Consider the following 1119709-nt stretch of genomic DNA (forward strand, 5'->3'; position numbering starts at 1 on the left):
TTCCAGGTCGACACTTTATCCACTGCGCCACCACAGATCACTAGAGCATTTTCTTAATCACTTCATATTTTGCTTCCCAGCAATTGTCATCAGTTTGGCTCAAATAAACTCATAAAAATTTACTGTGGGTTCATTTATGGGTTTTGTTGTATTAAACTTCTTATTTATCATTTCTGGTTCTCTTTATTTATTGTTGTATATTCAAGTTTCCATCTCTTGTCATTTCTTTGCTCTAATACACTTTTGAACTATATTTCTCCTTTGTGATTTTATTGTCAAATGTTACATTTCTATATATAATATGCCCAATGATACAATTACTTATAAATCATTTTATATAATTACTCTTTAATTAAGTTAAGAGAAAAAAGTAGAATATGCAAGTACACTGTATTTTATAATTACCTAAATACTTCTAATGGTGTACATATGTGTGTATGTGTGTTTGTGTATGCATATATGATACAAAGTATTCTCTGAGGTTATTTGCTTTCAGCCAGAGCTTCCTTTTTTATTTCTTGTAAGACAAATCTGAGAGCAATAAATTTTCTCAGTTTTTATTTACCTTGGAATATCTTTTATTATCTTAATTTCTCAAAAAAAAAATTTTGTCACCTGATCACGTGGTGATGCAGTGGATAGAGCGTCGGACTGGGATGCGGAGGACCCAGGTTCAAGACCCTGAGATTGCCACCTTGAGTGCAGGTTAATCTGGTTTGAGCAAAGCTCACCAGCTTGGACCCAAGGTCGCTGGCCTGAGCAAGGGGTTACTCAGACTGCTGAAGGCGCGTGGTCAAGGCACATATGAGAAAGCAATCAATGAAAAACTAAGGTGTCTCAATGAAAACTAATGATTGATGCTTCTCATCTCTCTCTGTTCCTGTCTGTCTGTCCCTATCTATCCCTCTCTCTGAGTCTCTCTCTGTCTCTGTAAAAAAAAAAAAAAGTCAAATACAGTATTTTTTAAAATTGATGTCATTATATATATATATATATATATATATATATATATATATATATTTTTTTTTTTTTTTTACTTAGAATCTATCTTTCCATTGCCTTTTGGTTCAATTTTGTTTTTTTGTTGAGAAGTCAGTTTTAACTTTATTAGTATTTATTAGTATTACCTTGTATGTAAAGATTTTTCTCTTTTTTTTTTTTTTTTTTTGCATTTTTCTGAAGCTGGAAACGGGGAGAGACAGACGGACTCCCGCATGCTCCTGACCCGGCACGCCCACCAGGGGCGATGCTCTGCCCACCAGGGAGCGATGCTCTGCCCCTCTGGGGTGTCGCTCTGCCGCGACCAGAGCCACTCTAGCGCCTGGGGTAGAGGCCAAGGAGCCATCCCCAGCGCCCGGTCCATCTTTGCTCCAATGGAGCCTTGGCTGCGGGAGGGGAAGAGAGAGACAGAGAGGAAGGAGGGGGGGGTGGAGAAGCAAATGGACGCTTCTCCTATGTGCCCTGGCCGGGAATCGAACCCTGGCCCCCCGCACGCCAGGCCAACGCTCTACCGCTGAGCCAACCGGCCAGGGCAAGATTTTTATCTTTTTACTTTAAAGATTATCTGTTTATCTTTCAACATTTTTACTATATGTCTGGATGTGGATCTTTTTCAATTTACCCTACATAGATCACTTGAGCTTCTGAAATGATAAATTGTTTTCTGTGAAACTGGGGTAATTCTCAGCCATTATTTTTAAAAATATTTTTTTTGCTACTTTCTCCTTTCTTCCCCTCTTGTACTTTCATTATGCATATGTTGGTGTTCTTAATAGTGTCACACATTCCTCTAATTCTGTGTTCATTTTACTTCATTCTTTCTCACTGTTTTTTAGATTGTGTAATCTTTGTAGATCTACATTTAAGTTCACAGGTTTATTTAAAAAAATTTTTTAAAGTTATCATATTACTATGGTTTCAAGTGTTCCACTCAATATAACACCTTCAGCCCCCACACTGTGCCCCGTGCCCCATGCAAAGTCTTTCTCCATTCCCTTCTGGCCCCTTTGCTACTCCTCTTCCTACGTACACTCCCCTTTGCCCTCTGGGACTTGCTGTCCTGTTATCTGTATGTAGTGTGTATAAATAATTTGGTTAATCCTTTCATCTTCTTTGATCCTATCCCCTCATCTCCTTTCCCTCTTAGAGCTGTCCATCTGCTCCTTTTAACCATGCCTCTGTTTCTATTTTGTTCCTCAGTTTATTGTGTTCATTAGATTCCACATATAAGTGAGATCATATAATTTTTGTCTTCCTCCGCTTGGTGTATTTCACTTAGCATAATAATCTCCAGGTCCATCCATGCTATAGCAAAAGGCAGAATTTCCTTTTTTTTCTTTTTTTTTTTTTTACACATAGTATTCCATTGTGTTTACGTACCACAGTTTTTTGTTTTGTTTTGTTTTTTATCTCTAGTCCATTGCCAGACACTTCAGCTGTTTCCAGATATTGTCTATTGTAAACAATGGTGCAATAAACATGGGGGTGCATATCTTCTTTTGAATTAGTGTTTTGGGATTTATAGGTTATATTCTTAAAAGAGGAATGGCTGGGTCACAAGGTAGTTCCATTTTTAATTACTTTAGGAAATGTCATACTGTTTTCCACAGTGGCTGCACAAGTCTGCTTTCTGACCAGCAGTGGAGAAAGTTCCGTTTTGTCCACACTTTCACCAGTGCTTGTTTGTTAATTTGTTAATGAAAGTCATTCTGACAGGTGTGAGGTAGTATCTCACTGTCACTTTAATTTGCATTTCTCTGATGATTAGTGATGTTGAGCAATTTTTCATATGACTATTGGCCATCTATATGTCTTCTTTTAAGAAGTGTCTATTCAGTTCCTTTGCCCATTTCTTAACTGGATTGTTCACCTTTCTTGTGTTAATTTTTAGAAGTTCTTCATAAATTTTGGTTATTAACCCCTTATCAGACATATCAGCAGATATGTTTCCCCATTGAGTGGGTTGCTTTTATATTTTGTTAATGGTGTGTTTTGCAGTAAAAAACCTTTTTAATTTGATATAGTCCCATTTGTTTATTATTTCCTTTATTTGCCCACAGAGATATATTGGCAAAAAATATTGCTATGAGGTATATTGGAGAGTTTACTGCCTACGTTTTCTTGTAGAATTTTTATGGGTTTGCAACTTTCATTTAAGTCTTTTATCCATTTTGAGTTTATTTTTGTGAATGATGTAAATTGGTGGTTAATTTTTATTTTTTTTTGCATATACTTGTCCAATTTTCCCAACACCATTTATTAAAGAAACTGTCTTTACTCCATTGTATATTCTTATCTTCCTTGTCAAATATCAATTGGTCATAAAGATGTGGGTTTATTTCTGGCTTCTCTGTTCTGTTCCACTGATCTATATGCTTGTTCTTATGCCAGTACCAAGCTCTTTTAAATATAATGCTCTTGTAGTATAATTTGATATCAGGAAGTTCAATACTTCCCACTTTGTTCTTCATTTTCAAGACTGCTGATGTTATTCAGGTTCTTATTTGGTTTCATATAAATTTTTGGAATATTTGTTCTAGATCTGTAAATTCACAGATTTCTTATTCTGAGAGCTTTGTTTACTGTTGAGAACCTTAAGTGAATATTTCATTTTGGTTATTAAATTGTTCAACTCCAGAATTTTTATTTTGTTCCTTTTAAAAATACAATTTCTACCTCTTTATAAATAGTCTCTATTTAATGTAATACTGTCAACATATCTTTTTTCTTTAAGTATGCTTATTTTTTATTTTCAAAAACCATATTTGAACTACTTTAAAATCTTTATCTGTTAAGTCCAACATCTGAACCTTTCCAATGGCAGCTTCCACTGCCAATTTTTTTTTCTTATGTAATGGTCACATTTTCCTGTTTATTTGTATGTCTCATAAATTTAAATTAAAAACTGGATATTTTAGATAATTTAATGCATGTAGTTTCTTATAGCTGCTATTATGGGTAAAATTGTGTTCCCTCTACCCCAATTTATATGTTGATGTGCTAACCCCTGTCTTAGATTATAACCTGATTTGGAAATATTGTCATTGCAAATGCAATTTATTTTTTAAACATTATATTTATTCATTTTAGAGAGAGGAAAAAGAATGAAAGAAAAAGTCAAGGGGGAATGAGCAGGAAGCATCAACTCATGGTTGCTTCTTGTATGTACTTGGGCAAGCTGGGCGCCTCTAACTGGAAACCTCAGTATTCCAAGTTGATGCTTTGTTCATTGTGTCACCACAGTTCAGGCCAAATGCAATTTATTATGTTAAGATTACATCATTAAGATGGGCCCTAATCCAATATGACTCAGTCCTTACAAAAAGAGAATATTTGGACAGAGAAACAGACATATAAGGAGAACAACATCATGTGAAGATGAAGGAAGAGAATGAAGGGATGCTTCTACCAGCCAAGGAACACAAAAATTTTGACCAAACAATGAGAAGCTGAGAAAGAGGAATGGAACAGCTCTCAGAAAAGATCAATGTTGCTAACATCTTAATCTTGGACATCTTGTATTAAGAATTGTGAGACAATACATTTCTCTTATTTCAGCTTCCTAATTTTTAATACTTTGTTATAGCAACTATAGCAAATGAATAAAGCTGTTCTAATCAATTATCATAAACTTGGTCACTTAACACAAATTTATTCTTTTATGGTTCTGTCACTGGTTTTGCAGTATTGTTCTGAAGTCCTTCAGATCTTTTATTGAGAGAATGAAGTCAGATGAGAGACATGAGAAGCAAAGCAGGTAGCAGTTTATTTAGCAAAGTATAATCATGCCTGAAAGGTTTTCAAACAGGTGACTCAGACAGATCTGAATGCTTCTCTTAGTTACAAGTCAGGCTTTTATGTTTGTACAAGAACCTCCCCTGCCCCCTGGGTCCTCCTCCCCACCTGGTTTATTCCTACCCATTATATGCACACACCTCTGCCCGTAGGGGGCAGTTGTAAGTTGTAAGCCCACACTCTCTGTATTTTGATGCTCTTTTCTATCATTTTCTCCTTCACATCTAGCATCCTTAGTGGAAGGTCATGTATCAGTCATTGCCTTGCTTTTTAGTTCCACTGCATAGCTTCCCATGGGTGTGTGACTGCCTTGCAGCTGGTTTTCAGCTGATGGTTATGCTTAAGGTTGATGTATTTTTCCCTCTCTATTCTTCTACTGGCTTATGTCTGATTAGCTACCTACTCCAACAGTTCTACATATAAGAAGTCTGAAATTATCTTCATTGGTTATAGTCAAAGTCTTGTCAAGGTTTATTACTTCTAGAGCATTTAGGGGAGAATCCATTTCCTTGCCTTTTATAGCTTCTGAAGACCCCTGGATTCCTTGGCTTATGATTCCCTCCTTAAATCATTTCAACAAAAGATGACTATATCAAGCAGTGGAAAAATGTAGAACAATTTTCTAATTTAGAATCTGCCCTGGCTGGTTGGCTCAACAGTAGAATGTCGGCCTGGTTTGTGGAAGTCCTGAGTTTGATTCTTGGCCAGAGCACACAGGAGAAGTGCCCATCTGCTTCTCCACCCTTCCCCCTCTCTTTTCTCTCTATCTCTCTTTTCCCCTCCCACACCCAAGGCTCTATGGGAGCAAAAGTTGGCCCAGGCGCTGAGGATGGCTCCATGGCCTCTGCCTCAGGTGCTAGATTGGCTCTAGTTGCAGTGGAGCAATGTCCCAGATGGGCCAAGCATCACCCCCTGGTGGACATGCTGGGTGGAACCCAGTCAGGCACATGTGGGAGTTTGTCTGTCTGATGCCCCCCACTTCTCACTTCAGAAAAATACAAAAAAAAAAAAGAATCTGTTTATGCATATATTCAGTCTGAAGGGTTCACCATGGTTTGATGCTGACATTATGGGAGGAAGAACAGCCAGCCCTATGCAATGACTCAGCGTCAGGGCCCATTTCTACCTCTAAAGGGAACCTATGGCAAGTGAGATGCTACTAAAAATATTTTAGAAGACTTATTCTCTCTTAGTATGTCCAGATGCCAACCAAGGCCTCCAGATCTGCCTAAGACATATCTCAGCAAACAGCAGCAAAGATTTTCTCAGGGACCTCAAAAAAAATCTCCTTCTATCTGAAGAAATCATTGGCTCAAGAAGACTTTTCTACACATTGTGTTGTTATTGACACAATGGTTGTTGCTGAACACACTTTTAAGAAGCTGTAGAAATTGTTCAGTGTAATTTCCCTGAATGGCCACAAAGGGGCAATGCTGCTTCAGAGAAGATTAATATTTGTGTATATACATATTCATCAAGTAGATAGAAATTCTTTTTTAAGAAATCTAGTAAATTATTACTTAATTCTTTGCTTCAATTTATATTAATCATATATATAGGTATATATATATGTGTGTGTGTGTGTGTGTGTGTATGTGTGTGTATATATACACACCTATCTACCTAAATAACATCTGTATTTATTCTAGTCTAATTGGTTTCAAACACAAGATTTTGGAAACCAACACTTCTTTGAGTAATATATATTGTGCTTCTAGGTCAGAGTTACATTTGCTTTCCTAATACAGATTTCTAATATTTTTACTCATACACAGCCACACTAAGTAATCAGTAATCCTCTTATCTCATTCTTTCTTCTTAAAAATCTAATTGTGGAATAGACTAAGTCCCAGCGGAAGCATCTCCTGCATCAGAACCCTTCTCTAACTCAGCCCAGAATTATAGTCCATTACTCTTTTTGTCACATCATATAGACACACAGTTCTCTTTGGTAGGTATTATCTGACTGGGACAAGGTTGTTTAAAGATTGGGTCTGTGTCTCTTTCATGAAGGAGACACAAGTATTATACATTTAAGCATTTATTAAGTATTCAGTAAATATATACTAAATATGTGTATTAATGAATGAATAAATTAAAAAGAAAAAGTACATGAAAATTTAACAAACAATGCAAAATGCACCTGAGAGTACTGAAGTTAAAGGAAGTAGATTACAGATTGAAGAATAAGGACTTTTACCATTATCTCCTGTTAAGCTGTGATGGCATTTTTCTTTGATTAAATCTAAGATATCAAATACAAATAACAAAATTATCTCTGTGCTTCTTATTTCTTTTAATTTTCATTATTTATAATGCCAATCAATCTTACTTTTAGGGCTGTTTTGGAATTTATCTTCAACTTATGTCTGTATACCCTGCTGTGTTAACATGAAAAGCCAAATTAATGTTTTTATATTTTACCCATGAGGATAAAGTATGAAGAAAATATTTAATTTTTGTTTAAACTCACAATAAGATTTACCAAAAATGCTGCATTACTAGATGGTCATGGCCCCATATCTTCTGATGTCTGCAGAACTTTTTATGCTCTTTCATCTATCTGGAGATAAAAGCTTTTCCATAGTAGATCAGATCATTCTTGTTCTTGCCAATTTCTTATTCCCAGATATATTCTTAGAAAGATTTAAGTTACCTGACTTATAGTTTATAAGATATACAAAGAATTAAAAATTATTTAATTATCTTCTGTCATTTATTAGAGTTATGTAAAATATAAACACATCTGAAAGATTGTAATATGTTTCTTGAGGGTAAAGAGATCATATATTATCTACTTTCTTGATCTATGGCTTTAGCTTATAATGGGATATTATACCACTTTAAATAAAAAAATGTTTCTGTGTATCCTTATCTTCTGGATTCATAAAAATCCCTCCCCTCCCCACTCTAAAACAATGTAATCTCCATTGACATGCCAGTTTGTCCTAGCATACAATTTTTAATACGTATGGAAGTATGAGGAAAAGGAAGAGGAGGATTGGGAGAGATAAATTCTGAACTGATTCTTATCTTTCAGTAGGGAATTTTTTTCATCACTAATGAAAATATTTTCAACAATTCTATGATAGAGCAAAATGAAGAAATGCTCACTTTGACAGAAATAGCTTTATATGAAAGTACTTGTAAAAGGGTGGGGCCTGTTAAAAGAATTAAAGCAGGTGTGACTTTAAAGTCAGAGCTCCATCTGGCTGAGAAGATCATAAGACCATTTGAGTTGTCACTGGCCTTTGGTGCCAGAAAATGGATAAGATCCTGGGAGCATCATTTTTCATTTTATGGCTTCAACTAAGCTGTGAGTTGTAGAGAAAAAACTTAAGGATATATCATTAATTTGGTCAAATGAAAAAATTGGGGTATGGACAAACTCATGCAAGTAGAAACTTTAAGAATAAAATATAATTTGCAGACTCTAATAACTTTTGGTTATCTTTTTAAGCAGGGGTGAATGGCCAACAGAAGGAAAAAAGTGACCAGCAGCAGGTGAAACAGAGCCCTCAATCTTTGGTATTCCAGGAAGGAGAAACTTCAATTCTGAACTGTACTTATGAGAACAGCTTATTTGACTACTTTCCGTGGTACCGGCAATACCCTGGTAAAGGCCTTGAATTACTGATAGCCATAAGTTCAGCTGTACCTAAAAAGGAAGATGGAAGATTTACAGTTTTGTTCAACAAAAGTAATAAACACTTCTCATTGCACATCATGGCCTCCCAGCCTGGAGACTCAGCCACCTACTTCTGTGCAGCAAGGGCACAGTGCTCTCCAGGCACCTGCAGCCCACACCCTATCCTGCAGCTGGGGCTCCAGCTAACCCTGCTATGTAGAGAAATACTGACACATACACAGAAATATCTGGCCACAAAAATGTTTTAATAAATTTAAAGAACTAAAATTTTATAGAATTTATTCTTTGACCAAATAGAATTGGTTTAAAAATTAATGTAGAAAATCTATTGCAGAAATATGTCTAAAGATTTTCAAATATTAGGAATTTAAGCACTAAAGTTTAAAATAACCCATAGGTCAAAGAAGCAATTATAATAATCATTAGAAAATATTTTAGAAAAAAAATATAATGAAAACATATGTATATATATATATGATGTGACTAAAATAGTACATAGATATAAATTTATTATTTAAAATATCTGTTTTACTAAAGGAAAAAGGTTCAAATACAATGATCAAAGCTTTCAACAAAAAATGATAGAAAAATAAGAATAAATTAAACCCAATGTAAGCTAAAAGAAAGAAATAATTACAAAGTCAAATTGATGAAGTACAAAACAACAATAGAGTTAATAAATTAAATGTTAAAATTTGGCCCTGGTTGGTTTTCTCAGTGGTAGAGATTTGGCCCAGCATGTAGATGTCCTGGGTTCAATTCTCAGTTAGGGCACACAAAAGAAGCAACCATCTCCTTCTCCACCCCTCCTCCTCCCCTTCTCTCTCTTGCTTCCCCTTCCAAAGCCATGGCTCAATTTGTTTTGAGTGAGTTTGCTCCAGGCACTAAGGATGTCTCTGGAGCCTCACCTCAGGTGCTAAAAATAGCTCAATTGCCAAGCAACAACCCTATATGTGCAGATTATTACCTGGAGAGTGTTTGTTGGGTAGATCTCAGTGAGGATATGCATATGGGATTCTCTTTCTCTGTCTCCCCTCCTCTCACTTGAAAAAGAAAAAAACAAAAAATATAAATCTTTTGGAAGAAAAACTAAGAGAAAACCTTCCTGAATAGAATTAGGTGAAGAGATTTTGGACATTACACCAAAAACTATAATCCATAATAAAATAACTTAGAGTTAATTAAAATTAAAGTTTTTTTCTGTAAAAGAGAATAAAAAAGACTAACCCCATAAACTATCAAGAAATATTTGCAAAATACATTTCCATCAAAAGACTAGTATTCAGAATATAAAGAACTGTCTAAACTGAACAGAAAGATTTTTTAAAGGAACAAAAGATTCACAGAGACTTTCACCAAAGAGAATATGCAATAGGGAAATAAGTGTATAAATCAGCATATAAACAGATGCTCAGTATCATTAATCATTAGAGAAATATCAATCAAAACCACAATGAGATACCACTCTACATCTACCAAAAATGGCTAAAATAAAAAAATATTGACAATACCAAGTTCTGGCTAAGATGCAGAGAAATTGAATCACTTTACATGTTGGTGTGTGAGTGATACAGTCACTCTGGAAAACAGTTCAGCAGGTTCATATAAGGTTAAATTTTCACTTACCTCACAACTCAGCAATCACACTCCTGAGTTGTATGCTAGAAAAATAAAAAATTTATGTTCACATAAAAATCTGTATATAAATTTTCACAGTAGGAATTTTTGTGGTGGCCAAAAACTGAAGTGGTATATTAATATAATGGAATACTATTTGGTAATAAAAATGAATGGAATATTGATACATGCAACAACTTGGATGAATCTCAAGGGCATTCTGCTGACACAAAAGTCAATTTTGAAAGGTTACATACATTTCACTTATTAGATTATTGTAATTCCATATATGATATATGATTCCACATATACACCATTCTCTAAAGGACAAATTATAGGAATGGAAAAGTACCAGTGGTTGCCACAGGTTATCAGGGGTTGCGGGAATGGAAAAATTGAGCAAAGTGAGTTTCTTTAGAGTGATTGAACAGTTTTATATATATGTTAATAATAGTGGTGGTGATACAAGCCTATACATGTAATTAAATTTCTTAGCGGTAAGCATGAAGAAAAGTGCATATAAAAACTGATGAATTAGTACTGACTCTAGTTTAATAGTATTTTATCAATTTCTTGATTTTGTTTATTCTACTATGATTGGATCATTGATGTTATCATTGGAGAACATTGGGTGAACTGTACAAGAGAATTCTGCAATATTTTTGCAACATCTATATGAGTCTTAAATTATTTCAAATAAAAAGTAAGCATGTGAGACAACGCAAATTAGAAACACTGCTGATTAGAGTGTAAATGGGCAACCACTTCAGCAGTTTGTCATAAAATTGAACATGCATTAACTACATACCAACGATTCTACTTTTAAGCTTTTATCCAAAGGAAATAAAAACATATGTTCACCAAAACACTAGTAGAAAATGGTCTCAAAAGCTTTCAGTAAATTGTTTTTGACATATAAAGTGGAATTATCAATCAGCTGTAAAATGAACTGAACTACCAATACCTATAACAACATGGATAAGCCTCAATAACATAATGACTAACAAGATTCCAGATACAAAAAATATGTTCGATTCTATTTTATGTGAAATTCTAAAATAGGCAAACTAATCCATAGTGAAATAATGCAGAACAATAGTTACCAATGTGAGCTGGGCATTTCGAGTGTGGCACAAAGGATCTTGATAAAGCGAAGGAAATATTCTATAGCTTGCTAGGGGTTGGTCTTTAACTCTGCAATTTTCAAAACCACTAATTGTATACTTTAGACACATTTATCACACATTGTAGTTAAACTCTTTAAAATGTAGTCATTGATTTTAAAGAGATAGTGGAATGGAGAAAGACAGAGAAAAACATTAATTTGTTGCTCTACCTATTATAACCAGAAAAATGACCCACAGGTCCAGCAGGTCTAGCTGCTAGGTGCCAATGAAAGCTAAACTCATGACACAGGTGCTGATGAGGTTTATTCAAGAGCCAACAGCCTGAGAAGATTGGGGAACTTTTGTCCTCAAATATCCACCTTACCTTTTTGGTGCAAACAGGTTTTGTTTGTTTGTTTATTTATTTATTTTTAAGGAGGGAGTAGGAGGAGAAAATAAACAAAAAAATATAACAAAGTAATTGAAAGGAGGGGATTGAGAGTTCGTTGCTGATTGGGGCTATGTGCAAGCAAGCTAGGCCCATATGTTCATATAACTCATTGAGGATTAGTACGTCTCATAGAGCTGGCACATCTGGAGGTCAGAGTCCATTGGTTGATTGTTACAGGAAATAAAGCTAGCAGGTAACTTATTGTAAGGCCAGTATCCACGGCCACCATCACAGCCACCTGGCCCATGCAGGTTTGCATTAGATTCGGACAGATGGTAATGAAATAACAGAGCCACCAACTGGTGGGCCATTACCTTCAATTCTAGCTTGCACCCGGTGGGTAAGTAAAAACACACACTGGGCTCCAAAACCCACTCATTCAGTGCTCACAAAGCTACTGACTTATCCGAGTTTCCTAGAATCAAAGGTGTCTACCTCACCAGCCTCATTCTCCTTTGTCCCCCATCTTCTTCTTTCTGCACAAACTCTGCACTAACTGGCTTCTCCTTTAGCACTCCACCATCTTGGCTACCTCTCCTCTCCTCCATGTGGCCTTTCTCTGCTCTCTGCTCTAGTGATAATCTCAGGAACCAAGAGAGAGCAAGCTCCCAGTCTACCCCACTTTATAGTACAGAAATCAAAACCCCTTTAATCCAATATACAAAATAGGGAAGTCTCTGATACAAAGTCCACCCCACATCAAAAAGGGTGGGAAAGGCTTAGTCCTAAAACCAAGCTCCAGGCTACAAAAATTCTGCCTGCCCACAGCCTGCCCCCAACACACATTAATATCACCTGGGCGACAAACTTCCATGTGGGCAGTGCCATCTTTAACAAAATGAGCATAATATATTTTATCTGCCCAACATTTATAAATTAGAATTTTTGTTCTAGGTAACAGGTTCCCGTAGTCAGGTTGTCTTCTTGGCCTTGAGCAACAAACAGAACTGTAAGTCTCAGCATAGTGGGAATGAGGGGAAGGGAGAGGTGTTTGAAGTACATATAGCTCCTGCTTAGGCTTATTCTTCCTATTCAGATGTTAACCCTTAATGTGTATCCCTGAAGAGAAACAAGGCCTTTTAACTATAATGAGAGTTTTATCAGAAATGAAAGTATGGGATTGATTTTATACTTTTGTTACAGAATACCTAAATTTGGCCACTATATTAATCATATTAAATCATGATTATAAAAGCAATAAACTAAATTTAACATTTTACAGAAATCCTTTTATCAGCTTACTTTGTTAGTACATTCTTATTTAGCTCTATTTATTAATTAGACTAATATCAGTTATATAGCATATTTATTTCTATTTACACTTTTTATTCATTAATTGTTTGTGCCCTGACTAGAGATAGAACTCATAATCTTGGTATGTCAGGACAATGTTCTAATTAACAACTACTCAACCAGGGTTACTTATACATTAATAAAAATAAATAAAGTACAAAAATTAATCAAACAAGCATAAAACAAACAAATAAATGGGGGAAATCCAATGTTGAATATTTTTGATGAGCTAAAATAGACCAATATTTGATAACATGTATAATAGAAAAATTAGACAATACTTAATATAGTAGGCTGAATAATGACCTTCAAAGATGTCCATGTCCTAATCTCTGGAATATGTGAATATATTAGTTCATATGGTGTGATGCTGGTGGTCTAGGCCAGGCAAGTTTACATTGAATTTGGGCAGATGGTAGAGGAACTGCAGAACCAGAAATCAGTGGGCCATTACTTTTTAATACAGTCTCACAATGGAGGATGAGCACACAGGCAGGGAAAAACCACTTCTCACAGCAGCAATCAAATGAACAGCAAAATGGCCCCTCGCAATGATGGGCAGGAAACCTGCAATCTGCCCTGAATGAAAGTATCTGTAGCCTTACATTGACTAAACACACATGGCTCTGGCATGTGCTCATGCACTAGTCATGCAAAGTACAAGTCAACAAGCCTAACACAGCTGTTTTCTGTACATTCCACCCCTTTAGGGTTGCTTGCCTCACACTCTACATGGCAAGTGTTTTCTGGGATGGTTCCTGTACAATGAGTGATGTACATTACATCACAGAAATAGTACAGACTACAGCAACAGAATTACAAATGCATAAGCTATACAAAAAATGACAATAATTACAAAGGTGTCCTTCACAATGTCTCCCTAAGCCTTTTACCCAGGGAGTTAACTGAAGGCTCAATCTAGCCCCTATCCCACAGTGCCAACAATGCCACCTGTCATAGGTGGGGAACCTGTACAGTCCAGGGCCATGTCTATTTAATAAAATGTCCTTGGTGCATCTTTGCAACTAGATGGGAGTGGCTTCCTGGTACAGTAAGTCTTCCACACATGCCACGGCCCCCCTATCAGGTTCTCTCATACTGTCTACAAGCAGCATATCCATCCAGCAAGGGAGCTGAAACCCCTTCTTTTGTTGCAGTTCATGCTTCAAGAGTCCATTATATTGCAGTCTATGATTGACAGACCAGCTGCCTGTGGAAATCACCAAAAGTGAAGGTCCATTACAGGCAACTAGTCACACAGTTTTTTACCAATAGACCTCAGTGCCTTTCCATAAAGACTCTTTTTATTGTCACAAGCCCCATCCAAACCCCCCAGAAGTCCAAGCACACAGGGCTTGAGGGGTCAAACACATTTGTGGCTTATGCCACACTGACAGTTCTCTTAGCTACAAAAAAAAAAAAAAAAAAAAAAGAAAGAAAGAAAAAAAAAAAAGAAAGCACCTATTATCTTCTAAGGCCAACACCTGCTGTATATTAGAAGGGGACAAATGGATGCCCAATTCCAAATGGGGCCTCTGACTCCTGCTCATCCCTGTAAGTTAGGTCCCTCAGCCTTCCCATATTCAAACTTGGACAACAGGACTTGGAGATCATCCTCTCCCTCAGCTGTTTCCATCATATAAACCTGTAATCATGAAATCCAAATGCCAGATATTTCCTTGGCAGTTGCTGTGGTCTCCCACTTCCCTTGATTTTTCAGTGGCTGGAAACACTGTTCTGACTTATGCTGCCAAAGCTCTAGAAGGACTCTGTTAGACCTGCCAACAATTTCTTTCTATTTTCCCTGGCCACAATCAAATCTACCCACATATGTGTTTGGGTAACCTTTACAGACCTGTTTCTCTTGTTAGTCATTTGGACAGCATGGGCAGCAGCCCACACAGCCTTTTGGTTTTGTGCTGCCTCCACCTCTCCCAAATCTTCCACTGTCTGTGTAACAGTTTTGATGGTCTGCCCTTAATAGGGGCTCAAGATAGCTGCAAGTAACCCAAAAAGTGTTAATGGGGAAATACAGAGAATAAGGTTCCTCATCCCTGCTGTAAATACTTCCTCATCTGGCCCATGAGTCCTCAGGTTGAAAGTGGCATTCTTTCTACCTTGTTCCTAGAGGACCCCCTACAGCTCAGTATGAGACTGCCACTGACTCAGAGCCCCCAGTATGTCTCCAGTATTCTGCCAGACTATACAAATGGCAGCCATCACCCATTCTAATAGGCTATGGTTTACTGGGCTGTTATGGTAGTTCTAAAGACACTGCTTCAAGGAGGAGTGCATGGTAATGGCTACTAATTTCTCTATCTCTGTTCCAGAGGGCATGATGCCACCCACTCCTATTTCTCACAACCACAGCAGCCAAGCTTCCAGGGACTTGGTGGTTTTCTGCCTGAATTTTTATCCTAACTCCCTCAACTCTGTCTGGGTGTAAGGCTGGACTGCAGAGTACTCCACTACTTGTGGAGGGTGTTCTGCCTGCCCCTGAGGCACTTTTGGCTGCTAGATTTTATCTTCTGGGTGACCTCAGATGCTCTGAGTCTACAGATAGCAGTTTCAGCCCAAATCTCCTCTTCCTCAGAAGAGAAGGAGTTGAAAATGCCTGATACCGCTGACTCCGAGCCACTCCACTGACACAAATGCAGCTCCTTCTTCAGTGACCACAGCTCTTGTGGCTGCTGGCTCTTGACCTGAAGGTGAAACTCAAGCCCTTGAACCCACAGTTGTTTCTCTTATAACTCTCATTGCCAGCATTCAGCTTCTAGGGCAAACTGTATCTCTCAAACCCTTATTTTCTTCTCCAGCAACCCTTCCAGTTCCAGATGCTGGTTGGTGTTCAGCCTGCATTTTACACTGGAGTTCTTGAAAGAGGTCAGTCTCCCTTTCCAGCAACTGTTGCAATTTCTGACTATGTTGGAATTCAGTCTGCAGCTTTCTTGGAGTTGTTGACCTTGCACAGCCTCTCATACAGACTTTCAGTTTCTTCTTTCAGAGCTGTAAAACACACCCAGCCCAGTGGGGTAGCCACAGGGAAGAGCTACTCCTCTATTCCACCCTTTAAGGGTGTCAGCAACTCCATACTGATCTGATCTTAATCCTCCACTACACAAGATGTAATGCTAGTGGCTGAAGCCACGCAAATTCATATTGGATTCAGGTGGATGGTAGAGGAACCGTGGAGCTGGAAAATGGTGGGTCATTATTATTTAACTAAGCCTCACAACAACAGACGAGCAAACAGGCAGGAGAAACCTCTACCCATGGCAGCAGGCAAATAAACAGCAAACTGGCCCCTTGCAGTGGTGGACAGGCAACTCATAATTCACCCTGAATGAAAGCATCATAATCTTATATAGGCTATACACACATGGCTGAGCCACATGCTCATGCCCTAATCATGCAAAGTGCAAGTGAGCAAGCATAATACAGCTGTTTTCCCTATACTTAGTAAGAAAAAATTTAATAGAAAAAAATATATTAACAAAGGTAACTCAACAAGAAATAGAAAAACTAAATAGATGTATAATCATTAAAACAATTTGATAATTAGGCCTGACCAGGCGGTGACACAGTGGATAGAGCATCGAACAGGAGCGCAAAGGACCCAGGTTTGAAACTATGAGATCGCCAGCTTGAGTGCAGGCTTGTCTGGTTTGAGCAAAGCTCATCAGCTTAAGCAAGGTCACTAGCTTGAGCAAGGGGTCACTCAGTCTGCTGTAGCCCCCCGGTCAAGGTACATATGAGAAAGCAATCAATGAACAATTAAAGTGCCACAACAAAGAATGGATGCTTCTCATTTCTCTCTCTTCCTGTCTGTCTCTAGCTGTCCCTCTTTCTGTCTCTGTCAAAAAAAATCTAAAGAAAACCCCTACAATATGATAATTAGAAATAAAAATTTCTAGAAGTTAGTAATACAAAAGGAATTTTTAACCTGCATGTGTGCCCCACTATAAAATTAAAGTAAAATTTATAGTACAATATATTGGTGAAACATATAACCAAAAAATGGGAGAAAATATTTGCAAATCATATATCTGATAAGAGGTTAATATTAAAGATATATGGAGAACACAGAACACAATAGAAGAAAATTTAATTTAAAAATTAACAGGGGGTTCTGGCTGGTTGGCTCAGTGGTAGAGCATTAGCCTGGAGTGTGAATGTCCCAGGTTCAGTTCCCAGTCAAAGTGCACAGGAGAAGCGCCCATTGGCTTCTCTACCCCTCCTTCTTTTGCTTTTTTCTCTCTCTCTTCTCCTCCTGCAGCCATGTCTCAAGTGGAGTGAGTTGGCCCTGGCGCTGAGGTTGGCCCCATGGCCTCCACCTCAGGTGCTAGAAAGAGCTCAGTTGCCGAGCAAAGGAGCAATGCCCCAGATGGGCAGAACATTGCCCCCTAGTGAGCTTACCAGGTGGACCCCGGTTGGAGTGCGTGTAGGAGTCAGTCTCTGCCTCCCCGCCTCTCACTGAATAAAATAAAAAAGAGAAAGAAACCCTATTTCCTGTTTGGGGAAGTAGCGTCAGACCCCAGGGACTATGTATACACATTCTGCAGGCACTCAGAGCCACCAAACTCTCAGCTTGAGGCAGAACTAGACACATCAGTGCAGAGAATCCGTGCCACATGCCACTCTCCAGCCTGCTGTGGGTATTCGTGGCCTTCGCCTTCTCTGGTAGGGATGGTTCCCAACATGGGTAGGATTGTTCAGGGTGACAGGACGGCACACGGGTGTGTGCTACTTCACATGGACTTGAGAGGAAGGAAGGACTGGGGCACAGCAAGCAGGTTATGATTTCAATTTGGTTTCTCTTTGAGTGTTTAATTAGTCTAATTTTTACAGTACTTTATTTACTCTATTAGTTCTGTTTTCTGATTTTTCCTACAGAATCCAGTATGGCCCAGGAAGTTACTCAAGACCAGCCAGACACATTCATGCAAGAGGGGGTACCGGTCACTCTGAACTGTCAGTATAAAATCAGTCAGAGGTCATTCTCTATTTTTTGGTACAAACAGCTTACAAGTGGAGAGATCATTTTCCTCATTGAACAGATTTCTTATAATGAGAATGCAAAGAATGGCCGCTATTCTGTGAACCTCCAGCAAGAATCAAACTCCATCAGTTTCACCATTTCAAACTTACAGCTGGATGATTCAGCAAAATACTTCTGTGCCCTCAGAAACACACAGTGTTTAAAGTAATAGCAAAAGCTAGACAAAAACCCCAGAGTTTAGTGAGAGTCCCCCAGCTGCAGAAGCCAAGCTGAAATGCACACCTGTAGATCCCAGACACTAAATGGCAGTGACTATGGTTGCTTAATCTGTGGTCTGGATCAGAAGATTTAATTCTAGGTAAAATCTCTTTCTGTGTCATTTGGAAACAGGTGCCCAGTGTAACTTTCTTCTAATATATTCTCAGTCTTAAAAAGACACTCACATCACATATCTGGGTCTTGTTATCTGAAATCATCCTGAGAATCATTTTTTTAGCCTTTGACTCTTAGGTGTGGTGTCAGGATATAATCAGAGAAGCAGAACCACCACAAGTGATGTAGAATTTTAAAAAATATTATAAGGATTAAAACCCATGCAATTGTTGGAGCTGGTGTAGGAGTATATACAAGCTAATGCTTTGCATCTGGTAGTGAGCCTGAATTTAGTATAAGTCAGCTAGCAGCGGTTCTCAACCTGTGGGTTGCGACCCCAGCGGGGTCGCCTAAAGCCATCGGAAAATACATAATGCATATCAGGTATTTACATTCCGAATCATAACTGTAGCAAAATTACAGTTATGAAGTAGCCACCAAAATTATTTTTTGGTTTGGAATCACAGCAACATGAGGAACTGTATTGCGGGGTCACGGCATTAGAAAGGTTGAGAACCACTGAGCTAGAGTAACATTTATGAAGAAAAGTTGAATGGACAAAAGCATGGACCAACTATGATTTGTAAGGATATGCTAGAACACAGGAGTACAATTCTCACACACAAAGAGAAACTAAAATTTGTCTGTCTCTTGCCTCCTTTTTTCTCATAGTGGTGGATGACAATCAGAAAAAGTATGTGTCATTTTCCATCATGCTACCTACATACTTGTCCCAAGAAGACAGAAGCTGAAGGAGAAGATCTGGTTGGAAGGGTAGGAGTTGTGAGTCAACCAGAAGATGAGCAGCACATCAGCAGCAACACGTGTGAGTTGCCACAGAGCCTGGAGCTCTACACCAACCCACAGTATATAAAAATAAGATGGCTGTATCAGTACAGCCTTTGAAATCCTGCACAAGTCCTTGGCATGGTCAATCCTAATCCAGGGCATCACAGGAGAGCAGCTTCTTAAAAATATATTTTCAGATGTTTATGTTGACATGGTACAAAACAATCATAGCTCCTTATGAAAAGTAAGTTAAACCTTTCCTATAAAGAGAACACTAAGTTTATTTATCCATCCTTGAGTGATGTATTTTTCTTGTGTAGCTGAATTACACTCTCCCATTGATATCCTATAGTTTAACTACTGAGATATAAAGAGATACTGTATGAGATTAACTTTTATTAACACACCTTAAGCAAACAGGAAAGTAAGAAATAGTTAATAAATGTATAAATATACTTATATCAAAATAAAAAAGGAAATTTTATAACTATTCTAGTCGTTGGATTACATGATTGTAGCTGGTATTTATAACAACCTCTTCTGTTATCCGTTCCAAAATCTCTTTGCTCAAACCGATATCTTCACTCACTACTATAATTGATTTTCTATAAAGCAAGCTTTTTATTCAGAGACAATGCTTGGAATGTCAAAAGTTGAATAAGGAATTCTGCAAGACCACCACTGTGGTTTTAGTAGGAGCATTGCAAATATCAAGGCAAATCCATATTCAGGATGTCTGTTTAAATGGGGAAAAATCCTGCCAATACTCATACACATGAAAATAGATCTGATGTTGTTGTGGGATCCCAAAGATACCACAAGGAGAATCAGATGGAGTGGACATAGCTTTTATTATTTATATACAAGGGCTACACTGATGCCAGCCAGTAAGTAAGAGTTCCCTACCCTGCTGGGTGATGTTGCAGTTTAAATAGCTAAGGCTTGGGTGGTTACGCATGCAAAACTTTTTTGTCTATGTGCAAGCAAGTAGGCTTGCAGGGGTTAGGGGGCAGGGTATGTGCTATTTTGTATTGTCTGTCCTTGAGACATATCTGGAGACTCAGTTCCATTGTTCTTAGTGAAACCTTAGATACAGTTTTACTACCCTTCATCTCATGACTGATGGTCAGGACCCATGATCACAGTGTAGTGTGGCTGGGGAGGGGGAAAAGCCATGTCCAGCACTGATCTTACAGTCCACCCCAACATTGCTCTTCCATGTCACAATCTATGCATGATCTTCTGCCAGTACACCTATGTGGTTAGGGCATTAGTCACACATTGCATCAAGATATCACAAGTACATTATAAGTTCTAAGCACAGAAAAGGAAAAGGAGAAGGTGGATCAGCAGCATCGCACTGACAAAGCCAGGACCACTCAGTGCAGTAGGCAGAGTGGCTCTGCCAGGGCAGGTCATCAGCAGTAGACATGGGGAATTCAGAACATACCCAGCAAGTACTTCAATTCCGGATGTCTGTAAAATGACAAGCCTACTGCAGAAAGAATAAACAGGCACCTAGACTAAGGGTGGTATGAAATATGAGAGAAAATAACAATGGATGGAAGGTCTTTGCCATCTGGCAAGACGCACACTGTTATGTGGCTCTGTCAAAGGGTTGCACTCTGTTGGACCTGGCCAGACTTACTGTACCAGGTCTATGTTTTCCCACTCCATCTTGTTTCCTGACAGAGAGAAAGAGGGGAGGTGTTTTGATTTATCATACAGAGGCAATGTAAGTGCCCGTCGGTATTACGTCTAAGCTAGGATTATGACACTGAATCATAGTGGGCCATGTCTCCGAAACAGCAGCCTATAATTGCAGGTATTGCACTAAACCCTTCAGCCAAGGGGAGAGGAGACATAACCACTTGGGGCTAATCTGCACTGCACAATTCCAAGTCAGTGCAGACCACCCTGGGGAAATATCCTAAGGGATAGGTAGGAGTATGTTGTTCTGTTGCCCAGGTGCTGGTTTGAGGCCTGGGCTGGCACAGATCTGAATGCAAATGAGCACTGCCCATGGGTGGGTTAGCAGCATTAGTGGGTCTGTCCTGTCACTCCTTGCCATGGCCATTCATTTAGCACTTGAACAGCATCTGCCAGTGGCATTGTTCAACCCTGGAAGGAGGGTCAATCTGTAAGACATTCTTTAAGAGGCCATTTTATCATTCTTTAAGTCCAGACCTGCTGGGTTGTATGTCAATGTGGAGAGCTTCGGCCCATTCTCGTACTAAGTGTCCAGTGAAGTGAGAGCCTTGATCACTCTCAATTGCTTCTGGGGTTCCATATGAGGTACACAATTGCTCAATCCTCTAATGGTTACTCTTTCATTATCTTTTTCACCCAGGTGGACCTGTAGAATACCTGTGGTGGTATCCACACAGGTTAAGGCAAACTGGGATCCTTCGCTGCATGGCAAAGGTCTAATGTAGTCCACCTGCCACTGGGTCAGGGTGTCTCACTTCTGTGTATATTCCCACTGTCCTGGGAGCAGAGATGTGGTTGTCTTTCAGCACACACTGGGCATTGCTGACATGTAGTCACTAACGTTATGTATCGCAATGGGAAGCCCCAGGCCTTAACAGTTTTACACATGGCTTTTTGACCTTTATGGCATAGTTTCTAATGTAGCCATTTAGCAGTGTCTGTTGCTGGAGCACCTTTGACCCAGCAGGCTCACACCAAAGCATCTGCTCTGTCGTTTCCCAGACTCTGCAAGGGTTGGTGACCTCTTATGTGGAATGCAGTCACAGTCTTTTTGTGGCACATGCACGACCACTTGGCCCACAGAGCCTCCCCTCAAAGGGATTTCTTATGTACTGTCCACCCTGCACATTCCCAGGAAGAAAGCCATGGCAGGTTGCTATGCAACAGTGTGCCACCAGTGTAGGGTACCTCAGCAAGAGAGGTCCAAGTACCATTCTCCTTCAGGAATGAGTGGCTTCACCTCATGGACGTATAATGTTAACAGCATCTTTGTCTCAGGCTTTCATTGTCCTGATACATTATCAGCATAGAATGGTCTGCAATTCTTTGCTTAAAGGACTAGTGGAAAGGTGTCTTCTCTTTTGGAGATATGCACTCCACTTGTCAGAATTAATGTCTGTGCCACCGTATGCCTGGGCTGTTGCATGACTGAGTGCACCCAGCTGGAAATGGGGTAGGTGGTAAAAACTAACTGGGGACAGTCCTATTATGACTTCTGTCCTTAACAGGGTTGGTATGCTGCATTAACTTATTGTTAAATGGGAATATATTGGCCCTTGGCTCCACACCATAGTTGGGACCAGAACATTAGTGGTATCTTCACTCTGTCTTGATGCTGCCATAACCCCCAGCCATACCCCTCAGGTGTTATGTGAACATCTAGTTCACATGGTGGGCCCTAGTCAACTATGCCCAGAGCCTGGACAGTGGCTATGGACAGCTTCATTGCTTAAAAAGCGGCCTCATCGTGCTCCATCCAATTCCAAGTAGTCCCTTTTTGCAGTAGTACATTAAAGCGCCACACCAGGTGAGTCAAACAGGGAACAAAGGCTCTCCAATAGTCTAACAAACCTGAAAACTCCTGCAACTGCTTGGCCTGCTGTGGTCATGGATAGGTTTATATTTTTTCTATGACAGCAATTGGCATCACCTTTTGTTACCTGATTAGGTAACCTCCAATAATTTGACAGATAAACCAGGGCCTTGCACTTGGCACTTATTGGCTTCCTATCCTCACTGTTAGAGGTGATTTAACAAAGAGGGAGCTTACTTTCTCTAAGGTGGGAAGAGAGTCAGAGGTTAGCATGATATCATCAATATAATGATACAATAGCATGTCTGCCGGCCTGGACCAGGCCAACAAATCAGTTGCCACTAACCTATGGCAAAGAGTAAGGCTGTGCAGATACCCCATTGGCAACACAGTGAAGGTCAATTGTCACCCCTTCCAAATAACATAAATTGGTCTTGACTATATTTAGTAATAGCTAAAGAAAAGAAGTCAATAGCTAGGTTGAGAACATAGTGATATGTTCTGAGCTGGTGACTCAAAGCAGCTAGCAGTCTGTAATATTAGGAACTGCTGCATGGAACAGGGAAACTATTTAAATCTCTATAGCCCACAGTCATATGTCAGGTGCCATCTGGTCTGTCAACAGGCCACATAGGCACATTTTAGGAACTAGGAGCTGGACAAATGATATTTACTTTGGCCAACTTCTACATGCTTGCTGTTATTTCAGCATGCCCCCTTGGTAGGGGATACTGGCAGACCCACTCACTTACCACCCACTGAGGAAACTGTAGCTGCATGGAGGCATGTTGAGCATGTCCTTGTAAGACAGCTTTTACTGTCTTCACTCTTGAGGAAAATTCCCCAATGGTAGTTTGCAGGTGCATGCCCACCAGTACACCAATTCTAAGAATATACTCAGGAATGGGGCAGATATACACTCAGAAAAGATGGTGGGGAAGCCATCCCACCCCAAAGGAGAGAATAATAGCTTGCACATGAGTGGCAAATACCCCATTGTTGTCAATGATGGATAAAGACTCCTTTTAGTGTTCAGGACTGCATTATATAAATAAGAACTCACCCCCAACTGTCCACAAAGGCCAATACTAGGCAGATGTTTTGTGGGGACCAATAGATGGCTAGTCCTACATGTGACCTCTGGGGTCCAGTGCTTCCCTATGTTTTGGTCCCTTGGATTGTTTCTTTAGAGAGCAGAAAGACCCTCTCCAAGGGTCATACTTGAGGTGTACAGGAGGTTACTGGACCTGGGAGTCCTTGATGTCTGACAGTGGTGGGGCTGACAGAGTAGCAGCCATGAATGCAGTCCACTCCATAAAATGCACACTTGTCTTTGGCAGGAGCTTAGCCTTTTGCTCTTTTGTTAATTGCTGCCAATGAGTGAGAAAGACCCTAATAGGCTAGCCATCAGTCTTGGCAGTGTCTAACCCCACTTTTACAAGGTCTATCCACAGCTGCTTGCAGGAAACCTTGACAGACCCACTCTTACCAGTGGCAGCATCTCTCTTCTTCTTGCCCTTTTTCTGCTTTCCTCTCTACTTGTCTCACACTCTTTTTTTGCCTCTCTACTTCTTCCAAATCAGTGATTGTTTGAGCTACAACCTGTATAGGCTGCTCCACATGGGTGGAAATAATGGAAATGAGAGTGACAAAATACACGGGAGGTGCTGTCTATACCACTCAGTCCTTCATGCCATCCTTAAAGGTCTCCATATCTGATTCCTGCTTATTAAGGTTGTAAATAGCCTGACACATGCCTAACTCTCAGATAAATTGCTAAAATTCCACAAGGGTTGTCCACTGACCCAAAGAGGAAGAGAGATTCCTCTCATTAGGTGTTACCATGCTGCACCTTACCGTCAACCAAATCCATAGGGACATAGTCTACACAGTCTGACAACTGGTGCCATGCAGCCACTGGCATAGGGATGGGTGAGGTGTGAGAGAAGACATTCAGAATACCTCCTCCCCCATTAGAGAAATACCATGAGCACTCATGTCTCACAGCCATAAAAGACTGCAGCTATGCTCTCAGCACCTTTCTGATGGAATTCAGTCACCAGTTCAACCAGTTCAGCCTGAGTATAAGGCCTTGCTTTGATGTGGAGTGTGGATGACCTGCTGGGTGGGGGAGTCTGTGCCCCTCCTGTCACCCTTGGTTGCTGAGGCTTAATCTTCTGTACCACCACAGGGCAAGCTGCCAGGCAGCACCTCTGACTGCTCCTCATCAGTAACTCTTATTCTACTTTCACCATTGGTGTCAGTCACTCTCAGTGGTTGGATTCCATTTCCCTGGGTTCCACCCACTTTGAGAGATCACCACTCTGACCTGTGCCTTAGCCAAGGGACAGCCCCAACTGCGAGCAAAGCAGCAGGCTAATTCTGTTAACTGCCCACTAGTCTGTTCTAGCTGTTTTCCCAAAGCCTCCTAATTATCAGCTTGCATAACCCACATGTCTCTTTCTAGCTTAAGTTTGTCTTACACTTTTGATTTGTACACTTCTCTGTACTTTAGATTTGGTGGCTGTTTATGTGTAATGGTGCATAATACACTCAGGAGGGGCCACGCAAGTGCCACCCCAGCTCTCCTTAAGTCTTTCTTCTTACTCAACTCCAAATGGTCCCCCACTATCTTCAGGGTGGCTAAGACACTAGTGTGACTTTCAGGGTCATACCCCCAGTTGTCGGTGGACCCCAAAAGTCCACCATTCTGGCAACGCTATGCCACATGCAGCTAGCTGGCCAGCACAGGATTATTTCTTCTGGCATTCCCCAACTGAGCATGTTGCTCGGGATTGGCTTAATTTGGGGGTTTTATGAGCTTGTGCAATCCTGCCATCTATGCCAATTGTAGAATGGGAAGTCCAGACCCAGAAAATAGATCTGGTGTTATTGCAGGTATCCCAAAGATACCACAAGGGGGACCAGTTGACCGGAGATTGTCTTTATTACTTACATACAGGGGCAGCACTGATGGCAACTGGTCAGTTAAAGCTCCATGCTCTGCTGGGTAGGGTTGTGGTTTAAATAACTAAGTTCTGGGTTGTTACTCAAACAAAACTTTTTGTTTACATGGAGGCAAGCAGGGGTAGGAGGGCAGTGTATTCTGTATTGTTCCTCCTTGAGATATATCTGGTGACTCAGTTCCATTGTTCTTAGTAAAACCTTGGTTACAGTTTTATTACCCTTCCTCTCATGGCCTGCAGTCAGGATCTGTGCCCATGGCACCATGTAGCTGGGGAGGAAGAAGGGCCATGTCCAGCATTGATCCCACATACCCAGAAAAAATGACATGTATTCTATGAAACAGCACTAAGAATGATACCTGACTTCAGAAGCAATAGATATTATTCCTTAAGTGTATTACCATATCAACACCTTTTTCCCTTGCCTTTTCCCTCTCTGCCTGTAGTGCTACGCACCCAAATATCTGCATAGTGAACACTAAACTTCCTTTATGTCTTTACTGAAATGTCACCACTTTGTGAAGCCTTTATCTAAATCTGTTTTTCTTCTTTGAAAAGCAGACTCTAGCATACTTCAAGTATCAAGAAAGAAGTTCTTTCCTGACTTTCTTCCATAATGGTTGTACTACTTTACATTCCCACCAACAGTGTATGAGGGTTCCTTTTTCTCCACAGCTCAAAAAACTGAAAATAGAACTACCTTATGACCCAGCAATCCCTCTACTGGTTATATACCCCCAAAACTCAGAAACATTGATACGTAAAGACACATGCAGCCCCATGTTTATTGCAGCATTGTTCACAGTGGCCAGGACATGGAAACAACCAAAAAGCCCATCAGGACATGGAAACAACCAAAAAGCCCATCAATAGATGACTGGATAAAGAAGATGTGGCACATATACACTATGGAATACTACTCAGCCATAAGAAATGATGACATCGGAACATTTACAGCAAAATGGTGGGATCTTGATAACATGATACGAAGCGAAATAAGTAAATCAGAATAAGCCAGGAACTGCATTATTCCATACGTAGTTGGGACATAAAAGTGAAACTAAGAGACATTGATAAGAGTGTGGTGGTTACGGGGGGGGGGAGGGAGGAATGGGAGAGGGAAAGGGGAGGGGGAGGGGCACAAAGAAAACAAGATAGAAGGTGACAGAGGACAATCTGACTTTGGGTGATGGGTATGCAACATAATTGAACGACAAGATAACATGGACTTGTTATCTTTGAATATATGTATCCTGATTTATTGATGTCACCCCATTAAAAAAATAAAATTATTAAAAAAAAAAAAATAAGTTCTTTCCTGAAGCACTGCTACTTATATACTGCTAAAATATTTTGTGATGCTTATGCTGGCTCCCCTGCTGCCCTCCATTGGCCATGGGTTAACTATGGTGAAGCCTAATCACATTAGGAACTGCCATTGCTGAACCATAGTCAGTAACCTTCCCATTGCAGTAGTCACATAAGAGAGGATTTAGAAGCAAAAATTAGTTTTTGATTGTTTGCCCTTCCAGATGTGAAAGTCATTGACTTCAAAATGACTAATATAATACATGAATGATTTAGGCTGTAGAATAATAGATGTCTTGGAAATAAATCTTTGTATTTTGCATGAACTAGAAGTTTTTCCACTGTTAACTGAAATTGTCTTTATTGCTCTGTTCTTTATTGTAGTATAGAAATACTCCTATCCTAAGAACTGAGAGCAAGAGGCAATGATGGGGTAAAAAAACAAACCACTGTAGGGAAAAATGCTTATTAGAATATAAACCCAATTTTCAATACAACTTTCCAATAATCTAGTTTTTCATTAGTGGTAAGAAACATGATTGATCATGGATACCTAGGGTAATAAATAAAATATGCTACATAATTACAAAATGTACCTTTGAAAAAAATTGCTGTTTTATCAGGAAAGCAACTCACATCTTGTTAAACAGGATAAGACCATTTTGAGCTGCTTCTGTAGTTACAAAGTCAATTTTTTTTTTCTTTTCATTTTTCTGAAGCTGGAAACAGGGAGAGACAGTCAGACAGACTCCCGCATGCGCCCGACCGGGATCCACCCGGCACGCCCACCAGGGGCGAGGCTCGGCCCACCAGGGGGCGATGCTCTGCCCATCCTGGGCGTCGCCATGTTGCGACCAGAGCCACTTTAGCGCCTGAGGCAGAGGCCACAGAGCCATCCCTAGCGCCCGGGCCATCTTTGCTCCAATGGAGCCTTGGCTGCGGGAGGGGAAGAGAGAGACAGGGAGGAAAGCGCGGCGGAGGGGTGGAGAAGCAAATGGGCGCTTCTCCTGTGTGCCCTGGCCGGGAATCGAACCCGGGTCCTCCGCATGCTAGGTACAAAGTCAATTAATGCTATCAATTTCTAAGAAGTTAAATTTATCTCCTAAACAACCTTAATTAATGTTATTTTGCACTGTTAAAATTTCCCTGGACATATCTTATTTATCCAACTATATTTTGAGCTCAAAGAGAATAAAGAATGCCTCTTTTACAATTTTCAGAGCTCCAGGAAATTCTAGACACAAAACCACTGTTTAAACAAACCATGTGTATGTTAAATAGAACTATATTATACCTGGACTGTGACACAGGTGGAACAAACCATAATTCTTATTTATTTTCAAACAATTTTATTGATGTATATTTTACATTTCATAAAGTTTATCCATTTTGAATTTACAGTGCAATAATTTTTAGTGAATTAACCGAGTTATGATCCAGAGTTAACATTTTTATCACCCCTGAAAGATCTTTCATGCTCAGTTACTTTATTTTAAGCCCTGACCCCAAGTGGTCACTATTCCACTTTATATCCTTATAAGGTTTTTTCTGAATATTTCATATAAAGGAATCATTCAATGTGTAATCTCTTGTGACTGACTTTTTTCCCTTAACATAATGTTTTTGAGACTCATGAATACTGTAGCATTTATTAGTACTTAACTCCTTTTTATTACCAAATAGTTGTCCACTGATGGATAGACCCCATTTTGTTTACTCATTCACCAGGTGATGTATATTTGGATTTGTTCCCTTGTTTTTACTATTAGGAAGTACAATATAACTACAAAATAAACTCTTATTCTTTTTAAAATATATCTTCTCTAACATTCAAACTTTTACTGAGCATCACAAACGTAAGTGGCATGGCAGATTCCAAACATCAGACTCAAGAGCCAGAGGGATATATGCCACCAACCAGATAGTTGACCTCAAATTAATCACTTAATCTTATTGAGCTTTAGTTTTCTTATAAATGCATGATTCTGTATAAGAATAATGTACATAAAGCAAAAGATGGTTTAGCACATAGTATGTGTGCACATTTACAACCTGGGGGGATTTAAAAGTTTAAAAAAACCTTATTGCAAATTTATATGAAAGATTCCTAATCACAGTGCTTTCTTTACTACAGATTGCTATTCCATCTGCTAAACTTAACAACAGTCCATGACTAGACAGTGTACTTCTGAAAAGTTGTCAACCCTCTTTGTTTGTTGTGAACTCATGAGGGATTTCTTCAATGTTTATGAAGATGATCTCACGAAAGCAGCGTTTGATCCTTCCTTTGAACCACAAGAAACTGAATTTAGGGCAGAATTAGCTGGTGTGTTTCTAGGACATTTACAGGAGCTTGTCTCTGATTGACTAGGCAACCAGATGCTGAATCTTGTTTTCTAAATCAGAACACTCCACAGATCAAGGCTGCAGAACATTACTTTTCTGAGGAAACATACTTGGGCAAGATAAATGGAGCACAATCTTTTGCCAGCCTTGTTAATCCAATGACTTCATCTTGTCCATAAGTTGCTGCAGACATCCCTAACAGTCTGGGGCAGTGATGGGGAAGGAGGTCAATGCAGTCAGCACCTCTAGGTTTTATTTGAGACCATGTGAAAAAAATAAAAACTTTGTAGAACAACCTGTTTCTATGTCTCACCCTGTCTTTCTGAACAGGAGTGAGCAGTGAAGTGAACATGGAACAGAGTCCTCAGTCACTGCCTGTTCAGGAAGGAAAAAGCACCGGCTTCACCTGCTGTGTTCCTTCCAGTGTATCTTATGCTTTACACTGGTACAGATGGGAACCTTCAAAAAGCTCCAAGATCCTGTTTATAATGACTTTAAATGGGGATCTAAAGAAGGAAGGATAAGTTAGAGCCTCTCTTAACAGTACGAAGGGTTATAGCTACTTGTACATCGAGGCATCCCAGCCTGAAGACTCAGCCACATACCTCTGTTCCATTGATACAGTGCTTTTAGGGCACCTGCTGCACCCAAACCATGGCTGATGCTACTCTGGTACCAGTGTTGATGAAGAGCCACTTGTGGGATGGAAAAGGCAAATTCAATTACTTACAGTGTTTTCAATAATCAGGGGAAACACAAACATAGATAAACATTCTAGTTATTGAAGTTCCCTCACCTAATCAGACTGTTACTAAACACTATAAACCTTGACTCCCAACTATATATTAGCCATATCATTGAGTCAAATTCCTTGCCTCTTTTTTTTTGGCAGGATTCCAATAAACTAGATGGTCACTTAAACTTATCTAAAATAAAAGATTAAACTAGGGTGATGTTTTCCCCTCATTGATACTACTTCTTAAAAGCTCGTCTTTCCATCATCTTTTTCACATGCAGAGTGAGAACATATGGTTATGCCCTCTCACCAAATACATGGCATGGAAACCTGTATGTTTGACCCAGAATAGGCAATGCTGCCTCATTTAATTCACTGGGGATTTTGGTTTTGGGGGACTTCAACCAAAACCACAACATCTGTATTTCATATGTTCTTATATGTCACTATTTGCATTAAAATTACTTGAGATACTGAAAGAAGCATCGATAGGCAAAGTTCACTATTAATCTTGTACTATTTTTCAGTGTGCACTGTGACTGTGATATTGAATAAATTACTTAAACTTTAGAGTTTAAGTTTTTTTATTTGCAATTTCCAGGTATATAAGACAGGCCAAGTTTCTGGTACTGTGTTAAGTTTGCAGATTTTCAAAACAGCTATCAATTTAATACCCTTTTGATACTCTAAAATTTGCTAATTCTGGAACCATCCTGAGTTTTGTTAACATGATTTAACCGGCTTCTGAACCTCTTCATCTGAGAGCTTGACTTTCCGCTTTCCCCAACATCTACATTATTAACTACTTACCCAGCTCTGTCCAACTTCCTAAGTTATGCTGTTATTGTCCTCCTTTCACTGTCACTGTCATATGATTAGGACAAAATAATACATATTGTGGGAACAATATTGAGCAGCACACAATTTCTTCAGGTTACATTTCATTTAAGAGATATACACATGGAAAGATTTTTTCCCCCAAGAAATTATTCAGAAAGTTATATTGAATTTGGTTGACTGTCAGACAAGGACTGGTTGAATTTTATCTGTTAATTGAATGTGTGTAGAATGGGAAAAGTAGACACAGGACTGAGTGAGGAGAAACTTTGGGTCACTGTACTCTGGTGTTGGTGAAGTGAAACAATACAAAAGAAGAGCCATCACGGTTCCTGATGCTGGTCAGCTTCCCAAACTGTCCTATCATTATTAGAATAAAGATCAGTGGAAGAATTTTTAATATTTTCACTAATGAGCTTATTATTAGCTAACTGAATTTGTAGAAACAAAAGGGACACACACACACAAAACGAGAACAAAGTTTGGTTCATTTATGCATTGCTGAAACACACAGCTTCACTCTTTTTGTGTCATCAAAACACAAGTTTTTTTTCCCGATGCTTTAAAAGGCCAAAAAAAAAAATCCCTCAAAATATCAGGGTTTGGATTAAGGGAAGGTTTATTGATCAGAAGATGCCAAATGAGAAGAAGAAAGACTTAATGATGCCTCAAACACACCTTGCTAGATCAGATTAAGGGTTTTAATGGATCAGAGGAGAACAGGTATGTGGAAGTGCTTGTGGGGCAAGTTTCAACTGGAGGGCCTTAGAATTTGACCATTTATGATAAAGGAGTATCAACACCAGATCTTTCTGGACAATGGACTCTTGGTTTCTGAAAAAGTTTCAGTGTTCAGGTTTGGGTTATGTCCTGATCCTTTGGTTCCTTGTGTGTGTGAGTTGAAGCACAACACATATTCTATACATTTTTTAAGGTTCTGTCCGTTTTATCTCTCGATGAGCACTCATAGCTATTTTCTTATTTCTCTACACCTTGCTTGCTACTTTTCTAATTCAGTGAGAGGCATTCAATGCCTCTTACTTGGGTAACTTCAATAACCTTCAATGATATTGTAATTTATAAGAAAACATATATTTGATATGTAGTTTTTTTTATAGATTCCTTTGTATTTTCTACATACCCAAATGTGTCATCAATGAATAAAAATTGTTTTACTTTCTTTCCAAACTTTCTACAGTTTTTTTCATTCTCTGACTTGATGTTAGGATTTTCAGAATGTCAGTGAATAGAACCAGTGGCAGCATAACTCTTTTTCCTGACCTTCAGGGGAATAATACTGACTTTGGATTTTTCACAGATACCCTCTGTGAAATAGAAGGAATTCCCCTTCTATTACCAGTTGTTGAAAGTATTCATTATGCAAAGGTGTCAGCCTTTTATCAAATTCCCTTTCTTTTCTAAAAGTAGATTAAGCACATCATTTTGGTTTTCATCAAGCAAAACAAGATAACCTCTTTTCATGGTCCTAGAGATAATATGATTTCTAAAATTCCAGACTCCGAAAAGAGCTAATAGACTAGACAAACTAGGCAAATGTGTTTTAGATTTTCCAGAGTCATACAGAACATATTTGTTAGGGACCAAAAAAGCCAACAGGATTTTTAGAGTTTGGTCAGAGGACAAAGGTGCTGGGAGCTTACTGTAAACTGACAGTCTGCCCAATCCCCCACCTCACCTGCCTGATTAAGTTGCAAAAGGTTGTGCTTCAGTGCTCGTCCTGCCTTCCATGTTCCCCAGAAGGACTGGAAGGAAGTTACTTCTTTGTGTATGTTAAGTAATTGTGGGGGTTTTCTACACGTGGTGGAATTCTTGAGTTTCCTTGGAAGCTGTATGCTAATTTCACTTTGCCCTGTAAATAAAAAAGGATGCGGCTAGGGTGGAGCCATGTTTTCTTCGGCTCTGCCAGGGCGGTAATTTTACTGCTGGCAGGAGCTGTGGCTTCCTTCTGAAACCCATCTTTTATATGTCTTCAGTTCTTTGTCTATATTCATTAATTTTGCACTGTTCCAGCTTGAGACCCTGGAATATACTCATCACGCGGGTAGCGACACATATTATTTTTCAATGTTATTTAAAAACTACTTGTTAGTTGCCTCTACTGTCTTCTAAAACTTAAAGATAAATAAACCATCAAACTAAAATGTTATTGTTAATTACATTTTATCTGCCTTCTAATAATTTCAGTCATTTTATTTTTAAATTTAAATGTTTAATAAGTTGTTTTCAATTACAGGTATTGATCGACTTACAACCTATTCAACTTACAACCATTTGACTTTACAACCACAATCACTAGCCACAACTGCTCCACGTCTGGCAGTGCAAGCATTGCCCAGCTGGGCACATGACAGTGTGGACCAGCTTCCGGCAGCACTATCATCTCTGCATGCACCATTTCAACTGTTATCCCAGACTTGGTACAATAATGAAAGAAAATTATGATAAAATATGACTTAAAGATTTTTATAACATCATTTCAAAGTACTGTAAATATAGCTTACTCAACTTACGACCAAATCTTGTTATGACCAGTCTGTCAGAACCAATCGTGGTCATAAGTCGAGCATTAGCTGTATAGTTGACATACAATATTATATTAGTTTCAAATGTACAATATAAAGATTGAACATTTACATAACTGATGAAGTCATCACTCCAATAAGTCTAGTATCCATCTGACATTGAATGTAGTTATTAAAATATTATTGACTACATTTCTTATGCTGTAATTTACATGCTTGTGACCACTTTTATAACTGGCAATTGCACATTTTAATCATTTCCCCCTTTTTACTTATGCCTTTAACACTGTATCTATCTGGCAAACATTAAAATGATCTATGTGTCTATGACGTGTTTCTGTTTTGTTTATTTCATTTTTTTAATTTGAATCAATTTTCTTACACTTAGTTATTTATTTATATTAACTTTTATTGGGTGACTAGACTATGGTTAACATAATTATTCAGGTTTGAAGTGCTCAATTCTATAACACATCTCTCTGTACACTGTACTGCAGGGGTCCCCAAACTATGGCTCGCGGGCTGCATGTGGCCCCCTGAGGCCATTTATCTGGCCCCTGTCACACTTCCAGGAGGGGCACCTCTTTCATTGGTGGTCCGTGAGAGAAGCACAGGATGCGGATGCTCCTGGAGTACTGTATGTGGTAGCGCCGCAAAGCGTGGTGTCGCTCACGTACAGTACTACTTCTGGTGACACAGGATGCATGCGTAACAGTTTCGGAAGCCCATCATATCACTTGTTATGGCTAGCAGTGACAAATATGAAACTGGACATTAACCATCTCATTAGCCAAAAGCAGGCCCATAGTACCCATTGAAATACTAGTCAGTTTGTTTATTTAAATTTACTTGTTCTTTATTTTAAATATTGTATTTGTTCCTGTTTTTTTTTTTACTTTAAAATAAGATATGTACAGTGTGCATAGGGATTTGTTTGTAGTTTTTTTTTATAGTCCAGCCTTTCAACTGTCTAAGGGACAGTGAACTGGCCCCCTGTGTAAAAAGTTTGGGGACCCCTGCTGTACTGTGTGTTCACTCTCCCAAGTCAACTCTTCGTTCATCATCATTTATCACCCTTATATCCTATTCCCTCACCCCAGCAATCTCCATGCTGTTGTCCAGGTCCATGAGGTTTTTTTTTATCTTCCCTCCACCTTTCTCCCCAGTCCTCCCCTGCACTCACCCAGCAGTTGTCAGCCTGCTGTCAATGTATGAGGCTGTTTCTATTTTGCTTATTAGTTTATCTTTCATTAGATTCCACATATGAGTGAAGTTGTACTGTACTTGTCTTTCTGTAACTGGCTTGTTTCACTTAGCATAATGATCTCCAGGTCAATCCATGCTATCACAAATAAGGCAAATACTAAAACTAGTGTAATAACTTAATAGGATAAGTATTCCAGATTTGGGGAGGATTGAAGAGAGGAATATTCATAACACTTTACCAGAATCTTTCCAACTTGATCACAGTAGATTAATGGTGTATTTTCTGAATGTGTTTAGTCACTGACACCAGCCTGATCATTCTTTCTTTTTTTACCAAATCCCATTCAGCTATCTGCTTGGCTGACTAAGAACCATTAAGCGAGAAATACTAGCAACATCCAGGGTGATGTTCTTCAAGTGATAGACTAGGTCAATTGGATCCTCTAGGTCTTGCCAAATATTAAATTGACAAACTTGCCAGTGTGCTGATTAAGAATCACTGAGTACTATTCCATTGTATATATGTACCACATCTTTTTTATCTACTTCTCTATAGTTTAGTTCCATGTCTTGGCTGCTGTAAATAATGCTGCAATGTATGGGCAGGGGAAATGGGAGAAATTGGAGAAAATGGTGAAACAGGGACAAATATAAATGAAAGAAAACGATTTGACTTTGGGTGATGGTTATGAAACATAATCAACAGTTCAAATGCTATAGAAATGTTTACTTGAAACCTATGTACTCTTAATGATCAATATCACCATGTTAAAGTTAATTTTCTAAATAAAATTTAAAAATGAAAAAAAGAATCACTGAGAAATTCACCTCATCTCCAACTAGTAGCTTAGTCCCTAATCTTTCAAATTTCCCCAAGATACACAACTGGAACTTGACAATCTTCCTTTTCTGCCAGAAATCCTCATTATTGGCCATTTTAAGCATGCCAAATAGATAGACCTTACCTTTCATATTTCCTTCTTCCATGACCTCAATCATTCCTTAGTACTCAGTCTGTGTTGAACCAACACTTCTCAAGGAGTGAATGACTTTAACAGAGTCTATGGTAAGACCAGTTTCCTCAGTAATGCCACTCACTGAGAATGTTTCTTCTGCACTGCCTTTGGGCAAGCTATATCTGATCATGTTCCCCAGTTCCAGGCTATCGACATCACCAGAGAACTCACTGTAACAGAAAAAGATTTTCTTGTAATGATTTGTTGTTTAAATAAACCAAAAATTAATAATGTCAGAATAATGGCAGTGTGAGAAATACTTCTGATCTCTCCCCTTGAAATTTAAACAAATTAAACCCCAGCTGGGCTCACAGGTGAACCTGAAAGATCTGTACACTGAATGGGCTAAAGCAGGGGTCAAGAATGTTTCTGGCTGAGAGAGCCATGAATGCCACATATTTTAAAATGTAATTCCGTGAGAGCCATACCATATGTTAACACTAAATACAAGTAAATGTGTGCATTTTATGTAAGACCAACACTTTTAAAGTACAATAAATCTCTGGAAAGACTGCTCACATGCATATGTAGAGCCAAACATTGTAAGTACAGCAATACTCACATGCTGTATTGTGTGGTATGTGATGGGAAGCACGTCCCAAGTTTTGATAATCAGCTGGTCCGCAGGTTGAATTTTTTTCATTTCTCCCCACTTGTGTTTGCTCGCCAATTCTGCTTGCTGTTGTGCAAGTCTTTCCAAATCTTTATTCAGTGACTTGAAGTTATTCACTCACATTTTTGAGGCCTTCAGGTCAGCAACGTGTAGCTCAAAATCTCTGACGGAGACACTGGGGATGTAACTTAGGTCAGCGTTGTCCACTGCACACTCGTGTGGATGGGTGATGAGCTTAAAAAGACGAGAGCGCTCATGAAATTCTGCACAGTGCACTTTGAATGACTGCAGGAGATTAGATGTGAAGCCTACTAGCTGCCGGAGATCAAGATGTTGAGCAGGGTCACTTGCTGTGCATGCATCTTTAAACTCTTCCAGTTTTTCAAAGTGTAGTAAATGACCTGTTTAAATGTCGGCGATGAAGTGTTCCAGCTTTTTTTCAAATACAAACACTGCTTGTTGAAGGGATAAGACTGTATTTCCAACGCCTTGCATTTTTACATTGAGCTGGTTCAGATGTTCAGTCATGTCCACGAGATAGTAGAACTTCAGGAGCCACTCAGTGTTAGCTAATGCAGAATGCTCAATGTTTTTCATTTCAAGAAAAGTCCAGACTTTGCTCAGACAAGCTGAGAAATGGCTGAGCACCTTCCCTCTTGACAACCAACGCACATTACTGTGCAGAAGCAGACCAGGATAATTATTCCCAACTTCATCCAGCAGTGTTTTAAACTGACAATCATTTAAAGCTTGGGCAATAATAAAGTTGACCACCCGAATGACCAGCGACATCACCTTACCACGCTGCTCACCACACGTCTGAGCACAAAGGACCTCCTGATGTAGGATGCAGTGAAATCTTAGGATGGGTCTCTTTCATGTTCAAGAAGAAGCGCTATGAATCCTCTGTTCCTCCTCCTATCCATGCATAAAGCACCATCAGTACACACCGAAATAAGTTTATCCACTGGTAGATCTTTTTCTTTAGCAAACTCAGTTAAATACTTGAATAAATCTTCCTCTCATGTTGTCTCTTTCATAGGCAAAACAGCAAGACTTTTCTCATGTAGTGTGTCACCGACAGCATATCTTGCAATCACACTGAACTGGGATAAATAGCTTATGTCTGTTGACTCATCCAAAGCAAGAGAAAAGAATGGTGCTGCATTTATGTCCTTCACTTGTGTTGCCTCAATTTGATTTGTCATCATGATGGTACGATTGTGAACAGTTCTTGCCGACAGAGGCATGTCTTTTATTTATTTGATTATCTTGTCTTTATCCGAAAAGTCGTCAAAAAGTTCATTGGCAACATCAAGCATAAATGTTTTGGCATACTCCCCATCTGTGAATGGTTTTCCATTTCTCACAATTGCTAAAGCACCAGCAAAGATAGCCGAATTTCAGTCACCTTGTTGGGTCCAAACACAGAGTTGCTGCTGACTAGCTTGCACTCTGCACAGTAGCTCTTGACTTTCTTTCTTCCTGCTGTCCCCCGATGGATATTTTGATGCAAATGTAGTATGGTGTGTGTCAAAGTACCGCTTTATATTTGACTATTTCATTGATGCAATTTTATCATTGCATATTAGACACACTGCAGAACCTGCTCTCTCCACAAAGGCGAATTTCTCTGTCCATTCCTGCTCAAAAGTACAATACTCCTCATCTTTTTTTCTTTCAGCCATCTTCTTCATCAAAAGGGTTTCTGCAATTAGCTAGCTGACTACTTGATTAAAAGGAGGGAAGTTTACTTCCTGATCTCACAACAACCCATGTATGTTATGCATTATTCAATAAAAATTTGATGTTTTCCCAGAGACAGCTGTGATTGGCTCCAGCCATCCACAACCATAAACAGAAATGGTAGGAAATGAATGGATTGTAATAGATGAGAATGTTTTATATTTTTAACGTTATTTTTTTAATTAAAAATTTGTCTGCAAGCCAGATGAAGCCATCAAAAGAGCCACATATGGCTTGCAAGCCATAGGTTTCCAATCCCTGGGCTAAAGGTAAGACAGGTTGAAAATTGGGGCTGAATATAAAATGCATTTGTGGTGGGCTCTGGAGCAATGACAAACATGGAGAGATTATTTTTTTCTCTACCAGACTATAGGGAGAAGGGAAGCTCAAACTTTCTTGGTTTTGTCTGAGGGGTATGGGTAAGGAAACCTGGAGTGACTTGGTCTTCTTCTGCCTGTTGGAACAGTGAGATAGAGGGGCAAAGGAACCCTAGTTCAAATAATTTAACAACTAGTTCTTGCCATAATGATTGTTTTAAGTATAAAATACCAATATACTGAAAGGCAGTTTATTATTTTATGTATAAACTAATTGGGATTCAAATAATTTAACAACTAGTTCTTGCCATAATGACTGTTTTAAGTATAAAAAAACCAATATGCTGAAAGGCAATTTATTATTTTATGTATTTAATATTTAAATAAGAACAATAAAAGAGGTACACAAAAGTAAATTGTAAGAAAAGTTTTAAAATAAGGAAAAAGTTAAATAATATCTAACAAAAAACAATAAAACTTTTATTTAAGATGTTTTCATATTGCTTCTTGATTAGCATGCTCATTTGCAATTTTCTTTACCTATAGATAGATTGAACATTACCACAGGTGCTTAGAATGCACTGTTGCTCAGAGGAACATTAAAAAGGAGTAAGAAATGGCCTGACCAGGCAGTGGCACAGTGGATAGAGCACCGAATTGGGATGCAGAGGACCCAGGTTTGAGACCCTGAGGTCACCAATTGAGCACGGGCTCATCTGGTTTGAGCAAAAGCCCACCAGTTTGAACCCAAGGTCACTGGCTCTAGCAAGGGGTTACTTGGTCTGCTGAAGGCCCATGGTCAAAGCACATATGAGAAAGCAATCAATGAACAACTAAGGTGTTGCAATGCTAAATGAAAAACTAATGGTTGATGCTTCTCATCTCTCTCCGTTCCTGTCTGTCTGTCCCATTCTATCGCTCTCCCTGACTCACTGTCTCTGTAAAAAATAAATAAATAAAGTTTAAAAAAAGAGTAAGAAATGTAAAGTTGTGATTTTCATGTTGGGCAGCTGCCTAGGCACCCACCTTAGAGATAATCCTGATTAGAAGCCCCATTGTAACAATGAGTTTACCAAACTCAACACAAAATTAGGTATTGGTTCTGCTGAACCATTGGAAACTGTCTGAATCTTACCACTGCAAAGGAAAAGAAACTAAATCAAAGCAGCAGCAGAGCGTGGGTCACAGCCAGTGTTCCTATGCTCAGCTTGCAGCCTGCACTCAGCAGAGACAGAGAAAACTGAAGCACAGCCACCCAGCCTCCTAGGTTCTGCCTCCTTCATCTTCCAGGTATGGAGAGTGGCAGAGAAAAACCCCATCAGCTTACTCTCCAGAACCACTCTCTCCTGAAGAACAGAGCTGCTTCATGTTGGGTCCCCTGGTCTGTTGAGACATGGGGAGGAGCTCCTGGAGGCTTGAGATCACTATTTCTAGAGCTGTAAGGCTGGAAAGCTGAAGCCATAAAGCCCTCACAACTCATCCCAACCACTAATGTGACAGTGGCCTGCCTACATCATTGTGACAGCAACATCTCTATGGAGAATAGCCCAGGAGTTTCACAGAGCTGAAACTGATAATGCAGTGACACTTACTGGAAGAATACAGTAACCTCTCAAAATTGAAATTTACTTTTTCTTTTTTTATAATTTCTTCTTTTTTTTCTTCTTATTCTTTTTTTTCTTTTTGTATTTTTCTGAGGTAAGAAACGGGGACACAGAGAGACAGACTCCCACATGCACCTGAACAAGATCCACCTGGCATGCCCACCAGGAGGCAATGCTCTGCCCATCTGGGGCACTGCTCCACTGCAACCAGAGCCATTCTAGTACCTGAGGCGGAGGCCATGGAGTCATCCTTAGTTAGTGCCTGGATTAACTTTGCTCCAATGGAGCCTTGGCTGTGGGAGGGGAAGAGAGAGATTAAGAGAAAGGAGATGGGGAAGGGTGGAGAAGCAGATGAGTGCTTCTCCTGTGTGTCCTGACCAGGAATCAAACCCAGGAGTTCTACATGCTGAGCTGACAGTCTACCACTGAGCTAACTGATCAGGGCCTTTTCTTATTCTTATTGTTCTTTATTTATCTTTTGAATTTTATGTTCTTTATTTTTTATATTTTTATTCTTATATTTATCTGGGTGTTTTGTTTGTCTTTAATTATTTTTTTTTGGTTTTCAATCTTTGTTTTCTGTGGTTTTATATTCTTTTTTTTATTATTTTTATTTTTATTTTTGTATTTTTCTGAAGCTGGAAATGGAGAGAGACAGTCAGATAGACTCCCGCATGCGCCCCACCGGGATCCACCTGACACGCCCACCAGGGGCAAAGCTCTGCCCACCAGGGGGCAATGCTCTGCCCCTCCGGGGCATTGCTCTGCCATGACCAGAGCCACTCTAGCGCCTGGAGCAAAGGCCAAGGAGCCATCCCCAGCGCCCGGGCCATCTTTGCTCCAATGGAGCCTTGGCTGCGGGAGGGGAAGAGAGAGACAGAGAAGAAGGGGGGGTGGAGAAGCAAATGGGTGCTTCTCCTGTGTGCCCTGGCTGGGAATCGAACCCGGGTCCCCCGCACACCAGGCCGACGCTCTACCGCTGAGCCAACCGGCCAGGGCCTGGTTTTATATTCTTAATTGTCATTATTTTAAAATTTTTTATAGTTTTATTATATTTTCTAATTTTATTTTTTAGTTTATTTTTGTTAAAGTGTTAAACAACACCACTCTTAAGTGTCACCAAGAAAGAAGAAATAGAATACCATGGCTACAGAAGATACAGATGAAGTTCAGAAAGAAAATAAAAAATCACTATAAAAATATCAATTACATTGAAATATTGGAGTTAAGTGATAGAGAAGTCAAACTTGAAGTTTTAGAAATACTCAATGAGATGAGAGAAAACACTAATAGGCAACTTAATGAGATCACCAAGGAGACTGAAACTTTAAAAACAGAGATGAAGAACTCAATATATGAATTGAAAACTGAGGTAGCAAGTTTAGCTAATAAAACAGGACAGATAGATAAAAGAATCAGGAACATTAAAGATAGGCAACTAGAGATGTTACAGAAAGATGAGAAGGGAGACTCATGAATTAAAAAAAACTGAGAGAGCTCTACAAGAATTGTCTGACTCCATCAGAAAGAGCAATGTAAGAACAATGGGTATATCAGAAAAAGAAGAGAGGGGGAAGGAAATTAAGAGCTTATCCAAACAAATAATTGATGTAAATTTCCCACACAAATGGTAAGAGTTAGATCCTCAAATTTAAGAAGCAAACAGAATGTTTAGTTTCCTCAACCCAAGGCACATTGTAATACAACTGTCAAAAATCAATGAGAAAGAAAGAATCCTCAAGGCAGTAAGGTAAAGAAGACAAAAACATATTAAGGAAAGCTCATTTAGTTACCACCAGATTTCTCAGCAGAAACTCTATAAGCCAGAAGACAGTGGACCCAAACATTCAAAGTACTGAAGGAGAAGAATTACCATCCAAGAATACTATATCCATCAGTTATCCTTCAAATATGAATAAGAAATAAAAACTTTTGCAGACATACAGAAACCAATGGGATTGATCACCAGATAACCCCCACTGTAGGAAATACTCAAGGAGATTATTTGACCAGTCACAAAGAACAAAACAAATCAAAACTTCTAGTAAAAGCTCCAAAAGATCACAATAAAAACAAAGATAATCTGTGACAACAATAACATAAAAAGAGAGAGGATAAATATCTGCAGTAACAAAGGAGGATGGAATGCAGAAGCACTCATAAGACAAAGGACTCTTATACATATAACAATTTTTTTCTTAATAACCTAATGGTAACTACGTACAAAAATGGCCACTACTGAAACACACAGCTTATAAAAAAATAAAAAAAAGTATGAAATACCACCAAACAAAAACAACTGACAGAAACACAAAAAGAAGAACCAAACAAGACACAGAGCAACAAGAAAAGAACATATGCCCTGGCCGGTTGGCTCAGTGGTAGAGCATTGGCCTGGCATGCAGGGGTCCTGGGTTGGATTCCCGGCCAGGGCACACAGGAGAAGTGCCCATCTGCTTCTCCACCCCTCCCCCTCTCCTTCCTCTCTGTCTCTCTCTTCCCCTCCTGCAGCGAGGCTCCATTGGAGCAAAGATGGCCCGGGCACTGGGGATGGCTCCTTGGCCTCTGCCCCAGGCGCTAGAGTGGCTCTGGTCGTGACAGAGCGATACCCTGGAGGGGCAGAGCATCGCCCCCTGGTGGGCAGAGCGTCACCCCCCTGGTGGGCGTGCCGGGTGGATTCCCATCGGGCGCATGCGGGAGTCTGTCTGACTGTCTCTCCTCATTTCTAGCTTCGGAAAAATACAAAAGAAGGAAAAAAAAAAGAGAACATATAAAATGGCTATTGAAAATCCTCAAGTGTCAATAATTGCCCTAAATATAAATGAACTGAACTCACAAATGAAGAGCACATAGGAGCAGATTGGACAAAACAACAAAACACAACCACATGCTGCCTTCAAGAGCAAAGGTGCACAACAGAATCAATAGTTCAAATGCTATAGAAATGTTTACCTGAAACCTATGTGTTCTTATTGATCAATGTCACCATGTTAATGTTAATTTTCTAAATAAAATTTAAAAATTAAGAAAAAAAAAGACACATCTAAGCTATAAGGACAAAAGTAGAACAAAAGTGAAAGGTTGTAAAATGATTCTCCAAATAAATAATATCCAAAGAAAAGCAGGTGTAACCATACTCATATCTAACAATGCTAACTTCAAGACAACAAAGGTAACCGGAGACAAAGATAAACATTTTATAATGACAAAAAGGACAGTGTATCAAAAAGATGTAACATTTATTTTTTATTTTAGTGAAAGAGACAGAGACAGAGAGATAAAAAGGGAAAGGAAAGTAGGGACAAACAGGAAGGGAGAAAGATGAGAAGCATCAAATTTTTTGTGGCATTTTTGTTTTTCTTTGACTCCTTTCTTGACATAACACATCTTAATATATGTGTACCAAACCAGGAAGAACCAAAATAAATAAAAGAGTTACTAACTGATCTAAAAATAGAAGCATTTAAAAACACGGTCATATTTGGAGATTTCAACACACCGTTGATGGCTTTAGACAGATCATTCAAACAGAAAATCAATAAAGAAATATTGCCCTTAAATGACACTCTGGACCAAATAAACATAACAGACATTTATAAATCATTTCATCTCAAAACACTGGATTACACATTCTTCTCCAGTGGGTATGAAATATTATCAAGAATAGACCATATGTTTGGCCACAAAACTAACATCAACAAATTCATAAAGGTTAAAATTATACCAAGCAAACTTTCTGATTATAACGCATTGAAATTATAATTCAACTGCAAAAAGGAAGTAAAGAAACCCCCAAAATTTGGAAATTACACAGCATACTTCTCAAAAAATGACTGGGTCAAAGAAGAGGTAAAATCAGAGATCAAAAGATAGGCAAACAAAATGACAACATGATATATCAAAATTTCGGAATGCAGAAAAAGCAGTAATAAGAGGAAATTTTATATCATTTAAAGGCTTATATCAAAAAACAAGAGTGATCCCAAGTAAACATCCTAATTTTATATCTTAAGGAACTAGAAAAAGAACAAAAACAACCAAAATCAGCAGAAGAAAGAAAAGAGTAACAATTAGAGTAGAACTGAATTAGAATACAAAAATACTTTAGTAAAAAATAATACAACAAAAAGCTGGTTCTTTAAAAATGTGAATAAAATTGACAAACCCCTGGCTAGACTCACTAAGAAAAAAAGAGAAAGGAGCCATATAAACAAAATATAAAATGAAAGAAGAGAAATTACCACAGATATCATAGATATACAAAGGATAATTATAGAATATTATGAAAGGTTATATATGCCACCAAATTCAACAACCTAGAAGAAATAGATAAATTCCTAGAACTATACAATCTTCCTAGACTGACTCACAAAAAAAGTGGAAAACCTAAATAGACACATAAGCAGGAAGAAAATAGAAATAATTATCAAAAACCTACCTTAAAATAAAAGTACAGGACCAGAAAGCTACACTAATGAATTCTACCAAACATTCAAAGAAGATTTGGTACCTATTCTTTCCAAAGTCTTTCAAATAATAATAATAAAAAAACAATACTCCATAACACATTTTATGAGATCAACATAACTCTGATACCAAAACCCAAGGACAACACAAAAGAAGAAAACACAGAAAAAGAAAACTATATACCATTTATTATAGACCATTTATCTTTAATAAATACAGATGCAAAAATCCTAAACAAAATACTAGCAAATCGAGCCTAACCTGTGGTGGTGCAGTGGATAAAGCATAGACCTGGAATGCTGAGGTAGCTGGTTTGAAACATGGGCTTGCCTGGTCAAGACACAAATGGGAACTAGTGCTTTTTGCTACAACCCTCTGTCTCTCTTTCTCCTCTCTCTCTAAAATTGAACAAATAAAATTTAAAAAAAATCCACACAAAATACTAGCAAACTGAATATTAACAACACATTAAAAAATAATACATCATGATCAAATAGAATTTATTCCAGGGAACAGGGATGGTTCAACATACATGACTCAATCAATGTAATGCATCACATCAACAAAACAAAGTCAGAAATCATATGCTTTTATCTATAGATGCAGAAAAGACATTTGAAAAGATACAACATTGCTTTATGTTTAAAACACACAATAAAATCAAAATACAAGGAAAGTACCTTAACATAATAAAGGTCATATATGAAAAAGCATCAGCTAATATCATAGTAAATAGTGAAAAAAATGAAGGCATTTATCTATAATAAAATAAAAAAACAATACAAGGCTGCCCACTCTCTCTACTCTTATTTAACATAGTTCTGAAAGTTCAAGCCAGACCAATCAGGCAAGAGAAAGAAATAAAAGGCATTCACATCAGAAAAGAAGTAAAGGTATCACTTTTTGCAGATGACACCATCCTGTGTATAGAATACATCAAAGACTCCACTGAAAAACTATTAGAAACTATAAACCAATACAGAAAAGTCACAGAATACAAAATCAATATACAAGTTTATTGCTTTCCTATATGCCAACAATAAAACTTCAGAAAATAAACTCAAAACAATTCTTTTTACAATTGCAACAAAATAATAAAATACCTAAGAATAAACTTAACAAAGGATGTGAAGGACCTATATAGTGAAAAATACAAAACATTAGTGAAATAAATTTAAAAAGACAAAATGAAATAGAAAAATATTACATGTTCATGGATTGGGAGAATCAACATAGTTAAAATGGCCATATTACCCAAAAGAATACACAAATTTAACACAATGTCCATCAATATCCCAATGTCATTTTTTAAAGAAATAGAACAAAAAATCACCAGGTTTATATGGAACCATAAAAAAACTCTGAATAGCCAAAGCAATCCTGAGGGAAAAGAATGAAGCTAGAAATATCATAGTACATGACTATAAATTATACTATAGAGCCATAAGAATCAAAACAGCATGGTATTGGCAGAAAAACAAACATACAGATGAATGGAATAGAACCAAGAGCTCATAAATAAAACCACATATATATGGACAAATAATCTTCAACAAAGGAGCCAAAAACACACAATGGAGAAAAGAAAATCTCTTCAATAAAAAGTGCTGGAAAAATTGGAAAGCCACATGCAAAAGAATGAAACATAACTACAGTTTGTCCCCTTGCACAAAAATTAATTCAAAATGGATCAAAGGACTGAATATAAGATCTGAAACAATAAATTACAAAGAAAGAAGCGTATGTACTAAACTCATGGACCTTGGCAGTAGAGAACAATTTATGAATTTGACACCAAAGGCAAGAGAGTAAAGGCAAAAATAAATAAAGGGGATTAATCAAACTAAAAAGCTTCTGCACAGCAAAAGAGACTGACAACAAAACAAATAGGCGGCCAATTCATTGGGAGATGCTATCTGCAAACAACAATTCCAATAAGGGTTTAATATCTAAAATATACAAAATATTCACAAAACTCAGCAACAAACAAGCAAACAATCCAATTGAAAAATGGGAAGAGAACCTGAAAATGGGAAGAGACACTTCTCCAAAAAAGACATACAAATGTCCAACAGATTTATGAAAAGATGCTCATCTTCACTAGCTATTTTAGAAAAGCAAGTCAAAACTACAATGAGATACCACCTTACACCTGTTGGATTGTCTATTATCAACAAGATAGGTAATAAGTGCTGCAGAGGCTGTGAAGAAAAAGGAATAACTCATGTACTACTGCTCATGAAAATGTAAACTGGTACAACCATTATGGAAGAAAGTATGATAGTTTCTGAAAATATTAAGAATAGAACTACCATATGACCTAGGAATACCTCTACTGGGTATCTACCCCTAAAACTCAAAACATTGGTAAGAAAAGATACATACACCCTCATGTTTAATGTAGCATTATTCACAGTAGACAAGATATGGAAATAACCAAAATGTCCCTTGATCAAGAATTGAATAAAAAAGAGTGGTCCATATACAGTATACAATAGAATACAACTCAGCCATAAGAAATAATGACATATTGCCATTTATAACAATATGAATGGACCTTGAGAACATCAAACTGAGTAAAATAAGTAAATCAGAAAAAGCTAGGGACTGTATAATTTCACACAAATGTGAGATATAAAACTGAGGCTCATGGACATGGATAAAAATGAAGGGGTTACCAGGGGGAGGGAGATGGGGGAGTGGGTGGGAAGAAGTGAGTAAAGAGGGACAAATATACTGTTACAGAAAATGACTTGACTTCTGGTGATGCGTATAAAACATCACCCAAATGAACATAATCAACTGTACAAATGCTATAAAAATGTTTAACTGAAACCTATGTTCTCGGTGACGTCACGGAAATGGCGCCATGAGAAGCGCGTCTGACAGCTCTCCCCTAAATCACAACAAATTTATCAACTAGAAACAGAAAAATTTATCCTCAGAGCATTCCGGAGTTCCACACAAACTGAAAGCAAAAGGACTGTTATCACTTGAATCTGAGAGACGAGGGTGTGGAGGAAGCTACCGCAGCAGCGACGCTCATTCAAGCCGCGAGGGAGTGCGCCTGCGGTGAGTCAGCCCATATACTTGGGAACCGTGAGCCGCCACCGAGAGCCGCCGCGAGCCGCCGCGCGCGCGCCCGGTCCGGTTGAGCACCGCTGACGTTCCCAGCGGCCCGCACACTGCGAGTGGGGGTCGCCGGCCACCGGTGCCCGGAGCGCCCCATTCGCGCGCATGCCTTGGGCATTCCACGCACCCAGGGCGCCCTGCTGGCCCGCACACCCAGGGGGCTCCATTATCCTGCGCCTGGTGCGGTCCAGCCGCCAGCGGCGGGGCCAGCGGGAGAGGTTTGGGAGATTCTCTCCGTGGGCGGGGCACCTCACCCAGCCATTCAAGCTAACAATCAAGCGTTGGGGGAGGGGCACGCGCAGGCAGCCTAAAATACCTTCGGAAGCACAGCTGCGACCCAATCACTGTAATTAGCTTAACCCATAAAATCTGCGCACCCTCGGTTCTAATTGATAAGATCTCTCTCAGTTCAGCGATCCAAGACAAGAGGTGTGATATTTTTTAGTGCCTCTCACTAAAGGGGCGGGGGCAACTTCTGATTGATAGAGCCTCCATATTCAGGGATAAACGCTAACAAGAAGGACTTGGCAGATAATAAGGTCTATACTACACTAGTCGTAAGCAGAGACTAGTGCCTCTTCTTCCCTGCAAAAATAGTGTGGAAAAGCCTGGGTTGAGAGGTCCAACTAAATGATAGGCGCTGAACAGTCACCTTGACAACAATTGACTCCCACCCCCGCCTGATTACACTGGAGGCCCTGACTCTCAGAGCCTTTCCCAAAGCCTTGCACTGAGTGGGGATAGAGTGGGGATTTCCCAGCTCTTTGAGCCTCTTACTCCCCAGGCAGAAGCAGTTGCAGCCTTATAGCTGGATCACCAGGCTGCTAATTCAGAAAGGGGGGACTAGGAGAGAGAATCCAGGAAAGCAAACTCTCTCATCGTTGGACCCTGCAAACGCCAACAAGCCTTTACTTCCAGCAAGACTAAAGCCAATTATATAACATTGCCATAGAATCCCATCAACTGCAAATCCCTACCTAAGAGTGACACAGGGGCAGAGCCTGGGGTACAGAGTCACCGACTAGGAAGAGGGAGAGAAAAGAAAAAGGAAGAAGTTAACCTCTCAAAATCAAGAAAAACCCACAGACTTTACAACTTGATCCACTAATTTTTTGTTGTTGTTGTTGTTATTGTTTGTTTCTTCTATCTTTTTGCCTTTATTTCCTCCACCTTGGTCCTTCTATTCTCTGCCCATCTTATGCTTCCCCTTTCTTGAACTACACTACCCATGAGTGTTGCATTTTATTTTTCTTCTTCATCCTCACCCTCCTTTAAGGTTATACTCCAAAACACTTAACTCTCACTCTCTCCTCTTTTGTTTTTTTTTTTGTTTGTTTTTTTTGTCTTGCTTTATTTTGTTTTTTTCTCCTCCTATTTTATTTCTTCCTTCGTTTTTCTCTTTTTCTTATTTTTTCCTTTCTATTTGTTTTTTTCTTTTCTCATTTTACTTTCCTCCCATATAATCCTCAATCACGAACAAATTAGTTAATTTGGGACTCAAGGCTTTTTTTTGGCTTTATTTCTCTTTTTTGCTTTTGTTTTTATATATTTTTTCTCTTGTTTGTTTACTTTTGTGGCATTTTGGGTCCTCCCAACCCAAGGTCTCCATTGTATTTAGTCTTCGCTCCACTTAATACAACAGATTTTTACTTATTATTTTTATTTTTTCTTCTTTATTATTCTTTTTTGGTCCTTTTTTCTGATTCCTTCTTATCCCTCTCATTATATCTCTTAGTTGACCATCACTTACAAGCAAATCATCTTATGCTCGTCTAAGATTTTTTTCCTTTTTTTTTTTTTGCATTTAGTAGGTCCCTACTCCCTTTTTTTTGCCCCTTGAACTCTTCACCCCTAATCAGGCCCTCCATTATAGGCACGATATTTCCCTGAGGAGGAAAAGAGAAGAGAGAAAAAAAGGGGGAAATAATAAATAATTACTGGGTTTTTTTGTGGGGTGTTTTACCCTTTTTTTTTTCTTTTTACTCTTTATTAATTCTAATTAGTGCTATCAATAAGACCACCCTCAGATGCCGATAAGAAAGAGGAAATTCAATATTATGGATACAAAAGAAAGAGAGGTAACACAAATAGATGTGGAAAATCTATGGAGAAAAGACTTAACATATTGGAAGCCTTGGAGCTAAATGAAAGAGAATTTAAAATAGAAATCTTAAAAATACTCAGAGATATACAAGAAAACACAGAAAGGCAATATAGGGAGATCAGAAAACAACTCAATGAACACAAAGAATATATTACCAAGGAAATTGAAACTATAAAAACAAATCAAACAGAAATGAAAAACTCAATTCACGAGCTGAAAAACGAGGTAACAAGCTTAGCTAACAGAACAGCCCAGATTGAAGATAGGATTAGTGAAATAGAAGACAAACAACTTGAGGCACAACAGAGAGAAGAAGAAAGAGACTCAAAAATAATAAAAAATGAGAAAGCCCTACAGGAATTGTCTGACTCCATCAGAAAGAATAACATAAGAATAATAGGTATATCAGAGGGAGAAGAGAAAGAAAATGGAATGGAGAATATACTCAAACAAATAATAGACGAGAACTTCCCAAGCCTGTGGAAGGAACTAAAGCCTCAAATTCAAGAAGCAAACAGAACACCGAGTTTTCTTAACCCCAACAAACCCACTCCAAGGCACATCATAATAAAGATGACACAAACCAATGACAAAGAAAAAATTCTCAAGGCAGCCAGGGAAAAGAAGAGTACAACATATAAAGGAAGGCCTATTAGATTATCATCATATTTCTCAGCAGAAACTCTACAAGCTAGAAGAGAGTGGACCCCAATATTTAAAGCCCTGAAAGAGAGGAACTTTCAGCCAAGAATACTATACCCATCAAAGCTATCCTTCAAGTATGAAGGAGATATAAAAACATTCACAAATACAGAAAAGATGAGAGAATTTATCAACAGAAAGCCCCCACTCCAGGAAATACTAAGGTGGGTTTTCCAACCAGATTCAAAGAACAAAAGAAAACAACACCACAAGTAACAGCTCCACCAAGAACACAATAAAACCAAACTTAAACTGTGACAACAAAGGAAAAAGGGGGAGAGGATGGAGATTAACAGTAGCAAAGGATGATGAAGTGCAGAAATACTTATAAGATAGGGTACTACAATGAATATGGTAGGTACCCTTTTTATTACTTAATGGTAACCACCCTTGAAAAAACCACCACAAAAACACTTGACTTAAAAAAGGTAGCAACAGAGGAAAGAAGTATGGAACACAAACAAACAAAAACAAATGATAGAAAAACAAAAGAGAAGAATCAAACTAGATACAAAACTAACAGAAAGCAATTTATAAAATGGCAGTAAGGAACCCACAAGTGACAATAATTACACTAAATGTAAATGGATTAAACTTACCAATAAAAAGACACAGAGTAGCAGAATGGATTAAAAAAGAAAATCCAACTATATGCTGCCTACAAGAAACACATCTAAGCAACAAGGATAAAAACAAATTCAAAGTGAAAGGCTGGAAAACAATACTCCAAGCAAACAACACCCAAAAAAAAGCAGGCGTAGCAATACTCATATCTAATAATGCTGACTACAAGACAGAAAAAGTACTCAGAGACAAAAATGGTCATTTCATAATGATTAAGGGGAAGTTGAATCAAGAAGACATAACAATCCTTAATATATATGCACCAAACCAAGGAGCACCAAAATATATAAGACAGCTACTTATTGACCTTAAAACAAAAACTAACAAAAATACAATCATACTTGGAGACCTCAATACACTGCTGACGGCTCTAGATCGGTCATCCAAACAGAGAATCAATAAAGATATAGTGGCCTTAAACAAAATACTAGAACACCTGGATATGATAGACATCTACAGGACACTTCATCCCAAAGCGACAGAGTATACATTTTTCTCTCGTGTACATGGAACATTCTCAAGAATTGACCATATGTTGGGCCACAAAGACAATATCAGCAAATTTAGAAAAATTGAAATTGTACCAAGCATATTTTCTGATCATAAAGCCTTGAAACTAGAATTCAACTGCAAAAAAGAGGGGGGAAAACCCACAAAAATGTGGAAACTAAACAACATACTTCTAAAAAATGAATGGGTCAAAGAAGAAATAAGCGCAGAGATCAAAAGATATATATAGACAAATGAAAATGAAAATACGACATATCAGAATCTCTGGGATGCAGCAAAAGCAGTAATAAGAGGAAAGTTCATATCACTTCAGGCCTATATGAACAAACAAGAGAGAGCCGAAGTAAACCACTTAACTTCACACCTTAAGGAACTAGAAAAAGAAGAACAAAGACAACCCAAAACCAGCCGAAGAAAAGAGATAATAAAAATCAGAGCAGAAATAAATAAAATAGAGAACAGAAAAACTATAGAAAAAATCAATAAAACAAGGAGTTGGTTCTTTGAAAAGATCAACAAAATTGACAAACCCTTGGCAAGACTCACCAAGGAAAAAAGGCACAGGACTCAAATAAATAAAATCCAAAATGAAAGAGGAGAGATCACCACAGACATCATAGATATACAAAGAATTATTGTAGAATACTATGAAAAACTATATGCCACCAAATACAACAATCTAGAAGAAATGGATAAATTCCTAGAACAATACAACCTTCCTAGACTGACTCATGAAGAATCAGAAAGCCTAAACAGACCAATCAGCAAGGAGGAAATAGAAAAAACTATTAAAAACCTCCCCAAAAATAAAAGTCCAGGCCCAGATGGTTATACTAGTGAATTCTATCAAACATTCAAAGAAGACTTGGTTCCTCTTCTACTCAAAGTCTTCCAAAAAATTGAAGAAGAAGCAATACTTCCAAACACATTTTATGAGGCCAACATAACCCTCATACCAAAACCTGGCAAGGATGGCACAAAGAAAGAAAACTACAGACCAATATCTCTAATGAATACAGATGCTAAAATACTAAACAAAATACTAGCAAACCGAATACAACAACATATTAAAAAAATAATACATCATGATCAAGTGGGATTCATCCCAGAATCTCAAGGATGGTTTAACATACGCAAAACGGTTAACGTAATACACCATATCAACAAAACAAAGAACAAAAACAACATGATCTTATCAATAGATGCAGAAAAGGCTTTTGATAAAATACAACACAATTTTATGTTTAAGACTCTGAACAAAATGGGTATAGAAGGAAAATATCTCAACATGATAAAGGCCATATATGATAAACCATCAGCCAACATCATATTAAACGGCATAAAACTGAGGACTTTCTACCTTAAATCAGGAACAAGACAGGGTTGTCCACTCTCTCCACTCTTATTTAACGTGGTGCTAGAAGTTCTGGCCAGAGCAATCAGACAAGACAAAGAAATAAAAGGCATCCATATCGGAAAAGAAGAAGTAAAGCTATCACTTTTTGCTGATGATATGATCCTATACATCGAAAACCCGAAGGACTCCACAAAAAGATTATTAGAAACAATAAACCAATACAGTAAGGTCGCAGGATACAAAATTAACATTCAAAAGTCCATAGCCTTTCTATATGCCAACAATGAAATATTAGAAAACGAACTCAAAAAAATAATCCCCTTCACGATTGCAACAAAAAAAATAAAATACCTAGGAATAAACATAACAAAGAATGTAAAGGACCTATATAATGAAAATTACAAAGCATTGTTAAGGGAAATCGAAAAAGACACAATGAGATGGATAAATATTCCTTGTTCTTGGATAGGAAGAATAAATATAATCAAAATGGCCATATTACCCAAAGCAATATATAAATTTAATGCAATTCCCATCAAAATCCCTATGAGATTTTTTAAAGAAATGGAACAAAAAATCATCAGATTTATATGGAACTATAAAAAACCCCGAATAGCCAAAACAATCCTAAGGAGAAAGAATGAAGCTGGGGGCATTACAATACCTGACTTTAAACTATATTATAGGGCCACGATAATCAAAACAGCATGGTATTGGCAGAAAAATAGACACTCAGACCAATGGAACAGAATAGAAAGTCCAGAAATAAAACCACATATATATGGTCAAATAATCTTTGATAAAGGGGCCAACAACACACAATGGAGAAAAGAAAGCCTCTTCAACAAATGGTGTTGGGAAAACTGGAAAGCCACATGCAAAAGAATGAAACTCGACTACAGCCTGTCCCCGTGTACTAAAATTAATTCAAAATGGATCAAAGACCTAAATATAAGACCTGAAACAATAAAGTACATAGAAGAAGACATAGGTACTAAAATCATGGACCTGGGTTTTAAAGAACATTTTATGAACTTGACTCCAATGGCAAGAGAAGTGAAGGCAAAGATAAATGAATGGGACTACATCAGAATAAAAAGTTTTTGCTCAGCAAGAGAAACTGATATAAAAATAAACAGACAGCCGACTAAATGGGAAATGATATTTACAAACAACAGCTCAGATACGGGCCTAATATCCAAAATTTACAAAGAACTCATAAAACTCAACAACAAACAAACAAACAATCCCATAAAAAAATGGGAAGAGGACATGAACAGACACTTCTCCCAGGAAGAGATACAAATGGCCAACAGATATATGAAAAGATGCTCAGCTTCATTAGTTATTAGAGAAATGCAAATCAAAACTACAATGAGATACCACCTCACCCCTGTTAGATTAGCTATTATCAACAAGACGGGTAATAGCAAATGTTGGAGAGGCTGTAGAGAAAAAGGAACCCTCATTCACTGTTGGTGGGACTGTAAAGTAGTACAACCATTATGGAGGAAAGTATGGTGGTTCCTCAAAAAACTGCAAATAGAACTACCTTATGACCCAGCAATCCCTCTACTGGGTATATACCCCAAAACCTCAGAAACATTGATACGTGAAGACACATGTAGCCCCATGTTCATTGCAGCACTGTTCACAGTGGCCAAGACATGGAAACAACCAAAAAGCCCTTCAATAGAAGACTGGATAAAGAAGATGTGGCACATATACACTATGGAATACTATTCAGCCATAAGAAATGATGACATCAGATCATTTATAGCAAAATGGTGGGATCTTGATAACATTATAAGGAGTGAAATAAGTAAATCAGAAAAAAACAAGAACTACATGATTCCATACATTGGTGGAACATAAAAACGAGACTAAGAGACATGGACAAGAGTGTGGTGGTTACCAGGGGTGGAGGGAGGGAGGACATGGGAAGGAGGGAGAGAGAGAGTTAGGGGGAGGGGAACTAGATAGAGGGTGGCGTAGGACAATCTGACTTTGGGCAAGGGGTATGCAACATAACTTAATGACAAAATAACCTAGACATGTTTCTTTGAATATATGTACCCTGATTTATTAATGTCATCCCATTACCATTAATAAAAATTTATTAAAAAAAATACAATCATACTTGGAGACCTCAATACACTGGTGACGGCTCTAGATTGGTCATCCAAACAGAGAATCAATAAAGATATAGTGGCCTTAAATGAAATACTAGAACACCTGGATATGATAGACATCTACAGGACACTTCATCCCAAAGCGACAGAGTATACATTTTTCTCTCGTGTACATGGAACATTCTCAAGAATTGACCATATGTTGGGCCACAAAGACAATATCAGCAAATTTAGAAAAATTGAAATTGTACCAAGCATATTTTCTGATCATAAAGCCTTGAAACTAGAATTCAACTGCAAAAAAGAGGGGGGAAAACCCACAAAAATGTGGAAACTAAACAACATACTTCTAAAAAATGAATGGGTCAAAAAAGAAATAAGTGCAGAGATCAAAAGATATATACAGACAAATGAAAATGAAAATATGACATATCAGAATCTCTGGGATGCAGCAAAAGCAGTAATAAGAGGAAAGTTCATATCACTTCAGGCCTATATGAACAAACAAGAGAGAGCCGAAATAAACCACTTAACTTCACACCTTAAGGAACTAGAAAAAGAAGAACAAAGACAACCCAAAACCAGCCGAAGAAAAGAGATAATAAAAATCAGAGCAGAAATAAATGAAATAGAGAACAGAAAAACTATAGAAAAAATCAATAAAACAAGGAGCTGGTTCTTTGAAAAGATCAACAAAATTGACAAACCCTTGGCAAGACTCACCAAGGAAAAAAGGCACAGGACTCAAATAAATAAAATCCAAAATGAAAGAGGAGAGATCACCACAGACATCATAGATATACAAAGAATTATTGTAGAATACTATGAAAAACTATATGCCACCAAATACAACAATCTAGAAGAAATGGATAAATTCCTAGAACAATACAACCTTCCTAGACTGAGTCATGAAGAAGCAGAAAGCCTAAACAGACCAATCAGCAGGGAGGAAATAGAAAAAACTATTAAAAACCTCCCCAAAAATAAAAGTCCAGGCCCAGACAGTTATACTAGTGAATTCTATCAAACATTCAAAGAAGACTTGGTTCCTCTTCTACTCAAAGTCTTCCAAAAAATTGAAGAAGAAGCAATACTTCCAAACACATTTTATGAGGCCAACATAACCCTCATACCAAAACCTGGCAAGGATGGCACAAAGAAAGAAAACTACAGACCAATATCTCTAAGGAATACAGATGCTGAAATACTAAACAAAATACTGGCAAACCGAATACAACAACATATTAAAAAAATAATACATCATGATCAAGTGGGATTCATCCCAGAATCTCAAGGATGGTTCAACATATGTAAAACGGTTAACGTAATATACCATATCAACAAAACAAAGAACAAAAACAACATGATCTTATCAATAGATGCAGAAAAGGCTTTTGATAAAATACAACACAATTTTATGTTTAAGACTCTCAACAAAATGGGTATAGAAGGAAAATATCTCAACATGATAAAGGCCATATATGATAAACCATTAGCCAACATCATATTAAACAGCATAAAACTGAGGACTTTCTACCTTAAATCAGGAACAAGACAGGGTTGTCCACTCTCTCCACTCTTATTCAACGTGGTGCTAGAAGTTCTGGCCAGAGCAATCAGACAAGACAAAGAAATAAAAGGCATCCATATCGGAAAAGAAGAAGTAAAGCTATCACTTTTTGCTGATGATATGATCCTATACATCGAAAACCCGAAGGACTCCACAAAAAGATTATTAGAAACAATAAACCAATACAGTAAGGTCGCAGGATACAAAATTAACATTCAAAAGTCCATAGCCTTTCTATATGCCAACAATGAAATATTAGAAAACGAACTCAAAAAAATAATCCCCTTCACGATTGCAACAAAAAAAATAAAATACCTAGGAATAAACATAACAAAGAATGTCAAGGACCTATATAATGAAAACTACAAGGCATTATTAAGAGAAATAGAAAAAGACACAATGAGATGGAAAAATATTCCTTGTTCTTAGATAGGAAGAATAAATATAATTAAAATGGCCATATTACCCAAAGCAATATATAAATTTAATGCAATTCCCATCAAAATCCCTATGAGATTTTTTTAAGAAATGGAACAAAAAATCATCAGATTTATATGGAACTATAAAAAACCCTGAATAGCCAAAACAATCCTAAGGAGAAAGAATGAAGCTGGGGGCATTACAATACCTGACTTTAAACTATATTATAGGGCCACGATAATCAAAACAGCATGGTATTGGCAGAAAAATAGACACTCAGACCAATGGAACAGAATAGAAAGTCCAGAAATAAAACCACATATATATATGGTCAAATAATCTTTGATAAAGGGGCCAACAACACACAATGGAGAAAAGAAAGCCTCTTCAACAAATGGTGTTGGGAAAACTGGAAAGCCACATGCAAAAGAATGAAACTCGACTACAGCCTGTCCCCGTGTACTAAAATTAATTCAAAATGGATCAAAGACCTAAATATAAGACCTGAAACAATAAAGTACATAGAAGAAGACATAGGTACTAAAATCATGGACCTGGGTTTTAAAGAACATTTTATGAACTTGACTCCAATGGCAAGAGAAGGGAAGGCAAAGATAAATGAATGGGACTACATCAGACTAAAAAGTTTTTGCTCAGCAAGAGAAACTGATATAAAAATAAACAGACTGCCAACTAAATGGGAAATGATATTTTCAAACAACAGCTCAGATAAGGGCCTAATATCCAAAATTTACAAAGAACTCATAAAACTCAACAACAAACAAACAAACAATCCAATAAAAAAATGGGAAGAGGACATGAACAGACACTTCTCCCAGGAAGAGATACAAATGGCCAACAGATATATGAAAAGATGCTCAGCTTCATTAGTTATTAGAGAAATGCAAATCAAAACTACAATGAGATACCACCTCACCCCTGTTAGATTAGCTATTATCAACAAGACGGGTAATAGCAAATGTTGGAGAGGCTGTGGAGAAAAGGGAACTCTCATCCACTGTTGGTGGGACTGTAAAGTAGTACAACCATTATGGAGGAAAGTATGGTGGTTCCTCAAAAAACTGCAAATAGAACTACCTTATGACCCAGCAATCCCTCTACTGGGTATATACCCCAAAACCTCAGAAACATTGATACGTGAAGACACATGTAGCCCCATGTTCATTGCAGCACTGTTCACAGTGGCCAAGACATGGAAACAACCAAAAAGCCCTTCAATAGAAGACTGGATAAAGAAGATGTGGCACATATACACTATGGAATACTACTCAGCCATAAGAAATGATGACATCAGATCATTTATAGCAAAATGGTGGGATCTTGATAACATTATACGGAGTGAAATAAGTAAATCAGAAGAAAACAAGAACTACATGATTCCATACATTGGTGGAACATAAAAACGAGACTAAGAGACATGGACAAGAGTGTGGTGGTTACCAGGGTTGAGGGGAGGGAGGACATGGGAGAGAGTTAGGGGGAGGGGGAGGGGCACAGAGAACTAGATAGAGGGTGGCGGAGGACAATCTGACTTTGGGCGAGGGGTATGCAACATAATTTAATGACAAAATAACCTAGACATGTTTCTTTGAATATATGTACCCTGATTTATTAATGTCATCCCATTACCATTAATAAAAATTTATTAAAAAAAATATAGCCAATCACTTTCTTCATGCACAAATATGCCCTGATAGTAGGCTTATTTCTTTTTTAACAGCATAATGTTTTGAGCATTTATAGCTTCAGGATATTTGTTGTTATCAATTCCAAAGTTTATGCAGAACATTCCCTTTCACATCTTCATGAAGTCAGCTGAAACACTTATTGTCATTCATTTATTCTCAAGGAAGATTTCTGCTTTTAACTACAGCAGTTTAACAGCAATGGGTCCTGGTCCACTGGTCAGATAGAACTTCAAATGCAGCATCATCTCCCACCTTTAAGTCCTGCAGGTTTCCATTATACTGCAAACAGGGGGAAAAAAGTCCAGCTGACGTTTTGAAGACTGAATAAATTTATAAAAGGTTATCAGTTTTATCAGTTTTTCAATAACCCCAGCTTCACACAGTGCTGCTGAAGTGCCACTGGGGTACCCATTGTGTTCATTGTTGTGGAGAAATTTGGATCAAAGCTCATCTCACATTGATAACCAAATATTGCACTTTCAGTGGTATTTGCTCATTCTTCTTTTTAAATACATCTTTTACACCATGAAAGTGGCTAGCATCATTTTTAAAAAGTTGTAGAGAAAATGACTTCTCAATCGAATAAAGAATGTACCTGCTGCTCACTACAGCACTGAAGAAAGCAGATTACTAGTAGTGTTAGAAAGTGTGCTTTCAAAGCTTTGAGTAAGCACAGACTTCTTTGGACTTGTTGGTTGTTTCGAAGTTTGTTCCTTGCCTGATCTAAACTTGAAGCAGCAGTTGCAGGTGATAAAGTCTGTTCTGTTACACTTCATGTTCAACAAGTCAGTGCTCCCTCTACAGTACCACTATAAGCAGCATGGCCCGGAATGTAGTGTTTATGTTGAATTTTATATTAAACATATAAGTAAAATCTTGTGCAATTTGTTTTGCTCTGTTTGATTTATTTCACTTAGCATTATACCCTCTAGGTCTATCCATATTATTGAAATGGGCATGATTTCCTTTTTCTATGGCTGATTAATATTCCATTGTCTATATGTCCCACTTATTTATCAATGGACACTTTTCTTTCTTCGCTATTATAAATAATACTGCAATGAACATAAAGATACATATGTCTTTTCTAATTAGTGTGTTGGTTATCTTTGGATAATACTCAGAAGTAGAATTTCTGGGTTCTCCTCTGTCTTCTGTTATATATATCCTTTGTTTTAAAGTCTATTTAACCGATGTAAGTATTGATGCCCTTAATTTCAGTTTTATTTGTTCTTATGGTTTCAGCAATAATGTGCTATTGATTTGTGTGTGTGTGTGTGTGTGTGTGTGTGTGTGTGTGTGCAAAAGAGAAAGAGAGAGACCAAGAGAGAGAAATCTGGCACTAAATTGATTCCCAATAAATATTTGTTAAATGAACAAAGTATAACACTGATACATTTACACCCATGTATTTATAGTCTGATTTGTCCACCCTAGGTTTAAGAATTTTGTAGTCTGTTGAATTTTTTCACAAATATAACCCTATATTTATCTCATATCTTGTTGGATCCTTTTGTTCAAATGTTTTCCATAATATTGGAAGACTGTATTTAGAGTTTTATTTATTTATTTCTTCTTTTCCAAGTGCAATGAGGGGAGATAGAGAGACAGACTCCCACATGCGCCCTGACCAGAATCCACCTGGCAACCTACATCTGGGGCCAATATTCTACCCATCTAGGACCATGCTTACAACCAAGCTATTTTTAGCACTGGAGGTAAAGACTCTACAGAGCTATCTTCAGCACTTGAACCAATCAAGCCATGGCTTTGGGAGAAGAAGAGAGAAGGGGAGAGAGGAGAGGAAGAGGGGTGGAGAAGCAGATGGTCACTTCTCCTCTTTGCCCTGACAGGAATGGAACCTAGGACATTCACATTCTGGGCTGATGCTTTACCACTGAACTTACAGGCCAGGACCCATTTAGAATAATTTAAGGAGCTGCTTAGCATAGCTTCTTTCACTGAATTAATGAATAATGACTCATCTACAAATTTAGAAAACAGGTAATATTTGAGTGCCTAATCTGTGTCAACCTCCTTATAAACACCAAAGAATATGGACTTTTGAACTAACTGTGTTAAGATTAGAGAGAAAAGGAAAAGTCAAGGGAAGCCAACAATTGAGAATCATTATGTGAATATCAATGAAATAAAGCAATAAACAAAATTAAAACCTCCCTGGGAAAGTTATAGGACCAGAAAACAATGATGAATACAGAAGTATTATCAATTCCAAATGTGAGGGAAAATCTTTCAAAAATTGCTGGCTCTGACTTTTGACCTGGTTTTGGTTATGCAGTTCATTTATTGAGTCACAAGAGGGGGTTGGTTCATCTGCAAACAACATTTCTTCTGGAAGTAGGGAAGGTAGCTTGTGTTTTCCATTGTCATTCTACAGAAAACAGAAAACAAATGAATGCTTTTATCTTCTTTAGACATCTTGTACTTTATCATCTCTTATTGAGTGTGTGTGTTCAACAATTCAAGTACCCTTAGTCCAATAGTCTAAGTTCTTTCCATGAATTTCCCTAAATAACTTTCTCTGTTTTCCTTTCGTGATTATCTTTTATCTTGCCTATTTTTTTAAGATTTTAATTTTTCATTTTAGAGAGGAGTGAGAGAGAGAGAGAGAGAGAGAAGAGGGGGAGGAGCAAAAAGCATCAACTCCTATATGTGCCTTGACCGGCAAGTCTCAGGTTTCAAACTGGCAACCTTAGTCTTCCAGGTCAACACTTTATCCATTGTTCCACCACAGTCTAAGCATCTTGCCTATTATTTATACTAATTTTCCTACCATTGCTACCTCCTCCACCTTTTTTAGATTCCCTTCTCTCTTTTCTTTCTTCCTCAGTGTCCCTGGAGCACAGCACCCATAGCATGGTCATCAAGAAAGTAAGTATTAAGGACATTTGTTCAAGAAGAATGAGAGTAAGCACCAGGCTTTAGTTATTATATCAAGAGCAGATGCATTGAAAAGTGTCTATCTAGATGATAGTAGATGCATGATTCTAGAGAAATCTATAGAAAACGAGAGCTCCAAAAAGTTTAGCTTTTAGTCTCAATATTATTAATTTTTTTCTGTCCCCATAAACACATCACTGACATGTATTTCTGGAATGTGGGTGGAAATTTTATCTCCTTAATCACAGAGCTCAATAAAGTTTTCTGGAATTAAGTGATATTTTTCATAATTTCCATGGAGTATTAGTTAATTTTTTTTGATACATTGAGGAAGAAATGATGAAAGAAAGGTTCTGGATAGATACAGCTTTGTGGTTGATCTTCCATATCTAAAGCCAAACTTTAAATCTCACAAATAATTTTAGTAGGCACCCTGTTAATTGGATGTGTCTGGTTGACATTCTCATCCTCTTCTTGTGGATATGAATAAAACAGGGGAGGAAGACCTCAGAAGGAACTGCTCTGTCATTGGCTGACAAGATCCTGGCAACAAAACAGTGGTAGCTGCACTTGTAAGTCTTTACTAATAGCTGTTGTTTCTTCTATGTGAACCTCTTTAAGACTAGGATCTGACACAAAGACTGAGCTCTGGGCCCATGATCCTAGTTTGTCCTTGAAGTATGAGGCTGGTGACTGGAGTAACTGTATTTCTTATATTGGGTAAGTGTTCTGTGCTTATCAGAAGGGATCTTAAAAGGTTATTTGCTTTCGATTTCCTTTCTATGCTATGGATAGAATGGAGAACTGATCCATGCATTTGTCTAGGGAACATATACTTCTACATGACACATTAAATCAGGTGTTGGGAACCTTTTTGGCTGAAAGAGCCATGAATGCCACATATTTTAAAATGTAATTCCGTGAGAGCCATACAACAATCCATGTATGTTATGCATTATCCAACAAAAATTTGGTGTTGTCCTGGATGACAGCTCTGATTGGCTCCAGCCACCCACAACCATGAACATGAGTGGTAGGAAATGAATGGATTGTAATACATGGAATGTTTTATATTTTTAACGTTATTATTTTTTATTAAAGATTTGTCTGTGAGCCAGATGCAGCCATCAAAAGAGACATATCTGGCTCGCAAACCATAGGTTCCAACCCCTGGATTAAATCATAACTACAATCCCAGAAGAACCTTTAGCAGTATCCAGATTTTATACACACACACACACACACACACACACACACACACCCTCTGGTTTTATTAATCAAAGGACTCATGGAATAGAGTATATGAAGTCTTTGATTTTTGGCATGTATCTTTGGTATCTATAACAAGCACCACTGATATTTTTGCATTGTAGCAAGACATAAATAAACACATTGTAGTGTGGGGTTGGGCCAAAGAGTTATGGGAATGTCTTATCCTTGATCTATAGGAGTTAATTTGAATTTCTTAACCCCTTAGGGACTGTGATTGATGCTAAGATCACCCAGCCCAACTCCATGGATTATGCTGAAGGAAAAGATGTGAACCTACCTTGTAACCACTCTACTATTGTTGCAACTGACTATGTTTATTGGTATCGACAAAATTCCAGTCAGAGGCCACAGTATATAATTCATGGCTTACGAAATACTGTGTCTAACAACATGGCTTCTCTCACCATCACAACAGACAGAAAGTCCAGTACCTTGATCCTGCCCCAGGTTACCCTGAGAGACTCTGCTGTGTACTACTGCGCTCTGAGAGACACAGTGGGCCAGATGGGGCTGCACCTGTGCAATATCTCCCAGACAAGGGAAGGTGGGGGAGGCAGCAGCCATTGCGAGTGAATCCAGAGCCACCTGAGAGAGTCAAAGAGCAACAAGAAAGAGGGAAAATGAAGGAAAGAAAATGGGGGAGAACAAGAATAAGAGAAAGGAAAAAGACAGAGTAAAGGGAGAGAAAACAAGAAATTAACAGTTCATTTGTTGCTGTGGCTGAAAAGAAGTAAGAATTATGTTAAAATTATAATTATAATTTTAATAAAGTAGAAAGGTATTAAGAATTTTCATGGCTTCTCCTCATGTCAATGCAATGTTGATTTTGGTCTCAATAAAAACAGGGAGGAAAAAAAAAACAGAGAGGAAAATAAAAATAATTCTACTTGTCCCAAAGATGTCTTTCATTTGGGTACAATAAAACAAATCTAAATTTGAAAATGCATACTTATTATGGTTGTTACACTTACTAGAAACAAATTACTCTTTCTATGAGAAAAATCTGAAAAAAAATTGTGTTGTTGCTAGTCAGAGCATGCATACTTGTGATAAAGAATTCATTTTGGAAAGAAACAAAAATTAAGTGAATATTAATTTTTAAAATTTGTCTAGAGTACCTGCATCTAGAGTTTTTATCATTTTTTGAAATTCCTTAAGCAACACATAGATCTGTCTCATCATAAAAAACTCAGGCAAAGTCCTAGCAGGTTGCTCAGTGAATGAAGCATTGTATCGTGCAGAGGTTGCAGGTTTGATCTCTGGCCAGGGCATGTACAGGAACCAATCAGTGAGTGCACTACTAAATGAAACAGCTAAGTGAAATGACAAGTTGATACTCATTTTCTCCCCATTCTTTCCTCTTTTTCAAATAAATGGAAAAATAAAATAAATACAGTAAATAAATAAGAGACTCAGGCAGAGCTAAAATAAAAGCCCATGGCAATATCACCATTTCACCATTGTTCACACTGCCCTCACAGTTTAAGAGTATTAAATTTTTTATGGGAAGTCTCATTTTCTGTTCTTGAACATTTTGAGAATTAGCATATTTTTTTTTAACAGTCCAAATAGAGTTTATCTGTTTGTACTTTCCAGGCTTCTAGTGCTTTTGAATATTTTTTTCTCTATATACTAGCACTCTGTCATTTGTTCTTGGTCAATACTTATTCCTACTTTTTGGCCATTTATCTATTAGGTTAAGTTTTTAATCACCTATAGGAATTGTCTCTGTATCTTATAGAGTACTTTGCTTTTATATTTGTCTAAATATTTTATTCTAACATATTACCTTTTATTTTATTTTTCAATGTAGTTGCCTTTAACTTTTTTTTTTTTTTTGTATTTTTTTGAAGCAAGAAGTGGGGAAGCAGAGAGACAAACTCCCGCATGCACTCAGCCGGGATCCACCCAGCATGCCCACCAGGGAACAATGCTCGGCCCCTCTGGGGCATTGCCCTGCTACAACCAAAGTCATTCTAGTGCCTGAGGTGGAGGCCATGGAGCCATCCTCAGCACCTGGGCAACTTTGCTCCAGTGGAGCCTTGGCTTTGGGAGGGGAAGAGAGAGACAGAGAGAAAAGACAGGGGGAAGGGTGGAGAAGCAGATGGGCACTTCTCCTGTGTGCCCTGACTGGGAATCAAACCTGGGACCTCAACATACCAGGCCAATGCTCTACCACTGAGCCAACTGCTCAGGGCTAGTTGTCTTTAATTTTGACATTGTTCAATATCAAGTATTTATTTCTTTTTTACTTCAAATGCGAGTGTCTTTTTAGGAAAGTCCTAAATATGATGTTTTATCTTTACTAGCATTTGGTGAGGTAAGAATTATTTTAATATCTGTATTAATTATTAGAAATCTAAGCATCAAAGAGATTTAAAAACTTGCCAACATCACAGTCTTAAGAAATGTTAGCATCAACTTTTTCAATTGCTTTTAAAACTGAGATTGTCAAGCTTCAAAATCTGAGCACATTTGTTTAATCTTGCCTTACTCGAAGCCATAATATGAAAACTTTAAAATAATGAACCAAATGGAAAGTCAGTTGTAGTATTCCAGCCCGGTGGGAACTACCAATGTCATGTGGAAGAAACCAACTCAAGACACAAACAGATGTCAAGAGAAAGAAAGGGAGGCCTGCCAAGGGAGACAAAGAGCTCCTGAATTTTCTTCTCCCTTAGCTTTTATTGATCAGAAGCAGAACAGAGGTAACAGGATTACAAGGGAGGAAGGCCAGGTAATAAGGGAAAAGAATGACTAATGGTCATTTTGCTGACAAGGAGAGAGGGCTAATTTGGGTCAGTACATTATTTTTCTTTTGCTGATTAACAAGCTCAAAGGAAGGGGAAATCTAGAACCTCTAGGCTAATTATCTAAAACCCATTCACATGCATTTTTTGTGTCTGCACAAAGGTCACTCACACAGTTTCTTGGTGTTTGCATCCAAGAGATATTCACTCAGGACTTTTAACTAAAGTTCCTCAATCTAAGTCACAGAGGGTTCAAGGTTAGATGGGAGATTCCCTACAGTCAGTGGAATGGATCACAGTGCCCATCATTGAAGGTGATACCTCTTTTAAAACAAAATGTCAAAATGTCAGAGTTAGAATCCTGAGTTATGAGTTGAGAAAAGCAATCTTTCCGAATCCGATAATGAGATAGTGCTAGGACCATAAGTGTTGAGATGGCAGCAGAAATATGTGTTGTTAATTGTAGAGAGATACTGAAACATCTTAGCTCTTTATTAGCCACACATTTTTCGAAGCAGAACAGATATAAGTGAAATTAGTACACAAGACAGAGAAAATAGTAGGAGAGAGGAGTTCTAGTCCTTATGTGAATGGCATTCAAGATATTATGGGATCTTCAGAAAAGCTGAGTAATTTGTCCTGGTACAAAGGATGTATACATATTGATAAGGTAACCAATCATCCTCCTTTAGGGAGGACAGTCTTTCTTTTGTAAGTTCCATCCTCCCTCACAAAATGTCCTTCTACATGTCCTTTTTTGATATTGGAAGACCAATCTGTAAATGTCTGTATTCGATCGAAGCAGTCGATCCATTGCGTGTGATGTGACGTATTTGTGTCTAAATGAATATTTTTTTCTTACAATTATTAATAATTAATAGGCATGTAAGCATAATTACAATATAAAATATTACAAATGTTTTATTATGCATTTATCATATTATAGTGTATTATTGTTGCAATGAATAAAATGTTTCTTTTATTTATGATATTTTCTTCAATTTATTTTTGTCCTCCTTTTCATTGTAAGAAAGTTGGTCTTAATATTGAAAAAAAACAAAAAGATCTTTAAAAAAACAAGCACAAGCAAAGTGATAAAAAATGCAAAAGTCTTAAGAGGTCACTTTACAAAAGAAGATATTCAAATGGCAAACAAACATGTCTTTACTATAAAGTAAAAAAAATCAGACATAAGTAATCTATACCAATGTTTTCCAACTTCTGGTCTGTGAACTGGTGCCTGCCCACCAAAAATTTTGTGCCCATCTGCGAAAAAGTTAACCACCCTGATATTGTATGAAGATTATAGAATCAATGGTATTAGTTGAATTTGCTTATACTCAGGGTGATTTAGGCCTTAAAGATCCCTGAAATAATTTTCCAATTTTCACTGACCCTCAGGTGTAAAAAGGATGAAAAGCAGTGACCTATCCTGTTAGAAGTCAGAATAGTGTTAACTGCAGAACAGAATCATAAAGGTCATAGAGGGAGCTGTGAAGTGATGCTGTCTCTTCATTTAGGTGCTGATTATAAGGGTTTGTCAATATTTTAAAAATTTATCAAGCTGTATGGTAGTAATATATTTATACTTTTTTGTATGTATATTTTACTCCAATAAAACATTTAACATGCTACCTTTAGCTCATATTAATTATAAGGTGATATGTAAGTTTAACATAAAATTTCAGGTGTTTTAATTTTAGTTTTTCTTTTTTATTTACATAAAGTTATAAGCAAAAATACATTTGTTAAATAGACATGACTTTTGACTATGGCTAAACTCTGGCCCTCTATTAAAATACTATAGATTGGAAATGTTACTTTCCTTTATCTGGGATAGAAATGTATCAATTTTGACCCTTGATAAGTAGTATGGGGAAGCCTAGCTATTGATAATTGAAAACATATCATTTTATTCACCATTGTAACTCCAATAAATTTAATTAAAAATCATCAAATAGTGAAATTAAACAAAAAAGGTAAAGAGACCTGTCTGCTGACATTTTGGATTATTAGGAAAAGAAGAAAAATCTATTGATAAATTGGTTGGGACACATATGTTTATTGATTACATAAAGTTTTAATAATTCATTAAAATAATTTTCAATCATGGCAAATAATTCTCCAGCCATTGCAGGTGACTATTTGTGCAGTAGCTCCTTCTGCTCAGAAAAGAGAACAAGATCTTATGTAAAGTGTAGCCTTCTGATGAGTCCTCCCCACACCATAGGGGATGAACTTTAGGTGAGTGTTGATCACCAGAGTACATGGTGACCCCAAACTGCAAAAATCTGGGGAAAATATGTATTTTTATCTAAAAACTTAAAAAATATCAGGATTCTGTAAGTAAAAAGTAACTTCAGTACTTGTAGGCAGCAAGTGACATGTCAGAGCAAGAAAGAAAATTAAGTCAATTTAAATAAACATTTCGAAGTCCTCCAGCACCTTACAGCCTCCATTGCAGAGATCCAGGCGATTATTTATGAGCAACGAGTGCAGTGATCGTGGGGCTTCAGGGGTGGTGCTCCAGGTGTGCCCTCTGCCACAAGGGCTTTGAGTGTGTGATGAGAATAGTTTTCTCTAGAACTTGCTGATGTAAGAAATGTCCAGCACTGTAAAAACTTTTTATAAGAATTTGAGTCAGAGGATATGACTAGAAGCAAGATTCGAACAGATTAAGAAAATACTTCAGAGAAATGACCACTTGCAGGTTTTTTATGCATTTGGAATTAAGGGAATGTAAGAAAAATTACATGGATGTGGGAGAGAGACAGGGATCAGATTACAGGATAGTTAACAATATAATGTACTCTCTTGAGAGTGGTTATGCTCATTTCAATAGTGTGTTAACTTAGATGCACAGACAATAGATGGGGCTTGCTTAAGACAAAGATAAGGATTTTACTAAAAAAGTTATAAGCCTAAAATGTGACTGACTACCTACCATGACCTGCCCAGTTAGGAATTTATGATCAGATCACCATGTGAGGTTTCTTTCACCCTTTTTTCCACAGTTTCTATCTATAAATAGAAGTACATGGAGATTCTGTACTGTACCATACTGTGATATAGTGTAATGCAATGTAATGTAATATGAGAACTGAATTTGCTTGGATAGCCAGAATTTACTGATTTATGGCACCCATTGAGAGGCTTGAGCCCCAACTAATTTTACTGAGGCCACATTCCTCAGTACTAAGACGTTTGGGAGCACATTTTGTCCTACCTGTGATTTCTCCTCCTAAAAAAAATGATTCACCAAGATACTTGACTCTAATATGTCCGAACTGCTTCTTATCATTCCATGAAAATCTTTTCACTTTGACCTCTAACTCCTCATTCTATCCCAAATAAGCATTTAATAGTCTCTGTGAAAATTTTTCCACCTGCCCAAGCTGCTACTGGACCCTGCTTGGAATACAGTTTCTTTCTCTTGTGTTTTCTTCTTAATCACTCTCATCTAAGACATCTCACCTCATATTTATAGATGGGATCAGTATCCTCTTCACCCCACCCCCATGACCCAGACTGTTGTCTTTGCACTTTTGAGGCCCTTGCCTTTTAACCCTACTTCTCTCTACCCTTTTTATCACTATCATTTTATAAACACCTTATATGTTTAAAAGTTTTACATAGCTCAGGAGATTGTACTCTAACCTTACATACCAAATAACTTAAATGTTTGCATGAAAAATTCAGACACAAGCCTGGATTCATCAACTTCAAAGACTGTGGATTAGAACTCACTTTAACCCTTAACTCCTATGACCATTTTCTAGAAGGATCTGATAAAAATTCTTTATTTAGATGCTCCCTCAATTCTGAGACCTTACATCTTATCTAAAACCGCTCATCCTTATATTCCGCACTGTTTCTTCTGCTGAGCTCATTCTTTGACTATGTAAAATCATTTATCCCCTGATCTTTACATTGTTATCTTATATCTCATAGGCCTTTCACTTTTATTTTTCTTTTCTATAACACACTCCATTGCCCATTACTTCAATCAATCTTTAATCACTAATGCCATTGTTCTTGCCACAATTCTAAGTCATATCAGTAATTTTATTCATTCCCAGTCATGGATCAATACCTGCCTTCTTATAAGGTATACCTTGTCTGATAAACAGAGTTCAAGATAATCTCAAAGAGTGGTGTCGCTGAACCCTGTATTCATTTTATACACTAACTAGAACAACAGTGTCACCAGGAAAGTATTCTTTCTCCTTGTAATCATCTCCTATTTTCATCTCCTGTAGTAATTACTTCAAAATTTCTTACACTTCTCAGACTTTCTAATCCAGAATATCCTCCCTTCACTCTCCTGGGAAGCATTTAATTTCCATTTACAAGAACGAAAAAGATTCCACTAGAAATTAATAGGTGTTTCAACTTTCAGTCTTACACTCTGAATATTTATTGAAATCTAAAGCAACTTTTTTCTTTTTCATTTTGATAAAGTCAAAGCTAACTCTTGCTCCTTCTACCAAAACTTGGTCCTTCCATCTCTTGTCCATAATCCAATCCTACCTGTCTCTTCAGAACTTTAATCTATGGCTAATATATCTTCTCCAAAATCATGTAAATATATTCTAATTTTTTAAAACCTTACTATTATCATTTCAATAGCCTTGTCTAGTTAATACCAGTTTTTCCTTCTCTTCAGAGTTCAACCTCTGGAAAGAGATTTCTATATTCAGATTTTCTTCTTCCTTTTATCGTCCACATATGCAGTTTAGCTTTTGTTGAAAACACCAAATCATGATTTTTGTACTATTAAAAATCAATAGACACTATTTAGCCATCATCCTAAGCATTTTGTTTAGCATTTTCTCTGTTGGATATTCCTTCTCTTTTTAAAACTACTTTCCCTTTTCTTTCAGAACACCAGACATTTCCAATTTGTCACTTACCTTTCTGAACTACATTTGAGGTTTCTTTGCTACATTTTCTACTGGCCATTTCTCCAGTGTTCGAGTTCTTCAGACATTTTATTTAGCTTTTATTATCTTCTGAGTTTGGCCCAGTGTGGTTTTGTTGAAATTGCATCTAATCTTAAAGAGTAGCACAATATCATAGATAATTGAAGTCTAACCAAATTTGATTCTAATCCTTGTGTATTCTTGTAAAAATTATTTAACTTCATAATGACTTGATTTTCCTTTTATGAGATGAGGATAATATCTACTCTAATGGACCACAAGTGTTAAATTATCAGTGATTTATAATATGAATTCCTGAATCATACTCATAGTACAAATTCCAGCTATTACTTTCTGTGATCTTGGACAAACTATATTTTTTCTTCTAATCCTAGTTTCCTCACTTATAAAATGAAGATGATAAAATTTACTTTGTAAAATTCAATAGCATTACTTAATTCATGACATTAAAATAGCTTTTTAGTAAGAAGACATCTGAAAACACTCAATAGATTATAATGCTAAAAAATTCAACCTTTGATAGGAGCAGGAGGGAGATGAGCCACAAACACTAAAAACTCAATTTGTTTTATATTTGACCTGCAGAGGGCAATATTGCACAAAGTGGAAATGTCTCTTCTAAAAGGTCTATGTCACTTAGGAGCTTCTTTACCTCACAGCTCCCTGAGGTACACATTCTGATGAGGTTCAACACCAGGAGCAGTTATTATCAAGGAAACATCTCTCACTAACAGTCTCTAGAACTTGCCCAAACAGGGATTTCTTAAATCACAAATTTCCTCAGTTAAAAGGTATTAGCATACTCTGTCACAATTCTTCCTGCTTCTTAAAGGAAATCTTCCAGAATAGAGCTCAGCTTTCTCACTGCCTAGCCATGTTCTCAGTAATCCTTCTGCTGCTTGGAATGCTCTTCACAATGAGTAAGTATAATTATATTCCATGCCTCTGTCTCTATGGAAGTAATATGTTCTCACTGAACTCTAACTAGAGACACTGTCTTTCCCAGTTTAACTGAGCATTGATGTTGCAGGAGGAACAAGAGCCCAGTCAGTGAACCAGCCTGATATTCACATCACCGTGTCTGAAGAAAGTCCTCTGGAAATGAGGTGCAACTATACCTACGGTGGATCTTTTTCTCTCTTCTGGTATGTCCAATACCCCAGTCAGAGCCTCCAGCTTCTCCTCAAGTACACAACAGGGGACCCTCTGGTTAAAGGCATCAAAGGTTTCAAGGCTGAATTTAGAAAGAATGAAAACTCCTTTCATCTGAAGAAACTATCATCCCAGTGGAGTGACTCAGCTGTGTACTTCTGTGTTCTGAGTGCACAGTGCCTGAGACTGCAGGGGGAGCTGAACACAAACCTCCTGAGACACTGGAGAGTTCAGAGACTCAAAGACACAGCTGAGGTGATTTTAGTAACTCTCTCATTTGATGAAAATGAGCAGGGTAGAGAAGCAGAGCCCTGGGGAGGGCTTGGCTCCTGAGTGGAAACAAGAACTTCAACATTTCCTATTTTTACTACTGAGTCATTCAGATCAGAGAGTGTTCTACTTCCACTCAGAGGTATTGCAGTCTAGAAGGACAGGATTCTAATTTAATGTGACCAATTCTGAACATGATCTTTTACCTTCTGTTCTTACCTACAACATGCTTCTTACACTATCTGTTATTTTTCAATTGAGAGCAACTCAATTCTTTCAATATATCTGGTTATAACCTCAAGTTATCTTTAAGTTATATTTTTCTCTTACTGCTTACATCTGATCCATCAGGAATTAGTCAGCTCTGTATTAAAAATTAAATCACAATCTGACCACTACCACCATCTCCACTGCTACCTCTTTGTTCAAGCCATTCTCATCCTTCAAATAAACTACTCTGAGAGCCTTGTAATGGTATCCCTGCTTGTGCACCTGTAATACCTTTTTAATACAGCAGTCTTACTCAGTTATGCCTGTTATTAACAAGAACTATTAACTGGATGGCTTATAAGCAACAGAAATTTATTTCTCATAATCTAGATTTTAGAAGGGAGAGTCAGGGTGCCAGGAAGGCAGCCTTCTGGTAAAAACCTGCTACCATGGTGCACACTTCCAATTTCTCATTGTATCTTTACATGGCAGAAAGCAGAGAAGAAAAAAGGAAGTAGAAAAGCTGGTTCTGTTGGGACTTTTATAAGGCCACTAATCCCATTTATGTGGGCTTCATTCTCATGACCTCATCTAATCTTAATTACTTCCCAAAGGCTCCATGTCCTAATGCCACATGGTGGGAGGAAGGTTTCAACACATAAATTTATGGGGGGGGACAGACATACTATTTATAACAAGTATCCAATGAGATTTTTTATAATGCTAGTCAGATTTTGTTACTCCCTACTCAAATCCTTAAAATAGATTCCCATTTCTCTCAAAATAAAATTCAAAACCTTTACAATGGCTTATAATATTCTAGATTATATTTTTAAGTACTGATGGAAAAAAATATACCCTACTCTGAAATATGTAGCATTGAAAATTTCTTACAGAAATTATAGTAAATAAAGATAATCTCAAATGAAGAAAAACTGAGAAAATTCATTGTGAGCAGAGCTGCTATAAATAAAGGCTGAAGGTCATTCTATTATCTAACATTTCTCTAATAAATTTAATAAAATTTAAAAAAAATCCTGAATGAAGTTCTTTATATTGAAGGAAAATGATTCCAGAAGAAACTTTGAAACTTCAAGAACAAAAGAGCAACAAAAATAGTAATTACATGATAAATTACAAGATACTAGTTATTTCTTCTGATTTATAATAGGTATGAGTATTGAAGTCAATTATAATTTTGTCTAGTGGAGTTTTCAAAGTCTAAAAATTTAAGACACCTGACAGTTATAAAATAAAGTAGGAGCATAAAACAACTTACATAACTGTTAAGATTTATATATATATATATATATATATATATATATATATATATATATATGTATTTTTGAAGTACTAATAATTCTAAATAAACTATGAATATTTAAGTATAAGGCCCAATGCAATACTTAGAAAGCAACTAAAAATATAAATCAAAACATAATCAAATAGCAAATAGATAAATTATAATAGAATACTGAGGAACAAAAACAGAAGCATAAACAAAAAGTGAATAATAAAATGACAAACCAATATCTAACTATATCAATAGTTACATAAATTATAAGTGAAGTAAACACAGAAATTTAAAAACATATTACTATGATTTAAAAAACATATAGCCCTGGCCAGTTGGCTTAGTGGTAGAGCGTCGACCTGGTGTGCAGGAGTCCTGGGTTTGATTCCCGGCGAGGGCACACAGGAGAAGTGCCCATCTGATTCTCCACCCCTCCCCCTCTCCTTCTTCTCTGTCTCTCTCTTCCCCTCCCGCAGCCAAGGCTCCATTGGAGCAATGTCGGCCCGGGCGCTGAGGATGGCTCTGTGGTCTCTGCCTCAGGCGCTAGAATGGCTCTGGTTGCAACAGAGTGATGCCCCAGATGGGCAGAGCATCGCCCCCTGGTGGGCATGCCGGCTGGATCCCGGTTGGGCTCATGCAGGAGTCTGTCTGACTGCCTCCCTGTTTCCAACTTCAGAAAAATACAAAAAGAAAAATGAAATAATAAAACAGTATGTCTTAAGGTAATTTGTTACTCAGAATAAATAATAAATACACAACCCAATAAAAAAACCCATATATATAATATCTCCGTGGAACTCACTTTAAATATAACGACATAGAGGCCCTGGCCAGTTGGCTCAGCAGTAGAGCGTCCGCCAGGCATATGTGGAAGTCCTGGTTTCAATTCCCAGTCAGGGCATACAGGGGAAGCATTCATCTGCTTCTCCACCCTTCTTCCTCTTCTTCCTATTTCTCTCTTCCCCTCCACAGCCAAGGCTCCAATGGAGCAAAGTTGTCCAGGGTGCTGAGGATGGCTACATGGCCTCAACCTCAGGTGCTAAGAAGACCTCAGTTGCTGAGCAAAAGAGTAATACCCCAGATGTACTCATCGCCATGGTGGGCATGCCAGGTGGATCCTGGTTGGGCCATGCGGGAGTCTTTCTGACTGCCTCCTCGCTTCTAACTTTGGAAAAATACCCCCCCCCCCAAAAGACACAGATTAAAGGTATGGAAAAAGACAATCATTGAAGCACTAATCTCATAGGGCTATGTTAATGTCAGACAAATTAGTTTACAAAAAGAAATATTAGAGAAATAAAAAGGGATATTTCTTAACTATAATAAGATAAATTTAATAAAAGGGCATAACAATGTTAATGTGAGTGAAAATATTTGAAGCTAAACTATTAGAAGTGAAAAAAATAGACAAATCTACAATTATAGTTGAATATTTTAACATTTTGTGCTAAAAAATAATAAAATAAATAGAAGTCAACAAGAATATAGGAGACATGCACATTATCACCCAGTTTGACCTTACTGATATTTATAGAAACTCTACTGAACAACAGAAAGCACAGAAATCAATGCTCAGAAAGGCATTCATAACAGTACATACATTAAAAGAACTGTCTCAACAACAATGAAAATCCAAAGTTAATAGGAAAAGTAAATAACAAAAATCAAAACAGAAATAAACAAAATATTCTTAAAAACAATACAAAAGGTCAATAAAACCAATAACTCATTCCTTGAAAAGATAAACAAGATTGACAGATCTTTAAGTAAACTCATCAAGAAAAAAAGAGAGTAGTCAAGTAAATAAAATCAGAAATAAAAGAGGAGATGTAACAACTGAACCACATAAATATACACAAAAGATTTTAAGAAAATATTACAAGCAACAATATGCCAACAAATTGTAAATCTGGATAAAATATATAAATTTCTAGAAACATACAATCTTCCAAAACTGAATCAGAAAGGATCAGAAAATCTGAATAGAAAGATTACAACTAATGCAATTGAAGCAGTAATCAATAAATTCTGAATAAACAAAGGTTCTGGACCAGATGGCTTCACAGGGGAATTTTATCAAATATTTAAAGAAGAATTAACACCTTTCTTTCTTAAACACTCCAAAAAATTCAAGAGAATGGAATAATCCCAAACTCATTTTACAAGGTCAGCATTATCTTAATCCCCAAACCAGGTAAAGACACTAGAAACAAAGAAAATTATAGGCCAAGATTCCTGATGAACATAGATGCTAAAATCCTCAACCAAATATTAGCAGACCAGAACCAGCAATACATTAAAAAGATTATACACTGTGGTCAAGTGTATTTTATTCTGGGGGCAAGATTGAAACAATTATATGCAAAGCAATAAATGTGACATGCTGCAATTTTAAAAATGAAAGATAAAAGCTACATGGTCAGATAAATAGGTGCAGACAAAGCATTTGATAAAGTCCAGAATCCATTTATGATAACAACTCTCAGCAAAGTGGGAATAGAGAGAACATATCTCAATGTCATAAAAGACCTATATGTAAAACCCACAGCCAGAATCATACTCAGTGGACAAAAACTACAAGCGTTTCTCTTAAAATTGGGAACAAGACAGAGATGTCATTCTCATTGCTCTTATTTAACATAGTGCTGAAATTTCTAGCACAGCAATAAGACAAGAAAAGAAAGCATCCAAATTGGAAAAGAAAAGTAAAACTGTCATTATTTGTAGATGACATGATACTATGTAGAGAGAACCTTAAAGATTCCACCAAATCTAGAACTGATAAATAAATTTAGTAAAGTAGCAGGATACAAAATAAATATCCAGAAATCAGTTGCATTTTTATACATCAATGATGAGCTATTAGAAACAAAAACTAAGAAAACAATTCCATTTACAATGACATTAAAAAAAAACAAACTAGGAATAAATTTAACTAAAAATGTAAAAGGTCTGTACTCAGAAAATTATAAGACACTGAAGAGAGGGATTAAAAATATACAAATTAGTGGAAGCATATGCTATGTGTATGAATAGGAAGAATTTACATCATTAAAATGTTCATACTACTCAAAGCAAACTACAGATTCAATGCAACTCCTGTTAGGATACCCATGGTGTATTTCAAAGAACTAGAACAAATATTTCAAATATTTATGAAATCACACACACACAAATAAAACCTTGAATAGCCACAGTAATCTTGAGAAAGAAGCACAAAATTGGAGGATTCATACTACCTTATATCAAACAATACTATAAAACTATAGTAATCAAAACTGCACAGTGCTGGCATAAAAACAGAATTATAGATTAATGAAACAGAAAAGAGAACCCAGAAATAAATCCATGCCTTCATCGTCAATTAATATTTGACAAAGGAGATAACAATATACAATGGAGTAAAAAATGTCTCTTTAATAAATGGTGTTGGAAAAATTGGACAGGTAAATGCAAAAAAAAGAAATGGAAATAGACTCCCAACTTACACCATTCACAAAATAAAACTGAAAATAGATAAAAAGACTTAAATGTAAGTTGCAAAAGCATAAAAATCCTAGAGGAAAACATAGACAGTAGAATTTGAGATATCTCACGTAGCAATATTTTTGTCAATATATTTCCTCAGGCAAGTAAAATAAAGACAAAATAAACAAATGGGTCTACATCAAACTAAAAAGCTTTTGCACAGCAAAATACACCATTAATAAAATTAAAGAAACAATCCACAAAGTGTGAGAACATATTTGCTTGTACATCTGATAAGGTATTAGTAACCAAAACTTATAAAAAAAACTTATAAAACTTATCACCAGGAAGACTAATAATTCAATTAAAAATGAGTGCCCTGGCCGGTTGGCTCAGCAGTAGAGCGTCAGCCTGGCATGCAAGAGTCCCAGGTTCGATTCCCGGCCAGGGCACACAGGAGAAGCGCCCATCTGCTTCTCCACCCCTCCCCCTCTCCTTCCTCTCTGTCTCTCTCTTCCCCTCCCGCAGCTGAGGCTCCACTGGAGCAAAGATGGCCTGGGCGCTGGGGATGGCTCTGTGGCTTCTGCTTCAGGCGCTAGAATGGCTCTGGATGCAACAGAGAGACGCCCCAGAGGGGCAGAACATCGCCCCCTGGTGGGCATGCCGGGTGGATCCCGGTCGGGCGCATGCAGGAGTCTGTCTGACTGCCTCCCCGTTTCCAGCTTCGGAAAAATGAAAAAAAAAAAAATGAGCAAAGGGCCTAAATAGACACTTCTACAAAGAGGACATACAGATGGCCAATAAGCATATCAAAAAATGCTCAATGTCACTAATCACCAGTGAAATGCAAATTAAAACCAGAGCTATTGCCTCACACCTGTCAGAATGGCTATTCTCAATAAATCAACAAACAGCAAGTGTTGGTGAGAATGTAGAGGAAAGGGAATCCTCTTGCATTGTTGGGGAAATGTACAGGCCCTGTGGAAAATATAATGGACTTACCTAGAAAGATTAAAAATGGAACTGCTTTATGATCCAGCAATTCCACATCTGGGAATATATCTGAAGAAAACCAATGCACTAAATCAAAAGAATACATGCACCCCTTTGTTCATTGCAGCGTTATATACAGTAGTCAAGAATTGGAAGCAGGGCCTGACCTGTGGTGGCACAGTGGATAAAGCGTCGACCTAGACCTAGAAATGCTGAGGTCGCTGGTTCGAAACCCTGGGCTTGCCTGGTCAAGGCACATATGGGAGTTGATGCTTCCAGCTCCTCCCCCCTTCTCTCTCTCTGTTTCTCCTCTCTCTCTGTCTCTCCCTCTCCTCTCTAAAATGAATAAATTTTTTTAAAAAGTTAAAAAAAAAAAAAAAAAAAAGAATTGGAAGCAGCCCAAGTGTCCATCAGTAAATGAGTGGAAAAAAACTATAGTACATTTACACAATGTAATATTGTTTGGTTGTAAAAAATAAGAAAATTTTACTTTTTGAAACAACATGAGTAGATCCAGTAAATAGTCTAAGCCAAATAAGCCAATCAGAGAAAGACAACTACTATATGATTTTACTTTTATGTAGAAATCTAATGTACTGTATCAACAAACAAAATAGAAGGAGATTCATAGATTCAGAGAACAGACTGACAGCTAACAGAAGAGAAATAGGTTGCAGGGGCTGGGTGAAAAATGTAAGGGTAGCCTGACCTGTGGTGGCGCAGTGGATAAAGCGTCAACCTAGAAACACTGAGGTTGCCGGTTCAAAACCCTGGGCTTGCCTGGTCAAGGCATATATGGGAGTTGATGCTTCCTGCTCCTCCCCCTTCTCTCTCTCTCTCTCTCTCTCTCTCTCTCTCTCTCAATCTCTCTCTCTATCTCCCCCCTCCTCTCTAAAATGAATAAATAAATAAAAAAAAAAATTAAAAAAAAAAAAAAAAAAAAGAAAAGAAAAATGTAAGGGGATTTAGCAAAGGGGAAAAAAAATCTCATAAACACAAACAACAGTATGTTAATTACCAGAGCGGAAGGGAGATGTAGGAGTTTGAAGATGTTAAAGGGGGAATAAATGATGATGGATGGACACTTGGTTAGAGAGGGTACACACACAGTACAATATACAGATGACATATTATAGAATTGTACATCTGAAACCTACATAATTTTTTAAAAGATATTTCCATATTGCTTCTTTTTTAATTTATTTTTATTTTTTACAGAGACAGAGAGTCAGAGAGAGGGATAGACAGAGACAGACAGACAGGGACGAAGACATGAGAAGCATCAATCATTAGTTTTTCGCTGCACGTTGCGACACCTTAGTTGTTCATTGATTGCTTTCTCATATGTGCCTTGACCATGGGGCTATAGCAGACCAAGTAACCCCTTGCTTGAGCCAGCGACCTTGGGTCCAAGCTTGTGAGCTTTGCTCAAACCAGATGAGCCCGCGTTCAAGCTGGCAACCTCGGGGTCTCGAACCTGGGTCCTCTGCATCCCAGTCTGATGCTTTATCCACTGCGCCACCACCTGGTCAGGCATACATAATTTTATTAACCAATGTCAACCCTATAAATTCAATTTAAAATAAGAAATGAAAAAGTCATCAATCAGTAAACTCATCTCCTCCTTCAGCATATCCCAGGTAATAGTGCCCAATATAAAAAAGAAAATCTTAGTAATCCAAGAAACATTACTCAATGCTGAATTCAGACAAACGAGTATTTTCTGCTATTACTGCACCAGGTACACAGCTGGGAAAAGTTGTACTTTTTAAAATTTATATTTTTTTCTGTGCTCAGTGATAAAATTGAGAGCAATGCTATTCATATCAGAGGGTATAATTATGGAGCAGATCATAAGCATTTTTGTTACAGTAACGATTTTAGAGAGGGTACAAAAGAACTCTATTCCTTCATCTTTTTTGAATGACTATTTATGAAGATGACTTGCCACAAAATAAACGGTATTTTTGCAAATGTTGAAATCTACTGACACAGTATATATGTTCACACAAGATGCAACATCACTAATTGTTAAATGGGGCAATGCCAATGGGCTTTCTCTCAGCCTTTGAAGGGACAGGCACAAGACTATGTCATTCAGTGGGTCAAGTTGAGAAACAAAGATAAGGCTAAGAGAGTAAACCATGTGTCAGGCTAGGCCACTGATTAGCTAGGACTAGCATATCAGGAGCCGGTAAGCACAGACTGCAGTGGTGTGAGGAGCATGCAGCCCTTCCCCATTGCAATGTGAGCACCTTTCTCCTTACATTTTACCGGATACATCCCAGTATAAAATCTCTGAACTCTGCTCAGTATTTCTATGAACATGAAACTACTCAAAAAACAAAGTCTATTAACTTAAAAAAATAATTTTCATATAGAAGTTAAAAAGAAAAGTCAATTCTATGAGCTCAATCTCATAGAAAATATTTACCATGGCAACTCAAATTATTTCTTATTTTCTTTCCCTGTATATCCTCAACTATTCTATCTTGATGCTTCTCTAGTTATGTATTTTCTATGCAACAAGGATTAAATAGTCAGTTTTATACATTATATAACTTAATTATACTAATAACAGAAAAATAAAAAATAATGCATGTTATTTTAATGTAATAAGTCAGAGGGTACATTTTTGCATTGGATAGACATGTGGCCAACTCTCAACTTTGCTGTCAATTGAATTATAATAAAAAGATAATGAACATTTTATTTATTTTCATCCTTTTAAAAATTTTATTAGCCTGACCAGGTGGTGGTTCAGTGAGTAGAACATCAAACTGGGATGTGGAGGACTCAGGTTCAAGACCTCGAGGTCGCCAGCTTGAGCGTAGGCTCATCTGGTTTGAGCAAGGCTCACCAGCTTGAGCCCAGGGTTGCTAGCTTGAGCAAGGGGTCACTTGGTCTGCTGTAGACTCTCAGTCAAGGCACATATGAGAGATTAATCAATGAACAACTAAGGAACCGTAATGAAGAATTGATGTTTTATCTCTCTTCTTTCCTGTCTGTCTGTCCCTCTCTCTGACTCTCTCTGTCTCTGCCACACACACACACACACACACAAATTTATTAAATTTTATGGTAATAGTTGTTAATAAAACTATATAAAGTTCAAGTGTACAATTCTACAACATATTATCTGTATACAGCATGTGTGTTCACCACCCAAGGTCAACTCTCCTTCTGTCACCATATATTTGCCCCCCTTTCGCTTAAATTTTAGTTTTATTATCGGTGTACAGGCACACTGACAACAACCAAAATCCCTCTAGAAGTCATGTTAATGATCAAGTAAGAATATACCATTCAAGAGTCATTGTAGCACAGTGTAAACACTTAGTAATTTCTCATAAGTAAAGAAATAGCAGCCCAGAAAACAAACAATTTTGTCTGGGTCAGCACATCTACTATTTTCTGAACAGTAAACTGATTTGGGAATATTCCTGGCTATAAATTTAAGTCAAGTATTTTCAACTCATGATATCACTTATGTATTCTCTTGTATACATTTATCAAGAGTAAAAGTAGGCAGGTAGAAGGGTAGAGGGAGAGAAAGTAGAAAGAAATCCTTTGAAACAGTAGACACATATCAATCACACAGACAGACTCCCTGATGTCTATTGAATTCAGGGGCTGCAGACTTGATCAAGAAAACATGGCATAACATTCTCTGTTGCCCTAGATTTGGTCCATATTTCTCCAGAGTTCTAAATGGTGTGCTCTTTACACCTACTTCTCATTTTACTGATGAAATAAAAAAATCTTTTCATTTTTGTTCTAACACAGCCTTGAATATTAACTGGGATCACAACATTTTTTCTTCTACTACTTCAGTGGCTCTCAAATTTTTTGAAGTCGGGGGGCATTTAAAGTCCTACAAATAATTGTAGGTGCACTATATACAAATTTCTGAGAAATATGTTATAATAATTAAGTCAAATATTAAAGAAAAAATATAAAGCCCAAGCGTGCTTTTATGGTAATTAAACAAAATAAATATGACAAAATTAAATTTATTCTGACATTAAAAAACATGTTACATTTTTTTGAGTTATGCTTTTTAGAATTTTTTTAAAAAAGGGGTTAAAAAATTAAAAAAAATCAACAAATTTATCTTTTTATAAATATCGATACATTCTTAGTAAGATTTAGTAAATTTGGCAGGTCTTGGCACAAATGTGTTAAGTTTTTTCATTCTTGTGTTTATGAGAAACATGAGCCTGATGTGTCCTAGTGATTTCTTCAGTGTGTTTGGGCATATATTTGAAAGGCAAACCCTCATTTCCTCATCAATACATTGAAGAATTCCTCTTTTTTTACTCTTAATTGTGTTGAGTGCAGAAAACCCCCACCATACAAATCATCTTAACTTTACACCCAACAAAGGATAGAAGAAACTTGCCTCCAGTCTTTCCAGGGAACATGGGGAGTAGTGTAAACAATCCAGCACCATAGCTTAACAGCCTTTTGCAACCTAATCAGGCAAGTGAGGTGGGGGGTTGGGCAGACTGTCAGCTTACAGCCAATTCCCCACACCTCTTTCCCCCAAAATCAAAACTCTAAAAACCCTGTTCAATTTTTGGTCCCCAACAGGCACATATTTCTCTGGAATACCATAGGGCACACCAGGAAATCTTCTAGGTTGCACCAGTGCACCCTGGCACACACTTTGAGAACCACTGTAACTATTTCGACAACTACAATATGTGCAAAGTCTTCTCTTTATTCTCAAGACTGCATTTAAGCTAGTTGGTAAGAGAGGAGCTATAGATAACTTTCACCTAATATTTAGTGGGTAACACTTCATACATTAAGTAGGAACTGGAAGTTTACTTGACAATATCTCCTGTATTGTATAATTTTTCAGTTCGTTAAAAGATCATCTATAGCAGCTCTCAAGACTTTTATCACCCCTATTGTGACTTTTAATAGCAGCAGGCTCCTTCCTGGCAGATCTTAATAAAGGAATTAAAAGTATTGGAATGTGGTTGACGATGGTGATGTGTGCGTGGATAATTCTGGGTAAGGACGCAGCAGGGCCTTTTAGCTAAGGAGGAATGGAAGGAGTAGCAATGAGCTTTAGGGAATCATCTAAATAGGTTGATTGAGACACATAACAGTTTATACAGGTAATTGTAGTCTATTCTCAAGATACAGCTCGTGGAATAAGTCAGGTAAACTTCATTTTACTGAATAGGAAACTATATGAGTGGATGAAAGAAATTGTTTATGTGACCTAGCTGGTATATAGCAATGATGCGATTTTAATCTAAGTGAGTCTGACTCAAACATCAAATGAATTAGAATTGAGCACTCCGTCACCAAATGATTTTGTGTTACATTGTTTTTATATTCTGTATTTCATCCGTTCTGATGAACGCTGAGCTCCCTTGAAGAGCTTTGAGGTTGTGAAAGAGGCTTGCGCACAACTGATACCTTGAACTCCCTTTCTGCTCCCCACCCCTCATTAGCACTGGAGGCTAACAAGAAAGGATTCAAAGTGAGAGGAGCATTAAAGAAAGAAAATCACCTTTTTATCTCTCCACAGGAGGGCAGTATTTCAAAAGGCAAAATCCCCAAGTCAAAGCAAAATTTTAGGTTGGAGGAAGAGAAAGGTGAATGATTTGATTGGCTACTACACAGAGGCCTCTGCTTTTTTACTTAGATTAAAGTGTTTGGCAGTGTTACTATAGACCACCTGAGCCATTTTCAGGAGGAGAATCAATTAAGAGCTGCTAAAATCAGTGACAAGGGTCTCCGTGAGATAGAAAGAAAAGATGTCCCTGAAATTCTGGGTGTTGATTTTTTGGATTCAATTGGCATGTGAGTTTGAGACATTCCCAATTTAAACCAAAGGGAAATCTTAAGGAGATGCAAAATCCTTGAGAGCAGCATATTTTATGTCAAAGAGTGAAAATAAGTACTAAAGAAGGACAGTAGAAAGGGAGAGAACCAGGGAAGGAAAAAGGAGGGAGAAATAAAGAAACATCATTTCAGGTTGGGAAAAAGCCCTTGATTCTCTTCCCCAGTGCCTTCTGCTTTGTTTTTACACAGGGGAGAGCACCCAGCAGCTGGAGCAGAGTCCTCAGGTTCTAAGACTCCAGGAGGGAAAAAATGGCGCTGTGTTCTGCAACTCCTCGAGCGTTTTCTCCAGCATTCAATGGTACAGACAAGAGCCTGGAGAAGGTCCTGTTTTCTTGATGATATTAACTAAGGGTGGAGAAATGAAAGCACAGAAGAGACTCACTGCTCAGTTTGGTGAGACAAGAAAGGACAGCTCCCTGCTCATCACTGCAGCCCGACCCGGGGATGCAGGCATCTACCTCTGTGCAGGGGCACAGTGTGCGAGGGTCACCTGCTGCCTGCACCCAAACCTGCTGCAGGACCCAGGTACACTGCTGTCACATTCCTCCAGCTCTTCCTCACACACCTCTGGGCATGAGCAATGATAATGACCTCAGCCCCTCATGGAACCACTTCTTCTGCCTTTCCAGAACATTCCCACATGCACTGAAGAACGATTCCTCTGTTATTAGACACAATTCTAGAAATGTAGTCCATTATATGAACCACTAAAAATATGTGTCCACAGCTCCCCAGGGTAGGCAGTGGAGGAAAGAAAAGAGTCCATATGGAGGGACAAATGGAAGACACCAGAAAGAGTGCATCATAGTTTTGATCGGTGATTTCTATCAATAATATGATATGTATTTCTTGAAATATCAATTTTCTTGTAATTTCTATTAAGAAATAACTCTCTTCTTCTATTCATTCAGGGAGGTATAATTTTTAATTTTTCAGCAATTTCTTACACTTAAGGGAGAATGAAGAATTCAGGTTTTCATTATAAGTCTTACAAATAGACAATATCAATCTTCATACTAATAAGAATTAACTGTGGTCTTACGTTTTTTCATTTTTAGATCCAAAGGTTATTTATTTTTGTTGTTTTATAATCTTATATGACTCCAGTAACCTATTCCAAAGGTATCTCTGAAACATTTATCACATGAAACTCCTTCATTTTAAAGATTCTAAGGCAAATATAAATTAAAAATAAGAAAATAAATTTTAATTCTCTCTGGTATAAAAAGGGAAAGATACTTTTTCTATTTTCTTAGAGTATTTATGTTAGAAAACTTGTGATTATGAAATTTTTTCCTCTGTCCTTTAGAGATATAAATAAATCTTTTAAGCCTGACCAAGTGATGGCACAGTGGATAGAGCATCAGACTGGGTTGCGGAGGACCCATGTTCGAAACCTTGAGGTTGCTGGCTTTAGTGCAGGATCATCTAGCTTGAGTGTGGGCTCACCAGCTTGAGCGTGGGGTTACTGGCTTGAGCATGGGATCATAGACGTGACCTCATGGTCACTGGCTTGAGCCCAAAGGTCACTGGCTGGAAACCCGAGGTCAGTGGCTTGAGCCCAAAGTCACTGGCTTGAGCAAGAGGTCACTTGCTCTGCTGTAGCCTCCCAGTTAAGGCACATATAAGAAAGCAATCAATGAACAGCTAAGGAGACTAAGGAGCTGCAATGAAGAATTGATGCTTCTCATCTCTCTCTCTTCCTGTCTGTCCCTGTCTGTCCCTCTGTCTCTCTCGCTGCCTCTGTCACAAAATGTATATCAATTAAATCCAGTTGATCAAGTGTGTCATTTAAAGCTGCTGTTTGTTAATTTTCTGTCTGGAGGATATACTTGTCGATTTTAGTGGGGTATTAAAATCCCCTACTACTATAGTATTGCTGTCTATCTTGCCCTTTATGTTCATCAAAATCTGGTTGATATATTTAGTTGCTCCTGTATTGAGTGCATAAATATTTACAGTAGTTATATCTCCTTGGTGGAGTGCTTTCTTTGTTAACATGTAGTGACCTTCTTTGTCACTTAGTATAGCTTCTGTTTTAAAGGCTATTTTGTCAGCTATAAGTATTTCTACCACAGCTTTTTTTGTTTCTATTTGCATGAAATATTTTTTTCCATACCTTCACTTTTAGTCTATGTGTCTTTTTTGTTCTGAGGTGGGTCTCTTGTAGACAGCATATATACAGGTCTGATTTTCTTATCCCTGCAGCTAACCTATGTCTTTTGATTGGAGGATTTAATCCATTTACATTTAAAATTATTATTGATATATACTTATTTATTGCTATATTATTCTTTAAATCTACAATCCTCTTTCCATCAATTTTTTTCTCTTTTTTTTATAGCAAACCTTTTTTTTTTTTTTTTTTTTTTTTTTTTTCATTTTTCTGAAGCTGGAAACAGGGAGAGACAGTCAGACAGACTCCCGCATGCGCCCCACCGGGATCCACCCGGCACGCCCACCAGGGGCGGTACTCTGCCCCCCAGGGGGCGATGCTCTGCCCATCCTGGGCGTCGCCATATTGCGACCAGAGCCACTCTAGCGCCTGAGGCAGAGGCCACAGAGCCATGCCCAGCGCCCGGGCCATCTTTGCTCCAATGGAGCCTTGGCTGCGGGAGGGGAAGAGAGAGACAGTGAGGAAAGCGCGGCGGAGGGGTGGAGAAGCAAATGGGCGCTTCTCCTATGTGCCCTGGCCGGGAATCGAACCCGGGTCCTCCGCACGCTAGGCCGACGCTCTACCGCTGAGCCAACCGGCCAGGGCCTATAGCAAACCTTTTAATATTTGTTGCAGTATTGGTTTGGTGGTAATGAACTTGAGTATTTTTTTGGGGGGGGGTCTGGGAAGCTCTATTTCTCCTTTAATTTTAAATGAGAACTTTGCTGGATACAGCAGTCTTCATTGTAGGTTTTTGTTTCACATCACTTTGAACTTTGAATATTTCTTGCCAATCCCTTCTGGCCTGAAATGTTTCTGTTGAGAAGTCAGAAGTCATCTTTATGGTGGCTCCTCTGTAGGTAATTAACTGCTTTTCTCTTGCAGCTTTTAGTATTCTTTTCTTGTCTCTAAGCTTTGGCATTTTGATTATGATGTGTTTTGGTGTGGGACTCCTTAGGTGCATCTTTAATGGGATTCTCTGTGCTTCTGGAATTTGTGTGACTTTTTCTTTCATCAATTTAGGAAAATTTTCAGCTATGATTTCTTCGAACAATTTCTCTTTCCCTTGTTTGTTCTCTTCTCCTTCAGGAACCTCTATGATGCAGATGTTGTTTCTCTTCATGTTGTTAAAGAGGTCTCTTGGAGTTTCCTCAGTGTTTTTGAGCCTCATTTCTTTTTGCTGTTCTGCTTCTGTGCTTACATTCATCTAGTCCTCTACATTGCTGATTTGATCTTCTGCTTCATCAAGTCTGCTGTTTATTTCCTCTGGTTCAGTCTTTATTTTTGATACTGTATTTGTCATTTCTTGTTGGGGACCAAAATATAAACAGGGTATTTTGCAGTCTGGATCTAGGGGACAGAGATGTTGGGCCCAACCTCCCACCTCACCTGTCTAATTAAGTTAACAAAGGGCTGTGCTTCAGTACTCAACCTACCTGCCCATGTTCCTCAGAAGAGACTGGAAGCATGTTTCTTCTTGGTGTAAAGTTAGATTGACTAGTATGGTGGGGGGTTTTCTGCACCTGGTGATTGTCTTTGAGTTGCCTTGGAAATGTCATTAAATTGCTAATGGCCCATGTTACCCAGGAATAAAGACAGATGCCTTTCTGGGGACAGCCATGTTTTGGTGGCAGAACAGTAGTAACTGTTGCCAAGCCATGGCATCCTCCTGAACCCATCCTGTATGTACATATCTTTATGTCTCTATCTTTAATTCAATTTGTATCTTTTCCCACTTGAGACTCTAGAATATACTAGTCGTGGCTGGCCTATGGCAATTTCTGACTGTTTTTTATGATTTTAATATCCCTTTTAATGCTTATTATCTCTTTGTTTACATTCTCATTGTGATCATCCATTGTTGCTCTAAGTACCTTGAACATCCTAATAACCATTATTTTAAGCTCTGTGTCTGATAGTTTGGTTACTTCCATTTCATTTAGTTCTTTCTCTGGGAATTTCTGTTGTTGATTCATTTGGGTCATATTTCTTTGTCTGCCCATTTTGTCTATGTTTTAGGTAGCTCTGCTCTGATTTTCAAATTTGTTGTGTCTTTATGAGAAAAATGGGCACAGTGATTCTGACCCCAGCCACCTGAGTTTCCTGCTTTAAGAATACTTCTTGAGGGTACTATTTTCCCTCCTGTTGTATGTGAGTATTGAATGCAGTTGGCCATTTTGTGGATTATCCCTTCAGGCTGACTGGCTCTAAGGGTTAAATTTGATAATATGTTTTAGATGCTGTACAGTGTTTGTGTTGTTGGGTATACTTATTCTCCACAGTGTCTGGTGCCTGCTGGACTCCTCCTTTGGGTGTGCCATTTGTGTAGCTAGCTGATTCTTTTATTGGTGTGATCTGTCACCCACTACTGGTTGTGTTTGATCTGAGTCCTCTTGGCTGGGGTTCTGGTATGGTTTTGAAATAGGCAGTTCTTTATAATCTGCTGTGGGCTACCTGTCTGGTGATACTGCTCTGCTCACTATTTTTGTGTACATTTTCTGTGCCTGGGTATTATGGGATAGGCCAACCTGTGTGTAAGGATCAGTTTCCTCCTGCTTAGAGATGAGAGCAGCTCTGTTCAAGGGTCTAGGTTTTGTAAGATTTGCCTCCACTTTTCAGCTGTTCCACCTCCTCTTGCAGCTGCCTGGTCTTTCCACAGAGTTTTCTGTAGAAAGACTGTTGTATGGGCTCAGATTGACCTCTCCCCACCAACTCCTCTACAGGTTGCAAGCTTGGTGGATTAGGACAGCTGAAGTTGGGAATACAATGTTAGTGGTACCCCCTTCTTCAGTGTTTGTTGGTCAGGAGCTTAGTATGGAAAAAGTGGCCCTTATTCCAAAGCCTAATCTCTCAGACACTGCTAGATACTCCAATTCTATTTCTTCCTAGTGAGGTGAGCAGCAGGTTCAGATTGGGTAGTGGTGACAATTCCCTCTATATAAGGTCTTGTTGGGGAGCTCCTCATCTCAGGGAAGAAAACTGAGGGTTCTACCCTGGGCTAACTCTGCTCCCCCAGAAAGTGGCTAAGTCCCTCAGTCGGTCCCAACTGTAAGCTCTAGAAAACTCATGCATTGAATGTCCATGCTCCAAGCTTCTCTCCCTTCTCCTTGTGGAACTTAGTTTAGAGGGGCAGGATATCTGGTACCTTGGTCAGCTAACTTTTAAGGCCCACCATATCCAATGCACATGGAAGCCACTGTGCAGGTACTGACCACAGAAAGTAGAAATGGCCTCTGCTGAACCAGGGTTTCTGACAAACCCTCTCTTCAGATATTCCACAGTAAATGTTGTTGGGTCCTGCACCAGTGCTCTCCTCAGCTTCCCCTGGAGGGAAGCCAGTGCAGACCAGGGAAGAACACTGCCCATGACTGGCTCTCAGCTACCTTCTTGAAGCTACAAGCAATCCAGCATTTGTGGCTGCCTCTGCTAGGCCCATGTACACTTGTAAATACCAAACTGCACAGCTAGGCTGGCTTTTACTCACACTGGGCCTTGGGGAAAGTAAGCAAAAAGCTCAAGTTTCCCTGAGAATCATCTCCTGATGCCTCTGTTTGCTGGTTGCTTGTTGGGCTTAGCCACTTAAAACTAGCCTCTGGTAGAGTCTCAAGCCTGGGGCAATTCAGGGATTAAGAAAGGTGATAGGTGTGGTACCCATCCCTGGGCTCCAAGTGTCAGAGTTTCTTGAGTTTTTCAAAGACTTCAGGTGGGTTGTGGCCACTGGGAGTGCCGTGAGTGTGGCCTCTGATATTCAGAAAGGTAGTCTGCCCACAGTTTAGAGACAGTTTCTACTAAATCTTCTGTGAGACAGAACCACCCGTCATAATCTCAGGAGCATGTGGGAAAAAGTTCCAGCCTCAATGTCAGATAACTGAGTCATCAACACACTGTCTGCTTCCTGGTTGACTTTCTAAAATGGTCCAATCTTGCTAGGGTGGGGCAGGGAAAACTCCTGAAGGTGGGTCAGTTGCTTTTTTTCTCAGCCAATCCCACACAGAAAGGACGGCTTCACCCAAGAAAGATGGCAACTGTGGTATTGGAGAATGACTCATCACAAGGGTTCCAGTGGCCATTCCCCACAGTGTCTCTCCCTAAGCCACCAATTTTACACTCCCTTCCCGCAACTATAGTCTTCTCAATTCTCCCTCCATCAGAATTCTGGATAAGTAGTTGTGAACAAGATTTTCTGCATGGGTCCTTTATGGAGCCTGCATCTCTGAGAGTTCCTGTCTCTTTCTTGCACTGAAACCTCTCTTCTTTTCACCACCAAATACTGTGTGGGCTTCTCTTCTAGACTTTGTTGCTCTTGCTGGAGCACCTGGCCTGTGGCTTAGTACCCTCCCCTCTCAGGGCAAACCTGCCTACAGTGACAGTCCCTCTGGACCCTTCACCATCACTCGCTCCTGGGTGCAGGGCAGCCCTTTTCATGTCTGTGCCCTTCCTTTCAGTCTCAATGTGGCTTCTGTAACTCCTTGGTTATGGACTCCTCTTCTTTTAGTCCAAAGTTGGTTTTTAAAGGTGATTGTTCTTAAATTTAGTTGTAATCAAATTTGGTCCTGGGAGGTGGCCATTGAAATGTCTGCCTACTCTATTGCCATCTTAGAATCCTCCTGAACAATCTTTATTAGAGGGAAAGGCTATTTTAAACTAATCTAGCAGCTCAACATAGTTTATACAATTATGAGCAAGACATGTGTTGATGACTCATCCCACCCATCCCCAGGAAACCAGTTTTCTGTAACAGCTGTATTGCCCATCTCCAACAATTCTAAGTGGAGCTTTACACATAACTAAATGAGACTAGTCATAAGCACAAATCAGAAAATGTTTTCTTAGAGACAGAAGTGCCAAAATAACTCTTCTCAGCATATTATGGACAATAATGGCATCTGTCTTCCTTGATAGGAGCAGTTGCTAATAATGAGGCTGAGGACACTTATATTTAGTGGAAATTGTAGGGAGGGGCAAAGGGAATAAACAATGGTTAAGTGTGACAAACATTCCAGGAAAATAGGAGGGAGAATGGAACCAGATTTTGAGTCTTTCTTCCTTGACTTAAAATTGAACTCCTGCCAAGAAGTTCTTGGCAACTTTCTTAAATTCATCTTGTTATTTCTTATGTCTATGGGATTTAGCATATCCCAGAAGGTCATTCAATTCTATTCAACAACATCTAAGTAGGAGGATGTGACTGTGAAACTAGACTGTTTATGACACCAGGGTTGTATATTGTGTATTGTATTGGTACAAAAGACCTCCCAGTGGTGAGATGGTTTTCTTCATTTCTTGACACAAAAGGGTAGAAACTAATGCAACATAGGTTAACAGCTTATGAACATCCTGAAAGCAACTATATCTATCAAACTTATATCACCATCATAGTTAGAAGGCTCTACAACGCCTTACTGTTGTCTCAGAGAGCCAACTAAAAAATTAAAAATACAGTTTCAAAAACAACAGAACTCAATCTGAGGCAATTGCCTATTCCCATATTCTAAAGAAAGAATTACAAACCTTACCTAAACATTTGGTAACAGCTAGTGGGTGAAGTGTTTAAGATAAGATCTAGAAAGAAAGCTGTTGAATTGATTCTAGGAAGCACTCCCTCACAGCTGGCTCAGAGACCACATAAAACCTTGTATAAAAGCCATACTCTTAACATTACAATATATTTCTTCCCATGGAGTATACCATAAAAAAACAACATATGAAGGACAGTGTTTGAACTATGTACTTGATTATTTCAGATTTTATACTTATTCAACTCAATCTTTCAAGAAAGATAGTTTTCAGGGGATTACTGGACCTAATTTCAACATGTGTGTAAAGGGATGGGGTGGAGGCTTTCTTCATACACCAAGTAATTCTTCAGACGACAACTGGGTGTCCTACAATTCAACTCAATTTTTACATTGTCTACCTGGAGATACCATCAGAACCTACAGGTTTAGGACCGAATCCTATAAGACTGCCTCCCACTTCAGATGCAAGTCTCAGCCTAGATTGTTACCTGTGTTTCTGATGCACTAGCTACAAATTAGAGGTTACAACAATTTCTTCAACTCAAGATGCCAATTTTATATCCAGATCATTACTTGAACTCCTGGTTTACTGGCTGTAAATCAGAGGTTCCCACATATCCTTTCTTGGACTCAATAAATTGTTTTAAAAATGGGGGAATAGTGACAACGGAAGTTAAAATACAACTAGCATAAGATAAAACAGTGCTCTCCTTCTGACGGAATAGGAAACAGGTATTTTAATTATGAAATGTGATTTTGTATATGATATTGTTTTGCAGTGATTTTCATGGTTCAGAAAGAATGCTGACAAACATCTTACATTCCTGATATTAGTACTCCAATTTTATGTACAATGAAAGATGAGCAGAGCTTCCATCCTACTAGAATATATGAAGTGTAGAAGAGCATTGCTTCCTTCCACCTTACCATCTAAATGTAGAAAAGCAGTAAACTCATAAATTTAACCTAATAGAAACTTGAGGTACAGGACAAACAAGTATGGTGGATTTCAAGGGGAAACAGACTTTTCAAAGGTGATTCAGGCATACTGGTACAACTGGAAGCACAGCATGGGTAAATAAGGTGCCGGCTACCAGACTAATAAAAACAAAATTAAGGAAAGGAAAGGAAGGAAAGGGAAAGCAAGCAAAAAGAAAGAAGGAAGGAAGAAAGGGAGGGATGGAGGGAAGAAGGAAGGAAGGAAAGAAAGAAATATTTTAAAAAGGCAAAGAAAAAGAAAGAATGAAAGATATAAACTACAGAATAAGTGAGGGTTCTAATGACAATCTAGAACTGCTGAGAGTAACACAAGAGGAATTTGCACTCACTGTTAGGGCCATTTTCACATTTACCCTGTGTTCACTAAAATGACTGGGGCACAGTAAGTAACAGAGGAAACTGCACCAGAGATGTAGGTCTGTGGGACATATGCAATTGTGACTGCAGAAAAACACACATCCCAAAAGCTTGCCTAAACCAGTCTTTCATGTGAAGAAAAAAATCTAAAAATGTTGGGGAGGAAATAAAGAGCTGACAGCAAATTCTGCCACTCCTTCCCCCCAAGACACAGATTAAGGTCTATTGCACCAGGGAGAGGCAAGAAACTATTCTCAACTGAACATCTTATAGCAATACTGGTATAATTTTGCTACCAATGAGTAAGAGGTAGAAAATTATATCCCATGAAACTCACGGAGAAGCATGTCAAGGTTTGGCTGTCTTGGGCAGGAGAGGCATGATTGCTGAGAAAATCTTAAATCTGGGACCCAGGCACATGGGATAATTTTAGATTAAAACTGGGCCAAAACAACAGAGTACTGTCCATTTACCCACACAAATATTAGAGGAAGCACTAAATGACAAACAATAGCCATCTATTGTTATAGGAGGAACGAGGGCAGTGAGACCGAGAGACAGAGAAAGAAAGAGAGATCCTTTCTGTGATGCAGGTATTGCAGGAGAGCTTAAAGTTGAGGGTGGAGCTAAAAGTTGAGGGTAGTATACTCTAAAGGAAAGAGATTGCTTTTTAATATAACTACAATAACATTAATAAATTTATAGAAATTAACAATAATTTGACCATCTAGATTTTTCAGTGGCTCATGAAGCAATATGATTGTTTCAGAAAAAACTTGATGCTCAAGTTAAGGGCAGCTTTATTGTAGAACCCTCTATTTTCAAGTGTTCTACTTCCTTTTTTCTAGAGATGACATGGCTGGACGCCACTGCCAGAGCCATGTTGTGTTGGATGAACTGCCATTCTTACTTATATTCTCTCCTCTCAATCCTTTTATCTCCATAGAGTTTTACCTTCAAAGATGGTTATTCATATGATATTACTCACTAGGTGTATAATTCTGAGGAAACTGGTGATAATGGATGTTTCTTATGAATATTGTATCTATCCAAGACTTGTTATGGATGCTGACACTGTAATTTGGGGGTTTCTGGAAGGGTACATCACAAGCCCGCAGAAGAAAAAAAGCTGCCATTCTGGTTCTCCTCAAGTTTCCTGTAGATATTCTAGAAATAAAATGTAAATTCTAAAAATGACCCAGTAACTCATCTTTATTGTCTCAGCAGTGATGAGTGCCCCCCACAGAAGAATGTGGTGCAAACTCCTTCAACCCTGAATGTCTGGGGGAGACAGAGGGCTGCTATCAACATCATTTATATGCACAGAACTACAATTATTTCTCTTGGTACAAGAAAGAAGATGGAAAACAGAGATTCGTTCAAATGTGGATAGGAAACAGGACCAGAAATTCACAGTTCGGTTGAATAAAGAAGTAAAACATGTCTCCTTACATATCACAGCCACTCAACCAGGAGACTCCTGTACTTCTGTGCAGCAAGTTCATGGAGCTCTCCAGACACCCACAGCCCACAGCCGGGGATCCAGTCATATTCTTTGTCTCTGACCAGCTTTGGGATTAAAATTTGCCATAGTGCACTTGTTTCTAACTTGAAATGAAAGAGATATAATAATTGCAATTATTAAGACTTTCATTTCCAAAAAACTCGAGAGCTACCACAATTTATACTTACTCAATATATTCTGAAGAAGTGGTGTTTTAAACAGATATGTAAAGTGTAAAGACAACCTCACCAAGAAATTTGAGGTTCTCTTATGAAAATCTTACACTTCTCATCATGTACCAAGGAGACTTAAAAATCTTCTGTGTGACAATTTGGTGGCCTTTAAAAAAAACCAAAAGGTTAATTTTTTAAATGATTATTATGTAATCAACATATGCTTATTATGGACACTATTGAAAATATAGAGAATATAATAGAAAATTTAAAAATTTTCACAATTTCACTACCCAGAAATAATAATTTACTATAAGTATTTTCATACCAGGTGTATCTGTATATGCTTAATTAATATCAATTTAACATATAAAATATTTTTCATGTAACATTTATGTCCGTTCTTTTATGCACATTCCATTTTTAGAGTATGGGTGCTCAACCTTATTTTCCTTATAGGTCTGTATACAGAGCAGAGCAAAAGTAGGCTTACAGTTATAAAACAAATATGTACATATGTACTTATAATTATAAACAACTGTTGCCCACCCCATATACATTAACAGCAGAGTGAACTTCTTCAGTTTTACTAATTTCTCTTCAGGAAAAATATAAAAACTATTATAAACAAATTGTTCAAATTAGAGATATTACCTCATCAATTCGTTTTTTTTGTTTTTTGTTTTTTTTGTTTTTTTTTACAGAGTCAGAGAGAGGGACAGACAGGCAGGAACAGAGAGATGAGAAGCATCAATCATTAGTTTTTCATTGTGCATTGCAACACCTTAGTTGTTCATTGATTGCTTTCTCAAATGTGCCTTGACCGTGGGCCTACACAGACCGAGTAACCCCTTGCTTGAGCGACCTTGGGTCCAAGCTGGTGAGCTTTGCTCAAACCAGATGAGCCCATGCTGAAACTGGCGGCCTTGGGGTCTTGAACCTGGGTCCTCTGCATCCCAGTCCAATGCTCTATCTACTGTGTCACCGCCTGGTCAGGCTCATCAATTCTTTTATAAGACAAAAAGTAATATTCATAGGAGGGTTCAGAGTAGTAAAATATTTTTAATACAAATTATTTTTGGATTTTTTTCAACAGGTAATAAATACACATGGTAGAAAATAAAAATTATACAAAACAGTATAACAAAAACATATGTAGGCCCTGGCCATTGGTTCAGCAGTAGAGCGTCAGCCTGATGTGTGGAAGTCCTGGGTTCAATTGCAGGTCAGGGCACACAGGAGAAGCACCCATCTGCTTCTCCACTCTTTCCTCTCTCCATTCTTTCTGTCTCTCTCTTCCCCTCCCGGAACCAGGGCTCCATTGGAGCAGGGTTGGCCTGGGCGCTTCCAATGGCACCGTGGCCTCCACCTCAGGCACTAGAATGGCTTCCGCCACAATGGAGCAAGTCCCCAGATGGGCTGAGCATTGCCCCCTGGTGGGCATGCAGGGTGGATCCTGGTCAGAGGCATGCAGGAGTAGTCTGACTGCCTCTCCACTTCTGACTTTGGAAAAATACCCAAAAAATGTAGTATATATTAAAAAAGTAACAATTTCTCTCACCTTTATTCCTGCTGTCCCCAGTAGCTTAGTAAAACTACTGCTTAAATTAAAATATTCCTTGAGATATTTAAATATTTTTATTGTGGAGGCAGAAGAGTGATTTATATATTCTTAATACACAACCCTGAACAGATTTATGATTTGCAATTATTTCCACTCATTTTGTGGCTTCCCTTCTTCAGTTTTCTAATAATATATTTTGAAGCAGAAAAGCTTTTAATGTTGATGAAGTGTAATGTATCTATTTTCTCTTTAGATACTTGTGTTTTGATGTTATATTTTAAAAATCATTGCCTAACTAAGGTCACAAAGATTTACATTTATGTTTTCTTCTTAGAGTTTTGGTTTGTATATTAAGGTCATTAATACATTTCAAATTAAATTTTAAATATGATGACACATTCTTTTGCATGTCGATAAAAAGACATTTGGAATCTTTAACCAAAAGAAAGCTGAATAACTTTACTAATAATATCCGATAAAGCAGACATTAAACAAAGAACTATGACTAGAGATACAGAGCAACACTTCAAAATGATTAAGATCACAAACTACCAGGAAACTAGAAAAATTCTATTTCTATATGTACCTATAACATAGTTTCAAAAATATCAAACATAAATCAGTAGAGTTACTCAATAGAATTAAAGTAGTAAAATTTGTTAATTTGTATAAAAATCAATAAACAGATATATGCACATAGTGGTAGATATTAACACACACCTCTCAGTAGAAATATAAAGATAATATGACAATACAATTAATGCTTTTATCTAATTTACATATAAAGAACATTTAACTACCCTGAAAAAATGAATTCATATTCTTTTCTAATACACATGTATCAAAGTTGACTCTCTTATGTTAAGAAGCGTTATTCAATTAAAACAATCCTTAACTAATTTCAAAGGATTTAAATCAATAAATTATAGTCTCTGATCTCAACATATTAAGCAAAAATTCAATAACAAAAAGATAATTTAACTTTATATACTTTACTAGATATAATAGCCATTTTTCAATGTATTGCTACAGAAAGTCATGTAGAAAATACAGAGAATCGGGGTGGGGCAGATGTTTTAGTCTCTGAATAAAACACATGTAACATTGTACTTATGAACTTTACTTCCTGTTTGGAAGCAGAAACATCTAATAGGAATTTAACATTCAAGACATTCAGAGAAGGGCCAGTCTCTGGGCTAAGATGGGAACAAGAGAAATTTCAACCAGAAGACTTTCTTTCATCCTCTGTCCAGGCCTGTTGTGGACATTCATGGTCTTCTTTAGATTCGGTACGTGTGGCCCTAAATATGGAGACTCAGATTCCTCTTAGAGACAAGAATGGGGCTATGAAAGTTGTAACTGGCAGGGGTATTAAGAGGGATAGAGGCAAGGGAATGAAACATCATGTGATTTTTTTCTTTGTTCTTGTGTCATAAAATAATATATTACTCGTGACTTATCTGAAACATTTCAGAGAAACAAACTGTTTTATCCTTTTTTCTATAGAATTTATCATGACTCAGAAAGTCACTCAAGCTCAGACTACAGTCACAGTGCAGGAAGGAGAAGCTGTGACAATGGACTGCACGTATAAAACCAGTTCGAGGAATTATTTTTTGTTTTGGTACAAACAGCCACCCAGTGGAGAGATGGTTTTCCTTATTACTCAGTTCTCTTCTGGCCCAAATGAAAAGCAGGATCACTACTCTGTGAACTTCCAAAAGGCAAAAAAATTCATCAGCCTCACCATTTCTTCCTTACAACTGGCAGACTCAGCGAAGTACTTCTGTGCTCTCTGGGATCCCACAGTAACAGAAATGACATTGGAAGATTAACAAAAACCTTTGAGCTCCATAAAGGCAACCGGCCACCTGCTCAGCAGCTAGGAAATACTCATGAACCACAAGCAGGAAGGAGGCAGGCTCTGTGTGTGGTGATACTGTTGAGACATTCTAATGTAAACTTTCCTTCTATAAAAAATGTCCCATAATTAGCACAGTGTATAAAATAGCATTGTTCCCTGAGATTCTTAGGTGTTATGTTTGCATCCTGGGTTAAAATAAGTCACAAAGTACTTATCCAATTTTTCCTAAAGTTAACTGAATGAATCAATTTATTTCAGAAAAATCTGGAGTTTTTTAATTCTTACCTTGAATTGTTGGATTTTCAGATTTGAATAACACTAGAAATCACCCATTTTCTCTTCCAATATCACACTGATCTTAATAGTTTTTATAGCCTGACCAGGTGGTGGCACAGTGGATAGAGCATCCGACTGGGATGCTGAGGACCCAGGTTCGAGACCCCAAGGTTGCCAGCTTGAGCACGGGCTCATCTAGTTTGAGCAAAGCTCACCAGCTTGGACCCAAGGTCAATGGCTCAAACAAGGGGTTACTGCTTAAGGCCCATAGTCAAGGCATATATGAGAAAGCAATCAATGAACAACTAAGGTGTCACAACAAAAAACTGATGATTGATGCTTCTCATCTATCTCCGTTCCTGTCTGTCTGTTCCTATCTATCCCTCTCTCTGACTCTCTCTCTGTCTTTATAAAAAAAAGTTTTTATAAACACAATAATACATTTTATTATTTTATATATTTATATATACATAAATTAAATAAAAACAAATTTGAAAGTATAAAAATTTATTACTATGTTTTTATAGGATAATCTGAAATTTATTTCCACATTTGTTGGGCAAATGAGTTTGTAAAATTTGTATTTTTTGAGTTTGCTCACTTTTAGTGTTAAAAAATGGCACTGGGCATTGCCAGGTATCTGGTCAGTGAAATTGTAAATTACCTTCCTGCTTGGGAAGAGCCATTGTCTTGCTAATGTCTGCTGGAGCAGAAGTTTTTGTACCAGAAAGTTTTAAAAAGGAGAAGGAGAAGGAGGGAGAAGCCATGTTTTGCAGGGAGAACAGAAAGAATGAAGGTGTGCAGATGGGGAACCAGAGGTCAGGGGCTTTGTGAGTTCTGAATGAGTGAAAGGAAAGTGTTTTCCCTGTGTGGTGCTCGTCAGTCGGTGCGAGACTTTAATGAATGGAATGGTCCACCATTATTTGGCTCAACTGTTTCTTTACCATCTGTCTGAATTCAATGAGAGCCTGCAGCTGAATGGCCAGGACGGTGGCGACTACTGGCTATATACAACATTCAAAATAAAATTTTTACTTGGTTCATTGAGGAATTCTAAAACAATACTGGCTTGTGGCCAGTGTCTGCAAGGACTAAAAGGTTCAAAAACTTTAAGTGCCATCAAGTTCCCAGCACATCTTGACTGGGGCAGAACACCCCCAGTTTCAGTAAGAGAAAGAGATTCTCAATTTTTTCCTAGACTTCTTTATTTTGAGGAGAAAGTTCAGGGTGGAATGGTGCTTCTGAATGAGTCAGACGAACATCAGTCCAACTCTGACCTCAGCAAGAGGATCTAGGTCCTCTTGTGCAATCCTCTTTGCCTCCCTTCCAAGTACTAACCAGGCCCAACCCTGATTAGCTTCCGAGATCAGATGAGATCGGGTGCATTCAGGGTGGTATGGCCATAGACTGGCAATCCTCTTTGAAGAGCAATGTGATTGATCATGGCCAAACTGGCTTGCAATACATTTTATTTGAAATACATTTTTAATACATAAATATATGACTCTTACTGGAATTAAATAGATAAGAAGGCTATTAACTTTTTGAAAGTTCTGTATGGCTAAAAGCAGCTTTGACTAAAACAAACTATATTAGAGATTCAAAATAATTATTTGGTTCTTAACAAATCCAGGCAGAAAGGACTGATAAAACTATTCCTCAGGAAAGGTACTGCCTTTAATATGTGGCTGAAGAAGATAATGGAAGAATAGTATCCCTGAGGACTGAGCTAGAGAATGTGAAAAACAGTGAGCAAGAAAGCGTCCTGCAGAAAGCATTCTCATCCTAATAAGAGGAGCCTGCTGGTTCAATATCTGGTCAGCGCATATACAGAAACAGATCAATGTTTCTGTCTCTCTCTATGTAAAATCAATCAAAAATATTTTTCAAAAAGAAGTAACAAGATAAGGAATGCCATAAGGAATGCCTCCTGGGATCCTACCTGCTTCAGCCAACACTGTGTCTCTTCATTTTCATTTGCAGGGCAACTTTACACAACCACATAATCCTGAATATATCTTTTCCGTAATTGTATATTGAGTGTGTGGAGAAAATAGTTTACTTGTTTTTATTTATGTTTGTTTTCTGCTTATTTGTTTCTTCATAGTTCTTCAAAGGTGTCATATCAAGACTGAGGAAGACTATAGGATAACAATCAGAGACCCTGTCTTTTATCAGGAGACACTGAAAAGAGACCTGAACTTGTCTTCTTCAGAGAAGGAGTACTTGCCTCCTGTATGGGAAGAAGAGAGGAAATAAATTCAGTTAAGAGTTTGAAGGCTGAATATGGAGTGCACAACAACTGTTCATTAATATCCAGTTTTCTCTCCTTCCAACAGCCCGGGAGAATTTTAGGCCTCCTGAAGACTGATGTAGCAATAAGACTTGCATGGGCTAAAAAAAATGTGAGTAGACCCAGTGATTAGAACTCCCAGGTTTGATTCCCATTCAGAGCACACAGGAGAAGGGTCCATCTGCTCCTCCACCCCTCCCCTTCTCCTTCCTCTCTATCTCTCTCTTCCTGTCCTGCAGCCAAGGCACCACTGGAGCAAAGTTGGCCAGGGCGCTAAGGACAGCTCCATGTCCCCCGCCTCAGGAGCTAGAATGGCTCCAATTGCAGGGGAGCAATGCCCCAGAGGGGCCGAGCATTGCGCCCTGGTGGGCATGCTTGGTAGATTCCAGTCAGGCGAATCAGGTGGGAGTCTGTCTGACTGCCTCCCCACTTCTAACTTCAGAAAAATAAAAATAAAAAAAGAGAGAGAGAGAAAAAGAAAGTGAGTAGAAATGGCATGTGCCACTTCATGACTTTATGATAGAGGCATTTAATTAGCTTATCTTTCAATCTCTGCATTTTCAGACTGTGGTGATTGTTGAATTGTGTATTGATATGAAGGACCAATTGTTGGTCATCTCATATAATATACTGACTTCAAGGATTACTTCTTGTTGTATGTGCAAGAAATAAACAGCTGTTTCTTTAAACCACTAACATTTCAAAGTTAATTATTATGACAGCATCACCTATTTATTATAAATAATATGACTGATGTATGAAACTTAATGAATAAAGAAAAAAAACATTTTACAAAGACGTAATAATCTTGTTTCTAAAACCTGAAAAGAGAGATTTTTAAAATAGAGGATAACCTCACTCAATACACATAAATTCAAAACTTCCAAACAAAAAAAAAAATGGCAAAAGAATTTGCAGAAAATATATAAAGACTAGAAAGCCCGGTGGTCATATGAAATGACCGCTGTTCTAGATATTATAAATTGTAATTAAAATGATTTGTGCAAAGGTGTCTGCTAATTCAAACTGAATTACCCAGGGCAGGCGGCGAGGACACCCCTTTGCTTACTGCCCCACGGGGTTTCCCCCTTCTACTTGCTTAATTACTTAGAGTGCAATGAAGGAAACCACTGGCGGTACATTTCTTAAGAGCCACCACTAGCTCAATAAATAAAGGTGATTTAAATAATAAAATGTTAATTCACATGTCAAAGATCTCTTTGTACACAACATTTCTTGTGTAGATCTTTCCATCATTTTTAAGCTCGCCTTGCAGAGGACCATCAATTATTTTTAATTTTATGTCCATTCTTTCATGAACTCTTGAACAGGCAACATAAAGTTGACCATGTCCAAATACAGGCTCAGGTAAAAAAAATGCCAACATGCTTAAGCGTTTGGCCCTGAGACTTATTGATGGTCATAGCAAAGGCAAGTTTTACAGGAAATTGTCTATGTCTCAATTGAAACGGCAACCCTGTTTGAGATGGAGCCAAATCAATTCCTGGAATGACATGTATTTCACCTTTAGAGGAGCCAGTCAAAGACTTAGCTATTATGACATTATTTTTCAATTAGAGAACCTCTAGTCTTTTACCATTGCAAAGATCCCTTCTGGTGTTAAGATTTCTTAACAGCATAATAATTGCTCCACTCTTTAACCTCAATTTGTGAGGTGGCATGCCAGAAGGCGGGACTATTTGAATGCCATGGCAACTTCACACCATTGGCTAGTACAGTTATGCAAGCAACCAATAAGCTATCGGCGACAAACAGACACTTAAGCCGCATATAATAAAGATAGTATATTATAACCAAGTTGGCTTTTACGTAATGTTTATTTAACATTTTAAATAGTGATTGCACTGTAGTATTTCACATGAATAAAAACATAATTTAGGCCCTGGCCTGTTGGCTCAGCGGTAGAGCGTCGGCCTGGCATGCAGGGAACCCGGGTTCGATTCTCGGCCAGGGCACATAGGAGAAGCGCCCATTTGCTTCTTCACCCCCCCCTTCCTCTCTGTCTTTCTCTTCCCCTCCTGCAGCCAAAGCTCCATTGGAGCAAAGATGGCCTGGGCGCTGGGGATGGCTCCTTGGCCTCTGCCCCAGGCGCTAGAGTGGCTCTGGTCATGGCAGAGTGATGCCCCAGAGGGGCAGAGCATAGCCCCCTGGTGGGCAGAGCGTCACCCCTGGTGGGCGTGCTGGGTGGATCCCAGTCTGGCGCATGCGGGAGTCTGTCTGTCTCTCCCCATTTCCAGCTTCAGAAAAATACAAAAACAAACAAACAAAAAAACACATCATTTAATCATCTCAACAGTTATACAGACTTATAATGTATAGTAAATATTCACCCATATTAAAGAACTAAATTCCTAACAAATCAGAAATAAGAGAAGAACTTACTCTGGGAAAGGGATGTGCTACAAATACCATCTGTCCATGAAAACCACAGGAAAATGCCACTTTGCAACTATTACCACTGACATGGCTTAGTCAGAAAGACAGAAAATAAGAAGAGTTAGTGAGAATACAAATAAATGAAAACCCTTCCTACACATTTAATGAGTGTGTAAAATGATACAGCTACAATGGGAAATAGTCTGAAAGCTCTTCAAACTGCAAAACATGGTGTTATATGATTCAGCAGTTCCACTCCTACATATATACCCAAGAGGAATGAAAAAAAGTGTGCACACTAAAACCTGTCCATAAATGTTCACAACTAAAAATGGAAACAACCCATATATGCATCAGTTGATACAATGAAATAATATTGGGCAATAAAATGGAACGCAGTACTCTTGCATGCTACTTCATGGATGAGCCCAGAAAACATTATGCTAGATTAAAAAGCTGGTTCCAGGAGCCCACATATTGTATGATTCTATTTATAATAAGTATGCAGAATGAGAAAATCTGTAGAGATTGTTATGGTCTGAATGTTTTACTAAATACATTAGTTGTGGGAAACATGACAGGTGATGATATTAAAATGTGAAGCTTTTAAGATTAGTGCTTTTATAAAAGAGAGTGCAGAGAAATCTCTTTCCCCTTCCACCACGGGAGTGCAAAGCTATAAGGCACCACCTATGACCCAGAAAATGGGCTTTCACTAGACATCAAATCTGCTAGTGCTTTGATATTGGACTTCCTAGTCCCTGAAACTATGAAAAATGAATTTCTGTTGTGTATAAGCTACCCAACCTGTGATAATTTTCTATAGCAGTGACAATGGACTAAGAGACAAAGTGGATCAATGGTTGCCTAGAAGGAGTTTCATGAGAGGATAGTGAGTGACTGACAATTGTTACAGGTTCCTTTGTGGGATCATGAAATATTCCCAAGTTGACTGTGATGATGATTGCACAACTCTGTAAATGTACTAAAAACCATTCAATTGTATACTTTAAATAGGTGAATTATATTTCAATGAGGCTATTATACAAAAACAAAACATTTCATAACATTTTTTGTTTTTTGGTTTCAGTCTGGATTGTTTATACTACCTGAATCCTGTAGTAATGAACACTAGATAATGTTGGTCAACTTTTGAAATATGTAACTAGATGACATAATGATGCTTACATTTCATATTACTTTTAGCAATCTCAATGTTTCTTTCATGTATACATTTATACCAGCATTCAGTCACTGTTATTACTTTAAGCTGGCATGACTACATGATCACCATGCCATAGGCTTCCATATTCTCACACCAGGTTTCCCCTGTCTTATATTTGTAATTTTTTATTTTTTTTGAAAGATGGGGATTGATAATTGGTGTTCTGTCTATTTGTTTGGGTTTTTTTTGTTAATTTTGTGGGGTGTTTTGGTGACAGAGACAGAGACAGACAGGAACAGACAGACAGGAAGGGAGAGAGATGAGAAGCACCAATTCTTAGTGAGGCACCTTAGTTGTTCATCGATTGCTTTCTCATATGTGCCTTGACCGGGGGCTACAGCAGACTGAGTGACCCCTTGCTCAAACCAGTGACCTTGGACCCAAGCTGATAAGCCTTGCTCAAACCAGATATCGGTTGTGCTCAAGCTGGTAACCTCATGGTCTCGAACCTGGATCTTCCGCATTCCAGTTCAACACTATCCACTGCATCACCGCCTGGTCAGACTATTTGTATTTTTCCCAAAGGTGTAATTTTGTATTTATCTTCACTTCTGGACATTTTTGTTCTATTTCTTTCCCAGAGGATTAGAAGCTTTTATTTAGAATAATTTTGAGAATCACTTCATATAACTTTTTCCAATAAATATTAACTAATATATTTATCCAACAAATTATTCTAGAACAATTTCTGTGGAGAAAAGATTATAGAAAGAATTATTAAATCCCCATGTGACTGAAAACAATTTGGTATTTACAGCAGTGATTTTTTAAACATTTTCATCTCATGGCACATATAAACTAATTACTAAAATTCTGCCATCATATATATAGATGGCTGATGTGACAGAAAAAATTGTTATAATTTTGATTCATTCACACCAGACATCTATTGTTGTATTTGACAATCTAAGGGAAAAGAAGTCGGTTTCCCTGACTAAAAGTCAGGTACTTCATGTTTTAATAATTCTAGTTTGTCCCTTGTGGCAGTGCTGTGTGGCACACTGATTGAAAATTGCTGCTTTAGTAGGATGCTCTTCAGTGAACCTTGCCACTAGAGGGAGGTAGCATATATGAAATACCCATCCTTAGACATGAAACAAACTTTAAAAGGTTGCTGGCTTGTTTCCCAGTTCTAAGTAAATGAGTTCATATATACAGTCACAGGAGGGAGCTGTTGTAGCAGCAAACTGAAGCTATTTCTAGTGTGAATTAGAGGTTATCATTGAGTTGTGAAAGAACTTACTTTTATCTCCTTTGTTTCCTTGTATTTCATAATCTCACACTGAGTGTATGCACAACCTCAAGGACATGAATGAGCCCTTTCCCAAATGCAGAGCAAAAAAACCACCCCTGGTGTGAAGAGAAGAGAGAGGTGATTAATAGTTTAATTTGAACGGCCAAATATTTGTTCTTATAGTGAAATAAGAAGTTTGGTTATTGTAGCAGAGAAGGGTGAATAATTTTAATTTTATTCTATCCCATTTTGTTAATAATAACCACTGAATTACTGGGGAAATTTCTTTATGTTTATTTCCACCTCTCTTGTCAGAAATCTTCATGTCATTTTTCTTTCTAATCTTCTCTTTCCATCTCTTTCTTCTCTGCTTTTCTCCTTAGTGTCCTCAATGAATCTCACTCCTAGGCATGAACATGGAGATGAGAAAATGTGTGTTGAAGAGGGAATAAATGGAATAGAAATAAGTATTATTCAAGTCACTGATCCCTGTATCAAAACCAGAAGCATCCAACAATGTCCATTAAAAAGATGCTAGACATGGTTCCGGGAGCCAATGGGAGACCTGAGTACCAGAAAACCTGTATCTTAGGCTGGATTCTAATTGTATCTTATCCTGTCAGACTGAGCACAGTAGTATTATACAATTATGACATTATTCTTGTCATATATGTTGCAATATTTTTTCTACAATATCACTGGATTTTTTACCTAAGCTTATGGTAATTAAAAAAAATTTTTGACTAGAAAGAACTTTCAAAACCTTGGAAGTTAAATTATGTGTTACTGCACCTGAGACTTACTTACTCTGGATAGAAATATGAATAAGAATTCTCTTTTCCCCTTGCAGCCCAAGACTTAATAATTAACTTAGATGAAAGGATATCTCATAACAGCTGAATGGTGGGGTTTGCCATATACCAAAAATGAAAGATGACTAATCTCCAAGTAGATAACGCTACTTATTCAGACTCACTCAGACTATTTGAGTTTGAACCTAGAAAATGATCTTGCTGAAAGCCTACTGAATTAAGATTAGACATTGAGGAAAAATTCTTACTTCTTTTTAAACTTATGATTAATTCTGGGGGTGGGAGTTAAACTCCACCAAGAGACTGCTCTGTCTCTCACCAATGCTTGCTTGAGGAACATCCAGTTGAAAACTTCCTGTTTGAGGCTGTGGTAGTGGCTGCTGTGTTATTCTTGGGACCTCCCCAAATCAAGGATCAGACACAGATTCTGAGCTCTGAGGCCCAGAACTCTAGAGACTGCACTTGAACTATGAGATCGTTGACAGAAATAACTATTCTCCTAACTTTGGGTAAGTGATTTGAGTTTGAGAAAGGATGGCTTTTACGGCTAAAGAGAAAGGTCAGTTATCTATGGCTTCTACTTCTCTCCCTGTACTTTATCAAACCACTGAGGGTAGAATGCATCTATGTGTTTCCATGTGTCTATGTGTTTTTCTAGAGAATTTTTGGCATCACTGTGAAAAGTTTCTCATATCCCCTACTCACAGTAGAACCCCTGAATCTCACAACTCTGAGGCTGTAAGGAGCTTTAGGTTCACTGAGCTCAGAGGTCATGGAGTATAGCAGTTGATCTTTGTCCTCTGGCTATGGATTGCTCAATAATAAATACCTGTAATATTTCTCTTGTCCTGTGTAACACACATGAAAATGCTCATGTAGGGGGGTACAGCCAGAGAGGGGAGTTCAGGACTGGTCATGAACCTGACCTTAGATGCACCCAAATTTGACATTCCAGAGCTAATCCATTGTTTCTCAACCCCTCAGGTATTATGGGTGATGCTAAGTCCACACAGCCAGATGCAGTGGAGAGCACTGAAGAAGCAGCTGTGCACCTGCCCTGTAACCACCCCACAATCAGTGGAAGTGAATACATACATTGGTATCGACAGATTCCCCAGCAGGGTCCAGAGTATGTGATTCATGGTCTAAAAGACAACGTGACCAAAGAAACAGCCATTTTGGCCATCGCAACAGACAGAAAGTCCAGCACCTTGATTCTGCCCCAGGTGACCCTGCGAGACTCTGCTGTGTACTACTGCATCGTGAGAGACACACAGTGGGACATGTGGGGCTGCACCTGTGCAAAATCTCCCTGGTGGGAAAGGAAACAGCAGCAGCATCGAAAGGGGTCACTGCACAAGACAAAGAAGCCCAATGGAAGAGGAAGAAAAATAAAGAAAAAGGAAAAGAAGTTAAGAGAAAACAGTAGAAAATCAAAGAGTAAAGACTGAGAGGAGCCAAGAAGATGAGGAAGTGGTGTTACATTATTGAAAGGACAAGAAAACTTGTAGGAAACTAAGAATCACAGTTGTAAAACTGCAATGAAAGGAAAAGGAAATGAGAATTTTCCATTAATCAAATATTTGTTTTAATCAAATATTGCTTTCCGTGTAGGTCCCACTAAAACAAGTGAGAACACCATGGGCTGTCCTAAAGACTTGTCTTCCTTTGGATCCAGGGAAGTGCCCAGGCTCTGGGTGTTGCATCATGTTACTAGTCCTTCCAACCTCTGCAAAACTAAAATGAATTTCAGAAACTGAGTTATCTGTCCTCAAGAAAAATTTGAAATTTTTTGTTGTTTATCTGCAGCATACACCTTTAGGATATAGATGATTTGGAGGAAAGAATTAGAAAAAAGAGAACAAATAAGTGGATCTTAATTTAATTTTTAAATTTTTATTGTAATATTTCTACTATTACACAAAAATACAACAGATGTCTTTTCTCATTGTAAAAAACTCAAGATACTAAAGTTTCTAGAACAAAACCTAAAGCTTAAAACTGACTGCCCAATCCCAGTGCATTTCTTCTTCAATGTCTAATCACTCATTTTGACAGTTTGGCATGTCCTGACAATCACATTTCTTTTATTTTTATAAGAATGCTTATATAAATATCTACCCAGCTCACTTACATAAACTGGATCATATCTACGCATTTATTTGAACCTTGTTTTTATTTTTTATTTACATTTTTTATATCTGTTCATATATAAATATATTCATGAACTTTATGGTAGGCTTGTATAATGATTTAACTTAACTGTTAATAATATTTAAGTATTTACATATCTTAACTATCATAACCTGAATCATAAATCAATATACCATCTGCCTATATGTTTATTTATATATATACATTCTTATTCTCAGAAATAAAATTGCTTGTTCAAAGTTTATACTTATTTTATATTTTTATAGATATCAAAAAACTGCTTTCCAAACTGGTCTAACAATTTACACTTCAAACACAGTGTATGGAAAACCTATTTTCCTGCATTTTAGTTAACACCACTATCAGTCATTTTTATATTTCAATAACTTGAAAGTATTTTGTTACTATTTCATTTGAATTTTACCAATTACTAGAACATTTAAACAACTTGTGCCTTACTTGTCACATCAATAAATTGTCTTTTGCTTGTTTATTCATAAAAATTATTTTATAATGTGAATACTATGTTGCCTATTATATATAGTATACTTACTTTCTCAAAATATGCTGCATCTTTTAAATTTCTTCATTCAACTGTTATCAAGAATGTTTTTAATTTAAACCTTTGCATTTCAAGGTGAAAAATTTAAATTTTTACATTTTCTTTTGTTCAAACAGTCATGTCATCAGCTTGAAAGAGGGACTTTAAAGATCTGCTAGGGTTTATATAGTTGACAAGAGTGAGACAGGACTCTTGATCAAAATGATAGGTTTCCATATTCTGTATTTTATCTCTAGAACTTTAAAATTTTTAAATCAAAAAGCAATAAACTCATCGATTTAATAAACAACTTATTGAGTGTTATGCATTTAATTGTGCCACTCCTTTACCATGCACACACAAATCTTTATGTTGCTTATATGTAGACACACACACACACACACACACACACACACACACACACACACGACCATGTGACCTGAAAGCAGAGATCAGAAAAAGGCATCTACAAGTCTGGTAAGAGGCTTGGAACCGGTCTTTTCTGCACCAGGTTTAGAAGGAAATAACCCTGCTGACACCTTGATTATGGACTTCTAGCCTGGACTGTGAGACAATTTCTGTTTTTAAGGAACCCAGTTTTTTGTACTTTGTTTCAGCAACCACAGCCAATTTATATGCTGTTCCAGTTCTTTTTTTTTAAATTTAATTTTTAATTGATTTTAATGGGGTGACATTGATAAATCAGGGTACATATGTTCCGAGAAAACATCTCCAGATTATTTTCACATTTGATCATGTTGCATACCCCTCACCAAAGTCAAATTGTCTTCCATCATCTTCTATCTGGCTTTATTTGTGCCCTGCCTCTCCCCCCCACCTCGTACCCATCACACTCTTGTCCATGTCTCTGAATCTCGTTTTTATGACCCATCTATGTATGGAATTATATAGTTCTTAGTTTTTTCTGATTTACTTCTTTCACTTCATATAATGTTATCAAGGTCCATCCATATTGTTGTAAATGATACAATGTCATCATTTCTTATGGCTGAATAGTATTCCATAGTATATATGGACCACTGCTTTTTAATCATGGGGGAGCATTTCTCCTTTTGGAATAGTGCTATGGTGTTCTTAGGGTATATTCCTAAAAGTGGGATGGCTGGGTCAAAAGGCAGTTTGATTTTTAATTTTTTGAGGAATCTCTATACTGTTTTCCACAATAGCTGCACCCATCTGCATTCCCACTAGCAGTGCAGGAGGGTTCCCTTTTCTCCACATCCTTGCCAGCACTTATTCTGTGTTGTTTTGTAGATGAGTGCCATTCTGACTGGTGTTAGGTGGTATCTCATTGTGGTTTTAATTTGCATTTCTCTAATGATTAGTGATGTTGAGCATTTTTTTATATGCTAATTGGCCATCTGTATGTCCTCTTTGGAGAAGTGTCTATACGTTTCTTTTTCCCATTTTTGATTGGATTGTTTGTCTTCCTGGTGCTGAGTTTTACAAATTCTTTATAAATTTTGGTTATTAACCCCTTATCAGACATATTGTCGAATGTGTTCTCCCATTGTGTGGTTTGTCTTTTATTCTGTTCTTACTGTATTTAGCTGTGTAAAAGCTTTTTAGTTTGATATAGTCATATTTGTTCATCTTGTCTTCTATTTCACTTGCCCGTGGAGAGATAAATCAGCAAATATATCACTGCAAGAGATGTCAGAGAGCTTACTGTCTATGTTTTCTTCTAAGATGCTTATGGTTTGACAGCTTACATTTAAGTCTTTTATCTATTTTGAGTTTATTTTTTGTGAATGGTGTAAGTTGGTGGTCTAGTTTCATTTTCTTGCAGGTAGATGTCCAATTTTCCCAACACCATTTTTTAAAGAGGCTGTCTTTACTCCATTGTATGCTTTTACCTCCTTTGTCAAATATCAGTTTTCCATAGAGCTGTATGTAGGTTTATTTCTGGGTTCTCTGTTCTGTTCCATTGATCTATATACCTGTTCTTATGCCAGTACCAGGGTGTTTTGAGTATAATAGCCTTGTAGTATAACTTGATATCTGGAAGTGTGATACTTCCCGCTGTATTCTTCCTTATCAAGATTGCTGAGGCTATTTGTATTCTTTTCTGGTTCCATATAGACTTTTGGAATATGTGTTCTATTTCTTTGAAGTAATTCATTGGTATTTTAATTGTTATTGCATTGAATTTATAAATTGCTTTGGGTAATATAGACATTTTAATGATGTTTATTCTTCCTAACAATGAGCACGGTATATGCTTTTACTTGTTTGTATCTTCCCTGATTTCTTTTATCAATGTTTTATAATTTTCTGAGTACAAGTCTTTAATCTCCTTGGTTAAATTTACTCCTAGGTACTTTATTTTTTTGGTTGCAAATGTGAAGGGGATTGTTTACTTAATTTCTCTTTCTGACAGTTCATTGTTGGTGTATAAAAATGCCTCTGATTTCTGAGTATTAATTTTGTATACTGCCACCTTGCTGAATAAATTTATCAGGTCTAATAGTTTTTTGACTGAGACTTTAGTGTTTTCTATATACAATATCATATCATCTTCAAATAATGATAGTTTTACTTCTTCTTTTCCAATTTAGATGCCTTTTATTTCTTCTTCTTGTCTGATTGTTGTGGCTAGGACTTCCAGGACTATGTTGAATAAGAGTGGTGAAAGGGGGCACCCCTGCCTTGTTCCTGATCTTGAGGGGATTTCTTTTAATTTTTGTTCATTGAGTATGATGTTAGCTGTGGTTTTGTCACAGATGGCCTTTATCATGTTGAGGTATGTTCCCTGTACTCCCACTTTGCTGAGAGTTTTGATCATGAATGGGTGCTGGATTTTATCAAATGCTTTTTCTGCATCTATTGAAATTAACATGTGATTTTTCTATTTCCTTTTGTTTATGTGATGAATCACATTGATTGATTTGCAAATACTGTACCAGCCTTGCCTCCTCAGAATAAATTCCACTTGATCATGGTGCATGATTTTTTCATATATTGCTGGATCTGGTTTGCTAATATTTTGTTGAGAATTTTAGCATCTATATTCATCAGGGATATTGGCCTATAATTTTCTTTCTTTGTGTTGTCTTTGCCTGGTTTTGGAATCAGAATTATGCTCGCCTCAAAAAGGAGCTTGGAAGTCTTCCTTCCTCTTGAATTTTTTGAAATAGCTTAAGAAAAATAGGAGTTAGTTCTTCTTTAAATATTTGGTAGAATTTACTTGTGAAGCCATCAGGCCTAGGACTTTTCTTTTTTGGGATTTTTTTGATAACTGTTTTGATCTCATTTGTTGTAATTAGTCTGTTTAGGTTTTCTGATTCTTCCAGGTTGATTTTTGGAAGATTGTATGTTTCAAGGAATTTGTCCATTTCATCTAGGTTGTCTAGTTTTTTGGCATACATTTCTTCATAGTATTTTCTTACAATATTTTGTATTTTTGTTGTGTCAGTTGTTATTTCTCTACTCTCATTTCTAATTTTATTTATTTGAGTCCTTTCTCTTTTTTTCTTGGTGAGTCTAAAGGTTCATCGATCTTGTTTACCTTTTCAAAGAACCAGCTCCTGGTTTTATTGATCCTCTGTATTGTTTCTTTAACCTCTATGTCATTTATTTCCTCTCTGATCTTTATTATTTCCTCCCTTCTACTACATCTGGGCTCTACTTGCTGTTCTTTTTCTAGTTCTTTTAGATGCAGGGTTAAGTTGTTTATTCAAGCTTTTTCTAGCTTCTTAAAGTATGCTTGTAGTGCTATGAACTTCCCTCTCAGTACTGCTTTTGCTGTGTCCCATAAATTTTGAGTTAATGTATGCTCATTATCATTCATTTCTAGGAGTTATTTTATTTCTTCTTTTATATCATTGTTAATCCATTCTTTATTAACAACCTGCTATTTAGTTTCTATGTGTTTGAGAATTTTTTAGTTTTTCTGTTTTGGTTGATTTCTAGTTTCATGCCACTGTGATCAGAGAAAATGCTTGATGTGATTTCAATCTTCTTAAATTTTTGAGACCACTTATGTGCCCTAACATGTGGTCTATCCTAGAGAATGTACCATGATCTAGTGTGTCTTTTAAGTCTGTTGTTTCTTTGTTAATTTTCTTTCTTGAGGATCTATCTAGTGATGTTAGTGGGATATTGAAATCCCCTTCTATTATAGTATTGCTGTTGATCTTGCCCTTTATATTCATCAAAGTCTGCTTTATATATTTAGGTGCTCCTATATTAGGTGTGTAGATATTTAAAATGGTTATATCTTTCTGTTGGATTGCTCCCTTTATCATTATGTAGTGGCCTTCTTTATCTCTTACTATAGCCTCTGTTTTCAAGTGCATTTTGTCTGATATAAGTATTGCTACCCCAACTTTTTTTCATTTCCATTTGCATGAAATGTTTTTTTCCATTCTTTACCTTCGGTCTATGTGCATCTTTTCTTTTAAGGTATGCCTCTTGTACACAGCATATGTACAGGTCCTGTTTTCTTATCCATGCAGCCTACCCTATGTCTTTTGATTGGATCATTTAATTCATTTACATTTAAGGTTATTATTTATATGTAGTTGTTTATTTCCATTTTATTCTTTAAAGCTGTATTTTTCTTTTGCTATATTCTTTTCCCACTTTGATCTGTTTACAACAGGCCTCTTTACATTTCCTGCAGCTTTGGTTTGGTTGTAATGAATTCCTTAAGTTTTTTTCTGGGAAGCTTTTTATTTCTCCTTCAATTTTAAATGATAACCTTGCTGGATAAAGTAGTCTTGGTTGTAGGCTCTTGTTCTGCATTACTTTGAATATTTCTTGCCAATCCCTTCTGACCTCAAGTGTTTCTGTTGAGAAGTCTGATAACATCCTTATGAAGGCTCCTTTGTAGATAATAACCTTTTTCTTCTCTAGCAGCTTTTAATATTTTTTATTTATCACTTAGCTTTGGTATTTTAATTATGATATATCTTGGTGTAGGTTTCTTTGGGTTTCTCTTTATTGGAGTTCTCTGTGCTTCTTGAACTTGTGAAAGTTTCTGCTGCATCAATTTAGGGAAGTTTTCAGCTATGATATGATTGAACAAAGTCTCTATCCCTTGTTCTTTTTCTTCTTCTTCAGGAACCCCTATGATGTGGATGTTATTTCTCTTCATGTTGACACAGAGCTCTCTAAGAGTTTCCTCAGACTTTTTATGTCTCTTTTTTTTCTGCTCTGCTTCCATGCCTTCGTTCAACTTGTCCTCCAACTCGCTAATTCAATCCTCAGCTTCATACATCCAGTTTTTAATTCTTTCCATTGTGGTCTTCATTTCTGATATTATATCTGTCATCTCTTACTGATTCTTTTTGAATATTTCATTGTCTTTTTTTATACTTACTATTTCTTTATTTAGGTGTTCATAATGACCACCCATTGCTGTTCTAAGATCCCATAGCATCCTTACAATTATTTGTTTAAATTCTGCATTTGGAAGTTTGGTTATTTCCATATCATTCAGTTCATTTTCTGGAGGTTTCTCTTGTGGTTTCATTTGGATTGTACTTCTCTGTCTTCTCTTTATGTCTGTGTATTTGGGTGTTTTGTTTGTAGAACTGGTTGAGTCTAGGCTTGGTGTTGTCTGCCTCCAGTTTTCAGTTGTGTTATTTCTAGGTCTTCTTGGGTTGGCATCAGCTTTTATTTGTAATCCACCTTAGGATTTGGCTTTTCAAGTACAACTTTTTAAAGTCTTGATTTGTTTGTTTTCTTCTCAGTTTTTTTTTTAACATGTTGTAGTCTTGTTCACTGATCTCAGCAGGGGACTTATTTGAAACTGTATCCAGGAATGCTGTGGATGTAACCTGAGACTCTGAAGGCCTGATCTGTCAGTTACTCTCTCTGGGGGCAGGGTGTTTTCTCAGCTTCAGTAGGGGGAGGTGTATCTCAGATCTCCATGGAGACCTGAGTTACTGCCACTTGTCTTCACTTCTCATTTTTATCTGTGCCTTGTTGTGCTGATTGGAGCTGGAGAGATGTCTGGAGATGGGTCACCTGGAAATACTTTAGTTTTGTATTGTGAGATAGGATCACACCCCCCCCCCCAGCTAAGCAGGGAAGATCCACTGCTCCTCGGTGCTCCCTACCACACTCGGTGTGGCTTCTTCTTTGCTCTTTGGTTTTTGAGAGCTGTTCTTGTAGCCCAGAGTTGGTTTATCATGCTGATTGTTCCTAAATTAATTTGTAATCCAGTTTGGTGGTGTGAATTGGGAATCTGTGCATCTGCCTACTCTGCTGCCATCTTCAAGTCTGTCTTGTTCCAGTTCTTTTTAAATGGGTGATATCTATGATAGGAACCACTGGCTTCCAGCCATGCTGTCCATTCATATCTCAGTGTCTGTGATGGTCTTCACTCTAAGTGACACATCTATGTTGTTCTCTTTAATCTTTTTTCTAAATTGAAAGATGCTGAAAAAAAACTGTTCCCCTCAAAAGGTAAAATAATAAAGGTCATTTCCATATAAACTCAGATGGAGAAAATCCATTGTTAAAAGAAACCTCATAGCCTGATCTGTGGTGGCGCAGTGGTTAAAGCGTCAACCTGGAAATGCTGAGGTTGCCAGTTTGAAACCCTGGGCTTGCCTGGTCAAGGCACATATGGGAGTTGATGCGTCCAGCTCCTTCCCCCTGTCTCTCTCTCCTCTCTCTCCTCTCTAAAATGAATAAATAAAATAAAATTAAAATTAAAAAAAAGAAGCCTCATAAAATATACTGAAAAAAGTTGTTCAGGATGAAGGGAAATAGTATCAGATGATAATATGACTACACATAAAAAAATAAAGAATGTGCAGGTAAAGGTAACTATATAGGGAAACATAAAAGGAAATATGCATATATTTTTCTTTTATTCTCTTAATTGATTTTAAAATCTTGCATAAAAGTATAAATTTTAAATTTTATTTTTAGGATTATTGTCTACTAGGAATGATATGTATAACCCTGGCCAGCTGGCTCAGTGGTAGAGCATCGGCCAGGTGTGTGAAAGTCCTAGGTTTGATTCCTGGCCAGGGCACACAGAAGAAGTATCCATCTGCTTTTCCACCCTTCCACCTCTCTTTCCTCTCTCTCTCTCTTCCCCTCTGGCAGCCAAGGCTCCATTGGAGAAAAGTTGGCTTGGGCACTGAGGATGGCTCCATGGCCTCTGCCTCAGGCACTAGAATGGCTCCAATTGCAACAGAGGAATGCCCTAATATGAGCAGAGCATTGCATCCTAGTGGGCATGCCAGATGGATCCTGGTGGGGCACATGCAGGAGTCACTCTGCCTCCTCGCTTCTCACTTCAGGAAAATACAAAAAAAAGGAATGATATATATTGCCTGATAAGGTAGTGGCATAGTAGATAAAGCATCGGATGGGTATGCTGAGGACCCAGGTTCAAAATCCTGAGGTTACTAGCTTGAGCACAGGCTCATCCAGCTTGAGTATGAGCTCACCAGCTTGAGTGTGGGATTATAGATGGTTTCTGGCTTGAGCCCAAAAAGTCACTGGCTACAAGCCCAAGGTCACTGGCTTGAGCAAGGGGTCACTCACTCTGCTTTATCCCCCCAGTCAAGGCACATATGAGAAAGGAATCAATGAACAACGAAGGTGCAATAACAAAGAATTGATGCTTCTCATCTCTCTTTCTTCCAGTCTGTTTGTCCCTATCTGTCCTTCTCTCTGACTCTCTCTCTCTCTCTCTCTCTTTCTCTCTCTCTCTCTGTGTCAAAAAATAAATAAAAGAATGAAATGTATAATAATAAGAGCACAGAGAAGGAGAAGGGAATGGAGTTACTTTAGAGAAAGCAAATGACACCAGATAGTCACTGAGATTCACAAGAGAAGCACAGGAAATTGTAAATATTTAGATTAATATAGAACATTCTATAAATGTTTTTCTCCTTTATCCTTTTAATTTTTAGAAAAGACATAAGATTTTCTAAAGCTAAATCTATAATGTACAAATGTTAGATTATAACATGTACAGACATAATATTAATATATATTACAGTAATAACCAAAAAGAAGAGAGAAGAAATAGAGATATATTAGAAAAATTGCCTGTATTTAATTAAAATTAAGATAACATTAATCTGAAAGAGAAAGTGATAAATTATGACATACATTGTATGGACATCCAGGTTTAAGTTCCACATGTAAGGAGCTTGGAAGTCATCACTCAGTCTGAGCAGCAAGTATAGAATGCTGAACAGACTGAAAAATCACAAACTGTTCATAAGAAAGAGATTCATAAGAGATGAGAGGACACAGGGCAGACCAATGTGCCTGAGATTAGAAGGAGACAAACATAGAGAGTCATGGTTGACAGGATCAGAGACTCAACTTGCAGAAACCAGGGCCAGGGTAGGAAAACTTGAACTGTAATTGATGGATTACGGGAGGTTCAATGTGAACAGAAATTATGGGAACTAGTAAAATAAAAAGGGGCACAATTCTGTGAAATATACCTCCCAATATGAATCAGTTTTACAAAACAAATTTCAAAGAAACATCACATCCCCTCCTGCTTCTGGCAGGGTAAGGGGCAAAGAAACCATTTTAAAATAGGTTCTTCAGAAGGCCTATTCTTAGGGAAAAGTAGTTAACCAGGGACTAACTTGCTGGAATATTATTAGAGACTAGCTGACTTGGGGAAGGGAATTAACCAACTCCATCCACTCTAACTTTTATCTCCTGCCTAAGAGAGGAAAAAAAAATTAAAACATTTGTGAAGTTCACAGTTCAGAGGTATAGGCTCACCAACAGAATAAGACCTGATCATAGACCACGTTCTTCTTCCTCTACACTTCACTAATTTATTAATAAAGGTTTGTTTACAGTAGTTTCTTTTACCCTGTATATCATATCTTGACTATCAAGAAAAAATTATAAAGCATACTAAATGGCAAAAACACAATTTGAAGAGACACAGCAAACAGCAGAACCAGACATAGCAGGGATGTTGGAATTATCAGACCATCAATTTAAAACAACTATGATTAATATACTAAGGACTATAATAGATAAAGTAGATAACATGCAAAAATGATAGTCAAGGTACGCAAAAGATGGAAATCCTCAGAAAGAATCCAAAAGGGATGCTAGGGTAAAAACATTGTATTAGAAATGCAGAATTACTTTGATGAGCTTATTAGTAGATTGGGCACAACTGAGGAAAAACCTCTGACCTGGAGGATATAACAAAAGAATCTTTGGGACCTGACCTGTGGTGGCACAGTGGATAAAGTGTCAACCTGGGAATGCTGAGGTCACCAGTTCAAAACCCTGGGCTTGCTTGGCCAAGGCACATATGAGAGTTGATGCTTTCTGCTCTTCTCTCTCTCTCTGTCTCTCTAAAAAACAAACAAACAAACAACAAAAAAACCCAACCAACCAAACAAAAGAATCCTTGAAAACTGGAAAGCAAAGAGATAAAAGACTGAAATATGAACGGAATACGTTATAACTGTGTGACAACTACAAAGGCATATGTGTTCCCAAACACATAATGGGAATACTAGAAGTAGAAGAAAGAAAGAACAGAATAAAGATCTGTGCAATGCATGAAGCAAAAGAAAAAAAGAAAGAAAAGGCAAACATGTTTGAAAAGAAAAATAAACAATGTAGCAAATCCTATAAAAGTCTATAATTTTAAAAAGCTCTTATAACTAATCAATTAGTTTGGCAAAGTTGTAAGATACAGGATCAGAAACAAAATTATTCAGTGTTTCCATATTTTGGCAATAAATGTTCAGAATTAAAATTTTAGCATATATATACATATACAATTTATAATAGCATCAATAATTATGATGATGTTTAAAGGTAAATCTGACAAAAAATGTGCAAGATTTGTACTCTGAAATATACCAAATATATCTTTTAAAAGATGGTAGGCTTGTTACTTGTGACAACATGAATAAGCCTGGAGAAAAATATGCTAAGGGAAGTAAGTCAGACATAGCAGAACAAATACTACATGATTCCCTTGATGAGGAATCTAAAATAGCCAAACTCATAGAGACAGAAGATAGAACGATGGTTACTCAGGGCTGGGGGAGGGAAAAATGGATAGGTATTTGTCAGAGAGTACAAAGTTTCAGCTTTGTAAGATGAATAAATCTTAGAGATCTATTGTATAACATAGTGCTCAGTGTCATTAGTCACAAGGGAAATGCATATTAAAACAATAAGGTACCACTACATACTGACTAGAATGATTCAAATGAAACTGAGTAACCATACCATGAATTGGCAAGGTTTTGGAGCCACTAGAATACTCATACACTGCTGTTGACAATGTAAATGGTACAATAACTAAGAAAAGTTCACTGTTTTCTAAAAGTTAAACATGTACTTGTCATAAAACCCAGCAATTCCACTCCTGGGTATGAACCCCCCCAAAATAAAAGCTTATGTCCATACAAACACATAAATAAATGTTCATAATAGCTTAGGAAATAGTAATTGCAAAACAAAATTTCATGAACAGGTGAATGGATAAATTGTGATATAGCTACACAATGAAATATTACTCAGCAATGAAAAGGAATAAACTACTGGTAAAATGCAACAGCATGGATGGATCTCAAAATAAAGATGACGAAAAAAAAACAGACAAGAAACTGTAAGGTCTATGGTTCTGTTTACATAAAACTCCAGAAAATGCAAACTAATTTAGGCAGACCAGTGATTGCCTGTTGCATAAGGGTTGGAGGGATGTAGTAGAAAATCATATAGGAGGGATTAACAAAGAACACAAGTAGCAGGGCCACAGGAGAACTTGGTGGGTGGTGCATATGCTCAGTATCTTGATTGTGACAGATTTCACATTTATATGCCTATGTCAGAAATGATCAAATTATAAATTTTAAATATATACATTTTATTATACAGCAAATATTCTTCAGTTAAGTAATTTTTTAAGACTAAAATTAAAAACAGAGTGAAATGTTGAAAACAATGACTCTGTATTATAGAGAGTAGAATTTTTCACTTTCTCTTAATTATAAAAGAGAAACTCTTTCCATCATGCAAGAGTAACTGGGTATTTTCTGTATCTCACAATAATAGCATATTTTGTTGCAGTAAATAAACATATCTCATATATAAATGAATTGTAGAAAAGTCATTCATTATTCAATATTTCTCAATCTAGCCAAAGGATAGCAATGTTTAAAAAGTATGTCACTTATTGTACAACAAAATGGATGTCTTTGAGAATAGTATACTGAGTGAAATAAGTAAATCAGAAAAAACTAAGAACTATATGATTTCACACATAGGTGGGATATAAAACTGAGACTCATGGACATAGATAAAAGTGAAGTGGTTACCAGGGAGAGAGGGTTGTGCAGGAAGGGGTTGGAAGGAGGGGAGTAAAACAGGACAAATATAAGATGATGAAAAAGAATTTGACTTTGGGTGATGGGTACACAACATAATCAACAGTTCAAATGCTATGGAAATGTTTAACTGAAACCTATGTACTCTTATTGTTCAATGTCACCCTATTAAATTCAATTTTCTTAATAAATTTTTAAAAAATTCACAGCACCTGTGAGAGCAAAAAAAGACACCTGAGCTACCAAAAAGAAAAAAAAATATTTGTGTGTGGTTCCTGCAGTGCTAGGTAAATAAGAATCCAGGTCTGGCATCAGCACCTTCCTGAGGGCAAGAACTGAGTCTTCTTTTGTCTTGGGAAGGTTCTTTTGAGAGGCAGATACATGTTGAAAAGTCAGGAATAGCCCTGGCTGGTTGTCTCAGTGGTAGAGCATTGGCCCAGCAGGTAGAAGTCCCTGGTTCAAATCCCTGTCAGAGCACAGAGGAGAAGTGCCCATCTGTTTCTCCACCCTGCCCTTCTCACCTTTTTCTCTTTCTCTCTTCTACTCCCCTCCTGCAACAATGGCTTAGTTACAGCGAGTTGACCCCAGCCTGCTGAGGATGGCTCCATGGCCTCCACTTCAGGTGCTAAAAAAGGGGCTCTGGTTGCAACAGAGCAAGGGCTCCACATGGGTAGAGCATCGCCCCCTAGTGATCTTGCCAGGGGGATCCTGGTCTGGGCCATGCAGGAGTCTGTCTCTGCCTCCCTTCCTCTCACTAAAAAAAAAAAAGTCAAAGAATATTCTATGTTGGTGTGATAATGGGGAAGTGGGAAGGAGAAGATAAAAAATGTTCCTACTATGAGTGTAGATACCTTACAGGGGTCCTGTGTGTGTGTTGTTTACATTGTCTTTTTGAACAGAAGTCAGTAACCAAGAACTGGCACAGAGTCCATGATCCAAATCATCTAAGAGGGAAAGATTTCACCATAAACACTTTATACTGCAATTTATTAAAGGCTGTATATACCTTCCACTGTCAGAGGCAAAAGTAGAACAAAGGTCTTATCTCCTTGATGATAACATTACGAAAAAGCAGGGAAGAAAAGAGTCATGAAAAAGTGACTGCCAAGCTGGATGAGAAAAGCAGCGAAGTTTCCTGCACAGCATAACCTCCCAGACCAGCCACTCAGGCATCTGTCTCTGTGGAGTCCACACACAGTAATCTCTAGGTTGTCCTTGAATGTGCAGCTAGGCCACAGATCTCTCCTGACACAGGACTCCTTAGGAGTGGCAGTGGCTGGGACAATTGCTAATAAAAGCCTAAAAGATATAATTGTTTCATTGCAGGATAAGGGGGCAGAGGTGAGAGCAGGGGAAGCTCTACCTTTTTTTCCAAATTTAATTTGTATGGGCAATTGTTACCTTTTTGTAAGTAGAACCTCACACGACTGAGATGTGAATGGCATAAGTTTCAGTGATTTACTCAATAACTGTGCACTAATTTTCTGCCTCTATTTTTCTTAGGAAATGCTTTCTCTTTTGCTACTCACTCACTGTGTTAATAGAAAGAAATTGTGAGTCAGTTACTATGTTTTTTGTTGTACATTAAGATTATGTCGTAAGTATTGGAACAACAATATTGCAAAATGGAAGGAGTCAGGGGCAATACTTTTCTTTAAGTTTATAAATATGAAATAGACAAATAAATAGGTAGGGAGGTTGGTAGGTAAATAGATGGAAGATAGATAGATGATAGATGATAGATAGATAGATAGATAGATAGATGATAGATAGATGATAGATAGATAGATAGATAGATAGATAGATAGATAGATAGATAGATAGATAGAGAGATAGATAGGATAGATAGATGATAGATAGATAGATAGATAGGTAGATAGATAGATAGATAGATAGATAGATAGATAGATAGATAGATAGACAGATAGGCAGATAGAGGAAAGAGAAAGCTAATCCAGTCTTACACTGGCCTTTATTTCTCTAACAACATGGCCTCACCTGTTCTCACTGCTCACAGGCTGTAGCCACACTCAGTTAGCCCCTCACCACCAATGTAGCTTCAAAAAAATCCAAATCATATTTATTCCTTGTGGCAAAACTCATCTTCCAGACTTTGTCACTTGTCTTACTGTGCTTAATAAAAGATCTGAATTTCAGGCCAAATTTGGTGGAATTGGAATTTGTAAAGACTTTGTCTTTAGTCCTTCACCATCCTTCTCTCCCTCTTGTCTGCTGCTCCTGCTTGATGCCCAACTCCTAATGGCACTCTGTGACTTTTTAATACTCCTTTTGCCCACCTAAAGCCTTATGTCTCTAGTCACTGAATTGTGTTCCAAAATCTTCTCTTTGTTGATTCTTATCCATTTTCCAATTCAGTCTCTAAAATAGAGTGGTTCCTAACTGAACTTACATTTTGTAGCCATATTCTAGGTTAGCCCTCCTTGGATTGTTTGTATTTGAAAAGATAATGTTAGCGGAGAGTCACAGAATTCACCTCAACTGGTGCCTCTTCAGTTACTGTGACAGTCGGATAGGAAGATGTTGCTTGGTGAAAATGTTGTTTCTCACACATCTACACAATAGAGTAGGCTGTCTGCAGAGTGTAAGCAGTTCCCACGGGCAAGGGTGCAAACACTACAGTGGAAGAATTTTTTAAATAAATTTTTATTCAAATTTTCTCATAAGAATAATATAAGTTAGAAAGGAAAAAAAAAGATTGAATTGCAGAGGTCCCCAAACTTTTTACACAGGGGGCCAGTTCACTGTCCCTCAGACCGTTGGAGGGCCGGACTATAAAAAAAACTATGAACAAATCCTTATGCACACTGCATATATCTTATTTTAAAGTAAAAAAACAAAACGGGAACAAATACAATATTTAAAATAAAGAACAAGTAAATTTAAATCAACAAACTGACCAGTATTTCAATGGGAACTATGGGCCTGCTTTTGGCTAATGAAATGGTCAATGTCCGGTTCCATATTTGTCACTGCTAGCCATAACAAGTGATATGATGCACTTCCGGAGCCATGACTCGTGTGTCCTGCGTCACCAGAAGTAGTACTGTACGTGAGCGACGCTGCACATTGCGGCGCTGCCATATACTGTGCTCCTCTCACTGACCACCAATGAATGAGGTGCCCCTTCCGGAAGTGCAGTGGGGGCCACATAAATGGCCTCAGGGGGCCACAGTTTGGGGACCCTTGGCCTATTGCTTGACACTGCACAATAATTTGTAAATGTTTAGTGAACTAATGCTCATTCATACTTAATGGGATACAAATCTGAGATTTGAGCCAAAAAAGATGGCTCCAGTTCCTCAATTTTAGGTATTTGTTTCATGTCACTCTCCACCTAGCCTGGTATCTCAGATTCTTATTCTCTTTTATTCAATGTTTTCAGAAAAATGGCCTATTTTTCCCATGAAAGCATTTAGGAAAGAGTGGACATCTGACTTTTCAGGTTGGGATGAGAGATCTAAAATTTTAACTCTACTTTGGACAATTGTACTTTATACTTGATACATCCTGTTTAAAGTCTCATCACCTTGCACCTCACTCTGTTTTCTGAGGTATCAGATGCCCTAAGTCTTGAGACTTTAGGGACACCTGGGTTTATTGCCATTTCCTTCTGCTAATCCTTAAGATTCTATTTTCTTCAGTCATTTAAGCTGGTCACCACTTGTCTTTTCACTCACAATTCAAAAAATACCTCATCTTCTGTCACCCATCACTTGTTCTATATGTCCTTTGGGTTCATATCTCTTTAAAAAAATTAGTGTCATTTTAGTGGGTTCTCAGAAAGAAAAACAGAAAAACAATGCCTTCAATTCACCGTAAGTCTAGTCTTCACTGTTTTTCCAGAGATATTACAAGATGCAGCAGGGCAAAGTTCCTGTCTGTCTTGTTCATGTCTGTCCATATTTCCTACCAGATAGTTGGTTCTCAATAAGTGCTCATCCAGTGATAAGGAAAATAGGATTAGTTTAAAAAACTCTCAGTGGCAGGAAATGACAACAATCTAGTAACTAGCCATAGGGGGCAGTGTCTCTTCACAGTTAACTTGCAAGATTAGCTCAAGACAGAAAAACCTCTAGTTAGAGATCAGATTGTCTGACCCAGAGAACAGATATCTTAACACCACGATGATATTCATAGTACTACTCTACTAGAAGCCCAGGGGAGTTCCTTGAAGCAAAAGCCCATTTAAGAAATAATTCTCTGTTGAAGAACTTGTGATGGGGATTCTCTTTGAAGGTTTAATAATAATCCTATGGATGCAGCTGACATGTGAGTCTTGGGGATTTCTGGTTTTTGCACCAGATCTCCAAATGGGTGGGGATTCTGTGAGTGCAGGAGATGAGGTTTCATCCAGGTCTGTGAAGAGGGGAACAAGAAGAAAAGCTAGAGAAGGAGGGAGGAAAGGAAAAAGCACCAAGGCGGGACTGGGGGTTAGGACAGAGTGTTCATCACAGCTCTGAGAAAGGTGACCTAAACATGACCTTGAATCCTTCCTTTGTCTTTCTAAACAGGGGTGAGTGGCCAACAACTAAATCAGAGTTCTCAGTCTTTGTCCGTCCAGGAAGGAGAAGCTATCTCCATGAGCTGCATTTCCTCAAGTGCACTTAACTTATTGCTGTGGTACAAGCAGGATGCTGGAGGAGGCCCTGTCCTCTTGATAACCTTATATAAAGGTGGTGAATTGACCAGAAATGGGAAACTGACTGCTCAGTTTGGTGGAACAAGGAAGGACAGCATCCTGAACATTTCATCCTCTGAGCTTGCCGATGCAGGCACCTACTTCTGCGCTGGGCAGCACAGTGCTCCACTAGCACCTGCAGTCTGAACTCAAACTTACAACCAGGACCCCAGTAACCATGGTGCCTCTGGCTCCTGCTCCTCTTGGCATGAAATGAGGTCATGCATAGAACCCATGTCCCCTGCCTCCTTATTACTATAAATCCTCTTGTATTCAACAGTTTATTTTCCAAACTAGAATATAAGAACATGATAATCAATAATATGTAAATAAATATTAATATGTACAATAAATGATTTATTTTCTAAGATGATGTTAATTACTGAACTCTACTTAAGAAGAGAGAGATGTTGTAGAACTAGGCACCTAAAAAATGTAATTATATTACTTGGTTTCACCCCAAAAATAAATTTAAAAAAGAAGAGATAGAAAAGTTAAATAGAACATAACAAATATTTTTTTAAATGACATCAAGATTTAAGGAATTTATGGCTGGAATTTATAAGATTTTCTCATAAGACATTATTTTTATATTTTTTAAAATGTTCTAAAACATACAAAAAGCTAAAAATATCAGGCTCATTCTAAAAAGTTAGTATTGCCTTGACATTAAAACCTACAAATAGTGGCACACATGCCAATAAATGTTGATTTCAATTATATATAAGCATCAGAAGTCCAAAATAAAAAACTAGTAAATCAAATTCAGTGTTAATATACAAATTAAGTAATTGAAAAATTATTCAATTTATATAATAAAGAAAAGATTTGTGATCATTTCAATAGTTGAAAACATAAGTATTTGATAAATTGTAAAGATTTTGTAAGTTAACAATAAAAGCAACATGCAATGATTAATAGTATATATTGGTCTAAGACTAGACAAGTAGAGCAATGCACATTACAGAAAGACCAGAAATACATCCATATATATGAGAGTTAAAGCAAAAGGTGGGACTACAAAATAATAAATAAATAAATAAAAACTTTTTCGATAAATGGTACTGGTTCAATTGAATATCCTTATCACTATTTTATGTCATAACAACATTCCACTCAAGATGTATTGTATATAAATATAAAAGTAAAAATTCTAAGATTTCAAAAAATAATACAGGAGTGGTATAAATAACATTGAGGTTGGCAGAAATTCTTAAACAAGAAAACAAAGAATTAAGCAAGAAGCTTAATCAAAGTACATATTTAAAGAGAGTAAAAAAGCAAGCCATGAATGAAAAAAAAACATTTCAATAGATTTAACTAGTAAATAGCTAGTCATCCATTCAGAAGTAATGGATTTAGAGCTGGTGACTATACTCACTCCTTTTGTGTGACACCTGAGTTAGTGTGATTGCAAACATTCTCCTAGTAAACATTCCAATGCAATTATTAGATGGGATATAAATGAAAGTCTTATAGGAGCTGTTATAAACTTATTCTGCTGTGGTACATTACAGTTATTTATTGTAATCAAGATTGAAATTTAATAATTTATAGAATGCAGCTGACTGAATAATAGAAATATATCATACAGCCCATCTAACTAAGTATCCAGGGAGATATAAGAGTTAAAATAAATCCAAACTAAATAGTAGTATGTGCTAAAATTTCCAACCTCATAGTCACCATTCACACACACACACACAAAAAAAAAATAGAAGAAAAATTTCTAAGTCTAATAAAATTTATAAACTAAAATCTCACAATAAACACAGTACTGAACAGAGAAGCTAGAAAGTACATATTAAGCCAGTGGTAGTAAACCTGGTCTCTACCGCCCACTAGTGGGCATTCTAGCTTTCATGGTGGGTGGTAGCAGAGCAACCAAAGTATAAATAAAAAGATGGATTTAACTATACTAAGTTGTTTTATAAAGATTTATTCTGCCAAACAGTGAAAATCTGAATAAAGTACTTGGTAAATAATTATTATTATATGCTTTAACTTGCTGTAACTCTGCTTTATAAATTTTATAAAGTAAAATTACTTCCCTACTTTATAAATCACCATTACTGTGGAACCAGTGGGCGGTTAGAAAATTTTACTACTAACAGAGATCAAAAGTGGGTGGTAGGTGTAAAAAGGTTGACTACCCCGGTATTAAGCAATCAGTAAATGATTAAATAATGGTGCATCTATGCTACAGAATGCTATCCAGCCATTAAAGAAAAATGAGGTAAATCTGCATGTAATGATGTAGAAATATATTTAAGGTAAATTGTTCAAGTCTGAAAAATTACAATATAATATTAAATAACATTTTATTTTCTTTAAAACTAAAAATTTCTTTAAGATGCATAACTAAATATGAACACCATCCTCCCTTGATCTGAAAACCTAGCTGTTTTATTTGTTTTTGCTCTCATTCAGCCCATTATGAGTTGGGTCATCTCAGGAGGCAACTTTGTCCTATAGGGATTGTAAATACATAATTTTCACCAGAACTGAAAGAAATAGACTTCATATTCTGTTTGCTAAAGCTAAATAGATTTCATATTCTTATTGCTAAAGCTAAAAGTTTCTGTTTGAATGGAGCATAGAGGTTCTTCTAGGAGAAAAAAAACAAACAAACAAAGAAGATTATGAGGATTTTGATGTGAAGGGACAAAGGGGATTTTTAAAAGAAGCCATAGGATGCTGAAGTGTCAGAAAGGAGGTGGACATTGCAAGACCAAGGCCCTTAATGAAAGAAAAGGATTAAGAATGGGCAGTGCTATGAGTGGGAAGGTGCTAAAGACATGGTTTAAATGCCCAAGGGCCAGGTTAGATCACAGCCTTCACCACCCTTTAGACCTATCCCCAGGTGAGTCTCCAGAAAGCTGACTCTCCATGAAGCCTGTCCCAGATAAATTTCCAGACTGCAAGTTACCACTCCACAGCAACAGCCCTATCAGCCTTTGGCCTGGTTTGACTATATCATCTTGCAGTGCCTCTGGAAAAAATTGAGGCCAAATGGTATGTTGGGCACTTAGGATGGTTAGGAGTTTCTCTAGAAACCACATACCTAGAAGGGTAGTAAAGTACCATGAGCCATCCTCCTCACCACTGCTAAAAGTTTACATGTTTTAAGAAATTTTTCATAGAAAATAAGAAAAGACACAAATATTATTTTTGCATAAATATATATTTTATTGCCTGACCAGGCAGTGGTGCAGTGGATAAAGGGTCAGACTGGGATGTGGAGGACCCAGGTTAGAGACCCTGAGTCACCAGGCGAGCTCATCTGGTTTGAGCAAAGCTCACCAACTTGGATCCAAGGTCACTGGCTCAAGCAAAGAGTCACTTACTCTGCTGTAGCCCCCCCCCCCCGGTCAAGGCACATATGAGAAATCAATCAATGAACAACTAAGGAACTGTAATGAAGAATTGAAGTTTCTCATCTCTCTCCCTTCCTATCTGTCCCTTTCTCTCACTCTCTCTTTCTCTGCCACACACACACACACAAATATATATATATTATAATATATATTTTATTATATATGTTTACTAATAAAAATATATAATTGGTAATATGTCAGAAATAAGGGTTAGGATTGTGGGTGATTGCATTTGCTTCTTGGTGCGTCTCTGTATTTTTCAAATGTTCTGCAACATCAAGGTATTTCTTTTATATTCAGAAAAATATGATTTGTGAAAGAGAAGTAAAATTCAATTTCCTTTAGCTAAAAAATAAAGAAATTCACATCACACTTTAATGTAGGAGTACTTATCTAAAACCATGTAGTCAAGTACACCTTAGTAATATATTGTGCAAGATGTGTTCCCACATTTTAAGTGTCAAAGTCTAGAAAGAACATACATTTAGTGCAAGAATTTAAAGAAAATAGAAGCCAATAGAACAGGTGAGTGAAATAAGCAATGGATCCCAAAGTGGAAAACAAAAATCAGATTTATTTAATAAGAGGGGAGGGTCTAAGTGGATTTATAAATAAGATTATTGGGAAGAAGTCTTGCTTTTTGTTTTGATCAAGTCATAATGAAACAGAAAGAAACTCTTTAACACCTGCACTTGACCTAAATATGCACTGTGAATTAACAGAGACCTCATTGTTTATCAGAAATACTGCTTTCTAAATATATGTTATGAAATGACATCAGAGTAATGGCAGCATGCGAGATACTCCTGATTTCTCCCTTAAAATTTCCACAAATTAGGCCCTGACCAGTTGGCTCAGTGGTAGAGAGTTGGCCTGGCGTGAGGGGGACCCCGATTTGATTCCGGGCCAGGGCACATAGGAGAAGTGCCCATTTGCTTCTCCACCCCCACCCCCTCCTTCCTCTCTGTCTCTCTCTTCCCCTCCTGCAGCCAAGGCTCCATTGGAGCAAAGATGGTCCAGGCATTGGGGATGGCTCCTTGGCCTCTGCCCCAGGCGCTAGAGTGACTCTGGTCACAGCAAAGCGACACCCCGGAGGGGCAGAGCATCGCCCCCTGGTGGGCGTGCCAGGTGGATCCTGGTAGGGCGCATGCAGGAGTCTGTCTGACTGTCTCTCCCCATTTCCAGCTTCAGAAAAATACAAAAAAAAATTCCACAAATTAAACAACTTCAATTCAGTGAAAGAACTCCAACTGGGCTTGAAGGAGTGCCTGAAAGATTCACGCACCAAATGGACTAAAAGTGGACAGATTGCAAAGGGTGGCAGAAGATAAAATGCATCTGTGGTCGACTCTGGATAGGAGAGAAGACGAAAGGACTGGGTTTTTGTTTCTCTCTGTTGGACTACAGGGAGGGAAGCTCAGGCTGTCTGAGTATTTTCTGCTGGGGTACAAAGAGGGACATCCAGAGTGCCTGGGTCTCCTTATGCCAGGAGAAGTGGAGAGATTGAGGGGCAGAGGTGGAGATACTAACCAAAGTGATGGCAGAGGACAGGGTCGTGGCCAGTGTTCCTGTGGTCTGCCTGCAGCCTGCACTCAGTACAGAGTCAGAGAAAACCAAACTGTAGCACCTCTCCTAGCCTCCCTGATCCCACCTCCCTTGCATCACTGGTACAGAGAGTGGCAGAGACAGAACCCACAGCTAGGTCTCCAGAGCCATCTCTCCCTTAAAGAACAGAGGTGCTCCATGTCTGATCCCCTGGTCTGTTGAGACATGGGGAAGGGTGTGCAGAGGCTTAAGATCTCCATTGCTAGAGCCATAAATCCCAAGCAGGAGGGCTAAAGCCATAAAGCCATCACAACACGTCCCACCTACCAATGCAGCTGTGGCCAAGCTACATGATTATGACAAAAAATATCTCAGTGGAGGAAAGCCCAAGAATTTCACAGAGCTAAAATAGGTAATACAGTGACATATACCGGAAGAAAATAGTAACCTCTCAAAATCAAAATTCATTTTTCCTTTTTCTTTTTTTTAATTTTATTCTTTTTAAAATTTATTTTTCTTTAATACTTATATTTTTATTTTGGTGGGTGTTTTATTTGTTTTTTATTATTTTTTGTTTTTATCTCTGTTTTCTCTGATTATTATTTTTACTTGGCAATATTTAAATTTTTTATCTTGTTATTGTATTTTTTTAATTTTAATTTTACAAGTTTTCAGGGTTTTTTTTTTGTTAGAGTTCTTGGCAATGCCATTCTCAAATGCCATCAAAGAAGAAAAAAATTGAATAACATGACAACACAGACCTCAACAAAGATCTAGTTCAGAAAGAAAAAAAAAACCCTCCATAATAAAATTTCAATCATATGGAAGTCTTGTAGTTAAATGAAAGAGAATTCAAAATTGAAGTTCTGAAAATACTCAACAAGATGTGAGAAAACACCAATAGTCAACTTAATGAGCTCAGAAAACAAAATGAATACCTCACCAAGGAGACTGAAATTTTAAAAACAGAGTTGAAAAACTCAATACTGTACATGAATTGAAAACTGAAGTAGCAATTAAGCTAATGGAACAAGCAAGAGAGAGGAAAGAATCAGTGATATTGAAGTTAGGCAACTAAAGATGCTACAGAGAGAAGAGGAGAGAGACTCACAAATTTCAAAAAATGAGAGAGCTATACAAGAATTGTCGGACACATCAGAAAGAGCAACATAAGAGTAATGGATATAGAGAAAAGAAAAAGAGAGGGAGAAGGGGAGGAAGAGCCTATTCAAACAAATAATTGATGAGAAGTTCCCAATCCAGTGGAAAGAGTTAGAGCCTCCAATCCAAAAAGCAAACAGAATGTCGAGTTACCTCAACCCAAACAGACCTACTCAATGCCCATCATAATAAAATTGTCAAAAATCAATGACAAAGAAAGAATTCTTAAAGCAGCTAGGAAAAAAAAGAACATAACATATAAAGAAAGACCCATTAAGCTATCATCAGACTTCTCAGCAGAAACTCTTCAAGCCAGAAGCTAAGTCCCAATTCCTCAAAGTACTGAAAGAGAGAAAGAATACTATATCCATCAAAGTTATCCTTAAAATATGAAGGAGAAATAAAAATTTTTACAGACATAGAGAAGCTGAGAAGATTTATCACCAGAAAACCCTCACTAGAAGAAATACTCAAGGGGGTTATTAGACCAGACATAAAGAACAAAACAAATCCCAACTACAAGTAAAAGCTCCAACAAGGTCACAATAAAAACAAGAATAATCTGTGACAAAAATAACATAAAAGGGAGAAGAATAAAAATCTGAAGTAGTAAAGGAGGATGGAGAACAGAAGTACTCATAAGAGAAAAAACTTATACATATGGTGATTTTTCTCTTAATAACCTAGTGGTAACCACCCACGAAAAAGATACTATTAAAACACACACCTTAAAAAAATAAAAAATAGGGGAAAAAGTATGGAATATCACCAAAAACAACTGACAGAATCACAAAAGAGAAGAACCAAATGAGACACAGAACTACCAGAAAACAAAACATAAAACAGTTATAGAAAATCCTACTGTCAATAATTGCCCTACATGTAATAGACTGAAATCACCAATAAAGATGCACAGAAAGGCAGATTGGATCAAAAAGAAAAACTTAACCATATACTGCCTTCAAAATACACATCTAAGCTGCAAGAACAAAAGTAGACTCAAAGTGAAAGTTTGAATAATGATTCTCCAAGCAAATAATATCCAAAGAAAAGCAAGTGTAACCATATTCATTTCTGACAACACTAACTTCAAGACAACAAAGGTAACCAGAGACAAAGATGGACAATTCATAATAATAAAGGGAACATTGTATCAAGAAGACATAACACTTCTTAATATATATGAACTAAACCAGGGAGCACCAACATATATAAGACATTTACTAACTGATATAAAAGTAAAAACATATAAAAACACAGTCATACTTGGAAATCTCAACACATCACTGACAGTTTTAGATAAATCATCCAAACAGCAAATCAATAAAAAAAAATTGGCCTGACCTGGTGATACAGTGGATAAAGCATTGATCTGGAACACTGAGGTCACCGGTTTGAAAGTCCAGGTAACTGGTTTGCCTGGTCAAGGCACATATGGGAGTTGATGCTTCTTGCTCTTTTCTTCTTTTTCTCTCTCTCTCTCCCCACGCACTATCTCACTCTCTTACCTCATTGAAAAGAAAAAAATAAAATAAGTAAATATCAACCTTAAATGACACACTAGACAAAATGGATATAATAAACATTTACAGGACATTTCATTCCAAAACATGAGATTATATCTTTTCCAGTATGCACAGAACATTCTCAAAGACAGAACATATGTTGGACCACAAAACTAACACCAACAAATTCAGGAAGATTGAAGTTATACCAAGCATATGTTCTGACCATAAGGCTTGAAATTAGAATTCAACAGTAAAAGAAAGTAAAGAAACTCACAAAATTGTAGAAATAAAACAACATACTTCTAAAAAAGTGATGATGCAAAAGATTAAATAAGAGCAAGGACACAAAGATATATACAGAAAAATGAGAATGACAACACAAAATATCAAGATTTCTAGGATGCCGCAAAAGCAGCAAGGTGGACATTTATATCATTAAAGGCTTATATCAAGAAACAAAAGAGATCCAAAGTACACAATCTAACATTATATCTTTTTTTTAAAATAATTTTATTTTTTTAATGGGGTGACATCAATAAATCAGGATACATATATTCAAAGATAACAAGTCCAGGTTATCTTGTCATTCAATTATGTTGCATACCCACCACCCAAAGTCAGATTGTCCTCTGTCACCTTCTATCTTGTTTTCTTTGTGCCCCTCCCCACCCCTTTCCCTCTCCCAATCCCCCCTACCCCCCGTAACCACCACACTCTTATCAATGTCTCTTAGTTTCACTATTATGTCCCACCTACATATGGAATAATACAGTTCCTGGTTTTTTCTGATTTACTTATTTCGCTTCGTATCATGTTATCAAGATCCCACCATTTTGCTGTAAATGTTCTGATGTCATCATTTCTTATGTCTGAGTAGTATTCCATAGTGTCTATGTGCCACATCTTCTTTATCCAGTCATCTATTGATGGGCTTTTTGGTTTTTCCATGTCCTGGCTACTGTGAACAATGCTGCAATAAACATGGGGCTGCATGTGTCTTTACGTATCAATGTTTCTGAGTTTTTGGGATATATACCCAGTAGAGGGATTGCTGGGTCATAAGGTAGTTCTATTTTCAGTTTTTTGAGGAACCACCATACTTTCTTCCATAATGGTTGTACTACTTTACATTCCCACCAACAGTGTATGAGGGTTCCTTTTTCTCCACAGCCTCTCCAACATTTGCTATTACCTGTCTTGCTAATAACAGCAAATCAAACAGGTGTGAGGTGGTATCTCATTGCCGTTTTGATTTGCATGTCTCTAATAGCTAAAGAAGATGAGCATCTTTTCATATATCTGTTGGCCATTTGTATTTCTTTCTGGGAGAAGTGTCTATTCATATCCTCTTCCCATTTTTTTATTGGATTGTTTGTTTGTTTGTTGTTGAGTTTTATGAGTTCTTTGTATATTTTGGATATTAGGCCCTTATCTGAGCTGTTCTTTGAAAATATCATTTCCCATTTAGTTGGCTTTCTGTTTATTTTGTTATCAGTTTCTCTTGCTGAGCAAAAACTTCTTAGTCTGATGTAGTCCCATTCATTAATTTTTGCCTTCACTTCTCTTGCCTGTGGAGTCAAATTCATAAAATGCTCTTTAAAACCCAGGTCCATGAGTTGAGTACCTATGTCTTCTTCTATGTACTTAATTGCTTCAGGTCTTATGTTTAGATCTTTGATCCATTTTGAGTTGATTTTTGTACAGGGGAGAAACTGTAGTCCAGTTTCATTCTTTTGCATGTGGCTTTCCAGTTTTCCCAGCACCATTTATTGAAGAGGCTTTCTTTTCTCCATTGTGTGTTGTTGGCCCCTTTATCAAAAATTATTTGACTATATATACGTGGTTTTATTTCTGGACTTTCTATTCTGTTCCATTGGTCTGAGTGTCTATTTTTCTGCCAATACCATGCTGTTTTGATTGTCATGGCCCTATAATAGCGTTTGAAGTCAGGTATTGTAATGCCCCCAGCTTCATTCTTTTTCTTTAGGATTGCTTTGGCTATTCGGGGTTTTTTATAGTTCCATATAAATCTGATGATTTTTTGCTCTATTTCTTTAAAAAACGTCATTGGAAGTCTGATGGGAATTGCATTAAATTTGTATATTGCCTTGGGTAATATAGCCATCTTGATTATATTTATTCTTCCTAGCCAAGAACAAGGTATATTCTTCCATCTCATTATATCTTTTTTGATTTCCCTTAACAATGGTTTATAGTTTTCATTATATAAGTCCTTTACATTCTTTGTTATGTTTATTCCTAAGTACTTTATTTTTTTTGTTGCAATCGTGAAGGGAATTATTCTTTTGAGTTCCTTCTCAGTTGTTTCATTGTTGGTATATACAAAGGCTATTGACTTCTGTATGTTAATTTTGTATCCTGTGACCTTACTGTATTGGCTTATTGTTTTTAGTAGTCTTTTTGTGGATTCTTTTGGGTTTTCGATATATAGGACCATATCATCTGCAAAAAGTGATACCTTTACTTCTTCCTTTCCGATATGGATGCCTTTTATTTCTTTGTCTTGTCTGATTGCTCTGGCTAGAACCTCTAGTAGCACATTAAATAAGAGTGGAGAGAGTGGACAACCCTGTCTTGTTCCTGATTTAAGGGGGAAAGCCTTCAGTTTAGTGCCATTTAATATGATGTTAGCTGATGGTTTGTCATATATGGCCTTTATCATGTTGAAATATTTTCCTTCTATACCCATTTTGTTGAGAGTCTTAAACATAAAATTGTGTTGTATTTTATCAAAAGCCTTTTCTGCATCTATTGATAAGATCATGTGGTTTTTGTTCTTTGTTTTGTTGATATGGTGTATTACGTTAACCGTTTTACGTATGTTGAACCATCCTTGAGATTCTGGGATAATACCACTTGATCATGATGTATTATCTTTTTAATATGTTGTTGTATTCGATTTGCTAGTATTTTGTTTAGTATTTTAGCATCTGTATTCATTAGAGATATTGGTCTGTAGTTTTCTTCTTTGTGCCATCCTTGCCTGGTTTTGGTATGAGGGTTATGTTGGCCTCATAAAATGTGTTTGGAAGTATTGCTTCTTCTTCAATTTATTGGAAGACTTTCAGTAGAATAGGAACCAAGTCTTCTTTGAATGTTTGATAAAATTCGCTGGTATAGCCATCAGGGCCTGGAATTTTTTTGGGGGGGAGGTTTTTAATGGTTTTTTCTATTTCTTCTCTACTAATAGGCCTGTTTAGGCTTTCTGCTTCTTTTTTACTCAGTCTAAGAAGGTTGTATTGTTCTAGGAATTTATCCATTTCTTCTAGGTTGTTGAATTTAGTGGCATAAAGTTTTTCTACAAATAGTATTCTACAATAATTCTTTGTATATCTACGGTGTCCATGGTGATTTCTCCTCTTTCATTTTGGATTTTGTTTATATGAGTTCTTTCTCTTTTTTCCTTGGTAAGTCTGCCAAGGGTTTGTCAATTTTGTTGATCTTTTCAAAGAACCAGCTCCTTGTTCTATTAATTTTTTCTATAGTTTTTATATTCTCTAATTCATTTATTTCTGCTCTGATTTTTATTATCTCCTTTTTCTGGCTGGTTTTGGGTTGTCTTTGTTTTTCTTTTTCTAGATCCTTAAGGTGGGAAGTAAAGTGGTTCACTTGGGCTCTCTCTTGTTTGTTCATATATGCCTGAAGTGATATGAACTTCCCTCTTATCACTGCTTTTGCTGCATCCCATAGATTCTGATATGTTGTATTGTCATTTTCGTTAGTCTGTATATATCTTTTGATCTCTGCACTTACTTCTTCTTTGACCCATTCATTTTTTAAAAGTATGTTTTTTAGTTTCCACATTTTTGTGGGATTTTTTCCTCTTTTTTGCAGTTGAATTCTAGTTTCAAGGCTTTATGATCAGAAAATATGCTTGGTACAACTTCAATTTTTCTGAATTTGCTGATGTTGTTTTTGTGGCCCAACATATGGTCAATTCTTGAGAATGATTCATGTACACTGAAGAAAAATGTATACTCAGTCACTTTGGGATGAAATGTTCTGTAGATGTCTATTATATCCAGGTGCTCTAGTGTTTTGTTTAAGGCCACTATGTCATTGTTGATTCTCTGTTTGGATGACCGATCTAGACCCGTCAGCAGTGTATTGAGGTCTCCAAGTATGATTGTGTTTTTGTTTTAAGATCAGTAAGTACCTGTCTTATATATTTTGGTGCTCCTTCGTTTGGTGCATATATATTAAGAATTGTTATGTCTTCTTGATTCAGTGTCCCCTTAGCCATTATGAAATGGCCATTTTTGTCTCTGAGTACTTTTCCTGTCTTGTAGTCAGCATTATCCAATATAAGTATTGCTACACCTGCTTTTTTTGGGATGTTATTTGCTTGGAGTATTGTTTTCCAGCCTTTCACTTTGAATTTGTTTTTATCCTTGTTACTTAGATGAGTTTCCTGTAGGCAGCATACAGTTGGATTTTCTTTTTTAATCCATTCTGCTACTCTGTGCCTTTTTATTGGTGAGTTTAATCCATTTACATTTAGTGTAATTATTGATACTTGTGAGTTCCCTATTGCTATTTTATATCTTGCTTTCTGTTAGTTTTGTGTCTTTTTTGATCCTTCTCTTTCGTTTTTCTATCTTTTGTTTTTATTTGGTTGTATTCCATACATCTTTCCTCTGTTGCTATCTTTTTTAACTCATGTGCTTCTGTGGTGGTTTTTTCAATGGTGGTTACCTTTAAGTAATGAAAAGGGTCCCTACCCTGTTCATTGTAGTGAACTATTTTGTGAGTACTTTTGCACTCCATCGTCCTTTGCTACTGTTAATCTCCATCTTCTCCCCCTCTTTCCTTTTGTTGTTGTCACAGTTTAAATTTGGTTTTATTGTGTTCTTCTTGGAGCTTTTACTTGTGGCTCTGTTTTTTTTTGTTCTTTGTATCTGATTGGAGAACCCCCTTTAGTAATTCCTGGAATGGGGGTTTTCTGATGATAAATTTCCTCATCTTTTCTGTATCTGTGAATGTTTTTATTTCTCCTTCATATTTGAAGGATAGCTTTGATGGGTATAGTGTTCGTGGCTGAAAGTTCCTCTCTTTCAGGACTTTAAATATTGGGGTCCACTCTCTTCTAGCTTATAGAGTTTCTGCTGAGATATCTGATGATAATCTAAGGGGCCTTCCTTTATATGTTGTATTCTTCTTTTTCCAGGCTGCCTTGAGAATTTTTTCCTTGCTGTTGGTTTGTGTCAATTTCATTATGATATGCCTTGGAGTAGTTTTGTTGGGGTTAAGAAAACTTGGAGTTCTGTTTGCTTCTTGAACTTGAGGCTTTAGTTATTTTCACAGGCTTGGGAAGTTCTCATCTATTATTTGTTTGAGTATGTTCTCCATTCCATTTTCTCTCTCTTCTCCCTCTGATATACCTATTATTCTTATGTTATTCTTTTTGATGGAGTCTGATAAGTCTTGTAGGGCTATCTCATTTTTTTAAATTTTTGAGTCTCTTTCTTCTTCTCTCTGTTGTGCCTCAAGTTGCTTGTCTTCTATTTCACTAATCCTCTCTTCTATCTGACCTCTTCTATTAGCTAAGCTTGTTACTTTGTTTTTCAGCTCGTGAATTGAGTTTTTCATTTCTGTTTGATTTGTTTTTATAGTTCAATTTCCTTGGACATATATTCTTTGTGTTCATTGAGTTGTTTTCTGAGCTCCCTAAATTGCCTTTCTGTGTTTTCTTGTATATCTCGGAGGATTTTTAGGATTTCTATCTTGAATTCTCTGTCATTTAACTCCAAGGTTTCCAATATATTAAATTTTTTCTCCATAGATTTTTCCTCATCTAGCTGTGTTACCTCTCTTTCTTTTGTATCCATGATATTCGATTTTCTCTTTCTTAATGGCATCTGAGGGTGGTTTTGTTGATAGTATTAATTAGATTTAATAAAGAATAAAAAGTTAAAAAAATAAAAATTGAAGAGTTGTTTCTTTTAAAAAAAATTAATAATGAAATAAAGAAAAATAAAATAAAATAAAAATTAAAAAAAGGAAATTATTCCCCCCCTCCTTTTTTCCTCTTCTCTCCTCTCCCCTCTTTCTTGAGAAAATCTTGTGGTGAACTGTGAATTATAACAAACAATGCCTGTAATGGAGGGCCTGAATTGGGGAAAAGTAATAAAGGGGCAAAAAAAAAAGAAAGAAAAAGAAAAAAAAAAGAAAAAAGAAGGGGGTATGTACCCACAAAAAGCAAATAACGAAAAAATTTGGGTCAAGAATAAAATGATTTGCTTTTAGGTGTTGGTTGTCTAAGAGTTATGATGAGAGGAATAAGAGGAAAACGGAAAAATGGGGGGACAAATTAAAAAATTACTATTGTATTTAGTGGAACAAGAACTAGATAAAATGGAGAGCCAGGGATGGGAGCACTGCTAGTGAGTTAAAAAGGTGAAGTAAAAACCCCCCAAAATGCCACAAACATAAGTTTGAGTCCCAGATAAGATAATTTGTTTGTTATTGAGGTTTGAATGAGAGGAGATGTAAAGGAGAAAGGAAGAAACTAATATAGAGGGAGAATAGAAAGAGAGAGAGAGAAAAAAAGAGGGAACCACTAAAAGTAGAAAAAAGAAAGGAGAGAGAGAGAGAGAGAGTTAAAGGTTTTGGAGTGCAACCCTCATAGAGAGAAAGGAAGAGGAGAGAAAAGATAATGGGAGATGTAACACTTATGGGTAGTGTAGTTCAAGGATAGGAGAGAGTAAGACCAGCAGAGAGTTATTCGGCCAAATTGGAGGAGGTAAAAAAGTATCAAGAATGAAGATAAGAGAAACAAACGAACAAATATAATAAAATGGGATAGGTTATAAAGTCTGCAGATTATTCTTGATTTTGAGAGGTTATCTTCTTGCTTTTTCTTTTCTCTCCCTCTTCCTGGTCAGTGACTTTGTACCCCGGTTTCTGCCCCTTTTTTACGCTCAGGTAGATGTTTGCAGTTGATAAGTCTCTATGGCAATGTCATGTATTGTGCTTTAGTCTCGTTGGCAGTCGAGGCTCATTAGCATTTATATGCTCCGACAGTGAGAGAGTCTGTGTTCCTGGAGCCTTTCTCCTAGTCTTTCCTTCCTCAATTAGTAGCCTGATAATCCAGCTTTGGGGTTGCTGCTGCCTCTGCCTCAATAGTAAGAGGCTCAAAGAGCTGGCAACTCCCCACTCTATTTCCACTCAGCACAGGGCTCTGGGTAAGGCTCAGTCAGTCAGAGCTGCTAGCATAATCAGGCGGGCTTTCCGCCCACTCAAAGACCTCTGACTCTGCCACTCTGTCCAGTAACACAGGCGGGCGCCCACTTCTGGAGTGCTTGGAGGAAACTCGCTCTCACTATCTGCACGCGAGCAGACCAGGATATCCAGCCAGCAGTCTCACGCTCTGAGTGAAACCCCCAACCGCAGGGAATATTTGTAGCGTTGGAATTGAGTCTCGCTCCGTCCCCATGCGCAGCTTTTGCAAGGCGCTGGGGCTGCCTGAGATTCTGCTTTGGCCCACACAAAGGCCCCTGACTCTGCCCCTCTGTGTGATAACACAGGTGCGCACTACCTAGGCACACGGAGGAATCTCTCATTCACTATATGCGCGCGCAGACCAGGATATGAGGCTGACCACGTTTCCCTCTAAGTGAAACCCCCTCCCGCACGGAAAATCTCCACCGTTGGAATTAGTTCTCACTCCCTCCCATGCGTGGCTTTCCCAGGGCACTGGGGCTGCCCAGAGACTCTGCCTTCGGCCCACAGAAAGGCCTCTGACCCTGCCTCTCTGTGGGGCAACACGGGCACCCACTCCCAGGGCCTAGGAAGAAATCTCTCGCCCACTAACTGTGCACCGACCAGGAGACTGGGTAAAATGGCTGCTCCGCTTGTCTTTCTTTGTTTGGGTTTGGCGCGAGTGTTAGCTTGTATTGCCCGGGTTGCCACAGGATCAGTTTTTCCTCGGCTTGGATCTCCGTGCCACAGCCTGGTTCGGCCGTTTGTGCCGCAGCCTGGATCTATTCATCCCCTTTGCCCGCCTCAGTTTCTATATTCACAGTTACCAGAGAAAGCCGCCCTGTTTAAGTTAGTGAGGAAGGCGGAACATTTCTTACTCCCTATTTCCTTTGGGGTTTGGTTATATATTTAGCCAATTTTTCACTCAACCATACCTTTGGGTGTATTGCGAAGCATCTGGAGGCTCCAAGTATAGGTTTTTCTGTTTCTGGTTGAAGGTCTTGTTGAGTTTTGAGGGAGATTTATCGGTATCGCTTCCTACCCCGCCATTACTCTGATGTCATCTCTTTAACATTATATCTTAAAGAACTAGAAAAAGAACAAAATCAACCTAAAGTCAGCAGAAGAAAGAAAATAGTAAAAATTAAAGTGGAACTAAATGAATAGAGAACAAAAGAACTATAGAAAAAATTAATACAACAAAGAGTTGGTTCTTTGGAAAAAAATCAATAAAATGGACAAACCACTGGTTATACTCATTAAGGAAAAAAGAGGAAGAAGTCATATAAACAAAATCTGAAATGAAAGAGGAGAAATTACCACAGGCATGATAGATATACAAAGGATTATAGTAGAATACTATAAAAGATTATATACCACCAGATTCAACAACTTAGAAAAAATGGATAAATTCCTAGAATGACACAATCTTCTTAAAGTCAAAAAGAAGTGGAAAACCTAAACAGACTCATAAGCAAGAAAAAAAAATAGAAACAACTATCAAAACCCTCCCTAAAAATAAAAGTTCAGGACCAGATAGCTACATTAGTGAATTCTACCAAACATTTATAAAAGATTTAATACCTATTCTTCTCAAAGTCTTCCAAAAAATAAAAGAAGTAATACTCTGCAACATATTTTATGAGGTCAGCATAACCTTCATACCAAAACCTGGCAAGGACAACACAGAAAAATAAACTACACACCAATATCTCTAATGAATACAGATGCAAAAACCCTAAACAAAATACTAGAAAATCAAATAAAACAACACATTGAAAAATAATACATCACATTAAAGTGAAATTTATTCTAGGAGCACAATGATAGTTTAACATATAGAAATCGATCAATGTAATAAACCACATAAACAAAACAAAGAACAAAAATTATATGACCCTATAAATAGATACAGAAAAGGCATTCCATTAGACAACATCCCTTTATGTTTAAAACACTCAATAAATTGGGAATACAAGGAAAGTATCTCAACATAATAAAGGCCATATATGATAAACCATCAACTAATATATTAAGTGCTGAAAAAATGAAGGCTTTTCTCTAAAATCAGGTACAAGACAAGATTGCTCACTCTCTCCACTCTTATCAACATAGTTCTGGAAGACTTAGAGCAATCAGGCAAAAGAAAGAAATAGAAGGCATCTATATCAGGAAGAAGAAGTTAAGGTATCATTTTTTGCAGATGAAGTGTATGTAGAAAACCCTAAAGGCTCCACCAAAAAAATATTAGAAACAATAAGCCAATAATACAGTCAAGTTTCAGAACCCAAAATCAATATACAAAAGTCTATTGCTTTCTTATATGCCCATAATGAATCTTCAGAAAATAAACTAAAAAAAAATTCCTTTTACAATTACAACAAAAACATAAAATACCTAGAAATAAACTTAACAAAGGATGGAAGAACCTATATACCAAAACTATAAAGTGTTATTAAAAGAAATTTAAAAAGAAACAATGAAATAGAAAAATATTCCCTGTTCATGGATTGGAAGAATCATCATAGTTAAAATGGCCAAATTTATTACCCAAAGCAATATACAAATTAATGTAATGTGCATCTATTTCATTTTTTTATAAATAAATTTTAATTAATTTTAAAGGGGTGACATCAATAAATCAGGGTACATATATTCAAAGAAAACATGTCCAGGTTATCATTCAATTATGTTGCCTACCCATCACCCAAAGTCAGATTGTTCTCCGTCACCTTCTATCTAGTTTTCTTTGTGATCCTCCCCCTTCCCCTTCCCCTCTCCCTCCTTCCCTCCCCCAACCCCCAGTAACCACCACACTCTTGTCCATGTCTCTTAGTCTCGTTTTTATGTCCCATCAATGTATGGAATCATGCAGTTCTTGGTTTTTTCTGATTTACTTATTTCACTCTGTATAATGTTATCAAGATCCCACCATTTTGTTGTAAATGATCCGATTTCATCATTTCTTATGGCTGAGTAGTATTCCATAGTGTATATGTGCCACATCTTTTTTCCAATCTTCTATTGAAGGGCTTTTTGGTTTTTTCCATGTCATGGCCACTGTGAACAATGCTGCAATGAACATGGGGCTACATGTCTTTATGTATCAATGTTTCTGAGTTTGGGGGGGTATATACCCAGTAGAGGGATTGCTGGGTCATAAGGTAGTTCTATTTTTAGTTTTTTGAGGAACCACCATACTTTGGTGGTTGTAAGTGGTTGTACTACTTTACATTCCCACCAACAATGAATGAAGGTTCCTTTTTCTCCACAGCCTCTCCAACATTTGCTATTACCTGTCTTATTGATAATAGCTAATCTAACAGGTGTGAGGTGGTATCTCGTAGTTTTGACTTGCATTTTTCTAATAACTAATGAAGATGAGCATCTTTTCATATATCTCTTGGCCATTTGTAGTTCTTCCTGGGAGAAGTGTCTGTTCATGTCCTCTTCCCATTTTTTTTATTGGATTGTTAGTTTGTTTGTTGTTGAGTTTTCTGAGTTTTTTGTATATTTTGGATTTTAGGCCCTTATCTGAGCTGTTGTTTGAAAATATAATTTCCCATTTAGTTGGCTGTCTGTTTATTTTGTTGTCAGTTTCTCTTGCTGAGCAAAAACTTCTTAGTCTGATATAGTCCCATTCATTTATCTTTGCCTTCACTTCTCTTGCCTTTGGAGTCAAATTCATAAAATGCTCTTTAAAACCCAGGTCCATGAGTTGATTACCTATGTCTTCTATATATTTTATTGTTTCAGGTCTTATATTTAGGTCTTTGATCCATTTTGAATTAATTTTAGTAAAAGGGGACAAGCTGTAGTTGAGTTTCATTCTTTTGCATGTGACTTTCCAGTTTTCTCAGCACCATTTGTTGAAGAGGCTTTCTTTTCTCCATTGTGTGTTGTTGGCCTCTTTATCAAAAATTATTTGACCATATATATGTGGTTTTATTTCGGGACTTTCTATTCTGTTCCATTGGTCTGAGTGTTTATTTTTCTGCCAGTACCATGCTATTTTGATAGTCGTGGCCCTATAATATAGTTTGAAGTCAGGTATTGTAATGCCCCCAGCTTCATTCTTTTTCCTTAGGATTGCTTTGGCTATTCGGGTTTTTTTTTATAGTTTCATATAAATATGATGAATTTTTTGTTCCATTTCTTTAAAAAATGTCATAGTAATTTGATGGGAATTACATTAAATTTATAAATTGCTTTGGGTAATATGGCCATTTTGATTATATTTATTCTTTCTATCCAAAAACAAAGAATATTTTTCCATCTCATTGTATCGTTTTTGATTTCCCTTAACAATGTTTTGTAGTTTTCATTATATAGGTCCTTTACATTCTTTGTTATGTTTATTCTTAGGTATTTTATTTTTTTTGTTGCAATCGTGAAGGGGATTATTTTTTTGAGTTTGTTTTCTAATGTTTCATTGTTGGCATATAGAAAGGCTATGGACTTTTGTATATTAATTTTGTATCCTGCGACCTTACTGTTTTGGTTTATTGTTTCTAGTAATCTTTTTGTGAAGACTTTGGGGTTTTCGATGTATAGGATCATATCATCTGCAAAAAGTAATACCTTTACTTCTTCTTTTCCGATATGGATGCCATTTATTTTTTTCTCTTGTCTGTATGTGTTGGCCAGAACTTCTAGCACCATGTTAAATAAGAGTGGAGAGAGTGGACAACCCTGTCTTGTTCCTGATTTAAGGTGGAAAGTCCTCAGTTTTATGCCATTTAATATGATGTTGGCTGATGGTTTATCATATATGGCCTTTAACATGTTGAGATAATTTCCTTCTATACCCATTTTGTTGAGTGTCTTAAACATAAAGTTGTGTTATATTTTATCAAATGCCTTTTCTGCATCTATTGATAAGATCATGTGGTTTTTATTCTTTGTTTTGTTGATATGGTGTATTACGTTAACTGTTTTACATATGTTGAACCATCCTTGAGATTCTGGGATGAATCCCACTTGATCATGATGTATTATTTTTTTAATATGTTGCTGTATTTGATTTGCTAGTATTTTGTTTAGTAATTTAGCATCTGTATTCATTGGAGATATTGGTCTGTAGTTTTCTTTTTTTGTACCGTTCTTGCTAGGTTTCAGTATGAGGGTTATGTTGGCCTCATAAAATGTGTTTGGAAGTATTGCTTCTTCTACAATTTTTTGTAAGACTGTGAGTAGAATAGGAACCAAGTCTTCTTTCAATGTTTGATAGAATTCACTAGTATAACCATCTGGGCCTGGACTTTTATTTTGGGGGAGGTTTTTAATAGTTTTTTCTATTTCCTCCCTGCATATTGGTCTGTTTAGGCTTTCTGCTACTTCATGACTCAGTCTAGGAAGGTTGTATTGTTCTAGGAATTTATCCATCTCTTCTAGATTGTTGTATTTGGTGGCATATAGTTTTTTGTAGTATTCTACAATAATTCTTTGTATATCTATCTATATGATGTCTGTGGTGATTTCTCCTCTTTCATTTTGGATTTTGTTTATATGAGTCCTATCTCTTTTTTCCTTGGTGAGTCTTGCCAAGGGTTTCTCAATTTTGTTGATCTTTTCAAAGAACCAGCTCCTTGTTTTATTGATTTTTTATATAGCTTTTCTGTTCTCTATTTTATTTATTTCTGCTCTGATTTTTAATATTTCCTTTCTTCGGCTGGTTTTGGGTTGTCTTTGTTCTTTTTTTTCTAGTTCCTTAAGGTGTGAAGTTAAGTGGTTCACTTGGGCTCTCTCTTGTTTGTTCATATAGGCCTGAAGTGATATGAACTTTCCTCTTATTACTGCTTTTGCTGCATCTCATTGATTCTGATATGTCACATTGTCATTTTTATTTGTCTGTATATATCTTTTGATCTCTGTGCTTATTTCTTCTCAGACCCACTCATTTTTTAAAAGTATGTTGTTTAGTTTCCACATTTTTGTGGGGTTTTTTTCCCTCTTTTTTGCAGTTGAATTCTAGTTTCAAGGCTTTATGATCAGAAAATATGCTTGGTACAATTTTGATTTTTCTGAATTTGCTGATGTTATTTTTGTGGCCCAACATATGGTCAATTCTTAAGAATGTTCCATGTATACTAGAGAAAAATGTATACTCTGTCACTTTGAGATGAAGTATCCTGTAGATGTCTATCATATTCAGGTGCTCTAATGTTTCTTTTAAGGCTAATATATCTTTATTGATTTTCTGTATGTTTGAACGATCTAGAGTCATCAGCAATATATTGAGGTCTCCAAGAATGATTGTATTTTTGTCAGTTTTTGTTTTTAGATCAATAAATAACTGTCATATATTTTGGTGCTTCTTGGTTTGGTGCATATATATTAAGAATTGCTATGTCTTCTTGATTCAGTGTCCCCTTAATCATTATGAAGTGACCATTTTTGTCTCTGAGTACTTTTGCTGTCTTGTAGTCAGCATTATTAGATATGAGTATTGCTACACCTGCTTTTTTTTGGATGTTATTTGCTTGGAGTATTGTTTTCCAGCCTTTTACTTTGAATTTCATTTTATCCTTGTAGTTTAGATGTGTTTCTTGTAGGCAACATACAGTTGGATTTTCTTTTTTAATCCATTCTGCTACTGTGTCTTTTTATTGGTGAGTTTAATCCATTTACATTTAGTGTAATTATTGACACTTGTGGGTTCCCTATTGCCATTGTATAAACTGCTTTCTGTTAGTTTGTATCTTGTTTGATTCTTTTCTCTTGTTTTTCTATCATTTGTTTTTGTTTGTTTGTATACCATACTTCTTTGCTCTGTTGCCACCTTTTTTAAGTCATGTGCTTCTGTGGTGGTCTTTTCTTTCTTTTTTTTTTTTCATTTTTCTGAAGCTGGAAACAGGGAGAGACAGTCAGACAGACTCCCACATGCGCCCGACTGGGATCCACCTGGCACGCCCACCAGGGGTGACGCTCTGCCCACCAGGGGGTGATGCTCTGCCCATCCTGGGTGTCGCCATGTTGTGACCAGAGCCACTCTAGCGCCTGGGGCAGAGGCCGAGGAGCCATCCCCAGCGCCCGGGCCATCTTTGCTCCAGTGGAGCCTTGGCTGCAGGAGGGGAAGAGAGAGACAGAGAGGAAGGAGAGGGGGAGGGGTGGAGAAGCAGATGGGCGCTTCTCCTGTGTGCCCTGGCCGGGAATCGAACCCAGGTCCTCCGCACGCTAGGCCGACACTCTACCGCTGAGCCAACCGGCCAGGGCTGTGGTGGTCTTTCCAACGGTGGTTACCATTAAGTAATAAAAAAGGTACTTACCATATTCATTGTAGTACCCTATCTTATGGGTGTTTCTGCACTCCATAGTCCTTTGCTACTGTTAATCTCTGTCCTCTTTCCTTTTTTTGTTTTTGTTGTCACAGTTTAAATTTGGTTTTATTGTGTTCTTCATGGAGCTTTTACTTGTGGTTTTGTTTTGTTTTGTTCTTTGTATCTAGTTGGAAAACCCCCTCTAGTAATTCCTGGAGTGGGGGTTTTCTGATGATAAATTCCCTCATTTTTCTGTATTTGTGAATGTTCTTATTTCTCCTTCATATTTGAAGGATAGCTTTGATGGGTTTAGTATTCGTGGCTGAAAGTTCCTCTCTTTCAGGAATTTAAATATTGGGGTCCACTATCTTCTAGCTTGTAGTGTTTCTGATGAGATTATTGATGGTAATCTTATAGGTCTTCCTTTGTATATTGTATTCTTTTTTTCCCTGGCTGCCTTGAGAACTTTTTCTTTGTCATTAGTTTGTGCGAATTTCATTATGATGTGCCTTGGAGTAGGTTTGTTGGGGTTAATAAAACTTGGTGTTCTGTTTGCTTCTTGAATTTGTGGCTTTAGTTCTTTCCACAGGCTTTGGAACTTCTCATTTATTATTTGTTTGAACATATTCTACATTCCATTTTTCTCTCTCTTCTCCCTCTGATATACCTTTTATTTTTATGTTATTCTTTTTGATGGAGTCAGACAATTCTTGTAGGGTTTTATCATTTTTAAAAAATTTTTGAGTCTCTCTCTTTTTCTCTCTGTTGTGCCTCAAGTTGCTTGTCTTCTATGTCACTAATCCTACCTTCTATCTGGCCTGTTCTATTAGCTAAGCTTGTTATCTTGTTTTGCAGTTATGAGTTGAGTTTTTCATCTCTGTTTGATTTGTTTTTATAGTTTCAAATTCCTTGGTAATATATTCTTTGTATTCACTGAGTTGTTTTCTGAGCTCCCTAAATTGCCTTTCTGTGTTTTCTTGTATATCTCTGAGTATTTTTAGGATTTCTATTTTAAATTCTCTGTCATTTAGCTCCAAGGTTTCCAATATATTAAATTTTTTCTCCATAGATTTTTTCCACATTTATCTGTGCTACTTCTCTATCTTTTGTATCCATGATATTCAATTCCTTTTTTTTTAATGGCACTTGAGGGTGGTCTTGGTGATAGCACTAATGAGAATTAATAAAGAATAAAAAGGGCCCTGGCCGGTTGGCTCAGCGGTAGAGCGTTAGCCTGTCGTGCGGGGGACCCGGGTTCGATTCCCGGCCAGGGCACATAGGAGAGGTCCCATTTGCTTTTCCACCCCCCCACCTTCCTCTCTGTCTCTCTCTTCCCCTCCTGCAGCCAAGGCTCCATTGGAGCAAAGATGGCCCGGGTGCTGGGGATGGTTCCTTGGCCTCTGCCCCAGGTGCTAGAGTGGCTCTGATCATGGCAGAGCGACACCCCGGAGGGGCAGAGCATAGCCCCCTGGTGGTTAGAGCATCGCCCCTTGTGGGCGTGCTGGGTGGATCCCGGTCGGGCACATGTGGGAGTCTGTCTGGCTGTCTCTCCCTGTTTCCAGCTTCAGAAAAAAAAAAGAATAAAAGGTAAAAAAAAGAAAAAAATTTTGGGAAAAAACATTAAAAAATAATAATTTATTATTTCCCCCTTTTTTTCTTCTCTTCCTCTCCTATCTTCTCCTCATTAGGAAAATATCATGATGAACTGTGAATTATATTATGCTCAATGGAAAAAAAACTGCCTATAACGGAGGGCCTGAGTTGAGAGGAAGTGTTCAATGGGCAAAAAAGGAGGTAGAGACCCACAAAATTCAAAAAAGAAAAAAATTTACGTCAAGTATAAAATTATTTGCTTCTAAGTGATGGTCGACTAAGAGATATAATGAGAGGGATAAGAGGAAAACAGGGAAAAGAAAAAAAATTACTATTCTATTAAGTGGAGCAAAAACTAGATAGAATGGTGAGCCAGGGATGGGAGGAATGCTAATGAGTTAAAAAGTGAAGTAAAAAGCACCTACAATGCCACAAAAAAAAATTAAGTCCCAAATAAAATAATTTGTTCATGATTGAGGATTGAATGAGAGGAAAAGTAAAAGGAGAAAAGAAGAAACTAATAGAGTGGGAAAAAAAAGTAAAAGGGGAAAAGAAAAGAAGAAAAAAGAAAAAGAACAAAAAGAGAGAGAGTTAAGGGTTTTGGAGTGTAACCTTCATGGAGAGAAAGGAAGAAGCAAAGAAAGAAAATGGGAAATGTAACATGTATGGGTAGTGTAGTTCAACAAGAGGAAAGAATAAAATGGGCAGGGAATAAAAGGACCAAGGTGGAGGAAAAAGAAATAATAATAATAACAATAATAAAAGCAAGAAGATGAAAGAAACAAAAAAAAATAGTGGAACAAGTTATATAGTCTGTGGAATTTTTTTTGATTTGGAGAGGTTAACTTCCTTTTTTCTTTCCTCTCCCTCTTCCTGGTCGGTGACTGTACCCCAGGCTCTGCCCCTGTGGCATGTTTAGGTAGAGATTTTCAGTTGATGAGACTCTACGGCGATGTCATATCTTAGGCTTCAGTCTCATTGGTAGTCAAGGCTTGTTAGCATTTGCAGGCTCCAACAATGAGAGAGTCCGTTTTCCAGGAGCCTCTCTCCTAGTCTCTCCTTCCTGAATTAGCAGCCTGATGATCCAGCTATGAGGCTGCCACTGCCGCTGCCTCTGCCTGGGGAGTAAGAGGCTCAAAGAGCTGGCAAATCCCCACTCTATCCCCACTCAATGCAGGGCTCTGGGTAAGACTCTGTCATTCAGAGCCGCCAGCATAATTAGGTGGGGCTGGGAGCCAGTTGCTTTCAAAGTGACTTTCTATGAGCCTCCAGGCCTGTTCAGCATGCCTAGCACTCTGTGGGACCACTCTCCCCAGGCTTTTTGCACTTTGTAACCTGTTTTGGTTGGAAAGAATGTGCCCTAGTCACTGCCTGCAGTACAGGAGGTCTTAACAGCTGCCAAGTCCCTCTTTTTAGCATATATCCCTGAGTATGAAAGCTCTGCCAATCAGAAGTTGCCCCACCCCTTTAGCAAGAGGCACTAAAAAGTATCATGCTTCTTGTCTTAGATTGCTGAACTGAGAAGGATCTTGTCAGTTAGAGCCACGTAGGTCAGTTGGGAGGTGAGCAGACTGTGGGTTAAGCTAATTTCAGCGATTGGATCCTCTGATCTGCTCCAGGAAGGACTGCAAGCTGACTGCGCACCCCTCCCTTGATGATCTGCTCCAGGAGAGACTGCAAGCTGCTGGCGTGCCCCTCTCCTGATGCTTGATTGTTAACTTGAATGGCTGGGTGAGGCACCCCCTCTGCCCAGAAAAGCTTGGGCATAGGGAAGTTCACTTTGGCACACTCCCCACGCGCCGTTGGCAGCTGCTACTCACCTGTCCTTGCCAGGGACTGGTGCGGGCATTAGCTTGCATGGGCTGAGTTGCTGTACGCACACTCTATCCTCAGCTTGAACATCCATGCAGCAGCCTAGCTCGCTCCACACCCTTAGCCCCCCTGACTCTATCTCAGTTCCAAGTAAAAGCAGCCCTTGCTCAGGTCAGTGAGGAAGGCGAGTGTTCCTTTTTCCATCTTATTTCCTTCAGGGTTGATTATATTTAGTCAATTTTTCGCTCAATCATACCTTCATTTTCAGTGTGTGGGACTCCCAGACACTCCAAGGATAGATTTTTCTGTCTCTGGTTGATAAACTTGTTGAAATTTGGGGGAGATTTGTCAGTCTCACTCCTCACAGCACCATTTCTCTGACATCACTCTATAATTTCATTTTTTAAAGAGATAGAAAAAAATATCACCAGGTTTGTATAGTAACATTAAAAAACCCAAACAGCCAAAGCAATCCTGAGGAAAATAAATGAAGCCAGAAGTATCACACTACCTGACTTCAAATTACACTACAGAGCCATGCTAATCAAACAGCATGGTATTGGCAGAAAAACAGAAGCACAGACCAATGAAATAAAATTGAGAGCCCAGAAATAAAACCATATATATATGGACAAGTCATCTTCAACAAAGATGTCAAAAACATACAATGGAAAAAAAGAAAGCTACTTTAATAAATGGTGCTGTGAAAATTGGAAAGTAACATGCAAACGAATAAAATTTGACTACAGTTTGTTCCCCTACACAAAAATTAATTCAGAATGGATCAAAGACCTGAATATAAGATCTGAAACAATACATTACATTGAAGAAAACATAGGTACTAAACATAGGTCCATACCTTGGCTGTAGAAAACATTTTATGAATTTGACCCCAAAAGCAAGGAAAATAAAGCAGTAAGAAATGAATGGGATTATATCAAACTAAAAAAATTCTGCACACCAAGAGAAACCAACAATAAAACAAATCAGCAGCCAACTAGTTGGGAGATGATATTTGCAAAGAACTGTTTCAATGAAGTGTTAATATCTAAAATATATAAAGAACTCACAATGTTCAGTAACAAACAAGCAAACAATCCAATTAAAAAATAGGGAGAGTACCTGAACTGATACTTCTCCCAAGAAGACATGCAGATGGTCAACAGATATATAAAAAGATGCTCATCCTCACTAGTTATTCAAAAACTGCAAATTAAAACTACAATAGATACCACCTCACACCTGTTAGATTGGCCATTATCAACAAGACAGGTAATAACAAGTGTTGGAGAGGCTGTGGAGAAAAAGGAACTCTTATTTACTGCTGGCGGGAATGCAAATTAGTTTAACCATTATGAAAGAAAGTATGGTGGTTCCTCAAAAAATTAATAATAGAATTAGCATATGACTCAGCAATCCCTGTACTGGGTATCTACCCCCCAAATTAAAAAACATTGGTACACATGCACCCCCATGTTTATCTCAGCATTATTAACAGGGGTCAAGACATAGAAACAACCAAAGTACCCTTCTATAGAGAATTGGATAAAGAAGGTGTGGTATGTCTATACAAAGGAATAGAAATGATGACATATTTTGATTTACTACTTGGATGCACCTTGAGAACATTATATTAAGTGAAATAAGTAAATCAGAAAAAGCTAAGAACTATATGATTTTACACATAGGCTGGGTATAAAACTGAGACTCTTGACATAGATAAAAGTAAAATGATTACTAGGGGGAGGGTGTTGTGCAGGAAGGGGTTGAAAGGAGGGGAGTCAAGGGGGACAAATATATGGGGATGGAAAATGATTTAACTTTGGGTGATGGCTACACAACATAATCAACAGTTCAAATGCTATAGAAACATTTACCTGAAACATATGTACTCTTATTCATAAATGTCATGTTGCTAAATTTAATTTTCTAAAATAAATAAATAAATAAATAAATAAATAAATGAATGTTCCAAATAGTGAGATAATAGTGAACCTTTTAAAGAACTTTTGGAAAGACCTTTGTTCTCTCCTCACCTCTTCCTCCATTCTATCTCTCCTCGGTGCTTCAGCTCTTCACATCATAGAGAAGGTTCTGACTTGAACTAGCTGACTTCCTGCTGTTCTGTTCCTCTGTGCCTTCACTGAGACCTAGAACCACTATTAGAGCTATGGGTGTCTTTGGGTAGTCTGTCCTTCAAGGGTGAGACAATTTTAAAAGAATCTATAGTCACTGATAAAACATATGGACCCAAATTTTCAACTTTTCTGCACCTGCTCACAAGATGGCAGTGCTCTCTTTCAAATGACTCTACTGAGTGATTGAGTGGGAAGGATTGGAGTGTATTTTAGAACCTAGCGATACTTGTTTTCTGATTGGTTGAATAGCAGTATCATTATTTTCCTTTTAGTGTGTATGTGTGTGTGTGTGTGTGTGTGTATGCATACTGAGGGAAGAAGAGAGTGTTGGTTCAAAGAAGAAAAGAAAAAGCTCAAGGCAGAGAACCTCATTTGCCTAGAAAAACAAGACCAAGATCGAAGGATGGAGAAGTGGTCACAAGCCTCACTAGTGGTCTTATGGATTCACCTGACCTGTGAGTAACACTACTACAAAGGGTCAGATACAGCCAGAAAACTGAAAATTGAGTCTAAGAAAACTAAGACAGCAAGGTGGAAATCATTTTGACTTATCTGGTGATACCTATAATTTTAATGAGGAATAATTATAATCTCTTAGAAGATTTGGCCTGATATCACACACTCTAACTTTTATTTGTTGCTTTTTTCTAAACAGGGGTGTACAGTGATAACAAGGTGACACAAAGCCCCCCATCTCTGGTTGTCCATGATGGAGACAGTGCAACTCTCTACTGCCGATACAAAGTGACTAACTTTCAAGGTCTTCTTTGGTACAAACAGGAGGAGAATGCTCCCACATTTCTGTTTAGGCTAATTACAAGTGGGAGTGATTCAGGAAGAATAAAAGGCACATTAGATAGGAAAGAACTTCTCAGCACCCTGCATATCCCAGCCACCGAGGCCGGAGACTCAGCCACCTACCTCTGTGCGGTGGAGGCACAGTGCTCTCTAGTCACCTGCAGCCTGTACCCAAATGCTACAGCTGAGGATCCTGCAAGTGTTAGATGGGGAGCTTGCTAAATTGAGCATGCCCTCAAAAATAAGCTGTAAGGACAAACAACTGTTGGTCAAGATCCTCATGTCCTTGTTGATAATTACTTATGCAGTTTACTGAATCCTAACTCAGAATGACTCATATCACTGCATTTACCACTTTTTCTGGGCTTTTCTATGGTAGTCAGAATAGCTAATGCTTTTAGATGGTTACTTATATTATGCCAACTCCACTACTATACCACTATGCCCAGAGGTAGGAAAAAGGCCCTTTAACCAGGATTTCACCAGCAACTGGTATGTGCACAACCTACCACAGACTCTGCCTGACAGCATGGCTGGATGAAAAGTACTGTGTATTTTTTTGGTCTTTCAATGTAGAATAGACACATTTATAGTGTTATTCTAACTACAACTTTTCTTGCTGGACTGATTAGCAAAGAACAAAAGGTAGAAAACAGAAGGTATCATTATGTGGTTAAAACAAAAGGTTTTCTTCCTTCTTTACAGTATTCTTACACTTTTCTCTTTAGGCTTATTGCCTACGCAGGACTTCCTGATGGTGGTGACAGATATTCTAAGATATTAAGCATTAATTTAAACACCTGGTAAGTTAAGCAGTCTCCCTAAAAAAAGGATTTATCTAAACTAAGTTATGTAAAACTTACATAAACTTAACTTAGCTATGTTATGGTATATTCTTCCAATGAAGTATATATTTATATATGTTGTATATTATCTCATTGAAATGTAAGTAACTTGATGGATCATTGTTATTTTTCTAAGTTAACATATTAGAAAATACAAACTCAGAAAGATTAAGGCAGGGGTCCCCAAACTTTTTACACAGGGGGCCAGTTCACTGTCCCTCAGACCGTTGGAGGGCCAGACTATAAAAATACTATGAACAAATCCCTATGCACATTGCACATATCTTATTTTAAAGTAAAAAAAATAAAACAGGAACAAATACAATATTTAAAATAAAAAACAAGTAAATTTAAATCAACAAACTGACCAATATTTCAATGGGAACTATGCTCCTCTCACTGACCACCAATGAAAGAGGTGCCCCTTCTGGAAGTGATGTGGGAGCCAGATAAATGGCCTCAGGGGGCCTCATGAAGCCCGTGGGCTGTAGTTTGGGGACCCCTGGATTAAGGTTTCCCCTACACCAGACAAATAACTAAAGGCCTGTCCTGTGGTGGCACAGTGGATAAAGCTTCTACCTGGAAAGCTGAGGTCGCTGGTTTGAAACCCTGGGCTTACATGGTCAAGGAACATATGGGAGTTGATGCTTCCTGCTTCTCCCCCTTCTCTCTCTGTCTCCTGTCACTCTGAAAAATGAATAAATAAAATCTAAAAAAAAAATAATAACTAAAAATTTGAAATTAAGATTACCTGATTCCAAAGTCTAAGACCTCAACTACATGCACTCTGACAAATATCTCTGGGTAAAAATACCCACAGTACAAACAATTATATGCCATAGATCTAAATAAAATACTGGAATAACAGGCTTAACATGTATTTAAATAACATATTCACAATAATGTATATTATAACACTTAAATGGTTACAGCAGTATTAATTGTCTTTGAGCACTGGACTTAACACTGTTTATTGTTTTTCTGCTTTGCAATATTCTTTATTTTTAAACTATCTTCTAAGAGCCCAATACTGAGCATTATTTTAGAAATAGAACAAAATACAATATACTTTATTTTAAAATACTAAAATCCAAAAAAGGTGAAACTGCATTATATAATTATTACCCAACTCTCACAGTTCAGCTAAATTGCAATGAGAACTATACATAATCAAGTGACACAGCTAAAATAAGATTTTTGATTGCTTCTAGGCTTTCAAATCATTGCAGATTAATGCGCATTTAAGTAGGGAAGGTGTTAAAGTTACCAAAAGAACCTATTTCTTCTGATAGTTGATTTTAATGACCACCCTATAAGTGGAGTGCTTTCATTTTTTTTAGACAATTAAATTTAACATAGTAATATTGGTCAACCAGAGCACAAAGATTTAGAGAAAACATCTCCACATCATCTGGACAGTCAATTATGCTGTATACCAATCACCCAAAGTCAAATCATCCTCCATCACCCCATATTTGTATCTCTTTATGTCCCTCCCCTACCCTTCTCTCTCTCCTTTCTTCCTCTAACCCTGGTAACCACTGCACTCTTATCTATGTCCATGAGTCTCAATTTTGTGTCACACCTATGTATAGAATCATACAGTTCTTAGTTTTTTCTGATTTACTTATTTCACTCAGTATAATGTTATCAAGGTCCATCTATGTTGTCATAAATGATCCTATGTCATCATTTCTTATGGCTAAGCAGTACTCCATAGTATGTATGTGTATATATATACACACACCATATCTTCTTTATCCAATTATATATTGAGGGCTTTTTGGTTGTTTCCATGTGTTGGCCACCATGAACAATGCTGCAATGAACATGGACGTGCATGTGTCTTTATGTACCCATTTTTTTGAGTTTTGGGGTATATACCCAGTAGAGGCATTGCTTCAAATTATACTACAGAGCCATAATAATCAAAACAGCTTGACCTTGGCAAAAAAATAGACACATAGACCAAAGGAACAGAATAAAGAGCCCCAAAACTCCTCACATATATATGGTCAAATCATCTTTGATAAAGGAACCAAAAACACAGTGGAGAAAAGAAAGCCTCTTTAATAAATGGTGCTGGGAAAATTGGAAAGCCACATGCAAAAGAATTAAACTTGACTACAGTTTGTCTCCTTGCACAAAAATTAATTCAAAATGGATCAAAGACCTAAATATAAGATCTGAAACAATAAATTACATAGAAGAAAACATAAGTACTAAACTCATAGACGTTGGCCATAGAGAAGATTTTATGAATTTGACCCCAAAGGCAAGGGAAGTAAATGCAGAGATAATGAATAAGACTACATCAAACTAAGAAGCTTCTTCACAGCAAAAGAAACTGTCAACAAAACAAACAGACAGCCAACTAAATAGGAGATGATATTTTCAAACAACAGCTCAGATAAGAGATTAATATCTAAAATATATTAAGAACTCACAAAACTCAGCAACAAACAAGCAAACAATCTAATAAAAAATGGGAAGAAGACATAAACAGACACTTCTTGCAAGAAGAAATGCAAATGGCCAATAGATATGTGAAAAGATGCTCATCTTCGCTAGCTATTAGAGAAATACAAATCAAAACTACAATGAGATACCACCTCACGCCTGTTAGATTAGCTATTATCAACAAGACAGATAATAACAAGTGTTGGAGAGGTTGAGAAGAAAAAGGATTCCTCATCCACTGTTGGTAGGAATGTAAATTATTGGAGTGCTTTCAATACCCTGACTCTGTAGGAGAGTGAAAACAGTAAGGGCAACTGGGCCCCTTCATTTGTGAGGAATTGTGTTGCATTTGTGCACAATTGAGATTTCACTGCCTAGGAAATGAAGAGATAGTGTGGGAAAAGTGCAGGTAATTATTCAAAAAGGAGGGAAAGAAATAGGGTAAAATGAACAGAATGTACCCCCATTTTTCAAACTGCACAAACCTTTGCTCATTTTCTTTTTCTTCCCCCCTTTTCTGTCTACACCAAAAGCCCAAAATCAAAAAGTGGTGTGAGAGGAGAAGGTAGCTTTTATTAACATATAAAATATAAACTGGAAATCCCACTGTTACTAAGGCAAATATTTAAAAGTGAAAACAACAGGGAGAAAAAAATGTTTTATTTATTTATTTATTTAGTGTGTGTGTGTGTGTGTGTAGGGGAAGAGAGAGAGAGAGAGAGAGAGAGAGAGAGAGACATCAACTGTTTGTTCCACTTAGCTGTGTCATTGATTGTTTCCCATAGGTACCCAGATTGAGACCCCAAACAGTGACCCCAGGATCTAGTCAGCGACTCTGAGATGGATGCTGGTGCTCAGGGTGTAGCTCTATCCACAATACCACCAGTCAGGGCAATTTTTTCATTTGAAGACCTAGGAAGGAAAGATTTAGAAGGAGACCAATGGCTAATCATGTTGTAAAGTACCCAATCCTCAATTCCATGGGTTTTTGTAGAGCCACCAAATCCAGATAAAATTTGAAAAGTTTTATTAAAGGAGGAAATTTATTAAATATGCCAGCCACATATATCTTACACAGGGCAGCAGTCCCAAATCGTGTATGTGTCATTAATATTCTAGGGACTGATTATATAGCCTTAATTATACATGGGCAGGGGAAAAAAAAGCATGACATCACAACCTTTGTCTTTACCCACACAGGGTTGGGAAAAGGATGAAGGGGGGTAGGGGGGAATGGGACATAATTCATTAGCAAATTCGTAACATTTGTCTATAGGATTCATAAAGAGACGTTTCTACACATGAAAATTTATAAGGTAACACAATAGTAAAAATGTCACTCTACATATTAAAAGATATTCCTATATTTTTTAGTGTTCACCTGCCATTCCTTTGTTCAGAGATATATACATTAACTACATGCTTTCAGGAGGGGAGGGGTAGTTTCCATGGGGACAAATGCCTGTAAATGGCCCATCAATATAAGAAAAGTTTTACTTTAATCTTTTCTCTTCCTGCACCTGGCTAGCTATTCACTCGCTTCCTTATAGGTGTGGGGGAGGCCAGAGAATCCAACTCTCCTTCCCCTCTGCATTTACAATACAATGCCATTGGCCACCCTAAACTGGTGCTAATCTCACAAGTACAAAAATCACTTTCACATGATGATGTCAGAGTAATGGCGCAGTAGGAAGCAATACCGATAAATCTCCCCCAAAACTCAACAAGATCTTCAACCAGAAACAGAAAAACCTATCCTTGGAGCCTCCAGATGTTTCGCAATACACCCGAAGGTATGGTCGAGCAAAAAATTGGCTAAATATATAATCAAACCCCGAAGGAAATAGGGAGTAAGAAATGCTCCGCCTTCCTCACTAACCTAAACAGGGCGGCTTTCACTGGGAACTGAGAATATAGAAATTGAGGCAGGCAAAGGGGGTGAATAGATCCAGGCTGCGGCACAAACGGCCAAACCAGGCTGTGGCACAGAGATCCAGGCCAAGGAAAAACTGTTCCTGTGGCAACCCGGGCAATACAAGCTAACACTCGCGTCAAACCTGGACAAAGAAAGACAAGCGGGGCAGCCATTTTCACCCATCTCCAGGTCGGCGCACGCAGATAGTGGGCAAGAGATTCCTTCCAAAGCCCCGAGAGTGCGCGCCCGTGTTTGTCCCACAGAGAGGCAGAGTCAGAGGCCTTTGTGTGGGCCAAAAACGGAATCTCCAGGCCACCACAGTGCCCTGGGAAAGCCGCACATGGAGGGGGAGCGAGAACTAATTCCAATGCTGGAACTTTTCCGTGCGGGAGGGGGATTCACTCAGAGGGTGAGGTGGCTGGCCTGATATCCTGGTCGGCGCGCACGGAGAGTGAACAAGAGATTCCTCCCAGTTCCTCAGGAGTGGGCTCCCATGTTACCCCACAGAGGGGCAGAGTCAGAGGCCTCTGTGTGGGCCGAAAGTGGACTCTCTGGGCCGCCTCAGCGCCTTGAAAAAGCCATGCACGGGGACAGAGCAAGAGCCAATTCCAATGCCGGAACTTTTCCGTGCGGGTGGGGGTTTCACTCAGGTGAGACTGCTGGCCTGATATCCTGGTCTGCGTGCACAGATAGTGAGCAAGAGATTCCTCCAAGTGCCACGGCAGTGTGCTCCTGTGTTATCCCACAGAGTGGCAGAGGCAGAGGTCTTTGAGTGGGCAGAAGCCCCACCTGATTATGCTAGCAGCTCTGACAGAAAAACTATAGAAAAAATTAATAGAACAAGGAGCTGGTTCTCTGAAAAGATCAACAAAATTGACAAACCCTTGGCAAGACTTATCAAGGGAAAAAGAGAAAGAACTCATATAAACAAAATTTAAAATGAAAGAGGAGAAATCACAACAGACACAGTAGATATAAAAAGAATTATTGTAGAATACTATGAAAAACTTTATGCCACTAAATTCAACAACCTAGAAGAAATGGATAAATTCCTAGAACAATACAACCTTCTTAGACTGAGTAAAAAAGAAGCAGAAAGCCTAAACAGGCCTATTAGTAGAGAAGAAACAGAAAAAACCATTAAAAACCTTCCCAAAAATAAAAGTCCAAGCCCTGATGGCTATACCAGCAAATTTTATCAAACATTTAAAGAAGACTTGGTTCCTATTCTACTGAAAGTCTTCCAAAAAGTTGAAGAAGAAGCAATACTTCCAAACACATTTTATGAGGCCAACATAACCCTCATACCAAAACCAGGCAAGGATGGCACAAAAAAAGAAAACTACAGACCAATATCTCTAATGAATACAGATGCTAAAATACTAAACAAAATACTAGCAAATCGAATACAACAACATATTAAAAAGATAATACATCATGATCAAGTGGTATTATCCCAGAATCTCAAGGATGGTTCAACATACGTAAAACAGTTAACATAATACACCATATCAACAAAACAAAGAACAAAAACCACATGATCTTATTAATAGATGCAGAAAAGGCTTTCGATAAAATACAACACAATTTTATGTTTAAGACTCTCAACAAAATGGGTATAGAAGGAAAATATCTCAACATGATAAAGGCCATATATGATTAAACATCAGCTAAACATCATATTAATGACACTAAAATGAAGGCTTTTCTTTCCCCCTTATATCAGGAACAAAGACAGGGTTGTCCACTCTCTCCACTCTTATTTAATGTGGTTACTAGCGTGTTCTAGCCAGGGCAAACAGACAAAACAAAGTAATAAAAGGCATCAATATCGGAAAAGAGAAGTAAAGGTATCATTTATGGCCAGATGATATGATCCTATAGCATGAAAATCCCAAAGAATCCACAAAAAGACTACTAGAAACAATAAGCCAATACAGCAAGGTCACAGGATACAAAATTAACATTCAGAAGTCAATAGCCTTTCTCTATGCCAACAATGAAACATTTGAGAATGAACTCAAAAGAACAATCCCCTTCACAATTGCAACAACAACAAAAAAATACTTAGGAATAAACATAAAAAATGTAAAGAACTTATATAATGAAAACTATAAACCATTGTTAAAGGAAATTGAAAAAGATATAATGACATGGAAGAATATACCTTGTTCTTGGTTAGGAAGAATAAATATAATCAAGATGGCTATATTACCCAAAGGAATATACAAATTTAATGCAATTCCCATCAAAATTCCAATGACATTTTTTAAATAAAATGAGCAAAAAATCATCAGATTTATATGGAACTATAAAAAACCCCAAATAGCCAAAGCAATCCTAAAGAAAAAGAATGAAGCTGGAGGCATTACAATACCTGACTTCAAACTCTATTATAGGGCCACAACAATCAAAACAGCATGGTATTGGCAGAAAAATAGACACTCAGACCAATGGAACAGAATAGAAAACCCAGAAATAAAACCACATATATATAGTCAAATAATTTTTGATAAAGGGGCCAACAACACACACTGGAGAAAAGAAAGTCTCTTCAATAAATGGTGCTGGGAAAACTGGAAAGCCACATGCAAAAGAATGAAACTGGACTACAGTCTGTCCCCCTGTACTAAAATTAACTCAAAATGGATCAAAGATCTAAACATAAGACCTGATACAATTAAGTGCATAGAAGAAGACATAGGTACTAAACTCATGGACCTGGGTTTTAAAGAGCATTTTATGAGTTTGACTCCAATGGCAAGAGAAGTGAAGGCAAAAATTAATGAATGGGACTACGTCAGACTAAGAAGTTTTTGCTCAGCAAGAGAAACTGATAACAAAGTAAACAGGAAGCCAACTAAATGGGAAATGATATTTTCAAACAACAGCTCAGATAAGGGCCTAATATCCAAAATATACAAAGAACTCATAAAACTCAACAACAAACAAACAATCCAATAAAAAAAATGGGAAGAGGATATGAACAGACACTTCTCCCAGGAAGAAATACAAATGGCAAGAGATATATGAAAAGATGCTCATCTTCGTTAGTTATTAGAGAAATGCAAATCAAAACTACAATGAGATACCACCTCACACCTGTTAGATTAGCTATTATTAACAAGAAAGGTAATAAGTGTTGGAGAGGCTGTGGAGAAAAAGTAACCCTCATTCATTGTTGGTGGGAATGTAAAGTAGTACAACCATTATTGAAGAAAGTATGGTGGTTCTTCAAAAAACTGAAAATAGAACTACCTTATGACCCAGGAATCCCTCTACTGGGTATATACCCCCAAAACTCAGAAATATTGATACATAAAGACACATGCAGCCTCATGTTCATTGCAGCATTGTTCACAGTGGCCAGGACATGGAAACAACCAAAAAGCCCATCAATAGATGACTGGATAAAGAAGATGTGGCACATATACAACACTATGGAATACTACTCAGCCATAAGAAATGATGACATCGGATCATTTACAGCAAAATGGTGGGATCTTGATAACATTATACGAAGTGAAATAAGTAAATCATAAAAAACCAGAAACTGCATTATTCCATACGTAGGTGGGACTTAAAAGTAAAACTAAGAGACATTGATAAGAGTGTGGTGGTTACGGGGGGAGGTGGGAGAGGGAGAGGGAAAGGGGAAGGGGGAGGGGCACAAAGAAAACTAGATAGAAGGTGACAGAGGACAATCTGACTTTGGGTGATGGGTATGCAACATAAGTGAATGACAAGATAACCTGGAGTTGTTATCTTTGAATATATGTATCCTGATTTATTGATGTTGCCCAATTAAAAATAAAATTATTAAAAAAAATCACATTCACAAAATCTCTCTGCACGCCTAGCTCAAATTAATAAAATGTTCTTTAAGCTTCCTAAAATATTAATATTAATTCTGTAGCTCTTTGCTTACAACAATTACTCCACAGGTGACTGACCTTAAATCACTACATGTCTCTTGAAAGTGTTATATAAACTGTATTTGTACCTTATCATCCTTCCCCACCATTAATTTTCATGATTTATATAAGACCAAAATTGAAAAATAAAAACCACAGTTCTAACTCTTGCTGTTCACTGTCAGAATGATCCTGTCTCCATGAAGGTACAGCCTACATACCTTAGAATGTTCCCAGGCAGAATATCTGTTAGATTCTTAGTCTCCAATGTGTTAAATGCGTAGTTAGACATAATGCCTCCCTGATGGCTTACTATAAATTACAAAAAACAAAACAAAACAAAAATGCATTTATTAAATTCATGGAGTAGGTAAAGGAAGTCATACTACTTTATCTGCTTTTCAACCTGTTAAAATATTTCATAATTCTAGATGTTTTTTTGAGGGGCTCTTGGAGAAGGTTTCCTCTATGAAGAATCAATGTGGCATTCACAGCGACTGAAGCCTGAGCCTTGTGAGCCTTTCTCCTTATAGGCCAAGTGCAATGCCTGTCTGTGGCAAGCTGGTACAAGGGTTTTACCTGGACAAAACTCACTGTCATTCTTGGCTATAAGAACTCATAAGGATAAAAATGTGTCCTTTTCTTTCTTGGCAGATGACTGTGTAAATAGTCATGAATTTTAACCCATAAATTCCACTGAGGGGAACCCATGAAGCTGGCAACCCATGATTTTTTCCTAAGGGGAAAATCTGCTAAACTAAAAACAAGAAACATGAAACTTGAGGTATTGTAGCCTAAACTGCAAAACAACTTTAATATTTAGCTATAGGATTGAGCCATTAACTTGCTAGTGTGTTAAAAACAACAACAACAACACTGCTAATATATAAGGATTGAAAAGTGTTTGTAGAGTAATATTAAGCTAAATACACAGAAAAAGGACACCACCCTATTCCTCTAGTGTTCTTAGTCTAACTTCCACTGAAACAACTATTATTGAACCCTCGTTCAGCTGCCTACGGTGACATGAAAAAACAGTATTTGTGACACAGGTGCTGGTGAAGAGGAAAGAAGTTTATTCAGTTGCTGGGCACCTGAGAAAATGGTTATACTCCTGTTCTTAAAAACTCATTTTAACAGCTTAGAATCTTTGACCAGATTATATACAGGATCAAGAGAATTCAGGAGAGTGAGAACTCTTAGGAAAAGGGCACATGTGGAGTTTCTCTTGAGAAAGGTAGTTTCTTATTTTTGTGGCTGGTTGAACTTCCATGGGCCTCTTGGCCTTGTAACTGGAACTGAAGCTGGCAAGTAACTCGTAAACTAGAGTTATTGTTCTTCTGAAACTGGTTTCTTTACATTCCTGGACTCAGGTTGTTCTACTAGCATTATCCAAGAATTGAAACTGTAAGTCTCAGTGGGGTAGGAGATAGGGAAGTGGAACTGGGGGTTCATTCTTCTCTTTCTGATGTTAACTCTTAACATGCATTGCCAGATTTCTGTGATTCAACACCAGCATTAATGTTTTTTATTCTAGGATAGAACAGGTTGTTCAACTATAAAGAGAACTCAGCCAGGAGTGAAAGCATAGGAGTGATTATATACTTTTGATTTGTTACAGAATACATAACTTTAAATACAACACTGGTAATGTTAAATCATAGGTATAGTTAGAGTAACAATCTGGGCTTCATACTTACTAAGTTTAACATGAGAAACATCACAGAAATTCTTTCTTAAGTTAATCTTATTAGTATATTCTTATTTTAATTCTATTCTTCAGCTAGTCAGACTAATAGCAATGAAACAGCATATTTATTCCCCATTACACTGCTATATTGTTTTCTTTAGGCTCTCCTCTAAACAATTCTGTTTCTTATTCAAAAGGTTTTTAAGGTTCTCCTTACCACCTCAGTCTTTTATTCTTGCCTGGCACACCTAGATCCAGAATATCCCACATCTCTTCACAATATCCTCGAAACTCCAAAAAATATATACTCAAACAAGAAAATTGCATATTTTTATAAGACCCAAAGCTCCGAGCTTGTATCTCAAAACACATGTGTCCTTTACCTTGATGGAAAAACCTCTGTCATGACCAAAACCACCCTGGGAGAGATTGAGCACTTTTCCTTGCACTAGTTCTGAGCTGCACAAAGGGAGACAAATCTCAATTCTTCCTAGTTCAGGTGGATAAGGAGCTAATGCTTGAGGTACTATAAATGGATCTTGGCCAAGACTTCAAAGTGACTGAAGAGAAAGGAAAGCCTCCTGAGACCCATTCCCAGCCATCCTGCACATAATCAGTATTCAATAAATGGTGTTTAGGATCAATTTGTTTTTTTTTTTTTCACTACATTGTAACAAATAGGCTCTTTCCACAAATATCATTTCAGGCATTGATAACATTTAAAATGCAGGTCTCCATAGCCAGCAGGTCATCCCACCCACAGCTAATCAGAACAACAGTGGCCTTCTCCCCTGTCTGGACCCATAGAAGCTATGCTGTTATTTCAGACTGGATCTTCCTCTTTTCTTTTTCTTTCTTTCTTTTTTTTTTTTAATTTTTTTTTATTTATTCATTTTAGAGAGGAGAGGGAGAGACAGAGAGAGAAAGAGAGAGAGGAGAGACAGAGAGAGAGAGAGAAGGGGGGGAGGAGCTGGAAGCATCAACTCCCATATGTGCCTTGACCAGGCAAGCCCAGAGTTTTGAACCGGCGACCTCAGCATTTCCAGGTCGACGCTTTATCCACTGCGCCACCACAGGTCAGGCTCTTTCTTTTCTTTATTATCTTTTTTAAAATATGACTTTGACAGGTCTCTCTATACTTTCAAAAGAAAACATTAGTGGGAGACGTTTTTCTTTGCTTATTTGTCTATTTTTTTTCCAGGAAGATTTCTGAGACATAAAAAACCTGTGAGGTCTCCCCTCACTGGTTCACTCAGGCTCAGGGATGTGAAGAGCTTACAATTTACAAGAGACTCAGCTGTTCTAGAGGACATGGGGGGTAATGCAGCTGGAATGGGGACAGTTTTCTTTACACTCTTTCCTGTTTTCTAGTGTAATAAGAACCAAACCAAATTTACATCTCAAAAGAGTGATTTCTTACTAAAATAAATACTCTAATTCTTACTATTAGACTAATATTCATTTGCTGTGAAATAAAATGCAAATTAAAGGAATAGCAATAACTTCAATTTACAAAAATTACCAGTATGGGTTGTTTAGCATCTATACTTTCTATTTCACCTGTGTTCATAATAAAACAAATAAGTCTAGAAAGGTGTGGTGTATTCACATTATTTTTGGGAAAAGGTGTTTCTCAAAGTCACTGCAAAAAGAGTTATTTCTGTTCCTTCAAAAAATAATAATACTTTAACATAATTAAGTTGAGCTCCTCCCACTTTTGACTTGTGAATCATGGTAGAACCCTCCAGTAATCTCCCAGTAACTTGATCTCATAGGGATCCAAGGATGCTATCAGCTTAAAGTATCCATTGAGTAATGTCAACTGATTCATGAGGAGTCCACAAGAAATGATGAATATAAACTTTACTTTCACTTCACTTCTAGCCCTGGCTCTCTTAGGTAAGAGTCCTGTCCTGCATCTGGAGTTGCTCTCCTGGATGAGAGCTAGGATGATATGATACTTGGCTGATTTGTGTTTTATGCTGCAGGGCCTGGAGGAGCAGTCTGGATCCAATCCCAGGAGACAGAAGTGTCTGGAACAGAGGGGAAAAGTGTGAACTTCTCTGTAATCATAAAACTTCATCTACAAGCTTTGTTGATCTCTACTGGTTTCCGACAGTATTCCAACCAGGCACTGGAATATATTCTCTACTGACAGTGGGGATACTCTGGAAGATGAAATGCCAATTTTCCTACAGAAAAGTTTTATTCAAATAGTACAGCAGATGCAATATCAGAAATTTAGTGCCTGCAAACACTGCCCTGTATCACCGTGGCGCTGAGAGGCACTCAGAGCTCTGCACAGAGCAGCTGTACAAGAACACCGGTGCATGGGAGGATGGACAACGGACCACATAATCACACTGCCTTTTTTTTTTTCAAGATACAGCATGGTAATTAGGAGATTTTGGATGAGGAGAGCTCTGCTCTAACTATATAATCATTGTATAATTTCAGAAAAGGCCATCAGTATGTCCTCTTCGGAAAAGTGTTTATTCTAATATTTATCAGATCTAGTTTTAAATTGGGTTGTTTGTTTTTCTGGTGTTAAGTTGTGTGAGTTCCTTATAAATTATTTTTGTTTCCCTTGCATGAGAAACTATATCAGAAAAAATACTGCTACAAGATGTGTCACAGATTTTACTGCCTATGTTTCCTTCCATGAGTATTATGGCTTTCAAATTTACATTTAAATCTTTAATCCATTTTGAGTTTATTCTTATATACTATGTAAGAAGGTGATCTGGTTTCATATTTTGAATGTATCTGTCTAATTTTTCCAGTACCATTTATTGAATGTACTGTCTTTATCCTATCATATATTCTTGCCTTCTTTGTGAAATACTAATTGACTATATACAGATGGGTTTATTTCTGGGTTCTCTATTCTGTTCCATTGATCTAGATGCCTATTTTTATGCTAGTAACATGCTGTTTTGATTAATTTTGTATTGTAGTGTAGTTTGACATCAGGAAGCATGATACCTCCCACTTTGTTCTTTTTTGTTCAGATTGCTAAGGTTATTTGGGGTCTTTTGTGGTTTTATTTAAATTTTTGGAATATTTTTTCTAGTTCTGTGAAATACACCATTCGTATTTTGTTAGGAATTGCACTGAATCTATCAATTCCTTTGACTATTATGAACATTTTAATAATAGCAATTCTTCCTAGTCATGAACACAATATATGCTTTCATTTATTTGTAACCTTTTCAGGTGTAGGTTTTTTTTCAGTATCTTATACTTTACAAAACTCAGGTATTTTACCTCCTTGTTAAAGTTTGTTCCTAAATAAATGTATTATTTATGTTTTGATGCAATTGTGAATAGGATTATTTTAGTTTCCCTATCTGACACTTGATTATTAGTGTGTAAAAATGCAACTGGTTTTTGAATATGTATTTTGAATCCTGCTACTTTACTGAATTCATTTATCATATCTAGTATCTTTTTGGTGGAATCTTTAGGGTTTCCTACATAGAGTATCATCTGCCAATGAAGATAGTTTTACTTCAAAATAACATTTATACATATGTATTTATAGCCATTTTAGTCTTTATAACTATATTCCTTTTTTTTTCAATTTCTTCTTCTTAAAGAAGACCTTCCAACATTTATTTTAATACTAGTTTGGCGGTAATGAGCTCCTTTATTTATTTTTTTTTTCTTGTCTGAGGCTATTTACTTCATCTTTAATTTTAAGTGATAACGTTGTTGGGTTAAGCAGTCTGGTTATAGTTCCTTACTTTACATCACTGAGTTCACCCATTCTTTTCCTAAGTTCCTTGAGTATACTTTAAACCATTGTTTTGAATTTTGCATCTAGTAGCATGGTTGCCTCCATCTCATTTAGTTACTTTTCTGGTGATTTCTTTTGTCCTATCATTTGAGATAGTTTTCTTTATCTCTCTATTTTGCCTGCCTTTTTGTATTTGTCTCTGCATATTAGGTGGATCTGTTATGTGTCTTGATGTTAGGATAGTGGTCTTATGTAATATGTGTCTTGTGGCACCTGAGCTAGGTGCTCCTTTAATGTCCCTTGTGTGGGTTGTATAAGCACTCCAGTTGTATTGAGGCTTGATTGTTGTTGGCCCATAAGTGAGTGAAGTTAATCCTCTGTCTGGCTGACTATGAGGATCAACCCAATTCATAGTGCATAGGCTCACTTTCCCTTCCCCTTGCCCACAAGTGTAGTTAGTCCCAGCAAGGCCTGGTGCCTGCAGTAATTTCCTACTGGGTTTACTGCCAGTGTGTCTAGTTTGATTATGCTGTAGTGTGGTTTGAAGCTCACCATTCATTATATTGGTTCTGGGACTTCTTGGGTGAGACTCTGGTGCAGGTAACTGTCAGACACTGCCTGTAAATGTCCTGGGTTGCCTGACTGGTGTTATCACATGATCAACAATTTCTGATTGTCTCTTGTGGGTCTGCGTGTGCATGGGATGGAATCAAGCTGTGTACCAAGGTCAGCTTTCACCAGTTCTAAAACCAGAGACAGGTCAATAAAAGGCCTGGAGGACCGTGAGATCTACTTCCATCTGTGACCTTCCCCACCACTCCCATGACTGCCTGGACTTTCTTGAGAAACTTCCAAAGTCTGTAGAGTGGCTCTAGGTTCACCTCAACCCATAGGCCATTCCAGAAGGTGTGAGCTCGGAGGGGTGAGAGATCACAGGGTGGGGCATCTTGAGGTCAAAAGGAAAGAGCTTACTTAGCTCCTGCTTGGGAGTTAAACTAGTCACACACTCACAGGGCGGGGACATGGCCCATACTCCAGATCCACACTACTCAGTATCTGCTTAGTCTCTGACCAGAGCTCCCCAAAAAGAATGAACTGAAAGTCCAGGCTGGGTACAGTCAGCAGACATTTCCATAGGGCATGAACTCAGCAAGGAGAGGCCACTGGGTTTTGAGAGGCCACCTTTAGTTAGGTCTCCTGTTGGGGGACAATGCTGGTGATGTGCAGGAAGGGGAAAATAATCCCTGTTCCAAAGCCACACACTCAGGATTTGACTGAGTTTCTGGCAAGAGCTCTTCAAGAAAAGGAGAACACCGAAAGTCCTAGCTGGGTGCAACCAGCAGATTTTTATGCAGAGCTTGAGCTCAGCAAGTAGGCAGTCACTGGAAGTAGGAGAATGGGGATACAGGGCCTCCTTTTGGGGTGCAACAACTGTATAGCACAGGGAATGGAAAAAATAACCCTCATTCCAGAGCCACTGAATTTAATAAATGCCTCAGTCTCTGGCAAATCTTGGCTTTGCTGGATCTCCTTAATTGTTGCCCAAGGGAGAGCACACTATGCCCAAGCTGCAGCAGATTTTCTGCAAGTTGCAAGCTTGGCAGGGTGGGCCATAGGAAGTCAGGAAGGCCACATTAGTGCAATTCACTAAGGACATGCTTGTACCAGGAAAAATAGCATCAGTGAGCAGTGAGGGATAGGGACTCAGTACAGGGATCATGGGGCTGATTCTCCAGATTGCTCCTTGGTGCCATACAACCGAGCTCTTCTCTGTATGAATCCAGTTTGCTCTGAGTCACTGAATTTCCTCCATCTCAGCCTGAGATGAGTAAGTGAGAATAAGAGTTTGTGCACTGGTCCTTTAAGAGAGAATAAGGTTTTCTAGTAGACTCCTGTCTCTATCACATGTTATGTGGGATCCTTCTCCTGGTTCTACTGCTTTGTGCCAGGGGATCCTGGAAGGCCTCATGGGGGACTTTTGCAGTTATCTCTCCAGATTCTCAACAACTGCACGTGGATGTGGAGCCAGTCCTTTGTGCATCTCTGCCCCTCTTATTACTCTCCTTGTGTTGTCTTCTGTGAAGCCTTGGTTATAAGATTTATGTTAAGCTGGTCTTCAGTTGGTTATTCAGGTTGGTTGATCTACAATTTCGTTGTAAATCCAGTTTAGCACTGGAAGGAGATGGTTGTAGTATCCACTTGCTCCACGACCTTCTTGGATTCACTAGATATTGTTAAGATCTAGTAAATTACCACCTTTACACTAAAACTTCAATAAATTTTTATGCATTTATTCAAAATAAGGTAAAGAAAGCAAGTAAATAGCAAACAATGGATCAAATTATTTTAAGATATTTATTTTCATAAAATGATATTTAAAAAGCAGGATTTGGTTCATTTGGAATCTCCAATCAATCTAGGCAGTTACTTTGTTTTCAGCATTTCCTTTATCAGGAAGCCTACAGAGATGGTGGTGCAGTGTGTGACTGCTAAGTTAGCTGCTCTGAAGTTCCCTTTATTGATGGTTTCTTCCCACTAGGGGACACTCTAGGCTTTACATTAATGACTTTTTTTGTGTGTTCCCAGAAGGTTAAACAGTAAAGAAACCAATGAGCATGTTAGCCAATTATAGATGGCAAAGATAAGGAGAGGGGGAACGGTGTTTGTGTAATGTTCACCTCTATTTTTCAGCTCTGCCACTCAGTGTAAACTGTAGAAAGCTGGAGTTCATATCATATAAATTTATTGTCAGGATGATTTCTTGAGTAGAAGTGCAGGAATATAAATGTTACTGGCACTGTGAGCATGGAAACTAATAGTAAACATTTTTATAAATTGTTTCAAATTTTATTGTTATAATTAATATCCCCAAAATCATTAACCCAGAAATTATTTAAATACCTCAGATATCCTAACTGTTCATACATCTCTGTGAAAGTAAATGTAACAAGAATAAAGAAGAGAGAAGCCTGACCAGGCAGTGGCACAGTGGATAGAACATCAGACTGGGATGTGGAGGACCCAGGTTCAGAACTCTGAGGTCACTGGCTTGAGCATGGGCTCATTTGGCTTGAGTATGGGCTCACTAGTTGAGCACGAGGTCTCTGGCTTGAGATTGAGATCATAGACATGACCCCATGATCACTGGCTTGAGCCCAAAGGTCACTGGCTTGAAGCCTAATGTCACTGGCTTGAGCAAGGGGTCACTCTTTCTGTTGTAGCCCCTTGGTCAAGGCACATGTGAGAAAATAATCAATGAACAACTAAGGCACCACAACAAAGAATTGATGTTTCTCATCTCTTTCCCTTTCTATCTGTCTGTCCTCCTCTCTGACTTACTCTCTATCTCTGTCAAAAAAAAATAATAAAGAGGAGAGAAGATAGAAGAAAAATATAAAGAACAAAAAATAGTAAGAAAGAGAGAGGGCAATATTTAATTTGACCAGCAAAGCATAGTTAGATCCAAATCAGCAATCTGGGTTGGCATGGTGCCTAAGAGTTAGACAGAAGGGGAGAAGTGGAAATTTAGTCTGAGTGGACATTATACAAGTATCGAATTTTTCACTAAAAAATTATGTTGGAATCATTTTTTATGCAGATGGTGACTGTATGTCTTGGTTTCTAGGCCACTCTGATTGCAATTTTGGTGGGGTTTTTTTTTTTTTACTTCTGCAATACACAATACATGCTATCAGATAGTTTTCCTTTATAAAACTTTTTATATTACTGAATACTCAAATTCTTTTTCAAATTATACTGCTCACAAAAACTAGGGAGAATTTAAAAAATGAATATGAGGCGATAAAGTATCCCTTAATTTTTGTGAGCACAATTAAGGGATGTTTCAAAATGAATATGAACCTATAAAATATCCCCTAAATTTTGTGAGCAGTATATGTAATTTGGGAAATGGAGTCATTCTGCTTAGAATTCTTCAAGGTCTGTGTAACTAACACATTGAGACCCTGATTCTTCCAGAATCATCAACCACCTTTCCTTACACACTATCCCAGATAAAAACTCTCATACAGAAGTGTTATAAGAAGAAAAAAAAAAAGCTGTATAGCCTCATACAGTATATATGATATATTGTGTCTTATCCTGATGCACTGTTCATACCCAGAACTTTGGAGAGATGCCTGTGTCATCTCACTGGGCCACTGTGGGTAGGGTTTGCTGTTAAGATGAATGACAGAGCTGAGATGTGATTAGTGCTGAGTCTGGTGGAACATTTTGAGTGTGGAGAAAAAAATTGTTTGGGTCCAGGACTCTGTACCTCCCAGAGCAGGAGCAAAGGAACCCCAGCCACTGGACAAGAAGTCATGAAGAGACACTGCGGAACTTTGTTGCAGCTTCTGTGGGTCCAGGCTTGCTGTGAGTTGGAGTTGTACCAAATGGGGGCTGGGGAGTTTTCCACAGCTGACAGTATGTGGGAGAACGGAGAGCTGACAGAGCTCCTAGATGGTCCCACCTGGATATTTCTTAGAATATTCTACAGGTCTAAAAACTGCATCATTCATCCCAGTGACATTCTTTGCGTTTGTTTTTCTCTTTCCAAGCAGGGGTGAGAGGGATGGAAGTGAAGCAGAGCCCTTCAGCCCTGAGCCTCCAGGAGGGAATCAGCTCTACTCTGAGGTGCAACTTTTCTAGCACAGCGACCTCAATGCAGTGGTTCCGACAGACTCCTGGGGGCGGCCTCAGCCATCAATTTTACATGGCTACAGGGACAAAGACGAATGGAAAGTTCAGCTCCATAATAAATGCTAAGGACCGGTACAGTACCCTGCGCATTACAGCTTCCCAAGTGGCGGACTCAGCCACCTACCTCTGTGCAGCCCGGGCAGTGCTCCCAGGTGATCTGCAGCCTGCACTTAAACTGCAGCTGGGCCTGCAGCCCCGCCCCTTCTATGGGGCGGGCATACTGTCCCAAGTTAACTAAGTCATCTTTGGCTTTACAAGTTTATGTTCTAGCACTTCTTTCTCCTAAAATTAGGCTTATTGATATTGTATTTCACTTGGGTTTCTGCCCGTTTTCTTCCCAAAAATCCCTTTACAAATAAACAGTTCTAATAAGCTGTTAGGAAAAATAAGTTTGTAGACATAGGCAATTATATGATGGTTACCAGAGGAGAAAGGGGTGTGGGGAAGGATGAAGAGAATAAAGAGAGTGAAATAATACTCTGAGTAACAGTGTAAATAAGTACTCTCATTTCACCCACAGATAAAGTGAGGGTTAAAGTGTATAAGTGAGTGATTTGAATTCAAATTATTAATGAATTTTTGAAGCTCAGGTGACACGAGAGTTTATAATTTGAGCTACCTGTTACAGAACTCTTTGGATCACCCAACTACAATGACTTCTATCAATAAATTTGTACAACATGTTTATATACATCACTAAAAAAACACCCATTTAGGTGATTTTTTAGCAATTCAATTTATTGAGGTGACATTGGTTTTCACATTATATAAATTTCAAGTGCTAATTCTATAATATATCATTTGTATAATGCATTGTGTTCTCAACTTCCAAAATCTAATCTCCTTCTGCCATTATATATTTCACTCTCTTTATTCTCTTCATCCTCCTTCACACCCCTTTCTTTCTCTTCTAGTAACCACCATATAATTGCCTGTGTCTATGAGTTGCTTTGTTTTGTTCATTTCTTGCTTTCTGTTTTATGTCCCATATATGAGTGAATTCATATAGTTGTTGTCCTTTTCTGTCTGACTCATCTCATTTTGAATGATATTCTCACCATCCATCCATGTTGTCACATATGGCAATATTTCATTCTTTCTTATGGCTGGGAAGTGTTTTACTGTATTATGAGGTACTACAAATTATTTCCCAATCATCCATCTAAGGAATTTAATTTGTTTTCATGTCTTGGCTATTGTGAGTAATTCTGAAATAAACATAAGGGTACATGCTTTTTATGAATAAATATTTTAAAATTTTTCAGGTAGTTACCCAGAAGAGGGATCGCTAGATTGTATGCCAACTCTAGTCTTAATTTTCTAGAGAACCTCTGTAATGCTTTTTATACATCCTACACCAATTTGCATTCCCACGGGCAGTGTACAGGGTTCCACTTAGGTCATTCCTAAACAGCACCTTGTATAGAAAAAAAATCATTGAAATTTTCATTTGATTTTATTAAAATATATCACTTTTCTTGCTTTTTGAGTAAATTTATTACTCATGATCTTGTAACATTATTTACAGTTAAGAAAGGAAGCAGAAAGCTTCCAAGATTACCATAAAACAAAACAAAACAGAAAACCCTTACCTATTTAAGTCAGAGAAAGACTTCTGCCCACTAAACCTCATGTTTAAGCTTGCATGTGGACAATTGTAATGCAATCTGAATTTCAAACTGCAGTATCTTTATGACAATATAAGGGCATTGATAGAAGGACTGGCACCCTGAGAATTAAGATGAAGACAAATGGGGAGGCTACAGTGAAGCTGAGAGTAAGACCAGCTTCCTGGGCATGTGACCTGTGCAAGTACAGAAGGAACCTTGTCTTTGGTTTAATGTTCCATTATCACTGTCTTGAAATTCTTAATAATTTTATCTTTGTACTTGTGTTGTATAAGGGAAGTTCCATAAATGGATGGAAACAGGTGTGTGAGCAGAAGTGATACATGGGAAAGAGGAGATAGGACAGGAAAGCATGCAGGCACAGCAGAGAGTGTGTGAGATAAGCAGTTTTCAGGACCACTGGCTGTGCCTGTTCCTGCTTTCACTATCTGGGGCTTTGACATGCAGGGAAGGGGAGGAGCAGTAAACTTTGTTTGTAGTGCTCCATCCCACTGGGAACTACCAGTGTTGAATGGAAATAACCATCTCAAGATACAAACTGATGTCAAGAGGAAGAAGGAAAAAGGCCTGCCAAGGGAGGCAAAGAAGACCTCCTGGAATTCCTTCTTCCTTAGCTTTTATTGATCAGCAGCAGAACAGAGGTAACAGGATTACAAGGGAGGGAGATCAGGTGATAAGGGGAAAGAATGACTAATGGCCATTTTGCTGACATGGAAAAAGGGCTAATTTGGGTCAGTACATTCTTTTTCTTTTGCTGATTAACAAGCACAAAGGAAGGGGCAATCTAGAACCCCTAAGCTAATTTTCTAAAACCCTTTCTTGTGCATTTCTTTGTGTCTGCACAAAGTTCAGTCACTCACACAGCTTCTTGGTGTTTGCATCTTAGAGACATTCACTCAGGGCTTTTAACTAGAGTTCCCCAATCCAAGTTACAGAGGGTTCAGTGTTAGATGGGTAATCCTCTTCATTTGTTGGTCAATTGTTACAAAATGGAAGTGTGTACATGGACATTTCTATAAAACATTTTGACAGTTTCTTACAAAACTGAATATACTCTTACCATATGATCCAGTAATAGTGTTCCTAAGTATTTACCCACAGAAGCTGAAAGGTTATGTTCACACAAAAATTTGCCAATAGATGTTTATAACAGCTTTATTCTAAGTTGTCTAAACTAGAAAGTTTCTAAGATGCCCATCAGTAGGTGAGTGAGTAAATAGTGGTTCATCCAAACAATGTAACATTATTTAATAGTAAAAAGATGAGCTATCAAGACATGAAAAGATAGGAAAAATTAAATGTACATATTTCCTCATGCATAATATGCTCCATGTATAAGACACACCTTAATTTTGGGACCCAACCTTTGAAAAAATATATATTACATAAAATTATTGAACTCAAGTTTTATTCATCATAAAATTCATACAACTCCCCATCACTGTCAAAATTCCCATCCATTAATTTTTGTCCTCATCTATGTCTGATGATGAATCATTGTCTTCATATATTGCCTTGTTCTCAGTTCCATCTATGGCATTTGAAATGCCGCACTTCTTAAATGACCTGACAACAATCTCAATCTTGATATTTTCCCAGAATCCTTTCAGCCAGGTACAAACTTTTCCAATAGTTGATTTCCTCACTCTTCTGGCTGGTGTCAAATTGTCCGCAGAAGACTTCATCTATTGGTTTCATTCATCTTTCATGGCAGCTTTGAAGGGTTTGTTAATACTGATATCAAGTGGTTGGACCTGGGATATTAAGCCTCCAGGTATGATGACAAATTTTGGTTTTGGTTCTGCAGCAATCTTCTTTGTGATTTTTGTTATGTGTGCCCTGAACTGATCAAGCACCAATAGGTCAGCTTTGCATAAGAGCCCACCTGGTTTCCTTCTCCAAACTTTCTCAAACCATGTCTTCATCCCATCCTGATCCATCTAACCCTTGTCATGAACATGGATAATCATTCCTCAAGGAATGTCTTCTTTTGGCATTGTTTTGCATTTGAAAATCAGCATAGGAAGCATCTTTGTTCCATTTGCACAACAAGCTAGAATAACTATATAATGGCTCTTTTCATGTCTACTTGTATTCACAGTTACAGTTTTTATCCCCTTCTTATCAACAGTTCTGTTACTTGGGACAGAAAATTGAAGGGGACTTCATCCATATTTGCAATCTGTACCAACTCAAACTGTTGTGTCTTCTGACACTGACTGACAAATTGACGAAATTCAAGGACCTTCTGCTCAGAGCTTTCAGGCATGTTTTGGGCAAGTCTGGTGCATGTATACATGATTAGTCTATTTTGTTTTATGAACCTGAAGCACTAATTGTGTCCTCCTTTAAAATCAGTAACTTCTTTTTCATCAGCAATTCTTCTTGCCTCATGCTGAACCATCTTTATGGACACAGGAATTCCAATTATCCTTTGCTCTTCAATATATATCTTCAATTCCCTCTCTAAATCAGGCCATTTTATTTTTTACTTACCTATCATGGTCTTCCTCTGCTGTGGCATTTTCAGTAGGGTTTCTTCTCCCTATAGCCAGTCTCAGATTGATTTCTCATTTGGAAGAGAACCAAACTTAAGTTCAGCAGTACAATTTCCATTCACTTTTGCAAACTGTATCACCTTTAACTTAAATTCAGCACTGTATGAAAATGTTTTCTGAGCTATCTCTGGGCAGAACGTGGCAAAATATAACCTACCATAATATACCAATAATGAGTGTGAAACAACAAGCACAAAGACAACAAGTGCGAAAAAGAGGTAAATGCAAGTAAAAAAAAATCTTCAACCACTGTATAAGATGCACCCAGTTTTTAGACCCCAAATTTTTCAATAAAGGGTGCATCTTATACATGGAGAAATATGGTATGGTACTAAATAATAAAGCCAATCTGCAAAGGATACATAACATATCATTCCAACCACATGACATTCTGGAAAAGGCAAAACTGTGGAGATAATAAGAAAAAAAAGTGGCTGCCAGGTTTAGAGAGAAGCAGCAGGAATGACTAAGAAGAGCACAGCAAGTTTGTAGTTTGGTGAGAAATTATCTTTGATGAGACTCTAAGGACGGATACACATCATTATACTTTTGTGTAAACCAATAGAATGTACAACAGAGAGTAATCCGATAGTACACTATGAACTTTGGGTGATCATGATGTCAGTGTAGGTTTATCAGTTATAAGAACTGTACCACTCTCATGTGGAAGTTCATAATTGGGGAACTTGAAATATCCAATAATCTTCTCCCTCACTCTCTGATCTTTTACTTACATATTCTTTTTAGAAAGAGCCTTTTTTCATAATAGATTCATGAATATGGTAGGCTTAGTTGAAAAGAAAGGATTTTTTTATTTAAGAATTTTTAAAATTACAGTTTACATTCAATCTTATTTTGTATTAGTCTCAGATGTACAGCAAAGTGATTAGAAAAGTATGTTCTTTATAGAATGGTCCCCACACTGCTTCAAATACTCACTTGAACTCATATATAGTTACCAGGATATTATTGATTATATTCCTTATACTGTAATCTATGTTTCTGTGACTATTCTCTATCAATTTGTACTGTTTAATTCCTTAAACTATCTTTATCCAGCCCCTCACTCCTCTCTCCTCTGACAGCTGTCAGTCTGTTCTTTGTATCTATGAGTCTGTTTATATTCTGTTTGATTATTTATTTTGTTCAGTAGATTCCACATATAAATAAAATCATATGGTTATTTGTCTTTCTCTGACTTATTTCACCTAATGTAATACCCTCTAGAACAATTCATACTGTCAGAAAAGGTAAGATTTCATTCACTTTTACAACTGAATAATATTCCCCTGTGTATATGCACCATACCTTAGAAAGGAAAATTTTATATTTGGTTTGTCTAAATAAGTGAATCGTGGCATTTTTCTATTTTCAAACATGTAAACCCAGGCCTTCATTGAATAAATACCAACAGCATTTGCCTCTTTCCAGACAGAATATTAACAATGACTCAGTAGTGTGCAGAGATATAAATCTTAATCAATATATTCTTCTTTACTCTCTGATCTGACTTAATTTGTTTGACCTCTTGCTGTTTTTATACATCTGAGTCTCTCATAGGCACAGGGTAAGAGAACAACATTTAATGAGAGTTACATAGTTAGAGATATGACCACAAGATGGTAGTGTACCTCTGTTCATGCAGAATATGTGGAGGGGGGTATGTTTTAATACATTCTGAATGAGTAGGCTTTAACAGAAACACAGTTTTTTTCTTATTGGCTGGGTAGAGAACATGAGAAATCTCTATGACTGTTAGAGAAAAGAAGGGATAACTTGATAAGAGCAGTTGCTCTCCAACTGTAGATTGCAGATCCATTATTTATCCTAAGCAGGAAGAATAATGAAGACTTCCATTGGAGTTTTATTCATGTTCTTATGGCTGCACCTGGGCTGTAAGTTGAGGATTTATGAGAAATAGAGTATATTAGTGGATATTTTTTAGAATCAAGACCGGTATTTCAGGTTTCTGCTAGTTAATGTAGAATAAGAAAATTCTAAAACCCAATGATTTGGTCACTCTTCTCTGTTTTCTGACTCTTTCTGTGCAGGGGTCAGCCGAGGAGAGAAAGTGGATTGGCGTTCTTCTACCCTGAGTGTGCAGGAGGGAAACACTGCTGTTATCAACTATTCTTACTCAGACAGTTCCTCAGACTACTTTTCTTGGTACAAGCAAGAACCTGGACAAGGTCTCCAATTCATGATAAGCATTCGTTCAAATATGGACAACAAGCAAGATGGAAGACTCACCGTTTTACTGAATAAGAGAGCCAAACATCTCTCCCTGCACATCGCAGCCACCCAACCTGGAGACTCAGCTGTGTACTTCTGTGCAGAGAGTACACATTGCTTCACAAGCACCTGCATCCTGTACGCAAACCTGCAAGTGGAGCAGCCTTGTCTTTATTGTATTATATGCTGGATAGACTTTCCAGCATAGCATTTGTGAAATTACCTGTCTGCAAGTGGAAACTAACGTGGTGCATGTTAAAAACACACAATAATAAGGTCCATTTCAAAATGATCCAGAAAGTGGTAGAACATTTTTTTTGGATGATTGTTGCATAATGGATTCTTGAATGGTAATGTTTAACTTTGAATTCTTAGCTTTAAAGATAACTTTATATTTGTTATTCAAACTCTTGTCATATAAAAAAGTTCATAGCATCAATATCACAATTTTTATCATGTTTTGGCTTTTAAATGTTGTATTTTGAAAACTGTATTTATTTTTTCTGATTATAAAATATACACCAAATATATAAAATATATATAATATGAATAATATAAAATTGATAATTCAGTAATCAGATAATATTTCTAATATTTAAATTACTTTTCCATCAATTATTAGTGTAATTAGAATCATGATATTTTTACTGAATTATATATCTTGAATTGAGCATTCTTCATTTCATTAAGCCTTATCCTATAACATCTGCTTTTTAATAGCTCTGTGGAAATTTTTTTTAAATTACAGTTTTATATTTATTCTCATGTGCTTTGACCACTTTTTTAAAAGTCTGACATGATTTCTTCTTTTTCTTCTTCTTTTTTTCTTTTTAGCTCAGTGGTGGTATATATTACTAATATGTTTGAGGAAATCAGGATAGGAGGTGATTTGGCAATGTGAGTTTCCTATTAAACTCACAAATCTATTCTATTTTATCAAATTCTGTACATATTTGTTCACATTTAGTCTTTCATAGAATTTAGAAGACAAAGTTGTATATTATTACTGCTATAGCTTCTGCACCTAGCACAAACTTTTTCACATGATTGATAATCAGTCAATGTTTATTAAAGAAAAGAAGGTGAATCTGTTATTTTTTATAAGATTAATTTAAGCTTTGTGATAGAATTAAATTTATAAATTGCTTTATGAAGATAAAAACTCCTCAATACATATATTTATTTAATGCATTTATAATTATTTTTCTAATTCTCTTACCTTTGGTCAAGAGTAAGCTATTTTCAAGAGATCTTACATTCTTCCTAAAGATGTATATCTTTGGTGACTGATATGGTGAGATGATTGCTCTTGCTAAGTTATGGTTGTCAGTTATTAGCTAGTTGATTTGTCCTTATAAGGAAAGTCATCATATTAAATCAGATTATAACATTTGAACAAGAAAGTCCAATACTGTAACCCAACACCTCAGTGGCTTTTATTATTTCTCTCACTATAACTACTAGCGCCTGTCCAGTAAAACAAGGTGACTGTTAATTGATCCATTTCCTCAAAGACTGATGGAAGGAGAAGGATGCATGGTTTCTATTTTATTTGCTAATTCTTCTTGAACCAAGTTAGAAGAGAAAGAGGGCACAATTACTACAAACTTAACTGTTCTATCACACTTAGATGAGAATTTATTTATCAAAGAAAAAGTAATCCTCTAACCAGAGGTGCAGAATCAGTATATATATACATTCAAGCTTTAAACCTTCACCATTGTATTAGTTTCCTCTGTTTATAGACAATTCGCTACAGACATGATGACCTCCTTTTCATCTTGCAAAACAAGACTGTATGCTGACAGCCTTCCTTTTCCTCGCTTTCCCTACGGTGGTGCTCATTCTCAGATGTGTCCGGTTTTCCCAGTTCTTCAGAGTGGGATCCTTTTCAGAGCCTGCATTCTAGCCACCTGTAAAGCCTAACTTTCATTATCCTCCTGTGTGCACTGGTAGCTGGCCAGTGATGGCATGGTGATTGGGTGAGGCATTGAGCACTGGCGGTGCCTGTGGGCCAATTGTAGAAATCCACAGGCAAGGTATTCCTGCATCTCCTGGGCAAGTTTCTGATGCCATCTGTCTATCCTGTGGATAGTTAAGATCTGTGTCCCTTTAATGCTCACTGAGAACCCTGGCTGCTCTTCTCCCAGGTGCTCCTCACTTCCCAGTTATTCAGCACGCCTCAATATTGTGGTGGGGCAAAAGAGAGGCGAGTCTCTTTAGCATCATCCCGCTCAAGTTGGAAGAGCTAGGGGCTCACTAGTGGCTCTGACTTTCCACTATGGGAAACATCAAAAGACCTAGAAAATTTGTTTGGCTCTCAGTTCTGCTGTATAGGTGAAGGCTTAACCTGGGTAAAGGGAAGTTGTTTTCCTTACCCTTTAAAATACTACCAATATTTTTGTTCCTACATATTGCTTTTCCTACACTATAACTTCTGTACAGGAGTCTTAACCTTCTCCAAAGGTACTCTGTTTAGTGTATAATTGTGAAAATTGGTATTATTGGATGGAGGAGAAGATGGTAGAATATTCCTACATTACTATTTTTGTCTCAATATTTTTAATTTTTATTTTAAATTGTCACATAAAAATGACTGTTTTTGGCATATAGTCCTGTGAATTTTAAATTTTAACGTGTTGTATCGATCTTATAACCAGTACATGATCCTGATAACATTATAGCTTCACTGTTTCCCCAAATACACTTTTGCTGTCATTTTATAATTACACATTCCCTTATCCTTAACTCCTTACAACCATTGGTCTTTTCTTGTATATTTTTTTTATCATTTTAGCACTATCAGATGAATGGAACCATACCATACATAACCTTCTGAGATGTCAGATTCTTGTTGAGAGGGAACACAAGCCACTGGGCATGTTCACGATTCCCATCTCTACCACCATTTGCAGTTTTTTCTTTGCTTGGTGTTTTGAACTTTTAAGTAAATTTTATAGACATAGTTCATCCTTTCAAGTGTCTAAATTACTATTGATAAAGATTCACTCTAGCAGTACTAATTAGTGTATGGTTATTATGTGGCTTTTCTATGACTTGACTTTGAATGAAACATTTAACAATTCTTTACCTCGTTGCACTAAGCAATGGCTTTTTAGAGCTGAACATTAGGATAAATATGATGTGAAATCAATGCTGCTATTTGTTACTATACACAAATTATAACTCAAAGTGAATCAAAGTTCTAAATATAAAACCTGAAGCAATAAAATACATAAAAAGCATAGTTACTAAACTTATCGACCTTGATTTTAGAAAAGATACTATAAATTTGACCTCACAGTAGAGGTAAGTAAGAGCAAAAAATAAATGAATGGAATTATATCAAACTTAAAAGCTTCTGCACAGCAAAAGACACCATCAACAAAATAAAAAGGAAACCAACCAAATGGGAAAAGATATTTGCAAACAACACCTCCAATAAGAGGTTAGTATTCAAAATATATGAAGAATTGTACAACTAAACACCAACAAAACAATCCAATTAAAAAAATTGGCAGAGGACCTGAACATACACTTGTCCCAAGAAAATATATAAATCACCAACAAATATATTGAAAGTGTCACAAATTCCTTAATATTTAGAGAAACGCAAATCAAAACTACAATGAGATTTCACCTCACACTTGGTAAGATAGCTATTATCAGCATGACAAGTAAGAAGTGTAGTACACTCAAAACCTATATACTATATTTCCCTGTGTATCAGACATATCCTTTTTAAAAAAATTTGGGGTCTAAAAACTGGGTACTTCTTATACAGTAGTTGTAGATTTTTTTTTACTTGCATTTCCCACTTGAGGAGTTGTATGAATTTTATGATGAATAAAACTTGAGTTCAATAAGTTTATGTAATACATTTTTTTTTTCAAATTTCAGTCTCCCAAATTAAGGTGCATCTGATATATGGGAGCATCTTATACATGGAAAATATGGTAATTTTATTAACCAATGTTGCCCCCATAAATTTAATTTAAACATTTTGTTTAAATCTTGTATATGTTTCACCTGTGGTGGTGCAGTGGATACAACATCTACCTGAAGTGCAGATGTTGCTGGTTCGAAACCCTGGGCTTGCTCGGTCAAGGCCCATATGAGAAGCATCTATGAATTGATGCTCCCTACTCCTCCTCCCCCTCTCTCCCTCTCTCTCTCTCTCTCATTTTTCTGAAAATCAATAAATAAAAAATCTTTAAAAAAAGCTTGTACCTAAGCAACTTATTTTTATAGTAATAAAACAAAGCCAGTTAAATTAGAAACAGAAAACATTCCACCATTAAAGTGGTAATCTTTTTCTAAAAATATGAAAAACAAGACTGCTAAGGATAGCATGACAATCAGTGGTTTCAATCATTTAGGAAAGTTCTCTTCTACTAACATTGAATAGAGATGTACACTTTATGTAGTTATGTGTTTGTTTCTAACATCTTGTGTTGGTACTCATTTTCTGTGAAATGTCTGCGTATGATGATATCTGGTAAACCTCAGTTTAAGAATCCTAATGTAAGTAACCTTTCAATTTTTAAGTGTTTGTTTTTATTAAATTGATTGGGATGACATTGGTTAATAAGATTATATAAGCTTCAAGTGTACATTTCCATGAAACATAATTTTCCCCTTTCATTGTGTACTCACCACCCAAAGTCAAATTATCTCTCATCACCATATATTTATCCCCTTTATCTTTTACTTCCACCTCACCTCCTTCCCTCTAGTAACCACCATACAGTTGTCTGTATCTATAAGTTTTTATTAGTTTGTTTGTTTGTCTTGTTTGTTCATTTGTTGCTTTCACTTTTATATTCCACATAATACTGAAATTATGTGTTTTTTGACATTTTTTAGGTGAAAGGAAGGGAGATAGTGAAGCAGACTCCTTCTTGAACTCCGACCATGATCCACCCAGCAATTCCATCTGGGGCGCTATGCTTCAATACTGTGCTATATTTAGCACCTGAGGCTGATGTGCTCCAACAGAGCCCGCCTCAATGCCCAGGATCATGCTTAAACCAATTGAGCCACTGACTGCAGGAGGGGAAGAAGGAGAGAAGGGGAAAAGGGAGGCAGAGAGAATCAGATGGTCACTTCTCCTGTGTGCCTTGACTGGAAATTGAACCCAGAACATCCATATGCTGGCTGATGATCTATCCACTGAGACACCAGCCAGGGCAATAATTTTTGACATTTTCATTTGACTTATTTCACTTAGCATTATACTCTCAGTACCCATCTGTATTGTCACAAATGGCAGAATTTCATCTTTTCTTATGACTAAGTAATATTCCAATCTATATAAGTACATTTTTTTATCCAATCATTTATCATAGGACACTTTGGTTGTTCCTATATCTTGTCACCGTGAATAACATTGTAATGACTTTTTGAAAATGACATGATTGTTTATATAGAAAACCTTAAAGACTACTCCAAAAAAATATTAGAAACAGTAAAAAAAATACAGTGAAGTTGCAGAATAGTTACAAAAATCCACAGTATTTTTATATACCAACAAAGAAATGTCAGAAATAAAACACAATTCCTTTTACAATTGCAACAAAAGAATAAAATACCCAGGAATAAACTTAACGAAGGATATGAGGACCTAGGTACTAAAAACTACAAAGCATTATTAAAAGAAATTGAAAAAGACACAATGAAATGGAAAGCTATTCTGTGTTCATAGATTAGAGGGGTCAACATAGTTAAAAATATCCATATTACCCAAAGCAACTTACAGATTTAATGTATAAATAATACCCATCATAATCTTAGTGACATTTTTAAAGAAATAGAACAAAAATTTATCATATTTGAATGGAACTATAAAAGATTTCTAAAAGCCAAAGCAGTCCTGAGAAAAAAGAATAAAGGCAAGGGACCACACTCCCTGACTTAATTTATACCACAGAATGACAATGCATGATGCCATTTTAACTGATAAATATATAATAAAGGATCAATTTCTTGTACTTAATCTGTTGAACTCATAACAAATTGTACCTGATAAGGTCATTTTATAAGTCCTAATAGCAATCTGTGTCTGAAAGTTTTTTAGAGCACCCAGTGAAATGGCTTAGGTCATAGAAAGGCTGATTAAAGAAAAGCAACCTATGGTTGTTGACAAAAGGACTGAGAATCATGGGTTTATATTTTTAGTTGAGTTAGTGAAAGATTAAAATACATATGGTTTGATACATTCTGAGTTATGTGCGCACATCAGTAACCAGTTCATAGTGAGATACCATATGACTCTGTAAGGGAAAGAAGGCAGGGTCATGAGAGCTAAGGCTAACAATGCATGAAGCTATAGTAATTCAGGGGTGTTTAATAAAGCAATTCATTTCAGTTTTAATATAAAATTGGTCTTTCTGCTTTTAAGAGTACTGGGAGGTGATTAGAAGAGTGAACATTCTTGGTAAGGGCAAAGTATCACATAACTTTGCCCTTGAGAAATTTGTTCTCTTATACAGCAGAAATCCGCAAGTTTAACTACTTGGTTAATTTGCTTCTAAAAAGGGATTTAGTTTTATAAAGGAGTTTGAAATAATTATTGCACAATAACTTTGCTATTGTCTCTTTCAATATTTAATAAAAAATATTTAAAAATCATTAATAAAGAATTTTTCCAAATGATCTGTTCTGGAAATGAACACTTTTTGTATGACAGAAATATAATTCCAAGATTCTTTTAATTGAAAAGTATAATGGAATTGAGTAATATAAGAAAAGTTAATAATATTTTGTAGTTATTTAACCAACTGGTAAAAAAATGTTGGGTGTTTCTATGTAGGAGAACAATTTGTATTGTATGTGATATCATTAGATTTTATTGTAATTCCAGTGCAAGATCTGAACATGCTTCAATCAACTTAGGTGAGGCTACAATCATTTTGAGACAAGGTTGATAAATTTTGCCTACTTATCAAGACATTGGCAATGGTGGGCAATGGGTCTGTGTTGTTTCCCATATTGTTGAGTAATATCCTTAGGCATGACTTTCCTGTTATATTCATACATAAAGATTTATTGTAATCAGTGATCTTATAATCAGATCTCTTGTGGAGTTATATAGAAACTTGTGACTCATTTAGAGTTCTAATTGAGGTAATGGTTAACATATAAATTTAATGTCTTGATAAGTGAATGCCCAAACTCTGGTGTCTAATCTGGCCTTTTAGAACAGAGCTGAGGTGTCACACTAATTAGAGAGAAGAGTACTTCTGTAACAAGTCTACATGTCTTTGTGCTTTATTTTAGTCTTCATCAAAGGGAAATTAGTCCTTTTCTGAATAAACATTGATAGTGAGGAGAAATATAGCCAATAATATTTGGTAGGTCAAAAGAGCAGCATTTATTATCTCTTATAATAAAGTTATTTATTTCCACCTTAGATAAAACAATAGCATATATAGGTATGAGGAAACATAATTATTATATCTCGGGCTGTTTCTATCATTCATTACTTATTGTACTTTTAAATAAATGCCTTTACCCAGTTTCATCACAAATGCAATGACTGAATATAGCAGTTGGTCAAATCACCAGTCTTCTTTTCAATATACAATTTTACTTATGTTTATTTTTAGATATAATTGTTTTTAAATTAAAAGTTTATTAATCAATCCATGAATTCATCAATATAGTAAAAAGATTATACATCACTTTTAAATGGAATTTATTCCCAGGATGCAAAATTAGTACATTATCTGCAAATCAATTAATGTGATACACAACATAAACAAAATAAAGAAACAAAGTCATATGATGCTAACAATAAATGCAGAAAAGCATATGACATCTAGCACCTAATTTTGGCCAAAAAAAAAAAACAAACCTCTCAGCAAAATGGAAATAGAGGGAATAAACTTTAATATAATAAAGTCCATGTAGAAAAACTCCCAGTTAACATCACTCCTAATGAAAAATCTAAAATGATTTTCTTATGATCAAGAACAACACACAGGTGTACACTTTCAAAAGTCCTATTCAACATAGTTCTGGAAGTCTTAGCCACAGATACCAGAGAAAAAATAAAAGGCATCTAAATTGGAAAGGAAAAAATAAAACTGTCTTTTTTTTTTACAAATGACATGATACTTTATATTGACAGCCTTAAAGATTCGACTAAAAACTACTAGAACTGATAAATAAATTCAGAAAATTAGCAGAATACAAAATGAATATTCAGAAATCAGTTGAATTTTTATACAATAAAAATGAATAGCAGGAAGGAAACTAAAAAGCAATCTCATTCACACATGCTTCAAAAAGAATAAAATACCTAGAAATCAATTAAACGAAGAATGTAAATGACCTGTACTCAGACATGGAAGTGAGATATTGAAGAAGATACAAATGAGTGGAGCATATTTTGTGTTTATAAATAGGAAGAATTAACATCATTAAAATGTCCATACTACCCAAAGCAATCAAAGCATTCAATGCAATTTTAATCATAATACCAATGGCATATTTCACTGAACTAGAACAAATAATTCAAAAATTTGTAGAAAACCACCAAAGACCCCAATAAATGGCAGAAATTTTGAGAAAAAAAGAACAGAGTTGGAGGTATCACACTACCTGATATCAAACTATGCAACAAGGTCATAGTAATCAAAACATGGTACTGGCATTAAAATAGACTTACAAATCAATAGAACAAAATGGAGATGCCAGAAATAAGCATATATTTATATACAATCAACACTGAAGTAGGCTAATACAGATTTACAGAAAAACACAGAATTTATTTTGGTATTATTAACATCATAACCTGACTGTCTTTTTCCATACAAACAACATTAACTTACTTTGCCTGCTCTGTATTTGACAAAGGAGGCAAGCACGTGCAATGCAGCAAAGACGATCTACTCAACAAATGATGTGAAACTCAATAAATATATTTAAAAAATGAAACTAGACCACCTTCTTACATCATACACAAGAATACACTCAAAAATGAATAAAGACTTAAAAGTCATATTCAAAGTCATAAAACTCCTAGAAGAAAACATAATTAGTAAAATCTCTGACACTCCCTTGCCAATATTACTTTCTGATATATTTTCTTGGGCAAGGGAAACAAAAGAAAAATAAACAAATGAACTACATCATACTAAAAGTTTTTTCACAACAAAGAAAACCATCAACAAAATGAAAAAGACAACCCATTAAATGTGAGAAAATATTCACCAATGGCCCATCTTGTAAGAGGTGAATATCCAAAATTTATAAAGAATTCATACTACTTTGAATTGTTTGTAAAAAACAAATAATCCAATTAAAAAATTCACAGAGGACCTAAGTAGAAACTTCTCCAAAGATACATGCAGATTTCCAAAAGACATATGAAAAGATGCTCAACATTGGTAATCATCAGTGAAATGCAAATTAAAACTACAATGAATAAGTGTTCCTTTTTCTCCACAACCTCTCCAACACTTGTTATTACCTGTCTGGTTGATAACAGCCAATACAATAGGTGTGAGGTGATATCTTGTACTTTTTTTAAAATTATAAATTGGTTAATTTTTTGTTGTTGTTGCTGTATAATTTGTGCTTTTCTAATTTTTTTTATTTATAAAGTTAAATTTAACAGGATGACATTGATCAATAAGAGTACATAGGTTTCAGGTAAACATCATATAGCGTTTTAACTATTGATAGTGTTGTATATTCATCACCCAAAGTCAAATCACTCGCCATCACTGCATACTTGTCCCTCTATTCTTCCCTCCCCCAACTTCTTACCCATGATACCCTTCCCCTAGTAAACACTTCACTTTTTCCTATATCCAAAGACTATACTTTCAGGGATTATTTATATAGTTTGTTACCTATATCTATATATCTCAGTTTTAAATCTCAGTTATGCGTGCAGTCATATAGTTCTTAGGTTTTCCTAATTTACTTATTTCACTCAGTATAATGTTCTCAGGGTTCATCCATGTTGTTGTAAATGGCAATATATCAACATTTCTTATGGCTTAGTAGTATTCCACTGTATTTATGTACCATGTCTTCTTTATTGAACTCTGTATGGAAGGGCACTTTGCTTATTTCCATGTCTTGACCACTGTGAATAATGCTGCAATGAACATGGGGTTGAATGTATCTTTACCTACCAATGATTTTGAGTTTGGAGAATAGATACCCAGTAGAAAGATTGCTGGGTTATATAGTAGTTCTATTCTTAGTTTTTTGAGGAACCATCACACTTTTTCACATAATAGTTATACCAGTTTACATTTTCATCAGCTGTACGAAGGTTCCTTTTTCTCCACAGCCTCTCCAATACTTGCTATTGCCTGTCTTGTTGATAATAGCCAATCTAACAGGTATAAGGTGGTATCTACTGTAGTTTTTATTTGAATTTTTTAAATAGCTAATAAATGTGAGCATTTATTTTTTTGTATTTTTCTGAAGTGAGAAGCCAGGGCTGGGAAGAGGGAGTGGAGAGGCAGACAGACAGACTTCCACATGCACCCAACTGAGATCCACCCAGCATTCCAGCATGCCACAAGGAGCGATGTTTGGCTCCTGTGGGGTGTTGCTCTGCTGCAATCGGAGCCATTCTAGTGCCTGAGGAAGAGGCCATGGAGTTATCCTCAGCGCCTGGGCCAACTTTGCTCCAATGGGGCCCTGGCTTCAGGAGGGGAAGAGAGAGATAAAGAGAAAGGAGTGGGGAAAAGGTGGGAGCTTCTCCTGTGTGCCCTGACTGGGAATTGAACCTGGGACTCCCACACGCTGGGCAATTGCTCTACTGCTGAGCCAACCAGCCAGAACTGAACATTTTTTCACATATCTTTTGGTCACTTGTTTGTCTTCTAGAGAGAGCTATTTGCTCAGGTGCTTCCCTTTTTTTTTTAAATTGGATATTTTGCTTGTTTATTCTTGAGCTTTGTGAGTTCTTTGTATATTTTGGATATTAACCCTTTATTAGAGCTGTTGTTGTGAATATCATCTCCCTTTGGTTTGTTGCCTTTTTTGTTGTTGTCAGTTTCATTTACTGTGTATAATAAGATTTTCAGTTTGATATAGTCTCATTCATTTATTTTTGCCTTTACTCCCATTGCCTTTGGGATCAAATTTATAAAATACTCTCTATGATCAAACTCCATAAATTTAGTACCTAAACTTTTTTTCTATGTAATTTATTGTTTCAGATATTATATTTAGGTCTTTGATCCACTTTGAATTAACTTTTGTGCTTAGGGACAAGGTCTAGTCAGATTTAATTCTTTTGCATGTGGCTTTCCAATTTTCTTAATACCATTTATAAAAGAAGTTTCTTTTCTCCACTGTGTGTTTTTGGCTTCTTTGTCAAAGATTATTTGTCATATTATGTGGTTTTATTTCTGCGATCTCTATTCTGTTCCATTGATCTGTATGTCTGATTTTCTGCCAATACTATGCTGCTTTGATCATCATGGTTCTATAGTATAATTTAAAGTCAGGTACTGTGATACCTCCGTCTTTATTCTCTTTTCTCAAATTTGCTTTAGCTACTTGGGGGTCTTTCATGGTTCCACACAAATGTGGTGATTTTTTATTTTGTTAAAAAAATGACACTGGGATTTTAATGGGGATTGCATTAAATTTGTATATTGCGTTGGGTAATATAGCCAGTGTAACTATGTTGTTTCTTCCAATCCATGAACATAGAATATTTTTTCATTTCATTATGTTTTTTTAAATTTCTTTAAACAATGCTTTGTAGTTTTCTATATAGCTCCTTTACATACTTTGTTAAGCATTTTCCTAGGTATTTTAATTTTTTTGTTGCAATTGTTAAAGGAATTGGGTATTCTAGTTCATATTCCTTTTATATATTTTTTATTTAGAAAATTAAATTTAACAGGGTGACATTAATTAAGAGTATAAATATTTCAGGTGAACATTTCTATAGCATTTGAACTGTTGATTATGTTGTATATTCATCACCCAAAGTCAAATCATTTTCTGTCATCATATATTTGTCTCTCTTTACTCCCTTCCCCCAGTCCTCTCTTAGACATCTCCCTCCCCTTGGTAACCACTTCACTTTTTAAAAAAATTAATTTTAATGGGGTGACATTGATAAATCAGGGTACATATGTTCAGAGAAAACATCTCTAGGTTATTTTGACATTTGATTATGCTGCACTTCCATCACCGAAAGTCCAATTGTCTTCCATCACCATCTAACTGGTTTTCTTTTTAGTATATGTGCTGACAAAGTGAGCACCTAACTGGTTTTCTTTGTGCTTCTCCCCTCCCCAACACTCTCCCTCTCCTCCCCACCACGCTATAACCCCCACACTCTTGTCCATGTATCTGAGTCTCATTTTTATGTCCCACCTCTGTATGGAATCATATAGTTCTTAGTTTTTTCTGATTTACTTATTTCGCTCAGTATAATGTTATCAAGGTCAATACATGTTGTTGTAAATGATCCAATGTCATCATTTCTTATGGCTGAGTAGTATTCCATAGTATATATGTACCAAAGCTTTTTAATCCATTCATCCACTGACAAACACTTGGGCTGTTTTCAGATCTTCGCTATTGTGCACAATGCTGCCATAAACATGGGGGTGCATTTCTTCTTTTCAAACAGTACTATGGTGTTCTTGGGGTATATTCCTAAAAGTGGTATAGCTGGATCAAAAGGCAGTTCGATTTTTAATCTTTTGAGGAATCTCCATACTGTTTTCCACAGAGGCTGCACCAGTTTGCATTCCCACCAGCAGTGCAGGAAGGGTTCCCTTTTCTCCACATCCTTGCCAGCACTTACTCTGTGTTGTTTTGTTGATGAGCACAATTCTGACCAGTGTAAGATGATATGTCCTTGTGGTTTTAATTTGCATTTCTCTAATGATTAGTGATGTCGAGCATTTTTTCATATGCCAATTGCCCATCTGTATGTCCTCTTTGGAGAAGTGTCTATTCATTTAGTTCGCCCATTTTTTGATTGGATTGTTTGTCTTCCTGGTATTGAGTTTTACAAGTTCTTTATAAATTTTGGTTATTAACCCTTTATCAGACGTATTGTCAAATATGTTTTCCCATTGTGTAGTTTGTTTTTTTATTCTGTTCTTATTGTCTTTAGCTGTGCAGAGACTTTTCAGTTTGATATAGTCCCATTTGTTTATCTTGTCTTTTATTTCACTTGCAGTGGAGATAAATTGGCAAAGATATTGCTGCGAGAGATGTTGGAGATCTTACTGCCTATGTTTTCTTCTAAGATGCTTATGGTTTCATGGCTTACATTTAAGTCTTTTATCCATTTTGAGTTGATTTTTGTGAATGGTGTAAGTTGGTGGTCTAATTTCATTTTTTTGCAGGTAGCTGTCCAATTTTCACAACACCATTTATTAAAAAGGCTGTCTTTACTCCATTGTATGCTCTTACCTCCTTTGTAAAATATCAGTTGTCCATAGAGCTGTGGGTTTATTTCTGGGTTCTCTGTTCTGTTCCATTTATCTATATGCCTGTTCTTATGCCAGTACCAGGCTTTTTTGAGTACAATAACCTTGTACTATAACTTGATATCTGGAAGTGTGATACCTCCCAGTTTATTCTTCCTTTTCAAGATTGCTTAAACTATTTTGTTCTCTTTTGGTTCCATATAAAGTTTTGGACTATGTGTTCTATATCTTTGAAGTAAGTCATTGGTATTTGAATTGTTATTGCATTGAATTTATAAATTGCTTTTTGAGTAATATAAACATTTTAATGATGTTTATTCTTCCTAACCATGAGCACAGTATATGGTTTTACTTGTTTGTATCTTCCCTGATTTCTTTTATCAGTGTTTTATAATTTTTCGAGTACGAGTCTTTCATCTCCCTGGTTAAATTTATTCCTAGGTACTTTATTTTTTTGGTTGCAATGGTAAAGGGGATTGCTTCCTTAATTCCTCTTTCTGACAGTTCATTGTTAGTGTATAAAAGTGTCTCTGATTTCTGAGTATTAATTTTATATCCTGCCACCTTGCTGAATTAATTTATCAGGTCTAATAGTTTTTTGACTGTGACTTTAGGGTTTTCTATATACAATATCATATCATCAGCAAATAATGATAGTTTTACTTTTTCTTTTCCAATTTGGATGCCTTTTATTTCTTTTTCTTGTCTGATTGCTATGTCTAGGACTTCCAGAACTATGTTGAATAAGAGTGGTGAAAGGGGGCACCCCTGCCTTGTTCTTGATCTTAAGGCGATTGCTTTTAATTTTTTCCCATTGAGTATGATGTTGGCTGTGGATTTGTCAAAGATGGCCTTTGTCATGTTGAAGTATGTTCATTGTATTCCCCCTTTGCTGACAGTTTTGATCATGAATGGGTGTTGGATTTTATTAAATGCTTTTTCAGCATCTATTGAAATTACCATGTGGTTTTTCTCCTTCTTTTTGTTTATTTGATAAATCACATTGATTGATTTGCAAATATTGTACCAGCCTTGCCTCCCCTGAATAAATCCCACTTGATTATGGTGTAGGATTTTTTTCATATATTGCTGGATCCAGCTTGCTAATATTTTGTTGAGGATTTTAGCATCTAAATTCATCAGGGATATTAGCCTATAATTTTCTTTCTTTATGTTTTCTTTGCCTGGTTTTGGAATCAGAATTAGGCTTGCATCATAAAAGGAGCTTGGAAATCTCCCTTCCTCTTGAATTTTTTGAAATAGCTTGAGAAGGATAGGAGTTAGTTCTTCTTTGAATATTTGGTAGAATTCACTTGTGAAAGCCGTCAGGCCCAGAACTTTTGTTTATTGGGAGTTTTTTGATAACTGTTTCAATCTCATTTGTTGTAATCAGTCTATTTAGGTTTTCTGATTCTTCCAGATTAATTTTTGGAAGATTATATGTTTCAAGAAATTTGTCCATTTCATCTACATTGTCTAGTTTTTTGACTTACAGCTCTTCATAGTATTTTCTTACAATATTTTGTATTTTTGTGGGTCAGTTGTTATTTCTCCACTCTCATCTCAAATTTTATTTATTTATTTGAGTCCTCTCCCTTTTTTTCTTGCTGAGTCTGTTTAAAGGTTTATCAATCTTGTTTATCTTTTCAAAGAACCAGCTTCTTGTTTTTTGATCATCTGTATTATTTCTTTAGCCTCTATGTCATTTATTTCTGCTCTGATCTTTATTATTTCCTTTATTTTACTAGCTCTGGACTTTACTTGCTGTTCTTTTTCTAGTTCTTTTAGATGCAGGGTCAAGTTGCTTATCTGAGCTTTTTCTAGCTTCTTGAGGTATGCCTGTAATGTTCGAACTTTCCTCTCAGGACTGCTTTTGCTGTGTCCCATAAATTTTGAGTTGCTGTATACTCATTATCGTTCATTTCTAGGAATTTTTAAATTTCTTCTTTGATCTCATTGTTAACACATTTGTTATTTAATAATGTGCTATTTAGTTTCTAAGTATTTGGTATTTTTCAGTTTTTCTGTTGTGGTTAATTTCTAGTTTTATGCCATTGTGCTCAGAGAAAGTGTTCGATACGATTTCGATCTTTTTAAATTTTTGTGCCCTAACATGTGGTCTCTCCTAGAGAATGTACCATGAGCACTTGAAAAAAATGTATATTCTGCTGCTTTAGGGTGAAAAGTTCTGAAGATATCTATTAACTTGTGTTGATCTAGTGTGTCCTTTAAGTCTGCTGTTTCTTTGTTAATTTTCTTTCTTGAGGATCTATCTAGTGATGCTAGTGGGGTATTGAAATCCCCTACTATTATAGTATTGCTGTTGATCTCTCCTTTTATGTCCTTTAAAGTCTGCTTTATATATTTAGGTGCTCCTATATTAGGTGCGTAGATGTTTATAATGGTTATATCTTCCTGTTGGATTGCTCCTTTAATTATTATGTAGTGACCGTCTTTATCTCTTACTATAATCTTTCTTTTAAAGTCCACTTTGTCTGATATAAGTATTGCTACCCCAGCTTTTTTTTCATTTCCATTTGCATGAAATATTTTTTTTCCATCCTTTTATCTTCTATCTATGTGCATCTTTTGTTTTAAGGTGTGTCTCTTGTAGACAGCATATGTATGGGTGCTGTTTTCTTATCCACGCAGCCACCCTATGTCTTTTGATCAGGTCATTTAATCCATTTACATTTAAGGTTATTATTGATATGTAATTGTTTATTGCCATTTTATTCTTTAAAACTGTATTCCTTTTTTGCTATATTCTTTTTCTCCTTTGATCTGTTTACAACAGGCCCCTTAGCATTTCTCGCAGCCTTGGTTTGGTTGTAGTAAATTACTTGAGTTTTTTTTTTTTTTTTTGGTCTCTAAAGGTTTTTATTTCTTCTTCAATTTTAAATGATAGCCTTGCTGGATAAAGTAGTCTTGGTTGTAGGCTCTTGTTCTGCATTACTTGAATATTTCCTGCCATACCCTTCTGGCCTCAAGTGTTTCTGTTGAGAAGTTGGAAGTCATCCTTATGAGGGCTCCTTTGTATATGATAGTCTTTTTTTCTCTAGCAGCTTTTTTTTTTTTTTTGTATTTTTCTGAAGCTGGAAACAGGGAGAGACAGTCAGACAGACTCCCGCATGCGCCCGACCAGGATCCACCCAGCATGCCTACCAGGGGGCGATGCTCTGCCCACCAGGGGGAGATGCTCTGCCCCTCCGGGGCATCACTCTGCCACTACTAGAGCCATTCTAGCGCCTGGGGCAGAGGCCAAGGAGCCATCTTCAGTGCCCGGGCCATCTTTGCTCCAATGGAGCCTTGGCTGCGGGAGGGGAAGAGAGAGACAGAGAGGAAGGAGGGGTGGGGGTGGAGAAGCAAATGAGTGCTTCTCTATGTGCCCTGGCCAGGAATCGAACCTGGGTCCCCCGAACGCCAGGCCGACGCTCTACCGCTGAGCCAACCGGCTAGGGCTCTCTAGCAGCTTTTAATAGTTGCTCTTTATCTCTTAGCTTTGGTATTTTAATTATGATGTGTCTTGGTGTAGATTTCTTTGGGTTTCTCTTTAATGGAGTTCTCTGTGCTTCTTGAACTTGTGAGATGTTTTCCTGCCTTAATTAAGGAAAGTTTTCAGCTATGATATGTTTGAACAAAATCTCTATCCCTTGTTCTTTCTCTTCTTCTTCAGGAACCCCTATGATGCAGATATTATATATCTTCATGTTGTCACAAAGCTCTCTTAGAGTTTCCTCAGACTTTTTCAGTCTCCTTTCTTTTTTCTGCTCTGTTTCCATGCCTTTATTTATCTTGTCCTCTAACGCACTGATTCGATTCTCAGCTTCATCCATCCTGCTTTTAATTCCTTTCATTGTATTCTTCATTTCTGATATTGTATTTTTTATTTCTAACTGATTCTTTTTTATTATTTCAGTGTCCTTTTTTATATTTGCTATCTGTATTTAGGTGTTCATAATGACCATCTATTGTTGTTCTAATATCTTTGAGCATCCTAACAATCATTATTTTAAACTCTGCATCTGGTAATTTGGTTATATCTGACTCATTCAGGTCCTTTTCTGGGGATTTCTCTTGATTCATTTGTGTTGCATTTCTCTGCTTTCTCATTTTGTCTGTGTAAAAGAAGGTTTTGGCCACTGAAGTCCACTGGGTTTGGCCTCTGTGTTCCCTAGATGTGGTCTGTCTGCAGGCCTGCCACCCCCTCTGCTGCTGCTGCCTAGGGGTTTGGGTATGGGCGTTGCCAGTGCCTGCCCACTGGGGCTGTTGCTGTGATTCCTGCCTCTCCTTCACAGGAGTGGTGTGATTACATGCTCGTGTGTACAAGCCTCAGTGGCCTTGTCCTTTGCCCTGCCCCCATAGGTGGCGTTATGCTCGGCCCTGAGGGCAGGTGTTAGCACCTTTGTTCAGCTGCAGGTCTCTGCCTGATTCCGGGCTTTTCCCCCACCCTTGCAGGAGGAGCGTGCTTGTGGGACGGCTGCAAGCCTTGGCTCCACAGGCCAGGTGGGACTGCATGCCCATGCTCAGTAGTGGGACTCTGCCTGTTTGGGGCTTTAGGATCCACCCCTGCGGGAGGAGCCGGCTCCCAAGTCAGGCCACAAGCCTTGGTTCTGTGGGCAGGGCAGAGCTGTGCTCCTGCGCCCTTGCTCAAGGGTGGGTCTCTACCCCTTCCAGGACTCCTGCCCTTCCCCCACAGGCTGGATTGCAGGCGGCCCGCAGCTGGGCTTGACCACTTTTGCACTTCCCCACCTCCCCAGTTGGGCAAGACTGAGCTCACACCTGGGCCTCAGTGGTGGCCAGCTGGCTTCCGCCCTTGCTGACAGAACCATGCTTCCGCGTCCTGCCACCTCCCACCCTCGGGCTAGCCCTCAGCTGTGTGGGTGGGGGCGCTGCAGCTCAGACCCTAAGACTCACTACTGTAGTCCTGAGAGCTCCCTCCTTCTAAGTGACTTTGCTCTGAGTGCCACAGGAGAGCTTGTTTGGCTGATGTCCTGCTTCCCTTTGCTGGTATTGTCATTTCCAGGGGAAATATTCACTTCAGATTTGGGGAGTGACTTGTCCCAGAGATTAGGGTGGCTGTCTCTCAAAATGTTTCTCCCTGTGCCTCCTAGATTACACTCTCTTTCTAAAACTCCAGTCCTCTCCTCTCTCCCTGTCCCCCAGAGCCCTGGGTGAGTGGTTGTGAGATAGGTGTTTTGTGCGGTCCCTTTAAGAAGAATCCTGGACCTGAGAAATCAGTCTCTTTCTCATAAACAGTATCCTGTCTCATTTCCAGCTAAATACTGTCCATATGCCTCTTCTAGGCTCTGGGGCTGCAGGCTGGGGCTTTGTTCCTAGGACTCAGGACCCTCCCCTCTCTGCTAAACTCACTTCCTGCCACATGATTCTCTCCCGGCTGCCGTTAGCTCTGGGGGCTGGGCAACCCTCTTGGTTTCTGCTTTTACTACCAGTCTCAGTATGCCTTCTTCAGTGTTCCGTGGTTGAAGAGTCCTTTTAGTTTAGTCCAAATTTGGTTTTTCTGATGATGTGTCTTAAAATTAATTTGTAATCCACTTTGGTTCTGGGAGGTGGAAGTTGGTATGTCTGCCTACTCCATGGCCATCTTGTGTCCCCATTTTATTGATTTTTATTTATTTATTTATTTTTTATTTTTTACTTTTGTATTTTTCTGAAGCTGGAAATGGGGAGAGACAGTCAGACAGACTCCCGCATGCGCCCAACCGGGATCCACCTGGCACGCTCACCAGAGGGCGATGCTCTGCCCACCAGGGGGCGATGCTCTGCCCCTCCCGGGTGTTGCTCTGTTGAGACCAGAGCCACTCTAGTGCCTGGGGCAGAGGCCAAGGAGCCATCTCCAGTGCCTGGGTCATCTTTGCTTCAATGGAGCCTCGCTGTGGGAGGGGAAGAAAGAGACAGAGAGGAAGGAGAGGGGGTGGAGTGGAGAGGCAGATGGGCGCCTCTCCTGTGTGCCCTGGCCAGGAATTGAACCCGGGACTTCTGCACATCAGGCCGATGCTCTACCACTGAGCCAACCAGCCAGGGCCCCATTTTATTTTTATCTATGTCCATGAGTTTCACTTTTATATCACACCTATCTGTGAAATCATATAGTTCTTACTTATTTCACTCATATTGATCTCAAGTTCCATCCACGTTGTAATAAATAGCAATAGGTCCTCATTTGTTATGGCTGAGTAGAATTCCATGTTATATACTGTATATCCTCATGTATAAGATACTCCCATGTATAAGACACACTTTAATTTTGAGGCCCAAAATTTGAAAAGAAAGACAACAAGCATGAAAAAGTGGGAAATGCAAGTAAAAAGACCTACAACCACTGTATAAAAAGCACCCAGATTTTAGATCCCAAATTTTTTGGAAAAGGGTGTGTCTTATACTTGGGAAATATGGTATGTGCCACATTTTTTGAAGTTTTCTTGTTGGCATATCAAAATGCAATAGATTTTTGTATATTAATTTTGAATTCTGCAACTTGATTGTATTGGTTTCTTTTTTCTAATAGTTTTTTTGATGGAATCTTTGGGATTTTTTATATAGAGGATCATGTCATCTGTAAAAAGTAATACCTTTACTTATTTTTTCCTGATTTAAATGCCTTTTTTTTTACTCTTGCCTGATTGCTTTGACCTAAACTTCCAGAATTATATTGTATAAGAATAAAGAGAGTGGGCAGCCTTGTTCCTGATTTTAAAGAAAAAGCCTTTATTTTTTCACCATTTAGTATAATTTTAGCTGATGGTTTGTCATATATGGCCTTTATTATGTTGAGGTACTTTCCTTCTATACCCATTTTTGTGAGTGTTTAAAACATAAATGGATGTTGATTTTATCTAGTGCTTTTTCTGCATCTATTGATAAGATTATTTGAGTTTTGTTCTTTGTTTTGATGTATTAGGTTGATCAATTTCCTTATGCTGAACCATTCTTGTGCTCCTGGAATAAATCCCACTTGATTATGATATATTATTTTTTAATGTATTGTTGTATTTGATTTGCTAGTAATTTTTTGAGGATTTTTTTATCTATATTCATTAGAGATATTGGTCTTTAGTTTTCTTTTTGTGTGTTGTCCTTGCAAGGTTTTGGTATCAGGGTTATGTTGGCCTCATAAAATGTGTTGGGGAGTATTGCTTCTTTTTTATTTTTTGGAAGACTTTGAGGAGGATTGGTACCAAATAGTTTTTGAATTTTTGATGCAATTCACTAGTGTAAACATTTGGTCCTGGGATTTTTTATTTTTTATTTATTTTTAAATATGTCTGTTTAATATCAGATCTTATTCTTGAAATGGTAAGATACAGATTCTGGTCCAGGTTTTTAAATGATGATATTTTCAAGTTCTTGATGTGATCATTGAACATTAAAACACAGTAATCTTACAGAAAAAATGAAATTACCACAGTAGAAATTGTATTTGAAGATTTAACAGCTTTTCTTTTTTCTTCATTAACAAACTAATGTTGAAATTGCTTAGGCAAATGGAGATGAATTTACAAATCCACTTCAACATTGTCAACAAAATCATTTCAAATTAATGATGAAGGTTTAATATGCAGAACATGCATACATTGTTAGAGCAGTACTCTATAACAAGGATAAACATCATCAAAGGGATGCATCAACCTCAAGGGATAAAAGTGTCTGATATATGAGACAGATATTCAAAGAATAGGGCTGTTGTCCCCACCAAGGGCTGCATGCTATAACAGTTGGGCACCTGAAACATCACTCCTCCTAGCAACACAAAGACCTCTTGGTCCTGACAGGCAAAAATGTACTCTGCAGCTGGCTGGTAAAATGTTGTCAAGGTGGTTGATACTGACCAGTGTGTGGCAGTGATGTTGCTTATATTGTTCGCCACCCACTGAAAAATTGAATGCACCACAGCCCTGCTCTCAGAACTCTAGGGGAGCTTCCTGCTACAGCCAAGGCAACTGGAGGTGTTTGGCTGAGCTCCATATTGCTGGACTCTGATTTTTTTCATAATATTCTTGGAACCAATTAATTAGATCCAAAATAGGAAGTCATAATGACCTTTGTTCAGTTTAACACATGAAACTAGGGCACAGAAAAATCAAATGTCTTATGTACAGCAACACAGATTGCTAAATGGGGAGTTAGGATTTGAAACCAAGGAATTAAGTTCCAACTTTGATATTCTACATTCTGGAGTCAGTCATTGATTTTCTCAAAATAAAACAAAAATGACACAATTGAAAAGAATGGATATGTTGTGTTGATTAATCATCTTCAGGGTGTGACCTGTTGATCTACAGATTATAAACATCTACAGATTTGATCTAAAAGATAGTAATAGTGCAACTCATTAGAACTCTGGCTCTTCCTGAGGGAAACTATGTACTTACAAGTTTAATATATTAGAATTATAAGATAAAAATTGTAATGATTATAAGTTGTGGTTTGTACAGTACTTTAAAATTTCTTTGTGTTTTGACATGCCTTTAATTAAATCAATCAAATTGTACTGGATGGTTTTTCTGAGTAAAACAAGCAAAATTTTAGTTGCTAGAATTGATCATTCATTAAACTAGAGTTTGAGTAGATACATTATTTTAGCAACTCAGCTTTCCTATTGTAACAGTAAAAATATCACTAACAGAATAAGAAAATCACAAATCACTGAGTAATGTCATTCTGAGGATTATTATCAGATGAGATCGGGTGCATTCAGGCTGATATGGCCGTAGACCTGAGGATTATTATCAAGCATACTTTCAGTTCATTGTTTTCAGATTTGCCTAGTTGATATGATTGCTTAAACTCTATAGAGAAACTACTATGGCTGTAGGTATTCTTAAATCATGTGTTATTGAAACTACACTAGCAAATTAGATTACTAAAAGTAAATCTGGTCAATTTTTCTGACACCTAGACCATTAGAAATCAGAAAATCCGCATTGCATTATTTTTAAAACTGCATCAGATAAAATATTTTAATTTTGATTATATATTATTATACTAATAGTATTGCTATACTTACATTACATAAGCTAAACATAAATTGAACTTGAACAACATAGAGCAGAGGTCGGGAAACTTTTTGGCTGAGAGAGCCATGAACACCACATATTTTAAAATGTAATTCCATGAGAGCCAAACAACGACCCATGTACGTTATGCATTATCCAATAAAAATTTGGTGTTGTCCCAGAGGACAGCTGTGATTGGCTCCAGCCACCCGCAACCATGAACATGAGTGGTAGGAAATGAATGGATTGTAATACATGAGAATGTTTTATATTTTTAACGTTATTATTATTTTTTATTAATGATTTATCTGCGAGCCAGATGCAGCCATCAAAAGAGCCATATCTAGCTCGTGAGCCACAGGTTCCCGACCCCTGATATAGAGCAACAAGGTGTATTATAGCTGACATTCTGGTATGGGTTTGGCCTTGTGACAATTTGTCCATTTTCAGTATGGTTTAGCTGCATAAATTGCAAAGAAAACAGGACATAGTTTGTTGTTTTGTTGTATTTTCTGGGAGGTTATTTTATTCTTTTAGACGCCAAGTGCATTGAAGCAGGACAATCTACAAAAGTTTATGGCACACTATAATGCGCCTTGTATTCCCCCTTTCAAATTTATTTTCATCAGCTTTTATTTTCCTCTCTTTTATTCCTTTGAATCATCCCTAATAGCACATACTCTTTACCTTAGCCCATCATGTTATCATAAATTATGGTAATACAATCTACAAAATGACTTGGGGCTATTTATTTATGTATGTTACTTCACAGTTTTCATTCAAAATACTTTTCTGAGTCATCCATCCTGTCTCCTGTAGATAGAGTAATTTCCTTTTCACTTTAATATAGTATTTCATCTTGATAGACATCTAGATTTTTTAAATTTAATTTAATTTTATTTTATTGGGTGTACATAGATTATAGTGTCCCCCTAAATACCTCCCCTTCCCCCATATTCCCCACCCCATCCCTCTTGCCTTCCTCCCCGCAACGCTTTCACCCCGATTTTGCTTTTCTGCTCTCATCCTATCCTATCATCCCCTTTCCCTCTGTCTGCTTTTTCTCTGGACCCATTGTTCCTGCCTCTGTCTCTATTCAATTCCTCAGTTCATATTGTTCATTGGATTCCTCAAATGAGTGAAGTCATATGGTATTTTTCTTCTCTACCTGGCTTATTTCAGTTAACATAATAGTTTCCAGGTCCATCCATGTTGTCACAAAAAGAAAGATTTTCTTCTTTTTCATGGCCCCATAGTATTCCATTGTGTATATGTACCATTGCTTTTTAATCTACTTGTCCACTGACGAACACTTGGGATGTTTCCAGATCTTGGCTATTGTAAACAATGCAGCCATAAACATGGGGGTGCATTTCTTCTTTTGAGTCATTCATATGGTGTTCTTGAAATATACCTAAAAGTGGGATGGCTGGGTCAAAAGGTAATTCCATTTTTAATTTTTTGAGAACTATCCATACTTTTTTTCACAGTAGCTGCACCAGTCAGCATTCCCACCAGCAGTGTAGGAGGGTTCCCTTTTCTCCACATCCTTGCCAGCACTTATTATGTGTTGTTTTGTTAATGAGTGCTATTCTGACTGGTGTAAGGTGATATCTCATGGTTTTAATTTGCATTTCTCTAAGGATTAGTAATGTTGAACATTTTATCATATGCCTATTGGCCTTCTGTATGTCCTCTGGGAAGAAGTGTCTATTTATTTCTTTTGCCCATTTTTTGATTGGATTGTTCATCTTTTTGGTGTTGATTTTTACAAGTTCTTTATAAATTTTTATTATTAACCCCTTATCAAACGTACTGTCAAATATGTTCTCCCATAGTGTGATTTGCATTTTTATTTTGTTTATATTGTCTTTAGCTGTGCAAAAGCTTTTTAGTTTGATATAGTCCCATTTGTTTATCCTGTCCTTTATTTCCCTTGTGCGTGGAGATAAAGCAGCGAATATATTGCTGCAAATGGTGTCAGAGAGCTTACTGCCTATGTTTTCCTCTGGGGTGCTTATGGTTTCACAACTTACATTTAAGTCTTTTATCCATTTTGAGTTTATTTTTGTGAATGGTGTAAGTTGGTGGTCTAGTTTTATTTTTTGCAGGTAGCTGTCCAATTTTTCCAACACCATTTGTTAAAGAGACTGTTTTTACCCCATTGTATGCTATTAGCACCTTTGTCAAATATCAATTGTCCATAAACGTGTGGGTTTATATCTGGGTTCTCTGTTCTGTTCCTACCAAGCTGTTTTGAGTGCAATGACGTTGTAGTATAATTTGATATCAGGAACTCTGATACCACCACTTAATTCTTCTTTTTCATGATTGCTGAGGCTATTCATGCTTTTTGGGGAGGGGTTCATATAAATTTTTGGAATATTTGTTTTATATCTTTGAAGTATGTCATTGGTATTTTAATATAAATTGCATTGAATTTACAAATTGCTTTGAGTAATATGGACATTTTAATGATGTTTATTCTTCCTAATCATGAATATGGTATATGCTTTCACTTGTTTGTATCTTCTTTGATTTCCTTTATCAATGTTTTATAATTTTTTAGTACAAGTCTTTAACTTCCTTGGTTAAATTTACTCCTAGGTACTTTATATTTTTTTGTTGCAATAGTGAAGGGGATTGTTTTCTTAATTTCTCTTTCAGACAGTTCATTGTTGTTGTATAAAAATGCCTCTGATTTCTGAGTATTAGTTTTATATCCTGCCACCTTGCCAAATTCATTTATCAGGTCCAATAGTTTTTTGACTGTGACTCTAGCATTTTCTATGTACAGTATCATATCATCAGCAAATAATGATAGTTTTACTTCTTTTCCAATTTGGATGCCTTTTATTTCTTCTTTTTGTCTGATTGTTGTGGCTAGGACTTTCAGAACTATGTTGAATAAGATTGATAAAAGGAGGCACCCTGCCTTGTATCAAAAATTAAGGGGATTGCTTTTAATTTTGCCCATTGGCTGTGGGTCTTTCATAGATAGCCTTTGTCAGGTTGAGGTATGTTCCCTGTATTCACACTTTGCTGAGAGTTTTTATCATAAATGGGTGCTAGATTCTATTGAATGCTTTTTCTGCATCTATTAATATTATTATGTGGTTTTTCTCTTTTTTTTGTCTACTTTTGTCATTCCAGCTTAGATGTGTGTCTTGAAGGCAGCATATGGTTGAGTTTTACTTTTTGATCCAATCTGTTACTCTGTGCCTTTTTATTGGTAAGTTTAGTCCGTTTATATTTAGCATAATTATTGATGCTTGAGGATTTTATAGTCATTTTATGTTTTGTTTTCTGGTTAGTTCTGTGTCTTATTTGGTTTATACCTTTTATGTTTTAGTTGTTTTTGTTTGATTGTATTTATATTTCTTTTTCCTGATTTATTCTTTTTTTAAGCTCTATGTTTCAATATTGACTTTTTCATCGGTGGTTGACATTTGGTTATTAATAAAAAAACTGTCATATGTGCAAGAGTCCTTTGACTTATGAGTGCTTCTACAGTCTCTCCTCCTTTGTTACTTCATATCTTTATCCTCTCCCTTTTATTTTATTGCTGTCACAGATTTTGTCTGTTTTTATTGTGATCTTTTTGGAGCTTTTACTTGTAGTTTTTATTTGTTTTGTTCTTGTATCTGGTCTAATAACTCTCTTGAGTATTTCCCTTAGTGGAGGCTTTCTGGTGATAAATTTCCTCAACTTCTGTATGTCTGGATAAATTTTTATTTCTCCTTTATATCTGAAGTATAACTTTAATGGATATAGTATTCCTGGCCAGTAATTCCTCTCCTTTAGCACTTTGAATATTTGGGTCCACTTCTTTCTGGCTTATAGAGTTTCTGCTGAGAAGTCCAATGATAACAATGGGCTTTCCTTTATATGTTATGTTTTTCTTTTCTCTAGCTAACTTGAGGATTCTTTCTTTGTATTAATTTTTGAAAATTTATTACAATAAAGCTTGAAGAGGGTCTGTTTGAGTTGAAGTAACTCAGTGTTCTATTTACTTCTAGAATTTGAGGATCTAACTATAGACTTGGAAATTTTTCATCCATTATTTGTTTGAATAAGTTTTATATTCTCCTTTTTCTCTCTTCTTTTTCTTATATACCCATTGCTCTTATATTGCTTTTTCTGAGGCAGTCAGATAATTCTTATAGATCTATCTTATTTTTTAAAATTCATGAGTCTTTTTCTCTCTGTACCAAATCTAGTTGCCTGTCTATAATCTCACTGTATGGCCTGTACTATGAGCTAACTTGCTACTTTATTTTTTAATTTACATACTAAGTACTTCAGCTTTGTTTTTAAAATTATAATCTTTTAGATGAATTGCTCATTTTGTTCATTAATTTCTTTTTTGAGCTCATTAACTTGCCTATCAGTGTATTCTTGCATCTCATTGAGTATTTTTAAAACTTCAATTTTAAATTCTATTATTTAACTCCAAGATTTTTATGTGATTAAGATTTTTTTCCTGGAAATTATTTGTTTTCTTTTTGAGCTATGTTTCTGTCTTATGTAGCCATGGTATTCAATTTTTTTTCTTCCTGGATGACATTTGAGAGTGATATTGTTAAGAACGCTAACAAAAAATCTAAAAACGTAAAAATTAAAATTAAAAAACATAATAGAAAATCTAAAAAATTTTAAAATAATGACAAATAAAAAAAAACCCACAAAAAACTAGGAACAAAAACCAGAATTATAATCATATACAAACCAAACACCCAGAAAAAAATAAGAATAAAAGTTAAAGAAAGTAAAATTTAAAAGAAAAAATAGACAAAAATATATTTCAGTTTTGGAGGTTGTTCAATTTTTTTCCAATAGGTTCAGCTGTGTTACAAGTTTTAGCTCTATGAGATTCCTGGGCTGACCTCTGTGAAGTTGTTTCTGTTGCAATGATGTAGGTGAGGCTGATATCTGGTTGGTTGGTGAGATATGTGGTTAGGTCTTTAAAGTTTTATGGCTTTAGCAATGGCAATCTCAGGCTTCTCCTCCCCACATCCCAGCAGACCAGGGAAAGGACACAGAACACCTCTGCTTTTCAGAGGAGAGAGTGTCTCTGGAGAGTTAACTGTGGGGGCAAACACTGCCACTCTCTGTATCCTATGAAATGAGGGAAGTATAATCTGGGAGGCTGGAGGGTTGCACTTTGGTTTTCTATCTCTGCACTGAATGTGAGCTGTGGACAGACCATGGGAACACTTGCAATGACCCCTTATCTGCCACCACTTTGGTTTAGTATCTCTGCCTCTGTCCCTCAATCTCACTGCTTCTTCCAGCAGAAGAAATCCCAGTCACTCCAGGTTTCTCTCTTCTCCTTAGCCCCTGCAGAGAAAAACCCAGTCATTCCAGGCTTGTCCCCTCTGAAACTCCAACAGAAAAAAACCACCCAATCACTCCAGGCTTCTCACCTCTATGAATGAAATCCCAGACATTCTGGGCTTCTCCTTTCTCTGGAGCTAAACAATTTTGTATTTTATTTTCTGTCCCCCTTTTCAGCCCTTCCCATTTTTAGCCCATTTGGTGAGTGGATCTTTCAGTCAAGCCTGCAAGACCAGTGGGGTTGCTTTGCTGCATTATATGGATAATTTTTCAATATGTTGAAATTTCAAGACAAAAGATCAGGTTTATTTCTCACACTGCCATTACTCTGATGTCATCCCATAAATTCTCATTGTAATTTTGATTTGCATTTCTCTAATAGCTAACAAAGATGAGCATCTTTTTATATATTTATTTAGTTTGTATGTCTCCATGAGAGAAGTGTCTATTTAGGCCCTTTCTCCATTTTTAATTGTATTATTTGCTTTTTTTGTTTTTGAAGATTTTGAATATCACTTCACACCTATCAGAATGTTGATCATCAACTAGAGTGTAAAGTACAGCATAGGAATATATTTAAAAATATTATAATAACTATGTATGGTAAAAATATTAAAACTATTGGGGAAGGAACTATTTGTGAGTATATGATTTTTTGGCCACTATACTGTATACCTGAAATTAATGCAAAATAATATTGAATGTAAACTGTAATTGAAAATAAAATTTTAAAAATGTTGGTTAATCCAAAAGGAAATTTGGGCTGAGTTACATGCTCAATCAATGCATAGATAAGTCTGAGGTAACGACAACCAACTTATGGCACCAAAAAAATCTGCTTCCTTGTTCTGGGGCAGCAGCAGCACAAAACCCAGCATTTTTTCTCTCCTTCTGTCAGAGTCATCTCATCTTGCAGAGCCCTAAAATTGAAGAACAATAAGGTATTTTTCATGTTAGGGAAGAACTTGAATATGTTGCTCTCCAGCTTTCTTAAGGTGATCTTGGCTTCAATGTGGCTAGGTAAGGATGCCCAAGGGGAAATGGGTCTGCTCTATGACCTAAGGACAGAAGATACAGGCAGTCTTTTTGGGTACCTTGGAAAGGAAAGCTAGCAAGGTACAAAAAAGACTCTATTTTATTTTTTGCCTCACACCACTTATCTTATAAACTTCTGTTTGTATATTTTTATTCAGGATCCAGTATTGCCCAGAAAGTAACTCAAAGCCAAGCAGCAATGTTAGTGCAAGAGAAGAAGGCTGTGACCCTGGAATGTACATATAACACCAGTGCTAGTGGTTATAGTCTTTTCTGGTACAAACAGCTCAGCAGAGAAGCAATGATTTTCCTTCTTTGTCAGGACTCCTATGACCAGAAAAATGCCACAGAAGGTTGCTACTCACTGAATTTTCAGAAAACTAACAGTTTTGTCAACTTTGTCATCTCAGCCTCACAGTTGGAAGACTCTGCAGTATATTTCTGTGTCCTGTATGAGCCCACAGTGAGAGCACAATGTTGGAAGAAGTTGTACTAAAACCTAAACACTCTGCTTGATGTACCCACCTGCTGTACAAGGACCAAGGCCAAGAACTGTCATCATAGACAGGAAGTAGCAGGGCTGTAGCAGCACAAGTATAGGTAGGATTAGAGGGAAAACACACTGTATAAAAATACCTCTCTAGTTTCATAAAACGTGTAGAGTTATTAATCAAAATCATTCATATTTTAAAATTTTGGGTTGAAATATTTTATTGGAAATAAAGAACAGTGACAACAAACAATATGCCATTTGGAGACAGATTGAGCTAGATAAATTGACTAAGTAAGTTCAGAAACATCTGTTTCAAAAAAATCAGTAAATGTATGTAAGAATTGTAATATTTTCAGAGCAATTTGTTCAATAAATATTTTTAGTATATTTTTGTTATAAGAATTGTTTTGAATAAGGAAAGCTGCTGTGAAATTTTTTTGTGGTTTCCCTCTTATGTTATGCTGTTTAATATGACAGTTTAATTAAGATTTGTTAGCTGAGTGGAGGTACCCTCATTTACTTTCTAAGGTACCTACTATGTGACAAACTGTGTTCTTTCCTTTCCATCTTATTGGCACTCTAACATAAAAGTTCATTTCCATTATGTGTTTACCTGCCTTCCACCAGTCTCATTCATAAAAGTCAGTAATTATTGGCTCTGGGGGAACATTGTAAAGAAGCAGAATGTGCACTATCTTTTTCTACTTTTGCCCTTAACTTCACCAGTCTTGTGAAAGCACCTTTTTTTTTTGCCATTATATGACCTATACAGTACATGTCTAGGCTTTCTTTGTTTAATCAGTGTTCCACAATCTAAAATCTTTATTTTCTTCTATTTCCACCTTCCACCTCTAACCCCATTGTCTCAGGGCCATTAAATGAGAATGGTAATGGGTGTTTGAGAAGTGACCTATTATTGTAACTCACTCTTATATTGTATTTGGAAAGCAGATGTGCACAGTAAAACTCTGAAAAAATGTATCTTAAAAAATTTTTGTTATTAAAATTTTACCATTTTAACATAATTTTTGACTATTTTAATAATTTTAGTGTACAAAATGAGTGGTACTAAGAACATTTACATTGTTTTTCAAGAAGTGCCACTATCTTCTTAAGAACTCTATTTATCTTGAAAAACAAAAAATGTGTACTCTTTAAACAATAAGATCCCATTTTTCCATCCCTCCAGCCTCTGGCAACTACTGCTTGAGTTTCAATTCTATGAGACTATTTTAGCCAGCTCATAAAAGTGGAATTGTGCATTATTGGTCATACTGTAACTTATTTTATCTGGCATAAGGTCCTGACAATTTACTCATGTTGCAGAGAGTGTTAGAATTATTTTCTTTTTAAATTTTAATATTTCAGGGAATGTATATACCATTTTTTAAAATACATTTGTGTGTTAATAGGCATTTGTGTTAGTTCCACTTTTTTGTGGAATAGATCTCTATTTCTATTTTGGGTATCTACCCTAATTCTTTCCATTTATTTTTAGCATGCTCTCAGAAGTAAAATTGATGTATCATATGAAAATTATTTAAATTTTTAAGAAACATTTATACTGGTTAATTTGAAGCAGTATGGTCTAGATTAATTTATCACAAGCAAGTTTTAAGGAACAGAGTGATCACTAAGCATGAGTGAAGTTTCAGTTTTTTTGTGATTCACAAAAGTCAACAGTGCATTGCTCAAGTCAGGTGCATAATAATTTGTCTAGAAGCAATGGTCAAGCCTGACCGGGCAATGGCACAGTAGATAGAGTATCAAACTTGGATTCAGAAGACACAGGTTTGAGACCCCCGAGGTCTCCAGCTTGAGTTCAGGCTCATCTGTTTTGAGCACAGCTCACGAAATTAAACCCAGGGTCGCTGCTTTGAGCACAGGGTCACTCGGTCTGCTGTAGTTCCCCAGTCAAGGCACATATGAGAAAACAGTCAGTGAATAACCATGGTGCCACAACAAAGAATTGATTCTTCCAATCTCTCTCCCTTTCTGTCTGTCTGTTCCTGTCTATCCCTCTCTCTGTCTCTGTCACAAAAATAAATAAATAAATAAATAAATAAATAAATAAATAAATAAATAATAGAATGGTTCAGATACGATCTAGTGGTATGGTCTGCTCTTGCATTGCAGTTTGTCCTTTACGGGTTTTTTTTCTCTTCTTTTTTTATAAGAAAGCTAAACCTGAAATTACTTAATTAATTCTATTAGTTCTATTTGCATAAATAAAGAACTTGTTAACATACTGTCCTAAGATATTTCAAAGGCTCAAGAAGTAATTTGGCAACCCTTTAGTCTTTTTCTCAAATTTTCTCTTTGAAAAAACAAACCGGAAACATACTTTTTCAATCAGAGAGAACTATAGCAAAACTATTAGCTCTGTCATTAGCACTTGTGAACTTTGTTTCATTTTTTTAATGGGAGAGTGACATCTTCTTTAATATTTTGTTGTGATAATTTATTAATAATGGATGCAAATGAATGAAAATCAGCAGATTATTAGTAAGAATAACCTCAGTAGGTGCAGAAAAAGCATTTCACAAATCCAGCCTCCCTTTACCATTTCAAATTGCCAGTATATTAGAATTCAAAGGCAATTTCTTCAATTTCATAAAAAGTCTTTATAAAAAACTTAAATCAAATGTCATACTTGATGGTGAAAGGTTGAATGCTTTCACCCTAAGGTAAAAATGTTGGCCCTCACCTCTTGTATTTAATATTGTACTATGGGTTCTAACCAATGCAATAAGGCAAGAGAAATAAACAAAAACTTATAGTTCAGCCCTGGCTGGTTGGCTCAGCGGTAGAGCGTTGGCCTAGCGTGCGGAGGACCCGGGTTCGATTCCCGGCCAGGGCACACAGGAGAAGCGCCCATTTGCTTCTCCACCCCTCCGCCGCGCTTTCCTCTCTGTCTCTCTCTTCCCCTCCCGCAGCCAAGGCTCCATTGGAGCAAAGATGGCCCGGGCGCTGGGGATGGCTCTGTGGCCTCTGCCCCAGGCGCTAGAGTGGCTCTGGTTGCAACATGGCGACGCCCAGGATGGGCAGAGCATCGCCCCCTGGTGGGCAGAGCGTCGCCCCTGGTGGGCGTGCCAGGTGGATCCCGGTCGGGCGCATTCCAGCTTCAGAAAAATGAAAAAAAAAAAAAAAAAAAAAACTTATAGTTCACAAAAGTGAATCCTTCTTAATTCACAGATATCATAATTGTCTAGTAGAAAAACCAAGAATGTCTACAAAAATACTACTAGAACAAATAAATAAGTTTAACAAGTCAAATGTACACCTACCATATGATTCAGCCATTCCACTCTCAGGTATTGATAAAAAAAAATGAATGCATATTTTTTAATCTTATATGCAAATTTTCATAGGAGCTTTACTTATAACAGCTCCAAATTGACCACTGAAAATGTACACCAACTGGTGAATAGATAAGCAAATTGTTTTGTCTCTCTACAATAGAATACTACTCAGCAACAAAACACAATGAACTGTTGATATTTATGAGACTATAAAGAATTTCAAAATAATTATACTGAGAGAAAGAAGCCAGACAAAAAAGTACATATGATTCCACTTATATAAAATCATAAAATACACAAACTAATTTGTGACAGAGATCTTGCCTGCAAACTAGAATGGTTGGTAAGGATTGCAAAGTGACATGAGAAAACTTTGGGGGTGATACATTGCTCAATATCTTGATTATAATAATAACTTCATAAGTATATATAAATGTCTAATCTCTTAAGAAACTATTAACTTTAAATAAGAGCATTCTTATTTTTTTATAAAAATAATGCATTTACAAAGCCATTAAAATAAAAATGAAGTGTTGATCAGGGAGAAGTTGAGGGGAGGGGAGTAAAGAAGAACAAATATACACTGACAGGAAATGATTTTGGGTGATGGGCAAACAACCCAATCAACCGTTTAAATGCTGTAGAAATGTTAACCTGAAACCTGTGTACTCTTATTGATCAATGTCATCCCCTTAAATTTAACTTTCTAAATAAAATTAAAAATAATAAAAATAAAAATTTAACAAGTCCCCTTACAAGTTTTTTTTGTGTTGCACAAAATGCAAAATATATGATATTTTTCCTTTTGGTTAACAATGGCTATATTACGTGTTTTTAAAAGTATACATAACAGGCCCTGGCCGGTCAGCTTGGCGTACAGAAGTCCTGGGTTCGATTCCCGGCCAGGGCACACAGGAGAAGCGCCCATCTGCTTCTCCACCCCTCCCCCTCTCCTTCCTCTCTGTCTCTCTCTTCCCCTCCTGCAGCCTAGGCTCCACTGGAGCAAAGATGGCCCGGGCGCTGGGGATGGCTCCTCGGCCTCTGCCCCAGGCGCTAGAGTGGCTCTGGTCACAACAGAGCGAGGCCCCGGAGGGGCAGAGCATCGCCCCCAGGTGGGCAGAGCGTCGCCCTCTTGTGGGCCTTCCAGGTGGATCCTGGTCGGGCGCATGCGGGAGTCTGACTGTCTCTCCCCGTTTCCGGCTTCAGAAAAAAAAAAAAAAAAGTATACATACCAACTTTCTATATCCAAGTGCTGCACCATTTACTTTCAACCCAGCACCATCTCAACTTATTTTGTTTTTGTCCTTGTATATCAGAATATAAATTTGTAGTTGCTTTTTTCAAAATTCCTTTCTAGCATAGTTTAGTGGTTTTTTCTGACAATGTAATTTGGAAGATAGAGGAGCAGTTAAGTGTCTAGGCTTAAATTTCTCAAGACCACATCTGGAAGACTATTCAAATGTTGACTCAGAGGACTTATGAACTTAAGACCCTTGATTTAAATCTGTTTAGACAGAACTTCAGTAAACAGCCTGAACTAAGCCTCCATCTCTGTCTATGGATAAATGTTTATAGGACTTTACAGAAATATGTGTCCTTCTCCAGAGCCTTATCGGTATAACCCTCGGAGGTTTGTTCATTTTATATTGCTTTGTTTTATAAAATAAGTGGTGCTTCTTTTTGCTGCTGGCACAGCATAAAAATGACTAGTTTTTAAAAATTTGTGTAGTCATTGGGGCATTTCTCTATGCTCATCTCAGAGCTTTCTCCCTGAGATTTGAGGACCACCTTGGTCAAGGATAGTCACTAGACATAAAATCTTGTAAACAGGTTTCAGGCTAACTGTAACAACATCATCTAAAGAAGCTTTTAAAAATTCTATATTAGTGGGTCTCAAATCTTAGAAAATGTATTTTTTAATTAATGTTAAAATCCCAGAATCTGTAATTTTAAATCACTCACACACTGATTGTAATATCAGCTGTGTATGAAGATCAGCTGATATATCTTGAACTTTTGGTAGTTGATAGAGAAGAGAATTATAATAATGCTGCAAGCTTTTGATGCAAATTCACATCTCTAGTTTTCTATCTTGGGGGGGGGAAATTATTTGATTGAAGTTTGGTCACAAAAGTTGGTAGGTAGATGGTAGAAAAAAGCATTTTTCATACTAAATCTGTGTTAAAGCTATACAGTTAGTACTCTTTGCCTGACTCAAACTGGTTAGCTATCTTATTTTGGAATGAACAAAATAGTGGGAGATTAAGACATTGATCTAAGTTTATTCTTCCTTGATTTGGTAGAAGCCCTGGTCGATTAGCTTAGTGGTGGAACATTGACCCAGTGTGTGGAAGTGCCAGGTTCAATTCCTGGTCAGGGCACACAGGAGTGACTATTTGCTCTCCTCTCTTCCCCTTTTTCTTTATCTCTCTCTTTTCTTCTCCCACAGCCATGACTGACTGATTTGAGCACAACAGCCCTGGATGTTGAGGATGGCTCCATGAAGCCTCTGCCTCAGACACTAAAAATAGTTCAGTTGAGAGCATCTGCTCCTGACAGGAGTAGCAAGGTGGATTTCATTGAGGGTGCATGTGGAAGTTTTTCTCTGTATATTTATTACTTGAAAGAAATAAAGAAAGAAGAAAGAAAGAAAGAAAGAAAGAAAGAAAGAAAGAAAGAAAGAAAGAAAGAAAGAAAGACCCTCATTTACTGCTGGTGGGAATGTAAACTGGTAGAGCCATTATAAAAGAAAGTATGGTGGTTCCTCAAAAAATTAAGAGTAAAACTACCATATAACCCATCAATCCCTCTACCAGATATCTACCCAAAAAACTTGAAACATTAGTATGCAAAGACCCATGCACCCCCATGTTCATCATAGCATTGTTCACAGTGGCCAAGACACAGAAACAACCAAAGTGTCCTTTGATAGAAGATTAGATAAAGAAGATGTAGTAGAGCCTGACCAGGCAGTGGCTCAGTGAATAGAGTGCTGGACTGGGATGTGGAGGGCCCAGGTTCAAAACCCTGAGCTCACTGGCTTGAGCGCAGGTTCACCAGCTTGAGCAAGGGTCACTGGCTTGAGCATGAGATCATAGATATGACCCCATGGTCGCTGCCTTGAGCCCATGGTCACTGGTTTGAGCAAGTGATCACTTACTCTGCTGTACCCCCTGATCAAGGCACATATGAGAAAGCAATCAATGAATAAGCAATCAACAAACAACTAAGATGCTGCAACAAATAATTAATGCTTCTCATTTCTCTCTTCCTGTGTGTCTGTCCCTATCTATACCTCTCTCTGACTCTCTCTGTCTCTGTCAAAATTAAAGGAAAAAAAAAGATATAGTACATAAGTACATATAATCAAGGGAGTACTACTCAGCCATAAGAAATAATGACATCTATGCCATTAGTATAACAAAATTATACTAAGTGAAATAACTATTAGAAAAAGGTAAAAACTATGTGTTTTACACACATATAGGTGGGATATAAAACTGAGACTCATGGACGTAGATAAAAGTGAAGAGGTGACCAAAGAGAGGAGGTTCTGGGAAGGGGGGTGGGGAGGGGAGTAAAAAGGTACAAATACATAGTGACAGAAAATGACTTGACTTTGGGTGATGGACACACAACTTAATCAACAGTAAAAATGTTATGGAGATGTTTACCTGGTACCTGTGTACTATTATTGATCAATGTCATCCCATTAAATTTAATGTTCTATATAAAAATTATAAAAACAGATCCACTTACAGGTAGAACATAAATGACATGTAAATTATTTTGCTGAGAAAGGTTTGTAAAAATATATGATGGTCAAGAAAAAAAGAGTTAACTGCAAATTTTTCTACTTTCAAAGAAAAAGAAAGAGAGTCTGTGTAATTATTTTAAAGTTTCTATTGTGTTTATTCATTCTTGGAAATAACAAGTATAAGAAAAAATTATTTTTTGAAGATAAGGCACTCAATCTAGCTTAATACATATAATTATCTATTTCAGTACTGATAACACCCTGTAAACAAGTACTCTCTGTATTTTTATGCATCAATAAAGTCAGGATTTTAGAGCATAAGTGACTTGTATGAACTCACAATATTATTAAGTTAGCAAAACTTGGGAAACATAAGAATTTATATTCTGAGCTAGCTGGTATAAAACACTTTTATACCACCTAATTTAAATTATTTCTATTGATAAATTTATATAACAGATTTACATACATCATTCACAAAAATATCCATTTAAGTCACTTATTTTTTTAATTAAATTTATTGGGGTAACATTGATAAATAACATTATTTAGTTTTCATTGTACAATTCTATAATACATCATTTGTATATTGCAGTGTATGCTTACCACCCACTCTAGTCTCCTTCTAACACCATATATTTGATATCCTTTACCTTCTTCATCTCCTCTTCAACCTCTTTCATATCTAGTAACCACCATATTGTTGTCTGTGTCTGTAAGATTGTTTATTTGTTTTGTTTGTTCACCTGTTGCTTTCTGCTTTATGTCCCACATATGAGTGAAGTCATATGGTTCTTATCCTTTTCCATTTGACTTTTTAACTTAACATGGTATTCTGAACATCCATTCACGTCACAAAAGGCAATGTTTTATCGTTTTTAAGGATGAATAGTATTCCATTTTATGTATGTATCACAACTTCTTTATCCAATCATCTGTTGAAGGATGCTTAAGCTGCTTCCATGTGTTGGCTATTGTGAGTAGTGCTAAAATGAACGTAGGGGTACAAGTTCCATATCATTTTAATCATATGTGGACTTTAATGAACCAAATGAACTAGTAGGCAAAATAGAGACAGACTTATAGAGGGAGAGTAGGCTGACAGTTGTCAAAGTGAATTTAGGGGGACTGGATAGGTGGTGGTGGAAGGATTAAGCAAAAAAGAGGAAAACTCATGGACCTGGACAACAGTGTGGTAAATTGCAAAAGAGAGAGTTGGAGGCAAGCGGAGGAGGGTAAAGGGGGATAAATGGTGATGGACAAAAACTTGACCTGGGGTGGTGAACAACAATATGGTGCACAGATGTATTCTGGAATTGTGAACCTGAAACCTGCATAATTTTGTTAACCAGTATTATTCCAATAAATTAACTAAGAAGAAAAAAACTTAAGTAGTTTCTACTGAAAAAAATTTTAAAAATAGTATAAAAGAATTTTAGAGCTCTAAGAGCCTTAAAAATACTCTAGACTAGCCTTATTTTACAAAGACAGAGACTAAATTCAATATGCAAGTATGAAACAATTATATAGTAAATGAGGGGAGTAGAAAGAAACTAGATTACCTCACTTTCTCTTTAGGATTTCTTCTCCTGCTTTTGTCTTGTAAGATCAAATTGCTGAGCAAAGGGAAACTGTTTAATGTAAGCCCAGCTACTTGGATCTCTAGAGTTTGGGTCTGGGAAAACCATGGTCAATCATTTAACCAGTGGAATAAAAATTTCCAATTTATTAAAATGTTTGACACATTGGGCAGGACAGGAGACCCAGGCTGACCACTGTTACTGTATCAGTAACCAGTCCATCACTCACTGGCTTCTGTCAGAGGAAGCTAAAGGTGATGATGCCATCCTGAACACATAGATATATTTCTATGGACTTTTTTGGAAGTAGTTAATATATTTATTATCCCAAGTGAACATTCCTTGAAGAAAGACTATGTGAATAATGAGCATAGCCCACATAGTGTTAGCAAAAATAATTGGAATGGAAGTATCATGAAGCTAGCAGTCCATGACAATGCTACATGAAAATTTTTTAGGCCAACACTTTAACAATAAGTAAAATAATATTCTATGATGTAATTATGGAGTTGGGAATAGTATCCAAGGGATGGCTATATCTGTGGTATAGTTAATGTATGAAACACTGTTTTTCAAATGAATGGTCACTTTAATATCATTAAAGTCATTCCTGTATGGCATATCTCAAAAGTATCTGTCTCCAAAAACTAAATTTGTCCAGAGAAGTTTTGAAATATCTTATCTCATGGGCAATGCATAAAAGAATAGAAGATCCTCAAAATAAGAATGTTTTACCTACATAAAAAATAATATTTTATATATTTATATTTATTTATTGAGTTTATATTCATCATTATAACTGTTTTTAAATCTTTAAGGGTGTGAAATGTGAGAGATCTGGCTTATTCTTTACAATTTCAGAGGAACAGTGAGTTAAATTCACAGAAATGGAGTTCCCACATTTACCAATGATGTGGTTTGGGTTTCCCAAGGACTATTTTTCATGATCAGTTCTTTAGGGTTAATATCTGTTTGTACCATATCCTCAACAGACATAGGCAATATTTAGTTTTCCCAAGATTTATGCTTACAGAGGTAATCAGAAAATTGAAAAATTTTGGAGTGGGTAAAAAAGGGTTTTTGGCAGTGAAAGATAATTCTGGAAACTCACAGGACTGAAGAACTTCATCAATGTCTTGGGAAAAGAAAATTGTAGTAAAGTTTGGAAAAAAAGTGATAGATCTTGGAATCTGACCCAGCAATAGCCAGGGAAGTAGAAATTCATGCTCAGAGAGTTGCTTTATATTTTACAAGAAATTCCACTAAAGATCTGAGTCAGTAAATGCATTTTAGGATATGCCATCCATCTTATCATGAGAAAGTAAAGCCACCTCAAGAATAAAATTACATGGTGTTATATTTTCTGAATCTGCAGCCTAATGTTTTCTCACAAAGTGTATTTTTTAATACTTTAAAAAATATAAAACATAGTGTTAGAATAGTTCTTAAAGGATATCACATTTCTCATTGCAAATCAACCCAGACTATATGTTGTTTCCTATAGTTGAAATATTAATAACTTGTAGAAGGTGTTCTCTGCTTCTTTATCATCTAGATTTAATCTTTTATTTTTCATCACAGTCATTAATTGAGGAAAGAGTCCTCATTTTGACTGTTAGTACTGTCAATTCTCTGGGAATAGCAAAGTCACAGATAAGACCAGCTTAGGGGAGCAGAGTATGTGAGTAGGCTCTTGAAATATTAAATTATCTCCTCCCTCATACTCTACTCTTTGACTTAAAGGTTTCTTTTAGAAAGAATTTTTCTTCATAACAGAAAATGAGGATGAAAGACTTAGCTAAAAGGGAATTTTTTATATTTTCTTTGTTTAATAAAGTAAATCCTGGTTCATTGCTGATTTCAAACGTGAATACTCAGACCATTGTTGAACAAATACCAGTAACATCTGCCTCTTTACAGCATATTAACAATGACTCAGTAGTGTGCAGGGATATCAATCTTGATTTTTACATTCTTACTTAATCTCTGATATAACACTTAATTTCTTTGACTTATTGTTGCCTTTTCATGTCTGTGTCTCTTAAAGGAATAGGGTAAGAGAATATTTAACTAGATCAATTGTTATATATGTGACCACAAGAGGGTAGTGCACCTCTGCTGATGCAGAATATGTGAAGGCTTCATTTTAGTAGATTCTGAATGAACAGGCTTTGACACAAACACAGCGTTTTTCTTATTGGCTGGGTAGAGAATGTGAGAAACCTCTACTATTATAAGGGGAAAGAATACATAACTTTATAAGAGCAGTAACTCCCCTCACTGTAAATTTTAGGTCCATAATTGATCCAAAGTGTGAAGATCAAGAATGATGAAATCATCCATTAGAGTTTTATTCATATTCTTGATTTTGCAGCTGGATTGTGAGTAAAGGGTTTTTGAGAAACAGAGTATATTAGTAGACATTTTTTAGAAAACAAGACTGGCTTTTCAGGTTTCTGCTAGCTACTATAGAAAAAGAAAAATTTGAAGCGTAATGATCTGGTCACTCTTCTCTGTTCTTGATTCTTTCTTTCTGCGCAGGGGTCATCAGAGGAGAGAAAGTGAATCAGCATTCTTCTACTCTGCATGTCCAGGAGGGAAACACTGCTGTCATCGACTATTCTTATTCAAACAGTGCTTCAAACTACTTTCCTTGGTATAAGCAAGAACCTGGAAGAGGTCTCCAGCTCATTATAGACATTCGTTCAAATAAGGGCAACAACCAAGCTGGAAGACTCACAGTTTTATTTAATAAAACAGCCAAGCATCTCTCCCTGCACATCGCAGCCACCCAACCTGAAGACTCAGCTGTGTACTTCTGTGCAGAGAGTACACATTGCTTCACAAGCACCTGCATCCTGTATGCAAACCTACAAGTAGAGCAGCATCCTCTCATTTCAGACAAATCTTCAAACATAGCATTTGTAATATTGCTTGTCTGTGATTGGAAACTGATATGTTGTGTGTTAAAAACACACAATAATAAGGTCAATTTCAAGATGACCCAGAAAGTGTTAGAACCTTTTGTTAGGTTAATTGGATGACTGTTGCATAATGGATACTTGAAGGAACTTAGTAATGTTTTATTTTAAAATAGAGGCTTTAAAGGTTACTTTACATTTGATATTGAGGTGCCCCTTTTATAAAAACCCCTTTAGCATCAATATCATAATCCTTATTATAGATGAGTTTTTAAATATTGTGTTTTGAAAATAAGACTTATTATTTTTTTATTTTAAATCATACATGGTAGGACAAATGTAGGTTTACAGTTGTGAGTATGGGAAACACAGAGTTTATTCTTGTATTATTATATTATTTATTTGTATTAAAACTGTAAATCTACTTTGCCCTAACCTGTATTTCAAATATAGAAAATATGTAAAATACTGAAAATATAAAACTGATAATTCTGTAATTAGATAATATTGCTATTATCTGGATTCAACTCTCAATTTTTATTATTAGATTCATGATTTTTTTACTTAATATATCTTGAATTGAGCATTACCAATTTCATCCTTTTTAAGTCCGCTTTTTAATAGATCTATGAGAGATTGCAGTTTTATATTAATTTTCTTCTGTAATTGTGGCAAAATGTGACAGTTCTTTTTATGTACTCTGACCACGTTCTTATTAAGAAAATGTGACATAGGTTTCCTTTACAGTCCAGTGATGAAATATATACTTTGCATGTGTGTAGAAATTGGGACAGGAAGTGGATTTAGAATGTGAGCTTCTGTTTAAATTAACAAATCTGTTCTTTTTTTTTACCAAATTTTATATGTATTTACTCTTTCATAGAATTTCAAAGACAAATTCTTGTGTTGTTCACTGTTATAGCTTCAGTACCTAGCACAAACTTTTTCACACAGTCGATAATCAACAAATGTTTGTTAAAGAAAAGAGGAAAGGTGAGTTCTGTTATTGATTTATAATTTTATTTTAAGCTTTGGGGTAGAGTAAAATTTATAAATTAATTAGTAAATAGCAAATCTCCTTAATATGTATATTTGATTTTATCTTGTTCAAGAACATACTACTTCTTTCCAATTACATCTTTTTCTTTCTAGATAAAGTTTCATAATATATTTTTTAGGTAGAGGAGGGGACATAGTGAGCCAGAATCCTGCATGTGCCCCAAATGGGATCCACATGGCAACCTCATCAAGGTCCAATGCTCAAGTAACAAGCTGTTTTTAGCACCTGAGTTTGATGTGTTCCCTGTCTGGGAATCAAACTCGGGATGTCCATACACTGGGCCAACACTCTTATCCACTGTGCCAGGGCCAAACTTCATAATCTTAAGATAATTAAATTTATTCTTAGATTTGTAATGTCCTTTATTATTATTGAAATCTTATTGTCTCAAGTTATAGAAAAATTTTATATGTGTTTATTAGCCACCTTATTTTTATTTGTGAATTGCACAAAAATATTGGTCTAATTTAGAGATAGCTGTTACAAATCTCCCTGCTTCATCTTCATGTTTTGACTGAATAAAACATTACTGACCACACTTTATTTTTTTTAAAAAAAAGTTATCACTTTCAGTGTTAAAGATAAATCAATGGAATGTAAGATGATGTATAAATAATTATTGAATATTTCTCTATTTCTCCCATCCTTGATCAAGGGTAGGCTATTTTTGAGATCTCTTATATTTTTCCTAAGGATGGACATAACTGGCAATTGATATGATGAAATGATCCCTCTGGTTGAGTTTTGGTTGTTTGTTGTTCACTAATTTGTTTGTTCTTATAAGGAAAATCAGCAGATTAAATTAATTCTATAACATCTAAGCATGAAAAGCCAATATTGTCATCCAATATCTCAATGGCTTTTATTATCTCCTTCACTGTAACTACAAGATCCTGTCCAGTAAAAGTAAAGTGACTCTTGATTGCTCCATTTTCTCTAAAACTGATGGAGGCAGAGAGATGAATGGCTTCCATTTTATCAGTTTATTCTTCTTAAACCAAGCTAGAAGAGAGAGAATGTATAAAATTACTATAAGAAAACTACCTTATTATACTTAGGTTAGAATTAATTACAGGATAAAAAGTTATGCTCTACCATATGTACAGAATCATTACATATTTAGATACATTTAAGATTTAAACCTTAACCATACAGTTTCCTACCATCTCTGGACAATTTTCTACAAACTTGGCCTTCTCTTGGTTCTGCAAAGCCAAACCAGGTGCTGACAGCCTCCCTTTTGCTTGCTTTCCCTAGGGCAGTGTTGATTGCTCCAATGTGTGTGGTTTCATCTAGTCCTAGAGAGTGGAGCCCTTTCCATGCATGTTCACTAGCCATTTGAAATGGCTCATTTTTTAAAAAATTCGATTAAATGTATTGTGGTAATATTAATAAAATTATATAAGTTTAAAATGTACAGTTCTGTAATATATCATTTGTATATTACATTGTGTGTTCACCATCCAAAATCAATTTTGCTTCAGTCACCAAATATTTGAACACCATTACATCCTTCTACCTTCCTCTCACCCATTCCCCGCTTTCCCTCTGGTAATCTCTGTACTATTGTCTATGTCTATGATTTTTTATTATATTACTTGTCTTCTTTGTTTCAGGTTCATATTCCACATGGGAGTGAAATAATATGGTTCTTGACTTTCTCTGTCTGATTATGTTGCTTAGGTTGATATTCTTGAGGTCCTTCCAGGTTGTCACAAATAGCAATATTTCATCTTTTCTTATAGCTGAGTAGCATTCTGTTGTGTGTATGTACCATGTCTTCTTTTTTATATAGAAAATTAAACTTAATCAGGTGACACTGAGCAATAACAATACACAGGTTTTCAGGTAAACATATCTATAGAATTTGAACCATTGATTGTGTTATGTGCCCATTACCCAAAGTCAAATCCCTTGCCATCACAGTATATTTGTCTTTTGTTATTTCCCTACCCCTTCTCCCCTCCACATTGGCTATATCAGTTTATATTCCACCAGCAGTGTACAAGGGTTAATTTTCTCCACAACTTCTCTAACACTTGCTATTTCTTGGCTTGTTTATAATAGCCATTATAACAAATTGAGGTGATATCTCATTGTAATCAGTGGCTCACTCTTGTTGCCTCCTGTATGTACTAGTAGCTGGGTGGGATGATATGTGAATGGGACACTAAACATTCAGAGTACTTGTGGGCCAGCTGTGGGATTCTGCAGGCAAGTCATCCTCAACAGCTTGTAGGCAGGTTCCTTATTGTATTGTGTTGTGTTGTGTTGTGGTTAGTAGGATCCATGTCCCTTTAAATCCCACTGAGAGGAGCCCTGGCTGCTCTTTTCCAAGGACTTACCACTTCCCATTTGGACAACACACTTCCATACTGCAAATGATGCAAAAAGAGGTAAGTTTCTTTGGCAGGGTTCAATTACCTACCCTCACTTTTTCTTATCGGAAAAATCAAAGACAAAAGATTTCTCTATGAACTGAGCTGTGCTGCCAAGAGATGTTTGACACTAGGGTAATGTGAAATCATTCCTCTTCCCCTTTAAAATGCTTCCAAATTCAAGAATTTTTGCTTCCATATTGTGTTTCTTCCACAATATAGATAGATAACTAGACTTTCTCAATGGCACTCAATTTAGTTTATGATTGTAAAAACTTGTAATTTTTTTGAAGAAAGGAGATGGTAGAAAATTCATATTCCACTATTTTTATCTCAGTGATACAAAACAGTTACATATAGTTGTTTCTTTGTTTTTTGACAAAGAGAGAGAGAGAGAGAGTCAGAGAGCCCTCTGCAGACAAACAGGAAGGGAGAGAGATGAGAAGCATAAGTTCTTCATTGTGGCACCTTAGTTGTTCAATAATTGCTTTCTTGTATGTGCCTTGACCAGGGGGCTGCAGAAGAGCAAGTGATCCCTGGCTCAAGTCAGCAACCTTGGGCTTCAAGGCAGTGACCTTTGAGTTCAAGCCAGCAACCATGGGGTCATGTCTATGATCCCACACTCAAGCCAGCGACCCCATGTTTCAGCTGGTGAGATGGCACTCCAGCCAGATGAGCCCGTGCTCAAGCCAGCAACCTTGGGGTTTCAAACCTAGGTCCTCTGCATCCCAGTCCGATGCTCTATTCACTCTGTCACTGCCGAGTCAGGCTACATGTAGTATTTTTTAATAAGTACCAACACCCAGTTTCATCACAGATGCAATAACTAAATATAGCAGTTGGTCAAATCATCAGTATTCTTTTCAATTTTACTCATGTTTATTTTCAGATGTAATTATTTTTAAATTAGGAGTTGGTTGAGCCCTGGCCGGTTGGCTCAGCGGTAGAGCATCGGCCTGGCGTGTAGGGGACCCAGGTTCGATTCCCAGCCAGGGCACATAGGAGAAGCGCCCATCTGCTTCTCCACCCCCCCCTCCTTCCTCTCTGTCTCTCTCTTCCCCTCCCGCAGCCAAGGCTCCATTGGAGCAAAGATGGCCCGGGAGCTGGGGATGGCTCCTTGGCCTCTGCCCCAGGCGCTAGAGTGGCTCTGGTCGTGGCGGAGCGACGCCCCGGAGGGGCAGAGCATCGCCCCCTGGTGGGCAGAGCGTAGCCCCTGGTGGGCGTGCTGGGTGGATCCCGGTCGGGCGCATGTGGGAGTCTGTCTGACTGTCTCTCCCCGTTTCCAGCTTCAGAAAAATACAAAAAAAAAAGTTTTAAGTTAAAATTTTTTACATTTTAACATAAATTTTAACCATTAAAACATTCTAAATATATAATCTAGTGGTATTAAGTACATTTACATTGTTATTCAAACAACGCAACTATAAATCTCCAAAACTCTTTTCTTCTTGAAAATTGGAAAATATGCTCATTAAACAGTAAGCTCCCTATGCCCTATTTCTTCCAACTCTTAAAATCTACCTTTCTACTTATTCTTATTAGTTTGACTATTTTAGATACCTCATAAAAGTGAAATGATGGATTATTAATTAATCATATTGTAACATTTCACTTGGAATAATGTCCTGACGATTCACCCATGTTGTAACATGGGTCAGAATTTCTTTTTTTTTTAATTGAATAATACTACAGTGAGTGTGTATACCACATTATGTTTATTCATTCATTTGTTGATGGACGTTTGGGTTGCTTTCACCTTTTGGTGGAAACATATATATAAATATATTAATATTATAGGTATATAACCTAATTCTTTCTGTTTTTATAGTATGCTTTCAAAAGTAAAATTTCTGTATCATATGACACTTTTATTTTAAAAATTTTGAGAAACATTTATTGGCTAGTTCAAAGAACTAAACTTTTCTCTTTGTGTTTATGAAAAAATGTTCACAGAGCCTCACATAAAGATGTGTCCTTCTCCAAAACCTCATCCTGACAACTTGCAAGGTTTTTTTGTTTTGTTTTATAAAATGGTCATAAAAAGGGAACTAAAGAAGTGCTTGCTTTTGCTGCTGACACTGCATAAAAAATGACTAGTGTTTGAAAATTTGTGTAGTCATAGGAACACTTCTTGCTGATCCCAGAGCTTTCTCCCTGATTTTTAAGGACCACTTGGTCTAGGACAGTTACCACAAATGAAATCTTATAACTGGGTATCAGGCTCATTGTAACAAAACTACCTGGAGGAAGTTTTAAAAATTCTCAATTAGTGGGGTCATTTTTGGAAAATGTAATTCATGAAATTAGTGATGAGATTCTAGAATATGCAATTTTAAATAACTCACACATTGATTCAACTATTTACTGTTGTATGAATATCAGCTGATTTATCCTTAAAAATATAAGAAACTGGGATAAAAAGGAGTCCTAACTTATGCTCCATGCTTTTGCTATAAATTCACATTTTTGTGGTTCTCTATCCTGTGTGGAGAAAATTATTTGACTAAAGTTTGGCTATAAAATTTGGCAGTTGTATGATAGTAGAAAGAATTTTTGAGGTTATATCTGCAGTAAGAGTGTGGAATGAATACTCATTACCTAATTCCGATAAGCTAACTACCTTATCTTGGGATAAATGAAATAATAGGAGAATAAGATATGGACTTCAGATTATTCTTTAGTGATGGTAACTTTAATTATGATATTTATTCTGCCTAGCATTCATTCTTTTTATTTTTAATGATTCTGAAATTTAGAAATGTTTGATTATTTTTAAGAGAATGTGAATTTTATCTCTGAAAAGACTTCATTAAAAAAGATAACATTCTTGGTGAAGGGATAAACCAAAGATCATACAGGGAGTCCTTGAGTTATGACAGTCTCGACATATGATGTTTCAAGTTTGCAACGCTCACTCCCATAAAAACTTTAAAAAATTGAGATGTGTTTTGGCTTATACTGTTAGCATCATACTTACAAACTATGTGGATGACTTAGTTTGGTTGCGTGTGGTGGAAGAATATGCAGTAATGTGGCATATGAGTGAGGGAGTTGGCATCCCCCAGTACACTTTCCTATGCCATTTTGAACTGTTAAAAGTGTAAGTGTTCTGTTTGTGTTGCTTTGTTTGGTGACATTTTTCCCTTATCTTGGCTGGTAAAGAAAAGTCAGAGTCTTCAGATGGTAGTCCTTTGAAGAAGAGGAAATCCATCACGATAGATGTCACAGAGCTACTGGTATCACATGGAGAGGCGCTGTCTGCTAAGTACCTCATTCAGCTGGAGAAGCAGCTGATTGACGAAGAAGAGATAGAAACCCCAGAACACAAGAGATTTACTACCAAAGGTTTGACAGAAGGTTTCTCTATGGTAGAGGATGGGTTGGCAAAATTTCAGGCTGAGGACTCCAACAATGACAGATTCAGTAAGGACTGCAGAGCTATTATGGATGTTTTCCAATGTTATAAACAGATTTTAGAAGAGAAGAAACCATCAACCTTCCAGACTAGCCTGGAACAATTCTTTAAGAAGGTAAAGAGGCCAGCAGCAGATCCTGTACCCTCTACATCAGCTCCTTCTCAAGATGAAACACCTGTATTACAGGTAGAATCATGTCCAGCATCTCCTGCATGCTCCTTAGACAATGCTGATTCACCTAACCCAGTATCTCTAGCACCTTCTGCAGGTTCTCCTGCCTCTCCAGCTTCCTCCTCCCAATAGGTCACTCTCTCCCACCTTGCAATGCCTTTTCCAGTGTTTAAGCCAACCATAGGAATAAAGGTAAGGAATTTTTTTACACTCCTTTTTTTGTCTTATTTTTGTTGTTAATATAGCACAGTATATTTATGTACTTTTTCTTTTTCTGTGGCTTAGTTATGCTTTTATATTCTAAATTATCATTTTGCGACTGTGTTAGGATAGGTAAGTGACTTAGGCTATGGTGTGTTCCAACTTACACCAAAATTTGGGTTATATCACTGTTGTAGGAATGGAACTGTCATAACCCAAGGACCCTCTATATATACATAGACACAAACAGGGTGGCAATAGGCAAAGAGTGAGTGGAAAGAGACTTTGCTGTGGCAGAGAGCACACAATGTAGTGTGCAGATGGTGTTATATTGAGTTGTACACTTAAAACTTGTATGGTTTTGCAAACCAATGTCATCTTAATAAATTCAATTAATAAAAAAGATAGTATTCTTTACAATTGAAATAATTTTAGGATCCAGGAATATTGTATCTCATGTGGTAGTAAATGCTAAATGAAAGACAGTTTATCTTTATTTAATTTAACAAATATTAACAAAGTAGGCATGTAATAAATGTCAGTCACTCTTTTATATTGGAATATACTGCTGAAAAGTGAAGACTTGCTCAATAAAGATATGGCTTCTTATTATTTCCTCTGATTTTAACCCCAAACCTTTTCTGACATTCACTGGATTATACACAGGTCTAGAGTGGGTACATGAGCACATAAAGTATTGTATTAATATGCTCAAGAAAATTGATATCTTCCAATTACAGAAATATCTTGAGATATTCTGTTAAAGAACTCTTCTATCAGGTACAGTTTTAAGAAAAAAATAGACAGAGAATATACAATAGTCATTGTTCATATTTTTAATGCGCCTCATAAATAAAGTCAGAGATGAGAACACATGCCACTCAGGAGAAGCCTAAGAATCATGCATCTCCCTTCCAGTCAAGATGGCAGCACAGGTAAATGCAGTACTCACATCCTCCCACAACCACATCAAAATTACAACTAAGCTACAGAACAACCATCATTCAGAACCCGGAAATCTAGCTAAATGAAAGTCCTACAACTAGGTAGTTAAAGAAGAAACTACATTAAGATTGGTAAGAGGGATAGAAACACAGAAAAGCTGGTCCCACACTCATGTGTGATAGCTAAAAATCAGGAAAGATATCTCCACTGTGGAGGTCCCCCTAAGGAGCAAGGGGTCCCAGCCCCATACCAGGTTTCCCAACCTAGAGTTTCTGTGACAGGAAAAGAAGTTTCATAACTTCTTGTTATAAAAATCAGCAGGGAGGCCTTAGCCGGCTGGCTCAGCAGCAGAGCGTCGGCCTGGCGTGTGGATGTCCCAGGTTCGATTACCAGTCAGGGCACACAGGACAAGTGCCTATCTGCTTCTCCACCTTTTGTCTCTCTTTTCTCTTTGTCTCTCTCTTCCCCTCCCACAGCCAAGGCTCCATTGGAGCAAAGTTGGCCCGGGCACTGAGGATGGCTCCATGGCCTCTGCCTCAGGTGCTAGAATGGCTCCAGCGGCAATGGAGCAACACCCCAGATGAGCAGAGCATTGTGCACTGGTGGGAAATCTGGGTGGATCCCAGTGGGGCACATGTGGGAGTCTGTCTGACTGCCTCTCTGCTTCTAACTTTGGAAAAATACAAAAAAATAAAAATTAAAAAAATAAAATAAAATAAACAGCAGGAATTGTGGCTGAGTGAGAGAGGGCTTCTGAAATCCCAGGCTGTTTCTCTTAAAGGGCCTGCTCATGGACTTACTCAGACTCACTCCCTCTGAGCTCCACTGCTGGAGCAACATCTCAAATGAATCCAGAAGATTTTACCTTACAGGGAGAAACTGAATTGTCTGGCATCAAAGCATGCTAGAAGGGCAGGAGTCTCTCAGATAGATGTGTTGGCAGAGGCCATTATTCCTTTTCTGAAACCACCACCAAGGAGCCAACAGGCAGGCAGTATATCTGAGTCTTAAAGAATATCAATATGGATATCAGTGTTCATCCCACCTTGATGATTTCCTGAGATCCTACCCCACCCAACTTGCAGGCCCAATCAAGCTATCTCCAGTGGTATTTCCATACAAATGGCCAGTCTTGGCTTATGTTTCAGGCTTTTCTACAAGGAAGCAGCACCTAGTTTTGGTGTGCCCCATACCTCTCACTAAGTAACTCCAGATGCAGCAGTAGTGACAGCTGGCCTTGGTATGTAACTTGGCCTCTCCTGGATACCTTCAAGCCTCCCACAAGTAGCAGGCATCTGCAGATTGCTTTGTGGTTTATATTTGGTGGCCCTAAGCAGAACACAGGTGGTGACTGATCTTGGCCTGCACCTCATGGAAGGCCACAGAGTCAGTGAAACCCATGAACAGATTCAGACCACATAGAATCACTACTCAACCACTTCTACAAGAGACACATAAAAAGAGTGAACTCAGCAGGCACCAGAGTCCTGCTCAGATAAGTTCTATTTCATGGGCTGGACCCTTGTACAGTTGATCCTCCATGGTGTTCACAGCCAGTCTTTGCAGCCAATTGAATTGTGGGGTAAATCCCTCCCAATGACATGACAACAGCAATCAAGGCTCAACTACAACAGGAGGTTTTATACAACCCACACAGAGGTGGAAGTGCACCTGGAATGCCCAGCATGAGTGCACAGGGAGGCTTGCCACTGGAATCTTCAGGACATCTATAGTATTAAGCTATTCTACCACTCCTAGGAGACACAGCAACTCTACCTAATACACAGAAACAAGCACAAGGAGACTGCCAAAATGAGAAGACAAAGAAATATGTTCCAAATGAAAGAACAGAAAATAACTCCATAAAAAGATCTAAACAAAATGGAGACAAGAAATCTACTAGATGTAGAGTTCAAAACACTAGTTATAAGGATACTCATTGAACTTAGGGGAAGAGTAGAAGACCTTAGTGACAATGTCAACAGCATTAAAAAGGACATGGCCACTATAATAAAGAACTAGTTAGAAACAAAGAATATACTAACTGAAATTAAATATAATTTACAAAAAATAAACAGAAGAGTAGATAAAAATGAGAATCAAAACAGTGATTTGGAATATAAGGGGGCAGAAAACATCCACTCAAAACAGAAAAAAGAATAAAAAAATAAGGATAGTGTAAGGAGCCTCTGGGACAACTTCAAGTGTATCAATGGCATCATGGGGTTACCAGAGGAAGCAAGAGAACAAGAAATTGAAAACTTATTTAAAAAATAATGAGAGGTGACATCAGAGAAATGGTGCTGTGAGGAGTGCTCCTGATACCTCTCCTTGAAATTTCAACAAATTCAACAACTAGAGACAGCAAAACAATCCCAGGAGCATCTGAAATACACATATATCAAACAAAGGTATGATTGGACAAAAAGGTGGCTGAATATATTAATCACTCTGAAGGAAATAGGATGGAGAATGGAGTATTCCACTTCCCTCACTGACCCAAGAAAAATTTTTTTCACTTGGAATTGAAAGAAAGGGAGGGTTAGGGCAGAGAGATTCAAGCTGAGGAGAGAGTGTGCCCACAGCTCAGCCCATGCAGAGCTAACACCAGTGGCAAACCTTGACAGAGATGGGCAAGTGGCTTGCCTGCAGAATGGGCTTTGTTTACTCCCAGTCTCTGGATCAGTGAGCACGGGCAGTGTATGAGTGGTTCCTTCTAGCGACTCGGGTGTGGGTGCCCATATTCCCAGATGGAGGGGCTGGGTCAGAGACTGTCAGCAGTGGCCTTCTGCATGGGCTGTAGCCAGAGTCTCAGTATAATCCCTGCTCCCTGAACAACAGCACACAGAGAGTTCATGTAAGCCAGCTTCCCTATGCCCAGACTTCTCCTGGCAGGGCACTTCTGCTAACCATACCAGCTAACAAAGCACATTCCTGGAGAAGAAAACTACAGAAGTGTTGGGGGGAAGGGTGCACAGACAGCTTGCAGACAGCCTCTGGAGAGCAGACCCAAGGATCACTGAAAGGAGCCTAACCCTCAGTCTGCTCACTGACCAGCTGGCTTATGCTGGCAGTGGCTCTGGCTGACGGGATCTTTATTTCCAGATTTGCGATTTAAGAGAACTTGGAGGAGGGACTTGATAGTTCTTAAGGCCTCTTGCTCAGCAGGTAGTGTCTGCGGCAACTTCCTGCCAGCTGATGCAGGTTAAAAAGCACATTCCTATGGAGCAGACCTCAGAGAATACTGAGGAAGTGTCGGGAGCCGATCAACGACTGCTGGCTGACAAGGTCACAGCAGGAGAAGACCCACAACTGCTGGCTGGCAAGGTCACAGCAGAAGAAGATCAAAAACTGCTGATTGACAAAGTCACAGCAGAGAAGATCCACAACTGCTGGTTGACAAAGTCACAGCAAAAGAAGATAGAGTCACCGCAGTAAAGACCAACAGCTGCAGGTTGACAAAGTCACCGCAAAGGAAAGGCACAATGATACTTCCCCCTTTAATCTTTTGAATTAATCTGGCCTTATATTCCCCCCTTTTCTGGGTGTGTGCTATTATTTATGGCACAGGAATAATAGTACCGTGCTTTCCCTGTAGATTCGTAGTAATTTCTTTGGAAATGAGACAGAAGGTGTAAGTTCCACAGAAAAGCCTGTAAGCCCCTTGAACTGGGCTCATAAACATAAGAGGCTGGCTATGATATCCCTCATAAAGGGTTAAGTTTGTAGGAGAATTTCTTCTTACTAATCATGTTAGAAAGAATAGATTGTGGCTTGTGAATGGGTAGGAGGCAGTGGCTGTGCAGAGCACCTTTCGGCCTTTACTTAATTCATCATTTTTCCTCCCTAGCCTTTTCATGTGATAGAGTAGAGAAACTTTCCTTTCTTCTTGCTCATTTGATCTGCAGATAGTGGAACACTCTAAGAAGAATATAGTTAGAACTTAACTAGTGTGTGAATATAGTAAATAAACAGAATTTGACTAGACAATAGAATCTTAGAAAAGGAGTAATGGAATGGCCCATTGTGTGGCCTGGGATGGGAATGCAGTCAGCAAGAAAGGAATGTTTTGCTAAGAGAATTGTTTTATGACTGAAGGCAGTTGCTGGGCTTTCTCAGTGAGACACTCTCATGAGATTTATATACTTTCCCAAAATTCTTTCTTCAGATAATGAGAGGTATGGGGGGGCATCCATAGAAGCAATAGCAATTAATGCCTTCTGATATTATGTTGCTACTAAGCTATCTTGCAGGTGCACTCTATATATCTTTAAGCAAAAGTTACTCTTGATGTTATGACAATTTCTTAATAAGCAAGCCTTTTGAAGTCTTGTGAGAAAAGTTAGGACACTGCATAAACTCAAGGCCATTTGCCTGAGCAAGCGGTGGTCCTTTGCTACTCCCTAATGATTTTGTCTGTTAATCTCTCTCTGCCCCTTGACTCACAACAACAGTAAAGTTGAGTTATTAGTTAGTACTAACCCTTTAAAAGCTTTTACCGATGTTATCGCTATTCAAATTATTTTGTAGTTGTACTTTGAATGATTTGCCACCTGATTTGTAGTTTATAGATATAAATTAACTGTTGTCTGGAAACATGTAAACATAGTGAAACAGAAGCAATGATTAATACCATGTAATTGTAACTTGGTGTGTGTGTATAAAAAAGGAGCTGTACTAGCATTTGGCAGAGATGCCTGGCAGTAAATGCTAACTAGAGAATAAAGAGAAAGAAAAGAATTAGGCTCTCTCACTCGATTTTCGCCGACGCCGTCTCCTCCTGTGGGACCCCTGGATCCCCCCCGGGGCTGGACCCCGGCAAGGAAGTTGGGCGGGCTGGGCTGTAGGCTTCTCAATAAGGGAGAAGTCTGTGAAGAGCAGACCTGTAGAGCGCTAAGGCAAATTTAGCTAGACATACATGGGGAACCTTAGAAAGGAGCCTGATGAGAAGTCAGCTTGACCCCCTGCCTGCTTAAACTGGTGGCTGTGGTCGGCAGAGCTTTCATACCCAGGGCTGTGCTTTAAAAGGACCTGGAAGAGGAACTTGGCAGCATTTAAGACCTCTTGTTCTGCAGGCAGTAATTGAGGCATCTTCTTGCCTCAATTCTTGCCAGCTGATATAGGTTACAAAGTGCAAGAAGCCTGGTGAGAGTAGTCTCGTGAAGTGCTGAGGCATACCTGACATGCCTAGAAGGACATAGAAAGATACCTGAAGAGCAATTGGCTCCCAGCCCTGCTTGATTATGCTGGTGGCTCAAGCTGGCAAAGCCTTACCCAGATCCTGCACTGAGGGGGGATAGCGGGTGAATTTGGGAGCTCTTAGAGCCTCTTGCTCTTAAGGCAGTGGCAGTGGCAATTTTACAGCTGGGTCCCCAGGCTGCTAGTTTAGGAAGGACAGATTTGGGGAGAGGCTCTGGGAAAATGGACTCTCCCATTGTCAAAACCTGCAAATGCTAACAAGCCCTGCCTACCCATGGGACTGAGGCCTAGTTTGTGTCATCGCCATAGTGACACATCAACTTCAAATTTCTACCTAAGAGTGCCACAGGGGCAAAACCTGGGGTAGAGGACCACCAGCCAAAAAAAAAGAGAAAGAAGAAAAAGGAAGTAGATAACCTCTCAAAACCAGGAAAAAATCCATAGTCTTTATAACTTTCTCTGTTTTTTTCATTTATTTTTGTATCTTTCTTTCTTCCACCTTGGTCCTTTTATCCTCTTTCCATTTTATTCTTTCCTTTTCATTTTGAATTTTATTACCCATACGTGTTACATTTTCCATTGTTTTTTTTTTTATCTCTCTCTATATATAAGGGTTACATTCCAAAATCCTTAACTCTCTCCTTTTTTTCTCTTTTTGTCTTTTTTCTTTTTTTCCCCCTTTTCTTCTTTCTCTGTTTTGGTTTCTTCTTTTCTCTTTCACTTTTCCTCTCATTAAATTCTCACAAACAAATTATTTTATTTTGGATTTAAATATTTTCTTCGTGGAATTTTGTGTGCTTTTTACTCAGCTTTTTATCTCATTAGTATTTCCCCCAACTCCGGCTCTCCATTCTATGTAGTTTTTGTTCCAATTAATACAATAGAATTTGCATTTTTTTCTTCTTTTCTCTGTCACTATATCTCTCATTCAACAATCATTTACAAACAAATTATTTTATTCTTGATCCAATTTTTTTCTTGTAGCATTTTGTGGGTTCTTACCTCGTTTTTTGCCTCTTTGTCATTTCTACCCAACTCAGGTCCTTCATTCTATATAGTTTTTGTTCCATTTAGAACAATATTATTTTCAGTTTTTCACTGTATTTTCTCAAAAAAATTTTTAATTTTTTATTTATATATATCTATTTTTATATTCTTTATCAACACTTATTAGTATTACTAACAATACCACTCTCAAATGTCTCTAAGGAAAAATAAATTGAATATCATGGATACAAAAGACAGAGATGTAGCTCAGAAAGATGAGGAGATTTCTATAAAAAAATTTCAATAGTTTGGAAACCTTAAAGTTAAATGACAGAGAATTTAAAATTGAAATCCTAAAAATACTCAGAGATATACAAGAAAGCACAGAAGGCAATTTAGGGAGCTCAAAAAACAATTCGACAAACAGAAAGAATACATCACCAAGGAAATTGAAACTATGAAAATAAATCAAACAGAAATTAAAAAAAAACTCAATTCATGAACTGAAAAACAAGGTAACAAGCTTAGCCAATAGAAAAGGCCAGATAGAGGAGAGAATTAGTGACACAGAAGACAGGCAACTAGTGGCACTACAGAGAGAAGAGGAGAGAGAGAGATACTCACAAATTAAAAAAATGAGAAAGCCTACAAGAATTGTCTGACTCTATCAAAAAGACCAACATAAGAATAATGGGTCTCAACATAAGATGAGAACTTCCCAAGCCTGTGGAAAGAACTAAAGCCTCAAATGCAAGAAGCAAACAGGACACCAAGTTATCTTAACCCTAACAAACTTACTCCAAGGCACATAATAATGAAATTGGCACAAACCAATGACAAAGAAAAAATTCTCAAGGCAGCCAGAAAAAAGAGGAATACAACATATAAAAGAAAACCTATTAGATTAACATCAGATTTCTCAACAGAAACTCTACAAGCTAGAAGAGTGGACCCCAATATTTAAAGTTCTTAAAGAGAGGAACTTCCAGCCAAGAATACTATACCCATCAAAGCTATCCTTCAAATATGAAGGAGAAATAAAAACATTCACATATACAGAAAAAATGAGGCAATTTATCACCAGAAAACCCCCACTTCAGGAAATATTAAAGGGGATTTTCCAACCAGATGAAAAGAAAAAATAAAACAAAATCACAAGTAAAAGCTCCATCAAGAACACAATAAAATCAAATTAAATCTGTGACAACAAAAATAAAACAGGGGAGAGGACAAAGATTAACAGAAAAAGGAGAATGGAGTGCAGAAGCACTCAAGAGATAATGTACTACAATGAACATAGTAGGTATCCTTTCTACTACTTAATGGTAACCACCCCTGAAAAAACCACCACAGAAGTACATGGCTTGAAAAATAAGTAACAGTGGAAAGAAGTATGGATTCCAACCAAACAAATACAAATGGTAGAAAAACAAAAGAGAAGAATCAAACAACATACAAAACTATCAGAAAGCAATATATAAAATGGCAATAGAAAACTCTCAAGTGTCAATAATTACACTAAATGTAAGTGGATTGAACTCACCAATAAAAAGACACAGAGTAGCAGAATAGATTAAAAAAGAAAATACAACTGTATGCTGCCTACAAGAAACACATCTAAGCTACAAAGATAAAAACAAATTCAAAGTGAAAGGCTGAAAAACAATACTCTAAGCAAATAACATAAAAAAAGCAGATGTAGCAATACTCATATCTAACAATGCTGAATACAAAACAGCAAAGGTAATCAGAGACAAAAAAGGTCATTTCATAATGATAAAGGGGACATTGAATCAAGAACACATAACACTTCTTAATATACGTGCACTAAACCAAGGAGCACCAAAATATAAAAGACAGCTACTGACTGACCTAAAAACAAAAACTGACAAAAATACAATCATACTTGGAGACCTCAATACACCAATGACGACTCTAGATCATTCATCCAAACAGAAAATCAATAAAGAAATATTGGCCTTAAATGAAACACTAGAACAATTGGATATGATAGACATCTACAGGACATTTCACCCCTACCAAAGCGCCAGACAATACATTTTTCTCTAGTGTACATGGAACATTCTCAAGAATTGACTATATGTTGGGCCACAAAAATAACATCAACAAATTCAGAAAGACTGATATTATACCAAGCATATTCTCTGATCATAATGCCTTGAAACTAGAATTCAACTGCAAAAGAGGTAAACAAACCCACAAAAATGTAGAAACTAAACAACATACTTTTAAAAGATGAATGGGTCAAAGAAGAAATAAAAGCAGAGACCAAAAGTAAACATACAGACAAACCAAAATAACAACATGGCATATCAGAATCTCTGAAATGCAGAAAAAGCAGTGATAAGAGGGAAGTTCATATCACTACAGGCCTATATGAACAAACAAGAGAGAGAGCCCAAGTAAACCACTTAACATCACATCTTAAGGAGCTAGAAAAAGAAAAACAAAGGCAACCCAAAACCAGCAGAAGAAAGGAAATAATAAAAATCAGAGCAGAAATAAACTAAATAGAGAACAGAATACTATAGAAAAAAAACAATAAAGCAAGGAGCTGGTTCTCTGAAAAGATCAGCAAAATTGACAAACCCTTGGCAAGACTCACTAAGGAAAAAAGAGAAAGGACTCATATAAACAAAATCCAAAATGAAAGAGGAGAAATAACCACAGATATCACAGATATACAAAGAATTATTGTAGAATACTATGAGAAACTGTATGCCACCAAATTTAACAATCTAGAATAAATGAATAAATTCCTAGAACAATACAATCTTCCTAGATTGAGCCACAGAGAAGTAGATAGCCTGAACAGACGCATAAGCAGGGAGGAAATAGAAACAACTATCAAAAACCTCCCAAAAAATAAAAGTCCAGGGCCAGATGGCTATACTAGTAAATTCTATCAAACATTCAAAGAAGACTTGGTTCCTATTCTACTCAAAGTCTTCTAAGAAGTTAAAGAAACAATACTTCTAAACATATTTTATGAGGCCAACATAACCATCATACCAAAACATAGCAAGGACAACACACATACACACACACACACACACAAAAACTACAGACCAATATCTCTAATGAATACAGATGCTAAAATACTAAACATAATAGTAGCAAATTGAACACAACACCACATTAAAAAAATAATACCTCATGATCAAGTGGGACTCATCCCAGAATCACAAGGATGGTTCAACGTACATAAAACTGTTAATATAATACACCATATCAACAAAACAAAGAACAAAAACCATATGATCCAATCAATAGATGCAGAAATGACATTCTATAAAATACAACACAATTTTATGTTTAAAACACTCAACAAAATGGGTATAGAAAAAAATATCTCAACATACTAAAGACCATTTATGATAAACCATCGGCTAACATTATATTAAATGGCACAAAACTGAAGATTTTTTTCCCTAAAATTAGGAAAAAGACAAGGTTGTCCACTCTCTCCACTCTTATGTAATGTAGTGCTGGAAGTTCTAGCCAGAGCAATCAGACAAGAAAAAGAAATAAAAGGCATTCATATTGAAAAAATAAAAATAAAGGTTTTAGTTTTTGCAGATGATATGATCCTATACATTGAAAACCCCAAAAACTCCACAAAAAGACCGCTAGAAACAATAAACCAATACGATAAGGTTGCAGGATACAAAATTAATATACAGAAGTCCATTGAATTTCTATATGCCAACAATGAAACATCAGAAAACAAGCTCAAAAAAATAATCCCCTTCATAGTTGCAACAACAACAAAAAATACCTAGGAATAAACATAACAAAGAATGTAAAGGACCTATATAATGAAAACTACAAAGCATTAAGGGAAATTGAAAAAGATACAATGAGAGAGATGACGTCAGAGTAATGGCAGAGTAGGAAGCGATACCGATAAATCTCCCCCAAAACTCAACAAGATCTTCAACCAGAAACAGAAAAACCTATACTTGGAGCCTCCAGATGCTTCACAATACACCCGAAGGTATGGTCGAGTGAAAAATTGGCTAAATATATAACCAAATCCTGAAGGAAATAGGGAGTAAGAAATGCTCCGCCTTCCTCACTAACCTAAACAGGGCGGCTTTCTCTGGTAACTGTGAATATAGAAACTGAGGCGGGCAAAGGGGGTGAATACATCCAGGCCGCGCACAAAAGGCCGAACCAGGCTGTGGCACGGAGATCCTAGCGGAGGAAAAACTGTTCCTGTGGCAAGCCGGGCAATACAAGCTAACACTCGCGCCAAACCCAAACAAAGAAAGACAAGCGGGGCAGCCATTTTACCCGTTCTCCTGGTTGGTGCGCAGTTAGTGGGCGAGAGATCTCTTCCTAAGCCCCAGAAGTGGGTGTCCATGTTGCCCCACAGAGAGGCAGGGTCAGAGGCCTTTCTGTGGGCCGAAAGCAGAATCTCTGGGCAGCCCCAGCGCCCTGGGAAAGCCGTGCACGGGAGGGAGCGAGAACTAATTCCAACGGTGGAAATTTTCCGTGCTGGTGAGGGTTTCACTCAGGGAAACGCGGCCGGCCTCATATCCTGGTGTGCGCGCGCAGATAGGTAGTGAGCGATTCCTCTGAGTGCCTCGGCAGGGCGCGCCCGTGTTATTGCACAGAGGGGCAGAGTCAGGGGCCTTTGTGTGGGCAAAAGCGGAATCTCGGGCCGCCCCAGCGCCTTGCAAAAGCCGCGCACGGGGACGGAGCGAGAGCGAATTCCAGCGCTGCAAATTTCCATGCGGTTGGGGGTTTCACTCAGAGCGTGAGACTACTGGCCGGATATCCTGGTCTGCGCACGCAGATAGTGAATGAGAGTTTCCTCCAAGCACCCCGGAAGTGGGTGCCCGCCTGTGTTACCGGACAGAGTGGCAGAGCCAGAGGTCTTTGAGTGGGCGGAAAGCCCGCCTGATTATGCTAGCAGCTCTGACTGACTGAGCCTTACCCAGAGCCCTGTGCTGAGTGGAAATAGAGTGGGGAGTTGCCAGCTCTTTGAACCTCTAACTATCCAGGCAGAGGCAGCAACAACCCCATAGCTGGATTATCAGGCTACTAATTGAGGAAGGAAAGACTAGGAGAAAGGCTCCAGGAACACGGACTCTCTCACTGTCGGAGCCTATGAAAGCTAATGAGCCTTGACTCCCAACGAGACTAAAGCACAATACATGACATTGCCATAGAGACTTATCAACTGCAAACTTCTACCTGAGCGTGCCAAAGGGGCAGAACCAGGGGTACAGAGTCACCGACCAGGAAGAGGGAGAGAAAAGAAAAAACAAGAAGATAACCTCTCAAAATCAAGAATAATCTGCAGACTTTATAACCTATCCCATTTTATTATATTTGTTCATTTGTTTCTCTTATCTTCATTCTTGATACTTTTTTTCCTCCTCCAATTTGGCCGATTAACTCTCTGCCGGTCTTACTCTCTCCTCTCCTTGAACTACACTACCCATAAGTGTTACATCTCCCATTATCTTTTTTCTCCTCTTCCTTTATCTATGAGGGTTGCACTCCAAAACCCTTAACTCTCTCTCTCTCCTTTCTGTTTTCTTCTTTTACTGGTTCCCTCTTTTTTTCTCTCTCTCTCTTTCTTTTCTCCCTCTATATTAGTTTCTTCCTTTCTCCTTTACATCTCCACTCATTCAAACCTCAATAACAAACAAATTATCTTATCTGGGACTCAAACTTATGTTTGTGGCATTTTGGGGGTTTTTTACTTCACCTTTTTAACTCACTAGCAGTGCTCCCATCCCTGGCTCTCCATTTTATCTAGTTCTTGTTCCACTAAATACAATAGTATTTTTTTAATTTGTCCCCCATTTTTCTGTTCTCTTATTCCTCTCATCATAACTCTTAGTCAACACCAACACCTAAAAGCAAATCATTTTATTCTTGACCCAAATTTTTTCCTTATTTGCTTTTTGTGGGACCATACCACCTCCCCTTTTTTTTTTCCTTTTATTTTCTTTTTTTTTTTTTTTTGCCCCTTTATTACTTTTCCCCAATTCAGGACCTCCACCACAGGCATTGTTTGTTATAATTCACAGTTCACCACAAGATTTTCTCAAGAAAAAGGGGAGAGGAGAGGAAAAAAGGAGGGGGGAAATAATTTTCTTTTTTTAAAAATTATTATTTTATTTTTCTTTATTTCATTATTAATTTTTTAAAAAAAAAACAACACTTTTTGATTTTTTATTTTTTTTAACTTTTTATTCTTTATTAAATCTCATTAATACTATCAACAAAACCACCCTCAGATGCCATTAAGGAAGAGAAAATCGAATATCATGGATACAAAAGAAAGAGAGGTAACACAGCTAGATGAGGAAAAATCTATGGAGAAAAAATTTAATATATTGGAAACCTTGGAGCTAAATGACAGAGAATTCAAGATAGAAATCCTAAAAATCCTCCGAGATATACAAGAAAACACAGAAAGGCAATTTAGGGAGCTCAGAAAACAACTCAATGAACACAAAGAATATATGTCCAAAGAAATTGAAACTATAAAGACAAATCAAACAGAGATGAAAAACTCAATTCACGAGCTGAAAAATGAAGTAACAAGCTTAGCTAATAGAACAGGTCAGATAGAAGAGAGGATTAGTGAAATAGAAGACAAGCAACTTGAGGCACAACAGAGAGAAGAAGAAAGAGACTCAAAAATTAAAAAAAATGAGATAGCCCTACAAGAATTATCTGACTCCATCAAAAAGAATAACATAAGAATAATAGGTATATCAGAGGGAGAAGAGAGAGAAAATGGAATGGAGAACATACTCAAACAAATAATAGATGAGAACTTCCCAAGCCTGTGGAAAGAACTAAAGCCTCAAATTCAAGAAGCAAACAGAACACCGAGTTTTCTTAACCCCAACAAACCTACTCCAAGGCATATCATAATGAAATTGACACAAACCAACAGCAAAGAAAAAATTCTCAAGGCAGCCAGGGAAAAGAAGAATACAACATATAAAGGAAGGCCCATTAGATTATCATCAGATTTCTCAGCAGAAACTCTACAAGCTAGAAGAGAGTGGACCCCAATATTTAAAGTCCTGAAAGAGAGAAACTTTCAGCCACGAATATTATACCCATCAAAGCTATCCTTCAAATACGAAGAAGAAATAAAAACATTCACAGATACAGAAAAGATGAGGGAATTTATCATCAGAAAACCCCCACTCCAGGAATTACTAAAGGGGGTTCTCCAATCAGATACAAAGAACAAAAAAAAAAACAGAGCCACAAGTAAAAGCTCCAAGAAGAACACAATAAAACCAAATTTAAACTGTGACAACAACAAAAAGAAAGAGGGGGAGAAGATGGAGATTAACAGTAGCAAAGGACGATGGAATGCAAAAGTACTCACAAAATAGTTTGCTACAATGAACAGGGTAGGGACCCTTTTCATTACTCAAAGGTAACCACCATTGAAAAAACCACCACAGAAGCATATGAGATAAAAAAGATAGCAACAGAGGAAAGATGTATGGAATACAACCAAATAAAAACAAAAGATAAAAAAACGAAAGAGAAGGATCAAACAAGACACAAAACTAACAGAAAGCAAGATACAAAATGGCAATAGGGAACTCACAAGTATCAATAATTACACTAAATGTAAACGGATTAAACTCACCAATAAAAAGGCACAGAGTAGCAGAATGGATTAAAAAAGAAAATCCAACCATATGCTGCCTACAGGAAACTCATCTAAGTAACAAGGATAAAAACAAATTCAAAGTGAAAGGCTGGAAAACAATACTCCAAGCAAATAACATCCAAAAAAAAGCAGATGTAGCAATACTCATATCGGATAATGCTGACTACAAGACAGGAAAAGTACTCAGAGATAAAAATGGCCATTTCATAATGGCTAAGGGGACACTGAATCAAGAAGACATAACAATTCTTAATATATATGCACCAAACCAAGGAGCACCAAAATATATAAGACAGCTACTTATTGACCTTAAAACAAAAACTGACAAAAATACAATCATACTTGGAGACCTCAATACACCGCTGACGGCTCTAGATCGGTCATCCAAACAGAGAATCAACAAAGACATAGTGGCCTTAAACAAAACACTAGAGCACCTGGATATGATAGACATCTACAGGACATTTCATCCCAAAGTGACTGAGTATACATTTTTCTCCAGTGTACATGGATCATTCTCAAGAATTGACCATATGTTGGGCCACAAAAACAACATCAGCAAATTCAGAAAAATTGAAGTTGTACCAAGCATATTTTCTGATCATAAAGCCTTGAAACTAGAATTCAACTGCAAAAAGGAGGAAAAAAATCCCACAAAAATGTGGAAACTAAACAACATACTTTTAAAAAATGAATGGGTCAAAGAAGAAATAAGTGCAGAGATCAAAAGATTTATACAGACTAATGAAAATGACAATACGACATATCAGAATCTATGGGATGCAGCAAAAGCAGTGATAAGAGGGAAGTTCATATCACTTCAGGCATATATGAACAAACAAGAGATAGCCCAAGTGAACCACTTAACTTCCCACCTTAAGGAACTAGAAAAAGAAGAACAAAGACAACCCAAAAGCAGCCGAAGAAAGGAGATAATAAAAATCAGAGCAGAAATAAATGAATTAGAGAACAGAAAAACTATAGAAAAAATTAATAGAACAAGGAGCTGGTTCTTTGAAAAGATCAATAAAATTGACAAACCCTTGGCAAGACTTACCAAGGAAAAAAGGGAAAGAACTCATATAAACAAAATCCAAAATGAAAGAGGAGAAATCACCACGGACACCGTAGATATACAAAGAATTATTGTAGAATACTATGAAAAACTTTATGCCACTAAATTCAACAACCTAGAAGAAATGGATAAATTCCTAGAACAATACAACCTTCCTAGACTGAGTCAAGAAGAAGCAGAAAGCCTAAACAGACCTATCAGTAGAGAAGAAATAGAAAAAAACATTAAAAACCTCCCCAAAAATAAAAGTCCAGGCCCTGACGGGTATACCAGCGAATTTTATCAAACATTCAAAGAAGACTTGGTTCCTATTCTACTCAAAGTCTTCCAAAAAATTGAAGAAGAAGCAATACTTCCAAACACATTTTATGAGGCCAACATAACCCTCATACCAAAACCATGCAAGGATGGCACAAAAAAAGAAAACTACAGACCAATATCTCTAATGAATACAGATGCTAAAATACTAAACAAAATACTAGCAAATCAAATACAACAACATATTAAAAAAATAATACATCATGATCAAGTGGGATTCATCCCAGAATCTCAAGGATGGTTCAACATACGTAAAACGGTTAACGTAATACACCATATCAACAAAACAAAGAACAAAAACCACATGATCTTATCAATAGATGCAGAAAAGGCTTTCGATAAAATACAACACAATTTTATGTTTAAGACTCTCAACAAAATGGGTATAGAAGGAAAATATCTCAACATGATAAAGGCCATATATGATAAACCATTAGCTAACATCATATTAAATGGCACTAAACTGAAGGCTTTCCCCTTTAAATCAGGAACAAGACAGGGTTGTCCACTCTCTCCACTCTTATTTAATGTGGTACTAGAGGTTCTCGCCACAGCAATCAGACAAGACAAAGAAATAAAAGGCATCCATATCGGAAAAGAAGAAGTAAAGGTATCACTTTTTGCAGATGATATGATCCTATACATCGAAAACCCCAAAGAATCCACAAAAAGACTACTAGAAACAATAAGCCAATACAGTAAGGTCGCAGGATACAAAATTAACATTCAGAAGTCAATAGCCTTTCTATATGCCAACAATGAAACAACTGAGAAGGAACTCAAAAGAATAATCCCCTTCACGATTGCAACAAAAAAAATAAAATACTTAGGAATAAACATAACAAAGAATGTAAAGGACTTATATAATGAAAACTATAAACCATTGTTAAGGGAAATTGAAAAAGATATAATGAGATGGAAGAATATACCTTGTTCTTGGCTAGGAAGAATAAATATAATCAAGATGGCTATATTACCCAAAGCAATATACAAATTCAATGCAATTCCCATCAAATTTCCAATGATGTTTTTTAAAGAAATAGAGCAAAAAATCATCAGATTTATATGGAACTATAAAAAACCCCGAATAGCCAAAGCAATCCTAAAGAAAAAGAATGAAGCTGGGGGCATTACAATACCTGACTTCAAACTTTATTATAGTGCCACGACAATCAAAACACAGTGGTATTGGCAGAAAAATAGACACTCAGACCAATGGAACAGAATAGAAAGTCCAGAAATAAAACCACATATATATAGGCAAATAATTTTTGATAAAGGGGCCAACAACACACAATGGAGAAAAGAAAGCCTTTTCAATAAATGGTGCTGGGAAAACTGGAAAGCCACATGCAAAAGAATGAAACTGGACTACAGTTTGTCCCCCTGTACTAAAATTAACTCAAAATGGATCAAAGATCTAAACATAAGACCTGAAACAATTAAGTACATAGAAGAAGACATAGGTACTCAACTCATGGACCTGGGTTTTAAAGAGCATTTTATGAATTTGACTCCACAGGCAAGAGAAGTGAAGGCAAAAATTAATGAATGGGACTACATCAGACTAAGAAGTTTTTGCTCAGCAAGAGAAACCGATAACAAAATAAACAGAAAGCCAACTAAATGGGAAATGATATTTTCAAACCACAGCTCAGATAAGGGCCTAATATCCAAAATATACAAAGAACTCATAAAACTCAACAACAAACAAACAAACAATCCCATAAAAAAATGGGAAGAGGATATGAACAGACACTTCTCCCAGGAAGAAATACAAATGGCCAACAGATATATGAAAAGATGCTCATCTTCGTTAGCTATTAGAGAAATGCAAATCAAAACAGCAATGAGATACCACCTCACACCTGTTCGATTAGCTATTATTAGCAAGACAGGTAATAGCAAATGTTGGAGAGGCTGTGGAGAAAAAGGAACCCTCATACACTGTTGGTGGGAATGTAAAGTAGTACAACCATTATGGAAGAAAGTATGGTGGTTCCTCAAAAAACTGAAAATAGAACTACCTTATGACCCAACAATCCCTCTACTGGGTATATACCCCCAAAACTCAGAAACATTGATACGTAAAGACACATGCAGCCCCATGTTTATTGCAGCATTGTTCACAGTGGCCAGGACATGGAAACAACCAAAAAGCCTGTCAATAGATGACTGGATAAAGAAGATGTGGCACATATACACTATGGAATACTACTCAGCCATAAGAAATCATGACATCGGAACATTTACAGCAAAATGGTGGGATCTAGATAACATGATACGAAGCGAAATAAGTAAATCAGAAAAAACCAGGAACTGCATTATTCCATACGTAGGTGGGACATAAAAGTGAAACTAAGAGACATTGATAAGAGTGTGGTGGTTACAGGGGGGAGGGGGGAATGGGAGAGGGAAAGGGGGAGGGGGAGGGGCACAAAGAAAACAAGATAGAAGGTGACAGAAGACAATCTGACTTTGGGTGACGGGTATGCATCATAATTGAACGACAAGATACCCTGGTCTTGTTATCTTTGAATATATGTATCCTGATTTATTGATGTCACCCCATTAAAAAAATAAAATTATTAAAAAAAAAAAAAGAATGAGAATAAATGTTGAGTAAGGTAATATTAAAAAAAAAAAAAAAAAAAAGAAAAAGATACAATGAAATGAAAAATATTCCTTGTTCCTGGATAGAAAGAATAAATATAGTCTAAATATAGTCCAAAGCGATATACAAATTTAATGCAATTCCCATCAAAATTCCAATGTTATTTTTAAAGAAATGGAACAAAAAAACATCAGGTTTATATGGAACTACAAAAAACCCTGAGTAGCCAAAGCAATTCTAAGAAAAAAAACAAAGCTGGGGACATTACAATACCTGACTTCAAATTATATTATAGAGCCACAACAATCAAAACAGCATGGTATTGGCAGAAAAATAGACACTCAGACCAATGGAACAGAATAGAAGGCCCAGAAATAAAACCATCAAAACCATATGTATATATGGTCAAATGATATTTGATAAAGGGGCCAACAACACACAATGGAGAAAAGAAAGCCTCTTCAACTAATGGTGCTGGGAAAACTGAAAAGCCACACGTAAAAGAATGAAACTGGACTACAGTTTTTCCCCTTGTACTAAAATTAATCAAAATGGATCAAATACCTAAATATAAGACCTGTAATAATAAATTACATAGAAGAAAACATAGGTATTAAACTCATGGACCTTGGTTATAAAGAGCACTTTATGAATTTGACTCTGAAGGCAAGGGAAGTGAAGGCAAAGATAAATGAATGGGACCACATCAGACTAAGAAGCTTTTGCACAGCGAGAGAAACTGACAACAAAACAGACAGTCAACTAAATGGGAGGTGATATTTTCAAACAACAGCTCAGATAAGGGCTTAATATTCAAAATATGCAAAGAACTCATAAAACTCAACAACGAACAAACAAACAATACAATAAAAAATGGGAAGAGGACATGAATACATACTTCTCCCAGGAAGAAATACAAATGGCCAACAGATACATGAAAAGATGCTCATCTTCTTTAGTTATTAGAGAAATGCAAATCAAAACTACAATGAGATACCACCTCACACCTGTTAGTTTAGGTATTATAAACAAGAGAGGTAATAGCAAATGTTGGAGAGGTTGTAGAGAAAAAGGAACCCTCATCCACTATTGGTGGGAATGTAAAGCAGTAAAACCATTATGAAAGAAACTATGGTTGTCCCTCAAAAAATTAAAAATAGAGCTACCATATGATCCAGCAATCCCTCTACTGGGTATATACCCCCAAAACTCAAAAAACATTGGTATGTAGAGACACATGCAGCCTCATGTTCATTGCAGCATTGTTCACAGTGGCCAAGACATGGAAACAACCAAGGAGCCCTTCAATAGATGATTGGATAAAGAAGATGTGGTACATATACACTATGGAATACTACTCAGCCATAAGAATTGATGACATTGGATCATTTACAACATGGATGGACCTTGATAACATTATACTGAGTGAAATAATTAAATCAGAAAAAACTAAGAACTATATGATTCCATACATAGGTGGGAAATAAAAATGAGACTCCGAAACCTGGACAAGAGTTTGGTGGTTACCAGGGGGGAAGGGAGGGAGGAGAGGAAGGGGTAGGGGGAGGGGAGGGGCACAAAGAAAACCAGATAGAAGGTGACAGATTATAATTTGACTTTGGGTGATGGGTATGCAACATAATCAAATGTCAAAATAACCTGGAGATGTTTTCTCTGAACATATGTACCCTGGTTTATTAATGTCACCCCATTAAAATTAATTATAAAATAAAATAAAGAAAAATAATGACAGAAAACTTCCTTTATTTTGTGAAGAAAATGGACACACAAGTCCAGGAAGCACAGAAACTCCAAAAAGATGAACCCAAAGAAGTTCACACCATGACACAACATAATTAAAATGCAAAAGGTTCAAGACAGTGAGAGAATCTTAAAAGCTACAAGAGAAAAGCCATTAGTTAGGTACAAGGGAGTGCTCATAAAACTGTCAGCTGATTTCTCAACAGAAACTTTGGAGGCCAGAAAGGATTGGCATAAAATATTCAAAATTATGATAAGAAAGGACCTACAACCGAGTTTACTCTACCCAGTAAAAAAATTATTTAGGATCAAAGGACACAAAGATCTTTCCAGACCACAAAAAAAAAAAAAAAAAAAATCCTAAAAAGACTTCATTGACTATGAACTGTAATTATTCAGCCACACGGTACCTTGTTCTTTTCTGGTATGTTCAGTATCCCAGAGAAGGGCTATAGCTCCTTCTAAAAGCTACAAGGATCAATGAGAAGGGAAGCAACCTACCACAAACAACCAAATTCCTTCCACTTGGAGAAAGTCTCCGCCCACAAGTGAGATTCGGTCATGTACTACTGTGTCTGAGTGAGTGACACAGTGAGAAATTGAAAGGGGAGCTGAGCACAAACTTGGAAACTTGGACCTACTGTGATAAGTGAACAAGAAGCACAGTGATGTGTGCCGCACCCTTGTGTAAAGGGTTAGGAATCAGAAGCACTAATTAAATATTGAATATCATTTTAGGAAAAATAAAATATTTAAAAATAAATGTACTTATAGTAGCCTATTTGGTTCAACCAAACTGTCTTTAAAATAAATTTTATAAATATATGCCACTAAAAAAGCTGAATAGTCAGAATACCAGTTTCCCTCACACCTTGTGTGTTTTACTAATTTTTAATTTTTTCCTTATCATTTAAGCTTTTTTATTTTAAAAAAATTCTTTACTTTTCAGTGAGATGTTTTATTTTCTATATTTAAAATCCATTTACATTTTTTTCTAAACTGTGCATTCACATATTTGTCTATTTTCTATTGTTATTGTTGCCTTTTAAATATAGATTGTAAAGAACATATTCTGTATTATCAAAATTGTCATATGACTGCCATACATATGTGTTTTTTTAAGTTATTATTACCTTCTTTACTCTATTTTTTTTGTTTTTTTTTAAATAAATTTTTATTAATGGTAATGGGATGACATTAATAAATCAGGGTACATATATTCAAAGAAAACATGTCTAGGTTATTTTGTCATTAAATTATGTTGCGTACCCCTCGCCCAAAGTCAGATTGTCCTCTGCCACCCTCTATCTAGTTCTCTGTGCCCCTCCCCCTCCCCCTAACTCTCTCTCTCCCTCCCATGTCCTCCCTCCCCCCACCCCTGGTAACCACCACACTCTTGTCCATGTCTCTTAGTCTCATTTTTATGTTCTTTACTCTATTTGTGAGGGTTTTTTGCCATGCAGAATTTTAAAAATAGTTTGTAATAATGGTAAATTTATCAAAATTTCTTTTTATGGATTCTGAGTTACATGCTTAAAAATTTATTGCACTCAAATAATAAAAATGTACCTCATGTTTTCTTTCATTTATCTCAGATTATTTTTGTATTTAATTCTGTTGTATAGATTTGAGTGTGTGTGTGTGTGTGTGTGTGTAAAAAGTGATGTTAGGTTCAAAGCTTTATATATTTAAATTTTTTTCTTTGTTTATTTTGAGTCATACTGTCAGGCTCAACATCCATTTTTGAATGACTCATATTTCTCCATTGATTTAAAATATTATCTTTGCCTTTTTTCCATTTTGTATTGTCTCTTATTAAGATTTTCAACCTAAGCATTGTTTTGTCATACAAAATTTGTAAGTTAATATTAGTGGTGTTTCACACCAATAGCTTACTGAGTCTATAGAGAATATATATCCAGTCAACCTCTAAGACATATTAGAAATAAATACAGAGAAAATGGTTTGAGTGGAAGAGATACCATTAAGAAAGAGGGAAAGGACAATAATCAAAACAGCATGGGAAGACAAGATGGCGCTGGAGTAGGCGGACATACCAACATCCACCTCCCAGAACCAAAGTGGATTACAAACTAATTTTAAGAACTATCATCTGGGAAAACCAACTTTGGACTAAACTAAGAGGACTCATCAACCAAGGAACACTGAAGAAGCCACACCAAGACTGGTAGGAAAAGTGGAAACGTGGAGAGGGCTGCCCAGCTCCCCGGAGCGAATGGCAGCCAGGAGAGACTTACGTGGCAGGAAGTGAGTTTAGCAGAGAGGGGAGGGTCCTGAGCCCCAGGAACAAAGCCCCAGCCTGAAGCCCCAGAGCCCAGAAGAGGTGTAAAGGACAGTATTTAGCTGGAAACAAGTCAGGATACTGTTTGTGAGAAAGAGTCTGATTTCTCAGACTCAGGATTCTTCTTAAAGGGACTGCACAGAACACCTCTCTCACAACCTTCCCTTGCCCCACCCAGGGCTCTGGGAGATGGGGAGAGAGGAGAATACCAGAGTAGCAGGAAGAGAGTGTAATCTAGGAGGCACAGGGAGAAACATTTTGGAAGAGGGAGAGATAAATCATTTCATTACTTTACAAAATGTGTAGTGTAGTGTCATCTCAGGCAATGTGAATTTTTGCCTGTTTTTTTTCAACATTGTAGTTGTTTTGAATTGATAAGGCCCACACTAAGTAGCTGACAACATGCTCACAAATACTTCACACAAGAATTGGAAGTAGACAACCAATTTTGGAGAACAAGGCTAATTTTCTATCTTCTGAGTTCTTCTTGAAGAGGAGGAATTAAATAGTCAAGACTTGGGTTTAGAGTTTGGAAGAGTCCAAAATAGCTGAAATGCCTTGAAATATGCTGCTGCCTCACTGTTTTGGGTCCTGTCATTGCTTTGGAAGAACATTTTTTTAATTTTTTTCTATTACCACATATATTATTCTTGGAGAAGTTTGTAAATATCCATTGAAGTAAATAAAATTGCCTCTCTGAAAGTGTTGAGAATTGATTATATTTCAAACATAGTGTCCCTAATTTAACAAGAAAAAGGTATGCAAAATTCTGCTGTATTGACATTCTCTCTTTCTCCTTCTTTCTTTCCTTCTCTCCTTCCCTCTCACCTTTCAGTTCTGTCTCTCTCAAATTTTCTGCACTGATTCTGTAGTTTTGTCCTTCCCTGATATAAACATATCTGAGGAATCAACCATTAATTTGGGCTATACTATCATTACCATTACCACTTTAAAATCATTATATTTTGAAATATAACAAATATTCACAAGAGTATATAAACCTTCAAACAATAAATCTATACTTTTACCATTTGAATAAAATATGTATATATTTTCCAGTTCTTCACTTTTTGCCCAAGTATGTCCCTAAAGTTAAAATGAGTCTTTGTTGTCAACATGTAGGTAGGTTTTGTTTATTAAAATCTATTCAATAACACTGTTTTTTGATTGAGAAATTTAGTCCATTTACATTTAAAGTAATCATTGATTAATGAGAACTTATTATTCCCATTTTGTTGTTTTCTTATTGTTTTATCATTCCTTTGTTGCTCTCTTTCTCGTATTGTCTTCCTTTGATATTCAATAATTTTTGTAGTAGTATGCTTTGATTACTTTCTTTTTATATTTGTCTATCTAATAAAAGTTTTTAAAATTTCTGTTTACTATAAAATTTACATAAAACATCTTCAAAGAGTCTGTTATAAGCTGAAAGTAACTTAACTTTGTGTACAACTATACTTCTCCCTTATATGTACTTTATTACTGGTGTCACAATTTAAAATTTTTATATTGTGTCTATTAACATATTATTGTATGTTATTTGTAATACATTTGCCTTTTAATTTTTTGTACTAGAGTTAAAAATAACTCATGTGTCATTATTACAGTATCAGAGTATCTTGTATCTGTCTTTATATATATATATACATATATATATACATACTTTTACCAGTGCTTATTATAGATTTTATGTTTTCATATTGCTAATTACTATCTATTATGTTGTTTCAGATTGGAAAAATTCACCATATCAATTTTTGTAAGGCAGGCCTATTATCTCAGTTTTTGTTTGTATGAAGAAGTATTTATCTCTCCTTAATTTCTCATCCAAATAATAGTTTCATTGAGTATACCATTTTTGGTTGGCAGTTTTTCTTTTTTATGCTCTTTGAATGTATTTTTCACTTTCCTGAAAGATTTGTGCTGAGTAACTATTGACAGTTTGGTGCAGGGCTCCTTGCTTGTGATGAGATTTTTATTTCTCAGTTCTTTAAAATTTTCTCTTTGACTTTAACAATTAGATAATAATATATCTCATTTTAATTTACAATACACTACTTGTTTTAAAACTTATTTATTCATTTAAAAAAGACAGGAAGGGTGAAAGAGAGAGTGAGAGAGTAACATCAATCTGTTCCTGTATGTACCCTGACTGGGGATCAAGCCTGCAACTTTTGCATATGTGGGCAACACCCTAACCAACTAAGTTTTCTGGCAAAGGATGTACATCACTTTAAATTCAGCCTTCTTGAAATTTGTTGCATTTCACATATATGGATGTCAATTTCTGTCTACAGATTTGAATGCAGACATTTTTGAAAGAGACTTTCTGCTCCTTTCTCTTTTTTCATTCTATGATTACCAGTATGCACATACTAGTTTACTTTATGAAGATCCAAAAGTTCCTTAGGCTTTCTCAACTTTTTTTTCTTTTGCACTCCTGACTGGATAATTACAAATGGCTTGTACTAAGTTCACTGAATCTTTCTCCTGTTTGATCAAATCTTTTTTTAAACCTCTCTACTGAATTTTTTAATTCAGCATTGTATTCTTGAGATTCCATATTTCTGTTTGGTTCTTTTTTATGGCATTTATGTCTTTCTTTTTTTGTGTGTGACAAAGACAGATAGAGACAGAGAGAGGGGCAGATAGGGACTGACAGACAGGAAAAGAGAGAGAGATGAGAAGCATCAATTCTTTGTTGTGGCATCTTAGTTGTTCATTGATTGCTTTCTCACATGTGCCTTGACACAGGGGCATCAGCTGAGCCAGTGACCCCTTGCTCAAGACAGTGACCTTGGGGCTCAAGCTGGTGAGCCTTTCTCAAACCAGATGAGCGTGCACTCAACCTGGCATTCAGGGTCTTGAACCTGGGACCTCCGCATCCCAGTCCAATGATCTATCCACTGTGCCATCATCTGGTCAGGTTTTTATGTCTATCTTGAACTTTTCACTTTGTTCATTAATTTTATCCTAATTTCATTTCATTGATTATCCATGTTCTTTTGTAACTAATTAAGAGTCTATAAAATGATTGTTTTGAATTCTTTCTAATGCAATTCAAAGATCCTCAGTTCTGACAGTTGGTTACTACAGACTTATTTTCAGCATTTGATTGTATCATGTTTTCTTGAGTCTTAATATTCCCTGTAGTTTGCTTTGTTCTTTAAGCATTGAAGAAACAGCTATCTCTCTCAGTGTTTACAGTCTAGTTTTGACTGGGAGAGACCTTTACCAGTCATTAGTTCAATATGAGGCAAGATAGAAACAAACCCCTTAGGGAGTGCACTGTAGAAATGGACATGGCCTTTCTTGCTTCCTTCCTCCTCTTTTGAAGGAAAATGTCTTAGTGCTTTGTTTTCTTCCAATCTTGCTGACCAGCACCAGGTGTAAGACCATGCCTTCCCTTTTTATTGTTGCTGACTTTCCCAGACTATCAAACCCTACCAGCTGTTCAGTGCTCGATATTAGGTGAGACAGAAACTGGCTTTACAGAACTTGCTTTACATTATTGGCATAAGGCCCCTTTTGCTTCCAGCCTTTCCTCATGGAGTTTAAACCTCTGTTCTGCACCTATTCTCAATCTTGCAGAGCAATGTGGTTATAGAATGATACCATCTGTTTTCCTTTGTTTCTAGCTATCCCAGGGACCAGACTCTGATAATTATTCAGCACTCAGAATAAAGTGGCATATAAACCAGCTCCCCAGAGGGCAATCAGAAGTACCCTCTTTGCTTTTTTCTCTTCCTATGGAGGAAAATCCTCCATTCTGCTCACAAAGCAGCACTAATTATATGGGGATGCTATCCCTTTTTTTATTTATTTTATTTATTTTTTTACTGTCCCAAGAAATTGAGCTCTGCCTGTCAATCACAGTTGGTATGAAGTGAGACAGAGACAGAGAGGTAGCCCTGAGAGGATAAGAAGCTGGGGACACATTCAACCTCACTCCCCTTTTACCCCCACCCCTCCATCTGTGGGAGAAATCATGGGCCTATGTTGTAGACTGCAAGCGACAAAAAGCCCTTGTAAATTCAAGGCTTAGCAAAAGGCTAAGTTTTTCCCCCTCCACCTCCATATTGGTTATGATGCTGAGTATTTGCACCCACTTCACTTGCTTACTTAAATTGTTGGAAGCAATTTACATGCCCTTCTTTTTACTCATTGTTTAGATGTTGATTGATTTCACTTATGCATGGTGGGGAGATTCCTGTTTATGCCTTGGAAGAGTTTCTGTTTTAGCCTCAGAGGTGTAACTTTGTATCAAGGACTTCCTTGATTTGCATATGGCTATAATAAATCAAACTGGGGCTTTGGGGCATTCAGATATTGCCATCAGCATTGAAGAGGACTTCTGATCCCATCCTTTTTTCTTAATGAGTCTATTTTCTTAATTACACACCATTCTCACTCAAGACCCAGAATTACAAGCTGCACTGGTTCGTGGCAAGTGGCACCCAAACAGAGGACTTGAGTATGAGAAAACTAAACTGAAGGCCGGTATCGGAACTCCCCAAGTGAAGTGTGCACAGTGAGTAAAGAAAGTTTTTGGAGAAAGTATAGTTGGTAGTAAAAATATATGGGGCAGTTAGGGTAAAAAATAAGGGACTTTCTTGTAAAAATGTTTCCATATGAGGACAAATCATTGTCTGAAGAGTATCAGGGTGAGCTGGAAACAAAGGGATGTGAATATGAGGACAACTTGGAGTCTGAGAATGACTCAGGGGATAAAAAATCCATGGCTATGTCTGCCTTAGCCACGGGGCCTCTGCTGCCCTCAGCTCCTTCCTATGTTCAACCCTCTGCTCCTCTGTTCACTTATCGGGCTAATTCCAGAGTCTACAGCTCAAAATCTTGGAAATCCCCTCTCCAACAATCTATAGACCAGACTTGAAATATAGGGGAAACAATAAATGGCTTTACCTGGTCTCCTGTTGTAGAAAGACAGGATGATATGAGGAGACTAGTGCAAGAACATGAACCTGTACCTTTTAAAACTCTGAAAGAGTTTAAACTTGCTTGTGTTCAGTATGGGCCTACTGCCCCTTTTACACTTGGTTTATTAGATACTATTAATGCAAAGGCTCTTCCCCCAAATGACTGGAAGGCGATTACTCATGCTTGCCTCTCCAGGGGTGATTATTTGCTGTGAAAGTCAGACTTTCATGAAAAGGCTGTTGATTTAGGGGAGAAATCTCAGCATAGTCAACCTGAGCCACTGGTTACAGTGACTATAGAATTTGAGAATGGATAGGAGGCTCAGGTATTAGGAAAGTTACAGCTTTTTCTGTTATAGTCTGATTTTATTTAATGTTTTAACTACAATCTTCTGAACTATCATTTTGTTTGTTTCTTATTCTTTGCCTGGAAATTGAGGCAGGGGACCTGTGTTCGATCTGACTATAGAAAATATCCCAGCAGCTGCCAAGAGCAAATTTTTTCAGGGAGAATTTTAGTCCCATCTTTTAATTCCTCTGTCAGAAAATGCCCTGACTAAAGTCAGGTGGCATCTTTCTATTCTGGTAGTGCTCTGAAATCCCGATTTCTCTCTAGTTTGTCTGGTTTATCTGATTCTTGTTTCTGTGAAGTCTCTGTTTAATGTCTAAATGTGTCTGTTTATGAGGCCTGAATTAAGTTCTTTTTTTTTTTTGCATGCAAAAAAATGGAAATGCTGGCTCTAATATTTAGAAAAAATAAAATAATTTTATAACTTGTAAGGAGTGCTCATTTAAATTTAAATAAAATAGCATGTAGATCCTTAAGACTTACTGATTTTGTTAGTGCATTATGAGGTGTGTTCAGAGTTAGGAGCCAAATAGCAATTCCAGTATTAGGATTAATCAAAGTTATATGTTATACTTGTGTTTTTTGTGTATAAAATGTCTTGTTTATGTGTAAGGTTATACTCAGATAGATAAAACAAAGGAATTGAGCAAAATGAAGCAGGGTCCTAATAAGTCATTTTAAGAATTTGTCTCAAGCTGCTTCAGGTAGTTAGAAGAATAGTATAAGAATGCTAATTCTGCTTCTCAGGCCACATCCTGCAAAAGGGACCCCAAGGAAATTGGTGATTTGGTTTCTCTGATTTTGCCTATTGGATTTAAAAAAAAATAGGTCAGGAACACCCTGAAATGGAACTAAAAATACAAGGGTGTAAATTTAAAGGACTTTTAGATACTGGGACTGATGTATCTGTTATTGCTAACCTACATTGGCCTCCTTCCTGGCCAACTTATGCAGCAGCCACAGAATTACAAGGTATAGGGCAGAGTAAATCCCCTCAACAAAGCTCTAGTTTTTTACAATGGGAAGATAAAGAAGGTCATTCTGGATTTTTTCAGCCTTATGTGCTTCCTAGATTGCCACTTAATTTGTGAGGTAAAGATGTTTTGAAAAATATGGGAGAATTGCTTGTCAGTCCTGATAGTTTAATCATTACTCAGATGCTTGATCAGGGATTTTTTTTGCCTACTCAGGACTAGGGGAAGAACAGCAGGGAATTCTCAACCCCATAGAAATGACATCAAATACCAGAAGACATTGATTAGGATATCAAAATTAAGCATAAGGGTCTTGGTAGCTCTTGCTACCCCAATAATGCATTGGGCAGACCCAATTACTTGGGAATCAGCTAATCCTGTATGGGTAGACCAATGGTCCCTTTCTCAGGAAAAACAAGGCAGCTGCTCAATTGGCACAAGAGCAGTTACAGCTTGGGCACATTGAACCTTCTAATAGCCCATGCAATATGCCTATATTTGTTATTAAAAACAAATCAGGAAACTGGAGGCTATTACAAGATTTGAGAGCAATAAATAAGACTATGGAAATTATGAGTCCTCTTCAGCTAGGACTCCTTTCTCCTACTGCCATTCCATGGAATTTTCACCTTGTAATTATTGCCTTGAAGAATTGCTTTTTTTTTTTTTTTTTTTTGAAGCTGGAAACGGGAGGCAGTCAGACAGACTCCTGCATGCGCCCGACTGGGATCCACCCGGCATGCCCACCAGGAGGCGATGCTCTGCCCATATGGGGCGTTGCTCTGCTGCAACCAGAGCCATTCTAGCACCTGAGGCAGAGGCCACAGAGCCATCCTCAGAGCCCAGGCCAACTTTGCTCCAATTGAGCCTTTGCTGCGGGAGGGGAAGAGAGAGACAGAGAGGAAGGAGAGGGGGAGGGGTGAAGAAGCAGATGGGTGCTTCTCCTGTGTGCCCTGGCAGGGAATTGAACCCAGGACTCCTGCATGTCAGGCCGATGCTCTACCACTGAGCCAACTGGCCAGGGCCAAGAATTGCTCTTTTACTATTTCTTTAAGCCCTCATGATTGCAAGCATTTTGCATTCAGTGTTCCTCCACTTAATTTCCAGGCTCCAAAGGAGCGATGCCAGTGGAGAGTTTTGCCTCAAGGTATGGCTAACAGTTCTACTTTGTGCCAAAAATATGTTTCTCAAACTATCTCTCCAGTATGAAGGCAGCACCCTAAGGTGTACATAATTCATTATAGGAATGATATTCTTATTGCTCATCCAGATAAAGACACTGTGTTGACCATCTTACAACAACTAGAATATTCTTTTTTTATAAATAAATTTTTATTAATTTTAATGGGGTGATATCAATAAATCAGGGTACATATATTTGAAGAAAACATGTCCAGGTTATCTTGTCATTCAATTATGTTGCATACCCATCACCCAAAGTCAGATTGTCCTCTGTCACCTTCTATCTAGTTTTCTTTATGCCCCTCCCCCTCCCCCTCTCCCTTCTTCCCCCCCCTTACCACCACACTCTTGTCCATGTCTCTTGGTCTTGTTTTTATGTCCTACCAATGTATGGAATCATGCAGTTCTTGGTTTTTTCTGATTTACTTATTTCACTCCATATAATGTTATCAAGATCCCAACATTTTGTTGTACATGATCCGATGTCATCATTTCTTAACAACTAGAATATTCTTTGAAAGAATCATAGCTCCTGAAAAGGTACAGCAATCTTTACCTTTCTTTTACTTACGACAAATTATTGAGGGACAACAAATTCGTCCACAGAAATTAGAAATCAGGACGGATCATTTGCAAACTTTAAATGATTTCCAGAAATTATTAGGAGACATTAATTGGCTTAGACCTTCCTTAAAGTTAACTACCGAGGAACTGAAGCCACTTTTGATATTCTTAGAGGCTCAGCTGAATCAGCTTCTCCTTGTCTACTTACAGCTGTGGGACAGCAAGCTTTAAACCTTGTAGAAAAATCCTTGCAACAAGCACAACTAAAATGCATAAATCCTGAAGAATCAATTGCCTTACTAATTTTTCTCTCGAGGTACACTCCAATGGGACTATTGTAGCAAGCTTCAGGTCTTATTGAAAGGATTCATTTAGCTGTTACTCCTAAGAAAGTTTTATCTCTGTATTTTGATCTTGTTGCCTCCTTGATTATCAAGGGACATAGGGAACTCTTAAAGTTTATACATTTTGAGCCTCAGATTATTGTTGTTACTTTTTCAAAGGATCAACAACAATGGCTCTGGAAAACTTCCACTAAATGGCAAATTGCTTTTGCAAATTTTACAGGCTCAATTGATTCTCACTACCCAGCTGATAAAATAGTTCAATTTTTCATTAATTACTGCATTTGTCTTTCCTAAGACAATTGTTAATGAGCCCATTCCTGAAGCACCTACAGTCTTTACTGATGAGTCTAGCTCAGGAATACTAGGCTTAATAATCAGCAAATTTATACTGAAACAGTCGCCTTAAAATCAGCTCAAAGAATAGAATTACATGCCATTATCATGGCTTTTTAGCATTTGCCATGTTCCTCCTTTAGTCTGTATACAGACAGCAAATATTCCACTATAGAGACTGCTGTCTTAGCGACAACTGCTGATGAGGAACTATTTCAGCAATTTCTCCTTCTTCAAAGACTTGTACATCAGCATAGAGCTCCATGTTTTATAGGACATACCCAAGCTCACTCCATGCTCCCTAGAGCTTTAGCACAAGGGAATGCCCTTATTGATCAAGCTACTCAAGAGGAAATTATTGGAATAACCATGACAGATCAAGCAATCCAGTCTCATACTATTCATCACCAGAACGTTGCAGCCCTGCATAACAGTTTCAACTTTCTCAGGAAGCAGCATGGCAGATTGTTAAATCCTGTCCAAGATGTTTTATACTACAATCTGTCCCTTCTTTTGGAGTTAACCCTCTAGGACTCCTATAAGGACAACTTTGGCAAATAGATGTTATTCATTACCTTTATTTGGCAAACAGTCCTTTGTCCATGTTACAGTGGATACTTATTCTGTATTTATAGTAACCTCTTCCAGAACAGGAAAGGCTGCTAAGCATGTTATAGTTCATTGTTTGTATGCATTTTTTATTATTGGATTTCCCAAACTGGTTAAAACTGACTATGCTCCTACATAAGTAGGAAAAGCATTTACTATATTTTGTCAAACCTTTCAAATTACAATCTTTAAAGTCAAGGTATTATTAAAGTGTACCCAGCAAATAGTTAAGGTCTATTTAAAATATATATATATATATATATATATATATATATATATATATATATATATATATGGGAGTTATATCTTGGAATCATGCCTTTTACTTTAAAAAAAATTCTTTTGAATGCTGATGTACAGGAGACACCAAATCTTTTTCTCTGGCAAACTTCTACTCCCTTCTATTTGATCCAGCTAATAACACTGTTTTGTATTTTTCCAAATAGCTCCAGATATATAGGTGAAAAATGACCCTCAAACCCCTCAACAAGATCTTCTGAACATGGCTTTTAAGGTCTATAATGACCAAGAGGCAGACAAAGCCCAAAAGAGATCAGGTAAAATACCAGCTCTTGGCATACTCCCTTAAAGGTTCCAATGCCCCAAACAGGCCTCATAGGACTCCATCTGGACCCTGCTTCAATAGTGGAAAGGAAGGTCATTGAGCTACATGCCTTTGCTGTGGGGAAAAAGGAACACTGGAAGGTAAGCTGCTCCCTCGCTCCTCTAAGGGAGTGTTCAATCTCTTCTAGCCCTGCTCCAACCACCTGAGACCTGACCTTGCCCAGCCTGCTGGGACTTTCCACTGAGGGGTAAAGGTGCCCAGGGCTATCACCCCCATCTCACGTCACCATGGATGAGCCTAGGGTATTTCTTCCAAGTAGCAGGTAAACTGATCTCATTTCTTGCAGACACAAGGGCCACTTAGTATGTCTTGCCTGAATATTTGGGTTTTTACTCATCCCTCAAAGATCTCTGTTGTGGATGTTGGTAGTCCTATTTTCTGCTGCTTTGTTTAATATGTAGTGTTTCCTTTATTTCTCTTGCCTCAATGCCCCATGCCCATTTTAGGCTGGGACCTGCTTTTAAATTAGACGAATTTACCTTTTCCATCCAGCATAGTGTATCCTAAGGTTCTCCTCACCAACCCATGGCTGTAAAGTTCCAAGTAAAGGCTCCCTGGGTTCATCTCTCCAGTTTTGAAGAAAACAGGAGCTCCATCTTCACATATGTTGCAGACGGCCTTTCCAGTCTACCTGAATCATTACCAGCCAGAAGCAGTGGTCATTGGGATTTGGACACTAGCTGCAAAGTGTAGAAATGTGACAACAATTCCATTGCCATGTGGACTTTTCCTGGATGTGTTTCCTGGAATCCTGCTCCTGTGACAGCTCTTAATGGACAGAACTGGGGTTGGTTGCATTTTCAGGGATGTGGAATGGTGATGGTATCAACTTGGACTTGTTGAACATGTTAAGGACATTCAAAACAGCAAGGAGTATTTTACAGATTCTGTTATATTGGCTAAGAATTTGCTTAAAGGCTTTATTCCCTGTAATATATTAGAATACTTGTTTGGGTATCTGCTAGCATTGGCTATACTAATTTTGCGTTGTTTTTTTTTGTTTGTTTGTTTTTTTTTTTTTTTTGTATTTTTTCAGTCTGCCTCCAAATTAGAATCTGGGAAACTAGGAAATCAGATAGGTGCAAATCTCAGCACACGAATTAAAAAAAAAAAAGAAAAGGGAGATATGTTGTAGGCTGCAAGTTACAAAAAAGCCTTTGTAAATTTGAGACTTAGCAAAAGGCTAAGTTCTTCCCCCTCCACCTCCATATTGGTTATGATACTGAGTATTTGCACCCACTTCACTTGCTTACTTAAGTTGTTGGAAGCAATTTACATGCTCTTCCTCTTACTCTTTGTTTAGATGTTGGTTGATTTTACTTATACATGGTGGGGGGATTCCTGTTTATGCCTTGGGAGAGTTCCTATTTTAGCCTCAGATGTGTAACTTTGTATCAAGGACTTTCTTTTTTTTTTCTTTTTTTTTTTGTATTTTTCTGAAGTTGGAAATGGGCAGTCAGACAGACTCCCACATGCACCTGGCCAGGATATACCCAGCATGCCCACTAGGGGGCGATGCTCTGCCCATCTGGGGCATTGTTCTGCCGCAACCAGAGCCATCCTACCACCTGAGGCAGAGGCTATAGAGCCATCCTCAGTGCCCGGGCCAACCCCACTCCAATGGAGCCTCGGCTGCAGGAGGGGAAGAGAGAGACAGAGAGGAAGGAGAGGGAGAAGGGTGAAGAAGCAGATGGCCGCTTCTCCTGTTTGCCCTGGCCAGGAATCAAACCCGGGACTCTTGCACACCAGGCCAATGCTCTACCATTGAGCCAACTGGCCAGGGCCATCAAGGATTTTCTTGATTTGCATATGGCTATATAATAAAGAAACTGGGGCTATGGGGCACTCAGATATTGCCATCCGCATTAAAGAAGCCTCCCAATCCCATCTGTTTTCTTAATTCTGCACTGTTCTTACTCAAGACCCAGAATTACAAGCTGTGCTGGTCTGCGGGAGGCCTAGGTTACCTTCTTGGTATTGAGCTAATCTGATTTGGTGAAGCAACTGATGTTGGTCAAGTGAAATTTCACTTCTCTATAAATAAATACAGCTGCTCTCAGTTTGTGCTCCTCTGGGGTGCTTTTACTCTTTACCTGGATTCTGAATTTCTCATGAAGGTATTTTAGTACTAAGATCATTGCCATACTCATGTTTCTGGGAAGGAAAAAGAGCTAGATCTTTCTACTCTCCCATCTTGCTAACGGTATGCATCTTGTCTTTTAAATCTTTCAAAAATTGTTAGGTGAATGTTACTACATCTATTTCCAGATGAGAGAGCTGAAATTTAACTCTCAATTCAATATCACATACATCTAGAATTCAAGTCTTCACACATATATTTTAAATACTAATCTACCATGCTTATATGGACATACAGGGGCTTATATTTTATATAATGTTGCAAATAGTGAAGAGAAAACGTCACAAAAAATTTAATCAGAGGTTTTCTGTAACTATAGATTTGACCCCAAGATGGCAGCGTTTGCATTGGCCCTGCCTTATAGTTATGGTTGTATATAGGACCGCAAAATTGGCTCTGATTGACTTGGCATGGTAAACCACTAATATAATATATATATATATATCCTTTGTCTGTGGTTACTTTTTTACACATGAGTGAGCAGCACATCTATGGAAAAGTGATGTTTTATAGTGTTTTGCATATCCAGCCTCTCCTCCTGGAGATTCGGCCATCTACTTTTCTGTTTTATGGCACAGAGCTCTGAAAGCACTTGCCATTGTTGGTACCAGAGCTGCAGCTTGTCCAGCTGTGACTGACAGTGAAGGTGTTTTCTTTACTTACAGAGGGAATTTTTTCTATAATTTCTGTCTTCAAACAGAAGTTAAGAATAATATATCACTCTCCCTTGTGTGATGAATCTGAATTTATATTAAATTAAATTTTATTCTGTTACTATTGAGTTCTTATTCTTCAAAGCAGATTGTACTTATTTGGGGCCTGTTTGCCCACAGATCCCTAAGTGATTCAATCCTTGAAAAGTTTGAGCAACACTAATCTCATCAGTAGCCAGAGTGATTTTTTTAACTGTAAATCAAGAGCTACCTTTACTTGCCTAAAATGTATCAATAGTTTTATATTACTCCTAGAATAAAATACCAACTCCATCCAGGCTTGTGATGGACAAAGTTCTGTATCATTTGAACTTGTCTGATTCTTCAATCACAGCTCCTAACTCTCTTTCCCTGGCTCTCTCTGCAGCAACAGCTCTGATCTCCTTTCTAATATTTGAATTTGTCATGACTTTTCCCACGTTTGGTCTTACTCTCTCATTCATCTAAAATTTTCTTCTCTAAAATCTTGGTGAGAACCTGATTCATTCTCATCCTTCAGTTCTCAACTCAAAGAGAAAGCCTTCTGACTTCTGCTTATCTTGACAAATGTAACTATCCATAGACCATTTTTTAAGTCCTGGTTAATTCCCTTATGGTGATAATTATAACATGCAGTTATATTGTAAAGTTATGTGTCAATATGTTCATTGTTTATACCTTCGATTAGAATATAGGCTCTATGAGGTCAGAGTTACTGTTTTGTTCATGATTTTATCCTCAGTGTGTAGAGTAGTGACTGGCTCATAATAAGCAGCTGGGAAATATTTACTGAATGAAGGTTTCTTGGCCCTCTCCTCTCCTTTTTCCCTTCCCCTCATTCCCAACTTAGTAAGTCAACTTTGTGTGTTTTCTCCTGGTTTGGTTAAGTGGTACAATTCAGTTCTCTCTGAACCTTACCCCAAGAGTCACATCTCAACCTTCTTTTGCTCAGTGGGTTCTGTCAAATAATTAGATCCATTCAGGATCTCTGTCTATCCTCACTCAACTGACATCACTTTATTACATGTCATCTGAATGAATTTGGTCAACTTGAAGGCTAGTAATCCCATGGTGAAATACATAAAAGGAAAACAAAAGATATACCCAAGAGACTTTGAAAAGTATAAAAGTAACTTCAAGTCAAATAATTATGAGCACATGTCAAAGTTTTATTTCAAATTACTTCAAAAGAAAATCCCTCAGAAAACATATTTAAATAATTAGGTTTTGTAGAGACACTTTATAGGAGATAAGATTTTTTTTGAAAGTTGCATTATTATGATAAGAGGACTGGCTCATAAATATTCTACTTTAGATTGTCTACTGGCTATTAAGTTCCTCACTCGATTTGAGTATGTAACACTAATTTCCCAGTAGTCTTTATTTCATTAAAGTATATCAGAAAATTGCTCAAGCATTTGATTAGAAATTATGGTTAATCTCATATCAGGCTAGATATTACATTCTTCAAAAAAGGTTCATTCTGAACCAGTTTTGGAAAACTTATATTTCTCAAAAGTAACTCAAGTCTTTACTATAGTGTCCAAGAAAGGATTTATCAAATCTCTGATCTTACCTTTCTTACAAGATAGTAAGCTTTTTTTCTTTGCTGCTGTAAGTAAAGACACAACTGCTGTGTCAGAGACAAAAAAGTCTCCTACGGTTAGATAATGGGTGCTGATGAATGCTATTTGTATAGCAGGATTGTGTCATAGCTGAGGAACACTGAGCTTGGGGAAGTCACTCTTTTTGTTTCTTTTTGTTTGCTAGTAGTAAGTTTGCTTTTTCTGTTTTCATAGGATGTAGAAGAGGATAACAGACCAGAGCAAGTCAGATTGCCAACTGCAGCTGTTGCTTAGTTCCAGCAAAGCACACATGGTTGTTTTGTTTCGCTGTTGAATCCTCTGGTGACTTTTTTTTTCTTAAAAAATTTCCATAGTGCAGCCACTTCTCTGCCCTGTGAGAGTTCAGAGTTATGTGAAATATGGGCAAGCCCTTTGCACTAGTCCTTCAGGGAGCCACCTGACAGATCACACCAGTGAAGCTCTATTTTTTTTGTAACAAGGACTGCTCTGCTTCTGACACCATCAGGAAACCACATTGGGAATGCAAGCTGCCACCTAGCAACTGTCTTGGGCCAGTGATGAGAAGATGCAGCAAGGCTAAGTTAAAATGCCATAGATCTCTTCTACCAAGTTTCAGTGACAATTATTTCTTGGTTGCTGTACAACTTTCTGTGGTGTTTGACTGGAGTAAATTTGTTACTGTCTTAAAGTTCTCTTTCTAAATTGTTCATTTCCTGGACCTTAAGCTAGAGAGAAAATACTTTTCTTGGACTTTTTGTGTCTGCGTTTTTGGCATTTTCATGTTAATGGCTTCTCCAGGACTCAATTGAGTTATATAACCTAAAAGAAATCTCTGGGAGCTCACTGCTCTATCATTCCTCAGGTGCCAAGTTTCTCAGCTAGTCTGGCTTCTTTTCTCCAACTTCTTATGTTTTATTTTTATAGCAGGTCTAGAGTTTTTAGATGTACACCTACTCTAACCTTCCAGAACTGAAAAGTATAATGCTTTTATTATCTTAACAATAGCCAGACTAGCTTAGTTTGTATACCCTCCTAGTAGCAACTGAGTCAGAACGGTGAAGGATTGAGATAGTAGATGTTTGGCCTGATGTGGAGAAGAGCTACACTATATGAAATGCTCTTTGAATTGCAAGAACTTCATCCAGATTTCTACAATAGACTTTATGACTGATTTTTTTAGCACAGGAAAGTGGCTATCTGATATGACCACTTTTTCTCAGACAAGAGTTGTCATTTAATGTAAAACAAATACACACACCCATACATTTGTCTCTCTCTCCACACACTTTAACTTGAACCATATGCTTCCTCAATTTTTAATTTAACTAAAGTGGAAGGTTTTTACTTGTATAAGTTTATATAATAAGGGTCTACATTTTGAGTACTTTTAAATCCCTGTCATGATGGCAGTGTCTTCTAGGTACTCTAAAGAAAACTTTAAAGTGCTAAGTGTGTGAGACAGACAGAAAGACAGAGAAGAGGTAAGAGAGAACTTGGTAGGATAGCAAGAGTAGTGAAAAGTAGTGAAAATTTGTTCTAATTAGTAGAACAAATTCTTCTTAAGAATCCTAAAACATAAGAATTAGAGATGTCTAAACTACACTTATTTCTTTTTAGGGTTTAAAATTTGACTCCTCAGTGAATCAGGGGAAGAAACAATGATGAAATCTTTGATAGTATTACTAGTGATTCTATGGCATCAGTTAACCTGTGAATTTGGGACATCTCTATGGGAACACAAAATACAATATTTAGAGTTATTGTCTATTCTTGGCCTGTGGATAAAAACATAAATCTTTTTCCCTCTAACTAAGGGAATATAGAGTTGAGACACTTGTAAAAATACTTTAAATTCTATAAAGTAAGCATTCATTACTCAATCAATTTTCTTCAGCTGACCATTGTCTTTTTGCACAAGGATAAGGAGCCAACAGAAGGGAATGAAGTAGAGAGTCTTGGGTTTCTGAGTATTCCAGAGGGACCTATGCTCCTCTCAACGGTGCTGTAGTGATCATGCTGCCCAGTACTTCATGTGGTACAGACAGTATTCTGGGAAAGGCCCTGAGTTGCTAATGTCTGTATACTTCAATGATGACAAGGGTAAGGAAGACTTACAGCACAGCTCAACGAAGTCAGTCAATATGTTTCCTTGTTGTTGGGTGGGTATGTAGGTATATCATGTTCATTGGAAGGCTTCTTACTAAGATGAATGAGCAAGGAAACTGGTTATAAAGTTCTTCTTCCCTTACCCTGCACCTAATATCAGTTTGAAAGTGGCTTACTTCTGTCAACTACTCACACTAAAAACTTTAGAATTCCTTGTATTTTATTTCAACTTTAGCAAAGATCAAATGTGTATAGCCTATAGCTGGCCTACCATGCTTCTCACACATAAGTAGCATGATGGAGAGTACAAAGGGAGACTAGTAGCTATTCTGCATAATGACCTTCAATGTGTCCCTTGTATTCTGTCCCTTCTCCTACCCTCCATCATACTTTTTTTTCTCAGCCCTGAACCATTCCAGATTCCTAAGGAGTAAGTTTCCCTCAATTGTGTTTCCACTGAGAACTTCTCATGGTTTATTCTGGGCTGTGATTTTCCCCGCTCCATCTCACCCAGCAATGTGCTAATATCTATGTACTTTTCCTCTTACAGGAATTGTTCATATCTTTCATCTTTTTATTAGTTTTCCCATTATGAATTTAGTTCATCATGTTTATTCTTCTAAATCTGATTTTACTGGGAATTCTGGAGAGAAGGGAGGAGAGTACATATGCTTAGCCAAAAAGTTTTCAATCAGAGAAACATTTAAAATTTTTAACATTTAACATTTAAAGTTTTCAATCACACCTGAGAAACATTTAAAATTTCAAACTGACTATATGATTTAGTTTTACATGTAAAATAAAATTCATCAACAGGTCAGAAAGTAAAAGAGAAGCTTAAGGGAGAACTGATTTCAAGCTGGTATACTTTAACAGAGTATCCAGAAAGGTGTGAGTTGTTCTTACCTGATGAAAAGGACCCTGTTGGCCAGATTCTCATTTCACTCACAATTTCTCTCCTTAGTCATTATTTTAGTTTTAGGTTCTAGTGGTCTCTATGCTAAAATTAGTTGGGTAGGGAGATCTCCTCCTTTAAGAGTTTCATCTATTAGACTATAGAATAAACTTCCTTTGTTTGATTTGCCTTGTCTCCCACCCACATGGGACTGTTGCTTGTTTAGCTATGTTGAGTGTCACTGTCAATCTACTCTCATGTCTTTTTTTATTGATTTGGTGAGAGAGGAAAGGAAGGACACAGAGAGAGAGAGAGAGAGAGAGAGAGAGAGAGAGAGAGCATCAATCTATTCCTGTGTGTGCCCTGCCCAGGGATCAAACCAGCAACCTCTGCGCTTTGGGACAATGTTCTAGCCCACCAAGCTATCTGCCTAGAGCTACTCCCATGTCTTTGACATCCACAGAAATTCTTCTCATTTCTGCTCTGCTAGTAACACTCCTTCCAGCTTTATTGAGCTCATATAGATTTATTTTTTTCTCTCTCCTGAATTCTTTCTGGAATCATTTATGTTATATTTCTGTTACCTTTAAAATTCTGCTCAACTTTCTCCACAGATGCTCTTCTATCAACGTTCTTTACATTGTGAGGTAGGTCCCTGTAATATGGCTTAATATATTAGGCTATTCTGATCATTAAAAAGTGGAACAGGATTCTCATTTTCTCCACTTAAATATGTGGTGATCAAGTTATTTACTCATAGCTGACACAAAAATCAAATCTGTTCACCTGAAACCAAGGAGTTTTCTTCACATTTTCTGCTTGACAAACAAATATTGCCTTTATTAGTTTGAATTGATTAAATAATTAGTGAGATGTGTTCCAAACTGATTTTAAGTATGAACCTCTGGTCTATTTTATTTTATATTTTTTAGCCTCAAATAAGAAACTGATCTTTTTCCCCTACTTTGATGCTCACATCTACCAGCACAAGGCCTTTTTAAACTCAGTTCAGTTGAGGCAGTTCATCTTGGTCTTTTTCCCTGATGAATGATTTTAAAAATAATACAATTTCTCAACAATATTCAAAAATAGATTATTGTCTTCTGTGACTAATTTCTCAACAAAGTAAGTTACTCTTCTATTTTTACTTAATTATTATTCCTCATTTATTTTAGAACTTAAACCTACTACAGATTCGGGAAGGAAAAAATATGTTATGTTGCAGTTTTGACGTCCCATTTCTGAAATGACAAGGAAATACTACAACTACCTCTCTTGGATTTTTGATTCTGCTTCTAGCCTCCAGAGAGCGATGTTGCACAAGCAAGGCACTTTTTGCTGCAATTTATCACCTATTCACTTAGTCCCTCCTCCCTGCAGCTGGTTGTTGTGTCCTCACCGATGTCTTTGTAGATGGGAACCTGTAATGAATTAAGAGGTTAGAAAAGATGCAGACTTATTAAGAGAAAGTCTTGTTAAGGTAAGGGCTTAGCCATCCCAGCCTTCCCACTAGACTTACAGCTCCAAAGGCTCAGTGACCTCAGCTACTGTCCTACCTGCTCAGGAGCCTGCAGCCCTTCCACTGCTCAGCCATGCTTCTGCTACTCATCCCAGTCCTTGGGATGATATTCACCCTGAGTAAGTAATATTCCCTTTCCTTCACTTGTTCTAATTGGAACATGAATAGAGACACCTTTTCTTGAAAGTTTACTCTGTCCTGCTTTTACTTACCCAGCATTCATGTTTCAGGAGGAACCGGAGCACAGTCAGCAGTCCAGCCTGACCGATATGTCACTGTCTCTGAAGGAGCCTCACTAGAGCTGAGGTGCAAATATTCATCTTCTCTTTCACCATATCTCTACTGGTACGTGCAGTATCCCAACCAAGGACTCCAGCTTGTCCTCAGTTACTTTTCCGGGTCCACCCTGGTTAAAGGCAGCAAAGGTTTTGAAGCTGTATTCAAGAATAATGAAACCTCTTTCCACCTGAAGAAACGCTCAGTCCACTGGAGTGACTCAGCTGTGTACTTCTGTGCTGTGAGTGACACAGTGCCTGAGACTGCAGGGGGAGCTGAACACAAACATCCCAAGATGCTGAGACTTTCTGTGACTCAAGGACTCAACCTTCTTCAATGTCTTTTTTCCTGTGCAGGCAAAAGGGCAAGGTAACCTTAGCTCTGAGGAGTACTTCAACATCAATGCTGTGCTGCCTTCACATAAACTTTGCCATATATGGGGGTCTTCTAATAAATTTCTCCAGGAGAGACATATCCTTCCCAAATTGTCACCCCACTCCCACATTGATGAAAGTACATTGTAGGGTATCAGAGTTCTGAAGTGAAAAAAGCGAAAGTATTTTTATTAAAAAAAAACACAAAACTTCTAGCATTTATTATTGATAATTATCACTGACTCAGGAATTGATCAATACATAGAAATTTTTATATCCAATATAGAAATCTGAAGTAATTGGTCATGTTGTCAGCTAACAAATTGTTCTGAGTAAATTCTCAATTAGGGCAACCTGTACAACATATATTCTTAATTAATGCAGTATACACTCTCAACCTGGATTTGAAGCTTAATTTCTCCCACATTCATCACTGTGCAATATTACATATTTTAAAGTAAATTATAAATCATAATACCTAGCTCTAATCTTGTATTACACAAAACCAAAGAGCAAATTTAACATGATTTTTCTTATTGACAAGAAAATTTTATCTATTAATTGATTTGTTAATAAGATTAAATAGTTAATTATTATTTTATTTTTATAAAACTTTTGGGGTGAAATTTCTTAAAAAGGTTATATAGGTCTTAAGTTTCTAAGATGCATGAAATCAAAACTACATGAATATAATTTTTTTTCGCAAAGACAGAAAGAGAAAGTCAAAGAGAAGGATAGGGACAGACAGACAGGAATGGAGAGAGATGAGAAGCATCAATCATCAGTTCTTTGTTGCGACACCTTAGTTGTTTATTGATTGCTTTCTTATATGTGCCTTGACCATGAGGCTACAGCAAACCGAGAAACCCCTTGCTGGAGCTAGCAACCTTGGGTCCAAGCTGGTGAGCTTTGGCTCAAACCAAATGAGCCCATGCTCAAGCTGGCAACCTCAAGGTCTCGAACATGGGTCTTCCGTATTCCAATCCGACACTCTATTCACTGCACCACCGCCTAGTCAAGCTGAATATAATTCTTAATGCAGCACATACTGAAAATCTAAAAGCCACCTAGTTGTAATTGTTTTTTTAAAGTTATTCCAGTGATTTCCAAATTAAAATTTTTAGGCCAGTATCCCATAAAAAATATTTTAAGTACAATAGATTAAACTACTGAAAAACCTAAGGTATTTTATAAGAAGTCTCACTGATTCATCATATAATATAAAATTACACACTCAAGAACTTTAACTCTTTCAAACCATATTACCAAAGTTTATAGGAAAATAGATCTCCACTATTTAACTTTACAATATCAAAAATTACACTAATTCTAATATGGATATCAAAATCAGGGAACATTTTTATTTACTCTGAAACAATTGCACCAATATATATATATATATATATATATATATATATATATATATATATATATATGGATGTCAGAGTAATGGAAGTGTAAAAGATACCCTTGATCTCTTCCCTTAAAGTTGAACAAATTGAACAAGTATTACTCCGCCAAAGAACTCCAGCTGGGCTCATAGGCTTACCTGAAAGATCCATGCACCCAATCAACTAAAGCAATGGTGGGATTCAAATAATTTAACAACCAGTTCTCTGTCCTAATGACTGTTATGTAAACAAAACAACAAAAAAAGATATACCAAAAGGTAGTTTATTATTTCATGCATTTAATACTTAAATAAATAAGGTGCACAAAACTAGATTATGTTGTAAGGGTATTAAAATATTAATGAAAAAACATTAAATAATACTCAACAAAAAGACAATAAAATTGTTATTTAAGATATTTCCATATTGTTTCTTGATTGGTGTCCTCACTTGCGATTTATTTCACCTATAGACAAAATGAACATTACTATTGGGAGGTTAGAATATGCTGTTGAGCAGTTGAACTTTAAAAAAGACTAAGGAAGCCCTGGCCGGTTGGCTCAGCGGTAGAGCGTCGGCCTAGCGTGCGGAGGACCCGGGTTCGATTCCCGGCCAGGGCACACAGGAGAAGCGCCCATTTGCTTCTCCACCCCTCCACTGCTCCTTCCTCTCTGTCTCTCTCTTCCCCTCCCGCAGCCAAGGCTCCATTGGAGCAAAGATGGCCCGGGCGCTGGGGATGGCTCTGTGGCCTCTGCCTCAGGCGCTAGAGTGGCTCTGGTCGCAACATGGTGATGCCCAGGATGGGCAGAGCATCGCCCCCTGGTGGGCAGAGCATCGCCCCTGGTGGGCATGCCGGGTGGATCCCGGTCAGGCGCATGCGGGAGTCTGTCTGACTGTCTCTCCCTGTTTCCAGCTTCAGAAAAATGCAAAAAAAAAGGCTAAGGACCCTGGCCGGTTGGCTCAGTGGTAGAGCATCGGCCCAGCATGTAAAATCCCAGGTTCAATTCCCGGCCAGGACACATAGGAGAAGCACCCATCTGCTTCTCCACCCTTCCCTCTCTCCTTTCTCTCTATCTCTCTCTTCCCCTTCTGCAGCCAAGGCTGCATTTGGGCAAAGTTGGCCCAGATGGACAGAGTATTGCTCCCTGATGGGCATGCCAGATGGATCCTGGTTGGGCACATGCAGGAGTCTGTCTCTCTGCCTCCCTGCATCTTACTTTGGAAAAAAAATAGAAAGAGTAAGGAATATAAATTTGTGATTTCCACATTGGATGGCTGCCCAGGTGCCCACCTTAGAGAGAATCCTGAATACAAGTGTCATTTTAACCACCAGTTCAATGACCTCAACAAAGAATTTGGTATCGGTTATGCCAAACTGGTACAAACCAGCTGAATCCCATTTCTGGACTAAAGGTAAGAAGGGTAAAAAATAAGAGGTGGAAGATAAGAAGTACTCATGACCAGGCTCTGAAGAGGGGAGAGGCCCAGATGGTTTGGGCTTTTATCTGCAGGGGAAAACCCTCTATTTCCCCTCCCTTCATAGAGGGGAAAACCCAGAGTGACTGGGTCTCCTTCTGCCAGGAGGAGTGGAGAGACTATAGAAAATTTGTTGTAATACTAAACCAAAGCAACAAAGCGTAGGGTTACTGCCAGTGTTCCCATGGTCTACAGCCAGTTTGCACTCAGACAGAGACACAAAAATACTAAGTGCAGCCTCCAGCCTCCCAGATACCACCTCCCTCCTCTTGCAGGTACAGAGAGTAGCAAAAACATATCCCATAGCTGAAGAACAGAGGTGTTCTGTGCCTAGTCCCCTGCTTTGTTGGGAGGCAGGGAGGAGCACCTGGAAGCCTGAGATAACCATGGTTAAAACCATAAAGCTCTCAAATCAAGTCATACTCACCATCATGACTGCAGCCCTGTCCTTCACATCAGTAGCTCCTCAGCAGAGTTTACCCTGGGATTTTACAGAGCTAAAACTTGTAATCCAGTGCCACATATTGGAAAAAGATTTTTGATTTTTTAAAAAATCCTTTGAACAAATGTTTTTCTTCTAATATTTTGTTTTATTTTAGTTTTTACTGCTGTTTTTTTGTTTTTTATTATAGTTTTTTGGTTTTGATTTTGTTTATTGTTCTTTGTGGTTATCCTCTTAAATTTTTTATTTTTATTTTTATTTTTAAATTTATTTATTTTTTACTTTTTTTCTTGATTTCTTAACAATGCTACTCTCAAATTCCCTAAGGTAGGAATAAAAAAGAATACCATGCCTATCCAAAAAAAAGACACAGTTCAGAAAGAAAATAAAAAATCTCCAGAAAGCAACCTCAATCACATGGGAAACTTGAAGTTAAATGATAAAAAAAATCAAAATTAAAGTTCTGTAAATACTCAACAATGAGTGAGGAGACACTGATAAGCAATTTGATGAGCTCAGAAAACAAAACAAATACGTCACCAAGGAGAGTGAAACCTTAAAAAACAAAAATAAAGAATTGAATATTTGAATTTAAAAAGAGCAAGTAAGTTTAGTTAATAAAACAAGCCAGATAGAGGAGAAAATCAGTGACATCAAAGACAGGCAACTATATATGATACAGAGAGAAGAAGAGAGAGACTCAAAAATTTTTAAAAATGGAAGAGCTCTACAATAATTGTCTGACTACATCAGAAAAAGCAATATAAGAATAATGGTTATTTCAGAAAAAAATAGAGGGAGAAGGGAATTGACAGCCTATTCAAAAAAATAATTGATTAGAACTTCCTAAGCCTAAGGAAAGAGTTAGATCCTGAAATCCAAAAAGGAAACAGAATGCCAAGTTACTTCAACTCAAACAGATCATCTCCAAGGCACATTGCAATAGAAATTTCAAAAATTAGTGACAAAGAAAGAATCCTCAAGGCAGCTAGGGAAAAGAACATAACGTATAAAGGTAAGTTCATTAGGTTATCATGAAACTTCTCAGCAGAAATTCTACAAGCCAAAAGAGAATGGACCCAAACATTCAAAGTACTGAAAGGGAGGAATTGTAAGCCCAGAATACTATATCCATTAAATTTGTTCTTCAAATACAAAAGAGAAATAAAAACTTTTACAGACATACAAAAGCTGAGGGAATTTATCACGAGAGAATCTCCACTGCAGAAAACACTCAAGGTAGGGTGGGGTATTCTATCAAATACAAAGAACAAAACAAATCCAAACTATAAGTAATAGTTCCAAGGTTACAATTTAAAAAAAGATCATCTGTGATAACAAAAACATAAAAAGGGAGAAGATAAAGGTATGAAGTAGCAAAGGAGGATGGAGTGCAAAAGTACTCATAAGAGAAAGGACTCATATATATGAAACTATTTTTCTCAATAACCTAATGATAACCACCCATGGAAAAAAATACTTAACTACAGAACTTTAAAAAAAAAGAAAATAAGGGAAAGAAGTGTGGAATACCACTAAAAAAAAAAAAAACTGACAGAAGTACAAAGGAAAAGAACCAAAGAAGACAAAAAGCTATCAGAAAACAAAACATAAAATGGTTACAGAAAATTACCGAGCTTCAATAATTACCCTAAAAATAAACGGGCTGAACTCACCAATAAAGAGGCACACAGTAGCAGATTGGATCAAACAATCAAACCAATTATATTCTGCCTTCAGAAGATACATCTAAGCTGCAGGGATAAAAGTAGGCTCAAAGTGAAAGATTGGAATATGATTCTCCAAGCAAATAATATCCATAGAAAAGCAGGTGCAACCTTACTTATATCTGACAATACTGACTTCAAAACAACAAAGGTAACAAGAGACAAACATGGACATTTCATAATGATAAAGAGGACACTATATCAAGAAGATATAACACTTCTTAATATATATGCACAGAAGCAGGTAACACCAACATACATAAGGCATCAATTAACATCTAAAAATAGAAAGAGACAAACACATAATCATACTTGGAGATTTCAACACACCATTGACAACTGTATATAGATCATTCAAACAAGTAATGAATAAATAAATATTGGTCTTAAATGACACACTAGACCAAATGGATATAATAGACATTTATAGAATATTTTATCCCAGAATATCAGATTAACATTCTTTTCCAGTGTTCATGAAACATTCTTAATGATAGACCATATGTTGAGCCACAAAACTAACCTCAAAATACTTAATAAGACTGAAATTATACCAAACATATTTTCTGACCATAAGGCTTTGAAATTCAGTTGCAAAAAGGAAATAAAGAAACTCACAAAAATGTGAAACTTAAACAACATACTTCTGAAAAGTGGCTAGATCAAAGAAGTAAAAGCAGCGGTCAAAAGATATATACAGACAAATGAGAATAACACAAATATCAAAACTTCTGGGATGCAGCAAAAACAGTAATAAAAGAGAAGTTTACATTATTACAAGCTTATATGAAGAAACAAGAGAGATCCCAAATAAACAACCTAACATCACATCTGAAAGAACTAGAAAAAGAAAAAGAAAAGTAACCCAAAATCAGCAGGAGAAAAAAATAATAAAAATTAGAGCAGAACTAAGTAAAAAATTTTTAAAACTATAGAAAAAATTAATACAACAAAGAGCTGGTTCTTCCAAAGATTAATAAAATTGACAACCTCCTGGCTAGACTAAGAAAAAAGAAAAAGGACTCAATAAACAAAATGTAAAATGAAACAGAAGAAGAAATTACCAGAGACATCATAGATATACAAAGAATCATACTAGAATACTATAAAAAATTATATGTCACCAAATTCAACAATCTGGAAGCAATAGATCACTTCCTAGAATTATATAATCTTCCTAGCCTGAGTCACAAAAAAGCATAATATCTAAATAGACCTATAAGCAGAAAGGAAATAGAAACAACTATTAAAAACCTCCTTAAAAATAGAAGTCCAAGATGCTAGTGAATTTTAACAAACATTCAAAGATGATTTGTTACCTGTCTTTTTCGAAGTCTTCCAAAATGTAGAAGAAGAAGTAATACTCCATAATACATTCTATGAGTCCAATATAACCCTGATAATACCAAAACCTGGGAAGAATGATACAAAAAAAAAAAAAAACAACCCACGAAACTACAGACCAATATCTCTATCTCTAATGAATAGAGATGCAAAAATCCTAAATGAAATACTAGTAAACTGAATACAATTCCTTAAAAAATAATACATCATAAAGAAGTAGAATTCATTCCAGCAGCACTAGGATGATTCAACATCTGCAAATCAATCAATGTAATACAGCACATCAACAAAATAAAGGACAAAATCATATGATCTTTCAATAGGTGCAGAAAGAGCATTCAATAAGATACAACATTCATTCATGTTTAAAGCAATCAAATGGGTATAGAAGGAAAGTACCTCAACATAATAAAGGCCATATATGACAAGTCATCAGCCAATATCATACTAAATAGTGAAAAACTGAAAAGTTTTTCTCTAAAATTAGGACCAACACAAGGACGCCCAGTCTTTTCAGTCTTATTCTGGAAATACTAGCCAGAGTAATCAGGCAAGAGAAAGAAAGAAAAGGCATTCATATTGGAAAAGAAGAAGTAAAGGAATCACTTTCTGCAGTTGACATGATCCTGTATACAAGAAACTCCAAAGACTTCTCCAAAAAACTATTAGGAACAATAAACCAATACAGTAAAGTTGCAGGATACAATATCAATATACAAAAGTCTACTGCTTTCCCATATGCCAGTAATGAAACATCAGAAAATGAATGGAAAACAACAATTTGTTTTACAATTACAGCAATCAAAAAAAGTAAAATACCTAGGAATAAACTTAACACAGAATGTGAAGTACCTACATACTGTAAACTATAAAGCATTAATAAAAAAAATTAAAAAGCCACAATGTAATGAAAAAATATTTTATATTTATGGATTGGAAGAATGAAGAATCAAATAGTTAAAATGGCCATTTTATCCAAAGCAGTATACAAATTTAATGCAATCCCTAATAAAATCACAAAGTCATTTTTTAAAGAAATAGAAAAAAAAATCACCAGGTTTATATGGAACCATAAAAAAAACCCCAAATACCAAAACAATCCTGATTAAAAAAAATGAAACCAGAGGTATCACACTACCTGACTTCAAATTATACTATATATAAAGCCACAATAATCAAATCAGCATGGTAGTGTCAGAAAACCAGACATACAGACCAATGGAAAAAAATCAAGAACACAAAATTAAAACCATAAATATATGGACAAAGAAGCCAAAAACACACAATGGAGAAAAGAAAGCCTCTTCAATAAATAGTGCTGGGAAAATTGGAAAGCCACGAATAAAAGAATAAAACTTGACTACACCTTTTTCCCATGCACAAAAATTAATTTAGAATGGATTAAAGTCCTATATATAAGATCTGAAACAATAAATTACATAGAAGACATAGGTACTAAACATATGGACCTTGGCCATAGAGAACATTTTATGAATTTGACCCCAAAGGCAACGGAAGTAAAGGCAAAAAAATAAATGAATTGGACTATATCAAATTAAAAAGCATCTGCATAGCAAAAGAAATCAACAACAAGACAATGGCAGCCAACTAAATGGGAAATAATATTCACAAGCAACAACTCCAATGAGGGGTTTATATCCAAAATATATAAAGAACTCACAAAGCTCCGCGAACAAACAAGCAAACAATCCAATCATAAAATAGGGAGAGAATCTGAACATATACTTCTTCCAAGAAGACTTACAATTGGCCAATAGATGTATGAAAAGATGTTCATCTTCACTAGTTAATCAAGAAATGCAAATCAAACCTACATTGAGATATCACCTCACACCTGTTAGATTAGCTATTCTCAACAAGACAGGTAATAACTGATAGATATGTGTATTCCAAACTACCCTCTTGATGTTCCGCTTATCTGTCAGACCTCACCCTTAGTGGACTATCACCCCCGAGACAGAGGAATTCCAAAAAGCTGACAAGCTGCCCCAAGGAGGGGCTCTGGACACACCAGGACTTTTGCCTCAGTACTCCCTCATGCTCTCCCAAACACTATATAATTTGCCCCTGGTCTGTAACCAGCACTCTTCTCCCCCAGGAGAAGTGCCCAGCAGAGTTACTTTCTTCCTTTCAATAAAGCATGTTACTCTGGTCTTTCGGACTCCCATGGATTCCAACATTTGGTGCCGAAACCCAGGACAGGGTTGATTGGCCGGCAGTCTAACCCTGTCCTGAACCCCTGCTGGACCAGAGAAAGGTAAGAAGATTCTCCCTTCCCCTTCCCTGGTTGACCTCCAAATTTCTCTCTAAAAACACCCCTTCCTGGTTGGATAGTTTTCTCTGACATGCCTCACATTTTGAGGGGTTTGGCTTTTAATCTCAGTGGACTGCATGGAAGACTAGGTGCCTAGCCAAATCTCTCCACTCTCTCAGACTTCTCGTCCTCAGAGCTCCCTGACAGGTGATGATGACCTCTATCAGGGATGACTCCCCCACATGGAGATTCTCTCCTCTTGGGACAGTGACAAAAGGTGGGGATGCCCCCTCTTGCTCACCTGTCTCCACTATAGGCTTTTCAGAGTCTAAGCCTTTCAACCAGACCCCTCTAGGATGTCTCATAAAAAACCTCACCAAACTCGAAGAAATTAATCTTCTTCTGTAACATGGCATGGCCTCAGTACAGACTAGAAAATGACTCCCATTGGCCTGAAAACAGGACATTCAATGACAATATCCTAAGAGATCTTGACAATTTCTGCCACCGGATGGGAAGGGCATCAGAGATTCCTTACATGCAGGCTTTTCTTCTCCCTTCTCTCCTGTCCTTAATTTCTGTGCCTTCTGTTCTACATGCAGGCTGTTTTGGCCAGAGAAACCTCACCTAAAACCTCTGCTCCTAATCTTTCCTTCTCTATGGACTCCCAACTCTCTCCCTCCTGCCTGACCCCCAGGGGCACCCCTCTCTCGAGACCCCTCCTTAGTCCCTCACCAAATCTTTTTTGCTGGAGTCTCTTCCCTCCAGAAAGCCCCCTCCCTTCACTAAATCCTGTTTTCTCATTCACCAGTCTCTCTTTCTCCTCCCCTGCTGGCCAGGGGCCTCTCCCTTCTCCACTGTGTTCTTTGTCCCCTCCCCCCTCCTTAGAAGCTGTGGCTCTGGCTGCAGTGCCTATTTTATCTCTGATCTCTCTTCCCTTCTTTACAAACTGCAGTTCTATCTGTCTCCTCTCTGACCCCTCTTCCTTCCTTACAAACTGTGACTGTGCCTCTTTCCTCCTCGCCCTCTCCCTTCTCCTCAGAGTTCTAAATCTTTTTTGACTCCTCTGACCATGTGGTGCCACACCAGTACTTTACCCTTCTCCTTCTCCTCCTGCAGATTCTGGCCCTTCTTCTTGCCATCCAGCTATTCACGCTGTCCATTCATCTGCCTTCTCTCTTCCTCCCCTCTATGCTGGCAACTCCCTGCTATCTCGAAAAGCTTAAAAAAATTGTCTATTAAACTGTGCGAGTGAATAATCTGTCTTGTCTCATTGTTTGTCAGAAAATACCTCTAGTATAATTTGAATTGAAACAAGTAAAGCCCACTCATTTAAATTTGTTAATTCATAAATATGAAGTCTTTGTTTAATGTGTAACTGTGTCTGTTTCTAAGGCCTTAAACCAATAATTACCCACCTCTTAAACCAGGCTTACTCATCCCCATGGACTCTCTCTGCAATACACCCTCCTGTTCGAAAACCTTCAGGGGCTTATCATCTTGTACAAGCCTTACAGCTAATCCATGAGGCAGTAATTCCTCTCCATCCAGTAGTCCCTAATCTCTATAAATTACTGTCACACATTTTCTCAAACACCACTCACTTCAGGGTTCTAGACCTCAAGAATGCCTTCTTTACCATTCCTCTACAACCTGACTCTTACTTTCTGTTTGCCTTTACCCAGACACTAATGCAGCCCAGCACTTACATGAACTGTCTTACCAAAGGGTTCAAAAACAGCCCACACCTGTTTCGGTAGGCACTAGCTCAGGATTTAGCAGCATGCAATCTCAAAACTAGTCCTCTCTTACAATAGGTAGATGATCTACTCCTCTGTAGCCCCTGCCTGCCTCAAGGAGACAGACCACCACCCTTCTTAACTTCCTTGCTGTGAAGTAATATTGTGTCCTCTCTGCTAAGGCTCAACTTTATTCTCAGTCCCTAGTCTATCTAGGCATCACCTTAACCCCCACCACCTGAAGTCTCACCCTAGATCAAACTCAAACCCTCTACAGTCTCCAACCACCTACCACCACAAATCAAATCTTTTCTTTCCTCGGTCTAATAGGCTTCTTTAAACACTGAATTCCCAATTTTGCTCTTAGTCAAGCCCCTCAGTGAGATCTTCTGAGCATGGCTTTTAAGGTCTATAATGACCAAGAAAGTAACAGAGAAGATAAATAAGGCCCCCCAAAAGTCAGGAAATACCAGCTTTTGACTCCAGCGCCCTAAAGGGCTTCATAGAATTCCTTCAGGGCCCTACTTCAAGAATGGAAAAAAGATCATTGAACTGAAAGCCTAAGGTATTTCTTCCAAATAGCAGAAAACCTAATCTCATTTATTGTAAACACAAGGGCCATCTACCATGCCTCCCTTTAATATTTAAGTTTTATTTATCCCTCAAAGATCTCTACTGTGGGTATTGAAAGTCTGAGTTTGTTACTTTATTTATTGTATAGTATCTCCTTTGTTCCTCTTATCTCAATGCCCCATGCCTATTATAGGCTGGGACCTGCTGCTAATTCCAGCTAGAAGCAGTGGCCACTAGGACTTAAACTCTAACTTCAAAGTGTAAAAATATAACCACCCTTTCCCCAAGTACTTGCAGGATTTATAAGTTACTCAGCAAACTGTTCAAAAACTGTCCAAGAGGCACTTCCAGCATTACATCGCCCAAGGACTGACTTTCACATGGACAGGTCCACACACCATGATCCTGACAACTCCCACTGCTGCTAAATTAGAAAAATGGCATGCCTTACTCCAACCACAAACCTGAAGTTGGTTGGTCTATGTATGGTGAATATATGAAAAAAACTAAAGACTCTTTTAATCAGGCTTTGGGAAAAAAAAAAAAACTAGGGTAAAAAGAAAGTCAACTTATTGTCACTAAAGGTTAAAGATTTTTAAATCAAGAATTCTGACTAGAAAGAAATTGTATGATTTTGATAATAGGTATGGAAATACTTTTTGAAAGAAAAAGGAAAAGCAAGTTGTTATGAAGGCCAGTTGTTTCTGGATAAGAAAGTACATAAAAGCTGAAGGTTTATGTAAGTGTAGAAGGTTTGTGCAGGTTGTAGGAGGTTTGTACCAAGAAAAAAGAATTTGTACAGTCGGAAAACTGGTTTTCAAAGAATGTTTAATCAATCACCCTAGCTAACAATTCTCTACTCTCCCCACTTACTGTGATGACTCTTTCCTTCACCCTGACCATCTGGAGCTCAGAAACAGAGAAACAAAACCAAACCCTTGTCCTTCTATTCTCTATTCACCTCTCAACCTGCCTCAACCAATAAGGTGTTTTCTACTTTTGTGGGACCAACACCTCTATGTGTCTCCCTACTAATTGGACAGAAACCTGTACCCTAATCTATCTCACCCTAAATATCAACCTAATCCCACCCCATGATCCTCTTTCAATTTCTAGTACACTACCCTAGTCAATCTAAGAACCAAACGAGCTATACAAGTAATCCCTCTTCTTATTGCTTTAGAAATCTCTATAAAAGTAGGTCTAGGGGCAGGGGGACTGGCCACTTCCTTGTCTTATTTCTACTCTCTCTCTCTCTCTCTCTCTCTCTCTCTCTCTCTGAAGCCTAGTGAATTTGTATACATGGAATCAGTGGTTTCACACAAACTGGGTGTCTTGACTATTACCTTCCATTGGTCCACTCACTCTCCTATTTATTTTTCTAACTTTTAGACCCTGCCTCTTAGGTTTGTTTACTAGTTTCTTACAGAACTACATGCAGACATTCGCAAATCAGAAAATAGGAAAAATCTACCTAACCCTACAGCCCAACCCTGAAACCTGCCCTCGTAAAACAGAAAAATCTGAAACTCTATATTAGCAAACCTCCTAAATCCTATCTCTCAATCTCTACAGGTCCCCTAACCCTAAAGTTCTCCTGTATCCTTGAAGAACTTGGAGAATGAAGAGCATCCGCCTCTTAATGCTTCTCAGTCTTTTTACCTTTCACATAGTAAGGGGACAAGATCACTGGGTCTTCTTGGCTGAAGAAGAGCCTACAAACGAACATGAAACATTTCTTTTAGCTTAAGCTAACTGCTCTCTCTAGGGCTGCCAGGAAAAAATATCTCTAACTTTACCATGGAAGAACTTTCAGCCCCACTATACAACCCTCCTTATCTCTGCATTCTTGATCTCCAAATACTTGCCTCCTTCTTTATCAAGTTCCTACAGACCAGGATGAGAGAAATCTCTAGGATTACCTACAATCAAATGCTCCTACACTCCCATTCCCCAATACCCCAAGAAGAACTTCACAAGGGAAATATCAAATAGGTAGAAATGACAGCAGGAAGAAGCCACCCCTCAGCCCGAGAAGTTCCCTCCTGAATGTTCTCCAAACCCCCTTCCTTTTCAACCACACATACTTAGTTCTTCTAAAAACTTACACCAACAGGTTCCCTGTCTCTAAAAATCTCCACATGTCCTCCCATTTGAGAGGAACCAGACCAGCATGTCTCATGAGGCTCATCCAGGAGACCATGTGTCACTATGTCACTCTGTCCACTCGGCACTCACAGCAAGCAATTCACAATTACCTCGCAAAATTTTTTTACTTCCTCACTCAGGTTTTCAGAGACATAGCCTGGTTCAGACCTTACAGGATGGAAATTGACGACCTTCTTAACTGGATGAGGAACTTGGCTTGGCACGTTTCCCTTCTTGACTTCTCTCCAGAAGAAGCAATAATTTTCCAATTTTTCTCCTCTTTCTCCTCATCACTCCTCACCATATATTATAAAATTAATAACTGCCTTTCTTTTATATGTAACCACAGAGTTGAGAAATGATAGATATGTGTATTCCAAACTGCCCTCTTAAAGTTCTGCTTATCTGTCAGATGTCACCCTTACTGGACTATCACCCCTGAGACAGAGGAATTCGGAAAAGCTGACAAGCCACCCCAAGGAGGAGCATTCCAGACATACCAGGACTTTTGCCTCAGTACCCCCTCAGGCTCTCTCAAACACTATATAATTTGCCCCTAGTCTGTAACTGGCACTCTTCTCCTCCAGGAGAAGTGCCTGGCAGGGTTCCTTTCTTCCTTTCATAAAGCCTGTTACTCTGGTCTTGTTACACTCCCATGTTCATCACAGCCTTTATCATGGTGCCCAAAGAATGGAAATAACCAGTGTCTCTCATTAGAGAATTGGATTAAGAAGTGGCACATGTATATAATAGAATACTACTCAGCCATAAGAAATCATATATTACCATTTACGACAACATGGATGGACCTCAAGAACATTGTACTGAGTAAAATAAGTAAATCAGAAAAAGCTAAGAACTGTATGGTTTTACACATAGGTGGGATATAAAACCAAGACACACAGATATAGATAAAAGTGAAGTGGTTACCAAAGAAAGGGGTCTTGGGGGAAGGGCTTAAGGAGGGACAAATATATATCGCACATAGGTGGAATATAAAATAGAGACTCATGGATATAGATAATAGTGAAGTGGTTACCTGAGGGAGAGGGATGGGGAGAGGAGAGTAAAGAGGGGCAAATATACAGTGATGAAGAATGATTTCACTTTGGGTGATGTGCACACAATGCAATCAACAATTCAAATGCTATACAAATGTTCATCTGAAAACTATGTATTCTTATTGATCAATATCACCCCATTAAATTTAATTTCAAAAGAAAAAAGGTATTTAATGTATATTATATACATTTTACATATATAGGTATATATATATACTCCGAATTGTTATTTGTGATTTAATTCATAACATAGGATAATAATTTGCCCCTCAAATATTATAAAACAACTCCCCACACAATGTTAAGCCTCAACAGTTCATAATATCTAGTAGCAGAAACTGTGCAGTAGACAATTTCACTTTTAAAAAATATTTTATAATTGCCCTAGCTGGGCAGCTCAATTGGTTAGAGCATCATTCCAATGCACCAAGGTTGAGGGTTTGATATCTAGTCAGAACAAATTAAAAATCATACAATAAATGCATAAATAGGTGGAACAACTAATCAATGTCTCTCTCAAATCAATAATAAACATATTTTTTAAAAATTTTGCAATTATCTAAACCTAATTTTTAAAAAATGGGACGAAGTAGAATTCCTGCCTTATTATAAATATGCTTTAAAAGCTATGAATGTATTCACTTAAAATAGTTTATAAAATAGTTCGATGAATTGCACAGAAAGTAGGCTGAGGATCTGTGTTCAAAGATATACAGACTTGGCTTTTTTCTTTCTTGCTGCATCGAAGACTCATTTTAGTCTGCCCTCTATTTTAGTTTCTTTGGCTGCTGCTGATTCCTTAGTTTCTAGATCTTGATGTGCTACCCTTTCCAGAGTTTCTTTTGTTTCTCTTTTTATTTTAGTTTGGAGTTTTTTCTAACAGGTTTGTCCTTTCACTACACATTTTATGGACCTATCATGGACCTTTCATTTGCATAGGTCACATTTTTTAGGGAGAGTATTTCTACTGGTCTGGAAAGATCATTATTGACCAGCTTCTGCTGCTGGACCTGCCAGGGAACTGCCTCATCAAGTGGGGAAGCCTTTTCAAGGGCACTCTAATTTGCCACTATTGCTTCAAGTCTTCCTTTGTGACTGTCCCTGAAATTCTTTTGTCATGATAACAGAAAAACCTATTTCCAGACAGTGCTGGGGCAGACCCACCATGATCTAGTCTTTCTCAACACCATCATGAGGATCCCACCCTCATGACCAAATTTCTCCAAAGGCCCCAGCTACTAATACTAACACTCTGAGAGATTGGAGTTTCAACATTAGAATGTTGGAGGTGCACAAACATTCAGTCCATAGCAAATTGTGACAACATTTGATGTTATGGAAAACTCTCTTCTGAAATAATTTCTTTATTTGGATTTAGATGAGCAACAACACTTGGCTAAAGAGATTGGATCGCTGACTCTGATAATTTTTTTCAGACTATATTTAACAGATAAGGCTCTTGGGTTTTTTTCTGAGATGTCTTTTCCCTATCTTTTATTCCCCTCTTAACATGTCAGATTACTGGGGCACTTTAAGTGGAGGCAATCCCACAAGGTGCAAAGCTTGAAGTTTTCTGTGTCTGTGGTCAGCAATGTAGCACTGACATCAGCAGCAATGTCAGGACCTGCAGAAACACTGGAAGGAGACCTCTTGGCTCTCTATTCTCCTGGACTTCCTCTTCATTAAGGACAGATGGAACTCAGCCTACTCGTTACTTTCTTCTCAGCTATTTGGGGGCTAGAGAGAGGTTTTTTCAACAGATAGCTTCCTTCTTCAAAGCCCATTGATCTCTATAGACCAAGCTCTCTCCAAGATGCCTAGATTCCTGGTCTTTATTCTGGAGTTCCTGCAACCTGGTCCTTGATTTATATATCACCCCAAATGCGACACTTTGTTTGAGCTCTCTCGCCTCTGTGGTGCCTGGCTGGTCACCACAGAGCCTTCTTGGCTAAGCACAGGGGATCAGGGATATTTTTAATCCACCATCCTTCTAGAATTGCCTTCTTTCTAGGCCAAATATTGATCCCTAGTTTAAGGCCTGGTTTTTTTGTTTGTTTAACTTATAAAACTAAAATTTTAAAGGGCCATTCCTACTATGAGGAAAATTGGAATCAATGATGATAGATGAAAATAAAAGCTGATCTTATAATATATAAACAAATCTCTACAGAATATTAAATTTTTATGAAGTCTGATATTTTCCTTTAAGCTGTCTATTATCTTAGGAAATCCATGACCATCCTAACTTTTTAAAATAGTTTTTATTTTATTTAAAAATATTACATACTATCTTCATTTGAAATTAATTTTTACAGATATTAACCCAGATTTATTCCATTTATGAAATATCTTATTGAAGATACCTCTTTTTCTCCATTTTTATTATAACTAAATTTCCACTAGTAATTTGTATGTTTGGAGTTTCAACTCAGTTCCACTGACCTTTCTATCTGGACCTTTCTCATAACATACTTTCCATTTAATATAGCTTTACCCTTTGTCTTCTTAACTTTGGAAGAATTCTCTTTCCTTTTGTTTCAGAACTTAAAGGCTTCCTGAAGCCCTAGATTATCTGCAATAACATACTTGGCTTCTAGAGGAGGAACAACACAAATAGAATTTAGTAGACAGCCCAAAAGCCAACAGCCCTTTGAGGAAATGCTTTTGCTCTACATGCTGGGTGAACTCATTTATTTCTCTGCCAGGACCCATGTGGCTGAACTGTTTCCAGAAAAGATCTCCTGTTTTTTCACAGCTCAGACACGAAGACCCCCCCCCCTTCAGTGCTTGTGATCATAGCCACACTAAGTGAGTAAAGTCTCTTTTTATTCTCTTTCCCTGGTCTTCTGATTTAGAATCAGTTTAAAGAAATATTCTCTTCTGTCTGCAAGATGATCCCTGATCTAGAATTGGAGTTACAGGGGGAATAAGAACCCAGTGACTCAGCCTAAGGACCACGTCTCAGTTTTTGAAGGGGCGACCATGCAGGTGAAGTGCACCTATATATATTCTAAGAGTCCTGACCACTTCTGGTATGGCCAGCACCCCAAACAAAGCCTCCAGTGACTCCTGAATCACTTCTCAAGAGAAAGCATCAAAGGTTTCATGGCTGACCTTAACAACAGTGAGGCATCCTTCTATCTGAAAAAGCCATCAGCTCAAGAGGAAGACTCAGTCATTTATTACTGTGCTCTGAGTGCCTCAGTAGCTGGTTTTACATAGATAGGAAGCAGAACACAAACCTTTTAGGTGTTACATTAAATAGTTCAGTATAAGTTCTCTGTATGGCCACAGTGGATCATTCTCTTTCTAGAAACCAACATTGAGTTTACCTCTTAGATACAAACAACATCATCAGTTGTCGATTAGTTAGAGATTAACCTCCAAAATTTGTCCAAGAAATTTCTCATCACCTACTCTGTTTAAATTAATTATTAAAATAGTTAAGTGTACTTATTTTGTCTAGCAGAACCTGAAAAAATTTTTGAAATAAAAAGTGATATAGCACAGCTTAAAAAAAAGTTTTTAAATTCCTTTTTTTAATTTATTAATTGATTTTAGAAAGAGAGAGAAAAGCAGAGAGAGGGAAAAAAAGACAGAAAGAGAGAGACAGAAGCATTCACTTGCTGTTCCACTAAGTTGTGCATTCATTGATCACTTTCTTTACAGACCCAGACCAGGGGTCGAACCCACAACCTTGATATTTTGGGAGGACATTACCAACTGAGTAACTGTCCAGGGTGATGAAGTTTTGATACTACTGAAAATGTATTTGTGGAGAAAATTGGACATTTGTATTAATGTGCAGGTTTGGTGAAAATGGTGGGGGAGGAAAGGGTGCAGAGGACTGTAGTTCCCAAATGCCAGATCTTACATCACCACCATCACATGTATCAGAGTCACCTAGCACCTCTGATGATCTGGATTATTAGGACCTGTCCTGGCTTACTGAATCAGTCTCTGATGAAATGATAAATTTGTATTTTTGGTAAATATCATCTGTATCAGTTAAAGATTGGTTCAACTTCATGTTACAGAAAACTTATATAATAATATTTTTAAATAGTACAGTTTATTTTTTCTTCACATAAAGAAGCTCTGTCATATGCAACCCAGGGCTACTATGCTAGCTTTATCATATTCTGAGGGATCAAGGGTCTTTCTAGCTCACTGTCTCTTCTTAAGGTGTCATTCTTGTTATTAAATTTTTATATTTTCAAGAAACTGTCAGAATCCATCCACTTTATACACCCTCCAGGAAGAAAGAAAGAGAAAGTAGAGGAACAACTGGGTATTGCTGGCTGAGTCAATCATTTTCAAAAACTCCACCCAAGAGCTTCTACCTATATAACATTTACCAGAATAGTATTTGATGTCCCATGCCTCTTCCATCTTCAAGGGAGCCTGAAATATCAAGATTATTATTTTTATTTCAACATGGTGACACCCACATCAAAATTGTGATTCTATTAGTTAAAAAGTAGAAGACAATGAACATTGCATAGAAAAATAGCGGTTTCTGCCATACCCTCAAGTTTAAGGTATATTAGGCCTCACCTTTTTCTTAGTTCATAGTTATTCATTTTTGAAATACAATATCCAATCTACCACCCAATTCTGTTAATTTTACCTCCTAAAATTCATCCAGGAGATACCCCAACCTCCACAGCAGGGGTCCCCAAACTTTTTACACAGGGGGCCAGTTCACTGTCCCTCAGACCGTTGGAGGGCCGGACTATAAAAAAAACTATGAACAAATCCCTATGCACACTGCACATATCTTATTTTAAAGTAAAAAACCAAAACGGGAACAAATACAATATTTAAAATAAAGAACGTAAATTTAAATCAACAAACTGACCAGTATTTCAATGGGAACTATGGGCCTGCTTTTGGCTAATGAGATGGTCAATGTCTGGTTCCATATTTCTCACTGCTAGCCATAACAAGTGATATGACGCACTTCTGGAGCCGTGACGCATGCGTCCCACATCACCGGAAGTAGTACTGAATGTGAGCGATGCCATACTTTGCGGCACCGCCACATAGAGTACTCCAGGAGCATCTACATCCTGTGCTCCTCTCACTGACCACCAATGAAAGAGGTGCCCCTTCTGGATAAATGGCCACAGGGGGCCGCACGCGGCCCATAGGCCGGGCCATAGTTTGGGGACCCCTGCTCCACAGCCTAATTCACCTCCACAATCCTAAGGAAAAATCCTTCTTAATCCCCTGCTTCCCATCCCACTAGACAAATCCCATCTCTCCTCAAGGTAGTCCTTAGTTCCACAATGACAGTGATCTTGTCAAAGTGCCGATGTGACCATGCAATCACCTAGATCCCCATTTGCTTTTAGAATAAAGAAAAAGTTTTTAGTATGACCTACAAAACTTGAAATAAATTTTTGCTACATTTTTAGCTTCATTGCACAAATATACTCCTAATTTCTCTGTTTCTCTAAAAAATATTGGTACTATTATTTCTTAAAAGTATCCTGTTCCTCCTATATGACGCTTTCTTAACAATTTTAGATGATTTTTTTATTCTTTTTCCTTTTCTTAAAATTCTTTTCCTCCCTTCAAAAGAGTAAAAACCAGTAAGTGCTACTCATTCTGTGCATCTGTCCAAGAGTCAGTAACTGAGGGAAGCTCAATGTGCAGGCTGAGAATCACAGGACTCTGCCTTTCACACTTTCAGTTTTTCTTTTATTTATTGATTATTTGATGAAAATCTATTTTCATTTCCCGTCTGTGAGCATCAAGTATCTTAGACATTAGGATAATCAAAACTCTTCCCTCCTTTCTATCCAGTTACTTATTTATTATGCTTCCTATATTCAAGCCTCCTCAAAGAGCTATGATGGTATTTGTAGAAAGAGTAAAAATAAAATATAGCTGAGTTTCTCTGACTGGTGTCCACAGATCTCTGGAGGTTTATGGATAAACTCCTGGGGTATTCTAAGAGTTGACTAACTATGGCCCACAGGTTAAAGCTGCCTGTAATCTGTTGTTTTTAAATAAAATGTATTGGAAAACAGTTTCACCCACTTCTTTATATATTGGCTATAGCTGCTTTGTGCTATAACAGACAAGTTGGGTAGTTGCAAGAAAGACCAGATGACTTGAAAACTTAAATTATTCACTATTTGACCCTTTACAGATAAAAAGTTTGCCAACCCCTCAAAGATAGGAATTATATGAAAATTTTTAGTTTTGGAGTTTTTGGTTTGATGTGATAACACCTGTGAGCCTAAAAAAGTTTATATTTAACTTTATTTTGGGGTACGTAAGGCGCTATAAAATTTAAAAAGTAGTCAGTATGAGAATTATTATTTTTTCCATAATTTTATTTTTAATGGTTCTCAAGAATGAATAGAAGTTAGCTAGTAAAGGCAAGGGAAAGAAGGGTGGTAATTCTAAACAGATAAGCTCATCCTGTTTCCAGGGGACCAGTGGGAGAATATGTAAAGAAGAGCACTCAGAAAATGCTTCTTTTTTTCTACTGTCAGTATACCCTAAGGTGCCTAAAACTAGCTTCATATTCAGTGTAAACAGACAATAAATGTTGGGTCTAGGTAGATTTAAGGGAGCCATATTGTTCACCACTGTGAAGTCTGCAAAAAGTATTTGATGCTTTCTTCCTGGAGCTCTACCTCTCATCCCAGGCATCTATTTTTCTTTGTCTAGCATTTAAGCTCCATTCTAGGGTAACTATCAAATTCCAAAATGTAAAGCAGGCTGCAGGACAGAGAAAAAATCACAAGAGGGCGCTGCTCCCCTTGGTGGAGATGGAAAGCATCTTCCATTTCTGAAGACATTATTGCCTGTGATATGAACTTGCAAGGCAGTTTCTCTTGCTTAACACGTGAACCAAGATTTTCTAGAGGATTCCACCAAAGGATCAATAAAGTAGAGGAACAGCCCTCTCAGCTTTGGTTTTATAAAACAAAACCTGCTGCTGCGTCTCCGCCAGCCATGCTGTCTCCTTACTGCTCCGGATTTGTGATCTTGTTGATATTGAGTAAGTAATATTCGTTTAAGATTTCTAAGGTATTCTATTCCTGATTTTAGGATGACTTTTAATCTCTATGAAACTGGAGACTGTCCTTCTTCATTGCCAATATAACAAAGCCTTTGCTTTTATTTTAGGCGGGACCACTGGAGACTCCGTGAACCAGACAGAAGGCCTTGTTACCCTCCCAGAGGGGACATCTTTGACCCTGAAATGCACTTACCAGGCAGCCTATCCAGGTTTTCTTTTCTGGTATGTCCAATATCAAAACAAAGGGCCTGTTCTCCTTCTGAAAAGCGCAGTGGATAATGAGGAGGTGAACAACAGAGGTTTTCATGCCAATCTTGTGAAGAAAGAGAGCTCCTTCCACCTGAGGAAAGCTTCGGCGCAGATGTCAGACTCGGCTGTGTACTTCTGCGCTCTGGGAGACACAGTGAGGGAGGCTGCAGGGGGAGCTGAGCACTAACCCAGAGGGGCGCACCTGGGGCTGAAGGGGGACAGCTTGGTTGTTCCAGGAGCCACAGTGAGCCTCAGTGGCTGTTGTCAGGGGACATACAGGTATTTGCCAGGGAAATGGAGACTACATTTTCTAAATACAAACAAAAATACTTGATATGACAAATATGTCTTCTCATGGAGAGTATAGACACAGCATTTTCTGTTCTGCAACAGTGTGTATCTAATTAAAACAAATTTTTTACCCAGTTAGTAAATACAGGTATGATGTCAACATGATGTAGAAGTTTCATTGATTCTCTGTGATTTTTCTAAGAACATTAATAATTTGTGCTAAACCAATAAACAATCAGAACAAGTTTCTTATTATAAAAAAAAAAACACAAAAAACCCTCAACTTTAGTGTAAGCAATGTTTTTTAATGAGTTCAAGAATTTCCAGATTTTTCGAGGTAAGCCACCTGATGAAACTAAGAAGAAGGATTAAAAGACTGTGAAACTATCCCCACTTCTGACCTTAATAATAGTGATTTATGAAGAACAATTATATTTAAAATTTTGATGAACCTAGTCTCATTGGAAATACGTGTTCTCATGGACTTATGTGTAGAGAAGTGAAACACAAGTCCCAATATTTAAGGCTACAAAGGGTTTGCTGGCTATGATACAAGGGACAAATGCCAATGTTGATTGAACTCTGCAGATATTTTTAATAGGATTTCTATTGTTTTTTTTATAATGCTCTGGTTACAAATTGCTATAATCTACCCCAGTTTTTACCGTAATTAATGTGGTTTGGAAGAGCAAAAGGATTTTCAGAAAACATGTATTGAGTTATAACAGAAATTCCTGTACTTAAGCACTGAGTAGAATTTTCTGAATTTTTGTTCACACAGCACATACACACACAATGTATGTGCTTTCTCCCTGCTGTTACTGAACATGGCACTGACACGACACATTTTGTGACTCAGGACACATGATGTGAAATCCTTCATTAACAACAAAATATTTCCCATGTAAATTTTACTGGATTCCATGCAAGGTAGAAACAGAGACTGAGACTAAAAGTTTTGGCTTCCTGTTAGAAAATTAAAAGCCCATGATTATTTTTCATATTGATTCTCTTGGGAGAAAGGGAGGTATTTGTGAGACCATAAGGTACATAACTATGTTATCCAATGTAGTCATCACAGTTCATAATAAATTGTATTCTATAGAAGTTTCACATTTCCCATCAAAGAGGAATTAACTGAACAGAATTCCATTACCCCACTGCTTATTTCCAGTCTGATAAATTAAAATCAGACAAAATAGGTCTAGCTCAGGAGCCTAGCATTTCCCATCTATACAGAAAGCATGTGACATGACACAGACAAATTTGTCTCACATCTGGAACTCTATTTCCTGTGTGGGGACAGAGCACCACACAGCCCAGTAACTTTGCCTATACCTCCTGAGCAGGGTACAGAATTAAGTTCTGAAATTGAGATAGAATATAAGACATTTTATTCAAAAGAAGAGCTACCAGTATGCTGGTTGCCAGTGTGCTGAAGGCAGTCACAGCCTCTATCTGTCTTGGTTAGGATGGCTACAAGCACAGGACTCAAGTTCCTCTCAGTCCCAAAGGTTGTGGGAGAAGCAAATCATTGTTGTCTGAAGAGGTTTAAAAGGGAGGATAATAGGACCAGAGTCCTGCATACTAAGCCACTTTGTCCCTTATACCCTCATAGTTACTGTTCATTTCTTTTTTCTTTCCTGTGGGATCCAGCATGGCCAAGAAGGTAACTCAAGCCCAGTCTGCAACTTCCATGGTGGAGAAGGAGGCTGTAACTTTGGACTGTGTATATGAAGCTAGTAGTTATACATATTATTTATTCTGGTAAAAACAACCACCAAGTGGGAAAATGAATCCCCTTATTCATCAGGAGTATTATAATGAGAAAAATGTAACAGAGGGTCAACACTCTGTGAAATTTCAGAAATCAGCCAGTTCCATCAATCTCACCGTCACAGACTTTCAACTTGAGGATTCAGCAGGGTATTTCTGTGCTCTGAGTGACACCCCAGTGAAGTGAGTGCCTTTGGGAGCTTCACAAAATCGTCAGCATAAGATAGGGCCCCTGGGAAGAGACTCCATCACAGAAAGGATGAAACAGGGGCTGTGTCAGCACAGGTGGGGGTTTGACATGGAAACTTTAGTTCAATTCATATAGATGTCTAGATAATCATTCTTTAAAAGCATGTGTATCTCCCGTTCTTTAGAATAGATTAAGTTAGACTATGCCGCACATTAAATTTTATAAAACAAAAAAGGGCAACAAGAAAATCTAATCTTTTATTGGTTTTATTGAGATGGGAGAATGAATGATCTAATTATCTTTAGGCCAAAGAGGCAACTTCACTGATGTGTTGTAAAATCTTTGGAATCATTTATCTGCTTATGAATTCATTATTATGCCAAATTCTTTAATGTACTCATGATAAAAATGCTTGTCATCAATTTTTCTAAAAGATAGTTTTATTACTCTATGAGGTAAAATAAATAATTTAATTTAAATTTCTTTTTATAATCATACTAACAATATCTTGCACAACCGATTAGATTTGAAATGTTTTAATAGTACCTCTTTTTGGCTCATACAGATTGAATATGTTTCAAGTAAGAATTTGTCCTAACCTATGGAATCTCTTGCCTTTCCTTCCCTGTTCACCATGTCACTTCACCTCAGTAACCAGGGTCAGATTGAAGGCTGCATGGACACCAAGACCCATCTAGTACTGTCAGTGCCAACTTCCTGTCCAAACACATACTTTTTTTACAGTTGTTACAACAGATGCTCAAGAACAAAGATTTTTATTTTTGCTTGATATTAGTGTTTAAAAATGTCTAATGGTCCTGGCTGGTTGGCTCAGTGGTGGAGTGTTGGCACCATGTGGGTGTCCTGGGTTTGATTTTCAGTGTGGGCACACAGGAGAAGCAACCATCTGCTCCCCCTTCTCTCTCTCTCTCTCTTTCTCCGTTCTCCTCCTGCAGCCATGGCTTGATTTGTTCAAGCAAGTTGGCTCCAGATGCTGTGGATGACTTTGATGGAACCTCTGCTTCAAGCACTAAAATAGCTCAGTTGCAGAGCAACAGCCCTGATGGGCTAAGAATCACTAGTAGGGGGCTTGCTGGGTGGATTCCTGTGGGAAACATGCAGGAACTTATCTGTCTCCTCTCCTCTCACTTAAAAAAAAGAGTCTGTGTTGTCAACATTTAAAAATCATATATCACATTAAAAACTGGATTTCTAGCTTCTCCATAAAAAGATCTAAAAACATGAGATCTTCTGAGGTATAGGTTACAAGTTCTGTCTGACTATGTAGCCACTTTAATGTAGTCTCATTTTATTTTTTAAAAATTTACAAATTTGCCATTCAAATATGAATCAACCCAAAAGTAATTTTTAAATCAGTAGTTATAATATGTAAGCTATCTACAGGACGAATCAATTTGAATTAACATCTCATTTAACTATGGGCTATTTTCCCCCTGATATTTTATCTATCACAACACATGTTCCAGTTTAATACACTCAAGAGTATTTATCAGTTCAAAAGGCATTTAGTTTTATGGTAAGATTAGGGAAACATTAGTTAGCAAGACACATGTGGTTTCTGCATTTACTGGATAGTTTTCAGTGTAGAATAGTAAGCAGAAAGAACATTGCACTGAAGTTTTAGAGATTATTACACAAATAAGCTATGTAATTTGAAGCAAGTTGTTAACCTCTCTGAATCTGTCTCCTCATCTATAACATGTAGAGGTTAAATTAGGAATTTGCTCTTGAATATCCTGTTCTAAAATTTTACTAGGCTCACAGGAAAACATAAAAATTCTGGTGGCACATAAATATTCAATCCATAGCAAATTGTGACAACACTTACCACCTATTTCCTGTTATTAAGAAAGGACTATTACGTGTTGTAGAAATTGCCATGTGCTCCACGCATTGCATGATAATGTCCTGGTAACAATAAGAAGTCAAAGAGAACACAGAGAGAGGAGAGTGACTGAAGTCATGTACTTTCAACACAGAAGCTACTGTTCTATGTAGCCAGACAGAAGAGAGAGGGGGAAATAAAGGAGGGAGGGGAGAACAGGTACAAACGCATAAGTAAAATTTTTATTTGCATTTGATGTTATAGTTTCATCCACAAGCCATCAGATAGATACTCTTTCTTTCCTTAGTTTTGCAGAGTCAGGAAATGTAGAAGATGCCCTTTTTCCAACAAGCATGAGGTCACACTGAACTTGGACCATATGGCTTGAACTCCAGAGGACACAGGTCCTCCTGTGAAGTAGTAAGACAGGTTGAGAGATCCATTTTCTAGTCACAGGAATATCTGATGTCCTTTGTAAAATGAAAATAATTCCTGGTCATAGAGAAGCTAAGAACATTATAAGTTTGATATCAGAGTTCAATCTAGGGTGGGGTTTCAAACACCAAAGCATATAGGTGCCAAGAACAGAATGAAAATGAGTGGGGGCATCTATATATTTTTTTAAAGGTGCAAGTCTTAATCAGCACTGGGCCTCGGTATCAGAAGGATGAAGGAATGTGATATAAAAGCCAGGTTTCTCCCAAGTCAAGTGGGAGTCCTGAAAGGTTATCCAAAGACAGAAGCTTTGTCCCTGACTCTCTGAGTGCCATCCAAGTCAGGCTGCAAGCTCATTAATGTGGACAAGCCAAGACAGAAGCTATGGTACAGGGAGCCTCTGCATAGGGGACTGAGCATGAGAAGCTGCCACAGCCTGCAGGATGGTTGGTCCCTCTGAAGAGCCCCTGAAGTAGCCAGTGAGTAAGGTGATGGATTGCAATCATCAGGCTCCAGCCCTGTTGCTCCTTTACATTCCTCCCTCTGCAGGTGTTCCCTGAACTCACCTGAGGTATCCCCACATCGCAGAGCTTCTGCTCTTGCACATAAAATCATTTTTTTTAATTTTTAAATTTGATTTAGAAAATAAACACAATAACATTGATCAGTAAGAGTACATAGGCTTCAGGTAAACATCTCAATAGCATTTAAACTGTTAATTATGTTCTATAGCCATCACACAAAGTCAAATCATTTTCTGTCACCTTTATTTGTCCCTCTTTATACCTTTTCCACACCGCATCCACCTTCACCCTCCCCCATGTCCCCTTCCCTCTGATAACCACTTCACTTTTATCTATGTCCATGAGTCTCAGTTTTATATCCCACCTGCGTATGAAATCATACAGTTCTTAGCTTTTTCTGATTTACTTATTTCACTCAGTGTAATGTTCTCAGGGTTCATCTGTGTTGTCGTAAATGGCAATGTGTCATTATTTCTTATGGCTGAGTAGTATTCCATTGTATATATGTACCACATGTTCTTTATCAGATCCTTCAACAAGGAACACTTTGGTTGTTTCCATGTCTTGGCTACTATAAATAATGCTGCAATGAACATGAAGGTGCATGTGTCTTTACATACCAATGTTTTCAAGTTTTGGGGGTAGATGCCCAGTAGAGGGATTGCTGAGTCATATGGTAGTTCTATTCTTAATTTTTTGAGGAACCACCATACTTTCTTCCATAGTGGTTGTACTAATTTGCATTCCCAGCAGCAGTGAATGAAGGTTCCTTTTTCTCCACAGCCTTTCTAACACTTGTTATTACCTCTCTTGTTGATAATAGCTAATCTAACAGGTGTGAGGTGGTATCTTATTGTAGTTCTGATTTGCATTTCTCAAATAGCTAGTGAAGATGAGCATCTTTTCATATATCTGTTGGCCATTTGTATGTCCTCTTGGGAGAAGTGTCTGGTCAGGTCCTCTCCCCATGTTTTAATTGAATTGTTTGCTTGTTTGAGCTGAGCTTTGTGAGTTCTTTATATATTTTGGATAGTTATCAGAGCTGTTGTTTGCAAATATTATCTACCATTTAGATGGCTGCCTATTTGTTTTGTTGTCAGTTTCTTTTGCTGTGCAGAAGAAGTTTTTTAGGTTCATATAGTCTCATTTATTTATTTTTGCCTTTACTTCTCTTGCCACTGGGTTCAAGTTCATAAATTGTTCTCTCTAGCCAAGGTCCATGGGCTTAGTATCTATGTTTTCTTCTATGTAATTTATTGCTTTGGATAGTATGTTTAGGTATTTGATCCATTTTGAATTAATTTTTGTGGAGGGGGAACAAACTGTAGTCAAGTGTCATTCTTTTGCATGTGGCTTTCCAATTTCCCTAGCACCATTTATTGAAGAGGCTTCTCTCTATTATGTGTTTTTGGCTCCTCTGTTGAAGATGATTTGTCCATATACATGTGGTTTTATTTCTGGGCTCTCAATTCTGTTCTATTTGTCTGTACGTGTGTTTTTCTGATTATTGTGCCTCTATAGCACATATAATTTGAAGTCAGGTAGTGTTATACCTCCAGCTTCATTATTTTTTTTTCAGGATTGCTTTGTCTATTTAGGGTTTTTATGGTTGCATACAAGCCTGGTAATTTTTTGTTCTATTTCTTTAAAAAATGACATTGGGATTTTTTTTTTTACTTTTTTTTTTTTATTAAATTTAATGCAGTGACATTGATAAATCAGGGTACATATGTTGAGAGAAAATATCTCTAGATTATTTTGACATTTGATTGTGCTGTATACCCCTCCCGCAAAGTTAAATTGTCTTCTGTCACCTTCTATCTGGTTTTCTTTGTGCCCCTCCCCTCCCCTAACCCCTCTCTCCTTCTTCACCCCATCCCCCCTCTCCCAACCCCCCGCCCCTGTTGCCATCACATTCTTGTTCATGTCTCTGAGTCTCATTTTTATGTCCCTTCTATGTATGGATTCATCTTAGTTTTTTTTCTGATTTACTTATTTCACTCCGTATAATGTTATCAAGGTCCATCCATGTTAATGTAAATGATCCGATGTCATCATTTCTTATGGCTGAGTAGTATTCCATAGTATATATGTACCAAAGTTTTTTAATCCACTCGTCCTCTGACGGACACTTGGGCTGTTTCCAGATCTTCGCTATTGTGAACAATGCTGCCACAAACATGCGAGTGCATTTCTCCTTTTCGAGCCATTCTATGGTGTCCTTGGGGTATATTCCTAAAAGTGGGATAGCTGGGTCAAAAGGCAGTTCGATTTTCAGTTTTTTGAGGAATCTCCATACTGTTTTCCACAGTGGCTGAACCAGTCTGCATTCCCACCAGCAGTGCAGGAGGGTTCCCTTTTCTCCACATCCTCGCCAGCACTTATTCTGTGTTGTTTTGTTGATAAGCGCCATTCTGACTGGTGTAAGGTGATATCTCATTGTGGTTTTAATTTGCATTTCTCTAATGATTAGTGATGTTGAGCATTTTTTCATATGCCTATTGGCCATATGTATGTCCTCTTTGGAGAAGTGTCTATTCATCTCTTTTGCCCATTTTTGGATTGGGTTGTTTGTCTTCCTGGTGTTGAGTTTTACAAGTTCTTTATAAATTTTGGTTATTAACCCCTTATCAGACGTATTGTCAAATATGTTCTCCCATTGTGTAGTTTGTCTTTTTATTCTGTTCTTGTTGTCTTTAGCTGTGCAAAAGCTTTTTAGTTTGATACAGTCCCATTTGTTTATCCTGTCTTTTATTTCACTTCCCCATGGAGATAAATCAGCAAATATATAGCTCCGAGAGATGTCGGAGAGCTTACTGCCTATGTTTTCTTCTAAGATGCTTATGGTTTCACGGCCTACATTCAAGTCTTTTATCCATTTTGAGTTTATTTTTGTGAGTGGTGTAAGCTGGTGATCTAGTTTCATTTTTTTGCAGGTAGCTGTCCAATTTTCCCAACACCATTTGTTAAAGAGGCTGTCTTTACTCCATTGTATTTCCTTACCTCCTTTGTCAAATATCAGTTGTCCATAGAACTGTGGGTTTATTTCTGGGTTCTCTGTTCTGTTCCATTGATCTATATGCCTGTTCTTATGCCAGTACCAGGCTGTTTTGAGTACAACGGCCTTGTAGTATAACTTGATATCAGGAAGTATGATACCTCCCACTTTATTCTTCTTTTTTAAGATTGCAGAGGCTATTCGTGTCCTTTTTTGGTTCCATATAAATTTTTGGAATATGTGTTCTATATCTTTGAAGTATGTCATTGGTATTTTAATTGGTATTGCATTGAATTTATAAATTGCTTTGGGTAATATAGACATTTTAATGATGTTTATTCTTCCTAACCATGAGCACGGTATATGCTTCCACTTGTTTGTATCTTCCTTGATTTCTTTTATCAATGTTTTGTAATTTTCCGAGTACAAGTCTTTAGTCTCCTTGGTTAAGTTTACTCCTAGGTACTTTATTTTTTTGGTTGTAATTGTGAAGGGGATTGTTTCCTTAATTTCTCTTTCTGACTGTTCATTGTTGGTGTATAAAAATGCTTCTGATTTCTGAGTATTGATTTTATATCCTGCCACTTTGCTGAATTTACTTATCAGGTCCAGTAGTTTTTTGACTGAGACTTTAGGGTTTTCTATATACAATATCATATCATCTGCAAATAATGATAGTTTTACTTCTTCTTTTCCAACTTGAATGCCTTTTATTTCTTCTTCTTGTCTGATTGCTGTGGCTAGGACTTCCAGGACTATGTTAAATAAGAGTGGTGAAAGGGGGCACCCCTGCCTTGTTCCTGATCTTAAGGGTATTGCTTTTAATTTTTGCCCATTGAGTATGATGTTGGCTGTGGGTTTGTCATAGATGGCTTTTATCATGTTGAGGTATGTTCCCTGTATTGCCACTTTGCTGAGAGTTTTGATCATGAATGGGTGCTGGATTTTATCAAATGCTTTTTCTGCATCTATTGAAATTATCATATGGTTTTTCTCCTTCTTTTTGTTTATGTGATGAATCACATTGATTGATTTACGAATATTGTACCAGCCTTGCCTCCCCAGAATAAATCCCACTTGATCATGGTGTATGATTTTTTCCATATATTGTTGGATCCGGTTTGCTAATATTTTGTTGAGGATTTTAGCATCTATATTCATCAGAGATATTGGCCTATAATTTTCTTTCTTTGTATTGTCTTTGCCTGGTTTTGGAATCAGAATTATGCTCGCCTCATAAAAGGAGCTTGGAAGTCTTCCTTCCTCTTGAATTTTTTGAAATAGTTTGAGAAGGATAGGAGTTAGTTCTTCTTTGAATATTTGGTAGAATTCCGTTGTGAAGCCATCGGGCCCCGGACTTTTCTTTGTTGGGAGTTTTTTGATAACTGTTTCGATCTCATTTGGTGTAATCAGTCTGTTTAGGTTTTCTGATTCTTCCAGATTGATTTTTGGAAGATTGTATGTTTCAAGGAATTTGTCCATTTCATCTAGGTTGTCTAGTTTTTGGCATACAGTTGTTCATAGTATTTTCTTACAATATTTTGTATTTCTGTTGTGTCAGTTGTTATTTCTCCTCTCTCATTTCTAATTTTATTTATTTGAGTCCTCTCTCTCTTTTTCTTGGTGAGTCTACTTAAAGGTTCATCAATCTTGTTTACCTTTTCAAAGAACCAGCTCCTAGTTTCATTGATCCTCTGTATTGTTTCTTTAGCCTCTATGTCATTTATTTCTGCTCTGATCTTTATTATTTCCTTCCTTCTACTACATTTGGGCTTTACTTGCTGTTCTTTTTCTAATTCTTTTAGATGCAGGGTTAAGTTGACATTGGGATTTTGATGGAGATTTAATTAAATTTGTATATTGCTTTGGTTTATATGGCATTTTAACTATGTTGATTCTTCCAATCCATGAACATAAAATATATTTTTTATTTTATTGTGTCTTCTTTAATTTCTTTCAATAATGTTTTGTAGTTTTTGGTATATAGGTCCTTCACATCCTTTATTAAGTTTATTTCCACATTTTTTTTTTGTTGTTCCAATTGTAAAAGGAATTTTTTTAGCTCATTTTCCAATGTTTCATTATTGGTGTATAGGAAAGCAGTGGGCTTTTGTATATTGATTTTACATCCTGTGACTTTACTGTATTGGTTTATTGTTTCTAATAATTTTTTTGGTGGAATCTTTGGGGTTTTCTATATATAGGATTATGTCAACTGCAAAAAGTGATGCTTTTACTTCCTCTTTCCCCATATGGATACCTTTAATTTCTTTCTCTTGCCTGGTCACTCTGTCTAAAAGTTCTATAAATATGTTGAATAAAAATAGAGAGAGTGAGAAGCCTTGTCTTATTCCTGATTTTAGAAGAAAAGCCTTCATTTTTTTACCATTTAGCATGAAATTAGAAGTTGGTTTGTCATATGTAGCCTTTATTATGTTGAGATACTTTCCTTCTATTCTGATTTTTTTTGAGTGTTTTAAACATAAAGGTATGTTTTATCTTATCAAATGCAATTTATGCATCTACTGATGGGATTATATTTCTGTTCTTTGTTCTTTGTTGATGTGGTGTATTATATTGATTCATTTCCATATGTTGAACCATTCTTGAGCTCCTGGAATGAACCTTATCTGACTGTGATGTATTCTTTTGTTAATGTATTGCTGTACTCAATTTGCTAGTATTTTGTTTAGGATTTTTGCAACTATATTCGTTAGAGATATTGATCTGTAGTTTTCTTTTTGTGTGTTGTCCTTTTCAGGTTTTGGTATAAGGGTTATGTTGGCCTCATAAAAATGTGTTGGGAAGTATTGCTTCTTTTATTTCTTGGAAGGCTTTGAGAAGCATAGGTACCAAATCATCTTTGAATGTTTGGTAGAATTTACTAGTGTAGCCAATTGGTCCTGGAATTTTTTTTTTTGGAAAGGATTCTGATAGCTCTTTCTATTTCCTCTCTGCTTATGGGTCTATTTACATTTTCTACTTCTTTGTGATTCCGTCTAGAAAGATTGTATAGTTCTAGGAATTTATTTATTTCCTCTAGGTTGTTGAATTTAGTGGCATACAATCTTTCATAATATTCTACTATGATCCTTTTTAGATCTATAATGTGTATGTCTCTTTCATTTTGGATTTTATTTAAATAAGTCATTTTGCTTTTTTCTTAGTACATATGTCTAGCCAGTGGTTTACTGATTTTATTGATCTTTTCAAAGAACCAGCTCTTTGTTGTACTAAGTTTTTCTATAGTTTTTTTGTTCTCTACTTTATTTAGTTCTGCTCTTTATTTAGTTCTATTTCCATTTTTCTGCTGAGTTTGTGTTGCCTTTTTTTTTCTAGTTCCTTGAGGTGTGATGTTAGGTTGTTTACTTGGGGTCCCTCTTATTTCTTAATATAAGCCTGTAATGATAGAAACTTCCCTCTTATTACTGCTTTGGCTGAATCCCAGAAATTTTGATATGTCATGTTATTTTCATATATATTATATATAATATGAATAAATATATATATATATATTTAAGGCTTTATTCATTTTAGAGAGGATTGAGAGAGAAAGAAGGCAGAGAGGAGCAGGAAACCTCAACTCCCACATGTGCCTTGACCAGTCAAGCCCAGGGTTTTGAACTGGCAACCTCAGCATTCCAGGTCAATGCTTTATCCACTGCACCACCACAGGTTAGGCTATATTTCTTTTAATCTCTGTTTTTATTTATTCTTTGACCCAGTCATATTTATAAGTATGTTGTTTAATTTCCACATTTTTGTGGCTCTTTTTACTTCCTTTTCATAGTTCAATTCTAATTTCAAAGCTTTTTGACCAGAAAATATGCTTGAGACTGTTTCAATCATCCTGAATTTATTGATGTTAGTTTTGTGGCCCAACATAGAGTCTATCCTTGAGAATGTTTTATGCACACTGGAGAAGAATGTATAATCTGATGTTTTAGGATAAAATGTCCTATAAATATCTATTATGTCCATTTGGTACAGAGTGCCATTTAAGGCCAATATTTCTCTATTGATTTCCTGTTTGGATGATCAATCTAAAGCCATCATTGGTGTACTGAAATCTCCAAGTATGATTGTGCTTTTGTCTGCTTCTATTTTTAGGTCAGTTAGTAAAGCTGACATATATTTTGATGCTGTCTGGTTAGGTGCATATATATTAAGGAGTGTTATGTCTTCTTGATACAATGTCCTCTTTATCATTATAAAATATTCATCTTTGTCTCTGGTTAACTTTGTTGTCTTGATGTCAGCATTGTCAGATATGAGTATAGTAATACTTGTTTTTCTTTGGATATTGTTTTCTTGGAGAATAATTTTCCAACCTTTTACTTTACGTCCATTTTTGTCCTTGCAGCTTAGATGTGTGTCTTGAAGGCAGCATATGGTTGGGTTTTGTTTTTTTATCCAATCTGCTACTCTGTGCCTCTTTATTGGTGAGTTTAGTCCATTTACATTTAGGGTAATTATTAACGCTTGAGGATTTTCTATAGCCATTTTATGTTTTGTTTTCTGGTAGCTCTGTGTCTTGTTTGGTTCTTCTCTTTTGTTTTTCTGTCAGTTGTTTCTGTTTGGTGGTATTCCATACTTCTTTCTCATGTTTAGTTCTTCTCTTTTGTTTTTCTGTCAGTTGTTTCTGTTTGGTGGTATTCCATACTTCTTTCTCATGTTTCTTTTTTTTTTTTTTTCAAGCTATGGTTTCAGTTGTTGCTTTTTCTTGGGTGATTACCATTAGGTTATTAAAAGAAAAATGTTTATATGTATAAATGAGTCTTTTGTCTTATGAGTGCTTCTATACTCCATCCTCCTTTGCTACTACAAATCTTTATCCTCTCCTCTTCTATGTAATATGCTGTCACAGATTATCCTTGTTTTTATTGTGACCTTGTTGGAGTTTTTACTTGTAGTTTTGATATGTTTTATTCTTTGTTCCTAGTCAAATAACCCCCTTTAGTATTTCTTGCAGTGGTGGTTTTCTGGTGATAAATTTCTTCAGCTTCTGTATGCCTGTAAAAGTTTTTATTTCTGCTTCATATTTGAAGGATAACTTTGATGGATATAGTATTTTTGGCTGGTAATTCCTCTCTTTCAGTACTTTGAAATTTTGGGTCCACTATCTTCTGGCTTATAGAGTATCTGCTGAGAAGTCTGATGATAACCTAATGGGCTTTCCTTTATATGTTATGTTTCTCTTTTCCCTAGCTGCTTTCAGCATTCTTCTTTGTCATTAATTTTTGACAATTTTATTCAAATCTGACTTGAAGTAGATCTGTTTGGGTTCGATAACTCAGTGTTCTGTTTGCTTCTTGGATTTGAGGTTCTCTTTCCATCACTTGGGAAATTCTCATCAATTGTTTGTTTGAATAGGCTCTCCATCCTTTTCTTCCTCTCTTCTTCTTCTGATATACCCATTATTCTTATATTGCTTTTTATGATGGAGTCAGATAATTCTTGTAGAGCTCTCTCAGTTTTTTTTTAATTCATGAATCTCTCTCTTCTTCTCTTTCTAGCATCTCTAGTTGCCTGTCTTTGATGTCACTGATTCTTTCCTCTATCTGGATTGTTCTACTAGCTGAACTTACTACCTCAGTCTTCAATTCATGTATTGAGGTCTTCATCTCTATTTTTAAGGTTTCGCTCTTCTTGATGAGGTATTTGTTTTGTTAATTAAGTTTTTTCTGAGCTCATTAAGTTGCCTATTGGTGTCTTCTCATATCTCGTTGGGTGTTTTCAGAACTTCAATTTTAAATTTTCTATCATTTAACTCCAAAGTTTCCAAGAGTGATTGAGATTTTTTTCTGGAAAATTTTCATTTTCTTTCTGAACTATATCTCTGTCTTGTGTAGCCATGGTATTCAACTTCTTCTTTCTTGATGGCATTTAAGAGTGGTATTGTTAAGAACCTTAACAAAAAAATAAACTAAAAAAATCAAAAATTAAAATAAAAAATGCATTAAAAATATAAAAATTTATAACAAGAAGAAAAAACACAGAATAAAAGATTGAAAGCAAACAAAAAATAAAAAACTAAACACCCACACAAAATAAGAATAAAAATAAAAAATTAAAGAAAATGAAATTCAAAAGTGAAAAAAATAAGAAAAAAAATGGATAAAAAGTAATAATAAATTTTAATTTTGAGAGGTTTCTTCCAGTATGTGTCTCTGTATTACAACTTTTAGCTCTGTGAACTTCCTCAGCTGTCCTCTGTTGAGATGTTTTTGTCACAATGATGTAGGTGGGCCACAGTCACATTGATGGGTGGGGCATGTTTTGAGGGCTTTACAGCTTTGGCTCTTTGGCTTCAGCTTTACAGCTTTTTGGCTCTAGCAATTGTGATTTAAGGCTTCTAGACACTCTTTCCCATGTCTCAACAGACCTGGTGACCAAATGTGGAGTGGAGCACCTCTATTCTCCAAGGTAGAGAGTGGCTCTAGAGAGCTGGCTGTGGGGTTTGTCTCTGCCATTCTCCATACCATGAGGTGAGGGAGGAAGGATCTGGGAAACTGGAGGACTGCACTGTAGCTTTCTCTGTCTCTGCCAAGTGCAGGCTGCAGGCAGACCACAAGAACACTGGTCATGACCCCATGCTCTGGCCACTTTGGTTTATCTTCTCCTCTGCCCTTTCTTCTATCTCACTGCTCCTCCCAGCAGAAAGAGAATCAGTCACTCTGAGTTTCCCTCTCCATACCCCTCAGACAATTTGAGTTTCCTTCCTCTCTACAGACCAGCAGATAATAAAAACAGAGTCACTCCAGGTTTGTCTCCTCTCCTCTCCAAAGACCACTTGCTGCAAATTTGTTTTATCTTCCACCTCCCTTTTCACCCTGTCCCACCTCTAGTCTATCTGGTGTGGATCTTTCAGGTGTGCCTGCAAGCCTATATGGGGTTTCTTTACTGTATTATACTTGTTCAATTTGTGGAAATTTCTGGGGGGAGAAATCAGGAGTAGCTCTCATGTGCCATTACTCTGACATCATCCCCATCCTTCTCCATGATACTTCCACTGCAAAGTTTGACCTAATGAAAGAAAAAAATAACAGAAACTTAAAATTTTAAATAAATAAATAAAAATTTACTGCTCACTCAATGCACTGTCCAGTTTCTTGAATCACCTAAGCTGCACAATTTCTCTTCTAGATGTGATCCACTGTGTTTTTTTAAGAGGAAAAGAATAGATATCAAGTACATATGTTGTGATGCAAATAAGCTCTGAACCTGACCCCTTATCCTGCTTCATTCTGCTACATGTCGCAGTTACCTTTTGTCTGGCCCCAGATACAACCTGTCCACTATCTGTGTCCTCTTCTGTGTATGTCCTTCTTTCCATCTTCTTTAAGACAATGGAATGCATGGTCAACACCTTAGTGCCCACTATCCCTAAATGTCATCTTTAAAAACACTTGCTGTTGATTTTTAACAAAAATTTTTCTTTCTTTGAAAAAGAGAAAAATTGCCCATCAGAGTCACATGTCCTTAGGAGTGAACAGCACTCCATACCCAAGGCTCTAAATTGAAAAATTTCAAAGGAGGCCAGCAGGGATAGTGGCAGTAGGCTTCAAGAACCACTATTTAATCATAACAATCAAATTAAATTAATCAAATTTCAGAGACCACTCCGCAAATAATTCAACTTTCAGGCAAAATTGAGAACTATTTCATTTTGAAACTTTTACAAAAATTAAGATATATTAAATTTGAAACTTAATTTTATGTATTCCAAGGACTAGATGATCCTAAATCCTTCTGACAAGAGAACAAGGAACAGAAAGCTTATGTGATAAAATGAGGAGAAGGAAGTAGGGAAGCACTAGGTGTGTGTGGATACCTAACCCCGAAAGTAAATACTTCCTCCTCACTCACATGCTAAACTCCTACCCATGCATCTAGAGGCAAGCATCTGGAATGAAGAGAGCTGGGCTAATAATGTTAAGTATCTAAACCTGGCTTACTAAAAAGAAATACATAATCAGATTAAAACAATGATGTGACAGAAGTAAAAAGATGATGTTTCAAAAACTAGGTTACATAAGGAAGGTTACCTGCCCCTCCTAAGGCTGCTGCTATGCAGGTATGGTCCAGGAGCCCCTAAGGAGACCCTTTCAAGGAGGGAACACCAAACTCAGTGAGTGTCTTCCCTTATATGTGCAGATCAACACTCAGTCAAAGATTCAAAATGAGACCTCTGCAGTCCTTTCTCCTTCTCTCTCTCCCTCTTTCTTTTTCTTTCTCTTCCTCTGGAAATCCCCCTTTTCTGGTGCACTGGTCAATAAATTCTAGATGTTTCTGGATCCCCAAACTTCTCTTTAGTCTTATCAACACAGTGAGACAGCTGGGTTATTTTGGTAAGTCCTTTCTGCACTGGTGCCTAGAAACCACCTCCAAGAAGTAAGACGGGCCTGACCAGGCAGTGGTGCAGTGGATAGAGCGTCAGACTGGGATGCGGAAGACCCGGGTTCGAGACCCTGAGGTCGCCAGCTTGAGTGCAGGCTCATCTGGTTTGAGCAAAGCTTACCAGCCTGGACCCAAGGTCGCTGGCTCGGGCAAGGGGTTACTCGGTCTGCTGAAGGCCCACGGTCAGGGCACATATGAGAAAGCAGTCAATGAACAACTAAGGTGTCACAATGAAAAAGTAATGATTGATGCTTCTCATCTCTCTCCATTCCTGTCTGTCTTGTCTGTCTATCCCTCTCTTTGTCTCTGTTAAAAAAAAGTAAAATGGGCAATGCTAGGGCTCACCTCATTTGTTTCCCTTATCTCTGTGCTACTTGTAGTCTAATGTCCAAAAATTACTGTTTTATTTGTTTTTTCCAGTCTTCTGGTTGGAAGGTCAATTCCTATAGCACTCTACCTTTGTCAGTGTAGCAGAAGTCACAGAAATTTATTTATTTGTTTATTTACTTATTTATTTATTTTTATATTTTATAAATGTATCAATCAGAGATGGATTTGAGGGGGGTGGGTATTCAACCACAGATTATTTAAGAAGACCTGCATTAGATAATGTTTCCCTTGTGGCATTGAGTCTTGGGGAGGAGGGGAGATAAATAAATTTAATTCAGATAAAGGACTAGAGTAGAGTATGGAGCGCTTTTTAATCAGAGGGATCCTTCTCTGACCCATGAGAACCATGGGCACATATGCAAGGAAAAGATCTCAGACTATGCCACTTAAAGTTGTGCGTGGGATTATTTGGAAAGCTATAGACCTCTGTACCATTCAGGAAATGATAAAAGTAATAATTAATATTTCCTCAAGGGTACTAATGAGCTTACAGAGCGAATGTTTAGTACTTTCTTCTCAGAGTTTGATTCCATTCTCTTGTGACTACCCTTCTACCTGTTAATGGGGTCCAAGTAGTGGTTATGGTGCAATTTGAGGGCATTACCACCAGATGGCAATGCTTCCTTTAGATGTGATTCACGTTTGTATTCAGGTGGTGGTTTTACTTGGGTGCCTTTGCAGCCACAATACCGACTGTTGTGCAGAAAGGGGCTCTTAGTTATGGATGAGGCGTCTCTATGACATCCAACCACAGACTAGCCTTAGTGAGTTTGGTGTATTCCAGAGAGCAAGGATTTTTCTTCTGCCAACATGATTTCTGCCACCTGTTCTGTTCTTGTAGTTCTAATATTCAGTAAGTAACATTTTGTCTTAAATGTTAATGATTTTTTATTTTCTTATAGATAAATTTTAGTTTTCTTCTCTGGCTGAAAATTCTCTTACTCTACATTACTAATAACAAAGTAATTATTTTTTAGGAGGGATCAATGGAGACTCAGTTACGCAGCCAGAAGGCCTTCTTACCCTCTCTGAGGGAGCATCTCTGATCCTGAACTGCACTTACCAGACCACTTATTCAACTCCTTTCCTCTTCTGGTATGTCCAGTATCTCAACAACGCTCCCCAGCTCCTCCTGAAGAGCTCAACAGAAAACCAGAGGATAGAGCATCAAGGGTTTCAGGCCAAGCTTCTGAAGAGTGAAAGCTCCTTCCACTTGCAAAAATCCTCTCTTCAAACATCAGACTCGGCTGTGTACTACTGCGCTCTGAGACGCACAGTGAGGAAAGCTGCAGGGGGAGCTGAGCACAAACCCAGAAGGGCACAGGTGGGGCCTGGCTGTGGGCAGCCTGGGAGGGAAACTATATTCTCTCCCTAAGCAGTGCTGAGTTTACGTAGAGTTTCCTCAGGAAAATGAACCAAGGTCAGGTAATTTCTAGAAATCTAAGAGGTTGGAAATAGTTCTGCAGGTAGAATAAGGTGAATGTTATTGTTAAAGAAAAGCCAAGCTTTGGGCTCTGGCCAGTTGGCTCAGTTGTAGAGCATCTGCCCAGCATATGGACATCCCAGGTTTGATTCTCAGGGTACACAGGAGAAGCAACCATCTACTTCTCCACCCCTCCACTTCTCTCCTCTCTCTCTCTCTCTCTCTCTTTCTTTCTCTCTCTCTCTCTCTCTCTCTCTCTCTCACACACACACACACACACACAGCCATAGCTTGACTGATTTGAGCACATCAGCCCCAAGTGTTGAGGATGGCTCCATGGAGCCTCCACTTCAGGTGCTAAAAATAGCTTGGTTGTAAGCATGGTTCCAGATGGGCAGAGCATTGGGCCAGGACAGGGTTGCAAGGTGGATCCCTGTTGGGGCACATGAAAGAGCCTGTCTCTATCTCCCCTCCTCTACAAAAGAAAGAGAGAGAGAAAGATGCCAAGCTTTGATCCCCAGAAGTGGTCAGCCAGAAAAGCTTCTCTCTTCTCCAGATTCCAAACTTCTCATAGAAAATAGTTCCTGTAAAACTCTATAATGGGATTAATGTCTACCAAGATATTTTAACTATTTATTTAAAAGCACCATAAATCTAGTATTTTTCTTGCAAACATTCACAAGCCAAATAAGGGACTTAGAATCTGATCTTTAGTGTTCTACATAAGTCTCCACAACTAAAATACATACCCAACTTTGCTTGAGTTTTGCTCCAAAACATCCAACTCAACTCCACATTAACTCTTCACTCTACATAGCTAGCTGCTCAGGAAACACTGCTGTGGAGGGATTCACAGGTCAGAGCACCAAAGGACATTGTCCTCTTCTCCAGTCCACACTACACACTAGGTGAGAGGGAGGAAACCAGGAAAGGCTGCATCAAGGATGCCCTCACTCTATACATGCAATCTCCTTCGCCATCACCCAGATCTTAAATTCCTGGGGATGATGTGGTCAGTCACTTGGGTTTGGGGTTTTGGTTCTAAGATAATTCATCTGAAAAGAGGCTAGAATTTTGGCCTGTCTCAGCTCTTTAAACTAATATATTAGTTTAGACTAGAATACTGTAATATTATTATACATTTCTCTATCAAACAAGAAGATCTGTACACAAAGGCTATATGTACTTCCCACAAGAATTCATATTTGTCTATAAAGTAGCAAATATAAAGAGTATAGAGAACAGGAAAATAGATTAGTCAGCTCAGGCTGCCACAACAAGATATCACAGACTGTGTGACTCAGACAACAGAAATGTATTTTCTCACAGTTCTAAAGGCTGGGAGTCCAAGAGCAAAGTACCAGGGGGCCGGTTTCTGCTGAGTATTTTTTCCCTGACTCATAGAAGCTGCGTCCTTGCAGTGTCTTCACATGGCCATTCCTCTATACAGAAAGGGGGAGGGGAAGAGAGAGAGATCTAGTACCTCCTTCTCTTCTTATGATATCACCACCAGTCCTATTGGATTAGGGCTCCTTCCTTATGACCTAACTTAACTTTAATTACCTCTTTAAAGACCCAATCTATTATATAAATATAGTCACACTAGGGGTTAGGACTTTAGAATAGGAATTTCAGGAAGATACAATTCACTCCACATGAGAAAGTTATATACAGTGTATTATTAACTAAGGAGCCAAATGAATAAAGTAATCTCATATTTCTGGATTTTAAAGTTGAGCTAAAATAGCACTACACAGAAAAACAAGTCATCTGAACATTGTTCAAACTTCCAACCCTAGAATAAACTTTCAGTTCTAATAAGAATCAATGAAAAGGTATTTTGGATTCTTTCTACTGATCTTACAACTTCAGCTGAGCTGTAAGCTGAAGAGTTCATTGAGACAGGAGCAAAGACACCCAGAATTTATTCGGTCCTTGCCTTTTTTGTTAGTTATTATTGTTTTGCCCTTTCACCTTGATCCAGGCTTCCTCCCTGTCTGTCCTGTTCTGTACCCTTGTAGTCCGATCCCTGTGAATGGCAATATTGCCTGACCTGTAGTGGTACAGTGGATAGAGTATTGACCTGGTTAAGTGAAGCAACTAGAAGTTGCTGCTTCTTGAGTTGACGCTGTTTGCTCTCTCTCTCTCTTTTAACACACTTTTACTTTTGTGACATTTATTCATATTGTGTATGAATAATATACAATATGTATTGTGTATATATTCAGAGCTATACATGTGGGGTTTTTTATTTTCTTTAATCATTTTATTTGTATAGAATTAGTCTCTCAGAGTATATTAATGTTCAGCTAGTCTTTGTTGATTGCATGTTTCAGGCTGTTGTCAGAGGGGTTGGGAGTACATTGTAATCTCAGGAAACTACAGCTGCTGCTTTGTAATAATTAAAAAAGTACAAATAAATTTCTGCAACAACTATAGAAAAAACAAATAAATTTTCTTTGTATTTTATTTTATTTTGGTTTACTTTTTATTGAGGTTTAATTTTTTTCCACAATGAAATGCATAAATCTTAAATGTTAAATTCAACGTGTCTTGAAAATTATATATATATGTAACAAAACGACATATAAAACATTTCCTTCACCTCAAAAAGTCCCCTTGTGTCTCTTTCTAGTCAACCTACAGACAACCATTTGATATTTTTTATCACTAGTTGAACCATCTAGTGCTTTTTAAAAATTCTACTTTCTCACAATGTATCATGGACATTAGATCTCACTAAATTGAGATATTCATTTAAGGAAGAGAAAAATAAACAAATGATTTAAAGCTGCATCAATTGAATCACAGTCATAAAGCAGCATATTAATGCCAAGCAAATCAGGCAGCAAGCTCCACGGTGCTGAAACAGAAAGCTATGAGGTGCTTCTCCCAGTGAAAGCCTTGGAGCCACAGCTGCTGCTGCAGTGGGATGAAGACATATTTGTAATTTTTTGAATGGCTACATTATTATATAAGAAAATAAGAATGCACGGTCTGGCCCTGGTCGGTTGGCTCAGTGGTAGAGTGTTGGCCCAGCGTGTGGAAGTCCTGGGTTCAATTCCCGGTCAGGGCACACAGGAGAAGTGCCCATTGCCCATCTGCTTCTCCACCTTTCCCCCTCTCCTTTCTTTCTGTCTCTCTCTTCCCGTCCTACAGCCAAGGCTCCATTGGAGCAAAGTTGGCCCGGGCACTGAGGTGAGGATGGCTCCATGGACTCTGCCTCAGGCGTTAGAATGGCTCCAGTTGCAACAGAGCAATGACCTATGGGCAGAGCATCGCCCTCTGGTGGGCATGCCAGGTGTATCCTGGTTGGGCACATGCAAGAGTCTGTCTCTCTACCGCCGTAATTCTCACTTCAGAAAAATAAAAAAAAAATAAAGAATGCATGGTCTGGAGAATTTAACTGCACTTATTTTGACTATAGGATGCAATGTTCGAAAGAAATATTTTTCTAGCTCAGACTTACTAGTGACTGCTTTTAGACATGTACATTGGGACCATTTGTCAATCAGGAAACTTGCTGTGATGTCATGAAGCAGACAAGGAATTTTCCCAGAAAACCAATACCTTAAAGTAGAAAAAGTAAAGTTATGGTGATTGAGAGTGAAGTTTTATCTTCCTCTCTGGAAGAAAAATCATTGAGCATATTTTACTGCAGATTTTGGCTGGAGACAAAAAAAAACAAAAACAAATATCCTACCATACTAAAAGATGGATGGTTTTGTTCTGAGAAGTAACCATAATTATAATAAATTATATTTCTTAAATTGTATTCCTTATAAAACTTAGAAATCCATCTTAGATGCATTGTCTGAATATGATAAATGGTTGTTGCAGTATTAATATCCTACCATTTAATTTAACTCATATATATGTACAGATACAATTGTGAATAAATTACAGAAAGATTACATAGGCAGGTAGTCTCCAACCATGTCAACAAGCCATGACATGACACAGGCAAACTAAAGGCAGCAAATTATACTTCCTGTTCTGGCACAGAAGCATCTTACACCTCACTGTGCATGAACCCTGTGAGGCTCAAGCCAGGCATTTAGACCTGACCTGGAAGTAGAACACAGCACTTTTCACTTAGAGAAGAACCTCCAACATGCTGCTCCCCAACCTACTGAGAGTAGTCACAGCCTCCATCTGCCTTGGTAGGCTGGTAAGGATGGCCACAAACAGACTCAGGCTCCTCTCAGCTCCCAAGTCTGAGGGTAGAAGCAGGTTATTATTTATTGTCTGGTAAAGTTTAGGAGAGTAGGTTGATGGGCAGGGGAATCAGAGTTCTCAAATCTACATTAGTTTTCTAGAAGTCTATGGGTACCACCAGGAGAATCAGTCTAATTTATTACCTTTCTTTCTCTCTGCCTCTCTGTCTGTCTGTTTCTATTTCTCTCTCTCCCTCTCTTTCTCACAGGATTCAACATGGCTCAGAAGGTAACTCAAAATCAGCCTACAATTTCTATGCTGGAGAAGAAACTGTAACATTGAATCATGTGTATGAGGCTAGCAGTTACAATTATTATTTATTCTGGTACAAACAAACACCAAGTGGGAAAATAACTTTCCTTATTGATAAAAAATCTTATAACAGGGAAAATGCAGCAGAAGGTCAGTATTTTTTGAACTTCCAGAAACCAACCAGTTCCATCAGACTCACCATCACAGGCTTACAGCTCGGGGACTCAGCAGTGAATTTCTGTGCGCTGAGAGATGCTGTAGTGATGTGGGCATCTGTGGCAGCCCTATGAAAACCTCAGGTCACAAGATGAGGTATCCCCCAGCTATAAACACCTGGGCGAGAGTCTCAGTTTGGACAGGAAGTAACCAGTGCTGTGTCAGCAGAGGTGGAAGTTTAGAACAGTGGTGGGATTCAAATAACTTAACAACCAGTTCTCTGCCCTAATGACCTTTTAAGTATGAAAAAATGATATAATAAAAGGTAGTTTATTATTTCATGCATTTAATACTTAAATAAGAACAATAATAGAGGTACACAAAACTAGATTATAAGTTTTAAAATATTAATAAATATTAAATAATACTTGACAAAAAACAATAAACTTATTTAAGATATTTCCATATTGCTTCTTGATTGGTGTACTCACAATTTTCTTCACCTATGGTTGGAATGAACATTACTATGGGCACTTAGAATATGCTGTTGCTCAAATGAAAGTTAAAAAAAGAATAAGGATGCCTGACCTGTGGTGGCGCAGTGGATAAAGCGTCAACCTGGAGATGCTGAGGTCGCCGGTTCAAAACCCTGGGCTTGCCTGGTCAAGGCACATATGGGAGTTGATGCTTCCAGTTCCTCCCCCCTTCTCTCTCTCTGTCTCTCTCTCTCCTCTCTCTCCCTCTCTCCCTCTCTCTCTCCCTCTCTCTCTCCTCTTTAAAAAAAATGAATAAAATTAAAAAAGAAAAAGAATAAGAAATGTATATTTGTGATTTTTCACATCGGGCAGCTGTCCAATGTGGAACCCAGAGTACAAGTGCCGTTTTAACAAACAATTCGCCGCAGTCAACAAAAAATTATGTAGATATTGGTTCTACCGAAGAGGTAGGTGCAAAGCAGCTAAATCCCACCACTGGTTTAGAATCAGAATCTTGAACATGAGGTAAATGCAATGTCTCTGGCTCAGAGAATGTCTAAAAGTGCCACTCATCTAAAGCATCTTTATCTTTAGTTCTTCACTTTTAATTCTTTATCTTGAAGTAGATCATTTGACAAGAGATTAAAAAAGAAAAACAACAAAACTTTTTAATGGTGTTAAGTGGAAACCACAATACCTGAATCTTTCCCCTTTTGGAATCAGTACTGCCAAAAGTTGATGCTTGTCACACTGCAGCCCAGATCTGTCCTGCTATTGACAAAGTGATTTGAAGGATCACTTTGGATTTGAAGGATTTGGGACTGAGGTTGTATCTGCTATTCCCTCTTGTTTGTACTTTTGCTCTCAAAACTCCCCTTAAGTCCCTTTCTGTTTACTACATGCTCTTCCAGAGAAACCACAATCCCTAACTAGATTAGTTTTGTCTGGTTTTGAACTTTATGTAAATAGAATAACATAATTTGAATTTTCTTTTTATCTGGATTCTTCTCTTAATATTATATTTCTGAAATTCATCCATGTTGTATATAGTTTACTTTGTTTATTGTCATTGCTCTATAAAAATAAGTGTATTAAATGGATGGCTGAATAAACTTAATTAAAGTGGATGGTTTATTCGGCCATCGACTTAATACATGCTTGGATTTTAGTAAAACTTGGCTATTATCAACAGTGTTGTTATGAATATTCTTTGGATTAAGCGTCGACCTGGAAATGCTGAGGTCGCCAGTTCAAAACCCTGGGCTTGCCTGGTCAAGGCACATATGGGAGTTGATGCTTCCAGCTCCTCCCCCCCCTTCTCTCTCTCTGTCTCTCCTCTCTCTCTCTCTGTCTCTCCCTCTCCTCTCTAAAAAAAATGAATAAATTAAAAATTAAAAAGAAAAAAATGAATATTCTTATATGTGTTCTTTGGTGAACATATTTATACACTGCTATCAGCCATATATGTTATAATTTCTGGGTCAAAGGTTATACATATACCTGGCTTTCAGTCCTCTATTAGTTAAGCCCTCTCAATAAGAGAGTAATAACAACCTTTGTGTTGTAAATCAACAGCAATTTTTATTTCTTATTATAGCAGACTTCTCAGAAACTTTTGACACATGAGTTTTGACCACTTCACTCTTACTTAAAACTCCCATTCCCCAGGCTTCAATGACAAACCGCTCTGGAGGGTTTACCTCTTTCTTGTGCTGTTTCTCTTTGACGCCTGCACACACTCTCATGTCCCTTCCAATCACTAATGTTGGAAGTCTGCAAGGTTAAGCTCAGGCCACCTCCTCTCTTTAGGTCATTTCCTCTCTCTCTCTCTCTCTCTTTCTCTCTCTCTTTCTCTCTGGCATTTTATTCATGCTTATAAGAGTTACATATGAACATCTTTGTACCTAGCCTTACCATCTAACTTTTCTTGTCTCACTTAATTTTAAAAAGTGACCTCTCTGTCATGTATAACACATAGATAAAAATAATAGAATAATCAGCCATAAACATAGTAAAGTGAGAGAAACTGTCATTGCAACCTAGCAGGACCCTCAAAATCCTCCAAACCATAGGGTATTCATCTCAAACTATTTGAACAATCTCTCAAGTCTCCCCAAACTTGAGAAAACTTGAAAATGCCAATTCTTCCCTACTCTTTAGTGAATTCTCAGTTTTCTCGAATATCTTTATTGTGGATAATAGGCTAAAGAAAAATTTTAAAAGTGGATTTTATATATGTCCTTCAAGCATCTCAAAGCATGTATTGTGTTCTCTATCTCGGTCTCAGGTATTGAGGACTTTCTCCAAGGTCTGGGACAAAAAGAAATGTTTCAGTTCTGCAGTTATGTAATATAATCTTATATGTTTATGTTTAAATTTTTTTAGTTGCTGTCACACCTACAGCTGTGAGCCCCACAAGGTCAAGACACATATATGTATTGTGCATCACAGAATACTTAGCACATAGTGGTTGCATATTAAATATTTGCTGATTGAAAAAGAATAAATTAATTGATAACATCAACAGATATATAACTTCTATCTTTTAGATGCTGTTAGAGAACTATGGATCAATTATTTTTTGTATTTGTCCACTTCTCATCACCAGAAGAACACCTCTATTTGCATGTGCCATAAATTCCCTTCTGTTTCTGCATATTTTTCTTGCTAAGTACAATGTTCAGCTTTGGAGACATGAGTCCTCTGAAGCTAATAGTAATGGGGATGATTTCAAGCTAAAAGAAAATCACAGTTAACTCAGTTCTGTGTCCCCATCCTTTTCCTTTTCATTATAACTTCTGGGGCACAAATGAAATGGCCTTTGTATGGTAGTTGTTCTCCATACACTGCCTGCTGCTCTTATATACAAATATATGAGGTCAAATTTTCTGTTGTCATCAGTCTTCATCACCATGACTTGATCTGCTTCTTTGTATATATTTATATTTCTTTCAAGTCTAGTGACCCTGTTAATTTACTTGGCTTTGGGGTAGATATTCTTAACATTGAGAGTCCTATTCCAAAACTTAAGAAAAATAAACCCATTTTTTTTCATTTCCTGCCGCTGGTTCCAAGGAGTGAATTATTTCACTGGAAGACACTTTAATGCTGCATTCCTTTTAAGAAAACTTGTAGAAAGTGATGTGGAAAAAGCCAGAGCTTATGCTGCCTGTTGCTATAAAGCCAATACACAGAGAGGAGGACTGGAGTGACTATAAGTGTCTTTAATCAAATTTTCACCAAACCTGAGAAGGCAGAGGGCTTCATCTCCGCAGTCTGCCTTAACATCCCCAGTTTGCAGGCCTCTTTTATATAGGGTGGTCAAGGCTGGTTAGGAATGGGGAAAAAATGTGGCTACCTGTCCTTTCTCAAGTCCAAATTATATTCTTCATTAGGTCCTGGCATAGTCATCATTCTTGGAGATAAGGTTTCTACCTTTCTCAAGGACATGAATCTAGTTTGAGGTCTCTGCCATCAGGGCTGTGGACTCCTGCATCTGATCTGATTTTCAAGGCCTAATATCCAGGCTAGGGAAGCAGTCCAGCTGTCATAACCTGATGGCAAAAAGAGAGAGAAGAGAGAGAGACACTCAGACAATTCTACAATGTAGAAAGTAAGATTAATATATTGGAACTATGTATACTGTTTACCACCTTACAAAAATATTATGCTGAATTGTAATGTTGGTCTTTTCAAAATTCTCTCTCATGAGTGCAAAATCCAGGACTCTGCTCTGAGACAGTAGGAAGAAACATCACCACATTCTCAGGAACTGAGCTCTTGGTCTTACAACTTTCATTGTGGAAAAGGTTAGTGAAAGCACATACTATTTTAGCAAAAACTAATAACAAAATAAAGGCCAATATGTAGATGATATTCTTTTCTTCAAGAAACACTCATTCAATTACCAGAAAAGAACACAAGAAAGAGAACTTCACTTTTAGTACAGTTTGATGACGTAAAGATGGATAGAAGTTTTTCTCAGAGAATTTTAAAGTTCAAAAGAGTGTGAATGTTGAGAAGTATTATACTTATCCTTGATTATAAGCTAGATATAACCACTTTCCAAATTTATACCAGAAAACATTGCCCTATGATACATGATACAAGATTTCAGAAGCAGCTGAGTTGAGAAGGGTTGGGTTTGGGTGTTACATTTTTAAATTTACTTTTTAGATAGAGAAGCCATAGTAAGAATAAAAAAGGGAAATTTTTAGGCTCAAAGTGAAAAGGATTTCTCACTCCTCTATGACAATTTCTCAACCTACACTTGGGTTATGCTGCTTTGAGCTAAGAACTTGATCACAGCAAATAGATAAAGCTGAAGACAAAGATAATGACACATCCTTCTTTTTTAAAAAATAAAAACTACAATAAATCAACTCAAAATGGATTATGATCTTAAATGTAAAATATAAAACTATGAAACCTTTAGAAAAAATAAGAGAAAATCTCCTACACCCGAGATTAGGTGAATAGTTCTTATATTTAACACCAAAAGCCACACTCCACTCACACACACACACACACACTCTCTCTCTCTCTCTCTCTCTCTCTCTCTCTCTCTCTCACACACACACACACACACACACTGGAATTCATCAAAATTAAAAACTTTCGCTTCAAAATGTCATGTTAAAAAATAGATGAAATACAGACTGAGAGTAAATATTTACAAACCATACAAGTCTGACACAGGCCTTGTATTTAGATATAAAGATGTCTCAAAATTCAACAGTAAAAAATATTTAAAAATGGGCAAGAGATTTGAACAGACATTAGCCTACCAAAAGGGTATAAAGATTGCAATAAGTACATAAAAAGATGTTTACATCATTAGTCATCAAAAAATGTAGATTAAAACCACAATAAATTATCACTACATACCTATCAGTGGCTAAATTTAAAAATAGTGAAAACACCCAGTGCTGTCAAACATGTGGGTAAACTGTTCATTCATAAATTGCTGGTGGAGGGGATTCCAAGCTGCTGACGCAGGAGGCAAACATTCCAACTGCCATGTCTCAGGACCAAATTGGAGTTACAACTAAATTTAAGAATAACCATCTTGAAAAACCAACTTCAAAATAAATGAAGAGGAATACATTACCAAGGAGTTACAAAAGAAGGCACACTGAGACTGCTAGGAAGGGTGGAGACACAAAAAGGGCTGCCCCATTCCCAGGAGCAAGAAGTGGTAGAGGGTCCAAAGGGACTCCCAGCTGCAGGGAGGTTTGCAGGTCTTAAGAGAGGTGCAGGTCTTAAGCCTCAGCCATGTGCCCCAGGTTATAACACCAGAGCCTATAAGAGGTACCTACATAGCATTTGGAGATGAAAAGAGGCAAGGTTTCTGTCTACGTGAAAGAGATGGGAGCTCTCAGAGATGCAGAATTCATCTTAAAGGGCCCATGCAGAGACTATTGTTCACAGCCACTTACTTAGGGCTCTGGCAGAGGGAGGGTTGAGAGGACTATAGTTGCATGAGGAAAGTGTGAAGTCAGTGGTCCAGAAAGAGACACTTTGGGTGACAACCACCGGAACCTCTGTGCTGAGTCATTCTTCAATGCTGCAATCGCCATCTTTCTTGGGAAGAGCAAGCAGTCCCCTTCTTGGGGCAGCAGCATGGGAGAAAGCAGATGTTTCACCATTGTGAATCTCTCCTGCCCCACCCTATGGAGATTGGGCCATTCTGAGAAGTAAGCCAGGAGTGGGGGATGCATAAGTGACTCAATTTTTTGGTGTTGAGGCCGGAGCTTCACCACACACTCTCCTAAGAATTTGACAGGTAATTTTGCCTCATGAGAGGTTCAGTAGAAAGTGTCTGGACTGTGGCTAAACCAAATTTCTGGGTTTCAGAGGTCACACCCACTAACTCCTAGTGGCCACGCCCTACTGAAGCTGTAAAAATAAGTCAAGACAGACTGACACCTGGGGCCAAGGAGCAGGAGCCGCAGCCACCACCTTTCCTAATTTCTGAAATTCCTCGAGCTCTAGCCTCTATTAGACACTTTTTTCAGTGGCTAAGCCCAACAAACAGCTAGCAGACAGAGGTAGCAGGAGGTGGTTCTCAGAAATGTTGGGCCTTTTTGTCACTTACCCTCAGTTCCAAAGAGGGTAAAAGCCAACCAAGGTGTGTGGTTTGGTATTTCTATGTGCATCTAGCCCAGCAGAGACAGCTGCAACTCTGGATTGCTTGTAGCTCCACAAAGGTTACTGAGGGCCACTCACAGGCAAGGTACTATACTGGTCTGCATCAGGTTTCCTCCAGGGAAGCCCAGGGCCAGAACATCGAGTGGCCAGCTCTGGAGAGCATTGTTTCATGAACCAATGACCCTTGCTGGTAGCATGTCCAAAGAGAGAGCGTATCAGACACTGGGTCCAGTGAAAGCGAGCTCCAATTTCTGTAGTCAGCAACTACATAGCAGCTCTTGCATGTGCACATTAGACAGGGTGGAACTTCCCAGTCAGCTGGCCTGGGTCCTGGATATCCTGCCCTGCTAGGTTAGGTTCCATAGGGGAAAGGGAAAGAAGCTTGGAGCACAAATATTCAAGGTGTGGGTCACCTCAAGCCTGTTGTTGGAACCAGTTAAGGGGTTTAGCCACTCTTTTGGAAGGCACACTCAGCCCAGTGGAGGACTCTATAGGTCTTTCTCCTGGAGACCAGGGGTTCTCCAGATGGAAGAAATTCTGCAGAGGGGCCCCACCCAATCTGAACTTGCTGCTCACATAACTAGGGAGAAGTAGAAGTGAAGTATATAGCAATGTCTGAGGGATTAGTCTCTGGAGTAGGGACCACTTTTCCTGTACTGAGCTCATGACCAAGAGACCCCTGAAGTAGGCAGTTGCACTAACATTGTCATTTTAACCTCAGCTACCCTACCCCATGAAGCTTGCAAGCAATGGAGGGTTTAGTGGAGTGAGGTCAGTCTGAACCCACACTACAGTCTTTTTACATAATTCTCTGTGGGAAGACCAGGCAGCTGCAAGAAGAGGTTGAGATCCTGAAAAGTGGAGATAAATCTTACGGAGCTTGGATCCTTATACAGAGCTGCTGTCAGCTGTAAGCAGAAGGAAGCTGATCCTTACACACAGGTTGGATCCTCCCATACACAATTCAGGCACAAAAAATGCAGACACAAATAGAAAACAGAGCAGTAGCTCCAGACAGATAGCCCGTGGTGAGTCACAAGGAATGGTTGACACTAACACATACACAAACCCTCCCCAAAACCCAGAATCAATACAAGCAGTAGTGAGTGGAAGACTGCGCCAATGTGCAGTGCCTGTTAGACTCTGTTTTTGCCATGTTGCTTGTGTATCTAGCTGAGTCTAGATCAGCGGTTTTCAACCTGTGGGTCGCGACCCCGGCGGGGGTTGAATGACCAAAACACAGGGGTTGCCTAAAGCCATCAGAAAATACATATTTCTGATGGCTTCAGCTGCTGAGAAGCTGCGCTACCATCTGCAGCAGCACTATTCAGCTTGAACGCACGCAGTTATGGACGTGCGTTCCAAACTGAATTCCTGCGGTCATACACAGATGTGATTGCATCACCCGTCTGGGGCCTAAGGGGCGGGGGAAGCAGGGGGAATGCTCCACAGTCCGAAGCAGCACATTACGTGTGTCCGGCGCTTGCCGACATCATCAGTGGGTGGGTGCAGCAAGCGCCGGAGGACAGAAGCCTAGGAGGCGGAGAGGCAAGAGGTGGAGAGCCAAGAGAGCCTGCGAGACAGCCTGCTGGTGTAAAAAAGGTTAATAATGTAAAAACAGTACATACACCATACACACAATACTGTGTAAGTGTAAGGTGCTTTGTGTGTAATCATTACACAGTACACAAAGCAGCTTACACTTACACAAAGCACCATACATTTACACAGTGTGAACTACATCGGTCTTATACTATAAGAGACCACTATAAGATGTATAATTATCTCCCATATCTCCCACTATTTTTCCATATTCGGAATGACAAAACTGCTGAAATCAATGGTTTCTGGCATTGAATCTGCCTCCTATTGATTTCATTGGGCATGCGGCGAATTTTGTGGAAAAGAGCTCCCGAGAATCTCGGGTTACCACACAATCTGCCGCAGCCTCCTTTCGATTTCAATAAGAGGCAGAGAAATGACCGTTTCCAACACATTTCTTCCTCTCCTATTCAAGTCAGTGGGAGGCCGCAGCAGATTCTGCTCAAATATAGAGCATGTTGCTTAAGTTTTTCCACGCTAGAACTTTTCCTAGAGCAGAAAAATTCCAAAGGTGGAATCCGCCACCCCCAATAGACTTCTATAGGAGGCAGATCTTTTATACTGCAGAATCCACACAGGAAATTCCTCAGTGTGAGGTCTCTTTCCTTCTTCTTCCTTTTCCAACAACATATCTTTGCAAAACAGGGTTTTCCAGCTTGCTGGTAATCAAGTCTAAATACCGAAGTAGACTTGTTGTGGAAAATGATCTTCGCTGTGCCCTTGCAAAGACTGCCCCAAGAATTTCTGAATTGGTAAGCAAGAAGCAACCACAGTCATCTCACTGAATTTGGCAGCATACTGTTGCAAAATATTGCACTGTTGTTTACTGTTATATTACTGTTCTTATATTTAAACCCATGCTATGCCATGGTGAAATGTTATTTATTTGGAATTGTTGTTATATTTAAACCCTTGCTATGCCATGGTGAAATGTTATTTATTGGAATTAGTAATAAATATTTCTCAATATATAATTACATTGTTTTGTGATTTAAATTGTTTGATTTGTAGCAATGAGAATACATAATGCATATCAGGTATTTACATTCTGAATTATAACTGTAGCAAAATTACAGTTATGAAGTAGCCACCAAAATTATTTTTTGGTTTGGGGTCACCGCAACATGAGGAACTGTATTGTGGGGTCACAGCATTAGAAAGGTTGAGACTCACTGGTCTAGATACACAAGCAGCATGGCAAAAACAGAGTCTAGCAGGCACGAGACACTGCAGAGAATAAATACACCAAACAGGACAGACACTATGTAGCATCTAATACACATAATAAAGGTTGACCCTTAGAGTCAGACAGTCTAAAGGGATAACTCTACCCATGAAAAGCCCAACTGCATTCAAGACTCACATGCAACAGTAGGGTAAATACAATCCTCAAGAAACACTACTAGAGCAAGGAACTCAGGTGGCCTGGAGGTTAGTACAACTGAGCCTATCTTCTTCATAAAGATGCCATAACAAATTTGAAAGTCAGAGCAGAGTTACCTAATAACACACAAAGTGGAAAGATAAAGAAATATAACTCAAATTAATCAACAAGAAAAAGAACATAAAATTGCAAGGAAAGAAATGAAAGTAACCAAAAAAACAGATGCAGAGTTTAAAATAATGGTTATTAAGATGCTTGAAGATCTTAGAGTAAGAATGGATGATCACAATGAGAACTTAAACAAAGAGCTAGCAAGCATTAAAAAGGACATTGAAATCATAAAAAAGAAGCAATCAGAAATGGCAAATACAATATCAGAAATGAAAGCTGCACTAGAACAAATCAAAAGCAGGCTAGATGAAGTTGCGGATCAAATCAGTTATTTAGAGGATAAGATAAAACACAACCACGGAAGCAGAGCAGCAAAAAGAAAGAACCTGAAAAGGACTAAGGAAACTCTAAGAGATCACTGTGAAAACATGAAGAGAAGTAGCATCCATATCATAGGGGTTCCTGAAGGAGAAAAGAACAAATAAGAAATAGAGGATTTGTTTGAAGACATTATAGCTGAAATTTCCCAAAATTAATGAAGAAAAAAAATCACACGAATTTAAGAAGCATAGAGAGTTCCATTAAAGATCAACCCAAAGAGGCCTAACCAAGACACATCGTAATTAAAATGCCAAAGTTAAGAGATGAAGAAAGACTACAAAAAGCTGCAAGAGAAAAGCAATTAAATACTTAAAGAGGAGCCCCCAAAAGTCTGACGTCTGATTTCTCAAAAGAAACACTTTTGTTCAGAAGAGATTGGCAAGAAATATTCAAAGTGATGCAAAACAAGGACTTAAAATCAAGACTACTCTATCCAGCAAAATTATCATTTAAAATTGAAGGAGAAATAAAAAGCTTCCCAGATCAAAAAGAAAAGAAGGATCAAGTAGTTTATTACCACCAAACCCATACTGCAAGAAATGTTCAAGGACCTGCTATAAAAAGAGTAAAGGGGAAAATAATCAAGAGAGAATTATAGGTTTAAAGAATAAAATGGTAAAAAAAAAAAAGTACGTGTCAATAATAACCTTAAATGTAAATGCATTAAATGCACCAATCAAAACACATAAGGTAGCTGCATGGATAAGAAAATAAGATCCAAATATATGCTGTCTACAAGAGATTCTTTTCAGAACAAAATATACACATATACTGAAAGTGACAGGATAAAAAAAATTATTCTGTGAAAATGGAAATGAAAAAAAAAAGCTGTTGTAGCTATACTTCTAACAAAATAGCATTTATAACAGAAGCTACAGTAAGGGACAAAGAAGGTCACTACATAATGATTAAGAAAGCAATCCAACAAGAGTATATAACCTCTATAAATGTATATGTACCCATTTAGGAGCTCCTAAATATATAAAGCAGATTTTGATGGACATAAAAGGTGAAATTGACAGCAATAGTATAATAACAGGGGATATTAATACCCCACTAACATCAATGAATAGATCCTCCAGACAGAAAATTAACAAAAAAATGACAGCCTTAAATGACACACTAGATCAACTAAATTTAACTGATATCTTCAGAACATTTCACCCAAAGCAGCAATATATACATTATTTTCAGAAGCTCATGGTACATATTATAGGATAGACTACATGTTAGGACACAAAATAAGTCTCAATAAATTTAAGAAGATTGAAATCATATCAAGCATCTTCTATGATCACAATGGCATGAAACTATAATCAACTACAATAGGAAAATCTAAAAAACATTCAAACACTTGTAGGCTAAGTAGCATGTTATTAAATAACAAATGGGTTAACAATGAGATCAAGAAAGAAATAAAAAATTTCTTGAAACAAATAAAAATGAACATACAACAACCCCAAATCTATAAAACACAGCAAAAACAGTTCTGAAAGGGAAGTTCATAGCATTACAAACATAATTTAAGAAGCAAGAAAAAGCTCAAGTAAAGTACCTAATCCTGCACCTAAAAGAACTAGAAAAAGAACAATGAATAAATCCCAGAGAAGGTAGAAGGAAGGAAATAATAAAGATCAGAGCAGAATAAATGACATAAAGGCTAAGAAAGCAATACAAAAGGTCAATGAAACCAAGGCCTGGTTCTTTGAAAAGGTAAACAAGACAAACAAACCTTTAAACAGAGTCATCAAGAAAAAAAGAGAGCCTGACCTGTGGTGGCACAGTAGGTGAAGTGTCGATGTGGAATGCTGAGGTCGCTGGTTCAAAACCCTGAGCTTGCCTGGTCAAAGCACGTATGGGAGTTGATGCTTCCTGCTCCTCCCCCCTTCTCTCTCTCTCTCTCTCTCTCCTCTCTAAAATGAATAAATAAACTCTTAAAAATAAATAAATAAATAAATATTTTTAAAAATGTTAAAAAAATAAAATGAAAAAAGAGAAAGAACTCTAATAAATAAAATTAAAAATGAAAAAAGAAAAGTAACAACTGACATCACAGAAATACAAAGGATTTTATGAAAATACTAAGAAGATATATATGCCAAAAAATTGGATAACTTGGATGAAATGGATTAATTTCTAGAAACATACAATATTCCAAACTTGTATCTGGAAGAATCAGAAAAATAGAAGCAGACTAATTTTAACAATTAAAATTGAAACAGTTATCCAAAAACTCCCAGCAAACAAAAGTCCTGGACTGGATGGCTTTATAGGCAAATTTTACCAAACATTCAAAATAGAACTAACACCTATCCTTCTCAAGCTATTCCAAAAAATTCAACAAGAGAGAAGACTTTCAAACTCATTTTACAAGACAAACATTATCCTAATTCTAAAACCAGGTAAAGACACTACAAAAAAAAGAAAACTATAGGCCAATATCTCTGATAAATATAGATGCTTAAATTCTCAACAAAATATTAGCAAGACAAATCCAATAATACATTAAAAAATTCATACATCATGATCAAATGAGATTTAACCTGGGGAAGTTAAGGCTGCTACTATATTTACAAGTCAATAAATAGAACTAATCACATAAACAAAAATAAAAATCAAAATCACATTATTATATCAATAGATGCAGAAAAGGCATTTGATAAAATCCAGCACCCATTTATGATCAAAACTCTCAGCAAAGTGTGAATACAGGGAACATACCTCCACATAATAAAGGTCATATATGACAAACCAAGAGCCAACAAAATACTCAATGGACAAAAATTAAAAGCAATCCCCTTCATATTAGCAACAAGACAAGGGTGCCCCTTTTCATCATTCTTATTCAGCATAGTACTGGAAGTCCTAGCTATGGCAATCAGACAAGAAGAAGAAATAAAAGGCATCCAAATTGGAAAAGAAGAAGTAAAATGTCATTATTTGCTCATGTCATGATACTGTATATAGAAAACTCTAAAGTCTCTGCCAAAAACCCACTAGACCCTATAAATTAATTTGGCAAAGTGGCAGGATACAATATTAATTTTCATAAATAAGTAGCATTTTTATACACCAACAATAAATTGTCAGAAATAGAAATTAAAGAAACAATTCGTTCACTATTACAACAAAAATAAAGTACCTAGAAATGAATTTAACCAAGGAGGTAAAAGACTTGCACATGAAAAATTATAAGATATTGAAAAAAAAAATAGAGAAAGATACAAACTAGTGTAAGCACATACAATGTTCATGGATAGGAAGAATTAACATCATAAAATTTCCATACTGCCCAAAGCAGTCTATAGATTCAATGCAATTTCTATTAAAATACCAATGGCATACTTCACAGATCTAGAAAAAAAAAATTCCAAAAATTTATTTGAAACCAAAAAAGAACCCAAATAGTCTCAGTAACCTTGAAAATTAAGAACAAGTGGGAAGTATTACACTTCCTGTTATTAAATTATACTACAAGGCCACTGCAATCAAAACAGCTTGGTACTTGCATAAGAATAGGCACACAAATAAATGGAACAGAATGAAAAATATAGAAATAAACCTATGCCTTTATAGTCAATTAATATTTGGCAAAGCAAGCAAGAGTATACAATGGAGTAAAGATAGTCTCTTTAATAAATGATGTTGGGAAAATTGGACAGGCACATACAAAAAAAAAAGAAAGAAACTAGACCACCAATTTACACCATGCACAAAAACAAACCAAAAATGGATAAATGACTTAAATGTAAGTTGCAAAACCATAAAAATCTTGGAAGTAAACATAGGCAGTAGACACTCTGATATCTCTCATAATAATTTGCCAATATATCTCCATGGCAAGTGAGATAAAGGACAAAATAAACAAATGGGATAATATCAAACTAAAAAGCTTTTGCACAGCAAATGACAACATTAACAAAATAAAAATAAAAAAACAGCCCATGCAATGGGAGAACATATTTGCTGATATGTCTGATAAGGGTTTAATACCAAAATTTATGAAGAACTTCTAAAACTCAACACCAGAAAGGTAAACAATTCAATTTCAAAATGGGCAAAAGAATCAAGAGACACTTCTTCAAAGAGGACATACAGATAGCCAATAAGCATCTGAAAAAATGCTCAACACCACTAATGATCAGATGTAGTGGAACAATCCATTGCATGACCTTGGATGGGAACACAGCCAACAAGAAAAGAATGTTTTGTCAAGAGAATTGTTTTGTGATATGAAGGCGAGTCACTGAAACAAGTCTATGTGACTGAAGGTGGTTGCTAGACTCTCTTCTCAGTAAAACATTCTCATAAGATTTTACTGATTCCTTCAAGGCTATTCCTTGAGATAAAGAGAGGAATGTGTGGGAACCATAGAAGCAATAGCAGTTAATGCCTTTTGATATTGTATTGTTATTAAGCTATCATGCAGATGTAGTCCATGTATCTTTAAGTAAAGGTTATGCTTAATGCTATGCCAATTTCTAAGTAAACAAGCTTTTTGAAATCTTGAGAATAAAAATAGGACATAGTGCAAACTCAGTGCCATTTGCCTGAGTGAGTGGTGGTCCTAGTTCACTAATATTTCATCTGCTGATCTCTCTGTGCCCTCGACTCAAAACAACAACCAGATAAATGTAAATTAAAACCAAAATGAGGTACCATCTCACACCTATCAGAATGGTGCTCATTAACAAATCAACACACAATAAAGTGCTGGTGAGGGTGTGGAGAAAAGGGAACCCTAATGCACTACCGGTGGGAATGCAGCCACTATGGAAAGCAGCATGGCATTTCCTCAAAAAATGAAAAATGGAACTGTCATTTGACCCAGCTATCCCACTTTTAGGAATATATCTTAAGATTCCTAAAACACTAATTCAAAAGAAGATATGCACACCCATATTTATTGCAGCATTGTTTACAATAGCCAAGATCTGGAAACAGCCCAAGTGTCCATCAGTGGATTAGTGAGTAGAAAAGCTGTGGTTCATATAGATAATGGAATACTACACTGCTGTGAAAAAGAAGGAAATCTTATCTTTTGTGACAGCATGGATGGACCTGAGGATGATTATGGTAAGTGAAATAATCCAGGCAAAGATAGACCAATACCATATGATCTTACAAATATGTGGAATTTAATGAAAATGATAAACTGAGAAACAAAATAGAAACAGAGGCAGGGTCACAGGGAACAGATATAAACTTGTCAGAAGGAAGGGAGATGAGGGAGTGGGATCAAAGAACGTGAAGGGATCAGCCAAATTATATATACATAACACATAGGTACAGATAACAAGGTAACAAATCCCAGATGGGAAGAGGTGTGAAATGGGGTGGAAAGGGACTTTGTATGGGGTATAGGCTGCACAATGCAGGCAGTTGAGAGTGTTATATTGAGTAGTACACTTGAAACCATGTTAACACAATATATTAAAAATTAAAAAATAATAATAAAATAAATTGTTGGTGTGATGGAAAATGGCACAGGCACTCTGGAAAATAGTTTGGCAGTTTCTTATGAATTAACCCTACGATCCATTAATTGCACACTTGGACACTGATACTAGAGAAATGAAAACTGGTATTCACACAAAAACCCATGCATTAATATTCTGCAGCCCTATTCATAAGTCAAAATCTGTAAACAACCCAAATGTCTTTCAATGGTGACTGGTTAAAGCAAACTGTGGCTACTTCATACCATGAGATACTCTTCTGAAATAAAAAGAAAGAAACAAGGTGGATACACACTGTAACTTGGATGCATCTCATGCTTTATTACGTATGCTGCATGAAAAAAATCTCAACAAGCAAAAAAAAATCTTGATAATTTACTACTGTGTGATTTCATTTATAGGATGTTATTGAAATAACACAATTATAAAGATGTAGAACAGAGTAATAATTGCCAGGGGTCAATGGTGGGAAGAGGACATGAGTGTGGGTACAAAGGGGTGTAATGAGGAAGCCTTGAGGTTATGAAACAGTTGTGTATCTTGATTGTGGCAGTGAATCTATACATAAGATGTATGTATATACATGAATCTGTACATGTGTAAAATTTATAGAACTATACATGTGGAAGAGCATGTAGAACTGCAGCAATCTGAATAAGCTCTGTGGATGTAGCAATATTAATTTCTTCATTTAGATACCACTGGAGGAGATGGGATGAAGAGTACTTCAACCTCCTTGTACATTTTTTGAAACTTCCATAAATCTGTAATTAATTAGAATTAAAAATATTTTTTTAAAATTAAACAAAATTTTTGTCAAACTCACACCTGTGAATCTCCTTTGGCTCTGTTACACATCACCATTCTGCATGTTGGCTTCTTTAGCTCCTACCCTGCAAAGAGTTCTGGCAGCAATCTTGCAGCTATCTCTCATCTTTTTTCTGAGATCCACATATTTGCAAACAAAGAAAAACTGCCCTTACAATATGATCTGTAAGAGTCAGAATTTGCTAAGGGTGGCTAAAATAAATCAAATCAAAGATAAACTGTATAAAAGTTAGTATAATAAATTTTAGGTCACTGAGAAATTTTCCAGTCATCAAACAAAAACCCAAACATCAACAACTATTGTTTATACTGTTAGTACAATAAAATCTGATCTATTTTTTTTTACAGAGACAGAGAGTCAGAGAGAGGGATAGATAGGAACAGACAGGAATGGAGAGAGATGAGAAGCATCAATCATTTGTTTTTCGTTGCAACACCGTAGTTGTTCATTGATTGCTTTCTCATATGTGCCTTGACCGTGGGACTACAGCAGACCCAGTAACCTCAGACTCTCGAACCTGGGTCCTCCACATCCCAGTCCGACGCTCTATCCACTGCGCCACCGCCTGGTCAGGCTGTAATTTATTCTTGCTACTGAATGTCAAAGGATGAAGTGACATCAAAACAGTGCACCTGAGAGTTGATGCTTTTAGGGGGAGGGGGTTGAGAGAAGAGGGAACAGAGTGTGGTATTAGTCATATAAGTTCAAAGAAAATTATATGACTGGTGACTAATTCAATAAGATAAACATATGTTCAGTGACAAAATCCAACAATATAAAATAGAATGAAACAAATTAGGCAACTAATTCTGCTATATGTGTCTTAGCCTAATGTTACTAATTTCAATACTTTTAAAGTCAGCTTGGAATTCTTGGAATTTAAGTCAGGATATTATTGAGGTTAGTTTTCATGAGGTAAGTATTCTCTATATTCAATAGCTGTTATTTGTGTAGTAATGTGCTATTGTCTAAAATATTAATACTTTGAAATTTTTACATATTTGCTTAAAGCTAGACATGCTGATTCTAAAATCAAGTGAAGGTCACATATGCAGAAAATCAGAAACAATTTTGAAACAGAAGAACAATGGGGTGGGGTGGAAACAAGCAGTTTCACACATCAAATAGTATTATAAAGCTAGGATAATTAAAAATAGTTTGTACTAGCAAATGTATAACTAGATAGACTGATAAAAGAGAAGAGAGAAGAAATAAATAGAAACAAATTACATTTAGGAAACTGCTATACTACAAAAGTAATACTAATCAGGAGAAAAATAATACATTTTCAACAATAAATAACGGGACAATTGATGAGCCATTTTTAAAAAATCAAAGCCTCATTTTACTTTTTAGATCAAAATAGTTCCAAATTATAGACTTGAAATATTAAATTTTAAATGCAATAAAAAATAGTCTTGGAGTAAGTCAAGACTCTGTAAGCAAGGTTCAAACTTTAGAAGTCAGAATAAGGTGAATATATTTGAATATACAATAAAAAAGTATATGAAGCAAACATTTCAACATAGTAAAAATACCAACAAAAAGCAAAAATAAATGAAAAATGGAACAAAAAAAACAAAAATAGAGAAAATGTAAATTTAACATGTAAAAAGATTTTGTAAACCAATGAGATTAACTCTCCAAAAGACAAATTGCATTAATAGAATAAAAGCTAATATTAACTGTGTTTAGAGGTTGAGAAGATGGCAGCGGAGTAGGCAGATGCACAGACGCCCAGCTCTCACCACCAAACTGGAATACAAATCAATTTAGGAAAAATCAGCATGAAAAACCAACTCTGAACTGCAAGAACAGCTCTCAAAAAACCAAGGAGCAAAAAAGAAGGCACAATAATCCTGGTAGGGACTGCCTGAATCTCCTCTGCTTACAGGAATGGAGGGGGGGCGGTGAGGTTGAGAGCCCAGAGGTGATCTCACATAGGGAAAAGAGCAGAAACTACTGCTCACAGCAACTTACCTGGCGACCAGGGAGCGAGGTGTGTTGAAAAGACCAGCTTATCTCCCAAGTGGAAAGGACAGGGAGAGGGACAGACTGTGAGGGGCTAAGGAATGCAGGAAACGAACTAAAAAAGCTGACTCATCTGTGCTGGAGGGAGCCATAGCTGGGGAGAGACTGAACCTTTCACAAAACAGAGCTGAATTGCTTCCGGATCAGAGATCTCTGGACATCTCTCCAGCTCCAATCAGCGCAACAAGACACAGCTGAAAACAAGAAGTGGGGAGGAGGGGCAGTAACTCAGGTTTCCATGCAGATCTGAGATACACCTCCCCCTACTAAAGCTGAGAAAACACCCTGCCCCCAGTGAGATTAGCTGGCTAAAGAGGCCTTCAGAGTCTCAGATTACATCCATCACATTCCTGGATACAGTTTCAAGGAAGCCCCCTGCTTAGATTATTAACAAGATTATCATCTGTTAAGAAAACAAACAAATCAAGACTTCAAAGCTGCCCAAATCCGAAAATGGATTACAGATTACAGCTGATACCAACCCAAGAAGACCTAGAAATAACACAAATGAAAACTAGAGGCAGACAACACCAAGCCTAGACTCAACCAACTCTACAAATAAAACACCCAAAAACAGACGATGAGAAGACAAAGGAGTGCAATCCAAATGAAACCACAAGAGACACCTTCAAGAGATGAACTGAGTGATATGAAAATAATCAAACTTCCAGATGCGGAGTTCAAAATAATAATTGTAAGGATGCTTAGGGATCTTAGAACAACAATGGATGGTCATTATGAAAACCTAAATAAAGAAATAGCAAGTATAAAAAAGAATCAGTCGGAGATGACAAATACAATATCAGAAATAAATACCACAATGGAAGGAATTAAAAACAGGACAGATAGAGCAGAGGATAGAATCAGCGAGTTAGAGGACAACTGGAATGAAGGCATGAAATCAGAGAAGAAAAGAGAAAAGAGACTCAAAAAGTCAGAGGAAACTCTTAGAGAGCTCTGTGACAACATGAAGAGAAATAGTATCTGCATCATAAAGGTTCCTGAAGAAGAAGAGAAAGAACAAGGGATAGAGACTTTGTTCAATCATATCATAGCTGAAAACTTCCCTAAATTAATGCAGGAGAAACTCTTACAAATTCAAGAAGCACAGAGGACTCCATTAAAGAGAAACTCAAAGAAACCTACACCAAAACACATCATAATTAAAATACCAAAGCTAAGCGATAAAGAGAAAATATTAAAAGCTGCAACAGAATAAAAAGTTATCACCTACAAAGGAGCCCCCATAAGGATGACATCCGACTTCTCAACAGAAACACTCCAGGCCAGAAGGGAATGGTAAGAAATATTCAAAGTAATGCAGAACAAGAACCTACAACCAAGACTACTTTATCCAGCAAGGCTATCGTTTAAAATCAAAGGAGAAATAAAAAGCTTCCCAGACAAAAAAACCACTCAAGGAATTCATTACAACCAAACCAATGCTGCAGGAAATGTTAAGGGGCCTGTTGTAAACAGATCAAAGTGGGAAAAGATTATAGCAACAATGGAATACACCTTTAAAGAAGAAAATGGCAATAAACGACTACATATCAATAATAACCTTAAATGTAAATGGATTAAATGATCCAATCAAAAGACATAGGGTAGCTGCGTGGATAAGAAAACAGGACCCATACATATGTTGTCTACAAGAGACACACCTTAGAACAAAAGACACTCATAGATTGAAGGTAAAAGGATGGAAAAAACATTTCATGCAAACGGAAATGAAAAAAAAGCTGGGGTAGCAATACTTATATCAGACAAATTGGACTTTAAAACAAAGGATATAGTAACAGATAAAGAAGGCCACTACATAATGATAAAGGGAGTAATCCAACAGGAAGATATAACTATTATAAATATCTATGCACCTAATATAGGAGCACCTAAATATATAAAGCAGGCTTTGATGGATTTAAAGGGTGAGATCAACAGCAATAGTATAATAGTAGGGGATTTCAATACTCCACTAACATCACTAGATAGATCCTCAAGAAAGAAAATTAACAAAGAAACAGCAGACTTATTGGAAACACTAGATCAACTCGATTTAATAAATATCTTCAGATCCTTTCACCCTAAAGCAGCAGAATATACATTCTTTTCAAGTGCTCATGGTACATTCTCTAGGATAGACCACATGTTAGGGCACAAAAGTGCTCTCAACAAATTTAAGAAGACAAATCATATCAAGCACTTTCTCCGATCACAACGGCATGAAACTAGAAATGACTCACAACAGAAAAGCTCAAAAATTCTCAAACACATGGAAACTAAATAGCAGGGTGTTAAATAATGAATGGATTAAGAATGAGATCAAAGAAGAAAAAAAATTCCTAGAAATGAATGACAATGAGCACACAACAACTCAAAATTTATGGGACACAGCGAAAGCAGTGCTGAGAGGGAAGTTCATAGCACTACAGGCACACTTTCAGAAGCTAGAAAAAGCTCAAATAAACAACTTAACCCTGCATCTAAAAGAATTAGAAAAAGAACAGCAAGTAAAGCCCAAATGTAGTAGAAGGAAGGAAATAATAAAGATCAGAGCAGAAATAAATGACATAGAGGCTAAAGAAACAATACAGAAGATCAATGAAACTAGGAGCTGGTTCTTTGAAAAGGTAAGCAAGATTGATGAACCTTTAAGTAGACTCACCAAGAAAAAGAGAGATAGGACTCAAATAAATAAAATTAGAAATGAGAGAGGAGAAATAACAACTGACACAACAGAAATACAAAATATTGTAAGAAAATACTATGAAGAACGTATGTCAAAAAACGAGACAACCTAGATGAAATGGACAAATTCCTTGAAACATACAATCTTCCAAAAATCAATCTGGAGAAATCAGAAAACCTAAACAGACAGATTACACCAAATGAGATAGAAACAGTTATCAAAAAACTCCCAACAAAGAAAAGTCCGGGGCCCAATGGCTTCACAACAGAATTCTACCAAATATTCAAAGAAGAACTAACTCCTATCCTTCTCAAACTATTTCAAAAAATTCAAGAGGAAGGAAGACTTCCAAGCTCCTTTTATGAGGTGAGCATAATTCTGATTCCAAAACCAGGCAAAGACAACACAAAGAAAGAAAATTATAGGCCAATATCTCTGATGAATATAGATGCTAAAATCCTCAACAAAATATTAGAAAACCGGATCCAACAATATATGGAAAAAATCATACACCATGATCAAGTGGGATTTATTCTGGGGAGGCGAGGCTGGTACAATATTCGTAAATCAATCAATGTGATTCATCACATAAACAAAAAGAAGGAGAAAAACCATATGATAATTTCAATAGATGCAGAAAAAACATTTGATAAAATCCAGCACCCATTCATGATCAAAACTCTCAGCAAAGTGGGAATACAGGGAACATACCTCAGCATGATAAAGGCCATCTATGAGAAACCCACAGCCAACATCATACTCAATGGGCAAAAATTAAAAGCAATACCCTTAAGATCAGGAACAAGGCAGGGGTGCCCCCTTTCACCACTCTTATTTAACATAGTCCTGGAAGTCCTAGCCACAGCAATCAGACAAGAAGAAGAAATAAAAGGCATTCAAGTTGGAAAAGAAGAAGTAAAACTATCATTATTTGCAGATGATATGATATTGTATATAGAAAACCCTAAAGTCTCAGTCAAAAAGCTCCTGGACCTGATAAATGAATTCAGCAAAGTGGCAGGATATAAAATCAATACTCAGAAATCAGAGGCATTTTTATACACCAACAATGAACAGTCAGAAAGAGAAATTAAGGAAACAATCCCCTTCACAATTACAACCAAAAAAATAAAGTACCTAGGAATAAATTTAACCAAGGAGACTAATGACTTGTACTCGGAAAATTACAAAGCATTGATAAAAGAAATCAAGGAAGATACAAACAAGTGGAAGCATATGCCGTGCTCATGGTTAGGAAGAATAAACATCATTAAAATGTCTATATTACCCAAAGCAATCTATAAATTCAATGCAATACCAATTAAAATACCAATGACATACTTCAAAGATATAGAACACATATTCCAAAAATTTATATGGAACCAAAAGAGAACACGAATAGTCTCAGCAATCTTAAAAAAGAAGAATAAAGTGGGAGGTGTCACACTTCCTGATATCAAGTTATACTACAAGGCCATTGTACTCAAAACAACCTGGTACTGGCATAAGAACAGGCATATAGATCAATGGAACAGAACAGAGAACCCAGAAATAAACCCACAGTTCTATGGACAACTGATATTTGACAAAGGAGGTAAGAAAATACAATGGAGTAAAGACAGCCTCTTTAACAAATGGTGTTGGGAAAATTGGACAGCTACCTGCAAAAAAAATGAAACTAGATCACCAGCTTATACCACACACAAAAATAAACTCAAAATGGATAAAAGACCTAAATGTAGGCCGTGAAACCATAAGCATCTTAGAAGAAAACATAGGCAGTAAGCTCTCGGACATCTCTCGGAGCAATATATTTGCTGATTTATCTCCACGGGGAAGTGAAATAAAAGACAGGATAAACAAATGGAACTATATCAAACTAAAAACCTTTTGCACAGCTAAAGACAACAAGAACAGAATAAAAAGACAAACTACACAATGGGAGAACATATTTGACAATATGTCTGATAAGGGGTTAATAACCAAAATTTATAAAGAACTTGTAAAACTCAACACCAGGAAGACAAACAACCCAATCCAAAAATGGGCAAAAGAGATGAATAGACACTTCTCCAAAGAGGACATACAGATGGCCAATAGGCATATGAAAAAATGCTCAACATCACTAATCATTAGAGAAATGCAAATTAAAACCACAATGAGATATCACCTCACACCAGTCAGAATGGCGCTTATCAACAAAACAACACAGAATAAGTGCTGGCGAGGATGTGGAGAAAAGGGAACCCTCCTGCTCTGCTGGTGGGAATGCAGACTGGTGCAGCCACTGTGGAAAACAGTATGGAGATTCCTCAAAAAACTGAAAATCGAACTGCCTTTTGACCCAGCTATCCCACTTTTAGGAATATACCCCAAGGACACCATAGAACGGCTCCAAAAGGAGAAATGCACCCCCATATTTGTGGCAGCATTGTTCACAATAGCGAAGATCTGGAAACAGCCCAAGTGTCTGTCAGGGGATGAGTGGATTAAATAGCTTTGGTACATATATACTATGGAATACTACTCAGCCATAAGAAATGATGACATCGGATCATTTACAGTAACATGGATAGAACTTGATAACATTATACGGAGTGAAATAAGTAAATCAGAAAAAAAACTAAGAAGTATATGAATCCATACATAGAAGGGACATAAAAATGAGACTCAGAGACATGAACAAGAATGTGATGGCATCAGGGGTGGGGGGTGGGGGGAGGGAGGATGGGGTGAAGAAGGAGACAGGGGTTGGGGGAGGGGAGGGGCACAAAGAAAACCAGATAGAAGGTGACAGAAGACAATTTAACTTTGGGGGAGAGGTATATAGCACAATCAAATGTCAAAATAATTTAGAGATGTTTTCTCTCAACGTATGTACCCTGATTTATCAATGTCACTGCATTAAATTTAATAAATAAATTAAAAAAATATTAACTGTGTTTACTGTGGTCTAGCTATTTTTATATTGTATCTATCATCTATCTATCTTATTTATGTAATCTATCTAATCTATTCTTCTATTGGCTATCTGTCTATCTGTCTCTATACATATTTCAAATGATACAGCAATTGTATAATGTGTGAAGTAGTCTTTCTTGATGACTCAGTTTAGGAAATTAGGTCACAGAGTCACTGAGCAACTTTTTCAGAATACCATAGCAAATAAACCATATTAGCTAATGTGGTCTTTCTCATTCCAAATCCAAAACTAATAGTACTTAAACTGAATTTTGAATAGATTTTTCAAAGAAAGACATGAAAATAGATTTTAAAATTGTTTTTTAAATCGCAGCTTCACTAATAATAGAGAAATTTCACCTATTAAATTAAGAAAGATAAAGAAGTTTGATTATATAATGTAATGGCAAGGGACTGAAGAAACAGATGCTCTGATCCATTGTTAATGTGTAAATTGCCACTGCTTGTTTAGGGGCATTTTGTAATGCTTATTAAATAAAAAATGCTCGTATTCTTTGTCATAGTTTTTAAATGTTCAATAATTTTATGTTTTTACTGGCAAAATCTTTGTATAAGAATATTTGTTTCAGCATAATACATGGTATATATTATCAGAAATAATCTATAATTGAAAAGATACAAAGCTGCTAAAGTAAAATTTGGTATATCCATGCAATGCTATCTATGCTAAATGGCCATTTTACATGGGAATAAAACAAAGCACAAAACAAACAAAATAGGCTTGCTTGACAGTAGTGAGTGTGTGTGTTGGAATACTTGTCTCTATAGATGGACTATGGTACTAAGAATAAACAAGAAAGATTTTTATTGTATATTATTTATATTATGTAAATATTTATGATTTGAATGGATAACCACCCCCACCTTAACCATCGCCCACCTTCCACAGTGACTTTCTGATCTCTCAGGAGGCATAGAAATGGAGTCTGTTCTCTTTGCATGCTCTTCTCTCCCTCCCTCCTAAGATCTATCAAGTTTGTGACCCTGAGTTGTGGTTACACTTGGACCCTGCAGCCAGGCATAAAATTATTTGAAGAAAGGAATTTCTTAACTCATGTTCTCAGTTCTCTGTCAAAGAGGTTTCTAGACATGTCCACCACCTATTCAATTCTCCTTTTTTCAGTAGAAAATATAAATAAAAGAAAGATTTTCTGATTACTTTTTATACCTCACCTATACCACCAAATATAAAAAAAATGTCCTTCCCTCAATCTTTTTCTTTGTAAGTGGAGTGGAGTGGGCACTATGCAATTGTGCGGCTGACCATGAGGTGGCACTGGTTCTATACCTATCGTTCTAAGAATGCCTCAGAAGCAGGAGAGTTACTAGGGGATTTGCTTTTGATTGGCTCAACCACCAACAAAAAGGCTGTCTTGGGCATGAGAGAACAAGAACTAAGGAATAGAAACAACTCCTCAGAAAAGAGAAGTTTGGGAATCATTACAAATTTTATCAAGACAGGATGGACAGCGTGCTGGAGTGTGCAGTCATAGTCTTCTGGCTTCAGCTTGGCTGTAAGTTAGAGGTTCAGAGATAAAAACCATACTGTCCCATTTATCCAAAGCTGGGGAGACAAAATAGGGGTTTAATCTCAGCTCATCCCAGGTTTCTTGTGAGAATTTTTAAAACTGCTGAACTTAAAGCTTTGTATCATTTCTGGTTTTGTTTTCCTCCACAGGGTTGAGTGGAGAAGACCAGGTGAAGCAGAGTCCTCAGAAGCTGAGCGCCCAGGAGGGAGAAGGCGTCAGCCTCAACTGCAGTTACACAGTCACCAGTTTTAGAGGGCTGCAGTGGTACAAGCAGGATCCTGGGAAAGGCCTCGAATTCCTCTTCATCCTGTATTCAGCTGGGGATGAGAAGCAGAATGGAAGACTGAGAGCCACACTATTCCAGAAGGAAAGTTCTCTGCACATCACAACCCCTAGTGCTGAAGACTCAGCCACTTACCTCTGTGCTGTGGACACACAGTGTTCCTCAGGCACCTGCAGTCTGTACCAAAACCCTGCATCTGGGGCTCTGGAATAAGGGCATTTCTGTTCTTCCTCCTTGACGAAGTATTGACTAGGTACTGAGAACCTCTTTTCAAGTGGTCCTATGAAGAATAAAGCCTTGGGACATAACCGGACTTCTCTCCACCCCCACTTGTTCACCAACCCAGTGCTCTCCAGTCCCTCAGCAGAACCTATGGAGGTAGCAGGCCTGTGAGAAAGGGAGCTTGACCTTCCTGCCCAATTGGGGTCCTGAATTTATTTTGCACTGAGCCCTATAAATTAGTTAGCAAGCTCTACTTAACTGACTGGGTTTGTCTATAAAATATAGAATAGAAATGTCCTTATTCCTAACCTCAAGAGTAAATCATTTAATATTCCACAGTAACTACAGTGTAGTTTTTTTTCCTGGTAAATATCCTTTATCTGTCTAACCATTGAAAAAGTTCCTATAGAATAAATTTTATCAAATCATCAAAATGTATTTCTCTATCTGTTGGATGATTATATATTAATGTTGTAAGTTAAATTGATTTTCAAATGATAAACTAACTTCCATTTCTTGAGTAAAATGCATTTAGTAATGTTATACTATTATTTTCATATTGCAACATCTTTTGCTATTATTTTGTTAAGATTTTTGTTTTCACATTTCTGAATGATACTGGTATTCAATGTGTTTTTTCAATGTCTATGCCAGATTTTGATATCAAGATTATGCTGGTTCATTAGATGAGTTGTAATTTAACACTCATTTTCTATTTATAGAATATTTTATGTAAGATTTTTATTAATTTTTTAAAAACTTTCAGAAAATCCACTAGTGAAGCTATTCAAGCATAGAATTTCACTTATGGGAGAGTTTTATTAAATTATGGATCCAATGAATTTAATAGTTAAGGGATTCTTCATATATTTTATTTTATCTTGTGAAAATTGGTAAATTATACTTTGTTTTCCGTTCATCTTTTATTATTTGCTTCCTTTACTTTCTTTGGATTTAACTATTTTTTTTAGTTCTTTGAGTTGTAAGTTTGACCTTGATTTTCAAATCTTTTTTTTCCTAACAAATCTATTTAAATCAACAAATTTCCCTCTAAATTTTGATTTAGCTGTACCTTCTATATTTTGATATATTATATATTCATTATTATTTAACTAAAATATTCTCTAATATTCATCAGCCCCAGACAGGGATTGCTGGGTGGATCCCAGTCAGGGCACATGCGGGAGTCTCACTTTCTCTCCCCTCCACTCATTAAAAAACAAATAAATAAAAATAAAATAAGAAAGAGGAAGAGATAGCTAATCACAGAGGATTTAATTAGCTCTATTTCAATCTGCTAATTATCACAGATAGGCAAAGACTTAAATATGCAAGAGATATAAGCAGAGTGAATGGAGTCTGAAGTCCTATCTTTTACATAAGACTAAGGATAAATTTACTCATAACATACTCTGAACTACAGAATCAGCTATTCACACACCTCCCTGTTGGTTGAGGAGAAGGGAAAGACTGGAAAGAAAGAAGTGGAAGTTTCCTAATTTAGGGAGAGAGAAAGAAGTATTCTTTTATCTACATCACCTGATTTTGATCAATTTAAACCCTGTGGGTTTATAGCTTACAGTCTGTCCAATGTAGTTAGGGGAATAAATCAGAAATTATCATGGGATTTTTGTTTCTACCTGCCTCCATTTTGTCATTCTTATCATTACCATCATCATCATCTTTATTATCATTTATTGAACCATCACATGCCAAGTCTATTAGTCAGCACTTTACATACTTATTAAATATTCCAAAAACTATGAAGTAACATTAACCCATTCTCACATGAAGGAACTGAGGCTTAAGTACTTAAGGAATTTCTGAGATAATGTAAATACTACAGGCACCATAAAATCATATTAAAAAATATAAACTTCGGAGTTAACTAATTGAACAGTATAGTTTATTGTACATTTAGGAATCATGTGAAGAATTTAGTCAGGAGAGACACTTTGTAGAGTGTATGATTTTCTGACCACTGAACTGTGTACCTGAAATTAGTACCAAATAATGCTGGATGTAAACTGTATTTAATAAAAAAAAAATTTTCTTAAAAGCAGTGGATGGAAAACTGCTTTTTTTAGTCAGCGACTTGACGATTTTGGTGTAAGTGCCTGTGAAAACTTACTCTGCAACTGGAAGACTGCAGTATTTCAGGAAGATGGATGAGGCAGACCTGCAACTGTTGTGCTTTAACTTAAATAAAAGATGCTTAGAGAATCTCAAACCCCACCTTAGAATGCCTCGATGCAGGTAACACTTTATTTCTGATTACATCTGCCAGATAATCTTTAAAAAAAAAAAGAATAAAGTATGCAGGCTTAGCTAGAAATAAATAATAAAGAGTTATTCAAGGGTCTTAGAGTTTACAAACCAGAAACAACCAGGCAATAAATAGCCCATGTACTCCAAAAAGTTAATAAGTTTTATAGTAAAAAGTGCATTTTTGAGAATAATCAGTCCTACATTCTTAGCCTTAGGATTTTTTCAGGATGGTTATTAGTCAGATATCCAGAGGTCTGGATAATGGCTGTCAGATGGTCTGGGTGTGTGAGTCTGTAGGAAGGTACCAGAGGGTTATCTGGAGGTCTGGTAGATGTCTAGATAGATGTATACCTAGGCATTGGCACCAGACTGGAAAATTTAAAACTTTTAAGTTCCCAGGCTAGTTAAAACAAGAATAGGGTCTGTTTTTATCCTTCATAATATTAATATTTTAGCCACTTGAGAGGTTAATACCCCCAAATAACTGCTTTAAAAGACAGAGCTCACCGAAATAAAAGAAAAAGTGTTTGTCCTTCTGTCCTTGGATATCTGCTTCTGAAGCAGAGCTTGATCTACTTTAGCATCTATTTATGTAGAAGACAAAGACATTGGAGAAGATGGTGAGGAGGAGAGGAGCAGCAATGGGCTACCTGGGGTTCTCCATGAGGCATGGAGAGGACTAGTGTTCTAGTGGGCAAGTGACACTCCTGAAGGCAGCAGGGCCTGAGCTGCCCTGCCACTGCCCCACCCAGGAGAAGAGAAAGTAAGAAGTTCTGGAAAGTGCTCCCTGAGTGGGGATTGACAGGGAAGGGAGAATCCTGCTTTGAGGAAGTCCTGAGGACCTGGGTGCTCTCTCACATCGAAGGCCTTCCCCACACAGGGGCTGTCACTGGTTGGCCAGGAAAGCTTCACCTGCTGTTTTGTCTTCTTAATCTTTTTCTTCTGCCCTAATTTTGAGAAAATTGGAACCAAAGGAAAAAATGGGGAGAAAGTGAACAGAGTAGGCTGTGCTGACTTCACTATAGGCAGAGGTGAAGACTCAATTTTAGAAAGCAAAGTCGAGACAAAGATAAAACTTTTAAATAGAGATGCACTGAGATTTACTTAACTGAAAGTGGCCCAGAGATCTTGCGGTCTTCTTTTTAAGATATCTCTACAGGGATAAAGTTCATCATCCCCTCAAAGGACCTTATCGACACTTAAGCTTCTTTGCTTTTCTTTAATACTCTTTTATCTCCCCCTTTGCTCCACTTAGAAAATTTTTTGTTGTTTATTTTTGTTTGTTTGTTTGTTTTTGTCTCAGGTAGGCAATGTTGTATTATTTCATTGTATCATTTCTTAAAACTATAGCTTGTGCAAGATCATTTCGTTTGCCTACATAGCTGAAAATTTTGAAATGAAATGGTGAAAAGTTCTTCCTTCCACTGAAAATAAGATCACACACAAAGGGAAAGACAGGAAGTCACTATGCAGCTTTTTAATCTTAATTCACTTTGGTTCATTTTTTGTAGTAATAAAGAAAAGTAGACTTTTTGGTGGGAAGGAAATTATTTTACTCAATCTATTTCAGTTCTCTTAATTCTGAGCAGATCACAAGAAAATGTTTTCAAGGCTACTCCCTCCTGCCTTTCTGTTTCTCCCACCTTTCTCTTCTCCTCTGTGTGTGTGATCACCAGGCACACATAAATAGTGAGAAAATGTGGGCTAAGAACAGGGTTTGGGGGTTATAAGGATGAGAGCCATTTCAGGTCTCTCGTTTCCTTTATACTAAGATGTGAGTCTACAAATGCCATCCTAGAGACACGTGATCCCTAGAGGCATTTTAGGATACCAGAGAATTGAGATACTTGGCTTTGATCAGACTGTGACCTGAAACTTTCCGGCCACTTTAAGTATCTCACCTTCTGCATCTTACTTTCATTTGCCTTTCCTGTCATTTAGATAGGATTCTTCCATCTGTCAGGACTGTGTGAGACTTGGTGGATTTTCTGAATGTAAAGAAAAACATGTTGAGCTTCTCAGAGCATTGGATCTCCAAAAACATATTTTTCTCTTGGGCCATGAAAAAGCAATAAGAAAAAGATGCTGGATGGCTATTGTTCTCATTTTTCTCTTTCAGACTCAGCCTCTTACAGTTTAAAATTCATAAATTCTCTTAAGGAACCCTTTGATTGAGCAGAGATGCCTGTTTCATATTTTCACCAGGGACATGACAAAACCTGGGGACATGAATCAACTAAGAAGCTGTCATCTCATTGGCTGACTCTAGGCCTGGAGACTCCTCACAGTGACAGATGCCAGGTGAAGGGATGCCTGGTAGAAATGCACCTAATATATCTCTGTTCTGTTACCTTCCCTAGCCCAGGTTCAGACATAGAAGCTGAGCTATGAGCCCTGGACTCCAGTATCTCTTTGAAATATGAGGCAGGTGATGAAGTCGTTTGTGCTCATGACTCACCAGAGCCTAAGAAAGGATGATATTTGAAAGCAAGGGATCAGAAGAGGGACCACTACTTTCACTTATCTTACCGTCCTTCACCCAAGATGTTTAGAACAAGAGTTCAGATCAAAGTTGATTACTTTGTAAGGAAGTCACATCCTCACTGTAAGAGCTGCATCACAATCACATCCAGTATATTAGTCTGCTAAGATCGTCTTAACAAGTTCCACAGACTAGCTGACTTAAACAATAGAAATTTATTGCCTCACAGATATGCAGCCTAGAAGTTTGAAATCAAGGTATTGGCAGGTTTGTTTTTTCTGAGGGCTGTGAGAAAAAAGTTCTGTCCCAGGCTCCTGTCCTTGGTTTGTAGAATGCCGTCTTCCTACCCTTCTTCACATAATCTTTCCTCTATGTGGGTTTCTGTGTCCAAATTTCTCCTTTTATAAAAACAGCAGACATATTAGATAAAGACTCGCTCTAATGACATTATTTAAACTTGAGTACTTCAGCTAACACCCAAGCTACAAATGAGATCACATTCGGATTTACTGGGAGTTAGGACTGCAACATATGAATTTGAAGGAGACAAAATTCCTCCTCCACAGATCACTGAAGAGCTTTCCCTGCTATGAAGAATTTCTTTTTTTTTATTTATTCATTTTAGAAAAGAAAGGGAGAGAGAGAGAGAGAGAGAGAAAGAGAGAGAGAGAGAGAGAACTCCCATATGTGCCTTGACCAGGCAAGCCCAGGGTTTCGCACTGGCGACCTCAGCATTTCCAGGTTGACGCTTTACCCACTGCGCCACCACAGGTCAGGCTGAAGAATTTCTTTTTTTGAGAGATGGAAGACAGGAGGACAGGACAAACAGACAGGAAGGGAGAGAAATGAAAAGTATCGACTCTTATTTGTAGCATCTTAGTTGTTCACTGATTGCTTTCTTATATGTGCTTTGACTGGGGGGGCTCCAGCCAAGCCAGTGACCCCTTGCTCAAGCCAGTGACCATGGGGTCATGTCTATGATCCCACACTCAAGCCGGCAAACCCACTCTCAAGCTGTTGAGCCCATGCTCAAGCTGATGACCTTGGTCTTTCAAACCTGGGTCCTCAGTGTCCCAAGCTGACACTCTATCCATTGTTCCACCACCTGGCCAGGCAAAAATTTTTTATATTCATTGGACCCAAGAAGAAATGGGAGACGGCATGGAATTCTGCCATTTGTTCAGTGAGTGTAGATAATTATAGCCATATTTTTCTCTCTGTGTAGGATGGAAATAAGAGAAAGTAGGAGTGAGAGTTAGGGAGGAAATATCAAGAGGTACTGCATCTTTACCTTAAAATTTACCCAGGTAGTTTGGAGACAATCATATTTTCACTGTTAGGAGTTATGTGTAATGCTAAGACCCCACAGTGCTGAAAGACTAGAAGTAAACATATCCTTTTTCACTCCTCTTTCAAAGGAAATGAGGATATTATTTGGTATTGATAGCTTTAAAACTAGGGCCCATAGTATTTGAATTGAAGAATAAAAAACAATGTGACTCATGAAATGGCTTCTCTGCCCATAACTGTGAACAGAAAGGTCAGTACCCTGATCCTGTACCAGGTCACCCTGGAAGACAGCACTGTGTATTATGGCATTGTGAGAGATTCATAGAGGGTCAGACTCACCCTCTATGCCTGTCTATCTGGTGGGGAAGGGGAAATAACACCTATTCAAAGAGAACATTATATAGAAAATGTGAGCTTAATGGAATAAGGTGAGAAAAAATAAGGAGGAAAGGGAAAAATAAGATAAAGTTACATGAAATAAAAAACTGAACTGGTGAAGGAAAAAACAGGAAGAAGGAAGAAACTGATATATGTCTTATCTCCAATCTAACATCTCATCCTTGCCTAAGGTCTAATGTGAAGTTTATAAATTTAACATTATTCCTCTCAGCAATGTATGGGTTCTCTCAGGTTTTTTCAACTGTAGTACATACATTTGAGAAATTAATTAGTCTTGAAAGCTTCCTAGAAAGGGGCAATTATGTTACTATTTCTTATTTCAATTTTTGCTTAGTTTGCTATATAGCCATTAAGTTCTATATTTTTATTATTAAACAAGTTATAAGTTAATATTTAATTGTTTAAAACATTGAGGCAATTTAAGCATAAGGAATAAAAAATAATAATTCTTTGCTCTGTTCTTCATAAGACCTCAATTATTAAGTTTTACTGAACACATTTCAACTGTTTTGATTCATTTACATATATATCCATAATAAACATACTGTTTAAAAACATAAATGATACATAAATATAAAGCATTGCAATTTGATTGAATAATTCAGAAAAATAATTTTTGCAATCCAAAGATTTGTATAATTATTTGTTTTCACAATTGTAGAGTATACTCTAGTATAGATCTACCATAATGTATTAAATACTTTATTGACAGATATTTTTATTTTTACTTTTTTTTCCGGCTGCATATAATGTACAATTTTATACAGCCTGACTAGGTGGTAGCACAGTGAATAGAGCATCAGCCTGGGATGTTGAGGACCCAGGATTGGAACCCCAGGGTTGCCAGCTTGAGCACTAGCTCACCAGTTTAAATGCATGGTTGCTGGCTTAAACCGAAAGGTCACTGAATGGAAGGCCAATGTCACTGACTTGAGCAATGGGTCTCTGGCTCAGCTGGAGCCTCCCACTAAAGGCACATATGAGAAAGCAACCAATGAACATCTAAGGTGCTGCAATGAAGAACTGATGCTTCTCATCTCTCTCCCTTCCTGTCTGTTTGTCCCTAGCTGTTCCTCTTTTTGTCTATCTCTCTCACAAAAAAAAAATTGTACATATTTTATACAGTATGTTCTTTAAGTAAGAGATGGGGAGGCAGGGAGGCAGAGAGATGGACTGCAGCATGTGCCTTGACTGGGGTCCACCCAGCCAGCCCACTAGGGGGCAATACTCTGCCAATCTGGGGCTGCTGCTCTGTTGCACAGAATCAAGCAGTTTCACTCAGCACATTCAGTGCCTGAAGTGAGGCCATGTAGCCATCCTCAGTGCCCAGGGCCAAATTGCTCAAACCATTTGAGCCATGGCTGCAGTAGGGAGAGGAGAGAGAGGAAAAAAAAGAGAAAGAAAGGGGAAGGGTGGACAAACAGATGGTCACTTCTCCTGTGTGCCCTAACCGGGAATCGAACCCAGCACTTTCACACGCTAGGACAATAATCTACCACTTAGCCAGCTAGCCAGTGCCTCACCTACACTTTTTTGGCAGCCAACCGGCCAGGATCTATACAGGTATTTCTTAAGAAAGAATTCACAGCCAAGTGAAACTTTTGGCATCCAAAGAAATATAAATAACTTCTATAAATCTTTATTAATTTATGCTTCAGCAATTAGGTACAGAGTGCCAATCTCCTGACGTTATCACACACACTGAATATTAATATTATAATTTTATATTCTTTTTAATCTGTGGTGAGAAATGCTATAAAACAACTTTTCAAGAAAGTGTAAGTGGATAGAGCATCAGCCTGGGATGCAAAGGACCCAGGTGTGAAGCCCTGAGGTCACCAGCTTGAGCACAGGCTCATCCGGCTTGAGCATGGGCTCACCAGCTTGAGTGCAAGGTTGCTTGAGCATGAGATCATTGACACGACCCCATGGTTGCTGCCTTGAGCCCAAAGGTCACTGGCTTGAAGCCCAAGGTTGCTGGTTTGAGTCCAAGTTTGCTGGCTTGAACAAGGGGTCACTTACTCTGCTATATGCCCCTGGTCAAGGCATATATAAGAAAGCAATCAATGAACAACAAAGGTGCCTCAAAAGGAATTGATACTTCTCATCTCTCTCCCTTCCTGTCCATCTGTCCCTATCTGTCTCTCTCTCTCTCTCTCTCTCTGTCACACACAAAAAATGGAAGTATAAGTTAGAAACCAGTCATAAGGGCTGAAGTGACAAGAGGAGGGGGCAGATATAGAAAAAAATTTAGATTCCTTTTCTAATATAAGCATTTATGCTACACATTTCTCTTTATGTACTGATTTAACTACATTCTACAAATTTGATATTTTAAAAAATTGTTTTCATTCAGAATAAACATTTCTCTGGCAATGCTGTGCTCTGTCCCTAGATGGCAGTGCTCCCCATTTCTGTTTCCCACCATGCAGATCACTGCCTTTGTGTGTGTCTTGTATCTGGTTGGCTGGGATGTTTCTAGTAGAAATGTGTGAACATGTGAGATAGCACACCAGATCCTTTATCTTCTGACCCTTCTCAAACCTAGAGACACAAAATCAGTTCTCAGTGAGTATAAGTGACAGAAAGAATGGACAAATTCTTGAGCCTGCTCACCTTTTGGCTGCAACTAGGCTGTGAGTCAGAGGGATCTGGAAATGGGCAAAAACAAGCAACTTCCGGGATATTTCTCCCTAAGGAGAAAAGAGAAAGATAGGGAGGGTAATTATGTAATTTTCTGGGAGTTACTGTGAAAATTAGAAAACTAAATATAAAATTAATTTCCAAAGAATAACCAACCACTAACCAACCCCTTTCTTTCCATGTTCTCTTTCTATACAGGGGTGATCAGTAAACAGGAGGTGAATCAAAGTCCTGCATCTCTGACTATTGAAGAGGGAGACAGCTTGTTTCTCAACTGCAGTTTCACCGATGGCGCTATTTACTTCCTTCAGTGGTTTAGGCAGGACCCTGGAAAAGGGCTCACATCTCTCTTGTCAATTCAGTCAAATCAGAGAGAGGAAACAAGAGGAAAGATTAAAGCCTTGTTGGATAAAGCATCAAGACATAGTGCTTTATACATTGCAACTTCTCAGCCCAAGGATTCAGCTACCTACCTCTGTGCTGTGAGGCACAGTACATAACAAGCACCTGTCACCAACACCCAAACCCTGTGGCTGAGGTTCCAACCACATATCCTTTCCTGAAGCTGAGGAGTCACTCTCCATTAAGAGGTTTTCCAAATTGACTCTCTCCTCAGATAGAAACAATTAAATATATATATAAAACATAATATAATGGACTAAAATAAAATTGTGAATTCTTTGATTTTTAGATTTTTATCAACAAGAAATTAAATAATAGCTTTATTAAGATTAATTTACAGGTCATACAGGTCATTCTTTTAAAGTGAACAATTAAGTGGTATCTAGTACATTCACAGTGTTGAGCAACCACCACCTCCATCTAGTTTTAAAACCACCCTGAAGGGAAACCACCACATACCAGTTGAGCAGTTACTTACCATTCTCCCATCCCCTAGTCTTGGTAACCACCAAACTCTGTCTCTATGCATTACTTATTCTGTACCTTTCATAAATAATACAGTATGTGTCCTGTTGTGTATGGCTTCTTTCACTCAACGTAATGTTTTGGAGGTTTGTCCAACCCTGGACCAATTGGAGAAAGGCAAACTTTCACCCCTGACCAATCACATAGGGTGCCTGACTTCTAGTTAGCCTGCTTACATTATCCCCATTTTTTCCCCTTTGTTTTGCTAGAAGTTTGTCAGTTTTATTGATCTTTTAACCAACCAGCTCTTTGTTTTATTGATTTTTCTCTGGGGGTTTTTTTCAATTTCATCAATTTATACTTTTATTCTTATCATTTTTCTCCTCTTTGTTTTGGATTAATTTTTCTCTTCCTTTTTTAGGTTATTGTGGTGGGAGCTTAGATCTATTAATAAGTCCTTGTTTCCTTAAAGGCATAATGGTCTATCATCAGAAATATTCCTGTATTTAAAGCTGTATCCCACCTCTCTAACTGGTTCCAATACTCTTCTATTTTTATTCAACACTGTTGCCATATCGGTGCACTCCACTCTATGTAAACTAGATTCCTTACCTCTGCTGGAGGATGCCTTTGCTTATGTTCTTCCTTTGGTTTGAGGTGGCCTTGCTTATATCTCAAAAAAGATAGCCTTAATCATATTAAGGTTTTTATTAACTTCTTGCTAATTAGCCATAAAATTTTACATTGATGGCAATAACATAAAACTCATAGTACACCTGTACAGTAAGGACACCACTGTGGTAGGAAAATTCTAAGATGGTGCCCGAGAATCTGCCCCCCTGGTGTACGTGCCCTGTATAATCTCCTGTCCTTGAATTTGGGCAGGACATAGAGATGATGGAGGGCACTTGTATAATTAATTTAAGTCTCTAATCAATTTGACTTTAAATTAATGAATAGGGAGATTGGTGGGCCTGATGCAATCCCATGTAGGCTCTTTGAAAGAGACTGAGGCTTTTCCTGAAGCCAGAGAGGTTCTCCAGCTAGTATTAAGGAAGCAAGCTGCCATTAGTTCTACAGCTACAAGGAAACGAATTCTGCCAACAAACACATGAGTTTGGAAGAGGACCCCTACTCCTCAGACACACAGCAGTCTTAGCTGACCCCTGCCTTGCAGCCTTGTGAGCTCCAGCTCAGCTGTGCCCAGACTTCTCACCTACATAAACTGTGGGATAAATAGGTGCTGTTGTAAGTCACAGACTTAATAGTAACTTGTTACATAGCCATAGGAAACTAATACAGACTAAATAACTGAATACCATGTAAAAATGTCTGAATATAGCCTATTTTTTCTCCTAATTTATGATCTCATTTGATTCACTTCTTATAACAACATTTGCCACAAGTCTTGGTTATTCCAGGAGAGTACCATTCATAAATGTCATATATTTCAATTAGAATTTATTAAGTAAATAATACATAAGTTTATGTTATTGTTTTGCCTGACTAAAATGACTCATGTAATAAATTCATAGGTTAGGCCTGTTTGGTTGGCTCAGTGGTAGAGCATTGGCCCAGCTTGTGTATGTCTCAGCTTCAATTCCCAGTCAGGGCAAACAGGAGAAGTGCCCATCTGCTTCTCCAATCCTACTTCTCTCACTTCTCTCTTTCTCTCTCTCTTTATTTTCCTCCTTTCTTGTAGCCATGGCTTGATTAAAGCGAGTTGGTCCGGGGGTGCTGAGGATGGCTCCATGGCCTCTGCCTTAGGCACTAAAAAATGGTTCTAGTTGCAGTGGAACAGGGATCCCAGATAGGCACAGCATCGCCCCCTAGTGGGCTTGCCTGGTGGATCCCAGTCAGGGAACATGCAGAAGTCTGTCTCTGCCTCCCCTTCACTCACTATATAAAAAAATAATAGCCTGACCAGGCAGTGGCACAGTGAATAGAGCATCGGACTGGGATGTGGAAGACCCAGGTTCGAGACTCCGAGGTCGCCAGCTTAAGCACGGGCTCATCTGGTTAGAGCAAAAGCTCACCAGCTTGGACCCAAGGTTGCTGGATTGAGCAAGGGGTTACTTGGTCTGCTGAAGGCCTGCGGTCAAGGCACATATGAGAAAGCAATCAATGAACAACTAAGGTGTCGCAACATACAACAAAAAACTAATGATTGATGTTTCTCATCTCTTCATTCCAGTCTGTCCCTGTCTATCCCTCTCTCTGACTCTGTCTTTGAAAATAATAATAATAATAATAATTAATAAATAAATAAAAATTCATAGGTTAGTAAATAACCTTTTGTCAGAACTCAAACCTGTTATTTGGATTTAAAATGTAGATATTCTTATTATGATCCTCCCCAGGCTATAATTAGCATAGATAAGGGAGAAGACCTTTTCATTTTCTGCTCACACTCTAATCATCCAAAATTGTCAGAAAATGTCCCTAAGGTAATAGAATAGTGACCTTTCATTTTCCCTCTCATTCCACCACTTACAAGCCCATTCTCAACAGGGGTGAAGCTGGAGGGTGGGGCTTCCTGTCAACTGACTGAGCAGGGTTTGCTGAGTGCAGCTGATTGGTTACAGGTTCAGAAACATTTCCAGAACCAAATCGTACCACTCCCTATACCAGGGTGAAAATGTCCAGAGCAACACAACCTAGAATCATGAAGAGGCTGTTGGGCACTGTGCTAGGGCTCTTGTGCTCCCATGTTTGCTGTGAGTTGGGGCTGTCCCAGATGGGAGTCTGAAAGGAGTACTGTTGAGAGAGGAATGAGGAATTGCTCACCAGTCTTGCAGACTTTCTATCCTCTCGTGGTCTATGTGGCCATTTTCTGGGTTTTCTGTTATAGTGAACATTACATGTGACTGTTTCTCCCTTTCTCATCAGGTGTGAGAGGGGTGCAGGTGGAGCAGAGTCCTCCAGCCCTGAGCCTCCAGGAAGGAGCCAGTTCCACACTGTGGTGCAAATTTTCCACCTCTGTGACCAATGTGCAGTGGTTTCGCCAAAATCCAGGAGGCCGCCTCATCAACCTGTTTTACATTCCTTCAGGGACAAAGCAAAATGGAAACTTAAACGCTACGACAGACCCTAAAGAATGCCACAGCTCATTGCTTATTTCCTCTTCCCAGACCACAGACTCAGCCATTTATTTCTGTGCTGTGGAGCCACAGTGCTTCCCAGGCACCTGCAGCCTGTGCACAAACCCTCAGCTGGCTCAGCTCCTCCTCCAACCACAATCATGTCACAAGTCACCACATGGTACTTGCACAGCTCAGTATTCCACATCCACATTTATAGTGTTTTAACCAAAAATACTTTTTGTCTCTATAGATTTGGGATTTTCACCTTATCTTCCTTTCTTAATCTACACTATTAATCTATACTTCTTTTCTCTTTCTACACTATAAACCTCTAACTGGAAACCAGCAAAGAAGTGGATAAGAGAACAGAATTAATATAAATATTTAACCCACAATTTACTGGATTCCAAAAGAGTAAGAAGCAAAAGGAATAAAAAGGAAATAAAAATGACTACAATAAAGATGTCGTTACAGCCCTAGCCGGTTGGCTCAGTGGTAGAGCATAGGTCTGACATGTGGAAGTCTCGAGTTTGATTCCAGGCCAGGGCACACAGGAGAAGAGCCTATCTACTTTTCCACCCTTCCCCCTCTCTGTCCTCTCTGTCTCTCTCCTCTCCTCCCACAGCCAAGGCTCCATTGGAGCAAAGTTGGCCCCTGCGCTGAAGATGGCGCATGGCCTCCCTTCAGATACTAGAATGGCTCTGGCTGTAATGGAGCAATGCCCCAGATGGGCAGAGCATCGCCCCCTGGTGGGCATGCCTGGTAGATCCCGGTCGGACACATGCGGTAGTCTGTCTGTCTGCCTCCCTGCTTCTAACTTCAGGAAAAAAAATAAAAAAAGGTGTTGTTACACTATGATCCAGCTTAGTGAGGGTCTAAAGAATGTTGAAGTCAACCTCACCACAATGTGTCCCAAGAGAACTGCAAATACATATATCCCATCCTACTAGTGCAACAAAGCAAACAGAAAGAAAATGCTAAATGCTCATATATTGATAAATCTGTGGAAAAAAAACTTTAAAATGTGTATTTCATTGAACTAAGTCCTAATCGTGTTCTTGAGGCTCCTTTATGTCCTAGGATATGGCCTTGTCCTGGATGTTGTTCCCTCCATGCTTGAGAGGAATGTGTTTTCTGCTACTGTAGGTGGAGGTGTGTTAGGTCTACTTGGTTCATAGTTTTGTGAAAGTTTTCTCTTTCTTTGTTGATATTCTGCCTAGTTGTTCTGTTATTGAACGCGAGATATCAAAGTCTCCAACTGTAATTGTTGTATACCTATCTCTCCCTTCAATTCTGTCCATTTTTGCCTCGTGTATTTTCATGTCTAACCTATTTTTATCTTTGAATTGAAATATGCCTTCTAGTGATAGTATATAACTGTATATCATTTTTAGTCAGTTTGATTAACTCTGCTTTTTTATTGTATTGTCTAATCCATTCATATTTAATGTTATTATTGATGCCATTGGCTGTGTCTGTCATCTTAATTTTGTATTCTACATGTCTCATGTCTTTTGTATTTCTCTATTGTTCCTTTACTTCAATCTTTAGCATTAAGTGAATATTTTCTAGTGCTATATTTTAATTATTTTTATTATTTTTCACTATATTTTTCAGTTATTTTCTTAGTGTTTATTTAAGGGCTTCTGATATGCATGTTAGCTTTGTGGACAAAAACAGGGTCACACACTAAACCTGACAAGCTTAGGGAAGGCCTGTATAACTAGCCTTGCAAACTCAGAAATGTAAAGTAACCACATAAGATGAAATTAAAACTTTCTAACTAAAGGCAAGTCATGGTGGGTAGTCATATCCTAGGCTGGTATCTTCTTTGACAAATGTCAATCTTTATCTTAACTGAGCCTGTCGATTGTTTTTTTGCATCTACACTAACATATCTTTGGAATGTCAGAGTAAACCTCTTTTGCCAAACCTCTCAGAGTACAATGACCCACCATAACATGAGATGACAGAACCTCTCGTTTTTATTTTTTGTTTTTTAGACAGAGACAGAGAGAGGGACAGATAGAAACAGACAGACAGGAAGGGAGAGAGATGAGAAGCATCAATTCTTAGTTGTGCACCTTAGCTGTTCATTGATTGCTTTCTCATTTGTGCCTTGACAAGGGGGCTCCAGCAGACCAAGTGACGCCTTGCTCAAACCAGCAACCTTGGGTTCAAGCTGATAAGCTGTGTTCAAACCAGATGAGCCCACGCTCAAGCTGGCGACCTCGAGGTCTCGAACCTGGGTCCTCCGCATCCCAGTCCTATGCTCTATCCACTGCAACACCACCTGGTCAGGCAACCCCTCATTGTTATTGTTATCCTGTTAGTTATTAACCATCTTATGCTGTGGAAGGAAAGGTAGGCCCCCCTTTTTCCTGAGAAGGAATAAATGAAAAGAATACAAGGGAAAGGAGCCAGCTGGAGTAACCGAGTCAGCCAGTAATAAATTATCTATATCTCATAGTTACAATACAAAACAAGAACAGCAAGATCTGTATGTAACTATGGCCAGTGACCTGGGAACCCCTTCCCCTTGTTTCTCCCGCCAAAACTTTCCCTTCCCTCTCCTTGAGTCCTGGAAAACCTTAAACAAAGAAATCACATGCACATTGCTTAGAGACTGTAAAGGTATATAACCTATAAGAGAATCAACTTCAGGGAGCCCGTATTTTGTAGCTACAAGTCCCACATGCTCTGCTGGCTTAATAAATACTCTTTCCTTTATTGATTGAGTTATCTAAGTGTTTATCCTCTCTCAGGTTACTTAATGCAAAAGATTTTGGTGCATTGGCCAGGAAGTGTTCCACCAGACCCAGAGAGCTGCAGCCAAAGCCAAAAATTTTAACCCCTAGTGAACCAGAAGTAGAAACTCTGGCTCCTCCACCATACATACTGGCGAGGCTCTATCCATCCATACCTGACTCTCTGTCCACCATAAAGACTGCCACTGACTCAGGCCCATCATCACCAGATATATTAGGTCCCAGCATAAGAAAACCAGGGACCAATGATTCTCAGCCAGTACAGGATTTGAGGGTCATAAATGAGGCAGCAGTGACTCTGCAACTGACAGTACCAAATTCTTATACACTCCTAAGCCTCCTCCCTGCTCAAGTCTCCTGGTTCATTTGCTTTGACTTAAAAGATGTCTTCTTTAGTATAAGACTGGCTCCTGAAAGCTGGGGGCTGTTTGCCTTCCAATGGGAGCACCCAGCCACAGGGGCAAAGGTGCAGTACACCTGGTCTAGGCTCTCAAAAGGGTTCAAGAATTTTCCTACCATCTTTGGGGAGGCCCTCATTCAGGAGGTTTCCTGTACAGGACATAAGATAGGTCCTCCTTCAGTACATGGATCTTAAGATGCACCTATTGCTAGGTCACGAAACTCTTCAAGGATGTGCTCAAGGAACAGATGAGCTTCTACGCCATCTGGAGAAGAATGGATGCAAGGTCTCAAAGAAGGTCCTAATTCACCAAAGGCAAGTAAAATACTTGGGATTCATTCTCCAACAAGGGGAAAGGAGGCTAGAAGTAGAATGGAAACAGGTCATTCAGAACATCCTGGTCCCCACCATGAGGAGACAAGTTAGAGAGTTCCTGGGTGCAGTAGGATTCTGCTGTTTGTGGATCCCCAACTTTGCAGTACTGCCCAATCCCCTCTATAAAGTCACAAAAGGAGGAAAAAAAGAGCCCATGGACTAGGGCCCAGAACAGGACTGTGCTTTTTGAACTCTCAAAAATGAATTACAAGTTGCCCCAGTGCTAGATATTCCTAATCTAGCAAAACCTTTTGTGCTGTATGTCTCAGAGAAGAGCAAGACAGCAGTGGGTGTATTAACTCAGGCTTGGGGTCATGGCCTAGACCGGTAGCCTACTTTTCCAAACAACTAGACAGTGTTGCAAAGGGCTGGCCACCATACTTAAGAGCCTTAGCAGCTACTGCCATGCTAGTACAAAAGGCAGACAAATTAACTTTGGGACAAGGACCTTCAGTGTCCCCAGTATCCAGTCCTACGGGGCAGCCTCCTTTGAGGATATACAGGTGGACTTCGCTGAGAAGTCAAGGTTACCAGTGCCTGTTGGTGTTAGTATGCACCTACTCAGGATAGGTAGAAACCTACCCCACCTGGTCTGAAGTAATAAGGGTGTTGCTCAGAGAAATTATTCCAAGGTTTGGACTGCCACTTTGGATAGGCTCCAATGGCCCATCTTTTGTGGCTAAGATAGTACAAGGAACAGCCCAAGCATTAAACATCACCTGGAAGCTTCACATGGAATACAGACCTCAGAGCTCAGGAAAGGTGGAATGCATGAATAGGACTCTGAAGTTAGGGCTTAGCAAATTATGTCAGGAAGCAGGTCTTAAATGGGTACAAGTTTTGCCTCTAATATTGTTTGAGGTTCTGTGCACCCCTTTCAAGAACACTGGGCATTCACCTTATGAGGTAACTATACAATAGGCCTCCCCAATATTACATAGTTTTCCAGGACTCCCTGAGGATTAGGAGAAACAGAACTATGTATATAGGCAGTTAGAGGCTTTAGGCAAGGTAGCCAATACCTACCCAAGTGGGTGCTAGAAGGGCTCCAGTCAATTTCATTGGCCCTGTCCATTCTTTTTCCCCAGGAAACCAGGTGTGGGTCAAAGATTGCAATCCAACTCCCCTCTGACCCAGGTGGAAGGGACCCTACACTGAGTTCCTGACCACTCCCACTGCTGCCAAGGTAGAAGGCATACCCACCTGGATTCACTACAGTTGGCTGCAGCCTGCTGCCCCAGCAGAGATGCCTTCATGGACAACAGAAACTGACCTTGCCAACCCTTGTAAGTTGACCATGAGAAGGACAACATGCCCTACTCCAGCCACAAACCAGGAGCTGGCTGGTCCACGTACAACTGAAGCCTGAGGGACCTTGCCATGGGACTCCTTATAATTGGACTCTGGGGAAGGAGGGGAACTAGGGCAGAGGACTATGAACTGTGTATCCATGTCACCAAGGAAGGTCAAAAGGTCTCCACCTCTTTGCTTTTTTATAGCTTCTATGTGTGTAAGGGAATTCAGATGAGAAAGGCTATCTACCAGAACAGATTGGCCCTAGATTATCTGCTAGCAGCAGAAGGTGGAGCATGTGAGAAATTCAATCTCACTAATTGTTGCCTGAAGATAGATGATCAGGGCCAGGCAGTTGAGGACCTTGTCAAGAAGATGACAAAACTGGCACATGTGCCTGTGCAAGTCTGGCACAGATGGAACCCTAATAGCCTTTTTGGGGGATGGTTCTCAGCCTTTGGTGGCCCTAATAGGAGCAGTCTTACTACTCCTAGGAATTTGCTTAATAGGTCTGTGTTTGTTGCCATTATTAATGAACAGCATAAGGAACATGACAGAGACCACACAATACAGCAACGAACCACGGCCCATGTATACTTTACCCATAACTATCAGGCCTTCCCTTTGGGGTCAGGTGAAGAATCTGGGACTCCAGTATAAAAGAAATTCTGAAATCTCAAAGGGGGAAATAAGGAAGGAGGAGTAGGCCCCCTGTTCCCTGAGAAGAAAGAAAACGAGAAGAATACAAGGGAAAGGAGCCAGCTGGGGTAACCGAGTCAGCCAGTGATAAATAACTATATCCCATAGTTAAAATACAAAACAAGAACAGCAAGACTTGTATGTAACTATGACCAGTGACCTGGAAACCCCTTCCCCTTGTTTATCTCACCAAAACTTTCCCTTCCCTTTCCTTGAATCCTGGGAAACCTTAAACAAAGAAATCACATGCACATTGTTTTATTTGTGATACTTTGTTAATGGCAATTTTAGCAAATAAAGCTACTGTAATAAATTATCACAAACTTGGTTACTTAACAAAACAAATTCTCTCTCTTCTGGTTCAGCATGCAGGAAGTCTGAAATCACTGTCATTGGCTATAATCAAGGTTTTGGCAAGGATAATTTCTTCTAGAATCCCTAGAGGAAATCCATTTTCTTGCCTTCTCTAGCTTCTGAAGTCCACATGAATATCTTAGCTCATGACCCCCTTCTTGAATTACTCCAACTTTCTGCATCCATCACTACATATCCTTTCTCTTCTGCTCCTGTCTTACAGGAACACTTGTGATTATATTTAGGACTTGCCATATAATTCCTGTCATATCAATATCATTAAATTAATCATATATCCAAAGTGCTTTTTGTCAAATAAAGTCCCATTTTCAGATTCCAGGCATTCAGACTTGGGAATCTTTTAAGGCCATTATTCAGGCTACTACTAATGTCATAGCAACACTAGCTATCCTCCCCACTAGGTCTTGTTGTTGTTGTTGACTTATTTATTTGTTTAGTAGCTTGACTATTTCTATTCAGTCTTTTCCCCAAAGTGTGCAGTTTATGATGTTGTTATTCTAAGGACACTGTATTGAGTATGTTCCTACACATCCTGATATGATAGTGTTAGCAAGGTTCTCTTTGACAGTCTTTATTCCTGATCTCTGTGTTAAGCTATTGGCTTCCAATAAGTGCTGGCTGATTGTCTATTGCTTCTAACAACACTTTGGGGTTATAAGTTGTTCCAAGGTCTGATTCAATTAAATTTAAATGCTTCTGTGGAGACAGTCTTTGAGGCTTATCTTTGAAACATTTTGCTGACCCCTAGAAAACTCTTCCTAGTTATCCCTTTTCCTGTTCCTTGTTAAATTTCTAGCTGTTGTCCATAATTTACTGTGTTGCTCTTACTGAGCTATCAGCCCCCTCTTGTTTTCCACCAAAGTACCCATTGTTTTTAAATGTACCCTTAACTTGAACTTCTCAATGCTCTGTTCAAAATAGAATCCTCCCTAGAGGAAAGCTCTTTGTTCTTATAGCTGTTGCTTTCTTTGAATACAACCTCTGTCCCACTGTTCAGTGTTGTGAGAAAGGATAATGGCCTGTTTGTCTTAGAGTGATGCCTCAGCTTCATGAGCTGTGTGGTGGATGGAGGCAATAACATCTGGTCCTGGCTTGCCTTTTCCAAAATGGAACCACCACTCTATGAGTGAGTTGGAGAAGGGAAATAGAAGCCCAATATTCTCAGTCTATTGTGCCTGAGGTAGAGCTGTAGCCCTATGAGTGGGGAAGTTGAGGTAAAAAGTAACCCTAAACCTTTCAGCTCCTCTTGCTTATGATAAATTCTGCAAAACATTGTTGGAAGAGATAAGAAATGTTGGCAATCAGACCCTCTCAGGAGGATTCTGTAACCTATACTAGGAGTTGTGGGAACAGAAAGCCTGTGTTCTGAGGTGTACCCACCCAGAGAAGAGCTTCTATTATGCTGAGGTAGGGGTGAGAAGTAAGTTACAGTTCCATGGCAAGAGACTCTTTCTGAACCTATTGATATCAGAACAAACCAGAGCTCCTGTTCCCTGTCACTATGAAGACAATACACTGAGACAAGGACCGAATTAAATATGTGTCTTTATTTTTTTTCCTAAGTGAGAAGTGGGGAGGCAGACAGGCAGACTCCTGCATGCGCCCAACTGAGATCCACCCAGCATGCCCACCAGGGGGCAATGCTCTGCCCATCTGAGGCGTTGCTCAGTTGCAACCGGAGCCATTCCAGCACCTGAGGTGGAGGCCATGGAGCCATCCTCAGCACCCAGGCCAACTTTGCTCTAATGGAGTCTTGGCTGTGGGAGGGGAAGAGAGAGATAGAGAGAACGGAGAAGGAGAAGGGTGGGGAAGCAGATGGGCGCTTCTCCTGTGCACCCTGGCCAGGAATCAAACTTGAGACTTCCACATGCCAGGCCAACACTTTACCGCTGAGCCAACCATCCAGGGAGCATATAAGTGTCTTTAATCAAATTGCCAATAAGCCTGAAAAAGCAGAGAATTTCAGCTCTAAAGTCTGAATTAACACTCCTGTTTTGCTGACTCAAGGAGGGGAAAAGGTAGGTAAGGGGTTTTTAATTTAGAGGAAAGTTAATTGATAAAAGTTGCAGTCTGGGGATTCTTCTAACATTTTTTCATCTTCTGACCAGTAATTTTTTATCTGCACCTTTGTCAAGGGCATTCTGTTTTTGGAGCATCAGGGCTTAGATATCATTTTGTTTGTGAATTGCTGGGCCTGCCTGGAGACAAAGGTGGATTGTTTGCAATCTCATGAAGTCACATTGGCCCATTTGTGTGTATCCAGCTCCTGGAACAAGGCTTTATTTTACTTGCATTAATCATTAATCTTTTTATTATAATTAAAACCTACCATTATTAGAACTACATTTCTAACTCTTGAGTTCCCCCTAAAACTATGGAAATTTAGTACAGTTTAAATTGCTGTATATAATGTCTAGTCTTAAGAAAATATTCAGAAATTTTAATTTTTAAAAAATGATTTTCATCTGTATAATTGTTTTGCTGGGGAGAGTAGCCATAGATCTACTCACACTTCCATTCTGGAATTCACAACCTCCTGCTCCAGTTATTAGTACATAAAATAGACCCTAGAGAGTAGATAACCAAAAGTTTAACTTTTTAAAAAAAATGCTTTGACATTCTTCAGTGAGAATTCTCATCATATTATCCTTAGCCTAACCCTGCAACAAGTGTTAGTAATCAAATATCATGTCCCACCATCATAAAACAATCATGTATTCTGACAGTATTAATGATGAAAAACAGGAATGTCATGTCTTTTCTTAAATCAAACACTACTTGTTCTTAGCAGTATTATCTAAAATAAGTACCAATTAAAGCTCATCTCTTCTAAGTTTCTAACTCCCTAACAGAAAACTTTATTTGTGTTGGTTTTTATACTGTCTAACATTTTGGGTATAACATGTCTATTGAACATACCATAATTATGAAAGGTACTACTGTTTTTACCAATGAATATAATGAACAATTTATTTAAATGCCCATCATCTTAGGCCCTATTAATCAGCAGAAATTATTGAGATGAGGATCTGTGCACATGAATGGGGAATGGGAAAAGGCCAAAAAGTGGTCACATTTCAGATGATATTCCTTACATTCTAACAGCCTGATATTGTGGGGAGCAATAGAGCTTAAATCTCACTACAGTTTATCTCACCCTTTGACAACTTCAGTGAATACATCCTATGGGAACTTGGACAACTTTTTACATTGTTTTTTTTTTTTTTTTTTACACTCACAATAAATATCTAGGATGTCTCTCTTTGTTTAAAACTCAACATTGGCCCTGGCCAGTTGGCTCAGTGGTAGAGAGTCGGCCTGGCGTGCGGGGATCCCAAGTTCGATTCCCGGCCAGGGCACACAGGAGAAGCGCCCATCTGCCTCTCCACCCCTCCCCCTCACCTTCCTCTCTGTCTCTCTCTTCCCCTCCCGCAGCCAAGGCTCCATTGGAGCAAAGATGTCCCGGGCGCTGGGGATGGCTTTGTCGCCTCTGCCTCAGGCACTAAACTGGCTCTGGTTGCAACACAGTGACCCCCCCATGGGCAGAGCATCGCCCCCTGGTGGGTGTGCCGGGTGGATCCCAGTCGGGCGCATGTTGGAGTCTATCTGACTGCCTCCCCGTTTCCAGCTTCAGAAAAATGGAACAACAACAAAAAAAACTCAACATCAACAGAATTAGTTGACAGGATATCAGAACTTATAAAATCATCAACATTTATAATTATAGGAAAGTCATTATCTTATGGCAACTCATTCCACTCAGAATCATGTTTTCTGCTTTGTATATCTGCTAAGTCATGATTCCAAAGGCTAATTTTTAAAGTAGTTATCAAATTATCTTTAGGGTAATTGTGTCCATATAGCAATAAGATTTTTTATTGCATCAAGAACATGGTGTTTGAAAAGAATCTCAGCCTTAGTTAGGTAACTCAGTTGGTTAGAACATCATCCTTATATGACAAGGTTGTGAGTTTGATCCCTGGTCAGGGGACATACAAAAATTAACCAATTAATGCATTACATAAGTAGAACAAAATTGATGTTTCTCTCTCTCTCTCAAATCAAATTTTAAAAAATTATATACAATTAAAAGAATCTCAATAAAGGATAAATTATCCAGTTTAAAAATGGGCAAAGTATTTGAGCAGATTCTTTATCAAAGATATATGAATGACCAATAAGAACATAAAAAGATGCTGTACATCAGGGGTCAACAAAACATAACCCAAGAACCAAATCCAGGCAGCCACTTACTTTTGTAAATAAAGTTTTATTGAAACACAACAATGCCCTCTATGTACATATTATCAATGGCTTTTTTTCATACTACAATGGCAGAGTTCTGTAGTTGCAATAGACTGAATGTCCTGCAAAGACAAAAATATTTACTATGTAACCCTTTATGAAAAAAGTTTGCTAAGTTCTGTTCCACATCATTAGTCATTATGGAAATGCAAGTTAATACCACAGTGAGATCACTAAACATCATTTTGGCTAAAATAAAAAGATGAGTATACCAAGTAAGGGAAAGATCTAAAACAATTATTTAATTTAGAATTTGTTTAAGGACATGTTCAGTCTGAAGGACTCACCCTGATCTGATGCTGTTACTATGGGAAGAAAAACAGGCCTATGCCGTGACTCAGCCTAAGGGCCAATTTCTGCCTCTGAAAGGGCCCTAAGGCAGGTGAGAGGCTACTAAGAATATTTCAGAAGCCTTGTTCTGTTTTAGTATGCCCAGATTCCAAACAAGGCTTCCAGATCAGCCTAAGACACAACTCAGTAAAGAGCAGCAAAGATTTCAGAGGAGATCTCAACAAAATCTCCTTCCATTTGGAAGAATCACTGGCTCAACAAGACTCAGCTACTCATTTCAATGCTGTGATTGACACAATGGTTGCTAAACACACTTTAAAAAAGCTATAGAAATTGTTCAGTGTAACTTCTCTAAATGGCCACAAAGGGGTAATATTGCTTCAGAGAAGATTAATGTTTGCACATATTACACATATTCATCAAGTAGATAGAAATTATCTTTAAAAAATCTAGTAAATTATTACCTAATCCTTTGCTTCAATATATATCTATCAATTATGTACGTATGTATGTATTCATCCATCTACCTAAATACCATCTGTATTTACTGTAATCTAATTAGTTTGAAAGATATGACTTGGAAATGAACAATTCTTTGAGTAATGCATATTGTCCTTCAAGTTCAGGGTCACAGTAGCTTCCCTATATAAATTTCTAATGTTTTTACTCATGCACAGCCCAACTTCAGCCACACTAAATTAATCTCCACCCAGAATTCTCTTATCCTATTTTTTTTCTGGAAAATTTATTTATGAGATACAGTGTGCCCCAGTTGAAACATCTCTTGCATCAAAACCCTTCTCTGACTAGGCCCAAAGTTTCTTCCTCTTTTTTGTCACATAGTATAGACACATATAGTTATCTTTGGTAGGTTTTATCTGACTGTTCTTGAATATTGAAACTAGGTTGAGTGAAGATTGGGACTGTGTCTCTCATGAATGAGACCCAAGTATTGCACATTTAGTAGGCCCTTGTTAGGCACTCAGTAAATACATATTAAATATATGCACTAAAGAATAAATAAATGAGAAAAAACACATAACAATTCAACAAACAATAAAAAAAATCCCCTGAAAGTTCTGGAGTTGAATGAACTGATTTGCATATTGAGGAATGGGGACTCTTACCATTTTCTTCTATTGGATTATGATGGTGTTTTCTCTGATTAAACTTGAGATGATACCAAATGCAAATAACAAAACTTTTTCTTTGCTTCAAAAACCGTGCTTTTTACATCTTTTAATTTTTATTATTTATAATTCAGATCAATTCTTTTATGCTTGTTTTGGAAGTTAACTTATGTCTGTATACCCTTCTCTGTTAACAAAAAAAGCCAAAATGATTCCTTATATTATTATATTTCATTTATGAAAATAAAATGTAAAGAAAATATTCATTGTTTGCTCAAACTCACTATGAGAGATACAAAAATGCTGCATGACTGGATGGTCATGGCCTCATATCTTCTGATATCTGCACATCTTTTCTATCCTCTTTTATCTAACTGGAGATCACAGCTCCTCCAGAATAGATCATTCTGGTACTTACCAGTTTCTTTTCCCTGATTATATTCTTAGAAATATTTAATTTACCTGATTTAAAAGAAATATGAAGAAATTAAATGTGGACAATTCCTGCCAGGGGTGAGGATGATGGAGACCCAAAGACCCAACTCCGGGGACCAGGTTCAGTGACACAGATCCACTTCATGCAGGAAGTAAGCTAGCTTATATACACGGGTTCAGCCTATAGGATGTTACAGCGTCTCCTTCACAGCCAATGGCTGAAAAGATCAGGGAACTTAATGTGGTTGGCGCTAAGTCACTCCTTATAGCGGGCAAGCTTCCTTCCTGGGTATGCCCAGGAGGCTTCTGGGAGCTGGAGTATTCTCACAGCATTGCATCAGCCACAACTGCTAGGAATGCGCTCTGCGCTCCACCGACAATTAAAATCGATTTTATTATCTTTTACACTTATTAAGGTTATGTAAAATATAAACACATCTGAAAAATTGTAATAAAACCATATGTTTCGTGAGGGCAAAGGGACCATATATTTTCCATGTTTTGATCTGTGACCTTAGTTTGTAAGGGATACTATGCCCCTTGTTTGTCTTCAATGGACTTCAATTCACATTTTCAATTTTATAAAATGCTTCTGTGCATTCTATTCTTATGGTTTTGTGAGAATCCCTCTCTTTCTCAAAATAAAATAACGTAATTTCCATTGACATATCAAGTTGTACTAGCACATGATTTTTAATTTTCCAGATGGTGTGAGGGAAAGGAAGAGGAGGATTGAGAGAGACAAATTCTAAACTGATCATTTTCTATGTATAAGTAGGAATTTTTTTATTCTTAATAAAAGTATTTTTAGCAATTCTAAGTTAGGAAAAAATGAGGAAGTGCTTTCTTTGACAGAAATATTGTGAAATGAAAGTACTTGTGAAAGGGTGGGGCCTGTTGGAAGAATCAGGTGTGAATTTAAAGTCATAACTCCAGCTGGCTGAGAAGATTATAAGACCACTTGAGTTGTCACTGGCCTTTGGTGCAAGAAAATGAACAAGGTCTTGGGAACATCATTTTTAATTCTATGGCTTCAACTACCCTGTAAGTTGTGGAGAAACTTATGTGCATCATTAATTTGGGCAAATGAGAAAATTGGGGTATGGACCAACTCATACTAGTAGAAACTTTAAGAAAAAATATAATTTGAAGACTCTAATAACTTTTTGTTATTTTTAAAACAGGGGTGAATGGCCAACAGAAGGAAAAAAGTGACCAGCAGCAGGTGAAACAGAGCCCTCAATCTTTGGTATTCCAGGAAGGAGAGACTTCAATTCTGAACTGCACTTATGAGAACAGTGCATTTGACTACTTCCCATGGTACCAGAAATACCCTGGTAAAGGCCCTAAATTATTGATAGATATACTTTCAGTTGTGAATAAAAAAGAAGATGGAAGATTCATGGTTTTCTTCAGCAAAAGTACCAAACACTTCTCATTGCACATCATGGCCTCCCAGCCCGGAGACTCAGCCACCTACTTCTGTGCAGCAAAGGCACAGTGCTCTCCAGGCACCTGCAGCCTGTCCCCTAACCTGCAGGTGGGGCTCCAGTCAACCCTGCTGTGTAGAGAAATACTCACACATACACAGAAAAATCTGTTTAGCTTTAAAAAAGTGTTAATACATTTTAAATGATTGAAATTATACAGAATTCATTCTCTGACCAAAATGGAACTGATTTAGAAAATCAGTTTAAAAAATTAATTGCAGAACGATGTTTAAAAACTCCCAAATACTTATAATTTAATTACTAAACTTCAAAATAACCCTTAGGTCAAAAAAGCAATTACAGTGAATATTAGAAAATATTTTTGAAGAGAATATAATGAAAACACATACATATAGAAATATATGAGTTGCGGCTAAAATAGTACATAGATGGAAATTTATTATTTAAAATATGTTTTACTAAAGGAGAAAGGTTGAAAAACAATAACCAAAGTTTTCAACAAAATATGATTAAAAAAGAACAAATTAAACCCAGTATAAGCTAAAAGAAAGAAATAATAAAAAAGTAAAATTGGTGTGATAAAAACAAAAATACAGATAATAAATTATGAAGTTAATTTTCTTAAAATTATAAAGAAAATTTTTATATGCCTAGTTAGAATTATCAAAGGAAAAAGAGAGAAAACATATATTATAAATATAAGAAAAGGAAAAAAACATACTACAGATATTTAACATTTAAATTGAAATAAAAGTATATCATTAACAATTTAATGTAACTGAGGAGTATAGAAATAGACCCACAAAAATGGAAAAAAACTGATTTTTTTCACAAATGTACAAAGACAATTCAATGGAAGAAGGATATTATACTTAACAAATAGTGTGTGACAACTGATTAGGGAGAGGCAATTACATAATTGAACCTTCCTCTTAACTTCACAATTTATACAAAAAAAAATTGAGGACAATCTCAAAATGGATCATTCAGCCAAATGTAAAGTAGAAAACTATAAAAATAAGAGAAAGTCTTCATGATCTAGGATTAAATGAAGAGATTTTTGACATGACACCAAAAACTATAATCCATAAAAATATAACAGAGTTCATCAAAATTAAACATTTTTCCTGTAAAAGACTCTGTTAAGAAAATAAAAATTACTAACTACAAATTGTTAGAAAATATTTTCAAAATATATTTTCATCAAGAGACATATTCAGAATATAAAGTAGTATCTCAACTCAACCAATGCAATTTAGAAATGATCAAAAATTCACAGAGAGAGACCATCACCAAAAAATGTGTGCAATAGAGGGGAAAGCACATAAATCAGCATATAAACAAATATTCAACATCATTAATCATTAGGAAAATGTAAATTAAAGCCACAACTAGGTACTACTCCACATCTACCAGAATAGCTGAAATAAAAGATATTGATGATACCAAGTTCTGGCAAGAATGTAAAGAATTGAAGCGTACATTATTAGTGGGTGAGTGGTACAGTCACTCTGAAAAACAGTTCATAAGCTTCACATAAAATTAAATGTTCACTTATCTTACAACTCAGTAATCTCTTTCCTGGGTTCTATGATAGAGAAATGAAAATTTTATGTTCACATAAAAATCTAAACATGAATTTTCATGTCAGCTATGTTTGGGGTGGCCCAAAACTGGAAACCACTCATATTCTCACTATGTGAATGAATAGATATACTGGGCTACATTCATACAATGTAATATTATTAAGTAATAAAAATTAGTGGAATATTGATACATGCAACAACCTGGATGGGTCTCAAGGGCATTATACTGACTTAAAAAAGTCAAATTCAGAAGGCTACATAGTGTAGGATTCCATTTATTAGATTATTATGATTCCATGCATAATGTATGATTCTACATATATACAACATTCCTATAACAGACAAAATTATATGGATGGAAAAGAGACCAGTGGTTGCCATAGGTTATAAGAGGTTGCAGGAATGAGAAAAAAGTGAGCAAAGGAGTTTTCTTTAGAGTGATAGAACAGTTTCACATCTTGATTTTAGTGGTGGTGACATAAATTTATACATGTGATAAAATTTCAGAGTTATGCATGAAAAAAGTGTATGTATATTGGTGGCAGTGCAGTAGATAGAGATTCGACGTGGGCGCTGAGGACTGCAGTTCAAAACCCTCAGCTCACAAGCTTATTCAGCTTGAACACAGGGTTGTTGACCTGAGTGTGAGATCATCGACAGGAACTTATGGTCACTGGTTTGAGCCCAAGGTTGCTGACTTAAGTAAGGGGGTCAATGGCTCAGCTCAAGCCACCCCTGGTCCAGGCATGTACGAGAAACAATTAATGACCAACTAAAAGTGACACAACTATGAGCTGAGGTTTCTCATCTCTTTCTCTCTCTTTCTCACTCTCTTGCTTAAAAAGGCATGTGTGTAAAAGCTGGTATCAGAGAACTGTCTATAATTTAATAGTATTGTATCAATTTCCTGGTTTTGATTATTTTACTATGATCATTGGTTCGTAAATATTATCATTGGAGAACACTGAGTGAAGTGTAGAAGAGAGCTCTGCAATGTTTTTACAACTTATACTTAAGTAAAAAATTATTTCAAAACAAAAAGGGAGCATGTGAGCCAGATTCCAAAACATTGTTGATTGGAGTGTCAACAGGCAACCACTTCGGCAGTTTCTCATACAATTAAACATATTATACATCTACCACAACCCAACAATTCTACTTCTAAGCATTTATCCAAGATAATACATGTCCACACACACACACAAAACAAAACAAAGCAAAACACCTTGTAAAAATGATTTATAGCAGTTTTACTTGTTATAGCAATTAGCTAGAGAAAATGTCCACAAATGACAGATTAAATAAACTGTGCTATACAGATAAAATAAAATATCAGTCAGCTATAAAAGGGACAGAACCACTGATACCCATAACAACATGGATAGACCTCAGTAACACAATGCCTAGCAAAATTCCAGATACAAAACATACTGTTTGACTCCATTTATATGAATTATGTAATAAGTAAACTAATTCAGAGTGAAATAATGCAGAACAGTGGTTACTTATGTGAGCTGGAAATTTTTTTTTGGCACAAATTTTTTTGACTGGCACAAAAGATCTTGATGTAGTCAAAAAATATTTTATTGCTTGCTAGAGTTGTGTTTTTTAAATCAGCAATTTTCAGTCTCCTCTAACTCTACACTTTTGACCCATTTATTGTACTGTATAATTATACTTTAACAAAGAGAAAGTAGAAAAATTAATCAAACAGAAACAAAAACAAAGCAATAAATGAGGAAATCCAATGTCAACTATTTTTAAAAATGTTTATTTATTAATTTTAGAGAGAGGAAAAGAGAAAGTAAGAGAGAGACAAGAACATCAATCTCTTCGTGTATATGCCCTGACTAGGGATCAAACCAGCAAGCTCTGTGTTTTTGGAAAACACTCTCACCAACCGAGCTATCTAGCCAGGGCTAATGTTGACTATTATTGATGAACTGAAAACTAGACCAATATTTGATAATATTTGCAATAGAAAAATTAGAAAATGCCTAATGTAGTAATCTGAATAATGACCCTCAAAATGTCTGTGTCATAATCTCTGGACTATGTGAATATATTATCTTATATGGCAAAAGGAAGTTTGCAGATGTGATTATTAAAGGATCTTGGGTTGGGATATTACTCTGGATTTTCTGAGTGGGGAAGATATGTAATAAGAAGGGTACTTATAAGATGAAGTTGGTAGAGTCAAAGGAGAGAAGGTTATGTGAAAACAGAACCCAAGGAAGAAAAGGCCATGTGATGTGGAAAATAAGACAAACTCTAGAAGCTGGAAATGGCAAGAATAGAAATTATTTCCTACAGCCTTCAGAGAAAGCTTTGACCAGCTATTGCGTTTAGCCCAGTGAAACTGATTTTTTACTTCTGACCTTTAGAATTGTAAGAGAATAAATTTATTTTGTGTGTTTTTTTATTTTTTATTTTTAGAAAATGAAATTTAACAGGCTGACATTGCTCAATAAGAGTACAGAGGTTTCAGGTAAACATTTCTATGCATTTGAACTGTTGATTATGTTGTATACCCATCACCCAAAGTCAAATCATTTTCCATCACCATATATTTGTCCCTCTTTACATCCTTCCTCTGACCCCTAACCCTCTCCTCCATCCCCCCTATCCTCTGTTCCCCTCATTCTGGTAGCCAATTCACTTTTATCTATGTTCATGAGTTTCAGTTTTATATCCCACTTTTGTGGGAAATTGTACAGTTCTTAGTTTTTTCTGATTTACTCATTTTACTCAGTATAATATTCTCAAGGTTCATCCACGTTGTGATAAATGGCACTATGTCATTGTTTCTTATGGTTTGGTAGTATTTATAGTGTTTTGCATATCCAGCCTCTCCTAAAAAAATTTAAAATAGAACCTCCTTATGACCCAGTTATTCCACTTTTAGAAATACAGGGGGTCCTCAGGTTATGACAGTTTCAACATACAACATTTCAAGTTTATGACCCTCACTCCCATAAAAACTTTAAAAAATAGAGACTTGAGTGTTTCAGTTTATGTTATTTGCATCATACTTATGAGCTACATGAGCAAACTATTTTGTTTGTACGGCAGAAGAATATGCATAACGTGGAATATGAGTGAGAGAGTCCCTGAGGTCCCCAGTACACTTACCTATGCCAATTTGGACTTTTAAAAATGCAAGTGTTTCATTTGTATTGCTTTGTTTGTCAACTTTCTGGACCTTATCTTGGCTCCCAAACAAAAGTCAGAGCCTTCAGATATTAGTACTTCGAATAAGAAGAAAGCCATCACAATGGCTGTCACAGAGCTACTGGCATCACATGGAGGGGAGCTGTCTGCTGAGGCCCTCATTCAGCTGAAGAAGCAGCTAATTGAAGAGGAAGAGATAGAAACCCCAGAATCCAAGAGATTTACTACCAAGGGTTTGACAGAAGGTTTTTCTATGGTATAAGATGGGTTGGCAAAATTTCAGGCTGAGGATCTCAGCAATGGCAACAGATTCAGTAATGTCTACAGAGCTGTTATGGATGCCTTGCAATGCTATAGGCAGAATTTGGAAGAGAAGAAATCATCAACCTTCTAGACTAGCCTGGAACAATTCTTTAAGGAGGTAGAGAGGTCTGAAACATCCTGTTCCCTTTACATCAGCTGCTTCTCGAGATGAAATAGCTGCATTACAGGTAGAGTCATCTCCAGCATCTCCTGAATGGTCCTTAGACAATCTTGACTCACCTGACCCAGTATTTCCAGCACTTTCTACAGGTTCTCCTGCCTCTCCAGCTTCCTCCTCCCAATAAGTCATTCTCTTCTACCTTGCAATATCCCTTCCAGTGTGCAAGCCAACCACAGGAATAATGGTAAGAAATATTTTTTACACTCATTTTTTGTCATTTTTTTGTTAATACAATACAGTGTATAGTACAATATAGTTATGTCCTTTTTCTTTTTCTGTAGCTTAATTGTGCTTTTATGCTCCAGATTATGATTTTACAATTGTGTTAGGATAGGTAAGTGACTTAGGGTAGGGTGTGTTTCAACTTACATCAAAATTCAGGTTACATCACTGTCATAGGAATGGCACTGTGTTGTAACTTGAGGACACTCTGTATATCCTAATAATCCCAAAATGCTAATTCAAAATAAGATATGCATCCTTATGTTTATTGCAGCATTGTTTACCTGCTAAGACCTGGAAACATCCCAAGTGTCCAACAATGGACAATGGATAAAAAAGCTGTGGTACAGATATACAATGGAATACTACACAGCCATGAAATAGGAAATCCTACATTTTGCGATGGCATGGATGGACCTAGAGATTATTAGGCTAAGTGAGATAAGCCAGGCAGGAAAGGCAAATATCACATGATATTATTTATATGTAGACTCTAATGAACATGGTGAACTAAGGAACAAAATAGAGGCATAGTTAGGAAGCAGAGGGATGGACAGCTGTCAGAGGGAAGGGGAGTATAGGAACAGTATCAAGAAAGATGAAGGGATTGGCCAAATTTTATATATCATATATATATATATATATATATATATATATGATATATAAGTGGCTCTGTTTTTAGAGACCTTGAGGGTACTTTCTTTTCTAGTTGTCTGTTTGTTTTTTGGTTCTTTTAAATTAATTCACCCATTAAAACAGTGAAACCAAATGGAAAATTAGACAGCTACATTATATATATATATATAGATACAAAGAACAGGACAGCAAGTCCCAGAGGGAAAGAGGAAAAGGAGAGGGAGGGGGACAAAGGGAGTGAAATAGGGGGTATGTTCCAGGGGTTGCAGGTGTTATAGTAAGTTAGACACTTAAAACTATGTTAACAAAATAAATTTAAATTTTTAATTATATATATATAAACTTTAAAAAAAGAAAATTTGGTGTATATATACAATAGAATATTATTCAGCCATAAAAAATAATCCTGCCTTTTTTACCTTGAGGATATAATGCTAAATGGAATGAGTCACACAGAGAAAGACAAATACTGTAGGATCTTACTTAAATGTGAAATATAAAATGGAAAAAAAAATCTTCATATGTATGGAGAGCAGATCAATGGCTGCCAGAAGTGGGGCATGCATAGCTATGTGAAATAGATGAAGGTGGCAAAAAAGTACAACATTCCAGGTACAAGATGAGTAATTCTTGAAGATGTATATATAGCACGGTGATGATAGCTTAAAATTATATAGAGTACTTATATGAACTGCCCTGGCTTTCTTAGTTTGAGAAGTTGGATAAGAATTTGTAGTAGTAGGTATATCTGACTGGTGTAGCTTCACTGGTTTAAAATATTCAAAATGAAAATATAATGCCTAGGTTGGAATGTGTAGCCAGCATCAGAAGATAGCTATTATCAAGGATGTAAGAGTCAGAAAGAATAGAAAAAATGTGGAAATCTTAATAGTGATTCTGTGGCTTCATAAGGTTTGGGAGTTTCTATAAAGGAACCAAGGAGAATCTGAAGATAGCTTACCATAGAATAACTCAATTATTCTTATTTAGGTTTCTTAAGGAGGTGACTAAACAAAAACAATATTTTTTTAATTTGATAATTTAACATAAACTCCTTCACCAGATGAGTTTTCAGGATGCAGTGTAGAAGAATCTTTATTCCTTCAAAGTCCAGAAAGAAAAATGTTTTATTTTGGAAAACATGTATACCGTTAGTAGTTTTAAATATTTTCACTGATAAAACAGCATTTTGGGATAGATTTTTGTCTTCAGGATAACTATAATAAGAATTGTAGAATTACACCAAATAATATACGTGCATTCATGGCAACAACATGGCTGAATATTGAATTTAGAAGACCCATGGATTTTCTCTTCCTAGAACTTCTAGTAAATTAGACATAGAGTTACATTACAAATAAATATGTTTTATTGCTGTTACAACTTGGCATTTCAATACACACTGAAGAGATTATAGAAGTCAGAAACCTATTTTGTTATCATTTGAGCAATGTTTGTTGTGAAGTTACCAGTTTTCCTGGTTTGGTGAGTAAGGAAGAAGGAAAGCAGGCGATGACTGGTTTGTCTCTTGGAGGGAAGCCAAGGATCAGTGAACACATTTCATCTTAGAATCAGGTTGGAGGCAATAGAACAATTAAAACATAAATGTATCTTTGCAATCACAGCCATGCTTAGCAATAAATTTGTTTCAGACAAGCTCCTCAGATCTTATCAAATATTAATTTACTAACTTAGAAATTTAGAAATAAATCTCTTTCTAATATTTCCTTTAATATTAAGCTTTATGTTTGCCCTTTACCAGATTTTAATCACTTATTAAATCACAAGTAAAGGTAAAACAGTGTTTAAACTGACCAAATCTCCCAATCTGGGTATCACAACTTATTCAAACTTGACCCAGTCAGAATCCACATTTCAAAGGCAGCTACTATATGCAACTGAGGGATCTCGCACCTCTCCTGTCAGGAACACAGAGCAGACAATTTCAACAAGAGGGAAATTCTGTATACTGCTTCCCAAACTTCTGTGGGCACTTCCAGTCTTCTCTACTTAGTTACAAATAATTGCAAACCAGGGCCTCAGATACCTGTTGGCACTGAGGGGTGAAATGGGATAGTAGACATCTCAGTTAATCAAAAATTCTCTCCCTTGTGCTACTTTTTTATGTTATTTTGACCTTAGTATCAAAGAACTGGCTCCGTTTTTAGAGACCTTGAGGGTACTTTCTTTTCTAGTTGTCTGTTTGTTTTTTTGGTTCTTTTAGATTAATTCACCCATTAAAACAGTGAAACCAAATGGAAAATTGGACAGCTACATTCTACATTATCATATAATGGCTTGTAAAACTTTAGCCACTAACTTCTGTGATATTGATATGTATTAAGTGCTTGCAGCCTATAGCTATCACATTCTTTCTATAGGAGTGGATTACAATATTGTATCACAGAGAGATCTGGCGTGCTTATCTTGACGTTATTTTGCAAATGAAATAAAATAGTCAGCCATGGAATTTAACAAGTGATACTGAACACTTTGGAACAATGAGACAGAGATTGTGATATTAGGACAATTCTAGGATACATGAACTACTAAGTATAATTCTACTTGTGGAAACAACAGGATTGAATATCCTGATCCTCTTCAGAGTCCTAGAACCCAGTAAGGAAGAAGAATTTTTTGGCTAGGTTTGCCTTTTATGAAGAAATTTAAAGATACATGAGTTTGTTTGGCTTTTTGTTGTTGCTGTTTTTGTTGTTTTAGTTCATTGGATTCTTGTTGGAGAAAAGTTAGTACAGACTAAATAAATGACGAGTAAGTAGATTACAAGAAAGGTTCACTGCTCATAATAAATTCTATTTTAAATGGCCCCCAAAATTATTCTTCTGAAATTATCAATATATGTTAACTGGTTCAATCTTCAGTTCTTCTGAACTCCAACCTGTAGTACTAATTGCTGTTTCCATGCCCCTTTTTATGTACTGCCTAAGTTAATTACCAGCAAAAATCAAGTGGACAAAATAAAGGTTTGGAATGAGCCAAGCTCTTTTCTCATCTGTGCATAGTTTGTGTGCTCGACTAACAAAAGAAACCCTATTTCCTGTTTAGGGAAGTGGCATCAGAACCCAGGGACTATGTATACACGTGCTGCAGACACTCAGAGCCACCAAACTCTCAGCTTGAGGCAGAACTAGACACATCAGTGCAGGGAATCCGTGCCACATGCCGCTCTCCAGCCTGCTGTGGGTATTCGTGGCCTTCACCTCCTCTGGTAGGGATGGTTCCAAACACGGGTAGGAATGTTCAGGGTGACAGGACGGCACACGGGTGTGTGCTACTTCACATGGACTTGAGAGGAAGGAAGGAGTGGGGCACAGCAAGCAGGTTATGATTTCAATTTGCTTTGTCCATGAATCCTAAATTCGTCTAATTCTTAGAATATTTTTTTCAGTACATCATTCTATTTTCTGATTTTTCCCACAGGATCCAGCGTGGCCCAGAAAGTTACTCAAGAACACTCAGCTATATTCATGCAAGAGGGGACAGCAGTCACCTTTAAATGTCAGTATGAAACAAGTTGGGGCTTATACTATATTTTGTGGTATAAGCAGCTTACAAGTGGAGAGATCACTTTCCTTATTTATCAGCATTCTTCTGAATCAAATGCAAAGAATGGACGCTATTCTGTAGACTTTCAGAAAGCAGCTAAATCCATCAGCTTCACCATTTCACCCTTATACCTGCAAGATTCAGCAAAATACTTCTGTGTTCTCTGGGAATACACAGTGTGTAAAGTGATGGCAAAAGCTAAACAAAAACCCCAGAGCTCAACAAGAGTCTTCCAGCTGCAGAACTCAAGCTGAAATGCACACCTGCAGATCCCAGACACAAAATGTCAGTGACCATGATTGCTATATCTGTGGTCTGCATCAGAAGATTTAATTCTAGGTAAAACCTCCTTCTCTGTCATTTGGAAACAGGTGTCCACTGTAACTTCCTTCTAATATATTCACAGGCTTAAAAAGATGCTCACATCCCATATCTGAATCTTGTTTCCTGGAATAGTCATGAAAATTATTTCTTTAGCTCTTTTCTCTTAGGTGTGGTGTCAGGGTACAATCAGAGAAGCAGTATCACCATGAGTGATGTAAAATAAGAAATTTACTATAAGGATTAGAACTGCTGAAGCTGGTGAAGGAGTCCTTTCAAAGGTGTGATCTGGTAGTGATCCTGAATTTACTATAAGTCAAAAGCAACATTTGTAAAGGAAAATCAAATGTGGACAAAAGCAATGACAAACTGTGGCTTTGTAAAGCTATATGAAAACTCAAATGTATAATTGTAAACCACAAAGATAAACTAAAACTTGTGTGCTTCTTACTTCAATCTCATAGTGGTGGGTGACCTTCAGGTTGTAAGAGCCTTTGGTTTGAATGAAGAAGATAAGCCTGACCAGGTGGTGGCACAATGAATAGAATGTCACCTTGGGATGCTGAGGACACAGGTTCAAAACCCTGAGGTCTGCAGCCTGAGAGTGGGCTCTACAGCTTAAGCACAGGTCACTGGCTTGAGCATGGGATCAGAGACATGACTCTAAGGTTTCTGGTTTGAGCAAAAAAATCACTGGCTCAGCTAAAGCCCTGCCCCCTCCTCCTGTCAAAGCATGTATGAGAAGCAACCAATGAACAACTAAAGTGCCACAACTATAAGTTTATGCTTCTCGTCTCTCTGTCTCTTTTTCTGTCTCTCCTTCTGTCTATCTTTCTCTAAAAAGAAAGGAGGGCCTGACCTGTGGTGGCACAGTGGATAAAATTGTCGTATCCTACGCGATGAGTCTATTCCAGGGTCTCGAGTGGGAAATGGTATGAAATTAAAGATAGATAGAGACTTAAAAATATATACATGATGGGTTAGCGAGGAAGCCATGGCTCCTTGCCAACAGTAACTACTGTTCAAGCCACAAAACATGGCCACCCACAGAAAGACATCCGTCTTTTATTATTGGACTACATGGGCTATTAGCAAATCAATCACGTTTCCAAGGCAACACAAGAAAACCACCAGGTGCAGAAAAAACCCCACCATCTTACCTTTTAAACAAAGAAGTAACTAGCTTCCAATCCTTCCAAGGAACATAGGTGGGCAGAATGAGCAGAAAAGTCCAGCCCTTTGTTAACTTAATTAGGCTGGTGGGGGGCCCAAACCCCCACCTCTGTCCTGCAAAATACCCTGTTGGTCCCCAACAGATCCCCTTTCATAATTTTTAAACTTCAATTCGTGTGCTGTGATTCATACTTATCTGAATTCACATGTTCCGATTTGGAAGCAGACTGGAAAAATATAAAATAAACAACAAAATTAAAATAGCCAATGTTAACAAACACCATAATAAGTGTCTTAATACAATGAAGTGATTAAAGCCTATTAGATTATCAAGCAAATTTATTTTTTTTTTTTTTGAGACAGAGAGAGAGAGTCAGAGAGAGGGATAGGGATAGACAGACAGAACGGAGAGAGATGAGAAGCATTAATTATCAGTTTTTCGTTGCGACACCTTAGTTGTTTATTGATTGCTTTCTCATATGTGCCTTGACTGTGGGCCTTCAGCAGACCGACTAACCCCTTGCTCGAGCCAGTGACCTTGGGTCCAAACTGGTGAGCTTTGCTAAAGCCAGATGAGCCCTCGCTCAAGCTGGCGACCTTGGGGTCTTGAACCTGGGTCCTTCTGCATCCCAGTCTGACACTCTATACACTGCACCACTACCTGGTCAGGCTCAAGCAAATTCTTAACTAATACAGCAGAATCCAAAATAAAATTCTTACAGTCTTAAACGTCCTTAACATGTTAATGTACTTTCACCAAGTCCATGTTGACACCATTACTGCTTCACATTATTTGTAAATGCAACCCAACCCCACTTCAGTCTGAGAACTGTCCCAAGGAGCAGGAGTCGCACACATTCAGGAAAATTCCACATGGCACTGGAGATGTGGTCACATTTTCACAATTTGCAGCTAGAGTCCAAGTCCCAATGACCACTGCTTTTAGCTGGCAATGATTCAGGTAGACTGGAAGAGCCACCTCCAGCATGTATGGAGATAGAGCTTTTGTTTTCTTTAAACTGGAGAGATGAACTCATGGGGCTTTTCCCTGGAACTTTGCAGCCAGGAGGTGGTGAGGAGAACCTTGGGATACACTATGCTAGGTGGCAAAGGTAAATTTGTGACAGACATTGGCAAAGAGAGCTCTAAATTAGGAATAGGTCCCAGCCTAAAATAGGCATGGGGCATTGAGGCAGCAGGAATAAAGGAGACACTATATATTGAACAAAGCAGCAGAAAATAAGACTATCAATACCCACAACAGAGATCTTCAAGAGATGAGTTAAAACCTGAATATTCAGGCAAGGCATTGTAAGTGGTCCTCGTGTTTATAAGAAATGAGATTAGCTTACCTGCTACTTGGAAGAAATACCCTAGGCTCATCCACAGTGACGTGAGATGGGGCCAATGGCTCTGGGCACCTTTAGCCTTCAGTGGCAAGTCCCAGCAGGCTGGGCAAGGTTAGGTCACAGGTGCCTGGAGTAGGGCTGGAAGAGACTGAACCCTCCCTTGGAGGAGCAAGGGGGCAGCCTACCTTGCAGTGTCCCTTTTTCTTACAGCAAAAGCATGGTTCTGGTAGGGGCCTAGAAGCCAGGCAGGCTTTAGCCCAATGACCTTCCTTTCTACTCTTGAAGCAGGGCCCTGATGAAGGCTTATGAGGCCCCTTAGGGGCATTGGAGTCTTTAAGGGCTTATGCCAAAAGCTGGTATTTTGCCTGATCTCTTTGGGCTCTGTCTGCCTTTTTCTGTTCCTCTCTTGGTTATTATAAACCTTAAAAGCCATGCTCCAAAGATCTCGCTGAGGGGTTGAGGGTCCTCATCTGCCTATATAAACTTTTTCTGTATATCTGGAGCTGACTAGAAAAAGACAAAACAGCATTATTAGCTGGATAGCAGTTTTGACACAGAAAGGGATGAGAGTATAGTAAAATAAGACTTATACAATTGTTTTTGTGAAATGAATCGCTCAGTCAGGGTCATGGTGTCTCACCAATTGTTCAGGAACCCACCGAGGAGGTTCAGCAGACCTAGAAAAACACACACACATATCCTCAGCCCCAAAAGAGAACAGGGTCTGTCTGTTACCAGATTCTTGTGAGCGGGTCCCTCCATCACACTTCAGGGAAGGTTTTTCTGGTAGGATTCCAGAGTCTCTCAGCTGCTGAAAAACCCCGTACATCAGTATTCAAAAAACCTAAAGTAAAAAGAGCATGATAAGGAAGATTTTCAGGCATTCAAGGGTATAATTTCCCCTTTTTTATTTTTTCTATTTGATTCTTAAGTGTTTGATGTGCATGCTCTACAATGCCTTGACCCTGGGGATTGTAAGGAATTCCCATCTTTAGGTAAGTCCAAAAGTCTGACAAAATGTAATAAATGCTTTTCCTACATATGCAGGAGCATTGTCAGTTTTAATCAGTTTAGGAAGTCCTATAATAGAAAATGCATACAAACAATGAACTATAACATGCTTAGCAGCCTCTCCTGTTCTGGCAGAGGCTACTATAAATCCAAAATAAGTATCCATTGTAAAGTGGACAAAGGACTGTTTGCCAAATAAAAGTATATGAGTAACATCCATTTGCCAAAGTTGTTTTGGTAGGAGTCCTCAAGGGTTAACTCCAAACAAAGTGACAGATTGTAGTATAAGATGCTTTGGACAGGATTTAAAAATCTATTGTGCTGCCTCCTGAGAAAGTTGAAACTGTTTATGCAGGGCTGTAGCATTCTGGTGATGTATTCATTATGAGACTGGATTGCTTGACCTGTCATGGTTGCTCCAATAATTTTCTCTTGAGTAGCTTAATCAATAAGGGCATTCTCATGTGCTAAAGCTCCAGGGAGCATGGAGTGAGCTCAAATATGTCCTATAAAACATGGAGCTCTATGTTGACATACAAGTCTTTGAAGAAGGAGAAATTGCTGAAATAGTTCCTCATCAGCAGTTGTCCCTAAGACAGCAGTCTCTATAGTGAAAACAACCATAAGTAAAAAGCTGAAAAGCCATGATAATGGCATGAAATTCTTCTCTTTGAGCTGATTTTAAGGTGACTGTTTCAGTATAAACTTGTCCATCGATTATTAAGCCTGCTATTCCTGAGCTGGGCCCATCAATAAAGACTGTAGGTGCTTCAGGAATGGACTCCTAAACAATTGTCTGAGGAAAGACAAATGTAGTAATTAATTAAAATTGAACTATTTTATCAGCTGGGTAGTGAGAATCAATTTGGCTTGTAAAATTTGCAAAAGCGATTCACTATTTTGTGGAAGTTTCTCAGAGCCATTGTTGTTGATCTTTTGAAAAAGGAACAACAATAATTTGAGGCTCAAAACCTATAAGCTGTAAAAGTCACCTACACCCCTTGATAATCAAGGAGGCAACAAGATCAAAATAAGGAGATAAAACTTTCTTAGGAGTAACAGCTAAATGAATCCATTCAATAGGACCTGAAGCTTGCCACAATGGTCCCGTTGGAGTGTAACTCGAAGGACAAATAAGTAAAGCAATTGATTCTTTAGGATTTATGCATTTTACTTGTGCTTGCTGCAAGGCCTTTGCTACAAGCTGTAAAGCTTGTTGTTCCACAGCTGTAAGTAGCCAAGGAGAAGCTAGTTCAGCTGAGCCTCTAAGAATATCAAAAAGTGGCTTCAGTTCCCCTGTAGTTAATTTCAAGGAAAGTCTAAGCCAGTTAATATCTCCTAATAATTTATGGAAATCATTTAAAGTTTGCAAATGATCCATCCTGATTTCTAATTTTTGTGGATGAATTTGTTGTCCTTCAATACTTTGTCCTAAATAAGAGAAAGGCAAAGATTGCTGTACCTTTTCAGGAGCTACATAAAGTCCTGATTCTTTCAAATAATATTCTAATTGTTGCAAAATGGTCAGCACAGTGTCTTTATCTGGATGAGCAATAAGAATATTATCCATATAATGAATTATGTATGCTTTAGGGTGCTGCTTTTGTATTGGGGAGATAACTTGAGCAACATATCTTTGGCACAAGGTAGGACTGTTAGCCATACCTTGAGGCAAAAGTCTCTACTGGTATTGCTCCATGGAAGCCTGGAAATTAAGTGAAGGAACACTGAATGCAAAATGCTTGCAATCGTGAGGGCTTAAAGAAATGGTAAGAAAGCAATCCTTCAAGTCAATAATAACAAGGTGAAAATCTCATGGAATGGCAGTAGGAGAAGGGAGTCCTGGCTAGAGAGGACCCATAATTTCCATAGTCTTATTTATTGCTCTCTAATACTGTAATAACCTCCAGTTTTTTATTTCTTTTTCATAACAAATACAGATGTATTCCATGGGCTATTAAAAGGTTCAATGTGCCCAAGCTGTAACTGCTTTTGTACTAATTGAGCAGCTGCCTTAAGCTTCTCCTGAGAAAGGGGCCATTGGTCTACCCATACAGGATTATCTGATTTCCAAGTAATTGGGTCTGCACAATGCATTATTAGGGTAGCAGGAGCTACCAAGACCCCTATGCTAAATTGTGATATTCTAATCCACACCTTCTGGTATTGGGTGCCACTTCTATGGGAATGAGAATTACCCACTGTTTTTTCCCTAATCCCTTAGTGAGCAAAAATGCCTGATTAAGCATTTGGGCACTGACTAAGTTATTAGGACTGACAAACAATGCTCCCATATTTTTCAAAACATCTCTACCCCACAAATTAACTGGCAATTCAGAGAGCACATAAGGCTGAAAAAGTCCAGTATGACCTTTTTTATCTTCCCATTGAAAAAAACTAGAGCTTTGTGGAGGAGATTTACTCTGCCATATACCTTGTAATTCTGTGGCTGCTGCATGAGTGGGCCAGGAAGGAGGCCAATGTAGCTTAGCAATAACAGATACATCAGCCCCAGTATCTAAAAGTCCTTTAAATTTACACCCTTGTATTGTTAGTTCCATTTCAGGGCATTCCTGACCTATTTTTTAATCCAATAGGCAGCATCAGTGGAGCCAAATCTTTGATTTCCTCAGGACTCCTTTTGCAGGGTTTGGCCTTGTCTTAAAAGAGGTAAAAGGATTAATTGAGCAATTTTCATGTCAGGAGAGATAGTAACTAAATTCCTTTAATTTCCCCTGTACAATCCAAATATATTACTCCAGGGAGAACAACAAAATCTCTCATATTTAAACTACTTCTACCTAATAAGAGTCCTACTGTGTTACTGGGAAGTAGTCCAAAAATTCCAGGGGGTATTGCTTGAGGTCCCATCTCTGGAGTTAATACAAACTGGGAGGTGGGACTGAGATCCAGTCCTGTGCTGCCTGCTCTTGCCCAGGATAGTTGGGCAATGTTTGGCCTGCTGGAATCAGTTTGGTGAGGAAACACCAACATTGCCCCTATTGTTTGATGGGGCCGGGGAGGGCCCTGTTGTCTGTTTCCCTGAATTACCTGCCCTTTGGCAGTATATTTAGACTTACATTCATTTGCCCAATGTTTCCCTCTCCTACAGGGTTGGCAGAGGTCTGGAATTTTAGGAGCTGGCTGTCCTTGAAGGGGAGGCTGAGACTGGAATCCAGAGGGAGTAGAAAACTTTTTTTTTTTTCCTGAAGCTGGAAACGGGGAGAGACAGTCAGACAGACTCCCACATGCGCCCAACCGGGATTCACCTGGCACGCCCACCAGGGGCGATGCTCTCCCCCTCCGGGGCGTCGCTCTGCCGAGACCAGAGCCACTCTAGCGCCTGGGGCAGAGGCCAAGGACCCATCCCCAGCGCCCGGGCCATCTTTGCTCCAATGGAGCCTTGGCTGCGGGAGGGGAAGAGAGAGACAGAGAGGAAGGAGGGGGGGTGTGGAGAAGCAAATGGGCGCTTCTCCTATGTGCCCTGGCCGGGAATCGAACCCAGGTCCCCCACACGCCAGGCCGACGCTCTACCGCTGAGCCAAATGGCCAGGGCTGGAGTAGAAAACTTTTAGCAAAATGTCCCACACTCCCTCATTGGAAACAAGGTCCATAAGCAGCAGTACTTTCCTGAACTTTCTTTTATCATTTGTTTTGCCTTTTATCAAAATATCCTGGAATCCTCGCCTTAAGGCCTGTGGAAAACACAAGACCTTGCATGTATGAAATCCCAACATTGGCGCATATTCTGATATAGTCCTCTATATCTTCCTTCTTGCAGTGAGGCTGAAGTGTGGCCTGACAAGCTGAATTAGCATTCTCATACACTAACTGCTTTATTAGAATCTTTCCTACCTTTTTATCCTCTACTATTATTTTGACTGCTTGAATTAGCCATGAAACAAATTCTTAAAATCACTCATCTGTGCCTTGTCTAAGTTTACTAAATTCTTCCATTTTGGCCCCTGTAGTATTTCCATGCCTGTGTGGCTATCTGATTAATCATTTCATAAGTAATTAGTTGATACTCTAATTGGGCTGCTATAGGGGCATATTGTCCTCCAGTTAACATATCTGCAGTAACAGCAACCTGCTCTCACTGATTTTTTTCATCCTGCTCAATGACCTTTTCATAAAAGTCTAACTTCCACAGCAAATAATCACACCCGGAGAGACAGGCAAGAGCAATCACCTTCTAGTCATTTGGTGGAAGAGCCTTTGCACAAATAGTATCTAATAAACCAAGTGTAAAAGGGGCAGTAGGCCCATACTGAGTACAAGCAAGTTTAAGTTCTTTCAGAGTTTTAAAATGCTCAGGTTCATGCTCTCGCACTAGTCTTCCCGTATTGTCCTTTCTACAACAGAAAAACAGGTAAAGCCATTTATTGTTTCCCCTATATTTCAAGCCTGCTCTATAGATTGTTGGAGCAGGTATTTCCCAGAATTTGAGCTAGAGACTCTGGAATCATCCTGATAAGGGTACAGAGGATCAGAGGGTTGAGCGTAAGAAAGAGCCAAGAGTGGCAGAGGCCCTGCAGTTAAGGCAGCCATAGCCGCAAAATTTTTATCCCCCAAGTCATCCTCAGACTCCAAGTTGTTCTCACATTCACATCCCTCCATTTCCGGGTCACCCTGATACTCTTCAGATAACGATTTGTCCTCATATGGAAACATTTCTACAAAAAGTTCTCTTATTTTTATCCTAGCAGTCCCATAGTTTTTACTCCCATATTACTTTATTATTATACTTTCCCCCAAAACTCTACTTAAAAGCTTTATTTCTTTTTGTATTTTTCCAAAGCTGGAAACGGGAAGGCAGTCAGACAGACTCCCACATGTGTCTGACCAGGATCCACCTGGCATGCCTACCAGGGGACGATGCTCTGCCCATCTGGGGCTTTGCTCTGTTGCAACCAGAGCCATTCTAGCACCTGAGGCAGAGGCCATAGAGCCATCCTCAGCGCCCGGGCCAACTTGGCTCCAATGGAGCCTTGGCTGCGGGAGGGGAAGAGAGAGAGAGGAAGGAGAGGGAGAGGGGTAGAGAAGCAGATGGGAGCTTCTCCTGTGTGCCCTGGCTGGGAATTGAACCCAGGACTCCTGCATGCCAGGCCGATGCTCTACCACTGAGCCAACCAGCCAGGGCTAAAAGCTTTATTTTTTAAAAGTTTTACTTCCTTTGCATGCACACCTCTGGGGAGTTTTGTTACCTTCACTTTCCCTTTCTCCAGCCCCACCTTGTGTGCTAACTGCTGAGTCCCATGTGATAAGTCTATTTCAGAGTCTCAAGCAGAAAATGGTACAAAATTAAATTAAAGATATACAGAGACTTAAAAATATATACAAGATGGGCTTGGAAGAAAGCCACGGCTCCTTGCCAACAGTCACTATTGTTTGAGCTGCAAAACATGGCTGCCCCCAGAAGGACATTCATCTTTATTTACTGGATGATGTGAGCTATTAGCAAATTAATCACATTTCCAAGGCAACACAGGAAAACCACCAGGTGCAGAAAAACCCCCACCATCTTACCTTTTAAACAAAGAAGTAACTAGCTTCCAATCCTCCTGGGGAACATGGGCCAACAGGTTGAGTACTGAAGCACAGCCCTTTGTTACTTAATTAGGCAGGTGAGGTGGGAGGTTGGGCCCAACATCTCTGACTCCAAAATATCTAAACTTCAAAATACCCTGTTGGCTTATTTGGTCCCCAACATAAAGTATTGATCTGGAATGCTCAGGTAACCAGATCAAAACCCTGAGCTTGCCTGGTCAAGGCACATATGGGAATTGATGTTCCTGCTCCTCCACCCTTCTCTCTTTCTCTCTCTCTTTCTCTCTCCTTTCTAAAATGAATAAATATATATATATATAATATAATATATATAATATATATATATATAATAAAAAGCTTTACAAAAAAAAGCGGGAAGAGATAGAGGGAGGAAAAGAAAAAAGGAAGGAAGGAAGGAAGGAAGGAAGGAAGGAAGGAAGGAAGGAAGGAAAAAAGGAAGGAAGGAAGGAAGGAAGGAAGGAAGGAAGGAAGGAAGGAAGGAAGGAAGGAAGGAAGGAAAGAAGGAAGAAAAGAAGGAAGAAAAGAAGAAAGGAAGGGAAATTTTAAAAATCTCAATGATTAAAAGGAGGATGTTACTAACATGAAGACTCTAGTGCAGGGGTCGGGAACCTATGGCTCACAAGCCAAATGTGGCTCTTTTGATGGCTGCATCTGGCTCACAGACAAATCTTTAATAAAAAAAAATAATAACGTTAAAAATATAAACCATTCTCATGTATTACAATCCATTCATTTCCTACCGCTCATGTTCATGGTTGCGGGTGGCTAGAGCCAATCACAGCTGTCCTCCGGGACAACACCAAATTTTTATTGAATAATGTATAATGTACACGGGTCATTGTGAGGTCAGGAAGTAAACTTCCTCCTTTTAATCAAGTAGTCAGCTAGCTCAGTGGTCCCCAACCTTTTTTGGGCCACAGACCGGTTTAATGTCAGAAAATATTTTCACGGACTAGCCTTTAGAGTGGAATGGATAAATGTACCACGTGACCGAGACAAGCATCAAGAGTGAGTCTTAGATGGATGTAACAGAGGGAATCTGGTCATTTTTTCAAAAATAAAACATTGTTCAGACTCAAATATAAATAAAATGGAAATAATGTAAGTTATTTATTCTTTCTCTGCGGACTGGTACCAAATGGCCCACGGACTGGTACCAGCCCATGGCCTGGGGGTTGGGGACCACTGAGCTAGCTAATTGCAGAAACCCTTTTGATGAAGAAGATGGCTAAAAGAAAAAAAGATGAGGAGTATTGTACTTTTTAGCATGAATAGACAGAGGAATTTTCCTTTTGAAGAGAGCAGGTTCTGCAGTGTGTCTAATATGCAATGATAAAATTGCATCAATGAAACAGTCAAATATAAAGTGGCACTTCGACACATGCCATACTACATTTGCATCAAAATATCCAGCAGGGGACAGCAGAAAGAAAGCATGTCAAGAACTACTGTGCAGAGTGCAAGCTAGTCAGCAGCAACTCCGTGTTTGGACCCAACAAGGTGACTGGAATTCAGCTAGCTTTGCTGGTGCTTTAGCAATTGTGAGAAACAGAAAGCCATTCACACATGGGAATAGGCCAAAACATTCATGCTTGATGTTGCCAATGAACTTTTTGATGACTTTTTGGATAAAGACAAGATGATCAAATGAATAAAAGACATGCCTTTGTCGGCAAGAACTGTTCATGATTGTACCATCACAATGGCAAATAAAATTGAGGCAACACAAGTGAAGGATATAAATGCAGCACCATTCTTTTCTCTCGCTTTGGATGAGTCAACAGACGTAAACCTTTTATCCCAGTTCAGCGTGATTGCAAGGTATGCTGTCGGTGACACACTCTGTGAGGAAAGTCTTGCTGTTTTGGCTATGAAAGAGACAACAAGAGGGGAGGATTTATTCAAATCTTTCACTGAGTTTGCTAAAGAAAAAATCTACCAATGGATAACCTTATTTCTGTGTGTACTGACAGTGCTCCATGCATGGTGGGGAAAGACAGTATTCATAGCGCTTCTTTGTGAACATGAAGAGACCCATCCTAAGCTTTTACTGCATCCTACATCAGGAGGCACTTTGTGCTCAGATGTGTGGCAAGAAGCTTGGTGAGGTGATGTCGCCAGTCATTCAGGTGGTCAACTTTATTGTTGCTTGAGCTTTAAATGATCGCCAATTTAAAACACTGCTGGATGAAGTTGGGAATAATTATCCTGGTCTGCTTCTGCACAGCAATGTGCATTGGTTGTCAAGAGGGAAGGAGCTCAGCTGTTTCGCAGCTTCTCTAAGTGAAATCAAACTTTTCTTGAAATGAAAAACGTTGAGCATCCTAAGTTAGCTAACACTGAGTGGCTCCTGAAGTTTACTATCTTGTAGACATAACTGAACATCTGAAACAGCTCAATGTGAAAATGCAAGGTGTTAAAAATACAGTCTTCTCCCTTCAACAAGCAATATTTACATTTGAAAACAAGCTAGAACTCTTCATCACCGACATTGAAACAGGTAGTTTACTACACTTTGAAAAACTGGAAGAGTTTAAAGATGCATGCACAGCAAGTGACCCTGCTCAACATCTTGATCTCCAGCAGCTAGCGGGCTTCACATCTAACTAACCTCCTGCAGTCATTCAAAGCATGCTTTGAAGAATTTTGTGAGCGCACTCATCTTTTTAAGTTCATCACCCATCCACATGAGTGTGCAGTGGACAGCGTCGACCTGAGTTACATCCCCGGTGTCTCCATCAGAGATTTTGAGCTACAAGCTGCTGACCTGAGGCCTCAGACATGTGAGTGAATAAGTTCAAGTCACTAAATGAAGATTTGGAAAAACTTGCACGACAGCAAGCAGAGCAAACACAAGTGGGGAGAAATAAAAAATCTTCAACCCGCGGACCAGCTGATTGTCAAAACTTGGAACACGCTTCTCGTCACATACTACACTCTGCAGTGTGTGAGTATTGCTGTACTGACAATGTTTGGCTCTATGTATGCATGTGAGCAGTCTTTCTCACATCTAAAGAATGTTAAGACCAACCTACGGTCACATTTAATGGATGGCAGTCTCAACGCCTGCATGAAGCTTAACCTCACCACATATCAACCAGACTACAAAGCCATCAGCAAAACCATGCAGCACCAGAAGTTGCATTAATGGTAAGAAATACTTTATTCATCATTGGTTAGTGACAGCATAACAACGTTATTAAAAAGAATTCAGAAACTTATTGTACTTTAAAGGTGTTGGTCTTACATAAAATGCACACATTTACTTGTATTTAATGTTAAACATATTGTATGGCTCTTATGGAATTATATTTTGAAATATGTGGCGTTCATGGCTCTCTTAGTCAAAAAGGTTCCCAAACCCTGCTCTAGTGATTGATAAGCCTGGAAAGAAAAGGACTTCTGCAGGAATAGTTGAAAATATAGGGAGGGTACAGAATATAGGGGGGAAATTTGGAGCTGACATTAACAACACTATTCTTGCACAGAGAAAATGTCTAGCAATGTATACTGAGACCTGACTCCAAACCAGTAACCAGAAAATTGATCATATTTGGAAAACCCAACCAGATCAAAAGTAGAAGCTTTCCCAGGAATATTCTCAGCAGTGTCTGACTTTGTTTCATAGTGGGAGATAGATATGCAGAAAGCTGAGGAACAAGTAGAAAAACTAGCTGGTATGAAGGACTTGAAGAAAAATCATAATACTCTGTATACTGGTGCACAAATTGAACTTAAAGAAAATGGCTATGTTGCATAAACAAGTTATGATGGACACTTAGCAGCAAGAGATCACATAGTACTCTGATGACTTTTTGAAGGAAGAACATGAACCTAACAAGTATGATACAGTTATAATATTAGCTAAGAGGTATGTAAGTGTTTAGAGTAGTTTAAAAATTCTAGTTTAAAATATGACACCATGTTAATCATTAGCTTAAGTGCAAGCCTCCTCTTTCTGTTAACCTCCAAATATAATCTAAATAATTACTAAAAACTCAGTAAAATGAGCTAGCAGATTAGCAGCATGTGAGTGTTGTCACAGAGCCTGAAGCCCTGTACCAACCTGCAGAACATAAAAATATAGCTGCCACACTACTACCCTCTTTGACATTTGTATCAGTCTCTTACATGGTTAACCCTAATCCAGAACTACAGGAAATCAAATTCTGAAAAATATTTTTTCAGGTTAAATTGGTTCAGTACAAAGCAATGATAGTATCCTAGGAAAACCAAGCAAATCCTTTCCTGCAAAGAGGACACAAAGTTTATTTATCCATCTCTGGGTGAGTTACACTCTCACATTGATATCCTGTATTTTAACTACCAAGATATAAAGAGATACTGTATGAGATTAACTTTTATTAACACATCTTACGCTACTACATGTAGGCAAACAGGAGAGGGAAGTAAAAAAAATAGTTAATAAATATGTAAATTTATTTATATCAAATGAAAAATAATTTTTCATAACTATTCTAGTCCTTTTTTCTGCAAATAATTACATAATTGTAGCTGGTATTTATAACAACCTCTTCCATAACCCATTCCAAAACTCATTGCTCATAGCAAGCATCTCCACTCTCTGCTATACTTGATTTTCTGTAAAACAAGCTTCTTATTCAGGCAATGCTATGTGGAATTCCATAAGTTGAATAAGGAAACATGCAAGTCCACCACTATGGTTTTAGTGGAAGCATCACAGGCATTAAAGGCAAATCCATATTTACAGTATCTGCTTAATTGGAAAAAAAATTTTTAAAAACCTTACCAATATCCAGAGAAAATTGACTTACGTTTTCTGTGAAACATTATTAAGAATGATGCCGACTTCTCATCAGAAGCAATAGAGATTGATTTCTTAAATACTCCAAGCATGTTGCCATAGACACCTTTGCCTCTCTTTGCTCTGTCTGCCTGTAATGCTATCTGCCCAAATATTTGCATAGTGAACCTCTGAACTTCCTTTATGCCTTTACTCAAACGTCATCACTTAATGCAGCCTTTATCTAAATCTCTATTTTTCTTACTTGAGAATCACTCTCCATACTGAAGTATCAAAAAAGTTCTTTCCTAAAACACTGCCACCTGGTGTCCTGCTGAAATATTTTGTGACACTTACACTGGTTTCCCTGCTGCCCTCCAGTGGTCATGGGTTAACTGTGGTGAATCCTAGTCATATTAAGAGCTACCAATTCTGAACCAAAACCATACCCCTTTCCTATTGCAGTAATCACACAAGAGAAGATTGAGGAGGATTGGTTGGTTTTTTTATCATGTTCCTTTTCAGATATGAAAGTGATTGTCTTCAAAAGGACCAATATAAAATATGGATGGTTGAGACTATAAAGCAATAAAATGTCATGGAAATAAAACTTTGCATTTTGCGTGAATTGGGAGCTTTTTGTTGTTGTTAAGTGCAGTTGTGTTTCTTGCTCTGTTCTTTATTATGTTATAGTATAAGAATATCCTAAGAAGTGGAAGCAAGAGTCAGTGACAGAAAAAAATAAGACACTATAGAAAAGACTGCTTGTTAGAATATATAACTTCATATTTCAAAATAACTTTCAAATAAACTGGTTTTCCACTAACAGTAAGAAACATAATAGACCATGGACACTTAGAATAATAAATAAAATATGCTACATAAATTACAAAATACACTTCAGAAAAATGTCAATCTGTTGTCTGAAAAAGCAACTCATATCTTGTTAAACATATATAAGACTTTTGAGCTGATTTTATGGTTACAAGGTCAATTAATACTATCAATTCCCCAGAGTTAGATTTATATCCTGAACATTCTTAATTACTGCTATCTTCTTTAATTAAAAATTTCCTGGATATATCTTATCTATCCAACTATATTTTGAGCTCACAGGGAATAGAGAATGTTGCCTTTTTTTTTTTTTTTTTTTTTTTTTTTTTTTTTAATAAATTTTTATTAATGGTAATGGGATGACATTAATAAATCAAAGTACATATATTCAAAGAAAACATGTCTAGGTTATTTTGTCATCAAATTATGTTGCAAACCCCTCGCCCAAAGTCAGGTTGTCCTCCGTCACCCTGTATCTAGTTCTCTGTGCCCCTCCCCCTCCCCCTAACTCTCTCCCTCCCTCCCTCCCATGTCCTCCCTCCCCCCCCACCCATGGTAACCACCACACTCTTGTCCATGTCTCTTAGTCTCATTTTTATGTTCCACCAATGTATGGAATCATGTAATTCTTGTTTTTTTCTGATTTACTTATTTCACTCCTTATAATATTATCAAGATCCCACCATTTTGCTGTAAATGATCTGATGTCATCATTTCTTATGGCTGAGTAGTATTCCATAGTGTATATGTGCCACATCTTCTTAATCCAGTCTTCTATTGAAGGGCTTTTTGGTTGTTTCCATGTCTTGGCCACTGTGAACAGTGCTGCAATGAACATGGGGCTACATGTGTCTTCACGTATCAATGTTTCTGAGGTTTTGGGGTATATACCCAGTAGAGGGATTGCTGGGTCATAAGGTAGTTCTATTTGCAGTTTTTTGAGGAACCACCATACTTTCCTCCATAATGGTTGTACTACTTTACAGTCCCACCAACAGTGGATGAGGGTTCCTTTTTCTCCACAACCTCTCCAACATTTGCTATTACCCGTCTTGTTGATAATAGCTAATCTAACAGGAGTGAGGTGGTATCTCATTGTAGTTTTGATTTGCATTTCTCTAATAACTAATGAAGCTGAGCATCTTTTCATATATCTGTTGGCCATTTGTATCTCTTCCTGGGAGAAGTGTCTGTTCATGTCCTCTTCCCATTTTTTTATGGGATTGTTTGTTTGTTTGTTGTTGAGTTTTATGAGTTCTTTGTAAATTTTGGATATTAGGCCCTTATCTGAGCTGTCGTTTGAAAATATCAGTTCCCATATAGTTGGCTGTCTGTTTATTTTGGTATCAGTTTCTCTTGCTGAGCAAAAACTTTTAATTCTGATGTAGTCCCATTCATTTATTTTTGCCTTCACTTCTCTTGCCATTGGAGTCAAGTTCATAAAATGTTCTTTAAAACCCAGGTCCATGATTTTAGTACCTATGTCTTCTTCTATGTACTTTATTGTTTCAGGTCTTATATTTAGGTCTTTGATCCATTTTGAATTAATTTTAGTACATGGGGACAGGCTGTAGTCGAGTTTCATTCTTTTGCATGTGGCTTTCCAGTTTTCCCAACACCATTTGTTGAAGAGGCTTTCTTTTCTCCATTGTGTGTTGTTGGCCCCTTTATCAAAGATTATCTGACCATATATATGTGGTTTTATTTCTGGGCTTTCTATTCTGTTCCATTGGTCTGAGTGTCTATTTTTTTGCCAATACCATGCTGTTTTGATTATCGTGGCCCTATAATATAGTTTAAAGTCAGGTATTGTAATGCCCCCAGCTTCATTCTTTTTCCTTAGGGTTGTTTTGGCTATTCGGGGTTTTCTATAGTTCCATATAAATCTGATGATTTTTTCTTCCATTTCTTTAAAAAATCTCATAGGGATTTTGATGGGAATTGCATTAAATTTGTATATTGCTTTGGGTAATATGGCCATTTTGATTATATTTATTCTTCCTATCCAAGAACAAGGAATATTTTTCCATCTCATTGTATCTTTTTCGATTTCCCTTAACAATGCTTTGTAATTTTCATTATATAGGTCCTTTACGTTCTTTGTTATGTTTATTCCTAGGTATTTTATTTTTTTTGTTGCAATCGTGAAGGGGATTATTTTTTTGAGTTCGTTTTCTAATATTTCATTGTTGGCATATAGAAAGGCTATGGACTTTTGTATGTTAATTTTGTATCCTGCGACCTTACTGTATTGGTTTATTGTTTCTAATAATCTTTTTGTGGAGTCCTTCGGGTTTTCGATGTATAGGATCATATCATCAGCAAAAAGTGATAGCTTTACTTCTTCTTTTCCGATATGGATGCCTTTTATTTCTTTGTCTTGTCTGATTGCTCTGGCCAGAACTTCTAGCACCACGTTGAATAAGAGTGGAGATAGTGGACAACCCTGTCTTGTTCCTGATTTAAGGTAGAAAGTCCTCAGTTTTATGCCGTTTAATAGGATGTTGGCTGATGGTTTATCATATATGGCCTTTATCATGTTGAGATATTTTCCTTCTATACCCATTTTGTTGAGAGTCTTAAACATAAAATTGTGTTGTATTTTATCAAAAGCCTTTTCTGCATCTATTGATAAGATCATGTGGTTTTTGTTCTTTGTTTTGTTGATATGGTGTATTACGTTAACCGTTTTGCGTATGTTGAACCATCCTTGAGATTCTGGGATGAATCCCACTTGATCATGATGTATTATTTTTTTAATATGTTGTTGTATTCGGTTTGCCAGTATTTTGTTTAGTATTTTAGCATCTGTATTCATTAGCGATATTGGTCTGTAATTTTCTTTCTTTGTGCCATCCTTGCCAGGTTTTGGTATGAGGGTTATGTTGGCCTCATAAAATGTGTTTGGAAGTATTGCTTCTTCTTCAATTTTTTGGAAGACTTTGAGTAGAATAGGAACCAAATCTTCTTTGAATGTTTGATAGAATTCACTAGTATAACCGTCTGGGCCTGGACTTTTATTTTTGGGGAGATTTTTAATAGTTTTTTCTATTTCCTCCCTGCTGATTGGTCTGTTTAGGCTTTCTGCTTCTTCATGACTCAGTCTAGGAAGGTTGTATTGTTCTAGGAATTTATCCATCTCTTCTAGATTGTTGTATTTGGTGGCATATAATTTTTCATAGTATTCTACCATAATTCTTTGTATTTCTATGATGTCTGTGGTGATCTCTCCTCTTTCATTTTGGATTTTATTTATTTGAGTCCTGTGTCTTTTTTCCTTGGTGAGTCTTGCCAAGGGTTTGTCAATTTTGTTGATCTTTTCAAAGAACCAGCTCCTTGTTTTATTGATTTTTTCTATAGTTTTTCTGTTCTCTATTTCATTTATTTCTGCTCTGATTTTTATTATCTCCTTTCTTCGGCTGGTTTTGGGTTGTCTTTGTTCTTCTTTTTCTAGTTCCTTAAGGTGTGAAGTTAAGTGGTTTACTTCGGCTCTCTCTTGTTTGTTCATATAGGCCTGAAGTGATATGAACTTTCCTCTTATTACTGCTTTTGCTGCATCCCAGAGATTCTGATATGTCGTATTTTCATTTTCATTTGTCTGTATATATCTTTTGATTTCTGCGCTTATTTCTTCTTTGACCCATTCATTTTTTAGAAGTATGTTGTTTAGTTTCCACATTTTTGTGGGTTTTTCCCCCTCTTTTTTGCAGTTGAATTCTAGTTTCAAGGCTTTATGATCAGAAAATATGCTTGGTACAATTTCAATTTTTCTAAATTTGCTGATATTGTCTTTGTGGCCCAACATATGGTCAATTCTTGAGAATGTTCCATGTACACTAGAGAAAAATGTATACTCTGTCGCTTTAGGATGAAGTGTCCTGTAGATGTCTATCATATCCAGGTGTTCTAGTATTTCGTTTAAGGCCACTATATCTTTATTGATTCTCTGTTTGGATGACCGATCTAGAGCCGTCAGCGGTGTATTGAGGTCTCCAAGTATGATTGTATTTTTGTTAGTTTTTGTTTTAAGGTCAATAAGTAGCTGTCTTATATATTTTGGTGCTCCTTGGTTTGGTGCATATATATTAAGGATTGTTATGTCTTCTTGATTCAACTTCCCCTTAATCATTATGAAATGACCATTTTTGTCTCTGAGTACTTTTTCTGTCTTGTAGTCAGCATTATTAGATATGAGTATTGCTACGCCTGCTTTTTTTTGGGTGTTGTTTGCTTGGAGTATTGTTTTCCAGCCTTTCACTTTGAATTTGTTTTTATCCTTGTTACTTAGATGTGTTTCTTGTAGGCAGCATATAGTTGGATTTTCTTTTTTAATCCATTCTGCTACTCTGTGTCTTTTTATTGGTAAGTTTAATCCATTTACATTTAGTGTAATTATTGACACTTGTGGGTTCCCTACTGCCATTTTATAAATTGCTTTCTGTTAGTTTTGTATCTAGTTTGATTCTTCTCTTTTGTTTTTCTATCATTTGTTTTTGTTTGTTTGTGTTCCATACTTCTTTCCTCTGTTGCTACCTTTTTTAAGTCAAGTGTTTTTGTGGTGGTTTTTTTAAGGGTGGTTACCATTAAGTAATGAAAAGGGTACCTACCATATTCATTGTAGTACCCCATCTTGTAAGTATTTCTGCACTTCATCATCCTTTGCTACTGTTAATCTCCATCCTCTCCCCCCTTTTTTTCCTTTGTTGTCACAGTTTAAGTTTGGTTTTATTGTGTTCTTGGTGGAGCTGTTACTTGTGGTGTTGTTTTCTTTTGTTCTTTGAATCTGGTTGGAAAACCCCCCTTAGTATTTCCTGGAGTGGGGGCTTTCTGTTGATAAATTCTCTCATCTTTTCTGTATTTGTGAATGTTTTTATATCTCCTTCATACTTGAAGGATAGCTTTGATGGGTAGAGTATTCTTGGCTGAAAGTTCCTCTCTTTCAGGGCTTTAAATATTGGGGTCCACTCTCTTCTAGCTTGTAGAGTTTCTGCTGAGAAATCTGATGATAATCTAATAGGCCTTCCTTTATATGTTGTACTCTTCTTTTCCCTGGCTGCCTTGAGAATTTTTTCTTTGTCATTGGTTTGTGTCATCTTCATTATGATGTGCCTTGGAGTGGGTTTGTTGGGGTTAAGAAAACTTGGTGTTCTGTTTGCTTCTTGAATTTGAGGCTTTAGTTCCTTCCACAGGCTTGGGAAGTTCTCGTCTATTATTTGTTTGAGTATATTCTCCATTCCATTTTCTTTCTCTTCTCCCTCTGATATACCTATTATTCTTATGTTATTCTTTCTGATGGAGTCAGACAATTCCTGTAGGGCTTTCTCATTTTTTATTATTTTTGAGTCTCTTTCTTCTTCTCTCTGTTGTGCCTCAAGTTGTTTGTCTTCTATTTCACTAATCCTATCTTCAATCTGGGCTGTTCTGTTAGCTAAGCTTGTTACCTCGTTTTTCAGCTCGTGAATTGAGTTTTTCATTTCTGTTTGATTTGTTTTTATAGTTTCAATTTCCTTGGTAATATATTCTTTGTGTTCATTGAGTTGTTTTCTGATCTCCCTATATTGCCTTTCTGTGTTTTCTTGTATATCTCTGAGTATTTTTAAGATTTCTATTTTAAATTCTCTGTCATTTAGCTCCAAGGCTTCCAATATGTTAAGTCTTTTCTCCATAGATTTTTCCACATCTATTTGTGTTACCTCTCTTTCTTTTGTATCCATAATATTCGATTTCCTCTTTCTTATCGGCATCTGAGGGTGGTCTTATTGATGGCACTAATTAGAATTAATAAAGAGAAAAAAAAAAAAAAAAAAAAAAAAAAAAAAGGGTAAAACACCCCACAAAAAAAAAACAGTAATAATTTATTATTTCCCCCTTTTTTTCTCTCTTCTCTTTCCCTCCTCTCCCCTCCTCAGGGAAATATCGTGCCTATAATGGAGGGCCTGATTTGGGGTGGAGAGTTCAAGGGGCAAAAAAAGGGAGTAGGGACCTACTAAATGCAAAAAAAAAAAAAAAAAAATCTTAGACAGGCATAAGATGATTTGCTTGTAAGTGATGGTCAACTAAGAGATATACTGAGAGGGATAAGAGGGAATCAGAAAAAAGGACCAAAAAAGAATAATAAAGAAGAAAAAATAAAAATAATAAGTAAAAATCTGTTGTATTAAGTGGAGCGAAGACTAAATACCATGGAGACCTTGGGTTGGGAGGACCCTAAATGCCACAAAAATAAACAAACAAGAGAGAAAAAAAAAATAAAAACAAAAGCAAAAAAGAGAAATAAAGCCAAAAAAAAAAAAAAAAAAAAAAAAAAAAAAAAAAAAAAAAAGCCTTGAGTCCCAAATTAACTAATTTGTTCGTGATTGAGGATTACATGGGAGGAAAATAAAATGAGAAAAGAAAAAAACGAATAGAAAGGAAAAAATAAGAAAAAGAGAAAAACGAAGGAAGAAATAAGATATGAGGAGAAAAAAACAATATAAAGCAAGACAAAACAAACAAACAAACAAAAAAAACAAAAAAAAACAAAAGAGGAGAGAGTGAGAGTTAAGTGTTTTGGAGTATAACCTTAAAGGAGGGTGAGGATGAAGAAGAAAAATAAAATGCAACACTCATGGGTAGTGGAGTTCAAGAAAGGGGAAGCATAAGATGGGCAGAGAATAGAAAGACCAAGGTGGAGGAAATAAAGGCAAAAAGATAGAAGAAACAAACAATAACAAAATAAAAAAAAAAAAAAATTAGTGGATCAAGTTGTAAAGTCTGTGGGTTTTTCTTGATTTTGAGAGGTTAACTTCTTCCTTTTTCTTTTCTCTCCCTCTTCCTGGTCGGTGACTCTGTACCCCAGGTTCTGCCCCTGTGTCACTCTTAGGTAGGGATTTGCAGTTGATGGGATTCTATGGCAATGTCATATAATTGGCTTTAGTCTTGCTGGAAGTAAAGGCTTGTTGGCGTTTGCAGGGTCCAACGATGAGAGAGTTTGCTTTCCTGGATTCTCTCTCCTGGTCCCCCCTTTCTGAATTAGCAGCCTGTTGATCCAGCTATAAGGCTGCAACTGCTTCTGCCTGGGGAGTAAGGGGCTCAAAGAGCTGGGAAATCCCCACTCTATCCCCACTCAGTGCAAGGCTTTGGGAAAGGCTCTGACAATCAGGGCCTCCAGTGTAATCAGGCGGGGGTGGGAGTCAATTGTTATCAAGGTGACTGTTCAGCGCCTATCATTTAGTTGGACCTCTCAACCCAGGCTTTCCACACTTTGTAGCCTGTTTTTGCAGGGAAGAGGAGGCACTAGTCTCTGCTTGCGACTAGTGTAGTATAGACCTTATTATCTGCCAAGTCCTTCTTGTTAGCGTTTATCCCTGAATATGGGGGCTCTATCAATCAGAAGTTACCCCCGCCCCTTTAGCGAGAGGCACTTAAAAAATATCACGCCTCTTGTCTTGGATCGCTGAACTGAGAGAGATCTTATCAATTAGAACCGAAGGTGCGCACATTTTATGGGTTAAGCTAATTTCAGTGATTGGGTCTCAGCTGTGCTCCAGAGAGTATTTCAGGCAGCCTACGGGCCCCTCGCCCAACGCTTGATTGTTAGCTCCAATGGCTGGGTAAGGTGCCCCGTCCACGGAGAGAATCTCCTGACTAGGAAAGACAGGTTTGGCGCCCCTCCCAGACTATGGCACGGGGCCCGCGGCTTCCCAGAGCACTCCGGTGGTTGCCGGCACGGATGTGGCCGCTCGGGGCGCGCGCGCGGCTTCCCAGAGCACTCCGGGGGTTGCCGGCACGGATGTGGCCGCTCGGGGCGCGCGCGCGGCTTCCCAGAGCACTCCGGGGGTTGCCGGCACGGATGTGGCCGCTCGGGGCGCGCGCGCGGCTTCCCAGAGCACTCCGGGGGTTGCCGGCACGGATGTGGCCGCTCGGGGCGCGCGCGCGGCTTCCCAGAGCACTCCGGGGGTTGCCGGCACGGATGTGGCCGCTCGGGGCGCGCGCGCGGCTTCCCAGAGCACTCCGGGGGTTGCCCGCACGGATGTGGCCGCTCGGGGCGCGCGCGCGGCTTCCCAGAGCACTCCGGGGGTTGCCGGCACGGATGTGGCCGCTCGGGGCGCGCGCGCGGCTTCTCAGAACGCGGTTGGGGGGGGGCGCGTGGCCTCTCAGAGCACGCCCGCGGTTGTGGGCACTCCACGGGACGCGGCAAGTGCGGGGGGCGTGCGGCTTCTCAGAGCAGGCTGGTGGCTGCCGGCACTCCCCAGAACGCGGCGCGGGCAGCTGCACGCGTGGGTTGACTCACCACAGGCGCATTCCCTCCTCAGCAACAGTCCTTTTGCTTTCAGTGTGTGTGTGGAACTCTAGGATGCTCCGAAGATAAATTTTTCTGTTTCTAGTTGACAAATTTGTTGAGATTTTGGGGAGATCTGTCGGACGCGCTGCTCACGGCGCCATCTTCGTGACGTCACCCCCCACTATGCGAATGTTGCCTTTATAATTTTCAGAGCTCCTAGGCAACTCTAGACACAAAATCACTGTTCAAATGAATCATATGTAGTTTAAATAGAACTACATTATACCTGGACTATGACACAGGTGGGATAGACCATATTTCTTATTTAGTTTCAAACAACTTTATTGAAGTATATTTTACATTCCACAAAATTCATTCATTTTGAATTTACAATTCAATAATTTTTAGTTAATTGAGTATTGAAACCATTACCATAATCCAGTTTTAACATGTTTATCATCTCCAAAAAGACCTTTCATGCCCAGTTATCAGTATTTTCACCCCTAGCCCCAAGAAATCACTGATCTACTTTATATCTTTATAGTTTTCTTTTCTGAATGTTTTATATAAATGGCACCATTCTATATGTGATCTCTTGTGTCTGCCTTCTTTTCCTTAACATAATGTTTTTGAAATTCCTCTATATTATAGCATTTATCAGTATTAAACTCTTTTTATTGAAAAATAGTTGTCCATTGATGGATATATCCCATTTTGTTTACCTATTCACCAGCTGATATATATTTGGCTTGTTACCTTGTTTTTGACTAATAAGAAGCATAACCACAAAATAGACTTCCATTCTTTTTAAACTATATCTTTTCTCATATTAAAACATATATTGAGCATCACAAATATAAGTGGCATGGCAAATTCCAAACATCATAGACTTCATAACCATATGGATAGATGTTCTAATTCTTACCATGCCATCAACCAGATAATTGATCTTGAATTAATCACTTATTTTCTTTGAGCTTTAATTTTCTTGTTATAAATGTATTATTTTATAGGAATAATGTACATAAAGCAAAAGATTCTTTGGCACATAGTATGTGTGCACATTTATAGTCAAGGGGGACTAGAAAGTTTAAAAAAACCTTTTTGCAAATTTATATGAAAAATTCTTAACCACAGTGCTTTTCATACTATACAGATCACCTATGATGAACTAGATGGTTACTTGCAACTTTATCTAAACTTAATAGCATTCCAAGACTGGGCAGTGCACTTCTGAAAAATTGTCAACCCTCTTTGTTTGTTGTGAACTCATGGGAAATTTCTTCAATGATTATAAAGTTAGCCTCAAAAAAAGCAACATTTGATCCTTTCTTTGAACCATAGGAAACTGAACCTAGGGCAGAATTACTGTATTTGCCCATGTATAAGATGCTCCTAGGTGTAAGACTCACCTTAATTCTGGGGCCCAAAATTTGAAAAAAAAAGTGTATTACATAAAATTATTGAATTCAAGTTTTATTCATCATAAAATTCATACAACTCCTCATCATTGTCAAAATTCGCATCCATTAGCTTGTCCTCTCATCTGTGTCTGATGAGGAATCACTGCCTTCATATATTGCCTCTTTCTCAGTTCCATCTATGGCATTTGAAATACCACAACCACTGTATAAGATGCACCCAGTTTTTAGACCCAAAATTATTTAGAAAAGGGTGCTTCTTTAACATGAGGGAATACTGTAGTTGGTGTGTTTCTAGAACATTTATAGGAGCTTGTTTCTGATTGGCTTGGCAACCAGATGCAGAATCCTGTTTTCTGAAGTAGAACATCCCACTGATAGAAGCTGAAGAACATTACTTTGCTGAGGATACCTGGGCAGGACAAATGGAGCACAATCTTTTGCCAACCTCGTTGTTAATCCTATGGCTTCATCTTGTCCGTAAGTCCTTGGCTGCAGACATTCCTAACAGTCTGGGGTGGTGTTGGGAGAGGAGATCAGTGCAGTCAGCACCTCTAGGTTTTATTTGAGACTATGTGAAGAAAATAAAAACTCTGTAGAGAGACCAGTTTCTATGTCTCACCTTGTCTTTCTGAACAGGAGTGAGCAGCAAATCGATCATGGAACAGAGTCCTCAGTCACTGCATGTTCAGGAAGGAAAGAGCGTCGACTTCACCTGCCATTTCCCTTCCACATCGTTTTATGCTTTACACTGGTACAGATGGGAACCTGCAAAAAGCCCCAAGAACTTGTTTGTAATGACTTTAAATGGGGATGTAAAGAAGAAAGGACGAGTTACAGCCACTCTTAACACTACAGAGAGTTACAGCTACTTGTACATCAAGGGATCCCAGCCTGAAGACTCAGCCACATACCTCTGTGCTATTGGCACAGTGCTTCTAAGGCACCTGCAGCCCTTACCCAAACCCGTGGCTGATGTTTATTCTGTTACCAGTATAAATAAAGACCCACATGTGGGGTGGAAAAGGCAAATTCAATGAATTACGGTGTTTTCACTAAATAAGGCAAATGCAAACATAGATAAACAAACATTCTAGTCAGATAGCTCCCTAAACTAATTGGACTGTTACTAAACATTATTAACCTTGACTCCTACCAATATATTAACCATGTCATCAAGTCAAATCTCATGCCTCCTCTTGTGGCCTGATTCCAAATGAACTAGATGTTTACTCAAACCTATCTAAAATAATCTGGTTATACTAGGATATTTACCCTTCATTGTTGTTACCTCCATGAGCTAGTCCTTCTGTTTCTTCACTTGCAGACAAGGAACAGGTGGATATGCCCTCTTTCCAAATACCTGGTATGAAAAACTGCATGTTTCATACAACATTTAACTCATGAGGATTTTAGTTTTGGTTTATTTCAACCTTTCCCCTACATGAACATGTGTATTTCATATCTTCTTATATGTGACTATTTGCATTTTTTTAAAAAATCACCTGTGATACTGAAAGAAGCATTGATAGAGAAAGTTCACCAATAATTTATCTATGCTCCAGTTTGTACTGTGATTGTAATATTTAATATGTAATTGAACTCTATAGTCTAAGTTTCTTCATTTGAAATTTCCAGGTATAGGAGACAGATCAAGTGTCTGGTGCTGTGCTCATTTTGCAGATTTCCAAACCATCTATTAGTTTAACCTCATTAGTACTCTAGAGGCCACTAATTCTGAAGCTTCCCTGGGTTCTGTTTACATGATTTAACTTTCTTCTGAGCCTATTTATCTAGTAGCTTCAGTTTCAACATTCCCCAACATCTCCATTAGTAACTACTTGGCCAGCTCCTTCCCAGCTTCCTCAGTTATGCTGTTTATATGTCTCTCCCTCCCCAATTCCTGTCATTATCACATGTTTAGGACAAATAAATACATATTTTGGTCAATGCTTTATCCACTGCGCCACCACAGGTCAGTAAATAAATATTTTGAAAAGAATATTGAACTGCATACAAATCCCTGATACTGGAGCCCATTTAAGAGACATACACATAAAAAAGATATTTTTTTAAAGAAATCATTCACAAGATGGTCTTGAATCTGTTTGACTGTCAGAGGTGACTGGTTGAATTTTTTCTGTTACTTGAATGTATGTAGGCTAGAAAGTGCAGAGGACAGGACTGAGTGAGAAGAGCCTATGATGCACTGTGCACTGATGTTGGTGAAGTGAAACAGCACAAAAGAAGAGCCATCATGGTTCCTGCTGCTGGTCAACTTCCCAAACCAGTCCCCATCATTACTAGAATTAATATCAATGGAATAATTTCTAACATTTTCAATAATGATCCTTTTATTAGCTAACTGAATTTGTAGGAAAAAAAGGCACACGCACATAATAAAAAGCTAGGACAAAGTTTGGCTCATTTACGCATCGCTAAAACACAATGTTTCTCTGTCTTTTTCATGTCATAGTGTCACCAGAACCCAAGTTTGTGTGCCTAATGCTTAAAAAGGCAAAAACTCAAAACATTTGAATTTGGAGTAAGGAAAGTCTTATTGATTGAGAAGGTATCATCAAATGAGAAGATAGGAGAATTAATGATGCCTCAAACCCACCTTGCTGGATCAGGTTAAGGGTTTTTAAAGGGTCTGGGGGAAACAGGTATGTGGAAGGGCTGGTGGGTCAAGTTTTAATTAGAAGACCTTAGAACTTGACCATTTATGATATAGGAGTGTCAACAGATCTTTCTGGACAATGGCTTGGCTCCTGAAAAGTTCCAATGTTCAAGTTTTGGTAATGTTCTGGTCCTTTGGTTCTTTGTTTATGTGTGAGTTGAAGCCCAACACACATTCTGTAATTAATTGAGATCCTGTCAGTTTTATCTCTTAATGAGCACTCATATCTATTTCTTCAATTTCTCTATTTCTTGCTTACTACTTTCTTAACTCAGGTATTCAACACCTCTCACTTGGATGATGTCAATGAACTTCTGCAATATTATGATTTATAAGAAAATATATATATGGTTTTTCAGGTAACTAAAATATACTTTTCATTATGTCTGGTCTTCTTCCAAGGCTCCTGGATCACAGGTATTAAAACCCTTAAAATTTCCTGTAATAAGAGCAATAAAGAGTTATCTTTTATGTGTTAACATGGTGACTTTTGGGAAACTGTTAGAGAACCTAAAGATGGGGAATGGTTGCCAAAGATCCAACTTCCATTTTCTTCCCTCCACCATCAGGGAAGGCAGAGGGGCTAGACATTGGTTTCTATTGCCCATGGCCAATGATTTAATCAATCATGCTTATGTAATGTAATCTCCATAAACCGCAAATGTGGGTTTAGAGGGCTCTGAGCTGGTGAACACGTGGAGGTGCTGGGAGAGTGTCTTGCCTGGAGAGGGCATGAAAACTTAGCTTGCCCTATACATCTCTTTTCCCAAGGTTTATATTTTTATAATAAGCTTATAATCTAGTAAGTAAAATGTTTCTCTGAGTTCTTTGAACTACTCCAGCAAATTAATCAAACCTGAAGATAGGGTATTGGGAACCTTTTATTTATAGCCAATCAGTCATAAGTACAGGTGACAATCTGGGCTTTAACTGGCTTCTGAAGTGTGGGGAATTAAGGAGACAGTTGCAGTGGTGAGATTCAGTCAATTTTCACCAGTTCGGCAGAACCAATACCTAATTTTTTGTTGAGTTCAGTGAACCAATTGTTAAAATGGCACTTGTAATCAGGATTCTCTGTAAGGTGGGTGACTGGGCAGCTGCCCAATGTGAAAATCACAAATTTACATTCCTTTTTCTTTTTTTAATGTTTACCTGCACAACTGTGATTTATAAGTGCCCGTAGCAATGTTTATTCCATCCATTGGTGAAAAAAAATGACAGAACTATGCTTGTAATATTAATTTAGTTGTTTCATAAGACTCATTATACCTTTGATAAAATACTACATTTTAATTCCTCTGCATTTGTTGCTTCAGTAAACAAACATATAACATGAGAAAAAGTGCCAAATAACCAGAGAACCAGTTGTTAAATTATTTGAATCCCACCACTGGACAATTCTAAAGGACTGAACCATTAACCTGTGCAACCTAATGCTATCTCTAGGTAGATTGTGTCAAAATTGAGTTGAATTGAGGGACACCCAGCTGATGTTCTGAGAATTGCTTCTTGTTGTGGGAGAACCCCACTCCTCTACACACACACACACACACACACACACACACACACACACACACTTTAGAATTGGGTCCAGGAATCTATTTACCTTCTAATTGTATTCCTGCTTCTAGTTTCAACTCCTTGAATCTAATTTCTTTGTAGCCACTAGATTTATTATAAAGCATATATCTGATCTAATCAACTTCTGTTTATCTTTGGATAAGGAGGAACCATAGAAGTTGTAAAGATCACATTCTATATTAAAACATACAAGAACACTTAAAAATTTTCTCTAAGTAATCTTTTGTTTTCCTTATCTACTGTTTTCCACTATGTCTTCCAAATGAATAACAGCCGCTTTTAATTTCTAACCATTACACACACAGTAAGGTTTTTTCTATGTCTGGGCCTTTGCAGATGCTGTCCTTTCTGATACTATTCCCACTGCACTGTAAAATGCACACAAGTCTATTCATCCTTCATGGCCCAGTTCAGGCAGCATTATTTATTTATCTAAAATCTCATAAGATAACACTTGTAACATTTTATTATAAGTATTCTTGCATCTGGTCCTCTTATTATTGTTTTAACTATAATATTTGCTACTTAGAACTACCTGATACTATTTATGTTCAGTAGAAACACTTCTTATTAGGAGTAGAGATTCCTTTAACTCTTTAAACCAAAGCATGATCAGGTCCCCTTCTTTTCATTTAGCAAATGTTTACTTCAGCATAAGATCAGAGAGAGGTTACAACAGAGACCATGGTATGGGTTGGGGGAAAGCAAACTTCTGTGTGAGACTTTTCTGTCTTGGTTTATATTTCCCTCTGTGAACTTTAATAGCTCTTGTTCTGTGTGAAGATGAGCACATAATTTCGAAGAACCCACAGGTGCCCCTTTCAGACTCCTTTCTATTGGAGGATGGGGAAGGATTCTTCACTACCATGATATTGACAGTTTTTATTTTCATTTTGGGACCCAAACCCAATATCCCTGAGAGGGAAAACGTATCCCAATACTATATATTTCAAAAAAGTTTATCTTAACTCATGGGATTTTTATTTTCTAGTGCATCTTAAAACTTTTATTCTGTTTCCATAGTATGCCTTAATCCAGATTCAGATTCACTTTTGACTAAATGAAATGTTGAGATTTTTACCATAACACATTACATGACACTTCAAAGACATTAGAGTTCTTGTAGTGGGTTTAATGGTGAGCCTCCAACAGGTATGTTCAAATGCTAATCCCTGGAAATTGTGAATGTAAATTTATTTGGATAAAAAACTTTTGTAAATGTTTTTTATCAGCACAGTTCATGAAGATCGTACAATTCATGCTTTCAAGGTGTATGTGGCAAGCTCAGACCATTAACAGATTATTATAATACAGGCCAACAAGTGCTGTGATAAGTAAGACTGGAATTCTGTGGAGCCCTAGAAAGCTATTCTACTCAAGTATTTTGTTTTAAGTAAGCCTTCTGAAAGAAGTTCATATCTGATAAATAAGTCTTTTAAACAATTAAATTATTTTTTTTAATTCCTGATATGTGGAAGAGTAACAGAGTGGGACAGTACATATGAACTCTAAGTTAGATAATTTACAACTAGTAGAGATGGAATTAAGCACAACTTGTGAAAAAAAAAACCTCAGGAAGGCAACTTTAGTAACTTCTGCAGAAGAGCGTGCTGGCACAGTGAAAGCCAGCCAGCGAGTGAGTGGGCAGAGGGAAAATTCTGTTTCCATCCCTAACACAGGCCCTGGGATACTGGGTCTTGCTCCATTGTCTGGAGCGTTGATTGTACAATCTTATTCTTTCTCGATTGGCTCATTTAAATGGCCACACCAAGGGAGAAGGGAGAGATGGGGATATCATTAACTAGATAAGGGGGTTTGGGGAATGGTCAGAAAAAAGCAGATGACTGGACGAAGGGGGCTGGAGGAATGGTAAACAAGTTAGTTGTTTTTTCTTCCATCCCCTGGTTGGAGAAATCTAGATGAGGGGGATTAAGAATTGGTTGAACAATGCTGCAATAAACATGGGGCTGCATGTGTCTTTACGTATCAATGTTTCTGAGTTTTGGGGATATATACCCAGTAGAGGGATTGCTGGGTCATAAGGTAGTTCTATTTTCAGTTTTTTGAGGAACCACCATACTTTCTTCCATAATGGTTGTACTACTTTACATTCCCACCAACAGTGTATGAGGGTTCCTTTTTCTCCACAGCCTCTCCAACATTTGCTATTACCTGACTTGCTAATAACAGCTAATCGAACAGGTGTGAGGTGGTATCTCATTGCCGTTTTGATTTGCATTATTCCATACGTAGGTGGGACATAATAGTGAAACTAAGAGACATTGATAAGAGTGTGGTGGTTACGGGGGGGAGGGGGGAATGGGAGAGGGATAGGGGGTGGGAGGGGCACAAAGAAAACAAGATAGAAGGTGACAGAGGACAATCTGACTTTGGGTGGTGGGTATGCAACATAATTGAACGACAAGATAACCTGGACTTGTTATATTTGAATATATGTATCCTGATTTATTGATGTCACCCCATTAAAAAAATAAAATTATAAAAAAAAAAAAAAAAAAAAAAAGAATTGGTTGAAGAAAAGAACATGTAGTAAACATTTCCTTCACAACTGGGGTAATCTGTATGACAGTAGAAAAATAAGTACATTTTTATCGCTCATTTTGAGAACATGGGTGATCTAATAATAAATGATGAGTATTTTCCACATTTTTCAAAATGTCTGTGACCTAATATGTTCTATTAGTACATACATAGACACATGCTACATGATTCTGAATGAAACTAGAAATGATGAATGAGACTTTTTATTTCCTTCTGATGCCATAGTTTTAAATCACAAAACCATTTTTTAAAAGACAAATTATCCTCCCCCAAACAATATAAGTATTAATAAACTCTTTCTAAACCTTGATAAAAATATATATCAATTTCATTAGAAAGCAGTATATATAAGGAATGGATTATAAACTGGCCTTTTTGATCCTGTCACAGGAGGGCAGTATCAGTAAACATAGACTCCAGTCTGAAAGTGGGTGAGTAAAATAGTATAAAGTCTGATTGGCTGTCTCAAATTGCAGTCACTTTTTTTCTCCTTTCTTTCCAAAAGGCATTTATAGAACACATTTTTTTTTTCGGTCTGGAAGCAGTTTGTAAAAGTAAAACCTACTTAGGAGTAGGCAGATTTGACAACTCTTTCTGAAGAGGAAGAAATAGGAGATGTTACTCGCAGTTCCAGTGTTGCTCTTATGGATGCATTTATCACGTGAGTTTGAGATTTCTCTGATTGTTTCCAGAGAGTTCCACATTGTGAGATATCATCTGCAGGTATTTTCAGGAATGAGACTTTATAATTGAGAGCAAAGAACCTTTAAAAAAAGCGAAGAAGAAGGACAATAGAAATGTTTTGGAAAGGAGAAATGGAAAGAATGAGAAACAAAGACAAAAATGAGAGAGACCATTGTAGTTTAGAGAACAGAGATATGATTAAACTTGCTCTGATGCTTCCTTTTGTTTTTCTGAACAGAAATGAATGGACAACAGATGAAACAAATTCCTCAATTCCTGCTTCTGAAAGAAGGAGAGAACTTCACCACATACTGCAATTCCTCAAGCACTTTGAACAGATTAAACTGGTATAAGCAAAGCCCTGGCGGGAGTCTTATTCTCCTAATAACGTTAGTCAAAGGTGGAGAAGTGAAGGACCCGAAAAGACTGATGGCTCAGTTTGGAAATACTAGAAAGGACAGCTCCCTGCACCTCACAGACACACAGACTGCAGATGAAGGAACCTATTTCTGTGCAGAGGCACAGTGCTTTCAAGGCACCTGCTGCTTGTCCCCAAACATGAGGGCAGCTCCTCCTTATCTCTCTTCAGAGCATGAGCAGAGCAAACTCAAGTCACAGTGTCTGTGAAGAAATTAAAATTTTAATTAAAAAAAAAATATTTTGGCTCAGCCTGACCAGGCAGTGGCGCAGTGGATAGTGTAAAACTGGGACGCAGAGTAGCCAGGTTCAAAACCCCAAGGTCATTGGCTTGAGCATGGGCTCATCTGGCTTAAGTGTGGGCTCACCATCTTGACCTCAGTGTCGCCGGCTGAAGCATGGGATCATAAACATGACCCCATGGTTGCTGGTTTGAGCCCAAACTAATTTGAAGCCCAAGGTCACTGGCTTGAGCTCAAAGTCCCTGGTTTGAGCAAAGGGTCACTTGCTCTGCTGTAGCTCCCTAGGTCAAGGCATTTACACCAAAGCATCCAATGAACAACTAAGGTGCTACAACAAAGAATTGATGCTTCTCACCTTTCTCCCTTCCTGCTTGCCTGTCCCTCTCTCTGTCTCTCTATCAGGAAAAATAAAAAAGTATCTGACTCAGATGGTTTTATTGGATAACTCTGTCAAATATTTAAGAGTTCACATGAATTCTACACAATTGCTTCCAGAAAATAGAAGAAAATAATTTCTAACTCATTTTATGAACTTGTATTACTCTGATATCATAATCAGACAAAGACCAAAAAAAAGAAAGAAAACTATAGAAAATTCCCTGGTAAATAGGACACAAAATTTCTTCACAAAAATATTAGCAAGAAGAATTCATTAATATGTTAAAAAATAATAGACCAAACATAGACTTTTCTCATGGATGCAAGGCTGCTTCATTATTTGAAAATCAACCAGTGGAATACATCATAAGAACAGACTAAAAAAGAAAAGCCACATGAACACAATAATCTATGCAGAAAAAGAATTGCCAAAATTCAGCATTCATATATTCTAAAAACAAAACAAAACTAAAAACAAAACCCTTTGAGAAACAGGAATATTGGGGACTTTCCTCAATAGCTAATAGTATGCTTACTGGTAAAAGACTGTGTACTTTTTCCTGTAAGATCAAAAACAGGACAAAGATATTCATTCTCATCACTTTCATTGAATATTATGCTAAATGTTCTAGTCAGCTAAACAAAACAAGTAAAAGTAAAGACAGTCATATAGATCAGAAAAGAAGTAATACTTCTACTATTTACAAAAACAGAATTGTCTGTAGAAAATCCAAAAATGTATGCAAAAAAAGTTTTTAAAACTATCAAATGAGTTCATCAAGGTCACAGGGTCTAAGATAAACATACAAAAATCAAATGTATACTAGCAATGAGCATATGGACACCTAAATTAAAAATATAGTACCATTTACAATGGTTTAAATAGGACCCAAATCCTTAGGTGTAAATCTAACTAAACATATGCTGAACTTTTATGCTGAAAACTACAAAATACTGATGAAAGATATCAAAGAAGACAAATAAAGAGACTTCCTATGTTTCTAAATTAAAAGATTCAAAATAGTTAATATGTCAATTCTCCCCAAATTGATATACACATTTTACATGGTTTCTATTAAAATCCATGCAAGATTTTATATTATATATATATAAAATATATATACATGATTAGTCTAGAATTTATATGAAAACAGATATACTAGATTAGCTAAAACTCTATTTTTATTGTTTTTGACTTATTTTCTCTATTGAATTAAAATTATACTATGTATAAAATAGTAATGTATATACAGACAGCTTTAACACCATAATACATACAACTATCATTAAAGTCAGGATGCAAGTTACAATTGTGAATATAAAATTTATATTAAATCATTCTCCTTAGTGATTTATTTGGCTATTTTAGTTTGCAGTTGTCATTTGAGAATTTGATGATCACTTTTCTTCATGTGATAGTCCATCATAATCACTTAGATGGATATGGTAGTAAGAGGTGAAATTACATTTGTGTATAATTTTCTTTTGCCCTGTTCTGGTTGAGATACATTTCCTTTGATTACTTCTATATTTGAGAGCTTTGAAGAGCTCAGCATTTAAATTATCTTCTTTGCTTTTGATTAAAGAATTGTTGTACAATATTATAAGAAATCTCCTAATTTCTGTAGCATTGATTTTTTAATAGTGGCCAAGTTTACTCTATTGCAGATCCTTGAGTCCATAAAAAATATGTTCTCTGAGATTACAGCTGTGTGAAAATCATTTGTTCCTTTTTTTACAGAAGAATTTCTATGTTCAGAAACAGGACTTCAAATTAGTTCTGGATGTAGTATTCTTCTTATTTTCACATTTCACAATTTTCTTCTTAATTTCATTACTCTTTCTCTTTAGAGCCTTGGAAGTCTTAACTGTCACTAGTAAAGTACAACCAGGGTGTTTTGCTACCATTTTGTTCATCCATACAGGTATAAACTGAATCTCTAATTCTTGATTTGGAAGTCAAGGAGTTTGATTATTTTTTGTTGAACCTCACAAGAGTCAAGGTCTACAGATTCATCCTCTATTTCATTGCTGAAAATTTCAAAACTTACTGTTTGAGGTTCAGTTTCAACTCCACCAAGATCTGTTGAACTCCTAACTCTGTGCTTGATATCCATTGTATCTTTTTCAGTGTACAGTCTTTGATGTGATCTTTTTTTAATTGTTCAATTTTATTATCTTTCTGTTAGTGGACATTAGTGCTTTTAGCTGTATTTCTAAAACTGCAACCACATGACTTTATTCTTCTTGCCACTTTTGAAGGTTACTATCTTTTATGCCAGTTGTGCTGCATTTTCTTTTTTGCTGCAAGCTCTTGTGTTATTGGAAAAATGGACCCCTTTATTACAGTAACATTAGCAAGAAATATCTGGTCCTGGGGCATGAAGTCTGACCCTCCAGCAGCATGGCTAAGTGAGAAGACATGTCCATATATTCCCTAAAATAATCTTTTTAAATTTTTATTTGTTGATTTTTTTAGAGAGAAAGGAATGGATAAAGAAAGACAAAAACATTAACATGTTTCTATGTGTGCCCTGACAAAGGATTAAACCAGCAAACTTTGCATATCAGAATGATGCTTTAACAAACTAAGTTATCCAACCAGTGCCCCTAAAACAATCTTGAAAAAAAAATAAAGTGGGACAAATCAGTCTATCTGATTTCAAGCTATAGGTATAGTAATCAAGATTATGTGCATTGGGACCCTGGCAGGTTGGCTCAGTGGTAGAGTGTTGGCCTGGTGTGTGGTAGTTCTGGGTTCAATTTTTAGCCAAGGTACACAGGAGAAGCACCTGTCTGCTTCTCCACCCTTCGTCCCTCTCTTTTATCTCCATCTCTCTCTCTCTCTCTTCCTCTCCTGCAGCCAAGGCTTCATTGGAGCAAAGTTGGTCTGGGTGCTGAGGATGGCTTCATGGCCTCCACTTCAGGCACTAGAATGCCTCTGATTGCAACACAGCAATGCCCCAAGATAAGCAAAGCATTGCCCCCTAGTGGGCTTGCCAGGTGGATTCCGGTCAGGCACATGCAAGAGTCTGTCTCTCTGCCTCCCTGCTTCTCACTTCAGAAAAAATAATAATAAAGATTATGTGCATTGGTGCAGAGATAGACAAATAGATTACTTGAAAAGACTAAAGCACCCACACATAGATCCACACAATTATACTTAACTAATTATTTTTACAGAAGTGCCAAAGAATCTCAAAACACAAAGATACACTTTTCAACATATGGTATTAAAGCAAGTGTATATCCATAGATGAAAAGAAGAGAGAGAGAAACTTAATTTGTCTCACACTTTATACAAAAATAAACTTAAAATGGGTAACAGACTTAAATATAGAATATTAAACTTTAAAACATTTAGAAGAAAGCCTAGGATAAAAATTTTAATATATAAGTCTAAGTCAAGACTTGACACCAAAAAAACTATTTATAAAAGTTTTAAAGTATAATAAATTGACTTTAAAATTAGATATTCTTCTGCCTAACCCTTTTAAGAAGATAAAAAGACAAGCTATAGATTGAGAAAAACTATTTGCAAACCATATATTACACTAAAGAAGAGTATCTACAATATATAAAGAATTCTCAAAGCTAAACAGTAAATTAAGCAAATAATCTAATTAGAACATGGGCAAAGAAATATTTCTCACATTCCAAGATGGCGGTGGAGTAGGCGGAAATTTCAACTGCCACCTCCCAGAACCAAATTGAATTATAAATAAATTTAAAAACAATCATCTTGAAAAATCAACTTCAGACTAAAGGAAGAGGAGTCCATAACCAAGGAGTCACTGAAGAAGCCACATGAAGACTAGCAGGAAGGGCAAAGATGTGAAAAGGGCTGCCCACTTCCAGGAGTGAGCAGTGGCTGAGGGTCTGGAGAGACTCTCATGGGGAGGTTCACCCTGACAAGTGCATCTCTTCAATCCTAGGCCAGGTGTCCCAGCCTAGAGCCCTGCAGCCTAGAAGAGGCACCCACATAGCATTTGGCGGTCAAAAGAGGCAAAGTTTCTATCTGTGAGAAAGAGATGGAAGCTCTCAGAGATGCAAGATCCATCTTAAAGAGCCCTTGCAGAAAATCTTGTTACAACCACTTATCCAGGGCTCTGGTAGAGGTAGGGCTGAGAGGACTAGAGTTGCATGAGGTGAGTGTGAAGTTGGTAGCCTCCCACAAGCCAACACGTTTAGTAATTCCAGGCCCCTAAGGGAGAACAATGCAGAATGATGAAAATAGGTTTAAAGACAAATAGGATGGGCTCAGGAGGACTCTTTGCAATGCAGAAGATAGCTTGCAAAAAGCGAAGAGCCCCCTGCCTGCTTTATTATATAGCCACATGCAAAAAAGAAAGTCTCCAATACAAAGTCACACATCTTTAAGGCAACCTAAAAATTCTCCCACGTGCAGAAACCCTCCACCCTGCATAATTGAAATCAACAAACATCAGAACAAAGGGTGAGTGAAAGGGCATGTAAATTTAAATTGTTTCTAGCAACTTAAGTAAGCAAGTGAAGTGAGAGGATGGGATGAGTGCAAATACTCAGCTTCTTAGCCAATACGGAGGTGGGGGGAACAGCTTAGCCTTTTTACTAAGCCTCAAACTGCAAAGGGCTTTGCCACTTGCAATCCCCCACATATCCTCCCTTTTGTGTGTGTGTGTGTGTATGTGTCTGTGTGTGTCTGTGTGCATGTGTATGCGTGCACGTGCACACGCTGAGATTTGCACTCATCTGATTTCCTAGTTTCCAGATTCCAATTCAGAGGCAGACTGAAAAAATACAGAACACAAAGTTAATATATCCAATGCTAACAGATGTCCAAACAAGTATCCAAATACATTAAAGGGATTAAAGCCTTTTAGATTATCAAGTAAATTCTTAGCCAATACAGCAAGATCTATAATGTTTTGAATGTCTTTAGTATGTTAATGTAATTTCACCAAGTCCATGATGACACTATCACTGCTCCACATTCCCTGTAGATGCAACCCCACCCTATTCAGTCTGAGAACTGTCCCAAGGAGCAGGAGTCACACTCAGGAAAAGGCTGCATGGCACTGGAACTGATATCACATTCTCTTTCACAGCTCTGCATAGCTGGTTTCCAAGTCCCATGACCACTGCTTCCAGCACATTAAGCTTTTGCCTTAAGCTTAATGGGCATTCTGGATCTCTGGAACCAGGTTTCTTTCTAGGGGCTGATGTCAATCTATGATGAGGCTTCACATTCCTTGTTCCTCACTGGCATTCAAAGAGGACCTATTGATGACAAAACTGGAATATACCCTCTCTCCCAAATTAGTAATTTAATTGAATTTTGCCATTTAGGGCCAGTTAATATATCCCAGTACAACTTGAAAGATTTAGGTTGTTGTTCAGCTAGTATAAAATGCCTCTCAGCTGCAGCAAGTCCTGAGGAGAAAAAGTTCAAAAAATATTAAATTGAAATAAGTCTTATATAATTGTTCTTATGGACAAGTCTCTCCTCCTGACTCATGGTGTCTTACCAAACTTTCAGGAACCCACCAAGGAGCCTCATCAGACCTAGGAAAAACACACATATCCTCAGCTCCACAGGAGAATAGGGTCTGGCCCTTGCCTTATTCCTGTGAGTGGGTCCTTCCATTGCACTTCAAGGAAGGCTTTTTTTTTTTAATAAATTTTTATTAATGTTAATGGGATGACATTAATAAATCAGGGTACATATATTCAAAGAAAACATGTCTAGGTTATCTTGTCATTAAATTATGTTGCATACCCCTCACCCAGAGTCAGATTGTCCTCCGTCACCCTTTATCTAGTTTTCTCTGTGCCCCTCCCCCTCCCCCTAACTCTCTCCCTCCCTCCCTCCTGCATCCTCCCTCCCCCCACCCCTGGTAACCACCACACTATTGTCCATGTCTCTTAGTCTCATTTTTATGTTCCACCAATGTATGGAATCATGTAGTTCTTGTTTTTTTCTGATTTACTTATTTCACTCCGTATAATGTTATCAAGATCCCACCATTTTGCTGTAAATGATCTGATGTCATCATTTCTTATGGCTGAGTAGTATTCCATAGTGTATATGTGCCACATCTTCTTTAGCCAGTCTTCTATTGAAGGGCTTTTTGGTTGTTTCCATGTCTTGGCCACTGTGAACACTGCTGCAATGAACATGGGGCTACATGTGTCTTCACGTATCAATGTTTCTGAGGTTTTGGGGTATATACCCAGTAGAGGGATTGCTGGGTCATAAGGTAGTTCTATTTGCAGTTTTTGAGGAACCACCATATTTTCCTCCATAATGGTTGTACTACTTTACAGTTCCACCAACAGTGAATGAGAGTTCCCTTTTCTCCGCAGCCTCTCCAACATTTGCTATTACCTGTCTTGTTGATAATAGCTAATCTAACAGGGGTGAGGTGGTATCTCATTGTAGTTTTGATTTGCATTTCTCTAATAACTAATGAAGCTGAGCATCTTTCCATATATCTGTTGGCCATTTGTATCTCTTCCTGGGAGAAGTGTGTGTTCATGTCCTCTTCCCATTTTTTTATTGGATTGTTTGTTTGTTTGTTGTTGAGTTTTATGAGTTCTTTGTAAATTTTGGATATTAAGCCCTTATCTGAGCTGTTGTTTGAAAATATCGTTTCCCATTTAGTTGGCTGTCTGTTTATTTTGATATCAGTTTCTCTTGATGAGCAAAAACTTTTTATTCTGATGTAGTCCCATTCATTGATCTTTGCCTTCACTTCTCGTGCCATTGGAGTCAGGTTCATAAAATGTTCTTTAAAACCCAGGTCCTGCCTGACCAGGTGGTGGTGCAGTGGATAGAGCGTTGGACTGGGATGCGGAGGACCCAGGTTCGAGATCCCTGAGGTCGCCAGCTTGAGCACGGGCTCACCTGGTTTGAGCAAAGCTCACTAGCTTGGACCCAAGGTCTCTGGCTCGAGCAAGGAGTTACTCAGTCTGATGAAGGCCCATGGTCAAGGCACATATGAGAAAGCAATCAATGAACAACTAAGGTGTCACAATGAAAAACTGATGATTGATACTTCTCATCTCTCTCCGTTCCTGTCTGTCTGTCCCTATCTATCTGACTCTCTCTCTGTCTCTGTAAAAAAATAAAATAAAATAAAAAAATAAAAAAACCCAGGTCCATGATTTTAGTACCTATGTCTTCTTCTATGTACTTTATTGTTTCAGGTCTTATATTTAGGTCTTTGATCCATTTTGAATTAATTTTAGTACACGGGGACAGGCTGTAGTCGAGTTTCATTCTTTTGCATGTGGCTTTCCAGTTTTCCCAACACCATTTGTTGAAGAGGCTTTCTTTTCTCCATTGTGTGTTGTTGGCCCCTTTATCAAAGATTATTTGACCATATATATGTGGTTTTATTTCTGGGCTTTCTATTCTGTTCCATTGGTCTGAGTGTCTATTTTTCTGCCAATACCATGCTGTTTTGATTATCGTGGCCCTATAATATAGTTTAAAGTCAGGTATTGTAATGCCCCCAGCTTCAATCTTTTTCATTAGGATTGCTTTGGCTATTCTGGTTTTTTTATAGTTCCATATAAATCTGGTGATTTTTTGTTCCATTTCTTTAAAAAATGTCATAGGAATTTTGATGGGAATTGCATTAAATTTATATATTGCTTTGGGTAATATGGCCATTTTAATTATATTTATTCTTCCTATCCAAGAACAAGGAATATTTTTCCATCTCATTGTGTCTTTCTCTATTTCTCTTAACAATGCCTTGTAGTTTTCGTTATATAGGTCCTTTACATTCTTTGTTATGTTTATTCCTAGGTATTTTTTGTTGTTGTTGTTGCAATTATGAAGGGGATTATTTTTTTGAGTTCGTTTTCTTTTTTTATTGTTTTATTGTATTTATTTTTAATGGGGTGACATCAGTAAATCAAGATACATATATTCAAAGATAATATGTCCAGGTTATCTTAAAGTTCAATTATGTTGCATACCCATCACCCAAAGTCAGATTGTCCTGTCACCCTCTATCTAGTTGTCTTTGTGCCCCTCCCCCTCCCCCTTCCCTCTCCCTCTCCCCCCTCCCCCTGAAACCACCACACTCTTATCAATGTCTCTTGGTCTCACTTTTATGTCCCATCTACGTATGGAAAAATGCAGTACCTGGTTTTTTCTGATTAACTTATTTCACTCCGTATAATGTTGTCAAGATCCCACCATTTCGCTATAAATGATCCGATGTCATCATTTCTTATGGCTGAGTAGTATTCCATAGTGTATATGTGCCACATCTTCTTTATCCAGTCATCTATTGATGGGCTTTTTGGTTGTTTCCATGTCCTGGCCACTGTGAACAATGCTGCAATGAACATGGGGCTGCATGTGTCTTTACAAGTCAATGTTTCTGAGTTTTTGGGGTATATACCCAGTAGAGGGATTGCTGAGTCATAAGGTAGTTCTATTTTCAGTTTTTTGAGGAACCACCATACTTTCTTCCATAATGGTTGTACTACTTTACATTCCCACCAACAGTGGATGAGGGTTTGAGTTCGTTCGTTTTCTAATATTTCATTGTTGGCATATAGAAAGGCTATGGACTTTTGTATGTTAATTTTGTATCCTGCAACCTTACTGTATTGGTTTATTGTTTCTAGTAATCTTTTTGTGGAGTCCTTCGGGTTTTCAATGTATAGGATCATATCATCAGCAAAAAGTGATATCTTTACTTCTTCTTTTCCGATATGGATGCCTTTTATTTCTTTGTGTTGTCTGATTGCTCTGGCCAGAACTTCTAGCACCACATTAAATAAAAGTGGAGAGAGTGGACAACCCTGTATTGTTCCTGATTTAAGGTGGAAAGTGCTCAGTTTTATGCCATTTAATATGATGTTGGCTGATGGTTTATCATATATGGCCTTTATCATGTTGAGATATTTTCCTTCTATACCCATTTTGTTGAGAGTCTTAAACATAAAATTGTGTTGTATTTTATCGAAAGCCTTTTCTGCGTCTATTGATAAGATCATGTGGTTTTTGTTTTTGTTTTTGTTGATATGGTGTATTACGTTAACCGTTTTACGTATGTTGAACCACCCTTGAGATTCTGGGATGAATCCCACTTGATCATGATGTATTATTTTTTTAATATGTTGTTGTATTCGATTTGCCAGTATTTTGTTTAGTATTTTAGCATCTATATTCATTAGAGATATTGGTCTGTAGTTTTCTTTCTTTGTGCCATCCTTGCCAGGTTTTGGTATGAGGGTTATGTTGGCCTCATAAAATGTGTTTGGAAGTATTGCTTCTTCTTCAATTTTTTGGAAGACTTTGAGTAGAATAGGAACCAAGTCGTTTTTGAATGTTTGATAGAATTCACTAGTATAACCGTTTGGGCTTGGATTTTTATTTTTTGGGAGGTTTTTAATAGTTTTTTCTATTTCCTCCCTGCTGATTGGTCTGTTTAGGCTTTCTGCTTCTTCATGACTCAGTCTAGGAAGGTTGTATTGTTCTAGGAATTTATTCATTTCTTCTAGATCGTTGTATTTGGTGGCATTAGTTTTTCATAGTATTCTACAATAATTCTTTGTATATCTATGATGTCTGTGGTGATCTCTCCTCTTTCATTTTGGATTTTATTTATTTGAGTCCTGTGCCTTTTTTCCTTGGTGAGTCTTGCCAAGGGTTTGTCAATTTTGTTGATCTTTTCAAAGAACCAGCTCCTTGTTTTATTGATTTTTTTCTATACTTTTTCTGTTCTCTAATTCATTTATTTCTGCTCTGATTTTTATTATCTCCTTTCTTCGGCTGGTTTTGGGTTGTCTTTGTTCTTCTTTTTCTAGTTCCTTAAGGTGTGAAGTTAAGTGGTTTACTTGGGCTTTCTCTTGTTTGTTCATATAGGCCTGAAGTGATATGAACTTCCCTCTTATTACTGCTTTTGCTGCATCCCAGAGATTCTGATATGTCGTATTTTCATTTTCATTTGTCTGTATATATCTTTTGATCTCTGCGCTTATTTCTTCTTTGACCCATTCATTTTTTAGAAGTATGTTGTTTAGTTTCCACAATTTTGTGGGGTTTTCCCCCTCTTTTTTACAGTTGAATTCTAGTTTCAAGGCTTTATGATCAGAAAATATGCTTGGTACAATTTCAATTTTTCTAAATTTGCTGATATTGTCTTTGTGGCCCAACATATGGTCAATTCTTGAGAATGTTCCATGTACACTAGAAAAAAATGTATATTCTGTCGCTTTGGGATGAAGTGTCCTGTAGATTTCTATCATATCCAGGTGTTCTAGTATTTCGTTTAAGGCCACTATATCTTTATTGATTCTCTGTTTGGATGACCGATCTAGAGTCATCAGCAGTGTATTGAGGTCTCCAAGTATGATTGTATTTTTGTCAGTTTTTGTTTTAAGATCAATAAGTAGCTGTCTTATATATTTTGGTGCTCCTTGGTTTGGTGCATATATATTAAGGATTGTTATGTCTTCTTGATTCAGTGTCCCCTTAATCATTATAAAATGACCATTTTTGTCTCTGAGTACTTTTTCTGTCTTGTAGTCAGCATTATTAGATATGAGTATTGCTACGCCTGCTTTTTTTTGGGTGTTGTTTGCTTGGAGTATTGTTTTCCAGCCTTTCACTTTGAATTTGTTTTTATCCTTGTTGCTTAGATGCATTTCTTGTAGGCAGCATATAGTTGGATTTTCTTTTTTAATCCATTCTGCTACTCTGTGTCTTTTTATTGGTAACTTTAATCCATTTACATTTAGTGTAATTATTGACACTTATGGGTTCCCTATTGCCATTTTATAAATTGCTTTCTGTTAGTTTTGTATCTAGTTTGATTCTTCTCTTTTGTTTTTCTATCATTTGTTTTTGTTTGTTTGTATTCCATACTTCTTTCCTCTGTTGCTACCTTTTTTAAGTCAAGTGTTTTTGTGGTGGTTTTTTTCAAGGGTGGTTACCATTAAGTAATGAAAAGGATACCTACCATATTCATTGTAGTACCCTATCTTATGAGTATTTCTGCTCTTCATCGTTTTTTGCTACTGTTAATCTTCATCCTTTCCCCCCTTTTTTTCCTTTGTTGTCACAGTTTAAGTTTGGTTTTATTCTTTTCTTGGTGGAGCTGTTACTTGTGGTTTTGTTTTTTTTTGTTCTTTGAATCTGGTTGGAAAACCCCCTTTAGTATTTCCTGGAGTGGGGGCTTTCTGATGATAAATTCCCTCATCTTTTCTGTATCTGTGAATGTTTTTATATCTCCTTCGTACTTGAAGGATAGCTTTGATGGGTATAGTATTCTTGGCTGAAAGTTTCTCTCTTTCAGGGCTTTAAATATTGGGGTCCACTCTCTTCTAGCTTGTAGGGTTTTTGCTGAGAAATCTGATGATAATCTAATAGGCCTTCCTTTATATGTTGTACTCTTCTTTTCCCTGGCTGCCTTGAGAATTTTTTCTTTGTCATTGGTTTGTGTCATCTTCATTATGATGTGCCTTGGAGTGGGTTTGTTGGGGTTAAGAAAACTCGGTGTTCTATTTGCTTCTTGAATTTGAGGCTTTAGTTCTTTCCACAGGCTTGGGAAATTCTCATCTATTATTTGTTTGAGTATATTCTCCATTCCATTTTCTTTCTCTTCTCCCTCTGATATACCTATCTATTATTCTTATGTTATTCTTTCTGGTGGAGTCAGACAATTCCTGTAGGGCTTTCTTGTTTTTTATTATTTTTGAGTCTCTTTCTTCTTCTCTCTGTTGTGCCTCAAGTTGCTTGTCTTCTATTTCACTAATCCTATCTTCTATCAGGGCTGTTCTATTAGCTAAGCTTGTTACCTCATTTTTCAGCTCGTGAATTGAGTTTTTCATTTCTGTTTGATTTGTTTTTATTGTTTCAATTTCCTTGGTAATATATTCTTTGTGATCATTGAGATGTTTTCTGATCTCCCTAATTTGCCTTTCTGTGTTTTCTTGTATATCTCTGAGTATTTTTAAGATTTCCATTTTAAATTCTCTGTCATTTGGCTCCAAGGCTTCCAATATGTTAAATCTTTTCTCCATAGATTTTTCCACATCTATTTGTGTTACCTCTCTATCTTTTGTATCCATAATATTCGATTTCCTTTTTCTTATTGGCATCTGAGGGTGGTCTTGTTGATAGTATTAATTAGAATTAATAAAGAATAAGAAGGAAAAAAAAGGAATACACCTCACAAAAAAAAACAGTAATAATTTATTATTTCCCCCTTTTTCTTTCTTCTCTTCCCCTCCTCTCCCCTCCTTAGGGAAATATCGTGATGACCTGTGAATTATATTATGCTAAATGGAACAAAAACTGCCTATAACGGAGGGCATGATTTGAGGTGAAGAGTTCAAGGGGCAAAAAAGGGAGTAGGGACGTACTAAATGCAAAAAAAAAAAAAAAAAAAGGAAATCTTAGAGAAGCATAAAATGATTTGCTTGTAAGTGATGGTCGACTAAGAGATATAATGAGAGAGGTAAGAGGGAAACAGAAAAAAGGAGAGAAAAAATAATAATAATTAAAGAAGAAAAAATAAAAATAAGTAAAAATCTGTTGTATTAAGTGGAGCGAAGACTAACTACAACGGAGACCTTGGGTTGGGAGGAATGCTAGTGAGTTAAAAAGCAATGTAAAAAGTACCCAAAATACCACAAAAACAAACAAACAAAGGAAAACCAAAAACAAAAGCAAAAAAAAAAGATAAATAAAAAATAAATAAAAAAATAAAACCAAAAAAAAACCTTGAATCCCAAATTAAATAATTTGTTTGTGATTGAGGATTGAATGGGAGGAAAAGTAAAAGGAGAAAAGAAGAAATGTATAAAAAGGAAAAAATAAGAAAAAGAGAGAAATGAAGGAAGAAAAAAATAAAGAGAAAAAAAAATACAAAAGGAGAAAGAGTGAGAGTTAAGGGTTTTGGAGTGTAACCCTAAAGGAGAGTAAGGATGAAGAAAAGAAATAAAATGTAACACTCATGGGTAGTGTAGTTCAAGAAAAGGGAAGCATAAGATGGGCAGAGAATAAAAGGACCGAGTTGAGGAAATAGAAATAATAATAAAGGCAATAAGATAGAAGAAAGAAACAACAACAACGAAGAATTAGTGGAACAATTTATAAAGTCTGTGGATTTTTCTTGATTTTGAGAGGTTAATTAACTTCTTCCTTTTTCTTTTCTCTCCATCTTCCTGGTCAGTGACTCTGTACCCCAGTGTTGGTCAAATAAGTTTGTAAATATGATATATATGTTTGCTCGCTTGTGACTTATATTGGGTGTGGGGGACAGGCTATAAGCAGGCCAGGTCATTGTAGCCTAAGGTTTGGTTTTGGGACTAAGCTTTTCCCCACACCCTTGACTGATTGTATGATCTGGGTGGTGCACTCTCATGAGGAATCCAATTATGCCTTGGATAAGTGACTTTGTATCAGAGACTTCCTTGTTTGTATATTGGATTAAGGGATTTTGGTTTTCTACACTATAAAGTGGGACAGACCAGGAGCTTGGACACACAGTTCCTGCTATCACAATTGCAGGGGCTTCCCTGATCCCTTGCCCTTCATGGGAAGAGCTGGTTTTCTGCTTTTCCCTTGTCTTCTTTTGTGGTTTGCCTGTCTTGGTGAGACACCAATAAATAGGATGGCCCCCCATTCTCTGACTCCGCCATTTCTTTATCGTCTGCCCGAATCCAATGGGAACCTGCATGTGAATGGCCATGATGGCGGCTCCTGGCCTTACACCCAGGCTCTGCCCCTGTGTCACGCTTAGGTAGGGATTTGCAGTTGATGGGATTCTATGGCAATGTCATATAATTGGCTTTAGTCTCGCTGGTAGTCAAGGCTTGTTGGCATTTGCAGGGTCCAACAATGAGAGAGTTTGCTTTCCTGGAGTCTCTCTCCTAGTCTCCCCTTCCTGAATTAGCAGCCTGGTGATCCAGTTATGAGGCTGCCACTGCTTCTGTCTGGGGAGTAAGAGTCTCAAAGAGCTGGGAAATCCCCACTCTATCCCCACTCAGCGCAAGGCTCTGGGTAAGGCTCTGGCAGTCAGAGCCTCCAGCGTAATCAGGTGGGGCTGGGAGTCAATTGTTGTCAAGGTGACTGTTCAGCGCCTAGCATTCAGTTGGACCACTCGACCCAGGCTTTCCACACTTTATAACCTATTTTGGCTGGGAAGAAGAGGCACTAGTCGCTGCTTGCTATATAGATCTTAATATCTGCCAAGTCCCTCTTGTTAGCGTATATCCCTGAATATGGAGGCTCTGTCAATCAGAAGTTGCCCCCGCCCCTTTAGCGAGAGGCACTGAAAAATATCACGCCTCTTGTCTTGGATCGCTGAACTGAGAGAGATCCTATCAATTAGAGCCCCGTGGGTGCGCAGATTTCGTGGGTTAAGCTAATTTCAGTGATTGGATCCGCAGCTGTGCTCCAGAAAGTATTTCAGGCTGCCTGCGCACCCCTCCCCCAACGCTTGATTGTTAACTTGAATGGCTGGGTGAGGTGCCCCGCCCACGGAGAGAATCTCCGGAATGGGGAAGATAGCCTTAGCGCCTCTCCCGGACCGCGGCACGGGGTGCACCCGCGGTCTCTCAGGGCACACCGGTGGCTGGGGACCCTCACTCATAGTGCGCGGGCCGCTGGTGGTGTAAGAGAGCTCGCTCTGCGACCAGACCGCGGCACAGGGCACCCACACGGTTTCTCAGGGCACGCTGGTGGCCGCCAGCACCCAGGCTGCCGCTCCCCGAGTGTGGGTGGGTAGTTGCACGTGTGGGTTGACTCACCACAGGCGTACTCCCTCCTTGGCTTGAATGAACGTCCATGCAGTAGTTAGCTTCCTCCACACCGTCAGCTCTGACCTGTCTCTCAGATTCAAGTGATAACAGTCCTTTCGCTTTCAGTGTGTGTGGAACTCCGGAATGCTCTGAGGATAAATTTTTCTGTTTCTAGTTGATAAATTTGTTGAGATTTTGGGGAGATCTGTTGGACGTGCTGCTCATGGCACCATTTCCGTGACATCACAGGTAGGCTTTTCTTATTGGATTCCAGAGTCTCTCAGCCACTTAATGGCCCTGTATATCAGTATTCAAAAAATCTTTAAAGTAAAAAGCATGATAAAGAAGATTTACAGGAGTTTGAAGGTATCACTCCCCTTTTTTATTTTTAATAATTGACCTTTAAGCATCTGCTGGGCATGACCTACATGCCTTGACCCTGAGGATTGTAAGGAATACCTGTCCTCAGGTTAATTCCAAAGATCTGACAAAATATAGTAAATGCTTTTACAAGTAACACTCCCATACCTTTCAAAACATTTCTATCCCATTGATTAACAGGCAATTTAGAAAGCACATAAGGCTAAAAAATCCAGTATGACCATTGTAAAGCCAGGAGCGGCCATTGTGGCCATTCACATGCAGGTTCACATTAGATTTGGACAGATGGTAATAACGGTGCCAAAAACTGGTGGGCTATCAACTTTAATCCTAGCCTGCACCCAGTGGGTAAGAAATACATAAGTGGGAAGACACTTTCCTTTCCATTCAGGGCTCCCAAAGCCACTGACTTATTCGAGTTTCCTAGAATCAAAGGTTTCTAGCTCACCAGCCTTATTCACCTCTGTTCCCCATCTCCTTCTCTCTACCCAAACTGCACAAATTGGCTTCTCCCTCAGCACTCCACCATCTTGGCTGCTTCTCTTGGCCTCCTCCACATGGCCTTTCTCTGCTCTCCTCTCTAATGCTAATCTCAGAAACTAAGAGAGAACAAGCTCCTGGTCTGCCCCACTTTATAGTATAGAACTCAAAACTTTTTAATCCAATATACACACAAGGAAGTCTCTGATACAAAGTCACTTATCTGAGGCATAATGGGATTCCTCATAAAAGTGCACCACCCCAGGGTGGGAAAGGCTTAGTCTTAAAACTTAGGCTATAACGACTTCGCCAGTTTACAGCCTATCTCCCACACCAAAAGCGAGCAAACATATATGTCATATTTAAAAACTTATTTGACCAACAACCATCCTTATCTTTCCATTGCAAAAAAGAAAACCCACAAAAACTTAAGAGCTTTGTTAGGGAAATTTACTTTGCCCTATGCCTTACAGCTTTGTGACTGCTTCATGAGTGAGCCACGAAAAAAGTCAATGTCTTCGCAATAACAAATATATCAGCTCTTGTATTTAAAAGCCCTTTAAATTTATGCTTTTGTATTGTTAAGTCCATTTTAGGGCACTCCTGATGTATTTTTTGAATCCAATAGACAGCACCAGTAGAGCCAAATCCCCAATTTACTCAGGGCCCCTTTTGCAAGATGTGGCCTTGTCCTAGTGTATTACTAGGAAGTGGTCCAAAAATTCCTGTAGGTATAGCTTGAGGTTCCATCTCTGGAGTTAATATGAATTGGGAGGTGGGACTGAAGTCCAGTCCTGCGCTGTCTGCTGTTGCTCAGGATAACTGCACAATGTCTGGTCTGCTGGAAACAGAATCTGCTGAGGAAACATTGACATTGCCCTTATTACTTGATGGGGTCGGGGGAGGGCTTTATTTTCTGTTTCTCTGAATTACCTGCCGTTTGGCAGTATAGTTAGATTTACATTCATTATAGTATAGTTAGATTTACGTCCAATGTTTCCCTTTCCTACAGCGTGGGCAGAGGCTAGAAACTTTAAGAGCTGGCTTCCTTCGAGGGGGAGGCTGAGACATATCTGTGGGGAGTAGGGCAATGTCTAGCAAAATGTCCTAAACTCCCACATTGGAAACAGGATCTACTGGCAAAAGTACTTCCCTGGCCTCCCTTCCTATGTTTGTTTTGCTGTTTATCAAAGTGCTGTCCTGGAGTTCTCTCCTGAAGCGCGCTGTGGCGATAGCCAGACCTTGCATGTATGAAGGCCCAATATCAGCGCATATTCTGATGTAGTCCTCTATATCTCCCTTCTTGTGGTAAAGCCAAAATGCAGCCTGACAAGGAGAATTAGGATTTTCATATGCTAATTGATTTACTAAAATCATTCCTGCTTCTCTATTACTATTCTTTCAACTGCCTGAATCAGCCATGAAACAAATTCTTGAAATGGCTCATCAGTGCCCTGCCTAATTTTGCTCAATTTCTCCATTTTGGCCCCTGTAGTAGGCAGGTGTCTCCATACCTATGTGGCTATCTGGTTAATCATTAGAGAAGCAATTAGTTGATACTCTAATTGAGGCACCATAGGGGCATACTGTCCTTCTCCAGTTAACATATCAGCGGTAACAGCAACTTGCTGTTGCCAGTTTCTCTCATCCTGCTCAGCAGCTTTTTCATAAAATCCTGATTTCCACGCCAAATAATCACCCCCAGAGAGACAGACTCAAGCCGTCATCTTCCAGTCATTTGAGGGAAGAGCCTTTGCACTAATAGTATCTAACAAACTGAGTGTAAAAAGGGCAGTAGGCCCATACCGAGCACAAGCAAGTTTATGTTCTTTCAGAGTTTTAAAAGGTACAGATTCATGCTCTCACACTACATTCTCTTGATTGTCCCATCTTTCTACAAAAGGAAAGCAGGCAAAGCCATTCATTGTTTCCCCTAAACCTCAAGGCTGATCTAAAGCTTGTTGGAGTGGGGATCTCCCAAGGTCTGAGCTGGAGACTCTGGGAGCAACCCGATAAGGGTAAGGAGGAGCAGAGGGTTGAGCATAAGAAGGAGCAGAGGGCAGCAGAAGTGCCACAGTTAAGGTGGCCATAACCAAGACACCCTCATTATCTCCCAAGTCATCCTCAGACTCCAAGGTCTTCTCATTTTTAGATTCCTCCATTTCTAGATCATTCTGATACACTTCAGATGATTCATTCTCATATGGAAACATTTCTACAGAAAGGTCTCCAATTTTTTACCCTAATTGTCCCATAATTTATTACTCCCAACTATACTCTCCCCAAAAATTTTACTCACTGTGCACACTTGGGGAGTTCCATCAACTGCCTTTAGTTTAGTTTTCTTGTACCCAGGTCCCTATTCAGGTGTCACTTGCCACGAGTGAATGTGGTTAGTAATTCCAGGTCCCTGAGGGAGAATGATGCAGAATGAAAAAAATAGACTTAAAGAGAAATAGGATGGGCTCAGGAGGACTCTCTGCAACACAGAAGATAGCTTGTAAAAAGCAAAGAGCCCACAGCCTGCTTTATTATATAGCCATATGCAAATAAGGAAGTCTCAGATACAAAGTCACACATCTCCAAGGCAACCTAAGAATTCTTCCAAGTGCAGAAACCCTCCTCCCTGTGTAACTAAAATCAACCAACATCAGAACAAACAAAGGGTGAAAGAAAGGGCATGTAAATTGCTTCTAGCAACTTAAGTAAGCAAGTGAAATGGGGTGATGGGATGAATGCAAATACTCAGCTTCTTAGCCAATATGGAGGGGGGGGAACTTAGCCTTTTGCTAAGCCTCAAACTGCAAAGGGCTTTGCCTTTGCCACTTGCAATCTCCCACAGTGGCCCAGGGAGAGACACCGTTGGTGACATCCACCAGAATCCCTCTGCTGAGTCATTCTCCAATACCCGAGTTGCCATATTTCCTGAGTGGAGCAGTCCCCTCCACCCCATACAGCATTAGCCTGGGAAAAAGTACCTGCTCCATACTCAGGAATCTCTCTTGTCCTACCCTAAATACTGGGTTATTCTGAGAAGTAAGCCAGGAGGTAGGGGATGCACAAGTGACTCAGTTGTCTAGCATTGAGGCCAGAGCTTTCCCCATACTCTCCTGAGAATATGACTAATGATCCCCCTGCAATGGGAGATTCAGTAGAAATTGTCCAGACTGTGAGCAGACCAAATCTCTGGGTTTCAGAGGCCATACCCACTGAGCTCTTGGGGGCCACACACTACTGAGGTCTGTGAAAAAAAAGTTAGGACAGACTGACCCCAGAGTCCAAGGGGTGGGAGCCACACCCACTACCTTTTCTAATCCCTGAATTGCCTCAGACTCTAGACTCTACCAGAAGTTTTATTTCAGTGGTCAAACCCAACAAGCAGCCAGCAGACAGAGACAGCAGGAGGTAGATCTCAGAGAACAACCTTGGCCTTTTGCTTACTTTTCTCCAGGCTAAAAGCCAGCCTAGGAATGCAGCTTAATATTTCCATGTGCACCTGAGCCCAGCAGAGGCAGCCACAAACTGTGGTTTGCTTATAACTCCAAGAAAGTTGCTGAGGGCCAGTCACTGGCAGTATTCTCCACTGGTTTGTGCTGAGTTACCTCCATGGAGGCCCGTGGCTGGCATATCCAGTGGCTACTTGTAAAGAAGAATGGTTCAGGACCTAACAATGCTTGCTGGTGGTAGTGTCATAAAGGGTGGCTCATCGGACACCAGTTTGAGCTGAGGCAAGTACTTTTTTCTGTGGTCAGCACCAGCACAATGGCTCAGCACATATTGGACAGGGTGAAGCTTCATGATTGGCTGGCTTGGGTCCTAGATATTCTTCCCCACTTGGTTAGGAAGAAGGAAGAGAGTCTTGGAGCACGGTCATTCAAGATGTAGGTTCCCTGAAGTTTATTGTTGGGTCCAGTCAAGGGGTTTAGCCACTTTCTGGAGGGACACAGTCGTCTCAGGGGAAGACACTCTCAGTCTTCCTCCCTGATACTAGGGGTTCCCCAGCTAGAAGAACTTCTGCAGAGAAGACTGTCATTTCCACCCAGTATGAACATGTGGCTCACCTTGTTGGGGATAAATAGAATTGGAGTGTCCAGCAGTGTCTGAGAAACTACACTCTGCAGTATGGGCCACATTCCCTTTACTGAGCTCCTGAACAAAAGACGCTTAACCTAGTGGATTCCACCAACATATTTCCAACTCAGCTTCCTAACCCACCAACCTTGCAACCTATAAAGAAGTTGGTGAGCTGAGGCAAGTCTGAGCCCACACTGCAGTCTTTCTACAGAAGATTCTGTGAGAAGACCAGGTAGCTCCAAGAAGAAGTGCAGCAACTGAAAAGTGGAGGCAAATCTTACATAGCTTGGGGTTTTTACAGAGCTGTGTCATCTCTAAGTGAAAGGAAGCTGATCTTTATACACAGGTTGGCCTCTCCCACACTATCCAGGCACAGAAAACACAGACAAAAACAGAGAACAGAACAGTAGCTCTAGACAGGTAACCCACAGTGGGTTACAAACAACTGCTGACACCAACCCAAAAGGACCCAGAACCAACAAAACCAGTAGTATGTGGCATCCATCCTTATGGATATATGGATAATAAATTATGGATTTATTATCCAACATTATGGATAATAAATACACCCAACAGGACAGACACTACAGAGCATCTAATACATATTATCAAGGATGACCCTTAGAGAGAGGCACCCAGCCTGAAGAAATAATCTCACTCATGAAAGGAGCAACTGCATTCAAGACTAACATATAACTGGAGAAGAATGACCAGGGAGTGGCACAGTAGATACAGCATTGAACTGGGACACAGAGGACTCAGGTTTAAAACCCTGAGGTTGATGGCTTGAGTACAGGCTCATCTAGTTTAAATGCAGGCTCATCCAGCTTGAGCGCAAGCTCACCAGCTTGAGCGCAAGTTTGCTGGCTTGAGCGTGGGATCATAGACATGACCCGTGGTCACTGGCTTGAGCCCAATAGTTCCTGGCTTGAAGCCCAAGGTTGCTAATTGAACCCAAGGTCACTGGCTTAGCAAGGAGTCACTTGCTCTGCTGGAGCCCTCCAGTCAAAACACATAGGAGAAAACAACCTATGAACAACTAAGGTGCTGCAACAAAGACTTGATGCTTCTCATCTCTCTCCCTTCCTGTCTGACTCCATCTCTGTCTATCTCTCAAAAAAAAAGAACCATACAACTATAGGGTAAATATTATTCTCAAAAAGCATTCCTGGAGCAAAAAACACAAGTAGCCTGGAGATCAGTATCATTGAGTGCATATTCCTCATAAAGACACCACAACAAATTTTAAAGTCAGAACAGAGCTACATAATATACACACAAACTGGGCAAACAAATAAATATAACCCAAATAAATCAACAAGAGAAGTTCTCAGAAAAGAACACTAAATGAAATGGAAGTAACCAAACTACCAGACGCAGAGTTCAAAATAATGGGTTTTAGGATGCTTAAGAACCTTAGAGCAACAATGGATGATCACAATGAGAACATAAATAAAGAGATAGTAAGTATCAAAAAGAACACTGAAATCATAAAAAAGAACCAGTCAAAAATGACAACTACAATATCAGGAATGAACACTGCACTAGAAGGAATCAGCAGCAGGCTAGAGGAAGTGGAGGATCAAATCAGCAATTTAGACAACAAGATAAACATAAGCACAGAAGCATAGCAGAAAAAAATAAAAGAGGTTCAAAAACATTGATAGAACTCAAAAGACCTCTGAGACATGAAGAGAAACATCTGCATCATAGGGGTTCCTGAAGGAGAAGAGAACAAACAATGAATAGAGAACTTGTTTGAAAAAATAATAGCTAAAAATTTCCCTAAATTGATGAAAAAAAATGTCACACAAGTTTAAGAAGCATAGAGAGTCCCATTAAGGATTAACTGAAGGTGAAGGATGCCTACACCAAGACATCATTAATTAAAATGCCAAAGTTAAGAGACAAAAATAAAAAGAGTAAAGGTGCAAGAAAAAAGCAGTTAATTACCTACAGAGGAGCCTCCATAAGATACACATCTGATTTCTACACAAAAACACTTCAGGCCAGAATGGATAGGCAATAAATATCCAAAGTAATTCAAAACAAGAACCTACAACCAAGACTATTCTATCCAGCAAAGCGATCATTTAAAATAGAGAGAGAACTATATAGCTTCCCAGACAAAACAAACAAACAAAAACTCAGTGATTTCATTACAACCAAACAAATATTGCAAGAAAATTTTAAGGCTAGCTATAAAAGAGCGAAGGATAGAAGTAATTGAAAGAAAAAGAATTGTAGGTTTAAAGAATAAAATGGGCCCTGGCCGGTTGGCTCGGTGGTAGAGCGTCGGCTTGGCGTGCAGGGGTCCCAGGTTCGATTCCCGGCCAGGGCACACAGGAGAAGCGCCCATCTGCTTCTCCACCCCTCCCCCTCTCCTTCCTCTCTGTCTCTCTCTTCCCCTCCCGCAGCAAGGCTCCATTGGAGCAGGGATGGCCCGGGCGCTGGGGATGGCTCCTTGGCCTCTGCCCCAGGCACTGGAGTGGCTCTGGTCACAACAGAGTGACGCCCCAGAGGGGGCAGAGCGTCGCCCCCTGGTGGGCAGAGCATCACCCTCTGGTGGGCGTGCCAGGTGGATCCTGGTCGGGCGCATGCAGGAGTCTGTCTGACTGTCTCTCCCCATTTCCAACTTCAGAAAAATACAAAAAAAAAAAAATAAGAATAAAATGGCCATATATAAGTATATATCAATGTTGGGCAGATAAAATGTATTATGCTCACTTTGTTAAAGAGGCCGTTGCCCAGGTGATATTAATGTGTGTTGAGAATTGTTGTAGCCTGAGGCTTGGTTTTGGGATTAAGCCTGTCCCACCCTTTTTGGTGTGAGGTGGTACAATCCTATCATGCCTCATAGAAGTGATTTTGTATTAGAGACTTCCCCATTATGTATATTGGATTAAGGGTTTGGATTTCTACACTATAAAATGGGAACGGAGCGGGAGTTTGCTCTCTTGGTTCCTGAGGTTAGCATGAGAGAGCAGAGAGAATAGAGCCAGCAGCGGGAGGAGGCCACGTGGAGAAGGCCAGGAAAAGCAGCCAAGATGGCAGAGTACTGAGTGAGATGCCAGTTTGTACAGAGTTTGTATCTGGGATAAGGAAGGAAATGGGGAACTGAGGAGAATAAGGCTGTTGAGCTAGAAACCTTTGATTCTAGGAAACTCGGATAAATCAGTAGCTTTGTGAGCACTGAATGTGAGTGGGTTTTGGAGCCCAGTGTGTATTTTTACTTGCCCGCCGGGTGCAAGCTAGATTAAAGACTATGGCCCACCAGTTTTTGGCTCCATGGTTTCTTTACCGACTGTCCGAATCCAATGCGAACCTGCATGGGCTGGGCTCCTCTGATAGTGGCCCTGGCCTTGGCTCCTGGCTTTACAATCAATAATAACTTTAAATGTAAATAGATTAAATGCTCCAATCAAAAAACATAGTGTAGCCTGACCAGGTGGTGGTGCAGTGGAAAGAGCATCAGACTGGGATGCAGAATACCTGGGTTCAAAACCCTGAAGTTGCCAGCTTGAGCATGGGCTCATCTGGTTTGAGCAAAGTTCACCAGCTTGAGCCCAAAGCCACTGGATTGAGCAAAGGGTCACTAGGTCTGCTGCAACCTCCCAGTCAAAGCACATATGAGAAAGCAATCAATGAACAACTAAGGTGCCACAACAAAGAGTTGATGTTGCTCATTCCTCTCCCTTCTGGTCCGTCTTTCCCTCTCTGTTCTATCACTCTGTCTCTGTCACAAAAAAAAAAAAAAAAAAAAAAGGACATAGTGTAGCTGCATAGCTCACAGCTGCCTGGCCCATGAAGGTTCGCACTGGATTCGGACAGTCGGTAAAGAAACAACGGAACCAAAAACTGGTGGGCCAGCATCTTTAATCCTAGCTTGCACCCAGCAGGCAAGTAAAACACACACTGGGCTCCAAAACCCACTCACATTCAGTGCTCACAAAGCTACTGACTTATCCGAGTTTCCTAGAAGGTTTCTAGCTCACCAGCCTTATTCACCTCTGTTCCCCATCTCCTTCCTTCTCCCTGCACAAACTCTGCACAAACTGGCTTCTCACTCAACACTCCACCATCTTGGCTGCTTCTCCTGGCCTCCTCCATGTAGCCTCTCTCTGCTCTCCTCTCTGCTCTCTCCTCTAATGTTAATCTCAGGAATCAAGAGAGCAAACTCCCGTTCTGCCCCCATTTTATAGTGTAGAAATCAAAACCTTTAATCCAATATACAAAATAGAGAAATCTCTAATACAAAGTCACTTATCTGAGGCATGATGGGATTGCACCACCCCACATCAAAAAGTGTGGGAAAGGCTTAGTCCTAAAACCAAGCCCCAGGCTACAAGGATCCTGCCTGCCCACAGCCCACCCCCAACACACATTAATATCACCTGGGCAATGGGCTTCCACTTGGGCAGTGCCATTTTTAACAAAGTGAGCATAATATATTTTATCTGCCCAACACTAAGAGACAAAAAATATCATAACCTTATGACAAAGTGAGCAATTCAACAAGAGAATATAGCCATTGTAAATATTTGTGCATCCAATATAAGAGCACCTAAAGTAGATTTTTAATGGACATAAGGGTGAGATCAACAGCAATATTATAATAGTAAAGGTTTTTAAGACCTCATTAACATCAATGGATAGATCCTCCAGATAGAAAAATCAACAAACAATGGCCTTAAATGACAAGCTAAATCAACTGGATTTAATAGATAACTTCAGACTATTTTACCCAAAAGCAGCGAAATAGATATATCTTGTAAGTGCTTGTGTTACATTTTCTAGGATAGACTGTTGTAAAGTACTGTATCTTAATCCATGAGTTACATAGAGACACCAGGCAGGTTACAGAAGGAATTTGAGGAGTTTATTAATTAGCCAGCTAGCTACATGGGGCACTGTTGGTCAAATATGTTTGTTAATATGATACAAAGTGAGGCTTGCTTGCTTATAGTTTGCATTGGGTATGGGAGACAGGCTGTAAGCAGGTAGGGTTGTTATACCCTAAGGCTTAGTTTTAAGACTAAGCCTTTTCCACCCTAAGTGAGTTTGTATCAGAGACTTCCTTGTTTGTATGTTGGATTAAAGGTTTCGATTTCTACACTATAAAATGGGGCAGACCAGAAGCTTGCTCTCTCTCAGTTCCTGAGATTAGCATTAGAAGGGAGAGTGGAGAAAGGCCATGTGGAAGAGAGGAGAAGCAGCCAAGGTGGAGAAATGCTGAAGGAGAAGGCAGTGTGTGCAGAGTTTGTGCAGAGAGAAGGAGATGGGGAACAGAGGTGAATAAGGCTGGTGAGCTAGAAACCTTTGATTCTAGGAAACTCGAATAAGTCAGTGGCTTTGGGAGCCCTGATTGGAAAGGGAAGTGTTTTCCCACTGTGTGTATTTCTTGTCCGCCAGGTGCAAGCTAGGATTAAAGCTAATGGCTCAGCAGTTCTCGGCTTTGTTGTTTCATTACCGTCTGTCTGAATCAAATTCAAACCTGCACGGGCCAGGTGGCTGTGATGGTGGCCATGGCTACTGGCCATACAGGCACAATCCCAAATCATGTAGGCCCTTTTACCATTCTAGACCTTCTTTTATACAAAACCAAGTACTGGTTGGGGTGGGTAAGGAGTGAGCATGGTACAATAGTCAATTACTAACAAGCTTATAACATCTATCTATAGGCTCTATGTTAAGGCACTTTGTTAAAGATGGTGCTGCCCATGTGGAGGCCAGTCGCCCAAGTGATATTAATGTGTGTTGGGGGTGGGCTGTGGGCAGGCAGGATCCTTATAGCCTGGGGCTTGGTTTTAGGACTAAGCCTTTCCCACACTTTTTGATGTGGGGTGGTGCAATCCCATTATGCCTCAGATAAGTGACTTTGTATTAGAGACTTCCCTATTTTGTATATTGGATTAAAGGTTTTGATTTCTACACTATAAAATGGGGGCAGAACGGGAGCTTGCTCTCTTGGTTCCTGAGATTAACATTAGAGGAGAGAGCAGAGAGGAGAGCAGAGAGAGGCTACATGGAGGAGGCCAGGAGAAGCAGCCAAGATGGTGGAGTACTGAGTGAGATGCCAGTTTGTGCAGTTTGTATCTGGGATAAGGAAGGAGATGGGCAACTGAGGAGAATAAGGCTGGTGAGCTAGAAACCTTTGATTCTAGAAAACTCGGATAAGTCAGTGGCTTTGTGAGCACTGAATGTGAGTGGGTTTTGGAGCCCAGTGTGTATTTTTACTTGCCCGCCGGGTGCAAGCTAGAATTAAAGACTATGGCCCACCAGTTTTTGGCTCCGTTGTTTCTTTACCGACTGTCCAAATCCAATGCGAACCTGCATGGGTCAGGCTGCTGTGATAGTGGCCCTAGCCATGCCTCCTGGCTTTACAATGGGCCAGGCGGCTGTGATGGTGGCTGTGCCTACTGGCTTTACACTCTATTAAAAGAAGAAAGCATTCTTACACCACAAGATAACACAGTAGTGATAATTCTTTTACATACCCTGCAAAGACATTCCCAAATCTTCTATCTCCCATTCCTGTCGCCACAACAAAATGGTTAGTTTAAGATAAAGAAAGAGGCTTAATGAAAATACCTTTGCTAAAGTGTTGGAAACCTAATAAGATAGTCCCTGCTTGTTTAGTTCACAAGTTCTTATATATATAAAGAACTGTGAGAGAGATGATTATTAGAAAGCATATAAAATGTTACAGAATGCAGGTTTTTCAAGCAAGGGGAGTGGTTTCATGATTCCTTTTTCTAGAGTTATACATCACTCTCAGGACGCCAGGAGAAGAGGGTGAGTCAGAGTGTAGGAATTCTTAATTAAGGTACATAAACATTCTTTTCTAAAGGCTTTTAAGAAAAGAGAAGTAAAGGGATTCTTAGATAAGTTCTATCTTCCTTGATCTATAGTTAAATTATTTTGATTTATTGGACCCAGTTGTCCTGGCAAGCCAGGAAACTTCTGAATTCTTCTCCCTCCATTCTCCACAGAAAGGAGGAAGCAAGAAGCCTGACCTTTACTCTTTGAAATGGCGTTGCCAATACTGAGTTTTACAGTTCTTTGGCACCTTATCACAAGACCACATGTTAGAACACAAAACAAGTCTTAATAAATTTAAGAAGATTGTAATCAGATCAAGCATCTTCTCTGACCACAGTGGCATGAAACTAGAAATCAACTCCAATAGAAAACCTGAAAAACATTCAAACACTTGGAGGCTAAATAGCATGTTATTAAATAACAAATGGGTTAGCAATGAGATCAAAAAAGAAATAAAAATTTTTCCTGAAACAAATAAAAATGAACATACAACAACCCAAAATCTAAAGGACACAGCAAAAGCAGTCACGAGAGGGAAGTTCATAACATTACAAGCATACTTTAAGAAGTAAGAAAAAGCTGAAATATATAACCTAACCCTACATCTAAAAGAACTAAAAAAGAAAAAAAATGAAGCTCAGAGGAAGTAAAAGAAAAAAAATAATGAAGATCAGAGTGGAAATAAATGACATAGCAGTTAAAAAATACAAAAGATCAAAGAAACCAAGAGTTGATTCTTTGAAAAAGTAAACAAGATTGCCCTGGCCAGTTGGCTCAGCAGTAGAGCATCGGCCTGGCGCATGGGGGACCCAGGTTTGATTCCCAGCCAGGGCACATAGGAGAAGCGCCCATTTGCTTCTCCACCCCTCCCCTCCTTCCTCTCTGTCTCTCTCTTCCCCTCCCGCAGCCAAGGCTCCATTAAAGCAAAGATGGCCCGGGCGCTGGGGATGGCTCCTTGGCCTCTGCCCCAGGCGCTAGAGTGGCTCTGGTCACAGCACAGCGACGCCCTGGAGGAGCAGAGCATCGCCCCCTGGTGGGCAGAGTGTCACCCCTGGTGGGCGTGCCAGGTGGATCCCGGTCTGGTGCATGCGGGAGTCTGTCTGACTGTCTCTCCCCATTTCCAGCTTCAGAAAAATACAAAAAAAAAAAAAAAAGTAAACAAGATTGATGAAACTTTTACCAGACTCATCGAGAAAAAGAGAGAGAGTATCCAAATAAATAAAATTAAAAATGAAAGTGGAGAAGTAACAACTGACATTACAGAAATACAAAGGATTGTAAGAAACTACAATGAAGATCCATAAGCCAAGTGTAAAGCCAGTAGCCACGGCCACCATCACAGCCACCTGGCCCATGCAGGTTCACATTTGATTTGGACAGATGGTATTGAAACAATGGAACCAAGAACTGGTGGGCCATTACCTTTAATCCTAGCTTGCACCCACAGGCAAGAAATACTCACAGTGGGAAAACACTTCCCTTTCTATTTAGGGCTCCCAAAGCCATTGACTTATCCGAGTTTTTTAGGATCAAAGGTTTGTACCTCATCAACCTTATTCACCTCTGTTTCCCATCTCCTTATCTCTGCACAAACTGCACAAACTGGCTTCTCCTTCAGCACTCTGCCATCTTGGCTGCTTCTCCTCACCTCCATGTGGCCTTTCTCTGCTCTCCTTTATAGTATAGAAATCAAAACCTTTAATTCAATATACAAACAAAGAAGTATCTGATATAAAGTCACTTATCTGAGGCATAATGGGATTCCTCATAAGAGTGTACCACCCTTATCTTGCAACAGTCTAGGGTATGGGGAAAAGCTTAGTCTTAAAACTAAGCCTTAGGCTATAACAACCCTGCCTGCTTACAGCCTGTCCCCCATACCCAATGCAAACTATAAGCAAGCAAACATATACATTATATTTGCAAACTTATTTGACCAACACCAAGAAATTGTACAACTTAGGTGAAACAGATAATTTCTTAGAAACATCTATCAAAACTGAATCTGAAAATTCAGAAAACCTGAGAAGATTGATTACAAAAAAAAAAAAAAAAAAAAAAGTGGGTTATCAAAAAACTCTCACCATACAAAAGTCCTGGACTGAATGGCTTCATAGGCAAATTTTACCAAACATTCAAGGAAGAACTAACACCTATCCTTCTCAAGCTATTTAAAAAAATTCAACAGGAGGGAAGACTTCCAAGCTCATTTTACAAGACAAGCATTATCCTATTTCCAAAACCAGGTAAAGACACTGCAAAGAAAGAAAACTATAAGCCAATATCTCTGATAAATATAGATGCTTAACTTCTTAACAAAATATTAGCAAACCAGATCCAACAATACATTAAAAAGATCATACATCATGATCAAGTGGGATTTATTCTGGGTACCAAGGCTGGTACCATATTTGCAAATCAATAAATGTAAACAAAAAGAAAGATAAAAATCACATAATTATATCAATAGATGCAGAAAAGGCATTTGATAAAATCCAACATGCATTTATGATTAAAACTCTCAGAAAAGTGAAAACACAGGGAACATACCTCAACATAATAAAGACCATATAAAGCAAACTGACAGCTAGCATCATACTCAACGGGCTAAAAATAAAATCACTCCCCTAAAGATTAGAAACAAGGCAGAGGTGCCCCCTTTTACCACTCCTAGTCAACATAGTTCTGAAAATCTTAGCCATAGTGATAAAACAAGAAGAAATAAAAGGCATCCAAATTGAAAAAAATGAAGTAAAACTGTCATTATGTGCTGATGACACCAACCTGTACATAGAAAACCATAAGTCTCAGTCAAAAAATTACTAGACTTGATGAATAAATTCAGCAAGGTGGCAGGATATAAAATTAATACTCAAAAATCAGTGACATTTTTTTATTTTATTTAGACAACTTTAATGGGGTGACATTAAACAATTAGAGTACATAGATTCAGAGAAAATATCTTTAGGTCATTTTGACATTTGGTTATGTTATGTACCCATTACCCAAAGTCAAATTGCCCTCTGTCACCTTTTATTTGTTTTTTTTATGCCCTCCCCTCCCCCATCTCCTCCCTTTCCTCCCTTTCCTCCCTTCCTCTCCCCCTGGTAACCACTGCACTCTAATCTATGTCCATGAGGCTCAATTTTGTGTCCCACCTATGTATGGAATCATACAGTTCTTAGTTTTTTCAATTTACTTATTTCATTCAGTATAATGTTATCAAGATCCATCCACATTGTCGTAAATGATTCTACATCATTATGGCTGAGTAGTATTCCATATATATATGTACCACATCTTCTTTATCTAGTAATCTATTGAAGGGCTTTTTGGTTGTTTCCATGTCTTGGCCACTGTGAACAATGCTGCAATGAACATGGGGCTGCATGAGTCCTTACATACCAATGTTTTTTAGTTTTGTGGGTATATACCCAGTAGAGGGATTGCTAGATTATATTGTAGTTCTATTGTTAATTTTTTGAGGAACCACCATACTTTCTTCCATAATGGTTGTACTACTTTACATTCCCACTGACAGTGAATGAAGGTTTCTTTTTCTCCACAGCCTCTCCAACATTTGTTATTACCTGTCTTGTTGATAATAGCTAATCTAACAGGTGTGAGGTGATATCTCATTGTAGTTTTGATTTGCATTTCTCTAATAGCTAGTGAAGATGAGCATTTTTTTCATATATCTGCTGACCATTTGTATTTCTTCTTGTAAGAAGTGTCTGTTCATGTCCTTTTCCCATTTTTTTATTGAATTGTTTGCTTGTTTTTTTACAGAAACTTTGTGTGTGTGTGTGTGTGTGTGTGTATTTTTCTGAAGTTGGAAATGGCGAGGCAGTCAGACAGACTCCTGCATGCGCCTGACCAGAATTCACCCGGCATGTCCACCAGAGGTCGATGCTCTGCCCATCTGGGACGTTGCTCTGTTGCAACCAGAGCCATTCTAGCACCTGAGGCAGAGGCCATGGAGCCATCCTCAGCACCCGGGCCAACTTTGCTCCAATGGAGCCTTGGCTGTGAGAGGGGAAGAGAGAGACAGAGAGGAAGGAGAGGGGGAGAGGTGGACAAGCAGATGGGTGCTTCTTCTGTGTGCCCTGGCCGGGAATCAAACCCAGGACTCCTGCACACCAGGCCAACGCTCTATCACTGAGCCAACCAGGCAGGGTCTGCTTGTTTGTTTTTGAGCTTTGTGAGTTCTTTGTATATTTGGATATTAGGCCCTTATCTGAGCTGTTGTTTGAAAATAACATCTCCCATTAGTTGGCTGTCTGTTTTGTTGTCAGTCTCTTTTGCTCTGCAAAAGCTTCTTAGTCTGATGTGGTCCCATTCATTTATCTTTGCCTCACTTCCCTTGCCTTTGGAGTCAAATTCATAAAATGTTCCTTATGGCCAAGGTCCATGAGTTTAGTACCTATGTTCTCTTAACAATCTTGAACGAAGAACAAACTAAGAGGTATCACACTTCCTGATGGCAAGTTTACTATGAGGCTATAGCAATCAAAACAACTTGGTACTGCCATAAAAACAGGCATACAGATCAATGGAAGACAACAGAGAACCTAGAAATAAATGTACGCCTTTGCCTTTATGGTCAATTGATATTTAACAGATGAGGCAAGAGTATATAATGGAATCAAGCCAATCTCTTTAATAGATGGTAATTGGAAAAATTATACAGCTACATGCAAATAAAATGAAACTAGACCACCAATTTACACCATTCAGAAAAAAAACTAAAAATGGATAAAGGACTTAAATGTAAGTCATGAAACCATAAACATCTTGGAAGAAAACATAGGCAGTAAACTCTTCAATATCTTTTCCAGCAATATTGTTGCCAATATATCTTCATAGGCAGGTAAAATAAAGGACAAAATAAACAAAAGGGACTATATCAAACTAAAAATATTTTGCACAGCAATAGACACCATTAACAAAATAAAATAACAATCTACTCAATGGGAGAACATACTTACTGATATGTCTGAAAAAGGATTAATAACCAAAATTTATAAAGAACTTCTAAAGCTCAACATCAAAAAGGTGAACAATTCAAGTAAAAAATGGGCAAAGGACTGAATAGACACTTTTCCAAAGAGGATATACGGATGGCCAATAGGCATATGAAAAAATGTTCAACATTACTAATCATTGAAAAAATGCAAATTAAAGCCACAATGAGATATAACTTCACACCTGGCAGAATGGCTTTCATTAACAAATCAACAAACAAATGCTGGCAAGGGTGTGGAGAAAAAGAAACCCTCCTGCATTGCTGGTGGGAATGCAGGCTTGTGCAGCTGCTATAAAAACAGTATGGCATTTTCTCAAAAATTTAAATATATAACTGCCTTATGACCCAGCCATCCCACTGGGGATATAGAAATATATCCCAAGAATAACAAATTACTGATTCAAAAGAAGAAATGCACCCCCACATTTATTGCAACATTGTTTACAATAGTCAAGGTCTGGAAACAGCCCAAGTGTCTGTGGACAAGTGGATAAAAAAGCTGTGGTGTATATACACAAGGGAATACTATATGGCCATGAAAAAGAAGGAAATCTTACCTTTTGTAATAGCATGAAGAGTCCTGGAGATTATTAGGCTAAATAAAATAATCCAGGCAGAGAAAGACAAATAGCACATGACCTCACTTATATGTGGAATCTAGTGAACACAACGAACTAAGAAGAATAGAGGCAAAGGTGGGGTCATGGGGAGCAGAGGGATAACTGTCAGAGGAAAGGGGGATGAAGGGATGGTATCAAAGAAGGTGAAGGGATTAACCAAATTATATATACATAGCGCATAGATACAGATAATAGGACAGCCAGTCCCAGAGGAGAGAGGGGAAGGAAGGGAAAGTGAGGAGGGGCAAAGGGGTGTAATGGGAGGAGCACATTGTGGGGGTTGAGGATGTTGTTTGAGTGGGACATTTGAATCCATGTTAACACAATAAATTCAAATTTTTTATAAGAAAATATTTTTCTAAAAAATTATATGAGTGGCAAATAAGCACATGAGAATATGTTCAACATCACTGGCCGTTAGAAAAATGCAAATTAAAACCACAGTAAAATATCACTGCACACCTATTAGAATAGTTAAAATAAATTTTTTGAAAACCATCTTTCCAGAAGCAGAGGTTCCTGTCATTCTTTTAAATTTTTTAACCATCTTAGTGTGCAGGTGTTGTGGTATCACATCATGGATTTCATTTAAATTTTATTGATTAAATCTCTGTCCATCACTATTCATTTCCCCTAAATTCTCCTCCCTTTCCCTCTCCACCATCCTGACAATTACCACACAACTGTCTATGTCTATGAGTTTTTCTCTCTTTTGTTTTTGTCCTTTTTTTTTTTTTTTTGTATTTTTCTGAAGCTGGAAACGGGGAGAGACAGATTCCCGCATGCGCCCGACCGGGATCCACCCGGCACGCCCACCAGGGGCGAAGCTCTGCCCACCAGGGAGCGTGCTCTGCCCCTCCGGGGTGTCGCTCTGCCGCGACCAGAGCCACTCTAGTGCCTGGGGCAGAGGCCAAGGAGCCATCCCCAGCACCCGGGCCATCTTTACTCCAATGGAGCCTTGGCTGCGGGAGGGGAAGAGAGAGACAGAGAGGAAGGAGGGGGTGGGGTGGAGAAGCAAATGGGCGCTTCTCCTGTGTGCCCTGGCTGGGAATTGAACCCGGGTCCCCCACACACCAGGCTGACGCTGTACCGCTGAGCCAACCAGCCAGGGCCTTTGTCCTTTTTTTTGCTCAGTTGCTTTACCCCTCCTCACCCAACCACCCTCCCACACAGCTGTCAGCCTGCTCTCTATCTATGTGTCTGTCTCAATTTTGCTTGTTAATTCATTTTATTCATTATATTCCACATATGAGTGAAATCATGTGATACTTCTCTTTCTCTGACTCCATTATTTCACTTAGCATAGTGCTCTCCAGGTCCATCTATTTTATTATATAAAGTAAAAAAAAAAGAAAAAATAAAGAAGGAAATATGTGATTGATTTTTGGAGTAAATCAATTCACACTATATGTGCATGGGTCTATTTTTAGATTTGATTCATTTATTGACCTATTTATTTTATACTTATACCAACAGACCATTGTGTCTTAATTACTGGGACTTCATATATGTTTTGAAATCTGGAAATGCAAGTCAAACTTTCTCCTTATTTAAGGATTTTTATCTTTGTACTTCCAAGTACATTATTAAATTAGCTTCTCAAGTTCTACCACAATACGCCTCTAGAAATTTGTTTGAGATTGTGTTGAGGCCCTGGCCAGTGAATAGAGCATCAGCTCTACGTATAGACATCCAAGGTTTGATTCCCAGTCAGGGCACACATGAAAAGTGATTGTCTTCTTCTCTCCCTCTCCCTCTCCCTCTCCCCCCTCTCCCTCTTCCTCTCCTCCATTGGTTCAGGTTCTAAGGATAGCTCCATTGGTCTGTGTGAGTCAGCCTCAGGAGCTAAATATAGCTCCATTAATTTGAGCATGGGGGTTGCCAGGTAGATCTTGGTCAGGGTGCATGTGAGAGTCTGTCTCTCTATCTCCTCTTTTCTCATTTAAAAAAAAATAAGAAGATTATGTTGTAGGAAGCTTGACATCTTGACATATGGAATCCTTAGATTCATGTGATATCACCTTCATTTATGTAGGTCCTCCCTAGTTCCTTTTATTTGTGTGTCGTAGTTATTATTCTGGAGGATTTGCATTAAATTCATTTTTAGGGGCCCTGGCCAGTTGGCTCAGCGTAGAGCATTGGCCTGGCATGCGGGGGACCCGGGTTCAATTCCCAGCCAGGGCACATAGGAGAAGTGCCCATTTGCTTCTCCACCCCCACCCCCTCCTTCCTCTCTGTCTCTCTCTTCCCCTCCAGCAGCCAAGGCTCCATTGGAGCAAAGATGGCCCAGGCGCTGGGGATGGCTCCTTGGCCTCTGCCCCAGGCACTAGAGTGGCTCTGGTCGCAGCAGAGCGATGCCCCGGAGGGGCAGAGCATCGCCCCCTGGTGGGCAGAGCTTCGCCCCTGGTGGGCGTGCCGGGTGGATCCCGGTCGGGCGCATGCGGGAGTCTGTCTGTCTCTCCGCGTTTCCAGCTTCAGAAAAAAGGAAAAAAAAATCATTTTTAGGTACTTGATAAAATGGCATTTTATTGTTATTTTCCAAAGCATTTAAGCGAGAATCCTGACCTTCAGGGAAATAATACTGACTTTGGATTTTTCATAGATACCCTTTACCAGATTCAGGAATTTCTCCTCAATTATAAAAGGTGTCAGCCTTTGATTAAATTGTCTTGCTTTTCTGAAAGTAAATTAAATACATCTTTTTATTTTCATCAAACAAAAAAGGAGAAACTCTTTTCATAATCCTAGAGATAATATATTTTCTAAAATTCCAGATTCTGAAAAGAGCCAATAGACTCGAGAAAATATTTTTGATTCTCCAGAGTCATAGAGAATAATTTTGTTTTTCAATGTTTCTCAAAATTCCACTTGTTAGTGGTCTCCTCTGTCTTCTAAAAAACAAATCGCCAAACAAAAAAATATTATTATTAATATTTTCTGCCTTTAAGTAATTTGTTTTTTAATTTTTAAATTGTAATATTTTGTTTTTATTATAGTTGACATACAGTTTTATATTAGTTTCAGATGTACAACATAGGGATTATACATTCCTATAATTTATGAAGTATTCACTCTAATAAATCTAGTACCCATCTGACACCATATATAGTTATTACAATATATTGATTATATTCCTTATGCTGTATTATATACATCCTTGTGACCACTTATATAACTAGCAGTTTGCAATCTTAGATTTTTCTCTTTTTTTGCCCATTCTTATAATCTCATTCCCATCTAACAAATATTAAAATGATCTCTATATCTATAACTTTATTTTTATTTTCTTTCATTTATAATTGTAAAATGGTTTTCTTAAATTTGTTTATTTATCATAGTTTGAATTTTACTGGGGTGACACTGGTCAACATAATTATACAGGTTTCAGGTGCCCAACTCTGGAACACATCTCTGTACACTGTATTGCAAGTCCACTTCCCCAACTCAAGTCTGTCCATCACCATTCATCACCCCTATACCCTCCTCCACCTCCCCCAAACCCCAGCAATCTCCACACTGTTGTCCTTATTCATGAGTTGGGTTCTTTTCTCTGTTTTTCTCTATCTCTTCACCTCCTTCCCCCAAACGCTCCCCAACCTGACAGTTGTCAGCCTACTCTCTTTGTATGAAGCTGCTTATATATTGCTTGTTTGTTCATTTTGTTTATTAGATTCCACATACGAGTAAAATCATAAAGCATTTGTTTTTCTCTGACTGACTTACTTCATTTAGTATAATTCTCTCCAGGTCCATCCGTGTTATTGCAAACAAGAAAGGTGTTAAAACTAGTATAACAGCTTAGTAAAATACGTATTTCAAATTTAGGGAGGCATGAAGAGAGAGATGTTCAGAACCTTTCACCAGAATCTCTCCAACTTGATCACAGTGGACTAATGGTGTGTGGGGGTGGGCGGGTGGGTGTGTGTGTGTGGGGGGGTGTTTTGTGACAGAGACAGAGAGAATCAGAGAGAGGGACAGATAGAAACAGACAGACAAAAAAGCAGAGAGATGGGAAGCATCAATTCTTTGTTGTAGCACCTTAGTTGTTCATTGATTGCTTTCTCATATGTGCGTTGACTGAGGGGCTACAGCAGACTGAGTGACCCCTTGCTTGAGCCAGCGACCTTGGGCTCAAACTGGTAAGATTTGCTCAACCCAGATGAGCCCGCACTCAAGCTGCCGACCTCAGGGTCTCGAACCTGGGTCCTCCATGCCCCAGTCCAATGCTCTATCCCCTGCACCACCACCTGGTCAGCCTAATGGTGTGTTTTGTGGATGTGTTTAGTCACTGGCAATGACCTGAAGAATCCTTCTTTCTACATCAGATCACACTGAGTTATCTGGTCCCCTTGGCTGACAAAGAATCATTAGGTGAAAAACACTGTCATTAACCAAGGTGATGTTCTTCAAGCAATTTATCAGGTCAATTGGGTCACGGGGCCCTTTCAGACTTGTCAAACATTACAAGTGCCGAACTTGCCAGTGTGATGATTAAGAATCACTGAGAATTTCACCTCATTTTCAACCTGTAGCTCAGTTCATCCTATAATTATTTAACATGGAAAAAGAGATTTTTGCTATCTCCTACTTCATAGTTAGTGAAGCCAAACTTCATAAGGCTCCAAAGTGGCCTTATGTAGAGTTATGACATTATAGGCCATAGCCTTTGAATTTTGGCCCAGGACACACAATTGGAATTTGACGATCTCACCCTTTCTGTAGGCAATCCTCTTTGTTGGTCATTTTAAGTATGCCAAATGCATAGACCTTACCTTTCATATACCCATCCTTCACAATCTCAATGATTTCTGGTACTCACTTTGTGTTGGGTTAACACTCCTCAAGGGGTAAATGACTTTACCAGAGTAAACAGTAGGACCAGCTTTCTCACTAATGCCATTTACTAAGACTGTCTTATTGACTGACATTACTTCCTTTGCCTATACTTGATCATGTCTCCCAGTTCTAGGTTATTGACATCACCAGAAAACTCACTGTAATGAAAAAATTTTTTTCTTGTCATGACTAGCTGTTTTAATAAATCCACATTTTTCTTTCAGAGTTGCCACATAGCCCAAGATCCTCTTGGAGTTATAATTATGACCTAAAAATAACACCCAGATTGCAATCTTCTGTCGAGGCCTCTGTTCCTAATACTAAATTCAACCTTATATCCTATTGGAGAAGAAGTAGATCTTTCCACATCTTTGCCATGGAAAGCAATAGTCAATTTCACTCCATAATCATCATAAGTAATAACACCACCCTTAACTTCCTTTTTTTTTTTTTACCTTTATTTGTGCTAGTGATTCTAGGATTGAAAAAGGTGACTTCGTTTTCTGCAGTACCCAGAAAACTATGATTTGAATGGAAATAGAATAAAAATGTGCCCTTGGGAAGCTTTTTAAATCCTAATAGATCATTTCTTTGGGCAGAGAGCATATCAGGAACTTCAGTAAACTTTACTTCATCTGCAATATGGGGCTAGTTTCCATTCAGACTTTCACTGTAGTGGAAGAACATACAAGCAACATGATCCACACACTTGATAAAACCAAAACCATCTCTTATGACAGCAATTTCACTCACATCTCTAGCTTCATTAGTAAACTGAAATATACTTGATAGAACTTCTATGCTGGTTGCTCATTCTAATTTATCACATTGATCTGTTGAAATAAAAATCATGATCTCCTTTCAACATGGTCACTTTGCACTTCATATCTTTGTCTCCAAAGGGAAGTCCTTTAAGGATCATAAAGTTAACTTTGATGTGTCCTGGAAATAGGTTATTCTGAGTTTTACTGAGTACTTTTTGGATAACTTTGGTTACAGTCCCTTCAAAATGTTCAATGCTGATAATTCAAAAATGACTGTTCCTTGAGACAATAGTCTGACATCTGTTGCAAATTCTTTACCATTTCTGTCCTTGGTTGTAAATTCCATATCCTTTCCAGGTTCTAAAACTCCTAAATCACCCTTAATTCACTTCAGTGTAAGAATATCTCTTTTACAGTATCACCTCTTTCAATAAAGCTAAACACTTTCTTCATGCCCAGACTAGTCTCAGACAGTAGGCTTGTTTCTTTCTCAACTGTACAATGTTTCAAGCACTTATAGCACCAGGATATTTGTTGTAATCAATTTTAAAGTTTATTTTATTTCTGGGTCCCAGCTAAATGTTCCCTTCCACATCTTCAGTAAGTCATAGAAAATCCTTATTGTCCATTCATATGTTCTTCAGGGGGGATTTCTGCTTTTTCCCACAAGTTTAACGGCAATGGGTTTCCCAGTCCACTAGTCAGATGATACTTCAAATGCAACATGATCTTCTGTTTTTAAGTCCTGCAGGTTGTCATAATACTGTGAAGAGTGAAAGAAAAATCTAGCTTGACATTCTGAAGACTGAGTGAATCCCTAAGACATTATCAGTTTTTCAGTAACCCCAGTTTCACACAGTGCTGCTGAAGTACCACTGGGGTACCCATGTGTCCATTGTTGTGGAGAAGTTTGGATCAAAGCCCATCTTGCAGCGATAATCAAATATTGTGCTGTCACTAATATTTGCTGACTCTTCTTTTTGACACATGTTACAAAGGATATAAGTTGCTATTACTAATTTAGAAAAAGTTAGAGAAAATGACTTATCAAGCTAGTAAAGAATACACCTGCTGCTGCAGCAGGCAGTCTCACAGTGCAGCTCTGAAGAAAGCAATGACTACCAGCAGTGCAGGAAAGTGTTCTTTCAAAGCTTTGGGTAGGCATGGACTTCTTGCTTCAGATAAAGTGTTGTGAACTCTTTGCTCTTGTTGGTTGTTCTGAGCTTTATTCCTTGCATGATCTAAACTTGAAGGAGCAATTTTAAATTGTAAAGTCTGTCCTGTTATATTTTATACTCAAAAAGTCAGTGTCCTCTTCATATCCAACAGCTCAGCACACTCTCTCCAGTGTCATCATAAGCTGCATGGCCTGGCACAGAGTGTTTAGTTTGTTTTTTAGATTCCACATATCAGTGAAATCATATGGAATTTGTTTTCACCTATTTGACTTATTTAATTTAGCATTATGCCCTCTAGGCTCATCTATATTGTTGCAAATGGCAAAATCTCCTTCTTTTTTATGGCTAATTTATATTCCATTGTCTATATAAACCATTTGTTTATCCATTTGTCTACCAATAGACACTTAGGTTGCTTCCATATTTTGGCTATTATAAATAATGCTGCAAAAACTATAGGAATGCATAGGTCTTTTTGAATTAGTGTTTTGAGTTTCTTCAGATAATACTCAAAAGTGGAATTGCTGGATCTTTCTCTGTCTCCTAGAATAGCCTTTATTTGAAAGTCTATTTACCTGATGTAAGTATTGCTATCCCTAATTTAATTTTATTTGTTCTTACAGTTTTAGCAATAGCATGCTATTGACTTGTGGTGTGTGTGTGTGTGTGTATGTGTGTGTGTGAGAGAGAAATATGGCACAGAATAATCTCCCAATATATATATATATTTGTTAAATGAATAAAGTATAATTATTGAGACATTTAGTCCCATATCTTTATAATCTAACTTTCCCCATCCTAGGTTTAAGAAGTTTATTGTCTGTTGAATTTTGCCCATAAATCTAACCTTATATTTATCCTGCTGGATCCTTTTGTTCAAAATGTTCTCCATAATATTGGAAGATTGTATTTAGAATAATTTAAGGAGTGCTCAGCATAATTTCTCTCACTAATATCATGAACGATGATTCATCTACTAATTTAGAAAACAGGTAATTCTTGAGTGCTTAATCTGTATCAACCTTCTCATAAACACTGAAGAATATGGGCTTTTGAACCAACTTTTAAATATGGGAAGATTAGAGAGAAAAGGAAAATCCAAGAGAAGCCAACAACTGAGATTCATAATGTGAATATTACTGAATTAAAGCAATAACATAATTAAAAACTTTATGGCACTGTTATAGGATGAGCAAACAACAATGAATGCCGAAGTATTATAACAAATATAACTTCAAATGTGAGGAAAGAGTCTTTTAAAAGATTGCTGGCTCACTTTTGGCCTGGTTTTAGTTATGCAGTTCATTTATTCAGTCACAAGAGGGAGTTGCTTCATCTGCAAATAACATTCTTTTCTGGGAGCCATACAGGTAAGCTTATGTTTTCCATTGACATTCTACAGAAAACAATACAAAACAAAATGGTGTGTTTTCATCCTTTTTAGACTACTTGTATTTTATAATCTCTTATTAAGTGTGTGTGGTCAAGGATTCAGTGACCCAAGTTCTTTCCATAAACCATACTAAATAACTTTCAGTTTTTCTTCCCTGATTATCCGTTACCTTGCTATTCTTTATACTGGTTTTTCTTCCTTCCACTAACTCTTCAACCATCTCCACCTCCTCCACCTTTTCTTCTTTCTCCTATCTCTTTTCTTTCTGCCTCACCATCCCTGGTATATAGTACCCATAGTATGATCATAAGGAAGGTGAATATTAAGGATATTTGTCCAAGGAGAATGAGAGTGAGCTCCATTAATGTTATCAGTTATTATATCAAGAATGAATGCATTGAAAAATGTCTACCTAGATAATAGTAGATGCCTGATTCCAGGGAACTCTATAGAAAACAAGAGCTCCAAAAAGTATAGCTTTTAGTCTTGATGTTATTATTAATTTTTCCCTGTCCCCATAAACACATCACTGACTAGTTTTAAATCTCACATGCATTTCTGGAATGTATATGAAAATTTCATCTCCTTACAACACAGAGCTCAGTACAGTTTTCTGAGATTAAACAATACTTTGTACAAGCTCTGTGCAGCATCAGACGATTTCTTTAGTATATTAAGGAAGAAATGATGAAAGAAATGTTCTGGATAGATACATCTTTATTGTTGATTTTCCTTATCTAGAGCTATTTTAGTGGAACTGTGAGTTGGGAATGTCTGCTTGACATTAACATTCTCATTCTCTTCTTGTGCATATGAACAAAACAGAGGAGGAAGTCCTAGAGAAGGAACTGCTCTGTCGTTGGCTGACAAGATCCTGGCAACAGCACAGTGGTAGCTGCACTTGTTGTAAGTCTTTACTAGTAGCTATTGCTTCTGCTATCTGAACCTCTTTAAGACTAGGATCAGACACAAACATTGAGCTCTGGATTCATGATACTAGTTTGTCCTTGAAGTATGAGGCTGGTGACTGGAGTAACTGTGCTTCTGACTTTGGGTAAGTGTTTTGCGCCTACAAGAAGAGATCTTGAGAGGTTATTTGTTCTCTACTTCTCTTCTATTATGAGGATAGAATTGAGAATTGATCCATGCATTTGTCCAGGGAACACAAACTTCTGCATGACAGATTAAATCATAACCATGATCCAAGAAGAACACTTTGCAGTATTCAAATTGCAAGAAATCTCTAGGTTTATTGAGCTAAGGACCCATGGAATAGAGCCTATGGAGTCTCCAATTTTTGGTGTGTATCTTTGGTCTCTATAACAAACACATGACATTTTTGCATTCTAGCAAGGCATAAATAAAAACACTATAGAATAAAATAGGGTCAAAGAGCTATGGGAGTGTTGTCTCCTTTATCTATAAGAGCTAATTTGACTTTCTTAACCCTTTAGGGACTGTGATTGCTGCTAAAATCACCCAGCCCAACTCCATGGATTACGCTGAAGGAAAAGATGTGAACCTACCTTGTAACCACTCTACCATCAGTACAAGTGACTATATACATTGGTATCGGCAATATCCCAGTCAGAGGCCACAGTATATAATTCATGGCTTACAAAACACTGTGACTAACAACATGGCCTCACTGACCATCGCAACAGACAGAAAGTCCAGTACCTTGATCCTGCCCCAGATTACCCTGAGAGACTCTGCTGTGTACTACTGTGCTCTGAGAGGCACAGTGGGACAGATGGGGCTGCACCTGTGCAATATCTCCCAGACAAGGGAAGGTGGGGGAGGCAGCAGCCATTGCGAGTGAATCTAGAGTCATCTGGGAGAGTGAGAGAGCAACAAGAAAGAGAGAAAATGAAGGAAAGAAAATGGAGAGAATATGAATAAGGAAAAGAAGAAAGACAGGATAGGAAGAGAGAGGACAAGGAATATGCACTTTATTTGTTGATGTGACTGAGAAGTAGCAAGGACTAAGAATTAAATTTTAACATAACAATAAAGTAGAGAGGTATTGAAAATTTGTTATAGCTCCTCCTCATCTCAATGCAATTTTGATTTTAGTGTTTTAGCCTCAATAAAAATAACAAAGAAAATAAAAATAATTCTACTTGTCCCAAAAATGAATTCATTTGGATCTAAAAGCAAGTCCAAATTTGGTAATGCATACTATTATAACTGTTCCACTTACCAAAAACAAATTACTCTTTCTTCCAGAGAAGTCTGAAATATTTTTGTTGTTGTTGTTGCTAGTCTAGAGAGCATGCATATTTCTGATAAAGAAGTTTTTCTGGGGAAAAAAACAAATTAAGTGATTATTATTTTACTTTTATTTGTCCAGAAATCCTGTATCTATAAAGGGTTTTCATCATTTTTTATATTCCTTAAGTAACAATTAGATCCATCACATCATAAAAGATTAAGGCAGAGCTAAACTGAAAGCTCACAGATATATCTCCATTTCATTGTAGCTCCCACTGTCCTTCTCAGAGTTTAAGATTATTTAGGGTATTGTGCCAGCCTATTTTTTAAATAAATAATTTCATGCAACTACATTTACCTTTACACACATATACACACTTATAACTTGCAGTGTAAATTAAATTTATTCAAATCTTTTGCAACTTACTTTTTGCCTTTCATTTAATAGTGTCCTGGAGATTTTCTACAGTAAGAAAAAGTATGTCAGTCCATTTCATTATTTTTATGCATATATAGTATTTTGAAACAGTCCATCACTATGATAGATATTTGTTTCTATTTCTCAGCTGTCATAAAGAATGTTGTGTTGTACATCTTTGTAAATTAATTTTTGTATGTATGAAAAATTACCTATCTTAATGAGATTTCTGAAATTGAAATTGCTAAATCAAAGAAAGGAACATATAAAATTTTTGAGAAAGTGACAATTTGCCCTTCAAATAGTATAAACAATTGTACTCCAACCTTCAGTGAGTAAGAAGACTCATTTTACATTTGTGTGTGTGTGTGTGAGTGTGTGTGTGACAGTGACAGAGAGAGGAACAGATAGGGACAGACAAACAGGAAGGGAGATAGATGAGAAGCATCAGTTCTTTGTTGCAGCACCTTAGTTGTTCATTGATTGCTTTCTCATATGTGTCTTAACTGGGGGCTACAGCAGAGTGAGAGACCCCTGGCTCAAGCCAGTGACCTTGGGTTCAAGCTGGTGAGCTTTGCTCAAACCAGATGAGCCTGCATTCAAGCTGGCAACCTCGGGGTTTCAAACCTGGTCCTCTGTGTCCCAGTCAGATGCTCTATCCACTGCACCACTGCCTGGTCAGTTTCATTTTACATTCTTGTACAAATTGTGAATTACCAATATTTTTTATTTTAACAACTCAAATATACTTTATCTATTTGCACATTTTTGACTCCTATTGCTTTTTAATAATTTTATCTGCATATATTGGCATTTGTATTTTGCTTTTGCTCAATGCTTAGTCCTGGAATTTGATCATTTTGTATTAGGTTATTTTTTTATTATAATTTTATCTTTTTAATGGGGCGACATCAATAAATCAGGTTACATATATTCAAAGATCAACAAGTCCAGGTTATCTTGTCTTTCAATTACGTTGCAGACCCATCACCCAAAGTCAGATTGTCCTATGTCACCTTCTATCTAGTTTTCTTTGTGCCCTTCCACCTCTCCCTTTCCCTCTCCCTTTTCCCCCGCCCCCCGTAACCACCACACTCTTATCAATGTCTCTTAGTCTCACTTTTATGTCCCACTTACGTATGGAATAATACAGTTCCTGTTTTTTTTCTGATTTACTTATTTCACTTCGTATAATGTTATCAAGATCCCACCATTTTGCTGTAAATGATCCAATGTCATCATTTCTTATGGCTGAGTAGTATTCCATAGTGTATATGTGCCACATCTTCTTTATCCAGTCATCTATTGAAGGGCTTTTTGGTTGTTTCCATGTCCTGGCCACTGTGAACAATGCTGCAATGAACATGGAGCTGCATGTGTCTTTACGTATCAATGTTTCTGAGTTTGGGGGGTATATACCCAGTAGAGGGATTGCTGGGTCATAAGGTAGTTCTATTTTCAGTTTTTTGAGGAACCACCATACTTTCTTCCACAATGGCTGTACTACTTTACATTCCCACCAACAGTGTATGAGGGTTCCTTTTTCTCCACAGCCTCTCCAACATTTGCTATTACCTGTCTTGTTAATAATAGCCAATCTAACAGGTGTGAGGTGGCATCTCATTGCAGTTTTGATTTGCATTTCTCTAATAACTAAAGAAGATGAGCATCTTTTCATATATCTGTTGGCCATTTGTATTTCTACCTGGGAGAAGTATCTGTTCATATCCTCTTCCCATTTTTTTATTAGATTGTTTGTTTGTTTGTTGTTGAGTTTTATGAGTTCTTTGTATATTTTGGATATTAAGCCCTTATCTGAGCTGTGGTTTGAAAATATCATTTCCCATTTAGTTGGCTTTCTGTTTATTTTGTTATCAGTTTCTCTTGTTGAACAAAAACTTCTTAGTCTGATGTAGTCCCATTCATTAATTTTTGCCTTCACTTCTCTTGCCTGTGGAGTCAAATTCATAAAATGCTCTTTAAAACCCAGGTCCATGAGTTGAGTACCTATGTCTTCTTCTATGTACTTAATTGTTTCAGGTCTTATGTTTAGATCTTTGATCCATTTTGAGTTAATTTTAGTACAGGGGGACAAATTGTAGTCCAGTTTCATTCTTTTGCATGTGGCTTTCCAGTTTTCCCAACACCATTTATTGAAAAGGCTTTCTTTTCTCCATTGTGTGTTGTTGGCCCCTTTATCAAAAATTATTTGACTATATATATGTGGTTTTATTTCTGGACTTTCTATTCTGTTCCATTGGTCTGAGTGTCTATTTTTCTGCCAATACCATGCTGTTTTGATTATCGTGGCCCTATAATAGAGTTTGAAGTCAGGTATTGTAATGCCCCCAGCTTCATTCTTTTTCTTTAGGATTGCTTTGGCTATTCGGGGTTTTTTATAGTTCCATATAAATCTGATGATTTTTTGCTCATTTTCTTTAAAAAATGTCATTGGAATTTTGATGGGAATTGCATTAAATTTGTATATTGCTTTGGGTAATATAGCCATCTTGATTATATTTATTCTTCCTAACCAAGAACAAGGAATATTCTTCCATTTCATTATATCTTTCTCGATTTCTCTTAACAATGGTTTATAGTTTTCATTATATAAGTACTTTACATTCTTTGCTATGTTTATTCCTAAGTATTTTATTTTTTTTGTTGCAATTATGAAGGGGATTATCCTTTTGAGTTCGTTCTCAGTTGTTACATTGTTGGCATATAGAAAGGCTATTGACTTCTGTATGTTAATTTTGTATCCTGCCACCTTACTGTATTGGCTTATTGTTTCTAGTAGTCTTTTTGTGGATTCTTTGGGGTTTTCAATGTATAGGATCATATCATCTGCAAAAAGTGATACCTTTACTTCTTCTTTTCCGATATGGATGCCTTTTATTTCTTTGTCTTGTCTGATTCCTCTGGCTAGAAGCTCTAGTACCACATTAAATAAGAATGGAGAGAGTGAACAACCCTGTCTTGTTCCTGATTTAAGGGGGAAAGCCTTCAGTTTAATGCCATTTAATATGATGTTAGCTGATGGTTTGTCATATATGGCCTTTATCATGTTGAGATATTTTCCTTCTATACCCATTTTGTTGAGAGTCTTAAACATAAAATTGTGTTGTATTTTATCAAAGTCTTTTCTACATCTATTGGTAAGATCATGTGGTTTTTGTTCTTTGTTTTGTTGATATGGTGTATTACGTTAACCATTTTCCGTATGTTGAACCATCCTTGAGATCCTGGGATAAATCCCACTTGATCATGATGTATTATTTTTTTAATATGTTGTTGTATTGGATTTGCCAGTATTTTGTTAGTATTTTAGCATCTATATTCATTAGAGATATTGGTCTGTAGTTTTCTTTTTTTGTGCCATCCTTGCCTGGTTTTGGTATGAGGGTTATGTTGGCCGCATAAAATGTGTTTGGAAGTATTGCTTCTTCTTCAATTTTTTGGAAGACTTTGAGTAGAATAGGAACCAAGTCTTCTTTGAATGTTTGATAAAATTCGCTGGTATAGCCATCAGGGCCTGGACTTTTATTTTTGGGGAGGTTTTAATGATTTTTTCTATTTCTTCTCTACTAATAGGTCTGTTTAGGCTTTCTTGACTCAGTCTAGGAAGGTTGTATTGTTCTAGGATTTATCCATTTCTTCTAGATTGTTGAATTTAGTGGCATAAAGTTTTTCATAATATTCTACAATAATTATTTGTATATCTATGGTGTCCGTGGTGATTTCTCCTCTTTAATTTTGGATTTTGTTTATATGAGTTCTTTCTCTTTTTTCCTTGGTAAGTCTTGTCAATGGTTTGTCAATTTTGTTGATCTTTTCAAAGAACCAGCTCTTTGTTCTATTAATTTTTTCTATAGTTTTACTGTTCTCTAATTCATTTATTTCTGCTCTGATTTTTATTATCTCCTTTCTTCGGCTTGTTTGGTTTTTTTTTTGTTGTTCTTTTTTTAGGTCCTTAAGGTGTGAAGTTAAGTGGTTCACTTGGGCTCTCTCTTGTTTGTTCATATATGCCTGAAGTGATATGAACTTCCCTCTTATCACTGCTTTTGCTGCATCCCATAGATTCTGATATGTCGTATTGTCATTTTCATTAGTCTGTATATATATTTTGATCTCTGCACTTATTTCTTCTTTGACCCATTCATTTTTTAAAAGTATATTGTTTAGTTTCCACATTTTTGTGAAATTTTTTTCCTCCTTTTTGCAGTTGAATTCTAGTTTCAAGGCTTTATGATCAGAAAATATGCTTGGTACAATTTCAATTTTTCTAAATTTGCTGATGTTGTTTTTGTGGCCCAACACATGGTCAATTCTTGAGAATGATCCATGTACACTGGAGAAAAATGTATACTCAGTCACTTTGGAATGAAATGTCCTGTAGATGTCTATCATATCCAGGTGCTCTAGTGTTTTGTTTAAGGTCACTATATCTTTATTGATTCTCTGTTTGGATGACCGATCTAGAGCCGTCAGCAGTGTATTGAGGTCTCCAAGTATAATTGTATTTTTGTCAGTTTTTGTTTTAAGGTCAATAAGTAGCTGTCTTATATATTTTGGTGCTCCTTGGTTTGGTGCATATATATTAAGAATTGTTATGTCTTCTTGATTCAGTGTCCCCTTAGCCATTATGAAATGGCCATTTTTGTCTCTGAGTACTTTTGTTGCCTTGTGGTCAGCATTATCAGACATGAGTATTGCTACATCTGCTTTTTTTTTGGATGTTATTTGCTTTGAGTATTGTTTTCCAGCCTTTCACTTTGAATTTGTTTTTATCCTTGTTACTTAGATGAGTTTCCTGTAGGCAGCATACAGTTGGATTTTCTTTTTTAATCCATTCTGCTACTCTCTGTCTTTTTATTGGTGAGTTTAATCCGTTTACATTTAGTATAATTATTGACACTTGTGAGTTCCCTATTGCCATTTTATAGATTGCTTTCTGTTAGTTTTGTCTCTTGTTTGATCCTTCTCTTTCGTTTTTCTACCTTTTGTTTTTATTTGGTTGTATTCCATACATCTTTCCTCTCTTGCTATCTTTTTTAACTCATGTGCTTCTGTGGTGGTTTTTTCAATTGTGGTTACCTTTAAGTAATGAAAAGGATTCCTACCCTGTTCATTGTAGCAAACTATTTTGTGAGTACTTTTGCACTCCATCGTCCTTTGCTACTGTTAATCTCCATCCTCTCCCCCCTTTCTTTTTGTTGTTGTCACAGTTTAAATTTGGTTTTATTGTGTTCTTCTTGGAGCTTTTACTTGTGGTTTTATTTTTTTGTTGTTGTTTGTATCTGATTGGAGAACCCCCTTTAGTAATTCCTGGAGTGGGGGTTTTCTGATGATAAATTCCCTCATCTTTTCTGTATCTGTGAATGTTTTTATTTCTCTTTCATATTTGAAGGATAGCTTTGATGGGTATAGTATTCATGGCTGAAAGTTCCTCTCTTTCAGGACTTCAAATATTGGGGTCCACTCTCTTCTAGCTTGTAGAGTTTCTGCTGAGAAATCTGATGATAATCTAATGGGCCTTCCTTTATATGTTGTATTCTTCTTTTCCCTGGCTGCCTTGAGAATTTTTTCTTTGCCATTGGTTTGTGCCAATTTCATTATGATGTGCCTTGGAGTAGCTTTGTTGGGGTTAAAAAAAACCCGGAGTTCTGTTTGCTTCATGAATTTGAGGCTTTAGTTCTTTCCACAGGCTTGGGAAGTTCTCATCTATTATTTGTTTGAGTATGTTCTCCATTCCATTTTCTCTCTCTTCTCCCTCTGATATACCTATTATTCTTATGTTATTCTTTCTGATGGAGTCAGATAATTCTTGTAGGGCTATCTCATTTTTTTTTAATTTTTGAGTCTTTCTTCTTCTCTCTGTTGTGCCTCAAGTTGCTTGTCTTCTATTTCACTAATCCTCTCTTCTATCTGGCCTGTTCTATTAGCTAAGCTTGTTACCTCATTTTTCAGCTTGTGAATTGAGTTTTTCATTTCTGTTTGATTTGTTTTTATAGTTTCAATTTCCTTGGACATATATTCTTTGTGTTCATTGAGTTGTTTTCTGAGCTCCCTAAATTGCCTTTCTGTGTTTTCTTGTATATCTCTGAGTATTTTTAGGATTTCGATCTTGAATTCTCTGTCATTTAGCTCCAAGGTTTCCAATATATTAAATTTTTTCTCCATAGATTTTTCCTCATCTATCTGTGTTACCTCTCTTTCTTTTGTATCCATGATATTCAATTTTCTCTTCCTTAATGGCATCTGAAGGTGGTTTTGTTGATAGTATTAATGAGATTTAATAAAGAATAAAAAGTTAAAAAAAGAAAAAATCGAAAAAAGTTGTGTTTTTTAAAAATTAATAATGAAATAAAGAAAAATAAACTAAAATAAAAATTTAAAAAAAGGAAACTATTCCCCCCCTCCTTTTTTCCTCTCCTCTCCTCTCAACTCTTTCTTGAGAAAATCTTGTGGTGAACTGTGAATTATATTGTATTTAATAGAACAAACAATGCCTGTAATAGAGGGCCTGAATTGGGGAAAAGTAATAAAGGGGCAAGAAAAAAATAATAAAAAAATAAAATAAAAAAGGGGGGTATGGACCCACAAAAAGCAAATAATGAAAAAATTTGGATCAAGAATAAAATGGTTTGCGTTTAGGTGTTGGTTGACTAAGAGTTATGATGAGAAGAATAAGAGGGAAACAGGAAAATGGGGAGACAAATTAAAAATTACTATTTTATTTAGTGGAACAAGAGCTTGATAAAATGGAGAGCCAGGGATGGGAGCACTACTAGTGAGTTAAAAAGGTGAAGTAAAAAACCCCCAAAATGCCACAAACATAAGTTTGAGTCCCAGATAAGATAATTTGTTCATTATTGAGGTTTGAATGAGAGGAGATATAAAGGAGAAAGGAAGAAACTAATATAGAGGGAGAAAAGAAAGAGAGAGAGAGAGAAAAAAAGAGGGAACCACTAAAAGAAGGAAAAAGGAAAAAGAGGAGAGACAGAGAGAGAGAGTGAAGGGTTTTGGAGTGTAACCCTCATAGAGAGAAAGGAAGAGGAAAGAAAAGATAATGGGAGATGTAATACTTATGGGTAGTGTAGTTCAAGGAGAGGAGAGAGTAAGACCGGCAGAGAGTTAAACGACCAAATTAGAGGAGGAAAAAAAAAATCAAGGATGAAGATAAGAGAAACAAACGAACAAATATAATAAAATGGGATAGGTTCTAAAGTCTGCAGATTATTCTTGATTTTGAGAGGTTATCTTCTTGCTTTTTCTTTTCTCTCCCTCTTTCTGGTCGGTGACTCTGTACCCCGGGTTCTGCCCCTTTGGCACGCTCAGGTAGAGGTTTGCAGTTGATAGGTCTCTATGGCGATGTCATGTATTGTGCTTCAGTCTTGTTGGCAGTCTAGGCTCATTAGCATTTATAGGCTCTGACAGTGAGAGAGTCTGTGTTCCTGGAGCCGCTCTCTTAGTCTTTCCTTCCTCAATTAGTAGCCTGATAATCCAGCTATGGGGTTGCTGCTGCCTCTGCCTGGATACTAAGAGACTCAAAGAGCTGGCAACTTCCCACTCTATTCCCACTCAGCACAGGGCTCTGGGTAAGGCTCAGTCAGTCAGAGCCGCTAGCATAATCAGGCCGGGCTTCCGCCCACTCAAAGACCTCTGGCTCTGCCACTGTGTCTGGTAACACGGGCGGGCACCCACTTCCAGGGTGCTTGGAGGAAACTCTCGCCCACTATCTGCACGCGTAGACCAGGATGTCATACCAGAAGTCTCGCCCTCTGAGTTAAACCCCCCGCCCGCACTGAAAAGTTCCAGTGTTGGAATTGGCTCTCGCTCCATCCCTGTGTGCGGCTTTTTCAAGGCACTGGGGTGGCCTGAGACTCCGCCCTCTGCCCACACAAAGGCCCCCTACTCTGCCCCTCCGTGGGACAACACGGGCTCCCATTCCCGAGGTGCTGGGAGGAGTCTCCTGCCCACTCTCCGTGCACGCAGACCAGGATGTCAGGCACTCTCGCTCCCTTCCCATGCGTGGCTCCCTCAGGGTGCTGGGGTGGCCCGAGATTTTGCTTTTTGGCCCACACAAAGGCCCCTGACTCTGCCCTTCTGTGAGATAACACAGGCAGGCACTGCCGAGGCACTCGGAGGAATCTCTCACTCACTATCTGCATGTGCAGACCAGGATATCAGACCAGCGGCCTCACCCTCTGGGTGAAACCCCCGCCCATATGGAAAAGTTCCAGCATTGGAATTAGTTCTGCTCCCTCCCCGTGTGCGGCTCTCCCAGGGCACTGGGGCAGCCTGGAGGCTTTCAGGCCACACAAAGGCCTCTGACTCTGCCTCTCTGTGGGGTAACACGGGCGCACCCTCCCGGGGCTTTGGAAGGAATCTCTCGCCCACTATCTGCGCACACCGACCAGGAGATCAGGTAAAATGGCTTCCCTGCTTGTCTTTCTTTGTCTGGGTTTGGCGCGAGTGTTAGCTATATTGCCCGGGTTGTCACAGGAACAGTTTTTCCTCGGCTTGGATCTCCGTGCCACAGCCTGGTTTGGCCACTTGTGCTGCGGCCTGGGTCTATTCACCCCCTTTGCCCGCCTTAGTTTCTATATTCTCAGTTTCCAGTGAAAGCCGCCCTGTTTAGGTTAGTGAGGAAGGCGGAGCATTTCTTACTCCCTATTTCCTTCGGGGTTTGGTTATATATTTAGCCAATTTTTCACTCAATCATACCTTTGGGTGTATTGCAAAACATCTGGAGGCTCCAAGGATAGGTTTTTCTGTTTCTGGTTGAAGATCTTGTTGAGTTTTGGGGGAGATTTATCGGTATCGCTTCCTACCCCGCCATTACTCTGACGTCATCTCCTAGGTTATTTTTATTTGTAGAATTTGTTTCTATATCATATGAAGTAATTTGCTTTTATATTTGTTTGAATATTTTATTTTAACATACTACCTTTTATTTTCTTCATTTTTAAATGCAGTTGCCTTTCATTTTTACATCTCTCAATCTATCAAGTAGTTATTTATTTTTTGTGGGGCTTCAAAATTCAGTGTCATTTTTGGAAAGCCCTAATATACTATATCTTTTCTTTTCACAACCATTTAATTAGGTAAAAATTATTTTGAGATTTGTATTACTTATTAGAAATCTAAACCTTAAGAATACTTAAAACTTGCTAACATCATAGCCTTAATAAGTGTTAGCATCAACTTTTTTTATTTTTAAACCTGAGATTGTCAAGCTTCAAAATCTGAGCATATGTTGTTTACTCTTGCCTTACTCGAAGCCATAATATGAAGAAAACTGTAAAGTAATGAACCCAATGGAAAGTCAGTGTAATGGATCTAACACCCAAACCAAAAGGTGATACATATTTTAACGCAAAATGTCAAAATGTTAGAGTGGCCCTGGCTGGTTTGCTCAGTGGATAGTGTCGGCCTGGTGTATGGATGTCCCAGGTTTGATTCCCAGTCAGGGCATACAAGAGAAGCAACCATTTGCTTCTTTCTCCCTCCTTCTTCCCGTTCTCTCCTCTTCCCCTCCCGCAACCAGTGGCTCAACTGGTTCGAGTCTTGGCCCCAGGCACTGAGGATAGCTCTGTTGATCAGATCACATCAGCCTCAGACAGGGGTTGCCAGGTGGATCCCAATCAGGGCACATGCAGGAGTCTCACTATCTCCCCTCCTTTCACTTAAAAAAGACAACATGTTAGAGTGTGAAAGCTGAGTTATGAGTTGAGAAATACAATGGCTCCTAATCCTATAAAGAGATAGTGCTAGGCCCCTAAATATTTAAATGGCAGCAGAAATATGTGATGTTAATTATAGATTCTGAAGCATCTTTACCTTCATATTAGTCATACCTTTTCTGAAGCAGAACAGATATAGAAGAAATTAGTACACAGAGAAAATAGAAGAGAGAAATTCTTATTCTAAATGTGAATGTCATTCAATATATTCTTGGATCTTCAAAGGGCTGAGAAATTTATCCTGGTACATAGGATATGTACATATCAACTCAAAAAAAAAGATTTTAAAAAAAAGAAAGGAAGAAAGCAAATTGATAGAAAAATGCAAAAGTCTGAAGCAAGTATTTTACAAAAGAAGATATTCAAATGGCAAACAAATATGCCATTTCTATAAAGTAAAAAGAGCAGATGTAAGTAATCAATGCTGTTAGAAGTCAGAATAGTGCTACTTATGGAACAGAAGATGCATAAAGGTCAAAAAAGGCACTCTGAAGTATTATTATTGATGCTTTGTTTCTCTGTTTAGATGCTGATTATAAGGGTGTGTCAATATTTTGAAAATTTATCAAGTTGTATACTTGTAATACATTTATACTTCCTTTTATGTCTATTTTACTCCAATAAAAAGCTTAATATTCTACATGGCTTCATATTAACTATAAGGTGATATGTGAGCTTAAATAAAGTTTCAAGTATTTTAATTTTAGTTTTTCTTTTTTGTATCTAAAAGATATGAATAAGAATTCGTTTGTTATACAGCATGACTTTAAACTATGGCTATATTCTGGCCCTCTATTAAAATACCATAGATGAGAATGTCTTTGTCCTCTGTCTGGGACAGAAATATAGGACTTTTTTTTAGGGTACCAATAGCTAGGTTTCTTGATATTACATATCAAGGGTAGAAAATCTTATTATTTGCCTAACCTATGGTGGCACAGTGGATAAAGCATCAACCTAGAATACTGATGTCACCGGTTCAAAGTCCCAGTTTTGTCTGGTCAAGGAACATACAAGCCTTACCAGTCAGTGGCATAGTGGATAGAGCATCAGACTGAGAGCCAGAGGACCCAGGTTCAAAACCCTGAGGTTGCCAATTTGAGTATGGGCTCATCTGACTTGAGTGTGGGCTCAACAATTTGAGCGTAGAGTCACTGGCTTGAGTGTGGGATCATAGACAGGACCCCATGGTCGCTGGCTTGAGCCCAGAGGTCACTGGCTCGAAACTCAAAGTCACTGGCTTGAGTCCAAAGTTGCTGGTTTGAGGAAGGAGTCACTTGCTCTGCTGTAGCCCCCAGTCAAGGCACATATGAGAAAGTAGTCAATGAACAACTAAGGTGCCACAACGAAGAATTGATGCTTCTTATCTCTCTCCCTTTCTGTCTGCCTGTACCTATCTGTCCTTCTCTCTTTCTCCTTGTCTGTCACACAAAAAAGGAACAGATAAGAAGCAACTATGAGTTGATGCTTCCCACACCTCACCCTGATTTTCTCTTTCCTCTCTCTAAAATCAATAAAATATTTTTTAAATAAAATAAAAACCTTAATATAACCACTTTCACATCTTTGTCTAGTTACATCAGCCTTTCCTACTCTTCAGACTTTGACCTCCAGAAAGAGATTTCTACATTTAAATTTTCTTCATTTTTGTCTCATCTCTATGCTTCATCCTACTGCAGTTTAGTTTTTGGTGAAAACGCCAAATCATGATCTTTGTGCTGTTAAAAATCAGTGACACTTTTCAGTCATCATTTTACTAAGAATTCTTTTAACATTTGTTCTGTTCGACACTCCTTTTCTTCTTAAAACCACTTTCCCTTCTCTTTTAGGAAAACTTTATTTCTGATTTGTCACTTACCTCTCTGAACTACCTTTGAGCTTTCTTTGATACATTTTCTACTGTTCATTTCTCCAGTGTCTAGGTTCCTTGGGAATTGTATTTAGTTTCTATTATCTTCATAGTTTTTCTCTACATGTTGTTTTGGTGAAATTACATCTAATCTTAAAGAATAGGACAATATCATAGCTAACATAGTGGGTAAGGATCTGGGTTTGGAATCTAACCACATTTGGTTCTGATATTTGTGTTTCCTTGATAAAAAATATTTGACTTCATAAAGACTTCATTTCCCATTCTGACAGAGGTATTAGAAGATGGCAGTGGAGTAGGCGGACGCACAAATGCCCAGCTCTCATCACCAAACTGGAATACAAATCAGTTTAGGAAAAATCAGCATGAAAAACCAACTCTGGACTACAAGAACAGCTCTCAAAAACCAAGGAGCAAAGAAGAAGCCACAAGAAACCTGGTAGAGAGTGCCTGAATCTCCCCTGCTTACAGGAATGGGGGGGGCTGAGAGCCCAGAAAGGATCTCACTCCAGGGAAAACAGCAGAAAATACTGCTCACAGCCACTTGCCTGGTGACCAGGGAACAAGGTGTGTTGAAAAGACCAGCTTATCTCCCAAGTGGAAAGGACAGAGAGAGGGACAGACTGTGAGGGGCTAGGAATGCAGGAGACGAACTAAATAAGCTGACTCATTCGTGCTGGAGGCGGCCATAGCTGGGGGAGGGACTGAACCTTACACAAAACAGTACCGAATTGCTTCCAGATCAGAGATCTCCGGACATCTCTCCAGCTCCAATCAGCCCAACAAGACACAGCTGAAAACAAGAAGTGGGGAGGAGGGGCAGTAACTCAGGTCTCCATGAAGATCTGAGATACACCTCCCCCTACTGAAGCTGAGAAAACACCCTGCCCCCAGTGAGATTAGTTGGCAGAAGAGGCCTTCAGAGTCTCAGGTTACACCCATCGCATTCCTGGATACAGTTTCAAGGAAACCCCCTGCTGAGATCAATAAACAAGACTATCACCTGTTAAGAAAACAAACAAATCAAGACTGCAAAGCTGCCCAAATTCGGAAGTGGATTACAAATAATAGCTGATACCAACCCAAGAAGACCTAAAAATAACACAACTGAAAACTGAAGGCAGACAACATCAAGCCTAGACTCAACCAACTCTACAAATAAAATGTCCAAACACAATGAGAAGACAAAAAAGTGCAATCCAAATGAAACCACAAGAGATACCTTCAAGAGATGAACTGAGTGATATGGAAATAATCAAACTTCCAGATGCGGAGTTCAAAATAATGATTGTAAGGATACCTAGGGAACTTAGAACAACAATGGATGGTCATTATGAACACCTAAATAAAGAAATAGCAAGTATAAAAAAGAATCAGTCAGAGATGACAAATATAATATCAGAAATAAAGACCACAATGGAAGGAATTAAAAACAGGATAGATAGAGCTGAGGATCGAATTAGCGAGTTGGAGGTCAACTGGAATGAAGGCATGAAAGCAGAGAAGAAAAAAGAAAAGAGACTCAAAAAGTCTGAGGAAACTCTTAGAGAGCTCTGTGACAACATGAAGAGAAATAACATCTGCATCATAGAGGTTCCTGAAGAAGATGAGAAAGAACAAGGGATAGAGATTTTGTTCAATCATATCATAGCTGAAAACTTCCCTAAATTAATGCAGGAGAAATTCTCACAACTTTAAGAAGCACAGAGGACTCCATTAAAGAGAAACCCAAAAAAACCTACACCAAGACACATCATAATTAAAATACCAAAGCTAAGTGATAAAGAGAAAATATTAAAAGCTGCAAGAGAAAAAAAAAGCTATCACCTACAAAGGAGCCCCCATAAGGATGACATCCGACTTCTCAACAGAAATACTTGAGGCCAGAAGGGAATGGCAAGAAATATTCAAAGTAATGCAGAACAAGAACCTACAACCGAGACTACTTTATCCAGCAAAGCTATCATTTAAAATCGAAGAAGAAATAAAAAGCTTCCCAGACAAAAAAAAACTCAAGTAATTCATTACAACCAAATCAATGCTGCAGGAAATGTTAAGGGGCCTGGTGTAAACAGATCAAAGTGGAAAAAAAATATAGCAAAAAAAGAATACAGCTTTAAAGAATAAAATGGCAATAAACAACTACATATCAATAATAACCATAAATGTAAATGGATTAAATGATCCAATCAAAAGACATAGGGTAGCTGCATGGATAAGAAAACAGGACCCATACATATGCTGTCTACAAGAGACACACTTTAGAACAAAAGATACACATAGATTGAAGGTAAAAGGATGGAAAAAACATTTCATGCAAATGGAAATGAAAAAAAAGCTGGGGTAGCAATACTTATATCAAACAAATAGGACTTTAAAACAAAGGATATAATAAGAGATAAAGAAGGCCACTACATAATGATAAAGGGAGTAATCCAACAGGAAGATATAACTATTATAAATATCTATGCACCTAATACAGGAGGACCTAAATATATAAAGCAGACTTTGATGGATTTAAAGGGTGTGATCACCAGCAATACTATAATAGTAGGGGATATCAATACTCCACTAACATCACTAGATAGATCCTCAAGAAAGAAAATTAACAAAGAAACAGCAGACTTATTGGACACACTAGACTAGATCAACTCAATTTAATAGATATCTTCAGAACCTTTCACCCTAAAGCAGCAGAATATACATTCTTTTCAAGTGCTCATGGTACATTCTCTAGGATAGACCACACGTTAGGGCACAAAAGTGGTCTCAAAAAATTTAAGAAGATTGAAATCATATCAAGCACTTTCTCCTATCACAATGGCATGAAACTAGAAATGAACCATAACAGAAAAGCTAAAAAATTCTCAAACACATAAAAACTAAATAGCAGGTTGTTAAATAACGAATGGATTAAAAATGAGATTAAAGAAGAAATAAAAAAATTCCTAGAAACGAATGACAATGAGCATACAACAACTCAAAATTTATGGGACACAGCAAAAGCAGTACTGAGAGGGAAGTTTATCACACTACAGGCACACTTTAAGAGCTAGAAAAAGCTCAAATAAACAACTTAACCCTGCATCTAAAAGAACTAGAAAAAGAACAGCAAGTAAAGCCCAAATGTAGTAGAAGGAAGGAAATAATAAAGATCAGAGCAGAAATAAATGACATAGAGGCTAAAGAAACAATACAGAGAATCAATGAAACTAGGAGCTGGTTCTTTGAAAAGGTAAACAAGATTGATGAACCTTTAACTAGAATCACCAAGAAAAAGAGAGAGAGGACTCAAATAAATAAAATTAGAAATGAGAGTGGAGAAATAACAACTGACAGAACAGAAACACAAAATATCGTAAGAAAATACTATAAAGAACTGAATGCCAAAAAACTAGACAACCTAGATGAAATGGACAAATTCCTTGAAACATACAATCTTCCAAAAATCAATCTGGAGAAATCAGAAAACCTAAACAGACAGATTACACCAAATGAGATAGAAACAGTTATCAAAAAACTCCCAACAAAGAAAAGTCCGGGGCCCGATGGCTTCACAACAGAATTCTACCAAATATTCAAAGAAGAGCTAACTCCTATCCTTCTCAAACTATTTCAAAAAATTCAAGAGGAAGGATGACTTCCAAGCTCCTTTTAAGGCGAGCACAATTCTGATTCCAAAACCAGGCAAAGACAACACAAAGAAAGAAAATTATAGGCCAATATCTCTGATGAATATAGATGCTAAAATCCTCAACAAAATATTAGCAAACCGGATCCAACAATATATGGAAAAAATCATACACCATGATCAAGTGGGATTTATTCTGGGAGGCAAGACTGGTACAATATTTGTAAATCAATCAATGTGATTCATCACATAAACAAAAAGAAGGAGAAAAACCATATGATAATTTCAATAAATGCAGAAAAAGCATTTGATAAAATCCAGCACCCATTCATGATCAAAACTCTCAGCAAAGTGGGAATACAGGGAACATACCTCAACATGATAAAAGCCATCTATGAGAAACCCACAGCCAACATCATACTCAATGGGCAAAAATTAAAAGCAATACCCTTAAGATCAGGAACAAGGCAGGGGTGCCCCCTTTCACCACTCTTATTTAACATAGTCCTGGAAGTCCTAGCCACAGCAATCAGACAAGAAGAAGAAATAAAAGGCATTCAAGTTGGAAAAGAAGAAGTAAAACTATCATTATTTGCAGATGATATGATATTGTATATAGAAAACCCTAAAGTCTCAGTCAAAAAACTACTGGATCTGATAAATGAATTCAGCAAAGTGGCAGGATATAAAATCAATACTCAGAAATCAGAGGTATTTTTATACGCCAACAATGAACAGTTAGAAAGAGAAATTAAGGAAACAGTCCCCTTCACAATTACAACCAAAAAAATAAAATACCTAGGAGTAAACTTAACCAAGGATACTAAAGACTTGTACTCGGAAAATTACAAAGCATTGATAAAAGAAATCAAGGAAGATACAAACAAGTGGAAGCATATACCGTGCTCATGGTTAAGAAGAATAAACATCATTAAAATGTCAATATTACCCAAAGCAATCTATAAATTCAATGCAATAATAATACCAATGACATACTTCAAAGATATAGATCACATATTCCAAAAATTTATATGGAACCAAAAAAGAACACGAATTGCCTCAGTAATCTTAAAAAAGAAGAATAAAGTGGGAGGTATCACACTCCCTGATATCAAGTTATACTACAAGGTCATTGTACTCAAAACAGCCTGGTACTGGCATAAGAACAGGCATATAGGCCCTGGCCGGTTGGCTCAGCGGTAGAGCGTCGGCCTGGCGTGCGGGGGACCCGGGTTCAATTCCCGGCCAGGGAACATAGGAGAAGCGCCCATCTGCTTCTCCACCCCCCCTCCTTCCTCTCTTTCTCTCTCTTCCCCTCCCGCAGCCAAGGCTCCACTAGAGCAAAGATGGCCCGGGCACTGGGGATGGCTCCTTGGTCTCTGCCCCAGTCGCTAGAGTGGCTCTGGTCGCGACAGAGCGACGCCCCGGAGGGGCAGAGCTTCGCCCCCTGGTGGGCAGAGCATCACCCCTGGTGGGCGTGCTAGGTGGATCCCAGTCGGGCGCATGCGGGAGTCTGTCTGACTGTCCCCTCCCATTTCCAGCTTCAGAAAAATACAAAAAAAAAAAAAAAAAAAGAACAGGCATAGATCAATGGAACAGAACAGAGAACCCAGAAATAAACCCACAGTTCTATGGACAACTGATATTTGACAAAGGAGGTAAGGAAATACAATGGAGTAAAGACAGCCTCTTTAACATATGGTGTTGGGAAAATTGGACAGCTACCTGCAAAAAAATGAAACTAGATCACCAGCTTACACCACTCACAAAAATAAACTCAAAATGGATAAAAGACTTAAATGTAGGCCGTGAAACCATAAGCATTTTAAAAGAAAACATAGGCAGTAAGCTCTCCTACATCTCTCGGAGCAATATATTTGCTGATTTATCTCCACAGGGAAGTGAAATAAAGGACAGCATAAACAAATGGGACTATATCAAACTAAAAAGCTTTTGCACAGCTAAAGACAAGAACAAAATAAAAAGACAAACTACAAAATGGGAGAACATATTTGACAATATGTCTGATAAGGGGTTAATAACCAAAATTTATAAAGAACTTGTAAATCTCAATACCAGGAAGACAAACAATCCAATTCAAAAATGTGCAAAAGAAATAAATAGACAAAGAGGACATACAGATGGCCAATAGGCATATGAAAAACAGCCCAAGTGTCCGTCAGAGGACAAGTGGATTAAAAAGCTTTGGTACATATATACTATGAAATACTACTCAGCCATAAGAAATGATGACATCGGATCATTTACAATAACATGGATGGACCTTGATAACATTATACGGAGTGAAATAAGTAAATTAGAAAAAAAACTAAGAACTATATGAATCCATACACAAATGGGACATAAAAATGAGACTCAGAGACATGAACAAGAATGTGATGGCAATAGGGGTGGGGGTGGGGGGAGGAGGGATGGGGCGAGGAAAGAGAGAGGGGTTGGGGTAGGGGAGGGGCACAAAGAAAACCAGATAGAAGGTGACAGAAGACAATTTGACTTTGGGGGAGGAGTATACAGCACAATCAAATATCAAAATAATCTGGAGATGTTTTCTCTCAACATATGTATCCTGATTTATCAATGTCAGTGCATTAAATTTAATTTTTTAAAAAAGACTTTATTTCCCTTATTTGAGATGAAGATACTATCTATTCTAAAAGACTATAGTGCTAACTTATCAGTCATTAATAACAAATTTTTGAATCATACTAATAAAACAAATTCCAGTTTTTAATTCCTGTGATCTTTGACAGATTATATCTTTTCTTCTATGCTTAGTTTCCTCATTTATAAAACGAGGATAAATTTTATTTCACTAATGTTATTTAATTCATAAGATTAAAATAGAGTCTTAGTAAGCAGACCTCTGAAAACACTCATTAGGTTATAATACTAAGAAATTCAAGCCTTGATAGAAGCAGAAAAGAGATGGGGTACAAAACCCCACAGACTCAGTTTATTTCTATATTTGACCTCCAGAGGGCAATCTTTCACAACGTGAAACAGGCTCCTCTAAAGTTCTACCTCACTTATGAACTTCTTTACCTCACAGCTCCCTGAAGTGCACATTCTGAGGAGGCTCAGCAACAGGAGCAGTCATTGTCACGGAAACATCTCTTACTAACAGTCTCTAGAACTTGCCTAAACAGGGATTTCTTGAATCTCAGATTTCTTCAGTTAAAAAGATTTAGCATACTCTGTCATATTTCTTCCTGCTTCTTAAGGAGATCTTCCAGAATACAGCTCAGCTTTCTCACTACCTAGCCATGTTCTCAATGATCCTTCTGCTGTTTGGAATGCTCTTCACAATAAGTAAGTAACATTATATTTCATACTTCTGTATCCATAGAAGGAATTTTGTTCTCCACTAAAATCTGACTATAGACACTGTCTGTCCTAGTCTCACTGACTAAGTATTGATGTTGCAGGAGGAACAAGAGCCCAATCAGTGACCCAACCTTATGGTTACATCACCATCTCTGAAGAAAGTCCTCTGGAGCTATGGTGCAACTATACTGATAGCAGAGCTCTTTCTCTCTTCTGGTATGTCCAGTACCCCAGTCAAAGCCTCCAGCTTCTCCTCAAGTACATAACAGGAGAACCCCTGGTTAAAGGCATCAAAGGTTTCAAGGCTGAATTTAAAAAGAATGAAAACTCCTTCCATCTGAAGAAATTATCATCCCAGTGGAGTGACTCAGCTGTGTACTTCTGTGCTGTGAGTGACACAGTGACTGAGACTTCAGGGGGAGCGGAACACAAACCTCCTGAGACACTGGAGAGTTCAGAGACTCAAAGACACAGCCTGAGGTGATTTCAGTAACTTTCTTATTTCATGAAAATTAGCACAGTAGAGGAGCAGAGCCCTCGGGGTTGCTTGGCTCTTGAGAAGAAGCAGTAATTTCAACATTTCTTATTTACTACTAGGTCATGTTAGACAAGATCTAGAAACTATAAGGGATATTCTCCTTCTACGTGGAGGAGTCTAGAAGGTAAAGATTCTAATTTATTATGATCAATACTGAATTTATGACCATTCACCTTCTAATCTTACCTTTAACATGCTTCTCCCACTACGTTTTGTTTTTCAATTGATAGCAACTCCATCTCTCAGTATCTCTGTTTATAACTTCACAGTTATCTTTTAATCTTATTTTTTCCTCTGATTGCTTACATTTAATTCATCAGGAATTTAGTCAGCCTTAAATTAAAGATTAAACCATAATCTGACCACTATTACCATTTCCACTGCTACCTCTTTGGTCAAGCAAATGAACTCTCAATGAACTACTCTGAAGCCTTGTAATGGTATTCCTGCTTGTGCTCTTATAATCCTTTTTTAATACAGCAAAATCTTAATCAGTTAGGGCAGCTATTAACAAGTACTGTTTACTGGTTGGTTTATAAACAACAGGAATTTATTTATTATAGTTCTGGATGTGAGAAGTGTGATAAATAGGTGCCAGCATAATTGGGTTCTTATAAGAGCCTGCCTCTAGGCTGCAGACTTTCAATTTCTCATTGTATTCTTACCTGACATAAAGCAGAGAAAAGGAATGAAAAGAAAAGAAAAAACAAAGGAAAGAAAAGAAAACTGACTTTGTTGAGACTTTTATAAAGACACTAATCCTATTTATGTGGGCTTCACTATCATGAACTCATCTAATCCTAATTACTTCCCAAAGGCCCCATGTCTTAATATCAACATATGGAGAAGGAAAGATTTCAACAAATGAATTTATGGGGTGACAGAAACATTCTATTTATAATAAGCAGCCAATGAGATTCTTTATAACACAGGCCCGATTTTTTCACTCCCTACTCAAATCTTTACAACATATTCCCATTTCCCTCAAAATAAAACTCAAAATCTTTACAATGACTTCTAATATTCTACATGCTGTGTCATCCATTTTATTTTTTAAATGCTGATAGAAAAATATACCTCAACTCTGAATTCTGTAGCAGTAAAATTTTTTGCAGAAATTATAGCAAAATAAAGAGAATTGTAAGTGAAGAAAAACTGAAAAAATTCATTTGGAGCAGAGCTGCTATAAATAAATTCTGAAGGTAATTCTATTAACTGATGTTTCCCCAATAAATTTAATAAAATTTAAAAAAGAAATAAAAATATCCTGAAATAATTCTTTATGCTGAAAGAAAGTTATACCAGAAGAAACTTTGAAACTTCAACAATGAAAGAAGAGTAACAAAAATAGTAATAATATGTTAAAATACAAAGACTAGTTCTCTCTTCTGGTATATAATAGGTGTAATTGTTGAAATCAATTATTATAACATTGCCTAGTGGATTTTTCAAAGTGTGAAAATGGAAGACACCTGACAGCTATAACAAAAGACAGGAGCATAAAAATAACTTGTACAATTGTTAAGATTTCTATATTTTTCTTGAAGCACTAAAAAATAACCCTAAATAGACTGTTAATGTTTATGTAGTAGGCATGCTGTAATCCTTAGAAAGCAACTAAAAATATAAATCAAAATAAATAGTCAAATAGCAAGTAAATAAATTATAATAGAATACTGTGGATCTAGGACGTCAGAGTAATGGCGGGGTAGGAAGCGATACCAATAAATCTCCCCCAAAACTCAACAAGATCTTCAACCAGAAACAGAAAAACCTATACTTGGAGCTTCCAGATGCTTCGCAATACACCCAAAGGTATGATTGAGTGAAAAATTGGCTAAATATATAACCAAACCCCTAAGGAAATAGGTAGTAAGAAATGCTCCTCCTTCCTCACTAACCTAAACAGGGCGGCTTTCTCTGGTAACTGTGAATATAGAAACTGAGGCGGGCAAAGGGGGTGAATAGATCCAGGCCGCCGCAGCACAAACAGCTGAACCAGGCTGTGGCACAGAAATCCAAGCCGAGGAAAATCTGATCCTGTGGCAACCCGGGCAATACAAGCTAACACTTGTGCCAAACCCAAACAAAGAAAGAAAAGCAGAGCGGCCATTTTACCCGGTCTCCTGGTCGGTGCGCAGTTAGTGGGTGAGAATTTCTTCCTGGGAAAGCCACGCATGGGAGGGAGTGAGAACTAATTCCAATGGTGGAGATTTTCCGTGCTGGAGGGTGTTTCATTCAGAGGGAACCGCGGCTGGCCTCATATCCTGGTTTGCGCGCGCAGATAAGGAGTGAGCGATTCCTCCGAGTGCCTGGGCAGTGCGCACCCGTGTTATCGCACAGAGGGGCAGAGTCAGGGGCCTTTGTGTGGGCCAAAGCGGAATCTCGAGCCGTCCCAGCGCCTTGCAAAAGCCGCGCACGGGGACGGAGTGAGACTCAATTCCAACGCTACAACTTTTCCCTGCGGTTGGGGGTTTCACTCAGAGCGTGAGACTGCTGGCCGGATATCCTGGTCGCAGACAGTGAGTGAGAGTTTCCTCCAAGCGCCCCGGAAGTGGGCGCCCGCTTGTGTTACCGGACAGAGTGGCAGAGCCAGAGGTCTTTGAGTGGGCAGAAAGCCCGCCTGATTATGCTAGCAGCTCTGACTGACTGAGCCTTACCCAGAGCCCTGTGCTGAGTGGAAATAGAGTGGGGAGTTGCCAGCTCTTTGAGCCTCTTACTATCCAGGCAGAGGCAGCAGCAACCCCATAGCTGGATTATCAGGCTACTAATTAAGGAAGGAAAGACTAGGAGAAAGGCTCCAGGAACACGGACTCTCTCACTGTCGGAGCCTATAAATGCTATTGAGCTTCGACTGCCAACAAGACTAAAGCACAATACATGACATTGCCATAGAGACTTATCAACTGCAAACCTCTACCTGAGCATGCCAAATGGGGCAGAACCCGGGGTACAGAGTCACCGACCAGGAAGAGGGAGAGAAAAGAAAAAGCAAGAAGATAACCTCTCAAAATTAAGAATAATCTGCAGACTTTATAACCTATCCCATTTTATTATATTTGTTCGTTTGTTTCTCTTATCTTCATTCTTGATACTTTTTTTCCTCCTCCAATTTGGCCGATTAACTCTCTACCGGTCTTACTCTCTCCTCTCCTTGAACTACACTACCCATAAGTGTTACATCTCCCATTATCTTTTCTCTTCTCTTCCTTTCTCTCTATGAGGGTTGCACTCCAAAACCCTTAACTCTCTCTCTCCTTTCTTTTTTCTTCTTTTAGTGGTTACCTCTCTTTTTCTCTCTCTTTTTTTTCTCCCTCTATATAAGTTTCTTCCTTTCTCCTTTACATCTCCTCTCATTCAAACCTCAATAACAAACAAATTATCTTATCTGGGACTCAAACCTATGTTTGTGGCATTTTGGGGGGTTTTTACTTCACCTTTTTAACTCACTAGCAGTGCTCTCATCCCTGGCTCTCCATATTATCTAGTTCTTGTTCCACTAAATACAATAGTAATTTTTTAATTTGTCCCCCCATTTTTCCATTTTCCTCTTATTCCTCTCATCATAACTCTTAGACAACCAACACCTAAAAGCAAATCATTTCATTGTTGACCCAAATTTTTTCCTTATTTGCTTTTTGTGAATCCATACGCTCTTTTTTTTTCTTTTTTCTTTCCTTTTTTTTTTTTTTTTTTCTTTTTTTTTTTTTTTTGCGCCTTTATTACTTTTCCCCAATTCAGGCCCTCCATTACAGGCATTGTTTGTTATAATTCACAGTCCACCACAAGATTTTCTCAAAAAAGAGGGGAGAGGAGAGGAGAGGAAAAAAGGAGGGGAGGAATAATTTCCTTTTTTTAATTTTTATTTTATTTTTCTTTATTTCATTATTAATTTTATTTTAAAAAAAAACAACTCTTTTCGATTTTTTATTTTTTTATTGTTTTTTTTTAACTTTTTATTCTTTATTAAATCTCATTAATACTATCAACAAAACCACCTTCAGATGCCATTAAGGAAGAGAAAATTGAATATCATGGATACAAAAGAAAGAGAGGTAACACAGATAGATGAGGAAAAATCTATGGAGAAAAAATTTAATATATTGGAAACCTTGGAGCTAAATGACAGAGAATTCAAGATAGAAATCCTAAAAATACTCAGAGATATACAAGAAAACACAGAAAGGCAATTTAGGGAGCTCAGAAAACAACTCAATGAACACAAAGAATATATGTCCAAGGAAATTGAAACTATAAAAACAAATCAAACAGAGATGAAAAACTCAATTCACGAGCTGAAAAATGAAATAACAAGCTTAGCTAATAGAACAGGTCAGATAGAAGAGAGGATTAGTGAAATAGAAGACAAGCAACTTGAGGCACAACAGAGAGAAGAAGAAAGAGACTCAAAAATTAAAAAAAATGAGATAGCCCTACAAGAATTATCAGAATCCATCAAAAAGAATAACATAAGAATAATAGGTATATCAGAGGGAGAAGAGAGAGAAAATGGAATGGAGAACATACTCAAACAAATAATAAATGAGAACTTCCCAAGCCTGTGGAAAGAACTAAAGCCTCAAGTTCAAGAAGCAAACAAAACTCCGAGTTTTCTTAACCCCAACAAACCTACTCCAAGGCATATCATAATGAAATTGACACAAACCAACAGCAAAGAAAAAATTCTCAAGGCAGCCAGGGAAAAGAAGAATACAACATATAAAAGAAGGCCCATTAGATTATCATCAGATTTCTCAGCAGAAACTCTACAAGCTAGAAGAGAGTGGACCCCAATATTTAAAGTCCTGAAAGAGAGGAACTTTCAGCCACGAATACTATACCCATCAAAGCTATCCTTCAAATATGAAGGAAAAATGAAAACATTCACAGATACAGAAAAGATGAGAGAATTTATCATCAGAAAACCCCCACTCCAGGAATTACTAAAGGGGGTTCTCCAATCAGATACAAAGAACAAAAAAAAACAGAGCCACAAGTAAAAGCTCCAAGAAGAACACAATAAAACCAAATTTAAACTGTGACAACAACAAAAAGAAAGAGGGGGAGAAGATGGAGATTAACAGTAGCAAAGGACGATGGAGTGCAAAAGTACTCACAAAATAGTTTGCTACAATGAACAGGGTAGGGACACTTTTCATTACTCAAAGGTAACCATCATTGAAAAAACCACCACAGAAGCACATGAGATAAAAAAGATAGCAACAGAGGAAAGATGTATGGAATACAACCAAATAAAAACAAAAGATAGAAAAACGAAAGAGAAGGATCAAACAAGACACAAAACTAACAGAAAGCAAGATATAAAATGGCAATAGGGAACTCACAAGTATCAATAATTACACTAAATGTAAACGGATTAAACTCACCAATAAAAAGGCACAGAGTAGCAGAATGGATTAAAAAAGAAAATCCAACTGTATGCTGCCTACAGGAAACTCATCTAAGTAACAAGGATAAAAACAAATTCAAAGTGAAAGGCTGGAAAACAATACTCCAAGCAAATAACATCCAAAAAAAAGCAGGTGTAGCAATACTCATATCGGATAATGCTGACTACAAGACAGGAAAAGTACTCAGAGACAAAAATGGCCATTTCATAATGGCTAAGGGGACACTGAATCAAGAAGACATAACAATTCTTAATATATATGCACCAAACCAGGGAGCACCAAAATATATAAGACAGCTACTTATTGATCTTAAAACAAAAACTGACAAAAATACAATCACACTTGGAGACCTCAATACACCGCTGACGGCTCTAGATCGGTCATCCAAACAGAGAATCAACAAAGACATAGTGGCCTTAAACAAAACACTAGAGCACCTGGATATGATAGACATCTACAGGACATTTCATCCCAAAGTGACTGAGTATACATTTTTCTCCAGTGTACATGGATCATTCTCAAGAATTGACCATATGTTGGGCCACAAAAACAACATCAGCAAATTCAGAAAAATTGAAGTTGTACCAAGCATATTTTCTGATCATAAAGCCTTGAAACTAGAATTCAACTGCAAAAAAGAGGAAAAAAATCCCACAAAAAATGTGGAAACTAAACAACATACTTTTAAAAAATGAATGGGTCAAAGAAGAAATAAGTGCAGAGATCAAAAGATATATACAGACTAATGAAAATGACAATACGACATATCAGAATCTATGGGATGCAGCAAAAGCAGTGATAAGAGGGAAGTTCATATCGCTTCAGGCATATATGAACAAACAAGAAAGAGCCCAAGTGAACCACTTAACTTCTCACCTTAAGGAACTAGAAAAAGAAGAACAAAGACAACCCAAAACCAGCCGAAAAAAGGAGATAATAAAAATCAGAGCAGAAATAAATGAATTAGAGAACAGAGAAACTATAGAAAAAATTAATAGAACAAGGAGCTGGTTCTTTGAAAAGATCAACAAAATTGACAAACCCTTGGCAAGACTTACCAAGGAAAAAAGAGAAAGAACTCATATAAACAAAATCCAAAATGAAAGAGGAGAAATCACCACAGACACCGTAGATATACAAAGAATTATTGTAGAATACTATGAAAAACTTTATGCCATTAAATTCAACAACCTAGAAGAAATGGATAAATTCCTAGAAAAATACAACCTTCCTAGACTGAGTCAAGAAGAAGCAGAAAGCCTAAACAGACCTATCAGTAGAGAAGAAATAGAAAAAACCATTAAAAACCTCCCCAAAAATAAAAGTCCAGGCCCTGACGGCTATACCAGCGAATTTTATCAAACATTCAAAGAAGACTTGGTTCCTATTCTACTCAAAGTCTTCCAAAAAATTGAAGAAGAAGCAATACTTCCAAACACATTTTATGAGGCCAACATAACCCTCATACCAAAACCAGGCAAGGATGGCACAAAAAAAGAAAACTACAGACCAATATCTCTAATGAATACAGATGCTAAAATACTAAACAAAATACTAGCAAATCGAATACAACAACATATTAAAAAAATAATACATCATGATCAAGTGGGATTCATCCCAGAATCTCAAGGATGGTTCAACATACGTAAAACGGTTAATGTAATACACCATATCAACAAAACAAAGAACAAAAACCACATGATCTTATCAATAGATGCAGAAAAGGCTTTCGATAAAATACAACACAATTTTATGTTTAAGACTCTCAACAAAATGGGTACAGAAGGAAAATATCTCAACATGATAAAGGCCATATATGATAAACCATCAGCTAACATCATATTAAATGGCACTAAACTGAAGGCTTTCCCCCTTAAATCAGGAACAAGACAGGGTTGTCCACTCTCTCCACTCTTATTTAATGTGGTACTAGAGGTTCTAGCCAGAACAATCAGACAAGACAAAGAAATAAAAGGCATCCATATCAGAAAAGAAGAAGTAAAGGTATCACTTTTTGCTGATGATATGATCCTATACATCGAAAACCCCAAAGAATCCACAAAAAGATTATTAGAAACAATAAGCCAATACAGTAAGGTCGCAGGATACAAAATTAACATACAGAAGTCAATAGCCTTTCTATATGCCAACAATGAAACAACTGAGAAGGAACTCAAAAGAATAATTCCCTTCACGATTGCAACAAAAAAAATAAAATACTTAGGAATAAACATAACAAAGAATGTAAAGGACTTATATAATGAAAACTATAAACCATTGTTAAGAGAAATCGAGAAAGATATAATGAGATGGAAGAATATACCTTGTTCTTGGCTAGGAAGAATAAATATAATCAAGATGGCTATATTACCCAAAGCAATATACAAATTTAATGCAATTCCCATCAAACTTCCAATGACATTTTTTAAAGAAATAGAGCAAAAAATCATCAGATTTATATGGAACTATAAAAAACCCCGAATAGCCAAAGCAATCCTAAAGAAAAAGAATGAAGCTGGGGGCATTACAATACCTGACTTCAAACTCTATTATAGGGCCACGACAATCAAAACAGCATGGTATTGGCAGAAAAATAGACACTCAGACCAATGGAACAGAATAGAAAGTCCAGAAATAAAACCACATATATATAGTCAAATAATTTTTGATAAAGGGGCCAACAACACACAATGGAGAAAAGAAAGCCTCTTCAATAAATGGTGCTGGGAAAACTGGAAAGCCACATGCAAAAGAATGAAACTGGACTACAGTCTCTCCCCCTGTACAAAAATTAACTCAAAATGGATCAAAGATCTAAACATAAGACCTGAAACAATTAAGTACATAGAAGAAGACATAGGTACTCAACTCATGGACCTGGGTTTTAAAGAGCATTTTATGAATTTGACTCCAATGGCAAGAGAAGTGAAGGCATTAATGAATGGAACTACATCAGACTAAGAAGTTTTTGCTCAGCAAGAGAAACTGATAACAAAATAAACAGAAAGCCAACTAAATGGGAAATGATATTTTCAAACAACAGCTCAGATAAGGGCTTAATATCCAAAATATACAAAGAACTCATAAAACTCAACAACAAACAAACAAACAATCCAATAAAAAAATGGGAAGAGGATATGAATAGACACTTCTCCCAGGAAGAAATACAAATGGCCAACAGATATATGAAAAGATGCTCATCTTCTTTAGCTATTAGATAAATGCAAATCAAAACAGCAATGAGATACCACCTCACACCTGTTCGATTAGCTGTTATTAGCAAGTCAGGTAATAGCAAATGTTGGAGAGGCTGTGGAGAAAAAGGAACCCTCATCCACTGTTGGTGGGAATGTAAAGTAGTACAACCATTATGGAAGAAAGTATGGTGGTTCCTCAAAAAACTGAAAATAGAACTACCTTATGACCCAGCAATTCCTCTACTGGTATATATCCCCAAAACTCAGAAACATTGATACGTAAAGACACATGCAGCCCCATGTTTATTGCAGCATTGTTCACAGTGGCCAGGACATGGAAACAACCAAAAAGCCTATCAATAGATGACTGGATAAAGAAGATGTGGCACATATACACTATGGAATACTACTCAGCCATAAGAAATGATGACATCAGAACATTTACAGCAAAATGGTGGGATCTTGATAACATGATACGAAGCGAAATAAGTAAATCAGAAAAAAAACAGGAACTGTATTATTCCATACGTAGGTGGGACATAATAGTGAAACTAAGAGACATTGATAAGAGTGTGGTGGTTACGGGGGAGAGGGGGAAATGGGGTAGGGAAAGGGGGAGGGGGAGGGGCACAGAGAGAACAAGATAGAGGGTGACGGAGGACAATCTGACTTTGGGTGGTGGGTATGCAACATAATTGAACGACAAGATAACCTGGACTTGTTATCTTTGAATATATGTATCCTGATTTATTGATGTCACCCCATTAAAAAAATAAAATTATAAAAAAAAATAGTATACTGTGGAACTAAAACAGAGGCACAAATAGAAAATGAATAATATAATGTTAGACCTAAATTTATCCATATCAATAATGACATTAATTATAAATTTATTACACACTCAAACTTAAGGACAGAAATTATTAGTATGATTTTTAATAAAAACCCAACACTGACCAGTTAGCTCAATCAGTTAAGAGCATCATTCCAAAACAACAAGGTTGCAGGTTCAATCCCTGGTCAAGGCACATACAAGAGCAGCTCAATGTTCCTGTCTCTCTCTCTCCCAGCCTCTCCCCACCCCCAAAAAATAAAAACCTCTCCATATATTGTTTCATGAAACCTACTTTAAATATAATTACATAAATTAAAAGTAAAAGTATGGAAAAAAATATTCACTAAAACACTAATCTTAAAGGACTATGTTAATGTCAGACAAATTGTACTTTAAGAAAAGAGATATTAAAGAAATAAAGAGGGACATTCCATAATTCTAAAAGGGTAAATTTACTAAGAAGGCATAACAATGTTAATGTGAAAGAGTTTCTAAATGTTTGATGCTAAGCTATTAGAACTAAAAAAAATGAACAAAACAACAATTACATTTGGAGACTTTAACATTTTGTGCTCAATAAATAATAGGATAAGTAGTCAGACATTAGCAAGAATATAAGACTTGTACAACACTATCAACCAGTTTGACCTTATTGATATTTACAGAACACCCTACTATAAACAACAGAAAGCACATAAAGCAATGCTCAAAAGAACAGTTGCAATAGTAAATATTTATATTCAAAAAAGAAATGTCTCAAAAACAAAAAAAATCCAAAGTCTGTAGAAGAAAGGAAATAATAAAGATCAGAGCAGAAATTAACAAAATAGAGTCTAAAAAAATTACAAAAGATCAATGAAACCAAGAGCTGGTTCTTTGGAAAAAATAAACAAGATTGACCAATCTTTAAACAGATTCATTAAAAACAAAGGGAGAGAGAATACGCATGAATAATCAAAAATTAAAGAGGAGATGTAACAACTGATACTACACAAATACAAAGGATTGTAAGAAAATATTATGAACAACTATACCAACATACTGGACAATTTAAATAAAATGAATAAATCTTAGGAACATACAATCTTCCAAAATTGAGTCATAAAGAATCAGAAAATATGAATAGGCATATTATAACTAATAATATTAAAGCAGTAATCAATAAGTTCCCAACAAACAAAAGTCCTGAACCAGATGACTTCACAAGTGAATTTTACCAAACATTTAAATAACAGTCTCTTTCTCAAATTATTCCACTAAGTTCAAGAGGAGAAATGGCTTCCAAACTTATTTTCTGAGGCCAGTATTATCCTAGTTCCAAAACTAAATTAAGATATTACAAAATAAATTATAGGACAAAAAATTGTGAATAACATATGTTAAAATCTTCAACAAGATATTATCAAATACATTAAGAAGATCATATACCATGTCAAGTGGGATGTATTTCAGGGTGCAAGGTTGGTACAATATCTGCAAATCAATAATTGTGATATACCACATAAACAAAATGAAGGATAACAATCATATGATCATACCAATAGATGCAGAAAAAGAATTTTATAAAACCCAGCACCAATTTCTAATAAAAACTCTCAGCAAAGTGGCAATAGAAGGAATATATGTCAATGTAGTGATAAAGGCAATGTATGACAAACCCATAACCAACATCATACTCAATGGTAACAACTATAAGCATTTCCCTGAAAATAATAAACAAGAAGGAGATGTCCACTCACTCTTATTTAACATAGTATTGGAAATTTTAGCCACAGCAATCAGAGGGGAAAAAGAAATAGAAGGCATCCAAATTAGAAAGGAAAAAGTAAGACTCATTATTTGCTGATTATATGATACTGTATATAGTACACCCTAAAGAGTCCACCAAAAGAATGCTATAACTGATCAATTAATTCAGTAAAGTAGCAGAATACAAAAAAAAAATCCAGAAATCAGTTGCGTTTTTTAAATAACTAAAAAATTTTATTCGTTGATTTAGAGAGACAAATGGAAAAAAAGAAAAAGAGGGAGAAGCATTCATCTGTTGTTTCACTTAGTTGTGTATTCATTGGTTGCTTCCTGTATGTGTCCTAACTGGGGATTGAACACATAATCTTGGCATTTTGGGATAATGCTCTGAGATAACTGACTGGCCATAGCCTCAGTTGCATTCCCATACATCAATAATGAACTATCAGAGAAAGAAACTAAAAAACAATCTCATTTACAATTTTATTTAAAAAATACCTAGGAATAAATTAAACCAAGGATGTAAAAGACCTGTACTCAAAAAATTATAAAACACTGAAGAAAGAAATTGAAAAAAATACAAATAAGTGGAAGCATATAATATGTTCATGGTTAGGAAGAATTAACATCATTAAAATATTCATATTACTCAAAGCAAATTATAGGTTCAATGAAATTCCTATTAAAATACCAATGGTGTATTTCACAGAACAAGAATAAATATTTCAAATATATATATAAAATCACAAAACACCCCATATAGCCACAGCAATCTTAAGAAAAAACAAAGTTGGGAGAATCATGACTATTTCATATAAAACCATATTACAAGGCAATAATGATCAAAATAGCATAGTGCTGGCATAAAACAGACATATAGGTAATGGGACAGAATAGAAACCCTGAAATGAACCTTCATCTTTATGATCAATTAATATTTGGCAAGTTAGCAAAACATACATTAGGGTAAAGACAGTCTATTAAACAAGTATTAATGAGAAAATTGGACAGATTCATGGTAACAAAATAAATTAGACCATCTTCTTTTTTTATAATAAATTTTTATTAATGGTAATGGGATGACATTAATAAATCAGGGTACATATATTCAAAGAAAACATGTCTAGGTTATTTTGTCATTAAATTATGTTGTAAACCCCTCGCCCAAAGTCAGATTGTCTTCCACCACCCTCTATCTAGTTCTCTGTGCCCCTCCCCCTCCCCCTAACTCTCTCCCTCCCTCCCTCCAATGTACTCCCTCCCCCCACCCTTGGTAACCACCACACTCTTGTCCATGTCTCTTATTCTCATTTTTATGTTCCACCAATGTATGGAATCATGTAGTTCTTGTTTTTTTCTGATTTACTTATTTCACTCCTTATAATGTTATCAAGATCCCACCATTTTGCTGTAAATGATCTGATGTCATCATTTCTTATGGCTGAGTAGTATTCCATAGTGTATATGTGCCACATCTTCTTTATCCAGTCTTCTATTGAAGGGCTTTTTGGTTGTTTCCATGTCTTGGCCACTGTGAACAGTGCTGCAATGAACATGGGGCTACATGTGTCTTCAAGTATCAATGTTTCTGAGGTTTGGGGTATATACCCAGTAGAGGGATTGCTGGGTCATAAGGTAGTTCTATTTGCAGTTTTTTGAGGAACCACCATACTTTCCTCCATAATGGTTGTACTACTTTACAGTCCCACCAACAGTGAAAGAGGGTTCCTTTTTCTCCACAGCCTCTCCAACATTTGCGATTACCCGTCTTGTTGATAATAGCTAATCTAACAGGAGTGAGGTGGTATCTCATTGTAGTTTTGATTTGCATTTCTCTAATAACTAATGAAGCTGAGCATCTTTTCATATATCTGTTGGCCATTTGTATCTCTTCCTGGGAGAAGTGTCTGTTCATGTCCTCTTCCCATTTTTTTATTGGACTGTTTGTTTGTTTGTTGTTGAGTTTTATGAGTTCTTTGTAAATTTTGGATATTAGGCCCTTATCTGAGCTGTTGTTTGAAAATATCATTTTCCATTTAGTTGGCTGTCTATTTTTATATCAGTTTCTCTTGCTGAGCAAAAACTTTTTATTCTGATGTAGTCCCATTCATTTATCTTTGCCTTCACTTCTCTTGCCATTGGAGTCAAGTTCATAAAATGTTCTTTAAAACCCAGGTCCATGATTTTAGTACCTATGTCTTCTTCTATGTACTTTATTGTTTCAGGTCTTATATTTAGGTCTTTGATCCATTTTGAATTAATTTTAGTACACGGGGACAGGCTGTAGTCGAGTTTCATTCTTTTGCATGTGGCTTTCCAGTTTTCCCAAGACCTTTTGTTGAAGAGGCTTTCTTTTCTCCATTGTGTGTTGTTGGCCCCTTTATCAAAGATTATTTGACCATATATATGTGGTTTTATTTCTGGGCTTTCTATTCTGTTCCATTGGTCTGAGTGTCTATTTTTCTGCCAATACCATGCTGTTTTGATTATCGTGGCCCTATAATAGAGTTTAAAGTCAGGTATTGTAATGCCCTCAGCTTCATTCTTTTTCCTTAGGATTGTTTTGGCTATTCGGGGTTTTTTATAGTTCCATATAAATCTGATGATTTTTTGTTCCATTTCTTTAAGAAATCTCATAGGGATTTTGATGGGAATTGCATTAAATTTGTATATTGCTTTGGGTAATATGGCCATTTTGATTATATTTATTCTTCCTATCCAAGAACAAGGAATATTTTTCCATCTCATTGTATCTTTTTCGATTTCCCTTAACGATGCTTTGTAATTTTCATTATATAGGTCCTTTACGTTCTTTGTTATGTTTATTCCTAGGTATTTTTTTGTTGTTGTTGCAATCGTGAAGGGGATTATTTTTTTGAGTTCGTTTTCTAATATTTCATTGTTGGCATATAGAAAGGCTATGGACTTTTGTATGTTAATTTTGTATCCTACGACCTTACTGTATTGGTATATTGTTTCTAATAATCTTTTTGTGGAGCCCTTCGGGTTTTCGATGTATAGGATCATATCATCAGCAAAAAGTGATACCTTTACTTCTTCTTTTCCGATATGGATGCCTTTTATTTCTTTGTCTTGTCTGATTGCTCTGGCCAGAACTTCTAGCACCACGTTAAATAAGAGTGGAGAGAGTGGACAACCCTGTCTTGTTCCTGATTTAAGGTAGAAAGTCCTCAGTTTTATGCCGTTTAATATGATGTTGGCTGATGGTTTATCATATATGGCCTTTATCATGTTGAGATATTTTCCTTCTATACCCATTTTGTTGAGAGTCTTAAACATAAAATTGTGTTGTATTTTATCAAAAGCCTTTTCTGCATCTATTGATAAGATCATGTGGTTTTTGTTCTTTGTTTTGTTGATATGGTGTATTACGTTAACCGTTTTGCGTATGTTGAACCATCCTTGAGATTCTGGGATGAATCCCACTTGATCATGGTGTATTATTTTTTTAATATGTTGTTGTATTCGGTTTGCCAGTATTTTGTTTAGTATTTTAGCATCTGTATTCATTAGAGATATTGGTCTGTAGTTTTCTTTCTTTGTGCCATCCTTGCCAGGTTTTGTTATGAGGGTTATGTTGGACTCATAGAATGTGTTTGGAAGTATTGCTTCTTCCTCAATTTTTTGGAAGACATTGAGTAGAATAGGAACCAAGTCTTCTTTGAATGTTTGATAGAATTCACTAGTATAACCGTCTGGGCCTGGACTTTTATTTTTGGGGAGGTTTTTAATAGTTTGTTCTATTTCCTCCCTGCTGATTGGTCTGTTTAGGCTTTCTGCTTCTTCATGACTCAGTCTAGGAAGGTTGTATTGTTCTAGGAATTTATCCATTTCTTCTAGATTATTGTATTTGGTGGCATATAATTTTTCATAGTATTCTACAATAATTCTTTGTATATCTATGATGTCTGTGGTGATCTCTCCTCTTTCATTTTGGATTTTATTTATTTGAGTCCTGTGCCTTTTTTCCTTGGTGAGTCTTGCCAAGGGTTTGTCAATTTTGTTGATCTTTTCAAAGAACCAGCTCCTTGTTTTATTGATTTTTTCTATAGTTTTTCTGTTCTCTATTTCATTTATTTCTGCTCTGATTTTTATTATCTCCTTTCTTCGGCTGGTTTTGGGTTGTCTTTGTTCTTCTTTTTCTAGTTCCTTAAGGTGTGAAGTTAAGTGGTTTACTTCGGCTCTCTCTTGTTTGTTCATATAGGCCTGAAGTGATATGAGCTTTCCTCTTATTACTGCTTTTGCTGCATCCCAGAGATTCTGATATGTCGTATTTTCATTTTCATTTGTCTGTATATATCTTTTGATCTCTGCGCTTATTTCTTCTTTGACCCATTCATTTTTTAGAAGTATGTTGTTTAGTTTCCAGATTTTTGTGGGTTTTTCCCCCTCTTTTTTGCAGTTGAATTCTAGTTTCAAGGCTTTATGATCAGAAAATATGCTTGGTACAATTTCAATTTTTCTAAATTTGCTGATATTGTCTTTGTGGCCCAACATATGGTCAATTCTTGAGAATGTTCCATGTACACTAGAGAAAAATGTATACTCTGTCACTTTGGGATGAAGTGTCCTGTAGATGTCTATCATATCCAGGTGTTCTAGTATTTTGTTTAAGGCCACTATGTCTTTGTTGATTCTCTGTTTGGATGACCGATCTAGAGCCGTCAGCGGTGTATTGAGGTCTCCAAGTATGATTGTATTTTTGTTAGTTTTTGTTTTAAGGTCAATAAGTAGCTGTCTTATATATTTTGGTGCTCCTTGGTTTGGTGTATATATATTAAGGATTCTTATGTCTTCTTGATTTAACTTCCCATTAATCATTATGAAATGACCATTTTTGTCTCTGAGTACTTTTCCTGTCTTGTAGTCGGCATTATTAGATATGAGAATTGCTACACCTGCCTTTTTTGGGGTGTTGTTTGCTTGGAGTATTGTTTTCCAGCCTTTCACTTTGAATTTGTTTTTATCCTTGTTGCTTAGATGTGTTTCTTGTAGGCAGCATATAGTTGGATTTTCTTTTTTAATCCATTCTGCTACTCTGTGTCTTTTTATTGGTAAGTTTAATCCATTTACATTTAGTGTAATTATTGACACTTGTGGGTTCCCTACTGCCATTTTATAAATTGCTTTCTGTTAGTTTTGTATCTAGTTTGATTCTTCTCTTTTGTTTTTCTATCATTTGTTTTTGTTTGTTAGTTTTGTATCTAGTTTGATTCTTCTCTTTTGTTTTTCTCTCATTTGTTTTTGTTTGTTTGTGTTCCATACTTCTTTCCTCTGTTGCTACCTTTTTTAAGTCCAGTGTTTTTGTGGTGGTTTTTTCAAGGGTGGTTACCATTAAGTAATGAAAAGGGTACCTACCATATTCATTGTAGTACCCTATCTTATAAGTATTTCTGCACTTCATCGTCCTTTGCTACTGTTAATCTCCATCCTCCCCCCCTTTTTTTCCTTTGTTGTCACAGTTTAAGTTTGGTTTTATTGTGTTCTTGGTGGAGCTGTTACTTGTGGTGTTGTTTTCTTTTGTTCTTTGAATCTGGTTGGAAAACCCCCTTTAGTATTTCCTGGAGTGGGGGCTTTCTGTTGATAAATTCTCTCATCTTTTCTGTATTTGTGAATGTTTTTATATCTCCTTCATACTTGAAGGATAGCTTTGATGGGTATAATATTCTTGGCTGAAAGTTCCTCTCTTTCAGGGCTTTAAATATTGGGGTCCACTCTCTTCTAGCTTGTAGAGTTTCTGCTGAGAAATCTGATGATAATCTAATAGGCCTTCCTTTATATGTTGTACTCTTCTTTTCCCTGTCTGCCTTGAGAATTTTTTCTTTGTCATTGGTTTGTTTCATCTTTATTATGATGTGCCTTGGAGTGGGTTTGTTGGGGTTAAGAAAACTCGGTGTTCTGTTTGCTTCTTGAATTTGAGGCTTTAGTTCTTTCCACAGGCTTGGGAAATTCTCATCTATTATTTGTTTGAGTATATTCTCCATTCCATTTTCTTTCTCTTCTCCCTCTGATATACCTATTATTCTTATGTTATTCTTTCTGATGGAGTTAGACAGTTCCTGTAGAGCTTTCAAGTTTTTTATTATTTTTGAGTCTCTTTCTTCTTCTCTCTGTTGTGCCTCAAGTTGTTTGTCTTCTATTTCACTAATCCTATCTTCAATCTGGGCTGTTCTGTTAGCTAAGCTTGTTACCTTGTTTTTCAGCTCGTGAATTGAGTTTTTCATTTCTGTTTGATTTGTTTTTATAGTTTTAATTTCCTTGGTAATATATTCTTTGTGTTCATTGAGTTGTTTTCTGATCTCCCTATATTGCCTTTCTGTGTTTTCTTGTATATCTCTGAGTATTTTTAAGATTTCTATTTTAAATTCTCTATCATTTAGCTCCAAGCCTTCGAATATGTTAAGTCTTTTCTCCATAGATTTTTCCACATCTATTTGTGTTACCTCTCTTTCTTTTGTATCCATAATATTCGATTTCCTCTTTCTTATCGACATCTGAGGCACGTCTTGTTGATAGCACTAATTAGAATTAATAATGAGTAAAAAGTAAAAAAAAAAAAAAGAAAAAAAAAAGGTAAAACACCCCACAAAAAAAAAACAGTAATAATTTATTATTTCCCCCTTTTTTCTTTCTTCTCTTTCCCTCCTCTTCCTTCCTCAGGGAAATATTGTGCCTATAATGGAGGGCCTGATTTGGGGTCAAGAGTTCAAGGGGCAAAAAAAGGGAGTAGGTACCTACTAAATGCAAAAAAAAAAAAGGGAAGAAAATCTTGGACAAGCATAAGATGATTTGCTTGTAAGTGATGGTCAACTAAGAGAAATAATGAGAGGGATAAGAGGGAACCAGAAAAAAGGAACAAAAAAGAATAATATAGAAGAAAAAAAATAAAAATAATAAGTACATTCTGTTGTATTAAGTGGAGCGAAGATTAAATACAATGGAGACCTTGGGTTGGGAGGACCCAAAATGCCACAAAAATAAACAAACAAGAAAAAAAATAAAAACAAAAGCAAAAAAGAGAAATAAAGCCAAAAAAAAGCCTTGAGTCCCAAATTAACTAATTTGTTCGTGATTGAGGATTATATGGGAGGAAAGTAAAATGAGAAAAGAAAAAACGAATAGAAAGGAAAAAATAAGAAAAAGAGAAAAATGAAGGAAGAAATAAAATAGGAAGAGAAAAAAACAAAATAAAGCAAGACAACAACAACAAAAAAAAACACAAAAGAGGAGAGAGTGAGAGTTAAGTGTTTTGGAGTATAACCTTAAAGGAGGGTGAGGATGAAGAAGAAAAATAAAATGCAACACTCATGGTTAGTGTAGTTCAAGAAAGGGGAAGCATAAGATGGGCAGAGAATAGAAGGACCGAGGTGGAGGAAATAAAGGCAAAAAGATAGAAGAAACAAACAACAACAACAACAAAATTAGTGGATCAAGTTGTAAAGTCTGTGGGTTTTTCTTGATTTTGAGAGGTTAACTTCTTCCTTTTTCTTTTCTCTCCCTCTTCCTGGTCGGTGACTCTGTACCCCAGGCTCTGCCCCTGTGTCACTCTTAGGTAGGGATTTGCAGTTGATGGGATTCTATGGCAATGTCATATAATTGGCTTTAGTCTTGCTGGAAGTAAAGGCTTGTTGGCGTTTGCAGGGTCCAACGATGAGAGACTTTGCTTTCCTGGATTCTCTCTCCTAGTCCCCCCTTTCTGAATTAGCAGTCTGGTGATCCAGCTATAAGGCTGCCACTGCTTCTGCCTGGGGAGTAAGAGGCTCAAAGAGCTGGGAAATCCCCACTCTATCCCCACTCAGTGCAAGGCTTTGGGAAAGGCTCTGAGAGTCAGGGCCTCCAGTGTAATCAGGCGGGGGTGGGAGTCAATTGTTGTCAAGGTGACTGTTCAGCGCCTATCATTTAGTTGGACCTCTCAACCCAGGCTTTCCACGCTTTGTAGCCTGATTTTGCAGGGAAGAAGAGGCACTAGTCTCTGCTTACGACTAGTGTAGTATAGACCTTATTATCTGCCAAGTCCTTCTTTTTAGCGTTTATCCCTGAATATTTAGGCTCTATCAATCAGAAGTTGCCCCCGCCCCTTTGGCGAGAGGCACTAAAAAATATCACGCCTCTTGTCTTGGATCGCTGAACTGAGAGAGATCTTATCAATTAGAACCGAGGGTGCACAGATTTTATGGGTTAAGCTAATTTCAGTGATTGGGTCGCAGCTGTGCTTCTGAAGGTATTTTAGGCTGCCTGCGTGTGCCCCTCCCCCAACGCTTGATTGTTAGCTTGAATGGCTGGGTGAGGTGCCCCGCCCACGGAGAGAATCTCCCAAGCCTCTCCCGCTTGCCCCGCCGCTGGCGGCTGGACCGCACCAGGCGCAGGATAATGGAGCCCCCTTGGTGTGCGGGCCAGCAGGGCGCCCTGGTCGCGTGGAATGCCCAAGGCACGCGCGCGAATGGGGCGCTCCGGGCACCGGTGGCCAGCCACCCCCACTCGCAGTGTGCAGGCCGCTGGGAACGTCAGCGGTGCTCAACTGGACCGGGCGCGCGAGGCTGCTTGCGGCGGCTAGCGGCGGTGGCTCGCGGGGGCTCGCGGGGGCTCGCGGTGGCCGCTCGCGGCGACTCGCGGTTCCCAAATATATGGGATGACTCACCACAGGCGCACTTCCTTGTGGTTTGAAAGAACGTCCCTGTGGTAGATTCCTCCACACCCTCGTCTCTCAGATTCAAGTGAAAACAGTCCTTTCGCTATCAGTTTGTGTGGAACTCCGAAATGCTCCGAGGATAAATTTTTCTGTTTTTAGTTGATAAATTTGTTGTGATTTAGGGGAGAGCTGTCGGACGTGCTGCTCACGGCGCCATTTCTGTGACGTCACTCCAACAATTTCTTTTCTGGTTGAAAAGAAATTTCAACCAGAAGACTTTCTTTCATCCTCTGTCTAGGTCTGCTGTGGGCATTCACGGATTTCTTTAGATTCAGTGCGTGTGGCCCTCAACATAGGGCTTCAGCTTCCTCTTAGAGACAAGAATAGGACTATGAAAGTTGTAGCTGATGGGGTCATTAAAAGGGATAGAAGCAAGGATATGAAATATTATGATTTTGTTGTTGTTTTTCTTGTGTCATAAAGTAATATATTCCTTATGACCCATATGAGACGTTTCAGAGAAACAACCATGTTTTCTCCCTTTTTCTGTAAGATTCATCAGGACTCAGAAAGTCATTCAAGCTCAGACTGCAGTCACTGTGCAGGAAGGGGAAGCTGTGACAATGGACTGCATGTGTGAAACCAGCTGGAGTTTTTATGCTTTGTGTTGGTACAAACAACTTCCCAGTGGAGAGATGGTTTTCCTTATTACTCAGTTCTCTTCTGACCCAAATGCAGAGCAGGATCACTATTCTGTGAAGTTTCTTTCTTTTTTTTTTTTTTTTTTTTCATTTTTCCGAAGCTGGAAATGGGGAGGCAGTCAGACAGACTCCCGCATGCGCCTGACTATTCTGTGAAGTTTCAAAAGGCAAAACATTTCATCAGTCTGATCAGGCAGTGGTGCAGTGGATAGAGTGTCAGACTGGGACACAGTGAACCCAGGTTCAAAACCCTGAGCTCACTGGCTTGAGCACGGGCTCACCAGCTTGAGCATGGGTTCACTGGCATGAGCGTGGGATCATAGACATGACCCCATGGTCACTAGCTTGAAGCCCAAGGTTGCTGACTTCAGCCCAAGGTCACTGGCTTGAGCAAGGGGTCACTTGGTCTGCTGTAGCCCCCCCCCATCAAGGCACATATGAGAAATCAATCAATGAACAACTAAGGAGATTAAGGATCCACAACAAAGAATTGATGCTTCTCATCTCTCTCCCTTCTTGTCTGTGTATCCCTATCATTCCCTCTCTCTCTATCTCTCTCTGTCACAAAAAAATAAAATTAAAAAATAAAATAAACATTTCATCAACCTCACCATCTCTTGCTTACAACTGGCAGACTCAGTAAAGTACTTCTGTGCTCTCTGGGGTCCCACAGTTACAGAAATGACATTGGAAGATTAACAAAAACCTTTGCACTCCATAAAGGATGAATAATTATAATTTTATTCTATCCCATTTTGTTAATAATAACCACTTTTGAAAATAACCAGAGGAATTCCTTTGTTTATTTCCACCTCTCCTCTCAAAAGTCTTTATAACTTTTTTTTTCCAAATCTTCTCTTTCCATCTCTTTCTTCTCTGCTTTTCTCCTTGGTGTCCCCAATGAATCCCACCCCTAGGCATGAGCATGGAGATGAGAAAATGTCTGTTAAAAGGGGGATAAATGGAATAGAAATAAGTACCTTCAAGTCATTGGTTCCTAATCAAGACCAGAAGCATCCAACAATGTCCATCAAAAAGATGCTAAGACATGGTTCCAGGAGCCAGTGGGAGACCTGAGTACCAGATAACCTGTCTCTTAGGCTGGATTCTAATTGTATCTTATCCTGTCAGACTGAGCACAGCAGTATTATACAACTATGACATTATGTTTGTCATATATATTGCAGATATTTTCTTCTACAGTGTCACTAGATTTTTAACTGAGTTTATGGTAATTTTTTTTTTTTTGGACCAGAAAGAACTTTCAAACTTTAGAAATTAAATTATATGTATTGCACCTGGAACTTACTTGCTCTGGCTGGAAATATGGATAGGAATTTGGATAGGAATTCTCTTTTCCCCTTGCAACCCAAGACTTATCATAGGTAGCTTGGATTAAAGGATATCTCATACCAGCTCAGTGGTGGGGTTTGCCATATACCAAAAATGAAGAATGATTAATCTCCAAGTGGAGAATGTTACTTATTCAGACTCACTCAGACAGACTATTTGAGTTTAAACCCAGAAAATGATCTTGCCATAAGCCTACTGAATTAAGACTAGACATTGGGAAAACATTCTTGTCTTTTTCTAACCTTATGTTTAATCCCGGCGGTGGGAGTAAACCCCACCAAGAGACTATTCTGTCCCTCAGCGATGCTTGTTTGGGGAACGCCCAGTTGAAAACTTCTTGTTTGAAGCTGTGGTAGTAACTGTTGTGTTGTTCTTGGGACCTCCCTAAACCTAGGATCCGATACAGATTCTGAGCTCTGAGACCTGGAACCCCAGTTTGCACTTGAACTATGAGATCATTGACAGAAATAACTATTGTTCTAACTTTTGGGTAAGTGATTTGGGTATAAGAAAGTATGGCTTTCACGGCTAAAGACAAAGGTCAGATATCTGCTGCTTCTACTTCTCCCCTTGTACTTTATCAAATTGCTAAGGGTAGAATGCATCTATGTATTTCCATGTGTCTATGTGTTTCTGTAGAGAATTTGGGTATTACTGTGAGAAGATTCTCATATCCACTACTCACAGAAGAACCTCTGAGTCTCACAGTTCTGAGACTGTAAGAAGATTTGAGTTCACTGAGCCCAAGGGCCATAGAATATAGCAATTGATCTTTGGCCATTGGCCCTGGATAACTTAATAATAAATACCAGTAACATTTCTCTTGTCCTGTGTAACACACATGAAAATGCTCATGCGGAAGTTATTGCCAGAGAGGGGAGTTCGGGAATATTTATAAACCTGACCTTAGATTCACCCAAATTTGACATTCCAGAGCTAATCCATTGTTTCTCAACCCCTCAGGTATTATGGGTGATGCTAAGTCCACACAGCCAGATGCAGTGGAGAGCACTGAAGAAGCAGCTGTGCACCTGCCCTGTAACCACTCCACAATCAGTGGAAGTGAATACATACACTGGTATCAACAAATTCCCCAGCAGGGTCCAGACCTTGTGATTCATGGTATAAAAGGCAACGTGACCAAAGAAACAGCCACTTTGACCATCACAACAGACAGAAAGTCCAGCACCTTGACCCTGCCCCAGGTGACCCTGAGAGACTCTACTGTGTACTACTGCATCGTGAGAGACACAGTAGGATGCATGGGGCTGCACCTGTGCAATATCTTCCTGGCAGGAAAGGAAGCAGCAGCAACATCTAAAGGGGTTACTGCACAAGAAAGAGCAGAAGCCCAAAAGACAGAGAAGTAAAGGAGAAAAAAGTAAAAGAAATAAAAGAAGATAGTGAGAAAACCAGGAAGGAAAGAATGAAAGAAGCCAAGAAGATGAAGAAGAAATGCTTATATTATTAAGAGGACAAGAAAGTTTGCAAGGAAACTAAGAATCATAGCTGAAAACCTGCAATTAAGGGGAAAGAAAATGAGAATTTGCCATGACTCTGTTTTAATCAGATGTTGCTTTCTGCAAAGGTTTTACTAAAACAGGTGAGAACAATGATTAGGTTGATCTAAAGACTTCTTCCTTTGGGCCCCGGGAAGTGCCCAGGCTCTGGATACTGCATCATGTTATTTTATTAGTCTTTCCAAACTCTCCAAGACTGAAATGAAATTTGGAAATTGAGTTATTTGTACTCAAGAAAAATTTGGAATTTCTTTGTTGCTTGTCTGTAGCATTCACACTTAGGATATAAATGATTTGGGGGAAGAAATTTTTTAGAAGGAGTAAATATGTGGATATTAATTTAATTTTTAAGTTAATGTAATATTTCTTTTTTCTTTTTTTTTTTAATAAATTTTTATTAATGGTAATGGGATGACATTAATAAATCAGGGTACATATATTCAAAGAAAACATGTCTAGGTTATTTTGTCATCAAATTATGTTGCAAACCCCTCGCCCAAAGTCAGATTGTCCTCCGTCACCCTCTATCTAGTTCTCTGTGCCCCTCCCCCTCCCCCTAACTCTCTCCCTCCCTCCCTCCCATGTCCTCCCTCCCCCCACCCCGGGTAACCACCACACTCTTGTCCATGTCTCTTAGTCTCATTTTTATGTTCCACCAATGTATGGAATCATGTAGTTCTTGTTTTTTTCTGATTTACTTATTTCACTCCTTATAATGTTATCAAGAACCCACCATTTTGCTATAAATGATCTGATGTCATCATTTCTTATGGCTGAGTAGTATTCCATAGTGTATATGTGCCACATCTTCTTTATCCAGTCTTCTATTGAAGGGCTTTTTGGTTGTTTCCATGTCTTGGCCACTGTGAACAGTGCTGCAATGAACATGGGGCTACATGTGTCTTCACGTATCAATGTTTCTGAGGTTTTGGGGTATATACCCAGTAGAGGAATTGCTGGGTCATAAGGTAGTTCTATTTGCAGTTTTTTGAGGAACCACCATACTTTCCTCCATAATGGTTGTACTACTTTACAGTCCCACCAACAGTGAATGAGGGTTCCTTTTTCTCCACAGCCTCTCCAACATTTGCAATTACCCGTCTTGCTGATAATAGCTAATCTAACAGGAGTGAGGTGGTATCTCATTGTAGTTTTGATTTGCATTTCTCTAATAACTAATGAAGCTGAGCATCTTTTCATATATCTGTTGGCCATTTGTATCTCTTCCTGGGAGAAGTGTCTGTTCATGTCCTCTTCCCATTTTTTTTATGGGATTGTTTGTTTGTTTGTTGTTGAGTTTTATGAGTTCTTTGTAAATTTTGGATATTAGGCCCTCATCTGAGCTGTCGCTTGAAAATATCAGTTCCCATATAGTTGGCTGTCTGTTTATTTTGATATCAGTTTCTCTTGCTGAGCAAAAACTTTTAATTCTGATGTAGTCCCATTCATTTATCTTTGCCTTCACTTCTCTTGCCATTGGAGTCAAGTTCATAAAATGTTCTTTAAAACCCAGGTCCATGATTTTAGTACCTATGTCTTCTTCTATGTACTTTATTGTTTCAGGTCTTATATTTAGGTCTTTGATCCATTTTGAATTAATTTTAGTACACGGGGACAGGCTATAGTCGAGTTTCATTCTTTTGCATGTGGCTTTCCAGTTTTCCCAAGACCTTTTGTTGAAGAGGCTTTCTTTTCTCCATTGTGTGTTGTTGGCCCCTTTATCAAAGATTATTTGACCATATATATGTGGTTTTATTTCTGGGCTTTCTATTCTGTTCCATTGGTCTGAGTGTCTATTTTTCTGCCAATACCATGCTGTTTTGATTATCGTGGCCCTATAATATAGTTTAAAGTCAGGTATTGTAATGCCCCCAGCTTCATTCTTTTTCCTTAGGATTGTTTTGGCTATTCGGGGTTTTTTATAGTTCCATATAAATCTGATGATTTTTTGTTCCATTTCTTTAAGAAATCTCATAGGGATTTTGATGGGAATTGCATTAAATTTGTATATTGCTTTGGGTAATATGGCCATTTTGATTATATTTATTCTTCCTATCCAAGAACAAGGAATATTTTTTCATCTCATTGTATCTTTTTCGATTTCCCTTAACAATGCTTTGTAATTTTCATTATATAGGTCCTTTACGTTCTTTGTTATGTTTATTCCTAGGTATTTTATTTTTTTTGTTGCAATCGTGAAGGGGATTATTTTTTTGAGTTCGTTTTCTAATATTTCATTGTTGGCATATAGAAAGGCTATGGACTTTTGTATGTTAATTTTGTATCCTGCGACCTTACTGTATTGGTTTATTGTTTCTAATAATCTTTTTGTGGAGTCCTTCGGGTTTTCGATGTATAGGATCATATCATCAGCAAAAAGTGATACCTTTACTTCTTCTTTTCCGATATGGATGCCTTTTATTTCTTTGTCTTGTCTGATTGCTCTGGCCAGAACTTCTAGCACCACGTTGAATAAGAGTGGAGAGAGTGGACAACCCTGTCTTGTTCCTGTTTTAAGGTAGAAAGGCCTCAGTTTTATGCCGTTTAATAGGATGTTGGCTGATGGTTTATCATATATGGCCTTTATCATGTTGAGATATTTTCCTTCTATACCCATTTTGTTGAGAGTCTTAAACATAAAATTGTGTTGTATTATATCAAAAGCCTTTTCTGCATCTATTGATAAGATCATGTGGTTTTTGTTCTTTGTTTTGTTGATATGGTGTATTACGTTAACCGTTTTGCGTATGTTGAACCATCCTTGAGATACTGGGATGAATCCCACTTGATCATGATGTATTATTTTTTTAATATGTTGTTGTATTCGGTTTGCCAGTATTTTGTTTAGTATTTTAGCATCTGTATTCATTAGAGATATTGGTCTGTAGTTTTCTTTCTTTGTGCCATCCTTGCCAGGTTTTGGTATGAGGGTTATGTTGGCCTCATAGAATGTGTTTGGAAGTATTGCTTCTTCTTCAATTTTTTGGAAGACTTTGAGTAGAATAGGAACCAAGTCTTCTTTGAATGTTTGATAGAATTCACTAGTATAACCGTCTGGGCCTGGACTTTTATTTTTGGGGAGATTTTTAATAGTTTGTTCTATTTCCTCCCTGCTGATTGGTCTGTTTAGGCTTTCTGCTTCTTCATGACTCAGTCTAGGAAGGTTGTATTGTTCTAGGAATTTATCCATTTCTTCTAGATTGTTGTATTTGGTGGCATATAATTTTTCATAGTATTCTACAATAATTCTTTGTATTTCTATGATGTCTGTGGTGATCTCTCCTCTTTCATTTTGGATTTTATTTATTTGAGTCCTGTGTCTTTTTTCCTTGGTGAGTCTTGCCAAGGGTTTGTCAATTTTGTTGATCTTTTCAAAGGACCAGCTTTTTGTTTTATTGATTTTTTCTATAGTTTTTCTGTTCTCTATTTCATTTATTTCTGCTCTGATTTTTATAATCTCCTTTCTTCGGCTGGTTTTGGGTTGTCTTTGTTCTTCTTTTTCTAGTTCCTTAAGGTGTGAAGTTAAGTGGTTTACTTCGGCTCTCTCTTGTTTGTTCATATAGGCCTGAAGTGATATGAGCTTTCCTCTTATTACTGCTTTTGCTGCATCCCATAGATTCTGATATGTCGTATTTTCATTTTCATTTGTCTGTATATATCTTTTGATTTCTGCGCTTATTTCTTCTTTGACCCATTCATTTTTTAAAAGTATGTTGTTTAGTTTCCACATTTTTGTGGGTTTTTCCCCCTCTTTTTTGCAGTTGAATTCTAGTTTCAAGGCTTTATGATCAGAAAATATGCTTGGTACAATTTCAATTTTTCTAAATTTGCTGATATTGTCTTTGTGGCCCAACATATGGTCAATTCTTGAGAATGTTCCATGTACACTAGAGAAAAATGTATACTCTGTCGCTTTGGGATGAAGTGTCCTGTAGATGTCTATCATATCCAGGTGTTCTAGTATTTCGTTTAAGGCCACTATATCTTTATTGATTCTCTGTTTGGATGACCGATCTAGAGCCGTCAGCGGTGTATTGAGGTCTCCAAGTATGATTGTATTTTTGTTAGTTTTTGTTTTAAGGTCAATAAGTAGCTGTCTTATATATTTTGGTGCTCCTTGGTTTGGTGCATATATATTAAGGATTGTTATGTCTTCTTGATTCAACTTCCCCTTAATCATTATGAAATGACCATTTTTGTCTCTGAGTACTTTTTCTGTCTTGTAGTCAGCATTATTAGATATGAGTATTGCTACGCCTGCTTTTTTTTGGGTGTTGTTTGCTTGGAGTATTGTTTTCCAGCCTTTCACTTTGAATTTGTTTTTATCCTTGTTGCTTAGATGTGTTTTTTGTAGGCAGCATATAGTTGGATTTTCTTTTTTAATCCATTCTGCTACTCTGTGTCTTTTTATTGGTAAGTTTAATCCATTTACATTTAGTGTAATTATTGACACTTGTGGGTTCCCTACTGCCATTTTATAAATTGCTTTCTGTTAGTTTTGTATCTAGTTTGATTCTTCTCTTTTGTTTTTCTCTCATTTGTTTTTGTTTGTTTGTGTTCCATACTTCTTTCCTCTGTTGCTACCTTTTTTAAGTCAAGTGTTTTTGTGGTGGTTTTTTCAAGGGTGGTTACCATTAAGTAATGAAAAGGGTACCTACCATATTCATTGTAGTACCCTATCTTATAAGTATTTCTGCACTTCATCATCCTTTGCTACTGTTAATCTCCATCCTCTCCCCCCTTTTTTTTTTTTGTTGTCACAGTTTAAGTTTGGTTTTATTGTGTTCTTGGTGGAGCTGTTACTTGTGGTGTTGTTTTCTTTTGTTCTTTGAATCTGGTTGGAAAACCCCCCTTAGTATTTCCTGGAGTGGGGGCTTTCTGTTGATAAATTCTCTCATCTTTTCTGTATTTGTCAATGTTTTTATATCTCCTTCATACTTGAAGGATAGCTTTGATGGGTATAATATTCTTGGCTGAAAGTTCCTCTCTTTCAGGGCTTTAAATATTGGGGTCCACTCTCTTCTAGCTTGTAGAGTTTCTGCTGAGAAATCTGATGATAATCTAATAGGCCTTCCTTTATATGTTGTACTCTTCTTTTCCCTGGCTGCCTTGAGACTTTTTTCTTTGTCATTGGTTTGTGTCATCTTTATTATGATGTGCCTTGGAGTGGGTTTGTTGGGGTTAAGAAAACTTGGTGTTCTGTTTGCTTCTTGAATTTGAGGCTTTAGTTCCTTCCACAGGCTTGGGAAAGGAAGTTTAGTTCCTCTCGTCTATTATTTGTTTGAGTATATTCTCCATTCCATTTTCTTTCTCTTCTCCCTCTGATATACCTATTATTCTTATGTTATTCTTTCTGATGGAGTCAGACAATTCCTGTAGGGCTTTCTCATTTTTTATAATTTTTGAGTCTCTTTCTTCTTCTCTCTGTTGTGCCTCAAGTTGTTTGTCTTCTATTTCACTAATCCTATCTTCAATCTGGGCTGTTCTGTTAGCTAAGCTTGTTACCTCATTTTTCAGCTTGTGAATTGAGTTTTTCATTTCTGTTTGATTTGTTTTTATAGTTTCAATTTTCTTGGTAATATATTCTTTGTGTTCATTGAGTTGTTTTCTGATCTCCCTATATTGCCTTTCTGTGTTTTCTTGTATATCTCTGAGTATTTTTAAGATTTCTATTTTAAATTCTCTGTCATTTAGCTCCAAGGCTTCCAATATGTTAAGTCTTTTCTCCATAGATTTTTCCACATCTATTTGTGTTACTTCTCTTTCTTTTGTATCCATAATATTCAATTTCCTTTCTTATCGGCATCTGAGGGTGGTCTTATTGATAGCACTAATTAGAATTAATAAAGAGTAAAAAGAAAAAAAAAAGGGTAAAACACCCCACAAAAAAAAAACAGTAATAATTTATTATTTCCCCCTTTTTTTCTCTCTTCTCTTTCCCTCCTCTCCCCTCCTCAGGGAAATATCGTGCCTATAATGGAGGGCCTGATTTGGGGTGAAGAGTTCAAGGGCCAAAAAAAAGGGAGTAGGGACCTACTAAATGCAAAAAGAAAAAAAAAAAAAGGAAGAAAATCTTAGACAAGCATAAGATGATTTGCTTGTAAGTGATGGTCAACTAAGAGATATAATGAGAGGGATAAGAGGGAATCAGAAAAAAGGACCAAAAAAGAATAATAAAGAAGAAAAAATAAAAATAATAAGTAAAAATCTGTTGTATTAATTGGAGCGAAGACTAAATATAATGGAGACCTTGGGTTGGGAGGACCCAAAATGCCACAAAAATAAACAAACAAGAGAAAAAAAAAAAAAACAAAAGCAAAAAAGAGAAATAAAGCCAAAAAAAAGCCTTGAGTCCCAAATTAACTAATTTGTTCGTGATTGAGGATTATATGGGAGGAAAGTAAAATGAGAAAAGAAAAAACGAATAGAAAGGAAAAAATAATAAAAAGAGAAAAACGAAGGAAGAAATAAAATAGAAGGAGAAAAAAACAAAATAAAGCAAGAAAAAAACAAAAAACAAAAAAAATAAACAAAAGAGGAGAGAGTGAGAGTTAAGTGTTTTGGAGTATAACCTTAAAGGAGGGTGAGGATGAAGAAGAAAAATAAAATGCAACACTCATGGGTAGTGTAGTTCAAGAAAGGGGAAGCATAAGATGGGCAGAGAATAGAAGGACCGAGGTGGAGGAAATAAAGGCAAAAAGATAGAAGAAACAAACAACAACAGCAACAACAAAAAATTAGTGGATCAAGTTGTAAAGTCTGTGGGTTTTTCTTGATTTTGAGAGGTTAACTTCTTCCTTTTTCTTTTCTCTCCCTCTTCCTAGTCGGTGACTCTGTACCCCAGGCTCTGCCCCTGTGTCACTCTTAGGTAGGGATTTGCAGTTGATGGGATTCTATGGCAATGTCATATAATTGGCTTTAGTCTTGCTGGAAGTAAAGGCTTGTTGGCGTTTGCAGGGTCCAACGATGAGAGAGTTTGCTTTCCTGGATTCTCTCTCCTAGTCTCCCCTTTCTGAATTAGCAGTCTGGTGATCCAGCTATAAGGCTGCCACTGCTTCTGCCCGGGGAGTAAGAGGCTCAAAGAGCTGGGAAATCCCCACTCTATCCCCACTCAGCGCAAGGCTTTGGGAAAGGCTCTGACAGTCAGGGCCTCCAGTGTAATCAGGCGGGGGTGGGAGTCAATTGTTGTCAAGGTGACTGTTCAGCACCTATCATTTAGTTGGACCTCTCAACCCAGGCTTTCCACGCTTTGTAGCCTGTTTTTGCAGGGAAGCAGAGGCACTAGTCTCTGCTTACGACTAGTGTAGTATAGACCTTATTATCTGCCAAGTCCTTCTTGTTAGCGTTTATCCCTGAATATGGAGGCTCTATCAATCAGAAGTTGCCCCCGCCCCTTTAGCGAGAGGCACTAAAAAATATCACGCCTCTTGTCTTGGATCGCTGAACTGAGAGAGATCTTATCAATTAGAACCGAGGGTGCACAGATTTTATGGGTTAAGCTAATTTCAGTGATTGGGTCGCAGCTGTGCTTCCAAAGGTATTTTAGGCTGCCTGCGCGTGCCCCTCCCCCAACGCTTGATTGTTAGCTTGAATGGCTGGGTGAGGTGCCCCGCCCATGGAGAGAATCTCCCAAGCCTCTCCCGCTCGCCCCGCCACTGGCGGCTGGACCGCACCAGGTGCAGGATAATGGAGCCCCCTGTGTGTGCGGGCCAGCAGGGCACCCTGGGCGCGTGGAATGCCCAAGGCACGCGCGCGAATGGGGCGCTCCAGGCACCAGCGGCCGGCGACCCCCACTCGCAGTGTGCGGGCCGCTGGGAACATCAGCGGTGCTCAACCGGACCGGGCGCGCGTGCGGCTGCTCGCGGCGGCCGCTCGCGGTTGCGGTTTGCGGCGGCTGCTCGCGGCGGCTCGCGGTTCCCAAGTATATGGGCTGACTCACCGCAGGCGCACTCCCTGGCGGCTTGAATGAGCGTCGCTGCGGTAGCTTCCTCCACACCCTCGTCTCTCAGATTCAAGTGATAACAGTCCTTTTGCTTTCAGTTTGTGTGGAACTCCGGAATGCTCCGAGGAAAATTTTTCTGTTTCTAGTTGATAAATTTGTTGTGATTTAGGGGAGAGCTGTCGGACACGCTTCTCACGGCGCCATTTCCGTGACGTCACCCAATATTTCTAATATTACGCAGAAAATGCAACAGATGTCTTTTCTCATTGTAAAAAATTCAAGATATTACATAAGTTTGTAGAGAAAAACCTAAAGCTTAAAACTGACTCTTTCTACTTCCAGTGCATTTGCTCTTCAACTTGTAATGACCCATTTTGACAGTTTGGCATGTCCTGACAATCACATTTCTTTTCTTTTACAAGAATATTCATATAAATATCTACCCAACTTTTCTACATAAATTGCATTATATCTGTGCATTTATTTGGAACTCTTATTTATTTTTTAACTTTTTTGTTTGTTTATTTTTAATTGAATTTATTAGGGTGAGAGTAGTTAACAAAATTATACAGCTTTCAGGTGCACAAATCCACAACACATCATCTGTACACTGCAGATTTAGCACCCCAAGTCAAGTCCCCATTCATCTACTTTATCCCCTCCATACCCTCCTCTATCTACACCCCAGGCAATTACAACACTGTTGTTCATGTCCATTAGCTTTTTCTCTGTCTTTCTTTTTCCTTTTTTGCTCAATCCACCTACCTCACCCAGATCCCACCCCAATAGCTGTGAGCCTGTTCTCTATCTATGAGTCTGTCTCTATGTTGCTTGTTAGTTCATATTGTTCATTAGATTCCATATATGAGTGAAATCACATGGTACTCATCTTTCTCCGACTAGAATAATAATCTCCATGCCGATCCATGCTGTTGCAAGAGGTAAGGTTTCCTTCTTTTCACAGCCAGGTAGTATTACATTGTGTAAATGTACCACAGTTTTTTTTCTTTCATCTACTAATAGACACTTGGGCGGCTTCAAAATTTGGCTACTATAAAACATAAGGGTGCATTTATTCTTTTGAATTAGTGTTTTGGACTTCTTCTGATAAATTTCCAGAATTGGAATCACTGGGTCATAAGGCAGTTCTATTTTAATTTTTTGAGGTAACTCCTTACTGTTTGCCTCAGTGGCTGCACCAATCTCCATTTCCACCAACAGTGCACAAGGATTCCTTTTTCTTTATATTCACACCAAGCATTATTGTTTGTTGATTTATTGATGATAGCCATCCTGACGAATGTGAGGCGATAGCTCATTGTGGTTTTAATTTGCATTTCTCTGATAATTAGTAATGTTGAGCATTTTTTCCTATGTCTATTGGCCATCTGTATGTCTTCTTTGGAGAAGTATCAATTCAGGTCCTTTTTCCATTTTTTAATTGGATTGTTTGTTTTCTTGGTGCTGAGTTTTACATGTTCTTTATAAATTTTGGGATTTAATCCTTTATCAAATGTATTGGCAAATATGTTCTCCCACTGACCTACTGAGCTAATCAGCCAGGACCTTCTGTTGCACACACACACACAAACACACAGGTACACACAGATAAGACCATGTGACCATGAAGACAAAGATGGAAGTAAGACATCTACAAGCCTAATGAGAGGCCTGAAACATAACTTTTTCTCAGAAGGAAATAACCATGCTGACACTTGATTATGGACTTTTAGTTTGGACTCTGAGACAATTAATATCTGTTTTTTTAAGCCACTTAATTTATGGTGCTTTGTTCCAGCAGCCCAACTCATGTACCATTCCAATTCTTTCCAAAGGGGTTCCCTCTATGACAGTGCCCACCTGCTTCCAGCCATGCTGTCCCTTCATATCTCAGTGTCTGTGATTGTCTTCACTCTAAGTGACACATTTATTTTGTTCTCATTAATCCTTTGCCTAAACTGAAAGATGCTTAGAAAGATGTTCCCCTCAGCAGGTAAAATAATGTCATTTCCATGTAAACTCAGATGCAAAAACCCATTGGTGGAAGAAGCCTTATAAGCTATACTAAAGAAAGTTCTTCAGGATGAAGGGAAATGGTATCAAATGATAATCTGAATGCACATAAAGAAATAGAGAACACAGGTAAAGATAACTATATAGGTAAGTATAAAAGGAAGTGTAAGTATCAACACTATGCTTTTCTTTTATTTACTGATTTAAAAGAAAATTGGGTAAAACTATAAATTTCAAATTTAATTATCAGAATTATAGCCTGTTAAGTGTATTATATGTAAGAAGAAGAACACAAAGAAAGGGCAGAGAGTTGCACTATTTTGGAGAAAGGAAATGACACCAAAAAACTGAAATAACCCGCTGATCCTTTGATTATGAACTTCTAGCCTGGACTATGAGAAAATTAACTTCTATTTTTTAAGCCACCTTGTATATGGTGCTTCATTCCAGAAACTTTACAAGTTATTCCTAGGGCACTTAGTCAGATCCTAGGCACTGAAACATCAAGTTACCAGATCAATTTTACTCTTAAAAAACAAAACTTACCCTCAAAAAATTTTATTTTGCAAAAATGAGGTTTTGCTATCACTCAGTTTTATTTGCTTCCTTAAGATAATGAATGTTCACACCATTATGCTAATAAGTAACAGTAACCTTCTCTTTTCTGCATAGTCTCTGTCAGGGTTCTTTTCTCTTTTTGTTTTTGTCCCTGACTTTCATGTTAAGACAATATTTTCCTCAACTGTGTAGTAATCTACATGTTGAGTCATACTGAATAGGATACAAATCTGAGATTTGAGCAAAGGAAGATGGCTCAAGTTCCTCTATTTTAAGTATTTGCCTCACATCACTATCAACTAAACTTTGTATCTCAGATTCTTATTCTTCTTTATTCAATATTTTCAGAAAAATAGATATTTTTCCCCATGAAAGCAGTTAGAAAAGAGTATACATCTGACTTTTTCAGTACAAGACGGGAGGTCTGAGACTGTAACTTCTTTTGACAACTGTTACATCCTATTTAAAGTCCCATTTCCCCCATGCTTCATTCTGAGGCATCAGGTGCTCTGATTCTTGAGACTTTCAGGGCACCTGGGTTTTTGTTGCCATTTCCCTCTGTGGACAGTTAGGATTCAATTTTCATCAGTTGGCTAAGCCAGTCACTACTTCACATTCACTCTCAACTCGGAAAATACCTCATCTTCTGTCACCCACCACCTGTTCTGTATGTACTTTGGGGTTCATAAGTTAAAATAATTAGTGTCATTTCAGTGGGATCTCAAAAAGGAGAAGAGAAAAACTGTGTCTTTAATTCACCAAAAGTCTAGTCTTCACTGATTTTCCACAGAGATATTATAAGGTGCACAGGGGCCGAGTTCCTGTCTGTCTTGTCCATCTCTCCATATTTCCTAACAGGTAGTGGGTTCTCAATAAGTGCTCATCCAATGATAAGGAAAAATAAGAATAATTTTTAAAAACTCTCAGTGACAGGAAATGACAACAATCTAGTAGCTAGCCATAGGGGGAAGTGTCTCTAGTCATAGATAACCTGCAAGGTTAGCTCAAGGCTCTTGAGAGAAACCTCCAGTTAGAGATCAGATTGGCTGACACATAAAACATATATGTAACCCTATGATGATCTTATAGGCTACTCTAAGTCCAGAGGAGTTCCTTGAAGCAGAAGCCCATTTAGGAAATAATTCTCTGTTGAAGGACTTGTGATGAGGATTCTCCTTGAAGGTTTAATAATAATCCTCTGGATGCAGCTGACATGTGAGTCTTGGGGATTTCTGGTTCTTGCCATATCTCTAAATGGGTGGGAATTCTGTGAGTGCAGGAGATGAGGATTCATCCAGGTCTGTGAGAAGAGGGGAACAAGGGGAAAAGCTGGAGAAGGAGGAGGGGAAGAAAAAAGCACCAAGGCAGGACTGGGGGTTAGGACAGAGTGCTCATCACAGCTCTGAGAAAGGTGACCTAAACCTGACCTCGAATCCTTCCTTTGTCTTTCTAAATATGGGTGAGTGGCCAACAACTAAATCAAAGTTCTTAGTCATTATCCGTCCAGGAGGGAGAAGCTACCTATGTGAGCTGCATTTTCTCAAGTGCACTCAACCCATTGCTGTGGTAAAAGCAGGATGCTGGAGGAGGCCCTGTCCTCTTGGTAACCTTATATAAAGATGGTAAATTGACCAGAATTGGAAAACTGACTGTTCAGTTTAGTGGAACAAGAAAGGACAGAATCCTGAACATTTCAGCCTCTGAGCCTGCCAGTGCAGGCATCTACTTCTGTGCTGGGCATCACAGTGCTCCACTAGCACCTGCAACCTATACTCAAATTTTAAACTAGGACTTCAGTCACTTTGGTACCTCTAGTTCCTGCTCTTCTTGGCATGAAATGAGGTCATGCATATAACCCATTTCCCCTGCCCCTCCATTACTTAAATTCTTATGTATTCAATGCTTTATCTTCCAAATAAGAATATAAGAACATGATAATTGATACTATGCCAATAAGTGTTCCTGTGTACAGTAAGAGGTTAATTTTATAGGAAAATGTTAATTACTGCTCTATTCAAGAAGAGATAGAAAAATTAAATAGACCAATAATATAAAGTTAAAATAATCAAAAATGACACCAAGGTCAGAGAGATTTATAGCTGGAATTTATAAATTCTCTAGTAACACATGATTCCTATTTTTTTGGAATGTTCTAGATAATAGAAAAAGCTAGAAATGTCAAGCTCATTCCAAAAGGTTAGCATTACCATGACATCAAAGCCTACCAAAAGGTTGACCTGTGGTGGTGCAGGAAATAAAGCTTCAACCTGGAATGCTGAGGTCACCATTTCAAAACCCCAGGCTTGTCTGTTTAAAGGCCCATATAAAAAGCAGCTACAAGTTAATGATTCCTGCTCCTCTTTCCCCACAAACTTTTCTCTCCTTTTCTTCTCGCTCTAAAATCAATCAATAAAATCATTTTTTTAATCTACAAAGAATGGTACACATGCACGTGCATACATGCATACAAATTATATGCAGATTTCAATTATATATTGACATTAAAAATTCAAACTAAAATATTAGTAAATCAAACTCAGTGTTAAAACAATGTACAAGTCAATTCATTTAAAATTATTTTAAGAGTAATGGCAGCGTGAGAGATACTCCTGATTTCTCCCCTTGAAATTTCAGCAAATTGAACAACTATAACTCAGAGAAGGAACCCCAGCTGGGCTGGCAGCCCTATCTAAAAGATCCATGTACTAAAGTAACTGAAATTGGGAGGGTTGAAGATAAAATGAATTCAGGGAGGACTCTGGAGAGGACAAAAACAAACAGACTGAATTTTTCTCTTTCCTCCCCAATCTGAGGAAGGGAGGGAGGGAGGTACTTTTAGTGTGGGTAATGTTTCAGAGCTGGGAGAAGTGGAGAGACTGAGTGGCAGAGGGGAAGGAGCTGAATTAAGGTGCACATAACCAAGAGCAGGGACACGGTTGAGGTTCCTGTGGTCTACCTGCATCACTGGGCTCCACTTCTGATCACTGGTGCTAGGTGTGCACACAGCCTGCTGAACTTCCTCAATCTCAGTGTGATTAATGCACAGAGATTAGCCTGCATAGTGTTAAGATATGCTTGATCTGTGATCTGCGCACCTGATGCTGGTGGAGTTTGGGGCACAGGGTGCTCCGGTGCAATTGGCTCACAGCACACAGCTCCTTCCCTCCTCTTGCCACATTTTTAGTAGTATTGAGGAAGACCAGGTTTCAGATTCTGCATCACTCCCCTTGTGGTGCAAAGAATGGTGATGGCAGATCCCCACAGCTGACTCTCCAGGACCACTCTCTCCTGTGAGAGGTGAAGGTACTCCATTCTATATTCCCTGTTCTGTTGAGACATAGAGAGAGGTACCTGGAGACCTTTGCTAGAGCCATAAAACTGCAAAGCCTTAAAGCAGTAAAGAAAACTAAAACTGAAAAGTCCTAACAACAAGCCCCACCCACAATACTGTGGCCCTGCCTACATCATTAGGACAGCAACACTTCTGTAGAGCTCCACCCAAGAATCTCACAGAGCCAAAATTTGTAATACAGTGCCACATACCAGAGAAAGGAAAAAGTAACCTCTCAAAACTGAAAAAAATATATTATTTTCTTTTTCTTATTTTTTCTTTCCTTTTCCTTCTTTCTCTTTTCCCATTTCAACTTTATTATCATTAGTTATATTTTTATCCTTATTTTTGTGAGGGTTTTATTTCTGATACTTTTTCTTTTACTTTTTTTCTCTTTTCCCTTTTCTTCTCCCCCCCTCATATGAGCTTTATTTTTCTTCAAAATATTATAATTTTTACCTATTTTTGTGGGGGTGTTTTTTGTGACAAAGACAGAGAGGGATAGATAGGGACAGACAGACAGAAAAGGAGAGAGATAAGAAGCATCAATTCTATATTTCAGCACCTTAGTTGTTCCTTGATTGCTTTCTCATATGTGCCTTGACTGGGGGCTACAACAGACCGAGTGACCTCTTGTTCAAGCCAGTGACCTTGGCCTCAAGCTGGTGAGTGTTGCTCAAACCAGATGAGCCCACTCTCAAGCTGGTAACTTTGGGGTTTTGAACTTGGGTCCTCCGTATCCCAGTCCAACACTGTAACCACTGCACCACCATCTGATCAGGCTGTGGTGTTTTGTTTGTATTTGATTTTGTATTTTTTTCTTTTTTTATTTTTTCTCAGTTCTTGCTCTTCATTCTCTGTAATATTTTTCTACTTATTTTTAAATTTTTTTATTTTTAATGTATTTTTTAAATTTTTATTTCTCATTTTTTTGTGACAGAGAGAGGGATAGATAAGGACAGTCAGGAAAGGAGGAGATGAGAAGCATCAATTCTTCGTCGAGGCACCTTAGTTGTTTATTGACAATTTTCTCATATGTGCCTTGACCAGGGGGCTACAGCAGAGTGGCTGACCCCTTGCTCAAGCCAGTGACCTTGGGCTTCAATCCAGTGACCTTTGGGCTCAAGCCAACGCCCCTGTGCTCAAGCTGGTGAGCTCACATTCAAGCTGGATGAGCCTGCGCTCATGCCGGCAACCTTGGGGTTTTGAACTGAGATCAGCTGCATCTAGTCTGATGTTCTATCTACTGCATCACTACCTGGTCAGCTAATAATACTATATCCATCAAAGCTATTCTTCAAATATGAAGGAGAAACAAAAACATTTACAGACACAGAGAAGCTGCAGGAATTTATCACTAGAAAACCTCTACTGGAGGAAATGCTAAAGGTATCTGACCAGATATCAAGAAAAAAAAAACTACAAGTAAAAGTTCCAACAAGATCACAATAAAAACAAGGATAATCTGTAACAACAATAACATAAAAAGGGAGAGGACAATGGTTGGCAGTAGCAAATGAGGATGGAGTGCAGAAACACTCATGAGATAATGGACTTTTGTAAATATGATAATTTTTTAAATAACCTTATAGTACTCCCCATAAAAATGCTACTACTGAAACACATAGCTTAAAAAAAAGAAGAAACAGAAGATAAAAGTATGGAATACCAACCAAACAAAAACAAATGACAGAAAAACAAAAGAGAAGAACCAAACAAGGCACAGAGCTATCAGAAAACAACATATAAAATGGCTACAGGAAGTCCTCAAGGGTCAATTACACTAAACATAAATGGATTTAACTCACTAATAAAGAGACACATAATAGCAGATTGGATCAAAAAGCAAAGCTCAACCATATGCTGCCTTCAAGAGACACATTTAAGCTGCAAGGACAAAAATAGATTCAAAACAAAAGGTGGTAAAACAATTTTCGAAGCTAATAATATACAAAGAAAGTCAGGTGTAGCCATAATTATATCTGACAATGCTGAGTACAAGACAACAAAGGTAACAAGAGGCAAAAATGGTCATTTCATAATGATAAAGACATTGTATCAACAAGACATAACACTTCTTAATATATATGCACCAAACCAAGGAGCATCAAAGTATATAAGACATTTGCTAACTGATCTAAAAATAGAAACAAACAAAAACACAACCATACTTGGAGATCTCAATACACCATTGACAGTTTTAGATCATTTATCCAAACACAAAATCAATAAAGAAATATCAGTCTTCAGTGAAACACTAGAACAAATGGACATAATAAACATCTACAGGACATTTCATCCCAGAACTTTAGAGTATAGGTTTTTCTCTAGTATACATAGAACATTCCCAAAAATAAACCATATATTGGGCTACAAAACTAACATCAACAAATTTAGAAACATTGAAATTATACCAAGTATATTCTCTGACCATAATGCTTTGAAATTTGAATCCAACTGCAAAAAAGAGGTAAGAAAACCCCTAAAAATGTGGAATTTAAACAACATACTTCTAAAAAATGACTGGTTCAAAGAAGAAATAAAAGGTATTTTATTAAACAGCTGTAGATATCAAATGTATATACAGATCAACGAGAATGACAATACAATATATCAAAATGTCTAGGATTCAGCAAAAGCAGTAATAAGAAGAAAGTTCATATTATCACAGACTTATATCAAGAAACAAGAGAAAACCCAAGTAAACAACTTAACATCACATCTTAAGGAACTAGAAAAAGAAGAACAAAGGCAACCAAAAACTAGTAGAAGAAAGGAAATAGTAAAAATTAGAGTAGAAATAAATGAAATAGAGAACAGAAAAAAAATAATACAATGAAGAGCTGGTTCTTTGAAAAGATCAATAAAATTGACAAAACCCTGGCAAGACTCACTAAGGAAAAAGAGAAAGGACTCATATAAACAAAACCTGAAGTGAAAATGGAGAAATTACCACAGATATCATAAATATTATATAAAGGACCATTATAGAATACTATGAAAAATTATATGCCATCAAATTTAACAAGCTAGAAGAAATGGATAAATTCTATAGAACGATACAATCTTCCTAGACTGAGTCATGAAGAAGCGGAAAGCCTAAATAGACCCTAAAGCAGGGAGAAAATAGAAACAATTATTATAGAAACAACTATCAAAAACCTCCCCAAAAAGAAAAGTCCAGGACCAGATGGCTACACTAGTGAATTCTGATAAACATTTGTAGAAGATTTGGTTCCTATACTTCTCAAAGTCTTCCAAAAAATTGAAGAAGAAGCAATACTTCCAAACACATTATACAAGGCCAACATAACCCTCATACCAAAACCTGGCAAGGACAATACAAAAAAAGAAAACTATAGACCAACATCTCTAATGAATATAGCTGCAAAAATCCTTTAAAAAAATACTAGCAAATTGAATACAACACATTAAAAATAATACATAATATTCAAGTGGGATTTATCCCAGGAGCTCAAGAATAGTTGAACATACATAAATTGATTACTGTAATATACCACATCAACAAAACAAAGAAGAACATCATATGATCTTATCAATAGATGCAGAGAAGGCATTTAACAAGATACAACAATCTTTTATGTTTAAAACACTCAACAAAATAGGTTTAGAAGGAAAATATCTCAACATAATAAAAATCAATATGACAAACCATCAGCTAATATACTAAGTGACAAAAAAACGAAAGCTTTGCCTCTAAAATCAGGAACAAGACACGGTTACCCACTCTTTCCACTCCTATTAAACATAGTGCTAGAAGTTCTAGCCAGAGCAATCAGGCAAGAGAAAGAAATAAAAAGGCATTCATATTGAAAAAAAAATAAAGGTTTCACTTTTTTCAGATGACATGATCCTGTATATATAAAATCCCAAAGACTCCACAGAAAGACTATTAGAAACAATAAACCAATACAGTAAGGTCCCAGGATACAAAAATAATATACAGAAATCTATTGCTTTCATATATACCACCAATGAAACCTCGGAAAATGAACTCAAAAAAATAATACCTTTTACAGTTGCAACAAAAATAAAATAAGATACCTAGAAATAAACATAACAAAAAATTTAAAGGATCCATATACTGAAAACTATAAAGCATTATTAAAGGAAATTGAAAAAGACACAATGAAATGAAAAAATATCCCATGCTCTTGGATAGGAAGAACAAATAGTTAAAATGGCCACATTACCCGAAGCAATATACAAATTTAATGCAATTCCATTCAAACTTTCAATATTATTTTTTAAAGAAATGGAACAAAAAAATCATCAGGTTTGTATGGAACCATAAAATACCCTGAATAGCCAAAACAATCCTGAGGAAAAAAAAAATAAAGTTGAGGGCATTACAATATCCAACTTCAAATTACACTAAAGAGCCACAATAATCAAAACAGCTTTATATTGGCAGAAAAATAGACACACAGACCAATATAACAGAATCAAGAGCCCAGAAATAAAACCACATATATATGGATAAATCATCTTTGACAATGGAGCCAAAAACACACAATGGAGAAAAGAAAGCCTCTTCAATGAATGGTGCTGGAAAGATAGGAAAGCCACATGCAAAAGAATAAAACTTGACTACAGTTTGTCTCCTTGCACAAATTTTAATTCAAAATGGATCAAAGACCTAAATATAAGATCTAAAACAATAAATTACATAGAAGAGAACATAGGTACTAAACTCATGGACCTGGCCATTGAGAACAATTTATAAATTTGACCCTGAAGGCAAGGGAAGTAAAGGCAAAAAATAAATGAATGGGACTATATCAAACTAAGAAGCTTCTGCAGAGCAAAAGAAATGGACAAGAAAACAGCCAACTAAATGGGAAATAATATTTGCAAACAACAACTCAGATAAGGGGTTAATATACAAAATATATAAAGAACTCACAAAACTCAGCAACAAACAAGCTAACAATCCAACTAAAAAATGGGGAGAGGATATGAACAGACATTTCTCCCAAGAAGAAATACAAATGGTCAGCAGATATATGAAAAAAATACTCATCTTCACTAGCTATCAGAGAAATACAAATCAAAACTACAATGAGATACCACCTCATACCTGTTAGATTAGCTATTATCAATAAGACAGGTAATAACAAGTGTTGGAGAGGCTGTGGAGAAAAAAAAATGCTCATTCACTGTTGGTGGGAATGTAAATTAGCACAACCATTATGGAAGAAAGTATGGTGATTCCTCAAAAAATTAAGAATAGAACTACCATATGACACAGCAATCCATCTACTGGGTATCTACCCGCAAAACTCGAAAACACTGGTACGTAAAGACACATGCAGCCCCATGTTCATTGCAGCATTATTCACAGTGGCCAAGACATGGAAACAACCTAAGTGTCTCTTGATAGAGGATTAGATAAAGAAGATGTGATACCTATATACAATGGAATACTACTCAGCCATAAGAAATGATGACATAGTATCATTTACTACATGGATGGACCTTAGAAACATTATACTGAGTGAAATAAGTAAATTAGAAAAAGCTAAATACTGTATGATTCCACACATACATGGGATACAAAATTGAAACTCATGGACATGGATAAGAATGCAGTGGTTACCAGAGGGAGAGGGATGTGGGCAAGGGGATGGGGGAAGGGGGTTAGGGGAAGGGATAAGGGACAAATATAAGGTGATGGAGGGTGGTTTTACTTTGAGTGATGGGTATACAACATAATCTTCTGTCCAAATGATGTGGAGATGTTTACCCAAAATTTATGTACTTTTGTTGACCAATGTCACCCTGTTAAATTTAATTTTCTAAAGAATAAATAAATGTGCTGGTTTAACTGAATATTCTTATGACTACCTCATATCATAACATTCCATTTGAGATGTATATAAATATAAAAAGCAAAATTCTAAGATTTCAGAAAATAATACAGGAGTGGTATATATAACATTAATGTAGGCAGAAATTCTTGAACAAGAAAACAAAGAATCAAGTGAGAAGCTTAAGCAAAGTACATGAATGGAAAAGTAAATTTCAATAGATTTAACTATCAAACTAGTCAGACATTCAGAAGTAATGGATTAAGAGCTGGTGAATATAGTTCATTATTCACTCCTTTTGCATGACACTCGTGTTAGTGTGATTGCAAACATTCTCCTGGTACACATTCCAATGCAATTATTAGATGAGATACAAATGATATTCTTTTAGAGGCTGTTATGAACTTATTCTGCTATGTTACATTAGAATTGTTTATTGTAATGAAGCCTAAAATTTAAGAATTTAGAGTATGCAGCTGGCTGAAGAATGGAAATGAATTGTACAGCCCATTTAACTAAGCATCCAAAAAGACATAGAATTAAAATAGCCCCAAACTAAATAGTAATATTGTGTGCTGAGATTCCTGACCTCACAGTCACCATTTATACACAAAAAAGAAGAAAAATTCCTAAATCTAATAAAAATTATAAGCTAAAACCTCACAATAAACATCATACTGAGCAGAGAAAATGGAAAGTGTGTATTAAGCAATCAGTAAATGATTAAATAATACTGTATATCTATATTACAGAATACTATCTAGCCATTTAAAAATGAGGTAGATCTGCATATAATGATGTAGAAATACATTTAAGGTAGACGGTTCGCCGGGCGTGGTGGCGCGCCTGTAGTCCCAGCTACTCGGGAGGCTGAGGCAGGAGGACCACTTGAGCCCAGGAGTTCCAGGCTGTAGTGCGCTGTGCCGATCGGGTGTCCGCACTAAGTTGAGCATCAATATGGTGACCTCCCGGGAGCGGGGGACCACCAGGTTGCCTAAGGAGGGGTGAACCGGCCCAGGTCGGAAAAGGTAGACTGTTCAAGTGAAAAAATTCACAATAAAATATAAAATAAAATTTTATTTTCTTTAAAATAATAAAGTTAATGTATAACTAAATATAAACACATAATTTTTAAACAAATATATGATATATTTTATTAAAAAAAATTCTGGATGGTGATATGTCAGAGACAGGAGTTAGGACTATGTGTGGTATGTATTCCTTCTTGGTGTTTCTTTGTATTTTCCAAATGTTCTGCAACATCAAAGTATTTCTTTTATAATCAGAAAAGCATTATTTGCAAAGGATAAGAAGAATTCAATTTCCTTTAGCTTAAAAAGAAGAAGAAACTCACATCAGAATTTAATGTAGGAGTACTTACTCAAAAACACATATACAAGTATATCTTAGTAATATATTGTGCAAGATGTGTGCCCAAGATGAGTTGTCACAATCCAGAAAGAACATATATTTAGTGCAAGAATTTAAAGAAAACAGAGGTCTATAGAATGGGTGAATGGAATAAGCAATGGATCTCAAGGTGAAAAAACTAATCAGATTTATTGAGTAGATGGCGAGGGTCTCAGTGGATTTAAACACCTAGCACCTTAAGCAGCCTCACAAAAGAAAGGGGTTAGCTAAACTAAGTTATGCAACACTAACATTAAACTTAGTTATATTATGGTATATTCCTTCAATAAAATATATAATCATATATTTTGTATATTATCTTATTGAATTTTCAAAATAACTCTGATGGATTATTCTAGTTCTCAGTTAACATATTAGGAAATGCAAACAAAAATTAAGGTTTCCCTGACCCCAGATAAATACCTAATAATATTTAAAATCAAGTCTATTTGATTCTAAAGTCTATGCTTTGCTCACTACATGCCTCATGTTAAATATAGCAGGGTAAAAAAAAAGACCCACAGTATTGCCACAATTATATACCAAAGAAATACACAAAACACTTGGAGAACGTGTGTTTAACATGTGAATAAAATAGCATATGAATAATAGCATGAATGTTGGCAGCAGACTCAATTGTCTTTGAGTACTGGCATTAACACGGTTTATTGTTTTTCTGCTTTTCAGTATTTTTTGTTTTTTAATCCACCTACCTGGAGCCCAATACTGAGTTTTATTTTAGAAATAGAAAAATATAATACACTTCATTTTAAAATATTAATATCCAAATAAAGTGAACTTGCATTATATAGTTATTATCTGGCACTCAGAGTTCGGCTGAATTGTAGTGAGAACTATACTTGATCAAATGTCACAGCATTAAAACAAGATTTTTAATTGCTGCTAACCCTTCCAATCACTGCAGACTAATGCTTCTGTAAGTTGAGAAGGTGTTAAAGCTACAAAAAGACTGATTCCTCCTGATACTTGATTTTAACAACTACCGTATATGTGGAACACTTTCATATCCTGTGTTGGTAGGCAACTTAGGCTCCTGAGTTTGTGAAAAAAAATGTATTGCAATTGAGCACAATTGAGATTTCACTGCCCAGAAAATAAGGAGATAGTGTGGGAAAAGTGCAGGTAATCATTCAAAGAGAAGGGAAAGAAATAGGGTAAAAATGAACAGCATGTGCCTTCATTTTGTAACTTGCATACACCTTTGCCTATTTTTTTTTCTTCTCTCCTTTTCTATTTGCACCAATAGCCCAAAGACAGAAAGTGAAGTGGGAGGAGAAGTCAGCATTCATTTAAATATAAAATAGAAGTAAGAAATCAGTTTCTAAGGCAAATATTTTAAAGTGAAAATAACAGGGAGAAGAAAATGAACGTATTTATGGTTTTATTTGAAGACCTAGGTGTTGTGGACTGTTAATGGCAAAAAGCCATTATAGATTCCAGGCATAGCAAAAGGCTAAATTCTCCCCCCTCCATCTCCATATTTGGCTTTGATGCTGAGTATTTGCACCCACTCCACTTGCTTCCTTGGGTTGCTGGAAGCAATATACATGCCCTTCCTCTGACACTGTTTGTTTCAGATGTTTATAAATTTCACTAATGTATCCTGTTTTTGCCTTGGGAGAGTTCCTGTCTTAGCCTTTGATGTGCAACTTTGTATCAGGGTCCTTGATTTGCATATGTCTATATAATAAAGGGAACTGGGGCTATGAGGCACTCGTATACTGCCAGGCAGTTTGAAGAGTCCTCCCGATCCCATCGTTTTTGTTTTGACAAAGTGTGTTTCCTCAATTCCACACCGCACCGTTATTTGGAGCCGCGCTGGTCCGCGGCACCTAGGAAGGAAAATTTTAGAAGGAGACTAATGACTGATCATTCTATAGGTGACTGTCCTTAATGCACTAGATGTTCCTTAAAAGTTATGTATAAACTGGATTTTTATCTTATCATCCTCCCCACCCTAAATTCTCAAGAATTATATAGGATCAAAGTTGAAAAATAAAAATCACTGCTCCAACTCTTGTTGTCATTGCCAAAATCATCCTATCCCCAGCAAAATTACAGCCGACATGCCCTCAAATGTTCCCATGCACAATACCTGTTAAAGACTTAGTCTGCAATGTATAAATACATAGCCATAAGTGCCTCTATGAGGCCTCGTTATAAGTTATAAAAAATTTTAACATTTATTAAATTCATTTAAGAGTCATATCCAAAAGAAGTCATATTATTTTATCTGCTTCTCAATCTGTTAAAATATTTTATAATTCTAGATATTTCTTTCACACACAGTAAGGAGGTGGTCTTGGAGAGGGTTTCCCCTAAGAGGAAACAATGTGGCATTCACAGCAGAGGAAGTCTGGGCCTTGTGAGACTTCCTCCTTACAGGCTGAATGCAATGCGAATCTATGGCAAGCTGGCACAGAGGTTTTACTTGAACAGCTCATTATTATTCTCAGCTAAAATAACTTAAAAGGATGAAAATGGGTCTTTTTCTCTCTGAGCAGATGGCTGTATAAATAGTCACAAATTTTAACTCATAAATTCCACTGAATTTTTTCTAAGGAGAAAATCCACTAAGAGAAAAACAAGAAACACAAAATTTGTAGTATTGTATCTCAAATTGTAAAACAACTTAAATATTCAGCCATAAGATTGAACCATCAACTTGTTAGTATGTTTATAAAAATCTAATATATAAAGATTAAAAAGTGATATAAAAAGTGTTTGTAGAGTAATATTAACTTAAAGAAACAGAACTAGGCCACCACCCTGTTTGTGCCTCTACTGTTCTTAGTCTAACTCCCAGCAAAACAACTAACTGTTAATGAATGCAGGTTCACCTGCCTGCTGCAACATGAAAATCCAATATTCATGACACAGGTGCTGGCAAAGAGGAAAAGAGGTTTATTCAAGTGCTGGCCACCTGAGAGGATGGTGTACTCCTGTCCTCAAAAACCTATTTTAGCCTGACCTGTGGTGGCGCAGTGGATAAAGCGTCGACCTGGAAATGCTGAGGTCGCCAGTTCGAAACCCTGGGCTTGCCTGGTCAAGGCACATATGGGAGTTGATGCTTACAGCTCCTCCCCACTTCTCTCTCTCTGTTTCTCTCTCTCCCCCACCTCTCTCCTCTCTATAAATAAATAAAACCTATTTTAACAGCTCAAACACCTTGGCCAGATTATATACAGGATCAAAGGAATTCAGGAGGGTGAGAACTCCTGGGGTAGGGCACAGGTCGAGTTTCTCTTGTGAAAGGTAGTTTCTCATTTTTGTGGCTGGCTGGACTTCCGTGGGCCTCTTGGTCTTGTAACTGGAACTGAAGCTGGCAAGTAACTCATAAAGTAGAGTTATTGTTCTTCTGAAACTGGTGTCTCCACATTCCTGGAATCAGGTTGTCCTCTTGGCATTATCCAAAAACCAAAACTGTAAGCCTCAGCACGGTGGGAGAGAGGAAAGTGGGGCTGGGGGTTCATTCTTCTTGCTATGATGTTAACTCTTAATGTGCATCAGCCAGATGTCTGTGATTCATCAGCAGCTTTTATGTTTCTTATTCCAGGAGAGAACAGGAAGTTAAACTGTAAAGAGAACTCAGCCAGAGGTGAAAGCATAGGAGTGATTATATCATTTTGATTTGTTATATAATATATAACTTTGATTACTAGATTGATAATATTAAATCATAGTTATAGTTAAAATAAGAAGCTGGGTTTAATATTTACTAAGGTTAACATGAGTAGCTTTACAGAAATACTTTCATAAGCTTATCTTATTAGTATATTATTTTTTTATTTAGAAAATTAAATTTAACAAAGTGACTTTTTTTTAATAAATTTTTATTAATGGTAATGGGATGACATTAATAAATCAGGGTACATATATTCAAAGAAAACATGTCTAGGTTATTTTGTCATTAAATTATGTTGCGTACCCCTCGCCCAAAGTCAGATTGTCCTCCGCCACCCTCTATCTAGTTCTCCGTGCCCCTCCTCCTCCCCCTAACTCTCTCCCTCCCTCCCTCTCATGTCCTCCCTCCCACCATCCTTGGTAACGACCACACTCTTATCCATGTCTCTTAGTCTCATTTTTATGTTCCACCAATGTATGGAATCATGTAGTTCTTGTTTTTTTCTGATTTACTTATTTCACTCATAATGTTATCAAGATCCCACCATTTTGCTGTAAAAGATCTGATGTCATCATTTCTTATGGCTGAGTAGTATTCCATAGTGTATATGTGCCACATCTTCTTTATCCAGTCTTCTATTGAAGGGCTTTTTGGTTGTTTCCATGTCTTGGCCACTGTGAACAGTGCTGCAATGAACATGGGGCTACATGTGTCTTCACGTATCAATGTTTCTGAGGTTTTGGGGTATATACCCAGTAGAGGGATTGCTGGGTCATAAGGTAGTTCTATTTGCAGTTTTTTGAGGAACCACCATACTTTCCTCCATAATGGTTGTACTACTTTACAGTCCCACCAACAGTGAATGAGGGTTCCTTTTTCTCCACAGCCTCTCCAACATTTGCTATTACCCGTCTTGTTGATAATAGCTAATCTAACAGGGGTGAGGTGGTATCTCATTGTAGTTTTGATTTGCATTTCTCTAATAACTAATGAAGCTGAGCATCTTTTCATATATCTGTTGGCCATTTGTATCTCTTCCTGGGAGAAGTGTCTGTTCATGTCCTCTTCCCATTTTTTTATGGGATTGTTTGTTTGTTTGTTGTTGAGTTTTATGAGTTCTTTGTAAATTTTGGATATTAGGCCCTTATCTGAGCTGTTGTTTGTAAATATCATTTCCCATTTAGTTGGCTGTCTGTTTATTTTTATATCAGTTTCTCTTGCTGAGCAAAAACTTTTAATTCTGATGTAGTCCCATTCATTTATCTTTGCCTTCACTTCTCTTGCCATTGGAGTCAAGCTCATAAAATGTTCTTTAAAACCCAGTCCATGATTTTAGTACCTATGTCTTCTTCTATGTACTTTATTGTTTCAGGTCTTATATTTAGGTCTTTGATCCATTTTGAATTAATTTTAGTACACGGGGACAGGCTATAGTCGAGTTTCATTCTTTTGCATGTGGCTTTCCAATTTTCCCAACACCATTTGTTGAAGAGGCTTTCTTTTCTCCATTGTGTGTTTTTGGCTCCATTGTCAAAGATTATTTGACCATATATATGTGGTTTTATTTCTGGGCTTTCTATTCTGTTCCATTGGTCTGAGTGTCTATTTTTCTGCCAATACCATGCTGTTTTGATTATCGTGGCCCTATAATAGAGTTTAAAGTCAGGTATTGTAATGCCCCCAGCTTCATTCTTTTTCCTTAGGATTGTTTTGGCTATTCGGGGTTTTTTATAGTTCCATATAAATCTGATGATTTTTTGTTCCATTTCTTTAAAAAATCTCATAGGGATTTTGATGGGAATTGCATTAAATTTGTATATTGCTTTGGGTAATATGGCCATTTTGATTATATTTATTCTTCCTATCCAAGAACAAGGAATATTTTTCCATCTCATTGTATCTTTTTCGATTTCCCTTAACAATGCTTTGTAATTTTCATTATATAGGTCCTTTACGTTCTTTGTTATGTTTATTCCTAGGTATTTTTGTTGTTGTTGCAATCGTGAAGGGGATTATTTTTTTGAGTTCGTTTTCTAATATTTCATTGTTGGCATATAGAAAGGCTATGGACTTTTGTATGTTAATTTTGTATCCTGCGACCTTACTGTATTGGTTTATTGTTTCTAATAATCTTTTTGTGGAATCCTTCGGGTTTTCGATGTATAGGATCATATCATCAGCAAAAAGTGATACCTTTACTTCTTCTTTTCCGATATGGATACCTTTTATTTCTTTGTCTTGTCTGATTGCTCTGGCCAAAACTTCTAGCACCATGTTAAATAAGAGTGGAGAGAGTGGACAACCCTGTCTTGTTCCTGATTTAAGGTAGAAAGTCCTCAGTTTTATGCCGTTTAATATGATGTTGGCTGATGGTTTATCATATATGGCCTTTATCATGTTGAGATATTTTCCTTCTATACCCATTTTGTTGAGAGTCTTAAACATAAAATTGTGTTGTATTTTATCAAAAGCCTTTTCTGCATCTATTGATAAGATCATGTGGTTTTTGTTCTTTGTTTTGTTGATATGGTGTATTACGTTAACCGTTTTGCGTATGTTGAACCATCCTTGAGATTCTGGGATGAATCCCACTTGATCATGATGTATTATTTTTTTAATATGTTGTTGTATTCGGTTTGCCAGTATTTTGTTTAGTATTTTAGCATCTGTATTCATTAGAGATATTGGTCTGTAGTTTTCTTTCTTTGTGCCATCCTTGCCAGGTTTTGGTATGAGGGTTATGTTGGCCTCATAAAATGTGTTTGGAAGTATTGCTTCTTCTTCAATTTTTTGGAAGACTTTGAGTAGAATAGGAACCAAGTCTTCTTTGAATGTTTGATAGAATTCACTAGTATAACCGTCAGGGCCTGGACTTTTATTTTTGGGGAGGTTTTTAATAGTTTTTTCTATTTCCTCCCTGCTGATTGGTCTGTTTAGGCTTTCTGCTTCTTCATGACTCAGTCTAGGAAGGTTGTATTGTTCTAGGAATTTATCCATTTCTTCTAGATTGTTGTACTTGGTGGCATATAATTTTTCATAGTATTCTACAATAATTCTTTGTATATCTATGATGTCTGTGGTGATCTCTCCTCTTTCATTTTGGATTTTATTTATTTGAGCCCTGTGCCTTTTTTCCTAGGTAAGTCTTGCCAAGGGTTTGTCAATTTTGTTGATCTTTTCAAAGAACCAGCTCCTTGTTTTATTGATTTTTTCTATAGTTTTTCTGTTCTCTATTTCATTTATTTCTGCTCTAATTTTTATTATCTCCTTTCTTCAGCTGGTTTTGGGTTGTCTTTGTTCTTCTTTTTCTAGTTCCTTAAGGTGTGAAGTTAAGTGGTTTACTTCGGCTCTCTCTTGTTTGTTCATATAGGCCTGAAGTGATATGAACTTTCCTCTTATTACTGCTTTTGCTGCATCCCAGAGATTCTGATATGTTGTATTTTCATTTTCATTTGTCTGTATATATCTTTTTATCTCTGCGCTTATTTCTTCTTTGACCCATTCATTTTTTAGAAGTATGTTGTTTAGTTTCCACATTTTTGTGGGTTTTTCCCCCTCTTTTTTGCAGTTGAATTCTAGTTTCAAGGCTTTATGATCAGAAAATATGCTTGGTAGAATTTCAATTTTTCTAAATTTGCTGATATTGTCTTTGTGGCCCAACATATGGTCAATTCTTGAGAATGTTCCATGTACACTAGAGAAAAATGTATACTCTGTCGCTTTGGGATGAAGTGTCCTGTAGATGTCTATCATATCCAGGTGTTCTAGTATTTCGTTTAAGGCCACTATATCTTTATTGATTCTCTGTTTGGATGACCGATCTAGAGCCGTCAGCGGTGTATTGAGGTCTCCAAGTATGATTGTATTTTTGTTAGTTTTTGTTTTAAGGTCAATAAGTAGCTGTCTTATATATTTTGGTGCTCCTTGGTTTGGTGCATATATATTAAGGATTGTTATGTCTTCTTGATTCAACTTCCCCTTAATCATTATGAAATGACCATTTTTGTCTCTGAGTACTTTTTCTGTCTTGTAGTCAGCATTATTAGATATGAGTATTGCTACGCCTGCTTTTTTTTGGGTGTTGTTTGCTTGGAGTATTGTTTTCCAGCCTTTCACTTTGAATTTGTTTTTATCTTTGTTGCTTAGATGTGTTTCTTGTAGGCAGCATATAGTTGGATTTTCTTTTTTAATCCATTCTGCTACTCTGTGTCTTTTTATTGGTAAGTTTAATCCATTTACATTTAGTGTAATTATTGACACTTGTGGGTTCCCTACTGCCATTTTATAAATTGCTTTCTGTTAGTTTTGTATCTAGTTTGATTCTTCTCTTTTGTTTTTCTATTATTTGTTTTTGTTTGTTTGTGTTCCATACTTCTTTCCTCTGTTGCTACCTTTTTTAAGTCAAGTGTTTTTGTGGTGGTTTTTTCAAGGGTGGTTACCATTAAGTAATGAAAAGGGTACCTACCATATTCATTGTAGTACCCTATCTTATAAGTATTTCTGCACTTCATCGTCCTTTGCTACTGTTAATCTCCATCCTCTCCCCCCTTTTTTTCCTTTGTTGTCACTGTTTAAGTTTGGTTTTATTATGTTCTTGGTGGAGCTGTTACTTGTGGTGTTGTTTTCTTTTGTTCTTTGAATCTGGTTGGAAAACCCCCTTTAGTATTTCCTGGAGTGGGGGCTTTCTGTTGATAAATTCCCTCATCTTTTCTGTATTTGTGAATGTTTTTATATCTTTTTCATACTTGAAGGATAGCTTTGATTGGTATAGTATTCTTGGCTGAAAGTCCCTCTCTTTCAGGGCTCTAAATATTGGGGTCCACTCTCTTCTAGCTTGTAGAGTTTCTGCTGAGAAGTCTGATGATAATCTAATAGGCCTTCCTTTATATGTTGTACTCTTCTTTTCCCTGGCTGCCTTGAGAATTTTTTCTTTGTCATTGGTTTATGTCATCTTTATTATGATGTGCCTTGGAGTGGGTTTGTTGGGGTTAAGAAAACTCGGTGTTCTGTTTGCTTCTTGAATTTGAGGCTTTATTTCTTTCCACAGGCTTGGGAAATTCTCGTCTATTATTTGTTTGAGTATATTCTCCATTCCATTTTCTTTCTCTTCTCCCTCTGATATACCTATTATTCTTATGTTATTCTTTCTGATGGAGTCAGACAATTCCTGTAGGGCTTTCTTGTTTTTTATTGTTTTTGAATCTCTTTCTTCTTCTCTCTGTTGTGCCTCAAGTTGTTTGTCTTCTATTTCACTAATCCTATCCTCAATCTGGGCTGTTCTGTTAGCTAAGCTTGTTACCTCGTTTTTCAGCTCGTGAATTGAGTTTTTCATTTCTGTTTGATTTATTTTAATAGTTTCAATTTCCTTGGTAATATATTCTTTGTGTTCATTGAGTTGTTTTCTGATCTCCCTATATTGCCTTTCTGTGTTTTCTTGTATATCTCTGAGTATTTTTAAGATTTCTATTTTAAATTCTCTGTCATTTAGCTCCAAGGCTTCCAATATGTTAAGTCTTTTCTCCATAGATTTTTCCACATCTATTTGTGTTACCTCTCTTTCTTTGTATCCATAATATTCAATTTCCTCTTTCTTATTGGCATCTGAGGGTGGTCTTGTTGATAGCACTAATTAGAATTAATAAAGAGTAAAAAGTAAAAAAAAAAAAAAAAAAAAAAAAAAAGAGGGTAAAACACCCCACAAAAAAACCAGTAATAATTTATTATTTCCCCCTTTTTTTCTTTCTTCTCTTTCTCTCCTCTCCCCTCCTCAGGGAAATATCGTGCCTATAATGGAGGGCCTGATTTGGGGTGAAGAGTTCAAGGGGCAAAAAAAGGGAGTAGGGACCTACTAAATGCAAAAAAAAAAAAAAGAAGAAAATTTTAGACAAGCATAAGATGATTTGCTTGTAAGTGATGGTCAACTAAGAGATATAATGAGAGGGATAAGAGGGAACCAGAAAAAAGGACCAAAAAAAGAATAATAAAGAAGAAAAAAATAAAAATGATAAGTAAAAATCTGTTGTATTAAGTGGAGCGAAGACTAAATACAATGGAGACCTTGGGTTGGGAGGACCCAAAATGCCACAAAAATAAACAAACAAGAAAAAAACAAAAACAAAAGCAAAAAGGAAAAATAAAGCCAAAAAAAGCCTTGAGTCCCAAATTAACTAATTTGTTCGTGATTGAGGATTAAATGGGAGGAAAGTAAAACGAGAAAAGAATAAACAAATAGAAAGGACAAAATAAGAAAAAGAGAAAAACAAAGGAAGAAATAAAAAAGGAAGAGAAAAAAACAAAATAAAGCAAATCAAAAAAAAAACAAAAACAAAAGAGGAGAGAGTGAGATTTAAGTGTTTTGGAGTATAACCTTAAAGGAGGGTGAGGATGAAGAAGAGAAATAAAATGTAACAGTTATGGGTAGTGTAGTTCAAGAAAAGGGAAGCATAAATGGGCAGAGAATAGAAGGACCGAGGTGGAGGAAATAAAGGCAATAAGATAGAAGAAACAAACAACAACAACAACAAAATTAGTGGAACAAGTTGTAAAGTCTGTGGATTTTTCTTGATTTTGAGAGGTTAACTTCTTCCTTTTTCTTTTCTCTCCCTCTTCCTGGTCGGTGACTCTGTACCCCAGGCTCTGCCCCTGTGTCACACTTAGGTAGGGATTTGCAGTTGATGGGATTCTATGGCAATGTCATATAATTGGTTTTAGTCTTGCTGGTAGTCAAGGCTTGTTGGCGTTTGCAGGGTCCAACGATGAGAGAGTTTGCTTTCCTGGATTCTCTCTCCTAGTCCCCTCTTCCTGAATTAGCAGCCTGGTGATCCAGCTATAAGGCTGCCACTGCTTCTGCCTGGGGAGTAAGAGGCTCAAAGAGCTGGGAAATCCCCACTCTATCCCCACTCAGTGCAAGGCTTTGGGAAAGGCTCTGGCAGTCAGGGCCTCCAGTGTAATCAGGCAGGGGTGGGAGTCAATTGTTGTCAAGGTGACTGTTCAGCACCTAGCCTTCAGTTGGACCTCTCAACCCAGGCTTTCCACACTTTGTGGCCTGTTTTGGCTGGGAAGAAGAGGCACTAGTCTCTGCTTGCAACTAGTGTAGATCTTATTATCTGCCAAGTCCCTCTTGTTAGCGTTTATCCCTGAATATGGAGGCTCTATCAATCAGAAGTTGCCCCCGCCCCTTTAGCGAGAGGCACTAAAAAATATCACGCCTCTTGTCTTGGGTCACTGAACTGAGAGAGATCTTATCAATTAGAACCGAGGGTGCGCAGATTTCATGGGTTAAGCTAATTTCAGTGATTGGGTCGCAGCTGTGCTCCCGAAGGTGTTTTAGGCTGCCTGCGCGCGCCCCTCCCCCAACGCTTGATTGTTAGCTTGAATGGCTGGGTGAGGTGCCCCGCCCACGGAGAGAATCTCCCAAGTAGAAGACCGCCCTGGTGCCTCTCCCGCTCGTCCTGCCGCTGGCGGCTGAATCGCACCAGGTGCAGGATAATGGGGCACCCTGGTTGTGCGGGCCAGTAAGGCGCTCTGGGCACGTGGAATGCCAGGGCATGCGCGCCAATGGGGTGCTCCGGGCACCAGTGGCTGGCGACTCTCACTCGCAGTGCGCCAGCCGCTGGGAACGTTAGCGGTGCTCGCTCTGCAACCAGACTGGGCGCGCGCCGGCGGCTGCTCGCTGCTCCCGAGTGTGGGCGGTGCTCGCTCTGCAACCATACCGGGTGCTCACCAGCGGCTGCTCGCCGCTCCGGAGTGTAGGCGGTGCTCGCTCTACAACCGGACCAGGCACGCCGGTGGCTGCTCGCACTCCAGAGTGTGGGCGGTGCTCGCTCTGCAACCGTACAGGGCACACGCCCGCGGCTGCTCGCAACTCCTGAGTGTGGGCGGACTCACCACAGGCGCACTCCCTCGTGGCTTGAATGAACGTCGCTGCGGTAGCTTCCTCCACACCCTCGTCTCTCCAATTCAAGTGATAACAGTCCTTTCGCTTTCAGTTTGTGTGGAACTCCGGCATGCTCCGAGGATAAATTTTCCTGTTTCTAGTTGATAAATTTGTTGTGATTTAGGGGAGATCTGTCGGACGCGCTGCTCACGGCGCCATTTCCGTGACGTCACTTGAAGGTGACATTAATCAATAAGAGTACATAGGTTTAAGGTAAATATTTCTATAACATTTGAACTGTTGACTGTGCTGTATACCCATCACCTAAAGTCAAATCATTTTCCATCACCTTATATTTGTCCTTCTTTACACCCTTCTCCCTACCCCTATCCCTCCTCCACAGTGCCCTCCCCCTGGTAACAACTGCACTCTTATCTATATCCATGACTTTTAGTTTTATATCCCATCTGTATATAAAATCATACTGTTCTTAGCTTTTTCCGATTTACTTACTTCACTCAGTATAATGTTCTCAAGGTCCATCCATATTGTTGTAAATGTCACTATGTTATCATTTCTTATGGCTGAGTAGTATTTCATTGTATATATGTATCATATCTTCTTTATCCAATCCCCTATCGAGGGACACTTTGGTTGTTTTCACGTCTTGGCCACTGTGAATAATGCTTCGATGAACATGGGGATGCAGGTGTCTTTAAGTACCAATATTTTTAAGTTTTGGAAGTAGATACCCAGTAGAGAGATTGCTGGGTCACATGGTAGTTCTATTCTAAATTTTTTAAGGAAGTACCATACTTTATACCATAATGGTTGTACTAATTTTCCTTCCCACCAGCAGTGAATGAGGGTTCCTTTTTCTCCACAGCCTCTCCAACACTTGTTATTACCTGTCTTGATGATAACAGCCAAACTAACAGGTGTGAGGTGGTATCTCATTGTAGTTTTGATTTGTATTTCTCGAATTGCTAGTGAAGATGAGCACACCTAGATCCAGAATATTCCATATCTTTATCCAGATTCACAATACCACTTGAAAGTCTTCAAGAGATATACTCAAACAATAAAAATGCCTGTTTTTATAAGACCCAAGGTCCTGAGTTTATATCTCAAAACACATGTGTCTGGTACTTTGGCGGAAAGACCTCTGTCATGACTGAAATCTCCTGGAGAGAGATATTCACTTTTCCTTGCACTGGCTGTTAACTGCATAAGGGGTCATTTACAAATTCAGTTCTGTCTAGTGTAGGCAGATAAAGAGCTAAATTCCATGATGCTGTAAAGGAATCTTGGCCAAGACTCTCAAGTGTCTGCACAGAAAGGAAAGCCTCCTGAGATCCATTCCTGGCCATCCTGCCAATAGTCAGTAGTCAATGAATGGTGTTTAGGACCAGTTAGGTTTTTTACTACATTGTACCTAATAGCCTCTTTCCACAAATGCCATTGCAGGCATTGATGCCACTTAAAACACAGCTCTCCATGGCCAGCAGACCACTTACCCATGGCTAATCAGACCAACGGTGTCTCCCTGTGATGGACCCAAAGAAGCTACTCTGCTATTTCAGACTGTGACCTTTTACTCTCTCTTTTTCTTTTTTTCCCTTTCATTTGTTTTTCTTTTTCGTTTTTTTTTTTTTTTCCTTTTTTTTTTTATCATTTTGACAGATCTCTCTATACTTTCAGAAGAAAACATTAGTGGGAGACATTTTTTCTTTGCTTGTCTATTTTTTTTTTTCAGGAAGATTCCTGAGACATAAAAAACTTGTGAGGTCTCCCCCCACTGGTTCACTCTGGGCTCAGGGGTGTGAAGAGCTTACAATTTACAAGAGACTCAGCTGTCCTGGGAGATACAGGGAGATGATGCAGCTAGAATGGGGACAGTTTCCTTTTCACTCCTTCCTGTTTCTGATTGTTGAAAGAACCAAACAAAATTTACATCTCTAAACAGTGATTTCTCTCCAAAATAAATACTCTGATTCTTATTACAAGACTAATATTTATTTGTTATAAAAAAAGAAAAAAAAGGAACAGCTATAACCTCAACTTACAGAAATTACTGCTGTTAACTGTTTAGCTTGTACACTTTCTATTTCACTTCTGTTCATGATCCATGAAAACAGACTGGAGGGATGTGGGGTATTCACATTATTTCAAACAAAGAACAAGTGTTTCTCAAAGTCACTGGAAAAAGAAGTGTTTCTATTCCTTCAAAAAAAAATCTCCTATGTAATTAAGTTAAGCTCCTCCCATTTCTGACCTGAGTCATGAAAAAACCCTCCAGCAATCTCCTCCCAGTGACTTGATCTTCCAGAGACTGCAATCAGTTTGAAACATCCACTGAATGTCAGCTCATTAATGAGGAGTCCACAAGATATGATGAATATCAAGTTTACTTTCACTTCACTTCTAGCCCTGGCTCTCTTAGGTAAGAGTCCTGTCCTGCATCCCGAGTTGCTCTTCTGGATTAAAGAAAGGATGATACTTGGCTGATGTGTGTTTTATTCTGCAGGACCTGGAGGAACAGGCTGGATCCAATCCCAGGAGACAGAAGTGTCTGGAACAGAGGGGAAGAGTGTGGACCTCCTTTGTAGTTATGGTAATTCATCCACAAATATTGTTGATCTCTACTGGTTTCGACAGTATCCCAACCAGGCACTGGAATATATTCTCTATAGACGGTGGGGATACTCTGGAAAAGGAGATGCTGATTTTGCCGCAGAAAAATTTTATTCAATGATTACAGCAAGTGAAACAACTTTGAACATCAGAAATCTAGTGCCTGCAGACACTGCCCTGTATCACTGTGCGCTGAGAGAGGCACACTGAGAACTCCGCACAGAGCAGCTGTACAAGAACTCTGGAGCGTGGGAGGGCTGCAAGGTGGCCACGTGATCACACTGACTTGAGTTTGTTTGTTTGTTCATTTGTTTGTTTTTTATTTTGTTTTGCAAGACACGGCAAGGTAGTTAGGAGATGTTGGATCAAGAGAGTTCTACTCTGACTATAAAATAGCTGTATAATTGCAGAAAAATAAATAGCCTAAGCTTTTGACATTTCCATTTCCTGAAATTAGAGATAATAACTACTTTATAAACTATCATGAGGCACGGCCTTAACATTTGGGTAAAGGGCATGTTCTGGTTGCTCGGCAAATGGAAGATACCTTTTTTCTCTCTCTCAATAACTACTTTGGTCTAAAGAGACCTTTCTATCAGTTCCTGAGCACCTCTTTTATAACACACTGGCAAAAATAATAACAATAAAATCCTAAAAATACACATCCAGGATCCAGAAATGGCCTTTTTGACCAGGGTTGAGGGTCATGCTCAGCGAGTCCAACCACTAGGGGCCCTGAGATGCTCACTCAGTCCTGAGCTCCGTCCAGGCCATGAGCAGCTGGGCATTTCTCATCATGTGAACAAGAAGAGAGGCTATTTCCTCACAAGACTAAAGGGAAGAGAAAGAGGTTTGGCATTAGGTGGTGAGTGAGGAGAGAGAAATTGCTTTGATGACTATTACCATGCTCCTGTGGCAGCTCTTACCTTTCCAGGCCAAGATGAGAGGCCATGTCAAGTGAGTGAAATCCTGGGACCAACAGCTTGAACCAGAGGGCACCTGGTGATTCTGCAGTGATTCAAGCCATGCTTTTAATGGACAGCTTTCATCTAATTGGATCTGTGCAAAAGCTAGTATCTTGGTTTGCAGTGGTGTTGGATGGGATGGAAAAGAGGGAGGAAGATTTAAAACCTTATTCAGTCTGCTTCAAAACCAACAAGCACCTTCTGGCTTCCAGGCTGCAAACCACAGGCTCCTGCAGTTCACAGGGAAGCCTGAACCAGCCTCACTGCCTGATGAATGACTGCACCAGCCAGTATGAGGGGCTCGGAATAGAACCTCAAAGCAGATGTTTAACAATGTTTTCTTCTACAGAAAAGAAATGAGATAAAATAAAGGTTGAAAATTTCTGTGGTTGGATAATAATTTTCAAAGATCTTAAAGCAAATTCTTTAAAAACTAAATTACAAGGAAACTGCTGTTCATAAGGCACAAAATAATTTAAAGAGGGTAATATGTAATTTTCCCTATCTTCAGTTTTTGGTATATTATTATTTTTGTATCCTGTTGGTAGCAAAATAATGTGTTGATACAGCCCTTTACATACTGAATTACTCGGAAAAAGATTTTAAAGTGCAGTAAATAGTTCATATCTTTGATTTGTTTCTCAGAATTTACATTAAGCACTAATTTCAAGGAGGAAAACAACTTTTAGGCAAGAAAATACACTAGTAAAATTTTTTCAACCATTTAGAGAACTTTGAACACTGTACAGCCATTTAAAGAGCTAGTTACAGCCTGACCTGTGGTGGCGCAGTGGATAAAGCGTCGACCTGGAATGCTGAGGTCGCCGGTTCGAAACCCTGGGCTTGCCCAGTCAAGGCACATATGGGAGTTGGTGCTTCCTGCTCCTCCCCCCTTCTCTCTCTCTCTCTCTCTCTCTCTCTCTTTTTCCCCCCTTCTCTAAAATGAATAAATAAAATCTTAAAAAATTAAAAAAAAGAGCTAGTTACTAAGACTGATAACATGGAAATGCTCTTGACATTCAGTTAAGTAAAATATAGGGTACATATTTGTAACTATGCTAAGCTTACATTCGTATTAAGTACTCTCAACTGCAAATACTTGCAAGTAGTTTAACTTACTTTCTTCCTTGGTTTTGGTGACATTACAGTGGAAATATATTTTAAGTGATTTTTCAATGTTCAGGAGCCTCTAGGAATGGACGGTTTTCTGTGAACTTGCAGAAAGCAACCAGGAATGTTGTTCTCACCATCTCAGCTGTGAGGCCAGGAGACCTAGGGGAGTATTTCTGTGCACTCTGAATGCCTGCAGTAAGAGGAACAATAGAAACCATAAGAACAAAACCTCAAGCTTGTACCTTACTCATCTGCTACAGGGACCGGGGGGAGGCCCACAGACCCTAAACTGAAAAGACGAGAAACTGTGGGAAGGGTAACTGAAGCTCGGAAAGGAAATGGGTAACTATGCTGTCAGAAAAGCCATCGCCAACGACATTCACTGAATGTTTTCAGTCCACAGTCCTGAAATTAACTCTCACCTTTAAGGCGTAGCAGATTTAAAAAAAAAAACAAAAAACAGTATTGTCTATTAATCTAATTATTTCTTTCTTTAAATTTCTAAAATGTTCAAATTATACAAGCTTATTATAATAAAACAACACAAAAATATATAAAGAAAAAGTTAATCTCGCTCACCTGCTCTCTGTTATACTTTTGAGATAAACAATTTTAAGAACCTGGTGAGTGTCCTCAACACTCTCCCTGCTGATATAAATATAGACAAACATAGAGTTAGAAACACAGTGATAGACTAGTTTTTATGCTTATTGCTTTGTTTTTATTGATATGTGTATAATTGTGTGTGTGTGAATGTATACAGTGTGTCTGTAAAGTCATGGTGCACTTTTGACCGGTCACAGGAAAGCAAGAAAAGATGATAGAAATGTGAAATCTGCACCAAATAAAAGGAAAACCGTCCCAGTTTTTGTAGGATGATGTGGCAGCATATGCGCATGCACAGATGATGATGTAACACCATGTATACAACAGAGCAGCCCACAGCCACGCCAGTCAAGATGTGGATGGTACAGAGGAAAGTTCAGTGTGTTCTGTGGCTCGCTAAATTCGAATCTGTGACCAAAGTGCAACGTGAATATCGGCGTGTTTATAACAAAGCGCCACCACATAGGAATAACATTACTCAGTGGGATAAGGAAACTGGCAGTTTGGTGGAGAAACCCCATTCTGGTAGGCCATCAGTCAGTGATGAGTCTGTAGAGGCTATACGGGATAGCTACCTAAGGAGGCCTAAAAAATCTATGCGCGAGCCCACATCGAACTGCACTGATTAGGTATGAAACTGGGAGAGTTTTCCTTTCATTTGGTGCAGATTTCACATTTCTATCATCTTTTGTTGCTTTCCTGTGACCAGTCAAAAGTGCATCATGACTTTATGGACACACTGTATGTATGTATGTATTATGTATGTATGTATGTATATACAATAAAACTTGTTTTATTTTTCATATTGTAGGTATCCCTATGGGTCAGTAGATATTATTCCAACTCATTTATTTTCACTAATGTCTAATTGTCCACAGTGCAGATGAGCCTAATCTTTCAAGCATTTTTATTTTATTAAAAATTAAATTTAACAGAGTAACATTGGTCAACAAGAGTACATCGATTTTGGGTAAACATCTCCACATCATTTTGACAGTCAATTAATTATGTTGTATATCCATCACCCAAAGTCAAATCATCCTCCATCACCTTATATTTTTCCCTCTTTACATCCTTACCCCAACCCCCTCCCTCACGACCTATCCCCCTGCCCCTGGTAACCACTGCACTCTTATCTATGTCCATGTGTCTTAATTTTGTATCCCACCTATGTGTGGAATCATACAGTTTTTAGTTTTTTCTGGTTTACCTATTTAACTCAGTATTATGTTCTTAAGGTCCATCCATGTTGTTATAAATGATACTATGTCATCATTTCTTAGGGCTGAGTAGCATTCCATTGTATGTTTTTACCACATCTTCTTTATCCAATCCCTTATCAAAGGACACTAGTTGTTTCCATGTCTTGGCCACTGTGAATAATGCTTCGATAAACATGGGATGCATGTGTCTTTACGTATCAATGTTTTTGAGTTTTGGGAGTAGACACTCAGTAAAGGGATTGCTGGGTCATATGGTAATTCTAAATTTTTTCAGGAACCACCATACTTTCTTCCATAATGGTTGTACTAATTTGCATTCTCACCAATGGTGAATGAGGGTTCCTTTTTCTCCACAGCCTCTCCAACACTTGTTATTACTGTCTTGTTGATAATGGCTAATCTAACAGGTATGAGGTGGTATCTCATTATAGTTTTCATTTGCATTTCTATAATAGTTAGTAAAGATGAGCAGTTTTTTATATATCTATTGGCCATTTGTATTTCTTTTTGGGAGAAGTGTCTCTCCCCACTTTTAATTGAATTGTTTGCTTGTTGCTGAGTTTTATGAGTTCTTTATATATTTTGGATATTAGGCCCTTATCTGAGCTGTTGTTTGCAAATATCTTGTCCTATTTAGTTGGCTGTCTGTTTGTTTTGTTGTCAGGTTCTTTTGCTTTGCAGAAGCTTCTTAGTTTGATATAGTCCCATTTATTCATTTTTGCCTTTACTTCCTTTGCCTTTGGGGTCAAATTCATAAATTGTTCTCTATAGCCAAGGTCCATGAGTTTAATACCTATGTTCTCTTCTATGTAATTTATTGTTTCAGATCTTATATTTAGGTCTTTGATCCATTTTGAATTAAATTTTGTGCAAGGAGACAAACTGTAGTCAAGTTTCATCTTTTGCATGTGGCTTTCCAATTTTCCCAGCACCATTTATTGAAGAGGCTTTCTTTTCCCCATTGTTTGTTTTTAGCTCCTTTGTCAAAGATTATTTGCCCATATATATGTGGTTTTATTTCTGGGCTCTCATTTCTGTTCTATTGGTCTGTGCATCTATTTTTCTGCCAATACCATGCTGTTTTGATTATTGTGGCTCTGTAGTATTGTAATGCCTCAAATTTCATTTTTCTTTGTCAGGATTACTTTGGTTATTCAGGGTTTTTATGGGTTCATACAAATCTGGTGATTTTTTGTTCCATTTCTTTAAAAAATGACATCAAGCATTTCTTTATTGATAGATATTCAGTTTTGTCTGGTGAGCAATACTGCTGTGATAAATAACTATTCCAATAATAGCATAGTTTGTATCTTTATGATAGATTTATGAGAGTTGGATAGTTGGATCAAAGGATCTATCTATTTTTAACAGACATCTTTAGATTACTTTCAAATAAACAGAGCATTTCATACTCTCACTAGATTTCTTTTTTTCTTTTTTCTTACTAGTTTCAAAACAGCATTGTGCTGTTTAGACCATCTGGGCTGACTATGTAACAGAACCCAATTAAGGCCTTTATATAAACTTTTAAGATTCTGGTACTGTGGGAGGAGATGGAGATCTACTTGTTTTCAGGCTATGGAAGAAAACCCTCATTTGAAAATTTCCTTGCTTATTAAACCTGCCACATGGACCTGGCCAGTTGGATCAGCAGTAGAGCATCGGCCAGTGTGTGGAAGTCCTGGGTTCGATTCCTGGTTGGAGCACACAAAGGAAGCAACCATCTCCACTTCCCCCCTTCTCTCTTCCTCTCTCTCTCTTCCTCTCCCACAGCTACAGCTTGAATGGTTCAAGCATGTTGGCCCCAGGAGCTGAGAATGGCTCCATGGCCTCGGCTCAGGTATGAAAATAGCTTAGTTGCCAAGCAATGGAGCAACCCCAGATGGGCAGGGCATCACCACCTAGTGGGTTTGACAGGTGGATCTCGTTCAGGTAACATACAGGAGTCTGTCTGTCTGCCTCCCCTTCTCTCACTTAATTAAAAAATAAAATAAAACACCTACCATCAGCCACAGTAGTCTGCTTCTTTCTTCAGTCTCTCCTTGCCTTCCTTGTATGGAGGCCAGTTTCAGATTTTACCCAGAAAGCTCCAAGATTTTGAACAAACATTGCCTTACTAAAAAATACTTCCCATAATCAAAACATATAAAAAATTTTCAATATTTTTAGTCATTTTTATTTTTAATTTATTTTGTCATTCATCATTTTGACTTTTTTTTAAATTCTATTTTTATTTTTTGTATTTTTCTGAAGTTGGAAACAGGGAGGCAGTCAGACAGACTCCCACATGTGCCTGACCAGGATCCACCCAGCATGCCCACCAGGGGGCGATGCTCTGCCCATTCGGGGCGTTGCTCTGTTGCAACCAGAGCCATTCTAGCGCCTGAGGCAGAGGCCATAGAGCCATCCCCAGCACCCAGGCCAGCTTTGCTCCAATGGAGCCTTGGCTGCGGGAGGGGAAGAGAGAGAAAGAGAGGAAGGAGAGGGGGAAGGGTGGAGAAGCAGATGGGTGCTTCTCCTGTGTGCCCTGGCCAGGAATCGAACCCGAGACTCCTGCACGCCAGGCCGATGCTCTACCACTGAGCCAACTGGCCAGGGCCTCATTTTGACTTTTACAATAAAATCTTTCAACCTTATAATAAATTTTTTTATAAATGCAAACTATTTGCCAATATTGCAATGTCTATGTCATATTTTGTGTCACCATATGGTATATGTCTTTATTAAAAACTTTACTAGCCCTGGCTGGTTGGTTCAGTGGTACAGCATTGGTCCTGTGTGTGGATGTCCCAGATTCGATTCCTGGTCAGAGCACATAGGAGAAGCAACCATCTGCTTCTCTACCCCTCCTACTTCTGTCCTCTTCTCTCTCTCTCTCTCTTTTTTCTCTCTCTTCCTCTCCTGCAGCCATAGCTCAATTGGTTCAAGTGCATTGGCTCAAAGCTCTGACAATGGCTCCATGAAGCTTCCACCTCAGGTGCTAATAGCTCAGTTGTGAGCATGGACCCAGATGGGCAGAACATAGGCCCCAGACTGTGGTTGCTGTGTGGATTCGGTCCAAGGGCATGTGGGAGTCTATCTGCCTATCTCGCCTCCTCTCACTTGGAAAAGAAAAATAAATACTAAAAAAAAAACTTTACCTCTTCCCAAACATTACAAAAGTATACAAATTATAGCAGAATTGGGTGCTGGTGAGAATAATTTTTAAATTCTACAGTGCTGCCTGACCAGGCAGTGGTGCAGTGGATAGAGTGTCAGACTGGGATGCCAAGGACCCAAATTTGAGACCTCAAGGTTGCCAGCTTGAGCGCGGGCTCATCTGGTTTGAGCAAAAGCTCACCAGCTTGGACCCAAGGTCGCTGGCTCCAGCAAGGGGTTACTCGATCTGCTGAAGAACCGCGGTCAAGGCACATATGAGAAAGCAATCGATGAACAACTAAGGTGTTGCAATGAGCAACGAAAAACTAATGATTGATGCTTCTCATCTCTTCATTCCTGTCTGTCCCTGTCTATCCTTCTCTCTGACTGTCTCTCTGTCTCTGTAAAAAAAATTTTTTAAAATTCTACAGTGCCAACTCAAAAAGAGAAATTCTTGGCCATTCTGCTTGGAAAGAGAGGCAAAACCTGTTCGACTGATGTTAACAAATGAAATATTAGAGAGACCTTTGAAGTGATATAAGAAGTGACCTTTGAGGAAAACGTTTGACCTTGTGCGGAAGGAAGGTGTGTAAGTTAGTCTACCCAACTCCTTCTTATATGACTAGAAGCACCTAGTCCAGACTCTACCTCTTCATAAAGTTAAGGTCTGGCAGAGAGTATCAGGTTTTTATAGCAAAATAAATAAATAAATAAAATGTAAGAGAAAGACAGAAGAGCTAATAGGAAGTGTGCCTTTGCATTTTCATCTTTTTATTGAAGCAGTTTTTCATGAAATCCTGAGAGTTTAATGAATTTGTCTAGGTTCTGAACCAACTTGCCTGAACCCACTCCAGTCTCCAAGAGCAGCCACAGGGCAAAGTTCCCTCACAGTGAAAGTCTGGGAAGTGGTCCAAGTGTAGGTTTCGTGAGAAAGGGTTTACCCCTATGGCTGATCACTTCTTCCAGGAAACTGCAGGTGGAGGGCTCTATAGCCTCTGAAGAAACCACACACCATCATGAGAAAGCAAGCATTTGGATACCTGCCAACTTGTCCAGATATAAATATAGGAAGGGGCAGAAACCTCTCCACCCAATGGGGCTGCTCACACAGAGAAGAGCAGTCTGAATAGCCAAGGAAACAAGGCTATTCCACCCAGGAGAGAGTAAATGAAGAGTCCTTTGCTCTCTCCCACCACTCTGCTCAACCACTGAAGGGTGACAAGGAATGTGGTGTAAAAGAACAGCATAGCCCACCTGAAGCCACTGGAGTCTTCCTGCTTGGTGGAGGTAGAAGGCAGAGTTTTTACTCTAAAACAGGAGTAGTCAACCTTTTTATACCTATCACCCACTTTTGTATCTCTGTTAGTAGTAAAATTTTCTAACTGCCCACCAGTTCCACAGTAATGGTGATTTATAAAGTAGAGAAGTAACTTTACTTTATAAAATTTATAAAGCAGAGTTACAGCAAGTTAAAGCATATAATAATAATTACTTACCAAGTACTTTATGTCAGATTTTCGCTAAGTTTGGCAGAATACTATAGTTAAATCTATCTTTTTATTTATACTTTGGTTGCTCTGCTACCACCCACCATGAAAGCTAGAACACCCACTAGTGGCAGTAGGGGCCAGGTTGACTACCACTGCTCTAAAATGATCATTTTAGAGTTCAAAATTAATACATGAATTGTATATTTAGAGAAAAACTGCTTTAATAACTAAAAGAAAGAAAGGAAAGAAAGGATAACCTTTTTCCCAATAGAAAAGAGAAGACTGATCAAGGAAAGCAGAGTTATAGCATAATTTTCACTGAAAATAACTCCTGAATTCAAATGAGACTTTACCCTTCTCAAAACCTGTAACTGGCATGGTTTAGCCATGTTCCCACCTACTTCCCTGCTCTTCAAGATATTGAATTGCCATAAGAATAAGCCAAGCAGGCAGTTCTTGGACATTAGGGTTAAATTCTATTTTAACCAGTGTCTTTTTTAATGGAGTGTAATTTGGTTTACTCTTTAAAAAAGCATGGTTTGGTGTAAATAAAGCAGAATGGTTAACAATAAAAAAATATGCTAAATTTCTAGAGATCTTGAAGTTCCATTTTTCTATTAATTGATGCAAGTTTTGTGAATCAGGTATGCACATAAAAAAATAGACCTCAATACTATAGTAAGACTAAATGGTTATTTTAGCTTTTATGAATATAGTCTTATTTCCATATCACTTACAAAGAAAAAGGCACTCTTTAAATTTAGAAACTGAAAACAGTGAGGAAGAGACATCTATTCTATCAAATAAAAGACTTTCTGTTACATTATTCAGTAATGGATGAAATGAGATATGTGAAAATTTCCAATCTAAGTTTGAACCTTTTATTTTCAACAAATACATATGCTCCATCCACTCACTACTCTTCCTGTCAAGGAAAGATTTTCTTGGTGCAGAATATCAGGTGATGATATAGACTCATTTAGGATCTTGAATGGTGGAAGAGATCAAGAACAATTTGGGAGAAAGAGAAATAGGAATGAGCCACTGGCAGAGATTTGTCCAAAAGGGCACATTCCAGATTTGCTTTAATTGATCTTTAAAATTGAAATATAAGAAGTATTAGAATGGATTCACATCCCCTCAAAATGAGAAACCATTGAAGAAAAGAGGGTAAGCACAAAGATGCAAACAATAAAGAGTCACAGTTATTTGTAAACAAATTCACTAAAATGAACATCTGTGGTTTTCGGGTTTCTTTTCCTGCCCAGTAGAGCTACCATATTATTGTGAGCTGTACAACTTATTCTCGGTATAACTTTAAGAAGCATCATTCACATCTTAGTCTAGAGAAAACTAATGCTTATATTTGAAGAAGAAATATTTCTGAGAACACCATCTAAGTGTAGTTTCAACTGTGCTGCAGCTGCAAAAGTCAAAATACTCTCTTTGGGGTACAAGCCAGCATGAGCTGAGTTCTTTCATTTACAACCAACAAATCCGTAATAAATACAGACAAAGATAGAGGAAGCACTTTGTTTTGTACTGTTTTCTGAGCTGAATTTATGGTGCATAGAAACATTTTCTAGTGTAAACAAGTAGAATTATATAAAGGCAGATAATCACTGTTAACCATTTTTATAGTGAATATGAACCATGTTAAGCCTATGTATGTTGTATGAATTTCAAATTGGAAAAATACTAAAAGCATAAACCTGTCATATAGACAAGCACTCATTATTTTTACTTGTTTGTCTTTTTCACATTTTTGAACATTGTTATTTCATATTGTAGGAGCAGTTTTGGTCTTTTTATTAAAAACCTGATTTTTTTCATTAAAACTTTGCATTCATAGTTTGAATTGATTATTTACTATCCTATACCTTAAGTATATGAAACTTAATTTCATAATTTTTCTTTTTTTTATATTTTTATTATTTCCAATCTTTAACCATTTTAAATCTCATTATGGCAAACACCTTAAATATAAATTTGAATCTGAATTTCTCATTTTATTAGCACAGCATCCTAGAACTGGAATTAGTGATTCAATGGGTAAAGACATTTTGCAGTCTTTTTTTCCTTGTCTCTCTTTTTGTTCTTAACAAAACTTCTATGAAAGGTTTTCTAAATTCATTATCTCTACTCCCTAGCCCTTTTCTTACTTGAATCTGCTTCAGTCATGTTTTCATCTGTACCATTCCACTGAAATCATTCTTGCTAAGGTCACCAATGAGCTTTTTATCAACAACTCCAGTGATCCGTTACTATCTCTTATCTTATTGAATTTCTCAAGAAAGTGTGATGTTATGGCTACTAGCTCCTTTAAACCCATCTTGACCTAAATTCTGGGATCCCATAGTCTCCAGGTTTGCCTTCTACCTCACAAACCACACCAGCTCAGTCCCCTTTTCTAGATCTTCTTCCTCTTGCTGACTTCTCCATGTTGTATTGTCTCAGGGTTCAGTTCTCAAACATATTCTCCATCTGTTATCTTCAAATAATCTTTTTTTTTAAGAAAGAAGGGTTTTTTTAATTTATTTATTTATTCATTTTAGAGAGGAGAGAGAGTTAGAGTGAGAGAGAGAGAGAGAAAGAGAGAGAGAAAGAGAGAAGGGGGGAGGAGCAGGAAGCATCAACTCCCAATATATGCCTTGACCAGGCAAGCCCAGGGTTTTGAACCGGTGACCTCAGCATTCCAGGTCAATGCTTTATCCACTGCGCCACCCACAGGTCAGGCTATCTTCAAATAATCTTGAAAGTGTTCAGGATATGCCACCCCAAAATATGGCGCTTTGAGCTGAAAAACAGCAGGTGTAAGAAGGTCACTCTGACTCCCACCTCTTTTTTTTCTTGAAAGGAGGAGATGAAACTCCTTAGTGAAAGATGCCCTGTCTGTACAAGAAGAGAAACATCCCAATCACCACAGATGAGAGCTGAAATGGAAAGAAAGCTGTGCAAACAGACCTTGTTGAAGTAACTCTTATCTTTCTTTGATTTACCACAATTGTCACTCTTTGTTCAACTTGACATTCAAGCACTTAGGTTGAGCCACTTTTGGGGTCTTTATTTGACAAAGAAGATGCTCATGTACATGTAAAAATTATTAAATAAAATCTGTATGTTCTTTCTTGTTAATCTATTTTATAGCAACTTAATTCTCAGGACCAGCTGAAGATACTAAGAGGGAAAAGATAAAGGTTTACCTCCCCTACATTCTCATCTAGAAGCATGGCTTTAATACCACCATACATTGATGACTCACAAATTTACATCTCCATCCCAGCCCTCTTCATTGAAAGCCAGTCTCATACATATTATAATCTATATGACATGTACACTGGATATGTAATTGGCATTTAATATTTAATATATCCAAGACATAATATCTTATTTTCTCCCATAGGTTCTTTTCTTACTTTTTTCCATCTCAAAAAAAAAAAGAAAAAGAAAAAAGGCAATATAATTCACCTAATTACTACAGCCAAAGATTATGGAGTCTTCTTTAACTTTTCTCTTTCTCCCATATCCCACACTGTCAATAAGCTAGCCACCTAGGATTTATCTTCCGTCAGAAAAGTATGACTTCATTTTTGAATTTACATAATGATGTTACATGATCGATTCCAGTGTCAACCTATACATTTCTGAATTCCAACTTTAATAGATGGAAGATGATAGATGATGATGATAGATGATAGATAGATGATGATAATAGATAGATAGGTAGATAGATGATAGATAGATGATAGATGATAGATAGATAGATGATAGATAGATGATGATGATAGATGATAGATAGATGATGATAATAGATAGATAGGTAGATAGATGATAGATAGATGATAGATGATAGATAGATAGATGATAGATAGATGATGATGATAGATAGATAGATAGATAGATAGATAGATAGATAGATAGATAGATAGATGATATGTTGGGGACCAAAAAATCAACAGGGTATTTTGCAGTTTGGATTTTGGAGAAGGAGCTGACTGTAAGCTGACAGTCTGCCCAACCCCCCACCTCACCTGCCTGATTAAGTTGCAAAAAGCTGAACTTTAGTACTAGTCCTGCCAGTCCATGTTCTCTGGAAGGACTGGAAGCTAGTTACTTCTTTATTTAAAGTTAAGATGGTGGGTGTATTTTTGCACCTGGTGGTTTTTTGTGTTGCCTTGAAAACGTGATTGATTTGCTAATGGCCTACCTTGTCCAGTAAATAAGGAAGGATGTTTTCTGAGGGCGGCCATGTTTTGTGGCTCGACCAGGGTGGCAAATTTTACTGTTGGCAAGAAACTGTAGCTTCCTCTAGAAACCTATCCTATATATGTCTTTAAGTATTTGTCTATTATTCATTCAATTTTGTATCATTCCCACTCAAGACCCTGGAATAGACTCATTGCATGGGTTGTGGCTGTTAGTGCCCAACATGGGGCTCAACAAAGGGAAAACAAAAGAAGTGAAGGTAATGAACCTCTCCCCAGAGGTGTGCATGCAAAGTAAGTAAAGCTTTTGAGAAGTAAAGCTTGAAAACAGAGTTTGAGGGGAAAGTAAAATTTGAGAGTAAAAAATTATGGGACATTTAGGGTCAAAAGTGAGGGACCTTTTTCTTTGTGTACAAATGTTTTTATTTGAGAAGAAGTTGTTTGATTAGAATGAGATAGAAATAGAGGAATGTAAATATGAGAAGAACTTGGAGTCTGAGAATAACTCAGGAGATGAGAATATTGTGGCTGTGGCCATTGTAATCTTTGCAGCTCCACAGGCCCCTGCTCCCAAGGTCTTTGTCTCAGACCCTTGGAGATCCTGCTCCTCCAGCAGGCTTTGGATCAGGTTCGAGATACAGGGACCAAAATGGAAAAATTTAGTAAAATTAGACAAGGCGCAGTTGAGCAATTTCAAGAATTTGTTTCACAGCTGATTTAGGCAGTTGAAAGAATAACGGTTGACAAAGAAGTTTATATCAGAATATGTGCTGATATTGGGCCTTCATATATGCAAGATCTTGCTTTTGCCACAGTGCTTAAGGTGAAGCTCCCAGGATTTTTTGATAAAAGGAAGAACAAATAAAAGAAGGAAGGTCAGGAAAATGTTTCTGCTGGTGAATCTTATTTCCAACATGGTGGTGATAAGAGCGGGCACAGCACATCTCAGCTCGGAACCATGGATTCTGGGTGCAGGGGAGCGGGCAGAGCAGTGAATGGTGACCAGTCTGTTCCAGACTCTGAGCTTGTGGTAGAGCTCGCTGGACTCGTCGGGACCCACAGCATCCCACGCCTTTGAATGGGCAGCTTTTATTTGCTCAACAAGGGCCTGCTGCTCCACATTCAACCTCCAATCATGAATGGGTCCCCACAGGTGGGGGCTACTGTCAAAGAGCAGAGGCAGGGAGGTGGACGGTGGAGCCTTCCCCACCCTGGTAAACTAGGTCTGTCTCTCTGCTGGAGTTGAGATGAAGGGATCTCGGCTCTTGCAAAGGCTGTTAGAATTTAGGAGTGAATGGAAGACTCAGATGCTTTTTAAAGTTACAGCTTTTTCTTATTATTGCCTAATTTTATTTAATGTTTTAGCCACAATCCTCTGAACTATCACTTTGTTTTTTCTTATTCTTTGCCTGGAAATTGGTGCAGGGAGTGCCTTTTTGAGTATAGCTAAACAAAATCTCATACGGCCATCTCAAGACTTTTTCTCGAGAGAGTTCTGTTTGATTTTTATCATTCTTTTGTCCCTCTCAGGATGCCCTAAGTAAAATCAAGCAGGCAACTTTCTAATATAATTGTACTTTCAAATCCCAGGTTTCTCTCTGATTTGTCTAATTTTTGTTTGTGCTTGGTCTTTGTTTAATGTCTAAAAGTGAATTTTTAAAGCCTGAATTAAGTTCTTGCATGCAAAAATTGAAAATACTGGCTCTAATACTGAAAAAATAAAATAGTTTTATTACTAAATTTTTTTTAATTTTAATTGAAACTTGTACAGAGTGCTCATTTATAGATATTTAAATAGAATAAAATGTGGATCCTAAAGACTTGCTAATTTTAACCAAGCTGCTCCAAGCTACAGCTGCAAACTGTAGCTGCAAAGCTTGAAGCAGAGTGGATTTGCTTAACAAAAGTGTAAATATTTTTACTAGAGGAATATAACAAAAGTCATACTGGATTTTTCCAGCCTTAATGTACTCTTTAAATTGCCTGTTAATTAATGGGGTAGAAATGTTTTTGATAAGTGTAGGAATGTTACTTGAAAAAACATTTACTATATTTTGTTAGAAGTTAACATAAAGACAAATATTTATTACAGTCTTTAAAATCAAGGTATAAAGTGTGCCCAGCACATACTTAAAGGTCAATTGTAAATAATATTTAAAAAGGGGGGAGTCATATCTGGAACTCCTGCAAATCTTCTTTATTATGTTTTTTACTTTAAAAATTTTCTTTTGAATGCTGATGTACAGGGTTATTCAGCAGCCTAAACGCTCTGGAATCCTAAAAGAGAAGCCAAACCTCTTTATCCTGCAAATTCCTACTCTCTTTTATTTGATCCAGCTGGTAATGCTGTTCTTTTTTTTTGTTTTGGTTTGTTTTGTTTCCAATCAGCTCCAGATATACAGAAAAAGTTTATATAGGCAGATGAGGGCCCTCAAACCCCTCAGCAAGATCTTCTGAGCATGGCTTTTAAGGTCTATAATGACCAAGAGAAACAGAAAAAGGAAGACATCCCAAAAAGAAATCAAGCAAAATATCAGCTCATGGCATATTCCCATAAAGGCTCCAACACCCCTAAGGAGCCTCATAAGCCTCCATCAGGGCCCTGCTTCAAGAGTGGAGAGAAAGGTCATTGGGCTAAAGCCTGCCTGGCTTCTAGGCCCCCGCCAGGGCCATGCCTTTACTGTGGGGAAAAGGGACACTGGAAGGTAGGCTGCCTCCTTGCTCCTCCAAGGGAGGGTTCAGTCTCTTCCAGCCCTACTCCAGCCACCTGTGATATAATCTTTTCCAGCCTGCTGGGACTTGCCCTTGAAGGATAAAGGTGTTCAGATCCATCAGCCCCATCTCACGTCACTGTGGACGAGCCTAGGGTATTCTTCCAAGTAACAGGTAAACTGATCTCATTTCTTAATATTCAGGGGCTGCTCATCCCTCAAAGATCTCTGTTGTGAGTGATGATGATCTTATTTTCTGCTGCTTTGTTTAATATATAGTGTCTCCTTGCCTCAATGCCCATGCCTGGGATCTACTCCTAATTTAGAGCCCCCCCTCTCTCTTTTTGCTCACTTCTGTTGACAGGTTTGAGGTTCTGTTGACAGGTTCTGAGCCTTAATGTACTCTTTAAATTGCTTGTTAATTAATGGGGTAGAAATCTTGCTGAGGGGTTTGAGGGCCCTCATCTGCCTATATAAACTTTTTCTGTATATCTGGAGCTGATTGGAAAAACAAAACAAAACAAAACAAAAAAAAGAACAGCATTACCAGCTGGATCAAATAAAAGAGAGTAGGAATTTGCAGGATAAAGAGGTTTGGCTTCTTTTTTAGGATTCCAGAGTCACTAGGCTGCTGAATAACCCTATACATCAGCATTCAAAAGAAATTTTTTAAAGTAAAAAACATAATAAAGAAGATTTGCAGGAGTTCCAGATATGACTCTCCCCTTTTTTAATATTATTTACAATTGACCTTTATGTATGTGGTGGGCACATTTTATACCTTGACTTTAAAGATTGTAAGAAATACTTGTCTTTATGTTAACTTCTAATGAAATATAGTAAATGTTTTTTCAAGTAACATTCCTACACTTATCAAAACATTTCTACCCCATTAATTAACAGGCCATTTAAAGAGTACCTCTACCACCCAGCATAGTGTATCCCAAGGTTCTCCTCACCACCTCCCAGCTGCAAAACTCCAGGGAAAGACCCCCTGGGTTTATCTCTCCAGTTTAAAGAAAATGGAAGCTCCATCTCCATACATGCTGCAGATGGCTTTACCAGTCTACCTGAATCATTGCCAGCTAGAAGCAGTGGTCATTGGGACCTGGACTATAGCTGCAAAGTATAGAAATGTGAGACCACAACTCCAGTGCCTTGCAGACTTTTTCTGAATGTGTGTGACTCCTGCTCCTTGGGACAGTTCTCAGACTGAAGTGGGGCTGGTTGCATTTACAAATAATGTGAAGCAGTGATAGTGTCAACATGGACTTGGTGAACATGTTTAAAGACATTAAAAACTGCAAAGATTTTATTTTAGATCCTGCTATATTAGTTAAGACTTTGCTTGATTAATCTATTAGGCTTTAATCACTTCATTGTATTAAGACACTTGTTTTGGTATTTGTTAGCATTGGCTATTTTAATTTTGTTGTTTATTTTATATTTTTCTAGTCTTCCTCCAAATTAGAACATGGAAAATCAGGTGAGTATGAATCACAGCACATGAATAGAAGTTTAAAAAATATAAAAGGGAGATTTGATGGGGACCAAAAAATCAACAGGGTATTTTGCAGTTTGGATTTTGGGGAAGGAGCTGACTGTAAGCTGATAATCTGCCCAACCCTCCACCTCACCTGCCTAAACTGCAAAAGGCTGTGCTTCAGTACTCGTCTTGCCTGCTCATGTTCCCTAGAAGGACTGGAAACTAATTATTTCTTTCTTTAAAGTTAAGATGGTGGGGGGTTTTCTGCACCTGGTGGTTTTCTTGCATTGCCTTGGAAACATGATTGATTTGCTAATGGCCCACCTTGTCCAGTAAATAAAGAAGGATGTTTTCTGAGGGTGGCCATGTTTTGTGGCTCGGCCAGGGTGGCAAATTTTACTGCTGGCAAGAAGCTGTGGCTTCCTCTTGAAACCCATCCTGTATATGCCTTTAAGTCTTTGTCTATTATTCATTCAATTTTGTACTATTCCTGCTTGAGACCCAGGAATAGACACATGGTGCAGGTCTCAGCAATGATTGATAAACAGATACATACATACATACATACATACATATATCATACATAGGTACATAGATAGATGATAGATAGGGGCAAGAAATCTTTCTTCAGGCTGTTGCCTAGTTGAGTTATATTGTTGTCTTGCAACATTTTTTGCTTAGCTATTAAGAACTCTCTCTCAGAAGGTAGGAGTCAATGAATTGTGTGCCTGTTTGATACCTTAAAGATTTTAGCACGCTGGAGCAATGTATTATAGTAAGATTCAGAATGGTTGAAATGAATACTTTTTTTTTAATAATTTTATTTTTTTAATGGGGTGACATCAATAAATCAGGATACACATATTCAAAGATAACAAGTTCAGGTTATCTTGTCATTCAATTATGTTGCATACCCATCACCCAAAGTCAGCTTGTCCTCTGTCACCTTCTATCTTGTTTTCTTTGTGCCCCTCCCCCTCCCCCTTTCCCTCTCCCATTGCCCCCTCCCCCCAGTAACCACCACACTCTTATCAATGGCTCTTAGTTTCACTTTTATGTCCCACCTACGTATGGAATAATGCAGTTCCAGGTTTTTTCTGATTTACTTATTTCACTTCGTAGAATGTTATCAAGATCCCACCATTTTGCTGTAAATGTTCCGATGTCATCATTTCTTATGGCTGAGTAGTATTCTATAGTGTATATGTGCCACATCTTCTTTATCCAGTCATCTATTGACTGGCTTTTTGGTTGTTTCCATGTCCTGGCCACTGTGAACAATGCTGCAATGAACATGGGGCTGCATGTCTCTTTACGTATTAATGTTTCTGAGTTTTTGGGGTATATACCCAGTAGAGGGATTGCTGGGTCATAAGGTAGTTCTATTTGCAGTTTTTTGAGGAACCACCATACTTTCTTCCATAGTGGTTGTACTACTTTACATTCCCACCAACAGTGTATGAGGGTTCCTTTTTATCCACAGCCTCTCCAACATTTGCTATTACCTGTCTTGCTAATAATAGCTACTCTAACAGGTGTGAGGTGGTATCTCATTGCAGTTTTGATTTGCATTTCTCTAATAACTAAAGAGATGATCATCTTTTCATATATCTGTTGGCCATTTGTATTTCTTCCTGGGAGAAGTGTCTGTTCATATCCTCTTCCCATTTTTTTATTGGATTGTTTGTTGTTGAGTTTTATGAGTTCTTTGTATATTTTGGATATTAGACACTTATCTGAGCTGTTGTTTGAAAATATCATTTCCCATTTAGTTGGCTTTCTGTTTATTTTGTTATCAGTTTCTCTTGCTGAGCAAAAACTTCTTAGTCTGATGTAGTCCCATTCATTAATTTTTGCCTTCACTTCTCTTGCCAGTGGAGTCAAATTCATAAAATGCTCTTTAAAACTCAGGTACATGAGTTGAGTACCTATGTCTTCTTCTATATACTTAATTCTTTCAGGTCTTATGTTTAGATCTTTGATCCATTTTGAGATAATTTTTGTACAGGGGGACAAACAGTAGTCCAGTTCCATTCTTTTGCATGTGGCTTTCCAGTTTTCTCAGCAGCATTTATTGAAGAGGCTTTCTTTTCTCCATTGTGTGTTGTTGGCCCCTTTACAAAAATTATTTGACTATATATATGTGGTTTTATTTCTGGACTTTCTATTCTGTTCCATTGGTCTGAGTGTCTATTTTTCTGCCAATACCATGCTGTTTTGATTGTCGTGGCCCTATAATAGAGTTTGAAGTCAGGTATTGTAATGCCCCCAGCTTCATTCTTTTTCTTTAGGATTGCTTTGGCTATTCGGGGTTTTTTATAGTTCCATATAAATCTGATGATTTTTTGCTCTATTTCTTTAAAAAATGTCATTGGAAGTTTGATGGGAATTGCATTAAATTTGTATATTGCTTTGGGTAATATAGCCATCTTGATTATATTTATTCTTCCTGGCCAAGAACAAGGTATATTCTTCCATCTCATTATATCTTTTTCAGTTTCCCTTAACAATGGTTTATAGTTTTCATTATATAAGTCCTTTACATTCTTTGTTATGTTTATTCCTAGCTATTTTATTTTTTTTGTTGCAATCGTGAAGGGGATTATTCTTTTGAGTTCGTTCTCAATTGTTTCATTGTTGGCATATAGAAAGGCTATTGACTTCTGTATGTTAATTTTGTATCCTGCGACCTTACTGTATTGGCTTATTGTTTCTAGTAGTCTTTTTGTGGAATCTTTGGGGTTTTCGATGTATAGGATCATATCATCTGCAAAAAGTGATACCTTTACTTCTTCTTTTCCAATATGGATGCCTTTTATTTCTTTGTCTTGTCTGATTGCTCTGGCTAGAACCTCTAGTACCACATTAAATAAGAGTGGAGAGAGTGGACAACCCTGTCTTGTTCCTGATTTAAGGGGGAAAGACTTCAGTTTAGTGCCATTTAATATGATGTTAGCTGATGGTTTATCATATATGGCCTTTATCATGTTGAGATATTTTCCTTCTATACCCATTTTGTTGAGAGTCTTAAACATAAAATTGTGTTGAATTTTATCAAAAGCCTTTTCTGCATCTATTGATAAGATCATGTGGTTTTTGTTCTTTGTTTTGTTGATATGGTGTATTACATTAACCGTTTTACGTATTTTGAACCATCCTAGAGATTCTGGGATGAATCCCACTTGATCATGATGTATTATTTTTTTAATATGTTGTTGTATTCGATTTGCTAGTATTTCGTTTAGTATTTTAGCATCTGTATTCATTAGAGATATTGGTCTGTAGTTTTCTTTTTTTGTGCCATCCTTGCCTGGTTTTGGTATGAGGGTTATGTTGGCCTCATAAAATGAGTTTGGAAGTATTGCTTCTTCTTCAATTTTTTGGAAGACTTTGAGTAGAATAGGAACTAAGTCTTCTTTGAATGTTTGATAAAATTCGCTGGTATACCCGTCAGGGCCTGGACTTTTATTTTTGGGGAGGTTTTTAATGGTTTTTTCTATTTCTTCTCTACTAATAGGTCTGTTTAGGCTTTCTGCTTCTTCTTGACTCAGTCTAGGAAGGTTGTATTGTTCTAGGAATTTATCCATTTCTTCTAGGTTGTTGAATTTAGTGGCATAAAGTTTTTCATACTATTCTACAATAATTCTTTGTATATCTACGGTGTCCGTGGTGATTTCTCCTCTTTCATTTTGGATTTTGTTTATATAAGTTCTTTCTCTTTTTTCCTTGGTAAGTCTTGCCAAGGGTTTGTCAATTTTGTTGTTCTTTTCAAAGAACCAGCTCCTTGTTCTATTAATTTTTTCTATAGTTTTTTCTGTTCTCTAATTCATTTATTTCTGCTCTGATTTTTATTATCTCCTTTCTTCGGCTGGTTTTGGGTTTTCTTTGTTCTTCTTTTTCTATTTCCTTAAGGTGGGAATTTAAGTGGTTCACTTGGGCTCTCTCTTGTTTGTTCATATATGCCTGAAGTGATATGAACTTCCCTCTTATCACTGCTTTTGCGGCATCCCATAGATTCTGATATGACGTATTGTCATTTTCATTAGTCTGTATATATCTTTTGATCTCTGCACTTATTTCTTCTTTGACCCATTCATTTTTTAAAAGTATGTTGTTTAGTTTCCACATTTTTGTGGGATTTTTTTTCTCTTTTTTGCAGTTGAATTCTAGTTTCAAGGCTTTATGATCAGAAAATATGCTTGGTACAACTTCAATTTTTCTGAATTTGCTGATGTTGTTTTTGTGGCCCAACTATGGTCAATTCTTGAGAATGATCCATGTACACTGGAGAAAAATGTATACTCAGTCACTTTGGGATGAAATGTCCTGTAGATTTCTATCATATCCAGGTGCTCTAGTTTTTTGTTTAAGGCCACTATGTCTTTGTTGATTCTCTGTTTGGATGACCGATCTAGAGCCGTCAGCGGTGTATTGAGGTCTCCAAGTATGATTGTATTTTTGTCAGTTTTTGTTTTAAGATCAATAAGTAGCTGTCTTATATATTTTGGTGCTCCTTGGTTTGGTGCATATATATTAAGAATTGTTATGTCTTCTTGATTCAGTGTCCCCTTAGCCATTATGAAATGGCCATTTTTGTCTCTGAGTACTTTTCCTGTCTTGTAGTCAGCATTATCCGATATGAGTATTGCTACACCTGCTTTTTTTTGGATGTTATTTGCTTGGAGTATTGTTTTCCAGCCTTTCACTTTGAATTTGTTTTTATCCTTGTTACTTAGATGAGTTTCCTGTAGGCAGCATACAGTTGGATTTTCTTTTTTAATCCATTCTACTACTCTGTGCCTTTTTATTGGTGAGTTTAATCTGTTTACATTTAGTGTAATTATTGACACTTGTGAGTTCCCTATTGCCATTTTATATCTTGCTTTCTGTTAGTTTTGTGTCTTGTTTGATCCTTCTCTTTTGTTTTTCTATCTTTTGCTTTTATTTGGTTGTATTCCATACATCTTTCCTCTGTTGCTATCTCTTTTATCTCATGTGCTTCTGTGGTGGTTTTTTCAATGGTGGTTACCTTTGAATAATGAAAATGGTCCCTACCCTGTTCATTGTAATGAACTATTTTGTGAGTACTTTTGCACTCCATTGTCCTTTGCTACTGTTAATCTCCATCTTCTCCCCCTCTTTCTTTTTGTTGTTGTCACAGTTTTGTTTTTTTTTTTTCATTTTTCTGAAGCTGGAAACAGGGAGAGACAGTCAGACAGACTCCCGCATGCGCCCGACTGGGATCCCTCTTTCTTTTTGTTGTTGTCACAGTTTTTTTTTTTTTCATTTTTCTGAAGCTGGAAACAGGGAGAGACAGTCAGACAGACTCCCGCATGCGCCCGACTGGGATCCAACCGGCACGCACACCATGGGGCGACGCTCTGCCCACCAGGGGGCGATGCTCTGCCCACCCTGGGTGTCGCCATGTTGCGACCAGAGCCACTCTAGCGCCTGAGGCAGAGGCCACAGAGTCATCCCCAGCGCCCGGGCCATCTTTGCTCCAATGGAGCCTCAGCTGCAGGAGGGGAAGAGAGAGACAGAGAGGAAAGCATGGCGGAGGGGTGGAGAAGCAAATGGGCGCTTCTCCTGTGTGCCCTGGCTGGGAATCAAACCCGGGTCCTCCGCACGCTAGGCCGACACTCTACCACTGAGCCAACGGGCCAGGGCCTGTTGTCACAGTTTAAATTTGGTTTTATTGTGTTCTTCTTGGAGCTTTTACTTGTGGCTCTGTTTTTTTTTTTGTTCTTTGTATCTGATTGGAGAACCCCCTATAGTAATTCCTGGAGTGGGGGTTTTCTGATGATAAATTCCCTCATCTTTTCTGTATCTGTGAATGTTTTTATTTCTCCTTCATATTTGAAGGATAGCTTTGATGGGTATAGTATTCATGGCTGAAAGTTCCTCTCTTTCAGGACTTTAAATAATTGGGGTCCATTCTCTTCTAGCTTGTAGAGTGTCTGCTGAGAAATCTGATGATAATCTAATGGGCCTTCCTTTATATGTTGTATTCTTCTTTTCCCTGGCTGCCTTGAGAATTTTTTCTTTGCTGTTTGTTTGTGTCAATTTCATTATAATATGCCTTGGAGTAGGTTTGTTGGGGTTAAGAAAACTCGGAGTTCTGTTTGCTTCTTGAATTTGAGGCTTTAGTTCTTTCCACAGACTTGGGAAGTTCTCATCTATTATTTGTTTGAGTATGTTCTCCATTCCATTTTCTCTCTCTTCTCCCTCTGATATACCTATTATTCTTATGTTATTCTTTCTGATGGAGTCAGATAATTCTTGTAGGGCTATCTCATTTTTTTTAATTTTTGAGTCTCTTTCTTCTTCTCTCTGTTGTGCCTCAAGTTGCTTGTCTTTTATTTCACTAATCCTCTCTTCTACGTGACCTGTTCTATTAGCTAAGCTTGTTACTTCGTTTTTCAGCTTGTGAATTGAGTTTTTCATCTCTGTTTTATTTGTTTTTATAGTTTCAATTTCCTTGGACATATATTCTTTGTGTTCATTGAGTTGTTTTCTGAGCTCCCTAAATTGCCTTTCTGTGTTTTCTTGTATATCTCTGAGTATTTTTAGGATTTCTATCTTGAATTCTCTGTCATTTAGCTCCAAGGTTTCCAATATATTAAATTTTTTCTCCATAGATTTTTCCTCATCTAGCTGTGTTACCTCTCTTTCTTTTGTATCCATGATATTCGATTTTCTCTTTCTTAATGGTATCTGAGGGTGGTTTTGTTGATAGTATTAATGAGATTTAATAAAGAATAAAAAGTTAAAAAAATAAAAAATTGAAGAGTTGTTTTTTTTAAAAAAATTAATAATGAAATAAAGAAAAATAAAATAAAATAAAAATTTAAAAAAAGGAAATTATTCCCCCCCTCCTTTTTTCCTCTCCTCTCCTCTCCCCTCTTTCTTGAGAAAATCTTGTGGTGACCGGTGAATTATAACAAACAATGCCTGTAATGGAGGGCCTGAATTGGGGAAAAGTAATAAAGGGGCAAAAAAAAGAAAGAAAAAGAAAAAAAAAGAAAAAAGAAGGGGGTATGTACCCACAAAAAGCAAATAACGAAAAAATTTGGGTCAACAATGAAATGATTTGCTTTTAGGTGTTGGTTGTCTAAGAGTTATGATGAGAGGAATAAGAGGAAAACAGAAAAATGGGGGGAAAATTAAAAAATTACTATTGTATTTAGTGGAACAAGAACTAGATAAAATGGAGAGCCAGGGATGGGAGCACTGCTAGTGAGTTAAAAAGGTGAAGTAAAAACCCCCCAAAATGCCACAAACATAAGTTTGAGTCCCAGATAAGAGAATTTGTTTGTTATTGAGGTTTGAATGAGAGGAGATGTAAAGGAGAAAGGAAGAAACTAATATAGAGGGAGAAAAGAAAGAGAGAGAGAGAAAAAAAAGAGGGAACCACTAAAAGAAGAAAAAAGAAAAAAGAGGAGAGAGAGAGAGTTAAGGGTTTTGGAGTGCAACCCTCATAGAGAGAAAGGAAGAGGAGAGAAAAGATAATGGAAGATGTAACACTTATGGGTAGTGTAGTTCAAGGAGAAGAGAGAGTAAGACCGGCAGAAATTAATCGGCCAAATTGGAGGAGGAAAAAAAATATCAAGAATGAAGATAAGAGAAACAAACGAACAAATATAATAAAATGGGCTAGGTTATAAAGTCTGCAGATTTTTCTTGATTTTGAGAGGTTATCTTCTTGCTTTTTCTTTTCTCTCCCTCTTCCTGGTCGGTGACTCTGTACCCCGGATTCTGCCCCTTTGGCATGCTCAGGTAGAGGTTTGCAGTTGATAAGTCTCTATGGCAATGTCATGTATTGTGCTTTAGTCTCATTGGCAGTCGAGGCTCATTAGCATTTATAGGCTCCGACAGTGAGAGAGTCCGTGTTCCTGGAGCCTTTCTCCTAGTCTTTCCTTCCTCAATTAGTAGCCTGATAATCCAGCTATGGGGTTGCTGCTGCCTCTGCCTCTGCCTGGATAGTAAAAGGCTCAAAGAGCTGGCAACTCCCCACTCTATTTCCACTCAGCACAGGGCTCTGGGTAAGGCTTAGTCAGTCAGAGCTGCTAGCATAATCAGGCGGGCTTTCCACCCACTCAAAGACCTCTGGCTCTGCCACTCTGTCCGGTAACACAGGCGGGCGCCCACTTCCGGGCGCTTGGAGGAAACTCTCACTCACTATCTGTGCACGCAGACCAGGATATCCGGCCAGGAGTCTCACGCTCTGAGTGAAATCCCCAACCGCATGGAAAAGTTGCAGCGTTGGAATTGGCTCTCACTTTGTCCCCGTGCGCGGCTTTTGCAAGGTGCTAGGGTGGCCCGAGATTCCGCTTTGGCCCACACAAAGGCCCCTGACTCTGCCCCTCTGTGCGATAACACGGGCGCGCACTGCCGAGGCACTCGGAGGAATCTCTCACTCATTATCTGTGCACGCAGACCAGGATATGAGGCCGGCCGCGTTTCCCTCTGAGTGAAACCCCCACCAGCATGGAAAATTTCCACCATTGGAATTAGTTCTCGCTCCCTCCCATGCACGGCTTTCCCAGGGCGCTGGGGCTGCCCAGAGATTCTGCTTTCGGCCCACAGAAAGGCCTCTGACTCTGCCTCTCTGTGGGGTAACAGGGGAACCCACTCCCGGGGCTTAGGAAGAAATCTCTTGCCCACTAACTGCGCACCGACCAGGAGATCGGGTGAAATGGCTGCCCCACTTGTCTTTCTTTGTTTGGGTTTGGCACGAGTGTTAGCTTGTATTGCCCGGGTTGCCACAGGATCGGTTTTTCCTCGGCTTGGATCTCCATGCCACAGCCTGGTTTGGCCGTTTGTGCCACAGCCTGGATCTATTCACCCCCTTTGCCCGCCTCAGTTTCTATATTCACAGTTACCATAGAAAGCCTCCCTGTTTAGGTTAGTGAGGAAGGCAGAGCATTTCTTACTCCCTTTTTCCTTCAGGGTTTGGTTATATATTTAGCCAATTTTTCAGCCGACCATACCTTCGGGTGTATTGCGAAGCATCTGGAGGCTCCAAGTGTAGGTTTTTCTGTTTCTGATTGAAGATCTTGTTGAGTTTTGGGGGAGATTTATCGGTATCACTTCCTACCCCGCCATTACTCTGACGTCATCTCCATGAATACTTTTTTTAAGGGAAAGGTAAGAGTGGGAAGAGAACTGGGAAAGAAAAAGCAGCATAACATCTGACTCTCAAGCAAACTGTGTGTGTGTGTGTGTGTGTGTGTGTGTGTGTGTGTGTTTTCCTTTTGGAGCATCTTTGTATAACCCATGGAAAATCTTCAAGAATACAGGAAAAACTACAAAGAATTCATGATTCCAGGAACATCAGCATGAAGAATACTTGTTTAAAACGGGACACTACTATAATCATACTTGTCACCTCATATCTAGAAGAGATACAAGTTATTAAAATACCTACTGAGAAGTCATTCCTTGAAATGAGTTGAGATGCTGTCTTTATCATATACTAAATTTCCATATACAATTGGGCCTAATTATTGATTTGTTGTTCCATTTACTTGACCTGCCTACCTAGTTTTAATATGCACTTAAGAATTTTACTTCTTTTTTTTTTTCCTCTCTCTCTCTCTTTCTTTTTATACATTTATGGAATTAAAAATGTGCTCTTTTCTTCCACATTTTCTTTTAATTTTTTTGTTCCTACATATGATAATACTTTTATAAAATTGTTGTTTATATTATAACCTGTCTTTTGGTAGTGATTTTTTTTCTCTTTTTTTAGGCTTTTCTGATATAGAATTATTTCATTGGTAAATATGCAGAGGGTATTTTACCTTTTTCGTTTCAATTCTTATGCTTCCCACTATTTTCTTTGTGCTGACTACATTATCTAGTAGCCTTGACACAGTGTTAAATAGTGATAAAAGTATGGACCATTATGGTGTTTCTCCTTTTATAAGAAAGCTTTTAGCATTTCCTATAAGTAAGTGTTGATATTGGGCTTGGCATGTTCATTTTTATGTTAAGAAATTAAATATTAATTTTTATCTTTTTAGTGTTTTTAATGTGAATGTGTTGTATTTTGTTATGTTTTCTTCTGCATTAGTGGAGATGAGGTATGATTTTTCTTCTTAGCTCTTAAGTCAGTTATTAAGCTACTTACTCATAATTGCAAATACTTTGCTCCAGTATTTTGCTGATGCCTATCATGCACTGCCCCCTAGCGTTAGTTAATTAGCATATTCTGTTCCGTACATTTTATTAAACATCCCACAAGTTAAGGTGAATAAACTTTAGGAAGCAGACACTCAATATTTATTGTGGACCTGCCACGACCACTGTCTATCATTATTCCTGAAAATTGTTAATCACCTTTCACTAGGTACATTCTTGCTGGGAAACTCTCATGTTAATGTTACTTCTTCCAAACAACTGACACAACTCCTTCTTTTCTTTCCAGACTAAAATTTCCTTCTTTGAGAACATTCTTGCTAAGTGTCCTCAGCAGTAGAGACAATATTTTAAGACTCCTAGAAGGTTTGTTAGCATTTCTGCAGTGCCAGATTTGTGCTTTGGCAGTGTTCTGATTGGGAAAAAGAACAATCGTATTCCCAGTAGAGTGTACCAATTTACAAATAGCCAAGTTCTCTGGCCACCACTCCATGTGCCTGATTTTATTGTTGTTTGGTTGGTTGCTTTTTTTTCTCAAGCAACAAAGAGAACACAGGAGAGGGTAGGGCACAGTTCATCTCAGACTCACATCTCTGAAAGGGTGCTAACTACAATCTGAGATACAATTACACTGTGCTTCAGGGAAAAAAAGCTAGAAGAAGTAATCTCCTTATTTTACATAATTTCTTATGTGAATAAGAATGGAAGATTAGCATCCATAATAAACTTCAAGAAAGATCACAACTCCACAACTCTTTATTCATCACACACTCTCAATCACTTACCTCAAGCCCACATGAAGGAATAAAGGGAGGGAAGGAATAAAGGGAGAGAAGGATGGGGATAGGCTTTCCAGGGCCAGAATTTATCCAGGGAAGGTAGATGAGAAAATGTGGTTAAGTAGATACCTAGAGCCGTCAGAGTAGGACTGAACACAAAGAATAGTACTCTCTTCCTTAATTTCTCAGGTTCTTGAGTCCCTAATCCTTGCAAAAATATAGGAGATCATCAAATAGGGTTTCAGATAACTAATATATAAAATATGAGAAATTACCAGAGTTTGCACAGGTGCCTAGAGCTAAATATAAGAAGCACTTAGATTTTTGCAAAAACATTAGCATTCTCAAGTTAGCCAGATATCAAGTTGTGCTTTCAAAGCTGAAAATATATTAAAAGAAAGGATATTATAGTTTCCTTCTTTGTATTTTGAGAGAATTTGGGAAAGGACCTGAATAGATTTCCATTAAAGGTGAAGAGTGGGGAAGGGAGTACCAGGAACTATGAATATTCATGAGATTCTTCATCCCTGAAGAACATTATGAGACTACATTTTGTTTTCTTTTTTCCCTCTTTATATATTCTAATTTCCTTTCAGAAGCATAATGAGCTACTTTGTACTATGCGAGGGAAATGATAAAAAGTTTTAATGAAAGAGTTCAGACCACATGGGGGCAGTGCTTCCACTGACAGAAGTGACTAGCTGGTGGCTAGAACTCTGAATAGGAACAGCAAGAAAGAATATTTTCAATGACGGGTTTAACGTGACAAGTGAGATTTTGATTGGTTATGAAAACAGAATAATCACCAGGGGTTTCCACACCAAAAGAAGCAACAGAATCTAAGACAGTGATCCAAGCCCATTGAGCATGGTCAGTTCCAAACCTTCTAACTGAATCCTCAGTGACTCCAGCAAGAGGCCATAATGGAGATTCCCTTGCAAGCTTCACTGATGCTCCTGTGTGTGCAGCTAACCTGTGAGTGAGGGGAGTGTGAGGGGGAGGGGAAGGGCCAAGCCAGGGAAATGGAGCTCCTCTGATACTGAAATCTAGAGGGATCCCAGGGATAGTTGGGTGTTTATTCTAAGGAATATAAAGCAACTAAGGCAAATTCTTTTAAAGTAAACAAAGCAAAACAAAACAAACAAACAAAAACCCTGTTTCCCATGTATGACATTTTTTTTCATTCCTCCTGAACAGGGTCAAACCAACATCCGCAGGTAGAACAGAGCTCACCTTTCCTCAAAGTCCAGGAAGGAGAGAGCTTCATGCTGAACTGTAGTTATACAGACAGCAATTCCAATTTCTTCCAGTGGTTTAGGCAGGATCCTGGGGAAGGCCTCAGATCCCTCATACAAATGCGATCAAATGTGAAAGACAAGACCAGCAGAAAATTCACAGTGAGGCTTAACACAGAGGGCCAGCACTTTTCCCTGCACGTGAAGGATTCCCAACTCCACGACTCAACCACGTTCCTGTGTGCAGCGAGCGCACAGTGCGGCTCAGGCACCTGCGCCCTGCACCTAAACCCTGCAGAGCCTTGTCCCTCCCCCCGTGAGGGTTCCAGGACACTGACTTTCCCCTTGCTCTGAGCAAAGGGAAACACGAGGGGCTTTTTATAGCATAATGTCAAATATTTTTCATTTGAAGACCATGTGCCAAGGGATAATATTGCCAAATGCCACCTGATGTATTTCATTTTTCAGTGTGAAGTCCTTACTCTGTAAAAACTAGTCCAAAAACCTGATTCTTAATATCAGGAAGCAGAGAGCACTAAAAAGAACAAAGATAAAACAAAGTAAAATTCTTACCATTGAGTTCCTTTGTAGACTTTTTCAAATATACTGAAAATATATTATCTCAAAAGCCCTGATCATCAACTTCAGTAATGAAAGAAAATATATTTTGTCATTCTGAAAAGACTGGCTTAGAAGATCAAGTACCAAAACATGAGGGAAAGTGGTATAACATTTATAAAGGACACTATGAAAAGAGCACACAGAGTGATGGAAATCTGCTTCCTCCTTAAGATGGGGAAAGGTCAACAAGCTGGCTGGAGAAGAGTCAAAGGGGTATGACCAGAGGTGATCGACAGCAGGTCTTTGAAAAGTGCCCAGAATCCTGTTTTTTCCTAAGGTCAGAAATCTGAGCAGGTGGAGTGGGAGGAGAATGAGTCACATTAAGGGGTGACCATGAACTGAGGAAGCAGTATGTGCAGGCACAAACTATTGGAATCATTATATCTTATATCCATACCCATTGGAGAGTATCCACTTCAGAGGAAGCACTGAGCCATGTGAGCAAGATAATCCATCCAGAGGATGTCACCAGCTCTGCCAACTTCAGTGCTTAGACAGAAGACCCGTGAACAGATTAGCCAAGGTGACAGAACAGAGATTCTCCATGAGCCCAGAAGAATGGTGTTCTCTCACCAAGTCGGATTTAGTTATTTATGTTGCCAAATAGCCAAGCTGTCAGCAGTAGATACCACACTGAGCCTTCGGGATGGAATCTCCCCTGGAGATCACCAGCCACTTGTTTGCAAGTTGATTACATTGGACCACTTCCACCCTGGAGGTGACAGAAATCTTTTTTTATTGGGGTGAAGACACATCTCTGAGAATGAGTTTGCCTTCCCTTCCACAGTGCCACACATAGCTGCACAAACTGAGGGCTCAGAGTGTCTGAATGATCATCAAAGGATTTCCTATCCCTCTGCATCAACAGACCCACTGTATAGCATGCAACTATTAGATATACCTATCCTACTACACAGAGCATTATCCACAAACCACTAGCTTAATAGAACATTTGAATAACAACTTAAAGGCTCAGCTAAAGCACCAGTTAAAAGATAGTACTTTGAGAGATTGGAGAGCTATTCTCCAATGTGGTGCTGAGATCCTAAAGCAGCCCTCAGTCAGCAATGGACTGTGAGTGTATGGATTATTCCAGCTCCTTCATGCCTCACTTGGGACAATGCCAAAGGGTATGCTATACTGAATCCCAGAGCTACTCAGCTGGGTTAAGCTCCAATTGCCCATAATAATAACTGGCTTGATGACAACACCCTGCATTGGCTTCTTTCCCTTCCCTGATTCACTTCCTACCAATGTTTTCCAGAATCACCTGCACATAAACTGCTTACACAAATCTTCATATTGGAGCTGACTTTTGGGGCTCCAAAACCAAGATACAGGAATTAAAATCATTGGACAAGGATGGGAATGATCTAGAAGAAATTCTGTTGCCTCTTCTTCCATTGTTGTCAAACTGGGTTTTGGGGCACAAGACATTCTAACAGCCTCTGAATGGAGAGGGTGAACCCATTACCATTGTTATAGAGAGCAGTGTTGCTCAGTACCTGGAATGTAACAGGATCCCATTCATACTCACAGTTTGGGAGCTTGGGGACTTCAACCTTGGAATTACATAACTATCTTGTCACTACCCCTGGAAATGCAAACTTCCAATGAATCATAGAACTTTTTTAAAAAAGTATTTTGTCCACATTTTCTTAAATGGAATGAGTGGTGAGAGCAACTCTTAATATGAGTTGTTGGGAGCAATTTAGAGACAGAAATATTTTTCTTGCAATAGTTACTGCAGTTTTTTGATATAGCACAAACAAGGACTTGGTTTTTTTTAAGTATCTATGAAAAAATAGGCACAATTAAACATGACAGAAACAGCTTCTGAGTTTTATCAGTGCACTTTTTATTTACATTAAATATACATCTTTTTTCTTGTGCTTTATTGTGAGAAATTATAAAAATTGAATACATAAATATATTCAAGAATATTCTTATTACCCACAATTATGTGTGCATATTTATCATAGTTGCTTTGTCATTTTCATTTTTAAAATGAGAAAAGAGAAGGTACAGAATTTTTCATTGCTGCAAATGAAACCCTCCCCCTTTGGCTCAGCATTCTAGGTCCAGTCTCCTCTCCAAGACTAGGTCACCTCAGAAATAAATTTGCCAGCACTCTTTCTTCTCTATTTTCATCCTAGAATAAATAAAATCAGAAAACATTTTTACTTTCATTTAAAATTATAATCAAAGGCTTACTTTCTGAAAGAGACACCAAAAAGTATTGGGAAAATTCCTCACTGAGACATAATCATCCTCCCACCTATGACACTATTTCCTGTGATCAAGCAAAAAATACCCAGATTAGAGCAAGAGACTTCTCAGCCTTCAGGGATAGCTGTCAGCATGACCTTGCTACCTTGCTGTGGGCAGTTGTGATCTCTACCAGTATTGATCAGGAAGGTGTAAGTCTTTATTTATATTACCTAATGGGGCTCTGAAACAAGAGAAGGTTGATAGCACAGGACCTGCATGGCCCCACAGAGCCCAGCTATGGGGAACCAGCTCTGCCTGGGGTGTGGATCAAGAAAAGAAAGGATAGGTAAGGACAGGAACAATTATGAGTCTGCCTGCTCTATCTCTCTGGTGTCATACCCCAATGCAGTTCTTTCTGTCCTTTTTCCCACAGGATCCAATGTGGCCCAGATGGTCACTCTGCCTCAACCAGAAATGTCTGTGCAGGATGCAGAGACTGTGACCCTGGCCTGCACATATGAAACTACTGAGAGTAATTATTATTTGTTCTGGTACAAAAAGCCTCCCAGGGGTGGGGGAGATGATTTTCATTATCCACCAAGAAGCTTATAAGCAGCAAAATGCAATGCATAATCGCTTCTCTGTGAAGTTCCAGAAAGCAACCAAACACTTCAGCCTCAGGATCTCATACTCCCAGCTGGAGGATGCTGCGATGTATTTCTGTGCTCTCGTGAGGAGCACAGTGAGATGAGTGACAGGGAGAGGTTTACAGAACCTCAGATCCCAGAACCTGTGTCAGGGAAAGGGAAAAGTGATTGGAGTAACAGGAACATAGAAAATCATTGTCTTCTCTTGGGAATAAAAGCTCATTCTATCTGAATGCAAAAAACACAGAGAGATGGATGTCTGCAAGCTGTAATCCTTAAAACAAGAGTAAAAATAATGGCATATGTAGTGCCTTTCAGTCTTACAGTCTTCATACCAACTATTACTTGTAACTCTTACAGCTTTGTATGGTGTATGTGGAAGATCAGACTGCTAAGCATCTCCTTTATCCAGAAAATATAATTTGCCTAGGAGCTCATACCCTGAAGAATCTTAAACTTTTCCATTTTGTTCATTGAAGCTTTTTTAAATTTTTTTTTCAATTTTTTTTCATATCCATATTCATAACTGAATCTCTTCAGAACAATGTACCCAATTTGGAACACAACTGGTGTGACAATGGAGGAGTTACCAGCGGGGAGGGAGGAATGTTTCCACTGTTCAAGCCATAAACCTGAAAGATGGCCTCCGTCCATGGTACCTAGGTCAGATGCTAGAAGAAATGATGGAATGGCCTGTTAAAGGCTCCGCAAAGAAGCCACTAAGGACAACACTCTTAGTGATTGGAATTCTAAACTTCTCCAGGAAGCAAAATATTTATTAAACCAATAGCTAAAATATGGATACTTTTAGCATCCCAGCTAAAATACACAAGTGTAGAAACTAAGACATGGATGTAGAATAGAATTTCCTCACATCATGCCCATAACTTATTTTAGAATTTTTCATTCTCTTTCCCACCACCTTAGGTTCTGTTGGATTAGAGGTCTAGTTTCCAGAGGAAAAATACTTCCACCAGAGGATTCAGAAAGGTTCCAACAAAACTACAGCTATGACTATCACTTATGGTCCATTGTGCGTGGAGCACAGAACACATTCCTAGCAGCTGCGGCTGATGCAATGCTGTGAGAATACTCCAACTCCCAGAAGCCTCCTGAGCATACCCAGGAAGGAAGCTCGCCCGCTATAAGGAAGTGACTTAGTGCCAACCATGTAGCTCCCTGATCTTTTTAGCCATTGGCTATGAAGGACATGCTGTAACATCCTATTGGCTGAACCCATGTATATAAGCTAGCTTACTTCCTGAATAAAGCAGATCTGCATCACTGAACCTGGTCCCCAGAGTCGGGTCTTTGTGTCTCCGTCATCCTCACCCCCGGCAGGACTTGTCCACATCTGGCGCCCAACGTGAGGCAGGGACCTAACCAGCATCAAAGGGATGGGTGAGTGACCCTCTGCAATGGGAAACCTTCTCCCCCACTCTCGAGCCCTGCACGCCCTATTGCAGAGTAGGAGAGTTGAAGTTTGTGAAAAGGAACTCTTTACTTACTGGAGCCTGGACTGAGGATGTGCCCCTCTGGGACCTGGATACTTGGGCCCGAGCTCTCTGATGCATTCATTTGGCCGAGGTGCATGGGGGGCAAACCTTCCCTCTCAGCCTCAGAGAAATCCCTACCTTCCTATTCACCCCCCTCCACTGAGGAGGAAAGTAGTTTAGCTTCCAAGTTTGACAAAATTGCGGCTGAGTGCACAGAAACAAAACCAACTAAATTGCTAACTGTGCCATCAGCTCTGCCGCCAGAAAAAGTGGAAGTTGCTATTTCCACATTCCCTGCTGGGGCTCAATGCCCCAACCCAGCCTCTCAGGCGCCATTTTCTCCAATACATGTCCCTGCTGTAGACCCATGGGCCAGCCTATACACCCCCATGTGTCTTTTTTCTATCTGTCTGTCTTGTCTATTTTTCTGTATCTCTCACTCTCTCTCTCTCTCCCCCACCCCTCTCTCTGAAATGATGCTGGAAGGCCCAGCCACGGCATTGTAGTGGGTATCACACCCTCTTCTAACACAAGGGAGAGATTATGCTTGTGTTTTTCAGCCAATTTGGATCCCAGGAATTCCCCAACCTGCTTGACAGGGTTTCTTGGGCACCCACTAAGTGATTCAGTATTCACCCGTCCTAAGCCACAGCCCTGGCCTTCTCCACACCGACTACACCTGAGAGGAGGAGGTCCTCAGTGATCCAGAACAAGACCTTGCGGCCAGCGTGCGCACCCCATCACCCAGAGGGATGTGGAGGCTTTGGCGAGGCAGGCCCAGAGATTTGCCCCTGATGGGCCTCCAGGCCCTGGTGCTCTGTTCTTGCTTGTGTGTGCTATAGTGACCCCTAACTCCCAGACGCAGGCGGAGGCAGCCCAGGGCTCAAACCCAGAAGTGTGAGCTGGTGTTCTCAGTTCATCTTTGGAGGATGAGGAGAATTGGGCCGGAGTTGTGATTCGCACACTCCAGAAGGTAAACGGCGGCAGCTGCAGTGGGAGGATGAACAGAAGCCAGACTTGCATCACCGAGTGGCCGCTGGAACAGCAGCGAGTGTCTGCTAAGCCACTGGTGGGTTCGCTGACATTTTGGGATATAGGGGTGGATGCCATCATGCTCTCCGGAGCAGACATGGAAATGCTGACTGCCAATGCCACCTGCTCCTCTTTGGGACAGTGTAATACCTGCCAGGATGGCAGGGATGAGGGAGGTGGCTAAGGCCTCATGTGCGTGGACTGATTTCCTGGACTATGACTGAGTGAGCATTGGCTCCTTTGTTGGATGGATTTTGGACAATGTGAAATACCCTGATGGGGGTAGGGGGCAGCTTTATTGGAGGCCCTTCCCCTGCCCCAGAAAGTCTTTCCCATGGCTATAAAGAAGGCCGAGGACATTTTGTGGTTTTGGCAAAGTGCTCAGAAACTGGTGAAGTGTATCTCTGTAATTGTTGAAATTGTATGATTTGTCATGTTGTTGTAATTTGTGTAATGTGCCTTGCAACCATATGCAGTATGCAGGCCATGACAAGCCATCCATTTTGTGTTTGGATGCTGGGACCTTTGTGGGAAGGCGGCATACATGAACCTATGTCCATTTTTTACAATCAAATGGAACTGTGTTTAACAGCACCTAGAAGGTCTCTGTAACACAATGGGAGGGAAATGACATCCCGACCCCTAGAACAGTGATTCTCAACCTTTCTAATGACATGACCCCAAAATACAGTTCCTTATGTTGCGGTGACCCCAAACCAAAAAATAATTTTGGTGGCTACTTCATAACTAATTTTGCTACAGTCATGATTCGGAATGTAAATACCTGATATGCATTATGTATTTTCTGATGGCTTTAGGCAACCCCACCGGGGTCGCAACCCACAGGTTGAGAACCGCTGCCCTAGGAGGAATCCTCTGTTTAAGACCCCCGTCCTATTTCTTAACTTGTCAAACATTACAGAAGCTTGCCTCATTATTTAATCCAGCTAATCTATTAGCATATATATAATAGGTATTATAGTTGTTTTAGTTCTACTAGGGTTCCATTGCATAATGTGCAGCATTTTTTTTAATAAATTTTTATTAATGGTAATGGGATGACATTAATAAATCAGGGTACATATATTCAAAGAAAACATGTCTAGGTAATTTTGTCATTAAATTATGTTGCGTACCCCTCGCCCAAAGTCAGATTGTCCTCTGCCACCCTCTATCTAGTTCTCTGTGCCCCTCCCCCTCCCCCTAACTCTCTCCCTCCCTCCCTTCCATGTCCTCCCTCCCCCCACCCCTGGTAACCACCACACTCTTGTCCATGTCTCTTAGTCTCATTTTTATGTTCCACCAATGTATGGAATCATGTAGTTCTTGTTTTTTTCTGATTTACTTACTTCACTCCTTATAATGTTATCAAGATCCCACCATTTTGCTGTAAATGATCTGATGTCATCATTTCTTATGGCTGAGTAGTATTCCATAGTGTATATGTGCCACATCTTCTTTAACCAGTCTTCTATTGAAGGGCTTTTTGGTTGTTTCCATGTCTTGGCCACTGTGAACAGTGCTGCAATGAACATGGGGCTACATGTGTCTTCACGTATCAATGTTTCTGAGGTTTTGGGGTATATACCCAGTAGAGGGATTGCTGGGTCATAAGGTAGTTCTATTTGCAGTTTTTTGAGGAACCACCATACTTTCTTCCATAATGGTTGTACTACTTTACAGTCCCACCAACAGTGAATGAGGGTTCCTTTTTCTCCACAGCCTCTCCAACATTTGCTATTACCCGTCTTGTTGATAATAGCTAATCTAACAGGGGTGAGGTGGTATCTCATTGTAGTTTTGATTTGCATTTCTCTAATAACTAATGAAGCTGAGCATCTTTTCATATATCTGTTGGCCATTTGTATCTCTTCCTGGGAGAAGTGTCTGTTCATGTCCTCTTCCCATTTTTTTATGGGATTGTTTGTTTGTTTGTTTGTTGTTGAGTTTTATGAGTTCTTTGTAAATTTTGGATATTAGGCCCTTATCTGAGCTGTTGTTTGTAAATATCATTTCCCATTTTGTTGGCTGTCTGTTTATTTTTATATCAGTTTCTCTTGCTGAGCAAAAACTTTTTATTCTGATATAGTCCCATTCATTTATCTTTGCCTTCACTTCTCTTGCCATTGGAGTCAAGTTCATAAAATGTTCTTTAAAACCCAGGTCCATGATTTTAGTACCTATGTCTTCTTCTATGTACTTTATTGTTTCAGGTCTTATATTTAGGTCTTTGATCCATTTTGAATTAATTTTAGTACACGGGGACAGGCTGTAGTCGAGTTTCATTCTTTTGCATGTGGCTTTCCAGTTTTCCCAACACCATTTGTTGAAGAGGCTTTCTTTTCTCCATTGTGTGTTGTTGGCCCCTTTATCAAAGATTATTTGACCATATATATGTGGTTTTATTTCTGGGCTTTCTATTCTGTTCCATTGGTCTGAGTGTCTATTTTTCTGCCAATACCATGCTGTTTTGATTATCGTGGCCCTATAATATAGTTTAAAGTCAGGTATTGTAATGCCCCCAGCTTCATTCTTTTTCCTTAGGATTGTTTTGGCTATTCGGGGTTTTTTATAGTTCCCTATAAATCTGATGATTTTTTGTTCCATTTCTTTAAAAAATCTCATAGGGATTTTGATGGGAATTGCATTAAATTTGTATATTGCTTTGGGTAATATGGCCATTTTGATTATATTTATTCTTCCTATCCAAGAACAAGGAATATTTTTCCATCTCATTGTATCTTTTTCGATTTCCCTTAACAATGCTTTGTAATTTTCATTATATAGGTCCTTTACGTTCTTTGTTATGTTTATTCCTAGGTATTTTATTTTTTTTGTTGCAATCGTGAAGGGGATTATTTTTTTGAGTTCGTTTTCTAATATTTCATTGTTGGCATATAGAAAGGCTATGGACTTTTGTATGTTAATTTTGTATCCTGCGACCTTACTGTATTGGTTTATCGTTTCTAATAATCTTTTTGTGGAGTCCTTCGGGTTTTCGATGTATAGGATCATATCATCAGCAAAAAGTGATAGCTTTACTTCTTCTTTTCCGATATGGATGCCTTTTATTTCTTTGTCTTGTCTGATTGCTCTGGCCAGAACTTCTAGCACCACGTTGAATAAGAGTGGAGAGAGTGGACAACCCTGTCTTGTTCCTGATTTAAGGTAGAAAGGCCTCAGTTTTATGCCGTTTAATATGATGTTGGCTGATGGTTTATCATATATGGCCTTTATCATGTTGAGATATTTTCTTTCTATACCCATTTTGTTGAGAGTCTTAAACATAAAATTGTGTTGTATTTTATCAAGCCTTTTCTGCATCTATTGATAAGATCATGTGGTTTTTGTTCTTTGTTTTGTTGATATGGTGTATTACGTTAACCGTTTTGTGTATGTTGAACCATCCTTGAGATTCTGGGATGAATCCCACTTGATCATGATGTATTATTTTTTTAATATGTTGTTGTATTCGGTTTGCCAGTATTTTGTTTAGTATTTTAGCATCTGTATTCATTAGAGATATTGGTCTGTAGTTTTCTTTCTTTGTGCCATCCTTGCCAGGTTTTGGTATGAGGGTTATGTTGGCCTCATAAAATGTGTTTGGAAGTATTGCTTCTTCTTCAATTTTTTGGAAGACTTTGAGTAGAATAGGAACCAAGTCTTCTTTGAATGTTTGATAGAATTCACTAGTATAACCGTCTGGGCCTGGACTTTTATTTTTGGGAAGGTTTTTAATAGTTTTTTCTATTTCCTCCCTGCTGATTGGTCTGTTTAGGCTTTCTGCTTCTTCATGACTCAGTCTAGGAAGGTTGTATTGTTCTAGGAATTTATCCATTTCTTCTAGATTGTTGTATTTGGTGGCATATAATTTTTCATAGTATTCTACAATAATTCTTTGTATTTCTATGATGTCTGTGGTGATCTCTCCTCTTTCATTTTGGATTTTATTTATTTGAGTCCTGTGTCTTTTTTCCTTGGTGAGTCTTGCCAAGGGTTTGTCAATTTTGTTGATCTTTTCAAAGAACCAGCTCCTTGTTTTATTGATTTTTTCTATAGTTTTTCTGTTCTCTATTTCATTTATTTCTGCTCTGATTTTTATTATCTCCTTTCTTCGGCTGGTTTTGGGTTGTCTTTGTTCTTCTTTTTCTAGTTCCTTAAGGTGTGAAGTTAAGTGGTTTACTTCGGCTCTCTCTTGTTTGTTCATATAGGCCTGAAGTGATATGAACTTTCCTCTTATTACTGCTTTTTCTGCATCCCAGAGATTCTGATATGTCGTATTTTCATTTTCATTTGTCTGTATATATCTTTTGATCTCTGCGCTTATTTCTTCTTTGACCCATTCATTTTTTAGAAGTATGTTGTTTAGTTTCCACATTTTTGTGGGTTTTTCCCCCTCTTTTTTGCAGTTGAATTCTAGTTTCAAGGCTTTATGATCAGAAAATATGCTTGGTACAATTTCAATTTTTCTAAATTTGCTGATATTGTCTTTGTGGCCCAACATATGGTCAATTCTTGAGAATGTTCCATGTACACTAGAGAAAAATGTATACTCTGTCGCTTTGGGATGAAGTGTCCTGTAGATATCTATCATATCCAGGTGTTCTAGTATTTCATTTAAGGCCACTATATCTTTATTGATTCTCTGTTTGGATGACCGATCTAGAGCCGCCAGCAGTGTACTGAGGTCTCCAAGTATGATTGTATTTTTGTTAGTTTTTGTTTTAAGGTCAATAAGTAGCTGTCTTATATATTTTGGTGCTCCTTGGTTTGGTGCATATATATTAAGGATTGTTATGTCTTCTTGATTCAACTTCCCCTTAATCATTATGAAATGACCATTTTTGTCTCTGAGTACTTTTTCTGTCTTGTAGTCAGCATTATTAGATATGAGTATTGCTACGCCTGCTTTTTTTTGGGTGTTGTTTGCTTGGAGTATTGTTTTCCAGCCTTTCACTTTGAATTTGTTTTTATCCTTGTTGCTTAGATGTGTTTCTTGTAGGCAGCATATAGTTGGATTTTCTTTTTTAATCCATTCTGCTACTCTGTGTCTTTTTATTGGTAAGTTTAATCCATTTACATTTAGTGTAATTATTGACACTTGTGGGTTCCCTACTGCCATTTTATAAATTGCTTTCTGTTAGTTTTGTATCTAGTTTGATTCTTCTCTTTTGTTTTTCTCTCATTTGTTTTTGTTTGTTTGTGTTCCATACTTCTTTCCTCTGTTGCTACCTTTTTTAAGTCCAGTGTTTTTGTGGTGGTTTTTTCAAGGGTGGTTACCATTAAGTAATGAAAAGGGTACCTACCATATTCATTGTAGTACTCTATCTTATAAGTATTTCTGCACTTCATCATCCATTGCTACTGTTAATCTCCATCCTTTCCCCCCTTTTTTTCCTTTGTTGTCACAGTTTAAGTTTGGTTTTATTGTGTTCTTGGTGGAGCTGTTACTTGTGGTGTTGTTTTCTTTTGTTCTTTGAATCTGGTTGGAAAACCCCCTTTAGTATTTCCTGGAGTGGGGGCTTTCTGTTGATAAATTCTCTCATCTTTTCTGTATTTGTGAATGTTTTTATATCTCCTTCATACTTGAAGGATAGCTTTGATGGGTATAGTATTCTTGGCTGAAAGTTCCTCTCTTTCAGGGCTTTAAATATTGGGGTCCACTCTCTTCTAGCTTGTAGAGTTTCTGCTGAGAAGTCTGATGATAATCTAATAGGCCTTCCTTTATATGTTGTACTCTTCTTTTCCCTGGCTGCCTTGAGAATTTTTTCTTTGTCATTGGTTTGTGTCATCTTTATTATGATGTGCCTTGGAGTGGGTTTGTTGGGGTTAAGAAAACTCGGTGTTCTGTTTGCTTCTTGAATTTGAGGCTTTAGTTCTTTCCACAGGCTTGGGAAATTCTCGTCTATTATTTGTTTGAGTATATTCTCCATTCCATTTTCTTTCTCTTCTCCCTCTGATATACCTATTATTCTTATGTTATTCTTTCTGATGGAGTCAGACAATTCCTGTAGGGCTTTCTCGTTTTTTATTATTTTTGAGTCTCTTTCTTCTTCTCTCTGTTGTGCCTCAAGTTGCTTGTCTTCTATTTCACTAATCCTATCCTCAATCTGGGCTGTTCTGTTAGCTAAGCTTGTTACCTCGTTTTTCAGCTCGTGAATTGAGTTTTTCATTTCTGTTTGATTTATTTTAATAGTTTCAATTTCCTTGGTAATATATTCTTTGTGTTCATTGAGTTGTTTTCTGATCTCCCTATATTGCCTTTCTGTGTTTTCTTGTATATCTCTGAGTATTTTTAAGATTTCTATTTTAAATTCTCTGTCATTTAGCTCCAAGGCTTCCAATATGTTAAGTCTTTTCTCCATAGATTTTTCCACATCTATTTGTGTTACCTCTCTTTCTTTTGTATCCATAATATTCGATTTCCTCTTTCTTATTGGCATCTGAGGGTGGTCTTGTTGATAGCACTAATTAGAATTAATAAAGAGTAAAAAGTAAAAAAAAAAAAAAAAAAAAGTTAAAACACCCCACAAAAAAAAACAGTAATAATTTATTATTTCCCCCTTTTTTTGCTTTCTTCTCTTTCCCTCCTCTCTCCTCCTCAGGGAAATATCATGCCTATAATGGAGGGCCTAATTTGGGGTGAAGAGTTCAAGGGGCAAAAAAAGGGAGTAGGGACCTACTAAATGCAAAAAAAAAAAAAAAAAGGAAGAAAATTTTAGACAAGCATAAGATGATTTGCTTGTAAGTGATGGTCAACTAAGAGATATAATGAGATGGATAAGAGGGAACCAGAAAAAAGGACAAAAAAAAGAATAATAAAAAAGAAAAAAATAAAAATAATAAGTAAAAATCTGTTGTATTAAGTGGAGCGAAGACTAAATACAATGGAGGCCTTGGGTTGGGAGGACCCAAAATGCCACAAAAATAAACAAACAAGAAAAAAACAAAAACAAAAGCAAAAAAGAAAAATAAAGCCAAAAAAATCCTTGAGTCCCAAATTAACTAATTTGTTCGTGATTGAGGATTAAATGGGAGGAAAGTAAAATGAGAAAAGAAAAAACGAATAGAAAGGAAAAAATAAGAAAAAGAGAAAAACAAAGGAAGAAATAAAAAAGGAAGAGAAAAAAACAAAATAAAGCAAAACAAAAAAAAACAAAAGAGGAGAGAGTGAGAGTTAAGTGTTTTGGAGTATAACCTTAAAGGAGGGTGAGGATGAAGAAGAGAAATAAAATGTAACACTCATGGGTAGTGTAGTTCAAGAAAAGGGAAGCATAAGATGGGCAGAGAATAGAAGGACTGAGGTAGAGGAAATAAAGGCAATAAGATAGAAGAAACAAACAACAACAACAACAAAAATTAGTGGAACAAGTTGTAAAGTCTGTGGATTTCTCTTGATTTTGAGAGGTTAACTTCTTCCTTTTTCTTTTCTCTCCCTCTTCCTGGTCGGTGACTCTGTACCCCAGGCTCTGCCCCTGTGTCACACTTAGGTAGGGATTTGCAGTTGATGGGATTCTATGGCAATGTCATATCATTGGCTTTAGTCTTGCTGGTAGTCAAGGCTTGTTGGCGTTTGCAGGGTCCAACGATGAGAGAGTTTGCTTTCCTGGATTCTCTCTCCTAGTCCCCCCTTCCTGAATTAGCAGCCTGGTGATCCAGCTATAAGGCTGCCACTGCTTCTGCCTGGGGAGTAAGAGGCTCAAAGAGCTGGGAAATCCCCACTCTATCCCCACTCAGTGCAAGGCTTTGGGAAAGGCTCTGGCAGTCAGGGCCTCCAGTGTAATCAGGCGGGGGTGGGAGTCAATTGTTGTCAAGGTGACTGTTCAGCGCCTAGCATTCAGTTGGACCTCTCAACCCAGGCTTTCCACACTTTGTGGCCTGTTTTGGCTGGGAAGAAGAGGCACTAGTCTCTGCTTGCAACTAGTGTAGTATAGATCTTATTATCTGCCAAGTCCCTCTTGTTAGCGTTTATCCCTGAATATGGAGGCTCTATCAATCAGAAGTTGCCCCCACCCCTTTAGCGAGAGGCACTAAAAAATATCACGCCTCTTTTCTTGGGTCGCTGAACTGAGAGAGATCTTATCAATTAGAACCGAGGGTGCGCAGATTTCATGGGTTAAGCTAATTTCAGTGATTGGGTCGCAGCTGTGCTCCTGAAGGTATTTTAGGCTGCCTGCGCGCGCCCCTCCCCCAACGCTTGATTGTTAGCTTGAATGGCTGGGTGAGGTGCCCCGCCCACGGAGAGAATCTCCCAAGTAGAAGACCTCCCTGGTGCCTCTCCCGCTCACCCTGCCGCTGGCGGCTGAATCGCACCAGGTGCAGGATAATGGGGCACCCTGGGTGTACGGGCCAGTAAGGAGCTCTGGGCGTGTGGAATGCCCAGGGCACGTGCGCAAATGGCGTGCTCCGGGCACCGGTGGCTGGCGACTCTCACTCGCAGTGCGCCGGCCGCTGGGAACGTTAGCGGTGCTCACTCTGCAACCGGACCGGGCACATGCGCCGGCGGCTGCTCGCGGCTCCCGAGTGTGGGCGGTGCTTTCTCTGCAACCGTACTGGGCGCGCGCCTGCGGCTGCTTGCAGCTCCCGAGTGTGGGCTGACTCACCACAGGCACACTCCCTCGCAGTTTGAATGAACGTCGCTGCGGTAGCTTCCTCCACACCCTCGTCTCTCAGATTCAAGTGATAACAGTCCTTTCGCTTTCAGTTTGTGTGGAACTCCGGAATGCTCCGAGGATAGATTTTTCTGTTTCTAGTTGATAAATTTCTTGTGATTTAGGGGAGATCTGTCAGACGCGCTGCTCACGGCGCCATTTCCGTGACCTCACTCCCAATGTGCAGCATTTAGAAGCTACAAAAACTTGTCATTCATCAAGTCCGATTGGCCTTAATTAAAAGAGAAGGGGGAGATGTGGGTGGAGCGCAGAGCGCATTCCTAGCAGCTATGGCTGATGCAGTGCTGTAAGAATACTCCAGCTCCCAGAAGCCTCCTGGGCATACCTAGGAAGGAAGCTCGCCTGCTTTAAGGAAGTGACTTAGCGCCAACCATGCAGCTCCCTGATCTTTTCAGCCATTGGCTATGAAGGACATGTTGTAACATCCTATTGGCTGAACCCATGTATATAAGCTAGCTTACTTCCTGAATAAAGCAGATCTCCATCACTGAACCTGGTCACTGGAGTCAGGTCTTTGCGTCTCTGTTGTCCTCACCCCCAGTAGGACTTGTCTACAGTCCAGCAGGCAAAAAAAAGGCATTATTAGACCTGGAGGTATAATTGACCCTGTTTTTCGTAAAGCACCAGGTTGTTGTTACATGATGAGGATAGGGAGGAATACATCTGGAATTTTAATGTTTCATATTAGGCATTTTCATGTCCAATAAACACAGTATGTGGTGGTTGTTGCTACAACTCCTGAAAAGGACAAAGTGATCAAGAGCTGTGACCCTTCAGCAATGAAAGGTCTAAGTCACCCTGTCAGGCAATCAATCTAGGTCTGTGAAAGTGCTATACTCGGAAATGTGGAGAGTATGATGGAAGAGAAAGAAAATGACTATCAATTAAAACTTGGGACCTGTTAAAGAAGTGGGGCCTGAAGCTCATGTCATAAAATTCTCCTATATTAAGTGTTTTAAATAAGTTGCAGCCAGGCACAACCTTGAAGACTCAGTGATACAATGAAAAAAAAAATAGGACAAGCCTGCATCTCAGCAATGCAAAGAGCATGTGTGCCTTGTTGTCACATCCAAATGTTTAACTCTAATTTTATCAATAGCTGTGTAGACAATTTTGTGCAGACTAAAACTCATTCAAGCTGATAATATCCAACATGAAGCATGCATTTTGCAATTTTTTTCTCTCTACTCCAGGGGCTTCAGTGACCCCTTAGGAGCTCACTCAGCCCATGGGCAAGCACAGCCTGAAAAGCAGAAGAATTATCAGCCTTGCTGGCAAGCACCAACCAGTGATAAAAGAGAACTGGCCGGCCTGACCAGTTGGCTCAGTAGTAGAGCATTGGCCTGGCATGCAGGAGTCCCAGGTTTGATTCCCGGCCAGGGCACACAGGAGAAGCGCCCATCTGCTTCTCCACCTCTCCCCCTCTTTTTCCTCTATATCTCTCTCTTCCCCTCCCGCAGCTAAGGCTCCATTGGAGCAAAGTTTGCCCAGGCACTGAGGATGGCTCCATAGCCTCTGCCTCAGGTGCTAGAATGGCTCTGGTTGCAACAGAGCAGCGCCCCAGATGGGAAGAGCACCGCCCCCTGGTGGGTATGCCAGGTGGATCCCAGTCAGGTGCATGCGGGAGTCTGTCTGACTGCCTCCCCATTTCCAACTTCGGAAAAATACAAAACAAAAGAAAAACCAAAAAATAAAAAAAGAGAGAGAACTGGCCAATAAATGTACTAACTTCGTGATTTTCAGTTGACAGTCCTGAAAGGGATCCTATTCCCTTCTTAGGAGATACTGGCAGAATCAAGCTCCAATCTTGCCGTAAGTACTTTTTCACTGTTGCTTCCTAAGATCTTTTCCTAAATAAACAAGCTCACCTGAGTCCCTGCTTCAGAGTCTATTGGGGAAGAACAAAATTAAAATAGATTTTTTTGAAAACTAAAAAGAGAAATAACAGGAGAGTTTGAGGTGAACTTTACTGATCTATATGAATAAAAATGTAAATGTTTGTTGTTCAAAATCTTACGTCTTTGAAAGTTTTTCACTGATTGCTTTGAAATTTTGACACAATGTTGCATTCAAATATGTGCTCTTTTTATATACCTACTATTATATAGATATAAATGTCACACCTGTGACAGGTAAAAACATGCTCTTTTAAAAAACAGCACCATCTGTTGGATGTAAAAGCAACACATGCTATACTAAATATTTTACAATTCCATTTCAATGTTTTCAATTTACAATCCATTTACGTGCAGCCAGACTTGAGGATGCATGTTTGCAAGCACAGCGATTGTATTCTGCAGCTTCAGATCTGCTTTGTTCTCAACAGAATGAACGCGACAGGCTGATAGTGGCTGAAAGATGTCAACAAGAAACAGAAGATCAGCATCAAACATGACTTTGTGCTCAGCAATCACGTGATTACCATCGCCTCGCATTCCAGTACAACCCAGCTGATGATTATAGCTTGAGCCGGCATGTTCTCATCAGCACTATGACTGAAGTGTGTCCTTGTTGCAAGGCTCTGAAGTTTAATAGAGAAACAAAAGGAATGTGTTGCACCACTGGAAAAATTAAACTGCCTCAACTTGGAGAACTGCCAGAGTCACTAAAAACTTTGCTTGCCGGATATACCGCCAAATCAAAGCATTTCTTATCTAACATCAGGAAATAGAACTCATGCTTCTAAATGACATCGTTTGGCGCAGAAATCGCAACAGTTCAATTCATGCCAACTTTCAAAGTGAAAGGACAAATTTATCATAAAACTGGCTTCCTGCTTCCATTCCCAGGTGGTCAACATAAATTCCTACAAATGTATTTCATCGATGATGGCAACGATGAATTGAATGCATGCTGTGGAATTTCTACCTGCATAAAAAGGTCCATTGTTTCCCACTGCAAGAGCTTCTTCATGAAAAAAAACAATTTAGTGTGTTTGTTCAAAACAGCAATTGACATGATGCCATCTGATACACACAAGATTGTTATTCATGCTGACAAAATGGCTGCTGAAGAACATGTGCGAAGGTTCAATGCTCCAACTATAGACAAAGTGGCAATTGTTATAGTCGGAGATCAATTCCAACCTAGAGATATTGTTCTTCATTGGAGAAACCATCAATTGACAAAAGTTGCAGAAACTCATCGATGCTACAATGCCCTGCAATATCCAATCATTTTTTGGGATGGTGCTGATGGATATAACTTCAACATTAAGATTATAAATCCAGCAATGGCAAAAAAACAAATATGAAATGCAGTGCAATGAACTATTATTCATACTGATTAATGACTTGAGAGAAAGAAATCATATTTTGAAATGCCATCAATTGTTTCACCAATACATTGTAGATATGTATGCAAAAATCAAAACAGAATGTTTGATATTCATCCGTTTGAATCAGACCAAGCTTTGCTCTGAAGAATACATTTATTTGAGAGGTGCAGTTGTAAATGATGGTAATACAACTAACATTGGAAGACTAATGATTCTGCCATCTTCATATACAGGCATATGCATGCATATGCTCAAGATGCAATTGCGTATGTTCGTCACTTCAGGCGTTCAGACCTATTCATTACATTCACATGCAAGCCAGCTTGGGACAATATACAACAGCTCTTACTTCCTGGCCAATCACAGATGGATAGGCATGGCATCACAGCACATGTTTTCAGACAGAAGCTGAAGTCGCAGATGGATTCCATGGTGAAACATGAAGTGTTTGGGTCTGTGCGCTGTAAAAAATTAATGAGCAATGTCGTAGAAGCAACAGTCTTGACAAGAACTTTCAAAGGTGAAGATGTCCTCATTCCTCACATTCCAATGAGTCTAATGAATATGGCATTTCAATTAAGAGATTGCAATTCCCAATTCGATTGGCATTTGCAATCACCATCAACAAAGCTTGGGCCAATCTTTAGAATTGTGCACTTTAGATCTACACACGGATTGCTTCTCACATGGACAATTATATGTTGTGTGTTCTAGACTGGGCAAACCAGACAATCTCTATATCTGCACAGATAATGGAACAACAAAAAATGTTGTATACCCACAAGCATTGTGAAATTAAACATATTAGAAATATGTGATTTCTCTTTTGTTTCTTTTCCATTTAACCAGACTGAGCCCCAGCAATGTGTGGCCAGGTACAGCTAGTAGCTAATAAAAACAGGTGGGTACTTAAGTGATAAATTAGTAAAATAGAAGATGTCACCTCATCTTTTCAAGAGATGGTGAGATAGAGCATATTTATGAAACTCCAATCTCTGCAGATGTGTGAACATATCTTTTTATTGCATAACATCTTACTTAACAAATCTAAATTCTTTATCATCATCCTCTTTTCTGAATCTGCTCACGTTCTACCATTTTAAATCTCATTCTTACTTCTTCCCCAAATATACCTCTATTCCAGCCAGTCTATTCTCCTTACTTACCCATAAGCTCTTCACACCCTTGAATTTCTTTTCTGGTTGTTACACTCACCCAACTTTCCCTTTTATGTATATTTCAGGCTGCTCAAATCATAAACATTTTGAAGCTCTCACTCCTCTAAGGGTTCTTTTTAAGTAAAGAATTCTTGAATTTCTGCTCTTCCAATATCATGCAGTGCTGAATCTGAACCAAACAATCAGAGTCTTAGTGGCTCCCCTTCTTGAAACATTTGCTATTGTTTCAAGTTACTATCTTTCATCCCTCAAATATATTATAGACTCCACAAGGACAGAACTTATACTTCAACATTTCTCAGTTCTCTTGGTACAGTGTTAGGCACATAATAAGCACTCAATAAGGCCTGAAGATTTTACTTAAAGTTTATTTTGCAATCCTCATGTATTCATGAATAAATGTTAAAGGGAAAATGCATATGTTCCAACAGAGTCACAGGATGTTTTTTTGAGAAGGTAAGACATGATTAAAGTTAAGATTTTTTAAAGTGATAAAGAATAGAATACATTTAAATATTTAAGGTCTCTAAGATGACATATTGCTTTATGTAAAGAATCCTGAAATTTCCACCAAAAACTATTAGAATTGATTAATGAATTAAAGAAGCAGGATACAAAATAAATATCCAGAAATCAGTTGCATTTTTATACACCAATAATGAACTATCAGAAAAAAAAACTTAGAAAATGATCACATTTATAAATGCATCAAAAAATAAAATACCAAATAATATATATATTAAGTGAGAGGCAGGGAGGCAGAGTGATAGACTCCTGCATGCACCCTGACCAGGATTCACCCAGCAAGCTCCCTACAGGGCAATGTTCTTCCCATCTGGATCTGCTGCTCTGTTGCTTGGGAATTGAGCTATTTCAGCACCTGAGGTGAGGTCATGGAGCATCCTCACTGCCCAGGGACAACTTGCTCAAACTATAGAAGCCAGGGCTGCAGAAGGTGAATAAAGTGATAGAGAGAGAAGTAAGAGGGGGAGGGATGAAGAAACAGATTGCCACTTCCCTGTGTGCTCTCACTGGGAATCGAACCTGGGACTTCCAAATGCTGGGCTGATGCTCTACCACTGAGCCAACCGGCCAGGGCCAGTAAGAATAATTTTAACCAAAGATGTAAAATACCTATACCTGGAAAATTATAAAACATTGAAGAAAGAAATTGAAGATGTAAATAAGTGGAAGCATATACTATGTTCATTGATAGGAAGAATTAACATCATTAAAATGTCCATATTACCCAAAGCTATCTACAGAGTCAAGTAATTCCTATCAAGATACCAATAGCATATTTCAAAGAACTAGAACAATATTTCAGAATTTTATATAGAACTATAAAATGCCCCTAATAGTAGCCACAGTAATCTTGAGAAAGAACAAATTTGAAAGAATCATACTACCTGAAATCAAACTGTACTACTAAGCCATACTAATCAAAACAGCATGGTACTAGCAAAAATAATAATTTAAAAATCCAGACACATCGATCAATGGGACAGAAGAAAAATCTCATAAATAAGCCCATGCCTTTATGTACAATTAATATTTGAAAAAAGAGGTAAAATCATACAATGGGGTAAAGATAGTCTATTCTAGGGGTTGTCAACCTTTTCATAAAAAATGCCCACTTTTGCAGTGCTAGTCAAACTGGACCCTCCCACCCACTAGTGGGCATTCCAGCTTTCATGGTGGCAGTAGTGGAACAACCAAATGGCACCGTGATTGGCCCACCATAAAAGCTGGAATGCCCACTAGTGGGAGGTAGAAACCAGGTTGACCAGCATGGCAAAAGTGGGTGGTTTTTATAAAAAGGTTGACTACCCCTGGTCTATTCAATAAGTGGTGTTGAGAAGATTGGATGCAAATAAATAAATAAATAAATAAATAAATAAATAAATAAAATTAGATCACCTTCTAACACCATACAAAAGAATGAACTAAAAATGGATTAAAAACTTAAATGTTAGACTCAAAACCACAAAAATCCTAGAAGAAAACATAGGCAGTAAAATTCCAGACATTTTTCAGAGCAATAACTTTTATGACATATCACCTCAAGCAAGGGTATTGTGACAACAAAAACTACTCAGAGACCAGATGAAATGCTCCAAGAGGTTAAGGAGAGGCAACATTCCTGGTCAGCATTTCAAACTACTGAAGCCGCATCCCCAGCCTTACTGAGATATTTATTAGCAAGTACAAATAACTCAAGGAAGCATAAAAATGTTTTCAGGGGCTGAAATAAAGGGCAAGCAACATGCTGACTCCAAATCGCTGCCCTGATAGCCTAAACATTTTTTGTTGATAAATCTTATCCTGCGGTTTTATTGTTTCCAGCATGCACTGTCTCCAGTGTGGGGTCAGAGAGGCTCCCAGACTCTCATCCACTCAGGGCTTTCACCCTAGAGTACCTCACACTCTCTGATTGTTATCCTCACTCTGCGTGTTTTCACAGCATGTTTCCACACAAGGGAAATGAAAGAAAAAATGAATGACAGTGGCTACATTAAAGTAAAATGTTTTTCTGCAGCAATGGAAATCATCACCAAAGTGTAAAGACAGCCTGACCTGTGGTGGCACAGTGGATCAAGCATTGACCTGGAATGCTGAGGTTGCTGGTTCAAAACCCTGGGCATGCCTGGTCAAGGCACATATGGGAGTTGAACTTCCTGCTCCTCCCCCCTTCTCTTTCTATCTCTCTCTCTCTGTCTCTCTTCTCTAAAATGAATAAATAAATAAAAATAATTTTTAAAAAAGTGTAAAGACAATGCATTGAATGGGAAATATACTCACCAATGATACATCTAATAATAAGGAGCTAATATCTAAAATTTATAAGAACTTATTTATAGACATAGGGAAGAAAGATGGTGACAGAATAGGCAGACTTTCCAACTGCCACCTTCCAGGACCAAATTGGATTACAATTTAAATTAAGAACAATCAACTTAAAAACCAATTTTGGACTAAACTAAGAGGAATCCATAACCAAGGATCACTGAAGAAGCCACACCAAGACTGCAGGAAGAAGCTGATTCTTGTACAAAGATTGGCCCATCCCAAAGTACCCAGACACAGAAAACACAGACATAAACAGTGAAAAGTGCAGTAGCTACAGACTGGTAGCCTACAGTGAGTTACAAACAACAGCTGACACCACCCAAGAAGAACTAGAGTTAACACTACTGGTAGTGGGTGGAAGACAGCACCAACCCTAGACTCAACTACCTACACAAGCAGCACACCAAAACATGGAATCTAGCAAGTACCAGACACTGTGGAGAATAAATACACCCAACAGGACAGACATTGCAAAGTGTGTCATACACATAAACAAGGTTGACCCTTAGAGTCAGCCATCCTGAAGGGATAAATGTACCCATGAAAAAACCAACTGCATCTAATACTCACATACAACCAGAGGGAAAACAGTATCCTCAAGAAGCATTTCTAGAACAAGGAAAACAAGTGGCTTTGAGGACAGTAGCACCGAGATGATCTTCTTTATAAAGATCACACAAAATTTTGAAAGTCAGACAGTGCTACCAAATACACAGACAAAATGGGCAAAGAAATGCAACCTAAATGAATAAACAAGAGAAATCCACAGAAAAAGAACTGAATGAGATGGAAGTAACCAAAATACCAATGCAGAGTTTAAAACAATGATTTTTAGGATGCTAAAGGATCTTAGAGCAACAATGGATGCACATAATGAGCACCTAAATAAAGAGATAGCAAGTATCAAAAAGGACATTGATATCATAAAAAAGAACCAGTCAGTAATGACAAATACAATATCAAAAATGAAGACTACACTAGAAAAAATTAATAGCATGCTGGATGAAGCAGAGGATTGAATCAGAGATTTAGAGGACAAGATAAATGAAAGCAAGGAAGCAGAGAAGCAGAAAGAAAAGAGGTTCAAAAAATTGGAGGAAATTCTAAGAGAGCTCTGTGACAACATGAAGAGAAAAACATCCACATCATAGGGGTTCCTGAAGGAGAAAAGAACAAACAAGGATTAGAGAACCTGTTTGAAGAAATCATAGCTGAAAATTTCCCTAAATTGATGAAAGAAAAAGTCACACAAGTTCAAGAAGCACAGAGTTCCATTAAAGAGAAACCCAAGGAGGCCTACAGCAAGACAGATCATAATTAAAATGTTGAAGTTAAGAGACAAAGAAAGAATACTAAAAGCTGCAAGAGAAGCACAGTTAATTAACTACAGAGGAGCCCCCATAAGGATGACATCCAACTTCTCAACAGAAACACTTGAGGCCAGAAGGGATTGGCAAGAAATATTCAAAGTGATGCAAAGCAAGAACCTATGACCAAGACTTATTTATCCAGCAAGGCTATCATTTAAAATTGAAGGAGAAATAAAAAGCTTCTCAGACAAAAACAAAAACTCAAGGAATTCATTACAACCAAACCAGTACTGCAAGAAATGTTAAGAGGCCTGCTGTAAAAAGAGCAAAGAAAAAAAGTCAAGAAAAAGAGGATTGTAGATTTAAAAAGTAAAATGACAATGAACAACTACTTATTAATAATAACCTTAAATGTAAATGAATTAAATGCTCCTATCAAAAGACATAGGGTAGCTCCGTGGATAAGAAAACAGGACCCATACATATGCTGTCTACAAAAGACCCACTGCAGAACAAAAGATACACATAGACTTAAAGTGAACAGATGAAAAAAAGTATTTCACACAAATGGAAATGAAAGAAAAGCTGGGGTAGCAATACTTATATCTGACAAAATAGACTTTAAAGCAAAGGTTAGCATGACCAGGAGATGGCACAGAGGATAGAGTGTTGGACTGGGATGCAGAGGACCCAGGTTCAAAATCCTGAGGTCACCAGCTTGAGCATGGGCTCATTTGGTTTGAGCAAGGCTCACCAGCTTGAGTCAAAGATCACTGACTTGAGCAAGGATTCACTCACTCTGCTTTAGCCACCCAGTCAAGACACATATATGAAAGCAATCAATGAACAGCTAAACTGCCACAACAAAAAATTGATGCTTCTCATCTCTCTCCTTTGTCTGTCTCTATCTGTTCCACTCTCTGACTCTGTCTCTGTCAAAAACTAAATTAATTAATTAAAACAAAGGCTATAGTAAGGGACAAAGAAGGTCACTACATAATGATAAAGGGAGCAATCCAACAGGAGGATATAACCATTGTAAATATCTATGTGCCTAATATAGAAGCACCTAAATATATAAAGCAGATTTTGAAGAACATAAAAGGTGAGATCAACAACAATACTATAATAGTAGGGGATTTTAATATCCCACTAATATCAATGGATAAATCCTCTAGACAGAAAAATAACAAAGAAACAGTGGCCTTAAATGACACACTAGATCAAATAGATTTACTAGATATCTTCAGAACCTTTCACCCCAAAGCAACAGAATATACATTCTTTTTAAGTGCTCACGGGACATTTTCTAGAATAGACCACATGTTAGGATACAAAATGAGTATCAATAAATTTAAGAAGATTAAAATCATACCAAACATCTTCTCTGATCACAATGGCCTGAAACTAAAAATCACCTATAATAGAAACACTGAAAAACATTTAAACACTTGAACACTAAATAGTATGTTATTAAATAATGAATAAGTTAACAACAAGATCAAGGAAAAAATAAAAAATGTCCTTGAAACAAATGAAAATGTACATACAACAACTCAAAATTTATAGGACACAGCAAAAGCAGTTCTGAGAGGGAAGTTCATAGCATTACAGGCATACCTTAAGAAGCAAGAAAAAGCTCAAATAAACAACTTAACCCTGCATCTAAAAGAACTAGAAAAAGAACAACAAATACAGTGCAGAAGAAGTAGAAGGAAGAAAACAATCAAGATCAGAGCAGAAATAAATGACATAGAGGCTAAAAAAACAATACAGAAGATCAATGAAACCAAAAGCTGGTTTTTTGAAAAGGTAAACAAGATTGATGAACCTTTAACCAGACTCATCAAGAAAAAAAGAAAGAGGACTTAAACAAATAAAATTAGAAATGAAAGTGGCAAATAACAACTGACACCACAGAAATACAAAGGATTGTAAGAAAATACTATGAAGATCTGTATGCCAAAATATTGGACAACCTAGGTGAAATGGATAAATTCCTAGAAACAAAGAGTTTTCCAAAATTCAATCTGGAAGAATCAGAAAACCAAAACAGACCAATTACAACAAATGAAATTGAAACTGTTATCAAAAAACTCCCAGCAAATCTAAGTCCTGGAACAGATGGCTTCACAGGTGAATTTTACCAAATATTCAAAGAAGAACACCTATCCTTCTCAAGCTATTTCAAAAAATTCAAGAGGAGAAAAGACTTCCAATCTCCTTTGATGAGACAAGCATAATCCTCATTCCAAAACCACATAAAGACACTACAAAGAAAGAATATTATAGGCGAATATCCATGATAAAGTTAGATGCAAAAATTCTCAACAAAATATCATATTAGCAAACCGAATTCAACATTACATGAAAAAAATCATACATCATGATCAAGTGGGATTTATTCTGGGGAGGCAAGGCTGGTACAATATTAGCAAATCAATAAATGTGATTCATCACATAAATAAAAGGAAGAATCAAATCACATGATAATATCAATAGATGCAGAAAAAGCACTTGATAAAATCCAGCACCCTTTTATGATCAAAACTCTCAGCAAAATGGGAATACAGGGAACATCCCTCAACATGATAAAGGCCATCTATGGCAAACCCACGACCAACATCATACTCAATGGGCAAAAATTCAGACGAGATCGGGCGCGTTCAGGGTGGTATGGCCGTAGACTTTGGGCAAAAATTCAAAGCAATTTGACCCTTAAGACCAGGAAAAAGGCAGGGGTGCCCCCCTTTCACCACTCTTATTCAACAGAGTTCTGAAAGTCCTAGCCACAGCAATAAGACAAGAAGAAGAAATAAAAGGCATTCAAATTGGAAAAAAAAGTAAAACTCTCATTATTTGCTGATGACATGATACTGTACATAGAAAACCCTAAAGTCTCAGTCAAAAAACTACTAGACCTGATAAATGAATTTAGCAAGGTGCCAGGATATAAAATTAATATTCAGAATTCAGAGGCATTTTTATACACCAACAATAAATTATCTGAAAGAGAAATTAAGAAAACAATCCCCGGCCCTGGCTGGTTGGCTCAGTGGTAGAACGTTGGCCTAGCGTGCAGAAGTTCCGGGTTTGATTCCCGGCCAGGGCACACAGGAGAAGCGCCCATCTGCTTCTCCACCCCTCCCCCTCTCCTTCCTCTCTTTCTCTCTCTTCCCCTCCTGCAGCCGAGGCTCCATTGGAGCAAAGATGGCCCGGGCACTGGGGATGGCTTCTTGGCCTCTGCCCGAGGCGCTAGAGTGGCTCTGGTCGCAACAGAGCAACACCCCAGAGGGGCAGAGCATCGCCCCTGGGGGGGCAGAGCATCGCCTCTGGTGGGCATGCCGGGTGGATCCCCATTGAGCGCATGCGGGAGTCTGTTCGACTGTCTCTCCCCGTTTCCAGCTTCAGAAAAATACAAAAAGAAAAAAAAAAAGAAAACAATCCCCTTCACTATTGCAACAAAAAAAATAATATACCTAGGAGTAAATTTAACCAAGGAGGTTAAAGACTTATACTCGGAAAATTATAATACATTGATAAAAGAAATTAAGGAAGATACAAACAAGTGGAAGCATATACTGTGTTCATGGATAGAAAGAATAAACATCATTAAAATGTGTATATTACCAAAAGCAATCTATAAATTTAATGCAATTCTTATTAAAATACCAATGGCATACATCAAAGATATAGAACAAATATTCCAAAAATTTATATGGAACCAAAAAAACACAAATAGCCTCAGAAACCTTAAAAATGAAGAATAAAGTGGGAGGTATCACACTTCCTGATATCAAGTTATGCTACAAGGCCATTGTACTCAAAACAGCCTGGTACTGACATCAGAACAGGCATACAGATCAATGGAACAGAACCCAGAACCCAGAAATAAACCAATGCCTTTATGGTCAAATGATATTTGACAAAGGAGGTAAGAGAATACAATGGAGTAAAGACAGTCTCTTTAATAAATAATGTTGAAAAAATTGGACAGGTACATGCAAAAAAATGAAACTAGACCACCAACTTACACCATTTACAAAATAAACTCAAAATGAATAAAAGACTTAAATGTAACTCATGAAATCATAAACATCTTGGAAGAAAACATAGGCAGTAAACTCTCTGATATCTCTCTTAGCAATATTTTTGCTGATTTTTCTTCACGGGCAAGTGAAATAAAGGACAGGATTAATAAATAGGACTATATCAAACTGAAAGGCTTTTGCACAGCAAAGGATACCATTAACAAAATAAAAAGACAACCCACACAATGGGAGAACATATGCTCCAATATGTCTGATAAGGGGTTAATAACCAAAATTTATAAAAAAAAAAAAAAAAAACTTCTAAAACTCAACACCAAGAAGGTAAACAACCCAATTTAAAAATAGGCAAAAGAATTGAATAGACACTCCTCCAAAGAAGACATACAAATGGCCAATAAGCATATAAAAAATGTTCAAAGTCACTAATCATCAGAGAAACGCAAATTAAAACCACAATGAGATACCACCTCACACCTGTCAGAATGATGCTCATTAGCAAATCAACATACAATAAGTACTGGAGAGGGTGTGGAGTAAAGGGATCCCTTCTGCACTGCTGGTGGGAATGCAGACTTGTGCAGCCACTGGGGAGAACTGTATGGGGTTTCCTCAAAAAATTAAAAATGGAACTGCTTTTTGACCCAGCTATCCCACTTTTAGGAATATATACTAAGAATACCAAATCACTGATTCAAAAGAAGAAATGCACCGCCATGTTTATTGCAGCACTGTTTACAATAGCCAAGATCTGGAAACAGCCCAAGTGTCCATCAGTGGACAAGTAGATTAAAATACTGTGGTACGGCCTGACCAGGAGGTGGCGCAGTGGATAGAGCATTGGATTGGGATGCAGAAGGACCTAGGTTCGAGACCCCGAGGTTGCCAGCTTGAGCGCGGGCTCATCTGGTTTGAGCAAAAGCTCACCAGCTTGGACCCAAGGTCGCTGGCTCCAGCAAGGGGTTACTCGGTCTGCTGAAGGCCCGCTGTCAAGGCGCATATGAGAAAGCAATCAATGAACAACTAAGTCGCAACGCGCAATGAAAAACTAATGATTGATGCTTCTCATCTCTCTCCGTTCTTGTCTGTCTATCCCTGTCTATCTCTGCCTCTGTAAAAAAAAAAAAAAATACTGTGGTACATATACACAATGGAATACTATGTGGCTGTGATAAAGAAGTAAATCATGCTGTTGTGACAGCATGAATGGACCTGGGGATTATTATGCTAAGTGAAATAAGCTAGGCAGAGAAAGAAAAATATCATATGATCTCACATATATGTGGAATCTAATGAACAAAGTGAACTGAGGAACAGAATAGAGGCAAATGTGGGGTCACAGGGACCAGAGGGAAAGTAGTCAGAGTGAAGGGGGATGAGGGGATGGGATCAGAAAAGGTAAAGGGATTAGTGAAACTATATATACATAGCACAGAGATATAGATAACAGGACAGCAAATCCTAGAGGGAAGGGGAGAGGGAGTTAGGGGGAAAAGGGACACAGAAATGGAGGGTGAAGAAATTATATTCAGTGGGACACTTGAATTCATGTAAACACAATAAATTAATAAATTAAAAATTAATAAAAATTTAAAAAAAAATAAAAATAGGCCAAAAAAAAGAACTTATTTATAGAACTTATACAACTCTGCCTGACTGGTTGCAGCACTGTGGATAAGGCATAAATTCAGAATGCTGAGGTTGCTTGTTTGAAGCCTTGAGGTGGCTGGCTTTGAGTGTGGGCTCATCAGCACAGGGTTGCTGGCTTGAGCAGGGGACTGTCCACTTGATCCCAAAGTTCACCAGCTAGAGCCCAAAAGAAGTCACAGGCATGAAAAGCCCAAGGTCTATGGCTTGAGCAAGGGCACACAGACTTGGCCCAGGTCAAGGCACATATAAGAAACAATCAATGCACAACTAAAGTAAAAGCAACTACAAGTTGGTGATTCTCACTCTCCTTCCTCCCTTGGAAGCAATCAATGAAAACTAAAGTGAAAGCAACTACAAGATGATGCTTCTCACCCTCTCTCTTCCTTTCTACCTCTCTCATTTTCTCTCTCAAAAAAAAAAAAAAACTAACACATTCAATACCAAAAAAACAAAGGACCTGTATAGACACTTCTCCAAACAGGACATACAAATGGTCAATAGACATACGAAAAGATGCTCAACATCGCTAATCATGAGAGAAATACAAATTAAAACCACAACAAGATATCACCTCACACCTGTCAGAATGGCTATCATCAATAAGTCAACAAACAAATGTTGGCAAGGGTGTGGAGAAAAGGGAACCCTCATGCACTGTTGGTGGAAATGCAGACTGGTGCACTCACTTGGAAAACAATACGAAGTTTCCTAAAAAAATTAAAAATGGAACTGCCTTATGACCCAGTGATTCCACTTCTGGGAATATATCCAAAGAAACCAAAAACACTGGTTTGAAATGATATATGCACCCCTATGTTCATTGCAGCATTATTTACAATAGCCAAGATATGGAAGCAGCCCAATTGCCTATCAGTAGAGGAGTGGATTAAAAAGCTTTGGTATATTTACCCAGTGGAATACTACTTGGCCATAAAAAAGAAGGAAATCTTACCACTTAGGGCAGCATGGATGGACCTGGAGATTATTATGCTAAGTGAAATAAGCCAGTCAGCAAAAGACAAATACCATATGATTTCACTTATATGTGGATGCTAATGAATAAAACAAACAAAATAAAAATAGACTCTAGATACAGAAACCAGACTGATAGCTGTCAGAAAGGATGAGTTTCTGGGGGGCTGGGTGAAAAAGATGAAGGGATTAAGCAAAACGAAACCTCCCAAACAGTCAGAGGGAGAGAGTGGGGAGAGGTATAAGAGGGTGGAAGGGGGATAAATGATGATGGAAGGAGATGTGGCTTGCAATGAGGTACACGTGAAACCTATGTAATTTTATTAACCAATGTCACCCCAATAAATTCAATAAAAAATAAATAATCAAGGCCTTTTCACTGAGTGGAAATAGAAATCAGAAGCTCATATAAACAGGTAACTTTCCAAACAAATTTCTTGACTAACCCACAAGTTTCTTCTGTGTAGAAAAATAAATTATAGGAATGTTCCCTGTAATTATTTCTTTGACCTGAAGAGGGCATTGCTTGCATTTGTTGGCAAGAGTTACTTGCAAAAGACTGGCTCGTGTTCAAGTATCTGCTAATACTTACCAAAGTACTGAGAGAAACCTTCCTTTATCTGAAGAGTCTAGGTCAGATTCCCACACTTTAGAATCAAATCCTCTGTGAGTTTGGGAAGGCCAAGGTACAGAGGAGCTTCTAAGATCCACATTTCTGATCTGGTAGCCAGATGTGCACCAGTAGAATTTACATCATCAGGAACCCAGAGGACAGCTTTCTACCCAATCTCATGTTTGCATACTTTAATGTTTTTTCATATATATTATCTTATTTGATTCTCAGAGTTCAGCAACCTGAAACCTGATGAACTATCTGTGGGAGTTAGGGACTGATGGGATGATGGTTATAAGATACTAAAATTTGGTTGTCTGGGTCCAGAAAATCAGAAAATGATCTAAAACAGCAGGTTGGACCTTTTGGCTTGGAATTCCCTGAATGCATTACAGGCACAGTGAATTCAGGCAAGGAGGAAACAGTTACTCCTAAAAGCCTCATTTATGGACTTGTAGCTTCAGCTGGACTGAGATTGAAAGAAAAGACAGATCTAAAGTTTCCTATAAAGACTGAAGAAGAAAAGAGGACATGATAAAAATAATAACACTTTATCAATCTCATGTGACTCTCACCAGAAAATGGTAGGCATGGCAGAAATTTAATCACTGAGCAAACAAGAGAAAGGATTGTGCCATCTATAGTGTCTTACCAAGTTATACTTTAAGAAGTCATCTAGAGTTAAGAACATCTGTGGTTTGCGGCAAAATGCCCATTATTTACCATGTTCTTCGAATGAAAATAATAAACAGGTTTGGAGGATTAAGGCCACCACTTCCCATACCACAAACTAGCTTTTAATTTAGTCTTTTCTTCTTCTCTTCTGCGGGGTTGGGGTGGGAGTTTAAAATAAAGGTGGACCATAGAGATGACTTTATCTATGATTGGATGCCACAAATTCAGTAGAAAATTAATGCAAATGGAACTAGTGGTTGCTTGCACTGTGAGTTTTCATTTTTGTGCAATCTCCTCTTCTATAAAATGAGGACTATATCCCTGACCTTTCTTTTCTCATAGGAGAATGTATGCATGAGAAAAAATGAGATACCAATGAATCTCTGGCAGATGTATAACACAGAATGTTCCCAAATAAATTTTATATTAATTATTCAGATTCTTAATTCACAAACATGAACAGATGTGCACCGATATTCTTATAGGAACATTTGCCACTGGCATTGTAGAGTTGTATAGCATCCTGACACAGACAAAGACAAGTATTCTTTAAAAACATATAAAGAATTCTTCAAGTAGATAACAGTGAAGTTAGATATTAAAATTCTGGTTTAGATTTTATCTAGATTAAATATTGCTGCTTTCTTTATCATTATTTTGAAGCTTTAAGAAATAGTAATTAAAATAACTTTTAGCCAAAAATAATATAATCAAAACTTGTTTTATGGCTGCACAGAGACTATTATGATATTGGCCTTAAGACAAAAGAGAGGGAGGAAGGGAAAAATAAAGAGAGGGCGAGGGAGATAGAGAAGAAAGAAAAGAAAAACTTACAGAGAAAACTGAAGTAATTATATTACCTTCACCTTTTCCCACCCAATTCCTTCTCCTCTCCAAGATTACATCTTTACAAAAACAATTTATTAGCTTCTTCTTCTGATTTTTAACCCACAATAAATTACAGTTCTGACATTTTTTTCAATTAGTGCTATTGCCAAACTTTTATTCTCTGAAGTGAAAAGCATTGATAAACTTTTTAAAGCAAGATATAATCAATGGTCCACCTGACACATCTAACATACCATTTCCTGTTGTGACTCAGTGATGTCACCAAGTACAGCTGATACTCAAGTTTCAGATCAGAACAAGATATTTTTTCAAGCGGCAGAAGAGAGCTGCCAGCATGGCATGCCCGGGTTTGCTGTGGGCATTTGTGGTCTCCACCTGTCTTGGTAAGTAAGGCACATGTATTTGCTTTTCTGAGTATCCAGTATGACTGAAAAGTAGGAAAAAAAGGGGATCAATAACACGAAGATCTTACCTCCTCATTGGTACCAGCTATTGGAAGCAAAAAAGCTGATGAATTTTGCCTGAAGTTTAGATTAAGAGGAGGACGGGAATAGCTGTAAGCTGCCTGCTCTATCTCTCTGGTGTCATTCCCCAGTGCTTTACTTTCTGTCCTCTTTCTCACAGGATCCAATGTGGCCCAGAGGGTCACTCAGCCTCAACCGGAAATGTCTGTGCAGGAGGCAGAGACTGTGACCCTGGCCTGCAAGTATACATATGATGCTAGTGACAGTAATTATTATTTGTTCTGGTACAAACAGCCTCCCAGCGGGGAGATGATATTCATTATCCGCCAAGAAGCTTATAAGCAGCAAAATGCAACAAATAATCGCTTCTCCGTGAACTTCCAGAAAGCAACCAAACACTTCAGCCTCAGAATCTTAGACTCCCAGCTGGAGGATGCTGCGATGTATTTCTGTGCTCTCATGAGTGACACAGTGAGATGAGAGACAGGGAGAGGCTTACAGAAACCTCATACCTCAGAGCCTGTGTCAGGGGTTGGGGGTGGAGGGAGGTTGGGGTAACGGGAACATAGAAAGGAACTCATTGACTGCTCTGGAGAAAGCAAATCTTATTAATCTATCTGACTAAAGGAAACACAGAAAGGATGTCTATAAGCTGTAATGCTCAAGATAGTAATAAAAAATAGTGAATGTACAGAGTGCTTATAATTTTACAAAGGACCTTCACATATATTTAACTCATTTAACCCTCACAACTTTGTGTTACATAAGACAGGTCAGATATTCTGTGTAACTGCTATCCAATGAGTCTCATAGCTTGAACTAAAGCTATGTTCTAAAATCATGTTTGAAACTTTTCACAGTGAAAATCACTCTAATGATGATCTGTCTGCATATCCCACAATCACATCAAAACCACCATATCCAAAATTGAATTTTCTGTCTTCCCTACAATCTTATTTTTTTCCTTATTTTTCCTTATCAACCTTGTTCAGGATTCAGGAGTACAATAAAAATCTGCTGTTGCTGGGTTTGGAGAACTGCTCCACCCTTTACCTCCCAGCATAGGTTATTGGAATTTTTGGTATACATCTTATTTATTTTTAATTAAAAAACAATGCAAAGAACTTTATCATGTCTCTCCCACTGTCTCCTAATTGATCTATTAGTCATCCTTCTTGACTTTAATCTAATTTCACTCTATATATCTTAAATTCCCTTAAAGCACCATTTGTCTGACCTAAGAATATGAGGGTAAAGAAAAGCAACTGTCAAGTAGGATTTCATATGCTGCTAGGACTTGTCCCCAAGTGCTTTATAAAAAAGTTTATTTCTGGTAATGCTATAATTGCTTCTGATGAGGTAACCAAACCAGTTCTAAAGGTGGGTTCAAGCAACTGCCATCACCAGTCACCACTTCAAATCCCCTGAGAAATGGGATGTCTGGCCCTGAAGAGACTCCCCCTTGTTCATGTTAGGGGGAAAATTAAATAGAAAAAAATAATGCCAACATTTTTTTTTGTCCACAATTTCCCCAACACATAACTTTTACTGTTAAGACCCTTTGTGGAGCATTTAATTCCATCTGCCCATATTGAGTGAGTGGTAGAGATTTGGATCAAACACTCCACAGCTGAATACTCCATAATTGTCTGATGAGTTGTTTTCAGATTTGAGGTTGGAGATACATTTAGAATAAGTGGTGGAAGTTGCTAAAGGTGGGAGAGGCTAAGGAGAACCAAAGGCAGACTGATAAATAATAACTGAAAATAAGCATTTTCAGGAATACCTTGTCCTCCTGTCCTCCTTCAGTTATTAGTATTGGTGCAAGGGATTTAGTACCCAGACTGGAAGTAGAACCAGAACTGGTGACATGCAAAGGAGCTTCTGCATTTTCTGAGGCTTCTCCACTGCATCAGACTGCTCCAAATATTACTGATTCATTCTCAGCCAGTCTCATTCAATAATGAGGCTTGAGGAAAAGCAGCAGGAAATTCAAAGAAAATAAACAAGTTTCAATAAATCTAATGAATGTTCTAAACCTGTTTGATATTTCTGGCTTGAAGGAATAGCTACAGAGGAGATAGAGACTATGGGGATTGAGCTCTTGCATGACACGTCATTTGAACCATATATCTTTATGTTGGGAAAAGCAGTTTTAAATGACATGCTCATTCATTAATAACATCGTGAAAAAAAAGTCCCAGGTCCCAGTCTTTGAAGAAAAATGATGATTGGTAGTTTTTCTTTTCCTCTTTCTTTCAGGTAAGTAAGCTTTTTCAAGTAAGTGCTTATCTAACACTCGGGAAATGTAACTTTGCTGTTACAACATATTTACCTAGCAATCCATAACTGAGAAAAGGCTCATATGGGTTACACTTTTCTGTGTTAGAGGTTAACCTAACAGAATATCAGATGTGTTATGAGTCCATATCCTTAAAAACAAAATTAACCCCAAATTGTTGTATCAACTCTACCAATAGTTTATTTTGCTGTTTGTACATTTATACCTTTTTTGTATAAGAATACATGGAATCAGCTCTTTTTATCAATAACTCTCTCTTTAAGAACTTTAATAAAACAAACATAAGTTTGCTCTTTATTTAATATTAAAATTTTATTTTTTAAATACATTTAAAGCCATTCTGTCTCTGAATCTGATTGTTTCTTTCCGGTATCTAAACTATAAAATTCTGGTTCCATATACATCTAGGTTAGGCAGAAAAGTAGGCAGTCATTTTTTATTTAATTTGACATCCGAATAGTTAAAAAAAAAATTGTCAGAGGAAATCTAATAGACTGAATGTCTTGAACTATTCCTAATTCTTTTTAACAGTCGGAATATAGCCATGAAGGCACAAAAGTAGGTGGTTCATTTATAATAAGAGTGCCAGGCCCTTTCTGGTTGGCTCAGTGGTAGAGCATCGGCCTGGCGTGAATGAGTCAGGTTTGATTCCCAGACAGGGCACACAGGAGAAGTGCCCATCTGCTTCTCCACCTCTCCCCCTCCTTCCTCTCTGTCTCTCTCTTCCCCTCCTGCAGCCAAGGCTCCATTGGAGCAAAGTTGGCCTGGGCACTGGGGATGGCTCCATGGCCTCTGCCTCAGCCGCTAGAATGGCACTGGTCACAACAGAGCAATGCCCCAAATGGGCAGAGCATTGCCCCCTGGTGGGCATGCCGGGTGGATCCCGGTCCGGTGCATGCGGGAGTGTCTTACTGCCTCCCCGTTTCCAAATGCAGAAAAATACAAAAAAAAAGTGTCAGATTCCACAGATTGTATACCTTTCTTCACAACCACATGGCACATTCTGGCTTTCAACAATAACTTCACAAAAACAGATTCTGCAGACGTGGAAATCTTTCAAGAAGAAAATTCATAACCCATACCATCCAAGAAGGGTTTCAGATTTCTAGTCTGAGTCACTCCTGGAAATGAAGAAAGCCTATCAAATGTCAGCATTACGTTCTCTCTTACTTGAAATGACCTCACTAACCTTATCCTCATATCCTGGATACAAAAGTTCATATTGACTCATTTAGCACATGCCAGGAGTATACTTATCATTAAATAATTTTAAAAGAATGACTTCTAAAAATTCCACAGGTTTTTTCCCAACCTTCCTATCCATCTCTCTTTTCTTGTTCCTTTGAGGGCTGTATGCCTTTACCAATTTCTTGAGTTCTAGGGTCCCTAATTCCTCTTTTATTCGACCCACAGATTCTAGACTATCTCATCAATTCCTAAACCTCAAACACCATTTAATTATTCCATACTGACAAATCTGTGTCTTTAACCAAGACCTTTTTCATCTCAGAACCAGCTAGATACTTAAACCTTAATATGCCTAAAACTGACTTCATTATCTCACCACTCTATAGGTCCTCCTCCTCCAGTGTCCCCATCCAATGAAGAAACCATCATCTCATCCAAGGAGTTTTTCTCATTGTAGCCAGAGTTCTCATTTAAACATGAAAATGTGATAATTTCACTCTTTTGCTTAAAATTTATCAATGACTTCTCATTTCTCGTAGGACGAAATCCCAAATCAGTGCAAAACTCACAAAGCCTTTATTACTTTGACTTACTTCTCTGATCCCATCTCCCATGTCTCACCTTCACTCATATTGGACTGTGTGCTTAATTTCTCCCATTTGCCCTTCCAGGTCCTCTTCCCATAATTCTGCAACCTACTCTATGCCCTAGGTGACTGGCCTATAGGGAATGTACCAGTGAGCTCACTTGCCTTTTGGTTATTAGTTGGTGTTTGCCCAAAGGGAACACCCACAGAGATCAGAAGGAAGGAGGAGCATAGGTCAAGGTATATATTCCCTTGTTTCCTCCCTAGAGATTTATATCAGCTGACATTGACCCTTTATCACAAAGCTAACTCTTTAAGACAGGTTCTCTAAGCAGTCTATCTTCAGGTGCCAGTAATCACTCTCACCCTTCTCTTTTAGGCCTGAAGTAATGCTAGTCCCAGAATACAACACTATCCTTTATTTATTCCCTGCAACTTGCTTATACTTTATTATTAGTGCCATATTAAATGTTTTTCAAATTTTCCATTTTTTTGTGTACATGAGTTTCCTGCTGGGACTCTGAATGATATTGTCTGCTTTCGGATTCTAAAATGTGTTAAATTTTATTTAAACATTACTTGTTCAGGGAGGGCCTTCTTAGCCCTTGTTAGATCTATAACTCCCTGCCAAAGTTCCTGTAGTACCCTGTACTTCTGTCACATCCTTCATGCTTAGTGGTGATCATCAAATGAGTGTTAATGTTGCCTTTCCTAACAGGTTCCATGTTTCACAACATTAGGGACCAAGTCTGCCTTGATTATTGCCATAACCTAAGAGCTCAACCTGAAATCTGAAATGTGACTGGTACTCAATAGTTATTTTTTGAATTCATAAATTGAGGAAGAATGAGCTTATTTTTATTCAAAAAAACCAATGTTTTCCAGAAAAATATAAAGCAAAATTTGTTGAAAATACAAGAATAATTTGACAATATATTAATTGTGAGGTAGTTTAATATCTGTCTCACAGAGAAAGAAAGAGAAAGAGGGGGAAGAAAAATAACCTAGTTTTATATATACATAGTTATGGAACATTTACCAAAACATAAGCATATATTATGACTCAAAGGAGCAATTACACAGATTCATAAAAGTCACATTCTCTGGACAAAATGCAACAAAGTTAAAAATTAATAATTAAAAGATGGCCAGTAAAGAAATGCCAAGAAAATTAACGATTAAGCAATTTCCAGATTAAATAAGTAAAAGTTAACGCTCTATGTCAATAAAAATTAACAGTAATAATAGCAGTACATACAAAAATCTATGGATTCATTCAAAGTAATACTCATAAAAAAGTAAATCCCTGAATACATTTATTAATACAGAGTATAATGAAGAAGACAAATATTTTCAGGAAGTCATAGCCACAGCAATCAGAAAAGAAGAATAAAAGGCATCCAAATTGGAAAAGAAGTAAAACTATATTATTTGCTGATGATATGATACTGTACATAGAAAACCTAAACTCTCAGTCAAAAAAACTATTAGACTTGATATATGAATTCAGCAAAGTGGCAGGCTATAAAATTAATATTCAGAAATCAGAGGCATTTTTATACACCAACAATAAACTGAAAGAGAAATTAAGGAAACAATTTTTTTCACTATTGTAAAACAACAAAAAATAAAATACCTAGGAGTAAATTTAACCAAGGAGGTAAAATACTCAGAAAATTATAAGACACTAAAAAAAGATATTAAGGAAGATACAAACAAGTGGAAGCATAAACCATGTTTATGGATAGGAAGAATAAACATTATTAAAATAGCTATACTACCCAAAGCAATCTATTAATTCAATGCAATTTCTATTAAAATACCAATGGCATACTTCAGAGATATAAAACAAATATTCCTAAATTTATATGGAACCAAATAAGAACATGAATAGCTTCAACAATCTTGAAAATAAAGAATAAAGTGGGAAGTATCACACTTCCTGATATCAAGTTATAATACAGGGCCATTGTAATTAAATCAGCTTGGTACTGGCTTAAAAACAGGCATACAGATCAATGGAACAGAACACAAAAATAAACTCACTCCTTTATGGTCAATTGATATTTGACAAAAGAGGTAAGAGTATACAATGGAGTAAAGACAGTCTCTTTAATAAATGATGTTGAGAAAATTGGACAGGTACATGTAAAAAAAATTGAAATTTGACCACCAACTTACACCATTCACAAAAATAAACTCAATATGGATAAAAGACTTAAATGTAAGTTATGAAACCATAAACATATTGGAAGAAAACATAGACAGTAAACTTTCCAATATCTCTCTTAGCAATATTTTTGCCGATTTATCTCTATGGGCAAGAGAAATAAAGGACAAAACAAACAAATGTAACTATATCAAACTTAAAAGCTTTTGCACAGCAAAAGACACCATTAACAAAATAAAAAGACAATTTATACAATGGTAGAACATATTCACCAATATGTCTGATAAGATGTTAATAACCAAAATGTATAAAATCATCTAAAACTCAACACCAGGAAGATAAACAACCCAATTAAAAAATAGACAAAAAACTTAATAAATACTTCTCCAAAGAGGACATTCAGACGGCCAATAGGCATATAAAAAATGTTCAATGTCACTAATCATCAGAGAAATGCAAATTAAAATCACATTGAGATACCACCTTACACCTATCAGAATGGCACACATTAGCAAATCAACACACAATAAGTGCTGGTGAGGGTGTGGAGAAAAGGGAACCCTACTGCACTGCTGGTGGGAATGCAGACTTGTGCTGTGCAACCATTATGGAAAACAGTATGATGTTTCCTCAAAAAATTAAAAATGCAACTAGCTTCTGACCCAGCTATCCCATTTTTAAGAATATATTCTAAGAAAACTAAATCACTGATTCAAAAGAAAATATGCACCCCCATGTTTATTGCAGCATTGTTTACAATAACCAAGATCCAGAAACAGCCCAAGCATCCATCAGTGGACGAGTGGATTAAAAAGCTGTGGTACATTTACACAACGGAATACTATGTGGCCATGAAAAAGAAGGAAATCTTGGCCCTGGCCGGTTGGCTCAGTGGTAGAGCGTCAGCCTGCCTTGCGGATGTCCCGGCTTCTATTCCCAGCCAGGGCACACAGGAGAAGCGCCTATCTGCTTTTCCACCCCTCCCCCTCTCCTTCCTCTCTGTCTCTCTCTTCTCCTCCCGCAGCCGAAGCTCCATTGGAGCAAAGATAGCCTGGGTGCTGGGGATGGCTCCTTGGCCTCTACCCCAGGCGCTAGAGTGGCTCTGGTCACAACAGAGCGATGCCCCAGAGGGGCAGAACATCGCCCCCTGGTGGGCGTGCTGGGTGGATCCCGGTCGGGTGCATGCGGGAGTCTGTCTGACTGTCTCTCCCAGTTTCCAGCTCCAGAAGGATACAAAAAAAAAAGAAGGAAATCTTTCCTTTCCTTTTGTGGAAGCATGGATGGACCTGGAGATTATTATGTTAAGTGAAATAAACCAGGCAGAGGAAGATAAATATCATATGATCTCACTTATATGTGGAATCTAACAAGCAAAGTGAACTGAGGAATGGAATAGAGGCAGAGACGAGGTCACAGGGAGCAGAAGAATAGCTGTCAGAAGGAAAGGGGGTGAGGGGATGAGATTAAATAAAGTGAAGGAATTAGCAAAATTATAAATGCATACCACATAGATACAGATAACAGAACAGCAAATTCCAGAGGAAAGTGAGGAGGGAGTTAGGGGAAAGAGGGCAAAGGGGGTGTAATGGAGGACATGGGGTGGGGAGTGAGGGTGTTATATTGAGTGAGACACTTGAATCTATGTTAACACAATAAAATAAAATTAATAAAAGTTTTAAAATAACTTTTAAAAAAAGACATCTTTAAGAAAAATTTTAAAATAAAATAAACCACAGAAAGGGAAAAGTCTAAAGGTAAAAATTAGTTTAAAAGCAAAATAAATATTAAAATTTATAAATAAATTTTAAAGTTCTATAAAATCTGTAAAGCAAAAAAAGAGAAATCACAATGCCTGACCTGTGATGGTGCAGTGGATAAAGCATCGATATAGAACACTGAGGTTGCCAGTTCGAAACCCTGGGCTTGCCTGGACAAGGCACATCTGGGAGTTGAAGCTTCCTGCTCCTCCCCCCTTCTCTCTCTCACTCCTCTCGCTCTAAAAATGAACAACTAAGTCTTTTAAAGAAATATGACCTGTGGTGGCGCAGTGGATAAAGCGTCGACCTGGAAATGCTGAGGTTGCCGGTTTGAAACCCTGGGCTTGCCTGGTCAAGGCACATATGGGAGTTGATGCTTCCAGCTCCTTCCCACCTTCTCTCTCTCTGTCTCTCCTCTCTCTCTCTGTCTCTCCCTCTCCTCTCTAAAAATAAATAAATTTTAAAAAATAAAAAAAAGAAATGTAAATTTTTTAATTAAATAAAAGTTTAAAAAAGAGAAAACAAATACACATGAAAAATGAAAAGGGTGATATAACCTCATCTAAGGAAGAAATTTTTAAATCATCAATTAATATATGTATAAGTAGATCTTGATGAAATGAATGATATTTAGCAATATATAATCTCTTTATCTGAATTTTTAAAGTTTCTAAAAATTTATATTATTTTATAATTTCAAAATCTGCATCAAATCATAAGGAAAAAATTCCTGAATTCTGCCTCTTTCACCTTTTATGTATACCCAGCACACAGATAACATACATATACCAAATACTTTATCTCAACTCTTCTATGTCCCTATCATTAAAAAAAAAAAATCCATTCTTACTGCATGGGCTGAATTATGTCCCCTCAAAATTCATATGTTGAAGCCCTAACTCCCAGCACTTCAGAATGTGAATTCATTTGAAGATAAAACCTTTAAATTAAAATGAGAACATTAAGATGGGTCCTAATCCAATCTTACTAGTGTCCTTATAAAAAGGGGACATTAAGAAACAAAGAGATACCAGGGGTGCTCAGGCACAGAGGAAAGACCATGCAAGGAGACAGTGAACAGGCTGCCATCTGGAAACCAAGGAGAGAGGACCAAGTAAAAATCACACCTTTGGCACTTTGATCTTGGGTTTCTGGCCTTCAGAACTGTGAGAAATAAATTTCCATTGTTTAAACTACCCAGTTTTTGTTATGGAAACCCTATTTTATTTTTAACAAACAAATACACTAGCATACATTGAATTGGGAAAGTTTTTGAAATTGAAATAATAGTGATGAATTAAGTTTAAATGACCAATTGAGAGATAGTGACAAAGGACAGAATTTTAGATAGGTGAAAAGTGCTTGCCACAGAGCAGAAACTCAATGTATGCTAGAGTATTTGGTCATTTTCACTTATTACATCACTATTATTTCAATTTCAGAAACTTTCCCAATCCGGGTCCCTCTCTATTATATTTCCCAGTTTCTGTAAATAGCACCACATCCTTCTTTTATTTAAGCTTGAAAGTTTAGAATTTATAGTCAGACACCAAGTCTTGTCAGTATCTTTCTTTTGCATGCTCTCAGATTTATCTTTTATTTAGCATTCCTGTGACCAAAACCTTATTTAAGTCTTTTAATTCCTCTCAATTTCTCTTGCAAGTTGAAAGGCATGTTCTCTTTGCTCTCCATTATTGAATTTTGTTTCTTGACCCTTGACCCACCAAATCACAACCACTTTTCTCTCTCTCTCTCCTAAATGTATATAGAGCCTATACTCCCCAAAACTATGCACCCTTTTCCCTGTTAACTTATGTTTTATACATGTGAATCTTCCTTACATATAACTCCACAAGACTAGATCTTGTGGAATTATTTAATACTTGCATCCCATCATTTATCACATCACCTGAAAGTCAGTGGATGCTTGGTACATACTTTTTAACTATAATGTCTTTTATTTCTTTTAACATCTTCTATTTTTTTTCCCTAAAGTGCTGTCAAGGAGAAAAATCAGTGTTGGATGGTTCTATTAGTTTTGGAGAGTTTATGCAGGAAGGAGAATTTCAGTGGGACCTTGCTTGAAACAATAGAGGATTGAGTTTAGGGTGTTTTTTTAAAGATTGAAAAATTAGATGTACAAATTTGTCCTGCATTGACTGCAGTAAGCATAATGGGTGAAAAATTACTTCCCTTAAATCTTAAACAGATGCCTTTTACACCTACACAGAAAAGTACAGGTCTAGAAATTATCCCAGTGGTTAGACAATTGATTTGAATGTCACTCCATTCTGTAATAGCTCTGTGATCTTAAGCTTATTATTTAACCCTTGTAAGCTCCAGTTTCCTGTTCTGTAAAATATAGATGATCTGAAGGGTAAATGAGATTATTCATGCACTTTAACACAGTGCTAGGTATGTAGTACAGCTCAATACATATTAGGCATTACTATCAAATTTTGTTATTTTTCTACAATTTTGTGTAAGAGGTGAGGACCTAAAAAAGCTGTGATAGTGTTCTCCAAGAACATGGTACAGAAAAGATACACTATTTTAGTAAGCCAAGATTATTCAGGGACATATCCAGTTCATCAGAACTTACTAGTCATGTTTGGGAGAGTCTTAAATAAATAAAAACTTTCTCACCCTCCCAGTCTTTCCCACCAATAGTCCACACAGGTGAGACAGCATTACTGTGGTGGGCATCTACTATTTTGTCCACTCAGAACAGCAATCCCCTCCTTGTAAAATGTAAACTCTAACTGTGTGGTCCGCGATCTTACTTACATAGCCAGTTTAGACACCCCTGATTGCCTGAGGGTGTAGACTCCTGACCCAGCTGAGCCGCTCAAATCATATACACCTTGCTACAGTCACAAATTGACCCTCTGAGGGAAAACCTTTCTCAGACTAGGGTAAGTAAAGCCCAAGCCCAGAATTCTAAAATTTGGGATGGGTCAGAGGGGTCCTTAATCCCTCTTGGGCGGCTGCACTGTGAGATCACCTCTAGCTAGAAAATGTTTGCAATCATGTCTTCTATTTTGTGGTCTCAGTAATAAAACTAACATACAGAGAGAAGTGGAATGAAAGGAGTGTTCTTGCAAGATTCAGTTCCCTGGCACTCTGGATATCGGAAACCCATATACACTTCTGCACTTCTCAAGATTACGAGAGCCAGTGTATATCTTCTGTTGTCTAAAATTGTCTGAATTACATTTTTGTCACTTGACTCATGTACTGAATAAGTCAATGAGATTTTTACCAATTAATTTGGTAAGAACTTTTTAGACACACCTTGCTGGCTTGCAAAAAAGCAAATTCTACTTGTGTATACAATTCTATTGATTACTTTTTCAGTAAATACTTTCTCTAAATTCCTGAAGGGGTCACTGTTCCCACTCACAAATAAAAAAACCTTTTTTCAAAAAATATTTTTAAAACAAAAATGAAAGAACTGAATGAATTGCCTGAAGTAATCCTAATTGGTTAGAACAAGCTATTGAATTCATATTTTTGTAAAGAAAGAAAAAACTACATATTTTAAGACCCCTGGCTTGCTTTCAAAGCATCTAAATCTGAGTCTTCAGTGTACTGAACAGAAAGAGAAAAAGAAGAAAAAAAAGAAGCTATTAGCAGCAATTCTGTGCCTTCAATTAGACAGTGAGTTGAGGGTTTATTGGAAAGGGAATCATGAGGGTAAAGAAATTGTAATACAAGGTTCAGATGTAGAGGCAAGGTTCAGTGTGACTCATTTGAGGTTCCCTGGGGAAGAACTGGATTAAAGCAATAATTAATTAATTCTTTCTAAAATGTTATTTATAAACAGGGTTAAGTAAAGAGGTGAAAGTAGAGAAAAGGCCTGCATCCCTGAGCACCCATGAGGGAGAAGACTACTATCTACTGCAATCATTCAAGCACTACTTTAGACAGATTGTATGTTACAGACAGGCTCTGGGGAAAAGCCTGGGCTTTCTGTTTTTCTTGGTCTCAAATGGAGTAGTGAAGAAGGAGGGGCAATTACAGCTCCTTTATCATACCAAAGCCCATCACAGCAGCCTGCATATCACAGTTCTCCAACGAAGTCTCTCTGCCACCTACTTCTATGCAGTTGATGCACAGTAATCTCCGCCTACTTTCAGTCTGTGTCCAACCCTGCAGGTGCAGCTTTGACCCACCCTTGCTGCAGAAGCCAAAGCATTGAGGTTTAGCTCACTATCTCTGTATCTCTTCCTGCAAGTAAAATTTTGAAATGAATGAGAAAACATGGTATTTTTAACTTTTATTTTCTTTACTGTGACATTTTCATAAAAAGAAAAAAATTTGAAATCTCCTTCTACATGCATCCTACTTGTTCTGTTTCTCTGAGAATGATACCTAATATTTTTAAATAAGATATTTATTTTTACAAAATTTTCATTCATGTCACACAACAATTCTGATAAGCTCCTGGACCACAGGCATTACATGGTATTTAACAAGATTAAATTATTAGGCGGCAGCAAGATGGTGATGGAGTAGGCGGACATACCAATTTCCACCTCCCAAAACCAAAGTGGATTGCAACTGAATTTTAAGAACAATCATCTGGAAAAACCAACATTGGACTAAACTAAGATGACTGTTTAATCAAGGATCACTGAAGAAGCCACACTGAGACTGGTAGGAAAAGCAGAGATGCAAAGAGGCCTGGCCAGCTCCCAGGAGTGAGCAGCAGCCTGGAGGGACTCACATGACAGGAGGTGAGTTTAGTGGAGAGGGAAGGGTCCTGGGCCCCAGGACCGAAGCCCCAGCCTACAGCCACAAAGCCTAGAAGAGACATATGAACAGTATTTAGTTGTGAAACAAGCCAGGATACTATTTGCGAGAAAGAGACAGACTTCTCAGACCCAGGATGCATCTTAAAGGGTCCGCACTGAAAACCTCTTTCACAACCAGTCCCCCTCACAACCACTCACTCAGGGTTCCCGGGAACAGGGAGAGCTGAAAGGACTGGAGTAGCAGGAAGAGAGTGTAATCTAGGAGGCACAGGGAGCAACATTTTGAGGGACAGCCACCCTAAACCCTAGACTGAGTCATTCCCAAAATCTAAAGTGAATACTTTTCCTGGAACCAGCAACACCAGAAAAGGGAAGCAAGTCATCAGTCAAACAGCTCTCCTGCAGCAATCAAAGCAAAGAATCACTTAGAAGCAGGGAGCCATCAGGGATATAATATTGAGTTCTAAGGTCTGAGCTGCATCACCACCCTCACACTGCTGAGTGCTTGCCAGAGAGTGGGCAGCAGTGGGATACAAAAGCATGGTCCCATCAGCGGGGGCAGAAACTGAGGGTAGACCATGGCTGCAGCCCAGACATAAGTGCAGTCCTGCCCACAGGGGCAGAAGCTGGGGCCAGCCACAACTGAGGCTGGGCACAAGCGCAGTCCCGCCTGGTGGGGGCAAAGGCCAAGGGTGGCCACGGTGGCAGAAGTGGCACATGAAAGTGGTCTAAACCGCGGCTGTGGACCAGGCATATGAGAGCAGTCCTGCTGCCTGCAGTCCTGCCCACAGGAGCAAGGCGAAAGCCAGGAAACCAGCTGAGACTTGTGGCTGGGCACAAGAGTGCAGCCCTGCCCATGGGGCCGAGACTTGTTAACCCAGCGTGCAAGTGCAGTCCCACCTGTGGGAGCAGGGCAAAGGCTGAGGGCCAGCCAGGGTTTGTAACCCAGGCACATGAGCGCAGTCCTTCCCTCAGGGGAGGTGCAGAGGCTGGGCCATCCAAGGCTTGTAGCCTGGGCATATAAACACAGTCCTGCCCACAGAGGTGAGGCAGAAACTGCAGCAACTACAATGGCAGGCCAGTGCCGGCAATGTCCATTCTCGAACACCCAAGGCTGCAACACAAGGGATAGTATGACTGCAAACAGATTACACTTAGGGAACCCAGAGGCCACACACATCAGACTTCTGTGGCCACACTCTTTTTATACACAGACAAAATGAGAAGGTAGAGAAATGCAACCCAAATGAATCAACAAGAGAAATCCCCAGAAAAAGATTTGAATGAGAAGGAAATAACCAAATTACTGGATGCAGAGTTTAAAATAATGATTGTTAGGATGCTCAAAGATCTTAGAGCAACAATGGATGGACATAATGAGCACCTAAATAAAGACATAGCAAGTATTAAAAAGGACATTGAAATAATGAAAAAGAATCAGTCAGAAATGACAAATACAATATCAGAAATGAAGACCACACTGGAAGAAATTAAAAGAAGTTTAGATGAAGCTGAGTATCGAATCAGCAAGTTAGAAGACAAGATAAACAAAAGCACAAAAGCAGAGCAGCAAAAAGAAAAGAGGCTCACAGAGTCTGAGGAAAATCTAAGAGACCTCTGTGACAACATAAAGAGAAATAACATCCAGATTATAGGAGTTCCTGAAGAGGAAGAGAAAGAACAAGGGATAGAGAATCTGATTGAAAAAAATCATAGCTGAAAAACTTCCCTAAATTGATGAAGAAAAAGTCACACAAGTTCAAGAAGCACAGAGAGTTCTATTAAGGATGAACCCAAAAAGGCCAAGACCAAGACACATAATAATTAAAATACAAAAATTAAGAGATAAGAAAAATACTAAAAGCTGTAAAAGAAAAGCAGTCTATTACCTACAGAGGAGCCCCCATAAGAATGACATCTGACTTCTCAACAGAAACATTAGAGGCCAGAAGGGAATGGCAAGAAATATTCAAAACAATACAAAACAAGAGCCTACAACCAAGACTTCTCTATCCAGCAAGGCTATCATTTAAAACTGAAGGAGAAATAAAAAGCTTCCCAGACAAAAAAAAAAAAAAAAAAAAAAAACCTCAAGAAATTTATTACAACTAAACCAATGCTACAAGAAATGTTAAGGGGCCTGCTGTAACAGAACAAAGGGTGGAGAAATGTAGTAAAAGAGGAATGTAGATTTAAAGAATAAAATGGCAATAAGCAACTACATATCAATAATAACAAATGTAAATGGATTAAATGCTCTAATCAAAAGACATAGGGTAGCTGTGTGGATTAGAAAACAGGACCCGTATATATGCTGTCCACAGAGACACACCTCAAAACAAAAGATACACATAGACTGAAAGTAAATGGATAGAAAAAAATATTTCATTCAAATGGAAATGAAAAAAAAAACTGAGGTAGCAATACTTATATCAGACAAAATAGACTTTAAAACAATGGCTATAGTAAGGGATAAAAAAGGTCACTACATAATGATAAAGGGAGAAATCCAACAGGAAAATATAACCATTATAAATATCTATGCACCTAATATAAAAGCACCTAAATATATAAATCAGATTTTGATGGGCATAAAGGGCAAGCTCAACAGCAATATTATAATAGTAGGGGATTTTAATACCACACTAACATCACTGAATAGATCCTCAAGAAAGAAAATTAACAAAGAAACAGCAGACTTAAAGGACACACTAGATCAGCTTGATTTAATAGATACCTTCAGAACCTTTCACCCTAAAGTAGCAGAATATACACTATTTTCAAGTGCTCATGGTACATTCTCTAGGATAGACCACATGTTAGTACACAAAACAAGTCTTAATAAATTTAAGAAGATTGAAATCATATCAAGCATCTTCTCGGATCATAATGGCATGAAACTATAAATCAACTACAACATAAAAAATAAGAAACACTCAAATGCTTGGAAACTAAATAGCATGTTATTAAATAATGAATGGTTTAATAATGAGATCAAGGAAGAAATAAAAATTTTTCTTGAAACAAATAAAAATGAACATACAACAACTCAAAATTTATGGGACACAGAAAAAGCAGTCCTGAGAGGGAAGTTCATAGCACTACAGGCATATCTTAAGAAGCTAGAAAAAGATCAAATAAAACAATTTAACCCTGCATCTAAAAAAAAACTAGAAAAAGAACAGCAAGTAAAACCCAGAGAAAGTAGAAGGAAGGAAATAATGAAGATCAGAATAAAAATAAATGACATAGAGGCTAAAAAAAAATACAGAAAATCAATAAAACCAAGAGCTGGTTTTTTGAAAAGGTAAACAGATTGATGAACTTTTAACTAGACTCATCAAGAGAAAAGAAAGAGGACTCAAATAAATAAAATTAGAAATGAAAGAGGAGAAGTAACAACTGACACCACAGAAATACAAAGGATTGTAAGAAAATATTATGAAGAATTGTATGCCATAAAATTAGACAACCTAGGTGAAATGGACAAATTTCTCGAAACATATAATCTTTCAAAAATCAATTTAGAAGAATCAGAAAACCTAAACAGACTGATTTCATTAAATGAGATTGAAACAGTTACCAAAAAACTCCCAACAGACAAAAGTCCTGGGCCAGATGGCTTCACAGGCAAATTTTACCAAATATTGAAAGAAGAACAAACTTTTATCCTTCTCAAGATATTTCAAGAAATTCAAGAGGAGGGAAGACTTCCAAATTCCTTTTATGAGGAGAACATAATACTGATTCCAAAACCAAGAAAAGACACTACCAAGAAAAATAACTAGACCAATATCCCTGATGAACTTAGATGCTAAAATTCTCACCAAAATATTAACAAACCAGATCCAGCAATACATAAAAAGAATTATGCATTATGACTAAGTGGAATTTATTCTGGGGAGGCAAAGCTGGTACAATATTCACAAATCAATAAATGTGATTCATCACATAAACAAAAGGAAGGAGAAAAATCACATGGTAATATCAATAGAGACAGAAAAAGCTCTTGATTAAACCTATCACCCATTTATGATCAAAACTCTCAGCAAAGTGGAGATATAGGGAACATACCTCAACATGATAAAGGCCATCTATGACAAACCACAGCTAACATCATATTCAATGGGCAAAAAATAAAAGCAACCCTCTTAAGATCAGGAACAAGGCAGATGCCCCCTTTCACCACTCTTATTCAACATAATTCTGGAAGTCTTAGCCATAGCAATCAGATAAGAAGAAGAAATAAAAGGCATTCAAATTGGAAAAGAAGAAGTAAAACTGCCATTATTTGCTGATGACATGATACTGTACGTAGAAAACACTAAAGTCTCAGTTAAAAAAAACTACTACACATAATAAATGAATTTGGCAAGGTAGCAGGATATAAAATTAATATAAAAAATCAGTGGCATTTTTATATACCAACAATAAACTATCTGAAAGAGAAATTAAGAAACCAATCCCCTTCACTATTGCAACAAAAAAATAAAGTACCTAGCAGTAAATTTACCAAAGAGGTTAAAGAATTGTACTCAGAAAATTATAAAACATTGATAAAGAAAATCAAGGAAGATACAGCAACTGGAAGCATATACTGTGTTCATGGATAGGAATAATAAACATCATTAAAATGTTTATAGTACCCAAAGCAATTATTAATTCAATGCAATTCCTATTAAAATACCAATGACATACATCAGAGATATAGAACAAATATTCCAAAATTTATATGGAACCACAAAAGAACACGAATAGCTTCAGCAACCTTGAAAATGAAGAGTAAAGTGGGAAGTCTCACACTTCCTGATATCAAGTTATACTATCATACAAGGCCATTGTACTCAATGTTACTGGCTTAAGAACAGGCATACAGATCAATGGAACAGAACAGAGAACCCAGAAATAAACTCACACCTTTATGGTCAATTATGGTCAATATTTGACAAAGGTGGTAACAGCATACAATGGAGTAAAGACAGTCTCTTTAATAAATGGTGTTCAGAAAATTGGACTGGTACATGCAAAAAAAAATGAAACTAAACTACCAACTTACACCATTTACAAAAATAAACTCAAAATGGATAAAAGATTTAAATGTAAGTTGTGAAACCATAAACATCTTGGAAGAAAACATAGGCAGTAAACTCTTCAATATCTCTTGTAGCAATGTATTTGCTGATTTTTCTCCACAGGCAAGTGAAATAAAGGACAAGATGAACAAATGGGACTGTATCAAACTGAAAAGCTTTTGCACAGCAAAAGACAACATGAACAAAATAAAAAGACAACCCACACAATGGGAGAACATATTCATCAATACGTTTGATAAGGGGTTAATAACCAAAATTTATAAAGAACTTGTAAAACTCAACACCAGGAAGGCAAACAATCCAATTTAAAAAATGGGCAAAAGAACTGAATAGACACTTCTCTAAACAGGACATACAAATGGCCAACAGGCATATGAAAAAATGTTCAATGTTACTAATCATCAGAGAAATGCAAATTAAAACCACAATGAGATACCACTTCACGCCTGTCTGAATGGCACTCATTAACAAAACAACACACAGTAAGTGCTGGCAAGGATGTGGAGTATGCTGACTTGTGCAGCAACTGGAAAGAACTGTATGGGGTTTCCTCAAAAAATTAAAAATGGAACTGCCTTTTGACCCAGCTATCTCACTTTTAGAAATATATCCTAAGAATACCAAATCACTGATTCTAAAGAAGATATGCACCCCCGTGTTTATTGCAGCATTGTTTATAATAGCCAAGATCTGAAAACAGCCCAAGTGTTTGTAAGTGGAAGAGTAGATTAAAAAGCAGTGGTACATATAGACAATGCAATACCATGCAGCTGTTAAAAAGAAGGAAATTTTACCTTTTGTGACAGCATGGATGGACCTGGAGATTATTATGCTAAGTGAAATAAGCCAGACAGAGAAAGAAAAATATCATATGATCTCACCTATATGTGGTTTTTAGTGAACAAAGTGAATTGAGGAATGGAGTAGAGGCAGAGGCAGAGTCACAGGGACCAGAAGGACAGCAGTCAGAGGGAAAGGGGATGAGGGGATGGGATCAAAGAAGGTAAAGGGATTAGTGAAATTATATATACATAACACAGAGATATAGATAACAGACAGCAAATCCTAGAGGGAAGGGGAGAGGGAGTTAGGGGGAGGGGTGCAAAGGGGGTATAAAAAGGGACACAGGGGTGGGGGTGAGGGAGTCATAATCAGTGGGACACTTGAATCCACAATAAATTAAAAATTAAGAAAAAAAGAATATTCTATGAGAGGCTCCTTACCTAGTTTTTTCTGCAGAAAATATTGACTACAGTTCAGGTAATATTAATCTGATCTAGATATCTATTTAACACAATGCTCTTATAGGACTTCAAAACAAAAATTAAACCTGACCACGTGGTGGCATAGTGAATAGAGCATCAACCTGGGGTGCTGAGAACCCAGGTTCAAACCCCAAGGTCACTGGCTTGAGCTCAGGTTCATCCAGCTTGAGCACAAGATTGTCCCATGATCCCTTGGTTGCTGACTGGAGCCCAATGTCACTGGCCTGAGCAAAGGTCATTGGCTTGGCTGGAAGCCCACACACCATACACCTCTCCGGTCAAGGCACATATGAAAAGCAATCAGTGAACAACGAAAGTGTCACAGCTAAGAGTTGATGCTTCTCATCTCTCTTCTTATCTGTCTCTGTCTCTCTCTCTCTTCTCTCTCTTTTAAAAAAAAGAAAATTGAAAAGACCTGAACTATTGAATAGTTAATAATAAATTATACATAATAAATTATGAATAATAAAATTATAAATAATAAATCTATTGAATAAAAATGTTAAGCATATGCCTAGTCTACAAACTTAGGGTACAAATGCTTTCATGTATCTTATTTTTTGAACTGATTGTTAGAATGACTACCTGCCAAATAAGCAAGAAGATCAGTATTTCCTTCTTGAGGCCTTCCGCATACCTGCCCTGGACCTCTGTAGGAATCCAGGAGACTTTGGTAGTTCAGAAAGGAGTGCACCTCCCAAACAGTGGGCCTTCCAGTTGACTTCTGCCTTGTTTTTTGTTGACACTCAGTCTCCCCAACATCTGAGAGGAAATGCTGGATGCACTGATCCAGCCCCTGAAGCAGTGGTAGTCAACCTGGTCCCTACCACCACTAGAGGGCATTCCAGCTTTTATGGTGGGTGGTAGCGGAGCAACCAAAGTATATATAAATAAAACAATAGATTTAACTATAGTAAGTTGTTTTATAAAGATTTATTCTGCCAAACTTAGCAAAAACCTGACATAAAGTACTTGGTAAGTAATTATTATTATATGCTTTAACTTGCTGTAACTGCTTTATAAATTTTATAAAATTACTTCCCTACTTTATGAATCACCATTACTGTGAAACCAGTGGGCAGTTAGAAAATTTTACTACTAACAGAGATACAAAAGTGGGCGGTAGGTATAAAAAGGTTGAGTCTCATTTTTATGTCCCATCTATGTATGGAATCATACAGTTTCTAGTTTTTTCTGATTTACTTATTTCACTCCATATAATGTTATCAAGGTCCATCCATGTTATTGTAAATGATCCGATGTCATCATTTCTTATGGCTGAGTAGTATTCCATAGTATATATGTACCAAAGCTTTTTAATCCACTCGTCCACTGACGGACACTTGGGCTGTTTCCAGATTTTTGCTATTGTGAACAATGCTGCCATAAACATGGGGGTGCATTTCTCCTTTTGGAACAGTTCTATGGTGTTCTTAGGGTATATTCCTAACAGTGATATAGCTGGGTCAAAAGGCAGTTTGATTTTTAATTTTTTGAGGAATCTCCATACTGTTTTCCACAGTGGCTGCACCAGTCTGCATTCCCGCCAGCAGTGCTCAGAAACATAGACAAGAATGTGATGATAACCGGGGTGGGGGGGCGGGGGGGGGAGTGGTACAAACAAAACCAGATAGAAGGTGACGGAAGACAATTTGACTCTGGGTGAGGGGTATGCAACATAATCAAATGTCAAAATAATCTGGAGATGTTTTCTCTGAACAGATGTACCCTGATTTATCAAAGTTACCCCATTAAAATTCATTTAATAAATAAATAAAACAAAAAAAGGTTGACTACCCCTGCCCTGAAGGGCAGCTTTACTCCTTCGGGTCAGCTTGGCCAAAGATGCCTCATGCCTCAGGCTCCCCAGGCTGCAGAATTCTCTGTTGTTCATGTTCTTCATAGACATGCATGGCCAACACCAGACCCCCAGAAAACCAAACAATGCTGGGTTCAGAGTGGTTCTTGCATTCGTATCATTGGCCCACACAACATCGCTTTTCCATCTTCTGGGATCCATACTAATATGATAAATATATTTTGTTTTTGCATGTCTCAGACCCAAAGGGTCTGATTACCCTCACTTTTTCTGGAGTGGCAGTAGAGTTATAAACTGACCTTCTTTAGGAAAGATACTTTTAAGAATACCTAAAGATACTGAAGCCCCTTTCTAACCAAGGCTACCTTCAGTTACTCAAGGGTATTTATCCACAAATGAGATTCTCCAAGGTGATCTATGCCAGTTTTCTGAGAGGCCACCCATAATGGTTTCATAGTGCCAACTTCCCTTTCTAAGGTAAAGAATCTACATGGCTTTATGGGATTTTCTTACTGAGTAATAGAATTAACCCAAACATTATCACTGGTAGGCACTTTGCTATAGACTTTTGTGAAACAAGTGAATTAAATACAATCTAATACAATGAAATAAAATTACATATAAAGTTCTAATTTCCCTGTTAAGACATTGGTGAAAATACTTAGTTAAATGGCAAAGAAAGTAGCATCTACTTTGATATAACCTAAGTTTATCTTCTTCTAAGTCCTGCTGTGCCTCTGCTTGCTTTATAATATTCTAGTCCCGAAAGAGTTTGCAGTGGGAAGTTACTGGCTGGTTCAAATACCCTTGGGAAACTCCAGAATATTTCTGGTATTTGCTTATACATTCTCTCAAAGTCATAATAGCAATTCTTTATAGTTTTAGAGGTTTTTTCTTCCCTATAATTATTCTGCAAATGTCCATGCTTGCATTTCTAACCGCCCAAGGGCAGTGGTACTGTTTTACAGCTCTGCTCCTTCCTCTATCTGTAGAGTCTGTGTCTTGAGACTGGTGGTTTTTTATGCTCTTTTATTCTCTGTTGTGGTAATGCTGTCAGTAGACTGGGTTAGTTACTAATTGAAATCCAAGCTGAAATGAGATCCTTCCACTATGTGGAATTATAGACCCCCATATGTTTCTGTGAACATCTGTAAAGTCCTCACAGGCCAAAACACGTGGGGGAGTTTGTTCTGGCCATTGCATATACAGTAGTGTTTGCCTCTATAACTTGCAATCCATTTTCTTCATCCCTCAGGAACGTATGAGGAGCAATGCATGGCTACAATAATAAAAACAAAGATGAATTTATATTGTACATTTCATTTGGAATTATAGTCCTTGAATAAAAATTTTATGATGGAGTGTCCAACACAGCAGCACTACCTGGTACAAAGGTGTCAGTGCTCCCACTTTTCTGTTCTTCCCTTATATTTTCTCATTTAAACTTCATAGCTACAGCACATGATTTGTGTGTGTGTGAATGAGGGAGGCTCCATATGGTTGATAAATACAAAATAATAGACCCAGTTATTGACTGCGTATATAGAAGAAATATGCTACAAGAGAAGAAGCTTTTGACTAAAAAGTTTCTTTATCATTCCAAATTCATAAATGTGGAAGCTTCATCAATGACATGTTGCTTCAATTGTGCTGCAAGTTACAAAGATACAGGTGCCTCCCATTTAGCTAAGAATCTTACTGATACTGTGAGAGAAAAAAAGTCAGAGATTGATACACAGACTACTTATCACTCACATTTAACTGTGGCTATGGACAAGAGGGAACAGAACAGGAAACAGAAAAGACTCTATTATCTTCCAATATTACCCAAGCAGCATTTTAAACAGACTTCTGTAAAACAGTTAATTGAGAACCCTGAGAGCTCATTTGTTAACTTTTTAAAAGAAGAGATTGAACAAGAGTGCCATAAGGAAGCTTCTCTTATTTTAGCAAATCAGATTTCTAATGACTCTTCCCCTTTTTAATTTTGAGGGTTAAAAGGAAAATGAAAGCTTATAAGAGACATGAGCATGGTAGTGTCTCACCTCAGACCAGATGAAGCTGAGAAAAAGGGAGCTCTGTGTAAATACCAGCAGTGACTGTGTTTGAATGTAGAATTTACTATTCTGCTCACAAAATTTAAGGGATATTTCAAAATAAATATGAAGCAATAAAATATCCCCTACTTTTTGTGAGAAAAATATATTCTCTCCTCCACTGTTTCCACATCTGTAGAATGAGGTCAACAAATGAGCAACTTTCTCAGTTCCGGGAATGATTTTGGAAAAATAAAATGCTCACTGAAGTACCAGTCAACAAAACTAAACAAAAACAAAACAAAACAAAAGCTTACCCAATTTAGCTGTTTCTTTGCCTCTCTATCACTTGCAATTATAATCCCAACATCCTTGTGAATTATAATCCAACATCCTTGTGAGACCCTTTTCACAGACTCAAGGTCCTTACTATATAGGAATACCTCCTAAAGACATTTCAGGGTGAAATCTCAGGAAAATTTAATCTTTGGATCATACCTGGATTTATGTCAAGACTGAGCATTCTTTTTTTTTTAATAATTTTATTTTTTTAATGGGGTGACATCAATAAATCAGGATACATATATTCAAAGATAACAGGTCCAGGTTATCTTGTCGTTAAATTATGTTGCATACCCATCACCCAGTCAGATTGTCCTCTGTCACCTTCTATCTAGTTTTCTTTGTGCCCCTCCCCCTCCCCCTTTCCCTCTCCCTCTCCCCCCTCCCCTCGTAATCACCACACTCTTGTCAATGTCTCTTAGTCTCACTTTTATGTCCCACCTACGTATGGAATAATGCAGTTCCTGGTTTTTTCTGATTTACTTATTTCACTTTGTATAATGTTATCAAGATTCCACCATTTTGCTGTAAATGATTTGATGTCATCATTTCTTATGGCTGAGTAGTATTCCATAGTGCATATGTGCCACATCTTCTTTATCTAGTCATCTATTGACAGGCTTTTTGGTTGTTTCCATGTCCTGGCCACTGTGAACAATGCTGCAATGAAAATGGGGCTGCATGTGTCTTTACGTATCAATGTTTCTGAGTTTTGGGGGTATATACCCATTAGAGGGATTGCTGGGTCATAAGGTAGTTCTATTTTCAGTTTTTTGAGGAACCACCATACTTTCCTCCATAATGGTTGTACTACTTTACATTCCCACCAACAGTGTATGAGGGTTCCTTTTTCTCCACAGCCTCTCCAACATTTACCATTACCTGTCTTGTTAATAATAGCTAATCTAACAGGTGTGAGGTGATATCTCATTGCAGTTTTGATTTGCATTTCTCTAATAACTAAAGAAGATGAGCATCTTTTCATATATCTGTTGGCCATTTATATTTCTTCCTGGGAGAAGTGTCTGTTCATGTCCTCTTCCCATTTTTTTATTGGATTGTTTGTTTGTTGTTGAGTTTTATGAGTTCTTTGTATATTTTGGATATTAGACCCTTATCTGAGCTGTTGTTTGAAAATATCATTTCCCATTTAGTTGGCTGTCTATTTTGTTATCAGTTTCTCTTGCTGAGCAAAAACTTCTTAGTCTGATGTAGTCCCATTCATTAATTTTTGCCTTCACTTCTCTTGCCTTTGGAATCAAATTCATAAAATGAAGACTGAGCATTCTTGACAGTCAGAATAATATTTTTTTTCTATATTATCCACCAGTTTCCTCTTCTTTTCCTTTCATTTTTGTTTGTTTTTATTATATTAAATTGTGAAATTTATTTAAACTTTCTCTTTTTTGGCTACTAGAGTAAATTTTATTGTTAGAAAAAATCATTTTATGGGAAATACCAAATTCAATTTCATATAAAATAGTTGAAAACAAGTTTTTCTGTTTTACCAGTGAGATGAACAAGTCCTAATCAGTACCTCAGATACTAGTGCTGTTAAGATTTTCCTCCCAAACTTTCAGAAAAGTAATCTCAATTTGGCAAGTCTTTTAAGTAAATATATTTCAGAAATTATGATATAATATATAATTAACATTTCAGCATTCGCACCTTTCTAAGCAACAACACATTAAAACACACACACACACACTTCTCCAATTACTCCAGAGTTCTCACAGGCTAAATGGCATGCACAGAGATTTTTTTGCAGGTGAAGATCAGTAGCAGACTAAAAGCTCCTGTCTCCACATAAAACCTACAGCACTGACTTTAAGGACTTCCATATTCAGACAAAATAAAATTTGACATGAAAAACTGACTTAGTTACATCCTTCTCTGAGTCAAGCAGAAATTCCACTCATAGATTAGGCTAAAAGAACTTGTATTTATTAATATGAATAATTATCTTAAATTTCAACTTTCCTTAATTATTGTCAAAGCAAGCTTTCTTGTCAATAACTTCTTGTCAAGGAAGTTTTACTTGAACTTGACCTTTGTATTGTTACATAATCAAAAACAGTGATTTCTATCAAATTTCTTACAACCTTTCCATGTTGTAAGATATCATATCATATCATGATATGATAGCATTTCATATCATGTCACCACACTCTGATTTCAATGTTGAAAATCGTTTCACGAGAGAAAAATAATCATTGCTCGATCCAATCGAACTTACTACTAAAGGAACAAGTACCAACTACCTCCCACACCTCTCCCTTAGTATAGAGGATTCAGATTCTGAAGACTAACTCTTGGGTTTCTTAAAGTTAAGAATATAAGTAACTCCAATTAGATAGATGAATATGACTCAGACACTTCTAAGAAATCTATTCATTTGAAATTTAAAGTAAAAAACTAAGTTTCTCTCACCTCCCTTACCAACTCCTTCCCAATTTAAGAGTACCAAGATTTTTATTTCCTTCTTCTAAAATCACTTATGTCTACTAAAACTGTGTCATTGTGTGTTTTACTAAAAGGTACAACTCAGGGATTCAAAACTGAGCCAGTTGATTTTAAGGGTGTGGTGGTGTGATAAGAAAATATTACCAAAGATGACAATTTCTACAACATGCTAAACTAAATATTTTCACCCCAGTGGGTCCTTTATGAAGGTTCCCAGGGATGTTAATCCCAGCTTCCAGCAGTTGCTGCCAATGGCTGAAGTTTCTACTAACAAGAATTTCCATGAAACTCTCAAAGCTTTTTTCTGATCAAATGTACCGGTTACCAAATTCATTCATTGTAAGGACCAGAAAGGAGAAACTTCTCAGTTGTGCTATTTAAGTCCTAGAAGTGGCATTCAAGACTAATACTTCTCCACTAAATATACCTATCATGTGTCCCACAGTTTTGAAGTGAACTATTCTTTTTGTTTGCTTTTGACATTCTTGGTTTGTTTGTTTGTTTTGATTTTGTCTCTGCTCTACATTTATCTAGAAATTCATACATTTATATTAAAAGTTAATATTTTCACCTTTTTAATATGTTTGTCTTAATTAGATTATGGTCAGAGAATGTGCCTATAAAGCACATATATAAAAGTATTTCAAAAAATGTTTAAGGTTTACTTTGAGGCCAAGTACATAATCATAATTAACTTTATTTGAAAACTATGAATTTATATATGTGTGTGTATCTATGTACTTAACATTTTTATTGTATTATTAAATTCTTCTATGTCCTTATTTTGTTTTATATTTAATCTGTCACATTCTGAAAGAGAACTATTGAAATGTTCCCCTTATTTTGTCAAGTTCTTCTTGCAAATTGCTTTTATTTCATTTATTTAGCTTCAGTGTTTTTGGTATGTATGACTTATGACATATCTCCCTAAGATCCATCTTTTAGCATATTGTCCAGGAAATCAGCCATTTCTTCTATGTTTTTATTATTATATTTATATAATGTCCTTCTTCATCTTGTGTGGTACAACCTGTTATTTTTTTCTTCCATATCCATTCTGCTTTCTTTCTCTTTTTTTTCTGCCTTTGAATAAAATCTGTGTTGCCCAGATTGCTTTGCAGCGAGGTATGGCTGTAAACTAAGTTCTGGTCAATGAAATGTAAGCTTAGATATCATGTGGCAGCTTCTAGGAATTTTCTTAAGACTCGGAATGCAAACTCTTCAGTTTCTCCCAGCCATCTGACTCTTACCTCATTTCTTGTTGAGATTCATCCATGTTCTTCACTTGGTCTCTGCACCATGCACCTTCCTTAATGAAGTCACCTTGGCAGGCACAGCAATTCTCAATTTGCAGCTATTTTTCATAGCTTCCTTCAGGCAAGCAAAATATTTTCAGATATTTTTGGAAGACAGTATTTAAATTGACCATAGTGCTATTTCTACTCTACTATGGCTGAAAAATAATATGTTAGAGTATATCATTTTGCAAAGTTGGATCCTTTCAGAGGTCCAGACAGAAAATGGACAAAGGTTCCTTTTGGCTCATATAGCCAACCTATCTTGTGGGGTTTTTTTGTTGTTGTTTTTTGTTTTGTTTTGTTTTGTTTTTTGTATTTTTCTGAAGCTGGAAACGGGAAGGCAGTCAGACAGACTCCTGCATACGCCCGACCGGAATCCACCCAGCATGCCCACCAGGGGGCGATGCTCTGCCCATCTGGGGCATCGCTTTGTTGCGACCAGAGCCACTCTAGCACCTGAGGCAGAGGCCATGGAGCCATCCCCAGCGCCTGGGCCATCTTTGCTCCAATGGAGCCTTGGCTGCGGGAGGGGAAGAGAGAGACAGAAAGGAAGGAGAGGGGGAGGGGTGGAGAAGCAGATGGGCACTTCTCCTGTGTGCCCTGGCCGGGAATCGAACCTGGGACTTCTGCGTGCCAGGCCGGCACTCTACCACTGAGCCAACCGGCCAGGGCTTGTGGTTTTTTATCACCAGTATTACTAGTTCAAGATTCTGAAGAAGAAGAAGGAGGAAGAGGAGGAGAGGGAAGAGCAGGAGGAGAGGAGAAGAAGAAGGAGAAGGAGAAGGAAAAGAAAAGAAGGGAAAATAAAGTTCTCAAGCTCTTAGCATGCATATGATTGGGTACTTGGTTCTTACACCTTAAAAATGTTTTCTCCTCTTACAACCTTTTAAGTCTATTTTGAAATACAAACTCAGGAATTCCATTCTTTTATCTCATCAGATTCTTTTGCAATCTTCCTTTCCTGGGTCAATAAGATGTATAGTTAAGGCAAAAGCGTTACAGGAGAAAATTAATTTTAAAGAAGGAAAATATGTCAGATGGTATTTGAAACAATTATCCTACTACATATAGAATTGAAGATTCTAATAATTCAATAACATGAATACCAGATGATATCAGAAGGCATTCCTTGGTATTCAAACTCTTCTACTATGTGCTCAATGCCCTTAAGCAAGTTACATCATGTACTTAAGCCTCATTTTTCTCATCAAGAAATGTGGGAAAATAATAACCACTTGCAAAAGTTCCTATGACATTTAAAATAAGATAAAAAATGTGTCATGTAAACAGTATACATACCAGACCTAGAACAGTGTTTATTGGAGGGAACTGACAAAGATAAAAAAAGGAACAAATGTATGATTTTCCCAAAGGCAGTATACACCCCATGTTCTGGGGATAGCACACAGTAATCTAGCAGGGCGAATGTCAGAGCCTCAGAAAGAGATCCCCACCTTGAGCCATGGAGCTTTCATTAAACTGCATTGTTGAGAAGTACTAGGCCTTGCCCTGGCACAGAACCTGAACTCCAAGCTCTTTGATTATAGCATTATAAAGTGATGGAACCTATGGCTTCCAGTCTTGAGATACCACCTCAGCACTCTTCCAGAATTGACAAATGAAAGCACTAGGCTGGAGCTCTACAGGAAGTCTATGGAGACAAGTATCAAGCAGGTTAAGAAGAATAAGATTTTGGTGGGGCCACAGGAGAGCAGATCTCCTTGTAATTTTAATTAAGGTGATCAAAGTAGGTTATCTTCTGAAAACACTTGAGGAAAATTAGGGAGTGAACCATGAGGCTACCTGGGATAGGGGCTTTTCAGAGAAAGGAAAGTTTAGTCCTGAGTTAGGAAGTACCCAACATGCCCAAGAAATGGGTGAAATGAGGAGCTACAAGAGGGATTTTAGAAAGAAATATTATGATCTGACTTCTATTTTAAAGTCTCATTCTGGCTGCTATGTTGAGAATAGGGTACAGACCGTCAAAATAAAAGCAGGGAAGATTGTTGTAAATATTAACTAACAAACTGATATTGTCTGGTGTTCCTCTAAGCTCAAAATCTTCATACACACACACACACACACACACACAAACCACCTCATTCTAGAGCAGCTGTTGTTTCTGCTCCTGCTGATGGACAGATGGAGACATGTTTGATGGCCTTTACAAATCTTCTGACCGCAAATGACCTGTGAGTTTGCAAGAAAAGGATAAGAAGGAGATACAAGATTTCAGAGACAAGGTTTGTCATAAAGGTTTCTCCCGAAGACAAATATTTGAGCTTCTTCTGTTGTGTAAGACCCCTATTATTCAAAGTTAGGCATGTTACAGACTTTGCAAAGTTGCCCTGTGATGAGGATAATGTGAAACTTAGAGCAGAGGGAATATAAGAATGCAACATGCCTTAGTGGATGGCTGTGAAATGAGGATCTCTGCTGCCTCATTATGCTGAACAGGGTTGAGCGATCAACAAATGGAGAAGAATACTCCTGAGTTTCCAGAAGACATAAGCCTTTAACAGGGTGGTTTATATAATTTGCAGGGCCCAGTGCAAAGTGAAAATGTAGTACCTCTTGCTCAAAACTTATAAAGAATTTCAAAATGAATTTTAAACTAAGCATTCGAGCTCCTGAGTGTGAGGTTCAGTGACTGGATAGGGTTCACACCCACAAAGTTGGCCCTGGTGTTCAGCTTGAACTTGCATTACTCAAACAAATTGTCCAGATATAAATTTTACAAACAAGAGCACGAGAAAGGCCTTGCGTTAATTTTATAACAGTTCAACCTTGGGGAGTACAGAGTGAGGATGAATTAACTGTGCCACTTAGTGTGGCACATCACCCCTCCACCCACTTCTGATCTGGTAAAATGCCCCATCTTCCTAGCATCTGAAGACTAAGTGTAAAGCCATTAAGTAATATTCCCCCAGCAGTGGCAGAGACCTAGCTACTAAAAGAGACCTATCTGCCTAAGAAAAAATATGTATAAAGGGGCTATTAGTCGAACAAAATAAGAGACTTCTTTTTTTTTTACAAACAGTATGTTATTTTATTATAAGAACAAAACAAACTTGCTAATTTTGTGTCTAATTTTACCCATATTACAAATGCAAAGTATATATTATAAGATGGAAGTTACCAAACTACAAAATATTATACATATGAAATAAACCGCTTACGAAGTTAGCAAGTAGAACATTAAAGTATCTACAATCATTATAATTCAAAGTATATGCTACATAACAGACCTGTAAAGTGTCTGAAAGTTAGTGAATATCTATTGAGTAAACATCGACAGCACATACAAAAGAGAAACAGAAGGCCTGTGGACTCAGGGAATGGATAGACAGATCTGGTGCTAAATCCTGGCTTTAATACTTTTGTGCAGTGTGTGGGCTGGACAGTTTAGTTATCCTCTCCGATCATCAGTTCCTTATCTGTAAAATGGGGATGGTAAGAGTATTAACACCTATTTTTATAGTCATTTGCATTAATGTATGTAAAGCGCTGGTCCAATGCCCAGCACTTAGTATGCCTCAATAAGTATCAGTTATCATCATCATCATCATTAGTCATTTCTATTGAATTAGCTAGACACAGAAGAGGCAGACTGTGTCTCACAAACCAGAATTTCCCTCTTCAAGCCACTAATTCAATAAGAATTGTGAGAAATGCTCAATGTTTACTCCTTATCCCAAAGTAGGATGTTACTGTTTTGTTCCTTCCTGCAGTGCAGAAGCACTTGTGTGCTTATCCAAAATAAGAAAGATTCCTATATGGGATCACAGTACCTGTATCTACCACTAAGGACCCAGGAGGTTTAGTGAGTTTTACATTTGGAAAAACTAAAAGAACAACTCCCCAAAACCAAAAGGGGAAATGTGCAACCACTGGTACATGTTAGCAGCCTCAACCTCACATGTGTGGCTCTTCCAAGACAGGGCAGGTCTTGTGGACAACCAGCCCAAGCCAGGAGAAAAGTCTGCTCTCCGCAGCCCCCAGGCCTGGAACAGCCTGGGATATTGTTGTTCTCTGGTGAGCAAAATGACAGTTTAAAATTCTGGCTGGTTTTATAATTTCTCTTACCTCTTATTTTATTAATTGAAGTCAATTCTGTTTTTATTTATTCTAATAAAAATCCTTGGTTCTTCAGAAAAACCATCGGAGACTTGGTGACCCAGATGGAGGACCATATCACCCTCTTTTAAGGTGTGCACCAGACACTAAGCTGCACATACAAAACCTGTCAGTCTCCAGTCTTATTTTATATGTCTAATATCTAAAAAACTTTTTAAAGTGGCTTCTCTCTGAAGCATGAAGTAAAATTAAAAGAAAGATCACAAAGATTTCCAGGTCTATCAGATTAGAAGTAAGACCTCCTTCCACCTGTAGAAACTCTATGTTCACATACCAGGTGCGACTGTATACTTCTGTGCTCCTAACGACATGGCGAGAAAGACTAAAGGAGAAGCTGAGTACAAATCCCAAGGGGCAGAAGAGATGCTGAATGGGCATGGGCATAGAGTGAACAATTTGTTTCCTCTTGAGACAGAGCCCTGCAGTTTGGAGTACTTTTGGGAAGGTGGCCAAACTTTATGATTTGTTGTCTCAGGGTTAAGGAACATTGTGAAACTGCATCTTGGAAACGAGGAAAGGAAAGATTCATCAGAACCCTGTCCATGAGGGGCAGGAAACAAATTGTCCTGCAATTATGCTCATTGATTAAAACAACAAGCTTAGTAATAGAGTAAAAGTACTTTGCCATCAGTTATTTTAAAATATGAACCATGGGATTATACTGATAGTATTCTTATAATTAAAACTTCTTATAAATCAATAATAAAAAGATTAATATCCTTGAGGGGAAAATGGGCAATTCACAAAAAGAAGTATAAATGTGCAGGCAGTCAATTTATAGAGTTATATGATAACTTTAGCAATCAACAAAACATAATAAATAACAATGTCATTTGTTTTTCCCCATCTATGAAAATAATAAAGGTTTTAAACACACATACACAAAATCACAAAATTTCTTCTTGTTATTTTTTATTATTCCAAAGACCTCCCCTGGCCACTTCCCAAATGGACACCACTAGTCTTGAGCTACTTACTATGTAACCAGAAATACGGTCTGTAAATACTCAACTGTTAAGCCCAATCACATCTAGTTTAAGTATAAGTTTATATATTTGAAGAGCAATTTTTCCAGTTCTGAAACTGGATAAAATAATTGCAGGGCTTGGGAACAAAGCAAGGGGAAAAAAAAAACAATCAAAACCAGAACAATGTTAAGTGCACAAAACACCTTGCAAAAAGAATGACTTTACCATAATGCAATTGCACCAAATCTTTAAGTCCAGGTGAAAAAGGAATGAATGTATCATTGACATAACCTCTCCTAGAATAGATAGCCAAAATATATCTTGCTTTATTACCATTTTTAATAGAAAGTTTGGCAAAAGTGAATTATCGCAATACAAGAGCAATCAAACAATAAACAGTCCATTGAATCTAATATGCATCAATTATACCTCAATAAAAAAATCTAATTAAAAAAATAGTACTGAGTAGTTATTGTTCCAGTACTATAATGCTAAACTTTCAAAATTTGTATGCTAAAACCTTAAACAATGATAATAATAATTAAATTGTGGATAAAATTTCAGATTTATTCTGCATTTCTTAATTCTATTTTGTTGATATTCAGATTCAGCTTTAGCTTTGGCCAGATATTGATTTTTTTTTAATATCAATATTTTTTTATTAAATTTAATGCAGTGACATTGATAAATCAGGGTACATATGTTGAGAGAAAATATCTCTAGATTATTTTGACATTTGATTGTGCTGTATACCCCTCCCGCAAAGTTAAATTGTCTTCTGTCACCTTCTATCTGGTTTTCTTTGTGCCCCTCCCCTCCCCTAACCCCTCTCTCCTTCTTCACCCCCTCCCCCCTCCCCCAACCCCCCCACCCCTGTTGCCATCACATTCTTGTTCATGTCTCTGAGTCTCATTTTTATGTCCCTTCTATGTATGGATTCATCTCAGTTTTTTTTCTGATTTACTTATTTCACTCCGTATAATGTTATCAAGGTCCATCCATGTTATTGTAAATGATCCAATGTCATCATTTCTTATGGCTGAGTAGTATTCCATAGTATATATGTACCAAAGTTTTTTAATCCACTTGTCCTCTGACGGACACTTGGGCTGTTTCCAGATCTTCGCTATTGTGAACAATGCTGCCACAAACATGCGGGTGCATTTCTCCTTTTCGAGCCGTTCTATGGTGTCCTTGGGGTATATTCCTAAAAGTGGGATAGCTGGGTCAAAAGGCGGTTCGATTTTCAGTTTTTTGAGGAATCTCCATACTGTTTTCCACAGTGGCTGCACCAGTCTGCATTCCCACCAGCAGTGCAGGAGGGTCCCCTTTTCTCCACATCCTCGCCAGCACTTATTCTGTGTTGTTTTGTTGATAAGCGCCATTCTGACTGGTGTAAGGTGATATCTCATTGTGGTTTTAATTTGCATTTCTCTAATGATTAGTGATGTTGAGCATTTTTTCATATGCCTATTGGCCATCTGTATGTCCTCTTTGGAGAAGTGTCTATTCATCTCTTTTGCCCATTTTTGGATTGGGTTGTTTGTCTTCCTGGTGTTGAGTTTTACAAGTTCTTTATAAATTTTGGTTATTAACCCCTTATCAGACGTATTGTCAAATATGTTCTCCCATTGTGTAGTTTGTCTTTTTATTCTGTTCTTGTTGTCTTTAGCTGTGCAAAAGCTTTTTAGTTTGATATAGTCCCATTTGTTTATCCTGTCTTTTATTTCACTTCCCCGTGGAGATAAATCAGCAAATATATTGCTCCGAGAGATGTCGGAGAGCTTACTGCCTATGTTTTCTTCTAAGATGCTTATGGTTTCACGGCCTACATTCAAGTCTTTTATCCATTTTGAGTTTATTTTTGTGAGTGGTGTAAGCTGGTGATCTAGTTTCATTTTTTTGCAGGTAGCTGTCCAATTTTCCCAACACCATTTGTTAAAGAGGCTGTCTTTACTCCATTGTATTTCCTTACCTCCTTTGTCAAATATCAGTTGTCCATAGAACTGTGGGTTTATTTCTGGGTTCTCTGTTCTGTTCCATTGATCTATATGCCTGTTCTTATGCCAGTACCAGGCTGTTTTGAGTACAATGGCCTTGTAGTATAACTTGATATCAGGAAGTGTGATACCTCCCACTTTATTCTTCTTTTTTAAGATTGCTGAGGCTATTCGTGTCCTTTTTTGGTTCCATATAAATTTTTGGAATATGTGTTCTATATCTTTGAAGTATGTCATTGGTATTTTAATTGGTATTGCATTGAATGTATAAATTGCTTTGGGTAATATAGACATTTTAATGATGTTTATTCTTCCTAACCATGAGCACGGTATATGCTTCCACTTGTTAGTATCTTCCTTGATTTCTTTTATCAATGTTTTGTAATTTTCCGAGTACAAGTCTTTAGTCTCCTTGGTTAAGTTTACTCCTAGGTACTTTATTTTTTTGGTTGTAATTGTGAAGGGGATTGTTTCCTTAATTTCTCTTTCTGACTGTTCATTGTTGGTGTATAAAAATGCTTCTGATTTCTGAGTATTGATTTTATATCCTGCCACCTTGCTGAATTTATTTATCAGGTCCAGTAGTTTTTTGACTGAGACTTTAGGGTTTTCTATATACAATATCATATCATCTGCAAATAATGATAGTTTTACTTCTTCTTTTCCAACTTGAATGCCTTTTATTTCTTCTTCTTGTCTGATTGTTGTGGCTAGGACTTCCAGGACTATGTTAAATAAGAGTGGTGAAAGGGGGCACCCCTGCCTTGTTCCTGATCTTAAGGGTATTGCTTTTAATTTTTGCCCATTGAGTATGATGTTGGCTATGGGTTTCTCATAAATGGCTTTTATCATGTTGAGGTATGTTCCCTGTATTCCCACTTTGCTGAGAGTTTTGATCATGAATGGGTGCTGGATTTTATCAAATGCTTTTTCTGCATCTATTGAAATTATCATATGGTTTTTCTCCTTTTTGTTTATGTGATGAATCACATTGATTGATTTACGAATATTGTACCAGCCTTGCCTCCCCAGAATAAATCCCACTTGATCATGGTGTATGATTTTTTCCATATATTGTTGGATCCGGTTTGCTAATATTTTGTTGAGGATTTTAGCATCTATATTCATCAGAGATATTGGCCTATAATTTTCTTTCTTTGTGTTGTCTTTGCCTGGTTTTGGAATCAGAATTATGCTCGCCTCATAAAAGGAGTTTGGAAGTCTTCCTTCCTCTTGAATTTTTTGAAATAGTTTGAGAAGGATAGGAGTTAGTTCTTCTTTGAATATTTGGTAGAATTCCGTTGTGAAGCCATCGGGCCCCGGACTTTTCTTTGTTGGGAGTTTTTTGATAACTGTTTCGATCTCCTTTGGTGTAATTGGTCTGTTTAAGTTTTCTGATTCTTCCAGATTGATTTTTGGAAGATTGTACATTTCAAGGAATTTGTCCATTTCATCTAGGTTGTCTAGTTTTTTGGCATTCAGTTCTTCATAGTATTTTCTTAAAATATTTTGTATTTCTGTTGTGTCAGTTGTTATTTCTCCTCTCTCATTTCTAATTTTATTTATTTGAGTCCTCTCTCTCTTTTTCTTGGTGAGTCTACTTAAAGGTGCATCAATCTTGTTTACCTTTTCAAAGAACCAGCTCCTAGTTTCATTGATCCTCTGTATTGTTTCTTTAGCCTCTATGTCATTTATTTCTGCTCTGATCTTTATTATTTCCTTCCTTCTACTACATTTGGGCTTTACTTGCTGTTCTTTTTCTAATTCTTTTAGATGCAGGGTTAAGTTGTTTATTTGAGCTTTTTCTAGCTTCTGAAAGTGTGCCTGTAGTGCTATGAACTTCCCTCTCAGCACTGCTTTCGCTGTGTCCCATAAATTTTGAGTTGTTGTATGCTCATTGTCATTCGTTTCTAGGAATTTCTTTATTTCTTCTTTGATCTCATTCTTAATCCATTCATTATTTAACACCCTGCTATTTAGTTTCCATGTGTTTGAGAATTTTTGAGCTTTTCTGCTGTGATTCATTTCTAGTTTCATGCCGTTGTGATCGGAGAAAGTGCTTGATATGATTTCAGTCTTCTTAAATTTGTTGAGAGCACTTTTGTGCCCTAACATGTGGTCTATCCTAGAGAATGTACCATGAGCACTTGAAAAGAATGTATATTCTGCTGCTTTAGGGTGAAAGGTTCTGAAGATATCTATTAAATCGAGTTGATCTAGTGTTTCCAATAAGTCTGCTGTTTCTTTGTTAATTTTCTTTCTTGAGGATCTATCTAGTGATGTTAGTGGGGTATTGAAATCCCCTACTATTATAGTATTGCTGTTGACCTCGCCCTTTAAATCCATCAAAATCTGTTTTATATATTTGGGTGCTCCTATATTAGGTGCATAGATATTTATAATAGCATATCTTCCTGTTGGATTACTCCCTTTATCATTATTATGTAGTGGCCTTCTTTATCTCTTACTATATCCTTTGTTTTAAAGTCCAATTTGTCTGATATAAGTATTGCTACCCCAGCTTTTTTTTCATTTCCGTTTGCATGAAACATTTTTTTCCATCCTTTTACCTTCAATCTGTGTGTGTCTTTTGTTCTAAGGTGTGTCTCTTGTAGACAACATATGTATGGGTCCTGTTTTCTTATCCACGCAGCTACCCTATGTCTTTTGATTGGATCATTTAATCCATTTACATTTAAGGTTATTATTGATATGTAGTTGTTTATTGCCATTTTCTTCTTTAAAGGTGTATTCCTTTTTCTTTTTTTTTTTTTCTGTATTCTTTTCCCACTTTATCTGTTTACACCAGGCCCCTTAATATTTCCTGCAGCATTGGTTTGGTTGTAATGAATTCCTTGAGTTGTTTTTTGTCTGGGAAGCTTTTTATTTCTCCTTCAATTTTAAACGATAGCCTTGCTGGATAAAGTAGTCTTGGTTGTAGGTTCTTGTTCTGCATTACTTTGAATATTTCTTGCCATTCCCTTCTGGCCTCAAGTGTTTCTGTTGAGAAGTCAGATGTCATCCTTATGGGGGCTCCTTTGTAGGTGATAACTTTTTTTTCTCTTGCAGCTTTTAATATTTTCTCTTTATCGCTTAGCTTTGGTATTTTAATTATGATGTGTCTTGGTGTAGGTTTCTTTGGGTTTCTCTTTAATGAAGTCCTCTGTGCTTCTTGAAGTTGTGAGAATTTCTCCTGCATTAATTTAGGGAAGTTTTCAGCTATGATATGATTGAACAAAGTCTCTATCCCTTGTTCTTTTTCTTCTTCTTCAGGAACCCCTATGATGCGGATGTTATTTCTCTTCATGTTGTCACAGAGCTCTCTAAGAGTTTCCTCTGACTTTTTGAGTCTTTTTTCTCTTTTCTTCTCTGCTTTCATGCCTTCATTCCAGTTGTCTTCTAACTCGCTGATTCGATCCTCTGCTCTATCTATCCTGTTTTTAATTCCTTCCATTGTGGTCTTTATTTCTGATATTGTATTTGTCATCTCCAACTGATTCTTTTTTATACTTGCTATTTCTTTATTTAGGTTTTCAAACTCCCCCTCCATTGTTGTTCTAAGATCCCTAAGCATCCTTACAATCATTATTTTGAACTCCGCATCTGGAAGTTTGATTATTTCCATATCACTCAGTTCATCTCTCGAAAGTGTCTCTTGTGGTTTCATTTGGATTGCACTCCTTTGTTTTCTCATCTTCTTCTTCTTTTTTTTTTTATTTGTAGAGTTGATTGAGTCTAGGCTTGGTGTTGTCTGCCTCCAGTTTTCAGTTGTGTTATTTTTAGGTCTTCGTGGGTTGGTATCAGCCATTATTTGTAATCCACTTTCAGATTTGGGCAGCTTTGCAGTCTTGATTTGTTTGTTTTCTTAACAGGTGATAGTCTTGTTAACTGATCTCAGCAGGGGGCTTCCTTGAAACTGTATCCAGGAATGCTGTGGGTGTAACCTGAGACGCTGAAGGTCTCTTCCTCCAACTAATCTCACTGGGGGCAGGGTTTTTTCTCTCAGCTTCAGTAGGGGGAGGTGTATCTCAGATCTCCATGGAGACCTGAGTTACTGCCCCTCCTCCCTACTTCTTGTTTTCAGTTGTGTCTTGTTGTGCTGATTGGAGCTGGATAGATGTCCAGAGATCTCTAATCCGGAAGCACTTCAGCTCTGTTTTGTGGAAGGTTCAGTCCCTCCCCCAGCTATGGCCGCCTCCAGCACGAATGAGTCAGCTTTTTTATTTTGTTTCTTGCATACCTTAGCCCCTCACAGTCTGTCCCTCTCCCTGTCTTTTCCACTTGGGAGATAAGCTGGTCTTTTCAACCCACCTTGCTCCCTGGTCACCAGGTAAGTGGCTGTGAGCAGTAGTTTCTGCTCTTTTTCCTCTGTGAAATCCTCTCTGGGCTCTCAGCCTCACCCCCCTCCTTCCCTTCCTGTAAGCAGAGGAGATTCAGGCACTCCTTACCAGGATTATTGTGGCTTCCTCTTTGCTCCTTGGTTTTTGAGAGCTGTTCTTGCAGTTCAGTGTTGGTTTTTCATGCTGATTTTTTCTAAATTGATTTGTGTTCCAGTTTGGTGTTGAGAGCTGGGTGTCTGTGCATCCGCCTACTCCGCTGCCATCTTCTCTCTCCCAGATATTGATTTTTATATGTCAACATTGGACATTTGGTCAAAATGTGTTTCCAATGATCATATTTTAAGGAAATAATTAGATGTATGAATAACATTTATAAAAACATATACTTGTCACAATGTTTACAAAAATACAAAAAAAATAGAAACAACTTAACAGTTTAGAATATGAACATGGTGTAATATCTAAGTTCTAGTAAGAGTTACTCTCCCTTAGAATATGTGTCTGTTGGGCAGATAAAATGTATTATGCTCACTTTGTTAAAGAGGTCGTTGCCCAGGTGATATTAATGTGTGTTGAGAATTGTTGTAGCCTGAGGCTTGGTTTTGGGATTAAGCCTGTCCCACCCTTTTTGGTGTGAGGTGGTACAATCCTATCATGCCTCATAGAAGTGATTTTGTATTAGAGACTTCCCCATTATGTATATTGGATTAAGGGTTTGGATTTCTACACTATAAAATGGGAACGGAGCGGGAGTTTGCTCTCTTGGTTCCTGAGGTTAGCATGAGAGAGCAGAGAGAATAGAGCCAGCAGCGGGAGGAGGCCACTTGGAGAAGGCCAGGAAAAGCAGCCAAGATGGCGGAGTACTGAGTGAGATGCCAGTTTGTACAGAGTTTGTATCTGGGATAAGGAAGGAAATGGGGAACTGAGGAGAATAAGGCTGTTGAGCTAGAAACCTTTGATTCTAGGAAACTCGGATAAATCAGTAGCTTTGTGAGCACTGAATGTGACTGGGGTTTTGGAGCCCAGTGTGTATTTTTACTTGCCCGCCGGGTGCAAGCTAGATTAAAGACTATGGCCCACCAGTTTTTGGCTCCATGGTTTCTTTACCGACTGTCCGAATCCAATGCGAACCTGCATGAGCCAGGCAGCTCTGATGCTGGCCATGGCCCTGCCTCCTGGCTTTACAGTGTCCTAGAGACAACAGACTTATTAAGGAAGTAGCAACTCACCTTGTACAAAAGGACTAACGTACACCCAAAGTGTCTCGTAAGAATGAAGACAGTAGTGAGACAAAAAACAGATTTTGAAGTGTCAGAAGTCTATTTTATAACCTGTTCATTAACTTGTCATACAAGAGGGCTTTTCAACAAACAGTCGTAATTTATGCATGAGTTCCAAGCACAACTATAATCCTTTTGTATCTTTACTTTGACAGTGATCCCTTCCTGATGTAAACCAGAGACACTAACAATAAACTCTTCTCTAGACTCTGTCATCCTGATCTTAATGTTTGGTCAGTTCGTTTTACATAAATTTTTTTATTTTTTCAAAATAATGAAAATATTTTCCAGAAAATGCAACTCTGGTCAAACTCATAAAACAAGCAATTTTTTTTTCCCTGAAGGAGGAGCTAGTGGCAATTCAGTCAAACAGACAGGTCAAGTTATCCTTCCAGAAGGAACATCTGTGGCTATGAATTGAACATACATGTCCACCGAGTACTCTACTCTTTTCTTTGTTGGGGTGTGTCCAATTCCCAACAAAGCTGTGCAGTTTCTCCAGAGAGAGACAATGGAAAACAGCAAAAACTTGGGAGCCTGAAATGTGAAAGACAAGAACTCCTTTATTGTGGATCCTCAGTCCAAGTATCAGACTCAGCCGTGTACTACTACTGTCTTCTGGGAGCCACGGTGTCTAGGGCACTGGAGAGCTGTACAAAAACCTCAAGGGCCAGATGAGGGATGTAGTGAGGTTGCTTGGGAAGCTCAGATTGAGGAGCCCTGTTTCCTCTTAAAGACAGCTTTTTTTGTTGGAACATTGCTAGAAAACAAACAAACAAAACAAAAGAAAAATCAGCTACAACTATTAATACTTCTAATTCCAGAAGCACATGGATTCTTTGACTGAAAATAGAGTAAGGGGAAAGGATCTCAGATAATATGTCTGCTCTCAGGTAAGTCAGCTCTCTCTTGTCTTTGAGGCTTCCTCGCATGATGTTTAGAATTAGATTCTAATGACTAGGAAGCCAGCTTTGGCTCTACTACTTATTAGCTATGCAAATTTGGTGTCTCAGAGCCTTTTTTCATTTGTGAAGTAGACATAAAAATAATCACAGAAATACAACATGGAAATGAAGTGAAGAAAAGTGGGTTAAAGGGACAGAGTAGTTCTTTAAGCATCATTTGAAACTAGCAAGTCCCACCTTAGCAGTTCTGCCCTCTTATACCATCTGTCTTCCTAGTCCTAACCATCTCAACATTGGTTTATCACGCCACCCACCTCACTGCACCCCTGCCCCAGACTATTATGATCAATAAGTCATCTTTTCTCTCTTTGACTCCTTTGTTAAAGACCCGATTAAAAAACTAAGTGGAGTATTACTTGATTGATGATGAATAGATAAATAGAAAAATATTGAAATATCACTCTTCCTTAAGGTGGAAGAATTTTGTGACTCACAGAAATTACAATATTTGTGACCTCATTTCACTAATCTTTGTGAAGTTATCCCTGATTTATACATTCAAAATAATACATTTTGAATCAAAACATTCAGTATGGTGTTTACCTTTTCTTTTTCAAGGCAATGGAAACATTAATATTCCAAGTTCTCTCAAATACAGGCTGCTTTCTTTTCTTCCACCTCTACATGGATATAAAACAACAAAAATAACTAGAAATACCCTTAGAATATTAAAAAGACTTAACATAAACTATTTAGTAGTCATTCCCCAAACTTTCATTATCAGCTGAAAACTAAAGGATTCGGCCAGGACTAACCCTTTGGAAGGAGGATTTAAAAATAAAGATGTATTATGTCCTCTTGAGAAAAGACCAGGCTCTACAAAGGGTACAAGTTGAAATTATGTGGAATAAATAAGTTTAAAGATCTAATAAATAATGATACAGTATTAAACATTGGAAAATAGGCTAAGAGGGTAGATTTCAGGTGTTCTCATCACCAAAAAAATAATCACTATGTGAGATGATGTGCTAACAGCTTCACTATTAGTATGTATATCAAATCATCATGATGTAGACTTTAAATATATGCATTTTAAATATATATATATATATATATGAAGGAAAAAGAGGAAAGGATAATAATTCAACCTACCTACAGGATTGCTGTGACAGTTAAGAGACAATGTATTTCCCACTACTCAATAAATGACAGCTTTTAATTTGAAAAAGAAAAGACAAGAGTTACCAAACTCCTGATTTAAGAAGAAAATTTAACACATCCCTCTATTTCCTTCTACGGAGGCTGGAAGAGTAGAAGAAAGAAAGTAGTTGCTAATAACGTCACACAATTATGCACTAATAAGAGCTGCCACAAATCTCATAGCTAAAGTTGCTGATGCTGACCTCCAGTGATAGCATGAGGGCAACTTGGAGTAACCAGCAATTAAATAACCCAGTTTTCTTTATTATACCATGATATACCAGTTTTTCTCATTATACCATGATATACTATGCTGATTTATTTCTTATAAAGTTATTAAGTACTTCCCAATCCAGCATCCTATAACATTGTTTATCATCATCACCATTGATAATGTTTGTTAAGCACTTACTATAAGCTCTGAAACATATTAACTCATGTCATCTTTGCTACATTTTTATGAGTTATGTACTATTAAGACCTCCATTTAAAAATGAGGAAACTGAGGCATAAAGAAATGAAGTAATTTCCACAAGGTCACTTACCACTAAAAGCACAATAAGACCCTGTGGTTCTAGATAATCCAGCTCCTTATTTATTCCTTTTCTTCAGCAACCATCTCTTTAAACTCAACAAATCAATGAAAATTATTCAACAACAAAATGCAACAAAATACTGACACACATTACAACATGGATGAAACTTGAAGCATGCTAAGTGAAAGAAGCCGGACACAAAATGCTTGTATTACATAATCTATTCATGAAAATTCCCAAGAATAGGAAATGCTTAGAGCCACAGTGCAGATAAGTGAGTACCTGGGGCTGGGAAGAAAGAGGTATGAGTATGTTGCTTAATGGCATAGGGTGTCTTTTGAGATGATGAAATGTTCTGGAACTAGATAGTGGTGATTGATGCAAAACATTGTAAATGTACTGCAAGCTATTGAATTGTTTGCTTTTAAATGGTTAAAATGATGTTTATGTTTTGTGACTTGAACCTTGAAAAAAAAAAGACGACCAAAAAATCTAAATATTATTGTAGTTAATTGAATCAGAAGCACTACAGCAAATTAAATTCTTTCTATCTCATTATAAGTAATCCCAGTAAGAATATGAAAGATGGAGTCATCTAAGAAAACTTATAACAGCACAGGGAAATACATTCACTCAGATTCTAACTACAAATTATAAGAATACAGATGGTCAGACTCAAAGACAAAGGAGATTAGCAAAGATAGCATGAGCCTTTAAGGAAAGCATTAAGAAGTGAAAACCCAGGATGAAGTTAAAGCTTAAAGAAATAAGGGCAACATGAAGGCCTTTAGAAGCTTGGAGAAAAGAGAAGGAAGGGTGGGGAAGAGGAGAAGGTTGAGTTACATAATAAGAAAATAATGTTGACAGATGACGGAGAAGAGGTAGAGTGCTGCAATTCCTGTTTTCATTCCCTATTTTCCATCAATCAGAATGATTTTAAGACTGGAAAAGGAAAAAATTGAAGAAATAAAAAATTATAAGAGATACATAGAGATATCTTAGCTGCTTCCAATATAATCAAGTTTTCTAGATCATTTAAATTCATTTCCAAAATACAAAAAGAATTTAAAGGCATGATTTAAGAGGCATTGAACAAAAATCTTTTGTGTGTGTGTGTGTGTGTGTGTGTGTGTGTGTGTGTGTGTGTGTCAGAGACAGAGAGAGTCAGAGAGAGGGACAGATAGGGACAGACAGACAGGAAGGGAGAGAGATGAGAAACATTAATTCTTCATTACTGCTCCTTAGTTGTTCATTGATTGATCTCTCATATGTGCCTTGGCCAGGGAGCTACAGCAGACCGAGTGACCCCTTGCTCAAGGCAGCCACCTTGAGTCCAAGCTGGTGAGCTTTGCTCAAACCAGATGAGACTGTGCTCAAGCTGGCGACCTCGGGGTCTCGAACCTGGGTCCTCCACATCCCAGTCCAATGCTCCATCCACTGTGTCACTGCCTGGTCAGGCTGGACAAAAATCTTTAAAAACCTAAGGGGAATTAAAGAAGTCCAAAATCTATAAACAAGGAACATATGTATTGTATCTAACAAATTTTTAGAATATATTATTAACAGATAACGTGTGTGCTCTTAGAAAAGACGTGAGCAGTATGAAATAGAATGAGTTCACTAAAGATGTTTTTAAAACACACAGGTGGGATATAAACCTGAGACTCATTGACATAGATTAAAGTTATGTGGTAACCAGGGAGAGGGGGAGAGGGAGTGAAGAGGGATAAATATACAGTGATGGAAAATGATTTGACTTTGGGTGATGGGTGAACAACACAAGCAAATGTTCAAATGGTATAGAGATGTTCACTTGAAACATATATACTCTTTTTTTTTAATTAAGTGAGAGCAGGGGAAGCAGAGAAACAGACTGCCACATTCGCCTCAACGGGGATCCACCCAGCAAGCCCCTTATGGAGCAATGCTCTGCCCATCTGGGGCATTGCTCCATAATAGAGCTATTTTAAGTGCCTGTGGCAGAGGCCATGGAGCCATCCTCAGCATCCAGGGCCATCTTGCTAGAATCAATCAAGCCATGGCTGCAGAAGGTGGGGTAAGAAAGAAGGGGGACCCTGGCCAGTTGGCTCAGTGGTAGAGCGTCGGCCTGGCGTGCAGAAGTCCCAGGTTCGATTCCTGGCCAGGGCACACAGGAGAAGCGCCCATCTGCTTTTCCACCCCTCCCCCTCTCCTTCCTCTCTGTCTCTCTCTTCCCCTCCTACAGCGAGGCTCCATTGGAGCAAAGATGGGCCAGGCGCTGGGGATGGCTCCTTGGCCTCTGCCCCAGGCGCTAGAGTGGCTCTGGCCGCAACAGAGCGACGCCCCGGAGGGGCAGAACATCGCCCCCTGGTGGGCGTGCCGGGTGGATCCCGGTCGGGCGCATGCGGGAATCTGTCTGACTGTCTCTCCCCAGTTCAGAAAAATACAAAAAAAAAAAAAAAGAAAGAAAGAAAGAAGGGGGAAGGGTGGAGAAACAGATGATCAGTTCTTCTGTGTGCCCTGGCTGAGAATCAAACCCAGGACTTCCACACTCAGGGCCAACGCTCTACCACTGAGCCAACCAGCCACGACTTATGTACTTTTATTGATCAATGGCACCCCATTAAATTTAATTTCAAAATAAACATTCTTTAAAGAGTTGCTAAATTTAAGGCACTTCAGTTGACTTAAATTGTCTCAAACATTTGCAAGACATTTGACTATTTTGTTTCTCATTATATCATTGGGAAAATAATAAAGTAATAATATGACATATTCACTGAGTGATATATAATATATTTATCACAGGCCCTATTGTACTATCAATAATAATAACAGCCAACATTTTCCAAGTGCTTAATTCACAAGGCAGGACAAAAGTAGGTTTACACTTGTTTGTATGGAAAATAATACAATAATTAATAAATAAGAATACAAGAATAAACTGTTTCACATACAATTGTAAGCCTACTTTTGCCTCACCCTGTATATACAAAGTATTGTTCTAAGTGCTTCCCATAAATTAATTCATTTAATCTTCACCACAGCTCCATGAAGTAAGTACAATTATTAGCCCCAAAGAAACTGAGGTAGAGAGAAATGAACGAATTCTTCCAAGAGCTCAGTCAGTAAGAGGAACGCTGGCATTCAAATACAGGTAGAGAAGCCCAAAGCCTATATTCTTAACCGCTATACTTTGGTAAGTCCCAAAGTTATCTGAAATGTTCACCACAAGTTTGGTAATTATTATCCCCATTTTACAGGAAACTGAGGATTAGAGTGTTGTGGTAACTTCTCAAAACCCAGTATCTAGGAAGTGGCAGGGCTATGACTCAAACCTATTTGCTATTCACTCTGCCTTTTTGCATAATGTTACAGTCATGGGTCCTCCACTGAAAGAACGACCATATGCAAATATGCGGTTTAAAGAACGGTCTCTACTGCTATGTCACATGATTTTATCCTTCATCCTAACCTGTACACATAAGATATGCCTACCAAATGTGCAAACAGCACAATGTTGAGATTGGTAGCTATTATGTTTGAGTATATTGGACAGATTGAGACAGTGAAAATGAAGTTTAATGGGGATGCTTATGTACTTCTGCATGTAGTTTTTTTATCTTATTTTTATTAATTTTAATGCAGTGACATTGATAAATCAGAGTACATATGTTCAGAGAAAACATCTCCAGATTATTTTGACATTTGATTATGTTGCATAACCCTCACCCAAAGTCAAATTGTCTTCTGTCACCTTCTATCTGGTTTTCTTTGTGCCCATCCCCTCCCCCCCACCCCCTCTCTCTCCTTCCTCGCCCCCTCCCCACCCCCTTGCCCCACCCCACCCCCGTTACCATCACACTCTTGTCCAGGTCTCTGAGTCTCACTTTTATGTCCCATCTATGTATGGATTCATATAGTTCTTAGTTTTTTCTGATTTACTTATTTCATTCTGTATAATGTTTTCAAGGTCCATCCATGTTATTGTAAATGATCCGATGTCATCATTTCTTATGGCTGAGTAGTATTCCATAGTATATATGTACCAAAGCTTTTTAATCCACTCGTCCACTGACGGACACTTGGGCTGTTTCCAGATTTTTGCTATTGTGAACAATGCTGCCATAAACATGGGGGTGCATTTCTCCTTTTAGAACAGTGCTATGGTGTTCTTAGGGTATATTCCTAACAGTGGGATAACTGGGTCAAAAGGCAGTTCAATTTTTAATTTTTTGAGGAATCTCCATACTGTTTTCCACAGAGGCTGCACCAGTCTGCATTACCACCAGCAGTGCAAGTGTGTTCCCTTTTCTCCACATCCTCGCCAGCTCTTATTCTGTGCTGTTTTGTTGATGGACAACTGATATTTGACAAAGGAGGTAAGGAAATATAATGGAGTAAAGACAGCCTCTTTAATAAATGGTGTTGGGAAAATTGAACAGCTACCTGCAAAAAAATGAAACTAGACCACCAACTTACACCATTCACAAAAATAAATTCAAAATGGATAAAAGACTTAAATGTAAGCCGTGAAACCATAAGCATCTTAAAAGAAAACATAGGCAGTAAGCTCTCCAACATATCTCGCAGCGACATATTTGCTGATTTATCTCCATGGGCAAGTGAAATAAAAGACAGGATAAACAAATGAGACTATATCAAACTAAAAAGCTTTTGCACAGCCAAAGACAACAAGAACAGAATAAAAAGACAAACTACACAATGGGAGAACATATTTGACAATATGTCTGATAAGGGGTTAATAACCAAAATTTATAAAGAACTTGTAAATCTTAACACTAGAAAGACAAACAATGCAATCAAAAAAATGGGCAAAAGAAATGAATAGACACTTCTTCAAAGAGGACATACAGATGGCCAATAGGCATATGAAAAAATGCTCAACATCACTAATCAGTAGAGAAATGCAAATTAAAACCACAATGAGATATCACCTCACACCAATCAGAATGGTGCTCATGCATGTAGTTTTATAAAATTCTTTGTGATCTATAGAACAAGGGACCATGGATTTACAGTATTTTTTCTGAAAATTAACTGGGCATATAACTTGCTCAAATTAGCTCACAGGAAAGGAGATTTGCTAAAAGGATATAGATGAGTCACATAAATCCATCTGCAAAAAAATACAGCTAGACCTCCCAAGAAAAAGCAAATTATCAATTGGCTATTTTTTTCTGAACCTATTTCTCTCTGAATATATAACCATTTCTCTTCTTGGGAGACCAGGTTCCACTGTAAGTCTGTTTGTTCCTACTCCACAATAACTTGAGTTTGAACATACTCAGCTTTCATTTGCTAAGGGATGACCATGGTTCAAACACACAGGTTTTTATAGCTCAAGTGACATATACTGTCTAACTACTCTTTTATACCCTCTTGTCCAAATTAATAAGCCCAATATTCACCCAGATCCAGTTATAGTCAAGGAGAAGAGGACATCTGGTAAAAACATGACCTCTACATTCATCTCTTATATGGAAGGTATACGGGGTGTGATGGAGTCAGTCCCAAAAGTGGAAAGTCACTACAAACTCAAAGCAATTCAACAACATGATAAAACCTGAAACAGTCATAGATAACAAACATAGATGAGTGAAAACCAGAAGAATTAAGTAACATTTGAAACATGCTTGAAGAGATTTGGACAAATGGTAACAAGTCCAGAAAAAAAAGATAAGACTAAGAAAGGAGTCTGAAGTAGTATCAAGTGAAGAAATAGTAGTGTCATATGAAGAAACCAAAGATATTTATAAGAAATACCTTTTAAAAACAGAGAACAGAACTGTCCTTGGGTTTTCAGAAAGATTTATTGAATAGTTTGGAATGCACAGGTTGTCACCAACTCTGATCTAGCAAGCTGGCTGAAGTCAAAGAATCACAGGGCTTCTATTCCCCACCTAACCACCCCCTCCCGGGACTCCTAGTTGCTACCTTTGATACTATGTAGGTTCATCTTGGATTTGGTTTTTGTCACTTTTTTATCAGATTATTCCACCTACATAACAAATGGCTTTGTATCTTGCCACTAGGTGGCAATGTGGGCATTTTATTTAAAAGATCATGGCTGGTTTTCTGTGCAGGCAGCCCTATTATAAATGCATGAAAAATAATGCAGAAGTGTGCATTTGTGCTGCCTCTGATGAGCTGGGAATCCCGTTTGATTTCTAAAGTAAACATAGAGAAGTTATACTAATGAAAGACTCCTTTGACAAGTGAACATATTTCAAATCCTATCACAGAAACCGGTGTGAGCCTCAGCAGCAGTAATAATGATGAAGACCTGGCAAGTTTTGGTGGCTATTCTATGGATTCAATTGAGCTGTAAGTTGGGGATTTTCTGGATATGGAATCAGGAAGACTAAGGGGATATGTTTTCAAAATTCAAAGGCTGAAAGATAAGGGACTCTAAGTGGCTAATCTGGAGTGCGCTCTGGAAAGTGTATAAAGGAAAGAAATTTGTAGAAATGTTTCAGTAATTGACCATGTCTTTGAAAACAGGGGCAGGTGGCAAAAATGGAGTGGAGCAGAGTCCCCAGTACCTGAGAGCCCAGGAGGGAGAATTTATCACAATCAATTGCAGTTACCCCACAGGAATGACCACCTTACAGTGGATGCGACAGAATCCTGAAGGAAGCATTGTCTCCTTGTTTATACTGAGCTTAGAGATGAAGAAGAAAGGAAGAATAAGCGCCACAATTAACACAAAGGAGAGACACAGCTCCCTGCACATCTCTGCTTCCCAGCCCAGAGACTCCGCCATCTACCTCTGTGCTGTGGAGACACAGTGTTCCCCAAGCATCTGGAGGCCGTACCCAAACTCTAAAGCTGAGACATCGTTTTTTCTTAATCTTGTCTTCCCAGACTTGTCTGCCTTTTTTTTCTTAGACAGATGATATAGGTTTTTTAAGTTTTTTTAAATATAAGATTTTTTCCCTATAAGCCATCTATAATCTTTAAAGCATTATCACCACTATATTCTAATATAGTATATTATACTGTACACCTTCCAACCCAACTCCGTTTTAGCAGTTTCTAAATAATGTGGTTATACCCTTGATTTATAAATGCTATATTAGCATATACAGACTCTGGAGCTTAATTGCCAGGATATAAAAATTCTAGTTCTGCCATTTATTAATTGGATGATCTTGTCCAAGTTACTTAATTTCTCTGTACTTCAGTTTTTCCTAAACCACAAAAAAGGAAACCACATTAATCATAGTATCTAACTCTTGGCGGGGATTACATGAGATAATATATGCAAAGTGCTTCAAACAATCCCTAACATACAGTTAGTCTTATATAAGTAATAGCTATTGTATTAAGCTTAGATACACCATGAATTTGCTAATACTCACTGATGGGCTAATATTTCAAATCTTTGGAGAAATAAATGGGATAAAAATAACAAGCACCTGATAATAACTTTAGTTTCCAAATTCTTTCCTAATTTTTAGAAGTCAGTTGGCCTTTTTTTAATTGTATAGGGAAAAACATCAAATGGCTTCAAAAAAACTGGTAAAAGTGTGTCTTAGTAGTTTGTTTGTGGTGTGGAGATAAAAGGCTAGTAAGCGTAGTCCTGGGGAAGCTCAATGACTTCTTTGAGCAAAAATGCACAGCTTCTAAGTTTTTCACACAAAGATTTCTAATGGAAAATTGCATTTATAAAAATTCATGTGGCCCTGGTCGGTTGGCTCAGTGAGTGGTAGAGCGTCAGCCTGGCGTGCAGGAGTCCTGGTTCGATTCCCAGCCAGGGCACACAAGAGGAGCACCCATCTGCTTCTCCACCCCTCCCCCTTTCTTTCCTCTCTGTCTCTCTCTTCCCCTCCCACAGCCAAGGCTCCAATGTTGGCCTGGGCGCTGAGGATGGCTCTGTGGCCTCTGCCTCAGGCGCTAGAATGGCTCTGGTCACAACAGAGCAGTGCCCCAGATGGGCAGAGCATTGCCCCCTGGTGGGCATGCCAGGTGGATTCTGGTCGGGCACATGCGGGAGTCTGCCTGACTGCCTCCCTGTTTCCAACTTCAGAAGAATGGAAAAAAAAAATTCATGCAATAAAATAATAAATTCAGTTCAGTACGTCTAAATCATTGATTCTCTTACCTTTATATCACCAGGGACTTAGATTATTATTCCTCACCCCAGTGAAATTCTTGATATTGAAACATAAGTATAATTGTTATTATTGTTCTTGTTGTTTGACAAAATAAATTGCACATATTAACTTATAATTAAGTCCTTTTCTTTTAAAAATCAAAGTTGTTGTTGCTGTTTTTTAATAAAACTTCTGCCCTGGCCAGTTGGCTTAGCCGTAGAGAGTCAGCTCAGTGTGTGGATGTCCCAAGTTCAATTCCCAGTCAGGGCACACAAAAGAAGTACCCATTTGCTTCTCCACCCCTCCCTTCTTGCTTCTCTCTCTCTCTCTCTCTTCCCTTCTTGCAGCCATGGCTGAATTGGAGTGAGTTGGCCTATTGGCCCAGGCACTGAGGATGACTCCAAGGTTTCCACCTCAGGCGCTAAGAGCTTAGTTGCTGAGCAACAGAAATGTCCCAGATGGGCAGATCATCGTCCCCTAGTGGACTTGCCCAGTGGATCCTGGTTGGGGTGCATGCAGGAGTCTGACTCTCTGCCTCCCTTCCTCTCAATTAATTAAAAAAAGTTTTACCTGCTCATATCTAACTAGTCAATAGTATTACAAAGGTCTGTTTACCTCGTCTCCCTTTATCCCCTCCTGTGCTCTATTCTCACTCTCCATTCCAATTCCATTTTAGCAGTTTTTAAGTAATATGCTTCTTGATAATATACCCTTGATTATCAATACCCTTGATTTATCAATACTAGACATATATATTTACATTCTTTCACGGTAGTACACCACTACTCTCTCCTTCCTAGTGTAGTTATATCACAATATGAGATTAAATTGATAGTACACACATAATTATGACCTTGTGAAAATGTCACTTTCTAACCAAAATGAATGCTATGATCACAGTCCTCACTGGTACAACTTTTTTAGTTAATAATTGCCTCATTTTGTTATTTGTTTTATATCAATTTTTTTAGCATTCTTCAACAGATTTTTAAAAGATATTTGTTAATAATTTTCCCCAAATGCATCAAACACATCTATAATTTTTTTTCTTTTATTTCCCTTGAGATTCCCTGTTCCTTGACCTCCACCCTTTGACTCATGTGAGCTAACTGTTCTTTGGTCCTGCTTTGCAAATGCTATTCTAGGACTTCCTGGCTTCGCTCACCATGTTGACTATATTGCACCTTGTATCTCATATATCCTCATTTCTTGTTTATTACTTCTTTTTGCTAAAACACATTCTTCAAAACCTCCATATAAAAGATGCTCAGCATTTTTTTCAGTCGGTTTTTGCATGTCTGAAAATATCTTTGTTCTACCCTCAAACCTGATGGACATTTTGACTGGATATAAAATTATAGATTAAAATTTCTTCAATATTTTTAGCATTTTGAATTTTATTTATGGTGGCTTACCATAAGGAGCATAGTTTTTATTCTATTTTTATTGAAGAGGGGTAGGACATTTAGTTGCACTCCTGGCATTTCCTTCAGTATTTTGAAGACATCATCCCTATTTTCTAACTTCCAGTGTTGGTGGTAAAAAGTGTAATGCCATTTTGAATTATTCTCTTTTGTGACATTTTTATTCTCTCTAAGAAGATTTAAGATTCTGCATTTTCCCTTAATATCCTAAAATTTCAATTCAGTAAATATGTGTGAGTGACTAAGCAGAAAGTGCTTCTAGCAGTTCCTACTGCTCATCCCCCAGTTATGTTCACTTCATAAGTGTCCTCACCCTTTAACCTGGGTAAGACTGTTGTCTTGGGAAGCTGGCAGGCACGAATTGCTATTTTAAGTATGCCATGTTTGAGAGAAATTGATAAGAATAAGACATTTTCTCTGTAAGAACAGTTTCTTCATTAAAACACACATAGACACACATAAGAAAAGTAATGCTGACCCATCTTTCCTAAATGGGGGTAAGAACATGGTTTTTCTTTCAAAGATACTAGATATATTATGTGTACTGTTTCCTTCATTTCTTTATTTAATAAATATTTGTTGAGGAACTATTATGGGCCAGACACCATTCCAGACATTGCATACACAACAGTGAACAACACAAAGTTCCTTCAACCATGAAGCTTATGTCCATAGGAAGGGTACACAGAGAGTCACAAAAATTCAGAAATAAAAAAACAAACCCAACCCAGTCATTGCACAAATATTTATTGTGCATCTTTTTACTATTAGAACATACTAAATATGTTCTAAGTCCTGAGGTTATAACCATGAACAAAATAAACAAACAGAAAAATCTATCCACGTGGAATTTATATTCTAGTGACTAAATGAACAAGGTAAACCAGATAATATAAATGTTCAGAGGAAAATAAAAGAGGGTGATATGATAGAGAGTAGGGAATACTGTTATTGAGCAGGGAGGGAAAAAGTTATCTGAGATGATATCTGGGATGAAACCCAAATGAAAAGAAAGAGCCAGTTGTGCTAAGATATGAGGAGAAAGCATCTTAGGAATAGGGAAGGTCTTAAAATGGGGGAAAGCCCAATGTATTCGGGGACCAGGAATTAGATGAGCAGAGCCCAGGCATAGTGAACGAGACAAAGGCTAGCAAGATGAATCCTAGGGGAGTCATATAGAGCCTTACAAAAGTTATGGTGGGTTGAATTGGGGATTTATGAGAATTATAAATAAGCCAATGACACGGGTTTGACTTTTCTTTCTTGCAACAATACTTGGCTCCACTGTGGAAAGTAGATAATGAGAGAAGAGGGAAGGCAAAGTAGCAGGGGTGGGGAAGGGAAAGGAGTAAATTTAGTAGACTATTGAAATGTTAAAATAATCCACACAAAAATAATGTTGGTTTGGACTAGGATGGAAACAGTGGCAATAAAGAGAGTATGAGAGGTATGTGACAGTGAAATTAACAGGACTTAGTCATGGATTAAATGAGGGGAAAGGAGAAGAAGAGAGCAGAACAAAGAATGATTTCTTGGTATGTGGCCTACACAACTGTTTACATCTTCACATGAGTTCCCTACATACATAAAACTGGAATAGGAATGGGTTTGAAGAGAAACCAAACTTTGTGTTTTAGCCATGTCGGGTTTATAATTCCCATTAGAAATGTAGGCAAGTATGTCACAGTGGAAGTTAGATAAATGGGTTTGGAGCTTAACAGAGAGGTCAAGGATAGAAATAAAACTTCAGGTGTCATTGACATGTAAATGGTATTTAAGGCCAAGGGGCATGGTGTGACAGATTTTTTCTAGAGAAAATGGAGTTAGTGAAGAAATGAGAGCTTGGGTCAGACTCAGACACTTCAACATACAGTGGCCAGAAGGCAAGGAGGAGCCAAAAGAGCCGAGAGAAGAGACTGTAACATAGAGGGTACCAGTCTGCTGAGGGGTTAAGATGATAGAGACATAACCATTGAATTTGTAGCAAGGAGGTTCCAGCACATTTGACAAGAACAGTTTCAGTGAGTGGTAGGAATGGAAGATGAATTAAAATTGGTTTGAGAGCTAATGGGAAGTAAAGAAGTAGAAGCAGAAAAAATAGTTCATTTGAGAAATGTTAGGAAAGGAAGCAGAGAAAAGGCACAAGAGCTGAGAAAGAAACACAGGTGAGAGAACTGTTGTCATTCTGTTGTTTGGCTTTGCTACTTTGTTGTTGCTTTTGGTAGACCTTCATATCTAACTTATAAACTAAAAGATATTCAGGGGTAAATCACTAAGTAAATGCAAATTACTCCCTTGTAAACCTTCGGAGGATTGCCTAATGTTCTTATTTATCATTTAAATATATTTTCTACATCAGCCCTGAGGTTTCAGTAGCTCAGGTCTAAAAATTTTTAGTTGAATTTGCATATGTTCTGGTTATATGCCTTACTAAAGCAGTTCCTGAATCCCTTGGAAGTGAACAAATATATGAAAAACTAAACCGATGACTGTGGAAAGAATAATATTGTGTCAGCCAAAGTGAAATTCTGAGGGGAAAGGAGAAATTTTCAATTATTTTCCAATAAATCTCATGGAGTTAAAAATTGTTGTTATAGAAAATAAAACTGTCCTCGTTTGTACATCTGAGTAAATTGCAAAATGCTTACCCACTACAAATTGAGTCACTTGATCAGCCATATTCAATGCCTTAGCTGCTCCTACCCAAATGACTAATGACTTTCACAGTACTACATACCATCTGAGGCCTACCAAGGGTCATGTGCTTTCTCTGACCAAGAAACCAAAATACTACAACTAAAAACCACTAACCTGGATACTTACTAAAAGAAATAGCTTGGGTTAATATGGAATTTGGAGTAACCTTGAAATATGGGCATTTGTTACTAGGGGCCTCTGAGAAACACGTATCCCCTATTAGGGAACCCTGCTGACAGTATGTATCAATAGAATGAAGGCAGTGATTGGCAAACAGTGGTTTCAAATAGGCACATAAACAAACATTGAGAAACAGTAAACACATAAGATAATTCATTTGGACACTTTTATATGCAGCATGTATATGATTTAAAATAACATTCCCAAGTTAGACTAAAAACATTACTATATAAATGTCACAACTGAGTCAAATGCAGGGATAAATACCAGGCTTGCAAATTGGTCTTTCTTAAGGGCACTCAAAGGCATAAGATTACGTGCTGCTTCTGTAAAAAACTGTCCTCCTCTATATCAATCTTTTCTGTTTTGACGGCAAACCCATTGACCAGCATATGTTTTGGAATTTCTGAACAATTGACTTTCAAGCCCTAACAAACATTCAGTCCCCATCTTCTCAGAAACCTCAGAGGAGCCATTGTTGCCCATAAAAAACATCATAAATCTAATCCAAAAACTGCATCACTTGAAAAAGAGAACAGACATCTCATTCCCTACATTATTTGTACACATCTGTGTTGGTCCTCCTGTTGAATTGGCCACACCAACAGGAGGTCATCAATCAGCTGGTATCACCAAGTACAAGTACAGAATGGCTTAATAGAAAAATGGAGTCTTTTCTTATTCCCTATTGTCATCTACTAAAATGTAAGTTGCTTGTTGATCTCACTACATTGAGTTATGTTTTAGTGAACAGTGGAAAAGACCCCGCCGGCACTATTCTTAAGGTTTTGAAATTATGGCTCAGTGAACAGATGTATACTTTTTCCCAGCAGCTCTTTATAGAAATGAATTTTTATGAGCCCAAAACATCTTTGATTTGACCTCGATTAAAAGTCAAGTTAAAAGTAAATACCATTAATTTTTTTTTTTTGGAAGAAAAAATTTGAGAGAAATTTTAGGATGTTATTGACACAGGTATTTCTGAGACAGCAAAATGTTGGGTTAACAATAAGCCTTTGTTGAGTGAAACAAATTAATAATACAAGCCAGATATAAAGCTCAGGCTCCAGGTAGAGGAGAATCTACATTCATATCCTTCATATTTTAGTTCTGTGACCTTGAACAAACCACGCCACACTTAGGTCTTTTTGAAGTTAGGATAATAAATAATATGTACCTTGTAGAGATGCCAGTGCCTGACATATAATAAGCATTCAGTTAATGTTAGTTATTATTTGCATGTAGGTAGATAAGAAAAGAAATTAATAAACAGTTAAATACCAAGAACCATAAAATGTAAGTTAAACCTATATTTTGTGTCTTATGATAATAATGAAGTTTTCTGCATACCCCTATTGACTAAAAAGAACAGAAAGCTTTCCCATAAAATGGAAAATTCCATCTTAATGGTTTCAAGAACTGTTAACTGGGAAAGTTTGTTACAGAAACCTCACTTGTGAGATATTTGTTACAGAACACTGTTACTGTCGTTGTAAATTGTGTTTACCACTGGAGCCTGTGCTGACTCACCAACCTTGTGATCAGTAAACAGCTAAATGTAGCATTGCTGATTTAAGTCTAACTTATTAAATCAATGTAAGAGTACTGTGCAGAATCTCCCACATGTGGGAACATTGCTAAAGGCATTCTTCACTATAAAAGTAAATTTGAAAAAAATAAGATGATTCTAATAGGTTTACTTTAAGTCCCAATACAATATCTCTATTTAAAATGACAAAAAATCTCTTCTGTCTGACAACATTCAACTTACATTCAGATTTATTCAGTGTTTTCTCAACTTCAAAAGTGCTTGAAAACCCATCAGAGCCGGGGAAAAATGTCTTTTTACACTTTCAATAGTTACATAAAGGATGGTTGCCAAAGTCTTTTATATTTATCATGTCTTCAATAAGGAGCTCTTACAATACTGGGAGTATGATAGTGATGACAAATAAAAAACAACACCATTTCCTTTTCATCTTTAACTGCATGGAACAATGCACTGTGATCTTTTCCTAAACTCTCTGACTCCACCAGGCTGAAGAGAGGGGGAGGACTAGGGCTCAGCCTGAAACTCTTTTGTTAGTTTCCCGTAGCCTGGAGTCCAAGTCTTGTATGAGCAAAGAGAAGAGAGAGAAGAGAGGGAGGGTCAATACTGAAGACCAAGCCTTTTTCCCACTGTGAATTGCAGGTTAGCAGATGCCCGAAAGTGTTCCTGCTTCCTCAAACTCTCTTTTGCCTTGGCTTTTAACTCCCTCAATCCCTCACTAAACCTTTGTAATAAATGTCCAGAATTGCCTATAGGAACCAAGTGAGCCACCAGACACCCCACAAGCAGACTCTAGTGAAGAATCTGTGTTATGAAATGTCCCTTCCTCCAGTAGGAACTTTGTCCTTTTACCAGATCTGAGAACTCAAAATGAGCACCAGAGAAATGAGAACCATGAGATAAATTCAGGTTTCAGGCTAGAACTGAGATTAAGGTGATGTTCAAATGCCTGAAGAGTATAAAGTGAAAAGTAAGCATTTGGTTGGGGTGAGTAAACATTTGTTCTCTCAGACCATTTTCCACACTGGGAAACAAAATTTTTGTTGCATCCACAAAAACACATGTTCTTACCTAATTTGAGTGTGCTGATCTCAAATCTGGCATTAGTTTTTCTCTGTAAGCTACAATTTTTTTGCAATTCAAGATTTTAAGTTTTCATCTTATTGTAAAATTTTCAACATTTAGTTTAACATAATGAAGTAGAATGTCTTCTTGGGAATCATCTTTGTGAAAATATAATAATTTATATAATGCAGTAAATACACTAATACACTAAAAGATATGATTGCATCAGAATTTGTCTACAAGTTCAAAATAGAACATATTAAAACACTTATTTTAATCATAAAATTTGCACAAAACTTATGTAAATTCTATTCAGGCAAAAATTTGCATTTGTAGCTCTTGCGTTTGTGTACTTGTTGAGGACAATCTTGTTTGATGCTCTAGCAGTTGTCTACTCATCAGTAACAGCTCCAAGATTTTCAGGAAACTTATCAAGGTGACTGTTCAGGAAGTGAATCTTAATGCTCATGTTACACTCAATGTTGTGGAAAGCCAACAGCATCCTTTGAACCAGAAGTTTATCATTTTCTGCTTTTTTGTTGCCAAGGAAGTTCTTTGTAACTGCCACAAAAGATTGCCACGCTGCTTTCTCCTCCTCATTCATCTTCCTGGCAAATTCTTCATCACGTATGAGGGTTCGAATTTGAGGTACATCGAATATACCTGCTTTTATCTTCTTGAAAGACAAGGCAGGAGATGCAGAAATAATATGTTGAAAGCATTCACTTTCTCTATTCAAAACCTGAACAAACTGCTTCATTAAGCCAAGTTTGATGTGAAGTGGGGGAAAAATGATCCTGTCTCGATTAACTACAGGTTCATTCACAATATTTTGCATCCCTCCTTCCAGAGTTTCACATTTTGGCCACTCCTACTGTGTCCAGTGTTTCTCCCGAGCTCAGCTGTCCCATAAACACAGAAAGCAGGGATACTTCATGAAACCTCTCTGTTGTCCTAGCAGGAAATTTACCATTTTAAGATCCACACAAATGATCCAGTTATGCTGCTCATACTTCAGAAAGTCAAGGATAATTTTTATGTCATTCTTACTAAGTCATTCAATTAGGGTTAGCTAAACTACTGAGGGGTTAATGACTACTTGGCATCAGAAGAAGACCCTTCAGATTCTACAACCATTTCCTCATGCATCTTATCAAAATACACTTGATCACCATGTTCACTTTTTCGTCCTTAGAAGAAATAAAACCATTGAAAACTGGAACCGGGAATGTCTCAGAGTGTAGAATAGGTCGTATTGTTGAAGGAGTATTAGAATATGCGATCATATGCTGTTTTTTCTTGCCAGTGCCCTTTGTATGGATCAGACAGAAATAATAGTCACTGCTGTGGTTCTTAGGTTCACGTCAAACCATGGGAATACCAAAAGATATTCTTTTGTGTTTTCCTTTTGTCCAGTCATGAAGCATTTACTCACAATTATGACACACAATATGAGGAGCCCAATTCTTGTCTTGATTGCCAAGGGGAACTTGAAAATAGGCAATATATGCATGTGTCACAAATAATGAAATATTGTGCCTTTGACGTTGAAGTGTGTAACAGCCACATATATAAGAGAAGGTGTCAGGACTATTCTTACATTTACATCTATTCGAAGAAGCCATGATTCAATCTTTAAACAAAATAAGAGGGTATTTTTATCAGATAATAATTTTTTACATTTAAGAACAACTACAATTATGTAAAAGTGATGTTTGTAAAACGTTAATTGCCTTGTGGTTATGTTCAATCCAAGAGTCGTTGCCCTTTAACTTCAATTTGAAAACCAATGCATGCCATTAACTGTAACAAAAAGAAATTAAAATTGCATAAAAACTAAAGCATGCATCAAAAAATGGATTTCAGATTTGGAATCAGCGATGCAGAAATATATAGAAACAGTTCTGAAACCTCATGCAACAGAAAATGAAAAAAAAAATTGTTCCCCAGTGTTATCTAAGTTTCTTGTGTAACTTTCTACCTTTCCAGAAATGTTCTAAATGTATGTATGTGTGTGTGCACGCACACATGCACACTCATGTATCCTTAAACAAACAAACAAACTTGGTGTGTCATTGTATAGTTCTGTAATTTTTTTCTTAAAAAGAAAAAGAATTCCTGACTTATTTTGCAACTGAACATATCCCATATTATTAATCTTGTGTCAGTCCTGAGTAAGGGACGTTTTGTCCCTTAGTCCCATCTTTTGGTGGGCATGTCTCAACCGTGTGTGTGTGTGTGTGTGTGTGTGTGTGTGTGAGTGTGTGTGTGTGTGTGATAAAGACAGAGGGAGGAACAGATAAGAACAGATAGGCAGGAAGGGAGAGAGATGAGAAGCATCAATTCTCCATTGCAGCTCCTTAGTCTCCTCAGTTGTTCATTGATTGCTTTCTCATACGTGCCTTGACTGAGGGGGTTACAGCAGAGCAAGTGACCCCTCGCTCAAGCCGGCCACCTCAGGGTTTCAAACCTGGCTCCTCTGTGTTTCAGTCCGACGCTCTCTCCACTGTGCCACTGCCTGGTCAGGCTGTCCCAACCCTTTTAAACATAGACACCTACTTTTTAAGCCAAAATTTTTGCATGTAGTGATAAATTTTCAACAGTCACTGATGAAAAATAGTGTTATGACTACAGTAACACTTTTGGATTTTTTTTTTACCAAATACAATACTTCCATGTATATTTAACCTAAAAGGACAAATATGTATTAAAAATCATCACAATGATTGATACAGTGAAAGCTCTCAATACTTTAGCTGTTATTACTGCTGTTATTGATGTTTATTCAGTCCATAGATAACCTTCCACATGTGCACATGAGGGGTTCTCAGATTCCTTATAGTCAACACATAACCTATGCTACTAGACTCTAAAGTTTTGTCGGCAGAAACTTTGATTCATTTCACCACCCTCAGCAGCAGCACCTAACACTGTGTCCTGCTTATAGGTGATTCTTGATAAATTAATTAAATTGAATCTACCTCCCTAACATGTCATGAAAACATGAAGTGTCGCAGTTTTGTTCCTTAGCATTTTTTAACTTTTCTGTTGTTTTTTTAAATGTATAGGTTTCTGCTTTATATAAACAAAAAAATTTTTTTTTAATTATTCCTAATGCTTTTCATGAAAAGTAATTAAACTTTTCTAGGAAAGGAGTAGGCATGGCAGAGTTCCGCCAGAATTGTTCTCAATATGAGCATAATTTTACTCTAGAAACCAGGATGTTATCTAAGGACTCAGCTTCCTCTTACCCTAAGCAACAAGCAAAATTGGCCTGATAGCCTGATAATAATCTAAGTTCTTATCTTTTTATAACAAACCTGGTTTATGTCCCCCAAAATAGAAAACATTTATAAGTAAATAAGAAAATTTAATACCTCAATAGAAAACTAAATAAATACCGAGAAAAAATGCAATTTTTTAAGAAACAATGAAAATGGTTAATAAGCATTTTAAAGTAAATGTAACCTCACAAATAACTAGAAGTATAAAATAAAAAACCAAAGATACTACATATTTGTATAAGATAACTAGATTTGAAAGAAGAAAAGTCCTTTCTAGAAAAATACAAGTGTGATAAAACACACAGTTATATACTACTGATTAACATGTAAATTAGTACAACCTTTTTGAATGCTAACTTTGCAAAATTTACTAAAAACTTTAATAATGTTAATACTATAACTTGAATACCCATCAATATTAGACTGGTAGGCTAAATAATGGAATGTCTATATGTGGTAGATTGCAAAAACAGGCACAATTGCATCTTTCTCCCTGATCCATGCCTTTTACAACTATGTAGATCTTCCATAAAGAAGTAGAATTTATTTCCTCATCTTTTACATCTGGGCTGGCCTTGTGATTTGTTTTGGCCAATAGCATATGACAGAAATGACAATGTGCACATTCTGAGCTTACATCTCGCAAGACCTTGCACTCTCCAGCCTACTTTCTGGGACTTCTGGGGTTTTTTTTTGGGGGGGGGCTGTTTTGTGTGTGTGTGTGTGTGTGTGTGTGTGTGTGTGTGTGGCAGAGAGAGTCAGAGAGAGAGACAGATAGGGACAGACAGACAGGAAGGGAGAGAGATGAGAAACATCAATTCTTCACTGTGGCTCCTTAGTGTTCATTGATTGATTTCTCATATGTGCCTTGACCGGGGGGCTACAGCAGACCGAGTGACCCCTTGCTCGAGCCAGTGACCTTGGGCTCAAGCTGGTGAGCCTTGCTCAAACTAGATGAACCTGTGCTCAAGCTGAGGACCTCGAGGTCTCGAACCTGGTTCCTCCGCATCCCAGTCCGACGCTCTACCCACCTGGTCAGGCTGGGACTTCTATAGATAATCCCAGACTAGATTATCTTCTTCCTGGAAGATGAGAGACCACATGAACCAGAACCAAGTAAACCCAATTCCACAGAGGCCCTGGATTATGTGAGAAAGCCCAGCCAAGATCAGCAAGGTTGACCTCCAGCTGATCACAATGGACCTCAGATGCCTGAAGGAGTCTAACCAAGATTTGAAGCAAAACTCAGTTGAGTCTCACTTAAATTGCTGACCTAGCAACAGCAATTAATCTAGAATATCATGATTATTATGCAGCCATTAGAAGGAATATATTAGAGCATGTACATTTGCCTGTATGATGTATTGGAGAAAGTTGAAAATTATTGCTTGTAGTAAGATTCAACTTTCTATAAGAGTAAAACCTACATATATAGTAAAGCATGTATGGACATGCACCATTGTTACCACAGGAGAGTGAGCATGGCAGAAGAGTAGGAGGATGAAGGAGGGAACAGGGCAACAGAGACTGCCTTTTTTCTTTACTTATCTCTGTAATATATGATGGTGACAGCTAGCATGAATCATTTTTGTAATTTAAATATTTAGGTTTTTTAAGAAAATTTATAACAGCCAATGTCAAAATAAAGAGCTAAGGAGTGCTTTGGAGCACCTTAAAAAAAAAGTTTCTTTTCTGGTTTTGGCTTTTTGGTTTGTTGTTGTTGTTGTTGTTGTTGTCGTTTTGAGAGGAAGGGAGATAGAGATAGATTCCTGCATGCACCCCTGACCAGGATACACCCAGCAACCCCCCTCTGGGGCCTACACTTGAACCAATCAAGGCACTGGCTGCGAGAGGGGAAGAAAGAGAGAAGGGGGAGAGAAAGGGAAAGAAAAGCAGATGGTCGTTTCTCACATGTATCCTGACTGGGGATCAAACCCAAGATGTCCACACACCAGGCTGATACTCTACCCACTGAGCAAACCAGCCAGGGCCTGAATACTTCTGATTAAAAACACAAGAACCAGTGGTAGAGATACTATGTACTTTGAATTCTGAGCTTTGCTAACAGAATAGTAAGAGAAAATATGTGCTTGTTCCATTAATTCTACTTCTTTAAATTTAACTCATAAGAAATAATCATAAGTGTACATAAATAATTATGCAGAAGTATTTCTTTGTTCACTTTTAATTATGTCAAAATTTGAGGAAAATATAACTCTATTAGTAGGAAAATAGTTAAATAAATAAATCATGACAATTTCTATACAAATGCAGCCATTAAAATCATACTTATGATCTGGAAATACTATTCCTCTTAAGAGAAAAAATAAATATAACTGAATATACCACATTGTTACAATTTTATAAGTGTACATATATAAAGTTAATACGCAAGTTGTTAACAAAGCCTCTCTCTGTATGTTTGATTTAAAAGGTGATTTTTATTCTCATCATATTTTCTCTGTATTTTCCTGTTATATATAATGAACATCCATTTCTTTGAAGTCAGAATTTAAAAACATACTATAAATATATTTAAAGAAGCCTGGGAGTGGAAGAAAAGGGACATAGCAGAGAAATCAGTAAGAAAAGCCGCATTTCCTTACCTCTAGTGACAGCAGAGATAATATTGTAGAATATTTACATATACTAGCTGGCATGATCCAGCAGACATAACTTGATTATGCAGAAGAGAGAACCTAACATTGTGATGTCCTTGATTTAGCGAAAGTGATGGGGTCCAGTACATAAATAGAGGAGTCGGCCTCATGATAAGCAGGGAGGGTTCATTCATCAAACAGAAGAAAAGACTGAGAATATGGATACAGATGCAGTAGAGTTGGCAGATTTGGAGTGAGAAGATGAAGAATTTTTCTCTGGTTAATTCTATTCTCTTAATAAAAGAGATGTGAAGTTATTAGTTGAGTGGAAAGAGGGAAGAAAGGAGGTATGAGATAGTCTATAGGCTGCCTAGTTTTTATTTCTCACCTCCATTTGCAATGCAATAAAAAATACCATATTCAAGAAGATTTTCTAAACACTTTTGGCCCTGGCCAGCTAGCTCAGTGGTAGAGAGTCGGCCCGGCATATGGAAGCCCCGGGTTTGATTATCAGGCATGGCATAGGAGAAGCACCCATCTGCTTCTCCACCCTTCCCCCTCTCCTTTCTTTCTATCTCTCTCTTCCCCTCCCTCAGCCAAGGCTCCACTGGAGCAAAGTTGGCCCAGGCACTGAGGATGGCTCCATGGCCTCTGCCTCAGATGCTAGAATGGCTCTGTTTGAATCAGAAAAACGCCCCAGATGGGAGAGCATCGTTTCCTGGTGGGCATGCCGAGTGGATCCCAGTTGGGTGCATGCAGGAGTCTGTCTCTCTGCCTCCCCACTTCTCACTTCAGAAAAATACAAAAAAAAATAAAATAAAATAAGAAATAAACACTCCTAATGATTATTAATCCTTTTGGGGGGAAAAGAAAAGAAATAATGGGGTTATAGAACAAGGTTCCTGGTAATAATGAGATAACATTTTTGTTGATTAAATAAAATACCAATGAGATGATAAGAAAACAAGTCAGCCAAAAAGAAAATGGTTTCCAATAAAGAGACCTACTAAAATAGGTGCACCTTTTGTGATACTAATAATAGTACCCTAAGGCAATGGACATTACTATCTATAGTTATTTTTCCAAACACCTTCAGGAAGAACCTTTACATTGCAGTTGGTATCTGAAACAAGGGCAGTCTTGCAGAGGACTATTCCCTTACCCTATGGAGTCCAGCCTAACTTCAAGTAGTTGGTATCAGAATTCCTTGTAGGGCTATTCTAAGGGAAGCATGGGAAATTGAGGCAATAATGCATGACACCTGAAGTTTCTGACCATACTCTAGAAAACCCTTCAGGAGATGCACTTTGTTCTTTTCTCTTTCTTGTGCCAGCAAGGCTTCAAGAGCCATCAATTCCAACAAAATGTCCGTGCAGAAGAGAAGAACTCTGAATCTAATCCGAGAGAATACTACTTGTGTTACTGATTAATATTTGAATGTTACAAACAGCTTCCCAATGGGGAAAGATTTATCTTATTCTTCTACATAATTAGGATGATTATTCAACAAATGAATGGATGCTATTTGGTGAACTTCCAAAAGGCTAAATTCATCAGCCTCATCTGTTCATAACCAGGGAATTGTATCATTGTGCTCTCAGAAAAGGCACAGAGAGCAGAGTGATAGCGAAAAACTAACCCAAAACCCAGGAGCCAAATAAAACACACCCCAGGATGCAGCAGCCTGAAGACATCCACACATGTGCTCAGGAAGATGCTGGGAAGTAGGAATTGTGAGTGGTTGGTCCTCCAGGGTCTGGGGAGGAAACCGTTGATTAATTTTGGAAAAACATCCCCACCCCTGGGCTGAGAGAGTAGAGAGAGTAATTGTGTCCAGATATCCATTTCAGAAGCATTCTCCTCCTTGAATCTAGTACTTGAAGTAATTGGTTAGGAGGTAAAAATAGCATTTGCTCAAAACAAAGTAAATCTCAGCCTGCTGTCTGAGCTTTGTTTCCCTGTGGAACTCAGAAACCAAGCCAACTCCCCTAGCTGTACATGCTGGCTAAATGTCTCAGATACAACATATTTTTCTTTACTCTCTTCCTCCCACATCACACAGTGATGAGGGTGGGCTAAGACAAGCAGTTAAGACAGCTGTTCCCACAGCTGGTTTTACTGGAGTCATCCAGGCCGCTCACACACAGCCGTAGGCTCTTTCCACCTATTCTAACTCATCCTATCCAGGGCAGCTAGACCAGTCTTCTGGACTGTCTGTTTCTTCAGAATCCTCCAAGGATTCCTCTAGAGACCATGTGTTCCCTGAAAATGCAGTGTGCTTTGTTACTTCCACACTCTTGATCAAGCCACTCTGTCTCAGAGATACGCCCTGTTGTCAAGTACTGAAATCTTACCCCTAATTGACACCTATCTGAAGGCAATCTCCTTCACCATTGCCAACTCTAAACCTTACAGCAATCACATTGTTTTAGATTGCATTTATTTATGGAGAGATCACAGGCATTATTTTAGATGCCAAAGATACAACACTATGGAAAAAATATACCCAACAGTCACATTCTTTATATTCCAATGGGAGAGATAGATAAACAGATACATAAACAATATATATTCAAATTAAGATAAGTGTTATGAAAGCAATACACAAGGCTGAGAGATTGAAGGGTACAATTTATTTACTTTAAAAGATTTTTTTTAACTTTTCAGTTACAGTTAACATTCAATATTATATTAATTCCAGATGTACAGCATAGTAATGGGACATTCATAGAAGGATGCAATTTAAATGGGGTGATCTGGGAGTGAAGGGCCTGGTGGAGAGATAAGAAGTGTTACACTAATGAACATTCTTCTGCTTGAAACACAAAGCAACGGGAAAAGAGGTTTCAACCAACATCAAGCACATGGCCCCAAAAAAGTGACCCTGCACACCTTGCTGATGTTATTCCATAGGAATGTAACTTGGATTTACATCGATCCACTGCACCTCCAGTTTCACTGTCCCTGAGATAAGAGGGTATATGCATTTGCACTGTATCTGTCTAGAAAATTTATATTCTCAGCAGAATAAAAACACAGCTAGTTGATTTTTATGAACATCAGGTTCTCCTTATAATGTGAAGCTAGGAAGCTATGCTAACTGGCCAGCGATCAGAATATATATGAGAGGACGTAGAAGTAACAGCTGAACCTCTCATGACCAACTAGCTTCTGAATTTCCACTCAGTACAGCAGCTCAGGTGATCTGCTGTTGGAAACAGCAAGTCATAGAAGGCTGGTTAACACAACACTGGGTGACTACAGTCACGGTTTGGAGTTAGAGCTCCAACATAGGGGAGATATTTTACATCTAGAATTGCCACATTTTAGGCAAAACCTGTATTGACATTAAGATTGTAAATTTGAAAATTGCAGGGCATTTTCTTTACATTTTCCTGGGAATTTTTTATTAAGATTCCAGGACTGTAGGTAGAAGTACAATCTGGAGACAGTAACTAATGTAGTATGACATGATAGGAAGTTAAGCAACCTTGTTGCTCTTATGCAACTTATCAAAACTTATAGAAAATTCTTTGGAAATCTGTGTGGTGCTACATCCAAACTAAATAGCTATATCATCAGATGTCCAATAAAGACTGATCTTAGAGTACAACTGAGCTACAATGCGGATCCAGAGCATGAGAACTATTGCAAAAGCAGAAAGAACAACAGGATGAATAGGTTGCAGTTAACTGCGGTAGTGTCTCCTAGGAAACACCATTTTCTAGCAGCTGTTGCTTTCATCAATACTTTCTCAGAAAAATTATCACAGCTACATCTTGTTTAGAAGCACTGCTAGGAGCTTCTGTAATGAGAATTCCCATGAATTTCAGTTACCTTTGAGGATAGGTGATATATTGAGCTAACAGAACCTTTTAACCATTCATTCAAACACATTGAACATCTTCCATTTGACAAATACTATGATTAGTGCCAGTGTTACAACTTGAAGAAGACACAGTTCCTGCCTTCTAGAAACTCACAACCTTCTCGATATGCCAGGCACAAAAATACAATTAAAATAAAATGTGCCACAAAGAAGATATGGATGGGACATTATAGGAACACAGAAAGGTAGTTGCTTTGTTTGTTTAGAAACAACTGGCCATCCCCAGAGAGAACTGGTCTTCTAATACATCTTTACTATGGGATGAAAAAAAAATCTCAGTTTTTCCTCTGTTTTGCAGTATCTTAATTTTAGCATCTTTTCTCTATTTGAAGAGATTGAGAATCTTTTCATTCATTCAGTGCTGGTTCCTGTTTCGTTGAACAATTTTTCCTCAATTTATCTTTCTCCTCTTCATTTCACTAGAAGCAACAAGAAGAAACCCATCATGGCACCATCACACTTGGCTTAGAAATCTCCTTACTTTTGCAACCGATTCAATCACATGACTATAGAAGATAGTTTCACAAAGTCTTCTACCATGACCTAAAAAGATTTTCCCTCCCCCAGTTTGCAAAACATATTCTTATTTCCTTCTGAGCTTTTACCAGCACTGTCCTTGAAGTCCAGAGCTCTATAATAGCCTGTTCAAGGTAATTTAGGCTTTTCTACTGTGCTCCTCAAAATTCTGTCTCTTCTAGATATTTGTTACAGAAGCTTTCACTTTCAGATGCCAAAATCTGTATTAGTTTTCTGCTGCTACATAACAAATTACTGCAAATACAATTTAACACAACACACTAATATTGGCTCATAATTTCTGCCAAGAAAGCATGCTCTAGAGACTCTCTTTGTAGGATTGATAAAGTAAACAGCCATATTGGAGAAATTCAGATAACAAGAAACTGCAGGTGGTAATTTTTATTTTTAATTTTCATCTTACACAGGAAAATGCAGAAAGTTATGAAGATGGACACAAACAGTGAGAAATAATGCTGACAAATAACCTGTATGGCCAGTGGCCAAGGCCACCATCACAGCTGCCTGCCCCATGCAGGTTTGCATTAGATTCAGACAGTCGGTAAAGAAACAATGGAGCCAAAAACTGATGAGCCAACACCTTTAATCCTAGCTTGCACCCGGCGAGCAAGTAAAAACACACACTGGGCTCCAAAACCCACTCATTCAGTGCTCACAAAGCTACTGACTTTATCCGAGTTTCCTAGAATCAAAGGTTTCTAGCTCACCAGACTTACTCACCTCTGTTCCCCATCTCCTTCCTTCTCCCTGCCCAAACTCTGCACAAACTGACCTCTCACTCAACACTCCGCCATCTTGGCTGCTTCTCCAGGCCTCCTCCACATGGCCTTTCTCTACTCTCTGCTCTCTAATGCTAATCTCAGGAACCAAGAGAGAGCAAACTCCTGGTCTGCCCCACTTTATAGCGCAGAAATCAAAACCTTTACTCCAATATACAAACAAGGAAGTCTCTAATACAAAGTCGCTTATCTGAGGCATGGTGGGATTGCACCACCCCACATCAAAAAGGGTGAAAAAAGCTTAGTTCTAAAACCAAGCCCCAGGCTACAAGGATCCTGCCTACCCACAACCCACTTCCAACACACATTAATATCACCTGGGTGATGGCTTCCACGTGGGCAATGCCATCTTTAACAAAGTGAGCATAATATATTTTTTCTGCTCAACATAACCTAATACCAGAATCTGAGAGGCATTTCTCCTTTCTTTTTTTTTTTAAGTGAGAGGCAGGAAGGCAGGGAAGCAGAGAGACAGACTCCTGCATGCACCCCAACAGGGATCCACCCAGCAAGCTCTCTACAGGGCGATGTTCTACCTATCTGGGGCCGCTGCTCCATTGCTTGGCAACTGAGCTATTTCAGTGCTGGAGGTCATGAAGCCATACTCAGTGCCAGGGGCCAAATTGCTCAAACCATTTGAGCCATGGCTACAGGAGGAAAGGAGAGAGAGAGAGAGAAAGAGAGAGAGAGAGAGAGAGAGAGAGAGAGAAAGAGAGAGAGAGAGAAGGGGAGGAGAGGGGTGGAGAAACAGATGGTCGCTTCTCCTGTGTGCCCTGACTGGGAACCAAACCCAGGACTTCCACACGCTGGGCTGACACTCCACCTCTGAGCCAACCAGCCAGGGCCTCTCTCCTTTCTTTATAAGGCAGATAGAGCAAAATTTAGAAAAACTTTGCCACCAAATTTAGAAAAAGTTTTGTCCCCAGATGTAAGGCCAGGAGCCATGGCTGTCACTATCAAAGCAGCCGCCTGGCCCATGCAGGTTCCCATTGGATTCAGGCAGACGGTAAAGAAACGGAGGAGTCGGAGGATGGTGGGCCATCCTATTTATTGGTGTCTCACCAAGACAGGCAAACCACAAAAGAAGACAAGAGAAAAGCAGAAAACCAGCTTTTCCCATGAAGGGCAAGGGATCAGGGAAGCCCCTGCAATCGTGATAGCAGGAACTGAGTGAGTAAGCTCCTGGTCTGTCCCACTTTATAGTGTAGAAAACCAAAATCCCTTAATCCAATATACAAACAAGGAAGTCTCTGATACAAAGTCACTTATCCAAGGCATAATTGGATTCCTCATGAGAGTGCACCACCCAGATCATACAATCAGTCAAGGGTGTGGGGAAAAGCTTAGTCCCAAAACCAAACCTTAGGCTACAATGACCTGGCCTGCTTATAGCCTGTCCCCCACACCCAATATAAGTCACAAGCGAGCAAACATATATATCATATTTACAAACTTATTTGACCAACACCAGAGAAGACCTGAATCCAAAGGGGCTTCTCCCTTCCTTGGTTCTTGTCATGCTTGCAAGAAAAAATTCAAGCGTCTACTTCAGACTAAGAAGTTTTTGCTCAGCAAGAGAAACTGATAACAAAATAAACAGAAAGCCAACTAAATGGGAAATGATATTTTCAAACAACTACTCAGATAAGGGCCTAATATCCAAAATATACAAAGAACTCATAAAACTCTACAACAAACAAACAATCCCATAAAAAAATGGGAAGAGGATATGAACAGACACTTCTCCCAGGAAGAAATACAAATGGCCAACAGATATATGAAAAGATGCTCATCTTCATTAGCTATTAGAGAAATGCAAATCAAAACGGCAATGAGATACTACCTCACACCTGTTCGATTAGCTATTATTAGCAAGACAGGTAATAGCAAATGTTGGAGAGGCTGTGGAGAAAAAGGAACCCTCATACACTGTTGGTGGGAATGTAAAGTAGTACAACCATTATGGAAGAAAGTATGGTGGTTCCTCAAAAAACTGAAAATAGAACTACCTTATGACCCAGCAATACCTCTACTGGGTATATACCACAAAAACTCAGAAACATTGATACGTAAAGACACATGCAGCCCCATGTTTATTGCAGCATTGTTCACAGTGGCCAGGACATGGAAACAACCAAAAAGCCCATCAATAGATGACTGGATAAAGAAGATGTGGCACATATGCACTATGGAATACTACTCAGCCATAAGAAATGATGACATCGGAACATTTACAGCAAAATGGTGGGATCTTGATAACATGACACGAAGCGAAATAAGTAAATCAGAAAAAAACAGGAACTGCATTATTCCATACGTAGGTGGGACATAAAAGTGAAACTAAGAGCCATTGATAAGAGTGTGGTGGTTACGGGAGGGAGGGGGGAATGGGAGAGGGAAAGGGGGAGGGGGAGGGGCACAAAGAAAACTAGATAGAAGGTGACAGAGGACAATCTGACTTTGGGTGATGGGTATGCAACATAATTGAACGACAAGATACCCTGAACTTATCTTTGAATATATGTATCCTGATTATTGATGTCACCCCATTAAAAAAATAAAATTATTAAAAAAAAAATTCAAGCGAGAGGCAGGGTAGTGCATTCAAGCAAAACAGGCAGTTTATTAAACAAAGCTATACACTTGGCACAAGGCACAGCAGGCAAATTCAACTAGCCTGAGTGCCCTACCTGTTGGTGGTCTTAGGAGTTATATAATCTTAGCTCTAAGACTTCGTTTTTTGTTATCATGGCTAATAGACAGAGTTGCCAAGTTCCCCTTTGTAGTTTTTCTTATAACTGTTAGGACACCTGGTTATCTTTTGTTTAGTCAGGTCTCAGGACTGCTGCCTCCCTCATGGAGTAGATAAGATAACCATCCCACCTTTTTCCCCTTATCCTTCTCTTGCCCTGATAACTGTTTATCTTGCCTAACAATTTTATCTCAGGAATCCAGGACCATTCAGAAAGTCACTTCAAAAACATAAAAACTGGTCCATGGGCACAATCCCAAGAGGTATTTCAAGGACTGTTTCTCTCCTCCCTTCACTTATTCCCAACTGACTCACAGCCACCATATTTTTACATTCAGAAACAGAAACCTCCAGAAACAACTTAAAGAAAGTCCATAGAACCATTGGTAGTTATTTGCTTCCTTTAGGTAGAGATAGTGGGAGGAAAATTCTATATATATGGACTAGAAATAGAAAAAATTTCCATATGGTACAGGCTGAACATTCTTTGAGTTTTTGTAACCCATCAGTTCAGAGTATGAGAGGACCAGGCAATAGGGATAGAGAAGAAGATATTAAAGTATGGTCATTATCCTTTCTCTTTGGTTGATTGACTGTTTGCCAAAACTGAAAAGCTTTATTGGCTGTTTTAACATTTTTAAAATAAAGAAATTAGTTTGGGTAGAACTCAAATGGCCCTGTTGGGGAGATAAAACATATTATGCTCACTTTGTTAAAGATGGTGCTCCCCACATGGAAGCCATCGCCCAGGTGATATTAATGTGTATTGGGGGTGGGCTGTGGGCAGGCAGGATCCTTGTAGCCTGGGGCTTGGTTTTAGAACTAAGCCTTTCCCACCATTTCTGATGTGGGGTGATGCACTCTCATGAGGAATCCCATTATGCCTCAGATAAGTGACTTTGTATAGAGACTTCCGTATTTTGTATATATATTGGATTAAAGGTTTTGATTTCTATGCTATAAAATGGTGGCAGACTGGGAGTTTGTTCTCTCTTGGTTCCTGAGATTAGCATTAGAGGAAAGAGCAGAGAGGAGAGCAGAGAGGGACCACATGGAGGAGGCCAGGAGAAGCAGCCAAGATGGCAGAGTGTTGAGTGAGAAGCCAGTTAGTGCAGTTTGTGCAGGGAGAAGGAAGGAGATGGGGAACAGAGGTGAATAAGTCTGGTGAGCTAGAAACCTTTGATTCTAGGAAACTCAGATAAGTCAGTAGCTTTGTGAGCACTGAATGAGTGGGTTTCAGAGCCCACTGTGTGTTTTTACTTGCCCACTGGGTGCAAGCTAGGATTAAAGATAATGGCCCACCAGTTTTGGGCTCCATTGTTTCCTCACCGACTGTCCGAATCCAATGCAAACCTGCATGTGAATGGCCACAATGGTGGCTCCTGGCCTTACAGGCCCTTTAATTACATTTTTTTTAATTCTGTGATTTCAAAAGATAAAATTTTAATTAGTGTTGGTGTAGAAGTATAACTCTCAAAATGTTAGTCTTGGCACTAAGGCTAAGCCCTTTGTGAAGTTTTAGTAGATAGCTCAGAGTTGTTGGCCACTGGTAATATACCAACCACCCACAGCCAAAAAAAAAGATTAGTGAAAACTAATGGTTTAAGAATTAGGAAACCAAACTTAGATAATCAACAGTTAATACATATATAATAATGAGCACTGTAAAGCCAGTATCCACGGCCAGTGCCACCATCACAGCAGCCTGGTCCATGCAGGTTCTCATTAGATTCGAACAGTCGGTAAAGAAACAACGGAGCCAAGAACTGATGGGCCATTATTTTTTATTTTAGCTTGCACCCGGAGGGCAAGTAAAAACACACACTGGGCTCCAAAACCCACTCACATTCAGTGCTCACAAAGCTACTGACTTATCCGAGTTTCCTAGAATCAAAGGTTTCTAGCTCACCAGACTTATTCACCTCTGTTCCCCATCTCCTTCCTTCTCCCTGCACAAACTCTGCACTAACTGGCCTCTCACTCAACACTCCGCCATCTTGGCTGCTTCTCCTGGCCTACTCCACGTGGCCTCCTTCTGCTCTCTGCTCTGCTCTCTCCTCTAATGATAATCTCAGGAACCAAGAGAGTGCAAGCTCCTGCTCTGCCCCTATTTTATAGTGTAGAAATCCAAACCTTTAATCCAATATACAAAATAGGGAAGTCTCTAATACAAAGTCACTTATCTGGGACATGATGGGATTGCACCACCCCACATCAAAACGGGTGGGAAAGGCTTAATCCTAAAACCAAGCCCCAGGCTACAAGGATTCTGCCTGCCTTTAGCCCACCCCAACACACATTAATATCACCTGAGCGATGGCCTCTGTGTGGGCAGTGCCATCTTTAACAAAGTGAGCATAATATATTTTATCTGCCCAACAAGCACCTTCATGAGAGCATCACATATATACACTTTAAAACTGCCACTTTCAAATTACAACTCTCAGTGTTAGATTTTATAAAATTGATTCCCTGCCAGATTGGGAAACCGACAGATAAAGTGTGCCTTTTTTTCTATTGCCAACAGTTTTAATTCACCTTCTTGCTATTAGTAACTCTGTTTCTGTTCATGTTTAGATTTATTGCAGAGCAGCTGCTATCATTTCTATCTTATTATTTCACTTAAATGTAAACTTTAATGTGGTAAGACTGCATATGTGTCCTCACATTGGTGTGGGCTCAGGAATCAGCACTTTTTTTAAGCTCCTCAATTTAGTCTAATAGGCAGCCAGCCTTGAGAACCACTGGCCAAGAACATTTTAAGAGTATGCTCCACTATCTGGCCCCAAGGGGACAATCCTGCCATTAACATAACTCTAAGAACAATGAGAACATGCTGACACTATCTGGGGATTAATGAGAGACCTAAAGTTGAGGACAGAAATGATAAGGCTGAATAAGAAATTATGACACAGTGACATTTATGACAACATAGGTAGACCTTGAGGACATTTTACTGAGTGAAATAAATAAATTAGAAAAAGCTAAGAACTGTATGATTTCACACATAGGGGGATATAAAACTGAGACTCATGGACATAGATAAAAGTGAAGTGGTTACCAAGGGGAGGGGAAGTGTAGGAGGGGGATAATGCAGGGGGTTGGGGAAAGGATGTAAAGAAGGACAAATATAAGGTGACAGAAAATGATTTGACTTTGGGTGATGGATATACAACATAATCAACAGTTCAAATGCTATAAAAGTGTTTACCTAAAGCTTATGTACTCTTTTATCACTGTCATCCTGTTAAGCTTAATTTTCTAAATAAAATTTTTAACTAAAAAAAGAAGAAGAAAGAAATGATAGGGCTGAAAATTAAAAGCCTTAATAGTAGTGAGGTCATTAAAGACAGAATTTCTTTAAACTCTTCCTGAACCTTAAGAAACTGTGACCAACTGTTTCCTTCTTCTATGAGTGCAGTGTTTCCCACCTTTATTTTATTTATTTATTTATTTTTGTATTTTTCTGAAGCTGGAAACAGGGAGGCAGTCAGACAGACTCCCACATCAGCCCAACTGGGATCCACCTGGCACGCCCACCAGAGGACGATGCTCTGCCCATCCGGGGTGTCGCTCTGTTGTGACCAGAGCCACTCTAGTGCCTGAGGCAGAGGCCATAGAGCCATCCCCAGCACTGGGCCATCTTTGCTCCAATGGAGCCTTGGCTGTGGAAGGGGAAGAGAGAGACAGAGAGGAAGGAGAAGGGGAGGGGTGGAGAAGCAGATGGGTGCTTCTCCCGTGCCCTGGCCGGGAATTGAACCCGGGACTTCCACACGCCAGGCCAACGCTCTACCACTGAGCCAACCAGCCAGGGCCCAACCTTTATTTTATACCTAATCACAGGTTGTAAAGTTCTTCATTCTAAGGACCTCCCATTCCTTTATCATTTCTTTGGATAGGATTCTTTTTATAATAGGTTCACCCTATGTAACAAACATTTCTCAAATGACTTGGCCAAAAGAAGTTGTTCCCTTTTCTGAAAAGGTCCTCTAACTTTTATATGCACCCGTTGCTACTCGTGTCATCTTTGTCTCTTCTGGAATGACAATTTCAGCAGACATGATCTCAAGTTCATCTGATATTTCTCAGAAAATAACCTAAATAAAGGCCATAGAAGTTCTGTGGTCTATACATAAAGTTATATCAGGGTGTCAACCTACGAAGGGTCCAAACCTGTAGAAAAATTTTATGAGTTTATTTGAACCAAATTGATGACAGTACTGGAATCAAAATCTCAAAGATTGAGGAAATGTTCCAGAGAATGGTAGTTTTGCTGCTTACTTTATACATTATAATCAAAGGAGGTGGTGTGAGAAGGTGTTGGGCAGATAAAATATTAATATATTATGCTCACTTTGTTAAAGGTGGTGCTGCCCACGTGGAAGCCCATTGCCCCGCTGATTTCTTGGGATGGGCGTGATTATGTTAATACGTGTTGGGGGAAGGCTTTCACATCAAAAGGTTTTAAAAGGAAGAGAGATCATGATGTTCCAGAGAGAAGAGTGATTACGTTCTAGGAAGAGCCTATGCTGTAGGAGAACAGAGTAAGGTCACATGGAGGAGAGGAGAAGCAGCCAAAATGGCAGAATGCTGAAGAAGCCAGTTTGTGCAGAGTTTGTGCAGAGAGAAGGAGATGGGGAACAGAGATGAACAAGTCTAGTGAGATAGAAACCTTTGATTCTAGGAAACTCGGATAAGCCAGTAGCTTTGTGAGCACTGAATGAGTGGGTTTTGGAGCCCAGTGTGTGTTTTTACTTGCCCGCTGGGTGCAAGCTAGGATTAAAGGTAATGGCCCACCAGTTCTTGGCTCCATTGTTTCATTACCATCTGTCTGAATCTAATGCGAACCTGCATGGGCCAGGCTGCTGTGATGGTGGCCATGCCTACTGGTTTTATAAAAGGGTTACATGAAATCCACTGTGGTAGATTTAGGGAGAAGAAGAAAGCAAAGTGGGAAACTCTCTGGGATTAGATAAAAAGTAAAAAGAGACAATACTATTTTTATATTGTTGGGTACAGGATAGTTAATCGTTATCATATACGACACATAGAGATGATGTTCAGGGAACAAGATAACAATGAGGGGGTTCTGTGGTCTTGTGCTCTGGTGTGGAAGGTGTGCCCTGAAAGGCCGGAAAAGGATTGCTCTGATATTTCACAGTTATATTATCTTAGATGCAAAAATACAACAGACAGGCTCACATAAGGTAAAGGTTGACCTTTGTCAAGAAAGTTACTGAATGTAACTAGTTGCTATGACCCGCTTTTAGTTAGAAATTTTTATGTTTAGACCATCCAATGTGGTTACTTTCAGTCTCTGAGTTAGTAGGGGCCACCATGCTGACCTTCCTGAATTTGTCAGGTTTAGTATGTGGCCTCTTTTTCGTCCACAAGGGTAATGATGAGTTCTGGGGTTAGGAGCACTCAGGTACATGGTTAGTTCAAAGGGCTCAGGAACTTCCATAATAAAAATTTAGCTGTTTACCCATCCAGTTAAGAATCAGTAACAGGCTCTAGGCAATGATTTTTTATAAACAAGCTTTTTAGTATTCCTAAAAGACAAAGTATTTTATGAAAGAAAGAAATATTATACCAATTTTAACCCTTTGAGTAGTATGAATGTTCATGTCCTCGTGCCTCCTGACCATCCAGAGTATGTTCAATTTATTTTAAAAATGTGTAGGGCAACATTAAAAAAACCAAATGTATATTCTTCTTGTTTCTATAAATTGGTTATCAAGCAAACATGATTTTAAGTTAATAAAACTGTAACTGGAACTAATTTTATCTTTGAAAAAAACTCACTACTCAAAGGGTTAACAACAGCAATAAATATGAACATATAATTTTTAAATTAAGAAGAAAATTAACATAAATACAAAAATAATTTAAATGTAGTGATAAATAAATGTACATTAAAATAATAAGGATATGTATTTTTCTCTAAAAATTATTAAATAATTTTTAAAGCATTAGATTCTGGTGCTTCTGAGTAGGAGAAGAAACAAAAATTCTTAGATATCCTGGCCAGATAGCTCAGTAGGTTGGAGTGTCATCTCAAAGCTCAGAGATCAACAGTTTGATCTCCAGTCAGGACACATAAAGGAAAAGATCTAGGTTCCTGTCTCTCTCTCAAATCAATAAATTATTTTTTTTTAATTTTTAGAATAATGTTATGAAAATGTCAATTTGTAAAATTATTCTAGAGTAACTTGCTAATATATATAAAAATTATTTCACTTAACAATTCTATATTCAGAAACTTATCCTTAACAAATAATCAAAGAAATTGACCACAAAAAGTAAACCTTAACAAGTATTAAAGAAACAATATTATACAGATCATGTTCTTTAAATACAATGAACAAAATTAGACAAGGTTAATAAAAAGCCAACTTTAAATAAAAAGAAGTGGACTCTTAAATAATTCATGAAACAAAAAATATAGTTAAACTTAAAATATCTACAACTGGGTCCTCACTGGTTGGCTCAGTGGTAGAGTGTAGGCCCAGCGTGAGGAGGTATCAGGTTTGATTCCTAGTCAGGGCACACAGGAGAAACAACCATTTGCTTCTTCACCCCTCCCCCTCCTCTTTCTTGCTTTCTCTCCCTTTCCCTCCCACAGCCATGGTTCAAATGGTTAGAGCACATTGGTCCCTGGTGCTGAGGGTAGCTCTGTGAAGCCTCTACCTCAGGTGCTAAAAATAGCTCAGTTGTGAGCATGGCCCCAGATGGGCAAAGCATTGGCCCCAGATGGGGGTTGCCAGGTGAATCCTGGCCAGGGTGCATGCGAGAGTCCATCACTCTACCTCCCCTCCTCTCACTTGGATAAAGGAGGAAAAAAATATATCTACAACTGAACGATAATGAAAGGTCTACATTTTAACAATTGTGAGATGACCCTAAAGCAGTACACAGCAAAAATTGTATAGCCTTAAAGATATATTAAAAACAGCTTGACCAGGTGGTGGTGCAGTGAACAGAGCATTGACCTGGAATGCTGAGGACCCAGGTTTGAAACCCCAACGTCACCGACTTGCATGTGACCTCATCTGACTTGAGCACAGGCTCACCAGCTTTAGCATGGGGTTACTGGCTTCAGTGTGAGACTTAACCCAAGGTTGCTGATTTGAGCAAGGGGTCACTAGCTCGGCTGGAGCCCTTCAACCAAGGCACGTATGAGAAGCAATCAATGAATAACTAAACTTCCACAAGTACAAATTGATGCTTCTCATCTCTGTCCCTTCCTGTCTGTTTGTCCCTGTCTCTTTCTCTCTCTCTTTCTCAAAAAGAAAAAAATATATTAAAAACAAAAAACTGAACATAATAAATTCACATTCAATCAAAAGTTTTTAAAAGGGTAAGAGTGAACAACAAAAGTAGGAAGAAGAAAATAATAAGAGCAGGAGCTAAGATAAATAGAGACAAAAACAATGAAAGAAGATCAATTTAAAATGCTTTTCTGAACAAACAACAAGTTGGTGAGAATGCAGATTGGTGCAGGCACTATGGAAAACCGGTGTGGAGTTTCCTCAAAAAATTAAAAATGGGCCCTGGCCAGTTGGCTCAGTGGTAGAGCATCAGCCTGGCATGCGGGGAGTCCCGGGTTCGATTACTGGCCAGGGCACACAGGAAAAGCACCCATCTGCTTCTCCACCCCTCCCCCTCTTCTTCCTCTCTGTCTCTCTCTTCCCCTCCCGCAGCGAGGCTCCATTGGAGCAAGGATGGCCCGGGCGCTGGGGATGGCTCCTTGGCCTCTGTCCCAGGCGCTAAAGTGGCTCTGGTCTCGACAGAGCGACGCCCCAGAGGGGCAGAGGATCGCCCCCTGGTGGGCAGAGCGTCGCCCCCTGGTGTGCGTGCTGGGTGGATCCCGGTTGGGCGCATGCGGGAGTCTGTCTGACTGTCTCTCCCCGTTTCCAGCTTCAGAAAAAATACAAAAAAAGGAAAATGGAACTGGATCATACCAGTGATTTCACTTCTGGGGACTTATCTGAAGAAAACCAAAACACTAATTTGAAAGAATATATACACCCTTATGTTTATTGCAGCATTATTTACAATAGACAAAGTATAGAAGCAACCCAAATCCCCATCAATAGACAAGTATATAAAAAAGTAGTGGTACATATATACAATAGAATATTACTCAGCCATAAAAATGAATGAAGTCTTACAATTTGCAACAGTATGGATGAATTTAGAGGACATTAGATTCTGTGAAATAAGTCAGTTAGGGAAAGACAAATACCATATAATTCACTTACATGTAGAATCTAAAGAACAAAATTAATGAACAGACATAATTGAAGCAGACTAATAGACACAGAGAGCAGGCTGATAATTGCTAGAAAGGAGGAGGGGGATTTGGAGACTAGAATAAAGAGGTAAAGAGATTAAGAAGTACAAACTGATAGTTACAAAACAGTCATGGGGATCTAAAGTACAGCATAGGGAATATAGTCAATAATTTGTGATAACTATGTATGGTGACAGGTTCTGGGAATATTAGAGGAAACATTTTGTTAAGTATATGATTAAGTAAAGTATATGTCTAACACTATGTTGTACACCTGAAATGAATACAAAATAATATTGAAAGTAAACTGTAATGGAAAATTTAAATTAAAATTAATAAGAAATAAAATAAAATGGCTTTCTGAAAAAAATTAAAAAGTAGACAAATATAAGATTTGTCAAGGAAATAAAGAAAATAAAAATATTGTGTAAAAGAAAATTATAACTACAGGCACAGTAAAAATTTAAATAATTACAATAAAGTGCAAAGAATAAATTCATACAAATAAAGCTGAAAACTTGGACAAAATGTGAAATTTTCTAAAAATTATAATTTAGCAAAACTAACAATTAGAAACTTTAAATTTACAGATAGATTAATATAAAACTATCCATATACAAGGTTTTACAGACAAGTTACATCAAACCCAAGACTAATAATTTCTATATTATACAAACTTTGCCTGAGTATTGAGAATAACATAAATGAGAAAGCTACTTAATGCATGTTATGAGACCAACTGAACCACAATGACAAAAATAAACAAGGGTAAATGACAAATGAAACTTATAGACTAATATTACTTATGAAAAAGAATAACTCCTAAAAATATTTTCAAACAAGCATTAAATATTAGAAAGTAATATTAAAATACTATGATCTATTAGACTTTATCCCAGGAGTATGAGGAAAGCTTAATGTCAGTGCAACATACCACATGAATATAGTAGTTACAAATTATTTTACTAAATGCAGAAAAATAAATTGGCCAAGTTTAACATGTATTTATAATTAAAATCTCTGGGCAAACTAGGAAAAAAAAGAAACTTCCTTAATCTGACAAAAGGAATCTGAATGTGTTTTTAAAGTTAGGTAGACAACAGAGGTGAATTAAGGTTGGTTGAGGCTCTGGGCACAGAAGAAAATATTGGGCCCCTTAAAAAAAAAGAGAGGCAGGGAAAAACATGTTAACCGTATTTTTAAATAAATAAAAAATATTATGTACTATTAATGTTAAAATTGTATATATGAAACCAAACTTGGTGTCATTAGAAAAAAATGTAATGTAAAGTTGGAGTTTTGCAGGGCCCTTCAGAAGTCAGGGCTTAGGGTGCACGCCTGGTGCGCCTGCCGTTAAATCCGCCTCTGATAGTCAAAGCAGTATCTTAAAAACTTCAAAATGACAAAGATTTTTAATATCCTTTCTGTTCTGTATTGCACTAAATGTCTTAGCAAGTGCAATAAAATAATAAAAATCATTAGGCTTGAAAGGAAAAACACAACCATCATTAGTCATAGATGGCTGATTCCATTTCTGGGGGAGAAAAATGTATGAAATGAGCCTAGAATATCTTGTCTTCCCAGAAAACTAGGAAGCCATTAAAGATTGCAGAGGCCATGTGAAAAAGATAGGAGTCAGCCTGGAAAGATTTCCATAAACCAAGATGGGATAAACCCCACATTAATAACATAGTGAATCCAATAGATTGAAATACATCAAATATATATGTTTAAGTCCATGGATTCATCAAAACACCCTCAGTTACTTTAAGAGATTTGTCCTGGTTTGCCTGAATTTGCCTGGGACTATCCAGGTTTTAGCATGGAAAGCCTCATGTCCTAGAAAACCACCTCACCTCAGGCAAACAGGAATGGCTAGTCATCCTATAGGGGAACCAACTAATAATCCTGAAAACTTATAAATAAATCAAAAGAATCATACACTTAACCTCAGAGAGAAACAGAATAATTAACAAAGAAATATTGTCTTTATAGAAATATTTGTTAATAAATAAAGTAGAAACGATATAATTAGAATATCATCATCCTTTTGCCAACCAACTTCCAACCAAACAATAGATCCAGACATTGTTTATCACCAGTCACTAACAACAGAGAGAGAGAGAGAGACCAAAAGCCAACAAGATACCATGTGTCTCTAAGTAAAGTACACATTGTGATGTATGGGATTTGGTTCAAACTAATCAGGATTTGGGGTGGTATGTAGATTGGCCATGCTGGATGGTAGATATATGTTGTTTATTATACTATTCTCTCTTCTGTTGTAGATGTTTGAATTTTTCATAATAAAAAAAATTTTTTAAACCCCAGTTAACATACAAAAAAATCATCAGAAATGCAAAGATGTATTTACAATGGCTACTGAATCTTATTTAAAATAGTAAAAACAGGAAACAAATAATATCAAACAATGATGTTTAAAGAAATGAAAGTACACTTACACAACAAGACTATGAAGCTATAAAAATCACATTTTCACATACACTTAACTGACATGATTATATATTCATACACATAATGTTAAACAAAAAAATTTTTCAATATAATTCCAATTTCTTAAAACTATGTATATTTTCATTAAAGAATACTAAAAGCAATAACAAGAATAAAGGTGAATTTTATGTCTTTTTTCTACTTTTTGGTTATGTTTACTTGAACAAATTTTCTTTCATAATAAAAATATATTGCATGTTATATTTTTATTGAAGAAGAGTATCAGGCTTGAAGGAAGAGAGATGGGAGGGCAAACACAAACAGGAAGTGACATGACCGAACATATTCAGAAATACCATTTTCATTTCTGCAGTAGCAAGGTCACTGGGCCACCAGCTTCAGTGAAACTACAAAGGTCTGTCAGGTGGCAGGCAGAACGAGAGCCAATTCACTAGTGGGAAGAGCCCCAAGGATGCAACACAGACCACCTGTTCTCTTGTGCACAATCGCCGCCTTCATCTGCCTTGCTGGGGATCCCACCAAACCTGAAGCTGGGTCTGAGGAAAGTGGTTTGGGAAAAAAGTTGGAATTCAACTGGATTATGTTTTTCTCCATTTCCTGGGTCAGGCATTTGTGACACTGTCTTATGAGTAATGTCAACAGATAAATCATCTTTTTCTTGTTTTGTACAGGTTCCAGCAATATTGAGAATATCCATCAATCTACAAATGCGGTGTATGAACAAGAGGGACAACCTGTAACCTTGGACTACAATGTCACAGTCAGTGATAGGTATTACATGATGTGCTGGTGTCAACAGCCTTCCAGTGGTGAAATGATTCACATGATTTGTTTGTATTCTGAAAGCATGAAGTCGAGGGAAGGGCAGTAGTCTTTGGTGTTTAAGAAAAAAGACAAAGCCCTAAAGCTCAGCCTCGATGCCTCGATGCCTGGAGACTCAGTTTTCTAGTTCTGTGCTATCACAGATTCCACAGGGTAGTGATGGGGAGATCCTTACAAAAACCCCAAGTCTGCACACATGCCAGGCACCTGTTCCAGGAATGTAGGAAACAGTGCACAGGACAGGAAGAGGCTAGACACAAGGCATGGTGGGTCTGTAGAGGAAGCTAATGAATATTCTGAGAGCAATTTTCCCACATTGAGTATCCAAAAAAAAAGAATCATGGTTATAAAACCCTAGCCTCAATAACATTTTTGTCTCTGAATCTGGTGTCCAAAGACAACAGAATAGCTGATCAAGGATTCCTGTGTCTTTTCTCTCTGCCCATATTCATTTCTCCTTTTCTGGTGAGACCACCTTGATTTTCCCTGGATAATTAAACCTCAACACCTCCTACCTAATGTTTGGGATTGAATGAAGTGATCCCACCTTGAACCCCCTGGCCTATTAGCATAGTTCATCTCTCTGATCACAATGATTGTTTCAAGGATGGGTACATGAACCAAACCCGCATCCCAAAACTTTGTATGGAACTCTGGAAATGTTAGAGAAATGTAAGAGGCTAGGGTGTGAACCTAGAGCTACTATCAGCCCCTCTTCCTAACACCAAGGAAGCATATGATACTGAAAGAGAACATGAAACTGAGTTCTCATAACATTGTGTGAGGCCCTGGATCCTGCCTGGGATTTTCAGTTGTACCCTTAAGCTTCCTTTTCTTGGCTTCCTCCAGAAGCAGATGGATTCGAGTAAAAGTGATTTAATTGGTAAATGATCTAGACTGCATGGCGTGGCCATAAGGGAGAGTGACAGAAAGGGAAGTCAGTCAATAAAGCATGTGTGTTATCAGGCCAGTTGCCGCTATAGGCACCTAGAATTTTGTCTTATCAGGGAGTCTCTAGGAACCAGTGTGAAACATTTGCCTCAACTTGACCCACCTAAGGGCCAAAGGAGCTATGGTACTAATATTCTAATTTCATGTGTCATTGGTTGAGAACAGCACCTGAAGATGGGAATGTTAATCCCTCGGCATTTTGCAGGCTGTACTGAGCTGTAAGAGAAAGCCTTTAAGTAAAGAAACTCCACTGGTGATAGGAAGTCATAGCCATAAGAAGATACAGTTGGAACACCAACAATGCAGCATAATTTTTCTCTTTTTACTTAAGATATTTGAGTTGGATTTTGTATCATTTACAATCAGTAAAGACCTAATGAAATGCTAATAAAGAGAACATTGAAGACAACAAACTAACCAAATAAAATGCTTTAAAATTGCTTTTAAAAATGTTTTGGCTTAGAGCAATCAGACAAGACAAAGAAATAAAAGGCATCCATATCGGAAAAGAAGAAGTAAAGGTATCACTTTTTGCAGATGATATGATCCTATACATCGAAAACCCCAAAGAATCCACAAAAAGACTACTAGAAACAATAAGCCAATACAGTAAGGTCGCAGGATACAAAATTAACATACAGAAGTCAATAGCCTTTCTATATGCCAACAATGAAACAACTGAGAAGGAACTCAAAAGAATAATCCCCTTCACAATTGCAACAAAAAAAAATAAAATACTTAGGAATAAACATAACAAAGAATGTAAAGGACTTATATAATGAAAACTATAAACCATTGTTAAGGGAAATCGAAAAAGATATAATGAGATGGAAGAATATACCTTGTTCTTGGCTAGGAAGAATAAATATAATCAAGATGGCTATATTACCCAAAGCAATATACAAATTTAATGCAATTCCCATCAAACTTCCAATGACGTTTTTTAAAGAAATAGAGCAAAAAATCATCAGATTTATATGGAACTATAAAAAACCCCGAATAGCCAAAGCAATCCTAAAGAAAAAGAATGAAGCTGGGGGCATTACAATACCTGACTTCAAACTCTATTATAGGGCCACGACAATCAAAACAGCATGGTATTGGCAGAAAAATAGACACTCAGACCAATGGAACAGAATAGAAAGTCCAGAAATAAAACCACATATATATAGTCAAATAATTTTTGATAAAGGGGCCAACAACACACAATGGAGAAAAGAAAGCCTTTTCAATAAATGGTGCTGGGAAAACTGGAAAGCCACATGCAAAAGAATGAAACTGGACTACAGTCTCTCCCCCTGTACAAAAATTAACTCAAAATGGATCAAAGATCTAAACATAAGACCTGAAACAATTAAGTACATAGAAGAAGACATAGGTACTCAACTCATGGACCTGGGTTTTAAAGAGCATTTTATGAATTTGACTCCACAGGCAAGAGAAGTGAAGGCAAAAATTAATGAATGGGATTACATCAGACTAAGAAGTTTTTGCTCAGCAAGAGAAACTGATAACAAAATAAACAGAAAGCCAACTAAATGGGAAATGATATTTTCAAACAACAGCTCAGATAAGGGCCTAATTTCCAAAATATACAAAGAACTCATAAAACTCAACAACAAACAAACAAACAATCCAATAAGAAAATGGGAAGAGGATATGAACAGACACTTCTCCCAGGAAGAAATACAAATGGCCAACAGATATATGAAAAGATGCTCATCTTCTTCAGCTATTAGAGAAATGCAAATCAAAACGGCAATGAGATACCACCTCACACCTGTTCGATTAGCTGTTATTAGCAAGACAGGTAATAGCAAATGTTGGAGAGGCTGTGGAGAAAAAGGAACCCTCATCCACTGTTGGTGGGAATGTAAAGTAGTACAACCATTATGGAAGAAAGTATGGTGGTTCCTCAAAAAACTGAAAATAGAACTACCTTATGACCCAGCAATCCCTCTACTGGGTATATATCCCCAAAACTCAGAAACACTGATACGTAAAGACACATGCAGCCCCATGTTTATTGCAGCATTGTTCACAGTGGCCAGGACATGGAAACAACCAAAAAGCCCATCAATAGATGACTGGATAAAGAAGATGTGGCACATATACACTATGGAATACTACTCAGTCATAAGAAATGATGACATCGGAACATTTACAGCAAAATGGTGGGATCTTGATAACATGATACGAAGTGAAATAAGTAAATCAGAAAAAAACAGGAACTGTATTATTCCATACGTAGGTGGGACATAATAGTGAAACTAAGAGACATTGATAAGAGTGTGGTGGTTACGGGGGGTGGGGGGAATGGGAGAGGGAAAGGGGGTGGGGGAGGGGCACAAAGAAAACAAGATAGAAGGTGACAGAGGACAATCTGACTTTGGGTGGTGGGTATGCAGCATAAATGAACAACAAGATAACCTGGACTTGTTATCTTTGAATATATGTATCCTGATTTATTGATGTCACCCCATTAAAAAAATAAAATTATTAAAAAAAATGTTTTGGCTTGCTGCAGTTCAAAAAGGATATACAATACTGTCCAGTTTAGAGCAGTTATTCAGCTCTGTCTTCCACGTCACCCAGTGTGATAAGGAGGAGGAACAAATTTCATACTTGTATCTGTGCTATTACACTGGAGATTTAACTGTTCTCTCCCCTTTCAGACACTTTCTGCCCAGGTTCAGCTAGCTTAGTGCCACCAGATTAATCTCTAAACAGTGTCCCTCCAAAGAATCTTGCTTGTTCAAACTTTCCGAATTCCCTGTGAAATTGTGCTATTCCTAACTCCAAAATTCTGCTCCTGCTATTGGCTGCTCCTATAATATATTCTCCCCTTTTCTAATTTTTAAAATTTGTCATCTTTCAAAACATGTTTCCCATCTCTTTGTTGATATTTTAGGGAGATAACTCAGTACCAATGAGTATTCCTAAATCTCATATTTTTGTTTTGTCAAACAAACTCAGCAAGAGTCTGGAGACTTTAACTAGAAATAAATAATAAAGATATATTTGGGGTCTAAGAGTTTGCAAACTGGGAACACAGCTAGACTCAGAAGTGTTCTAATGAAAAAGGAGAAGTCAAGAGTTCTTATAGTAAAAAGTGCATTGTTGAGAATAATCAGTCTGCATTCTTAGCCCTAAGATTGGTCCAGAATAGTTATCAATCAGAGATCAGGTGGTCTGGATAATGGATGCCATGTAATAGAGACTGAGTGTCAGAGGTCTGGTTATGTTCAGTGGATGTCAGGCAGATGTCAGGTGGTCTAGATATGTTTTTTCAAAGGGTTATCTGGGGGTCTAGTGTATATCCAGATGTATATCCAGGCATTGACCCAGGACTGGAAAACAAAAAGTTTCAGTTCCAAGCTAGTTAGAATAAGAATAGAGTCTTTCCACATACCTCAATCATCGTAAAGTTAATAATTTTAACAGCTTGGTTAAAGTTACTCTACTTTACATATTCCTTATCTTTACTCTTTCCTCGGTTTCTAATATAATTTTCCAATAAAAGGAACTAGAGTTTGTTGGAAAAATCATTGATTCTAGGGCTTGGAATATGTAATGTAAGCTTGGACCACCTTGTAGCACTCGAAGAAGAAAGGAGAGGGGAGGGGAGGGAAGAGGAGAGGAGAGGAGAGGAGAGGAGAGGAGAGGAGAGGAGAGGAGAGGAGAGGAGAGGAGAGGAGAGGAGAGGAGAGGAGAGGAGAGGAGAGGAGAGGAGAGGAGAGGAGAGGGGGAGGGGAGGGGAGGGGAGGGGAAGGTAGGGGAGGGGAGGGGAAGGGAAGGGAAGGGAAGGGAAGGGAAGGGAAGGGAAGGGAAGGGAAGGGAAGGGAAGGGAAGGGAAGGGAAAGAAAAAAGGTGGGTTTATGTCAAAGAAGAGCCCAGCTGTTCAGTGGTAGAGCATCAGCCCAGTGTGTGGATGTCCCAGGTTTGATTCCCGGCCAGGGCACACAGGAGAAGCTCCCATCTGTTTCTCTACTCTTTCCCCTCTCCATTCTCTCCCTCTCTCTCTCTCTTCCCTCCCGCAGCCAAGGCTCCATTGGAGCAAAGTTGGCCCAGGTGCTGAGGATGGCTCCATGGCCTCTGCCACAGGCACTAGAATGGCTCCAGTTGCAACAGAACAATGCCTCAGATGGGCAGAGTATCACACCCTGGTGGGCTTGCCAGGTGGATCCTGGTCAGGTGCATGCAGGAGTCTGTCTCTCTGCCTCCCCGCTTCTCACTTCAGAAAAATACAATCAATCAATCAATCAATAAATAAATAAATAAATAAATATGTCAAATATGAGCCAACTAAAAAAGTTTTCTATGCTCAAAACTGGAACAATTTGAGCAATAAAATAAAGCAGCATTAAATAACAACCCAAATTATAAAATAAATATCCATAAGTCACTGGTATAAATTATTGAACAAATAAATGAGGAAGGATAAACAAAACTCCCATGATAAAGAATTCTAAATAATTTATGTAGACATTCCATACTCAAGAAAGTAGAGCGTAACTTTTCACCCCTTCAGTGTGGGCTGCACATTCAAAGAGAACATATAGAAGAGTGAAGAAAGGAGTAATTTTACAGTGAAGAAATCTGATAAACACTACTTCAGCCAGATGACTATAGTCATCATGAACAGAGGTAAGTCATGTTGATAGCCTGTCCTCTTGATGTGGTATAATAAGAAGTGGCACTTGACCTCCATGGTTTTCCTTCCCAAAATCTATAACCCAAGTCTAATCATGAAGAAATCATCAGAGAAATCCCAATTAAGGAACATTTTACAAAATGTAAATGACTGGTACTCTTCAAAAGTGTCAATATTGTCAAAAATAAGAAAAGTCTGAAAAATTGTCATAGCCAAGAGCCTAATGAGACATCACGAGCAAATGTAATATAGTATCTTCGGTGGGATACTGAAACAGAAAAAGGATATTAGGTAAAATCTAAGTAAATCTAATAAAGTATGAACTTTAGTTAATAACAATGTATTAGTATTGATTTATTAGAAAATGTACTTTTGTAAAATGTTAATAAGAAGGGAAACTAGGTGTAGAGTATATGGAAACTATATGTACATCTTCACAACTTTTTTGTAAATTCAAAACTATTCTAAAGTAAAAGGTTTATTTTAAAAATTTCTAAAACTATAGTTTTTATATGACCTGATTTTTGTAGAGTGGAAGTTAAAATTTTGTGTATTTCCATATTATTATATATACATCAAAAAGAGTCTTGGACAGTGCTGTTACACATAGTCACTACCTACTCATAGCAGGAAGCATCAACTCCCATATGTGCCTGGATCAGGAAAGTCTGGGGTTTTGAACCAGAGACCTCAGCATTTCAGGTCAATGCTTTTTACCCACTGTGCCACCATAGGTCAGGCCAAGAGATGTGCTTTCAATGTAAAATACATACCAAGTTTCAAAGACTTGGTATGAAAAAAAGAATGTAAACAATCTCAATATTTTTTATATTGACTATGTTGAAATAATATTTTGGGTTATTGTGTTAAATAAAATATATTGTTAGAATTAATTTTATAATGTTCTTTATACTTTGTTTTAATGTAGTTTCTAAAACTTTTTAAATTATGTATGTGGCTCACATTGTATTCCTATTGATAGCAGTAGTCTAAAAGGATAGACATAAAATGTTAATAATAGTAATTTCCAGTAGTAGAATTCAGGGAAAATTTTTTAGCTTTCTTTTTCTTTTCTACTTTTTCTTTGACAAATGTGTGTTCCTTGTATAATAAAGAAAAGCAATAATAATAAAAAGACTCAAAGAACTATTGTGAAATATCACACTAAGTGATGGAAGCACCAGGCAGAAATGTAAAGCTATAGAGTACTTTCAATAATTAATTAAATAATTAAATAATTCACTTGTTTGAATATACATATATTATGTATCCCATGTGCAATGCACTGGGACAGTTGTTATGGAGATAAACACACAAAAATATATAAGCTATAACTAATTCCTTCAAGGAGTTCACAGTGTACTTGGGAAATGATGTTTTTAAATAAATATTTGAACAATATGTGACCCTGGCCAGGTAGTTCAGTTGGTTGGAGCATTGTCCCAATGCACCAAGCTTGCAGGTCAGGGCACATTCAAAAATCAAACAATGAATGCGTAGATAAATAGAACAGATCTCTCGCTCTTTCTATCTTCCTTTCTCTTTCTTTCTCTCTCTCTCTCCCCCCTCCACTCTCTCTAAAAAGTCAATAAGTAAAAAATATGTGTAAGGAAAAAAAAAGAACACTATGTGGTCAGTGATACTACAGTGATTCCTAGAGAGCCAATTCTTTTCCCCTTCCTGCTTTAAACGTTGCTGTTTTTCTGGCTCCAATCTAACTATTAATATTTATATCCACGTTATGACTGCAATTAATATGCTTGCTATTGACTATGCCTCTAGCTTTGATTTTGCTTCAGACCTACATATACATCCAGCTTCTTTTTGGTCAGATAATCCTTCAGCAGTCCACACTATACAAGCCTAAAAGCCATCATCTCTTTACTCCAAGCTCTTTTACCTCTGTATTTCTTGTCTTAGTTTAATGAGACCATTGTGCTTAGTAGTTCTGTGTAAGTAGAAAGCAAATTTAGTTATTTTACCTCACTTCTCAAAAATTTTCAGACTTCTCATGAAACAAGCCCATATATGATGTACCTTTATCTACCAATCCAATCTCTTCTCCTGGCACATCTTGTATCAACATTGACTTTCTAGAAATAACAAACTACTAAATGGGGGAGATATCATGACTTATTACCTCTTTTGCCTCCATCTCTCCTTGTCCTCTTCCCTTTGTTTAGAGTTTCCAACACATCATCATGTCCTCCTCATGGTCCCCTGACATCTCTTTTCTGAAGCCTACCTTGATGTTAAATTCAAGGTCTCTTTCCTCTGGTTCCCTTTGAACTTTGTACACACCTCCAGAATAACAATAATCTTTTTATATTACAACTAGAAAGCCTGGAGGTCATACGAAATGACTGCTGTTCTAGATATTATAAATTGTAATTAAAATGATTTGTGCAAAGGTGTCTGCTAATTCAAACTGAATTACTCAGGGCAGGCGGCGAGGACACCCCTTTGCTTACTGCCCCACGGGGTTTCCCACTTCTACTTGTTTAATTGCTTAAAGTAGAGTGCAATGAAGGAAACTACTGGTGGTACATTTCTTAAGAGCCACCGCTAGCTCAATAAATAAAGGTGATTTAAATAATAAAATGTTAATTCACATGTCAAAGATCTCTTTGTACACAACATTTCTTGTGTAGATCTTTCCATCATTTTTAAGCTCGCCTTGCAGAGGACCATCAGTTATTTTTAATTTTACGTCCGTTCTTTCACAAACTCTTGAACGGGCAACATAAAGTTGACTGTGTCCAAATGCAGGCTCAGGTAAAAAAAATGCCAACATGCTTAAGCGTTTGGCCCTGAGACTTATTGATGGTCATAGCAAAGGCAAGTTTTACAGGAAATTGTCTACATCTCAATTGAAACGGCAACCCTGTTTGTGATGGAGCCAAATCAATTCTTGGAATGACATGTATTTCACCTTTAGAGGAGCCAGTCAAAGACTTAGCTATTATGACATTATTTTTCAATTGGAGAACCTCTAGTCTTGTACCATTGCAAAGACCCCTTCTGGTGTTAAGATTTCTTAACAGCATAATAATTGCTCCAGTCTTTAACCTCAATTTGTGAGGTGGCATGCCAGCAGGTGGGACTATTTGAATGCCCTGGCAACTTCACCCCATTGGCTAGTACAGTTACGCAAGCAACCAATAAGCTATCGGCGACAAACAGACACTTAAGCTCCTTTTTTTAGAGAACTCTAATTCTTGAGGGTAAGGATTATCTTTCAGTCGTATTGATATCCCCAGCACAACACAGGGCATGACAGTAAGACTCTCAAGTTTACCGAGTATTTTCTATATTACTTCACCTTTCTCACTTGACTGTGGTCACACTTACTCTTAAATAATTTAGATATTCCTTAAATGTCCCAAGCAGGATTCTACTTGTGTATCTTTATACTCTGATATTCAGGCCTCTAATGGCTCTCTCTTCTGTACAACTATGTACTGAAGCCTCTGCATTCAGGTCACTGCTCAAATGCCACTTCATTAGAGAAGTCAAGAGGTCTTTACTTCAATTCTAGGAAAGATAATACTCACCAACACATTCCTCTTTTCCCTTACCTTGTCTCATATTTTTTCATGACAGTCATGTTTCTAGGCATTATATTATATGCTGTTCATAAAAATTAGGGGATGTTTTAAAATATGAAGTGATAAAAAAAAGAAGCAGACCCTGTCCGGTTGGCTCAGCAGTAGAGCGTCGGCCTGGCATGTGGGGGACCCGGGTTCGATTCCCGGCCAGGGCACATAGGAGAAGTGCTTATTTGCTTCTCCACCCCCCCCCCTTCCTTCCTCTCTGTCTCTCTCTTCCCCTCCCACAGCCAAGGCTCCATTGGAGCAAAGATGGCCCGGGCGCTGGGGATGGCTCCTTGGCCTCTGCCCCAGGCACTAGAGTGGCTCTGGTCACAGTAAAGCGATGCCCCGGAGGGGCAGAGCATCGCCCCCTGGTGGGCAGAGCCTCGCCCTTGGTGGGCGTGCCGGGTGGATCCCGGTCGGGCGCATGCGGGAGTCTGTCTGACTGTCTCTCCCCGTTTCCAGCTTCAGAAAAAATACAAAAAAAAGAAGCATTTGATTTTTTTTATTATTAAACAAGAACATCAGAAAAGCAAATGACAAGTCAAAGAACGTTGTTCAGTTATACAAATGAAATGCAAAACCAACTTTTATTTCATTGGTGAAAATGCTCTGTACAAAAGGCTGAAAGTACTAGAGTATCTTCACATTCCTTGATCCCTAATTTTTGTGAGCAGTATATATTTGGTGGTGTATTTCTTTTATGTCTATCCACCAGAATATACATATCAAAAAGCCCAGGACTTTGTCTGAATTATTTAACAAATGAAATAAAAATTTGATGCATGTATAAATAAATAAATGATGTTATTTATTACCTAGATATGACACTGTCTTTTTGAGTTTCATTTCCCCTTCATCAGCTTTTATTCTCCATAAATATGGGACAAAAAAATTAAGACACAAAGTTCCAAGAGTTGTCAAGTATAATAAGGCTGAGTAAGCAATAATATAACTTGAAAAGTAGCAACAGTTAGCAAACTAGATATTAAATTTGTTTCAAGAATGTTTTTTGTCTTCTAATTCATTTATTCAACAAATATTTATGTCACATCTATAATGAGTTCTTTCTGAAAAGCTAAAAGCTGTCTCCTACATTTGAATCACAGCTTATAATTTACAAGGTCTTTTCTGACACTGACTTCAATGTATAAGCATAAGCAATTCTTTGAGGTAGGCAGGTTTTGTGAAGAATGAGTTGGCTACCAGATTAAGGATTACTGGGTTGTGAAAATTTAGAGCTAGGAAAGTATTCCATCATTTTACTGTTGAAACAACTATGTACAGAAGCCTATTATAAATCTATTTGTTTTACCTCAGAGAGCTATAATACACACATTGTCCATCAGTACCAGTATATTAATTCTCACATCTGGAATTCCCAGCCTGCTCATAGCTTCTGTGCTAATACGAATATTTCATGATAAAATGTATAAACTTTAAGGATAGTCACAATGCCTTCTCTGTTCTTCTACTTACATTTTGGCTCCACACACACTATGGGTTTTCCATTTTTATCAGTAAAGAGAACAGTTATTAATATAAGAATCTCTCTATTCAGAAAGTATTCAAGACAATTGTGACAACTATGTAGTCTCCAAAGATGTCCTTCCAATGAACCATACCTTTCAGTATTTGGACTCTTGTGTGGTTTTCCTTTCCTTGAGTCTGAACTGGCTGTGTGACTTGACTATAACCAGTAGAATGTGGTAGAAGTGATGTTATGTAACTTATGAGACTTATAATAAGAAAACATGATTTTCCACATCATATGCAAATCAAATGTCAGGAGATTTATTGATTTACTACTCCCATAATGAAACCACATCTGGAAAAGCAGTTGTAATTTTATTCACCATCTGATTAAGTTTACAATAATCATTTGTCATTCTTCAAGATCCATCCATCTTCTGTTCAAGCCAAATATATAAGTTGAATGAAAATATGCTAAAAATCAACAACCCTGAATCTCTTAAGTCCTTTATGGAGAAACTAATCTCTATAGTTTCTCCAGGAATGCAGTGTTACTTTGGATTTACTATTTTGGAATATAGAGGCACATCTAATGTTTTCTACTTGTCCTCACCCCACAGATGAGATAGTTAATTCAGTGGCACTGCCATTGGCAGAGTGTGTCTCTCTCAGTTAGGCATTCTAAAACTGGGAAAATAACCATGGGGTGAGTTCAAAACTATACTGAATACACTGTGAGATGGACCGAAGCCAAAATACCATTAATCATTTGGCCTCAATAAACTCCTACTCTGGTAAGTAAATGAGAGTAGCATATTGGGTTTCCAAGATTTAGTATCATTTCAGAGCCAGTGTCTTGAAATTCCCTAAAGGTCTGGTTATTTTCCCTTCTCCAATGCACTATTTTTTTATTTATTTTTTTTTTTTTTGGTAAATGGCTACAGGTCTTTTGGGGAACAGAAAGAAGGAAAACTTAAAGCATAAACTTTTGGCCACATAAATATAAAATGGGGAAAAAAATGCAGTTCTTTCTTTTTAAGTAAGAGAAGGAGAGATAGAGAGACAGACTCCCACATGCACCCTGACTGGGATCTACCCAGCGACCCCCATCTGGAGCCAATGCTCAAATCAATTGAACTATTCTTAGTGCCTGAGCCAATACTCACCTTGGACGGTGCAATCGAGCCATTGGCTCTAAATGGGGGAGAGAAAGAGAAGGGGAAGAGGGAGAAGAAGAGAAGCAGATGGTCACTTCTCCTGTGTGCCCTGACCAGGGATCAAACCCAGGATGTCCACATGCCAGGCAAATGTTGTATCCACTGAGCCAAACTCCAGGGAAAATTTTGCAGTTCTTTTGCCACGTATCGTACATCAATATTTTGTACCTGTCCCCATAGGGCCTGCCAGGATCTGAGACCAGTTATAGATGTAGAAGCAACAAAAGTTATTGGAAATGGATCTCAAGGAGTCTCAGTATTTCCCCAAAGGGTAGGTTACCATAGGTTCGTCAAGCAAGAAGAGACTAAATTCTTCAGACAGCTTCTGTTGGTTGCAAAGGAACCTGAGGGGTTTCAAGAGCCTCAGTTTCATCAGACTCTGCCCACATGTTGCCTCTCAATTTTCAGCATCCTAACTTTATCAGAATCAATGCCCTTATTTTAACCATAACAAACTTTGAATTAAATTGGTACCTTAATTCAACAACCCATGAGACTAGTAATCCAGCTAGTCTTTAGGTTTGGTTTTCAGAAATATATATCAGACCCCACAGCTACAAGAAATAAGGATTTCTTTCAGGGAAGTTACAGAAACTTTCTAGTTCCTTGCCTGGACCTTGGGCTGAGAATATATTGCCCTGACTTCATTCTTTTCTTTCTCTAATTTCCCTGGGTCACTTAAAAGCAACCCACAGTCCTTATATTCTTTATTTCCACAAAATTGCTCAGTGGCGACAGCTAACCTGATACCCCAACACCTTTCCTCCTATAGGCACCTGAGATCAGGAGCTGCTAGTGTCGCACCAGCCATTGGCAGTTGGGTCAGTAACGCCTAGTCAAATCAGAGGATCAATACCAACTTCCCGTCCTTATGGTAATGTTCTTCTGAATCAGTTTCAGGACCAATAATTGTATCACTTATAGGTCAGCCAGGTTAGCAGAATCACTGTGAATGATACAGGACGAAGGACTAAGGACTTATAGGAAACAGACCTTCCAAATGCAGGAGCTGGAGAAGTGAAGGTCTGGAAGAAGGAGTTGGAGGATCAGAAAAGGGTTATTAACCTGCCTGCCTGAAGCGGTAGCACAGAGAGTTGAGTTAGGACTTGAAAAAAATCCAAGAACCTAAGTACTTTCAGGCACAAAACTGGAACTGTGAACAGGAGCTCTTTGAGAGGTGTATGGAAAGCTGCTACCTCTGTGGAGCTACCACTTCTGTGGCTCAACAGGCAGGCATCTGTGATGGGCCTGGGGCCACTGTTGGTCAGCAGGGCCATGAGTCAGAGAGATTAGCCGGGTATAGAATGGAAGAGAGCAAGGACAACGTGGACCCGCTGGTACCACTGCATCTGTCACTGTACGCGACCACAGGGACCTTCTAAGTTGACTTGTCAGTTTCACTTCTGCCTTCCAAAACTTGGGGAATTTCACCTTGTGGTCAGCTCTAAAGCAGAACCACACACAGAAGGTGATTCTGGGAAACATAGTTATCTGCTTAACCACATTGACCAGCATGATCCAGTACTCCTGAAGCACTTTATCCTAGCACTCAAAAGCAGCAAATATGGGCAGGAAGAATGTAGAGAGAAATCTCTGGTGGCTCGTTGGTAATCTTGTGACTGCAGCTGAGTCAGAATCTCTGGGAGATTTGGAGGCAGCAGTCGGGCACACAGGGAACGTTCCTCTCAAAAATGAGAATGTCAGTCTGGATCTACTGGGAGCCTTTTCAGAAACAGTGAAACTAAGAGTAACTGTAGGGTATGATGAACAAAAGGTCTGTTACTCTTATCAAGTTGGTTTTCAGATTGGGGATGAACACCAAAAGGAGAGTGAACAGAGTCCTCAAGCCTCATCAATTCTAAAATGTAGAAAACTTCATTCTGAACTGTCTTACACAGGCCGTGCTTGCCTTTCAGTGGCTCGGGCAGGACCATGTCAAACAAGGAGAGAGGGAGATTCATAATGTAATTCACTAAAGATATTTTTCAATTCTTGCACATGATTCTCCAGCTCAAAGTCTCAGCCACTTACCTGAGTGCAGTAGCTACACATGCTCCCAGCACCTGCCTCCTGTCCCTAAATTCTACAACCTGTGTTCCAGCCACATTCCCAGCCAGTGACTCTGGCCACAGCGATAGAGCCAGAGAACAGAGAGGGAAAACTACCTGCAAAAAGAAACTCAGAGTTCCCAGCACCTCAGCAATGAGTCAGACATATATCCTTTAAAGGAAAAATAATTTTCACAGAACCCAGTGTTATTTTTAACATGTAGAATCATAAAATGGTGTGGAAACTTGACGTCCTTAGTACTCTTATACCAACTATAAAAAAGTACAAGTTAAACCCTCACAAAACTTCAAAACCAAAACTTTAATGATTTTAATTTAATATAATAAATCATGTTTTGCTGAAATTAAATATCTATGTTGAACTGAGTAAATGAAAAATATATATGTGGTGCTAAGTTCTATCAATTTGATTCTTCTGATTTTGTGCCTGATTTTCATCATAGCTATTTTTTCCTTTGTTCAAAAATAAATTCATATTGAATTGTCAATCCATTTACTTGTTAAGCCATTCATTTACTATGCACCAACAGTAAATTATTGAAAGAAAAATTTTAAACTTTTTTTGTGTGTGTGAGAGAGAGAAATAGGCAAGAAAAGAGAGAGATGAGAAGCATCGACTCATAGTTGCAGCACCTTAGTTGTTCACTGATTGCTTTCTCATATGTGCCTTGACCAAGGTGCTCCATCCAAGCCAGTGACCCCTTGCTCAAGCCAGCGACCTAGGTCTCAAGCCAGCAACCATGGGATCATGTCAATGACCCCACATTCAAGCCAGAGACCTTGGGGTTTTGAACCTGGGAATTCAGTGTCCCCGGTCAATTCTCTATCCACTGTGCCATCACTGGTCAGGCAAAATTTTTAAACTTTCAAAGAAACATATTTTATGACATAACTATTACTATTTCTATTTCTATTGCTGATCAACCATAACTAAATATATAGTTTATACAAAACATGAGCTCTACACAGTACAGCCACGTGAATGGTGAATACAGTACTGATCATACATTGAGTTTTACATGCTTATAACAGTTAACTTGTGATAATTTAATTTTCCCATAATCGTTTTCTATTCAAACTACCTGACAAAATTTGAACTTCATTTAGTGATAATATTACTAAACAAGTAAAATAGGGCATTGGAGTCTTGTGATAGTATTTGCTTATAAAGATCATTATCAAGGTAAGCCTCACCATGAGTCAGTTGTACTTTATAATAAATATGGCCTGACCTGTGGTGGCGCAGTGAATAAAGCGTCAACCTGGAAATGCTGAGGTCGCTGGTTCAAAACCCTGGGCTTGCCTGGTCAAGGCACATATGGGAGTTGATGCTTCCTGCTCCTCCTCCCTTCTCTCTCTCTCTCTCTCTCTCTCTCTCTCTCTATAGTGAATAAATAAAATCTTTTAAAAAAATAAATATAATAAATATGAATTCCTTACATATTGCATAATCAAGGCTGATTTTCCCATGGGGAAGAAGAGTAATGGAGAACTGATTTATAAAACGTATATATCTACAACTTTGTAGCATTCTTCTGTGAAGATATCACTTTATTTTCTTAGCATTATTGATAATATTTAGATATTGCTTGTCTTAAATGAATGGTAAAAGACTAAGGCAGTTGTCCAGCTTTCTTTGTGGCACTAAACTACTAACATCTGTTTTAAAGTTACACATTTGGGTGCACATTTTTCAGCATAAGCTTTGGTACCAACACTTAATTAATGTTAATATAAAAAGACAAACAATTTTAAATTTAAAAAATAATAGCATAAAAGTAACTGATATCTCTTTTTTTATTAATTTTAATGGGGTAACATTGATCAATCAGGGTACACAGTTTTAGAGAAAACATCTCCAGGTTATTTTGACATTTGATTATGTTGCATACCCATCACCCAAAGTTAAATTGTTTACCGTCACCTTCTGTCTGGTTCTCCTTGTGCCCCTCCTCTCCCTCCCCTCCCTCCCCCACCCCATAACCATCACACTCTTGTCCATGTCTCTGAGTCTCGTTTTTATGTCCCACCTATGTATGGAATCATATAGTTCTTAGTTTTTTCTGATTTACTTATTTCATTCAGTATAATGTTATCAAGATCCATCCATTTTGTAGTAAATGATCCGATGTCATCATTTCTTATGGCTAAGATGTATTCCATAGTATACATGTACCATATCTTCTTTATCAAATCATCTATTGAAGGGCTTTTTGGTTGTTTCCATGTCTTGGCCACTGTGAACAATGCTGCAATGAACATGGGGCTGCATGTGTCTTTACATACCAGTGTTTTTGAGTTATGGGAGTATATTCCCGGTAGAGGGATTGCTGGGTCATATGGTAGCTCTATTTTTAATTTTTTGAGGAACCACCATACTTTCTTCCATAATGGTTGTACTACTTTACATTCCCACCAACAAAGGATGAGGGTTCCTTTTTGTCCACAGCCTCTCCAACACTTGTTATTACCTGTCTTGTTGATAATGGCTAATCTAACAGGTGTGAGGTGGTATCTCATTGCAGTTTTGATTTGCATTTCTCTAGTAGCTAATGAAGATGAGCATCTTTTCATATATCTGTTGGCCATTTGTATTTCTTCCTGGGAGAAGTGTCTGTTCATGTCTCTTTCCATTTTTTTATTGTATTGTTTGCTTGTTTGTCGAGTTTTATGAGTTCTTTGTATATTTTGGATATTAGGCCCTTATCTGTGCTGTCGTTTGAAAATATCATCTCCCATTTAGTTGGCTGTCTGTTTGTTTTGTTGTCAATTTCTCTTGCTGAGCAAACGCTTCTTAGTCTGATGTAGTCCCATTCATTTATCTTTGCCTTCACTTCCCTTGCCTTTGGAATCAAATTCATAAATTGCTCTTTGTAACCAAGGTCCATGAGTTTAGTACCTATGTTTTCTTCTATGTAATTTATTATTTTAGGTCTTACATTTAGGTCTTTGATCCATTTTGAATTAATTTTAGTACAAAGGGACAAACTATAGTCCAGTTTCATTCTTTTGCATGTGGTTTTCCAGTTTTCCCAGCACCATTTGTTGAAGAGGCTTTCTTTTCTTTATTGTGTGTTATTGGCCCCTTTATCAAAAATTATTTGACCATATACATGTGATTTTATTTCTGGGCTTTCTATTCTGTTTCATTGGTCTGATTGTCTATTTTTCTGCCAATACTATGATGTTTTGATTATCGTGGCTCTATACTATAATTTGAAGTCAGGTATTGTAATGCCCCCAGCTTCATTCTTTTTCCTTAGGATTTCTCTGGCTGTTTGGCAGTTTTTATAGTTCCATATAAATCTGATGACTTTTTGTTCCATTTCTTTAAAAAATGACATTGGAATTTTGATGGGAATTGTATTAAATTTGTATATCGCTTTGGGTAATATAGTCATTTTGACTATATTTATTCTTTCTATCCAAGAACAAGGAATATTTTTCCATTTCATTATATCTTTTTCAATTTCCCTTAACAATGCTTTGTAATTTTCACTATATAGGTCCTTTACATTCTTTGTTATATTTATTCCTAGGTATTTTTTGTTGTTGTTGTTGCGACCATGAAGGGGATTGTGTTTTTGAGCTCGTTTTCTGTTGAGTAACTGATATCTCTTACAGAAATTCTCATAAACAAAAGGTGATTACAACATTACAAAAATGTCATTACTTCCCTTATGAGCTAAAGTGACGTCACATGTGGCAGAAAAAAAATTATAATTCTTTTAGTTCACTAATTCAAATTATGAAAATTTTGTTTGTTGAGAGCCATAATATTACAAATTTTGTTCACAATATATGGGTTATTGACTTTTATGGATATCCAGGGGTCGATTCCTGGTCAGGGCACAGAAGAGAAGTGATCACCTGCTTTTCTCCCTCTTCCCCTCCCACAGCCAGTGGCTCTGTTGGTCTGAGCATCGGCTTCATGTGCTGAGGATAGCTCAGTTGATTCGAGCATTGGCCCCAGACAGGGTTGCCAGGTGGATTCTGGTCAGGGCATATGCGGGAGTCTGTCTCACTATCTCCTTTCATTTCACTTAAAAAAATTGCTTGCTGAGTACATGGAAGTAAAATGGTTTGAAAGAGATGGTATTATATTTTCCCAGAGCTCTAATGAACCACTAATGAAGAACTTACCTCCCAACAAAACACCTCTCTGATAACTGGATTTTACGTGCATGCATAGTTTTAACATCTCTAGCCTGTGGATAGTGCTGACTACAGTCTTCCTGTAGTTTATTTCCTTAGAGATACATTGTTAGGTCAAACTGGAACTCAATCATTTTTCTTGTGGAAATGGGAGGCATTGTGTCTCCTCCCTTTGTCCATTAACTTAATTAGACAAACTTTCACAGTCTCTCACTATCAGCCTATATAGCCTCTCTACCTTCTCAACCCTGTGAGAAGCCTTATCACACTGGGAAAATGGTACCATATGTATGTCCAGAGGGAGATCCTGCATCGTGTGAGCAGCAAGAAGATACTTGCTAATAAAGCAGCAAATACAATCCACCTTTAATCAAAGCTCTAACTAAGTCTTTTTCTAACACAAGCTATTTTTCTTTTCTTATTTTTTGTCTCTTCCACCTAAAACAGGATAGAAAATAAATTTCAAAGTGTAAAGGTAGTAAGGAATATTATCGGGTTATATATGTATTTATACAACTACATAGATTTAAGTGCATAAAGTTAAGAGATTTCAATGTCCAAAATGATTTGATTAAAAAATCAATAATGGCCTGATCTGTGGTGGTGCAGTGGATAAAGCATCAAATTGGAACTCTGAGGTTGCTGGTTCCAAACCCTAGGTTTGCCTGGTCAAAGCACATAAGGGAGTTGGTACTTCCACCTCCTCCCCCTTTCTCTCTCTCTCTCTCTCTCTCTCTCTCTCTCTCTCTAAAAAAGTGAACAAATAAAATGTAAAAAAAAATCAATAATGATTTGGTAAAAAAATATATATATGCCCTGGCCGGTTGGCTCAGCAGTAGAGCATCAGCCCAGCATGTGGAAGTCCCAGGTTTGATTCCCAGCCAGGGCACACAAGAGAAGAGTCCATCTGCTTCTCCACCCCTCCCCCTCTACTTTCTCTCTATCTCTCTCTTCCCCTCCCTCAGCCATGGCTCCATTGGAGCAAAGTTAGCCCAGGCTATGAGGATGGCTCCATGGCCTCTGCCTCAGGCGCTAGAATGGCTCCGGTTGAAACGGAGCAACACCTCAGATGGGCAGAGCATTGCCCCCTGGTGGGCATGCCGGGTGGATCCCAGTTGGGAGCATGCGGGAGTCTGTCTGACTGCCTCCTCACTTCTAACTTCCAAAAAATACATAATAATAATAATAATAATAATAATAATTTTAAAAAAGAATATGAGTTGTGTAACAGTCAAATGTAAATATGTTTAATATATGAAAAGTTTACATAAATGAATAAGGAGAACACTTGTTTGATGAACATATAACAAAATGAAATACAAAAATTAATTATGTATAAATTGCTAGTGAATATTTGAAAAAAATTGAACCACACTTAAAATATAAAAACACCAATGAAAACAACTTTCATATCAAATAATATAGATTTTTATTAAATAATCACTATCAAAAATTAAATTTTGAAGAATTTTAAATTCTATAGGGAAAAGAAATCTTGTTCTAACATAAATGGAAAACAAAATTTAGTATACAATATGGCCTCAACACATAAAAAATATACTTATGACTGAAGGCTAAAAAACAATATAACAAAATGATACAGTTATTGTTTCTAGGTAACTGGATCATGGATGGTGTCCTTCTTCTTTATGATTATATGTATTACAATTTTACTTCCATTGAGCCTATATAATGAAAAAGGTCACCTAATAAAATTACCTTTTAAATGCCATATTATATGCACTTAAAATATTCCTAGTTTTTCTTAAAGCGGGTTGTCTAATATAAACACACTTATCAAAATCTCAGGAGAGCACACATTCAGATATGGCAGCCCCAGAATAAAGAGTTCCTGCCTATTATGTAAATTAAAACTGCTTTTATTTCTGGGTCTTTTTTTTCCTGAACTTAACTGTTCTAAACTGCAAGTAAAGCTCTATGTTCTTTTTGTTCAATAATTCAAGCTACAAACACACTCTGCTTGGTGAACCAGTTTTATTCAAAAGTGAAATAATGTTTTGTTTCTAAACAAAGGACCAAGCAGAAGAGGATGCCTAACACTGGAGGACAGAGGGAGCAATCTGAATGACCAGAGAATCATATTTGGCCACTGTCCTCAAAAAACTCAGTGGACTTCAATCACTCTGAGTGCCTATTTATATCAAGTGTTCTGCCAGGTCATGAGGACTGGAATGAGGAGAGTTCAAAGATGAGTAGGACATAGAATCATTAACATTTGTCTTGGGTTTCTGCCCCCTTAAAAAATGACCAATAAAAAATAATTGCTTTACCAATAATGTCAGAGAAAAATGGAATAATTTGCAAATGTTTCTATAAACAAACATCCACTGGGAAAAACAATCTACTTCTGGCTAAATAGTGTATACTCCCTAAAAGCAGACAAGACAAGAAAAGACAACAAAGATGTTCTTTTGAAGATAAAAACACCTTAAAAACTGTAAAAAAAAAAAAAAAAAAAAAAAAAAAAAAAACCTTTCCTGGCAATCAAAATCTCCCTGCCCTTTCCACAGCGAGAGAGAGAGAGTGAGGAGACCCTACTGGCAGGCGGGAAGCTTGCATTTTAATCATGACGTTGCCAAGCTAATTAAGAGATCTTGGCACTTGTTGGTCTCAGCTTCCCACCCATAAAATAAGGCATGAACTAAGTTTTCGACCCCTAACATCTATGGGTCTATGAGGAGCCCCCTGCTGGTTGGCCCCTGGAGGCACCACAGACTTTGGGTTTAGGGAACCCAGAAGTACCAGCACCGAATGAGGGCATATTTCCACAGTGTGAAATTTTAAGCAATTTGGACCTTTGAAATAATAATTAGTTGGTCCCTGGGTTGTCTCTTATAACTTTAATATTTACACCATCACAAAGTGAGTGTTCATCAGTGTTTCAGCCGAAGCAATACCTTTCTCTTTCTTCATTCCAATGAGCTCATTTTATACTCACAAGAAAGAGCTGAAGAGGTAGAGATTCACGGGGTATGTGCCTTGTCAAAATGGATCTTAGCTGGAAATGCATTTGAAAAGCACTAACGTAAGACCTTGTGAGAATTTGTTCTTAGAGCTGAGCTCCAGAGAGCACAGTCCAAATAAGTGACTTCTAACAGACCCTGTCCTGGCTCAGCCCAGAGATGCCCACAGCTTCCTGAGAGCCCCAATCAACTCATTCTCCAAATACAAGACCATCAAAGAGCATGGGGGAGTGATGGTAGGGAAAGGACCAGGCAAACAATAGTAGCAGAGGTCTCTTCCTAATGTCTACCTCCTCAATGTACCAAGCCCTGCTTAAAACTGCCTTTTCTCAACTACATTCTCCCTAGCTGTGATGAGTGTCCCAAAAAGGGAGACTTCCCCACACATGAATGTATGATTTCTTCCACTTCATTCTCAGGAGAATAAGTCACAATTTCATTTAGAATCCACCCAGAGGCAATTCTGTTTCAGTACATGATGTGAGCTCTCACCTCCCTTCATCAGCTGCGACCTTATGGAGGGCTGAGAGCACTTAGCGACTGGATCTGAAGTAAATGCTGGCACTCAAAGGGGCACCTTCCAGGCCTTTGTTTCTCCTAGTACCTTCAGTCTTCGCTCTGAGGCCTCCGGCTGCTTCTGAAATATAAAACAGGGACCAATTTGGTAGAGCCAAGCAAAGGTTTCTGAGGATTAGTTCTGTAAGAACTTCTTACATAAAAGGGAATTCTCCTCCAAGGAACAATTCTGCTCTGCACTTGTGAGCTCTGATGGCAGTGCCCTTGACAGAGCCTGCAACAGAGCGTGAGCACCACTGCCCCAAACGAGGGAGAAGTCACTCCTCTGTAGGTCCAGGAAATAACCAGAGGGACAGGAGTATTATTCCAGTTTGATGTTTTCACTAACATCAAAAATTGAGAATGATTTGCACTTGAAATTTTCCAGAATTCCTCATTTTAGCTCAGGACTGGCCTTATCTAGTAAAAGGCGAAAGATTTATGCGATCTGAAGAGAAACCAGAGTATGGGACTGGCCTTATCTATAGGTTAGTCACTTATGTGGTAGAATTTGAAACACACACACACACACACACACAATTCCTCAAATAAAATAAATTATATTCCTACTAATGTGCCGTGAGAGCTGAAGTCATTATCCATTAGTTGCGCTTTGGGGCTCAGCCATTGAAGGTGTGGATTAAAATGCAAATTTGTTACTTGGAGAAGTAGCTTGTAGAGTCTTTATCAATTATTAATGCCCAGTATTGATGGAATGTCAGATTAAGAAGTTTGGGTTAATATCAACATGCCAATAAATGAAGACTTGACTTTATACAATGTATGTTTAATTTATTAAAACAGTGACAGTAAAAGGTGTTACTAAAATATAAACAGATTCAAGATCATTTTAGATGAATGAATGCATGTCAGATCCCTGATATTCTACTAATAGAAATTAGTTTGAAGATATGTTTAACCTCTGAGATTTCTGTCAAGAAGGAGGGCTACCTTCCCTGCTATCTATGTCAGAAGCAGGACATGAGCAGGGGTTCCCCACAGATCAGATTCAGTTTGTAATTTGGCATAATTGATATACATGACAGAGAGCAGAAAAATATGATAAGACTCTTTACAAGGTGCACAACCTTGGCCAAGCTACCTAAGCAATGCAAGCCTCAATTTCTTCATCTATAAAACTAGAATGTGGAAAAGTCATTGTAAAGTTTTTGTTCAATAATTCTCTATGAAATCATCTCTACCTCTTTCCTCCATTCATACCCATCTAAAAAAATAGTGGCCTGCTGGTGCCAGCCAAGGACCCACAGCAGACCTATTGCTGAGCTATTCTTAGCTCTGAATTTGGGACAGGCATGTCCTGTCACTCCCATGCTCAATTCCTTGCTCACCTGTCCACAGGTGCTTGTTCACAGTGTCAGTGGCATGGTTATTCAGAGGGGATAATCTTTCAGTGCTTTTGCACTAGTTTGTACGTCTCTCAGCCTTGCATAGAACCATCTTGTTCATTCAAACTGAAGCTTCGGCCCTGGCCGGTTGGCTCAGCGGTAGAGCGTCGGCCTAGCGTGCGGAGGACCCGGGTTCGATTCCCGGCCAGGGCACACAGGAGAAGCGCCCATTTGCTTCTCCACCCCTCCGCTGCGCCTTCCTCTCTGTCTCTCTCTTCCCCCCACCCGCAGCCAAGGCTCCATTGGAGCAAAGATGGCCCGGGCGCTGGGGATGGCTCTGTGGCCTCTGCCTCAGGCGCTAGAGTGGCTCTGGTCGCAACATGGCGATGCCCAGGATGGGCAGAGCGTCGTCGCCCCATGGTGGGCGTGCCGGGTGGATCCCGGTCGGACGCATGCGGGAGTCTGTCTGACTGTCTCTCCCTGTTTCCAGCTTCAGAAAAATGAAAAAAAAAACAAAACTGAAGCTTCAAGACAGCATGATTGCTTTCTGTTGAATGAGTAAGTATGCTGCCCCATGAAGAACCACATTCAAATAGGGGCTAAATCATCAATATCATGATATTAAAAGAAATTTCTTACCCAAGAGATATCTCCCTCTCTCATAGAATCACTACCTCCTGTATCCCATAACAACAAAACCAGAACTGCTAATACCACCCCACAAAGAAAGACAGGTGTGCTGGCCAAGTGACTAAATTCTGTTATCAATCAGGGTGAACCCAGAGGGCTTCAGAGCCTATAGGGAAAGTTTTCTGTGACCCCCTTACATTTTTATACAGGGAAAATCAAATTCAGCTGAGTGGCGGTAGCCAGTTTCTAGAAGTAAAGTGAATAAACAGCATTTGAATAGCTCCATAGGTGGTCTTCACTCCTTGCGCAGGTTTTAAACTTGTCTTCTAACCAGAAGTCCACTGCATAACCTACACTCAGTTTTATCACCTTTGCCCCAGCTTTAATTTACGATACCTTGCTTTACAGTTTGAGTTCTATGGCTCATTTTTTGCCTCATAAACATTAATGTCAATTCTTCTGACTTGTTCCAAAAACAAAAGAGCCTATATCAGCAGGTAAGCCCCCTCCCCACCCCCGTTAAGCCCCTGTGGGATAGCTGAGGCTGAGAAATATGGGGATCTCAGCCAACTTTGTCACCCTTCTCCTTAACATCTGTTGGTCCCTGTGATTGTGGAGAGTCCTACAATAGTGAGTACCACTCCAGAGGAGCCCATGAGAGACTGGTGAAGACTGTTCCATGAGAACACCCTGCCCTCTTGGGAAAATGAGAAGAGGAAGGAGCCTAGCTGAAGGACACTGTCGTTGATTTTCTTCACTCAGGTCCAGCAGCAATGGGTCTGGGTCCGTGGCTCTCTCACCATCCTCCTCCCAGGGATTCGGTGGGCCCTGGGCGAGAGACTCAGATAGGAACTGCTGCGACTGGCTGGTTCTGACCCTAAGGACACTCAGTGACAGCTGGCTGTTGATGATTGTAATAGAGACTGCGCTGCTCCCTGAATCCTGCCTTGTGCAGGGTGCAGTCCCAGACCCTGGGTCTCAGCTGCTACTGGAAACAAATCTGATGACACTTGGTGGAGAACCTAGGGTATTAGGAATGGGGCTTTAGGGCCATGAAACACAGCTGAGTAATCTCCCAGCTCCAAACAATCCCTCAGCCCTTTATCAAAGACAGTGGTAGGTAGAGAAGAAAAGAGAACTGGCCTCTTCCTCTTTGCTGTATATTGCCACCAAAATTGCCAAAACTGTAGACCCAGACTCAATTCCTGCCTCTGGCACTATTAGCTCTAAAACACTGGGAAAATTATTTAACTTCCCAGGGTCCCCTGGCTTGTAAAATGGTAATGTGACCCTTCCCATGGATAAATGAGTCAGTGTGGTAGTAAAGTTAAAGGTACATAGTAGGTGCTCAGTGACAATTAAATTCCCTTCCCCACTTGCTGGCTCACAATTTTGGGTTAAACTCATTTAATCCCAGAGAAGACATGATGGGGATAGAGGGAGCAGGTGGGAAGTTCACAGGTATGGTTCCCATAAGTCAGCATCAGTGACACGACATCCTCACAACCCCATGAAATTCAGCAAAACTTTTATTGTTTGTGACATTTTTAGAAATGAAGAGAGAGAGACTCAAGGTACAGAGATTCTAATCATTAGCTCCACTTTGGTTCTAAGACCAGGAGCTGAGGTTGGAAGGCTGTTTGTGCAAATGATGTGGATAATACCAAGGTACTCAGCCCATTGCCAGGACACAGCTGAAGCCTGACAGTAGCTGTGTCCGTGTCGCGGCACCTACGGAGATGCATGCATTACCTGGTACCTACTCTTCCTCAGCAGTCTCTGTCTCCAGAATATAAACCCAAACAACAGCACTGGCAAGGAAACTAGACTCTCGGATATTTCTACTACAGCCCTGTATTCTGTTGGTTTGCTAAGAGGGGCAAAAAGAGAAAGACAGAGAGATGAGTTAAAGCAATAAAAGTGTTGTGATTTCATCTTTAAGTCAACTAAAGAAGTTATATTTCCTACACAAACATTTTGAAAATTAAATAAACAATACAATACTTTTTGAGCTTTTTGTGATCAAATGCTTTGTTATTAAAAGTTATATTCCTGGGAAGTTGATGTTGAAGCTTCTTGTTCCTTGTCTATAAACAGAAGAAAAGGCCAACCCATGTAAATTCAAATTACATGACACCTTTCCCCCAATTGTCTGGTCTCTTCCTAGCCCCTCTTCACTGAGCTCATGGTCATTGGATATAAAATATCTTTATCTTAGCAACACAGACTTTCAAAAATATGACATAATAAGATTTTTCTCACAAAGCATATCAAACACCATTATAAACTAAAGCCTATTTTACTTTTAACCAAGACTAAATCAAAGAGCCTTTTCTTGGTTTATATTTAGACTTTCTGTTTCATGACCAATAAAGTGTTCCTTCTGAGCATCCCCACCAACCGGAAGCCCAGGGAACTGGCCCAGTCACCCCAGAGAGGAGAGTATGAAGGGACTGTAAGAAAATGCCACAGAACCAGAGGCAGATTAAGGTCAGCTGAGGCCCTGGGCACAGAAGAAAATATTGAGCCTCTTAAAAAAAGAGAAAGACAGAGAAAATAAAAATACATGTTAAACATATTTTTAAACAAATAATAAATATTATGTACTATTAATGTTAAAATTGCACATATGAAACCAAACTTGGTGTCATTAGGTTGGGTTTTTGAGGGGCCCTCCAGAAGTAGGGGCCCAGGGCACGCAACCAATGCACCCACCATTAAATTTGCTTCTGTATAGAAGATTTGGAGCTGAACTTCTGTCTAAAGTGTTCTTGGAAGAGCAGAAAGAGATGAAAGAGCCATATAAATAGATATTAAAAGCAATAAAGAACCAACAGTTGAAGTAACTAAAGATGGAGACAAAAGTGACAGTGATTTTTTTAGCTTGTCTCTGTACCATGAAGCTCTAGTTCTGAGTCAAGCTGATATAAAAACTTGGAAATGTTTGTGAATTTACCTCTAGAACTCTGGTACTAGAACAGTACGTGTTCCTTGAATGAATGAATAAATTAAAATGTCAACCAATGGATGGACATTACTATTGAGAAAGAAAAGAAAATTATTACAGATCAATAAACAAAGCCCTGGAAGAGTCCTTTTTGCCTTCTGACCCTGGGAGAGTAACTGACAGCTGGAGCAGTCCTTGGGCGGTGGGGACCCAGGAGCCACTCGGGCATTTCACCGGCAACCACAATTCCTTGGAAGGTTTGAATCATTTACTTCCATGACACGTTCCCCAGCTGTCATGTCATAACCATTAGTGATCCTTCTCTTCTCGAAATCCCCACTTCTTACGTTTGAAGTTTTTCTCATTTGGAGAATTGATCAGTACTGCCTTGTCTGTCATGCTTCTTTCTTCTCTAGAGAATAAGATCCACAGAAGTTGACACTATGTTGTGCCCTGTATTTTGTGTCTACTACGTGTTTTAGAGATGAGTACAAATGGAAGAATGAATCAATTCCTGAAATTAAGGGACATTAACCATTTGGTTTAATGATCAAAAACAACATCACTGTGTTTCAGTCCCCAACCCAGAGATACAGTTCTTCCTCTCACATTGGAAGCCCACGGTGATTCACAGGCACCTGCAGCCGTGCTAAAACCCTGCAGCTGCCGCCTGCCCTGTCTGCTCCTCGTGTGCTGCTCTCGGGAGTTGCAGTAAGTTGGTTCATGTTGCAGTGTATCTTCTATCCTGGGGAGTGGTTCCCAGCTCTCCACACCTCAGCATATTTCCCCAAGCCCCAAGCTGTTGGGCTGAAAACACTCTGAGGCCATCACAGGCAATGGAGAGAATGCCAAACAAGATTAGAATTGAAAACATGAGTTTTTAGTTGAGACAGTGAGACCCAGACTGGAGGAAAATTCCATTTGCAAGGACTTTGTATGAATATAAGTGGGCAGGCAGCTAAAAAGGCCCATGGAATTCCCCCGGTGTGGATGGGGAAGGTCTGTGCCCTATCCCATCCCAACCTGCAGATTCCTCTCAAGACAGTCAGAGAAATTTAAGCAGAAAGTATGGGATTCTGTCTGCCTCCACATCACATGATTCACCTCAGTTTTTGGTGAGACGTGTCCAGTGTGCCAGGTTTTTATGGTTTACATTTGAACTCTGAAATGTGGGCTGATTTGCGAGACAGCAGAGAATATCTCTCCAGAGGGCAAAAGGCCCTCTCAGTCTCCAGAAGAAAGTCCCAGGGTGGTCTAGGTGGACGTCAATAGATGGGTATCAACCCTTGGTTACAACAAGACATCTAAGGAGATCCGTGATTGTGTGCTTTATGAACTGTCTTGTTCCTGTTACACAGGGGCCAAGACTTCAGGCCATTATGAAACTGACAATGCAGAAGAGGCAAGAAGCCACTAGATGGCAGCAGAGGGTAAGAAAAGTGAGACAGCTCGGGGAGAGTTAGATTTGCAGGTCCCTCCATTTTGCTTTACATCTTTAATGAGATATGTGAAGAAAATGAGTCCCTTACATGCCAGACACAGATGCCACAGCATATGGAGAGATGCCGCACAGCAATATTTCTCTGGTTATTAAACAGGAGGCTCCAGCCCAGTCATTCACTGCATCATCATGCAGAGTTGTCCTTTGTGTCTTGGATACTGCTGTTGACAAGGTAATAACAGGAGAAAGCATTTGAGAAGACTGATGCATGGATGAGGGCCGCTAGGCTCCAGCAGCATCACCATGCCAAGATGCCAGGCAGATTGCCAGGAAACACAAACAGCGCAGCTCAGTGGGGGCCACTTGGCCAAGGGGCTTGTGCGGCCTCTACGCCCAGACTGTCCCGGCACAGCGTGGCTGCTCTCTGGTCTCCCTGGCCAACCCTGAGGGCTCATTTATTCAGAACCCAACTGCCACCAGACAGCCCTGGCATCTGACCTTTCACCACAAATCTCAAATAGGAAGGGGAGCTTTGGACATTTAAGGAGCAAGCCATGCTTGCTTTTCTGGCAGCACTGAAGACAGATAGTGGAATGAAAATGCATTCAAATATACAGAGATAGGGGAGCACTTTCTCCACGCTGCCTCAGACGAGGGTAGGGGGTCCAGTCCTGCTGACTGCAGGAAATATTTTCACTTAGAGGGCAGTTTCTTCTGACAGTTACCAGGGCTGAGAACAAGCAGTGTTGGCATATTTTATTATATTCCACCCCTTCTCCCACTCTCCACACTTTCCCCTACCCCCAGCCACTCAGTCTGACCACTCCTTCATATTCTCTCACCTACCCAAGCCCAAAGGCGTCTTCAGGCCTCAGTGATGACTGAGGAATTGAGAACAGATTAGTCAACCCAAACAAGTCCCCCCTTCCCAGGGTCCAGTAAGTGATCCTCCACCCAAGGCCCAAAGCTCCCAGGACTTCTCAAAGTCACTCACAAAGCCCCTCAGCAATTCGGAAATGAAGGTAAATAATGCAGCCATTTTTCACACAGAAAAACTGAGGTACAAAACTGAGATACAGCTTCAGGCCTTCTGGCCCATCCTTTTCCTAGAGCTTCGACTTTCTGAAGCAGCCTCCAGGCCAAATAATAACAAGATTCCCCTGCCATTATTTTCCTGCCTCTCTTAGAAAGTGACTCTGAGCTGGAGATCCTTCTTGTCTGTACGATCTTAGACATGTCCTTAACCTCTTTGTGCCTCATTTTCTCATCTGTAATTTGAGGTATTAGAATTGAATGATGACTAAGACCCCTTCAAGCTCCATGATCTTGTGGCTTTGATTTCACAAGCTCCTGCCAGCCCTCAGAAAGTGTCACACATGGTGATTTTCCAACAATAGCCAAACTCAACAGGAGTGAGCAGTATTTCCTCCTCCAGTTGTGATAAAATGTGGTCGTGGTTGGAGTCTTGTTGACGTCCTTTGTCCTCAGAACCAGGGAAACAGGGAGCTTTCAGATATTATTGACATTAACAGCAGGGCCTGGAGGTGGCCACACTCTTACAGAAGGACCACACAGAGCTGTCCCTGAGGGCAGTGGAGAGGCATAGCCATGACCAGAGGATGTTTTAATTACTATTTCTCAATAAAAAACATACGTTTTGTTCTGCACAAGGGTCTGGGGGCAAATCCAGGTCTCCCAGGAGGCATCTGCTCTGGCCCATAATAGAGGATTGGTTCAGCTCAGCTGCTCTTGCGAAAAGGGCTGAATGCAACACGCGGTGGTTCAGGCAGCTCCCCGCAGCTCCATGTGAAAATGACTCACGGCAGTCATGAATATCAAACCTCCTTTGATGTGTTCTCAGACATGAGGAGCAGCCACCAGGGAGGAGGGGACTCTGGATGCTGGCTCTGTGGGGTGGTGCACAGAGGGCCTGGACACATCTGGCACCTTTGCAAAGCTCCAAGAGAAATTCAGGCTGGGTAATTACCCTAGGACTTTGTAGGATAACAGAGCTCCCTTTCATCTCTCTCTCTCTCTCTCTCTCTCTCTCTCTCTCCCCACCCCCCCTCCTCTCTCTCTCTCTCTCTCTCTCTCTCTCTCTCTCTCTCTTTGTCTCTCTCTCTCCAGCTACGGAGCAATTAGATTCTCCAAGAATTACAACCCGGTTTTTATATCTTCACCCTTCCCCAAGGGGATAACAATTGAATTTCCTGACTAAAACTGGTTTTGTTAAACAAATAATGAATGCACCCTCTCACTCCGCATCTGTGCCAATCACTTTAAAGCCATAGAACTGGCCCCAGTCAGCCAAGCAGAAGGATTTTCCTCTGTAATGACTATTTCTAGACTCTCCACTTTTTGGGTGGCTTCATGGTACCTTGTTCTCCTAATAGGCTCTCAATGATGATTGAATACACAGCCTCCAAGTCTCTCTTGTGTTGGTAGCTCCCAAGACTCGGTCAATCACGTTGTCCAGAGCAGGAGACGAACCATACCGACTGTCGTGTGCGCCCAGGGCCCCAGCTGGAAGGGAGAGTCAGCCACCGCTGTCTCACATCAGTTTCAGCTGAAAACTTATTTAAATGCAGAGGTTCTCCCATTCTAGGCAGAGTGCAAGAGCATGTTGGTCCCTAGAAATTTGAGCAAAGCCTTTAGATCTATGGAAGGAAGTGGCAAAGGGTATATTGGGAGAGGATCTGTTCAACTCCATGCCTGCACATTTTCATTTTCTGAAATAAGACTGACTTTATTTTTATAGTTAAGCTGGGCTTTGACTGAAAGACCCTCATGCAACCACACAGATCTGCACACGTGCACAAGGAAACAACAAGACTACTCTTTTGGGAACCTTGCCCGTGTGCCAGGCACATTGCCCAGGGCTTCACAGCACCAGCCCCTCTAATCCTCACAGATGCTCTTCCTGTGGGAGAGTAGGGGCTGGTATTATTAGCTCTGCTTTACTGGTGAGAAGCCTCAGGCTCAGACAAGCCAAGCAACTTTCTTAAAATTGAACAACTAAGATAAAAGAGCTTGGATTCTGAATTGTTGGATTCCAAATCATCGCCCTTCGACCACTGTACTATTTAGCAGTATGCCTATTATCAGGTGCTTACTCTCTTCAAGGGCCTGTTGCTATGAGGGAGAGTAGGAAAGGGACAGTCTTGACTTCAGAAAGCTTCAGTTTAACCACACACATACCCAGAGTTACTCTTATTTATGGCGTCTTCCAAGATTCCTACACCCGAGGTCCCTATGTTCCATCCTTCTCTGTTATTTTACTCTTGGGCCTGCTGCCCTTGAATACTGTTTCTATCATAAAGATGAGGCTTTTCTATTTTCTACAGTAAGGCCTGGAATGCTTGAATTCCACAGGCAACAATGTGAGCAATTCGACCATTGATGCATTAGACTACAATTACCCAGTTTCTGAACTGGCCACTGTTTTGTCTTATTTTTTTAACTTGATGAGGAAGTCCTCTAACCCATTTCTCTGTATTTTCAGGGGAGCAGAGTAGGGACAGAGAAGATTTCAAACTTGTTGAAGGTTTATGAAGCCAAGTCATAGGACTACTAGAACAAATAAAGCAGAGGAAGATTCAGGGTGTGAAAATCCATTGCTTCCATGACCTCACAAGGGAAGTGATAATATCTCTAAAGGACACTCTGTGCTAAGATGAAACAAAGAAGGAAGCAAACATTGTAGATTTTGCCAAGGCTACTTCAGCCTTGACTCATAGATCCACTATATGGGAGAAAAGTGTCCTGTGGTGCTAGACATCTTCCAGTGGTATTGACCCATTGAAAGGTTGGGGAAAACTTCTTGATGCTAAGAAAGAAAAGTTTCCCTCTAAAACCAAGTTACTTAACCACCTACATGTAAGGCATGGGGAGACTGAGACCACTTGGGCACCAAGAGGAATGCTGTGAACAAATTTCCATTCTAATGTACTAGACCTCTTCATAAATCTAATTTTAAAAGTTTATTATAGGCCCTGGCTGCTTGGCTCAGTGGTAGAGCATCAGCCCGACGTGTGGATGTCCCAGGTTTGATTCCCAGTCAGGGCATAAAGGAGAAGTGACCACCTGCTTCTCTACCTTTCCTCCTCTTCCTTTCTCTCAATCTCTCTCTTCCCCTCCTGCAGCCAAGGCTCCACTGGGGTAAGTTGGCCCAAGTGTTGAGGATGGCACCATGGCTTTGCCTCAGGTGCTAAAATGGCCCAGGTTGCAATGGAGCAATGGCCCCAGATGGGCAGAGCATCACCCCCTAGTGGGTTTGCTGGGTAGATCCTGGTTGGGTGCATGCGGGAGTCTGTCTCTCTGCCTCCCTGCTTCTTACTTAAGAAAAATACAAAAAAAAAAAAAAGCTCATTATGCACAATTTTGCATCTGATTTCATTTCAGATTTGTGCCCATTCTTAGACTGCCCATCAATCTGAAGATAATGGTTCTAGATCAAAGTCTTCCTAGAACCTTGACGAAGGTAGAATGAGAGGACTAGGGGTACAACTCAAGGTCACCACCCCTCACCACCACCACATGTTCTAGTTCTCTAGGCAGCCCGGTCAGCTTATCAACCAGTTATTACTCCTCCTGACAAAATCCAAATTGGGGAACAGATATGGTTTTTGTTTTTTGTTCTCTCTACACATACCACTCCAGGTGCCCAGTCATTAATGAATCTTAATCCTCACTTTAATTTCTCACCTATGGTATCCAATTCTCCTCTAGCGGTGCCATTCCTGAGCCCCCTTGTTAGTCGACAGACAGCCACCTCAGAACCTCACTCCAGGAATTCTTCAGTCCCCACATGCCTGCATTTGACCACTGGAGGGCAATGCTGGACCAGCCAAATCTCTTTTAGTGCTCTACTCCGTCTTTGTCTCCACCATGCCCTGTCATTCCAGGATGCAGCCTCTGGTTGAAGTGAAAACCAAGGACCATTGGCACACCCCAAGAGCAGTAACACAGCCAGGCCAATTACATTGGTTCCCCCACGCACCTGGGATCATAGGAATAAAAGGAAGTTCACTGAAAGCAGGTTTCACTCCACGAGTGACACAATCCCTTGGGAAAGAAACTGAGAGGAGAACTTGCCTCCTTGTGTCATTAACAAGGAACAGTCTGTCTCTCAGACTAAGATACAGAGCCCTACCTGTCTCTACCTACTCAGATGTAAGCTCCTTAGGGTACTGTCTCAGTAAGTTCTGTATTCCTGGCAGTAAACACAGTGCTTGGCAATAAATGTTTATTGAATGAATGGATGCATGCATGCATATATATGCATAAATTGGAATTGGCTATTTTCAAATTTGTTGCTGTTTTCCAGCTCTTTTAACACCTAAAGTTTAAACTATCAATTAACTGCTGAGCATTCTTAGTTTTGAAGACAGCTAAGGATGCTCAGGTCATTAATTAAAGTAGTCGTTGTCATTGTACAAATGTTATTTCAAACACCACTTTTAGAGTTTCAGATCTCTTACTCTTAAGTCTTTCATCATATCACCCAAATGTCTTCAGACTTTATCAGCCTGTATTTTAAAAATACAGACATTACTTGATTAATACTTAATTCACAATAATTTTTAGCTTCTATCATGAGAATATGGAGCACCCATCCTGTCTCCACTAGGGATTTGTGGTCACTTCTTCTCCAGTGAGTGTCCGTGGGATTTGACAACACTGAACCAGAGCTCCTCTTCAGGCTACTTGTGTCATATCAAAGACTCTGCAGACTGATTCCCCCCATTCACTCCTAATGGATTCCATGTCAATGTGGACACAATCTTCTCTTTTAATCATTCAGAGTGCAACTCAGTGTTTGAAGGGAGAAAGAAGTACACGTGTTGAAACCTCACAACCCAACATGAGACTCTCTCTGTCTCCCCAAGGCTGCTACATAGCAGGAACCATTCAGTGCCCCCAGTAAAAACCAGCAGGGACCCCCCTTGGCAAGTGCAGAGTTTCTTTCTCATGCTGGGATGACTGACAGTGGGAAAAGTCATTTCTTCCCAGGAAGCTCTCCATCCACCCTCCACCTCAGGAGGAGTCTGGCCTCGTGGCCCAACGAGGCAAACACGATATGTTAGATCTTAGAATACCATATATGGGAGACCAGTAGCCCTGATTAAATTCATAATGGGGAGAGAAATATACCCCTAATTTTAACTAGAAAGACACAAATTAACTTTTTGTAACAGAGCATTTACCATCTTAGTCTACAACATCTGCATTTAGTTTTACACTAACCTCATAATCTCCACAAGGAGTGGGTATTTGTTTTAGATGTGAATAAACTCATTCTCAACAGTATTATAGTTTTGTCAACAAAAGAAGAGTGCTCCAAGACTCTAGTGCTTCATCTAGAGTCTCTACTGACGAACTCCGACACTCTCAGCAGTCTTCAAGTAACAGTTCTCCTGATAAAGAAAAATAAATAAATAAAAGGAAAATCTTTCTTTCATATGGTATCTTTATTTTATACAAATTTCTAACTTAAAATTTCTCTCTAAAGTTCAAATCTAGGTCCTCAGAGTAAATGGTCCTCATCCTTCTCATAAAAAATGTTATAAATCAAAAGATATCTTTCCTATGAGCAAACAGAGATTGAAAAATGTTCATTCTAAGATAGCATTTTTCTCTCCCTGCCCATGGGAGTTGAGTTGATTGTGTGTTAAGTGTGTCTTAAACTATATGTTTTTCCTCAACAAGCCTTCAGTGTGATTAAGAGATAGCCCTCTAGGGTAGTATCTTTGTTCTACACCTGGAAAAAATAATGTACAGAAATTTCCATTAGAGAGGAGATCCACTGTCAATATATAAGGCTTGAGAGGTTAGGAAAAGTCCCCAGGGTTAGCTCAATGCATTTAAATAGACCTGCATCAGGCACTCTGATTTCCAGGTTTAGATTCTCTGTGGATGGTAATGCCTGAAGCCTTGACACTAGATCTGACATTCAGGTTTGACATTGATAGCAGGCCAAAGACCCTCTTGCCTTGTGATTTTGAAAAACTCAGATTTTTCCTGGTTTTCCAAACTACTGACACTCACTTTTTCTCAGGTGAGAAGCATCTGAGATTGTTTGCCTCGAAGCCATAATCCTTTCTAACAATTCCAATGCCACATAGCCCTGGTCATTAGATGATAGAGTGGATTTTTCAGGCAGCTGTGGCAGTGTAGGAATCTTGGTCAGTCCCTTCAAACCACACACATTGGGTTACTCCCTGGGGAAATGGTGACACTATGCTGCCTTGTTGAACTCCAAGAACCCCAATAAGGACTGTGGGCCCCAAGTATTGCCAACATATGGGCCAAGTCTTTTAATACATTCACCAGAAATGATCCAACCAGAAAAGTTTTCTTTCAAATTCTGTTCAGAGTTTCTGGGAGACTTTGGACAGGGCACATGGGCAGCCCCTTGAACACCAGCTCCCTAGAAAATCTTTTTCCTCAGGCACATCGACTTTCCTGAAAGTAATGAGAGAATGAGAGGAGTGTATATTATTCGAAGGGATACATATTCAGACCCTCATATCACCAATTTCTAAAGTCACACCATGGTAAGTGTTGGTGAAAGTATACAATGAACAGTTACCCAAAGGAGAAAAAGATTTGGTTCAAATGACTGGCAAAGGCTACTGATAGAGTTATAGTTGGACTGACTTAAAGGATGAAAATTTTTGACCAGTGGAGGGACTGGAGCAGGATGTGGCAAGAAGAAGACGCTTGCTTGAGCAAGTCAGGAAGGTGGATAGAACCATGTTTGCAGATCAGTGTCCACTCTGTGGAAACGAACCTGCATTGGCTGGGGCAGAAGACTGGCTTTTAACTGTTTGGAGTTAAAAGGGAGTGTGTGGCCTGACTGAGAAAGGCCTTATGAACCAGGCTAAGAGATTTGGATCTTTACCATTGAGAAGTGGGTAAAAATCAGAGGCATATAAGACTTCTTGGAAATATACTTGGAAAGTGTTTTAGAAAGATCACTACCAATGGAAGATTGGTTCTGAGACTAAAAGTAATGAGATTAGGTATAAAGTTAATGAAAAAACTGAGGTGACCAATGAGCAGTATCAGAAATAAGGGTCTGAAAAAGGAAACAAATTCAAGAGCTGCTTCAAAAGTAGATGAATATCATATGTGAGGGTGAAGGAGAAGAGAGAAATGGCCTCTTCCTGGCACCCTGGTTGAGTGCAGGAAGATTCACTAGCTCCCATGCTCCAAGGCCTTGTCATCAGAAATTAATCTTTACTCATTTTTTACTACATTAAGGCCTAAGATGTCTAGCTTCTTAGAAATATTACTGTTTCAATGGTACAAATGATTGAACTCCAAGGAAATTTAGGGGCAGGGATTTTCTTGGGCCTCTTGAAACTCGCTGTATAATTGACTGCAGAGTCCTCTTATTTATAAATAAATAAAGTGAATGAGCACCCTATCACTGTGCCTGAAACCATTTGATTATTGTTTGAATATGAAATCTAAGCTGAAGATCTATACTTTTACTTCTCTAAATTATCTTTCCTCTTCTCTCTTCAGGTTGATGTAAGGAGACCCAGATCCAGAGAAAGGCTATCACAAGTTCTTAACCTCCTCATCTAGTTCAAGTACCTTTCTAGTAAAATGGCTTTGGGTATGACATTCCCCCATCACCAGGGACAGCCTTCCCAAAGAGACTTTTTGGTGAGCCTGTGTAGGGCCAAACATACATCTTCCCAACCAGTTTTACTGTCCCAAGGATCATCTGCCATGCTGTGGCCAAGCCTCTGGTGGACTCCTGGACAATCCTGTCACACCACCTGCTCTGGTGCAGAGATACTCACAGTCTTACCACCAGCCCGCCCCCTCCAAATGTCGCCTGTGCATCTATGTAGTCATAGCCATCCCCAGCTCTGTTCTGTGTCACTCCAAGTCCAGGCATTCTAGCATGAGTCTCTCCTTATTTCTTTGTCGATTGTTCTGTTAATCTTTAAAGTTGGTCATGAGTCTGACCTGTTGTGGTACAGTGGAGAAATTGTTGACCTGGAACGTTGATGTCGCTGGTCCAAATCGCTGGGCTTCCCGGTCAAGGCACATACAGGAAGCAATTACTACAAGTAGATGTTTTCCACTTCTCCCCATACACACATTCTTTCTCCCTCTCCCTCTTTTTCTCTCTCTTTCTCTCTCTCTCTCCCCTCTCTCTAAAAATCAATAAATAAAATCTAAAAAAATAAATAAATAAAGTTAGCCAGAGAGAATCTTGCAGGAAGATGAATAGTCTTAGAAAATAGATGAGGTAAAATAGAAGCAGAGGTGGGAGTAAAAGCTTTGAGAAAAGTGATGAAAGAAGAAGCATCCCCGACCTCCATCAGCCCTGATTCTCAAAACTCTCAAAATAAGATTGGCCCTAACGATAGCTTATTATTTATCCCAAATTAAAATTCCCTGGCTCTGCAGTCATTGTGTACACAATGAAAAGGAAACCGTCACACAAAAGATGTAGTTATCCTCACAGCAGGCGCAATCACAGCCAAACAGATTCTGCTCCAAGAATAGAATGATTGCAGTGCTAAGTCAGGGGCTCCAAAACTTCAAATTGTCAACAAATAGAATGATTTCTTGATGGGAGAATAGTTACAAAGGAAGGAGAGTCAAAAAAGGAACCCTCTCTGACTCCTGCATGGGACATGGGTTACAGGAAAAAAGCTAGCCTGTACTCCTCCTTGGGGAGCTCACAACTAGCTGTGTTAACTGAGAGAAAGCCCTGCATGCATATGTGCAGATCCAAAAGCCCGTTCACCTCACCCCTGCCCAGCTTCAAATTTATTTTTATTGAATTTATTGGGGTGAAACTGGTTAACAAAATTATGTGGTTTTCAGGTATACAATTCTACAACATATCATCTGTACACTGTATTGTGTGTTTACCACCCCAAGTCAAGTCTCTGTCCATCACCACTCTGCTACCTTCCTCCACCCCTCCTCCACCCAGCAATCACTACACTGTTGTCCACATCCATGAGTTTTTTCTCTTTTTTTCTTTTTGTCTCAATCCCTCCACCTACCCCCACTTAACCCCCAGCCACCAACAGCTGTCAGCCTGCTCCCCATCTATGAGTCTGTTTCTCTTTTGTTTGTTAGCTCATGTTGTTCATTATATTCCACATACGAGCGAAATCATACAGTACTTGTCTTTCTCTGGCTTCTAATTTCATTTAGCATAATGCTCTCCAGGTCCTGCACCTCCTTCTCTTGCTTGAAGGTAAATATCATCACTAGACTTTAAACTCAATGTTGAAAGAAATTTTGGCTTGTTTTTGCTTCCTTGTATCCATAACACTCAGCAGAAAACCCGTATATAGTTGGCACTCAATAAATCTTTGGTGAATGGGTGGTTGATTGATTAACCAATTAATTAAAAATTAACAAATCAATTCCTTACTATCTGGTTTCTGAAGAGTGCATCCCAGAACCAGAAACTGTCAGATGGGCAGAGGAAGCCATAATACAGTCTTACCTTTCCTCATTGTTCTGTGGACCTTAGATTCCTGAAACTTAGGAACAGGGACCCAAAAGATCATGCCCCTCCAAATGTCTTTCAGCAAAAAACTATCTCCCTGGTTGTTTCTTTTCAGAGAATATGCCTCTTGGGGCTTATAAGGGAATGGGACCACATGCTGAAAACACAGGCCCCAAGTGACAGAGGGGCACCAGAACCCCCTCTAACGGGGCCTGTTGGATTGCTGCCTTTGAACAAATCTGAGTGTGTCTTTCGATAGCACAAGCACCAACCACCCCTAAGGACTTCTTTCCTTTATTGCTGCAGCAATGGAGCAGCCACATGGCTGTTGAAGATAAGGTGGCTTGAGTGCACTGTGCATGCAAAGTAGGCTGTGAGAGGCGCAGCACTGAAGAACTACAGATGTACCCTGTACCGGCTTCTCTGCATTGTGCTGTGCTTCCTCTGTAAGTGGCTCCCAGGTAAACGGGTGCAGTTTCCCACCACTTCTCATTTTCTATCCTTTTTTCTTAGGCAGGCGACTCCTGCAGGACTAAAATTATACAATTTCTCAACATGGTCAGCACAATTGCGACAGATGTGAGATTCTAATGCCAATATAACATTCCTAATAGGAATTATGACTCTGTATACTGCTATCTTCAGAGAGCTAACCAAAGACTCACCTCTACCTGCCATGCTTTTCAAGGCACTATAGAGCACTATCAGTTGTCTGTGCACAGAGTTGTCCTCCAATACCTTAACCGTTATGTACGTGCGACCAAGAGGCGAAGCCCTTTACTAACTGTGCACTACGGGTACCACGATGCATGCTGAAATCACACTGAACAAAAACTGTAAGCCTCAACACAGAAAACACAGAGGGTTATCAAACAAGACAGAGGCTGTCCAATGTCATCTTGCCTTTCCTCGTTTCATTCATCAAATCATTCATTCAAAACTGAGTGCTATGGGGACATAAAGATATCCAACAAGCACTTCTCAAATAATAAAATGTATTTAGCAAGTAACACCTCACTTTTATCTTGCTAAATAATTAGTAGTGAAAATTAAATCCTATTGAATTGCTCAAATTTTTGACCTGACAGGGGAGTAGGATTTTCACTGATGAGTAAATGCAGGATCTGAAGCAGCAGTCCTTGATACCCAGAGTGACAAATAAATTGCCACACACACAAAATTAAAGCCAACAATCAACATCTTAATCACAGACTTTGAAAGCCTACCAACATTTCTAAAGTTTGAAAGGGTATTAAATACATATATATACTTATATAAAAAAGCCTAATAAATTACAGAGATGATACATGATAGATGATAGATAAATAGATAGATGATAGATAGATAGATAGATAGATAGATAGATAGATAGATAGATATAGAATAGGTGGGATGGTACCAATGATTGAGCTCAAGTTCAGACTCTGAAGCTAAACTTTTTGAATTTTGAATCCCAGATCTTCCACTTACAAACTCACGACCAGCATGATCTTGCACAAGTTACATTATGCTTTGCTTTCTTTATCCATTAACCAATGATAAGAATAATACCTACCTTAGAGGATTTTTGCAAGAATTAATAGACTATTACATGTAATGCACTTAAAGCAATGATTGGAACCTAAGAAGCACTCAGTAAGTGTTAGCTACTCTTCTTACATTTGGTGATATCATAATGATGATTACTACTACATATCCACATCCCCACTGTTGATCTGCGTTAGGTCTTTAGAAACATGTTGGTAACAAATAATCTCTTGGACAGTTAAACATTCTTTTATACATTAGTATCCCATCTTAGTAAGAGTTAAATGTCTATGGAAATTTAGAGAAATACAATTCAAAAGACCTTCAGAATTTTATGCATTGGATGCTGATAAATTTTTTAGGGCTTCCTAGATAGAAAAAAAATAAATTCAGAAGAAAAGTTAATTTCTGCTTGACCTTCATTAAAATGACAAATATAGACTTTATGAGGTATTAAAATATAACAGTAGTGTTACCTATTAAGGAAATAGTGGAATAATTTATATGTAGACCCAGACATAAACTTGAAATTGGTTACAAACATCATTATAACTAAAAAACTAGTTCTATCAACATAACAGGGATGCTACATGACCTGAAAATGCTTCTATCTCCAAGAGGACTACAAATTAAGTCATGAATGATTAAATGATTCAAATTAATTTGAATGAATGATTTGATGAATGAAACGAGGAAAGGCAAGATGACATTGGACAGCCTCTGTCTTGTTTGATAACCCTCTGTGTTTTCTGTGTTGAGGCTTACAGTTTTTGTTCAGTGTGATTTCAGCATGCATTACTCCTGACCTTAAGACATCCTAAAAAAACTGTCAAAGGAAGATTACTCCAGATTCCAGAAGTACATAGGCTTTACACAGACATATCCACACTGACCTCTGATTATTCAAGAAACCACTCATGGAAACTCCTTGGTGTAAACTGGTGAGCTGAGACTAGGCAGTAAGTAGGACTTTCTTCTGTTTCCTTTTGGAAGATACATGGTTTTCTGCTGCTTCGGATCCTGCATTTACTCATCAGTGAAAATCCTACTCCCCTGCTGTCTTGCTGCCTTTCTCATTTGCAACCAACATATGGGCTCATCAGCACTGATGCTCTTTTAAGGGCACAAAACAAGAGGCTTTTCTTGGGATAAAGAATTGGAGAAGAACCCTTTTAGAAATTTGACTTTGGGTATCAGATTTCAAAGTCTTAACTCTCCTGGGACAGGCACAGACCCAGAGAGTGTTTGGTGAATGAGTGAGTCACTTTCCTCCTGGGCATCTTGGGGTTATTGGTGATAATAGATACAGCCCCAGAATTGCTGAATGGTAAAGTGGAGGAATCAGGCTCCCTAAAGGACACTTACAACTCATGAAACCTTGCTATAGTCTCTGTGAGTAAGAAGCTATTCAGTAATTCCTACCCATAGAACCTAGGTTGAAAGACTAATGCTATAAAGTCACATGCAATAGGGAAATAGGAGATACTGTGTGACTCTATCTGTCACCCAGTTCTCTGATTTCACCATGCTAAGTGTCTTGGTGAAAGAAATAATCTTTCTTCCTCTTCAAAACCTATGAATATCAAATGTAAAGGAAAGTTTGGAAGAAGAACAAAGTCACCAGAGAACTATGCATTGACTAAACAGACCTGAGCTGTGGTGGAGTTGACGGTATACTTGAAGGTACTGTCTCAACCTCCTCATCATCTAACTGGAAACCTTCCAATCTCCCCATGTTATCCTTGAAAGACAGTTATAAGAGAATAACTGAGCAAGAAAGTTAAACTATTTAACAAGTGTTTATCAAGTATCCCTAAGTCTCAGAGTAGAGAATTGGCATGGGGTTTTTTATTTTATTTATTGATTTTTAGAGAAAGAATGGTGGGGCAGGAGTGGGAAATACCAGCTTGTAGTAGTTACTTCTCATATGTGCCTTAACATGATAAGCCAAGGGTTTCGAACTGGCAACCTCAGAATTCCAGGTCAACACTTTATCCACTGTGCCACCACAGCTCAGGTGGCATGGTTTATTTTTAACCCAACAATGTATAGTAAGTGTCTAGTAAATACCAGGCACTATGCCAAGAGCCAAGGACACCAAAGCAACTAATGCAAGCTTTCTGCCATTCTAGACTTCACACTGTAGTGGGGCTTATCACCTAATAGAGAAACCAAATCAGACATACGTGGGAGCAAGAGAAGTACTTGACTGTAGTAATTATGGGAGTGTTCCAGGAGGAAAGTACAGATTGGAATTAGGACCTTTAGATTGTAGGATGAGTTGGATGATAGGAGCCAGAAAAACATCTTAAAGGAATTGTGCTGATCCTAAAAATGGAAAAGTTTATTTATGTGCATCCAAAGGTCCCAAATCAGTAACAGAAGCAGAATTACAACTCATAAAGCCCCGGCTTGCCTCTACACTGTTTTGCTTGGCAGCTGCCTCATTCAGTGCCACACAGCTGGGAAAGTGAGTTGCAGATGGAATATTGGCAACCAAAAAATTTTTTAAAGACACATGACATCGCAAATTTTTTTAACATTCATTAAAATTCCTCACTAATTTCTAAAAATACCTTAAGTTCGCCTTAAAACAACTAGTGGGGGGCCCAACATTTTAGTAAAAACAAATCAGAGAAACTAAGTAATCCCAGGCATTTGAGCATTTTGAGCCCAAGTCAATCTGACTGAGAAGCACCACTTATTGACGGAGGACTGTCCTGGGACACCAGGGTGCAGCAATCCTGACCAAGGGAAATAGAAACACAGCTTTTTCTCTTTTCACCCACTTTCATTCCCATTGCTTGTCCAACCAGCTGGCGCCAGAGCAGAGAAACAAGAGAACAAAGACAGCAACTGGAAAGAGGGCAAGTATCTGAAAACTGCGAGGTCTACACAGAGATAAATCCTGGGCACACATCAGTCTGACTGCACTGCTGCTTAAGCTTTGTGTGTGAAGTTTGAGCACAATAAGCAGGAGATAAATCAAAGAAAGGACTTGCACTAAATTTATTTTTTTTTTTTACCCAAAGAACTCAAAGGGGGTGGAGACAGAGTGGATGTGTTCTCAAATCAAAGGCAAAGCAGGTTTTGAAAGTTCCAAGTAGAGAGAAAAATCAGAAGTCCTGGCATTCTCTAACAATGATACTTGAGTGATCTTGTGGATACATGTTTAATACCAAAGACCCAGAGTGGCAGAGACCTTCAGAGAGAATGGCAATGGGCTTGGGCTAGTAGCAGCCATTATGGGTTGGTTTAATATGACCCTGGGGTCTTTTTGCTTCTTCAAGTCTTTCTTCATCCCAGATGGACGAAGAAAACTAGTGCTGTAGCTCCTATGTGGCCTCTATCTTTAACCGACAGAGGCAGTCCTTTGCCAAGAGCATAGAAGTTATGAATGCTGTCCATTCATCTCTAACACAACTCCATTTGGCTCATCCATTTACTTACCCAAAGCCCTACTGACAGCCTAACATGGCTCAGCTAACACCTCCTTTCCACAGAGGAATGGTTCTGTACCCAGCTTGAAATTATAAGCTGTTCCTCCCCTGGTGACTATGGCTCAGGTAAGGAGTTTTGAACCTCCCTACAAGCTAACTACAATTACTCTATTTGTGGATGAAGAAGTCAAGACTCAGAGATGTAACTTGCTCAGTTATTGGTAAATTGCAAAACAAGATTCAAAACCCAAGGCAAAAAAAAAACAAAAAAACCCAAGGCAAAGCCAGTGCTCCTCTTGCATAGAAATAATGTGGGTAATGAAAACACCTTGGCACCAGTGGGTGACATCACAGTATTAGCCACAAGCATTTGCAGGCAGATTCTAGCTAAGTGGGAACTAGCCTGGTGCTACAGTGCCCTTTCTTTCACTATACCTATAACAATGGACAGAAGACCTGGCTTCCCCAGAGTTGGGCCTAGGTTGCTGGAAAATATGTCTCTAATCTCATCTTTAATTAGATGAACAAGTCACAAGACTCCTTGAGTCTAGAGACTACAGAAAGATATCCTGCTTGCACTAGCAAATATCTACACACTTCCTAATATAGACAAGCTCTGGGCTGGGCACTGAGAACACAAATATAAATTAGATAAAGTCACTATTTTATGAATCTTACAGTCCAATGCAGAAAACAAATAAATTATAATATAAGTTAAATAGAGGTGATAGTGCCATGACCCAACAAGTTCAGGAAGCCCACAGGACACCTCACTCAAGTAGAGGGGGGGAAGGAAGGAGAAGGAAGGTACAGTGTTTCCAGGAAGAAGGAGCAGCCAGTACAAAAACTAGGACTATGAGGACTATAATAAATCTTTGAAACTGCAAGTATGTTTTGTAGCTGACATACTCAGTGCAAGTGAGGAAGTGGGCAAAAGTGAAACTGGAAATGAAGCAGATCAGGAGATCATATGGCCATGACATAGTATCTTCACATTCCCCTAGAGGCCAAGGGGAACTGCAAAAGGAGTATCAGCAGAAGTGTGAGCTGACTCCCTTCACTCTGAAGAAAAATCAGTATGATGACTTCCTGGAGAATGGGTGAACAGGAGGAGAGTCCAAAAGCAGGAAGACTTCTTAGAATAAAGTAGCAATGGCTGGCAACAGGTAAAGAATGCTCAGATTGAGATAGGGGTGGCAGAGGCCAGAGGGGAAGGGACAGGGGTGGCAGAGGCCAGAGGGGAATGACCATGGCTTGCAGGCTGGTTTGCTCCTGACGCCCTTGAGCCTTTATTTATGCCAGTCTGTCTACTGGAAATGCCCTTCAGACAAAGCCCGACTTACCCCTCACAGCTCAGTTAAGCGTTACCTCTTCTAAGCATCACAAGCAGAAGCAGCTCTTTCCTCCAGTGCTCCTAAAGCACTTTGTACCTACTTATTTTAACAATTAATACTTCTCTGTAATTCCATTAGGTTTGTCTCCCCAACAACTGAGTTCTTTAAAGGCAGAAGCCATGTTTTGTTTGCCTTTATATCTCCCAAATAATATCTGTTCTTTAACAGGTAGATAGCCCAAGTTTATTAAATAAACAGCCTAACCAATAACCTTGCAAGCCTGTCACACCTCTCTCTGAGGAAGTGACTAACGCCCAACCACCTTATAACAGACAAAACTTCTCATGGGCATACAGCAGCTGATCTGAAGAGGGGATCCAGGGAGCAACCAGCATACCCCAGAGTCATGCCCTGTGAAGCCATGTGGTGGACCTGTCCTCTCTTCTACCTCGCCATCTTCTGTGCTAGTAAGGACAAGTTGCTGGTCCTCTTATTTTCAGGGAAAGGTGCAGCAGAAACAATTTGCTGGGAGAGGTTGATGGGTTAACAGGGAAACCACTGTTGGGCATGGCTTTGATATGCCAGCCCCTTGGGGTGAAGGGAGTTTACCACAGCCTCTCTAACTTTGGATTTTTCTTTTCAGGGGTCTCATTGAATATAATTTTGGAACCAGAGAGCAAAGCTCTGACTGTTCTACTTGGGAAACCTGCCACTTTCCGCTGCAGCATAACAGGAGCGGACTTGACAAATTATCAAATGAGTTGGTATAAGAAGGCTGAAGATAACTCCCTGATTTTGGTATATAGACTAAGCAACAACTCTCATGAGTATTCAAAGGGTAATATCAAAGGGAAAATCGATGTTTTAAAAAGTCAATATATACTTGACATTCAAAAAGCAACAACAGAAGACGTTGGTACTTACTACTGTGGGTCCGATATCCACAGTGCTGCTCTTCTACTTCTGACCCCCTCAAAATCCCCAGGATCAGACTGAGGCGCAGATCCAATGAGACACCCTCTTTGGTAGAATGTGCTCCGCACCTGAGATGAGACCATCTGATAACTTTAACAGTAACATCTGATAAGAGAGACAAGAGCTGGGTTGGGGCAAGAGCCTTATCTTTGTAGTTGGTTGAGAGGGGGGCTTCTTTATCAGCGAAGAGGGCAGAAAATGCTATTAGGGTCTATGTGGAAAAACCAAGGAGCCCTGCACCTGTCTCTCCAGACAAGGTTGAAAAACAGTACTGAGAAGGCCTCCTCATTGTGGAGGCGGCTGAGGTGAACAGAATTTCCACTGTCATAAGTGCTGTAGTTCATTCCAGAGTCTTTATTGAGAAAGCATTCATGTGCATAAACTAGATAAAGCAAGGATGGTTTCCATTACCATCCTAATCAAAATTTCCAAAACCATTAGAGATAGCTTTAACTCTTACGCTGTGAAGGAAGATAAATAGAGTCATTTTCTGAAATGCTCCAATAACAATTTCAGGTATTGAGTGTTTTATATCTTCCCTTAGCTACAAAAGAGTCCTGGGGACCTACAGGGATGGCTGGGGTGAGAGAGGTAACACGTGGGCTTCCTTCATGTCAGTTGCTGAGGGAGATCTTGGAGACAAATGTGGCTATGTGGTATTTCTGAGTTGGTCATGAATCAACTGAATTAAAAATATAGATCCCCAGTCCCAAGTTGAAATGGATGAGCTAAAAGTGTCTAAGACTACAGGGAGCCAAAGCCTGGAAGAACCCACTGAGCAGACTGATAGGCAGGAGGGTTTAAAAATGAAACCATATAATAATAATGATCAAGGGAGCGCCCTCATCCTGTTGGCTCTAATAAGGCACTTATTGTATTTACGATATTGGGAAAGTTCATCGGAATAGAAATTACTCTAACTCAACTTCATTCTATGTTCTGCTCTCATTAATGTGTTTAGAATTTATTTTAAAGACAGAGCAGGAGAAATTCCCATTAAATATTATAAATAAAAACAAAAAAGCACAAACTATCTAACAGTGAATGTTACTGACTTCATGTTCAGTGCACTGGAAGATCACAAAAGTACAATCATAGGAAAAGTTTCTTAGAACTAAGACTTGAAAGAGGTGGGGCTTAGATAAGTAACAAGAAAGAGGAAGGATATTTCAAGCTAGGTTTGCTAGTTATCTATTATTACATAATAAATTACCACAAGATTTCAAGGCTCAAAACATTTGTTCTCTCAGTTTCTATGGGTCAAGAATCCAGGTGTGTCTTGGCTGTATCCTCAGCTCAGGTTGTCTCATCAGGGTGCAATAAGACATCAGTTTGGGCTGCAGCCATCAGAAGCAATGACTGGCATTGACTGGAAGAGACTCCACTTCCAAGCTCACTCATGTGGAGGTTGGCAGGCCCTGAATCCTCCATAGGGCTCATCTCATGCAGTCATCTCCATAGGGCTCCCCATAACATGGCACCTTACTTCCCTATGATAAGGACTTTGAGGGATAGAAGACATCCAAGATGGAAGGCACAGTCTTTTTGTAGCCTAATCCTAGAAGTAAAATTCCACTATTTCTAGCATATTCTATTCAATATGAGTGAGTCAATAAATACAGCCCACACTCAAGAGGAGAGGATTACATAAAAGTATAAAAGCCAGGTGGTAAGCGTCATTGGGGGCCGTCTTAGAGGCTGCTAATACAGAGGATTAATGTAGTAAAGCAGGAAAAGAGAGGGCTTAAAAATTCTGGTGGAAACCAGTTTATTTAGAGACCCCTGACTATAAAGCTAAAGAGATTTGATTTTATCTTACAAGCCAATATTTCTCCAACTTAATTGTACATGCAAAGCACCTTGGAAGTCTGTTTCAAACCAGATTCCTAACATGAGACTGCAGAGATCTTACTTCAGTCTATCTGGAGGCAAGTCTAGGAACATGTATTTATAACAAGTACCTGAGTAATTCTGATGCACGTGGTCCAATGATATGCTTTGAAAAACTCTGCTGTAAGCAGCAGAATTGTTGCGTATATTAGTACATAAAAAATGTGCCCAGGTTTACCTGCCCTCACTACAGAGAAATGAACATCAAATGTGGTCCAGGTATCTCTTAAACAATAGTCCTCAATTCCAACTGCATAATTGAATTATTTAAAAAAATTCTTTAAAACACATACCAGTATCTGGAATATACCCCCAGAGATTTCAATTGAATTGGTGTGAGCACAGAGCTTCTGAAGTCATTCAGCCTTCCTCCCCTGCCCTCTTCTCTTCCCCTGTCAGGTTGAAGACCTTGCTATTTATTGCAAGTGTGTTTCTAGACAGACAGCATCAGTATCACCCAGCAGTATGTCAGAATGCAGAATCTCAAGCACCACCCTAGACCTACTAAATCAGAACCTGCATTTTATCTCCCATGATGAATTATACACACACACACACACACTCACTCTCACACACACACATACACACACACACACACTAAAGAAATAAAAGTTTGAGAGGCACTGTTCTAAGGCAGCCATCATTATTGAAAATTTTCATAGTAATAGAGAAATATAAATCAGCTTTTCCCAAATGCCACACAAAACTCGTATTTCTAAAAAGCTCCTGAAAGAATTCTGATATGCAACCAGGTGAGGGACTCCTGATAAGCAATCAGTCATTCCCAAATCAGGTTACACATTATTTGCGTTACTCATATAATAAATATTCTAAACGAGGTCCTATTGTGTCCTTGTATACTCCTTGGAATAAGGCATTACATAAATTCACAATATGACCGTTTCTCATCCATCCACATGCCGATTAAGAAATGAATTAATATTTATTGGGTCGGTGTACTTTTTACCACACCATGTGATCTTCATGGACTATCCACTGCAACCCAGAACTTTGTGCCATTTACCTTCAACTCAAGATCAGGCCAGAAAAATGACCATGAATTATTAGTGTCTGATTAAATCTGGCTTGGGAAGAAAAGGGACAGGAGATGAGAGCATGTGCCTCTAGTTGTTTATTCTGCCTGCAAGGTAGATTATAACATGAAGTTCTTGCCCATACTGGGGTAAAACAACTCAGACCCTGAGATGGACATGGGGTGAGTATGAAAAACAAAACCTGGAGCCAAGGAAGAGAGACATTTGGGGGAAAGCAGCCAGACTACCCACCAGCAATCTGAGAGTCTGGACACAAAACAAAGAAAATGGAAACCAGACAAAAATTAAAATTAAAGACCTAGAGAAATTTCCTGAGCTTGTTAGCAGGAAATTTAAAAAGCCTTTTATACAATACCTGGAGCCTCAGATGGAAGAGGAGATTGGGCCACCAAAGGTCCTAGCAGAGCATGGACATGGACCAATTATTTCTGTGAAAATCCCAAAGTCAAATACATGACATGAATGTCAGTTAAAATTTTTTAATTTTCCATGTTTTTCCTCACTGTGTTAGTTAAAGCAATTGAAAGTTGACTAAATTTATATTATTGTTGTCTCCATTATTTTACTTTGTGTGATTTTTTTTATCTGTCATTAATAAGGCTCCATTGAAAGAATTCAGAACAGTGAAAAGAGTGCCCTTCCATCCTTTAAAAAAGTCTTTGAGTTCAACTAAAGGGGTATAATAGGCATGTTACTTCCACCAGGCTCCCAAGCAAAGGAGACCTTAGGCACCCCCTGTGGCTAGAAATGGAAAATATGATGCTCAAAGGCAGCAAGTAGGAGATAGCTTGTGTCCACAAACAGTGCCATCAACTGGCTGCACTTACAAACAGGTCCTTCAACATCATGGAATCATAGTATGGTGTGAGAGCAAGAGAAAAATGAAATGGGAGTACACCTCTTCCTCTGCATCAGACAAGGCCACAGACAGCCAAGGAGGAGAAGGTCATTTCTACCACATATTGTATATTCTGAAGATGTCACAACCTTTAAGAAGTTACTCATTGCAGCATCCTGAAAGCTCACAGGAAGTGTATAGGGAGGACCCAAGTAAGGAAATGAACGCAAGGAAATCCAAGTTGTGACCTTCACTTTAAACAATTAAGTTTTTAAACAGAAAATTAAGATTACTGAACTTAAAAGCCAGAAAGGATCTCAAAAGTCAAGCAGGAATCCCTCCATTCAATTTATAAGTTCATTAAATATTGATTGAATAGTGATAGTTCTTATTTTTAAAAAATGAAATAAAAATCTGCTTCCTTATAAATTTATATGTTGGTATTTGTTGCACATTCCAAAACAACACAGACTAAGTTTTACTTTCATTTTTTTTTGTTTTTTGTTTTTTTGGGTTTTTTTTGTATTTTTCTGAAGCTGGAAACGGGGAGAGACAGTCAGACAGACTCCCGCATGCGCCGGACAGGGATCCACCCGGCACGCCCACCAGGGGGCGACGCTCCGCCCACCAGGGGGCGTCGCTCTGTTGCAACCAGAGATACTCTAGCGCCTGGGGCAGAGGCTGAGGAGCCATCCCCAGCGCCCGGGCCATCTTTGCTCCAATGGAGCCTTGGCTGCAGGAGGAGAAGAGAGAGACAGAGAGGAAGGAGGGGGTGGGGGCGGAGAAGCAAATGGGCACCTCTCCTATGTGCCCTGGCCGGGAATCGAACCCGGGTTCCCTGCACGCCAGGCCGACGCTCTACCGCTGAGCCAACCAGCCAGGGCCTCATTATTTCAATATTTGAAGACAGCTATCACATCCAATCTCAAATTCATGCACTTCTTTCCATCCTCCACTACTAACACATTCGTCCAAATTAACATTTTCTCCTTTGAATCATTTTATTATCCTTTTGAAATAAGCTAACTTGTCTCTGGGGTCTTCTAATATGTCCTCCCACAGCAGCCAAGAGATCTGTTCAAAATACAAATATGATCATGTTATACTCCCAACTTTTCACTGTTTATAGGCAAAAGACCAAAAATCCTTAAAGTAACCTTTAAGGTTTTATACAATCTGACTCCCTTCTCACCTCTGCTGAAAATACTTCTTACTCCTTTCTCCTTCATTGTTCATGCCCAAATAGGCCTTATTCCAGTTGCCTGAATGCACTAGGTACCCTCTCACCCCAGGGCCTTTGTACATATTATTTCCTTCCTATAGAACACTTCTATCTCCTCATCACTCATTTAACTCCTACTTACCTTTTGGATTAAAGTTTACACATCAGTTATTCCAACAAGTCCAGAATGTTTATTTTAGTTTTTTTAATATGCTTTTATATATCGGTCTATAATGTTATTTCATTCATTTGATTCATGTCTATTTTCTCACTAGTTTGTAAACTCTGAGAGATAAAGGACTATATCTCTTTTTGCTTAACATTGAACCTGAAATATTTCATAAATGCATTTGTGGTAATAAATGAATGACTTACATAGATTCTAGTATTTCCTGGAATTTGGTGATTATCACTGACTCTCAGCTACAATAGGACCCCAAGCCTTGCTACTTTTGAGTGATCTAGGGGCCAAGGGTTCTCAGAGGTCAACAATTTTCACCCATTCTTTAGCTGTCTGACATACTCAAGAATTCATTTTGGCCCTGGCCAGTTGGCTCAGTAGATATAGTGTCAGCCCAGCATAAGGACATTCTGGGTTCAATTCTCTGTCAGGGCAAGTGAGAGAAGTGACCATCTGCTTCTCTCATCCGCCTTCTCCCCCTTCTCTCCCTCTTTCTCTCCCATGGCCAGTGTCTCAATTGGTTTAAGCGTCAGCCCTGGGCACTGAGGATAGCTCTTTGGTTCGAGCATGTTAGCCTCAGGCACTAAAAATAGCTCAGTTGATTCAGAGCATCAACCCAGACAGGGGATGCCAAGTAGATCCCAGTTGGAGCACATGCAGAAGTCTGTCTCGCTATCTCCCTTTCTCTCACTTAAAAAAAAAAGAATTCATTTTGGGACATATGGGGCAACTGAAAGGATCAAGATCAAAACATCTTCCACATTTCTGAGCCAATTTCCACATAGAGACCCAGGAAAAGTAAGCAAAACCCACACACAGAGAAAGGCTGGCCAGCTATGAATAAATCAGAGAGATCAATGTGATTATTATTTTCTCAGTGACTCCTGGATGGGCATATGAAGAGCCCATTGGGTGTTTTAAATTTTGTGACAATATTTTCAGTAGCTACATTATTAAAATACATAAATCTATGATTATGGGGATGCATATCCTCATCCCTCCAATATGTACTGAGGATGTTTGGTGCTCCTGGTGCTGTGCCACATGCTGAGTTACAAAAACAAGCAAAGCTCATTTGCTGTCCTCAAGGCGCTCTCTCTAGTAGGTGAAGCAGACGTAAAAATAGAGACTAACAGAGGAAGGAGCAAACTGCTGTGAGAACATAGTGAGGGAAGTGATGGCCTAGAGCTGGGGAAGGCTTCCCAGAGGAGGTCAAGTGAGCTCATAACAGAAACAACACTTGCTCCCCTGAGGTATTATATGCTTGCAGATTTCTTAGGATGATCCAGGAAGAAAGATTAGTACCCTCAACAGTTACACACACACACCTTTGGGTATGATGTTCTTAGTTTAGAAGATGAATGATAGATATAGATATAGAGATGATAGATGACAGATGATAGATAGATAGATGATAGATAGATAGATAGATAGATAGATAGATAGATAGATAGATAATAGATAGACCAACCAACAAACTGAAAACTTATAGGGAAATAATGAACCTAGACTAGACACAGTCTCTTCTTGTGGGGAAGCTAATGTCTATCAGAGCTTCAATACAGTCTCCCTACTGACAGAAGTCATAAATTCTCCATCAAGTAAAGCTTAGAGATTTCCAAAATGCTGCTATTGTACACCCACAAAACAGACCAGCAAAATGGAAGTGGTATGGGTTGAGAAGATACAGACTTAAGATAAGCAAAGAGGAAGGGGAAAGGGAAAGAACATTGTTTCCTTGAATAACAATCACTCCCTTTAACTTTTTGTTCTTATTTAAAAGCCCTCTCAAACCTGGGATTTCCCAGAATTTGGTGCTGCTGGGCACTGACTTCCTCCCCAGACTGCTAATGGGAAGTGTGAGGAAATCTGGAGAGATCATTAAGAAAGTAATGTGCTCTACAGAGAGGTAAACAATGCCAATGGACTGGCCATGAACTTCCACTTCTGTGTGTTCTTTGATTTCATTTGGTTTGAAATATTATAATTTCTTCTCAGATATGCCAGTACTTTATAACCTACACTAAATCTATAAAATTTTATCTAGGTTGATTGAGTTGTTTCAATTCATGGAGTTGTTTTTAGTCAGAGCAACAGTGTAACTTTTATCCTGTGAAATATAAAAAATTCAGCTATAAATGCAGCCATTCTATTTTCTGCTTCTCCGGAGTTGTCTCTCTTCTGGAAGCTCTGGAAAGAAATAGCTGCCATAGGTATATCGGCCTTCCACATTTTCCTCGTTGCATCAGTCAGTTCTGCTGTGGCTACAAACAGAGTCAATATCTCAATAATTTAAACAATGAAAATTTACTTTTGCTCTGTTTTTACTACAAATTGATGGCTGCCAACCTTCACTCCCTGTGTCTTTTTATTCTAGACTCCAGGCTGCAATATAACAGTGTTTGGGACACACTGGTCTAATGGCAAAGGAAAAAGAACAAGAGGACTGCTGGCAAACTCTAAATATTTCTTAAAGCTTCTGCTCAGATATGACACAATCACATCTACTCACATTCATTGGGCAAAGCCCCCCATGGTCAACCCCAAATCAACTGGGCAGGGACTCACACCCTTACCACAGAAAGCATTGCAAGATTCATAGCAACAGTCAGGATAGATAGTCCATTCATGTGGTTGAAAGAATCAATTGCTTCAGAGCAATAGAACAACCTACCATACCCTCTGATTCCACCCATTTAATTAGTATCCAACATGGGGAGTTTCTCCCCAAGTAACCTAAAAAAAAAATAAAAAGATATGATTGCCTTTCTTCTTAGAACTGTTGTAAAACTCAGCGTTAACCTTTGCCAAATTGTTCAGAATGTTGTAGTCCCTCAATATGTTAACAGTTGTTAAGCAATTAAAAAGGATGTCATGGTCAAATAAGTTTGGCAAATGCACTATATTAATATCTCTCTGTTAATATTCATGATTCTTTATTATCATATTAAATGCTCTGAGAATACCTGATGTAAAGATACCTACTTAACCCAGGATTGGCATCAGAAAACTATTTCTATAGCACTACAACCATTTATATCTCATGAAATTCTAGTAGCTAACACGGACCTAAAAGATTATAGGAGAACCACCGCAATGAATTCTTGCTGTTCTCTTTCTGTGCACCCAGACTCAAGGACACCTAATGATGCTGCGAGGAGGTATGCAGGAGGCCAATCGGTCTGCACAGGCCTCCAGAAGGAGGCATGCATTTTTTGCTAAGATCAAACTCTATGTTGGGAATCTGAAACCACTAATTCGGATACAATACTACACTTTGCCTACTGAATTAAGTTTAACAACCTCAGACTGGCTTTTATTTCTTATGCAGCAAATATATCTTGAGTCCTACTTTGTGCCAAGTATGGTGCCAAGCACCGGGTAAATAGTGTGAGTAAAATAAACATGGGTCCTGAACTCATGGACTTACTAGTTTAAGATGAGAGTAGGCAGACATTAAAGCAAACACAGGAACAAACAGCTAATGATCATACAACCTTTCAGCAGTGGCTACCCACTCCTTCTTGAAATGCTCTCTATGCTTAGCTTCTGAGATGCTGCACTTTGCTGAGCTTCCTCTACACTAGTGACCTCTCCTTCTCAGCCTCCTTCACTGGCTCTTCCTCTTCTACTTCTAACTGCAGAGCTCTTTCCTGAGTCTCCCATCCCTTCTGTATCTCTCCTTAGGTGATCTCACTTATGCTCATGGCGTTAAGTTCCATATATGTGCTCATGATTCCCAAATTTATATCTCCAATGCAAAACTCTCCTCTGAGGACATAATCTCTCCCAAACTGAACCACCTGAGCACTTACCTCTCTTGAGTCATTTCCCATGTTCTTTCTTTTCCACAACTGTGTGGATACTTCCTTTGTGCTCCTCCTAATTTCTAAATACCTTAAAGGCAAGGATCCTTGATCTGTTTCATCTTTAGTTTCCACAGTGTGTTGCATAGTAAATGTTTCATATATGATTATTGAATTCAATGTTTGAACTAAATTTCTGCTTTAGGGATCACTAAGACACAGATGTAATGAAAGGGAATATTTTATTTAAAGAAATAATGCCTCATCCTTCTGCATTTCCAAATGAATGACCTCAGCTGAGAGAACATAGTTATATGCATTGGCATAAAGTGAATACTTAAGTTTAAAAATGCTAAATCAAGCCAGCATCATCCCTTGTGGTCACAAGAAGCTGCCACAAATGTTTTATAAATTACCGACATTCCCGCAACCCATCTGGCGATGCTGGTATGTTACAGCCATGGATGACTTACTCTTCACAGTAGTCCCACTTTAAAATGAAAGGTTAAAATAAAAAAAGGGAGTGAGGGTTGCCTAAAAACTCTCCCACCCAACCAGAGCAGCAACTCAAGCACATAATGCTGATTCCTCGACTTGGCTTCAGGGCCAAAGCGGAGGTCAAAAAATGAGGTCTGCCTGGATTGCAGAAAGATATTTCACCAGCATCTCTAATAACTGCATCTCTGGTCTGCATCTGAATTTTGATCCTATTTTTTTCCAAGCTTTCCTCAAGGCCTCTTCTACCAGTCAAAGTGAGCTGAGTTTCCCACACCATTAGAAGAGGACTGATAGGACCTAAATATTGTCTAGAGCAGTGGTCCTGACCTTTTTTGGGCTACGGACTGGTTTAATGTCAGAAAGTATTTTCACGGGCCGGCCTTTAGGGTGGGACGGATAAATGTATCACGTGTCCGAGACAAGCATCAAGAGTGAGTCTTAGACGGATGTAACAGAAGGAATCTGGTCATTTTTTAAAAATAAAACATCATTCAGACTTAAATATAAATAAAACGGAAATAATGTAAGTTATTTATTTTTTCTCTGTGGACCTGTACCAAATGGCCCACAGACCGGTACCGGTCGGCAGCCCTGGGAGTTGGGGACCACTGGTCTAGAGGAAAGCCGAGAGCCTCTTTGTACTTGATGATCTGCCTAAGTGAGTTGGGGTCCCTGAAGCCTACACAGGGAAGCTATGATTATCATGTGGACACTGTCTCCATGGCACAAGTGCTTTGTGTGTGCACAGAGAGTCAGCTTTTTCTTATCTTAGTTTCCCTAAAAAAAAATTTGTCCTTGGCCTCTACATGCTTGAGCATAGGGTTTAGTGACCAGGCATGGCCTACATATGGCCCGCAGGTCGAATCTGGCCCGTGTAATGAGTTTATGTGGCCCACAATTAAATTTTTAATATTCTTCGTTAATTTAAAATCTCAGCTACTCAGAAGAGGAAGCATCTTTGATTATTGGAAATCAAGATATTTAAGAAGATACTGATACACAGAAAAGAATTCCGCATGTGACTAATCTAGGGTTAACTTCCAATAATTGGTTGAATGGATTCACGATACTTCTTTATTTTTTAAAAAAATTCCATTATAAAGATTTACAACTTTTGTACTCGTCTTTACTCGCTATGAACTGTTTGATGTTTAGCGGCAATGTGAAACCCACATTCTTTAAGGCGGAGTTTGCCAATGTGCACCCAAGGTAAAAAAATTTGTTATTTTTGTGGTCAAGTGTGCTGAATCAAGTGCATTCTAGCATAGACAATAGCTGTAGTTGATAACTGAAAATGTGTCCAGGTTGTTTGTAAAACAAGCTCATTCTATTAATTAAATATTGTTTCAATTGATTGTGAGACAGTTTGGATATTTATATGGTATTAATTATATTTTTATTAAAATAATATTGTATATTAGCCCTGGCTGGTTGGCTCAGCGGTAGAGCGTCGGCCTAGCATGCGGAGGACCCGGGTTCGATTCCCGGCCAGGGCACACAGGAGAAGCGCCTATTTGCTTCTCCACCCCTCCGCCGCACTTTCCTCTCTGTCTCTCTCTTTCCCTCCCGCAGCCGAGGCTCCATTGGAGCAAGGATGGCCCAGGCGCTGGGGATGGTTCTGTGGCCTCTGCCTCAGGTGCTAGAGTGGCTCTGGTCGCAACATGGCGACGCCCGGGATGGACAGAGCATCGCCCTCTGGTGGGCAGAGCGTCGCCCCCTGGTGGGCGTGCCGGGTGGATCCCGGTCGGGCGCATGCGGGAGTCTGTCTGACTGTCTCTCCCTGTTTCCAGCTTCAGAAAAAAATAATAATAAAATAAAATAAAATAATATTGTATATTATTAATAAAACAGAAGACAATATGACTTTGGGTGATGGGTATGCAACATAATCAAATGTCAAAATTAAATAAATAAATAAAATAAAATAATATTGTATATTAAAATTTTTTTCACTCACTTACATTTATTTATTCATAACCAAATTACATAATAAAATTTTGTTTACTTAAATGAATCATTTTTGTATTTAACATTTTTTTATTTTAATATTTTGTCCAGCCCATGAAAAACGTTTTCTTTCTAATCTGGCCCGGGGCAAAAACTGTTGGCCATGCGTGGTTTAGTCTATTGAAATAAAGGTGAAATTATCTGTAGTACATATCTTCCTCAAAAATAAACATTTTTCAACTGTCATAGCATTTTAAACTATATCTTCTTTTTCTGTTAGTATCTTTTCCCTATTATGCACTTCTCTGGATAAATACATAGTTTGTGTTATAATATTTATTATCAAGGTACCATCTGGACCAGAAGTAAGTTTAGGAATTCTGCTGGGTATTTAGTGTGCTTTCCTGCTGATTCACCAACCTCATATGAGTCAATGCAAACACAGCAGGTGACGAATAGAGGCAACGGTTCCTTCAGCTCAGCCTTGGGATCACCATTCTGGGACTTGACCTGGCACTTTTTAAAAGAACGTATTTTGACAAAAAGAGGTCATTGTCAGTTGAGTCTTTCAAAAATCCTCTTTCCATGGGCTCTATGAGCCCATCTTCCTGGCATGTGTTATTCCCTATGAAGCTTCTGTTATCGTACATCCTGGTTTCTCACATGGCCTGGATGCTTCTCTCAGTTTAGACTGATACTGTGTGCTTACCATGTACCCTGATTTCACTCACCATGTATTTTTCATTAGATGCTGACATTGTTCATTGTGCAAGGCAGACTTACTGCACATAGTATTTCCTTTGTCCTCCTTTGGTTACTTCCCAGTTCACACAATCAGTATTCAGTCATGCATATGTGCAAACTCTTAAACCATTTGGCAATTAAAGCCCTGCCAACTGAATAGCTTGTATTTCCATTCAATAATCTTTTCATTCGCTCATACTTAAGTGTTCATTACACAGCTCAGTGTTAACAGCCCTTTAACTTGTCAAAACATAATGTGCATAACAGAACTCGCCTTCTAAACTAGGCTCTAAGACAAGCAGCACCATGGAGATCATAAAACAGCCACACTTAATTGTGGCATTTCTAGCCATGGAGAATATGACAGACATAGTGCAGGGTGGTTCAAAAGTAGGTTTACAGTTGTTAATATAGAAAATAATACAGTAATTCCTCGGTTTTTGTTGACTTCGGCTATCATCGATTTCGGTTTTCATCAATTCTTTCCATGAAAAATTTGTCTCAGTTTTGTCCGTTGCCTCAGATTTTGTCGGGGTGCCCACGTGACCTTGCTGCTAATTTTACAAAACAAATGACGGGTACCCACGTGTTCTCCTGCTCAGTGTGACGTTGTTTCTCATTGTGTCAGCATCACCCCACGTGTCTAGCCAATGCCATTGCTTTCCAGTGTTTTTGTACTTTTTTTGATTGCAAGTGCTAATACTACAATTACATGTAAGTGATTATTGCGTACAGTAATTAGATTTACATTGATTCATTTGGAAATAATTGCCTCAGTTTTCATCGGTTTGGATTTCACCAATTGTTTTCAGACGGATTATCGACGAAAAGCGAGGCATCACTGTAAAAGAATAAGCTCTGTGTTTCACATACTCACAACATAAACCTACTTTTGCCTCATCCTGTATTTCTCCCAATCCTTGCCCTTATAGCCATCCCCACTTTTCAACAAAGATTCACCAAAAGCCTCAGAAAGTCAGAGGTGCACTGAGTGTGGCAGAGGGACAGCAGCGGATGCAGAGTGGGTGATTAGGGCACTGGATTATGGTGACCCAAGCTGCTATAGGGACAACATCTGCTCAAATATTAAATTTACCACTTAAATGGTTTAGGAACTCTCTTCTTCTATCCCCCAAAGCTAACTCATAGCATCTTTTTTATGTTTTTGTTTTTTGGGTTTTTTTAGCCTACACAACTGCCTTCCCCAAAACACTCTAGAGTGGTTCTATGTTTCTCTTCCATTGTTTGCCCAATTAATGCTATATCTGTAGAGCTGACCTCATGTTTTAGAGTTTTGGCATTCTTTCAGCCTCATTTGTATTTTCTTCCCAACCTGTAATAAAACTAAGTGAAAGTAGTAGGTGTGTTAACTTAGATCCTAAGACCTAGGGGTTACCTATGGAACTGTGTCTGGGCAGGAAGGTCAATCAGACAAAGCATGGATGATGCAAGTCTGTGTTGGTGGCTATGGGTGTTACTGGTGTGGAGGGCCAGACTGTCCTGGCAGCTGGGCCTAGCACACCCCTCTCACAAGGAAAAGAGAATGAGGCTTCTCCCTCTGGGTGTTTCTCTTCTTCTGGCACATGAACCCAGCCCACTTGAAGAAGAGCAGAAAGGGTCTCACTCCCAGGGAGGCCTCCTCCAGCTCTCTCTCCCCCTCTGATTGAAGGACAAAGGCCTTTATGTACTTCACTGTAGGAGATGAGGCAGAGAGTTTCCCCACAGCTCTGGGAGAACCCAGTTATGTCACCACCTTTTGTCAGGGGAGGGAATGCCAGGTTGGAGATTTAGAGAAAACTAATTCTACAGCTATATAGTTCTAGCGAATCAAAATTTGAACTCCCATAAGCACTACCGCACCTACATTTTCTTTATCTTAAGACCCTGTCACCAGAAAAAATAAAAGCACGTATCTTCTCCTCCCTATCTCTGACCTACCCTCCAGGCTTTTTCCCAACCTTGAGCAAAATACTTTTCTCCATTTCAGAGGAAGAAAATTGGTAGTGCTTTTTCTTATGTGCAAGAAAATAGTACAAAGGAGTAGTGGTTTCTATTCAGGTTCTTTTAAACTAATAACTGATTCAAGTTTTTCCAGCTTTTTCCTCTCTATTGCAATATTTTTGTATAAAAGTACAAAGTTACCATTTTTAAAAATTGATTTGGAGAGAGAGAGAGGAAGGGAGAGAGAGAGAGAGAGAGAAACATCAATTTGTTGTTCCAGTTATTTATACATTCATTGGTTATTTCATGTATGTGTCCTGACCAGGGATCGAACCCACAACTATAGTGTATCAGGATGATGTTCTAACCAACTGAGCTACCTGGCCAAGACCCCATTATTTTGTTTTTAATTTTGCATAAATAGACTTCTACCAACGAAGGCATAAGATTTGTTTTTTTTCAGCATGGCAACCTCTGTTCTGACCTCTCCATGTTCTAACCAAGTCCCCCATAGTTATTCTAGCAAGCAGGGAAAAATCGAAGAAGCTTTCTAGTGACAGCAATAACTTCACATTCTACCCACAGCTGTCTCTCTCTGTGGCAGCAAAGTTTCACTGTGGAATCAGCAATTCTAGGAAAGCAGAATGTAATTCACCCCCTCTAAATACAGGTGGTCACTTCAGGGCCTGGACACACTTTCACTCTCAGTGGTAGATCTCTTTGGATGACTGTGGTCTTCTGTGAGCCTAGAAATTACAAGGGGAAAATAGAAAGGAAGAAAAGAAAAAAGGAAGAAAGGAAAGGAACGAGGGAGGGAAGGAGAGGGGGAGGGAAAGAAGGAAGGAGGGAGGAAAAGAGAAAAGGACACAAAGTTATAACACGGCAAGAACCCATTGCTCTGTGGGTCAGGTGTGCTACAGGCTGCATCACCTCACACACACACAGCAATGTTTTGTCTAGTGTAAAGAAACACAGCAGGCAACCTTCTCTGGCTGAATTCTACCTCTCAGAAGGGCGCTAAATAGGGCTGAATTTAGATCTTGAAAGTCAGGGTGAAATTAAGAGGAGGAGCCCATTTCAATCAGTATAGAAGGACCCAAAGGATTAGGACCACAAGCACACAGCAAACATTTACTAAGCACCCAGTAAGTGCCCAGCACTTATAGGAGCTCAAGGAAGCAAGGAAATAGCTGATGCTGACCTAACTAGCCCCTCATGTCCTCTGACTCATAAGAGACCAAGTTGAGCAATCACTAAAGAGAAGAACCATTGAGGGTCCTGCTGGTCCTAGAGAAAAGACAGGAGCAGAAGACCAGCAGACCCATCCAGTCACAGATGGCACCTGGCCTCAGGCTTGTCTTGTCCCCTGAGAACAACACTGTAATAAGCTTTTGCTGCACTACTTGGTTTATTCTTTGTTTGACATATGATCTCTTACACAGGGGTCTTCAGCTCCAGCTGCACCTCAGAATGACCTGTGGAGCATTTTAAAAATTCTGATGCCCAGACCCCACCCTAGACTAATTAAATCAAACCCTCGGGGAGTAGCACCCAGGCTGCAGTGTATTTTTCAAAACTCCCCAGTTGATTCTAGTGGGTGGCTAAGATGAGAACCACTGCATGGGGATAACTGTCCTAATTATCTCTCCAGCTTTTTTCTGCCTCCACATTCCTCTTATCTAAGTTGTTATAGTTCCTTTTTAGCTTTAGTTTGTCATACTTTGTTCTTTCTGTAGGTAATTCTATAATACTCTGTTAAACCTTTTTCCATTCTTTAACTTTGCTTTTTCTCATCTAATTTTCATTGCCCACTCTGCTTTCTTAATCTTCCCATTATGTTGATTTTGTGTTGCGTTTTCTTCAGCCGAGCATTGACATTTACGGGGTGCTTGACACAAGCATAGTATGATAGTAGGCACTTAACCACTACTAAGACTTACATCAATGCAATAATATTTTCTGTGAAACTCTGTGTGACAGTTATGGGCTGTTGTCCTGTGGAAGAGTGGCATTGTGGCAAACCCTATCTCCCTTCCAAAATAAATATATTGCAACAAATCAGAACATCCACAAATGGGAGAAAAACACCATTAAAAGCTGTCTGAAGCTAAACATTAACATTTCCCCTGCTAAAATCTTGGCCCCACTCTAAGAGGGACATGCTGCCATTTGCAGCAGAAAATAAAGACCACACACTGTCTGCACAACGGGCACGGCTGCTCTCTGGGAACAGAGCATCTGCTGATTCGGGATCCTCGTTGTCAGTTGGCAGGCCCACAGGCCAGTCACTGAGACACTAAAGGCCGACTGAGGAAGGAAGGGCCTGGAAGCAGGCCCAGAAGCAGAACCCTGCAGTCCTGGGTGGAAGCCATACAGTGGATCTGCCTGCTTCTCCTCCTACTTCCCAGCTGCACTGGTAAGGGCAGCCTGGAAGCCTCAGAATCACAGATCCTGCAGCTCCCGGGCCAGGGGAGCCCCAGAGAGCCTGAAACATTGTCACCCTCACAGAGCCCAGCCCAGCACTGAGCACACCATAGAAGCCAGGGGATGTCTGCCCAATCATTGTGTGAATGAATAAATGACTCCCTGATGAAATTACTCCAGGGAGAGTTGGTAGGAGGACTGAAATGGAAGGTGACTCTGAGATCCCAGTCCCTTGATATTCTGATATGGCTCTTAAATTTCTCTGTCTTCCTTTTACCTGAATTTTGTTTTTCAGGAATCAAGCCAGATACCTGCTGGAAAAAAAGAGATGTTTGTTCATTTTAGAAGAATCAAAATTTTGCAATGCCTAATGACAAAATGAGAAATGAATAATCATATTATATACTGGTATAAGAGGAACCAAGATGGCTCCCTGAACTTTATATACCAACAAAGAGACATCTGTGACCCAGGTCTCCAGAGTAACTTTACTCATAGAAGCCAGTTCTCCCTGAAGAGTCTTAAACCCACCATGAAAGAGGACGAGACCTTATTATTGGGCTGCCCTATGCACAATGCCACTCCTCTGTCTCCAGACATGTAACAAACCAAATCCTTTCCCTCCCATCTTCCACACTGGTCAGTGATCCCCAGTGTCAGTCTAACTGTAGCTCAATCACAAGGTATACTCACGTCTATTATTTCATGACCACTTAAAGCAATAGTATCCCCATTTTATTGTTTAGAAAACTGAGGCCCAGAAAACTAGAAAAGGCATTGAAAAAAGAGGACATCAATTTCCAGGGCCTTGTCCAACCCAGTCTTGTAGGTAGTATTTTTTTGAGGCTTTGCTGAGCAAAGGTAGGATTACCCAGCTGCCTGCTCTGAAAAATCTGTGCAAATTCAAAGAAATTGAAGATGAGTTCAAGGAAGTCACTTGAAGAATAGAAAAAGCAGCTCTCTGCTTGAGATTATGGGAAATGAAGGCTGAAATATAAACTCAAGGGCCTGCTAAGGTCCTTAACACCTCAAATCATTCCTTCTTCTTTCTGTTCTCAATGAGCCCAAAAAATTTATCTTCCTCCCTTGCTATGTAATCCATTGGTTGATTTGCCTTGGATCCCCCAAGCAGCACCATGCCCTGAAAATGGAATATAAACTACCTCAGCCGTACAGCCATCTCTAGACATTTTACATTAACAGAAAAGCGGAAAGTGCTCTTAGCAATCTGTGTATCAGGATTAGCAATGTCTTTCTTAACCCTCTTCTGCCTGGTCAGGCTGAAGCGAACAGAAGTTCCTATAATACAATTTATCTTTAAAGCCACAACTCAGAGACCTGGGATCCTTCTTGTGGCCATGATCTTGGGAATGAGTTCTTCACTGGTCTTCCTTTGCTCTCCTTGTATGTTATAGAGAGCCACTCACATTCGAGTCAGACATCCTGTAGGCAGAAGAAATCATTACACTTCAGTCAGCACTTTCGAGAAACAGTATGAGTTCCACAAGGTGCTTTGGGAGGATAACACAGGTGATAAAGACAGACCAAATAACAAGTGTGAGGCAGTATTATATACAAAGGCAACTCCAGAATTGCCTACAATTGAGGTACTAAGGGGTAACAATCTCACTGAAAGATGCCTCAGGAACTTGCCTTGAGACTCTATTTTCACAACATAAGATTGGGAAGATGTCAAAAAATGGGAAGCTGATGGGGAAGGATGGATAAACCTCCCCAAACCACTTTTGTCTCTTCTCTCAGGTATCCTTGTTTTTATAAAAAAGATATCAAAGAAGGAGGAAATTAACAAATGGCCCAGCAGTGAGCCAAGTGTTTGCAGATATCACCTCATTTATTCCTCAAACACTGAAAAGAAACATTAGTTCTCCTCAGAAATCATATGAAAGTACAGACATAGAAAGTACAGGTCATAGAAAGTCATGGCCTAATTGCTGGCCTTGGTATAGAAAGAATCAGTACAGGGAACAGAGCCTGTCTGGAGCCTGAGAAAGGTGACATCCAAGGGCAGGCCCTGGCACACTTTTCTACTTTCCACCTGAGCACCCCAAGATAGGCTACATTTGTGTTCAACTTCCATCTTTCTCCAACCATGTGATTAGGAGGCCAAGGTGTCTGCAGCAGGTCTTGACTCTCCCAGACCAGACATGGCGTGGCTTCTAGCCATTGTCTGCCCTAAGCTTTCACAAGATCATAGCTGGTTTCTTCCCACTACTTTCTTCTACCTCTGCCTTTGATTTATTATTAATGCTAACTCACTCTTAGTCAGACCTAGAGGGAGGTTTCTTTAGCCTATTAGCAATCAACTCTTAAAATTGCCTCTAACTTCTGTCAGATATAAGTCACCATCATAAACATAAGCACATTCTTGGGATTTTTCAGAATGACTTCCTGAATAATTTGTGAGAGTTCAAAAGTAATTATCTAGGAAGATAGGATTCTTTGAATCCAGCTAATTTGTTTTTTTTATATTAGTGCAGCTTTAAGCCCACAGCACTTCCTCCTGCCTTTGGGGCTTTTTCTTTACATGTCCTCAGTTTTTACTAATCTTTCCCTACACATGCCCCTTTATACCTGGTATGTCAGGCAGAATCCCGGCAGGAGACAGAGGGTCTTCTTGAAGTGGTGATTCAAGAGACTCTAATGAAATGAGCAAAGGTGTGGGCAAGTGTTATGGTTTAAATTATGTTCCTAAAAAAAAAAAATCACTCAGAGTTTTCACCTCCAGTATCTTATAAATTGGCCTTATTTGAAAATAAGGTCATTGAAATTGACATAATTAGTAAAGATGAGGTCAGGCTGGAATAGGGTTGACCCCAAATACAATATGACTGACATCTTTATGAGAAGTGATCGTGTGAAGACTGAGAGGCAGAGAGAACACCTTGTGACCTGGAAGACAGGGACTGAAGTGATACAACCGCAAGCCAAGCCCAAGAACACCAAAGATGTCAGCAAACCCCCAGAAGTTAGGAAGGGACAAGGAAGGATTCCCCTACACGTTTCAGAAGTGTGGCCCTGCTGACACCTTGATTTTGAACTTTTAACCTTCAGAACTGTGAGACATTACATTTCTATTGTTTTAAGCCACCCAGTTTGTGGTGCTTCTGAGGTGGCCATAGGAAACTAATGCAGCTGGGTTGTGGGAAACCGAAAAAAAGATAGTGAAACGTCCTGAGTCTGAAAACAAAGAAGTCACTACCAGCCTAAGCTTGAAGCATGGCATAGAGGAGCCTTTCCTGGGTGCTGCAGGTGTAGGAGAGAAGCTGTAGCCTCCAGTAGATGAAAGCAGCCTCTGCTGATCTGCAGCTTGGCAGGAAAGAATGTGGGGTAATAACACCCTACTTCACTCTCCTCCTTCTCTCCAGTCTGCTGATGGTACGTCCCACTGGCCAAACTAAATGGGATACCAGAGATCTAGGGAACCAGGTGGATGTTGTCCATTAAGGTTAGCCTCCTAGAATAAGAAGCAGAGTAGACCTAAGGGACAAAAATAACACCATCTAGCATAGCTGGGTTACTTTTGCTTTTGAATCTCATCTGCAAAAATCACTTCTTTAGGGAAGTCTTCCCTTACAAGATCCTGGCCCCAATAATATGCTCTCATAATATTTCTGCTTCTACAAAGTTCTTATCATGGCTGCAGTGGAGGAATTTATTATGCAAATTATGCATTAAGTAATGACTAGGTCCCATGCTAAAACATAAGTTCCATAAGAGGAGGGATCACATCTGTCATTTTTCAGTGAATCTTCAGGGTCTGGTACATAGTAAAAATGACTAGGTCATAGACTGTGCCAAGAGATAGGCAATCTGATATAAAAGATCATGTATGCAAGTCCAGAGAAGCTGCCCTCAGCCACTTTTAAAGAACTATAGAGAGTGGGCATCATCGTGTCCAACCAGTACATACTGATGATGAAATTTGTAATTTCAAAGAATGTGATTACCTTGAATATGTTTACTTAAAAATTTCATATAGTGTTTTTCTTGAAATTCAGAAGTATAGGTTCCAAAAGTTTAAGCATGCCTCTGTTTTGAAAATATAAATTCAGGCTGTTGTAGACTGGAAAGTAGTGGTGGTTTCTAAGTTTTTTATAATATTTGTCTCTGTGTAATTCAACATAGGTGATTCATCTTCAGAAAAGATAGATGAGCTCAATAAAGATCAGGAAGCTGGCTCAAATTTGGAGACAATACTTTATCAGCTTGCTCTTTTACACTTGGGTGAGTCACCCTTATCCAACTTTGCCTGGAGGCAGTTGGCAGTAAACACAGAAATCATTACAACTTCAGAAGTCCATGATCCCCTTTTTTGATGGTTCTTTTGATTACAGCTGTAAATTTCAATAATTCTTGGCATTAACTGTGACATCACCACAGAGCATATAACAAGTACATCTAACATGAAAAGGGAGCAATAATATCAAACTTAACTTTCATGGGTAGGAAGCAGAAACCTTGTTATCAATCAAATAAGCTGTCTTAGCATTTTCTCAATTGTCCTTACTTATCTGAACCACAATATCAATCTTGAAGGTGGTATCGTCATCCCAGTAACAAGCTACAGGCTCGGTGAAACATCTGTGATTGGCAGAAACTCTTCTTGGGGAACAGAACAGCAGCCAACAGGGGCTGGTTTCCTCAGGCATAAATGTGTCACAGAGAAGGTGTTAGCTCAGAGGAGGGACCAGGAAGAGAGTGAGTTGGGAGGCAGAGCTATCCCTGAATGGAGCCATGCAGAGGACCTGCTCACTCATCCATCTCACCCTCTTCTTGGAAGGTAAGGCAGATCTGGGTAGGAAAGGCAGAGGGACCAAGCAGAGGGTGAGTTGGGAGACAGAGCTGTCCCAAGTGGAGCCATGCAGAGGACCTGCTCACTCATCCATCTTATACTCTTCTGAGCAGGTAAAGCAGATCCTGGAACCTCAACTAAGTAAGACTGAGCAGCTATGAGAAATCAAGAATGCCAGGGTCTGGAGCTTATGGACAGTGCCTCTTACTCAATGATCTCAGCCCCAGTCCTTACTGAGCCCCTCTCATGTCTTTTCTCTAAGGAGTCATGTCGGCTGTGGTGTTGGTGTCTCAAGCCCCAGGAGTGACTGTGTTCTTTGGGGAGTCTGCCACCCTCAGGTGCTCCATGGAAGGAGAAATGGTCAGTAACTACTACATTAGCTGGTATAGGAAGACCCAGGGTAACACAATGACTTTCATACACCGAGAAGGGAGCATGTATGGCCCTGGTTTCCTGAATAAGTTCCAAGCTACCATTGATGAATCAAAAAACCAAGCTGTGCTTACAATCCTTCAAGCATCAGAGAAAGATGAAGGATATTACTACTGTGCCAGCGACTACCACCCTGCTGCTGGCCTACTTCTGAGCAACTCAAAAACCACAGAGCATTGTGTAGAACAGCAATTCCAACAAGATCATGATTTGTTGTTTAATAAATAGCTTAATAAATGGGGGTCAGAGAAAGCTGGCATCATTGCCTTTCCTCCAGGCTCAACCACTCATACTCAGATAGGCAACCTCCAGGAAAATATAGCCAACTGTGGGACAAGAAAGGGGAGAGACAGAGCCAAAGTTAGGAGTTGTAGCATTCAATATACATACTTAACAGGTTGGTTTTGGTTTTTATGGTGTTTGTTTGTTTGTTTGTTTGTTTTGAAGCTTCATAAAAGATTTGGCCACACATCCGAAGTGCTTAAGTGATAGATTAAAGGGGCACTAACCAAAGTATGACTACAGGTGATGGTAGTCCAGTTTCTCACCAACCATATATACCCTGAATCTAGCTGTTCTGGAAGAGGGAGAGTTGGGAAAGGGAGGAGACTCCCTCCCTTCAATATCAACAGTATGTACTGCATGCCATCTTGCCCAACATAGAAGGCAAAACTCAATCTTTGGCATTCCGTTTTGTTTTGATGATTACTGACTGAATATGGCCTGTCGACCTCCCTTCCTCTCTATCTCTTTACATCTTCTATATGTGCTAGAAATAAAACCTGGTGAATTTCTTCTTTACCCTTCTGTGGACAGCTCAATTTAAACTCCACTTTTATCTTAATGTACTTTTCCAGATTTAGATGATTGACTGCCTATTCTGAGGCTGAACCTGTGGTTTTCCTTCTGGACTTGTCTAGAATATTTACATTCACTTATAAAAGACTTCATTGGAACTTTTGGTAGTGATGGATATGTTCAGTATCTTTATTATGATGATGGTTTCATGGATGTACAAGTAAACAAAAATGGATCAAACTGTGCATTGTAAATATGTGCAATTTATTGCACATCAATAAAGTTGAAAAATATTTTTTAATTTAAAATAAAAATTTTCCTAAGCCTCTTTAGGCTACTTCAAGCAATGTCTACGGAATAACTTTCTCTATAACCTTTCTAATCAACATCTGTTTTCCATAGATGTACAAAAAAGGCTAACAAGTTTGCCAGACACACACAGTTGGTTCCAGTCAGGACTCCTCATTGTTTCAACAAGAGTGTTCCTGGCCCTGGCCAGTTTGCTCAGTGGTAGAGCGTCAGCCCGGCATGTGGAAGTCCAGGTTCAATTACTGGCCAGGGCACACAGGAGAAGCGCCCATCTGCTTCTCCACCCTTTCTCTTTATCTCACTCTTCCCCTCCCTCAGCCAAGGCTCCATTGCAGCAAAGTTTGCCCCGGTGCTGAGGATAGCTGCATGGCCTCCGCCTCAGGCGCTAGAATGGCTCAGATTGCAGCAGAGCGATGCCCCAGAGAGGTCAAGCATCACCCTCTGGTGGGCATGCGGGGTGGATCCCGGTCAGGCGCATGCAGGAGTCTGTCTATCTGCCCCGCCCCCTGTACCCACACTTCTCACTTTGGGAAAAATTAAAATTAAAAAAAGGAATATTCCCAAGCTTTCCTTCTCTCATGATTCTATTTGACCTTCCACTCATAGATAGATGATAGATGATAGATAGATAGATGATAGATAGATAGATAGATAGATAGATAGATAGATAGATAGATAGATGATAGGTGATAGAGCTATATATGTGTGCATATATATACATACTACATATATACAATAATATATAGTTATAATGTGCAATTATTCTGTGCATTTAGCCATGACCCCATGAGCTCTTATCATTTATCTCTCCAAACAACTACATTTCAGGGAATCTGTCTTTTCAACTCTCCATCTCAAACCCACTCCCTCTGTCTGTGTCCTGATCCCAACACAGGCCTGTACCTCACTTCTACCTCACTGTTCCACCCTGTTGGATAGTTTCTTTGATGAAACTGTCTGAAGGCTCTGAATATTGACTCTGCCCTTGGACAAAATCAGGTTCTCAGGTCCCCATCCAAAACAGGGACCCTGAGCCCTACATTTTGGGAAGGGAGCTTGGACCCAACCTTCCTGGAATGTATCCAAGTTACTACACAGGCCCTGTCATGACTCATTCAGCCCTGCTATTCATATCTTACTGTTCTTCTTTGAACATGTGCCAGACAGGAAAATGAAGTGCCTCTTCAAGATTGAAAGGGTATAATTCTCCTCCCAGTTTGAAATCATGACAATTGTAAAAAGAATGACTTTTGGAAACTGGTTATGCAGATGTTGGCAAAGTTTTGGTACCATGATATTATAAGATTTATAATACGGACTCCTCAGAAGAGACCCACTGGGTCCTCTGACAGAGATCAGGGAAGATGTGTTTGAAGAGAAAGAGGGGAAATATCTGGACAAATCCATAAAACTGTATGTTAGCTGTTATTACAGGTGTTGAGGGCTTACTATATGCCAGGCACTATTCTGAGTACTTTACATGTATTCTATCATTTAATGCTCTCAACAATCAAATAATACATTTCTATTATTATCCCCATTTTACAAATGAGGACACAAGGCACAGAAAAGCTAAAATACTTGCCCAAATTTCCACAGCTAGTAAGGGAGGTTGACAGGTTTCCGACTTTGGAGTCAGTGCTGGAGAGCACAGCATGTGATTCAAGAGAGTGGGGGAACCACAGAGGAGGGCATCTCCAAGATGTGTCAGAAATAAGGAGCAACAGGGGCTGTGCCCTCGCCACCGGACCTGTTCAAACTGATGCTCTGTGACTGTCTGCCAAGAAACTGAGACAATGAAGCAGGGGCCCCAAGTGACCTATCTATGTTTTCTAACAGATTTGTGATCCTGACATAAGCTTCACACTGTCTTCTAAAATCATCTGTATCTCTTTATCTTTGAAATGGTGATAATAATAAAAGTTCCAACCTCACATTGTCATAAAAAGCTAGCAATAGAAAGCAAGTAAATAGCATGGAATATATAGCTATTCAATAAATATTTCCTATAAGAAAGAACAAATTATGCAATGAAATAATTGTGGAGAAAGTAAACTAAACTACTGTGTGCCAACAAGATGCAACCACCTTTTAGGTGTAGATTCACTTAATCCTCATGACAATCCCATGATGTTATTCTCAGCCCCTTCTTACAGACAAGAATACTGAGCCTCAAAGTGGCTGGGTACTTCCCGGAGATTACAGAAGCAGAACCAGGGATTGGATCTGAGTTGAAGGCTGTCTGTCTTGACACTGGATGTACTAAAGAAATACATCACCTGCAACAATATCAGAATCAAAGGACATCTGGAAACAAATGTGTGAAGTCCAGGCATCTGTGCAATGCAGAGGTTGCCTTTGATTCCCCGGCTATTGCCCAGAAGAGGGGGTGGGCTAGAAATATCTGATTCCTTCCACCTCCTAATTCTCCCTCCCCTCCTTTAAAACCACTAGTTGAAATTTCAGCTTCCAGACTGCTCTCTGGAGATGTCCACTCCCTTGGCTAAAGGAATATAGCCTCTACCCAACCCCCTGACACTTACAATCCTGAACACCACCCCTAGGTCAGTAGCTTTTGGGGGGCCATGGCATGGGAAATGACCCACATCTCTCTTTTATGATGCTTGTCAAAAGCAGTACCTTACTGGACTCCCTAGAGTCTCTGGGGCACTAAGACATTCACCGCTTTCTCCTTTCCTTCTCAGGGGTCTGCCTAGAATGGCAGCTCCAGAGGTCTAGGACTAGTGGGATGAGAGCTGGAGAAAATCCAGGGTCTCTGACAGATCCATAGAGTTGTTGACTTTACCTTCTATCCATATTGGTACGATGAGGCAAAGTGTATAAATTGGTCTCTTTCATTTTCTCTGTTTTATTATCACTTATCCCAAGGCAGCAAAAGTCCTCAAGATCTGTTGTCCACAGCTCTCTTCATTCAAAATGAGCAAACTAACCCCATAAAACACTGCGGTAAATTAAAGTGCAGAAGCCCTTATGCAAAGGAGAGATTTGAGTTCAAATAGAAATTTCTGCACTTTAAGGAGGGTCTGAGCCTGCTACAGTGTCTCAGACAGGAAGTGCTGCCTAATAAATTGTCCACAGTGATGAGGTAAAGAATCTCCAGAGTCGAGGCTTCTTTCCTACTCTTTTTCAATTCAACGCATTGCACATTCCCCCCATAATAATAATGGAAATGACAGAATTATGCATCTCTGATTTTTGGGAGAGGGAAAGAGGTTAAGGCACTTCATTCATTTCTCCAGCAAATATCATCCCTCCTTTCTGCTTTATTGTCCTCCACAGCATTTATCACCATTTGATGTGTTATATAGATTATTAGCTTATTTATTTGTTGTCTAGCTCTCCACTGGAATACAGCTCCTCAAGGAAGGGCTTTTGTCTGCTTTGTTCATTACCTTCATTCCAGCACTTAGAATAAGTTCTGACACACAATGGGCACCCAACAAATGTACTGAATGAACAAGGAGGTGAAGTAATTAAGGAGTGAGTACTACATACGCGACACTGCTGGATGCTGGGAATGCGGAGTGCGCAAGACTGGTGCTACCACTGCCCTCTGAGATGCTTTCTCCAAACCTCATCTATCCACTATAGATGCTATTGACTATAACAAGATTGTCTGAAGGGTTGCTAATAGAGTACTCACCAGATAACTTACTCTTGGAGAGTGGATATCAATGCTTCTGTGTTCCCTCACATCCCTCCAAGGCAGAGGTAAAATGGGGAAGATAGCAGGATTTCTCCATTCGCCACCTTTTCTCTTTTAATCCCAAGGCCCCCGGCCCTGAGGCTTGGACTATCAGAGGAAAATCTGAACATTTTTACTTTATTTCATAAAGGAATTTTGCAAACTTTTTCTCCAAACAAACCTGCTGGGGCAAGCTATTTCATAACCCAAAGCCACAATAACACATTTTGTTAAACAAAAGAGTAATTCCTAACTTCCTCTCACCCTCTCACATTTACCATCACCAGGTGATTTTGGCATCCTTCAAGAATGCAGACTCTCTGGGTTCTTGGGGTTTTTTTTTAGCAGTTCACACATACACAAACACTTATGGATAGTAACACAGATGGGAGCATGTGTCAAACCCCAAAGGAATCCTGAACGCACACCCAGGATTCTCAAGGGCTCCCAGGAGCAGCATGCCACTCAGCATGCCATTCTCAATTTTAAAAAACCTGGTGAGAGATGACGTAAGCGTAATGGCACGGTAGGAAGCAATACTAATAAATCTTCCCCAAAACTCAACAAGATCTTCAACCAGAAACAGAAAAACCTATCCTTGGAGCCTCCAGATGTTAAAAAACCTGGCGACAGAACAAAGGAAAACGAGCCAAAATGCAATTGTTTCTATTAATTTAAATAAGGCAGGTTCTCAAACTCTGTGTTTAAATAAGAAATTTAATGGCCATAAGTTTTCTGTTTACCAGTACACATGCAGGAGAATAAGAAAGTTTAAATTATTCTTTTCTGGCTTAAGGACAAAATCTCATGAATATTTATAACTTTCAGAAAAAGAAATGTCAGTATAAATATATTGCTAAGGCAACAAATTATTAAGGAAGAATAATGCAAAGTATAGACTTTTAGCAGTTAAAATTGCTTTCCTATAATGACATTTGGTTATTTATTCAATAACAATTTATTAAGCACCTACTACGCACCAGGTACCTTTCTAGATATACTGGGAATATAGTGCTAAGAAGCCCATGAGTTTATTTTAGTGAAAATTATTACAAAGTAACATACATGTTAGTGGGGATAGATCATGCTGTCAGGGGGGCTTGGAGAAAATAACTATTTTAAATCAGGTGGTCAAAAAAGGCTGTAATGAGGTCACATCTTAACAAAGGCCTGGAGGCAGGCAGGGGTGGTAATATATTTTTGGAGTCTGGGTGTTTTCCAGACTTTTCTATTAGAAATAATATTTTTATGTTCCACTTTATGACACATAATAGCACCAGCTTTTCTGTAACTTGGGGGAGTAAACAATAGTTTTTTCTTCTTATCTAGCTGAGAGCTCTTTCCCAAATACTTCAGACTAGCACAAAATGAGGAAGAAGCAGTCCTAAAAATGCCAAAACTTAGAACGTGAAATGAAAGATGGTAGAATTGATTGCTGACAAATGGAATAGGGCATATGTAACACTGAGCCCTTTGCCTCCTCTCCCCACTTACAGGACCACCTCTGTGAATTGATGAGTGTTTCTTCCCAACCATAGAAGGAGTGCTGTATATACAAATTGGATGACTCCTTTCTGACACAAACCTTCAAGATGAACCCATTTCAGTAGCCTTAGGAGAGAATCAGCAGCCTCATCTACACTTTCAGACCAATGTGTCTCCTAGAAACTGTCCCAATATACTGGGACACAGCAATAAAACAAGTATTCACTTCAAAGAAACCCAGGGAATGTGGAGTACCTGTGGAGAAAGCTGGAGTGCCCTCACAGTTCCTAGCAAAGCTTTAGAGATTTATCCTCCAAGACTTCTGGGTGTGCTGAGGTGGTTTCCATCTTCACGTGGCACCTGACAGAGCGAGCAGTATGACTCAGAGGCAGTGAGAAGGAAAGTCAGCATCCACGGAACCATGCCAAGGAAAAAAGTCTATGTTGTCAGAAGTCGTGTCAAAGGCCTCCTCTTTCATAAAGGCCTAGACTGTGTTTGCATAGCACATGTTATAATCGTGACTGAGATAGAAGATGAACTGCCCCAGATGCCTAAAGAGGAAAGGAAGGGTTTTGTGCACCAAGTTTATAAGGACACAGAGAACCACAAAGGGGTCAGTATAACAGACACTGCAAGTTAAATCAGAGATGTGACTCCTCTGTAGTCCAACTAAGCTTAAAAATTAGTTCACAGGCCCTGGCCAGTTTGCTCAGTGGTAAAGCATTGGCCCAGCATGTGGATGTCCCAGGTTCAATTCCCGGTCAGGGCACACAGGAAAAGAGATCATCTGCTTCTCCACCTCTCCCCCTTCCTCTTCTCTCTCAATCTCTCTTCCCTTCCAATAGCCGTGGCTGGATTTGTTCCAGTGAGTTGACTGAGGACAGCTGTGGATTCTCTGCTTCAGAGCTAAAAATAGCTTGTTGCCAAGCAATGGCCCCAAATGGGCAGAGCATCACTCGGTAGGGGGCTTGCCTAGTAGATTCCAGTTGGGGTACATGCGGGAGTATATCTGTCTGTCTCCCCCTCTCACTTAAAAAAATGAATTCACAGTTGGTCCATTTATCAGCATCCAAACCTTCAACATTTTTCTCATATGAAGGATATCCTCCTCAGCCTTCAGCCCTACCCTTTACACACACACACACACACACACACACACACACACACGTGTTAAAACACTGAGAAACTTTAATCACCTCCTGGTCCAATCTTCTCAATTGAAGATATAAAGACTGAGAAGTGAAGAAATTAAGTGACTTTCCCACCATCACACAACCAGCCAGTGGCAAAGCCAAAATAGCACAGGTTTTCCAACTCTCCTGGTTAAGAACTCTTTCCACTACATCTGGTTGCCATGGGAAACACTCTATCATGGTGTATTTTCAGTCCATATCCCTGCTATGTAGTTTTTTCCCTCCAGTCATCTGGAAAATCTTTCTCTTACCAGCCAAGTTGAGCCCCTTCTAGTGAGTGCCTCTGTGGCTTGAAGAGTAAGAAGTCTCCTCTTCGTTGTGGGAGTATAGAGCCCTAAAGAACTCCAGAGAGCTCAGTCTTTACTATGTACCTCTTTCTAAAGAAAGTCCTTGAAATCTCAACCCTGCCCCTGGTCCTTTTGCATTCCGATGGTTGCCTAGCATCACACTTAGCAGGTCTTCAGTACACACAGCTGAGTGAAAGAAGAAAGGCTGGTCTTTCCTTCTCATCTCAACCTAAATAAACCCCACTCATTAAGGACCTTGCTCCTCACTCCTTGACTTTTGTCCCCATGGCAGTGTCTCTGATCCTTTCTACTAAGCAATGAATGGGTCAATGGCCAGAGCCTGCCTTCCATTCAGAGACAAAATCTCTTCCCCTTTCTTTTCCAAAATAAGTACAAGTCAACAATATGACAGTGCTGTTAAGAAACATAAAGCCAATGAGGTGTTATCAGATCATAAGAATGACAATATTATTACATTCAGCACTGGCCAGCCCCTCCTACAGAATCACAGACCAGGAATGTCTCCAGGGTACGCTGAGTAAGTCTTTTAAAAAGTAGGCAATGTTGAATTGAGGCATGTGAAGAATTATTGCACAATAGAAAAAAAAAACCGCTGGAACTTATGTTCATAACCTAGTTCGGCCCTGTGAGAACATGAACCCATCATTTTATCTCCTCATGCTCATTTACAAAGTAAAGAAGCTAGATCTGATACAGGCTGAGGGCCCATCCAGTGTTCACCCTTGGTAACTATGACCATTTGTCTCCATTACCTATGAGCTAAGAAGAATTTCAGCAAGAACTAAATTAAAAGTGAAATCTTGAAAATGAAAATTACCAACTGTAAAGATGTACTGACAATAATAACTGATGGCCTACAGTCACAGGGTACTTTCCTACATGCAAGTCTCTGTTCAAAGTAGTTTATATATTTTGATTTGTTTAATCTTCATGATTACTCATTGCAACAATTATCCCTATTGCACCGATGAAGAAATCAAAGCAAGGAGAGGTTAAGGCATTGCCCAGCGTCATAGTGTTGGTAAGTACCTGATCCTGGATACAGCCTAGCCAGCCTGCTACTAAAGTGTTGCACCACACAACTCAAGAGTTTTTATTTTTTGGAGCTTATAAAAAGTTTTTTTTAATCATGTCTGTGAGCAAAAGAATGGAACTAATACCTTCCCAGAGCCCTTTCTGATGGCAGTAGGCTCTATTCTATCAGAGGAAGCTATGCAAAGAGAACTATTTCCTATTGGGTCCCCACGATACGACCCTTAGAGATTGCATCCAAAAAGATCAATAGCCCCTGTTGTATCTTTGGGCACTTTTCCTTCCTCAGTCTCCAGAATGTGCTGTCTGCTTGGGTTGACCCTCCTTGTGCTGTTTCTCTAAGGTAATGCTGGAGTCATCATTTTTGGAGACACTATGACAACTGTCTCCCAACATTTTTACAATTTTTTTTTTAGCGAGAGAGCTAATGAAGAAAGAGAGAGAAAAGGACAGACAGACAAGAAGGGAGAGAGATGAGAAGCATCCACGCATTGTTGTGGCACGTTAGTTATTTACTGATTGCTTTCTCATATGTGCTTTGATGGGGAGGGAGGGGACTTCAGTCAAGCCAGTGACCCTTTGCTCAAGCCAATGAACTGGGCTCAAGCCAGTGACCTGGGCTCAAGCCAGCAACCTTGGGCTCAAGCCGGTGACCATGGAGTCATGTTTATAATCCCATGCTCAAGTCAGTGACCTCGTGCTCAAGCTGGTGAGCCCGTGCTCAAGCCAGTGACCTTGGGGTTTTGAAACTGGGTCCTCTGCATTCCAGTCCAACGCTTTATCCACTGCACCACTGCCTGGTCAGGTGAGACCAAATCTTTAAACTTGTTCATTTTAAGATCAGTGAAAGAACCTTGCCAAAGTTAGGGACAATCTTTATATTATTTTTAAGTTCAAAACATATTAATATTTTTGTGAATAAACATGTTTATTTTTGTATGTAATTTTACCTGTCTGAACTATATTGCTACCTATTTAAGAAAGGAAAACATACCTAGTTAAATTGTGCCATGAAACTTGTTAACACAATGAGAATGTTTTCATGGAGCTTCAAATGTGGGAAGGATTATAAATAGTAGTTATCTGGAACCCCACTACCATCTTTCTTTCAATTCTTCATGATTACATGTTTTTCTCTTTCTTTCCTCCAATGTCTTAGAAGTCAAAAACTAAGAAAAACAACCATGATGGGTAAACAGCTGCACCTGAGGAATAGGTGTGATTTAGACTTTCTGACTACCCCATCATTGTTCAGAACAATTCCTCTGCTCACAGGACTTCTGGAGTGGTCACTCAGGACTGATTCCTTTGGGTCCTTTCTCACACATTGACCCAACCAGCTCTGAATGCAATACATTGGAAGTTGAAAAAACTGAGAAAATTCAAAGGAGCAGAGTGAAGAGATTGTGTTTCACATGAGAATAAGAGTATAGTCTCAAGTCTGATCAAGGTGGACATTCAGTGATGGGGAGATCCAGCTAGATAAAGATCATTGATTGTATATGCAGGTTCTTTTTTTGTTCTGCCCACCAGAGAGGTTTCCCCTTCAGTTTTGCTATAGTTCACTGTGGTAAAAGCACAATAATACTAGACTGAGTCTTCAGGTTTTAGTCTGTTGGTTTGTAAATATCAATGACTTTTTTATGTTATTCCTGGTGATAGCAAATCTCTCCATAGAAGATGTGTAATGCTTAACATTCCCTAAAAAACTAATGGAAACATTTACATGGTCTTTCTGGGACTTGGTTGTACCAGTTCATCTAGAGTTGTCCAAAGTCAAACCCAGAAGTGTTGCAGGGGATCATTAAGGAGTCCCTAGCATTTCTCATGGTCCCCCCAAATCTACTAACTGATTCAGTGCCTGAACCCCTAGAAAAGAGAAAGCATTGATAAAGATCGTAAGAGACAGCCTGACCAAGTGGTGGTACAGTAGATAGTGTCAGCCTGGGAAACTGAGGAACCAGGTTAAAAACTGAGTGCAGGTTCATCTGGCTTGAACGTGGGGTTGCCGGCTTGCACATGGGATCCTAAACATGACCCTATGGTCACTGGCTTGAGCCCAAAGGTTGCTGGCTTGAAGCCCAAGGTCGTTGGCTTGAGCCCAAGGTAGCTGACTCGAGCAAGGGGTCACTCGCTCTGCTGTAGCTCCCTACACACACACATCAAGGCACATATGAGGAAGCAATCAATGAAAAACTAAGGAGACTAAGGAGCCACAACAAAGGATTGATGCTTCTCATCTCTCTCCGTTCCTGTCTGTCTGTTCCTATCTGTTCCTTTCTCTGTCTCTCTCTCTGTCTCTGCCACACATGCACACAAAAATTGGTCTCAAAGATATATTTTGGCCTATAAACTAAATGTGTTTTAATGTGTAAGTCCTTTTCATAGTTATAAGAGCACGGGCTCTAGAATCAGACAAAAATGGGTAAGAATCACAGCTCCACATTTACTCATGTGGGACCTCAACAAGGTTGCTTACCTTCTCTAAACCTCTATTGTTTCATTCATAAAATAGAAATAATAACACCTACTTTGTAGAGTTATTACAAGAATTAAATGAAATCATTGCTAGAAGCACCTGGAACACCTGGGTGACTGGTACACTGCAGGTGCCCCATAATACTAATACTTCACTCCCCTCAATTCTTAATGGTCTGAAGGAGAGTGGATTTTTACCCAGAAAAGAAAAAGAGTAAAATACATAGAATGAAAGGGAACATTGACAATGAGCACCACCATCTTTTCTAAAACAAAAATCCAAATTGCTGCTAGTACATTTTTCATAAAAATATCTAAAATACCTCAACAGGCATGTTCTTCCCAAACAACCTCTCTAAATTATTTCCCTGCACTAATGGTAGTGAGAGGCTCAAAGACAAGTTCATTATTGTGATTTTCTGGCCCTCCAATTATATACTGTGTCTTCATTGCCCTTTGTCTGTACCAGATGAAAATAGCTCAGGCCAGTCTTATATTTACCAGGAGTTGTAAGAAGAATAAATTTTTTATGCCAACTCTTTTTGTACTAGACCTGGTTCAGCTGTCTAAGACAACTGAGCAAGGAAAGGTCTCAATTTTCAGAAAGCTTGGCCTCATTTACTTTGGACAATGCTCTCCCCCAGGACCTGCCTAGTCTCAGGATACATTTAATTAATGTACCCTTTTAGGAATAGAGAGATCTCTTCCCATTTTTAAAAAGGAAGCAATAAAGTTGAGTTACTAACCTGTGAGGGGTGGCATTTGTCCACCATCATTCTGCCCATGCTGTCTATGTGGGATCAGTTCTTACTATAATGTTTAACCAACAAAAACAAACAAGTGAATGCCTAAGTGAAACCCAAGAATAAATAGCTCATTTCAGTCTTCTGGCTTCTTCCATTAAAGAACTATAGCTCATTCAGGGGAGCTAAAAAGCAAAACCGGTGAATCAGAGCTCTACGCCAGAAGTGCATGTTCTGATGGGAGAAGATGGTGAAGACATCTGCTCCAAACCACGTGCTCAAAAGCAGCATTCTGACAGCTAAGGAAACTTCCACCTGCTAAGAAGAGATAGCAGCCTGTTGGGAAGAAAATACATTGTTTGAGAATCAAAACTCTTACTTCTTTTTGTGTGACTTTAGATAAGTCAGTTTACCACTTTAACCCCAGATTCTCATTTGTGCAATAGAGAGTTTAAATTATATAATCTCTAAGGTTCCTTTAGCACTAATAAACTATAGGCCTCTGCCCAGAAAGAATGAAAAGGAAGCAGTTGTGGGACAAAGGAGATCAAATTTGACAGGTTCCCAAGATTGGGAAACACAGATTCTTCCCTAGCTTTGACCCAATAAAGATAAAATCAAAAAAAGAACTAAATGAAATACACTCATGATTAATCAAAGGGAATTGAAAGTCATTGCTAACCTCACACCTACCTTGCTTCGCCTCCAGCCCATCTCCCATGGGACACTCCTCCTCCTCTTTAATGCCTCATCGTGATTCTCAAAAACTGTGATCACTCAAGGTTGAAGCTTTTAATCTCCCATGTATAAAAGGATATGCAAATTGAGTTCAGTTTCCTGTTAAGTTTCTGCCAAGGTCTTAGCCTGGCAGTTCTGGGAAAAGAGCCAAAGACCTCATATTTCTTGGCTGTTAACATTCTCCAGTCTGTGCTCAAGTCAGCAGCTTGGGCTTCAGGCTGTGGCTTGTCTTTAGTCTTACATTTTCCTAAGTTTTCTAAAGCAACTCTTTAGAACGTTTTCTCAAAAAAGTTGCTTGTTTCCCAAGTAACCAGATAGAGGATTATCTGGTTGTATTTGGGGAGAGAAAGAAAAAGACTAAGAAGTCTATGTTCCTATGTTTTGGCCTCAGAATCCAATTTTGTAAACTACCTGAGGTACTGATATTAATTAGGTTTAAGCATGGCTTACAAATAAATCATCAGTGTCACCAATACAGGGTGTCATACATACACATCTAACATACATGAGGAAAAAAGGAAAGGCCCTCAGGTATAACAACAGCTCTGAACAACATTCAAAAAACAAAATGTGAAAAACACAAGACATCTCAATGTGTTCTGAGCCAAAGACTCTGCTAAACACAGTATCAGGGATGGGACTAATTGTTCTCTGTGTCGCCTGATTGAACTCACACAATACAGCAGCTGCTATTAATGTTACCCAACACAACGCATCCAAACCCCAAGTTCACTGAAATGTTGTTATCAATAGTGTGATAGAAAAATTGTATGTTACAAGCTATGTTACATCTGACCATTCATTAGGCATGGATTTTCCTCTCTTTCTATAAATGCTCTGATTTATTTGTATTTTCTAGTATTTCTCTTTGAAGCTAACTCCCAAAGGGCTTTCTTATGCATTCTCATTTCCATTATAAGGTCAATGTACAAGTTAAATTTTTTATTTCTTCAGAAACCTCTTTGGAGAAATTTCCTCCTCCATTTCTCTGTTATCTCAGGTACCTCTCTGAAGCAAAGAGCTTGAGCTTGGGCTACCTTGGGATAGCACATCGTAAAAATGTTCTCAGTGTTATTGTTCTATACCCCATCCTTCACTTAGTGTCTCCGGCAGTATTTGTTTCTAAATATCTTTCTCTAATCTTTGATCCTCTGACCTCCAATTTAAAAAATTACCTCCCTCACCTGTGCCCTACACCCTCAAACAATGACCATTCCCAAATCATTTGCATCTCAACAGGGAAATGATGTAAAACAGGTCACTTCCTACTTCTGTTTTACTTCTTAGTCTTACCCCAACCCATGCCAGTCTGAAAGTTAACACCACCTTGTACCATTTGGGAGCATTTTTTCTGAGATTTGTCCCCACAGAAGCATTTTAGAACTGCACCTAAACTGCATTGATATTATGACTCTAGAAGGTGTCTGTCTCAGAAAGACTTGGAAGTTTCTACCTAAATCCAGGCCCAGCTACTTCATCGCTATCCTTGCCATTGGAAAAGGTTGGGCTAGCTCCATATCACTCTTACAAAGGCACAGAACTGAATCTTAGATTCTACAGGACATATGGATCCGCTGAAGATCCTGGGTGAAGATTTGAATGCACCAGTTCTGTGGACTACAATGGGAGTTGTCCAGATCATAAGTCTCCAATCAAAGAAGAAAACATTGTCATCTTAGACAACTCCAACTCTCTGGTCTACTTTTGTTCTAATATCACTCTTCACGCTACCATGTATTTGTGGAAGACCTAGTCTACTCAAAAATAACCTGGAACAAGCCAGCATAATTTTGGGTTAGTCTGGAGGCTCAAGATAAAGTAAGTGAATCTGACTACAGAGGAAAATCTTTTTCTATGTCTTATACAGACTGCAAGAGATATGATTAAACAGGTCTCTGAACACACTATATTTTCATTTGGATATATTTCTACCAGTTTCCACACATTGTTAATGTATATAGAGAGTTCAGTGATGAAATCTGAGACTTTTTCCTACGCACACTAATCAACTCAACATTCAGTGCAATCGATTGCTTGCCAGGAAGGATTGGGATAGTTCTGCTATGGCTTTTTGGCTTCCACACTACAAGCCATCTGTTTTTTATCACATCTGGAGGAAGGATATCCTTGTTCAGCATTGTTTATACCATCACACTTATCTCAGTAGTCAGACCTGTCTATACAGTTTGGCTAATAAACCTGGAAAAGCCCACATTCTAAGATAGAAGTAGAAAGTGGTGGGATGGATGGGACCTGAGTGCTGGGAAATTGTTCATGTGCCCTGCTGACTCTGTTTTCTCACCAGCTGTTTAATCCAACAGATGCATCTCCCTTATGAGGCACCAGAGACCCAGAATGTCCACATCCTGTGGTTCTCTGTACCCCTAACACCCCATATTTGAGTTCCTTTCCAATTCAGAGAACAAAAGCTGCTGGCTTTGGGCCAGTTCACAACAGATGTGGGTCTCAACTGCCAACTACCCAGGCAGGGCATGAGAATCAGCTTCTTAGACATTCCCATACTGTGATTCCATCAATCATATAACACCTGCTCAAAGACAGAGATTGACATTTTCTCTTGAGCATTTTAGGAATTTGATGCTTCCTGTTGGGAATTAAGAAGGCTGAGTTCACTACTAATATAAACTGAGAGTTAAGAGATTTTTGGAGAGTAGGCATTACAACTTTACGTGTACTTTAGCAAAATCTAAAAATCTATCCAGAATTTTGACATAATGCTTTCCTATATCACTGACCTTGCCCAGCCCCCTCTCAAAATCCCACATGGTGATCATACACTGAGTAGGCATTACAAGGCATTGGCAGTAGGACCTCTCCTCTCTTCAAATATACAACAATGATGATGGGAATTCTGCTAATCAGAAATCATTGCCAGTTTGTGTCAGGCCCTGCAAGAATATTCTTGTACTGCAACTGTCTATAAGAAAACGTACCCTGGCTGCCCCTGAGTTTGCTATTTGTTTTTTCTCTTTTGGCCCCAGAAAATGATTCGTACTGTGCATTGCCTACTTAGTAAAGCTAAGAAAAATAGGAAGGACAGGGACAAAATGCAAGGAGAGAAACAAAGACATTAATAGCAGAAAAAATACTGTTGTGGACTCAGAGTATTTATCACTTAAATTAATATTAACCTCATCTCTCCATAAAATTCAAAGGTCAGCATTAAGATTTATATTTTCTAAAGGCCTCTAAAAGGAAATAGGATTCAATGAGTGCATAATCCTTAAATCCTGCAGAACCCACCCCTCTCCCCCAAAAAAGTGCTTAGCTGTAGCTGGAATGAACCAAAATCTTGGGAATAGCAAAGGGAGTTTGCCAGCTGCTAACCCTCTACAAACTGTAAAGTATATCACCCATTCTCATCTCTCTGTGCCCTTTCCTCAGACCCTCCTCCCCATATATCCCTCATATGTTTTTTTTTAATAATTTTTTATTTTATTTATTCATTTTTAGAGAGGAGAGAGAGAGACAGAGAGAGAGAGAAGGGGGGAGGAGCTGGAAGCATCAACTCCCATATGTGCCTTGACCAGGCAAGCTCAGGGTTTCGAACCAGCGACCTCAGCATTTCCAGGTCGACGCTTTATCCACTGCGCCACCACACGTCAGGCTCCCTCATATGTTTTTTATTCTGTTCGCATCAAAACCTGGTGTCAGAAAGTAACCTGAAACCAATTCATATTACAATTACAGTTAACTCTTAAACAATGTGGGCATTAAGGTAGCTGACACCACTCAGTCAGAAATCCACATGTAACTTTTGACTCCCTCAAAACTTTACAGTAGTTCGTCCTTCAGTACCTGAGAAAGATCGGTTCCACCACCCCCCAAAACCAAAATCCAAGGATGTTCAAGTCCCATATATAAAACAGCATAGAATAATGCATACCGTCTGCACTCTGCATCCACAGTTGGTTGAATTTGTGGATGTAAATAAAGCCCGGGATACAAGGGACAACTGTATATATATATATTTTTAAACCTTTGTATAAGTGGACCCACGCAGTTCAAACCGGTGCTATACAAGGGTTAACTGTGATTTGTAAGTAATGAAAATATGTGGAGGCTTTACCTTTGCTAAGGCTGGAGTAGAATGAAGGGAGCATTGTATTCCAATAGAGATAATAGCCATAAGCTAAAGACTAAAGCAACCATGGCAGCATTTTCAAAGCTCAAGGAACACTGTCCAAACTGAAAGATGAATCTTTGTTCAGTCTTTGTTTGGAAGCTTGCTGTGATCATACATACAAAGAGAATCTGAAGTTTCCCAAAGCAGGTACTTTCTTTTTTTTTTTTTTTTTTTTTTGTCCAGGACAAGGCCACGGAAAGCCTAGAGCTAAAGAACATTAACTCACCCATTACTGCAGAGGGCAGAATTAGGACTAAAGGGGGGAAGGGGAAGATACCTGGAAAAGGATTTCATTTCCAAAGCAGAAATAGCTTTGTAGTAGTTGAAAGCCATTCAGCAGTTGAAATAAACCTCCTTGTCCGAAAGTGAGTTCTGGAGGATGATTGAACTGGGAAGGCTGTCTGCATTGGCTGGTGGCTAGAACTCAATGACCTGAGCTCTTTTCTGCTCTAGAATTTATGATAAAATTCTATGTTGAAAGAATACAAAACCTTCAAAAAAATCAAGTACAGTTACTATTTCAGTATTCCTTTTTAGTTTTCTTTGCACACAATTTGTATCTTTATTAACATTGTGTAATCAATTCTCTATATTACTAGGTACTTTTCCTAATCAGTATTTTCAATAAGCCACATTCATACTGTATCTAGGAACATACTATACTTAATCAGTTCTCTCATGACTGAGAATTTAGGCAGCTTTATTTTTCTTATTATGAAAATTGCTGTGAAGAACATATCTGTACTTACAAATATTTTTTTAGTGACAGAGACAAAGAGAGAGAGAAAGAAACAGATAGGAACAGGCAGACTGGAAGGGAGAGAGGTGAGAAGCATCAGTTCTTTATTGTGACACCTTAGTTGTTCATTGATTGCTTTCTCATATGTGCCTTGATGGGGATGGGGCGCTACAGCAGAGCAAGTAACCCCTTGCTCAAGCCAGCAACCATGGGCTCAATCCAGCGACCTTGGGCTTTAAGCCAGTGACCTTTGGGTTCAAGCCAGCAACCATGGGGTCATTTCCATGATTCCACCCTCAAGCCAGTGACCCTGTACTTAAGCAGCTGAGCCCATACTCAAGCCAGCAAACTCCGGGTTTCAAACCAGTCCAACATTCTATCCACTGTGCCTAGTCAGGCACAACCTTTTGTTTTATAAATTATCATATATTTATATGAGGAAACAATATATATAAGCTTTATATATTAAAAATATACATATAAAATCTGAAATAAAACTCCATTTCCTCAAATAGAGTTTCAAAATTGTTTTTGGCCAACTTGAATATATACATGCTAAGGGTTGTAGATGAAATTATCAAATCTAACTTCAAAATATTTTATATATCAATATAGTTACACATATATATTTAAAATAACATGTTATATAAAATAGCATATAAATTTTGAAATAGTTTTTTTTTCATTCTCATCATTCACAAATTTTATTCAAATGTTTCACAAACATCTCTAGTCAATGTATTTTTCATCACTAGAGCTGCTTTTTTAAATCTTTAAAGATTTTCCCAAAGTATATTAAATTCACTTTTGTCTAAATTGTTTGAATCATAGCACATTATGAATCTATATACAAAGCTATCATTAAAAACGTTTTTAAATCACAATATCTAGTCACATAACATTAGAACAGTTGTTTTGCTGTTTACCCTGTGATACTCTTGATATCCACAACAAAGTTATTTTAAAGGATCTGTTTAAAAAATATCAAACACTTATAATTTCAAAGTCATACTTCCAAGAATAGTTACTAAGTTTTTGTTAAATTATGTAGTCATCTTTTCCACTAATCCCATCAGGGGACTTCCATAAGTATCCATAAACTAGCATTGATTAAGATCATCCCAAGATAATGTGTCCTCATTAAACTGCACTTAACAGTGCAAAATAAAAATAATTGCATGAAAGCATTAGAATATTGTTTTTTGTAATCTGTAAGGAATCAAATATAAGGAAACTCTTCTCTGAGGATAATAAGCCTCACTTTATATTCAAATATATGTAATATTTTCTTATTGCAAATTCCTCAAAATGGAAATAGTTGCTCAAACTAGTATGAATGTTTTCATCTTCTTGATATTAATCAATTGGCTTCTAATTAAAAATGTAACAATATATATTGTTTTAACATCTTGCCAGCATGGGGAACTTCACCTTTCCTAACAATAACATGCTTAACTATCTATGGGGAAAATGGTTTGTTAATGCTTTATTTACATTTTTTATTACTAGGAGGCTGAAACGTTTTTCCAAGTTTGTTAACTAGTGAGTGACTCTTTATTTCTTCTTACCCATTTATTTTTTTATGTTCTTAGTGTTTTACTTATTAATTTATGTGATTTTAATAATTTTATGCTTCTAAGTCTTATAGCATTTAGCCACAATAACTACTCTGGGGAAAGGAGATTTCTGAAGTATTCCAGGTGGCAGAGTGTGGTGATGGCGAAATGCCAAGGAGAGAAAAAAGGAAGAGGAGGGTTTTTGTACTGCTATGTTTCACTGTGATTACTTACCACAGAGTTTGAAATCTCTTATGTCCTTGTTCAAAAACACCCAACTGTGATCCACTATGTACGTCTCAGCATCAGGAGTCCTCTGAGTGTAGTGAGGTAGTGTGAGTTTTATCACCCTTGCCTCCAGACTCCTTTTATTAGGCATTTACCCCATATTGTTTACTGCAATGGTTTCAGAATGCACTAGTATCACCCGAGTCATCAGAAATAAATAATTCCAAACAAATACTCAACACTTATTAACTATACTCATGACAATGTAAAAGAGGATCATGCAGGAAGTAAAGGGAATGACACCAATCATGACTGAGAGCCTGGGTCAGACACTTGTATGTGATGAACCTAGTGAATGAGCTCACATCTGTCCAATGTACATTTCTTCTCCCTTGGATGCCTAGTAAAAACATTACTAAATGCTAAAATATGTACTAAAAATGTACAAAAATGCTTAGACGGTGGTTGTTGTGAATTAAATTTCATCTCATTGCAATACGACATGCTTGCAGAGTCCGAATTCTTTTCAAATGATGTCTTTCTAAAGGCCATACTAAAAGCAGATCCACTGAAACTCTAACTCTGAACCCCCAAACCTTAGCAGTTCATGTACCTTGTTCTGATGAGAAAACTGTCAAATGAGGGGGTAGAGATGGCAAGAGGGTCATTAGTAAGTAGCACTGGACAAACGGCCCAGTGGTATGAGAAGGAACACAGACCCTTCATAAATAAAATGTGAGCTATTAGAAAATCTGTTTCCTTACTTGTAAACAGAAGTGAGAGGGAAAATTTTTGTTGAGTAGAATTTAGGAGATAAGAAATTTTGTTAGGAAGAGCTTTAGGAAATAAATCTTGAGCTGATCCTTGAAGATAATGGAAGACCTAGAAGGACCAGGAATATTATCTCAGAGTCAAATCATCTCCCTCTCTGACCTAATGCCACCAAGCAGCCTCCTCATCCTAGAGCAAAGACACAATTTACGCCTAGCCACTTAAGTGATGTGTTTTTAAAAAGATGTTCCCTGGGAACTAAGCAATATTTCTGTTCAGTTCAAAGGCTCAATCAATGGTTAATGCCACAGATCTGGTTGCCTATGAAGCCTGGGCTCTCTTTCACTCTCTCTTAACCCTGCATTTATTTGATCCAAGAGTATAGGGATAATCCTTTCATCCCGGGATTCTAATCACCAGTTAGCACACCAAGTCCAATTGCTCATTTTAAGTCCAAAAGAGCACAAACATTGCACAGGAATAGAAAACTATACCTAGGCTTCCTCCCATGTTGCTCAAAATATCTGGGTTTATGGCTTTTAAAAGATAGAGTACATCAACTCAATCAAAATAACATCAGAAGACCCCGTTTTCGGGGAATATACACAATTCACAAAGATGGCAGTTTTAATAAAATTCTCATTTTTTTGCACAGAAAGGGAGCATATCTTTGGATTACTCCTGAGCCGATTCTTCAGAATATTAATTTTTCAGCATATAGTGATGAGTTTATAACTTTTTTTCTATATAGCAGACTGGAGACATTGACAGTAACACCAAAAAGAAATATGACTAGTTTCCTGCTTCACACAATAAATCATGCAGAAAAAAGTTTGAAGCCAAAAATAAAGTTTAAAAAATATCTTAAGGTCTCAGATTTACTTGCTGGTTGCAATGGGAATGTGAAACTTTATAAAAGCTAGATTGCTCTATCACCATCTTATTCCAGTGACTGATCTTGGCCTTATCAAGTCATTATGTCTATCTTGGCATGATGTAATATGCAAGACACAACATTACCTACACAGTATACCTGCCAAAGAGAAATACATTAACTAAATCTAATTAAACCTTTAGTTCTAGCAAGAGACAGGGGAGTTATAAGAACAAGTTAAAGGCTCATACAAAGAAATAAGCAGATAAATCCAGAGTGAGACATTCTTCAGGACGAGAGCCTAGTCCCTTCAGTTATCAATGGGATGAAAAGGGAAAAAGAAATACAGTGGAGGGAAAGCAGTGGAAGGAAAACTATCACCAACTAAAAAATATTAAAAGTTTTAGCAACCAAATTAAATGTGTAGACTTTTATTGGATTCTTGTTTTAAAAAAAACATCTGTAAAAGACATTTTGAGCTACGATAAGAAAATTTGACTATGAGTAAGCTATTAAATGATTTTAGGGAATTGTTTACCTTGTTAAGTAGGAAATGATAGCATTATGGTTATGCAGAAAAACATGTTTAATTTTGATTTTTTTAATTTGTAAAACTTTTATTTTTGTAAAATAATGAGAGATTATACTTCAATATAGTTTTAATTTACATTTCTCTTATAATGAACCGATTTGAACATCCTTCAAAAGCTTAAGAACCATTTGCATTTGTGTGTGTGTGTGTGTGTGTGTGTGTGTGTGTGTGTGTAGGTTTAGGATGGACTGCTTAGTGGTTATACAATCATATAATTTACATAGTGATCCCCTCTATATTTCCAGTACCCTAACTGGCATCGTTCATAGTTATCACAATATTATTGACTATATTTCCTATGTTTTACTTACTTCCCTATGACTATTTTGTAGTTACCAATTAGTGCTTCTTAGTCCCTTCACCTCTTTCACCCATCCCCCCAACCCCCTTTCCCTCTGACAACCACCAGTCCTCTCCCTGTATTTATGAGTCTGTTTCAACTTTATTTTGTTCTATAGATTCCACATATAAGTGAAATCATATGGTATTTGTATTTCTCTGACTGTCTTATTTCACTGAGCATAATATCCTCTAGGTCCATTCAGGCAGACACAAATGGTAAGATTTCATTCTTTTTTATGACAGTAATATTCTACTGTGGTACATATATACTATGTACCACAGCTTTTTTATCCACTCCTCTTGATGGGCACCTGGGTTTCTTCCTTAGCTAGGCTATTGTAGATAATGTTGCAATGAATATAGGAGTGCTTATATTCTTTCAAATTAGTGTTTCAGATTTCTTCAGATATATTCTCAGAAGTGAAATTGCTGAGTCATAAGCCAGTTCCATTTTCAACTTTTTGAGGAATCTCCATACTGCTTTCCACAGTGGCTGCACCAATCTGCATTCCCACCAACAAGGCATGAGGGTTCTCCACATCCTCATCATCACTTATTGTTTGTTGATTTTTTGGACATAGCCATTCTGACAGGTGGGAGGTGATATCTCATTGGGGTTTGAATCTGCATTTCTCTGATTATTAGTGTCATTAAGCATCTTTTCATATGTCTGTTGGCCACTTGTATGTCCTCTTTGGAGAAGTGTCTATTCAGGTTGTTTGCTCATTTCTTAATTGGATTGTTTGGGGGTTTTGGTGTTGAGTTTTATAAGTTCAATGTAAATTTTGAATATTAAGCTCTTATCAGATGTTTTGGCAATTATGTTCTTCCACTTAGTAGTTGTTGTTTTGGGGTTTTTTTATGGTTTTCTTTGTTGTGCAAAAACTTTTTAGTTTGAGGTAATCCCATTTGTTTATTTTTTCTTTTGTTTCCCTGGTCAGACTAAATATATCAGAAAAATATACTGCTACAGGAAATGTCCAAAATTTTACTGCCTATGTTTTCTTCTAGGGTTTTTATGGTTTCAAGTGTTGCATTTAAGACTTTAATCCATTTTTAGTTTATTCTTGCATAAACTGTAAGAAAGTGGTCTAGCTTCCTTTTTTTTTATGTATCTGTCCAATTTTCCCAACATCATATATTAAATAGACTGTTTCTCCCCATTGTATGTTCTTGCTTCTTTTGTCAGATATTAATTGACCATATAAGTATCGGTTTATTTCTGGGCTCTCAGCTCTGTTCCATTGATCTCTATGTCTGTTTTTGTACCAGTACCATGCCATTTTGACTACTATGTCCTTGAAATATAGTTTTACATTGAATAACATAATATCCCCAACTTTGTTCTTCTTTCTCAATATTGTTTAGGCTATCTGGAATTTTTTGTGGTTCCATATAAATTTTTGGATTATTTATTCTAGTTCTGCAGAATATGCCATTGTTATTTTGAGAGGGATTGCATTGAATCTATAGATTGATTGCTTTGGGTAGTATGGACATTTTTTTTCTTTTTAAATCAATTTTTATTTTTCAGTTACAGTTGATATACATTATTATATTAATTTCAAGTATACACTCTAGTGATTAAACATTACATAACTTGACACTATACAGAGCTATTAGAATATTGATTATATTCCCTATGTTATACTTTTCATTTAATATTAATTATTCCTATCCATAAACATGATATATGCTTCTATCTGTTTGTATCTTTTTTTATTTCTTTCTTCTCTCTTATAGATCTTTTACCTCCTTGATTAAATTTATTCCTACATTTAGTTTTATTTTTGGTGCAATTATAAATGGGATTGTTTTCTTAGTTTCCCTTTCTGATCATTCATTATTGGTATATAAAAATGTCACTTATTTTTTAATATTAATTTTGCGTTCTGACACTTGATTGAATTCATTTATCAGTTCAAGTAATTTTTTGGTGGAGTTCTTAGCATTTTCTATGTACAGTATCATGTCAGCTGCAAATAATGATAGTTTTACTTCTTTCTTCCCAATTTATATCTTTTATTTCTTCCTCTTGTCTGATAGTTGTGGCTAGGACTTCCAGTACTATGTTGGCTAAGAGTGGTAAAGCAGAAAATATCCTGTCTTATTCCTGATCTTAAGGGGATTGCTTTTAGTTTTTTCCCCTATACGTAAAATGTGAGCTGTGGGTTTTTCATATATAGCTTTTATTATGTTGAGGTATGTTCTATTTCCACTTTGCTGAGAGTTTTGATCATAAGCAGGTGCTGGATTTTATCAGATGTTTTTTCTGCATCTATTAATTATAATCATGTGATTTTTTTATCTTTCATTTTGTTTATGCAATGTATTACATTAATTGATTTGAGAATATTGTACTAATCTTGCATCCAGGAATAAATTCTATTTGATCATGATGTATGATCTTCTTAATGTGTTGCTGAATTCAGTTTGCTAATATTTTATTGAGGATTTTTAGCATCTGTTAATCATAAATTTTTGGCCTATACTTTTTTTTCTTTGTATGTCTTTATCTGATTTTGGAATTAAGATAATGCTGGCCTCAGAAAATGAGCTTGGCAGTCATTCCTCTTCTTGAATTTTTTGAAATAGTTTAAGGACAACTGTTAGTTCTTTAAATGTTTGGTAAAATTCATCTGTGAAGCTATCTGGTCCAGGATTTTTGTTTAATCAGGCATTTTTATTTTATTATTCCTTCAATTTCATTGATTGTAATGTGTCTTCTTGGATTTTCTGAATTTTCCTGATTCATCTTTGGAAAACTGTATATTTCTAGAAATTTATTCATTTCATCCAGGTTGTCCTATTTGTTGGCATGTAGTTGTTTGTAATATTTCCTTACAATTCTTTGTATTCTTTGTTGTCAGTTGTTACTTTTTCTCTTTCATTTCTGACTTTATTTATGTGGGTTCTCTCTTCTTTTCTTGATGAATCTGGTTAGATATTTTTCAATCTTATTTATCTTTTCAAAGAACCAGGTCTTGGTTTCATTGATCCTTTATATTGATTTTTTAGTTTCTATGTCATTTATTTCTGCTCTAATCTTTTTTTTTTTTCAAAAGAGAGAAGGAGAAAGGGAGAGACAGACAGGGACAAACAGGCTAGAAAAGAAAGAGATGAGAAGCTTCAATTCTTCATTGTGGTATCTTAGTTGTTCATTGATTGTTTTCTCATATTTGCCTTGACTGGGGGGCTCTAGCAGAGTAAGTGACCCCTTGCTCAAGCCAGCAACCTTGGACTCAAGCCAGTAGTCATAGGGTCATGTCTATGATTCCATCCTCAAGCTGGTGAACCTGGCACTCAAGTCAGATGAGCCCACATTCAAGCTGGCAACCTTGGGGTTTCAGACCTGGGTCCTCAGCATCCCAGTCCGATGCTCTATCCACTGCACCACTGCCTGTTCAGGCTCTGCTCTAATCTTAATATTATTTCTTCCCTTCTATTCACTTTGGGCTTTATTATTCTTTTTCTAGTTCCTTTAAGTATAAGGTTAGATTTTTTTTATTTGAGATTAGTCTGTTTCTTGAGGTAGGCCTATATAGCTCTCAATTTTCCTCTTAAGACTTCTTTTTCTGTGTCACACAGGTTTGGGGCTGTTGTGTGTTCATTTTCATTTGTTTCAAGGTAATTTCTGATTTTTCCTTAAACTTATTGTTGACCCACTCATTGTATAGTAACATGTTATTTAGCCTCCATGTGTTCATGTGTTTTTCAGTTTTCTTTCTTATAATTGACAAACATATATATGGATCTTGTTTCCTAATCCATTCAGCTACCTTATGTCTTCTGATTGGAGGAGCATTTAAGCCATTTATATTTAAAGTAATTATTAATAGGTCTGTATTTATTGCCACTTTATTTCTTATAACTATATTTTTCTCTCTTTTAATTTTCTTCCTCTTCTTAAAGAAGACCCTTTACATGTTTAATTTTTTAAATGCATACTAAGCTGTTTAGAATTGTCATGATGTCTATAATTTATTTTTAAATACATGACCAAAGTACAGAGCAAATATGGCAAACGTTAATGATAGTTAAATCTAGGTGATAAATCTATATATATTGATTCTGTTATTCTCTTTTTTGGAATGTTCCAAAATTTTTATAACAAAATATCTTTTTAAGTTTTATTTTTAACTGTCAAGAATTCTGCAGCAAGTGTAAACAATAAAAAAGTGAAATGCAATATTTCTTGAAAAGCAGCATAACTACTCAAAGAATGCTGCTCTGCTCAAAGAACTTCCTGAACATGTAGACATTTGAAAAAAAATTAATGCTGTATGTTCATATGACATATTTCTAAAATAACAATGAATTTTCTTACTGATTATATAGGTAAAATAAAATTTAAAATTTGTTAATAATGGCCCTGGCCGGTTGGCTCAGCGGTAGAGCGTCGGCCTAGCGTGCGGAGGACACGGGTTCAATTCCCGGCCAGGGCACATAGGAGAAGCGCCCATTTGCTTCTCCACCCCTCCGCCGCGCTTTCCTCTCTGTCTCTCTCTTCCCCTCCCGCAGCCAAGGCTCCATTGGAGCAAAGATGGCCCGGGCGCTGGGGATGGCCCCTTGGCCGCTGCCCCAGGTGCTAGAGTGGCTCTGGTCGCAACATGGCGACGCCCAGGATGGGCAGAGCATCGCCCCCTGGTGGGCAGAGCGTCGCCCCATGGTGGGCGTGCTGGGTGGATCCCAGTCGGGCGCACGCGGGAGTCTGTCTGACTGTCTCTCCCTGTTTCCAGCTTCAGAAAAATGAAAAAAAAAATTTGCTAATAATGTTTCACTTTTTGGGTCATTCTTATTCAAGATATAGGCATAAGTGAGGTATTTTAATAAAATCACCATCTTTTAAGATCTGAGGTAATGCTAATAGCTTAAAATCAAGCCCTCCACTTGTGTGGGGGTGGACATGTTCCATTCTTCTACAGATGTACCAATAAATTTCAATCAGTTGATTGTCAAGCTCATGTCTTCTTCAGTTGTTACAGAAATATAGTTTGGGTTCTGAATATAATGTGGTCAGACTTCTAAGCCTTCATTCAACCCTCCCTCAGTCATCAAAGCATAATTATCATGGATCCAGCATCTGACCCACAGGGTACCACCAAGAAGAAACCAAAGGCAGGTGACATGCAGATCCATGGTCTTTGACTCTAGAAATTCCAACCAAAATATTTGAGTCAATTTTATTATTTTTTTTTTTTTAGAAATAGAAGTCCACTGCTCAAAACGGCTTTTAACCACTTACTCATTGATCAGTCAAAGCATATGATAAAATTGGTCTGCTAATTCTAGCAAACAAGTAGAGCGAGGTGAGGCAGCAGAAGAAGCGTAGGGTTGACTGCTGCCATTGCAACTTTGGTAGCATGAACAATGTGGAATTAGATAGTGGTTCTCCAAGTATGATTCAGAAAACTCTAGGGGCCCTAACACCTTTTCAGACTCCATGAGGTCAGAACTATGTTTTAATAATACCAAAATATTATTTACTTTTTTCATTATGTTAACATTTTCAGTGATGGTGCAAAAACAATGGTGAGTAAAACCATTGCTTTTTAGCATGAATCAAGTCAATGGCATCAATTCTGTATTAGTAGTCATTATATTCTTCACTGCCACGTAATTTTTGGTGGAGGAGCCAGTTTCACTTTAAAATGTTATTGACAGGGCCCTGGCTGGTGCTTCAGTGCCCTGAAGTAGAGTGTCAGCTGGCATATGGACACCCGGGGTTCAATTCTCAGTCAGGGCACACAGAGAAGTAGCCATCTGCTTCTTTTCCCATCCCTAACCCTTTTCTCTCCCTCTTCTCCTCCTGAAGCCAGTGGCTCAATTGGTTCAAGCATCAGCCCCAGACACTGAGGATAATTCCATTGATCAGAGTGTAGCCTCAGGTGCTAAAAATAGCTTGGTTGATTGAGCATCTGCTATAGACAGGGGTTTCTGGGTGGAGCCTAGTGTGGGCATGCATGTGGAAGTCTGTCTCACTATCTTCCCTCATGTCACTTAAAAGCATAAAACAGGCCCTGGCCAGTTGGCTCAGTGGTAGAGCATCAGCCTGGCGTGCAGGAGTCCCAGGTTCGATTCCTGGACAGGGTACACAGGAGAAGCGCCCATCTGTTTCTCCACCCCTCCCCCTCTCCTTCTTCTCTGTCTCTCTCTTCCCCTCCCGCAGCCAAGGCTCCATTGGAGCAAAGTTAGCCTGGGCTGAGGATGGCTCTGTGGCCTCTGCCTCAGGTGCTAGAATAGCTCTGGTTGCAACACACCAATGCCCCAGATGGGCAAAGCATTGCCCCCTGGTCCCCTGGTGGGCATGCCGGGTGGATCCCAGTTGGGCGCATGCAGGAGTCTGTCTGACTGCCTCCCCATTTCCAACTTCAGAAAAATACAAAAAAAATAAAATAAATAAATAAATAAATTTTCAAAATAAAATATTATTGATGGTATTAGTTTGCTAAGGCTGCCATAGCAAAATACCACAGACTTGGTGGCTTAAACAACAGAAATTCATTTTCTCACAGTTCTAAGGCTGTAAATCCAAGATCAAGATGCCTACAGGGTTGATTTGTCTTGAGGCCTCTCTCTTAAGCTTGCTGCTGACCACCTTCTCACTGTGTCTTCACGTGGTCTTTTCTCTGTGCATGCATATTTTGTTTCTGAATCCAAATTCTTTTCTTATAAGGACATCAGTTGGATTGGATTGGACCCAACACTAAGAGTCTCATTTTTAATTTAATCATTTTAAGGTTCTATATCCAAATATAGTCACATTCTGAGATACTGGAAATGGGGCTTCAACATATAAATTTGGAGATGACACAATTCAGTTCATACATTAACAAAGTTGTAAAAATTAAATTTTATTTAAAAATTAGATACTCTTGAGCATGTGTCTTTTTAGCATTCTGTGTGGCAAAAGAAAAAGTACACATCAAGCACTTTTGCTATATTCCAAATTATGATAGTTTAAGGGGAAATGTTTGTGAAATTGTTTGAGTTACAAGCTAAATGAGCCAGTTTTTCTAAGAAACACTATTTTTGCTTGAAAGAGTGAGTGACAGACAAACTATAGTTATTAGATGTGGGTATTTGGCAGGCATCTTCTTTAAAATAAACTGAGCCTGTCACATCAAGAAAAAAAACTGATAATTGTTGCAAATGATAAAAATCTAAACTTGAGGCAAAAATTAGAGTTTGGGAAAACTTGTATCTGCCACCATGAGCTGGATGGGTGCCCAACATTAAAATACTTTTCTGATCTAAAGATATCAGTGGGATATTAACTACTGTGGTATTTTGATATCATATAATGAAATGTATCAACATATGGAAGTTGCTTAATTCACGAACCAATGTTTCTCAATTGACGAAAAGATAATGTTACAAAACCATACATGGATGAAAACGCCATCCAAAATGTAAGATAGACCAATATTTTAATCTAACAGAATATGGAAAGTTTATTAACATGGTTTCAGATTTCACACTGCAACTAACCTCTCTTTTCAAACTATGTATATGTATTTTTTCTCATATATTTCAGCGAATACAACACATTGTAATAGAATACATAAGCAGAAATAATTAAATAAGCCAACTCTTCTCCGACAGATATCCAAAAATTATTATCAAACATTCCTGGAGATACCCCTTCCTTTGGTCTACTTCCCCCATGTGTTTTAGCTGTTCCTCCTTGTTTGCAAGTTTCTTCAACAGCCTGATGTTCCCATTTGAATATACTGCAGTTTGTCCACAACCTTTATAGAGTATATATCAACACTGGGAGCAGGAGGTAGAGATGAATAAAGCTAGTTCAAAGTCCATATCCCTGAAGGACATCCCTGTCTAACATTTATTTTATTTCCTGGGTTGATATCCCATAAGTTTTCTCAGAGTGCTCTGAGTCTCTGAGCATGAGACCTGGTCTCAGCCAGGACTGAACAATGCCATGGTAAACCTGTCCTTCCCTCTGTTCCCCATTGAGGATGAATTTTCCTGGCACTGAGAACATGTGCCTATCACCCACACCCTTTTCCCACAGAAGAATATTTCATGCAACAGTGAAAAGTCACAGAGAAAAAGAAAATACCAGGTGACTCACTTCAGGGAGAAAGATCAGCTATAAGACTGAGATGATACCCAGAAATACTTTTAAATGATAAATGCTAGAATAAAAAATTAAAGAAGACTGGGTATTTTCTTAATATACTAAAAAATATAAGTGAACAAAGAATTGGAATACTTGATTTCCTTTATGTTCCTTTGAAGTTGAGTGCCTTGGGCAAGTTGGGAAAACTCTGGATCTTTCTAGACTCTTTCATCTGAATACTCAAAGGAGTAAATATATGATCCTTGAAGTCTCTCCCGGCTGTGACATTCTAAGATTCCTCGCCAGAGGCACAATTGATCCTTGACTAATCATATTAATGAAAAGAATGTGATTTGAATACTCTAAATATGAAGGCAACCTGAAACTCATTTCTATTTGGTTTTAGAATGTATTTCATGGTGTGGAGCAAATCAACAAATTCATCTTCCCAGTGGTGCTAAACTCAGGCTAATGTTAAATATCAATTTGTTTACCACTAATGTTGCTAGGCTCTGCCAAACAAATGTAAACTAGTAATCTACAAGGCAGGCTGGTGCCAGAAAGAGAGCAGGGGACTAGGAGTTGGGTTTATGTGGGTTCTGGCTATGGCTCTGTCACTTCCTAGCTTATCCTCTATGAACATGAGATGCCTCCTCCTTAAAATGGATTCAGAAGGCACTTTCTGAGCACTCATAGAGTCAGACACTGTGCTGCCACAAGGTATACAGAAATGAACAGCTTGGGCCTGGCACATTGTTAGTTCTACGCATATTATAGACCTCCTACATTCCACCTTGCAAAGTCATATGGTAAAGTACATAGATGTACAGTTCTGTTATAGAGAGGGAGTAAAAAGTGAGGAACCACAGCAACTGCATTCTCATCAGGATTCATCACCCTGAACCTCTGCCACAGCCACAGGATTGTAAATTCATTGTTCCAGACCCACAAGGTTGCATAGTTTAGGTTTTGGTATAATTCAAGATTTCAATTGAATCTTCATTCCCAATTTTTTTTTCCTATAACTAATTCTATTCAAACTAGTTTCTGATGACTGCTTAAAGTCTGCACTATGGTCCTAGGAGAAGGCCAATGTATCTCACAGGGGTTAATCGGAAGCTTAATCTGTTATTCAACACAGTGACTACCCACCTCTTGTGAGTTCAAAGACTCATATTTTCCTGCTTTCTGCCCTATGCCATGGTCTATTACACTGTTACTGATGTTATAACGTTTCTTCATTTCTACTTTTCCTATTTGTTTTGGGGGATTTTTTTTAATCAGCAAAAGAGTGTTAGGGTCTGTGTATGGAGATGAAGCTGCTTGAAGTTTGTGGGAGGGCATGCAGTCATACACAGGCCAGGCTGTTACAAAGATCATAAGTAAAAGCGTACTACTTAAATTAAGCCATGAATTTGGATGAGATCCTCCAGGGAAAGTCGGAAGATCAACCTTTTTCTAATCCTGCTCCCTTTTGATAACAACAAAATTCATGCTATCCTTTAATAGTTCACATTTAATAAGGTCACTATTTTTTTTTATTCAGTGAGAGGAAGGGAGGCAGAGACAGACTCCCATATGCGCCCCAACTGAGATCCACCTGTCAAGTCTACTAGGGGGCAATGCTCTGCTTATCTGGGGCATCACTCTGTTGCTCAGCCACTGAGCTCCTCTTAACACCTGATGCAAAGATCATGGAGCCATCCTCAGCACCTGGGGCCAACTCGCTGCAGTTGAGCCATGGCTATAGGAGGGGAAGAAAGAGAGTGAGAAAGGAAGAAGCAAGAGGAGAGTGGTGGGCCCTGGCTGGTTGGCTCAGTGGTAGAGCATCGGCCTGGCGTGCAGGGGTCCCGGGTTCGATTACCGGCCAGGGCACACAGGAGAAGCGCTCATCTGCTTCTCCACCCCTCCCCCTCTCCTTCCTCTCTGTCTCTCTCTTCCCCTCCCACAGCCGAGGCTCCATTGGAGCAAAGATGGCCCCGGCGCTGGGGATGGCTTCTTGGCCTCTGCCCCAGGCGCTAGAGTGGCTCTGGTTGCAACAGAGCAACGCCCCAGAGGGGCAGAACATCGCCCCCTGGTGGGCAGAGCGTCGCCCCTGGTGGGTGTGCTGGGTGGATCCCAGTTGGGCGCATGTGGGAGTCTGACTGTCTCTCCCCATTTCCAGCTTCAGAAAAATACCAAAAAAAAAAAAAGAGGAGAAGGGGTGGAGAAGCAGATCGGCATTTCTCCTATGTGCCTTGGCCAGGAATCGAATTTGGGATATCCACATGCCAGACCAACACTACCACTGAGCCAATCAGCCAGGGCCAATGAGCTCACTTTTGATAAGTTTGGGGTATATCACTTAATTTTCATAATGATAGACACAGAGATCAAAGGTAAACTAAGACCAGTGTCTTGAAATACCCAGAGAAGAGTTTTCAAACAGGGAACCACTGTGTCAAAAATCAGAGGTCAAACAAGAATATAAGTAAAAAGTATCAATTGAATTTAGACAGTCACTACGTCTAGTTGCACAATTGTGTCTTGCACAATGGCACTTGACCAAGGGGACAAATGAGATTAAGGCCCTGATCATGGAGCTGCATCAGTTGGAGACAGAGTAACCCAGGGGTTCCCAAACTTTTTACACAGGGGGCCAATTCACTGTCCCTCAGACCGTTGGAGGGCCAGACTATAAAAACTATGAATAAATTCATACGCACACTGCACATATCTATTTTAAAGTCAAAAAACAAAACGGGAACAAATACAATATTTAAAATAAAGAACAAGTAAATTTAAATCAACAAACTGACCAGTATTTCAATGGGAACTATGGGTCTGCTTTTGGCTAATGAGATGGTCAATGTCCGGTTCCATATTTGTCACTGCTAGCCATAACAAGTGATATGACGCACTTCCGGAGCTGTGGCGCGTGCATCCCACGTCACCGGAAGTAGTACTGTATGTGAGCGACGCTGCACTTTGACCGGCCCCCACTGGAAGTGCAGCGGGGGTGGATAAATGGCCTCAGGGGGCCGCATGCGGCCCGCAGGCCGTAGTTTGGGGACCCCTGGAGTAACCTTTTGTAGAGCATACAAAGGTGCCATCTGTTTCCCAAGCTTAAACCCAAACTGCTGCTTCTCCTTCTGCATGCACCCAGCGGGGCTGCCTTTGCTAAATTGCACAAAGCACCATATGGGCTACTGGCCCTGAATTTAGCAACCAGGGAGTCAGGAGAGTGGATAAGATTTTAAATTTATGTGAAAGCCCTGTGTAAATTGTTTAACACTATTCAGGTGTAAAGCTGGGGCAGGCAAAGGTGATTCAGAAGCTTAGCAGGTGACAGGAGAAATTACATTGATCACAAACATTTTCTGCCTAACCCACAGCATGTAGAATCCACTGAGACATTCAGATAGCTGACAAACTCTTCTGTGAGAAACTATTAGAGAGAAGACTGGCCAAAAAGCACAGATGAGAGTGGATGTGATGGTTTCAGAAAGTCCATTCTAGTTGCAAACTCCAGAGTGGATTAGTCAGCAGGGCAGAAGAGCCTCATACAGAAGCACCTGGGTGAGCCCGCCCTGACCCAACTGCCAAACCCTTTGATCTTGCTGGAGCTTGACTTGGAGAAAACATCCTGCCCAGAGGTTCTCAGAGTTCACATAAGGTGAAACCCAGGGAGGTTTTTGTAAAGCTCTGTAACATTGTGATTGGGGGGATACGCACAGTGCTACAAAACCCGCAGAGACCTGTACAAAAACTGCTGGGGCAAAGGTGGCACCTCCCTGGAAAATCCTCGGCCTGGCTACTGTGCCCTGGGAGATGAACACAGCATGCAGCTGTCCCTCCTTGCTCGGAGACTCAGAAAGATACCAGGAAGTTGACCGGGCCAGGAGAAGTGACCCCCGCTGCTGGCCTCTTGTTCACTGCTGGAGTGAAACCTTTTCAATACCTTCTTACAGCCACATTTGGGGAATACAAAAAGGTGTTTCTTTAAAAACTATCCTTGTCTTGGTTTTGTGTTGATTCTGTTACAAAAGAGAATTATATATATGAGCCACCTCATATGGAATTTTTGAATCCAAATCCCTTGAGAGATTTGCCTGAGTGCTTCACTTTGCCATTTAGGAAGATGAATTTCAAAAGACATTGAATTGTTTTTAGGCAGTCGCCAGCTGTAGTTGCTCATTCTAACACTGACTGTACTATAAATCACTGATCAGTGCTTCCCACCACCCCATCACTCTTGAGATGTCACATGTTATCTGCCCTGTAAGCAGCACTGGGGACTGTGGAGGTCTTGACACCGGCATAGTCATGGATCCAAGACCCATCTGTTTGGCAATGCTAGTTTTCCAAGACTGAGAGTTAGGTATGGGTCTAGGAGATGAGAACAATCTAAAATAGTAGAAAGCAACAATTCAGAGAACTCCATGTTCTGCCCTGGAAATGTTCACAAAAGGAATATGTGCTCCTATCTACCCCTCAGACAAAAACCTCCCAAAAGCAAACCCACCCCTATTGGCAATTGACTAAATCATCATGAACCATTTGGATAAACTGCAAGTGCCATCTTTCTAAGAGCCAAACCCTAAAGATCCTTCAGTCCTAAAGTAAATAGGAAGAAGAAAGGTGGGGGCACTGCTGAGGTTTTTGGAACGCCCTCAAGTGCTGTGATACAGACAAACTCATCTTTGGAAAAGGAACGCGTCTAACTGTGGAACCAAGTAAGTAACTCATTTGTCTGCTCTTTGATATTTAGGCATCCTCCATCTAAGGAAGCAGAAATATTAGGAACTATGAAATGGGTGGTAATAGCACCAATATAAGGTCAAGGAGAACTTTGGGGAAGATGGTTAATCCCTAGCATAAAATTTGAGATGGGAGGTTGTCTGTGAAAAATATATAGATAGACTTTGGGGCTGTGAAAATCCCACACAGCTCAAGGGAAAAGGAAAATTCTGCTCAGGGGAAATGGAAAATTCTGTTCAATCCATGGGACTTGGGTTGGGCTGTAACCACCACTAAGTCTTGTTTCATGTGCCCGAGTTGAGTCAGAACTGATCCGAAACAAGGTTGATCTGAGTCTGTGTGATTCTATCAATGTGGCTTCAGACAGAAACGATTCTGACCTTCCTTGAGCCAACACATGTTCTAAGGAGAACTCAGAACTGAGTCAGCCTCCTGGGCATAGAGGGTAGGGCCAAGGTACGTGGTCATTGGTGTTGCCATATTTCTCTTCAAAAGAAAGAAACCAGTGCCAGACAGCCGTTTCTAATAGGACTGCAAATGGAAGCTCCATTACAAGTGAGGAAGCTGGAACATTCTGGCTCCCAGTGAGACCAGATTCCAAGCAGAACAATGTGAATGTGTAACGTTTCCAACTAAGGAGTGCTTTAAAGTCTATAGGACATTGCCAGGAGTAGTTCCTTAAAGGCTCATGGTGATCATCCTCACGGAGAGGATATGGTGTCATTCACTAATTAACTGTTATAAAGCAATCAGTGCTAAACTCATCGAAGGATTGTACTCAACACAGAAGGCATCTTTTTGTGTCATTTAAGTGACATTTGAATTTGACTGTTCTTGGCAGCAGCTTCCAGTTAGATCATGGGCATTAATATTAAGCTAGAAAATGTAATAGAAAAATACAAAACCCATTTTAAAGCTCCTGAGGAAGTCTAGCAATGGGGTCAGTGGCCCCAAGTCTGCTGAGCTGTCTACTGGAAAAGTAACAGCATGTCCTGGCTTGATGCCTTGCCATTCTACTTGTTTTCCAAGGTAAGAGAAGACTCTAGAGAAATGAGATGGAAGGGTGGAATGGGATGGGCTCCCCTCAGAGAATAACTTAGAACAGGACAGTCCTGGGTATGTGAAGTGAAAAAGGCATAGAATTGAGGGCAGAGGAAAGAAAAAGAAAGAATGTGAGGTAGGCATTCCCCGACATCACACACACAAGGAGAAGAAGTGGTACAGGGGCTTTGTCTCCAAGAGATGGAAATCCAAAGCTATGCTAAAAGAATCAGAGCTGTGAAATTCAGGTTCTTTAAAAAATTATATAAGATCTCGAAAATTCAATTAATTCAGGCCCTTGCCCGTAGACATTGGCTTTATACTTGTTCAATAAAATAATAGTTAATCCATATTTCTGACAAAGTTAGTGACTGATTTTCCTCATCTCCCTTTGATCACCAAGTTCTTCCAAGTGAATTTAAGTTCTTCTGTTTCCTGACTTGTATGATCCTGTGTTTCCCTAAGTGTGGAATGTATAACAACACACAGTTTTAGATACAGTATACATAGATAGAGTTTCTTTTTATTTTAATTGTTCTACCTTTTAATGGGTATCAGAATAGTACAAAGAGGTTGTCAAACACATGAGATTCAAAGATTTCTTTCAATTATATTTGACGTTAAAAAGTGAGTAAATTTGAAGAAAACTACTAAGCAAATTATATGACAGATGGGTGTGACTAAAAAAACCCAAAAAATATGTGATTAATTGTAGTATGGGAAACACTATGCTGGTGCCCCCCATCGTCCTTTGAAATGAAAAAAATCAGGAGCATCCAGAGAGTGCAGGCCCCAGGATATCTTTGAATGGTGCCTTTTTTTTTTAGTCAACTAATATTGGATTAAAGAGGCATCACTGCAAACCCAGAGCCTTTATCATTGCCGAAACCTACGTCCTTTTGATTCAATTTCCAAATTGCCAGCTGCCAGGTAGCACAAAATTAACAGAACAGGTCTACACAAGCTCACAGACCCAAATCCACCACACCATTTAGCCCTCTAGGTAGAGAAAAACTGACGATACCACTTCATAAAACAGAACCAGAGAACAAGACAAAACCGTGTAGAATAAAGTACCACAATATAAATGTGTACCACTGACCATGACAATGACAGGAACTTAGAAAAGGGCCGTAGTCAACAGGAACATCTTCATAAACATAAGATATTAGATGGACTTAAAATAATATGGATTGTTATATATCCAAGCTGCCTGCAGATTCTGAAGCAACAGTTAGGCTATTTCCCTTCCATCTGCTATCCCCACCACCACCCTTCACTAAGGACAGGTTTCTACCTCCAGAACAAAACCAGTTACCAAAAGAGGCATTCTCCAAGCAAGGCTCATCCCTCACATTACAGCCCTGGTGCTCGAGGGTTCCTAAACTAAGAAAGGTCCAGATGATGATTAGAGCATCACTCCAAGAAAGAGGGGTTCACAAAATCCTCAGCTCATCAATATGCTTTGAAAACCCTCATTCCCTTCTTTGGGGTTCCCCTCACAGACCGTGGACATCCCCCAGAACGGGGACTGTGACCTGCTCTTCTCTCTGCCTGGAGCCATTTTCTCCCAGAGAGTCACACAGCTTTCTCCCTCTCCTTCTCCAGCTCTTTACTCAAATGTCACTTCTACTTAGGCCTTTCTCAGCCAACGCCTGTCATTCGGCAGTCCCCTTACCCTGCTGTACTTTTGATAACACTCATCTCCACCTGAAACTTTGTATGATTATTTACCATCTGTTCTTCCTGTTCAGCGAGGGCAAGGACTCTGAGTTGTTTCTTACTATATCCATAAATACACTGAAGGTCCTAAGTAAATGTTTGTTGCATAAAGAATGAATGAATGAATAAATAAATGAACAAATAAATGAATAAAACATGCATATGTGAACAAATGAACGAGAACACAAGTCAGTTGTGGTGCTGTGAGACAAAAGGAAGTAGAAATGAAAGCAAACTAGGAGCCTGCAGACCCAAGCCTGAGTCTAGCTCTGCAGCTTGTGACAAATCACTGTCACTGTATGTGGGCACTCTTCTAAGTGCTGGGGAATCAGTATGAACAAATCAGACAGAAATTCATGCCTAATTGGAACTATAATTCTAATGGCAAAAGGAAGATGGTAAACTAAATGAATGAATAAAATATATAGTATTTTATGTAATAATAAGCCCTATAAAAAAATAAAGCAGGGAAGAGGAATAAAGAGTAGGTGGGAGCAGTGTGCAATTTTTAACAAAGGCTTCACAGAAGGCCTCTTTGGAAATGTAACATTTTAGCAGAGACCTGAGTGGGTGGCAGAGTGAGCCATGCAGATATTGGGAAGAAGAGCAACTCCAGGCAGAAGGAACACAGGTGCAGCCTGGGGTGTGCAAAGGATAGCAAGGAGGTTTCCGTGGGCTGGAGGAAGGTGAGCAACAGGAGAGATTCTGAAAATAAGGTCAGTTGGTAGTGGGAGTGGGGAGGGGATGGCTTATAGAATACTGTAAGGACTGCAGCTTTTGTTTGTTTGTTTTTATTAATTTTAATTTATTGTGTTTACATGGATTCAAGTGTCCCACTAAATATAACTCCCCACCCCCACCCTGTGTCCCTTTTTATATCCCCTTTGCCTCTCTCCCTTTCCCTCTGTGTTATTGTTATGTGTATATACTTTCACTAATCCCTTTACCTTCTCTGATCCCAATGACTGCAGCTTTTGGATTCAAAAGGGAAGATTAAAGAATGGAATAGGAGTCGCACCTGACCTAGAGAAAAGACGAACAGAGACAGAAACCTAGATTCCGGTCCTCACCCATGGCCCTAAGAAATGGTCATTCTCATCTCAAACACCAAATACATAGGATTCTGTTCTCCCTCAGCAACTTGCCCTACAATTCTGCCCCGGGGAGCTCTAAACTTACTGAAATTACATTCTTCAAGTAAAACTTTTTTTCTCTGTGTCTAATCCTAATAAACATTCTAATAATTACACCTGGGCTTTCTAGTTCAGAGAAAGCTTTCTATACATCCTTTCACTTAACCTTACAACCTCCCAATACAGAAGATATTTACCTTGTTTTATAAAGGAGGTAAATGGCCAAACTACACACTTAGTAAGGGACAGACTTGAACTAGGTCTCAGGTTTTCTGACATCTTTCTTCTTCACCACACCTGAGAAGCCCTCTCCATTTGTGGTGATTCTCAAAGTATGATATGGAGTCCTTTATGGGCTGTAGACAGCTGACAATGTGTATTCTTTCCCTGGTTTTTATGAGTGACACACAGGTAATCTTATGGACTGTGATTTTTATATACGACAGAGGTTAATTTAGCTGTCACTTTTAAGTGTGAATACATTGCTAAAGCTTGCTAAATTTGATATTCATGAATATGTTATTAAAATGTCCTGAAGATGCTAATTCTACTTTATACTAAGAAGTCTGGCTGCTGCGCAGTGCTTGGCAGTGATGCAAAGCTTTGGCTGGTTGTGAAATGGAATTCCCTTAGAAGGTAGGAATGAATGGGGTACATAACTCACTACATCTTTGCTCGACCTGTGTAGCCCAAAGATTGAGAACCACAACCCTATGACCAATGTGCCACTTTTCTTTCCTTCTAATCAAACTAAAAAACTCCTTTCCAGTCTCTTTCATTCAGAGCACAAATCCACATTGTAACATGGTTCAAGCTTCAATTTTTGTTTGACACAGTAATCACCTCCTGTTTTGTCCTAAAGGAAAGCCCCAAGACTTAGGAGAAAAGAGGTTAGGCCAGATGAGACAGAACATCTCAACCAATGTCTACTATGTGACTTGGCAACTAGAGCCTGGGTTACAGTAAAAAGAAAGTAAGGCAGTTTTTAGATTGGGTTTATCAGCTGTGAGGACTGATCTTTGGCAAAGGAACCTATCTGGAGGTAGAGCCACGTAAGTGACTTCTTTCTTCTTATTATGACCACCGTATTTGGCAACTATCTTTGTTAGATAGTTTCCCAAATCACCAGCTTGCAAAATATTTTTCAGGTTGTTGAAAAATCCTTCCAGCATGAAATTTAGCAAGAAATGGTTTGAGAGACAGGAACTGGGTTTCTGAGAAAATCCAGGATGGAATGTATGCTACAATGGATCCTCTTGATCCACTATCTTTCCTGAAGTCTTTGTCTCCCCTGTACTTAACTAACTTTAGAGAACCAGCTTACTTAATACCTGAGCCTTCACCATTTACAGATCTAGGTCATAACCAGATGTGTACTTCTGTACATCTAATAAATGTGAGGTGTAATGCTGAGCACCTAAAACCAAGTGCTAATCCTTCTCTTTGGCCCATAAACTCTGTGACTGAATTTCGCTGAACTCTAGTTTCCCTCTGGCTAAAACAAATGCTTTCCAAGGTGTCTTCCAGCTTTAGCTCACTATGATCATGATTATCATCTAGACCAACTCTTTAGGGACAGTTTAGAGAAAAGGCATAGGAAGTACAACGGTATAAATGTCTTATAACCTAGGAAGAATTCTGGGTTGTAATTTTTTTAAAAAAAGCACTGGAAAACAAGTAAAAGCTCTTTCTTTGAATCTATTAATTAGCCTGTGTGATCACAGAGGTTTTGACAAGTGATAACTGGAGCTCCTTTTAGTCTTATTATCTATTACTTTGGTTTGACAGATGGAAACTGAATTCTAGAGACCTGAGAGTGAGACCCAGCTTAGCCACTCACTGTCTAAACCACTCTTAGCCTCAGTGACTTCATCTGTAAGATGGATCTAATAATGTCACCTCATGAAATTTATTACAACAGTGTTTGTTGCGGTAGTGTAAACACAAGCTCTTTGTAAGTAGTAAAGTACTTATACAAATGGTTGTCATCTATAATTGTTATGATCCTTTGGACAGACTCCAAGTCTTTTGCATCCATGGCTGTTGCTCCAACCAGCATGCTCTTCCACCTCTAACTGAAGTATAGTTTTTTTGTGATTGACTTAAACCTTGAAGTTATGTCTCAACTGATTACAGCCTTTGGCAATTCTTAGCAAAACCAAAATAATGCCTTTCTCCCTGTGAAAAGATGGTCCTGAAGCAAAACCTAGAGATGACATGTTGAAGAGATAATATCAGAAAACTTGGAGACTTTCCTAAATGTTACACCCAGAAGACAACACACATCAAACAAGCTACCAAAAATGGAATGCTTAGATCTCAGAAACCCTTGCAAAATTCTATGTCTCCGGCTATAGTTGTTCTGCTCCACCCACCCACCCCCTTTCAAACAGATGGACTAGGCAAGGGGCAAATAGGTAGTAGGCTTTTTAGAATGATGCCTGAAATGGTGCCTCTGCAGCAAAACTCATCTTTGGAAAGGGAACTCAACTCATCGTGGAAGCAAGTAAGTCACACACTTTACTCCAGTCTGTATGTCCCTTGGAGTGGTGGCATAGTCCTGAATGAATGACATTTCTTGGAATGTCAGGAGATTTTAAATTAGAAATCCACTGAGGTTTGTTGATGTTATTGCAAAGAGTTGGGGTCGATTTTTAGGATAAATTTCTTAGGTTTCTCTTAAGAACATTTTCTATGTATGCTTAGAAATTGTGTTCAAAGGATTAGTGCTCATAGTCCTTTACAACTGCCTAACTAAAGCTCTAGTCTGGCCTCTTGATAAGGAACTGGGACCAGGAAAAAGGCAAGCCCTAGCTGAGGAGTCTCTCCACTGTTTATGAGGAAAAAGAATCATGGCCATGGTGTAAGAAGAGGGAGAGTTAAAAAAATAATTTTTAAAGAAGAAGTTAGATCAAGAGAGTTTTCTCTCCCTCAAATAACAAAAGTCAAACTTACCCTTGTCTCTTTTTGCTGAGAATTTGCATTATATCAATGTACCTGGCTCAAACTAAATGACCTACAAGGTCCCATACTAGTCTGGGTCTGCTGAGAGCAATTATGTGCTCACCTCCCCTGTTACCTCTGAATCTGAGAACTCTGCACAGGGTGCAGGAGACTACATCCAATACAGAAGCACAGCCACCAACTTCAAGACAATAGAAGAGTAATGGTGCTTTCCTGGAGACCTTGACCACTAGTAGTCTCTCCCAGGGTTTGGAAATCCAGAGGTTATATTCAGGTAATTGGGGTAGCTGCCAACACTGGGACCAGTCTAGAAAACAACAGTCTTTCAAAACTTTCACAAAATGCCAAGTCCAATGGGGTAGGTGTTACCACTTACATGGTGAGATTTTGTTTTGTTTTGTTTTAATTTCAGAGGAAATAAAGGACTGTGTAAAGGTACATAATGTGACTAGGCTGACAGTCTTGAAAGCAACTGGTAGTGCCAACAGGGCCTGTGCCTCTCAGAGGGTAATGTAAACTCACAAGGGTTTTGATTGCCTGTTGCTTCCAGGGAAATAGTGAAATCTGGTGAGTTTTCTTATCTTTAAGGGGAGAGCAACTAGAGTAATAAAAAGAAGGACAGAAACAGAATTATGTTGTATGTGATTGCAGTCTGATTGATGTTGGGCAAATTACATCTGAGCAAAAAGTATTATGTTTCATTTTCCCTTTAAATCATTTCCACTTGAAATTCAGAATTACCTGCAGTGTTAGAATCAAATCTTTGAGGCTGTGCCTTTGGGAGTCTTAGGGAAGAAGGAAAGAGATGAAACTGGCACTTAGCCCCTCTGCCAGGACACTGACCACGCCTTCCGACCATACTCCACTTACTTCTCTGGTTTTCTCTTCCGGCGATAATGGAGTGTAATATGATGATGCTAAGCTCAGGTAGGGGTCGGGTGAGAATTTTATTTATTTATTTTTTTCAGAGACAGAGAGAGAGTCAGAGAGAGGGATAGACAGGACAGACAGACAGGAACAGAGAGATGAGAAGCATCAATCATTAGTTTTTCATTGCGTGTTGCAACACCTTAGTTGTTCATTGATTGCTTTCTCATATGTGCCTTGACCACGGGCCTTCAGCAGACTGAGTAACCCCTTGCTCGAGCCAGCGACCTTGGGTCCAAGCTGATGAGCTATTTTGCTCAAACCAGATGAGCCCGCACTCAAGCTGGCGACCTCGGGGTCTCGAACCTGGGTCCTCTGCATCCCAGTCCGACACTCTATCCACTGCACCACCGCCTGGTCTGGCAGGTGAGAATTTTAAATCAAGTTCCCAATCCTTCAAATTTTGTCAGTTAATAATGGCCCTATACAACTGTCATTCCCTTTAGCTCTGGTCCTAGACTCTTGATTCTCGGTGATGAGATGGAGAAATCCATAGGGTCCCTTAAGTTCATTTTCATAAATTACTATATCCTCCTGACATTTGTATCTAGACCCAGAGTCAGGAGAAATACCAAGGCAAAAATAAGCAATGGAAGTAAGCACAGGCTCCTCTGACCCGCATTCACAGCACTCAACACTGCTGGGCTCCCCCCGCAGCTGCCAATTTCTTGTTCAACCATCAGGTCCTTCAAAAGCCTTTCCCCGGGCTCAGAGAATTAGAAAGCAGATTTGTTATTATTGTGACTCAGCCTGAATGATGGAGGGGAAATAAAGCTTCAAATCAAAAAGCAGTATCTGCGACCCAACAGAAGGGAGCCAGAATGTGAAAACAAGACCTGTGCCTAAAGCCTCCGGTTCTAACATTCATTGTAAGAAATGTCAAAATTCAGTGTCACATCCCTATTCCCAAGGCTATTGCGTTCTTCTTAGAGAGGTCTTCCAACAAACCAGGAGTAAATTTTTCATCTTAAAGGCAGCTCTTGGTCACCTGTCACCCTCTTCTCTTGTTCTGCCTCAGGACTGTCCTGTCCCAATGTTTCTCGGCTGGAGATTTCATGCTTACATTTTTATTCAGCATTTTAACTATTATTAGCTTCAAAGAGAACTGAGACTCTGCGCGCTTCGCCCCTGAGCTCATCAAGGGCAGCTTTGTAGTTCTCTGAGCTGTGGGGTCTCTTTGCTGGGACCCAGGCTGGGGAGGCAGGACACAGATGTTCTAGGTCAGGCCCCAGGGCCAGCCCCAGGCTGGTTACTTGTGAGGCAGCATCTCAGTGTGCTCCTGGGACACCCGACAGATGTTTTTTGGAGCTGGCACCAAACTCTTCGTGGAACCCCGTAAGTTGACTTTTTCCCCTATATTTCTAGGGATAAAAGGAGTTTGGGGACTGGGACTGCTATCCAATTTACTTTACTTGAGCAAGTATACCTCGGACATGTGGAGTGGGCCAGAGTGGAAACATTAGGCTGAGTCACTGAAGTAGCTCTTTTTATTTTTAAAAAACATATGTTGAAACTATAGCTCCCACTTATTTCTGAAATCTTCAGAGCAGCCCAGAAAGCACAAAGAAATCTAGAACAATTATACTATAGTTGGAGCATATGGGTGAAGGAGGTACAGTGGTAGATACGCTTTGGCCCAAATGCTCCAGGAAGTTGCTTTATCCTTCCACATCCTTTTGGTTAAGCTGACTAGTGTGCCTGCCTCGTCGCAGCCTGAAAACAAATGTCCTGCTCCTTGGACGATTTGGGAGAGGTGGCTTACCTGGCAGGAGTAAACTGATATCTTAGCGTTTAAGTTAACTCCCATGTTGGCAGAGAGCCTTGAAGTTGTGAGTGACATTTGTTATAAATGTTGCAATTTGCAGGGAGCCACTCTAGGACTCTATGTGAATCTAAACCCTAGATGATTCCTAAGTTTATAAATTCAGAAAGACTGTTCAGGAAAGATACATACTTCTTTTTGATTTGTTTACCAGCACCTAACCTTAGCATTGGATTGGTACTCATAAGAAGGGAAAGTCTGAAATAACAATTTGAAACAAATAATATGTTGAAATGTAACTACATTTATGGGCCAAGAAAAAAGACAAAATTCTCAAAACTAAATAATTAAATCTTTAATTTAAATTTTGGACAATAGTGGCCCAAATTTGAAACAATTTCAAAATTTGATTTAGGTCCAATATAAAAATAAACTAGGGTACATATAGCAACTATACTGAATGCATTCCATTTAAAAAATAAAAACTCAATTCGATCAGATAGCATTTTCTTTGGTTACATGATACCAAGAAATGGACTAGATAAACAATTGTTTTAAACATATGACACTGACTGAGAAAGAGTATGAGAAAAATATTTTACCAAATTAATGCATTGGGCTCTATCTGAAATGATGACTAAGAGATTCAGAGCTCAGTATCGTCAGTGGATGATCTTCTTCAGACATCTGTATTGCCGGCTCTATTACATTGTTCAGACTATTCAAACCACCTCTCTCCAGTCCAAAGTGATCATTGACATTGAATGTATATTTTTAAATCCCAAGCAAGTCTAAATTAGCCAACTAAATCAGTCTAGGATTGGGTCATATGCCAATGTAACTAAGGAGATAGAGTTGTTCTGTTTTTGTTTTTAAATGGACAAGCTCCCTTTCTCTAAAACGCATAACTCCCTTGAAAATCAACTGAAATATATCTTAAACCAAAGTCAGTATAGTGAGCAAGAAATGTCACAGTTTTGAAGGGAGGTGAATGAACAGAAAGTGTGGTTTCTAAGCCGTTACTGCTGGGGTTATCAGAGTCTGTTATCAGCGGCTTCAGTTCTCACGTAGACTGAAAGCAGGTTCCAGGAGAACTCTTTGAAAAATCCCCAACTCCCCTCCTGTCTAGAACTAAAGTAAAAAATACAGGGAACTAGATTCTTAAGAATGAATTTTGCCCTGAGTGACTGGAATAGAATCTAATCTTTTAGTTAAGCTTCCCAGCAGATAAAAAAATAAAAAGGAAAATTATGATGGAAGTGATGAGGGGGCTTCTCTGAATAGCTGATTCTCTAGGAAAACCTGATCAGCTATGGTCCATTTACAAAGTGGTGATCAACAGGAATTTCCTGACAAGTAATTGCTCCATGTCAACCAGATGTCACTGATTTATTTGTTACAGCTCTGTTACCATGAGCTTTATAGCTAAAACCCAAATCCAGAGTCAGAAGAGAGCATTAGAAAAATCATTCCATATACTCATTCATTACTGACACTTTTTGTTTAGCGATACCTTATGTCTTGATTGTAGGCCATAATAAATAAAAGTACACTGGGGCCCTGGCCGGTTGCTCAGTGGTAGAGCGTCGGCCTGGTGTGCAGAAGTCCCGGGTTCGATTCCCGGCCAGGGCACACAGGAGAAGTGCCCATCTGCTTCTCCACCCCTCCACCCCACCCCCTCTCCTTCCTCTCTGTCTCTCTCTTCCCCTCCCGCAGCCGAGGCTCCATTGGAGCAAAGATGGCCCAGGCGCTGGGGATGGCTCCTTGGCCTCTACCCCAGGCGCTAGAGTGGCTCTGGTTGCAACAGAGTGACGCCCCGGAGGGGCAGAGCGTCGTCCCCTGGTGGGCGTGCCGGTCGGGCGCATGCGGGAGTCTGTCTGACTGTCTCTCCCCATTTCCAGCTTCAGAAAAATACATAAAAAAAAAAATTTTTTTTTTAAAAAGTACACTGGAATTGAACATATTTTTAACTTGATACCAAGAAGCTAAACTCAGCTAAGTTTTGAATACTAAGAGTCATATTCATAGAAGCTAGTAATATTGAAAATCAGCAGTTTAGCTTACGATTGGAAATATATTCAGATTGGTTGTCTTTCCTGATTTCAGGCATTTTCAGGGCTCTTTCTTTAGCAGTTATTTGAAGATAGGCTAAGAGTTCAAGTCTCCACAGATACAAAATGATCATAATTAGAAACTTTAATAAGGCACAATGGAAAAGACTCTTTACTACCACCCTCAAAGCTTCAAGACTTTTGGCTTGGGGGAGGGGGGAATAAAATGCTCATGCAGAGGAGCAGATAAATGGTAATTCAAGATGAGGCATGACAGGACAGGAGGCCGGGAGGAGACCCAATCATTGGGGCCAACATTCCACAGGTCCACCTAGAATAAAATAAGAAAAATGGACTTCACCTGGTTTTATATCTATAAGGAACTTCCTGAGAATGATAGTTGTTACTCTGATTAAAGACTCAAAGGAAACTGTAGGGTAGACTCTTACAAAAGAATAAGTATTCACCTAGAAAGAGAGATGTGTCATTTAACTTCAACAGATCTCTTCCTGTCTATAAAATGGAGGTGACACCCCGAAGTGACCCAACGCTACCATCCTCAGAGTGTTTGAAGCAGTTATACGGTCTTTTTCAGACCCCTGATTCTTTCATTGACATAATGCAAAGCATGAGCTCCTGCCCTGATCTTCCTCCAAGGGCCCGGGCATTTAAAATAAACCAACTGATGCAGACAGGTATTCAACCTGACCTTGATTATCCAGAGCATTGATGAATAAAACATAGATAATTCAAACTCAGATGATCCAGAAACTTTTCTGTAGTTGTTATTTTTCCATCTCTGCTCCCAGCCATATCTCTTAGCAGCTCCTGACTCAAAATCAAACTGATGGCCTTTCATTTCTGCCTCCCATGGCCATCCTTTCAAGGAGGTGCTAACAAGCTCAGGTCACTAACAGGATGTAGAAAAGTCTGAGTTTTAGTGTTTGGCCCTATGAAAATTGAGATGAACATCATTGTTTAACTCCAACACATTACAGATAATCATCTCATTAAATAAATTGATTATATTTGCATATATTTGCAGAAAGTCAGCCTCCTGCCAAACCATCCGTTTTTATCATGAAAAATGGGACAAATGTTGCTTGTCTGGTGAAGGATTTCTACCCCAAGGTTATAAATATAAGTCTCCAGTCTTCAAAGAAAATAATAGAATATGACCCTGCTATCGTCGTCTCTCCCAGTGGGAAGTACAGTGCTATCAAACTTGGTAAATATGAAGATTCTAATTCAGTGACATGTTCAGTTCAACACAACAATCAAATCTTGTACTCCACGGATTTTGAACAGAAGAAAAATTCTTCAGGTATGGTATCTGGCTTGAAGGGGCTGGGATTGTGGGGAAGAAAAGTTGAGGGAAATGGATGTTGGAGATGTAAACTCTTGACAGATGGCTCTCAATGTGGTATCATACTGGAAACAAAATGTAGGGCCAACTATTCCCATCAATGGCTGGGAATTGAACTCTGCATTTCTGACCTGGAATCTTTTTTTTTTTTAGACAATTAAATTTAACAGGGTGACATTGGTCAACCAGAGTACATAGATTTAGAGAAAACATCTCCACATCATTTGTATAGTCAATTATGTTATATACCCATCACCTAAAGTCAAATCATTCTCCATCACCCTATATTTGTTTCTCTTTATGCCCCCCTCTCCCACCCCCTCTCTTTTTTCTCCCCCTCTCCCTGGTAACCACTGTACTCTTATCTATGTCCATGAGTCTCAATATTGTGTTCCACCTATGGATGGAATTATACAGTTCTTAACTTTTTCTGATTTACTTATTTCACTCAGTATAATGTTATCAAGGTCCATCCATGTTGACGTAAATGATACTATGTCATCATTTCTTATAGCTAAGTAGTATTCCATTGTGTGTGTGTGTATATATATATATGTGTGTGTGTGTGTGTGTGTGTGTGTGTGTGTGTGTATATATATATATATATATATATATATATATATATATATATATATCACATCTTCTTTATCCAATCATCTATTGAAGGGCATTTTGGTGTTTCCATGTCTCGGCCACTGTGAATAAAGCTGCAATGAACATAGGGGTGCATGTGTCTTTACATATAAATGTTTTTGAGTTTGGGGGTATATACCCAATATTGGGATTTCTGGGTCATATGGTAATTCTATTCGTAATTTTTTGAGGAACCACCATACTTTTTTCCATAATGGTTGTACTAACTTACATTCCCACCAACAGTGAATGAGGGTTCCTTTTTCTCCGCAGCCTCTCCAGCACTTGTTATTATTATCTGTCTTGTTGATAATAGATAATCTAACAGGTGTGAGGTGGTATCTCATTGTAGTTTTCATTTGCATTTCTCTAATAGCTAGTGAAGATGAGCGTCTTTTCATATATCTATCAGCCATTTTTATTTCTTCTTCAGAGAATTGTCTGTTCATATCCTCTTCCCATTTTTTTATTAGATTGTTTGCTTGTTTGTTGCTGAGTTTTATGAGTTCTTTACATATTTTGGATATCAGCCCCTTGTCTGAACTGTTGTTTCCAAATATCATCTCTTGTTTAGTCGCCTGTTTGTTTGTTTTGTTGTCAGTTTCTTTAGCTGTGCAGAAGCTTCTTAATTTGATGTAGTTTCATTCATTTATCTTTGCCTTTATTTCCCTTGCCTTTGGGGTCAAATTTATAAAATGTTCTCAATGGCCAAGGTCCATGAGTTTAGTACCTATGTTTTCTTCTATATAATTTATTGTTTTAGATCTTATATTTAGGTCTTTGATCCATTTTGAATTAATTTTTGTGCAAAGAGACAAACTGTAGTCAAGTTTTATTCTTTTGCATGTGACTTTCCAGTTTTCCCAGCACCATTTATTGAAGAGGCTTTCTTTTCTCCATTGTGTGTTTTTGGGTTCTTTGTCAAAGATGATTTGTTCATATGTATGTGGTTTTGTTTCTGGGATCTCTATTCTGTTCTGTTGCTCTGTGTGTCTATTTTTCTGCCAATACCATGCTGTTTTGATTATTGTGACTCTGTAGTATGATTTAGAGTCAGGTATTATAATGCCTCCAGCTTTGTTCTTTTTCCTTAGGATTACTTTGGTTATTCAGGGTTTTTTATGGTTCTGTACAAACCTGATGATCTTTTGTTCCATTTATTTAAAAAATGACATTGGAATTTTGATGGGATTGCATTAAATTTGCATATTTCTTAGGGTAACATGGCCATTTTAACTATATTTATTCTTCCTATCCAAGAACAAGGAATATTTTTTCATTTCATTGTGTCTTTTTCAATTTCCTTTAATGATGCTTTGTAGTTTTCAGTATATAGGTCCTTTACATTCTTTGTTATGTTTATTCCTAGGTATTTTTTTGTTGTTGTTGCAACTGTAAAGGGGATTTTTTTAGTTCATTTTTTTAAGTTTTATTATTGGCATATAAGAAAGCAATAGACTTCTGTATATTAATTTTATATCCTGCAACCTTACTGTATTGATATATTGTTTCTAATAGCCTTTCTGTGGAGTCTTTGGGGTTTTCCATATACAGGATCATGTCATCTGCAAAAAATGAAACCTTTACTTCTTCTTTCCCAATATGAATGCCTTTTATTTCTTTCTCTTGTCTGAGTGCTCTGGCTAGAAATTCCAGCACTATAGTGAATAGGAGTGGAGAGAGTGGGCAGCTTTATCTTGTTCCTGATTTTAGAGGAAAAGTTTTCAGTTTTTTACCATTTAGTATGATGTTAGCTAATGGTTTGTCATAAATGGCCTTTATTATATTGAGATATTTTTCTTCTATACCCATTTTATTGAGTGCTTTATACATAAAAAAATGTTGTATTTTACCAAATGCCTTTTCTGAATCTATTGATAGGATCATATGGGTTTTTATCTTTTTTTGTTGATATGGTGTATTGCATTAATAGTTTTACATATGTTGAACCATCCTTGTGTTTCTGGGATGAATCCCACTTGATCATGATTAGTGTTTTTTTTTTTAATGTGTTATCATATTCGATTTGCTAGTATTCTGTTTAGGATTTTTGCATCTGTATTCATTAGAGATATTGGTCTGTAGTTTTCTTTTTTTGTGCCATCCTTGCCAGGTTTTGGTGCGAGGGTTATGTTAGCCTCATAAACTGTGTTTGGAAGTATTGCTTCTTCAATTTTCTGGAAGACTTTAAGAAGGATAGGAACAAAATTGTCTTTGAATGTTTGGTAGAATTCACTAGCATAGCTGTCTGGCCCCGGACTTTTATTTTTGGAGAGGTTCTTGATAGTTGTTTCTATTTCCTCCCTGCTTATGGGTCTGTTTAGGCTTTCTACTTCTTCATGATTCAGTCTAGGAAGATTGTATTGTTCTAGGAATTTATCCATTTCTTCTAGATTGTTGAATTTGGTAGCATATAGTTTTTCATAGTATTCCACAATAATTCTTTGTATATCTATGATATCTGTGGTAATTTCTCCTCTTTCATTTTGGATTTTGTTTATATGAGTTCTTTCTCTTTTTTCCTTAGTGAGTCTTGCCAGGGTTTGTCAATTTTGTTGATCTTTTCAAAGAACCATGAGCTGGAATCTAAGATAAAATTTATCTTATTTCACCCCCTTCTCTCTTTTCAACAACAACTGTCTCCTTTATACTGATGACTATCCTACCACTAAACTCTGGGGTTAAAAATCTAGGTGCAGTTTAATCTAGTTTGAAGACCAAATAAAAGGGCAGCCCAGCCTTTCATGGATTAAGAATCCTAGTTCTTCCTACAAATTAGAGGCATGCCTGGATATTGGCTTTATGGTATAATGAAAAAACGAACCCAGCATAATAGGTATGTTGGCTGCACAAACAGCATGTGACCTTAACCAAGTCACAACTCTGGTCCTTGGTTTACTTACTCAAAGTCTTCTCCAGTTTTCAAATCTAATCGGTCTTGGCAAACAGCCTGCTGATTGCCAATGTAAGCCTGACCACTTCTGTTTGTTAACAGCTACTCTAAAACCAGTGGAACCTGTGGAACCCGAAAACGAACAGCAAGTTTTAGAGAGCTGCCATAAACCCAAAGGTTAGTTGAAATCAAAGTATCAACTTCACAATTGAGGAGTAAAGCAAACTCTGTAAATGTCAAATGGGGCCAAAAGCGCCAGACTTTAAAAGAAAAAAAACCATACTTCAGCCCCAGTGGTTTCCTCTGACTCTTTCAACAGAACCTGGGCTTCAAGCATGGGTTTCCAAAGCTTACAGGCCTGAGTATGAGCAGCAACCTTTGGTCATTGAGGGCTGTCGGCACTAAACTGGACTTGCAGACCAGGAAGCATAAAAGTGATTCAGGGCCAGCTAGTGTCCATGTTGTGGGCCCCATTCCTGGAAGGGAATTTATCTTCTTGAGGAAGCCACCATCTTTACTCTTTTTCAACCACAGTTCACGCCAAGGTGAATATGATGTCCCTCACAGTGCTGGGGTTCCGTATGCTGTTTGCCAAGACTGTAGCTGTCAATTTTCTTTTGACTGCCAAGTTACTTTTCTATTAAGGTAAGAATTAGCTGCTTCTTATTCCTACCTCCACCTAAACTCTGCTGCACATAGAGAGAAAGGCGTTTAGGAATGGTAAAAGACCAAGAAGCATTGGGAAGGGGAAAACACATATTTCAAATTAATGAGAGGGTTATCTCAGATACTCAGATACTCAGCATAACAACACCCCACCTCCTGTTATGCAGAGTCTGGTTTTGTTTCAAACCAGACTCAAACCCATTATGCAGTATAATGTAATACCAGTGAATAACCCCCACCTCTAACATAGGAGCTAAAAAGTTGAAGCTAAATAAAGGGAATTAGTCTACTTTATTTGACTTTTTGTTTATCTGGCCAAGGGTACACAGGTTATTTGCAAAGCCACACCTAAAGAATATTGGAAGCTGGGGGGGGGGGGGGAGCAGAATCTATCTTTGCCCCAACAAAGGGGATGCCAGCTCCCAGTTCTTAATCAGAGGACTGATGTGTAGACCAGCCTACCATTGGGGTGAGCCCATACCCTTGTTAATCATGCACAGCCCACTACTAGCTACTCAGGATGTATATGAAGTTGAGGCTGAGATGTTTATTACTGGCCAGACATTACTTGCATCCCCTCTTCAGGTAAACTTAGATATGAAATTCAAACTGGCCTATGAAGCACCTTCTCCAATACCCCAAGATGCTCCTCAGTCCCAGCTCCTGAACCAGGAACAGCCCTAGACTTAGAGTGTTGCACTGACCCATCTCCACCTGTGAGCACACCCAGTCATTCCCGAACAGGTGACTATTTTACCAACAGTCCCAAGGACACTGGCCATATGGCTATATAAAAAGAGCACTGCACTGGGAGTCAGAAGATCTGGGTTTTAGTCCTGACTTTGTTCCTAACTCACTATGTTACCTTAGCCAAGTTCCTTCACCTCTCTGGGCCTAGGTTTTTGCATCTGTGAAACAAAGGAGTTAAGAAAGACTAAAGGAGAACAAATGGGTTTCATGACTGGTGCCAACAATGATACACTGATGGTGACCAGCTGACCTACTGCCACGTGGAGAAGGGAACTGCCATAATGGATTCGCAGTGTCTGTGGTGGCACAACCACAGCACGCGCTGCCCTCCCCGCACTGCATACCACTCCGGTCCCCTCCAGCACTGCCGGTCTATGGTTCTATATCAACTCTGACAACTTTCCTTTGCTTGCAGGCTGACTGGCAAGAAAAGGTTACACTCTCTGAAAGAAACCAAAAGCCTACAGAAGTGCTATCTCAAAGGCTTCCGACTTCTCGGTGATTCAAACTAACCCGTCCCACCCTTGCTTAAATGGCCGCTGCCCAAACAAGCTTTTCTTTGAAGACAGCACACCCAGTCATCCGCCAGCCTGGTGGAAGGACAAAGTTCTGAAGGGTAGGGGGTTGTGGTCCTAAGTGCTTTATATGCTGCTTTATAAATAAAATTAACAATACAAAAACACCGAGGGTTCATTTTTTATTTCTACAACTGAGGCACTTTGAAGATGGTGTCTTGTTCCTTTTATTTTCTTTGCCTTCAGAGATAGAAAGGAGCCAACGGGTTCCCAGAGTTGTTCTCCAAGAAGAAAGCAGAGGCTCTGGGGAAGGGAGCGCCTGCGCCCTTTACCTAAGCGTGAAAGGCTCTGCTCACCCGACGCTAGATTGGCCCCAAACTGGCGTCTTGTCCACAAAAGACTTTTCTGCTCTTTCTGCTACTTTACAACCAAAATTACATTTGACTCCCTAACACTCTCCATGTAGGCAATGGGGTTTCTCAAATCTCATCTAAATACTCTCCAAGCCTTTAACAGAGATCAGAGTAAAAGACAAAGGTAATGCACTTCTTTCTATTAATTGACTTAACAAACATGAACCGACTCTCTAAAGTCCAGGCACTGTGCTGTGCATGCAAAGAAGAACAAGACAGGTGCCTTGCCTTCAAGCAATGCACTGTGGAAGGGATAGGAATGAGAGCCCTAAATTTCCCTGGTAAAAGTAGTATCTTTACTATCTCTTGCCTGCCAACCTCTGCACAGAGAGTTGAAGGTCACTGAACACTGACTCTTGCCTGGGCCCTTGGTGTTGACGATTTTCTGCCATTCTTTTCTGAGGCTTTCTCTGCTGCATTTATTAAAGGGCATTGTGTGTGACTCACCTCTGGCTTTACCTGGTGAGACCACCGCAGGAGAGAATTCACCACAGGGTGCTGTGAATTCACTGTTTGAGTTTATAGGTCACACCTCAGCTTCCTGAGCCCCTTGCCTTCAGGCCTCTGTCTTGGGGTCTCAGCCCTGGGTTTCCTGCTGTTGCTGCTTCTGCTACAGCAATTAACAACAGCAGTGCCCCCAGTGTGGCCCACAAGCTCTGCTGCTCCCACCTCAGCAAGGCCACAGCTGTTTCCTGGTGTACCCACTCAGGTCACAGAGCCCTGGCAACACAATATTGTGGTTTCCTCAGCACCCACGTGGCTGTCAAGTCAGGGCTTATGAGGTTACAAGTGAAAGAGCACCTTCATTGACTCCCTCGCCATTGCCATCAGCAAACTTCTACATCTGTCCTCACAGCCCAAATCAAAGAAAGGAGGCGGTAGCCCTGAGTCAGTGGGTTTAACACAGTCTGGATGGATGAGCCTAGTCCATCTAGGAAAAAACCATGAAAAGATTCCACACAACTTCGTCTTGTATGGGTAAAGAATATTTGTTTCAAAAATATTCACATTTGTTACCTTGAGTCACATTAAAATGTTTCTCTGAACTTACTAAGAACAAAATATCACATTCTCATTTTTCAAGTGGAAATAAAAAATACCGCTCCAAAAAGGTATGTATCTTGTCCAAATCCAGTGAGGCAGGGATATTACTGGGAACAGAACTAGGTTATCAAGAGTGCTACCCAAGTTCCTTTTCAGCAGCACACCTCACCTCCCAAACAAGAGCAACTTGTTGATTTGAAGCTCAGCTAGACCAGATTGTCTAAATAGAAGATAATCTTTATTTAGCATATAAATGAGTTAACCTCTGGTGCTCTTTGATCACTTTTGAAAAAGGCATCCTGGCACATCACAAGACCATAAATTTCTTCCACCAACAGGAGCCACCAGAAAAGATTGAAAGCAGGACACAGAGGGAGCTGTGGCTGCCTTCTGGTCTGGGGGCCGTGATATTGTGAATTACTGTTTTTCCAGAGCTTTCACACGCATCACAACTGCCCTGAGGGACTCTCCAGGACACTCAGTAGGTAGAAGAACAGAAACCTTAGAGGCTGAATCACTTGCCCAGGGCCTTTGGCTCCCTCCTCCTGTTCTCTTCCTTCCTCTCTACAGTGACTGCTCTTCACCTGTCTGTTTTAAAGCCCAGATAAACTGCTGCCCAAAACACCTACTGGCAAAGCCTCCCAGCATATAGCTGCAAGAGAGAGCCCTAGAAAGACTGCACACACCCTGGCTCTGTCATTACCCAAGCTATCTGACCTTGAGAATGTCCTTCATCTCTCTGGGATTCAGTGTATTTCTTGTAAAATAATGTCTGACACTTCTACTATCTCTAAGATTACATATAACTCTAATGGTTGTCATATCACAGAGAATTCAGTGGAACTGGGAGGGGAGCATTGATTCCCAGGCTGAGGGTGCATCTGTTTTGACATCACATAGTTGATTTCCCCAGGAGGTAATTCTCTGCCCTGGAGACACCAAACTCAGGGAGCTTGAACCTGGAACTCTGGGATGCACAGACAGCTTTCTGAGAATATCTCAATGCTCTTCGGTGAAAGAAAAATGTCTTCCAAATGAAATGGAGGTGTCAAAAACCATCCAGGAGAAATAAGAAGACAAAGAGAAAAAAGAAAATTGGGGAAAATATGTTTAAGTAGATAAATTTGTGTTCAATTTGATTCTTAGAAAGAAAATAGAGCAATTCACAATGATGGAGACTAAAATAAAGACACTTCCAATGGGCTCTGCTTAGACTGGCCCTTCACCTGCATCACGCTGATCCCTTCACAGCACACGCAGCACACTGGGTGAGCCCACTCTTTATCAGGCATGACCTGGGCACTGGGGACACAACGAGGACAACCCCTCTCTTTTCCCACCACAGGCACTCAGGTGGCAAGGGAACTCCGAGTCAGACTTCCGGACATGCTCTGCTCCATCTGAAGCCAGGGAGCTCCCCTGGGTGTGACAGGCATCTTAGTATTCAATAGACATGTTAAGACATCCCTAAAGGCCAGGCTGGAGCACAGACTAACTAGGAAGAAGGATGCTATGTCTGAAGACGTGAGCTTCCCTGAAAGATAGTTCTGTCAGGCTGTGCCCAGGGGTTTGTGCACAGACTTCCCAGGCACCTGCATTATTGTGGTCTCGGCACAGTAGTAAGTGGCACTGTCTTCAGTCTTCACTGGGGAGATCACCAGGTGGAAGGTTTTGTAGCTCAAACTGTGCAGCACGGAAAACCGTCCCTGAGTGAAGTCCGCGTCAAAAACCGCCCTATTATCTCTGTAAAGGATAAACTGAAAGGAATGATCTGGCCTCATTCGGTACCAGTATAAATCTGGATTTAAGTATGTTGTGTCATAACTACAGAACAGTGTCACCTTACTGCCACTTTCCACAGTCTGGTTCAGGGAAGGCTGGCTCATTTTGATACATAGCATGCCCTTGTCTGTGAAGAAAAGAAAAGAGGAAATAGTGAAGTGCTGCACCCCAGCCACTGGGTCCAGTACAAGCCCACCCAGAGGGAACTCAGTGTGCAGAGGCAGGAGAGGACACAGAGATAAAGGTCAAAAGCAGAGAATAACCAGAAAAGCAGTGTGAGAGAGAGAGACACCAAGCCCTGGAAAGTCAAAGGAAGGGCAATGAGACGGCAGGACAAGAGGAGCATCGGCCTGTGAGCGCACTTACAGAAGAGCAAAAGGCTAAAGCCCAGGGTCCAGATCATTGTCTCTTCAGAGCAGAGCAGAGAACAGAGAACTGGGGCCCTGAGACCTCTGAGACCATTCTGACAGGAAGGAGATGGCAGGGAAACGAGAGGAGACAGGCAGCCCTGACAGTCACATGACTGAACTACTCTGAAGCAAATGCTCCAGCCAGTTTGTTATTATTGTCTTGGTCCTTAATCTATCTGGAATTAGTATTTTGGTAAAAACATAATGAAAATAGATTAATTTTTTATAAAAAGATAGAAATAGAAACTGAAAGTCCAACAATCGCATTTTTAAATATCGAATTGCCATAAAAGTGGCCTAACCCCCATTTTCATATCTTCAGGCCATGGGCTGAGGTACCAGTCCATGATCACACTGTGACCATGGTAACACTGTCACACGGCACCCAGCACAGTTGCCAGCACTCAATAAATGCAATAATTGAATGAATTCCTTATAGGAGTCCCTTATTCCTCTTTGTAAAGACAGGGGTAAGAGATTTGAACCAGGTCAATTTTAAAATCTGTATTAGCCCTGAATTCTAGTTATCTTTTATTTCTGTTTCTTGAGAAGTACCCTGCCCCTGAGAGGGCTTCCTGCACTTCTCTCTGTAGGCCCTCTGCAATACCCACTTGGCTATAGCTGAAAAATTCTCCCCCAAAGCTGAGCTTCCTGATGGGTAAACTTCCAAGAGTGGTTGGGTTACAAGCTCACTAAGAGAGTGCTCTGTGTGGCCAGTAGCACCGCGGGGGCAGCTGAAGTCCCTGCAACCAGCTCCCCCACACGTGTCATGTAAATGTTTTCTGCAAAAGCCAGGGCATCACAACAGTTGGGAAGCACAGCCCTGAAAAATAGAAGACTGACTGACTCATTCCTCCAAAGCTGGGAGTGTTTCTAGGAGTAGTTCTAGGGATTCCTTTGATTCCCTTTCCCCCAATTCATCCGTAAGTCCTGTCCTTTCCACCATGAAATGTATCTCCAGTCCACCCACTTCTCTCATCTCTCAAACACCATCGTCCTTTGTCAGGACCACTGACTGGGCCCCTTGCTTCTGTTTCCATCTCTGAACAATCTCTTTGCCAAGTCTTTATGAAATGTGAATCAGACAGTGCCAGCTGGACCTCCTTTCCTGAGTCTCCTGCCCAGCTGCGGACAGGTCCTCTCCTCCCTCTCACTCCCCTCAACGACTGTGGCCTTCCTTCTGCTCTTGTGTCTGCCTCATTTTTCTAGCTGCCTGAAACTCTGGTCTGAGTTTTTTCAAATCTCAGCTCAAAGAGGCTCTCCCTGACCACTCCAAGCAAATTAGTCACCGACCCACACAGAGTCACCCTCACTTACATCTCTATTTGAAATCATTGGATTTGTACACATTTATTATTTGCTTCTTCCATCTCAGCCCCTACCCCAACACACAGGTAACATAACGTGAGCTCCATGAGGGCAAAAATCTTGTTGGTTTTCTTGATATACAGTGGTACCTTGAGATACGAATTTAATTTGTTCTATGACCGAGCTCATAAGTCAGTCAACTCGTATATCAAACTGCCGATACTGGACCCGTGCGCCAATGCGCCAACCAGCGGCAGCTTCCCAAATCACAACTCGTATCCCGGAATTTCGCTCAGATCTCGAACAAAAATACGGACTGAGTCTCAGCATGTATCTTAAAAAATTCGTATGTTGGTCTGTTCTTATCTCAAGGTATCACTGTATTCCCATCCTCTAGGATTGTGTCTGTCACATAATTGACAATAAGTATTTGTGGAACAAAGGACTGTAATTCTGTTCACTTAGAAACTCACCATTGACAAGGAGAAGGTTGCCAGATTTAGCAAATAGAAATGCATGACACCCAGTTAAGTTTGCATTTTAAATGAACAACAAAAATTATTAGTCATATTTGGAACATATTTACACTTAAAAAATAAATAGTCACAGTTTATCTGAAATTCAAATTTCACCGGGTATCTGGTATTTCACCTGCCCACCCTCGACATGGAGAACACCAAAAGTGAACACCGGGCAGCTGAAGTCCTACCACAAGCATCCCCAGCCCCACAGGGGCCGGCCCACTGAAGCAGCTGCTGCTCAGGCCTGCACTGCCTCCTACAGGTCGTCTCCACAGGAACTCAGTCTCTTGCGGTGAAAAAGCCATTTCAGAGTTCCCAGGTCTGACATTCATGGGCTCTACCAGTCCTGACCCAAGATCCTGGTAGCTGTCCCTGCTCTAAAGACATTGCCCAGTCTTGATATTTATAAGAAAGCTGAGTGTTCCCTCCTAATCTGGGTGACAGTTTTCAAATTAAACTGCTATTCCTCTTCTGACTGCTCCACCTCAGTTACCTCTGACTATACCCAATTACAGAGAACAGGGCTTTAAACACCCTCACAAAGAACACACCCACCCCCTAGTGATCCACTCGGAAGATTCAGACACTGAGACCTCCTTGAGGCAGCAGAATCATGACCGTCCCCACCGTCATGTCCTCCCAACACACCTTGAAAGGCAACCTCTCAGGAAGGGCATCCCTCAGAACAGTAGCCAGAATCATGGCTAAGAGTGAGGCTCTGTCATAGAAGCAGAGAGTAGATTGCTGGCTGCCAGGGACTGGGGGCAGCCGATATGGAGTAATGAGGAGGTTCCGGGGAAAGGGTACAAACTTCCAGTGATGTGACTAACAAGTTCTGGGGATCTAATGTACAGCATGGTGATTATAGTTAATACTATATTATATACTTGAAAGTTGCTAAGAGAGGAAATCTTAAATGTTCTCATCACAAAGAAGAAATAGTGATTATGTGACATGACAGAGGTGTCAGCTAATGCTATGCAAATAATCATTTGCAACATATAAGTGCATCAAATCAACATGTGGCAAACATTAAACTTCCAACTTGTTATGTGTCAATTATATTTCGATAAAGATGGAAAAATTAGAAATACCATTTTTTTGCCTGACCTGTGGTGGCGCAGTGGATAAAGCGTCGACCTGGAACGCTGAGGTTGCCGGTTCAAAACCCCGGGCTTGCCTGGTCAAGGCACATATGGGAGTTGATGCTTCCTACTCCTTCCCCCTTCTCTCTCTCCTCTCTCTCTAAAAATGAATAAATAAATTAAAAAATACCATTTTTTTAATTTTAAAAAAATGTTGGGTTTGCAAGCTAGACTGCCTGTGCTCATATCAACTCCAGCATTTACTTTCTGTGTAGCGTCCTGCATGACCTAATTCTTCTAAGCCTCCATTTCTCCATCTGTAAAATGGAGATAATGATTATAATAGCTTTTTAACAGGACTGTTGGAAAATTAAATGAAATAACACATGCAGTGTGCCCAGGAAATGATGTAGAAATGTTAGGCATTGTTGTTGCCATTGTTCTTTATTGAATAGACTGATGAATTTAGTTCACAAGAGCTTTATTCTCATCAAAGATGTTCAGAGAAAAGAGGCTGAGTAAATCTGAAAAGTAAAGTTGTGAGATCTGGCAAAAGACATGTTGATCAATGGCACACAAAAAAGTGAATCACATCTTTAATTTACTGTCGATGTTGCAAGCATGTCAGGGGACTCTGTGCTCCACCAAGACCTGAGCCAGCTCTTCCAAATCCCTACGAGCTCTGGGAGCCAGAGACATGTGCCTTCTAGCCCACTGTCTTCTCTTCCAAAAGTTGCACAGGCTTGTTCATGAAAGACCATGTGCAGAACTGAGTGGCCCCAAAGTTTTGGGATAAGAAAGACTCAAGATTAAATGACCTATTACAGACCAATTTCCCTTGAATTTCTCTACCCCATCACCTTTAAACCTACTGATATCTGCAGCCTGAGTAGCTCCCAAAGGTAGTCAGTGCCTTGGAGTCCCTTTCAGTAGCCAAAAACCACCACTCAAGAGGGGGCCTTTGAACCTGATAGGGTCCAAGGGATTTTGTAAACAAGGCTACTCTTGCTCCACAGCTTGGCTCTTGAACACTATTATCACTCATAAAAGGGACTTTTCTTCTAGTTTCCTCTGAGGTGAGCAACTTTGTTTTTGACCTTGCAGCGCCCTCTACTGCTCTAATTAGCCCATCTCCGTAAGTAAGTCATACTGGATGGTTGACAGAAAATAGGTCAGAGGAGAAAAATATTCTTTGTTCACTGCTTAAGTCAAAGCTGCTGCTTCTGTTCTCATTCCCCCTTCAACCCTGAGACTAGCACCTCTTTCACGATTGACCCAAAGAGCCCATTCTCCCCAGTCACTCAAAGAGGACTGTTTTTAAGAATATGAGACAGCACCTTAAAAAGGTTGGTGGACATTTTCCTGTCAACAAAACGCTTAATGCAATAGCAAAGTACATAAGGAAATTTCTTTGGATGGATATGGTCAAGTGTACCTCTCTTTTTCATAAAAGAATAGAAACGTGATTGAAAAGGAAAAGCTTAAAAACATCTGAATGTGCAGTAGTGGGAGTGAGTGGTCTAGAGGAAGGGTTTCTGCATCACTTTCTTCCTGTGCCACGTTCCATTCCAAGACCCCAGGACAGACTGGGGCTGACAGATAACAGGAAGCATGCCAGGAACGGATAGAGATCCTGCAGTCATATTCTATCCTCAGGACCGCTGTTCGAGGGGGAAAGATCTTGCTGAAGGCCCTTTGGGCAAGAACGAGAATGAGGAACCCTGCCACAGTTTGCTGTCCAATGTCCTCTACAAAGCCAACGTCTGAAGGAAAACTGTGAAGAACACAACATACTCCATGGTGGTGTTGTTGTCACCTCTAAAGAGCCTACGGAAAGAAGAGTCTTGGTCCAACAAGGTCAGTGATATCTTTCGTGATGGGGCTGTGTGGGATCTCGCTTGACTTGCTACCAGATTTATCAAACCTTCTGTAGCGTTTTCTCTTCAAGTGTCCCTCAGAGCAGGGAGGACAAACAGGTTATATCTCAATTACTAAGGGCTAGCAGTTGGTTGCGGCTCTCTGGAGCGCATTGTTAAAAAGGATTGTGAGGCCTCATCTTAGACTCAGAGGAAAAGAATGATGTGTCTGTTAGCAATGTCTGCCATGGGAGCAGGGGCAGCAGGTAACACCACGCCGTTTTGCATTTACCATCTCTGCTCTAGATGCCATTCCCGTAATGAGTCCTGCAGAGAAAGAATAATCAGAGCCAACTCTCTGTTGGATTATCCTCTTGGTAGAAGTCACATTTTAAAATCTCTATCCTTCCTTTGTCTTTCCTGAGATCTGATGAGACATTTCTCTCTCTATCAATTGCTGTTGCCTGCAGCTTAAGAAATAAAATGTTAAAAATTAAGATGCTCTATATCTCTCTTTAAAATTATAAACTACACGCCAACACCAAACACCTTCCTTGAATGGCAGAGGTTATCATACTTGGGTTGGTCAGTAGACCCTCTAGGAATGGGGACTAACCAGGCAAGGTCCCTGTTTTCCTGAGTCAGGTGATGGTAACAGCAAAAAACAGGACTAGGACTCTGGTGTCCTAAGTTCTAGCTCCAGTTCTGCCTCTACCTACCTACATGAACGTGAGCAAATTTACCCCTCAGGGCTTCAGCTTCTTCATCTTCAAAATAAGGTATTGGCCCTGGCAGTTGCAAAGTCCCCTTCAGGTCATGCATTCTAGGATACTAATGTATAAAGCTACAGATACCATCTGAGAGTATTATTAGTTTACATTTCCCTGTGCATGTTGCTTGAATTTCTCACTGCTCAGAAGAGGGAAAAACAAAACATGATTCTTCATTGGTGGGGTAGCATAATTTCTTGATTCAATACGTGTGACTCATCAGAGCCTGAATGTTCATGTCCAGATGCCACTTTGGAATTCATTTATTATTGCATCTAGGAGAGAGAAAGTGCTGAAAACAGCCTTTGGTAAAAACATTAATTTAGCCAAAAAGAAAAAAGAAAAAAAAAAAAAAGAAAGAAAGAAAATGAAGGTGGCTCTGCATAGTGTAATAGCTTTGATATCTTATTTATCATCTTCATCCTGAAATCTTCTCTGCCCCCGTACTATTTCTGCTCTAAAAGACAGAAGGAAAGCAGACCTTTCCCAAGAAAGAGGGCACCTGTAGGGGACAGAGAAATGTCTCAGCCCAGTGAGGAAAGAGAACAGAGTTGATACCACATCCCTTTCAGCCATGCTGGCTCATCTGGTTTTTGTAAAGGTGTTCACTCCTGTGGGAACTGGGTTAATACAAAACTAACATTTGGAGCCTAGACTAGAGGAATCATGAAATTCAGCAAGTAATACTTGGCAGAATTAATTTTTTCTCATCTGAAAATTGTCAGAGAGGTATTCAAGTGTTCCCTAAGGAATAGAGACAAAAGATGACTGTTTAGTTCCTTCAATTTAACAAATATTTATTAAGTACCTGTGGTTTTTCCCAGGGACCATCTGACCAGTTTCTGAGGAGATGTGGCCATCGCCCTAAGGGAGGAGGGGTTTCGTTGGTGGACCAGAGCCTGGATGCACAGGGACAGATTTGCCTTTGAGACACAGACCCAGGGAATTGTGGCCCTGAGAGGGAAAAAAGATGTGCACAAGCCAAGGATAATCAAAAATACCAGGTAATCAAAAATGTTATTTTGTGATTGGCTTTAGCATTTACTTAATTATTTTGTAGAGCAGATTTATCTTCCCAATGTTAAATTTTCTTGAGCTGATCAGTAAAGCTGGAGGGAAATTTTTCAAGAATTATACTTTTCTGAAATTAGGCTCCCAGCAGTCAACATAGGCAAAATGGCATTTTTTATCTTTCCAATGATGAATAAAAGGGGCCTGGCATCTCTCATATGCTTGATGTCCACAGGGGTCTCCTTCACTGCTGTAGGCCAGAACTAGTGGGAACCCCCAGGTATTTCGGTTCTTATAGATCTGTACAAGGTGGGCAACAAGAAACAGCCTGTAGGTGTTCAGGGTCTGCGGTCTCAGCTGCCTGTGAAGCCAAGGTCCCTGACATGGTCTGCCCTCTCTCCTCATAGCCTGAGCCCTAGGCTACATTAGTAGAGGGGGCACCTTAAACGACCTTGCTCACGAAGATGGCCCCTTATTGTACCTTTAATCACACTAGAGACAGACTGAGGTCTGAGAAGAGGAAGTTGCAGCTCAGTCCTAGGAGTGACTTTTAGTAAAGGGCCCAGGCACTGTGTGAAGGGCACTAAGAAACCCATCTTTGGGAAGGGGACTCAGTTAATTGTAAGCCTGGGTGAGTATCTCCATTCAGATGTCCTGTTAGCAAAGACCCTCCATATCTAACATCTGGCCATCAGGGAGCTAAAACTCTTACTTGGATGATGATACCTTATCTGGTGAGAAAAGGCTATAAAAATCAAACCACCTTTCCTGTGGGTAAGCAAGAGTCTGTAGTTTATGTAAAGACGTCAGCTCCTGTGGGAAGGAAGGAAATAGGAAGTTTACATTTGGAACCGGGACACAAGTAAGAGTAAATTTTAGTAAGTACTAGCTTTAAACTAAAAGCTTTAAACTAAAGGTGTCTGTTTATTTGGTGTGTTTTGTTTTGTTTTTAATTATCTGAACGCTAAAAAAAAAAAAAAACTTCTCCCTGAGGATTTGGTTCCAAAATTCTGACTTTAAATTTCTAAAAGGACCGAATGTGAAGGCAGACAGTAGGCTTAGAAAACTCTATTTCCCTGTGTAATAAGTAGAAATCTGCTTTTCCTTTGTGTGCTTATTTGTTTTATTCTATTTAGGAAGTGGAAAGAAGAACTAGGCATCCTGGGGGAAAAAAACATTTGCACAGCATTTTTAGATCCAAAGAATCAAATCAAACACTATCAGCTCATAAAGTCTTTAAAGACCCTAACTCACCTCTTTAATTTTGTAAATGGGGGCAGTGAAATTCAGAAAGGCTTATGGACTTGCTAAAGGCCACACATCTGAGCCTGGTGGTCCTGGGCAAAGCCAAGACCACTGATAGCTCTGACCAAGCCAGACCCAAAAGAGAGAAAACATCGTGGTCCTTGGCCTTGGCAGCTTTATTCGTACCCTAAACATTCTCTAACCAAAACTTGGTGAGCCCAAAACAGAACCCCGGAGTTCTAACGGGAGATGAAAATTATTGCATGCCTGTTGGGGAGAAAAATCTAGCTGAAGTAGGGACAATAGAGAACTTGACGGGAAAGGGGCAGCTATCTGCAGACTGAGGCAGGGATGGAAAAAGCCAAAATGAAAATGCTGATCTTGTCTTCAGACAATGACTATGACCATCAAACACTACCTATAAATTCTGCAGAGCTAATTTCTCTCCCAGTGGGAGTTCATATTCTATGATAGATTGCATCAGCTGTGCAATTGCTTTGGACCACAAAATATGTATACAGAATCGGTTTGCTGAGCCTGCTGGTGTCTTAAACTGGCAATCACATCTCTGGACATGCCTCTCAGCTTTGAAGTTTTGGGCGACTGGAAAGAAAAACATCAGCACTTCTCTTGTCTCCAGTGTTTGGAGACTGAAGAAAAATTTTGGTTATTAGGAAGCTTTTAAAAAGCTGGGTTTGTTAAATTGACACCATAGGTTTTTGCAAAGCCCCTCAACACAGTGTTCAGCAAAGTGGTTCTAAGGTCACATTTGGAAAGGGAACTCAGCTCACAGTGAATCCTGGTAAGTGGAGGAGAGTATTGAACCCCCTTTATGCATGTGACTTGAGGTCTTTTTTACTCCAATGAATGGGAATGTGGCCTCTTGGTCCATTTCTGATAATATTCAAGTCCTGCCTGGCTGAAAGGTGCCCTCTCCACCAGAATGTCCAATTGTGAAGGTGCACTACACAGCTGAATACAGCTTTCACTAAATTCTCACAAACTCGCTTAACCCACTCACCTAACTGCTTGCTGATTCTTCCGTTACCCTCAAATTCTCCCTGGTTTATCAGTTAGAGGAAGAGAAGGACCCAGCGACTTAGAGATTTTTAGGTTGTGTGAAGAGAGGAATGTGGACAATGTGTTTGTATTCTTGGGAGGGAAATGATTTATGAACTGTTTACTCTATGTTAAACAATGTGCTGCCTGCTTCCTACCCATCATCATATTCAACTCATATACTAGTTCTGTGGATTAGGTTCTGTTGTCATCCTCATTTGATAGAAGAAAACTTCCTATATTTGTGTAGAAACACAGGGAGGTTGAGTAACTTTTCCAAGTTGATGCAGAAAGAAAGGGGACCTGGAATTTTTCATTCTTAGCACTCGAATTCCAGACTTAAGTGTATATTAGTGGAGGGATTATGTTAGGGGTGGAGTGAATCACTGATGGTTTTGTCTCTGAAGTTGCTAAAATAATTCCTAAAGAAATGTGCTCTCATCCTAATCCTTACAACATCACTGAGCAGTGATCACTCTCCCCACATGGCAGAGAGGGAAACTGAGGTCCAGCAAGTTAAGGAACTTGAGCTGAGCCCAAAGTCTGAGCTATTTTAAATTAACTGCTAGTGCCAAACAACGAGGTTGGTTAATTAATGAACTAATAATTAAAGGCAACAATCTAACTGGCTAGTGAGTAAACACTGATTAAATGTTTCCCAAGTTCCTCTCTTTTTTCAGAAATAACCATGCAATTGTATCATCACACAACATTGTGTTTCTGGCTTTGTGCTTCCTCCTGGGAAGGCAGGAACTGTGGCTCCCCACCTGGTGGAAGGGTCTTCACAGTATTTGTAAAGCAGCGTGTGGGGGTGTAACTCAGGGCGGATCTGAAAAACTCTCCTTTGGAAAGGGAACGAAACTAACAGTAAACCCACGTAAGTTTGATTATCTAAAGCTTACAAATATCTCTCTGGAACCCTGATTCCTAAATTTTCCATTCTGTTTTATAACCAAAGTCCAAACCACAGAAGTCTACTGATGGGCTCCCATACCAAAAAAATGACTGTGTACCTACCTCATGCAGGACACTGCTATTTCCCCTCAGATGCAGCATTGAACTAAGGAGTCAGACTGTTAGAAAGCTTAATTTCTTATTATAATTGATGGATTTTCCATAAGACTAGATGAAAATCTCTCCAAGCTTCTATTTTCTTCCTCCATTAAAAGGGGAGTCAATTCCTACTCCTGCTTCACCAAAACCAGCGTGCTGTGAGAGGGGAGGTCAGCTTACTTCCAGTGAAGTGACAATAGTGCAAAGGAAAAGGAGGCCCCCGGTGGTCCATAAACTGTGCCTCCAGACCCTCATTATAAGGAGCTGGTTTTGCATGAACAGTTTGTTAGATAGCAAGCGGAAGTTTGGGCAACTGGGTTTTTGTAGAGTCTCATATCATTGTGTAATACCGGAAGCAATAATAAGCTGACATTCGGAAAAGGAACAACTCTGAGTGTTAGACCAGGTATGTTTTAAAGAAGATCACTTTAAAGTTAAGTTTTGTAGCTTAAGCCACCACTCTTAGAATTTCAGTGTAAGATCGCTGAGTTACTCAGCCAGTTATTGGTATCTTTGGGAGTTTGATGCCGTGTGTCTTTCTGGTGAAATAATACTAAGGGCAGCCTCTGACTGGAGCCTCTTTAAGACTGGTTCTTCGACCCCTTCAAGCACTTGGAAATGTAAACTTGTTTTTGTTGTTGTTAGAGATGCATGTTGGACAAATAGAATTTGAATGGAAGTTTTAGTGTATAGGGACAGAAAGCATTTATAAAGAAAAGGTAGAGGAGGGGAAAAAGGACAGACTAAACTAAAGTACACAATAATGGCAGGAGATGTGCAATGCCCCGGCTCCAAAAGGAGACAGTGAGATGTAGTGTACTGATGTAAACTACTAAACAACCACTCTCATCTTATCTATCTTGTCTTCCCAAGGCCTCCATGTCAGTCCAATTAAGAAAAAAATTGCCTAATCCTCAAAACACTCAAAATCTTGGAGCCAAGTTAGCAGGGGTAAGATTTTCTGGTGCTGACATTGATAGCAAGCTTGATATTTAGGGAAAGGGTAAGATTAAAAGCAAACATGCAAAATAAGAAGGTCATGAATTTCTGAAGCATGTCCCATGGCACTGCTACCTATTGTATTTCTAGTTGAGATGTTTTACCCTTTCCTTAGCTAAACTCGGCATCAGAGAAGCCTCGTTTGATACCCACTAATTTCTGTGCCCCTCAATGAAAAAGTAGCAACTAAGTTTAAAAGTGTGAGAGGATTCCCTAATTTAAAAGCAAGAACATTCCTTTTTTTCCATCTTGCAAAACCCAGAAGGATATTTTGAGCCTTGCCCACCGTTCTCAAAACAAACCCAATTATAATTAATTTGAATGTAGCTGAAGGTTTGCTCCATGAGGGAGTCTATTTACTACAATGGAAGCTCATTCCAAAAAATGGCTTGGAGTTTGACTTTTGCTTACAATTCCCAAGAGATACCAACTACCCAATAGGTATCTCAAAGTAAACCGTTTATTTTCACAGTCAAGTTATTATCCATATTCAAAAAGCTAGAATCAGGAGGTCTTCATGAATATAATAAGTATTATGTTAGCTCCAGGTGACCTCCCAAAGTCCTTTATGTCTAAAACAGCCTAAGATTTTTTTTCTTTTGAGCAAGGGGGACACACTGGGACAGACAGACAGGGAGAGAGATGAGAAGCATCAACTAGTTACCAAGGCACTTTAGTTGTTCATTGATTGCTTTCTCATATGTGCCTTGACCAGGAAGCTTCAGCTGAGCCAGTGACCCCTTGCTCAAGCCAGCAACCTTGGGCTCAAACCAGTGACCTGAGGGCTCAAGGCAGTGACCATAGGGTCATGTCTATAATACCACACTCAAGCCAGTAACCCTACGCTCAAGCTGGTGACCCCATGCTCAAACCAGAAACGTCGGGGTTTCAAACCTGGGTCTTCAGTGTCCCACGTTGCCCCCCTATCAACTGCACCACAACCTGGTCAGACGAATAACCTAAGAATAGCTTTTTTTTTTTTTAAGCATTTCCATGCTGACCGATGTGTTCAGTTGTTAACTAGAGTCTAAAGAGTAGATGGATTAGCTGCTATGTTTCCAGATTGGGCTGGATATTTAGAATCCTCTAGATACTAGAAATGATAATCAGGAAAAGCATATGTCATTCCATTTTTATTTATAAATTTCATATCTCCCAGAGAACTGTTATAAATTCTCTCCCGAAGGTGTTATATTCATCCTTCTTTTGGTTCCTTTATTTGTCATGTGTACAGAGATGAAATATTGGTGGAGATTCAAAAAACATCCATGAGATTTACTTTAAGCTTTGCCTGTCAGAGAGATTCTAAGAGCAAAAGAGATGGGAAAATGACATTTTGAAACTAGATTAAAAAGGAAATCCAAATTAGTCCCATGGAGCAATGCTTAGGAGTTACTCGGACATAAGCACGTCAATCCCACAAGTCCGGTTACTCAGTTGGCTAGACTGCCCCTACCTTAGGCTTGCCTGGAAGGGTAATAATAACTTGTTCACCCTGGTCCTGTCTTAGGAAGACAGAAATGTCAACATCCAGCCTTAAAAACGCTTTGTGATTTGGTGTACTTCAATAGGGTCTATCATTACACGCAGTGGTCTGGAAGTAACAGAAAAGTGCATTAGTAGCTCCTGCAAATGGAAATGACATGTAAATTGAAATTGTAAATATATGACTGCAGTAAATAGATAGCAAGAAAAAAAGATGAAGAGATGAGAAACTTGCCACATTTCTCTAATCCTAAAGGGGATGTTTCTATAAATAGTTTTAAACTATTGGAGCAGAGGTGGGGAGAGGAAGGAGAGGAACGGAGGCAAACAGATTTCCTGTAATCCTCTTCACTTTACAAAATTGGAAATTGTTCTTTAATCAAATTTCCCTTAGCAGAGGAAAGAAACTGTGTCTGTTTTCCAATGAAAGGGCACCTGGATGGTTTTACCCAGAAATGATCGGGAGGAGGGCTCCCTGCTGGTGACAGGTGCTGGCAATGTCCTGGTTGGGGGGACCAGAATGAGCACAGAAACAAATCCAAGTAAATGTTCAGGGACAAGAAGGCCTCACAGGGCAGGGTTCCCGTGGACTTTCTGCCTTGCCATCGAACCTCTCCTGTGTTAGCTCGAGGGATTAGGTTGCAGATGAGCAGGCCCTGGGATTCAAACCAGAAATTGTAAGGACTAAGCCTTCACTCAGGAGACCTGGTGTATTCTAACTTTAAAGGTTCTTTTAATCCAGCTGTGTTTAAAGGGAGCTCTGAAAAGACTGAAAGAAAGATTTTTAAAAATGTTAGAATTCTGTGCAGTGGAATAAAGATGTTAAGTATTTGGCTGGCAAAGGGATCAGAAATCTGGTACATCTACAAAGGAGACTAAAGGAGACTTTGTCCAGAAGAAAATAGGAAGCGCCAAAGAAACACTGTCCTAAACCTACCTGGCTTGTGAAATTCAGGCCACTCTCCACAGCAGCTGGGGCACTAGAAGCGCAGATCAGGGGTCCTCCTCAAGGGGGAGAGGGGGCCTTGGAGGTTTGTGTAAAGCTGTCTGCAGCGGTGTAATGCAGGGTACCAGCCAGAAGCTAGTATTCGGACAAGGAACCAGGCTGACCATCAGTCCCTGTGAGTACGAAAGGGTGAAGCTAAGTGGGCTCCCTCTAGCCTCTTCCTCTTTAGGCCTTGCCCTGTAGCTCCCCGGGAGGGTAGGGCTCGCTCTGCCCCGTCCACCACAGGGAAGCAGACCAGGCAAGTCAGAGGCCCTCCAGCTTCTCCCTTTGAACATGTCCCTGGGAAAGCTCCCTCGTGTTGCTCCCCTTCTGCAATCAGTTTCCAATCAACCAGAATCTAGTGAGTTGGTGTGAGCAATTACAATAAAAAGCAGAAAAATGGCCCCAAAGTGCAATAAAGTAGAAATGGTGTGAGTGCCAGCCAGGGGTAGACGATGAGGGAAGAAGGAAAAGAGATAGGTTACTGAAACTACGGTGGCAGCTTAGACAATAAAGAGAAGAAAAACAATAAAAATTTTTAAGTAAATGACGTGTATATTTATCAGGGCTTCACTGTCTGCTGGACACCCAGCTCCTGCAGCAGCAGCCTTGAAAGCTTGCTATCAGATAACCTGAGTTTAGTGCAGGGTTGCAGATCAAGACCAGATCGACCCCCAGGGCCCTTGGGTAGAGAGCAGCTCCTGGTCCTGTTTTTGTAAAGTCCTTCCTGACTGTGCAAATAGTGGAGGCAGCGGCTATAAACTGACATTTGGGAAAGGAACTCTCTTAACTGTGAATCCAAGTAAGTTTGAAGGGACTAACCAGGTGGGAGTGAAGGGAATTCAAAGCACTTCTTTCTTCTAATTTACGTTATTAACTGCTCCCCCCCCCAAAAAAAAAAAACAGCCAGGTTAGTTTCCAAATCTAATGCTTTTGTTGGAAAGACTTGGTCTCCATCAGAGAGATTAGAACTCCATTGTAAAAAGACTAAATTGCTTTCAGCCAAAAACATCCCTATCATCCATCTTAAACAAGATTATCGGTATAGGGAGAAAAATTGAATACAGGATCTAGAGGGATTTAGCTAAAGCCAGGAAATATTTGCCAAAAAGATAGAGAGGAAATTGGCATATTGTGACTATGCAAATTCAGGAGGCCAAATATAAATCTGCCTGATGCAGATACTAAAACTCCCCCTAAATTTATCTCTAAAATAATAGGCCCCTGCGATTTTATTAATGAGTGCTGGAAATTCTACAGACAGATTTTCTTTTCTTCTTTTCCCTTCATGTTAGCTCTCTTAAAGGAACTGTTCTCAATGCCATTCGAGTAACGGAGGCCTCTGTGGGCAGAGCTGCCTGGTTAACTCAGGCAGTGCATTTAACCTCACATTTCCCTCGGTTACCAAAATCACTGATTGAGCCTCCACTTAGTTCAAGAACAGAAAGGGGAAATATTCTTTTGTCATCTGAGTCATGAGAATAGAGCAGAACACTCTTGCCTTCAAATATACATTCACCTTTCCATAATGGTAATAATATAAGTACTTGGAAAATTTTAAATGCTATAAAATTGCTATTGGCACTTCTTGACAATTGGTGTTTCTGGTGGGTTGCTGAGAGTGGTGCTTCCAAACTAATGCTGGAAGACTGACTTGACATACAATTTGGGTGAAGTAGAAATGAGGAACTCCTGCTGAAAGAACCCAGTCTACTTTGGACGTGAGCTGAGTGCCCTGGTCGCAGCATTTTACGTCTTTAAATCTGCTTTCCGTGATTAGTGGAGGATGTAGCACTGGGAATAGCGAGTTACAAAACACAGCCCAGTCAGAGCTCTTAAAGAGTGGCTCAGGGGTGATGCAGGGCAGGTTGGGTTGAAGGAGTTAACGCAGCCTGGTAGCAGATGGCTTGACATGTTCTGGGATAGGCCCTGCCTGGAGGACATACAGTGTGGTTAGCCATGAAGTTATCGTGCACAGAAGTGCCTTGCTCAACAGGGGGCAAAACCAGCACACCTCTGCAACAATAGAAACAATGAATAGTGTGTGGCATTGTTAAATCCCAGGCATTCAGCAATCCCTGAGGTTCGATCTAATTAAAGCTTCAAGGGAATTCTTATAACGTCCTGGCGACTCAAGGGCATCACTTTTCAGAGGGTGAGCAGCCAAGGCTGGAGACTCTGCAGGGGGTTTTATCTTTGGTGGCGTGCTAGAAACGCACCACAATGCACAGAGGAGCTGGGAGCCCCTCACAGCACTTGGTTGGCCTCTACACTTTAAAGTGGGGTCAAGTCACCAGGGAGTTTGACAACCTAACCATGCAACGGAAATACTTGTGCAGGGCAAACATTCTTCCAGAGCACTGTATAGTAAGTGTATGCCAGACTTCCCATGCAATGGGCTTTATATACAGGGGCTACATGGCAAGGCTGGAGAACAAGAGACCCATGATTAAACTCTGTTTTCCCCCAATCAGCAGAACACACAGATCATTGCCATAGACCGGCTTGTGGAGGGCTTCTGCTGAGGGCAGGCATCTGAGTTTGCTCAAGTCCTGCTGTTGTGGCAGCTGGAGTAGGGTATGAGAGCTCTTTAAACTGTGATGTTGTAAAATCAGGAAGAGATGGGAAGAGTCATTTGAATCCCTGACTGCTGTGCTTAAAGCAGATAGACATGTCTTTGTTGCTAAGTAATAGCCTTTTCTCTCACTCTTTTCATGTTGATAAGCAAGCTGAAGCTTTGGCCCTTTGCTGATAAGTGGTTGCTTGAAGAACTGACTAGAGAAACTAGCACAAATTCAGTTAAGACATTGAAGAGTTTAAAAGTTCAATGCGATTAAAGAGATAAATATTTGTTTCTCATATTCTTTCGGGAACAGTTTGATCACCATTGTGCCAATAATGAGACTGCCTCAGCTTTGCTTCTTACACCTTTTATGGCATCAGCCCAAGAGACCCCCGGCTTCCTATGGTTTTAACTATCAGCAATGGAAGCTGTGTTCAGTCAAAGAATGAAATTTTTAGCATCCCCCACCCAGTAAATATGCAGAAGCCTGCCTCTAACAGAAGCCTCACTTAACTCCAGCACTGTGGTTGCTCTATGAGGTCAGGACACCTCTCCTGAGACTGGAGACTGAGAGGTTACCCAAGACAAGGGTTTTTCTTTGCTAAAATTAAAACAGCCCAGGATAGTTCATCGCCATAACAAATCGTACGTGTAAACTATCTGTGGAATACAACGAACATTTCACCAAGTTCAAAACTGACAGAAAAACCACTCAAAAAAGACTGAATCAAATGTAGCCATCCCGTTCATTCCTTATGCTGGGGCATGAGGAAAGCTGGGAGACAGTGTTTCATGAGGCTGGACCCTAAACCTCATCTAATAGTCAGCCTCCAAAAAGCAGAACACTCTCCTCCTGTCTTCTTGTAACCAAGGCCGTGTCATCTGAAATGTGTGATACCTCGAAGGGAGGAGAGGACATGTCTTGAAAACTGATCAGAGAAATTGTCCTGAAAATGATGCTATAAAATGGAAATGAGACCTTTAGAAAGAGAGATGCTGAACATGAGAAATCAGTAAGCCTCAGGATAGAAACCAGAGGGAGAGGAGAGGGAATGCAGGCGGGGGGGGGGGGGCAGGGGGGGGACAGCAGGTCAGTGTCCCAGGGCCAGGTGTGGAAATGGTCCTCTGACCATCAGTGGGAAGAAACTCAGCATCACAAATCCAGGTCCATTTGAGCGAGCTTCTTCTTCCTGGAAGTAAAGAGAAAGATGGCTGTGAGCCTCAGCGGTCCCCTGGGGTTTTTGTAAAGGCCTCCAGTACAGTGTTAATACTGGTGGCACTGGCTATGGAAAGGTGACATTTGGACAGGGGACCATCTTGACTGTCCATCCAAGTAAGTGTAACAGGACCCAGCAGCATATGGGAAATTCCAGAATTCTGCCCCCCCCCCCCCCCCGGTGTCAGGTCTGAAAGAAATGTGTGTTGCCCGGGAACCAGATCTTGCTTGAGGTTAACTACTGGCCTCCAAGTTCCTGTCCCTTCTGTAACTCAATATTAATAATTTCCTTAGGGACCATGGGCCATTAGGTCTATCCTCCTGCTGTTAAGTAAAGCTGACCTTGACCCTGGAAAGATAGAAAAGAATCTTAGAAGCTTTCAAGAGCTTTCTCTGGAGATGATGACCAGCTTTGGAGATAGAAGGTCCCCCCCTTACAACCAACTCCCCTGAGTAACCCATCCTGACATTTAGTATCGTTTTCTATCAGAAAGTTCTTCATTACATCAATCTTAAATTCTTTTTGGCTCAGCTGAGGCCATCACCACTGGTACGCACAGTGGAAAGTGGTCATTGAGAGCAGAATTGGGATGATAGGTAGGTGGCATTCAGTTGAATGGGTTTTGAATAAAAGCGGAGAGAAAAAAAATGAGAACTGAGTGGGGATCAGAGGTCCTATTTCAAATCCCTCTGTGTTCCCTGCGTGTCTCCTACTGCATCTACGGATGCAGAAGTACAAAAGGGGGGTGGGGGACGATGGAAAGAAATGTACATCGACAGTGTTCATTTCAAGCTCTGAAACCATCAGACAAGAGATTACAATTCACTCCAAAGATTTTCACATACAAGGCTTAATACCTTTTTCCTCATGGTGATCTGTATCCTTGCTAATAATTAGAGCAGATAGAAAGATTTGGCTTTGGTGTGTTGGTGGCTGCACTGTGCTGGGAAGAGAGAGAAACTCTGACTGTTTTTTTAAGATTCACAAAGCTCCTCCTGTCAGTCGTTGTAAAATGCCCTGCTGCAGGGAGAAGCGTGACAGCTCTGAGATGCTGATATTTGAAAGGGGACGCAGTTAACCGTGAAGCCACGCCAGCCAGAAAGACCCAGACTCACAGCGTCCCCTCATGTCTTTTCACATTTTAGGCCTTCTGGCTCCCTTGCAGGGATTCTAATGGAGTCAGAGGGAAATAGATCAAGGAGAGTCTGGAGGCCCGCTGGTGCTCAGAAATGATAAATGAAAGAAATGAGAGGCAGGAAGGAGGTGGGGAGTTAAACAGCAAGAATGCATCTTTCACGGCAGCTTGATTAGACTGAGATGGGTAGGTGGGTAGCCAGAGAAGTGCCATCGCTCTGATTGTGATTGAGGCACTCTGTCTTCCTAGGTTCCCCACCGGGGGTAGTGCTCCCCACCCCCATGTCCCAGGGAAGAGAGTCCCGTCCCTGAGCCTTTGTACAGGCAGAGTCAGTCAGGCCGGCAGCCTGATCCCTATCTTGTGTGTGGAGTGGTGGTCTGACATGGCTGTCTGCTCCACTGAGCGGCAGCATTAGTGCACACCAGGTGGGTGTGGGGCTAGAATGTGTGGTGCTGCTATAAGGCTGAATGCTGGGTTGTTACGATCATCTTGAATGTGCAAGATGCCTCTAAGGAAAGCCTGGTTCTAATGAGCAGGGAGCAGTTTGTAGCAATCTTGACTTCATTTTGTTGAGTTTATCCAAAATCAGTAATGTGGGAGCCAAAGCTGAGAAGTTGACTTCTGAGCCTGGGATCCCTTTGCCTGAAATCTGCCAGAGGGGTCTCTGAAATCTGCTGTTGTTCTTAGCTTTCTGGCAGTTGTCATTTCAGCAAAACGCATCCATTTAGAAAGGTCATCACTCCATTAGCCAGACAAATGAGAACAACATATTGACCAGAAATAAGGAAGAGAGAGCCCAGATCTCAGCCTCTGAGAGCCTGGCATTTCCAGTTCTTTAATCACAGCATGCCAGTGAACGTATGCTCTCTCAGAGAAGGTGGATCAATGGTGCCTGAGGACCTGTTGTCACCAAGTGAGGGCTGGAGGTGGAAATGAGATGCAGATTGGGATGTTGTATGGATGGGGAAATAGTAGAGAAGGGAGGAGGAGACAAGAGAGCTCACCAATGCTTTTAAACCGTGCCGCATGTCAAAAACTGTAATGACACCAAGGTGGAGAAGTACACACTACCAGCAAGGTTCATTCATATCATCCCTGAGAGAACCTGGCCTGACTGTGGCTCCACCCATAGATCCCATCCCATAGCTAGCTGAGGGGCTTTTGAAGTGGCATCAAGAAGGACTTGGAGTCTAAGATCTCTAAGCGTCACCTGTCAGTTATTGCAAAGGGTTGGGTGGCTGTGTGGCAGTCTTCTGCTGACAAACTGACGTTTGGGCAGGGGACAAGCTTATCAGTCATTCCAAGTAAGTTTCCCTGTGACTTTGCCTGTGAAATGTGGGGGGCCTAATAGCCACATGCATGGGGTTCCAGTGGCTGTTCAGGTAGCATGTGGTTGAGGGCATGAAGCTGGGGGATCAAGATATTATAACTTTGATGAGAAAAGGAAGTCAAAGAATGGCAAATGTAAGTTTAATCCTTAAAAGGTAGCATAGAGAGCTTGTGACTTGAAAGTAGCAATTTGAAAAACAAGTCACCAACCTGTGCTCCACACACACACACACACATTCTCACTGCACATGGGGGACAAGGAGAAGGGTGGAATGGGCACTGCCTACCGGGGCTGTTAAGGAAATGAGGCAGGTTGAACAGAAGCAAGGTGATCAGAGCCTGATACTGGGTTAATCTGGAGAAAATGGATTATTCCAGATATTTCACAAAGAAATAAAGTCCCTCCCAGAGTGAAAAGAAGTAATAAAGACCGAATTAAAATGCACTTCAGAATCATATGATCATCAGGAGAGAAATTAAATCTTAAAAGAAAAGAATTTTTTTAATGCCCAGGAATAAAACAAATGTACCCCCGCCTTTAATTAGACAGCGAGCAGCACAAGAGGTATGTGAGCCCTCCCTTTAACCCCTCTCAGGAGACTCTGTCCCTCCGGCCACTCAGAGTCTCAGCTGCTGTAAGCCCAGAGTTTCTTTCCGCGAATGCCCTTGCTCCCGTGCTGGCACAGGAAAGACAGTCCATCTGCCTGTCTATCGGTCGGTCGGGTGGGGCCCAGGTGGCTCTCTCTTCTGCCTGGTTTTTGTTGAGCTTCCTATCACAGTGTAACACGGGTATCCAGAAGTTCTATTTTGGGAGAGGAACAACTTTGACAGTCATTCCAAGTAAGTCAAAGAAAATTTTCCATCACCATTGTGTTAAGCAAACCCTTTAAACTCCAGAAAGAATCATCAAAAGTTTGCTACTCTATTTCTCTGCTTCTAAATATAAATTTATCTGGAATATAGCAAAGAGGCCCTCCTACCCACCCTTAGAATGATTGACACCATGACAGGTTTTATTTCCCAGCCTGAAAATCCCTGGGAGGAGGAGAACAAAATGTCCACGTGGCTGTCCCCTAGCTCACCCTTCACATCTTGCACTGACCAGAGACATTTGACCCTTTGTGGCAAAGATCACCAGAGCAGACAATGGAGGGACAACTGAGAGAAAATGGGCCAGAAAGAGAGAAAAGGGAGAGGAGGGACTTCAGGGAAAAATGAAATGTGGGATGGTGTAAAAGGATGAGAAATACCGCAGGGGACTCCAGACTCGCGCCTGTGTTTAGACCCGAGAGAATTCTAACAACACCTGGAGAGAGAAAGAGGATTTTTGTTCTCTCTGAAGAATTTGGCAGAAATATCAAAACAGATCTCACCTGTCAAGCCTCTCCTAATTATAGTCTTTTATCTCCATTTCTCTCAGTTGTTCCACAGGAAATGACATGATGGGGGTCACTGGTGGCTTTGATATTGTAGAAGCATTGTGAGAAGGGGGCCACAGCAAACAAGGGGTAGGGGGCCTGGGGGTAGAGTTTGGAGAATGTGGAGCAATGGTTTTTGCAATGACTTAGAACACTGTGTATCTAACTATGGAAACCAAAAATTAACCTTCGGGACTGGAACCAGACTTACCGTTGTGCCCAGTAAGTACTTCATCCTTGGTCGGGAAATCAGTTCTTTAATTTGCAGGTTGCCCGTACAAGATTCTGGGCATCATACTAGAGCATGCAGGCTTAGAAAGGAGAGTTTCCATCTGTCCTTTCTCATAGCTAGTAGAGATGGGGGTTAGCCAAATATCTGAGTTTTTCCGGGCAAACTCCAATCTTTAATGTTGAGTTCAAAACTAGAAAATATGACTCACAGTCCTGTTTTCGCTACTGCCATTATGTGCTAATGTGACATGTGCAGAGAATTCAGACAGAATGACTGCATCTTGATTTATATCATGTATGATGAGTTTAACTTTGAATACTGCAAGCGTTTGGAAGAAATGGTAGAAACATAGGCTTTCAAGGAGACAAGCAAGCCAGAAGATCCAGGGAGGCAGGCAGGCAGAATGCCAGGCAGTATAATTTTACAAAACTAGTCCATGTGTGTCTCTCTTTGCAGAAGGCAAAGGTATTTGAAAAGGTGCTAAGAGCCAATGTTCTGGGTGAGGCTGGCTTACTTAATGGGAAGCTAATCACTGATCCCAAGGGAAAGGTTTAAACTTGGAAAACTGGAGGTGGAGAGGGGAGGTATTTAGTGGAGTTTATCAGTGCAGCAGCACATCTGCATTTAGTAAATTACAGTTTGGACAAGGCACAGAATTAACTGTAAAAAACAACTGTCAGAGATTAGATAGGCAGATAGATGATAGATGATAGATAGATAGATAGATAGATAGATAGATAGATAGATAGATAGATATAGAATATATACGCACAAAATAATGTGAAAAACATGGGGCAAATAAATTTCTTGCGCCTGAAATTAAAAGCTGTGGAAAATTTGAATATATTCACTTTGTAACCAAAGACAACCTCCCAAAATGGAAAGAAAAGCATACTGAAAGAGCAAGGACTGGAGGGATGGAAGCTTTCCAGGTCTGGGTTTCCCAGCTGTCTAACCACTGTCTTACCTAGAGGAATTGTTCCCCCCCCCCCTTTTTTTTTCTTTTTTCCGCATTAGAAATTAAAGGCATGATTATTGAGGCTTTAGATGGCTCAGTCTCTTATAGTGAAAATTATGTGATAAAGCACCTCCCAGCTAGGCTGGATAAAGCCCTCTTAGACATCAAAGTCTTTTTCTCCTCTCTCTGGATAAAATAGGAAAATGGTACTCTTCTCACTCTGAGTCAGGGACAGGGAGCTCAGAGTGTGCGGAGTTACAAAGCAAGATGGTAGCAAACCTGAGCTGTGGGATCTAGGGACCCAGTGATGTCAGTCTGCTGCCAGCCACAGATGCCATAGTAGCCGAAAGTGTGTAGGAAGCTGTCCCAGGTGAAAACAGAATACAGGGAAAATGCCAGTCTCCTCTGTGCCACTAACAACAACTCAGTGTAAGAATGCTTTACCCAGAGGGGCTCTAAACTAACTCAAAGCCCCAAACACTTGAAAAGATGTGGAAACCAGCTAAAATGAGTTTATTTCTAAGCAGCATTTTCAGAAATTTTTAGTGGTGTGTAGTTGCTATGGGTTTTGAAATTGGAGGACATCACAGCAGAATAGAATTGTTTGGACCTGGGTCAGGGTATGATTAGGATTAATGAGATAAAAGAAAATTCCAGCTAAAGGGCTAGAAAAGTCCTGAAAGATAAGATACGCTAAACCTTTGGTGTATTCCTTTGAGAGAAAAGTTGTAGCATTTATCTCAGTACAAGAAACAAAGAGCAAACACGCAAGCCAAATTCCACCGACCTTTTCACATTTAGAAGTTTCTGCACTTATTACAATGTCCTTGGCTTCTTGGCCACATACCAGCAGGCCCTTACTACAAAGTAGAACAGTCTTCTGTTTCCAGGGCCCAGTCACTCGCCCCCACTCTACCCCCCACACGCCCACAACCACATGCTCTGTTTTTGTAGAGGAGTTTGATGCTGTGTGTATTATGGAAACAAGCTGATCTTCGGCTCAGGAACCATATTGAGAGTCCAACCTTGTGAGTATAAAACACATTCTGGCCCACCCTAATCGCAGCTCAAGCTGCATTATATATTTTAAAAACTCTGTCTGGTTTAGAAGTATTTGATTCTAAAGAAAGGAAAAGTAAATGTCAGGTGCAACACAAGCAGTTTACTAGTGTGATTCACTTATGAATTTCCATGTATTGCCTTTGAAAGCATCATCACACTAACTATTGTGACCCACAGCTTTATTTTTGTGTGTGTGTGTGTGTGTGTGTGTGTGTGGCTTTAAAAAAAAATTTTGTAAATATTGTCGTCTCTGTGGACCACACCACTTGCTGTTTGGATGTCTCAACTCATAAAATGGAAATTTTAGTCTGTACTCTTGAGCTTAGAGATTGTGACTTAAAAAGGTTGTGACTTAGAAGTGTAAGAGAAGATCCATGCTGCCTGACTTGGGGCACTTCTGGATCAGTGTCAGGAGAAAGCCAGAGCAAAGAGGTTGGGGAGGTGACACTCGTGACAGGTGTCTGCCCAGTTTCTGTAAAGCTGCTGACAGCAGTGGGAACAGTAGCGGTGGAAACAAGCTGACTTTTGGGACCGGGACACGTTTAGCAGTGAGACCCAGTAAGTCTGAAAGGAAAATGAGGTCTCTATGTGTTTTTCTTATTATGGCTTTCACTCTGAGGTTTGACTTGTCCTGTTTTGGATTCCAGATATACAAACCATAGCATCTTTCATGTCCCTTTAAATATTTGTGACTAAGAGCCTGTCTTACCATCTTCCCTACATGAAGGGGGGGAGTTTTGTGGCCATAGCACTGTCCTGAAGAAGTCAATAGTGGTGCAGTTGGAAGCTGTGTGGTGGCACTCCCACTGCTCATCTCTGGGCCCCTGGCCTTGGTTGTGTGTGTTTTGAGTTTTTATGACACGATGAGAGAAGGACAGAAATGACCGGCAGTACCAGCCAGGGCTGTGAGCTCTCCCAGGTACTCCTGGCTTTAAGAGTCCCTGAGAGGTTCTGAGAGGTTCAGGGCCTGGGCCTCTGACAGACAGATTAATGTAAAGGGTTGACCCAGGGTGTGAATGCAGGAGGTACTTTCCGGCTCACCTTTGGAAGAGGGACTCGGCTCACCATCCAGCCCTGTAAGTGCTTCTTCTGGGGAAGTAGAGATTTAAATGTCTCCCCATGGGGACATTTCTTAACCCTGCTGATGAATTCTGGTACCACCCTGGTTGCCAGCACCATCCCAAGCACATAGTAGGTTTTGAGACATGCAGGGAAAGAGATAGTACAGTCTGTGTTTCAGAGAACTCCTGGGGGCTTTTGTGACTGTATTTGACTATAAAACTGTTATTAGGAATTCTGGACTCCATCAAAGTATTTCCTTAGGACTGGGACACAGACATGTGGGGCCACTCGTTAGCAGCACCTTTGCAATGGCAATGACTTTCATAGGAATAGGGGAAATGGCCAAGTAGACAGAGCTTTAATTGTTTCTCCTGTTCTGTCTTCATGCCCACTTCTCTGCCTGACTTAGAAACCTGAAATTATAACCGTTATTAATCATTTGATTTCTGAGCCCCATCACTCACCAAGATTGACAAGAGAGATTCGTTAATGTTAATATAAGACCCAGAAAGGGAAAGGACAAAGAACTTAATTCTAATGTCTGCAGAGTTGAACTTGAAAACTCCTTGGCCTTAATTAGCTAGCCAGCACTTCATGTTCAATGAAAGTCAAAGAGGGTCACCAACAGGTAGTGTTAGCCAAGCAAGTATCTGGCCAGAGCCCTGCTGCCCTTGTAGAGGTTAATACTGTAGTGTTTGGGCAATTGAAATGGATCCCTGAAGACTCACCCAAGCTGCCCATCTGAGAAGAGGTCATGGGGAGAGAGCTTTGAGTAAGGGAGTGCAGGGGGGAGACCAGATGGAAATTCAAGCAACAGGTTTCTGTTAGGGAGCATCTCACTGTGTAACCACTGGCGGTGGCAGGAACCTCGTCTTTGGGACAGGAACAAGACTTCAGGTCACCCTTGGTAGGTAATATGAACCATGATGTGGCTTAATTGTGTCCCTTTAAAACAGGGTATATTACAAAGTGGTTATACTGACTGGATGTAGTCCTTCCTTCCTTACAGTGGAAGGTGGTCTCACTGAGGACACCTCGGTGCCTTCAATCAGAATGTGTGTTATTTGTATTTCTATCACTGAGGCTTCCTTTCCACCTGTGCAAACATACTTCTCTCTGCTTCTTCAGCTTCTTCAGTCGTCATTACACTGTGTGTTTCCTTTGGGACAGCAGGTTTGGGAATTAATTTGTCATCAGAACTTTGTCACTCTGGGCAGCAGAATGAAAACTGCCCTCAAATAGAGAAGAAATAGTCCTGCTTATTCTGATAGCTTTGCAGGGGTGATACGTTTAAACGGAAAGAACTGGACTACAGTTACCTAATGTTATAGAGTGCCTCTCAGGAAACTTGCTTAACATTCTTCTCACTCAACATCTGAGAGGAGTCATTTAGTTAGACCCTTGGTGGATTAAAAGCAAAACCTTGACCCTCTGAAAACATAATCAAATGGCAACCCCCTCCCCCAAAGCACTGCCATGTTTCGTTATTTACCAATTACAAAATGACTGCATGATAATTAACATGAAATAATACAGCTGAGTAGTTCAAGTATTTTGAACTCATGATTAAGATGCAAATTATAGAAGTTCTAGAGCATACCACCAGTCAGGACCGCATACATAGAGGTCCTTGAAGACAAATGGTGTGTTTGGGCATGATTTGTTTGTGGTATAAATTTATTCTCAGTTCAGGAACCAGTTTGAAAGTTGATTATATGTCTCACAGTGCCCTTGCAGGGTCTAGATTAGCTGTGCTTAGTGTGCTTAAATGTGCCGACTTTTGCATCCTAAAAGCATGACAAAATGACACCATTTCTGTAGAAGAAGGAGAATGAGACTGTTGCGTTTTGTGGCATTAGTCAGTGCCTCTCCCCCTCGTCTCTGCCACGCTAGAAGCCTGACCGCATGGTGTCCCATGGAGGTTTTTGTTAGAGGACGTACTGCTGTGGTAATAGTAACAATGACCTACGCTTTGGAACTGGGACAAGACTGACAGTAAAACTGAGTAAGTGAGAGGAGTGGGTGAATTTCAAAAGGAGGCCTGAGGGGAGTGGCAGTGCTGTTCTGCGTGGTTTTAGTGGTCAAGACACTGCCAGTCCCGAGAAAATCGATGCACCTCGTTCCTTTGTGCCTGAGCTCCTGATGCCCATTAGTTGATGAATTCTGGCAATACTAAGAATTAAGTCATAACAGAGTAGAAATTTTTACTGGCTTCTTCATTGGCTCTGGATATACAGACATTCTAACGATAATATGCAAAACTCATATTATGTAATAAGACAAGCTGAAAGACTTAACTGTTCTTTCAGTTAGAACCCCTCCTCTTCAAGAGGAGTGCAAACAGTGATTTTGTATTCTTGGTCTGTTTTTGTTGTTGTTGTTGTTGTTGTTGTTTTTAAGAACTATGGCTCTGAAATGGCATGGTTTCTGGTCCCCTAATGTTGACTACCTGTGCTAGGTGGCATGTCCCTGCCTGACTTCACAGTTGTCTTGTGTGTCTCAGGCATGAGCAGGCCATAAAAACCAGTGTTCTGAAAGCAAAACTGGTGGTTTAAGATCAATCTCAGAAATATCTGCACCGCTGGCTGTTATTTTTCAGAGAAATGTCCTAACTCTGGCCAGGAGCTAGAAGCTGAGACTGCAAGGTGGTGAGACACCCACTAGGGGGAAGGTGATCTCACTTGCTCAGTCTCTCCTTCAGGCCTTCCCACCCACTGATTATTGTAAGGCTCCATATGACTGTGTGAATTATGGAAACAATCTAGGAAAACTCACCTTTGGAAAAGGCACCAAACTCTCAGTTAAACCAAGTAAGTGTTTGGGTATCAAAGACTAACCCAGTGAGTGCAACTAAAGTACAACCCAGCGTGAATGAGAAGAAATTTATCAACCGCTTTCTCGGTGGTATCTTTCTGCCCTTCACCTGTCACCCCAAAAATTTGCTCCCTGTCATGTCCCTGGCTGTCCTTAGCTCAGACAGGCACTTCCCTCTGCTGGACACAGGGAAACTCAATGTGTGACATTGTCCCCTCCCCAGGATGGCACTTCTCGAGAGTGATTGCCCACCTCACTATGGTGAATGGGTGACCTTCTCAGCAATGGCCTTTTGGAAGAGGGCCATGGATAACCCCCATCTGTGTGACTGCTGTGTGATTGGTTTTTAGACATTAGATTTAACAGAGGTTTAATAGTGGCTACTGCAAAGGGTTTTTGTTTAGGAAAAATGCACTGTGAATTTCAAACAGCGGGTATGCACTCAGCTTTGGCAAGGGCACCTCACTTTTGGTCACACCCGGTGAGTTCTTGTGGTTAACAAATTATTCTTTCTGGAAAGAAATCCAATGGGACCTGTTGAAACACTGAATTTAATTGATTCGCTTAGCATGCAGTTGTTAACTATGTTGGATGTGTGAGCAAGATATGAATATGTTTCCCTGGAGGCTGGATTTGGTTATCAGGTCCATGGGCAGTTTGATAAATTGCATTAATACTGCAATCAGTGTTTCTCGGAGGTCCACAAAGCACGTTGAGGCTTTGGGAAAGAGACAGAGATAAGAGGAAGAAAAGCTTTATGATAGAGACAGAAACAAACCAATGAAAAGGGGTGCTATCGAAGCAGTAGTCTGTAGCCAAGGAAGCATGTCTTTAACAGATAAGTGACTGAGGTCCAGTTGAGTGTATGCCCATGTCATCTTGTAGAACTAAAAAACCCAGCAAGTGGACTGCAGGCTTGGGTGAGGGGAGGGCAGCAGGAGCTACAAACTGCTCATGACTTTCCTCTTCTGGGAGAATAGCAGTGCAATAAAACTTTCTCTAGAGAGGGGACAGCCCCTAATGTGTCCTATCAGTGGACAGCCCCATTCTTTACCCCAGGGACAAAGTAGTTCCTCCCCCCAAAGTAGGACTTCACTTCTTCACCGAGCGCTCCTTCCTGAGTCGACCCCATGGGAGGAACAGAGAATGCCAGTGCCTTGGAAGGCTCCCCACCTCCACTGAATTATCTGTGATGAAGCAGAATGTGCTACCAAAATTGTAAAGCTGTCAGGGAGAGGGTAATAAAGATGAATTATAGGAAGCAATACTGAAAATTTACAGGCTATCTCCACAGTTGCAGAGTTCAGTGGTTTTTTGCTTTTGTTTTTGTTTTTCCTGTTAGAATTACAGAAACTCGGGTGCCTTGCATGCAGGCACGCTATTTGCAGAAATGTCTGCCATCTCACATTTCAGTTTTATTTAACCAACAATCCTCTGTGCCAAATCTGGTGTAACAATCAGGCAATGGGCTGACATGTTAGCAGAGAGTCTACAATTAAATGTGTGGCCCAGCTTGAAGAGGCTCACACTTTAGTCCCAACCCAGTGTCCATTGCTCACCTCCCTCTTTGATTCTGCCCTCTTGCTGTAGCATCTATGATGGCTTGATCTTTTGAAGGCAGGTTTCATTTTTGTTAATAACCAAAAACCTTCCAGAGCCATGATTTATAAATAAAGGAGAGACTCAAAGTAATTATTGGTACTATTTTGGTTCCAAAATGAGATCTGACTATGAAATAATGTCCTTGGTGCGTTTGTGTGGCTCATAAAGTGACTCTCATAAAAAGTTCTAAAGGGGGTGCTTTGAAGAGTCAATAATCATTTATATGTTTGTTAAACAGTCTCTTTACTTAAACATATTCAAGATAAATATAGCATGAGATTGAGGAAGTTTGGCAAACTCAGACCTAATTAAAGCAGTGAAGACTTTCTATAAGAACTGAGATATTATCTCTAATAAATTCCTTTTAGAAAAACATGAGGTTAAGACCTCCTAGCAGGAAAAGTGCATATGATGTCCTACTAACTGACAGCAAAGCTATCCCAAGAAATGGTAACCTTATGTTGGTTTATGTAGAGCCACATAACACTGTGGCTACCTCAGGAAGCTACAAATACACCTTTGGAGCAGGAACCAGGCTTCAGGTTTTAACAAGTGAGTATTACAGACAAGACAGACTTTATTTTAAAAATTGTTGATATTTGAGGGGCAAGCAAAGGTAAAATAAGAAAAAAAGTCATTATAACCTAGGGAAGGAAAAGTGACTGCTATCTGAAGTGGCAATTCTGGGTCCCTGTAGTCTGGACAGGAGGGGTAAAAGGAAAGCTCTGTGGATGGACTTACCACCAATTTCATAAGAATTTAATTATCATTAGAAAAATATTTATCAGCTAAGGACCTTGAGAGACTATTCTAAACATAAGAATTCAGTATTACCTATTACTTTAAAACTGTATTGTCGTTCCACATTTTTCACTCACTCTCCTGCCCCTCTTTTTGCCTCTCTCCCTGTCCAGTTTCACCTGAGCATTCATATTTTAAGAAACCACAATGTCCACTTGTTAGCCTGCCACTTAGTCTCTCTAAAATCTGGACCCTTTCTACTCCATATGTTTATTTTCAACTATTTCTTTTCACAAATGCTCTGCTTCAGACCAACTGGATGCATACTGCTCCTGAAGGCTCACCCATGCCCACACCTGTACCTCATCTCCGTAAATGAGACAGCGTGAACGCCCTACTGAAAACAGACTTGTGTATGTGAAACAAATTGTTCCTTAGCCAGAAGACCGAGAACAGGTGCCAGACTTAATTTTATAGGCAGAATTTGAGAAATTATACTTCTTTTTAAAAATTAATAAGGCTTGGCTAAGAGGCAAATAGCAAAGCAGGAAGGAAGGAGATGCTTCTGTGATGGGCATGGAAAGGAATTGTCTGCCCATGGGAAGATGATCTCTAAAAGAGGAAGAGCACTGACCAAACCCAAGTAGGACATTTATGAGCCGCCACATTGCCTGCATGGTCCTTGTTTTCCCTCTGGAGTGGTCCATTCATAATTGCTGGTAGTTAAGCCCCTGGTCCTCCAGGCAGCTGGGGGGTTGGAGTGGAGGGAGAAACCAGGTTGTACACTGAGTGGTGTCCAGGGGGTTTCCTCTTCAGATTTTCCTTTGACTTGCCTCAAAGTTGAGAGAGTCTCCAAAGGATCCCCTGGACAGGATAGGAAAAGCTACCGATAAAATAATGATTTCAGGTTAGTCCTTCAGTTGCGTTATCTCCCAGAAAATGGACAGTGAGAATAGAAAAGTCTCTACTAGGACAAAGATAGAAAGTGGTGAAAGTCTTTTTCCTGGTGACTAAGTAGGGGGTGAAAGTGTGGATTTGGAGTCAGGAACTAATTCCAGGGTTGACCAGTGTCTGCAACTACTTGTAGTTCTGTGAAATGAGACAAGGCAAGAATCCTCTTAGATGTTCCAGAAGCTGGACCTTGGTCAGCAGTGGCAGGCTTTGGCACCCTCAGTGAGTGAACGAACACTTTGACTCCTCTTGCCTGGTGGGCAGTGGCAGCTGTCCTCGTCTCTCCCTCTGTGATGACAGTACCTCTGGCAGTTTGGCTTTGGTGCCATGGACATGAGCTATTTCTACTTTGTCCAAATAAGGTACAAAATCTTCAGAATCCCTGGAGAATTATATCTAAAACACCAGAGGATATGCTAGGATTTGGGCAGCCAGTATTCTGGGCTCGTGCAGGAAACATCCTTCTTTAGAATATTCAGAAAGAATATTACTTGTCCAATGTAGAAACAGTCCTGAAATTCAAGCTGGTGCTAAGATTCTGTGCCAGGCTATTACTGTGACAATTATTTAATATTCTCTGTGCTCACTGTATTGCACCTTTCAGAAGATCTTTAGGGAAAAGTTAGTTCAGTTTCTAGAAGGTTTTTGCTGAGCTGAAGATCACTGTGTGAATAATAATGCAGGCAACAAGCTCACATTTGGAGGAGGAACAAGGTTAATGGTCAAACCTAGTGAGTATCTCTGCTGAATACATAATGAATGTTCTAATTTCTAAAGGCAGCCTTAGCACTGAGATTCACTTGGGGGGCTCTTTTTGTTAATTCTGATCATTAATCCTAATGATTATGCAGTGTTTATACATGCCATATGTACATGTGAAAATGGGCACATATGTAATTGGCACAGGAACAAATGAATAAGAGAAAAACAGATTCTTTGGTCTTTTTTGTCCTAATCATTTGGGTCAGAAAGACTAGTTGTGTTGAACGTGAGAAGTGGAAGAATTCAGGGGCTTTGTAGGGATTGAGACACTCTGCTGGCCTGGTCAGGGGGCCAGCTCGGTCTGGAGGTGGAGGAATGAACTATTTAACCTCAGAAGAGCATTTCCATCCCAACTGTGCTGTGAATTGAATGTGATGCCTCTTTGGCCAGGGTCCCAGCTGGAGAAGCACGCCTCTGGGTTTGGGGATTGAAAGGGATTTCCTGGTACACATTGGCCTGGTCGGTTTCCGTAAAGCTTTCTATGACTGTGTAGTACTGGCAGCGACCGTAAGCTGATTTGGGGACTGGGGACAAGCGTGGCAGTAAAACCAAGTGAGTCTTTAAATTAATTCTCAAACCTGTCTATGCATTTTGAAATATCCCAGAAACTGTCTCCTTTTTAAACCCCAATATTTAAAATGCGCAGTTGTGGGTAGCGTTTTTCTCCTGTCCACTCAAGCTGAGCCCTTGTTTATCTTCAATCAAAATAACTAGGTGGAGGGGTCCATCGTGCATGCTAGGAAGGCAGTTGAAGTATGAAGCTGTTTTCTCACAGAGCAAACAGGAGGACCCATTCCAGAAAACACCATCAGGGAGCACTGAAGTTAAAGAAGGTGAAAATATGCATCAGTCCTGTTGATTCCTTTATACACATGTGCCCTCCTCACCACACACCCCTGGTAAATGCTGTTTTCCCACGCCTCAGCCAAAGATAAGTCAAGTATGGCTGGGAACTCCCAGGTCTTAGGTGCATCCCAGTGACCTCCCTAGAGAACATCTCCCCAGCACAGATTATCCAGATGACTCCAATGTGCCATATAATTCCTGCATCTCTGAGCCCTCGTTGGCTTATAGCCTGGTGGTGGATTTGCTAGAAGTAACAGGAAAGGAATTCATCTTAATTCTGGCCTCCCCTAAGAAGTTCTTCTCTTCAGAAGCATCTTAGAGACCACCTTCCCTATTGAAGACTGTGCTCTGCACAGCCAGACTGTGCTCCCAGCAGCGTCTGCTGTGGCTTTAGGGAAGGGGAGCTCCCGGGGCGGCCTGGGAACTGCAGGCGTGGCGAAGCTCGGGGGAGGAAGTGGAGCTGTGCACTGAGGCCAGGCGCTTCGGGAAAGGCACCTTTGAGAGAGGCACTAATGACTTTCTAAATGAGCTTCCATGTGTTAATCAGATAAGACTCTCCAGGGAGAAGGTCACCCTTACCTTTGCAGCTCTAAATGTAAAACACGCGTTGCAAGAAAAAATGAGAAATGTCAATTGCAGTGCCAAGATGATGAAAGTGGGTATAAATATTAAACCAGTTTTAATGTGAACTTTATGAAATGTAAGCCTTTCAGGAGAACCATCTCAGGGTACATTTCCTAGGGTCAATGAACTAACTATTTTGTCAATGTTACTGGTATACACAGCTTAAAGGAAAATACAAAATAGAAAAAAAGAAGCCTAGTAAAAGGTATAGCAAAATGGCTAAGAACATGAATTTTGGTATCTAACTGGCTTGGCAAATCCTAACTCTACTTACTAGATGTGTGATATGAAGCAAGTTACCTAATCACTTCATGCCTCACTTTTCTCATCTGTAGAATGGAGATAATAATAGTACCTAGCTCACTGATCTCTTATGAAATGAAAAAAACCTGTACCTTTAAAGGGCTTTGTATAGTGGCCTGCACATAGTAAGCCTTCAATAAATAATAGTTATTATTAGTAGATCAAGGCACTGGAGAGAAGGGTGGTATGATCTCCTTTTGAAGTTTTTGTAAAGTGCAGCATTAGAGTGTAACTCTGGATACACGGGAAAACTCATCTTTGGGCAGGGGACAAAGCTACAAGTAAAACCAGGTAGGTTTGAATGTTCCTGAATAAGCCACAATTGCCATCTTGGTTTTTTTTGGTAAATCTCTGCCTTTTCAACTTCTAACCAAAGACTGAAATTTTTTAAATTTCATTTTCCTTTTATAAAAAATAGTAGGATGTGTCTTTTCTAACTCATTTGGCTTCAGTTAGTGGCATAAAGAGGGTCAAGACGGTTGGGTGGGTTGGGTCTGAAAGTTCTCAGATAAGACTAAAAGAATATCAGTTTGGCTGACTTGGAAAAAATAAAAACTTCAAATGTGAGAGGTTCACAAAAAAATAAAGGTGATTTTACATAACAGAATATAGAGTAGACACCACCATTGGAAGTCTTTAAGAACTTTCTTTTAAGCATGTAAATGGCAAGTTTTTGTTTGGGGGTGGAAATAGGAAGGACAGAACAGGAACTGGTAATAATTTGGAATTTTGGGCTAAATATTATGGAAGACAACATCTTCTAGAAGATGGTTTTTAAAAGGATATCACCAAGTAAAAGTCAAAATGTGTATAGCATACCCCGTTGAGCTTTACAGAGGAAGAAAGTTTAGCAGAGCGAAGTGTTTTTGTACTGGTCAGAAACACTGTGCAAACTTCTGGTGCAAGCAAGCTTGTCTTTGGGACTGGAACAAGACTCACCGTTATTTCCCGTAAGTCCTTTGCCACTTCAGAAAAAGCTCTTAATCTATAAGAGCCAGCTCTCACATCCCAGACACCTAATAAGAATTTCTAAATGAGCTTCCATCTGTTAACCTGATAAGACTCTCCAGAGAGAAGGTCATCCTTACCTTGCTGGCTCTAAACATACGACCCATTGCAGTAAGAAAAAATGGGAAATGTCAATTGCAGTGCCAAAAGGAAGAGAGTGGGTATAAATACTGGACTAGTTTTAATGTTAAGTTTATAAAATGTAACTCTTTCAGAAGAACCATATCAGGCACATTTATTAGTTTGTGTCTACACAGCACAATTGTCCAGTTAATTTGATTAATGTCAGGAGCTGATCCAGATATCTAGGCATTTCCTTGAAAAACCTTGTTTGTGCTCTAAATTGCCTGAATTGACTGCCACAGTACCTAAATGATAGCCAGATCTGTTTTACTTTGTGCTGTATAGACTCAGCCTAATAAAAACAAATGCTGTTGTGTTTTTCCCAGTCTGTCTCCTCCACATTCAGAAAGATTTCCTCCTATTCAATGTCTCTTCACACCAAGAAAAAATACCCAGCGAGCCATTTGACTTATAGCTGCTGCTATTTTGCATTTATATGACTCCTTTCCTTGAGAGAGATTAAGACACTTCATACAACTTATTAGCTCAACAGATTGACAGCCTAATTAGAAAGAGAGAAACAGATTCTGAGTATCTTTTAGTGGCTGCTGTCCTGCCCCCCCCCCCCTGAACATTTGATCAGATGACTCTGCCAGGCAGAATTATGACAGGGAGGTGGTCTCCGTGTGTGGTGTGGGCCTTCTCAGCTGCATGTGAGAAGTTGGCACAGGAGATAAAGCAGTCCTAATTAGGTCAGGGCGACCGACAGAGCCAGGAACATTTCTTCCCCTAGAACTCATGTGTTCTCACAAAGGAGAGCATGGTGAGCTTTGACATTAGCTGTGTATTTGTCTACTTGCCTTAATTTTTTCTCAGACCCTTCCACTCCTGGTCTATCCTTCCATCTCTACCTTTTCCATCGAACTCCTTTCTCTCTCTTTGCATTCCTGATGACCATGCCCACCCCAGGGCCAACCCCACCACATGCCTCTTTAGCCTGTCAAGCTTCTTAGTTCCTTGAGTGATCCCCAAATGGCTCAGGCACTTGAGGGAATCTTTTCATTGGGGTGGGGGGCAGCAGAGCCCCTATGGAGGTGGCAGTGGCCACCATGGGCTACCTAATGTCTATGTGGAGGCTGGAACTGGACCCTGGATCAGGAAGACCCTCTGGAGGAAGGTCTGCTACAGAAAAAGGAATGTATGGCTTTCATACATATGTCTGAATCCTCTCCTACCTGGGAAACTGTAGCTTCCACCTGGGGATCAAGTCATGTTCCCATGAAGAGGTAGCAAGGTTTTTGTAGCAGAGTTAACAATTGTGCACAGACAGGCACTGGGGGTGCACTGCATTTCGGGGCCGGCACTCAAATGATTGTCACACCAAGTAAGTGTGTACTTTCTCATTTCTGCGTATGTCTGTAAATCCTACAGAGTTCCTTCCCACCTCCCACCTCCCCTATTCCCAGCTAGACACTAATGGGGTATAGTTTCTGGATCTAACTACACTGCCAGTTTGACCATTAAGATGATCAAATTCATTTTTTAAAATAACTTTGGCTGATTTCATTTAATGCTGCCAACAGCAAAAGGAGATTAGTATGTCGTGGGGCCCTAATCTATCCTCACTGGCTGCTGTGAGAGCAGTCATTTCTTCTCATCCCCCGGCAGTCAGACCGCAGAATACAGCTGACCTTTCCAAGGCCCGTCTCCTCTGGCAGATTAAGTGGTTGTATCCACTAGCTTCCTTGTGGAAAAACATATGAGACAGATATATCCTCCTTCAGTTTTTACTAAAAAAGCTTTTTGTTAGTTATTTTGACAATAGACTTCAGCTAACATACTCCCTCCTATTCGTGTTCATAGTATCTGGGCTTGAACAATCACATTTCCCACACTATTCAAAGTGCATTTCTGTGTTGTAACCCACTGCTCCACCACCTTGATCTTCACACATTCTCTAATAAGGTAAACAATGTCACACACCATCAAGCACATTTCCCAGACAGACAAGCCAAAGCACAGACAAGTTAAATAATTGAAATCAAACCCCTCCCCCCAAAAATCAGAACAAGGATTAGAGCTTGAGATTTCCTGTATTCTTTCTGGTGAATTCTCTTGAATTATCATCTTTGTAAATTCAAAATATAATCGGCACAGGCCATGGGCATTTGCAGGGAATGAAATTGAACAAAAACTGACTGTTTCATTGCATTGATGTTTTCATTGTATCCTCCAATCTGTTTTGGTGTTGGTGGTGGTGGTTTGGTGCCAGGAACGGGGAAGACCAGAGGGGCAGACAGGAGGCAAAGCGTCCCGCTGGACTCAGGGGTTTTTGTAGGTCTCAGAATCACTGTGTTCTCCAACACTGACAAACTCATCTTTGGGGCTGGAACCAGATTACAAGTCTTTCCAAGTAAGTACTAGAAACCAAGGAGCGATTCTGAAGAGGTGTTTTCTATAAGCAGCCACTCGCTTTGGTGCGGTCTCACGGTACTGCAGGCTGCCCTCCCCGCCTCTGCGCTCAGTGGGGCCGTCCACGCCTCTGGCTGCCTGGGTCCAAGATCCTCAGGATGTCATTTTTCAGATAGAACTGTCTACAAACCGAATTGTTTTAATCAATAAGTGAATGCCATGGTTCTGACTAAAATCTTAAAAGCAGTGAAAATAAGACACTAGAGAATTAGATGTATTATGACTCCAGACAGATGATCTGTTTCTCCCTTTTGCATTTTTATTTAAAAATATCAGGAAAGGTGAAGCAAATTCAGCTTCTACAGGTTGAATACTGTTTATGAGTTATGCTTGCTTTATATGCAGAGAGACCTAAATTTTTAGTCATTTGATTTTGTCATCTGTGTCTGGAATCCATAATGGGCAAGGGAATCAAATGTAATTAAATGAACAAATAATCTTCAATAGTCAATATTCCTACATTGTTTCATGTGCTTTGCTCTGGACTTTATATCTGAGATTTATCTCTAATAGGCTCCCCAGAAGGACAGCGAAGGTTTTTGTTAAGGTTTTTGTGTCTGTGTGGATACCAACTATCAGCTGATCTGGGGCTCTGGGACCAAGCTAATTATAAAGCCAGGTAAGTCTCAGCAATATGACTATAAGGGAGAGGAGACACAGGTTGAATAATACATGAAGCATAGCATGCAAATTATATTTTTAAGAACAATCCAGCCTCCTGGAGACAATGTACTTGACCCAAATGGAGTTTTCACTCCCAGTGAGAGACAATGTCAGCCACCAACTCTCTTGTTTGGTCCGTTGATTCCAGAATGAATAATGTTTAACTAGACCTCTAAGAGAGCAGAGCTGGGATGTTAAGGAGTACCTTAATTCCTTCTGATACAGTTGGAACTCTTTTCCAAGGATAGAACCAGCCTCGTTCTGTTGGAAAAACAAATTCAGAGAAAAGAGAAAGGTCTACAGCCAAAGACCAGCGTGGGGAAAAGAGCCTGCTGCTTTCCCCACATCCTGCCTCTGGCTGCTGTTCTGTGTGGGAGCAGGTGCCTGCAAAGCTCTTAGTCACTTGCTGGTGAATCACCCAAAGTTCTGGGTCTTAGCACAAACTCTACAAAGACATAACTTAAAAGACAATGAATGTCAGGGCATATCAGGGGAATATGGAGGCTGACGGGATACCTGATAAGTTGGCCTTCGCTATGGTGGGACTGAGGTCCCATCCTCCCCGCACCCTGCCATGCCCTTTCTTGAGGGTTATTGTAAGGCTCTGAGGGGCTGTGGGAATTATGGGAGTGCTGCAAACAAGCTCATCTTTGGGACTGGCACTCTGCTTTCTGTCCAACCAAGTACGTGAGTAGTGGGATTCTGTGTCTGTGACAAGTGGAAAGGAACAGCCACTCTGGGGAAAAGGGTTAGTTCCCCACAGTCACCCCTTATCTGCCACAATACAGCCAGATGTCAAAATTCCTTATTCTCCTGGCTGCCCCTCACAGTCAGAGAAGAGGAAATGGTGCTAATATCAAGATAAATCCCAGAAAGAAAAACTACTGTGGGAAACTGTTTTTATCTAAATGCTAGGGCTTTAGCTCTGTATTTTCAGGCCATTTCTCAGCGCTAGTCCTCCCTTTACCTGTATATATGTGATTCCTGCTAACTTGTTTGTATAACTATATGTCAGCTGGACCAAGCACCTTCGTCTATAGTCCATATCTTCTTTTTCTTCCCGAAGGGACTCTAGAACTATACTTGGGGAAATTGCTGAGAAAGCAAACAAAACAGACTCAACAGTGGGGGACAGGGTTGGGGGAGGAAAGCAAAGACCAAACTTAGGGTAAGTCAGCTCAGTATTAAAACTGTGACCCATATAAGAGCTTTCCTGTGTTACCTACACCCATTTTCCATTCATTTTCCCTAAAATACTTTGTTCTAGACATCCCAGGTTGAGAGGAGAGAAATAAAATCAGTTTTGAACTTTTTCTCTTCGAATCTGAAGAATCAATAAGTCACAGTCATGTGAGGATAAATGCAAGTCTCCCTCTCTTTCCACACTTACAAGTCTATCACTTATGCTCTACTTTTAACTAAGACCTGGTATCATCGCTATGTTGGATGCTCACCCCTCTCTCTCTCTCTCTTCGATACCAAATATGCGCTAAACCCCAGTCAATGTTCAGCTTTGTGATAAAGTAGCTCTTGTGTGTACATATCCTGGCCTTTAAGGTACAACCTTTCTTATAACTGAAAATGTTCACTTCCTGTATTTATTTCAGACTGGACTTTAGGGTTGTGGCAGATAGTGTGTTATAACTCCTCACCCACGTCTGTCTTTCATCCTACAAGTTCATAGTGGAACTTCTTTGGGGAAACTCAAGACAGTCTGCCTTTTATTATTCTTCCCTGGAAAAATCTCTTCTTAGGCTGCCACATTGGATCTGTTACACAGTGAGAAAGCTTTGAAATGCTTGACCAATGAGTAGGGGACAGGGCCGTGGAGCATGGGTTTAGGGGAGCCTGGATGTGAGTTCAGATGGCCTGCAGCTGGGATACCTCCCTGTGGGTATAGAAATGCATCAGCCCTTTAGACCGAATATCTAAGACTGAGTTCACACATACGAGAGCAAGAGTTGTTAACAAGTTATTTGATTCAGCTTTGGCAGATTTAAGCCTAGAAATGCAAAAGGGTTTTAAAAGCTCATGTGTTTGGTCTTTTTAAATAAAAATGACTTGCTTTATGTAGCAGAACAAATTTTTTTTCCCAATCATAAAAGGCCATTTCTTAGAGACACAAAAATTTAAAAATCAAGGAGAGTCCAAAAGCCCCCTCACCATGGTGCCTTGTGTTTGGTGGGGTTTTACTAGGGGTTTCAGTAAAGGCAGGAAATGCTGTGGGAATAATAATAACAGAATCTTCTTTGGAACTGGAACTCAGCTGGTGGTAAAGCCCAGTAAGTGACCATGTTCTATTTATATTTAACCCAACAAATAAATCTTGTGAAGTTAGTGGAAATTTAATTTAATGTGTAGACAATTTTAGCTTTTGAAAAATGATCTTTGCAAATGCATGAAACATTTGTGATTGTCAAGAATAGGGGAATAATGACAAATAATGCAATATGAGACCATACCAAATTGCCTTTAATATGGTAGCTCATTTCCCCTTCTTCCAAAGAGATACAGGGGCCATGAGTTATTTACAGCCGCAATATCTCTTTAACTATGTTCTGCGATGATTTGTGTGTTTACTGTGATGTTGCCCATACATCTTGTCTTTTATTCTATTAAAAAATAATAATTTATATCATTTTAAACACCACTAATATGTAGAAGGTACTTTCTTTGTCTCTCATGCCTGCATATGTATTTATTCTTAAAAAAAAAAAACTAATAGGAAACCCAAACACTGTCTCATTTTGACAGATGTCCACATCTAGTCCCATTCATGTCAAATTTCACTAAAAACAATGTTACTTAATATTTGAATACAATAGGGTAAAAAAGAAAAAACAATTCAGGGATCAATCAGTGATCCCAGATGACTTTATAAACACCAAGAAATTCAGAGTGAAATAAAATGGCAGGCATAATGACAAGATTTTTATTTAATGATCTATTCCTCCATGAGTAGTAGAAATTGTTTAAACATATCTCACAGGGAAAGAGGAAAGTAAGAAATCCAGGACCTCAGCATTCCTGGGGGTGTACCTGGGCTGTCAGTTCCTCCACGGTGCCATTTTGTGTACAACAGATCCCGTCAAAATATCAGTCAAGAAAAATAATATTAAGAGGTAGATGTCAAGTTGACTGACTGGGTTATTAAACACTATAACAGGTTATTACTGAGACTATGGAATGACCAATTCAAGGAGCTTTAAAGTAAGACACCTATTTTTTAATGGTTTAGCTGTGGGAAATGTCCAAAGTCAAGGAAATGAGCTACCTGTCTCCATAAGTTTGTTTTAGATATAGTAAGCGTGACCAACCTATGTTAATCTCTTTGAGTGATTGCAATAAAGAGCATCTGAGATGGAGCGTAGGTAGACAGTGAGGAGGAGACAGTAGGGTGTAGTTTTTTATGAATCAAACAAGGACCCATCAGGACTAGTGGTAATGGCATCTGGTTTTCATCACTTGGTGGTGAGTGACCATATTCCTGGACTGTGAAAAGAGAATATACCTGTATCCCAAAAGACTGGAATCTCTCTGGGCCAGAATGAATGATTCTCACTTCCCCTAGCTAGGGCAGGGCTATAATGAGTGCAGCAAACCTGCACTTGGCCCAAGATGAGGTATCTTCAGAGCTTATTGATATGGCCATTCTAGAACAGAGCTGAGGGAGAGGTAAAGACTCTGTACTGCAGTTCTATATCAGGTGGAAATTCAGCTGTCTATCTGATGTGGTCCCTTTCTACCCCTATCTTTTTGGGGGCTCTGAAGTATGGATTTCTAGTGTAGCTGACTGCTCAGTCTTTTTTTTTTGCCTGGAGTATCAGAATTGTGTGTGATATCACAAAGGAGTTTATGGAATTGTTGCTTTTATAATTCACTTTCAGTGTCAAATGAGGTCATCCAATTTTCTCTCTGCACATTTGCAATAAGCAGTATAAAATTCAAGCAAAACAACTAGGAGACAAAGAGAAAGATGGCTAAAGAGATAATGAGGCCTATTTATTATAGTAGAGGAGACAATGTGGAAATTTTTTAAGTCCGATGACAGTGAAATACCCATCAAAGGATGAGTAGCTTTCCTGAAGAGAGTCACTAAGAGTTTTTGTTATAGCCTCAATAACAGTGCGTCCTATAACAACAAACTCATTTTTGGAAAAGGGACTCAACTTCATGTTCTCCCTAGTAAGTACTGTTCACATGATTTTCTAATATTGACTCCCATTGAGTTAAAAGTGGTTTTCGTTTATGTGGGAAACATTTCTTAGGCTCTAAGACATGTGAGTAGCCTCTAAGTCTGGGCCCTTCTGCCACTGCAAAAGCTCAGTCCTCAGCCCTTCCACAGCTTAGCCAAACACCAAATTCCTCGTCCCTAGAGCTGGGAAAGCTGCCACCAGTGTTCTGCTGCTTAAATGTCAATTATCTTTTTTGTTGTTTATATGTCATAAAAAATGAAAACTGTGAAGCTTTGTCCAGAGTTCATCCTCAAGTCTCCCCCCAGGTTTGTCCCTAGTGACCTGTTTGGACACATTGTTAAACTCAGTGTGATTTCTGGCTCCAAAGTGGTTTTGGAAACAACAGCAGCCTGCCTACCTATGACCCCTGTCTTTCTACTCTTTACAAAAGACCCACTTTTCTGTTTGGCCTCTTCTAAAATTCCTGGCTCTGCTACCCATGACTTCCCATTTCCCTTGTTCCACGGAGGGGCAGGAGATAATTTTTAAAGAGCTACTTTAATGCCAGAGGCAACAAAGATGGTATGTTGGCCAAAAGCAACATCTCGTGTTGAGCCTTCTCACTCTGTGCCATTTTCCAAATCCTTTTCTTCATTTAGGAAAAGGAGCCACTCCTTTTTATGGCTAGCACAGCAAAGAGTTCATTAGGAGACTAGAGACAGGGATTTCCTTTGGAACATTTTTCATAGGCTAACAATGAGTTGGAAGTGTGCAGGCAGTTCAGAAATGCATTCTTGGGCCACAATTCCATGTGTAGAAGCTCTTATCAATGAAGCAGGCCGTCAAAACCAGAGGCGTCTTAATCAGACCACATTTTGTAGAGAATCAGAAAGAAGGAAGCAAAAATGTGCTAAGGAAAAAAAAATATTGTTAAACAGGGAGATATCTGTGTGATTCTACTGGGAAAAAAGAAAAATATTAAGAGAAAAACATCCAGGAGAAATACTGGGGACAGGCATTCAGAGTTTTTGTTATGCAGACAACCACTGTGGGAATTCAGGAAGCTGGCAGCTTGTCTTCGGAAAGGGCACAAGACTTTCTGTGACTGCAAGTAAGTGTCCCTGGCCATCCTTAGTATTGACCAGCAATGCTCCTTCCCTTGAATACCTTTTTGTGTACCTAAGAATGCTTGTGCCTCCCCCCCAGTAAGATCTGAAGATCTGTTAGTAGCTGGGAAGTTAGTGTTGAGCAAGAAGATGAACAGATCACTCGAGCATAATTCAAAAGCTAACCAGACTCTCATGGGCAAGGATATTACCCCAAACCTGGCCTCAGGACCTCCAGCTTGCTCTGCCACACACTCTGGCCCAGTTCCTCTGATCCCAAGAGACCAAAAGTCTAGGAATGAGAACCTGAAATTCTGTAGCCTAGGGAGCACAGGAAGGCTTGTCAGAGATCCGAGAGCCATTTTTAAATATATTGTTAATTTCTATTTAACGTTCTTATTAATTTTAATTTTTCTAAGTTATGCATGAAAATTTCTTCTTGTAAAAACAATTCACATTACAGATCAATCCGATATGCACCTGACCTGCTTTCTTCAATATCAGTTTCCTCCCAAGGTGACCACTGGGACTGGCTAGGTGTGTAGTGATGAGTTTCTACCTGGAGTATGTCAACATGAAATCTGTCTTCAAGGAGGGAAGCTTGAGATATAAGGAATTCAAACTGCAGTTTGCAGATTTCAGTTAGAACTGTTGCTTTAATGCAAAAGCTGTTGGTGAGGGACAGCCACCTTTCCAGAAGCTCTTAGATTAGATAGGTATGTGGTGGGAGAGCACCTTGTCTGGAGGTAGGAGAACAGACCGGCTGACCTCTGAAGTCCAGCCAAGTCACTGTAAGGCTCCATGGCAAGCCACTGTAACTGCTGCTCCCCTGCCTGTCATCTGCTTATTGTCACAGTCTGAGCTTTTTATCAGCACTGCTCCTGTGCTATGAGTGGTTTGATTTTCTCAGCATCTGTAGGGTTTTTGCAAAGAAAGGAAACTCTGTGTGTACTCTGGAGTTGGGGGTTACCAACTCACTTTCGGGAAGGGCACCAAACTCTTGGTCACACCAAGTAAGTTCTTCTTTCTGGCTAATTATTCTTCCCAACAAGCCGGTCTTCCATCATGCAGAAGCTGTCAAAACACAGATGGTGTTTTCTTTGCTTGGTTTGTGTTGGGTTGTTCATGATACCAGTTGGAAAACAAGTTATTAATGTACATGTTCCCTGGGGCATTGTATTTGGCTTTTAATATCCACATATCTCTCCCTGAGAAAATATGTGAGCCTCCATGAGGAGGAAGTTCTAGGGAAAGTGTGGGGGGGGGAGGCTGGAACAGCAGGACTTGGATGAAAATAGACAAAGGGCCTGCAGGAATAACAAACAAGGCGGGACCCAGGAGACCAAGCAGTAGCCCCTGTGAATGAGTTTCCCAAGAGCTCCCCCCGCCATGGCCTATTCTTTCAAGGAAAATTACAGCAAAGAACATCAGGCTGAGAAGTGGCTAATTATTAGTATTCATCCCACATTCTAACCTAATTACAAGGAGATTGTTTTGGCCATGGGCAGTCATTTCAGGCTTTGTTTTCCTGCTTGTCTCCTGCACCTCCACCTGTCTTCCTAAAGGCCCCAGTCAAGGTTATTGCAATAGCACTGAGCACTGTGTAACCAACACAGGCAAATTAACCTTTGGGGATGGGACCACGCTCACTGTGAAACCAAGTAAGTTGTGTTCTTCTCTGGCTGGGCCTTTAGGGGCAATCAATCAAATCATTAGTCTGAAAATACTTTAATCCTGTGCATCTGCTTGGGCTCTTTATTAATGTTCTTCCCCCATAACAAAGGGGCTGGTTCTCTCCTCTGCTTTAAAATGAGATACACACACACACACACACACACACACACACACACACCCCTGCTCTGGCTTGTGGTGAAAGACCCTCAGGAGCATATACAACATTTCTAAAGAAATAGAGATAGCTATAAACAATAACTGACCAATGAGAATGTCAGAGAGACCTCAAGGGGGACCCACTACCCCAACTCGGCTTTTCTGCACTCTTCCTGGCTATATGGGATATATTTTGGCTCCATCTGATGGTATAGGGCAGAAAATTCCTCAGCTTCTTTCTATAACTCCAGAACTTACTGACAGAAAGTACTTTTTTCACATCTAACTTTGACCACCACCCCGCAACCCCACTGTAATTTAATTCTCTGAAAAGAGTGACTAGAACTTTGGGTATCAGTTTAAGAACAGAATTTCTGCTGTAGAACATGAGACCCCACACTGGGTCTTCCGCAGCTCCTCTGAGATGGCACAAGTCTGTCTGGACATTTGAAGCCAGTAATTATGGATTAGTCAGTGTAACATGAGCTTTGGAGATTTAAAACAAAAAACAAAAAAACGTAACTTCCAGTCCTGACTCCACTGCTTTACTAGCTGTGTGACCTTGGGCAAATTTTTTAAACTTTCTGAGCCTCAGTTTCCCATCCACAAAATGAAGGTAAAAATATACCTATCTTGCTGAGTTATCACAAGGACCAAATAAAATAATACAGCTCAAGTGTTCCGCTTGATGCCCAACGCATAGAAAGAACTCATTAAACCTTAGCTATTAATAATAATGATAAACATCATCTCCAACACACAGTGGAGCTTCCATTTCACCCCTCGGGCTCTTCTGTCAAGGCTCTGACATGCATCAGGAGGAGAGCTGGCATGGGGAGAGGGCGGAGAATGTCAGCCTGTTCTGTGAAGTTCTCCACCTGGGATTTAAAAGTTTCTAAGCGAAAATAAAAAGGATCCTGGCTGATTTAAATACAAAATCATCCTAGTGTAAAAGGCAGGGGACAGGTTCTTGCAGAGAGCTCCCGAAGCTACACAGAGCCTGGAGCAGGGACCTGGCTCACAGTGCCGCCCTTGCGCCCTGTCACCACGCTGACCCCAGTGTGACTTCCTCCAAAGTGCCCTGAGCCCTTCCCAGTACATGTGAAGGACAGGGACAGAGAAAGGATAGAAGCTTCACAGGAAGAGCAACTTATCCCAAAATTGTCCTTCTGCACCTCTGGGTAGTGACACTCATGAGCAATATGGCACCTGAAAATAGCCCCTAATGAAACTCTCAGACCCAGAGATGGGAGATCAGTAAGGTCCTTAGAAGAAAAGCAAGGCAGTTAATATTGAAAAAAAGTGGGAAACACAGGCATCGAGTCACACGTCTAAATCTGGGAAGCAGGCATTAAACAAAAGCTACAGGGGCTGTGGTCTCCGGCTCCACCAGGATTCAGACGACAGGAAGAGGCTAGTACTGCAAGAAGAAGGGAGTGAGGTTAGTGCTAAAACCTTCCTAATAGGTTTTTTGCTTGCTTTTTTGTTTTTTTGTGTGTGTGACAGAGACAGAGGGGAGACAGAGAGAGGGACAGATAAGGACAGACAGGAAAGGAGAGAGAGGAGAAGCATCAATTCTTTGTTGCAATCCCTTAGTTGTTCATTGATTGCTTTCTCATATGTGCCTTGACTGGGGGACTACAGCAGAGCCAGTGACCCCTTGCTCAAGCCAGTGACCTTGGGGTCAAGCCAGTGACCTTGGGATTCAAGCCAGTGACTTTTGGGCTCAAGCCAGTGACCATGGGTCATGTCGATGATCCCACGCTCAAGCCAGCAACCCTGCACTCAAGCTGCTGAGCCTGTGCTCAAGCTGGCAACCTAGGGGTTTCAAACCTGGGTCCTCTGCATCCTAGTCTGATGCTCTATCCACTGAGCCACTGCCTGGTCAGGCCCTAATATGTTTTTGAACAGTGAAAATGAGCTGTCAGGAGCAGTTGCCAGAGCACTTTCTCTAGAGGGTTTTTGAAAGAAGATAGACCCCTCCTATCAAAGGTGATTGAAGCGCAGCCCTGCCTGGAGGCAGGAGGAGAAATGAGAGAACCTGAGCCTCTCTCTGTGAAAAACTCTGGCCCATTATGCTGCGCTGCATCCTTCTGGACACGGGTTGCTGGGTTAAGTTCTGGAACCTTTGCTTAGTGTGTCCCAAACTCCCTCTAGTCTCAGGACTAGACAGGACAAATGGGCTGTCTTTTTCATCCTACAGCCAAAAACACAGGTTCTGGGTCCTGGGTGGTTTGTGGTGTTGAGATGCGGCCGGGGTGAGCCCTACAGGGTTTTCGCAGAGCCCAGAGGCACTGTGGGAATAGCTATGGCCAGCGCTTGATCTTCGGTGGTGGAACCAGATTGTTTGTTCTGCCTTGTAAGTACATTTAGGTGGGCGTGAAAATAAACTCCATGTTCAGCCTGGGAGTGAGCCGGAGGGGACTGAGACCTGGGTCCATTATGATCTTAGGAGCCCGGATGGAGCAGGAGGTAGAAAGGAGTGACAACAGAACCTGGAGTGGGAAGGACAGTTTATTCAGGGGCAGGAATCCCACGCCTGTGTGAATAGCACTGGAGCTTTCCCTTCTCAGGAGGGCTTTGTGTGGGGCAAAGCTGAGTTGGCAGGTTTTTGATGCTGAGATAATCACTGTGCGAAAGGACAAGGCTTCTCCTTTATCTTTGGGAAGGGGACAAGGCTGCTTGTCAAGCCAAGTAAGTGGCATATAATTTGATATCGTGCACTGAATACGATTACCTCCAAAATGCAGACCTGCTCTCTTTTCCACGGGGGCCTCCTTGTATCAGAAGGACATTAAAGGGGCTGAGCAGACCAAAGCCCAGAACCTGTCCTTGTCCTTGTCATTATCTGTGAAGGAACTCTGAGAGGTGTAGAGAGAAAGAAACCCACAAAGATCTCACCCATACCCTGGCCTTGGGGTCCATCCATCCTCTCAAACTTCCAATAAGTAAAACCATCTGAAGGCAATCTGCCTCGGAAGGAGATCCAATAGTTATCCCCATTTCATAGACTTAAAAACTGAGGCAAGTAGAGACCAGTGACTGACTTAGTTCCAACAGGAACAGAACTCAGGGATCCTAGAACAGTTTTCCAGTAGACTCGTGAATCAAAGCACCAGGTTATTTATCTGAGAGGGTAGCAGTGGTGATCACCTATAATCTGAGCACCAGCGGTGCTGAGGACCAGGTTTGACATTAAGTAAACTTCTGGAGTGGTGGGTTTCTGTCACTGCGGAGTCTTGAGGGAGGGGATGTTAGGGGGCAGTTTCATTAACCCCAGAGGTGCCACTCTCTAGCCCACTGCCCAGGAAGTACAGCTGTCAGCACATGTCATCCCTGACATCTCAAAAGAATAGAAATTTGAAGAGAAGGGAAGAAAAAGCCTCTATCTCACATCATGCAGTTAGCTCGTTTTTAGCAAGATTGTTTCCTCGTGAGCAATTTGTCTTCATTTAGCAGCTGTCTTCTCTGGGGAAGCCATTTTGTAGAGGTGTTTGACACAGTGTGACAAGTACTGGCTGGAGGAAATTGAATTTTGGAGCAGGGACCCAGGTTGTGGTCACCCCAGGTAAGCCTGATTCCCTGGAGCCTCACCTGCCCTTAATTTTAACTGTTGTGTGACAAATATTTCTAACCAAGACTACGAGAAACATATTTGAAAGGAAGCCATTTCCCTGAATGGCAATACCCAGAGCATTAAGCAAAAATGAGAGATCAGTTTGGTGTTAAGCAGAAACATTTTGGATAAGCAGGAATTCTCATTATTCTCTCCCAGTCCCCTGTGGAAGTACCTTATGCCCCTTATAAGGAAGAAAATGTTACAATAATAAGTATAGCCATGAATCATGCTGTGGTGTGGTAGAGATCTGCTGTGGAGTTTGGGGTGGAGGATTAGAAATGTGTTCAGGAAGATTGGATGTGTTCTTGACAGGATGTGTAAAACAGTGTGAATTATAACCTGGGAGGAAAGCTTAACTTCGGACAGGGAACTGAGTTATCTGTGAAACCCAGTAAGTATAAAAGTAAAACCCTGGATTAAGCAGTGTCTGTGCATTAAGGCCTGATTTAGGCCCAATTATTCACTATATAAAGAATGTTTAGGAAGGGTGAATGAGCATCACATAGAAGAGAGACGAAAGTCTCCCCAGCTAGAAGCTGACATCTTGGTACACAATGGGCGTGTAGGAGATCCTCTGGAATCGCTCCCAGAATATATGTGGGGGGACTAAAAGTGTGTGACTGATCCTCAGGTACGGCGAGGATTTGCATAGTAATTAGCGGACACGACTGCTAAGTCCTAACAAGCCTCTAAGGCACTATTCTCTTTGGCTAAGATTATGTCAATTTATAGAAGGAACCTTGTAAATCATGATTATTAACTGTGGTTAGCCTCTTCCCAAGCCTGAAAATCACTTTTTAAAAAAAAGTTTACTTGTAGGTATTGTGGGACACTCTTTGTTTCTGAGATGTTAGGCCAAAAATTTGCACAACATAGCTTCATGGAGCAGAGAGAATTATTTAAATCATCCTTTCTGACTCTATTTATGAGAAAACTCAAAAGAAGGGAAAAGACTGACCACGGCCTCATGGCCAGTCTATGGCTAAGCAGGGCCAGATTTAAACCTCCAGTTTGCTGAAACTGTCTCTAACAATTTTCCTGGCCTGAAGTTTGAGGAGTCTGCAATTAGGTTTGTGCATCTACTTTACGCCAGATTCAGTGCCCAGACCAGGTACGCATCAGGGAACAAACTCAGTGTGCTATAGCCCTCGGGGAACTTACATTCGGGAAATGAATCCCACAGATATGACAGTCCTTATCCTGACCCCCTCTTGGGCATGACCCTTTTATACCATATTCACTCTCTCAGTTCAGAAATAGTAAAATTTATTTTTGTTGCAGTTTTAAAGTCTTTTAGCAGCTAAAACATTTAAACCGCTTCAGTCACAAGAAAGAAAATGACCCAAAAGTGAAGTGGAAACTACAAATTTCCCTGATAATTTGATCATTATAAAATTATGTTATCAATATCAAACATGGTCAAATGAACTGGATAACGCCAGCTCTGTGCCTCATTTAGGTTCTGTTGACTGAGGCTAAGGAGGACTCCAGGATTTCTGCAGTTTCCTGGTGTATCCCAGTGATGTCCAGAGTGGAAGGGAAATATGCTGTGTCCTGGGCTTTGTGAGTCTCCTTTAAAAAGATTGCACACTGGTTTGCCTCTAAAGTAGGAGAGCACTTACTCTAACAAGTATTGAACACATACATTTGACGCTTAGAACTCTGTAGCAGAAAATGGGAAACAAAGATTCCCTGAAAGAAATTCGGAATATAAAGGCAAAGAAGGATTTATATGAATTTATAAGACAGGCAGTTTGGTTACTCCAGGTCAAACCTCGATTGACAATGACACAGGCTTAATTCATAAAGTAACTGCCAACGCTTTCCTCTCTGCTCTGCTCGTGTGGCCTGTTTGATCTAGTTTTTGTTGTTGAACATATCACAGTGGTTCTTCTGGTTCAGGCTGGAAAATGACCTTTGGATCTGGGACTCAACTGACTGTTGTATCTGGTAGGCCACCACAATTAGATACTCTTTGCCCTGATTTATTCATCTCTAAATGTATACCACACATATATGCAATTTAATGGGTCTTGGGGTTGAGGGTGGGAGAGAGACATAAACAATGCATACCTAAGAAAGTAATTATGTATCAAAAATCAAAGCAAAAAATAAGCCTTATTGCTAAGTTTGGAATAGTAGTTGATGAAAAAGGGTAGGGGAGAATCTATCTTAACCTAGAAGAATTGCTGAAAAATAGGAACAGATTCCATAAAGGGAACCTGTGTTTCTCATAATATTTTCACTAGAACCAACAAAATACTACACGGAGGTTTTACCAGGAACTATCTTAAACCAAGTCTGGTTAGCCAGCTACATTTATTTCTAGCTCGTTCTAGCTTATTTTTATGAAGGTCGCTAAACATAAAAGTGCCTATTTAAGATATTTAAATGTTGTTCTATTTCTATAGCTTTCTGGTGCCCTTCCAACAAAGCATTCTTGTAACATGCTGCTTATCATTTTTATAAGTATGAACAAGTAAGCCCCTCACTCTCCAAAAGTTCATAAGTATTATAATTACTTGGCTTAGACTGAAGTCACCTCTATTTTATTTTTCATAACTGTGTTCATTTTTGAGATTTGTTTAAATCCAGACTGTGTGGGAGTCTAACTGTTGGCTCTGAGGTTTCCTTTCCCTTGAAATTGTTAGCAAAATATTTTGTTCATAAATAATGTTTCATCTAGACTTGCAAATGACAGTCAACACTGCAGCCTCTTTTTCCCCTTTGCTAAAAGGAATATACAGGCAGAAAGCAAGGAAAAAAGCCAAAGCATATAGTTTCACTTTGGGGGCTAAGGGAGGATGTCCATACGGATGTTCAAGTACATTTGGTTATATAATGTAAGTACTTTCACAGGTAGGATATCGCGATCTTATTGTATCATGCATACAGTATATAGCTAGCTAGTTGGCATGGTTCAGGATGTCATGAAGAGACGCTCAGGTCAACTTGTTAAGCACAACACAGATACAGGTACAGACTCAGGGACAGAAGCTTCCAGATAGCCCTGGAACTAAAGACAGAGTAAGGACTTTTGTCACAATCCAGTCCACCTGAGGAGAATTTTCTCTGATAATTAGAAAAAGGTGAAGAACATTTACTTACAGTGTCCTTGTCTCAAAAATTGTGTGTATAGAGCACAAAAGACACAAGAATAAGCTCAAGCATAAAACTAAAGGAAAGAAATCAATAAAACCGCTGAAGAAAATCAGCTGCCCTTTTCATTCCTGTCTCTAATAATGAATTTGCCTTCTTGGCTCATTCCTCACTTCGGTTTTTGAATTTTCTAAGAAAATAGCAAAAAAACGGGCAGGGTTGGGTTAGTCTTGACCTAACTTGGTTAGTGATCTGTGGATAAGACACCTCCCCTTCAGGAAGTCCGAGGATACTTTTTGTAATGACAGTAAACACAGTGTACAACAGCAACAGATTCTACTTTGGATCTGGGACCAAACTCAGTGTAAAGCCAAGTAAGTTATAATTGTTGACAAGAAAAAGTCACCAATATATTATCCTAAATTCCTCTTAGCAGTCTGTATTTGTTTTGAGCTATTTTATATTTTGTGTCCCCACTCATAACTTTTTTATCATTTCATGTTCATATGTCTCTTTAACAAATAGAGAATGTAGTAAACAAATCCTATGATGCAGTAAACAGTCCAAAACTGCCAACCATGCTCTTGAGATGTTATCCTACATAAGGGAAATTCTCAGATTTTAACAGTTCCTACTTTTAATAGTTGACAGAAGAGTACTTGGATATAATTTAAATTACTTATGAACACCCAAAAAGGAGATATGACAAATTAAAATTATGCATATTTTTAAATAATAAAAAATTAGATAGTCTTGATAATCTAATAAGTAACATTTATTGAACACTTGCTATTGCAAAGTACTGAGTAAATGCCTTTAACTCTTTTAACCTTTTTAACAACTCTCTAGGATAGATATTATCCCTACTTTGACAGATAAAGAAACTGTGTGAGCATGAAAAACAAAACAGGAGGTTAAAACAGTCACCTAAGGGCTCCTAGAACGAAGGGGTAGAGCCAGGCCAGCTGTGTCCTCACCTACTCAGCCAAAATGCTGATGAGGTTTGTGTAGGAAGACCTAGCACTGTGGGTATAATAACTACCAGCCGATCTTTGGAGCAGGAACCACAGTAACTGTAAGAGCAAGTAAGTAAAATGGAAAAAGTCTGAATCATTTTAAAACAAAATGGTGAATACAATTATGAGCAGTTTCACCGGGGAAGTTCAATGGTTAGTGCCTAAATTCCAAAAAGCTCTCCCAGTTTGCATTTGGATCATAACCTTCTACCTCCTCTGTCTCCCTCGCCTCCTCTTCTGCCTCCAGACGGCTCTCCTCCATACACCTTCACCATGATAAATTTCTTGGGGTGCAGGCTTCACCATCAGATAAAAACCAAGCTAACTATCTGACATTATCTCCGATCCCTAAAAAATAATGAGAGAAGATGTCACTAGACTGTATTAAGATGAGCTATGACTCTTTTCAAACATTTGAAGCACTACCGTAGACAAGGAAGGGGTTGATGTGGAAGGCGAAATCAACACCGTGAATGAAAGGAGATGTGTCTCAGTCTCCTGTGGAACCTTTTTGAACAAGTAGAAAGTGGAAAAGCTGCTCTGTGAAGAGCAATACTCTCCTTCCTTAGAGATCTTGCTGATGGGTCTTCAAGGCCAATCATCAGATATTAGAAAAGGGATTTATTTCTATGCCATTTTAGGTATTGAACTGAACCTCATCTCTAGGTTTCCTTTAAACTCTAAGTGCTATGAGCCCATGACTAAAGCCTAGAGGATAGAAAGGTGAGCTCAGACCTGTTTCTTCTATTTTTATTATTTTGATAGCCCAAGAAATATGTAGGTTATCAAATTATTCATGAGCTAAAGCCTAGCTGGGATTTTTACACCTAGAAGATGGTGGGGTATGATTTCCCGGTGCAGTAAGTGGAAAAATAAAAAGCGATATCGAGAAGAAAAAAAGAAAGAAGTGAAAAGGGGAATGCCTGGAGGGAGGACCAGGGCTTGAATAAAGAAAATGAGGTACTTTCATGAAGGACAGATCTAGTCTGTCAAAGTTTTCACAAGTTCAGCTAAGGGAAAGGAGCCAAATGTAATGTCAATCCAAGTAAGTGAGCAGCCTTTTATACCAAGAAATAGGGCCAAGAAAGCAAAGTTCCTTCCAATTTAAACACTTTCAAAAGGACTGGTAATTGCTTTCTGATGGGAGAGGCCTCCGAAGGTAGGAATACTATTGTTATCACAGACCAGTTGTCCCCTGGGAGACAGCCTCTGAGGATTGACTGTCCAGCTTAGACTGCCAGCTACACAAGAAAAATACTTAAAGCCACTTAAAGAGGATGGAGGTGAATGTTCAACCTTATCCCCCAGGTCAGGGAAGAGGGTGATAGAGAGTACCAGAACCATGTTCACGTAAAGGGGACCCACACTGTGTCAACAGCCTGGGGAATCTGTACTTTGGAAGAGGAACACAGCTAACTGTATGGCCTGGTGAGTGGGCTATTTTTACACTGGGGAAAGATTATTGTACATAAATTGAAAAGGAAGAGGAATAAATTCCCTTAGTCTTGAAATTAAAGGAATATGTGTATTGACCCTCATGGAGGACCTTCCTTACTAAGTAGACTGGGATGGGGAAGTGGAAGGAAGGTCAAGACAACCAAGGGTCCCTTTTAAGAACCTGATGATCTGAAAGGAGACTGTGTTCATCAAACCAGAAACCAAAGGCAGTCGTGCGGCATCCTGAAATACTCACTCTGGTCTATACCCAGCACTTGGGGAAGAATATGGCCCTCTACCCAGAATGAGCAGGCCAAATTGGAGGACAGATTTAACCAGGGTTTTTTTCTTGAGTCCTCTGATTTTTGGCCATCTCCTTATTAGAAGCCCCATTGACTATTACACTCCTTTCTTATCAAAAATAATCTTTGCATTGTACTCCATAAACTTTCTCCAAGAAGCCTTTCACCCCCTTCCTTAGTACTAGTCCCATCAATGGATGGGCTCTAGAGCAGATGAAGGGTGTCTGAGTCTGAACAGGGAAGTACAGCTGATCCACAGCACAGAGCAGCCGGAGTCCTTGGGAAAACCCAGGACTAAAGTATCCCTCCTTTCTTTGGGGCCTTCCCTGGGCACTAACATGAATATAGAGACCTTAACAGAGTGTATACATGTATATGCCTGTGTTTATCAGCATTTTCACTCTGGATATTTGGACAGCCTCACCCTGAAGTTTCCCTGAGCTTAAAGGGCTTTCTGTTCTCAGCTCCCTTTGTATTTTTTTATTTTATTTTTATTTATTCATTTTTAGAAAAGAGAGAGAGAGGAGAGAGAGACAAAGAGAGAGAAGGGGGGAGGAGCAGGAAGCATCAACTCCCATATGTGCCTTGACCAGGCAAGCCCAGAGTTTCGAACCGGCGACCTCAGCATTTCCAGGTCAACGCTTTATCCACTGCGCCACCACAGGTCAGGCCACTCTCAGCTCCCTTTGCAGGTTAAAAATGGTCATATGAACCCTTGAATGAAGTATGGTTGAGAACTATTATCCTTACAGATCCAGGTCCAAAACAGTAAAAGTAGAGAAGCAAGTAAATATATGAAAGGGTTTAAATTAACTATGTGTCCACTTATAAACATTTTAGTTCTATAAAGTAGGTACAGCCCTAAGAGACAGGATTACCCTAAATATTACTCCTCCGCTTTACCAAGGCCATAGGACATGTCCTTTGTCGGGTATCTAGAGAATGGGATCTCCTTGGTCCCTGTGGTTTTTGTTGGGCCTCAAGTCATTGTGCTTAACACTGCAGGAGGCAAGCTAACTTTTGGAAGAGGAACCAGGTTGTTAGTCAAGCCAAGTGAGTACGGGGGCTTAAGCTACAGTTCTATTTCCAACATTGAAGCAAGAGTCTAGTCATCAATTTTAAAATGAGTGTGCTGTGTTGATCCAAATTAATCTGTCTCGAATTTGCCTTTAAAATGTTTAGTGTTGCTCATATGCATAAGTACATACGTATGTACAAATTTAGTGTAGATAAAGATATTGCTATCTTGCTATTTCCTAGGGTCTGTCATCTTAGGAGAAGAAAAATAATTAAGGTACTTTCCTTATTTCTTCACATCTCTTACCTGATATTCCCACAAGGCAGAAGAAGGTAAATAAAGGTGATTCTCTCTATTCAGAGTGGTTAAGGAATTTGAACATGCTCACAATAGCAGAGCAAAGACCCGATTTTCTAAAATTCAATATATTGCCGCCATGCCAGTGTACAGCCTCTATAACAACATTCTGATTTACCTCCTCTGGCCCTTACTTCTCCCAATTAATGCAACTGAAATATTGGTAACTCTTATCTCTTGGCTCACAGAAAGCATGTGAGGACTAAAATGACATTGTTCTGGAAAAGAAGAGCTAGAGGTTTGTTTGGGTTTGTTGTGTGTTTTGAGGGGGAAGAAGAGGAGTTATTGTTTTCTTTTCTTTATATTGTTCTTTTCATTGCAGAAGGGAATAAGAAAGGGAAGGATACTTGAAAGGCAAGGTGACATGATCAATACATAAACGTGTACAAAATAAGTCATTAAGGCTAGAAGCCTAAGGACACTGTGGACCTGGCTCAGCCATATCCCAAGCACAGGGCAATGAGAAGACCACTCCAGCCCTCTAGCCTCAGTTCAGCTGTAACATGGAGAGTAAGATTACAGCTCTGACTAGTTCAAAGGATATTGTGAGACTAAAATAAGATAATATGTGAAATCTCTTTGAAAAGTATGGGCTGTCAGATGATTCATAATTTTTAAAAAGTTAGATTTTATGAAAAATATCATTGGAGGGTAAACATGAGGTTGAACAAGTTTAATGAGCTTCAGCTATGGCAGAGAAAGGGTTGAATATTGAAAAAAGATCAACCTTTCTGATTATGAAAAAGTAGAATATTTGAGTTGGTGACCAAGGCTGTCCCTGGAGTTTATCAAGAACCTGAAGATTTCTTAGGAGGGCAACTTGTGAGGTTGCAAGCTTATAGTAAATGGTTTCTGAGGTTTCCTACCATTCCAAAGAGTGTGTGAATGTAAGACTTTTTACCTAATGTGTGCTTAGTGTTGAATTCATTTTCAACCAAGTGAGAGAATTCTGAGAGCATTCTTGTGCTTAAAAATTAAGTACCCTTTGGTTTTTGTGGTGAAATAGATCATTGTGGGGTTTACAAACGCCCAGAAGCTGGTTTTTGGAAGAGGGACCATGTTAAAAGTTAATCTTAGTAAGTATTACCATGGATCTAAATTCAAAGAATTATTGAGACATGTAACAGCATATTGGGAAATCTAAGTGGACTGTCAAACGTCCTTGATTTATTCAGATTGAATTAGGAGCAGAGTGCTCTCCATGCCCTCTCCATCTTAACTATAAAAGACCATCAGACTAGGAAATGGTTTGCATTATTTGTAAGAGAATACTAACTAGAACAGGGGTTGGGAACCTATGGCTTGCGAGCCAGATGTGGCTCTTTTGATGGCTACATCTGGCTCAGAGACAAATCTTTAATAAAAATAATAATAACGTTAAAAATATAAAACATTCTCATGTATTACAATCCGTTCATTTCCTACCGCTCATGTTCATGGTTGCGAGTGGCTGGAGCCAATCACAGCTGTCCTCCAGGACAACACCAAATTTTTATTGGATAATTCGTAATGTACACGGGTCGTTGTATGGCTCTCACGGAATTACATTTTAAAATATGTGGCGCTCATGGCACTCTCAGCCAAAAAGGTTCCCGACCCCTGAACTAAAAGGAAGTATTGGCATCTCAGAGTGGACTTTTCTGATAGAGCTGGCCACGGAGATAAGGAGACCTCGTCCATTCTGCTTCCCTATTAAGTTGGCAAAGGATGTCTCAGTGGCCAGTGCCACAGTTTCCAATTACCCAAATAACATCCCAAAGTTACTTGGGAAGAGCCTGTTTCGCTTTATCTTTCCTAACCAGAAATTTACATGGTAGAATTTGATCTATTACTTCAGCGAAGAGAAGGCATGATCTAAGCTTCCACGTTTGTGGTTGATGCTATGTGATCAGGAGCCAGGCTTTGGGCTTTCAATTTGCTTATCTTATAAATGTAAATCATGATCAAATTCCTCCATGCCTGGACCTCATTCACCTCACCTCTCCAGAGAGACCTTCCTGCCCAGCCAATCTAACAGCAACAAAAGCCACTGCCTGCTGGTTCTCTATCCTATTACCCAGCCTGATTGTATTCATGTCGTTTCATTGCCTGGCATTATATTATCTATACATTTGTTCATTTGTGCCTCCCCTTAGACTATAAGCACCATGAGGACAAGGACAGTGTCCAAGCCTCCCTCCATTGAATCTTCTGTGCCTAGCACAATGCTTTACATGTAAAGGTGTCTAGTGAATAGTTGATTGAGTGAAGGTCCTACCACCATCTACCTTCCTTCTCATGAATTAACTGAGCTTTGTCATTGCACACCCAAACATGAGAAGCCCTCTGAGTTCCTTGCCAGAGCAAGGACATAATACCTTTCCATTGTTTATAATAAAGGTGGCATGAGTGAGTGGCTGCGTGAAGTATTTGCAGGGCTTCATTTCACTGTGCCTACCAGGCAAGCACTGCCTTGATCTTTGGGAAGGGAACTATTGTATCAGTGAGTTCCAGTAAGTATCTGGTTATTATTGATCACAGTGCTTATACTTACCCTGCAGTCTTTTATTGTACAGTGACTAAATGTCTCCTTATTCTTTAACTCAAGGGATATTGGAGTTTGCTAATGAAATCCATTAAAACAAAATGAAAAATGGATGTTGTCCCCCCTATCTGTAGTGCTTCAACTGTATTCCATGTTCCACTCCATGCTGACAAAAAAATTTAAATATGTTAAAGTGATAGAGAAGGAAAGATTACCTAGGGATAAGAGCAATCTTCTAAACACTGGTAAAATGAGATTGTGTGTAGGTGTGGATTCCTAAGTACAAAATGGGGATCAAAGCTGATATCTTTTGGTTGGTAAAACAAGATTACTTACTGGGTAAAATTTTGCAAATCTTTATGAAGGAAATTAGTGTCAGGATTGTCTAGAGAATGTCATCTGGACTCCTCTCAGGATTCCCCTTACATCCCTCCTATGGCACCCTAAGAAGAGGCTTTCACAGACTTAATTCCATGGCTTAGTCTTTATTCCAGTAATAAAAAGGGGGAATCCCAGCCAGAGCTCCCATGTGGGAGGAGAGACATGCTAATCACATTAATCTGTTATCAAAGTAGCTCAGGCATTATTGTCAGCAGCACAGTACTGTGATTTCTAACACATTCATCTCTGGGAGTGGGACAAGATTATTAGTAAAACTCAGTAAGTAAACGATATGTCACTAAAGTAAGAGGCTTAATATGGTGGCTAAGGCCCATTGAACTTACTGCAGTACTTATAAGACCAAGTGTCAAGAAATTAATGATTTATGCAGATTTAAGTGCATTATGATGTAGAAAGAAATGTTAAAGTAATGGCATGGGGGATAAAAAAATCAGGCAGTGGAGAAAAATAATCATAAAGATGAACCAAAAATAATAGACTGTGACATCAAGTCAGAGCATTGATCCTAAAGAAAAAAGAAGAAAGTTTGCCTGAACACTTTCAGTTCTTCTAAACCTGGTTTAACTAATGCATCTAGGTCACAATTTTTTATTTAATATCACCTCCTAAGTTATTTTAAAGACAAAATAAGCTAATGTATAGGAAAGCATTTTATAAATTATTAAATGCTATACACATGTAAATATTATTTGCTTTTCAAACAAAAAGAAAAGGCTAGATCAGCTAGTAATATTCAACATAAAGAGAATATATATGTACTTTCTTACTAAAATAGCCGTTTTCATATGGATCTATAGTCACAGGCATTGGTAAAAACCACTCTCTTTTCTGCTGAAGTAGAGTGACTTGAATGCTACCTAAATGAAAATGGCAGGAGATAAGAAGCCATTTTGTAAAGGCCTGCGTTGCAGTGTGAATTTAGGAGGTAGTGAAAAGCTTACCTTCGGAACTGGAACAAAGCTCCAAATCACCCCAAGTAAGTCTAATTTCCTAAGCATTTCTCACCCCTGATGTTGACTCCTTTCAAATTGTAACATTTGGAGCACATAATGGAATATTATAGGCCTTTTCTTGTCATTTTCAATTAAAGATATTGTAGAAGGATCCATCATCTGTCCTGTAACATTCTAATAGCATCATTCCATCCAAGTTGTGTTCTTTCTTAATAGAAATGAAAGCCAAACCATTACCCATGAGACCAATGGAAAACAGTAGATTTGCAAAGGATAAGAACTAAAGAAAAGAGAAGTGGTATGTGTTGTTTTGTTTACCACACCTATAACCGACTGGATGTCCTTTAATCAGAGAGATGCCTGCTTTGGGGGCAGAACAGAACAGGAAAAGTAACAAGGCTACTGAGTCCGCAGAACAAGGACATGGGGGCTGGGGGGGGGGGCTGTCACTTACAATGACCCTGATCCTATTCCATGAAGTTTCAGATTGATGGCAGTTAAAATAAGGAGAGACACTCTGGCACGAATCTTAAAATTGATAACTGTAATGAAGACAAAAGGACTAGAAACATCTGTTGGATAAATAGAGCTGAAAATCATGAGTTTGATGCTGATAGAGCCAGAGATGTGAGTAGATAAAGACTTCATTTTAAGTGTTGCACAATAAATGCTCCATTTTGAGTCAAATGACCTGTGTGTTATGTGGAATGTAAAAACAAAGTTAAGATGTAGCCTGCTTTTAAGTGAAAAGGCCGTATCTCTTAGTCTCAGGTATGAGAAGGATGTGTGGGCCTGTGGGTGTTTTGGGCTGACTAAGTAACACTGTGGGAGTGCTGCAGGCTATAACTGGATCTTTGGGAGTGGGACTAAACTGCTGGTCAGGCCTGGTAAGTGGGTTATTAGAGGAATAACAGAAAGATTGAAGATGATATGTCTCAAAAAATGATTGTATAAGAGGATGAGCTGGAACTTGGGGGGATCACTATTACTAGAGTTCCACTGTCTGGTTCTAGCAAAATAATTATATATGTGCAATACAGATGCGATCTCACTCTAGTAGGAAAACAAGAGAGGATTCTTCTCTCACAGCTCCCCAGATTTATCTATCCTGTGCCTGTTTATCTGTCTCGTGCATCTAGGCTGTTTCTTTCTTTGGTAGCAGTGCTGGTTCAATCTGTTTAGCTTCACATCACCTGTTCTTCATTTATAAAATAAGGATAATAATATTTCAGCTCAGGGCACAGTTGCTGTAGTTGTGGCCCAAATGAGGTAATATAATATATGAAGATCGTTAACCAGCTTGATACATAATAGCTTATCCATAAATGATAGTCTTTTTTCCTCTCCCCTAAGTGGATCAGAGGTTGAAAATCCCCACACTGCAGGCTGTTTTTGTATGAGGGTTTGCTATAGTGTGAATACAGGATACAACAAACTCACCTTTGGAAAGGGTACTGTGCTTCTCGTCTCTCCAGGTACATGGTGACCCATCCCATCCTAGTTTTCCCCTTATGTGATTTAAGGTATCTACATGGTCTTTCTTTGTTTTAGCCTTGTTTTAGCAGTTGACCTATGAATTTAAGATTGTGCCTTCATGGAGGGACTTTTTAAATGAAAATAACTACCAGAAAATTAGAAATAACAGGAACTAACTCACTGAGTCAGAATGGAGTAGAGACTAACATCAATAATTAAGACAAACCTGGTTTCTCCAGAAACAGCCGGGCTTCCAGTGTAAAGCCTGGACTGTAGTCTCTCCTCAGTCACCACTCTAGTTCCTTTTACCCTGTATATCCCAAATTTAGCTGTGGTATCTTGTCTCTGACATATACAGCTATAGGTATCTTTTATTACTGGGAAGGTCTGCCTATTGATAATGAAAAAGTCCTTGAGAACAGTGTCTCTTTATATATCCCATCAAGTGTCTAATATGATCCTTTTGTAAAATAAGTGCTTGATAAATGCTTAATAGAAATCAAACACCCCAAAAAATCAGGTTTCCAGACAAAAAGGTAGAAGAGGATAAAGTAAATGCCTTGGTACATTCAGTGTGTGGTGGGGAAGGGAAAATACTAGATTGAGAGTCAAACTGACTCATGTTGGGTGGTCTCTGCTGCCAACTAGCAGTGTGCTTAGAGATGCTCTCTTGCCTGCAGGCCTCAGTTTTGTCATCTGTAAATTAGGAAGTAGGTCTGGATGACCCCTCTGGTTTCCTAGCACCAGTAGCCTATGAATCTATTCCATTTGGGATTGTGGGGGGTCCTATTTTCTCATATGAATAAATAAAATAGCTATATTGACTCTTGAGTGTTTTCTAACTCACTAGGGAAATCGGGAAAAGAGGTGAAGTGACAGAAGGGAGTTTATTATGAGGCAACAGTCACTGTGGGCCCTGTGGGGAGGAACAAATAAACTCACCTTTGGGACCGGCACCCTGCTAAAAGTGGAGCTGAGTAAGTGTGAGATCCTATGGTAACTACAAAATGCATTCTGGTGATGGTGAAGGGGAGAAAAGGAGACTTCGTTTTTGTTATTTGTATGTTATTTATAATTAACTATAATTGAGTTGTGAAGTATTAAGAATTGTGGCACCCAGATATACAATACATTAGTGAAAGTTTTCAAAAACTATATGAGCGTATTGTCTTTGGGGTGGAAATTAGCAAACCATTAAGATTTTTCCCTTGATATGAGGCTGACAGAGTTCTAATACTGGAGTGTTTTGCACTAGAACTGAGCTAAATGGAGCCTGATAAAGGAAAAAGGCTGGAAGAGCAGAAAATTGCCTGGCCATGATCGAATAGACCCTTTCTACTTCCACTGCCATTGATTCAGAGACACATTGTGGGAAGGATATTGAAGGTCATTTTATCCACGCCCCAAATAAGCGATACCCAGTTCACTTTAGATTGTGTCCCTTTACACAAAACATTGTTCAAGAAGCGACAGTGAAGTGCATAGAGAGGAGCCCAGGGCGTCTGGTTTCAGTCTACTTCTAGATCTGACCTGATCCCAACTGGGAGTGTGACACTGAACCAGACACTGCCCCGCGGAGTGCCCCACACTGCCGGTGTGAGATAAGAAGGTCAGAGACTCAGCGTCTGAGCTCTGGGATCATGCTCCTTGTCACTCAAGAGAGTATGTGATTCAAGGGTATGGATTCTTGTGGCTATTCCATATATAAATGCTATAACCCTAAGGAAATAACCTTAGGGTTATTTCCCTTGTGACTGGTTTGCAAGTGCCTGACTCATTTGTGAGTTATAGAAAAATGCAACGTTGAGGGAACTTGATACATTGCTGGATCAGAACTTTAGCCCTGAAAGGGAACTTAGAAATCATCTCATTCAGGCTTATTTATTTTTCTAATAAGAAAATTATTCCCTGAGAAAGTTGGTTGAATTGTCCAATATCATAAAGCCAGTGAGAACTAAGGCCAGGAATAAAACCTGGAGATACTAACCCCTGGATCCCACAGAATTGTGACTACTGTTTGATGAACTAGCCATCCAGTAGATAGGAAATTATGAGATATGTTCCAGAACAAGGGGGAAAAAAACCAAATAGGTTTCTTTAAGGGAGTATAAAAAAGTGTTCTTATTATTAGCAACTTCCCCTGTTTTCTGGACCTAACCGCAGCTGTAGTATAAAAGTGGCAGGAGAAGGCAATGGCCCATTTTGTCATAGCACAAACCACTGTGGGAAATACTGCGGACTTCAAACTTTCCTTTGGGACAGGAACAAGACTCTTTGTTAAAGCAAGTAAGTTCCATGAAATTACCTGATCTGCACTAGAGTGAGGGACATCTCTCTTTACTAACCTTCCCCCTATGGTTTTCTCTGCTATCTAAATAAGAAGATAAGTTGGCCATGAAAATGCTGCGTTATTTAGTCTCCATGAGCAGCATTCATGCGGGAAATGTGTACTGAACACTTAGTAAGTGTGGATGGATAACACTACCCTGGGTCCTGTCTAGAATTGAAATGTTGTAACTGCATGAATGATTTTTTCAACCTGAACAGTTGTGACATTTTTATATAATCCACTCAGTATAAAGCAGGATCTCCTATTGAGTTCTGCCTTATTTATTGTCATTTTCCTATGGTCTCAGGAAAATGAAGTTTAAATTGTTAAATTATACACCACTTCGGTACATGCCCAGCGATGCAGGAACCCGCTTAGTAACTAACATGTGTGACTTGGGAGTCCCAGGCTACGGCCCAGTTACAGGGCCATTCTGTAAAGAGATATTTCAAAGTGTGAATGCGGGTTATCAGAAACTCACATTTGGAACTGGCACCCAGCTTGTAATCATCCCAAGTAAGTCAGATCTTCAGAGATGTATAGCCTCATCTCCAATAATGCATTTACATTTTTATATGTAATATTTAGCATGGTCTATGTTAAAATATCATCATCATCATCATCACCATTACTACTACTATTTTGTTATTACTGAACATAACAATGTTGCTAACTTGAGATAAATATTTTTGGCACTATTATTTTGTTTACCCTTTACAAAGAATCGATGTCACGATATCAGAAGGGAAATATTTGAGTCGACTTCAGAGTCTAAGACTTTCTTTGATCACTCAGTTTCCCCCTCTTTGCTGAGGTTCCGTATAAACGTCACAATGTTTGATGTTTATACTATCTCCTGATTATCTCTCTTGGAAGTGCTTCTTTGGTTTCTCTCTGCCTAAGCACTTAGATTTTGCAGCTCACATTTATAAAAGTATACTTAGCTTTTAACCTCTCTCAAAACAATCTTCTTTGTCCCAATAATTATGCACAGTAAAAGTCAGTTCAACTCATTAAATGATTACTATCGCCAACAAGCCCGGAACCACAGTTGGTTTTTAAAAAAAAGAAATAAGAGAAGAAGCTAAGATAATGTCCCTGCTGTCAGGAACGTCCAGTTCTATCAGAGAAACAAAACAATTTATATGTGAACGAGCTAAGATGGCTGCTGCGTTTGGTCCTGCACGGGCCCTGGGACCTGGCAGGGAGACCTGCAGGCTGGGGGGAGGACCGCGGTGACAGTGGGCGGTCCACATTCCCCGCAGACAGCCAGCACAGCCCACACGTGTGTTTCCAGAAAAGGAGTTAAGTCTGTTACATGCTGAGATGTTTGCCTTTCTTGAGGACAAGCTTCCTTTTTGCAAGAAGGATCCTTGAGCGAGGTGAGGATAGAAACAGGAATGAGTCAGACTGAGTCACCAGAGCGGGACTGCTGCTCAGTCCAAGAGGGCGCAGAGACTCTGAGTCAGGCCGAGAGATCTCCGTAGCATGTGCCCCGGCACGGCTTGCTGGAAATGCTCCTTTCCTACTCTTTCAGGCAAACTGAAAAATACCGTTCTGCACATGGCCCCAAGAAAATGGTGTCTTCTTGTCAGGTGTGGCAGCTGAGGTGGGAAAATGCCCGCCTGCTACCTGGTGACCTGAGAGTAACTCACATCCCCCGGACTGTGTAGGAGGCAGGTTTTCACAGTTTTGTAGAGGCTCTGTTTTACCTGGAGGAGAACAAGCCGGAAGCTGTGTTTGTTGATAGCTGTGATGAGGAAAATGGAGGCCACAGTGTAGAATGGGGGTTGGTGCAGGTACAGCTGTTAGGGAGGCTCCTTCAAGTCCCCATAGTGGTAAACATTACAGGGAAAACATTAGGAGCAGCCTGTCCAGGTCCCCAACTTTTAATGCTCTGGTGAAGAGTGTGTGTCCTCCATTAGAGAATGGGGAAAACCAGGACCTTTTTGTAATGATATTACCTAGAGTGTGACTGGAAACAGCAGACTCACTTTTGGGAAGGGGACCCAAGTGGTGGTCACACCAAGTAAGTGAGCCTGGATCCTTCTCTAAAAATGACCCCCTCCACCCTACCCACTGCTTTTCCTACCCTGGGTGCTGGACTAGTTCTTATTTCCATGGGCGTGGGGAGGAGGTGTCTGTCATTCATAACGCCACACCTAATGCTCCTAGTTGGTCACTGTTGCAACCCTTGTGCCTGCCTCTTGTTCCCTCATCCTCCCCTTGTCTCAGCACCTCTACTGACCACACTCCTACCCTCTGGGAAAAACTGCCCCTGTTCTTCCCTGAGGCTGGGTTCCTAACTGAGCAAAGGCACCGAAGTAACAGCTGGGAAGGACCTTGGGGACATCTTACTCATGTTGCAGAGGGAGCCGTAGGCTCAGGGACTAAGCATCTGTCCAAGCCCATGCTAGGCAGGCAGTTTGGGGCTGTGTCAGGGTTCCAGCTGCTCACCCCCACTCCCGAGCCTGGCAGAGACACACAGCTCTTTGCTAGCATGGCCCTCAAGCCCAGTGTGAGGTCAGCTGAGGGCTGGCTGCACACTGTGGTCGGGGAACTGAGAGCGAGCTCACGCCTCGGCTCAGGACCACAGACCAGGCAGGCCCCAGTGTCTGTGACCTTCAGCTTTCATGTCTTCAGTATGATCGCTGTTTCCTCCCATCTTTCAAAAATGCTGTGGAAATTGTTGTGACTTTTTTCTGTCCTAGGCTTTCATAAAAGCAGGGCCCTGTCTGAATGAAAGTCACTGGAAATAAAGACATCAAAGAGCTTTGGGTCCCTTGGCCTATTTCCAGGGGTAAAGAGGGAAGGATGAACACAGGATCACAGGAAGGCCTGAATCCTGCTTGGGGTCTGGGATATGCAGAGACCAACCCCCGGGGCCTCACACAGGAAGAAGGCTGAGAACGGGAAGCTTCACAGAGTGAAAGAAAGGGAAAGACAAGAACAGGAGAGCTTCCAGGAAAGGCAGTCAGTGCACCATCAGCACAATATGATATCCGATCTCCTTGGCCGTCCATCCTCGGACACTTTCAGGAGCCCCTGGTATCTGACAACAGAATAGCAGAGTCAGACCCTTAGTGTTGCCCAAGCAGGCAGGATGGTACTGGTGGTGGTGGTATTGGGGTGTTGCTACCCCACTTCTCTGCAGACTGGAGTGCATGTTTTCTCCCGGGGATGAGTTGAGGAGTTCTCTAGTCCCCAGCCCGACTCCCATCACTGCTCTGAGGCCAAGGCTCAGGGGCTCGAGGACAGCTGCGGGAGACTTCCTGCTCCTCTTGGAGCATCGGCCAGGGTTTCCCTGGACTGTTGCCCTGACACCACTGGGGCAATTGATAGAGGGGGTCACAGGAGACAGGTTTTGTGAAAGGCTTTCCCTGCTGTGTGTATCAGGAGGAAACTACAGACTTACATTTGGAAGAGGGACCAAGCTTGTTGTTCATCCGTGTGAGTATTATAGGAATGATCAAGGGGAAATTTGTACACAGAAATATATTTTGGAAGGATATCACAATAATGAGAGCCTGTGATGTGGTCTGCTCATCGTTAAAGGAGTTCTTTGTTGTCTGGGAGTAACTTATCAGCGTGTGGGGTCTAATGAAACAGTTGAGGCTGTGTTGAACAGGGTTTTGCACAGTGCTTTCAGAGAACAAATGCCCAAGTTTTGAGAAAAGTTATTTCATTCTTGGTTAGGTTGCTAATGCAGAACTTTCTTATTGGCAGTGGAGGGTCTACCCTGCCCCTCAACCCTGTGGCCGAGGTGCTCTCTCGGCACCTTCCCTTGGACCTTGAGATGTTTGTCCCATGCGAGAGTGTCCCAGCCAGGGTGCTAAGACACCCAGGGGCACCGGAGTCTGTGGTGGGGCTAGGACACGTCTCCTCTGGCTGCAAGAAGCTGCTTCCCTTTCCCTCAGTGTAAAGTGTTGCTGGAATCATTTCTTATTAGCTACTATTTTCTGAATGCCTGACATGGGCCAGTGACTGTACTCTGTCCCTCATATAATTTTAGTTTAGTGCTCATGCCCATTCTAATGTTAGGTAGTTGATATTATTCCCATTTTACAGGAAACAGATATCTAAGGCAAGATCACACAACTAAGAGTGATAGAGCTAGAGCTTCACTCTAATCTGTTTGACTCGGTTGTATTGCTAACGGCACCAATGCATTTCCACCACCGTCCCTGCTGCGCTCTGCGAGGGAAGACCTCCGGCCTCAAAGGCCACTGTTTGGTCCTTGGTTGGCCCATCCTGAGCCCTCTTTCCACGGTGACCATGGCAGCCTTAGCACAGGAGTCAGCATATCTGAACAGATAGTAAAGTCACTGGACTGGGCTGGCAGGATGCAGGCATGGCAGGGAGGGAAGCAGAAACCTAGGGGACTGTTTGGTGAGCATGAAGGATACAGAGAGAGAAATCTGTCATCAAAACTATGGAACAGGATGTTTCCAAAGCTCCGTTCCCCAGAGTAAAAGCTGTAGATGGGGGGGAGGGCCATGCAGTCACCCTGGGTGGCAGAAAGCACGTATTTGTAATACATTGTACCAGGGTGTGGACTCTGGTGGCAGAACACTCACTTTTGGGAGTGGAACAAGACTCTATGTGCATCCAAGTAAGTGCCTGACCTTAGACTAGCCAAAGACACGAGTCCTTACTTTACTTTCTTATATGATGAATCTGCACTTCCTGAGCTAATTTCTCTTGTTTCTTTATGAGGCTTGAATGTTTTGAAACTTGACTTCCCAACCACTGGCTCAGTGGTGGTTTATTTTCTCACAGTAGTAATTGCCAGTGGGAATTGGCCTTTTCATCACTACAGAGGCAGACTCTTTTGCTGTTTTTAGGTTCCTCTGAGACAAAAGACCTTTATCAGAAAAGACACTGAGACTGACTATGCCAAAAACTTTATCTTTGTCACCATCTAGTTTTCATGAAAGGTGATAAATTAAATTTCCCAAAGATCCTGGACATTGGAACACTCTGGCAAAATTCCACATCTAATTGAGAGATGGGAAAATAATTTAATGCCTAAATAGTGCAACGAGAGCAATAAAATTCAGAAAATGAAACCATAATTTGAAAGAGAAATGAAACAGTCCTTACAATAAAGAAGACAGAGAGCAAGACTACATTAAAACAAATTTAAATATTTAGAGGGCTTTTTTATTCAACTAACATTTACTAAGCTACTATTATATTCTAAGTACTATGCTCTAGGTGATGAAGGAAGAGAGGGAGGGAGGGAGGAAGATGCAGAGTCTTTGCCATTCAGGATCTCACAGTGGGCGACCATCTGTACAGAGATGATTATACCCAGGGTCACCACGTGCAGTGGAGACACAAGTCTCACCAGGAGCAGAAAGGAAGGCGGCTGATCTCCTCTCCTGGTTGCCTGGTGCGTACACCCACCTTGTACTGCACCGTTAGCTCTCTAAGGCCAGCGCCCTCTCGCCTTCATCCTTACACCTCCGCAGCCAAGCACATAGGCTTCACTGAACAAGTGATTGTTGGATAAATGCCTTCTGGTGAGGGAAGTCAGGGAAGCCTTGAGTGGAGGAGGAGTAAGTGTTTAGAACATATTGGTTTAGACAGTAGCAAGTATTCTCCAACGGAGTTGTTAGACTTCAAAACAAGGAAATCACAGAATCCATCCACATGCTCAGGGGTGGGGAAAAGCCCATCTCTCCAGAGGAACTTCCTCCTTATTTATCTGTTCATGTGCATGTTTCTTCAGGGCCTCGTTCCTGCCATCAGGCAGTTCAGGCTGCCTTTAGAAAGCCTGGAACCCTTACACGTATTTCTCAAGAACCAGAGTTCAGAGGCATCACTACCATGCCTGGTCTAGGGAAGCAACACAGATGGGTTTCAGCAATCAAAAGGGAAGTCTGGTGATAACCACGTGAAGCCTACACCACTTGAGAGGGCACCCAGGGAGCTTTTCTCCGTTGGGACCAGAATCTTCTTTGAAGTACATAGCTCCAAGGCATGTAGGAAGGTGTGTGGAAGGAAGACTGAAAAATTCACTTGTGGGAAAGGCTTTAAAGTTGCCATTGTTCCTAGTGGGTCAACCCTGCAAAGTGTTGGGGCACCATGGGGCCTGCAGTTGACTAAATCTGTATCTGCCCTCAAGCTACGGCAAGAGAACTAGCTATGCAGCTGACATGGTGTCCAGCCATTGCCCGATTAGAATGCAGCTATTTCATAATGATTAGCAAGAAATAATCTGCACCATGAGGCCGTTGGTTGCATCCGCAAGACTAGGTAAAACAAACAGATTCAGAGCACAGAGAATGGAAGAATAAAATTAGGCTAAAACTTAGGATGAAATTTTAAATACTTGGAACTAAAGAAAGAGCTTCCAAGGACTATGTATTTAAAAGAGCATATGTTCCACAGGTAGTAATGGGTATTTTTTTAAAAAACGATTATTGGATCAAATAAGTTGAGAAGCTCTGGATTTCTTTACCAGCAGGACTTCTCAGAGCCTTTAAAATGACAATATACATTGTCAGTCTTCAAGACTGAAATGTAGTATACAGCATTTCCCAATTTATTTGGGCTTAGAACCCTTTTTGCAGAGAAACTTAGCAGGACTAGCATTCTGTGAAATCCTTACTGAGGAGTACTTGTCTAAACCACACTCAAACTTTGGAGACATTTTCCCCTATGGACATCAACCTGAATCTTAGAAACCTCCACAGAAAGATTCTAGAACCCCACGTGTGACTTTCTCCAGATTTTCACAACCCTCACAGTTAAAAAGTAAGTCCTTTTGTGCGTTGATGTGAGTATTCCTACAACAGTTTTAGTCTGTCTTCCTCTGCCCTCCAAGAACCGCTGTCTAGAAGGGGTGCCCTTCATAGGCTCCCATTCCATGACTAAGCCCTCCCCTGGGTTTTCTGTCTTTTCCAGTGCTATAAATTCCCCCTCAGGATGCATTTCCAAAATTAATCCCTGGCTCTCCTCCAGACTCTTGATTTTCCTTCTTCATTTCCAGCTGTGAAACCCAGAATGGGCACCCACCCTCCAGATGGCCAGACCAGCTCAGGCTGGCTATGAAGGAAAGGTCTGTAGGTGATGATACTTCCCACACTGAGGAATTAGGAATCAGTGAGCCAGACTTCTCTCCTGTGTCAGAGAAAGGTGATTTGGAGGAAGCTGTAACACAGGAACAGGAGACGTCACTGCCCCAGGCAAGCTGACCCTGCCAGGTTAGAGTTCTTGTAAAGCATGCTCCTATTGTGTGTCATATGGTAACTATGGTAAACTGACCTTTGGAGCCGGGACCAGGCTGGCTGTACACCCACGTGAGTAAGACCATGCAAATGACCAGGACAAAGGTATGAGAAAACAGGCAATGATTTATTGCAAAGTCAGGGATATATGGAGCATTTGTTTTCCATTTCTGTAACCTCCTGGTGACTTTAAAGGTTCCCATTTCTCATGTTAAAGACAGAAGTGACAAGAGCCAGTAAAGTAAATAAAAATTTGAGCAGAATAATTTATGAAAACACAAAAAGAGTTCCAGATTTTCAGCGCTTTCAAGCAAAGCTGATACTATCAGCACCACATAATCTGAATATTCAGGAAATTAGCTAAGTGTCCTTGAGGGAAAGAGATGAGCTAATGGCAAGTGCTAATTCTCTTGTATTGCAGCAGGTAGCCAAATCCCCTGGTTTGGCTAATGAGCAAGCTGTGGGGATACTTGCTCACAGAATCTCCCTCTCTGATGTTTAGTAGAGTTTTGAACCTCTCTCAGGATAAAAGTGACTCCAACCCCTATGTAGACAGCAGTTATACTATATGAAATAACAAGGCATAAAGACAAGATAGAAGGGGTTCATAGCACAGTTTGCAAGGCTAGCAGACCTGGAGAAATTTCTGGGTCCACCCTGTCCAGCTCCACTTTCTTAAGAGCAATATGACAATAACCACATCATAATAATATGAGACAATGCCCAGTATATAGAAAGTAATCAATAAGTGGTAGCTTTTCTAAATTATTATTATTAGTATTATTATCATCATCATCATTATCATCATCATCATCAAGGTCTTGTTCTACTAAAGCTTATGTTATTGTAAAAGGAAAGAGAAACAGCTTCCCTGAGAAATAGGAGGTCTATGAAACAAAGACCTGGGAGACTTTTAGGATGGTGCTCTCAGATCTTGGTGAGTTCCAACAGATTAACATCAGGAAGGTTATTGCAAAGACCTTGCTTGTAGTGGGGTATACCAGTAATAACAAGCTAATCTTTGGAGCAGGCACCAGAGTTAGCGTCCAGCCAAGTAAGTGGGGCAAGGGTGGACATTGACAACTAATTCTTCTTTGTCCAAGATGCTGAGTTGATCTCAAGTATTTTCTTCTCTAGGGTCCCAAATGTTTCTTTTCACTCATCCTTCGAATATCCTCCCACATAGCACTCAGCACTCCAGAAACATCCTTAGTCTGGGACCTTAACAATCATGAGGCAAGTGATGAGCAAGTAGTCCTGGGTCTGAGAAGATCCCTGAGCCAGGGTTTCTGCTCTACTAAATTCTTGGCTTATGGGAATCACAATCTCCAACCCTGTGCATTGCAGCAGGATGGATCAGGAGGAAAAGATTGAACACACCAGAGACAAAATCTCAACACAAAAAGAAGAACGCCTAACTCTACAGAGTGTGATTCTCCAGTCTTTGTGGGAAATCAGTGCTTCTATTGAAGTAGGAGGTGGGGCCAGTGAGTTTCTGTAATAGTGTCACCTGCGGTGTGAATACCGGAGCAATGACTGGTAAACTCACATTTGGGAAAGGAACTCAAGTGTCCATAATCTCTGGTGAGTCATCCCAGGTTGCAACATTTGCAACCCCATGAGCCACTGTCACTGATCCCTCCTCTTGGGATATTGATGATGACTATGGTGAGGCTATTTGTGAGTGTCATAACTAATTGTCTTATGGAGGCTTCTGTGAAAGGAAAAAGGCATCATTATCAATCTGTAAATTCTGTGTTTCTCTAGGTTGAACATATTAAAATTTAATTCTAATTATCCAATGAATATTTTTAAATGCCTTCCATGTTAGCATCATGCTACAAAATGTTAGGCTGAGTATAAAGATATCTAAGATAGATTTCTGACCAGTCCCCAAAACTATACTGTCCCTAGTATAAAAAATAGCAAAAGGGATATAACTATTGTAAATTCAGCAACCTAAAGACTATTTTAGTATTAATCAATTGATGATTTCAATAGGCACATTAGAGATTCAGAGGAATCGGGCCCTGGCTGGAAAGTTGGCCTCAATGGAGAAGGTTTTATGCAGTAGGAAGAGTTCATTTAGCTTGAAAGATTGATAAGATCTGTGCAAAGAAAGAAAGAAAGAAGGTAAAGGGGGCTCCAGGCACAAAGAACAACAAGAAAGAAGGCATGATCTTGAGAATAAACAAGGCACATGCATTTAGGCATGAGTAAACATATCCGATAATAAAGCTGGATAGAGAGAAAGGCAACGATGTCTTCTTAGACAGTGAAGAAAAGGAATACTAGAGACTTCAAGAGAATATAGACAATCAAGGCCATGGCCAGCCAGTGGGAAACTGGGACTCCAATTTAGAAATGCAGGTCGGATGTGAAAGTGAGGGAATAGCACTTTCCATGGACAGCTCAAGGCCTGGGGACCTCCCCTCTCCTTCCTCAGTGGACTGTAAGAGGAGTTACCCCATTCCTCAGAGGGGGAGAAACCCAAGGGTTTCTGTAATAGAGACATTGGGAGTGGTAAGATGGTGTTACCTTCCGGCTGCAATTTGGCAGAGGCACCAGAGTTTCCATTATTGCCGGTAAGTCGTCCCAGGAAGTGCTACTGCCTCCTACTGCGCCCAGAGCCTCAGTGGGACTCAGAGTCACATTTCTGGGTTTCTAGTGTCTAACTACATACAAAGCACAGATTTAGTGGTAAGGGAGTTTTCAATCACTGCTGTGCCCTTGGGGATCTAAAGCACTAGAGCATTGGCACATTTGCTTTCGTGGTTAGTTTTAAATTAAAATGAAAGGTTAGGATCTAGAATAGCTGAACTTCCAAAAAGTGGATCCAGTCTTGCTAAAGCTGGAGATATCATCGGTAGTAGGACATGTTTATCCTGCTAGGGTGAAACAGGACGCTTCTGCCCCCAGGGCAGATTGACCCCTAAAGCCCTCCAAATTAAAAGTGACTCATTTCTTGTTTTCAGATAAAAATATTAAGGTTTCTTGTTTTCAAGACAAAAATATTAAGGTTACACCAGAGATATGTGGAGGGTAAAAATAAAGGGGGCTAAAAAAATCAAGTTTAGGGATGGGTACCTAATTTCTTTGACCAAAAAGTCTAATAAGCAGAAATTTTGCAAAACCTAATGGTCATCAGCCCATGTATTTATTCAGCAATTGTTTCTTGAGCACATACTACAGCTATGGTAGTAAACTAGGGATGGGCCTTTGCTGTCACAGGATAACATCCCAGGGAGCCAATATAAAGAATTTGGTGCAATTGTACCCGTACAGGGCATATAAGGGACTTGAAAAATGAAATTCAAGATTTGGAAGATCATGGCAGCCCCTAAATGTCTTGCCAAAAAGTTTGACCATTATTCTACAAGCAATAGGAAGTCCCTGAATTATGTAGAACAAAAAGTGACCCAATCACCTCCATGTTTTAGACAAGTACTTTGAAGGATGAGCTCAAAGAAGAGATTGAGAAGGGGAGAAGGGGGAGAGGATGAACAAGAGAGGAAATCAGAGGCAGGGAAGCCAGACAAGAGAAATGACAGCAAAAATACAGAAAGGGAAGCCCAAAGGGTATAAACTGGTAAAAACAGGATGTGGAAAAAGGCTAAAAATCACCTCAATTCTTCTGACTTCACGTATTTCTATTTTACTTTGATCTCTCACTAGCAAAGCTGGGCAACTGGTCTGTCCCTGGTAGTCACCCCTCACAAACTCACAGACGGCTTTCACAAACTCACACTCAGCCCCTGCTGTCTTCCCTCAGAATCTCCCGTCCCACGGGGTGCTCTCTCCAGACCAGTGCTATCCAGAACTGTCTGTCGCCGTGGGCATGTTCTATCAGTCTGCACCATCCAACACAGCAGCCCGGCTCTTGACCTCTTAAAATCAAGTTCTAATTTTTAATTAAATTTTTAAGTTTATTTCATTTTGGTTAACCTTAATTTAAATAGCTACATGTAGCTAAAGACTATTGTATTGGACGGTGTGGTCTTGACCTTCTCCAGCCTGATACCCACTAGCTCTATGACTTAAGTGAGTATTTAACCAGGACTTAAAGTTGAGCATCTGTCCCCTGTGGTCATCCCCACTCTCCCCTAAAGCCAAACTGCATCTGGTGGTGCTTGTCCTCAGCCTTCTTTCTGAGGCCACTTTCTCTTAGCATCTCCACACCCTTCCATGTTCCCGTTCCCAGTCCCGCCCATGACTGCCACTAATGACTAAAAAATTCTTTGGAGTATGTTGGTAGCACTAATAGTTTCCAGTCTCTTCCCTCCCAGTAAAAGATTTATATCATAGAGCCTTAGCCCACAGTGATGCCAGGCCCCACAGTAAGTGGAGATTGGAGGGGAGCAGGCAGAATCCTCTGATGTCCCTTCCATGTGACCACAGACCCAGCCCGCTCCACTGCTCCAGGGGTTGCCCCACCCACAGGCAGTTCTGCCTGGACTCAGCATCCCACGGGCATGCCAAGGGTTGATTTCCCAAGTTTCAGATCCAGCTGGGTGTCTGCATGGCCAAGGCCGCCCTGAATGGCTCAGCAAGTGGGGTGCACCTCAAGCCTGAGAAGCCTTGTTTGCATGGTGAGGAGCTACGGGGGCTGAGAACCACAGGGGCAGGAAGCTGGCGTTCCAACCCTGCAGTAAACTCCCTGGGTGGCCCCAACGTGTTAATCCTCCCTGCAAACCTCCGCTTCTTCCTCTGATGGCAGGAGGTCTGAAAGAATAAACAATGAGAGTTGCATTAAAAACACAAAACCCTGCTGAAATACTGAAAAATGATTCTCAGCACAGAAAAAGCCTTTAGCGACTCCTGCTTCCTGGGGTGAAGAGCAGAAACTATCCTATTACTGGGCGGCATATTATGGTGGCAATTCCCTTGTAGCATCAGTAGCTAAGGTTACTCACATCTGTTCAATACTTTACAGTTTATTAAATACAATTAAATATGGAAAAACTCTCACTTGTTTCTCAGAAAAGCCTGGTTAGGAAGGTGAACTAGGCAATATCTTCATTTTATAGGTGAAATTCTGGAGATTTAAGGGGTGGTGTGACTTGCTCAGGCCTTGTATCGAGGAGGTGGCAGAGCCAGGACTTGGACAGAGGTGTTTTGATTGATAGCCCAAAACTTTTATAGATGTGAGAAATCTCCTGGTAATGTGACCCATCTTCTGACTTAATTTCAGCTTATCATAAACCTCCAGGTCCTTTCAATGCCCAGCCTGACTGTGGGAGACCAACTCAGGTTCCAAGATGTACGGTTTGCTCTGCTGGGCCCTTTCTCTATGCTTGGTTTGTCCTTCCAGAGCTGCTCGCTAGGCCTGCTGGGCTTCTGACCAAGTTCAGAGCAGTATCGCCAAGTGGGCCTTCACTTCTGCTTTCCTGGAATGGCAGGCAGGGCCTAGCAGAGAGCATTCACTGAGAGCCTGGCCTCTTGGTCAGGACTCATGGCTTGAGCCTGTCCCTGAGTCCCAGTCTGCTGCAAGCAGCTGCATTCTAGAATGTTCTTCCCCATCGAATGCCAAAAATGTGACTTGCCAGCCCTGCAGAGCCCTGCTCTTGCCCATCACTGGCATCTGGACTCAGGCCTGGGTTGGGGCAATGAGGGAAACGAACATCTGTTAACCCAGCTCCTTTTGGCCCACAGACATCAAGGACCCAGACCCTGCCGTGTACGCACTGAGAAGCTCTAAACCCAGCAACACTTCCGTCTGCCTATTCACTGATTTTGATTCCAACACCAATGTGTCAAGCTTCATGAACGACACAGTGTTCCGCTCAGACAGCGCAGCATTGGACATGAGGGGCGTGGGTTCCAAGAGCAACGGGGCCCTGCTCTGGAGTAACACTGAGCTTGAATGTGAAGGCAGCTTCAACGAGGCCTTCTACTCCAGCTCAGGTAAGTGCAGCCATGGGGCCTGTGCAAGCTGAGCCTCCATGGCAAGAGGCCTGGCTGTGGCTGGGGCTCACTCAGGCCAATGATATCTAAATACCACTGTGACTGTGGCCTCAGCCTCATCAACTGTCAGCCAAACCCCCTACCCTCCTGCTACTGAGCACCAATGAGCCCCATCCTGGCAGGCCACAGAATGTCCAGGGCAAAAAGATATGGGGAGAGGTGGTGGGGGAGGGCCCAGGTGCTCACTCTCACCCACCCTGAATTCCCCCTCCCTGCCTCTGCCTGTGCTGCTTGCCCCTCACTGCCCTTCCAGGCCCCATCCAAATGCCCTCCTCCAAGTCCACTCCCCTTGCTTCTTTCTCTCTGCCAACTCCTGACCTCACTCAGTCATTCAGTCATTCAACAATCAATGATTATACCTACACAGCATGCCAGGCACTGGAGTAAAGTAGCAAACAAGTCAGATGAGGTGTCTGCCCAGAGAAACTCCATTCTAGCTGGGGGAGACCATCCATCACCAAGAAGTGATATAGATAACTTCAGATTGTAGTATATGCTCTAACTTGGAGTTGAGGAAAACGCCACCTTAGGGAAAGCAGTCAGGAAAGGACTCTCTGGGGAAATTTATTTGAGCAGAGATATGAAAGACAAGAAGGTACCAGAGAAAGGACTCTATGGAGTCCTGAGACAGGAGCTTAGTGAGAAGAGGAAGCACAGTGGGAAATGAAAGGGAAGAAGCAGGCAAGGGCTGGACCACAGGGCCTAGCAGGCCATGAGAAGGCAGATACTATTCTAATTACTGTCAGAAGCTGTTGTCCAATTTACTTTATTGTAAGAGCACTCTGGCTGCTCAGTAGAGAATGGATGGCAGGAGGAGGAGGAGGAGCAGAAAGACAGCTAATGCAGAAAGAGGTCAGGACAGGGTGGTGGCAGGGGAGTTGAGTGACCAACACTAGTAGGGATTCAAAGGCAGAACTATGCAGGGATGAGAAGGAAAAGAGGATACCAAGGTCAGCGAGGTGGCTGGATTTTATGCTGGAGCAGCTGAGTCAATGAAAGTGCCGTTTACTGAGATGAAGAGAACAAAGGAACAAATCTGGGATGCAGGGATGGAAACTGTGGGCCACAAGAAAGTATCGGTGCCCCTTACGGCACTTGTCACTGTGTATGTCTTATTGCCTCGACTGGACTCCAGCCCGGAAGCTGCCCAAGGGCACAGTGTGTGTCTGATAGCTCCTATGGCCTTGAGTCATGTAACGTGAACTTTGCACAACCAGCTCTTGTTAAGTGAATGAAATGGTGCCCAGAAGCCAGGGTGTTGGTCCTGCCAGGGCCAGTGGCTTTCCCCAGCAGGTGCCCATATGCAACAAGTTCCCTCCAGCTCTCTCCTCAAGGAAACGTGGAAAGCTGTTGGCACTCACTTGTCCAACCCCTAGGAAGTCTTGAGTGGAAGAGTTGACATGCTCTGGACTCTAAGAAAATCTCTTTTTTTTTTTCTCCTTTTAGACTTTCCCTGTGATGCCACATTGGTCGAGAAAAGCTTTGAAACAGGTAAGAGAGGAGTCTGTCCCACCTTTCCAAGATTTGAGGGAGCAATGAACCTACAGTAACACCGCCTGGGGTGGGAAGGTGGAAAAGAATTTGTGGATCTAGGAATAAAGTTATGAGAAACAGCCTGGTTTGTGACCAGGTGGTGGCACAGTGGATAGAGCATCAGACTAGGACATGGAGGACCCAGGTTTGAAACCCCGAGGTTGCTGGCTTGAGCACGGGCTCAACAGCTTGAGCACGGGGTTGCTGGCTTGAGTATGGGATCATAGATGTGATCCCATGGTCGCTGGCTTGAGCCCAAAGATCGCTGCTTGAAGCCCAAGGCTTGAACCCAAGGTCGCTGACTTGAGCAAAGGGTCACTTGCTTGGCTGTAGCCCCCCGGTTAAGGCACATATGAGAAAGCAATCAATGAACAACTAAGGTACCCAACGAAAAATTGATGCTTCTCATCTCTCTCCCTTCCTGTCTGTGTGTGTGTCTCTCTCTCTGACTTTCTCTGTCTCTGTTAAAAAAAAAAAGTTATGAGAAACAGGAACAGCAGTTCAGGCCCTGGTCAGAGCCACCTGGGGTCATTCTTGAATCTCCAGGTTCCTGTCATCATCTCTAATTTTGTTTTCCATTCTGGGTACTTTGAAGATGAGTCTCTAGTTTTACTTGAGCAATGACTCATTCCTAGGTTTCGGTATTCTTTTAAATCACTCCACTGTCAGGAAAGCCTACAAGAGCTTTGGGGTGGCCCAGCTATGAAATATCTGATGTATAGACCTAAACTAAGCAGGTCACCTGAGGACAGTTGCCCTCCAAAGCCGGGAGGGGGGTTCCTTGTTGCCCTCCACAGTCAGGGAGTTTTGCTTTCTTTCAAGAAAAGCAGAACTCATGTCGGTGGTGGTCTTCTCTCTCGAGGATCCCTGCCACTCGTCACCACCTACCTTGGGTTCATAGTCATTTCCACTTGAGCTGTTATGAGTCACCCATCTTGTGATTCAGCCATGGGATTCTCACTAAGAGGCCCAGACCCAAGGGATTGCAGTCAGTTCTGAGCACCCACCTCACCTCCATCCCCTGAGGGGCTCAGAAACAAAGTAAGGACTAAGTGCAGTTGGTATTTTCCTTTTGAAATGAAATACCGAGGAATGTACAAATATGTGTACGAGGGGATGTGCTCAGAGCTTAAGGGAGAGTTGGATCCGGGAGCCGAAGGCCACCCCAACCTGGTTTCGGAAAAGCCATAGGGTGCTGTGCAGACTTATAACCACTCTGGCCTGTTGGTTTTGCAGATATGAACCTAAACTTCCAAAACCTGTCAGTGATTGGGTTCCGCATCCTGCTCCTCAAAGTGGCCGGCTTTAACCTGCTCATGACGTTGCGGCTGTGGTCCAGTTGAGGTGAGGCGGCATGAGGGTCTCTGGGTGCTCCCAGGGTCTTCTGTTTAGGTGCTAAGTCTGGGCTCACCACACTCCTCCATTTTTTCCTGTTAGGAGTTCCTACTGTCAATAGCAATGGCCTGGAACACATTACACTCCTCAAGAGACAATGGTCACTCAGTTGAGTCACATCTCCCCTATAAAGTACAAACAGTTGCTGTTATCCTCATTTTGGGAATGAAGAAACAGAGGTCAAGTAACATCAAGGGCCACGCACTAATAAGTAAAAAAAAAAAAAAAATAGAGCAACCTGACCAGGCAGTAGCGCAGTGGATAGAGCATCAGCCTGGGACACTGAGGACCCAGGTTCAAAATCCTGAGGTCACCAGCTTGAGCGCAGGGCACTGGCTTGAGTGTGGGATCATAGACATGACCCCATGGTCGCTGGCTTGAAGCCCAAGGTTGCTGACTTGACCAAGGGGTCACTGGCTCGGCTGGAGTCCCCTGGTCAAGGCACACATGAGAAAGCAATCAATGAACAACTAAGGTGCCACAACCATGAATTGAAACTTCTCATCTCTCTCCTTTTATGTCTGTCTGTACCTGTCTGTCTGTCTGTCTCTCTTTCTCTCTCTCTCTCTCTTAAAAAAAAAATAGAGCAATTCAGGACCCTGAAGTACATTCATTTATACCTTCTACTATACCTTTTATCCTGCCTTCTGGAGAGGAGGGGTTCCCAATTCCTTTCCTCATGTCCTGTGTCTCCAATAGAGTAAGAAGACATTATACTCCTATTACATCCTAATTCTAGTTAGAGTCTCTACACCCTTGTCCTCCAGTGTCCCTGGTCACCCTGCTGACAAGTGCATCCTGTCCACCACCATCAAAAAAGAACTCTAGGGTCCATTTGCTGCTAGAATTCTACAAATAAAGGCATCTCCTTCACATCCCTAACTGCCCTGGATCGGTTGTCTCAGTATCCAGCCTGACTTCTGCTCTTCTTCATCCCAGGTCAGCAAGAACGTGAGAGCCCAGTGGTCCTCGCCCCTCGCTCCTCGCTCCTCACCGCCCTCTTCTCCCTCAAGCAGAGAGACACACTCCATGGAGGAGGAGGTCCCTCCTACTTCTCTGGCCCACTGGCAATACCACCAACTGGATCCTACCAGATATTTGTGATCAAGATGCTAAAGAGCTGCCAAACACTGCTGCCACTCCTGTTCCCTCATTGCCGCTTGTCACTGCCTGGTGCTCCTGGTGAAGACAGGGTGCTGCTGCCTCTCCCGGCTGTGAAGACACCGCCAGCCCCTTCCAGAGACTGCCTCTGATGTCGCACTGGGTGATGGACCACCAGGGGGTTCTCTCGGGTTCTAGCTCCTGGAGAATGTTTTGAAGAATTTATATCTTTTAAATAGTGTTCATAAGGAAATACATATTGCCATTTTCCCCAAGATGTAGAGGGGAAACTATCTTGTTATCTAGGCCCTGCTCTGCTGTGTATCTGAGCTACGTTGTATATTCTGCTGCCCTGGCTTCATTAAAAGCAATTGCGAAGAGCAGAGACTGTGCTTCTGTTTGACTGGTTTGGGTCGGGGTCATTTTCAGCTTGCTGTGGGTCACCCGCTAGGCAGAAAGAAACCAAGACATTTGTCCATGATGACATTTGGGAGCCTAACTCAACAAGCTGCTCACTTCAACCTCTTCCTGGAATAACTTCTAAAAAATTCCACTTAGAAGGCTGTGTTGGGAGCCAGGCAAACCCACTTTAAAGCCTGGGCCCCTGCTCTTCCACTTTCGTGCCACACCACTGGGCCACTTGTGGCAGGAGGCCTGAGTCCACGAGTGGTAGTGACCTGTAGCTGAAATTTGGCAGACAGGGATCACACAAGTATCTCCAAAATGCCACCCACTGTCTCCTGCCGCCCAGAGACATTTCCTTTGCCTTTCCTTTCAGACTGGATTCCCATAGAAACTGTACATTGCTCCCCAAATTTATGGCTGAGGGCCACCCAATACTCCACTGCCTGAGTCCCAACCCAGGGCCCAGCTCCTTGGGGCGCCCAGTCTAGGAGGAGGGGTGGGAGGAGATTGTGACCCTGGCTAGACTTCACACTCCCCCCATCCTGGATGTGAGGAGAAGGAAAAGGGAGATGAACTCGCTCCTCTCGAGCCCAGGGACTAGGCCAAGGAGAGTAGATGTCTCGAGCCCTCCCTGGAAGACAGGAAATGGGATTCCCTGGGGCCCTGGGAAACTCCTGAGCCTCCCGCTCACTAGCTGCCTAAGCACCTTTCCTCGTGACACAGATGCTGATTGGAACACCCCTCAGAGAGCACTCAGCCATCCATCTCACAATTACTGCTATCAGGACTAAAGCCTAGTGCTTACTAATTCCCAGGGGCCAGAGGGCACCCCATTCAAATACCTCCATGGCTCACCCACATGTCTCTGACCACATCGGCATGCAAGTCCTTCCAGCTACAATTCAAGCTTGCTTCTTTCCACAGGGACAGAGCCACCAGTTCAGTAAGTGGCCGAGGCATATCCCTCCCCTCCATAAGCTCCTATAAAATGTCAGTTGAGGCGGAAGGCGTCTCCAGCCCTATGCATCTCTGCTCCTGCAGCCTCTGGTAACACTCTCCAGTTCTCTCTGAGCTGCTTCATCTGTAGCCCGACTACAAGCCCCTGTAAAGATACTAATAAAAGATCTCAGTGGAAATCCCATCACAGCAGCTCACTCACACATAGGACAGAAACCTCCTTCCCAAAAGTGGGGTCTCCTCCTTCCCTGAGGGGAATGCGAAACTGTCTCCGCGTCACTGGTCTGACACATGCTTGAGAGCCCACCTTGGCGATTTCTCTTCATTTTCTTCCCCATATTAAATGAAAATACCCTTGGGAGGGTTAATAGAGCAAGTGTTTATCAACCATTAAAAACTTAGGGCGAATTAGTTTGTCTCTTTTTCTCCTAAAGTAGTAATTAACTTTGGTCTGTGTACAAAGATCTGGAGAGGGATAAATAGGCAGCCAGGGAGGCAGGTCTGCTCCTGAGAGTTGGCTGCAAAGACACTGAGGCTGAAAGGGACACAGGCTTGGGTGAGAGACCCTGGAAGGCAGTAAAGGGGCCAAAGACAGACCCCTCCAAGAAACCCTGGAGGACACCCAGTGAAGGAGGCCAAAGGAGCCGGCAGCGTGGTGACAGCCCAGCGCCCTCAGAGGGCGGGCCCTGCAGTCACTGGACTCCTGAGGCCACCAAGGACCTATAAGGAGATCTGGTTGAGACTGGGGATCCATCCTAACCCCTTCCAAATTTTTCCTTCCAGGCCCCACTCACACTGAGGGTGTCAAGGCCTCAAGCAGGTAGGAGGCCAGCCAGACATCAGGGTCAGCACTGGTCCCTAAGAAATTTCCATCTCAAACTAAGGGCCCCTTGGTTCCAGAAAGCAATCACCCTCAAGTCTGAGGCTGGATCAGAAAGCAGTTCAAGAGCGACTCGGTGTGCTGTGGGGCGGTACGGAGAGGCCGCTCATCTTGTCCACTCTGTTCTTGCGTCCAGCCCAGGCTCACTGCAGACATCAAGGGGAATTAAAGAGGCCTGTGAGGAGGCCCAAGGGAAGGGTTCCTGTGCCCACTAGGAGGGTCCCAGCCACGTACATGTCCCCAAGGCCAGTCATAGAATGGATTTTTCTGGACAGAAGCACTGCTGCCCAAAAAAGCTTAACCTCGGGCCAGCCCTGGAATCAGAAGAATGGACCAAATGACTTCTCATGAACTCAGGCTTAAGATTCTAGAAGATTCTCTGACACTTCACTCAGAGACCTGCCCTCTGGGAACCATTGTCATCATAATCCAGTCAAGAGAAGGCCGGGCTAAGCAAGTATGTGCTTCAGGAATCCTGAGAGAGGTCTTCAGACCCCTCTGCCGGGACCCACCCCTGGAGAGGCAGCCGCTGAGTCTGGAGGGATTGTTTATCTCCTTGGTTTGCCAATAAGATTCAACTTTACATGTAAAGTCCTTTATAGATATCACCTTAGTTGTCAAGTAACACCTCAGCAAGAAATTCCACTAGCCTCTGCACACTTGGGATGAGAGGTGCACCTTGTTCATCCAGGGTCTGCAACACCCAGCACAGTGCCTGGCACGCATGCTCAATATACACTTAATCAGCACGAGGATGAATACATTAAATGATTAGTGCAATTAGGCATGGAGGAGGGAGTCAAGTCGGAAGTCGGAGGGAGCATAAGAGAAGGGAAAATGGGATTAATAGAGGAGGTGGTCTGGTGAGCCCCTATTTCACAGTTTTACCAAGAGCTAAGAGTAACCTACCAAGAACTATCAGGAAAAATAACGCCTCATTGATAGCCCCTTGACCAGCTCAGCTCCCGCACAGGCACTGCATCCAGTGCTACCCCGAGGAAGTTACTCTGGGAGGCACACAGGCATCCGGCACTCAGAGCTCAGAGCCATGCCACAGTCCCGGGCTGAAGGTCCCATTACAGTTCCACCTCTCTTTCTCTAAATCCTAGCTTAACACCCCTTCTCCAATCTACCTCCTGGAACAATGTATTGGGGGGGGGGGGCAGCTGCCTGGAGACCGGTGCTGTCATTCTGTCAATCAGTACACTGGTTGATGAGGTCACCCACCCCAAGACCACCAGGGTTCTGGCTCTGTGTAAGGTCACTCGATTTACAGGCTTTATTTCACCCATGTATAAGGTTGCACACATGTATAAGGTTTCCTCTGAGTGTCATATGTAGAGCTACATTTTGAAATTAATAAACAGGTCAGACATTGAGTCAGTAGCCAGAAGTAGGACAGGAAGTGGGAAAAAGTCTCCCACTTCCCTCCAGGTGTTTGGGGGCTTGGGACGGCCCCTTCCTATTTCCATGACGTCATGGTTGCCGAGAGGGGCAAATAGGGCATCCTTTGAAGCTCTCCCGCAAAAGCCACATCCTCTGGAAAGAAGAGTTAAAAATACTGAGTTAGAGATACCATCGCCCTAGGCCACGTGCCGAGACCAGGTCGGCTGTGCCGTTACACCGCCAACCGCAGGTGCGACAGGAAGGCCTCCAAGCAGGGAGGGGCTGAGAGGCCCCTCTGCTGACTGGCAGCCCCGCCCATCAGCAGGCGGAGAAGGGCTGCGCACCCCTTTGCCAGAGGCCTCCCCTGCCCCACCTCTGCAGCCCCCTTCTGAACCAAGCCCTACGGTCAAACTTTGATCCCATCTAATTAAACCCTTGCTTAGTACAGGACAGACCCTCAAAGCTTGTGTCCAACTCACGTTCCCCAAGCAGGTGTAGGGGCCACATCTACCCCACAAACACAGTAAAGACTGGTTCTGCAAAGAAGCCCAAGGGAGGCTGGAGTGATGGGTGATGGCCCTGACTGATACTTGCTTCTCAGGGACCAGAATACCAGAATTCAGGACACCAGGAGGCAAGAGGCCTAAAAACTGAGACCAGAACCTGAGACCCGCAGAACGCGGGACTTCCAGCACTGTGGTAGTGTCCTCAGATATCCACCTGGGGGCAGCAGCGCTCCACCAAAGAGGCCTCTTTTTCCCATAGTCTGTTGATTTGGGGGATAACCCCTCCCCCCGGCCCCCGCTCACAGCTTAGGAAAACCTCTTTTCCCAGGAAAAGAAATGGGCAGGTGATTTTTGTTCTGCGAGCCTCTGTCCTTTGCTAGTCACTGCACTTTACTCCAGGCCCATGTGATCCTATCATATCCCATGGCGGAGGGTCTGTCTGGGTCAGACCTCACAGGCAGCAGGGGGCACTACCTGCCTATGATCATCAGGCTTGCTCATACAGTGCCAGAAAGGGAGTCCTGAGACGAGCTGGGGAGCCCTGCTGCTTGGGGGAGCAAAGTCAGAATCAAGGCTGGGGTCCAGATCTACCACTTTCCCTGGCCGATGCCCCGGGCAGGTCACTAACCACCCCCAGCCTTAATCTCTCAGTGGGGTCAAGGTTCTCCATGGGGTAGTAAGAACATGGTTTTCTTTCACGGTGCATATCTGCCACATGCCAGACATCATGCTAGGCTTTGGGTGGGAATGCAGTTTCTGTGCAAAGTGTATGGCTCCATACAGATGAAGTTCAAGAACAGGCAAAAGTAATCACCAGTATAGGCTGCCCCTGAATGGATCCTTTGTGTGGTGAAATGTTCTGTATCTTGATTTGGGTAATGGTTACAAGGGAATAAATATACACGTGTCAAAATGTATCAAACTGTACACCTAAGATTTGTACATTTTAATGTATGTAAATTATATCTCAATAAAATACTGTTCCTTTTAAATACACAGAGTTTCTGTCCTTAAGGAGCTAACATTCCAGTGAGGACCTGAGCATGAGATGTATTAACGACTGTGATTGCACGACGGGGTTTTTATTATATTTTGAGGATGAGTTCTGGGCAGGAATCCAGAGAACCAGCTATTACCTGTGAGCTTCACTGCCCCCCTCTAGTCTTCTCTCCTAGGGCTTTTAACTTATCTAAGTCCAAATTTTTTATTAATCATATGACTTCCAAAAAGTAGCCCACTTCAGTGTTGTTGAAGAAATTATTAGAAATAATGGGTGTGAAAATGCTTAGTAAACTGAAATGCAAATTATAAAGGAATGCCCAGAACTATGAACTGTGATCCTACGTGCAGATCAGCTGGAGGGGGTCAGGCTGGGCCACCACAATGAAATAAAGGTGGGGCTGCCCCTTAAATAAGCCAGGGCCCAGGTGAGTTTAGGGGTCCACAGCCCACCACTATGTCACTGTTTTCCACTGAGGATGGCCACTCTTCCTTCACTATGGCCCCAGAAATTTCTTGTTACACCATCATGTGCATTCGGTGTGCCCTCCACAGTCCAGCTTCCAGGAGAGCTTGATGAAGGATAGTTTCAGAACCAGGAGGCCATGGCAAGCCTGTGCCCAACTTCCTGACAAAAGCCAGCACTCCTGGCCCCAACCACTCCGGGCCTCCCTGGGTCCTCCCTGCATCATCCCTGAGCACTCTGGTTTCTTATCCCCCTTCTCACCTTCTGGAGGCCTCTCTGCTTTCAGAAGGGCCCCCTTGACCTCTGGCAAGACACAAAGTCTGAAAGCATGAAGCCAGATCTTACAGCACCCTCCAGTGGGCGGCTTCTCTGGGTAGCCACCTTCTCTCAGGCCAATACCCTAAATCAGGGGTAGTCAACCTTTTTATACCTACCACCCACTTTTGTATCTCTGTTAGTAGTAGAATTTCCTAACCGCCCACCGGTTCCACAGTAATGGTGATTTATAAAGTAGGGAAGTAACTTTACTTTATAAAATTTATAAAGCAGAGTTACAGCAAGTTAAAGCATATAATAACAATTACTTATCAAGTACTTTATGTCGGATTTTTGCTAAGTTTAGCAGAATAAATCTTTATAAAACAACTTACTATAGTTAAATCTATCTTTTTATTTATACTTTGGTTGCTTCGCTACCATCCACCATGAAAGCTGGAACGCCCACTAGTGGGCGGTAGGACCAGGTTGACTACCACTGGACTAAATGGGTGGGGGTGGGAGGTCAGCACCTTTGGGAAGAGGGGAGCCCAGTCTCCCTGTTTGCTTGGAAGTTGTGGCCATGCTCCCACTTCAGAATGGGAAACAATCCCTTCCATTTTCAAAGCCTTTCCAAAACCTCACTGAGAAGCAGAGGAGAGTGCCTGTCTACCCTTTTCCTGAATCACTCCCATAAAAGTCAGCAGAGAAGAAAAAAAGAAAATATTAGGGGAAGAGCATATAAATGTAAGACAAGGTTGGCAGGACTTAGGAGGGTTTAAGTAGATGAAAGAATGTGGTTTAGAATGGTATCTACTTCATGCTTCCAGCCTTGATGGGAAGAAACTGGGTTAACCTTAAAAAGGATTTTTTCCATTGGAGACTTTGAGACACTATTTTTAGCAATCTCTGTAGGGTGTACTTGCTTCTCTTTGTTGTCCCAAGTTATTCCAGTAATTTACCGAGAGACATGGATAGGTTAGCATCCTTGTGTAGAATCTTTCGGAATATCCTGCATCTATATAACACCAAAGCAAACATCTCTTGATCTTTCTGGTAAACCTAAGCAGTAGACAGAGTATTATCTCCCCCTTTCACAAATGAGAAAACACGTGAAGTGACTTGCTTAGGATCACAGTGAACGAGGCTTGCATTAGCACTGGACTCAAATCCCCTGGCTTTCCATCAACCACTGTTGGCACCAGGTCCCTCTTGGTTCCAGATGGAACCATCATAGGTGAAGGAACATGAACAAACTGGGGTCTCAGGATACCCCCAAGACTGTGTCTTATATTCCCCCTTCCCTTTTCTGTGACTCTGCACCTACTTGATCCCCCTTTAGGATCAGATTAGAAGGGCAAACCAGAGGCCTGAATGTTGAGAGCACTCCCTCGGTAAAAGTTGTTGATGTTATTAGTCCTCTAAGTCAATGCTTTCTGCACATGCAAACCCCACTACTCAATCACCTGGCAAGGTGAGGCAGTTAAGTAATATCTAGACACACTCCCACTGGCTGGTCCCATGGGTCTTTCTCAGCTGTCTGATCTCAGCCTAAATGTCACCTGCTCGGAAAGTCTTTGCTGACCACAGTGTCTAAGCAGCTCTCTCCCCATTGAAGATCACATCATACTATTTATTTCCTTCACTCCACTTACAACAGCATGATTCTATCTCTTCTAATTTGGCTCTCATCCCAACTAGAATGTAAGGCTCAGAAAAGGGAGGCACCCTATCTGTTCTGATCACCTCTGTGTCTAGTACTTGGCACAAAATAGGCATCAAATTTTTAACAAAATGATGGTATAGTAGAAAGAATGAGCTTTTTCACTAGACATCTTTTACTAATATGCTGCACCTAGATTGGGGTAAAATATTGATAATTAACTGTTAAAGTTTAGTGTTGGTTATCTGGGAGCTTATTTCACTCATGTCTTGACGTGTGTGTGTGTGTGTGTGAGAGAGAGAGAGAGAGAGAGAGAGAGAGAGAGAGAGAACATGTGTAAGGCCATGGCCACCACTGTGGCAATGCAGGTTCTCATTGGGTTCGGGCAGATGGTAAAGGAACTGTGGAGCCAGAAAATGGTGGACCATTCCGTTTATTAAAGTCTCGAAATGGCTGATGAGCAAATAGGCAGGAAAAACTGCTTCCCTTTCCCTCAGGTTCCACACCCCAAATCATTCTCCAGACTCACCCTCAGGGCTCGTAGGCCCCCACAAGCAAAACAGCCCTCTCCAGCAAAAGAGGCTGTGGAAAAAAACCCTCGCCAGCAAACAATAGCAAGCAATGGCCCCTCCCAAGCAGGAAAGCAATCCACAATTTGCAATCGGCCGCCCTGATGCCTAGTACCCAGCCTTCCATAGACCGTACACACAGGGCACTGCCCCAATACATGCGAGCAAACCTAAAAAACACTTGTTTACCCAACAACATGTCATTAATAAAACATGAAAAACAAAACTGTTCATCCCAGGGATTTAATAAGGCAGAGCAGACCTGAATAGCAGACCCTAATAGGGGCTCCTAGGTAGGTGTTTCTCCCCCAGCAAAGAGGAAGGCCTGCCATTGGCCACCACAGTCCTTTAGCTGAAAGCCAGTAAAACTGTATGTGCCACTGAGGGAGAAGAGTAATATGTCTGGAGCGGTTCTCAGCATTTCTGATGACTGCTGTGAGAGTACTGACACATTTGCAGAGTAGTTACGTTAACAAGGTACTTCCACTTACATTTTGGGGGGACAACTGTGTGAAGTATTATTATTCCCATGCTTATTATTTTATCTCACTCAAAGCCTAATCCAAATGCTTTGGAATCAGAGGGAAATATGATTTAAACCAGTGGTAGTCAACCTGGTCCCTACCGCCCACTAGTGGGCGTTCCAGCTTTCATGGTTGGCAGTAGCGGAGCAACCAAAGTATAAATAAAAAGATAGATTTAACTATAGTAAGTTGTTTTATAAAGATTTATTCTGCCAAACTTAGTGAAAATCCGACATAAAGTACTTGGTAAGTAATTATTATTATATGCTTTAACTCAGTGGTCCCCAACCCCCGGCCTGCAAACCAGTACCGGTCCGTGGGCCATTTGGTACCGGTCCGCAGAGAAAGAATAAGTAACTTACATTATTTCTGTTTTATTTATATTTAAGTCTGAACAATGTTTTATTTTTAAAAAAATGACCAGATTCCCTCTGTTACATGCATCTAAGACTCACTCTTGACGCTTGTCTCGGTCACGTGATACATTTATCCATCCCACCCTAAAGGCCAGTCCATGAAAATATTTTCTGACATTAAACCGGTCTGTGGCCCAAAAAAGTTGGGGACGCCTGCTTTAACTTGCTGTACCTCTGCTTTATAAATTTTATAAACTACAGTTACTTCTCTTCTTTATAAATCACCACTACTATGGAAGCGGTGGGCGGTTAGAAAATTTTACTACTAACAGAGATACAAAAGTGGGCGGTAGGTATATAAAGGTTGACTACCCCTGATTTAAACACTAACACTTGCAAACTGAACTTCCATTTCCTCTCTGAAAAGGGAGAATGCCATCACCCTACCTCATGGGATTATAGGGAACCATAAATAACAGGAGCCTGCATAATACCATGTCAGACATACATATGGTAGACGGTCAATGTTAGCACATTCACCCTGTACAGCAAGGGCTGTCTTATCTTTTATATTCCCGTGCACTATATAGCATAGCAGGTCCATGATTAATTATTTGTAAGATTTTAGAGACAAAACAAAAGCTCCACAAAAGGTCAACAGACAAAATAAGTGATAGAACAGGTCCTTGAATCAATCAAAAACTTTCTGCAACAACAGGCGGACTCTCTGGCGGCTTAACATTACATTCGCCTCTTTTCATTCCATTAACATAAGTTGTGCATGAGCTTAGACCCACCTGTTAATTCAGTGCAAGCAAATAAAACATTCTTTTGTTAGTTCTACCTAAGCTTCCTCCTCCTTTATTCTCACTCCCTCATCTAGGATCCCTGTGCAGGGAAGTATTATTTTCCCCACAGGAGAAATCTTCTTTTGTATTTGTTAAAGTTTTTTAAATGAAATGTAAAGGTATATAGTACTGGACACCCAGAGCTGCAAGCCACCACGATGAGAGGACAGCAGGGTCACACTGAGTTTGTACAAAAGTTCCCAGCCTCGAGTAAGCAGCCAGCCAGGGCTGGCTTGCTGAGCCTCCAAAACCAGGAAACAGGTCTCTGTGAGCTCCCCAAGTATTTCCCAACCATCACACAAAAGTGTTTTTGAAACACAGAATGAAAAGATGTGATCAAAGAGGGCAAAGGTGCAGGCTGCTAAGAAGAAAACACCAGAGATGGTTTCCATGTGCTAGGAGACAGGAAATGTGTGGGCAGGAGGTGCTCAGGGCTGGGCTTCCCACCGCTGCAAAGAACGACAGGGGACAGACTATGCACGGTGCCTGTGGCAAATGGCTTCCGGACCCACAAAAGAGCACAGAAAATAAAAATAAACCCACCCATAAAAGTGTTGAGCTAGAAGCAACAGAAAATGCTAGGATAGACCACACTCTCTATCCCATTGCACACAAAATCTATTTGCTCAACATGCTGCGCTGAGCACCCATGTGTCAGGCCCACTGAGCGGCATCACTACAATACAGCCAGTGGGTATTTAAAAAGGCCCAGAGATGAGAAGAGGTCTCTAAGGAACAGATTACCTATCCTGGTTCACTGCCTCTCATCTACCATACTTTAGCTACTTCAGCTAAAAGAAAACATCTTAGAATCAGAAACTCAATAAGGGGAGAGGGCCTGGGGACTTAATGCGTTTTTTAAGCTTGAAGGAATAGTTCCACAGCTACTTCTTCTGTAAATAGAGTTGAGAACCACTGAGCAAGTCAACAGAAGCCTAAGAAAACAGGTCACTTGTATTGAGCTTTTAACTAAACAAACTCAAGACTCCAAAAGCAGTGTGGAAACTTAGCCCTAATGCAAATGGTGAAAAGATAAACACCAAAGACTAATGCTTCCTGTTGATTGATGGTAACTGGCTTGGGTAAATCACCTACCTCAGAGACAAGAGCTCACCTAATAAATGGGAATTTAGCATCTGCCCCATGTATCTACTTTCTTACTCAAAATACATGTTTATCAACCTAGACAAAAAATAATCTAGAAGCCTCCTAATAAAGCTATATCATATCTATATATAAAAGTTTAAAGCAAATTAAATTGGTCAACCATAATTTTAGTGAACTAGTAGCCCTGGGAATGGCAAACCATGGCCCATTGACCAATAGCCTGTTTTTGTAGTTTTTTGAAATATAACCATGCCCAAATATTTAAGAAAAAAATTGCTGACTCCTGATCTTGAGCTGTTCTCAAACTTAGTTGTATATCAAAGTTACATGGAGAGCTAATACATACAGAAGCCCAAGCTTTAGATCAGGGGTCCCCAAACTGCGGCCCCCTGAGGCCATTTATCCGGCCCCCGCCGCACTTCTGGAAGGGGCACCTCTTTCATTGGTGGTCAGTGAGAGGAGCATAGTTCCCATTGAAATACTGGTCAGTTCGTTGATTTAAATTTACTTGTTCTTTATTTTAAATATTGTATTTGTTCCTGTTTTGTTTTTTTAGTGGTTTTTTTTTTTTTTTTTGTATTTTTCTTAAGCTGGAAACGAGGAGAGACAGTCAGACAGACTCCCGCATGCGCCCGACCGGGATCCACCCCGCACGCCGCTCTGCCCACCAGGGGGCGATGCTCTGCCCCTCCAGGGCATCGCTCTGTTGTGACCAGAGCCATTCTAGCGCCTGGGGCAGAGGCCAAGGAGCCATCCCCAGTGCCCAGGCCATCTTTGCTCCAATGGAGCCTTGGCTGCAGGAGGGGAAGAGAGAGAGAGGAAGGAGGGGTGGGGGTGGAGAAGCAAATGGGCGCTTCTCCTATGTGCCCTGGCCGGGAATCAAACCCGGGTCCCCCGCATGCCAGGCCGACACTCTACCGCTGAGCCAACCGGCCAGGGCCCGTTTTTTTACTTTAAAATAAGGTATGTGCAGTGTTCATAGGGATTTGGTCATAGTTTTTTTTTTATAGTCTGGCCCTTCAACGGTCTGAGGGACGGTGAACTGGCCCCCTGTGTAAAAAGTTTGGGGACCCCTGCTTTAGGTCAATTTCCTAGGTAACTGTGAGATACAACAAAATTTGAGAACCACTACCCTAGATCAGTGCTCCTCAAACTTTAAAATGCATATGAATTGCCTGGGGACCATGTTAAAATAAAGATTCTGCTTCCCTAGCGTCTGGACTGAAGCTTGAGTCTCCTTTTCTAGTAAGTTCCTAGGTGATGTCAATATTGCGGGTCAATGAACTATGTTTTGAGTAGCAAGAATCCAGATTAATGCTTCTCCAACTGGGCTGCACAGGAGACTCACCTGGGTAGCTGTGCAGAGTACAGCACCAGGTGTTAGGCTGCTGGGGTCACACTGGGCCCTGGTTCAGCAACCTTCGTACTTGAGTTCCGGCTAGGAAATAATTTGGAGCAAGACTCAAACTCTAAGAGAAAGTTCATTTAAAAAGTAACAGAGGTAGCCTGATGTAAGGCCAGTGGCCATCGCTGTGGCCATGCAGATGCAAGTTCCCATTGGATTTGGACAGATGGTAAAAGAACTGTGGAGGCAGAAAATGGTGGGCCATTTTGTTTATTCAAGTCTCAATGTTGGACAAGCAAGCAGGCAGGAAAAACCACTTACCTCTCTCTCAGCACCCACCAACCTCAGCAGGGCTCCCAAGCCCCTCAGCACTCTGGATTAACCGGACCCATTTTCCGGATTTACCGGACTCAGAGGACCCCACCAGCCTCAGCACTCCCAGCCAAACAGGCTGGGCCAAAATCTCAGGGCTCCCAAGCCCCTCGGCACTCCAGACTCACAACCAGACGCTCCCCACACTCTCTAATAAAACAAGCCCGGGGGAAATACCCCTTCTCTGGCAAACAATAGCAACCAATCCCCCTCCCAAGCAGGGAGGCAATCACCAACTTGCAATCTGCCACCTGAGGGCAAGCACCCTCAGCCTTCCACAGACTGCACCCACGGCACAGCCCAGTGCCAATGCTCCAATTAGGCAAAATACAAGCGAGCAAACCTAACATGTACTGCTCACAAAAATTAGGGGATATTTTAAAATGAATATGAAGCAATTAACTATCCCCTAATTTTTGTGAGCCGTATATGTGAAACACATTGGTTTGCCCAACACCTGACCTGTGGTGGCGCAGTGGATAAAGTGTCGACCTAGAGCGCTGAGGTCTCCAGTTCAAAACCTGGGCTTGCCTGGTCAAGGTACATATGGGAGTTGATGCTTCCTGCTCCTCCTCCCCCACCTTCTCTGTCTCTCTCTCTCTCTCTCTCACACACACACCCACACACACACACACACACACACACACACTTTGCTCTCTAAAAGTGAATAAATAAAATCTAAAAAAAAAGAGAGAGGCAAAAGAACCAAGTGGTAGAATTGAGCTCAGGAAACAAGTTAGAGGCTGTTGTACCTTAGGAGAGAGAAGGGTAAAGGTAACATGCCTGGATGGGGGGTGCAGGGAGGTTCTGGTGTGGTCCCCCCCTCCGAGGGAGAGAATACAGGGTCCTCCTTTCTGAATGCTTTTAAGGGCAGGGATTTTAGGGGAGGTTCCAGGGGAGGATTTCAATAAACTTCATCAGCTCTCCAGATGTGTCCTTTCAGGGTCATGATCTCCACTGACTGGTGAGAGCCAGGGCAGGGCGCCATTAGTCAACAGCAGCTCTTCCTGAGGTCAGCCCATGGTGTTGCTTGTCCGGTTTTGCTGTATTTCTGGGCCCAGAGCTGAAATTCAACTTAGGCCTAGATGTTATCTCTAGTTTGACCAAAACTCTGTCTTTGTGGTCCATAGACCCGAGGCTGTGTTCCTAAGATTCTTTGATGTGGGTCAGAACCTCATTGTCCTGGGGGCTCAATGCTTAAGAGCTCTTCTCCAATAACCTTGTTTGTTCCTCCCTGTAATGCCTGCGGTGGAGGTGGAGGCCAGGCCCGTTCGCAGAGAATTCGGGCAGAGGTAGTGGAGCTGTAAAGCTTTGGGCCATTCCTGTTTATTGGAGCATCGCAGAGATGGGCAACTGAATAAGCAAAGTAAAACCACTTTTCCTGGAGGAGGACAAGGGATCAGGAAAAGCCCTCACAGTGGCGGCTGAGGGAACCCACCTTGTGGTGGCAGGACAGCAGTCTGGGAGAATCACCACCGAGACAAAGCACCCATAGCCTTTCAGAGACACACACATGGCTTTGTGCCCCGTGCTCACACACCAGTCATGGAAAGTGTTTGCAGCCCAGAAACCAACGAGCAAGCCTAACACAGCTGTCTTCCCCACAGCCCTTTTACGAGGTTCTAACCACCTGTATGACTAGCAACATGCCATGGGAGAAAAGGTCAGTGAGAGTCTAACCCGCATGACCAGCAATATGCTAGAGGAGAGGTCACCCTGGGAAGGAGGTCCTTGTTCTCCCAGTTTGCCTGTTGCTAGGCACCCGGGGCTTTCCACCCCATTAACCCTCTGTACCTGGCTTATCACCCCTGCTCTGCTCCTAACTGCCTACCACACCACCACCAAAGGTTTTCATTTACTTGGTCGGGGACAGGACCTGGCATTGAGATTTCATCTGTAAGCTCGCCAAGAGATTCTAACGTACAGCCAAGTTGGAGAATCCCTGCAGCACAACTCATCACCTCACCAGTCAGCTCAATTTAAATAGTGGAATCCTCGACATCGCTTACTTATTTCCTCTATATAGCAACCAAGATGGAAATACGGCTGCTAGCATGCTACATAAATATGCCTAGGCTTCGGCCAGTAGACCTATTATTGCTCTACCCAAGCTGTGTCCTCAACTCTGATCATAAGCAAGTTACGAATCTGAACTTCAATTTCTCCATCTAATGTGGAATGGAACCCTTCAGATAATTACAAGAACAAGATGAGAGAATACTTGAGAAGGTGGTTTGGAGAGTACTATAACCCATAAATAAACCTACACAAAACCCCCACTCTTTGCACTCTGCTTACATTGCCAACGAGCTATTGTAAGAGCAGTAACCATTGCCATGGCCATGCAGGTTCACATTGGATTCAGGCAGACAGTAAAAGAACTGTGGAGCCAGAAAATGGTGGGCCATTCCATTTACTAGTCTCCTAATGGCGGATGAGCAAACAGGCAGGGAAGACCGCTTCCCTCTCCAGAGGTGGATTAAGGCCAGCTGAGGCCCTTAAAAAACAGAATATTGGGCCCCTTAAAAAAAGAGACAGAGAGCCTGACCAGGCAGTGGAACAGTGGATAAAGCGTCAAATTGGGACGCAAAGGACCCACGTTCGAGACCCCGAGGTCGCCAGCTTGAGCATGGGCTCATCTGGTTTGAGCAAAAGCTCACCAGCTTGGACCCAAGGTCACTGGCTTGAGCAAGGGGTTACTCAGTCTGCTGAAGGCCCGCAGTCAAGGCACATATGAGAAAGCAATCAATGAACAACTAAAGCGCCACAACGAAAATGATTGATGCTTCTCTCTGTTCCTGTCTGTCTGTCCCTATCTATCCCTCTCTCTGACTCTCTGCATCTGTAAAAAAAAAAAAAAGAGAGAGGGAAAATAAAAATACATGTTAAGCATATTTTTAAATAAATCAAAAATATTATATACTATTAATGTTTAAATTGCACATATGAAACCAAACTTGGTGTCATTAGAAAAAAGTGTAAAGTCGGGGTTTTGAGGGGCCTTCAGAAGTCAGGGCCCAGACCGCATGCTCAAGGCTCCTGCCATTAAATCCTCCTCTGTCCCTCTCCTCAGGGCTCCCAAGCCCCTCAGCCCTCTCCAGCAAGACAGACTATACAGAAATACCCCTTCTCAAGCAAATAACAGCAAACAATCGTCCCTCCCCATGGAGGCAGGCAATCCGCAGCCTTCCACAGACTAGACACACATGGTGCTGCCCCAATCCAAGTGAGCAAACCTAAAGAACACTTGTTTACTCAACAGATACTTCACCACTACAGCATATATCAGCTATAAATTTGGGTGCAAACAGTTCAATTTCTAACAAAATGCTTAATGATACAGTCCCAGGAAAGCATTGTATCTTTAAGAACCACCTGTAAAAACTGAAAGATTAACAAAGGATTAACACCTTTTGTCATTAACTTCAAATACACTTAAAGAGAACATGGAAGAACCTGACCAGGCAGTAGCGCAGTGAATAGAGCGTCGGCCTGGGACACAGAGGACCAAGGTTCAAAACCCCAAGGTCACTGGCTTGAGTGCAGGCTTATCTGGCCTGAGTGCAGGGTTGCTGGCTTCAGTGCGGGGTTGCTGGCTTGAGCGTGGGTTGCTGGTTTGAGCATGGGATCATAGACATGACCCCATGGTCAATGGTCACTAGCTTGAGTACAAGGTTGCTGGCTTGAGCAAGGGGTCACTCGCTCTGCTGTAGACCCCCACCCCCCAGTCAAGCACATATGAGAAAGCAATCAATGAACAACTAACGTACAGCAACAAAGAATTGATGCTTCTCATCTCTCTCCTTTCCTGCCTATCTGTCCCTCTCTGTCTCTCTCTCACTAAAAAAAAAAAAGAATATAGAGGAAGATTCACAGTTGCAAGTTATCAACTCCTAGAAAACTTTGCAGAACACTGAAGAAAAGAAAGAATAAAAACAGAAAAATAGAGCCAGAGGCATAGAAAGGCATGGCATGGAGTTTATTTGAAAAGCAAGCAGGTTACACAATGAAGGGAGAGATCATGTAAATAAATGCTCATTAAAAAGTTCTGACACAGAAGCAGGGAACTTCTCTGGCCCTCAGCCAGCACACCAAACCAGAGCCAGCAGTACATATAAATCTGAAGAAAATTCATGTGTCCGACAAGCTGCCATCTCAAGAGCTCTTCTCCAGGGGAAATCAAAAAGTGAACCTAAAAGAAAAAAGTGGAAAGGTCAGAGGAGACATGCAAGGTTTTATAAAATGTTTTATGATACTATAGACAGCGCCCCATGTCCTGGACAATATTTAAACAAGGCTAGAACCAGAACAAAGCAAATATTTTTCATTAAACATTTTATAGAAGAATCCATAAAAATTAACAATCAAATCTGAGGTCCCAACACACCAAGGCAAAGCTGACTAGGAATTGGTAGCCATACGTTCTAACTCCAGCTCTGCAATTAGCTGCTCGCCTTTACCTCAGTCCCTCTGACCCTTCAGGCCAACTCTTAGAGGTGAGGACGCAGCAATTTAGCCGAAAGGGCTTCTCTGGATCTAGCAGGCTTATAAAGCACTAAGTTCCACTTTGGGGGAGGATGAAGAAAGAATTTAGGAGAGAAAGTAAAGAAAAACTCCCAATCTCAGATTCAATAAAGGAAATACAAAAGAAATAGCTTTGTTTTCATTTAAAGATGTTTATTTTGGGAAATAATATGGAGAATTACTCCAAGAAGTGTCCACACTGCTGCTAGAGTCGGATGAGTTAAGTCATGAGGTGAGCCCTGCCTCGCCTCGCCTGGGCCTTCCTTCCTAGTGCCCAGGAGAGCTGTGCTCCAGTACGGTCGAGTCACGAGGAACCCCTTTGCCCTGGCGGCTCCAAAGTCCCTGGCCATAAGCAGTCGATCTTCCCGCAGGGAGCCATACAGACACTGTAATTTTCTGTGTGTGTCATGACTTGAAAAAGCTTAGGAAACAGTACCTTTCAGAAAAGTTGAGCTACCACAGGAAGTAAAAACAGCACCACCTAATTTTGTGTATTGGTTCTAATCTGGATTCCAGCATCAGTTTTAAAAAAGTATCTTCTGACTTCTAGCCATGCTTTTACTTCACTAACAATGGTACTGAGAGAAATATTACATAATTTCAGAACATTTCTACATCACTGGAATTGTGAGAAATGTGTAAAGAAAGAAAAAAAAACCAGGGAACAAAAAGTACCCACAATGCCAAAAAAGACAAAGACATATTAAAACTCATCTTTCTATGGCGTCAAATTTCTTAAAGCAACAGATATGAATTAATATAACATCAGTTCTAATGGCCCAGGTGAGAGGGCTAGAGCATAGGGCCGTTTCAGTCAAGAGGTGACTCACTTACAATTATAAGAGAAATCCTAGTTTAATACAAAACTCAAGTTTTGAGATTCTATGATATTAAAACATTTAAATCTAAAACAATAGAGCTGGCCCTCAAGCAAGTAAAAATGACTCATGAGAGTAAATCACTTTGATAGTGGTTTTCAGAAAATTCTATTTACAAAGATCTGCTCCCTTCTTTTAAAGCAAGAATATATTTACCAGACAGTTTTCTAAAAGCAGAGGTTCTAGGATTCTTTGAAATGTTAGTTCAGTAAAACTGGCCTACTCAACAGGCTCAAAAGAATGGTTTCCACTGCTAACCAAGAAGATAAAGGTTTCAGGAAACTAATAGAATTTACTCCTCTGAAAGCAAGACATGCAAAATGGAAGGCACCTACTGAGAAAAGTTAGCGTGACTTCTATTTCTCTCATGCAGAAACCACAGCACCACTTGATCAATCTATTTCTAATCATCCTAAAGAAAGCAAGGCACAACACAAAGAACTGTTAAAAAATAATTACTCTCTGTACTGATACAAAAGATAATGCCAGACAGGGTCATTTCTATTTGGAATCTGTATCCCTCTCCAGCAGCATCTCTATTCACACATGAGCACTGAGCAGGTATGTTCAAATACTAATTTTCCTTCACATCCACTTCATCCTGGATCCTGGGCACCCAATTAAAACTGGAATTAGACAAAATGTAAATCAAAGGCCATTCTGCAGAAATCCTAGGTTCAGTGCTCAACCTGGGAGTCTGACAGATTTTTCCAGAACTATTCTGACCAACATTAAGGCCACAAGCCACAAATGACTATATAAACTTAGTTAAAATTAGATAAAATTCAAAATTCCACAGTCACTTAGCTTCATTTCAAATGTTCAATAACCACATGGTGGCTACCATCCAGGTAGCACAGACTTAGAACATTCCCACACTGCAGAAAGTCCAGGGTCACCCTCTCTGGACAAAGTCAGTTCCCTTGCATTTCTTCTGGTTCACATCAAAGGTAACCAACTTGGCAGAAACATTTTAGATAGCCTGACTTCACCCTTTCTTATCTACCTCTCCTGTTTTTTCCATTTTAAAAAAAGCAACCTTAATGTTTTTAACAAAAACTGAACAAGATGAATATATTTCTCATCCAAAGTCTTCCAACATAATAAAGGAAGAAAATAAAATTCTGCATCAAAATGTCTTTCAGTGCCCACTTGGTCACTTATTAGTTCCAGGGTCTAGACCAGTGGTAGTCAACCTGGTCCCTACCGCCCACTAGCGGGCGTTCCAGCTTTCATTGTGGGCGGTAGTAGAGCAACCAAAGTATAAATAAAAAGATAGATTTAACTATAGTAAGTTGTTTTATAAAGATTTATTCTGCCAAACTTAGCGAAAATACGACATAAAGTACTTGGTAAGTAATTATTATTATATGCTGTAACTCTGCTTTATAAATTTTATAAAGTAAAGTTACTTCCCTACTTTATAAATCACCATTACTATGGAACCAGTGGGCAGTTAGAAAATTTTACTAGTAACAGAGATACAAAAGTGGGCGGTAGGTATAAAAAGGTTGACTACCCCTGGTCTAGACCATGGTTGAACTACTTCATGTGTAACAAAAAGACTACTGTTTGTCCATCTCCATCAGAGGGTGGGACGTGAGGAGCACATGGGCTGCGTGTGTAGAAGTGTAAGTGGAATGGATATAAGTCCTGCAATCCTGGTGCTAGCTATAATGCATTTTACAAATGTTGTCTAATTTTGTAGAAGGCCTTGTTTAAACATTATGGATTTTGTTATAGACAGTCACACTTTAACTTTCCCGTGAACAGATGATGGGAACCTGGTAATAAGTATAAAAGCCAACAATTAAAGAAAAAAGAAAAAGAAAAGGCAAAGCCCAACTGAGGATCCACACAAATAGCCCAATTCTCCCTGAACACAATAGGAACTATCATGGATTCTACTCATCAGAGGCTTCGAAGCTGCAGGAAACTCTGAAGAAGATCCAGGCCAATCCCTCACGATGTAGACAGGGAAAGTGGGAGTGAGGGACAAGTTTATTTGTCCATTCCACAATGCAGGTCTTTCGACTTCTAGTCTAATATTTATTAAGTTTTTCCCTTAGCTTCTTTCTTTCACAGCACTCTCCACATGTCTTAGCATCCATATAAGTAATGATACAGCTATTTTAGATAGCATTTTCTTGCAGTTAAAAATGATTCATTCCTGGCCCTGGCCGGTTGGCTCAGCGGTAGAGCGTCGGCCTAGCGTGCGGAGGACCCAGGTTCGATTCCTGGCCAGGGCACACAGGAGAAGCGCCCATTTGCTTCTCCACCCCTCCGCCGCGCTTTCCTCTCTGTCTCTCTCTTCCCCTCCCACAGCTAGGGGCTCCATTGGAGCAAGGATGGCCCGGGCGCTGGGGATGGCTCTGTGGCCTCTGCCTCAGGCGCTGGAGTGGCTCTGGTCGCAACATGGCGACACCCCGGAGGGGCAGAGCATCGCCCCCTGGTGGGCAGAGCTTCGCCCCATGGTGGGCGTGCCGGGTAGATCCCGGTCGGGCGCATGCGGGAGTCTGTCTGACTGTCTCTCCCTGTTTCCAGCTTCAGAAAAATGAAAAAAAAAAAAAAAAAGATTCATTCCTCACACACTTATTCAACAAACATGCATTGAAACAGCCTCTAAGCCCTGAGGCCCAACCCTAAGTGGGAAAGATGGGGAAGTGAACCAAGTTTCCTAATGGTGTGTAAGTGCAGCATTAGAGGCATGCACGGTGGACCCTCCAAGGACCCCAGCAGAGGCTCCTCTGCAACTTGGGGCTGAAAATGACTTGGAGTAGGAACCATCAAGCTGAAAAAAATGGAGAAAATGAGGCAGGGAGTTAGGGCAACAATGAACTTCGTAATCACAAATCTACTCGATATTCTCATTCTCTCTCTCTGTCTCTCTGGTAACTTTAAATAGACCAACTACAACACAAAGCTCAACCACCAGCTGGAGTGTCAATTAGTATTTTTCAGTAGGTATAATAAGCAGACTCGAGGTTTTAATAATAGGTAAAGAATTAAACTTGCCCTCTGAGGAAAAAGGGGGGTGAAGAAAAATTATGCTGTTTAGCTCAAAATATATTCTTCAAATTTAGAACAGTTTCCTTTTTGAAAACTTATTTGATGGCTGAACCTAATTCACTATAAGGTGAAATGTCAACAAAAAAAATAAATTAAAAAAAAAACAGCCTTGCCTGACCAGGCAGTGGTGCAGTATATAGAGCTTTGGACTGGGATGCAAAGAATCCAGGTTTGAAATCCCAAGGTTGCTGGCTTGAGTAAGGGGTCACTCACTCTGCTGTAGCCCCCCAGTCAAGGCACACATGAAAAGCAATCAATGAACAACTAAGATGCTACAACAAAGAACTGATGCTTCTCATCTCTCTCCCTTCCTGTTTGTTTGTCCCTATCTGTCCCTCTCTCTGTCTCTGTCACACAAAAAAAGCCTCTCCCAACAAAAAATTACAAATTATTGCCAGGGGGAAGTCATGTTGAGAGCAAAAACAGGTCTAGAACAAACCAAAAGGGAGCTCTTGAACTGACAAGGTAAGAAAAGGAAATAAAACCTGCACAGGAGCTTTCCTATGTATCAAAAGTCTTAGGCCACTGAAAGGCTCCAGGCCCTTTGTGCCTAACTCAACACTGCTCACTTCTGGCCAGGATATAAAGCAATCCCCCACCCAGCATCTGAGCCAGCTGAACCTCTGCTGCCCTCCTGTGACTGGAAAAAAATAGGTTTTATCACAATGATATCAGGGGCTTCTTCCCCCAAACTCAAACCTCTTTGTAGTACAATGTCTCAGAATATGAAACGTACAATCCACTAGGTGGCAGTAGAACCTAAAAAATAATATTTGATTTCCTCCTGAGAGAATTCTCTAGATCACTGATGAACTTGAAAAGCCAACAGTAATTGCATATTTGTAAATAGTACTGCTTGTCAGAGTTAAGTTCTGCCCAGCCCTGTAGCTACCCTGCCTCATCCAGGATTAAATGTTATGAATTTTTAAAGACCTCTGGGATACTGGCCTGCATTATAAAAACACAACACTAACACGGTTTAACACAAGCATTAGCCAAAACTATCTCCATGAGGCTGAGCACATTTCCAAGCTTAGATGTGAGCCTCTGTGCCCATTCCACTTTACCCTCTGATCCAGGGCCCGAGTCCAGAAGTCTCCTTCCCAAACTGTGACCCAATATGGCTATGTCCCCCTTTTCTTCCTTTCCCTTGGGAACACCAAGAGAGTCGGCCATTTTTTTTTCTGAAGAACTGCACAAAGAGCTATGGAAAAACAAATAAAGTAATTACAGAGTATAAAATTTTAAATATTCAAATCTACTTAATTACTGTGTCACGCATTCATTCGAAAAAAACTGCCACCTAAGTCACAGACACTGGTCATCGCTTTAAATATCCATGAATTCTCCCAACTCAGAAGCTTACTAGAATTTTTCACCTTTGTAGTTACACATTTATGATAATCTAAATACTGAATCTATTCTTGAGCGCCAGAACAGCCATCTTTCAGCAGCGCTGCCAACGGAGCGGCTTTTATCCCAGGATTTCTCAAAAGGCCATCTTGGGACATATTGTCAAGAGACCACAAAATCTAAAGTTTGGCAAAGGTTGGACTTAATAGATCTAGATTTACATTAATCCTGACTGAACAAAACTGCCACAAACTTCCAGTCTTACAGCAGAGGAAAGGAAATGGGACTGGAGAGGAATTCAAAGGGAACTTCAGCTGAATCCACTCTGTTCAAAATCCATTAATTCTAGGTGGTGGATACCTGGGTGTCTGTTTTATTCTGACTTCTTCTGTATTTTATAAATTGTCATAATAAAAACAAAGAAAAAAAAGCACCTGACCAGGCAGTGGCGCAGTGGATAGAGCGTCGAAATGGGATGCAGAGGACCCAGGTTCGAGACCCCGAGGTCGCCAGCTTGAGTGTGGGCTCATCTGGTTTGAGCAAGGCTCACCAGCTTGGACCCAACGTCACTGGCTTGAGCAAGGGGTTACTCAGTCTGCTGAAGGCCCACGGTCAAGGTACATATGAGAAAGCAATCAATGAACAACTAAGGTGTCGCAAGGAAAAACTGAAAATTGATGCTTCTCATCTCCATTCCTGTCTGTCCCTATCTATCCCTCTCTGACTTTCCCTCTGGCTCTGTTAAAAAAAAAATTTAAAAGAAAGAAGAAAGGAAAGCAATGAGGGGGAGTAATAAAATAACTGGTAACTTTTTAAATACATTTCTTTAACTCTACAATTGTCAAATACCTTATAGTAAACAACCTTAAGGAAAAATGGGATATAAAATTTTTTTGAAGTCAGACTGTATTATCAGACTTATTAGTTACAAGGTATCTAGCAGCAAAGCTTTCAGAACCTGTTTTTCATCTGTAAACAGAATTAGCATGCCTATCCTAATGAGGTAATTTTAAAAATAAGACGCAGAACAAGAAGCACTGAAAGCCTGGCCCGAGGTGAGCTTTCACTATCTGTTAATGCCAACTTCCTTACTGCTCCGGGAAAGAATTTATTTTTTTAACTCAATGCCATTTTCTTTTGATCTATATTTTTCAGAGTTGCTGCTGGTTTTAAATGTTACGGCCAAATTCATGCAAGAGCAGCACACTACAGATGTTTACTCTTTTTATACCCAACTTTTAACATACTTGGCAAGTATAAAGAATGTTCAATCTGTTTTGTTCCTCTACCTTCTGAGTTGGTATAAATATTGAGAACTTGCTTGGAAAACTGTTTTAAAAGTGTTACGTCGGCCCTGGCCAGTTGGCTCAGCAGTAGAGCATCAGCCTGGCATGTGGAGGTCCTGGGTTCGATCCCCAGCCAGGGCACACAGGAGATGCGCCCATCTGCTTCTCCACCCTTCCTCCTCTCCTTCCTCTCTGTCTCTCTCTTCCCCTCCTGCAGCCAAGGCTCCATGGGAGCAAAGTTGGCCCAGGTGCTGAGGATGGCTCCATGGCCTCTGCCTCAGGCACTAGCATGACTCCATTTGCAGTGGAGCAAAGCCCCAGAGGGGCTGAGCATCGCCCCCTGGTGGGCATGCCGGGTGGATCTCGGTCAGGCACATGCAAGAGTCTGTCTGTCTGCGCCCCCCTACTCCTCACTTCAGGGGGAAAACAAAGTGTATGTCACACTGCACATAGAATCAAGTGAGAAGCACATAAAAAAGGCAAATAGATGTAGGTTAGAATTTGAGAACAGGACAGTAAACTATGTCAAATAAAGGGTCTCAATAAAAACCCCTGTGCAGTCCATCAGGTAGAACATACTCTCTATAAGGATTTCACACTGCAATCTGGAATTGGAAGGTTTTGCTGTACCCGGGCCTGGCCCATGATTCCCAACTGAACAGGCGGCTATATTTCAGTTACAATAGTCTGCAGTACGTAGTTTCTGCTAAGCCTGCTTTCTTTGGTCTCTGTTTTTGTCATAATTTTAAAATACTAAGTTCTCTGCACTAGTCCTCCTCCAGTCACAACAGCCCTAAGAAATAATTCTGCATGATTTATCTCCTTGAGTCCAGAGAACTTCCTAGAAATGTTTGTGCTGTCCCTTTCTTAAGCATACAGATGACTCATCTAGAAAAAATAACCCGAGAAATCTACAGTAAGGCAATCAGAAGACTTATGACCTTTCCAGAAAAGTTATTATCAGGGAGCCCAAGAGTTACTCATGATGTTTGCAGGCCTAAGGTCAATGTTGGCGGGTCAGCTTTCTACCTGCACTTAGACAGTTCTCACCGGTCAGACCTTGTCTTTCGCCTCTACATAGTGGCTTCCTTCCCTCCACTCCTACAGCATTTTGTTCACATCTTTAGTACGGCTTGCACAATGCTGTATTTAACTGCTGTGTGTGCAAGCCTTTTCTCCTACTATAAGGTAGGAGCGATATTTTACTTTTCGTTTTATACCCAGTACAAGGCATTGACTGGCACATAGAAAAGAGAGGGACAACTCCTGATCAGTTCTCCAGAGTTAAACTGTATTAGAATAGTAGAGAAGTGGTTCCTAAACTTTTTCAATGAAAGAAACCACCTCTATAACCTTATCACTAACCAAAAATGAAGCCTTACCTGAATTAACAATTGTTTTTGAGGCAACACCAATTATGAAAAGGATCTATGTACTATAAGTAACTAATTCATACCAGAAATCGAAGTATAGTCATTGTCACATTATTGTGTTCACCTAGTACATGGCTGCTCTAACTCTTGTGCTGGATTTCTCATCAGTACAAAAATGACAGCTTCCCAAAAAAAGTGATACAAAGAAGTTGGTCCTGAGATATTCTTCCCCTAAACAGGGTAACATTTCCTAACGTTTTCTTTTCTCTACTACCCCATAAATACTACAACATTAAATTTTGTAGTGAAAAGGCAAAGAAAAGAGTACATTCATTGGTCAGTAAGCTGCATGGGGTATTGGAAGAGCTCTAAACCAAGAGCACCACTGGACTAAGACACTATTCTACAATCATTTATGTGGCCAGGGAAGGCCACTGGCTTATTCTGAACCTCTGTCTTCTGATAACTAAAACATGTTATATAGAGTTTGGGAAGTAGGAGCTTTCACATTCTGCTTGGAAGGGAGAGGGGAGAGAAGAGCATACCACCCATAGGGAAGAAGAGCATGCCACCCATAGGGGAGAGAAGAGCATACCACCCATAGCGGAGAGTGCAAGCAAAGAGGGCTTTTCAACTTGTCAGTGAAAACAACTCCAGCTCCAATGCTGTTTTATACATGTAGAACCTATGACCTACAAGGTATATAAGTTTGTTTAGGGAAAATGCTAAAAAAGAGAAAATGGCAAGTAAAAAAATGGCATCACATCCTAAAGTGTTCTCCCGAGCTAATCCAATTTCCCCTTTTATTTCTACTTTAGCATATATATTAGCAAATGGTCACAGTCATTTACTCAGCATATACTGGATGTCTGTCAGGTGTAAGCACTATACTAGGTATTTTGGGGAGAATGGCCCAGCATTTAAAGTCACCTAAGATCAAAATCAGAAAAAAATTAGAGCAAATATAAAAGCAAAATGTACAATTTTTTGTCCCTTCCAAAATCTCAGTTATTTTCATGGAGTTATTGGTGCAGAAATTTATGTATTAGCTACAGGCAAACTCCCATTTTCTTTTACCTTAATGATTTGCAGAACAGTGAGAAAAAGCAATGACCAAGAGCGGCAGCACTGAAGAATCATGATGATAATGTATACTGTGCAGACTAATGAAAAAGTGTGCAAACATCTTACAGCGATATAGGAACCTTGCCAACCATGATTAAAACCAGCCCCATCCAATTTCCATTTCTAAAATCAACATGATGGGACAAAGGCTGTGATCACCACTTACATTCTTCTAGTCTCCCACTCCTCAATTAAGAAAACAGGAATGACTCAGCCAACGAAGTTCATGACAACAAGGTGCAGGATGGTGCTGGCAAAGAGAAAATCAGCAAAGGCTCGCTCTGGGGAGATGCCTTGGAAATCCGCTTTGTTCTGTGGGTTGATCTGGATTCTCAGACAAACTATACAAGAAACAAAGCACAAAAATTATTATCTAGAAATATAAGACAAATATGACTGCTAATGAGCACAGACATACCCTGTGACCCAACAATTCCGTTCTAACACGCATCAAAAGGAATGTGCAGGAACACTATCCATGACAGCCCCAAAATGGAAGCATCTAAATGTTTGTCAACAGTAAAATGGATAAATTATGGCATATGTATACAATGGAACACTATTTAGCAATGAATAGGGGAAGGAGAAATGGAGGAAGGTGGTAAAAAAGGTACAAACTTCCAGTTATAAGATAAATAAGTACCAGGATGTGATGTCCAGCTTTATGATGATAGCTAACACTGCTATATGATACACACGAAAGTTGTTAAACAAGTAAATCCTAGGAGTTCCCATCACAAGAAAATCCTTTTCCTTTCTTCTTTTTTTTTTTTTTTTGTATTTTTCTGAAGCTGGAAACGGGGAGAGACAGTCAGACAGACTCCTGCATGCGCCCGACCGGGATCCACCTGGCACGCCCACCAGGGGCGACGCTCTGCCCACCAGGGGGCGATGCTCTGCCCCTCTAGGGCATTGCTCTGCCGCGACCAGAGCCACTCTAGCACCTGGGGCAGAGGCCAAGGAGCCATCCCCAGCGCCCGGGCCATCTTTGCTCCAATGGAGCCTTGGCTGCGGGAGGGGAAGAGAGAGACAAAGAGGAAGGAGAGGGGGAGGGGTGGAGAAGCAGATGGGCGCCTCTCCTGTGTGCCCTGGCCGGGAATCGAACTCAGGACTTCTGCACGCCAGGCCGACGCTCTACCACTGAGCAAACCGGCCAGGGCCTTTTCCTTTCTTTTTTAATTGTACTGTCTCTACATAAATGTTAACTGAACCTATCATGGTAATAATTTCACTGGTATATGCAAATAAAACCATCACGCTGTATGCCCAAATCTTATATAATGATGTATGTCATAAAACTGGGGGGCAGGGGGAATCAGCAAACCAAAAAAAATAATAAAAGATGGCTTCTGCAACTATAATGTTGAGCAACACAATCCAGGCACAAGAAATATATGCTGCATGATTCCATTTATATAAAGCTTAAAATAAGGCAAAGCCAATCTAGGGTAATACAAGCCAGGAGAGTGGCTTTTATCTTCCACAGGAGGAGGGATGACTGGTAAGGTACAAGGCAGAGGCCTCTAGAGTGCTGGTAGTTTTCTTTCCTTTTTTTTTTTTTTCCCAAAGTGAGAATCAGGGAGGCAGAGAGATAGACTCCTGCATACTCTCAACCGACGGACCAGTATCCACCCGGCAAGCCCACCAGGGGGCGATGCTCTGCCCATCTGGGGCGTTGCTCTGTTGCAACTGGAGCCATTCTAGCACCTGAGGTGGAGGCCATGGAGCCATCCTCAGTGCCCAAGCCGACTTTGCTCCAATGGAGCCTTGCCTGCAGGAGGGGAAGAGAGAGATAAAGAGAAAGGAGAGGGGGAAGGGTGGAGAAGCAGATGGGTGCTTCTCCTGTGTGCCCTGGCTGTGAATCAAACCCAGAACATCCACACGCCAGGCTGACGCTCTACCACTGAGCCAACCGGCCAGGGCTTGCTGATATTGTTCTACTTTTTTTTTTTTTTTTGACAGAGAGTCAGAGAGAGGGACAGATAGGGATAGACAGACAGGAATGGAGAGAGATGAGAGGCATCAGTCATCAGTTTTTCGGTGCGACACCTTAGTTGTTCATTGATTGCTTTCTCATATGTGCCTTGACCGTGGGCCTTCAGCAGACTGAATGACCCCTTGCTCAAGCCAGAGACCTTGGGTCCAAGCTGGTGAGCTTTTGCTCAAACCAGATGAGCCCTCACTCAAGCTGGCGACCTCGGGGTCTCGAACCTGGATCTTCTGCATCACAGTCCGATGTTCTATCCACTGCGCCACCGCCAAGTCAGGCAAACATCTTGATTTCGGTTGTGACAAGATAGGTGAATTTAAAAACTCATCAATTTGTACACTTAAATTTTATGCTCTTTGTTTTTAAGGAAAAAAAATATAACCTCTCAGAGTTAGGGTAAAAACCAAAGGCTTACTCAGAAAGAAAATAATGATATATAATCAAAAAATCTTCAGAACTCTCATCTCCTGATTAAGTTTTAAATTACACCTTGATTAGAAAGTAGTTGAGACAGTAACAAGGGGCTGGGCTGAATGACAAAGTTATAAAGCTGTAAATTATTTTCAACAGATTGTGAAGAGTGGATAGCAGAGATTATAAACATAAGATGCTTATCTGTAGGACCTCACAGTTGTAGAAAATCTTTTATCTCAAAGTTCTAGCAGCTACTTGTCTCAAAAAGGCAAATGACCTAAGCTACAATAACTTTGACAAAGAACTCTCCACTGCCCCATTCTACACCCTTGAAGACTCCAACCTGACACATTAGCCACCATCATCATTTGACACGAAAAGGGAGCTCAAGGGATACACTTTCCCAAAATACCTTTATGCCTGTGATAAATGATAACACTACTTAAGAAAACCCAAACTTGCTTCAGGCTAGCCCCCGTCCCATCACTAACCAAGAAAAGGAAACAAAAGGAGCTCTAACCCAGAGGTCAGAAAACTACCAGGCCACTTCTCCAAAGTCTATCACCAAGGCAACCGAGTTTTCAGATGCTTAAACATATAAACACTGTGGAAGCACCACTGATCTTTTCAAGCACCTGGACCCTTCAAAATATGAAGGACACTGACTGAAACAAGGGCAACCAATTAAAATCCTGCTGTGAAAATGGAGTACACTGGTTCATGCATTTCAAAGAGCAACTGGCAATATCTATTAATATTTAAAATGTTTTTACCTTTTGACTAAGGAATTTATCTTACAGAACAATGACATTCTAACAGCATGCTTATAAAGTTGGGAGGAAAATGAAAAAGTCCAATCATCATCAAGGGGATTATTTAAATAAATTACACTACATACATGCAGTGAAATCTCATGCAGTCATTCAAAGAATGACTTAAATCTCTATAGGTTGACAGTAAAGCTATCCAAGACATATTACATCCAAAAAAAAGCCAAAAAATTATTCTCTTCCATATTTTGTAAAGTGTGTATATATAGAGATAATATTATTTTCTCATGTTTTAGTTGGACTCTAGGAAAATATGGAGAAATAGATACCAAATTATTAATAGTATATCTATTGGTATGAAGGACAGGGGTAGTGTTTTGGGAAATATGAGAGGACAAAAGAAAAGAGAAGCTCCTCATGAAGGTGGATAACAAACTGATGTGTTATGATCACAGTACCTAAGTATTCCAATGACAACAGAAGTACGCTGTCCTGCTGAGATGCACCGGGCTGTGAAGCTCATAAGAACCAGCACTCCAATTGATCCATAAAACGCCCAAGAGGTGGTAAGAGTGGACATGCTGGGGGGAGGCTGCATGATCATCCCGGAATCTTTCCAAAGTATACTCACCATCCCAGAATCTGATAAGCCATCCCCAGGTGGAGAATCACAACATTCCAGAGTCTACGACAGGGTGTCATATCCCTCAGATACACTGGGGTACACAAAAGGCAAAGAACACCTGTTCAAAGAGCTCCTCCACAAATGATCCTCCACAAGTGCTCTCTCCCTGAGCACTTCCAAAGTTGGACATTTACTACTTCCTGAGGCAGCCTATTTCATTTTAGCAATACTAATTTAATCTATCTCCTTAAATGTTTATTCATGCTGCAAAATACTAACTGAGCATCTATTATGTGCCATGCATTGTCTCAAGTGCTGGGAATATGCTACCGAGCAAGACAGAGCAAGTCTTGCTCCCAAGGAACTTACACTCCCGTGGAGAGAAACGTATAATAATTAAGTAAGCAAATAAAGAATGAAATATCACATAGTGATATGAGCTGTGAAGTAAATCAAACAAGGTAATAAGAGAATGACTAGGAAACTATTTTTTATTTGGTGGTCACAAACCTCTCTAAGAAAGTGCTAATTTAAGACAAAATTTAAAAGATAGGAGCCAACATGCAAAGGTCTAGGGGCAGAGCATTCCAGGTAGCAAAAACAATCTTGACATGTTCTTGGTATAACAAGTCAGACTGACCAGACTCTAGTGGTCAAAGGCAAGAGAGGCTGGGCAGGAAGGCTCTATCTGGACTTGCATATCAGACAGCAGTGAAGATGGCAACTGGGCAACTGGATTTACTACTCTGGAATTCAGGGAACAGATCAGAACTAAAAACATAATTGTGTTCATCACAGTTACAAAGACATTATTTAAATTTGCCTGTAAAATGAAATACAGAGATGAGGTGTCAAGAACCGCGCCAGAGAAACACTGGCACAAACAGTAGGAAGGAAAACCTATGAGGTGAGAAGAAACAAGGTGAGTGTACTTTACTAGAAGCTTCAAGAAGAAAGTATTCCACACAAAAAGGCAGCCAACTTCAATATGTTAAATGCTCAATGTTGCTGAGCACTCAGGTAAGTGAGGGAGATGGCCGTTAGATCTAGCACAGGGGTCTCAAACTCAACTCAGCATGTGGGCCACAGAGCAAGATCACAGCCCTTCGGCGGGCTCACTAGGTCTACAAAAGGCAACTGTTACGCAACACTTTTCTCACTGCAGTTGAAAACAAAAAAAAATCAGTACAACAAGCACAATCGTACATGCAGTTTACTCAGTGTCACAAAAAGACCAGAAACTGTAGTTAGCATCACAACTGCTGTTAACTAAGCTAATATCTAGCTAGGATGCTAGAGAAATGAAAAATACAAGTAGGCCCCTAGGCTTACTTAATTTTATCCAAAATATTTTGAACTTCGTGGATTAGTCTGCGGGCCGCACAAAATTGTTCGGCGGGCCACATGCGGCCCGCAGGCTGCAAGTTTGAGACCCCTGAGGTAGTTTCACTTAGTGGTGGAGAAAGACCAGCACACCAAGAGTGGGTTAAGGAACGAATGGAAAACGAGAAAGCACAGACTGCAACCCGACTATTCTTTGTAGGAATTCTGTGATGATGGAGAAGAAAGAAATGGAATGAAAGTGGAAGGGGTATCGGGTCAAATGAGTTCTTTTTAATTGGACAATATCAGAGCATGTTTGTATGATGAAAGGACAGAGGAGAAAGAGAGAAATCAATGACACAGAATGGAAGGAAGATTGCAGAAGCTGAGTCCCTGAGTGAGCAGAGGACTGGATCCTCTGCACAAGGGAAGGCTCTGGACTTGGACAGGAAAGGGAACATCCTCCACCATCACGGGAGGTAAGCTGAAGAGTAGGAGTGCACGTGCAGGCGGGCTCCTGACTCCTCCGCGGGAAGATCAAAGGAGTCCTCTCTACTTTTTCAGTGAAAAAAATAAAGCAAGATCATCTGAGAATAAAGAAAAAGAGAAAATATAGAAGAGAGTGGAAAGAAAAGTTATAAAGCATATTTTAGAAAAGCAAACATATCAGGGAAGTATTACAGGACCACTGAGCAGGGCTGAGTGCCAATTTGTGTTCCTCTTCTCACCAGTACTTCTCCATCACAGCACTATATCCAAATTTACTTGTCTGTATCCCCAACTCCATTATAAGCATTGTGACAATAGAGACCAGTTGTGTTTCACAGTTGAATACTCAGTTCCTTGGCAGAGAACCTGGCACATAATTGCTCAGTATTCCTTAAATTATTACGTGCATGCTCACAATTTAACATACACGGTGTTAAGCACTGAGGATGCAGAGATGAAAAGACAGCCCTTACCCTCAAGGGGCTCACCTTCCAGAGGGAAGACAGACGTGCAAACAAATACAGTACAATATCAAAGTGTCATCTCTCTCTCTCACACACACACACTCTCTCACACTCACACACGGTGAAATAAAAATACAGGAGAAAAGACCTATGCTGGGAGAGTTAGGGAAGGATTCCAAAGGGAAGCAGCACTAGAGCTGACATGTCTAAGAAGTGAAGGAGTTTTCCAGGCAGTCAAGCAAAGATAAAATAGCTTGAGATGTTCAGGGAATATCAAGTAATTCAATAATGCTGGAGGATAAAGTATTAAAGCTAGAGATGTGAACAGGACCGCATCATGGAAGAGCCCATACACCATGGGGGAAAAAAGACACTGTAATTTTTCTTTGGGAACCACAGAAAAATTATAGGTATGAGTGGCAAAATCAGATTTGCGAGTCAAAACAAGCCTGCAAACAGAGTGGAAGATGGATTGGAAGTTGGGAGATCAGGAAGGAAGCTTGAGTCACCTGAGAATAAAGATGTAGGAATAGATGTGAAAAGAGATTTAGAGGACTCCCAGGCACAAGGCTGGCAAACTTCCAATGTCTTGAATAACAATTATAAGAGATAACACAAGAGCCCATAAAAATGATACATAATTCCAAAAAAAAATGCCAGCCCCCAGCCCACACAGCCTAACCACTCCAGAAAGCATTCCAGATTAGGCTTAAGCCTCCTTGCCTTTCAAATCAAACTGCTTTTGTATTTGTTTTTTGGGTTTTTTTAAATTTTTTTTTAATTCATTTTAGAGAGGAGAGAGAAAGGGAGAGAGAGAGACAGAGAGGGAGAGAGAGAGGAGAGAGACACAGAGAGAGAAGGTGGGGAGGAGCTGGAAACATCAACTCCCATATGTGCCTTGACCAGGCAAGCCCAGGGTTTCGAACCGGCGACCTCAGCATTTCCAGGTCGATGCTTTATCCACTGCGCCACCACAGGTCAGGCCTGCTTTTGTATTTGTAAAGTAGGGGAAGCAAAACTATTTTTCTGTTTCAAAGTGTTTCATCTAGATTAGAGAACAGAATAGTCCAGTTGTGAAATGACTTTAAAAAAATATTTCAGGATCAAAGACTTGTTTTAAGGACAGTCTTAATGTTTTCCACTTATCCCTCCTACATAGCACTTGAGCAGAAAGAGGGATTTCAGTTAGGTGAAAAAGCAAAAGGGCTGCCAACACTGGAATGTTAGTCTGAAAAAGGGACACATGTCCTCCTCTAGAGATAGCTAACCACAAGGTAAACTGCTGAGAATGTTTAAAATCTGTAGCAAAGAAAAAATAATGTTCTACTTCTGAGGTCCTTCTAAGTCCTACAATACTGTACACTTTTGATTCAAAAAAAAGATTTCTCAATGGCAATTTTCTTGAAAACTTCTGGCTCTTTCTTGAAACAACATGTTAAGTCTCCAAGGCAAAAAGGAATAGAAGAAAACAGATCATTTTTATCGGGCCCAAATAACACCAGTCGTTTTAAAAGTGCAGTAATATTCTATATTGTTTTAAAATGTACTGATCAATTTCCAAAGAACATCTGCTAAATAAATGCATGCAGACAGAATGGAATAGACTAGTGAACTTTTCCCTTCAATTCATCCCACATGCTAAGTCTCCCCTTACTCAAAAATAAAACAAAACACAAAAAATTCTTATATGCTTCCCAATTACATACAGAATAAAATTCCCTTGGCCTGTACTCAAAGTTCTAGAATGCAGTACTACCAATCAGTATAATCTCCTACAGTTCCCTTCCTCAACAAACTGGACCCCTCCCTTTCCTTCCAACAGGAAATACATTACTGTACAGGGAAGTAAGAAATACCAGCACCATAAATAGGTACAAGGCTTCCCTTCCCAACAATCAGAACAAAGGATATACTTCAAATACTCATTTCCCATTAAAACTAGTCTATACCTGAGGACCTGGGCTAACAAACAACAGAGGAAGCAGGATTTAATAAGGTCGATCCTGACAAAAGAAATGTAGAACGAGACTTGACTTGGGGTAATGAACACAGTATAATATACAGATGATGTTTAGACTTGTACTCCTAAAATCTATATAATTAACCAATGTCACCCCAATAAATTCAATTTTTAAAACAACTTTAAATAATACTTTTTAAATTTTTTATTGATTTTAGTGAGAGAGAGAGAAGGAGGGAAAAAGAGACAGGAACATTTGAGCTGCTCCTGTATGTGCCCTGACCAGGGATCAAACCAACAAGCAACCTCTGTGCTTCAGGATGATGCTCTAATAAATAATACCTTCTGTGATAACTATGAATTGTCATGAATCCTTTCTTTTCCTAAAGGGAATTTCATTTCTCTAGCCCAATTATCTATTATCTAACAGCTTTGGAAATTCCAATCCCCCCAAATTGACTCCACTACTATAGTGCCCTTTCACTAGGCATTCTCTTCAATGACAGCCATGGACTTTTCACTGGGAGGAGGGAAGGGAACCTGCCGATTCTCCTTTAGCCACAAGAGCCTCAAAAACAGGACTAGGCATATGGCATAGTTATCTGCTCAAAAACCTTCCGGTTTGGGCACACTATTAATCTATAACTCCAGTCCACTCCCATTCTTCAGTAAACCACAGGCTTCTGTGTAGTCCTGGGGAGTCATTTTAACCCTAGAAGCTTATGAAGCTAGAGTTATTTCAGCACAGAGATGTCTTCTTTTTATAAATCAACATCCGTACCCTTTTCAGACCTGAAAAAACAAAATCATCAAATAAAATTCACCAGAGATTCTCAACATTCCTTCTCCTGTCTGGCTAATAAAAACTCTTAGTCACAAACAGTATTTAGAAGAAGAGGAGGGAGTCTATAGCAAAGAAGGTAGAGTATCTCGTGCATCTGTTGATGGCACCACATCAACTTCTGAAGGCCAAAATGCTGCCACAGAGAACTAGATCTTGGTTATCTAAGGCAAAATTCAAAGATAATGAAATATCCATCCCATCAATAGGCCAACTCTGCAACTCCAGGTCAGGTTAGTGCACAAATCATTAAGTCCTTAGGCTTATGTTAAGTTCTGAAGAAAAAGAGAAGGCAAAGTATGTCTGAGTCTGAACTAGCAATATGAATGCATAAAAGCATTCTACAGATTTTTTACTTAAAGCTGCAATGAAGTCTCCAGTCCATTTTAACACAATATTTTGTCTGTAACCCAACTAGATTGAAAACTAGTTGAGGACAGGGAACATCCTTGAATATCTCCAAAGCTTTTCCCATAATACCAATGGGATTCAATTCAAAATACAACTGATGGATTGCCTGATGATCCTGCTGGGGAAAAAAAAAAGCATAAATTCTGACATGTTTCTAAAGTCATGGAAAAGATGGTACCAGTGACTGGCAAGGTCCATGTGGTGACCACCTATGAGCTGGACTAGCTAACACAGCCTGACTTTGGGCAAAAAAAAATGTGGGAGCTATTGGTTCTCATTAAATATGGCAATCTACAAAGTATCAAACGCTGGGAATCCAAAAGAATAACAAAGTTAAAATAGAACTATGTAAATAAAAACTCAGTCCAGGATAGTGAAATATCTGCATCCACAAGAAATAAGTAGGTGAAGCTAAAAGCCAAAAGTCAAGTAACGGGTTATCCAAAGCAAAGCTCCCATATTTCTTACACTGTTCATTGGAACATTTCGGTGTAAGTTAGTAATGATCAGGTGAAGGTGAGAGAGATGCTTCAGAGTTAGGTTTTCCACTATAAAAGTCTACCAACTTTAAAAGGGTGTTCAAGCTAAGTGAAAGTTGGAATGGCATCTTCCTGGACCAATATGAAGTGAAGACCAGATTGAGCAGCAGCGTGAGGGTAGTTTCTTTACAGATTTAATTCCACCTACTAGACGGTTGTTTGGTATTTGGTATGTGGCAAAATTTCTGGGCCTCAACTTCCCCATTCACAAAAAGAGGGCAACGCAGGTTCGTCTCAACTTCACGAGGCGGTGGTCTGATATAAAAAAAAAGACTGTGACAACAAAAGCAAGGGACCCAAGTAACACATAATTACTGCGATTACTTATAGAATCATTACCCGCTAGGATGAAGCTCCCCACACAGGAGATGAAGCCCGAGAGGAAAGAGTTGAAGGGGAAGGTCCCCACGAGGAGACAATAACCGAACTGCAGCGCTCCGGTCAGCAGTATGTACAGGAGGTACGCGTCCAGCAACTTCAGACGCTGAGGCGTGGTGCTCAAGTACTCTTCTAAGAACCGCGAGATGACTGACACTACTGAAGCCGACATGACTACAAGATCAACAGGATCAACAGGCCACTCTGCACTCCCCAAACTCCTTAAGGACACGACCACCACACCGGATGTAGAGTTTGCGCGTGCGCACCGCTGTAACCGGCCTCGCCGATTGGCCAGTTTGCGCAGGCGTAGAGGTAGGCCAAAGGAGCGACACAACTGATGCGCAGACGCAGAGTACACCTACAGAATCAGAACTACAGCCTAGAAAAACTAATGCGCCTGCGCGATGGGTCTTTGCCTGCACTAGAGACTTATACTCTTTCCTGCCCAATTTCTGAATCCACGTTAGTGACGCTCACAGTTGTCCTGGCAACAAGATACTTTGGAAGGAAGAAGGGGAAAGGTTTTACAGAGGACCACGTAGCTACCCAAAGGTTCTCTCTCTGGTCCACCCGTGTCCTCAAAGATTAACTGGTTCTGTTTTGAGTCAATTCCTGACTTTTGCCAGATTCAGTACGAGCTCGGCCCTAACTCTGTTACGGGACCTGTTCCAGATCATTAGAGCAAGTCAGATCACCAGCAGTGAAAACCACTGCGGCGAATCACTGCGTAGGCACCAGTTTAGAAGTGGTTATTTCGGGGAAGGACAGGGCTCGGACCCTGGGGGGTGTTTATGAGTAAGCGCGGTAGAACCTGAGCCCACAGGTATTCCTTCATTCAGCAAACATTTATTGGGCACCTCCTTACGCCCCACGTTGCGTAAGTTGTAGGTACCGTCTAGGGGAGTCATACAGATGTGAAAGCAGGTGCTGTGGGAGAGAATGAAGGAGAAGGTGGGAAGAACGAGGAGTTAGGAGGGTGGGAGAAAAACAGTTGATAAACGTGCATAGAGTTAATGAAGTTTAGCAACCTTGTTATGCCAAGCTGGCGTCTTGAACGCCGTGTAATATCCCAGGATGTCAGTGCTGAAAAGCTCGCAAGAACATTGTCTGGTTCAACCCCTAACCACTCCAACTCATTTCGTAGAGATAACTGAAGGTTTAAGATTTTGTATTTTAACAAATAGGATTAACTACATTTAGCGTTTTAACTTTTTTACAAAATACGGTCCACTTTAATTTCTGGCTTTTGCTGACTGATTTTACATGAATTTGACCTTTCAGACTTAATTCATCTCACCTTTCAGATGCAAGTCACTCATAACCAAGGTACTTTTTCAGCTTATTAATAACTTTGAGCTATCCTAGGTATTCAAACAAAATGCCTAAAACAAGTGAATGACAATGCTCCTTCACTTTCATTTTTTATTTGTGTATAGACTGGAAAATCTATCAGCATCAACTAACGTATCAGTGGTGGGCAAAACCTTGCTTAGGTTCTAGAAAGAAAAATAATCCATGTCCTCAGGAAGGCTTACAATCTGTTTGAAGAGATATGTTTATATTTACACCCACAGAGATTTGCACTTCTGTATGAATTTAAATTCAGCTAAGCTCTCTGATGTTGCAGGGAAGGGGGATAAGTAGGGGGAATGAACAACCAGGCTGCTTTCAATTTCAGCATGATACGGCAAGAAGCAAGTTTCTCTGACTAGTTGAACCTTTCTCCCTGCCTCATCAGCAAGTAGGAGGATAGCTTCTTCATCAGTACAACCTCAAACTTTAAAAGCTAAGCTGATGCTTTTTAATCATTCAGAAGTAGATTCAGGGAGGAAAAGGTGTGTGTGGGGAGGGGGGCGGTTCTATTTCATCAATCAAGCTCCTTCCAGCAGTTTCTCCCATGTTTTGTCTGCCTTTGAGCCAGTCAACTATTATCATTAGCATCTCCAAAGAAATACAGAAAGGGAAAAGCAGAAGAGATGAAAAACCTTAAATTTACCTACAACATACATCCTTTTCTGAGACCTGCAAAGCCAAGCACCAATAGAATAAACTAAAAGCTTTTCTGAACTACTTAAAACAACACAAAAATGTTTTATTATATGTTCAGTTTGTGGGTCTATAATTATTGGAACATTTTTGAATGATCTGTTATTAGGAAATTGCTAATATTAGTGTTTCATTTGTTTAAATAGTTTCAACAGTTTAGATCAGAGTAGTAATATATGTACAAACTCATGTCCAGAGTAGTAGTAGATAAGAGTGCAGCCTCCAGGGTCAGACAATCCTGAATTTGAGCCTTGATTCACCTGTTCAGTAGTGATCTAATCTAGGACAAGTTAGTCTGTCAGCCTCATTTTCTCTTCTGTAAAATGGAAATAACAATACCAGGGTCACTGGAATGTTGTGGTGATTAAATGAAATGTTAAGCATTTAGCATAGGACTTAAAATACAGTGGATGTTCAGTAAGTATTTGTTATTAGTAATTATTATTAATCCTGATAACTATGTCTGTTTCTCCTATTTCTCTGAATAGTTAGAAGTTGGTCAGACCACAGAGTCACAATATTTTGGGCATACAAAAGATGGCACTGGAGCAACTGCAACTCAGGTGGCCCTCAAAGGGCAAAGCTAATTTATAAGTTGAGCCTGACCAGGCAGTGACGCAATGGATAGAGCGTCGAACTGGGATGCGGAGGACCCAGGTTCGAGACCCCGAGGTCGCCAGTTTGAATGCGGGCTCATCTGGTTTGAGCAAAGCTCACCAGCTTGGACCCAAGGTCGCTGGCTTGAGCAAGGGGTTACTCGATCTGCTGAAGGCCCACAATCAGGACACATATGAGAAAGCAATCAATGAACAACTAAGGTGTCACAATGAAAAACTGATAATTGATGCTTCTCATCTCTCTTTGTTCCTGCCTGTCTGTCCCTATCTGTCTCTGTAAAAAAATAAAATAAATAAAAATAAATTATAAGTTAATTGTTGAGGACTGAAATATAAACAGGGTATTTTTGCAATCTGGATATGTCTAGAGGGGACAGAGATGCTGAGCCCAACCCCCCACCTCACCTGCCTAGTTAACAAAGAGCTGTACTTGATTCTCGCTTATCCTACCCATGTTCTCCATAAGAGGCTGGAAACTAGTTTCTTATTGGTGTAAAATTAAATTTGAATGGTATGATGAGGGTTATCTTTGAGTTGTCTTGGAAACAACTGAATTGCTAATGGACTACGTTTTTTCCCTGAATAAAGACGGATGCGCTTCTGGGAGCAGCCATGTTACAGCTCAGGAACAGTAGAGACTGTTCTCCATGCCATCCTCCCGAACCCATCTGTGTGTGTGTGTATCTTAAGTCTCTATCATTTATTCAATCTCATACCTTTTCTCGTTTGAGACCCCATAATAGACTTGTCACGGCTGGACCGCTGCAGTTGATGCTGAAGTCAGAATAGACCTTAGCTAAATCCCACATTACCAAACCAAGATTTAACTTAATTACAATTTCAGCTCTCCCAGAAATGGAATTTTAAACCAGTCAATCAGGAATCACTGACTGGCACTAATTGGGTAATCTCCCAAAGGACCCCTGCTATCCCCAAAGCAGTGGTCCCAATCCCAAGGCCGCGGACCGGTACTGGTCCGTGGGCCATTTGGTACTGGTCCGCAGAGAAAGAATAAATAATTTACATTATTTTTGTTTTACTTATATTTAAGTCTGAACAATGTTTTATTTTTAAAAATGACAGATTCCCTCTGTTACATCCGTCTAAGACTCACTCTTTTTTTTTTTTCTGAAGTTAGAAATGGGGAGGCAGTCAGACTCCCGCATGTGCCCGACCGGGATCCACCTGGCATGCCCACCAGGGGGTGATGCTCTGCCCATCTGGGGCGTTGCTCTGTTGCAACCAGAGCCATTCTAGCACCTGAGGCAGAAGCCATAGAGCCACCCCCAGCGCCCAGGCCAACTTTGCTCCAATGGAGCCCTGGCTGTGGGAGGGGAAGAGAGAGACAGAGAGGAAGGAGAGGGGGAGGGGTGGAGAAGCAGATGGACGCTTCTCCTGTGTGCCCTGGCCGGGAATCGAACCTGGGACTCCTGCATGCCAGGCCGACGCTCTACCACTGAGCCAACCGGCCAGGGCCTAAGACTCACTCTTAACGCTTGTCTTGGTCACGTGATACATTTATCCGTCCCACCCTAAAGGCCGGTCTGTGAAAATATTTTCTGACATTAAACGAATCCATGTGGCCCTGGCCGGTTGGCTCAGCGGTAGAGCGTCGGCCTAGCGTGCGGAGGACCCGGGTTCGATTCCCGGCCAGGGCACATAGGAGAAGCGCCCATTTGCTTCTCCACCCCTCCGCCGCGCCTTCCTCTCTGTCTCTCTCTTCCCCTCCCGCAGCCAAGGCTCCATTGGAGCAAAGATGGCCCGGGCGCTGGGGATGGCTCTGTGGCCTCTGCCCCAGGCGCTAGAGTGGCTCTGGTCGCAACATGGCGACACCCAGGAGGGTCGCAACATGGCGACACCCAGGATGGGCAGAGCATCGCCCCCTGGTGGGCAGAGCGTCGCCCCTGGTGGGCGTGCCGGGTGGATCCCGGTCGGGCGCATGCGGGAGTCTGTCTGAGTGTCTCTCCCTGTTTCCAGCTTCAGAAAAATGCAAAAAAAAAAAAAAAAAAAAAACCCGATCCGTGGCCCAAAAAAGGTCGGGGACCACTGCCCTAAAAGAAAGTAAGTTTATAATAAACAACTTTTTTTTTTTGCCTGACATAAATTCCTTGATCTCACTCCCTCCTGATTATAAAAATCTGTTGTTTTACAGCCCCTCAGAGCTCCTTTCTGTCTACTGGGTTGGATGCTGCCTGATTGGTATCAATTTGGTTCAAATAAACTGCAAAGTTTTAATATACCTCAGTCTATTTATTTATTTATTTATTTGTATTTTTCTGAAGCTAGAAACGGGGAGAGACAGTCAGACAGACTCCCGCATGCGCCCGACCAGGATCCACCCGGCACTCCCACCAGGGGGCGACGCTCTTCCCACCAGGGTGCTACGCTCTTCCCACCAGGGGAAGATGCTCTGCCCCTCCGGGCGTCGCTCTGTCGCGACCAGAGCCACTCCAGCGCCCGGGGCAGAGGCCAAGGAGCCATCCCCAGCACCCGGGCCATCCTTGCTCCAATGGAGCCTCGGCTGCGGGAGGGGAAGAGAGAGACAGAGAGGAAGGAGGGGTGGGGGTGGAGAAGCAAATGGGCGCTTCTCCTATGTGCCCTGGCCGGGAATCGAACCCGGGTCCCCCGCACGCCAGGCCAACGCTCTACCGCTGAGCCAACCGGCCAGGGCCTCAGTTTATCTTTTAACAAGAGGAAAAACTCTTTCCTCTCTACCCATCTTAGGTTCATTGGCCCTGAAAATTAGACCAACAAAAGACACTTTAACAAGAGAAAAACAGAAAAAGTTTATTAATATATGCATTGCATATATACATGAGAACTCTCAGTTATGATTAACTTAACAGGGTAGTTAGATTTTGGGCTCATATAACACCTTAACAAAAAAGCAATGAATTTTAAGAGAAATGACAAGACAAAGGAAAGTACTTTGAGTTTCTAGGACAACAAATTGTGGGTAAATATAGGAGGGAAGTAATGAAAAGTCAAGGTTAGTGAAGTTTGTTAGGTGGATCCCACGGGTACCTTCTCTGGGCTGATACCGATCTACAGTTCTATTTTATCTGGCAGAGAAGGGTGAGGGAACACCTTTACAAATTTATGTCCTGATTTTAGGCAATTAGGGAAGAGCAAAGAACTTTTTTTATATCCTGCTGTTTCTCAGTTTCCTTTGACTCAAAATAATCCTTATGCTAAAGTGGCATATTTTGGGGTGGCATGTTCTGCTACCCTTCAACACCTAGTATTATAAAACAATGGACAAGTGAAGGAGCGAGACAGTCCTCTTATTAGCAAAGACCATGATTTTACAGTGTCTCTTTCTACAGTAAAAAAAAAAAAAAAAAAAAAATGACATTCTTTATCAAAACAAACACAAATCCTCCAAAGAAAAGGACTAAGGAGGAAATTAAAAGGCCCTGGCTGGTTGGCTCAGCGGTAGAGCGTCGGCTGGGTGTGTGAAAGTCCTGGGTTCATTTCCCAGTCAGGGAACACAAGAGAAGCGACCACCAGCTTCTTCACCCCTCCCCTTTCTCTCTCTGTCTCTCCCTCTTTTCCTCTCTCCCTCTCTCCATCACCCTCCTCCCACAGCCATAGCTCATTCAAGCAAGTTGGCCCCGAGGCACTGAGGATGATACCATGGCCTCACCTCAGGTGCTAAAATAGCTCAGTTGCCAAGCAATGGAGCTGCTATGACCCCAGATGGGCAGAGCATTGCCCCCCCACACACACATACCCTTTAGATCCCAGTGTGGAGACATGCGGGAGTCTGTCTCTGTGCCTCCCTGCCTCTGACTTAATAATAATAATAATGAACCTCTATGCATGGGAAAGAAGAACCTCTTGTCTTTTTTAGTTCTTTCCCCTTGTGTTTTCACTTTTTTCCTTCAGATCCCTCCTTTTGCTTTTCTCTGCTATTGCATGTAATAACTCCACCTTTTAAACTTTGGCGGCAGTATAGCCAAAACCCCCTTTCTTTATATGATATTGTGGTATAATTAGAAATACATATTTAATCTTCATCACTGGCTCCTAAATCCCTTGTGATTTCCTAAGAACAATTTCTTGTTATAATATTTGGTTTTGGCCTCAGTTCCTGAAATAGCTCCAGAGCAACAAAGGTGGAAGGAGAACCTTTTGTATTCATAACAAGCCCCTTTCAACTGACGTTGACAGGCCTCCTCAAGATGTGTCACTTTGGCATGTGAATTTTTTTGAGCTGAAGGCAATCCAGAGGCTGAGGGTTCACAAGAAACTTTCACCTCTTCCTTATTTAAATTAAGGGCCTTGCCCATAATGAGCCATCACCAAAAATAACCTTTTATGACCTATCTATATAAGGCAGGGTGAAATTCTAATTACTGAACATCTGCTCTTCTTATTCTCTTAAGAATGAATGACCTTCCTCGTCTCTAAAGCCCCAATATGCTTTGCCTTATCCTTAGTTTGACTGTCATGTATACCTCATTTTCCCCTTTTGACTCTGAACCTCTTGTGTGTGTGGGTCTCTGACTCTCTCATGTATGTGGGGTTCCTATATGTACATATGTAATTATATTTGGTTATTTTCCCTCTTGTTAATCAATCTTGTGTTTATTTGATAATTAAACTAGCTGGAAGAAGCTAGGAGAATAGGGGAAAGTTTCTTCTTCTCCCACACAACCACACTTTAGTCTATGTTAATAAAGTGACTTTTTAAAATCCCCTACAGTGGGGGCTGGTTGTCAGGGGAATGAACCACGCGATTAGAAGGTTGGAACTTTCAGTCCAACACCCCACCACCACCATCTCCAGATATAGGGAGGAAGAGCTGGAGGTTGACTGTAATCACCAATGACCAATGATTTAATCAGTCATGCCTATATAGTGTACCCTCCAAAAAACTAACCAAGGGGTTCACTGTGCTGAAAGGGTTACATGCCCTGAGAAGGCATGGAAGCTCTGTGCCCCTTCCTCCATACGTCATCCTAGGCATCTCTTTCATTTGGTTTTCCTGAGTTTTATTCTTCTATAATAAAGCAGTAATCTAGTGAGTAATATTTTTCTGCATTCTGTAAACCATTTTAGAAAATTATTGAACTTGAGGATGGGGCGGTGGGAGCCTCCAATTTATAGTTGATCATCAGAACCACAGGTAACACCCTGGACCTGAGATGGGCATCTGAATCGGGGATAGGAGGCAGTCTTATGGAACTGATCCCTTAACCTGTGGAGTTTGTGCTAACTCGGCAGTTAGTGTGAGAATTGAGTTAAACTGTAGAACACTTAGTTGGTTTCCTTCAAAATTGGAAAAATGTTTGATGTAAAAACACACATATTTGGTGTCAGAAGTGTTGGTTTGAGTACAGGAGAAGAAATTATTTTTTCTTTTACCTTGTTTTTTAAAAGAAAAAAAATAAATAGGTTATTATTTTCAGAAGGAAGTTTTTAAGAGAAATCACATTTCAAACAGTACAAAGTCAAATTTCTTTAGTATCAAGTCTCTGATATAAGTTTTAGTAAAGCAGCAAATGTCTCCAATAAAACCATGTTTTCTGATTTCCTTTCCTCCTAGATCTTGGGGAGTCCTATAAAGAAGCCCTCTGCCCTGGCCAGGTAGCTCAGTTGGTTAGAGCATTATCCCAAAGTGCAGAGGTTGCCAATTAGATCCCTGAGCACATACACGAGTAGATTGATGTTCTTGTCTCTCTCTTTCTCCCTTCCTCTCTCACTAAAATCGATAATTAAAAAATATTTTTTTAAAGAGAGAACCCCACATTCTTGCTCCCTTCCTGGCACCCAAGACAGATTCTACCATATTGTCCTTTCCACAGGTAGAACATTCTCTACACATTGGGCTGAAATCATCAATGTTTGTTAATACTGTACAATAGACTTTTCTGTGATGATAAAAATGTCTTTATGCTGTTCAATATGGTAGCTACTATACTCTTGTGACTATTGAGCATTTGAAATGTAGTTAGTGTGACTAAGGAAATTTTATTTCACTTTTATTAATTAAATTTAAGTAGCCAGGCCCTGGCTGGTTGGCTCAGTGGTAGAGCATCGGCCTGGCGTGCAGAAGTCCTGGGTTCGATTCCCGGTCAGGGCGCACAGGAGAAGCGCCCATCTGCTTCTCCACCCCTCCCCCTCTCCTTCCTCTCTGTCTCTCTCTTCCCCTCCCGCAGCCCAGCCGAGGCTCCATTGGAGCAAAGATGGCCCCGGGCGCTGGGGATGGCTCCTTGGCCTCTGCCCCAGGCGCTAGAGTGGCTCTGGTCGCGGCAGAGCAATGCCCCGGAGGGGCAGAGCATCGCCCCCTAGTGGGCAGAGCGTAGCCCCCTGGTGGGTGTGCCGGGTGGATCCCAGTCGGGCGCATGAGGGAGTCTGTCTGACTGTCTCTTCCCGTTTCTAGCTTTGGAAAAATAAAAAATAAATAAATTTAAGTAGCCACATGTAGCTAATGGCTGTCATATTGACAGAGCAACTTTAAAGCTACTCTGTCGAGTTCCTATATTTAATCCAAGGATTACACCTTGTTCATAGTTCATTCAAAAGGCAATGACACACCCTACCAGGCGGTGGCACAGTAAATAGTGTCAGACTGGGATGCGGAGGACCCAGGTTTGAGACCCTGAAGTCGCCAGCTTGAGCGTGGGCTTATCTGGTTTGAGCAAAGCTCACAGCTTGGACCCAAGGTTGCTGGCTCGAGCAAGGGGTTACTCAGTCTGCTGAAGGCCCACAGTCAAGGCACATATGAGAAAGCAATCAATGAACAACTAAGGTGTTGCAACGAAAAACTGATGATTGATGCTTCTCATCTCTCTCTGTTCCTGTCTGTCCCTATCTATCCCTCTCTCTGATTCTCTCTTTGTCTCTGTAAAAAAATAAAAAAGAGACAATGACACCTCCCTGGCCTGTGATGCAGTGGGTAGAGTGACACAGTCGCTGACTGGATCACAGGGTCACCAATCCCAAGGTTACCGGCTAGAGCTCAGGGTCAATGGCTCCATCCTGAGGGTGCCAGCTCGACCTCTGAGGTGGCCAATTTGAGCTTCAGTCAGGACATATATGAGAAGCAATCAGTGGCACAACTAAAGTGGAACAAGTTGATGCTTCTCTCTCCCTTTCTCTCTGTCTCTCAAAAAAAAAAAAGCAATGACACTATTTGAAACCTCTGTGAACCCTGAGCTAATAGGTTACCAGCTCTACCTGCTTCTGGAGTTTTTAATGTGACTTACAGGCATAGGAAAGAGGGTTTGTCAAAATTAGCTTTTATCTTGTAAAGACCACATTAATACTTTAATCGTAAATAAACATCACGCATGTTGGAGGTAGAAGGAAGATATATTCTTTCATTCTTGTGCATAGTGTATCTTGTCTTGAAGATAAAGAAGAGAAAAGTACCTTACATTTCTCCCCAGAGGCCTGCCCAGGGCAGGTACTGAGTCTCCTTCACTCTGTTCTAACAGATCCAGCCTAGGCCTGAGTTATCCAGCCTTATAGGTTAGTTCTTCAACTCTGCCTCCTGAGGGGAGGGGCGGGGAGCAGGGATCTTCCAAACTGTGCAAGACCTGGGATTGAGCCACATCTTCCTGAAAATTAGGCTGGGAAATCTCCAGAGTAAAGGAATTGTCCTTTGACACATATCATTTAGGTTTCAGGTTGCCAGATAAAATGCAGGATGCCCAGTTTTGTCCCAAATATTACATGGTACATACCTATTCTATAACAGTATTTGTTGCCTGAAATTCAGCTTTAATTAGACGTCCTGTTTTTTATTTATGAAATCTGGCAATCAATTTGGGATACAGGTCCTCAGGTCCTTTGTAGTGATCTACAGTGGTGTGATCTCCACAAACATCATGAGATCTGATTAGAAAGAACACCAGGGAAAAAGTTCAGAGGGGAGGAAGCTATATACAGGGAAGCCCAAAAAGTGTGCGTGAGTCTGCAGGAGTAGTTCTGTCACTTTCTTTTTATGAGAGCAAGGAGAACTGGTGGAGCTCCCATGAGGGACTCAGTCGTTCCAGTACGAACACGGGACCGCTCACTGTCTCCCGAATGTCTGGCCAGAGAGTTCACTGTCCTATTCTGCTAAACCGCAGAGACCGCTCGGCTGGCACACCTGTCCTTGTCCTGTGGTTAATTAACCTCACGGAGGTTAATGGCCAGAGTTTGCGTTTCGGCCCCGCCTCCCGACCGGGCGCACTGATCACGCCCCACTTTGTTATCCGACCCTTTTCTGGGTCAGCTGGTGCTGGCGTCAGGCGGAGGGATGGGCTGGCTCGGCTCGACCCGGCAGGGCTTGTTTACTATGGCTGATGATCTGGAGCAGCAGTGAGTTAATCCTGTCTCTTTCTCTCTCTCTCTCTGTCTCTCTCTGGGCCATGATCCTGGGACTGTGGCTGTGGAACACTTGTAGACACCTTCTCGCCTTTCCTGTTTCAGGTCGGCCTCATGGGAGGGCTGGGGGCTGCGTTTGCTTGCTTTGCTTTTGCCCAGAAGAGGCGGTAGCAGAGCAGGGGGAGCGATGGGAGCTAAGTTTGCCTGCAGCTCAGAGATTCGGACTTTCCAAGTCAGCCTTCGCGATCGCTCCTTGTTCTCCCCTACCGCTGTGCACTGGGAGTAGGTCCAGTGGGAACGTGGGGACCCCCCCCCAAGCACGCCCGTGGGTCGCGGTTGCGGGGATAACAGCCAGGTCTGCTCGTCTAGACTTGCCGCTGGATAGAAGTCGAACGTGGAAAGAGCCTGGTTTTGCCGGGCAAGGAGAGGGCACGGGAAGAGGAGAGAGGCCTCTATCGCCCTGGGATTGGTCCAGTTGTAATCATGAATGGGCTTGCAAGCTCTTTTTAGCTCTCACCCACCAAGACACTTTGAAGCTTGCGATTCTAGTTGATAATGCTTTAAACCATCATAATATCTTTTATGCTGTGGTCTCAAAATTAGAGCTTTGGGGATTTGTTACCACTGCCACCTGTAGACGGTTTGACTAGCCGTTTGCAGGCTGGTAGGAGCCAGGAAAAGTTGCTTCCAGAAGAATGACTCAGCTCCCAGGCAAGCCTTTCTTTCACCAGAACCGGGCCTTTGGTGGGGGTCCCTCGTTCCCCCTTTTCATGGTTGCAGAACGGGCAGTTTGCAAAACGAATTAACTTTCTGACATGACAATAATATCCTGTGCTTGAAGGAAATGCCCAGGAGAATGTTGCTTTCTAAGATGACTTTTCCAAGAGGAAATGTACAACAGCTACAATGACTTAGTTGGAAACAATATTAGAGCTGGTTAACATGCAGGTAGTTCAGCTCTTTTTTACAAATGATGAAGCCAGTAGCCATTGAAATTAGAAGACTTGTGCGAGATCATGGAGGTCCAGGACAGGATTCTGAATCAGCATAGAGCCCCTTCTGCTTTACCCCCATCAGGATAAAAATGCTCTAGGAGGGAGGGACCACCATGACCCGCCTAAGTTCATGGCTAATTGGCTTCTCTGCCCTTTGGCCAAATCCCCTTATCCCCACTTATATTGAGTAGATAATGTGTCAGGCACTATTTCCAGTGCTGTACCTGTAATATTTTTGGTGAAGAAGAGAGGCAAAGTAAAGCTCCCAAATATCTGCTGAGCAGCCCATAGTGCTTTTCCATGGAACATTTCTCTTGAGTGCTGCAATATGTTTTGACTTGTCACAGTCTCTATGATGTGGAGAGTTTGTCTCTTAACAGTAACAGAATTCTGTGGTTTAGGTGCACATGCTATAAGCTTACAAGGAATTCCAGTGGAGAATTTAAAAGGTTCTGAGTCTCCATAGAATTTGATTGACTAAAAACTCTCATCTGGCTCTAATGTCATTGATATACTACTCTCAGATGCAACCTCAGTATTTATTTCAAACCCCAAACAGTCACTGAAAATTGCTACTTGCAAAACAGCTTATGATTTAGCTGGCGGGGGGATGATTATTGGGAATTTCTCTTGTGTTAGACATAGTTCTATGTGTTTTAGGTGCTTTCACTCATTTATTCTTTACAACAACCCTTTGAGGTAGATACTATTATTACCTCCCTTTTAAAGGTGAGGAAATTTTGACACAGATGGGCCAAAGTCACATTGCTGGTAAGTGGCAGTGCCAAGATTAGAACTCTGGCTTTCTGCCTTTATATCACATCTCCTTTCAGAAAACAAGAGACCAGTGTGAAAATTATGTTCTGTAAGTGTTCATCTATGGCCTTGAAAAGCTGAGAAGAGGTACAGAGAAACCTGGATTTGAAATCTGGGTCTATAGTTCTGCTTTTTTTAACTAGCTGTGTGACATCTTTGGGCATCAGTTTGCTCATCTGTAAAATAAAGACGCTGGGCTAGATGATTTCTAAGGAACCATACTAATCTAAAGCTCTGTGCTTCAAGTAACGTACCAGGATGCCCAGTGTGTGCTAAGGGAGTTTGGCAGTGGTTCCTTTCATTCTCTCACAGAATGCCCGTGTGACTACTTCGATGTTCACAGGCCCTTCCTATAGCTGGTGAGGTCCATCCTACAATCCTCTTTACCCAGGCAGTTCAAGAAAAGAGAAATATCATATGGGATGAAAAGGAATCATAAAAATTCATTTGTTGAGCACCTAATTTGTCCCAAGCACCTTACAGGTCTCCTTACATATCTGAAAGCTCAAAAACAGGTTGTTAATAAGGCCAAAGCCATTCTGCTCATGAATGATAACACTATGACTCAGGTCCAAGGGTTTTTACTGTTATTATTCTTCTTCTAAAACTGGTGCTTTCAAATTCTGCTCTACGATGACTTAAAGTCCTAGGAGAATAAAGGAGAAAGCAGAATAGATTAATTATCTGTTGTATTGCCTTTCATGGGAGGTGAGGACAATGTGAGGTTTCTACTTACTTTACAATCCGGGAAACAAGGCCAGAGGCGACCTGTGTCCTGTCAGTGATTCATAGCAGGACTGGAGCCTAGGCCTCCCACCTCCTGCTCCCTGCCTATCCTGTCTTGTTTCTCAAGGATTGCGTGAGAACCCAGCTGGGTACTGACAGTGCTCTGTACTTCCAGGGGCTTGGAAGAGGGCACACACAAACCCCAGTGCCCTGCCAGAAGGGCAGGTGGCATGGAAATTTGCCCTACTCTAAAGGAACATCTAGTTCTGGGGATAGCAAAAGATAACTGAAACATTAGTTGACAGTTGGATCCCCCCCCATAATCTTCTGGAAAATTATGAAAACTATTGACAAAGTGGATTGTAAAGCTCAAATGAAATAAATATGAAAGTGCTTTGTAAACTATAAAGTGCTGTGCACATGGTATTCTGAGTATCTTTGAAACAAAGGTCACATTGTTAATAGCCATTTACCAGGAAAGCCTAACAGTCTATCAGGTAGCAAGGGAATTGCCCACTGCCATAGTGGGAGGTCTCCTGAGCCTGGAAAACACCCTGTACCCTGATAACCCTTTTGTAACTGTTTGCAAGGCTGAGGGCAACAACGTTTCCTTTCCAATGTTGCCAATGAGCATCTCTGTGTCTCCTTGTCCCAGGCCTCAAGGCTGGCTCAGTAGCTGGCTGCCAGCTTGGCGCCCCACTTCAATGTCTCAGTTGAAGAATGTGGAAGCCAGGATCCTCCAGTGTAAGTAAAAGGGACAGCTGTGCCACCTCCCTCAGGAGGCCTAAGGAAGATACAGGAGCTTCCCAGAGCCTGGTGCACTGTGTGCACTGACTCCTGATTACCAATGCTTGGGAGGGGGAAGAAGGATTATTGTTGACCTAAGGGAAGAGATTTACACAGAGGACAGAACATAGTATGATACTGGTTCTTCAGCATTTCCTTCCGTATACATCATGCTCCTGCCACAGCCCACAACACCTCTAACCCTATACCAACTATTAGCACACAACACACACAAATATACACATCCTCTCCTTCCATTCTTCCTTCTCCACCTACTCCTCCTCTTCCTCTCTTCATGTCTATTCTTCCAAACACACAAGCACATCATAGATTTACCAACTACCTACCCAAAGACCAGCAAGCAGTCCTATATTCACCAATATTACTATGCCCCCCCCCACACACACACACACACTTCTCTGGCTTAAGACAAGAGTTTGAGATTCCCACAGACCAGATCTCATGGGCAATGTTATATTGGGGCAGGGCACCCCATGAACATCAGCAGCCACTGGCTCAAACAAAGCCCTTGGGCCACAACTCCCCATATTTCTCATCTGCTCTTACCCACTCTGTACTATTTCCCCAGCCATGGCCTGAGTAAGTGCAATGGAAGAAGAGCCACAGCTTTTAAGCTTTTGTCCAAGATCCAGGTGACTTCCCCAAGCAGCTCTGTCATGTAATTGCCTTCACATCAACAGAACAAGCACTGCCTACCTTGGTCTGTCTCAGAGCAATAAGCCTGTGACTCAGTTCAGACCCATCACCCCCTCCACCTAGCTCAACTCCAGTTAGAAGCTGCCCTCCATGATATTCTCAGTGAGGACACTTCTGTCCATCTGTTAAGCGCAAAACACACACAGGTGCAAGAGCAGTGGATGCAGGAGCTCTGAGGTTAGTGGGGTCACTGACACCCTGGGCCCAAAGGAAGACAGGCAGACAGCCTCAAGAAATAAGATGCCTGCACTTATTACCAACAGACTAGATGGTAACAAATTGTACTTGGAGTTGAACTCTTAGGGTGTATGGTGAGAGGTTTATCAAAGGAAAGAGGTGAAGGAGGTCAGAAAGGGTTTGGAAATGGAGGAACAGAGCTGAATGGATAGTCCAGGCAAAATGACAATGCTATCAGAGAACTGACTTACTGCTCTGTCCTGAATCCCCTCCCCAGGTCTCCAGAACAAGTTCCTGGCCCGATATGTGTCTCTCCCAAACCAGAACAAGATCTGGACTGTGACTGTGAACCCCGAGCTCAAGGACCGCACGCCCTTGGTGATGGTGCACGGCTTCGGCGGTGGTGTGGGCCTCTGGATCCTCAACATGGATTCGCTGAGTGCCCGCCGCACACTGCACACCTTCGACCTGCTTGGCTTTGGGCGAAGCTCCAGGCCAACATTCCCAAGGGACCCAGAAGGGGCTGAGAATGAGTTTGTCACCTCAATAGAGACGTGGAGGGAGACCATGGGCATCCCCAGTATGATCCTGCTGGGGCACAGTTTGGGAGGATTTCTTGCCACGTCTTACTCCATCAAGTATCCTGAAAGGTAAGGAGGACCCACCCTCTTGGTCATTACCTAACTCCTTGCCTTGGCGGGATCCTTTCAGTATTAGTTTCCAATAGTTCTCTTCTTTCTGGGTGATTCAAGGGCTATGGTACCTCCAAGCAAATACAACATCTCCTTTGTCCTCCTGTAGAGTTAAACACCTCATCCTAGTGGACCCATGGGGCTTTCCCCTCCGACCGACTGACCCCAGTGAGATCCGTGCACCCCCAACCTGGGTCAAGGCTGTGGCCTCTGTTCTAGGGCGTTCCAATCCACTGGCTGTTCTTCGAGTAGCTGGGCCCTGGGGTGAGTAGCCTACGGACAAAGAAACTATCTCCTCAAACCACGGCTGTCTCATTCTAGAAGCCCCAGGGCTTCTAGACTCCTGTCTTCCAGCTTGTTCTTAAAAATCGGGAATGAGCCTAGCATTGTTATTTAAAGCTATTAATCTGGACCAGATCTCTTTGTCTGCAGTTTCAAAAGGTTCTTTTATTCCTCCATCTGCATAGATAAAGCTTTCCTATGCAATGGACAGATGGAGCAGAACTGCTATTCTGTGCCTTGGTTAGAGCCCCAGATGTGACCATTAGGTGACTTCAGCTGCTGAATCCTCATGCTCTCTGTGTGAGTTTCTGGCAACTTGTTGGCAGTCCAGCACGGTAACCACCACTGGCTCCCACCTCTGCAGCTCACTCAGCCCCTGCATCAGGGAGTGGTCAGAACAAAAGCCTCCACCACAATCCCCAGCATCAGGCAAGACATCCGAAACCATGCCCTGCTTCGGTGTGACATCACATCTTCACTATTTAGTAGCTGTCAGCAAATCTTGTGGCTGAAGGGAAGGAAGGAGTTTGGGGGGAGCCAGCCAGAGTAAGTAAAATCAGTAGTATTAGGCTTCTGACTCCAGACCAACAGCACTCTAGCTTTCTTGGAGCTTTTTACTCTGATGAAGTGAAAAGCAATGCCCTTTACAGAAAAGGTTGGTGACTCTATCTTACACTAATGGCTTATATATACATAGTAATGTTCAATAGCCAATTACTGTGAGTTAATTGCTAACGGCTAAATAAGAGTTGTCTCTCTAGGCCCTTCATGAGAAACAGAATGGCTATAGATAAAGAGAAAAATGAGCATTTGAGAAGAAGGTAGGAATTTAGAAGCCCAGCTCTCACCAGTTTCCCCATTTTTAGACTTGCGTCTGGCTAGGTTCCTACATGAGCATCAAAGCTGATGTGGTGGCACATGGCTGGTAGCCATGGAGGAGGATCAGGGCCCAGAGCTCCTGGCTTTGCCTCCTCTGCCCCTTGCTTCTCACATGCAGATAGAAGACCAGGAGAGAGAGAGAGAGAGAGAGAGAGGTGTAGGGGTCAGAAGTTGACCAGTAGGCCCAGTTTTAAAGATTGTTTTGGGTGCCCTACTGCTTGTTCATGAACTATATAAAGAAGGTGAAGAGAACAGATTGCTCTAAAACTGTGCCCTGAGTCTAAGATGCCAGGGTTCAGTTTGACTCTCCACTCGTATTATGTTACAGGCCTGAACATGAGCAGGCTCTTGGGAGGTGGTCTAATTTATTCACAACCTTGAGATTAAAAAGCCATAAGGGTGTCAGGAATAAAAGGAATAATGTTAGTGAACATTGTTTAAACATGCAGAGGCAGGAGTCTTTCCGCACAACTCAAACCGGCCAGTCTATGGTCTTCTGTTCCCTCCCAGGGCCTGGCCTGGTGCAGCGATTCCGACCAGATTTCAAGCGCAAGTTTGCAGACTTCTTTGATGATGATACTATAGCGGAGTATATCTACCATTGCAACGCACAAAACCCCAGGTGAGAGCAACTCCCTGAGCCAGCTCCGGGGGAATGGGTTTGGAGGTAAAATTCCTGCTACTGTAACACAGCAGAGCTGTCCCGGATCATCCTATGCTCATTCCTCTTCCACAGAGATTTCTTTTAGTGAGGGGAGCAGGGGCACAGCAGGCTTGATTATTTCCAGAGATTTCCCCAGGGGTAGGCCCAGAGGGATGGAGAAGATAACAGATTAATTGAAATTGCCATCATCTCTAGAGGTGACCCTTACTCTTCTGTGGAGATAGGCAGTTAGTTATGCTAACAGGCAAGAATCTGGAAAACATTTGCAAAGATACTTTTTTAACTAAAAAAAATATGATACAAACATGTTTTCTTTGTTTGGTTTTTTAAATTTTAGTGAGGGCAGGGAGGCAGAGACAGATTCCCACATGCACCCCAACCAGGAGCCACCCGGCAAGCCCACCAGGGGGTGATGCTCTGCCCATCTGGGGCCCTTTCTTTGTTGCAACCACGGCCATTTTTTAGTACCTGAGGTAGAGGCCATGGAGCCATCCTTAGTACGGGGGCCAACTCACTCCAATTGAGCCATGACTGCAGGAGGGGAGAAGAAGAGAGAGAGTGAAAAAGAGAAGCGGGGTGAGGGGTGGAGAAGCAGATGGGTGCCTCTCCTGTGTGCCCTGACTGGGAATCAAACCCGGGACATCCACATGCCGGGTCTACGCTCTACCGCTGAGCCAACCAACCCAGGCCAAACATGGTATTTAAAAATTACAGTGGTACCTTGAGATAAGAGCAGACCAACATATGAATTTTTAAGATATGAGCTGTGACTCGGTCCATATTTTTGTTCAAAATCCGAGCGAAATTCCGAGATACGAGTTGTGATTCAGGAAGCTGCCACAGTTTTAGTTTTGTTTAAAGTAAAGAAAATGCAATTTTAGTTTACATTTAAAGAAAGTGCAGTTTTAGTTGACGTGTCTACAGTGCCTGCATCCCTTCCTCCCTCCCTCCTCCTCCGCCATTCACCTCCGTTAGCTGCACTCATCTGTCTCCACAGTAAGAATACAGTACTAACACTTTTTTCTTTTACTTCATATATTTTGTTATGCATTGGTAAAGTATATATGTGTGTTTCTTAATTAAAAACATGTCTTTTTTTATAATTTAGGATGGTTTGGGGATGTTTCACAGGGCTGGAATGGATTAAATCTATTTCAGTTATTTTAAATGGGAGAAATTTGTTTGATATACGAGTTGATTGACTTACGAGCTCAGTTACAGAATGAATTAAACTCGTATCTCAAGGTACCACTGTAAAGGCAAAAAGAAAACCAGAAATAACTTCCTGTCCCAGACCTATAATTCCCAAATTTCTTTGTTGTTGCCAGTCTGAGATATCACGTGACAGCTTCAGAGACCATCCTTGCACATCTTTCTCTACATGCACATGACTGTATCTATTGAATACATTTTTACAAATAGAATTGCTGATTGAAAAAGTGTGAATTTTAAGATTTAATTAGGTGCACATTGTACTATTGTTGGGATAGAATTTTTTCCAAATTGGTTGGAGATTTCTGGGTATGCCCAGAACCTTGAGAGGTCCATATCTATGACTACTCACTCAGCAGGCCCCATCAGCCTGCTGATCTGCAGTCTTGGCAGCTGACAGCAAGGGCAGAGTCAGGAAGGTAATCTTCCCCTCCGGCCATGCTGTGTGAGTGGCTGATACCAGGAGGCTGCTTTGGTGTCACCTCCTCTGTGAGAGGCTCACCCCAAGCTGCTAGGAGGCATCTCAGGGGAGCCACAGTCACTGGGAGCAGCAGTACTGTCCCACCACATTCCAAGCCTGTCCAGGTCATTGTTGTGAACCAGAGCTGTGAAGAAGAAGGGGATTTGCATTCCAGCAGTACCATCTGAGCATTGCCTCCAACCCAGACAGCTTTCAGGCAGTGTGGGAACTGTCCATCAACATTCCTCATGACCTCAGCTCATTGAAGGGCCCCGCTTATGCAGCAGTATAGAAACTCAGCTCAACAGTCAAATCAGGGAGCCCCCTGCTTTCTGCTTTCTACCCCTCCTCCAGCCCCCACTGGGCTCAGTGCCAGTCTCATACGCACTTAAGGCCTCTCATGCACAATCCTAGCCCTTTCCTCAGAATGTTCCCCAGATTCAGACCTAGTTCTGTATAATGAATGGCCTCCCAATCTGAGCCATGGAATATATAATAATGGGACTCATTCATGTCCTGGAAGAAGCAGAGATGACATCAGTGATAATCAGTTCCCTGCCCCCAAATACTATCACTCAATTTTATAACCCCCTGAGGGTTTCTGAGTTGTAACCCTGAGAAGTTCAAGTTAACTTACTATTGAAAAACATAAAATTTGGCCAAATAAAAATATGGGGGGGGGGGGGTAGAAATACAGTACCTACTTTGTTTCACCTAAACTTCAGGGCTTTGTATATATTTTTATTTTCCTCACAATAACCTAATGAAGTGGATATAGTTCTTCTCCAATGTGTAAATGAGAAAACTCTGGTGTGTTCTAGTTACATGACTTAGTAAGGGAGGATTGCCAGGGCTTGAAGTCATGTCTCTGACTTCAAAGTCCATGATTTTTCCACTACGCTGCAATGTCCTAAGGAAGAACTGAGTGTGGTGGTCTGTGCAGAACTCAGGCTCCTCTTCATCCCCAGGTTGCCAAGGAGACTGGCTGAGCCTGGCAGAAGGCAGTCTCCTGAACTTCCTCTGCCTTCCAAAAAGCTTCAGGCCAGCCCAGAAAGCCACTTCCATTTCAGCACTGCAGACCCCTCATGATACAGCCTCAATTAGTTCTACCTAAGGAAATAAATGACCAGGGAGCAAAGTAGATTTTGATTGGTCATCATCGCTTCTCACATAACACAAACTGCTGCTCTCCCAGGTCTACACAAAACTGATGTTTTATTCCAGTCTCCTCAGGAAACCCTTTGTACTACCGCAGTACTCGCTCTGCAGACTCCACCTCAAATGAACGGTTTGACCTTCTCCCTCCACTCCCATCAGGCTGTGTCCCTAATCTGTGGTCTCATAGCACTCCACCACCCTTTCATAACTGTTCAGAAATGTGAAGTTAAGTAATCATGTAATTCATTATTTAGTGCCTGAAGAGTGAGTTGAAATGGGAGCTCCAGATCAGCAGGTGCTGCATCTGTCTTGTTCATATATTCTCAGCATAGGGTATGACACATAAATATTTGTTGAATGAACTTTTTTCCCATTGATTTGAGAGAGTAAGGGAGAGAGAGAGGGGAAGAGAGAGAGCAAAAGAGAAGCATCAATTCATTGTTCTACCTAGTTGTGTACCCATTGATTGCTTCTCATATGTGCCCTGACCAGGGTTTGAACTAGTGACCTCAGGGTCGCCAGTCCCCTTGGGATTGAGCCAGTGGCCCCAGGGTTGAGCTGAAAACTTTAGGATCTAGATAGCAAGCAACCCCAGTCTCTAGCCAGAGACCCCAGGATGAAGCTGGAGGACCCCAGGATCAAACTGGCGACCTCAGTGCTCAGGGCAACGCTCCATCTACTGCGCCACTGGCCAGGGCTTGTTGAATAAATATTAATCCATTGCATTCTTGGATAATACTCAGTGCCGTGGGGGTTTTCATGTGTGTTCCCCTAACTATTTTGTGTTAGGAAACCTCTAGAGATTCAGCCCTATCTCCTAATCTTACCAATATTTAATGAGTTTCAAACCCAGGGTTTTAGAGGAAATACCAAGATGATGAAGATACTGCCTCAGCCTCTAAAGAGACCAACAAGTTAACATTTAATCCTATAGGTTTTTTTGTACTAACTGCTTCACCCTGTTTTGCTTCTTAGTGGTGAAACGGCCTTCAAAGCCATGATGGAGTCCTTTGGCTGGGCCCGGCGCCCCATGTTAGAGCGAATTCACTTGATTCGGAAAGATGTGCCCATCACCATGATTTATGGGGCCAACACTTGGATAGACACCAGCACAGGGAAAAAGGTGAAGCTGCAGCGGCCAGATTCCTATGTCCGAGACCTGGTATGTTGGTTACCCAAGGAGCAGGATGGAGGTGGAAAAGCTGAGCACTGAATGCCCACCCATGTTGATGACTCAGTATGGATGAGCACTCAGAGTGGAGAGGGGTGATGGAAGAATCAGTGGAGAAAAGAAGGATGAACTGATTGAGATGGGACAGTGGGCTTGAAATTGTTGGTTCTTTGTCATTTCATAATTAAGGGACCTATTACTTCTGTGTAGCCCAGTTCAGCTAAAGGCAAGGTTTTTATCCAGTAGCCAGGCACAGACATCATGGTGCCACTCCAGCCTCCCTGTAATTCCCACTCAAAACCAGAGCAGTGAGGAGTAGAGCGTATAGCAAGGCTGACATGAAGCCTTTTTTTTAATTAATTTTTTTATTAATTTATTGTGTTTATATAGATTCTAGTGTCTCCCCAAATACATCCTCCCCTCCCCCGTGTTCCTCAGTACATCCCTCCCTATCCTCCTCCCTGTAAAGCCCTTCTACCTTCCCTCCAGGATTTACTTTTCTGCTCTAATCCCATCCTATCAGCCTATCATCCCCTTTCCGTCTGTCTGCTTTCCTTCTGGATCCTTTGATCCCGCCTCTGTCTCTGTTCCGCTCCTCAGTTCATATTGCTCATCGGATTCCTCACATGAGTGAGGTCATATGATATTTTTCTTTCTCTGCCTGGCTTATTTCATTTAACATAATAGTTTCCAGGGCCATCCATGTTGTCACAAAAAATAATATTTCCTCCTTTTTCATGGCCACGTAGTATTCCATTGTGTATATGTACCACAGTTTATTAATCCACTCGTCCACTGACGGGCATTGGACTGTTTCCAGATCTTGGCTATTGTAAACAATGCTGCCATATACATGGGGGTGCATTTCTCCTTTTGACTCGTTGATGTGGTGCTCTTGGGATATATTCCCAAAAATGGGATGGCTGAGTCAAAAGGCATTTCGATTTTTAATTTTTTGAGCAGTCTCCATACAGTTTGCTACAATGGCTGCACCAGCCTGCATTCCCACCGGCAGTGCAGAAGGGTTCCCTTTTCTCCACATCCTCGCCAGCACTTTTTCTGTATTGTTTTGTTGATGAGCGCCATTCTGACTGGTGTAAGGTAATATCTCATTGTGGTTTTAATTTCATTTCTCTAATGATTAGTGATGTTCAGTATTTATTCATCTGCCTATTGGCCATCTGTATATCTCGTTGGAGAAGTGTCTATTTCTTTTGCCCATTTTTTGATTGGATTGTTTATCTTTCTGGTGTTGAGTTTTAGAAGTTCTTTATAAATTTTGGTTATTAACCCCTTATCAGTCATATTGTCAAATATGTTCTCCTATTGCGTGGTTTATCTTTTTATTCTGTTCTTATTGTTTTTAGCTGTGCAAAAGCTTTTTAGTTTGATGCGGTCCATTTTGTTTATCCTGTCTTTTATTTCCCTTGCCCATGGAGATACATCAGCAAATATATTACTGTAAGTGATGTCGGAGAGCTTATTGCCTATATTTTCCTCTAGGATGCTTATGGTTTCATGGCTTACATTTAAGTCTTTTATCCATCTTGAGTTTATTTTTGTGAATGGTGTAAGTTGGTGGTCTAGTTTCATTTTTTTGCAGGTAGCTGTCCAATTTTCCGAACACCATTTGTTAAAAGAGACTGTCTTTACTCCATTGTATGCTATTACCACCCTTGTCAAATATCAATTGTTCATAAAGGTGTGGGCTTATTTCTGGGTTCTCTGTTCTGTTCCATTGATCTATATGCCTGTTCTTATGCCAGTACCAAGCTGTTATGAGTACAATGGCCTTGTAGTATGACTTGATGTCCAAAAGTGTGATACCACCCACTTTATTCTTTTTTTTCATGATTGCTGGGTTTATTCATGTTCTTTTTTGGTTCCATATGAATTTTTGGAATATTTGTTCTATATCTTTGAAGTATGTCCTTAATATTTTAATAGAAATTACTTTGAATTTATAAATTGCTTTGGGTAATATAGACATTTTAATGATGTTTATTCTTCTTAGCCATGAACACGGTATATACTTCCACTTGTTTGTATCTTCCTTGATTTCTTTTATCAATGTTTTATAATTTTCTGAGTACAAGTCTTTAACCTCCTTGGTTAAATTTACTCCTAGGTATATTATTTTTTTTTGTTGCAATAGTGAAGGGGATTGTTTTCTTAATTTCTCTTTCAGACAGTTCATTGTTGGTGTATAAAAATGTCTCTGACTTCTGAGTATTAATTTTATATCCTGACACCTTGCTGAATTTCTTTATCAGGTCTAGTAGTTTTTTGACTGAGACTTTAGGGTTTTCTATGTACAGTATCATATCATCAGCAAATAATAATAGTTTTACTTCTTCTTTTCCAATTTGAATGCTAGGACTTCCAGAACTATATTGAATAAGAGTGGTGAAAGGGGGCACCTCTGCCTTGTTCCTGATCTTAAGGGGATTGCTTTTAACTTTTACCCATTGAGTATAATGTTGACTGTGGATTTGTCATAGATGGCCTTTATCATGTTGAGGTATGTTCCCTGTAGTCCCACTTTGCTGAGAGTTTTGATCATAAATGGGTGCTAGATTTTATCAAATGCTTTTTCTGCATCTATTGATATTATCATATAGTTTTTGTCCTTCCTTTTGTTTATGTGATGAATCACATTGATTGATTTGCAAATATTGTACCAGCCTTGCCTCCCCAGAATAAATCCCACTTGATCATGATGTATAATTTTTTTTCATGTATTGCTAAATCCGGTTTGCTAATATTTTGTTGAAAATTTTAGTATCTAAATTCATCAGGAATATTGGCCTATAGTTTTCTTTCTTTGTGTTGTCTTTGCCTGGTTTTGGAATCAGAATTATGCTCGCCTCATAAAAGGAGCTTGGAAGTTTTCCTTCCTCTTGAATTTTTTAAAAAATAGCTTGAGAAGGATAGGAGTTAGTTCTTCTTTGAATGTTTGGTAGAATTCACTTGTGAAGCCATCAGGCCCAGGACTTTTCTTTTCGGGGAATTTTTTGATAACTGTTTCAATTTCATTTGTTGTAATTGGTCTGTTTAGGTTTTCTGATTCTTCCAGATTGATTTTTGAAATATTTTATGTTTCAAGGAATTTTTCCATTTCACCTAGGTTGTCTAATTTTTTAGCGTACAGTCCTTCATAGTATATTCTTACAATCCTTTGTATTTCTGTTGTGTCCATTGTTACTTCTCCACTCTCATTTCTAATTTTATTTATCTGAGTCCTTTCTCTTTTTTTCTTGGTGAGTTTGGCTAAGGGTTCATCTATCTTGTTTACTTTTTCAAAGAACCAGCTCTGGTTTCATTGATCCTCTGTATTGTTTTCTTAGTCTCTATGTCATTTATTTCCACTCTGATCTTTATTATTTCCTTCCTTATACTTCCTCTAGGCTTTACTTGCTGGTTTTTTTCTAGTTCTTTTAGTTGCAGGATTAAGTTGTTTTATTTGAGCTTTTTATAGCTTCTTAAGTTATGCCTGTAATGCTATGAACTTCCCTCTCAGGACTGCTTTTGCTGTGTCCCACAGATTTGGAGTTGTTGTATGCTCATTTTCATTAGTTTCAAGGAAATTTTTTATTTCTTCCTTGATCTCATTGTTGGCCCAGTCGTTGTTTGATAAAATGCTGTTTAGTTTCCAAGTGTTTGAGTGTTTTGCAGTTTTTCTATTGTAGTTGATTTCTAGTTTTGTACCATTGTGGTCAGAGAAGATGCTTGATATGGTTTCAATCTTCCTGAATTTGTTGAGACTCGTTTTATGCCCTAATATGTGGTCTATCCTAGAGAATGTACCATGCGCACTTGAAAAGAATGTATATGCTACTGCTTTAGGGTAAAAGGTTCTGAAGATATCTATTAAATCCAGTTGATCTAGTGTGTCCCTTAATTCTGCTGTTTCTTTGTTAATTTTCTTTCTTGAGGATCTATCCATTGGTGTTAGTGGAGTATTCAAATCCCCTCAAATCCCCTACTATTATACTATTGCTGTTGATTTCTCCCTTTATGTCCATCAAAATCTGCTTTTATATTTAGGTCCCCTATATTAGGTGCATAGATATTTATAATGGTTATCTCTTCCTGTTGGATTGCTCCTTTTATCATTATGTTAGTGACCTGCTTTATCCCTTACTTAGTCTTTGTGTTAAAGTCCATTTTGTCAGATATAAGTATTGCTACCTCAGCTTTTTTTTTTCATTTCCATTTGCATGAAATATTTTTTCCATCCTTTTATTTTCAGTCTATGTGTATCTTTTGTTTTGAAGTGGGTCTCCTGTAGACAGCATATGTACAGGTCCCGTTTTCTTATCCATTCAGCTACCCTATGTCTTTTGATTGGAGCGTTTAATCCATTTAAATTTAAGGTTATTGTTAATATGTAGTTGTTTATTGCCATTTTTTTCTTTAAATCTATATTCCTCTTTTACTGTGTGTGTGTGTGTGTGTGTGTGTGTGTGTGTGTGTGTGTGTATTTTTTTTTTTCTGCTCTGTTCTGTCTACAGCAGGCTCCTTAACATTTCTTTCAGCATTGGTTTGGTTGTGATGAATTCCTTGAGTTTTGGGGGTTTTTTGTCTGGGAAGCTTTTTATTTCTTCTTCAATTTTAAACGATAGTCTTGCTGGATAAAGAAGTCTTGGTTGTAGGTTCTTGTTCTGCATTACTTTGAATATTTCTTGCCAATCCTTTCTGGCCTCAAGTGTTTCTGTTAAGAAGTTGGATGTCATCCTTATGGATGTTCTTTTGTAGGTGATTAACTGTTTTTCTCTTACAGCTTTTAATATTCTTTCTTTATCTCTTAGCTTTGGTATTTTGATTATGATGTGTCTTGGTGTGGGTCTCTTTGGGTTCTTTTTTAATGGGATTCTCTCTGCTTCCTGAACTTGTTTGACTCTTTCCTGTATGAATTTAGGGAAATTTTCATCTATAATTTCTTCAAAGAGCTTCTCTAGTCTTTGTTCTTTCTCTTCTTCTTCAGGAAACACTATTATGTGGAAATTGTTTCTCTTCATGTTGTCACAGAGCTCTCTTAGGGTTTCCTCGGACTTTTTGATTCTCTTTTCTTTTTGCTTATCTGCTTCCATGTTTTCACTTATCTTGTCCTCTAAGTCGCTGATTTGATTCTCTGCTTCATCCAGCCTGCTTTTAATTCCTTCTATAGTGTATCTTCATTTCTGATATTGTGTTTGTCATTTCTGTCTGGTTCTTCTTTATGATTTTCGTGTCCTTTTTGATGCTTACCATTTATTTATTGAGATGTTCATTAAGTCCATCCATTGTAGCTTTGAGATCCTTAAGCATCCTAACAATTATTATTTTATACTCTGCATCTGGTAATTTGATTACTTCTGATTCATCCAGGACTTTTTCTGAGGACTTATCTTGTTGAAGCTTATGACTTATGCTTCTCTGCCTACCCTTTATTCTCTGTATGACTTATAGGCTTCTTCCAGTTGTGATCTCCTTACCTAGTAGAGCTGCTTTGAAGTCTTCTAGGCTGACATGAAGCCTTGCCACTACACTTCTGCTTTTCCTTTTTCTTACCCCCCTCAACCCTCATTTGCTAATGAGTGTGCTTAATGAGGCTGGCTGCCTAGTTGGTGAAATGAGTAGATCAGTGGTGAGACTAGCAACAAAGTAAGATACAATGAGTGGCCACAGGCAAAGGAGAATGAGATACTGAGAGTCAGTGGCTCATACAGGAGAGTGCCAAGACCTGGGTAGAAAAGTAGACCAGTGGTTCTGAGAAGTGCTCATGGGTGATGGGCAAGCAAATCTAAAGGAAAAGAAATGCTTTGACAGCTTTCCAGTACCTGGAGTAATGGGCTTTCCCACCCCTGGTGCATTCCTTTCCCCACAGGAGATCGAGGGTGCTTCACACCACGTCTACGCAGACCAGCCACACATCTTCAATGCCATGGTGGAAGAGATCTGTGACTCGGTGGATTGAGCGGCTCTCACTAGAGGAAGCGGGGAAAGCCAGAGAGTCGCTCTCACCTCCCTGTCTGCTTACTCACCCCCCTGTTCTTTTCTCACCAACTAACATGTGCCAGCCAGTCAGTCTGGGGCTGTTCCCAAGGCAGGAACACAGTGAAGAGCTCTCCTGGCCTTATGCTAAGGGATGGAGGCAGAGCAACAAAGAGGCCTTGAGCTCCCCACCCCAGGGAAGAACTTAAAAGGTAACTTAGTGCCACCCCATTCTCTCCATGCCAAGTGTTACCTAGATAGTGGTTGTGAAGGGCCTTCCCTGAACCACGTTCCCTCCCTGCGAAAGGGAGGGTGGCCTCTCCTCCCCTGGACAAAGTAGAAGCTCCCAGTCTTTCCCAGCTCTGGAACATTTCCAGGGCTAAGTTCCACACGAGAGCATCTTCCTCCTCCATCACCCCCTTGCCCCTGTCTCATGCCAGCATCCAGGGTCTGGTTTGAACTAGTTCCCAATTGGTTACCAAGAGTAGGTCCTGGTGCTCCCTTGTTCTTCAGAGTCCCTCCTGCGACCTGAGAGGTCATATCTAAAATCCTCATTACTGAATGAGGAACTGGCCAGGGCAGGACATGGCTGGCCCATGGTGACACAGCTCTGTTCCTGGAAAGCTCAGGCTAGCACGCAGGTCTACTGACACCCAGTGCTCATTGCAGACTCCATGTGCAAAGGTTTGAGGCAGGTGCCATTGCCATGGGGTAACTGGCCAAGGATAAACCCATTCCAGCCCCATTGCGCAGGGGTGCTGTTGTCCTGCCCTGTGTCTCAGCCCTGGCTGACTAAACCAGGAACAACTCAAGTGCTTCTTTCCCTCTCCCCTCTTACTCCCAACAGGGAGGCCTCTGGACCTCCCTCTGTGCCTTGGGCCCTGAAGCCCCACCTGTAGTACAGAGCAAAGGTGGCCCCTGCTGGAGAGAGAAGGAAAAGGCCCTTCAACCCAGGGCTGTGCTGGATTCCCATGATCTGGCAAGATTTTTCTTCCTATCCCCAGAGCTGAGGCCACCCATGGCCCCTGCCCATGGTCCAGTGGGGACCCTCATGCCAGCAGTTTCCTGTCCTCATCAGCCACAGGATGGTTTTCACTGCCTGGCCCTCCATCCCTGCCATCTGTCCTCTGTGTCCAGTTCTTCCTGCTCAATCTACCTGTCACCCTGTCCCAGGAACTGGTTCCAGGTGCTCCTCTGAGGTTCTGGGCATTAGGCTGGGCCTGGCCCCAGAACTAGGGCAGCTCCTGCCTGCTCCTTCACTTTTGTAAAGGACCAAACTCTGGGGAATACAACCCTTTCACCAGAATAGTATTAACTCACTATGCTTTGTACTGCTGGTCTAGCTCCCCTGGGCTCCTTTTCTACATTAATAAAGAAATGAGTAAAAACTGCTGGTGGTGATGATATTTAATATTGTTCCAACAGAAGTGCCGGGCATGCTGATGAGTTCACAATAGCCATGTGATGTCTGAGTCAGAAGGGGGCCCTGAGGGGTACCCACTTACACCTTTCCTTCTGCCATTTAGTGTAGCATTTGCCCCCTAGACCCAGATTGGCAGGAGCCATTTCAGCCAACCTCCTCAGAGGATGGATGAGGATGTGGATGGGCCAAACCCTAACTAGGAGGAGAGTTAAACAGAGCTGGGTGTTCCCTGCTGCTCAGTAAATAGCCATCTGAGGTGCGTTCCATATGGACCTTCATCTGTGCTGTGCCCTATAACCTGTTATCCTAACTTCTACTCATCCCCTTAAATATTCCTTATGCAGAGAAGCCTGTCTCTGACCCACACAGACTGGACCTGGGCCCCTCTTCTGTGTCTCCCTGGTGCAATCAACTGTCCCTTTTATAAAACTCATAAACGTGTAGGCACTTGTTCCATGCCTGTCTTTCCTCCCTAGATCATAAGCTACTTAAGAACAAGGCACATACCTGGCACCTAGTTCAATAAATGTTTCTTTTTACTGAGCCAAGATAGTGAGATATGCCAAGTGGCCAAATCATTACCAACAGTGCCCCACTGTATGCTGGCTGACCCTAGCCTGGCCCAGAATTCCACAGCTCTAAGTGGCACATCATACTATATATGTCATGCATGATTAATGAGTGAATGAATGTATGAATGGAACTCTGGGGTATAATTATAGAGCTCTGCTCCATCCCAAGACCCTGTGTCTTCTCTGTGACTGAAAATTGCCTGATGGCCAACCCAGCCCTTTGGAGGAGAGGCAGCCATGTATTTAGCTTACCATGTGCCAAGCACTAATGCTGCAATAGTGAGCAAAAGTGGTCCCTGCCTCCCTGGAAAATTACATTCTACATGGAAGGGCAGACTTTATCAAATTATTATGTAAATCAATATAAAATTGCCATTGAAAAGAGCTGCCCATGAAAGGTGAGGAAAGCCTCCCTCAGAGGTAATGACAGCTGAGCCTGAAGGAAGTGCAAAGTGAGGGGATGGAGTATTTGGAGAAAACCTCGAGCCCCAAAGGCCTATTAACAGTGTCAATAGCTGTGAGATGAGGCTGGGCAGGGGGGTGGAAGCCTGCTCATGCAGACCCTCTGGCCATGAAAAGAATATTGTGTTCATCCTAAAAGCAATGGAAAAAAAATAACTAGACCGAGTGTCAGGTGAGGTGGGGAGTTGTGACAATCCAATTTCAGATTTGAAATGACCACTCTGGCTACTTTGTGGAGTACAGATTGGAGATAGAGAAGCCCCTGCAGGAGAACTTTGAGGCTACTGCAGTGGTCTAGGCCAGAGATGTGATAGCTTAGACTTGGCCAGTGGCTAGTGGACATGCAGAGGAGAAAGATGCAAGAAATGTTTAGGAGATAAAGTCAGAAGAATTTGTCAACACTAAGTGATGCTACCACCCCCTTGGGAAACAGGCTAAGTAAAGCAGTAGTCACCAAACCTGCTCACATAATACAACAGCTTGGGTATTTTTTAAAGTATAGATTCCTGGGTTGTATTCCCCAGAATTTGGTCCAGTAAGTCTGGATGGAGTCTGACCATGACATCTGCATTTAAACACACTCCCTAAGTTATTCCGATGTCCCCTGTGTGTAGACACTGGCCTAGGGGACACTGTGTCTCTAACACTTGACCCAGAAGGCCCTGGTGTGAAGAAGCAGGGCCTATGGCTCTGAAAGTTCATCTCCTTGCTCCAAAACCACTTTGTGAGGCTACACCACATGCTGATCTGATTTTCCTAACACAACACCAACACATTCTTCAGGAGCAGGTGCAAAAAGGGTCTGAAGGCCACCCAAAGTGTCCTGTTTATGCTACTAGACCTACACACATGAATGTACACACACACACACACACACACACACACACACACACACACACACATATCCATCTGAATGGAGGATTCCTAACATTCCCAGGCCGGGACTAAGAAATCACAATGAACATTCCTCCCAATTCCTGGTATGTTGTAGAATTTATGGTAATAGTTTAGACTATAAGTTTGGATTTTTCAGAGGACTAACAATTTACAAGGAGAGATCCCACAGATAGACATAAAAAAACAGTGACTAACCCATGATGAGGGAGGTCTTTTGCTGTTCAGTAGCTAGCAGAAAATATGCTAAATTTAACTTCCTCCTTGGGATAGACACCAAAATGTGTGTGCTAAAAGCGCAATCTGGTGTAATTGTCCAAAGGGTAATGAAATCTTGGCAAATACTTCTCTCCACTTTGACATATCACCCTATAAGCCTACAACTGCAGGTACAGTTCACGACCAACTAGAAAGTAATCCCATTGACTAATAACAAACACAATGTCCAATGAATAGTGCAAAACATCTTTTTCCTCATCATGTGACCCTTCAATTCATACAGAGCCCTTCTTGTATGGGGTCTTGACTCTTTGTCTAGACTCCCTTCCTCTTCTCCCCTCCCCTAAGGTACTGGTGTCTTGCAGAAGCAAGTGAAACAATTGAGATTTTTTTTGAGAATCAATCACAAACCCATCCAGGTGAAAGAGCTCAAGACAAACCATCTCTTCACTTGTTAATATTAACTGTTTTTCATAGCATAAGTTCAGCATGATTATTCTAGTAAAGTCTTTCTCTTTATCCTACTAAATGTCACTCTTCACTAGGGCTGAGAAGGAAAGCTAGTCACAGCCCCACACTTTTGCAAGAATAACACATTTCTAGACAGAATACTAAGGGGGTTCATTTTTGCCAACAGATGTACAAAGCCCTCTCCCAACCCAGGAAGATAAGACTCCATTCTCTGGTTGATGACTCTGTAAAGGACTGGGAGGAGCCTTCTGCAAACTAGGCCTTGCTAACCAGTAGGTGCTCTTTTCTTGAGTGTATTCTGAGCCCTAGTGTAGAATTTGTTATAATTTGGCAACTTTCTATTTCAGTTAATACAATGAAAACCAATTCTACAACCAGAAGTAACCTGAGACATACTAGTTATGGAAGAGGACTCTGAAGGGCTTGGGGTTGCAGATGACATTTTCATCTCCTAAATTTGACTGAAAAAGAACATGAGGCTGAACCCTTAATAACTACTATGGTGTCTAAGAACAGAATTTAGGGGAGGACTTGTGACTTATGACAGAAGATTTACAGCCCTCTGATAAATTATGAGGTGACTAACAGAGAAAATGGGCATCATGTACTTTCTGAAATTTTCAAGGAAAAAGAAAAGTGTCCAAATAAAACTGCAAAACCATGTATTATAGCAATGGTTTCTTACACAGGTCTGCAGACTGGAGCTGGTCCACTAAAAAGTGCTTCTGGTCTTCGATATAATAAATCACACTTTTTTCAATATTTTTAAATTCTGAAGTTATGCCCTTTCTAATGTTTGCAGGATTGAACTATTGTTATTTTCTGAATAAATGCTGATAGTCTAAGATTGCTTGACTGTTGAGAGGAAATGTTATTTCTTGTTGCCTATCATATCAATTGCACAGAATTTTCTCTAAAATTTTAGTTAATGTTAATAAAATCTAAAGCCTGGGAAGTTCTACATTACAGAAGACCAGAATAGAAAAGGAACTTGAATTTTATCATGAGATAGAATGATGTGAAACTCATGACTAGAGGATGACTGTGGGAAGATTACATTGTTTGGAGGAAGCTGATCTAATTAAAGTTTCTGTAGTCATGTAAATGTGAAAAAAGAAATCACAAAACTGAAAATGGAAAGAAGCGTGTGGATGGGAATGAAAGAAGAATCGAACAGGAAAATAAAACCTGGCAAGAGTAAAGAATAGATGGTAAGATAAACAGAGTCAGTGGGCGATACTTTTTTTTTTAATTAAGTGAGAGGCAGGGAGGCACAGAGGCAGATTCCTGCATGTACCCACTGGTATCCACCAGGCAAGCCCCGTACCAGGCAATGCTCTGCCCATCTGGAGCCATTGCTCCATTGCTCAGCACCTAAGGCAAGGCCATGGAGCCATCCCCAGTGTCCAGAGACAACTTGCTTGAACCAATTGAGCCTTGACTGCAGGAGGGGGAAAGAGAGAGACAGATAGCAAGGGGAAAGAGTGGAGAAGCAGATAGTCAATTCTCCTGTGTACCCTGACTGGGAATCAAATCCAGAATATCCACACACCAGGCTGATGTTCTACTGCTGAGCCAACCAGCCAGGGCCAGGTGATACTTAATTCAGATTGCAAAACTGACCCAAGGCAGATTACAGTAGTGGCAGAGGTCCCAACATCATGACTCCTCCTGCTGAGAGCAGAGAATGCAGTAAATTCTTTCCTTACTGACAATTTTCATTTACTACCATATATTGTAGAAGAAAGATTGTCAAACCTAAGTTTTATAAAATTCAGGAAGTCAGATTTCAGGATGTTCCAAGGAAAATTACCTAAGGGGCTCAAAAGGGACAGTGAGTTCTCAAATGTGAAATTTCAATATTTTTATCCCAAAGTATACTGCTGAGGAATAAAAGAGGCTTCAACAAGCAGAAAACAGCTACTGGATATCTTCTGAGGACATCAAACAATGGGCAGAGATAAATGTCAAGTCTCTTACATTAAAAAATGAACTGAACAAGTAAAGCAAGGACAGTTCATGTGAAAACATTAAGCCTACATAAAGGTTTTGTGGACTTAAAGTTCAGATTGAAGCAGAAAAGGATGAAGCTGCCAAAAAAAAAAAAAAAAAAGAACTAATGCAATGCTAGGTTTTATTCCCTGCATTGGTAAGAGACTGTGTTTTCACTGTACCCTGATCGTAGTGGAGGTTCTAGTCTAAGAACATTTTTGCTTTTTTTTTTCTAAACAAAACATTTTTATTGTAGAAAATTAAGAAAAAAAGAACTTCTAACAAACCATCCATAATTACACTACCCAGAAAAACATTAAACATTTTTAATATTTATGTATGTATTCTGGAAATATATATATACATACATTATACACACACACATGCATTATTATATATAAATATATATATATATCAGAATGAAAACATATTGACAAAGTGCTTTATAAAATTTTTTTGGATGATGTCAGAGTAATGGCAGCGTGAGAGATACTCTTTATCTCTCCCCTTGAAAGTTCAACAAATTGAACAATTATAACACAACAAAGGAACCCCAGCTGGGCTCACAGGCAATCCTGAAAGATCTGCTCACTGAATGAACTAAAGGTAAGAAAGGTTGAGAAGGAGAGGGGAAGATAAAATGAACTCAGGGTAGACTCCAGAGAAAGGAGAGCCCAAACTGCCTGGATTTTTGCCTTCAGGTTCTCCAGAGAGGAGGGAAACTCAGACTGTCTGAGTTTGGTTCGCAGGGGGTCTAGAGAGGGGAGAAACCCAGAGTGACTGGGTCTCCTGCCAGGAAGAGGGATGAAATTGAGGGGCAGAAGGGGAGATACTAAACCAAAGTGGCAACAGAACAAGGGATCATGGCCAGTGTTCCCACAGTCTGCCTGCAACCTTTCCTTGGTGCAGAGACAGAGAAAACCAAAGTGCAGTCCCCCAACCTCCCAGATCCCTCCTCTGTCTCCTCGCAGTGTTGTGGACCGGTAATGGCAAAAAGCCATTATAGATTCAAGGCTTGGCAGGGGGCTTAAGTTCTACCCCCTCCATCTCCATATTTGGCTTTGATGCTCTGTGTTTGCACCCACTCCCCTTCCTTCCTTGGGTTGCAGGAAGCAATATACATACCCTTCCTCTGACTCTTTGTTTTCAGATGTTTGTAAAATTCACTAATGTATACTGTTTTTGCCTTGGGAGAGTTCCTGTCTTAGCCTTTGATGTGCAACTTTGTATCAGGGTTCTTGATTTGCATAGGTCCATATAATAAAGCAAACTGAGGCTGTGAGGCACTCAGATGCTGCCAGGCAGTTTGAGGAGTCCTCCCGGTCCCATCGGTTTTGTTCTGACAAAGTGTGTTTCCTTAATTCCGCACCGTTATTTGGAAGCTGCGCTGGTCCGCGGCAAGTGGCGCCCGAACAGACGACTTGAGTACGAGGAAACTAAAACTGAAGGAAGGTGACGGAACTCCCCAAAGTGAAGTGCGCACAGTGAGTAAAGAAAGTTTTTGGGGAAAGTGTAGTTGGGAGTAAAAGAATATGGGACAGATAGGGTCAAAAGTAAGGGACCTTTTTGTAAAAATGTTTCCATATGAAGACAAATCATTGTCTGAAGAGTATCAGGGTAAGCCGGAAACAGAGGGATGTGAATATGAGGATAACTTGAAGTCTGAGGATGACAGGGGGGATGAAAAATCCGTGGCTATGGCTGCCTTAGCCGCGGGGCCTCCGCTGCCCTCAGCTCCTTCCTACATTCAACCCTCTGCTCCTCCGTTCCCTTATCGGGCTGATTCCATAGCTCAAAATCTGGGAGATCTCCTCTCCAACAATCTATAGACCAGGCTTGAAATATAGGGGAAACAATAGATGGCTTTGCCTGTTTTCCTATTGTGGAAAGACAGGATGATACAGGGAGACTAGTGCGAGAACATGAACCTGTACCTTTTAAAACTCTGAAAGAGCTTAAACTTGCTTGTGCTCAGTATGGGCCTACTGCCCCTTTTACACTTGGTTTATTAGATACCATTAGTGCAAAGGCTCTTCCCCCAAATGACTGGAAGGCGATTGCTCGTGCTTGTCTCTCTGGGGGTGATTATTTGTTGTGGAAGTCAAACTTTCATGAAAAGGCTATAGAGCTGGATGAGAAAAATCAGCAAGAGGAGGTTGCTGTTACTGTAGATATGTTAACTGGAGAAGGACAGTATGCCCATATGGCAACTCAATTAGAATATCGACCAGCTATTTATGATATAATTAATCAGCTAGCCACATAGGCATGGAAATGCCTGCCTATTCCAGGGACCAAACCAGAAGAATTTGGTAAAATTAGGCAGGGTGCAGACGAGCAATTTCAAGACTTTGTCTCACGGCTAATTCAAGCAGTTGAAAGAATAGTAGGGGATAAAAATGTGGGAAAGGTTTTAATAAAACAACTAGCCTATGAAAATGCTAATTCTGCTTGTCAGGCTGCACTCCGGCCTCACCGCAAGAAGGGAGATATAGAGGATTATATTAGAATTTGCGCTGATGTTGGGCCTTTATACATGCAAGGTCTTGCCTTTACCACAGGTAATAAGGCAAGATTTCCAGGACAAAATTTTGATAAAGGACAGAACAAGCGAAGGAAAGAAGGTCAGGGAAGTACTTTTGCCCGTGGAAACTGTTTTCAATGCGGGGGTTCGGGGCATTTTGCTAAAAACTGCCCTGCTTTCCCCGGATATTGGTCTCGGCCTCTCCCTCAAGGACAGCCAGCCCTTAAGGCTCCGGACCTCTGCCCACTCTGTAGACATGGGAAACATTGGAAGAATAAGGGGAGGCCTAAATGTACTACCGCAGGACAGGGAAACGGACAATGGGGCCCTCCCCGGCCCCATCAAACAATAGGGGCAATGTCAGTGTTTCCTCAGCAAATTCAGATTCCAGTAGGCCAAACATTGCTCAACTATCCCAGGCAACAACAGGCAGTACAGGACTGGACCTCAGTCCCACCTCCCAATTCATATTGACTCCAGAGATGGGACCTCAAGCCATACCCACTGGAATTTTTGGGCCACTTCCCAGTAACACAGTAGGAATCTTGTTAGGCAAAAGTAGTTTAACTATGAGGGAATTCTTTGTTCTTCCTGGAGTGATAGACTCTGATTATACAGGGGAAATTAAAGTAATGGCTCACACTTTGAAGAATATAGTCACTATCTCCCCTGATATGAAAATTGCTCAATTAATCCTTTTACCTCTTTTAAGACAAGGCCAAACCCTGCTAAAGGGACCCCAAGAGAATCAAAGATTTGGCTCCACTGATACTGCCTATTGGATTCAAAAAATAGGTCAGGAACGCCCTGAAATGGAACTAACAATACAAGGGCGTAAATTTAAAGGGCTTTTAGATACTGGGGCTGATGTATCTGTTATTGCAAAGCTACATTGGCCTCCTTCCTGGCCCACTCATGCAGCAGCCACAGAATTACAAGGTATAGGGCAGAGTAAATCCCCTCAACAAAGTTCTAGTTTTTTACAATGGGAAGATAAAGAAGGTCATTCTGGATTTTTTCAGCCTTATGTGCTCCCTGGATTGCCAGTTAATTTATGGGGTAGAGATGTTTTGAAAAATATGGGGGCATTGCTTGTCAGTCCTAATAGTTTAGTTAGCACTCAAATGCTTGATCAGGGATTTTTGCCCACTAAGGGTCTAGGGAAAGAACAGCGAGGAATTCTCACCCCCATAGAAGTGGCACCCAATACCAGAAGGCATGGATTAGGATATCAAAATTTTGCATAGGGGCCTTGGTAGCTCCTGCTACCCCAATAATGCACTGTGCAGACCCAATTACTTGGAAATCAGATAATCCTGTATGGGTAGACCAATGGCCCCTTTCTCAGGAGAAACTTAGGGCAGCTGCTCAATTGGTACAGGAACAGCTACAGCTTGGGCACATTGAACCATCTAATAGTCCATGGAATACGCCTATATTTGTCATTAAAAAGAAATCAGGAAACTGGAGGCTATTACAAGATTTGAGAGCAATAAATAAGACTATGGAAATTATGGGTCCTCTCCAGCTAGGACTTCCTTCTCCTACTGCCATTCCATGGAACTATCACCTTATAGTTGTTGATTTGAAGGATTGCTTTTTTACTATTCCTTTAAGCCCTCATGATTGCAAGCGTTTTGCATTCAGTGTTCCTTCACTTAATTTTCAGGCTCCCATGGAGCGATACCAGTGGAGAGTTTTGCCTCAAGGTATGGCTAATAGTCCTACCTTGTGCCAAAAATATGTTGCTCAAGCCATCTCTCCAGTACGAAGGCAACACCCTAAGGCATACATAATTCATTATATGGATGATATTCTTATTGCTCATCCAGATAAAGACACTGTGTTGACCATTTTGCAACAACTAGAATATTCTCTGAAAAAATCAGGACTTTATATAGCTCCTGAAAAGGTACAGCAATCTTTACCTTTTTCTTATTTAGGACAAATTATTGAGGGACAACAAATTCGCCCACAGAAAATAGAAATCAGGACAGATCATTTGCAAACTTTAAACGATTTCCAGAAACTGTTAGGAGACATTAATTGGCTTAGACCTTCCTTGAAATTAACTACTGGAGAACTGAAGCCACTTTTTGATATTCTTAGAGGCTCAGCTGAACCAGCTTCTCCTCGGCTACTTACACCTGCGGGACAACAAGCTTTAAAGCTTGTAGAAAAGGCCTTGCAGCAAGCACAACTAAAACGCATAAATCCTGAGGAATCAATTGCCCTACTAATATGTCCCTCAAGTTACACTCCAACAGGACTATTGTGGCAAGCTTCAGGTCCTATTGAATGGATTCATTTAGCTGTTACTCCTAAGAAAGTTTTATCTCCGTATTTTGATCTTGTTGCCTCCTTGATTATCAAGGGGCGTAGGCGACTCTTGCAGCTTATAGGTTTTGAGCCACAGACTATTGTTGTTCCTTTTTCAAAGGATCAACAACAATGGCTCTGGGAAACTTCCACAAAATGGCAAATCGCTTTTGCAAATTTTACAGGCCAAATTGATTCTCACTACCCAGCTGATAAAATAGTTCAATTTTCATTAATTACTACCTTTATATTTCCTAAGACAATTGTTAATGAGCCCATTCCTGAAGCACCTACAATCTTTACTGACGGATCCAGCTCAGGAATAGCAGGCTTAATAATCAATGGACAGCTTTATACTGAAACAGTCACCTTAAAATCAGCCCAAAGAGTAGAATTACATGCCATTATCATGGCTTTTCAGCATTTGCCACACTCCTCCTTTAATTTATATACAGACAGCAGATATTTACTTATGGTTGTTTCCACTATAGAGACTGCTGTCTTAGGGACAACTGCTGATGAGGAACTATTTCAGCAGTTCCTCCTTCTTCAAAGACTTGTACGTCAACATACAGCTCCGTGTTTTATAGGACATATTCGAGCTCACTCCATGCTCCCTGGAGCTTTAGCGCAAGGCAATGCCCTTGTTGATCAAGCTACCCAAAAGAAAATTATTGGAGCAACCATGACAGATCAAGCAATTCAGTCTCATACTATCCATCACCAGAACGCTGCAGCCCTGCGTAAACAGTTTCAACTTTCTCGGGAAGCAGCACAGCAGATTGTTAAATCTTGTCCAAGGTGCCCTATATTACAATCTGTCCCTTCGTTTGGAATTAACCCTCAAGGACTCCTACCGGGGCAACTTTGGCAAATGGATGTTACTCATATACCTTCATTTGGCAAACAATCCTTTGTCCACGTTACAGTAGATACTTATTCTGGATTTATAGTAGCCTCTGCCAGAATAGGAGAGGCTGCTAAACATGTTATAGCTCACTGCTTGCATGCATTTTCTATTATTGGACTTCCTAAACTGATTAAAACTGACAATGCTCCTGCATATGTAGGAAAAGCATTTACTACATTTTGTCAGACTTTTGGACTTGACCTAAGGACGGGAATTCCTTACAATCCCCAGGGTCAAGGCATTGTAGAGCGTGCACATCAAACACTTAAAAACCAATTGGAAAAAATTAAAAAAGGGGAATTATACCCTCAAACTCCTGCAAATCTTCTTTGTCATGCTCTTTTCACTTTAAATTTTTTAAATACTGATGTACAGGGTCATTCAGCAGCAGAGAGACTCTGGAACCCTGCAAGGAAAGCCTTCCCTGAAGTGCGATGGAGGGACCCACTCACAGGAATCTGGCAAGGGCCAGACCCTGTTCTCTTATGGGGCCGAGGATATGTGTGTGTTTTTCCTAGGTCTGCTGAAGCTCCTCAGTGGATCCCTGAACGACTGGTGAGACACCATGATTCTAGATGAGAGACTCACTTCACAAGAGCAATTGCATAAGAGTTACTATGCTCTTTTCCCTTTCTCAATTATTATCTAATTTTTTTTTAATGTTTTAGATCATTTTATTTTCCTGATCCATTGCTTGAAAGGAGGGCGAAAGGGGGGCCTGATTTGGGTATTGCTGAATAGAAATCTCATACGGCCGTCTTGAGATTTTTTGAGAGAGATCTCTGTTTAGTATATATCCTTATTACGTTCCTATTAAGATAGCCCTACTTAAGATCAAGCAGGCCATAGTTCAATCTCTAAAACCCCGGGTTTCACTCTTGATTTGTGTGATTGTATGTGAAGTCTTTGTTTAATGTCTAAGTGTTTTTGTTTATAAGGCCTGAATAAGTCCTTACATGAAAAGTAATGATAATAATAGTTTTGGAAGTGCCGGCTGTAGTATTGAAAACAAAACGGGAATAATTTCATTTCCCTATATAAATATAATTTTGTTTGGAATAAGTAGAGCACGCTCATTTTGGATCCAAAAGACTTGCTGGTTTGGCCAGGCTGCTCCAGGCCGCAAGTGAAAGGCTTGAAGCAGCATAGATTTACATAATAAAGGTGTAAAGATTTTTTTGCTGTAGAAGAATAATGAAGATCACAATGGGATTTTTCAGTTTTGATATGTACTCTCTAAAGTGCCTGTTAATTAATGTTAAGGGGGTGTTTTGATAAGTGTGGGAATGTTGTTTGGAGGTGCTTTTACTCTATTTTTGTTAAAAGTTAACAAAGTCAAGAATTTCTTGCAATATTTGAAGTCAAAATATTGTAAAGTGTGATTCAATTGTAAATAATATAAAAAGAAAGGGGGGGGTCATGTCCTGGAGCTCCTGCAGGTCTACCCTGTTACGCTTTTTACTTCAAACAGTTTATCTTGAATGCTGATGTACAAGAGATGCCCAAATTTTTGTCCTGCAAACTACTACCCTTTTTTTTTACTTTTATTTGATTCCAGCTAATGACACTGTTTTGTTCTATTCTGAATAGCTCCAGATATATAGGCAGATAGGGACCCTCAAGCCCCTCAGCGAGATCTTCTGAGCATGGCTTTTAAGGTACCAAGAGGCCGAAAAAGCCCAAAGGAGATCAGGTAAAATACTAGCTCTTGGCATACGCCCTCAGAGGCTCCAACGCTCCAACTGGAACTTCATCAGGGCCCTGCTTCAATAGTGGAAAGGATGGTCATTTAAGCCAAAGCCTGCCAGGCTTACATGCCTTTGCTGTGAGGAAGAAGGGACACACTGGAAGGTAGGCTTCCCCCTCACTCCTCTAAGGGAGGGTTCAGTCTCTTCCAGCCCTGCTCCATCCACCTGTGACCTAACCTTGCCCAGAATACTGGGATTTGCCACTGAAGGCTAAAAGGTGCCCAGGGCCGTCAGCCCCATCTATGACACTGTGGACGAGCCTGGGGTATTTCTTCCAAGTAGCTGGTAGACTGGTCTCATTTACACAAGGGTCATTTAACTAGGTCTTGCCTGAATATTCAGGTTTTTTATTCTTCCCTCGAAGATCTCTGTTGTGGGTATTGATAGTCCTGTTTTCTGCTGCTTTGATTAATATACAGTCTTTCTTTTATTCCTCCTGCCTCAATGCCCCACTCATAGTTTAGGCTAGGACCTACTCCTAATTCAGAGCTCCTTTTTTCCTTTTTTGCCAATTTACAAAATTACCTCTGCCACCCAGCTTGGTGTATCCCAAGGTTCTCCTCACCACTCCATGGCTGTAAAGCTCCAGTATAGGACCCCTGGGTTCATCTTTCCAGTTTAAAGAAAATGGAAGCTCCGTCTTCATGCGTGCTGCAGATGGCTTTTCCAGTCTACCTGGGTCATTGCCAGCTGGGAAGCAGCGGTCATTGGGACTTTGATGCTAGCTGCAGAGTGTGGAAGTGTGACAGCAATTCCAGTGCCATGTGGACTTCTCCTGAAAGTGGACTTTTCCTGGACTCCTGCTCCTGTGACAGTTTTTGATGGACTGAACTGGGGTTGGGTTGCATTTGCAGAGATTTGGAATGGTGTTGGTGCCAACTTGGACTTGGTGAACACTTTAAGGACATTACTCTTTTATAGATTCTTATTGTATTATTAGCTTAAAGAGTTTGCTTAAAGGCTTTAATTACTGTGATGTATTAGTATACTTGTTTTGGGTATCTGTTAGCATTGGCTATACTAATTTTGTGTTTATTCTGTATTTTCTCCGTCTGCCTCCAAATTAGAAAATCAGATGAGTGCAAATCTCCGCACACAAATTAAAAAGAAAAGGGGGATATGTTGTGGACCGGTAATGGCAAAAAGCCATTATAGATTCAAGGCTTGGCAGGGGGCTTAAGTTCTACCCCCTCCATCTCCATATTTGGCTTTGATGCTCTGTGTTTGCACCCACTCCCCTTCCTTCCTTGGGTTGCAGGAAGCAATATACATACCCTTCCTCTGACTCTTTGTTTTCAGATGTTTGTAAAATTCACTAATGTATACTGTTTTTGCCTTGGGAGAGTTCCTGTCTTAGCCTTTGATGTGCAACTTTGTATCAGGATCCTTGATTTGCATAGGTCCATATAATAAAGCGAACTGAGGCTGTGAGGCACTCAGATGCTGCCAGGCAGTTTGAGGAGTCCTCCCGGTCCCATCGGTTTTGTTCTGACAAAGTGTGTTTCCTTAATTCCGCACCGTTATTTGGAAGCTGCGCTGGTCCGCGGCATCGCAGAGTACAGAGAGTAGCAGTGACAGATTCCATAGCTAACTCTCCAAAGATACCCTCTCCTCTGAGGAACAAAGCTGCTCCACGGCTGGTCCCCTGGCCTGTTGAAATGTGGGGAAGAACACCCATAGGCCTGAGATTGCCATTGCTAAAGTTGTAATGCCCTCACAACATGCCTCAGCCACCAACATGACTGCAGCCCCAGCCACATCACTGCAACAACAACATCACAGCAGAGGACAGCCTAGAAATTTCATAGAGCTAAAACTTGTAATACAGTGCCAAAAACTGGAAAAAGAACAGAACAACCCCTCAAAACTGAAATCTTTCTTGCTTTTTCTTTCTTTTGTTTTTTTAAACTCTATTTTCTTTAATTTTTATATTTTTATTTTTATTTTTTGTGGATGTTTTGTTTGTTTTCAGGTTTTTCTTGGTTTTTGATCTTTGTTTTCTATGGTTTTTCTTTTTACTTGTTATTTTAAATTTTTTATTTTTCATTGCATTGTTTCTTTTTCCTTAGTTGTTTTTGTTAGAGTTCTTAACAATACCATTCACAAATGCCATCAAGGAAGAAGAAATCATATACCATGGTGACACAAAACAGACAAGTAGTTCAGAAAAAAATTAAAAATCTCTAGAAAGCAATCTCACTCACATGGAAACCTTGTAGTTAAATGATAGAGAATTCAAAATTGAAGTTCTGAAAATATTCAACAAAATGCAAGAAAACACTAATAGGCAATTTAATGAGCTCAAAAAACAAATTAATGAACAAAATAAGTACTTCAGTGAGGAAATTGAAGCTTTAAAAACAGATATGAAGAACTCAATACATTAACTGAAAAATGAGGTAGCAAGTTTAGCTAATAAAACAGGCCAGATAGAGGATAAAATAAATGATATCAAAGACAGGCAACTAGAGATGCTACAGAGAGAAGAGAGACACTCACAAATAAGCAAAAATGAGAGAGAGCACTATAAGAATTGTCTAACTCCATCAGAAAAAGCAATATAAGAATAATAGATATATCAGAAGAATAAGAGAGTGAGGAGGGAATGGAGAACATATTCAAACAAATAATTGATGAGAATTTCCCAAGCCTATCGAAAGAGTTAGAGCCGCAAATCCAAGAAGCAAACAGAATACAAAGTTACCTCAATTCAAACAGACCTTCTCCAAGGCACATCATAATAAAATTGTCAAAATCAATGACAAAGAAAGAATCCTCAAAGAAGCTAGGGAAAAGAACATAACACATAAAGAAAGGCCCATTAGGTTATCATTGGACTTTTCAGCAGAAACTCTATAAGCCAGAAGAGCATGGACCCAAACATTCAAAATACTAAAAGAGAGTAATTAACATGGAAATTAAACAACCTATTTCTAAAACATGACTGGGTCAAAGAAGAAATAAAGGCAGAGATCAAAAGGTATATACAGACAAATGAGAATAACAACACAACGTTTCAAAATTTGGAGGATGCAGCAAAATCAGTAGTAAGAGAGAAGTTTATATTATTACAGGCTTATATCAAGAAACAAGAAAAGGGAGGGAAAATGGTAATGGAATAGGTGGATGTTACAACTCCCACAACCCAGAACCAAAGTGGATAACAACTTAACTTAGGAACAATTATCTTGAAAAATCAACTTTGGACTAAACTAAGAGGAATCTATAACCATGCATCACCAAAGGAACCACACTGAGCGGGTAGGAAAGGCAGAGAAGCAGAAAGGGCTGCCCCACTCCCAGGAGTGAGCAGCAGCCCGGAGGGTCTCTCACGGCAGGGTAGGTTTCTGGGAGAGTTGTGGACCCTCAGCCCTAGGACCGGAGCCCCAGCCTGGAATCCCAGAGACTAGAGGAAGTGTATGGGCAGTAGGTAGCTGAAAGAAGAGCTGGGTTACTGTTTGTGAGAGGGAGACAGAACTCTCAGACCCAGGCTCCATCTTAAAGGGACCACGAAGAAAACGTTGTTCACAGCCACTTACACAGGGCTCTGGGAACTGGGAGCGCCGAGAGGACTGGAGTTGCAAGAGGGGAGTGTAGTCTCAGGGTCACAGGGAGATACTGTAGGGGACCCTGACCCCTGTACTGGATCACTCCCCAGACCTCAAGTGCCCATTCTCTTAGGAGAACCAAGGCAGCAAAGAGAAGCAATTACCCCACCCAACAGAGGCTTTTCTGTTCCAGTCAGTGCAGAGACTCTTAGAAGCAGGGAGCTCATCAGGGACACAGTATTTGAGTGCTGAAGTCTGGGCTACACAGTCCCCCCAACCTGCTGAGTACCCTCCAAAGGGTGGGAGGACCAGACTGTGGCAGGGGCTGCGGTACTTGGCCCACACGGGGGTGAGGGACGGAGCCCAGCAAAGCAGCCCATGTTGCGGCACTGGGGGTGCAGAACCCAGAGAGGCCTCCCACATGCCCACAAGGGCAGAATCCTGCAGGGCAAGGTGTCCCCTGCATCAGTGCTGGGCGGATCCCAGCAAAATGAGGCATTCCACACGCCCACTGGAGGTGGAGCCTGGTGATGGGTGCTGCGTGACTGCGGGGGGCAAAGCTAGGCAATCCATGTGGAGACAGTGAGGGACAGAGCCCAGAGAGGCTTCCTACGTGCCTGTGGGGGGCGGAGCCCAGAGAGGCAGCCCAAGCACCTGCCAAGAGTGGAAACCAGTGGCCAGTGCTCCAAAGGAGAGGCACCTCACATGCCTGTATGAGTAGAACCCATCAAGGCAAGGAGTGCCCCACATTCACACAGCACCCCAAGCTGCAGCCCACAAACCTGCACTGGTGCCCAAGTGCCTAAGGAGACAGAGGCAGAGGGGGGCCGGTGGAAAGACCTCACATCAGGAATAGAGAGGCCACAAACACTGGCCAAGAGTAAATAAAAGCCAGCCTAGGAGTGTAGCTGATAGTTACAATGACATCAAGGCTCAGCAGAGGCAGGCACAAATTCTGGATTAGCTGTAGCTCCAAGAAGGTTGCTAAGGGCCAGTCAAAAATGGTGACCCAAGGCCCTGGCTGGTTGGCTCAGTGGTAGAGTGTCGGCCTGGCGTGCGGATGTCCCGGGTTGGATTCTCGGCCAGGGCACACAGGAGAAGCACCCATCTGCTTCTTCACCCCTCCCCCTCTCCTTCCTCTCTGTCTCTCTCTTCCCCTCCCGCAGCCAAGGCTCCATTGGAGCAAAGATGGCCTGGGCGCTGGGGATGGCTCCATGGCCTCTGCCTCAGGCACTAGAGTGGCTCTGGTTGTGACAGAGCAACACCCCGGATGGGCAGAGCATTGCCCCCTGGTGGGTGTGCCGGGTGGATCCCAGCCGGGCGCATGTGGGAGTCTGTCTGACTGCCTCCCCGTTTCCAGCTTCAGAAAAATACCACCAAAAAAAATGGTAACCCACACTAGTCTGCACCAGGTTCCAGCCAGGGAGGTCCAGGGCTGGTACATCCAGCAGACAGATTTGGAAAGCATCAGCTCAGGACCTAACAACCATAGTTAGAATGGTATCTAATCTATACAAAGACAAAATGAGAAGACAGAGAAGTGAAATTCAAATGAATCAACAAGAGAAATACTCAGAAAAAGAACTGAATGAAATGGAAATAAACAAGATATTGGATGCAGAGTTTAGAATAATGATTGTTGGGATGCTCAAAGATCTTAGAGCAACAACAGATGGACAAAACAAGCACCTAAACAAAGGGATAGCTGGCATCACAAAGGATATTGAAATCATAAAAAAGAATCAGACAGAAATGACAAACACAATATTAGAAATGAAGAGTACACTAGAAGGAATTAAAATCAGACTGGATGAAGCAGAGAATGGAATCAGTAATTTAGAGGACAAGATAAGCGAAAGCACAGAAGCAGAACAGCAAAAAGAAAAGAGGAACAAAAAGTCTGTGGAAACTCTAAGAGAGACTGTGACAACATGAAGAGAAACAACATCCACATAATAGGGGTTCCTGAAGGAAAATAGAAAGAACAAGGGATAGAGAACCTAATTGAAGGAATCATAGGTGAAAATTTCCCTAAATTGATGCAGGAAATACTTCCACAAGTTCAAGAAGCACAGAGAATCCCATTAAAATGCAACCCAAAAAGATCTACACCAAGACACATCATAATTAAAATACCAAATCTAAGAGATAAAAAATAAATACTAAAAGTTGCAAGAGAAAAGCAGTCAATCACCTACAAAGGAGCCCCCATAAGGATGACATTCAACTTCTCAACAAAAACACTTGAGGTCAGAAGGGAATGGCAAGAAATATTCAAAGTAATGCAGAACAAGAACCTACAAACAAGACTTCTTTATCCAGCAAGGCTATCATTTGAAATGGAAGAAGAAATAAAAAGCTTCCCAGACAAAAAAAAAATACTCAAGGAATTCATTACAATCAAACCAATCCTGCAAGAAATGTTAAGGGGCCTGTTGTAAACAGAACAAAGGGGGGGGGGGAAATCTAGTAAAAAAAGAATGTAGGTTTACAGAATAAAATGGCAATAAACAACTACATATCAATAATAACCTTAAATGTAAATGAATGAAATGCTCCAATCAAAAAACATAGGGTAGCTGCATGGATAAGAAAACAGGACTCATACATATGCCATCTACAAGAGACCCACTTCAGAACAAAAGATACATATAGACTGAAAGTAAAGAGATAGAAAAAAATATTTCATGTGAATTGAAATGAATAAAAAACCAGGGTAGCAATACTTATATCTGACAAAATAGACTTTAAAACAAAGGCTATCGTTGTGATGGTGAACCTTTTTATAAAAACCGCCCATTTTTGCAGTGCTGGTTAACCTGGTCCCTTCCTCCCACTAGTGGGCATTCCAGCTTTCATGGTGGCGGTAGTGGAGCAACCAAAAAGCACCGTGATTGGCCCACCATGAAAGCTGGAATGCCCACTAGTAAGAGGGAGGGACCAGGTTGACCAGGACTACAAAAATGGGCGGTTTTTATAAAAAGGTTCGCCATGACAGGGCTATAGTAAGGGATAAAGAAGGTCACTACATAATGATAAAATGAGCAATCCAACAGGAAGATATAACCATTATAAATATCTATGCACCTAATATAGGAGCACCTGAATATATAAATCAGATTTTGATGGACATAAAGGGTGAGATCAATAGCAATACTATAATAACAGGAGATTTCAATGCCCCACTAACAGCACTGGATAGGTCCGCAAGAAAGAAATTAACAAAGAAACAGCAGAATTAAAGGACACACTAGATCAACTGGATTTAATTGATATCTTTAGTACCTTTAACATAAAGCATTCAGAATATACACTGTTTTCAAGTACTCATGGTACATTCTCTAGGATAGACCACATGTTAGGACACAGAACAAGTTTTAATAAATTTAAGAAGATTGAAATCATATTAAGCATTTTCTCAGATCACAATGGCATGAAACTAGAAATCAACTACAATAAAAAAATTGAAAAACATTCAAACACTTGGAAACTAAATAGCATGTTATTAAATAACAAACGGGTTAACAATGAGATCAAGGAAGAAATAAAAAATATCCTGAAACAAATGAAAATGAACGTGCAAAAACTCAAAATTTATGGGATACAGCAAAAGCAGTCCTGAGAGGAAAGTTCATAGCATTACAGGCATACCTCAAGAAGCAAGAAAAAGCTCAAACAAACAACTTAACCCTGCATCTAAAAGAACTAGAAAAAGAACAGCAAGTAAAGCCCAGAGGAAGTAGAAGGAAGGAAATAATAAAGATCAGAGTGGAAATAAATTACATAGAGGCTAAAAAAACAATACAGAGAATCAATGAAACCAAGAGCTGGTTCTTTATAAAGGTAAACAAGATTGATGAACCTTTAACCAGACTCACTAAGAAAAAAAGAGAGAGGACTCAAAATAATAAAATTAGAAATGAGAGTGGAGAAGTGATAATGGACACAGCAGAAATACAAAGGATTGTAGAAAAATACTTTGAAGAACTGTATGCCCCAAAATTAGACAACCTAGGTGAAATGGAAAAATTCCTTGAAACATAAAATATTTCAAAAATCAATCTGGAAGAATCAGAAAACCTAAACAGACCAATTACAACAAATGAGATTGAAACAGTTATCAAAAAATTCCCCGAAAAGAAAAGTCCTGGGCCTGATGGCTTCACAAGTGAATTCTACCAAACATTCAAAGAAGAACTAACTCCTATCCTTCTCAAGCTATTTTTTAAAAAATTCAAGAGGAAGGAAAACTTCCAAGCTCCTTTTATGAGGCGAGCATAATTCTGATTCCAAAACCAGGCAAAGACAACACAAAGAAAGAAAACTATAGGCCAATATTCCTGATGAATTTAGATACTAAAATTTTCAACAAAATATTAGCAAACCGGATTTAGCAATACATGAAAAAAAATTATACATCATGATCAAGTGGGATTTATTCTGGGGAGGCAAGGCTGGTACAATATTTGCAAATCAATCAATGTGATTCATCACATAAACAAAAGGAAGGACAAAAACTACATGATAATATCAATAGATGCAGAAAAAGCATTTGATAAAATCTAGCACCCATTTATGATCAAAACTCTCAGCAAAGTGGGACTACAGGGAACATACCTCAACTTGATAAAGGCCATCTATGACAAATCCACAGTCAACATTATACTCAATGGGCAAAAGTTAAAAGCAATCCCCTTAAGATCAGGAACAAGTCTGGGGTGCCCCCTTTCACCACTCTTTTTCAACATAGTTCTGGAAGTCCTAGCCATAGTAATCAGACAAGAAGAAGAAAGAAAAGGTGTCCAAATTGGAAAAGAAAAAGTAAAACTATCATTATTTGCTGATGATTTGATACTGTACATAGAAAACCCTAAAGTCACAGTCAAAAAACTACTGGACTTGATAAAGGAATTCAGCAAGGTGGCAGGATATGAAATTAATATTCATAAACTGGAGGCATTTTTATACACCAACAATGAACTGTCTGAAAGAGAAATTAAGAAAACATCCCCTTCACTATTGCAACAAAAAAAATAAAGTACCTAAGACTAAATTTAACCAAAGAAGTTAAAGACTTATACTCATAAAATTAAAAACATTGATAAAAGAAATCAAGGAAGATACAAACAAGTGGAAGCATATACTGTGTTCATGGCTAGGAAGAATAAACATCATTATAATGTCTATATTACCCAAAGCAATTTATAAATTCAATGCAATTCCTATTCAAATACCAATGACATATTTCAAAGATATAGAACACATATTCCAAAAATTTATATGGAACAAAAAAGAACATGAATAGCCTCAGCAATCTTGAAAAGGAAAAATAAAGTGTGTGGTATCACACTTCCTGATATCAAGTTATACTACAAGGCCATTTTACTCAAAACAGCTTAGTACTGGCATAAGAACAGGCATATAGATTAATGGAACAGAACAGAGAGCCCAGAAATAAACCCACACCTTTATGGACAATTGATATTTGACAAAGGAGGTAAGAGCATACTGTGGAGTAAAGACAGTCTCTTTAACAAATGGTGTTCGGAAAATTGGACAGCTACCTGAAAAAAATGAAACTAGACCACCAACTTACACCATTCACAAAAATAAACTCAAAATGGATAAAAGACTTAAATTTAAGTAAGGAAGCCATAAGCATGTTAGAAGAAAACATAGGCAATAAGCTCTCCAACATCTCTCGAAGCAATATATTTGCTGATTTATCTCCATGGGCAAGTAAAATAAAGGACAGGATGAACAAATGGAACTATATCAAACTAAAAAACTTTTGCACAGCTAAAGACAATATGAACAAAATAAAAAGACAAACCACAGAATGGAAGAAGATATTCGACAATACGTCTGATAAGGGGTTAATAACCAAAATTTATAAAGAACTTGTAAAACTCAACACCCGGAAGATAAAAAATCCAATCCAAAAATGGGTAAAATAAATGAATAGACACTTCTCCAAAGAGGACACACAGATGGCCAATAGGCATATGAAAAAATGTTCAACATCACTAATGATTAGAGAAATGCAAATTAAAACCACAATGAGATATCACCTTACACCAGTCAGAATGGCGCTCATCAACAAAACAACACAGAAAAAGTGCTGGTGAGGATGTGGAGAAAAGGGAGCCCTTCTACACTGCTGGTGGGAATGCAGACTGGTGCAGCCACTGTGGAAAACAGTATGGAGATTCCTCAAGAAATTAAAAATCGAACTGCCTTTTGACCCAGCTATACCACTGTTAGGAATATACCCCAAGAACACCATAGCACTGTTTGAAAAGAAGAAATGCACCCCCATGTTTATGGCAGCATTGTTCACAATAGCAAAGATCTGGAAACAGCCCAAGTGTCCATCAGAGGACGAGTGGATAAAAAAGCTTTGGTATATATATACTATGGAATACTACTCAGCCATAAGAAATGATGACAAAGGATCTTTTACAACAACATGGATGGGCCTTGATAACATTATACTGAGCGAAAGAAGTAAATCAGAAAAAACTAAGAACTATATGATTCCATACATAGGTGGGACATAAAGATGAGACTCAGAGACATGAACAACAGTGTTGGGTTTACAGGGTGGGGGGAGGAGAGGGAGGGGGTTGGGGAGGGGAGGGGCACAAAGATCATGGCTTTTCAGCATTTGCCATATTCCCCCCTTAATCTATAGTCAGACAGCAAATATTTACTTATGGTGTTTCCACTATAAAGACTGCTGTCTTAGGAACAAATGCTGATGAACTATTTCAGCAGTTCCTCCTTCTTCAAAGATGTATATGTCAACATAGAGTTCCATGTTTCATAGGACATACTCAAGCTCACTCCATGCTCCCTGGAGCTTTAGCACAAGGGAATGCCCTTTTTTTTTTTCTTTTTCTTTTTTTCTTTTTTCTTTTTCTTTCTTTTTTTTTTTTTTTGTTGTTGTTGTTGTATTTTTTCTTTTATTTATTTATTTTTTGTATTTTTCTGAAGATGGAAATAGGGAGGCAGTCAGACAGACTCCCACGTGCGTCTGACCAGGATCGCCTGGCATGCCTACCAGGGGGAAATGCTCTGCCCATCTGGGGTGTTGCTCTGTTGCAACCAGAGCCATTCTAGCACCTGAGGCAGAGGCCATGGGGCCATCCTTAGTGCCTGGGGTGGCTTTGCTCTGGTGGAGCTTTGGCTGCGGGAGGGGAAGAGAGAGACAGAGAGGAAGGAAAAGGGGAGGGGTGGAGAAGTAGATGGGCGCTTCTTCTGTGTGCTCTGACTGGGAATCGAACCCAGGAATCCTGCACACCAGGCCAATGCTCTACCACTGAGCCAACCGGCCAGGGCTTAGGAATGCCCTTGTTGATCAAGCTACCCAAAAGAAAATTATATGGAGCAACCATGGCAGACCGAGCAAGTCAGTCTCATACTATTCATCACCAGAACACTGCAGCCCGGTGTAAACAGTTTCAACTTTCTCGGGAAGCAGCACGGCAGATTGGGAAATCCTGTCCAAGGGGTCCTATACTGCCCCTTCATTTGGAGTTAACCCTCAAGGACCCCTACCAGGACAACTTTAGCAGATGGATGTTACTCATATACCTTCATTTGGCAAACAGTCGTATGTCCACATTACAGTGGATACATATTCCAGATCTATAGTAACCTCTGTCAGAACAGGAGAGGCTGCTAAGCATGTTATAGCTTATTGTCTGTATGCATTGGTCTATTATTGGATTTCCTAAACTGGCTAAACTGAAAATGCTCCTGCATATGGAGCAAAAGCATTTACTGTATTTTGTCATGCTTACAATCTTTAAAGTTAAGGTATTATTAAAGTGTACTCAGCAAACATTTTAAGGTCAATTTTAAAAAAATTTTTAAAGGGGTTAGTCATATCCTGGAACTCCTACGGGTCTACCATATCATGCTTCTTACTAAAAATAAAATAAAATAAAATAAAAAAATTTACATTTCTTTTGAATGCTGATGAACAGGAGACACCAAATCTTTTTCGCCTGCAAACTACTACCTTCTTTATTAGATCCAGCTAATAACACTGTTTTGTCTTTTTCCAAATAGCTCCAGATATATGGAAAAGATTTATATAGGCGGATGGGGATCCTCAAACCCCTCAGCGAGATCTTCTGAGCATGGCTTTTAAGATACCTAGAGGCAGAAAAAGCCCAATAGAGATCAGGGGAACTACCAGCTTTTAGGATACACCCTTAAAGGCTCCAACGCCCCAAAGGGGTCTCATAGGATGCCATCTGGGTCCTGCTTCAATAGTGGAAAGGAAGGTCATTGAGCTAAAGCCTGCCAGGCTTACATGCCTCTGCTGTGAGGAAACAGGGACACTGGAAGGTAGGCTTCCCCCTCACTCCTCTAAGGGAGGGTTCAGTCTCTTCCAGCCCTGCTCCAGCCACCTATGACCTAACCTTGCCCAGAATGCTGGGGTTTGCCACTGAAGGCTGAAGGTGCCCAGGGCCATTGGTCCCATCTACAACACTGTGGACAAGCCTAGGGTATTTCTTCCAAGAAGCAGGTAAACTGATCTCATTTGCACAAGGGCCACTTAACTATGTTTTGCCTGAATAGTCAGGTTTTTTATTCTTCCCTCAAAGATCTCTGTTGTGGGTGTTGATAGTCCTATTTTCTGCTGCTTTGCTTAATATATAGTGTTTCCTTTATCCCTCCTACCTCAATGCCTCTCTCATATTTCAGGCTGGGACCTACTCCTGATTTAGAGCTCTCTTTCTCCCTTTTGCCAACTTTTTTATGAATCTACCTTTGCCACCCAGCTTAGTGTATCCCAAGGTTCTCTTTACCATGACACAGTCGCAGAGCTCCAGGGAAATGCAACCTGGTCTCATCTCTCCAGGCAGAGGAGAACAGAAGCTTCATATCCACGCATGCTGCAAATGGCTTTTCCAGTCTACCTGAATCATTACCAGCTAGAAGCAGCGGTCATTGGGACTTGGACATGAGCTTGAAAAGTATAGAATGGTGACAACAATTCCAGTGCCATGAGGACTTTTCCTGGACTCCTGCTCCCTGTGACAGCTCCTAACAGACTGAACTGTGGTTGGGTTGCATTTTTCAGGAATTTGGCATGGTGATGGGGCCAACTTGGTCTTGGTGAACATGTTAAAGACACTGCTCTTTTATGGATTCTTGCTGTATTGGCCAAGAGTTTGCTTAAAAGTTTTTAATCACTGTAAAAAAAAAATAGAAGACTGGATAAAGAAGATGGGGCACATATACACCATGGTATACTATTCAGCTAGAAGAAATGATGACATCGGATCACTTACAGCAGAATGGTGGAATCTTGATAACATTATGCGGAGTGAAATAAGTGAATCAGAAAAAAACAAGAACTGCAGGATTCCATACATTGGTGGGACATAAAAGTGAGACTAAGAGACATGGACAGGAGTGGGGTGGTTACGGGGGGTGGGGGGAGGGGACGAGGAGAGGGGGAGGGAGAGGGGTACAAAGAAAACTGGATGGAGGGTGACAGAGGATGATCTCTCTTTGGGTGATGGGTATGCAACAGAACTAAATGAAAAGATAACCTGGACATGTTTTCTTTGAATATATGTACCCTGATTTATTGATGTCACCCCATTAAAATAAAAATTTATTTATAAAAAAAAGCAGTGGTACATATGCACAATAAAATACTATGGGGCCACCCTGGCCGGTTGGCTCAGCGGTAGAGTGTCGGCCTAGCATGCAGAGGACCCGGGTTCAATTCCGGCCAGGGCACACAGGAGAAGCGCCCATTTGCTTCTCCACCCCTCCGCCGCGCCTTCCTCTCTGTCTCTCTCTTCCCCTCCCTCAGCCAAGGCTCCATTGGAGCAAAGATGACCCGGGTGCTGGGGATGGCTCTGTGGCCTCTGCCTCAGGTGCTAGAGTGGCTCTGGTCGCAACATGGTGACGCCCAGGATGGACAGAGCATCGCCCCCTGGTGGGCAGAGCATCGCCCCTGGTGGACGTGCCAGGTGGATCCCGGTTGGGCACATGCGGGAGTCTGTCTGACTGTCTCTCCCTGTTTCCAGCTTCAGAAAAATGCAAAAAAAAAAATACTATGGGGCCATGAAAAAGAAGGAAATTTTACCTTTTGTGACATGGATAGACCTGGAAACTATTATGTTAAGTGAAATAAGCCAGACAGAGAAAGAAAAATATCATATGACCTCATTCATTTGAGAAATTTAATGAACAATGTGAACTGAGGAACAGAATAGAAATGGAGATAATATCAAAGGGACCAGAGGGAAAGTGGACAGAGGGAAAGGGGATGATAGGATGAGATCAGAGAAGAGAAAGAGATTGGTGAAATTATATACACATATCACAGCGTTATAGAGAGCAGAGAAGCAAATCCTGGAGGGAAGTGGATAGAGCATTGGGGTGAGTGGGGTAAGGGGGATGTTGAGGGGAACACGAGGGAGGAGAGATGCATTCAGGGGGACACTAGAATCTACGTAAACACAATAAATTTAAATCATAAAAAAAGAAACAAGAGAGATCTCAAGTAAACAACCTAACATTACATCTTAAAGAACTAGAAAAAGAAAAACAACAGCAACTCAAAGTCAGCAGAAGGAAATAATAAAAATTAGAGCAGAACTCTATGAAACAGAGAACAAAAAAAAATGTAGGAAAAATTAATACAACAAAATGCTGGTTCTTTTAAAAGATCAATAAAATAAACAAACCCCTGGCTAGACTCACTAAGGAAAAAAGAGAAGACTCATATGAACAAAATTTAAAATGAAAGAGGAGAAATTACCAGACATCATAGATCATGCTAGAATACTATGAAAGATCATATGCCACAAAATTTAACAATCTAGATGAAATGGATAAATTCCTAGAACTATACAATCTTCCTAGGCTGAGTCATGAATAAATGGAAAATCTAAACAGACGCATATGCAGGAAGGAAATAGAAATAACTATCAAAAACTTCCCCAAAAATAAAAATAGGAAGGTTATACTAGTGAATTCTACCAAACCTTTAAAAAAGATTTGGTACCTATCCTTCTCAAAGTCTTCCAAAAATAGAACAAATACTTTCTGAAACATTTTATGAGGTCAACATAACCCTCACATAAAAATCTGGCCAGGACAACACAAAGAAAGAAAACTACAGACCAGTATCTCTAATGAATATAGATACAAAAATCCTAAACAAAATACTAGCAAATTGAATACAACAACACATTAAAAAAATAATACATCACCATCAAGTGGGACTGATTCCAAGAGCACAAGGATGGTTTAGTATACATAAATCGATTAACATAATACACCATATCAACAAACCAAAGAACAAAATCATATGAGCTTATCAATAGATGCAGAGAAGGCATTCGACAAGATACAACATCCATTTATGTTCAAAACACTCAATAAAATGGGCATAGAAGAAAAATACCCCAACACAGTAAAGGATATATATGACAAACCATCAGCCAATATCAAACTAAATGGTGAAGAACTGAAAGTTTTTCCTCTAAAACCAGAAACAAGACAAGGCTGCCCAATACCTCCATTTCTTTTTTTTTTTTTTTAAATAAATTTTTATTAATGGTAATGGGATGACATTAATAAATCAGGGTACATATATTCAAAGAAAACATGTCTAGGTTATTTTGTCATCAAATTATGTTGCAAACCCCTCGCCCAAAGTCAGATTGTCCTCCGTCACCCTCCATCTAGTTCTCTGTGCCCCTCCCCCTCCCCCTAACTCTCTCCCTCCCTCCCTCCCATGTCCTCCCTCCCCCCCACCCTTGGTAACCACCACACTCTTGTCCATGTCTCTTAGTCTCATTTTTATGTTCCACCAATGTATGGAATCATGTAGTTCTTGTTTTTTTCTGATTTACTTATTTCACTCCTTATAATGTTATCAAGATCCCACCATTTTGCTGTAAATGATCTGATGTCATCATTTCTTATGGCTGAGTAGTAGTCCATAGTGTATATGTGCCACATCTTCTTTATCCAGTCTTCTATTGAAGGGCTTTTTGGTTGTTTCCATGTCTTGGCCACTGTGAACAGTGCTGCAATGAACATGGGGCTACATGTGTCTTCACGTATCAATGTTTCTGAGGTTTTGGGGTATATACCCAGTAGAGGGATTGCTGGGTCATAAGGTAGTTCTATTTGCAGTTTTTTGAGGAACCACCATACTTTCCTCCATAATGGTTGTACTACTTTACAGTCCCACCAACAGTGAATGAGGGTTCCTTTTTCTCCACAGCCTCTCCAACATTTGCTATTACCCGTCTTGTTGATAATAGCTAATCTAACAGGAGTGAGGTGGTATCTCATTGTAGTTTTGATTTGCATTTCTCTAATAACTAATGAAGCTGAGCATCTTTTCATATATCTGTTGGCCATTTGTATCTCTTCCTGGGAGAAGTGTCTGTTCATGTCCTCTTCCCATTTTTTTATTGGATTGCTTGTTTGTTTGTTTGTTGTTGAGTTTTATGAGTTCTTTGTAAATTTTGGATATTAGGCCCTTATCTGAGCTGTCGTTTGAAAATATCTGTTCCCATATAGTTGGCTGTCTGTTTATTTTGATATCAGTTTCTCTTGCTGAGCAAAAACTTTTAATTCTGATGTAGTCCCATTCATTCAATACCTCCATTTCTATTCAACATAGTGCTGGAAGTTTTAGCCAGAGCAGTCAGACAAGAGAAAGAAATAAAAAGTGTTCATATTGAGAAAGAAGTAAGTTTTCACTTTCTGCAGATAACATAATCCTGTATATAGAAACCCCCAAAGACTACACAGAAAGACTATTAGAAACAATATATCAATACAGTAAGTTCACAGGATACAATATTAATACACAGAAGTTAATTTTTTTATATATGTAAAAATTGAAACCTCAGAAACTGAATTTATACAAATAATCCTTTTTACAGTTGCAATAAAAAATGAAATACCTAGGAATAAATGTAACAAAGAATGCAAAGGATCTATATACTGAAAACTACAAAGCAATATTAAAGAAAATAGAAAAAGACACAATGAAATGGAAAAATATCCCATATTCTTGAATAAGAAGAATAAATAGAGTTAAAATGGCCATATTACCCAAAGCAATATACAAATTTAACTCAATTCCTATCAAAATTCCAATGTCATTTTTTAAAGAAATAGGACAAAAAATCACCAGGTTTGTATGGAACCATAAAAAACCTCAAATAGCAAAAACAATCCTGAGGAAAAAGAATGAAGCCAGAGGAATTACAATATCTAACTTCAAATTATACTACTGACCTACAATAATCAAAACAGCATGGTATTGGCAGAAAATAGACACAGAGACCAATGGAATGGAATCAAGAGCCCAGAAATAAAACCACATACATATGGACAAATCATCTTTGACAAAGGAGCCAAAAACACAAAATGGAGAAAAGAAAGCCTCTTCAATAAATGGTCCTGGGAATATTGGAAAGCCACATGCAAAAGAATGAAACTTGACAACAGTTTGTCCCCCTGCACAAAAATTAATTCAAAATAGACTAAAGACCTAAATATAAGATCCAAAACAACAAATTACATAGAAGAAAACATAGGTACTAAAATCATGGACCTTGGCCATAGAGAACAATTTATGAATTTGACCTCAAAAGTAAGGGAAGCAAAGGCAAAAATAAATGAATGGGACTATATCAAATAGGGACAAATAGGAGATGATAATTTAAAAACAACAGCTCTGATAAAATGTTAATATCCAAAATATATAAAGAACTCACAAAACTCAGCAACAAACAAGCAAATAATCCAATTAAAAAATGAGGAGAGGCCTGACCTGTGGTGGCACAGTGGGATAAAGCATCGACCTGGATCACTGAGGTCACCAGTTCTAACGAAACCCTGGGCTTGCCTGGTCAAGGCACATATGGGAGTTGATGCTTCCTGCTACTCTCCCTTTGCTCTCTCTCTTTCTCTCTCACACTCTCTCTCTAAAAATTGAATAAATGAAGTTTTTAAAATAATTAAATAAATAAAATTTGTTAAAAAAAAAAATGAGGAGAGAACATGGACAGACACTTCTCCCAAGAAGAAATACAAATGGCCAACAGTTATATGAAAAGATGCTCATCTTCACTAGCTCTTCGAGAAATGCAAATCAAAACTACAATGAAATACCACCTCACACCTGTTAGATTGGCTACTATCAACAAGACAGGTAATAATAACAAGTATTGAAGAGGCTGCGAAGAAAAAGGAACCCTCATTCACTGTTGGTGGGAATGTAAATTAAGTACAACCATTATGGAAGAAAATATGGTGGTTCCTTAAAAAATTAAGAATAAAACTACTATATGACACAGCAATCCCTCTACTGGGTATATACCCCCAAAACTCAAAAACACTGGTACGTAGAGACACATGCACCCCCATGTTCATTGCAGCATTGTTCACAGTGGCCAAGACATGGAAACAACCAAAGTGCTCTTCTATAGAGCAGTGGTCCCCAACCCCCAGGCTGCGGACCAGTACTGGTCCATGGGCCATTTGGTACTGGCCCACAGAGAAAGAATAAATAACTTACATTATTTCAGTTTTATTTATATTTAAGTCTGGACGATGTTTTATTTTTAAAAAATGACCAGACTCCCTCTGTTATATCCGTCTAAGACTCACTCTTGACGCTTGTCTCAGTCACGTGATACATTTATCCGTCCCACTCTAAAGGTCAGTCCATGAAAATATTTTCTGACATTAAACCAGTCTGTGGCCCAAAAAAGGTTGGGGACCACTGCTATAGAAGATTAGATAAAGATGATGTGGTACATATATACAATAGAATACTACTGAACCATGAGAAACAATGACGTGGTATAACTTAAGACAACATGGATGGACTTTGATAACATTATACAAGTGTTCCTGACCAGGCAGTGGCGCAGTGGACAGAGCATCAGACTGGGACACCAATGACCCAGGTTCGAAATCCTGAGGTTGCTGGCTTGAGCACAGGCTCATCTATCTTGAGTGCGGGCTCACTGGCTTGAGCATGGGATCACTAGCTTGAGCGTGGAATCATAGAGATGATCCCACGGGTGCTGGCTTGAGCCCAAAGGTCACTGGCTTAAATCCCAAGGTCTCTGACTTGAGCCCAAGGGGTCACTTGCTGTGCTGTAGCCCCCCTGGTCAAGGCACATATGAGAGAGCAATCAATAAACAACCAAGGAGCTGCAACGAAAAATTGATGTTTCTCATCTCTTTCCCTTCCTGTCTGTCTGTCCCTATCTGTCCAATCCTCTGTCTCTCTCTCTATCTCTGTCACACACACAAAAATTATACTGAGTGAAATAAGTAAATCAGAAAAAGCTTAAAACTGTATGACTCCACACATAGATGGTATACAAATTTGAGACTCATGGACATAGATAAGAGTGAAGTGGTTACCAAGGGGAGTGCGGTGGGGGAAAGGTATAAAGATGGACAAATATAAGGTGACAGAGGATGATTTGACTTTGAGTGATGGGTTTACAACATAATCGATTGCCCAAATGATGTGGAGATGTTTACCCAAAACTTATCGGCTCTTGTTGATCAATGTCACCCAGTTAAATTTAATTTTCTAAATAAAAAAATATATACCATATTTTTCACTCCATAAGATGCACTTTTTCCCCAAAAAGTGGAGGAGAAAATGCCGTGTGTGTTATGGAGTGAAAATATGGTATTTTATTAAATATTTTAACAAACCATTTGGTTCAGAATATTTTTTTCATATTTTCCTCCTTAAAACCCTAGGTGTATCTTATAGTCAGGTGTGTCTTATGGAGAGAAAAATACATTATATTATTATTATTATTAATTGTATTTTATTGTTTATATTTGCCATAATATATTGACCCAGTTTTCTATTATTGGATTTTAGAGTGCATTCTGAATATTTTTATATTATAAACAATGTAAAATTAGATGTAAAATTGCAGGATTGAAGGGTATGGAATATCTTAAGGCTTTTGATAAACAATGAAAACAGTTTATGCCAAGCAATCAAAAAAGAAAAAGCAACCCTGAAGGGAAAAGAAAAACAGGTTTTACTTGTGTATAAGCAAAAATTATATGAATAAGTAATTCACAGAAGATATATAGATGACTGATGAACGTATGAAAAGACGCTCCACCTCAGCACAAATAGAGGAAGTACAAAACAATAATAAGAAACTATTTAACATGCAGATTGACAATATCTGGTAATGCCGGTGCTGAAGAAGATGGACATTTTTCAACAATGTTGGTGGGAGAGGAAATTGTTACCACATTTTTTGTAGACAATTTGGCAGAATCTACCAAACTAATCTACTGAAATTTAAAATCAACACACACTAGGAGCCATGAGTTCAAATAATAGGAATTTATGCTAATAAATTTTAGCACCATTAACAAAACACTAGAAATATCAGTGCCCATTGGTTATAAAAATTACATCTAAAATGAATTCTGTAGTTTTATGTAGTATTGACATGGAAAAAATTTCAAATACCAAGTTACAAATGATTCTTTTTCTTTTTCTTTCTCTTTTATTTATTTATTTATTTATTTATTTATTTATTTATTTATTTATTTTTAGTGAGAGAAAGACAGACAGGAAAAGAGAGAGATGAGAAGCATCAACTTGTAGTTGCATGACTGTAGTTGTTCATTGCTTGCTTCTTATACGTGCCTTGACGGGGTTTGGGGGCTGCAGCTGAGTCAGTGACCCCTTGCTCAAGCCAGTGACTTTGGGCTAAAGCCAATGACCATGGGATGGGGTCAGGTCAATGATCCCTCACACAAACTAGCGACCATGTGGTCAAGCTGGTCAGCCCACACTCAAGCCAGCAACTTTGAGGTTTTGAACCTGGGACCTCAGCATCCGAAGTGAATGATCTATCCACTGCACTGCCACTGGTCTGGTCAGACAATTCTTTTAACACTAAGCCATTTTTGTAAAATAAAAGCTATATTGTGAACAAACATGTTTATGTTCTATAAGCATAACAATGTTTGCTGCTGGAGAGTGGAATTGACTGACAGAGATCTCATGTTTTACACTTCTATATTGGCTGAAATTTTACAATGGATATGTATTTTTATTATTAAACATTAAAGCTTAAAAACACAAAAGCTCTCCAGTCAAAAGCAAATCCTAATTTTGATTTATGTCAATGATGTTAGTTTCAGGGGTGAGCTGCCATCTCTTTGAAATGTATAAAAATCATTCAAAAAGCTAAAAAAGACTCTGGCTAGCTTTGTGATCCAGGATGTCTTTCTTAAAGACCTGGGAATTAACTCTTTGAAGTGCAATTACCAAGGAAGATAGTGCTCCTGTCTCCCAGTCTCTGCGAGAGGATGAGAATTTAACCTCAGGGAGGCCTTACTGCCAAACTATCTCCTGTACTAAAGATATAAAAAGTTTATTTTTTCTTGAATAAAGCCAATTCACTAACAGATGGTCACCCCAATTACCAAGTGAATTTAGGCTGAACTATGTGTGACAAATGGTGTGTCAAGTCCTCTTACTTGAGGACTAGCTATTTAATCTTGACAAAATGTGTATACTTTGTGTATTGGTTTGGCTATTTAAACAAGTGAGATTTCTTTCTACTTGTAATAGGCATCTGCAGCCATACCACCCTGAACACGCCTGATCTCGTTTTTCCACTTGCAATCGTTTTAGAGAATTTGTTGCGATGCTCATCATATTCTGGTTTAATGGGTATTAGTAGTAACTGTTAAGCCTAATCCGGAGGGACCCGAAACATTCAAGACATGAACAAAGTCCATCGATTACACACCAAAGCTTTATTGTCTAGCTTGGCCAAGCGGCAGCAACTCCGACAGAGGTCTGAGGGAGAGTGCTCGCCAGCCCTTTGTTCTACTTAGTTTTTATAGTTTTGTAAGTGGGAAGTACAGAAGCAAAAATTGTAATTAGGAGCCCCTTACCACTATTGGTTATAGTCATATGTCCTTTAACATGATAGGACCACGTTCAATTTGCAAGCCACACATTATTTTGGAGAAAACAAAATTTACAAGTCAACACAATGGCAGAAAGATATTTTTTTACATATTAAAAGGCATTCCCATATTATCTAGTGTTCATCTTCTATCTCTCTGTCCAGAGTCACACGTGTTAACTACACGCATTTACACAGGAGAGGTAGTTTCCGTGGGGACAAATGCCCGCAAATGGCTCATAGTTATAAGAAAAGGTTTATTTTGGCTTTTCTCTCCCTGTACCTGGCTAGCCATTCACCCCTTTCCCCACAGGTGTGGTGGAATGTCTGGGGATCCATGTTTTCCTCCCCTTTGCATTTACAATACAATGCCAAGGGCCATCTGGTTAAGCCAATCACATAGTACAGAGACTATTCTCACAACTTCTCTGCACACCTTAACCCAAATTAGTAAAATGTTCTCCAAGTCTCTTAAAATATTAATATTAATCTGTAGTTTTTGGTACTTTACAACACCTGCGGGTGAAGTGGCTCAGTGGCTCCTCAGTAACATTGTTTTCTTTCTCTTTTACCTTTGTAGAGAGGTTTCTGGGGTTGGCAGGAGATTTTGTTTTTTATTGTATTTTTCCAACAGCTGCCTAGTGTCAGACGGCCATACAAGTTTGGAGGCCTGGGAGCACACACCTCCCCCACCCCACTTCTGCCTGCTGCAGCCTGGAACAGCCTCCTGGGAAATTAACAGAAGCCACAGGCAAAGAGGGGCTGTGGGGGTCACAGACACATTAGGAAAAAAAAAGTCACATCACAGACTAGAGACACACTATTGTTACCAGAACCCCAAAGTTTTTCCTTGGATCCCCTGCCGGCAGGTACTGGCCCAAAGAAATGTACAAGCAGGAGTTTGCAATATTGAAAGAAAAATAGTTTAATATTGAATTGGCTAATCCAGAGATAGAGAGCTTGTGCTCTAAACAAACCGACTCCCTAAAGGTGTATAGATTACAGATCACATGGGGCAAAATCACAATACACCATGGGTTAGGGGTTACGAACTGTGCTGAGAGCTGATTGGTCAGAGGTCAGGTAGGGATAATAAATTATTTCTTTAGGTCTTGAGGACAGTTCTGAGATCTTTTCTGGAGTCCCTCTGTCCAGTCTCATAGGAAAGTACCAGGGAGTCATTCCATCATAGAGCTCAGGAACTGAAACATAACTTCAGTCAAGATGTTATCATTAGCTTGCCAGAGGTCCAGACCTTGTGATCATTACTCAGGTCCAGCTACTATCTTCTGCTGCCTCGGGGGTTGCTAATGATTCGGGGAAAGTCTAGGTCTCTAAGGGCATAGAGAGAGCAAGAGATGATATCTAGAGCTAGGTTCTAACACTAAATTTAATCAAAGTCTTAAGAGCCCTCATTTTCATTTCCCCTACCCCCAGGTTTTCTAGGATGATACAGCTAGCCATCTAAGGCTCAGTCTTCAGAGGAAGGGGAAAACCTACTTCCCATTTTGACTTGGAAATGAAAAAAGTTTCTAAGTGGGAGCAAGTACAGACCAACGGAGGCCAGATTTCAGGAAGAAAAACTTCTTTGTTGACCTTCACCCCCATATCTGAACACATCACCATTTCCTGGTATCTACCCTCTCAGGGACCGGCCCTCCCAGAGCTGTATACTGCTTCCTCTTCCGTTTTTTTCAAACCTCCTGTCTGGCAGACTGAACTGTTTTATTTAAATGTGAGTGGCCCAATCCAGTCCAAGCTAAGACTTGCATTTTTAAAAAGGAGTATTGCTAAACTGAACACATTTTCACTTTATATAGTATACATTTACTGAGCATACCTAGTGTGAGAAACACTGATGTAGGTTCCTGGGAGAAATAAGGTAGGGGACCCAGAAACTCCCAGTCTTCTGTCAACAAGATATTTGCTGTCTTTTGAAGAAGACAGACAGATAAGCACACCAATCCTACAAAGGATGAGAAGGCTTAGAAGAAGAAAGTGAATGGAAGTGCTTGGTGTTTCCAGATGATGCTCTAATCAACTGAGCTAACTGGCCAGAGCTTTGTTGTGCTTTTAAATCCAAACCAGAAACTTTTGGTCAGTGGTTTAAGACTCCCTAAGAAAAATGTAGGCAAGAAAGAAGTGCTACTGAGAGGTCATGGACCTGAAGAGAAGACTGGGTTATGAGGCCCTATTACAGCATCTTGCAGGCAAGCAGAGTTCTAGTTCCCTTCTCTCCACTAATCTGACTTCAGATCCCGCTGTCTCTTTAATCTCATGAAATACTGGGCCTTGGAGCCTTAACTGTTTTGCCAGGTATACCTCAACAGTGTGTGCTCTTGGCAGGGCCTACCAGCCAACGGGTCTAAATCTTGGAGCTTGGGTCACTCAAAGATGCAGGATCTTCTGTATGTGGAAGAGCCTCTCAGTCTCTGGGGTTCCCACTCCTGGCCTGCAAAACCTCCAACTAAACTCTGCTTATCTGAGCTCACCTTTCATCATCTGTTACTCATAGGTTTGGTTGTCAGCTTTGGAAAGATTGTCCCTCTGCTTAAACTTTAAAATGCTACAAGAAATTTCAATGTGTTAAGAAAACTGAGACACTGAATACACTTAAATGGGCAATAGGCAGACCATATACGACAGCAGAACTCTGACCCATAAATTCTGAAGCAACCACGTAGGGCAGCCAAACTACTATCTCTGCAGCAAGCAGCTCGGAATGGTCAGGTAGTGCATTAAGACTGCCAACTTTCTTATTGTTTTACAGCCCCATCCCCTCCCCCCACCTTTTTCCAACTCAAGACTACTCAGAGAAAGCCACATTTGCTCCCCAAACCAATCACAAAAGATGCCTGCCTTGTAGTTAGCCCACATCCAGTTTCCCCGTGCCAAAACCCTCCAATCAGAACACACCTGACCCTTACCTTCTTCTTCCACTATAAAGCTTTTCACTCCCTTCTTACCTTTGAGTCTCTGCCAAACCCAAGTCATGGTGGCTGACTCTTTTGCTATAGCCAATTCTGGATAAATAGTCTCTGTTCTCATTTAGGTGGTCTTCGTTTATTTCCACAGCACTTTATAGTTTGCTTAGTTACGCTATGTCCTCTGACCAGTTCCATGGGGAATACAGGTGTTCATTTAAGCAAAGTGAATGCTGCAATGCTAGAGGCCAGAGGGGACAGGAAAAGAAGTGTTTCTGATGACACTGAGAAGTTTAGTTTGCATTGACCTGAACCAGAGGCCTAGATGGTGCCAGTCAAGCATCTGAGGCAGTGTTTGGGCACCAAGAATTCAGTTCAAAACAGACATCTTCCTAGTTCCTTGGAGCTAGAAAAGGTAAGGGATCTACACTTATGCAGAGAGAGAGTGCGCCCACTTTACAGTCACTCTACTTTTTGGTTGTGAGAAACAAAGACCTTCTCAAAATAATTCAACAAAAAAGGGATTTGATTTATGGGTATTAGCAACCTCATTGAACCCAGGAATAGGAAATAAAACTCTGCCAGCTCCCTGGCCTGAGAAGTCATTAGAGAGGAAGGCCCTTTTCTCTATGTCCCTCTCTGCAGTTGAGAGGGCTCTCCTCTATCTCTTTGCTAGTTTTCTCTCCACACCAAGTCCATTCTCTTCAATGGGCAGACTGGTTTCCTCTAATTACTCATCAACTTGGACATGGCCCCCCAAATGGCCACTCCAGATGCCAAACTTACTTTAGCTTCCATTGTTTAGTACAGTTTCTACATCTCTTAGTTCAAACTCTTAAAAAGAGACATTTGTTTGCACAGTTTATCTGTCCCAGCAAATTCACCCAGGTTACACACAGATCACTGGTCAGGCAATGGATTGTGCCTTCAGATCATCTATCCACAGGTCAATCACTGGAGGCTGAAGGAACAGGGTCATGTCTTACATAAGAATGTGAGCATGTGGGATATTATAAACATGTTCTATTATAAGAAGCAGTATTATTAAATAACACAGACTACATATATCTGCCACAATCACTACAAATATCCACTGAGGAAAAATAATCGATTACAGGGCATGACAGTGGACTGGAGAATAATAAAGGCTATTCCTAGAAAGATTCCTAGAGAAGATAGAAGGAAAGAGGGTTTATGCAGAGGGAACCAGGAAACACTTTGTGTCAACTGGTTGTGGTCAGCATCCATGAGGAAATAAAGCCAAACATGTTGGGACTTTGAATAGGACGCAGACTGTACGGCTCTTCTGTAATTCTTAGAATAGTCCATGTGGAGGGGACTTAGAGGTCATCCAAGTCCAACCCTGACATACTTCAAATGAGAACTGGTGACACAGTGACACAACTGTGGCCACAGAGTTAGAACCAAGGTCAGAGTTCAAGTCCCTGTCTCCAAGCTCAGTCTTTATTCCACTATAAGCCATTCAGGATCCCTTAGCTAGCTTGTCCTTTTACTAAGGCCAGTCCTCTCTACTACTAGGAATTTGTACACTGCATACACAGTGGTGAAGAAAAAGAGGGACTAGCCCTTCCTTATTGGTCTTTGTAAGAAGATGATTTGCTCCTTAGCATTGTCATCATCCTCTTTTCTAAAACTCCTTGAATCCTGACCCAGATGTTCTTGAGGATCCCCAACATCAAGTCATTCCTCAGAGTATATGAAAGGGGGTTGAGGAATGGATTCACAACACTGCTTAGAACGAAAGGGACCTTGCAGACCTTTAGATAGTCTTTGTGGGAGGGAGTCACACAGATAAATATTGTGATGCCACTGGAAATCATGACTGTTGTCAGGTGGGAAGCACAGGTGTTAAAGGCCTTCTTCTTGGCCTGACCTGTGGTGGTGCAGTAGATAAAACATCAACTTGGAACACTGAGGTCACTGGTTCAAAACCCTGGGCTTGCCTGGTCAAGGCACATATGGGAGTTGATGTTTCCTATTCTTCCCCCTTTTTCTCTCTCTCCTCTCTAAAAAAATAAATAAATAAATAAATAAATAAAAATTTTTAAAAAAGGACTTCTTCCTTCTACTTGAGGAAGGGATAGGCACTACTGTCAAGGTGGTATACATATAGGAGTAGACTACACGGACTATGCAGCAGAGGATGGTGGTGGACAAAAGCATAAAGTCCATCTGCTCAATGACAGAAGTGTCTACACAGGCCAAGGCAGCAAGGGCCAACTGTCACAGAAGTGGTTGGAATCACAAAAGGGCAGCTGGGAGATGAGGATGGTTGGAAAGAACACAGATAGGAAGCCTCCCACCCAAGAGAACACAACGGTCCCAATGCAGACAGGTCTCATGATGGTGCTCTATTGCGGGGGATAACAGACAGTGGCATAGTGATCATACAACATAACTGTCAGCAGAAGAAACTCTCCCCTGCCCAGGAAGAAGTAGAATAGCACAAGATGATACACCCAGCAAAGGAGATGGTTTTATCCCCAGATGTTAAGTTGGCCAACACTTTTGGAGAAATGACAGCAGGGAAGAGGATGTCCAGGATAGAGAGGCTGCACAGGAAGAGTACATGGCGGTGTGGAGGCAGGAGTAGGACAGCACAGTGGAAACGATGAGCAGGTTCCTCAGGAGAGTCTTCAGGAACGTGAGCAGCAGCTACAACAAGAACAGCAGCTCCACTTCCCTGCTGAGAAGAAATCCCAGCAAAACAAACTCCCCCACATTAGTAGTCTGATTGTCCATGGGCCTGAGGGCAGGGCTTAATTCCTCTGATGGAACAAAAGGAGAAGGTGCCTAGAAGACAGTTCAGTGTACAAAACCCCTTTGCTATTCACTAGAAAAATATGAACATACAATGTGTTCATCCAAACTGGATATGTATTATAAATTTAACTTGGTTTTAAATTATTTGCCTATCAAATTGAAACTTTTAAAAATTATAATGTTCATTGCTAAAGATGTCTGCCTTGAGACCTACATTGTCAACAGGTCATAGAACTTTCTAAAATATAATGTAGTAATTTTTATCAAAATCCTTAAAATTGAGCCTGACCAGGTGGTGGCGCAGTGGATAGAGCTGGGATGCAGAGGACCCAGGTTTGAAACCCAAGGTTATCGCCTACGGCCATACCACCCTGAACACACCCGATCTCGTCTGAAACCCAAGGTTACCAGCTTGAGCACAGGCTTATCATCCAGTTCAAGTTCAGGCTCACCAGCTTTAGCACAGGGTCACTGGTTTGAGTGTGGGATCATAGACATGACCCCATGGTTGCTGGCTTGAGTCCAAGGGTTGCTGGCTTGAAGCCAAAAGTCACTAGCATGAGCCCAAGGTCACTGGCTTGAGCAAGGTGTCACTCACTCTGCTATAGCCCCCCAGTCAAGGCATATATGAGAAAGCAGTCAATGAACAACTAAGGTGCTGCAATGAAGAATTGATGCTTCTCATCTCTCTCCCTTCCTGTCTTTCTGTCCCTATCTGTCCCTCTCTCTGTCTCTGTCAAAAAAAAAAAATTAAAATCCTTAAAATTGAGCAAATCCTTAGACTCAGAAATCCACCCAGAAGAAATAGTCGTGGATGTGTTAAAAAATTTTGCTACAACATTCACCACAGAATGGCCTAAAATGATGAAAATTTGGCAACAATTTAAGTATCAAAAAATGGGGTATGGAATAAATAAATTGTGATACATCTAAATAATAATATATCATGCAGCCTTTAAAAATTATACTTTAGTCCTGGATGGATAGCTCAGTTGGTTAGAGCATCACTGGGCAACTCAGAATTTATTGGTTTGATCCCTAATCAGGGCACATTTGGGAACAGATCAATTTTCCTGTCTCTCACTCTCTCCCTTCTTCTTTTTAAAATCAATAAAATTAACATAAAAAATAAAATTATACTTTGATATGTAAATGACAAATTTTATGTAATGACAAAATAGTCACAATGTATTATTATTAAGTTTTTTAAAGCAAGTTATAAACTAGTAGTAACATTGTGATTTCATTTTGGAGATAAAATGTAAATTAGCAAAAGTCCTATAATAATCAAGACATTGCTGAAGAAGAAGAAACTAGGGGTCCTCGCCCAAGTAGATAACAAGACATAAAAATAGTGTGGTTAAGTCAAGGTGGTATTGGTACAAATACACATGAACTGACCAGTAGAACAGAACAGAGAGCCAAAAAACAGACCCACACAAATATGAAACAGTGATATATGTCAGAGGCAAAGGGAAGCCTGTACTGCTGATTGCCCATATGGGGAAAGAGTAACATTGGATTCCTTACATTATATCTGACACTAACATCCATTCCAGATGGACAAAAAATTAAATGTAAAAATAAAAACTTTTAGGGGAATATTGTTTTTGGCCTTATGATAAAAAACAACTGATTAAAGAAGATCTGAAAAGTGATAAACAAAAATATATATATTGATAACTTAAGCTACATTAAAGTTAAGAACTTCTATTTATTAAAAGACCCCAAAATAAAGTTAAAGGCATATTGCCAATAAGGAGAACATATCTATGACACAGATAATGGACAAATATTTATTATCTGTAATATATAATCTATATATTGATTCTTATAAAACCACTATAGAAAAGCAATCCAATAAATAAAAAGAGAGAGTCTGACGGGGCAGTGGCACAGTGGATGGAGCGCCAGACTGGGATGCGGAGGACCCAGGTTCGAGACTCCAAGGTTGTCAGCTTGAGTGCGGGTTTGAGCACAGCTCACCAGCTGGAACCCAAGGTTGCTGGCTTGAGCAAGGGGTTACTCGATCTGCTGTAGCCCCATAGTCAAGGTACATATGAGAAAGCAATCAATGAACAACTAAGGTGTTGCAACAAAAAAACTGATGATTGATGCTTCTCATCTCTCTCTGTTCCTGTCTGTCTGTCCCTGTCTGTCCTTCTCTTTGGCTCTCTCTCTATCCCTGTAAAAAAAAAAAAAAAGAAAAAAAAAGAAAGAGAGAGCCAAGCATTTTATCTGAATTCTACTAAAGAGAAAAGAAATATAGCCAATAAATGTACAAAAAGATTCTTGATCTCATTAGTAATTAGGTAAATGCAAATTAAGACAATAACATGATACCATTTTATACCCACAATATTGTAAACAAAAAGAATATGACAAGTGTTGGAGAAAATGTGTATTCAAAGAAATTCTTTCTTTCACATTGCTGGCGGGAGTGTAAATTTATATAATTACTTTGGAATTAATTAGTCATTACCATGTAAACATTAACATTCATATGCTCTGTGACATTCATATGTTTCACTAGGTAGAGAAACTTGTATACCAGAAGACAAGCAAGGATGTTCACAGTAGAAAGGAAAAAGAAACAGAGAAACATAGAAAGAAAGGACAGACCAATGTGTCCAGAGGCAGGAAAACCAACAAATAGTGGTTTGACCACAGAATGGAATATTATACAACAATGAAATGAATGGAAATGAATGAACGACAGCTCCTTCAGTAGCAAGGACAAATACTAAAAACATTAGAGAAAAGGCAATCTCAGAGGACTACACACAGTAAAATTTTTTATAATTTAGGCTTAAAAAAAACAAGATTAAGTTATATATTGTATAGACATATCACAGTGTAGTAAAATATGATTTTAAAAGAAAAGGGAACAATAAACACAAAATTCTGAACAGGGGTTACCTCTGGGGCAGGGAAGCAGGGCATGAGCTAAGAATCCATGGTTGTAATTATCTGTGTTGGATTTGGGTGGTGGGCTCAGTAGTGTTCAATATCATTAAGTTTTATCATAAAGATGTAGGCAAATATTAAATATACCCTTTGGTATGTGTAAAAATTTATAGTTAAAAAGATAATAAAGAAAATATATGCCAAACTGTTAAGAATGGATATTACTTGATGGTAGGACTCCAAGGGATCATTACTTTCTTCTTGATTGCCTATGTTTTCTCTATTTTTCTCTCAATGAACCCGTGTTTCTTTTACATTAAAAAAAAAAAGTTAAGAGTTGTCCAAAAAGGAAATATATATAATTTATTGATTATTGATTGTGTATATATGTTGTTATGAGGGATAAGAAGGAAATGCATGGACAGAATCAGAATAAACATTACTACAGGCACTTAGAATACACTGTTGCGCAGATGAATGTAAAAAAGAGTAAGGAAGGTAAATTTGTGATTTCCACATTGGGCAGCTGCCCAGGCCCCCACCTTAGAGAGAACCCTGATTACAAGTGCCACTTTAACAACCGGTTTGCCAAACTCAACAAAAGGTATCAGTTCTGCTAAACCAGTGCAAATTGGTTGAATCGCACCACTGTCTATGGACTTGTCTAGGAAAAAGAAGAATAAATTTATAAAGGAAGAAGACTGGCCTGATCAGGTGGTGGTGCAGTAGATAGAGAGTCGGACCAGGACGCGGAGGCCCCAGGTTTGAAACCCCGAGGTCACCAGCTTGAGCACAAGCTCATCTGGTTTGAACAAGGCTTACCAGCTTGAGCCCAAGGTTGCTGGCTTGAGCAAAGGGTCACTCGCTCTGCTGTAGCCCCTGATCAAGGCACATATAAGAAAGCAATCAATGAACAACTAAGGAGCCACAACGAAGAATTGATACTTCTCATTTCTCTCCCTTCCTGTCCTGTCTATCTGTCCCTCTCTCTGTTTCTCTCTGTCTCTGTCACAAAAAAAGGAAGAAGATTGAAAAATTCTGAGGATTGAGTTTAACCTCTGGCTGTCTAAACTGAGTCAGAATTCTGTACCAGCCATTCCTGCATGGAGCCTATCCCCAAGACCTGCCCCACCTCAATATACTCCTGTCACATATGCAGTCTCTCCAGCCAACTCATTGTGTTTGTGTTGCATAAGAATCTCTTTTTAGAAGCTTTCTTTCCTGACCTGTGGTGGTGCAGTGGATAAAGCATAAACCTGGTAATGCTGAGGTCACCCGTTCAAAATGCCAAGCTTGCCTAGTCAAAGCACATATGGATGTTGATGCTTCCTGCTCCTCCCCCTTCTATCTCTGTCTCTCTCATTCTCTATCTCTCTCTACTCACTAGAAACTAAAAAAAAAAAATGAGATAAAATTTATATACCATACAATCCACTCATTTACAGTATATAAATCAACAGCTTTTAATATATTTTTATCAACTCCTAACAACTATTAATCTACTTTCTGAGTCTACAGATTTATCTGTTCTGGACATTTTATATAAATGGATCATATAAGATATGTTTTTTTGTGTCTGGCATTTTTCACTTACCATGCTTAAAGGTTTATTCATGTTGTAGCATGGATCATTGCCAAAAATCTTGAAGAAGGAATGTAGCAGTGGGAAAAGCCCTGGCCCTTGAGAGAGGCCCTGAACTCTAGGCATAGCAGACACTTCATTTGCTCATACACACACACACACACACACACACACACACACAGCAATTACTAAGATCAGATATATTCAAAGTCTACAAAATCAAGAAAAATGATAACAGAGGGTAAACCTGGGCTTTGTCACCAAATCTAGAAATGCTAAGATGAGGGAACAAACCACTCACTTAACTCACAGAATACATCATTGCAGGAATTTCGACTGCATGCAGTAGAAAACCATTCCCTTGTATCAAAAATATCAAGAAGTTTAATGAAAGCCACAATCCAATGCTTTTCGTACAGGAACTTCTGCTCTCTAGGAAGCCCAGAAAAGCTGAATGATTGCTCTGCACTCACCTCAACTGGGGGCTCCTCAGCTGGAGGCTCAGGGCTGCTCATATGGCTTACCTGCCCCTAGGATCATCTATAGTAATTATCTTTATCAAAAGCCACAATGAGCTCCATTCATGTTCGACCAGCAGCATCTGACAGGTGAAATGAACCCCTCCTAATTCATTTAGATTTCTACTCTAGCTGTCAAGTTTTCCCTGATAAGCATGCATATGGTGTAGAACTGAAAAGTCTAGTCTGTTGAATATTTACGCTGCTCAAGAAGTTACAGGGTGTAGCACCCATTCCAGAACCCAGGGGTCTACGAATCCTGTGGGGTCTTACCCTGAGCAGGTGAAGAAATGACCTTCAGTTTAGCTAAGCCACCCACTGATCAACTGGAGCCTCTCATTTCTATCTACACAGTCTGACGTAGCTGGGGGCAAGGGGAGCAGCCTCTCCACCAAGCTACAGTATGATGCCTGTCCCTCTCTCCGACTACCATATTCCCTGTCCCTTCTCCAGTCCTCTGCTCAGTACCTGCAGCCCAGTCTTAGTTGCTTCTTGATTCCAGGGCGAATTGGAACTGAAACACTGTTCTCACCTGGTAGGCAACAATTACCATCCTGCTTCTCTCATTTATTCTTCTTCTGTCCTCTCAATCCAACATGTACCATCTCCTCATCAGATTTTTTTCAGAGACTGGCAGGCCAAGTGTCCCCAGGACTAAATTTTTTCTAGGCTTACTACAGGACAGTCAGTCCTGTCAAGGGGCAGTGTAGCTGGTCTACCAAAAAACTCTGGACTTGGAGTCAGGAGATCTGGTTTTAAGCCCACCTCTTATACTACCCTTAAACCTAGACAAATCACTTTATCTTTCTGGATATCTGCACATGAATCTTCATATGACAAGCAGGGATAATGCTCTTTTCCCTATCTTTCTCACAGCCTGGTTGAGAAGCTCACAATGGAAAATAGGATAATTAATATGAAGTGCCTTAGAAATCATAAAACATTATATCAAGTATTGCCATTTTTTTGAGAAACTCTGTTATTCTGCAATTTTGGCAAAGAACAAACCCTGCTTTCCTTGTCCCTACTAAAATATTGCCCCCTTGTCCCAGAACACTATCACTTCTGCCCTGGAATACATCTGGTCAGGTCACAATTTTGCCTGAATTGTTTTCTCTTTGAACAGCATATCTAGTTAACTACAAAGAGAGAAGACAAAGAGAAGATGCTTCTCTACATGAGAATTTCACTTAGCCTTCCTTGCCTAGGACTTCTGTAATGAAGACACTATCCCTCTGTCCCCACATTCCACCAAAGATTCAGCAATACTCACAGCAATGCTCTCAGAGGGGACTCAGCAATCTTCACATTAGCTTAGATGAGGCTGACTGGCCACCTTTAGCAGGCCCTGCCCACATGGCAGCCCAGGCTTGGGCACTATAATACTGAGGCTTCTACTGCCACAAACTGACTCTGCACTCTCATGGTTGAAAGGGTCAATACTATGGCAGGGTCTCACACTTGGATCCCATGCTTGGACTTCCACTGGGGCAGGGTGGGGCAGGTCTGGCAGGAATGGTTCAGATGAGAGCATTCACTTTCAGAGAAGGATCCAATCAGGGGAGTCCTCAGGGGCACAATTTACAAAGCTGTCCCTGAATCCTAAATCTGAGCCTATTGTCCCTGAGGCCCACTTAGGAAAAGAGGCAAACCCAAACATGTCTACACTAGCAAGAACTGAAGCCAGAACACTAGCCAACATTAACATCACCAGAAATATCTTAGAGAGTCTCACAGTGCACCGTCCTCTATCTGCCCTGTCCCCAGACCCATCATGACAATTGTGCTTACCCCTGCCACTCCATCTACATAGTACAGTCTTTTCAACATTTTAAAGTACTTCTATCAATACACCAAATCTTCAGTGATCTTCCACCATTCCAAAAGAAAAAACCCCAGCTGTTCAGTCTGATGCTCAAGAGCCTTACCTCGGCCCTGGCCGGTTGGCTCAGCGGTAGAGCGTCGGCCTGGCGTGCGGGGGACCCGGGTTCGATTCCCGGCCAGGGCACATAGGAGAAGCACCCATTTGCTTCTCCACCCCCCTTCCTTCCTCTCTGTCTCTCTCTTCCCCTCCCGCAGCCAAGGCTCCATTGGAGCGGGACTGGGGATGGCTCCTTGGCCTCTGCCCCAGGCACTGGAATGGCTCTGGTCATGGCGGAGTGGTGCCCCGGAGGGGCAGAGCATCGCCCCCTGGTGGGCAGAGCATTGCCCCTGGTGGTTGTGCCTGGTGGATCCCGGTCGGGCGCATGCGGGAGTCTGTCTGACTGTCTCTCCCCGTTTCCAGCTTCAGAAAAAAAAAAAGAGCCTTACCTCTAATCTCTCCCAGAATTGTATCCCAACCTCAGTTCCTACCTTACACACTTCCCATACACATCTTTTACTTCAGTCTAACCACTATCTTTTTCTTTTTTCTTTTTTTTTTACTTTTATTTTTTACAAAGTTAGAAGCAGGGAGACAGTCAGACAGACTCCTGCATGCACCTGACCGGGATCCATCCAGCATGCCCACCAGGGGGCGATGCTTTGCCCATCTGGGGTGTTGCTCATTGCAGCCAGAGCCATTCTAGTGTCTGAGACAGAGGCCATGGAGATCATCCTCAGCACCCAGCCTCCTTGTCTTAGGGAGGGGAAGAGAGAAATAGAGAGGAAGGAGAGGGGGAAGAGTGAAGAAGCAGATGGGCACTTCTCCTGTGGGCCCTGGCTGGGAATCAAACCCAGGGCTTCCACATGCCAGGCCGATGTTCTACCACTGAGCTAATCAGCCAGGGTTAACCACTATCTTTATTCTGCCCTAAACTGGCCTTGTGTCCCCAACTATCCAACCATAGGTAATGTCTTCTCCACCCACCTCATCCAGAGCCCAGCTCTTGTTCCTCCTCCTCAAACCTACACTGCGTTCTCCTTCTCTTGAAATATTTTTCTTGCACTTGGAATCAGGAATCCACGGTGTAGAACTTGAATATTTTTAAACTTTTTTATTTAAATATAACACATATACATAGAAGCACAAAAAAATCATAAGATCAATGAATTATTATAAAGTGAACACACTCATGTAACCACCATCCAGATCAAGAGATAGAATGGTACTAGCATCTCAAAAGTCCTTTTCAAACCATTTACCTCCATTCCAAAGGTAACTTTTATTCTGACTTCTAACAACCTGGGTTAGTTTTGCCTGTTTTCAGAATGCATATAAATGGAATTGTGTATTGATTTGTGTTTGCCATCCTTTGCTCAACCTTATACTTGAGAGATTCAACTGTGCTGCGTGTGACTCATTTTCATTGCCATATAATATTTTACCCTTACACACACACATATACACACACACAAATCTTTATTCAACTAGATTGATGGAGCTCTTTGTTTTATTTTATTTTTATTATTTTTATATTCTCAGTTCCCAGTGAAAGCAGCCCTATTTAGGTTAGTGAGGAAGGCAGAGCATTTCTTACTCCCTATTTCCTTCTGGGTTTGATTATATATTTAGCCAATTTTTCACTCGACCATACCTTCGGGTGTATTGCGAAACATCTGGAGGCTCCAAGGATAGGTTTTTCTGTTTCTGGTTGAAGATCTTGTTGAGTTTGGGGGGAGATTTATCGGTATCACTTCCTACCACGCCATTACTCTGACGTCATCCCCTATTTTTATTATTTTTAATATTGTTTTTTAATTGATTTTAGAGAGAGGGAAGGAAGATAGAAATATCAATTTGTTGTTCTGTTTATTGACACATTTATTGGTTGATTCTTGTATGTGCCCTAACTAAAGATCAAACCAACTGCAACCTTGGCATATCGGGACGACTCTAACCAACTGAGCTACCTGACCAGGGCCTGGGCCTCTGTTTTTTCAATTCAAAGTATCATTAACTAAGAAGATAATATAACTTTTCTAATCTGAGTGCTTTTAAGATTCAAAACAGAACTCTTAATCTACAGAAATTTTATTTAACATAAATGACATTCATAAATTTAAAGATTAAACCACAAAATAACTATAAAGGTCAATGACCTTAGAGTAATAAGTACAACCTTCTAGAAAGTTTACAGCTGCCACTTTATCCTGCTTTTACTCCAGCAACTCCCATGCCTGCCCTCCATTCACCTAATGGTTTCAACAACTGGTTAATTATAATAGATGACAAGGACAAATATTTCCCAGACCCAGCCAATAATTTTATGATATATTAGCAACTTCCATGAGAATGTTACTCATAAACTTTTTAAAAATCAATAGCTTCACTATATAATTGCTGTTTTATCTTAGCTACCACCTTCCTCTAATTGTGTGTGATCATGGAACCATGGAAATTTGGAGATGGGAGAATACCAACGGTATAGTCTCCTCATTCCACAGATGGAGATATTAAGTCCAACACAGGTTAAATGAGTTGTCCAAGTAACAAAGCTGTTGAAGGAGTAAAACCCTAGCTCTCCTGATTATAGCAGTTTGGAAGAGAAGAAAATCAGTGAAGGTTGAAGTGCATGCACAGGATTCATGGAAAATGTGAGATTAAAATTAAGACTTACAGTCTTTAAATTGGGAGCAGTGAGAACTAGAATGTGAGTAAAAGAGCCAGGTACTGAGTCAAGCTACCATTTAGCAGTTATTTGAGTCACTAAAGTCAGAAACTAGATTTTAATCACCTTGGTATTCCCTAAGCCTAGTACCACGTAATAGACACAAGAGAAGCTCAACAATGAGTGAGCAAGCAAGTAGATATAAAACTATATACTCCAGAGAAATTTATGTAGAGAGAGAAAAAAAGAATGGAACCTCAGTGAAGGCCTTTTAAACTAAAAAGCAGGAGAAGGAGTCACCATGGGAAACAAGAGGAATCAGAAAGCAAAACAACAGAAACAGAGACATGCAGCATTAGCAAGTGGGAGAGAAGAAATTTAAGATGGTATTAGTGTCAACAGCATCAAATATATGAAGAGCTTATGAAGAACAAGAATGAACCTGGTTCAATTCCCAGTCAGGGCACACAAGAGAAGCGACCATCTGCTTCTCTCCCTCTTTCTCTACCCCTTCTCTCTCTTTTCCCATCCTGCAGCCAGTGGCTTGATTGGCTCGAGGGTTAATCCTGGGTGCTGAGGATAGCTCGTTGGGCCCAGCATGTCAGCCTCAGGTGCTAAAAATAGTTTGGTTGATTCTAGCATTGCCCCCATTGCAGGGGAGAGGTTGCCAGGTGGATTTGGTTAGAGCACATGTAGTCTGTCTCACTCTCCCCTCTTCTCACTTAAAAAAAAAACAAAGGAGCCCTGGCCGGTTGGCTCAGCAGTAGAGCGTCTGCCTGGCTTGCGGGGGACCTGGGTTCGATTCCCGGCCAGGGCACACAGGAGAAGCGCCCATTTGCTTCTCCACCCGCCCCCTCCTTCCTCTCTGTCTCTCTCTTCCCCTCCCGCAGCCAAGGCTCCACTGGAGCAAAGATGGCCTGGGCGCTGGGGATGGCTCCTTGACCTCTGCCCCAGGCACTAGAGTGGCTCTGGTCGTGGCAGAGCGACGCCCCAGAGGGGCAGAGCATTGCCCCCTGGTGGGCAGAGCGTCGCTCTTGGTGGGTGTGCCGGGTGGATCCAAGTCGGGCGCATGCGGGAGTCTGTCTGACTGTCTCTCCCTGTTTCCAGCTTCAGAAAAATACAAAAAAAAAAAAAAGGAAAGTAATTAGACAATTAAAAAATAATAAGGCAAAATGGTTATTACTAAGCTGGACCAACAGCATATTTTTCTGGGCAAGAGTTGAGGTTCCAATGTAGCTGGGAAGAGCAGATAACATCCATCCCCAGCCTGGTGCTATTGACATGCTCCCTGAGCCCATTCCTCAGAGCATCCACTTACATTAGTGCCTTCAATTCTGCAGCAAACAGAGGTAAGAAGAATTATATATGCAAATATCCATTTGCATATATAATTTTGTATATAAAATTAAGAGTAGAACTCTGACCCACATTTAGATTCAAGGACCTCAGAATCTATTAAGCATTCTCTTGAAATAGAGTAGACCCTAAGATGCTTAGTAAATGCAACACACATAAATAACTGAATGTTGACTTCAGAGACGCATTGAGAATAAATTCATATGAAAATCATGGCAAAAACTGGGTAACAATGTAAAAACCCTCAAAATGTCCCTTTTCACCTCTCCCCTGTGACCACTATGTCTCAAGATCACCAGACTAGGTCAGGACCAGAGGATTTGAAGGAAGGGCTCATCTTTATCAGGTCTGGCTTTAAATGTCAAGAATAATGACAGGGATGCCCTGGCCAGTTGGCTTAGTGGTGAGCCTTGGCCCAGCGTATGGATATCCCAGGTTTGATTCCCGGTCAGAGCACCCAGGAGAAGCAACCATCTGCTTCTCTACCCCTCCTCCTCCTCCTCCTTCTTTCTCTCTCTCATCCCCTCCTGCAGCCATGGTTTGATTGGTTTGAGCATATCAGTCCTGAGCACAGAGGATGGCTCCATAGAGCCTCTTCATCAAGTACTAAAAATAGCTCAGTTTTGAGCATGGTCCCAGATGGGCAGAGTATCAGCCCCAGAGCCAGGTTGCCGAGTGGATCTGGGCCCATACTGTCTCTCTATCTCCCTTCCTCTCACTTGGAAAAAGAAGAAGAAAAAAAGAATATTGACAGGAATATCACTAACAACACCTCTACAGGCACTGGTGCCACTAGCCTGGCCTCTGGCAGTCACGTGCAGGTTTACTTCTGCTCTTTACCATTTGGCAAACATTGACACCTCCAATAAATATCTCAGGCACTTTTAGCAGATGCAGAAAACACACATATCAGAGAACAAAACCAATCCTTGCCCTTCAGAGGTTATTGTCTAGAGCAGAAAGTCCACAGATGAATTCAGGGTGTGCTGGGAAATCCCTTATATTATATGCAAAATAGTGTATCTATATAGATTGGGAAGGAGGTGGGAAGAGCCAAATTCTCAAATGGCTTTATGATTCAAAAAATGTTAAGAACCACTGATTTGGGACCATTCACTACCCCCATTTCCAAGTTCTTTGCAAGTACCCACACACTTACAGCAGGCACCTCTGGTGTCTTCTTTCTGTTGTACATAGGAACTTGCTCTCCTCAAGGGCTCAAGGCAGACTCCTGGTGGTAGAGGAGGGAAACACACCTCATGGTTGCCCTTGTCTGTAGTTCCCAAGAGCTCTGTCCCTGGAAGGATGAATTGATCCAGGGAGTGCCTGACCCTGCTCTTTTGGAATACTTTGGGCTCATCCAGGAGGCAGACCACTGCCTACAGCCTGACAGGCAGAAAACTAAGGAGGAATATCTCTTTCAAAAGTACTACCTGCTTTCTGAGACTTCTCCAGACTAAATACCCTCTGACTGAAATGGAAAAACATGTTTTTCTTTTATAAGGGGTCAAAGAAAGCTCAGTGAGTGGTTCAGGCCACGAGGAAGAGTGCAAACCGAGTGAATGCACTGGGCACAGCATGTCTGGTCTCGCAGTCCTGTTTCTCATGGACATTAATCAAATGCCATTCTTAAATGTTCAGCACTCTTAAGTACATTTTTGTTAGTGTGGCTCTCTCAAAACACCACCTACCCATCCTCAGACACAACTTGAGTCTTCAAAAAGGAGGGACAGGTCTCCTGGGATTCCTTGGAATAACACCATTATCCTCCTAAATACTTTACTTTTCTGCTGAGTCATGTAAGATATAAAACATTTAATCCTAAAATGGAGTGTTTCAATGAACTTGAACCCCAATGTTTTTGAAAAATATAATGCCTAGAAGCAAGAATAAGTTATTTTTTTCCATGTCAAAGTTTTCAAATTTTATTCATATTTTTTCATAATTTCAATTCCATTTGGGAATCTAAGATAAAACCTGTGAATGCTCACTACATATTTCTAATACTAAAAAATAAAGATCAGGGGGAAATGTAATAAGTTTACTAAACTATAATAAGTATTTCAACCTAAATGCTAATATTCACACCATAAATTTTCTAACATTCTATAAATGTAGGAAGTTTATTAATTTATATCATTCTTCAAATATATATTATGTATTTAATTTAACTTAACCACATTCCGTAGATGGACTTAGGGGGTGTTTTTTTTTTTAATTTTTTTAGTTAATTTTACTAGGGTGACATCAATAAATCAGGGTACATATGTTCAAAGAAAACATGTCCAGGTTATCTTGTCAATCAATTATGTTGCATACCCATTACCCAAAGTCAGATTGTCCTCCCTCACCTTCTATCTAGTTTTCTTTGTGCCCCTCCCCCCTTTTCCTCTCTAGGGGTTGTTTTTAAAGTGTTGAGAGTTCAGTGTTTATTTTTATAATCCAACAATTTTATCCAAAAATGCTGAGTTTTTCTGGCCGGCAGCAGGAAAACATTTCGGTGTGGATAAGTCCGTTGACTGTAACAGCCCAGGAAGTGTGCTGCAGGTAGAGAAGAGATGGCCATCTTTGTGTAGCAGCTTTGCCAATTCCAGCTGACAATTGGTCATTGACTGTACATTTGTATTCACTACAAGAAGCTTTCTTTTTTCCAGAGTCTCCAAACAGCTTCCTTCACCTGCCTGATTAATAACAAGATCTGCTTTCTCAAGGTCTTCTTTCTTTTTTTTTTTTTTTTTTTTTCTGAAGCTGGAAACAGGGAGAGACAGTCAGACAGACTCCCGCATGCGCCCGACCGGGATCCACCCGGCACGCCCACCAGGGGCGACGCTCTGCCCACCAGGGGGCGATGCTCTGCCCATCCTGGGTGTCGCCATGTTGCGACCAGAGCCACTCTAGCGCCTGAGGCAGAGGCCACAGAGCCATCCCCAGCGCCCGGACCATCTTTGCTCCAATGGAGCCTTGGCTGCGGTAGGGGAAGAGAGAGACAGAGAGGAAAGCGCGGCGGAGGGGTGGAGAAGCAAATGGGCGCTTCTCCTGTGTGCCCTGGCCGGGAATCGAACCCGGGTCCTCCGCACGCTAGGCCGACGCTCTACCGCTGAGCCAACCGGCCAGGGCTCAAGGTCTTCTTTCAATGAACACTTGTACCTGTGAACATCCAGAATAAATGACTCAGTAATGAATGGCTCAGGTACCACCTTCTACCTATTTGTAGAACGAGTCGGATGTAACTAAGGCTCTTGATGATTAGCAGATTGTCGTGTGCCAGTATATACACAATCAGGTCATCAAAGCTGGTGGTCCCCACAGTGACAAACACACACTTCATCAAGAGAATTCCCAAACCAGAATCACAATGGAGAGATGTCAATAAAGGAGTTATTTTTCAATTACCAGCAATTTTCTGATTCAGTTTTGGAAACAGACTGTATTTGTTTTGTTTTAATTTTATTCTTTTTTTTTTTCTTTTTTAAGTGAGAGGAGGGGAGATAGAGAGACAGACTCCTGCATGTGCCCTGACCAGGATCCAACCAACAACCACCATCTGGAACCCTCATTTGGACCAACTGAGCTATTCTCAGCTCCCAGGGCTGATGCTTGGACCAACTGAGCCAATGGCTATGAGAAGGGAAGAGAGAGAGAAAGGGGAGAGGGAGGGGAAAAAAAGCAGATGGCTGCTTCTCTTGTGTACCCTAACTGAGAATAGAAACCAGAACATCCATATGCCAGGCCCATTGTATGTTCTTGTCTCCTTTGTCACAAAAAAATCATCATAAAGGTGTGGGTTTATTCTAGGCTCTCTATTCTGTTCCATTGATCTGTATTTTTATGCAAGTATCATGCTGTTTTGATTACTACGGCCTTGTAATCAGGTATTATGAGTCCCCTAACTTTGTTATTTTTTCTCAAGACTGCCATGGCTAGTCAGGTTCTTTTGTGGTTCCACATAATTTTTGGAATATTTGTTCTACTTCTTAGTAGTACTTACATTGAATCTATAGATTGCTTTGAGTAGTGTGAACATTTTAATGATGTTAATTCTTTCTATACATGAACATGGTATTTACTTATTTGTATCTTCTTCAATGTTTTATAATTTTCTGAGTACGGGTATTTTACACCCTTGGTTAAGTTTATTCCTAGATTTTTTTTTTATGTAACTGTAAATGGAATTATTTTCTTAGTTTACCTTTTTGATAGTTAATTATTGATATACAGTATAGAAGTGCAACTGATTTCTGAATATTTATTTTGTATCCTGCGACATTACTGAATTCATTTATCAGTTCTAGTAATTTTTTGGTGGAATCTTTAGGGTTCTCTATATATAGTATCATGTCATCTGCAGACTGTTTGAATAAACACTTCACTATTGTAAATCCCAAACAGTGTCTTCAGTGATTTAAGACCATGGTGAGCTATATTGCTTTCCTTTGTGACATTGAGATGACTTGCACTGAGAGAAGAGATCCATCTCTGAGGAACGGAATGTGTCTTGGAAAGTAAGCTTAGAATCAAAATGGGGTTTCCCCTTCTCATTGAGCCTCACCCAGGACAAACAGAGCAGAGAGAGAGATATAAGGATGGCACAAATGGCAGAAAGCAATGTGACAATATAATGAAGGGTCAGGAAAGTGTAGGTTAAAAAAAAACAACACCTGTGTAGGGATATGGCTGTTGGACTCTAGGAATAATAATTTCCTGTATCTTATTCTATAGGTTTTCCTTTCCTTTTTTATACACTAGGATTTCCTCCAATTATCCCAAGGCTTTTGACAAACATTTTCAGTAGGTGTTACTTCTCTGGTGTATTTGGTCAAGTAACAGAGGAGTCTTTGTCTGCACTTGGGGTGAGGAGGTATGGGAAAGCAGTAGCCAGTGGAGAAGCAGGTCAAAAGATGGCCAGAAGATCAGCATAACTGCAGAACCAACAGGAGTCAGCAGAAAAATGTAAGTGTTCTTCTGAGAATTGCATCGGAGCAGATTCAGTAAACTATTAAACTTTCAGTTGACAATCAGGATCCAGACTGAGACATGTGATATTTTAAAATATTTTTTTTATTTTAGAAAGAGAGAGAGAGAAACATCAATTTGCTGTTCCCTTTATTTATGCATTCATTGGTGGTTTCTTGTATGTGCCCTGACTGAGGATGGAACCCACAACATTGGCATATCAGGTCAATACTCTAAACCAGGGGTCTCAAACTTAACTCAGCATGTGGGCCGCAGAGCAAGATCACAGCCGTTTGGCGGGCTGCACTAGGTCTACAAAAGGCAACTTTTACGCAACACTTTTCTCACTGCAGTTGAAAACAAAAAAAAAATCAGTACAACAAGCACAATCGTACATGCAGTTTACTCAGTGTCACAAAACGACCAAAAACTCTAGTTCGCATCACAACTGCTGTTAACTAAGCTAATATCTAGCTAGGATGCTAGAGAAATGAAAAATACAAGTAGGCCCCTAGGCTTACTTAATTTTATCCAAAATATTTTGAACTTCATGGATTAGTCTGCGGGCCGCACAAAATTGTTCGGCGGGCCGCAAGTTTGAGACCCCTGCTCTAAACAATTCACCAACCTGCCAGGGCAGACTCTTGTGATTTTTAAGCACAACAAAGAAGGGTGACATTTAAAGATTAGAGAAGCCAAAGATTTTAGAGTTAGGTAGGTAGGCAGGTAGATAGTTACTTGAGCTGCCATAAAATTGTTTATGGCCAAAGGTCATAAAAGTATGAACAATAAGACTCAAAAGATTTCAGAGGAAGAAAAGTTTGCTCTTCCCCATAATGTCTGGGAAAGCTTCACAAAAGAAGAGTCTGAACTAGGTCTTAAAGAGGTGGTAGCAATTGGAAAGTGGGAGGAGAAGAAAGAGTACTCCTGTTAGGAACAATGGCAGAAGACAAAGCAGGAAAGAGCTTAGTGTGAGGTGTACTTTAAACAAGGAAATGGTCCTCTTTAGCAAGTCTATATTCCTTAGTATTCATCCTCCATACTTCATATCATTTTAGGTCCCGTTCTTGAGTCCCAGGGATAAAAACATACTAAGCTGATAAGTGGAACAATTAAAGGTGCTGAAGACATCTTGAATTAACCGGTGCTAGTTCTCAGAGAGAGGTTAATCATCTCAAAAGGACAGGAATTGGTCTAAGTAATTCACCCTTGGTTTTCTCATGCCTCACATCCCCCTTTCAAAAGGCACTCTTGCATCTTATACCTAAAACCCCTGCAAAATGCTGCAAGAAGTTCTTGTGTCTCGCCTTCTGCCCCTAACCCACAGCTACTACGCTCCATGCAAGGACACCCTTGGACAAGAGGTGTGCTGCTGTCTCACTTTCATCAGAAAATCCATTTAGTAGGTAATCTATGTCAAGCTTGTTCTAAGCATAGACGAAAATACAGCAATGAACAGGTCAGTCTGCTCTCATAGAGTTTTCCTTCTTGTGGGAAAGACAGACAAATATAACATGTAAATAAAATAAAAGGTAATGACTCGGGTCAGTTGGCTCAGTGTAAGAGTGTCAGCCCAGCGTACAGATGTTCTAGGTTCATCCCCAATCAGGGCACACAGCCAGTAGCTCCACTGGTTCAAGTGTCATCACCAGGCACTGAGAATAACTTGGTTAATATGAGCATCAGCCCCAGATGGGGATTTCCAGGTGGATTCTGGACAGGGTACATGCTGGAGTCTGTCTCTCTATCTACCATACTTTCACTTAAAAAAAAATAAAAGGTAAGATTATGAATAAAAACAAATAAACAAAGTAAGAGGACAGGGAGTAACAAGGAGGGATTCTGTTTTCTATAAGATGGAAAGAGAGGTGACACTAAGCAGAGGTAACAAAGGTGGGGCCTGCATGAGGGACATGAGTTGGTGTGGCTGAAGAACAAGAAGGCTTCCATGGCTGCAGCAAGCTCAGTGGTATGCGGGATAAAAGGTCAAAAGACAGGTAGAGACTCCGAGGAAAGGGACAGAAGAAGAATCGTCCTACAGCTCCTGGAACACGGTACCTCCTGTCCATCACAGTCACACAATGCCCATGGTCTTAACCCCATTGATCCAGGTTTGGAAGGGTCTTGCCTGCCATCTCTCCCTCACTCCTTTTATCAGCCTCATTAAACTTTTCCAAAGCTACTCTGCTCTACAACTAAAAGAGAAAGGACAAACTTCCAGTCTTAAAGTTAGAGCAATCAACAGCCAAGGGGTTTGCAGTAGCTTGGGACTTATTATTACAGTGTTGTAATGAGTCTCCAGAGAAACCCCACAACTTCACTGCAGAGAAAGAAAAGTTTCCCTCAGGGGATCGATACTCAAGGCTCCAAGTTTTAAAATTCCATAAACACTGGAAAATAATTCAAATGTATCGCCTCTGTACTAGAAGCACACAACGTCACAAAGTCTCCTCAAAATGGCTTATACCAAGGTCTTCTTAGGAATGTCAATCCTGAATGTAGGTGAATGATAATCCAGCAGAAACCCTGGAACTGTTGCTGGTTGAACTAAGTGAATCTCATTACCCACAGAAACATCTTTAGCTCAAGAATAACAAACAGAAGGAGAACTCCAAGGTCAAGTCCATAAGATGATTCACTTGCTCCCTCATCCATAAAACCAACAGCAGAAGTCAGAGTGCTACCACCTGAGAATTTAATGTTCTGATGAGGTTAGAAAGGCAAGAAGCCTCAGAGAACTGGAAAACCCTCTCCAGCTGGGTGACCTGAAAAATCCAAGAGTTACTGCCTCTTAGCCCTGAGGTAACTTGGGGTCTATGCAAGGTAGCTGAGTAGTTGAAATGAGGAGCATGGGACTTGTCAAAAAGGATTCAACAGAACCATGCTCAATAATAATAGTTAACATTTACTGAGCACTTACCATGTGTCATTCCAAGTACTTTTTACATGTTCTAATTCCTCAAGAGATGCTGTGAGACAGGGGTTGTTATTATGATACCCAGTCCACCAAGGAGGAGGCTGAAGCACAGAGACTAATAAGATCCTGGCTTATGAAGTTGCACAGCTAGTTAATACAAGAACTGACTTTTGAAAATCAACTAAATAGAGTCACTATTAGTGGGCCTGTGGTTCTATTTTTTTAATTATTTTTACTTATTTATTGAATTTATTTAGGTGGCATTATTTAATAAAATTATGTAGGTTTTAGCTATACATTCTATAATATATCACCTGTATATTGTATTGTGTGTTCACCACCACAAATTATTTATCCCCCTTTACCCTCTTTTACTTCACTCTAACCCCCTTTTCCTCTGGTAATCACTATACTTATTTTTCAATTTAGAAATTAAATTTAATGAAATGACATTGCCCCATAGGAACACACAAGTTTCAGGTGTACATCTCTGTGGCATGTGATGGTGTGTGTCAATCACTCAAAGTCAAACCACCTTCATCTCCATATGTTTGGTCTCCTTTACCCCCCACTACCCCTCACACCCCTCCATCTGGTAACCACCTCACTTTAGTTTATGTCTATGAGTCTCAGCTTTATATGTCACACATGAGTGAAATGATACAGTTCTTAGGTTTTCTGACTTATTTCACTTAGCTTAATATTCTCAGGGTTCATGCATGTTATTGCAAATGGCAGCAGTTCATCTTCTCTTACGACTGGGTAGTATTCCATTGTATATATGTACCACATCTTCTTTATACAATCTTCCATCAAGAGAAACTTTGGTTGTTTCCATGTCTTGGCCACCATGAATAATGCTGTAATGAACATGGGGTGCATGTGTCTTTTCAAATAAATGGTACAGCCACTATGGTAATCACCATACTGTTGTCTGTGTCTATGAAATTTTTTGTTGTGTCAGTTTTTTTTACTTATTTCCTTTAACTTTTTCACAGAGGGGAGAAGGTTGAAGCCTTCTGACAGCTGTCAGTCTATTCTCTGTATCTATAAGTTTGTTTCTATTTTTTTATTAGTTTATTTTCTTCATCAGATTCCACATACAGTATAAAGGAAATCATATGGTACTTGTCTTTCTCTGACAGGTTTATTTCACTTAGCATAATAATTTTCACCCATGCTGCCACAAAAGGTAAGATTTTCTTCTTTTTATGGCCAAGTAGTATTACATTGTGTAAGTGTACCATGCCTCCTTATTCACTTATCTACTCATGGACACATGAGCTGCTTCTGAATCTTGGCTATTGAAAATAATGCTGACCTGACCTGTGATGACTCAGTGGGTGGAGTGTCGACCTGGAATACTGAGGTTGCCCGCTCAAAACCCCAGATTTGCCTAGTCAAGGCACATATGAGAAGCAACTACTCTGAGTTGATGCTTCCCATTCCTGCCCCCACTTTCTCTCCTCTCTCTAAATAATAACAATAATAATAATAACAATAATAATGCTGCAATGAACATTGAGATGCATATATTCTTTCAAATTAGTGTTTCTGATTTTTTTCATATATATTCCCAGAAGTGGGATCCCTGGGTCAAAAGGCAGTTCCATTTTTAATCTTTTTCCCCCCAAAGTCAGAAGCGGGGTGGCAGTCAGACTCCCGCATGAGCCCGATCAGAATCCACCCACATGCCCACCAGGGGGCAATGCTCTGCCCATCTGGGGAGCTGCTCCATTTCAGCTGGAGCCATTCTAGTGCCTGAGGCGGAGGCCATGGAGCCGTTCCCAGTGCCCTGGCCAACCTTGCTCCAATGGAGCCTTGGCTGCAGGAAGGGAAGGGAGAGACAGAGAGGAAGAAGAAGGGAAAAGGTGGAGAAACAAATGGGCACTTCTCCTGTGTGCCCTGACCAGTAATCGAACCCGGGACTTCCACACGCCTGGCCAATGCTCTACTGCTGAGCCAACTGACCAGGGCCCTCCATTTTTAATTTTTTGAAATAACTCCATTCTGCTTGCCACAGTGGCTGCACCAATCTGCCTTCCCACCAACAGTGCACAAGGACTCCCTTTTCTCCACATCCCCACCAAAACTTGTTGTTTGTTGAGTTGTTGATGATAGACATTCTGACAGGTGTGAGGAGTTATCCCACTGTGTTTTTAATATGCATTTCTCTGATGATGAGTGACATTGAGCACTTTTTCATAAGTCTATTGGCCGTATGTTTTACATACAAAAAAAATAAGTGATCAGGAGATGCAAATCAAAACCAGTTTCACTACAAGTCACTGGTACATTTAAAATGAAAAATACAGATAATACCAACAGCTTATGAAGATGTGGAAAACTTGAAATGTACATTGCTGGTAAAAAATGTAATCTGATACTACCACTCTGGAGAGCAATGTGTCAGTTTCTTACAAAGTTAAACATACACGTACATGCACTCCAACAATTCCAATCCTTGGTATTGCCCAAGAGAAATAAGATGAACATCTACCAACAGACTTATACATGAACTAGAAAGCCCGGCGGTCATACGAAATGACCACTGTTCTAGATATTATAAATTGTAATTAAAATGATTTGTGCAAAGGTGTCTGCTAATTCAAACTGAATTACCCAGGGCAGGCGGTGAGGATGCCTCTTTGCTTACTGCCCCACGGGGTTTCCCCCTTCTACTTGCTTAATTGCTTAAAGTAGAGTGCAATGAAGGAAACCACTGGTGGTACATTTCTTAAGAGCCACCGCTAGCTCAATAAATAAAGGTGATTTAAATAATAAAATGTTAATTCACATGTCAAAGATCTCTTTGTACACAACATTTCTTGTGTAGATCTTTCCATCATTTTTAAGCTCGCCTTGCAGAGGACCATCAATTATTTTTAATTTTACGTCCGTTCTTTCACAAACTCTTGAACAGGCAACATAAAGTTGACTGTGTCCAAATGCAAGCTCAGGTAAAAAAATGCCAACATGCTTAAGCGTTTGGCCCTGAGACTTATTGATGGTCATAGCAAAGGCAAGTTTTACAGGAAATTGTCTACGTCTCAATTGAAACGGCAACCCTGTTTGAGATGGAGCCAAATCAATTCTTGAAATGACATGTATTTCACCTTTAGAGGAGCCAGTCAAAGACTTAGCTATTATGACATTATTTTTCAATTGGAGAACCTCTAGTCTTGTACCATTGCAAAGACCCCTTCTGGTGTTAAGATTTCTTAACAGCATAATAATTGCTCCAATCTTTAACCTCAATTTGTGAAGTGGCATGCCAGAAGGCAGGACTATTTGAATGCTGTGGCAGCTTCACCCCATTGGCTAGTACAGTTACGCAAGCAATCAATAAGCTATCGGCGACAAACAGACACTTAAGCCGCATATAATAAAGATGTTCACAGCCATTTTATTCACAGTAACTAAACAGTAGAAACCCAAATTTCCATCAACACATAAATAGATGCACAAATTATTGTAGGTACATACAGTAGAATACTAATCAGCAATAAAAAGGAACAAACTACTAATATACACAACATAGGTGTATCTCAAAAGCATTATGGTCCACAAAAGAAGCAGACACAGAAGAGTACATATTCTATTATTTTATTTATATGATATTCCAGAATAGATAAAAAGTAATCCAGAGGGATGAAAAGCAGAACAATGATTGCCTGGGCCCAGGGATGGAAAGATAGGAGGTAGGGATCAGGGGAGTGACAGAGAGAAGTGGGATTGGTGCAAAGGGGCATGAGAGAACTTTCTGGTGTGATAGAAATAGTCTACATATTGGTTATAATAGTGATTACATGGATGGATAAATTTGTCAAAACTTATTAAAATGGGTGGGCTTTATTGAATGTAAATTGTACCTCAATAAAGTTTATTAAATAAGAAAAGAATATGTATGTTTATGTAAGCATTGAGTATTTCTGGAGCACACACCCTATGGAAGCCTCTGGAGAGTAGAATTGGGTGTCTTGGGGACAAACAAGAGAGAAAGATTTATTTTTTATGCTAATCACTTTAGTAGGCAAAAAAATAATAATAATAAGACTAAGCAATCCAATGAAGAAGAAGAACAATTAGTTAATATAGAACTACAGACTCAAAACCTACTAGTAATCCAAGAAATACATATTAAAATAGCAACTATGCTTTCTCTATTAGAACTGCAAAATTTATCATTGTATTCCCCCAGCAGAGTATTCTCAGTGCTCTCAAGGTTTGGGTAAAATGGTTACTTCATACTGTGCTGGGGTAGTACACTTGATACAACAATTTAAAAACAGGCTGTGGTAGCATTTATCTAAATCCAAAATATTTATATAATGAGATACCTTTTGACTCAACAATTTAATTTCTAGGAATTTATATTACAGGTTATCTTGCACATATTTACAAAACGTTCATTATAGCAAAAGACTAGAAAAACAGTATCAATAAAGAACTGGTTAAATATCCCTGGCCAAGTGGCTGAGTGGATAAAGCATCCACAGAGGGTACCAGTGATTGTGGGTACAATCCAGTGGTGGGGTTCAACTGGTTCACACCGGTTCAGCAGAACTGATACCTAACTTTTTGTTGAGTTTGGTAAACTGGTTGTTAAAATGGCACTTATAATCAGGGTTCTCTCTAAGGTGGGCACCTGGACAGCCCAATGTGGAAATAACAAATTTATATTTCTTACTCTTTTTTTAACGTTCATCTGCGCAACAGCATATTCTAAGTGCCCATTAGTAATGTTCATTCCAGCCATAAGTGAAAAAAAAAATCGATGAAACTATGCTTACAATATTTATTTATTCATTTCATAAAACTCATTAAACCTTTGATAAAATACTACATTTTAATTTCCTCACATTTTTTGCTTCGTAAACAACATATACGGTAACGAGAAAAAGTGCCAAACAACAAGGGAGTGACAAGCTGTCATTTGTTTCAGCTTTGTGTTATGCCCAGAATTCTCCCAAGATATTTTGAGTGTGTTGGTGTTCCCTCCCCCCACCCCGCCGCTGCCCCCCCTCCCAACCCGAACAGTAGAACCAATAGGAAGCTAGGACATAATGAACCAGTAGAAATATAGATTTCAAGAGTTATCTTGGCCTGACCTGTGGTGGCGCAGTGGATAAAGGGTAGACCTGGAAATGCTGAGGTCGCCGGTTTGAAACCCTGGGCTTGCCTGGTCAAGGCACATATGGGAGTTGATGCTTCCAGCTCTTCCCCCCTTCTCTCTCTCTCTCTCTCTCTCTCTCTATCTCCCTCTCCTCTCTAAAATGAATAAATAAATTAATTAATTTTTTTAAAAAAAGAGTTATCTTATCGCCCATTTCAGAAGCCATGGAAGAATTCTCACAACTTTCCTGTGACAAACAGGTTTGTCATACACATTATTGGATCATATTTAATCTACATAACCTATGCCATTTATTGAATGAGCCTAGAAATTTTTGTTTAATATCAATAAAATGAAGAAAATGTATGTTCTGACTGATATTTATCAATAGTATAAGCACAGTGTTTTGTGTATAAGTTTATGATATGACCACATGTTGACAAAATGTTCTCCTGAGAGTTTGAAGACAGATATCTGAGAGCAAACAATGTAATAATTTTTAATTTCAGGAATCACCACATCAAACAGAGGACACTGGCCTGACCCGGCAGTGGCACAGTGGATAGAGCATCAGACTGGAATGCGGAAGACCCAGGTTCGAGACCCCAAGGTCGCCAGCTTGAGCTTGGGCTCATCTGGTTTGAGCAAAAACTCACCAGCTTGAGCCCAAGGTCTGCTGAAGGTCCACGGTCAAGGCACGTATGAGAAAGCAATCAATGAACAACTAGGGTGTTGCAACACGCAATAAAAAACTAATGATTGATCCTTCTCATTCTTCGTTCCTGTCTGTCTGTCCCTGTCTATCTCTCTTTCTCTCTGACTCTCTCTGTCTCTGTAAAAAAATTAAAAAAACAAACAAACAGAGGACACTGAACAAGTAAAATCTTTGCTCTCTAAAAACGATGTATCTGAGATTATAGGTCCTAGACTGGGTAAACCAGCTGCAAATGAAATGTGTCCCATAAAGGTCAAGCTGAAGTGCCCTAAAGATTCACTGCACATTAAAGGCATTGTTAATAAAAGTGTCAAAATGTTAGATTTTGTTTATCATTTCACAAAGGATTTTTGTGTAACATTAATGTGCTAAGAATCTTGTACTGTACCCTCGTTCAATCTACCATGGAATTTAATGCAACAGTTTGAAACCCATATTACAAAACTCATCAAAATAGTACAACACAAGTTCTTAGAATCAGTATCATATAAAGGTGGCCATGTAACTTATGATATACCTGACCATAATGCTATGGAAGCACTTAACCTAACAACATTATTGCACAGGAGGAGGGTCACTGACTTAAATTTCATACAGAAACTTTGTAATAATCTTATTGAGTGTCCTGCTCTCCTGAGGCCCTGTGTTTCAATGTTCCTAAAGTTGTAACAAGAGAAAGCAAGTTTTTTAATGTGAGTTTCTTAGAAGAAACTATGTTCATTTTAGTGCCATAAGAGAATGATGACGGAATATAATGAACTGCCTCTTGATATCGATATAAATAATTTATTAGTATGCAGCTTTTATATTTGTTGTTTATTACTTTGCTATTGTCTGTGTAATGTATTAATAATTGTACTCTTTTATTTCCTGTATTTAAATTTAATTCTTATTGTGATTCTATGTATGTGTTGCCATGTAACTTCCATTGTTGATACTTTCTATTTTTTCTTTTTCCATGCTATTGTGATTATATATTCTTCTGTTCCCTTATATATTTGTCCTTTATTTTTGAAATACCTTACTTCTAAACACTGACACTAATGTAGTTTATACATATTGTTTGAATCGTGATATTTTTTCTACTTAAGCAATACTAGCTTATTTTTGTGATATTTTTGTCTTGTCCCAGCTATCAGCTTATCTTTTACAATTTTTTTTCTTTCTATTTTAATTATTGCCTACTCTTGTTCTATAATTTCCTCTGGTAATTGTAGTAATATGTTATAAGACTTTGCATTCTTTATTACATGTCCTTTCTTGGTTATTGATGCGTACACTTTTCAATAAGTTTCTGTGCAATATCTTGTAATCTTTGATGAAAGGTATTAATGTCTGTCAATAAATATTATTATCATAATATATTAAAATAAAACATTTTTAATTCTTTTACAATAGCCCTTAAAAGGATGAAAAGGCAACAGAGCTTGACAGATCTTTCAATAAGAAACCAAAATCAGAATCCATTATATCAGAATTGGCCTTGGATGGTACAAAACAGTCACAAGCACAACCACTCCGACTTTGAAGAAAGCAGCATATCAATTACTGAAATAAAAAACAATAACAACTCCAAAATTGTATATAGTCTTCCTGAATGCTGGACAGTGCAACAATATAACATTTTTTAAAAAATATATGATAAACTGGTAGTTTCTAACAAAAAGTTAAGTTGCGAGTATTATGCAAAATATGACTTCATAAGAGAAAAACCTTCATATGTCAAAAGAATAGAAATGGGCCCTGGCCAGTTAGCTCAGTGGTAGAGCGTCGGCCTGGTATGCAGGAGTCCTGGGTTCGATTCCCAGACAGGGCACACAGGAGAAGCGCCCGTCTGCTTCTCCACCCCTCCCCCTCTCCTTCCTCTCTGTCTCTCTCTTCTCCTCCCACAGCCAAGGCTCCATTGGAGCAAAGTTGGCCCGGATGCTGAGGATGGCTCTGTGGCCTCTGCCTCAGGTGCTAGAATGGCTCTGGTTGCAACAGAGTAACGCCCCAGATGGGCAAAGCATCGCCCCCTGGTGGGCATGCCGGGTGGATCCCGGTCAGGCGCATGCATGAGTCTGTCTGACTGCCTCCCCATTTCCAACTTCAGAAAAATACAAAAAATAAATAAATAAATAAATAAATAAATAAAGGAAATGTTTTCAGATTAAGGCATCAGGGAAAAATAAAGAGGTACAACAAGCTTCTCCAAGGAAAAAATGAAAGAACATTTTTCATCAAAAGCTCATTAACATTTGTAAAGAGAACTTAAAAAAATGTAAGCAGGACTCAATAACAAAAGTAATACGAATGCACTTCTCCCAGGAAGAAATACAAATGGCCAACAGATATATGAAAAGATGCTCATCTTCTTTAGTTATTAGAGAAATTCAAATCAAAACTGCAATGAGATACCACCTCACACCTGTTCGATTAGCTATTATTAACAAGACAGGTAATAGCAAATGTTGGAGAGGCTGTGGAGAAAAAGGAACCCTCATACACTGTTGGTGGGAATGTAAAGTAGTACAACCATTATGGAAAGAAAGTATGGGTGGTTCCTCAAAAAACTGCAAATAGAACTACCTTATGACCCAGCAATCCCTCTACTGGGTATATACCCCCAAAACTCAGAAACATTGATACGTAAAGACACATGCAGCCCCATGTTTATTGCAGCATTGTTCACAGTGGCCAGGACATGGAAACAACCAAAAAGCCCATCAATAGATGACTGGATAAAGAAGATGTAGCACATATACACTATGGAATACTACTCAGCCATAAGAAATGATGACATCGGATCATTTACAGCAAAATGGTGGGATCTTGATAACATTATACGAAGTGAAATAAGTAAATCAGAAAAAAACAGGAACTGCATTATTCCATACGTAGGTGGGACATAAAAGTGAAACTAAGAGACATTGATAAGAGTGTGGTGGTTACGAGGGGAGGGGGAAAAGGGAGAGGGAAAGGAGGAGGGGGAGGGACACAAAGAAAACTAGATAGAAGGTGACAGAGGACAATCTGACTTTGGGTAATGGGTATGCAACATAATTGAACGACAAGATAACCTGGACTTGTTATCTTTGAATATATGTATCCTGATTTATTGATGTCGCCCCATTAAAAAAATAAAAGTATTTAAATAAAAAAAACATAAGTAATATGAATGAAAAATATTTAAATACTACCTGTATTTAATACAGTTTACAGCCTGGCAAAAAGATATAAACCATTTTTAGACATAGAAGTGCAAATTAAAAATGGATTAGATATAAAAATAGGATCACATTCACATAAAGCTGCTGTGAAAGTAGTTGATTTCATTGCAAAGGCAATTAAAAAAGAAATATTTATTAAAGTTATTAAAAATAATTTGAAAATATGTTTGATTATTGATGAAGCTTCAATGATATCTTGTAAACCAGTTATTATACTTTTCTTAAATGTTGAGGATTTGGTTACATCACCAACAATTTTTGTTGAGATAGTTGAATTGGAAAAACGAGATGCAGAGACAATATGTTCTTTAGTTATGGAAAGTTTAAATAACATTGGGCTTACTAAGAACTACTTAGAAAATATTTAATGTGATTTTACTCCAGTTGTGCCAGCATTATGCTTGAGAGAAAATCTGGAATGAGCAGTGTGATAGCAAGAGAGTTGCCAAACATAATAAATAATATGACAATTAAAATAATATGTTTAAACCATTGTCTTCATCTTGTTTTAGATGAGTCAATAAAGAAAATAAATCATTTAAAAATATTTATTGATAAGATATATACTATTTTTCGTTAAGCCAATAAGAACCATATTGAACTTACCAAAATATCCGAACAACTTGAATTAAAATTATAAGGATTGGTAGAGTTTTGGGACCAAGATGGGCTGCCTATAGTTTAAGATCAACCCTAGTTGTGGGGCATGCTTATCCAATGCTACATCACTATTTTTATTCAAATAAAAAGTACTTAGGTATGGCTGTCCATCTTGAAAATATACGTTATAATTGATTTGGCGTTGATGATATTTTAAATGAAATTTCTCTTCTTTCAAATGTACTACAAATAAGAAATAGACATAATAAAGGCTGAAAAACTTGCAATAAGATCTATTAAAGCATTTCAAGAGTGACGTCACGGAAATGGCGCCGTGAGCAGCGCGTCCGACAGCTCTCCCCTAAATCACAACAAATTTATCAACTAGAAACAGAAAAATTTATCCTCGGAGCATTCCGGAGTTCCACACAAACTGAAAGCGAAAGGACTGTTATCACTTGAATCTGAGAGACGAGGGTGTGGAGGAATCTACCACAGGGACGTTCTTTCAAACCGCAAGGAAGTGCGCCTGTGGTGAGTCAGCCCATATACTTGGGAACCACGGGCCGCCGCGAGCCCCCCGCCCGCGGCGCCCGGTCCGGTTGAGCACCGCTGACGTTCCCAGCAGCCCGCACACAGCGAGTGGGGGTCGCCGGCCACCGGTGCCCAGAGCGCCCCATTCGCGCGCGTGCCTTGGGCGCCCTGCTGGCCCGCACACCCAGGGGGCTCCATTATCCTGCGCCTGGTGCGGTCCAGCCGCCAGCAGCGGGGCCAGCAGGAGAGGCTTGGGAGATTCTCTCCGTGGGCGGGGCACCTCACCCAGCCATTCAAGCTAACAATCAAGCGTTGGGGGAAGGGCGCGCACAGGCAGCCTAAAATACCTTCGGAAGCACTGCTGCGACCCAATCACTGAAATTAGCTTAACCCATGAAATCTGCGCACCCTCGGTTCTAATTGATAAGATCTCTCTCAGTTCAGCGATCCAAGACAAGAGGCGTGATATTTTTTAGTGCCTCTCGCTAAAGGGGCGGGGGCAACTTCTGATTGATAGAGCCTCCATATTCAGGGATAAACGCTAACAAGAAGGACTTGGCAGATAATAAGGTCTATACTACACTAGTCGTAAGCAGAGACTAGTGCCTCTTCTTCCCTGCAAAAACAGGCTACAAAGTGTGCAAAGCCTGGGTTGAGAGGTCCAACTAAATGATAGGCGCTGAACAGTCACCTTGACAACAATTGACTCCCACCCCCGCCTGATTACACTGGAGGCCCTGACTGTCAGAGCCTTTCCCAAAGCCTTGCACTGAGTGGGGATAGAGTGGGGATTTCCCAGCTCTTTGAGCCTCTTACTCCCCAGGCAGAAGCAGTTGCAGCCTTATAGCTGGATCACAAGGCTGCTAATTCAGAAAGGAGGACTAGGAGAGAGAATCCAGGAAAGCAAACTCTCTCACGTTGGACCCTGCAAACGCCAACAAGCCTACCTCCAGCAAGACTAAAGCCAATTATATGACATTGCCATAGAATCCCATCAAACTGCAAATCCCTACCTAAGAGTGACACAGGGGCAGAGCCTGGGGTACAGAGTCACTGACCAGGAAGAGGGAGAGAAAAGAAAAAGGAAGAAGTTAAACTCTCAAAATTCAAGAAAAACCCACAGACTTTACAACTTGATCACTAATTTTTTGTTGTTGTTGTTGTTGTTTGTTTCTTCTATCTATCTACCTTATTTTCCTCACCTCGGTCCTCTATTCTCTTGCCCCCATATTATGCTCTCCCCTTTCTTGAACTACACTACCCATGAGTGTTGCATTTTATTTTTCTTCTTCATCCGCACCCTCCTTTAGGGTATACTCCAAAACACTTAACTCTCACTCTCTCCTTCTTTTGTTTGGTTTTTTTTTTTTTTGTCTTGCTTTATTTTGTTTTTTTCTCTTCCTATTTTATTTCTTCCTTCGTTTTTCCTCTTTGTTTCTTATTTTTTTCCTTTCTATTCGTTTTTTTTCTTTTCTCATTTTACTTTCCTCCCATATAATCCTCAATCACGAACAAATTAGTTAATTTGGGACTCAAGGCTTTTTTTTGGCTTTATTTCTCTTTTTGCTTTTGTTTTTTATTTTTTTCTTGTTTGTTTATTTTTTGTGGCATTTTTGGGTCCTCCCAACCCAAGGTCTCCATTGTATTTAGTCTTCGCTCCACTTAATACAACAGATTTTTACTTATTATTTTTATTTTTTCTTCTTTATTATTCTTTTTTGGTCCTTTTTCCTGGTTCCCTCTTATCCCTCTCATTATATCTCTTAGTTGACCATCACTTACAAGCAAATCATCTTATGCTTGTCTAAGATTTTCTTCCTTTTTTTTTTTTTTTTTTTTTTTTTTGCATTTAGTAGGGTCCCTACTCCCTTTTTTATTGCCCCTTGAAACTCTTCACCCCAAATCAGGCCCTCCATTATAGGCACGATATTTCCCTGAGGAGGGGAGAGGAGGGGGAAGAGAAGAGAGAAAAAAAAAGGGGGAAATAATAAATATTTACTGTTTTGTTTTGTGGGGGTGTTTTACCTTTTTTTTTTTTTTTTTTTTAATTTTTACTCCTTTATTAATTCTAATTAGTGCTATCAATAAGACCACCCTCAGATGCCGATAAGAAAGAGGAAATCGAATATTATGGATACAAAAGAAAGAGAGGTAACACAAATAGATGTGGAAAAAATCTATGGAGAAAAGACTTAACATATTGGAAGCCTTGGAGCTAAATGACAGAGAATTTAAACTAGAAATCTTAAAAATACTCAGAGATATACAAGAAAACACAGAAAGGCAATATAGGGAGATCAGAAAACAACTCAATGAACACAAAGAATATATTACCAAGGAAATTGAAACTATAAAAAACAAATCAAACAGAAATGAAAAACTCAATTCACGAGCTGAAAAACGAGGTAACAAGCTTAGCTAACAGAACAGCCCAGATGAAGATAGGATTAGTGAAATAGAAGACAAACAACTTGAGGCACAACAGAGAGAAGAAGAAAGAGACTCAAAAATAATAAAAAACGAGAAAGCCCTACAGGAATTGTCTGACTCCATCAGAAAGAATAACATAAGAATAATAGGTATATCAGAGGGAGAAGAGAAAGAAATGAGAATGGAGAATATACTCAAAACAAATAATAGACGAGAACTACCCAAGCCTGTGGAAGGAACTAAAGCCTCAAATTCAAGAAGCAAACAGAACACCAAGTTTTCTTAACCCCAACAAACCCACTCCAAGGCACCATCATAATAAAGATGACACAAACCAATGACAAAGAAAAAATTCTCAAGGCAGCCAGGGAAAAGAAGAGTACAACATATAAAGGAAGGCCTATTAGATTATCATCAGATTTCTCAGCAGAAACTCTACAAGCTAGAAGAGAGTGGACCCCCTATATTTAAAGCCCTGAAAGAGAGGAACTTTCAGCCAGAATACTATACCCATCAAAGCTATCCTTCAAGTATGAAGGAGATATAAAAACATTCACAAATACAGAAAAGATGAGGAGAATTTATCAACAGAAAGCCCCCACTCCAGGAAATACTAAAGGGGTTTTCCAACCAGATTCAAAGAACAAAAGAAAACAACACCACAAGTAACAGCTCCACCAAGAACACAATAAAACCAAACTTAAACTGTGACAACAAAGGAAAAAAAAGGGGGGAGAGGATGAAGATTAACAGTAGCAAAGGATGATGAAGTGCAGAAATACTTATAAGATAGGGTACTACAATGAATATGGTAGGTACCCTTTTCATTACTTAATGGTAACCACCCCTTAAAAAAAACCACCACAAAAACACTTGACTTAAAAAGGTAGCAACAGAGGAAAGAAGTATGAGAACACAAACAAACAAAAACAAATGATAGAAAACAAAAGAGAAGAATCAAACTATGATACAAAACTAACAGGAAAGCAATTTATAAAATGGCAGTAGGGAACCCACAAGGTGTCAATAATTACACTAATGTAAATGGATTTAAACTTACCAATAAAAAGACACAGAGTAGCAGAATGGATTAAAAGGGAAATCCAACTATATGCTGCCTACAAGAAACACATCTAAGCAACAAGGATAAAAAACAAATTCAAAGTGAAAGGCTGGAAAACAATACTCCAAGCAACAACACCCAAAAAAAAGCAGGCGTAGCAATACTCAATATCTAATAATGCTGATACAAGACAGAAAAAGTACTCAGAGACAAAAATGGTCATTTCATCATGATTAAGGGGAAGTTGAATCAAGAAGACATAACAATCCTTAATATATATGCACCAAACCAAGGAGCACCAAAATATATAAGACAGACTACTATTGACCTAAAACAAAAACTAACAAAAATACAATCATACTTGGAGACCTCAATAACACGCTGACGTCTCTAGATCGGTACTCCAAACAGAGAATCAATAAAGAATTAGTGGCCTTAAACGAAATACTAGAACACCTGGATATGATAGACATCTACAGGACACTCATCCCAAAGCGACAGAGTATACATTTTTCTCTAGTGTACATGGAACATTCTCAAGAATTGACCATATGTTGGGCCACAAAGACAATATCAGCAAATTTAGAAAAATTGAAATTGTACTAAGCATATTTTCTGATCATAAAGCCTTGAAACTAGAATTCAACTGCAAAAAAGAGGGGGAAAAACCCACAAAAAATGTGGAAACTAAACAACATACTTCTAAAAAATGAATGGGTCAAAGAAGAAATAAGCGCAGAAATCAAAAGATATATACAGACAAATGAAAATGAAAATACGACATATCAGAATCTCTGGGATGCAGCAAAAGCAGTAATAAGAGGAAAGTTCATATCACTTCAGGCCTATATGAACAAACAAGAGAGAAGCCGAAGTAAACCACTTAACTTCACACCTTAAGGAACTAGAAAAAGAAGAACAAAGACAACCCAAAACCAGCCGAAGAAAGGAGATAATAAAAATCAGAGCAGAAATAAATGAAATAGAGAACAGAAAAACATATAGAAAAAATCAATAAAACAAGGAGTTGGGTTCTTTGAAAAGATCAACAAAATTGACAAACCCTTGGCAAGACTCACCAAGGAAAAAAGACACAGGACTCAAATAAATAAAATCCAAATGAAAGAGTGAGAGATCACCACAGACATCATAGATATACAAAGAATTATTGTAGAATACTATGAAAAATTATATGCCACCAAATACAAACAATCTAGAAGAAATGGATAAATTCACTAGAACAATACAACCTTCCTAGACTGAGTCATGAAGAAGCAGAAAGCCTAAACAGACCAATCAGCAGGGAGGAAATAGAAAAAACTATTAAAAATCTCCCCAAAAATAAAAGTCCAAGGCCCAGACGGTTATACTAGTGAATTCTATCAAACATTCAAAGAAGACTTGGTTCCTATTCTACTCAAAGTCTTCCAAAAAATTGAAGAAGAAGCAATACTTCCAAACACATTCTATGAGGCCAACATACCCTCATACCAAAACCTGGCAAGGATGGCACAAAGAAAGAAAACTACAGACCAATATCTCTAATGAATACAGATGCTAAAATACTAAACAAAATACTGGCAAAACCGAATACAACAACATATTAAAAAAATAATACATCATGATCAAGTGGGATTCATCCCAGAATCTCAAGGATGGTTCAACATACGCAAAAACGGTTTAACGTAATACACCATATCAACAAAACAAAGAACAAAAACCACATGATCTTATCAATAGATGCAGAAAAGGCTTTTGATAAAATACAACACAATTTTATGTTTAAGACTCTCAACAAAATGGGTAATAGAAGGAAAATATCTCAACATGATAAAGGCCATATATGATAAACCATCAGCCAACATCCTATTAAACGGCATAAAACTGAGGACTTTCTACCTTAAATCAGGAACAAGACAGGGTTGTCCACTCTCTCCACTCTTATTCAACGTGGTGCTAGAAGTTCTGGCCAGAGCAATCAGACAAGACAAAGAAATAAAAGGCATCCATATCGGAAAAGAAGAAGTAAAGCTATCACTTTTTGCTGATGATATGATCCTATACATCGAAAACCCGAAGGACTCCACAAAAAGATTATTAGAAACAATAAACCAATACAGTAAGGTAGCAGGATACAAAATTAACATACAAAAGTCCATAGCCTTTCTATATGCCAACAATGAAATATTAGAAAACGAACTCAAAAAAATAATCCCCTTCACGATTGCAACAAAGAAAATAAAATACCTAGGAATAAACATAACAAAGAACGTAAAGGACCTATATAATGAAAATTACAAAGCATTGTTAAGGGAAATCGAAAAAGATACAATGAGATGGAAAAATATTCCTTGTTCTTGGATAGGAAGAATAATATAATCAAAATGGCCATATTACCCAAAGCAATATACAAATTTAATGCAATTCCCATCAAAATCCCTATGAGATTTTTTAAAGAAATGGAACAAAAAATCATCAGATTTATATGGAACTATAAAAAACCCCGAATAGCCAAAACAATCCTAAGGAAAAAGAATGAAGCTGGGGGCATTACAATACCTGACTTTAAACTATATTATAGGGCCACGATAATCAAAACAGCATGGTATTGGCAGAAAAATAGACACTCAGACCAATGGAACAGAATAGAAAGCCCAGAAATAAAACCACATATATATGGTCAAATAATCTTTGATAAAAGGGGCCAACAACACACAATGGAGAAAAGAAAGCCTCTTCAACAAATGGTGTTGGGAAAACTGGAAAGCCACATGCAAAAGAATGAAACTCGACTACAGCCTGTCCCCGTGTACTAAAATTAATTCAAAATGGATCAAAGACCTAAATATAAGACCTGAAACAATAAAGTACATAGAAGAAGATATAGGTACTAAAATCATGGACCTGGGTTTTAAAAGAACATTTTATGAACTTGACTCCAATGGCAAGAGAAGTGAAGGCAAATAGATAAATGAATGGGACTACATCAGAATTAAAAGTTTTTGCTCAGCAAGAGAAACTGATATCAAAATAAACAGACAGCCAACTATATGGGAACTGATATTTTCAAATGACAGCTCAGATAAGGGCCTAATATCCAAAATTTACAAAGAACTCATAAAACTCAACAACAAACAAATAAACAATCCCATAAAAAAATGGGAAGAGGACATGAACAGACACTTCTCCCAGGAAGAGATACAAATGGCCAACAGATATATGAAAAGATGCTCAGCTTCATTAGTTATTAGAGAAATGCAAATCAAAACTACAATGAGATACCACCTCACTCCTGTTAGATTAGCTATTATCAACAAGACGGGAAATAGCAAATGTTGGAGAGGCTGTGGAGAAAAAGGAACCTCATTCACTGTTGGTGGGACTGTAAAGTAGTACAACCATTATGGAGGAAAGTATGGTGGTTCCTCAAAAAACTGCAAATAGAACTACCTTATGACCCAGCAATCCCTCTACTGGGTATATACCCCAAAACCTCAGAAACATTGATACGTGAAGACACATGTAGCCCCATGTTCATTGCAGCACTGTTCACAGTGGCCAAGACATGGAAACAACCAAAAAGCCCTTCAATAGAAGACTGGATAAAGAAGATGTGGCACATATACACTATGGAATACTACTCAGACATAAGAAATGATGACATCAGATCATTTACAGCAAAATGGTGGGATCTTGATAACATTATAAGGAGTGAAATAAGTAAATCAGAAAAAAACAAGAACTACATGATTCCATACATTGGTGGAACATAAAAATGAGACTAAGAGACATGGACAAGAGTGTGGTGGTTACCATGGGTGGGGGGGAGGGAGGACATGGGAGGGAGGGAGGGAGGGAGAGAGTTAGGGGGAGGGGGAGGGGCACAGAGAACTAGATAGAGGGTGACGGAGGACAATCTGACTTTGGGCGAGGGGTTTGCAACATAATTTGATGACAAAATAACCTAGACATGTTTTCCTTGAATATATGTACCCTGATTTATTAATGTCATCCCATTACCATTAATAAAAATTTATTAAAAAAAAAAAAAGGAAAAAAAAAAAAAAAGCATTTCAAATGCTTGGAAAGAAAAAGGGTCCATACAAAAAGATATTAATGAACTAATTACTTCAGAAACCTTCAAAAATATAAAATTTGTAGAAAATCATCGATTTATCAAGCTTCCTCAAGAAAGACTTTTAGAAAACATAGTAACAAATTTGAAAATAAGACTAATGGATTGTGAACATTTAAAAGCAAGTTGTAGCCAATTCCAAGATAGGAATAAATTATAATTTCTCAATTTTTTGGAGCCTGATTACTGGAATATTGAAGAAGTACTAGTTCCATGGAAAGCAGCTGAAGAACAATCGGTTATATTTAATGACATTTTTAATCACCAAATCAATATTAATGATTATCAAGATTTCATGAAAAACATTTTTTAAAATTTCCGGAACTATGCAATTTCTGAAAGTTTTCAAAGAGCTAAAAATTTTGTAGGAGCAATTTCTGTAAGTTTGGCAGAAGCAGAAAGGGTTTTTTCAAAGATGAACATAATATGTTCAGAGAAGAGAAGTTGCCTGTTTCTTATATATGAAACACAATGACTATGAGTCTAATCAGCCAAAGGAATGGGGTCCTACTCCTACAGTGAAAATATGATTAAGGATAAATCACAATGCTCAGATAAAAGTGAAGAAAATTTCAAGTGAGAACACAAATCAAGAAGCAATATGCAAATATCTTAAATAACAGTTTTATTGTTTTTTGTCAGGTATTACTTAATATTTTTTCATTAATAGTTTAAAACTCTTATGGCATAATTTAGTTTTGTGTACCTCTTTTATTGTTCTTATTAAATATTAAATGCATAAAATACTAAACAACCTTTCAATATATTGGTTTTTTTATACTTAAAATGGTCATTAAGGGCAGAGAACTGGTTTTTAAATTATTTGAATCCCACCACTGGTTTGATCCCCAGTCAGTGCACTAATGAGAAGCAATCAATGAGTTCACAACTAAATGGAGCAACTAATTGAAACAGCAAGTTAATGCTTTTCTCTCTCTCTCTCTGTCTTCCTTTCCTTCTCTCTTTCTTTCTCAAATCAATGGAAATATTTTTTAAATAACTGGTTAAATAAATATTGATATATATATATAGATATAGATCAATGGAATAATATGTAACTGTTAGAATGATTTAGATCTTTGTGTATCAATATACATAAAGATATTTATTTAGCAATATATATTTGAAATATATATATGAATTGCTAAGTGAAAAAAAGAAAAGCGTAATATAGGATAAAAATAAATTATTTGTCTATTCTCCAAATATCTCTGAAAATACTCACAGAAATTATTGACAGCTGTTTGGGGGTGACCAGTATCAGGAGTGATAAACACATTTTCTTTTCACTGCTTGCCCTTTTATACTGCTTGGATATTTTACCATATGTGTCAATGTAGACGTGGACAAAACTAACTCCACCTCTGTGTCTTGGATTACTTTCATGCTGTGACCTTTGATCAACCTCACTGTCCTTAGCAAGCATAGCACAGCTTTCTAATTGAGGGTTGTCTGTGTTCCATAAAATGTAGCCATAAAGGTTTTTGTTAGCAATGGCTGGAATGGAATGACAACTGAGATAAGTCTCAAACTAGGAATAGTGTTGATTATAAACAATTATCTATGACAAGACTATCAGGAGCTATGGCCCCCAGCACTATAGTCTTTGTCCCATTGTCTTACCATTCATTAGTACCTGTTATAGTATTTTTAAAATACTATAACAGGGGTCTGTTAGCATGCCACAAAACTGCTGGGTCTGCTCTGACCCTACATCCCTGTAAATTACCCTTTAATAAATTCTGTTATATTCTATGGAGTTGCCTGCATAACTGGTCTATAGATACCTTCTTATTATAATGGCCATTACACCTTTGCCCCACAGTCAAACACCACACATATGTACTACATTTAGAAATGAAAAAGAATAAAATGTGTATAACTTTGATTCCATAGTTCCACTTCTAGTAGCCTTCCTTACAGAGATACCTTCACCTGTACTCAAAAATAGATATACTCAGGGCCTGGCCGGTTGGCTCAGTGATAGAGCATTGGCCTGGTGTGTGGATGTCCTAAGTTTGATTCCCGGCCAGGGCAAACAGGAGAAGCACCCATCTGCTTCTCCATCTCCCTCACTTCTCTCTCTCTATCTCTCTTTTCTCCTCCTCTCCTGCAGCCATGGCTCCATGGAGCAAGTTGGCCCCAGGTGCTGAAGATGGCTCCATGGCATCCACCTTGGGCATTAAAAATATATATGGTTCCAGTTGCAATGAAGCAAAGGCCCTAGATGGGTAGAACATCGCCCCCTAGTGGGCTTGCTATCTCTGCCTCCCCTCCTCTAACTAAATTTTAAAAAGATAGATATACTCAGATGTGTGTTGTAACATTATAGTTTTTTTTTGTTTGTTTTTTTGTTTTTATTTATTTTATTTTATTTATTCATTTTTAGAGAAGAGAGAGAGAGACAGAGAGAGAGAAGGGGGAGGAGCTGAAAGCATCAACTCCCATATGTGCCTTGACCAGGCAAGCCCAGGGTTTCAAACCGGCAACCTCAGCATTTCCAGTTCGACGCTTTATCCACTGCGCCACCACAGGTCAGGCACATTATAGTTGTTTTTTTGAAGGCAATAGATAACATGTCCATCGAATGGGATTGGATAAATTTATGTTTCATTATTCTATGAAATACTATGGAGCCATGAAAAAGAATGAATTAGAAGGGCCTGGCCAGTAGCACAGTGGATAGAACACCATCCAGAACACCAAGGTTACTGCCTCCCTCCACCCTGAGGTGGCTGGCTGGAGCCCTAGTCAACATGAGTCTGAGAAGCGATCAGTGGGTGCACAACTAAATGGAACAACGAGTTGATGCTACTATCTCTCCTCTTTATCTTTATGTTTCTCTCTCTCTCTTTCAAATAACTGGAGAAAAAAAAGAATAAATTAGATGAATATATATTCACACAGAAAGTCTGAGAGTCAGGGAATGGAAATAGTAGTAGTCAAACAAAAATTTAGCATTGTCAACAAGACAAAAGTTTTTTTTTTAATTAATTTTAATGGGGTGAAATTGACAAATCAGGGTACATATGTTCAGAGAAAACATCTCTAGGTTATTTTGACATTTAATAATGCTGCATTTCCATCACCCAAAGTCAAATTGTCTTCTGTCACCTTCTATCTGGTTTTCTTTGTGCCCCTCCCTTCCTCCAATTCCCTCCCTCTCCTCCCCCCACCCCGTATCCCCCACACTCTTGTCCATGTCTCTGAGTCTCATTTTTATGTCCCACCTATGTACGGAATCATATACTTCTTAGTTTTTTCTGATTTACTATTTTGCTCAGTATAATGTTATCAAGGTCCATCCATGTTGTTGTAAATGATCCGATGTCATCATTTCTTATGGCTGAGTAGTATTCCATAGTATATATGTACCAAAGATTTTTAATCCACTTGTCCACTGACAGACACCTGGGCTGTTTCCAGATCTTCACTATTGTCAACAATGCTGCCATAAACATGGGGGTGCATTTTTCCTTTTGGAGCAGTTCTATGGTGTTCTTGGGGTATATTCCTAAAAGTGGGATAGCTGGATGAAAAGGCAGTTTGATTTTTAATTTCTTGAGGAAACTCCATACTGTTTTCCACAGTGGCTGATCCAGTCTGCATTCCCACCAGCAGTGTAGGAGGGTTCCCTTTTCTCCACATCCTCGCCAGCACTTATTCTGTGTTGTTTTGTTGATGAGCGCCATTCTGACTGGTGTGAGATGATATCTCATTGTGGTTTAATTTGCATTTCTCTAATGATTAGTGATGTTGAACATTTTTTCATATGCCTATTGGCCATCTGTATGTCCTCTTTGGAGAAGTGTCTATTCATTTCTTTCACCCATTTTTTGATTGGATTGTTTGTCTTCCTGGTATTGAGTTTTACAAGTTCTTTATAAATTTTGGTTATTAACCCCTTATCAGACGTATTGTCAAATATATTCTACCACTGTGTAGTTTGTCTTTTTATTCTGTTCTTATTGTCTTTAGCTGTGAAAAAGCTTTTTAGTTTGATGTAGTTCCATTTGTTTATGCTGTCTTTTATTTCACTTCCCATGGAGATAAATCGGCAAATATATTGCTGCGAGAGATGTCAGAGAGCTTACTGCCTATGTTTTTTTCTAAGATGCTTATGGTTTTACGGCTTACATTTAAGTCTTTTATCCATTTTGAGTTTATTTTTGTGAATGGTGTAAGTTGGTGGTCTAATTTAATTTCTTTGCAGGTAGCTGTCCAATTTTCCCAACACCATTTGTTGAAGAGGCTGTCTTTACTCCAATGTATGCTCTTACCTCCTTTGTCAAATATCAGTTGTCCATAAAAGTGTGGGTTTATTTCTGGGTTCTCAGTTCTATTCCATTGATCTGTATGCCTGTTCTTATGTCAGTACCAGGCTGTTTTGAGTACAATGGCCTTGTAGTATAACTTGATATCCGGAAGTGTGATACCTCCCACTTTATTCTTCCTTTTCAAGATTGCTGAGGCTATTTGTGTTCTCTTTTGGCTCCATATAAATTTTTGGAATATGTGTTCTATATCTTTGAAGTAAGTCATTGGTATTTTAACCGGTATTGCATTGAATTTATAAATTGCTTTAGGTAATAAGACATTTTAATGATGTTTATTCTTCCTAACCATGAGCATGGTATATGCTTCCACTTGTTTGTATCTCCCTGATTTCTTTTATCAATGTTTTATATATTTTTTTGAGTACAAGTCTTTAATCTCCCTGGTTAAATTTATTCCTAGGTAATTTATTTATTTTTGGTTGCAATGGTGAAGGGGATTGCTTCCTTAATTTCTCTTTCTTATAGTTCATTGTTAGTGTATAAAAATGTCTCTGATTTCTGAGTATTAATTTATATCCTTGCTGAATTCATTTATCAGGTCTAGTAATTTTTTGACTGAGATTTTAGGGTTTTCTATATACCCTAAATAGTTTATGATAGTTTACTTCTTCTTTTCCAATTTGGATGTCTTTTATTTCTTCTTGTTGTCTGATTGCTGTGGCTAGGACTTCCAGGACTATGTTGAATAAGAGTGGTGAAAGGGGGCACCCCTGCCTTGTTCCTGATCATAAGTGGGTTGCTTTTAATTTTTGCCCATTGAGTATGATGTTGGCTGTGGGTTTCTCATAGATGGCTTTTATCATGTTGAGGTATGTTCCCTGTATTTCCACTTTGTTGAAAGTTTTGATCATGAATGGGTGCTGAATTTTATCAAATGCTTTTTCTGCATCTATTGAAATTATCATGTGGTTTTTCTCCTTCCTTTTGTTTATGTGATGAATCACATTGATTGATTTGCGAATATTGTACAAGCCTTGCCCCTCAGAATAAATCTCACTTGATCATAGTGTATGATTTTTTTCATATATTGTTGGATCCAGTTTGCTAATATTTTGTTGAGGATTTTAGCATCTATATTCATCAGGGATATTGGCCTATAATTTTCTTTCTTTGTGTTGTCTTTGCCCGGTTTTGAAATCAGAATTATGCTCACCTCATAAAAGGAGCTTGGAAGTCTTCCTTCCTCTTAATTTTTTTGAAATAGTTTGAGAAGGATAGGAGTTAGTTCTTCTTTGAATATTTGGTAGAATTCACTTGTGAAGCCATCAGGCCCAGGGCTTTTCTTTGTTGGGAGTTTTTTTATAACTGTTTCAATCTTATATGTTGTAATTCGTCTGTTTAGGTTTTCTGATTCTTCCAGATTGATTTTTGGAAGATTGCATATTTCAAGGAATTTGTCCATTTCATCTAGGTTGTCTAGTTTTTTGGCATACAGTTCTTTATAGTATTTTCTTACAATATTTTGTATTTCTGTTGTGTCAGTTGTTATTTCTCCAATCTCATTTCTAATTTTATTTATTTGAGTCCTCTCTCTTTTTTTCTTGGTGAATCTAGTTAAAGATTCATCGATCTTGTTTACCTTTTCAAAGAACCAGCTCCTAGTTTCATTGATCCTCTGTATTGTTTCTTTAGCCTCTATGTAATTTATTTCTGCTCTGATCTTTATTATTTCCTTCCTTCTACTACTTCTGGGCTTTACTTGCTGTTCTTTTCTAGTTCTTTTAGATGCAGGGTTAAGTTGTTTATTTGAGCTTTTTCTAGCTATTTAAAGTGTGCCTGTATTGCTATGAACTTTCCTCTCAGGACTGCTTTCACTATGTCCCATAAATTTTGAGTTGTTGTATGCTCATTATCATTTGTTTCTAGGAATTTTTTTTCTTTGATCTCATTCTTAATCCATTCATTATTTAACAGCCTGCTATTTAGTTTCCATGTGTTTGAGAATTTTTGAGCTTTTCTGTTGTGGTTGATTTCTAGTTTCATGCCATTGTTATCCGAGAAAGTTCTCAATATGATTTCAATCTTCTTAAATTTGTTGAGACCACTTTTGTGCCCTAACATGTGGTCTATCCTAGAGAATGTACCATGAGCACTTGAAAAGAACATATATTCTGCTGCTTTAGGGTGAAAGTTTCTGAAGATATCTATTATATCAAGTTGATCTAGTGTGTCCTTTAAGTCTGCTGTTTCTTTGTTAATTTTCTTTCTTGAGGATCTATCTAGCAATGTTAGTGGGGTATAAAAATCCCCTACTATTATAGTATTGCTGTTGATCTCGCCGTTTATATCCATCAAAGTCTGCTTTATATATTAAGGTGCTCCTATATTAGGTGCATAGATATTTATAATAGTTATATCTTTCTGTTGGATTGCTCCCTTTATCATTATGTAATGGCCTTCTTTATCTCTTATTATAGCCTTTGTTTTAAAGTCCATCTTGTCTGATATAAGTATTGCTACCCCAGCTTTTTTTTTCATTTCCATTTGCATGAAATTTTTTTTTCCATCCTTTTACCTTCAGTCTATGTGCATCTTTTGTTTTAAGATGTGTCTCTTTTAGACAGCATATGTATGGGTCCTGTTTTCTTATCCACGCAGCTCTTGTTCTGCATTAATTTGAATATTACTTGCCATTCCCTTCTGGCCTTAAGTGTTTCTATTGAGAAATCAGAAGTCATCCTTATGGGGGCTCCTTTGTAGGTGATAGTCTTTTTTTCTTTAGCAGCTTTTAGTATTTTCTCTTTGTCACTTAGCTTTGGTATTTTAATTATGATGTGTCGGTGTAGATTTCTTTGGGTTTCTCTTTAATGGAGTTCTCTGTGCTTCTTGAACTTGTGAGATGTTTTCCTGCCTTAATTGAGGGAAGTTTTCAGCTATGATATGTTTGAACAAAGTCTCTGTCCCTTGTTCTTTCTCTTCTTCTTCAGGAACCCCTATGATGCAATGTTATTTCTCTCCATGTTGTCACAGAGCTCTCTTAGAGTTTCCTCAGACTATTTGAATCTCTTTTCTTTTTTCTGCTCTGCTTCCATGCCTTTTTATCTTGTCCTCTAACTCACTGATTCGATTCTCAGCTTCATCCATCCTGCTTTTAATTCCTTCCATTGTGTTCTTTATTTCTGATATTGTATTTGTCATTTCTGACTGATTCTTTTTTATTATTTCAATGTCCTTTTTTATATTTGCTATCTCTTTATTTAGGTTTTTGTAATGACCATCTAGTGTTGTTCTAATATCTTTGAGCATCCTAACAATTGTTATTTTAAACTCTGCATCTGGTAATTTGGTTATATCTGACTCATTCAGGTCCTTTTCTGGGGATATCTCTTGATTCATTTGTGTTGCATTTCTCTGCTTTCTCATTTTGTCTGTGTAAAAGAAGGTTTTGGCCACTGGAGTCCACTGAGTGTGGCTTTTGTGTTCCCTAGATGTGGTCTGCCTGCAGGCCCACCACCCGCTCTGCTGTTGCTGCCTAGGGTGTTAGGGCATGTGTGTTGCCGATGCCTGCCCACTGGGGCTGTTGCTTTGGTTTCTGCCTCTCCTTCACAGGAGTGGCTGGGATCACATGCTCGGGTGTACAAGCCTCATCAATGTTGGCCTTCACCCTGCCCCCACAGGTGGCATTATGCTCAGCCCTGAGGGCAGGGGTGAGCTCCTTTGCTCAGCTGCAGGTCTCCGCCTGATTCCGGGCTTTCGCCCCTCTCCTGCAGGAGGAGCCTGCTTGTGGGACGGCTGCAAGCCTTGGCTCCACAGGCCTGGCAGGACTGTGTGCCAATGCTCAGTAGCGGGACTCTGCCTGTTCTGGGCTTTTGGCTCTACCCCCATGGGAGGAGCCGGCTCCCAAGTCAGGCCACAAACCTCGGTTCTGCAGATGGGGCAAGGCTGTGCTCCTGCACCTTTGCTCAAGGGCAGATCTCTGCCCATTCTGGAGCACCTGCCCTGCCCCCACAGGCTGGAATTTAGGCAGCCCGTAGCTGGGCTTGACTACTTTCGCACGTTCCTTCCTTCCCAGCCGGGCAAGACTGAGTTCACACCTGGGCCTCAGTGGTGGCCAGCCGGCTTCTGCCCTTGCCGACAGAACCGCACTTTCGTGTCTCACCGCCGCCCACCTTCAGGTGAGCCCTCAACTGTATGGGTGGGGGTGCTGCAGATCAGACTCTAACACTCACTACTGTAGTCCTGAAAGCTCCCTCCTTCTAAGCGACTCTGCTCTGAGTGCCACGGGAGAGCTTGTTTGGCTAGTGTCCTGCTTTCCTTTGCTGGTATTGCTGTTTCCAGGGGAAATATTCACTTCAGATTTGGGGAGTGACTTGTCCCAGAGGTTAGGGTGGCTGTCTCTCAAAATGTTTCTCCCTGTGCCTCCTAGTTTACACTCTCTTCCTGCTGCTCTGGTCCTCTCCTCTCTCTCTGTCCCCTGGAGCCCTGGGCGAGTGGTTGTGAGAGAGGTTTTCTGCACGATCCCTTTAAGAAGAATCCTAGGACTGAAAAATCAGTCTCTTTCTCACAAACAGTATCCTGTCTTGTTTTCAGCTAAATACTGTCTATACGCCTCTTCCTGGCTCTGGAACTGCAGGCTGGAGCTTTGTTCCTGGGACTCAGGACCCTCCCCTCTCTGCTAAACTCACTTCCTGCCATGCAAGTCTCTCCCGGCTACTGTTTGCTCCAGAGAGCTGGGCAGCCCTCTCCACATTTCCGCTTTTCCTACCAGTCTCAGTGTGGCTTCTTCAGTGTTCCTTGGTTGAAGAGTCCTCATAGTTTAGTCCAAAGTTGGTTTTTCCAATGATGGTCCTTAAAATCCACTTTGGTTCTGGAAAGTGGAAGTTAGTACTTCTGCCTACTCCTTGCCATCTTGTCTTCTCAAGACAAAGGTTTTATCAGCCAGAATAGATTCATATGTCATTTCACATAACTATAGTTCAATTAAAAAGAAATATTTTTATGATGTTTAAAAAAGTGTATATAAGGTAAGGTCAAAGTAGATTTACAGTTGTAAATACAAGAAACAGAGTTTACTCTTGTATTATTACACTGGGGAACAAAATTTTTGTTGCATCCTCAAAAACTCTTGTTCTTACCTAATTTGAGTATGCTGATCTCAAATCTGACATTAGTTTTTCTCTGTAAGCTACAATTTTTTTGCAATTCAAGATTTTAAGTTTTCATCTTATTGTAAAATTTTCAACATTTAGTTTAACATAATGAAATAGAATGTCTTCTTGGGAATCATCTTTGTGAAAATATAATAATTTATATAATGCAGTAAATACACTAATACACTAAAAGATATGATTGCATCAGAATTTGTCTACAAGTTCAAAATAGAACATATTAAAACACTTATTTTAATCATAAATTTTGTGCAAAACTTATTTAAATTCTATTCAGGCAAAAATTTGCATTTGTAGCTCTTGCGTTTGTGTACTTGTTGAGGACAATCTTGTTTGATGCTCTAGCAGTTGTCTGCTCATCACTAACAGCTCTAAGATTTTTCAGGAAACTTATCAAGGTGACTGTTCAGGAAGTGAATCTTAATGCTTGTGTTACATCCAATGTTGTGGAAAGCCAACAGCATCCTTTGAGCCAGAAGTTCATAGTTTTCTGCTTTTTTGTTGCCAAGGAAGTTCTTTGTAAATGCCACAAAAGATTGCCATGCTGCTTTCTCCTCCTCATTCATCTTCCTGGCAAATTCTTCATCACGTATGAGGGTTTGAATTTGAGGTCCATTGAATATACCTGCTTTTATCTTCTTGAAAGACAAGGCAGGAGAAGCAGAAATAATATGTTGAAAGCATTCACTTTCTCTATTCAAAGCCTGAACAAACTGCTTCATTAAGCCAAGTTTGATGTGAAGTGGGGGAAAAATGATCCTGTCTTGATTAACTACAGGTTCATTCACAATATTTTGCATCCCTCCTTCTAGAGCTTCACATTTTGGCCACTCCTACTGTGTCCAGTGTTTCTCCCGAGCTCAGCTGTCCCATAAACACAGAAAGCACGAATACTTCATGAAACCTCTCTGTTGTCCTAGCAGGAAATTTGCCATATTAAGATCCACACAAATGATCCAATTATGCTCCTCATACTTCAGAAAGTTGAGGACAATTTTTATGTCATTCTTACTAAGTCATTCAATTTGGGTTAGCTAAACTGCTGAAGGGTTAATGACTACTTGGCATCAGAAGAAGACCCTTCAGATTCTACAACCATTTCCTCATGCATCTTATCAAAATACACTTGATCACCATGTTCACCATTGAAAACTGGAACCTGGAATGTCTCAGAGTGTGGGATAGGTTGTATTGTTGAAGGAATATTAGAATATGCGATCATATGCTGTTTTTTCTTGCCAGTGCCCTTTGTATGGATCAGACAGAAATAACAGTCACTGCTGTGGTCCTTAGGTTCACGCCAAACCATGGGAATACCAAAAGGCATTTCTTTGTGTTTTCCTTTTGTCCGGTCATGAAGCATTTCCTCACAATTATAACACACAATATGAGGAGCCCAATTCTTGTCTTGATCGCCAAGGGGAACTTGAAAATAGGCAATATATGCCCGTGTCCCAAATGATGAAATATTGTGCCTTTGACGTTGAAGTGTGCAACAGCCACATATATAACAGAAGGTGTCAGGACTATTCTTACATTTACGCCTACTTGAAGAAGCCATGATTCAATCTTAAAACAAAATAAAAGGATGTTTTTATCAGATAATAATATTTTTTACATTAAAAAACAACTACAATTATGTAAAAGTGATGTTTGTAAAACAATTGCCTTGTGGTTATGTTCAATTCAAGAGTCGTTGCCCTTTAACTTCAATTTAAAAACCAATGCAGGGGCCCTGGCCGGTTGGCTCAGCGGTAGAACGTCGGCCTAGCGTGCGGAGGACCCGGGTTCGATTCCCGGCCAGGGCACACAGGAGAAGTGCCCATCTGCTTCTCCACCCCTCCACCGCGCTTTCCTCTCTGTCTCTCTCTTCCCCTCCCGCAGCCAAGGCTCCATTGGAGCAAAGATGGCCCGGACGCTGGGGATGGCTCTTTGGCCTCTGCCTCAGGCGCTAGAGTGGCTCTGGTCACAACATGGCAATGCCCAGGATGGGCAGAGCATCGCCCCATGGTGGGCGTGCCGGGTGGATCCCGGTCGGGCGCATGCGGGAGTCTGTCTGACTGTCTCTCCCTGTTTCCAGCTTCAGAAAAATGAGGAGAAAAAAAAAAAACAATGCAGGCCCTGGCCGGTTGGCTCAGTGGTAGAGCGTTGGCCTGGCATGCAGAAGTCCCGGGTTCGATTCCCAGCCAGGGCACACAGGAGAAGCACCCATCTGCTTCTCCATCCCTCCCCCTCTCCTTTCTCTCTGTCTCTCTTTTCCCCTCCCGCAGCCAAGGCTCCATTGGAGCAAAGATGGCTCGGGCGCTGGGGATGGCTCCTTGGCCTCTGCCCCAGGTGCTAGAGTGGCTCTGGTTGCAACAGAGCGATGCCCCGGAGGGGCAGAGCATCGCCCCCTGGTGGGCAGAGTGTCGCCCCCTGGTGGGCATGCCAGGTGGATCCCGGACGGGCGCATTTCCAGCTTCAGAAAAATACAAAAAAATAAAATAAAATAAAATATAATAAAAACCAATGCATGCCATTAACTGTAACAAAAAGAAATTAAAATTGCATAAAAACTAGAGCATGCACCAAAAAATGGATTTTATATTTGGAATCAGCGATGCAGAAATATATAGAAAAAGTTCTAAAACCTCATGCAACAAAAAATGAAAAAAATTTGTTCTCCAGTGTTATTTATTAATTGCTGTATTATTTTCTTTATGAACAACTGTAAACCTACTTTTGCCCCCTGTAAATATACATATATATAAATATGTAAACTGCCGATTGAAAATATTCGTTGTCAGCCCTGGCTAGCTAGCTCAGTGGATACAGTGTCAGCCCAGCATGCAAACATCCCAGGTTCGATCCCCAGCCAGGGCACACATGAGAAGCAACCATCTGCTTCTCTTGCCCTCACTCTCCTCTCTCTCTTACCCTCTCACAGGCAGTGACTCAGTTGGTCTGAGCATTGGTCTCAGGTGCTGGAAGTAGCTCAGTTGACTCAAGCATTGACCCCAGATGGGGGTTGCCAGGTGGATCCCGGTCGGGGAACATGCGAGAGTCTGTTTCTCTATCTCCCCTCCTCTCACTTAAAAATAAATAAAATAAAATAATAAAATAATAGTTGCCAAACAACATGGATAATACTATTCCAGTTGTGTCTAATGAAACTATATTTTGGAATTAAAAACATGGAAGTTTCCTATAAGAAATATGTGAAGAGAGAAAAAGATGAAGTAAATGTGGTACATGTTAACATGTGGAGATTCTGGGAGAATGATAATGAGAATTCTTAACATTATCCTCATAATCTGTCTCTAAATCTGAAGTATGTCAAAGGAAAAAGTTTAAGAAAATAAAACTATGTCTCATTTCCACTAGTTTCAATTAAAAACAAAATAACCAAAATTGAAGAAAACTATCTCTAGAGTCACAAAGTCTTGGTTTATGCAAAGGAAACTTCCAGGTGAATACTACCACTTATTAGAAGGCTTCCCATTTCCTTATATGCTTTTCATCTATATTAAGTTCTCATACATAATATAATCCATTTGTTCAGATTTTGTGTAAAAGAACTTTCTTTATGAAGATGTTACTTTTCTTGTTTTTTTTAAAAAAAAAGCATTTTATAATTCTTGTTGCTATAGTTCTTGTGAAAACATAGTATTTCCCATTTGCTTAATCCTTATTAACTCTAGAAATATTTTACTAAAATCTCTTGGGTTTTATACAATTAAATCTCCAGCTTGAAGATGCGAGTTTATCTCTTCCTTTCCAATGTCTCAATCAGCTATTTCATTTGGTGTGATTGTGCTGACTAGAAAGCCTACTAGATAATATCATATAACAATGTTGATAGCGAGCATCCTTTATCTGGTTCCTAATTTTAATTGAAACCATATTTCAATTAGCTTGATTAACCTGTTTGCTTCTCTTGCCATTTGTATAGAGTTTTTAAATTGAGAATGGCTGCCAAATTTTATCAAACAATTTTCCAGTATCTATTGATATGATCATATTACTTTTCATTTAATTTGTTACTGTTGTAGATTATGTTGCTAGATTTCTTGTAATTGAACAAACATATTCTTGGAGTAAATTTTTCTGGATCATGATTTATTATCTTTTTGATAAATTATACTAGGTTTCATTTACTAGTATTTAATTTAGGAATTTTCCTCCTGTAATCCTCAGCAAGTTTATGCTCTATCTTTTACATTTAATTTTAGGTTTTAGGTTAAGTTATGTTAGCTTCACAAAAAAAAAGATGGAGCTTTTCATCTTTTTGTATAGCCTAAAATACTGTAGTTTAAATAACTTAGAAATTATCTGGTTCTGAAATATTTGACTAAACGTAGCTGTGAATCTATCTGGTTCTGCCCCCTTTTCATTATTAAATCTTTAATCACCTTTCCAGTCTCCAATATTTTTATTAAACTTTTTGGGGTGATACAGGTTAATAATATTATATAAGTTTCTGGTGTACAATTCTATAATACATCATCGATATACTGCATTATGTGCTCATCACCGAAAGTTAAGTCTTTCTCGGTCACTCTATACTTGATGCTCTTTACCCTCTTCATCTTCCCCCCACCCCTCTGGTAATCACCATTCTGTTGTCTGTGTCTATGAGTTTGTTTACAGTATTTATTACTGTCTATTTTATATCCTACATATGGCTGAAATCATGTAGAGATCATGTGGTTCCTGTCCCTTTTTGTCTGTCCAATCTCCAATACTTAATAAATCTAGTCAGGTTGCTACATATCCTTTTTATTATTGATTTTGAGAAACATTGATTTGTTGTTCCACTTATTTACGCATTCATTAGTTGACTTCTGCAAGTGCCTTGACCAGATCTGAATGATGTTCCAACCAAGTGAGCCAACTGGCCAGAGCCCAGATTGCCAGGTTTTGTTGTTCATTACTTATTTATATTGTGCAAGAAAAACATTTTTTAAATGATTTTATGTTTCTACTACAGTTTTCCATGTAAGCTCTTATAAGTCTACTTCTGGACAAACCCACACAGAGCCAAAGACTGGCCCACTCATTCAAGGGAGAGTTCTTTTATAAAAATAGACATACCCAACTTGTGTGATTCAAGATCTACAAAACTTGGATCCATCCTTCAATAACATTTGAAAGATTTTCTATTAAGCAACAAACTTTTAATGACACTTCTTTCTTTGGATCCAGTAAAAGTATAGTGATGTTTATCTAATAATACAATAAATAATATTTACTGATTTTCCATTTCTAAAATTAATTTAATTTTAAAAAGTTTAATTGGAGTTGTAGAACAGAATAGGAATGTTATAAATTAGGGGTCCCCAAACTATGGCCCGCAGGCCACATGCGGCCCCCTGAGGCCATTTATCTGGCCCCACCGCATTTCCAGAAGGGGCACCTCTTTCATTGGTGGTCAGTGAGAGGAGCACAGGATGTGGATGCAAAGTGCGGCATCGCTCACGTACAGTACTACTTCCAGTGACGTGGGACACACATGTCACAGCTCCAGAAGTGCATCATATCACTTGTTATGGCTAGCAGTGACAAATATGGAACCGAACATTGACCATCTCATTAGCCAAAAGCAGGCCCATAGTTCCCATTGAAATACTGGTCAGTTTGTTGATTTAAATTTACTTGTTCTTTATTTTAAATATTGTATTTGTTCCCGTTTTATTTTTTTACTTTAAAATAAGATATGTTCAGTGTGCATAGGGATTTGTTCATAGTTCATAGTTTTTTTATAGTCCGGCCCTCCAATGGTCTGAGGGACAGTGAACTGGCCCCCTGTGTAAAAAGTTTGGGGACCCCTGTTATAAATCATGGCAATATAAAATTACAACAGAGCTCAAAATATTGGAACATAGGAAAAGAGATGGAAAATAATAATTTATTAATCTTCATTAATAGGATATCTTGGAACACTATCTAAAGTTGACAATAAGAATAGAATTCCAACTATATTGTATATTGTTAATTACCTGAACAAAAAGTAATTAACTACAGTCTAGAGTTAGAGGGGTAAAGGAAGTGTGAGGTGACATAGAAGCTACAGATTTCTCATCTCTTAGAGCAGTGTTTTTCAACCAGTGTGCCGCAGCACACTAGTGTGCCATGAGACATGATCAGGTGTGCCGTGGGGAAATTAAACATGGGTCCCCAAACTACGGCCCGTTTACGTACAAACAATGAGAAATGGGCAACTTTTTTGAGAAAAACCACAAAGGTAAACAAGAGAGACCTCAAAGCTAGCTACCTTGTTGCTGAACTTGTAGCTAAATCAAAAAAGTCCTACACTGTGGCAGAAACATTAATACTGCCAGCTTGTAAAGCATTGTAAATGAGATGCTTGGCCCTACCGTGGCCAAAGAGATAGCTAACGTACCTCTCTCAGATAACACAATTGCCAGACGAATTGATGACATGTCTGTGGACATTGAAACTGTTCTTTTGGAAAAGGTGCACATCAATAAGAAATTTGCCTTACAACTTGATGAGTCGACGGATATTAGTGGACATTGTCAGCTATTGGCCAACATGCGTTTTGTGGATGGAGAAGCCATTAGAGAAAACTTCCTATTTTGCAAGGCACTGCCAGAAAAATCAACAGGAGAGGAAATATTTCGGGTCACATCGGAATATCTTGATAAAAGCAGGCTTACATAGGAAAACTGTACAGGTGTCTGCACTGATGGAGCCGCAGCCATGGTCAGGCGCATCAAAGGCTTCGTAAGTAGGGTCAAAGAAAGAAACCCAGATGTTATTATGCACTGTTTTTTGCACCGTGAGGCCCTCGTTGCAAAGACCTTACCAGCAGATCTAGCTCCTGTATTGGATGATGTTGTGAGCATAGTGAACTTTGTGAAGACACAACCTTTGAGAAGTTGCTTATTTGCATCTTTGTGTAAACAAATGGGAGCGGAACATAAAATCTTATTGCTCCACATGGAGGTCCGGTGGCTGTCATGTGGCAAAGTGCTGGCCCCTGTGTATGAGTTGCGAGAGGAACTTAAAGTATTTCTGACAAACGAGAGGTCCGATTACTCAAAGCTTCTTGCAAGTGATGAGTGGTGTGCAAAGCTGGCATACCTGGCTGATATATTTCATTATCTGAACTGAACACACGGATGCAAGGCCGAAATGAAAACCTGCTTACAATCACTGGTAAAATGAACGGATTCCATTTAAAGGTGTGGCCCTGGCAACAACATGTGCGGCGTGGCAACCTTGAGATGTTCCCGCTCACCGAGAAACAGCATGATGGCAACACTGCTGCAATGTGTGAGGTGATTGGCAGACATTTGAAAACTCTTGAGAAGACGTTGTCATTTTATTTCTCTTCAGCCTTCACAGAATGCCTTGAATGGGTTAGGGACCCATACAGCTCGGTATCCGTTGCTGGAAAGGACATGACTTTAAAGGAGCAAGAGGAACTCATTGAACTGAAACAAGATCGTGATTTAAAGCTAAAGTTTGCTGATCTTCCTTCAGACAGTTTTTGGTTATCTGTTGCCAAGGAGTTCCCCATTCTGGCCAACAAAGCTATTTTGACATTGCTCCCGTTTTCAACCACATATCTATGTGAGCTGAGCTTCTCAAGCTTGACTGCAATAAAAACTAAAAACAGAGAGAGACTGAGAACTGTTGAGGAAGAGCTTCGTGTGTGTCTTTCTACCATTCCTGCCAGGATATCCCTTTTGTGTTCATGGAAACAGGCCCAGGTTTCACACTAAGTGAATATAAATACATTTAGAAACTATATTATTAACTATATGTATAATATGTAATGTGTTAGAGTGTCATTTTGTGTCATTTTGGTAGGTGGTGTGCTCCAGAATTTTGTAAATGTAAAAAATGTTCCACGGCTCAAAAAAGGTTGAAAATCACTGTCTTAGAAGATAAGCATAGACATGGTCAAAAGATTATAAAACAAGGAAAAAGGCAGAAGTATCACTAAAGTCAAATATTAATTAAAGATATAATTAACTAAAGAATATTAATTAAAGATAAATTAAATAATTATCATGAGAGCAATCCCAGTCAAAAAGTATTTTCAAATGTTTGTGATGAATTGAACTAGAGGAAGACAAAAAAATTTTTTTTTAATTTTATAGCCTTCTATAATGTTTGAATTTTTTTATTTGCACACTACTTCTATAATTTTTAAATCATTTAAAAATACATATACAAGGATATTCTATATAATGTTATTTAAAATTGTGGAAACTGAAAAAAATATAAATACCTAGGCAGACAAGTAGCCGACTGATTAAAATAATTTAAATTGATTTTATATATTTAGTTACAGAGAAAGATCTTCACACTATATTAAATTTTTTATTTAAAAGTATCCAGATGTTAAATAATGTGTATATTATCATCCATTTTTTAAAATCTGTGGTGTCGACAAATATATGTACTATATTCTAAAATGTGAATAATTAGCCTGACCAGTGTTGGCACAATGGATAGAGCATCAACCTGGGACATTGAAGTAGAGGTTTAAAAACCCCAGGTTGCCATATTGAGCACAAGCTCATCTGGCTTGACCATGGCTCATCCAGCTTGAGCACAGATCCGCCAGCTTGAGCATGGGGTCACTGACTTGAGCCCAAAGTTTACTGGCTTGAAGCCCAAGGTCAGCTGAAGACCCTGATCAAAGGACATATGAGAAGCAATCAATGAACAACTAAAGTGCCTCAACTATGAGTTGATGCTTCTTATCTCTATCCCTTCCTATCTCTGTCTCTCTCTGTCTCTCTCTCTTTCACTAGAAATAAATAAATAAAAATAAAATATAAATAATTATTTTATCCAAGTGATAAGAACATGGTGATTTTTATTTTTCTCTTTTTGTTTGGATTTTCTATAATGTCCCATTAGGAACTAAATTATTTTGTAGTAAAAAGGAAACAAAAATGTTATTTTAATACATTTTTTAAAATTCTTTCCACATTTCTCTTGATTGAATAAGTGTGGACAAGGCCTGCTGGGGGTGAGGACAACGGAGACGCAAAGACCCTACTCCAGAGACCAGGTTCAGTGACGCAGATCCGCTTTATTCAGGAAGTAAGCTAGCTTATATACACAGGTTCAGCCTATAGGGTGTTACAGCATGTCCTTCAAAGCCAATGGCTGAAAAGGTCAGGGAGCTCCCTGGTTAGCGCTGAGTTACTTCCCTACAGCAGGCGAGCTCCCTCCTGGGTGTGCCTAGCAGAGTTTCAGGTGCTGGAGTGTTCTCACAGCATTGCATCAGCCACAGCTGCTAGGAATGCACTCTACACTCTACCTACATTTCCCCCTACTCTTTTAATTAGGGCCAAATGGAATGACAGCTTGCTGTTGTTGTAGCCTCTGAATGCTACGCATTATGCAACGGAACCCTAGTAGAACTAAAGCAACTATGATACCTATTATACTATATGCTAATAGATTAGCTGGATTAAACAATGAGGCAAGCTTCTGTAATGTTTCACCAGTTAGGAAATAGAATGGGGGTCTTAAACAGGGGATTCCTCCTAGAGGTCGGGATGTCATTTCCCTTTCATTGTGTTACAGAGACCTTCCAGGTGCTGTTAGACACAGTTCCATTTTGATTGTAAAAAAATGGATGTAGTTCCATGCACACCCCCTTCCCACAAAGGTCCCAGCATCCAAACATGAAACGGATGGCTTGCCGTGGGCTGTGTACTGCATACGGATGCACTCCATCTCTCAGCTTCCAATGCCAAACTCTGAGATTAATGGTCTGCGCATCCGGATCAGAGGCAATGCAGCAGTCTCTCCAGGGAATTCCTTCTCTCAGGAGTGTTCTTAGATGTTTGTCATACAGGAATGGGCAAAGAGGCAACCCTGGGAAGGCAAGGCTAGCGGGGTGGGCCCAGCTGTTGGTAGCTAGGGGGAGGAGGGCTTGTAGGCCAAGTACTGAGCCTTGGTTGGTAGTACCGTTTTCAGCAAAGTCCCCCCATAGTATGATTTCAAAGGAGGACCCACCCCTCCGAGGAGACGGTGTTATTATTCAGAGTAAACTTAAGTAGCATTGGGTCACTGAGGTTACCCCATATAGTGCCGTTCCACTGTTGGGATTCCCGGCCACTACTGTCACAAGGGAGACTAAGGGAGCAGTTACTGGAATATACTGCTGGAAACTGTGGGCTATTAACTTCAACAGGCATAATTATGCCAGGGTGGGGAAAAGCAGCCCAGACATGGGGGTCCACCCGTGTCTGGGAGTCAGCGGTCACTATAGCACACAGAAGCAAGAACAGAGCACCAGGACCTGGGGGTCCATCAGGGGCCATTCTCTGGGCCCATCCTGCCAAAGCCTCCACAACCCCTCAGGTGATGGGGCGTGCACACTGGCCATGAGGTCTTCTTCGGGAGCACTGAGGACCTCCTCCCCTCAGGCACAGTAGGTGTGGAGAAGGCCAGGGCTGTGGCTTTGGACAGGTGAAGACTGAACCACTTAGTGGGTGCCCAAGAAATCCTGTCAAGCAGGTTGGGGGGTTCCTGGGATCCAAATTGGCTGAAAAAAACAAGCATAACTTCTTCCTTGTGTTAGAAGAGGGTGTGATCCCCACCACTGTGCTGTGGCTGGGTCCTTCCAGCGTCATTTCAGAGATGGGGGCAGGAGAGAGAGAGATACAGAAAAATAGACAAGAAATGCAGACAGACAAATGGGGGGGGGAGAAAAAAGACACATGGGGGCGTATAGGCTGGCCCATGAATCTACAGCGGGAACACGTGTTGGAGTTAAAGCTGGGGTAGAAAAGGGCATCTGAGAGGCTGGGGTGGGGCATTGAGCCCTGGCAGGGAATGCGGAAGTAGCGACTTCTGCTTCTTCGGGTGGCGGAGCTGATGGCATGGTTTCTAATATACCTAGTTTCATTTCTGCATGCTCGGCTGCAAGTCCATCAAACTCGGTGGCCCAACTCTTTTCTTCCTCTACAGGGGGAGGCGAATACGGAGGTAGGGATTCCCCTGCAAGAGGAGCAGCCTGTAGGACCTTAGAGACTGGCGGAGGGTCCCAGCAGGAGCACCAGCCAAGCTGCATGTATTGCCAATAAGGCAGGAGAGAGGCCGAGAGGGAAGCCCGTCCCTCATGTACCTCGGCTGAAAGAACGCGTCGGAGAGCTCGGGCCCAAGTATCCGGGTCCCAGAGGGGTGCATCCTCAATCCAGGGATTGAAACCAGAGAGAATCTCCCAGTAAGTACAGGGATCCTTTTCACAAACTTTAACTCACCTACTCTGCAATAGGGAGTGCAGAGCTCGAGCCTGCGGGGCTCAAGAGTGAGGGAGAAGGTTTCCCATTGCAGAGGGTCACTCACCCGTCCTTTGAGTGCTGGCTGGGTCCCTGTTCGAGGTGCCAGTATGTGGACAAGGCCCACCAGGGGTGAGGACAACGAAGACCCAACTCCGGGGACCAGGTTCAGTGACGCAGATCTGCTTTATTCAGGAAGTAAGCTAGCTTATATACACAGGTTCAGCCTATAGGGTGTTACAGCATGTCCTTCACAGCCAATGGCTGAAAAGGTCAGGGAGCTTCCTGGTTGGTGCTGAGTTACTTTCTTACAGCGGTCGAGCTCCGTCCTGGGTGTGCCTAGGAGGGTTTCAGGTGCTGGAGTGTTCTCACAGCATTGTATCAGCCACAACTGCTAGGAATGAGCTCTGCGCTCTATCTACAAATAAGGTCATAAGATTCTATTTGTAATACTTGGAAAAACTGTTTATGTCAGTCATAATGTGTTTTACATCACCCTCAAATCAAAGTGTTCAGGTACAAAGATGTCCTTCAACCTAGTGATAAGAAGAACACAGTTTCAGAGGTAAAGGCAGATAAAAAGAGTGTCACTTGTCTGGTGTGGAATATAGCCGTGACATCAATTTCTGAGCCAGGGAAAGGAGAATCTAAATCATCGCAGCTGACAACAAAGCACAATCTGAGCAAAGCACAGAGAGAGGTTCAGTGTCTGGGATGCTCATTTCAAATCACTTTGGGAAGATGAAGTTACTGCTGCTAAATTACATAATGTCTGAAAATCAATAACATCTCTAATCACAAAGGATAGTCCTGCAAACCCTGACAAGGAAGTTTAGATTAATTTCATCATTATAACAGATGGAATGGTGAGAAAACAAAGGCAAAAGTAATAGGTGCTAACAGTTTAGTGCAAATTCCAATCCAAAGCATTTTCATAATCTTGAAGCAAGCATGAAGACCACAAAGCATTTGGCCCTGATTTGGGACATATTACTTTCAAATAAAGGCTGCCTTGTACTTTAGAATTTTTGTTTTATTGATTTTAGCAAGGGCGGAAGGGAAAGAGAGAGAGAGAGAGGAACATCAATCTGTTCCTGTATGTGCCCTGACTGGGAATCAAACTGGCAACATTCATGCTTCAGGTCGATGCTCCAACCAACCGAGCTATCCAGAGAAGGCTGTATTTTAGAATTTTTAAAGTGATGAAAGGACACTTCAACACACACACATGAATAGAAACTATGTGAGATGATGGCTGTGTTAAATTAACTTCATTGTAATTATTTCACAATGCATATATACAGTGTGTCCATAAAGTCATGGTGCACTTTTGACCGGTCACAGAAAAGCAACAAAAGACGATAGAAATGTGAAATCTGCACCAAATAAAAGGAAAACTCTCCCAGTTTCATACTATTCAGTGCAGTTCAATGTGGGCTCATGCACAGATTTTTTAGGGCTCCTTAGGTAGCTATCCCGTATAGCCTCTACAGACTCGTCACTGACTAATGGCCTACCAGAACGGGGTTTCTCCACCAAACTGCCGGTTTCCTTCAACTGCTTATCCCACCGAGTAATGTTACTCCTATGTGGTGATGCTTCGTTATAAACACGCCGATATTCACGTTGCACTTTGGTCACGGATTTGAATTTAACGAGCCACAGAACACACTGAACTTTCCTCTGTACTGTCCACATCTCAACTGGCATGGCCGTGGGCTGCTCCGCTGTATACACGGTGTTGCGTCATGATCTGCGCATGCGCACATGCTGCCACATCATCCTACAGAAACTGAGAGGGTTTTCCTTTTACTTGGTGCAGATTTCACATTTCTATCGTCTTTTGTTGCTTTCCTGTGACCGGTCAAAAGTGCACCATGAATTTACGGACACACTATATAATCACATTGTACCCTTTGAGATTTTATTTATTGATTTTTTTAGAGTGAGAGAGAAAAGAGAGGTAGAGGCAGAAAGCTTCAGCTCATTGTAGCTGCTTCTCATATGTGCCTTGACAGGGCAAACCCATGGTTTCAAATCAGTGACCTTAGCATTCCAGATCAACACTTTATCCACTACACCACCACAGGTCAGGCTCAAATTGTATACTTTAAGCATATAGCATTTTATTTGTCAATTATACCTCAACCAAGCTGGAAAAAATTTAATCCTAACTTTTCCATTATCTTCCTTTTTGTCCCTTCCTTCCTAAGATCCCATCTTCTACTATGTCTCAGCCCCAGTGAGCTAGGGGTTAAGATTCTATACTTGCGATTGTTCTTTACATCCCTGTAGCAATAGCACTATCTAATATTAGACAGGAGCCCCCTATCTCAGAGGCATAATTAGATTTATTACTTTAACTGAAAGTAACTGCTTTTTCTTGACCTGAGCAAACAACAGAAACTTTTTTTTGCAAATTTATACTGAGTGCCAGCCAAGAAATTTGGGAAGAGTTGAGTGAGGCTCATTATAATAATTCTCTGGGGATTGAAAACCCTATCAAACTTGGGAGAAGATTAGATCCCTTATGAAAACAAAGCTCCAACCAAAATCTTTCAGCCCTGATGCCACCTCCACAAAGAGATGTGTTTATTCAGAAGTAGTTCACCCACTATCTCCTAGAGCACCCCCCCATGCCTACAAGAGAGATAGTATCTTACAGAGTGTGGGCCATTGTGAAGGTGGAATAAAAGTCTTTACTGTCGCCTGACCAGGCAGTGGTGCAGTGGATAGAGCATTGGACTGGGATGCAGGGGACCCAGGTTCAAGACCTCGAGGTCGCCAGCCTGAGCCCAAGGTCGCTGGCTTGAGCAAGGGGTCACTAGGTCTGCTAGAGCCCCTCAGTCAAGGCATATGTGAGAAAGCAATTAATGAACAACTAAGGGGCCGCAACAAAGAATTGATGCTTCTCATCTCTCTTCCTTTCTGTCTGCCCCTCTCTCTGACTCTCTCTGTCACTATAAAAAAAAAAGTCTTAATTGTCAAAATCACCATTAGTCTAAGAGGAAGGTAAAGGAGAATGCACCAAATAACTGTACTTTTCCAAGGAAGTTCCCAGAATGAGCTTGCTGAAAACGGAAGATGCTGAAACATTCTTGGACTCATCAGATCCTGTGAGTTGAATGATGACAAAGTCTAAGAAACCAGTCTCTGACCCAGGAAAGAAAGCTGACCATTTAGGATACTTTGGGAAAGGATAGATGTCCTTAGAGAATGCCATCAAATTTATGACAAATTGAGATCTGGCATCAACAAATAAGATCTGCATTTAGAGCCCATAGACAACATTGTAACTTCAAGAAATACCCCTGAGAACCAGGTATGCTCTTCAATCCTGTGAGTAATGTATTTGGGGTTGCTTGGGTGGGACTTACCCAGAGGGCTGGGACGCACGTGACCCTGGATCTTTTGCTAGTCTCCACCTTGGCACTGCCAAGGAGGGCCGAGCAGCACTGGCTTCCTCAAGCCCACTTCTCCCTGGAACTCGTTTTTTATATTCCTTCATAAGATGTGGCACATCGAGCACACACACTGTTCTCATTTGTAACTTTAGCCCCACCATACAGGTTAGTGCTAGACAATGGGTTCATAATGAATCATGAGCTTAGCACAAATAAACTACAAAAAGACATTGTGACCCTCCCAAGTAAATAGCACATAGACATGGCTGCTGATAATTTTTTTTAAACCCATTTCAAACCCAGAATAAAACATCTGGGATCCTTTCCAGATACAAAAGGAAGAACGCTACTTCATGAATCCCAGACATTTCCCTCTTTATCTTACTTGTTCATTGAGGGAAAGGAGAGACTTGATTGGCAGTGCCAATCAACTCTGACAAGTCAGAGTTTATCCAGTCAGAGCCATTAAGTTATTCATGTTGGAGAAATTTGCCTGTTCCACCTTGTGCTCTCTGTAATTGTCCTCTTGGAAATCCCAAAACTCTGGACAACATTGAGCCTCCATGAAACTGTTAATGATCTGTTTTAGAAGTAGAAGATCTTACCCTCCTAAGAGTACTAGAATTGCCCAGAAGGTCATACAGTTCCAGGCATGGCAGGACAAACCTCCAGGGCATCAGGAGAGACTTTCCTACGGGGCATTAAATGACAGACCCTTAAATCAATAAATGGTCTGAGTGGATAGTGCAGCCATTTCCAGGCTCTCAGACTGCCAATCAAGTCTCTCCTTTCCCTCAATGAACAAGTAAGATAAAGAGGGAAATGTCTGGGATTCATGAAGTAGCCTTCTTCCTTTTGTATCTGGAAAGGATCCCAGATGTTTTATTCTGGGTTTGAATAGGGTTTAAAAAAAATTATCAGCAGCCATGTCTATGTGCTATTTACTTGGGAGGGTCACAATGTCTTTTTGTAGTTTATTTGTGCTAAGCTCATGATTCATTATGAACCCAGTGCTTTCTCCTCCCCTCCCACTCACATCCAACTCTTCATCACCTTAGTCTGTATTCCCATTTTCTTCTTAATATGTCCTCACCAGGACTTTGCTTAAATAATACTCATTCTATCAATATTAGCCCCTGATGGTGTTTCTGGGTATGACATTCATGTTGGATCCTGCTTCTGTTCTGAAAAGAGCTGGGTAAGTTTGTGGCCACTTGGGCTCACCTTTGAACCAAATGATTAAGTTGCAGAGACTTTCTTTTCAAATTGCTGATAAATCTAGACAGAGTTGAGCCTAGCAATTAATAGTGGGGAATAGCTCTAGTTATATCCTCAAAGGCTGACTATTTTGTGTTCTTAAATAACTGTCAATACATGTTTGGTTTTATGGCAGTTTGTAGAATGACTTTGAATAGTGTAGCCTGTGCTGAAAAGAAGACAAAACTATAAAAAAGGGGGAGTTAACTATTTTCTTTTTCCCTCATATCCTCTAGCGTTTCTTTCATCCCAAGTATCAAAACTGGGTCCTGATCTTATGCTCTAGTTGTTGGAAAATACTTCTTGCAGCAGCTCTGCCTGATAATTATAATAGTTGTTATGTTAATACTTTTTTTTTAGGTGAGAAGAGGGGAGATAGAGAGACAGATTCCCAAATGTGCCCAGACAGGGATCCACCCAGCAACCCCCATCTGGGGCTGATGCTTGAATCAACTGAGCTATTTTGAACATCTGAGACTGACAATCAGGCCAACCAAGCTATCCTCAGCACCTAGGTCCACGCTCAAACCAGTTAAGCCACTGGCTGCAAGAAGGGAAGAGAGAGAGAAATGGGAGAGGAAGGAGATGGTCACTTCTCGTGTGTGCCATGACTGGGGATCAAATCCAGGACACACACACCAGGCTGATGTTTTATCCACCGAGCCATTTGGGCAGGGCCAGTAGTAGTTGATATTACTGAAGGAAGAGAATGTTCCAGAATACTGACTTTTACTTATTTTTAATTGAATTTATTGAGGTTGCATTGTTTAATGAAATTATGTTTTAAGTGTACAATTCTATACTACATTATTGGTATATTGTACTGTGTGGTCACCACCCCAGGTCAAGTCTCCTTCCATCACCATTTATCCCCCATTTACCCTCTTCTCCTCCACCCACACCCCTTTTCCGCTGGTAATCACCGAACTATTGTCTGTGTATGAGGTTGGTTTGTTTGTTTTTCACCAAAACCCACAACAGTCTCTCCTCTAATAGCTGTCAGTCTGTTCAGTCGGTCAGCCTAGAAAGGCAAGAAGCCTCAGAAAACTGGAGAATCCTCTTCAGCTGGGTAACCTGACAGATCCAAGAGTTACTGCCTCTCAGCCTTGAGGTAACTTGGGGCCTGTGCAAGGTAGCTGAGTAGTTGGAAATGAGGAGCATGGGGCTTGTCAAAAAGGATTCAACACAACCATGCTCAATAATAATAGTTAACATTTACTAAGCACTTACCATGTGTCATCTAAATATTTTTTACATGTTTGTTCTAATCCTTCAAGGACGCTGTGAGACAGGGGTTGTTATTATGATACCCAGTCCACCAAGGAAGAGGCTGAAACACAGAGACTAATAGATCCTGGTTTCGGAAGTTGCACAGCTAGTTAATGGGAGAGTCGGGATTTTTTTCCAGGTCAGAATCCAGAACCTGTACCCCCAGGTGTTACATGCATGGCACTCAGCAAACTATCCAGTAGCCTGAATATTCTCAGCATGACTCTGGACAGAGGAGGCACCAACTAATGTTTTTGCATGAATGACTTTTTACTGTCAGGAAAATTTTCTGACCAATGTCATGAAGACCATTTCTCTTATAAAATCCCATATATTTGCAAGTGCCTGGTTGGTATGAACTCTTTGTTCCCAGAAGAATAAAGAGCTGAGCTCTGTGAGCTCCCAGGCCCCTCCCTGTCTTGTGCTCAAAGTTCTGAGGGAACCACTCTGGGTGAGACACAAGGCAGAGGCTAATCCACAGAGGGAACCTGTGGAGCTCAGAGGGTCAACTGCAAGCATAGCCTAATCTACACCTCTACCTGGCACCATCCTGCTGTTTCCAGGGCAGCCGCACACCATCCTGCTAACTCTATACAGTCATGTGAGCGGCAGCTGCTCCTGGGTCTCTATGAGGAACCAACCTGCTGCCCATCTCTCCAATCATAGGGCTAGCCACCTCACCTCCATAGGTGGCCCAACATGCTAGACAGAGAGCACCTGTGGAATTAAAGACAGTCAAGGCTAAGGAGCTGTGTGGTCTCCTACAAAGGCCATTCCTGTTATACCTAAGCTAATACGCCTTGCCACACACCAGAGCATCTCTGCTCTCCATGAGAAAACAACAGAGGGTATTATCTGCCTGCTTACATTTCAAACAGCTACTATGTCCCTTTTCATGACTGACTCCCCTTCTTTCATCATTGTAGCATTCCTAGATGTCCCTTGTCAATTATATGTATATTTGAACATATAGATCTAATTTTTACAACATTTTACTATAAAAATGTTCAAATGTACAAAAAAAGCATAAAGGATAATATAGCGATCACCTGAAACCCACCTACCTGATCCTATTTATTTATTTATTTATTTATTTATTGTGTTTACATAGATTCTAGTGTCTCCCCAAAAGCATCCCCCACCCCCGTATTCCCCTCAAAATCTCCCTTTCCCCCTCCCAACAGCTCCCTCCCCCCTTCCCTTCAGGTTTAATTCCATTCCTCAGTTCACATTATTCCTTGGATTTCTCAAATGAGTGAGGCCATATGATATTTTTCTTTCTCTGCCTTGCTTATTTCTCTCAACATAATAGTTTCCAGGTCCATCCATATTGTTGCAAAATGTTATATTTCCTTCTTTTTTATGGCCCCTCGATTCAATTTTTTAATCTCTTAGTAAGCATCTATGCTTCTATAGGGAGATGAAATGTCTAACAATAGGAAGAAATTTCAAATATTCACAAAAACCTAATAGTTATACTCAGTGGTGAAATATTAAAATAATTCTAACTTTGAAATCAGAAAAATATAAGCACCATATTCATTAATTTTATCTTGATTATTGAATTTATTGGGGTGACATTGGTTAATAAAATTATATAGGTTTCAAGTATACAATTCTAGAGTACATCATTTGTTTCTTTTATTGTGTGTTCACCACCCAAAGTTATTTCTTTCCCCTTTACCCTCGCCACCCCTGACCCCCCTTTCCCTTGGTAATCACCATACTGTTGCTTGTGTCTATGAGTTGTTTTTCTTTCTTGCCTAATCCCTTCACCTTTTTCACCTAGCCTAACCCCCACCCCTCTGACAGCTCTCAGTCTGTTCTCTGTATTTATGAGTCTGTTTCTCTTTTGTTTGTTAGCTTATTTTGTTCATTAGATTCCGTATAGAGGTGTGGGCCTCTTTGGATTTATCTTATTTGGGATAAACAAGATATCTTTTGTTTATTTCTGCACATCCTGGGCTTGTGTGTCTTTTTTCTTCACCAGGTTAGAAAATTTGCAGTTACTATTTATTCAAATAGTTTCTCAACCCCTTGCTCATTCTCTTATTTTTCTGGTACCCTTATGATGCAGATGTTGGTATACTTCATGTTGTCCCAAAGGTCCCTTAAACTACTCTCATTTTTTTTAACTATTTTTTCTTTTTGCTGCTCTATTGGGTGTGTTGCTGCTACCTTGTCTTCCAAATTACTGATTCAGTCCTCTGCTTCATCCAACCTATTGTTTATTCCTTCTAGTGTATTCTTCTTCATTTCAAACACTGCATTCTCTATTTCTACCTAGTTCTTTGTTACAGTTTCTATGTCCTTTTCCATTCTCCTGTAGTTCTCACTAAGTTTCTTATAGTTCTCACTAAGATTCTTGAGCATCCTTATAATCATTCTTTTGGACTCCTAGGAAATATTACATAAGTGATATGTCCTCAGCCTCTTCTGTGTCAAACACCACTAAATCCATCTCTCACACATTTAAAGCATTATTTACTCATTTAATAAATGTTTATTACATCTGATTATTTCAAGGAATTTGTTCCAAAGGCTATACAAAATACAAAGATTAATAAATAAATTTTTGACTCATGAGCAGCAAATAAAAAGAAACTACAAAATACAATGAAAATTAAATGAGATATTATAAAATTATGAGGGATACAGAGGAAAGACTCATTCATTCAGAAGAAAGGCCTCCATGGAAAAAAACCAGCACGTATTGAAGATAGACTTAAAGGATAAATAAGGTTTTAGTGCCTGATAATTCCACCTCTAGAAGTCCAATGCACTATCCATTGCACCACAGAGCCACCTGCCTGATAATTCCAAGCAGAATGAATGCCACATGCAAAAGCACAAATGCATAAAATGCATAAAGAATTAAAAAATCACAAAGATTTTAGAGCCCATGAAATAATGTAATGAGAAGAGAACCTGTGTACATCATTTGGAGACATCATTAAGAATCTTGAATCCAAAACTTCCACCAAAGAATTTTTCTTTATGCATAAATTACCTGAATTTTTCTTCTATTTGTGAAAGTTGGCTTTTTCTTTCACCAATTTCCTCTTTCCTTTGTATTAATTCAAATACTAGTGAAAAGCATCAAAGACTAAGGTAATATTGAAACAAATATAGAGTATGTATGCATTCTAAATCAGTTTATCCTTAGATATGGCTCTGCCTCATGAATGGCTAAGTAAAACAGAAAGGTTACCACCCTCAAATATGAACTCTTCATGGATGAAAATCCAGTATTGAGGTCAAGATAAAAATAATACAGAATTAAAAAATAAAATAAATTTTGAAATATTAAAAATATGCCCTGGCTGAATGGCCAAATTGCTTGAACCATTCAAGTCATGGCTGTGGGAGGGGAGGAGAGAGAGAGAAAATGAGAGAAAGAAGAGGAGGGGGTGGAGGAGCAGATAGTTGCTTCTCCTGTGTGCCCTGATCAGGAATCAAACCCACAAAGTCCACATGCTAGGTCAACACTCTACCACTGAGCCAACCATCCAAGGACAAAACCTATGTACTCTTATTTCTCAATGTCACTCCATTAAATTTAATTTTCTAAACAAAATTTTTTTAAAAATAAATAATATCAAGAAACTTTTCTGACCACAATAATATGAAACTAGAAATCAATTCCAAAAGGAAACTGAAAATCACACGAACACATGGAAGTTAAATAACATGTTACTAAACAATGAATGAGTTAACAATGAGATCATGAAAAAAGTCAAAAGCTATCTTAAAACAAATGAAAGTGAAAACAAAGAGACACAAAATTTATAGTAGAAAGCCAAAGAAATTCTAAGAGGGAAATTCATAACACTATAGACTTACCCTCAAGAAGCAAGAAAAATCTCACATGAACAATCTAACCTATACCTAAAGGGACTAGAAAAAGAACAATAAACAAAGCCCAAAATGATGGCCCTGGCAAATGGCCCAGTGGATAGAGTATTGTCCTGGAGCATACCTCAATATAATAAAGGCCATATATGACAAACTCACTGCTATAACCATACTCAGTGGGAGAAAGCTGAAAGTGCTTTCTTTAAGATCAGGAACAAGACAAAAAAGTGCACTTTTACCATTTTTATTCAACATGGTGTTGGAAGTCCTAGCCACAACAATCAGATAAGAAAAAAAAATAAAAGACATTCAAAATGGAAAGGAAGTAATAAAACTGTTATTATTTATAAATGACATGAGAGTACGTATACAGAACCCTAAAGATTCCACCAAAAAACTACTAGAACTGATAAATAAACTCAGTAAAGTAGTAGGACACAAAATTAATATTCAGACACTGGTTGCATTTTTACATACTAATAACTAACTATAAGAAAAAGAAATTAAGAAAACAATCCCATTTACAATTGCATAAAAAAAACCACTTAAGAATAAATTTGACTGCCTGATCTGTGATGGCAGAGTGAGTAAAGCATTGAATGCTGAGGTTGCTGGTTCAAAACCCTGGGCTTGCACATGCTAAAGCAACTGCAAGTGATGCTTTCTCTTCCTCCCACCCAGCCTTTCTCTTTCCTCTCTCTACAATCAATAAATAAAATCTTTTTTCAAACAAAATTTTTAAACATAGTTTTTTTACCAAGCAAAGAATGTATGTGTTAAAAAAAAAAAAGAAGAAATTTAACCAAGAAAGTAAAAAACTTGTACTTAGAAAATTATAAAACATTGAGAAAAGAAATAAAAAAGATACAAATAAATGGAAGCATATAACATGCTCCCAGATAAAAAGAATTAACATAGTTAAAATAGCCATACTACACAAAGCAATCTAGATTTAATGCAATCCTTATTAAAATGCCAATGGCATTGTTCACAGAACTAGAACAAATAATCTTAAAATGTATATGAAAACACCTTCAATAACCAAAGCAATCTTGAGAAAGAAGAACAAAATTGGAGATATCATGCTCCCTGATATCAAACTATATGACAAGGCTATAAATAATGCAAACAGTGTGGTATGGCATTTTTTAAAAGGCACATAGATTAATGAAACAGAATAGAAATAAGCCCACACCTATATGTTAATATATAACAAAGGAGGCAAGAACATACAATGGGGGAAAGATAGTCTGTTCAATAAATGGTGTTGGAAAAACTAGACAGATACATACCAAAAAAATGAGACTAGGGCAGCTTCTTAAACTATCTACAAAAAAAAACAAAACTCAAAATGCATTAAAGATTTAAATGCATGGCTCAAAACCATAAAACTCCTAACAGATAACACAGGCAGTAAAATTCTGACATTTCTGTTAGCAATATTTTTCTAATATATCTCTTTGGGCAAGGGAAACAAAAGAAAGGATAAACAAATGGGACTACATTAAATTAAAAACTTTGTGCACAGCAGAGGAAACCATCAACAAAATAAAAAAACAACCTAATGAATGGGAGAACATATTTGCCAATGATATATCTGATAAGGTGTTAATATCCAAAATCTATTTTTTAAAAATTCATACAACTCAACACCAAAAAAATTTTCAATTAAAAAATGGGCAGAAGATTTGAATAGACACTTCTCCAAAGAGAACATATAGATGGCCAATAAATATACGAAACAATGCTCAACATCTTTTGTAATCATCCAATGCTAATCATCAGAAAAATGCAAATTAAAACCACTTTACACCTGTCAGAATGGCTATCATCAATAAATCAACAAATAACAAGTGTTGGTGAGGATGTGGAGAAAAGAGAACCATTGTACACTGTTGGTGGAATTGCAAATTGGTGCGGCCACTTGGAAAAGAGCATAGAGGTTTCTCAAAAAATTAAAAATAGAACTACCTTATGACTAGCAGATCCACTTCTGGGTATATCAAAGAAATTCAAAACACTAATTTGAAAATATATATGCATTCCTATGTTCATTGCAGCATTATTTACAATAGCCAAGCTAAGGAAGCAACCCAGGTGCTCATTATTAAGCACGTGGATGAAGAATATGTGGTACCCATATACAGTAGAATATTACTTGACCATATAAAAGAATAAAATCTTACCATTTGCAATAACATTGTTGGAGCTTGTTACCCCCCCCCCCCATAGGGGGGTTATGGTAAGTGAAATAAGTCAACCAGAGAAAGACAAGTACCATGTAATTTCACTTATGTGTGAAATCTAAGAACAAAGTAAATGAGCAAATAAAACAAGACAGACTCATAGATACAGAGAAGAAATTGAGGGTTACCAGATGGGAAGGGGTTTAGGGAACTGAGTGAAAAAGGCAAAGAGATTAAGAAGTAAAAATTGGTAGTTACAAAAATAGTCACAGGGTTCTAAAGTACAGCATAGGGAACATAGTCAAAAACACTGTAATAACTCTCTGTAGTGTCAGGTGCATCCTAGAATTTTCAGGGGGATCACTTCATAAATTATTTGTCTAAGCACTATGCTGTACACCTGAAACTAATATAATTAATATTGAATGTCAACTTTAATTGAAAATAAAATTTTTAAAATAAAAAAAAGAACTAAAATGGGGGACATATGACTTCAAAGCTTAATGCCAGGCTCCCTATAATTTCCTTGGACAGACCCGTAACTTTACAATAAGTGTTAAGTGTTTGTTATGGTATTACTTTTTTCATTTTACACACCTTGCCCAAGCAACATCTTTTGCCTATTTGTTAATGGGTCTGCCCTTAAATAAACACACAGAATATATTTCATGGAGGACTGATTTCCATCTTTGAAATATAACATTTAATGTACTCAGATCATCAAACTCTTTTTCTTATGTCCATTATTTTTTCCATAAAGGTGAAATAAAGACACAAAAGACAACTATTTTAAATTTTAAAAAAACAAAACATTATTTTAAAAAATGAAAGAGCCCTGGCCGGTTGGCTCAGCGGTAGAGCGTCGGCCTAGCGTGCGGAGGACCCAGGTTTGATTCCCGGCCAGGGCACACAAGAGAAGCGCCCATTTGCTTCTCCACCCCTCCGCCGCGCTTTCCCTCTCTGTCTCTCTCTTCCCCTCCCGCAGCTGAGGCTCCATTGGAGCAAAGATGGCCCGGGCGCTGGGGATGGCTCTGTGGCCTCTGCCCCAAGCGCTGGAGTGGCTCTGGTCGCAACATGGCGACGCCCAGGATGGGCAGAGCATCGCCCCCTGGTGGGCAGAGCCTCGCCCCTGGTGGGCGTGCCGGGTGGATCCCGGTCGGGCGCATGCGGGAGTCTGTCTGACTGTCTCTCCCTGTTTCCAGCTTCAGAAAAATGAAAAAAAAAAAAAATGAAAGAAGGCTTACATAAATAGAGGAGTCTATTATATTTGTGGATTAGAACACTCAATATCCTCCAAATTGATCTACATATTCAAATCTCTCTTTTTATGGAATTTGAAACACTGGTTCTAAAACGTATATTAAAAAGCAGTGAGCCATGAATAGCCAATACAATCTTACAGAAGTACAAACTTGGAAGATTTATTAACCAGATATCAAATCTTATATAAAGTTAAATAGTAATGCTTGACCAGGCGGTTGCACAGTGGACAGAACATTGACGTGGGATGATGAGGATCCAGGTTCAAACCCTGAGGTCACCAGCTTCAGCACAGACTCATCCAACTTGAGCACAGATTCACCAGCTTGAGCACAGGGTCACCAGCTTGAGCATGGTATCAAGACATGACCCCATGGTCACTGGCTTGAAGCCGAAAGTTGCTGGTTTGAGTCCAAGAGAGTTGGTTTGAGTTCAAGATTGCTGGCTTGAGCAAGGGATCGTTCACTCTGCTAGAGCCCCTGATGAAGGCACATATGAGAAAGCAATCAATGAACAACTAAGATGCTGCAACAAAGAGTTGGTGCTTCTCGGCCCTGGCTGGTTGGCTCAGTGGTAGAACGTCGGCCTGGCGTGCAGAAGGCCCGGGTTTGATTCCCGGCCAGGGCACACAGGAGAGGCACCCATCTGCTTCTCCACCCCTCCCCCTCTCCTTCCTCTCTGTCTCTCTCTTCCCCTCCTGCAGCCGAGGCTCCATTGGAGCAAAGATGGCCCGGGCGCTGGGGATGGCTCCTTGGCCTCTGCCTCAGGCGCTAGAGTGGCTCTGGTCGCGACAGAGCGACGCCCGGAGGGGCAGAGCATCGCCCCCTGGTGGGCAGAGAGTCGCCCCTGGTGGGCATGCGGGAGTCTGTCTGACTGTCTCTCCCCGTTTCCAGCTTCAGAAAAATACAAAAAAAAAAAAAAAAAAAGAGTTGGTGCTTCTCATCTCTCTACTTGTATGTCTCTCTCTCTCTCTCTCTCTCTCTCTCTCTCGCTAAAATATAAATAAATAAATAAATTATAAAAGATAATATGGTATTGCTACAAAGATAAATAAATTGACCAATGGAATAGAATAAAAAGGCCAGAAACAAACCCACCTATATTTGAATACTTAGTTCAGGACAGTCTTTTCAATAAATAGTGCTGGGTAAATTTGATATTCACATAGGAAAGGAATAAAACTTGACCCCGTCTTAAACTATTTGCAACATACATTCAGGGAAGAAGAACATCTAAATGTTAAAGGGGAAACAGCCCTGGCCGGTTGGCTCAGTGGTAGAGCATCAGCCTGGCGTGCAGGAGTCCCGGGTTCGATTCCCAGCCAGGGCACACAGGAGAGGCGTCCATCTGCTTCTCTACCCCACCCCCTCTCCTTCCTCTCTGTCTCTCTCTTCCCCTCCCGCAGCCGAGGCTCCACTGGAGCAAAGTTTGCCTGGGCTCTGAGGATGGCTCTGTGGCCTCTGCCTCAGGAGCTAGAGTGGCTCTGGTTGCAGCAGAGCAAGGCCCCAAGATGGGCAGAGCATCGCCCCCTGGTGGGCATGCCGGGTGGATCCCGGTCGGGCACATGTGGGAGTCTGTCTGGCTGCCTCCCCGTTTCTAGTTTCGGAAAAATACAAAAAAAAGGGGGGGGGACAATGAAGCTCCTAGAAAGTAACATAAACATATCTTTTATGACTGTAGGAAGAAAAAAATTTTGTAAATTTACACACAAAAAAACAGTAAACACTTATGAAAAAAAACTAATAATTTGAACTACCTTAAAACCAGAAATGTGTAATCATCAAAAGACACCATTCACAAGCTTAAAAGGTAATCGCAGTGTAAAAATAATTTCTGCTACACATATAACTAAGAAAGAGATCAGATCCGGAATATATAAAGAATTCCTACTGATAAATAAGAAAAAGAGACAACTCAATAGAGAAATGGGCAAGAGATTTTTTTTTTTTAATAAATTTTTATTAATGGTAATGGGATGACATTAATAAATCAGGGTACATATATTCAAAGAAAACATGTCTAGGTTATTTTGTCATCAAATTATGTTGCAAACCCCTCGCCCAAAGTCAGATTGTCCTCCGTCACCCTCCATCTAGTTCTCTGTGCCCCTCCCCCTCCCCCTAACTCTCTCCCTCCCTCCCTCCCATGTCCTCCCTCCCCCCCCACCCTTGGTAACCACCACACTCTTGTCCATGTCTCTTAGTCTCATTTTTATGTTCCACCAATGTATGGAATCATGTAGTTCTTGTTTTTTTCTGATTTACTTATTTCACTCCTTATAATGTTATCAAGATCCCACCATTTTGCTGTAAATGATCTGATGTCATCATTTCTTATGGCTGAGTAGTATTCCATAGTGTATATGTGCCACATCTTCTTTATCCAGTCTTCTATTGAAGGGCTTTTTGGTTGTTTCCATGTCTTGGCCACTGTGAACAGTGCTGCAATGAACATGGGGCTACATGTGTCTTCACGTATCAATGTTTCTGAGGTTTTGGGGTATATACCCAGTAGAGGGATTGCTGGGTCATAAGGTAGTTCTATTTGCAGTTTTTTGAGGAACCACCATACTTTCCTCCATAATGGTTGTACTACTTTACAGTCCCACCAACAGTGAATGAGGGTTCCTTTTTCTCCACAGCCTCTCCAACATTTGCTATTACCCGTCTTGTTGATAATAGCTAATCTAACAGGAGTGAGGTGGTATCTCATTGTAGTTTTGATTTGCATTTCTCTAATAACTAATGAAGCTGAGCATCTTTTCATATATCTGTTGGCCATTTGTATCTCTTCCTGGGAGAAGTGTCTGTTCATGTCCTCTTCCCATTTTTTTATTGGATTGCTTGTTTGTTTGTTGTTGAGTTTTATGAGTTCTTTGTAAATTTTGGATATTAGGCCCTTATCTGAGCTGTCGTTTGAAAATATCAGTTCCCATATAGTTGGCTGTCTGTTTATTTTGATATCAGTTTCTCTTGCTGAGCAAAAACTTTTAATTCTGATGTAGTCCCATTCATTTATCTTTGCCTTCACTTCTCTTGGGCAAGAGATTTGAATAAGCAAATGACCAATTAATATATTAAAAGTTGCTTAATTTTATAAGTAATCACAGAAAGACACATTAAGACTCACACTCACCAGAATGATTAAATTAAAAAGATTGGGGGGAAAAAATTCTGAAACTTTTAAAAAAAAAGGTTGACAATACCAAGTCTTGCCAAAGACCGGAGAGACACTGCTGAAGAGGCATGAATTGGTACAATCCTTTAGAAAATTATTTAGAAATGTCTACTTATGTTAAACATACTCCTAACCACTGATGCATCAATTCTACTCCTACCTTTTAGGAACATTGTTTAAAAGAGCTGAAAAGTATTTCAAGCCAAATGTCAACCAATATGAAAATGGATATATAAATTGTGCTATGTTTGTACTATGGACTATGTCATTTATACTAGAACAAGAGTAAACTATTTCTATAAGTAACAATATCGATGAATCCAGTGGTGGGATTCAAATAATTTAACAATTGGTTCTCTGCCCTAATGACTATTTTAAGTATAAAAAACCAATATACCAAAAGGTAGTTTATTATTTCATGCATTTAATACTTAAATAAGAACAATTGCCCTGGCCAGCTGGCTCAGCAGTAGAGCATCAGCACAGTGTGTGGAAGTCCAGGTTTGATTTCTGATCAGAGCACACAGGAGAAGCAACCATCTGCTTTTCACCCCTCCCTTCCCCCTTCTCTCTCTCTCTCTCTCTCTCTCTCTCTCTCTCTCTCTCGTGCACGCACGCTCTCACTCTTGCTCTCGCTTTCTCTCTGTGTCTCTCTCTCTTCTGTTTCCGCAGCCATGGCCGGAGGCAGATTTATCAGCGGATGCACCAGGCATGTGCCCTGGGCCCCGACTTCTGAAGGGCCCTGCAAAACCCTAACTTTACACTTTTTTCAAATGACGCCAAGTTTGGTTTCATATGTGCAATTTTAACATTAATAGTACATAATATTTTTTATTTATTTAAAAATATGGTTAACATGTATTTTTATTTTTCCTGTCTCTCTCTTTTTTTAAGGGGCCCAATATTTTCTTCTGCGTCCGGGGCCTCAATCAACCTTAATCCACCTCTGGCCATGGCTCAAATGAGTAAGTTGGCCCCGGGCACTGAGGATGGCTCCATGACCTCACCTCAGGTTCTAAAAATAGCTTGGTTGCCAAGCAATGGGGCAGCAGCCCCAGATGGGAAGAATATCAGCCCCAGATGAGGGTTGCCAGGTGGATCTCAGTTGGGTGAACATATGGGAGTCTGTCTCTCTGGCTCCCTGCCTCTAACTTGATAAGAAAAAAAAGAAGAAGAATAAAAGAGGTACACAGAACTAGATTACAAGAGTTTTATAATATTAATGAAAAAATATTAATAACTGACAAAAAGCAATAAAACTTTTATTTAAGATATTTCCATATTGCTTCTTAATTGGCAGCCTCACTTGCAATTTTTTTTACCCATGGATGGAATGAACATTACCACAGACACTTAGAATATGCTGTTGCACAGATGAATGGTAAAAAAAGAGTAAGGAATGTAAATTTGTGATTTCCACATTGGGCAGCTACCCAGGCACCTACCTTAGAGAGAATCCTGATTACAAGTGCCATGTTAACAATTGGTTCACCGAACTCAACAAAAAATTAGGTAACAGTTCTGCTGAACTGGTGCAAATCGGCTGAATCCTTCCACTGGATGAATCTCACAAACTTACTGGCAAAAAGAAGCCAGATTGCATGCTATATGATTCCATTTAAAGTTCCATATAAAGTTCAACAACAGGCAAAAATAAATTATGATTGTAGACGTTGGAATAGTGTTTTGGGGGGATGAGAGAACAGTGAATAATTCAGAAGAGGTAGAAAGAAAGATTCTGGTCTGTTGATGATACTCTCAGCTTGGACAATGAGTACACGAAATATGTCACTTTGTGACCATTCACTCAATGCACACTTATGATTAGTTCACTTTTCTGTTTGTATGTTCTACTTCATCCAATATAAAAGACATCTAGTTTATATTTTAAAGGGGGAAAAATGTTCTTATTAAAACCATAAATACCAAGAAGCTTTTTGTAAAGTTTGTTAACATTATATTGACTCTCTCCTTATGCTTTTGGACATTTCATGACCACAGAAAATAGGTCATCATGGACACAGACAATAGTATGGTGATGGCCAGGGGACAGATGAGGAGTGAAGGTAGACGAAGGTATGTATGAGAGGATAAATGGTGATGGATAAAGATTTGACTTGGGGTGGTGAACACACAGTACAGTGTACAAATGATGTGTTGTAGAATTACACACCAAAACCTGTAATATTTTGTTAACCAGTGTCACCCCAATAAACTCAATAAAAAGAAAATATGTTATATTTTGTGTTCTGTTTCTTTGTTCTAGGACAAGTATGGCCCACATATGGCCTGCGGGCCAGATGTGGCCTGCGTAATGAGTTTATGCAGCCCACAATTAAATTTTTAATATTCTCCGCTACTTTAAAATCTCAGCTACTCAGAAGGGGAAGCGTCTTTGATTATTGGAAATCAAAATTTTAAGAAGATAGTGATACACGAAAAAGAATTTCGTGTGTGACTAATCTAGGGTTAACTTCCAATAATTGGTTGAATGGATTTGCGATACTTCTTAATTTAAAAAAATTCTATTATAAAGATTTACAACTTTTGTACTTGTCTGTACTCAATATGAACTGTTTGACGTTTAGCGACGATGTGAAACCCACATTCTTTTAGGCGGAGTTTGCCAGTGCGCACCCAAGGTCAAACAATTTGTTAGTTTTGTGATCAAGTGTGCTGAATCAAGTGGCACTGTAGCATAGACAATAGCTGCAGCTGATAACTGAAAACGTGTCCAGGCTGTTTGTAAAACTAAATAACTGTTTTATTTGTGATATAACCCCTTCAAGCTCATTCTATTAATTAAATATTGTTTCAATTGATTGCAACAGTTTGGATATTTATACAGTATGTAATTATATTTTTATTAAAATAACATTGTATATTAAAATTTTTACTCATATTTATTCATAAACAAATTACATAATAAAATTTTATTTACTTAAATAAATTATTTTTGTATTTAACATTTTTAATTTTAATATTTCATCCGGCCCATGAAAAAAGTTTTCTTTCTAATCTGGCCCGGGGCAAAACCTGTTTGCCACACCAGTTCTAAGAACTTTGCAGTTTTAAGTCATGTTCAAGTCTTTAACTCATTTTTAGTTGATTTTTGTGAGTAATGTAAGATAAAGGCTCAGTCTTATTGTTTTCTATGTGGTTTTAAGTTTTTCCAACACCATGTATTGAAGAGACTGTTCTTTCATTACTAAAAATTGTTGGCTTTTTTGTTGAAAATTAATTAACCATATACACATGAGTCTATCTCTTTGCTTTTTGGTCTGTTCCACTGTCTGTTTTTATGCCAATATCATACTGTTTTTATTACTTCAGGTTTGTAATTTAAAATCAAGAAGTACAGTGTGTTCGTAAAGTCATGGTGCACTTTTGACTGGTCACAGGAAAGCAACAAAAGACGATAGAAATGTGAAATCTGCACCAAGTAAAAGGAAAACCCTCTCAGTTTCTGTAGGATGATGTGGCAGCATGTGCGCATGCGCAGATCATGACGTAACACCGTGTATACAGCGGAGCAGCCCACGGCCATGCCAGTCAAGATGTGGATGGTACAGAGGAAAGTTCAGTGTGTTCTGTGGCTCGCTAAATTCAAATCCGTGACCAAAGTGCAACGTGAATATCAGCATGTTTATAATGAAGTGCCACCACATAGGAATAACATTACTTGGTGGGATAAGCAGTTGAAGGAAACCGGCAGTTTGCTGGAGAAACCCTGTTTTGGTAGGCCATCAGTCAGTGACGAGTCTGTAGAGGCTATACGGGATAGCTACCTAAGGAGCCCTAAAAAATCTATGCGTGAGCCCACATCGAACTGCACTGAATAGTATGAAACTGGGAGAGTTTTCCTTTTAGTTGGTGCAGATTTCACATTTCTATCGTCTTTTGTTGGTTTCCTGTGACCAGTCAAATGTGCACCATGACTTTACGGACACACTGTACAATGCTTCCAGTTTTGACTATTCAGGTCTTTTATGGTTCCATACAAACTGTGGAATTATTTTTTTCTATTTTTATAAAAAAATGTCATTGGAATTCTGGTAGGGATTGCATGAAATCTGCAGATTGTTTTGGGTAATATGGACATAATTCTTCCAATCCATTAACACATAATATCTTTCAATTTATTTGTGTCTTCTTCAGTAATTTTCATCAATGTTTTATAATTTTCAGTGTACAGATTTTTCACCTCCTTGGTTAAATTTATTATTTATTATCCCACTTATATAAAATTGTAGAAAATGCAAATTAAACTATAATGATAGGAAGATTAGGCCAGACCTGTGGTGGTACAGTGGATGAAGTGTCAACCTGGAATGCTGAGGTCCCAGGTTTAAAACCTTGAGGTCACCAGCTTGAGCGCGAGGTTGCCAGTTTGACCATGGGATCATCAACGTGATCCCATTGTTGCTGGCTTGACCCCAAAATGTCACTGGCTTGAAGTCCACGGTCTCTGACTTGAGCAAGGGGTCATTGTCTTGGTTTTAATCCTCTGGTCAAGGCACATATGAGAAAGCAATCAATGAACAATTAAGGCATCACAACAATGAATTGATGCTTCTCATCTTTTTTCCTTCATGTCTGTATGTCCCTATCTGTCCCTCTCTCTCGCTCTCTTGCTTTCACTAAAAAACAGAAAAAAAGAAAAAAGAAAGGAAGGACAGTCCCAAGCTATGGGAACAGCTTTGGCAAAGGCCAGAGGCTGAAATAAGCTTGAAATGTTTTGGAAGCAGTGAGGAAATGGAAAGAACAAAGTAGGCTCTTCATTAGATCACAAACTAATTTAAATCTCTTATGAAAGAAATGGTGAAATTTTTATAAGATATGAGTCTTTTAACTGTAGTAGATTATAATTAAGCCATTGTCTCTAGTCATTGTTAGATAGCTACTAAGAAGAGCCAGTTTCCTCGTGCTAATGTATAATGTCTTTGTTTCATGCGAAATAGCCTGTTCCAGTCTAAAAAAGAGCTTGTACTCCTATGTAAGTGAAAATGAATATCTCCCTCTGGTTGGATAATAAAAACCCAGGGTTTCCATGCCCACAGGACCTTTCCTGGACACACAGTGAGAGCATTGTGTAATTTTCTCTCTTCGCCTTCTACAGCATGGAGAAGGGAAGCCAAAGAATAAACTAAACTAAATAAAATAAACCTGTATGCAGGGAGGCCTAAGAATAAACCAAGGCCTTGCTGTTCCCACACAAGGAGCTCATGCAGACAGATGCCACCACCAGTTCCAAAGGGGATGCCTGAGAGATACATTGCTGAGGAGAGAAAATGAGGAAGGGCTTCCAACAAGAGCCAGGCTGAAGGGAAAAACAAATCACTAAAAAATGCTTTTGTCTACAAACTAAAATCAGAGAGAACAGATAAAGAAAAAGGGTGAGTAGGAAAAGCCCAGAAATGTATTTTATTCCTTTTTAACCAGTCAGATAAAATTAGTTAATTGGCCAAAGTTGTCAATTTTGGTCATCCTAATAAAGAGGGTGACAAGAAATCAAAGGAGTGACAAAGATGGGGAATTATTTTTTAATGACTAAAGAGTTTCTGTTTGGAATGATAAAAAGTTCTGGACATGGATGGTAATGATCCACAACAAGAATATACTTAATGCAAATGAATTATTCACTTTAAATGAGTGCAATGACCAATTTTCTATTGTATATTTTGTCACAATTTTTTTTTAATGAGGCTGTGGCAATGATGTCTGATTTCCTGATGGAGGAACATAGAAATATTTTTAAAACAGAGGAGAGGTTGATTCTAAATGAAAGAAATCATAATTTATACTCCATGCTATACCTTCTGTCCCCCGCAAAAAGAAAAATCTTCTTTTGAAGACATGTGATTTTCTTAGATATACTTAAGAAATATATATATATACATACATTAAAAAAAGGAGTGACAAAGAGAAATTGAGAAAATGAATAAATAACAATAATGCTTAATTAAAAAAAATTCTGTTGTTTTTAAGCAACCTAGCCTGTGGTATTTTTGATTTATTTCAACACCCTGAATGAACTGAGACAGAGCTCCTTAATAATTTCCAGGAAACCACTGGGAAAATTGTCCTGCACAAAGAAATGTCCCTGATCAATCATAGAATAGACAGAGGAATAAAGAATTAAAGAATATGACTAGAGGTAACAATGCTTTCTCTAAAAGGAATGATCTAAAAGGAACAAAGGAAAGACTGTCAGTGCAGTTTAGACGATAAACCCACAGAGTCTACCCACTAGTCCCAGCTGTGTGTTCCTAAGTGTTCCAACCCCAGGGCAACCCCAAAAGATAGTCATAAACATGGCTTCCCCCACTCCGCCATGCTTCTAGGAGGTGCCCTCTATCCTGCAAAAGTCAAGTGCTGTCATTATAGTATACATTTGAGACAAGGGCAGACAATCGTTTCTGTTCATGGTGCCTGGATGATTGCCTATGGGACTGTGACCATAAGTGATGCTAGTTTCCTCTCAGGCCCGGGCCCAAGCATCAGCTGATGAAGTCTCTGGTCAATCCAGCCATTGGGCCTTGAAATTATGTTACTCACAGGAAAACTGTCCATAATGGCCTTTTTCTCAGGACCTCCAGGATGGGAAGATCACAGTCTGACAGCAGGGTCAGGTCCCAAGTTGCCAATCCTACTCATGCCAATCCTAGGAGCAAAGCAGTGATGAGAAATGGAGTTCTAGCTTGCTCTCCCCTGCCAACATAGAACAACATTTTCTTTCAAACTATTTCTGATACAAAGGAAAAAAAGAGAGAAGTAGAATGAATTCAATTTTCACACAAAATCTGTTTTGAGAATTCATATCCTGCTGCCCAAGTATAGTCTCATATTCTCTGCCCCCCCATACCCAACACGCACACACACACACAATCTCTCCCAAACATTTTCACTTACACTCATACATTGATTCATCTCCAATAGTAATAGTAGTTAACTAATGCTTGCTCTTTCTTAGGTATACATAGATTAACAACATCAGAAGGAGGTATATATAATATTATCTTTATTTTACAAATGAGGAAACCAAAGTTCAGAAAGATCTAACTTGCCTAAAGTTACCCATAGAGTAAGTGACAACATAGAGTTTAAACCTAGATAGGGTAGTTCTAAAGACCAGGTTCTGCCACAGTTTTCCTCACAAGCAACACTTACCCAATCTTTCCCGAGAGTAGACAGGTGAAGAAAGATGCCAGGTGCAACCTCATTTGTTCTAGAAGACTCAGGGAGTCAAGGCTGGGAAGACCTTGGAACTCATTTAGCCTATTAGTGTTGAACTTTTCCTGGTTTTCTCCCATAAAATGTAATGAACATTTTCACTCTTTTCCCCAAAAAATTCTTAACAAGTTCACAAATCCTCTGAAGTGTGTTCACAAACCCCAAATTAAGGCCCTTGACCTATTCTAGTCTCTTCGTTTTATATGCCTGGTTCAATAAATACACTGTTCTAGTTGGGGGTAGGGGGAGGATGCCTGAGACTTTTTTAAAAAGGTAAAAGTGATGGGCCCAAGGCCACACAGATAGTAAACACCCAACTGAGATTGAAACAAACCCAAGACTTTGAGGCCAGTACTCTCTTTAACCTACTACCTTAAAATAAGGTCTCTTAAATTTTTATTTCAAACTTCTAAATTTTTACCTTCATCTCATAAAGACCAAAGAAGTGCCTGCCAGTTGGCCAAAGAAATGTGAAACAAGGGAGCAGTAAGGGGGTGGAGAAGCTCCCTTGGTCCAGCTGTCTCCAGTCCTTCTTTTTCCTCTACTCCCTGTCTTCCCATGCTCTTCCTCAACCCACCTACCTTCTCACCACAACTTTTTGCATCTCCCTGAAATAATAAAAAACATGAAAGAAAGATAGCTGCTGCTATAAACAGAGGACACCAGTGGCATGAAAGCAGCCTCATGTCAGGACGTACTATGATTCTCTTACATATACCGAGTCCAACAAGCCGTCTCTTCTCCCCCACCTTCAAAACAATCCTCCTGTTGGTGAAGTATTGGGTAGAGAACAGTGCAAAGATTTTTCCTTTGAAATTTCCAAGAAATATAACACACCCTCCCCAGTGTTTCATTTACAAAGTGTACTTCCCTCTGTAGACTTAAACACTAAACACAGAGTTCAAGCCATCAAAGCTTCAAAGATCAGAGCTCTTTCTAGCTCTTTCTTCTCCTGTCTAAATAATTTAATACTTAGTATCCTGCATTCCTAGATCCTCTTGTCTAATTCTTTGATCATTTTTAAGTCCTGTCAATGGACTATTTCAAATGCCTGTGTTAGTTACATAGCCTCAAACTGAACCCAATGCATGAAGAAGGCTATGACCAACACTAAACAGAATTACTCTTTAACTTCTACTAGCCATATTCTATTAATGGAATCCATGATCGTGTTGGAGTTTTTAACAGTGTAATATCAGTGACCTGACACTTATTTTCTTTTAGGGAAGAAATATGGCCCTCTAGTGACAGTGCATCCCTGGGAGAGGAAAAACGAAGTGCAGGAGACTGGAGAGTTGGCCTGGATCTATAGCTTCCTTTAGCCTCAGTTCCTGTTTTTAGATATGAAAATAATGTTTATTTCAACATCTAAAAATGGCAAGCTCTGACTGTGCAGTGGATAGAGCATCATCCTAGAGCAGGTGTCGGGAACCTATGGCTTGCGAGCCAAATGTGGCTCCTTTGATGGCTGCATCTGGCTCGCAGACAATCTTTAATAAAAAAAATAATAACGTTAAAAATGTAAAACATTCTCATGTACTACAATTCATTCATTTCCTACCGCTCATGTTCATGGTTGCAGGTGGCTGGAGCCAATCACCGCTGTCCTCCGGGACAACAACAAATTTTTATTGGATAATGTGTAACGTACACGGGTCATTTTATGGCTTTCACAGAATTACATTTTAAAATATGTGGTGTTTATGGCTCTCTCAGCCAAAAAGGTTCCTGACCTCTGTCCTACAGCAACAAGGTCATGGGTTCAATCCAGGGTCACCAGTTTGATCCTGAGGGCACCAGCTGAACTGGAAAGTCTCCAGTTCAAGCCAGGTCAGGGCACATATGAAAAGCAATCAGTGGGTGCACAACCAAGTGGAACAGTGAGTGATGCCTCCCTGTCTCTCTCCCTCCTTTCCCTCTCTCTCTCAAATCAATAAGGGGAAAATGGCAAAAACAAAAAACAAAAATCTTAGACTATCCTATGTTTAGAAGTTCAGAGAAATAATACTCTCCAACAGCTAGTGTGAACCCTTGGGAGCACAGTCTGGGAATGTTGGCAGGGGAGCCTTAAAATGTGCAGACATACTGACTCAATAATTCCACTTTTAGGCAGTTATTCTAAGAATGAAATTGAAAATATGTTCACAGGCTTAACTATAAGAACGTCAATCTCAATATTGTTTGTAAGGGTAAAATACTGAAGTCAACTAAATGCTAGAAATAAATGATTGGTTAAATAAATTTTGGAATAAATTGACCAGACAACGGGATATTATGGAGCCATTAAGCTCATACATAGAACACTTAATGACATGAAAATATGTTCACAATGTCTTAAGTAAAAATCATAAGCTAAAATATGCAATATGATCTCATTTTTTGTTTAGAAATAAATAGATATGCATACAAAAGCTCTGAGAAGCCAGCATCAAGATGTTAACAATGATGGCCTTAAAAGTGATTTTTATTCTTTTCTTTCATATAGCTATATATGCTAGTTTTCCACAATATACTTTTCCACAAGGTTGCTGTGAGAGTAAAAATAGGATAATGCAGCTGAGAAATGCTTTCAGTATTGCAAAGCAGATATTACAGACTACTCTACTTAAGCCTAGGTGTCCTACCCACCCTTCACATACAGCACCTAATCCCTGTGTTCCTTCTCCTTCTGTGTGCTCTTCTACAGGTCGTCTGCACTGGTTAACCACCAGACAGTTCATTCCTCATACCCGCAAAATGTGGCAGACGCATTTCTCCACTCATCCCATATTTGGAATTCATTCTTTAATGAATGCTCATATATCAATAGTTAACAACCCATTGTGCCTGTCTTTTTCATATATTTTAGAATATTAGAAACCCAGTGATATTACTGCAGTGAAAGATGGCATTTCTATTTATCCATGTCTTGTCCCAGCCCCTGTAATTGCTACTCTGCTTTGTCATTAATCATAGCTTACTCTCTCTCTTATGTTCACCACCCCCTCCCATTTATAGATCTGCCTGTCTATAACTTTTTTCTTTTTTTTAAATTTTTATTAATCTTTAATTTATTGTGTTTACATATATTCAAGTGTCCCACTGAATATAACTCCCTCACCCCCACCCCTGTGTCCCTTTTTATGCCCTCTTTACCCCGTCTCCCCAACTACCTCCCCCCTTCCCTCTGGGATTTGCTGTTATCTATATCTCTGTGTTATGTATATATATAGTTTCACTAATCCCATTGCCTTCTCTGATCCCATCCCCTCATCCCCCTTCCCTCTGACTGCTATCCTCTGGTCCCTATGACCTCGCCTCTATCTCTATATTCTGTTCCTCAGTTCACTTTGTTCATTAGATTCCACATGTATGTGAGATCATATGATATTTTTCTTTCTCTGCCTGGCTTATTTCACTTAGCATAATAGTCTCCAGGTCCATCTATGCTGTCACAACAGGTAAGATTTCCTTCTTTTTCACAGCCACGTAGTATTCCACTGTATATATGTACCACACTTTATATCCATTTGTCCACGGACAGACACTTGGGCTGTTTCCACATCTTGGCTATTGTGAATAATGCTGCCATAAACAAGGGAGTACATATCTTTTTTTCAGTCGGTGATATGGTATTCTTAGAATATATTCCTAAAAGTGGGATAACTGGGTCAAAAGGGTTTTTGAGAAAACCCCATACAGTTCTCCACAGCATTACACAAGTCTGCATTCCCACCAGCAGTGCAAAAGGATTCCCTTTTTCTCCACACCCTCACCAGCACTTATTATCAGTTGTTTTGTTAATGAGTGCCATTCTGACTGGTGTGAGGTGATATTTCATTGTGGTTTTAATTAGCATTTCTCTGATGAGTAGTGACATTGAACATTTTTTCATATGCCTATTGGCCATCTGTATGTCTTCTTTGGAAAAGTGTCTATTCCATTCTTTTGCCCATTTTCTAATTGGATTGTTTACCTTCCTTGTGTTGAGTTTTACAAGTTCTTTATAAATTTTGGTTATTAATCTCTTATCAGACGTATTGGCAAATGTGTTCTCCCATTGTGTAGGTTGTCTTTTTATTTTGTTCATGGTGTCTTTAGCTGTGCAAAAGCTTTTTAGTTTGATATAGTCCCATTTGTTCATTCTGTCCTTTATTTCACTTGCCTGTGGAGATAAATCAGCAAAAATATTGCTATGAGAGATGCCAAAGAGTTTACTGCCTATGTTTTCTTCCAAGATGTTTATGGTTTCACAACTTACATTTAAGTCTTTTATCCATTTTGAGTTTATTTTTGTTAATGGTGTAAGGTGGTGGTCTAGTTTCATTTTTTTGCATGTACCTGTCCAGTTTTCCCAACACTATTTATTAAAGAGATTGTCTTGACTCTATTGTATTCTCTTACCTCCTTTGTCAAATATCAATTGACCATAAAGCTGTGGGTTTATTTCTGGGTTCTCTGTTCTGTTCCATTGATCTGTATACCTGTTCTTATGCCAGTACCAGGCTGTTTGGAGTACAATGGCCTTGACGTATAACTTGACTTGACATCAAGAAGTGTGATACATCCCACTTTATTCTGCATTTTCAAGATTGCTGAGGCTATTCATGTTCTTTTTTGGTTCCATATAAATTTTTGGAATATTTGTTCTATATCTTTGAAGTATGCTGTTGATATTTTAATAGAAATTGCATTGAATTTATAGATTGTTTTGGGTAATATAGACATTTTAATGATGTTTATTCTTCCTATCCATGAACACAGTATATACTTCCACTTGTTTGTATCTTCCTCTATTTCTTTTTTCAATGTCTTATACTTTTTTGAGCACAAGTTCTTTACCTCCTTGGTTAAATATACTCCTAAGTACTTTATTTTTGTTGTTGCAATAATGAAGGGTATTGTTTCCTTAATTACTCTTTCAGACAGTTTATTATTAGTGTATAAATATGGAACTGATTTCTAAATGTTAATTTTATATTCTGCCACCTTGCCAAATTCATTTATCAGGTCTAGTAGTTTTCTGACTGAGACTTTAGGGTTTTCTATGTACACTATTATGTCATCAGCAAATAATGATACTTTTATTTTTTTCTTTCCAATTTGGATGCCTTTTATTTCTTCTTCTTGTCTGATTGCTGTAGCTAGGACTTCCAGAACTATGGTGAATAAGAGTTGTGAAAGGGGGCACCACTGCCTTGTTCCTGATCTTAAGGGAATCGCTTTGAATTTTTGCCCATTCAGTATGATGTTGGCCGTGGGTTTGTCATAGATGGCCTTTATCATGTTGAGGTATGTTCTCTGTATTCCCACTTTGCTGAGAGTTTTGATCATAAATGGGTGCTGGATTTTATCAAATGCTTTTTCTGCATCTATTGGTATTATCATGTGATTTTTATGCTTCCTTTTGTTTATGTGATAAATCACATTGATTGATTTGCAAATTTTGTACCAGCCTTGCTTCCCCAGAATAAAACCCACTTGATCATGATGTATGACTTTATTCATATAATGCTGGATCCGGTTTCCTAATATTTTGTTGAGAATTTAAGCATCTAAGTCAATCAGGGATATTGGCCTATAGTTTTCTTTCTTTGTAGTGTCTTTACCTGGTTTTGGAGTGAGGATTGTTCTTGCCTCATAAAAGGAGCTTGGAAGTCTTCCCACCTTGAATATTTTGAAATATCTTAAGAAGCATAGGCGTTAGTTCTTCTCTGAATATTTGGTAAAATTTGCCTGTGAAGCCATCTGGTCCAGGACTTTTGTTTGCTGGGAGTTTTTTGATAACTGTTTCAATTTCATTTGTTGTAATCGGTCTGTTTGCATTTTCTGATTCTTTCAGACTGAGTTTTGGAAGATTATATGTTTCTAGGAATTTACACATTTCACCTAGGTTGTCCAATTTTTTGGCATACAGATCTTCATAGTGTTTCTTACAATCCTTTGTATTTCTGAGGTGTCAGTTGTTACTTCTCCACTTTCATTTCTAATTTTATTTATTTGAGTCCTCTCTCTTTTTTTCTTAATTAGTCTGGTTAAAGGTTCATCAATCTTGTTTACCTTTTCAAAAAATCAGCTCTTGGTTTCATTGATCTTCTATATTGTCTTTTTAGCCTCTATGTCATTTATTTCCATTCTGATTTTTATTATTTCCTTCCTTCTACTTCCTCTGGGCTTTATTTGTTGTTTTTTTCTATTTCTTTTAGCTGCAGGATTAAGTTATTTGTTTGAGCTTTTTCTTGCTTCTTGAGGTATGCCTGTAATGCTATGAACTTCCCTCTCAGAACTGCTTTAGCTGTGTCCCATAAATTTTGAGTTGTTGTATGTTCATTTTCATTCATTTCAAGGAAATTTTTTATTTCTTCCTTGATCTCGTGGTTAACCCATTTATTATTTAATAACATGCTATTTAGCCTCCAAGTGTTTGAATGTTTTTTAATATTTCTATTGTAGTTGATTTCTAGTTTCATGCCATTGTGATCAGAGAAGATGCTTGATATGATTTCAATCTTCTTAAATTTATTGAGACTACTTTTGTGTCCTAACATGTGGTCTATCTTAGAGATTATATCATGAGCAGTTGAAAAGAATGTATATTCTGCTGCTTTAGGGTAAAAGGTTCTGAGATATCAATTAAATCCAGTTGATCTACTGTGTCATTTAAGGCCACTGTTTCTTTGTTAATTTTCTGTCTGGAGGATCTATCCATTGATGTTAGTGGGGTATTAAAATTCCCTAGTATTATAGTATTGTTGTGAATCTAACCCTTTATGTCAATCAAAATCTGTTTTATATATTTAGGTGCTTCTATATTAGGCGCATAGATATTTACAACAGTTATCTCCTCCTGTTGGATTGTTTCCTTTATCATTATGTAGTGACCTTCTTGATCCCTTACTATTGTCCTTGTTTTAAAGTCTATTTGTCAGATATAAGTATTGCTATCTCAGTTTTCTTTTCATTTCCATTTGCATGAAATATTTTTTTCCATCTCTTTACTTTCATATGTATCTTTTGTTCTGAGGTGGGTCTCTTGTAGACAGCATATGTATGGGTCCTGTTTTCTTATCCATGCAGCTAACTTATGTCTTCTGATTGGATCATTTAATCCATTTACATTTAAGATTATTATTGATATGTAGTTGTTTATTGCCATTTTATTCTTTAAATCTATAATCCTCTTTTTCTCTATTTCTTTTTTTCCTATGCTCTTTTTACAGCAGGCCCTTTAACATTTCTTGCAGTACTGGTTTGGTTGTAATGATTTCCTTGAGGTTTTTGTATTTTTGATTTTTTTTCTTTTTTTGTCTGGGTAGCTCTTTATTTCTCCTTCAATTTTAAATGATAGCCTTGCTGGATAACAAAGTCTTGGTTGTAGGTTCTTGCTTTGCATCACTTTGAATATTTCTTGCTAGTCCCTTCTGACCTCAAGTGTTTCTGTTGAGAAATCAGATGTTATCTGATTTTCTCTTGCAGCTTTTAGTATTTTTTCTTTGTCTCTTAACTTTGACACTTTAATTATGATGTGTCTTACTGTAGGCCTCCTTGGGTTCCTCTTTAATGGAACTCTCTGTGCTTCTTGAACTTGTGTGTCTTTTTCCTTCATCAGTTAGGGACATTTTTAGGTATGATTTCTTCAAACAGGTTCTCTATTCCTTGTTCGTTCTCTTCTCCTTCAGGAACCCCTATGACATGGATGTTGTTTCTCTTCATGTTGTCACAGAGCTCTTTTAGAGTTTCCTCAAACTTTTTGAGCCTCTTTTCTTTTTGCTACTCTGCATCCATGCCTTTGTTTATCTTGTCTTCTAAATCACTGATTCAATCCTCTGCTTCATCCAGCCTGCTATTAATTTCTTCTAGTGCAGTCTTCATTTCTGATATTGTATTTGTCATTTCTGACTGGTTCTTTTCTATGATTTCAATGTCCTTTTTGATGCTTGCTATCTCTTTATTCAGATGCTCATTATATCCATCCATTGTTGCTCTAAGATCCTTGAGCATCCTAAAAATCATAGTTTTAAACTCTGCATCTGGTACTTTGGTTACTTCCATTTAGTTCTTTTTGGGGGGGATTTCTCTTGTTGATTCATTTGGGTTGCATTTCTCTGTTTGCCCATTTTGTCTGTGTATTAGGTAGGACTGTCTGACTTTGAAGTTTTTGTGTGGTCTTTATGAAGAAGATAAACTCGGTGGTACTGTCCTCCAGGCCACTTGTTTTTCTTGTTCTAGGAATGCTTCTTGAAGGTACTGTTTTCCCTCTTGTGTGTGAATATTAGATGCAGTTGGTCTTTTTGTGGGTACATTTATCCTTTCAGGCTGGTCAACCTTAATTATATGTATTACACACTGTACATTCTATGTCCTGTTGGGTGTATTTATTCTCCACAGTGTCTGGTGTCTGCTGGACTCCACCTTTGAGTGTTCTGCTTGTGTAGGTAGTTGAGTCTAGGGTTGGTGCTATCTGCCACCCACTACCAGTAATGTTGGCTTTAGTTCTTCTTGGGTTGGTGTCAGCTGTTGTGTGTAACCTGCTGTGGGTTACCAGACTGCAGCTACTGCACTTTTTGCTGTTCATTTCTGCGTTTTCTATGTCTGGGTACTGTGGGAAGGGCCAACCTTTATATAAGGATCAGCTTCCTCCTGCTTAGAGATGACAACAACTCCATAAAAGCCCCAATCTCTGTAAGATTTGTCTCCTCTTTTCAGCTTCTCCTCCTCCTCTTGCAGCTGCCTGGTCTTCCCACAGAGTCTTCTGTAGTAAGACTGTAGTGTGGGCTCAGATTGGCCTCATCCAACCAACCCTTCTACAGGTTGCATGCTTGATACGATAGGTTAGGGCAGCTGAGGTTGTGAATACAACATTTACGGGACTACTTCAGGAGTCTCTTGGTCAGGAGCTCAGTACAGGGAATGTGGCCCTTACTCCAGAGCTTGATCCCTCAGCCCCTGCTGGATACTCAAATTTTATTTCTCCCCAACAAGGTGAGCAGCAGGTTCAGACCAAGTATGGCCGACAGTCCCCTCTGCAGAAGTTCTTTCAGCAGTTGAGACCCCGGTCTTAGGGAGAAAGACTGAGAGAATCTTATCCTGGGGCTAACTGTGCCCCTCCTAAAGGTGGCTAAGCCCCTCACTCAGATCCAACAATAGACTTACAGGGACCCACACTTTAAATGTCCATACTCCAAGCCTCTCTCCCTCCCCCTGTGGAATCTTACCTGGCACAATAGAATATCCAGTGCCCAGGCCAGCTGGCTGTTATGCTCCACCCTATCCAATGCACATTAGCTGCTGTGCCAGTGCTAATCACAGAGTGGAACTCACCTCAGCTGAGCCCAGTGTGTGGAGCTTTTCCTTAGGTTACTACCCTAGCAAGCATTGTTAGGTCCTGAACCGATGCTTTCCACAGCTGGCCCCTGGGTGTGCCAGACCTGGACCTGCCTTCCTAGCAGGAACCCAGCACAGATCAGTGGAAGACACTGCCTGTGACTGGCCCTCAGCAACCTCCTTGGAGCTACAATCAATTCAGAGTTTGTAGCTGCCTTTTCTGGGCCCAAGTGTACATGGAAATACCAGCTGCATACCTAGGCTGGCTTTTACCCACTCTGGGCCTGGGGGAAAGTCCACTCAAACAGCCAAATTTCCCTGAGTCTCACTTCCTGAAGCCTGTCTACTGGCTGCTTGTTGGGCTCAGTTGCTAAAAAAACCTCTGCAGAGTCTAGAGCCTGCAGCAATTCGGCAATTAGGAAGGGTGGTGGGTGTGGCCCACCCCTCGGCCCCAGGTGTCAGTCTGTCCAGACTTTTTTCACAGACCTCAGTAGGGTGTGGCCCCAGGAGTCCAGTGGGTGTGGCCTCTGAGACTCAGATGTGTGCTCTGCCCCCTCTCAGTTTCAGCTGAGTCGCTTGTGAGGTGGAAGCACCAGTCATAGACTCAGAAGAGTGTGGGGGGAGCTCTGGTCTCAACACCAGAAAACTGAGTCACTGACATGCCCCCTGCTTCCTGGCCTCTCAGAATGACCAGTCGCCATCCCTGAGGCAGGAGAGACTCCTGATGGCAGAGCAGTTGCTTTTTCCCAGGCTGATGACATTCAGAGGGGATTGCTCCACCCAAAAAAGATGACAACTGCTGTACTGGAGAATGACTCAGCACAGGGGTTCTGGTAGCCATCTCCCACAGTGTCTTTCCCTGGGCCTCCAACTTTACACTCTCCTCCCGCAATTCCAGTCCTCTCTGCTCTCCCCTACCTTAGCCCTGGGTAAGTGGCTGTGAAGGAAGTTTTCTGCATCGGCCCTTTAAAACAGAGTCTGAATCCAAGAGGTGTGTCTCTTTCTCATGGACAGAAACCCAGCTCTTTTCACAACTAAATGCTGTCTGGGCACCTCTTATAGGTTCTGGGGCTCTAGGCTGGGGCTCTGGGCCTGGGGTGAGGACCCACACCTCTCAAGGCAACCCACACCACCGTGAGAGTCTCTCCAGGCCACTGCTCACTCCTGGGAGCAGGGCAGCCCTTTCCTTATCTCCACCCTTCCTACCAGTCTCGGTGTGGCTTCTTCAGTGATCCTTGGTTATAGACTCCTCTTAGTTTAGTCCAAAGTTGCTTTTTCAAGATCATTGTTCTTAAATTAAGTTGTAATCCAATTTGGTCCTAGGAGGTGGCAGTTGGAACGTCCACCTACTCCATCGCCATCTTTCTTCCCCTATAACTTCTCTTTTTCTTTCATTCATGCCTTCATCTAATCTTGCCAAAAACATCGATTGATTGATTGATTGATTGATTGATTGATTGATTGATTGATTGATGTGCAACAGTTGTTGACTAGTTGTTGGGACATAAAGATGAATGAAATACAACGGAGGTGGGAGGGAGCACAAATCTGGTGACATAAAGGAGGAATAAGATAACTAAATGCTCAGAGACAAAAAAGTGCATGGCATGTAAAAGACCTAGTTTTATTAGGCAGTAGTCACTTAGAGAGAAGAGTTGCTTCCAAGCAGTCAGGAACCTCCTGGAAGCTATGGAGTCAATCCCAAGGCAGACAAAATGGCACCAGGACCACTGCAAAAGCTGATTTCCAGGAAGCCCAAACACCCACCTACCAACACTGTCAGAAGAGACAGAGAAATGCCTTCTGCCTCTCTTCTATTTTCTAAATCGAGCCAAATGTCTCATATTGGCAAAACATAAACTATAGCAAGAACCCTGAAAGCAAGAGAGTCTGGAGAATACCCTTCAAGGTTCCCAGATTTTGTAATACAGGCAAACCTTTGAGATATTGAAGATTTGGTTCCAGACCACCACAATAAAGCAGATATAGCAGTAAAGTGAGTCACACAAATGTTTTGGTTTCCCAGTGCATATAAAAGTTACATTTACACTATACTGTAGTTTATTAAGTATGCAATAGCATTATGTCTAAAGAAATGTACAAAACTTGCCTGACCAGGCTGTGGAAAGAGCATTGGACCAGAACACAGAGGACTCAGATTGGAAACCCCAAGGTCACCAGCTTGAGTGCGGGCTTATCTGGCTTGAGCACGGGCTCACCAGCTTAAGCACAGGGTTGCTAGCATAAGATCATAGACATGACCCCATGGTCACTGGCTTGAGCCCAAAGGTCACTGGTTTGAAGCCCAAGTTGCTGGCTTGAGTCCAAGGTCGCTGGCTTTAGCAAAGGGTCACTCACGCTGCTGGAGCCTCCCCCCCCCCAAGGCACATATGAGAAGCAATCAATGAACAACTAAAGAGGCACAACAAAGAATTGATGCTTCTCATCTCTCTCCCTGCCTGTCTTTCTGGCCCTCTGTCTGACCCTCTCTCTGTCTCTGTCCAAAAAAAAAATGTACATACTTTAATTTTTAAAAATATTTTATTGCTAAAAAATGCTAACCCTTTATCAAGTCATAATCTTTTTGCCTCTGGAGGGTCTTACCTTCACTTTGTAAAAAATACAGTACCTATAAAGCAGAATAAAGGAAGTGTAATAAAGAAAAACACAATTGAAAATGGCATGTTGGGGACCCTAGACAGTTGGCTAGGTGGATAGGGCATCACAGCCCATAGAGGTCCCAGGTTCAAGCCCCAGTCCGGGCACACATTACAGGTGACCATTTGCTTCTCTTCACCTCCCTCACCCCTTCTCTCTCTCTCTTTCTCTCTCGCAGCCAGTGGCTTGATAGGTTCAGGCCTCAGCCCAGAGAGCTAAGGATGGCTTTCTTGGTCTGGGTGTCAGCCTCAGACACTGGGATGGCTCAGTTGATTCAGGTGTTGGCCCTGGATGGGAGTTGGCAGGTGGGTCCCAATTGGGGCACATGTGGGAGTCTCTCTGTCTCCTCTCCTCTTACTTAAAAAAAAGAAAGAAAAAAGAAAAAGGCATGCCTACACACAGGAGAGCACACAGTGATAGAAAGGGGTACTGGTTGCCCAGGATACCTTTTTCCCTGCTCCTTGTTACGGTTTCTTTCTTTCCCTCAGCATACCAAGAGATGCTGTTGAAGGGAACTCACTATAGAGATACAATATGGTCCAGCAGCAAAGGCGTCTGAGAAGTGATGCACTCTCTGTGAATGCTAAACTGTCTGTGACTCTGCAAACTTATTTTGAGCTGACTGCTCAGAAACCCAGATTGTTGCCCACAAAAGATAAACATCATGCTCTAAACATTAATAAATGTTTAGAGTATAATAACTGCTTTATGTTATCTTTTAACTTAAAAATGCATTTTTCTTTCTGGTGGTCTGTGTGACTACCCATCAAATGGTTTTTGCTGTTCACCCCCTTTATGCTGTTCACCCCCTATGAAAAGGGACCCCATTCTGGAGGGATGTGGATCTTTCCTGGCCTACCACCACCACCAGAAGCAGCTGCTTTGTCCATGTATGTAAGTCTCTTTTATTCAAGCTATTATGAATTTGAATAAGGCCACATGTCAGCTCTTTGGATTTGATCCTCAATATAGATTTTTGGAGCTTTCCACCAGCACTGATTTTTGTATTTATTTCATTCAACCATGTATTTCTTACAGCTGCTTTTGCTCTGGCTAGTTGCAAGTTCTTTGAGAGGAAGGTCCACTAATTTGAACACTTTTTTTTAAATCCCTTAAGTGTCCAACAGGCATATGCTGTACACTTAGAAGGTACCTAGTAGATATTTACAAATAGATACAGTGTTGAAACTAGAATTCTGGCCTTCTGACTCCCAACTTAGAGCTCCACCCAACATCACTCAGCCTTTCTTCATTAACAGGAGGATTTTTTTATTAAATATGTTTGAAATTGCTTAATTCTGTTTTGCTTGGCAAAGAAACCCTTCTGGAGCAAAAAGAACTAAACAGACCACAATGAATAAAAAGTTCTCAGGAAACACTAGGTCACATTAGTGGAGCATTCATATTTATGAAGAGCAGTTTCAACATCCCAGTGAAGTAATGGTGCAAACATCAATGGGACTAAAGAGAACTGTAGCTGGACCCAATCAGCTATTTTTCCAGAGTAGACCAACTCAATTCTCATCTATTTCAAACTTATGGAGAAGCCAATTAGGGTGCTCACTACACATTTTTATTAGTAAACAATAATAAACTTGTGATGTCTATAGGCAAACCAAGACAAGAAAGCTGATTAGATTTGTTACAGATTTTTTTTTCCTAAGAATGAAACTGCAGCTTAAAATGGTAATAACAACCACAACCACTAACTGATAACTGGGTGCTTCTCATGTGCTAGGCACCACTCTGAAAATTGTATGTTATCTGACTTAAACATCACAATATTGCCATTTGCACTCTTACAGATGAGAGATCTGACGTGCCTAAAGACACACATCTAGTAAGCAGTGTCATCAGGATACAAACCTAGGCAGTCTGAGATATCCTAACTCTTAACCACTGTTCTACACAGCCAAATAAATGGGACCTGAGAATTATTATTCACATTAAAATTTAAACAACTAAAAAAAAATTCAAACAACTATTTCTTACAGACTGCTAGTAATGACTATATCAAACAAATCATTGTGCTTAACATTAATTACTCTAATTCATGAATTTGCTAATTGGTGTTACCTGTTGACAGAGATGAACCAAAATATCTTATATTGGAGCAGAGTGAAATGCTTGCTCTATCTTAACTCTAGTCTGTATTTCTCCCAAGGCCTTTAGGTTAATAGCTCCTGATACAGATATGCTAATTAGCTAGAAGAATCCATTGGGAAGCTTGAGTTTCTGCAAAGGTAGCCCCTTCTCAGAAGAAGCCTTTCCCAAGAGGTGAAGAACTATGTAACGGGAGACTCGAGACTTGTCTCAGATCCGAGGGTGCCTACAGACTGACCACCTAGGAACACAGAGATTTAGAAATGTTGTGTCCTTCAGTAGATCCCTGTCTTGGCACCTATCTATCTACAGCCTTCATCCACCTTTTGGCCCTTGTCCACTTCTTGCCTCGCCACTCCTCCCTTGATCTGACATAAAAGACACCTGAGTTGGATTAGAGGGAGCTATAAAGCACCCCTATCTTCTCCAGCTGGTGGTAAGGTTAAGAAGGGTAATCTCCAAGCCAAGATGCCTAAGAAGGGGAAGCCCCACTGCAGCAGAAACCTCGCCCTGGTCAGAGGAATTGGCAGATATTCTCAGTCAGCTATGTATTCCTGAAAGGCCATGTACAAGAGGAAGTATTCAGCAGCTATATCCAGGTTTGGAAAGAAAAAGAAGAAAATTCTTGCTACTATCACAAAACCAATTGGTGATGACAAGAAAGGTAGTATGTAAGTGATTAAACTTTGCAAAATGCTTAGGTATTATCCTACTGAAGATGTGCCTCAAAAGCTGTTGAGCCACAGCAAGAAACCCTTCAGTCAGCATGTAAAAAGACTGCAGGCCAGCATCACTCCCAGAACCATTCTGATCATCCTCACTGGGCACCACAGAGGCAAGAGGGTGGTTTTCCTGAAGCAGCTGAGCAGTGGCTTGCTATTTGTGATTGGATCTCTGTGCCTTGATCAAGTTCCTCTGCCTAGAACACACCAGAAATTTGTCATTGCCACCTGCATCAAAATTGATACCAGTGATGTGAAAATCCCCAAACACCTCAGGAATGCCTACTTGAAGAAGAAGAAGCTGTGCAAGACCAGACGCCAGAAGGGTGAGATCTTCGATACAGAGAAAGAGAAATACGAGATTACAGAGAAACACAAGGTTGATCAGAAAACCGTGGACTCACAAATTCTGCCAAAACTCAAAGCTGTTCCTCAGCTCCAGGGTTCCCTCTGCTCTGTGTTTGCTCTTGCAAATGGGCTTAACCTTACAAAATTATGTTCTAAATTTATTACAAAGAACCTAATTAAATAATTGATCTGTTAAAAAATAAAAACCACTATTCAATTACAAATGTAAAACGATGACTTCACAGTGGAGAAGCTTGGCACATATCAACTTAACCAGGTGATGATGGTTAACCTTACTAGCAATGGGATTGGTTGACTTGATGTCTCCTGATGTGATGCACTGAAGAGAGCACAGCACTGTTGTTGGGGGTACTCCTGACAAGAATTCATGATCTGAGTCTAGACATGAGGAAGCATCAGACAAACCCCAATCAAAAGTATTTACAGGCCCTGGACGGTTGGTTCGGCAGTAGAGCATAGTCCTAGCCTATGGAAGTCCTGGGTTCAATTCCCAGTCAGGGCACACAGAAGTGACCATCTGCTCCTCCACCCCTCCCCTTCTCCTTTCTCTCTCTCTATGTCTCTCTTCCCCTCCTGCAGCCATGGCTCAGTTGGAGCACATTGGTCCCGGACACTGAGAATGGCTCCATGGCCTCACCTCAGGCACTGATATAGCTCAGTTGCTGAGCAATGGAGCAACACCATAGATGGGCACAGCATCACCCCCTAGTGGGCTTGCTGAGTGGATCCCGGTAGGGGTGCATGCAGGAGTCATTCTCTCTGCCTCCCTGCCTCTCTGCCTCTCACTTAGTAAAAAATAATAATAATAAGTATTTACAGAAGGAAAAGTATACACTTTTTAAAACTGCCAAGGCCATTAAATATCAGGAAACATTAAAGAACTATTTAAGAATTATTTCCTAGCTTGACCAAGTGATAACACAGTGGATAGAGCATCAGCCTGGGATGCTGAGGACCAAGGTTCGAACCCCATGGTCACAGGCTTGAGTGCAGGCTCACCGGCTTGAGTGCAGTGTCCCCAGCTTGACATGACCCCATGGTCACTGGCTTGAGCCCTAAGGTCACTGGCTTGAGCAAGGGGTCACTCGGTCTACTGTGCCCCCCCATCAAGGCACATATGAGAAAGCAATCAATGAACAACTAAGGTGCTGCAACAAAGAATTGATGCTACTCATCTCTCTCCCTTGCTGTCTCTCTCTCTCTTTCTCTCACTGAAAAAAAGAACTGTTTTCTAGATTGTACAAAACTAAAGAAACATGACAATTAAATGCAAAGTGATACTGGATTAAATTCTAGAACAGAAAGCAGAGAGAGAGAATGGGACAGTTCACAAACTTTTAACAGGATTGATGGGTTGAATAATAGTGTTGTATCAATGTTGATTTTCTGATTTGGGATGGTTATATTATAATTATGGAGGAAAGTGCTCTTGCATGGGGAAAACGCTGCAGTACTTAAGGAACTGTGTTTGCAATTTGTTCTCAGAAAAAAATCATCATCTTTATTAGAGGGAGAGAGAAATATGGTGAAATGTTAACAATTAAGGAATCTATGTAAAGAGAATTTGAAAGTTTTATGTATTATTCTTGCAACTTCTCTCTAAGCTTGAAATTTTTTCAAAATAAGATAGTTTTAAGGTATTAGAATGTCTAAAATTAAAAAGACTGATAATGCCTAGTATTTTCAAGGATATGGAAGGACAAAAACTCTCCAAGTCAGATACCTTTGGTGTGTGCACTCTTTTGTATGCATACTATACCTCAATAAAAATTTGTGGTTTTTGGCCCTGGTCGGTTGGCTCAGTGGTAGAGTGTCAGCCCAGCAGGTGGAAGTCCTGGGTTCGATTCCCGGCTGGGGCACACAGGAGAAGTGCTCACCTGCTTTTCCACCCTTTCCCCTCTCCTTTCTCTCTATCTTTCTTTTCCCCTCCTGCAGCCAAGGCTTCATTGGAGCAAAGTTGGCCTGGGCACTGAGGATGGCTCCATCGCCTCTGCCTCAGGTGTTAGAATGGCTCCGGTTGCAATGGAGCAATGCCCCAAATGGGCAGAGCATCGCCCCCTAGTGGGTATGCCAGGTGAATCCCAGTCAGACGCATGGGGGAGTCTGTCTCTGTGCCTCCCCACTTCTCACTTCAGAAAAAAAATTTATTTTTTTTTTCTGCTTAGTGTATCCCAAGGTTCTCTTTACCATGCCACAGCCGCAGAGCTCCAGGGAAAAGCTACCTGGTCTCATCTCTCCAGGCAGAGGAGAACAGAAGCTCCATATCCACACATGCTGCAAATGACTTCTCCAGTCTACCTGAATCATTACCAGCTAGAAGCAGTGGTCACTGGGACTTGGATATGAGCTGCAAAGTATAGAATGGTGACAACAATTCCAGTACCATGAGGACTTTTCCTGGATGTGGACTTTTCCTGGACTCCTGCTCCCTGTGACAGATCCTACAGACTGAACTGTGGTTGGGTTGCATTTTTCAGGGATTTGGCATGGTGATGGGGCCAACTTGGACTTGGTGAACATGTTAAGGACACTACTCTTTTATGGATTCTTGCTGTATTGGCCAAGAGTTTGCTTAAAGGCTTTTAATCACTGTAAAAAAAAAAAAAAAAAAAAAAAGAAGGCTGGATAAAGAAGATGGGGCACATATACACCATGGTATACTAGTCAGCTAGAAGAAATGATGACATCAGATCACTTACAGCAGATTGGTGGAATCTTGATAACATTATGCGGAGCGAAATAAGCGAATCAGAAAAAAACAAGAACTGCAGGATTCCATACATTGGTGGGACATAAAAGTGAGACTAAGAGACATGGACAGGAGTGTGGTGGATACGGGGGGTGGGGGGAGGGAAGGAGAGAGGGGGAAAAGGGAGGGCTACAAAGAAAACTGGATAGAGGGTGACGGAGGACGATCTCTCTTTGGGTGATGGGTATGCAACAGAACTAAATGACAAAATAACCTGGAAATGTTTTCTTTGAATATATGTACCCTGATTTATTGATGTCACCCCATTTAAATAAAAATTTATTTATAAAAAAATTGTGGGGTTTTTGTGGGTTTTTTTATTTATTCATTTTTATAGAGGAGAAAGAGAGATAGATAAAGATGAGATAGAGATAGAGATAGAGATGATAGAGATAGAGATGATAGAGATAGATAGAGATAGAGATAGAGATAGAGATAGAGATAGAGATAGAGATAGAGATAGAGATAGAGATAGAGATAAAATGGAGGAGGAGTAGGAAGCATCAACTCCCACATGTGCCTTGACCAGGCAAGCCCAAGATTTCGAACTGGTGACTTCAGCTTTCCAGGTCGACGCTTTATCCACTGTGCCACCACAAATCAGGCAAAAAAAAATTTACCTAAAAAATTAACCCCAAAATTTCAGAATTATGTTTATTTGGTAACTTTTATTTTCATGTAATTTCAAATTTACAGAATAATGGCAAGAATCATGCAAAGCAGTTCTGTATACTAGGGTAAACAAATGTTTTTTTAAGTTTGCTCCCTTGTGTTGGGGCAATGCTTTGTGTATATAGCCTATGGAAGGCTGCCAGTGCTTGCCCTACAGCAGTGGTGGTCAACCTGGTCCCTACCGCCCACTAGTGGGCGTTCCAGCTTTCATGGTGGGCGGTAGTGGAGCAACCAAAGTATAAATAAAAAGATAGATTTAACTATAGTAAGTTGTTTTATAAAGATTTATTCTGCCAAACTTAGCAAAAATCCGACATAAAGTACTTGGTAAGTAATTATTATTATATGCTTTAACTTGCTGTAACTCTGCTTTGTAAATTTTATAAAGTAAAGTTACTTCCCTACTTTATAAATCATCATTACTGTGTAACCGGTGGGCAGTTAGAAAATTTTACTACTAACAGAGATACAAAAGTGGGCGGTAGGTATAAAAAGGTTGGCCACCCCTGCCCTACAGGCTGCAGATTGCAAATTGAGGATTGCCTTCCTGCTTGGGAGGGGGCATTGTTTGCTGTTGTTTGCTGGAGAAGGGGTTTTTTGCCAGCCTGTTTTGCTGGGCAGAGAGCGCAGAGAGAGAGATTGAGAGCTGAGAGGTTTGGGGAGCCTTGATTTGGGCCTGGCTTGTTTGGCTGGGGAGTGCTGTTTTTCTTGTGGGTGCCTATGATTCCAGGAGAGGCTGGAGAATGAGTCTGGGCTTCGGGAGCCCTGAGTGAAAGGAAAGCGGTCTTCCCTGACTGCTCCTCTGCCATCTGCCATTACGAGACTTTTATAAACGGAATGGCCCACCATTTTCTGACTCCACAGTTCCTTTACCATCTGCCCGAATCCAATGAGAACCTGCATCTGCATGGCCACAGCCATGGCCCCTGGTCCTACAATACTCTTTCCCCAGATCTGCTAAGGGTTTACTGTACATTTAACCCTATTTGTTTTCTCTTTTCTTTGTATGTGTGCATATACATTTTTCTGAACCATTTGAAATTAAATTGTGTTTCCATAATGTAATGGTTAGCACTCTGGACTCTGGAATTAAGTTGCTATCATTATACTTATTTTCCCTGAAATGCTTCAATGTGCATTTCCTATGAACAAAGACATTCTCTTCCATAATTACAGTACAGTAACCAAAATAAGGAAATTTAACATCAATACAATACTATCATCTAATCTACAGTCCATAGTAAAATTTCATCAATTGTTCCAACAGTGTCCTTTCTTTTTTTTAAAGTTCAGTCTGAATTCCAGAATTACATGTTACATTTATAATAGTTGTCATGTCTCCTTTAAGCTGGGGCAGTTAATCAGTTTTTCATGACCTTGACTTTTTTCAAGACTACAAACCAGTTATTTGTAGATAATCCCTCAGTGTGGATTAGTTCGATGTCTTCCCATGATTAGATTCAGTTAATGCATTTTTGGAAGGAACACCACAAAAATGATGTGTGTCCTTGTCAATGCATTACATTAGAGGTACATGATGCTACTTGGTCCTGTTACTGGTAATATTAACTTTGATTATTTGATTAAAGCAGTATCTACCAGATTGCACCACTGTAAAGTTACTATTTTTCCTTTGAAATCACTAGACAATCTTGGGGAAAATAATTTGAGATATATAAGTATCATGTACTGAGAAAACTCCTCTACTAATTTTAGCTTCCATTGATGATTGCTTTTTAGATTTTTTAATTTATTCCTTTTTAGAGAGAGAGAGAAGGAGTGGAGGAGCAGGAAACATCAACTCCCATATGTACCTTGACCAGGCAAGCCCAAGGTTTTGAACCAGCAACCTCAGCATTCAAGGTCAATGCTTTATCTACTGCACCACCACAGGTCAGGCCCCATTGATGATCCTTGTCAGAAGCAATTATGGATATGGTAGTTGCCAAAGGGTGACTTTCTAAGTACTATCATTCCTTCCTCATTCATCACATTTATTAGTTGGCATTGTGCTTGAAGAAGACTTTACCTTCTCTACCTTTTACATATTTATTCATTCATTTGTATACACTATATAGACTCCCATTTTAGTTAGTGGATTATTTTGTTACTATCATTAATTTTGAGACTCAAATTGTCCCTGGTTTGGACAGTGGGAGACCCAGGATGAATTCTTGCCCTGACTTACTTATTGTCAGCCAAGTAACCTTGTACTCTGAAATTCCCTTATACCAAAGTAATATAGATTGTGAGCTTGAACTTAACAAGGTACCCAAGTTCAATAAATGTAGAGGGAAAAGGCAATACAACCTAAAAGAAGAAAGAGAAAAAAATTAAAGAAAAAGCTATAAACCTTAAATAGAGAAATCTCCCTAGTTTGTATTATTTTTAAGTGTCAGCAATAAATCGTTAACTCAAAGTAAATGACAGCAGCAGAAATTAATTTTAAGTCTCTACTAAAAACTGCCATGTTTGAAATCAGGAATATATCATAGTTAAAATTCACAGAGAAATAATTTCAGACTTCTTTTATTTTTTGTAGAGGCTCATTTTTCCTTCAACTCACAGTACTTCTCTTTCTATTTGGCCTAAGTATCTGTGATAAGTATTAACTATCAACAATAAGAACTAGGGTGGCCTGACCAGGCGGTGGCTCAGTGGATAGAGCGTCGGACTGGGATGCAGAGGACACAGGTTCGAGACTCCGAGGTCGCCAGCTTGAGCGTGGGTTCACCTGGTTTGAGCAAAAGCTCACCAGCTCGGACCCAAGGTCGCTGGCTCGAGCAAGGGGTTACTCAGCCTGCTGAAGGCCCGTGGTCAAGGCACATATGAGAAAGCAATCAATGAACAACTATGGTGTCGCAACGAAAAACTGATGATTGAGACTTCTTATCTCTCTCCGTTCCTGTCTGTCCTTGAAAAAAAAAAAAAAAGAACTAGGGTGGTGCGGTGGATAGAGCATTGGACTGGGATGCAGAGGACCCAGGTTCAAAACCCTGAGGTAACTAGCTTGAGCACGGCTCACCAGCTTAAGTGCAGGTTTGCTGACTTGAGCGTGGAATCATAGACATGACCTCAAGGTCGCTGGCTTGAGGTCAACGTCACTGGCTTGAGCAAGGAGTCAGTAACTCACTCTGCTGTAGCCACCCAGTCAGGGCACATATGAGAAAGCAATCAATGAACAACTAAGGAGCTGCAACAAAGAATTGATGCTTCTCATCTCTCTCCCTGCCTGTCTGTCCCTGTCTTTCCCTCTCTCTATCTCTGTCTCTGTCTCTCTCACTAAAAAAAAAAAAAAACATGCAATAAGAAATAGTAGTTCACCTACAACTTAACACAATGCAAAAAGAAACTTTTTTTAAGACCAGGTTATTTTTTTCCTTATTCTTAACCAGTCTCAGTAGCTGATGACATTTTTTCAAGTCATCTTATTTGGGGAGAGACAGTTCTTATATAATAATAGACTCTATTTTCTGCATCTTGAATAACAAACAAAATTTCCCAGAACGATTTTACTCCTCAAAGTCTAGATGATGTTAAATAACTCCTACATTTAAGAAGAGAGAAAAGCCTGTCAAAGAAAATAAAGCTTTTTCTTATCCAGAGCACTGCGAGTTACACTTAAGCTTGACGGTAAACACCTCTGGAATTCTAAAAATATGACAAAATCAACACATACCATTAGGAGAGAAAAAGTAAAAAGTCAGAAGAAACAGCTTGACTGCACCTAAATGATAGAATTATTATATCTAAGATGTTAGAAACTGAAAGGTTAAAACTTGGAAAAAAAGGGAATTGAAAAGGCAAGATTTGTCAGTGTTTAACTAGCTAGGGGAAGAAACTATATGGGGAACATTTGTCTCTTACAAGATTGGTTACTCTAAACAGCATCAGACGCAGTCAAATATCTAACCTTTCCAAGCTAGGGAAGATTTTAACACGGCTGGACAACATTTCACAAAGCCCATCTGAGCAGCAATCAGCTTTTGGTGACACCCCCTATTCCTTCATGCCCCCTTCAAACTGCAAAAGACATGTTGGAAATTGAGCTCAGTATATGTAGCTATCCAAACTGTTTTGAAATGGTTAGAGCAAAAAGATGAGAAGAAAATCATGTTTTACTGTGAAAACCAAGAGAAGAGAGTTTTAGAAATAAGGGCAATCAACAGTGTCAAATACCATACAGAAGTCTGGTATTTGAGGAAAATAACACTGTGTCTTGCGATTGGGAAGCCAGGATTGCCCTTCTGTGAACAGTTTGAATGGCAGGCATAAGGGCTGAACGAATGGCAGGAATCAAGAGAGCAAAACTAGGAGTGACTGTGCACTGAGAAAATGGAGTTCTGTCCTTCAATGTGTAATAAAAGGATGAAAAAAATAGGCTGAGTTGCAACAAAGTCAAATGAAGTTTGGGGGTATTTAAGTGGTTTTTTGTTTTGTTGTGTTGTTTTCAGCACAAGGCAGAAGATTATGTCTTCAGGCAGATTAAGGAAGAGAAAATTAAAGATGCTTAAGCTAAATACAAAAGGAGATAATTAAGGAAGAAAATCTTTAATTCTAGGTGTTTATAGCACTCATGAGGGACAGTTAAAAGAGGAAGTTCAGATTATCGTCTGAGATAGAGAGAAAGAAACAGATACAGAATTATTTTGGAATGGATTAAAGGCTCATCTCACATGGTCATTATTTTGTCGGGAAAGTAGAAAGCAGAGGAAGGTACAGGTGCTGAGGGACACCCAGCTGGGAGTAAAGGAGAGAAAAGGCTTAGAACTGTGGGCAGTAAACTACAACATAATGGACCCTGACACAAAGTAGGCACTCACATGCCCTGGCCAAGTAGCTCAGTGATTGGAGCATCATCTCAAAGTGCAGAGGTTGCTAGTTCAATACCCAGTCAGGGCACATGCAGGAGCAGATTAATGTTCCTCTCTCTTTCTCTTTCTCTCTCTCTCTCTCCCTCCCTCTTTCTATCTCTCTCTCCCTCTTTCTATCTCTCTCTTTCTATCCCTCCCTTCCTCTCTCTAAAATCAATAAATTAAAATTAAAATTAAATTTAAAAAAAGTAGGCACTCATTGGATGCTTGAATAAAATGGTAAGGTGTGAAAAATGTTATTGTTTAGTATCGGAGATGCTCAGGTCATTAGGTAATAAAATTTTGCCATAATTTTTGTAACCTTCTGCAATGCCACTATAGCATTATTAGTAGACTGGCAGAACCAAAAGATAAGTCACTGCCATCACTGTAACCTAGGGACTTTCCCCAGAGGTCTTAGAGTAAAAATAAGAGGTCCAGGCTACCTAGACTTTGGTTTGTAAATACAGACCTAGTGTTGGGATAGAACTAGAAACACAGGTTGTACAAGAAGCTAAGTGACCCCCAAAAACTATAAGCTACATTGATAAATGCTTTGCCATAAAATTATCACTGTCTCTTCAAGGTTTGGGTTTTTTTAATTTTGCTGTTTTTCCTTTGTGAGTATACATGAGACAGTTGTCAACCATCTGCTCTCGGCTGTCCACACTACTCATGTAGCCTTTTTTTTTTTTTTGTGAGAGAGAGAGAGGCATGGAGGGAGAAACAGGAACACCAAGCTGCTCCTGCATGCACCCTGACTGGGAATCAAACTGGCAACCTCCATGCTCCGTGATGACACTCCAACCAACCAAGCTATCCAGCCAGGGTTTAATTTTTACTTATGAATTGATTTTTAGAGAAACAGAGAAGGAAAGCTTTCATTTGTTGTTTCACTCAGTCATGGATTCATTGGTTGCTTCCCGTGAGCATCTTGACCAGGGATCAAACCTGCAACCTTGTTGTTTGGTGACAAAACTCTTAACTGACTGAACTAACTGGCCAGGGCTCATGTTGTCTTATAGTTTTCATCATCACATCAGTGCTGACAATGAGAAGATATTTTCAGTTCCCTTATCTCCCACAAACTCCAGTGGTATATTTCCATCTATGTATAAGATTTTTATATCCCCTTGGATAGCCTACTATCATTGCAAGTTCAACATCATCCAAAACCAAACCCAACACCTTCCCTAAAATCCAACTCCACAACTGTTATAGTCAGGATCCAGTCAAGAAACAGAAACCACACCAGTTATTTCAACAGAGAGTAGAATATAGAGAATTGTTAAGTAGATCTATGTTTGCTAACTATGTAACTGTCTGGGTAGAAAAGAGAACTCTAAAGTGTCACAGAAGTATCAACTACAGAAAGGAGCTACCATCCAAACAGCTGATAGAAGTCAAGGAGGAGGCTAGCATTATTTAAACTTTGAAACTTAGAGAAGGGCCTTGTCACAACTGAAATTCAAATATCTGAGGAGGGAACACAAGCCAACTGAGGCTGGTGTCTCTGAGGGGATGTGATAAGTTTAGTTCTGCGAGTGTCAGAAAATAATGAAAAGTGCATTCAGCAACTTCTACAACAAGAACTGCAGGGGTGAAGAAGTGATGCTGGGAGCTGCTCACAGAAAATACAATTAAATAGGAAGTCCACATAGAATGTATAAGAAGGAGAAGTCATTTTCCTCACCTCTAGCCTTCCAGCCTCCCTCTAGCATCCTTTATTGGCAGAATTGAACAGGGAGCCAAATGGTAAAGCAGAAGTGCAGTTTGTTGATTACTGTCCCAGCATCACAAAGCAGTCAAGTTTGGAGCGAGCCAGGAGACAGAACCCATGTGAAGTATGGCAGAGGAATTTTACCACAAGAAATTGGTACATTAATAATAGAGGTGATGTCAACATGATAAAGACCACCTATGACAAACCCACAGCCAACATCATACTCAATGGGCAAAAATTCAAAGCAATCCCCTTAAGATCAGGAATAAGGCAGGGGTGCCCACTTTCACCACTCTTATTCAACATAGTTCTGGAAGTCCTAGCCACAACAATCAGACAGGAAGAAGAAATAAAAGGTATCTAAATTGGAAAAGAGGAAGTAAAACTATCATTATTTACTGATGATATGATACTGTACATAGAAAACCCTAAAGTCACAGTCAAAAAACTACTGGACCTGACAAATTAATTTAGCAAGGTGGCAGAATATAAAATTAATACTCAGAATTCAGAGGCATTTTTATACACCAACAATGAACTGTCTGAAAGAGAAATCAAGAAAACAATCCCCTTCACTATTGCAACAAAAAAAATAAAGTACCTAGGAGTAAATTTAACCAAGGAGGTTAAAGACTTGTACTCAGAAAATCATAAAACATTGATAAAAGAAATCAAGGAAGATACAAAAAAGTGGAAGCATATACCATGTTCATGGATAGAAAGAATAAACATCATTAAAATGTCTATATTACCCAAAGCAATTCATAAATTCAATGCAATTTCTATTAAAATACCAATGATATACTTCAAAGATATAGAACAAATATTCCAAAAATTTATATGGAACCAAAAAAGAACACAAATAGCCTCAGCAATCTTGAAAAAGAAGAATAAAATGAGTGGTATCATACTTCCTGATATCAAGTTATACTTCAAGGCCATTGTACTCAAAACAGCTTGGCACTGGCATAAGAACAGGCATGTAGATCAATGGAACAGAACAGAGAACCCAGAAATAAACCCACACCTTTATGGACAACTGATATTTGACAAAGGAGGTAAGAGCATATATAGAGTAAAGACAGTCTCTGTAACAAATGGTGTTGGGAAAATTGGACAGCTACCTGAAAAAAATGAAACTAGGCCACCAACTTACACCATTCACAAAAATAAACTCAAAATGGATAAAAGACTTAAATGTAAGTCAGGAAACCATAAGCATCTTAGAAAAAAACATAGGCAGTAAGCTCTCTGACATCTCTCACAGTAATATATTTGCTGGTTTATCTCCACACGCAAGTGAAATAAAAGACAGGATAAACAAATGGGACTATATCAAAATAAAAAGCTTTTGCACAGCTAAAGACAAGAACAGAATAAAAAAGACAAACTACACAATGGAGAACATATTTGACAATACGTCTGATAAGAGGTTAATAACCAAAATTTATAAAGAACTTGTAAAACTCAACACCTGGAAGATAAACAATCCAATCAGGAAATGGGCAAAAGAAATGAATAGACACTTCTCCAAAGAGAACATACGGATGGTCAATAGGCAGATGAAAAAATGTTCAACATCACTAGTCATTAGAGAAATGCAAATTAAAACAATGAGATATCACCTCACATAAGTCAGAATGGTGCCCATCAATGAAATAACACAGAATAAGTGCTGGTGAGGGTGTGGAGAAAAGGGAACCCTCCTGCACTGCTGGTGGGAATGCAGACTGTTGCAGCCACTGTGGAAAACAGTATGGGGATTCCTCAAAAAATTAAAAATGGAACTGTCTTTTGATCCAGCCATCCCACTCTTAGGAATATATCCCAAGAATACCACATCACTGATTCAAAAGAAGAAATGCACCCCCATGTTTATGGCAGCATTGTTTACAATAGCCAAGATCTGGAAACAGCCCAAGTGTCCATCAGTGGATGAGTGGATTAAAAAGCAGTGGTACATATACACAATGGAATACTATGGGTCCATGAAAAAGAAGGAAATCTTACCTTTTGCAACAACATGGACGGACCTGGAAACTATTATGTTAAGTGAAATAAGCCAGGCAGAGAAAGAAAAATATTATAAGCCTGACCAGGCGGTGGCGCAGTGGATAGAGCGTTGGACTGGGATGCAGAAAAATATTATATGACTTCACTCATTTGAGGAATCCAATGAACAATGTGAACTGAGGAATGGAATAGAGACAGAGGTGGGATCAAAGGAACCAAAGGGAAAGTGGACAGAGGGAAAGGGGATGATAGGATGTGATCAGAGAAGGGAAAGAGATTGGTGAAATTATATACACATAACACAGCATTATAGAGAGCAGAAAAGCAAATCCTGGAGGAAAGGGGGATAACATTGGGGGGAGAGGTATAAGGGGAATGTTGAGGGGAACACAGGGGTGGGGGATGCATTCGGGAGACACTAGAATCTATGTAAACACAATAAATTAAAAAAGAAAAAACTAAAAAAGCTTAAATAAATTTATGTTGGACCTGAAAAAAATTAATTAAGTAAAATAATAGAGGTGATGCAGGTGTTCCAAGGGTCCAGGGATATGGGGGTCTTGGACCCACTGTGGATTCTGGCTTCATACTGGAAAGAATTCAAATGTGCCCTGACCAGACATTTTGGTAGAACATCATCCCTGTATGCAGAGGTTGCCTGTTTGATCCCTGGTCAGGGCACATACAGGAGTAGATCGATGTTTCTTTCTTTCTCTCTCTCTCTCTCTCTCTCTCTCTCTCTCTCTCCCTCTCTCTCCCTCCCTCCCTTCCTGTCTTTCTAAAATCAATAAATAACAAAAAAATTTAATATATTAAAAACAACATCTTTGCCTGAGAGGGTAAAATGGGAACAGAAGCTACTTTGCACAGAGCATGGGAGACATGATTTGGTATGTAGAGGGTGTTATATTGAGTGGAACACTTGAAACCATGTCAACACAATAAATTTAAAATATAAATAAATAAATAAAAATCTTTGCCTGGCCTGTGGTGGCGCAGAGGCTAGAGTGTCGACCTGGAATGCTGAGGTTGCTGGTTTGAAATTCTGGGCTTGCCCACTCAGGACACATACCACAAGCAAGCAATAAACAGCTAAAGTGAAGCAGCTATGAGTTGATACATCTCACTCCCCACCTCCTCCTCTCTCTGTAAAATTGTGCTGTGCAAAAGGTGCGGTACAGAGATGCAATTACTCACAGATGGATTTCAGGGAGAAATTTATAATTAATAACAATAATAAAAATAATCAAGGCAAAATCAAAGAGGTCTGAACTTATGTGACCTAAAGAAGAATAAAGGAAAAGCTTAGTATAATCAATACAACAATAAGCTATGCAACATCAGCCTGGGCTCTAGAGTCATACAATAGCTGATTAAAGCAACAAACTAAGAAAAAGAGAATTATGAGTATGCACAAATCTCACCAAACCGTGGAGGAATGCACCACCAGACTGGGAAGCCTCAGCCTGGGCCCCAACGTCAGCCATCCACTGTGCGCATTGTGGAGGTGCAAGCCTCCTCTAGAGCTTCCAGGGCCGTCTGGGACCCTACCCATTTTATGGGAAAATTTTGACTAGAGACCAGTACACAAGGGCCTTTTGAGCACAAACTCCAGGAACAAAGAGAAGTCACTACATTCTGGTGCCGTGAACAGTTAGCTAGGACAGCAGTCAGGTAATAAGAACACCCTGTCCCTACCTCCCTGGTTTCAGGGGAAACTGCACAGCTGAGCAGCCTTGGGGAAGACAGGACATATTATTCCACTCTGAGTAACTGACTCAGTCACTCCTGTAACCAATTCTTGTGAACTTTATTATTCATGTTCAATTGAGTTTAAATTCATACATATTTTATATATGTGTGTGTGTTGTTCCTCCACAAAAATCAATAAATAAAATCTTAAAAATAAAAATGCAAATGTGAGCCAGCATAGATTTTAAAGTGAAAGTGAGTTCATTAGTGAAGCCCTGAGACAGAGAATGGGCTACTCCACGGACAGAGCATCCCCTTTAGTGAAATTTGTTTCTATTAAGGTTCATTTAATCAGGAGATAAAGTACTCAATAAGGGGGGAAAATATTCAGGATCTTCCTGGGAAAAGAGTGAAGATTTCTCAGAGGAGCTCTGTTGGCCATTTTGTGTCCTTTTATGGGCTTTCTATTTTTGATCATGGCAGTTTGGGGTGTGTCATTTAGCATGCTAATGTATTACAATGAGTGTATAATGAGGGGTCACTGTTAGGTAAATTTAGTTACCATGTTGGATTGAACTGGTCTCTGCCAGTTTTAAGCCATAAGTCTGGCTTAAAAGTTCCTGTAGTTTTTATTGATAGCAGCAGTTCCACAACATACCCTATCTCAGAAGAACTAAGAAGTCAAATGGGAAACAATGAAGCAATCTAGAAATTGGCCACAGCAAACAGTTGCTGTCACACCCTGGGCTGGAGAGGCCATGGGAAGTGGTGATGTTACTAGAGCCCAAGAATCTAAGGGCATCAAGAGGGCATGTGAATTATGGCAAGGTCAACATGAAAGGAACTAGGATCATGGAGAGAAAGGCTGCAGAGCCAAGGATGAAGAGTTTGCAGCTACTAGGAATAATGGAAGAAGTAGAAAGAAAAGAGAAATACCCTAGATTTAGTCTCCTCTCTCTATAGTCTATGGCCAGTGACTTCCATTGCCAGACCTATCCAGAAGCCAGAGGCAAGGAAATGTAGTTCCGTGTGATACCAAACAGAGAGGATAAGGAAAGAACAAAATCTGAGAGCAGCTAGACAATGACCAGTGCCCTGATTTCTCCAGTTACGTCTGTGGCATCACCATCTTTAGCTAAAGATGTCACCAGTATCTTTAGTTTTCTCAGCGTCAAGTCCCACATCCAACCAGTGTTTGACCCAACCTGATCTACAATGTTTTTTTTCTTACAGTATCTCCATTATATGCATATTTCCATCACATTGGCAGCTTAATTCAGGTTCCCATCCCTGCAGGTACAGGTTATTGTAATGGTCTTTACCTAATTGGTTTTGAATCTCCAGTTTCTTTCTGCTACTGTCTATATGCTTATTCCAGAGGTCAGTGAACCATAGTCAATAGGCCATATTTAGCCCATGACTTACTTTTGTACATAAAATTTCATTGGAACACCACCACGCTCATTTGCTAACATATTGTCTGCTGTTACTTTTCACTCAGTAGTTCTACAGAGATCATATGGCCCATAAAGCCTAAATGTTTACTCTCTGGCCCTTTACAGATAAAGTTTGCCAACCCCCGGAACAGAAGAAACTGTTCCGTTCTGTTACTAATCCTATAGTACTTGCCTCGTGTCATTTTCCCACCTTCAAATTATTCTTTATATCTTTATAATAAAACCCAAAGTCATAATTCAACATTTTCCAAAATGTGGTGCCATGTTAAATTAATATTTAAGTCAATTATTTGGTAAAATAGCGAATATAACTTGGTACAATGCCCAGCACATAGTAAACATTCAGTGGTTCAGGTTGTTATTATTTAACCTATTCTCCCACTATTTTTTATTTTTTTACAGAGACAGAGAGAGGGATAGATAGGGACAGACAGGAACGGAGAGAGATGAGAAGCATCAATCATCAGTTTTTTTTTGCAGCACCTTAGTTGTTCATTGATTGCTTTCTCATATGTGCCTTGACCATGGGGCTACAGCAGACCGAGTAACCCCTTGCTCAATCCAGCGATCTTGGGTCCAAGCTGGTGAGCTTTGCTCAAACCAAATGAGCCCACGCTCAAGCTGGCGACCTTGGTGTCTCGAACCTGGGTCCTCTGCATCCCAGTCCGATGCTCTATCCACTGCGCCACTGCCTGATCAGACTCTCCCACCATTTTTACCTTACATCTTTCTACTCTGGTTCACACTTGCCCCATTTTTTGTCTCTAATACTACCAATACTATACCAACTTTTTTATTTTTATTTTTAATTGATTTTTTAATTTAGAAATTAAATTTAATGGGGTGCATTGATCCTTAAGAATACATAGGTTTCAGGTAAACATCTCCATAACATTTGAACTGTTGATTGTGCTGTGTGCCCATCACCCAAAATCAAATCATTTTCTGTCAAAATATATTTGTCCTTCTTTACTGCCCTCCCCCAGACTTCCCTCCCTTTAGTAACCAGTTCATTTTTATCTATGTCCAATTTTTTAAATAGTGGTATAAGCTGCATATGTTGTCATTTTAGCACCCAGTATCACAAAAGGTAATAGTATTTGAAGATAAAGTCTTTGAAGAGGTGATTAAGTTAAAATTAGGTCTTTAGGATGGGCTCCAATTCAATATGGTCAATGTCCTTACAAAAAGAGAAAATTTGAACACACACAGAGACACCAGGAAAATGTGCAGACAGAAGGACGACCATGTAAAGACAAAGCAAAAAGGTACTCTGTAAGCCAAAGAGAGAGGTCTCAGAAGAAACCAAACCAGCTGATGCCTTGATCTTAGATTTCTCCCCTCCAGAATTATGAGAAAATTTCTTTTTTTTTTAATTTTTAATTTTTTTTATTCATTTTAGGGAGGAGAGGGAGAGACAGAGAGAGAGAGAGAGAGAGAGAGAGGAGAGACAGAGATAGAGAAGGGGGGAGGAGCTGGAAGCATCAACTCCCATATGTGCCTTGACCAGGCAAGCCCAGGGTTTCGAACTGGCGACCTCAGCATTTCCAGGTCGACGCTTTATCCACTGCGCCACCACAGGTCAGGCTATGAGAAAATTTCTGATGTTTGAGACACCCAATCTGTGACATATTGTTACAGCAGCCCTACCAAACTAATACAAATAGTATCTAGGAATTTAAACAAAATATATGATCATTGCAAGAGATTTTGAAAATATAAAGATGGAGCCTGACCAGATGGTTGCACAATGGATAGAGCATTGGCCTGGGATGCTGAGGACCCAGGTTCAAAACCCCAAAGTCACCAGCTTGAGTGTAGGCTCATCTGGCTTGAGCATGGGATCATAGACATGACCACATGGTTGCTGGCATGAGCCCAAGGTCACTGGCTTGAGCAAGGAGGTCACTGTGTCAGTCTGAGCTCTCCTGTCAAGACACATATGAGAAAGGAATCAATGAACAATTAATTACCACAACTCTGAGTTGATGCTTCTCATCTTTCTCTCTTCCTGTCTGTGCACTTGTCTGTCTGTCTCTCTCACTAAAATACACATACACACACACACACACACACACACACACACACACCGGGGGTCCTCAGGTTATGACAGTCTCAACATATGACATTTCAAGTTTACAATGCTCACTCCCATAAAAACTTTAAAAATTGAGAAGTGAGTCGTTTTTTTATTATAGTACATTATACTTATGTCCTTTCCCTTTTTTCTGTGGCTTAGTTGTGTTTCTAGATTATGATTTTACAACTGTGTTAGGATGGGTAAGTGGCTTAGGCTAGGGTGTATTTTGACTTACACCAAAATTCAGGTTATGTCAGTGTCGTAGGAATGGAAATGTGTTGTAGCCCAAGGACCCCTGTATATATAAATATGGAAATAAAAATCATCCATAATTACATCACTGAAAGATTTTCATGATAAACTGATGTATTTTCTTTTTTCTTTCTTCTTTTCCAAATGGGAGGAGGGTAGATAGAGAGACAGACTCCTGCATACCCCCGGACTGGGATCCATCCAGCAACCCCTGCCTGGGGTCAATGCTCTGCCCATCCATCTAGGGCAATGCTCACAACCAAGTTATTTTTAGTGCCTTAGGTGGAAGCTCCATGACTGAGGCCAAGGCACTTGAATCAATCAAGCCATGGCTACAGGAAGGGAAGAGAGAGAGAGAGAGAGAGTAAGAGAGAGAGAGAGAGAGAGAGAGAGAGAATGGGGAGGGAGTGGAGTGGAGAAGCAGATGGTTGCTTCTCCTGTGTGCCCTCACTGGGAATCGAACCCAGGACATCCACAAGCCAGGCCAATGCTCTACTACTGAGCCAACTGCAGGGACTTACACTGGTGTATTTTTTAAAATGTTTTTTCTAAAATATACACATATTTTTCATTTTCACAAAATTAACACAAAATATACTTATAGTTTTGTATCCTGCTTTCTTTACATAATTATGAACATTTTCACTAAACCATAGATATTTCACCACCTTGTCATAATCAAACATATGTCTTGCTTGGCTTGTGGTGGTGCAGCAAATAGAGCGTTGACCTGGAATGCTGAGGTCACTGGCTCAAAACCTTGGGCTTTCCTGATCCAAGCACATATGACAAGCAACCAATGAACAGCTAGAGTGAAGAAACTTTAAGTTGTTACTTCTCACCTCCCCCTCCAGTAAAATCAATAAATATACATATATATGTTTTGAAATGAATACATAATCATTATATTGAATAGATGCAACTTGTCGTTTTTATTCCCATGTGGCTTAAAGCAGTGATCCCCAACCTTTTTGGGCCATGGACCGGTTTAATGTCAGAAAATATTTTCACAGACCGGCCTTTAGGGTGGGATGAATAAATGTATCACATGACCAAGACAAGCGTCAAGAGTGAGTCTTAGACAGATGTAACAGAGGGAATCTGGTAATTTTTAAAAATAAAACACCATTCAGACTTAAATATAAATAAAACGGAAATAACATAAGTTATTTATTCTTTCTCTGCGGACCGGTACCAAATGGCCCACGGACCAGTACCAGTCCGCCGCCCGGGGGTTGGGGACCACTGGCTTAAAGAGTAGATTGTTTCTGCCTGACCGGGCAGTAGCCAGTGAATAGAGCATAGGACTGGGACACAGAGGACCCAGGTTAGAATCCCTAAGTGCCTGGCTTGAGCACGGCCTCACCAGCTTGAGCACAGGGTTGCTGGATTGAGCCTAAAGGTCGCTGGCTTTAAGCCTAAGGTTTCTGGCTTGAGCAAGGGGTCACTCACTCTGCTGTAGTCCCCCAGACAAGGTACATATGAGAAAGCTATCAATGAACAACTCAGATGTCGCAACAAAGAATTGATGCTTCTCATCTCTCTGCCTTCCTGTCTGTCTGTCCCTATATGTCCCTCTCTCTGTCCCTCTCTCTCTGTCTCTGTCACAAAAAAAAGAGTAGATTATTTCCATGTTTAGTCATTTTAAATAATAAAATGGATCAAAGACCTAAATATAAGACCTGAAACAATAAAGTACATAGAAGAAACCATAGGTACTAAACTCATGGACCTCGGTTTTAAAGAGCATTTTATGAATTTGACTCCAAAGGCAAGAGAAGTGAAGGCAAAGATAAGTGAATGGGACTACATCAGACTAAGAAGTTTTTGCTCAGCAAGAGAAACTGACAACAAAATAAACAGACAGCCAACTAAATGGGAAATGATATTTTCAAACAACAGCTCAGATAAGGGCCTAATATCCAAAATATACAAAGAACTCATAAAACTCAACAACAAACAAATAAACAATCCAATAAAAAAATGGGAAGAGGACATGAACAGACACTTCTCTCAGGAAGAAATACAAATGGCCAACAGATATATGAAAAGATGCTCATCTTCGTTAGTTATTAGAGAAATGCAAATCAAAACTACAATGAGATACCACCTCACACCTGTTAGATTAGCTATTATCAACAAGACAGATAATAGCAAATGTTGGAGAGACTGTGGAGAAAAAGGAACACTCATTCACTGTTGGTGGGAATGTAAAGTAGTACAACCATTATGGAAGAAAGTATGGTGGTTCCTCAAAAAACTGAAAATAGAACTACTTTATGATCCAGCAATCCCTCTACTGGGTATATATCACCAAAACTCAGAGACATTGATATGTAAAGACAATGTAGCCCCATGTTCATTGCAGCATTGTTCACAGTGGCCAAGACATGGAAACAACCAAAAAGCCCTTCAATAGATGACTGGATAAAGAAGATGTGGCACATATACACTATGGCAGGGGTCCCCAAACTTTTTACACAGGGGGCCAGTTCACTGTCCCTCAGACCGTTGGAGGGCCGGACTATAAAAAAAACTATGAACAAATTCCTATGCACACTGCACATATCTTATTTTAAAGTAAAAAAACAAAACGGGAACAAATACAATATTTAAAATAAAGAACAAGTAAATTTAAATCAACAAACTGACCAGTATTTCAATGGGAACTATGCTCCTCTCACTGACCACCAGTGAAAGAGGTGCCCCTTCCAGAAGTGCAGCAGGGGCCAGATAAATGGCCTCAGGGGGCCGCATGTGGCCCGCAGGCTGTAGTTTGGGGACCCCTGCACTATGGAATACTACTCAGCCATAAGAAACGATAACATCGGATCATTTACAACAAAATGGTTGGATCTTGATAACATTATACGGAGTGAAATAAGTAAATCAGAAAAAACTAAGAACTGCATGATTCCATATATAGGTGGGACATAAAAATGAGTCTAAGAGAAATGGACAAGAGTGTGGTGGTTTGGGGGGGAGGAGAGGGAGGGAGAGGGGAAGGGGGAGGGACACAAAGAAAACCAGATAGAAGATGACGGAGGACAATCTGACTTTGGGTGATGGGTATGCAACATAATTGAATGACAAGATAACCTGGAGATGTTTTCTTTGAACATATGTACCCTGATTTATTGATGTTACCCCATTAAAATTAATAAAAATTTATTTTAAAAAAGTAAAGAAAAATAAATAAATAACACTGTAATGATCATCTTTGAATATAGTTTTTTTTCTTTCTTTAAAAAAAAAACACTAACAAGCCTGACCTGTGGTGGTGCAGTGGATAAAGTGTTGACCTAGAGTGCTGAGGTCACAAGTTCAAAACCCCAGGCTTACCCAGGCAAGGCACATATGAGAAGCAACTACTATGAGTTGATGTTTCCTGCGCCTCGCCCCCTTCTGTTTCTCTCCTCTCTCTAAAATCAAGAAAGAAAATCTTTAAAACACACATGAACAAAATGCAGATTGTTTTTCATTTTTAAATTTTTTTAATTTTTGAATTACAATTGACATTCAGGTTATATTGGTTTCAGGTGGACAGCGTAGTAGTTAGACATTTCTTTTTTTTTTTTTTTAATTTTTATTTATTTATTTATTTATTTATTTACTTATTTACTTATTTATTTTATAGAGACAGAGAGAGAATCAGAGAGAGGGATAGACAGGGACAGACAGACAGGAACGGAGAGATGAGAAGCATCAATCATTAGTTTTTCGTTGTACATTGTGACACCTTAGTTGTTCATTGATTGCTTTCTCATATGCGCCTTTACCACGGGCCTTCAGCAGACCGAGTAACTCCTTGCTGGAGTCAGCGACCTTGGGTCCAAGCTGGTGAGCTTTTGCTCAAACCAGATGAACCCACGCTCAAGCTGGCAACCTCGGGGTCTCGAACCTGGGGTCTCGAACCTGGGTCCTCGGCATCCCAGTCCGACACTCTATCCACTGCTCCACCGCCTGGTCAGGCATAGTTAGACATTTCTAACTTAGGAAACTATCCGTGAGATAAGTCTAGTACTCACCTGGCACCATACATAGTTATTTCAATATTACTGACTATACTCCCTATGCTGTACTTTACATTTCCATAACTATTTTTTAACTGCTAATTTGTACTTCTTAATCCCTTCACTTTTTCACCCATCTGGCAACATCAGTTTGTTCCTTGTATCTATGAATATTTTTCTGCTTTGTTTGTTCATTAATTTTGTTTGTTCGATTCCACATGTAAGTGAAATCATATGGTATTTGTCCTTCTTCTCTGATATTTCATTTACTATAGCACCCTCTAGGTTCATCTATGTTGTTGAAAATGGTAAAAGTTCATTCTTTTTTATGGTCAATGAATATTCCATTGTAAGTATGTACCACTTCTTTATTCATTCATCAGTGGACACTTAGATTGCTTCAGTATCTTGCCTATTATAGACAATGTTGCAATGAACATAAGGATGCATATCTTTTCAAATCAGTGCTTTGGATTTCTTTGCATAAATACCCAGAGTAGGATTGCCATATGGTAGTTTCATTTTTAATATTTTGAGGAAACTCCATACTGTTTTCCACAGTGGCTACACCAATTTGTAATCCACCAATAGTATAGGAAGGTTGCCTTCTCTCCACATCTCCACCAATACTTGTTTATTGATTTATTGATGATAGCCATCTGAAAGGAGTGAGGTGATATCTCATTGTGGTTTTAATTGGTATTTCTTTAATGATAATGATTCGTGACATTGAGCAGGCATCTTTTCATATGTCTATTGGCCATCTGTATGTCCTTTTTAAAGAAGTGTCTATTCAGGTCCTCTGCCAATTTCTTTTATTTTTTTTATATTTATTGATTGATTTTAGAAAGTGAGAGGAGAGAATGAAAAGCATCAACACATAGTTGCATCACTTTAGTTGTGCATTGATTGCTTCTCATATGTGCCTTGATGGGGGAGAAAAGGAAGCCAGCAACCCCTTCTCAAACCAGTGACCTTGGGTTCAAGCCAGCAACCTTGGGCTTCAAGCCAGCAACCTTTGGGCTCAAGCCAGAAACACTGGGATCATGTTGATGATTTTATGCTCAAGCCAGCGGCTTCGCACTCAAGCCCACACTCTAGCCAGTGACCTTAGGGTTTCAAACTGGAGACCCAGCTTTCTGTGTCAACACTCTATCCACTATGCCATCATCAGTCACCTCTGCCCATTTTTCAATCAGTTTTTCTTTTCTTTTCATTTTTGGTTAATCCCTTATTGGATATATCATTGGCAAATATCTTCTCCCTTTCAGTAGGTCGTCTTTTCTTTTTGTTGATGGTTTCCTTTAATGTGAAAAAACCAAGGGTTTCTGTTTTCTTTTAAGACTTTTATGGTTTCAAGTCTCGCATTTAAGTCTTTAATCCACTTTGAGTTTATTCTATTACATGGTGTGAGACAATGATCTATTTTTGAAATATATCTGTCCAGTTTTCTCAACCTCATTTATTGAATAGACTGTCTTTACCCCATTTTATATTCTTGCCTTTTTTGTTATAAATTAATTGACCATAAGGAATGGGTTTGTTTATGGGATCTGTATTTGTTCCTTTGATCTATGTGTTTGTGTATATGCTAGTACCATGCTGTTTTTATTACTATCCTTGTGGTATAGTTTGATATATAGTAGCATGCTACCTCCAACTTTGTTCTTCTTTCTCAAGGTTGCTTTGGCTATTAGTGGTCTTTGGTGGTTACATATAAATTTTAGGATTATTTCTTCTAATTCTGTGAAATATGCCATTGGTATTTTGATAGGGATTGCATTGAATCTATATATAGCTTTGGGTAGTATGGCCATATTTTTAAACATTTTTTTTGTTTTTTTCTTTTTATTTATTCATTTTAGAGAGGAGAGAGAGAGAGAAAGAGAACAGGGGAGAGGAGGAGCATGAAGCATTAACTCCCATATGTGCCTTGACCAGACAAGTGCAGGGTTTTGAACTGGCGACCTCAGCGTTCCAGGTCAATGCTTTATCCACTGTGCCACCACAGGTCAGGCCTAGTATGGACATTTTAACAATGTTATTTTTTCTTATCAGTGAGCACACTATATGCTTTCATTTCTTTGTATCTTCTCCACTGTCTTATAATGTCTTTCTTCAATGTCTCATAATTTTCTGAGTACAGATCTTTTACTTCCTGGGTGATTTTTTATGCAACTATAAATGAGATTGGGTTTTTTTATTTCTTTTTTTGATAGTTTATTATTGGTGTGTAAAATGCAACCAATTTCTGAATATTAATTTTTTATCCTGCTAACTTTACTGAATTCATATATCAATTCTAATAGCTTTTTAATGAAATTTTTAGTTTTCTATATATAATATCATATCATCTGCAAATAATAATACTTTTTTTCCATTTTGGGTGCATTTTATTTCTTTTTCTTCTCTGATTGCTTTGACTAGAACTTACAATACTATGTTGAATAAAAGTGGTAAACAGAGAAAGACAGTACCATATGATTTCACTTATATGTGTAATCTAATGATCAAAATAAACTAACAAATAAAATAGAAACAGATTTATAAATACAAAAAACTGAAACCTATATAATTTTATTAACCAATGTCACCCCAATAAATTCAATTTTTAAAAAGTGGAGAACATGGACATTTTTGTCTTATTCCTGATCTTAAGGAAAACTATTTTGCTTTTCCCCATTAAGTGTAATGTTAGCTGTGGATTTGTCATATATGGCCTTTATTTATGTAGTGATATGATTATACAATTTTCAAAAGATTTTATTTATTGATCTTACAGTGGGGGGTGAGCAAAAAGTATCAACTCATAGTTGCTTCACTTTAGTTGTTTATTGCTTGCTTGTTGCTTGTCATATGTGCCTTGACCAGGCAAGCCCAGGGTTTCAAACTGGCGACTTCAGCATTCCAGGTCAATGTTCAAACTACTGTGCCACCACAGGTCAGACAATATGATTATGATTTTTAACATTTTCTTGTTTTGTGTGTGACAGAGACAGAGAGAAAGAGAGACAAAGAGAAGGACAGATAGGGACAGACAGACAGGAAAGGAAAGAGATGAGAAGCATCAATTCTTCACAGTAGCACCTTAGTTGTTCATTGATTGTTTTCTCATATGTGCCTTGACCAGGGGGCTATAGCAGAGTGACTCCTTGCTCAAGCCAGTGACCTTGGACTCAAGCAGACAGTGATCTTGGGCTTCAAGCCAGTGACCTTTGGGCTCAAGCCAGCGACCTTGGTGTCATGTCTATGATCCCATGCTCAAGCCAGCAAACCCATGTTCAAGCTGGTGAGTCTGTGCTCAAGTCAGTGACCTTGGGCTCAAGCCAGTGACCTTGGGCTTCAAGCCAGTGACCATGGGGTCTTGTCTATGATCCCACACACAAGCTAGTGACCCTGCTCTCAAGCCAACGACCCTACGCTCAAGCTGGTGAGCCCGCACTCAAGCCACATGAGCCCATGCTCAAGCCAGAAACCTCAGGATTTCAAACCTGGGTTCTCTGCATCCCAGTCCGTTGCACCACTGCCTGATCAGGCTATCCTTTATTTTCTTTGTGTGGTGTGTCATGTTAATTGATTTGTGGATTGTGAGCCAACCTTGCAAACCAGGAATAAACCCCACTTAATCATAGTGTATGATCTTTTTAATATATTGATGAATTTGGTTTGCTAATACTTTGTCAACAATTTTGTATCTATGTTTATCAGGAATATTAACCTATAATGTTCTTTCTTGCACTGTCTTTGTCTGAGTTTAGAATCATGGTAATGATGGCCTTATAAAATGAGCTTGGGAGCTTTCTCCTCTTGAATTTTTTGTAATACTTTGAGAAGGATAGGTATTAATTCTCTGACTGTTTGGTAAAAATCACCTATGAAACCATCTCATCCAGAGTTTTGTTTGTCGAGAGTTATTTGATTACTGATTCGATTTCACCAGTAGTTATTGGTCTGTTCAGATTTTCTGTTTCTTCTTGATTAAGCCTTGTAAAATGATATATTTCTAGGAATTGATCCATTTCTTCCATATCATGCAACTTGTTGGCATATATTATTCATAGTATTCTTTATAATCCTTTTTATTTCAGTGGTGTCAGTTATCACTTTTATTTCTGATTTTATTTATTTGGGTCTTCTCTAGTTCTTCATGAATCTTGTTAAAGGTTTATCAATTTTATTTATCTTTCCAAAGAATAAGCTTTAGATTTAATTAATCTTTTGTGTTATTTTTCTTATTCTATTTTATTTATTTCCTGATCTTTATTATTTCCTTTCTTCTACTCCCTTTGGACTTTGTTTTTATTTTCTTTTCTTTTCCCTAGTTCCTTCAGGGAAAGGTTAGATTGTTTGTTTAATATTTTTCTTATTTCTTGAGGTCAGGTCTGTTGTGAATTTCCCTCAGCACTGCTTTGGCTGTGTCCCATAGAATTTTGGTCACTGTGTTTTTGTTTTCATTTGTTTCAAGGTATCTTTTTATTTCTTCCTTGAATTCATTATTAACCCTTCCATTGTTTAATTGTGTGTTATTTATCCTTCATGTATTTATGTGTTTTTCAATTATCTTCTTGTAATTGACTTCTAATTTTATACCATTGTGACTAGAGAAGTTGCTTGGTATAATTTCAACCTTCATAAATTTATTGATACTTGTTTTGTGGCCTAACATGGTATATCTTGAAAAATGTGGTATATCTTGAAAAATGTTCTGTGTGCAATTAAAAAGAATATATATTCTGCTGCTTTGGGGTGAAATACTCTGAAGATATCAGTTGTATCAATTAAATCCATCTAGTGTAATGTGTCATTTAAGACCACTGTTTTCTTGTTGATTTTCTGTCTGGATGATCTATCCATTAATGTCCATGGGGTATTAAAGTCCGCTACTATGACTATATTACTATTCATCTCTCCCTTTATGCATGTCAATGTTTGCTTTATATATTAGGTGTTCCTAAGTTGGGTGTGTAAATGGTTTTTTGGATTTTTGTTGGATTGAAGCTTTTATCATTATGAACTCTCCATTTTTGTCCCTTGTTTTAACCTTTACTTTAAAGTCTATTTCATCTGATGTAATATTGCTACCCCAGCTTTCTTTTTTCATTTGCATTTGCATAAAGTATCTTTTCCCATTCTTTACTTTTAGTCCACATATCTCTTTCTATAAGAAGTGGGTACCTTATAGGCACAATATGTATGGGCCTTGTTTTCTTTTTTTTCTTTTTTAATTTTTTTAAATTTATTTATTCATTTTTTTAGAGAAGAGAGGGAGAGACAGAGAGAGAGAGGGGAGAGACAGAAAGAGAGAAGGGGGGAGGAGCTGGAAGCATCAACTCCCATATGTGCCTTGACCAGGCGAGCCCAGGGTCTTTTGAACCGGCGACCTCAGCATTTCCTTTTTTTTTTTTTAATACATAGCCTTTTTTAAATTATTTTTTAATTTTAGAGAGAGAGAAAGGGAGAGAGACAGAGAAAAAGACAGGAACATTGATCTGTTCCTGTCTATTCCCTGGCCAGGGATTGAACCAGCAACCTCTGTGCTTCAGGATGAAGCCAACTGAGCTATCAGGCCAGGGATGAGCAGTTAATCCATTTATATTTAAAATATTTATTGATGGGTATATAGTTATTATCATTTTATTACTAATATTTTTATCTTTTTTTTTCTTCTTCTGAAAGAAGTCTCTTTAACATTTCTTGTATTGCTGATTTGGTAGCAATAAACTCCTTCAGATCTTTCTTGTCTGGGAGGCTCTTTATCTCTCCTTTGTTCTAAATGGTAGCCTTATTGTAGATCCTTGCTTCTTTCACTTTAAATATTTTATGCCAAGGCCTCTGGCCTACAAAGTTTCTATTTAGTAATCAGCTGACTGTCTTATGAGAGCTCCTTTTTAGATAACTAACTGCTTTTCTCTTGCTGCTTTTAAGATTCTCTTTGTCATTTAACCTTTGGCATTCTTTTCCTACATTTTCAAGGATTTCCTTAGACATATAAAAGTTATTTTATATTCTTTTTTTTCTTTTCTTCTTTTCCAAGTGAGAAAAGGGGAGATAGACAGATTCCTGCATGCACCCAATGACCCCCATCTGGGGCCGATGCTCTGCTCTTCTAGGGCCATGCCCACAGTCAAGCTATTTTTAGCACCTGAGGCTTCACAGAGCCATCCTCAGAGCCTTGGGGCTGATGTGCTTGAACCAATCTAGCCAAGTTGTGGCTGTGGGAGGGGAAGAGAGAGAGAAGTAGAAAGGATGGAGAAGCGGGTGGTCACTTCTCCTATGTGTCCTGACCAGGAATTGAACCCAGAACATCCACACACGGGGCCAACGCTCTACCACTGAGCAAACCAGCCAGGGCCATCTTATATTCCAATAATTCCAACATCTGTAATGTCAAGTCTGTTGTTTCTGCTGGCTCTCATAGTAGATTCTTTCATCGTGGTGTTTGTGAAAATTTGTTTTTAACCTGAAGATGCTCATTTTTCTTGGAACTTGCATTCCTTGGGAGCAGAGGCTCTCACCCAGGATAATCTGTAGCCCCCTACCACCAGTGTCTTAGACATTTTGGTTGCTTCTGGCATCTAGTGGAGAAGCCAGGGATGCTGCTCAGCACTCTAAAGAGCACAAGTGGGCCACCAGATTTCCCACCCCAAACATCATTGTAAAAGGCTGAGGAAATCTCTCTAGAGATGTTTGCCTCTACCAGTGGCCTAGCCCTGATAATGTGGGGCCACCAGAAATCCTGTCCTTCAGGCCTCTAGGGCCACTGGCAACTGGATGTCACCCTGCATGAAACACCACAGCCAAGGGAGGCCACTTGCCCTGTCTCCTTTGCATAGCCAGGTTATTCCTGTAGCCAAAGGGCCAGCTTTATGTGGGAGGTTTCCTGAACACAGTCACACTGGGCAGGGTGTCCTATCTCCTGCCTCCCAAGTTCCATGGCTGTTTTGACCCATCCTGGAGGGCTGGGGAGAAGCAAGCCAGGTAAAGCAAGGAGGGGTATTTCAGATAAAACAGCATGTTCAAAGCCCAGAGGTGGGAGGTGGGCTGCACAGCTTCAACCCACTACCAGAGAGCTTGGATGGGTGCTCAAGGTCCGCGCCAATGGGCCTGGGATTGCTGAGTGGTGGGATCATGGAAGGATTAGGAGCAAGAGATGATGATTTTCAGTTCTGGAAATGTCATGGACTGCATTTGAAGAAAAGAGAAGCAGAGGAACCCCCAGTGAAGATGGGCTCAGAGTCTGAACTGGTTTGGGGAACTGGTCATTGGGGGGGGGGGTCCAAGAACCATGAAGGAGCCAGACTTGGGGAGGTCCTGGTGGGCAAGCCCAGCCTCATGACCAGAATCCTTTCTTAGTTGGCACTGGTCTAACCACCACACTGCAAGTCTACCTGGCTGCTGGAGACAGTATCCTGCCTTTCCAGACCTGCTCCCTTTCTGCCTCCCTTCCACTAGGACCTGCTGCCAGCCTCTTCCTGAATCCTGCAGCTCTCATTTTCTGAGCAAAATGCTATCTCCCAGCCCAGACCTGGGCCCACAGTGGGGTAGGGGAAGGATGTGATGGGTGGAGGTTCTCGGCCTACCAGGCACCTTGGGGCATGTCTGGGATTCCCAGGCTCACACACCCCATGCCCCACCACCCATGATGGCCAAACCAAAGTCAACTGGACCATAGACTGCCTTGACCAGGTTTCCAGGTGAGCCCAAGGTCCTGAGCCTGGGTCACAGACTGCTCTGTCAGGCTTGTCTGGGTTGAATCTTGGCTGGCAGGGATGATGGCTAACCTGTGTTGGTTTAAGGTCCACAGACTGTGTGGAAGGGCAAGCAGGCCAACCTTCCAACCCAACTCCAGGAACCTTCAGCCATCCCTTGGGGCCCCTGGAACCAGGCACAGGCAGTCCTCTCAGAGCCATTCCTACTCCCGCCATCTGTTCCTGGTTAGGGACAACGGCCTAATCCTGGTGCCCTGGGTTGAAAGAAGATGGCTTTGTGTCCTCAGAGCCAGTCACCTGCTGAGCCTCCAGGTGTTCCAGCCCCCTTACTCCTAGCCCCATATGAGACACCATGATGGGGGCTCCAGGGCCCGTAACCAGCATACAGGAGATGCTCTCTGCTGGCTGCTGTCAGAAGTACAGCCTAGCATGACCAGTGCCTTTTACTGGAGGCCCCTGGTGGGAAAGGAGAGAGACCATTGTAAACATGAGGCAGGGCTGCCACCAGCCCACCTGCCCAGAGTGCCTGACATCTGGTAAACACAAGGAGGGGTCCCTCACTGTGCACTGACCATGGCAGTAGCAGCTTTAGGCTGTGCCTGCACAAGGGAGCCCGGGTCCCATCTCCAGGCCAGGATGGGAGGGTATCCTGGAGGCAGCCCACCTGCTGCTCGACCTGGGGTTGAGGGAGGCTGGGGGGTTCTGAGAGAGCCCTGATTGGGAGGTGGGAGGGCTATATTCAGATCAGCCTGGTGGTCTTCAACCTGAGAAGTCGGGATTAAGGGGATACCTGCCCAAGGCCAGTGTCAGGCTGAGAGGCCCATGGCTGCTAGATGAAGGTGGAGTCCAGAGGCCCAGTGTCCAGCTGACTGAGGATTCAAGCCTCAGACACTTGCTTAATGAGGGCAGAGTTCTTCTGCTCCAGCTGGGTGATCCATTCACTCTTATTGGTCCCCTCTTGGGTGAGAAGCCAGTTCTGCTCTTTCAGCATCAGGATGGTCTGCTGCTGCCAGCTGGGCACCAGAGGCTCAATGAGGGCCAGGGCAGGGCATCAGGGCCCCAAGGAAGACAAGGGCAGAGCCATGCCAGCACAGGCTGCAGCCAGCAGCGCCCCCAGGCACCAGGCCACCTCCTGAACCATGGGCAGCAGTTACCCCAGGGGTTAGGGGCGCCCCTCAGCCCCAAAGTCGGCACTGGCCCTGTTCTGGCCCAGGTGGCACTGGCATTCCCGCACACTCTGCAGCTGCTGGAGAAAGAACTGAAGATCCAAGAATTGCAAGTCAAACTGCAGGCTGAGAACCAGCAACAGTGTGAACTGGAGCGAGCACTGGAGAGAGAGGCCAAGTGTGTCCAAGAGTTGCATTGTGAGGTGCAGGCTGAACACCAATGGCACCTGGAACTGGAACAGCCTCTGGACAAAGAGTTATGGGTTTACAAGTTGCAGCTAACCCTGAAAGCTGAACATTGGCAGTGACAGCTGTTGGAGAAATAATTGCAGGTTCAAGAGCTCAAGAGTTGGGTTCAGGAGCTCAAGAGCCAGCTTCAGGCTGACAGCCAGCAGCTGCAGGAGCCAAAGTGGGCACAGAAGATGGAGCTGCATTCTTACCAATGGAGTGGCTCTGAGTCAGTGGGAGTAGGTATTTCTAACTCCTCCTCTTCTGAGGGGGAGGCTCAGGCTGCCATCCACAGGCTCAGAGCCTGGCCAGTAGTCTCCAAGAAGGTAAAATCACAGCAGCAAAGAGTCCCTCAAGGGCAACCACAGCCTCCTTCACAGATAGTGGAGCACTCTGTGATCCAGCCCTACATCCAGGCAAAGCGACCAATAAAACAGCCCCAGCAGCAACCAATAAAACAGTTGGTGGGTGGGCAGCACGGTTACAAGATTATATGATGGAGACCGCTGAAGGAGAGGATGTCCCCCAAGACCTGCTATTCCAGTTTGAATAAAGGGAAGGTGAGGAACCAATCTAACAGGGATGGGCAGGGACCAGGTGGAGTTAGGGGTGCAATTCAGGCAGAAACCCATGGAGCCGCTGGCAGCCTGGTTACTGAGGTTGTGGGACATGGGGGATGGATGGCATCATGCTCTCCAGAACAGAGATGGAGAAATTGGCCGCCATTACCACACACTCCTCCTTGAGGCATCATCTTCAGAACTGCCATGACAACCCAGGAAATCATACCCTATTAGAATGGGTGATGGCTGCCATTTGTACTGTCTGACAGAATGCTGGGGACTTGCCGGGGTCAGTGAGGCAGTGACAGTGCTATAGTGAACTGCCCCGGGTCCTTTGGGAACTAAGTTTGAAGAAGGCTGCTTTCAATCCCATGGACCAGATGAGGAAGTGTTTACAGCGGGATGTGGAATTTTATCTTCTGCAATGTCCCAGCAGCCCTTTTTGGGTCACTAATGGCTATCCTGGGTCACTATGTAGGACAGCCTATGAACTCGATTACACAGATGGTAGCAGATTTGGGGGAGCTGGAGGTAGCATGGAATCACAAAGCTGTGAGGGCTGCTACCAGTGCTGCTGCTCCGACTAGCAACAGGAATGGACCTGTGAAAGTTACCCAGACATAGATGTGAGTAGACTTCATTGCCACCAGGGAAGATAGGGGAAAATTGGATGGCAAGCCTAATAAGGTTCTTTTGGAGCTTTGGCAGCAGCTTAAACCAGTACAGAGATTCCAGCCGCTGAGACAAACATCCCCAGCAGCGACCAATAAAACAGTTGGTGGGCGGGCAGCACGGTTACAATATTATATGATGGAGACTGCTGAAGGAGAGGATGTCCCCCAAGACCCGCTATTCCAGTTTGAATAAAGGGAAGGCGAAGGAACCCATCTAACAGGGATGGGCAGGGACCGGAGGCCACACATGGAACTGGCTATCCACTGGTCTCTTTCTAATGTACAACAGGTATTGGCCTTGGTGAATACAGGTGCAGAATGTTTCTTTCTTAATGCAGGGGTCCCCAAACTACATGGGCCTCATGCGGCCCCCTGAGGCCATTTATCTGGCCCCCGCCGCACTTCCAGAAGGGGCACCTCTTTCACTGGTGGTCAGTGAGAGGAGCATAGTTCCCATTGAAATACTGGTCAGTTTGTTGATTTAAATTTACTTATTCTTTATTTTAAATATTGTATTTGTTCCCATTTTGTTTTTTTACTTTAAAATAAGATATATGCAGTGTGCATAGGGATTTGTTCATAGTTTTTTTTATAGTCCGGCCCTCCAACGGTCTGAGGGACAGTGAACTGATCCCCTGTGTAAAAAGTTTGGGGACCCCTGCTTTATGGGAACTAGAACGGTTTGCTGGAACTCCAGTGGCCATTGATGGGTATGGGGATCAAACTGTTCACGTGAAGCCAATAACTATTCCATTGGGGATAGGAAGACTGCCTCCTAAACCATATAAGGTATATGTATCCCCTGTACCTGAATATATTTTGGGGGTATATGTTCTACAAGGACTGGGGTTGGAAACTACAGCCGGGGTGTTTTTCCTGCGAGTTCAGATCATGAAGGCAGTGTTGCAGGGACATGTCACACATTCCCCCTTGCAATTACCCGTTCCCTGGCATGTGACTACCACAAAGCAGTACTGCCTGCCAGGCAGCTATAAAGAAATCACTAGAACAGTTGAACTAGAAAAGGTGGGGATCATCCAGCAGGCACACAGCCCTTACAACTCCCCAGTATGACCTGTGTGCAAACCAGATGGAACCTGGCGAATGACAGTGGATTACAAGAAACTTAATAAAGTTGTCCCTCCCTTTGTATACTGCTGTACCCTCAATAGTTAACCTGATGGATCACTTAAGTCATGAGTTGGGGACAAACCACTTTGTGGCAGATTTGGCTAACGCCTTTTTCTCTATTGTTATAGCTGCAGAGAGACAAGACCAACTTGCCTTCACTTGGGAAGGGCGGTAGTGGACCTTTACAGTGTTACCCCAGGGCTGTTTGCATAGCCCCACCTTGTGCCATGGTTTGGTGGCTGCTGACCTGACTAAATGGAAACAGCCAGAGGCAGCTCTGATGTGTTATTATATCAGTGACATTATGCTAACTAGTGACTCTCTTCCAGAATTGGAGCAAGCAGTCCCTACCCTGCTATCCTATATAAAAGCATGTGGTTGGGTGGTCAACAAGGGCAGTTTACAAGGACCTGGATTATCTGTTAAGTTCTTGGAAGTTGTCTGGTTGGGTAAGACAAAGGTTATCCCTAATGCAGTTATAGCTAAGATACAAGCATACCCTGTCCCCACTATGGTAAAGCAGTTAACGGTAAAGCAGTTATCGGAATTCTTAGGTCTGTTGGGATATTGGCGAGCATTCATACCCCATTTGCCTCAGTTACTGCATTCCTTATATCACCTTATTCAGAAAGGGGTTCGCTGGGATTGGACTGAGCAGACACAAGGTGTATTTGCAGCAGCTAAGAGAGGTGTCAAAGTGGCACAGGCCTTGGATGTGTTTGATCCTGCCAGGCCCTGTGAGCTTGATGTTCATGTAACCTCTGAGGGATTTGGATGGGGCTTGTTGCAACAGAGCATCTATGGCAACCTACTGGGTTTTGGTCCCGATTGTGGAAAGGTGCTGAAGTCCATTACTCATTAGTGGAGAAACAGTTGGCAGCTGTGTAACTACCCTCCCAGCCACTGAGAGTATTACGACCACAACTCCAGTTACAGTCAAGACCACATACCCTATTGCAAGATGGGTAAGTGTAATGCTGGTGGCCGAGGCCAGGCAGGTTCACATTGGATTCAGGCAGATGGTAGTGAAACTGCGGAGCTAGAAAGTGTCAGATAATACCCATTTATTGGAGGCGAGCAAAAACAGGTGAGCAAATAAATAACAAAAGTGAAAGAGCTAATAAACAAAGGAAAATCTGCTATTCACAGTAAGGGCTAGAGAGCAAGGAAAACCGCACCTCACAGTGGTGGGAGAATGATCTGGCAGAATCGCTGCCCAGGTGAAGCACCCATAGCCTTACATAGACTATACACAGGTGCCTCTGCCACGTGCACACACACTAATCAAGTAAAGTGCTTGCAGCTGGTAAACCCACAATCAAGCCTAATACAGCTGCCCCACATTCTACCCCTTTAGGGTTGCTCGCCTCACAATCTATGTGACAGCTTTCTTCCACAATGGTCCTTGTGCAAAGAATGAGGTACATTACAAAAACGAAAACAGTACAGTCTAAAAAAACAGAATTATAAACACAGCTATGGGCGAAATGATAGAGTGGTCAGCAGCATCAAGAGAGGCAAATCCTTCCCTTCTGGCAGAATATAAGCCAGAGTTCTGTCTGCAAACAGCATAGTAGCAGGTACCAGAGGCCGCCATGGGCGGGCATACCAAACCTTATTGGCCTGCACACCAGGACCTGCTGGTTTGACATGCATCAAAATGGGAGGGCTCATTATGGGCCATAAAGAAATTACAGCCCTGGCCAGTTGGCTCAGCAGTAGAGCATCAGCCCAGCGTGTGGAAGTCCCAGGTTCAATTCCCGGTCAGGGCACACAGGAGAAGCTCCCATCTGCTTCTTCATTCTTCCCCTTTTCCTTTCTCTCTGTCTCTCTCTTCCCTTCCTGCAGCTAAGGCTCCACTGGAGCAAGGTTGGCCAGGGCGTTGACGATGGCTCCATGGCCTCCACCTCAGGCGCTAGAATGGGTCTGGTAGCAACAGAGCAATGCCCCAAATAAGCAGAGCATTGCCCCTTGGTGGGCATGCCAGATGGACCTCAGTCGGGCGCATGTGGGAGTCTGTCTTTCTGTTGGCCTCCCCCCACCCCGCCAGCTTCTCACTTAAAAAAAAAATTACAAAGGTGCCTTTTATAATGCTGTCTCCCTGAGCACTCAAGGAGTAATACACTTCTACCTTAGGCAGCCAGGTGCTGGTTGCCCAAGGCATTAACTGGAGGTCCACCTCTAGCCACCTACCCCATGGTGCCAACAAGACCACCCCTCATAGGTGGTAGGCCTGTGCAGTCCAGGGCCATGTCCACTGAAGCCACTGGCCTTTAAGGAGGGCTGTTGGGGCAGGCAGGAGCACATTACCCTGCAGTCCAAAGCCCAGCTTGAGCAAAGCGTCCTTGGTGTGTACCTGCAACTGGATAGAAGCAGCTGCCCAGTGCAGGAGGGCCTCCACCAGAGCTGGGCCCCCCCCATTGAGGTCTCTCTTTCAAAATCCTGAGTACTGTCCACAAGTGGTGTGTCCATCCAGCAAGCCAGTGACCCCCTCCTGTCACAGTCCCTGCTTTAAGAGTCCATTATACTGCTCAATGATACCAGCAGCCTGTGGGTAATGTAGGGGACATGGTACTTCCAGTCCACCCTAGGTCTTGAGCCAATTGCCTCACCACAGAACCCATGAAATGGGTACCACTGTCACTTTCAAGGACCAGCAGCAGCATGTATGCAGCATACAGGTGGTCCAGAACCTGTATGGTTGCCCTTTGGTCTGGGTTATGGGCTGGGTAAGCAGCAAGCGGACTGGTGGCAGTATCTACACATGTGACTACATGCTAGTACTTTTCCAACTTTGGTAAGGGTCTGATGATGTCTACTTTCCAAAATGTCAGTGGAACATGACCCCTCTGGATCTGTCCAGGTAATGTCAGTTGTCTCCATGGATGCTCCTTGGAACACACTGCACACTGATCACAGGCTGCCAGTACCTCTGCATAGGACACAAGCAAGTTCCATGCATAGTTTTCTGCCCACATGGAGCAGGCGCTGGTGGAGCCCCTGCTCCACATCACCTGCAGGCACAGTCTCCAACCATCACACCCTCACCGAAGTGTCTGCCTCATCATTCCCAGGATGGGCTGCAGGGACATGCCCTATAACATGATATACTGTCACCTGTTTCTGGTGTCCTATTTCCCATAAATCCTGCCACATGGCCTGACCCCATAGTGGATGGTGCATTACCACCCACTAGTTAATGTGCCAAGTTGCAATCCAAAGGGTCAGTCCATGATAGACAGTCCAGCTGTCGTGAAAATCACCAGAGGTAAAGGTTCATGATGGGCAACTAACCAAATAGCTCTTAATTCTTCCCATTGGCTACTTTGCCCTGTACTTGTGTCCATCCAAATAGTTTCAGTGGCCGGATGGAAGGTTATGGCCATCCACTTGGCCAATTGGCCCCTGCTAGAACCATCAGTATACCAGGCATCCTTGGGTATGGGCAATCACCCCTTCTACTAGGGACTGACTTCAGATTCTGCCTACTGAACACCAGCTGCACCTGACTCTAAGGTCACATAGGTGACCGGACCCAAGACTTCCTACAGTTCTGCTCTCAATAGGCTGGTGCTAAGAGCACAGTGTTGTTGCAAGTATGCACCCTACTTGGCCAGGATGGAGGGTTGGGCTATACCACAGAGTGCTCCACTACCTGGGGAGGGGGTTGTGCCTGTCCCCAAGGGACTATTGGCTTCTGAGTTTTTACCTTCTTGGTGACCACTGACCATGCTCTGAGTCTGTTGATGGCAGTTGCAGCTCAAGCCTCCTCCTCAGAAGAGGAGCTAGAAATGCCTGCTACCGCCGACTCAGAGTCACTGTGCTGGCATGAATGCAGCTCTGTCTTCCACACCTGCTTCAGCTCCTGCAGCTGATGGCTCTCAACCTGAAGCTGAGACTCAAGCTCTTGAACCCACAGTTGTTTCTCCAACAGCTGTCACTGCCAACGTCCAACTTCCAGAGCAAACTGCAACTCACAAACCCATAATTCCTTCTCCAGAGACCATCTAGTTCCAGGTACCATTGGTGCTCAGCCTGCATCTCACACTAAAGCTCTCAAACCCAGTCAGCCTCCCTCTCCAGCATTTGCTCCAATTCATGTCATTGCTGGTTCTCAGCCTGCAGCCTGACCTGCAGTTCTTGGATCTGCAACTCTTTCTCAGTAACCGTTCAAGCTCAAGCCATTGTTGTTGCTTGGTCTGCAGCTCACCCTGGAGCTCTCAACATCAGGCAGCCTCTCACACAGAGCTCTTGGTTCCCTCTTTCAGGGCTGTAAAAATCACCCAGCCCACAGCCCCCAAAAAGACAGCCACAGAGAACTGTACGCTAGAGAAAAGCGACCACTCCTCTACCCCACCCTCCAAGGGTGTCGGCTGCTCTGTACCAATCTGCTCCGAATCTTCCCACTACACCAGATGTAATGCTGGTGGTTGAGGCCAGGCAGGTTCTCACTGAATTCAGGCAGACAGTAGAACTGCAGAGCCGGCAAGCGTCAGACCGTACTCATTTATTGGAGGCTCATGAAGACAGGCAAGTGAATAAACAATAAAAGAAAAAGAGCTAATAAACAAAGGAAAATCTGCTTTTTATAGTGAAAAGCAAAAGAGCTAGGAAAACTGCACCTCATGAGGTTAGGAGAGTGATATGGGAGAATTGCTCTTACATAGACCACACACACGTGGCTGCTAGGCACCCACACACCAATCAGGCAAAATGCTTGCAGCCGGTAAACCCACACGCAAGCCTAACACAGCTGTTTTCCCCACAGTATTCATCAGCATTCCAGGTGTATCCTTTCTGTGTCCTGGTCTCTACTGATAAGTCAGCAGCAGGGCAGGGGGTCCTTAATCAAGGCAACTGGTACTGAAGTCAGCTGTGGAGTCCCTTGTCTGGTTTTGCTGTTTTCCTCAGCCTCAGTCTGAAACACAACTGAGGCCTGGCCTGGCCTTGCTTTGATGACCTTCTGTACCTGGCCCATCATCCTTGCTCTCTGCTCATGTCTGTCTAACTGCCTACTACATTAATATTGTAATTATTTTTCTCCCAGTCTATGCTTGCCTTTTCATTTTTCTAGTAGTGTCAAAGAGCAGAGGCCTTTTAATTTTGATGAAGTTCTATTTATCAAAAAATTTTTTTGACTAGTGATAGTGTCCTGTCTAAGAAATTTACTATTCTGTTCCTTTTATCTAAATGTCTATTCTTTTTTTTTTTTTCTTTTTTTTTTTTCTTTTTTTTTTTTTTTTTTTTTTAGCAAGAGAGAGATAAACAGACAGGAAGGGAGAGAGATGAGAAGCATCAATTCATAGATGTGGCACTTTAGTTGTTAATTCATTGTTTTCTCATTTGTTCCTTGACAGGGAGGCCAGTGACCCCTTGCTCAAGCCAGTGACCCTGGGCTAAAGCCAGTGACCTTGGGCTTCCTTTGGGCTCAAGCTGGCAACCCCACACTCAATCTGGTGAGCCCACCACCAGGATAAGCCCACTCCCTAGCCGGCGACCTTGGGGTTTTGAACCTGGGTCCTCAGTATCCCAGGCCGACTGACTCTCTATCCACTGTGCCACCACCTGGTCATGCTAAATATCCATTCTTATGCCAGTACCACATTGTCTTGATTATTGGTGCTTTATAGTAAACCTTGAAATCAGGTACTGTAATTTCTCCAACTTTGTTCTTCTTTTTCAAAATCACTTTGTCTATTCTAGGTCTTTTACATTTTTCATATAAATGTATTAATTACTTGTAAATTTCTATTAAAATCCCAGGATTTTTATTGAAATTGCTGTAAATCATTTACATCAGATGAATTAACATCTGAACAATATTGAGTCTTACAATCTATGAACATGAGATATTTCTCCATTTAATTAAGCCTTTCACATTTTCTAGCAGTATATTTTACAGTTTTCAGTGTACAGGTCTCACATATATTTTGTCAAACTTACTATTAAATGTTTCTTGCTTTTGATGCTCTGGTAAATGTATATTTTAATTTTCCAATACAATTGTCAGTGTATAGAAATTCAGTTGATTCTTATATATTGACCTTGCATCCTACAACCATGCTAAATTTATATATTAGTCCTAGTAAAAAAAATTTTTTATATTGCTCAGAACTTTTTCCCCAACTTTACTGAGTATAACTGATATATATAATTAGTAAGCTGAAGGTATACAATGTAATAATTTGACATACATGTTGGAGAAAAAATAGGTTTACAGTTATTAGTATGTAAATGGTTAATCTTGTATTATGGTTGTATTACTTTCCATACTAAACTGTAAACTTACTTTTGCCCCACCCTGTACATATATATAGCAAAATTATTTACTACAATAAGTTCACTTAATACAGCCATCACCTACCTCACATTGTTACAGTGTGTGTGTGTAAGAACTTTTTTCCAGTTTTATTGAGATTTACTTGTGTTCAGTGGTGTGGCAAAAGTGCAATGGCCACCATAAGGTATCTTCAGACTGCAGAACAATGCAGGCAACTCCATAGAATATAACAAAATGTATTGAAAGGTAATTTACTTACAGAGA

General features: G+C 39.2%; 5 protein-coding genes, 2 long non-coding RNA genes, 2 other non-coding genes, 1 pseudogene and 4 gene segments (V, D, J or C); 7 read left to right on the top strand and 7 right to left on the bottom strand.

The window, feature by feature from the left end:
• Window positions 1-148036: 148036 nt before the first annotated feature.
• Window positions 148037-148112, top strand: TRNAD-GUC (transfer RNA aspartic acid (anticodon GUC)). Its single transcript has one exon. It is a non-coding gene; the product is annotated as a tRNA-Asp (tRNA).
• A 50151-nt stretch (window positions 148113-198263) lies between these two features.
• On the bottom strand, window positions 198264-198339 carry TRNAI-GAU (transfer RNA isoleucine (anticodon GAU)). The gene has a single exon. It is a non-coding gene; the product is annotated as a tRNA-Ile (tRNA).
• A 140853-nt stretch (window positions 198340-339192) lies between these two features.
• Window positions 339193-339842, top strand: LOC136335493 (T cell receptor alpha variable 20-like). The segment is given in 2 exon segments: window positions 339193-339331; window positions 339496-339842. Coding segments are annotated over 2 exon segments (399 nt in total).
• Window positions 339843-375633: 35791 nt separating this feature from the next.
• On the top strand, window positions 375634-879582 carry LOC136336050 (T-cell receptor alpha chain constant-like). The segment is given in 6 exon segments: window positions 375634-375733; window positions 375946-376023; window positions 874861-875112; window positions 876619-876663; window positions 877942-878049; window positions 879040-879582. Coding segments are annotated over 5 exon segments (531 nt in total).
• Window positions 445807-448006, bottom strand: LOC136336049 (cold shock domain-containing protein E1 pseudogene; annotated as a pseudogene).
• LOC136336053 (uncharacterized) lies at window positions 561705-715694 on the bottom strand. Of its 2 annotated transcripts, none has more exons than XR_010731367.1 (3): window positions 715548-715694; window positions 696206-696350; window positions 561705-561937 (listed from the first exon to the last, which is right to left on the bottom strand). It is a non-coding gene; the product is annotated as an uncharacterized lncRNA (long non-coding RNA). The 2 variants fall into 2 exon arrangements; XR_010731368.1 differs by lacking the exon at window positions 561705-561937 and adding an exon at window positions 632153-632291.
• LOC136336052 (T cell receptor alpha variable 38-2/delta variable 8-like) lies at window positions 591589-592225 on the top strand. The segment is given in 2 exon segments: window positions 591589-591649; window positions 591891-592225. Coding segments are annotated over 2 exon segments (369 nt in total).
• On the bottom strand, window positions 733747-737263 carry LOC136336054 (uncharacterized). The gene is made up of 2 exons (XR_010731369.1): window positions 737227-737263; window positions 733747-735271 (listed from the first exon to the last, which is right to left on the bottom strand). It is a non-coding gene; the product is annotated as an uncharacterized lncRNA (long non-coding RNA).
• LOC136336051 (T cell receptor delta constant-like) lies at window positions 741634-795637 on the top strand. The segment is given in 6 exon segments: window positions 741634-741750; window positions 742025-742122; window positions 789702-789980; window positions 793651-793725; window positions 794083-794193; window positions 795380-795637. Coding segments are annotated over 3 exon segments (429 nt in total).
• Window positions 879583-895797: 16215 nt separating the features above from the next.
• Window positions 895798-915921, bottom strand: DAD1 (defender against cell death 1). Its single transcript, XM_066274754.1, has 3 exons — window positions 915613-915921; window positions 905614-905788; window positions 895798-896031 (listed from the first exon to the last, which is right to left on the bottom strand). Exons 1-2 carry the CDS (start codon window positions 915821-915823, stop codon window positions 905658-905660), a joined length of 342 nt encoding a protein of 113 aa, XP_066130851.1. The 5' UTR covers window positions 915824-915921; the 3' UTR covers window positions 895798-896031; window positions 905614-905657.
• A 10573-nt stretch (window positions 915922-926494) lies between these two features.
• Window positions 926495-944738, top strand: ABHD4 (abhydrolase domain containing 4, N-acyl phospholipase B). Of its 2 annotated transcripts, none has more exons than XM_066277404.1 (7): window positions 926495-926630; window positions 929829-929917; window positions 931131-931503; window positions 931655-931809; window positions 933217-933328; window positions 937176-937362; window positions 943241-944738. In XM_066277404.1, exons 1-7 carry the CDS (start codon window positions 926569-926571, stop codon window positions 943328-943330), a joined length of 1068 nt encoding a protein of 355 aa, XP_066133501.1. In that variant the 5' UTR covers window positions 926495-926568; the 3' UTR covers window positions 943331-944738. The 2 variants fall into 2 exon arrangements, with proteins under 2 accessions (XP_066133501.1, XP_066133502.1); XM_066277405.1 differs by having other exon boundaries at window positions 926614-926741.
• Window positions 944739-982878: 38140 nt separating this feature from the next.
• OR6J1 (olfactory receptor family 6 subfamily J member 1) lies at window positions 982879-984106 on the bottom strand. Its single transcript, XM_066276710.1, is given in 5 exon segments — window positions 982879-983237; window positions 983434-983574; window positions 983577-983804; window positions 983807-983929; window positions 983932-984106. Coding segments are annotated over 5 exon segments (1026 nt in total).
• Window positions 984107-997454: 13348 nt separating this feature from the next.
• LOC136336199 (UDP-N-acetylglucosamine transferase subunit ALG13-like) lies at window positions 997455-998176 on the bottom strand. The gene is made up of 2 exons (XM_066277677.1): window positions 998167-998176; window positions 997455-997696 (listed from the first exon to the last, which is right to left on the bottom strand). The coding sequence occupies exons 1-2, from the start codon at window positions 998174-998176 to the stop codon at window positions 997455-997457; spliced, it is 252 nt and encodes an 83-aa protein (XP_066133774.1).
• An 81616-nt stretch (window positions 998177-1079792) lies between these two features.
• On the top strand, window positions 1079793-1080353 carry LOC136335495 (large ribosomal subunit protein eL6-like). Its single transcript, XM_066276711.1, has one exon. The coding sequence runs from the start codon at window positions 1079793-1079795 to the stop codon at window positions 1080351-1080353; it is 561 nt and encodes a 186-aa protein (XP_066132808.1).
• The last annotated feature ends 39356 nt before the right edge of the window (window positions 1080354-1119709 follow it).

Source organism: Saccopteryx bilineata, chromosome 4 (genome assembly GCF_036850765.1).
Source record: "Saccopteryx bilineata isolate mSacBil1 chromosome 4, mSacBil1_pri_phased_curated, whole genome shotgun sequence".
Lineage (NCBI taxonomy): Eukaryota > Metazoa > Chordata > Mammalia > Chiroptera > Emballonuridae > Saccopteryx > Saccopteryx bilineata.

What these genes read in the sequence shown, in the direction of transcription:
- ABHD4 (XM_066277404.1), top strand. Translation starts at nt 926,569, where the DNA reads ATGGGCTGGCTCGGCTCGACCCGGCAGGGCTTGTTTACTATGGCTGAT. An exon ending in GCTGATGATCTGGAGCAGCA is followed by an intron (nt 926,631 to 929,828) that starts GTGAGTTAATCC and finishes TCCTTGTCCCAG; the next exon opens with GCCTCAAGGCTGGCTCAGTA. An exon ending in TGCAACGCACAAAACCCCAG is followed by an intron (nt 933,329 to 937,175) that starts GTGAGAGCAACT and finishes TTTGCTTCTTAG; the next exon opens with TGGTGAAACGGCCTTCAAAG.
- LOC136335495 (XM_066276711.1), top strand. Translation starts at nt 1,079,793, where the DNA reads ATGCTTAGGTATTATCCTACTGAAGATGTGCCTCAAAAGCTGTTGAGC.
- DAD1 (XM_066274754.1), bottom strand. Translation starts at nt 915,823, where the DNA reads ATGTCGGCTTCAGTAGTGTCAGTCATCTCGCGGTTCTTAGAAGAGTAC. An exon ending in GGGGAGCTTCATCCTAGCGG is followed by an intron (nt 905,789 to 915,612) that starts GTAATGATTCTA and finishes TTTCTTGTATAG; the next exon opens with TTTGTCTGAGAATCCAGATC.